We start from the raw sequence: 983246 nt of genomic DNA, 5'->3' as shown, positions 1-983246 counted from the left end.
GATACAAAATCCTATTCGGCTATGGGAAAGGGGTTTTAAATGAAAAGAAAAAGTTCATCCCTTTCATTTCGCAGCGAGCAGGGTTCGAACCTGCGCGGGGAGACCCCATTGGATTTCAAGTCCAACGCCTTAACCACTCGGCCATCGCTGCTGTTGAAAGCACAGTGCGCCGGTAGGATACTTTACCAATAAGAGCTTTGCCTGGGGCTTCCTCCTTCCGTATCTCGTGGGGCCACTGACCAATGAGAGACGCTCCGCACCGCCTTCCCACAGCCCAAGGGGAGCGGGCGGCCCCGGGGCCGCCTCCGCCGAGAGTTGGAGACACAGCAGCCGAGGACTGTTTCTTCTCGTGCTTCCCTGTCGGCCCCGCGCGGGGAGAGAGCTGGGTACAGTTGCTCCGCGGCAGGCTGCGGGAGCGGGGGCCATGGCCAGAGGAGGGGGGACGCTGCCGAGGAAGAGCCGGGCAAAGAGGAGTAGCAAAGGCGAAAGCCGCCCGCTAGCCGCCTGCTGCAGCAGAGGCAACGAGACAGGCGCGGATGGCCTCGGAGCTGTTACTAGAGAGTCTGACACAGACACAGCCGCCTGCCCGGCTCCCCCAACAGCCTCCCTACGCACCCCTGTCCCAGGAGCACTCCCCCAGCGTCAGCCCCCACACCAACTCCGCCCTCAGCCCCGAGCACGGCGACCATCGCTCACCGCCCTTCTCCCTCCACACAGCCACACACACCCCACAGCCCCTCGCCCTTAGCCCATCTACAGCCCCCAGCACTACACCTGTCACAGCCCCTTTGCCTCAGCACAGCCACACCCCACAGCCCCTCTCCCTTAACCCATCTACAGCCCCCAGCACTACACCTGTCACAGCCCCTTTGCCTCAGCACAGCCACACCCCACAGCCCCTCTCCCTTAACCCATCTACAGCCCCCAGCACTACACCTGTCACAGCCCCTTTGCCTCAGCGCAGCCACAGCCCACAGCCCCTCTCCCTTAACCCATCTACAGCCCCCAGCACTACACCTGTCACAGCCCCTTTGCCTCAGCGCAGCCACAGCCCACAGCCCCTCTCCCTTAACCCATCTACAGTCCCCAGCACTACACCTGTCACAGCCTCTTTGCCTCAGCGCAGACACACCCCACAGCCCCTCGCCCTTAGCCCATCTACAGCCCCCAGCACTACACCTGTCACAGCCCCTTTGCCTCAGCGCAGACACACCCCACAGCCCGTCGCCCTTAGCCCATCTACAGCCCCCAGCACTACACCTGTCACAGCCCCTTTGCCTCAGCGCAGCCACAGCCCACAGCCCCTCTCCCTTAGCCTATCTATAGCCCCCAGCACTACACCTGTCACAGCCCCTTTGCCTCAGCGCAGCCACAGCCCACAGCCCCTCGCCCTTAGCCCATCTACAGCCCCCAGCACTACACCTGTCACAGCCCCTTTGCCTCAGCGCAGACACACCCCACAGCCCCTCTCCCTTAACCCATCTACAGCCCCCAGCACTACACCTGTCACAGCCCCTTTGCCTCAGCGCAGCCACAGCCCACAGCCCCTCGCCCTTAGCCCATCTACAGCCCCCAGCACTACACCTGTCACAGCCCCTTTGCCTCAGCGCAGACACACCCCACAGCCCGTCGCCCTTAGCCCATCTACAGCCCCCAGCACTACACCTGTCACAGCCCCTTTGCCTCAGCGCAGCCACAGCCCACAGCCCCTCTCCCTTAGCCCATCTACAGCCCCCAGCACTACACCTGTCACAGCCCCTTTGCCTCAGCACAGCCACACCCCACAGCCCCTCTCCCTTAACTCATCTACAGCCCCCAGCACTACACCTGTCACAGCCCCTTTGCCTCAGCGCAGCCACACCCCACAGCCCCTCTCCCTTAACCCATCTACAGCCCCCAGCACTACACCTGTCACAGCCCCTTTGCCTCAGCACAGCCACACCCGACAGCCCCTCGCCCTTAGCCCATCTACAGCCCCCAGCACTACACCTGTCACAGCCTCTTTGCCTCAGCGCAGACACACCCCACAGCCCCTCGCCCTTAGCCCATCTACAGCCCCCAGCACTACACCTGTCACAGCCCCTTTGCCTCAGCGCAGACACACCCCACAGCCCCTCTCCCTTAACCCATCTACAGCCCCCAGCACTACACCTGTCACAGCCCCTTTGCCTCAGCACAGCCACACCCCACAGCCCCTCTCCCTTAGCCTATCTACAGCCCCCAGCACTACACCTGTCACAGCCCCTTTGCCTCAGCGCAGACACACCCCACAGCCCGTCGCCCTTAGCCCATCTACAGCCCCCAGCACTACACCTGTCACAGCCCCTTTGCCTCAGGGCAGCCACAGCCCCTCTCCCTTAGCCCATCTACAGCCCCCAGCACTACACCTGTCACAGCCCCTTTGCCTCAGCATAACCACACCCCACAGCCCCTCTCCCTTAGCCCATCTACAGCCCCCAGCACTACACCTGTCACAGCCCCTTTGCCTCAGCACAGCCACACCCCACAGCCCCTCTCCCTTAGCCCATCTACAGCCCCCAGAACTACACCTGTCACAGCCCCTTTGCCTCAGCACAGCCACACCCCACAGCCCCTCTCCCTTAGCCCATCTACAGCCCCCAGCACTACACCTGTCACAGCCCCTTTGCCTCAGCGCAGCCACAGCCCACAGCCCCTCTCCCTTAACCCATCTACAGCCCCCAGCACTACACCTGTCACAGCCCCTTTGCCTCAGCATAGCCACACCCCACAGCCCCTCGCCCTTAGCCCATCTACAGCCCCCAGCACTACACCTGTCACAGCCCCTTTGCCTCAGCACAGCCACACCCCACAGCCCCTCTCCCTTAGCCCATCTACAGCCCCCAGAACTACACCTGTCACAGCCCCTTTGCCTCAGCACAGCCACACCCCACAGCCCCTCTCCCTTAGCCCATCTACAGCCCCCAGCACTACACCTGTCACAGCCCCTTTGCCTCAGCGCAGCCACAGCCCACAGCCCCTCTCCCTTAACCCATCTACAGCCCCCAGCACTACACCTGTCACAGCCCCTTTGCCTCAGCACAGCCACACCCCACAGCCCCTCACCCTTAGCCCATCTACAGCCCCCAGCACTACACCTGGCACAGCCCCTTTGCCTCAGCGCAGCCACAGCCCCTCTCCCTTAGCCCATCTACAGCCCCCAGCACTACACCTGTCACAGCCCCTTTGCCTCAGCGCAGCCACACCCCACAGCCCCTCTCCCTTAACCCATCTACAGCCCCCAGCACTACACCTGTCACAGCCCCTTTGCCTCAGCACAGCCACACCCCACAGCCCCTTGCCCTTAGCCCATCTACAGCCCCCAGCACTACACCTGTCACAGCCCCTTTGCCTCAGCACAGCCACACCCCACAGCCCCTCTCCCTTAGCCCATCTACAGCCCCAAGCACTACACCTGTCACAGCCCCTTTGCCTCAGCACAGCCACACCCCACAGCCCCTCTCCCTTAGCCCATCTACAGCCCCAAGCACTACACCTGTCACAGCCCCTTTGCCTCAGCACAGCCAGACCCCACAGCCCGTCGCCCTTAGCCCATCTACAGCCCCCAGCACTACACCTGTCACAGCCCCTTTGCCTCAGGGCAGCCACACCCCACAGCCCCTCTTCCTTAACCCATCTACAGCCCCCAGCACTACACCTGTCACAGCCCCTTTGCCTCAGGGCAGCCACAGCCCCTCTCCCTTAGCCCATCTACAGCCCCCAGCACTACACCTGTCACAGCCCCTTTGCCTCAGCACAGCCACACCCCACAGCCCCTCTCCCTTAGCCCATCTACATCCCCCAGCACTACACCTGTCACAGCCCCTTTGCCTCAGCACAGCCACACCCCACAGCCCCTCGCCCTTAGCCCATCTACAGCCCCCAGCACTACACCTGTCACAGCCCCTTTGCCTCAGCACAGCCACACCCCACAGCCCCTCTCCCTTAGCCTATCTACAGCCCCCAGCACTACACCTGTCACAGCCCCTTTGCCTCAGCGCAGACACACCCCACAGCCCGTCGCCCTTAGCCCATCTACAGCCCCCAGCACTACACCTGTCACAGCCCCTTTGCCTCAGGGCAGCCACAGGCCCTCTCCCTTAGCCCATCTACAGCCCCCAGCACTACACCTGTCACAGCCCCTTTGCCTCAGCACAGCCACACCCCACAGCCCCTCGCCCTTAGCCCATCTACAGCCCCCAGCACTACACCTGTCACAGCCCCTTTGCCTCAGCACAGCCACACCCCACAGCCCCTCTCCCTTAGCCCATCTACAGCCCCCAGCACTACACCTGTCACAGCCCCTTTGCCTCAGCACAGCCACACCCCACAGCCCCTCTCCCTTAGCCCATCTACAGCCCCCAGCACTACACCTGTCACAGCCCCTTTGCCTCAGCGCAGCCACAGCCCACAGCCCCTCTCCCTTAACCCATCTACAGCCCCCAGCACTACACCTGTCACAGCCCCTTTGCCTCAGCACAGCCACACCCCACAGCCCCTCACCTTTAGCCCATCTACAGCCCCCAGCACTACACCTGGCACAGCCCCTTTGCCTCAGCGCAGCCACAGCCCCTCTCCCTTAGCCCATCTACAGCCCCCAGCACTACACCTGTCACAGCCCCTTTGCCTCAGCGCAGCCACACCCCACAGCCCCTCTCCCTTAACCCATCTACAGCCCCCAGCACTACACCTGTCACAGCCCCTTTGCCTCAGCACAGCCACACCCCACAGCCCCTTGCCCTTAGCCCATCTACAGCCCCCAGCACTACACCTGTCACAGCCCCTTTGCCTCAGCACAGCCACACCCCACAGCCCCTCTCCCTTAGCCCATCTACAGCCCCAAGCACTACACCTGTCACAGCCCCTTTGCCTCAGCACAGCCACACCCCACAGCCCCTCTCCCTTAGCCCATCTACAGCCCCAAGCACTACACCTGTCACAGCCCCTTTGCCTCAGCACAGCCAGACCCCACAGCCCGTCGCCCTTAGCCCATCTACAGCCCCCAGCACTACACCTGTCACAGCCCCTTTGCCTCAGGGCAGCCACACCCCACAGCCCCTCTTCCTTAACCCATCTACAGCCCCCAGCACTACACCTGTCACAGCCCCTTTGCCTCAGGGCAGCCACACCCCACAGCCCCTCTTCCTTAACCCATCTACAGCCCCCAGCACTACACCTGTCACAGCCCCTTTGCCTCAGGGCAGCCACAGCCCCTCGCCCTTAGCCCATCTACAGCCCCCAGCACTACACCTGTCACAGCCCCTTTGCCTCAGCACAGCCACATCCCACAGCCCCTCTCCCTTAGCCCATCTACATCCCCCAGCACTACACCTGTCACAGCCCCTTTGCCTCAGCACAGCCACACCCCACTGCCCCTCGCCCTTAGCCCATCTACAGCCCCCAGCACTACACCTGTCACAGCCCCTTTGCCTCAGCGCAGCCACACCCCACAGCCCCTCTCCCTTAACCCATCTACAGCCCCCAGCACTACACCTGTCACAGCCCCTTTGCCTCAGGGCAGCCACAGCCCCTCTCCCTTAGCCCATCTACAGCCCCCAGCACTACACCTGTCACAGCCCCTTTGCCTCAGCGCAGCCACACCCCACATCCCCTCTCCCTTAACCCATCTACAGCCCCCAGCACTACACCTGTCACAGCCCCTTTGCCTCAGGGCAGCCACACCCCACAGCCCGTCTCCCTTAGCCCATCTACAGCCCCCAGCACTACACCTGTCACAGCCCCTTTGCCTCAGGGCAGCCATACCCCACAGCCCCTCTCCCTTAGCCCATCTACAGCCCCCAGCACTACACCTGTCACAGCCCCTTTGCCTCAGGGCAGCCACACCCCACAGCCCCTCTCCCTTAGCCCATCTACAGCCCCCAGCACTACACCTGTCACAGCCCCTTTGCCTCAGGGCAGCCACACCCCACAGCCCCTCTCCCTTAGCCCATCTACAGCCCCCAGCACTACACCTGTCACAGCCCCTTTGCCTCAGCACAGCCACACCCCACAGCCCCTCTCCCTTAGCCCATCTACAGCCCCCAGCACTACACCTGTCACAGCTCCTCTCCCTCAACACTAACCCCACACACTGCTACACCCTTACAGTTCCTTTGCCTCAGCACAACTACACCCCACAACACTACATCTATCACAGACCATGTTCCCCAACATAACTACACCCCCATAGCCTCTCTCCCACAGCATAGGTCACCCCCACAGCTTCTAGCACTGCTACACCTATCACAGCTCCCTCTCCCACCAACACAACTACACCCATCATAGCCTCTTGTCCCCTAGGAACACTTAACAACCTTCATACAACTTCATCCCCCACACGGTCTTGACACCCCCCCATCAACTCCTTCACGCTACCCTTTCCAACTACAAAATTACTGCTCCCCAGAGCCACCATTCTCACAACTCCCAACCCCCATACAACCACAACTGCCTCCCACAACCTTAGGCCCACACACAGGACCAGGGCAGCACATCCTCCTCACATATACATTTGCTCCCTAATACAGAACCACAACAGTCCCTTACCCAGACCTTTCTCCTTCCCTGACACCTTTTTCACACCACAGCTATATACTGCTGCACTTCTCTACCGTACAGATCCCCATCTTTACTAGGTAAATCCCCTTACTACTACACCTTCTGCTGTCATGACAACTACAACACTCACAGCATCCCCTCTTACAACTATACTTTCCTCACCACAACCACCTGCAACCTAAATATACTGACCTTCGGAAATTGCTTTGAGTTGTACTGATGAAAGACCCTTTATAAGAGGTAGCTAGGTATTATGATTATTATTTATTATTATTTTATTTTATTTTATTATTGCAGCATTCCTAAGACTACATCACAGTTACTAAACTGCACTCCTTGCTACAACGAACATCGTGCGTCACAAAACCCCTGCCATAACTACAGTACACCATCACAGATAACAATTTGCGCCCACCCACCACAATTGTTGTTTAACTACCCACCCACAATCACACAACATCTTACATAGGTGACAGCCAAAATGAAGTTTATTTCTCATTTTCTTTTTGACCATGTAGTAATTGTAAATCAGGATGTGTCTAATGGGTTTTGTGAAAATATTTTTTTTGTTTTGTTTTTATTTTCATTAAAATGTTCAATTAGCACAAGAATCATTCCCAGTACTGTCTGTCAATAGACATCCAGGCAACAAAGTAAAGAATCTTGTGATTTAAATACTTATTCACTACATGTAAAACAGGATTTGTATTTTATGCTATGGTATTCTGTGTTTATAGGTCTACATGTTTTAACTATTGAAAATATAAATGGCACAGGTAACGCTGTTCCATTGCATAGTAACCCAAGTAAATTTTGTCTGAATATTAGAGTTTTAGCCAATTTAAGAATAATAAGCGCTTATTTCTAAGTGGATTTATCAAGGTTAAGACATGGCAAGTAATAGATCCAAATATATAAGCTACACGTCTGTTTGGAGATGTACTCATTTTTGCAATGGCTCTGCCTTAATTATTTTCTGATTCTTAATTTTTTTCTAGCAATAAAATCATCTCAGCTATTACATGACTACTAAATGTGAATTAACACACTCTTGACATTTTTAGATCCATGAATATTGATTTAATCCCTTTTATAATACAGTTGATATGATAAATTTACTTGGCCTTGTACATACCTTGCAGTGGGTAATAAATTTTTTTTTTGCTTTCACCTTGTCTGGCATGTTTATATTTACTATGAGATATATACTATGAGATGGTGGAATTTAATCTTATCTTCCTTCCCAGTTGTTCCTATACATTTTTCCTGCTTCTTCAACTGCCACTAAAGTAGTGCTGATAAGTTATCGTTTTTTCTCATTCCTAAGAACTATCTGTCAAGAGGTCTTTTGAATGATCTCACACTCTCCTCAGCAACAAAAATATTAGTGGATTAATAAAGCCATTAAAGTATCCTAATAAACATAGTCTTTAAGAAGGTTCTCTGGAACCTTGAATGGAGGGAAAAAATGAACTAAAAAGGAAGAGAGACATTAAAATGCACATATCCTTTTAATATAATTTAAACTATTACAATTAAAATTCATTTTAAGGTATTTCAGAAATGAAATATTTATTAAGCTTTTGTTTTTGACATTTTTTATTTTAAATTGTCAAATAACATGTTTAGAGTAATTATTCTGATGTCCCTCAATCATTAGTGTGAGTAAGGCAGTTGGAGTATGTTTTTGAATCTATGTTATGCCCTTAGAATCCAATCCTGCATTATTGAAGTAAATGTGAGTTTTGTCATTTATTTAAGTGGGAGCAGGATTGGGCCCTAAATGGGTTACTAAGGGCTTGTCTACACTTACTGCACGATTGAGACATGGCGATGGATGCATTGGCAGTCTATTTAGCAGGTCTAGTGAACACCTGCTAAATTGACCACAGATCTCTCTCCCGTTGACTCCTGTACTCCACCTGAACGAGAAGCACAAGGGGAGTCAATGCGAGAGCGCCTCCAGTCGACATAGCATAGTGTGGACCCTGTGGTAAGTAGATTTAAGTACATTGACTTCAGCTACGTTATTCACGTAGTTGAAGTTGTGTAACTTAGATTGCTCTCCCCCAATAGTGTAGACAAGGCCTAACTTTTTGAAAAATGGCTATGGACTCTTAATTGCATGGGACATCATGTGGCAGATGAAACTTCAGTTATCTCCTTAGAGCAGTGATATGAGGGATTGGGAATGATGTGGACATTTATTGTATGTGTCTGGTTATTTTTCCCCAGATGTATTAGCATTTTATGGGGTTGAATCTCATTTTTCCTTCTGCCCATGTTTCTTCTCTCTCTACAGTATGTCCTTTCGTCTTATTTTGTTGTCTTCATTGGTATTCACAATTTCTTCCAATTTAGTATTTTTTGAAGAATTCATTACTGTGCTGTTTACTCTCAGTTGTGGATAATTAATGAAGATATTTCATAAGAATGGAGTTAATAGAGGTCTTTGGCAGTACTCCACTAGGAATTTCATACAGCTTGATACTTTGCCATTTATCATAGTCTTTGTTTAGTTCTTCAGCCAGTTTTTCGTTCCACGTGCACATGCTCATATCCAAGGTGCTTTAGATTACCTTTACTAAAATCCATATTTATTACGGCTTCTGCTTTCTGGGTATCTTTGTAAGTCTGTCATAATAATGTGTCTGGCAGGATTCTTTATAAATCCACATTATTCATTGCTAATTGTTTTACATATATTAGAAAAAGGGAAAAATTATTATTATATCAAATTCTTATGTGAGAGTTTGTATCTACAACATGCTCAACCTGGCAAAGACGGAGCAGAAACCCTGCATGAGGAACAAGTTAGAGAACCAGCCCCATCCTGCAAAAAACTGCCTGGAGTTACCAAGGCCATCCAGATGGAGCTTGTTAAGGAAGAGGGATACACACAGTTAGACCACATCTGCTAATGAGGAAATAAATAACTTCTCAGCTATGAACAGGAAAAGGACTTGGTTTCTACAGCTAGGATCCAAGAAGAACTATTTACTCTCTGAAGTAAGGAACCAACTTTGTTTAATTTTTCTAAGAACATGGAGCTAAGCTGTTTGCTTCCTCATGTAAGGGATCTGCTTTTAAGTTTATTTTCTCTGAAGAGAAGAAACTTATTGTTTAAAACCTACAGGCATAAAAGACTTTCTATTAGATACCTTAAAACAAAGCGCTGATTTTATTATTCAAAGCAAGAAGAACCTGTGTTGTGTGGCTAGGAATTAAAGCTCTGGCCCATGTAATAACATCCTAAACCCAAAAGGCAATGGAGGGTCTGCTGATAAAGCAAACTCTCTTGACAATTGAGATTACTTAATGACTTGTAGGTTTGTGCAACACAGAGGTATCCAAATTATGTGGCCATCTGATGATTCTTGCATGTTATTTGTAAGAATTCATTTTAATTGAAAAATATAACTGATAAGATTAATAAAACTTCGTATTTTGCCAACTATAGAAGATTGTGTGTGAAGAAAAGTCCTTTTTCATCCACATGAAGTATATAAAGTTTGCTTTCCCTTTCATCAATATGGTCTACACTGTTCTCTTGATTCCATGCTCTTGTTCCCATTGAAAAAAAAAGGCAGAACTCCCATTTACTTCACTGGGATTCAGATTGTGTCTTCAGCGTAATTAAATGTTTCATGTATCCATACCTTTTAAAATCCTACTAAATTATTTCATTTAATAGTTTAAATCAAAAGGTCGTATTTTTTGGATGTGAAAACAAATATTTTTGTGCATTTTTACTATGATTAAAGAAGCACTCAAATACTACAAAGCTAGACATGGTGGAGAAATCTAGATAGAATTTTCTTACAATATTTTATGACAGGAAAGATCTTATTTTAATATAGGTTTGCCTTGGTGTACAAAGTGCTTTTTAGAATGCTTGTCTAAGGCATGGTCATTTCCCTAGTAATGAGATGTACAGTAGCTTAGCTCAAGTTTAATATCTAAGCTGTCTAAAGATATTAAAAGTGATTAACCATTCTGTAGATTGCTACATTTTATTCTTCTAATGCGAGAGCTTTTTTTAAAAAAGCTGTATAAGGAACAAATGCAAGAAATTATCAGAAACCACTACATTTTCTTACTATTTTTACTTGGCTTTCATTACAAATGAAAATTATTCTGATTATATAATTCTACAGTAGAACCTCAGAGTTATGAACACCAGCGTTATGAACTGACCAGTCAACCACACATCTCATTTGGAATCAGAAGTTCGCAATCGGGCAGCAGCAGAGACCAAATTAAAAAAAAAAAGGGGGGGGGCACTTAGAGTACGGTGTTAAACATAAACTACTAAAAAAATTAAGGGAAAGTTTAAAAAACAAGATTTGACAAGATAAGGAAACTGTTTCTGTGCTTGTTTCATTTAAATTAAGATGGTTAAAAGCAGCATTTTTCTTCTGTGTAGTAAAGTTTCAAAGCTATATTAAGTCAATGTTCAGTTGTCAACTTTTGAAAAAACAACCATAACATCTTGTTCAGAGTTATGAACATTTTAGAGTTATGAACAGCCTCCATTCCCGAGGTGTTCATAACTCTGAGCTTCTACTGTAGTTCCGAATAGACAAATACCCAGATCACCAAAGCACTGCATGCTATTTGGTCTCTGCTCTAGGGAGAGCCCACATTGGAATAGCAGGGTTCATGCAGTTCAAGAATGAAGTTAATTGCCATCATTACCACATTATAAAACCATGTTTTGGGTCTTATATTTTATATTTGATCTCTGTGCCAAGACACATGTTTCAAATCTTTTGAACATTTATATTACAAAAAAGTCACATTCAGGAACCATTGGAAGTGTAGACAACATCAAACAACATTCAGAACAAGATAGGTACAATATGGTCTCAATCAGAAATTATTTTCATTTATGTGGACGGAAGAGAGGGTTGAGAATGAGATGTCACAGACCTGGCTGAGACCCGTGGTGGATAGTCACCAGCTTGTGTTAATCAGACCCAACTTTTTGATCCCATGTGGTTCCAAGCCAGCTGGGTCTGGGCAGAGTTCAGACATTGTCTAGCTCTGGGCCCCTAAGGCATATTCCTGTGGTGCAGACTCTCAGTCTGAAACCAGTCCTTGGAACATGGGACCCTGCAGTCCAACTTTCCTAGACCCCAAGGAAAGTGCAGAGACTTCCCAAGACTCTCCAGTTGCTTTTCGCATTCCCTTGCAGTTTAACCCCTCAGGAACCATGTGAACATAGGCTTTTCGAACAAACTTCTTATGCACACACATGCTTTATTCTTAGACAATACAGAAGAGTTACAGACCTATGCAAAACAATAAATGCATGAATGATCCCCACCTCAGAATCCTCACCACTGCTGAGAGTCCCTGGGTTTTGGTCAGTATCACTGTGGGAAGACAAAGCCCCATTTGCCCTCACTCCTCCAGCAGTATCTTCTATTTATGGTGATGGCTGGCACACTTGTTTAGAGAGCATATCACTTTTAAAAGCAGGTTCTGACACCTTTTCCGTTCCTCTTCTTCTTGTAGGGATTTTTCATGCTCCAATCTCCCTGCTGGTTGCTGGGCAGAGAGTCATTATGAATCAATGGTTCTTGTAAGAGCAACTCCATTGTCTCACCAGTGTTGATGGCCTCTTGATGGCCATGTTTCAGCCACCCAGAGATAGGCTGTTTCTGCTACAAAAGGGAAGTTCTAATCCTCATTGAAGGTTACAATCATAAATGCTATTCATAAAACAAAAAGAAATTCATAAGTTGACACAGACGTTCCCCAAACTGTCACAAAAGTCAACTTGATTGAGGGGGAAAATAAAGTAAGTAGTGGGGGCTACCTGTTCCTTCTGGCATTCCCTGCCTGTAAAAACTCTGCCTGAAGTGGTTACTGTGGCCTACTACTTCTATTTGTATTCAACAAAACTGGTTTATTTTCAACCAGAGCAGGGCTGCACATACAGACTAATTACCATAAACCTTCGGAACAGGAAGACAAGTAACATGTGGTATTGAGTTGGATGTTTCCAGGTAGATCAATTGACTAAACTACAAAAATGAAGCAAATCCTGAGGTACAACATATATGCACTAACCATGATTGGTCATTCTTTCCTCTTTTGTGGCAGTACTAAAACCCAAGGAGTGCAAAAGTATTATATTTCATTCTGCATATCAGATAAAATTAATATCCAAGAACCTAAACTTGAGTCTAGAAGCGTGGATTTCAGTACACAGCAGACATGATAGTAGGGCAGCCCAGGAAGATCTAACTTATATGGTTGAAATATTAAATAAATAATTTTGAATATATTTTTTAATTAAATATTTAAGTTGGTGCTGGTCTTGCCCATGAGTAGCTGGAAACTAGAAGAGTCTCAATGTTACATAATTTTGACAATGTATAAAGATTCACCTTTAGATTTGAATTTAGGGAACTTTCATTCTTTAGCAGGATTCCTTACAAACTATAGCAGAGAAAAGTAACATCCAGATTAACATTTTATACTCTGGGAGGCTTTTAAATGTGCTGAAACAGATGTTTCAGAAGAGCAAACAAAATTTTATAAAAAAACCCCACCTATTTCAAGTCCAGTTAACAAATAAGCTGCTTTTATGTCAATAGCATTTTTATACCACATCATGTTCCAGTTGGATGACAATAACCCCAATGGATGACATCAGATTGTACATGTAATGAGAACATCCACCTGGCCTAAGATATGTGAGAAACTCAGTCAAATTACAAAGGATGAATATAAACAAATAACACAGTATGTAGGGACAAAATTAGAAAAGCCAAGGCCAAAACAAGATCAAACTAGCTAGGGACATAAAAGGAAACAAGAAAACATTCTACAAATACATTAGAAGCAAGAGGAAGAACAAGGACAGAGTAGGACTGTTAATGAGTGGGGAAAGACAATATCAGAAAATGTGGAAATGATAGAGGTGCTTAATGACTTCTTTGTTTCGGTTTTCACCAAGAAGGTTGGTGGCGATTGGATGTCTAACATAGTGAATGCCAATGAAAATGAGGTAGGATCAGAGTCTAAAATAGAGAAAGAACAAGTCAAAAATTACTTAGGGTACATGTTCACTACCCGCTGGATCGGCGGGCAGCGATCAATCCAGGGGGACAGTCGATGGGGGAGCTGCAGCAGTCAACTCACTGCAGTGAAGACACCACTGTAAGTCAATCTAAGTACGTCGACTTCAGCTACGTTATTCACGTAGCTGAAGTTGCGTAACTTAGATCGATCCCCTCCACAGTGTAGACCAGGCCTTAGACAAATTAGATGTCTTCAAATCACCAGGGCCGGATGAAATGCATCTTGGAATACTCAAGGAGCTGACTAAGGAGATATCTGAGCAATCAGCGATTATCTTTGAAAAGTCATGGAAGACAGGAGAGATTCCAGAAAACTGGAAAAGACCAAATATAGTGCCCATCTATAAAAAGGGAAATAAGGACAACCTGGGGAATTACAGACCAGTCAGCTTAACTGCTGTACCCGGAAAGATAATGAAGCAAATAATTAAGCAATCAATTTGCAAACACCTAGACGATAATAAGTAAGGCTTTTGATACTGTCTCGCATGAACTTCTCATAAACAAACTATGGAAATACAACCTAGATGGAGCTATTATAAGGTGGCTGCATAACTGGTTGGAAAAATCATTCCCAGAGAGTGGTTATCAGTGGTTCACAGTCATGCTAGAAGGACATAACATATGGGGTCCCGCAGAGATCGGTTCTGGGTCCAGTTCTGTTCAATATCTTCATCAATGATCTAGATAATGGCATAGAGAGTACAATTATAAAGTTTGCAGACAATACCAAGCTGGGAGGGGTTGCAAGTGCTTTGGAGGATAGGATTAAAATTCAAAAAGATTGTGGACAAACTGGAGAAATGGTCTGAAGTAAATAGGATGAAATTCAATAAGGACAAATGAAAAGTACTCCATTTAGGAAGGCACAATCAGTTGCACACACACAAAATGGGAAATGACTGCCTAGGAAGGTGTACTGTGGAAAGGGATCTGGGGGTCATAGTGGATCACATGCTAAATATGAGTTAACAGTGTAACGCTGTTGCAAAAAAAGCAAACATCATTCTGGGATGTATTAGCAGGAGTATTGTAAGCAAGATGTCAAGGTTCCTCCCCCACTCTGAACTCTAGGGTACAGATGTGGGGACCTGCATGAAAACCTCCTAAGCTTTCTTTTACCAGCTTAGGTTAAAACTTCCCCAAGGTACAAATTAATTTTATCCTTTGTCCTTGGAATGACCACTGCCACCACCAAACTCTAACTGGGTTTACTGGGAAATGTAGTTTGGACACGTCTTTCCCCCCAAAATCCTCCCAACCCTTGCACCCCACTTCCTGGGAAAGGTTTGGTAAAAATCCTCACCAATTTGCATAGGTGACCACAGACCCAAACCCTTGGATCTGAGAACAATGAAAAAGCATTCAGTTTTCTTACAAGAAGACTTTTAATAGAAATAGAAGTAAATAGGAGTAAAGGAATCACCCCTGTAAAATCAGGATGGTAGGTACCTTACAGGGTAATTAGATTCAAAACATAGAGAATCCCTCTAGGCAAAACCTTAAGTTACAAAAAAGACACACAGACAGAAATAGTCATTCTATTCAGCACAATTCTTTTCTCAGCCATTTAAAGAAATCATAATCTAACACATACCTAGCTAGATTACTGACTAAAAGTTCTAAGACTCCATTACTGTTCTATCCCTGACAAAGCAGCATACCAACAGACACACAGACTCCTTATTTCTCTCCCTCCTCCCAGTTTTTGAAAGTATCTTGTCTCCTCATTGGTCATTTTGGTCAGGTGCCAGCGAGGTTACCTTTAGCTTCTTAACCCTTTACAGGTGAGAGGATTTTTCCTCTGGCCAGGAGGGATTTTAAAGGGGTTTACCCTTTCCTTTATATTTATGACACAAGACATGAGAAGTAATTCTTCCGCTCTACTCCGCACTTATTAGGCCTCAACTGGAGTATTGAGTCTGTTTCTGGGTGCCACATTTTTCAAGAAAGATGTGGACAAATTGGAGAAAGTCCAGAGAAGAGCAACAAAAATGATTAAAGGTCTAGAAAACATGACCTATGGAGGAAGATCAAAAAATTGGGTTTGTTTAGTCTGGAGAAGAGAAGACTGAGAGGGGACATGATAACAGTTTTCAAGTACATAAAAGGTTATTTCAAGGAGGAGGGAGAAAAAGTGTTCTTCTGAACCTCTGAGGTTAGGACAAGAAGAAATGTGCTTAAATTGCAGCAAGGGTGGTTGTAGCGGGGCAGTTGCCTAGCTCCTGAAAAAGGTGGGCTGATTGGGTGTCGCTGCAGCTGTGGCCACGTTGCCAATTAGGCCACAGCGGGCCCTGATAAAAGGGCTGAGGGCGGAGCTGGGTCAGAGTCTCTCTCTCTCTCTCTCTCTCTCTCTCTCTCTCTCTCTCTCTCTCTCTCTCTCTCTCTCTCTCTCTCTCTCAACTCCCTAACTGCCTGAAGGAGCAAGGGTACCTAAGGCTGAGCAGTGCTCGGGAAGGGCAATGGAGCTGCAGCCTGGCAACTTCCCAGGCTGAGGCCGGGGTTAAGGCCTAAGAAGGTACTGGGGTTGCAGAGAGGCAGCTGGTCCAAAACTCTTGCCAACGATGAGTGGCTATTATGGACTGAAGTTTGCCCCTGTGAGAGGGGACTAGATGATGACTGGCAGCAGCCACTGAGGCATGGTGGGGATAGAGGATTGGGGGTTCCCCTGGAGGGGAGACCCAGCGTGTGGGAGTCCTGCAGGGGGCAGAACCCTAGGGTAAGGGGCACATGAGTGACACGAGGGCCCGGAGGGTACAGGAGGGACACGGGGACCCTAAGGCAGGTAAGACAGCGGCCAGCAGAGGGCGCTCTGGGCTGCACAGGAGCTAATTCCCAAAATGACCAGCAGGAGGTGCCATGCCATTGAGTCTTGACTCTGCTACAGTAGTTTAGGTTGGACATTAGGAAAAACTTCCTAACTGTCAGAGTGGTTAAGCACTGAAATAAATTGCCTAGGGAGGTTGTGGAATCTCCATCATTGGGGATTTTTAAGAGCAGGTAGGACAAACACCTGTCAGGGATAGTCTAGATAATACTTAGTCCGGCCTTGAGCGCAGGGGACTGGACTAGATGACCTCTCGAGGTCCCTTCCAGTTCTATGATTCTAAAACAGAATGATGATTCTGAGACAGAAACACCAACCAACCTTTTGAATCTTTTTTTGGAAATGAGACCCAGGGAGTTCATAACACAGATTCCAAAGAAGTACATTACTATTTTTTTGTAAAAATAAATGTTTACAAAATGTAAAACCAATACAATAGAAAGATTTCTATAATATTTTTAATTTCAATGGAACCCATGCCTTTAAAACAAAACTTTCCATCCAGTGTTTGCAACCCAAATATTGCTACCTAACTATTGTTCCACTGGAAACGTGAAAGTGAAATGGGCTATAAACAAAAGTGAAACTGATTTAACTGATTGTTCAAGCTGTGAGAAATGCAACAAATAAATACTACATAGTGAAGAGCATATTGGAGTTTTAAAACTGCTCAGATTAGCCAAACTAGTATTAGTAGCAAAAGTAATAAAACTTGTTTATAATATGCAGTTCTTATAGGTGACAGTGTCCCTCTGTATCTTACCCCCCGTCTACAAAAGTCATTGTTGGAATGAGTCTCCTGTAAAGAGCAGAGTAAGCAGTATTAACAACCCCAAGCATTCAAAAATCATGAGTCAGATGTCCACAAATTGTTTTAAAAATGAAATCAAAACCCCACCCCCAACATTTTGGGTTCTTTTTAATTATATTCTGGTTTTTGATCCTTTAGGGAGCACTTGATTTATGTTTTCAAGGTTATCTACACAACACAGAGAGCTAGAAATTTTCTTTTTTTTAAATGAAAGCTGAAATTATCATGAATTCACATGAATCCAGGAGCTGGGGCTTTAAGACACACACCAAATATTGTTAAATCTTGTGGCAAAAATCATGGGAATTGGCGACACTGTCACAAACTGTCTCATTTCACCAGTAATAAACAAGTTATGTGTAGTAGGATTGCCCGCATTGCCAGGGAGCAGAAAGCCCTGGCCTAAGGAGAGGTCCAGCAGGCACATGCTGGGAGTCAGCTGATCTAGCTAAGCAGCAGCTAATGACTGGCTCTGTTTCCCTGCTGGAAGATGTAAAGGAGCTCCTAGGCATATGGGCGGGGTGGAGGAGAGAGAAAGGAAGGAAGGATCTTTCACAGAGCAGGTAGGTCTTGTGATACTACCGAGGTAGTGGGAAGGCTGTGACCCTACTGGGGGATAGAGGACCCTATAGTATCAGTCCAATTTAGGACTATAACTTTTTTTTGTCACTTTTCTATTTGCCCATTTTTGTGGGAGAACAATATAAGAACCAGTGTAGAAGAGTAAATCAGAGTTGGGCATGGCTGGCTGTTTTTTCCCCAAGTTGGTAAACAGGGCTACCAGACCACATTATGTTTTTAAAATCAGCCTAGGATATGTAGCTCAAACAAATTCAATTATTTGTACAATGCTTGAGTGCCCTCTAGTGTGTCTTCATAAAATTGTAGATAAAACATGGCATGGGAGGAAGTATTACATTGCAAAAAGTACAGTACTAAGCCCTTATTTCACACAGTGATCTTTGTGGATATGGAGCCAGCATTCTGGGATAGTAAGAGGAGTAGGGAGGAGTAATATTATCTACAGAATACTATTGAAGTCTAGTATGTGGCTGTGCTGCTCCTACATTGCTAAGAAAAAAACCTGCTACCTAACTGCAGCATAACATTCAATTAAAACCTTCTAATAAAAGTCTCAGCTAAAAATGTGCAGTGATGTCACATTCTGCTGTTGAGTAGTTGCCTTGCTAGCAGCTAAGGAACTTTTCAATGACCTCTAAAAATCATTTAACGCCTCTAATACTTGCCTTAATTAAAACTCTGCTGGCGCATACACAGCTTAAAACCTATTAGTGTATTTCTGATGACTATCAGAGAGTGAGTTTTACAGGTGAGGGCCCTTGAATGAATATATCCTTCCATCTGCCCTAGAATTTACTTGTGCTGTAAAATCTTAAAGTTAATCTAGCTAATCTTTGGTGTTGAGATGATGCATGGGGGAGGGAGGTTGCAAAAAATCTGGTCCAAGGCAGTTTGGGATTTTTAGAGGCTAACTAGTAGTCTGAATTTCACTAGTGTTACATATTCACTTCAGTATGATGACAGTATTTGTTGGTCAGTTTATTAACAGCACTTAATGCACTTAACACAGCACAATGAAAATTGTCTGTAATTTTAATATACTTTATCTTGTTTTTGCCACTACAACATCTGGGTTTTGGTTGTCTTTTTAACTGGGAATAAAGATGACAGCTGGCAGCCTTTAGGTAGGATCATGAGACACTTAAAAAGTTTCAGATGCTGAAGTCAAGAGCTGCAAATGCTTTTTTAATATATTTGTTTTAGAAATGTAATAGTTTTTTCAGGGTAGCACAAATGAGGAAGAGAAGTTTGGAGTAGTTCAATGGATTATAACTAGAATCAACAGGATGAAAATGAGCAAAGGACAATTTAGGCTGAATATGGGGAATAATTTTCCAATGGGTAAGTCTACCTGAATTTCGAATAGTCTCCCAAGGAAAATGCTAATGTTCTATTCCTTGATTTATTTATAACCAAACAGAACTGGGCACTGGACTAATATTGGAGAGAGAAATCCTGTGTAAGCAGGAGAGTTGAATAAATAATGGCTAGCTAATAGATTTTTTTCCATTTCCATTTATTATTTCATAACTTATGCAAGTAAGGAGAAAATGTAATTTCAATGTCCTTGCTCGAATGCCTCTGTGAGATGATTAATTATAACCAACCATTATGAAAGATACATTTTCATTCTAATTATTATGTTTGTGTATGCTTTAGCACTAATGATACAATTCTCAGGGCCTAAGATTGTGCAGGCAAAATTTCCTTAGACTTCAGTAAGAATTTTGCCCGATTGAGAAACACAGAATTGGGCCCTATTGTGATAACACTTCCTATTGTCTTGTGTCTCATCTTTGGATTTGAAGCTAAAGATTAATTTGCTATGCCTATCCCACCCAACTCACAAGTATACACCATGCCCTTTATTGCAATTCAGACATCTCTGACCATTTTAATAATGAAATAGTTGCAGCCTTATTCCTCTCTGAATGTTTGGTTTTCATAAAGACACCATTATTAACAACAGTTATTAATACATCAAACCTTTATAATATTTGCAATAAACAATTTTGTCTGCTAAATTAACAAGTATTTACAGTGATGCTGGTGTAACAAATAATGCTGCACTGATATGGAACTTTGAGTATTCAGTACTAAATTCCACATCTCCCTTGAAGAGTGTAAGGGCTGAATGAGGAATTAATGAACCTCACACACATTGCAATGGACTATTGCTGTACCATGCTAGACCTTGATTTGCAGTTTATTGGTGGAAAGATAATGTATAAAATCATTGAATGCTTTAAATGTTTCTGTAAGAACATTCCACCTGCCATTTCTGTGGCTCATGTAGTGGTGTTTTTTGTTTTGCTTTGGCCAACACTTTCAAACGGGGGTGCTTAAAATAGGGCACCTAAATTCAGACTTTAGGGACTTTGAAATAAAAGTGGCTTGATTTCAGCAGTGTTGTATGATTACGGAGTAACCTGCCCATATGGGAAGCTTCTTCATAATCTCCATCTGTTAGTAGTTTGTACCTTGCTGAGCAAGCCTGAAAATTAGGCCATGTTTATTTAAGTGTGTAAATATGGAGTTAGTTGTCAGCAATATGCATCCATATTTGAAAATGTTGGCTTCAATGTATTCTAAATACAGTATAGGGAGTTACCACACAGAGATATCTGAGATACCACAAGTAACTATTGGCAAATGGAAAGGAGTACTTGTGGCACCTTAGAGACTAACCAATTTACCTAACAGACCATTTGTTGCTTTCATCAATCATGGCACTTGAGATTTGAGGAGGTGTAACTATTCAGTGACCCTTATAACCTTGATAGAATGGCAGGCAGATCTCTGCTGAAGGCCTGCAGTTTTTCCTCCTTCTCAAAAGAGAAGAGTTTTCATCTGTCACATCCTGAGGAAGACTAAAGATATATTCATTTCATTTTTATTTTGTCTAGGGGTGATGGGGATTATTTATGGCTAAGGGTGGTGGGTTAGAAGTGCGTTGCTTTGGGGTGCAATGTTTTTGTTTGCTACATTGTATACTTTTCTCTTTCAAGGGTTTATCTTTCAATAATCTTTATTTTTAGGGGTTTTTTATTAAGGCATTTAGGGGCCATGAGTTATGATTGCCTAATAAAATGAAAGGCTATTATTCTTCATTTATAATCTTCTTGGCATATGTGCAATGTGCCTCAGGTGGCAAATGACCAGGATTCATCACTGAACTTGGTCCGCTGTTTGGATCGTTAGCTTCCCTGGCTTGGGCCAGGTACTGAGGGGGAGTGCGATGTGAACGCTTGTTGACTGTGGAAGTTACTAATTTAGCATGAAAAACTCCATGAGAATGCTTCATGATTAAGTAGCCAACAGAGTGGTTAACACCCAAATGTTTTGTATTTCATCATACTGTACTTTGGAATGGTCCAAAATTTCTTTTTTTAAAAAACGTTCTATATATTCTTTAAAAAAAAAAAAAAATTTCTCCACTCCGCTGCAGTGTTTCCTTGCACTGTTCACCAGTAGGCATGCTCTGGCACTTCCCGTAATTTAACTTGTTGTGTTTTGTGGCTCCTATCTAGTCCTTTGCTAAACAGGATACCATGCTGCCCTAATTCCCTTTGCCCTTGCTAAAAAGCACTCATACTAAAATTCCAGATCAAGGGTTTCCAAAGGTGAGGAATGTTTTTATTTGTTCAGATTTATTTACTGGACTCTGCATTTAGAACATCAAGTCCTATTACTAAAAATGTGCCTGTAATGGTATTTGTAGTAGATAAAACCCCAGAGAATGTTTTTGGATCAATTTAATCAACCAAAGCACTTAAAACATGACATGAATTGATCTAATTGTGCAGTGATACTAGAAATGTTAAAGTGGAATCTCCATATATTTGACCAAAAAGCCATTTAATGAATTTTTATAGATGTTTTATAGGGGCAAAGGAAGAGAGTGATTTTTTGGGGGGGTTGGGGGAGAGGAGGGGATAACACTTCTAGATATTTTAATGTCTTTATTACTCAATCTCAGGTCTCTGCTCTGGCATCTTCCTCCCTCCCTCCCTCTGCCTCTCTCTCTCTTCCTCTCCCCACCCCCATTCAGAAATGAAGAGAGAATACCAATAGGTTCTCAAAGCTACATCTCTAATTAAACCTGTTCATCCTTGACATAATATCTCTTGGGATGTAAACTTTTTGTGATGTTCTTTCTCTAAGGTGGATAGCTGCAATTTTTGTGAATATTTTATGTTTATCCTGGGCATCAACCAAAACCATACGATGCCAAGAAGTGTAGGATAAGGTGGCTCAGGGATTTCAGTGACATATGGAGCCTTTCACAAGTTTAAATTATTGCATTTGGATGGTTGCTGGGCAGCTTCTGAGAAACGAGTTGGTGCCTCAGTTCAGTTTCTAGTAAACAGGGATTCACCATTTAAAAAGACCTCATCATCATGAATGCCAACTGAACTTTTGCAAGAAGTCTCGAGAAAAGCCAAAAACTGAGAGAGCGTGTAGACTAAATTACTCTTTACCTCGAGAGTTGGTCCCTGGTGTTCAAAGATTTGGTTTCTTGGTAGGCTAGTATGTATAAAGCTTCTGATGCTATGGACTGACTGTCGTATGTATTCTTCGACTGCACTGGAGGCTGAAGCCATCTGTATATGCAATCTGGCACTGTTAACAAACACTAAATTAACATAGTTAAGTCTTAGGGCAAAATTTTAAAACAAGGACGCCTGACTTTTGTGGACAAAAATGTACGAGTAGCTGGGTACCAGTTGATTTGTGCTGCTAAATGACTGTTTAGGTGCTGAAATATCCATTTGTGCATGCAGTCATGGGACCTGCATACACAAACAGAGGGATGCGTTGTATATTGTATTGTGATTTGCTATTTGAAAATATGGCCCATAAAGTGTTCCACCATATGTACTTAATAAAGGACCTTTCTTTAAAACATGTATGTATTTCTATTTGGAAAAGTTAATTTCAAAGCACACATTCTTTGAGGGGAAAAAACAGACTTTAGTTCTATTGTCAGTTTCTTGGAACCAGCATATTAAAGTGTATTCCTGAATTAATATAGGCATAATATAGGATAGTTTTATCCACTACAATCCATAAAAAAAACACTTAACACATGCTTAACTTTACGCAAGTGAATAGACCCACTAAATTTTAGTTATGTTTAAGTGCTTTGCTGGATTAAGGCCTTGCCTCCTAAATAATGGGTGTTTGTTCAATTTTACCAGTTTCTGCCAACTTCTCAAAAAGTGGCCTCTAAATTTACACTTGTAGCTGTTTATACACATACTTACTGAAATTTTTATGCCTTCATGGGAATTTAAAAGCACAAATGAGGTAACTGATTATGCAAATACCTATGTTGTATGCTAGTAGATGGGCATGCAAAATCTAAAACTTGAGTGTGTGAATTAGAGGCCAAATGGAAGTGCCAGAGAAATAGCTCATGCTAGGGACATCAGTTAGACCTAGGTTCCACTGTATATCTGCTGCACTGAAATATAGATTAAGGCATAATACTTACCATATAGAAGAAAATAAAATATATGCCCAAGAAACATATACATTGAATTTCTGATTTTGTTATTATCCCCATCCTGTAAAAGGATCTTTGTGGGCCAATACTTCCATGTATGCAGAGTCCCTTTGGTTTTTCTTTATTTGGGGTGGGGTGTCAGAGCCTTTTGTGTCCTTCAAATGCCAACCATAAAATTGCATTGATCCTGTTCTTTTTTTCTTAGGAAAAGACACAGAACCAGAATTTTCAGAAAATCTGGCAGCCACACATAATACAATACTGCAAACATTTGCATTTGAGATTTCTTCAGCATCACACTTCTCCATTCTGATAGAAATTTGCTAGAGTTTGTGGAATAATGCAGAACCTATTACCTACTTAACAGTTTAATAACTTGCATTTCACCAAATGGATGCTTTTGTTGGCTATTTTGACAACTACTATCAACACAGGAACATCGGAATTGTTACACTGGATCAGACGAGTGGTCCATCTAGTCCATGGAAGACGGGTCCAGCAAAGAAGCCTGGCCCATAGGAAGAATGGGGTCATGAGACACCCAAACTGTAATTTCTATGAGATACCACAGCATCATAGGCAAGTAAAGAAATAAATAATGCCACCTAGCTCCTACATTGAGATCTACGATAGGTCTCTCTGGGCCAAATTTCACTTAGTCTCGAACCCAGCTTTTGTACCCACAAAACTTGTCTACACACAAATTGTGCAAAGTTTGTGTGTGCGCAAATCAGGCGACTGGGCATTTACTGCTGCCAGTGTGCGGATTTTTATTTTGTGCTATTTTTTGTAGATTTTGTGTTTGCTAATTGATGCAGACAATTAGAGGCCATAGCTAATGAAACAAGGTGATCTACCCCTTTAAGGGCCAGACCCTGAGGCTAGCCAGCCTTGGTCAGTTATCAGACCCAGCTGGGAAGGGAGAAGTAATTGTAAAAGCCAGTAAGTGGCACAATTGAGGGGGCTGGGGAGAACTGCAGGGAGAAGCTTAGGAAGGGATAGTTTTCTGCAGTAGCCTCTAAGTAAGACATCCTCTATCCCTGCATGTAGGAAGACCTGAAAAATAGTGGCTGGAAGTTTTGGTTTGTTTTTGTGAATGTGTGGTCATTTGGACAGTAAATGGGGATCAGAACCAAGGGCTAATGACTAATTTGATGTGGTTGATAATTCCCTGGGCTGCTGAGGAACCCAGCATCCCATGTATGGGGAAGAGGAGGATGCAGGCTCCAGTACAACAGGAAAGATTGGTCAGTTGTTGTCTTAAAAGGGGAAACTGAGACATGATGCAGCACAACCTTCCTAGGCTATGAAAGGGCAAGGGACAACTATTCTTATGCTATGAGCTAGGGGTGTGATTCTTAGTTTGCGTATACATACTTGCACTAGCTTGATGAGTGCTAACAAGTACAAATAGTATAATTGTGATAGTAAGGGCAGCAGCAGCATAGCTTAGCCATTTGAGTACAAACATGCACGAACCCCATGGATATGCTGCCTGTGTTACGATGGCTACGCTATTATTTATACTTGTGCTAGCTTTCAAAAGCTGCCATGAGCATACGTACGTAAACTGGGAATCACACCCGTAGCTCATAATCTAGGCCTAGCCACAGTTATGCTAAATGTTTGTATTTACAAGGCTACATTGCTGATGTTTGACTTCTCACTTTGGATTAGATATATATAGCAGATTTGGAGGAATATGGTAGTGCAGGAATGGATCTTTCTTTGAATACTTTGTTCCTCTTGGAGGTAGGGAAATCTCCATGAATTTTTACACCTCTGCTCTGAGAGATCATGGGTCATGTCTAGCTATAAATTCCACTTTCTTTTAAAGAAAAATATTCTAGATGAAAATTCTAAAGAGTGCAATGTCTTGGACCTGAAGAATCCAGCCTGAGTTCTAGAGAGGGAAAGATGTCCACTCTTGAAGTTTGTGTCTTCTCTTTGCTTGGAGCCATGTGTAGTTGACTTTCTGTAAGACAAGCTCATTTTGGGGGGAAAAAAGCGGCTCAGAAATTGCAATTCTTGGCACTATGTTTATAAGATTAGACAATTCCTTTTAGATTTCAAAGCATCTGTGCTTCTGCTTTGTTATTAGTCTTGTTAGATGTTCGGCTGAGTGTATGTGTGCTCTCTGTGCTGTCCCAGCCCTGTGAAGACAGTTGGCACAGCAGACCTCAAGTAAACTGCCCAATGACCTCAAAATCTGTTAAGGTATGAAGGCACCCAGCCAGGTTTATTGTCAACAAAGCACGGTAATAGCACCTGGCTGACTCTATGAGGATACTAAGACATGTATGCCCCTGACAGTGGATGCAGCTCAGTCAGTGGCAACTGCCCGCTAAGCTGGCCAAAGACCCTCCCTCTGAGACTCCATTTTATACATCAAGTTACATATTATACAACAAGTTACATATTGCTTCTCTGACCTGGTTAGTTGACACCCTTTGACGTAGCTGGTTACCACCCATCACCTTCTACATTTCTATTCATCACACTGTCATCCTGACCTTAGCCTTAGGAGGGGTCAGTGTGTGTTCCTGTTATCTTTGGGGAATGTTTTTGTACCATCCTTGATATAAGGATGTTCTAGTACCACTCTTCTGGAATGTGTTTGTGTGAGTACTCTGTGCCTAGCACTTAGTAATGTGCGTTTTTTGCAATATCAGCTCTGTTCTTGCCAGATGCTGTGAATTTGCAAGCAGGCAGAGCCTGATGTTTGCTCACAGCCTGGCTCTTGCTAACTTTGCTTTATATCTGCAAAGCCTGCCCACTACTTTAGCTCAGGCTTCATATCAGGCCTCTGATACAAGGGCTTATATGTTAGAATCTCTTTCTACTACAATCCCCCACTTATTGTCTTTTTATGGCAAGGATGTTTACCATCGTCCCGGAAAAGCATAATGCATGGACTGGAGAGGACCCAGTGGGCTAAACGCTGTTATTTGGCCACCTCACTTTTCCATGCATACATTCACGCCCCATCTGTCCCTTAGTCTGCACATTCCCTCGTATGACTGATGGACAGACTTTATTTTCCAATTGTCGTTATTCCCTTATGGTGGGCTTGGGAATGTTAGGCCTGGGACTTTGAGGAATGTAGTTTTATGATTGAGCCTTGGGGGCATTCCCAGATAATCCATACATATGAATATGAGATATATATTCTACACTACACTATATATATTTGTAGTGTAAATGGTTATATCTGTATGTACATACGACACCACCTTATATTCAAGTGTAATAATCCTTTTCCAGTTTGGTGTTATAGTTTGGCCCTTTTACTTTAGTGTTGCAGATAGCAACACATTCCTATTAGGACAATTACAGTTGCCACCTGTATTATTATCGGTAGAAGGCTGAGAGTTTTGAAATACTGGGATAGGCATTATTATAAGTGCCTCCCACAGTGCTAGGTATACGAGAAGTAAAACAGAAATTTGGAATATTGACATTAGAAATGAGGCCTTTATATATAAATGTTTTGTAATTAGTTATTACCCAATATTATCCATCCATATGATAGGTTACCCTTAATGCCGGTTGTCACCCTCTGGTAAGCTTTGCTGGGTAGGAAAAAGGAATGGCTAGCTTCTCTCTTCCATTGGTTGCATTGCTCTGTGATACACCAGTAGTTGACATAGATTCATTGTTTCTGATGGATGAGGTCTTCCAGATAACTTACTGAATGGACAGTAACCAATTTATTAAATATTGTTGTGTTAGCATTTAGTGTTGGTACTTAGACACTGGACAAGATTGTTTTAAATAACATGTGCCTCACTTAGTATACAGTGTCACTGACTCAAAGTCTTTAAACCACGATTTGAGGACTTCAATAGCTCAGACATAGGTGAGAGGTTTTTCGCAGGAGTGGGTGGGTGAGATTCTGTGGCCTGCATTGTGCAGGAGGTCAGACTAGATGATCATAATGGTCCCTTCTGACCTTAATATCTATGAATCTATGAAATTATGACTGATGCTAACAGGGAATTTGTTTACCCAATCTGTAACTACTGTGTAACAATTTTTTTCCCTACTTTCCCTTGCCTTCATGTTGTTTGCTACCATTCATTTGTTGGTGTGGTTGTGGTGTTTTTTTTTTTTTTAACATCTGTTGGTTAAACCATTTAGCAATGTTATGCACATTGTAAATGAGGTACAGCAATCATACAACAGTACAGCAATGATACAGTTGCTTTTAAATAGTAGCTAAGTTTAAATTAACTGATTGCCAGGTTAATTGTCCGTATATAGTAGGTTTGAGATGTATTTGACCATTCCCTTATGAATAAAGGACTTCATTTTTGTCTGTTTCATTGATACATGTGGGTTCCTTCACTGTATACTGATGTTTTAGTGGTGTGATATTTTCTGGTGTATTTGGTCCGTAGGATGCAACCTTAAACAGCTAGTTAGTTAACATAATAAAGTTTTTTTACATTTCTTTTTGCTTTCAGTAACCCTGATTTAATACATAGATTAAATTAATGTGTTTACAATGTAATAGGGACTAAGTCTTTTATAACACAAGCTATACTTTTGCTATTGTTATATAGACATTTATTTTTATTGAGGTGCATTACTAATATTTTATATTAAATATAATGTTTACCTGCTAAAATAGATTATGATAATCTTCTATGAGAAGGTTTATTGCTTTCCCTTGCTGAACCCTGTTTTAGCAAAAAGAGTAACATCATCGTTACAAAGCTTTGTAGAGTTAATTTGCTTGTGATACCAATTCCACTTAACTGTTTAGAAGCCGAGATATTAACAACCACTGCTTCCCTTCAATATAACATAAATGTATAAAATTAAACCAAATAAATTTTAAATGCAAGTCCATGCAAACACTTTGAGTCTATTAAATTTTTATGACACTTTGTTGTGTTTAGGAGCCAATGGTGGAAATCTGCTGAAATTGTTTGGTTAGCTTTATGCACACATGGTTGGTTTTCAACATTGGACTTTAAAAGCCACCATAAATAAATAAATAAATTTTAACCTACTTCCGTACTAAATATGGGAGGTGGGTGGGGAAATAACCCAAAATGAATGGCTAGAGAACTGATAAGATAACTAAAAATATCCTGCAACTGTTACAGACAAGGAGCAGAGTATTCAAGAATCAGTTTTGGAACCAGTATGTGTTTCACTGCACATAAAGACTTTAAAAGAGAGTCTAAAGATAGTAGTACTTCTGCACGTAACTCTTTGGCAGGATAGTATCCAGGGTTTCTAAGGGTCCTATCCTGCCAGTAGCTTGTGTGCAGAAGTGTCTCTAAAGTCAATGAGAATTATCCCAAAGGCTGATGGAAGAAAATGCCAGTATGGCCAGCCCCAAATTTCAAAAAAATTTGAGTTAAGCCCCAACTCCCCATATCATGCTACTGGTTAAAACTCATGAGATTAAGTGTGTGTGTATGTATATGTGTGTATATATATATATATTCACTTCTTTCTACCTTCCCATTGGAGCTTTTTGGTCTTATATTTTCAAGCTTTTCTTCACAACTATGAGTGCTAGAAGAAACTTACAATTTTTAAAAAGAAAGTTGAAATTTTCACATAATTCCAGGAGCAGGAGCTGTCAGAAAAATACCAACTATTGTAAGTCAATACATTTGCAAGGATTGGCAATGCTGAAATTTGGATTTCTTTTGGATAGCACCAAATTGGATTGACCAGTAAATAATGTAGCGAAAACACTCAAATCCATCCAGAGAGATGTACAAGAGAGAGGTTTGGAACATGAGTCATGAGTTTAAATTTAGAGAAGTTTAAAGTCATGAAATAAGGGGTTAAAAATAGTGAATAGAGAATATACATTAAGTAGGATTGGCCAAGGTGACAGGAAGGCTGTCATGAAAATTTGGAAGGTTGTCACGGTGAAAAAGTACAATAGTTCACATTAGTCCATAGAGTTTTAAAAAGCTTTTAGGACATTAATTGTACAGCATGTTTTCATGATAACTGAGAGAACTGACAAATTTCTGAGTTTGTGTTGCTATCTTGTAATTACCTGTGAAACTTTGGATGTTCATATCATCTGTCAACCAGCCACTTTAGGGGAAGATCTTCTTATGAAATACTTCATGGTTTGAATTACTAAGATATTTTTTTTTCATTCCCCGGATTAGACTATTCAGACAACAGAAAAAAGCATACAAAAAGGAGTGCGTTCTCCCTCCTGTGTCGTCCCCCTCCCCCCTCAAATGCTGTGTGCACATTAAAGTCATGGGGTCATCTTGTAAGCTGTAGTAATTTTTTTCAAAAATAGCTATGAAACAACTTTAAAGATTTGTAGTTTTTATTTCTTTAGTTTTAAAGAAAGGAGTGCTTAGGCAGGGGCTGCGGAGCACCATTTCAAGTGTGTGGGAGCATATTTTTGCCATACATCCCTGCCTAACATGCCTCTTCTCCTCTCAGGCACTCTTCCCTTCCTCAGCAGCCTGACCACTCCCTCTCCCCTGCCTATAAATTCCTACACCAGCCCACCCCCCCCCCCCCAATTTTGAATGAGTAATCAGTTTGGTATGCAGGGTCATAGCGCCACTTAGGTTTGGCCCTGCCATAAAGAGATCAGGCCATGGCTCCCCGGCTCAGTGGCCTGTGGATTCGGGGACGTTGTGCGTGCCAGCCTTGAAGATTTAGTGTGCAGGAAAACAGACTGCATTTTCTTTGCTTCTTACTTAAAAACTGTCTTTGAAGTCATTAATAAAACTGCGCATCGAAAGTAAGACACTTAAACAATTAACAAATTAACAGAATTTAGTATGAAATCACACAGCAAGGAACTAATATAGTACTATGCTAACAAAACGTTTCAAGGCCCAGAAATTTTCTGCATGGAGAAGCATCATTTGTGCCATTTCCTCAAGAGCTAGACGAGAGTGAAAAACAAACATTATTTATCTCTCAGCCCTGAGCCTCACCAATTCTGAGAGGAATGAGTTATGAATAAAATCATAATCTAATGAATCATCAGCTTTGCTTTTTCTCAGTAAATTAGTTCATCCACAAAAATATGATAAGTTCCTATAAATACTACTTGAAGTTTTTCGGGAGAAATCACTGCAGATATTCTTTCAATATGCAAAGTCATTTTTTGGCTCTCAAATCTTTTCCTCATGTGGTGCATCAAACAAACTAAGGCCCTGATCTTGCAATGAACTCCAGGAAGATAGATCCCTGGTGGTCACATAGGTCCACCCTTGTTGAGTTCATTGAGTTCATTCACCAGTAAGTATGATTTCATATGTAAATAGTTCAATTTCTGATCACAAAAAACCCCCAACTCCTTCACTCTCCATCATGGAATAAAATTACAAGTGTTTTATCATGAAAACAAATTCCCATTGGTTGATTGTTTCCTGAGGGAATGACACTAAGGCTAGCTCTAGCCTTATATCACTAAGAGTTGATTTGTATATGTAAGACTCATTAAGGGATAAATGTTGAGCATATCAGCAAAATAAAAGGCCTGCTCCATTGAAATCAATGGGAACTTAACTAATTAGAATTCTGCTGAATTTCAGATTCTTTGCAATTAGGCTCAGTGTCCTACAATTACAACTATCATGCAATGCCATAAATGGGAAATGTTTCGAATTGCATTACAAAGATACCTCTCTCTTGCTGTGTGAGTGCTCATCTGTGACTGGATCAGAACTCAGTAAAAGGTTTTATCTATGTGCTTACACTGAACAAACCATTCCTCCATGGCCAGAGTATCTCCAAGACTGGTCTAGAATTAAACATTCTTCTTGAATGACAATAGTTCCTATCTAATTTGAAGATGGAGATTTCCGAAGTCCCAACTCTAATGTGCCAGTAACCCAGGGAGCTGCAGTATGGGCTTAACAAGGCAACTTCAGAATTGTCTTAATCAGAAGTGCATTTTAAGTGGATCAGACTGTGCCTTACCTATAATAGAATAGCTGTTAAATAATCACACTGCATCCAAATGTACTTACCATTAAAGCACATGAAGTGGGAAGGCTAATATTCAAAAAGTAGGATCTTTGACTCCTGGAGTGACTACGTGCTGCTGTTTCATATTCTCAAGGGGACAGATAGATAAATGGGGTGGAAAGAAAGAGGAAGGAATCCAGCAAGAAAGAGAATAGGACCAAGAAGGTGAAGGAGTTGCAGGAGGGAACAGAAAGGTGGATTACAAGAGGAAGGCACAGAATCAGAGGGGCAAAACAGGGAAAACAAAAAAAATTAATAAACTGAAATTTGGTTGTATAAACAAAATTTAATAAAGCAAATTAAACTTTTATAATTTAATTCCTAACAGCCCTTCTGTGTACATCTCCCACTTTGGAGTTTGTCATCGTATGTAGGTATTATTGGAGTTGTCTGGCATGTGGACGATATATATTACAGGACCTGATCTGGATGAAATTTTAGTCTGCACATTGCTGTAATATGTGACATGAGTTTCAATTACAATGTCTGTTATGGGTCTCCTACCTATCACTTTTGCTCTTTTTCTTTGATCTCTCATGCTATGTGGTTCCTGTGACTTTAATTTGTGTATTTATGTGCAGATCAGCTGTTTGAAAATAGAAGAGGGAAAACTGATTCTAAGGATCTTCCTTAAAGCCCCAATCCAAACCCCACTAACATCAATGGGAGTTTTTCCATTGACTTCAGTGGGCTTTGAATGAGACTGTAAAAGCACTGTATTTTCCACTGCATGCATCCGATGAAGTTAGCTGTAGCTCACAAAAGCTTATGCTCAAATAAATTTGTTAGTTTCTAAGGTGCCACAAGTACTCCTTTTCTTTTTGCGGATACAGACTAACACGGCCACTACTCTAAAAGCTTATCGACAGTGTTCGCAGGTTTTACAGGAACTAGCCTGGGCTTTTTCAAAGAGGTATTTTCAGTAACAAGTTGTCAGTGAAGTCAGTAACTCTCAGTACAGAAGGCGGTACCAGATGGATACCACCCTCCCCTTTCCTATATTTTTCCATTGTTCTCCCCTTCTATTTCCTTTCCTAATCTTTGTGATTGACAGGCAACCAAAGAAGCTAGTCCTTTTCAGTGGATCTGGAATCAGAACTCTGCAAGAAGACTTTGTCAGAGAGTAGTTTCCTGGAACTCTTAGTCGTCTTGTTAGAGTTGGCTTCTTGATTTGAAAGGTAAGACTGAAGTAGAATGAAGGGAATTTTGTTTATACTGAAAGTATATTGAGTTGTGAATTGAATTACAGGTGCTTAATTGAATAGTCTCCCCTCAAATGTCAGTGGAAAAATAAGATGAATTTTTTTCAAACTTCCTAAAAAGTATTAGAGCATAAGCTTTCGTGAGCTACAGCTCACTTCATCAGATGCATATCGTGGAAACTGCAGCAGACTTTATATATACACAGAGAATATGAACCAATACCTCCTCCCACCCCACTGTCCTGCTGGTAATAGCTTATCTAAAGTGATCATCAGGTGGGCCATTTGTGCTGGAAATGGCCCACCTGATGATCACTTTAGATAAGCTATTACCAGCAGGACAGTGGGGTGGGAGGAGGTATTGGTTCATATTCTCTGTGTATATATAAAGTCTGCTGCAGTTTCCACGATATGCATCTGATGAAGTGAGCTGTAGCTCACGAAAGCTTATACTCTAATAAATTGGTTAGTCTCTAAGGTGCCACAAGTACTCCTTTTCTTTTTGCGAATACAGACTAACACGGCTGTTACTCTGAAACCTAAAAAGTATGTTTCTTACTTGTAAACATGCATTTTCATGCTGGTTCCATAGATACAAGAAATCACCATAATCTTGTCACTTGAAGCCACTAGCCAGGGTTGTGCAATGCAGTCATATATTTTCCAGCTATAAAAAGCATATCACAATATTGTACAAGGGAAGATAAGATATTGTATGAATGCTGTTCTTTAGTAAGGCTGCCCTTATTGATACTTTGCTGGAAGTTGCTTCCAGCACAGGGGAGGCTTATGTAAATGTAAATTAGTGAGTTTAAAATAGGATTTAAAATATTGAATCATTGCACAAGGCAGTTTTTATAAGATAATTTATACTTTAGATATTTAAATATAGAAGGCCCTGTTTCCAAAATAGTAATAAGAGCAGACTATTAAAAGCCAATCTGCACACTTCAGAAAACACCTGCATTATTTGTACACATTAAGAAAGTTCTCTAGAATGGATTCTAGTTCAAGTGTTGTGTGCACTGGAATATTTTTCTTATTCTATTTTGGGTATTTTTTAAAAGATTGGAGTGCCAAATTCGCCCTTGGTGTAAGCCACAAACTCTTACAACAGTGAAGAATTGTGCCTGTAGATGCCCCTTTAGGGAAGGAAAAATCTCTGAAGGGATTGGGCACTTTGGATATTCTTAATTTATTTAGATTTTTAGAGGAAGAAGTGTGAAATGGCAGATCTGAATGCTCCTTTTGTCACCCAATTAATTAGTGAGGGCCCAATCCAACTCCTATGGAAAGCAACAATGATCAGCAATCATTTATTTAAATATATGTGGCAGGATTTGGAAGTGGTGATTTACGTTCACTGCATACAAACAGAAGCTAGATTAAAAACATAAAATACTCTTTCTGTAAGGTAATGCTCCTTTATTTCTTAGACTCCAGGACCAAAAAGATAGAGAGACAAAGCAGAGAGTTCCCTAAAGCAGTTAGGCAACTCAATCCACCCTTACTTCAGACTGGGTCTTTGCGGACTGACTGCTGAAGACCCAGATCACACACTCCCCGCAGAACCCACTAGCCTGCAAGCAGGACCAGAAAAACACTTGTAATGTAAAGTGATAGCTTGTTATTTTGATAACATTTTCAATATAGCACAGTGATCATGTTAATTCAACAAAGAGAAGAAACAAGAAGTGCTATTGTATCTAAAGAAAACACAACGTGGCTCAAAACAGGAAGGCTTTTTGAAGCCATTGCCTGGGTTGAAAGAGGAGCTGAAGGGCCATGCTGCACTAGGAGCCCTAGGGAGAATTCTGCCAGACCCAGCCAGAACTTGTTTTGGAGGATCCTGAAATCACAAGCGCACTGCCACCCTTTCCAGGGGTTCAGCATGCACCCTTCCCATTTCACCCAATTAGTTGTGCTGATTGGTTATTGTGGATTATGGCTCTGCTTTTACTCTGCCCCTCCCCTTCTCATTTAGGTAGCTATCACCCTGGGAGCACTTGCCAGGGGAAGTGCCCATGTCTTTTAAGAGAACCGTGCCCAATTTCTGTGAAGGGTGCAAATGGGTGAGGTGTATTGAAACCACTTCCTCCTCCTCCTCCTCCTCCTCCTCCTGTACAGCCCAGTCAAAAATTTAAAATTAACAAGTGCTCACCTAGAACTCCTTGGTTTTGGTTTAGTGTGTGTGCAGTGGGAATGTTTAATAGTTAAATTACTTGGAACTCTGGTAAATGCAGTGGTCAAAGTGTAAACCTTTAAAGACTAGATCAATCTGATGCTAGATCATGCAAAACTGGCACTTGACAAAGAAATAGCCTACTGTAGCCCATGAATGTGAAACACAAGGAAATCTATTGTGAAGAATAGCAGCTGTACAAGGAGAATGAAAAACGTGATTTTTTAATTCATTACAATGGATTACGATGAAGATATGTTTACTAAACTGGGAATAACATCACAGTGTAAAAGCTAGCAACCATAATAAAAAGATGTGTGGTGATAATTTCATAAAAAGAATGTTTAAAGACTCCTTCCTCCTCTGAGTTTCAAGTTAATGTTACATCGTATGTTACTGTAGCAAACACATGTCATGTGATTTTTGTTGAGGTGAAGAATAAGCTATGTTTAGTACAAGGTCAACTTGAACTTCCTTTAAGCATTCTCTCTAGTCCTTGTTAAAGATCAGAACACTTATCTTTAAAAAATAAAAATAAAAAGGGAGGCTTGGATGCAAACATCCTCTGCATACTGTCACCAGCACAGTACAACCAGCCATCCAAAAACCACCTAGCACCCAAGAAAGTGTGGAGCATTTGATCAGTACCCAAACCTAATACATGTAGTGAAAAATAACAGGCCGGTTCATTTCAATGAGAGTCTTTGAAAGTGAAAGACTTCATGAGTACAAAAGGAGCCAATGCATACCGCTTCTTGAATGCGTATTGTCCCCATGTCACTCCATACTTCTTTCTTCGAGGCAAAGGTTACTTAAACAGCTCAAATATTGCTATTGAAAAGTAGAGCTGGGTGAACTTATTTTAGACAAATATCTTATTTGCCAAACATTACAATTTTGGACTGACAATTTGAAAATAGCTTTGGCTTAAAAAAGAAAAAACAAAATTTTAAAATGGAACCATTTTGTTTTTATGTTTAATTTCAAAATGTTTCAGTTCAAAGTTTAGTTAGATTTAAAAAAAAAACAATCAAAGGATTTGAAAAAAAATCCAGGAATAAAACCATCAACTTTTTTTTTTCGATTAAGCAATGTTTTGTTTGACTCAAAATAATTTTGTTTTGTTTGAGGGGGAAAAACTGAAATTTTGGTTTTGGATTGACACAAAACACATTTTTTGGGGATTTTTTTTTTTTTTGGTTTGGCCACTGAATTGAAAAATCAGTTATTTGCTCAGTTCTGGTTTAAAAAGTTCCTAGACCATAATCTGTGTGTCTGGGGAAAACATTATGAATACAACTATTAAAGCATCTCTTAGATACATTGGTATATATCCAGCATAACTCTATTGACTTCAATGCAGTTATGCTTGTAATATCAGTGTAACTGTGGCAGAACCAAGATCACAGATTCTTATGGTTATACTTCAGGGGAAGGCTGGCCTGAGTAAGGATTTCCGCATCAGGATCACGATGTACTCTTTGGGCTCATTGGGAATGCTCTTGGTTGCTGCTCAGAAACTGATAGACAAGCTCAAAGCCAAAAACTCTGTAACTGGGTAGACTGTAGGATTATCATCGTGTAGTAATAAATACAACACAGACTGGATTTCACAACTCACTGTTAATTCCTGCATCTTGACATGCAATGTATTGACACAGTTTACCTAAGGGAAAAGGTGACATTAGCTTACTTTATTAGAAATGATGTAATAGAGAAGCTTTGAAATAGGTATAGGAGTATGTGAAAGTTAAACCCGAAGTTGAACATATTACTTGGATGCATGCAGAAGAATGTATATTGAAATGAAAGGTGGGGCTTCATTCTCCTTGAAATGCTTATTACCATCAGAAGTCAGCAATACTTGGCTAAAGGTCAGAAATGAGAATACATTCATGTCCACAACATGAAAACTCAAAAGTAGGTAATATATTTTTGTGGCTTGCAGACTCACCCTTCACCATAATTCCCAACTGAGGGAGCTGCTACTAGGCTACAAGACTGTAACTCAATGAAATTTGATAGCTCAATAAACCAAGGAATATGATGATTTCAAATTGAGTTCTTGTGAACATTTCTTTTTGATCAACTCAGTAAAATTTGGGACATTACAGGCTGAGTAAGAACTATATGACAAATAGAAGAAAGAGGAAGTTGATAGTAATTTAATATTAAACCATAAATTACAATTTATAGAAAATTGATAAAGGAAGCAAAGGGACACAAGGAGAAATCTATGGCCAACAGTGATAAGGACAATAAGGAGTTTTAAAATATATTAGGAACCAGAAGAATCCTGACAATGATATTGATCCACTACTAGATGGAAATGGTAGAATTATCAATAATGCAGAAAAGGCAGAAGTGTTCAATAAATATTTGTTTTTTTTGGAGGGGGGGAAATAATTATATAGTCTCATCTCATTATGACAGCAACACTCTTTCCATTCTGCTAGTGTCTCTGAAGGATGTTAAACAACAGCTACTAAAGTTAGACATTTTAAAATTAGCAGGTTGACAACTTGCATCCAAGAGTTCTAAAAGAGCTGGCTGAGGAACTTGCTGGACTATTAATGTTTGGTTTTTTTCCCGCTCCAGTAAGTTTTGCAGTAGTGGGGAAGTTCCAGAAGACTGGAAGAAAACTAATATGCCAATTTTTAGAAATGGTAAACAGTATGACCCAGGTAATTATAGGCTTGATATCTATCCTGGGCAAGATAATGGAGAGGCTGATATGGGACTCAATTAATGAAGAATTAGAAGATAATATAACTAATACAAATCAATATGGGCTTATGGAAAACTGATCCTGTCTAACTTATAATTTGCTGAGTTTATAAATTTGGTTGATGAATGTAATAGTACTGACATAATAAATTTAGACTTTTTTCTAGAATGATATAAAATTAACATGGCACACATTAAATGGATTAAAAACAGGCTCACTGATAGGTCTCAAATATAATTGTAAACAGGGAATTTTTACTGAGTAGATGTGTTTCCAGCGGAATCCTTCAGGGATCAGTTTTGTGCCCTAGATTATTTAACATTTTTATCAGTGATCCGAAAGAAAACATAACATCATCACGGATGACCCCAAAATTGGGGGAGTGGTGAATAATGAAGAGGACAGGTCCCTGATACAGAGTGAACTGATAAGCTTGGGAAATTGGGTGCAAGGAACGAATATGACTTTCAATATGGGTAAATGTCCACCTCTAGGAACAAAGAATGTAGCCCATATTTGCAGAGTGGGGGATCCTATCCTGGGAAGTGGGCACTTTGAAAAAGATTTGGGGATCATGGTGAATAATCAGATGAAAATAAGCTCCCAAATTTATGCTGTGGCCAATAGAGCTAATCTATTCCTGCATACATAAATAGGCAAATTTTGAGTAGGAATACAGAGGTTATTTTACTTCTGTATTTTGCACTGGTTCAACCACAGCTGGAATACTGTCTGCCAACAATTCAAGAAGGATGTTGATAAATTAGAGAGTTTTCAGAGAAGAGTCACAAGAACTATTAAAGGATTAGAAAACATACCTTATAGTGATAGTTTAAGCCGAATAGCCTCAAGGAGCTTAACAATGAGAAAGTTAAGGGATGACTTGATTAGTCTAAGTGCCTATGTGGGGAACAAATATTTAATAATGGGCTTTTCAATGTAGCAGAGAAAGGTCTAACACCATCCAATGGCTAGAAGTTGAAGATAGAGAAATGCAGACTGGATAAAAGGCATAATTTTTTGCCAGTGAGGGCAATTTACTAAGATGGATTCTTCATCGCTAACCATTTTAAAATCATGATTGCCTTTTTCTAAAAGATATATGGTTGAGGAATTATTTTGGGGGAGTTCTCTGGCATGTGTTATACAGGAGGACAACCTAGACTATCATAATTGTCTCTTCAGGCCTTGGAATCTATGAATAGTTAAGGCAGTTGAATTAAATTCTCCAGGGTAGCATTCTATTCCTGTCTCTGTCCCAGAGTTCCTGTATGATGCATCTAAACCCCATTTTTCATAGCTGACCACTAATTATGTGATTCTCATTTTCTGGGTAACCGTATAAGACATCTAGGACTACATTTGCAGGGGTGCTGAGTACTCACAACTGCAACTGAAGTCAGCTGGAGCTGTTCTTTGAACATGTAAAATGCTAGTAAGCAAAAATTTCACTGACTGACTTCAGTGGAGCCAGGATTTCACCCTTTGTGTAGATACCTTATTTCGCCCCGCCCCTTAGTTTTGTTAGGTTTTTTACTTTTTTTGGTATGCGATTTGTATCTTGTTATGATGCAATGTACAGTAACCGTGGGTGCATCACTGCAAGCTTGTTGGTAGGGTTGGTGGAACTTTTAAAATACTATCATTCCATTAACAGTGTGATTATACACTATTAGATTTTGACATAAGACAATATTTTTTTTATTAACGGGTATCTGCATTGAGACCTTCCTCAAGCCTCTGACACACATTTTGTTGTGCTCTCTTTGAGATAGCCCATCTGACTAGAAGGCAACTCTTGCTAATGACAAGGAGTAACCAAATGTAATGCTTTTTGGATGTAATACTTTTTATGTATGGCATTGATTAATTGGCTAGATGGAATATGGAGTTTTTCACCTTCCCCTGAAATATCTGATATTGGCCATTGGTATAGGCAAGATAGCAGATTGAACAAACAATGTTAAATGGACCAATCCTTGTGTGGTGTAAATAGGTATAGTTCCACTGAAGTTATTTTTTTGGCTTCTCTAAAATACGACTTGTTTGCTGTGCTGATTGTGTAGCAGAAGGACTAACAAATGTTGTTCCCAAAGCTGTGCTGACATCAGTGGATGATGCTATGTATAAAAATCTTAAAATTAAGAGCTAATTAGTAAAATAAAACATATCTTATTAAATATGCCCCTGCCAGGCTTCATCTTTTTGAGGGATCCGATGTTTCATGTGCTTTTCCCCAGTCTCTTGTTTTCCTTTCTTTAGAGGACTATAGCCCGTAGGAATCTCCTATATTTACAGGAATGACATTTAGCAAGTATAATGCTTTCAGCAAGCAACCTCTGGTGTCTGATGGATGGAACAGTGATGTCTGCTACTAAATCTCATTCATTTCTGAGCTGAGAATGGCTAGCCAGGTGTTAGAAGATGAACATCAGTTCAGGGTACAAATTCTAGGAAATAAAGATCCATTCAGGAGAACAATCTCAAGGTTTAAAAAGGAAAGCACATGATAGTCATTAAGAATGCATCCCAGCCAGATTACTTTGCTGTTGGTGAAACTGGTATAAGATTTAAGCTCAGTAGTGTTTCCTTGTAGAGTCTCTTTCTTTATAAAAGTAGGCATAAGGCAAGTATATTTTATGAACCAGATGCATCCCATGGGATGCCATATGACAGAGAAAGGGAAAAATAATTGAGCCTACAAATGTGTTAATATCTTTATGAATTCCTTTGCTGTCCAGTTTGAAAGTCTGAGTCATGGCATTGAGACAGAGGTGGTCATATAACCAGACTGTATGGAAAAAGAAAGAATAGTGATTCAGGATATACACCAGAAGTCATGGCAAAAATATATTCCATATCCTTTCGTTGTTCAAAATAAATTAGAAAGGCACTGTTCTGTTTTTAATTATATCTGACATATTTCTACTTTAGTATGTAGCTTTAAGGATGCCCTACCCCCACCAGCAGCCACTGTGCCCTGTCAGTCATCCTGAAATACACTAGAGCACTTGTCAGGCCATCAGCTTGCAGATGCACCATGAGCCATGATAGTTGTACTGAAGTTCTAAGCAATTTTTCTGGTGTTTAGACAGTTGCTTTAGTGCCTGAATGTGGACTGTTTGTTTTGGAATAGGTGAGTTATGTTATTATCTTGTAAGTACAATTAGTGATTTTAGCAGTAAACAAAATTCTAATGATTATATATTAGAAAGGTTAGCTGTATTTTTGGAGCCACTTTCTGTCATTATTTTATTTAATTTAGAGTACCCATTGTACTTAGAGTTTGTTTAACAATTATAATTTTTATAGTTGAATTTTACTTCAGGCTGCAGAAAACTTTCTTTCTTTTCTTTATTTACAACCCCCCGCCCATTCTTTTATTCACTGAAATGCTGAACATTGTCAGTTTAGACATAGTTCGTAATAAAAAGACACAACAAAAATTAGCACTTAGCTTAAAGTATACCGTTGTGTATGAGTGCAGGTTATTGTTCCATTGAGGCTGAAATACTCTATCTCCATGACACCTGAAAGTCCTGTCTAGTGTTCTAAGATATTGCAATACACTGGTGAAATTGACTTCTGTATAGATTAATATATCTAAGTTCCAAACTATAGCAGCCTTGCATCAAAGTATCTTATAACCTAGAGCCTTACTGTGTCCAAAGGGCATGCTATACTAGAGTAGATATTTTGTTTTTATTAAACAATGGGCTGTGATCCCAGTGGTTCTCAAGAAATTCACACCTGGGAAAGTTGTTTGATTAGCAAAGAGGCAATATAGCTCCAGCTACAAGCACAGACGGTTCTCCTGAAGTTACAAATATCAGAAATATCTTAAGTCTTTTCCCTGATTGCTTCTATACTTTCCTCTTTATTGCCTTGATATGTTTCTAATCCACAAGAATACTGATAATTAATAACATAAAAATGATAGCGAAAACATAGACTGTTATGAATGCTTCTGTGGGTCACTCCAGCTGAGGATTCAAAATAGCTTGTAAGTAATACTGTGAAAACTGTACTAACTAGGGTTGCCAAGCCTCCAGGATTGCCCTGGAGTCTCCAGGAATTAAAAATTATTTTTTTATTAAAGATTGTCATGTGATGAAACCTCCAGGAACATGTCCAACCTAAATTGGCAACCCTAGTTCTAGCTTGTTAAGATTTTGCAGTTATCGAAGCCACCTTTAGGGGAATTTCTTCTTGTAAGAAAGAGGCATGCTACAAAATACTACTTTCCAGAAACGTCAAAGTGTTCAGTTGTTTTATTGTAGTTTAGAATATATGATTGAGATTTTCAGAGCAGTGCTGGGAATTTTGCCACACATTTCCCACTAATTTTAACAATATAAAGTCCAGACCTAGAGCTTGCTGAAGGCAGTGGGAGGACGACCATTGCCTTAATACGGATTTGATCTGACTCTAAGCAGTCAATAAGTATGTCTGTTTATTAGACAAACTGGTAGTAGCAAGGGGTTGCAACAACAAATAGAGATGGTTCTCAGCTTCAAAACTTGAGTCTGGTTTGTAACATGCCATAAGAAGACTGTTCAGAACCAAGGTTTTGGATCAAACTGATCTTCAAGAAGATGAGAACAAGTGGTGGGATAATAAAATTAGGATGTTTACAACAGTCTCCAACCTGTCAAGGAATATGCAAAATATGACGAAGTCATCTTTCACTTTGGGTATTTGTTATAGGAGAGTAAGTGTGAAGGGGGCTGCAGCATGCTGTCAAACAGGCAAGGAGTGAGTGCTTTTTATTTTTGTATTTTTGGAGTTAAGGAGTGTTGTCACATTTTGACTGAGTTAAGGTGACTCCACTAGTAACAACTTAAATCATGAGTATGTCTAAAGAGAAAAGAAACCAAAAAATCTTCCAGTGATTTCTTCAAACTGACAATAGAAGCATGAGGTGCTTCCCCTTGCAACTGATATGCAGACTTGCAAATGGACAGTGTTAATTTTATTCTGAATTCTTTCTTGGCAACAGCTGTGGTGGTCTTCAAGTTGGACTTCCAATTTTGGGAAAGTAACCTTGGAACTAAATTCAAAGCTGCAAAGCAAAACCCAGGGGCATTGTGCATAATAAGTGGACTGGGTCATTTAATTTAAAATGAAAATGCAGTTGACATTTTGGCTAGATACTTCAGAAAGCCAGGTCAATGACGTACCCCCTGCCATCCCCCCTAAAAAAAAAAAAGGTGAATTTCAGTAGGTTGAAGAAAACAGGCCTTTTAAGGGTGTGAAATTGTTACTATTCTGTGATGCTAAAACAGCAGAAGAATCTGGTTTTCTCAGACAGTGGAAAGAACCCATTGACTTCAATGGTCAGGCTGGATCAAGGGCTCCACTTCTATACAAAGCCAATCTTGTTTGTTTATCATGGAGTGGCAGCTTAAGAAGCATTAAATAGGTATCAAATGTAGGTTCAGATGTGGAATCTAATTCAGAAGTGGACATGCATGGCTGGCTAGCTGATAATACGTTTCTGGAAACCATAAACTCATTGATATTAGAATTAGCTTTCATACCAATATGTCAAAAAGGACCTTGCATTAATATTTAGAGCTTGCATGAGATGTCCTAATGCAAAATGGATGTGTGACTGTCTGAATGGAAATTTATTTTTCCAGGTTACTGTTAAATTTCTTGCAAATGTTGACAGAAATAACCCTAATTTAGCAGCAGTGTGTAACTTACATGCATGCTAGGCAAGTTTTGAAGTTTTGTATTTCTTATTTATATTGTGATGGGGGAACCTTTTCTGAGCATTAGTGCCCCAAAATAAAGTGACAGGTTGACAGCCAGCACCTTTGTGGATGCCTGTTGTATCTGTACTTCCTTCCACCTTGGCTTGTGATAGCCCCATCTTTAACATTGGACATCCACTCTGGGGTCAGAGCATTATGCACTTGGGTTTTTTTTTTTTTCAATACATGAAGAGCAAACAGATTTTTGCAGTCAGTGGAATCTCTTATTATAGATTTAACAGCAGCAGAACAAGAAAGAACAAAAGTGAAGTCAGTGAGGGTGTACATAGTAGGTATCTCCTCTGGTAGTCTAAACTGAACTCTGAAAAGTCTCTCTGATGTCTGTACAGAGAGAGTGCTTAGAAATATAAAGGTTCACTACCAAATTGAAAGGCATCTTGATTTCATAGCTACATAACTGCAGGTATATCAGTCCCTCCCAGACTATGGAAGTCTATTTGGGGATGTGCCACCAGAACAGGAATCCTGCTATTTCAAGCATTCATGACTTAGGTTCAGCACCATTGTACTAAACCATCATGTTCCCTTGCTACCTCCATTGGACAGAAGATGCAGAGAGTCTACTTTGTCACAGTGAAGACTAGAAAATGCCTAGAATATGAGAATAGGTGAGAAGCTTATAGATAACTTCTTTCCTGCTGAATTGTTCTTGGTTTAGAAGAAAAAATAGTTTTTTCAATATTTTCTAAGTGTTAAGTTAACTGACAGTGAATAACTATGCAAAAAAATGAGGATCATCTAAATGACCTCGTTTTTCAGCATATACAGTATAGCCAATTTCAGGTTTATGGAGATGGAAAAAACTGAGATGAAAATGGGATAAGAAAACTTTACAAAAGCTGGGAGGATGGATGAAATAAATTGTTTGCTCTTTGTGCAGCTTTTGTAGTCTTTGAAAGTTGTCATTCATTCTCATAAATTTTCAAATAGCAGATATGAACCAAAAATTTAGGGGGCCAATGTAACTTTAATGGAACAACAAGAGTTGCACCAGAACAGAAGAATATCCTGATTCTACTACAAATTATTTTAACAAAGGGCCTCCAGCAATGGTTGTTGCCTATTGTTCTGTATTGAATTGATCCATCTTTTCAATGGCATAAATTTTGATAGTGATAAGGATGCAAATAAAGAAATAGATTTAATAGTTTTTTTTTAACACAGACATTGGGTAAAGTGGTGTCCTCGGGACAATGTTAATGTGAAATCCTGGCTTTTGCGATTCTTATGGCTGTCATGCCAAAGCCAGTTTTGTTTCTAATTTAAAGTCCAGGGCTGAAATCCTGGCCCCATTTGACTCTGTGGTAAAACTTTCATTTACATCCAGGCCCTATTAAAGTCAATCTAGATGTAGATTCACATGAGCTTTTGCTGAGTTAATAAAGATGAAAGATGAGTGTTTTATTCTGTCCTACTGGAGAGCAATACCTTTTAGATGTGGCTGGTTTTGATATTTGTTCCCTATAGGGTTGCCAGAAGATTTTAGGTAGCACAATCTTTCATGCTTCGATTGTATGCTGTATGGGATGGGGACAACTTTTTTTTGTTCCATGTTTGTACAGCACTTAGCACTCTAGGGTCATGGTCCAAGACTAGTGGTCCCAATTGCTATGTGAATATAAATAATAAAATAATATGGGAATGGGGAAGGGAGACAGCTGATGTTTTAGTGCTCATGATCATGTCAACAGATGTCTTGACAGGTATTAACTCCCACAAGAAGTAGCCTTCTCCATTTTATAGTGGGGACTAATGTCCTCCCCAGTTTCTCTTAGAGGCAACTTTAACCTATATAACATGGGCTTTGGCACAGTTATTACCTCCTGTTTTAGGATACTCAAGGAGGGCACTTAAAGATGTATTTGGTTTTAAGCATGTGCTTAAGTCACACTAAAATCAATGGGATTTAAACATATGCTTAAAGTTAAGCATGTGCTCAAATGGTTTCCTGAACTGGGGCCTGACAGCAGACCTTAAGTGTGGTGGTAATCCTATACGATGCATACTGTGTTGTATCTTTACATATAATGGAGTTGCAACATTCAAATCAAATAACCCAATTTTCTTGTTTTAAGGCTGCCTCAGGATTTTTTGGGCAATACCAAAATACTTAAATTTATTTCATAGTCTATAATTCTTGCTATAAGTGCTAGACAAAAAAGTAGGAAGTTTTCTTTAGTCAGGAATAGTATTGTAAAGACTTCTACTCCTATACAATTGAATCTACTAGAACCCACGACTAGCTGCAAATGTGATAGACTAGTAATTAAGCAGTAAACTTGCTACTTATGTAACCTTTACTGAGAATGGTGCAACCATAATGTGCCTCTAACCTTAACTCTTCAATCATCATTATCAACACAACTTAAGCTAATATTTTCTTCATTACACGGGGAGGGAAATATGAGCAACTAACATGTTGTTATAGGCAACTTAAACACATTTTTTCACTAGAAACCCTGAGTTTACTGTCTTACATTAAATCAGTGCTAGGTTCACCACAAGGAGATGCATTGTCACCCTAGACTGCATAACCACAGTATTTTACTATTGAAATATACAGCAGTTATAATAAGTCCTGTTTTATAAAAGACCATCATCGGTTATTTCTGTATTAGAAGCCTTTACTGGTTAAATATACTTTGCAAAGGTGTGTTTAATGTATCTTCTAGGTCAGTGGTTCCCAAACTTTAACAAACTGCGAACCCCTTTCACTAAATTGTGAAATCTCATGAACCCCCTTGTAAAAATGAGTATTTCCAGGGATTTAAGTTTAAATTTCCTCAGTGCGATGGATGTGCTTGCTTTGCTCTGCATAGCACTTAGAAGTCCAGAACCACTGGAGAAAGATAAAGTCTAAGGTTTGGTTCGGCATCAAGTCTGTTTCTGTATTTGGTTTTCACATATGCATACGAGGAAAATGCTTTCTCGCATAAGTATGTTGTTGAAAATAGAAACAAAGCTGTAGTAGCTTTTTCTGCCAGAAGGGGGTACTCGTTTCTTAAACTCAGCCAAAAGTTGATTAATGACAGATTTCTGAAACTCCTTTTCAGTTTGTAATCACAGGAGATCTCAATCAATTTCTCTTTTTCCTCAGTGTTCAATATCTGTGTTGAGAAAGTGGTATTATCAAAAGGGTTGCGAATCCAGTCATTATTGCCTGACATAGCTGGAAAGTATTCCCTGAAGTTGTGCAAAGTCCTTTTAGGTGTGCAATTATATTAGTTTTAGTGCACTGATCCAACTGAAGTTTGTGTTCTTCATGACTTTCTGGCAGATTACTGAAACACTCAGTTTGACTATTTTCCAAACAACTTTCCCAGAACTTCAACTTCTTTATCATGGATTCAGCTCGCTCTTGCACATTGAAAACTGTTATATTGAGACCTTGAAGAGCTAAATGTAGGTCATTAATTCTTGAGAAAATATCTGCTAAATAAGCTAGGCTCTGGAGCCAGATATTATTTTCTATACAGCTGGCAAGGTGGAAAGAGTGGCTGTTGGGGGAAAAAAACCCCTAGGATTTCCATTCTAAGCTCAAACAAGCGCACAGGGATTTTGCCCCATGAAAGCCATCTAACTTTGGTATGGGTCAACAGACAATTGTGTATACTACCCATTTCTTCACAAAGTACGTGAAATATTCTGGAATTTGTTTGCTGTGATTTTATGAAATTTACCATTTTCACTGCATTGTCCAGCACTTCCGTATGTCCCTCAGGTATGCGTTTTGTTGCGAGGGCTTGTCTATGGATACTGCAATGAGTCCAAGAGACTTTTGATGGAACCTTTTTTGTTTGCGCTACAAATCCAGTATGCTTCCCTGTCATTGATGTGGCCCCATCAGTGCAAATGCCTAGGCAACGAGACCAATCTATTTCCTTTACTTGAAAATATGCATTAGTCAGATTGAAGATATCTTTTCCAGTTGTACGTTCTTCCAGTGGTCGGCAAAACAAGTCGTCTTTGACCATACCTTCATTCACATAATGTACAAACAGTAGCAAAATAGTTAGATTAGCTACATCAGTTGATTCATCCAACTGTATAGTATAATATGGACTATTTTTCACTCTGTACAATTGTAGTCTCTACATTATTTGACATGTCATTAATTCTTCGTGACAAGGTATTATTGGACAAAGGTATCATGTCAATCCTTTTTGCAGCCTTTTCTCCAAGTATGCAATGAACTATGTCTTTTTTTTTTTTTTAATACATGGACCAATCAAGCTCTCTGCTATGGTACGGGCTTTTGATGCTTTCTCATGTGGTATGATGCTTCAAATGCATTTTCATTATCATTACTTGCTTTGGATATAAAACTGGTAATCTCACTTTTCCTCTCAGCTAATTTTCTCTTGAAAAAATCAACAGGCTAGTTGAGTTGTGCAGGATGCCTAATTTCTAAATGGCGCTGAAGTAGAGAAGGTTTGGGGATGCTGTTTGCTAGAACATCACCACAAATTATGCATGGTGGTTTTGGATGTTCTTGATCACCAATGCATGTAAAGCCATATTTTATATAATCATTGTCATATTTTCTTTTCTTTGTAAGTGATTTCACAGGACCATCATGATCATTAGACTAAGATTTTCCACAGTGTGGACTTGAGGAAACACTAGCTGATTCTTGCATCTTTACACCTTCCTTTTTCAGCCACTTATCCATTGAAGTTGTGTTCAAAAATTCTAATAAAAATAACCCAGAGAATGCTAACAACCAACAAATTAGAAAATGAGAAGATTCACTCACGTCTCACTGAAGCAAAACAGCACTCCAGAGAGAATGACTTAGTATCGAATTACTGAGGCACCTTAACGCTGCTACATTGGCTACAATGTCGTTCCAGCTGGTTTGGCATGCAAACGCCTTTTCTTCCGCCACCAGAGCCGTCGCAACGGGGGTGCCCCACGATTTTTAGCCTGGACCACCCCCCTATGTACAGCATGGCCCCTGCTCAATCTGCCCTTCATGCCGCCCAACTTTCCCTCTTTGCCAAGGACAGGGGTCCAAGCTGCCACCTGCGCGCCTGGGGTCCTAGCTGTAGCCTTGCCCACCACAGAGTTCAGGCTGCTGACCCGCACCGGGGTCTGGGCTTCCGGCTCTGCACTCTGCAGGGCTCGGGCTGCTGGACCCCGTTGACTGTGGCTCGGGCTGCCCGCTCAGCGCTCCACTGAGCTCGGGCTGCCGGTCCCCGCTGACCGCCAGGGCTTGGGCTGCCAGCCCCAACTGCCCAGCTCTGTGGGGCCTGGGCTGCCAACCTGATGCTGACCACTAGGGCTCAGGCTACCGGCCCCCTCACTGACAGGGGCAGGGCTCGGGCTGCCTGCCCCAACTGCTGCGGGTTCGGGCTGCCGGCCCGCTCACTGACTGGGGCTTGGCTGCCTGCTCAGTGCTCCTGGGTTTGGACTGTCTGCCCTGCAACTGGGTCCCACCTGCTGCCTCCCATGCCCAGGTTCCTCTGGCTGCCATTAGGGAAATTTTTCTGGCAACTCCCCTGTAACATTGTGCAAACCCCAGTTTGGGAACCACTTTTCTAGGTGCTAAACAGTTAACATTCTTTCTACAATTTGTTAGGAATATTATGTTGACACACGTGCCGTAGTAGCCTAGGCCCTGATCCTCATTCCACATATCCAAGTACCTCGGTCTATACCAGCATGAGTCTTGCTGTCCCAATTATTATTTACTGTTGTATCTTTGTTTTGTATACAGGTGACATGTCAGCAGCAGTGCCAAGTGTTACATTGAAAATTGATCCTCAGGATCTTCAGATCCAGACATTTACAGTGGAGAAGCTGTTGGAACCATTGATAATTCAGGTATTTTAGCACTGCAAAAATATCATGGACATTCATAAGAGGAGAGAAACAAGGGAAGGGTTCATTTTACTCCTACCTAATGATGGGAAAACTGTATTTCAGTCTTCTGTACCTGTGTATACGCAATACTGGCTCAGGAATAGTCCAATTCACTTAGCCTCCTCTATTCTCACAAATGCAGGACACTTTATTGTACCTAATATAATCTGTTCCACTGAAACCCTTATTCAGTGTTACCCAATGAATGTGTAAATATAGAAGGGAGAGAGCGGTCACAAGTAGAGCTCCAGTGTATAAAATGTCACATGGAAGGAAGAAATTGAGCCTGTTGCAGTTGATGGACAGAGGGGAAAGGAAGGATCTTGAGATCTGTAGATAAGTCTAGTTATCTGAACCTAGAAGACTTTACATTCTGTGCCATGTTCTGTTTGTTTGACCGTCCCTAATATCCCTGCCATTTCATTATTGTGTATTGTACAATCATTATTTTAAATTGATAGGGTTTTTTTTTTGACAACAGAAACATAGACCCAATGGTTAAACAAAACTCCAGCAAATCTATAAATTGAGCCTGTTAAGTATAAGCAGAGTCGCACTCTAAAATCTAGGGTTATTCCAAAAGTGTTCACCACTTAAAGAGAAAATCTTTATCACATACAGCTGAGTTTACACGTAAACAAGAAACTTCTTTTTCTATTTTACACCTATGCGATAGAAAACACCTTGTTGAAAAAAACCTAGACAGAATTCCAATAGATGATTTTGTATGTGGCTACTTTTTTTTTAAAGGCACTTGTACTATCTTTATAAGGCTAGGAATAGGAAATACATCCTCTTTCCTTTTTTCTTGATGCACAGCTGTAGCGGCACTTGCTTTTTGTAACAAGGTAGCTTGCCCCTTTGAGGGCTAAGGCCAGCCAACCCTAGTTACTAAGGGGACACACCTGAGCAGGGATCAGCTGATTCCCTTATGAAGAGCAGCAGTCAGGTACAGAGAGGGGGGGATTCCTAGTGAGACTACAATGGAGTACAGAGGTTGCTGGGAGTGAGTAGGCTCCAGAAGAGGAAACCTGGGACTTGAGGAGTGAGACTATAGGCAGGAAAGGCCTCAGAGTGACCTGATGATGAGGTAGATGGATGGATTTGACATCTTGAATGTTTGTTAATTTAATAAACCAGAACCTGAAAAGGGGTGTGAAAGGACAACAGGGTTGAGAGTTATCGAAGAAACGCCATGAAGGGGGAAACTGAGGCAGGGCTGCCCTGAGGGGGTGCGCAAGAGGCGGTTACCTGATGATACATCTAGTCAGTTATATGTAGCACAGCCATGTCAGCACATCACTTTCTTTCAAAATTTGTCACTACTGCAGAGCAAACTTCTTGTCACAGCGCTATACTGTTCACTTGTTGTTCTGCTCCTGCTGACTGTTAGAACATGATCCTTCCTTAGGGCCTGATCTATAGCCTGTTGAATTCAATAAAAGACCCTCCCCTCCTGCATTGACTTCAACAGGCAGAGATGACCTGTGCCTGTCGATAGTGAGGGCAGCAGCATCAGCAGATGTTACTGAGCATTCTCAGTAAAAGCCAAGCAGTGAATCTGAGGGGTGGGGACAGAACGGACACACGTGACCCGGTGTGCCCCTCCATGTGTGGCCTCTGTGAACAGGCTTTGGATCAGGCCCTCATACTCTTGTCAAATAGAATTATTTTCAGGGGTTGGCACCACCATGTTCTGTGACGGATACTTGACAAAGTTACCCTACTTAGTGATGGACATTGTGTGTGGGGGGGTTATGTCAATACATTCAATGTTTCTTGAAAAATTACAATACATTCAATGTTTCTTGAAAAATTACCACGGACCTCAACATTTTTACCATGGACACATTGCTGACCCCTGATTATTTTACACTGGTACTTAAAAATGTTTGTGTTACAGCCCTTTGAGGAGTCACTTGTCTTCAAAGGCAGTTGAGGTTGCTCAGTCTCTTGGAGGATCCAAACCTTTGTCCCTGGAAGTAAAAATGCTCTAATGTTGATTGAAATAGAAACAACCTGTTGAATTTCTTTGTGCAGATCTTATGTAGTGACTTCACTTGTGGTGGATGTGTATAAAGGTGTATTTACCTGAATAAAGGTAAAGGTTATGAGGGAGGTAGAAGGTGGGTCCTGAGCAGAACAGAAACATATTTTTTTTTCTAGATGACTCTACAATAGTTTCCTTTGGCAGTTCCCCTAAAAGTAGTTTCTGAGGGCAATGCAGAGTATGACCACAAGGCTAATTCAAAACAATGCTAATTTATTCTTGGTCACCAATAATGAATAAATAAAATAAACATTCTAAGGCTTTGATTCTGTCTGAAGTTAGTATCTTCCATTACAGATTACAGATCAACATTAATCTTAAAAGAAAGTTATGAAAAATCATCATTATTTCACTATAGCGAATATTTGTTAATCTCTCTGAATTTATTCCTTAGTATAGCTTCCATTGTGTTATATTCCTTCAAGTGTTGAGTGCAGAATGTTCCAGGTTACTTATTGCCTTTACATAATAGGTGCACTAACAGACAGCGACATAAGTCACTATCAGACTTCCAGATTCATTTGTTCATAAATCTTTAGCCTGTTCTTTTAATAGTTTTCTTATTCTTCACTTTAAGCCTTGATTTCTCTTTAATCTAAAACTTTTCCCCCAGCATGTAGGTAAATCAGGAGGTAATTGTGCATGGATGCCAAGTCTGATACATTTTAGTCTTCCAATTCCATTTACTGTGTGTGATAGATGCAACTGTGAAAGTTATCTGCAATAAATTCCTCCAAAGGATTAGACAATCTTTTCCCCAGCAATTACATTTGTATTATTGTAACTATATGCATATGCACTTAATCACTTTAAAAAGTCCGCACTGGGCACAAGAGGTGATACATGGGTGGTGGGGGGAAATGCAGGGTCATGCTCCTCCCAGATTTGCTGCTTGGATTGTACTGAGCATGTTCAGTAATATTGATGAAGCTGGCTGTCCTCACTTCCCCCGCCCCCATCTCTGCTTGGCAATGTTACTGGTGGGGGGGGGGGGAAGGGAATGACACTTAGTTTTATGCAGAGTTGCATTTTTTTTTTACTTCTCTTTATTGCATAATCTGTAAAAGATGGGCCACAATGCTAGATGCAGTCTGTGAAAGTGGTCCAATCTAGATCATATCTTCACCTTTGTGTCTTTTTATAGGTAAAAGCTCAGTTGATGAGTGTTGCATTTTTTGCCTAATTCACAAGCACTGTACTGTCAGATTGAATAGGCTGATGGCCTACAAGAAATATTTTTTGTAGGCTTTTTAGGTTATAAAGATTACTGAATCATAAAGCTGGGATGCACTTTGTGACATGCCATTTGTGAACTACCCAAGTAGGCTTCATAATAAACTTTGTTGAATAATATATGTAGCACCAAAGGCAACATTGATTTCAGGTAGTTGCTGATCTAAATGATCAGCAATCAGACTGAACCAGTATTGTACTCTTATTATTTTGCTTATAGGCATGTGAGGATTGAGAGTGTACAATCCACTTAAAATACTGGGCTCTGGGGGTTTGGAGGGGATGTTTGCCAAATTCGTCTATTTTTTTTCTTTTACTGTAGCCTTTCTTTAAAGAGATCCCATCAACATGTAAACTGTCTTCATCTGAAAGCGTTGTACCTATTATTGTTTCAAGATTTGTTGTATTTAAGATTACTGTGACTGCAGGAGTTTAATGGAAAAAATCTCTTCTTTCAGTTTGTTCTTTTGACAACATTAGGTGCATAGCCAGTTTCGTTGTTTTGTTGAAGCTCAGTTGAGTTTTCTCTCTTGTGCATTTATCTAAAGGCATCTCTCCAGCTGGGCCCAGGAAAGAGCTTGCCCATGGCACCCCCATAGGAGAGTGCTCAACAGACAGAGAACAGCAGTCTCACTACAACTAAAGAGGCAGCAGATTGGGGATGTGCATGGAGGGAAAAAGAATAGGTGGGTAGGGCACAGGGAAGGGTCAAGTATATTTGGTGTTGTGGTTCTCAGGCCTGCTTATTCTTTTCCTGAAAGACACTTGGACCGTTCTCCTCTGGTATGTCAACTCTGAAGGCATGAAACCAGCACCACCGTTATCAGCTCCCTTTGGCACACATGCTCTGCACTGTTTGCACACCAGACATCTGCTTGGGATAAAAATAAAGCGTACTTACCATTTCATCTTTGTTTTGTTTTTTTTTAATTAAGGGGAAGCACAAGTTACACAGAAAATAAATATAAAGATGCAACATCAGGCTTAAGTTTTCATATTTCTAATAAGTCACTTATTGTCTTTCCTAGCATACCCCCCAGCTATAGGAGGCATTCAGCATTCACAGACAGCCTGCCACTTTGAGACTGTCCCCCAGGTTCCGGCTAAACTTCAGTTCCAAGCCTGCTTTTAAAAGACTTATTTTTTTTTCTCTTTGTCCCTGGTGACTTGTGGTTAGTCAAAGTGGGAAATTCCCCCCAACTTGGAAGCTGGGATCTTCTTTTCAATGTCAAATTATCTCAGTGTCTTTCCATTAATGTCTCTTCCTGGGCTGGACAATGGGGATAGTTACCTGAAGCCAGTTGGATGTGAACAGCTGGCTTGGTAGGTGCCCCTTCCTGCTTGACTGCTCACCACCCTGCTGTGAGGTGTAGCTGAAATTGTAGCACAGATTGAGCAGTTTTCTAAATACACAAAATGTAAAATGACAATCTGTATACATATGTCATAATGGTCAAGTTCAGAGCATTACAAGCTTGCACAAAAGACCTCACTTGATATATTTGTTAGTACAATAACATTGTATGCAGTCAGTTGGTTTAACTGCTTTTTTTTTGGGGGGGGGTTAAACCTTCTGTTCTCCCCTTGGGGTGTCTGGCCTCTGATTGTCACAACACATTTGTAGCTTAGGGTCCCTCCTTTTGGATGGAAGGGCCAATGGAAGTCTATTAGTAATAGGGGAGTTGTCTTTAGTTCTGTGTAGAATAAGTGCACTCTAAGGGCAGGTCTACACTTAAAACACGGCATTGGCACAGTTCGCACTGATGCGGCTATAGTGCTTTAATGGAGATGCTCTATGTTGACAGGAGTGCTCTCCCGTTGGAGTTAATCCACCTCCACAAGAGGCAGTAGATATGTCGGTGAGAGTAACTCTCCTGCTGACATAATGCTGCTTAACCAGTGCTTACATCAGTATAACTACATTGCTCGGGGTATGGATTTTTCATATCCCTGAGCAACGTGGTTATACCGAAGTAATTCTGTAGTGCAGACCTGTCCTAAGAGAGGCACAACACTATTAACCACTACTTATACGGGCAATACTTCTTTGTTTTTTCCAGACATCTGAATTACAGAAAGGACCGTTAATGTTTGAAAGAATAGGCAAGCTGTATGACCCTTTCCGCTAGGCAGCTCAAAACAAATGCTTTATTCTTTCGAACACTAACAGGCTCCCCAGTTCCTACTGGCCCACTCTGCAGATGCAGTTTGATATGTTGATTTGGCTTCTGAGGTCCATATTAACTCATTCAGAGCCCATGCTGGGCACACACAGACCCTTAAATCAAGAAAGGCCAGCCTCTGGCCTAATCCAGAATCTTTTAGATTAAATCTGGAAATGAAAAGCAAAGACTACTTGCTTGACATTTGCAGCCTGGAGGTACATAGCATGAGAATCCCAGGAATGAAGTTTGAATCTGTAGTATAATTCTGGTTTCAGAGTAGCAGCCGTGTTAGTCTGTATTCGCAAAAAGGAGTACTTGTGGCACCTTAGAGACTAACCAATTTATTTGAGCATAAGCTTTCGTGAGCTACGGCTCACTTCATCGGATGCAAGTATAATTCTGTTTCTCTAGATATACTGAATGCCTTTTGAAAACCAGGGTTTTCACTAAGTGTTGGAAAACATGCTTGGTGTGCATTGCCACTGGGGTGCAGGAGGATGTGACTTTGTTTAATTAACTGGGAGTTTTGATTAAGCATGAACTGGGTAAATGGGATCATACTTTTATCTGATAGCAAGTGCTATTACGCTAGCATTTTGTCCGGGTACTGTACCTTTCCACTGACAGCTGTATTAATGTTGTAGCGAAAGGGGCAAACCTAGTATGATGTCACTTCACAGTTCAGTTATCCCTATGCAAGTTGCACCCTCATTCAGCATCTTCATTACACCTCTTTCAATATTATTTTTGTATTTCCTAACCTATGTGAGCCAAGAACTTTTTTTCAAATTGTGATGGGTATTTTAGGTCAGAGTCTGTCTCAATGAAATAATATTGAGCCCATTTCTATGGAAATGAATGCATTATGTTTTAGCTTCTGATGTTCCTAGCAGAGATCCTGAAGATGCAGGGTCCTGCAGGTATAAGCTTCCTTCTACTGGAATGACTATTGAATTTGTATTATTTCTGTTTGACTTTTTTTTAATTGTACAAAACACATTATAAACAACTATCACATGTGTGTAAAGGTTTATTACACACATCTGAATGCAGTGAAAATTAAAATAAACAATGTACTAGTAATAAATTTCTGAGAATGGCAAGTAACCATATTTCTTTAATTCCATCCTGCTTTTCATAACATTCAAGGATTTCTAAAGTAAGTTATTTATACTGTTACTTTCAATGCATATTCCACCAGCTGGCTGGTTTACGTGAAGTAAATTGGTTTTTTTCTATTGCAGTTTGAACTGAGGCTGTGCTCATAAGTCAAAAGAAAACTCTTTTTAATAATCTAGGCTTGAGGTATTTGCATGACATGTCTCCTGCATGACTCTCCAAAACAGCTGAGGACAGGTGGCGGCTTGTCTTTGTTCTCTGTCCCAAAATTCCATGTGAATGAGGCAGGGGCCAAGACTTCCTTGTTTCAAGGACTGACTATGGAAATGCTTTCCTGAGGATCTGTTAAAGTCCCTCTGTTAGGCACTTATCCAGCAGGGCACGAAACCATGTGAACTTCTGTATAAAAGCTTGTATACCACCAGATGAGGGTCTTCATCAGGATATGCAGTTGAAGGGAAACAAATTCATTCCTATGTCTATGTGGCAGGTTGGAATTTTGTTAGCTTAACTATGGGAAGGAGATACCTCTGCCGTGCCTCCCCCAACTGTCTCATACTAGGCATTTGACTGGATCAGTAAAGTGGGTTCACAGAATCATAGAACATCAGGGTTGGAAGGGACTTTAGGAGGTCATCTAGTCCAACCCCCTGCTCAAAGCAGGACCAATCCCCAACTAAATTATTCCAGCCAGGCAGGGCCGTCCCTAGCAATTCTGGGCCCCTATGCAGCCCCCCTCTGGGTGTGTGTGGGGCCCCAGGCCTCCGTGGGGCGGGGGGGGGGGCTGGGGCTGGCTTGGGGACAGGGGGAAACCACCCCCCAGCACTCACTGGCGGCATGGCTGAGGCCGGGTCCCTGCACTCCCACAACTGGTGAGTGCAGGCCCAGCCCAGCTGCAGGGCTCAGGGGAGTGGGGGCGGGGCTGGGCCTGCACTCATTGGCAGCGGGAGTGCAGCAACCTGGCTTCAGCCATGCCGCTGGTGAGTCCTGGGGGAGGCGGGTGGGCAGAGCAGGGGCAGGGCCATGGGGAAGAGCTGGAGCAGGGGCTGGAGCCACTAGTTCCTGGTGCCCTACGCAGCTGCATGCTTTGCGTATGGGTAAGGACGGCCCTGCAACCAGGGCTTTATATTGAAGACTCCTACCATATAACCCATAACTGTGAGTAGACCCTCCCTGGCCTACCTCTAGAATTCAGTTCATTCTTCTGAATAGTTTCATTCTCCTTCCTGCATGGGGAACAAAGGGAACCAGAGGTCTGTGAAGATGTCAGGATTCCCTTCCTCCCATAGGCATAAGGCCCACTAGTGAAATACCAGGTCTCTCTTTACCTCTGGGCATGACCTTTATCCACACTGAACACTGGCCTCAAGCTATGACAAGTTTCAGAGTAGCAGCCGTGTTAGTCTGTATTCGCAAAAAGAAAAGGAGAACTTGTGGCACCTTAGAGACTAACAAATAAATTGGTTAGTCTCTAAGCTATGACAAGCTAAACAATCCCACGAGTTACTAATGGTATTTTAAAGTCTTATTCCTCATCATGGAGCTATGCCTCATAGATGCTGCCAGGAAGGTGACAAAACACAGTAGGCCTCTGCAAGTTTGGCCCTAATGGGAAAAAGTCCTTCCTGACCCCAAATAAGCAATCAGTCAGACACACAGCATCCTGAAAACACAGCTCCTATACTGCAAAGGGAGGGGGGCCATCAGCAATGGAAGTTCCATGGGTGCTGGAACAATTTGTATTGTGGCGGTATGGAGAGCAACTGAACCAAACTGTAACCCCTGTATATAATGGAAACCACTTCAAGCCAGGGGGTGCAGCAGCACCTTCAGCACTCCTAGTTTCAGCACTTATGAATGGAACAAGAGGCTCCAAAGACCTGGGAAATTGTTTAAATTACTGAAGGGGGAGGCAGGGCTGGGTCTAGGATTTTTGCTGTCCCAAGCGAAAAACATTTTTTGGCTGCCCCTGCTTTTTTTCATGCCCCCTGCCCCTGGCTCCGCCCCAACTCCGCCTGTTCCCCAAATCCCTGGCCCTGCCTCCTCCCCCGGGCATGCCGCATTTCCCCCCATTGCTTCCTGTGGTTCCTCCCCCCTGCAACCTCCTGCCCTAGCTCACCTCTGCTCCCCTGAACATGCTGCCGCTCTGCTTCTCCCCCTCCCTCTCGGGGGGGGGGGAGGCAGCGCGTTTAGGGGAGCAGGCTGAGCGAGGGTGGGGGTGGAGCGTAGGAAGTAACGGGGGGGAGGGGTAGAGGAACCGCTCCCTGCCCCAGCTTCACCTCCGCTCCACCACCACTGCTCAGCTTCTCCCTCCCTCCCTCCCTCCCAGACTTGCCCTGCAAAACAGCTGTTTCATGCGTGGCAAACCTGGGAGGGAGCGGGGAGAAGCAGAGTGGCGGAGGCGGAGCGGAGGTGAGCTGGGGTGGCGGGGGCACATTTCTAGGGGCAGCATGGCCGGCACCATGGCTGGCGCCGGAATGCCGCCTCTAGAAATGTGCTGCCCCAAGCACCTGCTTGTTTTGCTGGTGCCTAGAGCCGGCCCTGGGGGGAGGAGCTAAGGGCCAATCAGCTTCCATCTCCCCTTGCCTGCCTAGTCGGAGGCACAGAACCTATGCAGAAGGAGGGGCCAGTACCTACTTCCTGGGGATGTACTCTCCCCACCCTGCATCCGCCTTCCATACAGCTGTCCAATCAAGTTTCCTGTCCAGTGAGGCGGCTGGGTGGTGTTATCTTTATTATGCACCCTTTGACATATTTCATCATATCAAACAACAAGCACTATAGCGGCCTGAATTCCATGGCAAATGAGGAGTACTTGTGGCACCTTAGAAACTAACGAATTTATTTGGGCATAAGCTTTTGTGGGCTAAAGCCCACTTCATCAGATGCATGCAGTGGAAAATACAGTAGGCAGATATATATCCACTGCATGCATCTGATGAAGTGGGCTTTAGCCCACGAAAGCTTATGCTCAAATAAATTTGTTAGTCTCTAAGGTGCCACAAGTACTCGTTCTTTTTGCTGATACAGACTAACACGGCTACCATTCTAAAACCTGAATTCCATGAGTTTGCCTGTTGGAATAGGATATGTGTATGCTCCTTTTGCTCTACTTGTGCAATCATGTTGCCAATTCCCCAATGCACAAAGAAACAAGGTGATTGCAGGTGACTGGAATGGCATTTATTAAACATGAAGTAATTCTATACATATAAAATGTACTCCTTTAACTCAGAGATTAGAGTTGAACTTGAATTTTAAACTATACTAAAGACCTGCTGGCACAGCATAACAAACTAGAAGAATAATAAAGAATTCAAAACATCATTAATGAAAATTTCTTTTGATAGTTGTTAAATCGACAATACTTCCCAGGGCCGGCTCCAGGCACCAGCGTTCCAAGCAGGCGTTTGGGGCGGCAATCTGCAAGGGGCGGAGTCCGTGCGCCGTTAGGGCGTTTCTGCAGCAGCGGCAATTCTGCGGCAGCCTCTCTCTTCAGCTGCCTTAGGCAGCAAATCGGCGACAGCTTCTATCTCTTCCGCCGCTCAGGCAGTGGCGGCAATTCGGCGTGCTGCTTGTGGGGGTAGAGCTGGCCCTGATACTTCCCCTTTAAAAAAAAAAACTCTTTAAAATGCACTATTAGTGTGACAGCCTTTGCAATGCATCAGGAAATACTTTGTTAGAAAAATGTATGATGGAGTGTGGAGGTTGTGTTCAATAGATGAGGAATTTAGAGTGGGAAGCTACATAAAAATAGCTTGCTTATGCTCGTTAAAATGCATGATTTAAAAACAGTTTGGATGATTATGCTTTAACCTAAATTCCAAACAAACATTCTGCACATCTTAAATGATTTGCAAAAACATTGAATTCTTCTGGGCTAAATTCTGTCCCCTGATTCTGCCCCACATTAGGGGAAGAATTTGGAGAGATGGGTCTGCACCCATTGCATACTGGGGACACTCCTTCTGTCCCTGCTTGTGCGATGGTAGGGGGAGTAGCCAAAAGGGATTGTGGGAGCAATGGAAGTGAAACTGAGAGTTATGCTGTTACTGAGGATTTTGTAAATACACTTTTTAAATGTTTGTCATTATGACATTTTATAGGAAACAGCGTAAGAATTTTAGAGCAATGGTAATATGATGGGTCAGAGTGGCAACAATGGGATTCTACCTGCTTTGTTTTCAACCCTATGAAATGAAGGTAATATATCTGGGAGAATTTCAAAAGTCAGACACGGAGATGATAAAAAATTGTCCAGTCTGACAATATCTTGTTGGATGTGGCTCTGTTTTTGAAGTACCTGCAATTTTATTGCTCACTCCTAGGGGTGTCCATTATTTTATTGTTAATTTTAAATAACTAAAAGCAATATTAGTCTATTGGCTGCAGAATTTAAGACACTCATTTATTTATTTTTAAATTTTAGGTTACCACATTAGTGAATTGTCCACAAACCCCTTCTAATAAGAAAAAAGGATGTTCCAAAAGATCCCGTGTCCTCCTAGCTTCGGTGGAAAAAGCCACTTGGAATCTACTGGAGAAAGGGGAGAAAATTGCTAAGGAAGCCATTGTATTTAAAAAGGAACTTAATGCAGCACTTAATGATGTTCGTAAAGAGAGTAAGTACAGTACCCACTGTGGATAAACCAGGTGCCTTAAGGAATTCATTTATACATATAATTTTTGTTAGTGTGTCTATCTCTAAAACGCATTCACTGAAGTTTATTTAAAATACAAAGTATATCATTGTGGTGAAATAATGTCCTTGCTTCTTTGGTTTTGTTGTTCTGAGATGAGTTTAGCACTCACCAGGTTGAAGATTATCCAGTAGATGCTGTTTGTAGATACTGCAGAATCGAAGATGTCAATTTTAAAAAAAATCTAATCTTATATAAAAGGGTGAACGATTTCTACAAATTCTGTACTCAAAAACATGTTATATAGTTTAATAGAGATTCTGTAGTCTTAATGTGATGTCATTAGTCTTTAATACACTTAAGGTGAGAAGGGACCGTTGTGATCCTCTAGTCTGACCTCCTGCAGGTTGCAGGCTACAGAATCTCACCCACTCCTGAAATAGATTCCTTACTTCTGGCTGAGTCACTGAAGACCTCAAATAATGATTTAAAGGTTTCAAGTTACAGAGAATTCACCATTCATACTAATTTAAACCTGCAAGTGACTTGTGCCCCATACTGCGAACCATGAGAAGCTTACCATGAGGCGAAATGAGGTGGCCACCTCAGGTGCCAGATTGTAGGGGGGGCGCCATTAGGACCCAAAGTGTAGAAAATTGTGTCTGCTACTGGTGCATATGTATTCTCTCTGCTCTAGATGCACAGAGATGGAGTGCTGTGCTGGAGGAAGGAGGGCACAAGAGACATAGCAGGTAGGCAGGAGAAAAGGTGAGAGAGAATAAGAGAAAGCAGCAGGAGCTGCAGGGAGAGAGAGAGGAGGAAGAGCCTCTTGTGTACCTCTCTAGCACCCTTAGGAGCCTGGACAGATTAATACCAGCTTCTCAGGGAGCTTCCTGTTTCTTGCTGCTTCCCGTAACCCACCTGAGGAGAACAGGCAGTCAACTGAAGTAGTAGTAGCCATTTAGGCAGTTAAGAGGCTGATATCTTCCCTCACTCAGGCCCTGCTACCAGCCTGCTTATTTGTCCCCTTCAATTGAGTGTTGAGAGCCCCTATAGCTGGCACAGAACAGCAGTCACGAGTGAAAGAAGAAAACGCCCCTGTGGGGCAGCATCCAGAAAACAAAAGAAAGTAAAGGAAGCTTTTCTATCTAAGCAGGATGGAGCTCTCCTGAGATACATAGACACAAATGTTCAGGGTGAGCTTTCCGGCCCCCGTGAGGATGTGAGTGGTGAGGAGATGGCTGATCTTCCAGTTCATCAGAGTGCAAGTGACCTTGCAGCTACTGCAGCATCCATATCTCCATCTCAAATGGATGTAACCATGCACATTCCTGAAGAAAAGTGTAGATCAGAGAAGAGTGTGGTGGAAGTGCAAGAAACAGCTGCTGCTGAATTTAGTTCTTTAAGCCTAGATGATCCAGGTCTGTAGACCCACCTGAGCAGTAGCCTGAGGGACTTCCTTGTATTGCATGGGCCACAGCAAGTGAAAAACTTCATGTTCCCCCAAGACAATGAAAATAGAAGTTTCCATCCAGCACATTACTGGCGTGAAATCCCCAGTGGTGACAAAGTGGAGAGGCCATGGCTTACGTACTAAAAAACCCCAGAATGCTGCACACTGTTTTTGTTGCAAACTTTTCCAGTGTAATGTTCCAGCTACATTGGGTTCTACAGGAACAAAGGACTGGAAAAATGTGGCTAGAAATCTGGCATGCCATGAGAAGGCAGCAAATCACCAGAGAGCATTCCATAGGTGGAAAGAACTTGAGATGACACTGAGGTTAAAGGCCACCATAGATGATCAACATCAAGAGAAGATTGCATTAGAGTCTCTTTACTGGTAAAACGTTCTGAAAAGGCTCATTGCCATTGTGAGAATGCTTGCTACTCAAAACCTAGCACTGTGTGGCACTTCAGATCAGCTGTATGTGCCAAACAATGGGAACTTCCTTAAAATTGTGGTGGTGATGGCTGAGTTTGATGCTGTACTCCAGGATCATCTAAGAAGAGTCACCACCCAAGAAATGTACACACACCACTACCTTGGAAAAACAATTCAAAATGAGATAATACAGTTACTGGCAACAAAATTCAAACAGAAGATTGTGGCAGATCTGAAGTCAGAAAGATATTACTCTATTATTCTGGACTGCACGCCTGACGACAGCTGTATGGAACAAAAGACTTTAAATGGTGCATTTTGTAACAACAACAGAGCTTAATGAAAATGTCCCTGCAATAGTGACTGTCAAAGCCTAGAAAATGCTCTATTGACATTGATGATACTACAGGAGCTGGCATGACAAATGTGCTTCTTAAAAAGCTGGAAGATACAGGAATTGCGATAGCTGACATGAGAGGTCAGGTCTACAATAATGGTGCCAACATGAGAAAGGAAAGAACATAGGAATGCAGACACTGATGCGAGAGTTAAACCCTCGAGCTTTTTTTTGTCCCATGCAGTTCTCATTCATTGAACTTGGTGGTCAGTGATGCAGCATCAGCTTCTAGTGAGGCTGCTGAATTTTTTAACGTAATTCAAAGCATCTATGTATTTTTCTCTGCATCAACTCATCGATGGCAAATTTTGAAGCAACATCTGGGAACATCCTCTCTGGCACTGAAACCACTCAGTGCCACATGGTGGGAAAGTCGAGTGGAGGCAATAAACCCTATCAAACACCAAATTGGGAAGATAGATGATGCCATAGTTGCCATTATGGAGGATAATGCTATGACAGGAACTGATCATGGGAGAACAGTGGAAAAGGAAAATGGAATCACCAGAAACATACATAACTTCAAATTTCTGTGTGGCTTATGTTGTGGCATGACATGCTGTTTGAAATAAATGTTGTAAGCAAGAGTCTCCAAGGTGTTGACCTTGATCTATCTGGAGCAATGGAACAACTAGACAAAGCTATTTTCCCACCCGTTCAAGAATACAAGAGTCACCGAAGAAGAAGACATTTTGATTACGAGGCACGGGATAATCCCATAAGAGACCCCAAACAACAATTCAAAGTTGAATTCTTTAACCCGGTGCTAGATTGTGCAATACAGTCATTTGAAGAATGTTTCATGCAGCTCAAGGAACACAGCAGTATTTTTGGGATGTTGTATGATGTTCCAAAACTCCTCACTATACCTGAAGAAGACCTACACCAGCAATGCAGGGCACTAGAGACAGTGTTGAGACATGATGACATGCGCAATATTGATGCGAGTGATTTAGGTGATGAACTGAAAGCCCTTTCAAGATACATTTCAGCAGGATCAACTCCAAAGGCTGTTCTGGAATATATGTGCACAAATAAGATGACCACCCTCTTTCCAAATGCTTTTGTTGCTTTGCGCATACTTCTAACACTTCCTGTAACAACTTCAGCTTGGAGAAGCTGCGTTCTCCACTGGCAACTAATAAAAACACATCTATGCTCCACAATGACACAGGAGAGGCTGGTTGGCCTTGCAACCATCTCACTAGAGCAGGAGCTGGCCCAGACTGTGGACCTTCAGGAAGCAGTTCAAACTTTTGCAACCAAGAAGGCATGGAAAACACCACTTTGATTATTCAAACAGATAAAAATGCCAGTGTGTACTGTGCAGACAAGAAAAGTTACATTTGCTGTTCAGGTGTTTGAAAGTTAAGTGTTACTTAAAATTTTTGAACAAGGCATTTTAAGTTATTAGTTCTCCTTTATTGGGGTAGGTAGCAGAGCAGTACCATGAGAGGAGTAGAACAGGAAGAAGGCAGAACTGAGACCTTTCAAAGTTTTGGCCCAAGCGATGGGGCATAGGGGCGTCATTTGAGCTCCCCGCCTCAGGTGCCAAAATGTTGTGGGCTGGTCCTGCTGCAGAGGAAGGCAAAACTCACCCATGGTCTCTGCCAATGTGACCCAGGGGAAAATTCCTTCCCAACCCCAAATATGGCAATCCGTTAGACCCTGACGTTAGACCCATGTGGGCAAGACCCACCAGGCAGATACTACAGAGAATTCTTTTCCAGGTAGCTTGGAGCCTTCTCCATCTAGTGTCCTGTCTCTGGCCATTGGTGATTTTTGCTACTGGCAGTCACCGATGGGCCACATGCCATTGTAGGCAATTTCATCCATAACTTATCAAGCTGAGTCTTTAAGCCAGGTTTTTTTTTTTGGCCCCCCACTGCTCCCCTTGGAAGGCTGTTCCAGAATTTCACTCCTCTGTTGGTTAGAAACCTTCACCTAGTTTCGAGCTTAAATTAAATTTTATTTGCTCAAAACCAGTAATGTTGCCCCTTTTATTGACCACAGTCAGTTTGGGGCCTTAGGTGTATTCCAGATGGGAGCAGAAATTGGTGATAGCCAGGTATTTCTTTGATGCAGTTTTGTTTATTTACAAAGAATGTATGAAGTTCTGTGTCTCTGAATTAAAAGGAATCAAATAGCAAGAAACAGATTCTTTTGCTTGCAGCACCAAGGGCATATTTTTCAGCCTACACCTCTGACTCTAAAACCTCTCCACAGGTTTCTTCCAGGGTGAACACCATGCATTCAGCTGCTTCTTCCAGCTGTCTAGGTGTAGACTAGGCCAGAAACACAGACAGACTATTCGGTCGGTATTCATGCCCATGAGCAATGCAGTTAAATCAACATAATCCCGGATGTAGACCGTGCTATGTCGACGGGAGAATTCTCCATTGGCGTAGGTAGTGTCTTCACTGAAGGGCTACAGAGGCACAGCTGCGCTGTTTTAGTGGTTTTATGTGTAGACGTACCCGCAGTTTCTTCCAGATTTTTGTCTGTTCTGTATTCCTAGGCACCTGTATCTACACCCACCCACAACAATACTCAGCAAAAGCTTCAGGGCAGATTCTCATACTCCTTTTTGTTTCAGATAGGGGCTTATCCTTATAGTTACATTAACTGAAGAGTGAGTTCGCACCTATATTAACTCAACCCATAACAAGGTTTTACCCAACTGACACCATTCATTCATTCATTTTGTTGGCTGGGATTTTCAAAGGCACAGAGGGAATTGTGTGCCTAACAGCCATTTGTGCCTTGGAAAATCTCCTCTGCTATTTTTGTCACTAAGTGTTATACAACAAAACAATACTTGTTTAACTTGTGTCGCCTCTGTGAAAGTCATGCATATTCCACCTGTGGAGAATCCATCTATATAAATCTCTCAGGAACCAGTTGCACCTTTTTGTTTTGAAGGATCTGTTTCCTGTATTTGCTGTGCTGTCAGTCGTCTCTCCTCTCATTACCTTTCTTGATTCTATAATTAATTGAAATGAACATGTGATCTTACAGCTTGCTTAAAATAATGTAAGAGATGGTCATGCTTTGATCAGACTGAATCTGGTTAAATTAACAGAGATGAATGTAAGGAACCAATTTCTCATTATCTTATTTGGAAGAAAATAATTATATGGCTCACTCTGATGTTTGTGTATTCTTTTCTCTTGCTGCTAAAGAATGAGGATGTTTGCTTGGTGGGTTTGGGGTGGAAGGACTTCCCAGTCCCTTTCATGAGCCAGTATAGAAAAGCCTGACCAGTCAAACATTCCCTGAAAAGTTCAGGACTGGAAAGGGAGCTCTCGCTGCAGTCTTCTTCCCATTGGCTCTTCTGAGGTTTAGGATTCTGGTTTTTTTCTCTCTCTACCTGCTGAGGCTAGGGGAAGAGGTGTTAAGGGAAAATTATAGATTTAAGTGGATCCCATACAAAAATTGTCGGGTTTGCATAGTTTCTGACATAAAACCAAGTAAATCTTGACTGTTTCAGCTGAGGTGTTTTTAGTTTTTGCATTCATGTGCACTGAACCTCATGTCAATGCACTGTTGAGTTTAGCACCTCTCTAGTCACATACATCTGATTTTGTGTAATATTTAGGGTTGCTCACATTTAATTGGAAAATGGGTTATTTTTATGGTAAATAGATGAACAGAGTTCACTGAGGTCTGCGTACTCAGATGTTAGTTTTAGGTTGCATTGTGGAGTGAGACCAAGAAGAGTGATACAGAGCAGTCAGGAGCTCAACCATAACACTGAACATGTACATAAGATCAGACTGATAGACTCTCAGTGCAGTAGAGTTTTAACTCCCTAAAGGGTCATGTAGGTCCCACTAATGTGAAAAAAGATGGGCCAAATTCTATTCACTTGCAGAGGGGCAACTTAGTGATGTTATGTGTAAATAAAAGTAGTATTTGGCACATTTTTAAAAAGTAATTTGGAAGTCAGACAGTAACTTAGCATTGACCTCTTTAGAGAGAAAAATAAAAAGTTGTCATACAAGCTAATATTCTGTCCTTTGCTACATACTGAATAAAATTCTTCTGTGGGTTATCTCTCAGATAACCCCCACTAAATTCTGTAAGGTTGCATAGAGTATAAGTCATGGCAGAATAAGGTCCATTATTGATTGCAGCAATTCTCTAGCTCTACAGCATGTTTGGTTTTTTTTTTGTTTTAGTGTGCATGAATTTCTTAAAAGCCACTTTGATACCAGTGTCTCTCCATTCCAGTTAGCTGTTCTGCTAATTTGCGTATTTAATTTTTAGAGAGAACATTTCACAAGCTATTCTATTCCACTTTACATATTTTTCAAATATATGTTAAAGGTAATTTATATAGCCATTGAACTTATGATCTAAACAGTCCTGTAGACAGACATAATTACCAAACGTATCAGTGGCACACCATGCTTATTGCAATAGCCATACAGCTGGCAATTTACAAACAAGCTATATAAAAGCAGAAAGAAATAGGTCTAGTTAAAACAGTCTTAACATACCCTAAGACATTCCCCTCCAGGATATGTCTACAGTGCAGTCCAACGTGTGACTGTAGCATCAGTAGATGTACCTATCTTAGCTTCACCCAATGCTATCATGGCTAAAAATAGCAGTGTAGAAGTGGTGGCATGAGCTTCAGAACAGGCTGTGCAGATATTCTGTGAACGCTAAGTACACATGCACCTTGGTAGCCCATGCCAAAACCTCGGCTGCTGCATCTACACTGCTAGTTTTAGTCATGCTAGCATGGGTGAAGCTAGCGTAGGCATGTCTACCTGTGCTGCAATCACTCCTCGGACTGCAGTGTGGACATACCCTGAATGTGCTAAGCTTCAAGCTTTGGGATACTTTACCTCTGGAATAACAATTTTTTATTCCCAAAAAGTCATCTTTGACCTTTTCTGAGGAGCCATGGGCTCCAATTCAGAAAAGCTCATAAACACCCTAGGTGAAATCCTGACTTGTTGAAATTAAGGGGAGTTTTGCCATTGATTTCAACAAAGCCCGGGTTTCACCCATTTTGTTCAGTGGGACTTAAGTGTATGTTGAACTATAAGCATGTGCTTAAGTGTTTGCCCTTGAATAGGGATGCTTTCCTGAATCAGGGCCTAAATCTTTTAGATGAAAATTTAAAAATCAGTCTTATCTGCTCTTTGTGGACATGAAAGACTAGGAATAGGGGATTTGCCTTGTTATGCTTGGCCAATACTTTCCAAGCCTCCACTATGCAGAGTAGCGGTCACTGGTTACTTGCCTCCTTCTACTCGAGGAATGGCTGCATTTCAGAACTTGTGAGGAATGTTTATGAACTTTTGGCTTGAAAGGATGAATGTCAGATATTATTAACTGTCACACATACTCAGCTGAGGCCCCCCCCCTTTTTTTTAAATCACTCATTATGGAGCACTCTTAAAATTTTAGTCCATCAAGTCCAGTCATGTGACACAAGATAAGAAAACATAGTTTTATTGACTTTTATACAAAGATAATATAGAAATATTTCAGACTTTGAATTTATTTATTGACTCTGAGCCAAGACCAGAGATGACTACAAAATAAATACATAAAGTAGATTACCTCATACATTTTAAAAGAAAGTTAATTCAATGTTATCGTCTATCATTATACAATGGCAAATTAAGTGCTCACAGGCAATTTTCCTCCAAGGATTTGTTGAACTGTTCAAGTTAATATTAAGGAGCCGAACTACAGTACAATATGTGCCAGTTTGTTAACATTGCAAACATTTTTAGTTCTTTGCAGCTGTATATTGGGTTTAACTTGTAGTATGCCACTTAAATCATAACTTCATTGCCTATTATTCATGTCACATTTTGCTGCTGTTAGATGTCTTATGTTATTTACTTTAGTGACTTTGGAAGATGTACATCATAAATCCTGATAAGCTATGTAGGTGGGGGCACATCATGTATGTCACAGCATACACTTTTTAATTTTCTCTGGGCATCATTTTTTATGGTAACAGCCAAGTAATTTATTTGTGTGCCTTTTCATAAATTATAAGGTGTCTGCAACTAGCTTCAGTTTCTATTTGGTGATCATACTGGAATTTTAAAATTATCTGGATAACTTGGATTTGGACTGAGCTAATTTATCTGTCCCTTGTTTGCAGACCAACAGCAAGAAGGTACAAATACAGTCTCTCATCTGCTTGCATTTCAGCTGATGTCACTCAATAAGGTTCTGTAAGTGCTGAGGAATTTGTGAATTGTGACACATGAGTCTGATCCTGGTTTCTTTTGACTGACGAAGACCAGCATAGAGGTGCTGGATTCACCTTTGGAGTTCATTAATGCTTCAAGGGTCATTCTTAGAGAAGTGATAGGCTTATTCTCAAGATGATGCTTGCTCCTGTTACTGCCCTGTCTCTAGTCTTCCTTTCTTGGGGAGTGAGAAGATTTGGAAGGTTGTATTTCCATTTTACCTGATTCATCTGGTGCTACTCAATGACTAACCTAGTATCTATAGAGGCTGAGGCGCGATGTGTTCTTGCTGATTGGTCCCATTGACATGATGATCAATTGCATTTTGCCATTTATTTCAAGGGAGCAAGGGTATTACTTTTTATTTTTGGAGTGGAAGAAACCATCAGAAGAAAGGCCACAGATTATAAAATCTCTTTATTGAGGGACTATCTGCAATTTGTTACTCACCTTCTTTGGCTACCTGGACAGTAGAAACAGATAATGGCTACTGCTTTTGGCCACAATGAAACTGCATGAATAGGTTTAAGATTAAGCTTGAGATTTATGGACCTGTAGTTGATCACTTCACCAAGACATTCTCCAACTTTCATGAGTAAACTGCTTTTTGAGAGAGTTGCTTCTAAAGAACAACATTTTCCCCAAAATACCCCACATTTCCTACTTTTGGATTTCAAATGTTTTGTTTTATGAATCACAAGAAATGGTTTAGTAGGCTAGTAGTGGTCTATGGACTGGTCTGAGTTCCCCTGGTTTAACAGCTGCCATAAAGAACTGCAGTGTTGTTGTTTTTTGGAGGAAGTCTGTTAAAAGACACTCCTGTAAAATACATTTTAAAATAATGTGTATCTCCTATAGCCAAATGCAAGCACTTTAAACATGAGCCTCATCACAAGATTTCAAATATTCCACATTACAAACAGCATCTTCTGACTCATACAGGATTTTGTGAGTCTATTATTGTTCAAGAAAAAAACTGACTTGCATACGTTGAACTACTCCTTTTTTTTTCTTTAACAATTTAGATTGTAAGTATCAAACTACAGTTTGAATTTAAACTCGGTTTGAGCTGATATTTAATTATTTTTAAAATAGAATTATCACTAGGATAATGACTCTTGTGGATGTGTGATAATTTTTTTCCGAACAGAGCTGTTCAGCCCTAGCTAAAATGTTTGGTATTTCTTGCTATTACTTACAGACTATATATGGTCTGAAAGACAACAGCTGTTGCCTACGTTATTTCCATCTATTGCCATGTTGATGACGAATGCGTTTAGCTGCTATCATGTCACAAGTGGGTTCTTAGATAAGCTTTGTCATAAATAACATAATCGCTTAGAAATAACTATAGCATACTTCTATCACTGTTTGAAAAGAAATGAGAAAATCTGGATCTGACATTTTGAATTTTCCTACACAATGTGTCTTATCAAAGAAAATACACAAGGAAACAATTTCACTGTACTTAAAAAGAAAAGGAGTACTTGTTGCACCTTAGAGACTAACAAATTTATTTGAGCATAAGCTTTCATGAGCTACAGCTCACTTCATCGATGAGGTGAGCTGTAGCTCAATAAAGCTTATGCACAAATAAATTTGTTAGTCTCTAAGGTGCCACAAGTACTCCTTTTCTTTTTTGCGAATACAGACTAACACGGCTGCTACTCTGAAAACCATACTTAAAGGCATTTCAAAGAAATTACTCATTGTTATAGGAAATACTGGAGATGATCTCATAAAGAAATTTGCTTAAAGGAATGGGACAGTGGCTTATGATTTATACTATACTCTTATTCCCCCCAAACCCTCCAAAATAAGACAGAGCTTAGGCCCCCTGCTCCTGCAATGAGATCTGCACTAGTGGACCCTGAACTCATATGAAGCCCGACTCAGGTCAGAATTCACAGGGCATAAATGTAGCTTAAAGCCACCTCTGTTCTTCCCTCCTTTCATACAGCCAAGGCCTGATCCAAAGTCCATAGGAGTCAATGGAAAAAAAGATGCCAGTGACTCTAGTGGACATTGGATCAGGTATGTAATGAAGAACTTGGCTCAGGAGGTGTCAGTAGGGTGTAAGTGACTGTTCTGATAACACATTAGGCAACCAGCAGTTTGCAGAGTGGAGGTGGAGATTTCTAGTGTGAAGGATTTAAATAATTGCCATGCAACAGAACAAGCAGGTGTCTGAACAGGGCTGGAAAGCATGAGTGGCAGCAGACATTTGGTGTATACATCCTTTTAACCTCTACATGTAGCTGCTGTGGGAAACTAAGACACCATGGTATCAAATGCCAGTAATATGCAGAGGAGCCCCATCCTTTTCCCTTTGCACCATTGTCTAACTGGCTGAACCTGAAATGTGGGCAAGTAGAACATGTTTGTGGGAAGAGAAAACACTTTGAAGATCTAGCAACTAGTATCTCACCCTCCATCAAAGGCCTCAGATTGTCACACTGGAGTGGAGCATAGGTGTATTGTTAGACACCTTGCTGCTGTTGGACACACAGAATGAGAGTAGCGAACATGCTTTCCTCCATCCAAAATTAGCCAGAAGACTATATTAGATATGGAACTGCCCACAGTGATGCCTTTGTAATCTCTAGGTTGGACTACCACACTTCACTATGCCTACAGATGTAAAAATATAAAATAAAATAGCTTCATTTAGTACAGATGGCAGCAATCCGCCTACCTGAAAGACCAGCTGTAAAAAGCCCATCAGCCAGATGCTTTGCTCATTACACTGTCTTCTCAGGGAATACCAGGACAAATTCAAGATCTTGGTGCTAATCTTCAAAGACTTCCATGTAACTGGCCCTGCTTACCTCAGCGGGCAACTCTCTCATTGAGACGATGAGGTCCTTTGACAACTATGTTCCCCAAGAACTATAAAGCTGTCCACATCAAGTATGAAATTCATGAGTGGGTGACAGTACTTCCTTGGCAACCGGACCAAAGGTTTGGAACTCCTTGTGGGTGGAGAGAAGAATAACTACAGATTCACTGCCTTCAACTTCGCTTCCCCACAGCTGCACTTAAAAATAGGATGTGACCCAAAGAAAAGAGAAAGCAAAAGGGGTGTGTTATGGGGTGACTGGCCCTTAAGTGAGAGCTGATGCCATTACACCTGACCTTAATTACCTGTTTGATTAAAAGGAGGGCACTGGAGCTTGATCAGGGGCTGAAGGCCTTCTAGAAAGCTGCGTAGCTCCTAAAAGAAGCAGTTTAGTAAACCTTCAAGGAGCCAGCCTGAAAGTTAGGGAGGAAAAGGGTTCTGAGTATCCTTATGGCTCTAAAGGGACGATGGATGAGGCTTATGTTTTGGTTCTGGACAATTTAAGATACCAGAGGGAAGAGGGACTGTTGCCTGGAGAGAGACTGTGTCTGTCCCACTGGGAAGATGGGAACAGACAGTTTTATAATTACTATGTGCTAATAAACTAGTCCTGAGAAGGGGTTTATTATGTGACTCTGTCCCTGGTTGTATGTTAAAATGCCTGGGGAGAAAGGAAACAGAGGACAGGTGCTGCTGAGCTAACAAGGACCAGTCAGGGGTGCTGCAGAGCAGACCTATACATCTACAGGAAGAGAGAGGAGAGAAATAGTAGGAACAGATGGAGGAGAAAGAGAAGGAAATAGGTTAAAACAACTAAGAAAACCCCCTCTAGTCTTGACTGACTTGCCTGAAGCAGGAAGGAGTATTAGATCACTACCCTAATGTGATCTCTTGGGAAGCAGTCAGACATTGTTGTGCACTGTTATAGGAAGACAGACAGACAGAGTGCTGCTTGCCATTGGCTAACAGCCAGCCCGTGGCAAGCGGATCTGTCAGTTATCTGTGAATTGCAAAATGTGGTAGACTCATGGTTGCTTTGTTTCCTGGGGCATTCCATGTTGCTCTTTTGATATCCTTACTCGAGGGTAGGGACTAGTAAGGGTGCTACTACTACTTGTGGCTGGACTGTGTTTTTACCACTAGTTGTTCTGTTACTGATCCATGTAATGTAAGTTCACACATACGAGTACACGCAGCTTGGTATTGTCATCCTTCTCTCTGTGCTGGCAACCATTCCACTGTTTCTCATTGTTGGTGACAATTGGAAGCAGTGAGAAATGACAGCTGCTCCATCTTTATGGCATATTATGGTGAAGCAGGAGGGAGGTGATATTGTGTGGTGCTGTTGGCTGCTTGTTGCATTTTAGGACAGTTTTTAACACTCTGTGTGTGTGTGTGGTGTTCTTCCTACCACTTGTATTACTTGCTCATATCTCCCTTCTTTGCCTCACATACCTTCTTTTTCTGGCTCCTCTTCCATTCTATACCCATTCCTCTTGGCCCTCCCAATCTAGGTCTAGTAACTCTCCCTTTGAACTATTCCTGGATGCCTCTAGGATGCTGGTTACACCACTTAAGCTATTGTAACATATTTTAGGTGCGTTTGAACTTGCCTGCACTCATACATTCACTGTCATGTCAGTGGTTTGATTCAATATGAATAAAAGTCCATGTGGCTTGTGATGCTGGCAGACCAGGTGCCAGTTCTTGCCCAGGCTGTAAGCATCAGCTGAGCACTGACAAATTCATAGCTGGAAACCAAACCAGTTCACCTGTGTTAGTATTGTTCAAGATAGGTGTTAGACTCGCATGGATGTGTTAAAGTGATTAGTCTCTATAAAATGCTTGTCAGTTGCTGCATGCATTAATCTTATTTGTAACGGCTGTATCCTTGCTATAAGGTAATATGTAAGGTTTACTTTATAACTGTAAAAATGCCTGTTCTGAAACTGTCAGCCCTGGCTGAAAGAATGCTTCCCCCATCCATCAAGAAAGATTATCAAAATTAAGTGGGCCATCATGAAACAATATGATACAAAGATAGGGTGACCAGATGAAACCAACAAAATATTGGGACACATGGGGGAAGCAAAAAAAAACAAAAAAAAGAAGTGGCCGGAGCCAAGTTGCTGAAGCAAAAACAAAACCAAACCTGCTGGAGTGGCCAAAGCCACAATATTGGGACAAATGGCGTCCCGACTGTGCATTGGTCGGGACGTGGGACAAAGAACTAAAAATCGGGACCTTCCCCATTTTATCGGGACGTCTGGTCACCCTATACAAAGATTGTGTTGATGGTCCTCTTACACCAGGGGCGGGCAAACTTTTTGGCCTGAGGGCCACATCAGGTTTTGTAAATTTGTATGGAGGGCCGGTTAGGGGAGGCTGTGTCTACCTAAACAGCCAGGCGTGGCCTGGTCCTCACCCCCCTATCCCCCGCTTCTCGCCCCCTGAGGCCCTCCCTGGGACTCCTGCCCCATCCAACCCTCCCACTCCCTGTCCCCTGACTGCCCCAGAACCCCTGCCCCTGACTTCCCCCTGCTGCCCCATCCAACCCTTCCTCTCATTCCTGACTCCCCCCCCCTCCTTCCCCCCCCCCACCGGGAGCCCTGCCACATCCAACCACCCCTTCTCCCTACGTCAGCTCATTCAGACACTGACAACTCCATAACTCATTCCCTGACCCACTCAATCACCACTTACCGCCACTCAGTCATTAATCCACTGACTCACCATTCCTCCTTGGCTAATCATACATCCGCTTCCACCAAACACAATTATTTCCCCCTTTCCAACCAATTATTTTCTCTCTCTCTCCCACTTTCTTCCCTACATCAATTTTTTTCTCTCCCCTTTATCTTTTCCCTAAATTCTGTTGTGCTCCACCAAACCTATTAGCTCTCAATAACAGCTTTTCAAAGAGGTGTGGGAGACGCATGTCACTGCCTGGTGTGGGAGGTGTAAGTCACTGCAAAACCAGACCCAATGTACTGACTTCCCTCTCCTTTATATCAGTGTAATATTTAACAGAGCATTTATACATTACTTAAATATAATGGGCCAGATTCACAGCTACTCTTCGGCTGCTTTGGTAACATAAAGCAGCTGTAAACCTAATTTAACCCACGAGTTAAGCTGAGTTTATGGCTGCTTTGTCTTGCTAGAGTGGCATATCGGTGAATCTGGTCCATTGCCATCCTCACAACTAAATGTATAACAAGTAATTATACAGCATACTATTTTTCCCCATGACATAAACACTTCAAACATTTTTTTTTAAAGTCCCTGAATGTATGTTCATTTCTGTTAGTTATTTGCACCCACACTTGGGGATGAATCCTTGGAGACCCAGGTGGGTAGCTGTTTAAAATTCAAACCTTATATTTTAATTGGACCATAAATCTGTATTGTTATACTTTACAATTGTATTAAAATGCTGCATGTACTAGTTTCCTGCATTTGTGCAAATGTGTTAAACTATGACTGTTGTAATGGCATGAATTAACATAGTGTACACATTATGAACACATAAAGATGTAATGTTAACTTGTATTTTACCTCCTGAAAGAGATAATGTCAAACTTAATATATTCAACATCAGTAATTGGCAAGGTGAATGGGCAGCAGTTAAATAGAATGAAAATAAAATGGAGACAGTATGACAGATTATTCATTTAAACTATTCATTCTCAGAATTTCAAAAGGTTTTTTCTATCTGAAATCATAAGAGAAATGAAATGAGAAGGGTTTAGTTTACAGTGCACTTGGATTTTAATGCATAGTATTTCCTTATGAATTCACCTTGAGTTTCTAGAGTTATTGTACTAAAACATCATAAAAAAACTATTAGGGTTTAACTATTATCATCCACATTTTGCAGCAATCAGTTCTAATGAATGTATCTATAAATGTGTATGTGAACAGGTTTTCTGCCTCTTCCTTTTTTCTGATCATTGGTCAAGATCTGATGCTTGGAAACAATTACCAGTCCAGAAAGCATTACTACTGGTCTGGAGAGGTGTTTCTATCCCTTACAGATTATGAGAAGCAGACATTTAAAAATCAGTCAGTCATTCTGACTTTTATTCCCACGTGATTTTCTGACTTGATTTGCACAGCTGTGATACAGTATTTCACCAACTGGTAGAAGTACAGATTTACAGTAGAACCTTAGTTGCGAACACCTTGGGAAAGGAGGTTGTTCATAACTCTGAACAAAACATTATGGTGGTTCTTTCAAAAGTTTACACTGAACATTGACTTGATACAGCTTTGAAGTATATGTATATTGTATCACATTTAAAATAGGCAGAGTTAACACAGAAACCACTGACATGTGATACACACATTCAGAGAAGAGAAAAACAGTGTTTGTGAATCAGGTTTTGGTATATTTACTGGTATTTTTACTAATGCAGAAGAAAAATGCTGCTTTCCCTTTATATATTTTTTTCATAGTTTAGGTTTAACACAGTACTGTACTGTATTTGCTCTTTTTTTGTTTGTTTCTGCTGCTGCCTGATTGCATACTTCCAGTTCCAAATGAGGTGTGTGGTTAACTGGTTAGTTCATAATTCTGGTGTTTGTAACTCTGAGGCTCTACTGTAATTCTTTATACCATCTGAAAATACGGTACCCCTGGATGTTTTGCTCTAGTAATTCTTGAGGTTGCAGATACCAAAACCACATCAGAAATTAGTGTGATTTTAAAAAAAATTTGAATAAGTATGTTAAATATGTAACTGGAGAACAGTGAGAACACATTTTTAAAATGAGACAAATTTCTATACAGATAGAAAGATTTTAGTTCAGTACATAGGGCTGAATTTCATGCTGAACTGAATTTCATGCTAGAATTAAAATTTCACTAAACTGAATTAACTGTAAATAGGGCCCTATCAAATTCACAACCATGAAAAATGCATCACAGACTGTGGAAATCGGGTCTTGTGTGCTTTTCATAGACTGTTAGGGTTGGAAGAGACCTCAGGAGGTCATCTTGTCCAATCCCCTTCTCAAAGCAGGACCAACACCCACTAAGCCATCCTACACTACACTGATTTCATGGGGGAGACCAGTGTTTCTCAAATTGGGGGTCCTGACCCAAAAGGGAATTACAGGGGGGTTGCAAGGTTATTTTAGGGGGCTCATGGTATTGCCACCCTTACTTCTGCTCTGCCTTCAGAGCTGGGTGGCTGGAGAGTGGTAGTGGTTGGCTGAGCGCCCAGCTCTGAAGGGAATACCCCACCAGCAGGCTGGCAATACCATCCTTTCTTCTGCACTGCTGCTGGTGGTGGCTCTACCTTTAGAGCTGGGCTCCCGGCCTGCAGCCACTGCTGACCAGCTACCCAGCTCTAAAGGCAGCCTCCTCCTGCAGCAGTGCCAGGGCCAGACATTGGGGGGGGGGGAAGCCCTAGGACCCAGAGTGTAGAAAATTGTGTCTGCTACTGGTGCATATGTATTCTCTCTGCTCTAGATGCACAGAGATGGTGGAGTGCTGTGCTGGAGGAAGGAGGGCACAAGAGACATAGCAGGCAGGCAGGAGAAAAGGTGAGAGAGAATAAGAGAAAGCAGCAGGAGCTGCAGGGAGAGAGAGGAGGAAGAGCCTCTTGTGTACCTCTCTAGCACCCTTAGGAGCCTGGACAGATTAATACCAGCTTCTCAGGGAGCTTCCTGTTTCCTGCTGCTTCCCTGAACCCACTTGAGGAGAACAGGCAGTCAACTGAAGTAGTAGTAGCCAGTTAGGCCCTTAAGAGGCTGATATCTTCCCTCACTCAGGCCCTGCTACCAGCCTGCTTATTTGTCCCCTTCAATTGAGTGTTGAGAGCCCCTATAGCTGGCACAGAACAGCAGTCACGAGTGAAAGAAGAAAACGCCCCTCTGGGGCAGCATTCAGAAAAAGAAAGAAAGTAAAGGAAGCTTTTCTATCTAAGCAGGATGGAGCTCTCCTGAGATACATAGACACAAATGTTCAGGGTGAGCTTTCCGGCCCCCGTGAGGATGTGAGTGGTGAGGAGATGGCTGATCTTCTAGTTCGTCAGAGTGCAGGTGACCTTGCAGCTACTGCAGCATCCATATCTCCATCTCAAATGGATGTAACCATGCACATTCCTGAAGAAAAGTGTAGATCAGAGAAGAGTGTGGTGGAAGTGCAAGAAACAGCTGCTGCTGAATTTAGTTCCTTAAGCCTAGATGATCCAGGTCTGTGGACCCACTTGAGTAGTAGCCTGAGGGACTTCCTTGTATTGCATGGGCCACAGCAAGTGAAAAACTTCATGTTCCCCCAAGACAATGAAAATAGAAGTTTCCATCCAGCACATTACTGGCGTGAAATCCCCAGTGGTGATAAAGTGAAGAGGCCATGGCTTACATACTAAAAAACCCCAGAATGCTGCACACTGTTTTTGTTGCAAACTTTTCCAGTGTAAAGTTCCAGCTACATTGGGTTCTTCAGGAACAAAGGACTGGAAAAATGTGGCTAGAAATCTGGCATGCCATGAGAAGGCAGCAAATCACCAGAGAGCATTCCATAGGTGGAAAGAACTTGAGATGACACTAAGGTTAAAGGCCACCATAGATTATCAGCATCAAGAGAAGATTGCATCAGAGTCTCTTTACTGGTAAAACGTTCTGAAAAGGCTCATTGCCATTGTGAGAATGCTTGCTACCCAAAACCTAGCACTGTGTGGCACTTAGATCAGCTGTATGTGCCAAACAATGGGAACTTCCTTAAAATTGTGGTGGTGATGGCTGAGTTTGATGCTGTACTCCAGGATCATCTAAGAAGAGTCACCACCCAAGAAATGTACATACACCACTACCTTGGAAAAACAATTCAAAATGAGATAATACAGTTACTGACATGAGCCATATGGAACAAATGACTTTAATGGTGCATTTTGTAACAACAACAGAACCTAGTGAAAATGTCTGTCAAGGTTCCTCCCCCACTCTGAACTCTAGGGTACAGATGTGGGGACCTGCATGAAAAACCTCCTAAGCTTATCTTTCCCAGCTTAGGTCAAAACTTCCCCAAGGTACCAAATATTCCACCCGTTGTCCTTGGATTGGCCGCTACCACCACCAAACTAATACTGGTTACTGGGGAAGAGCTGTTTGGACGCGTCTTTCCCCCCAAAATACTTCCCAAAACCTTGCACCCCACTTCCTGGACAAGATTTGGTAAAAAACCTCACCAATTTGCCTAGGTGACTACAGACCCAGACCCTTGGATCTTAAGAACAATGAACAATCCTCCCAACACTTGCACCCCCCCCTTTCCTGGGAAATGTTGGATAAAAAGCCTCACCAATTTGCATAGGTGACCACAGACCCAAACCCTTGGATCTGAGAACAATGAAAAAGCATTCAGTTTCTTACAAGAAGAATTTTAATAAAAATAGAAGTAAATAGAAATAAAGAAATCCCCCCTGTAAAATCAGGATGGTAGATATCTTACAGGGTAATTAGATTCAAAAACATAGAGAACCCCTCTAGGGAAAACCTGAAGGTACAAAAAAGATACACAGACAGAAATAGTTATTCTATTCAGCACAATTCTTTTCTCAGCCATTTAAAGAAATCATAATCTAACACATACCTAGCTAGATTACTTACTAAAAGTTCTAAGACTCCATTCCTGGTCTATCCCCGGCAGAAACCCAGCATACAGACAGACACACAGACCCTTTGTTTCCCTTCCTCCTCCCAGCTTTTGAAAGTATCTTGTCTCCTCATTGGTCATTTTGGTGAGGTGCCAGCGAGGTTACCTTTAGCTTCTTAACCCTTTACAGGTGAGAGGAGCTTTCCCCTGGCCAGGAGGGATTTCAAAGGGGTTTACCCTTCCCTTTATATTTATGACAATGTCCCTTCAGTGGTGACTGTCAGAAAGCATTCTCTAGAATTTATTGACATTGATGATACCTCAGGAGCTGGTATGACAAATGTGCTTTTTAAAAAGCTGGAAGATACGGGAATTGTGATAGCTGACATGAGAGGTCAGGGCTACAATAATGGTGCCAACATGAGAGGAAAGAACAGAGGAGTGCAAATACGGATCTGAGAGTTAAACCCTCAATATTTTTTGTCCCAGGTAGTTCTCATTCATTGAACTTGGTGGTTAGTGATGCAGCATCTGCTTTTAGTGAGGCTGCTGAACTTTTTAACGTAATTCAAAGCATCTATGTATTTTTTCTCTGCATCAACTCATCGATGGCAAATTTTGAAGCAACATCTGGGAACACCCTCTCTGACACTGAAACCACTGAGTGCCAGACTGTGGAAAAGTTGAGTGGAGGTGATAAAGCCTATCAAACACGAAATTGGGAAGATAGATGATGCCATAGTTGCCATTATGGAGGATAATGCTATGACAGGAACTGTTCGTCGGAGAACAGTGGCAGAGGGAAATGGAATCACCAGAAACATGCATAACTTCAAATTTCTGTGTGGCTAATGTTGTGGCATGACATGCTGTTTGAAATAAATGTTGTAATCAAGAGACTTCAAGGTGTTGACCTTGATATATCTGGAGGAATGGAACAACGGGAGAAAGCAAAGTCATACCTGCAGTCTTACGGGTCAGATGAGGGATTTCAAAATGTTCTGAAGAGTGCACAGAAATTGGCAGGGGAACTTCACACTGAAGCTATTTTCCCACCCATTCAAGAATACAAGAGTAACTGAAGAAGAAGACATTTTGATTATGAGGCATGGGATAATCCCATAAGAGACCCCAAACAACAATTCAAAGTTGAATTTTTTAACCCGGTGCTAGATTGTGCAATACAGTCAGTTGAAGAATGTTTCATGCAGCTCAAGGAACACAGCAGTATATTTGGGATGTTGTATGATATTCCAAAACTCCTCACTATACCTGAAGAAGACCTACACCAGCAATGCAGGGCACTAGAGACAGTGTTGAGACATGATGACATGCGCAATATTGATGCGAGTGATTTAGGTGATGAACTGAAAGCCCTTTCAAGATACATTTCAGCAGGATCAACTCCAAAGGCTGTTCTGGAATATATGTGCACAAATAAGATGACCACCCTCTTTCCAAATGCTTTTGTTGCTCTGCGCATACTTCTAACACTTCTTGTAACAACTTCAGCTTGTAGAAGCTGTGTTCTCCACTGGCAACTAATAAAAACACATCTATGCTCCACAATGACACAGGAGAGGCTGGTTGGCCTTGCAACCATCTCACTAGAGCAGGAGCTGGTCCAGACTGTGGACCTTCAGGAAGCAGTTCAAACTTTTGCAACCAAGAAGGCATGGAAAACACCACTTTGATTATTCAAACAGATAAAAATGCCAGTGTGTACTGTGCAGACAAGAAAAGTTACATTTGCTGTTCAGGTATTTGAAAGTTAAGTGTTACTTAAAATTTTTGAACAAGGCATTTTAAGTTATTAGTTCTCCTTTATTGGGGTAGGTAGCAGAGCAGTACCATGAGAGGAGTAGAACAGGAAGAAGGCAGAACTGAGACCTTTCAACGTTTTGGCCCAAGCAAAGGGGTATGGGGGTGTAATTTGAGCTCCCCACCTGAGGTGCCAAAATGTTGTGGGCTGGCCCTGAGCAGCACAAAAGTAAGAGTAGCAGTACTGCAACCCCTCCTACAATAACCTTTCAGAGTAACAGCCGTGTTAGTCTGTATTCGCAAAAAGAAAAGGAGTACTTGTGGCACCTTAGAGACTAACCAATTTATTATTTATTTATTTATTTATTTATTTAGAGCTTATGCTCTAATAAATTGGTTAGTCTCTAAGGTGCCACAAGTACTCCTTTTCTTTTTACAATAACCTTGTGACCCCCCCCCCCAACTCTAGGACCCCTACAATCAGAAGACTGTGAAATTTCAGATTTAAAAAGCTGAATTCATGAAATATATGATTTTTAAAATCCTGTGATTGTGAAATTGACCAAACTGGAGCCTGAATTTGGTAGGGCCCTTACTATAAGCAGGCTTCACTTTCTGTTTATAGTATACAACTTTAATGAACACTTGTTCTCTACAGAACTGGTGCGTAAGTGAAGAATTTTTTTGCCTATTTTTAAATGCTAAAGGGTTTCATTTTAATGATAGCAGTTAAAGAAGAGATGGCAAATTCTGTATAATGTCATATGTATTATCTTCAAGGTATTTCTAACTGGAAAAGATATTTTGAAGCTAAGATTATTATTGAATAATATATTGAAATATGAATTGTCTTAAAATATCAGCTTATAAAGTACAGAAATAAAGGGAGAGAAATGATTCCCAGTGACTTTTCTCTTTACATATACGCCAAGGAAATTCTGACCCTTTAATCCAAGAGCAAAATAGTATAATTCAAGAGCACAGTATAGTGTGTGATTTTCAAAGATGCTGAGTACCTACCTGTACCTCCTATTGGCTAGATGCTGAACACTTCTGAAAATCAGTCCAGTACCTTTTTAAGTGCTGGCATGGAGCATGTTAGCACATATTTGACTCATTTCTGTAGCTCTTTCTCAGGCCATACCCAGGTGAAACTTCTAGTGAAGTCAACAGTAGTTTTGTCCTCTTGTAGAATTGCATCCCATATGGACTTAGTCCTGCAAATCCTCACTCACATAAGTAGTGCTTACTCAAACCATTAATTCTGATGATAGGAGAAAGGACTATTCATTTATGTAAGAGATTGGAGGAACACAGCCTGTATTTCTATAAATATGCTGTAGTTCTTTATTATATGCACTCATGAGCCCCCATTGCATGTGTCATATTTTGGGGTGTGATCCAGACCAGTTGTTACTGGCTTCCCTGTAACTCTGAGTGCCTCAAAATACTCTGCTGCAGCTCTTGTGTCGGGATTATACAAGCATGTACTGCGTGCCTGTGTATTAAGCAACTCTGACTCGGCAATCCTGATTCCAACAGCCTGCTTGTTACACTATTGCCACACTCTGGCCCCTTAGTTACACCTGGCAAGATGACCCCAACATACCCCAGTCCTGAATTTTCCCAAAACCATGTGTTCTGCAATGTTCAGCCCTCTCCCGGACTTATCAGAGAGATATTAAGGTTCATTTGTTCTGTTAAAGGTACAATACCCAGCAGCTTGCCACATTGACTGAGTTAACATTTACTTTAAATCAAACACAGCACTGGATTGGTTTAGATCAAAAGTAAAACAAGTTTACTGACTAAAGGAGATAAGCTCTGAAATGAGTTTTAGTATAGGAGATAGAGTTAGAAATGGTTACAAGCACATAAAGTGAAAAACGCTTTCTAGAGACTAAGGCCTGGTCTACAGTACGTGGTTATTTTAGAATTAGCTGAGTTAATTCAAAATAAAACTGATTCTGTCCACACGACCAAACTGGTTTTTTCGATTTAAAGGGTTCTTTAATCCTATTTCTGTACTCCACCTCGGCAAGTGGAGTAGCACTAAAATCGAGATCGCAGTTCCAGGTTACAGATACTGTGGACGCAATTCAACGTTATTGGCCTCTGGGAGCTATCCCAGAATGCTCCCTTGTAACCGCTCTGAACAACACTCTCAACTCTGCTGCACTAGCCAGGTAGGCAGTAAAAGCCCCAAGAACTTTTGAATTTCATTTCCTGTTTGGTCACCATAAGCACAGGTGACCATCAGCACAGGCGACCATTCAGAGTCCACCATCACAAGAGACCACGCAGTCCCGGATTCATAGACGAGCTCCAGCATGGTCTGAACAGGAGGTACTGGATCTCATCGCATGTTGGGGAGATGAATCTGTTATGGCAGAACTATGTTCCAAAAAAAGAAACGCAAATACATATGCTAAAGTCTCCAGGGCCATGATGGAAAGAGGCTACTCCAGGGGCACAGAGCAGTGTTGTACAAAAATCAAGGAGCTCAGGCAAGCGTACCAAAAAGCCAGGGAGCCGAATGGGCACTCTGGGTCACAGCGCCATACATGCTGCTTCTACCGTGAGCTGCATGCAATTATGGGGGGTGACGCCACCACTACTCCACCACTGTCCGTAGACACCTGCAAGGGGGGAGTTGCACAGAGTGAGGAGGATGAGGAAGAGGAGGAGGAGGAGGACAGTGCACAGGTGGCAAGTGGGGAATCCATTTCCACCCCTAGCCAGGAACTAGTCTTAACGCTGGAGGCAACAGCCTCCCCCCACTCCCAAGATGGGCTCCCGGACCATGACACTGGAGAAGGCACTGCTGGTGAGTGAGAGCCTGATCGTAGCCATGTGGTGGGGTGTGGGAGGAAACCCAGCTGCGCTGGGCTGTTCGTGTTTAGTTTAAAGGGCTCATCCCTGCTCAGAGACTCATCGGACCCATGTGGTGGGTGTGGGGTGGGGTGGGGTGGGGGGGGCGGTGTTGTATGAAGCGATCATCCCAGAGAGCCTGCAGGCCCTCCTTTTATATGGCAAACCCCCAGGCATTGCTTGCTATGGGAAAGGGGGCCCTGCAGTTTGAAAGCATTGAAATGAATAGGGAAGAAGCAGAACCCCGCATGCCCCTAGGGTTTACCATGGCTGCCTGCAAGCTGAATTCTGTTGCCCGGCTGCATGTGATGGCTTACTCACACTAAAGTGGAAGGCACTTCAGTATAAGAGGCAAAATGCGACCTTGTACAGAAAGAACATGTGCGGTGTACTCTGAATTGCCTGTTTCACTGAGAAAGTGTGTCCCCTTTGTTCTCTAAAATGTATCTTTAAAAATACTACCCTCCATTTTTTCTCCTCCTGCAGGTGCAAATGTTTCAACGTGGCCCCTATCTACTCCGTCCCAGAGGCTGGTCCAGATTAGAAGGTGGAAAAAACGAACTCGCGACGACATGTTCGCCGAGCTAATGCAGTCCTTCCACACTGATAGGGCCAGCTGAATGCGTCGAGGCAAACGACTGCGGAGTCCCGTAAAGCATTAAATGAACACACAGAGAGGAGGGACACACGCAATGAGAGCATGCAGGATGCTATGGTCAAGCTCATGGGGAAGCAAACTGACATGCTCCGCTGTATGGTGGATCTATGCAGGAAAGGCAGCAAGACCACAGACTGCTTCTGCAGCCCCTATATAATCGCCCTCCCTCCTCCCCAAGTTCCATAGCCTCCTCACCCAGATGCCCAAGAACACGGGGGGGGGGAGGGTGGGTCGCTACGGGGACCCACACACTAAACCCCAGAGGACTGCACAAGCAGAAGAAAGCTGGCATATCTGAAATTTTGATTTGGTTTCTGGACTTCTTCTTCCCTCCTTCTCCAGCCCCCTAACCCAATTACCCCCCCGCCCCGGTCTACCTTCTGATTTCTCTCAATGTGTTGTGCAACAAATAATAAAGAACAGTTTTTAAACAATTGTGACTTTATTTCCTTTCATATACATAGGGGGCGGGTAACTTCAAGAGAAACAAACACAACTGTCACACCGTACCCTGGCCAGTCATGCAACTGGCTTTCAAGGCTTCTATGATGCGCAGCGCGCCCTCTTCTAATAGCACTCTTCTAATAGCCCTGTTGTCTGGCTGTGCGAAATTGGCTGCCAGGCGAGTTGCCTCAACCTCCCACCCCACCATAAATGTCTTCCCCTTACTCTCGCAGATATTGTGGAGCACACAACAAGCAGCAGTTACAATTGGAATATTGGTTGTGCTGAAATCTAACCGAGCCAGTAAACTGCACCAGCGCACTTTCAGACATCCAAAAGCACATTCTACCATTATTCTGCACTTGCTCAGCCTATAGTTGAACTGTTCCTTACTACTGTCCAGGGTGTCTGTGTACGGCTTCATGAGCTATGGTGTTAATGGGTAGGCTGGGTTCCTGAGGATAACTATAGTCATTTTAACATCCCCAACAGTAATTTTCTGGTCTTGAAAGTAAGTCCCTTCCTGCAGCTGTTCAAACAGACCAGAGTTCCTGAAGATGCGAGTGTCATGCACCTTTCCCGTCCATCCCACATTGATGTCGGTGAAACATCCCTTGTGATCCACCAGTGCTTGCAGCACCATGGAAGAGTACCCCTTGCAGTTTACGTACTGGCTGCCCTGATGTTCCGGGGCCAAGATAGGGATGTGTTCTGTCTATCGCCTCGCTGCAGTTAGGGAACCCCAGCACATTAAAGCCATCCACAATGGTCTGCATATTTCCCAAAGTCACTACCCTTGATAGCAGCTGGTCAATGATTGTGTTGGCTACTTGCAGCACAGCAGCCCCCACAGTAGATTTGCCCACTCCAAACTGATTCCCGACTGACTGGCAGCTCTTGGGCATTGCAAGCTTCCACAGGGTTATGGCCACTTGCTTCTCAACTGTGAGGGCTGCTCTCATTTTGGTGTCTTTGCGCTTCAGGGCAGGGGACAGCAAGTCACAAAGTTCCATGAAAGTGGCCCTACGCATACGAAAGTTTCGTAGCCACTGGGAATCATCCCATACCTGCAACACTATGCGGTCCCACCAGTCTGTGCTTGTTTCCCGGGCCCAGAATCGGCGTTCCACGGCATGAACCTGGCCCAACGCCATCATGATCTTCCAGTTGCCACATGCCGCGCTTCTAGGAACGTCTGTGTCCATGTCCTCTTCAGTATAGTAATCGCGCTATCGTCACTTCCTTGCCCAGTTTTGTAGGTCCTGCACATACCACTGGATAATGCGTGAGGTATTTACAATGGTCAAAACTGCAGCGGAGCTCTGAGCGGGCTCCATGCTTTCCGCGCTATGGCGCCTGCACGGGTAATCCTGGAAAAAGGGCACGAAACGTAGGAGAGCAGAGTGGCAGGGGAAGAGGTGCTGTTCAGTTCACGATAGCCAAAAAAAGGTGGGAAATGGTTGTCTTCTGTAGCTTTCAAGGTGGCAGGAGCCCAGGACAGACAACATGAAGAAGCTTGGTAGCATGGCAAGAGCGGGAGAGCAGAGTTGGTGGCGGAAGCTGTGCTGCTTGGTTCACAATGGCCGAGCAGAGTTGGCAGCAGAAGCAGTCGATGAGGAAAAGAAAGAGTAGATACGTATAGAGATTACATAGAAAGATGAGAGGAAATGCGAGGTGGATTCATAGTACCAGGAGAGAAGCGGTGCACCATACTGCACTGTCTGCTGAAAGCAGTATGGCGTCTGCACGCCAAAAAGACGGAAACGATTGTCTGCCGTAGTTTTAACAGAGGGAGGAGTGACTGATGACACACACCCAGAAATACCCGCTAGAATGTTTTTGCCCCATCATGCACTGGGAGCTTAACCCAGAATTCGAATGGGCGGCGGGGACAGCGGGAACTGTGGGATAGCTGCCCACAGTGCATCACTCCGACATTCGATGCTAGCCTTGGTACTGTGGACACACTCCGCTGAATTCACGTGCTTTAGTGGGGACACACAAGACCGAATGTATAAAATTGCTTCCAAAAATTCGAATAGAATAATTTTGAAATAATTTTGTACTGTAGATGTACCCTAAGACTTAACAAAACTACACTCTTGGTTCAAGGTAAGATTCTCATCATGCTACCTTCCGGCAAGAATGCTGACCAACCCCTCTGGTCAGGATCTCCATAAACTGTTTGGTTCCTTTGTCTTCTGAGGTGAAAGATAACTGGGAGTCTTCATCCTTTCTTTTATAGTCCACTGAATCTTTCAAATGGATTCTTTTGAAGATTACCACTTCCCCCGAGTAAATTTCATTCAAGTGTGGGGAAAGCGACATAGTCTACTGGTTTCTTTGCCTGCTGGTGTTTGCTAAAATGCATATTCATCTGTTTCCTGCGATTTCCTCCCTTTGCTGGGATGCTGAGTGGTTATTTCCTCCCCTTGTTGACTTGATGGTCTTGTTTACTTTCTCTGTAAATTGTATTCCTATTGTCTCAATGTATCTTGGAAATACCTTCCATGTGGCAGAACCAAATTCCTTGTCTAGGATGGGGTAACTTTAGCCCTGACTGGAATATGCACTTTGATCATTTCCAATAGGTTTATAATTTTGAATTTGTCCTCTGTATTTACACCACACAATAACAATGATCAGTCTGTTTATTGGTTTTCTGTTAATTTACATAACACCTTTTTAGATACAGGTAATGACATTAGTGAGTTGGGATACACTGAACTAGTAGACCAGCTGAATCTTCCTACCAGATATCAGTGAGCCTCTTGCATAAGGAAAGAAGGCAGTACATAACTCTAAACACTAGGAATCTCAAAAATTCTCCTCTACCTAGGATTCCAAATGGCAGTAGGGAACAGACACTGATTCTTGTATTCTCATTGTTAAACGAATATTATTAGCACTCTTGGCATATTATAGAACAAGATCATAGATATTTAAAGTTAATAGCTTGTTTACACTTAAGACTAGCCAGTATTTCTAAAGGCATCTTTAAAAAAAACAGTCATTTGACACGTCAAGAATTTCCTTCAAGTATTTGTAGTCTCTGAATAGGCTACACTTATCTTTAATGGTATCATTTGATTTTTAGCTAGCAAAACTATTAATTCTGGGTTTCAGATCTGGCTTTAGCATCTGCTGACGTAGAGCATTTTAGTGGGCAGAATGTTGTAACCCTTTGACCTTGCACAGCAAGGATTTTCCAGTTCAGCTACAGTGTGTGAGATTAGATGTTTCTATGTTGGTATTTTTCTTAAATTCTCCAAGAGCTGCACTACTACTAAAATAACTTGTGATAGCAAAGGTGGAAGCGCTAGTGTAAACTGATGGATGGAACTTTTGCCACTATGCTATCAAATCTGCTCAGAATGGGTATGGATGACAGTGATAAAGCTGTAACGGACTTATTTTTTAGTGCTTTTATTGTTGCTCCCACTGGTGGAGCTACATTAATGGCAGTGGAAATTGGGAGAAATTTAAGAAAAATGCCATTGTAGATGAGATCATAGTGTCTGAGTCTGAAAGGCTGGAGAGCATAAGCACTATGCTTTCCTATGTTCTTGCAATGCTAGCCTTCCTCAAGGGAACAGGGAGTGAGGGTAAGGCCATGAACCCATCCACTAGATATGATTAGGGATGGTGGGAGACATATGCTTTACCCTGCAAAGAGGTGGCAAACGCTCTCTGCAATATGCCAAGTTGCCTGAAATTCATGCTGGGACTGTCACAGCAACTTGGTCCCTGCCTCATCATCCTATCACAGGGTTGTGCATTAAATGCACAAGGTAGCTCCTACTGCCTTAATATTGAGCAGAGGAAGCATTAAACTTCCATTGTCTGATGTAATAACACACTCCAGTCCGATATTTTCCTGTATCCTGGGATTTTATTCCTTGAAGCTGCACTGTTCAGTTTGTATGCACAGTAGCTCATAAGTGTGTTGTTTTAGTAGTATAGTAAAACCCCAATTTCTTTTTTTTCTTGAAAGGTTTCATATATGTCCAAAAGCTTAAGCAAAACAAGGTTTTACATGAGCAGGATGTCCTAGCATTCTGCCCCAGAATAAGCCCCATGTGCACAGAAGCAATTCCCAGGACTGTGTTCCCTTGTGACTGGATGTGGACCTGCTGCATCTTTCCCTTGGTCACCTCCTTCTATTGGTCACCTCCATCTGCGTCTTCTGGAGGGCCAGGCCACATAAAAGTTCAGTCCCCTCCCAGGGTACACAACGTCCCAAAATAAACACCACCTTCAACAATAGTTCCAAGTTCATTCTTATAGAATCACCAGAAGGTCCCTGAGAGGTCATTTGGTCCAGCCCCCTTCAGTGTTGCAGGACTAAGTATATCTAGACCATCCCTAACAGGTGTCTGTCCAACCTATTCTTAAAAAACTCCAATGAGGGGGATTCCACAACTTTACTTGGAAGAGTATTCCAGAGCTTTATTATCTTTATAGGTAGATATTAGGAAAAACTCCCTTGCTGTATATTAAGCCCATTACTTCTCATCCTATCTTCAGTGGACATGGAGAACTATTGATCACATCCTCTTTATAACAGTCCTTAACGTTTCTGAAGACTGTTATTAGGTCCTCCCTCAGTTTTCTTTTCTCAATACTAAAACATGCCCAGGTTTTTAACCTTTTTTTTCATAGGTCGGGTTTTCTAAACCGTTTATCACTTTTGTTGCTCTTCTCTGGACTCTGTCTCCAATTTGTTCATGTCTTTCCTAAAGCATGGTGCCAAAAAACTGGACCAAAGACCCCAGGTGAGGACTCACCAGTGTTGAGTAGAGTGGAAAAATTACGTCTCATGTCTTACATACAACACTCCTGCTAATACATCCCATAATGATGTTTAGGGGTTTTTTTTTGCAACAATATTATATTGCTGACCCTCATTTAGTTTGGAGCAGTTTTGGGAGCAGGGATTGAGTGGTGTCTGCTACCGGAAGTAACCAGCAGCCAGCCTCCTCCCTGTGAAGGAGCAGTTTCCTCCTCCCCTGGTGAAACTACTGTAGTCCTTTCCAGATGGACTTCTTCCTCAACCTTGGAGATCTCCATATGCATATTTTCAGTTAATTCCTCATGTGCATGGATGCTCCTCACCCTAGCCACCTCTTCCTGTAGCTCTCTCACCTGCTTCCTGAGTGATTCTACCAGACGGAACCTTTCCCACTGGATGCAACAGGGAAATGAAGGCCACAGTCTCTGCAAATCCACAGCAGGGCCTGGGAAAAGGCATCCATGGTTGGGTTCCCTGTCTGGACATAGGCACAGGAAGTGGAGCAAGGAGCAGTGTTGTCACTGGCTATGTGGCCTTTTTGAACCATGCTGAGTTTTATACTTTCTCTCTCCTAAAGCCTCCCTCTCAAACTCTTGTTTGCTAGCTCCCCGTGGTTGCTTAGTGCCTGTGTATTAAGCCCTTCTTTCTTGGGTCAGCCCTGCCCCCTCGTTAACACACAGGGGAAGGGTGATCAAAGTGCAGGAGGCTAAAGCCTTGTTAGTGCCCATTCAGCTGCCAGCTAGGAGGCCTCTGGATCCCATTTCCACACAGTCGCCAAACACACACAACCATACTCTAAATTTTAAGTAAGCTAAAAGAAAAACCACACAGAAACAAGCTTGCCCGCTCACCCTAAGAATTAATGCTCGCTTCTTTCCTCTGACTTCCCTGTGTGCTATCCCCCTGTTCATCCTCCACCTCCTCCTGATTTGGTGGTCTATAGTAGACCCCTACTGTGATATCATCTTTGTCCCCTCCCTGTACCACACACCTCCTACTTTCACCCATAGACTGTCATCTGGTTTGCCTTTTTTTTCTGGACCTCAGAACAAGTGTATATATTCTTGATGTACAATGCAACATCAACTCCCTTTCCCCACTTCCTGTTCTTCCTGAACTAAACAAGCTATTCCTTCTATACCAATATTCCAACCAGGAGACTTATCTCACCAAATCTCAGTGATGCCATTTAAGTAATAATTTAGGTTGTATACTAATACTTCCAGTTCTTGCTTTTATACCTCATACTCCTTGGATATGTGTATAGACATCTAAAAGGTTGAACAGATTCTCCTCACTCTTAACATGTCACTGACTCCCCCGGTTTTCCCTCCTGGAAGTCCAGGTTCCACTAAAACATAATGGTCTTCCACCCCTCCTGGGCTTCTCTTCAGTTCCCTGTTCTCTTTGTGAAACACCAGCCCCAGGTCTGCCTCCCTTGACCTTGGCTCCTTGTTCCAGGGACCTGCCATGGGAACTAGCTTTGATTTCCAGCTTAACTGCTCTACTCCACCACCAGCCCCAAATTGCTGGGATGCCTCCCTTTTTAAGTCTTATAACCAGCAGAGGTATGGTAGGGCAGGGCTAATTAAACCAGGAGCAGGCTGACCTATTACATCCGGATTGGTACACAGTGGATGCTACTGTTATGGAGGGGGTTATGACTGGCATTAGGTTAGATGATAGTTTTGGTTATCTAGATGATATAGTTTGTAGTTTGCACACATTTGATTTGATTGATGCATGTGTCAATTTAAAATAACAGTTGTTTAAGAAGAAAACTAGAAAAACAAAAATTCCACCATTTGCAAACATAAAAGATGTGTTTGATAGTGGGATTTTAAGTCTGGATCTTCAAATTCTCTGCACAGATCTTTCCCACTTAAACTAAAGGTGTCTCATCCTCTGTGGACCAGCTCCTAGAGGAGAATGTGACCCACACTTTACCCATGGATTATACAATAACTTTCTATAGAGCAGAAAAATGTTGGCCTTCCAGATCCTGGGTTCTGTTCCTGCTATTTGGAGGGGAGTGTGGTCTAATGGCAAAAGCAGTGGTTACAATAAATAGATCTGGCACATTCTGTCTGAGAGGCAGTGTTACCTGAGTGTATGAAAATTCAGTCTGTCATAATTAAGACGTGGGTTCGATTTCTAGATCTGTTAGAATCTTTCCATTAATTTATGGGTGATATGATACTTTCTTCCCCCCGATGATCAGGGTATGAGCCATTGATCAGCAGTAAGGATTTCAAAGTACACAAATGTGAACAGCAGTGAGTAGAAGAGGTGAACATAGAACTCATGGCCTTCTGGTTTCCAGTGCTCTTTCCCTTAGATTACAATGGCGTTCTGTGAGGGATCCTCATTTCATACATATATAAAATATCTCCATGGAACATCTCTTCCACAGCACTGCAAAGTAAGTGTAAGTGTCACCCATCATACAGGTAAGTGTCACCCATCATACAGAACACCTGTGCATGATCTGGGTTAGCTGAGAGAATGGTCTATGGTCCTCTTTGTAAGGCATTAATAACATGCCAGTTCAACTGACAACATTTTCAATATGCCAAAGAATTGATGCAGTTAAATTATGTTGCTTAACATTTGTAGCTTTTGAATGTACCCTAAGAGAATTTGTGGATTTATTTTGCAGGTGAAGCTTTAAGAGTATCAGCAAGGGAATTTACCAGTGATCCCTGTTATCTGCCTAAAAGGAAATCTGTTGTTCAAGCAGCACGCTTCCTTCTGGCTGCTGTCACTAGACTTCTGATTCTGGCAGACATGATTGACGTGGCATACTTATTGCAACATTTAACAGTGGTAAGTAGAATCTGCACTAATTCAGTATGAGTGGTCAGAGAAGTGACTGCAAATCGCACCTTCTGATGCAACATACTTTTTCATGTGTGTATCAGGTCAATTATGTTTAATTTCTTCACAAAAAAGTTTGTAATCACTTTTTACTCCTCCTACCATTGAGAGCCAATACAATGACTGGTGTGGGAGAGTGATCTGGCTTCTCCTCTTAATCATACATCACCAACAGAATTTGCAACCCAATTACAATGGAAAAGTCTCTTATTGGTGAAAGTACATGAGACCAAACACAATGCAGATAGTAGGTGAAGTTGGCAGTTAGGAAAAAAAACATCCTGTAAACGGAACAAATCTGATATGGAGCCACTGAGAGGAAATAAATATAGACCCCCCTCTGGTGACATTTTAAATTGAATTATTTTATATTCCCTAGTTGATTATGTGAAACGTTATAAGTTACTATAAAACTGCCATTGCTTCCAGTATATTGATTACTGCTAAATAGGAAAAAATTCTTCTTCTAGAATATCTTGAGATTATTTCCCTGAATTTATTTGTTGAAATGTATTCAATTAATACATTACTGGTGTTCTTTTTGAACCATAGGTTGGTGGTATACATTTGAAATCAGAGCTGTTTTGATAATTATGATGGTCAGATAGGAACAAAAATATGTAACTTATCTGGATGACTCTAGGTGCAATTTAAACATGCATTTTTCAGGTAGCAAGGAATGAGGTTGGGCAAAGGTACCCACTTATACACACACATGCCCTATTATGGGGTTGTTTGGCTGTGTCACAAGTTAGAGATGCCTCAGGGCTGCTCTAATGATCACCCAGCTTAAACAGCTCCCAAGGGACCATTCCAGCAGCCAGATATTACCAGAGTGCACTTGTGCTCTGACCGTACCTCCTCTACTGTAGCCGTGCACTTTGCCAAGGCCAGAAGAGATTGGTAGTACAGAGCTGGCTTTATAGCATTCATGGCTTCCTCTACAGTGGGGAATCCCCAGCTGGCTGGATAAGCCACCTTTTCCCTTTTCTTTCACTGTTGGTACCAGGCCTTGCCTTCAGTTCTTGTGACTAGTCACACATGTGACTTTGAAATTCACTTTCCTTGATATTTGTGGCAGTAAAACTGAACACCTTGTTTGCTGAGTTAGCATGTGCCAATATGTTAGCTAACTCAAGCTGACTGGCAATCAAGTAACTCAAGATTTAAAAAAAAACCACCTCTACAATTTAGACCATCCTTCAAGGCTGAACAGTGGAAAAAGTGCTTAATAACTTTCCTTTTTAAACAAGTGAATAAGGTACTTCAGTAATACTCATCATCAGATGATGAGTTTTGGAGGGGGCCTCTTGTATCACCATTTTTTGCCCCCTGCATCAAGGTTAAAGAAACTTATTCTGTTTTCTTATGTTTAACATCTGCTTAAAGATGCTTAGTAATGTGCTGTTATTGCCTCATTAGGCAAATTGTTCCACACTTTTGTTGATCTTAATGTCAAGATGCTGTCCTATTAGATAAGCTAGATTCATTCTTTCAATTAATTCCATTACTACCTGTTTTAATACTAGTATCTTGTGTAAAGAGCTTTTCTCCCAGTTTTTGCATTGTGACTTCCAATACTTAAACAGTTACCAATATCATGTTGCTTAAATATATTTTGTAGGCTAATTACATATAGTTCTTTCAGATTCTTTTCCTGGAGCTTTTTTTTTTTTTTCTTCCCCCTGGCTCAGTGCGTGTCTTTTGGTAGCTCATGTTTAGGACTCCGTGTCTATCATGGAGGTCGCAGAAGTCATGGGTTCAATAACTTTCCACGACCTCAGTGACTTCTGCAGTGGTGGGTGTGACTGACCTCAAGGCCACCCATACAGTGTCACACCTTACTCCACAGGTAGACCCATTGACTTCAGTGGGACTACATGTGGAGTAAGGTACTACTCAGTGGGAGCAAGAGAATCAGAATCTGGCCTCAAATGAGACCAGGAAGGAATGTCTCTCCAGAGTATAGTATTTCACTGTGAAAGGCATCATGGAGATTTTAATGTTTCCTTTGAAGCATCCAGCATTGGCAGTTGTTGGAGACATTCTAGCTGGACCATTGGCTTGATCTGGTATAGAAAAGTCAATGATCCTACAGCATATAGTATATGTGTGTGAAGTTTGCCAGTTTAGAGTGTTGAAAGTGGTCTTAATAATACTATTTTTTAAAATTTTTCTTGTCTTGATACTTTTCATCAATAGTCTTTGTACCCAGGTGCCATCCCAGGTGCAGCCTTGTGGCCTAAGGTGGCACTGTTTCAGTTTCCCTTTGAGGTTCCAAAAATAACTTATACACACCTGAATCTTTTTTTGGGGTCTTATGTATTTAATACCACCTGGCTCTCCAAAGATCCTCTTTTGGCTTCCCCCCCTACTAATGTTAGGGTTTCTCAGCACTCCTTCCAGGACCTGTGCTTCAAATCCTGGTCTTCTTGGCCTGTAAAGTCTCCTGTCAGGTTTAGGGGTTTCAAAGCCCTCCTTGCTGAGTTCTTCCTCCTACACATCTCCTCCTTGACTGGGCTTGGAGTCTCCTTTTGAGTCCCCTACCTAGTTCCTAATAGTCTCTTGATCTTCTCCAGGTGGATCTAATAATCCCAAGCACTTGTCTGCACTATCTGGGAGAGAGGGGAGCCTTGCCCCACCCACTCAGCAAAGCTCCTGGGGCCTTTAAAGTATATGGTATGGTATGGCCATGTACATTCCCTCTCCCACACACTGATTGCTCCCCGGGACCATCTTCCTCTCATCCAATTATTGTCTTTGTTTGCCTCCCTGGACATGTGGAATGGGATAAATGGCCCCTCTGACGAACCCCTCTGGTCTTAGAGGGCCAGTATCCTGCTGCTCCCCTAAACTTTTATGTAAGAAAATGTTTTCATAATCTTAAAGGCACCCTTCCTAAACACTTTTAGTGCCCTTAAGACAAGTAATAACTAAAATCTGGTGGTATTCTTGGGTATAGATTTTTTTTTTAAACAACTCTGAGTCACGATATGATTTTCACTGGGGAGAAAAAACTAACAATGATTGAAAAATCATAAAATGACTCAAAGAATTTTTTGGAAAAACTGAATCTGTACAAAAAAGTAAATTGTCATCTTTTCCCCTTATTTAAATGTAGTTTTCATGAAAGCTGCCAAATTGATAGAGGAATTCAGTTTTCAGCATTATTAACTCACAGAACAAAGTAAATTGCAATCCAAATTCCCCACAATGCCTAATTAATATTCCTTGGCTTTGTCCTGGGAGATAGTATATTGTCTGTCTGCTGAGTCAGCCAACAAGGGTACCAGTTATAATGGTACCTTTTTGTATTGACACTTATTCATTAGGAAATGGGCTAAGACTACCAAGTAGTTTTAACACATGCCATTGATTAGCCATCAAGTGACAACAGCTTTTGGTTGTCACCAACCTGGAACAGGTTCATATACAATAATAATAATAAAAAAACTTTAATGAGTCCTGACTTTGGAAAAAAAAATTTAATTATTATATGTTAGAACTGCTTTAGAAAATTCAAATTTTATTCAGTGTGGACCTGGTCCAGCAAAACACATTTAGTTTCCACAAGGTTTCTGCAGCATGCAAAGCAAACTTTGTCTTTGCTGCATCATCTTAAATATTCCAAGTGCATATCTCTTAGAAATACAATAATTTTTAAATATGCCTTGAGAAGTTTTTCTTTGAACCTGTTCTAAAACAGATAGCTCTAACACACTGTCCTATTTCTTCATGAGGGTCGGAGCTGTATAACTGTCATTAATCATTTGAGAGGAGATGAAAAAGTTCTTTGCCTTTCATTTCCATGGCTCTGAGCTTTTTAATTTTACGTAGAATAAAATCAAGGAGTTTGATCACTGAACCAAAATTAATTTTAAAGGTTATATCATTCAGTACAGAATGAACGAAATGAAAATGCTGACCCAGGAAAAGATTTGTTGTATATATAAAAATGAAAGAAAATAGGCCAGCATCATCAAAGGGAGTTGGCATAGTATTTATCTGTTCCCAGTTACATATTTATTGTATTATATGAATTATGTTGCATGGAATCCATATATTCTTATGGATTATTTGTAAAATGCCTACATTGAAGAGATGTTGAAAGTTAATTGTATCGCTCACTCAGTAGAACTCCACACTATTTGATGGAACATTTCAATGCCAGTTTCTCTCTGCTAAAAGTGGGATGCTGCAAGCAGCGTGTTTCCACTCATTGTACGACAGAAAAGCAATCTAGATTGTTAAAATTCAATTTTATTAGAAAATTATGGTACACAAAAGAGAAAAACAATAGCAATATGATTCATTGCCAGAGAAATCCTCTCATAGTCTCACATGTCATTCAGAGCTTAGCTGGAATAAGCAATACATGTGTACTGCGCAGGCGACAAAAGAATAATAGATTTTAGTGAGATCAGCTTTATTGGAATTGCATATGTAAAATGCAAGGGAAGGAAATTTCATTTCTCTTCTCTGGTTGCATAGAAAACTCCATCCAAGAAAGCTCTCAACACTACAACATCAGCACAAACTCTGTGACTGATTGTATTCTGATGGCATGATACTACTTTCAGCTGATTGTGGAAGCGGCAGCCTTATGACATTCAGTGATGCCACATACGCTGTCTAGACCAAATTCATTACCCAAAACAAAGTGATAGGAGAAAGGAAAGTACATCACATTTATGTCTCCATAAACCGCACAGTCCAGACTTGATTCTCCCCCCTCCTTGAGGCAGGGGAGAGAGCAGGTTGAGAGATGCTGACATATTCTCTGCCTCTAAGACCCTCCACTGTATTGACCTGTCCCTTGTATCTGAGTGTTAGATATGGCTGTGTCAAGAGCCACAATCTGTTCTTTTAGGGACTGATCCAACTCAACTTGAAGTCAAAGGAACGATTCAGTGAGATTTGAATTGGAGCCCTTGGTTTTTAGGAGAGTCACTGAAAATGTTGCTTACTCTACTAGTCTACAGATACCATGCAATAATCTTTATGGAAGCAGCTGGTTTAAAAATCAGGTACTATTTTCATTGACCAAATGAGCAAATAAAGTAGATATCAAATCTATAAATACAAACAAAAAATCAGAGCAAAAATTTTGCAATTATCAAAATGCATGCTAGGTTTCATCACACTCTCTCTTTGTTTTTTGTAGTATCTCTGCATCCCTTCCCTTTCCCCTTGTCGTTGGTATCTGTTTATCTTGCAAGCTTTTGGAGGCTAGCACCATGGAGCAGTGTAAACAATAAGGATACACATGCAAAAGAAATGGAGCATTCTTGAAGCTGGAGGGATTGTTTATATTGGTTTCACAGAAACGCCATCCATTAAAGTTACTCAGTATGATAATGAATGACTACAAAATCAGATATTGAAACACAAGAAAGATTACTTCATTGGCTGAGCAGTGATGAGGGAAGGACTGTATTATTTACCAACTTTAGAGAACTGTTTCTCTAAAGTAAACCTTCTGTGGGTGTCTCACACAGAACAAATGAAACATGAATAAGCTTTACCAGTGAAGCAATTGGTGATATTTTTTCACTTTAGTTTCTTCATTTATTTAATTGATCAACAATAGTAAGGGAATCCATGTTTACCGAAATGTCTCTTTTCTGACCTACCACCCAAACATTATTTCCCTTATTTCAGCATTCAAAATCTCCTACCCTTCTATATAACTTCTTCATTATTGTGAACAATATGGTCAGACTAAAGTCAATCCCATGCATCTAGTCCTTTGATTCAACAGTCCATTTTCAGCCTCATTCACTTTAGAAGTGATGCTCAATATGTTTAATTAAGTGAATGAATAGACTGGTGGAATGACTTTGAACTTATTGATCAGAGGAGAAAAGCAAGAAGGTAAAAAAACTTTTATTCAAAGAGCCCACCAGCATATCTTTCCTCTAATATATTTCAGATCCTGCTGATCCAGCATATTTTCTTTCTTCTCCTTGACCTGTTTGTTTGTAGATTTACTATTTAAATTTACATATCTTTCACACATTCCTCAGTAGACTCAGTAATATATAAAGCACTGACTTAGAGTGATTTAAAACTATACGAGAAAAAGGAAGAAAAGTGGTAGGAAATGAGAAGCTACATGAGAAGCTAGGCTTCTTTGGGAAGATCATTATCTGCTGCTCCTCCTCCCTGCAAAGCCTCCTTAAAAGTGTTCTGAGCAGTGTAAAAATGATTTGGTTACCCAAGGGAGAATATTTGAGTAACCTCAGTTGACTTGTGCTTCATGCTTTTTGGTATTAATTTTTTTTTTATTTGCGCCAGTCCTGATCGGAGTAGAATGTGATGGTATGCTTCAACGGGCACTTAGTCATAGAATCATAGAATATCAGGGTTGGAAGGGACCCCAGAAGGTCATCTAGTCCAACCCCCTGCTCGAAGCAGGACCAGTTCCCAGTTAAATCATCCCAGCCAGGGCTTTGTCAAGCCTGACCTTAAAAACCTCTAAGGAAGGAGATTCTACCACCTCCCTAGGTAACGCATTCCAGTGTTTCACCACCCTCATAGTGAAAAAGTTTTTCCTAATATCCAATCTAAACCTCCCCCACTGCAACTTGAGACCATTACTCCTCGTTCTGTCATCTGCTACCATTGAGAACAGTCTAGAGCCATCCTCTTTGGAACCCCCTTTCAGGTAGTTGAAAGCAGCTATCAAATCCCCCCTCATTCTTCTCTTCTGCAGACTAAACAATCCCAGCTCCCTCAGCCTCTCCTCATAAGTCATGTGTTCTAGACCCCTAATAATTTTTGTTGCCCTTCGCTGGACTCTCTCCAATTTATCCACATCCTTCTTGTAGCGTGGGGCCCAAAACTGGACAAAGTACTCCAGATGAGGCCTTACCAATGTCGAATAGAGGGGAATGATCACGTCCCTCGATCTGCTCGCTATGCCCCTTCTTATACATCCCAAAATGCCATTGGCCTTCTTGGCAACAAGGGCACACTGCTGACTCATATCCAGCTTCTCATCCACTGTCACCCCTAGGTCCTTTTCCGCAGAACTGCTGCCTAGCCATTCGGTCCCTAGTCTGTAGCGGTGCATTGGGTTCTTCCGTCCTAAGTGCAGGACCCTGCACTTATCCTTATTGAACCTCATCAGATTTCTTTTGGCCCAATCCTCCAATTTGTCTAGGTTCCTCTGTATCCTATCCCTCCCCTCCAGCGTATCTACCACTCCTCCCAGTTTAGTATCATCCGCAAATTTGCTGAGAGTGCAATGTACACCATCCTCCAGATCATTTATGAAGATATTGAACAAAACCGGCTCCAGGACTGACCCCTGGGGCACTCCACTTGACACTGGCTGCCAACTAGACATGGAGCCATTGATCACCACCCGTTGAGCCCGACAGTCTAGCCAGCTTTCTACCCACCTTATAGTGCATTCATCCAGCCCATACTTCCTTAACTTGCTGACAAGAATACTGTGGGAGACCGTGTCAAAAGCTTTGCTAAAGTCAAGAAACAATACATCCACTGCTTTCCCTTCATCCACAGAACCAGTAATCTCATCATAAAAGGCGATTAGATTAGTCAGGCATGACCTTCCCTTGGTGAATCCATGCTGGCTGTTCCTGATCACTTTCCTCTCATGCAAGTGCTTCAGGATTGATTCTTTGAGGACCTGCTCCATGATTTTTCCAGGGACTGAGGTGAGGCTGACTGGCCTGTAGTTCCCAGGATCCTCCTTCTTCCCTTTTTTAAAGATTGGCACTACATTAGCCTTTTTCCAGTCATCCGGGACTTCCCCCGTTCGCCACGAGTTTTCAAAGATAATGGCCAATGGCTCTGCAATCACAGCCGCCAATTCCTTCAGCACTCTCGGATGCAACTCGTCCGGCCCCATGGACTTGTGCACGTCCAGCTTTTCTAAATAGTCCCTAACCACCTCTATCTCCACAGAGGGCTGGCCATCTCTTCCCCATTTTGTGATGCCCAGCACAGCAGTCTTCCCATTCTATTCTATTCCCATTCCCATTCAATAGTCATCCCATTCTATTCTGGTGTATTGTCCAATACAATTGTATTGTATTGTCCAAGTGATGTGTGCTTACAGTTTTGATGCCCTGATATGATGCAATGTAACATAAAAAATTCAATGTGAATGTAGGTAAGCATAGTCTTGATCCAAATCACATCAAACACTATTGTAGACTTTCTACTGAGTTCCACAAGTTTTGGGTCAAGCCCATAATGAGGGATGGCTCTTAAAAAATTGTGGGTCATTTTAGAGAGATGCACAGGAGTAGCTGAGAGAGGCTTTAGTTCCTTGGTTGCTTTACTGTAGTTGATCTGGACTTGCAGATCTTTATTTACAGATCAGCCAACAGAAAAAATTCTTGCTACTACTTCTGAAGTTTGTGCATGCCACAGAGGGGACAGATATGGGTTATTTGTATTTCTAGCATCAGTATTTATAGGTCTGTGTATTTTTCCACTCTACAATTTGTGGCAGAATTACTGCAACATAAATGACACACGTAATGCACATACTAAACAACTACTTAGGAATAGGGCTTTGTGAAACGGCCACCTTTTATTGCAGCAGAATAATGGATACACTACTACTCCTTCAGTGTCACCTACAGACAATGAGAGATGCCCCAACCCCCAGCAAGGTGACTTTACAAACCATGGGGATTCCCAAGGAAGTGTGAAATGATTTAATGATTCTTTTATTCTAATAAGCTATTGCTAGGGAACAAGTTTCCCTTAGTACCACAATAGGGATTATGAAGTATCTCTGTCCCAGCCCATAATATGAGAGTCACTAAAGAAGGAGCATCTTACTACTTCTGTTTCCCAGTGTTCCATTCCCAGCTCTGATGCTGCAGAGCCTTTACCGCATGTCCCCCTTCTGAGCTCTGACACTACAGAGCCTTTATCCCATGTCCCTGGTTCCCCATTCCCACCTCCCATTCCCCCTCCTTAGCAGGCCCAAATATACCTTCAGTACACTCCCCTAGTTGCACCCCTTACAACTTTGGTCGTGTTCTGTTTGGTAGGGTTGTGAGTTGCGTTCTTCATCCCACCTTTTTTGTATCCCATGGGAGGGGCAAGGAGTGACGTTGTACTCCAGTCAGGGGCAGGTATTTCTCTGGTCTTTTAGTGTTTTACATCCCCTCCCCCTCACAATCCTCTCTCGCCCCTCCCAACTGGTTGTTTGACCTTGCCTTGAGATAAGGAATTGAGGCAGTCTTCAAGTGTGTGCTTATACATTCCCACCATGCCCAGTTACACTGTAGCTGTATCCCTTATTTTTTCCCATTGTACTAAAAGCCCAGTCTGGTTGTGGGAAATGCAACACACAGTCTCTTTGTTCATTGTTTTTTACATATATTAGTATAAGATATAAGAGTATTAAAATGTCAAACCCAAAATTCTATCTCAGGCTGGCAAACAAGCCTATATACTAATAAAAACCTTTATGAGAAGTGGAGGAAGCAGCATAATAGGCTGCACTCAAGAAGACCCTGCTGGGAAGGTGCACCCCATTAACTCCTTATGGGGAAGGAGAAGGGGAGGCCTGGGCCAAGGAGCCCAGTGGAAGGGAGTGCACTGGTTTCGTTCATGTGTGTGTGTGTGTGTGTGTGTGTGTGTGAGTGTGTGTGAGAGAGAGAGAGAAAATGAACCACATCCATCTCAGATTCGTATGTGTGAAGTTCTATGCAAGCTGTTTACACAGCCCAGATATGAAAAAAGGGGTGAAGGAACTGGTCTTATTCTAAATAGGAAAGAAGAGATTTTGGAAGTGACTTAACAAAACTTTAAATTAAAGATTTATAAAACTGATGGAAGTATATTTGTCTTAACGGTAAAGGATTAAAAAATGAGCATTTCTGAACTAAAAAAAGATAATGAGGAGCTTAGAGAGAACTATTTGATGCAAAGGGTAATAGGTATATGGAATAAGTTGCTGTTTAATATATTAGAAGTGAAGAGTATAACTGAGTTGGAGAAACTAGTGTTATTTCTAAAGATGGAGGGGATAGAAAGGAACTTGAGAAACCTGAAGATGGGATTAAGGTAAATAAAAATGGGCAGGTATTTTCACCAAATTATTATTTATTTATTATTGTTGAAGTGCCTAGCAGCCCCAGTCAGGTATTGGGACTCCATTGTGTCAGACTGCACAAACACAGCACAAAACGTGTTCCTAAATGCCTTGTTGTTAAATGGTCATTACTGTGTTTCTACAACTTTTTAATTCACCGCTACAGCAACATTCAAACTGAAGTAAATCTAAAGCATCATATTCAGGGAGTAAATGACAATAACGTGAAAGTCATTCTCTGTGGAATATTTTCTGAATTCTAATCTTAGGTGGCAAATTTTAGTTTGGTAAAATGGCCTTGGAAATTCATTTTGTTCTAGTAGATTATTAGTTGCTAGTATAACAATGAAGTCAGTATTATTTCATCTGCTCAACAGTTATTTGTAACTCAGGCATGCACAGATCATTCTGATCCAGACAAATTTCATTTAATAACTCACCTTTGCTTTGGGAAGCAGAAATGAATAAATGCTCACAAAACATATTGCGTACTCTTTATAATCAAATGCATGTCTTCAATCCATTGAGCGCAAGATCATCTGATGTTTCCTGGATTGAGGGTACTATGTGACCTATTCTCCATAAAAATCTATAGAGGCAGGTCCAAGTCCATTCCATTACAGCAAAATATCATGAGAGCAATAGTTTTTTCATAAGTGTGTATTCAGTAATTGGAATTTGAGAGTGCTTTTTAATGGTTCTCCCAAACCTGTCCCATAGTGATTTAAAATAGTACATTTAGTATAATTTAGTCTTTTAAAGCAGCAGTGCATATTAAAACATTAAGGCACTTTTGAATGAATTGCCTTCTTTTTTCAAAATGGAGATTAAATTTGCTTCTTTTCCTTAATTCAACTCATATTCAGCCATATATTTTTAAAAGTATTTAACAAGGTAAAATAAAATAGATCAGTGCTGTATTTTCTGCCTTGCATAATGAAGGGTGATAATATTGATATTCAGAACAGCAACGGCTCTCAGGTTTTTTCCTTCCTTAGACAAACTGGAAAAGAACCATTACTCCATATTCTGCAGTGGCAGACTATTTGTTCTACTTCTGTTGTAGAGTTGGCCCTGAATCTGAATGAGGAATGTAAAATTACAACAGATTAAGGGCTTCTTATAGCCTAATTGAAAGTGTCACTGTTATGACTCAGCTTGATTTTCAGACATATGCCAGAAAAACTCTGACTAGTCAAATATCATTCACAAATTGAAATAGAAATGCTTGCTGTCATCTGGGGAAGTCTGCACTTGCATTTCTACCTGTATGGACATCAGCATACTGTTACCAATTATAAGACTTTGCAATACATGTTAAATGATGCTTTCTTCCATCTACCTAGTCCAGTTTTTGTTGAAGATGTTGAAACTATGAATTTGACACTGCATTGATATGTAGTCCTGGAAAACTTAATACTGCAGTTTACTTCTCAGACATCTTCCTTTTAATAGAGAGCAGGTTTAAAAAAACAAAAGGAAGTATTTCTTCACACAACACACAGTCAACCTGTGGAACTCTTTGCCAGAGGATGTTGTGAAGACCAAGACTATAACAGGGTTAAAAAAAGAACTAGATAAATTCATGGAGGATAGGTCCATCAATGACTATTAGCCAGGTTGGGGAGGGATGGTGTCCCTAGCCTCGGTTTGCCAGAAGCTGGAAATGGGCAACAGGGGATGGATCACTTGATTATCTATTCTGTTCATTCCCTCTGGAGCACCTGGCATAGGCCAGTGTCGGAAGACATGATACTGGGCTAGATGGACCTTTGGTCTGACCCAGTATGGCCGTTGTTACGTTCATACAGTCTGCATGTGCTACCTATACAACAACTGAAGGTGCTGAAGCAAATGTGCATTTCATTCTCTCTTGGGACATTGGGATTTATAAAGACAAATCAGCTACTTCAGTAAAAATTGTGATTCCCAGCCAAAGCTATCATAATAGTCTGGAATACTGCATCAAATCATGTCTGTTCTAGATGCAGCATTGGAAAACACTGTGCCCCCTTTGTTTAAACTGTCTGATCTATCTTTGTTAGAAGTCTTCTTGGATTTTGGTGACCTCCTGCTGCTGCTGATTCTGATTTCTCATACTGTGATTGCCATCTTTGCTAAGGGAGTCCTGCTAAATCTGGACAGAGAATTGTGTATGATATTCATAAAACTCCATTCTTCAGCAATATGGACTGTGCCAAGGTTTATGCCAGAATACCTCAGGTTCACATTAGAGATGGGCATTAACCAAAACAACCTGAGATTTGAACAACCTTGAACTTCACCAGAGGTAAAATAGACTGTTTTATGAGGATTCTGGAAAAGTTGCTATTGATGGTAGCTGGAACAAAACATTACATAAAAGAAGAATTAAACTGTTTCTCAAGAAACTACAGAGAAACTCCCCATTGTATGACTGATATTCTGCCAGTGCCAATATTATGAATTAATTTTCTTGCAACAGCCAAACCAAGCTCCCATGATAGTCAACGAAACAGAGACTTTAACAGAAAATGCGGAGGCAAGCTGAAATACATAGAGACTTTTGACCGTCATTATTAAAGGCTGGGGGTAAAGAACTTGAACCACAGAATAAATTCTCCATTCCCTAACTTTAAATCAAGTTTTCAGATAAATGGAACCATAATCACAGTCCAAGATCACTTAGAAATATCTTCCATTTTCAGATAATGCCCACACTATGCTAGATTTCCAACGTCCTGCATATGAAGAGACAGTATTGACAACACTGTCCTACTACTTAGCTTACCACCTAGACCATCATCTGTTCCAGAATCACATTTGATGTTCCAATTGCTTAATGTTATCCAAAATGGGATTCTGAAAATTGTCCCATTCATTCTAAGGCCCATGTTACAAGTTCATCCACCTTCTTTCCTACTTGGGAGACATTCAGTGTTCATTTGTTACTATCTTGACAATGGATGCTTGGTTCTTAGATGATGTGATACCCACTTTTTGTGTGTTATTACCAAAACAGCTGTTTCCTCTTACTCTGGATCAAGTTTTATGAACGTTGATTTTGGTTTTTATTACAAAAGGAGCGTAGTACTGTTCATGGACCCAATCAGAAGGGAAGCCTGTGTATTTTGAAAAGTGCTATACAGTTATTTATGGTAACCTGATAGACAGTAAAACCTGATAGGCAGTAAGACCCTATTGTCATGATACCCTCTCAATCCAGCTTGCTTCATAAGAAGTGTCATCAAACCAGACAATGGTTCAGGAGTGTTACAGGTGCCACATGGACCCAGGGGAGTTTCTTCCTCAGCACAGGGAAACAGAGAATGCTCAGCTGGATGCTATTGAACCTAACTCCTTTAAGACAGCTGCATCTTGTATGTAATCAAGAGGCTTAAAAAGAAATAGCAAGTTTCCTTTCAGAGAGAAAAGAGACAGGGAAGTCTTTAGGTAAAGGAAACTATGAAGGTACTTCTCCTGAACTTCTAGGGACTGGGATGTGTCTATCTTGGTGAAGTAATGAGGAAAGTGAGCATCTAAAAACTGTTTTATTTCTGCTTACCTCTGATGATTTAAATAGTTAACAGAAAGTGTGGGGAGTGGGGGCTGGACTCTTTTCCCCTCCCCCATCTCAGAACAATACATGTGAAAGTTTCTTGGAAGAAGAAAGACTGGGGCCAGACCATGATAGCTTGAGAAATGTAGGCAGATTGTATGTGCCTTGTAGATTTAAAAATGATTATGATAACCTTTGTCACAGCCAGTTCACTGCATCCTCCTGAGAACAGGACAAACTTATGTTAATTTGCTTATAGTTAGCTTATTTGTATATTTTTATTCTGAGGGAAAACACTGTTTTTTCTTCCACTCTCCTCTTGAGAAAGATGTCTCTTCCACTTTTGTGGAATATCGCTGCCAACTTTATAGCCTCTTGGGGCTATTTCTTGGATATTTAGCCTCCTGAGGAGAGCTATCAGTTATACATGTGGTTTTTCCTCCACTAGCAGTGATTCACTGATCCCTGCAGTCTCATTACCAGACACAGGAGGCTCCTAATATGATGATCTGGAGTGAGAGGTTTTTGGCTTTTAGCATTATTAATCTGTGAGGCCACTGCATGATGTAAGATATAGTGCACGGGCTTGCAGGGATAGTGGTATGACAGGAGACCTCCCCATTTAGGGTGACCAGATGTCCTGATTTTATAGGGACAGTTCAGATATTCAGGGTTTTTGTATTATATAGGCGCCTATTGTCCCACACTCTGTTGTTGCATGAAATGATTTGTTGCTTTGCTTGTATTTTTGTGGTCTAGTGCCTTGACACCATTTTAGATAACTGTTTCTTTGCTCCATACGAAGACTACACCTTATGATCATTTCATTAGTGTATTCCAGACTCTTGAAAGACCCCTCCCCATACTATTCAGCTTTGCTACTGTCAGTGGAAGCTTTTGGGAAACGTCCATATGTGGAGCACTATGTTGTGGTTTGGTGTTCAGGTACCTGTTGAACTGGTGCAGCTGCAATACTCATGGCTTCTTACCTGTACATAGGAAAAATCATTGTAGATAGTCTTGTTCAGCCTGACCTGAACTAAAGTTCTGCTCTAATGCTTATAGTGTGAATTAATGAATGCAAAGTGTTGCAAGTTCAAGGAATTCTAGGCCAGAGGTGAGGCACCCAATTGCAGTTTTTACAATGGATGTGAGATAGAAAAGTGTCAAGGGAACAGGGTACATCTCACTCCCTGTCTTCTCTCAATCATATACAGATACCCTGAGGTACCTGTTGTGAGTGTTGTTACAGAGATCAAGCCAGTAGAGGGAACTTCTTTCTAAACACTATTTAACACAACAATAAAAAACAAACTCCTCTCGCCCCCAAAAAACCAACCTGCAAGTGGCAATTTCTTACTTTGAGCTATTTAAATACAGTGCTTCATTCTCCAGTGCTGCAGATTGTGTAGATGTTACAAGCACTGTATTCACTTACATACAAGAAATGAAACAAATAAAACTTGTAGCATGCAATGAATCTTTAAGGCTGCTTGCTGCAGAATACAGAGCTGCTTTGGGTTTATTAAAGGGGTGTACATTTGATCACTGATACTGCTACTCCTTTGATACAAACTAGTAACTATTTATAGGCTCTCCTGTGGTGTTCATCACCATAATAACGGAATGTTTCAGTATATTTACAGATGGTGAACTGCCGAAGAAAGAGGTGAAGTGACTTGCGGAAAATTACAAGAAGGCTGTGGCAGAGCCAGGAATCTAACACACGTCTTGTAGTCTACAGTCCACTGCCTTAATGGCAAGACTGTCCATCCTCAAATCTTGTGTACATCCTAGAGCATATTTCAGCTCCAGGGTTGTGAGGGGAATATTTTCCCCTATGTACAACATTAAATAACTGGTGCAGTGGGCTATGAAAGGGTTTTTACTTTCCTCTGAGGTATCAGCCATTGTTGGGACTGGATATGGGTCTTGATAGGCCACTTATCTACAATGTATGATCTACAAGATGGACCAATGAGCTTCCCTGATCTTGTAGGCTATGTAACCATTTGCTCCTCAAAACCCACCCCTACTGTGACAGAAAAATCTAAATACTTCCTGTGTAGGCTTGGTCAAGTCACTTCACCTCTCTGTCCCTCAGTTCTCCCACCTGAAGCAAAGGGAATGACACTTTGTGCTTAGAAATCAAGAAATGAAAAATGCTGTGTGTAATTTCAGAATTTTAAATAATGAATTAAAAAAATGTATACTAGAATGTGTCCCCTCCATCTTCTACACCCTTAGCCAAAAAGTTTGTCTAAAACTGTAAGCTGTTCATAGACAGACCATGTCTTTCTTTGTTTGTACAGCGGCTAGCACACAGGGTTCTGCTCCCAATTAGGGTCTGTGGTTACTGCTTTACTATACACATTAATAAATTGTACAGGAAAACTTATTTTAAAGTTGGAAGTAATACAGTGTACACCAAATTGAGCAAGGAGACTTATTTTTTGTGTAAAGTCCCCACACCCCCATGTTCTCCTCTTAGTCATACCAGGTATGTCTCTCTAGTATTTTGTGAGCTCTGGAGTCAGAGTCTGTATCTTTAGTCTCTGTGACAGGTCATACATGTCTACTGTGATATACAATTGTTAATCATCTGCATAGGAAAGAAGTGGTCAGTATACTTACACAGTAAATCAAGAACTAGGTTCAATCCCGAACTCCTGTAGTTTTCCCATAGTATGTGACCTTATGCAAGTGGCTTAAACTTCAGTCCTGCAAACTGCGCCACGTGAGTGGATTCAATCAGCACCATCTTACAAGATAATAAGAGGTGTTTTTTCATCCTTACCACACTATTATGTGTTAGAGATGAGTATTCTCCAAGAGTCTTCTGGGAGAGTGCTGAGGAAGAAACTGCTTATATTTGGTGGGTTGGGGGAATTCATGATCTATGAGGAAACACGTATGTGCTCTTTTTATTTAAAAAGGAGAAAAAAATTCCAACCCTGGATCTGAACACCACCCAGTTTTTGGGGGTAGTTTAGATGAGGATCAGAACTTTAGGACTGGGGACAATGTCTAATTGTGTCTTAAGAAATTCCAAACTATAAACTTCAAATCCAGGACTCTACATATTTCCCTATATCCAAGTGCTCAAAGCATAGACTTTTTAAGAGTTGTGGCAATGTATTCTTACATATCTGAGAGTATAACAGAGCCCGTAAAGTTAGTATGTTTTTTAAAAAAACCTAACTAATGGAGCTATATAGACAATATTTATCTGAATGATGACATTGTTTCTTGTACCATCACAGTTTCAAAGAACATATGAGTCTCTACGAAACGTGTCTAGTAAATCTGAACTACAGAAAACCTACCAGAAGCTTGGGAAAGATCTGGAAAATCTAGATTATTTGGCCTACAGACGTCAACAGGTAAGAATATGGAAACTTAGTGGTAGGGCACAGAATCTCTGGGTAGAATGGGTAGCAGATCACGTGCGCCATCATTCAGGGAGACAAATTGATATGTTCTCTGTTTTATATTAAATATGAGTGACCTTGCATTAGGTGGCTTTGGATTTCGATTTAGCAGGGGCATCAAGCATCCAAAGGGTGCAAGGTGCCACTATAACACAGTAAGTATTGCATATAGATTAATGGGTCATAAGGGTAGTTTGGTAAAGTCACTGTGACTACTCATGAAAACAAGGTTCTGACAGGGAAGCTACGGAAAACTCCAGGGTTCCACGGAACACCTCAGAGCCTTCTGCAGTTATTCCATCACAAAGTCATCTTGTATACCACCTGCCATACAAAAGAAACAATTGTTTGCTAAGACAGAACAATAATTTGTTATCATATGGAAAACATGAATGCTGTATACTGGATAGTAAAGTTTGTGTTTGATAATAAAGTGATTTAAGTTCTGACCTGCACCCGTAGAAGTTAATGGTGTCAAATCTTTATGTACATGACTGCTCCACATAAACAGTTAATGTATTTTAAATTCAAAATACATTATTAATTTAATTTAATTTAAAAAATTTAATTTAAAAAAATAATTTTCAAGATTAGATCCCGTATGACGTAAATTGGACTACTCACATGCTTTATATCAATCATGTGCAAGTGATTGCAGGATCAAGGTCAAAGACAATTGTTAAAATGTTTATAGAGCTATTTTCACCCTTTGCATGACTGATTTAGAAACTTTAGTTTTCATATTAGCTTCTGTAGTTTTGTTCATATTTTTGCAGCCTTTTAAAATCTTTATTTTTCTGAGCTTTGTATATTTGGTAATATATTGAAGGAGCGGGCTCATGGTTTTATTTTAGTTCTGATCTTTTAATGTTACCATTAGGTGTCAGTGTTGTCAAATTTACTTCCTGACTTGTCTCAGGGAAAATCAGTTACAGCAGGCGTTTAAATAAGAAAATTGATTGATTAGATTGTTTGTTTAAATTTTAGGAAAAGGTTCAGAGGCTATTGTTTCTGAAAACATGAATAACTTGTTCTTGTGTTAGGCAAGGCAAGGAACAAGTTGCCTGGGTGTGTTTCACTATGATGATAGATGGTGTTTTCCTGATTTGACAAAACAGAAATTTTCACAAAATTGTATTGATTTTGATAATTTTCCATGAAAGAGACATTTCAAAACAAACTGTGTGTTGGGAAAAATTTGCCTTTGGAATTCTGAAATTTTGTTTCAAATTTAAGTTTTTTCATTTTTATATTTGACATTTTATGACATGGCAGTAGTAGTATTGTCGAACTGTTCCATTTCACAACAAACAGAACACACTTGATCTAGAAAAGATGTTCATTCAGTACCTGCCACCTTTAATGAATTTAAAAATAAAAATAAATAGAAATATTTCAACTACTACTGACATGTCATAATGACATAAAATAGTAGTAGTGCATAAAATGCACAACTGACAAGTCATGAAATAATGTAAAAATATAAAAAGTGAGAACACAATCCACAACACAATTTGTCCAAAATAAAATTTTGATTTTTTTTTCTAATTGAGAATGAAAACAAAACTTTAAAATGTCAGAATCTCACATGAGATGGAAACCCTGAGTTTTGACCAGCTCTAGTGAGATGGGACACAGATTTTGTGCCCTTTGATATAAAGCCACTCAATAGCTAGAAGGTGCTGTTTCTAGTAAGGAATAGTGTCTTTTTCTGCTTCTAATGGGTTTCTTATCTGATCTCATAATTTACGTTGAGCATAATAAATGTCATCTGTAAGGGCTCAGGGAGCATATCTGAGTGAGATGGTGCTAATTCTATAGTCACTCTTCAGAGTAGAACTGCACTTTAATCGCAATTATCTCTTTACTCTGAATTCTCACTCTTTACCTTGCAAAGTTCCATTTAATGTCACATAATAAATCCCTCATTCCCTAGCAGACTCTTTAGTTACACATTTCATTTCTTCTTGGGTTGGCATTTGGTTTCTCTGCTTCTCTCCTATTCACAGACCCTGGTTTACTCTTGCATTTCCGGGAACCTCCCCCGTCTCTGGTCTCACTAGTCTGTATTTCCAAAACATTTTGAGACTATCTTGTTACGCTTGCCTCCCTGTCTGGGTCACAAGCATCTCCTCAATATCCTTTCCTGCTATCTTTCATCTCTACATTAAATTGCCTTCTCCAAAACCACTTCTCTTATTAAAGATATTAGTCATAAAATGTGTTCCTCCTTTCAATCGAAGAAGACATTGCATAAAGGGTGAGGATGTACATTGCTTCCCTTTACCCAGCACATCAAAGATTTTGTCCATATTTGTACATTTGAGTTCTGTTTTTTGCTTATGCTACTGCTGAACCTGTTTCTATCAGCCAATATAACATAATTCTTGGTAGGATTTACAGGAGAACCTGCAGGGTGAGAGCTGTCTAATCTCCTACCCACAGGATACACTTTGATTGCTTTTTGCCTGGAGAATAGAATAGTGTATTTGGGAAGAGGCTGCCATTAGAAATCAGACCAAACCCCACAAGTTCAGACCTGATCAGAATCTGAACTTCTTCACATTTAAGTGATATTTGAATCTGGTTTTCCAGTTCAGGCCCACTTCTAATAGCTAACAGTTCAGACATTTTTCACTCTGCTTTTTCCAGATGCATTCAGGTGAGGGGCAGATATCAAAAGATTCTTCACCTAGAACTGGGACCAAATTTTCAAAAGAACTCAGCCCCCAACTGGTTTATATATGGCTTTGGTGATAGTATTATTGTGCATTTCTGGGGTCAACACTCTAAAGAGGATATTGAAAAATTGGAGATGATTCAAAGCAGAGATACAAAAATAATTTGTCACCAGGAAAACAGGCATTACAATAAGATTTAAGGGGATCAATCTCTTCAGCTTCCTGAAAGAAGGTTAAGACTTAAAAGTATCTATAAAGGGAAGTACATACCTGATATTAGGGGACTCTTTAATCTAGCAGACAAAGGCATAACAAGATCAAATGGTTAGGAGTTGGAAGTCCAAAAAGTTCAAACTGGAAATTGTAGTAAGTAGTACCTTAAATCAAGACTGGATGTCTTTCTAAAAGTTTTATGTACTAATACAAACACAAGTTAATTGGCTAGATGCTGGAATCACTGTATGAAATTCTGTGGCCAATGTATTCAAGAACCTGAAATGGAGTCCCGCCACTGCATAATTGTGGTGCCCTAAACACACTCTTGGGGAGCAGACCTTCTATCTGGCACCGCCTACTGTGGCCTGGAACCTGCTGACCAGCTGTCTAGTTCCTGGGGGTGCAATGTCAAGCCTTCAGACACCCCTGAACTTAAACATACCCTCTCCCCAATCTCTGACAGGTGTGAAGCTTCTGGTTTACAGTTCAGCTCTCTCCAGGGGCATGCAGTATTTGTGAAGTATATAACACACAGACACTATGCACAAATCTAACACACTGTTGCTCTTTTAATCATAGAAAATATAAAACAGCAAACCCTATATGTGTTCACCTTCCCTTGGGAGTCCTGGGGGGGTGGGGGTGGGACATCTGAGTCTAGGCAGACAGGCAGGGTGTCCTTTATCTCACACAGGCAGTTACATGCTGGATGCCTTCTGTCATTGAGTCTCCCAGTTTCTGTGACCTCTCTCTCTCTCTCTCTCTCTCTCTCTCTCTCTCGTCTGATTCCCCTGTTCCTGTGTGTTGCTTTATTAAAACACCTCCTGATCACCCGGCTGTATTTGTTCTGTCCCTGGGAAATTTACACTGCTCTTACCTTCTCCCCTCCTTCCAGAGGCTAAGATGAAACTGTGTTTCCAAAGATGCAGCTGCTTTTTAGCACACTATTGTGATCAAAGGACCATCGTTAATCTGAGGTACATTCACTTTGTCCTGTTCTAGGACATGACACCAGCCTGCTGACCCGTGATGGATACACAGACAAGCATTTCTGATACAGCAGTTTTTCATAGTAATATTTTACAGTAACTCCATTATATCAACCAATATTCATAAATTGTACAGACAGATTTCCAAATTGTCACACCTGGTACCTGACTCCCTTTTACTCCTTTGAAAATCCCAGTCTTTGTTTCTGTCTAATATTTCTGGCATATAGAACCTAGCTTATGTAAAGAAAACATAGCCTGAGTTATAAAAATTTTGTATTTCCATGGATCTAACTTCTCATGATCCCTTCTTGGTATAGTATTAGCTTTCCATAGTTCATATATAATGTTCCATCTGCAGTAAGTTTTTTAAAAAAGTCCAAGTTTGAAAGTCAATGGCAGTCAGGCACCTCACTGCCCTTTATGCCTTTGAAAATCTCCACTAAGCAAGTGATAATTTTGTATCTGAGAAATTGAGCAAAATTCTGCCCTCCCTTTGAGCCACCAGCATGACTAAAAAAGGAGGTTTTAAGAAATAAAGATAACATTTTTTCATATAGTTGTACCTAAGGAACATAAATGTTAGTACAAGCTTTCAAGAAAGGACAGAAATGAGTCATTGTTAGAAGAAATCATGGAAAAAATATTTTTTTCGCCTCAGATTTGCAAAAGAAATATGGAGAAGAAATGTGAAACGGGTTATTTGCTGGGTTGGAGTTTAATTCCCTGCTCTGATTTGAAGTAGACAGTTGATGCTGGTTCTCCCAGTTTCCAAGTGAGCTATTTTGGGGTGAGCATCTCACCCTCAAAATTCCATGATGAACCTGTGGCGAAACCCTCCTAGCTCGGAAGTTTGTCAAAACCTATATATTTCTGTGGAATGCTCCAGTTTTGACAAAACAGTATTTTTCAATGGGAAAAAAGCATAAAGTCAATTTTTTTCAACTAGTGCTACACACTATGCCTGGGACTGTACAAATGTGTAGTAAAACAGTCATCCTTGCACACAGAATTTACAACCTTGGTTAATGACAAAGCAGAGCAAATGGGTGAAACAAACAGGTGAGGAGAAGGGATGAGCATGTTTTTGCACAGACAAACTGTGTATACAGTATAGTTCATTTCCTGCCTAGCTGTCAACAAAAGGCAGTGTTTCTTAGGCAGAGGTAATTTTTTAAGGAAAGATTTGAAAGAGGATAAATAATATTGATTTATGGATTTTTTTTTGAGGGGGAAAGGGGGCAGTTTGTTCCACACACAAGTGGCAGAAAGCACACCAGTGTTTTAATGCCCAGTGAGAGCTGGCATCATTGGCAGAACTGAGGTTGATAACAGGCTAACATGAAATAGAGATTACTAGCTACACACTGGACTTTCCTTCCAATATCTAAAACACAATCAGCAATTACACTGAACTACTAAAATTCAATATGCCACCCACACCATCATAACTCATTCCCATCCCATAACTCCATTATATTGCAGTTAACAAATCCCCCTCATCCTGTCTCCTTCCCCTATGCTTGCAGATAAAGACTAGTGGGGATGTATGTGGCAGTGTTGAGGCCTCATAGAGAATGCTGTAATGAGGGAGCTCCGGTTCAGTTGCTTTCACTGATTGCAACTGTGGCAGCATGGAACAAGGAAAGAGGCAGTCTCTCGCTGCCCAAACCAGTCTAGGCTTTTAAGTTTATATGTAAAAACCTACATCTTGAATTCCAACGTGAATCCCAGAGGCCCCAGGGCATCCTGTGCCCAGTCAAAAAGGTGGAGCTTCACAGATGGGCTGCCACATTTTGGACATTCAGCTTTTTGAATAACACCCAAGATGTAACCCCTGGTAGAGAGCACCACCGTTTTCTAATTCTGTGCCTTTGTCTGCACAGAAAAGCATAGAAAGAACCCTATTTGAAACCAGATGTTGCAATTCCAGTACCAGTTGCAATTCCAGTACCAGTTGCAGATGGAAAATACCGTCTTCACCACATTTTGCTGTCCTTGCGTCCAACAGCAGCCCACGATATGGAAAATTGATGAAGTCAGTGAGTACCCTGTGGGGTTGAGTTGCACATGAGGTAAAGAGGTATCTTGGTAACTGAAATTAGAGAGCAGTTGCAGCAGTAAAAGATGGACAGATGTGACTAGTAGAGAGCCAGTTCCACAATGATCAGTATTAGAATTAATTTGTTTTCTTGACATGAAACAAAGGGAGACGTGGTGCAATTTTTTCAGATGATACGAACATTGAAAGAAGGAAATATTCAGTACAAAGGAGGGAGGCAATAGAATTTAGAATGCCTTTGGTAAAGCAGGACTCTCATGCCCATTCCTGCAGCTGTGCTAAGGGAAAATTGTTGTTGACTTCAAAAGGCTATTGAGTTTTCCAGAGTAGGGACAATGAGATCAGGCTCTCTGTCAGAGGGATTAGGGGACCTAAACAAAAGTATTGTGATTTGTGAGATTCTGGAGACGTTGTAATGAGGCCAGCTAGACTTAATCATAAGTAATGAGACCCCATGCTTAGATTGGTTTGGCAAAGTGACTACTTGATCTTCTTACTATTTTAATTTTCCAGCCATAACTGTCTGCAAAAGTATGGAACCAAGTGCATGGTAAATCTTAAGTGAACTTAGTATATAGGAATAATGGGGTGCTGGTGGTGGTGAGACATGTAAATGCTTGGAAGTGGATTATGTGATTTTAATTTACAGAAAGGTGAAATAATGAGTCTTGAATGGAAAAAAAATGCAGAATAAACTGGTACTGCCCTACAATGCGCAGCATGTCTAAAACAGTGGTTGTTAAAAGGTCTGCTTTTGGTACAGCTACAGAAAGGAAAAGTCAAGCTGAGATGCCAGACTAGTGGCATTATTGCATTATGACTAATCCCCAAATAGTGATTATTCTATTTCGTGAAAACTTTTATTTATCTGAAAAATAATTAAAAAGATGCACAGAGGCCACTCAATCTGCCACCCTAGGCAAAACTTCAGTGTACTTTCCCTGTCCTAGAACAGAGGTGCTTAACTGGGAGGGGAGGGGTGGGTGGGGCGGGGTATGGTGAGCCTTCATATATTTTGGTCATTATGGTAGAAGTTGGGGGGCCCAAATGTAAGGTGGCAGCATAGCTTGCTCAGGTTTGGCCCAGCTGCCCCTCCATCATTCCAGGATGAGCAGGGGATGGGTAGGAATAGGGTGGCTGGGCCAAATTTGCATCTGCCTAGTTTGCTTATAGTTGTAACCCTTCTGCCTGTCAGAGTTGGCAGTAACAAGGGCCGGGTTCAATATCTAGGGGATCCATTCCAATAACACAATGCAAACCGGCTCGAGCCCCCACCCAGTGACCTGGGACAAATATATACCACCCCCGCTGGGCGCCTCCAAGAGGCAATACTTCCCCTCTCGCAAGCACATAGTCTGAGTGTAGCAAAAGCCTTTTAATAACAGAGAGAAACAATGTGGCATTATGTTGGGGAAACACCACCAATAGGATTCATAACACAACCCATGATCAAAAAAACCCACCCCAAGCAAATTGGGGCATGCCCTTTTCCCTTTGGTTCTTAAGTCCAGCAACCCCAAATCACCCAAAGTCCCAAAAGTCCAATGCCCCAAAAGTCTCTGACCCTGGTCAGGGCAGCCCCAGATTTCGAAAGTTTATCTGCGGAGCTTTACCTCCCAACCTGGGTGGAAATGGGACAGGGGTAAGAGGCACCTTACATGATCTGAAGCTGACCGCCCCATAGCTCCATAGCAGCGCTCCGCTCCGCCAGCCGCCCCACGAACTCCTTCGCTCAGCTGTGCTCTGCTCTGCCAGCCGCCCCACGAACTCCTTCGCTCAGCTCCACGGCCCACAAGCAGCTCCTGCCATCCACAAACTTCTCCACGTTGAACTGCTTCACCAGCCGGTCCGCAAGGCACTCCAGCCGTCCCGCAAACTGCTCCACAATATATCTTCAGGCTCCCCCACTACTTAACACAACACTCAGTGATTTCAGCTCTTAGGTGAATTCAGCTTGTAGTAGGGGAGCCCCCGTGCTGGTGCACGGTCAGCCCAAAATGAGCTCAGCAGCCTATAACTAGACTTCTAATGAAATCAAAATTAGCTCTGATATTCCACAGTGGAGAGAGGAGGAAGTGCAATTAGCATATAAGGCCCTCATCAAGGGGCCCATGCCACCAAGTATTAATACTTGTCCCCAGCCTCTCTCCATTCATACAGTTTTGGAACCCATGACCCTTGCCTAGCGAGTGCTACTTAGTTGATGGTGAATCCCTCCATCATAACAAAAGGCCACGTACAGTTCCAAGCACAGTTCCCATAATCAGGGTAATAACAATTTATTCTTTCTGCCCCAATAACAGAGACACTGGGGATCCCACAGCAGCCAAAGTGACCATTTGGGCAGCTATGGTCTCATTCTAGGCGTGGTGGGTGTGCCTATTCAAATGAGATCAGCCCCTGAAGTTCTTTTCCACAACTTGCCACACCTCACCACCAGATGTCAGGGTGGAGCTCATCCTGACACTGCTTACATAGTTAAGCAGCCCCTGAAGAGTCTATCCAATGCCTTAGGCACTCTACACCATTAGGAGTAATGTAAAGTAAAAAACCATTTAATGAGCTTAACTTCTAAGCATATGAAGTATTCCACTGTTCATTAAGTGTTCATAGGAACAGGGTGCAGCAGAATTGACTCACCAGTCACTGCTCCCTTGTGGCCAGGCCTGGCATCACAGTTCTCTTGCTGGTTTAGTGGACCCTGCCAACAGTTGCTCTGGCACTGTGGCAGTTTCTCTGCCTGGTAATTCAGCCCCTCAGTTGGGTCACCATCTTTAGTTCACCCCAAACTAAAAGTCCAAAAATGTCTTTAACAGAAACAAAAATCTTTCCACCTTCTTGAGGGCTCTTCCTCAGCCAGTCTTTATCTCAGCCTGCTGCCCCCATTCTGGGCTTGACAACCTTTACCGTGGGCTTATATGCCCTCTTTCTTGGGGCTGGTATGGCAACCCACTCCTACCCTTGACTCTGAGTTCCAGACCAGAGACCTGTATTGAACAGCTAGGGTCTGCTCTTTTACCTTTGCTATGGTTTTCCCTGGGTCACTTCCTACTGTTTTTTTCAAGTTCCCCTCTGGGTCTCCCAGTCACTTCCTGGTTAGTCAGGGTCTCTCCTAGGCCACCCTGTCTGGAGCACTTTTTGCTCTTCCCCTGTTTAAGTCAGGGTCCCTATGGGTATGTATGGGACACTGGCTTGTGGACTCGGTCTCTCTAAGCCCCAGCTTGATCATTCACATTGAATTGTGAAGCTGGCTTACAGTTGCTGGACCCAGGTTTCACAGCCATGCTAACAGTCCATACTGCACTATGCAAACCTTCTGACTCTGGTCTGCAACTTGAGCTGCATCCATGCTGCAAAATGCCAGGGGTGAGATCAGAGTCTCTGATCCAGCTCCCTAGCAGGGTCCTCAAGCCAGGGTCATGAGTGCTTGCCGACCCAAATCAGACTGAATTGTGTGTGGACAGAAGTGGGGCTTGGGCTCAAATCTGAGTCAGAATCCAGGCTTAATGTGCAGTCCCAGACCTCCCTGCCTGGAGAGCTTTCTTTAGTCTCTCCTGCATGGCGCTCCCACTGCAACTTCTCTGAGCATCCTGCCTAACTCTCCCCTTTCCTGTAGCCACCTTCGGTTCTTTACTGTGAATTGCCTTATTCATCTCAGATGTGTAGCTCATAGGGCTAGCTTGCCTTTATTGTGTTCAGCTGTAACAAAAGGAATCTACAGGCCAGTATCCTGTAACACATTAGCTTACATAAATTAGCATAAGTGTAGTTAAGTATCGTAGGCCTGTGACCTTTGGCACAGATAGATGGCCTAACGGTTACCTTTAGATTTTTCAGAACGTGGACTAGCTTGCTGAATGGCAGGAGTTGGAACTTAATAGTAAGTGGCAAATGCAGGAATATGGAAGTGATAACCATAAACTGGCTTAAACAAGAAGTGATGAGTATGATAGTGAGTTAAAATGGCATTAATATGTTAACATATAGAATAAGTACACCTCAATATTATATGGGTGAGGAAGTTAGATTTGATCATGGAAGGCTGAGCATTAGCATGAATATTCATAATTGTGCTCAGGCCCTATAATAAGGCAAACCATTGTGAAGAGGGAGATTTTGGCTTTTCTGTTACTAGCTTTCCACCATTTTGACCCTTCAGCTCTATTGTTGGGCAGTGAGGAACCTGGACCATCAGACTCATTTGGCATGCCACCAAGGTCCTCAGGGAGGCATGTGAGTATGCAAATCTAAGAGCTTATGCAAAGAATACCACAGATATCGCCAATACTGTATTATTCCTAGCTCTTTGTGGCTTGGAGCATTTCTGGCTTTATTCCTTATTTTAATAAAGATCTCTAAGGCTTTACTTTGTTCTCAGTGTGAGTGTCCTTGCCATAGGTCCCGAGGGTCCCTGCAAGATATTGAACTTACTGGGTTTAGTTCTGTGCAGCTTGATTCTGGGACAAGAACCTTCTGATCAATTGGCAATTAATACAAATACTATTAACCTTTTAAAAGAGATCAGGCGACAGATGGGGCTTATTCTGAATCAGGTTGGCTTAGCCCCAGGCTCTCCAGCTCCTGGGGAAAACCACCCTGTTACGCCTGGCTTTAGACTGAAAGCTCACTTGAGTAGGAACTGCATCTTTCTAGGCCTTCTGTGAAATGCCTAGCCCACTTCCGGGTTCTATTAATTATATAAAAGTTTAACAAGACACTCTTGAGACAAAACAATGCGTTCAAAAACTTCATGTATGGCGTACTTCTAGTAATACCAAAATGTTATTAAAAATGAGAGTTTTAAATATATTACCCAAATTGAATGAAATTGAAAAGTAAACTAGATGGTTAGTTTCACTTTTATTAACAGCCACATTTGCTTTTTGTTGTTTGGGCTCACAGCATCGCATATGGCTGTTTAAACTCATCCTATTTCCATTGAATTTATTGTAAAAATTTCCATTTATATTGGCTTTTTAACCCATTGCCACTTTTGTTTTTAAACCTAAATTCTGGTCTTAAACTGAGTTGATAGTAGTTGTTTAAAGAAAGAAGATTTATAAAGAAAAGACATTTCATTCAAGCAGGCGAAATGTCGATTGGAATAGAAAAGATAGCCTTGCAGTTACTTGTTTTCTTCATGAGAAGAGGGAACATTCTGAGCTAAGAAAGAGCCAGGTGCTAAAGTCATTGTACTCAGAAAAAGAGTAGCTAATGCAGAGAATGTTACCAAAGAGAACAATGGGAGCAGCTGGTATAACTAGCTTAAAAAAAGAGTTGGATGTTGTACTCTGCATTATTTCCATCTATTGTGTAGATCTATACAGGAGTGGATTGAAATGCTCTTCTTGGCTTATTTTCCTAATAGGGTCTTGGTTTCCCATCTCTACCAAATGGGTACACAGGCACTGTTGCAAAATGATGGGTGCTCAGCTTTTTGTAGCCAGAGGTAGAAGATGCTCTTCTGACTTGAAACAACTCCTTTGGCTTCAGCTTCTTATCTCTCTCACTTTAATTGGAAACAGTTAAGTGAAGCTGAAAATGTCTGTTTCCAAGCAGAGATTAACACCTGCCCATGGTAGGGAACAAAGTTTAATAAAACAAATAAGAAACCAACTTCATAATAAAAGCTGACAGCAACCACTCCATTCATTTCTGCCCCTCACACTCACAAAAGTATATTTTTATAGGAAGAGTTCATAGGTCAGTGGCAATTTGCGTGCACTTACCCCACTACTCTTGAAGAAGCAGCTCCTCTATTCATTCGTCTATGGAAGAAGTGTAGTTCAAGGTGATATATAATCAGGCCTGCCATTGCCCTGCTTGATGGCAGTGGAAAGTGGCCACTTGTAGTAAAACAAAGATACAGAGAATGGAGGTTGTTCATAACTCTGAAATGTTAATCAATCTGAACCAAAAGTTATGATTGTTCTTTCAAAAAATTTACAACTGAACATTGACTTCATACAGTTTTGGAACTTAACTATGCAGAAGAAAAATGCTGCTTTTAACCATCTTAATTTAAATGAAACAAACATAGAAATGGTTTCCTTACCTTGTGAAATCTTTTTAAAACTTTCCCTTTATATTTTTAGTAGTTTGTTTAACACAGTACTATATTTGCACTTTTTTTTGTTTCTGCAGCTGTCTGATTGCATACTTGCGGTTCCAAATTAGATGTATGGTTAACCAGTCAGTTTGTAACTCTGGTGTTTATAACTCTGAGATTCTACTGTACATATTTTTGTTTGGCAGCCTTTCCACCAAAGAAACCCATGTTCCTGAAGGAAAAAATGTACTATAATAGCTACGTCTCCCAAGGCCACCTAGACCCTTAACTTTAAGTTCTTGGCCTTTTGCAGTTGAGAAACAAATTCTGTACTGAACTAAAATGGGAAAAATTGCTGTGCAAACAAATTAAAAGTGAACAAGAAATTAGTAACTGTGTAGCTCAGTTATGAATGTATTTCTAGTTACCTTCAGTGCCATCTTCTAGATCCTCTAGTATTTGCTGATATAGAAACTGGACTTTGGCCACCTCATTCTCAAATGGCCTATCAGCTCTTCACCTAGGATACCTTGCAGTGTTCCATAAAGTTTGGTGAGGGCTGTGTTGCACAGGACTTATTCCAGTATCGTGCACAGCTTTTTCTCCTGTTGATGGTGCTGCACCATGTGTGATGAGTCTTATGTCCCTCAGGTCTGATCAGTTTCCTGATCAAAGCTGAAGGATGCCTGGAACTATGCTATGGGTGCAGTTGTCCAAAGGCATTATCGCTACATTTTGATGCTTGACTGTTTTTTATAGTATTTAGCACTTAACGCTTATGGAAAAAAAGAGAAAATAGTCTTGGGTTTAAAACCCTTATCCTTCCCCCCAAACCCTCAACGATAAAAAAAAATGCAAATAGGCAAAGATTTTTAAGAAAACAAAATGCTTAGATGAGAATTTTCAAACTTGAGTATCTAAAAGCTCCTAAATCCCTATGATAACAGGGTACACTCACGTCTCATGAGTGTCCCCTAGGCACTCTCTCTCACTCACTCATTCTCATATTGTCCTTGCTCTGGGATAGAGCAGAGCCCCAGGGCTCCCTCCCTGGAGACAATGTCTTTGCCCTCTTGGGCTTCTCAGCGACAGCCCTACGGTTAAGTTGTCCCTCTGGGGTGCCTCAGTGCCCAGAGCACTTCCCCTATTGGCTTGGATGACCCTCTCCACTGCCTTTTTGGGGTGTGGGGTGTGGCAGGGCCATGAGGCCTCCAACAGGAGCCTCTCAGGGATTGGTATAATCCATCACAGATGGATTTAAACACAAAAAAGTCATGATTTTCAAGGTGCTGAGCATCTGTAGCTCCCAGCCTATAGGTAGAATTCTAAATAGAAATAACCTTGTAGAATAACAGGTGCTCCTGCTCCCACTTCTGCTGCTGGATTGCAGTGTGGTGAAGGAATTTCTGTGGCTGGGAGAAAGGACTATATTCAATGAGACTTCAAACTCCTACTGCTGTTGTATTTTTATGTAGGGACCTCCAGTCCTGTCCATTTCTCTTACTGACATGGCTCCATGCCTCTGTTCCCCAGCTGACCTCTGAGTGGAGCTGACAGGTAGAGAGAATGCAGTAAGACTGTGATGCAGCTTCGGGACTTTTATTCTGCTTATGAAATCACACAAATCCGATCTAGTGGGAATTAATAAACTTTTTTTAAAACCACCCTGTACAGAATCCAGATGATTGGTCAGACCTGTTTTTTTAATTGTTAAACTATGTATTTACGCTACGGATTAGAATTATTTTAAAGAGCCTGTAGTTATCTGAGTAAATACGTATTTATTAGAGAGGGGTCATTCTGATCTCCAAGGTATGTGATAAGTTCTTTAAGGGAGATATTTAAGTATGCTTCAGGAAAAGGTGAAGAACAAGAGGTTTGAAAACTTGGAAGGTAAACCTAAAAATGTAGGCCTGTTTGATCAGATGATCCTTTCAGATTTGAAAAATATCTTCTGTTCTTACAGCCTTCTGTAAATGATGTTTTTAATTTCGTATTTTTATTGATTTTGCAAAAGCAAAACATGTTCTACTAAAAGTAATGATACACAAGGGTACATAAAAATAAAATAAGAAACACAAAGGACTAAAATTAGGAATAAAACATAATTATAATGAACAGTCCTAGACAGTATGAAAATAAGTGTCCCATAAGTTGAGGATAATGAACCAGACCATGGGTCTAGTTCATGAACAATTAAAGTAGGAGTTACCATAGAATTTGGTGTGCTGAATATATTTGAGATTCCTGAGATCTAGGATTGGGTGCAAATCCCCTTTCTTCTTCAGTATGAGAAATTAAGGAGAATATAAACCTTTCCTGATAAACCTCTGAGGTAGTAACATAGGCACCAACTTCCTGAGTTCCTCTCTGAGTTGCTTTACCCCTGCTCCACCCCAAGGCCTGCCCCAACTCCACTTCTTTCTCCCACCCCATGCCGCCTCTTTCCACCCTTGCCCTGCCTCTTTCAGCTCCCACTCCGTCTGTACCCTGCCTCTTTCTGTCCTGTTCTGCCCCTCCCACACCTCTTCCTATCCCTGCTCCTCCCCCTCTTCTTCAGTGCCTCCTGCATGCCGCTGAACAGCTGATTGCATCAGCTGGGAGGTGCTGGGGAGGAGGGAGAGGAGCTGATCGGTGGGATTGCCAGTAGGAGGTGCTGATCTGCTGATCTGGTGGGTGCTGAGCAATCACTACTTTTTTTTTCTGTGCATGCTCCAACCCCGGAGCATCCATGGAGTCGGCGCCTATGGGTAGTAACTCTGTTGCTTCCAACTTGATTAAGTTATTTATCTGCTGAGAATGGTCCCTGAAGAAGAAGTCGGAAGATGGGATGGGTGGGAGTCAGGGATTGAAATCAAATGGCATAACTGTCCCTGGTGACCTGAGAGACCCATTGTTCTGTATAGACTGCCACCCAAACCTCCTGGAAATAAGGGAAGAATCATAGAATCATAGAATATCAGGGTTGGAAGGGACCTCAGGAGGTCATCTAGTCCAACCCCCTGCTCAAAGCAGGACCAATCTCCAACTAAATCATCCCAGCCAGGGCTTTGTCAAGCCTGACCTTGAAAATATCTAAGGAAGGAGATTCCACCACCTCCCTAGGTAACACATTCCAGTGTTTCACCACCCTCCTAGTGAAAAAGTTTTTCCTAATATCCAACCTAAACCTCCCCCACTGCAACTTGAGACCATTACTCCTTGTTCTGTCATCAGCTACCACTGAGAATGGTCTAGATCCATCCTCTTTGGAACCCCCTTTCAGGTAGTTGAAAGCAGCTATCACCCCCCCCCCCATTCTTCTCTTCTGCAAACTAAACAATCCCAGTTCCCTCAGCCTCTCCTCATAAGTCATGTGTTCCAGTCCCCTAATCATTTTGGTTGCCCTCCGCTGGACTCTTTCCAGTTTTTCCACATCCTTCTTGTAGTGTGGGGCCCAAAACTGGACACAGTACTCCAGATGAGGCCTCACCAATGTCGAATAGAGGGGAACGATCACGTCCTTCGATCTGCTGGCAATGTCCCTACTTATACATCCCAAAATGCCATTGGCCTTCTTGGCAACAAGGGCACACTGTTGACTCATATCCAGCTTCTCGTCCACTATAACCCCTAGGTCCTTTTCTGCACAACTGCTGCCGAGCCGTTCGGTCCCTAGTCTGTAGCGGTGCATTGGATTCTTCCGTCCTAAGTTCAGGACTCTGCACTTGTCCTTGTTGAACCTCATCAGATTTCTTTTGGCCCAGTCCTCTAATTTGTCTAGGTCTCTCTGTATCCTCTCCCTACCCTCCAGCGTATCTACCTCTCCTCCCAGTTTAGTGTCATCTGCAAACTTGCTGAGGGTGCAATCCACACCATCCTCCAGATCATTAATGAAGATATTGAACAAAACCGGCCCCAGGACCGACCCTTGGGGCACTCCACTTGATACTAGCTGCCAGCTAGACATGGAGCCATTGATCACTACCCGTTGAGCCCAACAATCTAGCCAACTATCTATCCACCTTATAGTCCATTCATCCATCCCATACTTCTTTAACTTGCTGGCAAGAATACTGTGGGAGACCGTGTCAAAAGCTTTACTAAAATAAAGGAACAACACGTCCACCGCTTTCCCCTCATCCACAGAGCCAGTTATCTCGTTGTAGAAGGCATTTAGATTAGTCAGGTATGACTTGCCCTTGGTGAATCCATGCTGACTTTTCCCGATCACTTTCCTCTCCTCTAAGTGCTTCAGAATTGATTCTTTGAGGACCTGTTCCATGATTTTTCCAGGGACTGAGGTGAGGCTGACTGGCCTGTAGTTCCCAGGATCCTCCTTCTTCCCTTTTTTAAAGATGGGCACTACATTAGCCTTTTTCCAGTCTTCCGGGACTTCCCCGGATTGCCATGAGTTTTCAAAGATAATGGCCAATGGCTCTGCAATCACATCCGCCAGTTCCTGTAGCACTCTCGGATGCAGCGGATGCAGCGCATGGACTTGTGCTCGTCCAGCTTTTCTAAATAGTCCCGAACCACTTCTTTCTCCACAGAGGGCTGGTCACCTCCTCCCCATGCTGTGCTGCCCACTGCAGTAGTCTGGGAGCTGACCTTGTTCATGAAGACAGAGGCAAAAAAAGCATTGAGTACATTAGCTTTTTCCACATCCTCTGTCACAAGGTTGCCTCCCTCCTTCAGTAAGGGGCCCATACTTTCCTTGACTTTCTTCTTGTTGCTAACATACCTGAAGAAACCCTTCTTGTTACTCTTAACATCTCTTGCTAACTGCAACTCCAGGTGTGATTTGGCCTTCCTGATTTCACTCCTGCATCCCCGAGCAATATTTTTATACTCTTCCCTGGTCATTTGTCCAATCTTCCACTTCTTGTAAGCTTCTTTTTTGTGTTCAAGATCAGGAAGGATTTCACTGTTAAGCCAAGCTGGTCGCCTGCCATATTTACTATTCTTTCTACACATCGGGATGGTTTGTCCCTGTAACCTCAATAAGGATTCTTTAAAATACAGCCAGCTCTCCTGGACTCCTTTCCCCCTCATGTTATTCTCCCAGGGGATCCTGCCCATCAGTTCCCTGAGGTTGTCAAAGTCTGCTTTTCTGAAGTCCAGGGTCCGTATTCTGCTGCTCTCCTTTCTTCCCTGTGTCAGAATCCTCGACCGTCTCATGTGTGAACTCGACCATCTCATGGTCACTGCCTCCCAGGTTCCCATCCACTTTAGCTACCCCTACTAATTCTTCCTGTGAGCAGCAGGTCAGGAAGAGCTCTGCCCCTAGTTGGTTCCTCCAGCACTTTCACCAGGAAATTGTCCCCTACCCTTTCCAAAAACTTCCTGGATTTTGCACCACTGTATTGCTCTCCCAGCAGATATCAGGGTGATTGAAGTCTCCCATGAGAACCAGGGCCTGCAATCTAGTAACTTCCGTGAGTTGCCGGAAGAAAGCCTCGTCCACCTTATCCCGCTGGTCCAGTGGTCTATAGCAGACTCCCACCACGACATCACCCTTGTTGCTCACACTTCTAAACTTAATCCAGAGACACTCAGGTTTTTCTGCAGTTTCATACTTGAGCTCTGACCAGTCATACTGCTCCCTTACATACAGTGCAACTCCCCCACCTTTTCTGCCCTGCCTATCCTTCCTGAACAGTTTATATCCATCCATGACAGTACTCCAGTCATGTGAGTTATCCCACCAAGTCTCTGTTATTCCAATCACATCATAATTCCTTGACTGTGCCAGAACTTCCAGTTCTCCCTGCTTGTTTCCAGGCTTCTTGCATTTGTGTATAGGCACTTGAGATAACTCGCTGATTGTCCCTCTTTCTCAGTATGAGGCAGGAGTTCTGCCCTCTCTCACGCTCCTGCTCGTGCTTCCTCCCGGTATCCTACTTCCGCACTTACCTCAGGGCTTTGGTCTCCTTCCCCCGGTGAACCTAGTTTAAATCCCTCCTCACTAGGTTAGCCAGCCTGCTTTCGAAGATGCTCTTCCCTCTCTTCGTTAGGTGGAGCCTGTCTCTGCCTAGCACTCCTCCTTCTTGGAACACCATCCCATGGTCAAAGAATCCAAAACCTTCTCTCCGACACCACCTGCATAGCCATTTGTTGATTTCCATGATTCAACGGTCTCTACCCAGGCCTTTTCCTTCTACGGGGAGGATGGACAAGAAGACCACTTCCGCCTCAAACTCCTTTATCCTTCTTCCCAGAGCCACATAGTCCTCAGTGATCCGCTCAAGGTCATTCTTGGCAGTATCATTGGTGCCCACGTGGAGAAGCAGGAAGGGGTAATGATCCGAGGGCTTGATGAGTCTCGGCAGTCTCTCCATCACTTCGTGAATCCTAGCTCCTGGCAAGCAGCAGACTTCTAGGTTTTCCCGGTCGGGGCGGCAGATAGATGACTCAGTCCCCCTGAGGAGGGAGTCCCCGACCACCACCACCCACCTCCTTCTCGTGGGAGCGGTGGTCATGGAACCCTCAACCCTAGGACAGTGCATATCATGCCTTCCAATCAGTGGAGTCTCCTTCTGTGCCCTTCCCTCAGATGTATCATCTAGTCCACTCTCCACATTAGTACTTGTGGAGAGAACATGAAAACGGTTGCTTACCTGTATCTGCGTTGCTGGTACATGGACGCTCCCCTTTCTTCTTCTGGAGGTCACGTGCTGCCAAATTTCTTCACCGTCCTCCTGTCCCCGCTGCGCAGCCTGCTCTGAATCTTCAGAACATTGTGCCTGTAGAAGCATATCCTGATGTCTGTCCAGGAAATCTTCAGTTTCTCTTATGCAACACAGGGTCGATACCTGTTGCTCCAGATCTTGAACCTTCTCTTCCAATATGGAGACCAGCTTGCACTTTGTACAAACAAAGTCGCTTCTATCCTGTGGAAGAAAGACAAACATGGCACATCCAGTGCAGGTCACAACAGCTGAACAGCCCCCATCCATATTACCTTCCTTCTACGAGTTCACTCAGGAGTTGTAGTAACTACTCAGAGAAGCCGGCAAGATGTAAGCCTCAGCAGGCTCTCCCCAGGTAAATCTATACCTATTTACTCTATCCTGTAGATTAATCCAAGATCCTCAACCATCCTGCCAAATTTGATGTCTCTGAGTCTGACCCGACTATGTAGTTACAGAAGAGGGCAGGGAACTGACTTATTTTTCTTATATCTAGATTTCTGAATTGCTCAGAAGGTCTCTGGTGATGAGAGGATGAAGAAGAGGAAGATTGATCTATATCTAGAGAATAAAGATTGCGGACAAAATTTGTGTCTTCCTGATTGTAGGAGTACATAAACCCAACGATCTGAGCACGGATCTCTAACCTTTCAGTGAATGTAGAGACTCATAAGTCTTAGTACTAAAATTTTGATTGTCAAATAAGCCTTCAGTGGTTGTCCATCTTTCTCTCTCTAAATCTGATGCTGATAACAATGATGAGTATCTCCTTAATACCTGTAGCCATTGAATGAAAATCTGAATCAGCAGCATCTGATGCAGTTTGAAGTGAGGTTTTAGCAGTTGGTTGTCCTTTCCGCCTTCTTCACAGATTTATTTAGACTTATCTCTGAACTCTGAGGGTAACTTGTTCTTAAAAATCTGACAGTCTAGCCCATTGCTGTAATTATATGTAGATAGCATGGCCTGATAATTCACTATCCTGACCTATAAAGGGACTGATGATTAGATGTGCTTCTCAAAAAGATAGTCATTTGGGTTCTTCCTCTTTGGGAGTTGATTTCCCTGAGTGTTTAGATTTTTTGCTATATTATATTATTAAAGTGCTGCAGCAGTGCAGCTACACCGATGCAGTGTTTTAAGTGTAGACCTGCCCTCTGAGTTAGTTTCCCAGATCTGAAGAAGAGCTCTGTGTGAGCTCTAAAGCTCGTCTCTCTCAACAACAGAAATTGGTCCAATAAAAGATATTACCTCACCCACCTTATCTCTCTAGATTTCTCACTGGCAGCAGTAAGAACCAACAAAGGTGGAGCTGGATAAATATAAAAATACTCAAAACCTTTGGAGGGTAGTTGGTATTTATGATCAGCGCATTTTGAAGTAAGTAAAATTGAGGGAAGGGTAGTCCCTTTTAGCTGGATACCATATCCCTTCATTAATAGGAAGTGCAACTCTGCTTTAGGATGTTGGCTGCAGAATATCAAACAGCTTATACACTTTTTTTCCTGGCCTGTCTCCCATTGATTTTTCCAGTGGTTTTTCTTTTTTTGCCATGTGCTTCAATAATTCTGAAAGGTTATTAAATCATCAGCTGATGTCACTGTAACATGTGAACTAATTTTGTCAGTCAAGGAAGAACAAAGTGGAGGATCAGAAGGATTCTCCTGATGAACAGGTATTTCTCCATCACTTGAGATTTATTTTTCCTCTCACTCTTGAACTTGATGAGGAGAATGATAAGATCAATGAGAATTTGTAACAGGTGATTTGCAAATAGATCCTCCATATTGTGGGAGAACTTGTCCTTGATTTCATGGGTATTGTGACCATGAGGAACAATGTGACCATGGTTGCAGACTATATGGAAAGGAGACATTTGAGGTACTTTCCCATATCCCTCCCTAGTCATGTTTTATTTCCAAGATACAATTTTCTTTCTGGTAAAGGACTTGTCAGATTCTGAAGAAGAATCTGAGTCTTTGGATGAGAAAACCTCCCATGAGGGAACCATAATAACAGATTGAAGGATTTGAGTGGGACTCACTGACTCAGAGAAATTTTCATCTCAGGAACCCTTCCTTCTTCCTGTGGAGGAGATCTAGATGGCACCAAAATTGGAGAAACTTGCCGAATTGGTAAGTTGGGTTCTGGAGTGACCCTGAGGACTGGTGAGGATGCAAAAAAACCTCTTGGTGCTGAAAAATTATTATGAAGAGAGATCTGTGCTGAGGATGCTGCAGGTGTCTCCCTGTGCATTTGAAGATTCCTCAGAGGCTGAAAATGCCAGGGCAGAGCACGGTTTTATTAATGTTGACTGTACCTACAAAGAGGTGCTGGAGTAGGCCATCCTGAGCACTCTGTTGCTGAGGTGGAATGAGAGAGATGCTCCTTTGAGCCTTAGGTCCTTGAGCTCTTCTTGGTGAAGAAAATGATCTCTATACCCTCTTCTTGCTATGGTGTTGCACTGAGAATTACAGTACCACTTTTTCCTCCATTGGCTCCTTTGATGGACTCCTCCTCATGCCCAGCACTGGAGACAGGGCTCAGTGCCATGGAACTGAATTAGAGTGAGGGTCTCTGTCCTCAGACAGCAGGGGTCCCTGACTGCTCTGATAGATATACATTTATTTTCGCATATCTCGGTTTAATTACATTTGATCTTGATGTCCTGTCTCTGGTGACAGGAGTGCTTGAAGGATGAATAAGGAATGAAGAAGTCTCTGTATCAGCTCTGTGGTTAAGAGGCCAACATGTCCCCCCTGGGTTTATTTTCCCCTGAGTAAAAGCTTCAGTCTGGTCTCTTGTCTTTTTGTATGCACTTCTTCAAAGACTTGCAAATAGGACTCAGATGATTATGCTCTTCAGCCCAACAGTAAAGACATCTGTTGTGGATGTCCGTGAGAGGAATACCTCCCACCCCCAAACAGGAGGGGCATGACTTGAAGCTAGGTAGGAGATCTAGGCTGGTCTACACTTAAAACGCTGCATTGGCATAGCTGCATCAGTTTGTAGCAAATGTGGAGGAGGGAGGAAGAGGGCATGGCTGGATTGTGCTGTGCTGAGTATTTATAGATGTCCATGACCTCTGGGGACCATAGGTAACCTAAGCATAAATCAGAACAGTGATGGGGCTTCTCAAATATACCAGGGACCAGATAGGCTCCCTAGTTACTGCAAGGATACAGGGAGAGTATAGGTTTCAGAGTGGTAGCCATGTTAGTCTGTATCAGGAAAAAAAATGAGGAGTACTTGTGGCACCTTAGAGACGAACAAATTTATTTGGGCATAAGCTTTCGTGGGCTAAAACCCACTTCATTGGAGGCATGCAGTGGAAAATACAGTAGGAAGATGTATATACACAGAGAACATGAAAAAATGGGTGTTGCCATACCAACTGTAACGAGACCAATTAATTAAGGTGGGCTATTATCAGCAGGAGAGAGAAAAAACAAAAACAAACCTTTTGTAGTGATAATCAGGAGGGCCCATTTCAAACAGTTGACAAGAAGGTGTGAGTAACAGTAGTGGGGAAAAAATTAGCATGGGGAAATAGTTTGTACTTTGTGTAATGACCCAGTCTGGGAGTTGACCTGATGTGTCCTTGTGTGTACAAAAGCAGCCTGAAACAATAGTTCTGAAAAAGGGAAAACAGCCATATTTGTCTCTATATAGCGCTTATTTTGAAGCTTAACAGCGATACTATAAATGACAACATTGTTATTTATTTCACTGCCCATCATTTTGATTGATTGATCTGGGATTGTGGGTGGAGTATGGGGTTGTGAATGGCGCCTGAGTACTGCTTATTCTATGCTCACTCCATTGCATAAGAGAAAAATGAACAGATAAAATTGCCTTTTGTTTCTTCAAGCTTTTAATCGAAATTATTAAAATAGATGCCTCTGTAGTTTCTGAACCATGGAAATGTCATGGATTCCTTAAAATAGGAGGCTGAGAAAGGAGACTCTTCTCTCTTTGTTGGCCTCAGAATGAATCCTCTGCTGTCCTCTACCCAAGGGTAAAATCTAACTTCAAATAGTCAGGCTCTTGAGAACTGCTTTGCAGAGCTGTACTCACCATCACCAGTACGGATAGAGGATCATGTTCTCACCAATGTAGAAATATTCACATACAGTACTTTGGCAGCATCATCAGCCAGGATGGTGGAACAAGCCAGGATACCTGGAACAGAATCAGTAAAGCCAAGAACACCTTCAGGAGCTTAAATACAGTCTGGAAATCATCAAAATACAGCACCAAAACCAAACTCAAGATTTATCAGAGCTGTGTACTTTCAACACTACTTATTAGTGCAAAATGCTGGGCAATAAGAAAGTATGACATGTCCAAACTGTCTTCATTCCGTACAACTTGCCTCAGAAAAATCTACCGTATCTTTTGGCCCAATCTCAAAGCAAGACCTATTCACACAGTGCAGCCAAAAAGATATGAGCACCATCATTACCAGGAGGCACTGGAGATGGATCGGTCATGTCCTTTGGATGGAAACTGATTCCATCACCAGAATAACATTGAGATGGACACTTGAAGGCAAGTGAAAATGAGGCGGCCCAAAAACAACATGGCAAAGAGCTGTGGAAGCCGAGCTGAAAAACCTGGGGAACAGATGGGAACCATTGAAAGACTTGCCAGAAACAGACAGGAGTGGAGGAGGCATAATGGGAAAATGATGATGGTGATGACTGATCAGAACAAGTCCCTTGAGATTGTAATGTTGATGAGGGCAGTTATTTCCTAGCTGCTAAATTTTTATTCAGGTAGGAGAGAAATAAAATAAAATGAAAAAAATGGCTGTAGCACAAATATAATATTTTTCCTAGCAGTGAGCTCCATTCTGGATGTTGGCCATGGAGAGCAGTGGAAGGAGGGATCCAATACAGTATAACCAATTTATCCTATTTCAATTGCTTTACCACTTGTCTATTGTACTGTTTGCCATTTTACAATGTCATCATTTGGCCAACAGTTACTTGAAGAAGATAACGTTTCTCCCCTGTGTTTAGAGTTAATGGCTGCAATTTAGCTTTGAATGTTGACTTCATAATGGTAAGTGATTTTTTAAAAAAATGTAATATACTTTTTTTAGTTTCTTTAAAACCATGGTTATATCTTTTTCTAACTTTAGTTGCCACAGAACATAGTTGCATCTATACTCAGGAGAAAAGCAAACAGTTTTTAAAAGGAAACTAGATACTACTTTCCCCTCTATGGTATAATTGGAGAAAAATGGCACCATGTACATGAGCAGAGTAAATGCATGTTGGCAAAAACAAATGACAGTGCATTTTTAGTATGTATTTAATTATGAAGATGAGTGTAATTAAGTCAATTCTCTTTTAAATGCAGTTTTAAAATACTTTATACAAGCCCACAGATTAGGAGGTACAAAGGAATATGATGAGTGGATAACTAGGCAATGAAATTCAAGACAGATCAAGAGTCCAGAAGTGCAAATAACAAATTGGACACAGTCTGTTTGGCGGTAGATGGAATGTTGTCTGACAGCTTTTTTTTTTATGTAACAGAAATAAAGTGTAGCTACACAGATGGTTATTTTAGTATTTGAGACAGATTTTTAAAGTAGCAAGAATATCTAGTAAAGTAAAGATGAATGCATGGGTTCAGAAGTCTGTGGTGGTAAATTTCAATGCAGGATTGTAGATGTAGTTTTATCTTTAAGCAGTAGCCCCCACTTTTGGATACCTACTTGTAAGATACTTCATATTGCAGTTAGGTACGTTATAATGTCATAAATTGTAGGCAACATCACATAATGGCTTCAAGACTAATTATTCCATGATCAGTTCATGCAATGAAAGTCATTTGCTCCAGAATATGCTGTTTTCCTTTGGTTTTAGCATTTTAACAATGTGCTGTTCAGATATCAGAAGTAGATGACCCCAAATCTAGCTTCCTTTCCTGTCTGCTTGCTTTCTGAGGAAAGGGCTCTGGAGCATTTGCTCCCATTTGTTTGGGAAGATTTTCTGGGCTGTGTTACTGCATGTTTAAGGCAGTCAGTGTTGCACTGACTCATTCATCATCTAGGCTAAGCAGCAGCAAGATTGTTAAGACCATTTTTTTTGTTAATATCACCCATGTAGAGGGGTTGTAAACAAAAGAAAACTTGGGCAGCTGTAGAGCAAAGGGCTGGCCTATTTCTGATGCCTCCATGGATGCCTGTCTTTCCTGACCCTGTGCTGAGTTGGATTTGAAGTTTGGGTTGGATTTGATGGACTCTAATGTGATTGGTACAGGTGGATTTGGATTTCTACTTGAACCATTTGTCCAGCCCTATTTAATAGCAATGAGTTAATGGGCTGTAATATTGGAAATGAAAAGTTTTAAAAATACAACCCACCCCCACTCTGCTGAATTTGTTGGACGCTCCATCATGCTCCTAATGTTTCTTAGAGGGCACTGACTAGTTTAAATTTAAAATGTAAATCTGTCCTCTGCTCTAAATACATAGGATAAGAAGGGTTTGTTTTTTAAAGTTGTTTTCTTTTTCTGCCACTGAGCCAGATCAATTTTAAAGATGTCTACGCTCAGATTGGTAGCAGCAGATTTACTTGGAGATTTAAATTCAGACAGCGGGATTTTAGGAAACACTGTTTCAAGGGGCTGCAGCAGCAAGAGAAAGCAGGATTGGGTGGGGATGGACAAACTCAGACACCATAGTGATGGGGATGGTCTAAGAACCTAGAAAGGACAGACAACAGAAATGGTCTGGACTCCTAGCTGAAAGCAGCATCTTAACTTTAGAAAAACCCAGAGAGCCAAATAGCTTTTTGTCATTTAGTAGTAGTCACAGAGTAAACAAATCTGCCATCTCAAATTGGTTTTTATATTCAAATACAAAAAATTAACCTGTTCAAAAAGGCTAATAAAATAGGGTAAGTTTCAGGGCTAATGTTTTTATATAATGGCTGAAGGGCCATGAAAAACCTTGCTTAGTTAAAGCTAAATACATCAATGAAACAATATTTTCTGTCATCAAAAGGTTAGTCTCCTCCCTTCCCGCCCAATCAATAGGGTTTACTGCATTTTTGTGGCTTCTGGCATACATATCTGTGAAGTGAAAAGTATAATGCACATTTGCTTTTCACTTGTGTCAGCCTACTCTAGGTTGAGCCTTGTTACCATGGTTGGTTTATAGTATGACATCGCCCAGGTGACATGTCAAACCTACAAAGTAAGTTTGATGTGCTCTTCACTTCACTGGCATGCAAGCCACAAAATGTTACAACCTTTTTTCACATTTTGGACAAGTCATTCAGATTCTGTTACGCATACTGTGATCAAATAGTTACAGGAAAACTGTACCCATTTTTTTCACCCCCAAAATACAAGATTTCAAAACATGACACCAAAGTGATATAAATATTATGTAGAAAAACCATGTTGAGAGCATTAAGACTGATGGTTAAGTACTCAGGCAAAGAAATGCCAGAATTGAGATTATCTGTATTGCAGGTATGTCTTCTAATCCATTTGGTTTATCAGAATTTTCCTGTTATGTTTTCTGTCTTAAATTGTAAGCTCCTTGGGGCACAAACTGTTTTGTACAGAATCTGACGCATGTACTTCAGTAATTTTTGTATGTAATTTACTACAGTAAAAAGAAAATTACTTAGGCTGCAAAGTCAAGCACTCAAATATTGAGGAATCTAGATCTATGGTTATCAGTGTTGCTTAATTCTGCTCTTTTGTGAATCTAGTGTATTCACTGAATGAGGTAGAGGTCCTGTGTTTTGTGTGTTGGTTTTTCTTCTTCTCTATCTTAGAGCCTGTTCCTACACCACTGAGATTAATGGGAGTTTGTCAATGACTTCAGTGGGGGGAAGGATCAGGTCCTTAGGTCATAAGCCCTTCAGCACAGGGAACAGGTCTTACCCTTTCTTGTAAAGTGCTGTGTGACTTTATTGCACTATATGTGGATAAAACCTCCATTACCTAAATGGCTTAGTGGAGAGTTATAACATTTTGAAAACTGGTATTTCAGAAGATTAGAATTGTGATTTTAGTGAGACACTTCTTAATTCAAGTAATCTGTATTCTGGATAAGCAAGGCTTGCCTGTATGTGACTCTTAGTAACAGAGTATTGCAGGTGGAGAACACAACGTTTTAAGAAAACAATCAAGGATAACAGATGCAACACTGATTCTCCAGCTGTTCACTTTTGGGCCACTTTGTAAGAGACTGTCATGTGTACCATTTTCTTTTTCATTGGATGTTCCTGTAAATCCACCTCAAGAGATCTGTAGACCGCTGGTGGTCCATGGGAGTATAGTTATGAGAATTGCTATGATAAGGAGAACTCATTTCACCTTCTTTTTGATTTTGCTGACTGAATAGCTGGATGCTCTGCACCAGATGCTGATCTCACTTATGCTGGTGTAAATCTGGAGTAGTTTCAGTGAAGTTAATGTTATGATTTTATACCAGTGTAACTAAAGGGATAAATTCTGACCATCTATTGAATCATAAATGAGCCATTTCAGTGAATGAAATGTTTAAAAACTAAATTGCTTACATCTTACTTTTAGTGCTGGTTTTGTTCACCACCAGCACACAGTTATATGAAGTGTCATTAAAATGACAGGATTATTACTTTTGAATAATTTACAATGGGGCTATAGGAAACTTTTGAATTGTCTTCCCTTGGTTGTATTAGTAGACTTCTAGCACAGTTATCTTCTGTTGTAAGAACAGTCAGGTTTCCTTTGGTTTGCTTTAATATCTTTAGCTGTAACTGCACTTTACCCCCTGAACAGTATTCTGCTCTGGTGAAATAGAAAACCGTCTATCTTTGAGGAAAGTCTAAAAGAATAACTCAGCCAAGAAGGTTCCAAAGCAATTCCTCCTCCCTCAGTGTCCCCAGTAACAATAAAAATTCTTTAAAACTCTCAACCACCCTGGAAAGAAAAACAATAAAAACGTAATATAAAGCCATCTTCTTTATTTATGCTGTTTTCCTATTGCAGAAATAATCTATATCTCTTGAAACCCTCTGTAGTAATTTTCATTAATTGCAGTTAGTCCTATTGCTGAGGAATAATTTATTAGCGACAGGCTTCTCTTGGTCTATATTTAACCAATAGACTGCCATGGGCACCTGGCATCTTCTCACTTTGCAGATCAATGGGAACTTATCAAATGTGCCCTTGTCTTTTGATGTAAATGACAACCTTTTTGAGTCCAGACTAAAATGATTATTCTGTGTTCAGGAGTGCTTGAGAATGATCTTAGTTCTCAGAAATAAATCAGCTGAAAGGAGATGAGTCTAAGCCATTGTATCTGTCCTGTTTGCCATTTTTTTTCCTTCTTGACAAACACTCAGAACAAAAGAATATATGGAACTACATATTTATAAATGCCTTTCCATTCTAAATTAGGTCAACAGAACAAATTCTTATAGTGTATGGGGATGGGGGAAGAAACAAAGAACACCTGTTGAACTGGCATGGACTGTTGGGGGAAAGCAGGGTATTGAAGAAGAGATTCAGTGAGTGAGGAGAGGGGTGAGAGTCATGAAGGAAATAGTAAACAGAGAGCAAGAAACAGCACAGAGGAGAAGACAGAAGCAGCAGGGTTGGATTATCTCCTACTGAACCTAGATGAGGCGTCTTATTCACACACGCTCCTTTCTCATAATACTGCTCCTTCTGCCCCTGCAAGAAAGGGATGGTTAGAATGTATCCCATGCCACATTATCGTACTTCAGTCTTATAGGAGTAGGTGGCCCTGATCATTAGACATTAGGGCTCAGGCTGGAGTCTGGGCTCTGGGACCTTGCAAGGGGAGACAGTCTCAGGATTTTTCAGTTCTCCGGCAATTCTAAAAAATTGAAAAAAAAACATTTTGGGTTGAACCTAAACAGAAGTTTTCTGATTAATTAAAAAAAAAAATTAGAGTTGGGTTGAAACAAAAAATGCTTTGTTTCAACCTGACCCCAGTTTTTCCATTTTGATTTTGGGCATTTTTGACAAAAGTGAAGGTGAAATAGATTCACAAAATGCTAGGGGTGGAAAGGAAGATAACAAGGATGTTGGCTTCCCTTATAATCTTTAGTCCAGTGGTTAAGGTCCTCTCCTGGGATGTGGAAGACCCAGATTAGACTTGAAGTTCCTGAAACCCCACAATCGGAGAGAGAGCCCACAAATGTGGGTGGCTGTGACTGAAGTTGGGAGGGTAGACAGTCTCGTTTTTCCTTCCCTTTCAGTTTGTTTTTATAATGATGTACACATTTTGCAAATGCCATTTCCCATTTTTATTAAAGCAACGAAAGCTTCACTAATGTTCACTGTATCTTTGAATATTTTCTCTTCCTTGCTAAACTGTAGCATTCCATGATAGCATAATATATTTTCTGAGTTTTCTTTTTAGGGAATATATAGCTTCTAGTTGTGAATTGAGTGCTGTCTGACTGTCTTCTGGAACTAGCGGAGCAAGGTCAAAACCCTCTGTGTTTAGTAGCCATCAATAGGGTTAATCATAAACAAGGGTTTTTGCAACTCCAACTAAATCTTGGGAACCAGTTGATGTCTCTTAAAATGAAAGGAGAGGTCATTGGGGAGCGTTTAAAAGAGTATAGCTTGGGGAAGCAGGTCATCTTTTATGACACTGATTCTACCTGATAAAGAAACAAAGTATTCCAGCAATGGAAATTTTATATGATATATGTAACAACCAAAGGGTATTCTGTTTTAAATAGTCAGCGTGTGTTGGAGAAAATGTTTATTGTCCGTGTCAAGATATCTCTAACCTATCCCAGGGCAATCTTAAATTTTAAATGAGATTGAAAATAATAGGGTGTTCATTCCAGTTCAGATAAGTATTATTTTTTTAAAGAAAGAAAGGTACAGAAATTAAAGCAACAAAGTATGTTGAAATACTGTGATTTAAATTAACAGAAACACTACACAACTCTGTATTACGAGTAAGATAAGATTGTTGTAAAAGGTATGGTGTGTTGATCACAATACTGTCTCAATATCTTTCAGATTATTTTTTCCTCTCTTCAGTTTGCTTCGTCTATCATATATGAGATTTCAGCTTTCAGAGACAAACCAGTTGCAATCATTAATGGGATTCTGCTGTAACTGACTTCTTCTCTGGGCTTTTATCCCCCTCCAAAATAGAAGTAGTTCAGGATTTGTCAAATTCTGAATGTTGGGAATAGATAAGAAATTACATAGGGGCTATTGCCAACAAATAATAGCGCAAAGCTCATCTCCATAGACTTAGGCCTTTTGTATTTGTGCCAGACATCTTTGGATATGTCTACACAGCATTTTGGAGTGACCTTTCCAGCGTGGGGTTGACAGACGTGGTCTAGCAGGACTCTCACTAGCACTCTCAAATAGCTGTGTAGACAGTGCTTTGAAGTTGACGCTCAGGCTGGACCCTGGGCTCTGAAGCCTGCCCTGATCCGTAAACTTCAGATCCCAAGCTCCAGCCCAAGCCACAAATTCAAAGTGCTGTCTATACAGCTATTTGAGAGTGCTAGTGTGAGCCCTGCTATCCTGAGCCTATTGACCCGGATGGGAGGTTTGCTTCACAGGCCTGTATAGACATACCATTTGAGGCTGGATTCCTGCCAGCAGACAGGCTCCCTGCAGTCAGTGGCTTTCTGTCTTCCTTTTAGATAAGATCCTCTGGGCAGGCACCAGGACTGATTTTGTGCTATACACAATGCCAAAAGCACCTAAAATAATCTAATTTTTCAACATCTGTAACACTTAGCACATTGGTTGGAGTCACCTTCTGCAGGGCCTCTGAGTTTGAGTGTCACCAGGCCTCACACCTGTCAGTTGTTTGGGCTGTCCCAAACCCACCCTGACTTCAGTTAGTTTTTTCACAGCACCTTTGAGGGATGGGACTTGCAGCTCCCTTGTCTTTGATTGTCCCAGCTGAAATATTCCCTCATACTTGTTTCTGCCTCCCTTAAAATCAGCAATCTGCATCCTTCAGGCACCCAGTAGTGATTGTGCCCTTACTGATAATCTATACCACCATCCCAGGTACCTTCAATGTAAGTTTGTTATAAGGTAGAAAATTAATATTCGTTTTGTTTGGGATGTAAATGTAGCTAGACTTGAAACTTAGTAGCAGATTTCACTGATTAAGCAAGAGGAAGAGCTGAAAAATGTGTTGTCTTGGTCAGCTGCTGCCAACTTGTCTTATGGTGTAACCTCTGGCCAAGCTGTGTCTCTTTGCTCTTATGTCCTTGAGGGTCAGAGTTACAAAAAGTGTCTGTTTTTTCTATGTTAGTTTGTGTGAGGGTTGGGTCATGCAGGAGTCCACTAGAATGATGGCATTCACTAACCCAGTCCAAACCATTGAATCCTAAACTCATTTGAATCCAGCTGGTGTGGTTTTCTCCCCAAGACATTCAGAGGAACAGTACAGTGTACTAAGTCAGTGGTTCTCAACCAGGGATATGTGTACTCCTTAGGGTACACAGAGTTCTTCCAGTGGGTACATCAGCTCATCTAGATATTTGCCTAGTTTTACAAAGGGCTATGTAAAAACCACTAGCGAAGTCAGTACGAACTAACATTTCATACAGACAATAATTTGTTTATACTGCTCTATATACTATACATTGAAATGTAAGTATAATATTTTTATTCCAATTGATTTATTTTATAACTATATGGTAAAATGAGAAAGTAAGCAATTTTTGAGTAATAACATGTTGAGACACTTCTGTATTTTTAGGTCTGATTGTGTAAGCAAGTAGTTTTTAAGTGAAGTGAAACTTGGGGTACACAAGACAAATCAGACTTCTGAAAGGGGTACAGTAGTATGGAAAGATTGAGAGCCACTGTACTAAGTGATATTCCCTTAAGTTTTCACTTGCAGTCCTGCGTATCTTATTATGATTCTCATTTGAGATGGGCCTTTATTTCCTGTATCTATTCCAAATTTCCACTGGTAGAGGTACATATTTAGGCATGTTCACTAGATCACTGTTAGGTACTGTTGGCCCAAGTACAGAAATACAGTTTACTCATAAAAATAACTGAAGCCTCAGGAGTTAATACACAACAATAAATCAGATATTTGGCAATAACTACCCATCACAATAAGAACAGCTGGAGTAGCTGTAGGTGTGTGTTTTTTAAGTATTTTTCCATTCTTCTCTGATAAATTCAGGTGGCAGTAGTGGAACTAAAATACAAAATACTCATGAGTTGTGATATCTTGCTTGAGAACAGTTAGTTAGGCAAAGGTACTGATAAACAGATGAGCAAAGTTAATTGAGAGCTGTAACGTTAAACAATGGGCTACATGGGAAGCTGAGAGGGAGCAGGGTATCAGTACTGAGGCAAATGACTCCATCACTTATAAAAGACAGTTTAAAAAAATCCTTTGTTGAGCTTGGCAGGGTTTGCAAAGATCAATTCTGGCAGGTCAATTCATAGGTTCAAAATGATTCACTGTTACTAGAGTACATGTACTTTCACCATCTGTGATGAAAATGGAAAACAAAAGGTGATGTTACACACAGAACACTGCCTGTTACTGCTGATTTTTTTATTTTATTTTATCTTATCATGACTTTTGCTCTGATCACTCTAACTAGTCTAAAAAATATTGCAGCAAAATCAGATCTATTCATGAGCACAGGTTCCCGGCTTTCAGAGACCAAACACAGAAAGACTGCTGCCTGTGGTAGAATTTCACTTGTCAGTCTGTGATTGCCAAAGCTTCAGGGCCACAACAGAGAAAATTGCAAAAACAAAAGAAGTCACTAAGCTGCAAGTCTTTCTACCCTTGTCCTGGTTCCCAGCTATTACATATTGCTTTTTCATGTCTCCTAACACATGTCCTCCTCAAAAAATGCTGTGGAATCTAAATTGCATAATTAATAGTTTCAAAGTGCTGTATTCAAATTCGGATTAGAATTTCTCCAAATCTGAGTATTCAGACATTCAAGATAGGAGGAAGCTGAATTATGATGTAACCCTTCTGCCCGTCAGAGTTGGCAGCAACAAGGGCCGGGTTCAATATCTAGGGGTTCCATTCCAATAACACAATGCAAACCGGCTCGAGCCCCCACCCAGTGACCTGGGACAAATATATACCACCCCCGCTGGGCGCCTCCAAGAGGCAATACTTCCCCTCTCGCAAGCACATAGTCTGAGTGTAGCAAAAGTCTTATAATAACAGAGAGAAACAATGTGGCATTATGTTGGGGAAACACCACCAACAGGATTCATAACACAACCCATGAGCAAAAACAACCCCACCCCAGGCAAATTGGGGCATGCCCTTTTCCCTTTGGTTCTTGAGTCCAGCAACCCCAAATCACCCAAAGTCCCAAAAGTCCAATGCCCCAAAAGTCTCTGTCCCTGGTCAGGGCAGCCCCAGAGTTCGAAAGTTTATCGGCGGAGCTTTACCTCCCCACCTGGGTGGAAATGGGACGGGGGTAAGAGGCACCTTACGTGATCTGAAGCTGACCGCCCCATAGCTCCATAGCAGCGCTCCGCTCCGCCAGCCGCCCCACAAAACTCCTTCGCTCAGCTGCACTCTGCTCCACCAGCCGCCCCACAAACTCCTTCGCTCAGCTATCCTCCGCTCCGCCAGCCGCCCCACGAACTCCTTCGCTCAGCTGCGCTCCGCTCCGCCAGCCGCCCCACGAACTCCTTCACTCAGCTGCGCTCCGCTCCGCCAGCCGCCCCACGAACTCCTTCACTCAGCTGCGCTCCGCTCCGCCAGCCGCCCCACGAACTCCTTCACTCAGCTCCACGGCCCACAAGCAGCTCCTGCCATCCACACACTGCTCCGCGTCGAACTGCTTCACCAGCCGTCCCGCAAACTGCTCCACAATATATCTTCAGGCTCCCCCACTACTTAACACAACACTCAGCGATTTCAGCTCTTAGGTGAATTCAGCTTATAGTAGGGGAGCCCCAGTGCTGGTGCACTGTCAGCCCAAAGTGAGCTCAGCAGCCTATAACCAGACTTCTAATGAAACCAAAATTAGCTCTGATATTCCACAGTGGAGAGAGGAGGAAGTGCAATCAGCATGTAAGGCCCTTACCAAGGGGCCCATGCCACCAAGTATTAATACTTGTCCCCAACCTCTCTCCATTCACACAGTTTTGGAACCCATGACCCTTGCCTAGTGAGTGCTACTTAGTTGATGGTGAATCCCTCCATCATAACAAAAGGCCACGTACAGTTCCAAGCACAGTTCCCATAATCAGGGTAATAACAATTTATTCTTCCTGCCCCAATAACAGAGACACTGGGGATCCCACAGCAGCCAAAGTGACCATTTGGGCAGCTATGGTCTCATTCTAGGCGTGGTGGGTGTGCCTATGCAAATGAGATCGGCCCCTGAAGTTCTTTTCCACAACTTGCCACACCTCACCACCAGATGTCAGGGTGGAGCTCATCCTGACACTGCTTACATCGACAATGCACTAATGGAGTACTGGGGGATGGGTGGAAGGGTCAGCAACTGTAGTACTCAACACATGGTAGAGGAAACCATAGGGCTAAATTCTGTCCCTGTCTTTGGTCTCTTCATTTACTGGTGGTGTAAATGAAATGGAAACAGCCACCAGAAGATATCCCCAGCACAAGAGGCTCAGTGATGCCCCCCTGCACAAAACCTGGTATAGGACTATAAGGGATATGGTGGGGATATAAAGGGAATGGCCAGAATGCTCTGTGCGCCTGCTGCGAGTTGTGGAGTAGACTATTAGAGGATATGGATGAGCTGCTGTAATTTTCATTGGAGGACTATGCTGGTAATCTGGGATGCATATGTGCTTTAAAACTACCTTTGCATCCTTCTCTTCTGCACTACTCCGTCCGTGCTGTGCTTCCTGTGCGCTCAGCAGTGACAATAGCTATCGTTGAAGAGAATGTTTCATGAATTTCCCCCAGTACCATGCTCCAGTACTAGCTGTTGGGCAACAGAGCATGGTAGGCCGCTGCACATGCCCTTTATTCAACCAGGTGTGCTCTTTTGGGGGTTTGCAGTGCTATTGGGAGCTCTAGCAGACCCTGCATGTTTGCCCCATGGCGTGAAAATTGGTGTATTAAGGCTGCCTGCTGCATGGATGTGCTTGTGGGGAAAAGGAACGCTCTGTGTGCTCACTTCCTCTTTCGCCTCATGCTCTCTCCTTTCAAACTAGAAAACGAATACAAATCTTCATGAACTTAAAACAAACAAACTATTCAAATAGACTGGAAATCAAGAGATTTAAGTTTTCCCAGCAGCAATGTTCTGAGCTGCCAGTCTTTCAATGGGAAAGCTCACCACATGGAGATTAAATTAAAAATATCAAGTCTTGGAGATTTCATATTTTAGTCTCTTGTTTTCAACTGAATTTAACAGAAATGCATGTTACTGGCAGGTGGTGGTAAGAGAGGGAGTGCACTGCAGGGTGTAGGAATGAGGTTGCAGGAATAGGTTAGTACAGAATGCAGGCAGGTTGTTTTTGATTTTTTTCCACAGTGGTTAGCCTAAGAGAGAGATACAGTAACAGGGAATAAAACAGTAATAGCACCTCCTGCAGGATGATTCATTTTGGGGAGGTATTGTGAGATAACACCTGGTGGAAAACAGCTGCTATGTTGGAAGCTTAGAGGACTGCAGACTAGCCAAAGGTAGAAATAATAAGAATTAATAAAAGAGCAGTGTTGCCAGGTTCTTGAAGAGAGTTACTGTACACAATTGTCCAGTGTATATTCTCTCTACTGGAGTGCTGAACCCTTACATCCTAAACCATTTATTTCATTTAGATTTATGACACATCTCATAGAATCATAGAATAACAGAGTTGGAAGGGACCTCTGGAGGCCATCTAGTCCAACCCCCTGCCCAGAGCAGGACCAATCCCAACTATATCATCCCAGCCAGGGCTTTGTCAAGCCTGACCTTAAAAACTTCTAAGGAAGGAGATTCCACCACCTCCCTAGGTAACGCATTCCAGTGTTTCACCACCCTCCTAGTGAAAAAAAGTTTTTCCTAATATCCAACCTAAACCTCCCCCACTGCAACTTGAGACCATTACTCCTTGTCCTGTCATCTCCTATCACTGAGAATAGTCTAGATCCATCCTCTTTGGATCCACCTTTCAGGTAGTTAAAAGCAGCTATCAAATCCCCCCTCATTCTTCTCTTGCGTAGACTAAACAATCCCAGTTCCCTCAGCCTCTCCTCATAACTCATGTGTTCCAGTCCCCTAATCATTTTCGTTGCCCTTCGCTGGACTCTTTCCAATTTCTCCACATCCTTCTTGTAGTGTGGGGCCCAAAACTGGACACAGCACTCTGTCCTAAATAGCTCAGTGGTTTGAGCATTGGCCTGCTAAACCGAGGGTTGTGAGTTCAATCCTTGAGGGGGCCGTTTAGGGATCTGGAGCAAAAATTGGGGATTGGTCCTGCTTCAAGCAGGGGGTTGGACTAGATGACCTCTTGAGGTCCCTTCCAACCCTAACCTTCTATGAATCTATGAGGCCTCACCAATGTTGAATAGAGGGGAATGATCACGTCCCTCGATCTGCTGGCAATGCCCCTACTTATACATCCCAAAATGCCATTGGCTTTCTTGGCAACAAGGGCAACACTGTTGACTCATATCCAGCTTCTCGTCCACTGTCACCCCTAGGTCCTTTTCCGCAGAACTGCTGCCTAGCCATTCGGTCCCTAGTCTGTAGCGGTGCATTGGATTCTTCTGTCCTAAGTGCAGGACTCTGCACTTGTCCTTGTTGAACCTCATCAGATTTCTTTTGGCCCAATCCTCCAATTTGTCTAGGTCCCTCTGTATCCTATCCCTACCCTCCAGCGTATCTACCACTTCTTCCAGTTTATGTCATCCACAAACTTGCTGAGGGTGCAATCCACACCATCCTCCAGATCATTAATGAAGATATTGAACAAAACCAGCCCCAGGACTGACCCTAGGGGCACTCCGCTAGATACCGGCTGCCAACTAGACATGGAGCCATTGATCACTACCCGTTGAGCCCGACAATCTAGCCAACTTTCTACCCACCTTGTGGTGCATCCATCCAGCCCATACTTCTTTAGCTTGCTGACAAGAATATTGTGGGAGACTGTGTCAAAAGCTTTGCTAAAGTCGAGGAATAACATGTCCACTGCTTTCCCTTCATCCACAGAACCAGTTATCTCATCATAGAAGGCAATTAGATTAGTCAGGCATGACTTTCCCTTGATGAATCCATGCTGACTGTTCCTGATCACTTTCCTCTCGTCTAAGTGCTTCAGAATTGATTCCTTGAGGACATGCTCCATGATTTTTCTGGGAACTGAGGTGAGGCTGACCGGCCTGTAGTTCCCAGGATCATCCTTCTTCCCTTTTTTAAAGATTGGCACTACATTAGCCTTTTTCCAATCTTCCGGGACTTCCCCCGATCACCATGAGTTTTCAAAGATAATGGCCAATGGCTCTGCAATAACATCCGCCAATTCCTTTAGCACTCTCGGATGCAAAGCATCCGGTCCCATGGACTTGTGCATGTCCAGTTTTTCTAAATAGTCCCAAACCACTTCTTCCTTCACAGAGGGCTGGTCACCTCTGCCCCATGCTGTGCTGCCCCGTGCAGTAATCTGGGAGCTGACCTTGTTCGTGAAGACAGAGGCAAAAAAAGCATTGAGTACATTAGCTTTTTCCACATCCTCTGTCACTAGGTTGCCTCCCTCATTTAGTAAGGGGCCCACACTTTCCTTGGCTTTCTTCTTATTGCCAACATACCTGAAGAAACCCTTCTTGTTACTCTTAACATCCCTCGCTAGCTGTAACTCCAGGTGTGATTTAGCCTTCCTGATTCCATTCCTACATGCCCGAGCAATATTTATATACTCATCCCTGGTCATTTGTCCAATCTTCCACTTCTTGTAAGCCTCTTTTTGTGTTTAACATCAGGAAGGATTTCACTGTTAAGCCAAGCTGGTCACCTGCCATATTTACTATTCTTTCTACACATCAGGATGGTTTGTCCCTGTAACCTCAATAAGGATTCTTTAAAATACAGCCAGCTCTCCTGGACTCCCTTCCCCCTCATGTTATTCTCCCAGGGGATCTTGCCCATCAGTTCCCTGAGGGAGTCAAAGTCTACTTTTCTGAAGTCCAGGGTCCGTATTCTGCTGCTTTCCTTTCTTCCTTGTGTCAGGATCCCAAACTCGACCATCTCATGGTCACTGCCTCCCAGGTTCCCATCCACTTTTGCTTCCCCAACTAATTCTTCCCGGTTTGTGAGCAGCAGATCAAGAAGAGCTCCGCCCCTAGTTGGTTCCTCCAGCACTTTCACCAGGAAATTGTCCCCTACAGTTTCCAAAAACTTCCTGGATTGTCTGTGCACCGCTGTGTTGCTCTCCCAGCAGATATCAGGGTGATTGAAGTCGCCCATGAGAACCAGGGCGTGCGATCTAGGAGCTCTTTATGAAGATCTCTGTATGTTCTCATCCGGTGCTCTAGGCTCCCTCCAATAATTACACAAAAGGAAAAGCGTGGCACGTGTATAAAAATATCCACCAAACCCCTTTAATCCTCATCCCATTCTCTCCCTGAAAGGCTGGAAAAGAGCATGCTCTTTGCAGTATGCTCTCATTGCTAGCAAATCTGAGCTCTGGCAGAACATCGGGGAGTGAGTCCCAATGTCAAGCATCGCTCATGGAAAAAGCTCTGCTTGCAGCACACTCTAATATAAATGAGGAGACTCCAGCTTGAACACCTCTGGTCTTGACTGTGTCAGAAGGATATAGGAAGAAGTGACCTGTCAGGTAGCCAGGTCCCAAACCATTTAGCACTCCTGAATTCACCCTGGAAGCGAAATCCTTATAATTTTACTGCGTGATAGCAGAGGAGCCCACTTGTATGTGGAGCTTCTCTCTCAACCTTATTCTCTGCTCTTCGTCAGTTGCTGTTGGCTTAGCTTCTCAGGTAGCTTTTCTTTCCCAACATCAGCTCTGCTAATCACAGCAACTGCTTCTCACTCTCCCCTTTGGCATCTCCCAAGCTAGCTACCTTGTCATGGCTGTCTTCTCATTTGGCTTCAGCCTTTCTCTGTTGGGCCAGCTCATGTCCACTCCCCTGAGCCCTACAGGGCTGCTCCTGATGATCCTAACTCTCCCAGACTCTTACAAACACACATCATGCCATTTTGCCCATCATGTCCTGCATATGGCTTCTATCTGATCACACATGGTCCTTGTTCTAACAAGCCTTGTGATTCCCAGTATTCTCTGGTTGTGTCACTTCCTTTCCATTATCAGTAGAGGTTATCACATTAAGTCCTTTACTGGCTAGGTGCTGCTCTTCATAAGAAGACCCATAGCCCAGCCCTTTCTCTTCAGGCCATGCTAGAGAGGGCAACCCAATAATGGGATAGCGAGTTCACAACAGCATCACTGACCTGCATATTTAGCATGCACCAGCAGATTCACTGAGTGGTCCAATGAGTGGCTTTGTGCTGACCATCTTTGAGGGTTTTGGCTCATGTGTACATGTGTGTAACCTTTCCCAAGAACTGCTGTTCAAGGTTTTGGTGTGTGGCATATGTAAGGAGAGCAATATCTATATATGGCCAAGGTAATTTGCCTTCTGTACCATTTGTGCTACCGATGAGAATTTTGGCTGAAGGCTTAAGCAATAAGCTTTATAATGGTACTGATACATGGAATCAAACTCATCCCTGATTTACACCATCATTCAATATGGCCCATGATCTACACCTCACCCATGTATGAATAACTGAAACAGCTCCTTGCGGTAAGAACTGTAATGGTATAGCAAAACCACATTGCTTTACAACACTTAACATGCTGCATTTGATATACTACAGTAACATGCCTGAGCATTTGTAAATGCTGGTATTTAACAACATTGAACTTGCTTTTCTCAGTTTCCTCTATGCTAAGATGTTGGTTTATAACCAAGTAATTATGTGGATAAAGCTACATCTCTGACAGCATAACAATTTCCTAAATTCAGTACTTGACAATCTTTTAAACATCTTTTCACTATCTGGGGCAATTTGTTTCAGCAACTTATAGTTTATTACATTAGCAAATGAATGGACGTTTTTCTTGGAGCTCTGACAACTCCTCCAACTCCTTTTGTCCAACAGAAGTGAATACAGAACCTGTAGGGTTTGCCTTCTTCAATGCTACCTCAACCAACATCATTTTAATCATAGTCCATCCTATTTCATGTGCACCATCCATTACTTTCTGTTTGTTCTTTGTTGGTGTTTGGATTCATTCAGCCACAATAGCAGTACCAGTGGCAGCATATTCCTTTCATAATGCCTCATTTTCAGGGTCATGGCGTTTTTTTCTGAACTGGGTGGCACAGGACTGTTACTTCTGCTCCAAGCAGAAGTACTATCTTTTCCAGAATATGAATGCTGCGCATCATGATGAAGACTGGAGTGTGATAAACTTAAAATTATCCTGGTCTTTTCTAAATGGCAGACATGGTGTAGAGAATGTGAGCTTTCCTCGCCAATATGTTCTGGCTGACTTCACATCTTATTTCATTCTATTTTTGTTCATGTGGAATGTGAATGTTTAGTAGCACACGTGTTTAAAAAAAACACAAATTGCCCTGTGTACTGGACCAGGGCATGCTGAGTTGGACCTGATATGCACGAAACCCTGAAATATAGACGCATTCTGTGTTGGAGAAAGGCAGACAACTGGAACATTACACCCTTCCCAAAAGTTCTGGAGGGGAAATTTGCCTCTGTTGTTGGCCAAAGTCAAACCTTGCTTTGAAAAATGGTGTGGGATCTCTATTGTCCATGTTGAACAAGATCAGTTTTTCAGGTCTTAGCAGAAAGATTCCCATGCAATAAAGTACATTGCATGATTTCAGATATGTTGAAAGGATTTTTCATGAAATCGCGAAAACCACTGGGGACCACATGAGATCACCTCATGTCTTTGGACTTGGCCAGGGGATGGCAAAATTTATGGACCTCCTGCACTGCTCCAAACAAGCACCTTATCACTGACCCAACAAGCTGCCCTCCTGGTTTTGACTTGCCATGCAGACTTTGGACCACGCTGAACCCCATTTGAAAAAAACATGGAAGATGTGGCTACTTGCTGCACAAGTGGAAAATCAAAGACTTCTCTTTGTGTGACTGCGGTGGGAACATCTGAACATTTATAATACAGTGCCCCACATATGAATTCAAAGGTGAAATGTACGATAGCTACAACATCACAGAGGAGGCCTTGAAATGGCTTATTGACCTACAGTTGCAGCTAAAGAATATTGCTCTGCAAGAGAGAGGGAGAGAGAGGATGGAAAGTTGTCAGCGTTGCAGGGATTTAAACTTGTGGTTCTAGAAAGGACAGGTATTTCAAAGTCACTGCTCTAATGCACTCTAAACCATTCTCTCCATTCAGATTTTATGTAAAACTGACTACTTATAATTATTGAAGAACCCATGGCCCTCTTTGCACAAAATGAGGTGTTAACTTTGGTATCCTTGCCAGAATCAAATTTGGGTTCTGCCTTAAACTGTCACATAGAACTGTATCCTACTGCCAAGTGCTACATTCCAATGAAAAGTTCTTGTGTGCATTGTTATTTATAAAGTACTTTTCAATTCTTCTGAACAAATGTTACTATTTAAATTTGAATCATTTCATGATGACTGAATGGGCACATGCCTTTTGACTTGTGTGGATGAATTAATTAGTGAGGAAGAAAGCTCGTGCTTGTGTGTTTTTAGACTATGCTAACTACCAAAGGAAGGTGGCAAAACAGGATTAATTTTTTTTCACAATACATAATAATGTAATGGAGAAAGAAATCCAGTTAAATATCAAAACATTAACATAAAACTTTTACTGCAGCCATCCACTTAAAGGATAAGTTCTGGAACAAATGCACGTTTTTTCAGTTTTACAAGAATTTGGAGAACTCCACTGATTTTTTTTTCTTGATGAAACTAACTTCAGTAGTTAGATGAACATCTGAAGATATGAAACTACTTGTAACAAATAGCGTCATCTTCATATTTACCTTACCAGCTGTTAAAATGGCAATATTCCTGGGCCCTGGGAATAGATGACTGAAAAGTTTCAGAAGTAGTCTGAATGTTCATAAATGGAATCCTGAAATCTATTCACTTGATGTTTTGCTTATGTGCATTTTCTGTATTTGTTAATGATGTCATTGTGACAGGCCTACTCAGTGAGGGGGGAAAAACAATAACAGGAAATATGGAAATGGCAGAGGTGCTTAATGACTTTGTTTTGATTTTCACCAAGAGATTGGTGATGATTGGATGTCTAACATAGTGAATGCCAGTGAAAATGAGGTAGGATCAGAGGCTAAAATAGGGAAACAAGTCAAAATTACTTAGACAAATTAGATGTCTTCAAGTCACCAGGGCCTGATGAAATTCATCCTAGACTACTCAAGGAACGAACTGAGGAGATATCTGAGCCATGAGCGATTATCTTTGAAAAGCCATGGAAAATGGGAGAGATTCCAGAAGACTGGACATAAGGACAACCTGGGGAATTACAGACCAGTCAGCTTAATTTCTGTACCCCGAAAGATAATGAAGCAAATAATTAAGCAGTCAATAATTGATAATAAGAAGATAATAAGGTGGTAATGTAACAGTCAGCATGGATTTGTCAAGAACAAATTGTATCAAACCAACCTGATAGATTTCTTTGACAGGGTAACAAGCCTTGTGGATAGGGAAGAAGTGGTAGACATGGCATATCTTGACTTTTCTAAAGCTTTTGATACTGTCTCTCATGACCTTCTCATAAACACACTAGGGAAATGCACCCTAGATGAAGTTACTATAAGGTGGGTGCAAAACTGGTTGGAAGTCCATTCCCAGAGAGTAGTCATCAGTGGGCCCCAGTCATGCTGGAAGGGCATAACGAGTGGGGTCCTGCAAGGATTAGGTTTGGTCTGGTTCTGTTCAATATCTTCATCAATGATTTAGTTTATGGCATAGAGAGTACACTGATAAAGTTTGCAGACGATATCAAGCTGGGAGAGTTGCAACTGCTGTGGAGGATAGGATTAAAATTCAAAATGATCTGGACAAACTGGAGAAATGGTCTGAAGAAAATAGGAGGAAATTCAATAAGGACAAATGCAAAGTGCTCCATTTAGGAAGGAACAATCACTTGCACACATACAAAATGGGAAATGACTGCTTAGGAAGGAGTACTGTGGAAAGAGATCTGGGGGTCATAGTGGACCACAAGCTAAATATGAATTAACAGTGTAACACTGTTGCAAAAAAAAGTGAACATCATTCTGGGAGGTATTAGCAGGAGTGTTGTAAGCAAGACATGAGAAGTAATTCATCCGCTCTACTCTGTGCTGATTAGGCCACAATTGAAGTATTGTGTCCAGTTCTGGTGCCACATTTCAGGAAAGATGTGGACAAATTGGAGAAAGTCCAGAGAAGAGCAACAAAAATGATTAAAGGTCTAGAAAACATGACCTATGAGGGAAGATTGAAAAAAAAATTGTGTTTGTTTAGTCTGGAAAAGAGAAGACTGAGAGGGGACATAAGTTTTCAAGTACATAAAAGGTTGATACAAGGAGGTGGGAGAAGAATTGTTCTTAACCTCTGAGGATAGGACAAGAAGCAATGGGCTTAAATTGCAGCAAGGGGGGTTTAGGTTGGACTTTAGGAAAAACTTCCTAACTGTCAGGGTGGTTAAACACTGGAATAAATTGCCTAGGGGGGTTGTGGAATTTCCATCATTGGAGATTTTTAAGAGGAGATTAGACAAACATCTGTCTGGAATGGTCTAGATAATCTTAGCCCTGCCATGAGTGCAGGGGACTGGACTAGATGACCTCTCGAGGTCCCTTTCAGTCCAGTGATTCTATGATTTATAGATTCTAAGGCCATAATGGACCATTGTGATAATCTACTCTGACCTCCTTTATAACACTGACTATAGGACTTATCTGAACTATTTCCTGTTAGAACTAGAGCATATCTCTAATAAAATATACCATCTTAGTTTAAAAATTGCCAGTGGTTGAGAGTTCTCCACAACCCTTTGTAAATTGTAGCAGAAATTAATTACCCTTATAGTTAAAATTTTGCACCTTGTTTCTAGTCTGAATTTGTCTAGCTTTCAGCTTCCAGCCAGTGGATCTTGTTATACCTTTGTTCACTAGACTGAAGAGCCCATTATCAAAGTTTTGTTCTTCATGTAGATTGTCTCTCTTTCAAGCTAAATAGATTGAGCTTCTGGCACCTTTCACTCATGTAGGCATGTTTTCCTATTCTGTATTCATTCTCATGGCTCTTCTCTGAACCCTCTTCAGTTTATCAACATCCTTTTTAATTGTGGATACATAATTACAAATTGCACATTATTAAAATATAACAAAGCTTTTAATTTTACCATTTCACAGTCCTTCATTTTATGTTTCAATGTTATAAGTCATTATATGTGTGTTATCCTGTGCTACCCTTTTAATCTATTAGAGATTATAGAAAACATGATGATTCTTTAATGTCAGTATTTCTTTAAACATGGGTTTTTCATTCACAATCTAGCTTTGTTTGTAAATAATTACAAAGAAATTTCATTAGAAGTTTTCCTGCAAATACATTTTGAGGAGGTGTCTCAATTTTAGGGCCTTCATATTCAGTTGCTTTTGCTGGTACTCCAACACATTAAAGTAGGCTTTGGTTTTATTTCGGCAGCAGGAATGTTTGTGTTTCTGAAACAAAATATTCTAAATTTCACTTCCACAATTTTTTTTGGAGATTCTGGCTTTTTGTCCTGATTTGGGATGATTTTTCCCCCCTAAACAGCAAAACTTTTGCAGAAATGAAATTAACTTTGCTGGCCAGCTCCAATCCCATGCTACTTTTTTGTGGGGTGGGGGAGAAAGGGATAATGCTGGTCTCCCTGGTAATATACAGTCTCTTATTGTGAGAGAATGAAACATCCAAGGCTATAAGACAGCTGTTGAAAATGTATGCTACTTAATTTCCTTTGCAAAGTGCTTTGCTGTTTGTGGATGAAAAACATTATATAAGAAGTAAGCATTATAGGAGTTGCATATGCCTGCAGATTCACTGCACTACTAGTAGACAGAAAAGTGCTGTGAGAGATACCTTAAGTATGAAAAATACTATATAAAACCAAAATGGATTGTCTTCTTAACAGGTTTAAATAATAAGATAGGTGAGCTAGAGTGCCTCATATTAAATGTGTTGAAATAACTTGGTGGAATGAGGATAATCAATGGGACACAGTAATATCAGGGTACAAAATATATCGGAAGGATAGAACAGGTTGTGCTGGTGGGGTTCAAAAAAGCAAACAATGTTGGGAATCATTAAGAAAGGGGTAGATAGTAAGACAGAAAATATCATATTGCCTCTATATAAATCCATGATACGCCCACATCTTCAATACTGCATGCAGATGTGGTCATCCCATCTCAAAAATATATATATTGGAATTGGAAAAGGATCAGTAAAGGGCAACAAAAATGATTAAGGGTATGGAACGGTGGCCATATGAGGAGAGATTAATAAGATTGGGACTTTTCAGCTTGGAAAAGAGATGACTAAGGGGAGATATGATAAAGGTCTATAAAATCATGACTGGTGTGGAGAAAGTAAATAAGGCAGTGTTACTTACTCCTTCTCATAACACAGGAAGTAGGGGGTCACCAAATAAAATTAATAGGCAGTAGGGTTAAAACAAACAAAAGGAAGTGTTTTTTACACATAAGGCACAGTCAACTTGTGGAACTCCTTGCTAGAGGATGTTGTGAAGGCCAAGGCTATAACAGTGTTCAAAAAAGAACTCGATAAATTCATGGAGGATAGGTCCATCAATGGCTATTAGCTAGGATGGGCAGCGATGGTGTCCCTAGCCTCTGTTTGCCAGAAGCTGGGAATGGGTGACAGTGGATGGATCACTTGCTGATTACCTCTTCTGTTCATTCCCTTTGGGGAACCTGGCATTGGCCACTGTCAGAAGACAGGATATGGGGCTAGATGGACCTTTGGTTTGACCCAGTATGGCTGTTCTTAGGTGTTCCCTAATGATAGTGCAGTTTGATATACTCACATGTCAGGATTCCAATAAATTTATGGAAAATATTACAAACTTCCCTAAAATTATATGTTCCTGATAATAGTTTTTGGCATAGTTTCTATTGTTGTCAGACTCCATTGGTGTGGTGCTCTGCTCTGTTCACTGTTGATAACAGTTGGCTGCATGCGCGTGTTCCCTCTGTATGCTGTCCCGGCTCTGCAGATTGCTGGCACAGCAGACCCCGAGAGAACCCCCAATGACCACAGGCTTTGATAAGGTACGAAGGCACCCAGACAGATATATTGTCAAATGAAACACAGTCTCTAGCTCCCCAGATCAGATGTCTGCAGTTTTGCTAGTACATATGTGCTCCCTCACAATGGACCGGCTCAGTCAGTGGTGGGATTTGCTACTGCCCCCTAGGCCAGACAAAGACGTCCACTCAGGGATGCATTCTTATACACAGGTACAAACAGGTTACGCATCACTCCTGATGCATTGAGATACAGCCCCTCTACGTATTAGGGTGCTGCCTCTCCCCTGGTACAGGTTGGTTCAAACAAACAAGTCTATCCATCGTATTTCCTTTTGACCCTGTCTTTAGAATGGGTCTGTTTGTTCCTTGTTATCTCTGTGGGATGTGTTTGTACCGGGATGTTCTGGTGCCATCCTGGAACACATTCATCTTATTAGTGCTTATATGTGTATACGTGCTTTTAGCAGCCTTCTTCTTGCCAACTTCTGTGAGCAGGGCCTGCCTCTGGCTCACAGCATAACTTTTGCTTTATGTTAGCAAGGTCTTGACCATTACTTTAGTTCAGGCCGCAGGCCTCATACTGGGCCTCTGATACAAGGGTTTATGTTTCAGGGACTCATCTTACTACATTCGCCCACTTTTTGTCTTTTTATGGGGAGGATGTTTACCCATCGTCCTGGAAAAGCATAATGCATGGACGGAAGATAACCCAGTGGGCTGGTCACCTCACTTTACCATCCACACACTCATGCCCCATCTGTCCTTAGTCTGCACATTCCCTCATACAACTGGTAGACAGATTTTATTATCCAATTCTTTTAAGTCCCTTATAGTGGGCTGGGAATGTTAGGCCCGGGAACGTAACTAGAGGTGCGGGGTCTGTGAGAGTATTCTGTTGACTTTACTGAATGATATGAGACGGCCTGTCTGATATTTTACACTGAGGGCTTTGTTAGGGTGAAACAGATGTCCAAAGTATATAGATATTTGAATATATCGATATAAGTAAATGAATATATGCATGTGTATATATGTATGTATATCTAGGTATGTTTGTTGATAAATGAAAATATATGATGGTTATTAAGGGATGAATATATGTTGTACATACTGACAAATACATGCCTCAACGCCTTACTCCTTAAAATGATTATTGGGTTGTACTACAGCAGTGTTGATTGCCATTTCCATCCCCTTCTTTACTTGATACTGTAGCTTAGCTTTCTTAGTTTGATGTACCAAGTAATAATAGCACATTCCCATGAGAACAACAACTGTTAGGGCCTGGATTCCCATTAGGATTACGCTCAGGGTTCGGACCACTGGATGTAAAGTCACATCCTCTAGAATTGCCCACCAGGGTGTTTCCACCTCTCTTTGTACATTGTCTATTTCATTCATTTGCTGCTGGATCAATTGAGTTATTGGTGTTAGGGATTCTTTAGTTCTTGCCACCAACTCATCTATATCCAACTGCAAGAGTTTCACTGGGGGGAACAAGTCAATTAGTAAATCTTGTAAGCGTTCATGTGGAATGATTGTTTCCATGACAGTATTACCTTTGCTTGTTGGCCAGAAGGCACGGGCTCCTATCTGAATGATGCTCGTAACAGGCACACAGAACCCAGCATCACTTGTGGGGCAAATATTGCCATTTATAGAAAAATTATGATAACCTATAGCATAGGCTGTGTCCTGAATTCGTACTACCTCATTAACCAATTCCTTTTGTACCAGTCGAGCCCAGCCTTTCCTTGTGGCATTAATGTCAATTGTGGCATAGCACTTAAACAGCCACCATCCATTAAGTATTGCACAACAGGCTTGATTAATTTCCGAGCCAGTTTCAGTTACTAGGCGCACAGTCGGGTAATGTTGTACATATGTCTTGTTTACAAGCGTCCCCACACTATTTGCGTAATATACCTTAACTGGCTCTTGCACCCATCTAGAGACCACCATCATGAGGTACATGCTTTTACCGTCCTCTTGGTCCAGTCTTGGAACCCTATCAAATTAGCAAATTGTAAAAAGATAGGCACCATATGGTTTATGCCCTGTTGTTGTATTTGGTTTAAGATGGCTGTGGAGTCTAATATCCGTGGCCAATTCTGAAGTTGCAACTGCAGCAAACTTTGCTGTACTATCTCAATTACTCTACTGCTATAGGCCGTCCCAATGAAACATCATTATTTTGTATGCTGTTGATGAGGGACAGAATGGTAGCATTCAGGTGACTAAACCCTTGAGCACTCAAATGCATATTATCAATAGTGATCGCATGCTGGTCCAGTAATAGACTGTTAATATCTCCTCCTGTTTTAACTGCTTTGCCTATTCCACTCACCCTGGTGTTTATTTTTAAGTTAAGATTTTCAATGTCTGCAGAGTTCCATATGGACATGCCAAGGCTGGAGCCTCCCAGTGCTGTTACCACTAAGTCCCCTGTCCTCTTATAGGCTTTTATTTTAACCATCCAAATCCCCTGATACCGCCCTGCCAATAGAAAAGGAGTACTTGTGGCACCTTAGAGACTAACCAATTTATTTGAGCATGAGCTTTCGTGAGCTACAGCTCACTTCATCGGATGCATACCATGGAAACTGCAGCAGACTTTATATACACACAGAGATCATGAAACAATACCTCCTCCCACCCCACTGTCCTGCTGGTAATAGCTTATCTAAAGTGATCATCAAGTTGGGCCATTTCTAGCACAAATCCAGGTTTTCTCACCCTCCACCCCCCCACACAAACTCACTCTCCTGCTGGTAATAGCCCATCCAAAGTGACAACTCTCTACACAATGTGCATGATAATCAAGGTGGGCCATTTCCTGCACAAATCCAGGTTCTCTCACCCCCTCACCCCCCTCCAAAAACCACACACACAAACTCACTATCCTGCTGGTAATAGCTCATCCAAAGTGACCACTCTCCCTACAATGTGCATGATAATCAAGGTGGGCCATTTCCAGCACAAATCCAGGTTTTCTCACCCCTCCACCCCCATACACACAATTGCTCTATTTGCTACCATAAGGTCTTGTGTTTAATTTCGGATCCGTCAGTTCCTGTAAAGCCTACACTATTCCACCATGGTAGGTAGATGGTGGTTCCTTTGTAAACATAAGCTGAATCTGTTCCTATTATTAGGTCAGTTTGCTTGTCCTTCATTCTAGCTAAAACTTCTAAGACCGCTGACACTTCTGCAGACTGCGTTCCTCCTTTGCTCAATTTGTACTGGAAGAAATTAACTCTTCGGAGGTTTTCAGTTAAACAGACTCCTGCGAAGCCGGTGACTCATTTTCCTTCAGTGTAATACCAACTACCGTCTACAAACCAAATGTTTTTTCCAATCATCTGTTCAATTGGGGTTGCTTTAAAAACAGGGTGTGCTCTAGATTCCTGTTGGGGTTCTCAGACATGTTCTCGACCATTTATAGTCAGTCTCTGTACGGATATTTCAGGTTCTTTTAGTGGGACTAATTGAACATTCTCAGACATGAGAGCAAAGACCCATTGAATGGTTTTATCTACTCTCACATGTGCTTTGGACAGATTTTCCTGACTTAGTAATTTTCCCAGTGCATGGTGACTCTTTACAATCACCTTGCTTGCTCTGATAATTGCCTGAGCTTTTTGGAGTGTCCAGTAGGCTGCAAGAGCAGTTTGCTCACAAATTCCCATTTTGCTTTCTGGACCTGTTAATGCTCTGCTATAATAAGCAACAAGTCTCTCCCCAGCACCAGTATCCTGTGTAAGCATGCTAACAATACAGAAATTCTTAACACTGGGGTACAATATGAAGGGGAATTCATTGTTAGGGGCGGCCAAGGTAGGTGCCTCCGTTAACCCTTTTTTCAGGCTTTCCCATGCACTAGTTGCCTCCTCTGTCCAGGTCCACTGTGGTCTTTTAAGTACCTCATACAGGGGACCTGCCTTCTCTGCATAGCCAACCATAAATTCTCTGCAGAAGTTTGTGAGCCCCAAAGAAGACTGCAAAGATTTACTATCTACTGACATAAGGAGGTTAAAGATACATTTCACCCTTTCCTTATCCACAGACCTTCCCCCTGTACTGAGCTGAATTCCAAGATATTGCACTTCTCTCTGTTTAATCTGGGATTTAGAGGGATTAAGTTTCAAGAGGTATGTTTAGCAGCTAATCAGAAACTGCCGCATTAACACTTTGTGTTCCTTCTCTGTCTCACTGACTATTAAAATGTCATCTACATATTGGACTATTCTTCCTGTTTGTAACAGCCCCTCCTTCTCTAACATATTTCTCACTACAGTATGAAATATTGTGGGTGCATCACAGTACCCCATAGGCAAAAAATTCCAGCAGTATTGCATACCTTGGAATACAAAGGATGTTCTGTATTGAGACTCTGCGTTCAACGGTAAACTCCAAAAGCCATTTGCCACATCGAGGACCGAGAACCACTTCATGTCAGGGGTTACTACCTCTAACAATTCTGGGTAAGTAGCCACTACTGGTGCTCCCCGTTTGGCAGTTCTGTTTAACCCCTGATAGTCTACAGTTAATCTCCATGTTCCATCAGATTTTTTGACTGGCCAGATGGATGCCGCGTTAGGTGCTGAACACCTCATTAATTTATTGGTTGAGGCCAACAGCTAGTTGAGTGGGGAATGACAGTTTATCACAGCAGAATGAAACACACAATTCCCTAAAATTTTTAGATTTATTTTAGGAAACGAACTTAAATAATAAAATGCATCTTACATAGTTTAGGAAATAAAACCTGATTTACATGGATGCATACAAAGCAGACTAAAGGGGGCAGAAAGCGAGGGATGAGGCCGGGGGGGGCGGGGGGAGGGTAGGAGGGAAATGGGGAGAGTAGAGAGTAAAGCATTGGGGCTGCCATGCGCTCAGGCTAGCACTGTCTAGCACAGGGTGTGATAGCGGGAGTTAAGGGCCAGGGCACAGGTGGATAACAAGCTCAGTCTGGTCCAGGCCACATCTGCTCACGGAGTTAACCCAGTGGGACCCGGAATCCCAGGGAAGTTTCTCTTGTTTGCTCCTGTTAGCAGACCTTCAATTTCAGCCCCTGCCCAGAGACACCCCTCCTCCCTTGAGGGCTGTAAATAGCAAATGCCTCCACCCGGTGTGTGCCCCAGCCACCTCTCTGTCCTGCATGATCATGTTTGTCTCTGCCCTCCTGCTCTTTTGCCCCTGCCCTGCCAGTTCTCTGCATCAGTTTGTCCCACTCTCTACCTGGTCTGTCCTTCGGTCTCAGCTGGTACTTGGATTGTCCCTTTCTCCATCCCTCTCCCCCTTACTTGTTCCTTAAGACAAAGGGAGCTAAGGGGGATGGGGACTCAATTGGGGAATGAGAGGGCTGGGGGCTCAGCATGGGGGCTAGGGAGATTCAAATGGCTTCAGATGGGGGCTCAGTCACCAACATAAACAGCTTGCACTGGAGCTGCCCTGTTGCCACTTGGACGCACACTGCAGCCATCACGTCCAGGGTCCCTGCCTAGGGGGACGTCTCTGGACTCCCTGCTGGCAGGGGGCTGCAGCTGGTGCTGGGGAGGATCCCCACATGTCAGCAATGGCTCTTGGGCCCAGAGCAGCCCAGCCAGAATGGCCGCTCCTTCATCCCTGTCTCCACAGCTGGAGCCAGGTCCACCACCAAGTTTTCCAGCCATAGACTTCAAGTACCAGCACCAAAGACTCTGTTGCCGCTTCTCCTCAGGGCTCCTGGATGCAGCAGCCTCTCCCCACTGGGAGTATGTGAACTGCCCCACAGGCGCTGCTGCTTTAACTAAAATAGGATGAAGCAGCCAGGAGACTGCAGGCAGCACAAACTCCAGGGCAGGCACTGAGCAACTGCAGTGTGCAGGCACATCCCATGTGCACCAGTTGCTGACAGGCGGCGGAAACAGCAAGAGGAGCAGTAGCGGAGGGCACAACCGGGAGGGAAGCAGCGGCCTGAGCATGGCTGCTGCAGTAGTATCCAAAAGGCATTCCAGCATATTCTGGCTCCCTTCAGGGGAGGGATAGCTCAGTGGTTTGAGCATTGGCCTGCTAAACCCAGGGTTGTGAGTTCAACCCTGGAGGGGGCCATTTGGGATCTGGGGCAAAAACTGGGGATTGGTCCTGCCTTGAGCAGGGGGTTGGACTAGATGACCTCCTGAGGTCCCTTCCAACCCTGATATTCTATGATTTCTATGACTCCACTACTGAGGTAGAGCCTTCCCAGTCTACCCCATGGACTCAGCTCAGATATAAAACCTCTGCCTCCTCACCTCAGGGCAGGAGGTGGAATGACAAGGCTGGGGAGGAACCTCAGTTCACTAAGACTTTAGCTCCTACCCCGATGAGTGCAAGGCCTACAGGCACAAGCCTGGGTTTAGTTTAAATAGGCAAGTGGGGGGGAAACCCGGCAGCCAGTCAAATGGCCCTTTGCCCAGCTGATAGCTAAGCACAGAACCAAAGCGTGGGCAGCCCCCCATCCCTGTCACACACACGTTTGGGCTTTTCTCATTCCCTGCATTCCCTCTAAAGGCGGTAAGACAGTATTGGGCCAAATCTTACAGTCCTTACTCAGCAGAAATCCCCTTTAAAGTCTGTGGGAGTTTAAACCCATCCCATCTGTCTGCCATTCACCTGCTTTCTCTGATCAATAGGATTTAATGACTGATCTAAATTGGCATTGTTATCAGAACAATAGGCCATTTCTTATTTGTAGTTCTTTTTCCAGTCAAAGGTTACATATACAACAATGGTGAAATTCATTTTACTTTTTACTCATGTTTAACTCTGTAGGGTGTGAGGGGGTGTTCACCTCATACTTGCTTGGAAAGAGTTAATGCAGAGTGAGGGGGGCTAATTAACCCAACAAGGCACAGCTGAAGGGAATCAGGTGGCCACCTAATCCCTGACTGAATGAGAGAGCCCACCTGAGGAGGAAGGGACTGGGAGTATAAAGACAGGAAATTGGAAGCAGAAGGGGGTAGCTGGGAAAGTCTGCAGCTGGTCCCTGGGATGAGTGCTTGGAGGTGACAGTTATTCTCTGGGAGGGGGGTAGCAAGGAGGGAAGCAAGCCCTAGAGAGGGAGGAGTGCTAGATGGTAGGAGAAGGCTCAGGGAAAGGCAGTAAGGTCTAAAAGGGGACAGACTTTGACTGCTGGCTAGAGGGTTCCTGAGCCAAAATCCAAAGTAGAAGGCGGGCCTGGGTTCTCCTGCTAGCCACTGAGGGAGAGTGGCACTAGGAGGCAGTGAATGGGAAGACTGCCAGGATTGTTGAAGGAGACTTTGGTATGCTGGAAAGTGAAAGTATGTACAGTGAAGTGGCTGGAGGGCTGGAAGGGGAGGAGGTAGCAGCTGCTTGTGAAGTGATAGAGGGGCTGCAGATGGAGAGTGGCAAAGGATAGCATGCAACTGTGGGAAGGGGGGATATTGACCTTGTGAGTTATTCCCCAGAATGACCAAGAGGAGGTGCTATTCTAGCAGTGAGTGGAACACCTTATTGCCTAGGGTTATAATCAGAGAATGCTGGGAATGACTTGGTGTTAGACAGGGACTACCTGTGAGTGATTTATCAGAGGGACTGAGCTGCTGTGTGCTGAATGAGTATTTTATGCAGTTGTGCTTGGTTTAGTTAAAAACCATGAAAGCTGAAAGAAAGAGAAATAAACATTTCAGTTGATAATTTTACAAGGTTAAAGCATCCACACACAAAAAATTCAGCAAGAGATGGACTTGAGTATAGAAAGTGTGGCTGCAGAACCACAAGATCACAATATAAAAGTGGGTAACCTTTAAGGAAAGGAAACCATTCCACTGAAGTATCAGAGGGGTAGCTGTGTTAGTCTGGATCCATAAAAGCAGCAAAGAGTCCTGTGGCACATTATAGACTAATAGACATATTGGAGCATAAACTTTTGTGGGTGAATACATGCATCTGACGAAGTGGGTATTCACCCACGAAAGCTTATGCTCCAATACGTCTGTTAGTCTATAAAGTGCCAGAGGACTCTTTGCCGCCGTTCCACTGAAAGCACTTTTAAGCATAGTCTCCTTGTCGTTTTGGAGGCTTGAGATGCACAGCTCCCAGTAATTCAGGCAGACAGAGCAGCCCAGAAGCAAAGGTTGGGGAACTGAACTGGTCTACCTAGCTTGCACATGAGACTCAGCCTAGCACTGACTAGTGGGAAAGAGAATTGTTGTGGGGCCAAAAGGCATGATTGATATGCCAGGTAACCAACTACAGGTAGGAGTGTTGGAACAATTTCTATAGGGGGGGTGCTGAGAGCCCCTGAACCAAACTATAAACCCTGTAGACGATGGAAACCACATCAAGTCAGGGGGTGCAGCAGCCCCTCCCCCCTATCCCACACTCCTAGCTCCAGCACCTATGACTGCAGGTCCTGATAGCATATGCCTTGAACACAGACAGACAGTATCCCATAGAAGAGTTGGCTGCCAGATGTAGGCTTCTAAAAGCAGAAGGAGATGCAGCTTCTACGTTGCTCCCTTCTGAGTAGAAAACTCTTGTTTTTCCTCTCTTAGTCCGAGGAGCCCAGCTGACCAGAAGCATTGAGCTCCACAGAGGGTGTTCCCCTTAGCCAGCTTTCCCTGAAACAGTTTGGCTAGTGAAAGCATCAGCCAAGAGAGGAGCCAGTCCCTCCCCTTAAGCAGTCACTTGCCACAACCTAGACCCAAAGGATGAGTTGGAGCTCCCGGTTTCCATATGCAGAGGGAGAGGGCCATCTGTTGCCATGGCTATTGTGTTCCTTGCTCTGGAAGCTAAGGGAAGTCAGGTGGGGTTAACCATGGAAGAGTGGAATCTCCAATTATAAACCCGCAATGAGTGTTCTGGAAGAAGTAAGCCACTTTCTTAGAAACCACTTTCTGAGGTTAGCAGCAAGGAGAATAGATATTCTGGACTTCTAGTAGTCACTGGCCCCTAGTAGTCATAGGAGTCCAGTTTGATGAAAGCAGGCAGTGAATAAACCCAGGATTTCAGAAGCCCAGGACTTTGCATTTAAAAAATAATCCTGAAGGGGATCATTTCAGAAGAATTAGGTTGCTTATTTGGCTGTGAATTACCATGATAGAAAATGGAGTCAGTTAAGTGACAGTAGGGATTACTGTATCTTTAAATATCTGTTTCCCCTTGTTTTAGGCACCTGTTTAATCCTGATGTGTATGTGTGCCATAAATAATGTCAAGTAGCAGCTCAAAGCCAGAGGCAGATCATTTTTCTTATGCTGCATGATCCAAATGTTATTGCTGTCTATCAGGGTCAGATACATTTTGAACACTGGTATGTTTCAGAGCCATCTACTCCGAGTGATGGTGATATGCAGGTTGTGTGGATTTTATGCTTTAGCTGTTTACCTTTCATTTGCTGCAATATTTATTTACACTGTGGTTAGAAATATCTATGCAGCTGGGGAGGGAGGGTATACTACTGGTTTGAAGGCAAAGGAAGAGAATGAAATAATTACTGTAGCCTCAGATTGTAACTATACAAATGGGTGCTGTATTTTACATATTAGTGTTGCCTGATGTAAAATATATGCTTTACTGGCTATCAGGAATTTAGAAACAGTACGAATGCTACAAAACATTATCGAACATTATACAATTCACCTTTTATCCCTTTACTGTCAATGTTCTGTGGGTCACATTTTTCTCGTTATTGATTGGTTTGTTTCCTCTACATAAAGAGATGAAGAGGGTGCACAGCTGATGTACAGTACTTATGGTTTCAGAGTAGCAGCCGTGTTAGTCTGTATCCGCAAAAAGAAAAGGAGGACTTGTGGCACCTTAGAGACTAACAAATTTATTTGAGCATAAGCTTTTGTGAGCTTTCGTGTTCTTGCTTGTTATTTCATGCCTGTCACATTACAGGTAAGCACTGTAGTTTGCTATATATTCCTGCTGCAGCTATACTAGCAAAATCTGAAAAATTCCTGTTTCAATATGTAAATAGAACAGTCTACATGTAACATCTCCTCTAGCTTCCTAAGTGATCATCTGTTTATAGACAGAAATAACATGTGCTAGCAGTGAACTACTTGCCATCTGTCTCTTGCCAAGGGAACTGGCAAAAAATGTATTTTCCCCAGTTTGATTGACCAGAACATTTTATAGCAGCATTTTTGCAAGACAAGGGCCTGAACCCAAAATTCTTAATTCAAAATCCCTGGAACTTCACAATTATATCTGACCCCAGATCGGAAGTTTGGGGCCGAGACCCATATCTCCATTTTAAATTATGTACGTGAAATATATTAGGTGACAGTATTTTCACTTTGCATTCCTCCATCACTTTTTCATTTCACTTTTTACAGTAATTAATATTTCATTTAACTATCACTTATGCTTACAAATTTATTCTGTATTCTCCACTACTTATATTAATAATAGAAAGCTAGGCACAGTCTGAGGGCCTGATGCAACTGCCACTGAAGTCAGTGGAAAGACTGTTTAGAACAGAAATGGACTACACTTCATCTTATGAGAGACTGAGAAATTGAACTACACTGTCATGGTATTTATCATGGATGTTGAGAGGAGAACGATTAGAACAAGTTAAAGAACAAGGCTAGGATTGGGACGCTGATAGCGTAAGAGTGAACACTACTAGCCTGAAGTGCGCTTGCTGAAAAGCTTAGAGTATGTGAAACTTACGTTAGCTATATTGACAGCAAGAACCAAATTTCCTTCAGAGCAAGTGCCTTGTTAGCAGTAGTTAGGCAGTATGAGATCCCAAGGATGTAATTGAAACCAAACGAAAGAAAATGTCTGATACAGATTCAAGACAGCAAACAAGAAATTCCAATCATGGAAGATAACAATTATGAACTTTAAAAACACATTAATGCAAAATCTAATATGAGAGAATAATCTCCGGAGTCTGTGAAATTTCATCTTCAGTCTGACACTGATTCTGTAGCCTTAGGACAAGTCAGTTAACCTATTTGAGCCAGACATGCAAGTGAATGAGGACAGACACAGGGTTGGACTTTTGCAACTTTTTATTAAAATTTGACATTGGAGAGGGGCACGCTTCTGGCTCACTCAGCTGTGGTCCCTGGCAGCCAAGCCTGGGCAGGGAGCGGAAGCCAGGTTCTCTTAGGCAGCTGCCGGTCTGCAGAGCAGCAAGTGGCAAGGGGCAGCATTAGAAGCAGCTCCCTCCCACCAGGGAGAGCAGCTGAACATGCCAACAGGGCCAGATGCAGTGGGAGGACAGAGTGCTCCCCTGCAGGTAATGTGCGGTGGGGAAAGTGCTGTGGCCTGGACTGGGCACGGAGGGTTGGCGGGGGAACAACACGTGACCAGTCATGTGATCTCCCCTTTAGATCGTGCCTCCCCCTTTATGGGGAGGCACCAGTGGTCTATGGTGGGGCACACTTGGGGAAGGGGGTAGAATGGGGGGAGAGGAAGAGGCGGGGCAGGGATGGGGCCTTGGGAAGGGGTGGGGACGGGACCTGGGACAGAGTGGGGGTGGAGCTCCCCCCAGGAAATCAGAAAGTCGGTGCCTATGGCATCAGTAGACAGGCATTCAGTTAGCCCGAGAAGACTTTTGTAGGGGATGGAATTAGAAAGCACATCTTTCTTTTGGACAACGCTTTACTGTGAGACAGGCAAAGAAGCATGAGGTCCTTTGGGATGAAACAACATTCCTACCTTGGTTCCTTCTTTCAGTGGTGCAAGTAGAAATAATTTCTTGCTGGTACTGCACTCATGGGATGGACACAAGGGGGGCACACAAGACTTCCCCACATGACCCTCCATGTGACTCCTCCCAGCCCAGGGTCCGCCACGCTCTCCCTGTCCCCTCCGACGCCCAGCTTAACTGTCTTAAAATTTTACAACTGCATCTGTTGAACAGATGCAGTTGTAAAATGATGCTTTGGGCCCCTGGTGCCACCTGTACTTCCAGGTGTCATTGAGGATCCAGCAGCACCCAAAATTGAAAACTTCTTAAATAAAAGGATAGGAAGCACAGTCACCCCACTTTCCCTTAACACACTATCAGTGCCTCCCTTATGTCCAAACTAAGCTTCTGCCAGCTTGCCTTTATCTAAGTATTGCTCTCCACCAGGCACTAGGAAAGCAAAGTTGCTGCGCCATCTGGGTTTGAAGGAAAAGAGGCATAGAACTGTGTGTGCCATGTACATCTTAACAGAACTACAGCCCAAACTGTTTTATTATTTTCCTCAACATGACATACAGGGGGCAATCAAAATCAACCTGGCAGAACATGCATGAGAACTGTCTCTGGACAGATAAGCAATTGATCAAAATCACAATCTCTGATCTCATGGGGCCAAATCCTGTTCCCATTGAAATCAAAAAGAGTTTTGCTATTGAGTTCAATGGCAACAGGCTTTGATATTTGCAGAGGAAAGAACAAAACCACTCAAGCAAGGGCTATGTTGCTTATACCACAGGTGTCAAAGGCTGCTGATTCATGTGAGAAAGTCAGCAGACATCTGATCTTTGTTCATTGCAAGGGAGAAATCAGCAATCAATGAGGCTAGAATAGTCTCTGTACCATATCCAACTCATAAGTCCATCTGCAAAGAATCAAGGAAATATGAAGGTTCCAGATTACCTTAAAGTCCTCAGTCCCTTGGTTAGAATGCTCCCATTTGTATATGTTCATAGTCCAGAGGCTGGAGCAGGAAAGAGGCAAAATGGAGATGTTTCCAGGCCAGGGCCTTTTAGCTTCTGCCAAGTAAAGGGAAATCTGTTCTCACTGTGAAAGATAGTGTTTGGAGTCCTATGAGCAAGTTACATGTCCATCACCCCCACCCATATTCTAGTTAGAACGTTCACAAAAAGTCCATTAAGCGTAGACAGGCATTTCCCAGGGTCCATTGTGAGCTAAATGTTCCTTAATGGGCCATTTATCTTGACTTGTCCCTTCCTGTGCTGGCTAAATACCTTGTGGGCATTACCACAGGAGTAAACATGTAGTAAACATAGCTAATATTCATAACTTCAGATACCAAGATGAATATACATGCATAGAAATAGCATAATTATAAGTACCAGCTATTTCATGTACATGCGTATTCCCAAAAGAGATTCTGAAAAATCACACCACATACCTGAGACCCTATCTGCCAGCACCATGCCCCACTGGAGTTTTGTTATCTGTTATGTACAACAGAGATGGAGCCAGTGACATGACTCCATTTAGCCTAAAAGGGCAAGGTTAATTTTTAGATATTCAGGTGTGACTGCACCTTGAGGACATACTGGCTGGGAAACATTCAGGTTAATGGGTTTCAGTGTTCCTTTGCAGTTAACTTTTTAATGTTCATAAACCTGGTATGGAGGTGGTTTAAAGCATAACACAGGTTTTTAGGCTTTCAAATCTGTGAACCTCTGCCTCTTTGAGATTTTATTATTATTATTTATTTTTTTTGCTGGTCATAATGTGGGAGGGTATCCTCTCCACCCCCTGCTAATGAGGTAATGTATGTGTCTTGTAACACTCTTTTGAACACCAGTTGGAAGGATTTTTTTTTTTCAGTAAGTGTGGACTGATTCTTTTCTCTTAGAAGGCATGTAATTTTTTCAGGTACACACTGATTAACACAGAAAATAATTGGGGCTGTTAAACTTTCTTCAAATTCCATAGAAAATTAAGTTCAGCCATATTTTCCAGTACAGTGATGAAATGGATGTTTGTATACATAAACATCAACATGCTTAACTACTCACTTTCCCCCCAAATATGTAGTATTTCAGTCTGTTTATATGGAATATGAGAGTTGGGTGAGGAGCCATTTCAGCATCTGTATGACTTATTGAAAGACAAATTTTAAGTAGAACTGTATCCCAAACTGCACTATGGTGTTGTGTCCAAACATTACATTTCATGGGAGATTCAGCTTCCTTTATAGGAACAGAACAGACTCCTGAAACTCTTACCACAAAAGTGGTCCATAGTCATGCAAATAGTCCCATTGTCTTCAATGGGATTGATCAAATGATTAAGGGATTACAGGATTAGGCTCCAAGTTTGTAAATTGTTCTGGATGAAACTGACAGTACCTGAGCCATCAGATCAGAAGGAGCTTCATTTGAATAAAGGTGGGCAGATGTGTGATAAGTCTTAGCTCTGTTGCTAAGGTGGGGAACATATTTTCAGCAAAGTTCTTGGCAGACTCCTGAGGCAGCTGGCTTAAGGCCGTCAGTGTCCAGCATTATAATCTTCATTTATAGTTCTCTCACCCACAAAGCTGGAAAATGAGGCATTTGTTTTCTTTGTTTTGCTGCTCCAGTTCCAGTTAACTAAATGTACGTTAGACTAGTTTGGCTGCAAAGAAGAAGTCTATGTTTAATTACAGTGGGGACAATGCCTGACTCCTGTCAGCCCAGTTCTGCAGCCTGACATCAGAATCCAAATATCCTCTGGTCAGTGCAAACAGAGGCATTCCCCTAATGATTTGGACTTGATGTGATGCAGTATGAATGCCATGGATAATTCAGACAATGAGGAGAAACAGAATCAAAAACACTGTTTAAACACCTTCCGTCCCTCCCACCTCTCTCCTCTTGAGGACTCCTGAACAAAGGCTCTGTTTAAGTTTGTTAGCATATGTATTGTGCTGTTAAAGCCATATAAAGAATGAATGCCCTCCCTAGCTGGGTTCTTCACCTTTAAAAATCTCTTGCTGGTACTGTGTATTACAGGGTACCGCCCTACTTGCACTCCTGCCTTCTTCCCCCAAATAGGAAACAGGAGTTGTGAGGAGGGATTTTATATGACCCTAGGTCCCTTCATTCCTAAGTTAAATTTGAGGGTTGTGGGGTGGTGTTTTTTTTTTAATTCAGGGAATTGGATTTGCCAAGCAGTCCCGATTTCTGGAAAATACAGCCACCCCTTACAGGCTGTACTGTTCATGCAGCCTGTAATGGGTGGCTATATTTTCGGGGTGGGGGAATAGCTCAGTGGTTTGAGCATTGGCCTGCTAAACCCAGGGTTGTGAGCTCAATCCTTGAGGGGGCCATTTAGGGTCTGGGGCAAAAATTGGGGATTGGTCCTGCTTTGAGCAGGGGGTTGGACTAGATGACCTCCTGAGGTCCCTTCCAACCCTGATATTCTGTGAAAAGTAAGCTTGTTTGAGCCCCAGAGACAAATAAAACAAAGGATACTCAAATAAATAAAAATGGCCTTGTCTTCACAAATAAAAATCATTTTGGTTAATAAAACACAAAGTCCACGTCCACAAAGCAACTTCTAATCATATTGAGACCCACTTTTTACTGCCCTGTTTGGCTCTAAACATACTTTGTGTCTATAAGGCACATGGCAGCTGGAAGTGTTTTGCCCCTGCCTGAGGGCCTAGGCTGTTACAGTTATCTTATAATCAGTGCTGTACGTCTTTTGCAGCGTAGAAAGGCTCCTCCAGTGAGGGTTGTGGAAATCGTCCTCCTTTCAAGGTCTCTGTGCAGTTCAGTGTCTCAGTTTGCATTGCCCCGTGTGCTGCTGCTGATATAGCTTTGTGTGCATGTCCTTTGGGCACTCTATCTTTTGCTGAAGTGCCATGGGAGAAAGGCCCAGATTTTTCCAAAGTGCACTAATACAAAGAGTGGATTATACTAGCAGAAAACCATGTTACTTGTAACCAGGTATGGTACCTTTAAGGCCCCTCTGGTACTAGGGAATTTTACAGACATTGTCTACTAGTGCTAACTGCTGATGATCACCCTAGGGTAGATGAAAGGCTCCAGAAGCTTACATTCCTTTTGCTGAAAGGTGCTTAAATGAAGTAGTGGGGAAAAATAGATCTGGCCACAGAAACCTTATATGTGCTAGATGTTGTGTCCTAACTGGTTAGGAGCTTCTGGAATGAATCACGTAGATGCTATATATAGCTTTAAAGTCAGATTCCACAGGCCACTTGTTCAACCTTGCAACTCACAGGACACAGCACCCTGCTTCTCCATAGCTAAACAGCACTCTCTCTAGTCAAAACCCAAACCTGGAATGGATTAATGTGACCTGGCTGCTGTACTTGTACTCTAAAAGACTAGCATGGATCATAGAATGGATTCTCCCCAAGCACTACACTAGGGCTTCCACTGTTGCTGCCGATATGGGTTCAGCTGAGCCAGTGGTAGCATTAATGGGAAGGATTTTTGTAAAGTTTCCTAGCATAGACAAGGTTTATGTGCTTTGAATTTCTAAGTTAAAAGCCCTGATGTCCACAGGGCCCATGGCAGGCTTACCCTTCAATGTGAGATGTGCTTAATTATGATCCCTAGTCCTACCTAAATTCTTTTTTTAAAAAGTAGCATATGCCATTAGCTAGTAATAAAATACAACCAGTTAAAGTTTAAAAAAAACAGATGCTCTAAATTATAAACTTTTTACCAAGTTTATAAACTTATAATTTGTATACATTCTAAAGATATAAAGTCTGAACAATAGTTTGGGGTGCAGAATTTCCAAACTTTAAAACACAGCGCAACCTTGCTTAAATACATGGCAACTATTTTCCTGGGAAATGCTTTTAAATATCATAACAAAAATAAAACTTTTTCAGCTTTCAAAATCTCCATTTTCTACAAGTGCTCTTAAACTTCTTTTTCAAAAATCACCTTGCCTCTGGTCCTACAAACACTAACTTCAATGTGATAACTCACAGGGGTGAAGTTAAGCATGTATGTTTTTGCAGATTTGGATCTTTTACTTTATTTTTTCACATACATTGTACAGAGACTATCATTTCCCCCTAAAAAGATAAAGACATTAAAGGAGAATATAAAACTATTGCATAATTACTTTACTGGTAAAGGGAGCCAAATACTTGGATAGAATATGTCTTGTTTATGATAGTTTCAAGTGATCTGGAGGAGGGAAATGAAAAATACAGTAAGAGCTTTCTTACGTATGAAAAAACTTTCCCTTGAGCCTTGTACATTTATTCCTTTTATATTGTGCAACACCAGCAGATCAAATGCTTTAAAATTCAATAGCTTGGTAGAATCAGTGATCAGTTAGACATATTGTTATCTTGTGTGGAAGCAGCTTTAATCTTATTTAACAGTTGTTTTGCAGTTGTCCAAGAAGATGAATACTTTTCCAATATGTCTAACACAGAGTTTTGCTGAGTATGGGAGAGTTGTTTCCGTACCAAACTCTGCAAAAGCTTGTTTGATTGGAAAGAAATATTTTCTCCTGGCCTGAGTTTTGGGCTTTCTGAAAGGAAGAAATAACTAGGAAGCTTACCCTTCATTGGGGAGTGCTTTGAGAGCCATGCATGAAAACTGTTATATAAGAGCATATTATATTATATAATAAACATTTGTTTTCTATTTATTTGTCATAGAAGGTATTCTGATACCATGGTGAATGGCATTCTTATGAAAAGTTAGAGTTTTGGCTACTACTAAAATTCCGTGTCTGCCCCTCAATCCAGAGGTGAAGAGTTACAGTTCTTGCATTTGCATCAGTAAAAGTCTTACTAAACTTTGTAGTAGGAATTCTGTAGTCTCTTTCAGTGTAAATCTGATCCTCCTAGTTGTTCAGCTGGAAGAACCTGAGAATCTACACCTGTGTGCTGAAATGGGCTTGGGGAGGACAGACTCTTGTTCCCTCCAGAAACCCAGTGAGCCATACATTAGCAACAAATTGCTAGTTTTCTACCATTGCCAAGCAGAATAGCATGTTGTGGCATTGTTTATTTTTACTACTGGCAGTTTTAAACTTAAAAATCTAGCTGAGACTCTGCATCTCTACGTTACTCTCTCTGATGCTCATCATTTTTCTCAATCTGACCTGAGCAGTTAGTATAACCTGGCATTCATTGTTGCCATTGAAGTATGGATGCTAGTTTTTTCAGAAATTGTTCTGAACGAGTAGGATGGTATCTGGACAGCAAGCCCAATGGCCTACGTTTGGAGACCTAGAAAATATGGTCCTACACTGAGTTTTTCCAGCTGGGATCTAACCATGAAAAGTCTAGCTGATTGCTTATTTGTTTGCTGTTAATGTGTCCATCTAAGGGACTAGATACCTACTTAATGTCAACTTTACTTTGAAAAGTCATAATTTTACATTGTCTAATTCAAGTCCTGCTCACTTCAGTCTGCAACTGATGGAAAACTGTGATCTGATTTATGCTTTCATGACCGTGATTATTGCAACTCATCATGGGAAAAAGTTCCTACTGGTACAATACAGATTATATCACCCCTGTGGCTGTCTAGTTGCACTGTTTCCTTTGTTCAGTTAGACATACTGTTATCTTGTGTGAAGCAGCTTTAATCTTATTTAACAGTTGTTTTGCTGTTGTCCAAGAAGATGAATACTTTTCCAAAATGTCTAACCTACAGTTTTGCTGAGTATGGGAGAGTTGTTTCCACACCAAAGTTGGCAGAAGCTTGTCATCTTTGTTGAATTTAGAGTATAATTCAAGATCCCTGTCCTGATAGTCAAAGCCCTACATGCGATTGGCCATAACTACCTGGGAGATCACTTTTCCATGTGACCATGAGCTCCAATGACAGCTGTTGATCAGTGCAGTAAAGCTTGTGAGGGCAAGAAACTCAACATTCAAAGGAGTTGGACCTAGACTATGTAACTTACTCCCACAATGGATAAGAATGACCAGAGAACTAGCAACTTTCAGACCTAAATGTAGAACTAATTTCTTTGACTGAACATTTGCCTAATAATTACTACACACGACAGGCTCACACAAGTCAATAAAAAACATACCAATCAAGGTATTTCTCCTATTGGCTAGAAAGGAAAAGAAATAGACTCTTGTATATTTACTTGAGAGCTATCTAGATAGTTATTAATATCTATTAAATGTACTATAATTTATCTTACAAAAGTAATGCAGTTTTCATGATTCATCAGAGAGACTTTATATTTAATAATATATCTTCTCTAAGAGGTGGGGAGAGACTTTGAAATGTTTGGTTTCAGAGGAGCAGCCGTGTTAGTCTGTATCCGCAAAAAGAAAAGGAGGACTTGTGGCACCTTAGAGACTAACAAATTTATTTGAGCATAAGCTTTCGTGAGCTACAGCTCACTTCATCGGATGCATTCAGTGGAAAATACAGTGGGGAGATTTATATACACAGAGAACATGAAACAATGGGTGTTACCATACACACTGTAATGAGAGTGATCAGGTAAAATGAGCTATTACCAGCAGGAGAGCGGGGCGGGGGGGAGGAGAAGGGGGGAACCTTTTGTGGTGATAATCAAGGTGAGCCATTTCTAGCAGTTAACAAGAACATCTGAGGAACAGTGTGTGTGTGTGTGTGTGGGGGGAATAAACATGGGGAAATAGTTTTATTTCATGTAATGACCCATCCTCTCCCAGTCTCTATTCAAGCCTCAGTTAATTGTATCCAGTTTGCAAATTAATTCCAATTCAGCAGTCTCTCGTTGCAGGCTGTTTTTGAAGTTTTTTTGTTGAAGAATTGCCACTTTTAGATCATTACACAAAGTAAAACTATTTCCCCATGTTTATTCCCCCCTCCCCCCTCCACTGTTCCTCAGAGGTTCTTGTCAACTGCTGGAAATGGCCCACCTTGATTATCACTACAAAAGGTTTCCCCCGCCCCCGCTCTCCTGCTGGTAATAGCTCATCTTACCAGATCACTCTCCTTACAGCGTGTATGGTAACACCCATCGTTTCATGTTCTCTGTGTATATAAATCTCCCCACTGTATTTTCCACTGAATGCAGCCGATTAAGTGAGCTGTAGCTCACGAAAGCTTATGCTCAAATAAATGTGTTAGTCTCTAAGGTGCCACAAGTCCTCCTTTTCTTTTTGAAATGTTTGTGAATGAACACAAACACAGGGTTCTATGCTACGGAGTAATTGATTATGACATAGCTGACAATTTTTCCATGCTGTGGAGAAAACCTTAATTTCCTAATTTAAAACATAAAAAATGGTTTCGTAGCATGCTCATTCTGCATAATCCTGTTATAAGGTGAGAAAATGAGTGCTGCTACCGCATTAGTAACAGAAAAATGAATCATGAAGGCATCCCATCATCTGCTTTGGGGAATCATTTACAGTAAGGGTTTTATATAGTTTCCACAAGCAAGGAGATGGAATAGGAATCTTGGGCTAAACAGGTTTTTCAGCAAAATTTTAAATCTAGCAAATTGTGGAAATGATGTTGCAGCTTATTTTAAGGCCTGGTCTAAGCTTACATTTTACTGGCATAGTTGTGTCAGTTATGTCACAATTACAGGGCGAGCTGCATTTTAGGCTCCTTTTAGTCTTCCTTGTGTGCACCCCTAAGATGACAGGCCTGGCTTCCTGCATCTCTCTGTGGGTGGAACCCTCCGGTCCAGCCACTCTAAAATGGGATCTCTAGGTTGCAGCCCTCCCCCTTCCCTACCTTTCCCAACTGTGTTACCCTGACAGGCCCAACTGAGGTTGGTATCTGTAAGCTTCTTCTTCCAGGAGCCTGTGACAGTAATGGATTAAAGCGACTCAAAAATAGCTTCTTGAAAACAAAGTGTCACAGTTCTGGGATTAACTGCACCTCTGACCTCTTCATGGCCCTTCTTAGGTCTGTACCCATTGTCTCTCCATGAGTGGGAATCTATAGTTCCTCCCTCTGGACTGAGGATTTAGGCTGCAATTCTTTTTTTAATTCACTGTGCCTATCCCAGCAGGGCTGACTTTAGTTCAGCACTTGCAGTCGTGCTATCTCCCAGGGGCTATGACCGCTTTTGCCAGTGAGCAGCCAGCTTTCACAAAGCACAGTACATTTATTTAGAATAAAACATTACAGAGAAAGCATATAATAAGCAGGCTATACATATGTTAAGCTTTTTAGATGTCTCCTGTCTTCCATGTGGCAACCGTGGTAAGTTACCAAGTTCTTCAAACTCTGCCAGCAGAGTTCTGCCCTCTTGATTAAAGTCTTATGCCAGTTCAAGGACTGAGTGAGTGTCCCTCTGAGTCAGTTAAGGCTGATTCTTTATACTATTCTTGCTAAATTGTTTGCTGGGCCTCTTGAACCCAGTCAGAACTAGTATATGTAACTTACCGGAGGGGGGGGGGGTATTATCCAGAGCTGTTTAGCTGCCCAGGGACTTGCAATAATTTCCTCCCCAAGGATTTTATTTCTGGCAGGAAGCTTTGTAACCCTCTCTCATGGAGCCAGAATACAATCCCTAGCTTGCAGATACATTTAAAATGTGTACAGTTGATACAATAATCACAAAGATATTGCATATGTCTGTAATGTGGCATAACTCGATATTGTAATTTTGTTTGAAGTGTTCATGCTTCAGAGGTTTCACATCTGTTGCACAAAGCATTAGTTATTCCTTCACATAAAGGTATATATAGTGTGCAGAGCAAACAATAAAAATAATAAAAGCTTAATACATATTTCCCCTTACATATACTTTAATCTTTCCTTGCCAGCTTTAGTATGTTCCATTCAGCCTAATTACCTCCATCTCTGGGTTGGAAGAAGCAGACTGCAGTACTACAGCATGCAGTGTGTGCATGTCTCTGTTAGAGACTCATTTCCAGCCACTTCTGACAGCTGGCCCAACCTCCACTCCCATTCCTGCAGAGGCTAGACTTTTTAAGGTTTTAACATACCTTTTGTTTCTAGGTTCAGCCTGGGAACAATAAACTCTGCCAGCCAATAAATATGAGATGTAACTCAGTTTACCTGTGTGACATTATCCTGCCTGATGTATAGAGTTAAATCAAAGGAGGCCGTAAAGGGGAATTGGACAGGAAATAAAACAGTGGCAGAGAAAGCCCAGGGTCCTTGGGGAGTCAAGTGGGGAGCTATTAAGTGGGAAATACCCATGGACCCTTGGCTTTCTCTGCCATTGTTTTATTTCCTGTCCAATTCCCCTTTACGGCCTCCTTTGATTTAACTCTATACGTCAGGCAGGATAATGTCACACAGGTAAACTGAGTTGCATCTCATATTTATTGAACTAATATCATTCTCCACAGGATAGGAGTGTGAAGAAAATCACAACCTTAACTGACATAGCTATGCCAGCAAAAGCCGTACTGTAGATGCAGTTGTCCTGGCAAAAAAGTCCTTTTGCCAGTATAGCTTATTTTGTTTGGGGAACTAATATAAATTATATTGGCAAAAGAACTCCTTTGCCAATATAAGGTCTGGTCTACAATTAAAAGTTTTACCAGCAATAGCTATGTAGCTTAGGCGTGTGAATTAAAAACAAAACAAAAAACTAATATAGCTAGGCCCTGTAAAAGCCCTAGTGTAGATATACTATTATAAGTGTGCTTATTCTGGTGTATCTTCTTCCAGTTGGAGGGAACCTGCATAAGCTGTACTGGTACAAGCATATTTATTCTTTAACAGGAGCTGAAAGTCCATGCTGTCACACAGGTGCAATTTGTAAACTCATGGAAAAGCCAAAAATGGCTGAAAACTTAAAAATGGGATGGTAACACACTGCGAATGCTAGTAGTGATTTAACATGGTGATATTCTAAAGAAAAAAAACCCATGCTTGTAGATATTTCTATTGCTTCACATGGACTGAAGAAGGCATTTTAGGCTTCGGAGTGATATTTGGGGATGTATTATGATCTTTCTGTGTAGGTGGTCATGTTGATTTGTAAATGGGTTGTGCTGTGCCGGGAGAGTTGTATGGATTTGTGTGGGTGGCAAATGAGAGGTGTGCAGTGAGGAGCTATGTGTATTTTGGCTTTATTGTGTATACTGACTGCATTGATTTGTGTCTGGGAGGGAATTGTACTGGGAGATTTGTGTTGATTTTTGCAGGTAGAAGTTTGAGTACGTGGTTATGGCAGTTTAGTCCAAGTAATCCATCATCTGAGCAGTCTTCCACATACAGCCAATGAAATTGCATGCAAACCAGCTGTAGGAAAAGGGCCTGATCCTTTTCTATCTTGAGCTTATGTTGTCAGTTATTCTAGTGTTGAATGAATATAAAACACTACCATGATTTAGTGGCATATTATACCCTGGCTCTGGGCGGGGCCAGGGATGAGGGGTTTGGGGAGCAGGAGGGGCCTTCAGGCTGGGAGGTGGGGGTGAGGGGTTCAGAGTGTGGGAAGGGGCTCTGGGCTGAGGCGGGGGTTGGGGTGTGGGAGGGGTATGGGCTTGGGGTGCGGGCTCTGGGGTGGGGCTGGGGATGAGGGGTTTAGGGTGCAGGAGGAGGCTTGTGGCTGGGGCCAAGGGGTTTGGTGTGTGGGAGGGGGCTCTGGACTGAGGCAGGGGGTTGGGGTGTGAGAGGGGGTACTGGCTCCCGGCTGTGGATACAGGCTCTGGGGTGGGGTCAGAAATGAGGGAGATCCATACTATGTAAGGTGAAAAGAAAAGGAGTACTTGTGGCACCTTAGAGACTAACCAATTTATTTGAGCATAAGCTTTCGTGAGCTACAGCTCACTTCATATCCGATGAAGTGAGCTGTAGCTCATGAAAGCTTATGCTCAAATAAATTGGTTAGTCTCTAAGGTGCCACAAGTACTGCTTTTCTTTTTGCGAATACAGACTAACACGGCTGTTACTCTGAAAACTATGTAAGGTGTAAACTATGTAAGATCAAAGTAGTGGAGAATCAAGCACTTTACTCAATGACTTGACTTTGAATGTCCAGTTAAGCTAATTTAAGGAATGACTTTTTAGGTGATAAGATCAGCATGAAGATGTAATTCCTTCTTTGCCATTCAGTGTACTGGCATCAAGAGTCATATTGGAACATCTTTGGATGCTACCATAATATAAACGTTTATTATTACTAAATTTAATATTCTCCATTATCTGTAGATTTACTTACTTAATTATGGATCAGTTTTACTCTCTGATATGAAAGTTATTAGTTGTGAATTAATCAGTTCATACTGAAATATTTACTAATGCAAGATTACTATAGCTTTTATTATTGCCTCTTCCCCTATGAAATGCTTTATATACATTTAAATCTGAGTCCTCAGATTTAAACCTTGGGGGAACAGGAATATGCCTATAAATATGTCATCCTTTGTTGCATGCCTGATGCTCACTACTTCATGCAATGCCTATTAAATTTGATTCTTGTACAATTCTTTGAGTTACTGCATCTAATCAAACTCTCTTGTTTCTTCCCTAATTCTTTTCTGTTTCTCCTTGGTGTAATCTTGAAAGACCTGCTATTTCAAATGATTTACTTTGGAAGACTTTAACTTCATCCTATGAATCATAGGCTGTGATTATAGGCTTAGATCTTTATATTCCCCTCCAAAGACCTATTTTCTTATAGTGGATAACCCCTTATCTAACTGAAACCTGTCTTCGAGGTTATCTGGCTTTTTCCAAGACTGTTTGTCTTCTCTTCCTGATTAGAGTCCACACCCTCTTGATTCACAAGAAAAAGCCACCAATTAAAACATAATTTCCCAAAACTTTAATGCCAATTCACTGCCGTGCCTAAAATCCAGTTTATATATTAAAAGGTTGTAGCCTCTCTTTTCAGAAACAGTGAATAAGGGAGGATGTACATTAAATCATGGAACTTGATGTGCTTGGGCATATAGATCAAAATATTACAGAATGATTTGATTTATATTATGATAGTTTTTCAGTTGATCGGCTCTTTTCTGCCTATTATATTCCTTTTAAAGAACGAAAGAGACTTCCAGATATGCAATAATAATAAAAGCCACTTACAACAAACTTTTGTCAGGTACACTTTCATTCTTTTTGTGGGAATAAGACTCTACTAGAAGTATAACAGTACAGCACACACACTTATTTTCTAGCATGAGCTTGTATATGTAGATTTAGTAGTACACTGTAGGATCTTTTAAGAAAAATAATGATCCTATAAAAATAACGAGATAGTAGAAACAAGTGTTTTCTTAGCACAAAAGTAATATCACTTTAAAATAAAATAAAAGTACTCTTTTATAAAAGGAAAATACCTTTCCGTTCTTCCTATGCCACTCCAACCTTAATTTCTAAATTAGGACTCAAGCAAGTATGGGTCAGAGTGGCAAAAAGTTCTAAGGGTCACAGGCTGACATAGGTTCATTTCTCCTGTGCAACAGGCAAATGCACAGGACACACAGATCAGACAACTGATAGGAGGCTGCCAACTGGCGCTATTTTGACACTCCCTGTTTTTAAACCACAATTATCATTCTCATATGTGCTTCTTGGGTGTTCAGCCCTGCTACAATTATTCATGTTAGTTAGTCCCATTGATTTAATTAGGGCTACTCATGTTAATAAGGATTTTTGGGATGGGGAATGTTATTTGCGCAATGTCAGCTGCTTCTAATTAAAACAGTAAAGTGTACCCAGATACCATGGTGACCAGCACTCAATAATAAACTATAATAATGAAAAGCTAGGTTTGCAAATACTTACAGGTAAGTAGTCTCACTGACTTTAATGGTACTACTTACCAGGGTTTGCAGATCAGGCCCGAAGACACTTTCTATCAATGGACTGTCTTTTCAGGGTAGCCTAATGTACTTTGCAAGTCTAAGCTAATGACACTATGTTGCTGTAGGGAACACCTCTTTTTCTTACTTTGCATTCAGCTAGGCCTACCACAGTATTCTTAATGTACTGAGCAAGAATTGGATGCAAGGTAGGAATGGTGAAAAGTTTTACATTTTCTGGAGAGCCTAGGCCACATTTGATTTTTCCAGACTTGCTTGGGGGTGTGTAGATATGCTTGCATTTGGCTAATATTTGTGTTAGGATCTAAAAATTAGTCGAAACATCTGACTACAGTATGTATTCTTAGGTACATAGTCCCTTTGTTATTTTGACCTTGCCTACTATAGCTGTGGGACACTTGTGGAAATTACAAGGTCTCTCCTGTTGGGGGAGAGAGAGTATCCATTGTGCTGCATGTTCTCTCTCTAAAGACATGTTAGCAATAATATTTGTATAAGTTTGGTATTTAGTTCACTTATTGCCACATTCTGTACATGTTGGCTATTGGATTTAATGTAACGTATATCACTATGCTGCTAAAATGTTTGAAATAAATACATTTGGTTCCTTGAGTTTCTATTACAAACCTTTGATTGTTAAATTAGATATTTTAGCTTTTTGGTTCTATTGCTTTTTCTTAAGATCATCTTCTCTTTTTTTCCATGATGAATTCTGGAAAATCGTTTTATCTTAATCAGGGCTTTGGAGCGGAGCCTGGAGCTGGAGCGCGGAGCAGCTCTGGAGCAGTGGAGCTGCAGGTTTTTGTGTGGAGCTGGAGCGGAGCCGGAGCACAGCTCCAAAGCCCTGATCTTAACAGCTATCCACTGAAAAATACTTCAGCTTTAACCTGTGTTTTAAGGCAGCTTTCAGTTATTGAAGCTTTTCCATATGGGACACTCACGGTTTTTGTCTGGAATGGCATGAACAAGGAAGTCTCTGGTCAAGTGACTTTGTGTCTAGGGTTTCCAACTTTCTAATTTCACAAAACCAAACATCCTTCCCCGCCCGCTTCCCTACCCCTTCTCTGAGGCTCCACCCTTGCTCACTCCACCCTCCTGTCACTTGCTTTCCCCCACACTCACTCACTTGCTCATTTGCAGGGGGTTGGGGTGTGGGTGTTTGAGGGTGTTGGCTGGGGGATGCGGGCTCTTGGGTGGGGCCAGGGATGAGGGGTTTGGGGAGCAAGAGGGGGCTTCGGGCTGGGAGGTGGGGGTGAGGGGTTCAGAGTGTGGGAAGGGACTTTGGGCTGAGGAGGGGGTTGGGTGTGGGGGGTATGGCTCTGGGCTTGGAGTGCAGGCTTTGGGGTGGGGCTGGGGATGAGGGGTTTAGGGTGCAGGAGGAAGCTCGTGGCTGGGGCTGAGGGGTTTGGTGTGTGGGAGGGGGCTCTGGACTGAGGCAAGGGGTTGGGGTGTGTCAGAGGTACTGGCTCTGGGCTGTGGATGCAGGCTCTGGGGTGGGGTCAGAAATGAGGGGTTCAGGGTGCAGGAGGGAGATCGGGGTTGGGGTGCGGGGGTGAGGGAACTGGCTGGGGGTGTGGGCTCTGGGTGGGGCTTGGAAGTTTGAGGTACAGGAGGGGCTCTGGGCTGTGGCTGAGGGGTTCAGAGTGCAGGAGGAGGTTTTCAGCTGGGGCAGGGGGTTGGCACGCAGGAGGGTGTTCAGGGTGCAGGCTACAGGAGGGAGTTTGGATGCAGGAGGGGGCTAAAGGGTGGGGGTTGGGGTGTGGGAGAGGGTTTGGGGTGTTGGCTCTGGGAGGGAGTTTGTGCGTGGGGGAGCTTGGGGTTGGGATGCGGGGGTGGGGGTCCAGGTACAGGAGGGAGTTTTGGTGTGGGAGAAGGCTCAGGACTGGGGTAGGGGGTTGGGGTGTGGGAAGGGTTTTGGGGTGCGGGCCCTGGGTGGCGCTTACCTTGGGCATCTCCCCACAAGTGGTGACATGTCCCTCGGCTCTTAGGCGGAGACATGGGCAGGTGGCTCTGCGCGCTGCCTCCACCTGCAGGTGTCTACCCAGCAGCTCCCATTGGCCGTGGTTCCTGGCCAATGGGAGCTGCAGAGCCGGCACTTGGGGTGGGGCCAGGGCAGTAGACAGAGCTCCCTGGGAGCTGAGGGACATGTTGCCACTTCTGTGGAGCTGTCTGGAGCCAGGTAGGGAGCCTGCCAGCCCCACGCCAACCAGACTTTTAACAGTCCAGTCAGCAGTGCTGACCGAAGCCGCTAGAGTTCCATTTTGACTAGGCATTCCAGTTGAAAAATGGACACCTGGTAACCCTATTTGTGTTCCATTTTATTTATTATAATTCTGGTAATGTCCAACAGAGTTTGGTTTGAATATTAAGCAGGTAATAAACATCCTGTAAGCAATTTTTAAAAAAACTTTTAGAGGATATTTTTCAAGTTTCAGTGGATATAATACGGTGAATTGGCATCACAATTGTTATTTCAGGAAACCTCCATGGAAAGGGACACAAAACTCCATAGCATTTATTCTTTTCATTTGTGCAGTAAGTTGTTTCAATGAAACCCTAATTCCCCAAAGTCCTGTGCTGATCACTGAGAAGAGCAGGCGGTCTTGGGGACAAACTGAGAACGCTTTTGAGTCACCATAAACCTTAAAATAAACATACAATCACTTTTCTATGCCCGCTACTTTTTCATTAGCTGGCATTGTAAATATTTTTAAAGGAATCATGGGGGAAATCAAAATGTGAAGGAATATTGCATTTTGAAGGCAAATTATAAGTAGGTGCTCTGGGCAGCAGGAGTTGAGCATAAGGCACTCAGCAGGTGTACAGAGCAGCAGGAAGGTTGTGCAAATCAATATTTGTCTTCATTCTGCAAAATTCATTAGTAAAACTGAAAGAAATGTATTATTCTTTTATAATAGGGATCTTGTTAATACTGAATTACAATGCATCGGGGAGATGTGTATAAGAGTAAATCAGATTTGTCAAGTTGAACAATTTACAGAAATTTAAATGATATACATTTATATATAATAGAAATCACAGAATAATTTAACAAAATAGGAAGGACTTTCTTTTCTCCTAAATTTGTGGAATGCTACAGGTTGTTACTGGTTTGTTCATGCAGCCATTGCTCACATAAGTAATCAACTGGGGCTCTGTTTTAGCCAGCTTAGTATTACAAAAAGACCCACTTCAACCTTGTTTTCCTTCAGTTGTAAAGTTACCTTAGCATTCTCTGAAATCCTTCCATGTGCAGGGCCAATTAGACAGGCAGGACTGCAGGGTCTCCATGTGTGGATGAGACAATGGTGCTTGGAGGAGGGATTTAGGTTTATTAGGATTTAGGTTTTATTAGGATTTAGGTTTATTAGGAACTGAGGAACCTTGAGAAAGGAGGTGCCTATACAGGAAAGATGGGCTCCACCTAAACCAAAATGGAACCAGATTGCTGGCATGTAAAATTGAAATGGTCATAGAGGAGTTTTTTAGATAAAGGGCTGGGGGAAAGCCGACAGGTATGGAGGAGCACAGGGTTCAGACAGAGATACCCTTTAAGGAGGGATTTATTAAAGGGATACTCCATATCCTAGTAAAGAGGAGAGGATAAGTTGATAAAGTACAGGTGGGAACTGAAGAGAAACAGCCAAACAAAAAAGAGTCCCATACAATTTACATCATTTTATAAGTGTTTGTGTACAAATACTAGATGTCTAAATATAAATACTAAGATGGGTGAACTTTAGTGACTGGTATTAAATGAGGAGATTGATATAACAGGAAGATCACAGGAACTTGGTGCAACAATGATAATCCAATGGACCATTGTCATTCCTATATATTTTGTACCCTGGTATCCATAAAGATTCTATGGTATAGTTTGATTCAAGATTTTTACTATATTTGACTCTGTGCTTTCACATATAGTGCCACTCCCCCATTTGGTTATGCTGGCTGGTGGGGGAGTGGCACTATATGTGAAAGCATAGAGTCAAATATAGTAAAAATCTTGAATCAAACTGTACCATAGAATCTTTATGGATAGAAATTCCATGCTTGAATAACAAAAGTATAGCAGTAGGAATATACTACTGACCAAGATGGTGATGGTGATTGTGAAATGCTCAAGGAGATAGGAGAGGCTACAAAAACAGAAAACCAAAAAATGGGGATTTCAGCTCTCCCCATATTGACTGGGTTTGTGTCACCTCAGGATGGAATGCAGAGAAAATATCTAGACACCATTAATGACTGTTTTGTTGAGTAGCTAGACCTGGAATCCACAAGGGGAGAGGCAATTCTTGGTTTAATCCTAAGTGGCGCACAGAATCTTGTCTAAGAGATAAATATAGCTGAACTGCTCAGTAATAGCAACCATAATGTAATTAAATATAACATCCTTGTAAGAGGCAAAATGCCAAAGAAACCCACCACAGTAGCTTTAAACTTCAGAAAAGGGAACTATATAAAAATGAGGAAGCTAGTTAAATGAAGATTAAAAAGAACAGTCTCAAGAATGAAATGCCTGCAAGCTGCATGGAAATTTCTTAAAAACACCACACTAGAGGCTCAAGCTAAATATATAGCCCAAATAAAAAAAATAAAAAAAACCAGCAAGAAAACCAAAAAATGACACCATGAATGAACAACAGAGTAAAAGAGCAAAAAACAACGAGGGGTCCTTGTGGCACCTTAGAGACTAACACATTTATTTGGTCATAAGCTTTTGTGGGCTAAAACCCACTTCATCAGATGCATGGAGTGCAAAATACAGTAAGCAGTATATATAATACAGCACATGAAAAGATCGGAGTTGCCTTACCAAGTGGGGGGTCAGTGCTAACGAGGCAAATTCAATCAAGGTGGACATCTCCCATTTCCAACAGTTGACAAGGTGCGAGTATCAGCAGAGGGAAAATTACTTTTTGTAGTGACCCATCCACTCCCAGTCTTTATTCAGGCTTAATTTGATGGTGTGCAGTTTGCAAATTAATTCCAGTTCTGCAGTTTCTCGTTGGAGTCTGTTTTTGAAGATTTTTTTGTTGAAGAATTGCCACTTTATTCTGTTATTGAGTGTCCAGGGAGATTGAAGTGCTCTCCTACTGGTTTCTGAATGTTACAATTCTTGATGTCTGATTTGTGTCCATTTATTCTTTTGCGTAGAGACTGTCTGGTTTAGCCCATGAACGTGGCAGAAGGACATTGCTGGCACATGATGGCATATATCACATTAGTAGATGTGCAGGTGAACGAGCCCCTGATGGTGTGGCTGGTGTGGTTAGGACAGAGTTGGCAACAGGGTTTGTTGCAGGGATTGGTTCCTTGGTTAGTGTTTTTGTTGTGTGGTTGCTGATGAGTATTTGCTTCAGGTTGGGGGGCTGTCTGTAAGCGAGGACTGGCTTGTCTCCCAAGGTCTGTGAGAGTGAGGGATCACCCTTCAGAGGTCATTAGGGACAAAAAGGCATCCTTCAAAAATAGAAAGAAGTATATCTCTGATAAGTCAAATGTAAAAGTTTAATTAGGCAGGCCAAAAAAGAATTTGAAGAGCAACTAGCAAAAGACATAGAAACTAACATCGGAACATGTTTTTAAGTACATCAGAAGCAGGAAGCCTGTCAAACAATCAGTGGGGCCACTGGATGATCCAAGTGCTAAAGGAGCATTCAAGGAAGAAAAGACCATTGTAAAGAAGCAAAAAATTCATTTAGCATCAGTTTTCAATGCAGAGGATGTGAGGGAGATTCCTACACCAGAGCCATTCTTTTTAGGTGTCAGATCTGAGGAACTGTCCCAGACTGAGGAGTCAGTAGGGGAGATTTTGGAACAAATTGATAAATTAAACAGTAATAAGTGACCAGAATCAAATTATATTCAGCCAAGAGTTCTGAAGGAACTCCAAAATGAAATTGGAGAACTGCTACCTGTGGAGTGTAACCTATTCCTTAAATCAGCTTCTGTACCATATGATTGGAGGATAGCTAATATTATGCTGATTTAAAAAAAAAAAAGCTCTAGCGGTTGGTAAGCCTGACTTCAGTACCAGGCAAATTTATAGAAACTATAGTAAAAAAACAGAATTATTGGACACACAGATGAGCACAATATGTTGAGGAAGAGTCAGACAGAGATAGACAGCAATCTGTGAGATTTCCTTGAGGGTGTCAACAAGGACAAGGGTGACAGTGGACATAGTCTCCTTGGACTTTCAGAAAGACTTTGACCAGGTCCCTTATCAAAAGCTCGTAAGCAATCACGGGATAAGAGAGAAGGTTCTCACCTGAATCAGTAACTGGTTAAAGCATAGGAAACGGTAGGAATAAATGGTCAGTTTTCACAGTGGAGAGTGGTAAATAGAAGGGTCCCCCAGTGCTTTGTACTGTTCAACATATTCATAAATGATCTGGAAAAAGGGTAAACAATGAGGTGGCAAAGTTAGCAGATGATACAAAATTATTCATGATAATTAAGTCAAAAGCTGACTGTGAAGGGATACAAAAGGATCTCCTAAAATTGGGTGACTGGGCAACAAAATCGTAGGACTGGAAGGGACCTCAAGAGATCATCTGATCCAATCCCCTGTGCTCATGGCAGGACTAAGTATTATCTAGACCATTCCTGACAGGTGTTTGTCTAACCTCCTCTTTAAAAATCTCCAATGATGGAGATTACACCACCTCCCGAAGCAATTTATTTCAGTGCTTAACCACCCTGAGAGTTAGGAAGTTTTTCCTAATGTCCAACCTAAACATCCCTTGCTGCAATTTAAGCCTATTGCTTCTTGTCCTATCTTCAGAGGTTAAGAAGAACAATTGTTCTCCCTCCTCCTTGTAACAACCTTTTGTGTACTTGAAAACTGTTATCATATCCCCTCTCAGTCTTTTCTTTTCCAGGCTAAACAAACCCAGTTCTTTCAATCTTCCCTCATAGGTGATGTTTTCTAGATCTTTAATCGTTTTGGTTGTTCTTCTCTGGACTTTCTCTAATTTGTCCACATTGTTCCTGAAATGTGGCACCCAGAACTGGACACAGTACTCCAGCTGAGGCCTAATCAGCATGGAGTAGAGTGGAAGAATTACTTCTTGTGTCTTGCTTACAACATTTGTGCTAATACATCCCAGAATGATGTTTGCTTTTTTTGCAAGAGTGTTACACTGTTGACTCATATTTTGCTTATGGTCCACTGACCCCCAGATCTCTTTCTGCACTACTCCTTCCTAGGCAGTCATTTCCCATGTTGTATGTGTGCAACTGATTGTTCCTTCCTAAATGGAATATTTTGTATTTGTTCTTATTGAATTTCATTCCATTTACTTCAGACCATTTCTCCAGTTTGTCCAGATCATTTTGAATTTTAATCCTATCCTACAAAGCACTTGCAAATGGCAGAGGAGTTGAGAAGTAGAGAAGTGCAAAGTAATGCACATTAGAAAACATAATCCCAACTATACATACAAAATGATGGAGTCTAAATTAGCTGTTACCTCTGAAGAAAGAGTCATTGTGGGTAATTTTCTGAAAATATCTGCTCAAAGTACAGCAGGAGTCAAAAGAGCTAACAATATTAGGAGCCATTAGGAAAGGGATAGGTAATAGGACAGAATTTCATAATGCCACTATATCAATCCATGGTATACCCACACCGTGCATAGTGTGTACAGCTTTGGTCATGCCATCTCAAAAAAGCTGTATTAGAGTGGCAAAAAATACAGAGAAGAGCAACCACAATGATGGGGTTATGGAACAGCTTCTGTGTGAGGAAAGATTAAAAAGACGGGGACTGCTGAGATTAGAAAAAAGATGACTGGATGGGGGTGGGGATATGATCGAGGTCTTTAAAATCATGAATGGTGGGGAGAAAGTGAACAAAGAAATGTTATTTACTCCTTCACATGACACAAGAACCAGGGGTCACTAAATAAATTAATGGGCAGCAGGTTTAAAACAAATATAAGGAATTACTGCTTCTACAATGTACAGTCAACCTGTGGAACTTATTGCCAGGAGATGTTGTGAAGGCCAAAAGTATAACTAGGTTCAAAAAAGAATTAGATAATATCATGGAGAATAGGTCCATCAGTGGCTATTAGCCAAGATGGTTAGAGAGACAACCCCATGCTCTGGGTGTCCCTAAGCCTCTGACTGCCAGAAGCTGTGACTGGATGACAGGGGGATGGATCACTCAATAATTCAACCGTTCTTTTCATTTCCTCTGAAGTATCTGGCACTGGCCACTGTTGGAAGACAGACTACTGCGCTAGAAGGACCATTTGTCTGAATCAGTATGTCCATTCTTATGTTCTTACTTTGGGGTTCTGCAGGTATGTTGTCTCAAAGGTTTATGTATCAGATGTTCTTTGAGTACAAGTAAAAAAGAGTTTTCCCCATCACCACCAACATGCCTCCAGACTCCTACTGATCTCAGTGAAACTTGGTTCTTTCCCCTTTTATGCATCACCAATAATGAAAAATGATCTGCCACACTGTGGCAGAACTTTTATCTGTGCATATTTGATACCAAGTAGAATTAACGTTAAGGAATGATAAAATCTATCTTTAAAAACAAACTTGTTTCAATTTGACACCTTCAATTAAGACCATTAACTTGCATAAAATGGTCGTATTTAGGATCGGACAAAGGGCAGAAAAACTTTGGAAGGGGTGCCTACATGTAAATAAAAATTGGAATTATTCAGGGAGTCAATATTTTGTGTATATGCCTCTCAAGTTGTATAGGGAAACCATTGTTTATGAAAAGCAGTGAGTACAACCCTGAAGGGATTTTGGGGACACATTTGGCATTTCACAAGAAACTGTCATCTCTTCCTCAGAGGATACATATAGGTCACAGGGGGTGGATCAAAGTAACTCTGGAAGGTATAAGTGAGGGACAATGACTCCAGACACTGGAACCTAAAGCCGATCACTGACAGGATGGCCTATTAGAAGGATAGAGGAGAGAACAAAGATGTCTTCTAGAAATGTAAATTTTTAAAAATTCATTGAGTGTCCCTTGACTGCTGACTTCCAAAGGAGATCAACAGTGAATAGGGTAGCTCGGTGCACGCCTTCTTTGTTGGTAATTTCAGGTTTGGGCGAGTGTGGAGGTTGTGGTGGAGAGACTGTCTGCATATGATGAATGCTCTGCAAACTATCTTAAGCTTTTCCCTTTCATCGCTTTACTCTTTGGAGCAGATATGAACCCAGAACACATTAGAGGTTCTGGGTGTACACATGCATTACTATTTGTATTGTTCATGTGCTGACAGTTAAAAGGCAAATAACTTTTTGTTGGCTGTCTTTGTTTTTGGTATCTTTGGGACTAAAGATCAGAAATTCTAGGCAGATTAGGGGAATGTGCCAGGAAAGAAACTGCATTTTTTGGTGCTCAGATGGTAATGAGAGTATTTGTTTTTATCTTAGTGAAAGTTCAGGAATCTTAAATTTACACCATTAATAGTGCGATTCTGCACAGTTCTGAAGAGAATATTGCTTTTAGTGTATTTGTACTGAACCACATTTTTAAAGCTCGACATTCTGCGAAGGTCCCTTATCTACCAGGGCAATAACATTATCAAAGAACTCTAGCAGATTAACCATGACCTCCTCTTCCTGAATCCATGCTAGCTGTACTTAATCAAACACTTTTCCAGGTGTGTCCTCTAGATATCCTAGAATGGATTCTTCCCCAAAACTGATGTTAAGTCAGTGAGTCTATAGTATCTATAGTATAGTAAGTCTTCTTTGTTTCTTGATAATTTCCTAAACATGGTTGTGTTTGCTGCTTTCCAATCTTCAGCGCAGTCTCCTTAATCTTACTGGTGACAAAAGGCTAGTAAGTGCATACAGGTAAATAGTGGGGTGGGTTAAGAAAAAAAACCCTATTCTAAACTTGTTGCATACAGAAGGGCATAATATTATGAGGTCTAGTAGCAGGAAGAGTTGCTTATCAAGTACAAGTAAGTGAAGCATTAGTGAAGGAACCTCTTTAACACAACAAAAACCACAAACTACAGTATATTTTGAGGGATAAATGTAATAGCTGTGCAAATCTATTTAAAATTCATCATTTTTATGAACATGTTCTTTTTGTTCCATAAGATGTATTTGACAAATACATTCTATCCTCACAATTATCTTTCTTTTTACACAACTTTATTGCAAAGCTGCTCTAGCAGTTGTATTTCAGATATACTGATTGCTATTATAAATCAAGACAAACTGATTTTTTTTGTCTGTGGTCCTATACTAGGTATCAATGGTAATACCTACCCTCCTGCCCCAAATCATTATTGCAGCTTTCTGCCCTCTCTTCCCCCATACCCTCAAATCCAGTCTCTTCCTGCTGTGGATTCCTAACAGAGCGCTTACTACATTGTCAGACAGTACAAAGGGCTTCTCATAGGCAGTCAATACTGCTACTCAGGAATATCTTAAAGAATAATACAATAGCACCTTTCAGCATATATAGTAAGCTAAATAACTGGGGTGAAATCTGAGCCCCAATGAAGTCAGTGGGAAAACTCCTGTTGACTCCAGTGGAGGCAGGATTTCACCCCTGGTCTCTGACAACTGACAGGATCCAGAATTGCTCCTAAAGATAGGTTATTCCCATATTTGGGTTTCTCCTCTCTTGGATGACACTCCTGTTGATTTCAGTGGGATTTGTGCCCAGTAAGGAGTGTTTGATAGTTCAGTACAATGCTCAACACTAAAGGCTCTACTCATCTGCTAGCAAGACATTTGTGTAATATTGAGAGTGTGGTTCTCAAAGTGGATGAGGTAACAGTGGAATCTGTCTTTTTTGGTTGGTCAGTTGACGTAACTATACAAACTTGGCCAAATACTTATAACAGAGGTCTTATTTGATGTCATTATCTTACATATGACTAACGCTTGGTCCAATTTTTTTGTGCTGTATTAGATGCCTTGACTGAAGGCAACAGACTTAAAGAAAAGTTTCCCATATCAGAACTTAATTTGCCTTTTTCATCAAAGAGGTAATTTCATCTAATTCTTGGTTATGTAACATTTTATAAACATCAGAGATTCTTCATAATAATTTGAAAGATTCCTTTTAACAAGATGGAACTCCATTAATCTGGTCTCTTTATAACTTTACAGTACCTCTTTGAAAGCTGGTATTGGAATGATGGAGAGCTTGTACTTATTTCTAATGTAATTTTGTATGAGTTTCTTCTGATTCCTGTTAATATGCATGCCACTGCTTGTATTCAGTTCCATCTTCCAGATCCAATGCTGTAATGCTTCATAAGCAGCACTTACTTGTTGAATTTTAATTAGATTGTAGAGTAAATCCATGAGATATTGCTATAGAGGGTTTTCTTCATTCCAAAGCCTGTATATCTGCAGCAAATAAAGAGTAATCTAGTGTCACTTCTACTTTGGCAAAAATAAATGTGTGCTATTTCTACTGGTGTTCCATTTTTTATTAGATTAGAAATAAGTTAATTCAGGTTGCAAAATACACAGCTCAAAAGTCAAGTTGGATATTTGCAAAGATGTTGGAGATACAATAATATATAAAAATACAAGGCAACTTTGGTTTTACAGTCATGTAGAGAAAATGTACTGTACTTCAGCCAAAAATATCAGCATCTCCCATTGACTTCCAGTGGAGCCGTGCTTACTAAGTAGCTCTGACGATCAGTCTACTTTTATTTAGATGTCTAAATAGGTACCTAGCATCAGTCACCTAAATACCTCTGTTTTGAAGCTTTGGGCCTTACTGTGTATGAATCTGGGAAAAGCATAAACCTCTATATAACTCAGAATCAATTCTGTTTATTTGAAAGTCACGATGAACAATTCTATATAGAGCCTGTGTCGAACATTTATAAATTTCTTTATACATTTTTTCTTTGCAAAATACTTCAAATGCCATGGTTAGAACTATTCAGAGGAGACAAGAAAAAAAATCCAGACTAGTTAGTTGTGCTTCTAATAACCATGTTTAAGGGTTACTACACAATCAGTTTAGAGGCTCTCTGTGTTTAATGCTGACTTCCGTGAGATTTATATCCTGGAGTTAAAACCAGTTATTAACCCTTGTATCCTATCTGGAGAGCTAGGCGGCAGCCTTCCAAAGCCTGGCAGTACAGCTGCTTCATCACAAACACACTGTATTTCAGAGACGTTAACATTCAGTAACTGGATTTCTTGTGTGTACTGCTGCTGTTAATTATAGCACTTACCGCACTTGAAGAGCATCTGTTATATAAATCTGTTAAAAACTAGACCTATTAAAGTCTTAGGGTATGTCATAAATATAAAGGGAAGTGTAAACCCCTTTAAAATCCCTCCTGGCCAGAGGAAAAATCCTCTCACCTGTAAAGGGTTAAGAAGCTAAAGGTAACCTCGCTGGCACCTGACCAAAATGACCAATGAGGAGACAAGATACTTTCAAAAGCTGGGAGGAGGGAGAAAAACAAAGGGTCTGTGTCTGTCTATATGCTGCTTTTGCCGGGGATAGACCAGGAATGGAGTCTTAGAACTTTAGTAAGTAATCGAGCTAGGTATGTGTTAGATTATGATTTCTTTAAATGGTTGAGAAAAGAATTGTGCTGAATAGAATGACTATTTCTGTCTGTGTGTCTTTTTTGTAACTTAAGGTTTTGCCTAGAGGGATTCTCTATGTTTTGAATCTAATTACCCTGTAAGGTATCTACCATCCTGATTTTACAGGGGTGATTCCTTTACCTCTATTTACTTCTATTTCTATTAAAAGTCTTCTTGTAAGAAAACTGAATGCTTTTTCATTGTTCTCAGATCCAAGGGTTTGGGTCTGTGGTCACCTATGCAAATTAGTGAGGATTTTTACCAAACCTTTCCCAGGAAGTGGGGTGCAAGGATTGGGAGGATTTTGGGGGGAAAGACGTGTCCAAACTACATTTCCCAGTAAACCCAGTTAGAGTTTGGTGGTGGCAGTGGATATTCCAAGGACAAAGGATAAAATTAATTTGTACCTTGGGGAAGTTTTAACCTAAGCTGGTAAAAGTAAGCTTAGGAGGTTTTCATGCAGGTCCCCACATCTGTACCTAGAGTTCAGAGTGGGGGAGGAACCTTGACAGGGTATGTCTACACTGCAGCCGGGAGTGAGCCTTCCAGCCCTTGTACACAGACTCAAGCTAGTGTGCTAAAAATAGCAGCGTGGACATTATGGCTCAAGCTCTTAAGCCCACCCAACCGTCTAGGCTTGAGAAAAGAAACTAAAAAGGAAAAGGAGCTGCTCTTTATTTCTATAAATTTTAGTTTCAGCTTCTCTGTCCTACCCAGATTTCCTAGCCATCTGTCCTATTACTCTGTGTTCACGGTCACCTAAGGTAGCTTGGCTCTCTGTCATGCTCCTCTCTGGGAGATGAGGAAGAGAGGTCTGTCCTCCTCTCCAGGCTGGGGCCTTCTGAACAGAGTCCCCTTTTATTTTATTTTTAGGGCTCCTCCAAGGCATGGCTTGCAGATGTGGTGGGGAAGGACTTCCTGAGCCCAAACCTGCCCTTTTTAACCCCTTTTTTGCTGCGGGGTTTGCAGAGTCTGCCATAGAGACCTTGCAGGAAAACTAGGGTGCTGCAAGAGGTGATGAGACAGTAGATAGTTTTCTTACCTTTATGTGCAGGGATTGTTCCAGGATGGTGCTGAGCAGCTTAGTGGTCAGAACTGTGCTCAACTTAATAATTCTGGGTGGTCCTGTTAAACATCATCTTTAGTTTTTCTGCTTTCACTCCCCCAGAAAGGTAACTGAATTCCGTCCTCCATGGCCACTATGTACACGACTGAGCTTAGGAGTTCTGGCAGGTTAGAGGGAATCTTAGCAGGACCCATATATTAAACTGACTACATTTATATAAAGAGATGACAATATCTATGGCAGGCACAATGCCTTCAAGAACACTGGGGACACTGGCCCTACACTACCTTATAATTGGATGCAGCATGCACTTCCCTTTCCCTCTGCAGCATGGGGCAACAGCTGGTTTGCTTCCATGCCCCTTCTTGCCAAGTTTGGGGAGTGTAGAGTTGCTGGTGGTACCAAGCTTATGCAGTCATTGTGTCCTATCTTTGCTGAGGAACACAAAGTTATAAAAATACACATTAGATTTAACTTTGACCTTTGATCTGTTGAAAACTATACCCTGTATTTGAGAGAGAGACACACTCAGACCAGAAAGCATATTTTTGTAAACTGATAACCTTCGGGGAGTAGGAACAAATGAAGTACTGAATTTGTTTGCTTAGCAGTATTTCCCCTAACTGCAGCACAGATGTCAGAATTTAGAGTACTCATACAATTATGATGGCTGCATTTGTGAAGTAACCTAAAGCAATCAATCAAGGTGAATTAATAAACACTTTATTCCTAATATTAAATATATATTTAAGAATAAAAATAAGATACTGAATTCAACAATGAATACACAAATATACTAAACTTCAGATATACGTTTCCCAAGGTGAACAAAGAAAACATGTTTTTTTTTCTCCATGTCCACACAGGCAGTTAAAGTCATATTCAGAATGAACTGTTGTTTATTAAAATTCTCCTAAGCAATACAGACTAAAAGCATGCCCAGCATGTTGTGACAGCATGAATCCTGCTCTAGTGAATGCTTGCAAATTGTCATATCTGATGTTCTGTAATGTTTCAGTGATAAATTGTTTTGATTGTTGTTTGAGCTCCTACAAACTGTAGTAACTTCCTCTTCTTAACTGGAATCTTTGATCAGTAACTTTAAATTATTGGTAGACAGACTGAGTCTGAGCACAGGGACTAGGAACTCCTGAATTTTAGTTCAGCTCTCATGGCCTTTGGTAAGTCACTTTACATCTCAGTGTCTATTTTTTCCTGTTTGTTAAATGGGAATAAAAATATTACTTGCCTACTTCATGTGGATATTGTGAAGATGCAGTGAGTTAATGTAAAGTGCTTTATTGTCAAAAGCAGGCCTGGATTAGGATATAGGTACTGTAGGCCTCTGCCTTGTTCCCCTGCTCTTGGAGTCATGTGATAGTCAGACTAGTGGTTATTTAAAAAAAAATCTCTAGCTCTCATGGATGCAATAGAAAAGCTTGAAAATGTAAATCAAGCATTACAGATGTAATGATGTCTTAAAGAATAGCTTTGGAGTGATCTGCCTCATTCGTCTCAGTGAGGTGTTGCTGACTCTAAGGGCATGTCTACACTGCAGAGTGCACATGCATGTGCACACATGCTTGCCAAATGCACCTTTGAGCATCCATGCTGCAGAGCTGCACACACTTCAGACCTGTATACCTATGGGTGCTGTAGTTACATGTGTTTGGCACTAAGATATCTGGGGACATATCCCAGAGTTCTTAGCATCTTGCTAACTTGAGCCACACTAGGAATTCGTTAATGATATATTGTGGGAGAAGATGTCTGTTGTTTCTGGGCCCTTGTGCAGAAATGTCTTAGCCAGACAATACATTTAGTTGAAGCACATCTCACTCTGCAAGCTGCACATTCCTGTCTGATCCAGCTGCTGCCAGTCAGTGGATCCAGTACAGCTGGATCAGCTGTTCTTGCTTGTGACTGAACTGTTTATTGCAGCAGGATACTGAGAGAAGGTTGTGGGTGGCATTTAAACAGTAGTTTCTGACCGGAAGGTGGCAATGGGGCCTTGGATGGGAATTAATCGATGGTAGCCTGGAGACAACTCTTGCATACTATGTTCCCTGTGGATTTGCCACATGTAGGCTGGTGCTTCTTATGCAAGACAACTTGGACAGATGGTGGAATCACATTGTCATGCAGACTTAGGGTGACCAGCAATGCCTACAGAACTTCCATGGAGCAAACCTTCATGGAACTATATCAAGAGCTTGCCCTAACCCTTCAGCTCCAGGACACTCAAATGAGGGAGGCCACGCCAGTTCAGAAACAGCGTCCTATTGCTATCTGGAAGTTTTCTACCCCAGGCTGCCGTAGGACTGTGGCTAAATGGTTTGTTGTTGGCAAGCCAACTGTCAATGCTGTGGAGGATGTGAGGCAAATAATACTGTGATTTACTCACAGGGGTGGACATAAGAGCTGACTTTGAGAGAATGGGATTCCCAGATTGTGCTGGGGCCATTGACAGTGCTCATGTGCATTCTTGTAGTTTTCTGGCTGAAGGAGCACATGAATATATCAACTGGAAAGGATACTTGATTGTCCTAAAGACTCTGGTTGACCACAAAGGCAGATTCATGAACACCAACATAGGCTGTATCAACAAGGTACATGATGACAGGGTGCTGAGGAGATCTGATCAGTTTGGATGAGCAGGGAACTTATTCCCTCCAAATTACATGGTTATCAATAGGGTATCCCTGCCCACTGCTACTTTAAGGGACCACGCTATTCTCTTCTGCAGTGGATCTTATTGTATTCTGACCAGAGAGCACCTAGGAGAAGGTTTAATTAAACATTTTAGCAGTTGCAGGATGCTGGTGGAGTATGAATTTGACAGGCTGAAGACCTGTAAGGATAAGGGTGAGCATTTTGCTTAGAGTGGGCTGAAGACAGGGCTGCCAAAAAAAACCCCAACAACGTAGAAAGTGCACCTGTCATCGCTGGGTCTGGGTCTGAATCCAGGAGAGCAAGGAAAATAAAGAATGCCTTGTGTGGTGACAAGGAAATGTAAAGCTATTATGGGGGATTGTACAGTTGGCTTTTTGTTGACATTTTGTTTATTTGCTGATGGTTTCATCTGAATGTAAAAGTTTGATTCTTTACTGAAAACTTTGGATATAACTTCCTGACTCTGTTTTCCCCAAGCATTCACATGCCAAAGTATTGTACAATCAAACCAATTTATTAACAAGTATTAAAATAACAAAATATTTTCCTAGGTGCCCGTCTACAAATAACTGTTTATAAAGGTGAACAGTGAAATATAGTGCAAACTGATAATCAGGTGCCAAGAGGGGTTTTCCAGTCACTAGGTGTTAGATCCATCAAAAAAATTTAGGCCATGGAGGTGTGCACCTACATTTTATGTATTTTAAATCTGAACTCACTGTTATACCTTTCACAACTTATTAATACATTCATAGATTTTATATTGTGACTGGACATCAGTCTATCTTGGTCTTTCAGGTTGAATGCCCTCTAAAATACTCACTACAGGTGACCGAATGATTCCAGGGCTAGATGCCTCATTAGGAAGGCAGTGTAATTCATAAGTGTCATCATCTATTAGACTTAAGGCCAGAAGGGACTATCATGATCATCCAGTCTGACCTCCTGCACATTGCAGGCCACAGAATCTCTCCCACCCAGTCCAGTAATAGACCCATAACTCTGGCTGAGCTACTGATGTCCTCAAATCATGATTTAAAGACTTCAAGTTACAGAGAATCCACTATTTACTCGAGTTTAAACCTGCAAGTGGCCTATGCCCTATGCTGCAAAGGAAGGTGAAAACCCCCTGGGGTTTCTGCCAGTCCTCTGCCAGCTGAAAATTCATTCCTGATCCCAAATATGCAGAACACACAATCATCACTCTCAGAGCTGGAACCATGCTGGAGAGGGCAGTGAAGGATGCCATCCGCTGCCAGTACATGGAAAATCTGAAACAGAAGCCGGACCAGGCCAAGACGTTTGAGGTGATGTGCAAATGGGATGGCAGAAATCACTTCCTCCCTGCGGGGGAAGCTTCACACGATTTGCCAGCTGGAGGTTCATCCACAGGGCCTGGCTCAACTGCAATCGGGACAAATGATGCAGGGAGTGCAGCTATGCCAATGAGACACTACCCCATGTCCTGTGTAGCTGCAAGCCCTATTCCAGAGCCTGGCACCTGCGACACAACGCAATCCAAAAGCATTAGCCAGGTCGAACCATGCTATGGCACATTGCTTCTATGCCCTGAGCATTTGGCAAGACTCAACAGCCAGACACTGGGAAAGAATTCTCTGTAGTAATTCAGAACCCTCCCCATCTAATATCCCATCACCAACTCCTGGGGATATTTGCTACTAAGAGTTGCAGATTGGTTACATGCTGTTGTAGCCAGTCTCACCATACCACCCCTCAATAAACTTATCAAGCTCAGTCTTAAAGCCAGTTAGGTTTTTGCCCCCGCTGTTCCCCTTGGAAGGCATTTCCAGAACTTCACTCCTCTGATGGTTAGAAACCTTTGTCTAATTTCAAGCCTAAACTTGTTGATGGCCAGTTTGTATCCATTTGTTCTTGTGTCCACGTTGATGCTTAACTTAAATAACTCCTCCCCCTCTCTGGTGTTTGTCCCTCTTATATATTTATAGAGATCAATCATATCTCCCCTTGGCCTTTGTTAGCTTAGGCTAAATAAGCCAAGCTCCTTGAGTCTCCACTTGTAAGGTAGATTTACCATTCCTCTCATCATCCTAATAGTCCTTCTCTGCATCTGTTCCAGTTTGAATTAATCTTTCTTTAAACATGAGAGACCAGAATTGTACACAGTATTCCTTCCAGTGCCTTGTATAATGGTACTACCTATCTCTGCTGGAAATACCTCGCCTGATGTATCCTAAGATTGCATTAGCCTTTTTCACAGTCACATCACATTGGTAGCTCATAGTAACCCAGTGACCAATATACCCAGGACTTTCTACTCCTCTGTCGCTTTCAACTGATAAGCCCCCAGTTTATAGCAAAAATTCTTGTTGTTAGTCTCTAAGTGCATGGTCTTGCAGTTTGCACTATTAAATTTCATTCCATTTTATTACTCTAGTTTTCAAGGTCATACAGATCTTCTTGTATGATATTCTGGTCTTCCTAGATATTGACAATACCTCCCAACTTCATGTCATACACAGATTTTATTAGCACACACTCTCTTTTTTGCCAAGGTCATTAATAATTTTAAATATGATTGCTCCCAAGACTGATCCCTGAAGAACTCCACTACTAATCTCCCTTCAGTGACTGTTCACCTTTCAGTATGACCCTTGTAGTATGACCCCTGTAACCAGTTCCTTTTCATTCTCATATTAATCCCCATCTTCTCCAACAAGACTAATAATTTCCCATGTGGGACTGTAGCAAATACCTTACTGGAATCCCAGATAGATCAGATCTACTGCATTTCCTATGTCTAACAAATCAGTTATCTTCTCAAAGAAAAGATCAGGTTGGTCTTCTTTTTGTAAAACCATGTTTTATTTTATCCCAGTTGCTGTTTGCCTCTATGTCCTTAACTACTTTCGCTTTCAAAATTTGTTCCAAGACTTTGCATACAATTCAGGACAAACAAACTGCAGGTTCCCAGATCACTTTTTCTCCTTTCTTAAAAATAGATACTATATGAGCAATTCTCCGGTTACAGGGTATGACCCCCTGAGTTTAGAGATTCATTTAAAATCCTTGTTTTGGGCTTGCAATTTCATGTGCCAGTTTCTTTAATATTCTTGGATGGAGATCATCTCAACACCCTGATTTGATTCCATTAATCTGTTTGAGTTTGACTTCCATATTGGATGTGGTAATTTCTGCTTCTGTATCCTCACTTCCACTAGCTACCCTGTCACTACCCCAAGCTCCTCGTTACGCTTATTTAAAAATGAACATGAAGTATTTGGTCTTGGGCCATGCCTAGATAATCTTTAATCTCCACCCCATCCTTAGTGCATAGTGATCCCACTTCTTCTTTCCTTGTTTTCTTTTTATTTATATGGCTATAGAACCTTTTTACTACTGATTTTAACTTCCTTTGCAAGGTCCAACTCTGCTTCGCTTTTGGCAGTTCTCACTTTTCCCATACACTGTCTGATCTCCAAGGTTAGCTTTCCTTGCGGATCAATCCCATCTTCCATTCCTTGTGGGCTTTCTGCTTTCTCTTAACCACCTGATTCAGATACTTACTCATCCAGCTTGGTCTGCAGTCCTTCCCTATGAATTTTCCCCCTTGCTTGCGATGCTTAGACTATTTTGACTTAAAGTAATTCCAAGCTTCCTCTGCATTCAGATCCCTGAGTTCTTTAGTTCAGTCCACTTCCCTAATTCCCTTAATTTTTTTAAGTTTTGCCCTTTTGAAATCAGTTTTTGTATTCTCTTCCATTTAGTTTAAACTGAATTAGCTCATGATGACTCGAATCAAGGTTGTCCCCTATAGCCAGTTTTTCTATAAGGTCCTCACTACTCACCAATACCAAATCTAAAATGGCATTTCACCTTGTTGGTTCAGTGACTATTGGTGAAGAAATCTATCAGCTATCACATCCAGGAAAATCTGGGCTCTACGTTATTAGTAACACTTGCACTCCAATCTATATCTGCAAAGTTAAAGTCTCCCATAATTACACAATTCCCAGTAATATTTATTTCATTAAGACATTAGAGGTCTCTATGCATATCCAAAGAGGATCATCGGGGTCTGTAGCATATCCCAAACACTGTCCTAGGGGAGCCTCTGGCAGCTTTCTTCCCCAAAGTGATTTAGATCCAGCCAGACTGTTTTATCCACTCCATCACTTCTAGTTTCTTTCCTCCTTATTAAAATACAATGTTACTTCATTACCTTTACCTTTATTTCTGTCTTTCCTGAACTGCACATACCCTTCAGTTCCTGTAAATCAGTCATGACTACTAGCCCTTTATAGTAAATCATAATATAAATTTTCAGCACTCCAATTTCTTAAAGTTCCTGAATATATATATTGAATATTTTTCCTTTCTTCAGTGGATTTTTTTATATTATTCTCTTAGTTTATAAAACTATCTGAATTGATACATACGTTTGCTGAATAATTTACTCCATGAACTTCATGATTTTTTCCAAATAAAATATTTGAATATTTTTTCCTATTTACTGACTTCTATTTAATATATATTGGGAAGATAACATTGTCAAAAAGGAGAAGATATTTTAAGTACACTCCAACAATTCTGACGTATAGTAAACTTTTTCAGCTTTCTTTAGTGAGTCTCTTGAGAGGCCAGACAGTATGACCAAAGTGAGTGTTTCTCTGAGGACTTCACATTCCCAGCACACGTTAGGTCAGATGCTTGACTATTTGTCACTCTTTGTATGTTTTAGTTAAGTTACTGACATGCTGGTCAATATATAGGAACAGTCCCCTATATATATTTCAGCGATTATGTTTTGACAAAAGCCATGCAGGTGATCATTGTTTCACTCTTCCTAAAAGCTGCAAGAATTACTACCTTCCTTCCTTGAATGTGGAGGGATAGCTCATACATGGTAAATTCTTTTCTACAACCTAAGAGGAATAAAAATAATCTTTGTCTTTCTTTCAAGTAAGAAATCCTGGATACCACAAGACATTTTGTCTTTATAATTCTCTTCTGTCAGCTAGAACAGAGAATGAAATCCTGGCTTCATTGAAGTCAATGACAAAACTCCAGTTGGCTTCAGTGGGGCCAGATTTTCACCCAGAGTCTCTTAATGTTGTTTCTACAACACTTTTTGGTCCAATATTTTGGAATTGCATTAATTATAACTGACCAATTCTGTTCAGCAGCAGCTAGTGTTTAGGGGACATATGGAGATGCAGTCAGGAGCTTTATTCTTTTTAACTGTGTAAATCATGAAAATAGTGTTTCTGGAGTAATACTCTTCACCCTTCAGTTTTGCTTGGCTGGTTTTTTGGTTTCAAGATTTTTCACTGGTTTTTGATTAGTAAGGATAGTGGATAGAGCAGAATGCAAGTAAGGTGAAAGTGTTAAAACACTACAACCAAAGCCCTTCTCTTCATTTAAAAATAGCAACTTTCAGCAACTGACAGGCTTTGACTTGAACAGACTACTCTGTGATGTTGATCACCTGGATCTGTCTGAGTCAACATAGCACAGAGTGATTTGCATCAACAATAAATATTGTATGAAAAGGAGGGCTGAAGTACAAAACGGTTGTTTTAATCAAGGCTAGATTTGTTGGTTTCGGTTGCCTCAGAATGTGCTTTCATATACACAAACTTCTTGTCATGTTTTTGCATGTCCTGAAAGTGGAGCAGATAGAGTTGAAAATTTATGATGAAACCTGAGCAGGGACTGTCCATGCCTATTCAAAAAAAATTATGTGTTGGCCCCGGTTTTGACAGACTATGAAGACAGCCTTCAGAGTAATGAATACTGGCCGTGATATGAGACCTTGAGGTTGGAAGATTCGTACAAAGTAACTGACATGTACCTGAGGGTGGGAGTTTGTTTTATCTGTATGTTTTTCTTTTGGACACAAGACAAGTTTGATATTTAGCACAGAATTCATAAATAGTTCTGATTCATAATACATACAAGAAAAGCATTTAATTCTTAGCTAGTTATTTGTGTAGAAGGCTTTACTTCTTCACTGAGCAGAATTCTGGATAAATCCTTAATCTAAAAATATATCCCCAGCTTCCAATAAACAGACATTGTGAAGGATAATACATTAGCTAATAAATATAAAGGTCTGCACACAAATAAACCAACACAAACACTGCATTACTCCTCTGTACATACCTCCTTTTGGAAAGTCAGTTACTTTTATATTGTCACTAGGACTTGTTGAAACTTTTAGAAGACAAATATATTGGTTAAATGTTTTCACTTCACTACCCTTATTTCCTTCCTCATATCACAGCAGTCATGTGAAGTTCTGAGATAGACAGAAGGCGTGTTAGGATATAGATATTCAGGCCTGTCTGTAAAGGCCTATTCTCTAAGAATTTAGGTATATTCTTATCACTTGGCTAGTTTTAGAGGTATAAAAGAAAGAATCAAAATCACTTTCTGCCGGTGTAAGTGCCTTCTCTTACTGTGACAGTCTGAGGCCCTGTTCTTAGGCTAAGGCCTTTGGCTAAGCAACAGAGGCAGCCATAAACTGGGAAGGGAACGGTCACATCCTCACATTCCAAACTAGTCACACTGAAATAAGGTGTTATTGGGCTGTTAGGAATACAATCCCGTCCTGATAATGCCTATTGCCTCCAGAGAAAGGGAAGTGCCTAGAAAATGTAAAAGGAAACTTAGTTTGATAGCATCCTGTCTGGCAAGAACTCACTTATCAATAGCTGGGATGTGAAATCCTCACTTCTGTATTGTTTTGTCATTATAGTTCCCACCTTGCTATTGTTTGTCTGTATAATCTCTGTCTGGTTCTGTGATTGTTCCTGTCTGCTGTATAATTAATTTTGCTGGGTGTAAACTAGTTAAGGTGGTGGGATATAATTGGTTACATAATCATGTTACTATATGTTAGGATAGGTTAGTTAAATTTCAGGGAGATGATTGGTTAAGGTATAGCTAAGCAGAACTCAAGTTTTACTATATAGTTTGCAGTCAATCAGGAAGTGGGTGGGTGGGGAAAATGGGAACAGGGAATGGGGGTGGGGAAATTGGAATCATGTTTGGCTAAGGGCAGGAATGGGAACAGGGACACAGGTGTAAGGCTCTGTGGTGTCAGAGCTGGGAAAGGGGACACTAAGGAAGGAAACTGGAATCATGCTTGCTGGAAGTTCATCCCAATAAACATCGAATTGTTTGCACCTTTGGACTTCGGGTATTGTTGCTCTCTGTTCATGCGAGAAGGACCAGGGAAATAAGTGGGTGAAGGAATAAGCCCTCTAACAAGGTGCAATACAACTTTGTGGTAGATATGAGACTCAGGAAGCATAACATTCTTTCAGGATAAATAGACAGAAATCAGACGTCAAGACTTGTAACATTCAAAAACCAGTCAGAGAACACTTCAGTCTCTCTGGTCCCTCGATTACAGACCTAAAAGTGGCAATATTATGACAAAAACACTTCAAAAACAGACTCCAACGAGAGTCTAAATTGGAATTAATTTGCAAACTGGACACCATTAAATCAGGCTTGAATAAAGACTGGGAGTGGATGTGTCATTACACAAAGTAAAACTATTTCCCAATGTTTATTCCCCCCCTCACCCCCACTGTTCCTCACACATTTTTGTCAACTGCTGGAAATGGCCCACCTTGATTATCACTACAAAAGGTTATTTTTTCTTTCTTTTTCTTTTTCTTTTTCTCCCTCTCCTGCTGGTAATAGCTCACCTTACCTGATCACTCTCATTACAGTGTGTATGGTAACACCCATTATTTCATGTTCTCTGTGTATAGAAAATCTCCCTACTCTATTTTCCACTGCATGCATCTGATGAAGTGAGCTGTAGCTCACGAAAGCTTATGCTCAAATACATTGTTAGTCTCTAAGGTGCCACAAGTCCTCCTGTTCTTTTTGCGGATATAGACTAACACGGCTGCTACTCTGAAACCTTGCAGCATGATGTACCCTTTAAAGTGTCACATGCTATGTCTGAAGAATACACACAACTTTCCTATTGGACCTAAGATAGACACAGTTAAATTACTTAAAGTAGAGAGCCTAGTGCTAGAGCATCCCCAAGCATTAGAACATGAGTGGGTGGAGCTGAACCAGTGGATTCCTCTTGCGGGAGGGGAGGGAAAACAAAAGAGAGAGTTGTAGTTCCATTTCGAAACTTCCATGCTGAAGTTCCATGGTAATCTTCCTTCCACATGGTCTGGGCACCACGAAAGGGAGGACCTTGAGACCAGTCTCTCTTCAAGATATTGCTCCTGGTGGACTCTGCTTATATGGTGTTTGAGGGGTCTGCAGTATCAGCATAGAATTTCCTAGTGCATCAACTCTTAGTCTATGGATATTTCTGCAGGAGGGGCAATCTAGATTTAGAGTACTTGTACTGACTGGCTAAATTTTAAGCCATTTAATGTGATTTAAATGTCCAGTGCAGAGAGAGATTTCCAAGCAATTACTGGCTTGGCCTATTTAAAAAGATAAAGACCTACGAAACCAATAACAGCTGTATGTAAATGGTAATTGTTACATGCTTGCAAGAAGAGAATAACAAGGCTTTGAAAACATGACATTTAGGAAAAATTGAAGTGTTCTTTTAATAATTGCCAGCTCCCTCACAAGGAGAATCAAGCAACCAGATAAAGAGCTCTTAAATGAGGAAATTAAAATGGAGGAAGACAAGATGGAGGGAAAGGCAAAATCTTATTTTAATCAGGGAAAACTACTGTTAGATGGGATTCCTGTTGAGTTCTATAAAACCTTTAAGATTTATTAATTAATGTTTATGTTGATGAATGAATTTAAATCCCTGCATATGGTTAGTCATTGCCAGGAAGTGGTTCTCTACCACTTTCACTCAGGGTAGCATTAATTACAGAGTTCTTGCAATTTATAAGGATCCTGTAGATAGTACAGACTCTGACAGAATATGGATATGAATTTTCTCTCTAAAACTCTAGTTGAAGATACATAACTATAAAACTAATACTCAATGACCTGTCAGGATTCATGAGTGGCTGTACACTAGTCTAATGGGCTAATGTGGAATATTATCAATTTAATTTTCTTATTTTATAGTGTATAATACAAACCCTCAACAACACTTTCATCTTATATTTAACCAGGCAAAAGGTGTAGCACCTTTTGATTACATCAGCTCTATGAGCTAAGTGAGATCAGGCTAGGTCTGTATGTAGATAGAACTGGAGACCACCGAGGAAGATCTAGTGTTTGACATGCTTCTTCCTGGATCTGTATTGAATTGATGTCCTAGCAACGTGTTAGGGGACACTATGTTGCTAAAAGGGCATCTTTTGGATAAGATGTAGGACTGAGGTCCCAGCTACTTGTGGTTATGAATGATCCTGTAGGACTTTTTCAGGGTGGGTAACTGTGGTGACCCCATACATTTTAAATTGTCATTATATTGTGACAAAATATCCCCTGTAGTTTTATTTGCATAAGTCAGTCATCACTTGCTGGCCTAAACTGCTCTATATTGTTACACTGTGTTAAACAGAAGCTGCATTGGATACATCTCTGTGATGGATGGATTGCTTCTTGTGTATAGTTGGTAAAATACTTGAGGTTCTGTCTGGCTGAAAGATGCTTTGCAAATGTAAGATTTTAATATTTTATTGTTTATTATAATTTATTTAGTTTAATACAATTATTAGTTGACTTGCTTTTAGTACATATCTGCCTTTGAGTCCTTTCTTGTGCATTAGCGTCACCATTCACTATGACAATGCTCAGTTCATTCAGTATATCATCATCATCATCATCATCACCCATAAGGAACTACATTCATATATAGACATGGTAGGGAACTATGTAATGATGCTTTGTGTTTGTCTAAGTGGTGTGATAAAACTTAAGACTCTGAGTTTTGTGAGTGCATTGAGCATCTCTCTGAAGTCAATTTAAAGATTAACAAGTGAGCTGCAGAGGCGAATACTGCTGAACTCTACTGGGTTACAGAGAAGAAATTCTAAGACCAAAAAGGAATTAAAACCCACGCTAGACTTTCATAGTACATTCGAAGCCTACTTACCCCTTGGCAATAAGAAGTTGAGAATCTGTGTTATGTTATATGACACTTTTTTCTTTTTAGAGTCCTACATTCAATAACAAAAACTAGACAAGCCATTTACAACACACACTTTGCTTCTCTACAAAAGAAAAAGGACACTAAACTATCTAAACTACTACATGCCACAAGGGGCCACAACAGTGGTTCCCTTAACCCACCCAGCAATATTGTTCATCTATCCAACTATACACTTAGCCCAGCAGAAGAATCTGTCCTATCTCGGGGCCTCTCCTTCTGCCCCTCCACCCACACGAATATGATACAGTACTGTGATGACCTAGAATCCTATTTTCGATGTCTCCGACTCAAGGAATATTTCCAACACACCTCTGAACAACTTACTAACCCACAGAGACCTTCCTACCAACACTACAAAAAGAAGGATTCTGGGTGGACTCCTCTTGAAGGTCGAAACAACAGACTGGACTTCTACAAAGAGTGCTTCCGCTGACATGCACGGGTTGAAATTGTGAAAAAGCAGCATCACTTGCCCCATAACCTCAGCCGTGCAGAACACAATGCCATCCACGTCTCAGAAACAACTCTGACATCATAATCGAAAAGGTTGACAAAGGAGGTGCTGTCGTCGTCATGAATAGGTCGGAATATGAACAAGAGGCTGTTAGGCAGCTCTCCAACACCACTTTCTACAAGCCATTACCTTCTGATCCCACTGAGGGTTACCAAAAGAAACTACACCATTTGCTCAAGAAACTCCCTGAAAAAGCACAATAACAAATCTGCACAGACACACCCCTGGAACCCCGACCAGGGGTATTCTATCTGCTACCCAAGATCCATAAACCTGGAAATCCTGGACACCCCATCATCTCAGGCATTGGCACCCTGACAGCAGGGTTGTCTGGCCATGTAGATTCCCTCCTCAGGCCCTACACTCCCAGCACTCCCAGCTATCTTCGAGACACCACTGACTTCCTGAGGAAACTACAATCCATCGGTGATCTTTCTGAAAACACCATCCTGGCCACTATGGATGTAGAAGCCCTCTACCCCAACATTCCACACAAAGATGGACTACAAGCCATCAGGAACAGTATCCCCGATGATGTCACGGCAAACCTGATGGCTGAACTTTGTGACTTTGTCCTCACCCATAACTATTTCACATTTAGGGATAACGTATACCTTCAAATCAGCGGCACTGCTATGGGTACCTGCATGGCCCCACAGTATACCAACATTTTTATGGCTGACTTAGAACAACACTTCCTCAGCTCTCGTTCCCTAATGCCCCTACTCTATTTGCGCTACATTGATGACATCTTCATCATCTGGATCCATGGAAAAGAAGCCCTTGAAGAATTCCACTATGATTTCAAACAATTTCCACCCCACCATCAACCTCAGCCTGGACCAGTCCACACAAGAGATCCACTTCCTGGACACTATGGTGCTAATAAGCGATGGTCGCATAAACACCAACCTATACCGGAAACCTACTGACTGCTATTGCTACCTACATGCCTCCAGCTTTCATCCAGACCACACCACACGATCCATTGTCTACAGCCAAGCTCTACAATACAACCGCATTTGCTCCAACCCCTCAGACAGAGACACACACCTACAAGATCTCTATCAAGCGTTCTTACAACTACATTACCCCCTGCTGAAGTGAAGAAACAAATTGAAAGAGCCAGAAGAGTACCCAGAAGTTACCTACTACAGGACAGGCCTAACAAAGAAAATAACAGAACGCCACTAGCCATCACCTTCAGCGCCCAATTAAAACCTCTCCAAAGCATCATCAGGGATCTACAACCTATCCTGAAGGACAACCCGTCGCCCTCACAGATCTTGGGAGACAGGCCAGTCCTTGCTTACAGATAGCCCCCCCCAACCTGAAGCAAATACTCACCAGCAACCACACAACAGAACCACTAACCCAGGAACCTGTCCTTGCAACAAAGCCCATTGCCAACTGTGTCCACATATCTATGCAGGGGACACCATCATAGGGCCTAATCACATCAGCCACACTATCAGAGGCTCGTTCACCTGCACATCTACCAATGTGATATATGCCATCATGTGCCAGCAGTGCCCCTCTGCCATGTACATTGGCCAAACTGGACAGTCTCTACGTAAAAGAATCAATGGACACAAATCAGACGCCAAGAATTATAACATTCAAAAACCAGCTGGAGAACACTTCAGTCTCTTTGGTCACTCGATTACAGACCTAAAAGTGGCAATTCTTCAACAAAAAAACTTCAAAAACAGACTCCAACGAGAGACTGCTGAATTGAAATTAATTTGCAAACTGGATACAATTAACTTAGACTTGAATAGAGATTGGGAGTGGATGGATCATTACACAAAGTAAAACTATTTCCCCATGTTTATTCCCCCCCTCCCCACTGTTCCTCAGATGTTCTTGTCAACTGCTGGAAATGGCCCACCTTGATTACCACCTCAAAAGGTTTCCCCCACCCCCACTCTCCTGCTGGTAATAGCTCACCTTACCTGATCACTCTCGTTACAGTGTGTATGGTAACACTCATTATTTCATGTTCTCTGTGTATATAAATTTCCCCACCGTATTTTCCAGTGAATGCATCTGATGAAGTAAGCTGTAGCTCACAAAAGCTTATGCTCAAATAAATTTGTTAGTCTCTAAGGTGCCACAAGTCCTCCTTTTCTTTTTGCGGATACAGTCTAACACGGCTGTTACTCTGAAACCTACATTCAATATGTAACCCACCATCTAGCTGTCAAACAAATTTTGCATTATTATTGAATTTATTTTCTTTCTAACATTTAATTAGTTACTTATGAAAGGTGCTGGCTGGAAATTCCTTGAACTTAAATCTGTTTAGTTACAGGGTAGGAGCAGCATAAAAATTGGCAGTGCCATTATGCCTGTACTTTTATGTCAATCACCATACTGCCCGGAGTCTATATTTGACATGAAATCTTTGTCCATTTAGGCTAGTGGAGCCATATTGTGGTCCATCTTGCAGGCTCATTCGGTGTAGTAAGGAATCTATGCTACCTCTCCTGTGCAGGTGGCTGAGGAGTTGGTCAGATGGAGTTAGAGGGTAAAATTTACAAATTATCTAACTGAGTTATGTTCAATGGGACTTTGGTACTTCTAAGAATTTTATTTGATGTATTCGCTATGCCTCTCCAAGAGCAGTGGGGAAACAAGGAGCCAGATTGTGACTGTGGGTCATAATTTGCTTCCCAGCTGCTCCTGGGCTAGCACAACAATGCACTGTCCCATACATAGGGCTTGTGGCAAAGCTATAATTTAGTCCTTTATTCGTATAACTAAAGTGTGGACGTATTCATTTTCAAAGATAACCTATTCTTTTAAAAAAATATGCCTCCTGATTCTACTTACGCCTTTGAGATGAGGTGATCCAGTGAGGGAAAATTTATCTCTAGCACCAAAAGTTCAAATTCCACTCCATCATATAAAGATTCTTTACATTTCAGTCACCAACAATTATTTTTCACGAAGCACCTCATTGCACAGACACGTTACGTAGAAGAGGCACTCCTCTCCTCAAATATGTCTACCCTGTCTCCGTTTCAGTCTGATAGTCTGATTAAAGCTCCAGAGCAATAATTTTTGTAGAAACAATTTGGCAAATTTTGATTATTCAATCTGAATATTGTGATCTGATCATGCAGTTCATGAATTAAAGAGGCAAAATTTGTTTGTATAAATTTTGTTCTGAGTTAGTTCTCCAGGTCTAGTTTTTAACATCACCTCTATAGAAGTACCTCTGGATGCTGGATTTCTTTGCTTGAAATTTAAAACTGCTCAGTAGGGCATTATGAATTGATGGTGCATAGAATTTCATAAAAATACACTGGAATGATGTGAGTAGCAATAGCATATTTATCTGATCTTTAAAATAATTAAAGAGCAAATGAATTACAGCAGCACTCTTTGAACCACAGCCACAGGATTTAGAGAATTGGAGATGTGTATACACAAACAAGTGCTCTCCATAGTAGTTTCACTAATCAGTACCCCCAAAACAAATTCTCAATTTCATCCACTAGTGGGTAAGGTGGGGGAAAGTTTTATGTAGTTTTATTAACTTGAAATATTAGAGAGTTAGTTGTAGTCACTAGACTGTGTGTATATAGAGCCATGGAAATGTGCAGATACCCACTTTATATCCACGGATCATTTTTGCGGATCAGATGCAGATACAAATTTTGTATCTGCGCAGGGCTCCAGCTATATATTGTGTTGTGAGTCTAAGGCTGTTTTTGACATTCTAGCAATTAGAGTCTGGATCCGGTAAGGTGCCGAGCATCTTCTCTAAGATATTGAATAGAGCTGTGTGAATAATGGGATTTTTGCTTTGCTGTCAATTCTGAAAAGTCCAAAAAACTTAGTTTTGGATAGAACAAAATGTGTTGGTTTGATTTTAAGCTTTTAAACTATTTTAAATCCTTTAAAAATAAGGGTAATTTTGAAACAAAAAGTTGTTTTGAACTGTAAAATTGGAATGTCTGATTTCCAAAACATTAAAATGAAACATTTTTAATTCTGGGGGGGATTTTTAAGTGTACCAAAACAATTTGGCAAAAATGACACAAATTCCCAACGCATTTTGATGTCACCCAATCTGCTTTTTTGCTGAAAAAGGTTTTCACTAAAAATTTTCACCCAGCTCTAGTGCTGAGTGTCCTCAGCTCCCATTGATTTCAGTGAGAATTTAGGATCCTGAGCACCTCGCTAGACTGAGCATTAGAAAGGCAAGGCATTTAAATTGTTACCTGTGCTCACAGGAGATATTCTGGCGAGTGGTGCTGTGCAGTTTTTGCATCTGAAAGCTCTAGTATCAGATTAAAAGCTAAATTTTAAATAGGTTCTAAAGTAAGTTTAATATTAACCTAGCAAATTTTGCTAACTGTACTCATTTTAAGTGGTGGAATTAATTCATTACTGAATAGGAAGACTTGCTAGGACCTAAGATTTTTAAGATATACTATTTGAGATACTATATGACTTGGGGAAGTTATAAGAGTGTATAGAGCCTTCATTTCAAGACTGCAGGCTAAAATCTGAAACACATTGTTAATGATCAGAGTTATTAACATCTGACAGCTCCTAACTGTCCAATGGGAAATAATATGTCTGTTTCTTAATGGACAAGAGTCCATACCACAATTTTTACTAATTGACATTATCAGCATTGAGGGTAAGTATTAAAATCTTGGGCTTGTGATTAGTCCCATTGAAGTCAATGGCATTACTCATGCGTAAAGTTAGATATATGCTTAAGTACTTTGTTGAATCAGGGCCTGGGTGCGATGCTGACTTCCATGGAGGTTGTATACGCAGCACCTCACCGGTTGGGTCCCTATATTGTCATGGAAACTTGGCTACCTTATCACTAGAGCAATTACATGTAGAAGGAGTCATATTAATGGCTCAGGGTAACAATAGCTTTTCCAATAGTTATGCCATTCGTGTGGATAGAGGACTTGTGTTTCTCAGGTTAGTTATCTAGTTCCATTCACAAAACAATCACATAAAAAGTTGTTATAAGAATTAACTAGTTTCCCAGTAAGTGAAAGATAAAGCTTACTAAAACTGGAAACAATATAAATTGTCTCTGCATGTCTAAAAAAAATACTTGGTGGGCATCATTAGAATTTTACAGTGGATTTTCAGTTTAACATGGAATGTGAATAAGCTTCTTTTATAAGTGGCTAATTCAGTACTGATACAAGGGACTTGGATTTTAAAATTTACTTTTCTCTAATATGTTCAATAATGCTGAACTGTCAGAGTAGAAGCTGATCAAACAATATCTTTTGGAGAGTGGCATTAGAATTGTCTTTAAAGTAATTTTCCTGCATCTCTTGGTTGATATGTAAGTTAGTGGTGCCATGGAATTTTCAAAAGAGAGAAATATGAAAAAAGGTGGGAAGGTGGTGGTGAGGGAAAACCCTACAGAATGCTATTGTTGGCATTTTCCTTATTCAGTTACTTTTAATGATAATTTAATTACCAATTGCTGTACTTCCTTGTAGGTGTTTTAAAATTGACTGTATCAGAGTTGTACATGAAGTTGTAACTAAATATTTTATGGCTGTATATAATGTAAATAAAGGTTGAACAACATTGTTATCTTTCAGGATATATGGATCTCAACTTTTTTTTTTTTTTTTTACTAATGCAAAAGATTCTGACTCTGTGGCATATGCACTAAAAATGTCAGGAGATACCTTAAATAAAAAAATTTACCATCCTATAATTTTGCTAGAGTGGTTTGCTTTTGCTGTGATTTGTGAGGCTTTAGTTCAATATTTTTGAATCATGTTATCAAGCAGCCATGTTTGCTTGGTTGTTTATAGAAGCTATGAAGTTAATAATGAGGAAAATGGATTGGATATCTTAGCGAGGCTTTCTGTACTGCAGGCAGGGGAAGGAGCAAACACTCAGGAAATATCTTTCATCCTAAGAATTCAATTTCTTTAATCCTTGTTAGCTAGATGTTATAATCCATGTATGAGAATTTCTACACATTCATACAGAAGAGTGGTCATTTTTAAGTTATACCAGTTGGAAAGATTCCATCAGTTCTTTCCTTCATTTAAAATGTGGAATTCGAAGACAGCTGGTTTTATAGAGGACCCTGTGTAAATGGTGGTTTACATCTATTTGCTCATGTAACCGGATTAACCTATAAATAGATTATTTTGACACACAGCTGTCTGGATACAGTCTGTCATTAGCAGTACTGATTTTTAGGAATTTTTAAGGCACACATCACCATAGTACTGGGTGTATACTGCATATGGCACATTAAATACTTGCTTAACAATGGAACAAATCCAAGTGGCGGTCATCCAGAATATTGAGATTCTCTTTGGAGAAGGGCTGAAAAAAAGAGGATTGTTCAACATATCCTATAAATGGTAACATTTGTGTTCAGTTTTTCAGAAGGAACATGTTTCTCACATAGGTTGCATCTTGCGGGCTAAAAGTGGAAGCATCTTCTCCAGTTTCCCCAGGATTGGTTGATAAAAGAATAAATGGACACAAATTAGACGTCAAGAATTATAACATTCAAAAACCAGTCAGAGAACACTTCAATCTCTTTGGTCAATCGATTACAGACCTAAAAGTGGCAATACTTCAACAAAAAAACTTCAGAAACAGACTCCAATGAGAGACTGCTGAATTGGAATTAAATTGCAAACTGGATACAATTAACTTAGGCTTGAATAAAGACTGGGAGTGGATGGGTCATTACACAAAGTAAAACTATTTCCCCATGTTTATTCCCCCCCACCCCACCCCACTGTTCTTCAGACGTGCTTGTCAACTGCTGGAAATGGTCCACCTTGATTATCACCTCAAAAGGTCCCCCCCTGCCCCCTCGGTTCTCCTGCTGGAAATAGCTCACCTTACCTGATCATCATCGTTACAGTGTGTATGGTAACACCCAATGTTTCATGTTCTCTGTGTATATAAATCTCCCCACTGTATTTTCCACTGAATGCATCTGATGAAGTGAGCTGTAGCTCATGAAAGCTTATGCTCAAATAAATTTGTTAGTCTCTAAGGTGCCACAAGTACTCCATCTCCTTGGTGTATACAAGCCTGAATGTAAGGAATCTTGTATACTGGAGAAAGTCAGGTTAGTCCATCATTGCTTTCTTGATTCATTCTCTCTCTCTCTCTTTCAGGAAGTAATAGTCTGTTTATCAAGATTGTTATTGAATAGCTTTCCTTCAGTAAGGGTTAGACCATTGTGTCTTTAGGATTTTTGGAAGCTTCTTTTTCTCACTTTTGGCATTAAAAATCTGCAGCAGCAGTGAACTCAGGCACTACTTAATGACTTTCACCACTCAGTCTGAATCTTTTGTGTGAGTTTAACAAAATTTCAAAACTTTTGAGTTTCAGACACTATTCTGTGCTCAGATAATTCATCAGTGACTCTGTTTTAAATCTAGAACTTGGCATCCCATTAATCCTTAGTGAGGACAAATTGCTTTGTCTACGTCAGACAGTTTATAAAGGATGAAAAAGCTGGTGATAGTGATCAACCAGAAGATGTCACATGTCTGTCAGGGGTTTGAATAATTGCACAGAATGAGGGATATCTGCATGATACTGAAAATCATTAAAATAAATCTTTTGATGTGCATACAGCTGCAAAATGAGGACAGACACATATGTGGAATTAAGTGGCAGGCCCCAACTTTCATTAAACTTTTAACCCAAGTAAGGAGCACTACCTGCCCATCACTCACTCTCCAATACTAGGCATTTAATTGATTCCAGTGTAGGGGTTACAGGCTCCTTACCATATAACCCATAACTTGGGGTAGGCTCTCCTCAGCCTGCACACCAGAACATAGCTATCTCTGAGTCCTACCACCCTTCTAACACAAGGGGGACAGAGGGTACAACAGGATGGGGACCTCAGCCTGCCAGGTCCAGAAGGTCTGACCTAGGCCCACAAAGGCCACAAGATCTCACCGTATCATATGAGCTCAAGGCCCATCACCAAAATCCCAGGTCTTTTACCTCTGGGAACAGTTCATTTTATTCTCTTAACCGCACTGGAAACCAGCTGCATGTTAAAACACATAAACACTATGCCACTATCTCAGTTAGGTACCATGTGCATTCCTACTTAACCCACTGTGGCTTTCAGGTGCTGTGAGGAAGGCAAAAAACTCCCTCCAGGGCCCATGGGAGAAAAAATTCCTTCCTGACCCCCTAAAAAGGAAGTTGCCTAGACCTACTGCATCTGTCAGGCCAGGTTCCCATTTCTAGTTCAGGTGGGTAGGGTGGGCTGTGGGAAAAGAGCTGAAAGAGGCTCCATGTGGCCCCCAGTGCTGGGCTAAATCCTGGAAGCTGGGGAATCCTGGCCAATTGGTACCAGAGACTCGGGGAGGAGCTACCTATTGTCCCAAGGTGAGTGTCTCCCCCCTTGCCACTGGGACTGTTCCCCTTTCACTGCCAGCCCATCAATTTCCCTCACCCACTGAGGGAATGGCTTCACTGACATTCCATGGCCACCAGTGCAGCAGGTGGGCTGAAAAATCCCATGTGACTTCTGTGCCTTCCCACTCTTTCTCCAAGGGTAATGATTGGTTAGTTGGATCCACTAATGCCCCTGCTGTTCTTCTGGCTTAACGCCCCAAAGATGTGTGCTGGGGTGTGCCCCTTTGAGCTGTTCTCCATAGCAAGTAAGTCCAGTGTTCCTCCTCCGTCCACTACCAGTGGTACCATTGCACTTTTTATGAAGACCCTCTTTTCCTAGGGAAGGAGGAAAAATGTAATGGGACAGGATTTGCTTTTTAGATTAGTTGATGCTGAATGTTTCCTTTAATTTACCAGTGGCAAGTATAATTTCCATGTGCTACTCTCCTCACTTACAAATAGCCTTTAAAATTGCTTTTTTTATTGTATAACACTAAATTAGTGTCATTAGGTTAATATCTTACACATCTCAAGATCTCACACAAAATATCAAAAGTATTTGCTATTTTATCTTGCAGAAATGAACACCTCCTGCTTCCTTCTTCCCTCTTCTTTTCCTTCTCTTTCTAGCTAGTTAATTCCCTTTAAGCGTGTCCATAGTGAAATGATTTTAAAGAACAAAACAAAAGCAAAAAAAGGTTGTGGAACTAACATGATATTTAGAGTCATTGCATTGTTCACGTTGCTGTTATATCACTTTCTCCTACCATTGCCTCCTTGTCTAGATTGTAAACTTTCTGGAGGGGGGATTCTCTCTCTGATGTTTGTACAGCACAATGCAGCTCTGTTCTTAGTTGGCCCTTAGGCATACCTGTAATAAAATAATAAGATTTCAACATCAGGAAAAGAATGAAGTACTGTTGTTGCTATTCTTAAGACAAAATTAATATTGCATCTGGATAGTTTGCACATGACAATTGAAAGAAAACCAAGTTTTGAACAATTTGAATACTGTCCCTTGCAAATTGCAAGCATATCCCATGTTTGTTTGACAAGAAATAGATGTTTATGTTAGAAACTGCAAGTGGTTTCTTTTTTCTGATCAGGAACACCTTTTTTCACACGGTTTAAAATTCTGCTGGTTCAACAAAACACAAAAGATTTGTTCCTCTTTCAAAAAACTGTTTATGCCTTTTAGCTTTGAAGATGAGGTCTCTGAAGGATTACAATTTTGAAAAATTTGGTTCATTTTGCAAAAGTGATATTCAAATCTTAAACTAAGAAGTAAATTGATTAGATAGTCATCCAGTGTGATTTATCATTTTAATAGTGAGGTATTATCCCATGACAAAAACTTTTGTGTTATATCAGATATATGACAGGAGCAATCCAGAAGACAAGAAAGATTATTTTCATGCCAGATAAACTTTTCCAATGCAAAAAATCTTCTCTTCTCCATCTTTTGGAAATGTTATTTAAAAGCCTGCAAATTATAAAGCATGCTGATGGCGGGGCAGCTTAGTCTGAACAAAGAATACAATTTACAGTATTTTTTTGACTTCTAGTCTCAGCAAGCAGGCAAACTACATTACTCACTCAGAAGTGTAAATAAAAAGCCCTCATACTTTGATATCATCGAGTTGGTGAATATGCTTCAAAAGGAAATTGAAGGACTTGCATAGGTGCTGGAAGTGGTGAAGCTTGGGGTGCTGCCGCAATCACTGGCTTGAAGTGGTTTCCATTATATACAGGGTTTACAGTTTGCTACATTTAAATGACTTAGACAATACATAACCCACCAATGAGAGAAATGCCAAAATAGATATTTGCTTAAAAATAAGGTTAAATACTGGAATGTAAAAGAAGGCTGTTTTTAATGTTAAGCTGATCACAATATTTGGCATATAGGGCCTGATCCAGAGACCTACCTCTATGGGAGGCTTTCCCTTAACTTCAGTGGCCTATGGATCAAACCCTTATTTAGTGTTCATGATTACTAACTGAAACTATGACCATGTGCTTTCATTGATGTGTTCAAGCCTGCAGGCTTGTGTGGAAAATGGAAGTGAAAAATACACAGAGAGGAAAGGGATAATGCTGTACTTTATTAAGCACCTGTAAAGAGAAGCTTCTGCATAATAAGAGTAATTGTGGATTTTTATATACACATGCCACATACATGGAGTTGACATTTATTTGATAAATTGCAGGGTCATGTGATAAACACATTTCATGCTCCTTTTGACCGATTCATATGTCCTCCTCCTACTAATCCCTCTGCCTGGGACTAAATCTAAAATACAGTTTGACTCATGGTTACTAATGCATATGGATTTACACATGGAAGAATATGAAAAATAGTCTGATGAACATTTTAAACACTCTAAAACTTTCCTAAAATACCTGTCTCAAAAACTGATGGACTTTAAGGTCAAAAGGGACCATTATGATTGTCTAGTCTGACCTCCTGCAGAATGCAGACCACAGAATCTCACCCACCCATTCTGTAATAAACCCCTAACCTATGCCTGAGCTATTCAAGTCCTCAAATCATGGTTAAAGACTTCAGGGTGCAGAGAATCCTCCAGCAAGTGACCCGTGCCCCACACTGCAGAGGAAGATGAAAAACCCCCAGTGCCTCTGCCAATCTGCCCTGGAGGAAAATTCCTTCCTGACCCCAAATATGGCAATGAGTTAAACCCTGAGCATGTGGGCAAGACTCACCAGCCAGACACCCAGGAAAGAATTCTCTGTAGTAACTCAGATCCCACCCCATCTAACATCCCATCATAGGGATGGGACATATTTACTGCTAATAGTCAAAGATCAATTAATTGCCAAAAGAAAAGGAGTACTTGTGGCACCTTAAAGACTAACCAATTTATTTGAGCATGAGCTTTCGTGAGCTACAGCTCACTTCATCGGATGCATACCGTGGAAACTGCAGTAGACATTATATACACACAGAGACCATAATTGGTTAGTCTCTAAGGTGCCACAAGTACTCCTTTTCTTTTTGCAAAGACAGACTAATTCAGCTGTTACTCTGAAACTTAATTGCCAAAATTAGGCTATCCCATCATACCATCCCCTCCATAAATTATCAAGCTTAGTCTTGAAGCCAGATATGTCTTTTGCCCCCACTGCTCCCCTTGGAAGGCTGTTGCAGAACTTCACTCCTTTGATGGTTAGAAACCTTCGTCTAATTTCAAGTCTAAACTTCCTGATGGCCAGTTTATATCCATGTGTTCTTGTGTCCACATTGGTACTGAGCTTAAATAATTCCTCTTCCTTCCTAGTATTTATCCCTCTGATATATGTATAGAGAGCAATCATATCTCCCCTCAGCCTTCTTTTGGTTAGCTACAACAAACCAAGCTCTTTGAGTCTCCTTTCACAAGACAGGTTTCAGAGTAACAGCCGTGTTAGTCTGTATTCGCAAAAAGAAAAGGAGTACTTGTGGCACCTTAGAGACTAACCAATTTATTTGAGCATGAGCTTTCGTGAGCTACAGCTCACTTCATCGGATGTCACAAGACAGGTTTTCCATTCCTCGGCTCATCCTAGTAGCCCTTCCCTGTACCTGTTCCAGTTTGAATTCATCCTTCTTAAACATGGGAAACCAGAACTGCAGACAGTATTCCCCATGAGGTCTCACCAGTGCCTTGTATAATGGGTCTAACACCTCCTTATCTCTACTGGAAATACCTTGCCTGATGCATCCCAAGACCGCATTAGCTTTTTTTCATGGGCATATCACATTGGCGTTTCATAGTCATCCTGTGATCAACCAATACTCTGAGGTCCTTCTCCTCCTGTGTTACTTCCAACTGATGAGTCACCATCTTATAACAAAAATTCTTGTCATTAATCCCTAAATGCATGACCTTGCAGTTTTCACTATTAAATGTCATCCTATTACTATTACTCCAGTTTACAAGGTTATCCAGATCTTCCTGTATGATATTCTGGTACTTCTCTGTATTGGCTATACCTTCTAGCTTCGTGTCATCCGCAAACCTTATTAACACACTCCCACTTTTTGTGCCAAGGTGAATAATAAAAAGATTAAATAAGACTGGTCCCAAACCCGATCCCTGAGGAACTCCACTAGTAACCTCTCTCCAGCCTGACAGTTCACCTTTAAGTATGACCCGTTGTAGTCTCCCCTTTAACTAGTTCCTTATCCACCTTTCAATTTTCATATTGATCTCCATCTTTTCCAATTTAACTAATAATTCCCCATGTGGAACTGTATCAAATGCCTTACTGAAATGGAGGTAAATTAGATCCACTGCGTTTCCTTTGTCTAAAAAATCCGTTACCTTCTGAAAGAAGGAGATCAGGTTGGTTTGGCATGATATACCTTTTGTAAAACCATATTGTATTTTGTCCCAATTACCACTGACCTCAACGTCCTTACTACTTTCTCCTTCAAAATTTTTTCCAAGACCTTGCACACTACAGATGTCAAACTAACAGGCCTGTAGTTACCTGGATCACTTTTTTCCCCTTTCTGAAAAATAGGAACTATGTTAGCAATTCTCCAGTCATACGGTATAATCCCTGAGTTTACAGATTCATTAAAAATTCTTGCTAATGGGCTTGCAATTTCATGTGCCAGTTCCTTTAATATTCTTGGATGAAGATTATCTGGGTCCCCCGATTTAGTCCCATATCTTGTAATGTGATACACAGGACTCAATCCCACAATGTATTGAGCCAAGGAGTTTTAAGTTTCAGAGTAGCAGCCGTGTTAGTTTGTATCCACAAAAAGAAAAGGAGTACTTGTGGCACCTTAGAGACTAACAAATTTATTTGAGCATCAGCTTTTGATGCTCAGATAAATTTGTTAGTCTCTAAGGTGCCACATATACTCCTTTTCTTTTTAAGGAGTTTTAAGTGACTTGTCCAGCATCTCTTATGATCTTTGTGTGAGATGCAGAAATAGAATCTAATTGTATGAGATTGCATTCAGCTGCCTTAACCACCAAACCTTCCTTTCTCTTCCTCTAATTGACTGCCTCATTCACTGTACACCTTCCAACTTCTGCAACAAAGTACAGACTCATTCATTACAGAACATTGATTCATTCCCTGAGTGCTGTCTATTCTGTGCAGTGAAAAAGGAAGGAGTCCTGTGGAAACAGTGGCCTGGTCATGGGATGGGGAGCTTGAAGAACACATGAGAGAGTTACCCTGCTCTCCATTCTGGTGCCTGATGTCATAGTTTTCCCTGGTACTGGAAACATTAGTTGCAGGAAAAGTCCTATTAAGTTCCTGCAGCCCTGGGGTGGGGCATGTTCCATCTGATCAACCTATAGGAGCTATGTGGGTGCAGTGCTGATGGAATTTTCAGAGAATACTACTACTAGCCTCTAACAGGTCTTTATGGGGCATATATAAATTGCAGTTTTCAGCAGCTTGATAACTTGGGTAAATTAGGGTGAATTTTCACGAGGATGGCAAAAGGCACATTTCCGACACTGCTAAATGTTACACCCCTGTCCAAAGTATGGAAGTGCTAGAACTTCACAATGAAATAGCTGTAAGAAATATTTAACATATTTCTCCCTTGTCTTGTTCTTGGAAATGGCTGAACTATTTTTGCTGAAATTTTAAAAATAAATTAGCCTGAAGCAGATACCTGGGAGGGAAAAATTTCAGCCTGAACAGTTAGGTTGTCAAAGTTTTATAAGCAACTGAAAACAACAATAACAGTGGAAAATGTTAGGCAACCTAACAACCTGTTAGTATACAATATTGTGGTCACACAGTGGCAAGGCCATAGTTAAGGTTGTGTCAGAATTTTCTGTTTTATAGAGGAGGCTTGAGCAAAAAAAAGCCACTAAAAGTGGCAAGCAACTAGAACTCAGATAGCATTCTGGATCTTTTCTGAGGCAGTGAGCAAATTGTAGGTAGCAAAAAGATAATCCAGAGGTGTTTGATTCTTGCTAAGACTGTGACTAGCCCAAAGCTAATAATATCTTAATGGACTGAGACTGGGAGGAGTAAAGGGTAAAACCTTCATGGATTCAGTTGTGTCCCGGTGGCTTTACAAACTGTTAGACTGGCTTCCATGACTGAGTTAATAAAGAATCACATTTGTGTAATGGATAGCATTTTTACTGAGCACAGCTATCCTTGAGGGGTTGCCTGCCGTATCCCCTGACGTAAGATTTAGGATTATATTAAATCCAGTGAATCATAGCAGCTACTGCAATATGAGGCAGTGATGGTGACAGTCTCACTTTTTGGTGTTACAGAATGATATGGACAACTCACATAAACGCTATTTGATAATGGAATAAAGCTAAATTCTAGAGGTTGTTGGGAATTTTCATTGGAATTATTTTCTGATGTAATGTGTGTAAAAAATTACATGTTCTGTGGGAAATCTCAATTTCCCCACAACATTTTTGATTTTCAGTCAGAAAAATTGAAATGAAATATTTTGTTTTAAGTTGGCTTGACCTGAAGTGAAATTTTTCATTTCATTGAAATAACCTGAAACATTGCATTTCTTATCCATTAAACCCCAAAACACTAAACCAGAGGTGGGCAAACTTCGGCCCGCTGGCCACATCCTGCCCATGGAACTGTCCTGTCCAGCCCCTGAGCTCCTGGCCAGGGAGGCTAGCCCCCAGCCCCTTCCCCACTATCTGCCTCCCCCACAGCCACGCCAGCAGCGCGGCTTGCGCCTGCCCACCTCCCAGGCTTTCCAACAGGCCTGTCCTGCCGCTCTGAGTGGCATGGTAAGGGGGTCAGGAGAGAGGGGGCAGGAAGTCCTGGGCGGCAGTCAGGGGACAGGGGGTGGTCGGATGGGTGGAGGTTTGGGAGGGGTGCGGTCAGGAGACAGGGAGCAGGGGGGGTTGGAGAGGGGGTGGGGTCCTGGAGGGGCAGTTAGGGACAGGGGTCCCAAGAGGGTACGGTCAGGGGACAAGAAGTGGGGGTGTGTGGATGGGTCAGGGGTCCCGGGGGGCCTGTCAGGGGGCAGGGGTGTGGATAGGGGTCGGGGTGGTCAGGGGACAAGGAGCAGGGGTGTTGGATGGGTGGGGAATTCTGAGGGGGGCAGTCAGGGGGTGGGAAGTGGGAGGGGGCGGATAGAGGGCAGGGGCCAGGCTGTTTGGGGAGGCACAGCATTCCCTACCCGGCCCTCCATACCGTTTCACAACCCCGGTGTGGCTCTCGGGCCAAAAAGTTTGCCCACCCCTGCACTAAACGGCATTCCCCTAGTGCATTGACCTGTGGGAGTAATAATTTGTGCCCCCATTGTCTCCTATGAGGACTACATCTCCCACAATGCAATGTGGACCCAGCTGCAAATGCAGTTTAATGTTTAACAAAACAAAATTAAACATTCTGGTATGTCAGAATGTTTCATTTTGATCAAAAATGTTGAAACTAGAGGTTTTGATTTTTCTGAATAGAAATGGGGTTTTAGAATTTCAGTTCTGCAATAAAATTGGAAAATTTCAACTTTTTGTCCAATTTCAGGCCAAAACCAAATATTGAAATATTAGCATTTCCTATGGGATGGAAATTCCAAATTTTGTTCACCTCTGCTAAGTTCCATTGACTGAGGTTTACACAAGGAAGTCATACTGAACGATTGAATGGACATCTAGCTTGAGAACCCTTACCTTCATTTATTAGAAGCTACCTCACTCATGTAAAACTAATGAAATTCCTTCACTTCTTTTGTGTATTGGTGCACAGATGTAGCCCATTCTTAATTATTGGCAACATTATAGATTTCTGCAGTCTATTGGCTCAAACTTTCATGCTGCTCGTATTATCTATGTATTCTTTAGAGCCAGAATCCTCTCAAACTTTAAGCAATGGGTAAAAATGTGTGCCTTGTGCCTGTCTCTTGTACTAATGGGTGGGGAAGAGTTTTGAGAGAAATCCAAAGTTCCAAACCTCTGCCTTCCTGTTACCTTAAATATCTCCTTTCTGTATGCATCTCTGTGTTATGCAAGTCATTTGATCAGAGTGCTTTGTTTTTCAGACATTATTAGAGCATATCCATGGTAATGCATAATAAATCAGAATTAATTAACTTTAAACATTTTTTCATTTGTTTATTAAAACAATCTTGCTATTTATGCTTTTTGGATTTCACTTGAAATGATAAAAATTAAAGAGGCTGATACATTTTAAGTGGCAATCTGCAAGATGAATAAATGTGCTTATCTAATAGGTTCTTTGCAAGGATAATATCTAATTTTTGCAGGAATGTGTAGTCTAAAAACCAAGAAATCAACTCCTTTATTTGCAGTTTTTCTTGAGAAATACTAATGCTGTAAATTATACAGCTGTTCTTCCCCTGTATGGATTTTGTAGTACTCAGAGCGATTTATAGGTCCAGAGTGCAGCTGCTCAAAGTCATTTATTCTCAGTTCTGTATTAAATCTATCATATACAAATCCATTAACATTCAGTACAGAGCTCAAGGGCTTAAGACCTTTTTTTCCCTCTGAGTTGCTATCCTGAAAATGTTCGCAAGGTTTTCAGAAAACATTTTTAAAAAGATTAAACTGATATATTAAAAAAGGGAGCCATTCTTAGTGTTTCTCTTTGGTGAATATTTGAAACCAGCTCATTTTGCAATATGGGCTGAACAGCCAAGACAAAAATCTTCTGTGAACATTAACAAATTGGGAATGCTAGTAAGTTTGTTTTGATGAATTACAATTTCAGTTTAGTTTGCTTGTGTGCCACCTTTAAGGTATGTCATCTGTGTACATATGTTCATGTTTCATAAATTTAATATCTCCTGCAACTTTTTTAGGATCATGTGTCTATCCTTGAAGGAGAGAGTGCAGCTTTGATTCAGTTTATTTAACCATACTGAAGTTTTTAATATAAAAATGGGACCTATGCTTATATGAAATATTTGGGAAGTATAAAAAATGTGTATGTCAAGTTACATACATTGTAGTTATAATAGTAATTATGATGTGACAAGAAAACCAGAGGCAAGGGGGCACAGCTATTTCTCAAATCAGGGGTGTCCCTCGGAGGGTGCGGGGCCTGGGACAAATCAGCCTCCCCGCTAGTGTCCTTGCCGTCCGCCCAGTACACCTGCCCACCTGGCCTCCGCTTGCTGCCTCCTCCCCTGCTCACTTCCCTCCCGCCTGCCTGCCCACCATTCTTCTCCTCACCGTCCGCCCGCCCACCTGCCTCCACCCACCTCTCGAATGCCTGCCTGCCGCTCACCTCCCCGTTCACCTCCTCATCCCGCTCGCCTACCCACCTTCTGCCTCACCTCCCTGCCCTCCTCCTCACCTGAATATCGGGACAAATGGCATCCCAATTGTACATCGGTTGGGATGTGGGACAAAGAGCTAAATATTGGGACAGACCCGATTTTATTGAAGCCCATGGGCCACACAAAGCATGGGGCCCATGGCAGTCACTCCAGTTTGCCCTACCCAAGGGATGGCTCTGTCTCAAATATGTATTATCTAACAGAATAGCTCTTGAAATGGCTGCCTGATAGCTATGTAGCTCTTTATCCTTGATGATTTCACATTGTTGAAGCCAAGCTATCTAAAAAACTTGAATGGATCTGTGTCCAGGACCATGAGAAACTGATAGCTGGGTGAGTCTGACCCGATTTATTATAGAAAGAAGATGCTGAGCTCTTTGTGTAGATCGGATATAACACAAAGTGTATGCAATGAAAAGAAGGATAAGATGCACCTGTGCTAAAACAAAAAGGCCGATCAGAGTGGCATCTGACAACTTGGAAATTAATGGAAACCATTGAGGATCTCTCATATCATCATGTATCGGTATTCATGACTATACATTTCAGGTGTTTCTAATGGCCTATCACCATGGGTATGAAATAGTTTTCCCATTCAGTGAGAATTTTTGAGATCTCTAAAATTTTCCTATCTTGAATTGGGACAAAAAGGTGAATCTTAAATTTTTGTGAACTGAAAATCTGGGGAAAGAAATATCAGATGAAGTGAGTTGAAATGTTTTTGTTTTGATGTTGACTTTTTTTTATTTTTTAGGCTTTTTAATTGTAAATTAATTAAAACTTCTAAATAAAGTCATTTTGACCTGAAAAACTGAATGTTTTTGTTTAGACAATGTGTAACCTGGACATTTTGACAATTTAAAAACTGTTTTCAATTTTTTCCCAACCACAAATGTGTCTAAACCAACGCTTTCTCATAAACTATTTTGGTTTTGATGAATCAGCATTTTCTGATAAGTTTTGTTGAAAAATTCCCAAACAGCTATAATCACTGATATCCAAGTGCCCACTTATATCATATTTACTGATGGTATTTTGTGCTTTTCATACCTATGACATACCTAAAAATGAAAGGCACTGTATAAAATCCAATTCTAAATATTATAGTTTTGTGTTTTTATAAGACTTTGACATACAGAATTTTCCCAATCCTACATTCCTTTCAGACCTCAAATTCCCATTTGAATCAACAGAAGTTGGTCCTACTTTATCATATCTTCCTCTCGCCTTTCTTGGCTCTGCCACAGAGTTGGAGTATAAACCTAGGTATGCTATTTAAACTGTCTGTGCCTCAGTTTCCCCATTTGTATAATCTCAGAAGTGCTATGAAGTTTTGAGATCTTTATCATAGAAATATAGGGCTGGAAGGGACCTCAAAGTCATCAAATCCAGCCCTCTGTGCTGTGGCAGGACCAGGTAAATCTACAGCAGCCCTGTCAGGTGTTTGTCCAACCTGAGTTTAAAAACTTCCAGTGATGGGGATTCCACAACCTCCCTTAGAACCTTATTCCAGATCTTAATTACCCTTATAGTTAGAAAGCTTTTTCTAATATCTGACTTTAAATCTCTCCTGCTGCAGATTAAGTCCATTACTACTTGTCTTACCTTCAGTGACCATGAAGAACAATTGATCACAGTCCTGTTTATAATAGCCCTTAATATATGTGAAAACTATTTTCTTTTCTCCAGACTAAACATGCCCAGTTTTTGTAACTTTCCTCTTTGGTTGGATTTTCTAAAGCTTGTATCATTTTTGTTGCTCTCCTCTGGACTCTCTCCAATTTGTCCACATCTTTCCTAAAGTGTGGTGCCCAGACCTGGACACACTACCCCAGTTGCGGCCTCACCAGTGCTGAATAGAGTGGGACAGTTACCTCCCATCTCTTACATACAACGCTCCTGTTAATACAGCCCATAATGATATTGGCCTTTTTCGCAGCTGCATCACTTTGTTGACTCATATTCAGTTTGTGATCCACTATAACCTCAGATCCTTTTCAGCAGTTCTACCATCAGTTATTCCCCATTTTGTAGTTTTGCATTTGATTTTTTTTCCTTCATAAGTGAAGTACTCTTCCCTGGACTTTATTGAATTTCATCTTATCTAATTCAGACCAATTCTCTAGTTTGTCAAGGTCATTTGGAATTCTAATGCTGTTATCCAAAGTGCTAGCAACCCCTCCCCTCTTGGTGTCATCTGAAAATTTTGTAAGCATACTCTCCACTCCATTATCCAAGTCATTAATGAAAATATGAATAGTATCGGACCCAGGACTGACCCCTGCAGGACCCCAATAAATATGTCCTACCAGTTTGACAGCAAACAATTGAGTACGGAGTTTCAATCAGTTGTGCACGCACCCACCTTATAGTAACTCCATCTGGACTACATTTCCCTAGTTTGCTTATGAGAATGTCATATGGGACAGCATGAAAAGCCTTACTAATCTCAATAGATTTCACATCTATTGCTCCCCTCACCCCCATCCACGAGGCCAGTAACCCTGTCAAAGAAGGAAATTAGATTGGTTTGCCATGACAAATCCATGCTGGCTATTCCTTATAACCCTGTTACCCTCCAGGTGCTTATAAATTGTTTAATAATTTGTTTCAGTATCTTTCCAGGTATTGAAGTTAGGCTGACTGGTCTATAATTCTCTGTCTCCTCTTTGTTCCCCTTTTTAAAGATAGGTACTATGTTTGCCCATCTGCAGTCATGTGGGACTTCACCCACCCTCCATGAGTTCTTGAAGATAATTGCTAATGGTTCCTAGATTTCCTCAGCTAGTTCCTTAAGTATCCACGGATGAATTTCATCTGGCCCTGACAACTTGAATACATCTAGTTTATCTAAATATTCCTTTGCCTGTTCTTTCCCTAATTTGGCTTTCATTCCTTCCCCTTTTTGTTAATATTAATTGAGTTGAGTATCTGTTCTTCATTAACCTTTTTAGTGAAGACTAAAGCAAAATAGCCTTTAAACGCGACAGCTTTCTATGATGCTAGCCAAGTATAGAGTGCCATTACTGTTGTTAAATTTGTTCTTAGAGATGCTTTGTTGTCCTGCGTGGCCCTTACCTTTCCCTTTGTCCATCCACTTTTTTCCCCTCTCCATTTGTTTGTTTTAATGTTTTGCTCGGTTGGCTTATTCTCTTGCATACCATACCATACCAGCTGTGCAAATAACTGATTTTTTTGATTCATTAGAAATTCATTAGAATTTCTTAATTTTTAATTTTCATTAGAAATTAAGTGTTTTGGGCTGATTCAAAGAGGAAATTTTTGAAGACTATTGGTGAATCAAAAAGTTAGAAAAATTAATTTGGGGATGAACAATATGAGTAAATATTAAATATTAAAAATAAAGTGGAAGGAAAAATTGAAACAAAGTTGTTTTGAATTAAGAAAAGTCAAAACAAAACATTTCATTTTTTGGGGGATTTTTTTAACCCCCCCTTTTTTTTAATGGAAAAAATTGGTGAAATTGACATGAATTTGCAAAATGTTTTGATCCAGCTGAATGTGCATTTCTTATCAAAATAGGGTTTTGGTTGAAAAATTTCACCAGCTCTAATGTACAGTTAATCTCCAGGTTGTCTTGATATGGAACAGAAAAATTATTCTTTACATGCCTGTATGTATGTGTTCTAAACAGTTCCTGTTCTAGCCAATTGTTCTTCTGTTTTATATTTATTTGGAAATAGCACCAGATTTCAAAAGCCTCAGACTTTGTCTTTGTATTTTTCAAGGTCCAGGGTGTTAGATCACTACTTTGTGAGGCTGCTAGTGGCAGCTATTATTTTACCCAATGTAGAAAACGCTCCTCACTCATAACTTTCAGCAGTTGAATTATGAATCATTCTAACTGACTACGAAAATGCTTTTTAATGGTTGTGGTAGTGACTCATTAAAATGTTAGAAAAAATAATACTGGTACAGCTATTTCTACAGGACGGATCTTGTTGGCTGATATGGGCTATTGCTGTGACATCAAGCACTGAAAATAAGGCCCTGTACAGGCAAAGACTTGTATACTAGGAGTAGGCCATTGACTCACAGGATGAAATTTTGGTCATATTACAGTCAATAGAAGTGTCACCATTGATTTCAATGGGACAAGATTGGATCCAGGCCCTTATTCGTGATAACACTGAATTTGGAAAATCATGATAATACTTGAGATATGCAGTTTATACATTTGTCTTCAAAATGTAACAAACTGACAACAGAAGGCTACCAGTAAATCTAATCTTTTTGAAATTGTGCATACACTTACATTTTTGTATAAGCTAGCAAACAGGCTGCTTGAATTTTAGAGTTCCAATCACTTTTTAATCATTATCATGTGTCTTAAGTTTATATGTTTCTATTATACCGCATTCCTGGAGCAGTATGGGAACTTTCCAGGAGCCAAAATAATTGAAATATTTTGATGATTAAGATAAGATAAGATAAGTCAGTTTTTGAAATGGACTCAGTGAGAAAAGATATGGTGTAAATTAGAGATGAAATCTTTTGACTCAGGATCCTGATTTAGAACACTTTAAACTTTGGGATTGTTTGGATCTGTGGTCTGGTTTTGGCTTCATATAATTATGGGGGTCACTTGCAATGTTTGGATCCAAATATAGGTACACACAAGCCCAAAGTTCAGAGGAGCTTGGATGTTATTTTTATTTTGGTCCATTTCAATCAAAAATACAATCACAACAGAAGGTTAATGCAATAATTTAGAAATAGAAAACAAATCTATCCACGAGATTAAAGTCCACAGGAAATTTATTGGTAGTGTTTGGCCACTGAAGAGACTGGGTTCTTGAAGTTGCTGTAGATGCACCAAAAATAGAGCTTTCCCCCACTCCTCTGCAAAGTCCACAAGCTCCTGTCCAGTGGAACAGTTGCATTAGTTGACAATTTGATAAATCCAGCTCAGAAACAATGGCAGGCATTTCTTGTTGTGGGTTTTTTTATTCATTTCATGGATGAAATGAACTGGATTTGAACCAGGTTTCCTGTGTCTGTGATGGTGGGTCTGTGCCTAGAGGGGACAAATGTAAAGACTACTGTCTCTGGATTTAGATCAATATAATTTACAGAAGTTCTAGAGGTGTCAGGGGAAGTTTGGCTTCTGATCTGTGGAAAAATTCTCTTGATCTCTTTGAGATCCTTCATATCCAACAGAGATCCATTCCTCACAATCTTTCTATATCTCATCCCTTGAGATTTTCCCGTTCCCCCACCTGTTCTTTCTATTCCCTATCTCCTCACAGAGATTATCCACTTTGTCATCTTTCTTCCCCTCCTTTAAAAATTAATTGTGTGATACAGTTCTTAAGTTTTTGTATCTTAAAATGTGCTGTTGAACATTCATTTAAGTGAATCCTTTCATTCTGGATTAACATATTAGCTGGTTGCTTCTGCTGAAGTGATACCAGTGAAACAGTTAAAGAAGTTAACATTTAAACTGCCATCATTGGAATTTCTTCCAGATTCTTCCCTCAGGAGGTGTCAGGGTGAAGTTTTCCCTCCTGCTATGGAGGTCAAACCTCCTACTTCCACCAAAGAGGCTACAAAGTGCCTTATTACAGGCCATCTTCATGGAGTCCTCAGGTCTGATCTGTACCGTCTTTGGTCCCCTGCTATTCTTCTGTGACTGACTCTGCTCTTTAAAGAGGGGCTCTCTTGGTGAAGTGGGGCTACAGGGAAGCCTCAAGCTATACACACTTTTGCAAGTATTCGCTGGGAGCTAAAGGAAGAAGGAGGGAACAGTGTGCACCGAGACCCTGTACCTGGTAAATCCCTTCTCAGCCAGCCCTGTTGTTGTTTGGTGTGCCTAGGAATACCTTCTACAAGATGCTATGAGGGGGACAGTGACATAGAGGCCTGTAAAGGACCCTCTGTATGGATCTCAGAAGGATGATTAGATCATAGAGAAATAATAAATTGTTGTAAAAGCATTAAAATAACAGTTGGTGTTAAAAACTTCCTCGTCTGGCACCTACACTGCTGGTGTTTCTGTATGAGTGTAGCCATTTGTCATTCATTTTTTCAAGGACCAATCGTATACTTCCACGTTCTGCTGTGACTGATGCAGCTTTGCTTTCCATCACTCTGTGAGGTGTACACACAAGTGTTCCCGTTTCTGTCAATCTGTTGCCATGATTGGTTGTTTTCATATTTAGTCTTACAATGGATTCTAAACAGTCTTGGTCACCACACGATTATGTCAAGTTCAGACCTCTTTACTTTCAATGGTGGACATTAACTTGACAGTTCTGACATATCAATGATTAATATATGAGTGATTTCTGACAATGAAGACTGGATTCTCTTTTTTACTGAAACAAATGCTATATTTGGCTTAAAAGATAACATGGTGTTTAAATTACACATGTCAACTTGTATACAGTGTTGTAGCTGTATTGGTCCCAGGATATTAGAGAGACAAGGTGGGTGAGGTAACATCTTTCATTGGCCCAACTTCTGTTGGAGAGAGACATGGACTGAATAGAGACACTGGATTTATTTATTACAACAATTTATAACCCACGAAACCCCACTATTCTAGCTTTTTCCCCCTTTACCCCCGATGAATGGAGAGGCATTCATGGGCCATTTTACCTTGAATGGTCCCTTGAAATATGTGTTAACTACTTGTGCTAAACAATCTGCTCCACCTTGTATTTAGCTGTGACACTCTGGGTACATTTGCCAGACCTGAAGAAGAGTTCTGTGTAAACTTGCCAGCTTCTCTCTCTTATCAACAGAAGTTGGTGCAATAAAATATATTACCTACGAGTCTCTCTAGTACAGTGGTTCTCAAACTATTGTACTGGTGACTCCTTTCACATAGCAAGCCTCTGAGTGTGACCCCCCTTATAAATGAAAAACACTTGTTTATATATTTTAACACCATTATAAATGCTGGAGGCAAAGCGGGGCTTGGGGTGGAGGTTGACAGCTCGCGACACCCCATGTAATAACCTCGCGACCCCCTGAGGGGTCCCAACCCCCAGTTTGAGAACCCCTGCTCGAGTATGTAAACTTAACACTGAAAAGTCCAAATGCAGAGCTGACTACAGATTCTGAGCAACTCGTTACTAATTCCAGCCCTTCAGTGTCCCAGAAATCCAAACCGAGTTAAGATTTAAACACTGAAATGTTGACAAAAGTAGATAGGGCTAACAATATAATGTCATAAAATGCCCGGCCTTTTATAAAACTTAGAAATGTCTTACTGCAACAATGTGGAAATTTGGGCAGTAGGTTCTGCATTGATTGTGCCAAGATGTTAAAAAGGAAGCCCTGGGCAGTGCATTAATTAGGGAAGGGTAGAAAAGGTTTGGAGGCTCTAGGACCCTGGATAAGGATGCAGATCATCCTGATATCAGGAGCTGCATGTGGGTGCACATTAGTAATGAATTATTGGTGAGTCTTAAAAGCAGATAGAGTCAGTTGCAGGCAGAATATAAAAGGAGTTGGCGCCTTGTTTAATATCTCTTTTTATTTCTAAGGCTCCTAACACTTGTATTTGAGTATCATTATTTTTATTATTCATTCCTCTTGTTCTTGCCATTTTTCTCTTGAAGTTTCACACCATCTTAAAAGAGAAAATTGTATTAATTTGAATACCTAGCCTTTATACAGCACGTTTTATCAGTAGATTTGAAAGCACTTTCATCCACATTTTTCAGATGGGAACATGAGTTACAGAGAGGTGAAGTGACTTACCCAAGATCACCTATCAAGCTGGTGAACTCTAGGGTACAGATGTGGGGACCTGCATGAAAACCGCCTAAGCTTATTTTTACCAGCTTAGGTTAAAACTTCCCCAAGGTACAAACTATTTTACCTTTTGCCCTTGGACTTTATTGCTGCCACCACCAAGCGTCTAACAGATATATAACTGGGAAACAGCCCGCTTGGAAAATATCTTGTCTCCTCATTGGTCATTTTGGTCAGGTGCCAGCGAGGTTATCCTAGCTTCTTAACCCTTTACAGGTGAAAGGGTTTTTCCTCTGGCCAGGAAGGATTTTAAAGGTGTTTACCCTTCCCTTTATATTTATGACATCACCAACAAGTAATAGCAGAACTGAGACTAAAGCCCATGTCTCTTTAGTCCAAGTCCAGTGCTCTGTCTACCAGATCTCACTGCCTCACCCTTTATTCTGCTTTTCTTCCTTTTGATGAATTCATCTAGTTTTTCTGTGTATCTCAGTCTACCCCCTTCCCTCCCTCCCACATTGCTTCAGAGCTCTTTCCTTTGCTCCTGATCTTCAACCAATGACAATTTCTTCTGCAGCTGCTCAAGGTCACAATGGGTTTTTGAGTTTAAGGACCTTTCTTCTGCTGGGTGAAGCAGGGGTTTTGTGATTCCTTGTGATAAACCTGCTCCCTCTGTAACTGTGTTGGTATATGACAGTATGTCTACAGTAGGAAAAAAGGTTGTGTTTTTAACATGTTAGGTAGCATGTTAACTAGTGTGTGTTCAAATTCTAGGGTACAAAATGCAAGTTGTAGTTTTAACACATATAAGCTGGTTAACATAAACCCTCATTTCACCCTGGCTAATGTGTGTTAAAACTACACTTGCCTTTTAATACATTTTAGTTAACATAAATTAGCTGACTAAACACATTTAAAATACTTTCCCCCCTTCTCCTAGTGAAGACAAGCCTTGAGAGGGTGGCTAAGGTGTGGAATTTTGCTGCAAGCTGGCTCAGTTTGAGCACCAGTGATGTTATGCTGCTTTGATGCGTTTGCTATGGATAAAAATCCAGATGTGGCATCTACTTTCCTTTTATATCCTAATCTGATAATTGACTGAATTAAACTTCCAGAATATTTAATATTCTGCATTTTTCTATTTTAGTGGGAGATAAATTAAATGAAAACACTTGGAGGTTTGCCAAAGTAATCTTTAAGATACCTGATTACTAACTTTCAACTATGTTTATAAACTGCTTTAAGATCTGAAAAGATACAGAGAGACTTCTGTGAGCTAACTATTTCATTCCCACTTAGTCAGATGTGGGGAAAGCAGGAGCGCCCCTCCTTGTTGCTTTAAATTTTAAAATTCTAGCTTCCTGCCATACGGCACTATCGGAGAAGACAGCTAGTCTCTATGATAAAAGTGTTGGCTTCACGTCACAGGAAATGCCCTTCTGCTGTCATTCAGTGACAATGAAGTCCAGAGGCTCTCTTCTCCTGTCAAAAAAGAGAGGAAAATAATTAAGTGAGAAAATCCTGTTTGATCTCCTAAATATTTTTGCTCTTCATTTTGTAAAGGCTTCAAACAGTATTTTTAACTGTTTTTAAACCAAGGGAATCTCTCTCACTTCCTTTACCCAACCCCATGTTGCCCTGTCCGCACTAGGAGCAGGAATGTTGTGTTGCCAAGCAGGGCTCACCCAAAAACTACGATGTAAAGTTTCCTAATGCAATTCTGCTTAGCATGAGTTTAACACTGTTTCACTGACCAGTGTGGACAGGAAGGCTTTTGAAAAAACAGCCACACAGAAACAGTATTGAGAAAGTAGGGATAGGGATGGATTTTTTAAAGATGATTTAGGTACCTAAAGAGGCATGTAAGTGCTTATTGAGATTATTAAAAGTGTATCAGCAGGGGAAAACAATGGGATTTAGATGTCTAACCTGTGTCTGAAAGTCTCACTTAAGTATTTGTTTGCCTCTTTAGGTGCCTAACTACCTTTGAAGATTTGGTCCTACCTCTAGTTTCTGAATATAGTTGGGTTATTGGTTCTGTTACTGCAAACAGATCTGCTAAAATTTTGTTTGACTTCATTGGGATTCCTCATAGTAGTAAAGATTTACTTAAGTGGGTTTGTTTTCAGTATCAGGGTTATAGTCCATTTGTAAAAGCAAACAATGTCATAGCCATATCTTTGTTTGAACATTGTTTCTCGCACTTTTACAACTGCTTGTGTGGATGTGGCCTCTCTATATTGGATGGGTTTAAATGTGTGGTTGGTACTTGGGTATAATATCTGCACCTTATTCTAGAAGTCAATGAAGAACTTGGGAGAGAGGAGAGATTCTTCATAGTAGGTAGGTTAAGTCTTAAGTATGCAAAATCATCAGGAAAAACATTGTGTTCCAAAAGTAGAGCAGCAAATGTCCCCTGAAACCTGAAAAAGTTTAGGGAGTGGGATGCTGACAAGGAACAGGTAGGTTTTGTAATGGTTTGTATTTTAATTGAAAGGCTCTATCTTCCAGACTCTAAAGGTCATGTTGTAATCTGGTCTTGCCTAGTTCAGAGAGATGTGAGTATTCTGTGATTCTTTAAAGATAGCTGCAGGTGACTTTGGAATAAGCTATTAAAAATGTTGACTTTTAAAACAGTATCCAAATTCATTTGCAAATATTACTACTTTATTTATATGATGATTTTACAAGTTACACATCTCTTTCCATGTCACTAAAATCCAACCCATCAGTTTGGCCCAGTTCCCTAACTCCTTGTTCTGTTCATACTAGCATTCCATGAAGGTACTTCCCTAGGTTGTACTAAGACACGGAATGAAAGTGTCTTGATTTTGACAAGTTTCCTGTCTGCTTGTGCCAAATGCTTACTTCCATAAATGTAAGGTGTCATGGGTTACTTAACATAAGTGAACAGGATTATAGTAATAGGCCAGTTTAGGCTATATCATTGTTACCATATTTGTGCTTAATGTTATTGATGCTTAATGAGTGTGTGTGTGTGTGTGTGTGTGTGTGTGTGCATGCGTGCACGCACGCACTTGCTAACCAGCATATATTAGTCAACAAAAGAAAACCAACTATGTGCCTATGTACCATTTTGGGGGCACCTAAGACCTGTGTTTAGGTATCACTGTGATCCATAAAACTCTCGCTCGTCTGCGTCCTAACCTGTAGGTGCCTAAACTCTGTCAGCTTCTGGCCATGTGGGTGCCCAGGGACATATCTCCTTCCTGAGCATGTGCACTATTGCTCATGATAGGTGTCTTGACACCTAAGCCTCAGAGCAATTCACGTTTGGCGGCCTAAGTCATGTGTGTATGGGGTTGATTCCAGTATGTGGCCCCTGAGCATGCCTACTGAATTGAACTGCTCAGGTAAGTTCACACAAAATCATCAGAGGGAGAAGGACCTCTCTTATAACCTTTATGCTCAGTCAGGATGTGGGAGACCCCTATTTCAAGTCCCCCTCTCATCCAGGGGAGAAGGGATTTGAATGGGGATCTGCAACCTCTCAGGTGAGTGCCATGGCTACTAGGCTATGGAATATTCTGACATGGGGCTCTCTCAATCTCCTCTATTGAAGTTTTTCCACTTTAATTAAACAATGAGATACTTACATATTAATTGGGCCAGAGAAAGAGAATGATTCAATAGTCTAATGTTTAGGGCACTCACCTGAGATGTAGCAGATCCCTCTTCAGATCTTTTGTGGGGACTTGAATTGGGGTCTTCCACATTCTGGGTGAGTACCTTATCTAATACGCTAAAGGTTTAAGGAAGGTCCCACAGTTGGTTTGTTTCAGATCTTGCATGCAACTTAGGCAGCTGAGCATTGATCTTCCCCCAGTTTGTGGATCACTAGCAGAGCAAAGTGCTTTCATGTAGCCCAGACTTAGGTATCTATATCTGAGAGAGGAATAGAGTTTACAATACACTCATTCTGGTCAGTGTCTCCTATTGGCTAGCTTAGGCTTCCACTCCTAGTCTGTGGCTTTGTGGACTGTATTCGTATGCATCTGTCTCTCCCCTCTCATTGCATCAGGAGACTACGAACCTAACTCAGGCTTTGTGGATCAGTGTTTTCCTGAGATTTTCTAGGTGCCACAAAACTGAGCATTGCAATGCCCAGGTCCCTGCATGCATCCCACCTATGGAGAGTGGATGTTGAGAAGAGATTTTTAGTTCAGAGAATAATTAGGATATGGAACAGGCTGATAGAGGCTATAACTGAAGATCAAATAATTTAATTGTGGAATGGATGAATATCTAGAAACTTGGAGCATTTCTGAATAAACCTGCATATAGGTTGCTGTGATAACACAGCTCATTAGAAACCCTAAAAATATCTGTACTATCCACAGAGCTTCATGTTCTTGGATGTTTAGTTTCAAAAGGTGGAGCTTCCTCAGAGAGCTGGTGTACTGCCCCTGAGTCAAATATAAGGTGCCTGCTTACTGAGTTTGACATGAAAAGTAGAGGGGCTATATGTATTTATATAACATGCCAAGTGTTGAGCTTATTGTTAAGCATGATTGCCTTTTTATGGTTTTTGATTTCACTTGTCATACCTACTTAAATCCTGGAGTCCTTACTGAGGCACAAATCTTGAATTTTGCCATGAGAAGGACTTAAGGATTTGGCTTGATACAAGGGCATGATTCAATTCACCCAAAGTGAGAAATACTTAGGAGTAGTAAAAATCCAGCTAACTGGAGTGTTGGATTGACTTAACATTGACTCCAGGCTCTCTGACCCTCTATAGCATAAATCAAGAGAATTCTGTAATGACATACAATTTTGGGCATGTGGTTATAGGGAAACATAAAATCATGAACTATTTGAACTTAGACCTTGTCTACACCACAGGGGAAATTTGATCTAAGCTATGCAATTTGAGTTATGTGAATAGCGTAACTCAAATTGACGTAGCTTAGACCTACTTACCACGGGGTCCACACTACACGATGTTGACAGGAGATGCTCTCCCGTCAACTCCCCCTACTCTTCTTGATCAGGTGGGAGAGCGATTCCACGGTTGATTTAGCAGGTCTTCGCTAGACCTGCTAAATTGAACGCCGATGCATCAATCACCTCTCATCGATCCCCCAGTAAGTGTAGACAAGCCATTAGTAACTTTATTGGATACCTACAGAGTCAGAGCCTTTGCTTTCCAATCCTTTTCATAATGATTGTTTTATTTATTTGTATATAAAAAAATTAAATAACATTCTTGGCTGCATAGTCACTAGACACCTTGCTAAGACCACAACAAGGTGCAGCGCAATGTGAGGGTGGGATTATGTTGTATGAAAGAACCCAGCTCTGTAATGTGGGATTTCATTTATACAACAGCTTATTGATGATTAAAAAGACATATTACGCAATAGTTCAATTTATCCTAAGCAAATGATCAATGAGGGAAGCAGTGATCTGCTTCTGTTTAAGGCTCCCTCTGTGTTGCTTTGCCCCTGAGTCTTCCAAATTATCCTGAGGAAGCAAGATCTGGTTTGGTGGTCCCCCAGTCCTCCACAAAAATATGGGCTGGAAGAAGGGCCCTGTTTATTCAGTATTGAAAGTGCCATTTTCCAGCCATCAGCTGATGGCGAAAGAAGTGCCTACTGCATTTTTTTTATAATGTGTTTAGATTCAATGCCAATGGAAGGGCTTCTCCTCAGCTTGCCAAGGACTCACTGCTGCCCCCACAGTCTTTTGTAGGCAGTTTTATTGTCCAAACTTAAACAGTTCCTCAGCTCTCATTTTACATCTCAGGCTTTTGCTGCCTCCCCTCCCAGAGGAGTCTGAGGGTCCTGCTTTTTTTGTGTTCTGTGGGTTTGTCTCTCACTTGGTCTCTCTTTGACCCTTTATAGCTCCAGGTGCAGCCCCGTCCCCTAAATTAGCCCAACTGGGAGCACTTGTTCTGGCACAGGGACACTGGACCTCCTTCAGTTATGGGGCCAGCCACCCTGTGACAGGTCCTTATTGACTTCAATTGACTTTCAGGCTGTCAGCAACTCCCTTCTCATTTTCACACTCATTCTTGTGCCTTTCACTTCACTCTTCTGCCCACAGTTTGAAGGAACCGAGGCTGGAAGCAGGGGCTTCAACTATTCTAAAAATCCCATTCTCCCCGCCCCCCGCCCTGTTCCTCTTCCTTTCCCTCAATTTAATTTCTGCTTTCATCTAAGTTATTTTAAAAATAAGTAATAAAGTACTGCAAAAGAAAGCTATAGTAAATCAATCTTTGTTGAAATTTAAGTCACTGTTTCCTTTAGCAAATATAGTGCAGAATGGAATACTTTGGTTCTACATTACTTGTCAATTTTAGTGTGCTTTAAAAACTGTTCTTTTGCTGGCAGGATTTGAAATCTAGCAATCAACGAGATGAAATTGCAGCAGCACGTGCTTCTCTGAAGGAAAATTCGTCTCTTCTACATTCAATTTGTTCAGCTTGTTTGGAACATTCAGATGTTGCATCCCTTATAGCCAGCAAGGACTCAATTTGCGATGAAATACAGAGCGCTCTCAATGTCATTTCTAATGCTTCTCAAGGAATTAGAAATCAAAAGGTTCATCCTACGACTCATTCAGCTATGCTAGGAAGTGCACTTGATGAGCTTGAGGTAGGTAAATATGTAAACATGTACCAATGCAATGTACACATTTATTTTAAATGAAGGTAGTGCTTGCTAAAGTGACACTGAAAGCTTTAGAAACTGAAGTTCAGTTTATTCAGTGTGGACAGTATTAATACAAGCTTTCTCATAAGGTGCATCAACCCTGACCTTGGTGGGACCTCTTCCTCCAGATGAGGTGGTGGTTAGGTCTACAAGCCTGTTCAGTTTTTGGATTCTCTGATATTGCCAAAAAGGGTGCTAATTAGTTCTTATTGAGTTGCTGATGGAAGGGGTGCACACATAGGACAGAAACTGGAATAAGCCTGTCAGGGTTCCCTCCCGACTCTGAACTCTGGGGTACAGATGTGAGGACCTGCATGAAAGACCTCCTAAGCTTATTTCTACCAGCTTAGGTTAAAAAATTCCCCAAGGCACAAATCCCTTCCCTTGTCCTTGGACGGTATTGGTGCCACCACCAGGTGAGTTAGACAAAGATTCAGGAAAAGGACCACTTGGAGTTCCTATTTCCCCAAAATATCTCCCCAAGTCCCTTCACCACCTTTCCTGGGGAGGCTTGAGAATAATATACCAACCAATAGGTTAACAAGGTGAGCGCAGACCAGACCCTTGGGTTTTGGACACTAAAAACCAATCAGGTTCGTAAAAGAAGAACTTTATTATAAAAAAAAAGTAAAAGAAGCACCTCTGTAAAATCAGGATGGAAGGTAATTTTACAGGGTAATAAAAAGATTTAAAACACAGAGGATCCACCTCTAGGCTCAACTTCAAAGTTACAAAAACATGAATAAACCTCCCTCTTGGCATAGGGAAAATTCACAAGCTAAAACAAAAGATAATCAAATGCATTTCCTTGCTATTACTTACAATTTCTGTAATTTTAGATGTATCATTTCAGTAGGAGCTGGATTACCTGCTTGGTCTCTCTCTTTGTCTCTTGGTCTCTCTCAAATCCCCCCAGATTTGAAAGTATCTCCTTTCCCCATTGGTCTTTCTGGTCAGGGGCCAACTAGGTTAATTGATCTGATTAACCCCTTACAGGTAAGTGATTCTGTACCTCTGGCCAAGAGGGATTTTATATTACTACATACTACATACATAAAGGTTGTTACCCTTCCCTTTATATTTATGACAAAGCCCATTTTATAAATGCCACTAACCATTTATCAGGTGAAAACAATTTTGGTGATCACTGGCCTGGGCTGGATTTCAGTTGGTGTGTTGGAATAAAAGATTCTGCCCTAATGCTGTCATATATGAGTCACATAATTGAAGTTTAGAATTTGAATTATGCTCTTTTTCTGTCATTTTCATTTAATGAACAAAGTGGTTAAATTAATATCTTTTAACTTCTGTTGGTGAAAGAGACATGCTTTTGAGCTACACAGAGCTCTTTTTCAGATCATCCTGGGACCAACACAGCTACAACGACACTGCAAACTGTTTAATGAACAGACATAATGTGACTCATACGATTAGACAAAAAATGTGTTTCTGTTTTTAGCAGTTAAGAATATGTTTGAGGAAAGTCACGTCTTTCTCTTCTCCCAAACAAGTCTTAATCATCTGAGTGAGGTTTTCCCTTTGCATGTCTGTCTCCGACCTGATCTATTTGACGCCTTAGGTGACCAGAGTTCTAGTTCCAGCTCGGCCACTGGTCTGCTGCTTGACACTGGACAAGTCACTTCTCTTTGTGCCTCAGTATACCCAAATTGGTCATGATGATACTGACCTCCTTTGTAAAGTGCTTTGAGATCTACGGATGAAAATGCTATATAAGAGCTAGTTATAATAGTAATAATGTTGTTAGTATTCCTTCTGGTGCTTGAATTTACTCTCTGCACACACTTTCCCTCTAGTAAAGAGTCACTAGTTCTGCATTATGGGCCTGATCCTGCAAGGTGCCCTCAATTCCCATAATGTTAGCAGGAGTGCTCCACCTTGCACAGTTTGGCTCTAACTCTGCTGCCAGAATGACAAGTTATTTTGTTATCAGGAGATAGGGATGACTGCTGAATGGGTGACAGACCCTTCCTGTCTAACACTGAAGTATCCCAGCACCACTGTACGTCTGAGTTCTGCTGGTCTGGTGAGCACACATTAGACAGATGCTGCATAATAAAAGAGAATGGCTTTAACAGTAGGGGCAATAGAATGATCTGGCTAATGATGTCACTGGGTGCCATTGAACTATGCAGTATGTCTTGGAACTAATTGCTCTCCCTTTAGCCTTTTCTATACTGGGGAAATTTAAAAAAATATTCCCACCAGTATTACTATTAAGCTACATCTATACTATGAGCTAGTGATGTGATTCCCCTGCTCGTATACACGTACTTGGGGGAGTTCTCATTGAGCTAACACGAGTATGCATATATGAGCAATGGAATCACACCCCTAGCTCATCATGTAGATGTAATCTTAGGTGAGCTGCTAATACTAGTGAAAGTCCTAATGTAGATGAGGTTTATTTGGCTGGACCATGCTAAATTAATCTGTTTTTCATTAGGTATAACTGATTTAGTGCTAAAAATACTCGAAATTACCAGTTGTTTGCCTACACTGGGCACCCATTGTTGCTAACACTGATTCAGGAAGACCAGTGTTATATCGTTGATGGTAATGTTTTTCCCCCCTAAAATTCTCTAGTGAAGACAGGCTATACATGCAAATATGAGAGAAATCTGTTGAAGTCCATGGATGCAACTACTAGTGTAGAAATTTACTAACCATTAACAGAAACATCAAATACACCTTCATTGAATTTTTAATTATGTTTTAGCACGTTAACTAATAGAAATTTGCAAGAGGGATGATTTTTTCTGACCTCACACAATCTATATTGACTATGTGAAATCTATATCATTTTTGTATTTTTCAGTTTTACTGTTACTACATTTGTTGCTTTTTAAAACATAGAGAACAATGGTAATTATTATAAGATCAGAAATCCTCCTTTTTATTGAATTTATTTTTAGTTAGAAATATAAGAACATAGAAGCTCAAACTACTGTTAAATATATTTTTTTCATTTATTTGTATATTTTTTTACTGATCACAAATGGGAGCTGAGGCTGTATGAGCTAGATAAAGCAAAATCTATTGAGAATTTACCATTTTTAAGGATTTTACAAATTTTAGGGTTGAGTATGGCAAGGACCCAAAGTAAACTTTGCTCTGTCTTGCTCTTGCAAATATAGTGCTGTGAAATAAATTGATGTAGTAAATAATCTGTTGAAAGCAAATCTCATTAAATCTTTATCATGTGGAAATGTATCAAGGAGTTTACTCAACAAGTACTATCCAGAAGTTTTGCAATATCTTTCACCATTACATGCAACTGGCAATCTGAAAGTAAACAGAGATTTAGTTGAGCAAAACACAGGTAGAATTAGAACATTTTACCTCCTAAATCCTTGTGCATCAAGAATTCCACAATAAACTCCATAGAACTCCTATGACATTCATAATTAAACATAGACTAGTAATGTTTGGTTCTTATAATTACTAGGGCTGTCAAGCAATTAAATTCATTGATCAAAAAATGAATCGTGATTAATCACGCGATTAATTATGCTGTTAAACAACAATAGAATACTATTTATTTTAAATATTTTTGGATGTTTACTACATTTTCAAATATATTTATTTCAATTACAACACAGAATACAAAATGTACAATGCTCACTTTATATTTATTTTGATTATAAATATTTGCACTGTAAAAAAACCAAAAAAAGTATTTTTCAGTTCAACTCATACAAGTACTGTAGTGCAATCTCTTTATCATGAAAATTGAACTTCCAAATGTAGAATTATGTACAAAAAGCCCTGTATTTAAAAATAAAACAATGTAAAATTTTAGAGCCTACAAGTCCACTCAGTCCTACATCTTGGTCAGCCAAAAACTCCGACAAACAAGGTTGGTTACAATTTGCAGGAGATAATGCTGCCTGTTTCTTGTTTATAATGTCACCTGAAAGTGAGAATAAGCGTTCGCATGGCACTGTTGTGGCTGGTGTTGCAAGATATTTGCATGCCAGATATGAATTTTTAGCGCATGTCCCTTCATGCTTCAACAACCATTCCAGAGGACATGCGTCCATGCTGATGACAGGTTCTACTTGATAACGATCCAAAGCAGTGCGGACCAACGCATGTTCATTTTCATTATCTGAGTCAGATGCTACCAGCAGATGGTTGATTTTCTTTTTTGGTGGTTCAGGTTCTGTAGTTTCTGCATCAGAGTGTTGCTCTTTTAAGACATCTAAAAGCATGCACCACACCTTGTCCCTCTCAGATTTTCGACCACACTTCAGATTCTTAAATCTTGGGTTAAGTGCTATAGCTATTTTTAGAAATCTCACTTTGGTACCTTCTTTGCGTTTTGTCAAATCTGCTGTGAAAGTGTTCTTAAAACGAACATGTGCTGGGTCATCATCTGAGACTGCTATAACATGAAATATATGCAGAATGTGGGTAAAACAGAGCAGGAGACATACACCCCCCCCCCACAAGGAGTTCAGTCACAAATTTAATTGACACATTCTTTTTTTAATGACCATCATCAGTATGGAAGCATGTCCTCTGGAATTGTGGCTGAAGCATGAAGGGGCATACAAATGTTTAGCATATCTGGCATGTAAATAGCTTGCAAAACCGGCTGCAAAAGTGCCATGCGAACATCTATTCTCACTTTCAGGTGACATTGTAAGTAAGAAGCAGTATCTCCCGTCAATGTAAACAATCTTGTTTGTCTTAGCGATTGGCAGAATAAGAAGTAGGACTGAGTGGACTTGTAGGCTCTAAAGTTCTACATTGTTTTGTTTTTGAGTGCAGTTATGTAACCAAAAAAAAATCTGCATTTGTAAGTTACACTTTCATGATGAAGAGATTGCACTTCAGTACTTGTATGAAGTGAACTGAAAAATACTATTACTTTTGTTTATCATTTTTACAGTGCATATATTTGTAATAAAAATAATATAAAGTGAGCACTGTACATTTTGTATTCTGTGCTGTAATTGATATCAATATTGAAAATGTAGAAGAACATCCAAAAATATTTAATAAATTTAAATTGGTATTCTATTGCTGTAAGTGCAATTAATCGCAATTAATTTTTCTGAGTTAATCGTGAGAGATAACTGTGATTAATTGACATTCCTAATAATTACATGTTGAAAACTGTATTAAAATAACATGCAGGGCCAGATTCTTCAATGCATTCTCAGGGCCTTTGCATCACCAGAGTGTAGGGGAGCTCACAGCTGTTGCAGAGCCACTATGTCTGTTTCCTGAGCCAGCCTTGTCAGCCCCCACTTGGCCTCAGCATGTAGGGTGTGGCCAGAGTGCAGTGCAACTGGCATGAGACCACACCCAGGTGGCAAAAATTAGAGAAGCCCAAAGGCAGCTTGAATGTACACCAGGGCTTAGGATGGCACAAATCTGCTCAGAACCTCAGGATGCTGTAGCCAGCTTTCACATTGTGCCAATCTTTCTTTTGCATGGAGCAGAAGCTCAATGAAGCAGGGAATTTGGGCCTAGCCATCCAATTTAAATACTCATTTTCTTTTGAAACTTGTTTTGCTTACTGCTCACTGCATTAATTCAGTAGCAGAAAAAGACATTCAGGCGAGACACATTAGCAAATCTGTACTGTAGCTGCTCAATCTGTCTACTTTTGTAGGTTCTGGTTCATTTATATTGACTCTTCTACCTGCCACTACCTCTGAATTGATCAAGGAAAAAACAGTCCATTATGTATCCTTTGTCTTACACCTGACTGGGAATATTTCCTGTTCTTTTGAGCCCCTCTACGCTGTTGAAGAGAGCATATATATCTGATTAAATTATTGGAAGAATTAAAACCACAACCAGAATCCCTTTGAGTGAGTCACTTCTTTTGTTTGTTATTGCCCAATGTATAAATTCTTGATTTATAAGTGAATGTTGTAGCCATTCATTCATGTATGATACGGATCATCAGGTCGTTTAGATACCGTTACATAACCGGAACTTAAGAGGTCTTCTATGAGAAGGAATCCCTTTTGTTTCCCACATACTTTCAAGTTGCTTCTCTATGAGCATTTGGCCCTATTGGTTTACGCTCTGAGCACGTTGCCAGGCCATTCTGCAGCTTAGCCTCTGTCAGTGCATTGGAGAAAGTAGCAATGGCAGCAGTAGCAATGTTTTCTCTGTGTCAAGCCGTCCCAGGTCTGAAGCCCATTTAGGTATCATGATGTTGTAGGAGTTGAGATATTGCAGTTGGCAGGCAAACACCTGGAACCAGTATCTGCACACCACTCCATGGGGTGGTACCTCTCTGGAGCTGTTTAGTTTCAGTGATTGACTTTAATCACCTCCCAGCATGTTTAAGTCCTGTGGAAGCTGTGGTAACCCCTCCTGCATGGAGTAGAACACAATCATACATAAATCATTCACAAGCGTAATACAATATGGTCCCTAAATACATTGTGTGCAATTGTATGATCTGTCACAGTGGGTACCCAACATTCCTTAAAGACAATAGGAGATGTGGGTGCTTATTACTCCTGAAAATCAGGTCACTTTTATTTAAGTGCTTTGTTTTAGGCACTGAAGTTTGAAAAATATTTACAACATTACTTATTATAATTAAGAAAATAATCAAATAGCATTGAGGCAGTATTGTCAGAAGTGCCATGTCATAAACTCTTTATGCAAAGAATTAACTAGACCTCCCTTGACTATATCACACTACCTTTTTTCATAAATACAAAAGTACTTCTCCAGTTTAAACACCTTTGCCTGCTTGAGGCCTATGTGGAATTGTACATTTACATGCACAAACAATATAAGGAAACTGCAGCACTCAGCGAGATTAGTTTCTATTTTTGACTTTTTGTCATCTTTTGGCTATTGTGGTGCTGACTGTTATCCATGCTTAGAAGAGCCATAGAAGATTTGCACTTAGCTGAATAAACGCTTTGAATACTTAGGATACTCTACAGCTTCTTTGTTTTGACCACATTTCTGGATTCTGTATTTAAAGGTTAATTTTATACAGTACTTCTTTACAGCTCTTTTGGTAAGCAGTAACTTTTATCAAAAGTTAGTTTAGACTTATTAACTTTCAGGGAAATATGTTTTTGTAAATGTAGAGATTGATATATTAAGTAGACCAATATGCTATAGTATCTCTGAACTGTTATTTCGGTGCTTACTGCACCCAGCTGTGCTACTTTAAAATTACTATATCAAGTTATAGTGATAATATAGTATTTACCTCTCAATAGAGCCAAAGAGCAAAAGGACAGAAACAAAGAAGAGAACATGAAAAAAGATTTTGGAGAAATTCCTCACCAGCAAGTACTTTCGCCTGCATCCTTCTCCAAATGTATCATAATCTAGTGAACTGGCATATGCTAGTTTTGCAGATAGATCATCATCAACAATTGATTGTGGCTGTATTTATGAGCCAGCACCTGTACATTGGTGGGGATCACAGCAGTTTCATTTCACAGAGAGAAAGTAACAGACTGAAAACTCAGACCAGAACTAGTAAATTATTACTGATTACTCTTATTGACAAGAATAACTCCATCTGACTGGCAAATTGTTAATAGGATTGTGAAGTTTTCTCATCAAAAATAGTACTAGCTAATGTGGGGCAGTCTCCTCTGGCTTCTGAAAAGTAATCATCCTCTGCCCCACATATCCACATATCATATACACTTTTTTAGCCATTTTGACAAAGTTCCTCGTCTGCCTTGGTGGGTCCTGTGCTTATTGGCGAATTTTCTTGCCTCAGAGGTTCACGGCAGCCCTCAGTTTGGCCACTTTCGTGGCTCAAATCTGCCGTTCACTCAGTTAGCCTCATCACTGGCCAGCATGGGGAAAGGAAGAAGAACAATCCCCGCAGTCTCTGCTGATCCACCTAGTGGATCGGGGAACAGGCCAGAGACCTTCCCCTCTGTGGAACCCACAGTCCAGGTCAACTCCTCCGGTATCAAGTAGGGAGGTGGGGGATGGAGGGATGGGGGAACCCAGGCCTGCCCTCTACTCCGGGTTCCAGCCCAGGGCCCTGTGGATTGCAGCTGTCTACAGTGGCTCCTGTAACAGCTGTGTGACAGCTACAACTCCTGGGCTACTTTCCCAGGGCCTCCTCCCAATACCTTCTTTATTCTCTCCACAGGACCTTCCTCCTGATGTCTGATAATGCTTGTACTTCTCAGTCTTCCACTAGTACGCCTTCTCACTCTCAGCTGCTTGCTCCCAGCTCCTTGCACGCACCACAAACTGAAGTGAGCTCCTTTTTAAAACCCAGGTGTCCTGATTAGCCTGCCTTAATTGATTCTAGCAGCTTCTTGATTGGCTGCAGGTGTTCTGATCAGGCTGTCTGCCTTAATTGTTTCCAGAAAGTTCTTGATTGTTCTGGAACCTTCCCTGTTACCTTACCCAGGGAAAAGGGACCTACTTAACCTGGGGCTAATATATCTGCCTTCTGTCACTCTCCTGTAGCCATCTGGCCTGATCCTGTCACACCATGTACATGAACATACAGCTTTTGCTAGTTGCAATATATACTATTTTCCATTTGACATGTGACATAATCAAACCCCCAGATTTGACCCAGTTCATGATGGTTGGCAAGAAGTAGAAAGGTTTATGAGTTTCCACTTGCTTAAAGTTCTTTAGTGTTTTCATGGCAAGTAAGGTAGCTATCTGTTGAGAGGACTTAATGATTTATTACAAAATTTGGAACAGTTCGACTGTTCAACATTTAGTTGGAGAGTTCTTGATTTAGTTCTGTTGCAAAATTTTCTAGACAATATCGGAGGCCGTGACTGAAGTCTCAGGGTGAAATTCTGGCTCAATGAAGTCAATGGGAGTTTTTCCATTGATTTTAGTCGAGTCACGATTTCAGCCCCATGTGCCCATTCCATTGTAAAGAGCAGATGCAGTATTGAGGAATCTGGGGCATCCACTGAGAATAGTCCAGGAGACTTGACACTATTGTGGAAAAGAAAAATAAAGTGCCAGTGCAATTATTCATATTAGAGAGAATCTAAAATAACAAAAAGGCAGATTAAGTTCACCCTCCAAAAAAGCAATACAGTACATAATACAAACAGAGCTTCACCCATCAAATAACTAGCTTAATAGTTTGCAGGCCAGAAGTCTTCCTATTTGCTTTCTGTATCTGTATGGGAAGAGGGGAAAGCTTTGTTATTTAAAGGCACCCCATTGTCCCAGCCATGCAGTAAGAAAGACAAGACACGAGGGATATGGTTTAATTAGGCTGCAGCTTTATTAACTCAGCTGGGTAATACTAGGTAACAAGTTGTACAGTGCAGGTCTAGGTGTTCCTCAGTTGTTTCCACCTATTTCGGAAGGCTGCCTTCAGCCCTCCCCTTCCAGTTCCAGCCAGTTGCTGGGGTCCCACTGCCCTCCCCTTGTTTGAGGGATAAGGGGAGCTGGGATGGGGGTACTTATCTCCCTGACATAGGGAGCCACAATCATGCTTCCTTAGGGGTTGCAATTCTGGTTTATCAGGGAACCAAATCTTCTGTGGAATGAGTACCTGCACTGGACATCTACCAAAAGAAGGTCCCAACAAGTAGTTTGGCTGTCTTGAAGGAGCCACTAAACCTTTTCTTCTCACTGTCCACACAAAGTCCCCTGCATTCAAGGTTGCTTACTCTCCCCCTTACTGTAGATCACTTCATCAATAGTTTGCAGGCCAGAGGTCTTCCTATTTGCTAGCTATACCACCATGGGAAGGGAGAATAGCTTTGTTATTTAAAGGCACCAGACCATTTTCTCACTTTCACTGTAGGTCACTGTGTTCCAGGGCTAGTCAGCTTCCTGACTTCTCTAATACTTAACTCACTTAGAAAATAAGAGAGGAGTGTTGGATTCCACAAATCTGCCAAACCCTTGTAGAGGGGAGGTGTAGGCTTCTCCTAGTCTCACTTCCTAAGAGGGGCAAAAGCAGTGTTTCCCAACCTGGAAGGAAGGTTCCCAGACTAATGAAGGTAGGGTTCTCTGAATTATTCAAATGGTAGTGCAAATGTTGCCCTAGCAAAATTGTATTTCACAATTGAATGTTTCAGTATATATTAGTTGGAAATCAACTATTTGTTATAAGTGAATTACCTCTATATGTTAATAAATCAGTAAATACTTAAACATTATTTACTAATTGTGTATGCAATTTGCAAAACCCTTATTAGTCTGCTAGTTATTAAAGTATATGTTTTTTCTTTTCTCTCTCATGCTGTGGTAGGCAATGTCTACATAAGCAATCAGAGTAAGATAAGGCAGTGATTAAACATCTGTGATGCAGAAAAACACAGATCTCACTTCCGCTTTTTAAATTTTTCATTCACACGGTCTGTAGTGTAACTGCTGAAAGGTTAGTTTCCTCTGCATTCTAGGGTCCCTCATGACACTTCTTACCATATAAATTCAATTAGTTATAGTACATTTCCTCGATTTTCTCAAAAGTAGAATGATACTTAACTGTTGTCACTGCATTAAATATAGCTGATTTTGGTGAATCATAGAATCATAAGACTGGAAGGGACCTTGAGAGGTCTTCTAGTCCAGTCCTCTGCCCTCAAGGCAGGACTAAGCATTATCTAGACCATCCCTGTCAGGTGTTTGTCTAACCTGCTCTTAAAAATCTCCAATAATGGAGATTCCACAACTTCTCTAGGCAATTTATGCCAGTGCTTAACCACCCTGACAGTACGTTTTTCCTGATGTCCAACCTTAACAGCCCTTGCTGCAATTTAAGCCCATTGCTTCTTGTCCTATCCCCAGAGATTAAGGATAACAATTGTTCTCCCTCTTCCTTGTAACAACCTTTTATGTACTTGAAAATTGTTATTATGTCCACCCTCAGTCTTCTCTTCTCCTGACTAAACAAACATATTCTTTTCGAACTTCCCTCACAGGTCATGTTTTCTAGACCTTGAATAATTTTTGTTGTTCTCCTCTGGACTTTCTCCAATTTGTCCACAACTTTCCTGAAATATGGTGCCCAGAACTGGACATGGTACTCCAGTTGAGGCCTAATCAGTGCGGAGTAGAGTGGAAGAATTCCTTCTCGTGTCTTGTGTATGCCACTCCTGCTAATACATCCAAGAATTATGTTTCCTTTTTTTTTTGCCACAGTGTTACATTGTTGAGTCATATTTTGCTTGTTTTCATCCACTGTGATCTCCAGATCCCTTTCTGCAGTACTCCTTCCTAAACAGTCATTTCCCATGTTGTATGTATGCTCTTGTTCATGGTATAATTTCTTTCTAAAGCTGAAGGAATTTCCCTTCATAGAATAATGCTGACAACATTAATATTTTATACATATTCCAAACTGTAAACCTCCACTACTACATTGGAGTTGGGAGAGCTTGGCACAAGAGCAAGCAGCAAATTGTTAAAAGCCGTGGGAGAAAATGCAGAGAGTAGATCAGAGGTACTGGGCATTCCCATGGATGTGTCAAGCCTCTGCATGTTCCCCAAGATGTATGTTCTTGTGAAATTTTTTTGCAGGGCTCTGTACTTTTCCATAGTTGAAATTTTTGTGACCAAAGCTGGGATTTAAAGAGGTTATTTTCAAGATCAGAATCCTCATGGGTTTTAGCATTCCACTTTGCTGTCTTGGTCTACTGCCAATGTGTTGTGCTGCATTCCCACTTTGGATTGCAGCAAAGATGCTGACTGGCAATTCAGACTGTGTGCTAGAGTGGTCTGGGGCTTTTGTGAAGTTAGGGGAGGTTTTTTGCTCTTGAAGAAGTTTCTGTAGGTTATAAAACTCTTGTGTTCATGCAGGTATGACTGAGTGAGTAAATGGATACAAATGTAGTACTTTGTTCTCTTCCCCCACCTTTGTCTGGTTATGTTGCAGCATTTTCCTGATCTAGTTCCTTTTCACTTTCTTTGGGAATTAAATGAGTTCCAGAGGTGTGGAGTACTGATACCTGGTCATTAGTTGAAATTGCCATAACAATTAGCCAGGATAAGTAGAAACTAATTGTCTTGATTTAACTCTGAAAAACCAGGTGAGGCTTGGTGAGGAAAGTAGAGTCTGGTCCAGTCAGGACAGTGGAAAGGCCATACAAAAACAAAAAGAAAAGGAGGACTTGTGGCACCTTAGAGACTAACCAATTTATTTGAGCATAAGCTTTCGTGAGCATAAGCTTTTCGAAAGCTCATGCTCAAATAAATTGGTTAGTCTCTAAGGTGCCACAAGTCCTCCTTTTCTTTTTGCGAATACAGACTAACACGGCTGTTACTCTGAAACATATAAAAACAGCTTTCCTGAGTTTGTTAAATCAGGTGGTTCTGAAAGAGTGGGAGCCTTATGTGCTAATAAGGCTGAAGTCTGTGAATTAGAACTGTTAATTTATCAGCTCAAACCAAGATGGTCAGACTGTGAAGTTGAGCACAGCGTACTAGAATTGTTATCCAGACCATTTAAATGCTGAAAGCTACAGGCACACTCGATGTGGACGCTAGATGAATTAAACCTCATGTGCTGAGACTGAACCAGGCCAGATTCTCGGTGTGAAACCTGATTTTTTTTAAGGCTTTGGGAATAGCCTTTCCTAGTTCAGGGAAGGATGAATACATTTTTTAAAAATTTAGCCCTCAAGAAAGAAAGCACCTTTAGTTCTGTTTTCTCTTTTAATTAGGAAATAATTAAGGGCTGCAGTGAGGATTAAAATATGAGAAGAAAATTAGCTCATTAGGAATATTTTTGGCCATTGGATACACAACATTGGTTTTCCCTCATCATAGAATAATGCGTCTTATTCCTTACCACATATGTGTACGCGCGTTTCTGACCATATTATGTATGTATGTTTAAACAGAAGGACACTGATTTTAAAAACCAACTAAAGTTACATAGTTGGCACTTTCCAAGTTAACTGAACAGCCTCTATTGGATGCATATAAAACCTACTGAAATCATACCATTCATCATTGTATCCTGTCTCCTACTGAAACAAATTGTTAAATCTAACTTCAGACGTTGTAACTTTCTAGGCTCTCTTCTCAGAAACTATACAATAGCAGTAACCACTTTTTTGACAGTTTTGAATATGTGGTCTTCACCTTGACTGTTGCAAATATTGATAGTCTAATATTGATAGTCTTTCCAAAAATTAAAATCAACATTCAGAATTTCGATCTCTGTGTGTGTATCTGTGTTTGGGGGATAATGGTTCTCTGAAATTTTTGAAGCTTCTGTGATGATATCATGGGAGGGAGAAGTGAGGAAAAGAGCTCCTCTGTTGCTCAAATATACAAGAGTGCCAGTTAGCTTTGATCTGCCTCTGTGTACACACCCTACTCTGGTCCTGATCTGTACTACCTAGCACCCTTGAAATGAACAGGACACCAATGAGGATTTGAGGACTTGGGGTGATGTGCTCTCATTTCCAGGTGGCGAGCAGAACATAAACTACATACCACGGCCCTGAAAAGTGCAGCCGGTAGGACTTGCAGAAAGCACTACCTGTTTTATACAAGTTGTTTTATGTATTGAGGTTATAGAGGGGTCATACTCGGTAAATTTCATATCTGCTAATGAATAGTAAGGATAAAGCTGAATTGGCACAAGTCCATGAGAGTTCTCGAGCAACTTGAGCGTACTAGAGCATGATATTTGAGCTTGAGCTTTAGTGCTTTAAGCATATTTGGAATATTACACTATTTCTGTGCTGTGGGAAATGTCAGGTCCATGGTCACTTTAGTGCAGTGAGAAGCGGAAGACCTAGACTGGTCAGAATTCCAGTTTAGATGAAAAATACATTTGTATTTAAAAATACATTTGTATTTAAGGAGATCTGCAAAACAGTTTTTAAAAATATTATACTGGTACTCTTTTAAAAGTTGCATAAAGAGGACCTAATGTTGTTTTCTTGCTCTCCTCCCCACTTATAAATATTTAGAAAATTAAATCTAGTTTTCCCTGGTTTTGCTAGAGGATCTCCTAGCTTTCTAAAAGTAACTCAGCATTCCTATGTTTTCAATGAATAAGAGAATCGGTATCAGACTTTCTTTCTCTAAATCATTCATTAGTTATTGAAGTTAGGTGTTAATGAGTTTTAAAATGACTGACTAAACACCTGTCTCGTCTCAGTAGTTCACACTTGTATCTTCTGATGCCACCGTGTCACTATTTCTCCACTCTTAGAATTCTCCAGTCAAGACAGGACATGAATTTCTAATGTAAAACATAAGCAGAAAAAATGACAATCTTCCATGACTTTGTTAAATACCAAAAGAAGCCCAATTATCTTTCCCTTTTTATAGGCCACCTTTAAAAGTCTGTAAAAAGTGGACTACTCATGTTGGATAAGTACAAGTAATGACTTCCCCTTTCAAACACCAAATTTGATTAAGGAGCTCAAGCTCTTAGTAGGGGTCTGGACTTAATTTCCTTGATTTGGGAGGGAGACCAATTTTACTTACTTTGGCTTCAGCTTCTACTGTACTCTTTTTAGTTTTTTTATAGCAGTTCTTTTGTTTTAAACATGGTACTCAGTTTAGCCTTAGATGGTAAGAGGCTACCAGCATCCCCAAAAGACTAATGTTGAACAAAAATAAGGAATAATAATACAGGCTAATATTTTGCAGCTTGCCCATTCAGCCTCTTGAAGTGGCAATGCTGCTTTTTTGGCCCCACAGAATCACAGAAATGTAGGGCTGGAATGGACCTTGAGAGGTCCTTTAGTTGACCCCTAGCACCGAGGCAGAACAAGTCTACTAGGCTATCCCTGATAGGTGTTTGTCTAACCTGTTCTTAAAAATATCAAATGAAGGGGATTCTGCGATCAATCTTTGAAGCCCGTTCCAGTGCTTAACTATCTTTATAGTTAGAAAACTTTTCATAATATCAAACCTAAATCTGCCTTGCCCGTTACTTCTTGTCTTACCTTCATTGGACATGGAGAACAATTGATCACAGTCCTCTTTATAACAGCCCTTAACATATTTGAAGACTTATCTTTTCTCCAGGCTAAACGTGCCAGGTTTTTTAACCTTTCCTCATAAATCAGGTTTTTCTAAATCTGTTATGTATTTCTGTTGCTCTCCTCTGGCCTCTCTCTCCAATTTCTCCACATCTTTCCTAAAGTGTGGTGTCCAGAACTGGACATAGTACTCCAGCCGATGCCTCACCAGGGCTGAGTGGAGCAGGACTACCTCCTGTGTCTTGCATTCAATGTTCCTATTAATATGCCTCAGAGTGATATTACCTTTTTTTGCAACTGCATCATATTTTTTGATTCTCATTCAATTTCTGATCCACTAAAACCCCAAGATCCTTTTAAGCAATACTACTGCCTAGCCGTTTATTCCACATTTTGTAGTTGTGCATTTGACTTTTTTTCCTTCCTAAAAATAGTAGTTTGCTCTTGTCTTTATTGGATTTCATCTTGGTGATTTCAGATCAAATATCCAGTTTGTCAAAGTCATTTTGAATTCTAATACTGTCTTCCAAAGTGCTAGCAAACCCTCCCTGCTTGGTATTATCTACATTTTATGATCATACTCTCTACTCAATTTTCCAAGTCATTAATGAAAATATTGAATAGTATTGAACCCAGACTAACCCCTCAGGACCCCCCAGGCACTCTTCTCCCCTCCCCCCCTTTGACAGCAAACCATTGGTAACTACTCTTTAAATATGGTCTTTCAACAAGTTGTGAATCCAGCTTATCTAGAACACATTTTCCACTTTGCTTATGTCAAAAGCATTACTAAAATCCAGATACATTACGTCAGTAGTTAGTATTGTGTTCTAATATCAGCAGAACCCATTCACATGATCCAAGATGGCATCTTTCAGCTGTGGGCAAGCTCTGCTGGCTTCTTTTTTATATTCAGAGGAGACCCAGATCTCTGAGAGCTCAGTCGTGGGAGGTTTTGAATATCCCCAGGCTTTGAAATGAAAAAAAAAATCCACTAATATAAAATCTTGTGCCCAGGCAAAACGTATTGTAGAAGGATACTAAGTATTAACTAATAGCATTGTTTTATAGTACTATAAATGTACACAGGCAATTTCTAGCTTTTGAGAGTTTACGATCTAAAGTAGACAAGACAAACACATCATGTGGAGGAACAGTTCAGGAAAGGGGAGGGGAAGGAAGTGGAAGACTTATGGCCCTACTGAAAGGTGTTTCAGGGAAGGAATTGAAGGGAGAGAGGAGTTAGGTAGACAAAGGGTGAAATCCTGCTCCATTTAAGTCAGTGGCAAAACTCCCAGAGGAAGGATGATCTAGTGATTAGGGCTTGACATGAGACTCAAGAGGCTGGATTCACTACCCTGCTCCACTACAGACTTCTGATGTGGCCTTGGGCAAGTCACTTAGTCTCTCTGTGCCTCAGCTTCCTGTTTGTAAAATGGGGATTTTAGCACTTCCTTACCTCACAGAGGTTTAGATAAAAACGTTAAGTATTGTGTGTGATGTGCTCAAACATCACAGGGATTGGGGTCATATAAGTACCTAGAATAGGGTGAAATGCTATTTGAGGGGAGGAAACAATAGCAGTAATGTAGGAGTGGGAGTGATTTTATGATCCAAAAGGTGAGGATGAAGATCTTGAATTTTGATGTCAATGAAAATATTGAGGGCAAGGTAGGTATAGTTAGAGTGGTGGAAAGGGAAGATGCCTTGAGCATCATTATTTTGGATATACTTGAATGGCAAAGAAGTGGTAAGAGGGAAGACTGGAAAATAGAATATTACACTTAGCCAGGCAAGAGAAGACCAAATCATGGACATTTTTTCTAATTTTTTTCTAGAGTTTAATCATATTGGATCCACTTACAATGAATGAAGAAAAAATAAGGCCATCACTAGAGAAACGTTTGGAAGGGATTATCAGTGGGGCAGCACTGTTAGCTGACTCTTCCTGCACGCGTGACTTTCATCGAGAACAAATAATCACAGAGTGCAACGCCATCCGCCAAGCTCTCCAAGATCTTCTGGCTGAATACATGAATAATGTAAGTGACCAGTTCTTTCCTTTTGTTTTTTGTGTGTGCTTCAAAGCACATTTTCTACATTGCCATGCATTATGTATAACTAATCTGGTAATCACCGGTGCCTTTTGACCTTTTACTGTAGTTTCAATAATTCAGGCTACTTATATATTTATTAAAGTGCCAAAAGTAGTAGTTCTCATACATGTATGTGGTACACAAAGCTGGATAAATTTTTTTGGATGAATAGTTTATTCACCAAAAAATGCAGTTTCAGGTAGACTGAAACTACTCGTGAAATAGGGTTAGTTCAGTGACTAGTTGGCCTGCACTTCCTCCCCCTTCCCAAATTGATGTTTTCTAAACACAATGTTTGACTTTCCATTTTGAAATGACATTTTGTATAGAAGTTTACCCCTATGCATTTAAAACAAAGGAGAGAGAGAGAGAGAGAGAGAGAGAGAGAGAGTAAAAAAACACTTGACAATGAAACAAAATGAATAAAATAAAACAAAAAAAATCCTGTTTCGGGTTGTCCTGAAACAATTTTTCCCCCCTGAGATTTTTTTGGTTTAGCCACTGAAATGAAAGATCAGTGTAGCTCAGCTCCATCGGTACGCTAAGGGAAAGCCAACTATTCATCTTCAAAATGAGCAAGATTTATCCTGTCCTAGGCAAACTGTGAAATATCCTATATCACAAACTGAGGGATATGTAAGTTACTTTATCTGTGCGGTAGGTGTCTCAGAGATACTAAGTTTCTTTGAATGCTGGGGACTTTCTTTATAATTTTACTTCCTGATTGTCTCTTAGAATTTGAGGACTGGGATTCTGGGATTTTATACTTATTTCTACAATAAGCAGCAAATTTTATGAAGTCTTGTTTTATATTGTGTTAAATTCTGAGTAATCCATTTCCATATATTCTTAACATAAACATTCAGGCAGTCATAACTGATCAGTATAAGAACAACAAGCTGTACAAGGTGAGATCCTCTAAATGCAAAATTGTAGGGCATGGAATTTTGAGTAAATCCAGAAATCTGATTGCCTGGCATGCTTTATAATGTGTCTGTGATAAATCTTTGAAAAAGTGATAGTTTTTATAACTTTTTTTTAAAAAATGATTTTTAGTTCTAAGTAACTAGTTTGACACATAGCTAAGTGCACTGCCAGACACAAAAAATAAAGTTGGTAGGACAGATATCATTAATATGGGGACAGTGTATTAACATCATGGGTTTCTTCTGGAAACATAATCATCATTTTCAGTAGACACACTGATCTTATCTAAGATGATAAGAGATGCATTTGAGATGATGCATCTGACACAGTCCATTGAGGGGATAATTGTGTAATATAGCTATTTGTTTCTCCTTATGGGAGCTGAAATTCTTTTCTTTTTTGTAGGTACTGCTAGTCGACATATTCAAGGCCATTCTGTAGTGTGTATGTGTGTGTGTTTAAGCTCAGGATAATAAAGTAGAGAACTTTAAGAAAATCTTTGTATTCCCAGGTGTGTATTAGTCTCACAGAGATTATACCTGCTGATCTCTTCCTCTAGTCATTTATTATAGTTAGAGAAAATCTACAGCAATCTTAAATTAATGTCTGTGAACTCAACTTGGTATTTCAGGCTTGAAATCTATAAAGATACTTTTAGTTCTGATTCTTTTCACCGTCAGCATTAATTTGTCTGAATCTACAATGAATTGAAAGCCTCTCTGGCAATACTTTCTGAACATGAGTAAGAAATACAATATTTCTTACTTAAGCTCAATTTGAACTGTAATCATTGTTACATGCACAAAAGATTTAAAGTAATCTTAAAACATTTGTGATCCCTCTTAAAACAGCTTAGAGTGCATTTGTGATTTATTGTAGATAATTCTTCAGTGAGTTGTTTAAATATAAAAATATAAGAAAAATTCTGTCAGTGTTTTATTATTCTTTTCAACATTATTGCAGAAATTATGTTGAGGCCTGTTGTTGTTACTGGATGTGATGATAGAAGAAGCCTCTTATTCAAATTATTATGGTCCCTTTTGTCTGTTCTCACACAGTAAAATGCAAGTGTGGCAAGGAGCTCTGGGTGAAGAGACTTGTGTGCCTGTGCAGAGCCCCACTGATTTCTGATACTTTGATTTCAGTAGGGCTTTATGGCAGAAGGATCTGCCATTGCAGATATCATTGCAGGATAGGGGCTTATTTCTGTAAAGTTTGCTGCAGAATTGTATTGTAAAAACGACATCTTGTTTAGCATTGTAATCCTACAGAAGTAATGCCTATATTTTTCCACAAGAAGGGAATAATTTTGTACAGTTTAATCACAACTTCAAAAAAAAAAAAAGGCAGAGGCAGTTCTGCTGCAGGTGGGGAAATTAATTAACTGATTAGAATGAAAGACACACATCTTTCAATCTATTGTACTTACCTTTATTTCCCAATATTCAAATTGAAATCCCTTTACTTTCTTGCAAGATGTTGTCTTTTTATTTTGATTGCAGAATTTGGAAAGCTGCCTTCATTTGTCTTGTTCTGATGCCATTATATTCCATTTCTTAGAACTAATCCATACTTTGCATCTATCATTGACGCTATTTCACCTTAATGGGTCTATTTCTATAAAAATGCCCAATTTTTATATATTCTGTTAAAACTTTCTATTCTCCTTTGAGTGATGTCCCTGTGGGTGCTCCACTTTAGGTATTGAGCGCCCCTGTGTTTTTCATTGGAAATTTGTGGTAGCAGTGCCTGGTTGGGTCTCACATGCACAGTCCCCGTCTCGCGCCGCCTCAGGCGGTTAACTGGTGCTGTGTCACCAACACCCCCTCAGTTCCTTCTCTGTCGCCCTTGGCTACGAGTAGGAGCATTCAGCAGCACCTCAGAGCTTAGTTAGCATAGTATACCCTTGTTAGTTCTAGTTTTGTTATACAGTTAACTCCTTTCATTTCCTTGTCCCCGTTTATTTTAAAAAAACAAAAATCCAAAAACCTTGTTTCCCGACTAGAAATAGGTTTTCGTTGAACTGTTACTCCTGGATTTCCCCTCAGGGGCATGCCTGGTTCTCTGGGCTTCAAACGTTGCCTCACATGTAGGCTATCAATCCCAGTGTTGGACGGGCACGCTCAGTGTGTTTGCTGCTTAGGCGAGCCACATGTGCCTCAAAAGTGCCTTCATTGTCACAAACTGACAGCCCACATCAGGAAAGCTAAACTGCTGCTCATTGAGAAGTCTCTCTGGCCGGCGTCTGAACCAGAAGCATGAACATCCCCGGGACACAGTTCACCGACTGCAGCCTCTGACAGGGGCTCTTCTTTGTCTGTGACTCATGTGACAGACCATGAGCTAAAAAGGTGGCTAAGAAGCGTACGCGGTCGGTGTTCCCCAAACTGAGAGACCTTGTTGGTACCAACAGGCTCCTGCCAAGATAGCGGGACCTTCTGGTATTGTGGGTAGCATGAGAGCTAAAGACTGCCCCAATGCAGGCACCAAGGGGAAATAGAAACCCCATGCCTTGGCACCAGCGGAGCCATCCTGACACTGCACTGGGCACATCAAAACAATTGCAGCCTATGCTGCCACCTCCTGTCAGCATAGTACAATTGACAGGTGCACCCATATAGACAACAGCTCCACAGCAGCTGGTACCCACCATTATCACATCAACGGCACCGAGGCTGTCGGCACCACAACAATTCTTCCTTCCCAGAAACCTCATGGTGTCCTCGACACCTGACTCTCCCATTCTCGGCACTGAGATCACCACACCACCATCGGTACCGAGCTGCCCCACCACTCCACCGCCATCTGCTCCCCCTTTTTTGAGCGATGACGAGGATGGGGACGAGGGAGAGACATACCCTTGCACCACTTTTCCCCCGCCCACAAAATGATCAAACCAGCCCTGCCACACAAAGGGTACTATACAGTGTCCAAAGAACAGCAGTGGTACAGGCACCAATGGATGGCACTTATGCCCTTCCCTCCACAGTGGCAGTATTGGGCCCATGGGTGGCATATCCCCCACACCATCTCAAACCTCCTAGCCCACTCAGGGAGTATACACAGCAGTCACCTGTGCCATTGGTACTGGGGCCATCTGAGCCCCCTGAAGAGATGATGGGAGACCAAATAAATCTCTGATCAGGATGTTGAACCAACAACTCATTTTTCTTCATCATCCCGAGACAACACCATCATGCCCCCTGCTCACAATGTGGGGGATGACTTTAGACATTTCCAATATTTCTATAGGAAAGTTGCAGATTCCCTTGACATCTCACTGGAGGAAGTGCAGGAGACACAACATAAGCTCGTTGACATCCTGCAAACATCAGCATAATCTAAAATCACTTTACCCATGAATGATGCAATCATGGAACCTGTCAAACACATCTGGCAGACCCCTGCAACAATTGCTCCAACCTGCAAGAGGTCTGACTGGAAATATTATGTCCTTGCAATGGAAATAGAGTTTCTTTTTTTACATCCCAGACCAAATTCCCTGGTAGCGGATGCTGTTAGTGGAAAAGGCAGACAATCATATCTCAGAAACACACCGTATGACGAAGACTGGAAGAGTCTCCACATCATATGCACACAGACACAGGCAATCTGAGCCACAAACCCGGAAACAACAGCCGCCAAGGAGACGACAACTGTCAAATCAGTCTACCACATCTCATCAACCATCCACCAGGCAGCAAGTTTGAGATGTTGGTTGAGGCCCTGAGACCCCCACATCTCCCAGCACCAAGAACTCCTACATCTCCCAGCCATTCGGAGACTGTTTAACCCCCTACTACTCAGTCTGGCAATCTATCACTACAGACAGATGGATGCTGGAGATAATCAAAGTTGGATACTCCATCCCATTTACTTCCAACCCCCCCTCCCCATCCTCCCTCTCCGTCCCTCTTCAGGGACCCCTCTCAGGAAGATCTACTGCATCAGGAGGTAACCCACCTCATCCATCTAGGAGCAGTAATAAAACTACAGAGGGACGGGTTTCTACTCAAACTAATTCCTCACAAAGAAAAAAACGGGAGGATGGAGGCACTTTCTCGAAGGGCACAAGTGCTTCACAAGATCAAAGAGGACAAGGCCACAGTAATACTGATAGCCCCCCACATGGCCTCGTCAAACATGGTTCCCCTACATTCCCAGAATGTCAGTGTGCAGACCTCTCCTACCTCATCTCCTGTCCCAGGACTCAGGACAAACCCTGCACCCAAACTTGGAGACATTCTGCCTCAAAGAATGGTTGCTTCATGGCTCTAGGGACCTGAAATGACATGCTCCAAAGAAGGACAGAGCATTTTATTAAATAGTAGCAGACCAACTACCTGCCACATTAGCCACTCGCTCACTGCTCCACCTGTCAATGAAGATGGCCTGTCTAGTCGCCATTACATCTGCAAGACAATCGGCTTGATCCAACCTACACAATATTTTCCAAAGATAAAATCATTCTGATTGCATTTCAAGTTTTTACCTAAGGTCGCCTCCTCATTCCACCTCAACCAAGCCATCTACTTACCAGCATTTTATCCTAAGCCACATAAGGATAGACGAGAATTATTCATTTCAATCACAGAACAATCAAAGGGAAATGCTATATCCAAACAGAGGTTCTCCAAATGGAATTCAGAATGCATCAAACTGTGTTACCAGCAACAGAATCTGCAACTCCTTATGGGGATTTGTACACATTTCAGCAGGGCAATGTCAACTTCGATAGCTTTCCTGAACAGTCTTCCCATTACGGACATATGTAGAACTGCGACCTGGGCCTCTGCCCATGCGTTTAAGTAGCACTACACATTAGAGCAGCATGAAACATCTGATGCATTATTCGGACTTACCATATTATCCTATGCCACGACTTCAACTCCGAAGCCCCTTCCTTCCATTGGAGGGCACGGCTCTGAAGTCACCTAGAGTGGAGCACCCACAGGGAGAAGAAGAAGAGAGCGTTACTCACCTTGTGCAGTAACTGAGGTTCTTCAAGATGTGTGTCCCTGTGGGTGCTCCACTACCCTCCCTCCTCGCCTCTACTTAGGAGTTTCTCACTTTGCTTTGCAGTAGAGAAGGAACGGGGGGGGGGGGGTGAGGGGGGTGGGGGAATTGATTGCAGAGGATCTTGGGACTACACATGTGTGACCCAACCAGGAACTGCTACCACAAATCTCTGATTACAAGCACAGGGGCGCTCAACACCTAAAGTGGAGCACCCACAGGGGGACACATCTCAAAGAACCTCAGTTACTGCTCAAGGTGAGTAGTAACCCTCTCTTCTTGGCTGTGCACATAATTTTTTTTTATTTTGATTTGAACATCAATTTCAGTTGATCTGTGTGTGATCTTAAAGTGTCACCAGTGTCAGAACTGCTAAAATGAAAGCACAATTTGGATCATGTTAACCCTATGTCATGTATCATAGTCATTACTATTTGAAAGTCAAAATATGCCAACAGGTACCAAAAGTTACCACAATGATTTCTTCTTGTTAAGTACATGGGAAAACTATACTAATCTAAATTGGTGCAATGGCTGGGATAGGCTGCATTTTTCATGGAGACTATGCTATATTAGTTCACTGCAATAACTGGGAGAGAGTGGGAGGTGCTGATTGGTGGGGCCACTGAGAGGCGCTGTGGGGGAGGGTGGGAGCTGGCTGCCGGTAGGTGCTCAGCACCCACCATATTTTCTCCAAGAGTGCTGCAGCTCTGCAGTACCCATGGAGTTGGTGCCTATGCCCCAGTGCAATTGTCAAACCAGGTGAAAATAGGTGTTGCCCTGCCTATCTGTCTAATCTGTGGGCCCCAATTGGGTAGGTGTGCTCTGCCTATGCTTAACCCCATACGAAACGGCCAGAGGGTTGGAGTTGGGGACAGAGGAAGACTCCTTTATAACCTATAGCCCAGTGATTAGGGTATTTATTAGGGCAATCCTAGGTCAATTTCCCCCTCTGCCTGATGAGAAGGGTTTGAATAGGAGTTTTCCACTTCTCAGGTGATGACTCTCTAGTCCAATGGTTAGGGCAATTTTCACTCTCTGGTCTAAATAAATATTAATTATTTATACAAATTGCAACAGCTTCAACATCAGAATGTACCATAGTCTGGTGGCTAGTTTACTCACCTGAGAGGTGGAAAACCCTGTTCAAATCCCTTCTCCTCATTAGGCAGATGGGGCAATTAAACTGATGTCTCCCATATACTGAGTGAGTTCCCTTACAGTGGACTACAAGGTATGAGGGGAAGTTTCCTCCTCCTCTTTCATTGCAACACCTAAGTCCCTTTCTGGATCCAGGTGTTTATGCCCTGATTTTCAGAAGTTCTGAGTGCTCAGCAACTTCCCTAGATATTATTAACAGCTACTTGGTGGTCAGTACTTCTGGAAATTATGCCATAAATCCATTTAAGAGACTAACTTCATGCTCCTATTTTTGCAAATTGTCACCTATAGTTTCTGTGCTTAATTACTACCAATTCCTAGTTAGGGAGTTCAGAAAAGACTAATTCTACTTTGATTGCTTATTTGTTTGTACTGAGAGTGTTTTCATTTTATCTAGTTTTGCTTTTGGAGGTTGTTTACTTGCCTTGAGGGAATGAAAGAGTTAAAACAGCGTAATTGACTCAGGAATAAAGATGATGCTGTTTAAATTTACAAATTGAGCCAGCAGCTATCATGGAAATATAGTAAAAAGAGATATTAATTTGTGCCTATATTCTGCTTGACTGGTGAAGTCCAGAGAGGAAATATTGGTTCCATTTTTGGAGGACTTTTGGGGTAAGGAAAGGGGCAGGTTTCTCTTAAGGAAATGTAAGTCGCTCATTGTGGCACTCTGTCTCCCTCTTGTCATGGCTTGGCCAGAGATAGAGGTTGATAAGTCTGCTGCAGTGGGGTCTGTCAGCCATAGCTATAGCAGGGCCACCACAAAATGGGGACTGAGGGTATGTCTACACAGCTGTTAAACACCCACCACTGCCCTGTGTCAGCTAACTTGGACTTTCGGGGCTTGGGCTGTGGGTCTGTAAAATTGTGGTGTAGATATTTTGGGTCGGGCTGCAGCCTGAACTTTGGGACCCTGGACTCTTGGATCCTCCCAGCCCTGCAACCTGAACTAGTTTCAGCTGACCCAGGTAAGCTCTGGGTGTTTAATTGCTGTGTAGACATATCCTGAGTGTCATATGACATCAGTGTGGTTACATAAGCAATTGTTATGCCTACTTTAAGACTCAATCACTTAATTTATGTTAATGTCAAACTATCAGCCTGTCTCTAATCTCTTTTTGCAATGGAAAGTTATTGACACAACTGTATCAAGAAGCCTAAGATTTCCTTGATCTGTCAGTCTTGTTTTAGCCCCAGTTATGGTACAGAGACAGCACTTGTGCTTTTGGTCAATAGTGATAATAGTGGTGAATGAAGATCAGGCATCCGTGTTGGTTTTAGTGGAGCATTGTGGGTTACACTGTCTTCATTATGAAGGTGACACCCAGGTTTGTGTGTCTCTTCATTAAACTGGGATGGTGCATTTGAGTAATTTTCCCTCAGCCTACCTGAGACAGGTGTTTTGGCTAATACTTTATCTAGGCATGAAGGAAATAATGTTGTGTACAGTAGATTGGAATAAACCACTCGAGGTATAATATCTGATGTCTTGATTAGGGGAGTACACCTAGTTTGCCAAGTTATGGGTCTTCTCAACTCCTTATGCCTGTTGGATCATTGGGCATCTGTTCTTGGTCAGAATATTGTGTGTCTGTCCCTTTGTAATTTTTATTGACTTTTGGAGCATCTTGAAAGGCCTCTCTTTCTTCACAGGTTTTTTCTTGATGTTGAATGCCTGGGTAATTGTGATGGGGAGGTATTGGGTTGCTAGGTAGAGTGATGGGAGCCACTGAGTTGATGGGAAATATCTATATATTTAAAATGATTTCTAAATTTGGAGAGGATTTTTTCCAAAAGCCTAAGTTAATCTGAGGTTTAAATTGCCAATACCAGGACAACCCTTAGGATCATGGGAACATGCAGAGGATCTGAAGCCACCCCAATGTTGCTAACACTTGAGGTGGTGGTGTATCGCAATTCTGGGGGATGCTGTGATCTCTCAAACTGTAGGCAACACAATAAGTTTTGAGTGAGTAGCCTACAGTTCCCCCTCAGCCATTAGAGGTTGGTGTACTGCTTGTGCCATAGGTCTCAGCAGTAGCCGAGTATTCCTGTGCACTCTGAGCAGGGCAGAGCCCTGGAGCAGGCAAGAATAGCAGGGCCAGCCCATCCTGAGCTTGGTGGTAGTAGCCTCATCCCTCCACCACCATCTAGCAAGGAGAGTGTGTTTAACAGCCCATACAAACAATCTTGCCTGCTCTTTGGAAGCTGGACTCAGTTTCAGGGTTTTAGAAGAGGAGAGTGTGGCTGTTGGATCCGGCTAGGGGTGGAATAGGGTGTGGGGAGTAGAGGAAGGGGAGTCAAGGAGCAGGCATGCAGTGGAGGGTCTGCAGTGATATGGAGGGCCAGGGTGTGAGAGAATTAGAGTGCGGGTGTGCAGGGGAGTTGGGGCCTGCGTATTTGTTGTGCTGATCTTGTATGTATGTAGGGTTCTGTTTTCAACGTGGGATTGTTGGATACAAACCAGGGCTGGGGAGGTGGAGTTCAAAAACGAAACAGACACAATTTATTTTAAAAGAAAAGTCATGATTTTTAGGCTGATCATGCTTTTGTTGTGTTCTGACTTGTGAATTGGAAGACTCTCCTGAGCTGTGTGGAGCACTCCTCAGCCTTAGCTCAGGAAGTGGCCCTCTATTTCTGCACAGAGGCTACTTTTTGTATTTATATCCATACTTCCAGTGATTGATAACATTTTGTGAGGTATTTTATTGCCACTCTTACCATTAGAGCTGAGGAATGTATAGACACTTCAGGTTTCATAATATCTGTGCTTTATGATTTCTTGCTGAAGGAAGTTTTACCACTTCCCTGGGTAGAGAGGAGAGACCATTTTGGATTGTAATCATAGTGGTGCAATGAATCTAATATTTGAGCTTATCTACTATATATACTTGCATCTTTTGGGGGTATTATCCTTTATTAATTCATATGTTATACTTGCTATAGAAATGGGCTGGCTTTACCTTTAAGATAGCTTGAATGTGAAAATGATTGGAACTCTATAAACTCAAAATAAGGAAAAAAAAATAATCTCTTATGACAGATGTAGTATTGCATGAATCAAATATTAAGCAAACTTAATAATTGTACTAGATATGGAAAAGATCTGTAGCTGTTTTATATCTAGTATAATTCTTCACAATAATGTTTACATCCTGCATCTCTCTAAAGACTCCTTTAATCTTCTTCTGTTTTATGGTTTTACAGCCATATTCTAGAGCACTTTTCCTGGGAGAGGCAGTAACATTAAAATGTGATCAGACAGACTGGTTGGATTCATTAGAATCAAGACTGGCAAGCTCTGGATATTATAGTTTCACTTCACAACTGTCCGTATTCTGATATCAGGACTTTTCCCCCCTGTTAATTAAAACAGGAAGTATCTGTTTGTGTTATCTTTCCTCCCCACCACACTGGGAGGATTTTAAGACTCAGATGTTATGGAGCAATGCAGTCCAGTATATATTGATTTGGACTGACACCTGCTAGAATATATGTTCAGCAATTTTCTGAATCGTTTTATTATTCCCCATGTGTACAGCACTAAAATCAGACAGGCTGCTTTTTCCTGCTGTACTGGCTTAAAAGCACACTGAGCAAACACATCAACCCATTCATAGGCTCACACAGAATTTGGGCTATTCAGGAGACGGAACGTTCACCATTCCTTATTCTGCATTGGTTTTGTGGGGGAGGGAGAGAGGGTGATTGGTGGTGGTAGGGGAAACAAATGTTCTTATGTATAAACACTGGTCTTTAATCTGCTCAAATATATTTGGGGTTTATTTTTCCTCAATGGACAAGTTTTCCTGGGTATTTAACAAACACCCTTTTTATTTCACTGCCTGTACGCAAGTAGTATGCGTTTGTTTTCTCCTCTATGCAAAGCTGCAATGGTGACGTGCATAAAATGTTACCCTTGCAGGAGCTCACTGTCACCACCAACTGGCGTCTGAGATATCACAGATGCTCCATAGTACAAATTTTACTATTGTCTCAGATACAAACGTGTCTTATTGCTGGCAGAGGTTAGTAAATACCACTCACCTGCCTCAACTGGTGGGGGGAACTTGATGGGGCCAGTGGTGAAAAGGGACAGTCCCAGCAGCAAGGGAGGGAGACACTCACTAAGGCAGTACACATACCCCTGGGGTATGCAGATGTCTTTCAGAAGGTACATCAACTCATCTAGATATTTGACTAGTTTTACAACAGGCTACATAAAAAGAACTAGCAAAGTCAGTACAAACTAAAATTTCATACAGGCAATGACTTGTTTATACTGCTCTATATGCTATACACTGAAATGTAAGTACAATATTTGTATTCCTGTTGATTTATTTTAAAATTATATGGTAAAAATGAGAAAGTAAGCAATTTTTCAGTAATAGTGTGCTGTGACACTTGTATTTTTATGTCAGATTTTGTGAGCAAGTAGTTTTTAAATAAAGTGAAACTTGGGGGTACACAAAACAAATCAGACTCCTGAAAGTGGTACAGTAGTTTGGAAGGGTTGAAAGTCATTGTGCTAAGGGACACTAGATAGCTTCTCCCCCCCCCCCCCCCCCGGGAGTCTCTGGCACCCATTGACCGGCTGGAGAAGAGGGGTACTGATTCCCCAACTCCCAGGATTTAACCCAGTGCAGGGGCCATGTGGAGCCTAGTTTGGTTCACTTCCAGCAGCCTATGCTACCCCTCCAAACTAGGAATAGGAATCTGGCCTGACAGATGCTGCGGGTCTAGCCAGTTGCCTATTTGGGGGATGGAAAGGAATCTTTTCTCCCATGGGCCAACTGGCAGATGGCCAGAGAGCTTTTCACCTTCCTTGCAGCACCTTCAAGCCACAATGGGTTAAGTAGGAATGTCTTTAGTACTTAACTGAGGTACCTGTTTGAAGAGTTTATTTGTCTCAACTTGCAGCCAGTTTCCAATGGGTTAAGAGAATAAAACTAACTGTTCCCAAAGGTAAGAGGCCTGGGATTTTTGTGATGGGCCTTGGGCTCGTGGGATAGGCTGAGACCTTGTGGCCTTCGTGGACTGAGGTCAGACCTTGTGGCATCCCCTATCCTTCTGCTCTCTCTGAGGAGAGCCTACCCTGAGTTACAGGTTATATGGTAAGGAGCCCTGCAACTTCCCCACTGGAACCAATTAAATGTCTGGAATAAGAGAATATGGGTGGTGGGCATGTAGCACACCTCCCCTGAGTTAAAGTTTAATAAAAGTTGTGGCCTGCCATTTAATTCCATACATATGTGTGTCCTCATTTCACTGCTGTCTACATTAATTGCTGTCTGTAATATGGAAGCCCGTGTATCCCTTGCCCATTTTTTTTCAATCCTGAAACTATTTGCTTAGGGAGCCCAGATCTATTGGTTTTTCTCCAAAATCATGTTTGATTATGACTGCTACTGAAATTATCTCTGTAATTGAATGACTCCCAGTCTCTGCATAACTAGTAATTCAGCTGATCAATTAGAGACTCTGAGTGTATTAACAGAGATCTGCACTTTTGTGAATGTCTTTGTGTTGCTGTGTTTAGCATGCTATCAGTGTGGCTTTATTCTAGGGTAAAAAGAAATCTGTATCAGTCACTTACGGTACAATCAAAGATCACTGCAACTGTATGAAGTTATATATTATGGTGTCCAACTATTTAACTGCTACATTGAGCTATTATATGATATGTATCTCATTGTCAAGTGCGTACACCAGTGATTACTCCAGTATGAAATAACTAAAAGGTCACAACCTTATTGAATTATAACCAAAGAAAACCAAGATCCAAAAGTCCTAATGACTGTGAAAAGAAGACTGTTTGATTTGTCCTTACTGGCTGCTCCCACTTTCTTTTAAAAATAAATTTGTTGAGGAGATCTGCCTAATTTCCCCAGAGTCAAAGACCATCTGGGCAACGAGCCTAAGCCAAGTCTTTCTGGACCGATTCTGGCTCCCAGCATCGCTAATGCAACTTACCCTCATTCGGTGGGACTGGACATCCTGTGGAATCTGATCCTAATTGAAAGTTTGGTTGATGCCTATTTCACATAAAGGAACATGTTGTCTTTCTCTCAAGTGCTGCATGTTTGAGAGAATACTCCCACACTCCACCTTTGAATTGTCCTATATGTTAGCTATTTGGAGCCCTACTTCCAGGAGCCACTTGTCTGCTGGTAAATGGCCTATGGTTAAAATCATGTGAGAAGAAATAAGTTAAGAAATCCACACTGCCATATCAGAAATGGAGAATGAAATATCAAAATCTCTGCCAAAAAGGAAAAGATGATTCCAATAATAAAGAGAAATCACATTGAACCAAATTCGCATTTGTTTTATAAATCAAAGCTTATTGTAGAACAAACCTTCCAGTCATTTTGTTCTAATAATATATGAAATCAACAACTTGCATTTCTGTTATATTTTACAGCCAGCAGTTGAGGATGGTGTCCAAAAAGGGAGCAATGCATTTGGCCAGTGCCATTTTTTGTGGGTGTTCGGAAGAGGGGAGAAACATTCTTCCATATTGTCCTAGCTACAGCTGTAGAGCTGTGAACCATTTGTTGATCTTGTAAAATAAGTAAAATGGATTTAAAAAAATTTCAGTTAGGTGATCCTTCAAGCACAATGGCATTATTATGAGATGGTTGACTCAGTAGTAGTGCTTGCACCTTTGACTCTCAGAATTTCTTTATAGTGAAGGATTTATGACTTATATAGTGCAATAGGTATGCATAGCATTTCATAATTTGAATGTAACTTTGTTCCAGCTTTGTCCTTCTCAAAGTTACCCATTTGACGTGAAACCTTTTGGAATATTAAACATTTCAAGCTACTGGTTACAACTCGGGACTTAAACTACTGAGCGACTTCTCTTACTGAATTTAATCCAAGATGATAAAGATTTCTATGTTAGTGTTGTGACAGTCTCATTAGAGGAGAGTCTGCAAACAAAGATTGCAATTGTGGTTTGTGTTCTCATGCTCTAGAAACAGACATGTTATAGTGTAGAAAAGTCAAATTATCTCTTTTGATTTGTGTTCCCTCAACACTGTCTCTCCTCCAAACAAAAGTGTTGTTCCTAGACTCATTCAAGGGTCAGATAAATGGAAGTGTAAGCTATACGACTGTAAGTGTGTGGTGGATGGTGAGAATTAGCTCATGTTTTTATTTATGTTTTTTTGCTTTGTTGCCATGGTATCATAGGTAACTGTGCCCAAAAAACTAGCATCGCTAGATAGCATTTTGTATTGGCATTTATACAGAAGTTGTGTGGTTTTACAGTGGTGTCAGATATTGGTGCAGCGTTATTTGGTTTGACTTTAAATAATCTTGCAGTGGATTGTCTTACATTTCATATACAAAATTAGTGGAACTGAGAATTATTATTGCATTGTCATTTTTATCAGAGATTTAGCTTTAATGTGTATTTTTGTTATGAAATGTTTAGGAAAATAATTTATTTAGTATGTTAAGACAGAAGTTGAACCCTGAAATTCATTAGTAGATTTAGAGTTGAAAAACAATCTGCAGCTAAATTTACTTGGTTTATTTAGCTTTATAGACTTGCAATAATCTGGGAGCTAAGCACATGAGCTGGAGAAAGATAATTAAAGATTTTCTCTTCTTAAGCCCTGTTCTTCATTTATTAGTTCTGAGCCAACTCACTTCAGCATTAATCGGATGCTTACTTAAGGATCACATTGAAATAATGTAGGGTGATGGGCAGCTCATGGATTTAGAGAAGCTGATTCAGTACAATTGTCAATAATTTGTATCTGGTATACCTAACAGTGCTTGAAATGTATTAGGCACCTAAACACTATTTTTTTCCAGTAACCCTTCTATGAAGTGGCGTTTTCTGTCTCTGCAAGGTAGAATAAATTCTATGACAACCAAATGTCACAAATAAATATTAGAAGTGTTCCTTGACTAAACATCTAGTTTGCTTTTTAATCCACAAGGATTTTTTCCACGGTTCATACAAAATTAATGTCAATAAATGACTTTAAAAAAAATCTAGAATGTAATGTCAATAGTGCATTCATTTTAATTGATTTTTTCCTATTTCTGTTTTTAAGGACTTCATAGATTGTAGCCAATTTTCTCATATTAATTTGCCATTTCTAATAACTGCTTGTAAGCTTAATACTGGAGCTTGTATCCTTTTGGGTTTTTTTTTCTTGTCTGCATACCATAGACATACCTTCTGTTTGTGGCTGTCCATCTGTCTGTCTGTCTGTCTCTTTCTCTAAATTTCCCTTTCTGTTTCAGGTTAGATAAGATATTTACTGTGTTTGATACTTTTTCACATTTATATATAAAAGTAGAAAGAACACTTATCCCAGGCTTTGGGGACTATTGACAGAAAATTACAACTAAAAGCAAACTAAGACCTAAACAACAGTAGAAAATCAACAACTTTTCCCCACACAAAAGAATGAAATGCACAAAACCAAAAACCTTAATCCCCAAATAAATATCCATAGCCGCTCTTCACCCTCCTCTCCCACTGCCACCACCTACTTTCCCAAATACATGCTCAAATAGGTGAGTATTGTAACATCCCTGAAGGTCAACAAAACTGGACGGTTTCAGATCAAGAGTGAGTATGAATTCCACAGCCTAGGGTACCTCATCAAGAATGCCCCACCAGCAGTAGCTCTCTCTTATGTGATGATAAACACATCACTTAGCACGCTACTAGAAACCACTACTGAAAGCCATTTAGGGCATTTTTCAATGTAGCAGGTCAGAAACAATATTTGAAACACCTGAAAACGAACAAGTAGCCAATGCAGATTCTGGAGCACTGATGTCAGACTTGTACAGAATCACCATTTTACAAATGGATGCTGCCTTCTATACCATGTTGAGTGTCTGGATTGTCCTTAAGGTAAAACTGTCAGTTTCAGGGGTAACTGCATCTGTGTTCTCCCTCCAGGGTCCTTGGACACTTAAGATTTCAGACTCCCAGCCAAGGTCTCTTGGACAGAGACCTGTGTCTCTCCCTCTCCTGACCAGGGTTTTTAAGGCTACAGAGTTCCCTGTCATTAGGGTTGCCAAATTTCTAATAGCACAAAACCGACCATCCTAGCCCCGCCCCTTCTGCGAGGCCCTGCCCCTGCTCACTACATCCCCCCTCCCTTGGTGGCTCGCTCTCCCCCGCCCTCACTCACTTTCACTGGACTGGGGCAGGAGGTTGGGGTGTGGGAGGGGGTGAGGGCTGCAACTAGGGGTGCGGGCTCTGGGGTGGGGCCAGAAATGAGGGGCTCAGGGTATAGGAAGGGGCTCCGGGCTCGGGCATGGAGTTGGGGTGTGGGAAGGTGTGAGGGCTCTGGGGTGGGGGCTGGAGATGAGGGGTTTGGGGTGCAGGAGGGGGCTCCAGCTGGGGTGTGTGGCCAAGGGATTTGGAGTGTGGGAGGGGGTTGTGTGTTGAAGCAGGGGTTGGGGTGAAGGAGGGGGTGCGGGGTCTGGGCTGGGGCAGGGGATTGAGGTGTGGGGGGCTGAGGGCTCCAGCTGGCGGTGCACTCTCTGGGGTGGGGCTAGGGATGAGGTTTTGAGGTGCAGGAGGGGGCACCTGAGGTGCAGGTTTGGGGGTGGGGCTCAAGGCTGGGGCAGGAGTTGGGGCATGGGCTTACCTTGGGTGGCTCCTGGTCAGCAGCTAGTCCCTACCTGTCCTGACTCCACACTGCATTCCGGAAGCGGCCAGCAGGTTTGGCTCCTAGGCGGGCTGTGGTTGCTGGCCAATGGGAGTGCGGAGCCGGTGCTTGGGACGTGGGCAACGCGCGGAGCCCCATGGCCTCCCCGCCTAGGAGCTGGACCTTCTGGCCGCTTCTGGGGCACAGCGTGGTGCCAGGACAGGTCGGGACTAGCTTGCCTTAGCCCTACAGCACTGCTGATCTGACTTTTAATGGCCAGGTTGGCAGTGCTGACCAGAACTGCCAGGGTCCCTTTTCAACGATACACCTGGCAACCCTACCTATCATACACTGATATCCCCAGCAAGCTAATCTGCCTAGAGGACAGCCTCTTCATTGTTTTTTCTCCTGGGACAATAACAGTGTTTTTTCAGTGACTACACAGCTCTTCCAAAGCAAAGTATATTATTCTTAGGAAAAAAACATTAAAGAGAAAAAATAAAAATGGGTTTAAATTCACACTATAAATAACAGGTTTAAATTCACATATACTTGAAATTGCCCATCAGTCTTTATGGAGCCCTAGTAGACCAAAGTCTTTCCAGTCTTCCCCCAAGGGTTGGGGTTCCCTTAGAGCCCAAGGTCCTGCTCATTTGTTGAATCAAAAGGAAGACCCTGAATCAGTTCATGCTCTTCTTCTTATACCAAAAGCTCCTTTTTTGTTTCCTGGGTACTTCACTGGAGCTGTTAGAATCTCAAGAACTAAATCACCACCCACTATGTTTAGTTTATGAATGAGCTGTGGTAACCTTCCCACTGGACTTGCATAAATCTTTGGCCTATAATGACACATACAGTATGGTCCCCAGAGATACCGAAGGCAGTTGCAGTAACTGTCATAATATTCTGATATCTGTCATATTGCAATAGTCTGATCTTGCAGTGATAAAGGTAAAGAAAACAGAAGAAAGGTATGCATCCAAGAAACATGCTTTTAGTCTCCTTACCACACTCAGGTAGAAGAAAACAGTGTCCTAGTCCCTGCTGTCTAATAGCAGTTGGGAATTTCTCATGACTGTAGGTGGGCAAATAACAGGGGTTTTTTTTGTTTTGCTGATTATTTTGAAAAATGCAAAAAAAAAAAAAAAGTTTTTTGGAACGAACCAAAACCAGACTTTTTCAAAATTCTGGTGAATTGTGAAGTGTCTTCTTCTTCTTTTTTTTTTTAGATCATTTTGGGTCAAATAAAATGTTTTGTTTTTATTTTGATAATTTTAAAATGTTTTGTTTTCAATACAATTAAAGACAATTTTGAAGGTAATTTTTGAACAAAAAATGAACTTTTTTCTTTTAAATATATTGAAACAAAACATTTCAATATATTGAAACAAAACAACACTTTTTTTTTAGGTTTTATTTTTCAACTAAATCAATTTTAAATTCAACACAGATCAATAAATGATTTGGTGTGCCAAATCTGCATTTTTCACTGAAAAAAGTTTTGAGCGAAATTTTTTTGCCCAGCTTGAATTATGACAGAAAAACACCTTTTGGGGGGTAGAAATAACCTGTAGCCTCTGACTATATGTCTCAATTTCCCAACTATTCAGTCTTCTCTGAATTGATCCTCAGGCAGCTCACTTATATCCATTTTCCAATCATTGCCATACACTTAAAAAATACTCAGCTGCATCCTCTGGAGATGAAGAAAACTGAATGTAGTCACGATATTGAAAACTCTTCAATGTAGATCTCATCAGGCTACCCCTACCCACATGACGCGGAAGGGGGTGATGGGGTCGAAATATTGAGGAACACTCATGAGTGAGCCGCTGGAGCAGAAAAGCTGTTGCCCAAAACTACCCTCCGGGATTTCTGTGAGAGAAGTTTGAAGCCACTTCAAGGCCACACTATTATGTTTGTATTGCAGGTGAGTGAACAGCCCTTTGTTGTAGATGGTATGGGAGGCAGCTAATAGGTCTAGTAACATTAGCATGGAAACTTGGAGGCAGATCCTCTGAGGTCAATGTACTATGCCAATTTACACCACCGGAGGATCTATCCCCTCATTTTTATCAATGGTCAAGAAGAGATCTACAACCATGCTGGTCTTTGCTATCCTGAAGCTTTTGCACTGCAAGATGCTTGCAAAGAGTGAGAATACTTAATCTGATAGACCAATGGTTAGAAGTGATGTGGTGGAACTCCTACATTTTTCGGTACCATCTTCAAGGAGAAGAACAGTTAGATTATTTAAAAAGAAAAGCAGATACATAAAAATTGATATTTGAGTACTAATTTGATCTCAACATCTTTACAGCAATACCTAACAGCAACAAAAACAGTTTCAGCAACCCATTCAAATACATTGAAGCTGTACTAACTTATATTATTAACTATTAATATTATATTAATAATACCTGTATTAATAGTTATTATAAATGGCCTCTCAAAATGTCATTTTCTGACTATACCAGTTAATGCTGTAAGACGATGGCTTACACTAACAATTATTTGTTCCATTTTACAAATGGTTGGTAAGGTGATCTCTGTGGAGTCGGTCAGTCTGTATGTATGTCTAGAGTTAACGTATGGGTGTCAGAGCTAATTCTTTATCTTGCAAGTACCCATGTTTGAAATAAAAAGGATTCCTGATGAGTAACCAGACAGATTTGCTGTCATAAGTTGAGAAGACTGAATATGATTATTCTTGACACATGCTGTCCAATAATTTTAGCTGATAAAGGCCAGTTGGAAACTCTGATACTATCTCCCACTTTCAGCAATAAACAAACATCAGAGTTCTATGTGAAATAGCTTTTGTGGTCATTTCTGATGGATTTTCCACTAGCAAATAGCTATAAGTCATTGTGTGTGTGTTTATACATACTATAGTTTCAGGCTGATTAGTTTTGATGCTTCAGGAATTTTTTTTTTAAATGATGAATTTGTTAGCTACTTGTCTGAGCTGTTTTTTAAGGCTGTGAGGTTGACTTTGAATGTGTTTTATTGGCATCTTCTCTTTTAAAATGTAACTTCATATGGCTCATTAAAATATTTCTATTAACTTACAGAGATAACTTACAAATGAATCACATGATTAAATTAGTTGTGTATTTGAAATATGTTCTGATTAGTGAAATGTGGATAGTAAATTTTCTATTAATTTAGCTAATGAATAATACATGTTCCCAAGAATATATCCTATACCAAATTATAATATTACAAACAAATAGGTAAAATCTTCTGTTTTTAGAAGCTTTTATGTTTGGTATTCATTTTGTGATTACTTGGGATTTTCTCTGGAAGCTTCCCCTCACTCAAACATATAACTGTATATTTTCTCCAGTCCACAAAATTCTAAAGCTGGGCCTGAACTAAAAACTTGGAGTTCCTATGCCCCAACTGCTGGAGAAACAGTTCCTGATGTGAATTCCAAAGCTCATGGACACTTCTAAGAGCCTTGAAGGACAGAGTGTCTGGATGCATTTCTGGATCATATGCATTTCTGTCATACGTCTCTTTAAAAGAAAACAAACAAACAACAAAGAATAGCTTAATGAACAAAAACACAGGAGCGTCTCTATCTGTAAACAACATTTGCTGGTTCTCTTTTCTTTCAGCCCTTGCTCCTGTGGTATAATTTCATGTAGTTGTTCCCTGCCTGAAGTGCCAGTCTACTTCCGTTTAACTGTTGTTGACCATTTGGTTCAATCATATAAAATATTATTTTAACCAATGTAGAATTACCAGAGGCAGAAAAACAGGTTTCAGAGCAGCAGCCGTGTCAGTCTGTATTCGCAAAAAGAAAAGGAGTACTTGTGGCACCTTAGAGACTAACCAATTTATTAGAGCATAAGCTTTCGTGAGCTATAGCTCACTTCATTTTGTAGCTGGTACTGATTTAACAAAACACATAGCAAAAAGATGAGGCTATTCATTCTCAACAATTACTTCCTGTGGTTGTTTCTAACCCTGTGGTGCCAACTGGCACATTTTCTTGCTATGTGTGTGTGAAACAGGGAGTGGGAGAAAACAATGTTTTAACTGACAGCTGGAGACCTTAATGGACTACATTAATTTAAGTAAATCTTTCTAACTATGGATTTACTGAAACAATTCTTGATATTGTAGATTATTCTAATCTTTTTAGCACTCTTGTTTCATTACCAGTAATAAAAAATTAATGCAAATTTATACAAAGATGGAATGAAAGGAGAACCCAGCTACCTAACTATAGGCTGTACCCCCTAATACATAATTATATTTTCTGTTATTTAGCAGCTATCTAATTTTTAAAACATGGCTGTTCTGTAAGAATAATTAGCAATTGCATAATGAAGGATATCTGGCAAAGGAACATTTTTTCCATTCTTAGTTCAAAGAAAAGATAAAATTGTGGATTTATAGTACTCAGAGACTTGCATTTTTAACAATGCTCAACAGGAAATCTTCAGGTTAACATCCTATTATAGTCAACAAGAGATATACCTGTCATAAATATGAAGGGAAGGGTAAACACCTTTAAAATCCCTCCTGGCCAGAGGAAAAACCCTTTCACCTGTAAGGGGTTAAGAAGCTAGGATAACCTCACTGGCACCTGACCAAAATGACCAATGATTAGACAAGATATTTTCAAAGCTGGAGGGGGGAGAAACAAAGGCTCTCTCTGTCTGTGTGATGCCTTTGCTGGGAACAGAACAGGAATGGAGTCTTAGAACTTAGTAAGTAATCTAGCTAGATATGCGTTAGATTCTGTTTTGTTTAAATGGCTGATAAAATAGCTGTGCGGAATGGAATGTATATTCCTGTTTTGGTGTCTTTTTACAACTTATGGTTTTGCCTAGAGGGATTCTCTATGTTTTGAATCTGATTACCCTGTAAGGTATTTACCATCCTGATTTTACAGAGGTGATTCTTTTAGTTTTTTTCTTCAATTAAAATTCTTCTTTTAAGAACCTGATTGCTTTTTCTTTGTTCTTAAGATCCAAGGGTTTGGGTCTGTGTTCACCTATGCAAATTGGTGAGGATTTTTATGAAGCTTTCCCCAGGAAAGAGAGTGTAGGGTTTGAGAGGATTTTGGGGGGAAAGACATTTCCAAGCAGGCTCTTTCCCTGTTATATATTTGTTAGACGTTTGGTAGTGGCAGCAATAAAGTCCAAGAGCAAAAGGTAAAATAGTTTGTACCTTGGTGAAGTTTTAACCTAAGCTGGTAAAAATAAGGTTTTTCATGCAGGTCCCCACATCTGTACCCTAGAGTTCAGAGTGGGGAAGGAACCTTGACAATACCTAACAGAACATAGTTAGTTTTCACTGATATACTTTATTTCTATAAATATAATTGTTAAGGTTAAGGCTTCCATGTTTTATGTATGATTAATATATTTAATCATAAGTGTAGTGTAGAGTTACCATAAAGTCAAGGTTGCCTCGCACTTTCCATTATAATTCTCTGTTTCCAGTTGCTTATAACTTTGTTAAACCTTAAACATTTGAGATGCAATTTCCCTGACTCAGTCTTTGCTTCAGAAAGAGGTGTGCATGTGTGTGCATGTACGCATGCATGTGTATACACCTGATTGCACCATTTTTGCCCTTTTAAAATATATATAAACAAACTTTTTAAAAAGAGCAAAAATGTTGCAGTCATTTCCAAGAATGGGGTTAATGAAAAAATAGATGTTTTTGCCAGCATTAAAATATTTTGATAACCTTTCATTTTAATAGCTTTATCATAGAATCATAGGAGTGGAAGGGACCTCGAGAGGTCATCTAGTCCAGTCCCCTGCACTCATGGCGGGACTAAGTATTAGCTAGACCATTCCTGCTCTTAAAAATGTCCAATGATGGAGATTCCACAACCTCCCTAGGCAATTTGTTCCAGTGCTTAACCAACCTGACAGGAAGTTTTTCCTTATGTCCGATCTAAACCTCCCTTGCTGCAATTTAAGCCCATTGTTTCTCATCCTATCCTCAGAGGTTAAGAAGAACAATTTTTCTCCCTCCTCCTTGTAACAACCTTTTATGTACTTGAAAACTGTTATCATGTCCCCTTTCAGTCTTCTCTTTTCCAGACTAAACAAACCCATTTTTTTCCATCTTCCTTCATAGGTCATGTTTTCTAGACCTTTTATCATTTTTGTTGCTCTTCTCTGGATTTTCTCCAATTTTTGTCCACATCTTCCCTGAAATGTGGCACCCAGAACTGGACACAATACTCCAGTTGAGGCCTAATCAGCGCAGAATAGAGCAGAATAATTATGTCTCGTGTCTTGCTTACAACACTTTAGAAAATTGTCACGTGCACATGCTTCTGTAGAACTTGCTGTGTGCTTGCTGCGTCTGGGCCTGACCCTGACCCAAAGCCCATTGATATTCTCATTGGCTTCAATGGACTTTGGATCAGGTTCAATTTTTTAAGGATTCCAGCTGCACTGCATGTGTTTCTAGGAGTTGCTGAGCCTCCTACATTGTATCATATGTCTATGATATGCGCAGAGTTACTGAATGGTTTCTTTGATCCTAACTATTGGGATAAACTTAAAGCTTCAAATGCCAGCCTTTTATATCACTTTATAATTATGAAGTTTTGTGATTTTCTCTTTTTTATTCTTGTGCTTTGTACCTGGTACACTTGTAGAGATTTGGGAGCATCATTGGTGTGTGTGTGAGTGTGTGTGTGTATTTTTTTTGAGGGGGGAGATTTGGGACCCTCTAATGGCAGGGATACTCTTAGTACTTGTACAGGTCATTGCAAATGTTTATAAACCAGCCTCACTACCCATTCACTGTACTGACATATCTCTCATTTCTAGATGTATTATTTTTTGCTAAATGACTTTCAGTTCTAGAAATGATATTTTGATGTGGTCTTTGTTACCTAGACAATACAAGAGGTACTCTTGAGTATTGCATCACCTGTACATCTCAGCATGAGAACATAAGAAAAAGAAAAGCAGAAGGCAGCGAAAAGAGTTCTTGTGTTTAACATAAGAAGTATACTTGACTGAAAGTCCTTATCAAAGAAATATTCTTGCAGGATAAGTCTCCGTATTTTTGGAAAACCATATTTCCTATCTTTTGGTTGCCCTTCCCTTACCCTTTAGTGTTAAAGTGTATGGTGCCTCATACATTAAATCTAGCTAGCACAAGTAGGTTTTTATCTTGAAGAATAAAATGTATTGTGTTGTGGTCAACTATTTATTTTCTGGTGGACATTCTGGAATAAACATTACATAGCTAATATTGATTTTCACCTGACTTAATACCACCACTTTGCCACAATCATAGCAAAGCAGAAATTGGAAAAGTAAACCTTTTATTATTTTTAAATGTTGTTATGGGACAAGGTTGGTGTGGAGAAAGGAAAGCATGAGTATTTGCCTGAATGCTTCAGTGAACTCTTGAAAAATGTTTGAATTCACGTAAGAACGGTCTGACCCAGTATGGCCAATGGTTCATCTAGCTTAGTATTCTGTCTTCCAACAGTGGCCTGCACCAGATGCTTCAGAGGGAATAAACAGAACAGAATTATCAAGTGATCCATCCCTTGTTGTCCAGTCCGAGCATCTGGCAGTCAGAGGTGTAGGGATACACAGGGCATGGCGTTGTATCCCTGACCAGCTTGGCTCATTGCCACTAATGGACCTATTATCCACGAACTTATCTAATTCTTTTTAAAATTTAGTTATACTTTTTTCACAAACAGACAAGGCGTGTTGCGTATGTTTGACTTTTTAAAATCCTGTGGGGAAATCAGAAACAGGATAAAAACTATGGCCACTTGACATAGGACACCGTCATTCTTTACTTGATGATGGTTTTATAAATGCTTGATTCTGAAAGGAGCGGAGCGCACCTGTGGTGTGCTGAATGCCCTCTGTTCCCTTTGAAGTCCGTGAGAATTGAGGGTGCTTAGCATCTCACAGAACTGGGTCCAAATTGTGCATGCTTGTTTTCTACAACAAATAATTTCCTGGCAGATAGTATCTAATAGAAATGTAACATCACTTCATCTTGAGTAAAATGTCACACCATAGGCTGTGTGTGCTTTGTCAGCCACTTGAATTTGTCTCAACATTTGCACACAAGGTCAGTTTTTAAAACTATCTTTAGTTGGCTCTTACCAAGCTATGGACTTGGAGATGCATTTTTAAAATTTTGGAACCATGGATCCCCTCCTATAGCAAAAATGCTGCCATCAGGTCAGGCTTTTTTATTGTGAGATATTTTTCACAAAAGATCATGGAGTGTCACTTTAACTTGGTTCATCAGGATGCAGAGTGATCATCCATAGACCTACAAAAGCACATCTTCATTAACTATAGTCTACATTGTGTGACACTCAAGCTGTGTCTCTCCAAATTATACATAGTCATCTGGATTGGGGGCTAGACTACACATGCTCAAGATACTTTGGCTGCCTTTTCTGTCTCTGAAAAAAAAATCTATTGATGTCAAAAGTGTACACTTATATGGCACTAATTTTAGATCTATACACTTTCAATGCATGAAGTTAGGATATTATACATACAACACATTGCAGATAACTTCATTAGGCCAGTGTTCCAATTATATTGTTCTTGTCCTTTCTTATCACCACAATTATTTTTTATAATAGTGCAGAATTAAAAGATTTAAGTTAAGGTTTCATTCATTCAGCAATCACAATGCCCATCACTTGAATTTTGGTGTTACATAACAGCGTAGGCCCATGCATTTTGTTGAAATAAGTTACATACAGATAACTTTTTCTGCACTTTATAAAATGTTGTATATCTCAAGGATTTTGTCAAATATCTGTGGAAGGCCCCATTCAGGAAAAAAGGCAGAGATTCACACAACCTGCTATTTGAATATAATGCTGCAATGTGAGCAAATATAAAAACATAATCCACCAGATTTGTAGCAATCCAGAAGTCTAAATTCCTTCTGTGCATACTGCCCACATGAAACAGCTATCCTTAACAATGATCCAACTATCATATCAGTAGAACATTTTTGGCCAATGGAATGTATAACTTGGTTAGAAAGGTTTATCTGAATGTGTCATTCTTTTAAAATCCAAGTAGGAATATTACATTTTATAATCTCAGGTTTTTAAATTTGGGAAACATGACAACTGAAATTTGCTTGTACAAGGCTATAACTATACTATAATGGCCAATAATTGAATTTGTACAGTACTATAAATATATCTGCTACTATTAGGAGATACATTTCCCAACCTGCTCTGAAACCAAGTTCACACAATGTGAAGAAATGAACAATATCATAAAGTTCAGTATGACTTAACTGCTACTAGGATTTCTTCACGAGGAATGCTCAGCCCCCGCCCTCCCCGTTCTTTTTTCTCTAGAGAGAACACAACTTCAAATGACTTTATATTTGATGGGAGCAACTAGGGACCTAACCCTTTTAAAGCAGGATGAAACATCTACTAAAAGAGTAGGGTGTTTGAGGCAAACTCTGCCAGCCTGTTCCGCCATGTCATTTTTTAAACGTGGTATACAAAATAAGCAGATATATAGGTATGAATGACCACTTAAGGCAGTTTGTGTAACTACTTAGAATTATGTACTCTCTGTGCACTAAATAAGTTTGTCATTCAACAATCTTGTAAGTAGTCGTGTATGAAAGCATACCAAAACAGCCCCAGATAGGCAGTGTATTTTGGTTGTTGGCTGGGATTGCTAGTGATTGGGGATAATACGTTATGGACTTGGGTGCTGACATTTTAGGAGTGTCACACCGGCAGTGTGGTGTGACTGAGATGCAACCCCTTCAGAAGCTACTCTGCCCTAGACCACATTTGTAATGCATTAGCACAATGAAACTTCCAGAAGGTCTTATACGATACTGCTCTTTAGATGTCAAAAGTGCAGAATATCAGGCAGATGACACATATTTCAAGCTTTTACAGCACAAGTATGGCCAAATTAGAGACATGTATAAAGCCAGAAGGTCAAAGTATGTTCCTGCACAGCATATATCAATAGAAGATGGTCATGGGTGAGATTTGACGACTTCCCATACCATTGATGAGATCATCCCACATTGTCCTGTTCTCTGGTTTATAAACCCTGTACATAATAGTTCAAGTAAGCAGAAAAATCTCTTTATATTGGTTGGTTGACCTTTGAGATAATGTATGTAACCCCCCCGATGTGTATAGTCATTATGGGACTGATTTCCAGCAAAAAGTAAACCATTACAACTCTGTGGCAGCCCCCTCAAAAATATTTTCTGCAGCCTTATTCAAGAATCAGATATTTTTCTCCTGAATCAGATTGCAGTTTGTTTTCCTTTATTCTGGTTAAATAAGTTTAGTAAAGTTATAATTTTTATATAATTAGTTATTGTTAAAGAGAAATTGCATTATACATCACAAATATTTTTTGATAAACTAGTGAAGCTAAAAAGCCATACTATTAATCAGAATTTTATTATTGAAGAATACAATCAAATATTCTATGGAATGAAGATGATGTATTTCACAGCTTTAAACATGATTTTTTCCAGAGATAAAATTAAAATTGCTTATGCTGCTAAGGAAATAAAAGCGATTGATGGACTGTTTACACTTGACCAGCTGGTAATGGATTCTCATTCAATACATGTTTGCTTTTGCTAAAATGACAGATAAGGCAAGCTAGAAAATAACCTGAAGCTGGTAAAAGTACTGGAAGGAAAAATTTAACTTACTGTGACATGTTTGATTATCAACTGTTCTGTGAACTGTGAATTTTATTTTTCTGGGAAAGATTCAAAAAAATCTTCTCAGAATGAATCATCAAAAAATGAGTTCTGAGGACACTATCAGAACATAAAACTGTACCAGAGCAGTATAATGGTACATCCAGTCTGTCTCTTGACATTGGTCAATTGGTTCCTTCTACATCAGAAGGAAACACTTTCCATCTTGCCAAACAGTATTTGTTATAGGGAATATCTCAGAATATTTCAAATGAATACTTCATTATTTAATTAGCTCAGGTATTTGGAAGTTAAGGTAGTGGCCATTGTGCTATCTCTTTCATATTACTGCATAACATACACTTTTTTTACAATGTTGCTGCCTGATCTTGCCATTTTTACTCGGGTCAAATTCCCATTGACTTGAACAATAAAGGTGAAATCATGGCTTCATTGAAGTCAGTGACAAAACTCCCATTGACTTCAGTGTGGTCAGGTTTTCACCTTAAGTTTATTTAAGAAAATGCAGGCTCTGATTCTTAGATACAGTACATGTATGTAGCATCTTGTAAACTTTTGTCAATCTCGTATTATTAATTTCATTGTCATAATGGACAAATATATACCTATTGATTTAAACATTTGTATCGTAAGATCTGTCCTAAGGTATTGTGTTGGGATTATTTTGTCAGCACCCTTGTAATTTACCTTGAACAGGATTTTGTTCCCCTCTTGGACACTGATGACACTCAAGAGTAATATATTATTGGAGGTTTCAGAGTAGCAGCCGTGTTAGTCTGTATTCGCAAAAAGAAAAGGAGTACTTGTGGCACCTTAGAGACTAACCAATTTATTTGAGCATAAGCTTTCGTGAGCTACAGCTCACTTCATATCTCACAAACTGTTTCTCTGAGAGATACACTTCAAGATTTGTATAAAGTGTAAAATATAATTTTGATTTCTTGTTTCACTGCTTCTTCTATGTAGAAAGTGTAGCAAAGTTGTATTCTTGATATTCCCCATCTTCAGACTGTCTTCATATAGCTCAGTTATTATTTTCTCCGTGTATTGGAACTCACCATGCAGGACAGAAAATTCTCACTCAAGACAAAAGAAACTTAAACCGATGTTCCAACACCATATAGAAGGAGAAACAGGAATTCTGGTCTGGCCTTCCCTGTTAAAGCCAGTTGGTCCACAAAATCTACTTCATCATTGTTAAATCAGGCATGTCATATACCAAAGCTATTGTTTTTATAAGAACTTCAGGAGGAAACTAGTGCATGTTTCCTTTTGGTGCTTTTAGGTGAAGGATGTATCTTTTGGCTTGTTTAGGTTTAAGAGTATTGCCATGAAGTAAAAGACTTTTTTGTCACATCAACAGTATTGTGCCAATTTTGAGATGACCAAAACTGAATGCAAGATGCGGAGGTACCATTAATTCAGATAGTGGTATAATATATTTTGTATTATTACACTACCAATCTGATGTAGTGGAACATCTTATTCACCTCTGCTCACCACTGCAGATGAGCCAGACAGCTCATTAAGCTGTTCACAATGACATCTAGAGCTTTTTCCTGAAGATTACAACTAATTTGGAACCCATCAGTGTGTACGAGTAGCTTAAGTTGTTCCTTCCAGTTTTCATTACTTTCCCCTTGTCTGTGTTCAGTTTAATCTGCCATCATAGTGACCAATTATCTAGTTGTGTTAGGTACTTTGGAGTTCTTCACAATCCTTCCTCTTCTTGGCAAATTTAAGTAATTTAATTTTGCTACCCTCTGTCCAGTTGTTTCATTGAACAACACAGGTAGTACTGATCCCTGGGGCATTCCACTATTAACCTGTTTCCACAGCTTCAGAATATTTCTGTTAACTTTTATTTTAGTGCCGTTCTTTGTTTCCTAGCTGTTAACAAGCTTTTAATCCATGATAAAATAGAAAATTCTGCTTCTTAGTTAACAAGTTTCCTTAATAGCCTCATGTGAGGATTTTTTTGAAAGGCTAAATTCACTGGTTTACCATTATACACTGTCTTGTCCATTAACTCTTTGAAATAACTGGTAGGAGAAATTAGCTAAATTGTATTGGGAGTGTACAGACATTCTCTGTTAACAAAAAGGAAATGTCCACAAGAATTCCTGCAACTTCAACTTCAATGATTGCAAAAGAGTTGAAAATAAAACTAGGATCAAGTTACGGATCAAGTGATTTTATATTAGAATGTTCCAGGACGTATGCAGACATCCTTTAGCTGTCACCCTTCGTTGCCAACACTCCTGTTAGCAGTCTCAGAAAAGGATCAACCTTTAATTCTCTCTAACCAAAGAAGGACTTAATTCAGCCTATGCTGGGCCAATACCTGTCATGTTCCTGTACCAGATATGGATTGGTTGCAGAGCTTGTTCATACACACCAGATTTGGTCATTTAAGATTCTTTAATGCTCTGCCAGGTGTGGCTGAGGTTTGTTTAAATAAGGTATTTTTACACACATCACCATCTACTGGCAAAATGGTATAATATAGTTTAGCATTCTATTACAATCCCTATCTTCTTAAGCATTTCCTCGGTTCCTTTTTACAGTCTTAGTCCATCTCTGGATGTAATTCCTACAGCCCCAGGCTCTGTAAGCATTATACTCTGTGTTTTGTATAGATGCCAAGTTCTGTGTGACTCCTCAAGTCTCACTCTGAGCGGAGGTGAGTCAGTGAAGTGCACAAGCTTTTTCTGGTTCTGCCTGACTCTCCATATTCATATCGATCTGTTTATTTCTCTCCTCATTTCTTTTCCCTCTGTCCTACTTGTCTCCTAACTCTTGTTCCCAACTATTATCTCTTGCTCCCTTTCTTCCTATTCTTTGCTGCTGTTCCTCTCTGTCCCAATCTTTGCTGTATCCTGGCCCTCTCTCCTCACAGACATGCTGTTACTTTCTGGTCTTGCCTCACCATCCTCATGTTTCTTTCTGTGTCTATCCTTTTTTGTTCCTCTGATTTCCCCCTCATGAGTACATGAGTACAAGATCTTGCTCCTCATGGTTGCTTTGAGAGCAGTGAGGCAGTCGGTTATATTGAGGCTGTGACTATTCAAAATGGAAGACAGGTGAGTAGGCATTCTGCACCTCCTTCCCACTTTCTCTGCGTCTCCTCCTGACTGCATTAGTTTTTGTCCTGGAAGGAGAATTGTAGCAGGAGTAAGGGGCTCAGAAAGAGGAGATAGATAATACTTAAAACAGAGAGTTCCAAGAACTTCCCTTAGCAAGCAGGATTATGATTGGAGGCTAATAACATCTGAAAACAATTAGGCAAAATTGACTCATAAAAGTATGGATACTTGTATTCTTAGTCAGAATATAGGACTGAGAAAAGGAGAATACTGTATCAGACACAAAAAAGCATAGGCAAAAGCCTATGCTGTGCTAACTTGAAGAACTACCGCTGGAATGAATGCTCTCTCCCTGAAGCCTTGCTGATTTTTTAGTATAGCTGAGTTGACTGCAAGGAAAAATGAATTTTATGCCAAAAGAGTGACACTTGGCAAGAGGTGTACACACACAAAATATAATCTGTTTTTTCTGACTGGCTGATGAATAGTCCTTTTACGAGTTCTCTTTCCTAGTTCCTCCAGTATTTGTCTCCTCCAGATGGCACAGAAATGCTGTCTTATTCAGTAATGTTTCAGTAATTTCAAGTCAACTTTTAGACAGAGGGAAAAAAAGCCAATTTAAGGTAACATAACTACATAAAGATGATATTGAAAATATAATCCGCAAACCTGAACCTAGTTAAGAACACTGAGTAACATAATATTTCTCAGATCTTCCACTCCCTCATGGGCTTCACTCTTTCAATCAACATCAGCTTTATAAAATACTTAATATTGATACTAGACCAGAGAAAGAGAAGCTACTGGCCAATGATTAGGGTGCTCATCTGGGAGATGGGGGGTCCTGGGTTGAAGTTCCTGCTCCACATCAGAGTGGGGATTTAAACCAGGGTCTCCCTAATCGTGGGTGAGTGCTCTACCTACCGGCTTATAGGACAGAAGAGACTATCACCACTACCTCTTCCTTGAATCCAGTGTGGATGTAGCCCAAAAAAATCAGTGTTTTTGATTTTGTTGAAATGGTTCACCTAAACATTTCCAAATCTTTTTTTGCTTCAGCTGAAATATTTCACTGAAGTCAACACAAATTAGCAAAATATTTTGATGGAGCTGAATCTGCATTTTTAGTGGAAAAAAGCATCTGAAAAATTTTACCAGCTCTAGTCCTGACCTAGTTGCCCTCTGGGTACTCCCACAATATGCATCTTAAAAACACTGCATTGGTTATGCTCATTTTCTGTTTTCAAGGTTACCTTCACAACCAGGAGAGAGAGAGAAACTTTATTTTTAATGCAAGCTTAGATTCTGTAAAATCTGAATGTGCCACGTGGGCCACAAAAATGCAGGAGAGCTGGGTATTTGACAGCTCATGGTTAGTGGCATTGTGTTCCCTCACTGCCTGCAGGGGTGCCGGAACAATTTCTATAGCGTGGTGCTGAGGGCCATTGAACCAAACTATAAACCCTGTATTAATGAAAACCACTTCAAGCCATGGGCTATATTCTTATTTATATTATAACAATCTAGATGCTTTATAGTTCTATAGTGAATGACTTTTCACTTGTGTTTGTCCTGGAGTCTTCGCTCATTCACCTAGAATTTCCAGAACCACTCTTAGCATCTTGAATAGGTATAATATCAGTCACCTTTCAGTCCTCAGTAATAACAGCTGTTTTTAATGGTAAGTTACATCATTTGGTTAGTAGCTCAGCTACTTTGGCCTCTCAGAAATCTCTGCAGTCAATTATTAGGACTGTTTAATTTCTACATGTGTCAAGGTTCCTCCCCCACTCTGAACTCTAGGGTACAGATGTGGGGACCTGCATGAAAAACCTCCTAAGCTTATCTTTACCAGCTTAGGTCAAAACTTCCCCAAGGTACAAAATATTACCCCCGTTATCCTTGGACTGGCCGCTACCACCACCAAACTAATACTGGTTACTGGGGAGGAGCTGTTTGGACGCGTCCTTCCCCCCAAAATACTTCCCAAAACCTTGCACCCCACTTCCTGGACAAGGTTTGGTAAAAAGCCTCACCAATTTGCCTAGGTGACTACAGACCCAGACCCTTGGATCTTAAGAACAATGAACAATCCTCCCAACACTTGCACCCCCCCTTTCCTGGGAAATGTTGGATAAAAAGCCTCACCAATTTGCATAGGTGACCACAGACCCAAACCCTTGGATCTGAGAACAATGAAAAAGCATTCAGTGTTTTACAAGAAGACTTTTAATAAAAAATAGAAGTAAATAGAAATAAAGAAATCCCCCCTGTAAAATCAGGATGGTAGATATCTTACAGGGTAATTAGATTCAAAAACATAGAGAACCCCTCTAGGCAAAACCTTAAGTTACAAAAAAGATACACAGACAGAAATAGTTATTCTATTCAGCACAATTCTTTTCTCAGCCATTTAAAGAAATCATAATCTAACACATACCTAGCTAGATTACTTACTAAAAGTTCTAAGACTCCATTCCTGTTCTGTCCCTGGCCAAGACGACTACAGACAGACCCAGACCCTTTGTTTCTCTCCCTCCTCCCAGCTTTTGAAAGTATCTTGTCTCCTCATTGGTCATTTTGGTCAGGTGCCAGCGAGGTTACCTTTAGCTTCTTAACCCTTTACAGGTGAGAGGAGCTTTCCCCTGGCCAGGAGGGATTTCAAAGGGGTTTACCCTTCCCTTTATATTTATGACAACATGTAATGTCAGTTGTTCTATCACTTTTTAAAAAACCTTTATCTCTGATAGTGTGTCATCTTCATTGCTAAATATACATAAGACCGTCTAGACTAGGCAGTACTAGAGACAATGGAATAAACAAGTTTTAAAATCTGAAATAAAATACAGTTATACTCAAAAGAAATGTATATTTAAATATAGAAATTTTATACCAGGAGAAGCCTTTTCTTATGCTTAGATGTTGTTTGCTGTTAAGTCTTTTCCCACCCTAGACTTAAAGATCTTTAATCCTTCTTGTGCCCTATTTCAGTTGGTCTTCTTTCCTTACAGGTCTTCCTGATATATAACCTTAAATGTCTTCTCTTTTAGCTTCAAACCATGGCTTAGAATATAACTTGTCCTTGCAGTTTCAACTGCTTCCATACTGGATGCTAATATGTCCCTCAGGTAGTTGTATAGTATGATTAAATTACTTCTGTCATCTTTTCTTATTCATCAGAGCATTTAAGCCCATGAAGCTTTTGCTTGGAAGATGAATCCTGTATTCACATAATTATGCTCGTTGCACTTCTCTGGATTCTTTCCAGTACTTGGATATTATTTAACAGCTAGCCTACCAGTACTAGTAGTATAGTATCAAAATATATTTATAAATTATATATAATTCTTGGGTTTTTTTATATTCAATTAATGCACATTGAAAGTCATTGCATATATTGCGCCCTGTAATATTGTGCACAGTTTTCAATAATCTTTTAGGCTTTAATGAGCACACATTAATGCAACAAGAGTTGGATATTAATTCAGGATGGGTTTACTATGAATTTGGTGTACATAGCTGGACAAACTGTTAACAGCATCCTTTCCGGTTCTCACTTGTAGTCAAGTCAGCAAGGAATTGAAAACTCATTTATTTAATTTCTTCAGATATGCTTTCCACATCCCATCCTGTCTCTCCAAGGGGCATTAGGATACTTTTACTAAAGTTTGAATTTGCATTCTAAGAGAGAATTCAGATTGTAAATCTGTCTGCACTGTAAGGCTCATAAATTTAACAATTGTTTATATTCTAACACAGAGAGAAACTGTGCATGAATATTGATTTTATAGTTTTATGAATAAAACAGATTTGTATTAACATGAGAACGGCCATACTGGGTCAGACCAAAGGTCCATCTAGCCCAGTATCCTGTCTTCTGCCAGTGGCCAGTGCCAGGTGCCCTAGAGAAAATGAACAGGATATCATCAAGTGATCCATCCCCTGTCATCCATTTCCAGCTTCTGGCAAACAGAGGCTAGGGATACCATCCCTATCCATCTTGGCTAATAGCCATTGATGGACCTATCCTCCAAGAACTTATCTAGTTCTTATTCTGTTTCAATACAGTTTTTTATGACCCATGGCTAATCTCTCTAAAAGTTACTTACACCTAAATTTGTAAAATTATCTTTGGAAAAATAATCCAAATACCAATGAATATGGAAATCATTTCAGAATTTTTCCATTAACCTTTTATTAAAATAAGTCTTCAATAAGTTTCAGAGTAGCAGCAGTGTTAGTCTGTATCCACAAAAAGAACAGGAGTACTTGTGGCACCTTAGAGACTAAGTAATTTATTTGGGCATAAACTGTAGCTCCCGAAAGCTTATGCTCAAATAAATTTGATAGTCTCTAAGGTGCCACAAGTACTCCTGTTCTTTCTTTAATAAGTGCAGAGGCAAATTATGAAGGAGACTGAGAAGAAAAGAGAGAACACTAATACAATTGGCCAACGTTTGAGGATATGTTTGAGGAATGGAAATCACACCTGACAATCTGTGGGATGTGAAATGTTTTATGTCTAGGTTGCCAGTTTGAATCTAATCCATGGCATGATCCTGGAGTGGGATGCACAGTTAGATCCTTATGCTTATATCGCAGTCCACTGACTTTAACTGGACTCCGCATGGATGTAAGCATTCAGACATAAATATCTCATTGCAGAGTGTCCAGCTTGAAGTCATGACCACCGGTTTGCGTTTTAATGACCCATGTATAATATGCCAATAGATTAAATTCAGCTTCTAAAAGGAGAACTGTCCACACCACCAAAACACCAGGATATTTGACATTAGTTCAGTTAGTATTTTTACTAGCAGTTCCAGCATGGTCTCCAAAGAAATAATGTGCTAAGTGTCAGAACTGCTTTCCCTCTTACACGTGACCCTACCAGGCCAAGGTTAAGGCACACCCTTAGACAAATACAGAGACGCTTGTATTGTCACTGCCCATGTTTTTTCCTACTCTTTGGGTAAACAGAGGAACTCACTCTCCAGGGCTGTCAATCTGGCACCTATCACAGATACTAATTCTGGTATTTGCCAAAGTTCAGGTGGGCACAGGGGTCCTGAGGCACACTCTCACTGGGCCTCAGCTCAGATTTACAGTTCAGCTTGTTAATCCTCTGAGTCACATTGAGGGCACAGCGAAAACAGCAGGTGAAGCCACTCAGGCACCATTCACTCATTGCTCTATCCACTACACACGCACATGCACGCACGTATGTACATGGCGGGAGAGAGCAAGTGAAAGCAGTCCTGAGATGCAAAGAGACCAAGCAGTTGTTTACAGCCAGAGGAGGGGCAGGTGACTTGCTGGAAGCATAATGGAAGGGAGTGAATCTTGAGTTTTGCGTTTCTAAATACGTGCACGTGGGGGAGGCTGCACCAGTTACTGCAGCCCACCATGAAATGTGTTAGGATAGTATGTCTCAACTTTGCAGAGTGCAGCAGTCTAGTAATAGAAGCCAACCCCATAAGCCATCATACTTTTCTCTGACGAGCAGAGGGTTGACAAGGAGAGAGTGACACACAGGCACTCTCCCAGTCTATGTCAGGGTCACTGCCTAGGCTTACTTCCCACAGGGCTCCTCTAGATCAGTGCTTCTCAAGCTATCTGATGCGGGGGACCGGCAATTTTTTTTCCCAACGTGCGCGCAGACCGGGAGCTGATGGCTTGCGGACCGACACCGGTCCGGCGACCACCACTTTGAGTAGCACTGCTCTAGAGGACTATAGAGACACTCCTGGCATAAGGCAGCTAGAAGACTTTCTAAATGCCATGGTGAAGAGGGCAACTGATTACATAACCTTCCTCATGGGCAGAAGTACAACTGTGGATAACTGGGAAATATTAGTATTTTTAGAAATACTCTATACCCTGAGTGCATCTGGTGATATTATCCTACCTGACTGCATTGTTCAAAACAAGTTGTTAAAGAAACTAGGCAGGACAGGTAAAACAATTGGGCTACATAAGGTATGTCCCCTCAAACGTAATAGCAAGGTTTATATCTGTGAAGAGGTACTTCTCAGCTGTCACCGTGGTGACAGGGCTGTTCTCCAAGGCAGAGAATCTGGAGGTCAAAGGGCCCTGATCTGTTAAAGGATCTGCTCGACAGAGAGGATGGGGGAAAGTGGTCAGTGTACTGGGAGGCTGACTGAGAATTGGGGGTCTGCAGCAAGCAAACGGTAACTTGGTACCAGGGAGAATGGTGAGGCACCAGGACTATGTCAGGTCTACCAGGAGGCTTGAGGTGAATGCTCTGTCTGTGTAAGACAATATGTGTGTAGGTTACTTTAAATGTACTTCTCTAAGTACTGTGTGTCTTCTGGCAAAATAAATCCAACTTTATTTTGGAGAAGCTACTTCTGTGTCACTGCTCATTATTACAGTTCACGAGCTCCCAGAGGAAAACTCTTGCAGGTGCCAAGCCTGTTGGGATCCCACCCCGAAGGAAAATGGAGGCACAGGCCTGCCACTTGAAAAAGGGTGCACTAAGGGGACTGGAAAAGGGTTTCAGGAGGGGCAGCCTACTCAGAGCTGTGACACACACAACTGGAGATAATGCAGGAATTCTGAAATTGCCACTTTCTCTCAGTGCTAGGCGTACTAGAAGGCGCTCACATACTCCTACAAACTTCCAGTGCTGCCTGCGGAAACGGGAAGTGCCCACACTCAGTGAGCATGGTGAATATGTGTGACCATCTATTGACATATTCCTGGATTTTTCTACAGCTGCAGTGTGTTGCGTCTTTGCTTGTGCTGTCTAAAAGGGGAGTCAAAGTCCAAAGCATTCATGGAGTAGGGAAATCTACTTAACTGAGTCAGCCAGGAGTATTCACATTCATTCCTTTCGCTACATCTACTCATATCCATCCAAGCAATACTGGCACGTCTTCTGTTTTGTGTGTTCCTTAGGTCTGAATGGATTATTTCTACTGTCCATTGGTAACCAGATCAGCGCTTGAGGCCCAGAGCAATTGAGGAACAGTTTGGCGCAAGTGTGCACAGGAGAAGCTGGATAAAATTTATGACTGTAATAGATGCATTTTTGAAACTCCCAGGGATTGAGCACTCAGCTAAAGTTAGAATCTGAAAGCTGGATGGAATTTTCAGAACTTCTGCAGAGCCCTCTTCACCTTTGAAAAAATTCTCTGATTTCCAAAGTCAGAACTGAGCAACTGGATTTTCTGCTGCATATCCTTATGCTATCCTCTCTTTGATATTTCCCCAGCACATTCATGAAAAGCAACACCACAAATAAAAACACCTTCCACAATTAGCTGTATACTAGGGCTGTCAATTAATTGCAGTTAACTCACACAATAAACTAAAAAAAAATTAATTGTGATTAAAAACATTAATAGCGATTAATCACAGTTTTAATTGCACTGTTAAACAATAGCATACCAATTGAAATTTACTAAATATTTTGGATGTTTTTCTACATTTTCATGTATATTGTATTCTGTGTTGTAACTGAAATCAAAAAGTGTACAAAAACAAAACAATGTAAAACTTCAGAGCCTACAAGTCCACTCAGTTGTCCTACTTGTTCAGCCAATCGCTAAGACAAACAAGTTTGTTTACATTTACAGGAGATAATGCTGCCCTCTTCTTAGAATCGTAGAAGATTAGGTTTGGAAGAGACCTCAGGCGGTCATCTAGTTCAATCCCCTGCTCAAAACAGGACCAACCCCAACTAAATCATCCCAGCCAGGGCTTTGTCAAGCTGGGCCTTAAAAACCTCTAAGGATGGAGATTCCACCACCTCCCTAAGTAACCCACTCCAGTGCTTCACCACCCTCCTAGTGAAATAGTTTTTCCTAATATCCAACCTAGACCTCCCCTACTGCAATTTGAGACCATTGCTCCTTGTTCTGTCATCTGCCACTACTGAGAACAGCCTAGCTCCATCCTCTTTGGAGCCCCCCTTCAGGTAGTTGAAGGCTGCTATCAAATCCCCCATCACTCTTCTCTTCTGCAGACTAAATAAGCCCAGTTCCCTCAGCCTCTCCACGTAAGTAAAGTGCCCCAAGCCCCCTAATAATTTTCATTGCCCTCTGCTGGACTCTGTCCAATTTGTCCATATCCTTTCTGTAGTGGGGGGCCCAAAACTGGACACAAGACTCCATATGTGGCCTCACCAGTGCCAAATAGAGGGGAATAACCACTTCTCTCGATCTGCTGGCAATGCTTCTAATTTTGTAGCCTGCGTTACAAGGTATTTACGTGCCAGATACGCTAAACATTTGTTTGCCCCTTTGTGCTTCGGCCACCATTCCAGAGGACATGCTTCCATGCTGATGACTCTCACTAAAAAAACGTGTTAATTAAATTTGTGACTGAACTCCTTGGGGGAGAATTGTGTGTCCCCTGCTCTGTTTTGCCCACATTCTGCCATATATTTCATGTTATAGCAGTCTCAGATGATGACCCAGCACATGTGGTTCATTTTAAGAACACTTTCACAGCAGATTTGACAAAACACAAAGAAGGGACCAATGTGAGATTTCTAAAGATAACTACAGCTTTCAACCCAAGATTTAAGAATCTGAAGTGCCTTCCAAAATCTGATCGGGACGGGGTGTAGAGCATGCTTTCAGAAGTCTTAAAAGAGCAACACTGCGATGCAGAGACTACAGAACCTGAACCACTAAAAAAGAAAATCAACCTTCTGCTGGTGGCATCTGTCTCGGATAGTGAAAATGAACATGCATCGGTCAACACTGCTTTGGATTGTTATTGAGTAGAACCCGTTATCAGCATGGGTGCATGTGCCCTGGAATGGTGGTTGAAGCATGAAGGGACATATGAATCTTTAGCACATCTGGCACGTAAATATCTTGCAATGCCGGCTCCGACCGTGCCATGAGAACACCTGTTCTCACTTTCAGGTGACATTGTAAACAAGAAGCAGGTAGCATTATCTCCTGCACAAGTAAACAGACTTGTTTGTCTGAGCGATTGGCTGAACACGAGTAGGACTGAGGGGACTTGCAGGCTCTAAAGCTTTACATTGTTTTACTTTTGAATGCAGTTTGTACATAATGCTACATATTTAAGATCAACTTTCATGATAAAGAGATTGCAGTACAGTACTTGTGTTAGGTGAATTGCAAAATACTATTTTTTTTACAGTGCAAGTATTAGTAATCAAAAATAAATATTAAGTGAGCACTGTACACTTTGTATTCTGTGTTGTAATTAAAATCAATATATTTGAAAATGTAGAAAACATCAAAAAATATTTAAATAAATGGTATTCTATTATTGTTTAACAGTGCAATTAATCTTTTGTAATTAAATTTTTTAATCGCACGATTAATCACAATTAATTTTTTTAAATTGCTTGACAGCCCTAAAATATACACATAGGGCAGTGTCAGAAAAACTGATGTGAAAGTTGCTCCCATTCCAGTCATTCTTAGCAGACAGAACTTTCAGAAGCTTCTTTTGAATAAAAGGTACCATTAAACACTGTTATATCAAAAATGTAAAGCCTCACTAGGTTTCACTCACTACATGCTACATTACTTTTTAAACATACAATTTTTCAAGGATTTAAAGGACTTGCAAAGTACTGAATTGGACATCTACGCCAACCTATGAAGAGACCTATCCCACACCTTGCAAAATATCAATCTTTCTTGCCTTCCACTCCAAACATCATAAAAGGTTTCCAGTCAATAATTATCTATAACACTTTTGTTAGGCTAGATGTCACATATTGATAAATGTATTGGGCCAGATCCTCAGCTGATGTAAATTCTCCTAGCACTATTTGCTGCAAAGGGGGCCAAGACAATTAGCACCAGCTGGGAATCACCCCGTAGTATTAAAGGCTTTGTGAATAGAAGCGAACAAGGTGTGCGTTACTGTTTGTAGTAGCAGAAAACCAGAAAACTTTGCTTTTTGGTGGTTTTAGAATCATTAAAATGTAAGGCTGGAAGGGACCTTGACTAGTCATCTAGTCCATTTCCTCACTCTGAGGCAGGATTTAAGTATATCTAGACAATCCCTGACAGGTGTTTGTCTCACCTGTTCTTAAAAACCTCAAGTGATAGGGATTCCACAACCTCCCTACGTAGCATCTTCTAGTGCTTAGCTATCCTTTATAGTTAGAAAGTTTATCCTTAATATCTAATCTAAATCTCCCTGGCTGCAAACCAACCCAATCACTTCTTGTCTTGTTCTCGGTGGACATGGAGAACAATCAATCAACAATCTCTTTATAACAGCCTTTTACAGATTTTCAGACTTCATCATGTTCCCCACTCAGCCTTCTCTTCCCTGGACTAAATAAGCACAGTTCTTTCAACCTTTTCTCATACATCATGTTTTCTACCATATCATTTTCTTTCTTATCATTTGTGGTGCTCTTCTCTGGACTTTCTCCAATTTGTTCACTTTCTTCCTGAAAGTGGGGTGCCCCAAAACTGGACCCCTATATATCAGCTGAGGACGCCGCAGTGCTAAGTAGAGCAGGGCAATTACCTCCTGTGTCTTACCTATTATATATTATATGCCTTTTAATACATTCCAGAATTACATTTGCCTTTTTTACAACAGCATCATCTTGTTGACTCACATTCAATTTGTGATCCACTATCACCCCACATTCTTTTCTGCAGTACTACCTGCAGCCTTGCTTGTTAAAAAAAAAGTACAAAAATTAATAATTTTACTGTTTGTTGTTGTCGGTTGTTTTTTTTTTTGTAGATCTCGCAAAGAAATTGTAATCTGGGTCAGATAAACTATAGTGTGCTCACTTGGGAACAAAACTTTTCTGCTTTGGAAATGGACAATTGAAAATCAATTGATATATTTTTCTGGCTGTGTTAACCCAGAGTGAATGTCTCCTCTCCAGCATTCTTAGTTGACAGAGAGATCTGGGAGAAAGAGCCAAGTTTTTTGAAAGTAAAATGAGGAGAAATATAAGCCATCTTGATAAAATTAAAGTGATAGACCAGAAAAAAAATCCCGGTATTTTATTTGCACATTTAAAAATGGTTTTTGTTGTGTCTGAAAATAACAGCTGTAGTTTTACTTTTCCTGGAAAGAGGAACTGTTTTTAGGGACGCTGCAAATAAGGTTTGTTCTAACTGTGGGAGTTTAAAGACAGGGAGCTTAAATATTTAAAGGAATCAATGTGTTGTTGCACTCACTGTTGCAATGCCTAACTCAGGAGCAGAAGTCTCATTTTCAAAAGGGATTTAGGCACTCAGGGATTTAGGGTCCTAAGTGACTAAATCCCTTTTGAAAATGAGACATCTGTTCCAAAAGGCAGGTATACACTTAAAACAGTGTATCGGTGCAGCTGCACTGCTGTACTGCTTTAATTAAGATGCTTTAAGATGACGGGAGAGAGCTTCTCCCAGGGGCTCAGTTAATCCTCCTCTACAAGACCGACATAGCACTGTCTACACTGGCGCATAGGACAGTATAACTGTGTTGCTCAGGGCTGTGGATTATGCACACCCCTGAGCGATGTTGTCATACTAAAGTAATTCTGTAGTGAAGATCGGGGTAAGTCAGTTAAACATTGCAACGGTGAGTGCAGCAATGCATAAATACCTTTAAAAATCTGAGCCTGGTTCTATAAAAATAAAACTATCAATAACAAAATGCAATAGGGCAAAAAGGGGGTTATATTATCATCATTACTAAGGAAATAACTCAGATCATTATCTCTATTGAAAGAACAAGATGGCAACAAAATCTATTCATTGTGAAAGATTCAGTTAAGAGCTTTTCATGCCTCATTTATGACATACTTTGGTATAAATCTACTGAAATGACTGAAGTATACAGTGCTGGAGTGACACTTAATTTGTTATTAATGAATATTCTTTCTAATTGAAGAGTTTTTCCTTCTCAAAGGAGCACAGCATCAGTATATCCAAAGTCTTAAACTATTTGACTTTGAAATATATTTCCTTGGTGCAATCATCTTGTGATTAGACTGTAGATTGAGTAGTTGTTGAATTCTATCAACCATAAAGAATTTATTTCTTTTGGAATAAAAAGTGTTTAACTGTTATTAGGTGGATACTGTATAGCTGAAGCTTGGAAAAATCACTTACATAGGATAACTCAACATCCTGAATTCCTTTGCTGTTTATTGCTGTAATGTAAGTCATACTGAGGTTATTTGACATTAGTAAGGATGTAATGTGTATCCACAGAAATTCCATGGTAATGTAATATTAATTAATTTTCACTTGTAAATTATTACCCTTACATATGTAATATCTAAATTGGTGACACTTGAAAGTGTCCATTATTATGAATGTATTAGGTCTTTAATGTAATAGGACTAGTTATAATTAATTCAATGTTGCAGGCTCATTTACTGGCACACAGCCTGTGCTCCATGGTAGCTAACATCTAAAGAGACAGGTTTTAGAAGTGATTTATTTATCTACAAAATTGATGTTGAGGAAGTAGACTATAAGCACCATTGCATATGGGATTTTGACAGTTGTACTCACTGCGCTTCAGCTTATGTAAAAATTCACAGCAACATTCGAGTAGCAAAACATTAAAGTACAGTAATTCCTTTGGCATTCATTAAAATAACATTAATCATGAACTCTGCTGGTGTTAATGTTGATTTATTCTGAAACTTTAAAATCAATAAGAGTCCATAATTAACCAGAGCAGGAAAAAAGACTTTGACCGAGTTACTTTATATTAACTCTGTCAGTTCAGTTTAGTGTTAGAAACTTTTTGAGGCATTTTAACAAGAATCTTCCTTAAATATGGATCAAACAGTCAAGCCTGTAGAGAGAGAGAGAGGAGGTTCTTGCACATTCTGGCATTGGCTAGTATTAAAAATTCCTTTAAAAATGTATGTTAAAAAATATATGGCGGCACTTGATGACAAATGGGATTATTTTCATGTTAATTGGTGCAGTGGGATTGACAAAACTGATAAGTAAATGCTTTGGTTTTGTGGAGCACTAAAATTTATAAACATCCCAGAAGGGAATTCTCATAGTGTAGTGGTTCAGAGTTTGGATTCAGTTTGGATGAAATCTAAAATTTTGGACTGTGATCCATACCTTATTCAAATTTTCTGAATTTATCAGTCTTCCATGCCCGCAAACGTGGTCGCTTGGTATCAAATATAACAATTAAAAGTAACTTAAATATTGTTCTGCTATAAAATCTGTTCATTTATTTTAAATAAAACACTTTTTCTGAACTAGAATTAGGGACGGAGCCAGCACCACTTAACAAACAAATTTATAGTAAGTGCACTTGCTGGAGATGTACTTTGTTCCTGAAAAATACACAGAGTTTATTGAAAATATATCAGAAATGTTCAGCTTGTGTTGGGAGAAGCATACGTGTGTTTTGAAAGAGAGAAGTCCTTGTAGAGGGGTTCAGGAGTATCCTAACTTAGGTACACTTAAAAAATACTTTGCACTTGGGCAATTTGGTGTATGCCAAAGAGAGAACATTTACAAGTCTTTTCAAGACTCATGAGGCCATTCATATCTGACAAAGATGATTTAGCAAATCTCAGGGAAGAAGTGAACTATATCAATGGCAGAAAGAAAAGGAGTACTTGTGGCACCTTAGAGACTAACCAATTTATTTGAGCATAAGCTTTCGTGAGAAGTGAGCTGTAGCTCACGAAAGCTTATGCTCAAATAAATTGGTTAGTCTCTAAGGTGCCACAACTACTCCTTTTCTTTTTGCGAATACAGACTAACACGGCTGTTACTCTGAAACCTATCAATGGCAGAGAAATCCTTCCTACCTTCACTTAGATTTTGTAACAAAATAATAACAAGGAGCTCTGGAGAACTCCTGAGAGCCACCTTTAGTACATCACTACCTCTAGATTCTTCTGCATATTTATTATCAGTGGCAGAGAAACCTAGAGTCTGGATAGTAGTGTTCTTAGCTGCTAACTCCTTTGGACTGTTTTACATTAATAAGATGTGTACAGTTAGTATGTTGGAATAAATAACACGTACATTGTTCTGTTTATTTAAATATGGTGCATTAAATTAATTTAAGTAACACAAATGAACAGCTAGTAGTTCTTTTGGGGTCAGCCACAGAAAGTCGTATGATGACTGCAATTGTAATGAACATTCAACTCAGTAAAGCTTCAGAAATCCAGGACCCCACTCCAGTATTTAAAGGAGCACTAAATTCTACAGTGCTATGGCTTGAGCTGAAGAACTGTTAATTTATAAAATCTATTTTCTCTCGGCAGTCATTATCAACACAGTCATGTGCCTGTGCAACATGTGCCAGTGCATGAGAGATGCCCCCCTCAAGTTTGTAATTCTTGAGATAACTACATTTTCTTAGGTTACTTTGCCAATGAACTGGCATGACCTGGGTATTTCTTATGTGCCTTGGAAAAGTAAAAATGGCTCTGATAATTGATGTTATTGTCCAAAGGCAGCATTTCCTCTCTCTGGTGAACAGAAGATCTAGTGAGAATTATTGGGATGGAATTATTGCAGTGAGACCTGGCACACAACAGCGAAACATGCCAAATAAGGGTTTCCTCCCTCCCAGCCTACTGTACCGGGAAGTATGGGAAGATTGTTGGTAAGTATGTAATAATATATTTAGCCATCTAGGGTGCTGTACAGTCAATTTTATATGAAGTGTTACATTTGTTGTACACTGCTGAAACGTGTGGTTAAATGTAGTGAAATACATATTGTACACATACATAAAGTACGAAGTTTTAAGAACTGGGAAAGCTGTCCAGTCTCACACTTGTGTCTTTAAAGTGTACCATAATGTGACCATCCTGGTTTTTCATTAGCCTTACCAGTCCCCTTTTCAAACAGCCTAGATATTTTTTCGACTCCTTTTCTCTGAGTCAGTCGCTTTCCTTGTTAATGTATTCAATATGTTTATCACCCTTTGAATGCAGTAGTAGTTCCTGAATTCCTTACTGATTCCTGGATTACTATATTGTGGCCCCTAGCTTTGAATGTCTTACTGGTTTTAAAAAATGTACATTGAGCTTTGTAACAGGGTAGCAGATTTTAGGAATACTGGGGCTGCTCTTCTGAGTTACATTAATACCAGATGCTAGAACCCTGCACAGAGATGCAAAATTCTTTTTGTTGATTTACTTTGTCAGATCAGCTGAGAGTCCAATTAGCTTTTACCCAGGAAGAATAAAGGGTTTCAGCCTCTCTCAGGCAGACAGGACCAGGGGTCAAGACAAGAGAGGTCCTGTAGGAAACAAATGTCAGAACAGTTAAGCTCAACAGAATTCTTAGGCTGAGGTTTGTTTTGTTGTTGGTATAGCTAACAATTAAAGTAAACACCAAGAACAGCGTAAGATTGTATGAGATTGCATGTGCTAGGATATAGATATTCAGGCCTGTCTGTAAAGGCCTATACTCTAAGAATTTAGGTGTATTCTTATCACTTGGCTAGTTATAGAGGTATAAAAGAAAGAATCAAAATAACTGTCTGCCGGTGTAAGAGCCTTCTCTTACTGTGAGAGTCTGAGGCCCTGTTCTTAGGCTAAGGCCTTTGGCTAAGCAACAGAGCTGGGAAACGAACGGTCACATCCTCACATTCCAAACTAGTCACATTGAAATAAGGTGTTATTGGGCTGTTAGGAATACAATCCTGTCCTGATAATGCCTATTGCCTCCAGAGAAAGGGAAGTGCCTAGAAAATGTAAAAGGAAACTTAGTTTGATAGCATCCTGTCTGGCAAGAACTCACTTATCAATAGCTGGGATGTGAAATCCTCACTTCTGTATTGTTTTGTCATTATAGTTCCCACTTTGCTATTGTTTGTCTGTATAATCTCTGTCTGGTTCTGTGATTGTTCCTGTCTGCTGTATAATTAATTTTGCTGGGTGTAAACTAATTAAGGTGGTGGGATATAATTGGTTACATAATCATGTTACAATATGTTGGGATTAGTTTGTTAAATTTCAGGGAAATGATTGGTTAAGGTATAGCTAAGCAGAACTCAAATTTTACTATATAGTCTGCAGTCAATCAGGAAGTGGGTGGGTGTGTGGGGTGAGTGGGGGAAATGGGAACAGGGAATGGGGGTGGGGAAATTGGAATCATGTTTGGCTAAGGGCAGGAATGGGAATAGGGACACAGGTGTAAGGCTCTGTGGTGTCAGAGCTGGGAAGGGGGACACTAAGGAAGGAAACTGGAATCATGCTTGCTGGAAGTTCACCCCAATAAATATTGAATTGTTTGCACCTTTGGACTTTCGGGTATTGTTGATCTCTGTTCATGCAAGAAGGACCAGGGAAGTAAGTGGGTGAAGGAATAAGCCCCCTAACAGCATGTGTATTAGGAAAAGGGTAGAAATGTCACCATTTACCAACTTCTAAATCCCTTTCAGTAGGGATTTTCAGGTTCCTTCAGTGTTTTTTTTTTCTTTAAGTTTAAATCTTTTATCAGGTTTTTGTGTCTTTTCCCCTCATAGTTGGGTTTACTTTAATAACTTTATCTTGTTACTTGCATTTTTAAGAACTGGCATAATCTGTTGAACTGCAGAAATAGTGGGTCATGATTCCATGCCTGAGGGCAGAAGATAAAAGGGCCCAAAATATTTTCTGATCTCAGCTTGTTCCATTCATATGATTTCCCCATTCTTGACATTTGTCCCATTCCTTATTGCTACGATACCATCTGGGCGTAAAAGCATATCAAAGTGCATTAACTAACTGTGAATGTGCATCAACAAGGTCCACATAGACAATTAGAGTTCAGTAGACTAGTTCTGGGTAGATTCACACCCCAATTTGCTATGAACTAAATTTTCACGTATACACACCCTAAATGTGTGATAGGCTCTTCCATGTTTTCTTTTCATATTGTCTCATACTTTGAGAGTCAGAAGCACATCACATCTCTGAACATACAGCAATTTCAAAATGGCATAAGCAAGTCTGAGCCCCACATTTGTTCCATAAAAGTTCAAGGGGAAATGGGCCAGAGGTGGTCACAATGCTCATGGAAGGTAGCAGTAAGGGTAAGAGGGGTTTAGTAACTGAACATCCATTCCCCTCAAAAGATCAGTTCTTATTTTACCCCAACCAGTTAAACCATCCATATTCATCAGAACAAAGCTGGATGTGAAACCTAAAACCACAATGCTGAAGTAATGGGAAGTAATTTGTTTCCACACAAATATAATTTTAATATTTCAGGCCTGCAGCTAAGTTTTTTGTTCCCTTTTATAATTAGCTGAATATATATTTTTCAAACTCTGCATAGTAAAATTCCAAAATAGAGAATGATGATCAGAAATCCAGGAACTCACTGGGTCAATGCAGTAAAGAAATTAGAAACTGAAAAAATATGAAGGTTAAGATGAGTCTTAAACATGACAAATAAAATGTTTTGAATACCAAATAATTTATGCAAAACGTTACAAAATCTGAAGTGCTAAATAAATTGTTGATACAATGTACTCTATTTTGACATTTTGTTTACACTTAAAAGATAGTGAATGTAGAGTCCGTTGTATACAATATTCTAAAGGTATTTTTCCTATAATAGTTGCTTTATTCTTTTGTACAAACAATTTGAAATGCAATTTTAAATTTAAATCTTATTTTGTGAAGGCACACTAAAATATGTTGGGCGAAACATCCAAAAATAGACTTGTGGTTATGTAATTTCTCTTTATTTTTTAAAAAGTTGCTACTACTGTACAAAACACTTTTTTGTTTTAACCCTTTGAAGGCTCTTGGGTTCCTTTTCTATTTTTCACTGTCAGCATGGCATATTATTTTTCTAAACTATGTAATCTTTCATGATTACCACATGAGTGTATTGTAAGAAATGTTGTCTCAGGATGGTGTTTATAGAAGCCTTGAAGCTTTAAAACAGAAGAATGAGACTGAAGAATTCTTCAATCCATAGATTAAATGGTAGACATATTATGGGCTCATAGAATTATTATAATTTGATTTATCTTTTTGTATTTCAAGGTTTTTTTTCATAACTTGATCTATCAGAACATTGAAGGACTATTTATCTTTACCTTTTGTTCTAAATTACTTTATCTTTTTAACAAAGTGGATGTTTTCTGCTTTTGAGTTTTTATAATTTTAACCATTAGAAAATGATAAGAGTAGTATAGCTCTGCACAGAAAGGAAAAATAATGGTGGGCCTGATCCCACTGAGGTCAATGGTAATTGACTTCAATGGCAGTAGGTTTTGGCCCTAATAAACTGGCTTGTCAACTTCTGACTGTGTTTTCAAAATACTATGTGGGAGGCAAGAGGAAAAGTTCTGATTTTTGTGTGTGCGCTCGTGTGCATGGCTCATCCTCAAGACAGTTTTGAAAATGAATCCTAATATGTGGAATGAAACCTTAAAATAAAAATCAGATGCATCTGAGGTGATGGATGATTTCATTCAGTGCAAATCTTGTAAAGAGACAGCTGACTGTTATGGCTACCCACCCATTTTATCCTGCAGTACAATAAAACTTAACAAAAGTGTATCCTTGTCAGTTAACCACGGCATCTTGTAAGTGTATGAAACCTTGTTGCTGTGGTTACTGCCTTTGTCTCCAGTGTTTTTTTTATCCATGGTTCATTTTTTCTTTAATACAGTACTATACAAAGGAATAAAATAATGAGTCATTCAGAAATGTGTTGTTAAAATATCCCTCTTTATCGTTACATTTCACTGCTTTAGAATTAACTTTCACAGGCTGTTAATTCAAGGCAACAGTTAAGTCTGAGAAGATCTGTTAAAAATTCTGTGATTTTTGTTTTTGTTTATAAGAAAAACTTGTCTATGTAATTGAAGAACTTCTTACAAGTTTGAACAATTAAACCCTTCTTTTAGTGAATGTATTATTTCTGGTACAAGTAGATAAAATTCTACACAGTAAGCATGGTAAAAATTGTGCATGTTCTGCACAGCACAGAATTTTAGAGTAAAGTTTTCTGGGCACAAAAGCAGTAACAAAACTGTCCCTACAAAACTGAGTAGCTGAATAACACAAGAAATAATTTTTGTTAATTTAAAACTTTAGAAACTGAAATTTGTAAAGTGAGATGTAATTCAGTTCTGGTACTGTACATACCAGCTGTTCTCAGTAATTGAAACTTTACAGTATGAAAAAATACATTAGATCTGTACAGTTTTTACAGGTAGGTAGGATGAGTTTTGAAAAAAGATTTGCTTTAAGGGTCATACTCTGCTTTATGTCAAAAATACTGCACAACTTAGCTAATTACAAATTGTAGACTTGAAACAATTCATGTCTTCATGTATAACTCTTGGTTCTCTTTTAATTAAACAGGGGTTTCAGAAACCATTTTAGAACATCTTCCTTGTTTTGTCCTTCAAGTTACATAGGTTGGTTGCAGCCCTCTGTTACAAATGAAGTCAGTTAAGCTAGCTGCTGACTGTGTTCACTGATTCTTGCGGCTGTTGTTATTGTGCTGAGATCCAGATCAGTCTCTAGGTGTGTTTCCATTGTTTCTTCCTGTGCATTACATTCATAGGGCTTATGAGCAAGGAGTTCATGATGCACACCACAGTAACTTATTGTGGGTTGGTCATAGGCGAGAAATGTTGACACATTCATAGATAAAGGTATCTGGGGAAAAACGGATATGAAAAATAGACAGTTAGCAAAAGACATAATTAACTTTTGTGATGTGAATTTGATGATGATGAAAGTGAATATCTAAAAACATTGGCTAGCGCCAAGAATAGTGCTTCCCATGAGAACTTCCCCTCACACCTTTGCCAATGCTCTTCAAACCTTACTGGTATCATCTTTGATGCCTGGTGCTGGGCCTAGGGATTTGTTTGTGAAATTTTGTGTATGGCAGAGGAGCCACAGAAGAGTCTTAAAGATGCAAATCAAGGCAAATAAACTTTCATAATATATTTAGCAAATGCAAAATGTAAACCACCAAAAATGTATAGGGGACGGGGAAGAGACGTTACCAAATTGGTAAGACATGGAATATTTTAAGTGGGATTTACTTGGCTGCCCAACTGCAAATAAGTGACTAGTGGACATTTCCAGACTGTATCAGATTTTGTAGCAACTTTATAAAGTGGATAAATATCTACTACAGGTTACCACTTTATTACTATTTATGACTTAAGGATAGATTTGAATATAGCAGGTTTCCATAGGTGAAAGGCCTGTTTGAAGAAATAGCTGCATTTCATTATTTTTACCCCTACAGTTGGAGCCTCCCCTCACTTTATTTCATATAAATTAGGATGACATTTAAATTTTTTTTGTGACTATTTTCATGAGGATTTCAAAGAATGTCATATATAGTTATCACAAATATATTTCAGAACCAGAGATGAAGAGAATATAGACCTTAATTATAAACATTTCTACTAGCAATTCTTTCTTGCTAATAATATAAATCTGAAGGATGAAAAATACAAAAAATGATTATAGTAAAACGGTTGATATGAGTAATGCATGTATAGTATTTTTTTTAAAAAGATTTAGTCAGCTATCAACTTGCATTTTATGTATGCCACAGAGAACAGCTTGTAGATTTGTCACTTTTATTGTTCTGTTTCTGCTCCAAAATAAACCTGTTTTGAAGCTTGACTGGAACTTTATAGAACTAAATATAAAGACAATTCCAACACAGAGACTTATATTTAATGATGACTGCTATTAACTGAGTGTGATATTTTTAATTTTTTTTAATTCTAAAAGCATTCCAAATATTAAATGGTTGAAATAATAAAAAGCATGAATGTTTCTCCCTTGCAGTAACAACTTGATGTACTGGGGATGCTGTATTTTAGAATAATTTCAACAAGAGGACAGGGTTCAGAACATGTTAATGTGTCAGAGCAGTAAAATTGACCACTTAAAAATGATTTTTTTTACCAAATTCAAAGAATCAAAATAAAAAATCTCTTTTTAAGCATAGTTTTAAATCTTATGCAACTCATCTATTATGGCCTGTGGTACATGATTTTTGTCTATTGCTCAAAAGTTTTGGTTGATCCCATACATATTTTTTTTAAGTAGGGCTAAAATAAAATCCTGCAGTCATTAGGCTTTTTGTAAGGAGGACCATGAGTCAAAACTTGGCGCTGACTGCAGAATGCAAGCCCCGATTCAGTAAAGTATTTTAAAATATACTTAAGTGCCACTGATTTAGGGTCTAATTCAGCTCCTAGTCTTTTTATTAACTTCCACTTTGGGAATAATGAATTGAGAATGGTCCTTAAATCATTCCTCAACATTTAGATGACATTAGGAAAACATGTAAAATTAGACTAATTTATCAATTTACAGTATTTATTCTCCAGTCAGATGTAATTCTTACTATTGAGGAGAGTGATTTTTCCCTTTTTTTTATACTCTGTCACTGTCCCGTGCTTGTACTCCTTATGTAGACAAAACTTAATTAATTCAAGCAATTCTGCATATGCTCTGTTCCCTAAAGGACAGGTAACTTAAAGTACAAAACATAAATATGGAATTGAATCCTAATAGAAATGTCTTCATGGTCTCTTGGATTTTAATGAAAAACATATCCTTCCTGTGTCACTCTTTTTGGTTTTCATTACTAGTGCAGTGCTGTGATACTAATTATCCTATATACCTGTGGATGCCTTCACTATCGTATATATGTCTAATCCTTTTTTGTGAACATTGTTAAACTCTTAGCTTAATTGATCCCCTTCCTGTTCTTTAAGGAATGATCAGACTTCTCTGGTTCAGTTAGGTGGAACCCAGCTAAGGGAATTACCTCTATTGCATCTTTGTTTCCTCCCATCACGAGACTACCTCCCTTAACTGGAGGTTCAGAATCACCAATTCTGAGGTGGGCCTTCTCTATAGTATCCCTATATCTGCCACACTAAATAATCTCATCTCTCTCTCTCTGCTGCACTATTTCAGCAACTCTGGTTTTAAGCATCTATGCTTGGGCCCTGGGAGCCACAAACTGCTTCTACCAAGTGTGTACATGTACCATTTGGCCATAAAGTAAATAGCAGTACTTTTTTGCATTGTGCACGGGCTAGTCCTCCCTACCTGATTAATTTGCTATTGGTGTTCTAGTCTAGGTCCATACATAATGTGGGCTTTGTACTCTGTGGTTATGTACTAAGTTTTAGCTTCTAGTTCTTTGAGTGATGGTCTCTATGTGTATACCACTTTGGGGGTGCACATGCACCTAAGACCAGAACATTTTTATTTGCAGTTTTGATGCTGCCTCATGCTCTGAACTAAGGGCATAAAGGAAGGCACAGACCACCTCTCTAAGTCCTTTCTACCACTCGTGGTCTGATACAGAGCCCCTCAGTGTTCACAGCTTCACTAGCATTCCTTAGTGGCCTTCCTGAGTGCTATCACCTCTTTCGGAAGAGTGGGTGAGCCCAAGGCCCGAATGATGGACCCTCCCTTCATGGCCTTTCATAAGGATAAGGTTTCTTTGAGGTTACACCCAAGTTTATTCAGAAGGTTCCCTCCCAATTCCACATAGTTCATGTCAAACACCTGCCTGTTTTCGAGCCTAACCTCACATTACCATTCTCTGTTGAATCTTAGCTTTCTACCTGCAAAGGACGTGACCCTTCAGTCTCCAAGACTTTGTTTCTATCACTGAATGGATGAGGGGGAAGCAATCTCCTCACAAAGACATTCTAAATGAATTTCAGATTGTGTCCTCCTTTTCTATAAACTCGTGCAGACTCCTTCACCTCAAAGTGTCAGGGTCCACTTGGCCAGACTTTTCTTCAGGGTTTTCCTCGCCTGGAGATCTGTGGAGCAGCACAGTGGGTTCTGTGCATACGTTTGCTAGACTTTACACCTTTGCTAGACTTTACATAGGGGCCTCTTCTGTGGATTTAGCCTTCTACAGCAGTCCTGCAGTCTGTGGGGTAGCATTGTTCCTCGCACACTCCACTTGGATGAATACTGTTTGGGTGCAGTGGACCATTGCTCAAAGAAAAATGAAAGGTTACTTCCCTTCAGTAAATGGAGTTCTTTGAGATGTGTGATTCCATAACCCACCCTCCTTTGCTTTGCTTCAGATCTTTTCCTAAGGTGATTTGTGCTAGAGAAGGAACTAGAGGTCTGTGCCTCTCCTTATGCTCTCAGTTTGGCATCAAGGAGGCTCAGGACACAAGCATGGGCCAACAGGTGCTGCTAGTAAAAAAAATATCCAGTCTTAGGTGTATGGAGTGCATGTACACTCCCGCAGTGGAATGCAGGGAGGGAATCACACGTCTTGAAGAACTCCAGTTACTGTAAGGTAAGTAACCTTTCTTTACTTGTTTATTACATTTAATCCAATGAACTTTCTCTACTCCACTAAGAATTTATTAAGCTGTCTACCTGAAGGGCTGAATTGCAACTCAGTCCTAACTCCCCTGTCTTTTCTCTGTGCCTTGCGGTATCAAGGGTGCCCCAGCTAAAGACTATATGCTCACTAATTAAATTTGTGTCTATATCTAACCATTTCAAAGCATGAGGACTTTACACCCACATGAAAAGAAATCTTTAAAAAAAATTATATGTGTGTAAGCTTTAACATGACATCATTCTTTTAAGGTTCATTTTATTTGTGAAGCTTGGGGCACCCAAGGGACAGCCAAGTGAAGTTACCATGTGAGGACTAGAATAAATCTGTAATGAATCCACAGTGTAAACTCCCACATATCGTAATCTTGAGAGTCAAGTAATCCTTGATGTGGAGAGATCACCCTTTTGGAAAAGTGAGATGTAATTCAATCAAACACTAATTGTGTCAGCAGAGGGTAAATATTTGTTGAATTATTTTGCACTGTAGAAAATTACATTGTCCTGGACCCATGGGCAGAAAGACAAGATGCAAGGCATGTGATTTAATTAGGCCACATCTTGAGTAACTTAATTCATCTGGGAATCATCCAGCAATAACTTGTATAGTGCAAGTCATGATTCCTTCCTTCATCATTTCCACCTGGTAGAGGATTGTTATCGCTCCACTTCCCCAACAGCTGGTCTCCAGCCCGTTGTTGAGATTCCACTGCCCTCACTCATATAAGGGCTAGAGAAAGGGAGTTGTATCTTTCTGACTCCTAATGACTGGAACAGCAATCCCATTCCCCAGCTTCTTTAGAGGATATGTTCCCTTAATCTAGAAGTGGAAATAAACTTATCAGGAAACCGAATGCTCTATGGAATGAATACCTGCATTGGACACCAGTCATAAGGAGGCATCACCAAATATCTTGGCTGCCTCCTCCCAGCTTAGTTCCCAGATAATTAACAATTCCCTCTTTAACATCAGCCAAAAATATATCTGCTTCCTGGTCAGAGAGGTGTACCCCAACATCCCTCAATAACTCAGATACTAAATATAGTTTTGGTAGGGTAATTACTGATCCTCCCCATTCCCAATGATTCACTCATCTGGCCTTGTCAACCTGTGGTGGCCTGGTGGCTCCCACCGTTCCCTTTAAAGCAGAATTTCAGATTAGTTTACAGCAATGTCTGGGAAAAGGTCCTGGATCTGCCCTAAATCTTTTGGTTCCCTGATGATTAAGTCATCCCCCTTACAAAATTCACCTTGTCATCAAGGCTCAGCTGTGAACATCCAGGGAAACTGACTGCCCACCTTTTGGCTCAATATTCACAAATCCAAACATCAGTTCTCATGACCTGTTACCCTGTAGTGTGCCCCTCCGTTCATGCCAGTGCAGAGCTATCTCATCAATGATGCCCAGCAGTGAGTTTCCAAGAGGAATTGGCCACTTCCTGTGGACCAAATGCACAATATTATGCTCGCCCATCCAGTCACCATATCTTTTTTACCTGTTCGCTTGATCCCGAAGAAAGGGATAAACAGGAAGAGTTTAACAGATAACCCACTGAATTATCCTCCCCAACAGTGGTCTCTATACCCTTCTATGCATTTGGATGCTATAACTGATAGACAAAATCTGTTGGGCTCCTATTTCAGACAAAGTTGTGGATGTAACCAATCCAGTTCTGAATAAATCCCATTTCACCAGAGGAACCTCAACAATACATGCTCTTTGACATTGCCATGAACTGACATGTCCTTTTCTGAGGTAACTCCCTTTCCCTATGAAGAAAGAGTGGCCTGGCACCAGTAGCCTTGACACTAGCCCATTCTGTACTGCTTTGACTGGGCATCTCAGACTTCCCACATTTTTGTAGTAGTATGAGTCACCTTGCCTCCCTTTTTGTTTTTTGACAGTCTGAGAGTCAGGAGGTCAAATCTCTGCCCCACAGGATCAGCCTGAATCCTTCCTTGCTTAAAAAGAACAGGAGTACTTGTGCACCTTAGAGACTAACAAATTTATTAGAGCATACGCTTTCGTCAGCTACAGCTCACTTCATCGGATGCACCTTCTTAAATTCCTTATTAGCCCCTTCAATAGCCATGACACCACAAATTATAGCATCAGATTCTGAAAGGGTTTATCCCCTGCCCTCAACTGGAGTTCAGTACATTCTTTCACACCCCAAATATATACCTGAACGATCAAGGTGCCTAGTTGCTTTGCACTAAGACAAAATTGGTCAAGAACCAAGATTCTATAGCTCTAGAGATATCTGAATGGGCTCCTCTCCGGAGAAGTGCATGTTTTATCCACTAGAAATGGAGAATATCACAGCAGATTTGTTTACTGCTACATAATTTAATGCATTTATTTTGCATATTTTAAACAATAGATTATTGATTTACCTCACAGTTCATGAAGGTTCATCTAGAATAATCTGCTACTGGTTCCATGTGGATGGAGCCCCTCAGTATGGCCAGAGATGCATCCCTCCACCCCACAGATCCAGTTGCAAGATTAAGATCTAGAATTTAGTATAAGGACTTTTTTGTTTTGTTTTATTATTCTACAGTTCTTTTTATAACTCTAAATGTGATTAATATAATCCCACTCTGAAGGAAGAAATTTACTGAAATTCAGATCTTTCCAATATCCATCATAATCTGGCAGAATATTTAATTACTGTGTTTGACCTTTTAAATGAATTGCATTTTATCTTTAAAAATCTTAATTTTTCTCTTGATGACACATTAAGATTAGAAAACATTTTCATTTTATAAATTCTCTAACACGTGTTTAAATTTAATCAATAATTTAATTATTTCCATGTGTTATATGACAGAAGTGAGTTATTCCTTCTGTCATGTAAAATATCAGATAGGCACTAAGTGAATGATTTTAGAAGTGGACCATAATTGTTCAACCATTCCTAATAATACTTTTCAGTATTAAGTGGCATAATGATTAGATTTAGAAAAAAAAGTTGTAACTACTTCATGGTTAAAAGGAAGCTGAACATCCCACATACAGATTTTTTTGGAACAAACATATTGGGATTAGGATTAGCAATCAACATTAACAGGAAAACAAGAATGTAAATCATATATGCCTTGTTTGTTCTGTATAGCATAAGCACACCCAAATATTTAGGATACCATTTCTTCTAGAAGATGGGTATATTCAGGAGAAAATGTGATCACACTCTACCAGCTTGAAGGCTAACAGTAAAGCCCGTTACAAAGTTGTATTTTTGTAGATGTATCTTTTTATTTTCTCACTGATTAATTTGAAATACATATTAAGGATGAAGACACCATAGTATATAGTATGTGGTTGGTTATTCAGATCTGTTTACTCGTAAAAATGCATGAATCACCTCTACTTTCAAACAGCCATCTCCACCTTTTTATTCTTGGTGGAACATTCTATAAAGCTTTTTGTGCTTTTCTTAAAATAATAGAACTGAATTTACCTTGAGAGGCACTGGGGAATTTTGAAGCAAATGCGATGAGCGAAGAAGAGACCCTTGAGTAGCATTTTATAGCCTCTCCATCAAAATTTAGTGTTTGTTCTCAAATTAAAATATTGAGCATTCTCTTTCAAAATTCAAAATCTATTTCCTATAATATTTTCATAGCATCTGGTTTGCAATGTCTAGCCTATCTAACTGAAATTTTCAAGTGTTCATTTCACTTGAACAGTAAACAACCTATTTCTTCTTTTAATCATAAATACTCTAAGGATGGATTATGCCCCATTTTATGTGCCGCTGCAGGGCGAAGGAGGGACAAATGACGCCCCAACACCTCCTTGTGTAGCTTGCTTAAGGACAGCTACAATCACATTCCTCAGAGCAATGGAATAGGGAGTAGGCAAAGTAATGGTTCTTGCCGTGGTCTGCTGACCAGCTGTGTGTTCATGGGAGAAGTATGTTATGCCTCTTTAATAAGTGTAATTTCTCTCCCATCTCAAACAGTGAGCCTGAGAGGTACTGTGCTTACTTTTAAAATACTGTGACCAAAATGTTAATATCCATCAACATTCATCGTCTTCCTCACCAAGTGATTCACTTGGCAAATTGCAGCACTTAGGTCGAGATAACTAGAGCTGTTAATGGGTCCTGGAAGTGGTGAAAATTAGCATGGAATTATCAGGCCATTTACAATCCTTAATGAAAGGACTAAACATCAAATCCTGACCACATTCTCCAGAGGTTGGGAACAGTTTCTCAGCACAGCAGAAGAGCTGTGGTTCTGCTGGAAACAGGTAAGGTGCTAGAGGCCGCTGCAGGTTGTGAGGAATATCCATGTGCCATGGATTATAGCTCTACAGGGGCTCCTGGTACAGCATTAAGTAGGGACAGGGCTGGAGGATCTGCCACTTTGTGAAGGGCAGCAGGGGCATAAGGGCTGAGGAAGCCAAATCTCTTTGATGCAGCTGTGGATTGGCTTACTGACAGTCCATGGTTTCAGGGAGAGGATCCCCCCTCACTGTCTGCCCCTGCAGGCTCTCTGATTGACTTACTCAGGGCTTGTCTACATAAAAAAATAGCCACCAAGAATAATTATTCCACACTAGCTCGTGATGTGGACACTCTTATTCTGCAGTCAGGGTATGTCTACGCAGTAAAAGCTGTACATGGGCTTGAGCTTGAATCCAGCTAGCATAGGTAACAATAGCAGTGAAGACAACACAGTACAGGCTTCAGAGCGGGCCAGCAAGCTGAGTAAGTACCCAGGGTCCATGCTGGGCTTGTACTATCTGCGCTCACTGTTGTTAGCTGGATTCAAGCTAGCATGGGTAGTCCAGCCCATGCACAGTGTTTGCTATGTAGACATACTTTGTGTGCCTTTGTGCTATTTAGCTTTAAGCCACTTTTGGAAATGGATTGTTAAATTACAAAAAAAAAACCAACCAAACCCCAATCCCAAAAACACAACCCTCAAAAAAACCACACAAGACAACCCACTCAGTGCAAAATAAATGTCCACAGGGGAGTGTGGAAGGTCTATTGTGCTTTAAATTCATGCACCCTAGCTTATTTTGCAGTAGTGGGGGAAAGTTTTGCCCCTAAATTGGCTTCATGTAAACAGAGGCCCAATGGAGTTAACCAATTTATACCATCTGACCCAGACTCTCCCACAGTTTCAGGTAAATGTCAGGGTGCTGAACGGAGAAGACAAGTTGAAAAATAAGTGCTCGGGGGACTACCTATCTTAACATTAACAGGGCCTGTAGGAATTTGTTGAAAATCCCTGTAAGGTTAAACAGGGATGATGCAGAAAAAAGCAGACATCTCAGCCCCACTGCCTCCAGCTGCAGCCTGCTCCCTCCTAACATGCACAGCCCACTCAACAAGGAACATTCATGGAAAGGCTTCTTTGGGGCCAGGAGGAGGGAGAACCATGTGGCTGTGCTGACGCTCCCTTGTTCTCTGCCCTTTGGGCCTATTTAGTCAGATTTCAGTTGCCTCTTTCTCACAGAAGCAGAAGGTAGCATATGGCCCTCAATTCCTTATGCCTAGCCACACTCCTACCTCCATTTGGAACCCAGACAAAATATTATACAATCTGGCTTCCAATGCAAGATGCACTATTACCCATATTTCAGTTGGAATTGTTAATTCAGAGAAATTTAACAACACATCTGTCAAGACAGATGAAAACTGTGCAGGATAATGCAGTTTATATAATTAAAATCTGTGTCTATATGTTGGAAATAATACTTGAGGCCCAGTGTACATTTTTGAACAGTTTTGTTGCAGTTGGCAAGTGGTACCCTTAACCTGAATAAAGCTGTCTATCTTACCCACAGCTGTGAATCTGAATATCTGGCCTGATGCATATTCTGTGCTGTTGTTTTATGAAATTTGTCTGATGTATTTAATCAGTTTTATTAAATTGTTTTATTCAATTTTATTTTATTGGTACTTGCAACGTTAGAATGGAAGTGAACACAAAAAGGGGAGAAGAAACATTTTAATTTTCTTTGCCCTGTAATCAGAGGGCATGCTGTTTACAATAATGGTCTCACCATCCTTTCCCCACTTATGTCTTCTGAGTGGGGCCCTGGTGGCTTTTATCCCCCTCTCGCAGGTCTTTGTGGGTGGATAGCTGGTCCGATAGCACTGCTCCCCCCTTCCCTGTCTAATGAAAATCTCAGGGTAAGGAGACTTCCAGATCTCTCCATCTCACCCCACAACTCATTTGTACCAGGTCAGGAGAGACCACCATTACTGCTGCTAACTCTGCTTTGTCTGGTAACCTTGGGCGTTTGCAATTTACAGTCCTGGTGCAAAGAGATGTCAGCTCACACTCCATGGTTATTAGACACAAGAAATATCTGTCATGATAGCTTTACATATTTTCTTTCCCGTGATTGTTACTTTTTCTGATTCTGTTATGTGTCTAAATATTCTGTTCTCTAAACAACCGGTTTCTTCTATGATATTAATTCAAATAAGAAATACTGCAGCCTTTGTGATGATATATTTCATCCCTTGACAGCAATTCTGGAGTAAAATCCAGTGGATTGTTTCATTACTAGTGAAGTGTGAACTTCAAACTCTTTGGAGTTTAGATTCAGATCAAGTAACCATCCAAATGGCAGAGGCTTATCTTAAATTTACAGGACATTTAATTTAAAGAAAAAAGAAAAAAAAAAGGGCCATCTTGATTATCACTTCAAAAGTTTTTTTCCCCCCTGCTGATAATAGCTCCTCTTAATTAATTATCCTCTTACAGTTGGTATGGGTACTTCCACCTTTTCATGTTCTCTGTATGTATAAATATCTTCTCACTATATGTTTCATTCTATGCATCCGATGAAGTGGGCTAAAGCCCACAAAAGCTTATCCTCAAATAAATTTGTTAGTCTCTAAGGTGCTACAAGTACTCCTGTTCTTTTTGCTTAAATTTACAGTTCTGAAGCCTTAACATTCCAATTACAATTTAGGGGAGCTCCTGTCCTGCAGGCTGCATTTCATTGAATAACACTGAGTTCCTGTAAAACAAAACAAAAATATTCTCTTTTCCTGTAAGGAATGTTAAGACCCAGCACTGATCTGAGCTAGAGAATCAGTACATTTTATATTTCCAAGACTAAGATGCAAAATAGACATTCTTTTGAAAATTCAAAACTACTTTGTTCAGTCTTGATCAGAAATATTGTCCAAAGAGCTGTCATTGCAATATTTCTGCACTCAGAGTTTGGATTTCAATGGAGCCTGAAAATACAAAGTTGCCTAAAAATTAAAAACAAAATTACACGTCTGGTCCCTTAATACACCTTAGACCATGCATGAGGAATTATGACCAGAAATCTTTTCTGCTGCTCCTGGCCTAATCCAGATTTTGGGAGTCCATATGCATCCGCAACATGACTAGCTTTCACGGCTATTCACACTGCTTCACAGCTGTTCACCTCACTATACATTTGCTTAGTTAGTACTACGACATAAATTACCCTGTTCTTTCAGCCTACCTATAGAGGAGAGGTAAAAGTAAGAGTGGCTTAAAGGAGGGCAGAAGAGAAACAGAGGTCTCTTCAAAGAGGAGAGGGAAAGAACATACAAGTAACACACACAGGCCCCATAAAGGCCTATGTTGGTGTCTCTCTCTCTTGTGAATGAATATAAATTGTGGTGAGGGCTGAATACAAAGTGTGTGAGAATAGACTAGGGTGAGTGAGTGTGTGTATGCGTACATATGTGTATATGTATTTGGGGAATGAGTATGTTGAAGAAATTATGAGGAGTGGAAAGTAAGAACAGGGGGTTTGGGAGAGAATGTAATATATGGAAACAAAGATGACAGGGAAAAAGGTAGAGAGAAGACTTTGAAGTCTTAGAGGAAAAGGTATGTCAAGATATACAATGAAAACAGAGAGGAAGTGGAGTGAAGGAAGGAAAAGGGAAAGAGAAGAGAGATCAAAAGCAACAGAACCACAACAGTAAAGTGATGAAAATGTAAAAATGCAGGATGAAGGTTTCTAACCATCAGAAGAGGGAAGTTCTGGAACTGCCTTCCAAGGGAGAAGTGGGGGCAAAAAACCCAAATGGCTTCAAGACTGAGCTTTATAAGTTTAAGGAGTTGATGGTATGATAAGATTGCCTACAATGGTATGTAACTGATCTGCGACTGCTAGTAGCAGCAGATATTGGCAGTAGCAAATATCTCCAATGGCCAGTGATGGGACACTAGATCGGGAGGGCTTTGGATTACTACAGAGAATTTTTTCCGTTGTCTGGCTGGTGGGTCTTGCCCACATGCTCAGGTTCTAACTAATTACCATATTTGTGGTCGGGAACAGAGGTGCTGACTCCGTGGGTGCTCTGGGGCTGGAGCACCCGTGGGGAAAAATTAGTGGGTGCTCTGCTCCCACCGACAGCCAAGCTCCCTTCCTCCCCCCCACCTCCTCCCTCCCTGAGTGTGGTACGTCCCTGCTCCTCCGCCTACCTCCCAGCACTTCCCGCTGCCAAACAGCTGTTTGGCGGCACTTAGGACTTTCCAGGAGGGAGGGGGGAAGAGTGTGGACGTGGCATGCTCAGGGGAGGAGATGGAGAAGAGGCTGGGCAGGGCGGGGACTTGGGGGAAGGGGGTGGAATGGGGGTGGGAAGGGGTCGGGGACTTTAGGGAAGGGGTGGAATGGGGGCAAGGTGAGGGTGGTATGGGGCGGGGGTGGGGTCAAGCACCCACTGGGAACAGTGGAAGTCGGCGCCTATGGTTGGGAAGGAATTTTCCCCTTTGTCAGGTTTGCAGCGCCCCTGGGTTTTTTTCACTTTCTTATGCAGCGTGGGGCACGGGTCACTTGCAGGTTTAAACTAATTTAAATAGTGGATTCTCTGTAACTTGAAGTCTTTAAAGCATGATTTGAGGACTTCAGTATCTCAGCCAGAGGTTATGGCTCTACTGCAAGGGTGGGTGGAAGAGGTTCTGTGGCCTGCAATATCCCAGAGGTCAGACTAGATGATAACGATGGTCTCTTCTGGCCTTAAAGACTGAGTCTATGTGACTATTATATAAACAAAATTATAGTGCTCAATCTTCCTTGCATTGAAATCAATAGGAGTTTTGCTATTGACTTCAGTGGGAGAAGGATCAATCCATGAATTGAAATTAAGTGCATTTTTCATGACACTTGTGAGGAATGTTTGTCCCAAATGAACACCATTAAAGTCTTTATGCTATGCCACCAGCTTTTTAGTTTATGCCATATATTTAACATATTTTAAAAAGGTGCTAGAGAGGTTTTTTTTAAAAAAATAAGTGTTTTTTTTTCATCTCCTGTCTGTAAAACCAGTCTGCTTTGGTTATCATGACTAAATTGGAACAGGCTTTGGAGAAATAAACACCTAGGTACCAAACTGATGGGTTTATTAAAAAGGTAAATTCTAGATTAGAAAAAGAAGTATAATGAATCCATTTTAGAAACCTCTACAAACCATCTACATTAATGTTTTTCCCATAACATCCTGACTTCAGTCTATGATCTACTATGTGAAAGACAAATTTTGACTTCCAATGGGAAACCTCTCAAATCCTATCTTTCACTGCTCATTTTTTATCTCCAAGAAACTTCACTCACCTTTCTCCCTTTCACCCTTCACCACCAAAAGCCCTGCCCCTCACAGCAAAGCAACAATCTCGCCAACCACAGTCACCCTCACGTGATTTCTGAATTCTTTGCTTCCTCCCCAATTCCCCTGCTCAACCACATCTTCTACCACCTCTCACATTCCCAGATCTTTAGAGCACTGCAAATCCACAAATATCCACTTTATTCCCACAGATATCCACATCTGCGGATCGTGGATGGCTGCAGATCCAAATTTTATATCTAAAGCCCTGCAAAACTCCACTAGATATTCGCATCGGTGGATGCAGATATCTGTGGACCATTTTTGCGGATCATGGGTGGATGCGAATCCAAATTTTATATCTAAAGCTCTGCATTATATCCACAGATATCAGCATCTGTGGATATAGATATTGGCGAATCATTTCTGCAGATCTTTCCTATTCTTACCACACACTGACCACTCCTACCTATTTCTGTCACTAGTTACCTGTTTTTTCAGCCCTCCCATTCCCCACTAACTTCCCTGTCTGACTCACTCATTCACTCAGCACCTCATATACCCATGTCTCCACCTACATGGACCTTCGTTTTACACCTCTCTCCACCCACTTCATGATCTGTGTCTCTCACTCTCACCTTCCCCCACACACTCTCTCCATCTGCCTCTCAGGGTCCTGCTGGAAACTGTCTGCCCATCTACATCTTGCCACACATTGCCCTCTCTCTCTACTCTTTTCCTCCCCACAACCCACCATCACTGGGTCATAAACTCCTGCCCTGTCCGCTATATACTGTAGTTACTTCTCACCCCTCATTGTGAACTGTCTTTCCCCAGTCCCCTCCCACTGCACTCTGCCCTTCTGGCCAGGCTTTCTTGCTTAGAATTGTCTCCCAGACCACCCTCTGCCCCCCTAAAGCCTCCTTGCTGTGAAGTACCTCCTCAGACTTCTCCAGTGCTCAGTCCCCCCACTTCACATCTGTAAACAATTGTCCCAACAGCGCCCCCCCATCTTACATCTATCACCCTTCATTGCCTCTTGCTGAGAACTAGCCTCTTCAGATGCCCCACGTGCTCTTTGCCCATCCCATTACTGGCATCTGTAACTCTCAGTTTCCACCTTTACTAACCTCTGTCAAGTTTAGACCCCACCCTACCCTCACTGGGATTTGTGCCACTCCGCTGTTCCCTCTTCACTGTCTTCCATAGGTCCATTCTGAGGGGGAATTAGTGTGTGTGTACACAATGCGGCAGCCAGTAGTTTCAGCAGGAAAGGAAGTAGATGATGTAGGTGAGGAGGTCAGTGTGAGAAGGCTTTGTGAACGATGGTTTTTAAGGAAGCATTTAGAGGAAGAGAATAGTTGGCACACAAGGAGGAGGAGGCTGTTCTAAGTGTCAGAGAAGAGGACACAAGCCAAGTGAGAAGGATATTAAGAGACAAGGTAGGAGTGGGATTAGGCTGGAGTGCAACAAGTATCAGAGCTCATGGTGTTTTGAGTGTATGTGATATATACCAGCTTCTTGACCTTCCTGCTATTGACTGCTGTTCAAGTATTCACACATACTATGTTAAATTATACACAAAAAAAGCCCTAAGAGTCAGCACCTTTCTCAAATACAACTACAGTAAAAAGGGCAGTTTTTTGAATGTCAGACTTTTGGAGCTGTCATAAGGCACAAAATATTGGGACTGATTTTCAGTTTTCTCAAGTACTTACCTAATGAATAAAACGTGTAATAAAACTTGACTCTAGTTCTGACATTCTACAATGAAATATTTTAAATTTAAATGGTATATTTCTATAATATGTTTATTAAAATTATCTTCAATGAACATTCTCTCTGCCTTCCACAATTTTCCTTGCCATACCTCAATGAGCTTGTTTCAAATTCAAACAGTAGAATTCTAATGAAAAGGAGAAACTAACTTGCTGATATTTTTTCACATTGCTATAAGATAAAAAGAAAACATGTAGTAAGAACCTAGTCCAGCAGAAAATGAGACTCCTGTGCTGCTGGGCTATAAATATTTAGTAAATTCCTGGATTCACTAGTTAGTGGCTACTTTTGTGTCCTGAGGGAGAGAGTTCCTTTTAACAAATACTCCAGTAAAAATCCAAAAGCATTACCTCTTATTGTTTTACTGTGGTTAATTTGGCCTGTAGTATGCTGTTCGGTATGAATGCAAAATAACCCTTCTTTTGCAGAACTTTGGATCCAGAATAGGTTAACCTATTGAGGGACTTGATCCTGCATCTGTGTGGGTGCCAGACTTTGCATATGTGGAACTCCTTATAGGGTTAAAGCCTTAATTACAGTTGTAAAGTTCTGCATACATGTAAAATATTAAGACCAGCCAGTGACAGAAGTGGAAATAAAACTCAGACCCTCCTAGCTCCTATGCCTGTGTTGAAACAAAGTTACTTTTGAGCATCTCAGTTTATGGCTATGCAGTATTATACACTGTAAAGGGGTCTGACTTTCAGAGGGTAGGTGGCTCAGCATAAAATCAGGCCCTTGTAATGTGTTAATAATTGAGGTACCCAGAAATCACTGGTCAACTTTGAAAATCTTGGCCTGTGGCTTTTGGAGAATGAACATTGTTTCATGTTACTTTTTAACTACATCTCTATATTTACAACTTTTTAAAGTCAAAATTCCAAAAGGTGGAATAAGTCAAATTACACTGAATCAATTGGAGAACAATTCTGCATCATTGTTAAAAAATGTTTTAATGAATTTCACCCAGCTTTAGTTGTACCTTCAAAAAGAAAAGAGAGGCTGTCATTTATTTTCAGTTTTACAGTGAATTATTTCCAACTGGTTCAAGCAGTTACTAATATCTTTTCAAGAACCGACAAGGTGGGTGAGGTAGTACCTTTAATTGGGCCAACTTCTGTTGGTGACAGAGACAACTTTCGAGCTGTACAGAGATCTTCCTTAGCTTGGTGTAGCTGGAAAGCTTGTCTCTCTTGCCAACAGAAGTTGGTCCAATAAAAGATTTTACTTTGCCCATCTTGTCTCTCTAATATCCTGCAGCTGACATGGCTACAACAACACTAAATTGTCAAGGATTGTAAGTAGCTTCCATCCAATAACAAGAATGATCCTTTAATACACTGTAATTATAGTGCTTGCTGTGAAGAAGAATTGGTATTGTTTTCCATGCAGAAGGCAAACTTTTCCAATTTGATCTATGGGATTTTGTGTGCACAAACTAGATTGTCACTCAGCTTGGCTTGAGTAAAGAGTTTTGAATAGTCTTTTGTGAATGTGTGCTTGTATGCTATTTGTTCCCATCATTTTTCTCTTTTATTGGATATATCTATTTATTGCATCCAATTCCAAAGTCTCTCTCTCCCACTGCTCCAAAGACTTTAACGTTGCTCTAATTTTTCTCCCATGCAGTTAACCAGGGCTTTAAAATAGTGTCACTGGGTTGCACATCCTCTGCTAGGGTTTAGTAATTTTTCAACTCCAGCTTATTAGTCTTTGGTTACTGTGCTCTTCCGTCTTAGAATAAGAACAGCATTTGCAGGTACAGTGGCAGATAAGGAAGTAGAAATCAAGCACTCATTTATACTGAGTATATATGGCCCAACTCTCTACAGTCATGTAAGGCCCATGGGCACTGTAACTGGGGTGGTCCCACTCCACAAGGGCAAGAGAGAGGGCAAATCTAGTAGAGGATAGGTCCTTGTGCCACCTGAGTGCTAAACTGTGTTCCAGGGGCCTCCATCTGTGTAAGTGCAAAATGAGATTTTGGGGATATGGCCAGTGACTTTGCAATCACAGTGCAAATCTTCAGGCTGTGGGAGAATTCTTGAACCCCCACAGAATTCCCCTATGCAGAGCTGGGAATATGTGTAGGGACAAGAATTTGTCTCTACGGCAACAGAAATGGCGATATGAGAAGCAGATGAATTTTAAGCTCATACTGAGGGAACTTAATTTCCAATGTCATGCTTTGCGTGCTCTTTCAGTGCCTACTTCTGTCTTCATGCTTATAGTGATACTGCATAAATTCAGCTTTAGATCTTGCTTGATTAGTTTATAAAGTAGTAACACACAGTATTTTCTCTGCCAGGTCACTGCTTAACATAAATGTTTTGTCTCTTTGTAATGCAGAGAATTTAGTTACCACTGTGTAAGCCTGAAATGTAGCTTTTGTATCAACACATGTGGCAGTGTACTCTGATTCTGAGCAATGTATGGTGGGAGATGTTTTCTTTAGAAAGAAGTGTATGCAATTACGTTCAAAATTAAAAGTCAACATTTTTGAAATTCAGTGTCTACATTAAGGCATCTAAATCCATATTCAGCCTCCTACATAAGTGCCCTGAATTTTCATAGGCGCTGGATACCTGCAACCACCTTTGACTTCAATGAGCATTGTGGGTGACTACCTAGTACTTCGGAAAATGAGGCCATTTTTCATTGAGGAACTTTTCCCTAATTTTAGGACAATAGGAATTTTCATACTGGTTGAGGCCAATGATCCATCTAATCTAGTGTACTCAGTCTTTGACAGTGGTCAGTACCAAATGCAAGAAACCCTGAAGTGGGCAATTATGAAATATAGAGCCCATAGGGGAAGCTTCTTCTGAACCCCCTCAGCTAGAGATTGGCTTGTGCTTTTCAAACTTTTAGGTTCATTTTTAGGCATCCAAGACTGAAAATATTGGTTAATGACTGTTTATCCCAGTATTCATTGGAGAGAATTTTTTAAAAAGACAGCCTATTTCCCATATTGTGAAAATGAAGTGTAAACATTTTAATTACATCATTTTTAGTATAATGGGGCTTTAATGTGATAGTCTGTCTATGGTGAATGTGACTTTCTGTTTTCTTTTTTAAAAAAAGGAAAATTCATTTTCTTTGTGATTCAGTTCAGTGAGAAGTTTATTTTCATAATCACTAAGAAATAATGTTAGCTCTACATTATAGTTCAGGAAATTAAGTATAGCTATCTGCACTAAAACACAACCCCCCAAATTTGAGTCCAGTTATGGTTTTTTTAGAGTCCCTATTCAGTCTTTTTATATCTGAAAAGGTAGCAAATCTGTATGCTGATGACCTTGAATTATGCTTTCAGCTATGTAAATTCTTTGCTATCTCAGTGACTCCATCACAGTGTACCTCAGAGAGTTCTACAAATGTAGCTGGATGTATTGTGCTAAAGTCTGAGAGGTGCTGAGCACCTGAAATTTGAATTTAGGAGAACAGGAGTTGCAGATTCTTGTTACCTCTCAGGATTTGGTGCATGGCTGCTAGACTTTCAATCTTGCATGTTTGCTCCCTTCTCAAAATGTGGAGAGAGGTGGGATTTCCCTAAGATCTTCTGTTTCTCCCATACAGAATTTGGCATTCTTGGGACAGGAACAACTGTTGTCTTTATTTGCCTTGATTGCATACTTGCCTTTAATTGCTGTCCAGTTTGAAAATGAGTTCATTTTTGTTTTATTTACTATTAATTTCTACCAATGTATAGAGTACTAATCAGTTCTAAAAATATGAGTCAGCCCTGGAGAACTGAGTATTGTCTATGCCTTTTTGAGAATTAGGAGAACCCAAGTTTAATCTCTTCTGTAGATTTTATAAAAGAATTGTTGTGACCTTCTTTCAAAATTGCAATATTTAGGAATAATGTGGAGGAACATATGCAAAATGTCTAAGATATTGTCATGTCAAACACAGTTATACACTAAATAAAGCAATAGTGCTTGTGGCATGCATGTCTAGACACTGAGCTTCTCTTTATTTTTCACTTTGTCAACCTTCAACCTTGAATTTTTAAGATGCCAGCAGCTTTGCTGCAATTTTAACATTAAAACTAGTCACATGAAGTACCAGAACCCCAAAAGAAGCAAGATCAGTTATATGTTTGCTGGTTTACTATATGTACCTAAAAGGAAAAAGCCAAGCATGAATAGAATAAAATAATTTAAAAAGAGTATTCATTAGCTGACAGCACTTTCTCAAACAGGTTATCAGCCATGGGGTGGCAATCCAAAGGCACATCACAGTTGTTTTTGGGACGTGTGAAACTTTTATTAAAAAAGACCCCAACCCTCTAAGCTCACACTAAAAAAATGTTCCTAACCCTTCTGGTTGTGAAGACAACCATCTGAATGCAAATAGCCCCAATCATGAGGTTTACTGAATATGTGCTATAGCACTAGGGAATTTATAAGTCATTAAGGGTGAAATTGACCCTAAATGTCAGAAGGCCTGTGCACCACATAAGCTCTATTTTGAGGGCTTAATAGGGACTTAAGTGGTGTATAGACCTTGGACTGTCTCTGCATAAGCAATCCAAATGTGTAAATTACACTTTAGTATATTCTTAAAATGTAAAATTGTCAAATTTATATGTATTGGGCCAAATTCTGATATCATTTACTTCTTCTGGGGGAATTCTGCATCACTGCGCAATGCAGAATTTTGCAGAAATTAATGTGCCTGCAGAATTTCCTCCCCCTGCTCCCCCGAAATGGGCTGCAATGCTTCTCACCGCCACTAGGGGCTGCTGGACCCAGCAGAGCCCAGCTCACATATAGAAGACACTGATGGGGAGGGGGAGGGAGCTAGAGGGTTCCTTACAGCAGTAGTTCCCAGCCCTGGGGGAAGGAGAGGGCAGTGTTCAGAAAACTCTGTACAAGCCTGAGACCAAGCATCAGGCTGTTTCTCTCTCTGGATCCCTGGGCTCGGGGGGGGGGGGGGAGAGGAGGGAGGGTGTCTGGGCTGAAGGGAGTCACGGCTGGGCTCTGGGGAGGATGGGGAATGGATATCTGGGCAATGGGGGGCCCACAGATGGGTTCTGGGGGGACAGGATGTGGGTATCTGGGCAAGCGGGGGCTGTGGCTGGGCTCTGGGGGGGTGCGGATGTATTGGCTGGAGGAGGGCCATGGCTGGGCCCTTGTGGGAGGGGCTGTGGGTGTCTGGCCCCTGGTTGGGCTCGGGCGGGCGGGGAGGCAGAGAAACAGGAACTGGTTTGTTATAGGAGTTTCTTTAAAACTCTACTCTTGGGGGAATTTTTTTGTCTGTATCGTTACAGACATACTTGTTGACAGGTACTTTGAAATAAATTACCACAGTAATTGAAACTGACATGATTATGTAGTTTTATTTTGACAAATAAAATTTGCAGAATTTTGCAGAATTGTAAAATATTTTGCGCAGAATTTTTTGGTGCAGAATTTTAAATTTTTTGGTGCAGAATGCCCACAGGAGTAATTTACATTGGAATAACTCAGCTGACTCAGTTGTGCTATTGTAACTGAGTGGAGGCCTTTGCCCTTTATTTTGGCAAAATAGACTTAGGCTCCACACTTGCACAACTTGCACACATGCAACTTTACTCATCTAAGACATTCCTTTGAAGCCAATGGGTTTAGTCATGTGAGTAAAGTTATGCACATGTATAAGTATTTGCAGCATTCGGATATTGAGCATTTTACAAATGATTGTTTTGCAGATGATAGAATTTTTGTTCTTTTTTAGCTGAAATGGCAGGATTCTTAGAAACAGGGTGATAAGAGGAAGTAGTGAAGGTTTGGAGGTCATGGCTGAAGAAAAAAGGTGTTTCAGGGCCAAGAGGTGAGAAAAAGTTAAAACCCCCTTGTGGCAGAATATTGATTTAAAATATTTCTGTACAAGGAACTATTCTGGTGAGGGGATGAACCTAGCAGATATTTTCTCTCCCGGTCAACTGTGTTTCTCTGAAAACATTAAATAGTGGATTCACATACACAGCTTATTGTATCTGTCCTCATCCTCTTTATAAGGACAGGTTGTGGCTGGACAGGCACAGATGTGCCAAGGAAAGGAGAATGCCTTTCTTCTTGGAGCATAAAGACTGGGAGAGTCCAGTGGTGATCTGATGTGGAGAATGAGTGTGGTGGTGGAGATCTGCATTATTTTTTATGCACTTCAATTTATATGCTTGATATTATCCTGCCTGAGTGCAAGGAATTAAAGGAGGCTATTAGTGGGAAACAAATAGGAAATGAAACAATGGCAGAGATAAGGTACCATCAGAGAAAGTATCAAGACTACTTGAGGAAACACTGGGGAAGCTATTAATTGGGGAATACTCACCTGCTTGATAACAAGACTAGCAAGGTTTATTTTTCCCAGGCCTGAATCTTGGATCAAAGGGCATACTAAACAATTGAAGTCTCTGGTCTTGGGGGAATGGGGTTGAGAGTCATCTCTAGCTGCTGCTCAGAGACAGAATGCTGCAGGGACTGTGTCACTCTCAGTGCAGGAATGGGGATGTCTGGGCTCAATGGAACTTACCCAACACTTCCAAGGAAAGAATAAAGTATACATAGGAACCAGACCAATAGGCCTTTATGCGTTTATCCCTTTTCCCTACTTGCGTATTTGGGTGAATAAATAATACGTTTGTTTTAATGGAACTGTTTTCAGTCTCTTCAGTGAGCTGCTAGTCACACACTCCCAAATAAAAGTTTTCTTGCAGGTGCCATGTACAATTGGGGTGTCATAGTAGGGGAACTGCAACACAGCGATCCAGGCCAAAAATTGGATCGTGGCATTCCATCGCTGAGAGAGGATAAGGAAGCTAAGTCTGTCACCTGAAAAGTGCACTCAAGAGAGAGAAAAAGGGATCTAAAGTGCAACTTGCTCTGTGACTGTGACACTGCCTTCTCAAAGAGAGGTGGGAAGGGGTGAAAGTGAAGCCATGGCCCAGGGGACTGGAGCTTTTGAGGAAGGAAATACAGTTTGAACCCCCTCAATGTATGCAATACCCATTGTCTCTAGAGGAATTGTGGCTGAATCTGCCAGAGTACCTGAAGACTCTTGCTGCTACGCAGACGCTCTGTCTGTTCTGGCCAATCTGATGTTAATAAATTTCAATCACCATGATGAAGGGCAGCGTGTTATCTCTGTAGCATGGAGGAAGTAGCAATCTAGATTAAATTTGGGAGTACTCTGATTAGTATAGGGTATGTATGGTTTTTGCTAACAAATTACTCTTAATTTTTTGAATATGTAGTTGAAAATGTAGTAACCAATTAAACAATTTTCCTAAATTATCAAAATTAGATCCATATCTCACACGAAATAACTTTTTTAGCCATTTCATTTTTTAGTCATTTGTATACCAGACTCTGACATCTGTTGAAAGCAAATTATGGAAATATGGTTTTAACAAGATAATCATGAACTTTATAGGATTAGAAAAGAATAATCAAACAGAACTAAAACTTTTATGTGATGAATAAATATTAGATTCAGATCAAAGTAACCCTATTCATGCCTGGGGCTCCTAAGTGCTGCTGCAATACAAATAATAACGGTGATAATAACAATATATTTACAGTAGTTTTTGTTTAGCCCAATGAGATCTTTTTTGGGCATAGTTCTTCCTCCACCACTGCAATTTTGGGACTCTTAAAACTAAGGCTCATTTTACATTTAAAATAAAAGGCCATCAGCCACCTCTAGCATCCTTTGTTCAGTTGTAGATTGTGCTGGGGTCTGAATATAATTGCTGTTACTTATCATTTTTGCAAGGGACAGTTCTTCAAATGAAAGTCCCTATCCACTGGGAGCTCTTGTGCATATTCTAAGAAATTTCAGGTTATTGTCTATCTTTTTCTCCAATTATTTTCATGTAAAAAACAAAATAGCCTGCAATGTTAATATCACAAGTGCTATAAAGAACCCTCTCATGGCTTTTTCTTGTACATAGATAGATATGAGATGTCATCCGAGAAATAAAATAGGAGCATAAAAATTCAATAACATTGACTAAACTAAAAGCTTCAGAACTGCCAACCCTAAGCACTCAGAAATCATGAGTCAGGCCCTTGAAAATCAGGAGACTGGCTTCAAAATAGGAGACTTTTAAAATATCACATTTGGGTTTTTTTTCCCCCTTCACTTTCTGGTTTCTGAGCTTTTAAGTTACACTCATCAGATTTTTCAAGCTTTTCTTTGCAACTTTGAGGGCTAGAAACTTACTCTTTTTAAAATGAAAGCTGAGTTTCTTAGGGTTCCAAGAGCTGGCGTTTTAAGGAAAAACACCAAATATCATGAGACTCATGATTAAAATCACAAGAGTTGGCAACACAATTATAAGTATCTTCTCTTACTTCCACCCCCTTTCAATTTATCCCTTTTTCTTTGTCTCCCAACTATTCTCTTTTTTATTTTGTTTTGTTGTCTTTCCTCTTCCTTTCTTTCAGAAGCCTCTATCATTCTTATTATTATTATTCTTATTCTCTTATTTTTCCCTGTTTTCTGGCCAGTCTGACTCTTTTCTCTCCCATAATTGTCTGTTCCTCTCCCATAATTGTCCCATAATTCTTGTCTCTCTGTCCCTTTAGCTCTCCCTTACATTCCATTATCTCTCTTCTGTCCGCTTCTCTGCAAGTGACCGCCTGAGGTGCCTCCATGGTCCTATCACTGAAGTTTAATTCGCCCCATCATCTTGGGATGCTTTTGTTGTTGAGCTGGTGCATAAGCTGTGTGTTCCCTTCTTTTATCCCCGATGTTCCCTCCTTTCACCTTTCCTCTGTGTAGTCAGTGTTCTATGGTTAGAGGCATCTGGATCCCCCCATTGGTTCATCCCCCTACCCACTTTGTGTCCCTGAACTATGTTGGTGTTTAGGGTAACTGAGGCGTGGGTCCCCTCTTCCTTTACCATCTTTGTGCTGGCTGCCTGTAGCTGACTCATCTCCTCCACTGTCTTTTCTCTTTGTGGCTACACTAAATGGTTTGCAAAGAAACCATATAAAAATCTATCTCCCCAGTCCTAAATTGGTCTGTATTCATCTCCCTGTAGATACCAAAACAAAAGGGATTGACCAAAGCTTGTTTTCTAGGTACCAAAGATTAGCTTCAGGCATCAGTGTCTGAGACCATGGGAAACCCCCCCGCCCCTTTTCTTTGGTGGTGGGAATTCCTGAGAAAATTTCAGCCATAGTAACCTGTTTTATATTTTGAGAATTAACTTTTAGCATTGATATTTAAAAATGCCAACGGTTGGGTAGATTGTAGATGTTGGCTTCATATCCCAAGGCTGGCTCTGTTAACTGTTTGACACAAACTTGATTATATTGATGGAATGAGGGTGGGAGCAGGGGAATATAACATTAATTTGGTTAATATAGAGTTTGTATAAATGGGAGTGTTTTGGGAGTCTGGGGGTCTTCAGATTTTTAGCTCTTGAGGAGAATAGCTGTGTATGTGTGAGAAAATGTATTACACAGTACTTTTCTTAACTCCTGAAAGTTTAAGGATTCCAGTATATAAAGTAAAGGAGTACTTGTGGCACCTTAGAGACTAACCAATTTATTTGAGCATCAGCTTTCGTGAGCTACAGCTGTAGCTCACGAAAGCTCATGCTCAAATAAATTGGTTAGTCTCTAAGGTGCCACAAGTACTCCTTTTCTTTTTGCGAATACAGACTAACATGGCTGTTACTCTGAAACCTGTCAGTATATAAAGTAGTCAGTATAGCAAACTATGAGATCAAGTCAAGCTTTAAAGGTGTCATAAATATAAAGGGAAGGGTAAGCCTCTTTAAAATCCCTCCTGGCGAGAGGAAAAATCCTCTTACCTGTAAAGGGTTAAGAAGCTAAAGGTAACCTCGCTGGCACCTGACCAAAATGACCAATGAGGAGACAAGATACTTTCAAAAGCTGGGAGGAGGGAGAAAAACAAAGGGTCTGTGTCTGTCTGTGTGATGCTTTTGCCAGGGACAGAACAGGAATGGAGTCTTAGAATTTAGTAAGTAATCTAGCTAGGTAGGTGTTAGATTATGATTTCTTTAAATGGTTGAGAAAATAGCTGTGCTGAATAGAATGAATATTCCTGTCCGTGTGTCTTTTTTGTAACTTAAGGTTTTGCCTAGAGGGGTTCTCTATGTTTTGAATCTAATTACCCTGTAAGGTATTTACCATCCTGATTTTACAGAGATGATTCTTTTTTACTTCTATTAAAAGTCTTCTTGTAAGGAAACTAAATGCTTTTTCATTGTTCTAAGATCCAAGGGTTTGGGTCTGTGGTCACCTGTGCAAATTGCTGAGGATTTTTACCAAACCTTCCCCAGGAAGTGGGGTGTAAGGATTGGGAGCATTTTGGGGGGAAAGACGTGTCCAAACTACGTTTTCTAAGGAACCCAGATAAAGTTTGGTGGTGGCAGTGGAAGTCCAGGGGCAAAGGGTAAAATAGTTTGTACCTTGGGGAAGTTTTAACTTAAGCTGGTAAAAGTAAGCTAAGGAGGTTTTCATGCAGGTCCCCACATCTGTACCCTAGAGTTCAGAGTGGGGAAGGAACCTTGACAAAAGGTCTTATTTGATCTTCATATAACTCAGCGTGTGAATTAAATGTGAGCTCAGAAAAATTGAGGCTACACTATAGTTGTCTCCCTTATTTTTTAACTATGTGCTGCTTCCTAGGTGTCCAATCAAGAACAGGCTTCTCAGCCATTTCTTAGCTGACATAACAGAACTGAGTGGTTAAGCCAGGTATGATTATAGATTATCAATTCATACCTCGAACCTATTTATCTGGAGCCTCAGATATGTAAGTAAAATTAGGGAATGTCTAAAAAGATGTGATTAAGGTTATTTCTTTTATTTCTTATTGGCTTGTGGATGCCTATATGCTAACACCAGATGCTTTTGTTTGCTTGTAACCTTAAAGCTGAACCCCCAAGAAAGCTATTTTGGGTGCTTGATTTTTGGAATTGCTCTTTTAAAATCTAGCAAAAACCTAAGTTCCAGATGTATTTATTTTCTTTTTGTTTTTAATAAAATTTACCTTTTTTAAGAACAGGGTTGGATTTTTGGTGTCCTAAGAGCTTTGTGAATATGCTGTTTGATTAGCTGGTGACAACAGCCAATTTCCTTTGTTTTTTTTCTCAGCACTTCCCCGGGCGGTGTGTGTGTGAAAGGGCTTAAGGGAGGAATTCCACAGGGAGGAATTCCAAAGTGCTCCTTCTTGGGTCCAAGGGGGTGGCAGTGGTTTTTTTGCATTTGGCTGATGGCAGCCTTTACCAAGCCAAGGTCAGAGAAAAGCTGTAACCTTGGGAGTTTAATACAAACCTGGAGTGGCAAGTATTCATTTTTAGAATCCTTGCAGGCCCCACTTTCTGCACTCAGAGTGACAGAGTAGGGATTCAGCCCTGACAATTACTAATTATAATTGGTTTTGTAAGGTGTGTAGTAAATACTTTAAAGAACAGAAATGTTAAAATGTGTATAATGAACCAGCCACTGGGGGAGTGGGCAGATAGTCAAACAAGGAATTCCCCTTTCACATTTTGTATAATCTATGTCCATTGAATGTATTCTCTGGTACACAGTGTACTGAAAAAACATGATACTTTTTTTAAGAGTTCCAAGTGACTTTCAAACTTGTATCAGTTTACGGTATCAGTAATATTATTTTAATAACTAATCCAGGTATATCTGTCAGATGAAAAACCTACACTGAGATCAGTGTAATCTATTTGCTGGTTTATGGTCCCAAAGTCCCTCAAAATGTACATCTCAAATCCAAATGATGTCCCCAAGTCCTAGGCTTTGCATCTGGATCTTTGAATTAGCTGGAAGATGTGTAAAGTCATATGTAGGCAGACAGTTCCTGGGGGTCTGAACATTTGACAAAGCTCAAGTGGATTGTTTATTCCAGCAAGCCCTGTACTTATACACACTGTATACTACATTGCACACATGCAATGTTCTCCTGGTATGCTAGTTTGAGATATTAGTATCTGTTGCATAGGATTTCACGCACTCCTCCTTGCTTTTAGTCACATTATCACCACTTTCCAGGCTCTTTGAACAAAATTAAAGATCTTAGCAGGAATTGCTGACAGTTTTATAAGGACTGGACAATTTAAACAAAATAAAATAGCTGGTAATGGCTGATTATTTAAATACTATGAAACTTAAACATTAAGGAGATTCACATAAAATACTTGATATGACAGACTTAGTTCTTGGAATTTACCACATAAGCAACATTTTTTATTCATACCTAATGGTATAATTTCATAAAATTCTCCAGAGTTAAGTAATTACAATTACATTAGCACTTGCAGTGAATAAGCTCTACATAATTATTTGTAGTCTTAAAAGGAAAAATCACTGCAGAAAAAAGGAATGGAACCTTAACAGAATACTAATATCCTATGCAGTTTTGAAAGCAAGACATGGGCATCAGAGTTGTGGTATGTAACAGCTTGTAATCATAATAAAATAGTGTTTACACATTTCAAAGCAGAAAGTGATATAGTAGTAAGAGGAGGCACTAATTAAATAGCTTGGTAAGCAGTGCTGTGCTAAGCATATCAGTTTTGACATGCAGGGGTTCAAGCAAATATTTTCCTCCCCTGGTTTATGCAGGTTTGCATCATTTTAGTTTTGCTTTGAATTTGTCGCGGATTAGCCAAAAACTTAAAACAAAATGCATAGCCAAATCCACCAAAACTTGCCGGCTTTGTCTTGCTTCCAAAATGAAAACTACAAATCAGACTACTCAGGTTCACTCAGAACTCAGACCACATTTGTCAAAACGCTTATGAAACTCAACCTAGTAGCATTGCTTCTAGGGTGGAAATTAATTAGGAGAATTTTTCTGGTTTGAGTTTAGAGTTCAGATGTCATGAGAAAGATAAGTGAATTTTGAATAGAGACTTAGAGGTTCTGACAAAAGTGTTTCTCACAAGAAGTGAATTCCTAGCATTTAGTGGCTCTATGTAGGATACATATAGCCTGTTTTTGAAAAAAGCAAATCTATCCCTCTTACATCTTTGGGTGCTGCTGGCTCCCAGCTAATGTAGTTAGAGCTCTGAGACTTTCCATCCCCATGCATAATTCACTGTATATTGTGAGAGTTCTGCAGAGCAAGCCTTGATCAAGCAGCATTGCACATGTTAATGTAAGCCACTTGTGGTAGGATGCCTTCCTATGTGTTAGAGCAAAATTATGTCCAGAAATTGTTTATGGGAGAAACTTGTACTCAACTGTGCGTGCATGGGAAAATTTCTTTCCTCTTTTTTAGTCATCAAAGCAGTTCTTTTGCATCCTTTTAAAAAAAATGTTGTCTTCCCTCCCCTCTTCCGACTCCTTTTCCTTTTAGCCTTGGTTTTTTTTTTTAAAGTAATAGGTCTGCAATACAGCAGCCTCAGTGAAAATGTTTTAGCTAGTTTGAGTGCATGTCTTCCAAAAAGGCAGTGGTTTTTATTAATACCCTTTTATCAAAAAATCAGTTGATGATTCAGTGAGTTTAGGACAATTTGGGAATTATTTATTATATAGTGATTCTAGCATCATAACTACTCAGTCTGTCCATCACATGCATATCTCCCACAATTCCTGTGCTTCTGATCAAATGGTGCCTGATAAATTCTGATGATCTATAAATTTCAGATTGTCTCTTTAATCAGCAGCACAGGAACCTGTGGAGTGTAACGGAACCAAAACAAAAAGGCACATTTAGAGATGATAAAAATCCTGAAATGCTCATCCGGTCTGATAAATCTGAACTGAGAAAAACAAATACCAGCTCAACCTTTATTCCTCAGAATATTACTACAGCACAGAGTTACCAAACAAACAAAATAAAGACCAGTTCAACCAATCAAGAACCACATATTGCTAAAAGATATCAAGCACCATGAGGTTGAGGCTATTATTAATGTTGCCCTACACTTCCATTTTAGGACCCTATATTCAGTTGCTCATAACTTTTTAAAGCTTTAACCATTTGAGCTGATATTTTCCATGCCAGGTGTTTACCTCAGTCTGATTATTTTGGGGGAAATTTCAGCCAAAATGGCTCAGCCATTTCCTAAAACAATACTAGGGAACAAATCTTTATATTTCAATGTTAAAAAAAATTCTGCTGACCTTTTCTTTGGAAAGTTCTAGAGTCGCTATACTTTGGAAGAGAGACTTGAAATTTAGCAGGGGGTAGAATTTGTGTCAGATATTTGCATTTCATCGTCTCTGTGAAAATATGCCCAAATTTGGCTACGTTACAACCCTTTGAAAAATCACAGTTGGCATGTGCTCACTCAGTGAGACTTCTTAGTGCTTAACAGCTAAAATCTCCAAAGATTTCATCCTCACTGAGCATGCTCGAGCCTCTCACAGCTCACAGTGCTGATTAGACTATCCAGGAACCATTCTAACAGAGCAAGTGAGCATACTCCTTCCAGCCCAGGGCTAAAGCTGGACTTTCCTGGTAATGGCTGTCTTGCTGGTAACCAGGCAGCCTGGAGGAGAAAGCTGTTTGATTCAAATGCAGGAGGGTGAAGAATCAAAGAAGGGGTGGGGGAATAGTTTGGGAGCTCAGAACAGGAGCTGGTGAAGGAGTTTGGCACTGGCTGGGCAAGGAGTCTGGGCCTTGAAACCACTGGGATGGGGGAAGGATGTGGAAGGGTGGGAGACATGTCTAACAAGGAGGTAGGGGACAGAGGAAGAACTGGGACTGACTGGGCAAAGAAAGTGGGACAAAGAGGCAGTGGAAGTGAGGCCACAAAGACTGCATAAGGAACCTGTGGTGGGGTAGAGACAGGATTGTGACAGGGACAGGTGGGAGGGGACGTGGAAGAAGGGATCAAGCTTGGAGGCAAAAGGCAAAACAGTACATGCTTACTACAAGCACGCTCCCTTCCAAAGCCTGTAATGGAACCCAAGATCCCTGAATCTCCCCATTTCTCTGCTTTCAGCAAATATCTGTGAAATCCCCTAGTAAAATGTACCATCACATTCTTGGTGCTAGTCCACATAGCAGAAGTAGGTTGTTATTCTTGATCAGTTATTCAATTAGCTCAAGTGGCAGAGGTCTTTGTGATAGATTGACAGGTTCCAACCTGATGAACCACGTGAGTGTCAATATAATTCTCCATGATGGAATTTGGTTTTCCAGTTTGCTTTTTTTTAAAATGTAGGAAATTACAAACAAAACTTTGTTAAAATAGCATTATCAAGGTCACAAAATTAAAGTATACAAAAGTTAGGAAATGCCAGAACGAAGGTTGGCTCTGCTAACTTAATTTACCACCCTTGTATCTATGCAATATGATGCAGTCTTGAATTACATGGTCACAGACTTGCATGCTATTTTTTTTCTACAGAACCCATGCCTTATTCAGTGCACAAGGTGAATGGTGCTCGCTTACTGAGCAGCTAGTCAGTATTTTTCCTTATTGTTTTATTTGTGGCCCATACCTTATTTACTCTATATTACATTACTCTGAAGACCGAACTATTAATTTCCTCATGGGCTTTTCTCTGGTGCTCTTCAGTACAGTTTGACCATGTGTCACTGTCATAAATATAAAGGGAAGGGTAAACCCCTTTGAAATCCCTCCTGGCCAGGGGAAAGCTCCTCTCACCTGTAAAGGGTTAAGAAGCTAAAGGTAACCTCGCTGGCACCTGACCAAAATGACCAATGAGGAGACAAGATACTTTCAAAAGCTGGGAGGAGGGAGAGAAACAAAGGGTCTGTGTGTCTGTCTGTGTGTCTGTCTATATGCTGGTTTCTGCCGGGGATAGACCAGGAATGGAGTCTTAGAACTTTTAGTAAGTAATCTAGCTAGGTATGTGTTAGATTATGATTTCTTTAAATGGCTGAGAAAAGAATTGTGCTGAATAGAATAACTATTTCTGTCTGTGTATCTTTTTTGTAACTTAAGGTTTTGCCTAGAGGGGTTCTCTATGTTTTTGAATCTAATTACCCTGTAAGATATCTACCATCCTGATTTTACAGGGGGGATTTCTTCATTTCTATTTACTTCTATTTTTATTAAAAGTCTTCTTGTAAGAAACTGAATGCTTTTTCACTGTTCTCAGATCCAAGGGTTTGGGTCTGTGGTCACCTATGCAAATTGGTGAGGCTTTTTATCCAACATTTCCCAGGAAAGGGGGAGTGCAAGTGTTGGGAGGATTGTTCATTGTTCTTAAGATCCAAGGGTCTGGGTCTGTAGTCACCTAGGCAAATTGGTGAGGCTTTTTACCAAACCTTGTCCAGGAAGTGGGGTGCAAGGTTTTGGGAAGTATTTTGGGGGGAAGGACGCATCCAAACAGCTCTTCCCCAGTAACCAGTATTAGTTTGGTGGTGGTAGCGGCCAGTCCAAGGACAACGGGTGGAATATTTTGTACCTTAGGGAAGTTTTGACCTAAGCTGGTAAAGATAAGCTTAGGAGGTTTTTCATGCAGGTCCCCACATCTGTACCCTAGAGTTCAGAGTGGGGGAGGAACCTTGACAGTCACAAACTTTAATTAATTTATTTTAACTCTGAGATGAATGGAGTTTTAATATCCCCATGTCACAGATGCCAAACTGAGGCTGCAAGAGATAATGTCAAAAGTATCCACTAATTTTGGGTGCCCAGTTTGGGACACCTAGGATTTTTCAGAGTATGTGATGTTACACTCCATATTCTTCATGGAAATATGGCTATGATATGGATATGACATAACTGAGATGTACTTTATGCAAGATGGCTCATGTAAGATATCATTGGAAAGGTTATGATTTACTGAATGTGATTATCCAATTTGAATGCATGTATTATTTCTGTATCTAAAGTTAGGAATATGGACTATGCAACAATTACAACTGGATGGGTGTTAGGAAGACAGCCACCAGACAATAGGTCATTTGATTTGATGGGCCATTAGGAAGGAACAAGAAGACTGGGAAGATATTAATCTCTCTTTCTCCTGGGATGTAACGGGGACACTACTAAGCCAGGTGGTCTTGTCACCAGATACTAAACATTATCTTGGGCTTCTTGTAACTTTCCATTAAAAGGGGAGGGGCATTCAAGTTTGGAAAACAAAGGATTCCCGCCTCATGTAAACCTTATTTAAGGAGGGGGAGGAAGGCAAATGGGACTGTACTCCATGGCCTGTCTGCCCAAGAAGAAAGACTGTAAAAGACACCTGAAGACAGGCAAGGGGAGAGTCCAGGATGAGATGGATCCAGACTGAGAAGAAATATAACTGGAACTCTAAGCTATAGAAACTTTGCAACCTGCCTAAAATAACATTTAGGTTAAGAAATTATATTTTGTAACCTGTTTCTTAAGTATATTGAGCTTAGCTTATGTATTTTGTTTTATTTGCTCAGTATCTGCTTTGTTCTATTTGTAATCTTTTACATTCACTTAACATTCAACTTTTGTAATTAATAAACTTATTTCTTGTTTATAACATAGCCAAGTTTGTGCAATTCATAACTGGGGGGGGGGGGGGATTAAGAGGCTGTGCATACCTTCCTCCACATTGAACGAGGAGGCAGATTTCATAATATACCTTTGGGTCTGCACTCCAAGGGAGGTGGACACCTGAGTGCTGGGGCAAGTCCCTTAAGCTGAGTCTTTCCAGAGCTGATCTCAGTATCTGTGTTGTTCTCCAGTTGGGTGTGGCCCTGCCGGTGTGTGTGCTGTAGGAGGCTTAATAGCCTGGCTCAGCAAGACAGGTAAAAAGGGTGCCCAGGCTGGCGGGACAGGCAGGCTCAGTGGTATCTCAGCACATCAGGGGGGGTAGCCTGTCACATATATGGCCTTATATTGCACATTAGATGTTCAAAGCACACCTTCTATTGTCTTCAGTTGCAGTTGTGAGTGCTCAGCACTTCTGAAAATCAGATCCTAGGGCCTCACATTGGGCATCCAGAACTAAGGAATGCACAATTAGTGACCACCTGTGAAATATTTGGTTTCAGTGACTTGCCTATCATCAGACAAATGCGTTTTCAATTATTTTAAATGAAATTTTGTCAAAATAGATTTCAATGGAAAGTTTTGATATGTATTAACTGGCATTTTCAGATGGAAGTGTTCTGTTGAAAAGTTGTTGACTAGCTCTGACTGAGTGCCATGAGAACAGTATTAAGGGGCAGTGTTCAGATTAGGGACAGAATCCTGTGATGTTGATGAGGGCTCTCAAAAAATACTGTCCCACTTTGTTTGAGGAATCCAAGTCAGAAGCAATCCAGCAACAGCAGACTGAGTTACTAGTAGCACTAATGCAGTGCTTAGTGACTGTGCCTAATTAAGGAGTTAAGTAAGTTGTCAGGGAAGAATAAAGATAATCACTTTGTCAGTTCTTCCTTTTTTGTATCCAGCCATATGAGCAAACCAGTACTCAATACACATTCCATTCAAGATCATCACACAGCACTACCTTTTCTACCTAAAAATTTTGTAGCCATGTCCGCTTCCCTTTCTTGGGCAATATAGACTGTAATAATAATGGATTTTGAAATGTGCCTCACACAAAGGGCTCAGGTGCCCCTGATTCTTGTGGGGGTGTTTTTTGGATACAGAGTAGGGGTTGACCAACACATTTTTAATTTATGTTGGTTCATATTATTCCAGAGTTATTTTTCATCTACTTTGAGTAGTTGTTAATAACAAATTTACATAATTCTGGTAAAGTTCCAGTTATAGTATATAGCTACGAATTACCCATAAACATAAAAAGTCAGTTAGTAAATAAATGACATTTATTTGAATTTTAGCTCTTTTTGCATGGAATAATTGAGAGAAGGGTGCTAATCCATTTCTACAAACACACATACTCATACACAAACACTTTATTTTGGGTTCACATTTTCTTACTTTGCTTCTTGCCACTGGAAGGATAGATTTTCCTCTACTTGATTAGTCACTGTGAATCACTCTTCTGTTTACTATAGTACCTACAGTATGATAGACATTGAATGCCCATATTGCTTCCCTTGATACCTTGGATCCCCTCGGAAAAGTTGCTTTTGGTTTAAAAAACTGTTTGTTCGAACTATTCCTTGTGGAGCTTCTAAATGCTCAAAGTAAGATTTATGATTGATTTATGATTTCAAAGCAGTCTAAAGGATTTAGAGACACTTTTAGTGTTCCTTTGAAAACATCAACCTATATTCCCAACAGGAACATTTTATCCTATATTGACAGAAATATCATTCACTTTTAATATTTGTTTTCACAAATAATGCTGCTAAATATTTTTTGAAAAATTTAACAAATGAGCTGAGAACTTGACAAACACTCACTGGAAATTGTAAGTGTCAGTTTTATAAAAGCAAAGTAAATATGTAGGGTGAACTTAAGAAAATGTTGCTAATTTTATTGAAAAATTGGGATCAAAATGAGATGTTTTATATTACTTTACTACATGGTAGACTTGTGTCCCCCCCCGCCCCGGTCTTCTTTGAGAACTGTTTATTTTTTATTCTTCTACTCAGTTCAATAGTGTGTTCCATACATTAAAGATAAATGAAAAGAGAACCACCCAGCTGAGCTAACCAGAAGCTCATCTGGCTAATATTGAAATCAGTCAGGCTCTCAAAGCCATATGATAGAGTTCCTTTTGAATGACTTTTTGCCATGAAGGTAGAGAAATTGATTGGATAATAGGTTTCTACTTGGGAACTAAACATTTGCTCAGATGTAATTCCTCTAACCTTGTGAATGGTAACGGGACATTTATAAGCTCAGTTTTTCCATGAAAAAGTTTCTAAATGTGGCATCCAACAAGCAGTCACTTGTAAAATTCCTCTGTGAATATGTGGCTCAAAATCCACCTGAGGGTGTCAGAGCACTCCCTTCACAAACACTCCTCCTTATGGGAGGCTTTTCCAATTGTGAAATAGCAAAGTCCATCACTAGTAGAGATGTTGAAGAAGCCCAAGACTTATACAGTACTCATGCTGTATGTGCCACTATGACTTTTGGGTCTCTTGGTTTCAAAGGAATCATAGTAATTAGGTTATCTGATACAGATGTTTTGGTCCTTGCTGTTAATTTCTTTCCCAAAACGGAACACAAAGATAACATGTGGATTGAAACTGCCATCATTACTAGCACAACTGACAAGTGTTGCTTCATACCTGGGCATGCAATCTGTGACACACTCCTGATTTCCGCACCATATTTCCTGCAGTACATTCATTAAGAGTATGTGAGTCTGTGTCAACCCTGTTGGTATTGGGGGAAAAAAATCTGTCAAAGCAAAGGGACCTTATGACTTCAGAGATCTTGCCAATTTGGGAGAGAGTGGTGGAAAAGCTGCAATTTCTGCAGCAAGGAAATTAGTGGCAGGGCTGTATGACCATAACAAAAAAAGAAAAGGATACCCACAGAAACCTGAATTATTTGTGTCTCAATCTAGCTATCAAAAGGACAAGTCACTGGCCTAACTCCCACCATGCAAAGACAATTGTTGAAGAGCATGTCAAAAGAGCATCTTACCAAACAAAAGATTTGGATGTCTTCACATATAGGCAAACTAGGTATGCACAATTTTATTCTTGGAACATTAGTAATTTTCATTTTCTTAAATGTTTTCCCTCAATCAGGGCCAATTAAACCTAATGGAACAGTTGGTTGCTTAAAAAGCAAATTGTCTGGTAACAAGACAGCGAGGATACAGCTCCTTATATTAAAAGGCTTTTTTACTGCTCCTGACAGTCCATCTTTTTCATTGCTCTTTGTCCTGCCATTTCAGACAGAATGTGTATTAACGGAAAACAACAACAACCACCTTCCAGCGTTAACCCTATTTCATCCAAATCACCGAAGGTTCTCTTTTTAAGTATGGTGCTAATGTTAGGACTACACTGAACTGAGTAATAATCAACTTCATGTGTTTCAGGGGAAAGCTGTTTTTGTGGCTACTTTTTACCCAAAGAGAACAGAGCATTTCTATTTGCATCTCAAGAGAGGTGTGAGGGTGGGGTAGAGAAAGACACTTAGCAGAACCTGTTCTCCCTTGCAGTGGTAATGCAATGTACTGCTGTAAAGGGAGCCACATTTAGACCCAGAGGTGAGCCCCAGAATAACCGGCTAAATGTGCCTCTAAAATGTAGCCCCTGAAGGCCCTGGGAGGGGAGGTAGTTCTGGAGGCAGGCAGGCGGGGCTGGCTGTGTGGTGTGTCTTGTTTTTGGCTGGAGGTGTGGGAATGGGGACATCAAAAATGTTTTGCACTTTGGTTGGCAAAATGGCAAAAGCCACTTCTGGTGCCATTGCCCTCTAGTCAATGTCCTGGCTGTCTCAAAGACTGATACTGTTGGCCTCTGGCCTCCTTTTTTCTTAGACCGGAGCCTGGGTTGAAGAGGAAGGAAAAATAGACTACCAATGGAGCTGAGAGAGAATAAAGCTAATGTTACACAATTTCTTTACGTTTTGCTAATATTACTTTGTCATCTGTTGTTTGAAGATATGTTCAACACAGCTAGGATACTTACCCTTGACAATCAACTGCCAAAGTGAAACAGTAGCTACTTTTTAGAAGACTTTTAATATAAACCACTATTAACTTTCTGAATGTAGGAGTCAGTGTTACAGAAACTTATGAGGCAAGCAAATGGGCTCCTCTCTCATACAAACAATAATAATACCATCATCATCATTTCATAGCATTTTGATTTCAACTCACATAAACAAGTAAATGTGGCTCACACAGGGTTTAACTCTGCTCCTTTGTGCTTAGACATTGCATAATCTATGCTTATAACTAGTAGTTTAGAAATAATGATTATAAATCTAATGTGCAGCCATACTAAGATACATCATGACCCAAATCAGACAATAGCCAACTGTGATGCCCGGTTTTCAGTATATCATTACCATGTAATGTAAGCCTGAGTTTTGATGGAGGTGTGTTCAAGTTAGAAAAGGAGCACTATCACCTTTGACAGAATATCTGTACAGTAATCCCAATATGATGGGGTGGGGGCAGAGGAGGGGAGTTTGATGCCTTATCATAAAACATTAGATCTCCATTTTCTGGGCTTGGGTGTTTTTGGATTCACCCAGTTATTAACACTATATATAGTCTTTTAGTAGATGCTTGAGAAGGATCCAGTGGTAAGTCTTTGGTAACAACTCTTGTCTTGGTCATCAGCAGGGTTTGAATCAGGCCCCTACACAGACCCACAGACACACACACACACGCACCTGTTTTAATTCACACCTTTTGTTTTGGTGCATGTGTGTGTACATTTTTAAATAAATATCCTATTTTGATTTTGTTTAAGTCAGTGAAAAATGAACAGGGGGTTGCAATTTCTTTCCAGGAAACAGGGAGTTAACACCCTTCTTAGACTTCACTTTGAAAACAAGGATTTAACTTTTTTTTTGTTAAGCAGCAAGACATAATATACATCCTTTAACCCTAATATTGAATTTTTATTAACAGTGATCTTGTTTGCATTGTGGAATGTAGTTTGTTTGAACTTGATAGTCTTTAGTTAATTTTTACATGTCCTTGTAACTGTCAATGTCTTGTAGTAATTGGAGAAAACTGAGAATACTCTAGCTGCTAAAGTAGTAGCTCTAAATTCACTTGAATGTTTAAGTAGAGACTGTAGCTTAGTGGTGGGCAACCTGCGGCCCATAAGGGTAATCCACTGGCGGGCTGCCAGACAATTTGTTTACATTTGCACGGCTGGCCGCAGCTCCCACTGGCTGCGGTTTGCTGTTCCTGGCCAATGGGAGCTGTGGGAAGAGGTGTGGGCCGCAGGGACGTGCTGGCCACCGCTGCTTCCTGCAGCTCCCATTGGCTGGGAATGGCAAACCATGGCCACTGGAAGCTGCAGGCAGCTGTGCAAATGTAAACAAACTGTTTGGTGGCCCGCCAGTGGATTACCCTTACAGGCTGCATGCGGCCCATGGGCCGCAGGTTGCCCACAACTGCTGTAGATTAATGCAGTGGCTCTGAAACTAGGCATCATATCTCATCCATGGCAGGACTGACCTTTTAAATACTTGGATTTCTATAGGTGTAGTGATTTGTGTCAGATAATCCTTTAAATGATGAGCATTATGCATCAATCTTGAGCACCAGTGTGTGATACTCTTATGCTGAGTAGTACCTTGCTCCTTGAATAATCCAGTGGATTTCAACTTGGTATCACAATCTGGCTCTATGTAAACACAGGCTAAGTCATTTCTTAGAAATCAAAACTTACTCAAGTGTCACAGCATACTGTACTATATCCAAACTGCATATCTGAAAATTGGAATGGCCTTGTTGAAATCTGCCACTTCTGTATTGCAGCAATGCTTAATATACGGAAAAGGGAAATACGTTATCATATTAAAACAGTGTATGCATAAGACTGAGCGTCTCTTTGCTATAAAGGAAAAAATTAGGTACATAATCAGAATTTACATGAACCTGATTTCTAATATGTGGTACTCTGCTATACAGCTTCTGTCTATGCTTGTAATTTTCAACTGGTTATATTTCACTTGGTTGCAGTGTAGGTATAATATTAAATCCACTAACCCTACAGTTTAGGGATTCATAACAATCTGACTATGAAGCATCTGTTAACTAGTTCCTATCATATGTTAGAATTGTAAACACCATTTAAAATGATAAAAAGAACATCTGATGTAATAAGATAATAAAAAGAACATCTGATGTTGCTACTTTCTCAGGAAGATCACTGAGTAAAGGAGAACAGGGCATTACCTCCCTAGCCAGCTGGTAATAGCAGTTCTTTATCATTTAGAAATGCTAGTCCTGGGCACTAGGAAAGTCTGGTAATAGGATGCTTTGAGTTGTCAACATTCAGGACTTAAGTATGCTGGAAAAGGTGAGAGGTGTCTTCAGAAAAAAGAAACTTTTATAAAGACTTATAGGGTTTTTGTAGTTTGTCAGATGTTCATATTTTTTCATAATTAACTGTGAATTAAGTGCAAGGAAGTACATTAGTGTAACATTATGGCTGATACATTGAATTGAAAGGTCAAATAATTCAAAATTGTGATTCTGTGACAGCAGCTTACCTGAGACACCATCAGGAGCAGCCTCAGACTCAATTTTCCCTCCTTCCTTGTATGTTAATTTGTTTTGGCACTTTGGTCAAATCAACAAAAGGTCATCTGCTGACTTATTCATTGTCCCAATGGAAGCCAAAGGCTTCAAACCACACCTTGTTTCTTATCTTGGGTTACAGAACTCTCTGGAAGGATCTCCAGTCTGCATCCTTCTCCAGCTTAAACGAGAATCCATCTGAACAAAAGTCCAAAAGCCACTGGGACAGGTCTAATCCCTCCTGGTCCAGGGTTTCCAAGAAATCTTACCAAGTAAAACTTGTCCCTCTCTAGGGACTTTCTGCTCTCTGCCTCCTGGTCTCCTCGATGGCTTTTCCCAGGCTTCTTTCCATGAAAACACCTCTGTCTCTTTGCCTGGCTAGTCCTAACAGACTTTGCTATTGCTCTCATGTCTCTCCCTGTTCTGGGACAAGACAGCTGCTTACACCATGGCAACTCGTCCACACACTCCTTGCTGTTCCAGCAGCCAATTCTCAGGGATCCCTCTTCGACTGCAAAGAGAAAAATCTAGCACTTGGAACAGGAATGTGCTGGACCAGGCCCTTAAAGAGCAGGTACACTCTGTTACAGTTTCCCACATAATTGTAATTCTGCCCCTTTGTACCTGTTCAGCATTTTGTGTTACTGTGTATGGTGTCATCTTTCAGACCATAATATAGATGTGCAATATGATAGTTAGTTGTTTTGGGAACCATAATTTCCACTTTTCTGATCTATGTATTTAAGAATCTCAACCAGAATGTTGTATTAACATATATAATTTTTTCATTTATTTTTGAAAAGGATGCATTTCAGGCTCTAGCCTACAGCTACAGCTGGATGAATGTTTCTCTCTGGCACTACAGATGTATACACTTTAAATAAATTTGCTTTGACCATACTCAGTACCCTTTTTGGTTTGCTTTCCACATACACTTGAATTCTCAAGCTTTACTGGCATGGAAGTTGGTGAAACGCAATTTCAAAGCTTCATGCACCAATATTCACAGAAACTGAACTTACTGTTTGTAGAGATGAGCATTCATGTTTGAAATTTGTTTTATATTCATCCTATCAGGGCTCAGAAGCAGCACCACCAATGAAACTAATCAATTTAGCTCAAGTAGAGTGCGATACACATCTCTGGAGGGGGCCTGCACAAGGCATAGGCACCACTTACGTGCCATTTAAGCACTACTTGGAGGGTTCTGTTTGCATGTCCCCTATGTTCCTCCCTCCCACTGGTCCTTCTCTCTTTCACACTGTGTGTGTGTGTGTGTGTGTGTGTGTGTGTCTCACACACATACACTGAGTCACACCACATACTTATGAACTGTTCTAAATTAATCTCCGTTTGGATAAAAGTAATGCTTAGAATCTTGGTGTCACCTTTGCTGTATTCAGTGGGATGGGTTTTAATTTATTATAAAGAACCATAATTTGGGATAATATTGCTCTCTGCTTTGGTTTGTTATATTTATAACACAGTCTCAGAACATAATTTTATTTTATCTTGTATCAGTAAATATTTAGGAATTAAGATTTAAAGTTTTGTTCACTAAAAACCACAAAACTCTGATCCTGAAATTCTTGTTCATTCTGAACTACTGTCAACGTGAAATATTTTGTCATGAATACTATACTTTAGTGTGTTTTCAAAGTAACATTCCATATAATTAGTTATGTTGCAAAGTGATTTATATGACATAAAATTACTGTAAAATAAGTGTGGAAAAAACTGATGAACAACAGAGGGCACTCTAAATAGGTTAAAGGAGCACAAGAAATCAACAGCAGTGGAAATAATTAAAATTCTACAATGTGTAAAAATAAAATAGCAATAGGAAATGTTGGAATCAGCACACAGTGTTTAGTCACTCTGCTAGAAGGTTAGAAATCTGAAATGGGTGGCTGAAGGACAATTTTGTCTGAGTATAGTCTATTAGTATATGCTAACAGCTAACTGGACAAGAAATGTGTAGGAAAAGATTGAATATGAAAAAGAACATGTTAGGAAATATAAAATCAAAGCATTTAACATCTGTACTGCAGATGATGGAATATGATGAAAGTTCAAACATTAGCTGTACATACCTGTTTTATATCTTTTTAGTTAGAATGGTTTAATATGGTGTGGTGTTTGGCTAGTTCTCACAGAACCTCTTCAAGAATAGCCTTTGCCTCTGAATCAAAAAAGATCCCGTTTCCACATTTTGAAAATCCTGCCAATGCCATGTGCTCGAGTGTGTGTATCTATGTATGGGAGGGGTGTGGGGGGGAGACCTGTTTCCCTTACAGAACAATCAGGCTGAAACACAGTGATTAGAAATGTGTACTGTGTTTCGTTTCTGGGAAACTTTCTTTACACCTGAAAAACTTAGATTTGGGTCGACTGAATTCATCAAATTCATTTCAATTTCAGTGAATTGTTTCAATTGAAATGAGATTTTTTTTCCAGAAATGTCAAAACAAAACTGCTTTGACATAATGAAATGTCTTGTTTCACATTTTTGGGTTAGATTCATACATCGAAACTGGAGGAATAGGTGGTAGTCCACCTCCAAATTTCTTTTAGTCCAGTAGTTAGGGCACTCACCTGAGATATAGGAGACCCATGTTTGAATCCCTGCTCTGGAACAGGGACTTGAATTCAGGTTTCCCCCATTCAAGGTCTTTGTCTCTCCTGTTGAACCTGTTCTACTTTGTTTACATACAGGAATAGTCATTTGGCCAGCAACAGAGTGTGAGAGAATGACTCTATAGCCCAGTGGTTAGGGCACTCCAGGGCGGGGTGGCCAACTGGGGTTCCAGTCCCTGTTAAATAGTTATACAAAGTAGAACTCCAAAAAGGAGAGAATCATAGAATATCAGGGTTGGAAGGGACCTCAGGAGGTCATCTAGTTCAAATCCCTGCTCAAAGCAGGACCAATCCCCAATTTTTGCCCCAGATCCCTAAATAGCCCCCTCAAGGATTGAACTCACAACCCTGGGTTTAGCAGGCCAATGCTCAAACCACTGAGCTATCGCTCCCCCCGAGAGACTGATACCCACCTCAGAATACCCAAACAGCCTGGTGGTAGAGCACTCACCTGAGAGAGAGAGAGAGAGAGAAGTGTTCAAGTCCCTACTCTGAAGCATGGATTTGATCTTGAGTCTACAATGATAATCACAAATGAGTGTCCTATCCATTAGGCTAAAGGTCATATGGGGGCTATTGCCACCTCAACCACCTCCTCTATGAATGTAACCCTTCATTTTCTTTGTTTTTATTAAAACCTGAAATAACAAAAAATGTTTCATTTTACCTATGGCAACTCTTTCTGATTATTTCAGTTCAAACATTCTGAAGAGTGTCGGTTTACTTCAGGTTGAATCGAATTAAGGCTTGGAACTGCCAATGAACTGAAAAATTAGTTATTGGCTCAGCTTTACCTAATCTTTTGTTCTCGTTGATCACAGGATGACTATGAGCCATCAATGTGATGTGGCTGTGAAAAAGGCTGATGCCGTCCTAGGATGCATCAGGCGAGGTATTTACTACAGAGACAGGGAAGTGTTAGCACGATTATACAAGGCACTGGTGAGACCTCATCTGGAATACTGTGTGCAATTCTGGTCTCCATGTTTAAGAGATGAATTCAAACTGGAACTGGTGTAGAGAAGGGTTACTTGGATGATCTGAGGAATGGAAAATCTACCTTATGAGAGGAGATTCAAAGAACTTGGCTTGTTTAGCCTAACCAAATGAAGGCTGAGTGGAGCTGTGATTGCTCTCTATAAATACATCAGAAGGATAAATATCATGGAGGGAGAGGAGTTATTTAAGTTAGTTAAGCTCCAATGTGTACACAAGAACAAATGGATATAAACTGACCATCAACAAGTTAAGGCTTGGAATTAGACAAAGGTTCATAACCATCAGGAGGTGCAAAGTTCTGGAATAGCCTTCCAAGGGAAAGGTGCGGGCAAAAAAACCTAACTGGCTTAAAGACTGAGCTTGATAAACTTATTTAGTTTATATGATGAGACTGCCTATAATGGCATGTAACCGCTCCGTGACTGCTAGCTGCAAATATCTCCAATGGCCAGTGATGGGACATTAGATGGGAAGGACTCTGTTTTATTGCAGAGAATTCTTTCCCAGCTATCTGACTGCTAGATCTTCACCACATGCTCAGGGTCTAACACCATATTTGGGTTTGGGAAGGAATTTTCCCCTGGGTCAAGTTGGCAGGGACCCTGGGGTTTTTTTTGCCTTCCTCTGCAGCATGGGGCCTGGGTCATTTTCAGATTTAGTGTAAATGGTGGATTCTCTGTAACTTGAAGTCTTTAAATCATGATTTGAGGACTTCAGTATCTCAGCCAGAGGTTAGGGCTCTCTTCCAGGAGTTGGTGGGTGAGGTTCTGTGGCCAGCAATGTGCAGGAGGTCGGATTAGATTATCATAATGGTCCCTTCTGACCTTAAAGTCTATGATATATCTCAGGGTGTTTCACAAATGCACCCTATCAGCCAGAATATTCATATAAGTTGTAGAAATATGCATGTACATACTGTAATACAGAGGGTATTTTCCAATACTTCCAGAGAATTAAGCAGCTATTTAGGTGGTGCTCCTCTATTGAGAAACATTTACTTTGGTTGTGTTCTGTGAGGATTGTGGTGTTGGTTGACCTATGGCAATGAGTTACATTTGCATCTTAATTCTAAGGAATGGTAAGAGGAAAAACAGCAGAATAAAGACAATGGACTTCAAGAAGGCAGGCTTCAGTGAATTCAGAATTTTTAGGTAAGATCCAGTGGAAAACAAGTATAAGGGGAAAAAGAGTTCTTGAGAGATGGCAGTTTTTTAAAGAGACATCATTAATGGCACAAGAGCGAACTATCCCGATACATGGGAAAGATAGAAAGTATGATAAAAAATTCACCCTGGATTAACAACAGGATCTTAAACAACCTGAAACTTAAAAAAAGGTAATATACAAATTGGAAACCAGGTCAAATAATGACAGATGAACATAAAAAACCCCAAAAGCATGTAGGGACAAAATTAGAAAGGCCAAGACACAAGATACAACTAGCTAGAAACATAAATGGTAACAAGAAATTTTTTTATAAACATGTTTACAAGTAAGATGACAACACAGGCCCATTACTCAATGAGGAGGGAAAGACAATAACTGAAAATGCAGCAATGGCTTTGATGTTAAATGCTTTTTTGTTTCAGTTTTCATCAAAAAGATTAGCAGTGATCAGATGACTAACAATAAACATTAATGTAAATGAGGGTAGGATCTGAGGTAATACAGAAAAAGAACAAGATAAGAATTATGGAGACAAGTTAGTTGTCTTTAAGTCTGCAGGGCCTGATGAAAAACATCCTGGAATACTTAAGGAACTGGATGAAGAGATCTGAGCCATTAGCAATTATCTCTGAGAACTGAGGAGGATGGGAGATATCCCAGAGGACTGGAATAGGGCAAATGTAGTACCTAGCTATAAAAAGGTAATAAAGACAACCCAGGGAATTATAGACCTGTCATCTTAACGTCAGTACCTGGAGAGATAACGGAGCAAATAATCAATCAAATTGTAAGCACTTAGAAACGAATAAGGTGATAAATAGCAATTAACATGTATTTGTGAAGAATCAAATCATGTCAAACGAACCTAATATCCTTTGTTGACAGGGTAACAAGCCTTGAAGATGTGTGTGTGTGTGGGGGCGAAAAATCAGTAGATGTGATATATCTTAACTTTAGTAAGGCTTTTGATACTGTCTCACATGACCTTCTTTAGTTAATTTATGAGAAATGTAGCCTAGATGAACCTGCAATAAGAGAGTTTGAAAACCACAGTCAGAGAGAAGTCCTCAATGGTGATGGTCCAGCTGGAAGGGCATATCGAGTGGATCCTGCAGAGATCTGTCCTGGGATCAGTTTTATTCTATATCTTCATAAATGATTTGGATAATGGCACAGAGTACACTTATGAAGTTTGTGGATGATAGCAAGCTGGGAGGGGTTGCAAACATTTTTTAGGACAGGAGTAGAATTTGAAATGGTCTGAAAAAAATAGGATGAAAATTGATAAGAACAAATGCAAAGTATTACGCTGAGGAAGGAATAATCAATGGCCCAAATACAAAAGGTGAAATGATTGCCTAGGAAGGAGTACTGCAGAAAAGGATCTGGGCGTTATAGTGGATTACAAACTAAATATGAGTCACCAATGTAAAAGTGTTGGGGGAAAAAAGGGAACATCATTCCAGGATATGTTAGCAGAAGTGTTGTAAGCAAGCCACAAAGTAATTCTTCCATTCTACTCAGCACTGATAAAGCCTCAACTTGCAGTATTGTGTTCAGTTCTGGGCACCACACTTCAGGAAAGATCTGGACAACTTGGAGAAAGTCCAGAGGAGAGCATGTAAAATGATTAAAAATCTAGATAATGTAACTTAAAGCAGGATTGAAAAAAAATTGAGCTTGTTTAGTCTTGAGAAGTGAACACTGAGGGGTGGATATAAGTATGTAAAAGATTGTTATAAAGAGGAGGGTGATAAATTGTTCTCCTTATCCACTGAGGACAGGACAACAAATAATTGTCTTAAATTGCAGCAAGGAAGATTAAACTAGACATTAAAAAAGAAAACTGTTCTAACTGTAAGGGAGTTAACCCCTGGAACAAATTACTTATGGAGGTTGTGGAATCGCAGTCATTGGCGGTTTTTAAGAACAAGTAGACAAACTCCTGTCTAGAATGGTCTAGATAATACTTAGTCCTGCCTCAGTGATGGGGACTGGACTAGATTTATTTACTGAGGTCTCTTCCAGCCCTACATTTCTGATTCTATGCTTAACGTTATAGAACAGATGAGGCAGCTCACATATAGCTCACAAGATCTGAATGGTTTGAAGTGATTTTACCCATGGATTTTAGATGTTAGAAGATTAGACCCTGGCTCAGACCAGTGAGTGGAAAATGCTTTGGCTGTTCTCAGGCCCCCACCCCCAAGCCACATATGCTGTATGTAAGTGCTTTCCTTCCATGTGGTTTTAGTCAAAAGGAAGAATTTCTTTGTAGCTGTTGGTCTGCAGATATGTTTTCATTTTTCCAAATCAGTTTGTCCTGTGTTTTTGAAAACACAGTTTGCTAAAATCATAAGTAAGAGGGAAGGCTTTTTTTTATCTTGGACAACTGGTAATTCAAAAACATTAAATAAGGTAGAATTACAATGTTAGCATCACCATTACGGCTACATAACACACTAGTGGAAAGCACAGATACATAATGGTTCTGAGTTGCCTGTGGGCACATGGATGTGTGCAATTTCCACCCATGTGTCTGCGGGACATCTGCACCTAAGTAGGAATTGCCCTCATGAGGACAGGTGATAGCACTACTCTCACCTTCTGCAGGGGAAAGCCAGCTTTAAACTGCTTCAGACGCTACCTAAGGGATTTGCTGAATCAGCAAATCCTGTGGTGCCTCACACACAACTCCTCCCCAGTAGGCTATGTCCAGTTTGTGGGCCTCACCAGTCAATACCTTTCCTACATCAGAGAGGGTAATTTTTATTTGGTTGGGCCACTGCTTCCACTCACTAGGCATCTCCATCCACTAACTTACTTTTGTTTTTGACAGTGGAGTTGGGAATGTGTCAAAAGACCATATACCAAAATGCATTTTTTTTGCATCATATCACATTACAGCAGCTATTTTCCTCCCTGCAGTAGTTCTGCATGTTATGTTATCTATGCTGCATCAGGATCAATGTAACCTGCTTTATGATTCTATCCAGAGTTTCTACTAGGATATTAAACACCAGTACTGAATCTTTTAGTTGAAACTGAACTGTTAAAGTCGTCTCTTGTTTCAGACAGTTTGCTCCAAGGATTGATTGGCTACCCACACATCTCTAGCACGTAACACATTCTAATAGGGCAATTTATAGATAAGTAGTGTGATTTTCTCTAAAATACCTCTATAGGGATTATGCTGACTATAATAGAAAACTTGTGATTCATTTCCAGTTTTTCATATAAAATTATCATTATAGTGATGAATTCTTTTTAACTTGGAAGCAATCTTCATTGGAGAGCAGGCTACAGAAAACTTTGTGATTCGTTACATTGTTAACTCCAAACTACTTTAACAGTCTCACAACTTCCCTAAAATAGTTGATCACATTTGACCAGGGGAATAGAAGTTCCACAGGAGGTTATTTGAAGTAATGAAAGGATATTAAATGATATTAAGGATATTAAGGATATTAAAAGGATTAAAAGGAAAGGATATTAAGTAATGAAAGGATACTAAACTGGGAGGAGTGGTAGATACGCTGGAGGGGAGGGATAGGATACAGAAGGACCTAGACAAATTGGAGGATTGGGCCAAAAGAAATCTGATGAGGTTCAATAAGGATAAGTGCAGGGTCCTGCACTTAGGACGGAAGAACCCAATGCACAGCTACAGACTAGGGACCGAATGGCTAGGCAGCAGTTCTGCGGAAAAGGACCTAGGGGTGACAGTGGACGAGAAGCTGGATATAAGTCAGCAGTGTGCCCTTGTTGCCAAGAAGGCCAATGGCATTTTGGGATGTATAAGTAGGGGCATAGCGAGCAGATCGAGGGACGTGATCGTTCCCCTCTATTCGACATTGGTGAGGCCTCATCTGGAGTACTGTGTCCAGTTTTGGGCCCCACACTTCAAGAAGGATGTGGATAAATTGGAGAGAGTCCAGCGAAGGGCAACAAAAATGATTAGGGGACTGGAACACATGAGTTATGAGGAGAGGCTGAGGGAGCTGGGATTGTTTAGCCTGCAGAAGAGAAGAATGAGGGGGGATTTGATAGCTGCTTTCAACTACCTGAAAGGGGGTTCCAAAGAGGATGGCTCTAGACTGTTCTCAATGGTAGCAGATGACAGAACGAGGAGTAATGGTCTCAAGTTGCAGTGGGGGAGGTTTAGATTGGATATTAGGAAAAACTTTTTCACTAAGAGGGTGGTGAAACACTGGAATGCGTTACCTAGGGAGGTGGTTGAATCTCCTTCCTTAGAGGTTTTTAAGGTCAGGCTTGACAAAGCCCTGGCTGGGATGATTTAACTGGGAATTGGTCCTGCTTCGAGCAAGGGGTTGGACTAGATGACCTTCTGGGGTCCCTTCCAACCCTGATATTCTATGATTCTATGATTCTATTCATATATTAATGGAAATGTATTTTTGGAGGGGTAGGGAGCAGAACTCCACTATTACTGAGTTATAGATAAAATTGAGTTTAAAGGGTCCAATAAGCTAGTTTGAAGTTCAAAGAAACTTGTGCTTCAATTTTGCCTGCCTGGAGTTATTGCATATTAACACCTATAACTGGATCAAAAGAAAAGTAGAAATAGAGTAGTTCCAGAACCCCAGACTAATTAAATCAATCTTTCTTGCTCCACGATGGAATTAAAAAAAAACCGTATGGTCTTCTTGAAAATATTATCCTTCTGAATCAAAGAATGTATCCTCTAGCCATTCCAAAGTAAGTTTTTTACACACACACACACACACACACACACACACACACACACACACACACGCGCGCCACCAATCCTGGAGTAAAAGAAAGATTGTCTTCCCTGTCACTTAGCTGTTCCAAGAGATGCTGTCTGGAGATGTGTTAGAAATGTTTCTGTTCCCCTTCTTCATCTATAATGTCAATTTCTTTATAAGAAAAAGCTTTGAAATATAAATAAGTATATGTACTGTTTTTTATATCTATTGTGTATTTCTCCAATTTGATTTAACATTGTAAAATACAAACTCTGATATATTGCTGAATAGGTTCTGTTACATGTTTTTAAAAGAAAGGTGGGCTAAGAGCAGAACGGAACAACTACAAGGTATGGCCATGAATACTTATAGCTGACTTATCTACATTTGAATTAATGCTTTTAATGCTTGTCAACTAACTTGATTGAAAATTTGGGGATAGAAAAGTGCAGGTCATGGTTACTTCTAAATGCCATTTTCAGAACTTCTAGCTTCTGAAGGTCTGAATTTGAGGAAACATTAAATTGTGGCAGATATTTAAAAGTATAAACCAGAGGTGAAGATGGATAATGGATATATGAAAAAGGAGAAAAGGAAGGTAATGAGAACTGATCTTTTACAATACAGAGATTATTCACTACAAAAAAAAATTCTCCAGCAATTTTTAACACTAACAAATACGGTATGAAGGAAATTATGCAGTTCAATGCATGGACGATGTACAAAAAAAACAAAACAAAAAATCACAGACAAACAGAACCCAGCCTACTGTATGTAGGTCCACATTAAGGGATTGATTATGAAATTAACTTGTGTAGGTAGAACCCTGAGCCTGCATGGAACTCCATTGACTAAAACAGGGTTCTGAACAAGTCCGGGAATCTGCTACTGTGGAGCTCATTGCACTCTTGTGGGCCTGAAACACTAAATATAGAAAAGGAGGACTTGTAGCACCTTAGAGACTAACAAATTTATCTGAGCATAAGCTTTTGTGAGCTACAGCTTACTTCATCAGATGCATCCGATGAAGTGAGCTGTAGCTCACAAAAGCTTATGCTCAGATAAATTTGTTAGTCTCTAAGGTGCCACAAGTACTCCTTTTCTTTTTGCGAATACAGACTAACACAGCTACCACTCTGAAACTAAATATAGAAATAATTGAAAAACCAATACCTTCTTCTGCAATGATATTCCTTTCAAAACCTCATAAATACTATTTAATAGTAATTAGCAAAATAATAATGATGATACCCCATTGAGTAAACCTATTCCAGGCGTGTAATAAGAATATCTCTTTCCCTCCCATCAAATGTTACTTCAATCCTAGCACTCAATAACAGTTACCAAGGAATTGACTTTTTTATGGATAGAGGGGAAAAAAGCATTGTAGCTTTTCTTAAGAATGCCTCTAATATTACTACATGTTCAGTAAGATACTAAACTTTCTTAAAAGTTTGCATCTATTTGAGGTGGTATAATTCTTTAATTCCATTAGACTATACAAAATAAGATAAATATGTTCTGTCCCCACTTTTGACAGCTTTTTTAAATTGTCTGGTGGTTTGGGTTTAAAAGATTTGTGGGGAAAAGTGACTTTGATGCAGTCTTAAATGCAGTACTTCTTGACACAGTGGAGTAGAGCAGCAGTATTAGTATTAACACAATTATGTTGTTAAATGCACCAGAGATGAATTACTTAACACAAATTAAACAAGTTACATTCTTATTTCATAAACTGCATTTATTCTCATGACTGACTGTCTCTATGATAGAGTTACAGCAATATAGGAAAATAAATATGAATGGAAGAGTACCCAAAACCTTCATAAACAAATGTTTTGTGTTCGAACTAAAATTGAGAAAGCTATATTTTAAAAGTCATTCAGGGCAAACCCCTTTGAAATCCCTCCTGGCCAGGGGAAAGCTCCTCTCACCTGTAAAGGGTTAAGAAGCTAAAGGTAACCTCGCTGGCACCTGACCAAAATGACCAATGAGGAGACAAGATACTTTCAAAAGCTGGGAGGAGGGAAAGAAACAAAGGGTCTGTGTCTGTCTGTAGTCGTCGGGGATAGACCAGGAATGGAGTCTTAGAACTTTTAGTAAGTAATCTAGCTAGGTATGTGTTAGATTATGATTTCTTTAAATGGCTGAGAAAAGAATTGTGCTGAATAGAATAACTATTTCTGTCTGTGTATCTTTTTTGTAACTTAAGGTTTTGCCTAGAGGGGTTCTCTATGTTTTTGAATCTAATTACCCTGTAAAATATCTACCATCCTGATTTTACAGGGGGGATTTCTTTATTTCTATTTACTTCTATTTTTTATTAAAAGTCTTCTTGTAAAAAACTGAATGCTTTTTCATTGTTCTCAGATCCAAGGGTTTGGGTCTGTGGTCACCTATGCAAATTGGTGAGGCTTTTTATCCAACATTTCCCAGGAAAGGGGGGGTGCAAGTGTTGGGAGGATTGTTCATTGTTCTTAAGATCCAAGGGTCTGGGTCTGTAGTCACCTAGGCAGATTGGTGAGGCTTTTTACCAAACCTTGTCCAGGAAGTGGGGTGCAGGGTTTTGGGAAGTATTTTGGGGGGAAAGACGCGTCCAAACAGCTCTTCCCCAGTAACCAGTATTAGTTTGGTGGTGGTAGCGGCCAGTCCAAGGACAACGGGGGGAATATTTTGTACCTTGGGGAAGTTTTGACCTAAGCTGGTAAAGATAAGCTTAGGAGGTTTTTTCATGCAGGTCCCCACATCTGTACCCTAGAGTTCAGAGTGGGGGAGGAACCTTGACACAAATGTTTTGTGTTCGAACTAAAATTGAGAAAGCTATATTTTAAAAGTCATTCAGGGCAAACAGGTGAGATCCCATATAATTGCTGAGTAAAGTAAATTTATATTTTAATGGTTATTTATTTTGTGGTAGTGCTTCAAAGCCCCAACTGAGATCTAGGCTTCACAGTGCAAGGCACTGTACAGACTCATAGTAAAAGGCAGTCCTTTTCAAAATGTTCATAGTTCAAGTAGGCAAGGTAGAAGAAGGATGAGAGAAACTAGTATTATTACTGTTTTACAGACAACCAATTGTGGCATAGAGAGATCAAGTGTCTTGTTCAAGGTCACACAGGAAGTCTGTGTACAGCTGGGAACTGAGCCCAGAACTCCTAAATCCCAGTCCAGTGCCTTAGATCATTGTTCTATTTTTATGTAAAAAATGGTGGCCAAATAATTTCCAAGTATGAAAACTTATGTAAAGTTTAATGTAAGCAGGTGTGGCCATCCCTCAGTGTCTGCCTCTGAAGGAGGCCACATCTCTTCTCAGTCTGGTCTGCTAGAGTACACTCAAAACAAAGAAAGGGGAATTAGCGGTACTCAGCGGGCCCCAGCCTTCAAGCAAGGAGGGACTGCAAACAGTCTGAGCTCTGGCCAGCGGTCAAGACAGAGCGGTACTAAGTTATAAGCTCAGCCCTCAATCAGGGCAGGGCAGTAAATGGTCAGGGCTTTGGCCTGCAGTCAGGCAGAGCTGTAGCTCCAAACACCATCTGTGGGGTTCTGGCACGGGTGACTGAGGAGCACAGACCTCCTGGCCTAAGGAGGGGGAGTTCTTCTACCCCATGGGTGGAGTGGCAGGGATAGAGGGTTGCAGGCCCAGCCAACTCCACCACATGCGAGCCCAGGACCCTAACAGTGGCAGAGTGGTGTGCCACGGGTCAGTAGGGAATTCACCCACAACATGCTGACCATGTTTCTGGTGGCACCACAGCCAGACAGTAGTTTGGGTCTCCTGGGCTGCTTCCTATTGTCCCCCTCAGGTGTACCCGCATCCAGGGGTCATCCTCTATCTCCCTGAGATATGCCACCAAGGGTAGTGGTAGCAGCTTCTCAGCATCAGGAGTGGCAGGGCACTCCGGAAGCTTGGGTTGGTCCTTGAGGCAGCAGCGGTTCTCCTTGGAATCCTGCTCCAGCAGTGGGGAAGAACAGTCTGTCTCCCTCAACAACTCCCTCCTAACTCGGGTGACCAGATTACAAGAACAAAATACCACAGACTCACCCCTCCACCAGGGCCGGCTCTAGGTTTTTTGCCACCCCAAGCAAAAAAACAAACAAACAAAAAAAGCTGGAGAGCCGCCGAAGAAAAATATCAGGACAAATGGTGTCCCGACTGTACATCGGTTGGGACGCGGGACAAACAACTAAATATTGGGACAGTTCCGATTTTATCAGGACGTCTGGTCACCCTACTCCTAATTGAGCTGCTGGGCTGGCCTTTTATACTTCCTTTTCCTGTCCGGGCCCTCTGCCTCCAGCATGTGATGCATGACCCTCCTGGTTCTGTCCACCAGGTGGCTTGCAGTGTTCTTTCCATGTCTGCCCCTGAGGGAGGCCATGCCTCCTCGCTACACAAATCACTGGTTGACTTCAGTGGGAAAAGTATATCATCCAAGTTTTCTACAGATCATCCTTTTCAGAGGAGGGGGTTGCCACCTTCCTGAGAGCAGGTTCCCTGGGATTTCTCTGAGAGAACAATCTATCCATAATTAGCTGATAAAACTAAATGAATTGCAGAGAGATGTACTGTGAAACTATTACTAAGAGGTCCATGAACATTCAGAAATATTATAAATATATTGATCCTATTTTAAAAATGCCCTTGCCCTTTTCCATATGTGCTGAAATATGAGGCAACCAGGAACATTCAAAGGAAGGGGTTACCAGTTGTCTGATTATTCCTTGTGAAGGAACTCAGCAGCAATACTGTAAATTGTCTAGAGCTGCTGGTAGATGCATCCGATGAAGTGAGCTGTAGCTCACAAAAGCTTATGCTTAAATAAATTGGTTAGTCTCTAAGGTGTCACAAGTACTCCTTTTCTTTTTGCAAATACAGACTAACACGGCTGCTACTCTGAAACCTGGTAGATAACTGTTACATGTGCCATGCAATGAGTAGACAAACATAATTAGCTGAAAATATATGCAGAAAGTGACAATCAATGCACATATCCTTCCAGGGCTTGCACACTTTATTTGAAAACCTACCAGAAAATTTTTTTAAAAATGAAAGCAGTAAGTATACACAGCATTGTAGTGTCTTTATAACATGCTACCTTTTATAAAACTGAACCAAAAAAGGAAATGACAGGCCCAATCCAGCTAAGAAAAGGTTTTTTTTTAGAAAATAAATTATTAAAAATAGATAAATTACTCTTTAATTGTTAAGACAGGACATGAGACCAGGTTAATTGTATAACTATTGATGTTAAAGGTGGAAAAAAGATCTATCATGTTACCCAGGCAATTGCCCTGCCGTTGTAGGAGTATTCCCTATACATACAGGATTATTTGCCAAAAATATTACAAGATGTTTTATTGTATGTGTGTAAATTGCGCTTTTATGTATTTGCCTCTGAATGTTAATATTTCTAGTGATAATTAATTAGCTATGGAAAGCAGGTGCTTACTGTAGATAGTAGCACAATATGTTATTTATGGAGCGCTGGCTTCTTATTCATATAAAAATTTGACAATTACCAGAGCTATCTACTAGGAGCCAAATATTAGTAAATTTCCCCCCAACTCCCACCCCTTGTGTGTATGCACACACGCCCTTATAGCTTGACTCGGAATGGCAAAAAAGGGGTTCTGCAGGCATGGAAGGAAAAGAAACTCTTCCCTTTTAATCTCAGGGCTGCAGAGCAGGAGCTTAGTTGCTCTGCAGCCAGTGCTATGACCCTGCTCATTGTGGGCAATGGTTAGTCTAGCCCAGCTTTACCGTACCTCAACTCCCTTGCACAATGGGGTAGAGGAGCATCTGGGGAATAGATGACTGTCGCTACACAATCCCCTACACAGGGTCTCCAAACTCTGCACAGCAAAACCATTGCTGGTTTCATAGCATTTGGTGCCCTCTGATGTCAGGCAGGATTTGGACCGAACATTCTTAAGTGAATTACATAGTAGAACAAATATTTGATTAAAAAATGAAAAAATAAAACAAATACACTGTCCCTTTTGCGTCTAGCCTAGGTCTCTAACTGTCTCCTAGTAAACTTGGCACAGGGCATCTTTTCAGATATAATAGGGAATGGGCCTGATCCCAAGAGGTGGTGCATGTGCAATTCTCATCTCAGTGGGAACTGGAGTACTTAGCATCTCCAAGGTTCTCTGTTTTAGGGCTGTTCTCTACTAGAAAAATTATAACTGTGTCTGTTAGGGGTGCAATTTTTTTCAGGTGTAGTTATATCAGCATAAGCCCTAGTATGGATGGACTTATTATTCAGTTTATTCTACTTCCTGAACTGTACAAACATTTTTATACTGGTATAACTGCATCAACATGTTGGGGGCAGGGGGAGGAGTTTGCCCTTTTAACTATTCTGGTATAGTTAAAGTGGCAAAGTTTTCTAGTGTAGACTAGCCTTCCCCCCTTCCATCCCCCCCTTCCAAAATTTTGTGGGAGATTACAATTAATTGTAACTGGGATTCCTGAACTTCACAAGAGTGCATGTTAAAGTTCAGTCCAGGGTTAGAAGTATCCCAAAAATTCCAAGGGATGAAATTTTGTTAAAGGAAATGACCACCAAAAAGGACAGATATGAGATGGACATGGCTCAGTAACTAATATGACCTTAATTTCACTCAAGTTCAGTTGTAGACAGTTCTGATATGTACAGCACTTAAAGCCATCTTGCTCAAAGAACATTTATATCCTCTGTGCAAGATGACAAAGGAGAAATTACTTTTTAGCCTTTTAGTTTTGAAAAAGGTAGAAGTGTTAATTTCTCTTGGCCCGGTCATCACTCCAACTGTACCAATGGAGCAGACCACAAGCAAGTGCACAGGCAACCTTAATTCTAGCATTTCCTAACTTTTGAAGTTGACTTTCCAACATTAATAATGTTCTTGTAATGTAGTTCTTTTTGTGGGTAATAATACATAGAAAATGCCCCATTTTTATCCATTAAGACAGATCTAAATCCAATACTAATTTTTTTTTTGGCAGCAGATGCAGGATGTAGGCATGGAGGCAAACAGATAGATGGTGTTTTATACATAATTAATTTTCGTCATCTGCTCTGATTCAGTGTTGCTTGAATTTATTTAATGTAATATGTAGATGTCATAAATATAAAGGGAAGGATAAACCCCTTTGAAATCCCTCCTGGCCAGGGGAAAGCTCCTCTCACCTGTAAAGGGTTAAGAAGCTAAAGGTAACCTCGCTGGCACCTGACCAAAATGACCAATGAGGAGACAAGATACTTTCAAAAGCTGGGAGGAGGGAGAGAAACAAAGGGTCTGTGTCTGTCTGTAGTCGTCTTGGCCAGGGACAGAACAGGAATGGAGTCTTAGAACTTTTAGTAAGTAATCTAGCTAGGTATGTGTTAGATTATGATTTCTTTAAATGGCTGAGAAAAGAATTGTGCTGAATAGAATAACTATTTCTGTCTGTGTATCTTTTTTGTAACTTAAGGTTTTGCCTAGGGGGTTTCTCTATGTTTTTGAATCTAATTACCCTGTAAGATATCTACCATCCTGATTTTACAGGGGGGATTTCTTTATTTCTATTTACTTCTATTTTTTATTAAAAGTCTTCTTGTAAAACACTGAATGCTTTTTCATTGTTCTCAGATCCAAGGGTTTGGGTCTGTGGTCACCTATGCAAATTGGTGAGGCTTTTTATCCAACATTTCCCAGGAAAGGGGGGTGCAAGTGTTGGGAGGATTGTTCATTGTTCTTAAGATCCAAGGGTCTGGATCTGTAGTCACCTAGGCAAATTGGTGAGGCTTTTTACCAAACCTTGTCCAGGAAGTGGGGTGCAAGGTTTTGGGAAGTATTTTGGGGGGAAGGACGCGTCCAAACAGCTCTTCCCCAGTAACCAGTATTAGTTTGGTGGTGGTAGCGGCCAGTCCAAGGTGTAATATTTTGTACCTTGGGGAAGTTTTGACCTAAGCTGGTAAAGATAAGCTTAGGAGGTTTTTCATGCAGGTCCCCACATCTGTACCCTAGAGTTCAGAGTGGGGGAGGAACCGTGACATGGTGGCACAGTGGTGGGATTAACCTGAAATCATGTTGAGATCCAGTTGAGATTTTTTGAACTAGAAATACAGATTTTAAAAAGGAATTTTTAGGAAGTCCAGGAAGCAGCTTTGAAACTGAAAGCAGCTTGGTTTCTCTCTGCTTTGTGGCCAAGCAGAGACAAAAGGGGATTATCTTGTGAATTGCAGGTTGTCTTTGCCTGGAGGCAGGGTACTTAACTCCTGCAGGGAAATTCACAGTCTTCCAACCCAGAGGTTTTTTTTTCTTTTCTTCCTAAAAGTAAAGAGGGGGTGTGTGCTCTACCCATTTGCCTGGAGACAAAAGTGGCAGGGTTTTTTTTAGGATTTTGATTTTTTTTTGTTTTACAAGGAGCACAGGTTTGAAAAGAAATTTTTTTTTTCCTTTGGGCTGGGTAAACAGGTTTCCAAGTAGTTGGAGGTTTTTTACTTTAATTTGGGCCCAGAGCAGAGACAAGGGAATTGTCTTTTTCTGTAGGCTGACAATCACTATCAGAGAATAGGTATTCTATTCCAGCACAGCAAAATTTTACAGCCAAGTTTTGTTTGTTTATTTCTAAACCTCGGGTGTAAAGTTAGTTAAAAACAGAGAGGTTAGAATGGCCAAATCCTCGGCTCGACTACAGCTGGAATTAGCCAAATTTCAGGCTGAGGAAAAACAAAGGGAACATGAAAGACAGATAGAACTCATGCGGCTGGAGAAGGAGGTACAGGAGGCTGCCCACAAGAGGGAAATGGAGGCAAGGAAGCATGTGGAGGAGATGGAGAGGATAAAGGCCCAGCAGAATATACCAACAAACCCTAGCAATCCTTCTCCAGGTACCACTTCCCATCCCAGAAAGTTCCCCACCTACAAGGCAGGTGATGATACTGAGGCCTTCTTAGAAAACTTCGAAAGGGCCTGCCTTGGGTACAACATCTCTACTGACCAATACATGGTAGAGCTGAGGCCGCAGCTCAGTGGACCCTTAGCTGAGGTGGCAGCTGAAATGCCTAAAGAACATATGAACAAGTATGAACTGTTTAAATCCAAGGCGAGAGTCAGAATGGGGATAACACCCGAGCAGTCTCATCGGAGGTTCCGAGCCCTAAGGTGGAAACCAGACATGTCATTTATCCGACATGCCTACCACATTGTGAAACATTGGGATGCCTGGGTATCAGGAGCAAGTGTTGAATCTCCAGTAAATTTGCCCTTCCTAATGCAAATGGAACAATTCTTAGAGGGTGTTCCTGAGGAAATAGAAAGATACATCCTAGATGGGAAACCCAAAACTGTAATCGAGGCAGGAGAGATTGGAGCCAGATGGGTGGAGGTGGCAGAGAAGAAGAAAACTGGTCGCAGTTGGAGCGGAGACCAGAAGGGACCACCCCAGACCACACCCTATTACCGGGGGCCGCCCAAAGCCCCACCTACCTCCCAAAGAACCCTCCAGACCCCTTATCGTCCCACCACCCCGTTCTCCAGCAACCCACCTCGCCCCGGTGACCCGTCAGCTGGACGATGTTTTAAATGTAACGAGCTGGGGCATGTAAAGGCCAACTGCCCCAAGAACCCCAACAGATTACAGTTCATTGCACCGGAATCACACCAGAGGTCCACAGGCCCAGATACCTCCCAGATACCCTTGGAGCGGAGGGAAACTGTGAGTGTGGGCGGGAAGAAGGTCACCGCGTGGAGGGACACCGGAGCACAAGTGTCAGCTATCCATGCTTCCTTAGTGGACCCCAATTTAATCAACCCAGAGATCCAAGTGACGATTCAACCCTTCAAGTCCAACTCTTTCAATTTGCCTACAGCCAAGTTGCCTGTCCAGTACAAGGGCTGGTCAGGAATGTGGACTTTTGCAGTCTATGATGATTATCCCATCCCCATGCTGTTGGGGGAAGACTTGGCCAATCACGTGAAGCAGGCCAAGAGGGTGGGAACGGTCACCCGCAGCCAGGCTAAACAAGCCGTGAGGCCTAGCTCTGTTCCGGAAACTTCTATCAGGGCCCGGTCAGAGGTGATGGACCCGGACCCCAGGCCAATGTCTGCAACAGCAGTAGTGGATCCAGTCCCAGAGACCCAGACGGAACCAGTCCCAGAACCGGAACCAGCCAAACAACCAACACCAGACCCCGTGTCAGCACTGAATCCAGTACTTGCAACCTCAACACCAGAGGGCCCCACCGAACCTGAACTGGCAGCAGCCGATAACCCTACACAAGAGGCTCAGCCGGAGCCTGAATCCCAACATAGTGCACCAGCGGAGAGCGGTTCACAGTCAACAGAAACAGCTCCATACCCTATCTCGCTTCCAGAGGGACCAAGCCTATGTCCCCAATCCAATGAGGAACTGATGTCTCCAGCATCAAGGGAACAGTTCCAGACCGAACAGGAAGCAGATGAAAGCCTCCAGAGAGCGTGGACGGCGGCACGGAGCAACCCACCGCCTCTCAGCTCTTCTAATCGATCCAGGTTTGTTGTAGAAAGAGGACTTTTATACAAGGAAACTCTTTCTGGGGGACACCAGGAAGACTGGCATCCTCAGAGACAGTTGGTAGTTCCAACTAAATACCGGGCCAAGCTCTTGAGCTTAGCCCATGATCACCCTAGTGGCCATGCTGGGGTGAACAGGACCAAAGACCGTTTGGGGGGATCATTCCACTGGGAGGGAATGGGCAAGGATGTTTCTACCTATGTCCAGTCTTGTGAGGTGTGCCAAAGAGTGGGAAAACCCCAAGACCAGGTCAAAGCTCCTCTCCAGCCACTCCCCATCATTGAAGTTCCATTTCAGCGAGTAGCTGTGGATATTCTGGGTCCTTTTCCGAAAAAGACACCCAGAGGAAAGCAGTACATACTGACTTTCATGGATTTTGCCACCCGATGGCCAGAAGCAGTAGCTCTAAGCAACACCAGGGCTAAAAGTGTGTGCCAGGCACTAGCAGACATTTTTGCCAGGGTAGGTTGGCCCTCCGACATCCTCACAGATGCAGGGACTAATTTCCTGGCAGGAACTATGAAAAACCTTTGGGAAGCTCATGGGGTAAATCACTTGGTTGCCACTCCTTACCATCATCAAACAAATGGCATGGTGGAGAAGTTTAATGGAACTTTGGGGGCCATGATACGTAAATTCGTAAATGAGCACTCCAATGATTGGGACCTAGTATTGCAGCAGTTGCTCTTTGCCTACAGAGCTGTACCACATCCCAGTTTAGGGTTTTCCCCATTTGAACTTGTATATGGCCGTGAGGTTAAGGGGCCATTGCAGTTGGTGAAGCAGCAATGGGAGGGATTTACACCTTCTCCAGGAACTAACATTCTGGACTTTGTAACCAACCTACAAAACACCCTCCGAACCTCTTTAGCCCTTGCTAGAGAAAACTTACAGGATGCTCAAAAAGAGCAAAAAGCCTGGTATGATAAACATGCCAGAGAGCGTTCCTTCAAAGTAGGAGACCAGGTCATGGTCTTAAAGGCGCTCCAGGCCCATAAAATGGAAGCATCGTGGGAAGGGCCATTCGTGGTCCAGGAGCGCCTGGGAGCTGTTAATTATCTCATAGCATTCCCCACCTCCAACCGAAAGCCTAAGGTGTATCATATTAATTCTCTAAAGCCCTTTTATTCCAGAGAATTAAAGGTTTGTCAGTTTACAGCCCAGGGAGGAGACAACGCTGAGTGGCCTGAAGGTGTTTACTATGAAGGGAAATGTGCTGGTGGTGTGGAAGAGGTGAACCTCTCCATGACCCTTGGGCGTATGCAGCGACAGCAGATCCAGGAGCTGTGCACTAGCTACGCGCCAACGTTCTCAGCCACCCCAGGACTGACTGAACGGGCATACCACTCCATTGACACAGGTGATGCTCACCCAATTAGGGTCCAACCTTACCGGGTGTCTCCTCAAGCTAAAACTGCTATAGAACGGGAGATCCAGGATATGTTACAGATGGGTGTAATCCGCCCCTCTGAAAGTGCATGGGCATCTCCAGTGGTTCTAGTTCCCAAACCAAATGGGGAAATACGTTTTTGCGTGGACTACCGTAAGCTAAATGCTGTAACTCGCCCAGACAACTATCCAATGCCACGCACTGATGAACTATTAGAGAAACTGGGACGGGCCCAGTTCATCTCTACCTTGGACTTAACCAAGGGGTACTGGCAGGTACCGCTAGATGAACCTGCCAAGGAAAGGTCAGCCTTCATCACACATCTCGGGCTGTATGAATTTAACGTACTCCCTTTCGGGCTGCGAAATGCACCCGCCACTTTCCAAAGACTTGTAGATGGTCTCCTAGCGGGATTAGGAGAATATGCAGTCGCCTACCTTGACGATGTGGCCATATTTTCGGATTCCTGGGCAGACCACCTGGAACATCTACAAAAAGTCCTTGAGCGCATAAGGGAGGCAGGACTAACTGTTAAGGCTAAGAAGTGTCAAATAGGCCTAAACAGAGTGACTTACCTTGGACACCAGGTGGGTCAAGGAACTATCAGCCCCCTACAGGCCAAAGTGGATGCTATCCAAAAGTGGCCTGTCCCAAAGTCAAAGAAACAGGTTCAATCCTTCTTAGGCTTGGCCGGTTATTACAGACGATTTGTACCGCACTACAGCCAAATCGCTGCCCCACTGACAGACCTAACCAAAAAGAAACAGCCAAATGCTGTTCAGTGGACCGGAAAGTGTCAGAAGGCCTTTAACAAGCTTAAAGCGACACTCATGTCTGACCCTGTACTAAGGGCCCCAGACTTTGACAAACCGTTCCTAGTAACCACAGATGCATCCGACCGTGGTGTGGGAGCAGTTTTAATGCAGAAAGGACCTGATCAAGAATTCCACCCTGTAGTGTTTCTCAGCAAAAAACTGTCTGAGAGGGAAAGCAACTGGTCAGTCACTGAAAAAGAATGTTATGCCATTGTCTACGCTCTGGAAAAGCTACGCCCATATGTTTGGGGACGGCGTTTCCACCTGCAAACCGACCATGCTGCACTAAAGTGGCTTCACACCGTCAAAGAAACTAACCAAAAACTTCTTCGGTGGAGTTTAGCTCTCCAAGATTTTGATTTCGACATCCAACACATCTCAGGAGCTTCTAACAAAGTGGCTGATGCACTCTCCCGTGAAAGTTTCCCAGAATCAACTGGTTAAAATCGTCCTTGAGATGTGGAAAATATTGTTTAGTCTTTATGTACTTGGTAGTATATTTAGAGATGCATGTGTCTTATTAACTCTGTTTTCCTAGAGCTCCAGGAAGAAATCCCAGCCAGTGTTTCACCCTAGCTGAGATTTGGGGGGCGTATCATAAATATAAAGGGAAGGGTAAACCCCTTTGAAATCCCTCCTGGCCAGGGGAAAGCTCCTCTCACCTGTAAAGGGTTAAGAAGCTAAAGGTAACCTCGCTGGCACCTGACCAAAATGACCAATGAGGAGACAAGATACTTTCAAAAGCTGGGAGGAGGGAGAGAAACAAAGGGTCTGTGTCTGTCTGTAGTCGTCTTGGCCAGGGACAGAACAGGAATGGAGTCTTAGAACTTTTAGTAAGTAATCTAGCTAGGTATGTGTTAGATTATGATTTCTTTAAATGGCTGAGAAAAGAATTGTGCTGAATAGAATAACTATTTCTGTCTGTGTATCTTTTTTGTAACTTAAGGTTTTGCCTAGGGGGTTTCTCTATGTTTTTGAATCTAATTACCCTGTAAGATATCTACCATCCTGATTTTACAGGGGGGATTTCTTTATTTCTATTTACTTCTATTTTTTATTAAAAGTCTTCTTGTAAAACACTGAATGCTTTTTCATTGTTCTCAGATCCAAGGGTTTGGGTCTGTGGTCACCTATGCAAATTGGTGAGGCTTTTTATCCAACATTTCCCAGGAAAGGGGGGGTGCAAGTGTTGGGAGGATTGTTCATTGTTCTTAAGATCCAAGGGTCTGGATCTGTAGTCACCTAGGCAAATTGGTGAGGCTTTTTACCAAACCTTGTCCAGGAAGTGGGGTGCAAGGTTTTGGGAAGTATTTTGGGGGGAAGGACGCGTCCAAACAGCTCTTCCCCAGTAACCAGTATTAGTTTGGTGGTGGTAGCGGCCAGTCCAAGGTGTAATATTTTGTACCTTGGGGAAGTTTTGACCTAAGCTGGTAAAGATAAGCTTAGGAGGTTTTTCATGCAGGTCCCCACATCTGTACCCTAGAGTTCAGAGTGGGGGAGGAACCGTGACAGTAGATATATTGAAAAGAAAAAGATGTGAAGTGAAAAACTGTTGGAGGCCATAATAATAAATTCTTAAAAGTTTAACTTTATTGCAAATAACTGAAAACAAAATTTTCTCCTCGTAGAAACTGGGGAGTTGGGGCTAGGTGTTAAACAAAAGACACAAGACAGTGCATGGGAGATTTTAGTGGCTGTGTGAATGTCTGGTTGTACATAGTGGGAAATACACGTTCAAAACAACATAGAATACGTCTTTTCAAAAAGACCAATTAATTCAAAATGATTTTTTTATAATGAAATTGAGGATTCAGATATAGCTACTGAATATAGAGATACTTTTTATTATAAACCAAAAAAGTCACATTGCGAAAAATTTAGACTCAATCACAAAAACAATTCCAGCTTTCAGAACTCCAGTTTCAGGTCTTCTTTTTGTCAGTAATCACCTTAGGCCAGATTGTGCTTGGAGGGCTCTTCCATGGACCCATTGCCATTTAGAAAGAGAATTCAGGAGCCTCCATGGGACTATCCTGTCCAACCTTCCTGACTGGGATGGTGTTTTGTGTGGAGATGGAGCAGGGCTAGGGTAAAACATCATTTGAAAAAGTTAACCCTGCCCTAGTAACTTTTCCACAGATCCCCTGTGTTCTAAAAGAACATGAGGACTGTCGTGGTCAGGGGGTAGAATGGTTCCAATGGCTCCATGTGGGATTAGGGCCCAATCAGTGCATTTTAGTTGATGGTTTAAATCCACCTAACGGCGGACATATTAGGCAGATTCCACAAATACAAGGAAGCCATGAATGCTGGCTCCTGATAGAATCATAGGACTAGAAGGAACCTGAAGAGGTCATCTAGTCCAGTCCCCTGCTCTCATGGCAGGACAAGTATTATCTAGACCATCCCTGACAGGTGTTTGTCTAACCTGCTCTTAAAAATCTCGAATGATGGAGATTCCACAACCTCCCTAGGCAATTTGTTCCAGTGCTTAGCTACCCTAGTAAGTAGGGTATGTTGGGGAGGTTCAGATATGCATTGCCAAATATAAATTTAAGGTTACTTACAAAGTAGCCTAAGGGAATTAGATTGCCAACTGCCAGTTAGGCACTCAACTTCCTTAGTCTCTCTTAAAAATTCCTGTCTACATTTTCAGTCTTTGCTTGTACACTTACAAATTGTGTTCTGTCTGTACAGCTTTGTGTGTAGAATGGGATGTATTATTTAAAAATCTTGAATAAAACTTAATTAAAAAGTAGCATAAGAACCTGATTTTATTTTTCAGGCTTCCGCTAGTCCACAGCTGCTAGAATGTGAATTCATTATGACATTAGTAATCCTGTAGCTGAACTGTGCTGGTTTAAATATTGTGAAACCACTGTATGCACATTCACATATGGTATAATTACTAATGCTACAGTACAGTGAATGATTGCATTTTCATCAGCAGTGACAGCTCTTGTTAAGGCATTTAAGGCAAAGAAAAGGTAACCTTTTAATATTTAGAAAAACAATAGCCTCAGGTTAGGGGATTTGCCTTTTTTCATTTTTTAAGCTTATTTTAAAAATGCTGTCATTAAGGAGCAAGGAAAACCTTTTTCAGTAAAAAGTCACGCACCATTGACACTGGGATTTTACATATTTTACCTAGAAATTATGTAGGCAATATGTTTGATTAATAAACCTTTTGGCTTTCAGCTGGTGAGTTAGGGCAGTGTAATGCAATTTGCTGAAACAGAATGAGGCAAAAAGTAGGCATGATAAGATAAATTGTCAAAACATTGAGCGAGGATATAGAATTTCACATTAGCTTCACTATTTAGCTTTATTTTTATGTAGCACATACTGTGACAAAGTCAGGGCGGGCGGCTGCAGGAGGGTCTGCGAAAATAGGTATGTTAGCCCTAGAATTCTAAAGGACAACAAGTGGGGAAGGGGTTACTTCAGGTCAATTAGGGACACCTGAGTCCAATTAAGGGCTGCCTGAAACCTGTTAAAATACCTCTCCTGGTGGGGAAGGGGAGACAAACTGCTGCAACGCTGGAGGCAACAGGGAGATCAGCTTCTCCGGTGTGAGAGACTGAGCTCCTCTCCATATGTAAGGGGACTGTTGCCCCCTTACTAACATTCAGTGGGGGTGTTTTCGTTGCTAGTTCCCAGTACTAAAAAGGGGGAAGGATCAATGGGGAATCAGGACCCTTAGACTGATAGTCCCCAGGAACAATGGGGAGAGACCAATGCTCCAGATCAGTCTGAATGACAGGGCGGGCAGGCTAATCAGGGAGTCAGGAGGCCAGGGAGGTCCCATCTCTGTGTGAGCTGGAATTACCTGGGTCAGACAGAGCGGGGCCGAGCTAAGGAGACAGCAAGGGCCCGAGCTGAGCTGGGGAGCAGAGTCGTGCTAGATTCAGAGAGAGCAGACCCTGTCCTGGGAGCAGCGCTGCACCCCAAAGCCAGAGGCACAGCCCAGAGAAAGGATGAGCAGCTGGGGAGACCGGTGAGCAGCTGGGGAGACCGAAGGGGACCCTGGGCAGCGGGCCCAGCACAGGGAGACGCCTCAGCCAAGAGACTCTGCAGGCCAGGTTTGGATCGTAACCCCGACAGGGTGGGGGCGACACTGGGAAGAAGGGTCCTACCACTTAGAGCCTGAGAGCGTCTGGTCACCACCAGAGCAAGTGTCCAACCCACAGCATCCCTGCATCACAGCCAGGGCCTGAGAAGAAGGCCTGGGACTTACAAGGAACAGACTGTGAACTGCCCTGACGTTCCAGAGATGCTGTTTGTGATGTTCCCTGCCACAGAGCGGGTTGATGTGTTTCCTTTAATCTTTCCCATTTTTCCTTATTCTTTTTAAAATTAATTGTTGATTAAATAACTTGCATTTGCTTTAACTTGTATGTAATGGTCAGTAGGTCAGAGAAGTGCCCAGTGCAGAGAGAGTACCCCAGAGCGGGGACACCCTAGCCCCAGTCCTAGGTGACCTCAGCAGGGCTGGGGGTCGAGCCCCCCAGAAATCCTGGGCCCAGCCTTGTTGGGGTTACGAGGACTCTGCCAGACAGGAGAGTGGAAGGGGAGTCCTCAAGGACAGGGAGGCCACTGGGTAAAGGAAGTGGGAGCGAGGACTCGGATCCTTTCACTAGCCCATTTCACTGGGGTAGTGCAGAAGCCAGGAAAGTTCCCCACAGCAGCGGGACTATTCCCCACTTACACATAGGGGAGACACCCAAAACCCAGTGCCTGTTTAGAGGAAGGACTGACATCCTGGGGCCAGCGATAGGACAACACCTGTCCCAGTGAGGGGGCCAGGGAAAGGTATTCCCCTTTTGTTTTGGTACAGTATAGACTTTTTTCCCTTTGTTTGGCAGAGGAGCACTCCTCAGGCCTGCCCCGAGGCCTACCGGGAAGGCTCTGAGAAACAAATCCCGAAGAGGGAAGACAGACATGCTCCAGAGTGGGGGGCTGATTTACCCTAGGCCTTGTCCCTGCCAGAGGAGGAAGCAGTGCTAAGTTCAGCGAGGCAGAAGGTATGCCTTGCCACAGTACATTTTCAGACTTCTCCCATCACCACATAAACACATACTCTTTATACCTATAAATTATGTAATAGACTTCAGTTGATTAGGAGAACTTCATGTAAATGAAAAGTGGATTATGATTGTTGCAATTAGATGAGAGAGATTGCATGAATAAAAATGGAGAGGTCCCAGCAAAGCTTAACTTGGCTTCCGCTGCAGCAAAATGGACATAATTAAACATTGTTTCATACTTAGGAGACAATTCTGTCTCTGCCTCTGGCTGTAAAAGCTTCTTAAGCAGCAGATCCTGAGTGGGTACACCCTCTGCACTGCATGAAACTGGGCTCTCCAGGGTACTGAAACACTGGAGATCACCCTATCTTCCCCTTGAGAGGGAGGGAGGTGTAGGGAATCCATATAAGGTCTCTACAGCCTGAGGATGGACTGGAGGGATTCCTTCTTCCATCTCCCCTGTGCAGCTGCCCAATGCCCAGATAGAAGTTTTGTTCCATAAGACATTATTTGCTGTATATTGATTTGTTCTTTTGTTCCATTTAAGATCATCAGACCCACTAAGGGGAATTTCTGTTTTCCCATTTTAGCTTATATTTTGAGTTAAAAATCAGGGAACTTAAACAAAACCCATAAATGTGAGCTATGGCAGATATTTGCACCTACAAAACCACTTCCCTCAACCCCCTATGATATAGAGCCATAGGTGTATTTTTGACTGTCTCAGATCTAGGTACAAATAGAACTACAGCTATGGTGTATTATGTATATTTAAATAATTGCTTTTGAAGCAAGAAAATTTTCATATTGCAGAAGACTTCCCCTTTCTAACTACAAACATCTGTCCCCTGCCATCTAATAAAGCCTTATTTTTTGTTATATATTCCACATGACAGCTATATAGTATTTGGTATTCATTTATATAATTTGCTGTACATACATACATCATCACATAGCATTACAGCAGTTACATTTCTCTGTTTCTGAATCACGCAAAATCAAGTGTCTAAAGTCTAATCCAAAATAAATAAATAACCAATGCTGAAGTCTTAAAAAAATCACTTAGAAAATAGGAATTGTCTACAAGTAACTATCAAAGGAGTTTGGGGTTTGTCTCTTGAGGGGGAAGTGAGTGCCAACAGTGTCATTTATCACATATTTCTGGGTAATGTGTCTCTCCAAATTCCCATTTATCCTGTCCATTGCTGTAGGCTATTAATCTGAAATGATACTGTCAAACATAATGAAAAAGGTGAAATGGCAAAATAGAAAGTTTGTCCATATCCATTACTATGGGATATACATCGCAGGCTTGACAGGCTCTGAAAGATCAGCGGAACCTAAGCGATTATCTATTGTTATGTTGAGTGTAACTGGGGTGCTGTTCAACAAAACACTTGTGAAAGATCAGTCTGATATCCTAGGTTTCAGAGTTGCAGCCGTGTTAGTCTGTATCCGCAAAAAGAAAAGGAGTACTTGTGGCACCTTAGAGACTAACAAATTTATTAGAGCATAAGCTTTCGTGAGCTACACCTCACTTCATTGGCTATCATAGTTTTCCAACCTGATTTTCTTATCCTGGCAATGAGCAGAGAGTTTACTTCATTTTTTTCATATACCACAAAACAGATTTGGCAAATAAGACTTATAACATAAATAAGAATTAAGTAAAACCTGGCTACTGATGTTTTGTACAAGGCAGTAAGCATTATGATGGATAACTATATCGATATCCTGCAAAAATAATCTTCCAGCTGGCTGGAAAAAGGCAGATTGTTAATAGTCCTGCAGAATCATAGCAGAATCAGGACATCTTGCTCATGTTCAAATTTTGTGAAGAATGATTAGAGAAACCTCTCTCCAAAAAATGCGGTTTTCGTGTACATGACTGTTGATTTATTTAAGATTAGAGATAGGCTTGAACTACAAAATTTAGATCCATATCAGATTTTTAGAGCCCTCAAAGTTGTGGATGAGGGGATGGATTTGTTTCAGAACATTTAAAGTCAGTCACTAAGCTCTGGATGAATTCAGATGAGTTCAGATTTTGAATACTCACAATATTGATTTGGTTTGGTCCAGGCGAATCTCTAATTTTGACTGGTGCAGAGCTAGGGAACTCTTCCATAGCAATAGCATATCAAATTAACTCATTTCTTCTTGCTGCTCTTCTTACCTAGTTAGTATTCTTTGAAAGTTATTTTTTAAATGTTAAGGTGGTAGTGAATGATCAATGCCTCTGAGTCTATGCTTGATCAGTTAGCAGCCAATCATGCATGAGTAATTGACTTAGGTGCCAAACAAATCCAATTAAATTTTCACAGTACTATAGCCTTAATAGAACAGCAATGAAATTCTGTTGCTGTTGTCTTGCTGCCATCCCCCAAAACTCAGATTCCCATTGACTGTTATAATGCCATGTACATAGATTAGCTCTGACATCATTCTACCATAGTAAAGTAGTCTCTGTTGTCTTTCATTGCCATTTGTATCACTTTTTCTTAATTTTGTAACAGCACAACCATTGACTTGCATTTATATCTGCATTAAACCTTTTTGATGGGAAAAATTGATTAAATAAAATTAGGTTTGTAAAAAAGCATTTTCTATCATGGATATATGGAAAAGTTTTCTGTTGCTGCAGTGGCAATGTGTTGAAAAGAAGATTATTGCAGAAAAGTAACTTCTCTTGTGGCAACATGAAAAATGACCTCCTGTATTTTCTATGTACCTATGTTATCTGGCAAGTATACGTTAATTTAATTACAAAAGGTCTAGAGTGATTTAATCTGTTAGAAAATAGAACAATGTCCCTTCATTCAAATACACCCCGTAAGTGAAGATTTGGAAACCCATGATTAGGTTAAGAATCTTTTATATGATGTAAAGCACAAATATTTTTAAATGTTACTGATGTGGTGTCAAATTTTACTGAAGATACTTACGAAGTGCTGTTTCACAATGTATCTTATTTTTTGCTCTTTATATTTAAAAGAAAATAAAAAATACTGAAATGTTTATACTGCTTAAATACAGTTCACCATAGATGAAATTAATGGCAGGTTAAAATATTTAGGTTCCTTACATTTTGAAGGGTGCTACCCATACAGGAGTATTTATATCTCTGGTAATGTGTCATATTACTAATCTAATATTGCCTATGTGCTATGTATATGAGATGGACCATTGTGCCAAGGTTCAAATTTCACTCCAGCATATAAAAGCTTTACCTTCCAATGCCAGATTATTTAGTTTCACTTGACACTCATCAGTGTGTGGCTGAATGGAAGGTGTGACCTCCTGACTGTTTTCCTAGTGGTTTTACCCAGTTTTCAGAGACTGTGGAAGAGATGGTAGAAATTTTGCCTTATGGGACTTATTTACATACAATCATGACTTGGTTGCAGAACACTGATATACCTATTTAGCTATGGAAGACTTTGGGGAGACTATTGAGGGTAGATTTGTGTTCAAATCTCCCCTGTCTAGTCAAATGTGGGTGTCCTATTGCTAAAATTATTTGATTCCAATCAGATGTCAGGAGTCCACATTTCACAATTAAATGTGGACAGCGATGTATCTTCCTCTTGGTAAGAGTTGACTATAGCTCCAGATCCATAAATATTAGAAGTGATACAAAATAGAAACATTCCAGGATAATGGATAACCTCCACATTCATAGTCCTCAAGTGTTACTATTCTATTCCAAATTGTAAGTATCCTGAACTGTTAAATGTAGTGCTCACCTTTCCCCATGGACTGTCTGAAAGACTTAAAAGGGATTAAAGAAAAACAATTGGCCTAAGCAAAGCCTGCCTGGCAGTCACATACTTTCAAGCTTCTAAAAATTTCTAAGATTCCCCTAGAATGTGTAGTACCACTGGAGAGTAATGGTATTTAGCATCTGCATTGCCTCAAGAGTATTTTTCATTATTAAGAACAGCCATTCTCTCTTAAGATCCCTGACAATAACAAAGATTTTCTACTTAGTTTCTGAAACAATGCAGTCAGAAGAACTCCTGGTGCTCCATATTTCACCTGCAGTACATTTGTTAAGGGCTTTGGGGGTTTGGTAAATGTTTACAATGGATTTTTCTACCCTCTGTCAGTTTAGATCGTCTGGAATTCTCTACAGAAACCAAAACTCTGACCTTAAGCATTCCTGCTCCAAGAGGGAATCCATAACAAATATGTATCAAGAGGTAATGTCTGTACAGCCTGTCATTAGATGAATATAGCGAGACTGCTGGGTTTTCTAGGAGCTCTGCTTGTTCTATAAGCAAGATACTTATTATCTATCACAGGGGCTTCTAGTAGATGCAAGAAAATGTGTAACTGATTAGAAAGCAGGTGTTTATTTAGCACTGGTTATATGACTAGACTTCATGGTGGTGAAGGAACACACTCTTAAATCCTGGGACAGATGCCTTAAAGACAGTATGGGGAGTCTCCTTTGTCCACAAAACTAAATGGGTTATAGCATGTGTCAGAAGCTGGAGGTTTCTGATAAACAAGATACATAGAGGTGCTGCCTCATAATGATATAGTGTATTACCCAACCATACTAGGTCAGTATGAATACCCAATTTGGCTAAGAAAATCTGGAAGCTATCCCAGAGCATGATATACTGTCAAACACATTCTGGGGAATTGAGATGCCTTGTCCAGGAGCAAAGGTCTGTGGAATGAGGCCTTGCTGGACCCAGACATTTTCTTCATATTGTGTCTCATAAACAGGGAACCTTGGATCAAGAACTGCTTGCAGCCACTCAGAATCCCCAAACTCTATTGTTCTTGATGGGAGATTCCCTGAAGGCTCCTAGCAGTGGTGTTGGGGAAGGCATGAGTCTCCATTCCATACAGCATGGTCTGTTGGGAATAGCGTGTTTAGGGACTGTGTGGCAGTTGGAGTCGGAGGCCTATTAACTGAGTGTGAATGAGCAAGGTTCTAGCCTCCTGTTCTATGATCCTTGATCATCCTTGTGATCACCCTGCCCCTGTGTGTTAACGAGGTGGCAGGGCTGAGCTAGGAGAGAAGGGCTTAATAGCCGGGCACTAAGCGACCAAGGGGAGCTTGAGAGGGAGGGTGTAGGATGGAGAGAGAACAAAATCAGCATGGTTCGAAAAGGCTGCATTCTGGTGACAACACTACTCCTGGCTCCTCCACCTGCACCTGTGTCCGGACAGAGAACCTGACCATGGATGCCTCTACGCATGGACTGTGGCCTTCATTTCCCCATTACAGAAAGCCAAGTTGGGGAGACCATCCAGTGCAAGAGGAGTCTATTGGTAGAATCTCACAGGAAGCAAGTGGGAGAACTACAGGAGGAGGTGGCTAGGGTGAGGAGCATACATGCACATGAGGAATTCATTGAAAATATGTATATGGAGATCTCCAAGTTTGAGGAAGCACTTCAGCTGGAGAGAATTGCAATAGCACCACCGGGGACGGAGGAAACAGCTCCTTTTCAGGGAGGAAGCTGTTGCTAGTTACTTACGGCAGCAGGCAGAGCTCAACCCCTACTCCCAACCCACTGTACATAAAGATGATAGAATCATAGAATATCAGGGTTGGAAGGGACCTCAGGAGGTCATCTAGTCCAACCCCCTGCTCAAAAGCAGGACCAATCCCCTATTAAATCATCCCAGCCAGGGCTTTGTCAAGCCTGACCTTAAAAACTTCTAAGGAAGGAGATTCCACCACCTCCCTAGGCAACGCATTCCAGTGTTTCACCACCCTCCTAGTGAAAAAGTTTTTCCTAAAATCCAACCTAAACCTCCCCCACTGCAACTTGAGACCATTACTCCTTGTCCGGTCCTCTTCTACCACTGAGAATAGTCTAGAACCATCCTCTCTGGAACCACCTCTCAGGTAGTTGAAAGCAGCTATCAAATCCCGCCTCATTCTTCTCTTCTGCAGACTAAACAATCCCAGTTCCCTCAGCCTCTCCTCATAAGTCATGTGTTCCAGACCCCTAATCATTTTTGTTGCCCTTCGCTGGACTCTTTCCAATTTATCCACATCCTTCTTGTAGTGTGGGGCCCAAAACTGGACACAGTACTCCAGATGAGGCCTCACCAATGTCGAATAGAGGGGGACGATCACGTCCCTCGATCTGCTCGCTATGCCCCTACTTATACATCCCAAAATGCCATTGGCCTTCTTGGCAACAAGGGCACACTGCTGACTCATATCCAGATTCTCGTCCACTGTCACCTCTAGGTCCTTTTCTGCAGAACTGCTGCCTAGCCATTCGGTCCCTAGTCTGTAGCTGTGCATTGGGTTCTTCCGTCCTAAGTGCAGGACCCTGCACTTATCCTTATTGAACCTCATCAGATTTCTTTTGGTCCAATCCTCCAATTTGTCTAGGTCCCTCTGTATCCTATCCCTGCCCTCCAGCGTATCTACCACTCCTCCCAGTTTAGTATCATCTGCAAATTTCCTGAGAGTGCAATCCACACCATCCTCCAGATCATTTATGAAGATATTGAACAAAACCGGCCCCAGGACGTCCCCTGGGGCACTCCACTTGACACCGGCTTCCAACTAGACTTGGAGCCATTGATCACTACCCGTTGAGCCCGACAATCTAGCCAACTTTCTACCCACCTTATAGTGCATTCATCCAGCCCGTACTTCTTTAACTTGCTGACAAGAATACTGTGGGAGTCCGTGTCAAAATCTTTGCTAAAGTCAAGAAACAATACATCCACTGCTTTCCCTTCATCCACAGAACCAGTAATCTCATCATAGAAGGTGATTAGATTAGTCAGACATGACCTTCCCTTGGTGAATCCATGCTGACTGTTCCTGATCACTTTCCTCTCATGTAAGTGCTTCAGGATTGATTCTTTGAGGACCTGCTCCATGATTTTTCCGGGGACTGAAGTGAGGCTGACTGGCCTGTAGTTCCCAGGATCCTCCTTCTTCCCTTTTTTAAAGATTGGCACTACATTAGCCTTTTTCCAGTCATCCGGGACTTCCCCCGTTCGCCACGAGTTTTCAAAGATAATGGCCAATGGCTCTGCAATCACAGCCGCCAGTTCCTTTAGCACTCCTGGATGCAACTCGTCCGGCCCCATGGACTTGTGCACGTCCAGCTTTTCTAAATAGTCCCTAACCACCTCTATCTCCACAGAGGGCTGGCCATCTATTCCCCATGTTGTGATGCCCAGCGCAGCAGTCTGGGAGCTGACCTTGTTAGTGAAGACAGAGGCAAAAAAAGCATTGAGTACATTAGCTTTTTCCACATCCTCTGTCACTAGGTTGCCTCCCTCATTCATTAAGGGGCCCACACTTTCCTTGGCTTTCTTCTTGTTGCCAACATACCTGAAGAAACCCTTCTTGTTACTCTTAACATCTCTTGCTAGCTGCAGCTCCAGGTGCGATTTGGCCCTCCTGATTTCATTCGTACATGCCCGAGCAATATTTTTATACTCTTCCCTGGTCATATGTCCAACCTTCCACTTCTTGTAAGCTTCTTTTTTATGTTTAAGATCCGCTAGGATTTCACCGTAAAGCCAAGCTGGTCGCCTGCCATATTTACTATTCTTTTGACACATCGGGATGGTTTGTCCCTGTAACCTCAACAGGGATTCCTTGAAATACAGCCAGCTCTCCTGGACTCCTTTCCCCTTCATGTTAGTCCCCCAGGGGATCCTACCCATCCGTTCCCTGAGGGAGTCGAAGTCTGCTTTCCTGAAGTCCAGGGTCCGTATCCTGCTGCTTACCTTTCTTCCCTGTGTCAGGATCCTGAACTCAACCAACTCATGGTCACTGCCTCCCAGATTCCCATCCACTTTTGCTTCCCCTACTAATTCTTCCCGGTTTGTGAGCAGCAGGTCAAGAAAAGCTTCCCCCCAGTTGGCTCCTCCAGCACTTGCACCAGGAAATTGTCCCCTACGCTTTCCAAAAACTTTCTGGATTGTCTATGCACCGCTGTATTGCTCTCCCAGCAGATATCGGGGTGATTGAAGTCTCCCATGAGAACCAGGGCGTGCGATCTAGTAGCTTCCGCGAGCTGCCGGAAGAAAGCCTCATCCACCTCATCCCCCTGGTCTGGTGGTCTATAGCAGACTCCCACCACTACATCACTCTTGTTGCTCACACTTTTAAACTTAATCCAGAGACATTCAGGTTTTTCTGCAGTTTCGTACCAGAGCTCTGAGCAGTCATACTGCTCCCTTACATACAGTGCTACTCCTCCACCTTTTCTGCCCTGCTTGTCCTTCCTGAACAGTTTATAACCATCCATGACAGTACTCCAGTCATGTGAGTTATCCCACCAAGTCTCTGTTATTCCAATCACGTCATAATTCCTTGACATCACCAGTATGCTAAAACCAGTATGTTACCCTGGCAATGAGAGATGAGGAATTTCCCCCTCAAAGGTAGTGGAGGAGAAGCCATATGTCCCCATGGCTGGGAGGATCATGGCCATCACTCCCAAGAGGAAATGAAGGGGGATGACAGATGGTTACTTCCTTCTAAGGGGGATGAAGGTAGCCATCTGTCATTCTGAGCTGGCATCCTGGGAGGTGCTGCCTGCCAGGGCTGTATCCGAGACATTATGGAAGGATTGCCGAGTATCCATCCCTCTACTACCCAGTGTTGCTCATCCATGTAGGCACTAATGATCCTGCAGGGTGTGCTCCTGAGCAGGTCAGAAGTGACTACAGGGCTCTGGGAATGAAGTAGTTGTGGGTTGAAGGTGATGCTCTCATCAGTCCTTCCAGTCAAAGGTAGGGGGCCTGGCAAAGAGAGGGAGACATCTCAGAGATGAATGCATAGTTGTGTGGATGGAATCGCCAGGAGGGCCTTGTCTTGCTTAGGATAGGATGCTGTTCCAAGAAGGACAGCTGAGCACAGATGAGGTTCACCTATGGATGAAGGGGAAGGAAGTATCTTTGGACACAGACTAGCTAACGTATTGAGGCGGGCTTTAAACTAGGTTTGATAGGGGGAGGAGACAAAAGCCCACAGATAAGTCCAAAACATGGAGAGCTGGGTGAAGTGTTGAGAGGAGCAGCAGTTCCCACCTTACAAAATCTTCTCACTCTAGCAGCACTCAAGCCCACCCCACCCAATAAGTGCACACATGCTCACCTTTTTTGATTAACAACCCACAAAATGGATTAAAATAACTCTGTGACTCTCACAGTCTTTTGCTGCTGCAATTTCTTTTGATATTTTATAGGTTGTGGACCATAAAAGATTGACACAATTTCTGGCCTTAATAGTATTCTGGGATGATCTGCTAGGACTACACCTCTTTCTGTCTGTTCATGGACTCAGCTGGACCCCTCCCTTCTTTACCTTTTTAAGGGAGAGGACAAAAAGCTCACTCCCGACCTTTACTAGCTGGGGGGGCACTTGTTGGGTTTCTTTGTCCTTGAATTTTATCTGAGGTTCATGGCAATATTGTAAGAAGTCATTCTCAGGGTAGTTTGTAACATCTGGTTCTGGCTTTGGTCCTGGATGGAAATTAGAAGTCAACAAAGAACCAGCTCTAAAAATGAATGAAGGTTTTCTTTATAGGAGCAGATTCTTATTTTATTCAAACTGATATTCTGTTTTGACTGAAAACTGCAAGACTGGATCCTTGCCTTCTCAGTCATCTATAGGGCAGTACTGTGGAATAATATGATATGAGGGTATTTTGTTAATTTAATCTTAGATGGCTGGGTGTGCCCATTTAGCATATTCTGAGTCCATTCCTACACGTGTGTAAATGCAGGAGGAGATCTGTTTCAAAGCATGTGGTCAGCTTGGTGACAAAATGAGCCCTATAATTAAAATCTAAAATATTTCTGCATATAGTGCCATAAACTTTATTGCTTTTACAGCAGAGAAATAATATACTTCAGTTGTGATTAGGATAACAGTATTTAAGAATCTGAAAGCAAATTAGAAAAATAACAGCTGCTTTTATTAAGAGCTAATTTAAAATGAGTTTAATGGGAGCTACATGATCAAACTGTAGGATCTTCTGGCTTATGTAAGAACTCCACATGCCCTGTACTCCTTTAGTAAATTAAAACATTCAACCAATTAAGCACAGGAGAAAAACATTACATTACAAGACCAAACTCTTACTAGCTGATCATGTCCTGAAAGTCTGCTTTCATTTAGGAGCTTTGGCGAGGTGATTAAACATTTCATGGTTATCTCAATATCCCACATCATAAGGGCAACAGAAAGCAAATGGTATATCCTGTGCTCTCTGCGGTTTCAGAAAGGAAATGGTGTGGAACAGTTGTTAAGAAAGAAAGCTGGTACTTATGCTGAGGAACTACAGTAAAGAAAATTAGATCTTAGCAGGAAGGACATGTTCATGGTGTAATCATCCCCAGGGTTCTAAACTGAGGAACTAGTGCTGCATAAATAGCTTTGGTCTCTCCTCCACCTTCTTCTGCTCCCTCTTCAAACAAGACATTTTGAACTTCCTACATCAAATCTGGTCAGCAGATGATTACTGGAAGATGAGCTTAATATTGTTCTTGCCTTAGTTACCTGTTCTGCTTAGTCCATACTCCCTGCTCAGAAACATTTCCTCCACCGGCATAATGCCATTGTCTCTCTATGTCTGAGCCCTACCGCTTTGTGTCTTGTATGAAAGGTGAAATGTGGAAGTAGAGGGAGCATGGAACATGTTGGGAGAGCAGGATGGGAATGAGGGTAGAGTTAGTTTGAAATCACTGTAGTCAAGTATCTTGCCACGAACCCCACAAGTTCCTATGATTATCCCAACAAAAACTCTCTGAAATGGGCCAATCTGCAAGGTATTAATCACCTAGGAGCAAGTTCCCTGCCAGTATGAATGGGGGGAAACTCCACTGACATGTGGGAAATGGCACTCCTTTAGAAAATCAGAGAATCTGCCCCCTAAGGATTCACTAGTTTCGTAAGGGTAAACAATTTATATCTGGATTAGGTTTATCCAAGAGACAGTGTTGCTTCCAAACTGCAGTGTTTTGATTATGATTTATGATACTCTTAAGAGAAAATTCTGTAAAACATTAATTTAAAAAATAATTTTAAAAAATTCTATTGTGAAAAACAGTAATTTAATCTGTTAGCATGAAAAATGACTCTATTGAATTAAAGTTGGCAGAACAGTGATCAGTACAATGCAGTCCTTGATCTAAAGTAGATACTGCTGATCAGGTGACCTTCAATGACTTTTGATTAACACTGCTATATAGTTTTTTATTATCAGGCAGGGAAAGGTATAGAATAAGCAAGATCAGTTGTAGCAAGCAAAGCTGAGGGACTGGTGCTCTAATTAAGGATGCTTATTAGAGATCCCAAAACAGAACACTGCTAAAAATTTAACATAGTAGATAAATTTGGTATCATTGAAGATGTTGCTAATTTTGCACAAAGGCCAGAAAAAGGATGTGCTTTACCCAGTATTTCCTCCAAGGAACCAAAGTTTGTCTTTTTGAATTTACCATCTCTCTGGGCCAGATTATGATCTCTGTTAAATGATGTAATTCTGGAGTATCTCCATGGACTTCAGTTACTCTGGGTTTATTCTAGAGTAAAAAAGACCAGAATATAGCAAATCTACAGTATCTTTTATGGGTTGGAAAGGCTTTTTAGGAGTTTTATTTAGCTTTTTAGGAGTTTTATTTAGCTTTTTAGGAGTTTTATTTTACTGGTATGATCATTAGCTGTAGAGTGTCATTCCTTGTTCAAAAATCAAGTCTGCAACTTGGAAGTAGAGTTATTGAATTATCTAGGGGATTTAAGAGACTAAGGAGGTCTTTCTGTCAGACTCATCTTTCGCTTAATTTAAATGTTTAAAAGATTTTAACATTGAAAACCAGCTTATAGGCCATGCTATGGCTGCATTGTGTTGCTCCCCAGTAGTGCAAATTAGCCGTAAAGCCGGAAGATCCTTCCCCCTTAGGACTCCTTCATAGGGGAATCCTCAGCTGATGTAGAGGCATCATGTGGAAACTATCCAGTTCAGGGGGTGTTTTCTGGAGAAAATGGGTACTACTGGGATGTCCCTACTCTTCATTGTGGTCATCCAGATGTAAATCAGAGTGGCATGCTTTAACTTGCACCAGGGACTGGATCATCATCCTGCTAGCCCTAATTGTGGGTGAGTATCATGATGATTTAAAATGCAGTCTGGCACGACTAGAGGATCTGTCCCAAAATTTCCTTTAATTTCTTTCTTCCTTAATATCTTATTACCCTGAAAAATAACCTGCAGTATACAGAAATCTCATCAGTTCTCATAGCCTTATTAAGGGGGGAGGGATAGCTCAGTGGTTTGAGCATTGGCCTGTTAAACCCAGGGTTGTGAGTTCAATCCTTAATGGGGCCATTTAGGGGTCATGGGCAAAAATTGGGGATTGGCCCTGCTTTGAGCAGGGGGTTGGACTAGATGACCTCCTGAGGTCCCTTCCAACCCTGATATTCTATGATTCTAAGTTTGAATTAGACAGTTGAGATTCACTAGTCTCAGGAAACCCACAACAGCAATATCAGAAGTCAGGAGTATTTGCAGAACTTTGTAGGAAGGTTTGTAAAGGACCTGCTTGGCATTACTCAGTAATGCCAATGTTTCAGTTTCATAAAGACTACATTTCACATTCACATTTCCTATGCACCAAATCTGTGCTTCCAATAGCAAACCATGGTGCTACCTGAAGCTTTCAAATCCACATTTTAAGGTACAATTACTTTAAATGAGTTTGGTACATTTTTTGTGTATTAAATGGTGGACTGTTTGCAATGATGTACTAAGCTAAGCCTATATTATTCTAAAACTTAGTCATACAATCTTGCTGCAGCTCTTAACAAAACAAAAAATACATTCAGATGGCCTTTTGCATTAATTTTCCTTAAGTAGGCAACAACCCATTTCTATTGAACACTGTATTACATTTTTTTTAACACTTAGGGCCAGATTCACAAAGGTATTTGGGTGTCTAAAGATGCAAACAGATGTCTAGTGTGAGTCACAGAAGCCCCTAAATGAGTTAGGTGAATGGGCAGTTCTGAAAATCCTATCTGCATCTTTAGGTGTCTAAATGCCTTTGTAAATCTGTCCCCTATCCCCATTGAAACTGAAAGTTTTAAGCTGATCTATATTCTTATCCATTGCAGGGGAAAAGAGCACAGTTAATGCAACCTCTCTATAGGTTGTCATGTGTGCTTTAGTGACAGTCAATTCCTGTAGGCCTCTGTCAGAAGAAAAGCTATACAAATCATGCACATGAATATCCAGACGAACATAGTATACATATGTCCAAATAGCACATGCTGTCAAACATCATGAAAAAGTTCAGATAGTTCACAAAAATCTACTCATGGTTGGAATCAGTGGATTTTAGAAGAGAAAAGTCTGTACTGAGAGGTTTATGAAAGCAAGGTGGAAATTCTTGTCAAAATACTACTACAAAAATATAGCACACACACAATGGCACTTTCCTGCTTCAGCAAAATACAGATGTAGCTGGAAACAAGACAGCTATAGGTTGTGAGAAAACAGAAGGGGCATAGGAGCAGAAATATGTGTAACAGGGTGGCTTGCCCTGTGGGCTGGAGAGCCTGGGCCTAGCCTACCCTGATTACAGGATGGGCTCCACCTGAAAGGAATCAGGTGATTTCTGTAGGAAGAGACTGCAGCCGTGCCTTCAGAGACAGCAGGGAGCAAGAAGGCTTCTCAGTTAGCAAGGGAAAAAATTCAAAGTGGGTAAGAAAGCTGCAGGCAGGAGAGTGAAGAAGATAAGCCATTCAGGGCGGGAGGCCTGAGAGAGATCCTGACTACCCAAGGAAATGACTGGGAGACTCAGTGGGGAACTTGAGAAGGTAGTAGGAAGTGGCCCAAGACAAACTGCAGCACAGGTAAAGGAACATATCTAGCTCTTCAAAACAGGGGGTGGGACTAGGTTCCTCTACTGGCCCCTAGGAAGGGGGAGTACAAGTCCCTTGTAAGGGTTGTTGAGCCTAGCAAGGGAGCAGCAGGCTGAGCTGAAGACTGGCTGAGGAAGTGGCACAGAGTGGGCAAAAGGTTTGGAAGACGGTGACCCAGTCAGAATAACCACCAAAAGACTAAGTGGAAGGTGTTAGCCCAGTAAGAGAGCTGTTGAGGGCAGCCATGCCTATCCACAAGGGGTTGCCTAGTGATGAGTGAATTTAGTTACGATCTAGGGGAGAGAGGCTATTTCTGACTGCCACAATCGGGGCTGAGGTACTGCAGTGGATTATTGAGTTCTGCTGCTGGATTTTGTAACACAGAGGAACATACTGGCACTGAAGTTACTCAGAGCCATAGTCATCACCACTACATTTGGACTGTCAGAAAGGAGAAACTGGCTCTGTTTGTATAGCAGAATAAGAATCAGCAGAGTTAGAGAAGGTATCAGACAGTAGTTTTAACACTCTTTTCAAAGTCATCTGAGACTATGCCTAGGACAAAAGAGCAGAGAGAAAAAGTGTGTCAAGGAATTTAAGAGAGTCTTGAGGAGCTCAGTAAGGAGTTGTGAAAAATACACTGGTTTCACTTCACAAAAGATTTCCACAAAAGTTTGTCGTTACAGGATGAAATGCCTGCATTTCTGTATGATGGTTTGAGAATTAAGTGAGCCTCCTCTGTTTGGAATTCTTGGTGGTGTGTGTGCATCCCAATGGTTAGCTCATAGACTTTTGCGCGTGTGCTCGTGCTCCCTCTCTCTCTCTCTCTCTCCCAATAAAAAAACTGGCACAGGTCAAAGAAAATGCTGATGATAATTTTAGGTTTGCTCATAATTTTAATGAAGAAGCAAGTAACATTAATAAAGTTTTCCTCAACCACAAGGCCTTTCAGTAGCATTCTCAGCCATCTACAGCCATTTGTTTGGTTTCATTTCTCTGATGTCCTCACTAAAAATACTAAGTTAAAATTAAGGTAAAATTGAAAAATTGTATCAAAGACAGAGCTTCCCACTTTAACTCCCACATCCATGTGCATAACAGAAATGCTTTCAGAAATCATTCTTCCTGATCTTGAGCCTACTGCCATTGTTAAAAATTGGCTTTAGAAGGCTGCTGAAAGAATGAAATCTAAATAAGCCTTTTATCTTTCTTCCGTTTTTATGGTGCATTGTCTCAAGTATATACCATACAATACAAGATTGAGGAAAATTTGAAGTCAAGAATAAAAGAGACTAAATGTAACAGGATGCTTTTCTCTATGAAAACATGGTTCAGTGGTGTCAAAGATCAAGCTGTTCGATTCCAACTGTATGATGAGTTACGCACCATCATTTCTATCACTCTAGAACTGGCAGAATACTCGTTTCAAAATCTGTTAATAGAGGCCAGTTGTAGGCTGGGAAAGCTTCCATTAGCAAGTTGGTTGGCTTGACACAGCCTTTATATCAGAATGTTTGTCACAAACAAACTGGCCAAATTCTGAAGTTCTTAATTGTTAAAAAATTATTTATTTCAATGAGAGTTTGCATAAGTAAGGACTGAGTAGGTACAGGGGAAAGATTTCAAGATTTTGCCCAGTGCCATATTGAATACTCAGAGTGATGGCAATTTGACTTGCTTAGCTTTTGTGCACATACTTGCATTGTACTTTTTTTTGAAGCAGCTTCTCAAGCTCTGATAAAACTATATGCAAAGTTAAACAGAGATCTTGTGGTATCTGCAACTCTCAAGTCATTCTGCTACTTAAAATACTGTAGTCAGAAATTGGTTTGCAATCAGTTTTGTGGTGTTGGGTAATATCCATATTTGGTGGCAATTTTTAATGACAATCCCAATCATTCAAAAATCATAAGTCAGGCCTCAAATCATAAAAATATTTTAAAAACATATTTTATTTTGGGGGCTTTATTTGCTTTTTGGTTTTTGAGCCATTAGTACGCAGCAAGGCCATGTTTTCAAGCTTTTCTCTGCAACCATGAGGAGTAGGACATTTTTTCTTTTTTAATTCAGAAAAAGCAAAGGGGGAAAAAAAGACTGCTGACTGGCCTATAACTGACATGACTCTAAACACATACTGTGAAACTCATGGTAAAATCATGAGAGCTGACAATAGTGAACTCCAGTTTTAATAAGGTTCCAAGGGACACCTGAAAGTTTCATGAAACGGATGTTTTGGATAACAGATATTTGGGTTCTATATTAATTTTGAAAATGAGAGACAGAAATGAATTCCAGATAACTAAGTTCTGGCTAATTAGACTTTGCAACACTAAAGGTTACCTGCTTCACTGAAATGAACTCTGGTCTTTCTAACCTGACACTTATTTTTCCCACTCTATTTTACTTGATTATATTGCAGATGTAAAAGTCAGTTAATACTTACTGAAATGAAATGTTGTTGTTGTCCTATATGCGGAAACAGTAACAATGAGTTCAGAGAGAGATGTATTCTAGTGGTGTAGATACGGGCCTAGGCACCAAGAGGTCCTATGTTCTAATCCAACATATGAGTCAATGTGCAATTTTTGGGTGCTTTAAACTGAGGGACTGATTTTTCAGAGGTTCTCAGCACCAGTATCTCCAATTCATGTCCCTGGGATCTAAGGGTGGACAAAATTTCTGATAATGAGGACCAACATCTCAAATTGGATTTCCAAAAATAGTGCATATTTTTGAAAATGTTGGCCTAACCTCTGCTTTAGTTTTCCTATGTTGTAATATGGAAAGTGCCATATACTGTCCTTGCTAAATACAGCAGAACCTCAGAGTTACGAACACCACAGGAATGGAGGTTGTCCGTAATTCTGAACAAAATGTTATGGTGGTCCGTTCAAAAGTTTACAACTGAGCATTAACTTAATGCAGCTTTGAAACTTTACTATGCAGAAGAAAAATGCTGCTTTCGCTTTCTTTTTTAGTAGTTTACATATAACACAGTACTGTACTGTAATTGTTTTCTTTTTTTGTCTTTGCTGCTGCCTGATTGTGTACTTCAGGTTCCAAATGAGGTGTGTGGTTGACTGTTAAATATGTAACTCTGGTGCTCATAACTCTGAGGTTCTACTGTAGTCCTTGCAAAACAAGACTAGAGAATGTTTCATTTTCACATGGTCAAAACCAAACAGCTGATGCCCTGATAGCATTGGTTGAAAATGCACATATACTCTTACTGGTCCAGAGTCTCAATTATATCATCAAGTAAGTTACAGATTAGCCATTGGAATGCTACATCCCCCAACTAAGGCTTCTGCCTAAAAAGTTATGGCAGGTTATACCACAGAGCTAAAGTTGATTTAAAGCAGACTGCTTTTTGACTAAGTAGACTTTCTAAACCAGCAGTTTGGCCACGCTGGCTGCTATTGCTTTATATTGCTTAGGATACCCTCCAAATTTAGCTCAAAGGGAATTTGGAGCAAGGAATTTGATAACATAGTCTCATGCCATTGGATAACAGCATACAACTGTTTCTTGCTGAGATCAAGATTTTAGATCTTTTGCAAGTCAGCCTACAATGAGTTAAATTTTAGTTTGGCTCCTCCTTAAAAAACATCCAGCAGTGCTTTAGAATTTGAACAACTCATCATCAACTATTGTGAAGCATCTAAACTCAACTGAAGTCCATGGAACTGTGTTGGTTTACACCAGCTAAGGATCTGGCCGGGAATCCTTTAAAAGCACTAGGGATAGTGCCACTCCTTTTGTACCTGCTTCTAGTTTGTGTATGTTTGTTGGTGAATTCCTCTGCCTGATGAGTTGGTGAGCCGCAAACACAGTTTTACCCAGTTAGACATATTGGCAATGGCAAAATGGGACAAAAAATAACAGATGGATGCATCCGGTTTAGTTGTGTCAAAGATATGGCTGCATCATGTGTCAGCTAGAGATAATCTAATGCTAATGTTCCCATCTCACAAATATTCCTGTAACTCATTTCTGCTAAATATATGCTAGTGTCAATACTAAGCCATTGTGCAAGAACTATATCTTTTAGAGTGGTAGTGACTCGTACAATATCTATCTGCAATTTCCAGTTACTATCAATCTCCTAACTAAGTTGTCTCTCTCTCTCTCAGATTCTATATCTATCTATCTATATAATATATATGGAGAAAAGAAATTACCCCAAATTTCTGATGATGATGATCCTTACCCTTTTATATAGTGCTTTCTGTCTCCAAGCCAGTCTAAAAATACAAATTAATGTTCATGTTACCCTTCAAAGTTAAGTTTTACCATCCCCATTTTACAAATGAAGTAAAGAGATTACGTAACTTGCCCAATGCTATAAAATGAATCAGCAAGAGCTCCCTGTACTGTATTCAGACTGCACCTCAATTACCCTTTTGGGTGCTTCTGTATTTATAACCATTGTCAATGTGATATTGGGTTCTGTGTTGTGTAACTAATGGTGATATTGGGGGGATTTATGCTCAGGATACAACTCCAACTAACTGTGTTTACCTACTGTCAGGTGCTACTTAGAACTTCACTAGCGAATTCATTTATTTGTGAAAAATGTGCCCAAATGATGGTCTCTCTAAATGTGCTTTATCCAAATCAAACTCTCAAATCAGTCACTTAGTTCTTTGGTAATTGCTTAAAAAAAAGTCACTCTGCATACACTTATGTTACTATGCCAAAACTGTGTAAGCAATAGTTTGCTTTGTAGGAACCTGGCCCAAGTCCCACTGATTGAAGTGGGGAGTCTCCACTAACGTTAATGGGCTTTGGATCAGGCCTTAAAAGTGCAACTTCTCTGGGTGCAACTTTATTCTTTGGAGTTTCTCTCTTCCTCTCCCCTTCCTTGCACTTTTTTTTTGGCATCTCGCGAATAAGAAACAAACAAAAAAAGCTTTTGCTATATTGATCTAAATCAAAGCCCAAATAATGCATTACTTCTACCCACAACTACAGAATGACTTTTATAAAAGATAAAAGGCAAAAATGTTGTTTGCTATACAAATTTTCCAGTGTTTGCAGCAAGTATGAGCTATCAGTATGATACACAAGTTACAACGGGCAACAAACAAGAGATCACTTTATTAACTCCTAACATTTCAACAGGGTTCTGGAATGCTTAAATTGAAGACCCAAATTGAAGTCAAAGGACATCATTCTAACTAATGCAAGGCACTACAGAGGCCACATTTGGATAAATATATGTAGTGTTCTTGTTACCATATAATATGATATAAAATGCAGAAAATATTGAAGAGCATATTCAGGATTATATAGGAATTCAAATATTTTATTCTAATATGATAGACAAATTACAGTAGTTAACCATTCTTTGGAAAAGTGAAGATTTAGAGCCTTATTTTGCCATTGCAGGTGAATCACACATGTAAGATTTTTGAAATTAGTCCGTATTCTGCACAAAATAAACGTGCATACACTTGAAGGATGTGACTTGCTATGCATCCCATCAAAGTACTTAGAGTGTGAGTAAAAGTGGTTAACTAGGGAAATGAGCAGGTTGAATTTATTGTAATTAGATGAATTTCATATTTGTGAAAGTGAGAAGCAGTGCATTATCAACAGGCAGGCATGGTACAGAAACACACAGTGTAAGCTTGCTGACAGAGTTCTTAGTACATCTCAATCCTGAGCTTGACAACTCTGCTATTCCAGATTTTGTTCTCTTCTAAGAGACTTCTGACCATATTGAATGAATTAAGTAGTAGTTTGTGATGTGAATAACATTTTAAAAAATCTAAATTCTGCAAACTAACACTTTGGTATCACGCCTTTGTCAGGGCATTAACTCTGTGGTTCCAAGTGTTCTGTAGGTGACTGGTGAGATGGAAGGGGAACTGAGAGATTAAAGTTATCTGGGACATATGAGAAAGGGGACCAAAAAAATCAAATATTTTAGCCAGTTATGAAAATGGAGAAAAAGGAAAGTGAGATACAATATTAAGGGGAGGGGAATGTCAAATAGAGTAGACTTTCTGATTTAGAAGAACTAAAAGAATAGCAAGTTTAAAATGTCCATACATTCTCTTCTTCTAGTGTAAACTTAGGGCATTGAAAGTGAAGTTAGATAATCTGGGTTTGAGTCTCGGCTTTGTTGCAATCTGTGCTCAAGTCATTGAACCTCTCTGTGCCTCAGTTTTCCCATTTGCAGACTGGATATGATACTTTTGTAACTCACGGGGATGCTGTGAGACTAATACTAATTCATCAATGTTCGTAAAGCACTTTATGGAAGACGTTATTGATGTGCAAGATATGATTATCTTGGTTCTCAGTTAATTGCACGTGAGGGCAAGTGTATTAAAATTCTGATTCCTGCGTCTCTACCCTAGAGTGCCAATCCTTCCCCTAACACCTAAAGCCTCCCTCTACCTTTCCACTATAGGAATGACCTGAAACCTGTCTCCTCTTCCCAATCCCCACTTGCCGTTTTCTTCTTCTCTCAGTTTTGGCACATTACTGATTCTTTCCCACTTTATGGACATGTACTCCCAGATGAGCCATCTTTCCTCTGCCAGTTCCCAGCCAAAACAAACATCAGTGTGAGTTAAACAAACAAGAAAAGCTGGAACAGTTGGTTTGATCCCTAAACTAAGAAAAGTAGCAAAGTACATTTACTTTTCATTTTACAACCACAAAGCTGAATGCATGGTTTTGCACTTAACTAGATATATTTGTTGATTAAAAACTGTGTTACTTCAGCTTCAAGAAAATGACTGCCATTTATCATCACAGTTAGCACAGTTAGTAGTCAATGATTTGCAATCCAAATGTACTCATTTTTAGAACCTGTGATTGATAGAGTGTATCAACTGGTTGCATAGTTTGCAAAGAGGGGAAACAAGTACTTATCAGACTTCAAGGGCTCCTTTTTCAGTGCCTGTAAACAACTTTTGTACATTTATTTGGAGCATTAGGCATATTTCCAAAAGTAAACTTTTTAATGACAATTAATGACTGTTGCTGTTGGAAGAGGTGGCCAGAAAGCTTTCAGTAAATCGCAGTAACATCCTTAAGAGCTCCCTAACTATTTGGGGGAATTTTTCGGAATTAATAGATGCTAAGCTATAACACGAGCACCAGAAATCCTTCTAAAAATGAAGCATCTGAAGTAAAGTAACATTCTTAACATGAACTTCATTTTGTTTCTTAAAGAATACACGCAGCACAAAACAAACCCCTACCCTTCAAATTTACAGCATCCCGAGAGTAGAGATTTCACTGTTAAGAGCATCCTGGGAGAAGCAATAAGTAAAGGCAACTTTCACACAGCTATTTACTGGAGCTCTTGGGAAAAGTTAAACAAAATATGCTTTAATAAATAAAACAGAGTTAATTAAAATCCACTTGAAAAGCTAGCATAGGGGAAAAGTCAAAGGAAAATTACCCATTACCATGTGGTTAGTGGAAACATAATTCTGTTTGGAATGAGACAGTATCTCATTGAGGGATTGAGTCTGCCATCCTTTCTCATGTCGGATAGTATCTTTTTTTAGCAAGTGATCCCATTGAAATTATTGGAACTATCTGACAGCATGAGTGAGGGGAGCAAAATAGTGCCTGCAGTATGCATCTTGAAGCATCAAGCTGGTAAATCCCTTAAAAATTATGGGGGGTGATATTGTATAATTATAGGTAGAGAACATTTTAATATTTTTATTCAAGTACTAAGTGTGGTACTATTGAAGAAACATTAATGAAGAGTTGTCTACTATAATTTAAAGTGAAAAATGTATTTTCTAAATCTAGTTTCAACCAGGACAGTCATGCAGAGAACCAAAATAAACCTAGTACTCTGGGGCTGGATGTCTCAGAGGATAAATAATAGGATATAGAAAAGACCACCTCTTCTTGCCGGTAGAAATCTAGCACTGGTCACTAGTGATCGAAAGAAATTACCATCTGGTTGCTGTATGGTGGCCTCTGACAAATAAGTTTGGTTTGAATCCATTTTGTAGTAGATACTTGACATCATCACAAAAATTACCATAGCAATTGACAGTAGTTGGTACTCATGGCCAGTCTGTGGCACATTGGCAAGATGATGTGGGAAAACCACCACCTACCTGATCTCTGGATATACAAAGATCTTCAGATTCCAAAGCTCTGAATCTGGCACCTTTCACCTGCACTAATATCACATCAGAGAAAAAAATCTGACCCAATATTTTGCATTGTAGACAAGATCTCTCCTATACTGCTTATTACTATAATGTATATTGCTCAATGGAGAGGAAGGGTTGTAGGTCATGTATCCTCCCCTGCCCTATTGACTTAATGGTTCTGGTTTCTGAACACTTTGCCCATGGATGACGTGAATAATATTGCCTGAATGCATTTTTTACCAGCACTGACATCTGCAATTTGACATGTAAAATTTGGACTCAACCACCATTTTGAGTTCAGATTTATTCATAACTTGGTTAATATATAATGCAATATCAAAGTTGTGAAACAGTGTGAAGACTTTTTAAAATCATGCTTGCTGAGCTTTGTAGAGCACTTTGAGACCTACTGACAGGGGTGAAAGAAACTCCGAAGACTTACTGGTATGGGGGCTGGCTCGGGCCCCTCGAAGGGGTGGGGCCTCGGACAGAAGAGGCGGGGCTGCGGGGGGGGTCAGCATCCCTCAGCCAGCCCTTCCACACGTGTTCCAAATGAAGTGTGAAGAGTCAAATTTCAAATACTTTATGCATCTTTTCCCTGCAGAAATAAGTAGGCTTCTTATAATTGGTAAAAAACTAATTTATAGGTATCATAGAATATCAGGGTTGGAAGGGACCTCAGGAGGTCATCTAGTCCAACCCCCTGCTCAAAGCAGGACCAATCCCCAAGTTTTGCCCCAGATCCCTAAATGGCCCTCTCAAAGATTGAACTCACAACCCTGGGTTTAGCAGGCCAATGCTCAAACCACTGAGCTGTCCCTTCCCCCCAAACAATTTGGAGATGCCAGGGATTGTACCCGGGACCTCATACATGTGAAGCATGCACTCTACCACTGAGCTACATCCCCTTCTCCACTGAGCTACATCCCTTTCTGGTACTGGGCTTCAATCTTCACCTTTGGTGCATGGGCATGTACTTGTGTTAGTAGGGTCAGCTGTGTTCAGGGATGGATGAACCCTCAAAAGAGGATGGGTTGTATTAGGTCAGCTGCCTTCCCCAGGGGTTTCTAAAAAGAAGGGCCAGCTTTAATTTGCAGATAGAGCTGGACAGAAGCCCTTCAGGTAGAGGCTGTTCAGTGTATGCACATTTTCAAAGTGCAGGGAGCTTGTCAGATCTAGGATTTTGGTTCAGGCCTCTGCTATTTAGTTAGAGTTTCTGCCATTTGTTTTATCTGAAGTGGTTTGCTCATCCCTAGTACCATAAACTACTACAGACAGCCCTAACTGGTTCTTAATCAACTTCTGTTCCCAGCGTAGGAGCCAACACAAACTTTGTACTGTTCTGTAGGAGGTATTCCTTTGATTGATGCTGTTTCCAGTAGCATTTGGCAGAGTGCCTGTAGCAGCTGAAGTGGTAGTAGCCTACGCCCTCTACTTCAGGTTTAGCTGATAACCCAGAAAAAAACTGTCATGCCTCTGGTGGCTGAGAAACATAGGAAAGGCCAAGGCCAGTTTTTCATTGTTACATTCTTTTCCTTATTGTACGACAGCTGAGTCTGGTTGCAGCACAGACTATGGCAGTTCAAGATCAGACTTGTAGATAGAGAAAAACAAAGAAGTGTGGAAGGAATTGAAAAGACAATATATTGCTGTAACAACTTTAGCTCTGATATAATGTCTAAGAAGGATACAACGTAGGAATTTCTTGTGATACAGAAAATTAAATTTTCTATTTAAATTTTGTTGTGATACAGCAAAGTATCGGAAAGAGAAAATTGAATTTTCTATCTCAGATACTTTGCTGTATCACAGCAAACTCCAGCCCTGTACCCTCCACAGACAGTATATCGGCACTAATGCTGTAACAGCAATCTTGTCTTTTCAATTCCTTGCACACTTCCTCTCTTTATTCTTTATTTTGAAATCTCATCTCACAGGCCAACTGCCATAGGCTGTGTTGTAACCAAACTCAGCTGTCATGAATGAAATAAATTGTACTTTGCTGTTTAATGGATGTGTGGTTCATCAAAATTCATATGAAGTAGGGGGTGATCTATAGTTATCTCTGTTATATTGCAAAACAATATAAATACAGTTTTTAAAATGAAACTATTTACAGAAAAATAGGTGTTGGTGTCTGGGCCTGGGGAAAGAGGCTTAGGAGGGGTGGGTAGCTCAGGAATTTTCTGTGGGAAACCTGTGTCCTAATCCTGACCAAACCACTGACTTGCTGTTTGGCCATGAGCCTGCCTGTGCTTTCATTTCCCTATCTCAAAATTATGCATAATACCCCCCTCCCTCACAGCGGGGTTATAAGGATGAATCAGTTAATGGGCCAGATGTGCCCCATGAGTTTGGCTGGTGGAAACTGGCAGAACCCAGTCTGTGGACCCCCAGTGACAGCGAGTCTGCCTGGAGGCTGAAAGGCTGCGACAGCATCAATCGTCCAAACTCTACCCAGTTTGGGAGCTTGGAGCTAGCCATGCAGTACCAACAGCAGGCAGGGCCAGGCATGTAAAATGCACTGATTCACTGGATCTCAGGGAGTCTCATTTGGTAAGGCTTCTATGGATGTCTAACTGGATTTCCCCTTCCCTTTATCTGGTCAGTGGAGTTCCTACATGAAAGGGTAGTGGTGTGCCGTCTGCCCCACACAGGAGTAAATATTTTCCTCCAATGCAATTGGCCCCCAAAGATTGAGGGAGCTGTTATTTTCACCCACACCTGTACACAGGAGAGTGAAAATGGTCCATCATTTGGAAAATGTTATAACATGTAAGCGCTAAACGTGATTGCTTTGACTTTTTTATTTATTCCTTCACTACTTTTCTTTGCAAACACCCAGTTTTTAGCTTTAGGAGATAAAACACTCTTCCCAAACAATCCGCACAGCTCCTGTTCAGTCCAATAAATCAATAAAAATCCCACATCAACACTTAGCCAGAATTTCTAAAGCAAAATCTGAGATTTTCAGAGCAGTCTATAGGATTTAGACACACATCCTCCATTGTCCTTAATTTTAATGTGTACAAATCCCCAAGATTGTTCTGAAATCTCAACCCTTGTTTTCTTTCCCATTTTTAGAACTATCATATTTTACATCTTATGTACTATTTCCCCCCACCCCTCCACAATCCAACACCATGGACTGGATGTCCCAGAGAGAGACTGAAGTGGTTGCATGCACAACTGGTATCCACAGGTGAGGAGAAGACTTTTGAGACAGATTTCACCATCTTTGTGTGAGCTGTTTGCAAGGGTATTTTAATTGATTTAAATCACTATTCAGGTTATACAACCAGCATCAATAAGTAGGCATAGAGTTATACAAAATGTTCATCTTGAGGTCATGTGAAACCTGGCTTCAGGTTTTGTCCCAAATGCAAAATTCAGTCCAGTTTCATAGAATGATTACAAATCTTTAAAGTAACCTGAGCCAATTTCTGTGTTTACATTTGAACCATGCAAAATTCAACAGGAAATCCAGTAACACTCAGCAGTTTTCATTGTTTTTCCTTGACTTGAGGTTCATTGAAACCCAAAACCTCACAGTGAAATGCAAAGGAGAGAATATACATGGAATATACATGAAGAAAACATATGCAGGACTCCCTGTCAGAGGAAACCAACAAGTTTCTAACCGCGCTAATAGGTTGGTCGCTGTTTTGCAAGTAGTAACATAAGGCTCATCCACCAGTACCTAAATATTTGGATTCACTCAGAGTTTTCCAAAAGTGGTAAAATACAACATAAAAGCTTTTCATAAACTGTTTCACAAAATGCTCTTCTGAGAATCAGTCCCAAGTTACAGAGAGAAGATTACATTGAAATCAAAGGAGCGACTCACTAGTTTGGGGTAAAATGAGGAGGCTCAATTTCCGGCAGATGACTATAAATGTAATATTTGGCTGTCTTAAGTGAACCTGTCTCCACTATGGAAAAGATAGCCATGGAAGACTATTTGGGAACATGTCCTCTAGCCTCATTAGCTTGTCTTGTGGCATGGTGAAAGACTTAAGAAATTATATTTCTGTTTTCTTCAGTGGCTGAGCTAGACCTTTGTGTCTCCTATCTGAAACTTTTATGAATTTGTAGAGTACCATTATGTGGAATACCAACTGTTAATCTTTTGTCATGTTGAAAATTAACCAATCCATGATCATACACTAACATCTCAACTCATAACTGTTTAGTTTCCATAATAGCCTATTGTTAGGGACTTTATCAAAGGCTGTTTGAAAGTTCAAATGAATTATATCTATTTGTTTTCTTTTCTATTCTGAAGGAGATATTTTGGCTTGGTTATGATCTCCCCTGACATCCAGGAACCATGCACAGTTCTGAATAGAAATTGTACTAAGCTACTTTAGCAGTAGGATTCTCCTTCACTGATGTGGTCCACAGAAGGCTTTACATCCATCCAAGGATGCATATTTTCATGTGTGTGTGTATTATGACTGGGACGTGGGCAGTCTGACTTAGTGGTCGGGAATCAGGAGGGAGGCTGGGTCTGATACCAGAAGATCAGAGTCTGAGACAGGCCAGAGGGCAAACTCAGGTCAGGAGGCAGGCATTGTCAGGTTATCAGATTGGCAGCAAGCACTAGGAGCAGGTATCTCAGGGGAAGCAGTCCAAAGTAGGGAGAACCCACTTGCATGAACAACTTCCTGTTCCTGTGCTGGTTTTATATAGAAGTTGTGAACCAATCAGGATGCCCAGTATTCTGCCAATCAGATTTCAGGACTGGGGTCCTCTGCTGGAGTTCAGCTCCTATTCTGATGATAGTTAGCAGTCACTGGGTGGCAGGTTGCAGCTTATTAGCTCTGAAGTGCCCTGTGGACCAGGTTTCAAGACCCACGGTCCCCTGACAGTAAGGGAGGAGCATTAGGTGACCCGTACCCCACATCAGAAAATAATATAGAGAAAACTGCAAATAGAACCTCAAGAGTTTCCTGCCCTGTACATGGATCTTATCACCTAGGGACACGAGCTGGTTTTGTTGCCTAACTAGCAAGCTGAGGTTCTAGCAGATAATAGCACGTACACAATCTGTTTGGATGCCCAATTCTTTTTGTAGGTAGCTGCAGAATTTTCAAATATGGTTTTTTGTTTACACCTACACATACAGTTTACTTGACCCCTTCATTCAAGATATCAAATTTGTGGCCCTTTTGGCCTCCAGTTTTCAAAGGTAGCCTTGTAATTTGCCACTCACAAATTTGTACAGACAAATGGATGGTCTCATTTTTGGTGGGGGCCAATAACAGTAGGTAAACAATATCCTTCCTTCCTTTCATGCAACTGCTGTAGTAACCCTTGCATTGACTTTAGGGGGAGTTGGTTCAGACACTTAGGGTATATGTCCACTGCAATAAAACACCCGCACCTGGCCCCTGTCAGCTGACTTGAGCTCATGGGCTGTGGGGCTGTAAAATTGCAATGTAGATATTTGGGCTTGGGCTGGAACCTGGATGCTGGGATCCTTCCCCCTTCATGGGGTCTGAGAGCCCAGGCTCCAGCCTGAGCCCAAATAGCTACACTGCAATTTTATAGCCATGCAGTCCAAGCCCTGCAAGCCTGAGTCAGCTGATATGGGCCAGTTGTGGGTGTTTTATTGCAGTGTAGACCTTAGAGACCATCCGTTACTTAGTCTGAAGTTTAACTGTCCTTTGGTAGGTCTTCACCTGTACTTAGGGCTATATTTCTTCTCCATCCAAGATTCCTACTGAAGTCAATTAAGTTTAGTGTTCACTTATTGTGCAGTTGTGGGATTTCTGTGTGTTACATCAATTACGTTTGTAATTAACTATGATAAGAAAGTAATGTCTTATTAGGATGGTATATTTGTACTATATAAAATTAATACTATTTTAAAATTACACGAGAACTATTTTTCTTTATACACAAAAGTCTCACTTGCATTAGAAATCCAAAACACATTTGAAGGTTGTTCCCGAGGTGCATTTTGCATGCATTTCTCTTCTGGAGATCAAAGAGAGCTGTGCATGTGGAAACCCTAAGACTCAGACATTTAATAACTAGTGTCCCTGTCCCTGGATTTAGACACAAATGTATATGACTTAGATTTTTCTCTTTTAAAATGAAAAAGTTACAGTTTGAACTCATTTACTTAATAATTGTCAAAATATAGTAACATTCAGTTTTACAGCATAACCAATGAAACCGTGACCATGTCTGCTCCTTTGTATATTCAGCCATTTGCAACAGTATAATCAACTATTGCCTTCCATGGGGTGTATTTAGTCAGCAAAGAGCTCAGATGCTAAACTGTGATATACATTGTACCACAAGCAGCATATTGTTTTCATTCAGTCTTTTTAATACCTGTAGTTTTCTCTGGATATGAAGACTCTTTGTCACAGAAGCTCCTTTTTGATGTGGTTCACCTTTGATTGTGCAGAATCAACTGCTTTGAATTATTTTTCTGAATTATGTCCTGTGCACCGTTTTTTTTTTTTTTTACAGTGTTTACTTGCAAAGTGATTTTCATGCAAAGGAATTTCATAGTGGAAGCAGTTGAATATTCACAGCAGGAAAATGTCTCTTTCCTTAAGTGGGAGGAAATGAACTTTTCACTGCACAACTCATTATTATTACCTCTGTTAACTCAATGATATTTAAAAAGTTATATTTTTCCATTACTGTGCCATTAAGATATTCTTAACTACTGTCTGTCACACTTGGGTGACGAAATGTTGTAGTAGATGTTTAACTATAGTTGCACTGTACGGTAGGTAAGGAAATGGTCTAGTTACCCAACTTAGAGTAAACTAGTGCACTTAGTAAACTTAAACTATAGCAAATTCAGGTGCATGTTTCAAAAATCCTTCATTTACAAGGTCATACACAATTAAGTAAAGTGAAGAGAATATAGTTATTTAGTAGCACCTTCGTTTCTTAAAACAATCTGAGGAACAGAACTTGTTCAGTAATTATAATTTATAGGGTACTGATAGCTTAAAAAGTTCCAAGCACTTGCAGATTTCAAGGAGAACCCATGCAGCTTCAGAAAATTCTGCAGTAGCTGAAAAAAAAAATCCCACTGGCTTCCACCATGGGAATTCAGAGGCATCATCCATCATTTTAGGCGTAGGGAGGTTAACATTTTATAGTACTAATCTTCTGAGGCTCTAATTTGTACTCTACTGTGAAACTAAAAAGAAAAAAGTGGTGGTGGTGGTTAGTAAACCTGCTCTGGGGGAGATTTTTGTAATTTTCCCTTTTTACTTCTTTAAACCCATTAATATATTTCTGTCAGCCAAGAAGGAAGAACTATAGCGAGAGCTATATTTTTGTCCATTCTCACATGCCATTTTATGGAACAAGCTTCTGCATGCAGCTGTTTTTTCCCTCAAGAAAACTGAGGAAGCATGTTTTGGCTGATTGTGAGAGGTGTGATGATTAATTACATTAATCTGTATGCTGCACTGAATTCCACTTGATTTTGCAGATTGGAAAATTATCTCATGTGAATGTTATGTTATTTAAAACATGAATTTTCATTTGTATTATGTAACATTAATACTGTTCTGTGTGTTCTGTTGTGCTATGTACTCTACAGACATATAGTAACTGAAAGTCATGAATAGTGTGAATTTTTCATGCAGCCTTAATCCAAGGTGTGCTGATATAATTTTAAGTGCAGTCAGTGTTCTTGAAAGGTCCTAGGTGGACGGTAATAGAGTCCATAGTCCTCCCTTGTACAATTATGGCTTAGGCAGCTAATGTGTAAGCTTTGTCAAATTGCCTGTCACCTATGAGGTCTTAGAATTCATCCTTGTGAGGAAAATTTTAAGCGGGAGAAGATGGCTCAGTCTGCATGTCCACTCCATTTTTGGACCTCTGCTTGGATTGATGATGATGGTGCTGGGTTTCATGATGAGGATCAATCACTGGTAGGTTGACTCGAGAGCTGTGAACAGAGATTGTCAAAAGAGAATAGTTGCAGACTCTCTGTTTGAAGGTAATGGGACTTGGCGAGCGTTTGGTCAGTCTGTCTGCATTGTTTGGTTGACTGTTCTGCAGCTGGAACATGGGACGCTGAGTAAGCAGCCGAGACAGGGCTGTGTGACTCAGCCGAGACAGGGCTGTGTGACTCTGACACTTTGATCAGCTCTGTTGTTTCAAGTGTCTGGTTAATTAGAGGGAATATGGAGAAGAAATGTGAGAGGCTTTCCTTCTAGGTTCAGCTCTACGTGCAATTCCATGATGGCCAGCAATCAAACAGTGGTGGTGACATGCAACTAATGTGCTGGGTTTTCTTTCCTACCTAAAGCTGGAAGGGGCTTCTTGTGCATGGATGCAAATTGGTGGCTGTGCTGGAGGAGCAGATTCTTGCATTGGAGGGGCAAGTAGAGGAACTACTGAGAGTCAGAGGATCTAATTCAGTCTGGCCTTGGAATCTATAAGGTTAAGACCCTTGTAGCAGGACAGCCTGCCACTTTAAGAGCCAGGAGGCCTAAGTTAGCCTCACCCTGCCCTGGGTATTGGACTGAAGAAGATAAAAGCCCAGCAGTTAAATCCTGACTGGGGAGGAGAGCAGACCGATGGCTCTTAACTGGGGGCGGGGGGGCAGGGGGCAAGAAGCCTGGTTAAGGGTCAGGAGTTGTCTGCAGACTATTGTTTGGTCAGATGCCTTGTTAGGAGGGTAGGTTTGGCTCAGATTGTAGGTTTGATCAAAGCCCAGGTACCTGTTGATGGGTATTGAGACACTGTTGCAGCTGAGGTCAGGCTGTAGGGAAGGGAGTTGGATGCTGAATCAGCCTGGGCTGAAAATTCCTTTGTTTTTTGCTTTTCTTGGACTTTGTCTAAAGGATTCTGTTACCCCCAGAATGGGTTGAACTCTCTAAAGCAGCTTGGCTGGAGGGCCAAGCCATATGTATGACTGGAGTAGGCCAAAGAGCATGGTGGGGAAGCTGAGGCAGAGATGCTGCAGTGCCACATTGCAGATTGGGGCATTCCAGGATGGTGAGTTGTGTACAATGCTATAAGTAGCTAATATGATAGAGGTATAAGGTGGGTGAGGTGGTAATTTTTTTATTGGACCAACTTCTGTAGGTGAGAGAGACAAGCTTTCAAGCTTACACAGAACTTGTTTCTCTTCTCTCTCTAATATCCTGGGACCGACATGGCTACTACAACAGTGTATACAGATATAAGGTGAAAGACAGAACAATTTTAAGGGAAATGTCTAGTCCAGATGCTTCCAGCTAGTTTCTGTGAGCACCTTGCTGTATTGTCTCTTCAAGTATATCTAACCCCTTCTGATGTCATTATTGTTGTCTAGGACATATACTGTGACACCCATGCACTAAGTAGTGCTTTCAAAAAGGAGCATTTTGCACTAGGTTACAATTTGTTTCCAGTGCTGTTCAAAATGGTGTGTTTGATTTATAAAGCCCTTGTGGTTTGAGTCCTGGTTATCTCTGAGACAGCATCTATTCTTTCATTCCATCCCAAGAGATGAGATTAACTGAGATACACTTGCTGATAGTCCCCAGATCTGAACCATGTAGGGCTGGAGCCAGGGCTTTCTCACTGGGGATCCTCGGTTCTAGAACTTCCTTCCCCATTGACCTTCAGGGCATTTGCAAGGTATCCAGTATATTTCTATGCAGGCCTTTGCCTGAGAGCATATTATGGACGACTGAATTTTTTGTTGCAGTTGGGGAGCTGTGTTTTCTTGAGGTTTTCTTTAGCTTGACCCTTTTTGAGTTAATATCTTGATTTTTTTCAGAAGTGCTGAGCATTAAAACAATGGAACCTGCAGGTGCTCAGAAAGTCTGGAAAATCAGATGTGTTTTAATTGGCATATTTTTTAAATGATGTACATGAAACTAGAGTTTGAAATAGGCACATCTTATAAATTAAAAGGTAAATGTTCAGAAAATTTTATAAAGCTGATGAGAGAAAATACACTGACTTGTTAATGCTATGCTCATGGGATAATCTTGAACAAATACTGGAGTCCCAGATGGTTAGAAAGTTGTGTGATATCTGCTCTGTACAGTGTCTCTCTGTCATTTGTATGGGCCATTCAGTATGTGGGCCATAATGATTTCTGATATCTACTACTCTGTGGTTTTTACTCAGATGAGTGAGTTTTATGCCCATAGAAGTAATCTTGGGAAACTGAAATAGTTCCTTGAAGTGTGTGTTGCAGGGGTGGGGATTCCCACTGAGTGATGCTTCATGGGAAAATAAAATGCTTAATAAATAATACTATCTGCTACTGTATAAAAAACAGATTCTACCCTCAATCTTTATACAAACCTTCCATTGACATAGATACTTCCATTGATTTTAATTAGCTTTGGATCACGTCCCAGACGAGTCTGAGATATACAGCCAGATTTTTCAAAGATCATTTTTAAATGCGTATGTTTGTTGCTGTGTCAAAGACTCTTGTTGTTTTATGAGTCATCCACAAATCCCACAAAACCTTGATCTTTTCAAAAAATTTTCACCAGTTTAAAAATAGAAAAAATATACCAAAAGTTAGATGTTGGCATTATTAAAAAAAACAAAACAAAAACTCAGGAATACAGCAGGAAAGAGTGACTCTCAAATGGCTAAATACATATTAGAGATTAGAGCATTTGTAAAATGCTGTTCCTTGATCTATTCACTCTATTCTGTAACCTTGATAAAAGTCAAAGGTGGTCTCAACACTGGCTTTCTGTGCAGGTTGTGAAATGAAGTACATCACTTATACAAAAGAATACCAGTGACAAATCTATTTGTAGGGAGAATTTTACTTTATTTTTCCATTATTACATCTCCATTTCAGAAACTGGGATTGTTGTCCTTTTGATCTCTTTTTAATTCCCCATACAGATTAACTGTCAAGCCTTCCTCATGGGAATTCCATCTATTTGCATCTGGGCAGGGATGTGGTCTTCCAGCCAGTAGTCATCAGACTTTAAGTTGGAGATATTGGTTTACTGGAACCTTGTGAGGATGCTCTGAGGATAAGTCCAGTAACAGAATAAATCATGTGTAAGGCTTTAGTGCCACAAGGAAACTTTGTAGGGAAACCCAGAGTAATGAATACTAATGGGAGCAGTGTTTACAAACTAAAGAGCCAATAAAACAGAAGTGGATATTAAAACGAGGTTGGTAGTCCACCCTGGATTACTTTATTTAAGCTAATGAAATAAGGAATGGAAAATAGAAACATTTTAAAAAATCAAAAACCTTAGTTAAACAACTCTTTTTTTGCAAATTGACTAATAAAACCCCATAATCAAATTTTCCTCCAGATACCCCACTGAGTGGTTCCCCCTTGCACCAAGTCTGACTCTTATCTCATACTATGCATTAGGTAGAACTACTGAGTGCTTGTTTGCAGCCTCTTAAGGGCACAAAGTTTGGCTGGCTTGTTTGGCTAGATGGTGGTAGGGCCTATTGCTGTGAATAAGCAACTTCAGTAGTAGGAGAAAGAATGTGCTTGCAAGGCAGAAATAAGTGGAGTTTTCTGAGTCTCCGTGTAAGGCTGAGGTTGTGGAGCCTAAATCACGGCAGGAGATGACCCAGATTTGCCTGCTTATGGCGCTACCTGGAATGTGAGAAAGTTCGGTTCAAATCTCTGCTCTGTCTGAGTGAGTGATTTGGGATAAAAATAAAACAAAGCCCCTCCCTCTGCTCCCAACCAGGCAGAGCAAGGACTTTAACCCTGGTCTCCCAACACTTCAGGCCACTGCACTAACAATCAGGCTATAGAGAGTGTCCATGGAAATTTTTTTTGAAAGGTCTCATTTTCATTCCAGTGTAGAACAAAAACAAATTTTGAAACATTTAAATGTTTTGCAAAACTGATTTTCTTCTCTGGCCAGCCTTAGTTGCAAGTGGGGATTCTGTTTACATGAACCCAACTAGCTCTGTAGAAAATGATTATCGATGCTCAGAAACAAATGATAACCCCATGAGGTTTACATAAAGGAATCTTTTTTTAAGGGTTTGGAATTTTGTTCTTTTACTCAGATATTGTATAGTCATGACCAGGACAGGCCAAAAAAAAAAAAAAAAGCACTGATAAGAGCTGGGTGAATATTTTTTGTTCAAAAATTATTTAAATGAAAATGGCCCTTTTTTCCTCTAAAACTACATGTTTGAAGAAAATTTTGGGGGCTTTTTTGGGGGGAAATCTTGATCAGCTTTTTCTCCCATCTCTGTCTGTTTGTTTTTTCTCTCCTCCCCACCATCACCTCTTTTTCAGTGACAAAATTAAAAAGGAAAAAGTTTGGGTGGGGAGAAGCAGAGAGAAAAGATAAAAGCAAGAGAAAGGCAAGAAAATGAGATTAAAAAACAAAATATTACCAGTTTCAAACCCCCAAACATTTCCAAAGTATGGGTTTGTTGGTGAAAGTTTCAAAATGTTTCTCAAAACATTGTTACCATCTTTTAACCAGTTCTAGTACTGGCTTCATTAAATCTCTTATATAACAAGTGAAGCTTGGTGATAACACTTAAATTATTTTCTTTTAACAAAAATGGTGCAATGTATAAGTTTATAGTTAATATATTAAAAAACAGGAAGCATTAAAATGTTAGAATAGTTTAACAAAAATGGAATTAACTTTACATCTTATTACTTAGCATATATCAATGTTTTTATGGTAGCTGACCTTATGGCCAATACCAGAAATCTCCAGATCTCAAAGCGAGTCTATCTTGAGCTAAAGAGCCAGGCCTCTTGACTTGAGTACTAACAAGTCAGAGAAAGGGCTGCATAACGTACGCTGACCAGTAGGTTATACTTTTATTTCTCAGAGATAATATACCACAGAATCAAACAAAGATACAGTTAGAGCTGGTCAAAAATGTTCCATCAAAACTTATTTATTAAACAGAATTTTTCACAGGAAGTGTCTGCTTTCATTGAAGAAAATTTTTTCAGTTGGAAAACCAAAAATTCAATTTTGTGGTTTTGATTTTTTTGATGAAAAGCCAATTTTTCTACTGAAAATCTTGAATAAATGAACATTATTTTGTTTGTTCCTCTTGGGGAGAGGGAGACAGATGTTTTGTGACTAGCTCTTGTTTCTATTACGGTAATAGTAATATTAATTCTCTAAGGAATCGTAAATATTAATACCAATAAACTGGATGAGTTCTATAACTCAGGCCCTCATTGTGCAGAGGAAATGCCCAGTGAGTTTAATGGGAGTTTGGCTTGCCTAAAAACTGCTGGATTATGCAATGTATTGGTTAAATGTACGAGCCCAGATTGTGGTGATATCCCTTACACACACTAGTGAGCAGTGACTCAGTGGAACCATTCATGTGATGAATGCTTACCAGTTCAAATAAGGAGGTCACAGTCTGACCCTTAAGCATTTTTGCTTTTTTATTTTTTTTTAGTAAACAGCTAAAACCTGTTTAAAGAAGAGCTACATCTGCCCTGGCTAATTGCATATCTGAGCAAATAGTTTTCAATACATCATTTATCCAGTTAATCTAGACTGTTTTTTCTTATCATAGAATATTTATAGGTAGAGCATGATTTCCTCATTTTATTGGAGAGGTTTTTGTGTGTTTTGTTTTAAACTTTGCTGATGGATTGTGAGTTGTTCACTCTGACAACTTGATGCTCGATATTCAAAATTGGAACAGTATTTTCATTTGGATTAGTCAGATAAGTCATGTGGAAAAACTTGTTTCCAAACTGGATGGGTGTGCATTATTGGTTATATGTATTCTATATACTAAAAATTATAAATGTGATTATGAAGTGTCAGTAAAACCTAATCACTCAAGTTTGTGGGAAATGAACAATAAAAGGGGAGTGAAAATGGCTGTAGTGAATTTATTTTAAAAAATTATTGTTTTCTGGAAAACTTTTTGCAGAATTTTTCCAACCCTAATTATTGCTTAAAAATGTGGATGTCATCTGGGTGCAAAGCTTGGTATTTGGCTAGTTTCTTGGAGCATTACTGTGAGTGGGTTGAGTACCCAGAGTGTCCAAACTCTGCATTTTCCTGGTGTTTGACATTACTGGTAATTCAAAAACAATACAACATACACCTCAGCCTAAACTTCTTCCCCGAGCTTGATTTTTCCCTAGGCTTTCTCTCTACAACCATAGTGGTCTAGTTTCCTTTCCCAAGTGAGCCACTCCCACCTCACTTATTGGTGGACTTAATAAGAGTCACAGAGTCGGTAGAATTTCAGCAACTTTAGGCAGGATACTTGCTAACATGATAGATCAAGAGAAGAATGCTACCACCCATGCAGAGAAAAAGAAAAAGGTAGTTTTACTTTAAAAAGAAAAAAAAACCTCCTGCAAATAATTTTTCAAAGCATGGAAGATGTACGCATTATCAGCATTCAATCCTGTATCTTCGCTGACTTTTTTTGTTTTGCAGTATTGAATACATAACCATCTTGCCTCTGAGTATTAATGATGTATCAACGAATATTGTATGTTAGCTGAAAGACCACAATACTGATTAACATTAACCAACGCCTACTAGGGCCTTCTTCAAGGTTGAACCTACTTCTATTTCATTTTAGGGTTCCGAATTAAACTGGTTGGAAAACTAGTCAAACTTAGCTTGTATTCTCCACACAGTAGCTGGTCTTATAGCTATCTCCATGGTAGAAAGCTTATGAAATGGGAGTAATGTTCGTCTTTGGGACGTGCATTACCGCAAAAATGTTCAATGTGTTTGGAAGTTATGCTGGCAGATTTTTTGTGTTAATATAGTGAAATAAAAAATAGGGTACAATTGCTAAACCCTAATATATTTTCCAGATTATGAAGCTTATTCTTTTGTCTCTTTACTGTAGGACAAGAAATATTAGCATGGCCTATTATATTAACTTTTTTTTTTTTGGCTAGATCACAGTGGCAAGGCTTAATTAGAACTTGTTATTTTCAAAGTTGGAATAGATAAAGTACTGAAAGGCTGTAAGATATCCAGCTAATATGTGAACTGCCTTACATGGCTGTGCAAGGGAGAAGAAGGGTAAAAGTGCCCCTCTACTTTCTTGCTTGGGGTACTCACATGAGTAGTAGCCCAAGAGGAGTTGGCAGAAGCAGCCTCAGCACTGCTGAGCATCTCTATGGGGAAAGGATGGGCATGGTTGAGGAGTGGGCAGAACACTAGCTCCATCCCCTCCACCAGTAATTCACGAGCAAATACTCACCAGCAACCACACATCACACAACAGAACCACTAACCCAGGAGCCTATCCTTGCAACAAAGCCCATTCCCAACTGTGTCCACTTATCTATTCAGGTGACACCATCATAGGGCCTAATTACATCAGACACAGTATCAGAGGCTCATTCACTTGCGCATCTACCAGTGTGATATATGCCATCATGTGCCAGCAATGCCCCTCTGCCACATACATTGGTCAAACTGGACAGTCTCTACGTAAAAGAATCAATGGACACAAATCAGACGTCAAGAATTATAACATTCAAAAACCAGTTGGAGAACACTTCAATCTCTTTGGTCACTCGATTACAGACCTAAAAGTGGCAATTCTCCAACAAAAAAAAACTTCAAAAACAGACTCCAAGGAGAGACTGCTGAATTGGAATTAATTTGCAAACTGGATACAATTAACTTAGGCTTGAATAGAGACTGGGAGTGGATGGGTCATTACACAAAGTAAAACTATTTCCCCATGTTTATTTCGCCCCCTCCACCTTCCACTGTTCCTCAGAGGTTCTTGTTAACTGCTGGAAATGGCCCACCTTGATTATCACCCCCCCCCACGTCTCCTGCTGGTAATAGCTCACCTTAAGTGATCACTCTCGTTACAGTGTGTATGGTAACACCCATTGTTTCATGTTCTCTGACTTTATAAATCTCCCCACTGTATTTTCCACTGAATGCATCCAATGAAGTGAGCTGTAGCTCATGAAAGCTTATGCTCAAATAAATTTGTTAGTCTCTAAGGTGCCACAAGTACTCCTTTTCTTTTTGCGAATACAGACTAACACGGCTGCTACTCTGAAACCTATATTTTTACAGGAGAGATTTTGGCCCTATATCCTTAATGCATATTAGTTTAACGTAATTTATGCCTTTTTATTGTAGGAGCCTGTTCATCTCATCAGCCTGTTCACTTGTGTGCCTGATTCGTAGGTTGGACAGGATTAGTCAGTCACAGGCACCACAGTTCAGTTTCAATACCCCATTGTTGGTGTAGTCATATACGTTGGGATCAAAATCGGCTGTTTTTTTTTTTAATTGCAAACCTAGGCTTTTGGGAACAATATCTCTGAAGTCTATAATATTGTATCAGATAGGACTAATGCTAGAAACCCAAAAGAGGTATTTTTAATGGAGACTGCAACTGTTTTTTAAGTCTAGCATCATAAACATAAAGCTGACACATTAACCCAGAGTCAACATTTCCTAAATCTAAACGTTGATGTAAAAGAAGAACTCTGGACTCAAAGTGGGTGAGGTAATATCTTTTATTGGACCAACTTCAGTAGTAAAAATAAAATATATTACCTCATCCTCTATGTCTCCCCAATATCCCAGGACTGACACAGCTACAACAATGCTGCATACAAATCTACACTCAGTCATTTTAGTAGGAAACTATTTTCGGAAATTTTTCTGAATAAGTCTCCAAAACAGAATTTGCAGTTGTAAAAACAATCATCCATGCATCCACTTCCGGTCTGCAGTCTGCTTTGATATAATAAGTCTTCAGATTAAAGGCTCATCAGTCACAAAGTTGTATAGGGCTTTTAATACTATAATTAGAAACATAGGTTAGTGACACATGCTGGTCATAATTGCTGTATTGGATATTGTGGGAATTTTATTCCATTACTCTAATGAAAAGAATACAGAAGAGTCCAAGTCAGTGATGTTCTGCTGACTTGCAGTCAGAACAATATGTTTACTCTGAAACTCTTCAAACCATCTTAATTTGCATCATATTTGACAAGCTATCAAAAAAGCTTTTAGACCTACAGGCTTTCTGTGGTGATTAGGAACATTGCTTAAAGAAAAGTATTTTATGTGCTGGTGGGCCCCAGATCTTGAAGCAACACTTTTAAAAATATAATTCCCATCACAACATAATCCTAATAACCACAAAATAAAAATAAAACACATGAAAGTATTTCATTATGAATTAAAGGTGGCCAGGCATCCTTATTTCTTCCCCTTCCCATGTCTCCTTGTCTCTACCTTCTTTTCTCAGGTAAAATCAGTTTTGCGTAGTGTGTGTGTGTGTGTGTATATATATTCCCCAGCATAGAAGCAAAAAAACACCCCCCTCCCCCCAAAAAAACTTTGATTAGTAAAATATTAAGGCTGAAAGTGTTTTTGTTTTTGTGGGGGAGGGGAGTGTCAGATAACACCCCAAAACAATGACAAAGTTCTACATCTTTTAAAAAACCCCAGATGCAAGATGTTTGCAAATGCATAGGAAAATGATCCATCCAGTTCTCTGCAGCTGTGTGATCGCTTTTGACTCACTAGCAACCAGTCTAACTCATGTCGCCCACCCAACTTCAACTTTGTATGCAAAAGACAAGTGGCATGATTTTTTTTGGTACTTTTCAGCAATGTTCTGAGTTAAGGGTGAGTTAGAGTTTTGGGATCTAGGTTTTAAAGGGGGAAATGTGTTTACTGCGTAAGTGGAGACAATAGCCATCTGATAAGATGGAGAAAAATGTGCTTAAGCAGATCTGGTGATGTGGAGAGCCTGAGGCTAAGGTGCTATCTTTAGTATAGTTGAAGGAGCAGGAATTAGTTACTGTCTGGGCCTCTTAAGCTTCACCAGAATGGAGCATCGGTTGGAAATTCAGGTGTGCACCTCCCTGGCCTCTTGCAAGTTTGAGCTGTCTCAGCACCTCACACAGCCCCTAACAGAGCAGCTACAGTGTCTTTGCTACTAGAAAATACTTGTACAGATGAGCAGATATTTCACAATCAATTAAAATAACCCAAAACATTCATACCCAGTTGGGAGAGCTCATCCTAAAGCTCACTGAAGAATGAAAGGAATAGCTGAAAGTTCCATGAAGCTGCTGTTGTAGTAATAACTTGTGTAGATCACCACTTAATGTGAAAACATTAACCAGGCACCAGTCATGTGCCCAGGGGAGGAATACTTTGAAATAAAATCATTCTATAACTTTTTTTGAATAAAGGAGGCAGCATGTTCCAGTGGGTCATGCTTGAGACTGGAAGTCAGGAGACTTGGTTTCTGGTCCAGCTCTGCCATTGACTCTCAATGAGCAAACCAGTTAACCACATGGTGCCTCTTTTTAGTCTTTTATAAATAATAATTAATTAATTACCCAGCCTGGTGAAGTGCTTTGAAATTCTGTAATGAAAGGTGATACAATGTTTTTGTTGTTAAAATTATTTAGAGGAGTGAAATTGATTTCTAATTACAACAACTTTATTTTATTATGTAGCAAGAGGCGGGGGAGGTTAAATTCTTAATTAAAAAAGTCTAAAAGAATTAATAAATAGCTGACTTCATGAGCTATTACTTTGAATTAGAATTTGCTGGAAAATCAAGTAGCTTTTTTCTTTGATACAGAAACTAATTGTATAAGAATAATAATTACTTGCTGGAGTGACATCTTTTATTTCTTACATCAAGCAAAGCAAAGGAATATGTAGTTGTTTTTTTCAGAGTACAATATAATGCAAAGCAAAGCTGTGTCTTTATGGCCTTATCTACTGCTAAACATTTTTCAAAAGAATATAAGGGAGAGCAGGAGAGAAACAAATCTGGTTTTGACTCAGGGCAGGAGTCACTCAATTTTATTTAAAAAAATAGCTTTCACTGGCTTTCTAGACCGTGCAGCAGGGGGTCCATGAAGAATCCAGTAGCCTAAATTCTCCTTATCTTAGCAGTGGCATGGTCAGGGCTGTTCCCTATGTCATAATGTTGCATGTGTCCTTTCCTGACACACATCTGGACTTGCTAGGGTGAGGACAACAATCCAGAGCCTTACAGAAATGAAATGTTCAAGGCTGTCAGCATGAAAACTTCTGAGAGAAGGTGTAAAAACAGTTACCCTCTCCCCTTATGCTGAACAGTGGTCACCAAACTTATACTTCTCTGGAGGCTTGGGATGCTATGAGGGCATTATCAGCATTTCTTGACCTATAGGTCAACATGGCCTGAGACCTTAAAGCTGCATCTTGTAAGAGGAAAAATAAAGACTCTATCTAGTCATCCTCTTTGCTAAATAGGTTGACCAGCCTTGCATGGTGCAGAAGGCAATCAGTGTATTCTGATCAATCAAGGCATTTTGAGAGGAGCGTATAAAAAGGGACTCCCACTGAGAAATCCTTTTTTCCCTGGAGTGTTATCTTCCTTTACACATTCTATTTACAATCATCATCCGTTTTCTACATGCTGGATCACAAGTGACCCAATGAAATTTAATAGAGACGGTATAGAAAGGTTGTCGGTTTAGTCAGTAGGTCTAGTGGTCAGGACGTGCTGCTCCAGTCTGTCTCTTTGCCCAATGTGTCCAGGACCCCTGGATGGAGTTTAGCTGGGTCAGCTTCCTTATCAGGAAGCCTCTAGTCCTGCCCATCCCAAGGCTCAGCATATGGGAATCTGGGGTGGGTAGAGAGACCCAGGCCCTCCCACTTCACCAGGTCCCAGTCCGGTGCCCTGAACATGTAACAGCACGGGCTGGCCTCTGCTTGGCCCACATCTTTTTCACTTTTCCCTGGGCCACTTCTTACCCCACATGATGTCTCAGTATTGGCTCTGGCTGCTGTTTGATTATAGTTCTTTGCTCCAGACCTTCAGAGTTTCAGGGCTGATGCAGGCAACCCTCTGATGCCCCCACCCATGGTTCTCCCTTCCTCTGGAATGAAGTCTCAAAGGTTAGGGGCCAGGGAGGAGAAGACTGGCAGCCATGACCTCCTCAGTAAGAGGTCCTTCTCTTGTCTCAGAATAGTGCTTCTCCCAGAAATGCCTCCTTTCCTTTTTCCCCACCTACTTGAGCTGCTGGAGCTTTTTTTTTTAATACCGCTCTTCTCTCCAGGAGCATGCTCAGCAGTGCCTAAGGGGTGGAACTTTCCTGGCCCAGTACCGCTCCAGCCTTTCCCCTGCCTTTGCCTTAGTGAGTGGTTTGTAAACCCCATCGCTGAGAGGAATTGCCTATGTTTTACCATATTATACTATATTAAGGACCTGGTGCCACTACTGACAGTTAACATCCTCTTTTGAAAATCGCTATGTCCTATGTTCCACTTTTGGCGTGAAACAAGAGCACAGATCACCACAGTTCTGTAAATTTGAGAGTCCTGAGTCCACTGTATTATCCTTGTGGGACTGAAGGAGAGTGTGTGGCCGCAGTTTGTCATGTCAGTTGGTGATCCGGTGAGGCTGCCCGTCAAGGCCTCCCTAAAACTTAAGCCATACACGGAGTCCTCCTCTGATGCTGTGTACTCCCTCACATATGCCTCTAGCATTGGCAGCATTGGCAAAGTTGCCATATTGTCATTTTCAGTCTTCTCCAGTCTCCCATTCACGTGTCCCATCTCCGAAGTGTGTGAAGATCATAGGGGGTGGGGGGCAGTTATTGCTGTTCAGAGCACTGTAACTTATTCTGCAGACTGTACTGAGAGGGGAACATGGTGTACTGAGCATCTGTAACATGAGCCTTACCACATCCCAGTAACCATGCCCCTCTTGCAGTACAGATAGGCTTGCTCATTGCGGCTGTGTCTGGAGGTGTTTCTTTTTTGAGGAAATGGTACTGCTTAGCTACTTTTCCCCACTGCTTGGCTTCTCTGCCCTGAATTTCTGGGAATTTTAACCTCTCAAACTGCATCATAAGACAGTTTTATGTAAAATTGATAAGATAGCACTAAGTTTCCTTTTCTGAGAGTATTAATTTATGAATATGATGTAGAAGGCTGAACTTTTAGAAACCTATCTTAGCCCTGGTCTACACTGGGGTGGAGGGGGGATCAATCTAAATTATGCAACTTCAGCTACGTGAATAACGTAGCTGAAGTCGACATACTTAGATTGACTTACCGTGGTGTCTTCACTGCGGTGAGTCGACCGCTGCTGCTCCCCCATCGACTCCGCCTGCGCCTCTCGTGGCGGTGGAGTACAGGAGTCGATGGGAGAGCACTCGGGGATTGATTTATTGCATCTAGACTAGACGCAATAAATCGACCCCTGCTGGATCGATCGCTGCCTGCTGCTCCGGAACGTAGTGTAGACATACCCTCAGACTTTGTGGTAAGCATATTTGCAAAAGCACCCATTGTGTGTACAGCACTGGTAAGCTCCAGGCATGTCCATTTTTGGCTTATATGGAACATTTATCCTCTGAAGAACTGTTGGTTAATATTTGCTATCTAATCAAATAACCAGAATGGAATGAATGGTGGAGAATTTCGATTAATGAGTGAGAGATTTTCTAACCTATAACAAGAGTCCCCAAAAATTTCCACAGCATTCATGTTATTGGCCTAAAGGTAAAGAGTTGAACATTGCATTCCAAATCCCCGCCTTAAGCCATCCAGAATGCTAACAAGGAGTTGAAAACCTGAGAGTTTATCAGATAATTGCCTCCGCATCACTGCTTCTCTGGGTCGTTTGGAGAATTACTCTAAACTGGGCCATGAGAAAAATGTACAATATTTTCATGATAGGAAGCATCTTGTGTAGACAGGTGGCAAGTAAAATGATAAACTGCTTCAAAGATATTAGAAAATATGTTGAATGCCTTAGCATATTTTTTGCCTTTGGCCTGGGGGAGAGAAGTACAGGCTGAGAAAGGGTGTGGTCTCTAGAGGTGTCAATTAGCTGCCTGGATTCAAGGATTTCCTTTCATTGCCTCACAAGTCAGAATCCACCACTACAATCCTGTCTTTGCAATTTGAAAACATCACATGTTTGTTTGCTCTAAACTGCATCTTATTGAAGTTCCAACTCCACAGGCTGTAGGCTACAATATTGGAATTAAACTCCCAAACGTTAAAAAGGAAGTAAATAAAGGGAAGATTAATGGTCACTGACATGGCTATTGGCTCCACTCCCTTTGGTTCTGAAAATCTTGATTTCTGGAAAGTTAATGGAATTAGGAAAGCATAAGGCTGTTGCTATTATCTTGTTGTTGCCATATTCGTTATTACTACTGTCAAGGAAAACAGCACTTCTTAAAGAACAGCCTGTGTCTGTGCTGGTGGTTAACCTGAGAAAGCTAATGATCCTACTGAAAAACTCAAAGGGCACAAGGTCTTCTCCATTAAAGAAAATCAAAGTCATGCTAGAGATAGGGAAAAATGATTCTTCACTGTCCGATTTTTTTCTTTGCTTTCATAAAGGGAACGTAAAGATAATGGATCTACCCCCCGCTCCCAGTAGAATACCCTTAGTGCATGGGTTTTGCTGAGTAGCACAAGCCACCATCTGACAATCCCCATCATAGGATATGAGCCGAGTGAATCCAGGAAGGAAAAGGAGGGTGTGGCTGGAGCATTGCTGCATTTTAGGTAATCTTAGCAGGTCTTATTGGGCAGCTGAATATAAATTAGGGCAGTTCTGAGGTTTGTCTAACCTACCTATGAGGCCAGCAGACTCCTTGACAGCCTAAGAATATAGGTAGGTCTGAAACCACAGAAAAGAAAATGTCTTCATAAAAGGAAAAATTTCAGCTTTATGGATCAGAAAAACTTCTGAATCCTCAGGAGACCTCAGTGCAAAAAATTAAATAAATGGCTTGATTCCAGGCTGAGATGTCCTTTCCAAAACTACACAGGGATCTAAATATCATATTTTACATACAAAGGACTGATCCAAGCCTATTGAAATCAAGATCAGGTCCATGTAGCATCTTTAATCCAAGATCACAAAATGCTTTACAAATATTGAATGAATAAGCTGTACAGATCTTATAAAGATTTTACAGATGGCTAAACTGAGAAACAGGAAAGGAAAAGGCTAGATTTTCAATTGTCCACCATTTTTGGATGCCAAATTTGAGACCATTTTATTCTAGACTGTTTCACATCCTATTTCATCCCCACAGACCTGCAAAGCAAATTCTCATTTAAAAATCTCCTCCATACTTCCTCCATCTGTATTGGTGCCATACATCACCATGATATATTTGCAAATGCTAAATTAAATGTGAATTTTCACTGCACTTTCAATTCTGCTGCATCTACTGCCTGGAATAGATTTTCTATCAGAATTGCAGCTGTCCCCCTTCTCATCTCTCCTCCCAGACTTGTCTGAATTCTTTCAGCAAGAGTATACTTAATGATTTATTCTAAAAACAATTTGTTAGTCCCCTAATATGCTGGTTTTCTTTTGTTTGGGAGGGAGGGTCTCAAGTCACCATTTCCAGTGCTGATACAAAATGGGGTTCACTCATTTCATTGTATTGAAAAGGGGGCACAGCTAAGAGCACAGGTTACAAATATTCAAGGGATTCTTTACCAAAATGACAGGTTTCAGAGTAGCAGCTGTGTTAGTCTGTATTTGCAAAAAGAAAAGGAGTACTTGTGGCACCTTAGAGAGGAACAAATTTATTTGAGCATAAGCTTTCGTGAGCTCAGCTGCACTGAATGCATCCGATGAAGTGAGCTGTAGCTCACGAAAGCTTATGCTCAAATAAATTTGTTAGTCTCTAAGGTGCCACAAGTACTCCTTTTCTTTTTACCAAAATGCTTGTTCTTATTTGGAAATCTTACAGGAAAGGAAGGAATCCCTGTCCCAGAATGTAGGTTATAAATCTTGGATTAAACTGTCTTAAAATAGTCCTATTAAATAGACCCAAAGTGCATTATGGCACTGAGGAAAAAGGAGTCACAGATTATTCAGCTGTAACTCTGAGAGAGCCTGTTATAACCATGCATTTTAATTAACCAGATCAGCTGAAGAAATGTTGTCTATACACTGCAGTATAGCTGTCTGCCTTGTAAAGTACCCTGTCGATAAATAGAGGACTTCTTTTTCCGAGGCTGCCATTCCCCCAAGCCTTTTCAAGTACATAGAAAAAATGGAAGATTTTTTTTAATAATTAAAGTACTATGAAATTAGCCTTAGGCAAATCTGCTGCCTTTTTCCAGTGTAAAGACGTCTTGGCTGTAATATACATGTGGTACCACAATAAATCATTGACATTAACATTACAAATCAATTTGGTTGAAATGTGAGACTGCTACAAAACCCTGACAGTGGCAGCACTATCAAAATACAGAGTGGCTTTAGGAAATCAAATTCTTTCTTCTAAATTAATCAGAATACTGTTAAACTAAGGCCAGTAACTCAGCAATAACCTAGATATTGATTTATAGTTCAGAACTCTTCTTTGAACATTATGATGATGTTTCATGTAAAACTTGTCTGGCTTGCTGGCACAGGTTTCATAACGAAGGTGTGGATTTTGGAAATATTGCTTGATTTTAGCTTTAAGGAAATCAGTTGTTTCACTATGGCTCACATGTCTCTTATTACAAAATCAGTGTAGTTCTACTTGAGAACCATAAACAAAGGTTTCAACCTTACAACATCAATTCTCCATTTAAAGAAATTACTAAAAAATAACATAGGACTAAATGGTTTTAACCAATATCAATAATATTGGCCTAGAAACAAAAGATATTGCCCAAGACAGAAACCAAAAGGTGCATAACATTGACCTTGTTACCAGTATGATAGTTAATATTAGGAAAGGGGTCATGGAGCAGGGCAGAAACCAGTAATGAAGGAAGTGTGTATATAAATTCTGCCATAATGAGACAACGTACTATATAAATCACTTGCACACAGAACTGGGAGCAGAACCCTGGATCTTTTACCTACTAAAGGACAGGCCTCTACCACTTAAGCTAAAGGACAACTCATTTATCTGGGGGAGGTGGCTGTAGGTCTCTTTTCTTCTCTGTGGACCAGATGGCCACATCACCCACGCAGGCACTCAAAGCCAGGGCTTGCCACTACTAACAGATACTATCTAGAGCCAGTTAGCATGGTGCTTGTGAGGGTACTTATATGTCCTTTTACAGGGAGGATGGATGTAATGATTAGTGATCAATAAATGAAATTAAACATTCTGACTATATTAACTATTCAAGCCATAGTTAACATGAAACAGTTATGCACTTGAGAGTTTGCTTGCTTCTGTGCTTGAATTTGGTTATAGCCAAAGGACCTTTTTTCCAACTTGCATTTCTCAATGAAACTTTTAGATACAGGCAAACTCCTGTGTCCCTTATGAATAAAAATATTCAACTGTGTCACCTTAACTACCATCTGTTAATGTCTGACAGTTAACACAGAAGTTGCTGTGGCCAAATTATAGCTGCCCTAGATGAAGAGAGTTCCCTCTCTTAGCACTCCTAAGACTGCACTCCATGAGCGTGTACTGCAGGGATGTGCATTTTTGCTGAAGCTGTTGTCAGCACTGCGTCCCTCGCAGAGGTTGTGGCTGGGTGAGGTGGTAATGAGGCAGTGGATCTGTGTCCCCAATACTTCATTCTCTCTTCCTTACAGTGCAGCTCCACCGGAAATACAGTCGGGTCCTTTGATTTAAGGAGTCTAAGTGGTAAATGGGAGTAAAGAAGTTGCATGCATGCAATGAGGAGCCAACATTTCTTTTTGCCCATCGAGTTTCTTATTTTCTTTCTACCTGGCCACCCTTACCCATTTCTTTTCTAGTATGGAGAGTCAGAGCAACCTCTATCCTGCCTTTCTGCTTTATCTTTTTCCCATCTCTTTTTCCCCCATGTTCCTTTCTTGTTACCTACTGAAAATTAAAATCTCTATTGCTGGAATACACTTTCCCGTGTAACTCTTGCTCTGGAGGTATAATCAGATGAGGAATTCTGTCCTTTGCTTCACAATTAACTAACGTTTATTTGTGTCTGGGAGCTCCTTTGCAATTGGAAGTGCATTTGTTTGGGAGTAAGGAACTTTGGAGACAGAAGAATCTTTGCTGGATTGGGGTCTAGGGCTTTCAGAGAAGCTGACATCTATCTGTAGCCTTTGGAGTCTCTCTCATTTCTGAGATATAAAACATTAAAACAGAAAAGAAGATTATGAAGAGGCAGAAAAGCCTGACAAAGTAACAAATGGTAACATTTTACCCTATTGTAAAAATATGCCTGACCTGAACAATCTTTGTAGATTCACCTAACCTGGGACTGTGGAATTCTTCCACTGTAACACAGCTCTCTCCACAGGCATGACCGCATTAAAAATCTGTTCGGGGTGGAGAACCGCGGTGAAAATTAATAAGAAGTCCTGTTGCTGACACATTGAAAGGAACTAGATAGTAAACTGTTGGTGGGAATATGACATGTTCCCCTCATGGTTGCACTTATTACTTTTTTCACATCCTTCCATGGATATTATTAATGAACTAACCCAGAGCAGCCTTTCAATATCATAGTGAAAATGCATGAGCTCAAGCGTGTTCCACCACTTATCTCTACCGTTACGATGACGAAGGAAGAATTCTTTTTTTGTCCAGATCTGGTGAGTAGAACTCTTCCCAGCTGCCTTTAAGTCAAATTTTGACAGCATCCTTTGTTCTACTTAAAGCCTCTTCTCCTGTACAAGTTCAAAGAACTAAATGTACATAAAGAACCTCATGTTCTTCTGTGGCAGAGTTTTGCTACCTGTGGGTATCTACTAGCATAGCTTCCCATTGGAGACCTTCTGTCTGCTGGCTGCCTGAGGAGTGAGTGTTTCACAAATTTAGCAGCTGTGACTGACTTCAGCTTCAAACAAATGTTTAAATAATGTTGCTTGATGGCAGGCTGCAGTAAGCTCCATGCAGTGGATGTCTGAGTTTTAATCAACGCCACCATACCAGACAGCTAGCAGTCAGACCGAATGCCACATTAGATATTTTGGGAGTCCTGGGGGATAGGGAAAGGCAGCCTCTCTTGGAAAGTGTTTTCTATACATTTAGGGAAGCTTGTATTTTTGTATCTTCTTCCTTTTTTTGATAAACAGGGTATTGCAATGAATATAGGCTAATTTCTTAAGCATATGGACTAAATGGAAATGATGAATACTTGTAATGATTTCTCAGTACAGAGTCTGTATCTGGGAGCATTTTCTTTTACCACCTCATTAATGACTTGGAGCCACTAAGGTTATAGTGCTCAATAAGGATTTAAATTTAATTGAAGTCCTCTGTTCTTTACTGACAAAATGTATTTTACACACTAGATGGATGTAATTAGTGTGATGAGGCTTTAAAAGAAATTGGCTTTGTTAAATTTAGTATTTGCCATGTCAGTTTATACATGAAACCAAACCATACAAATCACTAGTTCTATGGGATTGGGGAAAGAAACCAGTGATTTTTATGTAGTTTCTGATATGGAGTGGCTTTAATTCAAAATACTATTAAAATCCAAATAAAACATAGTCTCAAGTTTGATTATTCAACCTACTATTAAAATTGTTTTACACTGCCATAAAAAGATTATTCCTATTGTAAATGGACCATCTGATTTATATATTGTAGTAGGTGAAGAAAAGACAGCTTCCATTTTACAACAGAGAGATTTCTGTGATTGTGTTCTTATTAAAACATTCATAAACACATCCCCAACAGAATACTGCTGGTTTATGCTACAGATGATTTAAGGACATGCAGTTCACAGTTACCTTTCTCACTACAAAGTCACCACCTTCTGGTCAACTGGGCAATAGTTTATTATTTAAAAATAACTTCATGTTCACCAATGACATTAGTTATAGAAATTCAGAATGTTGAGAGACTGTATTTGTGTTTAGATTTCCTTAAGCTATAAAATGAATGTTTGGAAAAAGCTTTACTAGAAAATATCAAATGCATACTGCTTCACAGAGCTAACTGCTCCTCTATAGCAGCTCGATTTTTATTTTTGACATTCTGTTGTTGAGAACGTTAAACCAATAATGAAGATTTAGAATTTGTAAAGCCTTAATGTGGGACTCTATTTAAAGGAAACACATATGCTTTTATCATATGTTCTTATAGCTATTCATTACAAAACATATTTTTATGTGGTCATTTTGATTTAGGTAGATAGAAGCTTACTATCCAAAATCATAGATTTGTGAAGGGGAAGTGTTTTTTAAACAAGGGCAAATAAACTATGTGGCAATAGCAATGTACAGTATTATTAATACTACCAGGTAGATTTTGCTGCATGCCCAGTATAATGTTGACATTGTAGCTTAGAAATAACTGTCAAGTGTGATCTTGCACTTAATATTGAATCTGAATTCAAATAGAGAAATAACAAAAAATAAGAAACTAGTTAATCACAGCTGTAGAGGCAATTAAGGACTGGCTCCACAGTTCCTACTCAGTACTGTATATTATGAATCTCTCTGGTGTTATGAAATTGGAAGACAGTATATTGCAGTGTGAATCACAGCTGCAATATGTGACCCTAATCTGTGAATGGTGAATTGCTAATATATGGTATGTATTTGTATTCAGTATACTACAGTGTGAATGAGAAGAAGCTGGTTGGTATAAGGTAATGCAGAATAGAACCTAGTGACTCATATATTACTATATTTCTAGAACACTGTGATGTGGAAGGATATTATACTCTGAGTAACATTCTGTGATTTTCAGTAAAAATCTAATATGCTGGAATATTAAACTGAACTTGATACACCTTAGAGAGAGGAAAAAGCCTGTTCTCAAATAATCACTAAATGTTTTGGGTGAGTATGATACGATAGCAATTAATAGTGGACTAACTAGCTTGGTTAAAATAAGAACTTCTGAACCTTTGTCAAACACTCAAACCAAGCCCCAATAAAACTTTTTTCTAAGGCTCAAATAAGCTCAGTTACTTTAAATATATAGAGAGAATCATCAGTAGCCACTCTTTATACATCCTATTTTCAACCACTTTCCTCCTCCACCAAAAAGCAACCAATTTTCCTGAAATTTTGCTGCATCTCATCCCAAACTAGAAGACAAGAACCTGGGATAGATAGCCCATTGGTCCGACCCAGTTTGGCCATTCTTATGTTCTTAGAGTTTCTAGGAAGACTAGTAAAAATCAGAAATGCTGGTATAAATAGATTTCAATGGAACTATGATTGTACGGAGATGAGGACCTTGCCATGGTGTCCTGAACATTTACTTGAAATTCATAACTATTTCTGGCTCAGCCTAGAAATGGTTAGGGGAAGAATTGGATGCATGGGAAGAGAACACTGGCAGGGCATGGAGGGTGGGATGACGGAAGTACAGGAACCAGCAGGACATTAATGGAGTGCGAGGGATTGAGTGAAGTTTGGAGGAGTGGTACAAAGAAGTAGGTGAAGGGACAGGGAAAAAGCAGAGGCTCTTATCTACGTTAATTTTTTTTTTTTTGGAAATGTAATGTTAAGCACTTAATACAGCGAAGACTTCCACTCTGCCATCTATTCCACTGAGATATAACTGTTGTCCCTCACCTCTGATAGACTTGCCAAAGCCTTCAGCAAGGTAGCCTTGCTTAGATGGGCCTTATATAGACTGTCAGAGCAAAGAATCCCATCTTGTGGAGGAGTTTAAACACCAACCAAATTCAAACTTTTCTGGGAAGATTTTTAGACACAAAGGGCAGTTAGATGCTCAACTTCAACTGAAAGTCAGTGGGAGATTTACCCAGCATTAATTGTGGCATAGGTGGTTAAGGAAGAATCACAGAAATACTTCAAAAGCTCTTTTCATGGAGGATCCTTGTCATACCCATACACGGGAGCTGACAGCCTGCCACTTTGACATTAACAGCAGAATTAATACTTCTGAAACTCAGCACTGCTGGGTATATATAATATTATATCCTCACTGATTCATCATAACTAGCAGCATGACATCAATGCAAGAAGTACTAAAAACCATTATGCGGGAGGTAACAAAATAGTCAACGCAAAAAGTTTGAATTGTTCACAGATCAATTCATACCCAGATTTCCATGCAGATACCTGTAACATCTCCAGAAAATAACTCTTATCCACGCTGAAGGCAGATGTAAGGTAAAAATGGGTAAAAGATTGGTACCAAGGTTTATATATGCCCAGAGCACTAGATGGGAATATTAAAAAAATCTAAATATATAAATATTTTTGGAAATGCACAAATCTTTTTTCTCTGAGTAAGAACTTAAGCACTTTTTACTTAATCTTGCCCCCCTTTTAGCATATGTGTAACCACTGGGGAAATGGGACATGTACCCACAACCCTTTACTATAACTACAGGACTCACACATTCCCACTCTTGAGCACTCCCCTCTTCAACTAATATTACATGGTGGCACCTACACTAGCAGCCATTAAAAATTTACCAACAGTTGCCACACCATGGTATTGACTATACCACAGTTATAACCTATTACAAATATAGGAAATGCTGCCATATGCCAAGAGACATAACTGTTAGAAAATGCTGACTTAATAATGGTGACTGCTACATGCTCATTGCTTTAACAAGGTGTGCTAGTTTCTAAGATGTGAAATTTTCTAATTGCACTGTTAGTTAAAATATTGGTCCACAGCTGGTCATCTCTCTGTAGAGCTACTGCCAGAGTATCTTTAATTCATGTATTTCCTGTTTATAAGCCCTTCGGAATAGTCATGTGACGAAACTTTTCTGCACCCTATTGTCCTCATGTCATGCCATTATGCCACCAGTTAGATTGGCTACCGGTTAGCCTGAGGAGAAAATTTAAATCTTTACCCATATAATTTTTTTCTGTGATAACATCAAATCTTGCAAGGTGAGATGGGAGAAAAATCAAGGCATGAAATCACCAATGTAATGGGACACCTGAAGACAAACATCTGAGTACATACTTGTCATCACAGTTTTCTATGTTCCTCCTGAGTCATAGTTAAATGAATATTCAAGTAGATTAAGGGACACTGTACTCTAAAGTTGCCATCTTTCAGATGAGGTGGAAAGTCAAAGCCATTGACTCCATCTGGCAATTAAAGAGCTTGTAGTATTTTCCAGTATAGGTAGTGAGACTGGTGTCCTGGCAAAATTCAACCTCAGATAATTTGTTTCAGAATTCGGTTTACTTACATTCTTCCTGCAGTTTCAATTGGACACACTGGGTGAAAGATTGGGCCACATTGAAGTCAGTGTCAAACCCTTTCACTGACTTCAGTAGGCCACTTGTTTGATCCACTTGTTAAAAAACTACTTCTACTTTTTGGATAGAGTTGCTATGAGTTTTATTAAACAACTGCTGCTCTCCACTCCAGAGATTGCTGCAGTTCAGTGTTGGCTAGGGCTAGTAAGTGTTTGGTTAGGCTAAATAGTTAATGATTTCAAAGCTACTTGATATCCATTGACTGACAAGCAAAGCATTAGTCTAGTGAATAAGTCTTAAATCCCTTGGTTAATAGTGTTGTTGTAGACATGTTGGCCCCAGGATTTCAGAGAGACAAGGTGGGTGAGTTAATACTTTCTTTTATTAGACCAACTTCTCTTGATGGAAGAAACAAGCTTTCAAGCCTCACAGAGCTCTAACAAAAGAAAGTATTGCCTCACCCACCTTGTCACTCTCATACCTTTAAGTTAGTTTTTGTGAATTCAATTCAGGTTTATCTTACTGGATGGGTTTTACACTCCTGGTCAGATAATTGGTTTGTTGTGCTTTCTCTAGCATGTACATTTTCCAGGGACTGGGCTTTTTCTAATTTGGCCTCAAGGTGGTTGAATGTCCTCCCCTTTGATATCTGATCAAGTGTTTCAATATTTTAAAATTGCATTTAAAATATTTCTCTTCTTTCTTGATGTTGAATGTACTTCTATGTTTTGAGTTTATTTTATATCATATCTTGATGTTAGTTAATAGTGCTTTATAAATATATAATAATAATAATTTAATTCTTGCCTGCACCTTGTATTTCTTATATTATATGAACCTTTCATTAGCTGCTAGTGATGTAATAACAATTACAGCCCTGCACATTTCTTGCCAGCATTTTTATACTGCTGCCACTTTCTTCATTCACTCACTGAATTAATTTAGATTAAGACTCATGCAGAAATGTGAAATAAATGTGATTGCAGTGCAGTTGAATACTTAGCATAATACAGAGTTGGAAGGGAACTGTATTCTACTATTATGATGTATAGCACAAGACAAATTTAAAGCCAAAACATGAGTGTGAACTGAAATAGAGAGACATCTGTGATTAATCTAATCAGCCACTGGATGTCACTGTGGTTCCACACAAATTCAGCTGAAAGAATATTTATCTAGAGTTGGGTGGCTAACTTTTATGCAGACCATTAGAATGTAGTAAACTATGTCAAAATATCCAATTGCCTTTTCAGGAAAGTTATGCAGTACATTTTTTTAAATTACATTTTTATATTGGACTTCACCAGGTCACAGAGCCAGGAAACTGTGTCCGCCTCTCCCTTCCTTTATTACCTTTAGCCCAATGTTTAGAGTCCTTGCCTGGGTTGTGGGAGACCAAGGTTTGAATTCCTGCTCTGGATCAGGCACTTAAACTCATAGCTCCTCCCTCCTAGGTAGGTGACCTAACCACCAGGTGAAAAGCTGTGCTGGGATAAGTTGCTCTCAGTCTCTATTTTTGGAAACTGTTCCACTTCTGAGTATAAAAACTTAAATATTCAGTGGAGCTGGAACTTGAACTCAGATCTCCCTCCTGCCAGGTGAGCATCCTAACTACCAGGCTATAATATAGGCTATTCTGCTCAGTCTCTCCTGTTGAAACTGTTCCACATTGAAAAAAATACTTAAATGTTCAGTGTGCCAAAGAGAGAGAGAATGCCTCTTCAGCCTGATAATTCAGTAACTTATCTAGGAGGTAGGAGATGTGGATTCAAATCACTCCTCTGAATCAGGCAAAGAAAAGATTTGAATCTAAATTCAAGTCTTGCTCCGGACTGGAGATTGAAACCTGGGTGTTCTACATCCCTGGCAAGTGCCTAACCACTGGGCTAAAGGTTGTAAAGGGGGAAATGTGCTCCCACTTTCACTCTCTTACACTTTGCTGGCCTGAAATAGACTTTTCAAATTTGTGAGAAAATCTAAACATTTTTGGAACTAAACCAAATATTTTCTCCTGATTTTTTCAGTTTGCTGGCTGAACTGAAAAATCAGTTATTCACCAGCTCTGTTTAGGGTTTCTGGGGTGCTGATTTTGTGCTTGCTTCTGTTCATATAACTTTTTAAAAATATAAAATACAAATACAGATCAAAAGAGAATAAAAAACCAGTAGACAGGGGCCTGGCCTACACTAGGAGATTACTTCATATAGCTACGACTCACGGGTGTGTGAAAAATCCACCCCCCGGAAACATAGTTATACTGACCTAAATCCTCATGTAGACAGTGCTAGCTCAATGGAAGAATTGGGGAAGTGGGGGTACCTATGCTGATAGGAGAATCCCTCTTGTTGGCATAAGTAGTGTCTATATAGGTATATAGTGTCTATATACCTACATGCCTGCAGCTTCCATCCAGGACACACCACACGATCCATTGTCTACAGCCACGCTCTAAGATACAACCACATTTGCTCCAATCCCTCAGACAGAGAAAAACACCTACAAGATCTCTATCAAGCATTCTTAAAACTACAATACCCACCTGCTGAAGTGAAAAAACAGATTGAAGTTGAGAGAAGAGTACCCAGAAGTCACCAACTACAGGGCAGGCCCAACAAAGAAAATAACAGAACACCACTAGCTGTAACCTTCAGCCCCCAACTAAAACCTCTCCAGTGCATCATGAAAGATTTACAACCTATCCTGAAAAATGATTCCTCACTCTCACAGATCTTGGAAGACAGACCAGTCCTCGCTTACAGACAGCCCTCTAACCTGAAGCAAATACTCTCCAGCAACCACACACCACACAACAAAAACACTAACCCAGGAACCTATCCTTGCAACAAAGCTGATGCCAACTCTGTCCACATATTTATTCAAGTGACACCATCATAGGACCTAATAACATTAGCCACGCCATCAGGGGCTCGTTCACCTGCACATCTACCAATGTGATATATGCCATCATGTGCCAGCAATGCCCCTCTGCCATGTACATTGGCCAAACCGGACAGTCTCTACACAAAGGAATAAATAGACACAAATCTGACATCAGGAATCATAACATTCAAAAACCAGTAGAAGAACACTTCAACCTCTCTGGCCACTCAGTAAAAGATTTAAGGATGGCAATTTTGCAACAGAAAAGCTTCAAAAACAGATTCCAATGAGAAACTGCTGAGCTTGAATTAATATGCAAACTAGATACCATTAACTTGGGTTTGAACAGAGACTGGGAGTGGCTCGATCATTACACATTTTGAATCTATTTCCCTATGTTAAGTATCCTCACACCTTCTTGTCAACTGTCTAAATGGGCCATCTTGATTATCACTACAAAAGTTTTTTTTCTCCTGCTGCTAATAGCTCATCTTAACTAATTAGCCTCTAGCAGTTTGTATGGCAACTTCCATATGGCAACTTATCTGTATGTATATATATTTCTTCTTACTATATGTTCCATTCTATGCATCCGATGAAGTGGGCTGTAGCCCACGAAAGTTTATGCTCTAATAAATGTGTTAGTCTTTAAGGTGACACAAGTTCTCCTGTTCTTTTTATATTGAAGTGGTGCAGGTGCAGCTGTTCCCCCGTAGTGTTTTAAGTGTAGACATACCCAGGGATATAGCAGATTATATCTGGAATGAAGGGCCTCAGGTTCCGATCTGTGATCAAGGAGCAGTCTTTTGGAGGAGGAATAGGAGAAGGCATCACTGGCTTCAAGCCACCTTGGCGCTCCTCTATTTCTGGAGTGTCCTGACACTACTCAAGTCCAAGGTGTAAATAAGGGTACCTGGAGATCACTGGCACATAAGGGTATCCTGTCCACACCCACTTCCTCCAGTCATGCCTATACACTGGCAATCTGGTGGGGTGGCATAAAAGGGACTATGGCTGCTGTACAACACCTGTTGATTTCTCTGCATAACAGAAATTCTCCAGTTGCACGGTTTAAGGTAGCTTTATGACAGAGTGGCACAAAGTTGCCCTACGTAAAGCAAAATCTGGGCCAGGATCAGAGTTATTTGCTCATATTTGAGGAAGCATGAGAAGAACCGTATGATCCTGAAAACTTAAAAAACCTCCACCTGTTTTTCAGGAAAGGAGAGTCTTTTTAACCAAAACTTACTGTAGTTCAGTGGAATTTACCCTGTAGGACTGGAAATCAAAACGGTTAGGATTTGCGACACCAGGACTGTGCGGTATAGACAGCCAAAACGACTGGTTTTAACACAGTTGTTAAATTGTGTAGCTAAATGGTAACACGATTTGGTCAACCTAGGACTCTACCTAGATTCAAACATGGTATTTTTAATCTGTAGATAACATGGTTTGAGGCTAGAGTAAACCTTTTTATAACCCGTAGTCACCACAACTGGATTTAATAACCATTATTCAACTCAGCCCTCTTAAGCTGTTCAGTTGGGGATTGTTGGCACAGGCCTTTATGTTCTGCACAGTGAGCCAGCAGTTTCTTTATCAAATAACTGTAGTGATAATTACCCATCCATCTGTGTTTACCACTGAAAATATGTGAAAATGTAAATATAAACTATTAGGCATCTTTCATATAATAATTGACTAAATTGCCTTTCTAATCATGTCTATACTTTAATATAAACATGTTGAATTTTCATTATTATCTTAACCATCTACGCTGAAGAATTTAGTAATAATGGTTTCAGTGGCTGGTATTTGAAGAGACTCCATAGTTGGCCTCAGTTTTGTGCCTGTCTTTCTTTCACACCGACACACACCTGGATTTTAAAAAATGCAGTTTGTTTTTACATGTATTTTCCCCTGGAAGAGATTGTAGATTGTTTTCTATTTAGTATTTTCTTCATATATGGTCAGATTGAGGCATTAAAAAACTTGACACATTTTTAAAGTCAACCTTATAAAATATTTTAAACATATTTAACATCATATTTCACTGAGGACACAAAGTTACTTAGAACATGTACTGAATATTTTTATATAGAAATGATCCTGGATTAGTTTGTATAAAATAGATTTTTCTAAGTATATGAATCACCCCAAAATAGCGTTCTTTATCCTTTTGTTTTTTGGTAAATGTATTTTTTTCTGTTTGGCTGCATATAGTGTTAGTCACCATTTCAGGCACTGGTGAAGCCAAAAAGTGCATGCCTTTTAATCCTGTCTTTCTGGCAAACCCTAATCCTTCATTTCAGTCATAGGCAAGGTTTGCTTGTAGAAAATATAGTTCTTTAATGGATTTAGATGTGTTCATTTTACTGACATTTTATATATATTTCAAAACTACAAGTTGGAAAAATTACATTATGTTCAGCAGTACAGTTCAAAGTGCACCAAGCACCTGCATTATTAATCATGTTGGAATCGAAGACTCTTTGCACTCAGTAAACATATGGTACCAGAATTACATGGTACATGGTTCAGTTTTTTTATGAATAATCCACTCTCTATTATTTTCTGTTTATAGACCTTAAAAAGGAAAATAATTTTACTACACTAAAATGAGCTTAAGTGCATTAGTGCTGTTTAAATTATGCGTTCTGACCTTGTTTCATGATATCCAGTATAGTTCAAGGTGATTTGTTTGGATTATTTTTCCCCAGTAAGCAAAGAATCCACAAGAACACCCTGTTAAAAGATTTTGCTTTTTCTAATCTGCTGCAGTGAAACTGCGCTGTAGAAACATTCCCTCCCAAGTGGTCAAAGACGTGCAATTTACTAAGCCAAATCAAGTTACAAAATAGAGATAATGAAATTACTGATTAGCTTCTTTAATGATGCTGTTGTATTTGAAAAATGAGAAAGAAGAGAGTTTAAAAGATCCTTTGTCTAATATGTTAGGGTTATAACTTATTTTAATATATGGGTGATGGTATATTTTGCAATCAATACAGTTTTGTCAATGACTTTGAGGGAGAGGGACAGTGATCCAGATTACAAATAGCCATCTGGATTGGTCCAGAAACATACTGATGAATGACTTCACATTAAAAATTAATATCTATGAATTCTTGTAATGTCAGCAGGGTTATGATGATAAAAATCATTTGTCATTTTTTTTAAAGATCATTTACATGCATTTTTCCTCTGGTTAGAGAATAACCAGTTTTCATTATCAGCTCTTTCCAGTTGCTGTGGTGTTTCTAAAATGTACCCTGATTGGCTTTCTAAATACTTGAAGCTTCATTTAGCTATAACATGGGTGGTATGCAAAGCACATCCAGATACTCTAATGAGCACAGACCACAAATAAAAAAATGAAGAAAATGACAGATTTAATGGTTTGATTAACCACATTAATGTCTTTGACAGTCTTGAAAAGAGAATTTCTAATAAGCACCCAAACAAATGTGTGCAGGAAGTGGTCTTGCATTTGCTACTGCACATTTGAGTTCCTCTAATTACATCAATAAGGAATTTCTGCGCCTGGTTTAATGAATGCCTTTTGACTACTTTCTGAAAGGCAACTGGATGTAAGAAGGGATAAACACTGGCACCTTTTGTATGAAGCCACATGAACAGATTTCTATTAGTAGTTATCAGCCCTAGAAACTCTTTGTATTTTCATATAGTACAGTAAACTGCATTCTACATTCTTTTCTGTTTTCTTTATTAAGCCTGGATTTTTCTCTCCCCTTAGCTTTCTGTGACACACACTGGTCTCCTGAAACTTTTACTTAGCATTGGCTTTTTGATCATGCTTTACATGGCACAAAAATCAAGCATTCTTTCAGGGCTGTTCCTGCACCATCTCTAAGCTCAAGCAACTCCTAGAATTTATATGAAGCTATAGTACCTGGCTCATTCAATGTGTCTTTGATTCATAAAGTGAACTTCAAAACATTTTTCTTTGTATTGTTGTCATTTTTCTCCCCAAACAGAGGCACACTCACTGCAGATGTGGTGGATTAGTTATGAAAGAAGTTTTCTATTTGAAAACAAGTGAGATTTTAATGAAATCAGTAGGTGGTCTGTACAATAGAGCTGAAGGTTCATATTATTTGTGGTATTTAAATTTCAATGAGTTGATTATGTATGAGGGTAAAATGACCGGTGTTATGAATGTACCAAAAAAGTGACATGGAAGTGCTGTGCCAAAGGAGTGAAAACCCCCCCACGTTCCCTTTATAGTCACTAGAGTTCAATAAAGCACCACTATTTCCCAGCTTTTAAAAGCTTTTTTTATCTCAACGGTTCATACCTCACATTCCCTGGAGCCTGATTTGTTATACGTGCAGGGTCCCGTTCCATTCAGCAACATCTCACTGGTTTCAGTGTTGGTAGGTTTATAATCTACATAAAATTCCTGTGTGGTTGGAGTCATTTGCTTCAGTGACTGTCGTTTTTTTTTCCTGTGCCTTCGCATGAGAGAGTGTTGCTGCAGCTGCTTCATACTGGCTGGGTAACGCTTCCATGACACATAGATCACCAGCAGGATCACAAGCACAGACAAAAAAAGGGCCACACTCCCTGCTATTATTTTATGAAAGGAGATGTGTTCTGTGTCATGCTCGAGTTCTGAGCTGGATTCGGTGGTTCCGATAGTTGGGGGCAGAGGAGGCTTGCTGTCATGTTTAGGCCTGGTGAGTTTTGGTTTAAATGTTGGCTTTGGGGGAGCTCTTGCTAATTCAAACCTCTCTGTAGTACTTTTGCCACAGATGCTGTAGTTTTTCACTGCATCAATAACATTCACCCCTTGCAGCTCTTTGGGGCTGGCACAGATAATTGTATTTTCCCTCAGTCCTTTAAAACTTTTTAGCCAGTTTACCAGAGAGCAAATGTTTCTGCTGCATTCCCATATATTCCCAGCAAGGCTGATATCATTGAGGGATATCCAAGAATCCAAAATTTCTTGACCAATAAATGTGAGCTTGTTTGAATCCAGGTTGAGGCGCTGTAAATTGGGCACACACTGAAAAACACTAGGTCCACTGAAAGCTTCTATTTCATTACCAGATAAATCAAGCCTTTGTAATGAGCTCCAGGTCCAGGACATAGTTTGTCCTATCACACTGATTTTATTCCACTGTAAATAAAGGTTTTGAAGGCTGACTAGTCTTGGAAAAAGTGCCAGGTTGAGCTTAGAAAACTGATTGTGCTCCAGGTGAAGCTCCTTCAGCCTGATCATGCCTGCAAAGACATTCCTTGCTAAACTTCGGATGCGATTGTAACCCAGGTCCAGAAGTTCAAGATTCCTACAATCTTGGAATATTCGAACAGGGATGGTTCTTAGGGAATTGGATCGCAAATGTAAACTCAGCAGCTTCCTTAAGCCCCTGAACTGTTCAGATCCCAGAGACTGCAGCTGATTGTATGACAGATCCAAGTTACGGAGATTTGTCACAGGTCTGAAGGTATTATTAAGAAAAAAGGCGATTCTGTTGGAACTCAGGATCAACTCTTTTAGTCTGCGTATTCCATTGAAAGCATTTTCGTCAATATTGCTGATGTGGTTATGGTCTAGATACAGCCAGGTGAGCTGATTTAGACCTTTAAACTGATTATGTTTTAGTTTTTGGAGGCTGTTATAGCGAAGGGACAAACCTAAACAACCAGCAGATATAGTCAAGGGTATCTCCTGTAATTTCTGAGATTCACAATATACCATTTTTCCTTCACACCTACAGCTCTTAGGGCATCCTCGTTCAGCAGAAGAAAGCATTGTCAGTAATACAGTAGGGGCTAGTACCAGGGATACAGCTGATCCGCTCAGTAGCCTAATTACATTGAAACCTGGAAATAAAAACAACTTAGAAAAGTTATCCCCCCAAAAGATCAGTCATTTTAAAAATCATGCTAAGACTCTTTCTTTTAAAAATCATTTAAAAAATTTCTAGCTTGACAGCTACTTTGCACATTATTTTCTTTTACTCAGATTTAAAAAATGTCTTTATAAATATTGTAAAATAGTTAAAATGTCTATTGATTACATTTATTTAAACTGTGATCCTAAATCATATCAAGGTAGGTCTATAGAACAATTAAAACAGGGTCTATGCAGAAGCTATAAACTGTATATTTAAAAAAATGAAAAACATACCCATCCTTTGTGTTGTTCAAAGGTCGTCCTTAGGTCTTTTGTTTTTGGTTAGGGTGCCACAAGCATGACAGTCCCTGTCAGCTGCACTGTTGTGAGTCAGGGCTTGCTGACACCCAGGAAGAAAAATTGGACCCCTCGGGAGATGGACTGATTTTGGAACATTATTCTTTGCCAGCCATGTAGAACACTCCAAGAATAAATAAATCCCAACACACCATTCACAGCAAAATGTCAGATTCTTCCTAGGTAATAGGATCTTCATGGATATTACGGTTTTGCATCTTTACAGTTAGAAACCTGGCTTTTAAAATCTCTCTTTATGTGAAAGCATGATAGATTCCTCAAAGCAACAATTAGCTATCTGAATTCACACCTCCATATTCCATAGTACAGCAGTTATTGTAGTTAGCTCCCGATCCAGCTATGAAGCTGCTTTGGAGCACAGAATAACAGAATAACACTGTACAATGAACAAGCTCTGTTCACTTCTGCATACTGTCATTCTGAAAGCTCCTCCGACTGTTGCTTTGGTTTCAGTGAATGCAGTCTTATGTATAGCTGCCCCCAGTGGTGAAGAATATTATGGGCATGTGCAGAAATTTCTTTCTTTTATCTTGCAAATGAGTAAACTCTGCTGGGAAATGTGATTGTTCTGGGTAACTAAATGGGAGTGGAGTGGTCAGCTTCAGTGTGAACTAACAAAATATTCCGAAACTTACAAATCCTCTGTCTCTTTTGATTCTGTCAAAGAGTTTTTACACACACAAACACTCGGTTTTCACAATAACTCACTACTTTTTAACTACATCAACTACTTACTGTGCCTGTAATCCAGCATTTTAACAAGGATAGACTATTTATATCATGACAAATATTTTTAGGCTATCATTTTGCCTTTTGCCTTTTTTTAAAAAAAATCACAGTGGAAAGGAAGTTGGGGATAAAAATATCAGGTTCATTTTATTTCATAACTTGCTATCACAGTATTAACTGATTTTAACTAAATCTAGCTTGTGTTTAAAATATAGTCCTGTGAGCAAACGAGCCAAATAGATTTAACATGGAATCTGGTCCCACTGATTTTGTCGTATTAAGTAAAGACATGCTTAGGAAGGTTTTTAATGTGTATTTACTGTAATTAAAGAACTTTTAACATGTATAACTTAATTTAACAAACCCAGGAATAGATTTTTTTTATTTCTGTACAATCTAAAGAACATAAAAATTAAGATATAAGATATAAATACATTTATGTGTGAGACCAAGAATCCTCCATCCCTCCCCTTCCTCACTGCCTGGGATTAAGGAGCCTCTACTCCCTGTGTGACCTGTTGGAACAGAGCCTTCCTCTTTCCTGTTGCATGCTCAGTGCCAGGGTATGATGGAATTATAGCACTGGGGCTGCTACTGAGATTCTCCCCCTCAATGAAGAATGTGTCTGAAAGGTGATAGAGAGTAGGTGGAACAATGGCTCAGTCTTCTGCAAGAGGTAGCCAGAGCAAAAGAGTATACCATATCCTTTAATGGGGTGGTGCTGATTGCATTCCCCCAAATGTAGCTGGGGAACTCTGAGCTCCTTGAGGCAGAATACCTTCAGTGATCTACTGGGGTACTGTGGCTCTGCACTTTGTGTCTTACTGTGGGCTGTGGCTTGTGTCACAATGAGGCCTCTTGTGATTTACAATCAGATGAAAGCATACAGCTTCATGTAATACAATTCCTTCTGAAACACACCACATTTTGAAATGTGATCAGTGCACTGGGAATGTTCTAACATTTTACATTGTGGTTCTAAAAAGAGCATGAAAACCCTGAGGTAGTTTTCTAACATTCCCCCTTACTAGGCATGGCTTTATCAGTAACTAATAACAAAAATCACTCATACAGCATAAATCCCAACCAGAGCTTTATTCCTGAGCTTGCTGTCCCAAGGATTTTCCTCCAGGATCTGCTCTGTCCTCCTGCCTAGGGACCACTCCCATCTCTCTGGTTGAGCTAAGGAGTAGACTCAGCCACCAAAAGTAAGCAGAACTTCAGTAGCTTTTTTCATGATTCTAACGATTGCCAATAGGGTGAGCAAACAAAAGAGCCCTGCCATCCTGTTATTCTGTTATTTCTACTTTATAAAGTAGAAAATAGTGATGAGGCATTGCTGAACGGAGCAAGTGTGGAACATGATGTTAATTGCTTGTCAAGTTCAATTTTCTTAACTGAATCTTTTTTGAATTATACAAGCAGAAAAAGTGCCAGTATCGGATAACCACTTTTTCTTCACTTGCATTCGTGTCTTCAGACAGCTGAACAGATTTTGTTTAAATTGTGCAACCAAAATCACTTCCACCACAAGACCTTGTATACCAAGTTTCAGCATAACATTTTACAGCCAAATTGTAAACTTTTGAAAATCAGAGGCTTTAACTGAAGTCCTGACTATATCTTAGCTATGAAAGTACCTGAGAATTTGTACATGATTGGCCTGCTTCACATCTCATTGATACTGGTTGTACAACGGTATACGGTGCAACTGATGTCAATGGAGTTACCTCCCAATTTACAGAACCGTGAGAAAAAAATTGGACCCAAACTTTTTGGTTGACTCTTGTTCTACACCCTGGTTTTCTTCACTTTTTATGTATAAACTCCCTTTTGTAATTATGATGACATATATGTTAGAGGGATTATTGCAATTTTGGGGTAGCTGAAGTATAGTAGTGTCTTCATATAAGTACACTAACTCAAAATTTAATAAATTCATTGTGAATTTAATTTTATGTTATTTATACATTAGTATTCCACAACGTTGCTCCTGAATGTTGATATTGTTCATACTGGATTGTAAATTATTCACTGTATTTTGTCAATCAATCTTCCATTCTGGTCCACTGGGAACAACAGTTCCAAGCAAGAGGAGACTGCAAGTAGCAGAAGCAGGAGACTGCAAGTAGCAGAAATCTTGAGGGCCACACACCAACAGGGTATTGCTGCTCAGAGGGAATGTTTGTCACTTTTCTTTGTCTGATAGGAAGGTGTCTCCTGAGATGTCCCAAAGCCTCTGGAAGTTTCAGTCAGTTTGTTTCTGTGACTTTCTCAGGGATTTCAGGACTTCTGTTTTTGACATAGATTGTGATTCCACAGAAGCTGTGGAGGATGGTATATCTCACTAGTCATGAACTGTGCCTTAACAGCTATGCATCTACTCTTTGAGAGCTAACTTTTTCTTCTAGGCTTTGACTACATTGGGAAAATGAAGTGTGTGAGCAAATGTGCTAGCACCTTCTTAAACCTGACTTAGCACCTGTAATGGGTTGGGTCACAGAAACCTCTTTGGGACTGCCACCTGATGTGCTGGGACTACCTCTGAGCCTGTTTTCCCTGCTAGCTTGGGACTTCAGTACCTTGCCTTGTTTGAGTCAGACACACTTGCCTGTTACAAACACAGACCCAAGTCTGAACCACATCCCCGACAAGCTGCAGGCTTAACTGAAAACCACTTAAGAAGTGCCCCTATCTCCAGCACTCAGATACCCAGCTCTCAGTGGTGTCCAAACCCCAAATAAATCCATTCTACCCTGTATAAAGCTTACATTGAGAGAGAGAGAGAGATGCACAGCTGTTTGCCCCCAAGGTATTAATACGTACTTACTCTGGGTTAATTAATAAGTAAAAAGTGTTTTTATTAAATATAAAAAGTAGACTTTAAGTGGTTCCAAGTAATAACAGACAGAACAAAGTAAATTACCAAACAAAATAAAATAACACACAGAAGTCTAAGCCTAATACAGTAGGAAACTAAATGCAGGCAAATATCACCCTCAGAGATGTTCCAATAAGCTTCTTTGACAGACTAGCCTCCTTCTAGTCTGGGCCCAATCCTTTCCCCGGTACAGTCTTTGTTCCAGCTCAGAAAAGCTATATAAGGAGGTGGAACAGAACTAGCTAGGGGATTTCTGCAGCCCCCTTTGTTCTGTTCTACTCCCTTATATAGCTTTGGCACAAGGTAGGAATCTTTTGTCTCTTTGGGTCCGCACCCCTCCTTCTAAATGGAAAAGCCCCAGGTTAAGATGGATTCTAATACCGGGTGACATAGTCACATGTCCTGTGAGACCCCAAGCCTTCATTCTTCCCAGCCTGACTCACAGGAAGGCTTGCAAGTAAACAGATCCATTACGGTTAGTTGTCCCAGTTGATGGGAACCATAAAGATTCCAAACCACCATTAATGGCCCACACTTTGCAAAATTACAGTAGGACCTAAGAGTTATATTTCTAGTTTCAGATACAAGAATGATACATTAATACAGATAGGATGACCACACTCAATAGATTATAAGCTTTGTAATACTTTACAAGAGACCTGTTGCATGAAGCATAGTCCAATTACATTATATTCACACTTATTAGCATATTTTCATAAAATTGTATGGAGTGCAACATCACAGCACCTTGTTAAACCTGACTTAGCACCTAGCATAGACAAAGACGGACACATTTTAAAATGTGTTAGGAGTAGAGCTGGGTGAATAATTGATTTTTTTTAACTGAACTGCCTCTATTGTTTTGATTCTTTCTCTGAAACAAATCCATCACTTCTAACTTGAGAGCAAAGGTGGTCAAACTGCCATAGAATATGCTCTTTTGTGCTTTTTTTTTTTTTGCTGGATAATGTAAATGCTGTCATAAAAGATGATGGGGTCTAGATGTGACACAAGGAGATGCAAACTGTAGCCCCCAACATGTCTCTGAGCCAACAGGAATAGATACATTCAGCTCTGGAAATGGACAGATCGAGCATCTCTGCCCTCCCAGACACTTCAACCACTGGATTTTCACTTCCTGCCTGGGCCAGCCCAGGCCACTTTTGGGGCAGCGCTGGTTTGCTGCAGCTTCTAAGTGGAGCAAGGTAGGTGGTTACCTTGCATGGCTGCAACACCCCTCAGGGAGGATGTTCCATCACCAGGGGCCCAGCAACTTGGTTTACACTAGCGGAAGCTGGCATAGCCAAGGGGTGAATCAAGTACCTTATATTGTTTTGTGAAACTCAGTATGTGTACCCTCATAGAGCTGATTTGGAATTGGGGCAGTTTAGGAAGTACAATAAGAGAAGTCCTTGCAATTTTTCAGGCTCATTAAAAATAGCTGGGACATGCAGCAGCTGCCACCATTTTCTGTCAACATTTGGCAATAGAGGTAGGAAGGCAGCACATGGAGTAAATGATTTATGAGGCCCACAAACAAGGGGAAGAAGGATAAATGAAGATAGTTACAAATATTTCCAGGACTATATCAGCATAGGGAATCAAGTGTTATCGGATTTTGCTCACCGAAATAACAGTAAATATTTGCCTGTGCCATCACGGGCTTCCCATCTTCCACATTCAGTGTTCTCTGTGTAAGAGGTGATCTTTTTTTGTTGAAGCATTTGATCAGAATGAGTTTTTGGTAAAAAATGTTTTTACTTCTGTAAGGCTGCTAAGAAGTCTACAGGCTACAGGTTACTTCACCTTCTGAAAAGCCACAATGATCCTTTCCCACTGCACTACCCTCATTTCTTACTGCACAAATCCAATAATGTAGGATTCTGGATTTAGAAGTTTTGTATCCAGAGATACAGTTGCTGTATCTATCACCACTTGCTTGTTTTTTAAACACACATACCTGTTCAGAACTGTGGTTGACAAATATCCTCACATTACTCTCTTTGGATTCATGAAGTGGCTAAATACGTCGTTTATGAGGTGGTGTTTGGCAATAAGGAAGGCAGGAATCAAGAGGGTTAGAAATTGTAGTTTGTTCTAAATTGTATTGTAGTATGTGATCACTGTTCATTTAAAGGTAGATAAGTCTAATAAGATGTGTTCATCATTTTTGGCAGCACTGATTAAAGGAACCTGCTGTTCTTTGAGGATAAGATTAGAACTGGTTAAGTACACCAAACAGGCTATAAAATCCCAACATAAACATCTGATCATGGGAAAGTGAGAGATACAGACAGGATTTGGCAAGGGCTGAGAGGAAGAGGAAAAGGAATGTAGAGGAGGGTCAGTGGTTTAGGATAGAATATAGGTGAGGCAGAGGGAGGAGGTGAGAAGGTTCAGGGTTCACATGCAGGATGCAGGTGTATGGGGGATTCTACAGAGGATGGTAATGGATGGAGGCATCAAAGTGAGACTTCAGTGCAGTACCTGAACAGAACCTGGGTATTTACATAATGTGGAAACTTAGGTGTTAGGCAAGGGAGGCTCAGTCTCCAAAGAAGAGCTTCCTTTGTATGGCTAATATTCCTTGCCTTCACTGCAGGTTAAATCATCCAGAGGTACAGGCTCTGTGATGAGCTGAAGGGAGACCAGAAGCAGGAGGGGAGCCATGCTCTTTCTGTACCAATCACTCTCAGCATTTTGCCTCCTAGGCTTTGAGTGCTTTCAGAGGACACTGGGGACACTACCCACATCAGTCAGTCACGGCCTCTGTATACCCCCAGGATTTCCCCAATTCCACGCAGGGCTACACAAGGCATTGTGTTCTCCATGCACGGTTGCACACAACACCAACATGATGCAAGGATTTATGCAGTTGCAAACATTCCTTCATTGTGTGCACTATGGATGGAACACAGAGGGCTCTGTGGTGCCCTGCTGCATACAAGAATAGGAAGCATACCCGTTCAATGAACGTGATGCCAAGATTGTGCTCATGACATGCAATGACTAGATTTCCAGGATCATACCATGACTCCTACATGCTTCTAGGGGACTGTGATACTCCTCTTGGGTTTCTTATACTATGATACTGAAGTTGCCTTAAGGGTTGGCAGCTTCCCTCAGTTGTTACATCTGGTGGTATGTTCACTTGGAGATACAAAATTCCCAGTTGACTTACTCATAATGATGATGGGGAACCTTTTTTTTTTTTCAGTTGTTTAGTGACGGCACACTTTCTCACTGGTTATGCGGCATCTCACTTAAAAGAGGGATCTGAACAGCAGAAGTACAGGGCCTCAAAAATGAATGCTTGCGACTGTGTCTGCAGCCTCTCTCTTTGTGTGGGTCCACTGTAGTGTTTGCTGGAAAGAGTGCCTGCTGTCTGGTTGCTCATGTAGTGCACACTCTTTGCATTTGTTCTTCAGAACTTAGTGGTAGCCATCTATGAGATCAGTCTTCCCTCCAGTTAGTTCTCTTAGGGGCATACATCTCTAGGCTGCTGTGAGATTTCTGCGGATGAAGTATGTGTATCAGCAGCAGAGCATGGTGGGTGAGAGCTTGTCACACCAGTGCTCTGTAGTCAGTAGGGCACTGGTTTCTGTTTCGTATATGGGTGGGGTTTAAGGTGTTGGTTTTCACATATACAGCCATAAACAATGTGTATGGTATCTCTTGCCATGTGATCAGCACTTTCAGCAGCGGTGCTCTAGAAGTAAAAGGAAAGTGGCTATAGTGGAAGGATGTTTTTCATAAGCGGTTCCATGCTCTAGACTGCACACACCACTGCCTTACAAATTGTGTCCTTGATGCTCTTCAGGCCCTGGTGGTGAGCATGTTATAAATGCTTAGATGAAAATGCAAACTGCAAGTCTCCACTTTTGCCTGGGGCTTTTCCTGGTGGATGGTTTGATGGATTTGAAATAATTGATTTGGGAAGGCCAGTATTTTATGGTAGGTGGATTCCTGGGGTAGTCCACTCGGAGATGTTGAGGTGCTTTGGGGGGCATGCTATATGATACAATGATAATATTTTAGCCTTGTATGTTAGTGTCTTGTACCAGTACAGAATTTAAGATAGGTGATTTGAAATAAATGTTTATATCTATCTATCTCCTTCACATAAGGAAAGTGATATTTAATTGTTTGGGACAGAGTGAAAGGTTTCAGATAAACCAAGGGCTAAATTCTATGAGCTTTTCTCATTTCTTTACTTCTATAGGAGTTTTGCCTGAGTAAGAACTGATGGACTGGTCCCTAAGTCTATTCGTGAGAGGTGTTCTATATCTGAAACTCCCATTGATTTCAATGGGAGTTGTAGGTGCTCAGGACTAATTTGAATTAGCCTCTAAATTAGTAGGTAGAAACAATTATCTTTTCTAGTTTCGAACCACTTGTTTGATCTACAGGGTCTTTTAGTCATTTAATTGCTCTTCAGCATAAACAGATATACAGGTGCAAGCAATTAAAGAGCGCAGTACATCTTGATTTCATTTAGCCTATTAAATATTTTAAAATCAGTTTCAATTTCTCTTTGTATCCATTTATTCCTTAAAAACTACAAAGAGCAAAAACGCTCCAATCTGGCCATATTAAAACCCATACTCATCCTCGAGCTTTGGTACTTTCGAACTGTTAGGTTATGTCATTTACAAAGCCCACAGATGGGCAGAATACTCTGTTACCACAGAAAGAATTAATAGTATCTTGAACTACACATGACAGTTGTGTAGATTTGCAGTTGAAAGAGAAAAACATGAACACAGTAAAGAGACATATAATTATGTTCATTCACACTGTGTCTAACATTAAAATGATCTGTTCAGATGTTATATTTGCCTTGTTAGTCGCCTCCTTCCTTGGCTCCAAACTTATGCTATTTTTTGGCTTTTTCCCGCAGAAAATATTTGTTCTGTCTCATCAAAGTGAATTTTATTGAGTTTCTGTAGTCTTCAATAATTCAACCAAGCCTTTTCCAATTATAATAGTGGTTGCTAGATATTCTAGTTATAGTAGCTGGTGTTTTTTTAATAGGATCTGAGGATCTTAATTATACCAACAGCCATGGTTAGTTAATTAGCTCAACTGTTTTTAACATAGCCTTGTGTGTCACTGTTTTATTAGCCGCTTAGGATATAGAAGAGCATTTTGGTTAAAAAATAGAGACAATCTGGTGTAGAGCTTTCTTTAGTAGCTATCCAATACTGCCATCCCTTTCTTCCCTTTCACTGTTAACACACATGGTAAACAAGCTTTGAAGAAACTAAGTGTGATTTAAATGACTTATAGCTTGTCATCCTTTGAGGTCATGTCTATCCAAGAAAATTATCTAGATTGTTTTTCAACTGTTTAATTCCATGTGATTAAACTAAAGTACAATATAGCTAATTGGCTTATATGAAAACAGACTCCCAGTTTAATTCATTTAAAAATAAAAACTTTAGTCTTTGCAGATTTATTTTGGTCTGTTAAAACTGATGTCATCTTATTTATCCAGTATACAGGGAAACAAGTAAAATACGGAACCCAGTTAAAGGAAACAAGAAGTAACATATGACATTGTCTTGCCATGTTACAATCTAAAATAGTCAAATCTCTGACGTAGTAGTTTTTAATTGGCCGTTTCATTTGGGAGCTTTATAATTATCACTTCCAATTCTTCCTCTCACACTATTAAGAGGATGGACAGAAGAAATTTTTTGAAGTTTTTCATTTATTCTCACCTTGAATACTTCCATCTTAATGCCAAATTTGTCATATCAGTATAAAGTATTAAAATGTAAATTATAAGTTGCAAAAAAACAAACATAGGGAGGCACATTAAAATTTTCAGATAAATGGGCATAATTTAGTTGGCATAATTAGAAAGGATATCAGGGAAGAATGCTTTGTTCACATAAAGATCAATCACATGTTAATACTGGAATTTGTATAACTTTGTTGCTATAGTCTATTTCAGTAAATGGTGTCATGACCATTATCTGTGGCCTTAACTTTTGAAGCTCTGCCATCACATTTCCTAATCCTTTCTGTTCAGTAACTAAAACAATCTCTCCTTTTTTCCAGTGGCTCTCACACTCCTGTTAGTAGCTGTGGCATAAAGGTGTAGATTCCTTTAAATCCTATAAAAATTGAAGGCAGTTCACACACAAGTGTCACACACAAGTTCACACACAACATGTGGAACTCATTGCCACAAAATATCATTGACACCAAGAGCCAAGTTTACACAGGTATTTAGCAGCTTAAAGATGTAGATATGTGCCTACTGGGATTCACAATATCAACTTTGTGAGTTAGGTGTCTAACTCCCATCAACTTTCATATAACATAATGTAATCTCATGTCATAGTAATAAATACAGTAGCAATCTGTGTACTGTCAGGAGCACAAAAGCTGTTTATTCCTCTTCTCTCTGAGAAACAAGGTGCCAAAAAGGGGGTCAAGTTGAGTGGAGAATAAGGCAGGATGACTGTTTCTCCCCCTGCCACCTTTGCATTGGCCTGAAGATCAGGGCATATATGGGAGAACAATTTGCTCCATCCTAATTGATGTAACAGATTTCTCACTCCTCGTCACTGAGTCTGAGTGTTCCCCTTCTGAGATGATGTGATTAAAAGCCTCAATCTAGCCCTAGATGTATAAGGAGTTATTTAGATAGGGTAACAAAAGTTAAAGCATATGACTTGTGCTTCAGAGAATATCTGTTGGGCATTAGAAAAAAAAATCCTATGGGCATGTCAGTGTATTATTTTCCACTACCAGTTGTTTTTTGTTTTTGTTTTTGTGTTTGTTGTTTTGGGGTTTTTTTTGAAGGGGGTATTGTGGGGTTTTTGTTTGTTTGTTTTTGTTTTTTGAATTTCCCCCTGAAATATCTGGTACTGGCTGGTCTAATAGGCAAATGGAAGAGATGGACCAGTGATCTGATCTGATATGGCAATTTCAATGTACGTCTGTTCCTACATAATTTAAAGTCAAGTGAGCATATGTTAACTCAACAGATACATCCATGCATGAAGGAAGACTCTTGGAAGTTATTTTATAGATCATCCTTAAAGGGAAATTATATGGATGTTCTTGAACAAACTTGGATAGCATAAATATTGTGTTATTTGTCATTCCGCATTGGATGCTCAAAAGTGTTAGTTTCATTAAATTTATTGTAGAAGTGTTTATTCAAAGACCAGATACTTTATACTCCACCGCACTGTGCAGGCAGTAACATGAAAGAGATGTGGTAGAGACTGATTTAATCTACAACCATTCTTTATAGTAGAAGGCATTAATTTCAAAGAACACCATAACTTCTTTTGCATATTTGGGGGAAACAAAATGTATCCAGTTTTGGGAAAAGTCACCAGTAAGAGCTGTTGCTCAGGGTATTTACTTTTTGTCACAAAATTTGAATTTGGTTGTGGCCTCCTCAGTTGAGTGTCAATTCCAGAGCTCTGCAAATAACTGATTTTTTTCGGTTCACCGGCCATACCAAAAAATCGAGGGGGAACATTTTTTTCAAGTTAACCCCAAAAATTTTTTTTCTAAATTTTTGGGGAGTCAAAAAGTTGAATAAAATTTTTATCTGTTACAAAACTTTTTGCTTCTTTGTTGGGCTTCTAAAATTCAATTGAAGTAAGCTTCAAAATGAAAAGTTGTTTTGAATGAAGAATCAAAATGTTAAAAAAAAATTTTTTTTTGGCAAAATAATGTGGTGAACTTGATACAAATTTATAAAATGTTTTTGTTGGACCAAATTTGCATTCTTGGTGGGGGAAAAAAGTTTCAGCTAAAAATTTTTACCCCACTCTAGTCGATTCACATCTGTGATTTTATTTGTAGAAAGCATTTTACTGGCCTGCATGCCTGGTCATCAATCACTGACTCAACAGGAAGATCTTTAGTGCCTCAGGTGATGCAGTGGTTCCTTGGTGGTCCAGCTGGACTCTAAACATATGTAGCACCATGTGTTTGTGAAAATGAACTTATTGCTGGTAAACTTCAAACACTGATCTTGTAGCAAAAATGCTGCCCTGAGAGAGAGAGAGAGGGAAAAGACAGAAAGGGGAAAATTCATACCAAACTTTTTTTCATGTATATATTTAGTACAATTTTTTACAGCCAAGCACTATAATACAAATTATCGTGCAGTAAATCATTTTTTTTTTTTTTAGAATTTCATTTTGGAGGTGGACTCTTCATTGGCAAGTTTGTCTGTTTTCTTTTTTTCAAAAATCCCTTATTTTAGTCTCTGCCTAAATTAATAGCACAAATTGACTCAGTGACATAAAAAGGACTTCAATGATCCAACAGTGACAGCAGCACTAGCCTCTAAATCATTAATCCTAGTGGGTGTGCAAGGTGAAACCAACAGCATTTGCTTCTGTTTTTATTATTTTTCACAATGGTTGATGGGGGTGGAGGAGACGGAGGTACTTAATCTATTTTTTTTTAATCCTGTTTTTACTGGCCTTACTACCTCTTTGCTCTGAAAGTCAGGCTTGGATGTGGTGCATCCCATTGCCACCCAGGCAGTGTTTTTTTCTTTAGGCCAGTTTCCAGAAAAAACAACAACAAAAAATGTATCAGCAATAGAAAGGCCAGCACTTCCCCTTTCATGTAGATTATGGTTCAGGGAGGGAAATATCTTTAGTATTTACAGCCTCTGCCATCATTTGGGTTTGTCATCATCTGCTTGGTGCCACGGGCATTGCTTCTTGTCACTGACTGATAGGAACTATTGTATGTGACAGTCTCAGTGGCCTTTTCTACTCATCATAATCTGGTATGAAAGATGGACCCTAATCTTCAGCAGTAACGGTCCACTTGTCTGAACTAAACACGTTAAAAAGTAACTTGCTTTGCTGCAGTTCTTTTCCTTTTCCATTATTATTTTGTAGCAAAGGTGATAACTATTAATTAAACCAATATGAACTGAAGTTTCCCATGTTCCAGGGTCAGACTATCATGAATTAGAGCATGTTAGTTTGTGTGCAGAGATGTGTGGTAGCAATATGTCAAATAGACTACCTGGTGAGGAGAGTATCCTGGAGCATTTAAGAAAATGCCCCTGTAAATTCTATATACTCTGATTTTGCTTGGCACACTTTTTCCATTGATGCTGATTAACCTAGTGGGCTGGCACCAGGCAATTCTAATAGATTGTGAGAATTTAGACAGATGAGTGATCTTTTTTTAAGTATGACTTCTGATTATTGGTTTTTACTGCAAGGACCTTGAATAATAGTCTCCTTGCTTATAGTATAGAATACCTGCATTTAAAGCTAAAGAGTTACCCTGTATTACTCTAGCTTCAGCTCACATCTTAATTAACTTTGAAATAAAACACAGTTTGACAACATGAGGTGAGCTTTTGTGTCCAATTAATCATGATTAGTGTTCCACAGGGATGGAGAAAGAGATAATAAAATTTTCACCACTTACTGACTCTTCATGAAAGAATCCTCAGTGGTTAATATATATATATATTTTTAAAGGATGCATTTCTGCTAAAAGTACAAGCCCTCATGATTCACCATCCTCAACTTCTTTTTTAGGCCTACAATTTTGCCCTCTCATATATCCATGCAAATTGAAGTGAGCAGTGTGAGCAATCCTGTGTATATCAGAAGGCAAGAGCAGTCTATAAGTATAGAAGTAAAGTATCAACACCCTGATTCATCACAGCTTTGTAACAGTGGTGTCCGTCATTATTGGGGAAAGTTTTCTAGTGCAATGTCGTACTCTATCTAATCTATATATTAGAATCATAGGGTGAGAAGGCATTGCAAGGGTCATCTAGTCTACCCTCCTGCAAGATGTCCAATTTGTTGGGTCTAGAACATCCAAGACAGATGGCTATCCAGCCTCCTTTTGAAAACTTCCAGCGAAGGAGTTTCCACCACCTCCCTAGGCAGTCTGTTCCATTGGCCTACTCTTCTTACAGTTAGGAAAGTTTTCCTGAAACGTAGGGTACACTAGAGAGTTTACAGCATTGATGCAGCTGTGCCACTGTAAGCTCTCTAATATCCCCACTGTAAGCTAAGGGGAGAGAGCTCTCCCATTGGCCTAACTACTCCAGCCCCCACGAGCTGCAGTAGCTATGGTGGTGGGAGAAGCTCTCCTGCCGCTATAATGCTTTCCACACTGGCACTTATGTCTGTGTAACTTACGTTGCTCAGCGATGATTTATTTACACCCCTGAGCAACATAAATTATGCCGACAAAAGCTGTAGTGTAGATATAGCCTTAATCTAAATCTGCTATGCTATAGTTTGAACCCATTGCTTCTTGTCCTGCCCTCTCAGGCAAGAGAGCACAGCTTTTCTTCATCTTTTTTTATGGCAGCCTTTCAAGTATTTTGAAGATGGCTATCGTGTCTTCCCTCAATCTCCTCTTCGAAATTAAACATACCCAGTTCTTTTAGCCTTTGGTCATACAGCTTGCATTCCATCCCTTTGATCATCTTTGTCACTTGCCTTTGGATCCTCACCTGTTTCTCCATATCTTTTCTATACATTGGTGACCGAAATTGGACACACTGCTCCAACTGCGTACTCCAGCTAGTTAAATCATTTTAAGGGTTTTCTAATGTATCTATGGGTTTAGTATCTGTATCTAGGAGTCTTTGTTGTAGAAAGCAAGAGGTGTCTCTTGTGATTTCCTGACTATTATTGTACAAAAAAAAATATTGCACTAGAGGATATAGAGGCACTTACAGAAACCATGGGAAACTAGATAATATTGTAATCTTTTTTGCTGAATACTTGGTCCCACTTAAGCATAAGTGACACAATAATAAATGCTGCCAAAGAAATTTAATGTTCAGAGCCTTTCATCAGATAGTTCAAACACAATGTACACATCATCAGCTCTTTGTGACTTTTGTTTTGAATGGATTCAATTCCCATTTTAGGTTAAACACTCCTAAAAACTGCAAACCTCCTATTCACATAGCTGAAAAGGAATTCAGTGTGTTATGAAAACGTGCATTGTGTTTGGAAAACTAGCACTTACCATTTTTCAAGATGCTTTAAAATGTGTGAAAATTGGATGCACTGTTCAACATAATGTATTTTCTGTGACTCAGACCCTTGTTTCAATAGCCGGGAGTTAAGCATGATCCAGGCGAAGGAGTGAAGCTTCGTATTATGCCTACAAATTGAATGGCTTTCTCTCATTTTATTAAAAGAAATGAGCGCACGATATAAAATGTTGCCTGCAAGTTTAGTTAGATATGTAATCAGAAATATGCTATATGAAGTGAGGAGACTATTTAGGAAACTTCCTTTTTTAATATTTTGTTTTTAACTTGCTGAACTTCCCAAATCAGAAGCCAAAAAAATAAAATAAATGTGCCATCATGATTTCAGGAAGACCTAAAAATAAGCTCCTACCAATCTGTTCATAACTGTTTTTCAGTCCCAGAAAACACAAATGTAAGTAAGGAACGATGCAGCATCCTACTCCCACATGAGTAACTCTCTGGCAGGATGAATTTGATGAAAACCATTCTAATCAGTGAGGAGCAGCACCAGTCCTGAAGTCTCCCTGGAAAATATTACTTGAAAAATTCTGTGAATTTGTAGCTGGGCAACTTGCCACCTCTGTTCACTCTCTATGTGGGATCCTTAACAGAATAGTTAGATGAATTTTTAATTCTCCCACCAAGATGGCAATGTCCAGTTCCACTTCCAGAATATTCACTTATTGCAAGTTAGCTTATTCTACTGCTATCTCCTTTGAAATTTCCTTTTTATCTCAGCTTGTAACATGGCCGGACTCCTCATAATGAGGAGAGTGCTGTGGTTTTGTGTGTCGATGAAAAGGATGCTTTCCCTGAAAGGAGGGCAGGGTATCTTTTAAGGTCTTATAAAATAACAAGCTTTAAAACCCTTGCCATAAAGATGGGTATCATGTCCACCAGTTGGGAAAACTCTATGCTTCCAACTCCTTTTATCCTTAAAACTGGCCCAGTAAGTATTTTTAATTTTTCTCTTCCTACTACAAGCTTAGCAGGGAATTTTATTCCTTTGCCACCAGAGAGAGAAAAAGAGTCATCCAGTCTCATGCTTTCTGAAAGTGGTTCTCTCAGCTTCCTTTGGGAAGTTCAGGGGAAAGGATGAATCATTTTGCCTTTTGAGACTATGAGACACATTTCTTCTGTCTTGTGGGCCCCCCTCCCTTGTGTCACAGGATTCTTTCATAGAGTCTCTGGATCTCCCTCCTCTCTCCTGTCTTTGCTGATCTCTCTGGGAACGGCCAGGGCCTCACGCACCCTGGGGGACTCTAGCACTAGACTCAGAAAGTGCAAAGATAGCAGTTGTGTCCAGGTCCCTGGACACAAGTACAATGAGAGTGTGTATACAAAGGGTGTGTGTGTGAGGAGCAGGCTTCTTGCTCTCTTTCTCATTTATCTTGGGCACCTGTGTAGGTCTTGTCATAATTGAGCTCTAAATTAACAGTAATTATTTTGAAAAAATAAACCAACAAAAAACACATGAAAGTCATCAGCTAAGATGATCAACTGCCAGTGGGAAAATGTCCTTCCACAAGAGCAGCATTCCCCTCCTTGCATTTACATACCTCTCTCCCAACACCCTCTTACACCAACTCACCATGCCTTTTTTGAAAGTTCTTTATCCAAAAGAGTACCAGACTGTAAAACTCTTTTCATGAGTACTCCTTGACTGCTTGCATGAGTGTTGAATGCTCACACAAATAGAGATTAAAGAATTGCTCCCTGAGTTTATAAGCTTTTGGGGCAGGGACCTCATCTATTTAGCTGCTTGCTAAATCAGTATCACTCTCCATTGATTTCAATGGAGCAATGGATTTCTATTAGCTGAGAACATGATCCATTACTAATAATGTTGGCGAATCTCTTCTTCCTCCTAACAGAAATCAAGTGTTTTAATATCTAGGAGTTCCTATGTAACATCCTATTTTCTTAGAGCTAGGTGGGCAACCATTTTTGTGTCCTGTGAAAATTGTGGTGTATGTGTGTGTGTGTGTGTACACACATATATATATATATATAGTGTGTGTGTGTGTGTGTGTGTGTATATGTATATATATAAATTCCCATCACGTAGCAGGATAAAAAGTCGAAAATCTCAAACTTTCATGGACAATCAAAAAAATTTTTGGTTTGGGCTGGTAAAATGTTTTGATAATTCTGAAACATTTCATTTCAACTTTGACTATATATATATATATAAACAATAATTAGCTTAGTTTAAAATGAGAAGTTGTTTGTACTGGAAAATTGTAATTGTAATAGAAAATGTCAGTGTTCATGTTAAATTTTTTTCCAAAAAATTTTCAAGTAAAAAAATTGTTTCCCACAAAAGTTTTATTGTTGATTAAAAAAATGGGCAATTTCCAATGAAAAACCTTAAGCTGAGAAATTCCTAGCCAGCTCTAGTATGATTAAATATCTCACTGAAACTCAGCAAATATATGCCCAGATGGTAGCAATCTTCTAATGGTAACCTGTTGTGGTTTGTTGCAATTTTGTAGCGTTGGGCTACTCACCTCAGCGGTTTCAGGGGATTATTGCTCTTGGAGATTGGCTGAGGGAAAACTGCTTTGTGTATGTACTGTAATTCAATACTGTAATTTATTTTTGTTTATCTTGCACTTGTGGGAAGCTGAATTCTCTATTTTATTAGATATCTTGTTTCATATCAGTTACTGAATGTATGCGTAATACAAACTGACAAGATTTATTATCGAGAGAATAGAGACTCAGAAATAAAGTTAAGGTCTTTTTTCTTTCTAGTAAACTGATATCTCGTGGCTCATTTTTGGGCAAGATGGATTCTTATGTCTGTTGTTTACACTTCAGTTTGGGGTTGAGTGTGTGAGATGATTTACTGTGTCACATCCTGTCATAAATATAAAGGGAAGGGTAAACCCCTTTAAAATCCCTCCTGGCCAGAGGAAAACTCCTCTCACCTGTAAAGGGTTAAGAAGCTAAAGGTAACCTCGCTGGCACCTGACCAAAATGACCAATGAGGAGACAAGATACTTTCAAAAGCTGGGAGGAGGGAGAGAAATAAAGGGTCTCTGTCTGTCTATATGCTGCTTTTGTCGGGGACAGAACAGGAATGGAGTCTTAGAACTTTTAGTAAGTAATCTAGCTAGGTATGCGTTAGATTATGATTTCTTTAAATGGCTGAGAAAAGAATTGTGCTGAATAGAATAACTATTTCTGTCTGTGTATCTTTTTTGTAACTTAAGGTTTTGCCTAGAGGGATTCTCTATGTTTTGAATCTAATTACCCTGTAAGGTATCTACCATCCTGATTTTACAGAGGGGATTTCTTTACTTCTATTTACTTCTATTTCTATTAAAAGTCTTCTTATAAGAAAACTGAATGCTTTTTCATTGTTCTCAGATCCAAGGGTTTGGGTCTGTGGTCACCTATGCAAATTGGTGCAAATTGGTCACCTATGCAAACCTTGTCCAGGAAGTGGGGTGCAAGGTTTTGGGAAGTATTTGGGGGGAAAGACGTTTCCAAACAGCTCTTCCCCACTAACCAGTATTTGTTTGGTGGTGGTAGAGGCCAATCCAAGGACAAAGGGTGGAATATTTTGTACCTTGGGGAAGTTTTGACCTAAGCTGGTAAAGATAAGCTTAGGAGGTTTTCATGCGGGTCCCCACATCTGTACCCTAGCGTTCAGAGTGGGGGAGGAACCTTGACACATCCTATGGGCATTAACATGATTGCCTTAGCCAGGCCTAAATAAGGAAATAATGAGTGGAAAATTTGTGGTATTTAAGTATATACATGTACAAGTCATATTTGGGGTTATCAGAGTTTCATATATACACACAAAGGTATTTTTAAGGGAAGTTTGTGCTATGCTATGCTATGCTGAGCTACAAAGTGTCTGTTTATTTTTCTAGCTGGCTAATCCAATCCGTGAGCTGATCAACTTTTTATTTAGAGTTTTAAGAGAGATTATATTTTGCCTGATTTAGAAAGCATACATGCTGCAAAAGGCTAGCATTCTGGTTGCATGGCAGTTTGTGGCCAAATTAGATGCAACATGGGGCATAGGCATACAGTAAAGAAAAAGCCAAAATATATTTAGGTTCTTGAGGAGCTCAGCTATCATGAACTCAATGGTATCTGCTGCCAAACTCCACCTCTCTGTAAGTCTTCTTATAAAGCTTCTGCACAGCTTCACACCAGGATAAGATTTCACAAAACAGAATATAAAGAATATTACATTTGCTAATGGACACTGGTGAGTGTCATGGAAGGCTGAAGTCTAGTTACTTAGTCCAAGATGTTCATAAAGTAAGAAGAATTCTGGTGTGCTGTAGTGTGTGAGAGTATATGGGGATATTTGTTTATTTAGTCAATGGTAAAATTGATTTAAAAAAAGTTCTCCTTTTAAAAATTCATTATGTCTATAGATTTGCCAAAAAATGAATCTGATGAGTGACCTCATAAATTCGGAATTTTGGATTGAATTATGCCAACAGTTGCAGTACTACTCCAAAATGTATCTGAACATACCTGAGTCTTTTAATATTTCATGTTCCTTTCTCTTTCCCATTCTGTTTCCTTGTCAAAACCCTATTATTTTCTTTCCCTTGGTCACCTTTTCTCTTGTCCTGGCCCTTACAGGTTACATATTTCCCCTCAGCAGGGTTTCCTGGTTCCAACTTTCTTCTCAGCTAGAGGTTTTGACTGTCATTTCTCCCACACATTCTCAGGATCCGGACACTTTAATAAACACACTTTCCATTACCATTTTATAATATCTAATTCTCTTTTTGTCTTTATTTTGCATGATTCTTTCTCTCATCCTCCCTGAGCGTCTAGACAATTTAAAGGGCTAGTCCCCATGTTGCTGGCTATCAGATCCTCCTACTGTCACTTGCCCTCTCAAGTCCATGTCCTCCTACAACAGCGGCCTTCACAGTAATGTGAAGTGCATCTTGCTGATGACAAATAAGAGGGTAAAAGGAGAAGAAAAGAAATGCCCCCCCACCATAATTTACCCCCTCCAACACCATCCTTTCTCATTTGTGCCCATTTAAGGACCATCATGCAAATCTTCTGAACTCAGATGCCAAGCTCTGTGGATCTGGAGAACTCAGACACCAGCAACTTCCAAGTATCTGGAACCCAATTACTCCATACCTTCCAAAATCGCCACTATGACTGGGTTGAGAAGACATCTTCCAAGAACATCACTAGGATACTTCCTAAAGTTGGGGGTTGATTGGTAACCTCATGAAACAGAGGAGAATAAAACAGCCTGAAGCTCCTGTGCTGAATACAAGGTAAGTCATCAAAACAAAACAAAAAAACCCTGCACTATCCATGATCTCTCTTTTCATGAAGCATCTGGTTTTGCGTGCATGACTGAGGCATATTTTAATACCACTCCTACCCTATCCAAGCAAAGCCAGTCCCCACAGAATGGTAAAAGTCACAAGCCAAGATAGACTCCAGTTTGCACTTGGAAAAAGAAGGTAGGAGTTGAATAGCAGTCCCATTCTCCTCCATCTTTAAATGCAGAAGATGTTCCAGTATAGAAATAATAACATTAGAGCGCATCCATTTGACCCAGGAGGTGTGAAGGGCAAGAAGAACCCAGGTCTTGTGGTATACAGGTCTACAGATGAAAACCATAATTTCTGGGGAGGAACTTACAGAGCTGTTCCCTACCATGATATTGGAATCCAGATTTCTTGTCCTTGATGAATTCAGCTTGCACATAGACAGTCTCAGTGATACACTATCACTTGATCTTAAGATCTACATGGAAACCAGGATATTCTCACAGTCTCTGGACCTGTACATCCAGCTGGACACACATGACCCTATTTTCTGCCTAGGACTAGATAATAGAGATGTCACCAACATACCACTCTCCTGTCTGATCACCACTTCATCCATGGAGGCAGCAATCAAAGCTTTTCCTCCTTCCTACCAGCAAAGCTGGCTCATTTGTGAAGACTTCTGAACTCCCTAGGTTTTCAGCTAGCCTTAGAAGAACAAGCCATCCAGATACAACACCATGATGCCTTAGTCTCACACACTGACTAAGAAGATTGGCCTGGTTCATAGATGAACTATGACAGATAAAGCACACAGGCAGAAGGTTATAATGCCAGTGGTGCAAAAAACATTCTCAATCCCTTTGCCATCATCACTACACCACTGCAGCAAAGAAGGGAAAACAAGTCTTAAGCTTGAGGCAGCAGAGCTAGTTTGTGTATTGAATGAGCTAAATCTAGACTGCAAAACACAGACCCAAACATCAATCACTGTGAACAGCGGTCAACTTCACTGATAAAAATCAACAGAATATGTATGGAACTAACTCTAATACCCCGGCATGAGTTGGGACCAATCACACATCCCAAAGCTCAAGATGTCCTAAAAATATTAGTCACAACCTGAAACAGATCCAGCCCCCTCCTGGCTAATAAAAGCCAGTGAAGAACAACTATCCCCACCATTAATGTAAATCGTCGATCAGTCCTTCAGAGAAGCACATTTACCAAACTTCTTCAAAATGCAATAGTTGACCCAGTCCTCAAGAAGCGACCACTTGACCTTGAAGACCTCTCCAGCTACTCTCTGGTGTACTGAAATAGTAGTAACCACCAACCTTCAACAGCCTGTGACATCAGACAACATCCTGGATGCTTCACAATCAAAGTTCAGACCAGGGCACAGCACAGAGACTGCTCTAGTAGCACTAAAAGATCACCTCCCCAGGGCCATGGTGACAGATAAGATCTCCATGCTCACACTGCTAGGCCTCTCTTCAGCCTTTGACACAGTGGGTCACAAGTTACTGTTAACCCACCTTCATGACGTTGCAGGAGTAGATGGCCCAGCACTACAGTGGCAGTTGTCATTTCTCTACAACTGAACTCGGAGAGTGTAGGTGATAACTGTTCCTCCTCTCCAAAGACCTCATGCGTGGGGTTCTGTATGAATCCATGTTATCCTCTCTTCTCTTCAACATCTACATCAGACCCCTAGGAGAGATAGTGAGATGCCATGGCCTTAGATGATAAGTATGGTGATGCCACTCAGCTATGTCTCATTCTCAACTGATGCAACAATCACAGGTACTAAAATGTCAGAATGCCTACAGGAAATTAATTCTTTGATGAAGAGCAGATGGCTTATGCTGAACCCAGGCAAGACTGAAGCAATGCTGGTTGGAAAGGGGAAATGTTTTGAAGAACTGGCCAAGACCTGGTCTCCACTAAGTTATACAGTCCCCAAAGTGGGTTGGGAGCCTCGGGGTCCCGTTTGACTCCTCACTAAGCTTGATGACCAGATAGCCTTGGTTTCCAAAAATGACTTCTCTCACTCTAACTTGCTAGGAAACGTCATCTTTTCCTTCTAGACAAGGACCTGGCTACAGTAATTCATACATTTGTCACCTCAGTCTTGATTACTGTATCTCACTGTGTCTGACGCTGAATGTGAAGACAATGCACAGGCTCCAGCTGGCATAGAACACAGCTGCCCACTTTCTGCATGGCTCAGGCTGTCATGAGCACATCAGACCTATGCTCAAGTACCTCCATTGGCTTCCAGGCTGCTTCCAATGCCAGTTTAAATCCTTTGACCTAACTTTCAAATAAATTAATGGATAAAGCCATAGCTACCTCAAAGACTGAACTTCAACCTAAGAACCACTGCAACAGCTGTGCTCCTCTAGAACAATGAAGACCACTAAGCCCAGGAGAAAGAACTTGAGAACTAGGGACAGAACATTCACTGTTGAGGGATATGGCTATGGAATAATCTTTCAGAGGAGATCAGGTGAATCCAGAGAGTGATGAACTTCAGGAACTGTTACAAAACCTTCCTTTTTGAGAACACCTTTTCACCGTAAGTGACACTTGCTGTTCAAACTTCCCTTTTATTCTCTCTCCCCACCTCCCAAAAAAATTAAATTTAAAAAATCCTACCCCAAGGATTATTCTGACCCCCATAAATGGAGAAATTACAGACACTCCCTGAAGTGTACTGGAGACTTTTGCTGTTGCTACCAATTTTATGTGGAAGGTGCTCAGATGCTATGGTGATGAATAACGGTATAAAATCTAAAATAGATTAATTATGAAGGATTCTAGGGCATTTCCATATATTGTACTAGTGAGAGCTGCTGTTGTTTGAGTGCATTCCAAATCCTAACTGCTATGAACTCTGCTTTCAGTCTCAATAGGAGTCATTTAAACAAGTCAAAAATTGCTAAGAGATTATTTTATATTTTACATACTGGGAGCTCTAATAACCACCTCTAATCCGTATTACTAGTAGTTACTGAGATGGATGTTTGTTTGGTATTCTCAAATACTCACTGACTGCTGCTTGAGGCTTTTTGCATAACGTGAGGCTCTTCCTTCACAGTAAAATAGGGTTTGTTGGACTATTCCTGTTCTGACATAACTTATTCTCTCAGTTAAGTAGAACCCTTGTGGTATACTTTACAAAAGAAAAGTTTATTACTGAAGTTTGGATTGGAACAGCATCGAAACAGTCTGGTATCATGCTTTTTTTTTTTTTTTTTTTTGAAGTTGAAGTCTCTGGTTTAATCCTGCAACCAGATAGATGTCAAGTGTTAGACCAGTCATCATGATTTAGCATTGTGATGGAAAGTCAAGTGTTCTCATGTCAAATAGCAGCTTGCTCTCTGAGTTGAGGACCATTGATCAGGAAGCATTCAAAGAAGAAATGGTTCTGGACTGTCAGTCTGCAACGCTTGCTAAATCATTTTAAATTAAAATACATATTTTCTTTGACCCTTTATTTAATAAGCTATTGGTTAGATTGGCTGCAATATATGTTATATAATTACATAAGACGATACCATCCCTGCCCCCAAAGAGTTAATAATTTAGTTTGAGACAAGATGTGGCAAGTGAATATGGCAAACAAAAGGAATAATAGTGATACACATAGGCGCTGGCTCTGTGGGTGCTCCGGGGCTGGAGCACTCATGGGGAAAAATGTAGTGGGTGTCCAGCACCCACCGGCAGCCCCGTGGATCAGCTCCTCCCTCTCCCTCCCAATGCCTCCCATCCACAGCGATTAGCTGTTCAGCAGTATGCAGGAGGCACTGGGGAAAAGGGATAGAATGGGGCAGGAAGAAGTGGGGCAGTGATGAAGTGGGGACAGGAAGAAGCAGGGCAGGGTTGGGGTCTTGGGGAAGGGGTGGAGTGGGGGCAGGGTCTGAGGCATCAAGCACCCCCCAGAAAATCACAAAGTTGGTGCTTATAGTGATACATTCATACCTTACATAGAATATATGTACAACTTGATGGCTTAAAAGTACTGCGTCTGGGGTCTTTTTAGTTGTGGATGATTGTCATCCTTGGTTAGATGATGTCCTATCAGTATCACAACAGAAAGATACATCAAAGCACAGCAGTTTCACCAACACTAATAATAATAATAATAATAATAATGGCTTGCATTGATATTAGAACTTTTTGTTTTCAAAGTGATTAACACACTCAACTGGTGATCTGGTATCATTAACCAGCTTTTACAGTTGGGGAAACAAAGGCATGAAGAGGAGAAGTTATTTGCCAAATGTCAAAGAGGGAGATGCTAGTAAAGTTCAGAACAGAACACATGGTGTCCTGGATTTCAGTCATGTGTTCAGTATCGTAGACCAAGCTGCCTCCTTATGAAAATTAAATCTACAGTTGACATTCTTTGACTAGAAATTATCCAGGATTGTTCTTATGATCAGTCAAATATTTAGCAGAATGGCTATTGCTAAGGGTATGTCTACACTACGGAATAAGGTCGAATTTATAGAAGTCGGTTTTCTAGAAATCGGTTTTATATATTCGAGTGTGTGTGTCCCCACAGAAAATGCTCTAAGCGCATTAACTCGGCAGAGTGCTTCCACAGTACCGAGGCTAGAGTCGACTTCTGGAGCGTTGCACTGTGGGTAGCTATCCCACAGTTCCCGCAGTCTCCGCTGCCCATTGGAATTCTGGGTTGAGATCCCAATGCCTGATGGGGCTAAAACATTGTCACGGGTGGTTCTGTGTACATATCGTCAGGCCCCCGTTCCCTCCCTCCCTCCATGAAAGCAAGGGCAGACAATCGTTTCACGCCTTTTTTCCTGAGTTACCTGTGCAGACGCCATACCACGGCAAGCATAGAGCCTGCTCAGGTAACCGTCACTGTATGTCTCCTGGGTGCTGGCAGACGCGGTACGGCAATGCTACACAGTAGCAGCAACCCATTGCCTTCTGGCAGCAGACGGTGCAATACAACTGGTAGCTGTCATCATTGTGTCCGAGGTGCTCCTGGCCATGTCGGCTGGGAGCGCCTGGGCAGACATGGGCGCAGGGACTAAATTTGGAGTGACTTGACCAGCTCATTCTCTTTAGTCCTGCAGTCAGTCCTATTGGACCGTCTTATGGTGAGCAGGCAGGCGATACGGATTGCTAGCAGTCGTAGTGTACCATCTTCTGCCGGGCAGGCAAGAGATGAGGATGGCTAGCAGTTGTACTGTACCATCTTCTGCCGAGCAGCCCTGAGATGTGGATGGCATGCAGTCCTTCTGCACCGTCTGCTGCCAGCCGAAGATGTAAAAGATAGATGGAGTGGATCAAAACAAGAAATAGACCAGATTTGTTTTGTACTCATTTGCTTCCCCCCCTCCCCTGTCTAGGGGACTCATTCCTCTAGGTCACACTATAGTCACTCACAAAGAAGGTGCATCAAGGTAAATCTAGCCATGTATCAATCAGAGGCCAGACTAACTTCCTTGTTCCAATAAGAACAATAACTTAGGTGCACCATTTCTTATTGGAACCCTCCATGAAGTCCTGCCTGAAATACTCCTTGATGTAAAGCCACCCCCTTTGTTGATTTTAGCTCCCTGAAGCCAACCCTATAAGCCATGTCGTTAGTCGCCCCTCCCTCCATCAGAGCAACGGCAGACAATCATTCCGCGCCTTTTTTCTGTGCGGACGCCATACCAAGGCAAGCATGGAGGCCGCTCAGCTCACTTTGGCAATTAGGAGCACGTTCAACACCACATGCATTATCCAGCAGTATATGCAGCACCAGAACCTGGCAAAGCGATACCGGGCGAGGAGGCGACGTCAGCGCGGTCACGTGAGTGATCAGGACATGGACACAGATTTCTCTGGAAACATGGGCCCTGCCAATGCTTGCATCATGATGCTAATGGGGCAGGTTCATGCTGTTGAACGCCCATTCTGGGCTTGGGAAACAAGCACAGACTGGTGGGACCGCATAGTGTTGCAGGTCTGGGACGATTCCCAGTGGCTGCGAAACTTTCGCATGCGTAAGGGCACTTTCATGGAACTTTGTGACTTGCTTTCCCCTGCCCTGAAGCGCATGAATACCAAGATGAGAGCAGCCCTCACAGATGAGAAGCGAGTGGCGGTAGCCTTGTGGAAGCTTGCAATGCCAGACAGCTACTGGTCAGTTGGGAATCAATTTGGAGTGGGCAAATCTACTGTTGGGGCTGCTGTGATGCAAGTAGCCCACGCAATCAAAGATCTGCTGATATCAAGGGTAGTGACCCTGGGAAATGTGCAGGTCAGAGTGGATGGCTTTGCTGCAATGGGATTCCCTAACTGTGGTGGGGCCATAGATGGAACTCATATCCCTATCATGGCACCGGAGCACCAAGCCGCCGAGTACATAAACCGCAAGGGGTACTTTTCAATAGTGCTGCAAGCTCTGGTGGATCACAAGGGACGTTTCACCAACATCAACGTGGGATGGCCGGGAAAGGTACATGATGCTCGCATCTTCAGGAACTCTGGTCTGTTTCAAAAGCTGCAGGAAGGGACTTTATTCCCAGACCAGAAAATACCTGTTGGGGATGTTGAAATGCCTATATGTATCCTTGGGGACCCAGCCTACCCCTTAATGCCATGGTTCATGAAGCCGTACACAGGCAGCCTGGACAGTAGTCAGGAGCTGTTCAACTACAGGCTGAGCAAGTGCAGAATGGTGGTAGAATATGCATTTGGACGTTTAAAGGCGCGCTGGTGCAGTTTACTGACTCGCTTAGACCTCAGCGAAACCAATATTTCCACTGTTATTACTGCTTGCTGTGTGCTCCACAATATCTGTGAGAGTAAGGGGGAGACATTTATGGCAGGGTGGGAGGTTGAGGCAAATCGCCTGGCTGCTGGTTACGCGCAGCCAGACACCAGGGCGGTTAGAAGAGCACAGGAGGGCGCGGTACGCATCAGAGAAGCTTTGAAAACCAGTTTCATGACTGGCCAGGCTACGGTGTGAAAGTTCTGTTTGTTTCTCCTTGATGAAACCCCCCGCCCCATGGTTCACTCTACTTCCCTGTAAGCTAACCACCCTCCCCTCCTCCCTTCGATCACCGCTTGCAGAGGCAATAAAGTCATTGTTGCTTCATATTCATGTATTCTTTTTTCATTCATCACACAAATAGGGGGATGACTACCAAGGTAGCCCAGGAGGGATGGTGGAGGAGGGAAGGAAAATGCCACACAGCACTTTAAAAATTTACAACTTTAAAATTTATTGAATGACAGCCTTCTTTTTTTTGGGCAATCCTCTGTGGCGGAGTGGCTGGTTGGCCGGTGGCCCCCCCACCGCGTTCTTGGGCGTCTGGGTGTGGAGGCTATGGAACTTGGGGAGGAGGGTGGTTGGTTACACAGGGGCTGTAGTGGCAGTCTGTGCTCCAGCTGCCTTTGCTGCAGCTCAACCATACACTGGAGCATACTGGTTTGGTCCTCCAGCAGCCTCAGCATTGAATCCTGCCTCCTCTCATCACGCTGCCGCCACATTTGAGCTTCAGCCCTGTTTTCAGCCCACCACTTACTCTCTTCAGCCCGCCACCTCTCCTCCCAGTCATTTTGTGCTTTCCTGCACTCTGACATTATTTGCCTCCATGCATTTGTCTGTGCTCTGTCAGTGCGGGAGGACAGCATGAGCTCGGAGAACATTTCATCTCGAGTGCATTTTTTTTTCTTTCTAATCTTCACTAGCCTCTGGGAAGGAGAAGATCCTGTGATCATTGAAACACATGCAGCTGGTGGAGAAAAAAAAAGGGACAGCGGTATTTAAAAAGACACATTTTATAAAACAGTGGCTCCACTCTTTCAGGGTAAACCTTGCTGTTAACATTACATACATAGCACATGTGCTTTCGTTACAAGGTCGCATTTTGCCTCCCCCCACCGCATGGCTACCCGCTCAAGCCTCCCCCCTCCCCGTGGCTAACAGTGGGGAACATTTCTGTTTAGCCACAGGCAAACAGCCCAGCAGGAATGGGCTCCTCTGAGTGTCACCTGAAGAAAAGCACTCTATTTCAACCAGGTGACCATGAATTATATCTCACTCTCCTGAGGATAACACAGAGAGATAAAGAATGGATGTTGTTTGAATGCCAGCAAACATACACTGCAATGCTTTGTTGTACAATGATTCCTGAGTACGTGTTACTGGCCTGGAGTGGTAAAGTGTCCTACCATGAAGGACGCAATAAGGCTGCCCTCCCCAGAAACCTTTTGCAAAGGCTTTGGGAGTACATCCAGGAGAACCGCGAATGTCAGGGCAAAGTAATCCTTTCACATGCTTGCTTTTAAACCATGTATAGTATTTTAAAAGGTACACTCACTGGAGGTCCCTTCTCTGCCTGCCGGGTCCAGGAAGCAGCCTTGGGTGAGTTCAGGGGGTACTGGCTCCAGGTCCAAGGTGAGAAACAGTTCCTGGCTGTCGGGAAAACCGGTTTCTCCGCTTGCTTGCTGTGAGCTATCTACAACCTCCTCCTCATCATCATCTTCTTCGTCCCCAAAACCTGCTTCTGTATTGCCTCCATCTCCATTGAAGGAGTCAAACAACATGGCTGGGGTAGTGGTGGCTGAACCCCCTAAAATGGCATGCAGCTCATCATAGAAGTGGCATGTTTGGGGCTCTGACCCGGAGCGGCCGTTTGCCTCTCTGGTTTTCTGGTAGGCTTGCCTCAGCTCCTTAAGTTTCACGCGGCACTGCTTCGGGTCCCTGTTATGGCCTCTGTCCTTCATGCCCTGGGAGATTTTGACAAAGGTTTTGGCATTTCGAAAACTGGAACGGAGTTCTGATAGCACGGATTCCTCTCCCCAAACAGAGATCAGATCCCGTACCCCCCCGTTCGGTCCGTGCTGGAGCTCTTTTGTAATTCTGGGACTCCATCATGGGCACCTCTGCTGATGAGCTCTCCATGGTCACCTGCAGCTTGCCACGCTGGCCAAACAGGAAATGAGATTCAAAAGTTCGTGGTTCTTTTCCTGTCTACCTGGCCAGTGCATCTGAGTTGAGAGTGCTGTCCAGAGCGGTCACAATGGAGCACTCTGGGATAGCTCCCGGAGGCCAATACCATCAAATTGTGTCCACAGTACCCCAAATTCGAGCCGACAAGGCCGATTTAAGCGCTAATCCTCTTGTCAGGGTTGGAGTAAGGAAATCGATTTTAAGAGCCCTTTAAGTCGAAATAAAGGGCTTCATTGTGTGGACGGGTGCAGGCTTACATCGATTTAACTCTGCTAAATTCGACCTAAAGTCCTAGTGTAGACCAGGGCTAACTCTCTATTCACAGATCCAGCTATCCAGGGAGTATGGAGTTCCCAACCCCTATTATTTACTACTTCCTTATATATGGTTATTTGATGCTGTTGGATAGTTGCGTTAATCTGTTATTGGTACATGAGTATCTAATGCTGCTGGGTGCTCATGATTAAGCTGTATGTTTTTATGGTATCTAGAGCTTTTTGTATAGGTGGTTTTATTCTTTAAATGCAAGCAAATGGTAAAATATAATAAAATAAACATATTTAATCACCACATCCCTCTCCTCCTGCTCACTCTTTCCCGTGCCTCAGGTTCATCCTACCCCTTCTGTCTTAAACTCATATCCCATTCCATCCCCACCATCAGGCTGGTGGACCAGACTCAGCCCTCTTTCTGATTCATTAACTTGAGGATGAAATTGCAACATTATCTGTGTGCATGTCAGGACAGGCGGAGGAGAGAGAAAACATCGTCACACTGTAGGTTAGGGGATTTTATGTCTGTGTATGGCAGTGTCTAAATGTAAAACACACAGAAGAAAGAGAATAAACACTGAGTTGGGCAAGATATGTTGTAGAGATGAAATTTAACATAGTCAAGTAAGAAATAATGGACTTTATATGGAATAATTTAATAATATTAAACCAGAGTCTTGGAGCTTTAAAATTCTACCTGTTCTGCAGAAAGGAAAGGCCTCTCTCTCTTTAAAGGATTTCAAGATTATCTAATGAAATACATTCTGCAGGGTAAGGAATCCCCTGTAGGCTAGATAGAATTTTAAGGCTTCAGAGCTGTGCCCAAGAGGTAAGTCACAATGGACACAACACCTTGTAAAATAGCATTGTTTTGAAGAGTGTGTGACAATTATTTCTTTCAACACTTGTAGTGGTAAAAATCTCAGACCTTAAGCAAATTTTCTCTCACAGTAGAGGTTTCTTGAAGTGAAAATAATTAGAAATTTTTTTGGAGAAAGCTGCAACTCACAAACCTAGCAAAAAGATTATTCTTTGCTTGGAGCTACAAGAGGCTCTAATGTTAAAATCAACATGTGATGCTGGGTTTAACTAAAACTTAATTAAAATCATAAAATATGTTTGTCATATAGCATAGTTTATTTGTTATACTTATGGCATGAAAACTGAAATGACATTGAATTGTAAATCTCATAATGTATGAATAAATACATCCCCTGAGATTGCAAGAAACTCACTGTTACTACAAAGTATTGTTAACAACCCACAAAAGAAATCAGTCAATAGTTGTCTTGTTTGGATTCTGCAACTCAAAGAGGAGGAATGAGATAGAAATGTTCAGTATTACCATGTATTTTATAAGCAAGTATCCTCATTTTCCTTACATATAACCCAATTTGTGAGAGATTCAAATGTGTTGATTCTGAAGCAGGATAAATAAACAAACAAAACTAAACTAAACTAACTCTTGGCCTTCTAGTCAGCCTGTGGGTGCTATTGTGCTACTTTATTGTACCAGTTCTGATTAGGGCACACTATCAAAAGGTTTATTTCTTGTTTCAGTAAAAAAGAACAGAAAATGTCACCAGTGCCATGAAACCCAAATACCTACTGGTGGCTAAGGGACCTGAACTTAACTCACAGTCATCACCCCTGGCATGTTCATGGCTTGTATTTAAGTGACACGTTGCAATCAGTGGAGAAGTATAATTTGTACTCTACAATGTATCTGTGTGCACATGGAAATACTCTTTCCTGAAGGTATGCTGCATTTCCAGGGCATTTAAAAGGCTAATTAAGGAGGTTTAAGCCTTACATTTCCACCATGTATTTGGCACAACTTCATATTAATGTTTCAGGATTTCTATTCTGAACTGTATCTTTCTACAATATACAGAGGTCAGTTTGGAAGGAACAGTAGAGCTGATGTTGAGCTGCTTTTCCTATTAAGTTAATGTTTTGTTGTGATTATTGCTGTTAAATATAAATTCAAGTGAAAACTCAAATGTTTATAGCTTTTCTGCTCTTGGTAGAGATTCATATTGAGTTAATGCTTTGTTACCGTAGATCAAATAAGTAAATTTTTCAATTTGCATTAACTGTTGGAGATATGTAGGTTTGCATATTATTGACACTCCTTCACATAAAGTCAGGTTATCTGAACAGTCTGTGTGGTTTTGATGAGATGCTTTCCTTAAATCTTTGTGGACCACTGGATGTTAATTGTGGTTGTCTGCTTAGTCATCCCACTTTCAGCACTCCACTTTAGTCATTTTCAGGGGGCTGAATTTGAATCTCTTCCTTCATCTGTTTGTGGTATTTAATTGTATTCTTCTCTTCCTAGCCAAAGCACTGACTGGAAACTTCATTAGAAAAGAGTCTTAAATGTGCTATAGTGATGGTAGGAAATTCCATGGTTGCATGCTGTCTATAGAAAGGCAGTTATGTTTTACAAAAATGTAATTTATGAAAAAAATGGCCTCATTGTTTAGTATTATGTTTGAGGGCCAAATTGAGGTCTGTGCCTGCATAAGTGTATGCAAGATGGGAAAGTTAAAAAAAGAATAAAAATAAAAAACCAAACCATTTTTTCCCATTGTGCACAGGCATTAGCTACATCTGCAGTCCATGTTTTCTGAGTAGGACTACTTCCTGCTAGCATGCCTTACCGTGCTAGCCTCCCCAGAAATTGGGAGGTGGAGAGGAGGTGAAATCAGGGCTTGCCATGCAGGTGAGTGTCTGATGTCTTTTTCAAATGATTCCTACAGCTCTTCATCATCCATTTTAAAGTGTGAACACCAGAGCTGGACATAGAGATAATATCATTTGCTAAATCCTGATTGATACTCCCCTTTTTATAGAGCTAAGGGACCTAACGCTTTTCATATCACTGGGAATCTCATATTCAGCTGATCCTTTACTATGACTTGTACATTTTTTTCAGCTCCAGTAGGTTTCACCTCCAGTAAGTAGTCTCCATAGCAGCAGAGTATTTATCTGGGCCTAAGCTATGGTTGATTTTGTTAAATTGTGCACAGGTTTTGTGGTGGTAGTGTGATGAGGCTTTTGGTCCAATATGGAATTAGCTGAGTTTGCAAAACTTACTTGTGTCCTCTACTTGCCTTATACTTGTTGCCAGAGATGCATAGCAAGGGTGCAGGCACCACATCCTTAAATAAGAAATAAAATTTACAGGGATTTTACTAGCAGTTGATCTGAGATGCAGAAATTTAGAAAGTGTCTGCAGCAAATGTGCAATGTATTCTTGTTAAGAATGTTTACATCATTGCATTTCATAAAATAATTACACCTTGCAATTATTTGATTACATGTATTTACCCTAACTACATAATAAGGTATAATTATGAAAGTATTTGTGCATGTGATCACGAAAATTAGTTTTAAAGAAAATTCTCACACAAAAAAAATAATTAGTGGAGCATCACAGTTGTGTGGTAGAACAATTAAAGCTGTTAAATTCATACCTCTGGATGCCTAAAGTGGGCAGAAGACAATTCATCCTTAACTCTGAATTTCTAACCCATTGTCAATTTGTCTCAATATCCAAGTATTGTTTCATCCTAGTGTGTTTGGTGGGGCAAATAACATCTTTCTATAAGAACTGTATTAATACTCTGTGTTTGAAAGAGCTACATTCTTAATACACATTGGTAGCCACGAGGAGACAACTGTGGTAAATATAGCTACCACTGTGTGGTAACTGTTAGTGATAACCAGTAAAAGTCAGAAGTTACTGTGACATTATTTTAATGCATCTTTATCGTAATCTCTGGAAATGAAAGGCATATGAATATTCATGCATCTATGCAAAATTAAGGTCTATTTCTTTACTAGGCCTCCCAGTAGGTGGGCATGCCAAATTTACATACACATCCATTTACATGTGCAAAAACTATGTTTGCGTTTTCAAAATGCATATATGTATATGTAATTAGGCATTCAGTTAGCCAATTTGCACATGAAAAATATAGATTTTTGATGCACAAATGTTGCTCTCACATTTTTGCACTGAAACGAATTGGAAACCAAATGCAAATTTCAGCTACAGCATGTATGACATAATGTGATTATTCTGGTGACAAAATGGATCAGGGCTGTGGTGTTTTGAAGTCAGGACTTGCTTACAGCGTAAGGGACTGCAGAATTCAGATATTTTAAAGAGGATGTATGTCACTAGGGTTGCTAGGCATGAAGTTTTTGACAGGAACACCCAGTCGAAAAGGGACCCTGGCAGCTCCAGTCAGCACTGCTGACCAGGCCATTTAAAAGTCAGGTTGGTGGTGCAGTGGGGCTAAGGCAGGCTCCCTGCCTGCTCTGGCTCTGTGCGGCTCCTGGAAGTGGCCAGCATGTCCCTCCATCTCCTAGGTGCAGCGGTGGCCATGGGGGCTCTGCAGGCTGCCCCTGCCCTGAGCGCTGGCTCTGCAGCTCCTGTTGCCGGGAACCACGGCCAATGGGAGCTGCAGGAGCAGCACCGGCAGGCAGGGGCAGCATGCAAAGCCCCTATGGGCACCCCTGCACTTAGGAGCCAGAGGGTAATGCTGGCTGCTTCTGGGAGCCATCTGAGGTAAGCGCTGCCCCCAGCCCTGAGCATCCTCCCACACCCAAGTCCCGCCCGGAGCCAACACCCCTGCCCCAGCCCAGAGCCTCCCCCTGCACCCAAACTACGCTCCAGAGCCCACACCTCAACCCTCTGCCCTAGCCCTGAGCACCCTCCTTTACTCTGAACCCCTCTGCCCTAGCACGGAGTCCCCTCCCACAACCAAACTCCTTCCTGGAGCCTATACCCCAACATTCTGCTCCAGCTCTCAGCCCCCTCCTGCACCCAGAGCCCACACCCCCAACCAGAGCCCTCCCACATCCCAACCCCCTGTCCCAGCCTGGTGAAAATGAATGAGTGAGTGACGGTTGGGGAGAGCGAGCAATGGAGAAGGGAATGAACAGGGGTGGGGCCTCAGAAGAGGCAGGGCCATGGGGCAGGGGGGGTGGGGCAAGGGTGTTCGGTTTTCTGCAGATTCAAACTTGGGAACTAGGGCTGTCAAGCGATTAAAAAATTAATTGCATAATTAATTCTGCTGTTAAACAATAATTTTCAAACACATTGATTTCAATTACAACGCAGAATACAAAGTGTACAGTACTCACTTTATTATTTTTCATTCCAAATATTTGCACTGTAAAAGTGATAAAGAAAATAGTATATTTCAATTCACCTAATACAAGTCCTGTAGTGCAATTGGTTTATAATGAAAGTTCAACTTAAACGTAAAATTATAAAGTAAAATTATAGACAAAAATAACTGCATTCAAAAATAAAACAATGTAAAACTTAGTCTACAAGTCCACTCAGTCCTACTTCTTGTTCAGCTAATTGCTCAGACAAAACAAGTTTGGTTAAAGTTTGCAGGAGATAATGCTGCCCACTTGCTGTTTACAGTGTCATCTGAAAGTGAGAACAGGTGTTTGCATGGCACTGTTGTAGCCAACATCACAAATATTTGTGTGCCAAACGCGCTAAAGATTCATATGTCCCTTCATGCTTCAATCACCATTCCAGAGAACATGCGTCCATGCTTATGATGGGTTCTGCTCAATAATGATCCAAAGCAGAGCAGACTGATGCATGTTTTCTTTTCATATTTTTGTAAAACAGTAACATACAGCATCTTCTTTGAGTGCTTGCTCATGTCGATTCCATTTTAGGTGAGCTCCCATATCTGGCTGCTACAGCAGGAATGACAAGGCCAAAGGGCCTAACAAATGCTACTTGTCCACCTCTCACTCATCTGCGCAGCCTGACCCTCCCGAGAGTCAGGGGGCCAGAAACAATCAGCTTGAGGGTGCGCTCAAGGACGGCGCCACAGCCAATGCACTGGATCCACCCTTCCTTTTCCTTGATCGCCTCCACCCTTTGCAGTCAGCCTGATCCCGGGTTGGGTACTAGACACGGTCTCTTCAGGCTACACCCTATAGTTTGCAGTCGACCGTCCCTCTCACCCCTTCTTCTCCACCCCTCTTCAGGGACCCCTCTCATGAGTAGCTCCTCATTCAGGAAGTTGAAAACCACCTACACCTGCGGCAGTGGAAACAGTCCTGCGAAACATGGAAGGCAGAGGATTTTACTTCTGCTACACTAATTCTAAAGGCAAAAGGTCGCCTCAGATCTATTTTAAACCTACATCACTTCAACAAGTCTCTCAAGAAGTTGAAGTTCCGCATGGTCTCCCTAGCCTCCATCATTCCCTACCTGAATCTGGGAGACTGGTATGCTGCCCTTGATTTGAAGTACGCATACTTCCATGTCTCCCTCTTCCCGGGGCACCAGCGCTTCCTCCATTTTACGTTGGGCGGGTGCCGTTTCCAGTTATGCCCTTCGGTCTCTCATCAGCCCCAAAAGTATTCACAAAATGCATAGCACCAGTGGCTGCGTATCTGAGACATCAAGGGGTCCAGATATACCCATATCCGCAGGTGGGGAACTCCCCAGGTGGACCTGTTTGCATCCTGGCAGAACAGGAAATGCCATGTCTTCTGCTCAGTTGGGGGGTATGGACAGAGGATCCCTGTTGGATACCCATCTGCTCCCATGGTCAGGGGCCCTGATGGATGCCTTCCCTCCTCTACCGTTGTTACCCAGGGTCCTCGCAAAGATCAAACAGGATAGGGCAAGAATCATCCTCATAGCTCCAGGATGGTTGCGCCAGCAACGGTTGGCATTTTGCTGGACCTCTCGGTGGCGACACTGTTCTAGCTACCATTCAGATTGGACCTGTTGTCCCAAAACCACAGTAGTCTGCTGCACCCAAACCTAGTGATGCTACATCTGATGGCCTGGCTGCTGCATGGCTGAATGCACAGGAACAGCAGTGCTCAGCTGATGTCCAGTGTGTCCTGCTGGGAAGTAGGAAGCCCTCCACCAGAGCAACTTACTTGGCAAAGTGGAAGCAGTTCACCTGCTGGATCGCAGACAAGGATGTACGTCCTGAGTGGGCTTCTCTGCAGCTTATTCTCGACTACTTCCTGCATCTCAAGCTCCAGGGCTTGTTCCTTTCATCAGTCAGGTACATCTAGGGCCCATCTTTGCCTTCCACCCACCATTGGAGGGCAAGTTGGCTTTCGCTCAGGATACCATGGCCATATTCCTTAAGGGACTAGAGCATCTCTACCCACAGATAAGGGATCCAGTTCCGCTGTGGGAGTTGAATCTGGTACTGTTGCAGCTCACGGGTCCCCCCCTTCGAACCTATTGGCTTAATGCCCTCTCCTCCTCCTTTCTTGGAAGGTCATGTTCCTGGTTGCAGTGATGTCAGCCTGCCAAGTACCCGAGATTCGGGCATTCACCTCTGAACCGCTGTACACGGTCTTCTACAAGGACAAGGTCCAACTCAGACTGCACCCGGCATTTCTTGCCAAGGTCATCTCTCAGTTTCATTTGAGTCAGAACATTTACCTACCAGTCTTCTTCCCGAAGCCTCATAAATTAGAGGTGGAGCATAGGCTACATGCCTTGGATGTCCAGAAGGCTTTGGCTGCCTTCACTGACAAAACCAGGTCGTTCCATAAGTCAACTCAGTTATTCATTGCAGCGGCCGACAGGACGAAAGGTTGCCCCGTATCCACTCAAAGAATTTCTTCTTGGATCACGGCCTGCATTCACTTTTGCTATGACCAAGCGAAAGTGCCGCCTCCGGCGATCATCACCGCCCACTGTACCAGGGCATAGGCCTCCTCGGCAGCTTTTCTGGCCCATGTGCCTATTCAGGACATCTGCAGAGCAACCACCTGGTCGTCTGTCCATACCTTTACGTCCCACTATGCACTGACACAGCAGAACTGGGACGATGCTGGCTTTGGCAGGGCAGTACTGCAAGCTGCTAAGCTGTGAACTCCGAGCCCACCTCCGTGGATACTGCTTGTGAGTCACCTAAAATGGAATTGACACAAACAAGCACTCGAAGGGGAAAAACCGATTACCTGTGTGGCTCATGTCCATTCCATTTCCTGCTCTCCTACCCTGCTGTCAGAGTTGCTGGCAAGAAGAAACTGAGAGGGCGCAGAGCTGGCGGAATCTGATATGCTGCCACCTGGGAGCACCACTACAGAGGGTACCACAGCTGTCCCTATGGATACTACCAAGGCAGAAATCTCCGGCAACTGTGCACGTGGGCACGCACACACCTAAAATGGAATGGACAGGAGCAACACATCTCGACGAACAACAGATATGAAAGGCTGGTAACTGTTTTTTCTCATTAGAGACCTCCTTAGACATATCTACTCCTAGTACCCATTAAAAGTGCAATAAATGTACTTAACAGGAATGATAAACTTTTCTTGCAAAGCAGTAGAGACTTTGTTCTTTGGCATTAACATTAAAGAAGGAAAAAGGGAAAAAATCAGCAATAGTACAGTATAATTCTGATATTTTAAAACCATATACACATTTATCTGTATTTTATAATAATTTTTTATTGCTCATAGTAACTTAAAAAGTATTTCCCTGTACCATGTTTTAGATTTGTAGCCTATCCTTTTGCATTATATTGTTAACACAAAACATGATACAATTATTGAGCAACATAAAAACTCATTTTACTTTTCATACCATCAATAGCAAAACCCTTTAAAGAAGTCCCTCTTTACCAACATTAATGTTTTATTCCCTCTAGAAAATAAAAATGTATACATGTACTAGTTTAGATACCAAAACAAATACTGTATGTAGATGATTTTGATGAAAAAAAATTTCTATATGCAAAAGTGATAACCTCTTCAAAACAAGAATTTTGTAAGCATCAATAAAGGAAGTACAGGAACAGACATAGGCTCCAAACTAGCAAAATATTTGAATACCTGTTTAAATTTAAGTATATAAATTGTCTCATTGACTTCAGTGGAACCCATCCCATGCTTAAAGTTAAACATGTGCTCAAGTGTTTTTATGGATTGGGGCTTTTACTAACTTCCCTATTTCCTGGATAATTTTTGCTTTTTAATCAATATGGTTATCTACATTTTTGTTCCTTTATCCTATGCATTTTTAAGAGGGACAAATGATCCATCCTTCAAAACACTACATGCTTTCCCTTCCATCTGGAGTTATGAACTACCCACAATGGTTTATACAATTTCCCTGAAGCCCTTTCATATCAGACTTTGTGTAATGTATTAAATATGTGATACAATAAGTTAAATAAAACCAGAAAATAATTCAAGTGAGTTATGTAAGCATCACTGTTGTTACATTATTGTTCAATGTGAGACTGGGATTAGAATATAGCATTGATACCTTCCAAGGATATGTAAAAAAAAACAACCCACTGTTTGTTGTTCAAGGTCTTCATCATCCCTGTTGTTATGATGCATTGGGTTGTCTTTAATAAGTAATAAATCATTGTACGTTAATTTTAACAATGTCGTCATGTTCTTAGTATTATAGTCAACCTAATTATAATCAATGTACAAATTCAGATTTGAGAGCATACTTCAACTGGAAGAATGTGTTTTTTTTCTATTGCTAGGTACAAAAAGTATCTTGTAGTACTTTAAATAAAAGAGGCAATAGTGAGAGGCAATAGAAAAAGGAGAAATAAAGTAAAAAATAATTGTCAGACAAAGGAGTCTAAGATACACTAAGACATTTATCTCCAGGTAGTGCTGGAGTGATAAACACTTTGGGAAAGGGTCATCTTTTCTTGTGTCTGTATCTGTACAGTGCCTAGCACAATGGGGTCCCAAGCCCTCACTGGGGTTTCTAGGCAGTTACTGTAATACAAATAAATGATGGTAAGAGACAGAGGTCATTTTGGGATGCGTGCAGAGACCATGCTGCACTAGGTGTATTCAGTTATAAGTTCTGTGGTGGGGTCCCCGTAGAAGCACACAGTGGAGCAATAGCTCTGCCTGTTGGGATTTTAGCAGAGGACAAGGGCTTGCTCTTCACAGCACCTGTCGAAGGGTGAGAAGGGGTGCAGGGGAATCTACGTAGCCATGCAGGGGTCAACTGGAAGCAGCACGAGAGAGGTTGCGCTAGAGGCAATCAGGCACTGATTCCATTTAGAAAGTGCCACAATTGGCAATATTATTGGGATTGGGTACCTAGAACATTTGTATCCAAAGAAAGAATACAGCTGTTATGAGATTATTTTTCTGGGATGTGCCATTTTGTTTTTACACTGCGAGTAGTGAAATGATAGGTAGCGTCTTTGAAACCCATCAGTGTAAAATGTATTCAGACTTTCCCCATCTCTACAGCCCTTCTAGATAAATGTGTACCCCCTCCTCTAACATGTTCAAGTGAGGGGTTGTACATGAGTGACTTGTCATACTCAGCTTTTGCTCTGAATTATATTCAAAATTAGCTTAATAGTGCAGAGAAATGTGGTGTTTTACTAATTTGGAATGAATTGAGGCAGGTCTTTGTGGAAAATGTACTGAGAGTCTTATTGTTTGATACAAAGAGATTTGCATACCAAGCACCAGATCCTCTCCACTGTTAGGACAGTTTTGTGCCACTCCGCTGGCACAAAGCATCCTAAATCTGCATTATCCAGTTAGGATAGGCTATTCTCTGAGCAGAAGATTGTCATGTAACACAGAGCTTTCATAATGGTTCCCCATCCTCCATGCAGCTGATTCAGGGGACATAGTTGGTGGAAATGGAGTGTGGTGGGATCATCATTGAATGACTTGGGATCAGTTGGGAGGGTGCCATAAAGGTGGCTTAAAGTTACATTTGCAAAAACCCCTCCTGAACTGTATCACTCTTTGACTGGAACTGATGACTGAGCTCCAACAGCTGAATTTTCAGGGCAGGCAATGAAATATTCTACACAAAAGGTTTTGAAACTTAGAGCATGTTTATTGCAGTAGGTGAACTCAATTGGCGCAATTTTGAGCCCATTTGCAAAATATGGGCTGAAAGTGCAATCAAAGTATAAAAGTTTTAGGTTTTCCTGAGCAGAATACAAACTAACAAAGGAGCTGAGAGATGAAAAATAGAAGTGTGTGTACACCATATACAGTTTATTATATATATTTGTGCTAGTCTAGCCTATAAAGCCTAGTTTACACTAGAAAAGGTTTGCCAGTATGCTATACTGGCAAACCTTCCTAGTATAGACATAGCTTATACCTTCAAAAAAGTGCTTTTGTTGGTAAAGCTTATACCAGTTCTCCAAACTAAATAAGCTATAGCAGCAAAAGAATTTTTCCTGGTTTCACTGTGTCTACACTAAGGCTTCTGATGGGATAAAAATGTCATAAAATCACACCCCTAATCAACATTATTATACTGGCAAAAGTTTCTGGTATAGAGCTGGCCTATTACATTGAACAGGTTCTCTTTATCTAGAAATGCTGGCCCTTTTAAAACTAATCAAAGAATGTAGGAAGAGGGTTAATATCATGGTTTTATAGTGTTGACTAAAAGTCCACAAATTTGGAGCTAGTTTTATGAACCCAAAACACAGTTTTGAGAGGTATAAAAAGCATCAAACTGCATGCAGTTTGCCCATCCCTGCTCCTTATTGAAACCAAAAATTTTCCTGGGAAAACATCAATTCCAAAAAGTATGTTAATTTATCTGTTGAAAATGCTGAATTGAAAATTTTAGTTTGCAATTGACATTTCTATGTGAAATCTGGAATTTACAAGTGAGAGAAATTCTGGCATTTCAACTTTGTTTTTGTACTGAAATGGGATGAAAGGGTGACATTTCTTACCAGCTTGGGTTAAAACTTCGCCAAGGCACAGATTTCTTTCTTGCCTTCGGAACCAGCTTAGGTTAAAAACCTGATAGGTTGCCACCACCGAGCGATTTAAACAAAGAACAGGGAAAGAGACCACTTGGAGACGTCTTCCCTCAAAATATCCCCCCAAGCCCTACACCCCCTTTCCTGGGGAAGGCTTGATAATAATATCTTCACCAACTGGTACAGGTGAACACAGACCCAAACCCTTGGATCTTAAGAACAATGAAAAATCAATCCGGTTCTTAAAAGAAGAATTTTATTTAAAGAAAAGGTAAAACAAACCCTTCTGTAAAATCAGGATGGTAAATACCTTACAGGGTAATCAGATTCAAAACATAGAGAATCCCTCTAGGCAAAACTTTAAGTTACAAAAAGACACAAAAACAGGAATACACATTCCCTCCAGCACAGCGAATTTCACAAGCCAAAAAAAAAAACCAAAAGAAAATCTAATGCATTTTCTAGCTAGGTTACTTACTAACTTTACAGGAGTTGGGAGGCTTGCATCCTTGATCTGTTCCTGGCAAAGGTCCACATAGATAGACAGCCAAAAGATTCCCCCCCCTCCAGATTTGAAAGAATCTTGTCCCCTCATTGGCCATTTTGGGCACGTGCCAGTGAGGTTACCTTAGCTTCTTAACCCTTTACAGGTGAAAGGATTTTGCCTCTGGCCAGGAGGGATTTTATAGCACTGTATACAGAAAGGTGGTTACACTTCCCTTTATATTTATGACAATTCCTGAATTCAAGATGTTTTATTTTGTTGAATTGACCTGAAATGCAGTTCTGTTGGGGATACTGGCCCATGGGAGAGAATTGAGGTATCAGGCTCTCTGCTTGTCCTACATCTTTCTTGATGCACTGACTGTTGTTAGACTTCACTGATTCAGAATGTAGCTTGGTAAGCATTCTATTGTTGGATATATTGTTCTCCAGGGAACCCAGCCATAAAAGACAATGTGGGCCTGAACTATATTTCCAATAAGGTAACGTGCTCATAAAGGAAATGCAATTTAATATTTTTTTACCTGATTCGAAACAAAACTTTTCAGATTAGTTAAATAAAACAAAATGTTCCAGGTCTGAATGCTTGCATTGACCTAGAAAATTTTTTTTAAGTCTAAACAAAATGAAAATTGTTTTGTTTGGAAATACGAATTTGAAACAAATGTTTTCATTTTAAATTGGCTCAAGACTTTCTGTGGGAAAACGGAAAAATTTCACCTGAAAAATTTCTATCAAAGATATCTTAAGGTAAGGGTTTCTGATTATCTCTTTTAATCAGTTGGTTCCTATTTCTGCTACCATTTAAGTCAATGGTAATATTACCATTGACTTCAGTAAGTGCAGGATTGTGCTCTTACATTGTTTTCCACTCACTATTTGGACCCACTTTTAGTATATCTTACTCATTTCTACAGTCAAGACTTAACCTGGGTCTACTGATGTCCAAAAGTGAACAGCCCTACTAAGTTAGAGGCAAGGGACTCTCCCTCCCTAACTAAACTTGTAGGAGTTGTGCTAAGCTTATTTCATCTAGAAGACACATTTTCCATGATTTTACAAAGAGAGCGTAGGGAAACTATTCAAATTATTTTGTCTATAATTCTAACCAAATTTAAACAGCTAAAACAGTTCCATGTATACCCTAGCAGCATTGGAGGCTCTCTGTGGCCACCACTGCAGCACATGGCCAGTTGATCACAAACCTCTAAGTGTTCTCAGAAGGGAAGTGTTCTTAGAAGATAGAATATATGAAGTTGAAAAAAGATTCTTGATACTTAAAGACAAAATTCTGCTAAAAGGCTAAATTCTGCTGTCAACTATGCTGGCAAAATCTTGACTAACTCTAGTAGAGTGAATAGCAGAACATGGCTCATTAATTTGCAAATGAGACCAAACTGACTCGAGGGATTTCTTTCAGTGGTGTCAGGCTATATGTCTTTCTCCATCATTTGAGTTTACACACCTTCACAGATCCATAGATCAATCTGTTATTAAACAAGACTGTCTTTAAAAACAACAAGAAAAGGATACTTCACAGTTATTTAGATAATTTAACTTAATATTGCTAATTAATATTGTTGGAAAACAATACACTTAAGCAAAAGTATAAAAGAATAGATTGAGGTAGAATTTGGCAAGGATGTGTCTGTCCTGTAAATCAGTAACATTAGAAATAGCAAACCATGAATCCCTGCACAGATACTTCCTTTCTTCTATCAATTCTTCAATTACAAATAAAAACAAAAAATAAATCCTGAAATGTCACCAGCTGGCTGGAAACTAGATACAAGTTGTTTGAAAGTATCCAAAAACAAATCAGAAGTTCTGAATGTAATATTATACCTCCATCTAGAGTGCAATGGTTGGATGTAGAAAGTTTATTTAGTCTAGCTTTATTCTCCATTCTAACTATGGGAAATATCTCTCAAGCCAGTAGAATTTTTTAGAAGGGAATGAACTTTCTAAGTGCTACCACTGTACCCAATTAACTAAGCCTACAAGCATAAATCCCAGTGCTGTACAAATCATTTAACAAAGCAGAAGGAAAACAAATGGATCTGACCTTCTCAATGGTCAGATGCATAATTGGGGGGGAGGGGGCGGAAACTGCAAAGGCTCATCTCCTTCATCCAAATTGGCGTAATTATAAGCACAAGTCAAAATACACTGTGTATTAAAATTAATACCAGAGGCCGAATTGGAACAAATATAAGAAATAAATAAGCACAAATGGAACACTGTAAGATCTGTGGCCTAGAAGCTGAGAAAGTTGGCTGTAATAAAGACACTGTATCATAGTGAAGTGTAACACACTTGTTGTTATATCCCTTTTGCTGAAACAATTAAAAAATCTTTAAAAAGGGATTCAAAAAACCCTTCCAACTTTGCAAGCAGACCCCACAAATATTTCCCATTGCACGTAACACACATTAGGCCAAATTCACTGCTGACATACCACCCAGTGCAGTCTCATCAGTTGTATGTTACTGCTGAATTAGGCCCTGTGCTTTCCAGTAGACACTCTGAACAAGCTGAAGTGCCATATTTATATTTTATTTAGGTATTTCTGGGAATCCATCACCTTTCCCTGGAACCGTCTTCTCTTGCACACTCATGCAAGAGCCAGTCACAATCTGGCCCAAAGACTTCTTTGTAATCACCAGATATTTGTGTTAGTACTTTAAGCAAAATATGAATTGTGTCATGGGTATGCCTTTTGTATGATATGAAATGCTATATTATATAATTGTTCTATTTAGGTATTAACAAAGGCTGGGATAGCCATAAACATTTCAGAACTGCAAACATTTGCTGTACAAACTGGATATTAAATATTTTAGTACTTCATGTTTATCAAACATAAATGCTCAAGAGGATGATCTATTTATCTCCATTATTAGTGCACATAGGGGAAAATCTGTTCCTTAGGGCTCTGTGTGAGTAGCTAAACCAGGGACATTTGGAGGAGAAAATGAATAATTCCTGGTAGGCCACAGAGCAGCACTGGAGGCTCTCTGTGGCCACCACTGCAGCCCCGATGCAACAGTAGCCTATGTAGCATCAACATGCACCTCCTCAGGAAAGAAGGACAGGATGATTTTCTGGCCCCATCCCTAGCCTACACATGCCCTGCCCTCTTTTTCTGGTATGCAGGGAGCCACGATGGAGCTGAACTCCAGTCTACATAGGGTATGCATACTCCCTGCTCAGCTCCCAACTCCTGCCTTCCCCAAACAGTAAAACTGCACCAGCTTTCAAACAGACAACACAGGGCTAAAAGAAAGTTTTGTCTGCTGGGGTACTGGGTGTTAGTTAGTAATAGGACTGATAGGACTTTTCACCTCTGCGTCACTGGTTCAGATCTTGTTTGGGTCATCAAGTTGATAGTGATCAAAAGTTACTAGACTTTGACGACTTTATATCTGCCCATGTGAATTGTTGATCATAGTCAGGACTATGCAAAAAGGTTAGAAGAGAACCCTGAATATACCATATATCTTGGATAGGTTTGGAGTTTTAGAAGCTCAGTGAACATCAGCTTAGATCCACAAGAGTTCAGTGGACCATCTGTCTGCTCCCTGACTCCAGCTGAACTCTTTCTCCCAGGCCTTAGAGATCCCTTCCATTCTACCATTCTCTTTCAGTTTCCCTATAACCATGACCTTCACTATCTCTTGGGCCTGGAATCTCCTCTGTAAGTATTTGAGGTGCCTTTCCATCCCTTGATATTCTCCCCATCTTGTATGTTTGGTGGGGTGTATTTACTCCTGTATTGTCCAAGCAGCATGACCCTCAGATGTTGCTGCTGGTAGTGTATGGAGCAGCAACCCTGAAAAGCTACGAATAAAGACAGATACCTTCATAAAGACTGTAGGCCAAGCAGGCTCGAAATTAATTGTGCCAAAACAAGCACCCTTGAAACAGGGATGGATTAACCTTTTGTGGGCCCAGCACCAAACAGATTTGTGGGCCGCCATGGAGGCAATAGAGCATGGCGCAGGGAGGTCAGTCCCCGGAACAAGGGGCCAGCCAGAGGCAATGGGGCATGGCATGGCAGGGGCAGCCCTGCTCAGCCCAATGCGAGGGCACAATTTACATAACGGTAGTTGCCAGACGCACAGTGGCCTACCCACCCCTGGGCTGCCAGCATGTCCCTTCCTCTTGGGGGTGGGCCTATGCCACACCACACAGCCCCCACCCTCCCTGCCAACACTTTATGGCTAGAGCCCCCCCCAGACCCACCCACAAATGCACAGTGCCCTGCACAACGCCACCCCTGTCCACAGCCCCACCACAAGTGTCCAGCATGGCACACAGAATCCCCACTCCCTAGTGCCCCAAAGCACACAGATCCTCCCCGCCCCTTCACAGCCCAGTACCCCCCCCATACTCACCACAGACCCACTCCCCCAAGCCCTGCCTCCCGGTTGCACTCACTGGCCCTTCTGGGAAGCGACTGTGTCTGCCAGGCTGAGCTGTCAGTGCAGCCAGGGCTGGTCCCAGGGCCAGGAATCGCTCCGTCCCCTTGGGAGTGGCGTGATCAGCCAGGCCAGGACCTGCCCCGGCTGGGGTCCCTCAAGATGCACTTGCCTGGAAGGGCCCAGCCAAGCCCTCCACACTGTCTCTCTACCCCCACCCCCCGCAGCTGGATGAGATTGGCCAGGCTTCTGCACCTGTCCCAGGTGGCTCAGCTCCGGGGAGACAGGCGGTGCCCTACAGGTGGTAGGAAGCAGAGACTGCCCAGAGCCGGAGGTGCACTAGGGTCTGGCCAGGGGGCAGAGAGGAGCAGGAGGTGGGGCCAGGGGGCAGAGAGGAGCAGGGGGTGGGGCCATGGGGTAGAGAGGAGCCCTCGGCCAGCTGGCGGGCAGGCCGAGAGGAGCAAGTGGTGGGCGCGGGGATTCAGCAGGGTCTTGGGGCACACTGCAAGCAGAACAGGCTGGAGCCCCTTCTAAGCATGGGCCCAGCTCCCTGGAGCCACTGGAGCCATTGTAAACCCGATACTGCCTTAAAACCCAGATGCCAAGCAGTAACCTCATATTAGAAGGCAAAAACATCAAGAAAGTAGCACAGTTCATTTACCTGAACAGCACCATACTAGCCAAGAAGTGACATTAAGGATAGGAAAGGTATCCACAGCATTCACTAAACTCAGCAGCATATGGAAATCAAAGAACCAAAACAAAATGGAGAATTTTCCGCTAAAATGTGTAACATATGGCTGTGAAAACTGGAGATGAATTAAGATATGAGATTGAAAAGTAGACGCCTTTGAAAATAAGGGCCCATGAAAGATTCTGGGCATTGGCTGGTGAGACACTATTACCCATGAAGAGATCTGAAAAATTAACCAGTAGATCATCTCCATTAGAATTAGAAGAAAGTGGAGGATACATTTGGGGCATGTAAGCCAGATGCCAACACTCAGATTCCCAAATGAACTCTGTCACATGTCACAACCCCTCAAACCCAACGGGTGTGGGGAAACAAGGATGCCCAAGAGAAACCTTAAGAAGAACCCTTAGCAAGAGGGCAGAACAGTCGATCTCAACACCATGGGGCAAATGGAAGAGCAGTTAATGACAAAGGGGGATGGAAGAGACTAGTTTCTGTCCTGTGTGCCAGCACTGGTGCTTGAAGGGTATAATAATAATAATAATGAACCTCTGCAAGTTGTTTTGGTGAGCAAACCCCTTGGCCTCAAGCAATGAGCCTTTCTGTGCCACAGTTATACTGTCCTGACTTTTCAGTTTGATAATCACCATAAACTATGCAAAAAGCCAGTGGCTGTATCCTTGAAACCACATTAATGCACCCAGGGAGTATGAGAGGGTTGTTCTGATCCGTATCCTAGCTAGGTTTCATGACTCCCTGAGAGCAACACTGAAAATGTGTGGGTTGGGTTCCCTCCCTGTCATGCTTTTCAGGAGCTGGACAGAGGGTAGCTGAGGTTTACCCATGATTCAGCAAGTCAGACCCATTGAACTATAAAACAGATTCTTCACCCCTGAGAAACAGGGGGAAGGGAATGGTTTTGAGAATAAGAAGTGGCTGTGTGATCAGAAAGCCACTGAAGTTCAGAGATAGTAATTACTAACATATTCAATAAAATATGCTGTGTTGGTCCCAGGATATTAGAGAGACAAGGTGGGTAAGGTAACATCTTTTATTGGTCCAACTTCTGCTGGGGAGAGATACAAGCTTTTGAGCTTCCACACAACTCATCTGAGAGTTTCTAAGAGTTCCATGGAAGCTTGAAAGCTTGTTTCTCTCACCAACAGAAGTTGGACCAACAAAATATATTACTTCACCCACCTTGTCTCTTGGATATATCCAATATGACAGAATCATTCTCCTGTGTTTTGGGGGATTCAGGTTGTCTACCTGAGTCTCCATCCTAGATCTTTCAGTTTGTCTGTTTTATTACCTGTCTGTGTTTAATCTGTAATTTGGTATTTTTTGTTTGTTTGCGTTTTTAAAGCAGCATGAAACGTTGTGACTGATGTCATTGGATGTTGACTCATGATGTCTGATGAAGTATTATTGTTTTCAAATACTAACTAGAGGCAGAACACAGTAGCGCTATCTGCAGTAACTTCTCATGTTATCAGCAAAGGTTTACCTCGCTATATCTTGTTAGACAATCATGAGTATCTCTTCTTCCAGCATAGGCTGGATGGTTTTCTGTGTACGTGAGCTTATTTTCCTGTTTGTAATGTTCAGCTCACAGCTGAAATACTCTTTCTTATACTTAGAACCAGACCCCTCACATTTATTTCATTCTTGCCTGTGTAATGTGAAGTGGTCTGACAGTTATGTAGCAAGAGACTGCCATCCCTTTTGTGTCAGGTGGTTTCACATCTGAAAAGAGAGAGTTCCTACTTCAGAATTAGGCTCAAGAGAGTGGCCTTTAATTGCTTGTGTTCAGTTCCGTGTGAGTGGTGATCACCAGCTTCAAAATGAGGGTATTTCAGGTAACCTGGTTGATATCTGTTGAATATCAAAGTGCTCAGGGTTGTTGGTTTTTTTAGTCACTCTCACCAACAAAACTTGATCCAATAGAAGATATTACCTCACCCACCTTGTCTCTCTAGCGTCCTGGGACTAACACAGCTACGACACGTCATACAGTTTTTTTCTGTTTAATCTATTGCTCTTTCTTTTACAATAATGATTCAAAATTACAAAAAGTGCTCTTTTGAAAAGTAACACCATGTTCAACATAATGTGGAGGTTGTTTTAGCAATATATAAGAATCCATGAGAATGCTAGCTGAGTTTTTTTCTGAATGGGGGCTTTGGGGTTTTTTGTTTTTGCTTTGTTTGCACTTAAATTCTCAACTATAATATAACTTTGAATATTGACTCTGTGTGTGTGTGTGTGTGTGTGTGTGTATATATATAGAGAGAGAGAGAAGCGTTTTACAGTAGGACTATATATAGATATATCTATGAGAGAGAGATGTTTACCAAAAGTATTCTGGTGCTGTTTGTAAAATGGACTCAGATTCAGCAAAGCGCTTACACATGAGTTTAAATTTAATCCCATGAATAATCCCATCTCTATTCAATAAAGTGCCTATGTTTTGAAAGACCACGGAAAGGATCCCATGGACTTCAGTGGGGTTTGATCAGGACCTTAAGCACGTAGTTAGCAAATAGTTAATGATTAGCCAACACACTGGATATAGTTGCCTAGTAATTAATTTAACCATAATTTTCTTAAATTTTGCTGTTTATCTTCGAAGATATATAAGAAAGACGTATTTTAGGGAGTCACTCAAGTAACCACAACATACAGTCTATATATCTTATATAGTCTAAAGAGCATCAATGACAGCTGTTAGTCAGTAACCACAACATACAGTCTATATATCTTATATAGTCTAAAGAACATCAATGACAGCTGTTAGCTAGAGCATTTTTCTGACTAACAGCTGTCATTGATGTTCTTTAGACTATATAAGATATATAGACTGTATGTTGTGGTTACTTGAGTGACTCCCTAAAATACGTCTATCTATTGGATAAGGAGATAATTAAGGACTCAAAAGAATCTTCTGATTTCTAGTGGGGTAAAATGGTCTATATATAATTTACAAATTATTATTTTATCTATCCACTTCATGTGTTATGGTATTTCTAAGGAACCTCTCCCCGCTAGTCCTTTGGTATCTAGTATAGCTTATGTCCCAAGGGGTAACTCAAACCTCCTTGCCTGGTCCTTGCTACTTGTAGTACTTCTCCCTTCTCCTTGCATGGGTTGGAATCTAGGCTATTTTTTGTGAAGCTTGGTGCCCTCACTCCTGGTGACTTCTCACCAGGACACAGGGGTGCTGTTTTGGGAAAATAAATAATGCTACACCGCTGGAAAGGAGTATAAAACCTGGTATACAAGAAACTAAAAAAATATGTTAACACAAACCCCAACAAAGAAATGAGGAGTGGGAGTTAATCCCAGAGACTGTTCTATTTCTCTGTCAGCTCCCAAACTCAATGCTCAGAACTGCAACTAAAATTAGTCTTTGTCTCTGAGTCAGGCTGTCTCTTCCCACTTAGGGACTGAGCAGCCCTGCCTTATCATTGGTGCAACAAACTTCTTGTCCATATTAACCCATTCAGAAGCCTCCCCACTGGCCTCAACAGGAGTCTCTAGTCCATTCTGTCGCAGTCCCTGACTCTAAGAATGCTGGGGAATGGTCAGGTATCAGATGGTGCTGGTAACTGCTGTTGTTGTAGGCTAGATGGTAGGACCTCCCAAGTTGTGCCTACAGACAATGGAAGCAAGCCTCCCAGTCCCAGTCAACAGACTCAGGGGAGCAGGCCTTGTACTCTAAAATAGCTGTGTAGACAGTGCTTTTGTCTGGCAAGATAAAAGTAATACTGTAGATTAAAAACAAGAGAAACAGAAAAGGGGAATAAAAAATGAGAAAAAGAGGAACCATATTTCAAACAGCTGCAATGTTGTGAAAGCCACTGTGCTCTGGCTGACAGGCCACATTTAATTTGGCCAGTCCTGCCCTGGGCTTAAGGTCATAGGACAGGGATCTTCTGTACACCCCTCAGGGTCCCTGTTTGGGCACAAATTCTGTTTCCTGATCTATGATTCTGTATTAATTCACAGTTAGCATTCAGTGGTTTGGCAGGGTTCTGCCTCATGATCAGACCCAGAAATATTAGTTATTAGGAGGATCCTGGTGTGCATGAAAGAGACAATTACACTTAAGAACATAATTTGTCTTTGTAATATTTTTATTAGTATAGTTAACAAAATCACAAATGCTCCATCCCAACAAAGTAGATATATGAGACCATCAAAATGTCCTGAGTCTTTGATCTTCCTTTCAGAAAAAAAAACAGTGTTAGTCATCCTCCTTGTCCTCATCCCCACCACCACGATTGGTCATCATCTTGGCATCACCAAAGGCATGCAAGCCATGATACAGCTTTTATAATGTGTTACACTGATGCCCACTATGCCAAATGTACGTTCAGCAGGGGTTTCATTCCCCTTTCCTGATACGTAATTCCTCACCCTATTAATGTTGGAGTGCCCTTCTCCATAGGTTACTAGGCTTTTTACCTCACACCCATTAGCAAATATGTCAGTTAGTTACCATGACATTCTTGTAGTTGGACACCTGATGATGTTCCTAACTTAAAATATCTAAAGCTCATATCACAAAATGGAATGCTGTAATGAACAAGTATAACTAGACTTCTGACAGGTAACTACAAGATGCTGATTGATATCTTATGATCAAGGGTTACTCCTGGTTAGCTGCTTACATTAAGGCCCTATCTACACTAGTACTTTTATTGGGAAAACTTGTGTCAATCGGTGGTGTGACAGACATAAGTTTCACTGACAAAAGGGCCAGTGTGAACAGCTCCCCCACCGACATAGCTACCACTGCTCATTGTGGGTGGTTTAATTATGCCAATGGGAGAGCTCTCTTCCACCAGCATAGAACAGCTACATGGGAGACCTTAAAGCGGCACAGCTGCAGAGGTATGGCTGCATCGCTAAGGTCCATAGTGTAGACATTGCCTAAGGCCTTTTGGGCCATTATGCTTTGATTAATTTACTAAGTTCTTGTTTTACAGGCCTTGAAGCTTATAGGCTTGTTGTGTTACTGTCCTAATTTATACTTGTGCCTTACCTATCTATACCTATGTGCTACACTTTTAAGCTGTGGCTTGAGCTGGAGCTGGTGCTCTGAAGCCTACAGATTGGGGTGGACTTTAGCTCCTGCCTCAGTCACAACTTCAAAGTGCTATCTGCAAAGCTATTTTTAGAGCACTACTGTAAGCCCTGCTACTCCAAATCTGTTGACCGCTGCTGAGAGGCTTGATTTCGTGGTTTGTCTAGACATATCCCTGGAGACTCAGTCCATAATTCCAGTAGCTGGCAAACTCCAAAAGGCGGGGGTTACACTAGTGAGCACTATACATAAGAGAGTGCATAAAAAGCTATATACCTGGGATATGGAAGAAATGCATACACATGCCAAGTATGTGTGTCACAGGTCTATTTGCTCTTTTTTTCTGGGGAGTAGGAGAGGGCGGCTATTTCAAGTCATTTTTCATCAGAATTATTTCTATTATAAATTCCAGTCTAGAGGTAAGGGTGGGGTGTCAAAATTCTGAGATCAAAATCTGACTTTGTAAAGGAAATTTTTGGAGCATCACTTAACAGATGATAGAGATTAATCTTGCCTTTCTTGTGGTTGTACTATTTGCTATTTACATGAAATGTCTGTCCTGCAAAGAACTAGACGGCTATTGTTTAAATTAAACTCTTTTATATATCAGAAACTGGATATTCAGGAGAATTTATCTAATAATGAGCATAATATCAAAGTGGTTGCACATGAACTCATATGTATGAAGTTTGAGGTGATCAGAACATGAGACCATGCTTCCAGTGAGTGATTAAAAAAAAGACACAAAATGGGAAGCTGATGATTTTCTTGGATATTTTCACATTTCTAACTTGGTTCTTCAACTCTGGCTGAAATTGATAGTAATTATGTGATCTAAAGGGGTGAATGTTTGGTGACCCTTGTGACTGTGACATGAGTTTGTCACTGTCCAGCTTCTAGTAGACAAATACTTTGCATCACAAAAGCACTCCACCAGTTAAGACGGTTGGCAGTTTCAACAAACAAGCCAAGAGGTAAACAGGTATTGACAGAGATTGAATTACTCCTTCACCCCTAGACATGGTGGCTCTTCATACACAGACGCTGGCATGGCAATGTTAGAAAGATTGCATTTCCACTTGGCTATGTTTTCTGACTAAATAAAAGACTTCGTGTACAACACCATCAGTCTTGCACAAGCACTGGATTTATGTAACGTTTTCTAAAAAAAGCTAATAATCACCTACTTTGCCCTTTCCCTGTTCCTTTCTTACAAACCTGGACATTTAGAGGTCATTGACATTTTTATTTTGCAGAATTGCTAGCGATTCTGTGGAGACAGAGGTATAGGATCTATCTTTAACCCTGAGAGCCTTACAATTCTAGCTTCTTTGCTGTTTTGAATGATCATGGAAGAGTTAGCTATACATACTTTTTTATGGGACATTTGGACTCTAGTCTAGATGGACAGTATTGCTGAAAAATTTTATTCCTTTGAGGTTCGTTGGATAGTACATTTACTGCCTTTCATTTCACTTCTTTATATGGAGGGTGACTTTATATTGTTCAGTAGTTGTGTGCACTGAGAATTTCAAAGCATTTGTTTTCCATTCACTTCTGTTCACCTATTCAGCTCCCACCTGTAGGTTTCTTAACTTTTATACCCCTGTTTCTAATACTGTACTACTAATGTTGTAGCCTGACTGTCAAACATACTCTAACTGCCTTCCCACAATAATGTACAGAGGCCAACAGCCTCTCAATAGATACTAATAATTAAACAGAAAATATCAAATATGATGAAAATTGATTGGCGAAACTCATGTTCTGGAGATTCAGAAAGCATCTAAGAGTGATTAGTAATTTTGGTTGCTTCAGTTTTTGGGTGTGCAATTTGGGACTAAGAATGGCCATATTGGGTCAGGCTAATGGTCCATCTAGCCCAGTGCCCTGTCTTCTGACGGTGTTCAGTGCCGGGTGTTTCAGAGGGAATGAACAGAACAGGACAATTATTGAGTGATCCATCCCCTGTCAAGACCCTAAAGGGTTTTGATTTTTTAGAGGGGATGCTCAGCACTTTCTGAAAATCATAATGTTGGGCACTCAAAAATTGAGGCACCTAAAATCCCTAGTCACTTTTGAAAATGCTTATTCAACCCTTGATGGCTTGAAAGTGATGGTTTCATTGTGGAGAAATTGTACAGTTGAATATCATCCACATGCTGTATCTATGGCATGAGGCCCATGAGTTGTCATTATTTCTCCAAGTAGTCTCTTTTGAGGTTAAGGAGAGGAAGAGAGATTACATGAGCCTTGTTGAAGACCAGGAATTATGGGATGGGGTGATGAGGAACAATTGTCCACTAGAAGCCTCTGGGCTCTGTTTGATAGAAATTATTAGATCCAGTATAGCACTGCCCCATTGATTCCTGCAAGATCTATCCAGGTCACCGGTGCCATAAATTCAACAGCAACAAAAGTGACAGAGAGGTCTAGAAGAATTAGCAAAAATACTAGCAGGGCTGTTTCTGTGCTGTGTCCAAGTTGGAATCATCTTCTTATTAGGTGTTGATGTAAAGAGCTGTACAAAGGAAGTCATTAAACTCAGGAAGCTTTTTATAGAGCGTACAAGACTCAGCAACAGTTGTGCATGTTCTTGAGCACCACCCACTGCTACCTTACCTATTCCCTAATTATTTACATATATACGGACACCGGTATTTTATAGAGCACTCTTTTAACATCTCTCTTCCATCTAACGTCTATAAGGGAAACTGAATAGTTTCGATTAGCTGTATAGTCTTTGAAATGCCTAGGCAACTTTACTGCTCTTCCACTTTGTGTAATTTTATTTTAAGTCCTTTCCTTCTCTTGCTCTTTGCACTCAGGAGGTTTCTGTGCTGCTAGAGTGCTGAGTACAACTGGTGAGAAATTTCTCATCGGAATAATTTTCCAGTGAGAAATGCCCATATGCAAAATAAAAATTTTCCACAAGAAATTTTTTACAGTTTGCTGGACATTTTTGATTTTCCATTGGGAAAATCGCAATGACAGCTTCCTGACTGCCTACCTAGAAAGCAGAAAGTGAAACTGACAAACCTTTTTTCTAGGAGAGCCACCAAGGCTGATCACTCTGTCTCTCTGCTTTCGTGGCTCTCAGCCTTCCAGGGAGGTAAAGAATCCTGGCACTCAGTCTCCCCACCTTGTCCCCCACAGATATGGGCCTATCAAGCTTTCTAGCATGTAATACAAGTTAAATAACAAGTAAATGTTTTCTCTAAGCACTTGCATAAAGATAACCCAAACATTATCCTGTGATATACTTTTTACAATAGAATTATGTGGAAATATTATTACAATGATGTTGGTATAAAAACATCTCAAAGTAGGGTGACCAGACAGCAAGTTTGAAAAATTGGGGTGGGAGTGGTGAGTAATAGGCACCTATATAAATAAGACTAAGCCCCAAATACCAGGACTATCCCTATAAAATCGGGACATCTGGTCACCCTATCTCAAAGTAATCCTAGCATTTATAGTGTCTCTTTTGATAACTGAATTGTTAATGTATTTGATATTTTATGTAAGAAGTGCTTTTCAAAAGGTCTTAAAATAGTAAGCTTGTCTGCCAGGTCCCAAGTATCTAGCCTTCATCCTCTCCTGACCAGATAATTGCTGCTCCCATTTTACCCAGAACTGAAGGGGAACACTACGGGAAAACTAACAACATGGAACAGCTTAACTAAGGAGCAACAAAGGTGGGTGTGAACAGATTGCTCCACTGCTCCATGACCTCCACTCTTGTTGTTAAGTATTGTCCTTACTACTACTGTTTCCAGAAATGCCCACAAAGTGTTGGGTCCTGTTCAGACATATAAGAACCAGTCCTTGCCCTCAAAAGTTTACAATTTAAGATTAGCAAACAAAGCATATAGGAACAACATAGTAAAGTGCCAGGATGATGGATGGTCATATTTTGATAACAGTGCTGCTTTTAATTAGTTATATAAACTATCCTCATTTACCCTTCAACCTTGATAATATTCACTGGTAATTCATATAGGTGTCCTGATAGAATTGGATTTTCAGGAGAGATTGGAATACAGAGAGGATACTGGCCTTGCAGACCAGATCAATAAGATAGTTTAACCAGAAGTGGTGATTTTATTTACTCCCCAGTGCAAACTTCCTGCTGCATTCCCTACTTGCCTCAACTTCTATTCACTGACTTCTTGGTTCCTTCCCTTCACTCTAGTCTCGTGTTGCTGCAGTGGCTTGTGTACTTTACAAATCCTTGGTTAGAAGTGCTTTTATAATGTTCATTTGGGCTGCAATTTTATCATTTCTACTTATAAATTATTTAACAATCCCCTATCAGGTAGAAATAGAAAGAAGTATATTTGCATACACCTATAATGTACTGTTGTCAGTACAAACACAACACACTTCCACATAATGCATTTGTATAGCCCAGATAAACAACCTCTGAAGCACTCAAAAAGCTCCTAGCGCTGTCTCTCTTCTGTAAAGGATGAGAAAGAAGATAAAGTATTGTTTGTGCTGATGAATCCATGAGTATGGCTCTCCAAGTTGATGTGATACCTTGGTTCTAATTTCCAGTTGGGCCTTTACTTCATAAATCACTCTCACTCCATATATTAGTCAGGAAGAGCCTTCTCTGCAGCTTTACCCACCACAATCTCTTCCTGAAGAGATTGAATTTTAGCACTGTCAAGGTTCCTCCCCCACTCTGAACTCTAGGGTACAGATGTGGGGACCTGCATGAAAAACCTCCTAAGCTTATCTTTACCAGCTTAGGTCAAAACTTCCCCAAGGTAACAAATATTACCCCCGTTATCCTTGGAATGGCCGCTACCACCACCAAACTAATACTGGTTACTGGGGAAGAGCTGTTTGGACGCGTCCTTCCCCCCAAAATACTTCACAAAACCTTGCACCCCACTTCCTGGACAAGGTTTGGTAAAAAGCCTCACCAATTTGCATAGGTGACCACAGACCCAGACCCTTGGATCTTAAGAACAATGAACAATCCTCCCAACACTTGCACCCCCCCCTTTCCTGGGAAATGTTGGATAAAAAGCCTCACCAATTTACATAGGTGACCACAAACCCAAACCCTTGGATCTGAGAACAATGAAAAAGCATTCAGTGTTTTACAAGAAGACTTTTAATAAAAAAATAGAAGTAAATAGAAATAAAGAAATCCCCCCTGTAAAATCAGGATGGTAGATATCTTACAGGGTAATTAGATTCAAAAACATAGAGAACCCCTCTAGGCAAAACCTTAAGTTACAAAAAAGATACACAGACAGAAATAGTTATTCTATTCAGCACAATTCTTTTCTCAGCCATTTAAAGAAATCATAATCTAACACATACCTAGCTAGATTACTTACTAAAAGTTCTAAGACTCCATTCCTGTTCTGTCCCTGGCCAAGATGACTACAGACAGACACACAAACCCTTTGTTTCTCTCCCTCCTCCCAGCTTTTGAAAGTATCTTGTCTCCTCATTGGTCATTTTGGTCAGGTGCCAGCGAGGTTACCTTTAGCTTCTTAACCCTTTACAGGTGAGAGGAGCTTTCCCCTGGCCAGGAGGGATTTCAAAGGGGTTTACCCTTCCCTTTATATTTATGACAAGCACCAATCCAGCAAATGCGTGTGCAAGTGAGTTAAATGGGATTACTTAGGTAGGTGAAGTTACTTGTGATTCTGTGTGTTTGTAAAATTAAGGGCCCATTGGTATTTAATGCGGTTATAATCTGAAGTTATTCTTATTTATTGTGTATTGTGATTGCACCTAGGAGCCCCAGTCACGGGCCAAACACACAACCTAGCTCTCTTCTTATCCCAACAGTCCATGTGTGCATTTGCAGTAGCTTTCTGTCTCTCTGTCAGTGAGCTAGACACCTCTGGCTTTATGTCTCTGGGATAACTTCTCTTGTCCTTCCTTCTTTGTTTTGAAAACCGACATAAATATTTTACATTTCCACCTACTAATATGTGAACTGCCATATCTTTCCACAGTTTTAAAATGCTTCAATCTAACAATTACATTGCAAAATTTAGTAACATTAGCTGTTCTCCCAGTACATATAGCTGAACCATCTATCTTAAGAGGAGAAAGGTATAGTTTAAATGCAGTCAGTGTATAAAGCTAATGGAGTTTCTGGATTTCTCTCACCAATTCAAAACAGGCTACATGGGTTTTTGTAATTTTAGCTATAGCAAAATTCTGCTGTGTGTGTGTGTCAGGGCCAGCCCACAACATTTTGGCACCTGAGGCGGGGAGCTCAAATGATGCCCCATGCCTCCTGGCTTGGGCCAAAACATTGAAAGGTCTCAATTCTGCCTTCTTCCTATTCTACTCCTCTCATGGTACTGCTCTGCTGCCTACCCCAATAAAGGAGAACTAAGAACTTAAAATGCCTTGTTCAAAAATTTTAAGTAACACTTAACTTTCAAACACCTGAACAGCAAACGTAACTTTTCTTGTCTGCAATAGTAAACACTGGCATTTTTATCAGTTTGAATAATCAAAGTGGTGCTTTCCATGCCTTCTTGGTTGCAAAGATTTGAACTGCTTCCTGAAGATCCACAGTCTGGGCCAGCTCCTGCTCTAGTGAGATGGTTGCAAGGCCGACCCAACCTCTCCTGTGTCATTGTGGAGTGTAGATGTGTTTATTAACTTCAGCTTGGAGAAGCTGCGTTCTCCACTGGCAGCTGTTACAGGAAGTGTTAGAAGTATGCGCAGAGCAACAAAAGCATTTGGAAAGAGGGTGGTCATGTATTCCAGAACAGCCTTTGGTGTTGATCCTGCTGAAATGTATCTTGAAAGGGCTTTCAGTTCATCACCTAAATCACTCACATCAATATTGCGCATGTCATCATTTGTCAACACTGTCTCTAGTGCCCTGCATTGCTGGTGTAGGTCTTCTTCAGGTATAGTGAGGAGTTTTGGAATATCATACAACATCCCAAATATACTGTTGTGTTCCTTGAGCTGCATGAAACATTCTTCAACTGACTGTATTGCACAATCTAGCACCTGGTTAAAGAATTCAACTTTGAATTGTTTGCGGTCTCTTATGGGATTATCCCATGCCTCATAATCAAATTGTCGTCTTCTTCGGTGACTCTTGTATTCTTGAATGGGTGGGAAAATAGCTTCCATGTGAAGTTCCTCTGCCAATTTCTGTGCACTCTTCAGAACCTTTTTGAAATCCCTCATCTGACCAATAAGACTGTAGATATGACTTTGCTTTGTCCAGTTGTTCCATTGCTCCAGATATATATACCTTGGAGTCTCTTGCTTACAACATTTATTTCAAACAGCATGTCATGCCACAACACTAAGCCACACAGAAATTTGAAGTTATGTATGTTTCTGGTGGTTCCATTTCCCTCTGCCACTGTTCTCCCGCGAACAGTTCCTGTCCTAGCATTATCCTCCATAATGGCAACTATGGCATCATCTATCTTCCCAATTTGGTGTTTGATAGGCTTTATTGCCTCCACTCGACTTTCCCATCATGTGGCACTCAGTGGTTTCAGTGTCAGAGAAGATGTTCCCAGATGTTGCTTCAAAATTTGCCATTGATGAGTTGATGCAGAGAAAAATACATAGATGCTTTGAATTACATTAAAAAATTCAGCAGCCTCACTAGAAGCTGATGCTGCATCACTGACCACCAAGTTCAATGAATGAGAACTGCATGGGACAAAAAAAGCTCGAGGGTTTAATTCTCGGATCCGTGTCTGCACTCCTATGTTCTTTCCTCTCTCATGTTGGCATCATTATTGTAGCCCTGACCTCTCATGTCAGCTATTACAATACCCATCTCTTCCAGCTTTTTAAGAAGCACATTTGTCATACCAGCTCCTGTAGTATCATCTATGTCAATACATTCTAGAAAATGCTCTCTGACAGTCACCATTGCAGGGACATTTTCACTAGGTTCTGTTGTTGTTACAAAACACACAATTAAAGCAATTTGTTCCATACGGCTGATGTCAGGTGTGCAGTCTAGAATAATAGAGTAATATCTTGCTGACTTCAGATCTGCCGCAATCTTCTGTTGGACTTCTGTTGCCAGTGACTGTAGGATCTCATTTTGAATTGTTTTTCTAAGGTAGTGGTGGGTGTACATTTCTTGGGTGGTGACTCTTCTTAGATGATCCTGGAGTACAGCATCAAACTCAGCCATCAACTCCACAATTTTAAGGAAGTTTCCATTGTTTGGCACATACAGCTGATCTGAAGTGCCACGCACCATGCAGTGCTAGGTTTTGGGTAGCAAGCATTCTCACAATGGCAATGAGCCTTTTCCGAACGTTTTGCCAGTAAAGAGACTGATGCAATCTTTTCTTGATGCTGATCATCTATGGTGGCCTTTAACCTTAGTGTCATCTCAAGTTCTTTCCACCTGTGGAATGCTCTCTGGTGATTTGCTGCCTTCTCATGGCATGCCAGATTTCTATCCAGATTTTTCCAGTCCTTTGTTCCTGTAGAACCCAATGTGGCTGAAACATTACATTGGAAGAGTTTGCAACAAAAACAGTATGCAGCATTCTGGGTTTTTGAGTACATAAGCCATGGCCTCTCCACTTTATCACCACTGGAGATTTCATGCCAGTAATGTGTTGGATGGAAACTTCTATTTTCATTGTCTTGAGGGAACATGAAGTTTTTTACTTGCTGTGGCCCATGCAGTACAAGGAAGTCGCTCAGTCTACTGCTCAAGTGGGTCCACAGTCCTGGATCATCTAGACTTAAGGAACTAAACTCAGCAGCAGCTGTTTCTTGCACCTCCACCACACTCTTCTCTGATCTACATTTTTCTTCAGGAATGTGCATGGTTACATCCATTTGAGATGGAGATATGGATGCTGCAGTAACTGCCAAGTCACCTGCACTCCGACAAACTGGAAGATCAGGCATCTCCTCACCACTGACATCCTCACGGGGGCCGGAAGGCTCATCGTGAACATTTGTGTCTATGTATCTCAGGAGAGCTCCTTCCTGCTTAGATAGAAAAGCAAAGGAAGCTTTTCTTCTTTTTCTGAATGCTGCCCCAGAGGGGCATTTTGTTCTTTCACTCATGACTGCTGTTCTGTGCCAGCTATAGTGGCTCTCAATACTCAATTGAAGGGGACAAATAAGCAGGCTGGTAGCAGGGGCTGAGTGAGGGAAGATATCAGCCTCTTAAGGGCCTAACTGGCTCCTACTACTTCAGTTGACTGCCTGTTCTCCTCAAGTGGGTTCAGGGAAGCAGCAGGACACAGGAAGCTCCCTGAGAAGCTGGTGTTAATTAGTCCAGGCTCCTGAGGGTGCTAGAGAGGTATATAAGAGGCTTCTCATCTTCTCTCTCCCTGCAGCTCCTGCTGCTTTCTGTTATTCCCTCTCACCTTTTCTCCTGCTTGCCTGTTATGTCTCTTGTGCCCTCCTTCCTCTAGCTCAGCACTCCACCATCTCTGTGCATCTAGAGCAGAGAGAATACATATGCACCGGCAGCAGACACAATTTTCTACACTCTGGGTCCTAGCAGTGCCCCCCTGCCAAGTCTGGCACCTGAGGTGGCCACCTCAGTTCGCCTCATGGTAAGGCTAGCCCTGGTGTGTGTTAATGTAAAATCTTCCAGAAGCTCGTTGTTGAAGGAGTCTCCTCTCAGGAAGCTCCTCTTGAAGTGATAGTAATTTACAGGTAGATAATTTGTCAAAACAGGCAGCAGGTTATAATGTCACAGTCTAATTCCCTTCCCTGCTGTAGTAACAAACAGGGTTATTACATAAGTGAATCTAGCAACCCAGTGGGAGGGTCTACTAATTGCTAATCATGTTTATTACAGCAGTGCCTAAGGACCAACCAAGAATATGGCTCCAAGGTGCTAGGCACTGCACAAAAAGGAAGAGATTGTTGGCAAGAGAGCACATGTCAAGCCCCAAGCAGAGAGAGTTTGGAACATACCCCACACATACCCCAGAAAGATTCCTGTTGAAAACACTGGAGATTGAAACAGGCATTCTCTCTTTCCCTAAAGACATCTGCAGGAGATAGGAAGAACATACTGAGGGATGGGCATTGTTTGGGGCAGAGGAAAGCAGAGGCTCAAAACTATGGTATGTCTTGAGAATTCTTTATAGTAATCTATCTAGGAATTATAACTAGTATTATGAGAAGGCCAAAGAAACAGATGAGTGCCACAGTACTGAATAGACATGTTGTGAGATACATGATAGAGATTCTTGATAACTTTTTGAATGAAGTAGCTCAGCTTTCATAGGCTTTTAGATTTTTCATAAAGGCACAAAGGAATGAGAGGAATGGACTCTTATAACTTACCTTTTGATCCTGTAGCAGAGTTTAATAAAATTTACAGCATTTTTAATCTGCCCACTGGAAAGTGGCAGATTGGATTTTTGAAAGTTTCCAAGCAGGTCTAAATTCTCATGGCATAACATTTTTATAGTCATTAGGCAGAAAGGGAAGTTAACTGCAGGCTGCTGACAGGAAACATATTTTACAAAACTCCCTGATCTTGAATGGCAATTGAATCAACCCATAGTCATTGAGCTTTAGGTGAATGAGTTCTTCTAGTTCACAGAATTGAATAGGAAATGCTTTAATTTTGTTTTGGCATACATCCAAAAACTAAAGAGAATTTTGTAGGGTGGAATTAAAGCTATGCTGAATGACTCAAACTGACTGCTATGTAGGTTAAGGTCTTGACGAGGTCACTGATGATTGCTGGCATCCTTTATATGAATGCCTCTCAAGTTTTTAGAGTTTAAGCCTGAGCATTCTATGCTTACATGCAATACTTTGCAACACATGTCCTAACGAGAATTTATTTTAGAGGATAAATTGTTTTTGATACAATAATTTAATAGATTTCATTTTCTTTAAAAAGAACTTGGTATAGTTGGTTATGTGCTTCAGAATCAATGCTTACATAAGCAGAAATTGAATATTCTAAACAGATGGCATTTTCCATGCTAAGGTATGAATGTATCACATGCTGAAATCTGGCTTTCCTCCTCCTCCTAAGAAAGAATTGGCTCAGTAGTCTTTTCTAATTTACAATTTGACTCCCCAACTTTTTTTTTTAGTGCAGATCATTGCACATACAAGTGAACAATGACCAAAGGTCTGATTCAGCACCAGTGAAATCAATGGGAGCAGAGTTGGACCGACAGTCAGTAGAAGATTTGCCCTAGTCTCCCAAAGTCATAATAGGCTAAATTATCCCTTTATGTAACATCAGAGATAAATTTGGACCAATAGGCTTTGTGCCTGTGCCTCAATTCCTCTTCTGATAGTTTGGCAGTATCCGATCAATAAAGCTCTGCAACATCATCTCGTGAGCATGTCAACAGTAAACCTGCTTAAAACTGAAAATTCTCTTTGTTGTTCTTCTGGGCTTCCCAAAAAATGTTTCTGCCCTCTGTCTTGTTGATTCTCACCTCTCAGTCTTCCATTTCTACATTAATTCCTGAAGCGGAAAGGTGTTAATTTTCTGTCTGAGTCTCCAGAAAAGGCTGGTACCTTCACTTTTTGGCTATATCTGTTCTTGCCAAGTTTTATGTGGATGATGTTACTGGTTCCTAAGTAATGAAGTTCTTTAATTCAATATTTTATAATTTCTGGGACATTATTGGTATTAAGCCCGCCCATGGAAAAGTCTTGGATATATTTAAAATATTAGCAAGAACTGATAATTGCTGTAGTTTCTATACTCTGTGTTGAGCATTTTTTATTAAACCACAGACTCCAGTAGCCTAGTTTTTATTTCTTTCCTTGTTCTCATCATATATCGTTTATTGCCTCTGATTATTTTAGTTTTTGGTATTTCAATTACATATGAAAATGAAAGCAAAGTGCTTGCTTTGTGCTACTTAGAAACTTAGTCTCATTTACCATTTTAGCTTTATCGACAAAGAGTTTCCTACGATATATTTAACTTTCGTAGCCCGTTTTGAAGGTGCATTGTAATGGAGCTTTCAGTTTTGTCGTCTTGTTCTTATTTGAACTTGATTTCCAGGAGGAATATACATGTATTTATCTTCCAAAGGAGATATTTGAATACCATTATATAGGATGATTCTTCAGTAGGTAGATTTTGTTAAAAGCTTAATGCTCATATGTTGCCCATGCTTGAGAACATCTTGGTTTCTAACAAAATATAATGTAAAAACTATATTAAAAGAGCAGTGGTTCCCTATAAATACCGCAAGGGACATCAAGAGTGGTAAAATACTGTTGCGGCTCTGATCCATGAAGAAATGTTTTGGATTTCAAGAGTGCATACTTTCTGTACTGGTGGAGAAATGGTTCAATATATTCCTTTCTAGCCTGTTTTGATTTATACTTTGCACATAGTTCCCATTATTGCTTGAATAATTATGGTTATCAGCAGCAAAAAGCAACAAATTGAACACAGCTGTGGCATCACCTTTTGAATTTCAACAAAACAGGTTTGTGCTCATGTTCCCAGCCAAACTGCATTCTGTCTCTCTTAACTCTTCCACAAACAAAGCCTTTTTAAGAACACGAATCTGAGGTATTGATAAAACCCCTGGACAAGACACCTACCCTTTCCGGAAAGCTCAATGTAAAGATCCAGTTCTGTGCTGCCTACAATAAATCTAGTTGCTTTGTATTTAAAACAAACAAACAACCCCACTGTTTGTTTCCTTTTCTCTAATCTCTGTCTACCTGGGATTGATTTGACCAGACCTTGTCTAAGGCTGAATTTGACATCCCTGAACTCTGGACCTGTGATATTTAGTCCATGTGACCACTGGAGCAAAGGAGTCCACTAGTATCTCAAGCCATAAATGCAAGTTCATGTCCTTAACAGAAGTCTTAGCATATTATTCAGGAGGCAGCACGTGATCTAAATCAGATGTAGTTATATCCTTGGTCAAGTTGCTGGGAAGGTCTATAATGGTGAAAACATCACTTTCCTTGCACAACAGGTTCAGGACACTAATAGGGCATGGAAGGAGCAGATGCATTCCAGCAGGGATCAGTGTTTCCGATTGTAGCAGGATCAGTCAATATCTGTGGGAATAGATTGCCCTTCTGCTACAGTTTTAGCTGAGTAGCATGATATACCTTTTCAGTATTTCACTTGACCAGAACACAAATCTTATACACAGAGGAGCTAAGCTTTATTGATAGTACAATAGGATCATAGCCATCAGTGACACAGACTATGCTCTGGGGCTGCTCACAGTAGGAGCATAACCAGATCATCAACTTTCCAATTACTTTCCTCCTGTCTCTGATCAAAGTAGGTTTTAAACTTTCTTCTGGCCTTTCCCAGTTTAACCGCCACATACCAATGTAAATCTTGCAAGGGAGCATGCAGAGATTGCATATAGGTGTCCAGTTCGGTTCCTTCTAATTGAGAATCACTGGTTTGCCAGTTCACATGCTCAGGCAATCTCATTTCTCATCTTGCCTTCACTTCAAAGGGTGATTAATCAGTCAAGGATGCAGGAATAGCTCAGAGGGCCATTATCATTGTGGACATCAGGCCATCCTAGTTTTTACCTTTAGCATCTACCAGTTTCCTTAGCAATAATGTAATGGTTTGACTGGTTCTTTCCACTATCTCTGATGATTGTGGATGGTAAGGAATGTGCAATTTTTGTTGAATCCCTAACAATTTCAAACATTCTTGGAAAACCCAACCAGTAAAATGGGTGCCTCAATCAGATTCTATCTTTCCTGGGAGACCCATTAGCTGTGGCAGAATCAGTATTTACCTTAAAAGGAAACGCCTCCATCCACTTGGAAAAGCCACAACAACAGAAGTTTGTTCCCTTTCCTAGGGAAGTGGTCCAACAAAATCTCTTTGGAGAGCAGACAGTGATTCTGCATACCATTGTGGCCTGAGGCGTGCACTAAGTTTCCTGGAGGGTGGATTGTCATGGGCACAGAACAATCAATTTCCACAATGCCGTTGAACATCCTCCTTAGTAGTTGGCCAACCAACTGAAATTAGAAACACTATGGCAGATTTTCTCCATTCCCCGATGTCCCCCAGAAGGAACCTCATGATTTCCCTCTAAATTTGATGTGGTACTACCCATAGGGGTAAGTCCTGCCCGATATACATTAACATACCTTTCACCATCTTCATCTTAGATTCAAAAGCCTTAAACAATGAATCAATGGATAACCATTTATCTATGTTTTCTTTTGAGCCTTTTTCTGTTTCTCTGGGAATTTCTGATTGTCCAATTGCTCTTGTATAGGCTAATCTTCTCTTTGTAAAGCCTGAATATCAAGGGGTAAATTTTCCTGACTTCCTTTAACAGAGGACACTGTGGGTGGGTGATTGGCTGTGCCACAAACATGTGGTGTAGGTCCAGACCACGCCTCCGTGAGCACCTTTCTTGGCTAACAGGTTTGCTGTTTGATTTTCAGAATGAAAAGCATCTCATTTACAATGAGCTTTCACCTTGCAAATATAGGGAGGCTCAGCAAAGCAAGAAGCCAATTTATTAATGTATGACAACAAAGTGGCATGCTTGAGAGGCGACTGACCATCTCTAGAAGATGGTATGTGTTAGTGTGGCCTGCGGTAGCTAACACTGGGGCATTATCTGTCATTACAGATACAGTGGCATTACTTAAGGGTTGCCACTGCCTCAGTGTATTCTGCCCATTCCCATTGGACCCTGTCAGGGTTCCCTCCCCACTCTGAACTCTAGGGTACAGAGTTCGGACCCGCATGAAAGACCCCCTAAGCTTATTTCTACCAGCTTAGGGTAAAACTTCCCCAAGGCACAAACTCTTTGCCCTTGGAGGGTACGCTGCCACCACCAAGTGATTTAACAAAGAATTAGGGAAAGGACCACTTGGAGTTCATATTCCCCCAAAATATCACCCCAAACCCTTACACCCCCTTTCCTGGGGAGGCTTGAGAATAGTTTCTTAACCAATTGTGATCGCAGACACAAACCCCTGGGTCTTAGGACCATAGAGAAATCACTCAGGCTCTTAAAAGAAACAGAACTTTATTAGAAAGAAAAAAGGTAAAAGAAGCACTTCTGTGAAATTAGAAGTGAAGCTAATCTCACAGGGCAATCAGATTTAAAACACAGAGGATTTCCCTCTGGGCAAAAACTTTAAAGTTACAAAAAGAAAACCAGGAATACACCTTCCTCTCGGCACAGAGAAAATCACAAGCCAAAACAAAAGTAAACTAATGCATTTCCTTGCTAGTACTTACTAATTCTAATGGAGTTGGATTGCTTGCTTTCTTGATCTCTCTCCAGCAAGCACACACAACAGACAGACAAAAGCCTCCCCCCACCCAGATTTGAAAGTATCTTGTCCCCTTATTGGTCATTTTGGGTCAGGTGCCAGCGAGGTTACCTTAGCTTCTTAACCCTATACAGGAAGGTTGTTACCCTTCCCTTTATATTTATGACAGACCCCTTGCTTTAAAAGCTGGTACAGGGGGGCAGCTACTCAAGGCATGTTCAGGAATGCAATCTCTATGGTATCAATGAGCCCTAGAAAGATCTATGGGTGATAATTCTTGCTGGCAATAGCAATCTCTGTCAGCTCTATCTTTTGCTGTGCTGGTATCTGGCTTTCACTTGACAGAGTGATTCCAAGGAAGGAAACTTTCTACATTAATAGTTGTGCCTTGATTAGGTTGAACTTGAGTCTTGTCCTTGGAACAGCTGTAAGAAATCAGCCAGTTTCACAAAATGTTTCTCTTGAGTGGCAATAGCAAGACAAATGTCATCAACATACTGAAACAAAGCAGAAGGGTTAGAAAAGATAGACAACTTCTGTTTCATTTGCCTGTGGAATATGAGAGACTTTTGTGGAATCATGGTGGGAACCTGTTCCACATTAATTGTTGCCCTTTGAATGTAAATGCAAATTTATATTGGGGTTTCTCCCCTAAGGGCAGACTCCAAAATCCGTTTGAAATATCAAGGGTAGAGAACAATTTTCAATCTGGGCTAAATGATTTAAGGAAATCTGGCATTCTTGCAACTGCGGCTACACATGGTGGGGCACCTTGGTTAAGTTATTGATAATTAGTAGCTAGATGCCACAAACGACCTGGTTTCTTGACTGGCCAGCTTGGGGAATTGTTCACTGAACTGCATCCCTGAACTATTATTTGTTCTAAAAGGGAGATGGTTAGCTGCAAAATAGGGCTTTTCTTCACTGGGGAATGGGTACTGTTTTTGTGGGGGGAGGATCATTCCCTTCAGTCAAATTGCAGTATCCATTTACTGCAGTCACACTTTTATGTTTAGTAAATGCTGCTACGTTTGCTTACACTAGAGGCCTTAGGTCCTCTTTAGAAGGGTGGTTCCTGTATAAGACAGACATATCGTAAATAGCTGGTTTCTTCAGCACTGCAACACCATATGAGTCCAGGATAATCACGGGTCTGTCATCTTAAAATCTTTGTGGGAGTAACACACAAGTGGTTAGTTAAATCAAGTATACAGTCACTAGAACCAAGAAGTCTGAGCGCAGTAAATTTTGTTTTTAGGTAAGTTTACCAATGCAAAGCTATGAATTTTATGGACGTCCCCAATTTCTATTGGCACTAGTTAAGATACGGTAGATGTCACAGGGTTACTTGCCAATGTCTCTAGAGCAAGTGGTTTCCCTGATGACGAGAATTATGTCTTTGGGTCTGGATCATGAATGATACTGACAGCAGCTCCTATGTCAACTAAAAAACTTAAGGTGGTGGCCGCTTACCAATGCTGACACAGTGGAAAGACTGCTTTTTAGCTGAGTTCAGTGAACACAGTACATGGTATGGAGCGTTAACCGTCATTTCCTGATCTTCTCCTGAGTCTTCAGGGTATTCATCCTCCTCTTCAATATCAAAGGCTAAGGCCATGTCTTGGTAGTTTAATGTTGCAATATCTTCCTATGAGTAATCAGTAGGAGCTACGGCTGCTATGCTGGGACTGTCTAGAGTTCACTTCACTGCTTCTGCTTTACTCCTTTTTTAGTTGACTTCTTCCTGATGAAGGCGGTTGGAGGTCAAAGCATCTAGCTATTCTCCGATTTGGCACAAGTCTTGTTGTAGGGCCAGGAACGCATTGAAGGAATGACTTTGGCTGCTGAGTTGCTGCTGCTGCTGTTCACACACAAGTACGTATTCTCTCCTAGGAGCACCATAGTCTCTCTGAGGTGGTTGTTTGGGGTGATATACTACAACTTCTCCTCTGTAGGCCACGTCCAGGAAACCTTTCCTTAGTTTGGTTTGAATAGATCCTTTCTTGCTGCTGCTCCCTCTCTCCTTTTGGGCCTTCTACCAGAATAGTGGCTTATGCTGCAGCTGCAATAGGTCTTCACTTACCTCATTTCTCCTGGTTCAGCTCAGCCCTCCTGGCACTGAGCCTTTGCTAAAGCATTGGTCAAAGTCAATACTTTGGAGTCTGGTTTCACAAACATTTCTACGCTGTTCCGGATTGTCGGAACAGGAGAGTTGCTGACAAGCAAGCTAACAAACTGATGAGGCTGGTCAGATGGCATACCATTACTATCCCAAGCAAATCCTAGTTTTTCATTAAAGGTGTGGGGAGATTCCCCCTCCTACTGTTTTTGGTTTGCAAGCAGAGAAATGCAGCCTGTCCAGGGTGTATTATTTGTTACACTTGTTTCACTTTTCCCTTAAAATTGTGTGCCCCAACCTTATATTCAAGGAGTAGAGCACCTCACAGTCCTTCGTCCACAGTCATATACAGTGCTTACACCCAGTCTTGAGGGGGAAAACCCAGCATTTGGACCATTTGTGCTACCCAGAGAGTATGTAAAGATATCAGCTCTCTTTTCTGAACATTTTGATCTTGGTGGTGGTGATGACCCTTCTGCAAAGTCTGGGTGTAGTTATGGCATGCCACGACTACTCTGAATCTAGCCCATATTGTCTGTATTACCTGCTGGTGGAGCCCCATCCTGGCATCCCTCTGTGAAGGAAGTTCCTCCGGTGATTAACAGAGAAGTCCAGAGTGATTGAGTTAACCTTTTTCTCAGGGTCTAGATTTTGTCAGTGCCTGTAAGAGGGTTTGAGCTTATTGGACCTGTCTCATACCTATCCTATCCTGTAAAGGGACAGCACTCTCCACACGGTTGTCCAACCGTTCCCTATCCTGATGCCCAAAATCCTGGAGGGCATACTTTGATAAGAGCTTGTTCTTACAACACTTCTCTTAAAATTTTCCCAGCTTGTTTCTGTGCTTAACTATTTGGTCTTTACTGAGGTTTAGGGTCCTGAGCTCCACCAACTCTGTTTCCTTCAATCTCTTAGTCAATGCAGGATCTGAGTCTGGGCTGCAACTATTACTATCCGTATCCTCATTATCAGTATCTATGCTTCCAACTGCTCCCTGGGTCTGGTTGGCTCCTTGTGTTGTTTAACCACCTGCATCCCTGCATGGCGTCTGCTCACTCCTGATTACAGGACTCTCCTGAGGTGTGAGGTAATGTGTAGGGCCACATGATTTCTTCTGAACCTGAGGGTTTATCCTTATCTTGGCTTCTCACCTACACTATGGCTATTGGGATTTTTTCCCCTTCTGAGAGTACATTCACCTTTTCATCCCCCTTCCCCCACTGGGGAAGAAGTGACTAGCTTCTCCATGGGCTGATTGGTGCTAGGCTGAGACACCAGCTCAGTCAGTGCTCTAGAAGCCGGAGTGGGAACACTCTTGTCTCTGGTGTGAACATGCATTTCACTAAGAGAACGTGAATTGTGAACATGAACTGAAGCACTCAGCCAGTCTGGAGGTATGGAGGAAAAGCTGAAGCACTGTCAGAGTCCCACTTTGCTTTCCATTCCTCTCTCGTCATGCAATACATATCCTGCTCCCTTGAGGAATTCTGCCACACTGGAAGCAAGGATTATGTAAAATTAACAATGTTACATTTACAATGAAGATTTTTTTTGTCTATTTTGTTTCACTATTAAATGATTCAGTTTTAGTTTTTGAACGGAGTCCATTTTAGAGCTGAGCAAACAATGAATTTCTCCGAATGAAATTCTGGTTTTGAAACAATTTTTTTTTAAATTTGTTTTCAATGAATCAAAAAATGTTTGTTTTAATTGACCAAAACATTTTGACTTGACTTGAAACAAATGGTTTTTTTGTTTGTTTGTGTGTTTCAACTCAATTGAAACATTTATGGTTGAGTCTAAACTAATTTTGTTTTGAGTTTCATTTTGATTCAGCCTTTTGAGTGTTCCCCCCCACACTTTTTTTAAATTGGACAAATATGAAATAAAAATATGGGTTTGAATTGAAAAGTCAAAATGAAATGTTTCAAAATGAAAAAGTCTAAACAAAATGTTTTCACTTTTGGATATTTTTCACATTTCAAATTTGACAAATAATTTTCCAAAAGAGTATTTCTGGATGCAAAAACAATTTCAACCATCTCTATTCCATTTTTTTTTGTTTGGAATCAGCTAGTATGAAAATTTTGTCAATAAACTTTTTTGATGAAAAATGGGAAAAAGTTTTGAAAGAAAACTTACCTAAAATATTTTTGTTTTTTCAACCACCTGTACTTGTTATTCAATGTTGGGCATTTTCTTTTGTTTTATATGTATCTTTAAACTGCTGCAGAAGTAAGATGTGCTCATCTAGTAATCATCACCTTGTCCCATATTTCAAAATCTCATTCTCAGTTTTACACTGTGAATTGTACCAAGACAGGATGCTTAGATACACATCTGCTTTTAATTTGCAAAACTTGAACATATGGCTCTCAAATATGGTATTTTGTCAGAAGGTTAGTCCATCACTTTTATGCACTTCCTATTTTCAAATTTCCATCTGAGATAGCATTCAGCATTGTTGTTTTTTCAGTGTAAGGTATCCTATATAGACAGATAATTCAGTCTGTGTATTATATAATTTATCTGATGTGTGCTCTAATATATACAAATCCCTACAATAAATTAATATTAAGGTTGCAAAATCTAGCATTCAAAATTTAGGCAATGCTAGAATTAAGGTTGTTGCCTATGGAATATTAATCCAACTCCCTTGTGTGTATGCCTTATGAGACAGTCTTTAATTCTATGATTTCAGTTTACATTTTTCCCCCACCCTGTTTCAGTCAGTGAACTGAAGAAAGGGTGGCTGAAGAAGGGCAGTGAATTAAAGTTGCATGGGCAACTGTGTCATGTGGCATTTCCTAAATTTTGAGTGTTTTTCACTTTGTAACCTGAATAATATTCTTTTAATGTCATGTGTGGGGGGATAAGGTGGGGGGTAAAATATGTATGTATATGTATAACTTCTATCCACTTGACTTTTTATATTAATTTTCTGAAAACAATGTGTGTTTACATCTTTAACATCTTTTAAAAACTTAAAAAAACTATTCAACAATACACATATTTACAGAATGAATTGATTGGAAACAGTCTGTGCAAAAATCACTGAATATGAGCAAATGAGTGGAAAACTTCAAAGGGAAACCTTCACCTGCATTGATGTCAATGGCCTTACACCAGTGCTGCTTATGATGGCAAGACGTTTTCTTAGCCATCTGCATTCAGCTGTTTGTCCATCTCACCACTTGAAGCAGTGTACCAACATATATCTGAAAGCATCAAGTGGGCCAAGAATGCAAGAAAGGTTGTGGTGCCCTAACATGACACTGCCTGAGCTACAGTACGGTCCTCTCTTCAAGCCAGCATCTGTTGTTCACTGATTATTCTCACATTATTCTCAGTCTAATTTCTGGGATGTTACAAATTATATATTATCCCTCAATAAAACTTAGTCTGAAATTATCTATTTTTTTGTCAGGTTTCAGAGTAACAGCCGTGTTAGTCTGTATTCGCAAAAAGAAAAGGAGTACTTGTGGCATCTTAGAGACTAACCAATTTATTTGAGCATGAGCTTTCGTGAGCTATTGAAATAATCTAATGTCCATGAAGCTAACAGACACACCATTAAGTTTCCCTTTCTTTGTATACAGACCAAGTCAAGTGGGTATCACTACAAAGTCCTTTTAGAAAATTACCATTCAGTTTAACTTGTGTGTTAATGAGCATTTATGTTAGCTCTTCTTTTGCTGGTCATGTCTACCTGGAGATCTTGCCTCTGTGTTCCTTAAATTTGCTAGGCCCAGTACACTTTACAGGCCATCCCCCCCCCATTTGCTCTCTAAAGCCTTCCAGTCAAGCACCTACCACCTGGTGCAGATCAGGTCTGGACTATATGGCATTGCCTAAATCAACTCCACGCTGGAGTTGGCTGGTTTAGAGACATGATGATCAAGTAGGGCTACATTGTTGGTCCCAATGCCAGCTACTTGAATACAAATGCTCTTCGGTGACCTGGGAAAGTGCAATGATCATGCAGTCATGTGTACAGATGTGGCAGGAAGCAGTATGAGGACACAACATGAGGAAGACCTTCTTAAGTCCTCAGAAGTCTTACCAGGAGAGTAACCACAATCCTTCCAAGCATCTATAAGATAGTCTTTCCTGAGCTTTATACTAATACCAAGAACTCTTCCTCTATTTATTATCTTTTTATTTGATCCCTTCTGCTGCTTATCTGTTAAAGACTTACTTTTTGACTACTAATGATGCATTAACATGAGAATTGTACCATGCACATTTTCCTTTTAAGCCCTTTGCTGAATATTTCTTTTGTTCCTAGCTTTCTATAGTGCAACTCTTAACTTGTTTTGAATTGCTGACCCATCTTTTTAATTGAACTCTATTAGGCAATTCTCTTCTCCTGTTTTACGCCCTCCTCCTAATCAGTTGTTATATGCTGGCTTAGGTTAATTGCTAGCAGGTGAGTCTATTGATTAATTAGGAATGTAAACATCTCAGTAGAAATGAAACACAAAACTTTTAAATCTTACCTGATAAAAAAGTATTTTTAAAGCTATAATTTAAAATTCTACAGAAAGGGAACTTCCATTGAAAAATCTGGCCCTTCCACGCAAGTCCCCAAAGAATGCTGTCTACTGAGTTACTGATCAGTTTGAATTTTTGTCATAGATATTTTTTTCTCTTATGAAAACAAATAGATGAAAAGCGCAGAGAATTCCTGCAAGGTGCTGCAGAGGACAATGCTCTGAAAAGCAGACTTTTTTGATCCTTTGCAGAATTCTGCAAATCCCTATCCTGTAGGGGACATTGTAATTTTAGTTGTCTTCACTGCAGGCCATCACATACAACCTCCCTTGCTCTGTTGGTTAGGACAATTTGTTAAATGTAGCAGCTATCTTTTTCTTTTTTTTCTTTTTGCAGCAGAGACGCTCGGGTTCTTCAGACTCATACTGAGAATTTAAGCCAACATCCAGACTAATGCTAAGGTTTCACCCTGTCCAAATCAATCTGTACAGCCTGTTAAACAAATGGTTATGTGACAGCCTCTTCTCTGGCAATCACTGTGTAAGGATCATTCAAGTCTTCTTTTATCAATCTCCTTTTTTCCCACATAAATGCTACTAGCAGAAACTATCAGTAATGAAACAGATTCCTTCTAGTTAACAGTAGTTAATTTTTAATTACATGTGGGTATTGAAAGCAGTTAGCCACTGGTTTTATAAAATAACACCTTGGACTCCTTCAACAAACTACACTTGTGGTGTCTAAGAATATCAATATTTTCTTCAGGAATTTCTGGAAATGTTTCATTCACATGGCAAAGTGTTTTTATTTACTTTGAGAAATTCTGAAAAAAATAGATTACAGTCCCATGCCTTTTAGCCTCCATATGGACAGTGCATATAAAGAGAAAATAAACGAGAACCTGAATTTGGTATATATATGAGCCTCTGAGTGACCAGTTGGAAGAGCATGTGGCTTAGACACTGAGGTCTGAATATTTAAAAACCTGTATTTGGATGCCTGAGTGTATTTTAAGTGACTCATGGGAACTTAGATGCACAAATCGTATTCCAATATGGTGTTACTCTGTGTGAACAGCATTGTGTAACCTTTTCAATACTTTATGCAGATAAATATACAGAACTGTGCAAAGATCTTGGTTCACTTGAGTTTGTGGAAAACATTAGCTGGCCTCAACTGCATCCTGACTTTCCTGTCCATTCCTGAATGCTTTCCCCCTTCTTCTCCCCCGACCACGTTGCAAGGGAGCCCTTAATGGGGCAGTGTCCCTTTTCTTCCAGCTAGATGGACAAAGATCCATTTGCATAAAGGTTTTAATGGGTACATTGACTGGTTCTTTTTGCTCTGTTGTCTCTGCAGACCAAGAATTCACTGTAGATAAGACACAAACCAATTTTCTGATTCTTTTTACAGCCTTTGAAATCTGTGTTAACAAGACACATAGAGAAAGCAGAAAAGTTCCCTTTTACATTTTCTTATAACATATATCTGCTTCTCTAACATTATTTAATAATATTTATCTAACAAATTTTGTTATACTTTTCTTTACCCCAGCATGTGGGTCTTAGAGGAAAATGTTTCCTGGAATGAAGATTGAATTAGAAATGTTATATTTGCATATGTGAGCAATATTCCTTTAATCACACAATATAATTTTAAAAAGTTAACTGATTTTATATTATTTAGATGATAATATTGTATAGATACAGTTTATATTCATGGGGCTATAAATTACGTATAAGAATTCATTCACCTGGTGCATATATCCATTAAACTACCCATAACTCAGGCTACAATGGGAATTCTTCTGTTTTCTTGAAAAAATACACAAATACATGTTTGTGTTGCTGCAGAAAATACTTTTGGAAGTTATACCAGGCTATTGTGTCCTTAGCCAGTGGAAGAGTTATGGTAACTTAGCTCTGGACAATCTTGCCTGTTTACAATTCCATTTTGATTTAGCTTATTGATAAAACTCTCAATCAGTCTGTATGGGAAGCAGTTTCTTGCTAAATCATATTGCAAACTGTAGTATTTTAATGTTTTGTTTTAATTTTTCCTCACTCTGGTTTACCCTATAAACATATAGTCTTGAAGCCATTTATATGATAGTTCATCACAGGAAAATCTTATGCTGCTGTGTTTTTAGGATGAGCTTTCTTCCAACCAGCTGCCTATTTTATTGGTGTGAAAGCGCCAAAATTATTCTGGTGAATGTAGATATTCAATTCAAAACTTTTGTACTAGGAAGTTAGAAATTTGGCTCTAAGTAAGTAAAAATCAGGTACTATGCTTGCTTTTGACAATTTAATGTTATGGATATTTTTCTATAACATTTCTTGTTATGTTTTTTTCTTCATGTCATCAGTGGGTAGGACTTTCTGCTGGTCCCTCAGATAATTTTAAAGTTGAATTACAAAGCAAATTGAAAATGTTATTGCCCTTTATGGTTCCTCTGTGAGGCATAAAGGCTGTCTCAACTTTTTTCAAAGAAGTTATTATGGCTTCAGTTTTTACATTAGAAATATGAGGCAATCACTTTCCTCTCTTTGCTATAGAACACCACAACCTTCTTGGAGGACTTACTTTGTGTGACCTCACTATTTAAGTAACCTCGGCTGCATATTTCCCTCCCGCAAACTGAACATGGAAGAGGATGTTGATTTTTAGACTGCTTCAGAATCTGCCTGAAATATTCCACATAATATAAAAGTGGGGGGCAGAATGGGGGAGAGAGGAAAGCAGAAGGAAACATTTTAATGAAAAAAAACCTATAATTTGAAGGCATCTTTATATATCAAAAATAAGAAATAAAAATGGCACTCTCAAACTGAAGCAAACAGGGAAATATATAATGAAAAATGTTCTACATGGAAGTGTCCTTATTTACTCAATTGGGCATGAATTTCCTCTCCATGGGCTATGTGTGTGTGTGTGTGTGTGTGTGTGTGTGTGTGTGTGTGTGAATATACTCACCTGTTCTTCACAGAAATTGCCTTTCAAAGTCTTTCTTGCATCAGGTCTGTGTTTGTTAAGCTTTGCTAGAGTGAGGTCTGAGTCTGCATTATAATGGATAAAAATGAAGGAGTTTGATTTACTTATGATTTATTCCCCTTTTGCTGTAGCTATGTCAACCAAATTAAATAAGAAAATAATTAAAGGATACTTTTAGGTGAGTTTAGTTTTGCAGGCTTTTGATGTACAAAAAACTGACATTTTTGTGAAGGGATCCTAAAAAAAAAAAAAAAAAAAAAAAGGATGTACATTTGGAGCTTTCTCAGTCCTTTCTTAAAAGGGTTAGGTTGCCTAAAGACCCTAATTCTGGAAAAAAATTACATATGTGTGTAACTTTATGCATCTGAGTAGTCCCACTGAGTTCAATGGGATTACTCACTTGTGAAATTACTCATGTGCATACATGTTTCTAGGATGGGGGCCAGAGACAGTTTTTCTTTCACATGTTTTAGTTAAAAAGGTAAGAAGTAAACAAAAATTAAACAAGTTTAAAACAACCAGAGAATTGTAAATACTCTGAATTAAATTTCTCTTTCCATCTGGACCCGATCTGAATCCCATTTAAGTGGTTGGAACCATGTCCTTTTAGTTCAGTGGGCTTTGGATCAGGCCCTGCTTCTAATGCCTTATTTTTTTTCATGCCATAAACCTTCTAGTTCTGCAGTTGTCCATAGAGTCTTCCAGAGTAGGCATGACCTGAATTTCTAATTTAAAAAACCAAGATGCTAAGAATGACTTTAAAATAACAATGTTAGGCTTCACCAAGAATCAGAAAAGAGGTCAAGTTCAGGTTTACTTGTTGTTTAATTTTGCAGTTCACCTTTAACAAGAGACACCTGATTTACTTTCATGACTATAGAAGTTGTCTATAACATTGTGAGATGTAAAAGGGGCAGTCTGAAAAGGTAAAATGTGTTCCTTGTTTCTGCATTCACAGTGAAAAAAATCTCCATCACAGCAGGGAGGGTTTTGCAGCATTACATGGAAGGAAAATGCTTCCTACAAGGTTGTGAATAATGAATGAAAATCACTTCATATTCTTTTACTTTTGCTTGTGTGTCAAACGGTTTTGAAAAGCCTTGTTTCTTCCGTTGGGACACGGATGAAACTGAGGAATTACTCAGCTGAACGCAAGACAAAAAAGACAACAAGGAGAAACGGCTACTGAAGGAGACTCTTCCTCCTTTGACTAGAATCAGGTGAGGGAGCCAGCTGGATTGGGAGGTGAAGAGGTAGATGGTGGACTTTGTTAGCGAAGAGCTGGAGGAGACACGCTTGGGTCTAACAGTCTCATAAAAATTAAATAAAAACCCTGCAACAGAAATAGGGGTCTCAGAGGGGGAACAGCAAGGGATAATGTAGAAAGCATCTGTGTGCAGTACCAATACTGCCCCTGGTAGTGACACTGCAGAGAACAAGGAAGTGGGAGCATGCTCACGTGGAACATGGCAGGCAGTCTGAACAGGGAGCAAGTAACATTAGTTACAGGGATTTTCATTTCCTATATTGAAAGGATATTAACAATGGATTCAGCTGTTGGTCAAGAAAAGGTATCAGAGGTGAGGAAGGTATCCTCATGGAAACAGCTGCTCTGAGAACTCATTTGGACAATAACCAGGAAATGGCATGGGAGAAACATTTGCACAGTGGGCAGCAGAACACCATCATTACTAAAGCAGGGAGGAGGGCAGAGATGTTAGAAGTGAAAGCTGCAATATATCACAGATGGTGCACATCAGCAGACATACTGTTGAGTGACATAAACTCTATTATCCTTTGCCAGTTGCACTCGCCAGCCCCTGTTGTGTTGTAGAATTTGTTATAAATGAAGTTATTGTGGCTGATAATGCTATTGACATTATCATAGAACTTGGCTGTGACATTAGGCACAGCTCTGAGCAAGAGATGGGATGTGAACTGTACCATTCCAGGAGTAGCCATGAGAGGCAGCGTGACTCACTTCTGAGTCGCCATTTTCCCCCTGCTTCCCCCTTGCTGCTACGGGGTAGTAATTTGTTCCTGGCTTATTTCAGAAGCCAGCTCTGGGAGACGTGAGGCAGGCAAGATAGGAAGTGGTGGTTTAGAAAGGATATTTGATGGTTGGTTTCGTTGGGTGTGTTGGTGTGGAGGGAAGCAGTATCCTGTCCTTCTCATCCACCATTTAACTTTCCTGTTGCCCCAGTGTGCGTTTCCTCAGGAGCATCCCTATCCCTCCTGTGCTCTTTGTTCGACTTGACTGGCAATTCTCACAGGACACCTCCTAACCAGACATGCCAAACCTATGAAAAAAATGCAGAAATTGGGCTTGTTTTTGGCTTGTTGCTCCTTTTTTTTTTATCAGATCCTGGCAAGCGGGGAGAGAACCAGGGGTGCACAGCGGGCCCACCATCGTCCCAGATAGCACACCGGGGGGATCCAGTCACCTAGAGTGTTGGGGTTCTTAGGGATTGGCTTGTTTTGGCCTTGTTTTGAAATGGGATTAGCTTGATTTTTGACTTAATGTGAAATTTGGGGTGCTTATTTACTACATGAAAGTTGGCAACTGTGCTCCTAACCCTACTTGCTGCTTAATGTTGTTTCTCCCCTCCCAAATGCTGCTAACCTTTACTGGGGCTTCTTCTGGGCCCTGAACTGCTTCCCTCTAATCTCCCATCCTCCATTATACTCTTCCCATCTGAAGGCTTCCTCTAGGGCCCCCTTGCCCTTCTGGCTTCTGCTGCTGCCCCAAACTGGGGGATTCCTCCAGGTGATTTCCACCCAGCCACTTCATGCTGCCCTTTATGTGAGCTTTCTCTGGGGCTCTCCTTCTTGTCAGTTTATACTTTCTTGACTGTGGGCTTCTCAGGGCCTCATTGGCTGCCAGCAGTTCATGCTGCCTACTGCTTCCTTTCCTTGTTCCAGCATCCTCCTCCTCTGCAGGATTCAGACTGGCATGTATTCAGTGTTCCTAAACCCCAGTCAATCCTAATTCATAGAAGCTTTATGTTATACCTATAAAACCAAATAAATTATGAAGATGGGAGGTGTAAAAGTGATTAGACAGTGGTGCCCCAGTCAAGTAGGTCTGCAGGGAGCCCTGCCAATGAGCTATGGGCCCATGGGTGAGTTTGTCTTCAACAGAGAGATGGCTTGCACTATCTCTCTTGCCAGCCACATGGAACTAGGTACCTTCTAGCCAAAAATGTGCATCTGCTGTGCACATCTTTTTCTTTGTACAAGTATTCTGAAATTACATTTAGATTTTCAGACCATTGTGGAGCTGCTTATTATTGTTCTGAGATCAGAAAGATATCACTCTTATAAAACATGATATCATTGTCATAAAATGGCTGCCAACCCATAGTTGTATGCAGTGTTGTAGCCGTGTTGGTCCCAGGATATTAGAGAGACATGGTGGGTGAGGTAAAATGGCCCATTAACACCCCTCTAGTCATAGGACAAAAAAGGGAGATTAGTAGGTTACAGATTGGATGATGGCTTATTACAATAGTGTTTTTATTATGACCATGATTCTTTGTGTCTAGCAAAGTTATGAATTTAAGTCCCTAAGCTCATCTATTGAAAATGTTGTGCAAATTTTGTTTGAGGATGAGGACTGAGAGGTCAGAATATGGAGTGATAATTTTATGAAAAGTATTCACCTACAGGTGATACAGTTTCTTTGTCTTTTATCATTTTCATGTGTGAGTGTCTGGTTTCACCCACTTGGTGGTTGGTGGGGCATTTCGTGCACTGCATGAGGTATGCTCCATGTTGTGATTGGTATGTGTAGGACTCATGGATATTGAAAGGTGTGCTGTGGGGAGTGTTGATCTTTGTAGCAGTGGAGATAGGCCTGCAGGTTTTTCATCTGTTCTGAAAGAGTCTGGTGCTGCTTTGAGTTGGTGTCTCCTGGTCTGTGTGGAGCTTGCTTCTGATGATGAGGATGGGGGATTGTTGAAGGCCAGAAGAGGGGGTTCCTGAAAGATTTCTTTCAGGATGGGGTCCCAATGAGTATGAGTTGTAGTTGTTTGATGATACCCCATATGGGTTCCAGTGTGGGGTGGTAAGTGACAACTAGGGGTATGTGGTTAGAGGGGGTTTTATTTCTATATTGAAGCAGGTTCTCTTGGAGTATTTGGGTGGCCTGTTCTATGATGCAGTCTACTTCTCTGGAGTGTCCTCATTTGGTAAAGGCAGTTTTGAGTGTGTTAAGGTATATATCCTCGGAGGTACATTCTAAGCCCTGGTCTACACTAGGACTTTAGGTCGAATTTAGCAGCATTAAATGGATGTAAACCTGCACCCGTCCACACGATGAAGCCCTTTATTTTGACTTAAAGGGCTCTTAAAATCGATTTCTTTACTCCACCCCTGACAAGTGGATTAGCGCTTAAATCGGCCTTGCCGGGTCGAATTTGGGGTACTGTGGACACAATTCGATGGTATTGGCCTCCGGGAGCTATCCCAGAGTGCTCCATTCTGACCGCTCTGGACAGCACTCTCAACTCAGATGCACTGGCCAGGTAGACAGGAAAAGAACCGCGAACTTTTGAATCTCATTTCCTGTTTGGCCAGCGTGGCAAGCTGCAGGTGACCATGCAGAGCTCATCAGCAGAGGTGACCATAATGGAGTCCCAGAATCGTAAAAGAGCTCTAGCATGGACCGAACAGGAGGTACGGGATCTGATCGCTGTTTGGGGAGAGGAATCCGTGCTATCAGAACTCTGTTCCAGTTTTCGAAATGCCAAAACCTTTGTCAAAATCTCCCAGGGCATGAAGGACAGAGGCCATAACAGGGACCCGAAGCAGTGCCACGTGAAACTGAAGGAGCTGAGGCAAGCCTACCAGAAAACCAGAGAGGCAAACGGCCGCTCCGGGTCAGAGCCCCAAACATGCCGCTTCTATGATGAGCTGCATGCCATTTTTAGGGGGTTCAGCCACCACTACCCCAGCCGTGTTGTTTGACTCCTTCAATGGAGGTGGAGGCAATACAGAAGCAGGTTTTGGGGATGAAGAAGATGATGATGAGGAGGAGGTTGTAGATAGCTCACAGCAAGCAAGCGGAGAAACCGGTTTTCCCGACAGCCAGGAACTGTTTCTCATCCTGGACCTGGAGCCAGTACCCTCCGAACCCACCCAAGGCTGCCTCCTGGACCCAGCAGGCGGAGAAGGGACCTCCGGTGAGTGTACCTTTTAAAATACTATACATGGTTTAAAAGCAAGCATGTGAAAGGATTACTTTGCCCTGGCATTCGCGGTTCTCCTGGATGTACTCCCAAAGCCTTTGCAAAAGGTTTCTGGGGAGGGCAGCCTTATTGCGTCCTTCATGGTAGGACACTTTACCACTCCAGGCCAGTAACACGTACTCGGGAATCATTGTACAACAAAGCATTGCAGTGTATGTTTGCTGGCGTTCAAACAACATCCGTTCTTTATCTCTCTGTGTTATCCTCAGGAGAGTGAGATATAATTCATGCTCACCTGGTTGAAATAGAGTGCTTTTCTTCAGGGGACACTCAGAGGAGCCCATTCCTGCTGGCCTGTTTGCCTGTGGCTAAACAGAAATGTTCCCCGCTGTTAGCCACAGGGAGGGGGGAAGGTTGAGGGGGTAGCCACGCGGTTGGGGGAGGCAAAATGCGACCTTGTAACGAAAGCACATGTGCTATGTATGTAATGTTAACAGCAAGGTTTACCCTGAAAGAGTGTAGACACTGTTTTATAAAATGTGTCTTTTTAAATACCGCTGTCCCTTTTTTTTTTGTCCACCAGCTGCATGTGTTTCAGTGATCACAGGATCTTCTCCTTCCCAGAGGCTAGTGAAGATTAGAAAGAAAAAAAAACGCACTCGAGATGAAATGTTCTCCGAGTTCATGCTGTCCTCCCACACTGACAGAGCACAGACGAATGCGTGGAGGCAAATAATGTCAGAGTGCAGGAAAGCACAAAATGACCGGGAGGAGAGGTGGCGGGCTGAAGAGAGTAAGTGGCGGGCTGAAGACAGGGCTGAAGCTCAAATGTGGCGTCAGCATAATGAGAGGAGGCAGGATTCAATGCTGAGGCTGCTGGAGGACCAAACCAGTATGCTCCTGTGTATGGTTGAGCTGCAGCAAAGGCAGCTGGAGCACAGACTGCCACTGCAGCCCCTGTGTAACCAACCGCCCTCCTCCCCAAGTTCCATAGCCTCCACACCCAGACGCCCAAGAACGCGGTGGGGGGGCCTCCGGCCAACCAGCCACTCCACCACAGAGGATTGCCCCCCAAAAAAGAAGGCTGTCATTCAATAAATTTTAAAGTTGTAAACTTTTAAAGTGCTTTGTGGCATTTTCCTTCCCTCCTCCACCATCCCTCCTGGGCTACCTTGGTAGTCATCCCCCTATTTGTGTGATGAATGAATAAAGAATGCATGAAAGTGAAGCAACAATGACTTTATTGCCTCTGCAAGTGGTGATCGAAGGGAGGAGGGGAGGGTGGTTAGCTTACAGGGAAGTAGAGTGAACCAAGGGGCAGGGGTTTCATGAAGAAGAAACAAACAGAACTTTCACACCGTAGCCTGGCCAGTCATGAAACTGGTTTTCAAAGCTTCTCTGATGCGTACCGCGCCCTCCTGTGCTCTTCTAACCGCCCTGGTGTCTGGCTGCGCGTAACCAGCAGCCAGGTGATTTGCCTCAACCTCCCACCGGCCATAAACGTCTCCCCCTTACTCTCACAGATATTGTGGAGCACACAGCAAGCAGTAATAACAGTGGGAATATTGGTTTCGCTGAGGTCTAAGTGAGTCAGTAAACTGCGCCAGCGCACCTTTAAACGTCCAAATGCACATTCTACCACCATTCTGCACTTGCTCAGCCTGTAGTTGAACAGCTCCTGACTACTGTCCAGGCTGCCTGTGTACGGCTTCATGAGCCATGGCATTAAGGGGTAGGCTGGGTCCCCAAGGATACATATAGGCATTTCAACATCCCCAACAGGTATTTTCTGGTCTGGGAATAAAGTCCCTTCCTGCAGCTTTTGAAACAGACCAGAGTTCCTGAAGATGCGAGCATCATGTACCTTTCCCGGCCATCCCACGTTGATGTTGGTGAAACGTCCCTTGTGAACCACCAGAGCTTGCAGCACTATTTAAAAGTACCCCTTGTGGTTTATGTACTCAGCGGCTTGGTGCTCCAGTGCCAAGATAGGGATATGGGTTCCGTCTATGGCCCCACCACAGTTAGGGACTCCCATTGCAGCAAAGCCATCCACTCTGACCTGCACATTTCCCAGGGTCACTACCCTTGATATTAGCAGATCTTTGATTGCGTGGGCTACTTGCATCACAGCAGCCCCAACAGTAGATTTGCCCACTCCAAATTGATTCCCAACTGACCGGTAGCTGTCTGGCGCTGCAAGCTTCCACAGGGCTATCGCCACTCGCTTCTCAACTGTGGGGGCTGCTCTCATCTTGGTATTCGTGCGCTTCAGGGCAGGGGAAAGCAAATCACAAAGTTCCATGAAAGTGCCCTTACACATGCGAAACTTTCGCAGCCACTGGGAATCGTCCCAGACCTGCAACACTATGCGGTCCCACCAGTCTGTGCTTGTTTCCCGAGCCCAGAATCGGCGTTCCACAGCATGAACCTGCCCCATTAGCACCATGATGCATGCATTGGCAGGGCCCATGCTTTCAGAGAAATCTGTGTCCATGTCCTGATCACTCACGTGACCGCGGTGACGTCGCCTCCTCGCCTGGTATCGCTTTGCCAGGTTCTGGTGCTGCATATACTGCTGGATAATGCGTGTGGTGTTGAATGTGCTCCTAATTGCCAAAGTGAGCTGAGCGGCCTCCATGCTTGCCTTCGTATGGCGTCCACACAGAAAAAAGTCGCGGAACGATTGTCTGCCGTTGCTCTGACGGAGGGAGGGGCGACTGACAACATGGCTTACAGGGTTGGCTTCAGGGAGCTAAAATCAACAAAGGGGGTAGCTTTACATCAAGGAGTATTTCAGGCAGGACTTCACGGAGGGTTCCAATAAGAAATGGTGCACCTAAGTTATTGTTCTTATTGGAACAACGCTGCACCTTCTCTGTGAGTGACTGCAGTGTGACCTAGAGGAATGAGTCCCCTAGACGGGGGAGGAGAGGAAGCAAATGAATACAAAACAAATCTGGTCTATTTTTTGTTTTGATCCACTCCATCTATCTTTTACATCTTTGGCTGGCAGCAGACGGTGCAGAAGGCCTGCATGCCATCCACATCTCATGGCTGCTCGGCAGAAGATGGTACAGTACGACTGCTAGCCATCCTCATCTCTTGCCTGCCCGGCAGAAGATGGTACAGTACGACTGCTAGCAATCCGTATCGCCTGCCTGCTCACCATAAGACGATTCAATAGGACTGACTGCAGGACTAAAGAGAATGAGCTGGTCAAGTCACTCCAAATTTAGTCCCTGCGCCCATGTCTGCCCAGGCGCTCCCAGCCGACGTGGCCAGGAGCACCTCGGATACGACGAGGACGGCTACCAGTCGTACTGCACCATCTGCTGCCAGAAGGCAATGGTTTGCTGCTACTATGTAGCAATGCCGTACCGCGTCTGCCAGCACCCAGGAGACATAGGGTGACAGTTACCTGAGTGGGCTCCATGCTTGCCGTGGTATGGCGTCTGCACAGGTAACTCAGGAAAAAAGGAGCGAAACGATTGTCTGCCCTTGCTTTCACGGAGGGAGGGAGGGAACGGGGGCCTGACGATATGTACACAGAACCACCCGCGACAATGTTTTAGCCCCATCAGGCATTGGGATCTCAACCCAGAATTCCAATGGGCAGCGGAGACTGCGGGAACTGTGGGATAGCTATCCACAGTGCAATGCTCCGGAAGTCGACTCTAGCCTCGATGCTGTGGAAGCACTCCGCCGAGTTAATGCACTTAATGCACTTAGAGCATTTTCTGTGGGGACACACACACTTGAATATATAAAACCAATTTCTAAAAAACCGACTTCTATAAATTTGACCTTATTCCGTAGTGTAGACATACCCTAAGGTATCTGAGTGTCTGGCTGTAAATAGCAGATTTCTTGGTGTGTTTGATGTGGTTACTGGATCTCTGAAGATAGGTGTGATCCATGGGTTTCTTGTATATGGTTGTCTGTGGGGTTCCATTATTGAAGCTGATCATGGTGTCCAGGAAGTTAATGCTAATGTGGGAGTGTTCCAGACAGAGTTTAGTGGACAGATGCTGGTTATTGAAGTTGTGGTGGAAATCTGAGGGAGTTTAATTCATCTGTCCAGAGGATGAAGATATAATTGATGTATCTCAGGTATATCCTTAGTTTTGTGGTGCATATGTCCAGAAGTTCTTCTTTAAGGTGACCCATCAAGAGTTTAGCATATTGTAGAGCCATTGTAGTACCCATGGCTGTTCCTACGGTTTGAACAAAGTGTTTGTTGAATGTAAAATTGTTATGGTGTGGATGAAATGGATGTGTTTGCGGAGGATATCTGATGGCTGTCCATTATGTTGCAAATATTTGTGGCAACCCATAGGACTGCAGTATGGGTGTATATGGACTCTGACCCTGATCCAGCAAAGCATTTCAAGTCCTATCAGAACAGCAACTTTGATACGGGCAAACCATAGCACCTGAGTTGATGAATCTGTTGTCCATCCCTATTACACCAAATATTTCATTATATAGAAAGATTAAAAACAACAGTGTGTGATAGGTAAACTCCGCCCCCACGTCAAAGTAGGTGTTTCTTAGTCGAGGCACTGCAGTTTATCATCATCTTTGCTTTTGTGCATTACTTTCAACCAACAGTGCTCCCATAAACCAAATATGAAAGTAAATCCATCTTTTTCTTTTAGTCTTTGTACAATAAATTTATGTATGGAAGTTTCCCAATTATCTTCATAATTATCAGAACTTGGAAAATCTCTTTAAATTTAGTGACCTTGCATAAAATTTTAAACTAGTGGCAGTTGTTTTCACACACTTCTTTTATAATTCGGTATGAAAACTGTAACTTTTTACCAGTTCTGCCTTTGGATAAAGTTTTATCAAGGAATAAATGATAATAGATCTTTGTTTCAAGCTAAATTGTAAGAAAGGATAGGAAGTATTTTTTTAGCCATTTTTACAAGGACTGTGATGTCAGTTTTATTGTGTTTCTTGGTTCTTGCTCAGTCAATGATCTGTTATCTGTGGAGGTCCTATGGTTGGTGAAAATAATATTGCCAGTTTGATTACTTCCTTGAACTAATGTCAATTATTTAATTATAGTGTATATATCTATTAACATATCACAGTTAATATTTTGATTGGTGTTCATATTTTTACTTGAGATTTTTTAAGGTAGTTTTCTTTCCATAGAGAACTGATCTAATGAAATATAGCTTCTATTTACAGTGGGGTTTGTTTGCTTTAGTTTTGTCTTTTGAAACTATAAACAAAGCAAAAGACATTTATCATATAGTCATACTGTAGCTGGTAGGGAGGGAAAATTTTCACTCCAGTCATTTGCTCATAAAGTCTCTCACAAGCTCTGCAATTAATGTTCAGTATCAGTACAGTCCCCGAAAAATCAAATTTATGTGCTCAATATCTAGCCTCAGCTTTTAAAAAATTGGAATGTAGGTCTCCATGCCATGTTAAGAGAAAGCTTTGGGTACAACTTGACCTTGATTTAGCAAGGTGCTTAAGCACATCCCTAATCTTGTGAATAATCTCATTAAATTTAGGACTGTTTTTAAATATTTCACTGAATTAAGGTCTGTCTGCATTTTGCTTGGATGAATTGAAGTCAGGAAAAATAGGGTGGTCTTGCTTTCACGTGGAATGCCACCTCTTGCTCAGGCCATCGATGGAATCTATTCCCGGTTGCTTGTGCATCTGACATAGTACTGACAGAAAGCAGAAGCACAGGACTTGCCTACTCCCTTATGGAGGGAGTCAGAGGAAATGATCTGAGAAGTTCCTTTCAGTTTTCCTTTTTCTAACCCATTTCAGGAGTTTTCCGGGTGTGTGTGTGTGTGGGGGGGGGGGCAGTGGTGAAGAAAGAGTATTCTGGGCCTACATTAAGCTGAGAGATTTATGGGGGTTGAAACTATAGTGATCTGCCTCTCCCTTAGCCATGGGACATTGCAAGATCAATACACTAAAGCTTTGTCTACATTGGCAGTGATGCATAGGATATGCGTAGCTCCCTACCGTGTAGAAACGCTCCTCTGTGGTGGGGAAAATCTCCAGTAGCGGGGAGCTGCCAGAACCTGTCCCTGCTGCTGCCCTCCCTTCCCATCAGTGGGGAAAGTTTCCGGCAGCAGGGACATTGCACTGCTAAAAATAGCAGTGTAGATGTGGGAAGTACTGCTTGGGCATGTAGAGAGCCATGCAGGGTATATACCATAATGTTTGGCAATCTTTGCTCCGTTAAGAAGTGCTCACTATCTACATTGCTATTTACACCTGGGCTACAGGGGTGTGCAGTGTGCGTACCCTACATGGTGCCCTAAGTGTAGACGTAGCTTAGGTTAACAAATGTTAGGCTAACATAGAAACATTAGACTGGGCAAAGATGACCCTGAACCAAAACCCCATTTCTGAACATCCTCACACATCAGGATTTTCCTAAATACGAACCCAGATCTGAAGTTCATAAGTGACTGTTATTTTTACAGTGGGTTGAACTAAAACTAATTCTGACCACCTCTGGTATTTGAAACCTGGATCCTAATCCAAACGTTGTAGCTTGGGGCTATGTCAAATGGCGAGGGTGGAATTTCACAGACAGGTTATTGCTATACTAATGCATGGAATACATTTGTTGTAGGAGTCAGTTAGGCAAAACCCAAAATATTTTAGTCTTGTATTTAAAGTGAATAGCCTCCAGTTCTACCAGTCAGAACATTCTGTGTTTCAACTCCCATGTTCTGAAACAAATTGAGTTTGCTCCCTTGTCCTCTGCAGGCTACTAACCAAATCATTTCTGATCATGTCTTATCTAATTTGTTCTTGAATATGTGAGATTCATTGTGAAAAAGAATGGTTGTATATCTGTGAACATATATATTTCTCAGTGAAGATGAACCATTTTCAGTTGTATTTGAAATAGACAATGTATTCTGTATCCGTATGTTTGAAAATTGAACAACACTGCACATCTAAACCCTCTGGTTCCATGTGATTTGGCCAGTAGAGCTATTTCATTTATTATAGGTCCATTAGAGAGAGCACTTCTCAACTCTGTGGTGCAACTGAATTCCTGATCACAGCGTAAAGGGGTATTGTTTATTGATTAGCATGGTGAATATTAATTACAGCCATGTGCACTGTTATGATATTTGTGGATAATTGTATCCTTATTATAGAGTTATCAGATATCTATTAACCTCAACACTTGAAAAGGCTGTATCATTGCTTTTCTAGAACAACTCGAGCTAAATCTTCTTTTTACTCTCCTAAAGAGCAAAACACACCAGTGCTCAGAAGAAAGGCAGAAGGCAGATTAGTGTGACTGTTGTAATACTTCAGAAATATCAGCAAAACTAAATTAAAAGCCTCATCTCAAAAAATAGTTTGCTTTTGTCAAGGTTCCTCCCCCACTCTGAACTCTAGGGTACAGATGTGGGGACCTGCATGAAAAACCTCCTAAGCTTATCTTTACCAGCTTAGGTCAAAACTTCCCCAAGGTACAAAATATTCCACCCTTTGTCCTTGGCTTGGCCGCTACCACCACCAAACTAATACTGGTTACTGGGGAAGAGCTGTTTGGACGCGTCTTTCCCCCCAAAATACTTCCCAAAACCTTGCACCCCACTTCCTGGACAAGGTTTGGTAAAAAGCCTCACCAATTTGCCTAGGTGACTACAGACCCAGACCCTTGGATCTTAAGAACAATGAACAATCCTCCCAACACTTGCACCCCCCCACCCTTTCCTGGGAAATGTTGGATAAAAAGCCTCACCAATTTGCATAGGTGACCACAGACCCAAACCCTTGGATCTGAGAACAATGAAAAAGCATTCAATTTCTTACAAGAAGACTTTTAATAAAAATAGAAGTAAATAGAAATAAAGAAATCCCCCCTGTAAAATCAGGATGGTAGATATCTTACAGGGTAATTAGATTCAAAAACATAGAGAACCCCTCTAGGCAAAACCTTAAGTTACAAAAAAGATACACAGACAGAAATAGTTATTCTATTCAGCACAATTCTTTTCTCAGCCATTTAAAGAAATCATAATCTAACACATACCTAGCTAGATTACTTACTAAAAGTTCTAAGACTCCATTCCTGGGCTATCCCCGGCAGAAACCAGCATATAGGCAGACACACAGACCCTTTGTTTCTCTCCCTCCTCCCAGCTTTTGAAAGTATCTTGTCTCCTCATTGGTCATTTTGGTCAGGTGCCAGCGAGGTTACCTTTAGCTTCTTAACCCTTTACAGGTGAGAGGAGCTTTCTCCTGGCCAGGAGGGATTTCAAAGGGGTTTACCCTTCCCTTTATATTTATGACAGCTTTGTTTAAATTCTCTTTAACTTAATGCAGTATTAATCTTGTAGAATTGCTGCTATCACTAACACTGTTCATAATACAGTAATAATAATGTAGAAAAACAACATAGAAATACCTTAATAATCACCCTCCACTCATGGTATCTTCTTGGCATTTAGCCACTGAAGAATCCAGGGGAGTGCTGTGCTTGGGTCTTTCCAGATTTTATATCAAATATATATTTTACCACAATTGAGTACAGAAGGAGCATTTATGCTTATTCAAGGCTAAATCCTCAGCAGGTATAAACTGTCATAACTCCACTGAAATCATAGAGGTTATGCCAGTTTACATCAGCTGAGGAGCTGGCCTTTATTGTGAATTATAATATTATAGGTGGGGCTGGTAGCATCATCTATTATTAAGGTTGACCTACACTTCCCATTAGCAGCCCCATTTTCAGGTGCCACAAGTGTTGCCAAACTAACCATTTAGGCAGATTTTTTTAATGTTCGGTGTCTGCTTGTGAAAAATTTCAGGCAAAATGTTTCAGCCATTTCTGAGAATAAGGCTAGGGGAAAATATGTTGTTTTGCTCATGTTAAAAAAAAATTCTGGTGATCTTCTCTTTGATAAACTCAAATGCCCCATGTCTTTTGCCAACCTACTATTGCTATCAGTTGTTCCATTAGGAGAGAATATTAATTCTATGTAATCTTAATTCAGCCTCCTTGTTGTTATATATTATGACACACCCTTTAATTACACGCTTACATATTATGTTTTATACAGGAACCCTTTCTCATTCAGTACACAGGGATGAATCAGGACTGGGTAGTAAAAGAGTCTATTGTCTCTAGGACTGCTGCCTCATTTCTTGCAGAAGTTGGAAGGTGTTCAGGGAATGAGCCAGGGGATTGCAGGGAGAGAAAAGATGCTACTCTACCCCATCCCTGCTTCTGCCACATAGTTCTTATGTGATACTAAGTCAAAATGCTTAAATAAAACTTTTTATGGATGGGAAAACTGGGAAAACCTAAATTTTGCAGTGTAATGTCCATTTTCTGTCCCCTGCTTCTGCATGAGCAGTAACATTGTGATGACAGAGAGAACCACTCATCACTCCTTCCCCTCCAGTTCCTTTGCATACTTTAAAAGAAAAGGAGGACTTGTGGCACCTTAGAGACAAACAAATTTATTTGAGCATAAGCTTTTGTGAGCTACAGCTCACTTCATTGGATACATACAGTGGAAAATACAGTGAGGAGATTTTATATACACAGAGAACATGAAACAATGGGTGTTACCATACAGACTGTAACAAGAGTGATCAGGAAAGGTGAGCTATTACCAGCAGGAGAGCGGGGGATGGGGAGGGGAGACACCTTTTGTAGTGTTAATCAAGGTGGGCCATTTCCAGCAGTTGACAAGAACAGTAGGGGGGGAAATAAACAAGGGGAAATAGTTTTACTTTGTGTAATGACACATCCGCTCCCGGTCTTTATTCAAGCCTAAGTTAATTGTATCCAGTTAGCAAATTAATTCCAATCCAGCAGTCTCTCGTTGGAGTCTGTTTTTGAAGGTTTTTTTGTGGAAGAATTGCCACTTTTAGGTCTGTAATCGAGTGACCAAAGAGAATGAAGTGTTCTCCGACTGGTTTTTGAATGTTATAATTCTTGACATCTGATTTGTGTCCATTTATTCTTTTACGTAGAGACTGTCCAGTTTGGCCAATGTACATGGCAGAGGGGCATTGCTGGCACATGATGGCATATATCACATTGGTAGATGTGCAGGTGAACGAGCCTGATAGTGTGGCTGATGCGACTAGGCCCTATGATGGTGTCCCCTGAATAGATATGTGGACACAGTTGACAACAAGCTTTGTTGCAAGGATAGGTTCCTGGGTTAGTGGTTCTGTTGTGTGGTGTGTGGTTGCTGGTGAGTATTTGCTTCAGGTTGGGGGGCTGTCTATAAGCAAGGACTGGCCTGTCTCCCAAGATCTGTGAGAGTGATGGATCATCCTTCAGGATAGGTTGTAGATCCTTGATGATGCGTTGGTACTCCTTTTCTTTTTGTGGATACAGACTAACACGGCTGCTACTCTGAAACCTGTCATTATGCAAGGCACTGAATTTAGCCATATGAGTGGAAATCTATCAACTTCATGAAAAAATTCGTACAGATACAGGAATCATCATCTTCCTTTCCAAATGCAAGCAGATGGACACCATACCAAAAGGACTGAAGGTAAAAAATCCATTATAATCTACATACCACACAGACTATGCTGACAGCTTGTGCCACAAACTGTCAAAGAAACTGCAGAACTACCTGATCAACATCCTCTACAGCAAACAGGGAAAGATTAATAATGAGCTCTCAAAACTGGATACTCTCATAAAAAAACAAGTTTCCACACAAACTTCCTCATGGCTGGACTTTACAAAAACTAGACAAGCCATTTACAACACACGCTTTGCTTCTCTACAAAAGAAAAAAGGACATTAAACTATCTAAACTACTACATGCCACAAGGGGCCACAACAGTGGTTCCCTTAACCCACCCAGCAATATTGTTAATCTATCCAACTATACTCTTAGCCCAGCAGAAGAATCTTTCCGATCTCGGGGCCTCTCCTTCTTCCCCTCCACCCCCACAAACATGATACAGTTCTGTGGTGACATAGAATCCTATTTTCGATGTCTCCGACTTAAGGAATATTTCCAACACCCCTCTGAACAACATACTAACCCACAAGGACCTTCCTACCAACACTACAAAAAGAAGGATTCTGGGTGGACTCCTCCTGAAGGTCGAAACAACAGACTGGACTTCTACATAGAGTGCTTCCACCGAATTGCACGGGCTGAAATTGTGGAAAAGCAACATCACTTGCCCCATAACCTCAGCCATGCAGAACACAATGCCATCCACAGCCTCAGAAACAACTCTGACATCATAATCAAAAAGGCTGAGAAAGGAGGTGCTGTCGTCGTCATGAATAGGTCGGAATATGAACAAGAGGCTGCTAGGCAGCTCTCCAACACCACTTTCTACAAGCCATTATCCTCTGATCCCACTGAGGGTTACCAAAAGAAACTACACCATCTGCTCAAGAAACTCTCTGGAAAAGCACAAGAACAAATCTGCACAGACACACCCCTGGAACCCCGACCCAGGGTATTCTATCTGCTACCCAAGATCCATAAACCTGGAAATCCTGGACACCCCATCATCTCAGGCATTGGCACCCTGACAGCAGGATTGTCTGGCCATATAGACTCCCTCCTCAGGCCCTACGCTACCAGCACTCCCAGCTATCTTCGAGACACCACTGACTTCCTGAGGAAACTACAATCCATCAGTGATCTTCCTGAAAACACCATCCTGGCCACTATGGATGTAGAAGCTCTCTACACCAACATTCCACACAAAGATGGACTACAAGCCGTCAGGAACAGTATCCCCGATGATGTCACGGCAAACCTGGTGGCTGAACTTTGTGACTTTGTCCTCACCCATAACTATTTCACATTTGGGGACAATGTATACCTTCAAATCAGCGGCACTGCTATGGGTACCCGCATGGCCCCACAGTATGCCAACATTTTTATGGCTGACTTAGAACAACGCTTCCTCAGCTCTCATCCCCTAATGCCCCACTCTACTTGTGCTACATTGATGATATCTTTGTCATCTGGACCCATGGAAAAGAAGCCATTGAAGAATTCCACCATGATTTCAACAGTTTCCATCCCACCATCAACCTCAGCCTGGACCAGTCCACACAAGAGATCCACTTGCTGGACACTATGGTTCTAATAAGTGATGGTGACATAAACACCACCCTATACCGAAAACCTACTGACCGCTATACTTACCTACATGCCTCCAGCTTTCATCCAGACCACACCATATGATCCATTGTCTACAGCCAAGCTCTACAATACAACCGCATTTGCTCCAACCCCTCAGACAGAGACAAACACCTACAAGATCTCTATCAAGCGTACTTACAACTACAATACCCACCTGCTGAAGTGAAGAAACAGATTGACAGAGCCAGGAGAATACTACAGGACAGGCCCAACAAAGAAAATAACAGAACACCACTAGCCATCACCTTCAGCCCCCAACTAAAACCTCTCCAACGCATCATCAAGGATCTACAACCTATCCTGAAGGATGACCCATCACTCTCACAGATCTTGGGAGACAGGCCAGTCCTTCCTTACAGACAGCCCCCCAACCTGAAGTAAATACTCACCAGCAACCACACACCACACAACAGAACCACTAACCCAGGAACCTATCCTTGCAACAAAGCTTGTTGTCAACTGTGTCCACATATCTATTCAGGGGACACCATCATAGGGCCTAGTCACATCAGCCACACTATCAGAGGCTCGTTCACCTGCACATCTACCAATGTGATATATGCCATCATGTACCAGCATGGCTTCTGACTTTGTACTGTGGTAACTTACACCATTTCTTTGCTAAAGGTAATCGTTAGTTTTCTTTTTTTAAAAAGGGTTACATGAAAATTCCAGCTCATTTTCAATTATATTTGTTTGTTTGCTTCTTACAAAGTTGAGGCTATGGCTTTGTGAATATTTACCTTTTCAAAAAAGCAAGGAATTATAGCTGAATTATAGCTCAATTTTCTGTTACACAGTTTCAAAAAAGTCATTTCCAGTTTACAGTAAAACTGAAGTTTCATTAAACATGTTTTGTTTGACTACACTATAATTTAAATATTTTCAATACATTGGTCAACATGGCATTGAGTGGTAAAATACGGAGGTTCACAAAGATAACAATGGCAATAAAATGTACTTTGAAGACAACATTGATCTGTAAACAGCACTATGATGGTGTACCAGGCATTTGCTGCCCCATCAGAGACGACACTGCCTTGTTGCACCTCGCCCCGCCCCGCCCCCAGGAAGGTATCCTGCTAGAAGGAAAAAGCAGCAAGTTCAGACTTTAAGTATTGCCTCCTGAGGCCTCCCGTGATCAGCTGCAGGCAGAACCTGCAAGAACTGGTCCTCCAGCACCTAGAAAGGCCAGAAGCAGACAGGCCAGATAAAAATGGCTAGCTGCTTCTATCAGGGGCAAATTTTGAGTGAAGTTAGGATAGGGAATGAAGCCTTTATTGCACTAATCAAGTTATCTGGCCTGGTCAGGGGCCTAACCTTGAAAATATTTGCTTTCAATCTCTGTAAAGAACTATTGCTTATATTAAGAACTTTAATGCCCAGTAGCTACTTTGAGTTCAGTGTTAATTTGTTATTTTGTAAACCTCTGGTGAACCTGCTCCATGTTGCACCATGCTCAGGTGAACTCTTGCCAAGCACCTAAGGGAAAAAAATTCTGCCTATTAAAAAACAAAAAAACCCTAAGGAAATTCACCAGCAAAAACTTCATTTAATGTTAGTTAGGGCTGCTCTCATCAGTAAACTAAGACATACAAAATTAGGAAATACAAAGTTAACTATTAAAAAGGACTTCAGCAATTGAGTGGAGAGTATGCTTGTAAATTTTGTTGCTGACAGCAAGCTGGGAGGGATTGCAAGCACTTTAGAGGACAGGATTAGAATTCAAAAGGAAGAATTATTCAGAAATCAATAAGATGAAATCAAGAAAGACTTATACTTAGTAATGAAAAATCAGATGCACAAATGCATAATGGGGAATAACTGGCTAGGCAGCAGTACTTCAGAAAAGGAACTGGGAGATATAGTGGGTCACAGATTTAATATAAATCAATAACATGATTCAGTTGCAGAAAAGGCTAGTATTTTGGAGTTTATTAACAGGAGTGTCACAGATAAGACACAAGAGAGAATTGTTCCACTCTACTTGGCACTGGTGATATCTCAGCTAGAGTATTGTGTCCAGTTTTAGGTAAGAAATTTTAAGAAACGTTGTTAAATTGGGGGAAGCAAAAAAAAAAGTAGAAAACATGATTTCTGAAGAAAAGTTAAAAAATTTGGGTATGATTAGGTTTGAGAAAAGAAGAGTGAGGGGGTACCTGATAAGTGTTCACTGTCCTCTTTATAACAGCCCTTAATATATTTGATCAGTTGTTCTCCATGTCCACTGAATGTAGGGCAAGAAGCACTCAACTCAGTCTTTAGAAAGATTAGGTTAGATATTAGAAAGTTTTTCCTAACTATAGGGATAGTTATGTACTTGAACAAGTTACCAAGGGAGAGTGTGGAATTCCTGTCTTCAACAACGATTTAGACAAATATTTGTCAGGGATGGTCTAAGTATCCTTGGTCTTGCATAGGTGAGAGGCAATGGACTAGATGACCCCTCGAGGTCTCTTCCTGCCCTACATGTTTATGGTTCTGTGAAGTCAAGTACTTTCAACTAAGAATATGTCAGAATGAACATCGCCCATACAATGTTTGGTTAGCTTGGTGGTTTTGTACACATGCATTATGATACAGCCTTTAATTACCTGATCCTTTTTTTTTACATAGGACCTCTGGTTCATTTAGTGCCTAGGAAGTGCCTACTCTGGGGATGAATTGGGGTTGCTAAAGGGCAGTCGTCATTGTAGAAGGGCCCTTATGTTTAAGGCTTTTCCTACGCTCACCTTTGTGTCTCCCACATACTGTAATAGTATTAGCACCCAGTTTTGAAATACTGTGTAAGGTGAGAAGTCACACTTTTAAATAAAGGATTTATCCTAGCAGTAATAGAATTTTCTTCTACTGGAGAAAGATGATTTATTAGTTTGAACATATCCATGCATGTTACCTAAATAAAGTTAATCAGAAGCTGCATTTTATAATTTGTTTAGCCTTGCAGTAAGCAAGGTGAAGAGTAATTTATGTAGAGTTATCTTAGCTTAACAGACATTGCCCATGACAGTAAATTCACAAATAAAGGACTTTCTTTAGATGTACTATTTTTATGCCATCTCTTCGATGGAGGAGGATATTTAGCTGTAGCTGCATCAGAGAACTAGGTGATCGTAGGAGCCAGTTTACATCATTACTCACCACCTCTGACATTACATCCTACTGGAAAAGTTCAGAAATCCCAATACTTGACATTGATTCTGTCTCCTTAAAAAAAAATCACCTCTCTATATAACTCTTTAAAGGATGTGGTGATGTGCTATTGCACCCTTTAGTTGGCAAATGCATAGCTATGTGCTGAGTTAAATACCATTCAAAATGTTTTTATTGGTTCTTTTTAACTAGCAGTTAGGAAGGATTAATTTTGCTGCCAGGGCTGATTGTGGCATTGCTAAATGCAGTACAGGAATCATTATTTTCTTTGTACCTACACAGGTATTGATATGAGCATCTAGTTACATTACTTCTATGGCATTGTAGCTACCTTTGATCATTCACTCTTTATGAAGATTGTAGACTCTGATTGTGAGGCTGCTGCAATAGCTGGAAATAATGAAAAATGTCAAAGACAGCCCTAATATAGATTATTTATACTGGAAAGAGAAAAGAATTGTTCCTTTCAATCAGTGGAGAATATGACCGTTATTTCAAGGCATTTGTAACATCCAGTGACAACATTTAAAGTAGTAGGACTTCATCCTAATAGGCTTCCCTAAACTTTCTTCCTCTCATTTCCATTCTTCTGTACCAAACTGATTAAGCATTGTGCTTTTTTTCTATTGGCAGATCTTCTTTTGTAATAGAAAATGTATCTATTTGTATGTATATACACTGTTGGATTATCATATATATCGTATACAACGGTATATGTGTATTTATAATCAGGTTATATAAATATAGAGAAACAAACTTCTTTTTAAGAAAGTTTAATGAAAATGCTTCATACCATTTTTCAAAGTGAGATAGTTTCAACTAGGTCCACATAAAATGGAGTTGCTAATGTGCTAATACTATGGTTCAGAATCTCAGCTGGTATACATTGGTGTAGCTCCACTGACATCAATCAGAGTCTGTCCCTGTATCTTGAAATATTTCACATATGGTAGGAAACCTGTATTCATGATGTTTTAAGGTTTCAGAGTAGCAGCCGTGTCTGTATCCGCAAAAAGAAAAGGAGGACTTGGAGCACCTTAGAACCAATTTATTAGAGCATAAGCTTTCGTGAGCTACAGCTCACTTTAAGTAACTGAGTAGGGAAAATACATGTGTGTCTTTCTTTTGGACTAGAACAATACAACTTTGATTGGTAAACTATGTCAAATTCCTTTGGAGAAATAAATTTCATAAGACTACTTGCAACCTTACATACTGTATCTGTTGTCTTAAATATATAATATGACATAATTGTTAGACAAAATAAACTAGGAGTAAAATTATATAGAGTAACTGTTGGCTAAGACAGTAAAAATATCAACTACTAATTTCAGACGTTAATAATAACCCAACCATTTTGCATTAGCAGCAATAGTTTGAAGAACAAAAACGAGAATACCGCTATACTAAAAGTGTGAAGCTGACACACACAGTACCCTCTAAAGTATCGCAAGGCTTTTTCCATATCTTCTATGTTCCGATGATTTTTTCATTATGTGCTGTCAGATGAAAGGCGTTTCTAATTTGCACAGATTACATAAATGGAATTTACACTGCACATCTTTTACGTTTAACGACTCACCAGTGCAGTTCTATAGAATTATTAAAAATACTGTAGATTAAAACAACTTAAAAGCTATCAAACTGTATCATGTGTGTCTGGCCCTTTTAAACTGCTTGCTATGAGAGAACAAAATGTTTACATAGGTGTGGTGATAATGAAGTGGACATTCGGTGCTGTGCTTCTAATGTCATGTGGAATGTATCGCAACATTGAAAAAGCAATAGTACAACAGTTCAAAGTATAAAAAATATGATATCTATGTAATCTTTTTTCCACTTAATATAAGCAAAGTGTGTATTCATCATATTGAATGCTATATGACACTAGCCGTTGATGCTTGAAAATGTAAGCTGGTGGTTTGCACACATGCAAACCCATCTCTATTCAGCAAAACACTTAAGCACATGTTTAAGTCCCATTGACCTTAATCGCATTTAAGCACATAGTTAGTTATCCATGTGCTTAGGTGCATTTCTGGATTGGGGTCACAGAGAGAGAGAAATTGTTAAAAGATGTTAAATAGTCACTGTATACGTAACAGTTTTGTTTTCTATAATGTTTGTTTCAGGCTGACAAGAAAGAGAGGAGTAATGCCCTGAATATTGCAATAGATAATATGTGCAAGAAGACAAGAAACCTTCGCAGACAGGTAAAGAACTTGGGGACAAAATGATGGGAAAGCAGATTTATCTAAATACAATTTTTCCTGCTTTTGATATCCTGCTTTTGATATTATAATTTTAAAAAGAGAGAGGAATTCTCATCCAGAGCATTTATAATGTTGTTAGAAATATGTAACCCCCCAAAGGTCCAAGACTATGAATAAGGCCCCAGAAGTGGATACATATAAATGTATAATTTTTACAGAAATTTGCTTCTTATGGCATTTGGAAATTTGGAGTGATTTTATGAAATTTTGTACAGGATTGATGAAATTTCACATATCTTATTCTCGTCTGTCTGAATTTAGCCCTCAAAACAAGTCTTGAAAAGCCATTTTTGCTTGAATATTAATACTTATGAATTGCATAAGAACTGCTTGAGGAGGAGGTTAATGGTGCTGTCTACCTTGTGACCACACTGTGTGGAGGAATAAGGCTTGAGCTGGAAGGCATGAAATCTTGAGTTCTATTCCTACCTCTGCCAATGTGTGGCTTTAATAATTTTTTTCAATTATAGCACTTGACAAACATTAATTATGGCTCACAATGCTCCTATGAAGTGGATAAAAGTAATTACTTTCTGGTTTGTTTCTGCAGTTTTCATAAGATATTTCAGGGTCTACAAGGCCAAATGAAATATGGAATTAGGACTTCTCCAGTAGCTGGTTTTCGGTCCACATGACTCAACTGGCAAGATCAGGGCCATAGTGTACTCTGTCCCATGAGTAATGAAATATTCTAGTGTTCTACAGCTTCCATCATTTTGGTGCTTCAACTTCACACAAAATTTTATGAAGGCAACACAGTGAAGTTATGTTTGAAACTAGCTTTAATGAGGTGATGTAGAATACAGCACACATGTCCATCATAGACACATTGGTCCAGTCACCAGCTAGCTGGTAGGACATCATGAGCCATCCCACAAGCCCAACTTCAGTGAAAAAACAAAATAGGGAAGGACGGATTCAAAAGTGGGTATCTCTCATTTTGGAATTGTATATTCCAGGAATTTCTAAACATGTTAAAATATTTTAATATATTTCCTGTGGCTTTTATTTATTATTATTTGTAAATGTGTATGGTGCCATAGATGTTCATGGCACTTTCATAATTTAGTTATTTGTGTGCAGTGTACCCTAGATCAGTGCTTCCCTCACTAGCAGAGCTGTATACGTTTTAAAGGAAGGGATGATGGCATACTGATTCCTATGTATCTTGAAATATTGCCAGTGTTAATACTCCCATCCCAGCTCTTTCCCATTGTACTTGTGGATGATCTGTTATGCTTTGCCCAGATGTTTTGCCTACGGTTATTGTTTAGTTATTTTCTGGAAGGGATCTTAGGGCAGATGTTCCCATGTCTGTCCCCTTCTCTTATCTACTGATAGCTTTTCTGCACACAGTGCAGGTTTAATTGCCAATGTCCTTTTGAAACAGGGAAAAGAGATTTCCTCACTAATAATTACTCTGTTTATTTCAGGTCTTTTGCCAACATTGCATGTGAGAAAGCAGTTTTCCACACTCATCACAACATTGGTTCTAACAGCATCACACACACACATGCTGAGATTCCTTCTTTACCTTCTGAGGACAGTATACCCACAGATTTTATAAACTATACTTTTCTATATCTTCATTTTTGCCTCCTGTGACGCTTCGGTCACCAAATACTTCATAAGGGGGAAAACCTTACACCGTAAACAACAGCAATAAAAAAGTTTGCCAAAAGTCACCCCTCTGCCTCCTGCTTATAGCGTCTGCCACATCTTTCCTTTTCACTATATAATATGATACATTTACTGTCCCAGTAACAATCACCACCATGATTGTGCCTGTTCTTCTTTGTCTGTCTGCTTGCCTTTCTGCCAATATTATAATGTAGTTCATGGGATTCTGCCTCATAGGTGGTAGGAGTTAGAAACAGACCCCTTAAGGTATAGAAAAAATTGCTTGCTATGATCATGTTGAAGAGAAATTGATACTGCTTTAGACATCACAAAATAATTTTCTGGACTTTGCCTTTCGGTCTTTTCCCCTTCCCTTCTCTTCACCTTTTTATCCCTTTCCTTGTTTTTCCATTATTTTGTTTCCTTTCTTTCTGCGTTGCTATAAGAACTATGTTTCTAAAATCCAAGCACCATACATAACTCAGCAAAAGTAAAGCACAGCAACAATATTTCATAGTTTTATACACCACAACAAAAGGCATGGCAGTGGGTCTGTTCTCTTAAAAGTAACTGTTTCATTTTGCTGAATTTCAGGATAGAGAGTTCCTCAGAACCAAAATATAGCAAGAACTAAAATCTCCATATATGAAAGATTAATTAAGCCAATCAATCAATAAACAGCTAAAGAGAAGAATTATGCAACAGGAGATAAAATAAAGTGTTGATTAGAAAGCTGGTTTTAACTTTCTGGATGCTACAGATATGTTATGCATTGACGTGGTTATTAGAGTACCTGTTTCTAAAATGGAACTGTGGTGAAACTCTGTACAGATGCAGGTATCTGTGTTATGCAGGCCTTAGTATGCAATTTGGCATTTATGGTGTTCTTGTGCAGCATCACATGATAGAATGAACTGTGCATCTATTAAAATATTATCTGACAAGCTCCAAAGGGCCTGCTGTAAAGGGCCTGCTCCTGCTGAAATCAGTGGGAGATTTGTCTTTGACTTGAATAGGTGCAGAATCAGGTTGTCCTGTGAATACATTAGTTCAATGCAAGTGAAATGCAGTAAAATGAGTGGAAATTTAAGTAATACACACATTTTTAGATGGCATTTCCTGATTTGGCCCTTACCTGAGCCAAAACAAATCTGTCAGAGAAAATGAAACAGCATCCATGGGTACAGTGCTGCTGTGGCTTTTTTATGTTAGTATTGTAATGAAATTTGGCAAGTTCAAGATCTCTCCCTTCATAAAGAAAATAATGAAGTAGATTGGTGTGTATTTAATTGGAATAGCAATATCTTAGACCCTAATCCTACAAAGACATACAGACATGCTTAATTTTAAAGAGATGACTTCACTGACTTCAATGGCACTAGCCACATGACTAAAGTCAAGCATGTGTTTTTGCAGGATAGGGGTCTACATGTATTTTGCTCTTGTTGTTGAAACTCATACTCTCCCTTTCTGAGTTGTTAAACTGGAATATAAACCAATGTAGGTAGGTGCTGAATGTGCAAATGGAGACTCTAATACCGCATTGGGATCTGCTAAGCTGGACCCCTATGTGTATGTTGACACTGCACATCAAGGCTACCTCTACATGACACACTGATTGTGGTGGCATGTAGCGTGTGTCTGTGAAGCTACACATTGAAGTGAAAAGCAGGCTGCATCCACGCTGTGGTATGTGTCAGTGAAAGGCTCTGATGGGGGGAAGCAGTAGGGAAAGTTTTCAGAAGCTCCCTGCTACAAGATTCTTTCTGGGGAAAGCCATCAGAAACCTTTCCCGTTTCCGGACTCTTTTCAAATAGCAGAAGGCAGCTCTGGCAATGGGGAGACAGTGTAGGGTGACCAGATGTCTTGATTTTATAGGGACAGTCCTGACATTCGGGACTTTGTCTTATATAGGGGCTTATTACCTCCCATCCCCATCCTGATCCTTTGGACATGTTTTTACTCGCCTAAGCTGTGTCATGCCAGCTACACTGCTATTTGTACGCATGCTGGGGGGTAACCCGAGTATGTACATTACATGCCACCAAAAGAAGTACGCAGAGTAGATGTATCCTACATCAGGGGTCTGTGGAACTTGGGTTTGTGGACTCAGTGTTTCCAAGCACATGCTTGAGCAGCTCCACTGCATTTTAAACCTGTGTGTACAATTTCTACACCCAGGATTCACAGCCATGCTAACGTGCCCATGCTGCACTAGGCAGTCCTTTCATACTGGGGTCTGTTGCTTGATCTGAATTCAAGCTGAAGAATGACAGGGTGTCAAGGTTCCTTCCCCACTCTGAACTCTAGGGTACAGATGTGGGGACCTGCATGAAAGACCCCCTAAGCTTATTCTTACCAGCTTAGGTTAAAAACTTCCCCAAGGTCAAACTTTGCCTTGTCTTGAACAGTATGCTGCTACCACCAAGTGTTTTAAACAAAGAACAGGGAAAAAGACCACTTGGAGACATCTTCCCTCAAAATATCCCCACAAGCCCTACACCGCCTTTCCTGGGGAAGGCTTGATAATAATATCCTCACCAATTTGTACAGGTGAACACAGAGCCAAACCCTTGGATCTTAAGAACAATGAAAAGGCAATCAGGTTCTTAAAAGAAGAATTTTAATTAAAGAAAAGGTAAAAGAATCACCTCTGTAAAATCAGGATGGTAAATACCTCACAGGGTAATCAGATTCAAAACATAGAGAGTCCCTCTAGGCAAAACCTTAAGTTACAAAAAGACACAAAAACAGGAATATACATTCCCTCCAGCACAGCTTATTTTACAAGCCATTAAACAAAAGGAAATCTAATGCATTTTCTAGCTAGATTACTTACTAACTTAACAGGAGTTGTAAGGCTTACATTCCTGATCTGTTCCCGGAAAAAGCACACACAGACAGACTAAACCCTTTGTTGCCCCCCACCTCCAGATTTGAAAGAATTTTGTCACCTCATTGGCCATTTTGGGTCAGGTGCCAGCGGGGTTACCTTAGCTTTTTAACCCTTTACAGGTGAAAGGATTTTGCCTCTGGCCAGAAGGGATTTTATAGCGCTGTATACAGAAAGGTGGTTACCCTTCCCTTTATATTTATGACACAGGTCTTAGCCAAGTCACAGCAGGACTTGGGGTCTGATCCTCCCCCGTAGCTGGGTCCTAGGACCCGAGTCATGAGTGCTTCCTGACCTGGATCAGATTGATTTGTATGTGGAAGGAAGAGGGGCTTGGGCTAAAACCTAAATGAGAACCAGAGCTTAGTGTGCAGTGTAGACATTATGTCTGTGTAGCATCCCATTGATCTGGGATCTTATAATGTATATTATGTGATAAGCTAGTTTAAAATAGATTTGCAAAAAGTTCCAAAAATGGCTTGAACGTTTTTCAGGAATGTCAGAGTCTGACTCAATGCCTATTGAAGTCAATTGGATGCTTTTCTTTGACTTTAGGTATCTGATGAGGACTTTAGATTGGAAAATACTTGTCTAAGTAGTAGAATCTGTATCCAAAGCTTGCCTTGCAAGCACAGATTTCCCCATATAAAGGGAGAGTAACATCAGAAAGGCTTTGTTTTTTCATATCTGCCTAACCGTAGGAGTGCTTACCTGCACTGAGCTTTTTCACAGAGGGACATTGGAACTAAAATGATATATAAAAATATTTTCCTTTGGGAGCAAACCAATTAGTGCCTTTTCACTTCAATATTACTTTTAAGATGCTTTTATTTTCTGTTACAATCAGCGTCTTCTAGATTAGTATCAGCATTTTTATATGTACTGATAAATGGGCTAGAACAAATAAGTACATATTTTGCACTGGGGAACTTAATACAATTGATAATGTTAATTATATTCCGTGTAATGCTTTGATTTGTGTACTTCCTAGAGTGTATGATTACAATGAACTCATTTAGATTTAGAACCTAGAAAATATCCTCTGAGTAATTTCCCAAAGGTCAGTTATAAGATTATAGGAAATCTAATTTAAGAGAACTAATTTGTACTGGAATGCTACACTTGTTTAATAATTTAAGATGGAAGTTGAAGAACAATTCATGCAAATGGAGAAAATTGGACATCAGATTTGTTTATTATTCTCCTTGCTGTATTAATCTATTATCAGATGTTCTTATCAGTGATCTCATTGGTATAATTACCATGCCACATACAATTTAGCTAATCAAAATATATTTTTTGACCTGAAACAAGGTAGAAAACATCTGGGTAATTTTACGGTTATGAAAATATATGATGTAGAAGATATGGACATGTAGCTTCAATAATTTCCATTTGTATACTGCCCTTTTTATAGGATACAAAGAAATTCATAGAAGTACTGATAATTTATAGTTCAGATTGCAATTACTGTATATTGATCTTATTCAACTATGATCGTTTTTATAATTACTGTAGTGGTCTATAATACAGAGTATAATATAATCTGCTGAGGGGAAGATGATGCTTTATTTTTCAGCTTCGGAAAGCTATTATAGATCATGTCTCAGACTCCTTCTTGGATACCACTGTTCCACTTCTAGTTCTCATTGAGGCTGCTAAAAATGGAAGAGAAAAGGAAATAAAGGAATATGCTGCTATATTTCAAGAACACACCAGCAGGCTTGTGGAGGTAGGTTTCATGGATCTGCAGCTGGACTGAATATATGTGATAAGTGACTTCATACTGCACTACATTTTTTTACCTGATTTGATAACATAGTTACGCACAGTAACTCAGCAAAATGCATCAGTGACTAAATTCAGTAACAACATATGCTTTCTTTGTTCACTACCTGCATAGCTCTAAGATCTGGATTTATGTGATCTTGGCCTCATATAAGATTTCATGACAATGGAAACTAGTGGGTTATTTTCTTCCCTCTTTAAATCAACGGGAGGCTTCCCAAAGAGTAGTTCAGAAGGAGTAGGATCAGATGCTAATAGGATAAGAAACAATAACTTGAAATATTTTGGAACTCTACTACCTGGACTGTTGGAAGCCACAAGTCAGTGTTAGTTATTTGCGAACTGTTTCACCCTTAATGTGTCTAACATGCAGGATAATGTGAAATGTATAATCAAGCTTCCTGATCAAGGACTTGTTACTTGACCCACAGTTTAAAGCCATGTTCCTGGAAAACCGATCCATGGTGGGTAGATGGTTGTGTGGAGCCTGGGGCAGATATAAGAATCTGTCTGTGTGTACTAATTTACAGGATTTGGTCCTAAAAATATACTCAAATAGATGCAAAAATAATTTTAATTTTATTCAGAGTGGAATAATTTTATATATAAAAGGTAAGAACATTGTCTTCTATTACTTGATAAATGTGCTGAATAGAATTGTTTGGGACCTTGAGACCCAATCCTGTAAACACTATGCACATGAGTAACTATACTCAAAGGGACTATTCACATGGATAAAGTTACTTGTGGGTATGCAGCACTGGGGCTTTAAACACTAAAAACACTAGAAATGCCCAAATTGGGGTTCTCAAAGCAATATAATCTCAGATGCATGTTATAGGTAAGCTGCTGCTTTTTCCTTTTCTATCCAATGTCAATGATGTAAAACTTGGGGAAAAAAATCAATGATTTTTCTGTGTGGCTAAAAATTATTCAGTAAAACTGTTTGTCTCAGAACCAAATCATTAGTCGTGGCTGATCTGCAGATAATTAAAAAGAAGACATGGCTAAAGAGGAATTGGGATATTTTATTTGTCTCTCTTTTCATGTACTCCTGTAATTAGGAAGTAAAGCTAGATGTACCATTCTCTAATTCACTAGACTGTCTTCTTTACATCCGATGAAGTGAGTTGTAGCTCACGAAAGCTTATATTCAAATAAATTTGTTCATCTCTAAGGTGCCACAAGTACTCCTTTTCTTTTTGCGAATACAGACTAACACGGCTGCTACTCTGAAACCTTCTTTACATATGTTACAAAATAAAATTAAAAGCTAGAAATTGTAGCCTAGTGGGCTAGTTTGCCTTTGTTATATCCCCTGCTACTGTAGCTCAGTGGGCTAGTTTGCCTTTATTATATTTATTGCTTTGCATTATGTTCACCAGTAATGCAAGAAACCTACAGGCCTGTATCCAGTAAAACATTAGCTTCAGCAAGTTAGCATAAAGCTTGAGGGCAATGCACTTTGAACAGATAAACTTTGCACAGATAAATGGTCCAACGGAAAACCCCAAATATTTGGGGAGCTGAAAATAGAGTTTAAGGTGAAGTTCTGACCACAGGTACATGAGTCAACCACAGAAGTGTCCTGGCAATGAACTGATGTACATAACAGGTACATGAGATACATCTAAGGTTAACCTGTTTGTTTGCCTATATAGATCTTTTCTTATAAGTTTCTTATTTTCTTATGGGCTTGATTATTTGTTTTATTATAATAGGTTATATTAGAGTATATGTTGGCAGTAACACAAGAGACCTGCAGGCCACATCCTGTATGTTGAGCTAAGGCAAGGTTAGCATACATACGTTTGGGACCTTTCAGCTAGATAGATGGTGATAAGGTCCATATATGGTTGTGACCTTTAACATAGAGGATGCATTAAAGCAGGTTGGCATAGGGGATTTCATAAGTTCATACCCTTTTAAACTTAATAGGTACACCACAACTTGGAAAGAACTGAAATAACCAGTTAGGATAGAAATAACAAATATGATACCTAATCACAAAAGGACCATGGTAACGAATTGCTATATATGATAATAAGTTAAGATCATTGATATACTAACCTATAGGAAAAAGCCACTCCAACATTTAGTAAGGTGAGGAAATACAAATAAGGGAAAGGGGAAAAATCCCCTACTGAATATGCATCTAGCATAGCAGTATCAGCATAACATATTATAAAAGTGGCATCCCAGCCTAGGGGCAGGAGGAGAAAGAGATGTAGTCCTTAGGAAGTGCCAGAATGATGGCGACTGGTGATGATGGGGAAGGTGATGGTGATGAGAAAGACAATGGCTAACACTTCAGGTAGTTCTACAAGGGATGGTGTGAGTATATGGATGTGCAAATGTACATTCTGTAGTATCTCCGTCTACCTTACTGAGTTGGGGTGTTTGTGACTGTGCTAAATGTTTTAATAAACTATATTTGTAAATATAAAAGAGTTCCTATAGAGTGAGTGTTGCAACTGTGCACATCGGGGTTCCCAACTATATAATAATTTGAATAATACTGGGCCTGATCCTGGGGCAAGAACCTGTCAACCCTCAAAGTCATAAATAGGGATTCTTAAGTAATCAATATAATTAATACATAATCTAAAGATCAGACAACAAGATTAACCTAAATTTTCAAAAGTAACTAGTGACGTTAGGTTCTTTAATTTTTGGGTACTCAACTAGAGAACTTGGAGTGGCCTGGTTTTCAGAAAATGCAAAGCACTCAGCCTCTGAAAATCAGGCCCCCCTTTAAGGTGTCTGGAGCTGGGCACGCAAGGGTTGAGACAGCCAAAATCCCTAGTAAGTTTTGAAAATATAGGCCTACAAATCAAATAGTGCTTTCCTTTTGGCAGTTTTATATTTTCTTTCTCCAGGTAAGGAGGAGAGGGTCTCGCGGTCGGCAGGGGTGTGGCCGCTGGGTCCATGACTGTACAGATTAACTGACTACAAAAATCCCTTGGAAATGGAGTGCCAGTAGAGCCAATGGACTATAGTAGTGACCAGGAAGGAGCGGTTCTTGTGCTCTGCAGCTTGTGTAAAAAGCATTCTGGCTTTTGCAGGGATGGCTTCTGCACAAAGCCCATTTATGTGGTCCCTGAAGAGTTATTTTTGTTTGCATCAGTTTTCAAATTCTTGTTTAAAATCACGCATTCTCACCCATGTGAAGATGCACCTGCCTGCAAAATCCAGCAAGCACATAATTTATGAGAACACTGTCAAGGCTGGCAAAGCTAAAGCATAAATGGTGCTTTTTCTTATGGCTTTGAAAAGTAAATGAAATTCTCTTTTTTAATTGTCTTTTTCCCCCTTTCTTTCAAATGTAATTTTATTTAAAAATAATCAGTGCCAAAATCCTAACTCTCATGCTTGTTGCCAGGGAAAATTATTGGCAAAAATCACATCATCTATGATTCCAGCATGTCTGTAACGTTTTGACTGGTAAAAAAATCCAAGTCCCTTCTTCAAGTGCTTGCTCATGTCCATTCCATGCTAGGTGTGTGCTTGTGCCCCATGCACAGTTGCTGGAGATTTTTCCCTTAGTGGTGTCCATAGGACCGGTTCTAGGTCCCTCTGGAGCTGCATGTGCATGCGCTGGTCTGAGGAGTGCCTCTGGCTCTGCACCCTCTCAGTTCCTTCCTATTGCCTGTAACGGTTGCTTGGACCAATCCTGCTTGCTCTTTGAAGGCTTCTTTCCCCGTGGTTTGGACTCTGTAGTATGTTGTATAGTTACTGTAGTTAGTGTATGTAGTTCTTAGTTAGTGTATATAGTGTGAATAGTGGTCCCTGTCATTGAGGGACTTTCAGCCAGGGGTTGGGCATGCCTTGGTCCCTGGGCTTCAAGCAGTGTGCCTCCTGTGGCAAGCCCATGCCTGTGACTGACCTGCACTCTAGCTGTCTACAGTGTCTCCAGGAAACTCGCTTTAAAGAGAAGTGTCAAATCTGCAGGTGCTTCAGACCACACAATCAAAAAGATACAGACATGCGTCTGAAGGCCTTGCTCATGGAGGCAGCTCTCAGACCAGCCTCAGAGCTGAGCTGCTCTGAATTGGTGAAACAGTCCACCAACACCATGCTCCTCTCAGCACTGTTCTTCATCCCTAGTGCTGAGGAAGAAGCATAAGAAACAGCATACCAAGAGAGGGTGCTCTCCAGTGCAGAAGAGGGACAAGTGGGGAGTGGCTGGGCCACTTGTCCTCCCCAGAGCCACTGTTGGTCTGGCAACTCCACCTAGAGCACTGTGTGTGGTCCAGGACCCACCTCCGATTTCTGGGAGCAGGCTCCTTCAACTCCAGAGGTTTTCGAGGGCATGATGTTCAGGCAAAGGACATGATGTCCCTTCGGATCCCCCCACCCCCAAGACCCTCTGTTTGCCAAGGCTACCGGGTATAGAAGGGATCAAGGGGCGGTGAACTCCATCACAGCACCATCCAGAGGAAACTGCTCCATGGTCTCATTACAGCAGTCTCTGACCCGTCGTCAGTCACCGGTTCCCCAGAATTGCCTGGAGGTGGAAGCAGGTACTTCATCGCCATGGTCTGTGAGGGAAGCATCCTTCTTAGAGTCTGAGCCAGAATCCTTCGCCTTGCCGAAGAAGTACTGGTACCTGACCTAAGCATTGGACTTTCGGTACCAGCTCCCCAGCCGGTGCTTGGACACTGGGCTACAGGCCAATAGAATGGCAGTATTTGAACCCATGGGGATTTCCCCTGGTACCGACACCCCCTTTACATAGCTGAGACTTGGTGGTGTCTGAGAGGCAAGCCACTGCTTTGTCCCACCCGGCACCAGACCCTAACTCCAGTACTGACCTCGTTACTGAGGTCCCAGAAGTGGTCCAGGAAGAGGAGGCAGTCCCTCTTCCGGTACTGTCCTCTTCTTCATTATCCCTGGATGAGGTGGTCGCAGGCCTCAGTAACCCATTGGGTGATTTCAGGGCCCATCAAGAGCTCCTGAAACGCAAACTTGGGGCTGGAAGCTGGAGAGCTGAAGGAGTCTCCACACAGCCTAATTGACATCCTGGCTGCAGTGGCTCTCTCCAGATTGACTCTGCCAGTTAATGAGGCAGTATTGGGACCTATCAGGGCACTGGGCACACCCCTTTGTCTCTGCCCCCCACCTCAAAAAGGGTGGAGAAGTAGTACTGTGTACAGGCCAGTGGGTTTGAGTACCTGTACTCACATTCCCCCTTCCCCCCACCAGTCCCTGGTGGTGTCAGCTACAAATGAATGGGACAGATGGGGCAGTCAAATGCTACCCCCAAAAATAAAGAGGCTAAGAGATTGGACCTGTTTGGATGAAAAGTTTATTTGATGGGCAGCCTCCAGTTACGTATCTCTAACCAGCAGGCTCTGCTGAGGAGGTATGATTTCAATGGCCAAATTTAAGGACTCGCTGCCACAGGAGTCAAGGCAGGAGTTCATGACCATTCTGGAGGATGGTGGCCAGAATCTCCCTCCAGGCAACTCTGGATGTGGCCGGCTCAGCAGCCAGAATGATGGCATCAGGGGTGACCACGAGGCGCTGTTCATGGCTCCAGTCATTGAGCCTCTTTCACAAAGTGAAGCAGTCTGTCCAGGACCTCCCCTTCGAGGGTACCTCCCTGTTCTCCGAACAAACGGACTCCAAGCTGCACGGCCTCAAAGATTTGAGGGTCAGATGTCACACTCTGGGCGTTAACATAGCCCCAGCCTCCAGGAAGCATTTTAGGCCTCAGCAGTCTCCCAGATTCCCAGCACCTGCCAGGCAGGAGCCCTACAAAAGAAAGGGAAAGGGCTATAAACATTGTAAGCCTCGGCTTCCCAGTCAGGCTTATGAATAAACCCTGATGGGCCCAGGCAGGCCTTTTGAAGGTATGCCCGAAGACAGCATACCAGTCTGGACTCTGGATCCATCCCCCTTTTGATTTTGGACTACCTGTCACCCTTCCGCCCAGTGTGGTCTTACAAAACATTGGAATGTTGGATGCTCAGCACTGTAATAGTCGGCCCCACCCTCCAGTTTTTTCCACCCCTCCCTCCCAACCCCCTTTTCCATCCCTCTTCAGGGATCCTTCTCAAGAGCAGCTTCTCATCCAGGAAGTGCAAGCCCTCCTATGTGTGGGGGCCGTGGAGGAGGTTCCTCAAGGCTTGAGTGGGAAGAGGTTTTACTACCAATATTTCCTAATCCCGAAGGTCTAGGGCCCATCATGGATCTGCGTAGCCTCAAAAATATCTACAAAAACTGAGAATCTACGTGGTCTCCCTGGCCTCCATCAGGAGCCACACTTGATTTGAAGGATGCTTATTTCCACATCTCCATCTTCCATGGACACAGGAGATTCCTCAGTTTTGTGGTGGGTCAGTGCCACTACCATTTCACTGTGCTTCCCTTTGGCCTATCAGCAACCCCACGGGTTTTCATGAAGTGTATGGCAATGGTTGCACCCTTCCTCAGACGTCAAGGCATACAAGTCTTCCCGTACCTTGACAACTGTCTGATCAAAGACCACTCACAGCTTCAAGTCCAGCACAGCATTGGCATTGTACGGGCCACCTTTCAGGTGCTGGGCCTGTTAATAAACGAGAAAATGTCAACTTTTGTCCCAGTTCAGAGAATAGAGTTCATCGGGACAGTGCTCAACCCCACCCAGGCCAAGGCCTATTTACTGGAGGCCAGACTCCAAACTATGTTGGACCTGATCTCCCAGGTCACAACCCACCCTCTTACAACCGTCCGGGTTTGCTTCAAACCGTTGGTTCACATGGCAGCATGTACCTATGTGGTGCAGTATGCATGGCTACAACTCAGACACCTACAGATGTGACTGGTGTCAGTCTACTCCCTGGGTAGATGCCACTTGGACTCAAGATTCTGCCACCTGTCCTAGTTTTGATGATTTGGTGGAGAGATCTAGGCTCTGTAATGAAAGGGATACCCTTTGCCGCCCTATATCCATTGGTAATGTTGGTTTTGGATGCATCAGACCTGGGGTGGGGAGCCCATCTTTACAGTCTCAGCACTCAGGGCCACTGGTCCCAGGAAGAACTCTCCCTGCATATCAATGTCAGGGATCTCAGGGCAGTACACTTGGCTTGCCAGGTGTTCCTTCAACAAAGTGGTACCAGTGTCGGACAATACGTTCCTTCCCCAAAGTGGTACAAAGTGATGGACAATAAGCCTCAATGTTTCATATCAACAAACAGGGAGGAGCTCGATCTTCAGCCTTGTGCCAAGAGGCCTCAGCTGTGGGGCTCCTGCGTGAAACACGCCATTCAACTTGGGGCATCACATCTCCCGAGAGCCCAGACCATACTGTTGGGTCACCTCAGCAGGTCCTTATCCTCTCACCACATATGGTCTCTTCACCCAGAGGTCACAAATGTCATCTTCCAGGAGCGGGGGGGCCTCTGTTTGCCACCAGACAGAACAGGAAATGCCATCAATTCTGTTCACTGCACAGGCTCAGCAGGGACTACCTCGCTGATGCCTTCCTGCTCTCATGGGCAGACCACCTACTGTATGCCTGCCCATCACTCCCCTTGGTTCACAAGGTCCTCCTAAAGATCAAGCGGGACAAGGTGAGGGTTATCCTGATGGCTCTGGCTTGGCCACACCAGCATTTGTTCAACATACTTCTGGATCTCTCAGTGGCATCTCCACTCATGCTCCCACATCGTCTGAACTTGATTTCACAAGACCACTGCCAGTTGCTTCACCCAAACTTTACCTCCCTGCACTTGACAGCATAGTTTTTGTTTTGTAATTCAGCTCCTGAATAATAATATGAGATACTGTTGCTGTAGTTTGGCAGAAGATACAGATAATGTGGTAGATTCAGCCCTTGGTAACCCTATCTTCTACCAGCATACTTCCAGTTGGAGGGACCTCAGTGGTGAAAAGTCTGTCTGGGGAGGGGGTTGCAGAGGAACAAGGTACGCACAATCCCTGCTCAGGCATAGGGCCTGCACAAAACCAAGAAGAACCAAAACTGGGCAGCAAAGTCCAGCTAAGGGGACAGGACAGTCAGGAGATAGGATCTCAGCCAGTGGAGGTTGCTTCAGCAATGTACCCATGCAGCCTATGTCCCAACCACAGATTGATTGATTGTTTATTTACCTTGAAGCTTCACTTCCCTAATGAAACCCCAGAGGGAAGGTAGCTGTCCAGACATCACTTGCACACTCTTGGGGGTTGCATCTCCACTTGGACACAGACACCTATAATTTACACCTTGCTGTAGTAAAGGACTTTGTCAAAACTAGTACGTCTAAATCTCTGAAGCCTCTAGCTGAGCTGGTACAAGATATTGATGGCATGCAGTGTATCCAGAAGCCCTTTGAATGTAATAATCTGTTTCTAACTGGGTAACTAGCATCATTCTGTCACCAGCAGGAGAACCTTCATTTTCTTCTTTGTCTTTCTTTACTTTGTTCTTCTTATTTACAATTCATTGTTTACAAAAGCAAGCAAACAAATACCTCTTATGGATTAGAAGTCATGAAGGGTAGTTACTCATGTCTATCTTTGCAGGATCAGGCCCTTACAGTGGCCTCTCACTGGAGAAAATAGTATATCCTGGTTTGTTCCCTTGAATCTGCATACGAAGAAATACAAATAAAATTTGTGGTATTTTAGAACGTGATCATATGAAATACAGCAACAAAGGGGAACACTGACCAATTTATTTTATGACTGGTGCATGATTGGGCTATGAAATCGTAACTAAAGTAATAGTTCCATATAAATAATATATTGTTTGGAAGGTAAGCAGTTAAAAAGAACATTTTATGTTTAATATGTAATAAAACAGTAGCCATATTACAGAAAGATTGTATGATACTCTGGACAACATTCCAATAACTGAGTATAGGTTTATTGGTCATATTGCTATTACATAATTATCACGTAAATATGAACCGAACACTAAAAGAAGTATTTTAAGAGGTTCCTTAAATTGACCACTGATTTTTATGGAGAAAATTTTAAGTGATAAACTAAAAATTAGGTATGATGGTTACACTTCAAACATCAGATATATTCCACGTCTTTGGCCTATTTAGCATAAAAGTGTACCAATAAAGTGTCTAGTGCTTGAGATCTGACTGCATACACCCTATGAAGTGGTTAAATCTGGCAATTTTAAAGCATTCATGGAAGTGAAATTCATCTGTCAAAACTGCATTGAATCAACCCTGGGGATTTGGATATCTTTTTGGAGTAAAAAAAAAGATTTTTTTTGTTAAAATCGTGCTGAGTGAAATATTTTCATTTTAATATGGTTGCACCCTTGACTATCTCCACCACACCAAAACCTGTGTAGTGGCACTAGGCATGGTGCAACACAACAAAAAACCTATTCCACGCTGAAGAATAAACTCCACTTTCCGCTTTCTGTGAGATGTTGTTCCACCCTCATTGGTCCCAGCATAGTAGTCTCTGAATCACTGAGGGTAAGTCTATGCTGCAATAAAAACCCCACAGTACCGAATCTCAGAGCCCAAGTCAATTGACTCAGGCTCACAAGGCTTCGTCTGTGGGGCTAAAAATGTAATGTAGATGTTTGGGCTTGCGATAGAGCCCAGGCTCTGAGGCCCTCCCGCTTTGTAGGCGCTCAGAGCCCGGGCTCCAGTACAAGCCTGGTCATGTACACTGCAATTTTTAGCCCTGCAGACCAAGCCCTGCAAGCCAGAGTCAGCTGAACGGGGCCTGCCACACACCTTTTATTGCTGTGTAGATGTACCCTGAGGGACTATATGATTGCAGTTTGCCTAGGATAGGATTTGGTTATAGATTGTGTGGCGGGCAAATGAGGGAGTTATATGTATTGTTTGTTATAAATATCAGGTGCACCTCACTTTACCTGTGTGATCCTATCTTGCCTGACCGCAAGAAGTTAAATCCAGAGTCACAGTTAAGGTCTGTGAAGTAAACTGGAAGTGAAAGAATGGCAAAAATAAGACTCCTTAAAGGAGCCAGGGAGGGAGCATTAGTTGGGGAATACCCCTATGTGGCTTCCACCAGGCTAGCAAGGTTTACTCTTCCCAAGGCAGAAAGAGCAATGGGGATCTTCAACCTTAAAGATGTTGGCTCTGGGAAGAAGGGAGCTGAGCGAGATGTCATTAGCAGTTTGCTGAGATGAGACTCTGGCAGACTGACTGACACAGGAACTGCAGCAAGTGGGTTGGCTTTCCCAGCCCAGAAATGGGAATAAGTTGGACCTACCTGAGTTATGTATAGAGAGGTTCAGTTTAGGCAAGGGAATATGTGTTTTGGTTTCTTTGTGGCTTTAACCCATTTTCCTAGATGCTGTGTTCCTTTAGTCAATTCAATGCTATTTTGTTTTGAAATTGCTGTCATACATCCCTGGAGGTAAAGGGCTTACAGGTGTCAAATAGTGTCAGATTTACATGGTTGGTAATCAGGGGAGCTGTGGCCCAGAGATCCAATCTAGGAGTGATAGGCCTGGATGGCTCATTCAGAGGGGAGTGTGTCAGGGTCAGGGTCTGCAGCAGAGCCACTCTCTGGGCAACCTGAGGAGGATAGTCCATAGTAGTCTGTCTGTCTGGCTACACTGCCTGATTGGTGAGAAGAGTTAGCAGGCCAGCTTTTAAGTCCAACAGTTTGATGGCTACTCAAAGCATTTGTCTACATCTACAATAGCTCTGCGCCTGCCTTGTTCCTGCCCATTCCATGCTTCACTCCAGGTAACTCCTGGCTTTGACCCTTGGCTGCAGTTCCTGGCTTCTGACTTTGACTTAGATGCTTGGTTCTGTTATCAGGCGTCTGACTCTGCCTCGAATCCTGGGCTCCTATTTCTGGCTACCAATTCCTGCTCCAACCAATAGCATGACTCCTGACTCCAACCACTAGGTTTGACCACCCACATCCCAGTTTCTGACTGGGGGATGGTAGGGAAGCCTGTCTCCAAAGGAGTGCACTTGAGAGGGCCAAAAAGAGATGTAAGGGGTGGCTCACCCAGTAACTGTGAGAGATGGCTCTGAACCAAACTCATGTCTGTAATAATGGGCAAAAACAAAACTCCAGATCTGAACTGTTCCTAATGTGAGGGTTTGAAATCCAGATCCTAATTTAAACCTTTCCCAAACTTGGGGTGTTCAAATCAGCCCATTCTATAAGTAGCTTTTAGCTGCCAGCTTGAGTCTTGGGTTTGGTTTGTGACTAGAGCTGGGTGAGAAAGAGTTTCCTCATCCTGCAAAAATGCTCGCAATTTAAAAAGCTTTTCCCATTGTGCATAGTGATGAAACAGAGACCTTTCTGAAGTTTTTCATGAAAACCAGATGAGACCCCATGTACAGCCAATGGCATGGTGTATAGAGCAGTCACCTGAGGGAGGACCCAGATTCAAGTCTTTACTCTGAATCAGGCCAAAAACAGCTGGGTGGTTAGGGCACTCACCTAGGAGTGGGGAGACCAACATTCAAGTCTCTGCTCTGCCTAATTTAGGTCTCCCACATCTCAGGCAAATACCCTAACCACCAGGCTATTAACTATTCTGGGGTGGGGCACTCTCTCTTCCTCTGACTAGAAATTCTCTTATGGACCTGAGATCCCTTCCTGATGAAAGCTTTGTCAAAAATGAGAGTGTTTTTTGGAAGTCTGAGGCTATAGGAGGCACCAGCAGCATCTGGAAGATGTGGTAAATTGGAAAACATTAGGGAAACTAATGTTTTATTGATGTTTCAATCAGTGCAGAAAATGTTGAGAGAATGTTCAGCCCAGAGGAAGAACCACCCTATGTTACACTCCTTCCATCCCAGATTTGCTCCCTCCTAGTCTTCCCTTATGTCAGGGCTTGTGACAACGGGCAGAGCATGGCTGCTTAGGCATAGACATTATGCTGTTCCTGAACCAGGGAATTTCCTTTGGCTAGTTGTGTCACCTCTATGGCCCCTCTATGCAGTCACAGCAGTGTGCAGTGCCCAGAACCATGGGAGACTCTTTCCTGTAGTCTCTGAGGCTTAGACAGCTGAAAACTTCAGCAGTAGAAGCCATAATCTTACGTAGTTCTGGGTTAATAAAGGGAAAGAATGCTATTAAAAGTTGCAACACATATTCACTAAAGTTAAATGGGGAAAATGTTGAGTAAAAAAGGGTATTGAGATGAGCAGGAGGCATAGTCCAAGCTAAAGAAATGAAATGACAGAGGAATAAGATAAAAGGGAGAAAAGACCCACCGGATTGCATGAGTAAGAATATAATAAAATATATCATGGGGAAGAAAGTACATAGAGGAAAAGAGACTGATCTACTAAGGAACAGTGAGAGAAATGTAATAACACAAGAAGAGTTTTTAGCTGGAAAAAGTAAGTTCTTTCAGTGTTCAGAAAGAGCATGCAAAATGCCAGAAATGGAAATCCAGGGCATAATTTTAAAAACTTCAGTGGGATGTGCTGTGTGCTCAGCACTTTTGAAAATAGGCCACTTATTTAGATACATAAATATGGAGTTGGAAGCCTGGCATAAGGTGCTTGACTTTAAAGGTTTTGACTACAACTATTAGAATCAGGTAATTATTAATTACATCAGAACAAGTTTGATTTAAGTTGACATAACTGAAGCTGAGAAAACTCCAGGGCTATACTGGCCTTGGAATTCAGTGAAAAGTGGCAGAAAATTTCATTAGTTCAAAAAGGAGGGTTTTTTTCTTATGTCAATCCCCTCTACTTTAGCGCAAGCCTATTTGTGTATCTCCAACAAGGCGGTGACTGTGTAACCAAATCCTGAGAGCTATGCTCTTCTCAATCACTCCCACACTTCCTCGTGGATACATTATTCCTGCCTTTGCCGAATTTCAATAATTTTCTGCACAGAAAGAGTGAGCTAGAGCAATGACATCCACATTTGGGTGCTGATAAAAATTTACGCTTCAAATATGAGTGTGTTGCCAGTGTGTCAATTTGACCCCCCACCCACCGCCCATGTACAGTACTGAGTGCCCTCAATTGGCTGTCCACAGCTGAAACTGGGCTGAAATTCTGAGTAACTGTCAATATTGTAATGCTTATTTCTTCCTTCCTCCTTAAAAATACAAGACACAGGAGGCAAAAAGAATCTGTTTTGTTGCTTTTTAAAAATAATTTGTATGGTCTTTTCACTAACAAAATGGCAACCATCAAAATATGTTGCTATTTTAACTACACACATTTTGACTGCCAAAGTTTTGGGATAGATTCTGACTTGGGACACAGCCCTGGTCAATGGGTGGTATGTAAGTGGCACCTCTCCAGGAGTAACACCAGGAGACATTGTAATTCAGAGACACCCCACTGGGTCATAATTATTCTTGTGCTTCCTGCTTGCTTGGGTTGCGGTGGAATAGCAATTTGCTGCTCGCCTATACCAATAGCAGATTACGATCCTCACCCTATGTTGCTTCAGCTACTCTGAACATTGGCTACCTATTCCCCTCCCTACCTACCTGCTGTGAGGAGAGGGTAAGCAGGTGAGTAGCCCCACTTATACCTGCGTGACTGGACCCAAGATTTGGGTAGCCTGTAAAGAAAGGCTGTAAGGAGAAGAGCTCTTATTTGACCCTACTACTTTGCACATAGTCCAAATACAGTCTAGCCCTTGCTTTGCAATTGAAAAGTGTAGTATTCTCTACTAGAGCCTAACTAGAGCCAGTGAAACTTTTTGGATAAATAGCTTATCAATGAGCAATGCAGTTTCTGTACCTGAAATTATTTCTGAATTTGACATGAGTAGTTTTGTCTATTCTGAAAATGGCCAGAAGAAGAGGAGATGGTTGTGGTACTGCTGCTGCCCTCCCACCCCCAAGTTCAAATCTCCACTCTGGAATAGATCCAAATTGGACTTTTTCAATTCACTAAAAACCTTCAGATTTGATTCAGCTCAAACCATTTTTTTGTTTATGGTTTGGAATGGCCCTCTGTCAAGGTTCCTTCCCCACTCTGAACTCTAAGGTACAGATGTGGGGACCTGCATGAAAGACCGCCTAAGTTTATTCTTACCAGCTTAGGTTAAAAACTTCCCTAAGGTACAAACTTTGCCTTGTCCTTGAACCCTATGCTACCATCACCAAGCATATTAAACAAAGAACAGGGAAAGAGCCCACTTGGAGATGTCTTCCCCCACAAAATATCCACCCAAGCCCTACACTCCCTTTCCTGGGGAAGGCTTGATAAAAATCCTCACCAATTTGTACAGGTGAACACAGACCCAAACCCTTGGATCTTAAGAACATAAAAAGGAACCAGGTTCTTAAAAGAAGAATTTTAATTAAAGAAAAAGTAAAAGAATCACCTCTGTAAAATCAGGATGGTAAATACCTTACAGGGTAATCCGATTCAAAACATAGAGAATCCCTCTAGGCAAAACCTTAAGTTACAAAAAGACACAAAAACAGGAATATACATTCCATTCAGCACAACTCATTTTACCAGCCATTAAACAAAAGGAAATCTAACGCATTTCTAGCTAGATAATTTACTAACTTAACAGAAGTTTGAGGAGTTATGAAGAGCATTCCTGATCTGTTCCCAGCAAAAGCATCACACAGACAGACCCTTTGTTCCCCCCCTCCAGCTTTGAAAGTATCTTGTCTCCTCATTGGTCATTTTGGTCAGGTGCCATCTTAGCTTCTTAACCCTTTACAGGTGAAGGGGTTTTGCCTCTGGCCATGAGGCATTTTAAAGTGCTGTATACAGAAAAGTGGTTACCCTTCCCTTTATATTTATGACACCCCCGAACTGAAAAATCAGTTATTCGCCCTGTTCGAACAGCCCCAAGTGTGGGAAATGATGCATTGTGAGCATGCAGACTCTGTAAATCTCTTCTGCAAGCCAAGTGCTGAGGCTGACTGTGTGCCATTTCCCTGTCTCGCTTCAGAATGGTTCTGCTGAGCTGGTGTATAATGAGGACGGCACATCCCTTGATGAGATATAATAATGATATGTACATTATATGTCTATGACATGACTCCATTGTGAGTACGATAGACCACTTATATTTGCAGGGTCTCCAATTTAGAGCTTGGTGATACAGGTTAAATATATATATATATATATCCCCCAGCCTTGATCCATCTGTAAAGCTGCTTTTTTTTTTCCTGAGGAGAAGAAACTCAGTGGCCTGCTAGCCTCCCTCATGGGGATGTTCAGGCTGTGGCCTAACTAAGTATTTGATTCAGTAAGTAGACTTCCTACTACAGCTATTTGAGGCACTAGCAATTTGACTTGCTCCTTCACTCAGCTGAAATTTGGAGGATTGGGGCCTCTTTTCCCCCCTCCTATGAAACAACAAGACAGAAACACGATACTGGATTCCACTGCTGCTGGCGCTTTTACAATTATACCACTGTGAGGGACAAAGATATTAATGTATAGACAAGTGGTTCTCAGGTACCTTGGTTAAATACTTTTGCTCTTGGATTTATTGGTCCATGTGGCAATGTGAATGAATAAACCAGTTCTGTGGGGTGTATATTTTTTAATAAAAAGAATAAGCAAACAAATATAAAATTAAACAAATATGTCACTGAAGCTAACCTACCATAATTTTATTAAATTAATTAACAATGAACAATGCAATAATGAAATCAAGCTCACAAGTGTGATTGAATCAATAGAGCAATGGGTTAACAATGTTGTTTTTGATCATTAAATTAATACAGCGGGTAATCAAATCAAATCCATGAGGTTGAACTGGATTTCTTTTTGTTAATCCTGCTTTATGAGATTACAGGAGGAACTTTTTTCAAAACCCCAGATAATGTTCCAGCCACAACAATAGCTTCAACCTAGCTGATGAAAGACATGAATGTCCATTCAGGTTTTGGACCCTGGACTAAGGGAGACCACCCAGGACAGGTGGTGAAATCAGCTTGGTGAGTCTTAATGAAATACAGGGACTGGAGTGGTTTCTTTATAGATCCACTTTAACACTTCCTGATATCTCTCAGCTGTTGCCATAGCTATTGTTTGTTTTATTCTTCTTACTCTTCCCCTCCTTGCCCCCACAACACACAACAGCACAGAATTTACAAAGACTTAAAAACAGAAATGATTACTGGAGAATTCACAACAACAGTTTTTGATTAACACCATTTTAACCTCAATAGAATTTACTTAGATGACAGACTTGGGGATGGCGGATTTATTTTTAGGGAAGTATTAATGGTGCTGTTTCCCCACAAACATACATACACACACCCTCCATATATGCACACACTGCATAAAGCGGTGTCCCTCCCATGAGGCAAAACTAAAAGAAAGCATTTACACTTCTGCTTTGTTTCCTTGGGATCCATGGAGCAGCATGAGGTTTGCATTACTAAATAAAGGAAATATTGACTTTGCAATAGAAGTTTGTTTAACTCACTTTATTAAAAGAGGACAAATATAGTCCTGGTACAAAATTACTCATTAAAATGATATTCAGAAGCTATATTGTATTTTTTTTAAGTGTAGCCCCTCCAAAATTAAAAAAAATAAAAAAGTCTATGCCCCTAGCCTTTCAGCTCTTTTTTAACTCTAGATGGCCTGCCCAGGAAAGACAGGCCTTTGCTTTAGATCTTGATGAACTGAGCGAGCACACACATAGCCTTGGTCTTTAAAGGGGAGAATTCCCACTTTCTTTGCCTCAGGGACCATCTTTGTAGCTTCAGGACAAATTAGATGGTCCATAGCTCTGGATAAATTTAATGTGGTTCAAACCTTTTGTACTCGGCAGACTTTTAGGCCTTATGTCACTATGTAAAGTCACACTGTTGCCTTGCAAAATCTGCTGTTGTAAGTGAAAGCCATGTGTGTTAAATATAAAAATATATATAAAATGTAAAATGCATGGGATAAACAGGAGATGACTTTATGGAAGGTGTCTCAGGTGTCCCCTCATTTGGGGTAGTGGTTGAGTTTTCAGATGGCTCTAAGTTTGTTAGGCCTTGATATGTTCATGGATGTGTTAAATGGCCCAAAAAACTGTAATTGACCCTTGCTCACATATACTACTCCCACATTCTCTCAGCATTTCTTAAAATAAGTTTTTGGGCCTCTTTGCAACCATCATGTCTCATTGCCCCTTAACTGTTTAGTAATTTGGGGAACTAACTGTTATGGATTAACTGGGTGAAGGCTCACCTTGCTCTCAGCCACTTTAACCCAGAGATAGAGCTGCCTTAGCGCCTGTTAATATAAATCCCACTTAAGAAAAAAAGAAAATTAAAATGCATAAACACCAAACTGCACTCCTTATTTCCCTCACAACACCCATGAATACATGAGGTATTCAGAAAAGTCCTGATTTTCTGTGGGCTCAAGGTTTTCCTGATACAGTAGCCAGTTCCATTCTGAGATGAACTAGATGCTCTTCAAGGCTTTTTCCAACAAGGAAAGCAAAAATGAAGAGTCCCTCCTCCCCGATTCCCTTCTGACTGGGCTATAACACCACACTTTGGTCTCAAGGAGGAAAGAAAGTTAAGCACTCCTGTCAAGGTTCCTTCCCCACTCTGAACTCTAGGGTACAGATGTGGGGACCTGCATGAAAACCTCCTAAGCTTACTTTTACCAGCTTAGGTTAAAACTTCCCCAGGGTACAAACTATTTTACCCTTTGCCCTTGGACTTCCACTGCCACCACCAAACGTTTATCTGGGTTTATTTTTATTAGGAAAGCGTTGTTTGGAAACGTCTTTCCCCACAAAATCCTCCCAACCCTTGCACCCCACTTCCTGGGGAAGGTTTGGTAAAAATCCTCACCAATTTGCATAGGTGACCACAGACCCAAACCTTTGGATCTTAAGAACAGTGAAAAAGCATTCGGTTTCTGAAAAGAAGGATTTTAATAGAAGTAAAAAGTAAAAAAGAATCACCTCTGTAAAATCAGGATGGTAAATCCCTTTAGGCAAAACCTTAAATTACAAAAAGACACACAGACAGGAATATCCATTCTATTCAGCACAGCTTAATTTCTCAGCCATTTAAAGAAATCATAATCTAACGCATATCTAGCTAGATTATTTACTAAGTTGTAAGACTCCATTCCTGTTCTGTCCCCGGCAAAAGCATCACACAGACAGACACAGACCCTTTGTTTTTCTCCCTCCTCCCAGCTTTTGAAAGTATCTTGTCTCCTCATTGGTCATTTTGGTCAGGTGCCAGCGAGGTTATCCTAGCTTCTTAACCCTTCACAGGTGAAAGAATTTTTCCTCTGGCCAGGAGGGATTTTAAAGGTGTTTACCCTTCCCTTTATATTTATGACAACTCCATACTTTGGATATCCAGTTGTTGGGTAATCAGTCTAAGTATGTCACTTCAGGAATTCTCAGTTAATTCTTAAAATTCTTTATTATGATAGTTCAACACTCTTTTCCATTTCAGACAGGCATAGAATTTGTCGGGGTCCATCAAGTCTAATACCTTGTCTCTGAACAAATGAAGATACTTCACAGAAAGTGCAAAGATCTGCCCCTTCCCAAAAGGAAAGCTTCTTCCTGACTCCTATCAGATACTGATTGACTTAAACTGTGAAGAACAAGGGCTTAGATCCCTTCTAACAAGTCGTTTGAGTTGTTAAAATTATGTCCTGCCTAATGGCATATGCATCCAATGAAGTGGGCTGTGGGCCACGGAAGCTTATGCTCAAATAAATTTGTTCGTCTCTAAGGTGCCACAAGTACTCCTGTTCTTTTTGTGGATACAGACTAACATGGCTGCTACTCTGAAACTGGTCATTGTAAATAGAAGCTCCCACTTTACTTTCTCTGTTCCATTCATTATTTTGTATGCCTCTATCTTTTGTCTCTTATTCTCTAAACTAAACAGTCCCAGTTTTTTTCAATCTCATCTCAAATGGAAGTTTCTTCATTCCTGTAATTATTTTCATCCCTCATCTCTGAACCTCTTATTTGTTTGATATTTCTTTTTTTGGAGAGGCAGAACTGGAATATAGTATCTTTGGTGAGGGAGTACCTTCTGTTTATTTAGTAGAAATATAATATTTTCAGTAATATTTTCTGTCCCATCCTTTTATATAGCCTAGCATTTTGTTTCGTTATTTGACCACTGCTGCACACTGAGCAGATGTTTTCGTTGAGGTTTCCATAAAGATTTCCACCTTGCAAAGGGCACAAGAACATTTTTATGAGCCCTACGAGTTTTCAGTTACACAGAATGTAATCCATCCGAAGCACACAGTGTACAGATTCTCGTGTAAATGGACTGGAATGATCTGCATAAATTACTTCTCCTGGTGCAACAACAGTGGGACACAGCAGCAACTATTTTTATATCCCCTTTAGTTTCAATGAAACTATATTAGGAAAGGGGTCTTCTTTTATTATTACTATTAGCGCCAATACCTAAATTTCACAGAAAGCAATTTTCTGTTCTTTTCTCATTGTTCATTGAAAGAAAATGCACACTTTACCAATCACGTGCCCAGCCTTACAAACCTTTGCTCACACGAGTAGTCCTTACTTATGTGAGTACTTCTATTAAAGTCAAGTGAAAGGCTACTTATATAAACAATGGTATGCAAGACTGGTCTTATTTGTCAGAAGCTTTCCAAGATAAAGATTATGAAAAACATTTAGCTAGATTCTGCCCTATGCTATGGACCCCTATACCCTCCTCTGGTGGTGTGAAGGAGCCACATAGGTAATAGAACTGGCTCCTGCAGAACTTGAGGTGCCATTTGGGCTGTGGGTTCTTCACCTGGCTTAGATCAAATGTAACAGCCATACATTCACTCCAGTCACAATAAAGGAGAACAGAAAGATCTGGTCTCAATCTTTAATCATTTATTCAATCCCTGAGTGATGAGTGTTTTGGTTTTTTGAAGAACATCTGATATCTTATAATTTTTTCTCTTCCATATCTGTAGTTGTCATAAATATAAAGGGAAGGGTAAACCCCTTTGAAATCCCTCCTGGCCAGGGGAAAGCTCCTCTCACCTGTAAAGGGTTAAGAAGCTAAAGGTAACCTCGCTGGCACCTGACCAAAATGACCAATGAGGAGACAAGATACTTTCAAAAGCTGGGAGGAGGGAGAGAAACAAAGGGTTTGGGTGTCTGTCTGTAGTCGTCTTGGCCGGGGACAGAACAGGAATGGAGTCTTAGAATTTTTAGTAAGTAATCTAGCTAGGTATGTGTTAGATTATGATTTCTTTAAATGGCTGAGAAAAGAATTGTGCTGAATAGAATAACTATTTCTGTCTGTGTATCTTTTTTGTAACTTAAGGTTTTGCCTAGAGGGGTTCTCTATGTTTTTGAATCTAATTACCCTGTAAGATATATACCATCCTGATTTTACAGGGGGGATTTCTTTATTTCTATTTACTTCTATTTTTTATTAAAAGTCTTCTTGTAAAACACTGAATGCTTTTTCATTGTTCTCAGATCCAAGGGTTTGGGTTTGTGGTCACCTATGCAAATTGGTGAGGCTTTTTATCCAACATTTCCCAGGAAAGGGGGGGTGCAAGTGTTGGGAGGATTGTTCATTGTTCTTAAGATCCAAGGGTCTGGGTCTGTAGTCACCTAGACAAATTGGTGAGGCTTTTTACCAAACCTTGTCCAGGAAGTGGGGTGCAAGGTTTTGGGAAGTATTTTGGGGGGAAGGACGCGTCCAAACAGCTCTTCCCCAGTAACCAGTATTAGTTTGGTGGTGGTAGCGGCCTGTCCAAGGGGTAATATTTTGTACCTTGGGGAAGTTTTGACCTAAGCTGGTAAAGATAAGCTTAGGAGGTTTTCATGCAGGTCCCCACATCTGTACCCTAGAGTTCAGAGTGGGGGAGGAACCTTGACATGGTGGCACAGTGGTGGGATTAACCTGAAATCATTTTGAGATCCAGTTGAGATTTTTTGAACTAGAAATACAGATTTTAAAAAGGAATTTTTAGGAAGTCCAGAAGGCAGCTTTGAAACTGAAAGCAGCTTGGTTTCTCTCTGCTTTGTGGCCAAGCAGAGACAAAAGGGGATTATCTTGTGAATTGCAGGTTTTCTTTGCCTAGAGGCAGGGTACTTAACTCCTGCAGGGAAATTCACAGTCTTCCAACCCAGAGGTTTTTTTTTCTTTTCTTCCTAAAAGTAAATAGGGGGTGTGTGCTCTACCCATTTGCCTGGAGACAAAAGTGGCAGGGTTTTTTTAGGATTTTGATTTTTTTTTTGTTTTACAAGGAGCACAGGTTTGAAAAGAAATTTTTTTTTCTTTGGGCTGGGTAAGCAGTTTTCCAAGTAGTTGGAGGTTTTTTGCTTTAATTTGGGCCCAGAGCAGAGACAAGGGAATTGTCTTTTTCTGTAGGCTGACAATCACTATCAGAGAATAGGTATTCTATTCCAGCACAGCAAAATTTTACAGCCAAGTTTTGTTTGTTTATTTCTAAACCTCGGGTGTAAAGTTAGTTAAAAACAGAGAGGTTAGAATGGCCAAATCCTCAGCTCGACTACAGCTGGAATTAGCCAAATTTCAGGCTGAAGAAAAACAAAGGGAACATGAAAGACAGATAGAACTCATGCGGCTGAAGGAGGAGGAGAAGGAAAAAGAGAGGAAGCATGTGGAGGAGATGGAGAGGATAAAGGCCCAGCAGAATATACCAACAAACCCTAGCAATCCTTCTCCAGGTACCACTTCCCATCCCAGAAGGTTCCCCACCTACAAGGCAGGTGATGATACTGAGGCCTTCTTAGAAAACTTCGAAAGGGCCTGCCTTGGGTACAACATCTCTACTGACCAATACATGGTAGAGCTGAGGCCGCAGCTCAGTGGACCCTTAGCTGAGGTGGCAGCTGAAATGCCTAAAGAACACATGAACAAGTATGAACTGTTTAAATCCAAGGCGAGAGTCAGAATGGGGATAACACCCGAGCAGTCTCGTCGGAGGTTCAGAGCCCTAAGGTGGAAACCAGACATGTCATTTACCCGACATGCCTACCACATTGTAAAACATTGGGATGCCTGGATATCAGGAGCAAGTGTTGAATCTCCAGTAAATTTGCCCTTCCTAATGCAAATGGAACAATTCTTAGAGGGTGTTCCTGAGGAAATAGAAAGATACATCCTAGATGGGAAACCCAAAACTGTAATTGAGGCAGGAGAGATTGGAGCCAGACGGGTGGAGGTGGCAGAGAAGAAGAAAACTGGTCGCAGTTGGAGCGGAGACCAGAAGGGACCACCCCAGACCACACCCTATTACCGGGGGCCGCCCAAAGCCCCACCTACCTCCCAAAGAACCCTCCAGACCCCTTATCGTCCCACCACCCCGTTCTCCAGCAACCCTCCTCGCCCCAGTGACCCGTCAGCTGGACGATGTTTTAAGTGTAACGAGCTGGGGCATGTAAAGGCCAACTGCCCCAAGAACCCCAACAGATTACAGTTCATTGCACCGGAATCAAACCAGAGGTCCACAGGCCCAGATACCTCCCAGATACCCTTGGAGCGGAGGGAAACTGTGAGTGTGGGTGGGAAGAAGGTCACCGCGTGGAGGGACACCGGAGCTCAAGTGTCAGCTATCCATGCTTCCTTAGTGGACCCCAATTTAATCAACCCAGAGATCCAAGTGACGATTCAACCCTTCAAGTCCAACTCTTTCAATTTGCCTACAGCCAAGTTGCCTGTCCAGTACAAGGGCTGGTCAGGAATGTGGACTTTTGCAGTCTATGATGATTATCCCATCCCCATGCTGTTGGGGGAAGACTTGGCCAATCATGTGAAGCAGGCCAAGAGGGTGGGAATGGTCACCCGCAACCAGGCTAAACAAGCCGTGAGGCCTAGCTCTGTTCCGGAAACTTCTATCAGGACCCAGTCAGAGGTGATGGACCTGGACCCCAGGCCAATGTCTGCAACAGCAGTAGTAGATCCAGTCCCAGAGACCCAGACGGAACCAGTCCCAGAACCGGAACCAGCCAAACAACCAACACCAGACCCCGTGTCAGCACTGAATCCAGTACTTGCAACCTCAACACCAGAGGGCCCCACCGAACCTGAACTGGCAGCAGCCGATAACCCTACACAAGAGGCTCAGCCGGAGCCTGAATCCCAACATAGTGCACCAGCGGAGAGCGGTTCACAGTCAACAGAAACAGCTCCATCCCCTATATCGCTTCCAGAGGGACCAAGCCTAGGTCCACAATCCCATGAGGAACTGATGTCTCCAGCATCAAGGGAACAGTTCCAGACCGAACAGGAAGCAGATGAAAGCCTCCAGAGAGCTTGGACGGCGGCACGGAGCAACCCACCGCCTCTCAGCTCTTCTAATCGATCCAGGTTTGTTGTAGAAAGAGGACTTTTATACAAGGAAACTCTTTCTGGGGGACACCAGGAAGACTGGCATCCTCAGAGACAGTTGGTAGTTCCAACTAAATACCGGGCCAAGCTCTTGAGCTTAGCCCATGATCACCCTAGTGGCCATGCTGGGGTGAACAGGACCAAAGACCGTTTGGGGGGGTCATTCCACTGGGAGGAAATGGGCAAGGATGTTTCTACCTATGTCCAGTCTTGTGAGGTGTGCCAAAGAGTGGGAAAACCCCAAGACCAGGTCAAAGCTCCTCTCCAGCCACTCCCCATCATTGAAGTTCCATTTCAGCGAGTAGCTGTGGATATTCTGGGTCCTTTTCCGAAAAAGACACCCAGAGGAAAGCAGTACATACTGACTTTCATGGATTTTGCCACCCGATGGCCGGAAGCAGTAGCTCTGAGCAACACCAGGGCTAAAAGTGTGTGCCAGGCACTAGCAGACATTTTTGCCAGGGTAGGTTGGCCCTCCGACATCCTCACAGATGCAGGGACTAATTTCCTGGCAGGAACTATGAAAAACCTTTGGGAAGCTCATGGGGTAAATCACTTGGTTGCCACTCCTTACCATCATCAAACAAATGGCATGGTGGAGAAGTTTAATGGAACTTTGGGGGCCATGATACGTAAATTCGTAAATGAGCACTCCAATGATTGGGACCTAGTATTGCAGCAGTTGCTCTTTGCCTACAGAGCTGTACCACATCCCAGTTTAGGGTTTTCCCCATTTGAACTTGTATATGGCCGTGAGGTTAAGGGGCCATTGCAGTTGGTGAAGCAGCAATGGGAGGGATTTACACCTTCTCCAGGAACTAACATTCTGGACTTTATAACCAACCTACAAAACACCCTCCGAACCTCTTTAGCCCTTGCTAGAGAAAACTTACAGGATGCTCAAAAAGAGCAAAAAGCCTGGTATGATAAACATGCCAGAGAGCGTTCCTTCAAAGTAGGAGACCAGGTCATGGTCTTAAAGGCGCTCCAGGCCCATAAAATGGAAGCATCGTGGGAAGGGCCATTCGTGGTCCAGGAGCGCCTGGGAGCTGTTAATTATCTCATAGCATTCCCCACCTCCAACCGAAAGCCTAAGGTGTATCATATTAATTCTCTAAAGCCCTTTTATTCCAGAGAATTAAAGGTTTGTCAGTTTACAGCCCAGGGAGGAGACGACGCTGAGTGGCCTGAAGGTGTCTATTACGAAGGGAAATGTGCTGGTGGTGTGGAAGAGGTGAACCTCTCCATGACCCTTGGGCGTATGCAGCGACAGCAGATCCAGGAGCTGTGCACTAGCTACGCGCCAACGTTCTCAGCCACCCCAGGACTGACTGAACGGGCATACCACTCCATTGACACAGGTAATGCTCACCCAATTAGGGTCCAACCTTACCGGGTGTCTCCTCAAGCTAAAACTGCTATAGAACGGGAGATCCAGGATATGTTACAGATGGGTGTAATCCGCCCCTCTGAAAGTGCATGGGCATCTCCAGTGGTTCTAGTTCCCAAACCAGATGGGGAAATACGTTTTTGCGTGGACTACCGTAAGCTAAATGCTGTAACTCGCCCAGACAACTATCCCATGCCACGCACAGATGAACTATTAGAGAAACTGGGAAGGGCCCAGTTCATCTCTACCTTGGACTTAACCAAGGGGTACTGGCAGGTACCGCTAGATGAATCTGCCAAGGAAAGGTCAGCCTTCATCACACATCTCGGGCTGTATGAATTTAATGTACTCCCTTTCGGGCTGCGAAATGCACCCGCCACTTTCCAAAGACTTGTAGATGGTCTCCTAGCGGGATTAGGAGAATATGCAGTCGCCTACCTTGACGATGTGGCCATATTTTCGGATTCCTGGGCAGACCACCTGGAACATCTACAAAAAGTCCTTGAGCGCATAAGGGAGGCAGGACTAACTGTTAAGGCTAAGAAGTGTCAAATAGGCCTAAACAGAGTGACTTACCTTGGACACCAGGTGGGTCAAGGAACTATCAGCCCCCTACAGGCCAAAGTGGATGCTATCCAAAAGTGGCCTGTCCCAAAGTCAAAGAAACAGGTTCAATCCTTCTTAGGCTTGGCCGGTTATTACAGACGATTTGTACCGCACTACAGCCAAATCGCTGCCCCACTGACAGACCTAACCAAAAAGAAACAGCCAAATGCTGTTCAGTGGACCGGAAAGTGTCAGAAGGCCTTTAACAAGCTTAAAGCGACACTCATGTCTGACCCTGTACTAAGGGCCCCAGACTTTGACAAACCGTTCCTAGTAACCACAGATGCATCCGAGCGTGGTGTGGGAGCAGTTTTAATGCAGAAAGGACCTGATCAAGAATTCCACCCTGTAGTGTTTCTCAGCAAAAAACTGTCTGAGAGGGAAAGCAACTGGTCAGTCACTGAAAAAGAATGTTATGCCATTGTCTACGCTCTGGAAAAGCTACGCCCATATGTTTGGGGACGGCGTTTCCACCTGCAAACCGACCATGCTGCACTAAAGTGGCTTCACACCGTCAAAGAAACTAACAGAAAACTTCTTCGGTGGAGTTTAGCTCTCCAAGATTTTGATTTCGACATCCAACACATCTCAGGAGCTTCTAACAAAGTGGCTGATGCACTCTCCCGTGAAAGTTTCCCAGAATCAACTGGTTAAAATCGTCCTTGAGATGTGGAAAATATTGTTAGTCTTTATGTACTTGGTAGTATATTTAGAGATGCATGTGTCTTATTAACTCTGTTTTCCTAGAGCTCCAGGAAGAAATCCCAGCCAGTGTTTCACCCTAGCTGAGATTTGGGGGGCGTGTCATAAATATAAAGGGAAGGGTAAACCCCTTTGAAATCCCTCCTGGCCAGGGGAAAGCTCCTCTCACCTGTAAAGGGTTAAGAAGCTAAAGGTAACCTCGCTGGCACCTGACCAAAATGACCAATGAGGAGACAAGATACTTTCAAAAGCTGGGAGGAGGGAGAGAAACAAAGGGTTTGGGTGTCTGTCTGTAGTCGTCTTGGCCGGGGACAGAACAGGAATGGAGTCTTAGAATTTTTAGTAAGTAATCTAGCTAGGTATGTGTTAGATTATGATTTCTTTAAATGGCTGAGAAAAGAATTGTGCTGAATAGAATAACTATTTCTGTCTGTGTATCTTTTTTGTAACTTAAGGTTTTGCCTAGAGGGGTTCTCTATGTTTTTGAATCTAATTACCCTGTAAGATATATACCATCCTGATTTTACAGGGGGGATTTCTTTATTTCTATTTACTTCTATTTTTTATTAAAAGTCTTCTTGTAAAACACTGAATGCTTTTTCATTGTTCTCAGATCCAAGGGTTTGGGTTTGTGGTCACCTATGCAAATTGGTGAGGCTTTTTATCCAACATTTCCCAGGAAAGGGGGGGTGCAAGTGTTGGGAGGATTGTTCATTGTTCTTAAGATCCAAGGGTCTGGGTCTGTAGTCACCTAGACAAATTGGTGAGGCTTTTTACCAAACCTTGTCCAGGAAGTGGGGTGCAAGGTTTTGGGAAGTATTTTGGGGGGAAGGACGCGTCCAAACAGCTCTTCCCCAGTAACCAGTATTAGTTTGGTGGTGGTAGCGGCCTGTCCAAGGGGTAATATTTTGTACCTTGGGGAAGTTTTGACCTAAGCTGGTAAAGATAAGCTTAGGAGGTTTTCATGCAGGTCCCCACATCTGTACCCTAGAGTTCAGAGTGGGGGAGGAACCTTGACAGTAGTTTAATTAAAGCATCTCCTACTCTTCAGTGCATCTTAGTGCTTCTCTTGTCAAGAGACTGAAGAGTTCTGAATAGTAGATATAATTGCATGTATAAATACAATAGACAGAGATTTGGACTTGTGAAGGTGAAGGTTCCTGCTGTGTACACAGTTACCCAGCAGCAAATTTGAGATGGAAATTAGAAGAGATAATTAAAATATCAATGGATGTTTTCACATGGTTTCCATTTTAGTCTGAGCATGGACGTTCCTCTTAAATATGAACAATAGGATTTTAGAACGAGAGTGTTCAGTTGAGTTTGCTTTGAATATAGAATGTTAATTGAGCTAAGTCAAATTGTCTGCTATATTGACTCATTAGTGATATTGTAAATTAAGGAATGCATTAACTTCTTATAGGCCAATGACCTTTCTAATTCAACTTGGAGATTCAATCTCTGATGATCAGAGGCATACCTAGATTCAGCATTAAGAAGCTCTTTCTTTCCTTTAAAAATAGATATAAGAAATGTAAATTATAATTGAACAATTTCTGGAAACCTATAATATCAGTTTGTGATGTGATTTTCCTTTTGCAGGAAATGTCAAAAGTCTTTGTTCTGATTTGGAACAAATGAAAACAAATTTTGAAATGAGGACATATCTTCCTCCCCACCTACCCCCACCCCACCCTACCAATGGTAATGGATCCTGTACAGCTCCATGCTAAACACACTTGGGGATCAACCCTGCTTTCAGGGAAGTCAATGGCAGAACTTAAATTCACTTCAGTGGCAGCACTTATTCTTTTCCTCTCAGTAGACTAAAATATAGTGGGCCAGATCCTCAGCTGATATTGTAAAATGTCATCATTTCAGTGGCTTCAGCTGAGCAATCCAATTTACATAATTTGAGTATCTGGTCAAGTGTCTGCTTCTTGGATTCCTCCCCTTACTGTTCGAGTCCTGACTGTGTTTCAGTATTTTTATCCGATCAGTTTTTATGAAAAATAAGGCTCATATCTTGATTCAGTGTTGTCAAAGCCAAGACAGCTATCAATTCTTTTTTGTGAAGTAAATTTTCCTTCAACAATTTATCCTTTCTTAACCAATTTGGAAGACATAAAGAAAAATATTCTCTAAGTTATAAAAATGAACACAGAAATAGTTATATTTTGTCACTTCCTAGAACAACAAGAAACAGGATACATAAAAGAAACTCTGACAGAATCTGAAAGTAGTTTTATTTCATGAAAATGTATAAAGATCTTTCAGAGTAGAAGCTCTGTTAGTCTGTATCCGCAAAAAGAACAAGAGTACTTGTGGCACCTTAGAGACTAACAAATTTATTAGAGCATAAGTGGGCTGTAGTCTCTAAGGTGCCACGTGTACTCCTGTTCTTTTTATAAAGATCTTGTGACTGATCCTTAGTTGGTCCCTTATTTTTAAAGTTTGAGTGAATTTCTAGCTATTAACAAAATAATTCATGCAACAGAATTATGAACTAGAGGTGTTTGAACTTCATCCCACAACCTGTGCTTTGGATCCATGGCCAGTGGAGAAGTACTGGATCCCTTACTTGTGGAGCTTATCAATGGCTCTCTTAGAGAGGGCTGGCTATCTATTGCTTTGAAGGAAGCAATCATGTGGTCTTTTTACAAGAAGCCATCACTGGATGCTCACAGTTTTGCTAATTATCCACCAGTATCTCATCTTCCCTTTTTGGGTAAGATTGTGGAGGCAGTTGTGGTGAGACAATTCTCTCAGTATCTAGATACTTCTGTTTGTCTTGACAATTGTCAGTCTGAGTATAGACCTGGTTATATCACAGAGACTGCATTAGTCAATGATCTCTCCCTTGTAATGGATCAAGACCAGTTGTCCCTGCTGGTTGATTTATCAGCCACCTTTGAGAGATCTATCAGTTGCCTTTGAAACTGATGATCATGAGATGTTGCTGACTCACCTACAGACCCTGGCTGGAGTGCATGAGGCTGTTCTTCAGTGGCTTAATTCTTTCCTCTCAGAGATCTCAGTCGGCAATTGCTGTTTTCCCAAAACCCTCTCAAGTGCAGGGTGCTACAGGATACCATTCTGTCACTCTTCTGGTTCAATGTTTATATAGGGCCCTTAGGAGGCTTAGTAATGAGACCTAGGATTTAGTGTTGTCAATATGTTGATGAATGTCTGTGAGGGGAGGGCTCCTGCCTCTTACTGGGAATGAGGGGTGATCAACAGGTTATCTCAAGTGCTTTTTTACAAATGCACAAAGTCTTGGAAACAAGCAGGGAGAACTGGAGGTCCTGGTGATGTCAAGGAACTATGACGTGATCGGAATAACAGAGACTTGGTGGGATAACTCACATGACTGGAGTACTGTCATGGATGGTTATAAACTGTTCAGGAAGGACAGGCAGGGCAGAAAAGGTGGGGGAGTAGCACTGTATGTAAGGGAGCAGTATGACTGCTCAGAGCTCCGGTACGAAACTGTAGAAAAACCTGAGTGTCTCTGGATTAAGTTTAGAAGTGTGTGCAACAAGAGTGATGTAGTGGTGGGAGTCTGCTATAGACCACCAGACCAGGGGGATGAGGTAGATGAGGCTTTCTTCCGGCAGCTCACGGAAGCTACTGGATCGCATGCCCTGATTCTCATGGGTGACTTTAATTTTCCTGATATCTGCTGGGAGAGCAATACAGCGGTGCATAGACAATTCAGGAAGTTTTTGGAAAGCGTAGGGGACAATTTCCTGGTGCAAGTGCTAGAGGAGCCAACTAGGGGGGGCGCTTTTCTTGACCTGCTGCTCACAAACCGGGTAGAATTAGTGGGGGAAGCAAAAGTGGATGGGAATCTGGGAGGCAGTGACCATGAGTTGGTTGAGTTCAGGATCCTGACGCAGGGAAGAAAGGTAAGCAGCAGGATACAGACCCTGGACTTCAGGAAAGCAGACTTCGACTCCCTCAGGGAACGGATGGCCAGGATCCCCTGGGGGACTAACTTGAAGGGGAAAGGAGTCCAGGAGTGCTGGCTGTATTTCAAGGAATCCCTGTTGAGGTTACAGGGACAAACCATCCCGATGAGTCGAAAGAATAGTAAATATGGCAGGCGACCAGCTTGGCTTAATGGTGAAATCCTAGCGGATCTTAAACATATAAAAAGAAGCTTACAAGAAGTGGAAGGTTGGACATATGACCAGGGAAGAGTATAAAAATATTGCTCGGGCATGTAGGAATGATATCAGGAGGGCCAAATCGCACTTGGAGCTGCAGCTAGCCAGAGATGTCAAGAGTAACAAGAAGGGTTTCTTCAGGTATGTTGGCAACAAGAAGAAAGCCAAGGAAAGTGTGGGCCCCTTACTGAATGAGGGAGGCAACCTAGTGACAGAGGATGTGGAAAAAGCTAATGTACTCAATGCTTTTTTTGCCTCTGTTTTCACTAACAAGGTCAGCTCTCAGACTGCTGTGCTGGGCATCACAAAATGGGGAAGAGATGGCCAGCCCTCTGTGGAGATAGAGGTGGTTAGGGACTATTTAGAAAAGCTGGATGTGCACAAGTCCATGGGGCCGGACGAGTTGCATCCGAGAGTGCTGAAGGAATTGGCGGCTGTGATTGCAGAGCCATTGGCCATTATCTTTGAAAACTCGTGGCGAACCGGGGAAGTCCCGGATGACTGGAAAAAGGCTAATGTAGTGCCAATCTTTAAAAAAGGGAGGAAGGAGGATCCTGGGAACTACAGGCCAGTCAGCCTCACCTCAGTCCCTGGAAAAATCATGGAGCAGGTCCTCAAAGAATCAATCCTGAAGCACTTGCATGAGAGGAAAGTGATCAGGAACAGCCAGCATGGATTCACCAAGGGAAGGTCATGCCTGACTAATCTAATTGCCTTTTATGATGAGATTACTGGTTCTGTGGATGAAGGGAAAGCAGTGGATGTATTGTTTCTTGACTTTAGCAAAGCTTTTGACACGGTCTCCCACAGTATTCTTGTCAGCAAGTTAAGGAAGTATGGGCTGGATGAATGCACTATAAGGTGGGTAGAAAGCTGGCTAGATTGTCGGGCTCAACGGGTAGTGATCAATGGCTCCATGTCTAGTTGGCAGCTGGTATCAAGTGGAGTGCCCCAAGGGTCGGTCCTGGGGCCGGTTTTGTTCAATATCTTCATAAATGATCTGGAGGATGGTGTGGATTGCACTCTCAGCAAATTTGCGGATGATACTAAACTGGGAGGAGTGGTAGATACGCTGGAGGGGAGGGATAGGATACAGAAGGACCTAGACAAATTGGAGGATTGGGCCAAAAGAAATCTGATGAGGTTCAATAAGGATAAGTGCAGGGTCCTGCACTTAGGACGGAAGAACCCAATGCACAGCTACAAACTAGGGACCGAATGGCTAGGCAGCAGTTCTGCGGAAAAGGACCTAGGGGTGACAGTGGACGAGAAGCTGGATATGAGTCAGCAGTGTGCCCTTGTTGCCAAGAAGGCCAATGGCATTTTGGGATGTATAAGTAGGGGCATAGCGAGCACATCGAGGGACGTGATCGTTCCCCTCTATTCGACATTGGTGAGGCCTCATCTGGAGTACTGTGTCCAGTTTTGGGCCCCACACTACAAGAAGGATGTGGATAAATTGGAGAGAGTCCAGCGAAGGGCAACAAAAATGATTAGGGGTCTGGAACACATGACTTATAAGGAGAGGCTGAGGGAGCTGGGATTGTTTAGCCTGCAGAAGAGAAGAATGACGGGGGATTTGATAGCTGCTTTCAACTACCTGAAAGGGTGTTCCAAAGAGGATGGCTCTAGACTGTTCTCAATGGTAGCAGATGACAGAGTAATGGTCTCAAGTTGCAGTGGGGGAGGTTTAGATTGGATATTAGGAAAAACTTTTTCACTAAGAGGGTGGTGAAACACTGGAATGCGTTACCTAGGGAGGTGGTAGAATCTCCTTCCTTAGAGGTTTTTAAGGTCGGGCTTGACAAAGCCCTGGCTGGGATGATTTAACTGGGAATTGATCCTGCTTCGAGCAGGGGGTTGGACTAGATGACCTTCTGAGGTCCCTTCCAACCCTGATATTCTATGATTCTATGACACCCAACTGTGTATGTCTGTCATCTGATTCAGATGATACAGGTCAGCTGATGTCTGAGATTGGGGCCTGGAAGAAAGCAAGCTGACTAAGGCTCAACCCAGGTAAGCGTGAGGTGACAGAGGGATGGGGGAAACAGTTGGAGGACATAATTCCTTTAAGAGGGTTTGTCTCCATTAACCACCATTGGTTAATAGTGTTTGTAATTTATTAAGGGGCGCTTTTAGATCCCCAGATATTGTTGGATGATCATATTGCAGCAATGACCCAGTGAGCTTTTGATCCACTGTGTGGCTAGGACGTTGTGACTTTGTCTTTCAGGTCCTTTCAGGACCTTGCCACTGTTATCCATGTTTTCATCACATCAGGATTAGATTATTGCAATGCACTCTATGTGGGGCTACACATTAAACAATTCAGAGGTTGAATCTGGTGCATAATGCAACAGCTCACTTACCAAACAGGGTCTCCCTTGGGGCACACGTGACACTGATGCTCTGGAATCTACACTGGCTGCCCATTGGTCTCTGGGTGGAGTTTAAGCCTTAAGTTAAGCCCTAGATGAGTGGGACCAGGCAGCCTGAGGGATTGCCTCTCTCCCTGTGCCATACTGCCACAGCTGTTGTCAGCTGGGGTGCTCGAGCAGGCTCTCCCTCATTATAAAAGAGATGCGTGTTCTCTGTGAGGACTCTGAGACTCTGGAGCTTGCTCTTTCCCTTCATCTGAAACAGCCTGATTTTGGTGACTTTTCAGACATGGTGCAAAAGACATCTGTTAGGTGGGTTTCTGAAGAAGGCTGAGAGTATGCTTTCTAGATGATAAAGGAGGTAGGTGGCTGGTTGGCGAACCAGACAAGTTGAAGTTGAAGCTGCTGAAGTTTAATTTAATTGTATTTGTTGCATGATTAATTCTGTTAGGTGACCTAGAATCTTGCATAGGCATCTTTATTATTTTAAATCTAAAGAAATGAATATACACTATGAAAAACTGCTACCCTAGTACGTTCCTACACAGTACTAACAGCCACAGCCAGGGATTATGGATAACTAAAGTGGGCCAAATGCTAAAGAGTGCTGAGCATTCATGAATCACAATGAATTAAAGGAGAGTTGTTGTCTGTCTGTATTATGGTCAGGGCCGGCTCCAGGCACCAGCTTTCCAAGCAGGTGCTTGGGGTGGCACTGAGAATGGGGCGGCCGCCCGTGTCTCGCGGACGCAATTTGGTGGCAGCTCCGTCACTGTTGCGGCGGCGGCAATTCAGCGGCGACTGCTTGGGGCGGCAAACTTGGTACAGCCGCCCCTGATTATGGTAGCACTTATAGGGTCCAGCTGAGAGCAAGACCCTCTTGTGCTATCTAAAGAGGCAAGACAGATTAACGATGGGCGGTTAGAACAGAGGCACAGAGAGGTGAAGTGACTTTTCCAGGGTTACATAGTAGATCAAGGGCAGGATTAAAACAGAGGTAACTGAATTAAGCTAAATCAAAATTAGCTACTCTTAAACTGTTTTAAGAGTGTTCATATAAGGGGTTGCACTACACTGATTTAGAAACCAGTTTCATTAAATCACTGCAATTTCTGTAGACAGGCTGGTCCTTACTATAGTGTTGCTTTAAGAGGCATAGGAATATCTGTTATGCTTCAGTGAAGATTAATGCTAATGCAGCTAAAAACTCCATAATACAGTTTTGGCAAAGAATACAGAAACTACAAATGAAGTTTTTCTAGCTTAATGTATTTATCAAAATGTTTGCAAATCCCCAGGAAGGTGAAATAATAATACAGAGCAAAGCAATTGAATCTGTGTTCAGTACATTGTATTAAATAATATTGAAAAATGAACAAATACAACACACACACACACCCTCCCTGTGCAGCAAACAGTCGGATAGATTATTGCAATAACTTTATGGATCTCAGAAAAGGGTTTTAGTAAAATCTTTTACTGTCCTCCCCAAAGACATGATAAAAAGACAAAAGAACGCTAACCCTGTCAAGCACAAGTTCTTAGTTCCTAACTGCTCAGTGGTTGTGAGGAACTTCCTCCTTAGGCATGAGATGTGAGACTGGGGCTTTTTGAGTCGTTGTTGGGACTTTCATTGTTGCTAGTCTTCTGTTTTACATGTGATATATTTCGAGTCAGAGAGACAAGGTGGGTGAGGTAATATCTTTTACTGGACTAATTTCTGTTGGTGACAGAGACAAGCCTTTGAGCCACAAAAGAGTTCTTCAGTTGTCATTCTTGCATAATTACCTCCATAGGTATGCAGTAGATACTGTCAGTGGTTTCTTGGCTTAATATTACCTGGTTTGTCCTATTTTTTGAATCATAGTTTTGCTTTTATTATTTTACTTATTTATTTGTATTACCATAGCCCCTAGGACTTGGAGCCCTAGTCATGGACCAGGACATCATTGTGCTAGGCGCTGTACAAACACAGAACAACAAGATGGTCTCTTCTCCAGAAACCTTACAATCCTACATATAAAACAAGAAACAGGTGGATGCAGACTGATGGGGGGGTTACAAAAAAAAACAGTGAGACTATATCAGACAGCATGATAGGCAGCGGTCTCAGCCAGTGCTTAATTTGTGCCAGGGCTGAGCCATGGCACCTCTAGGATTGACAGTTCATAACCCCAGCACCTCTGGGCTTGCTGCATCAGTTATGCATGTAAAAAAAAATTGCCTGAGCCCTGCAACTTAATCGCTTGAGCCCAGCATCTCTTTCATTACAAATTAATCAGTGGTCTTGGCCCACCAGCAGCCTTCCCTTTGTCAAGATTTTGTAGGCATCACAAGAAAGGGGAGTTCTAAGGAATAGGAATTAAAGAGGATAATGAGGTAGCTTTGCAGATGTTTAAAAGCATGAGGGACAGCATGGGAGACAGCATGAAGGTGCTTGTTTGAAAATTTAATAACCTGGGTGATGGAGGCTGACATCATGGGCTGATCGGCTGTGGGAGTCAAAAACTTGATAGTGAATGAGAGATGATAGGTTTTGAAGTGCCTTGAAAATGAAAATCAGTATCTTATTTTTGATGTGATAGAGACGGGGGAGCCAGTACAAGGGTACAAAAAGAAGGGTCACATAATCAAAGCAACAGGCTAGGAAAATAAATCTTTGCAGCAGCATGCTGGATGGATACGAGAGGGCAAGACTGCATTTGTCTAAGAGAAAACGATGTTGCAGTAATCAAGAAATGATGGGTGAGACCACAATTTTCATGTGTTGCTTCCAGGAAGATTATGCACCTGCATCAGGATTTTTAGCAGGAAAGTGGTGCTAAAGATTAAAAGACAAAATAGTTCCTATGAGTTATAAATATATGTCCAGATTTATAGAATATTTATGGACATGAATGACTTTATGCATACTTTCATTGGAAAAATTGAGATTATTTTTGTAATTGCAGAGTATGAAGATGACAATGCTTTTCTGAAACAATGAGATATTAGTGAACAATAAAAACATTTCTGAGTTCTTCTCTCACACTGAATCTATTAGTATGTCCAAATAATTGTGATATACAACATATGACTGCTTATTTCTTATATGAGCATTATTTTAAGTATTCTACTTCAGAACTCATGAACAGCCTTGAAACTGTAAACAAGGTATTTGTCCATCCATATATGTAACTCTGGAAAGTGCCTGCATGTTTTATTTATATCCTGCCGACAGGCTACTTAGAAAAGGCTGAATCCTGCAAGGATGCTTATCAGCCTGGTCTCAGGCCAGCAAAACACTTAAGCATATGCATAATTTTGAGCACATGAGAAATCCCACTGAACTCAAAGGGACTACACAGGTGCTTAAAATTAAGTACAGGATTTGCTGCATTAGGACTCAAGTGCAGAGTATTTTGCAGGATTGAGCCCCAAATGCAAATTTTGTCCCCTTGATGTCATTCATCAAACAAAGCCTAATTCTTCTATTACTGAATTGAGCTTCAAGCTATAAATGGTGACATTTTCATTAATCTCCTTAATCACTGTCTTTATTGCATAAGTGCATTGCAAAGGAACAAAAGATAAACAACTAAAAGATTTGCCAGACTCAGTATGTCTGAGGGATATATTTCAACATCTAGAAATGTCAGTCACCAGATAGGACATGTTCTATGTTGTTCAATCTCAGAAAGGCAAACTGTCTTGGTTGAACATTGATTCTTCATCTTTGTACAATTTGTTAATATTGTCATATGATGATAATATAAGGGTGTTTGACATAGAAATTACTGCTATATGTTCACTTATATTTATACGTTTCCTGTGATACTGGAGAAATAAAGTATCAGGACAAGACCAATTGTCATGATGAACAGGCTTTAATGTATTTTAGAGGGTGAGTTTCTTCTTTCTCCTTTTCCCAATTTGCCATGCTTTATTATTAGAGAAGTGTGATGATAAGGATGACTCTAAAGATAATGGGCCAGATGGTTGGATCTATCCGTTTATGCACCTGGCATGGTTAAGAAGCGATTTGTGCTGGGACTGACCTTCGGACCAATATATGTCAGAGCAACCTTGAAGAAGCAAGAAAACCACAACTCATCAAAGCAAATGTATTAAGGCTTATGCCTCTCAAAATATCTATTTATAAAATATCGTATGTATCATATGTAGGTTTGTTTATAAAATAGCGTATTCATTTGCCTGATGTTTTTCCCCTAAAGGATATTTTTAAGAGACCATCTTTTTAAACTAACACAAAATATTGGGCTTTCACAGCTTCACTTAGGAGACTATTCCACAGTCTGACAGAATTTACAATTAGGATCTTTTTCTGATATTCAGCCAATGCTTTTGTTTGCATAATGAAATTCTATTATTACTAGTAATCCTCCTTTGAGGATGACCTCCTGAGGTCTCTTCCAACCCTAAACTTCTATGATTTTCTAATTGCTAAACAATTGTTGTTCTAATGTTTTTCCCATTAAGTGTGGTACTCTTTTAAAGGCATACATCTAATGGTATGAATTCTTTGAATACATTGAAATTGCTGAGACATATTCATGCTGCTGTTCATCTCTGCGCAGATATTCACAGAAGGATATCTCTTACTGTCTGTTTGTACAGAGCTAGCAAAATGGACCCTCAATAGTGATTTGGGATCTGTGGGTATTACTGTAATACAAAGCATAAATAAAATAATAATAAAGTAGCAGGTGAAGTGTCCTGAAAAACACATCATGGGGAAGAGTGTCCTAGAATTCCTCATTGTGAGGAAGTGCCAACTAATTACTGAATAATGAGAGATGTCTGAAGTTTTTCTCCCGGAGAACTGTTGGTGGCTGAGAGGGAAGGAATATACATTTAAGTGTTTCCTTTCTTTGAAAAAGTGATTCTCTCTTTCAAGAGGCTTTATTATAAAATATATATGACAAGAATTTAAACATGAAAACTGTTCTCTGGGAGATTAAATTTCAAACTTTGATTTTGAAGATCATCATGTTAGTGTAACAAATGTTATCCCCATATTCAAAATGCCGAACAAACAGTACAGTTTCTAAAATTTTGCACTAATGGAAGCTGTAGGCAGGAATTGCTAAACAATTAGGTGTGATTAATGTTTGCAATATAACTGCTCTGTTTAACAGAATTCAAAATGAGAAGATTGGGTTGAATTACATTTATATGGTTAGATATTGTATATGCAAAAAATTGTTGCTTTTTGTAAGCTAACCTCAGTTATGAAATAATCAACTCTCCTTTACTCACCCAGCTCTGACTGGTATATTCATTGCAAAGTCTCATTTCTAAAGCAATGGCTGAGGATAATACATCACCAAGCAAAAGTTTCAATTAATCATTTAGAGCTGAATCCACACACATACAAATCCTCTCATTTTGTTGTTCACAACCATTTATGAACTGTTGATCTACTACTATGAGGCCAGACTTAAATTCCATTTAAAATGAATTAACAATCCATACAGCTCATAGCCAGTTGTTAATGATTACATACATAGAATGGATTAAACTGCTGTACTTATAAGCTGAGAGCATCCCTTCTGCTATGTAAACTGTCCCAGTTTACAAGTAGACTCACATATAGTGGTACTTTCCATGCCACTTGATGAACCTACAACATTTCAGTATTTAATCTTGCAAGGTGGTGAGCGCTTGGGCCCCGATCCAGCATATCACTTAAACAAGTGCCTTAACTTTAAGGATATGAGTAGCCCTATTGATTCACATCCTTAAAGTTAAGCACTTGCTTAAGTGTTTTTCAAGGTTAGGGCCAGGAGCCAGTGGATGAAATTTGGGCTCCTCTGAAGTCAGTGGGGCTAGGATTTCACCCTTTGATGATTTACATGCTTAAATTAAGCACCTGCTTAATTGATTTGCTGAATTAGTGTCCGAGTGCTCAACATCTTGCATGTTGGAGCCCTGAATGAATTTTATATGTCAATTTTGTTTGCAGTGGTTATAAATGGTTTTAGTGTATTCCTTTATGGCCATTTTTACCCTTCCTAGTGCAGTGATTACATTATACATAATAAGTGAGTGGAAGAGCCCTTATCAAAATATTTTATGAACCTTTAAACTAAATTAAGATTAAATATTGACTTCCTGAGACACTTACATATTTTATATTTTATTTCATATAATTTATGCTCACTTTGAAAAAAAATTCTGCAACTGCTACTCACTCTCTCTCTGTCTCTTCCATGGTATCTGCAGGAAGTAGATAACCCTTATCTTCTATTTCTTCAACCAAAAAACAGCAGGAAGAATTAATAAAGTTCAAGGAGAAACTGCTAACGCTTTATCTTAAAGGCTGCAGTGCTACATTTTTAGGGGTAGCTTAGAAATAATAACCATAATAATACCTAGCTCTTATATAGAGCTTGTCATCAGCAGAGTTCAAGGTGCTTTACAAAGGAGAATCAGTATCATTATCCCCATTTTACAAATGGGGAAACTGAAGCACAGGGAGATGAAGTGATTAAGAGATTGAAGTGACTTGTCCAAGGTCACCCACCTGGTTAGTGGCAGAGCCGGGAATAGAACTCAGCTCTCCTGAATCCCAGTCCAAAGCTCTGTACACTGAGAGTATTAATTAGATATTTACAAAATATTCTACAGATAGGATACAGTAAATGGATGAATAAATACTGTAATTTGCAATGTATCAGCAGAACAGAACAATTAAACATTTTACCATTATGCATTATAAATAGTTTAAATAGTCTTACATCCATATCTGCATGTAATTCATTATCATGAATTATGGATCAGTTACAACGCTACAAATGCATTTATTTTAAGGGTTGAACATGTTGTTATAAATGGCTTACTGAACATGTCTACAGCTTTAAAAAAAGATACCAGTAAGAAACCACTTATTTAAAAAAAAACAGTAAATAAATAGACCTTTTGGATCTACTGATCTGTTAAGCCTTTTCAGCGCTAATGCTTTTCACCTTGTGTTTACATTGGTAGCACAGTTTGAAAACGATGCATAATGCAGAATAATGTTTCAAGTGGAGGAGGGGGAGCACATGTTCAACTAACATGGCTTAGCACATCTGACTAATTCATGGAGAAACAGTGTGGATGCTCTAAATCAATCTCAGACTTGGTTGATCATTTACAGTACTGCTGTAGTATTTTTCCCCTGGGTAACAAGGTATTGATTCCTCTTCTTACACTAGCTCAAAAGCACCCTCTTTCCAAGTTTCTGTTATAAGCTCTTCTCTCCTCTGACCAGCAAGTGCTTTTCTGGGGGTCTGATTGACTTAGAAAGACTATGCTGTACCTTGTGGCATGGAGGGCCAAATCCTAGACATAAAAAAAAAAAAATCACTGATTTTGGTTACTCTCTTTTGTAGTTTTCTTTGGTAAGAGATATTGTTTCCTTTTCCAGGCAGTAGGCTCTGTTTGGTGCTTCAAGACAGAATTTGTTCAGAGTACCAGCTAGAAAACCACTCTAATTGCAAAGAAACTGTGTGAGATAAGGCAATGTAATAAATATTCTTTTTGTTCCTTTTTTCAAAAACTTTTTTTCTACTCTTCTCCCTTGTAACCTTTTGTTCCCTTCATGTTAAAATGTTTCCAATTAATATTAAATTCTTAAAGATAAGGGTGCAATAAAACCCAACTTAGTTTCCAAGTTTGAGCCTCTAGGTTGATTACAAAAAAATTATTTAGTAGAGGACTGCTTGATTACACTTTGAATGATAAAACCAAACTTTATTTAAAAGGGAAATGATTAGTTAAGCAAAGAGGCATGCAATTACCGCTTGCACAATATTACAATTATACTTGCACTTAAAGATGAAATAGGGTATCAGTGGGTGACCAATCCACTGACAACTGAGTGAAGTACAGCCTTATAGTCCTGGAACCTAACAGTACCCCTTTGATGTTAATTGGAGCTCTCCTGCTATTTAGCAAGGCTACTTATTTTACAATCAGTTACAATACTAATTAACATTAAGCTGCGATTTGCCATAATTATATTTCTGCTACCTCCTCATTGGCTCTTTACATTATTTAAATTCATATCTGCACCAAAGCCCATACTATCCATATAGATATCTTTTAAACAAAATATTCACAATTCTTAAAAATGCTCATTACAAATCTTGTTCAAACCGGTTATAACCAAAACATAATGGTAACACAACCCTGGGTCATGTCCTTGCTAACTCTTACTTTCCCAAAACAGTCAGTCTCCAACTTATCTCTAACTTTCTAGTGAGCTGTAGCTCACGAAAGCTTATGCTCAGATAAATTGGTTGGTCTCTAAGGTGCCACAAGTTCTCCTTTTCTTTTTGCGAATACAGACTAACACGGCTGCTACTCTGAAATTTTTCACACTAGCAACTTAAATTTCCCTGTACATTTAGGCCCCAAATTCAATTTATTTCTTCACCTAAGCCATCCTATAGCTTATATTCTGCTCCAACTGTTACCATCTTAGATTTATTTTCCTAAAGATCAGATTGTGAATCACATTGGTGAATCCTTTAGGGATGCTCATGAGTAACTGCTTGACCACAATCTGGCCCCAAATAATTAATAGTTGATACCTTAAATTTGTATATTCATTGATAAAACAACTTTTTTCCTTTTGGATAATGTCATTTTCCTTGAGTGGACAGTAATCTGAAACACCATCAGTGTGAGGCACAGGTAAAACAGAACAGAGATTGAAGCCGAAGTTCTGATCACACTAGGCCCATGATTAATTGTTCTGTAAATTAATATTTCTGGATAGAACAACTCTATTAATTTAAATGGAATAAATGGGGCAAAGGTGTTAACATAACCCAGTCACTATCCAGTATTAAACAAGGGCTGGGGTTTTGTATACAGAGACCTCAGTCTGCTTAGTACCATGGTGCAAACTCAATTAAAAATCCTTTTAACTTTTCATTTGAGATAAAGAAAAGAAGGAAAATTAGGTAAAATATCTGAAATGTAAATTATTAAATAAGGCTTTCATTTTAACAACATCTCTTTTTCTCTTTCCCTTTCACTGCTAGAGAGTTTTTAGAAGGACCGTTCTTCCCCACGCCTGGCTTGACAGTCTCTTAGATGGTAATAAAGAGGGTAATGTGTGTCCTTTTTGGGAAAAGAAGTTAGTTGAGATGGAAGGAGCTGTTTTTGCTGCCACTGCTGTTAAAGTCCAATTCTGTTTTATCCTAGGTAGTACTTGGGATTCAACTGGACCCAATAGAGATGGGGATATCAACTGCATCCCTCTCTTTGGCTCTGTCTAGTCAGGTCATCTCTCAGGATCACAAAGGCCAAGCATCCCAGGAGATGGTGTGGGGGTAGCAACCATAATGGTGAAGGCTGCTCCAGTAGACAGTTCTGCTGCTACTTCTTTTTCAAGTGATTGCACATGTCCATTCCACAGTAGGTCTGCACGTACCTCATGTACAGTTGTTGGATAACTTTTTCCCTCAGTGGTACCCATCAGGGCAGCTTGAGTGTTCTCTACCACCATGTGTCACTGCATGCCAGTATAAAGAGGGTGGAGCAACCCCTATCTCCCTCAGTTTGTTCTTATTGCTAGTGACAAATGTTGGAGCACATCCAGTCTTGCTATCACAACTTTATTTCTCTCACTCCTTGTATATAGTCTGTTTCTTGTTTAGTACTTAGTAGTTAGTTAGATATTGTATATTGTTAATGTTCCTCACCTATCTGAGTTGACTTCCTCGAGGATACACCGAGATCATCGGCACCTCAGACCATGTTCTCAGACACCTGGTACCGGTACAGGTATCGAGCAACTGGAAGTTGCTGAGACAGCTCCTCCTTTGCAAGAGGCAGACCATCAATTGCCTCAGCATCCTGGTATATCGTCTTCCTCATCATCAGATGAGGCTGTAGAGTTGGTAAGTGGATTCTGAGGCTCACGAAGAAAGACTTAAAAGGGTTTGGTTTTAGACATTCAAGTTGAATAGGTCTATGAGAAATCCCACAAGCTAGTGGACATTTTAGCTTTTGTGGTGCTTCTGATTAATGAAGCAATCCTAGAACTGGTTACAACACTTTGGCAGACCCTGTCTTCCCTCCTGCCTATGGCAAAATGGGCAGACAGGAGATATTGTGTTCCTTCTGAAGGCTTCAAACACCTCTACTCTCACCTGCACCCAGGCTCTTTGGTGGTGGCAGCAGCTGATGAGCAGGAGATGCATCGAGAATTTGCCATTTGCAGGCTTGTCCGTCTTTTCAGAAAAGATGGACGAGAGGCTTCAAAGCATAAAATATTACAGGGCAACACTGAAGTCCCTTGGAATTTACATGCTGGCAGTGATGAGGAGCCAATTCCAGCCCAGAAGGCTCACAGATATCAGAGCTTTATACCTCAGTCCCTAGACCTGCCAAGAAATAGGGAGAGGATTTATAGGAGGCAACCACTACCCCCCAACCAGTGGCCCAGTCTAAACATGCATTTTGATGGGCTTGTCAAGGGCAGTGTACCAGCACTTTTGGACAAATCTGTTCCTACCCATACATTTGCCAATCATCTATCTCACATCAGATTGATGGGTCCTAAAGATGGTAGATCTGAGATATTCCTTTCAATTTATTTCTATCCTTCCTTCTTCATCCCTCTTCAGGGACCATTCGCATGAGACCATTCTTCAGTGGGGGTTCAATCTCTCCTTCTAGTGAGAGCAATAGAAGAAGTTCCCATATTCTTCAAGGGGAAAGGTTTTTATTCCAGTTATTTCCTTATTCCCAAAGCAAAAGGTGATCTCAGGCTATTTTTAGATCTAACAAAGTTAAACAAATACCTGAAGAAAATGAAATTCTGCATGGTTACCCTAACTTCCATCATTCCTTTCCTGGAACAGGGCAACTGGTGTGCTGCCCTTGGCTTAAAGGATCCATCCAGAGCAGTTGGGCACAAATTCCTCAGGTTAATAGCAAATGGAACACATTACCAATTCATAGTACTTCTATTTGCCTTATCAGCAGCCCCTCTCGTTTTCACAAAGTGCATGGCACTGGTAGCTGCACATCTGAGAAGACTGGCAATCCATGTGTTCCCCTACCTGGATGACTGGTTGGTGGCCGTGCTCTCAAGTGCTGTCCAGCATGGTTGGCTTTCAGTCTACTGGGTCTATCGCTCAGTCGAGGCAAATCAATTCTAAAACCTGTGCAAGGAATTGAGTTTGTCAGAGCACTTCTGGATGCGGTCAACCTTGCATCAACCTTGCATCAGTCAAGGTTCCAGATGCTCTGAGACTTGATACTGGATCTAAAAACACACCCCATTACTACAGTGCATGTTTGCCTAAGACTTCTGGGGCATATAGCAGCATGAACCTACATGGTGTAACATGACAGATGACACTTTAGGAGGCTTCAAGGATGGCTAGCATCAGTGTATGCCCCAAGTCATCTTTGTCTAGACAGAGTGATTCACATTCCAGAGGTAATGTTTTCCTCTTTGGGCTGGTGGACAGACCGTCAGAAGTTTGTGTGAGAATTCCCTTCATTTCTCTGCTATCAACACTCATGTTAGTCATAGATGTCTCATTCCTTGGTTGGGGAGGCACACATCAGAACCCTACAACTCAAAGGTTGTGGTCCTCACAGGATCTGAGGACTAATATAAACAGCAGGGAACTATGCTCTATCCATCTAGCTTACCCAGCCTTCACATATTCTGGGGAAAAGTCTGCTAGTGGGTATGGACAGTACGGCAACTATGGTTTATGTAAACAGACAGGGAATGACATGTTCATCCCAACTGTGGCAGGAGTTCTGTATATCCAACTGCCTTTACCTCAAAGCTGCCTACCTCCCAGGAGAGCCGAACACGTTGGCAGATCACCTAAACAGGTCTTTCTCCCCTCACTAAGAATGGTCATTATATCTGGATGTGGTAAGGCCCATCTTCCAGCTCTGGGGAACTCCCAAGTGGTCCTGTTTGCAACAAAGGCCAACAGAAAATACCATCAGTTCTGCTCACAACTGGGTTGCCGACCTGGGACTTTGATGGACACTTTCTGCTATCATGGACAAACTCCCTGCTGTATGCCTGTCCTCCAACCCCATTACTACCCAGAGTCCTATTCAAGGCCAAACTGGATCATGTTTGCATCATACTAATAGAACCAGCATTGCCTTGACAGCACTGGTTCACATCCCCGGTATCATTATTGAGGCCTCCTCTGCCTCTCCCGTTAGATTCAAGTGTGATTTCTTGGGACTGTGGCTGTCTGCTACGTTCCATCCTACACACCCTTCACTTGACATGCTTCATGGCTTCATGGATGCTTCATGGCTGCATCACTAGAAGTTGTTCAAAAAACCTTCAGGAGATGTTTCTGAATTGCAGAAAGCCTTCAGCTAGGCATGCTTACCCAGCCAAACAGAAATGTTTTTTATCTGGTCTCAGAAAAGTGTTTTTCCAGTGCAGGCTTCTATTAACCGTGTTTGGATTCTGTTGCACCTAAAAGAGTAAGGCCTGATTGTTACATTAAGTACATTTGGCAGTGATGTCAGCATATCACCCTCCAGTGGGTAGTAGATCACTACTTTCCACACTTAACTATTACATTTCTAAAAGAATTGGACAGATTATATCTTCCAGTACAAGAACCTGTTCCTCCAAGGGATCTCAGCTTTGTGATAACAAAGTTAATGGGGCCTCCCTTTGAACCTCTTGTGTCTTGCTCCCTATTCCACCTGTCTGTGAAAGTGGTATTTCTGGTTGTGATAACCTCAGCAAGGAGGGGGTCAATTGAGAGCTTTGGTTTCAGAACTCTCCTCATACAGTTTTCCATAAGGATAAATTTACCTACCCCACACCCAAAATTCTTGACAAAGGTGGTTTCCAGTTTCTACATAAATCAGGCAATTTCCCCCGAATCCTCACATGCATATGGATGAACAGACGCTTCATTTGTTGGATGTGAGGAGAGTACTAGTCTTATACTTGGACCACACCAGACCCTTTAGATCCTCAATGTACTTATTTGTCACTATTGTGGACAGGGAGAAAGATAAATCACATGAGCAGCATGTAGTGGAGGCTGGGGGAGGCTAACCCTCCCCAAACCTCGCACTCCTGGGGGATTTGGGGTGGAGTTGGGGCCCCTGAGAAAATCTCCCCCTACCATGGCCCCAGCACTGGGGAAGCTCTCGCTCCCACCATGGTCCCAGAGCAGTGGTGGGAGCACAGAGCTTTTCGGGTCTTGGGGCTGCAGTGGGGCGGGGGGAGAGGTGGAGTGGGGGCACAATGGGGTGGGACAAGGGTGGGGTTGTGAGAGCAGGGATGGATTGGGGTGACATCATGGGCAGGGCTGCGGGTGGAAGGGGTGGAATAGGGGAGTGGATCTGGTCTCAGAGCTCCAGCCAGGGCCAAGAGCTCCACTGTGGTCCTGGCCAGGGCTGAGAGCTCGAGCTCTCAGTCGCCGAACCGAGCTCTCAGCCCCCTCTGCCCCAGGCGGGCCATGGCGGGGAGTGGGGATTGAGAGCAGAGAGTGGGGGCATGGTCTTTGATGGAAGAGGCAGGGCAGGGGGCTAGCCTCCCAAGGGGAAGCTTCGCTCACCGCCTATGACAAACCAGTTACCAGTCAGAGGACTTCCTCCTGGATTTCCTCTTGCATCCGTTTATGCTAATAGTTAGCTAACGACACACTGCCCCCAAGACAATTGGCTCATTCGACTAGAGAACAAGCAGTTTCAGCAGATTTCCTAGCTCAAGTACCTATTTGAGACATTTGCAAAGCAGCAACATGATCATCAGTGCACTCTTTTGCTGCTAATTATGCCATTTCCCATTAGTCCAGGGATGATGCCAGTTTTGGAAGGGTTGTTCTACAGTCCCTGTTCAGGTAGGCTCCCTGTCTGCCTCCATGTTAATCTGCTTGTGAGTCACCTACAGCGGAATGGACATGCGCAATCACTCAAAGAAGAAAAAATGGCTACCTGCCTTTCTGTAACTGTTGTCTTACAAACTGTGTTGCATATGTCCATTTCACAGCTCACCTTCCTTCCCCTCTCTGTCAAAGTCTAGGAAGGAATTGGGGAGGATCAGAGAGCAGCTCTGCCCGTTTATCCTGGCATTCAGTAGCACATGGCAGTAGAGGGTGCTCAAGCTGCCCCAACAGGTACCACTGACAGAAGTAGTTCTCTGACAACTGTATGCAAGGCATTTACTCCCCCACAGTAGAATGGACATGTGCAAAACATCTTGAAGAACAATAGTTATAGAAAGGTAGATAACTCTTTTGTCTTGCAAAGCCTCTTTCTTTAAGGACCCACAAAAGGAATGGTGTTTCAAATAGCACACCCCCTCATTATTGTGGCCACCAATTAGACCTGGTTTCTGACACACCAATTTTGGTTCACTGATTTCTGGTTCCACACTTTCCTTGTTTACCAAACATGATCTTAAGACAGTCCTTGAATTATATCCGTAGGCCTTTTTGTTTGGACTAATTCAGTTTTTGTTTCCCTTTCATACATTTTCCCATCAGTCCTTTGTTGTTAATGGTTATGTGACATCTTATGACTCTTATGTACTTCTTACAGTGAAACTCACCATTAGGTAAATTTGGAGGCTCAATTATCACAACAGAATTCCTCAGAGCAATTGCTGAAAATAGGTCACCCTGTGAGAAGCAAGAAAGGTTCAGCAGCATTGGTGTTGTCTCTTGTCCTCAGAGACATCTCATTCTGTGTCCAATATCAATGTCCTATCATTTTTTTTTAAAATGCTCACTTTATTCAGTTAATTCTGATGAGCACAGTATAAAAACTTAGAGACACAAATTTCACCGTATAGACATAAAGGTAGAACATCTATATTCTCTGCAGGACTGGAGTTGCTGTTGTAAGTTTTGGTCCTTCCAGTTGCAAAAACCTTCAGATGTCCTGCAGTTAAAATTGCTGGATGTTTGAGTTGTCACAGAACAAAGCAAGAACAGATTAAAGGTCTTTACAATAGAACTGAAAACTCTGAGACATATTTCACCTGGTGTGAATCCATAATAATTAATGTATGTTCTATTGATTCTTTGCAAAAGATTTTTTTAGTGTAGTCTGAAAAGAGTATGCATATATGTTGTAATGATCATCTCTGTGTCTATAAAAAGGGCTTAATTTAGCTAAAGACAGCTGGCACTTCCAATAATTGTATATGAAAGGTAATATCACACCTCATAGTAATGATCAATGTTCTGTTCCCCAGGGAGTTGTTCTGAATAAGTTTCCTTTTTTTAATTTCCAGAATAGCACTCATAGATTTTGAGAACTGATGAAAAAGTGAAATAAAGAATTTGCTTGTGGCAAATAACCTTGATTGTTATGATTTGCAATTTATTTTAAAAAGAAAAAAATAAATTGCCATGTCTTGATCCTTGCACTGCTAGGAATCCATAAGGTTAGCACTTATGTTAGCACTACTGTGTGCAAAGAGATGGCTGAGAGTCAGGGTGAGGCCTGAGTATTGGTGCATACTGTGCCCTACTTAATGGTGCTGTGCAGTTACTCAGTGGCTGTGCTTTACAGGACCTCTCAGGAGAACAATGCCACCCAAAGCTGCTCCCTCCAGAATGGTAAAGCTCCTCACTATTGTTGGTGTAGGGCTGTGGCTAAGTGCAGTGATTTAACAGTCTGTACAATATGCTTCATATTAAAGGTGATCTGCTAAGAAGTGCCAAATTCCAGAAACTTGACTGAGATGGGCTGAATGCTCCCCTCCTTAAAAAAACCGATTGAAATGACATAAAATATTGATGACATTTTTAATACAAATGTTGGGGAAAAAATTCCAATGTTTAAAAAGGTGAGTTAATCCACAATAACTGATGTGCTGTATGCTCCCAGTCCTCGTTATTGAGGGCATTCAGTATACATTGTTAAAGCTTTGGGTACTTTGCCTTTGTATGTCACCTTTAATGGAAACACTAAACTCTTTTTTTTCCATCCTAAATTGCCTTTAATACATTTAAAATAATTTAAATTTACCTCTTGGAATTTTAACTTATTTTTAAATGTTTCTTCTTACCTCCTTCCCTCATGTAACTGTCATCTCCTTTTACTGCATTGTCCTGCTTCCTGTCTTTTACCCCCACTGTCTCTTACAGTTTTCCTCACTGTTTATAGATTTGTCGAGATTAGGGCAGAGGCTGCTAGATATCACCAGTCAGTTGTCATCTTTCTACTAGGCAGATATCAGAGCTGACTCATACAGTTTGTCTCACATATAGAATAATTTACACTCACAAAACAGCTACATCTTATATTGTAATATTTGAACAACACGCAGCAGGTTTTGATAAAACCCAAACCTCCAATTTTATTGGAAGCCGCAGCACTAATTAGTGAGTGCAGATGTCGATCGGGATTCCAGTTGCTGTAGCATCCATTTTGGAACACCTCCTGATGTTATGGATATTCAGTTTAATATGTAGACTCACATACCCCTTGCTCTCATTTCCTGATGATATGGGTGTATCTAAAGTCAAGATTGTATGTGAAGTTTTTTGAAAAAGGAATACAATTTCCTTCCTTCAAATGAAACTTAAATCCAGTTCTCTTTGAGCCTCAGTCTTACACCACCCTGTTTATTACTTGAACAGGATATGTGCTGAGTAAAGATATAACAATCTACAGGCTGATTTGGTAATTCAAATGTCTCTCTTAAAATCCAGTTTGGTATATATTTTCCTCCCAATTTCAACTACAATCTTGAAAACAGTTGAGAATATTAGAGCAGTTGCCTGTGCCCTGGACCTCTCCCAATTTGTCTTCATTGCTTTATTTGACTTCCATGACCTTTTATATGTGACATGATTAATTTACACTATCTGTGTGCCAGCTGCTCCCTTCTCCTGCATAGTGCTGAAGGCAGGAAATAAATGGGAGTTTGGGCACAAAAGGCAAACACGTGAAGGAGGGGAGCAGGAGTTATAGACAACATGCTCCTGAGAAGCATCTAGTAAGAATGAATAGTGTGAAAATGAAGCTCCATAGCTTTTAGATTGGAGGCATATTGGGGAGGAGAAGCACAACCACTCTCTAGGTTATGTTCCCCTGAAAATTCAGCAGACAGGCAGGAGAAATCAGTGTGGCAGGTTAAAGCTGCTTATTTAGTATTTACTCTCCCTCCAAGACTACTAATCCTAGTGCTCCATTCACTATTGTCTGGCAACTTGTCTGGTCATTTACACCAGTGCAAAGTGGGTGTAAAAAAACCTACCATTCTGATTTGGTGGCATTTAATGCCCACATTGCACTGATAGGCAGCAGTGAATCAGTCCATCATGTGTAGCTGCAGAAGAAGCAGCAAATTGCAACACAGCTCCTGAGTGAGTCATACGTACTTGTAGGAAGAGGTCAGATTTGGACAGCTGTCCTCTTCCTACCCATGGTAAAAGTCCCTCTCTCGAGGGGCAAAGTGAACCTTGCAAAGGTGGTGGTAGGAGGGTTGAGCACCTTTCTCCTTCCCTGGGTTTTTCTGAGTAAGGGCAACATTTAAGTGTGCTGCAGCTATCTCTCAGAGAAGTGCCTTCTACTTTCAAGTGTCTCTGTTCTATTTCTAGAGAACCTTTCTCAGGATTAGCAACATTACCAACTACAGCCATGTCTAATCCTTCCTATCTGTTAGAAAAACAAGCAGCAGTTCAACTGCTACACCCTCTCACATGTGCCCACACTTTTCTCCTGCCCATTTGTTTATTTTTTTACTTTGAATTTTCATAATAATACTGATTAGATTGAACCATTTTGAAATATCTGTTAGCAAATATTGCCTTTGTTAGCATTATATTGTCCTTGTATCATTAGACATTAGTTGGAGCCTAGATCCCTACGTACAATCTTGAATGCAATTTCAGTATCTGTTTTACAATATTGATTTGGTTCAATGTGATCTTAGTTGCATTATGATCCATGCACTGACAGTGGATCAGAATCTGACGTTAGTTACACCTGTAGGCATAAAGCCTAATTGAAATCAGTGACATTACTTTGGATTTACATTGATGCACTTGAAATGAGAATCTGATCCCATAACCGGACGCGACCAGCCTCTTCCTTATCTCTCAGTTGTCTGTTTTTAGATCTATTATCATTCAGTTTTTGTTAGACAGTACATGTCTCATATTTTCGTACATTTTGCAGTGAGTTACAGGGTTGCAGTAAGTACAGATGTAAGACAGTTTTCCAGCCTAAGCCTGATTTTAACAACACCAATAAAACAAATGATTTTGCATATTTTTTTTCCATTGAGTGTTTGTGTATAGATACACTTATCAATTTAGAGTCTATAAGAGGGGAGAGTTTCAAACAAGAATAAATAGGCATGAGGTGCCCAATTTCCATTAACTTTCAATAGGGTCTGAGTGCTTACCTGCTCTTTGTGCTTTTGTAAAATCTCCCCACAAATCTTTAGGGCCAAACTGTGCCCTTGTAGCACAGGCTTGTTTTGAAGCCAGAGCGGTGCTGCACCACTTCACCATGACAAGGAGGGATTGTTCCCTATTAAAGTTGTGACAAGAAGGGGCAGCGCAATTACCATCCCTTAGGAATGCACGGTGTGTGCTTCCCTCCCTTGGATGGGCTACAGATTGTGAATAGCTGCTGCATGAGGAAAGCAAGATTCCTGGTGTCCTCCCTCCATCTGACCCTTAATTATTAGGTTGTTGTGTTAGAAGAAATGTTAATAACTCTGCGTGGAGTCTGCAGACCTCAGTGAGCTCTGAGGGAGGCATTGTAATCCGTAGGAGCTCTGATGTGAGTGTTGGAGTTTCTCCTGGCACGACTTGCAGACAGTATAATCTGTAAGATCCTCTCATATAGGAACTAACCCATGGGAGAGGCTTCAATGCATTTACCACAGGGGGCCATGCTGCAGACTTTTAAAGTCCTGCATGAGTCAGAGGGCCAGATTAACCTTTCCCCTGCATTCGTGTACATCAGGTGCACCTCTTTACTCAGTGGAGCAGCACTGGTGTAAACCCCATAAAGCCAAATCCTGAGGAGGGTATAACCACTTTGTGCTGCACCAGAAGCAGATTCTAGTGTCGCTGTTCCGGGGAGGATGGCCTCAGTTCAAAGGTGGTAATCTGGTGGCACAGAGCCAACATATATGTTCCTACATATACTTGTGTGAGTGGAATTGGAGGAATAATTAGAGAAACGGGAGTATGTCTGTGCTGTTTCCTAGCTGTTGTTGTGACAAGAAAATCAGATATTTAAAGATTAAGATCTATCAGATTCTGTATAGTATGTTCTATGGCATCTTGTCCTGTTGTTTTTAGTGTCCCAAGCAATGTTACTTCCATCATTTTCCTGATACTGATTCCTATATGTCAAGGTTCCTTCCCCACTCTGAACTCTAGGGTACAGATGTGGGGATCTCCATGAAAGACCCTCTAAGCTTTTTCTTACCAGCTTAGATTAAAAATTTCCCCAAGGTACAAATTTTGCCTTGTCCTTGAACCCTATGCTGCCACCATCAAGCATGTTAAACAAAGAACAGGGAAAGAGCCCACTTGGAGACATCTTCCCCCAAATATCCCCCCAAGCCCTACACCCTCTTTCCTGGCTTGATAAAAATCCTCACCAATTTGTACAGGTGAACACAGACCCAAACCCTTGGATCTTAAGAACAATGAAAAATCAATCAAGTTCTTAAAAGAGGAATTTTAATTAAAGAAAAGGTAAAAGAATCACCTCCGTAAAATCAGGATGGTAAATACCTTACAGGGTAATCCGATTCAAAACATAGAAAATCCCTCTAGGCAAAACCTTAAGTTACAAAAAGACACAAAAACAGGAATATACATTCCATTCAGCACAATGTATTTTACCAGCCATTAAACAAAAGGAAATCTAACGCATTACTAGCTAGATTACTTACTAACTTTACAGAAATTCTGAGTCTGCATTCCTGATCTGTTCCCAGCAAAAGCATCCCACAGACAGACAGACAGACAGACAGACCCTTTGTTTCTCCCTCCACCCCCAACTTTGAAAGTATCTTGTCTCCTCATTGGTCATTTTGGTCAGGTGCCAGCGAGGTTATCTTAGCTTCTTAACCCTTTACAGGTGAAGGGGTTTTGCCTCTGGCCATGAGGGATTTTATAGCACTGTATACAGAAAGGTGGTTACCCTTCCCTTTATTTTTATGACACCATAGTACCTCAATCGACAACTATCCTTCAATATGGTACATTAGCTTTTATTATCCATCTTTCTGTCTCTTTACCTTATAGCTTCTCATTTTATACTGTCAGCCATCACTGCAGAATCAGAGCACCTTCTATGCAAAATAAGTCACAACTTGTACGTGATCCATCAGCCACTTTTCAATACAATGACACTGTCCCTATCAAAACCAAAAATGGGGTTAGGATTGGAATGCAACCTTAACTAAAGAAGGGAGTTATTGGGTGTAGTGCAGAAATTACTATTCAGATACCCAGGTGTTTGAAAAATGTTTAGAGCCAAACACTGCAAGAACACATACTAAAAAAAGTGGCATATATAAGACTGAGAAAAAATATATATGATTGAGAACAGTTTACTCATATTTTAAAGAGAAAACCAATCTTCATTTTCACTGGACTCCTTTATTAAGTGTTAAAAAGTTCAGTGCAGTAGAAAACATGGGCCAAATTCTGGTCTGTCTTTCAGAGATGGTTTTGGCTGAGTTGTGAGAGTGACATTGATTGAAGCAGTCGAATAACTGAGCAGAAATTAACTTCAGCCATTTATCGTCTCCTCTGCTCTTTTCTCCAGGGCAGGCCAGTTCCAGATAAAAAAAGTCACCTTTAAAACACTCTTTCACGTTCATTTTCAATAAATCTTTCCAGCAATCAAACATTTTAAGATTCTGTTTCCAATGTTCGTTAATTTCTAACTACTTTTATTGAGTAAGAATTAAATTCACCACTGTGTAGAGGGTCTGCACAAAGTGTATGCAGCAGTGAATTCTGTCAGGACTGAAGTGGGACATGAATGGTGCATAGTCCTTGTGCTGGCCTGTTGCGCAGGAGTGAATTTCACCCTATGTGAAATAATTTTCAACAACCTTACTTTGTACTGTATTTTTTAAAATTGCATTATAGTGATATCAGATAATTTGAACAATATCTCAAATTGTTATTGATTTTTTGTAAGGTGAAGTTTGCTAACAGGAAACATCTCTGGCAGGTATGAGCCATTGGCAAGCAGACAATGTTATCTTGAATTAATGGTGAATCTGTTTTTTTTTTAAACTTGGTTATGAAAGTTAACAAATCATTGGGTTCATTAAGTACACTAAGTACTAAGCACATTTAATAACTATTCAGGTGAATGACCTATGAGGATTTTATAAACCATAAGAGAGGATCTCAGTCAGTGGAAGGAAATAGGACACTGGAAGAATCTTTCTAGATTTTACATGGCCATTAGGTTGTGATGTAATGTTTGTAGTATGTTCAGTATAACTCAAAAGTTGCAAACTCTGAAGTTCTACTGGGATATTAAAGATTAAAATACTCTCTTTATTAACAGTAACTATGTATTTTGGGTTATTCATCTTCCCTACTTTGTTAAACTTTTCTAACAAGATTTTTCATCAAGGAAAGTACTTTCCCCAAAAGTCCATCTTAATCTTATGTGAGAACTTATAACATTAACAGAGCTGTGCATATACTTTAAAAGTTTTATGCATTTGTTTCACTGAATTTAACAATGAATTCACTTCAGCCGTGGTCTTGCCCCTTTTGTATTTACCTTCCACAATTATTTGAGCAATCAAGTTTCACTCTCATGAATGTTGTTGTTTATTATTTCTATTACGGTAGCGTCTAGAGGGGCTGATTGGGGATCAGGGCCCGTTGTGTTAAGCATTGTAAATGCATCAAAAGACCATCTCAGCCACAGAAAGCTGACACTCTATGCAGGTAACTAGACAGCAACAGGTGGAGAAAACAAACAAATTGGAGAAGGGGCAGGAGGGACAATGACAAAGGTAGGCAGTGGAATAATTCTGATTAGCTTAATACAGGGGTTCTCAACTTGGCGATCAGATGGGATGGAAGCCCTTTGTATGGGAAAGGATTCAACTATTGGTTCAATAAGTCAAAAGTTATTTTTCAGCCCTAACAGTCAAGTATTTGCATCAGAAGTGTTATATTTTATATCGGATGGACTGCTTGGCACAGCAGGATTCCCCAAACTCTTAAAAATAGCAGTGAGACACAGGCAACTAAATCATCCAGATGAGGATCAGAGTGTACCCTTTGCAATTGAGGACCAAATATCCATCCATAAATCTTAGTTGCTTGATTTTCTTTTAGGAATTACACCTCATACATGGCCTGTGTAGCCTAGAAAGGGAAAAGGTTTAAAATTTTCTACATCTGTTTATCAGCAGTCTAGCTCTAGTGTCAGGTTCTAGGACCCTGTGCAGATGTCCAGAGCTATTCTGCTTGCTGAACTTGTCAGCCCAAACCATAGAGGGTCTTATGAGAAACAAAAAAAGTATGTATGGCACCTTAGAGACTAACCAATTTATTAGAGCATAAGCTTTCGTGAGCTACAGCTCACTTCATCAGATGCATATCGTGGAAACTGCAGCAGACTTTATATATACACAGAGAATATGAACCAATACCTCCTCCCACCCCACTGTCCTGCTGGTAATAGCTTATAAGCAGGACAGTGGGGTGGGAGGAGGTATTGGTTTATATTCTCTGTGTATATATAAAGTCTGCTGCAGTTTCCACGATATGCATCTGATGAAGTGAGCTGTAGCTCACGAAAGCTTATGCTCTAATAAATTGGTTAGTCTCTAAGGTGCCACAAGTACTCCTTTTCTTTTTGTGAATACAGACTAACACGGCTGTTACTCTAAAAAAAGTATGATATACTTCTGGATTCATCACAATGCAGCAGTGATGAAAATTGCTTTCTTCCCTGTTTGTCTAGAAAGAAAAATAAAATCTTTCTCCTTGTGAGGGCCTAATCACCATGATTCACTCCCAACACATTTTTGCAGTGCTCTTTCCCTGAAGATGAAATTACAGGTCATAGAGGAGCTCCACCTGGTGCAGTATGCAGCAGCCAACTTCTTTATAGTGTGACGAAGTTCCTCCTCTGCCTTGGTGGGTCCTGCACTTTTTGGCAGATTTGCTCACCTCAGAGGTTCCCGGCAGCCCTCAGTTTGGCCACTTCTGCTACAGGCTCAAACCTGCTGTTCATTCAGCAAACCTCATCACTGGCCAGCATGGGGGAAACGGAGAACAATCCCTGCAGTCTCTGTGTCCCACCTAGTGGGTCAGGGACAGCCCAGATCCCTTTCCAAATTAGACTTTTCCTTCTGGTGTTGCTCACAGAGCAGGTCAACTCCGCCTGTATCCAATCAGGAGTTGGGGGATGGGGGGATGGCCCATCCTCTACACCAGGTTCCAGCCTAGGGCCCTGTGGTTAGCAGCTGTCTACAATGTCCCCTGTATCAGCTGCATGACAGCTACAACTCCCTGGGCTACTTCCCCATCGCCTTCCCCCAGCACCTTCTTTATCCTCACTGTAGGATCTTCCTCCTGAAGTCTGATCACACTTGTACTCTTCAGTCCTCCAGCAGCACACCTTCTCGTTCCTTGTGCACCCCACCACTAACTGATCTGAGGTCCTTTTTAAACCAGGTGTCCTGATTAGCCTGCCTGTCATAATTGATTCTAGTAAGTTCTTAATTGGTTCCAGGTATCTTAATCGACTTGCTTGTCTTAATTGGTTCTAACAGGTTCCTGATTGCTCTAGGGTAGCCACTGCTCTGGTCACTCAGGGAACAGAAAACTATCCATCCAGTGGCCAGTATATTTGCCTTCTACCAGATTCCTGTACCCCACTGATCTGGGTCTGTCTCTTCTGTCTGTACTGTAGTAAAGACAGAAGAGAGCATAAAAACTGAAGAAAGTGCTCCATTGGCTTCTCATTTAATTCCAGATGCAATACATAGACTCATAGAAGTGTAGGACTGGAGGGTCGTCAGTAGGTCATGTAGCTTAGTCTCCTGCACCCAAGACAGGGCTATGTAATAACTAGACCATCCCTGACAGGTGTAACCTGTTCTTCAAAACCTCCAGTGACGGAGATTCCACAACCTACCAAGGCAATTTGTTCCAGTACTTAACTACCCTGATGGGAAGTTTTCCCTAATTTCTAAACTAAACTTCCCTATCCTCAGAGGTTAAGAAGAACAATTTTTCACCCTCTTCTTTGTAACAACCTTTTATGCACTTGAAAAGTATTATCATGTCCTGCTACAGTCTTCCGTTCTCCAGACTAAACAAATCCAATTTTTTCAATCTTTCCTCATAGGTCATGTTTTCTAGACCTTTAATCATTTATGTTGTTCTTCTCTGGACTTTCTCCAATTTGTCCACATCTTTCCCAAAATGTGGTACCCAGAACTGGACACAGTACACCAGTTGAGGCCCAGTCAGCATGGTGAAGAAAGGAAGAATTACTTCTCATGTTTTGCTTACAACATTCCTGCTAATACATCCCAGATGTATTTGCTTTTTTTGCAACAGTGTTACACTATTGATTCATATTTAGCTTGTGATCCATTATGACCTGCCGATCTCTTTCTGCAGTACTCATTCCTAAGCAGTCATTTCCCTTTTTGTATGTGTACAACTGATTTGTTCTTTCCTAAGTGGAGTACTTTGCCTTTATTGAATTGCATCCTACTTACTTCAGACCATTTCTCCAATTTGTCGAGATCATTTTGAATTTTAATCCTATCCTCCAAAGCACTTGTAACCTCCTCCCAGCTTGGTATCATCCACAAACTTTATAAGTGTACTGTCTGTGGCATTATCTCAATCACTGATGAAAATATTGAACAGAACCAGAACTGATCCTGTGGGACCCCACTCGTTTTGCCCTTCCAGCTTGACTGTGAACCACTGAAAACTATTCTCTGGGAATGGTTTTCCAAGCAGTTATGCACCCACCTAACAGTAACACCATCTAGGCTGTATTTCCCTAGTTTGTTTATGAGAAGGTCATGTGAGACTGTATCAAAAGCCTAACTAAAGTCAAGATAAACCACATCCACTGCTTCCCCCCATCCACAAGGCTAGTTATCCTGTCAAGAAAGTTATCAGTTTGGTTTGACATGATTTGTTCTTGACAAATCCATTCTGACTGTTACTTATCTTATTATCTTCTAGGTGTTTGCAAATTGAGTGCTTGATTAATTGAAGCTCATTTTATTCATTTTAGAAATCCTTAGTAGACTGAGACCCGGATAGCGTAGGAAACACCTTTTCTTCCAAGGCTGTTCTTGTCAGCTGATCAGAAGGTCCGAGAAGATGAGGATAAGCCCAAACCTGACTGCCTTTTGGACATGAGGCAAGAGCTACCTTTGAGTGAAAACCTTCTTTTAGTGATGTAGCAGAGACAGTCCCAGAATATATCTCATGGACCCAATAATTTAAAAAATATTTGCAAAAATAAAAAATAATTACTGAACTGTGAAACATGGAGCTGTGTCTCCTTTATGGATAATTTTGCCTTTATTTAACTTTGCAACTTGGCTAGATTTGGTCAGAAAAATTCTGATGGAAACTTACTTGTTGTCTGAATTTGCTGATTTGTTAAAATGGAACTGTTTCACAGCAATATTCCAGTTTCTATGAACTTCTTGTGGAACTTGTCCAACAGGCTGTTAACTTGACAACAAGAGTCTGGTTAGTTTCATGGCGCTATTCAGTGGTGAGCAGCCATGAGAATAATAAGAGTCATATTATTTTCATTCAGCAGCTATATCAGGTTTTCCAGAGTCATGGGCTCTGCTGGGACATACCAGATGGGCAGCTGGGGACATGAAAGACCATATTTTATTTTGGAAAAAAACACCTATTGGTGTTTTCAAAATAAACTTGAGGGATTTAAGTGCTATGAAACTTTCAATGTTTTTGACTTTTCAACCTAATTTGGGACATTTTTTTTCCAAAAATGTCATAATTTTCACAAAATTGAAATCGTTTCCCAATGAGCTCTAAGTTGGAGTCTAGGCATGGACAAAATAAATTATTTGCTGAGTAAGTGGGCGAGTAGAACTTTCCAGGGCTGGTGTAGGTAGGTAGATGAAAAGATACTGTAAAGGCTGTTCGATCCCAATTTTGCCTTTCTCATTTCCAGAGCCATAGGTTGTTGTTCAAAGCTTGTTTGTATATTTAAAGAATCAGTGCCAACAATCTAAACTCTTGAGCAATTCTACAAATGAATATATTTGGATGGGTGATGGAGAGAAAAACTGTCTGTATGGAAACAGATACAGTTTCAGTTTTAAGCTTCCAGGAAGTTCATATACATAGCCAAAAGAAGAGGGACAGAGAGTATGCATCCGATGAAGTGAGCTGTAGCTCACGAAAGCTTATGCTCAAATAAATTGGTTAGTCTCTAAGGTGCCACAAGTACTCCTTTTCTTTTTGCGAATACAGACTAACACGGCTGTTACTCTGAAACCAGAGAGAACATGGCATTTATACTCTGAAGGAGATGGCACACAGTGTCCAGTAGGGGGCCTGGCTTACATTTTACCTTGTTTCTGCTGCCCTCAAAGGTAAAAATAAACTTAAGTGCTAAGGGAGTTCCACCAGTCTCATCTAAGGAAACCAATTCTATAAGATGAAAATTATAGTATGTTCAAAGAAGCAGAATCCCAAGGTAAGTAATTGTTCCTTTTTTGTTGCTCGTACTATAAATACATTCCTTTAGGCAGAGTCATACACATATAGTCAATTTTCATCAAAACCTGGCTCAGCATATTTTAAAGAAAAGCGAAAATGCTGCTTAGCTACCCTAGAGAACAAAAAGCATCTTACAATAAAAGTTTTTTTCCCTTCTCTCTTTCCAACTCCCCCCTTCTCTCTCCCCCCCCCCCCCCCAAAAAACCCCAACAAACAAACAAAAAAGCCAAAACCAGGACTCAAGTTTTAGTAAGTCCTTCAGCCTTTCTGGTCTTACTGGAAAACATTGGATCATATTTAGGATACTTAGTTAACACACTTAATTAAATGTACTATACATTTCCCCTGTACTGAATCTTTTAGAAGCTAAAGTCTGGTGCTAGTGTAAAAGTAATGATGATATAAAAACTCTAAGTAACTGATGTGGATCAAAATAATCAGTTGTTTTATTTGTGTCGGAACTTTAATGATGAATTTAAAGTGCATCTCTGAATACCTTTATGCTTCTATCACCCTTTTTTGTTTGTTTTCACCTGTAGAAAACAAAACAAGATTTTTCAAATGAATTTTACTTTGTTTGATAAATAAGAATTGATTTAGATGTGTGCACTAACATTCCACATGGCCACATAATTATATTGTACTCACTCTCATCTAACCCTTCCCTGTGTTGTCTCCGCCCATTGTTCTCATCTTAACTTAGACTGTAAACTCTTCTAAAGTGCCATGTACATCTGTGGTTCTGTATGAGTGATACATAGTAATGATGATTTGTGATAGACCAGAATTTAAATATCTGGTCCCCATCAGACAGCCATGAATTTGAGTCAGCCAAGCTGTGACATATTTTCTAAAAATCCAACCAACTTTAATGCAGGCAGGACACAGCACCACTGGAGCTGGAGACAGACAGCACCACCCACCACAAGAACACTTGAGTTCAATTCCCATTCCCCAGCCTTTCTCTCTCAAATGTCACCAACCTGCAAACCCAGCCAGTGTGTGTGGGAAGAGCCATTACAATATGTTTGGGCAGTACCTAGGACATAGTAAGGATTAGTGCAATATCAATAATTATTATAGTAAGGAATAGGGTCTTACTGTATATGATTTTGGGCCTAATCCAACAAACATTGCTGTGAGTAGTGTTTACCACCTTGAGCAGCATGTAATCAATGAGTCTGCTCACAGCAGTAAGCAGTACAGTCAGTAGCCAGTATTTGCGGGATCAGTTCCTTGGAATGGTGAATGGAGAGTACTTTTCATATATTTAAATGGCCTCCATATAATCATTTATAACTTGTTGGTTGGAAATGTTCTGACAAAAAAACAAGTTTCATTGGAAAATACTGCATTGTTGAACCCCAAATGTTTTTCAAAAACACTTCAGGTTTGATGAAATTTTCACCAAATCACAGGCAGGTTCTGACTGAACCTCGTCTGCCATGCAGGCTTCCATTTGAAACCAGGAGCTTGCCTGGTTCTCTGTCAGATTGTCTAACAGGTTGTTGGAGAGCCAGGACTTCCAGAGATCCAACTGCAGAGCCAACTGCTCGACCATGCAGTCTGTCCCAGGGCTCCCAAGTCTTCCAGGCCTCCTGCTGCTGGAACCGGAAGCATGGCAGCCCAGGAAGCCTTGGCCTCAACCCATGGCTCTCAGGTTTCTAGGCTTCTGGCACTGCAGCAGGAAGCCTAGAATCCCTGAGAGCCCCAACGTGAGCTAAAGCTCTCAGGGCTTTCAGACTCCTTGCCACTGAGCCGGACATCCTGGCCATCTGGCTACCTGGGCTGCCCAGTTCCTGGGGTAGTTGGTTTCCCAGGCCACAGGAGTGATGCTGATATGAATTATGTCAATCTCACTGAGCAGCTGCCAAGGATATTGGGATATTTGTTCCGGAAATCCTGTGAATTTTTTCAGAATCCCCAGTTTGTGGGAAATTTCAAAATGCTGATATTTCACATGAACCAGAAATTCCAAATTTCAGCCAGCTCTAGTTTCTAGTACTGCTCAGAATGTGCAATATTCTGTACATACATACAGGAAGGCACAGTCCCTCCCTCAGAGAACTTATTGTTTAAGGACTTGTCTACATGGCAAGTTAGTATGCAGCAAGCCCTGGTGAGAATGTACAGCTCACTAGCCTGAGAGGCACTAGCTGACTGTGTGAATGCTGCTACCACACACTAAATATTCCATAGCGTACTCCCTAGTGCTGTAGCAGGGACCGTGTAGCAAGTTAGTGCACGGCAGGTGAGCGCACTGTGCGTTCACATTCCAGCCTGCCACACGCTAATTAGCATGTCCAAAATAGTAAGAATACTATTAATAATAGTTAATTGTGTTCTTCTTGTTTCAAATAATTTAAAATCTGCTATTCTTACCAGTAGGCACAACTTAAACTCAAATAACACTTTTAGAATGAGAAATTTGGATAAAATTTGACATAACTTCAAAAATGCAGTTAGGAAAAAAACATCTTACTTTATATATCACAACTGTTCTTTGGTTTCAGTAAGCAGAATTCTTCTGAGATAAGTAAACTTATGTATCTAGTGGTTGTGAATGTTAATATTTATAGCTGATGCGCTTTGCAAAAGACTGACAAACCAAATGGGATTTTTGTTTGTTTTAACCATAGTGTATTTATCTGATGCTGTTAAGACCTCATTATAGTTCCTTTTCTTGAACAATTCTCATGGGTCAGTTGAAATGAAAAGGTGGTGTCAAGCACCTTATATAGCCATTTAAACTGAAAGGTCTTACACTTCGCAGCATTATAAATGTCAGTCTTTGCTTTTTTTAGCACTGCCTATATTAATTACCAGTTTGCCCAATGTCAAAATGATAAAACTATACTTTTTTCCAATTATATTAAAGTTACCAGAAGATTATTGAGAGGGTATTATTTTAGCATAGATACAAACATTTATTTTAAAGTCTCTTACTTTTAAAATGCAAAAACACATTGAAGCAAACTAACACTATTATTCTTTTTTCCAAATGGTAGGTTTAGTATTGTGATGTTGTTCATGATAAATGTAAACTTACTAAAATGTTTTGTATATTATTATTTATTTGTATGATGATAGCACTTAGAAGAGAGATGAGGGCCCTGCTGTACTTAAGCACTGTAGTAAGAGACATTCCTTGCCCTGACCAGATTTCAATATAAATAGACAAGACAGATAAAAAATGAGAGGAGAGAGGAAAAGGCATAGAGATGTGACGTGACTTGCCCAAGGTGTCACAGCCATTCAGGGGCAGCGCTGAGGATTAAACCTAGGTCTCCTGAATCTTGATGTAATACCCTTATCTATTAGATCATGCATCCTCTCTAATGGTTGTAGAAAGCAAATGCCTCATTAACTTTGACTTACATTAGTGATTTGATCCTACCTTCCCATAAGGGCATGCATTGGTAAGAATATGGATGTGTTCTGTGTAACAGAGAGGGGATTAAGGTCTAAGTACTGTATAAACAGAATTGACCTCATCTGATAATCTGGCCCCATATGATTAAAATGATCTCTTTCAAAATATCCATACTCCTGTCATACTCATTTACATTAAAATTAGTATAATCTAAGAATAAATATTCTGTAGTACCCTAATATTTATTTTGGAAAAATATCAGCCATTATCCTGCCAAGAGTAACAATAAACTATTTGCCTCCACTTTTATGTGAAAAATCAGAGAGCTGCTCTAAAGGAAGCTGCTATTGTGTAGTGGTGATTATGATGTTTGCTGACTGAAAACTTTCTGGCAGAAGTTTCCTATTGGAAAATGTTCATTTGATGAATTTTGCAGGAATGTATTGGTGTTGTCAAAATTTCTACTGGAATGAGTCATTTCAACTTGATAATTTTGACTTTGTTATATATGTTAAGATATAAACGTTGAAATGCTAAAGTGAAAATGAAAATTTTCAACCTCCTCAATATGAAGTGTTTCAAAATAGTCATTTAAATGTTTCTGAAATAAAATATTCCCAAAATTTCATTTTCTGGTAAATTTTGAAATTTCAGCTCTTTGTTCTGATTTGAGTTGAAAGGAAATTTTGACATGTTGGCATGTCCCACACAATGGAAATTCCATTTCCCAACCAGCTGTACTCCTATCTGATAATTACTAACTACAGACCTTGTGCCTTCCACTTTACATCTTAGAGGAAATGTTCAGCACCTTGCAATATTATGCTCTGAATCAAGAAAGCTGGGCTACAGACAAGAGAAATGAGGAGGACTGTCCATGATTCTTAGAACAACTGGTATCCAGTACTTTATGGTTTGGCAAAAAAGCCCACTCCTAATACATATAGTAAATTGTGTATTGCAGTCATGCTGTGTTTGGTTTAATAGAAATGCAGAAAATCTGTAAAACAGAGATCTAGGGTGTGTCATAATGTACAGCAAAATATACAAATAATAAAAGTAGATATAAATGAAGATTTATTGATACATGTGTAGTGTTTCCTGCCTTTGCTGTTAGAAGTTAGGCAGTTAAAAAAAGAAGATTATTTTTGACAATCAAACTATTGTTAGATTTTTAAAAAGGACTTGAATGCTTGATTATTTTAATAGTTATTAGTTATGTGTGTAGGATTTGTTTCTTTATTGTTAGATGCAAGATGATAAATTAGCAATTAAATAACAGTGAGAAAAGGAATTTGCCAACAAGACAAGATAAATATTTACAGAGATGGATATTTGGAGGATTTCTATTGCAACATCTAAGGAGATATTTGAAATGCTGTAGAGTGAAAAATTTCAAACATATTGATTAATATGAGATGACAATACCTTTTAATTATATCTGGAAGATGCTTGGTGACAAATTTGGTCCTGGAATAAATTAGCATAGTTTTCACTGAAGTTAATAAGAGTTCTGCCAGTTTAAACCAGGGCTCAATTTTACCGATTTGCTCCATTTTGAGCACACAGTAATCTAATCTATTTATTTCCCAAAAATTTCATGTGACAAATGTTTATTAAATTATACTAAGGATAGATATATAAAGTGTTTCCTCTGCCCACTGATTCAGTTGAAACAATGAACTACATTTCTAATGCATGGCTTCTTTATTCTGTTGTCGATCCTGGCTATGAGTTTTCACTTTTCTTTCTCTTGCAAGTATTTTAATTAATGATCTTATTCTAAACATAAAATAAAGTTTCTGTTGTGGTCATAGATTATTGCTATCCTATTTATTGTGTTAAAAGTTAAACTCTGAGATAAAGAATCAAACAATCAGTTCATTTTATATTGATGGAATGGGATGTTCCCTCATTCATTTTGAAAGCCATGTTTCTTCTTTGAGTGCTTGCAAATGTCCATTCCACTGTAGGTGTCTGCCTGCCAGTGCACCAGAGCTGGAGAACTTTTTCCATAGCAGTACCTGTCAGGGCATCAGATGCGCCCTCACACACTCATGCTGCTCGCTGAGAGTATAAAGGGGTGGAGCCACCTGCCCCTCCTCAGTTCCATCTCCCCACCAATGGTCTGTAGTGTGAGCACATGTGAGATTATCACTGTCATAAATATAAAGGGAAGGGTAAATCCCTTTAAAATCCCTCCTGGCCAGAGAAAAAAATCCTCTCACCTGTAAAGGGTTAAGAAGCTAAAGGTAACCTCACTGGCACCTGACCAAAATGACCAATGAGGAGACAAGATACTTTCAAAAGCTGGGAGGAGGGAGAGAAACAAAGGGTCTGTGTGTCTGCCTATATGCTGGTTTCTGCCGGGGATAACCCAGGAATGGAGTCTTAGAACTTTTAGTAAGTAATCTAGCTAGGTATGTGTTAGATTATGATTTCTTTAAATAGCTGAGAAAAGAATTGTGCTGAATAGAATAACTATTTCTGTCTGTGTATCTTTTCTGTAACTTAAGGTTTTGCCTAGAGGGGTTCTCTTTGTTTAGAATCTAATTACCCTGTAAGGTATCTACCATCCTGATTTTACAGGGGGGATTTCTTTATTTCTATTTACTTCCATTTCTATTAAAAGTCTTCTTGTAAGAAAACTGAATGCTTTTTCATTGTTCTCAGATCCAAGGGTTTGGGTCTGTGGTCACCTATGCAAATTGGTGAGGCTTTTTATCCAACATTTCCCTGGAAAGGGGAGGTGCAAGTGTTGGGAGGATTGTTCATTGTTCTTAAGATCCAAGGGTCTGGGTCTGTAGTCACCTAGGCAAATTGGTGAGGCTTTTTACCAAACCTTGTCCAGAAAGTGGGGTGCAAGGTTTTGGGAAGTATTTTGGGGGGAAAGACATGTCCAAACAGCTCTTCCCCAGTAACCAGTATTTGTTTGGTGGTGGTAGCGGCCAGTCCAAGGACAACGGGTGGAATATTTTGTACCTTGGGGAAGTTTTGACCTAAGCTGGTAAAGATAAGCTTAGGAGGTTTTTCATGCAGGTCCCCACATCTGTACCCTAGAGTTCAGAGTGGGGAAGGAACCTTGACAATCACTGTTGCATATTTCTCTTTATAAATCTTCTCTAGAGATCTTTATTGTAAGTAGCTAGTTTTGAATACTTATAGATGTGGCATTGATAGTGGTATTTGTTTTTGGAGCAGTGGTTCCCAAACTTGTTCTGCCACTTCGGCCGGTCCGCCAGGGGTTTTCCCTGCACATTTGTTTGCCTGCCGCGTCTGCAGGTTCAGCCGATTGCAGCTCCCAGTGGCCGTGGTTCGCTGCTCCAGGCTAATGGGAACTGCTGGAAGTGGTGGCCAGTATGTCCCTCGGTCCGCGCCACTTCCAGCAGCTCCCATTGGCCTGGAACAGTGAAGCGTGGCCAGTGGGAGCCGCGATCGGCCAAACCTGCGGTGCGGCAGGTTAACAAACCGGCCGGCCCACCAGGGGCTTTCCTTGCACAAGCAGTGGAGCAAGTTTGGGAACCACTGTTTTAGAGACTTTATTTTCTTTTTGCTTTGCTTTTTTTCAAGCTGTTGGCTCAGTAGCGGGGCATACCTAAATCCCCAGGATTCAAGCATTGTTCTGGGTGTAACAAATCTGACAGTCAGTGATCCTCACTGTTTATAGGGTTTGGGAGAACAACATGTCAGGCATAAGTTCCCCATTTGTAGGGAGGAGGGTTAAAACCAGAAGTAAGAAGTTGAGGGAAGTTCAACTTAGAGACATACAGGTGGAAGCAGCTTTGTGCCCCTAGTTGGTACCCAGCCACCCAAGGAGATTCAGACTCAACTCCTTCCCTGAGTGCACTGCTGTACTTAGCAGATTCCATTTCCTTAATGGAGCTCTAGAGACGACACCATTCTCCTTCAAGTGTCTTTTGCATATTCCTCCTCATGGGACACTCCAACTGGTGCAGGCTGAATAGTAGAATTCTAGCTAGTAGTAGCTGCTGGAGCACCCATACACCTTCCCCACTCCTCTCTTGAATAAATGTCAGGCATTGCAGGAATAATCGAAGGGATATGACACTTCAGCTGCAACCAGCTGAATCGTTTAGAAGGTTGCTACAGGTTTCTTCCAGATCCGTGTTAAGAAGTTAGTTACTAGCATTTGTTAGCAGTGTGTATTACTGTTTTCTAAGTTAGTTACAGTAGTTACTTAAGATGTTAGAACGAAAAGCTAAAAAGCCTGGATTTAAGTTGCATCTCATGTCATGTGTCAGAGGCATGTGTCAGGTGCTTGACATGTTTCGAAGGGGGACGGTCTTCCTCAAAATGCTCTGGTTGCTCAACTTTTACAATATGAGCAAAGAAGAAAAGATAGAACAGACTTCAGGCAATTGTACTGCAGAACGTGCTGACAATGAAACTACCTGGGAAGGAAAGCTCATCTGGATCTCAAAGTTCTGCTTTGGTGCCAAACAATTCAGCCAAGATGAAGGATAGATCCTCCTTAGTGCCCAGTACTACAGGATTTGAGAAAAGTTCGGGTTCAACGAAGAAGATCACACCGGTGGAGGTCTGTTTCCAGAGCCAGCTTGATTCAAAAGGATTCAGCTATGGTGCCAAGCAGCTCTGGTCTGTGTCAGCCTCTTTGAAAAGAGCCAATCTGTGAGATGAATCTGTCTCATCTAGACACACACTCTTTAAGGAAGTTGGTTTGGATACAGGTCCTCGAGATAGGATCATGAGACATTCCTCTTTGGATCCTGTTGTGCTGGATCCAGATGAATCAATTTCAACCAATGAATCAAGAGCTAAGGAACTGACAATGAAGGAAATTGATTAAGATTTGGTAACTGACACCAGCACAGTAGTATAACATATAAGGGAATTTAAGGGAATGGTCCACTGATTGTGTTCATCTCTGTTTCCATCAGTAGCTGAGACAGGTTTTTCTTTTGAGTAGATATAAGATGTTTTGGTACAGCTAATTCAGCTAACTGCTTCCCCAAGAGTCAGCAGATGGCAGGAAGAAGTCTGGATTTCTGCTCCATTTCTACCCCCCAAGACCCCTTCTGGATCAAAAAAGTGGAAAAATTATACAATTGCCTCAGGAAGAGCTTGCTATGTTTCATACCTGTCCATCTTCTAATTGGCTGGTTGCTGAGGCATCACTTCAAAGACTGAAAAATGCCAAAATCCATTCTATTGCATCTGATAAAGAGAGGAAGAGACTGGATGTATTTGGAAGAAAAATATTTTCTTCAGCTATATTAGTTATGCACATATCTAATTATAAAGTTGTCGTGGTTAGATGCCAGTGTCATCTATGGGGAAAAAATGTCTTTGTTTCTTAATGACCTACCAGAGGAACATAAAAGACTAGTGAATGCTACTTTGACAGAATGTTGCTTAGCAGCAGTTGAGAGCAGCATTTGACTCTTCAGATGTTTCATTTAGGGCACTAGTTTCAGTTCTCACACTAAAAATATGTGTGGTTCAATTCAGTAGGACTTCCTCACGAGACAAAGGTGAGGACTGAATATCTTCCTTTTAAAGGAGAGGGTCTGTTTAGTGTACAGACTAATGAGGTGTAGATAAAATGAAAAAATGTAAGTTCTACAGCTAGATCTTTAGGTTTCTTTAATATAGCAAAGAGGTCATATTCAGCTCCTCTGTTTAGACACCAAAGGCAATACCCACCTTCTTAATTGATTCTTTATAATTATCAAAGAAGCACTATTATTACTATCCTCAACACCTCACCCCCCAACTTCAACAACAACAAAAGAGGTCATTTAAATCTCATAATAATAAAGGGAAAGCTTCCACTTCTTTGTCTTCTGTGATTCCTGCAAGATTTGACCTGAGGACATGGAGCTACAAACCAGTCCAGTTGGACATTGTTTAGCCACACATGGGGACCATTTGTCCTGTTTTTATCAGCAATGGGAGCTAATAACATCAAACAGGTGGATCCTGGAAGTTATGGCATGCATTCAACAATTCAGTTCAGGACCCTTCCTCACTATCAATCTACCTCTTTCAACCCTGGTCACAGGTTGTCAGGGATCCAGTTGAACTTGAATTGTTAAGGAAAGGGGTTTGCTTTCTGGTGCAGTCAGACAATAGAAATAGTACTGCGAAATCAGAGAGGGAGGGTTTTTACTCATGTTATTTTCTAATTTCAAAAAACCATGATAACCTTTGCCATGTTTTGGATTTAAGGAAATTAAATAAGTATATAAAGTGTGATACATCAGGGCTAGGGAGCAGTGGGAGAGTGGTAGAGGGGAGATATATAAGCCCTAGGCTAATTAAGGTGTGGTTCCCTGTAGACTAGGGAGGGTTGCTACAGGTTAATTGGAGCACCTGTAGTCAATGAAGACCCTCTCAGGAACCTAATAAAACCTCCTGCTTCAGGCAGACAGTGTATGTGAGGAAGGAGAGAGGACTGGAATTTGGAGGTGTGTTGCTGAGACTTGAAAAACCAGAGAACCGAAAGAAGGAAGACCCTGCCCCAGCGTCAAGGACTGAGGGTAACCCTACCCAAGGGGGAAGAAGGTAGGAAACCTGCAGGGGTTGAGAGGCGCTAGTGGCTCACTAGCGGGGCCCTTGGCTGAGGCGGGGGCAAGGGATGGCATCTTAATCCCCCACCAAGGAAAACGCAGGACCCACCATACCAATGTCGGCCATTTTGCCACAAAAGGAATTGGATTTCTGCATGTTATTTCTAACTTCTATAATCCCTTCTGTTTCCCTTCAGAATTGGTTTGCAGCTCTTGATTTAAAAGACACATATTTCAATAAGACCGTGTCATTGGAAATATCTACATTTCATGGTAGGAGAGGACCATTTTTAGTAGCAGGTTCTCCCTTTTGGATTGTCCACAGCACACAGCCTGTGTACAAAATGCCTGCCTGAGTGGCAGAATACCTAACAAGGCAAGGGATGTATGTGTACCCATACCTAGATGACTGGTTAATAAAAGCACTGTCCAGGGAAGGCATTATATTACATGTAAAACAAATATATTCTTTATTTGCCATTCTGGGATTACAAATAAATTTGAAAAAGTCATTCCTAAACTCAACTCACAGGATCCTTTCTATAGGGGCTGAATTCAAATCAAGAGTGGCAAGAGCTTTTCTCCCAGAGGAGAGGTTTAGAAAAATAAAAACAGCTATATATCTCCTTCTCCAGTCCCCACTACACCAATTCTCTTTTTTTTTCCTCCACCTGCTGACCTTCTGGCATCAAGTAAGTCCATAACACCACATGCTCAGCTTCAGACAAGAGATGTTTAACATTGGTTAAAGATAAATTACAAACCAGGTTTGGTCAGGATGTATTGCAAAACAGTAATCCCACAGCAGGTATTAACATCACTACGGTGATGAACAAATGCTCAAAATGTAATGAGGGGTACACTTTTCAATTTCCATCTGCTATCAGTAATACTTATTTCTGATACATCTACCCTGGGATGGGGAGCCCATCTGAACAACAATTTGTTACTCAGAGCTCATTGTTCACCAAAAGAAAAGAACCTAAATAACAATATAGTAGAGCTGAGAGCAATCAGACTGGGTCTAAAGTAGCTTCTGCCTTGAGCAAACAGGGTAGTTCCGGTGGTAACAGACAATATGATAGTGCTAAATTATCTGAATAAGCAAGGGTGACTTATTTCTTTCAATTACGTGTGGAGGCAAAGATCCTTTGGAGTGGTGCATGGCTCATGATGCTCACCCAATAGCAATCCAGGTAAACGAGGAACAAAGCACTTGCAGATCATCTAGGCAGGTCGAAATGTCAGGAGTGGTCTCTGAAGGACAAGTAGTAACATACCTCTTCAGTTTATGGAGGAATCCAGTAATACATCTTTTTGCATCTAGCAGCAACAAGAAGTGTCAGAAATTTTACTTGAGACCAGGCACAGATGGGCAGTCAGTATAGGATGCCTTTCTAATACAGTGCGGTCAGAGCTTAACGAATGAATCTCCCTTATTCAGAGAGTGGTAAACAAAGTAAGACCGGACAAGGCTAGGGTAGTTTTAATAGTGGCAGCATTGGTATCTGGACTTAATTCACCTGTCAAGGACTAATGGAGCCTTTGCCACTGGGACCAGACTGTTACCAAATGTAACAGCAGGGGAATAGGAAGGTTAGGTTAGGAAGGTTAGAAAAAAAGTTGTTAGAGGTGCAGAGAGTACTGTTACATTTGAGGAAAGAATCCACATGGAAGTGTTATAGTCATAAATGGAAAATATTTTCATTATGGATTTCTATGTATGATATAGATCCATATACAGCACCAAACTAACTATATATTAGAATATTTGTTGTATCTTAAGAAAGCAGCTCATTTACTACTTTTTTCACTATATTCAGTGAAGATTAATCTCCCAACCATATCAGCATACCGTGAACATGTGAAGGGCAAACCTAGTTTTTGCTAATGATATAGTTAAGAGGTTCTTAAAGGCCTTAATAACGTATACCCTCCAGTGAGATGCCCTATACTGTCTTGGGATCTGAATTTAGTGCTATCATAATTGGTGAAACTTCCTTTTGAACCTTTGGGGAGTTGTTCTCTATTTCATCTGTCTATATAGACAGCATGTTTGATAGCACTCACTTCTGCAAGGCATATAAGTGATGCATGCATTAATGGCCTGCTCACCATTCACTGTTTTTCATAAAGGCAAAGTAGTTCTTCGTATATGTTGTGTATTTGATTGTCGTGGTAATGGAATCTTGTGTTGCTATGGTAACTGAGTTAGATTATTAGGGGATAGCCCAGCGAGTTTTGGCTGGTTTTTGGTTAGTTCAGTGTGTGGCAATAAATGGCTACTTTCAGGGTTTAGAGCTCTCTGTGTCTCCGGTGATTTCTTCCTAAAACCGTTGCCCCCAAGGATATAACAACGTGGTGACGAGGATGGGATGTCTGTGCTGACCCAGCAACAGAAGAAAGTAGAAGTTAAGGTACAACCCCCCCACACACACACACCTTTTTGCTGCTGGAAGGGGGTGAGAACTGGCTTGTTTGCACTGACTGTGAAAACTGAAACTAAAATCATGGCTACACTTACAAGGCCACTGGAACCTTTTGAGGAGACTGTAGTGCAATGGCATGTATATACTGAGCGTTTTGAAATTTTTGTTATTGTAAATGTCATTACAGAAGAGAAGAAAGTGCCAGTATTCTTAAGTGTCTCCATGGAACTGGCTACAAAGGAGGTGCAATACATTGGTGCATCCCCTAAGGTGCATAAAGTGTCACAAGAACCTACCCACAAAACTGCAGAGTCAGGAATCTTATCGCTGTAGTAAGCCGAGTCACCATGCATCAGAATGCTGGTGTAAGGACCTGGTGTGTTAACACTGTGCCAAAAAGGGACATGTTGAGTGTGCCTGTAAACAAAAGAAAAAGAGGCTTGTGGTCTGGCCGACCAAAAAGGGAAATCTGCATACCCAGGGTATATCCAGGATGACAAAGGAGACACCTCATCACAAGAAGAAGTGCCACTCCACATTTTGTCTTTTGCAGTGAGCTCACATGAATGCTGGCTAACTCTGTTATTGGAGGGCAAACCTATACGCATGGAACTGGACACCAGTGCAGCCGTCTCACTGGTCTCTGAGACTGTGTATAAAGAAAAGCGACAGCATCTTCCACTTAAAACAACAAAAACAGTTCTGAAGACATATACGGGAGAAGCTGTGCCCATGTTGGGCACTACTGTTGTGAAGGTGGAGCTCAATGGACAGGCTGCTAAATTGCCACTGTTTGTGGTGAGAGGTAATTACCCAGCCTTAATGGGTAGGTCTTGGCTTAGGAAGATCCAGCTGGACTGGGCAGAAGTGCACCGAATGTCTAAAGAAGAAACCAGTCTGCCCGCTATACTAAGGAAACATGCTGCTGTTTTTGGAGAGGATCTGGGAGGTATGAAGGGAATCACTGTGACATTGAACATTAAACCTGACAGTCAACCAAAATATCTGAAAGCCAGAACTGTGCCATATGCCATCTGGCTGAAGGTTGAAGTGGACCTGGAGCGCCGGGTCACAAATGGAGTCCTAATACCAGTTACCCATAGCCCATGAACAACTCCTATTGTTCGAATAATGAAGAAAGATGGCTCCCTCTGGATTTGTGGTGATTTTAAAGTCACTGTCAACCCAGTGTTGTGTGCAGAGCAATACCCGCTTCCCCACCTTGATGACCTCTTCACGGGCCTGGCTGGGGGACAAAAATTCAGTAAGATTGATCTGAGTCAAGCGTATTGACAGATGCATGTCGATGAAAAGTTCCAAGAGCTGTTGACTATTGTGATGCATAAGGGGCTTTATCGATACAATCGCCTACCCTTGGGAATAACGTCTGCTCCCGCCCTGTTCCAGAGGGCTATGGACCAGATCTTGTGTGGCTTGCCAGGAGTCCAGTGCTATCTGGATGACATCCTGGTCACTGGAAGGAATGAGGAGGATCACCTAAAGGATTTAGAGGCTACCCTACAAAGACTGGAAGAGTATGGCCTACAAGTCTGCAAAGGGTATGGCCTAGAGTCTGGATGAATTCTTCCAGCCCTCTGTTGAATATTTGGGACACATCATTGATGCTACCGGCCCCTGCAAAAGTTAAGGCTATTGTGGAGGCTCCCCCTCCTCAAAATGTTAGCCAGGTTCTCTCATTTCTAGGACAATTGAACTATTATGGAAAGTTCATCTCACAGTTAGCCACACTACTAAAACCACTTCACAAACTCCTTGGAAAGAACAAGGCCTGGAAATGGACTGAGACCTGTGATGTTGCATTTAACAAAGCTAAGGATGCATTGCTAAATTCTAAAGTTCTGACGCACTTTGATCCCTCCTTACCCCTACAGTTGGCCTGCAATGCATCTCCTTATGGAGTGGGAGCAGTCGTGTCCCACATTATGCCTTCAGGAGAAGAAAGACCTATTGCTTTTGCTTCACGCACTCTAAGAAAAGCAGAAACTAACTATGCCCAAATGAAACGCGAGGCATTGGGAATCGTTTTTGGAATTTGGAAGTTTCATCAGTACCTGTTTGGATGGAAGTTTATTCTTCTCACAGACCATCAACCCCTGACTTCAATTTTTGGACCCCACACAGGCATTCCCCCATTAGCTGCTAGTCTGGCATTGTTGCTTTCCGCGCACACACATGAAATCAAATATCAGAAATCCACTCTGCATGGCAATGCAGATGGTCTCTCAAGGCTGCCTTTGCCAGTCAAATGTCAAGATATTGCCCAGAAGGAAATCTTTTACTTTGAACAGGTAGAGAATACACCCATTACTGCTACTCAGGTAAAGAAGGCAACTCGAGTTGACCCAGTATTGTCCCAAGTTATGGACCTGGTGATGCTTGACAAACCTCTCCAGTCTCACCCGACCTTGTTACCTACGTGTCCAGGAGGACGGAGTTATTGATCCAGTGTGGTTGTTTGTTGTGGGGGAGATGTGTCGTTATCCCACCACCACTGAAATCACAGATGTTAGAACAGCTACATTCCGGTCACTGTGGAATAGTGTGCATGCAGGAAATTGCATGAAGCTATTTTTGGTGGCCTGGATTGGACAGTGCTATTGAAGAGAAGGTAAGAGCTTGTATGTCATGTGAGGGTGTGAGGAATGCACCCCAGTGGGCACCCATGGGACTGGCCTGAAAACCCATGGCAACGTATTCATGTTGACTTCACTGGCCCCCTTGATGGAAGCTTGTTCTTGATGGTGATAGATGCCCATTCTAAATGGCCAGAAGTCTCTGTAATGCAGTCCACTACTGCAGTGAGTACTATCCAAAACCTACGAGGACTCTTTAGTCATTTCGGTCTGCCAGAACAACTTGTGAGCAACAATGGACCGCAGTTAGTCTCTCAGGAGTTTCAAAATTTTATGAAGGCAAATGGGATACACCACATCACTTCAGCACCATTTCATCCATCCACCAATGGACTGGCTGAAAGATTTGTGCAGACAATGAAACAAGCTTTGAAATCGGCAAGGGGACAATTATCCATTCAAAAGCGTCTGGACACCTTCTTACTGTCCTCTAGAAACACACCTCATGCTATGACCAAGGCATCCCCGGCCTTTCTAATAATGGGCCGACAACTGCGCACTTGCTTCGATCTGCTGAAACCTTCTGAACCCTGACAAATTGTGCAATGTCAGCACCAAGATCAAGTCATCAGGCGTGCACCCAGAGCAAAAGACTGAGGCTTTAGCCTGGGACAGCCGGTTTGGGCTCAAAATTCTACTTCTGGAGCTAAATGGGTCCCTGCCACTGTCGTCACTGTGTAGAAACAGGCCTACACAGTCTGGACTGCAGAGGATCTCACCTGGCGGTGACATGTAGATCAGCTGCTGCCAGGTCATACCAGTCCTCAGGACACATCTTCAGTTGAGTTGCCTGACTTCACTACTTCCAGCGAGACACCGAATCAAGAGTCACCTGTTCCTGACTTTTCCCCTCCATTACTGCCGGTGGCAGAGATACCCCTCTGCCCTGCACGAGCTGATACCACATCCTCACCAATTCACCCTATGAACCTTGAGCCCATTGTCAGGCCCACGCCCAAGAAACTTTAGGGTGCAACAACACCAGAAGTCCGCTGTAATCCACCTAGAGACAGGAGGCCGCCTCAATGGCTGGATCTTTAGCTAGGGCGAACCCACTGTTACGGAGCAAAATAATCCCCAGGGTTTAGCTGGGAATAGAGGCAGTCTACCCTCCTTCTCTAGTTTAGTGTTTGTTTTATTTAGGGGATGTTCTTATTAATGGGGGAGGAATACGTAGTGTATTTGGTTGTCGTGGTGATAGAATCTTGTGTTGCTATGGTAACTGTGTTAGATTATTAGGGGATAGCCCAGCCAGATTTGGCTGGTTTTTGGTTAGTTCAGTGTGTGGCAATAAATGGCTGCTTTCAAGGTTTACAGCTCCAGAGATTTCTTCCTAAAACTGTTGCCCCCAAGGATATAACAGTACACACCTTAGGTTTTTTCCAAAAAATGGTCTCTGATTTTTATATAAACCAGTCTATAATGTTACTGGCATTCTTTCCCAAATATCGTACTCAGGATGGAGAAGCTAAATTACATATGTTGGATGTTAGAAGAAGGTTAGCCCATTATTTAGACAGGACTAAACAATGTAGACAGTCCCCAAAATTGTTTGGTGCTTATGAAAGGAAGAACAAGGGAAAAGCTGTTTCTGTGCAAATGCTTTCAAGATGCAGTCTATCATGTATTAATGAAGCTTAATAATTGAAAGGGTTGTTCCTTCCTCAAGGAATTATAACACATTCTACTAGATTGAAGGCAGACTCTATGGCTTTTTCTAGACACATTCCTCAAACACAGATATGTAGAGCAGCAACATGAAGGTCTGTTCATACCTTTACTAAACACTGTTCCTTAGATTTAGAATTTAAATCTCTTTTAAGATTTGGAAAAGCAGTCCTTATTTAATTAAGACTCCATGGTTCCATCATCCTGGGTCAGAGTACAGTTTATTAATCTATATCAAGCATGGGAATATGCAGAGGACACTCAGGAAAAATGAAGGTTACTTACCTGTAACAGAGGTTTTTTCAGGATGGACTGTGTATATTCATATTCCCGGCCTGCCTTTTCCTCACTACCCTTGGAGTCTTACTTACCAATGGGCTCGCAGGAGGAGGAACTGATGTGGCTGGAATGCCATATCCCTTGTATAGCCTCTCCCTGGAATGCTCAACGTTCACTGAGGGGAGTTGTGGCAGAGCTGTGCAAGCACTCCAAAGGCTACTACTAGCTAGAGTTCTACAATTCAAGCTGCACCAGTCAGAGCATCCCATGAGTGGGAATATGGAGAGTCCACCTTGAAGAAGTTCAGTTAAAGGTAAATAACCTTCATTTCTCTGGTACTGTGCAAGCACCAGAATTCCAGCACCTCAACTTTTTCTGGCCAGAAGAAGTCCTCTTCTTCAAGGTCTAGTCCTCTTCTTCTAGGTGTCCATTAGCTTCTCACCAGATGAAGACAGTACTGAGATTAGAGCAACGCCTGTGAGGCGCTTTCTGGTACTGCATTCTAGCAATGTAGAGTGGTCAAATCTGGTGCACATATGGTACTGTCAAGACCGAGCTCCATTGCCTGGACCTTTAATGACATTAACTTTCTCTGCATCGCATGCTACGTTATCAGCATCAAGGATGCCTGAGGTGTATGAAGCCACCAGAGATCTTTTGTGCCTGTTGGTATTGGACTCATCACTGATGCAAGATAAGGCCCTATTCAGTCTTTGCCTTGGTACCTGTTCATGTGATGACATTGGGGACTGACTATTTGTACCATCCGAGTCTGGTGCTACTTCCATACAAGCTTATCATCCCTTTAGCAGGAAAGCCTTGGATGATTCCTCCTGTACCATCTCCCTCTTGCCAGTCCAGGTTCTGGTGTGTGGCTTCTCCACCTGGTACTAGACCACCTTGGCATTCAAATGCTGAGTCATCTTCTAAATCAGGAGTGGGGTCCTACTGGTAGGAATCCTATTATAGGCAGTCCTGTGCATCTCCTTAATACTTGTCATGCAAATTGAGAAACTGCTTCCACTACTTCTTTAGGAGCAGATCTAGAGAGAGATTGCTGTGGGGCTTGGTTCTGGTACTGCACTAAGTTCAGCAATGGCCTTTTTGGAACTCATGGCCGGTTCCTCTATATCCAGGGCTTCTGTCCCTGGGCACTGCACTATTATATCTCTGTCAATGTGCTATTTTCTGTCCATTACTGTTCTCAGTAGTGACACCAGGACCCAGCAACCAATACAGTTGGTCCCACCTGATTCTGGTTCTCCTGCTTTGGAGGTTCAACAGGCACCAAAGCAGATAGCACTCTACTACCTCTACTCTACTCAACACTTCCTCATCTTTGCCAAATGAAGCTACTGTGTTGGAATTGTCCTCCCCTCTTTTGGGTGACTACAAAAAGTACCAGGATCCAATGAAAAGGGTTGCAACCTCCCTGAGTCCCCAGATTGAATTGGTCCAGGATAATCCACACATACTGGTGAATATTGTTCATTCTACTGGACCTGCTAGGTTGACTCTGCTAATTAATGAGGCTAAGAGCCCACTATAATTCTTTGGCAGACTCCTTCTCATATCTATTGCATAAAGAACAGAGAAGAGGTACTAGGTTCCTTCTCAGGGACACGAATATTTTTATTCACCTCCAGCCTTAGATTCTTTGGTGGCAACAGCTGTGAATGAGAAGGTGAGGCAAGGGTGCTTTAAATCTACTCTCAAAGAAAAAGTCACAGCAATCTGGATTTATTTAGGAGAGAGGTTTATTCATCAGGTTTACGGTTTAGGATTGCAAACCATCAGGCTCCGTTAGCTCACTATGATTATTCTAACAGGGACACAAATGTCTAAATTTGCAGTCGAGAAGAATTCAGGGCCCTTATAAATGAAGGCTATCTAGTTGCATGTTCATCTTTACAGGCAACACTGGATGAGGCAGATTCAACTGCTCGAATGATGATAGCAGTGACTCTTAGTTGTGCTTCTTGGCTTGCGTTATTAGGCATGCCTTCCGAAAACCAACAGACAATTGAGGACTTGGTGTTTGGGGGCCCTAATTTATTTTCAGGCAAGATAAGCAAAGCTCTGCATTCTTTTAAAAATTCTAGAGAAACCCTGAAATCATTGGACATTTATACCCCAGGTCCTAAGAGAGCAGTTTTACCCTCAGGTTCAGCTGAGGTATCCTTTTATCTAATAACAGCAGGACCAGTCCAGGAGACACCATTGGTCTCAGAAGAAGAGATCTCCTCCTCCTCCTCCACCTTCTGCCACCTCCAAGCATTCTTCAACATCAAAACAGTCTATTTGACTCCTTAGCTGAGGCCAGTAAACCACTCTCTTCAATTTGCCCTCTTTTTGACATCTGGTTGTCCGACTTCTGAAGGGTATGGACCCACAATACAACAGTCTGGTATGTTCTAATAATGGTGGAACTGGGATATACACTGCATTTCAATTCGATCCTCCTTTTCCACTCCTCCTCTTCCCTATCCCTTTTCTGAGACCACTCACCCGAGACTGTACTGATTCAAGAAGTTCAGTCTTTGTTACAGTTCAGGGTTCTGAAGGAGCTACCTACTTAACATTAGGGAAAGGAATTCTATTCCTGCTCTTTTCTCATTACAAAGTCCAAGGGAGGCCTTGTACCAATTGAGAAACATCAATACAGGCATAAAAAAGATAGATGTGAGAGTAACCATACACAACTATTATTCCTTCCCTACATTCCAATGGTTGGTTGGCTGCCCTCATCTGAAAGGGTGCAGATTTGTCACAGCAGATGTCCATTCTCAGTTTATGGTCCTCCCTTTTGGCCTGTCATTAGCTACCTGAGTTTTCATGAAGTGGATGGTAGCGGTGCTGGCACATATCAGGAAGGCAGGGATCCAAGTGTATCCAAATCTGAGTGATTGATTGGTTCGATATCAGTCCAGAGAGCAAGCAGAGGAATCCACTGAGAAGATGCAGTCCCTTTATTCATTCAATGGGCCTCTTGATCAACAAGGACAAGTCAGTTCTTCTCCATGTACAGAAGATCGAATTTATAGGAGCAGTTCTTGACTCAACTTTGGTGAGGGCATATTTATCTCAGGTCAGCTTTAAAGTGGTATTTGACCTGTGCAAAGATTTCAAGACTTATCCTCTTACAACAGTGAGGAATTGACTGAAACTTCTAGGTCACATGACAGTTTGTACGTATGTGACTCAGTATGCCAGACTTCATCTCAGAGTCATGCAGAGGTGGATGAACTCTGTCCATCAACCCTGTTGTCATGTGATGGATATGATGACTCATGTACTTGCAAGTGTTTTGTTTTCCCTGGACTGGTGGAGGGATCCTGCCAATATATGCAATTCAGTTCCATTTCCTCCTACTCTTCCCTCTGTGACCCTAGTCATAGATGCTTCTTGTCTTGTGTGGAGAGCTCATTTAGGGGACTTTCAAACTCAGAGTCTCTGGTCAGATTAGGAGCCCTCCCGCCTCTCAATGTCAGAGAGCTCCAAACTAGCCACATGTGCTGTCATGTGTTTCTTCCCCAGACTCAAGGTTGTTCTGTGCAAGTGATGAGAATAGTGCTGCAATGTTCTGTCTAAACAAACAGGGAAATGCCTGGTTGACCCTTTTTTCCAAGAAGAAACAAATATCTGGTCTGTTTGCATGAGGAATGAGATTATGTTTAAAGGATCTCACATTCCTGGTTCTCAGAAAGGTGTAGCAGGTCATCTCAGCAGATCATTCAGCACAGATTGTGATGCTCCCTCAGAAACATAGAAACTTCTATTTTTCAGATCTGGGGAATGCCAGAAGTGAAGCTGTTCATCACCCGACAGAACAGAAAGTGTCGTCATTTCTGTTCAAGGGGTCCAGGGTCTGTGTCAGACACCTTTCTATGAACCTATAACGAGAAACTTCTTTATGCTCTTCCCCTCCCTCCACCACCCTGCAATTGCTTTGGTGCCAGCAGTGTTGAGCAAACTTAAACAAGATCAAGCTCTTCTAATTGTGATAGCACCATACTGGTCTCATCAGAATTGGTTCTCAGACCTGTTGAATCTTTTCATTCAAGATCCTATAACTCTTCCTCAGATCCTGGACATAATTTCACAGGACCATGGTCGGACTCTGCATCCCAATACTTTCAGCCCGCCCCAACAGCTTGGATTCTCTGTTGTTAACACCTCAGTAGTCTATCTGTTCTAGTGGAGTGCAAACCATTCTTTTGAAATAGCAACAAGCCCTCCACCAGGCATACTTGCCCCATGAAATAGAAGAAGTTCTCTAGGTGGTCACACCAGACAAATACCTCCCCTTCAGTCTCCCATTCAGTGTATTCTGGATTACCTGCTTCACCTAAAGAAGAGAGCTCATTCTGGCTTTTCCCTGAGGACTTACCTGGCCATTATCTCTGCATTCCACTGTCTTATAGATGGAAGGTCTGTTTTCTCCAACCCTATAACTATTAGGTTTTTGAGGGTTTCAACATTCTTATGGTGTATTTTGCATTCCGACTTCATTTTTATTGTAGATTCATGCCCAAGTTTTCAACAGTTTCCACCAGGTTTGATTGTCCAATTTGAGGAGACAACTTTGGTCTCATTTTCACAGCACCCACAGCTCAAAATAAAGTCAAAAGAAGCTGCGGAAGCTGACATAAGTGGAGTCAGTCTAGATTTATACTGATGTAGCAAAGATCAGAATCTGACCCCTGGTATTCAAGTAATCTTTATTAATTAAGTGCCTGATTCAACTCTTCAGCATCCTTGACAAATAAAATTACAGTTAACATTTCAAGGTTACATAACACCCTCAGGAGTTTAACCATGTTAACAAGATGGATACAGCTGAACAGGGACAAAAGTAAACCTCCACAAGGTAAGGCAGCATTAATCATATTAATAATGAACATGATGTTAATAACATACTGAATAACTAATATCATCCTGCAAAAAGAGAGAGAACTTGATCTTCTCCATCAGGAAAATATAAAGGGGAAGCAAAGGGACAGGGTGAGGATCTTGCAAGGGTGGGGAGATATCCAATACTTCTCAAGAGTTAAAATAATTTTTCAGGCTTAAAAACACCCTGGAAGTGTCAATTGCAGAAATGATGGTGTTGGCTTATTCTGAGCAAGGACGTGAAACAAAGAATGAATTTACAGTAGTCTTGTCACCTTGTAAATATGTAAAAAATGTAATTAGCAGAAAAGAGCTGGTTGGTTAGCAAGCAATGTGTGATAGCTTGCAGCTTTGACCTAGCATGTAGTGCAGTGCTTGAACAGCTCATGATCTAGATGGGGATTGGTTACAAAAATCAGTTGACAATCATCAAGTGTGTGATACGATGTATTAACCAATAATATAAAGTGTAAAATTTGTGTAAGCTGATTAATGATTATGTAGGTTGGTGATATGCCCTATGTCCACCTATGCTTGAGCCTGATCAGCTCAAGTGTAGTTTGACTGCATGCCAATAAAGAAACCTCAGAGTCCAGAGTTGAATTGATTTCTTGGATTCCAGAGACCTGGATAAAGTGTTCCCCCAGAACTGGATGAGGTGCATTTGATAAGCCAACTGGAAAAGGTCTCGGAGGGAATCCCAACAGATGGCAGAAACCAAAGTTTTAGAGAGAGAGGGTAAATATCTGTGTTCAATATCTTTTGAATATTTTTTTTCTAACCTCAGGCTTATGAAAATAACAAATTATAATACAAATTGCAATGATATTATAACTTTCAGGCTTACAGATCCTAAAGTATTTTACCAGCTATATACAGAAATAACTGTGTGAGCTTTGGCAATGGCTTAAAAATGGCTCAGTACTTTATATATATATAAAATCTTGGATGAAGTTGAGTTTTACTGTGAAAATGAGTTGAAAAACAAGCAACATTGTAATATTATTTCATTGCCCACTGGAGGTCAGTTTTTTCAATCCAAGGGAATATAGTTTTCCACTATAAACCAAATATTCCTGTCTACATAAATTTTATTAAGCCCTGTAAAAATGCACATAGTATTCATAAATACACATAACGCATTGATGAATAGCAGTTTTGTATACATCAATGCAGCCTTTTCCTTTAAAAAAAAAAAAGAGAGAGAGAAAAAGAAAAAGGAAAAAAAAATGGAGAATTATTATTTATTAGTAACTTTCCTGGTTCCCTTGACCTTTTAATATATGAATAAAATGTATCATCACATATTGTCTTTACAAAAATCCTTATGTATATAAAAGTTGTTTAAAAATAGAAGCAAAAAGAACATGATGAACATATTATAGAAGACACATGCATCATCGATAAGCTGTAACAAAAAAACAGAATCAAAGACTGTGCAGAGACTAACTTTATTGTTTTTCAAATTACTGCATGTAGTGTACCAGTTTGGAGCCCTGGGAATGAAAACCCGCATTTACAGTAGATAAAACCGTACACTCTACACAGCATGTTTTGTGTATATGATTTATAGCCAGAGCTGTGATGATCACTGTAGTTAAGATTGAAAAGCAAATTATAAGCCCCTTTTGTCCCTTTTTCAGCTGTTCGTAACTCTTCTGGACAAAATTCCTTTTGGATTACAGTTTCTCATGATTAATCTCTTCCTTCATGAATTGTTTTGGCTTGTTTGTGTAGAATATAGTCAGGCTGTTTTGAGTTCTGTATTTGTTTTTGGGTGCAGAGTATTGCTAAAAATCAGGTCACATATGTTGGTGCCTAACTTTAGACAACCAAATCTGAAAATCTTGGCCCAAGTTATCTAATAGGCCAATGCCTAATTCACAGTACCCTTCAGTCAACTTGCTTTACCTCTCTCTGTTTGCCCATCAATAACACAAGGATAATATTGACTAACCTCACAGGGATACCCAGCACGTGGCCCACTGCCTTCATTTATGCAGATTTGAAAAATGTGCCTATCTTCTAGGTGTATGAAAAATACAGTAATTACAAATATTAAAAAAAATAAATTAGTTTCTTAATTCTTCCATCAAAACTGTCCAGGCCAGTCATGAGAATCTTTCAGTTTACTGTCACTTTAATTTGTTGACTTGGGAAGATGTGTAAGAAATATAGTTCAATTCATAACCAACAAATATACAAATCAGTTATCAGAGCATTAATTCTACATCAGTGTGAGCATCAGCTGTATCAGTTTTCTGCAAATAAATTTTGACAGGCAGCGGGAAGAATAGTAAGGCAGATGCATCCATCTGGATGTCACACTGTGCAGGCTTCACAGATTCCATATAGCATGTAATCTGTTGCACAAGCTTTGGGAGATGATAGATAAGTGGTAACAAGCTTATCACTCACTATTGGGTTTGTACTGATTGTAGTCTAGAGTTGTCATTAGAGAACTAAATGCAGAAATCCAGTTACTAGGTTTGGGAGCATAGTCGTCTTTATCAGGTGTAGACACAGGAGAACTAGATTCGAATCCTGGGTCTAGCACAGATGTGATGTGTGGCCTGTAAATCTACAGTGAATGCAATGGGAGTTCCTCAACCAACAGTCAGAGGGAATGGCTGAACTAGCCGTGAAACTGCAGCAGCAAAGGTTGGCAGCATGAGTTAGGTGCTTTGTACATACTGAAAGTCCCAGCTGTGCTTATACTTGAGCAGCTAGACCAAGCTGCCACTTGTGCTGCCATAGCTTCACTGCTATTTTTATCTAGTTAGCACGATCAAAGCTACGTAGTGTAGGGTTACATGTGCTGAAACCTCACTCCCCAGTTGCGGTGTACTCTTACAGTACTCTTAAAGGCTTTTGTATTACAGAAGCACATGGAGGTCCCAACTGAAATCAGAGCCCTATTATATCAGGTACTGTACATACATGTAATAAGAGAGAGTCTCTGCTACAAATAATTTATGATCAAAATCAAAAAAGAAGATGAACGATGGGAGAAAGGGTATTAATATCTCCATTTTACAGATAGGGAACAGATCCACTAGAGCTAATAAATGATTTGTCTAAGGTTACACAAAGTCCATGTCAGCACCAGCAATCCAGATCTCCTGAGTCCGAGTCTTGTGCATTAATCACAAACCATCCCTCATACCTGTGGCATTGCAAGAAACAAAGTAATACTTTGCTGCTGTATTTACCCTCCCCTATTTGAGCAGCCCAAGCTGTCCTCATGCACAGTTGATGCAGGAAACTCACCAGAAAGTCTGCCACTTACTGGCTCTCCTGCAGCCATCGGACCCCTGTGAGCCAGAGCCCACAGTTTGAGACTGTGTGGCCAAGATAATTGACTACAGTTCCCTTTCAACCCAAATGCTTTGGTGCTGCAATGCCAGCCATATTAAACAATGGTATTTCACTGTACAGATGTATTTGGGCTTTGAAGTCAGTCTCTGCTGGCCATCACAGAAAACAGAGCCTGGGGAATTGTAAGCTCTTCAAGTCATGGGCCATCTTTTACTCTTTGTACAGCACATAGAACAGTAGTGCCCTGACCCTGAGAGGAGCTGTCTTGGTCCCTCCCAAGCCACAGTCATCGAGTTAGTGGTTTGTTAAATTAACAAAATATGATGTTAGTGACAGTATATCCAGCATATTGTGTTTTCAGGATGTATATACAGGACAAACTTCATGATATTAGGTTTTAAAAATTCAGGTAGGTTTGTTTATCATATACATTTTAAGAAATGACTGACCAGAAGTCAAATTCATAGAATTTGAAAATATTTCTTTTAAAGACCATGCTTGAATGTCTGTGGTACACAATAGTAAGTAGCTTATACTGTAGTTATAGTACACTGAGCAACAGTGATAGGTTAAGTGCATTGTAACAAATTGAAAAGAGGGAGGTGTGCCAAATACCAAACTTTTTGGCAGGGTTTCAAATACAGCTGCATTTGATGACACAACCGGCTTCTGTCAATCGATGTGCAGTGTAATTTTCTGATTGATTTTCTTGTGAAAAAAACACAGTGAAGTTTCCGAAAGGTGGGAGCCTAATATTTATGTGCAGGAAAATGCTACTTTCCTATAGCAATCATACTGGGCTATATTAGGAGTTTGTGCCAACAATATCTAACAAATAGAATGTGAGTGTTGGTCTCAAAGTAAAATTTAAAATACATGTTTTTTTTTAACTTTTATTAGATATGTTTATCTACTTATTACCAAAATGTACATACTTTGTAAATTCACTTTATAGCCTCAAATGGCTCCTGCCTCTGAATAGGGAAACATAATCTTACTAATATTAAACTTATTCTCTGAGACCAGCATTGTTGATTTTTGTGGCTCTAGTCAAAATTGATATATCATCTGGTCTGCTGTAGGTTTTCTCTGTTTATTGAATAACTACAAGGAGTGAAAAACCTGCTCCTTAGAAGTAATAATATCCCTAGCTTATATCTTAAAACATTTTCATCTCTGGAGCAACAATGCAGAATATTGCTGTTTTGCCAGACACCTTTACATCTGCTAGAGCACATCACATTTTCTTACCTCCTTTCTCCCACCTAGAAATACAGTGTATTGTTTTTGTTTTCATTATAAGGGTAAAAATAACAGTTTATTGAATCTACATCAGGCAAATTTTAATACAATTGATAACAAGTTGTCTAGAGTTTTTATTTAAAAAAGAGTCATAATGATCTTTGTTCGAGTTAGTCAGCAGAGTTATTCTGTGTGGCTTTGGCACAGAATAAATAGTTCACCTTAATAGTCTATCTTGGAAATGATGTTATGGCAGCTCGATCTTAAATCATTCTGTTTCTGAAGAAAACACAGTAAATAAGTTTGCTGCTGACTGATGTGATCTTTTATTTGAGAGCATATTTAAATTTCAAACTTGACATTCTCTGCAAGCCAGACACTCCTCTTTGCTGCATAGTTCAGTGATGGACAAAAAGAAGTAAAAATGGTATAGAGGGCTCAACATTAGCAGAAAGGGGGAAATGACACCTTTCCATCTCGTTGAAGACACACAAGCCCTTCTAGATGATTGCTATGCTTAGAGGTCTCCAAGGGTTTAGTGCAGGTGTTTGGTGAAGTGGGGACAAAAATGGCAGACACATACCAGATGTTGGCATGGTTCCCAGCAGTTTTAGGCACATGGTAAACAGGCACACCATAAGCAGATGAATCAAATAGAATATTGTCTCTCTCTATTAATATTATTCCCTGCCCTGTGGAGAGAGGTCTTGTATTTCCACAATACAGAGAAAATGGCAGCATGAATTTTAAGCATTTATGTGTTCTCAGAGGAAAGGTAGAGGCTGGAGCATGTTAACAATATGAGAGCTCACTGCAACTTTCTGAAATTAAGGGCCAGATTCCCATCTCGTGTATACTCCATTGACACCGTGGTACACACTAGTAGCACAGCTCCATTGATGTCAATGGAGCTATGCTGATTTACATCAGCTCAAGATCTAGCCCTTGATCTTTGCTGAGAGATGACCTTCTTTTATGTATGAAGTATGGGTATGAGGAGTAGTGAAGAATTGTTCTACTGCAAAATGGCACAGACCAGAAGCACATTTATTTCAAAATATAATAAATTTCAAAGATTTCTGTGTGGTTTCAACTTCTCTTTGATGATAGTGGGCATGTGGAATATTTGGAACATTTGACCATATTCAGATCTGCCTATTTGGATGACATGCAGCATAGGACATGAAAGCATGAAAGGAATTAGTTAGTTATCTGATTTGCAGTACCACTGATGATTGGTGGTGAAAAATCATGGAGAATTGGGAAGTATAGGAATGATAAAAAAAAGCAAGCAGTAGTGCTTGAGGTGGGGGGAGGAGGGAAATAAAAGTGACGGTGACAGTCAGCATCCTGTAAGTCTAATTTGTTTCTCTAAACAAATGGAAGAAATATTTACAGAAAAAATAACTAAATATCTAGAGGATAATGGAACCATGAGATATAAGCAGAATGGATTTATTAACAATAAATCTTTCCAGACAAACCTGATTGCTTTTTTGATAGAATTACAAAATTAATGGATGAAGGGAGTACGGTAGATGCAGTATATATGGATTTTACTAAAACACTTGATGCTATCTCATCAAATCATACTTGGAAACTTAATTAAAATCTCCTTGGATAGGAATAATGAAATGTGGACTGAAAATTGGCCAAAGGACCATAAACAAAGGGTTATGATAAGCAACAATGATATCAAGTTGGAAGGTAAATGTCTTTGGGGCTACAGCTGGTTGAAAATGTTTTAACAGTTTTCTGCTGGAAAATACCATTCTGTCAAAATTAAAATGCTTAATGGGAACTTGTCAGTTTCAATAAGTCAAAGTCAAAATGACTTCTTGTTTCATTTCAATTGTTTGAACAACACTTGATCCCTTGAATGTTCGTGGAAAGCAAACACAAAAGTATCAAAGCAAATTAATTAAACATTGAGTTAATTTTTATGGACAATACTTTGCTTCTTTTGCCTTGTCCTTGGTTTCAAATAAACAAAAAATTATCAGAATTATCAGATTCTCTTACTGTATGTGGAAAGTTTAAAAGTGGCAAGTGTAGTTTGTCTGAGAGACAACTGAGGACTTGATAACCTCCTTCAATTATCTGCAGAATCTTAACTGTAAGGAGGGAAAGGAATTATGTGGGGCTAAATCCTGGTGTTATTGAAGTAATTTGCAAAACTCTCTTTTAATATAATAATAGCTCAGATGAGAGCTAGTATGAGAATGTCTACTTGAGCTAGGAATCACATCCCTAGCTCATAGTGTAGACATACACAAAGAGTTACTGCATCATTAGGATTGTCATAATTCATGCTCCCAGCACAGGTTTAGTGGCAGAGAGCCAAAAAAACCCCACCTTACAATGGGGGCTCCTTAAGGGACTTGGAGCATATTTACATAAGCTGCCCATTGTTTCAAGCAGTACTGCTTCTGCCTGCTGTGCAATGACTAAGTTTGATTTTTCCCTGCCCTTGAGCATGAGGTGGACTTTCTTATGATATGCTAGTCCAGTGTGAAGTCAATATAAGCAGCCTTCTGGAGCTTCTGTACCTGACAAGGTAAAAGCCTGACTTTCCATTGAATTCAATGGCAAAACTCTCAGTGACTTCACTGGAGCCAGAATTTTATCCAGAGTCTTATATGGGCTGGATAGGGGCAATGTGTGATTACATACCATTCCCGCTCTGTATGGCGAGTCTGAATTACTTTGGGGTGAATAAGTATAAAGCGTTAAATCAGAAGACAAGGGGAAACACTGTTTCCCCCTTTTTTCATGATATAGTTAATGAATCTGTAGTCACAGATATTAGGATTACGATATATTTATGATTTTGATTGTGTGATTTTTTTCCATCTTTCAGTCAGTCATAGTATAATATGTAGTGATTTTTGTTCTTAAGAGCAAACCACTTTGTACAAAACAATACAAAAATTTTATTATTGTTTACTATTGTTTATTCAGGTTTCAGAGTAGCAGCCGTGTTAGTCTGTATCCGCAAAAAGAAAAGGAGTACTTGTGGCACTTTAGAGACTAACGAATTTATTTGAGCATAAGCTTTCGTGAGCTACAGCTCACTTCATCGAATGCATCCGACGAAGTGAGCTGTAGCTCACGAAAGCTAATGCTCAAATAAATTGGTTAGTCTTTAAGGTGCCACAAGTCCTCCTTTTCTTTTTATTGTTTATTCAGTACATGTTTCATTGTTCTGCTTAAACTATTGATTTCTTTATTACATTTTATATAGTTGATAGCACATAAAACAGCAAGAACGGCATTATTCTAATTAAAATCATACCCACCATGTCCACTCTGTTTTTGTTTTATTTTGTTTTTTATAGATTAGCTATTGCAAAGAGAACAACTTGAAAATATGTGTTTTACACTTGTAGTTTAATTACGTATTAGTTAGAGGGTGAGTCAAGGGTGGGGGGTGATGGGATTGCAGTCTCAGAGCTTGGTGTTTAAAAAAGCTGAACTGGGAACAGTTCAAGAGCTCTCAAATCAGCAATTTAAGTGAACGTAAAACTTGAAAACTGCCAGCTACCCACCAAGCCTTGCTGAGCTTGGTGACCACACTGGTGAAGGAAGTAGCATTGACTTTAAAGTTTAGTCATCCGCAAACTAATGTGGCAGATGAACATCACAGAACAGTGTCATGTTTCTTTTCCTGCTCATCCATTGTAGACATGCATGCACAGTCACAGGCTCATTTTGTTGTTTGTGTGTGTGTGTGTGTGTGTGTGTGTGACTTTTGCACACTCTCACACTGTAAGATTGCTTCACATTGACTGGCATATATTTTAAACAGATAGCTCTTTCTGCTCCTTTTTGAACCATTTCTAGCATGGAGAAATTGGTGGCTCATTGAATTATAAAGTGACAAAAAAGCAGGAAATATAGAAGTTTGGTTTTAAATCAGTGGTGCGTATGAAACAGCAGATTCAAGTGCACATAAGGAGCTTCATTTCAGGTAGCAAATATAAAACAAATATGTATTAATGCATCATTTTGTTCACAGAGACTGAACATTGAAGAATATTGTTTTTTAGTTCCTTTGTTTTCTAAAAATCAATCAGATTTAAGGAGCGGGTTATACCTATGGGTAATACTGCACTATTCTATTCTGTTTGTGTGTTTATACTACCCACATCACCTTAGTATCTGAATGCCTCCAGCAGAGCATGAAGTGATATGACTAATATCTGTCATGTATGATTAATTCTCTCTCTCCTTCTCCTGAAGAAGTTACCGAACTCAGGGAAAGCAGGCATTTATTGGCGGGTATATTAGGAGCGGATCCATGCTGTTTGAGAAACCTTCATGCTTGTGTGTGGAAAGGAAGATGATAGTTCTTCACAATGCTTGGTGCATAGTTCTTCTGTGAGCTATAGGCATTCAGGATGGATGAAATAGTTCACCCCCTGCTTAGCTTCTTGGAGCAAAATTTAACAGCATCAACAGAGGCTGATTGGAAGGTTTTCCTGACCTGTATTACAGCCTCACCATAGGCTTGGATAAATTCTTGGTACTTCCATCTGCCTGTTTTCTACCAGCCTTTGTTTTCTACCATTGGCTTAGGAGTCTGTCTCTTCATGTGGCATGGGGTGTCACAAAAGAACAAGGAGATCTCTGTGGACAAAGGGGAGGGAGGGATGGACTCTCTGGGGGCCAGTGTGTCAATGTTTAAGGCTAGTATACAATGATGAAGATTCACCAGATCCTTGACTCCTTGTCTCGTAGGGTGGAGTGCTGCTGTTAATCTAGTCACATTCAATAGAAACTGGCAAGCTGTAGTGTAAAAGTGTAGTTTTACTTGTTTGTACAGACTGAAGTTGTGCTATCCTAGCATGAGTCATAGACATGTCTACCCATTTTGCTAAAAAGAAATGTAATAGATTTCTTAGTGTTAGTCAAAATGAATGATGAAGTGCAAAATTCACCTTTGGTATAGCTCCATTGACAGGAATCACAATTACCCAGCAGAAAAGTTGTAAAGCAATAAAATAGTTGATCTCTGAAGGAACACAACTATTTTCTCTAGTACTTGATTGTTTTTAAATACCTTTGGCTGTGAAACCCCCTTAAACTCTTACAAAATATGTTCTTGTCCTGTGATTTTTATCCTTTTCCACATGCGAAACAGTCATATTTTTCTGTTCCTAGTGGAACACAAGCCTATATAGTTCCTTGTGGTTTATTTCCTTATTCCTTATTTATGCTTTATCATCATTATGGAAGATGTCATGAATTTGCCCAATTCAAGGGAAATGTTTGTTGTGACTGAAGAGCCAACAGAGGAAGCACATGACCATAAAATATTCTGTGTCAAATATGATGTTAAAATGTGTTGGTACCTGAATTCCAGATAAATGAGAATCTTTCTGGCTCTCGAGGTCATTCTCAAACCAAATTATAAGAATGTTTATCAGCATCCTTGGGCCCAGAGGAAGCACAGAGACATCTACAGGAAAGCCAGACATTCCTTTCTGGCCTTTTGCATAGTGAGATGAGTATGGCCATGGTAACATGTGCTTGAATGATTCTTAGCTGCTGTTATGGTCCATAGTAACTGCTGCCCACTGGCACAGATTGAGTCAGCTTTCAGGCTGATCAAATTTATGCCTGGACATCAGTGACCCCCCACAAATTGGGGAAGGGGGCAAAAACTTACTTGAAGATACTTTTGCACCTCCCATCTCCCATCCAGACTCACATTGTGCAGTCCTTGGCTGTATCAGGGAATTGAGGCTTGCAGCTTTAAAAGCTGTGAAGATTTCCCCACCAGACATGTGATCATGATGGATCCTATATTGAACATAGTTTTCTTAACTTTCCTGTAGACTATGAAATGAAACTGGAAACACGTAGGACCATGTAGCAGAGTGGAAATGATGCTAAGATGATTTATTTTAATTTGAAGGAAAATCTCATTGGTTTTTTATTGTATTTTTTTTATTGCTTTACGAAAAGATCTATAATTTTTGCACTTAACCTTTTTGAATGTTTCTTTACATGTGATGGTATATTAATGCAGAGCAAGTGAATGTAATATACTTGAAAAGTGGTTACATTACCCACATAGGCAGTTCAATGTGCGTGGCAAACAAAAAGTCAATTATTTTTAAAAACAGTATATAATTACACTTATTAGTTGTCAAACACGACTGCAAAGGAATCCTGACTTCAAACCAACAAGGGAAAACAACTTTTTAAAGTGAGCCCTTTTTTAGAATTAATGAAGTATCTACTAATTTTTATGATGCTACCTATACCTAAGAACATAAGAATGGTGATAGTGAGTCAGACCAATGGTTCATCAGGCCCAGTACCCTGTTTTCTGGCAGTGGCTTGGGCCAAATGCTTCAGATGGAATGAACAAAACAGGGCAATCCATCCCCCATTGTCCAGTCCCAGTTTCTGGCAGTCAGAGGTTTACGGACACTCAGTGTATAATGTTGCTTCCCTGACCATCTTGGCTAATAGCCATGGATGGACCTATCCTCCATGAACTTATATAATTCTTTTTTTAGCCCAAAAAGAAAAGAGTACTTGTGGCACCTTAGAGACTAACAAATTTATTTGAGCATAAGCTTTCGTGAGCTACAGCTCACTTCATTGGATGCATTCAGTGGAAAAACCCAGTTATACTATTGGCCTTTACAATTTCCACTGACAACAAGTTCCGCAGGTTATGCAACATGTGAAGAAGTACTTCCTGTTGTTTGTTTTAAATCTGCTGCCTATTAATTTAATTGGGTGACCCCTGGCTTTTTTGTTATGTCAAGGGGTAAATAACACTTCCTTATGCACTGTCTTCTCATGATTCATTATTTTGTAGACTGCTATCATATCCCCCATTAGTCATCTCTTTTTCTGAGATGAACAGTTCCAGTTTTTTTAATCTCTCCTCATATGGAAGCTGTTTCATATGTTAAACATTTCTGTTGCCCGGCTCTGTACTTTTTCCAGTTGAAATATATCTTTTTTGAGATTGGGCAACCATAACTGCTTGCAGTATTCAAGGTATGGGCATACTGTGGATTTATATAGTGGCATTATGATATTTTCTGTTTTATTATCTATCTCTTTCCTAATGGTTCCTAACATTCTGTTAGCTTTTTTGACTCTAGCTGCACATTGAGCAGATGTGTTTAAAGAACTATCCATGATGTTTTCATAGAACCTTTTTTAGCAATTGTGTATTATGTACACAATATTTTAGCTAAATGGAAGCCCTGTATAGTACACTGAGGATGAGACTGGAATGCAGGAATTGCAACTCCAGTTATGACATTAACTCTTAGCATTGTCGCCAACTCCTGTGATTTGCAGGTCTTGTGATTTTGAGTGTTTTTCTTAATGTCTCAGCTTTCATTTTGTAAAATATTAAGTTTCTAGATCTCATTGTGGAAGGAAGCTTGAAAACATGATCCTTAAAAACTCAGAAACCCAAAGGCAAATGAAAAGAACCCAACAATTATTATGTTTAAAAAATCATGATTTTTAAACCAATCTCATTATTCTGGAAGCCTTACTGATGATTTTTGAATGCTTAGACTGACAAGGCTGTTTATGTGACCTTGGACAAATTAATTAACTTTTGTTTGTTTTTTTCTAATTGTAAAATTAGGATAATAATAGCCGGTGGCAATAGAACATGATTAATTTACTCATCTTCTATAGAAATAATATCCCAGGAAGTTGGTAAATGAAGATGAAATTAATATTTTTACATCATTTGCAATATGTAAAGCACTGTGTAAATGTTAAACATTACTATATATCGGGGTGGCCAACCTGAGCCTGAGAAGGAGCCAGAATTTACCAATGTACATTGCCAAAGAGCCACAGTAATACGTCAGCAGCCCCCATCCACTCCCCCCTGCTCCCAGCGCCCCCCACCCACTGGCAGCCCCACTGATCAGCACCTCCTGCTCCCTCCCTGCACCTTGCACTCAGCTATTTCATGGCAAGCAGGAGGCTCGGGGGAGGGGGCGGGAAGGGGTGGAGTGGGGGCAGAGCCAGGGGTTGAGCCGTGAGCACCCCTCCGGCACGTTGGAAAGTTGGTGCCTGTAGCTCCAGCCCCAGAGTCGGTGCCTGTACAAGGAGCCGCATATTAACGTCTGAATAGCCACATGTGGCTCCGGAGCCACAGGTTGGCCACCCCTGCTATATACTAAAGGGTCATATTTATTACGGGTATTTAAAGCATTGCATAGGCCACATTTCATAGCCCAGGCCCTGGCCCCAGTAGCCAGGGTGGACGTTGGACAGATGCATATGAAACAAAGCCATTTTGTGGAGATAACTGCAGCCTAATGGGTGAAATAGCTGATGTGGGGAGCTTTTGTGACGTCTAAAGGCTGGGGATGGGAGGATCCATGCTGTTGCAGATCCCGCAGCTCCATCTGTCCCCATGCCTAGCCTCCACTTACCACTTTTGTGTGCTGCCATGCACAGCAGGAGCGGGTGTGCCCCTTCTTCTCTCACATCCAACCACACCTCTTGGGCAGTCAAACCTCTGGAGAACCACCCATGGAAGAGGAGGCTGCATTTGCCCTATGCCAAATAGTAAAATAAACAAACTATACTGGTATAAGGCACCTTTATACTGATATAACCATGTCTGCACTAGGAATTACTGGTGTAACTATTCTGGTAAAAATTAGTGCTTCCCCACACTGAAGTAGTTATATTAATACAAAAACTGTGTGTAGACAGAACTTAGTCCACTGTGTCTGTCAAACAGACTACTCCACCTATTCACACCATGCCAGATCAAGAGTAATGTTGTTTAATGTTTAGGAATCTGCAAGCAGAAAAAAATGGGATGGCAACATAAACAGAAGCCTCTAAGAAATAATAAAACTAAAACCTCATGCAATTTCAAGCTTCCCAATGGCACTGGGGACAAATGTTCTCCCCGGCACTCATTCTAGAGAAAAATCCAGTACTCCGTTGCCAGTGTGCATCGGACCCTAATCAGGAAAGGTTCATAAGATTTCTTCTTGTTTCTACTTACTTTTTCCCCCCCACCCCTTTTCTCCCATAGTCACAGTGTCATTGTTCCAGAATGTTCTTTGCCAAATTAACTTATCAAAGTAAGGCTTCTTGCATGGATTTCTTTCAGTTTAGCAACACAATATTTATTTCTGTGCAATTTATTTTTATGAAAATGAATGCATACTTAAAATACTTTTTTCTTTAAGGTGGCTAATCTTGCTTGTTCACTATCAACTAATGAAGATGGAATTAAAATTGTCCAAATGGCAGCTAATCACATAGAGACTTTGTGCCCACAGGTATGATTTTTTCAATTAATTCCCATCACAAGGCATTGTGTGTAACCCATATCTAGCATAAACTCAATATATAGGCTCATTCACTCCTAAAAATTCAGGCTAAAACAGTAATTCAAAGGGAAACTATTCCATTATTCTCTTTTTACTGTTTGTAAGAGATTGAAACTAAAGAGTAACTAATAAACTGTATAGACTGACAGCATTAAATAATTTGGAAAAGCATACTTTGCTAGAGATATTGCTAGAAATTAACCGGGTTGGATAAACTATGCCAATCCCAAAGCCTAATTGTGGATTCTCTTTGCCCACTATAACAAATACATATTTTTATTTTTATTTGTAACTTTTATATAATTTGATATTTTTTTATTCTTAATGCACATGGGTTTGGGATCTGCTGATTGTCTCCACCCAAGAATTATTGGGCTTTTCTTTTGGGAGGATAAATGACAAGCAGCAAAATAGCAAGTACATTTTCACCAAGAATATTCATGTAAAGGACCAAACATGCGTTTAGTATATTTGAAGGATTCAGTTTGAGTATATTATCCTGTTGAAGTAAACTGAAAGTAAAATTGAGAAATTATATTTCCTCTATTAAAAGAACTATACAGGTTTCTATGTATAGGATAGAAGTGCATCAGCCTTGAGTCTGTTAATTCAAGAAGGTTAGATCTTTAAAGAATAGTACAGCTGATGCAACACCTTTAAGGTTCTTCTCTTTTAACATGTTTGAAAGATTACTGTAGTTGAAATGGGCCACTAAAGACCAAAGATTAACAGTATTTCCTGTTACAAGATCAAGGGATCTGTTCTTCTCTCAGGTTTCAGAGTAGCAGCTGTGTTAGTCTGTATCCGCAAAAAGAAAAGGAGTACTTGTGGCACCTTAGACTAACAAATTTATTTGAGCATGAGCTTTCGTGAGCTACAGCTCACTTCATCGGATGCATGTAGTGGAAAATACGGTGGGGAGATTTTATATGCACAGAGGACATGAACAATGGGTGTTACCATACACACTGTAACAAGAGGGATCAGGTAAGGTGAGCTATTACCAGCAGGAGAGCTGGGGGTGGGGGGGGGGCTTAGTAGTGATAATCAAGATGGGCCATTTCCAGCAGTTGACAAGAAGGTGTGAGGAACAGAAGCAGGCGGGGAATAAACATGGGGAAATAGTTTTACTTTGTGTAATGGCACATCCACTCCCAGTCTTTATTCAAGCCTAAATTAATTGTATCCAGTTTGCAAATTAATTCCAATTCAGCAGTCTCTCATTGGAGTCTGTTTCTGAAGTCTTTTTGTTGAAGAATTGCCACTTTTAGGTCTGTTATTGAGTGACAAAAGAGATCTATCCTTGCAACAAAGCCTGTTGCCAACTGTGTCCACATATCCATTCAGGGGACACCATCATAGGGCCTAATCACATCAGCCACGCTATCAGAGGCTCGTTCACCTGTACATCTACCAATGTGATATATGCCATCATGTGCCAGCAATGCCCCTCTGCCATGTACATTGGCCAAACTGGACAGTCTCTACGTAAAAGAATAAATGGACACAAATCAGAGATCAAGAATTATAACATTCAAAAACCAGTTGGAGAACACTTCAATCTCTTTGGTCACTTGATGTTTTGAGTATGAATTATTAATGATTGTGGAGCACTTCCAATTAAAACAACAACATAAAATAAAATAAAATAAAACAGATGTACATATGCCAAATACTAATTATTAATAATTTATTAATACTGCAGAATTTATTCTTCTCTTACTAAAGCAACATTCCTAGTGAAAGCAATGAATATTTTACCTGAGTAAGGACTAAGAGCAGCACAATTAGGTCCATGGGCTTTAATAATGGCCCAGATCATTTGTTATCAGAAAAAACCCTCCGAAGGGGGAAAGAATGCTCTGAGAATCCCTGCAGCCTCCATGGAACCTGGAGGGAGGAGATCTGCATGCAGCATGTCCCCTATACGCTCGAATCCCTGTGGGGGACAAAATTAGCTGTGGATTGTTTTTACCATTATGCCATGTAGGCATTTCTTTGTGTAAACTAAATTGTTTGATGGGAACCATGGTAGTTTAATTGAAATCTGAAAAGGTTGAATTAAAAAAATCCTTGGGGCCCCAGAATGCTGCAGGTTTGAACAGGAACATTATACTGTGGAAAAATAGATATAGAATTTTCCACCCTCAGAGGAAAAATATTCATATCATTAGAATTCATAGATATAGACTCATATTACATAGCTGTCCTGCACTGCAGCTACAATGAGTAGGAGTGATTCTGAACTGTGGTAGCAATGCGGTTACTCAAATGGAGACTATAAGCATATGTCTTGATATTGCTCACATATAAAAAATACATTGTGGATCTACACCAGAACAGATAGATAGCATTGCTGTTTACATAATTACAGTAGTTCCTGAATTATGTGCCTTCCATACACTTAATGTGGGGGATCTCTTTGAAGAACGTTTAATGTAGATAAATGTCATCACTAAGATAGCAAATAATTAAATAGTAGCTGCAAATAAAAAAGAGATACTTTTCTTGTTACTAGTTGTTTTGTTTTGTACTAAATAATTCTTTTACAGACGCTTTGCAGGCTCAGTAAAAATCCAATATTGATGAAGCTTCTACATAGCAATCACATGTAACTTTTCTTGTATATAGTGAAAAACATGACATTGGCACACGTGGGAAATATTCCCCTTTTATGTTGCAGAGATAGAAATTTGGCAGAAAATTTCCTAATCCATTTCCTAATCCATCTATTTTACACTGTGTGTACAGTGATTCTCACTACAAAGGTTCTTGGGTTTCTCTACAGGTGTTGCTCTAGGACAGACTGGGACCCTCTTACAGATGGCAACTAAACTATTCAGAAATGGGGGAAATGTAGAAGTTAAAAGATTGGGATTTCCCAGAGAAAACAGTACTATATGCAGTACTAAGCTGTTGGAGTGGGTGGGGTTGAAAAGGTTGGGTTCCTTTGCTTCTAGGTTCTTGAGGTTTCTTATTGCTCTCCCCTTCCCTGCCCCTGCCCCTGCCCCGCGGGTAGATGAAACAAGGGATCTGGTCTGCATAATTGTCCATTAAGAGGAGTTGGACAGGAAAAATCACGAGAATTTAGGAGAACGAAGAACCAGCCTGTCTTCTATGGGAGAGTCAAATCCTCTTCTCTAAGGCCTTTGTGATTCTTCCGCCTTTTCTTCTTGTTGCTCTCAGGGTTTGTCTACACTGCAATTAAAAACCCACAGCTGGCCCATGCCAGCTGACTCAGGCTAAAGGGCTGTTCACCTGTGGTGTAGATGTTCAGGCTTGGACTCTAGGATCCAACTTGGGCTGCAGCTGGAGCCAGAATGTCTACACCACAATTAAACAGCCCCTTAGCCCAAGCTCTGTGATCCCAAGTCAGCAGGCATGGGTTAGCTATGGGTGTCTAACTGTAGTGTAGACATACCCTCAGCGGTCTGATCTACTGATAGAGCCCAACAGCAGGGCTGCTGGCTCCAATTAAATCCCCATTCTTTCCCTTCTGACTCCTGCTTCCTCATCCATATTCTCAGTCTCTGCCCATGTGCAAAAAGTGAAAAACTGGAAGAAAGTTTGAATTCATATTTTTTCCTAACATTTTGTTTTTCATGGCAATATGGTTAATATAGTTATGACTTTTACCATGGTTGATGCTCTGTTAAACATCCCCATCAGAGCACAGCTTCTTAATTCCAATGCCCCAATCTGGAGTAGAGAGAGACTTGACATTTTGTTCACATGCGTGTAAATATAGCTTCTGTAAATTTATTCTTTTAGTCAGTTTATCCTTTCTCTGGATATGTGGTGATAAATTGAGAAAAGCTGTATTAGGAGGATATATAAGGAGTTCACCTCTTTTGAGTGTGAAGTTATCTTTAACAGTTTAAATACTAATAATTAAATAATAATCATGGAACACCTTCCTGGTAAAACAAAAACAAGTTTATATCCCTTGACTTGCCAGAAATGTATATAAGCTATTACTACCAGTCCATTCTTTCTTTGACTTGAACCCAATGACAGGATATTTCTAGAACAGGTTTATGAACTAATGCAGAAAGTTTGCAGAAAACACATTTACAGCAAAACAAAATTTCCTTTTCCAGAGATTGGTCTTATCTGTGTAATATAGATAACATGGAAAGAAAAATGATTATCTTAGAAAAAGTGAAAAACAATATTAAATGGGGCAGGACACAAAAACTGCTATTTGTATTCATGCCTGATTTTGGGTCAGAGCCAGTGTTCACGTTCAAATATGAATATTGGCTCTAAAGGCTGAGCATATTGAGAACAGTTTATCATTCCAAGAGAAATATTGTTTGTTTGTATTGGGCTGCACTGGGCAATTCTGTGCATGCAAAAATTAGAGCCAGGGACAATTATGTAAGAGATGAATGGTGAAATCCTAGTTTTCTATGAAGGACCTATGCAAGGGTGAACGTGTGGAGCAGGATTATACATATTTGTTACAAGAGCCCCCTTGCCCAAAGAGGCCTGAATGGATTGAGGGAAGAGAGACTTATGGGGCAGGATATGCTGCAGGGGTTACCTTACTGCTCACTTTTGAAAAAGAACTACACACCCGACTAAGCACATGCACACACACAACCAGCAAACATGCTGCAGATTTCAGTGTACGGGGTAGCTGGCTGAGAACCAAGATATGTGCCCTAGCTGCCACTGATGCTATGTTACCTGATATGGAAGCTGGCTTCCTCTTAGTCTCCTGACACTCTCCTGAGTCCTAGCTAGGGATTCTACTGCTTGTGAGAAGCATTCAGACCTCCATTCTCCTTTCTAACATCACAGCCACATATTACAGGCTGGGCTTTGCCTCTAGGTATTTATAAAGCAAAGGATAAATGGGGATTTTCAAAGGCACAAATTATGGTTAGGCACTTAGCTCCCATTGACTTTCAATTATTCCTATTACTGTCAATGGTAGTTACACAAGTAACTGATATTTGTGAAATCACCCCTGAGGTCTATGGATTTATTAATTTGTTTGGTTGGGTGTAGTTGGAGTGGTCAGCAGGCTTAGGATGAGCTAAGGAAAGAGAATGATTTATTCCCTTTGCCTTAGAAGCTGTTGTGGTCAAATGTGATACTTTTCTTGAAAATACAGAAGGCATAGAGCACTTGATACAGACACAGCGGCGAAATGAGGACAGACACATGGATGTATTTAAGCGGCAGGCCACAATTTTATTAAACTTTAACACAGGGAGAGGCCTGCTCCCCACCCATTGTCCATACTTTGCTATACCAGGCATTTAATAATAGGTTCCAATGTGAGTGTAAGAGGGCTCCTCCCCTGTAACCTGTAATTCTGAGTAGACTCTGCTCAGCCTACCCCCCAGAACTCACCTAACTCTAAGTCCTGGCACCCTCCTCCCCAAAAGAGGGACAAAGGGTACAGAAGGGTAGAAACCTTGGCCTGCGAGGGCCACAAAGTCTGATCTCAGGGTATGTCTACACTGCAATGTAAACCTGAGCTCTGATTCAGGCTCAAGCCTAACCCCACTTCTGTCCACATACAAATCACGCTAACCCAAGGCACGCTAACACAGGGTCCCAGGACCATGTGTGGCTGCAGGGTCTGAGCCCAGGTCAGGCATTCTCCCAAGGTTCAAGCCTCATTGCTTTGCAATATAGGTGCAACCCACTTGATTCAGGTCCTGGAAGTCCTCCAAAAAGTATCCCACAATCCCATCTGTCAACTTCCTTTGTCCTCTTTATCCTAAGAATCTTGAACCTACTGTATTGAAAATGAAAGCAACCACCCTTGGTATACTGCAGCAGCTTAGTAAGTCAATATTAACTCATCTGTTGTCTTCTGACCACTGAGCTGCAAACACACCATCAGAGAACCTTCTGTGTTTGCAATGGAAACCGAAGACGATTAATGGGAGTACAGCCTGATTTTGGAAAAGCTCTGGTGCAAGGCCAGCAAAAGTGTGGACTTTAGTAAGAGTATCAGGAATGACCACGCATGCTAGCAAATAGTGAACAAGCTGTCAGCTTTGCAAATTTATTGTGCTCATGACCAGTGCAGGCAGCAGATTAAGCCACTCAAGAGTGAGTACTGGAGAACCAGGAACCAGAACTGCACCACTGGCAACTTGCAAAAAATCATGCCTGTTTTATGAGGAGTTTGACCAGTGCTGGGCACTGCACCCAGCACGGAGCCAAGGATGACCTGGTCAGTTGGGATGGTGCCCTGCTGGCCCAAGAATCTAGCATGGGGGCTTATGACAGCCAGCAGCAGGCACCGAGTGGGGACAGTGAAGTTACTCTGTTGCTGAAACTGGTTCCAGAGCAGTTTTTGTGGCAGGAGCAGCACATTCTGGGTCCATACTCAGAGGAGCTGATGCACCCTCCAAGGAAGAGCCCACTGTGGAGCCTTCAGCAAACAAATACCAGACTGAAGCTGCCCCTAAGCCTGGTAAGTTTCTGGATCCGTATTAATGTTCATTAATACTGTAATGGGAGGGATTTCAGCTCTATGAACCAATGCAAAAGTTATGAGAAGCTCCAGCTAGCAGTGTGTATCTGCTAATGGCAAATTGTATGCCAGTGGCGTGGCTCCCTTCCAACTCTCCTCTCCCTTCCCCCTCCCGTGTCCCCGATGTGGAGTTCAAAATGGGGACTGGGACATGCAAACAGTAAAGAACACCTTTAATGTATTTTTTTACTGGAAAGGCAAATATTTTTGCTAGGGCCATTCCTGTTTCTTAAAAATAATAACCTTACATGGGCATGCCTCAGATAGATACTAAGCACATTCCTTCTTAAAACACTGTGGCTTGAAGGCAAAAAACTCCCTGGGCCTATGGGAGGAAAAAGTTTCTTCCTGCCCCCCCCCACCCGCCCTCATCCCCACCCCAATGAGCGATTGGTTAGACCTGCAGCATCTGTCAGGCCAGATTTCCATTCCTAGTTCCAAATCAGTAGGGCGGTGCTGCCAGAACAGAGCTGAGAGGCTCCACATGGTCCCCATTCCAGATTATATCCCTAGATCTGGGGAATAAAACCTAGCACTCCTCTTGGGGAGCCAGTTTTGAATACAGCTGCGGAAATCTGACCAATGAGCACCCTTCCCTCTGAAACTGGCCAAGAATCTATCCGGTATCCCTCTCAGAAAATGTCTCCTAATTAGTTCCTCACTGTCTGCTGGGACTATCCCCTTTCACAACCAGTCCTATCGAGTTTCCCTACCTATTGAGGCAGGTGGGTGGCATTTCTATGACTATAAACTTAATGGCTTATTTCAGATGGAACCAACAAAGTGAAGGTTTGGGGTGTGTAGAACAGGTTTAATAGAAATCATAATGACTCCCAGCTGAAGTAAAATGCTACATGAAGCACTGAGATCACATTTTGGCTTCACGTTTATGGGGGAAAAGTGTGTTGGGGTTGATTGTCTAATGTGCTGTCAGTGTCTGTAATGTCTTTTTTTGTCTAGTCTCGCAAATACTCCATAGTAGAATGTCCATTGAGTTCAGTGGGAATTTTGTACCTGGACTACTTACAGTGTCAGACCTTTTGATTGCATGTTAGGAGGAATTAAATACTGGCAGTATATTTCTATTTGCACTAAGCTTTAAACTATTTTTATTGATACAGTAAAATTGAACAATGTCCGTAAGTGCACCCTTTTTCTCCAGTCTTCACACTAACCTGCCCCATCTATTGATTTTATTAATATTCAATATATGGATAACTCAGTATATTGAATATAATTTCTGTCTTACTTCTCCATAGCAGCTCTCTCTACTAGATAGACTTTTACAATACATTTCAAGTATGTCCAAGCAGAATTAGATGTGGGCAAAGAGAATCTTATTTAATAAGAGCCACTATGAGTCTTCAGTAAGCCCTTTGACCTAAACACATTTTCAGGTTCAGAACAACTGGGTTAACTATTTTTCCCCTTTTTTTGTAGGCCTCTGCATTTCTTGATTCCAATTCTAGTCATGGCCAGAAGCCTTGAAATCCTGTGAGATAAACTATTCTGGCTTAATTGGAAATGGGAGATACATGAAATCTCTTTGTTAATCCTCTTCCTGTGACATTTCCAACCAAGGCTCAGAAAAAGGTTTGGATAAGCATCCAAAGTTTTCAAAGATTATCTGAATCGACTCAGAAACCTGTACATCCATCAGAAGGAGAAGTAAGAAAGGCAGATGGGAGGTGTTTGGATCATGGCAGCTTGATCAATAGAGGGGAAAGATGGGTCCTGGCTAGAGCTGGGCAATTTTTTTTTTGACAGATTTTTTGTGTGTGAAAAAAATTTGACAACACTGAAATATTTCAGAAAGTGTGCGAACAAGTGCAAACAGTGAAACCATGTACACGAGAGAAACCCCCTATTGTGGCACGTCACCTTTCCATCCTTCTCCTTTCTCTTCTCTCCCCAATTACCAGGTTCTTGGCACTTTAGAAGGAGGGTGGAGGCATCCACAGAGGAGAGGGGTCAATATGTAGGGTTGCAGGGGGTGAGGTTGTCTCCCCACTCCTGGGGCACAATTATATTTGCTACCCAGCCATGGAGTCTTCCAAGCTGCTTCTGGACTGCAGCACAGGGTAGCATACAGAGGAGTCAGGCCGTGTGAGTGATGCAGCAGGAGCTGCTATCTTGTGGTCATTCGTGATATGAGCTGCTCAAACAGCTGTTTCTGCTGAGCTCAGTCCTCCTCCCTTAGCTCCCATTCATGTTTCAGAAACTGCAAAGCAAGTGCCTACTCCTGTGCTGAAACCCTGTTGTCAAGCTGTGCAGCCAGTTTGAGCCTTTCCTCCTACTTCGGGATACCTTTCCTCTAGCCACAAGTCCTTCTGTCTTTGTTACTCGAATCTGCTTGTTGGCGCTCTCCAGAAACTGAGCTATAAGTTAATCAGGGAAATGCTTCCTCTTTGAACAGTCCATGGAGGTATTTTGGCCTAAGCTCCTGCTGCAGTGTGAGCAAGCTGAGGAGGTACTGCAGCTGGTAGAGGTTGAGGGGCCTGGAACAGGACAAGACACAGAGGGTTATTGTTTCAAATAGTTCAGTGCAGGAACACAGAAAAAATCCGTGTGGAATTCAGAGGACATAAAATGACAGTTTTACAAACTGAACTGAAATGAATGGTAGAGGGTTGCTTCGGACCACAGAAGATTCTTGGACAGAGCCTCGTTAATCACAGCAAAAGAAGCGCAGGCACAAGAGTAAGTTAAAACCACAAAGCTGCTTTTTGATTTTAGAAAATTGCAAAACTACTTGGGTTTGGCAGTGGAGTGGGGCCAGGGTGTTAATGTCGTCAGCGGCTGTGCTACAAAAGCTCTTTCTATGATTTCAAGCCATTTTTTGGATGACATAATTCTTGTGGTACCTGACTGGGAAAGGAAGATGCTATTGAATACTGTCTCTGAATTTAAGGCCATAACTCTTCTAAAACAAGTTTAATTCTATAATAGTCAATATTAAAATGCAGTCAGTAGTGAGACCCTTAGTATTTGGTTCCAGGTTGTGTAAACAATGTTGTTGATAAGCACATTGACAGTTACGTCTGTTCCTATTTTTATATACGCCATTCCTTTTTTCACCTTTTGATATTAATGAAAATAGCAGAATAAGTGGCATGTTCCTGGACAATATAATTATCATTCCTTAATGTCATTCTCTTTTTGTGTTTGTGAACCTTGTATGCTTTAACTATCGTTGACATTAGTCCCTCACTTTAGTTGACTATTAAAACACCAAAGAGCATGCTTTGTATAAGCTGAATCTTCTGACTCTGTAAATTTGTTAATCCTTTTAGTTGCCAGAGTGGCATAAAGGAGCCTTAGTGTAACCAAGAATCAGAACCATAGTAGCTAAGGCTTTACAAGCAGTGAGGGTATATATATGTCACATAACCTTTCTAAAAAATCTCATTAAACTATTTGAAAAACTGTTTTTCTCTAATGTATGTGTCATATGGGACTGTATCATGGTGTTGTATGATATAAACATTTTATGGTGATACATCTTGATTTTAATAAGGTTTTGGATGCAATCCCATGTGACATTCTCTCATAAGAAAACTAAGGAAATATGGCCTAGATTAAATTAATATAAAATGGATGCACAACTGGTTGAAAGATGGTATGCAGTATAGTTATCAATGGTTCACTGTCAAACTGGTGGGACATATATACTGGAGTCCTGCAGGGATCTGTTCTGTATCCAGTGCTAGACAAATATTTTCATTAATGACTTGGATAATGGTGAAGAGATTATGCTCATAAAATTTGCAGATGACACCAAGCTGGGGTAGGAGGGAGGGCTGCAAGCACTTTGAAGGGCAGCATTAGAATTCAAAATGATCTTGAGAAATTGGAGACTTGGTCTGAAATCAGTAAGATGAAATTCAGTAAAGACAAGTGCAAAGTACTGATGTTGAAAGGAAAAATTAAATGCACAAATACAAAATTGGGAATAACTGGCTAGGCAGTATTACTGCTGAAAAGGAACTGAGAGTTATAATGGATCACAAATTGAAATGAACCAACAACATGATACAGTTGTGAAAAAGACAATTATCACTCTAGGATCTAGTAACCAGAGTGTAGTATGTAAGACAGGAGGTAATTGTCCTGCTCTACTCAGCACTGGCAAAGCATCAGCTGGAGTACTGTATTCAGTTTTGGGTCCCTCACTTTAGGAAAGAGAGAGATGAATTGTAGAGAGTCCAAAGGAGAACTAAAATTATCAAAGGTTTAGAAAAACTAACATATGAGGAAAGGTTTAAAAAACTGTGTATTTAGTCTTGAGAAAATAAGACTGGGGGGGGATCTGATAAGTCTTCAAATACATTAAGGGCTATTATAAAGTGGACACTAATGAGTTGTTCTGTCCACTGAAGATAGGACAAGAAGTGATCAGCTTAAGCTTCAGCAAGGGAGATTTAGGTTAGGTATTATTTCTAACTTTAAAAATAGTTAAGCTTTGGAATAGTCTTCCAAGGAAGGTTGTGGAATCCCCACCATTGGAGGTATTTAAGAACAGGGATGGTCTAGGTATTCTTTGTCCTGCTTCAGTGGAGAATGCTGGACTAGATGACCTTTTGAGGGCCCTTCCAGCCCTATATTTCTAAGACTCTGTGATTCTATTGCACTCATTTGGGATGACCAGCATAATTCAGTTGTGGCTTTGTCACTAAAATGATCATCCAAAATGCATGCTGATAATATCTTTATGCCACAGCACGCCCTCTCTATATAACATGTAGAGGTGTCCACAGTGAGGGAGAATGGCAGGAACTGCCAGTGATTTTGGGGCAGGTTTTATATCATGAGGATTCTGCCCTCCTGCAGCCCTCCCTTCCCCTGAACACTAAGACCTTGTCTACGCTAGCAGTGGTATGTAGGGTACGTGTAGCTACAAATGGTAGTAAAAGGCTCTTGTGCAGGGAGGCAGCAGGAAAAGGGTCTGGCAGTTCTGATTTGCCTGAGCCTTTCACAGCAGCAAAGAAAGATTTTAGCAGGAGAGTGCCGCTAGAGTCTTTCCCCACTGCCTCACCTCCTTCCAGAGCCTTTCCCCATTGCTGGAGCCTTTCGCTGCAGTGGGAAAGGCTCTGGCAGCAGGACAGTGCAATGCTGCAAATAGCAATATAGACATGGGAGGTACTGCTTGGGTATGTAGAGAGCCATGTAGAGTATATAGCCTTGGCTCACCATTTACACTGCTATTTATACATGTGCTAGTTGGGTGTACAGGTGTAGCTCTATCCTAGTAACACGGGCTTCATTGCATTTGCCTTTTTTGTTATTATCTTTCTCACATTCATCCCTAAATCTGTGATGTGAGTTTGGCAGGTACAGGTGGAAGGACACAATAGGTAGCAATGGAGTGAGCTAGGAGCCTGTGGCAACAAGACAGATGAGATGTGGTTGGGAAAGGGGGTATTAAAAAAGAATCCAAAACAAAAATTCTGAACCTAGTAAGACGGCTGCCAAACTCCATCCAGGCATTTATTGATGTATTTTATTCCATCCCACATCCTTTGTCTGTTTGGATTGTAAACTCTGAAGGCAGGGATCATCTATTCTCTATAGCAGTGATGGGCAACCTGCGGCCTGTGGGCTGCACGCGGCCCGTCAGGGTAATGTGGTGGCAGGCCATGAGACAGTTTGTTTGCATTGACCGTCCAGAGGCACGGCTGCCCGCAGCTCCCAGTGGCCGCAGTTCCCCATTCCTGGCCAATGGGAGCTGCAGGAAATGGCAGCCAATACGTCCCTGCAGCCCACACCTCTTCTCGCAGCTCCCATTGGCCAGGAACGGTGAACCGTGGCCACAGGGAGCTGCAGGCAGTTGTGCCTGCAGACGGTCAATGTAAACAAACTTTCTTGTGGCCCACTAGCGGATTATCAGGTTGCCCACCACTGCTCTATAGCCTTATAAATAGTATGGCCATCCCAAATGAAAATCATTATACTATTGCAGTCTAGTAGATGTTCTCTATATACATCACTCAGGCTTTACAAGTAAATACTGTATAAATATTCCTTTTCAAAGATTGTTGATTAAAAAGGTTCTTTTTTTCCTATTAACTTCCTGTTCTTGATTTTTATCTTTTCTTTATTCCTTGCCCTGACTTTACTTTGAATTGTTTTTCCTTCTTTGGTTTTACATATATTAATTTCATGTGTATTTTGTTTATAAAAGCATGCTGTATATTTAAAGAAATTGCATAATACTCCTTTACAAAAAAAAAGAATACTCGAGTCAGCTAATAAATTTACAAAATCGTTCCCTTAATATATTGCATTTTTCAGATAACAGAGAGTTTAAAAATCTTTTATGCTGCTATGGATTTTTGCAGCTAACAAAATCTCAATTTCCTATGTATTATATTTACTTTCATATCACAGAAAGTCACCCGTTTTGTTCTCTTCCCTCATACATAAAATGGGTGGGGGATGGAGGGAGTATTTTATTAGATAATCATAAAAACTGTTCACCAATGTCATCTTAATAATCACAATTGTTTCATCCTCTTGGCTGAAGTGTCTGGTATCACACCTTTTTTTTGTGTGTGCCTAATACAATTTTCTCCACATAGCACAGTCTTTTACAAGGGCAGAAGTAATAGAGGGGAAAATGGGGAATAAGTGATTTCCCAACCATCTGCTTTAAAAGAGATAAAACAGATGTTAGTATCTCTGACAATATCAACATTCTTCTTCAGTATTGTCTCCAGACTTTCAACAGACAAATTAATTAAAAGTACATACCATGACCTTAATGATAATAATAATAATACTTCTAAAATGGAAAGGATGACATTTTGGTATAAGAAAACCAAATATGTTTGTGTACAGCTTTTTAGCATGTTATCAAGACACGCTCATGCTACTGATGAAGTCAATGAGAATTTTGCCATTAACTTCACGAGGTGCAGTAGCCTGAAGGAATTTTACAACTCCTGGATACTTCTGTTAGCCTTATTTTTACAAATGTTAAAATAAATATAGTTGACAGTGCAATGATGGCTGTGCCAAAGAGTTGTGTTTTGGGAGGTTACCATCAGAGTCATTAATGAGATGATTTCCTTTGCTAGTACTGCAGCAATCTGCAGACTGCTAGTTCCCCTATTACATTTCCAGAAACACCACTATGTAAAAACAACATGCAACTCCAGAGTGATGGCTGTTGTCTGCTTTCCATTTCCTGCCTTTGGGCTCCCAGACTGTCTTTTGTGACTGCTCTCTCCAGGCCTGCTGGGCTATTCAGTCACTGAGCCAATATAAAGCCAAAAGGGGGTATTTCCCCCAGGAGGCAACTCTTTAATACCAATTTTGACATTGTACATCTGCCTAAACCTACCTCACTACCTCAGACCTAACCACAACATATAACTATTGAGCTCATGAGAATAACTATCAAGGGATGCTCCACATCCATGACTTTGCTTATAAATTATGGCAAATAACTTAGGTCTAAATTATGGTTGGTTCCTGTGATGGTGGTCATGGGAATCTTCCTCATCTCTTGCAGCCCATCCTTTATGTGGGAGACAGTCACAAATACAGTCTGTGATCTTGTGAGCTGAGCAGGGGGGATCTGGAGAGAAGCACTGCTGCCTCTGTGCACCAACCAGCAGAACTGGCCAGTTGTGTCAGAGAAATGTATCCTGCACACCCGCTCAGAGACTCCTGATAGACATTCTCTCTGCTCCCTGAGGCACAACGATGCCTGCTGTTCCCACTGGGATGGCGTGACTCTGAACTGTAGCAAAAAGTTACAACAGAGCTTAAAGCTGTTATTGTCGTTGTTAGTTCTTCTGTCCTCCTCCCTCTGCCCAGAGCAGAACTTGGGTTTTTTTTAGCTACCCATTACATCTTGTCTTTTAGATATTAAGCTCTTTGGAGCAGTTCTTTATTATATGTTTGTACATTGCCTAGCACAATAGTGGCTTGACTTATCTGAGGCCTCTAGGCACTATGCAATAAAGATAATTACAAGACTAATTTAATATAATTTTGTGTGATAACTGAAATATAATTTATAATTAATATAATGAATGTCATATAATTTATCATTTAATATAAGTACATAGTGCTGCAAGGAACAGATCCTACACAAAAGGAGAGAACATTAGCAGTAGATGCAACATCCAAATCCCATGCTCTTGAGAGAATGATCAGTAGTGCCAGACAGGGAGATTAATGTTGGGATAACTCATCCTTTGAATTTGGCACACAACATGACTAAGTATAAAATGGAAACAGGTCTATGTACTTTTGTTTGTTTTATTAGTTTTTGTTGTGTTCATTATCATAGCATTTACCTGGCTTAAATTAAAAAAGAAGATTTAAAACCCACAACTAGTCCCATTGTGATAGCACTGAACAGAGAAGTAGGACAAAAGACAGTCCCTGCCCCAGAGAGTTTACAGTCTAGGTGTCTGACAGGACATGAAAATAAGTTGAAGTAGACAAATGGTGTTGGTGTGGGATGGGAGGATGAGGAAACAATCAAATGAAAGTTTATCAGAAAAACAGAAGACTCAGCTCGGAGCTTTATTCTAAAATCTGATAGCAAAAATATGCCAGTTAATCCCACCTGTCAGGAGAGTTTTACAGGGTGAAAAGTGGTCTCTCGGGTAATTGGGTCCTATATTATTCAGTGTTTGAACTGCACGTGTAAGTAAAAAGGAATCAAATGTTGAGATTGAAGCACTCATGTTACAGGCTCATTGTAGGCTACTTTATCCAGGAGGCATGTAGCTTCCTTTTTTTGCCAGCTATAATTTCTGAGTGCTCTTCAGGTGTATTCTTAATAAGACATATTATAGTACTCTAACCTGGTGATGACAAAAGCATGGATAGCATTGCAAGGTCTATATAAGAGAGGAGTGGTTGAACCCTTGTGATCAGTTACAGATAAGAAACTAAGTATCCATCACTGCTTCCACATCTAGTGTTCCAAGAGCAGTAATAAATCCAATGTAATCATCTAATGGGGACCCTCTGAGACCGTATATAGGATTGCAAGATTCTCCTATTGAATCGTCCTTGGCTCTGGTACTAAAACTAAGAATGATGGGAAATTATTATGGCCTTACCAAATTCACGGCCCATTTTGGTCAAATTCACAGCCACAGGATTTTTTAAAATAGTCAGTTTCACGCTTTCACATGTTTACATCTGAAATTTCACTGTGTTTTAACCATGGGCATCCCAACCCAAAAGGGAGTCTTGGCAGGATCACAGAGCTGTTGTAGCAGGGTTGCGAGATTGGCACACTCACTTCTGCACTGCCTTAAGGGCTGGGCTGTTTCTGTGGGCTAGAGAGAGCAATGTCAGAGGAGATATAGGAGGTAAACCCAAGAAACAGCCAAGCTTAGAGGAGAAGCTTGGGTTGAGGTTTATGTTGTATTACTCTTTCTGAATTACCAATAAAGCCACACTCAAGAAAGGGAATGATATTGAACACTCCAAGGATGTGGTGGGGGGCTCAGCTCATTCACAGACCCTGAGAGAAGCATTTTGGCACAAGGCAGCACATGTCTCCTAATTGGTGCAGAAATTGCTCTCCTTCTCTAGAATCATTCACTATATCAAAAAGCATCCCACTCCCATCTTGTCAGGGTTGAGGTGTCAGCTAGCTCACCTTGATCCCTAGCACATCAGTCATTGCTAAAGCAAAGAAATTCATGAATCTGGGTTCAGGAAAAAGGCAAGAGAGCTGAGCATTTTGTCTGTCTTATCTGCCCTGCACACACATCCGTAGTATCCGAGTCTCACATCTTCAAAGGCATTTAGGTGCCCAACTTCCTTGGAAATCATTTGGAGTTAGGCACCTAAATACCTTTGAGGATACAGGCTGCAGGGCCTTATGTAAGTCGCATAAATTCAGCAAAATGCATATAAAAATGTTGATTTTGTTCTCTCCTTCCCATCCATGAACATGCACGGAAACAATCTTCTTTATCATCCTTTTCATCTAGCATAATCTGTTGACTTAGTATAGTAGGCTTTTGTCTGGCCCCCTGGAAAAAGAGATGAATTTTACATTTTGTTCTAAAGGTGGTAAGATTGCAACAATTATGATCTGTTGTGGCAGGGTGTTCTATCGCCCTGGGACATTGAAACATATCCAGAGGCCTTTGAACTTATGAATTTATGACTCTGATAGACTTGATAACTCAAAAGTCTTTTCTTATTTATTTGACTGCTTACGTTTGCCTTAGATTTTCAGTAAAGTATAAAAGTATGAAGTAGAATTCTTACCTAAAACTGCTTAACCTTGGAATCCCCAAAAAACTTCTTGAGAACTGTTTATCTGTTTCATGACAGTTGTAGAAGACAGAGAATAATTAACAATAAAAATGTCTTGAGGTTTTCTTTCTTAACTTTCATCTTTCAGGGTCTGTCATGTTAGAAAAGAATCCTCAATAAATTTCAAATTTAGAATATTAAATTAAAAAAAACCCTGAATAATATATATGTTGGTGCATTTATTTTCTGCAGCACGGCTATGGCTGCTCCACTTTAGCTTCTCTTTTGCTTACCCCACCTGCAACTAGTGCAGGTGTTGACAAAATATACTGCAAGAAATGACTGACCACCTTAAAAAGATAATAGCCACTTAAGTTTTGAGTTCATACACTACAGTTGTATATTGCATAGAGCTATTACTGTTACATGCCCAGACCAGGGACAGTTTAAAACTTAAATTTTATTAAACTTGATATTAAAAAAACCCCACTGCTTGAACAATCCCCATTGCTGCTCAGTACTTTCTAAGCGCATACCCCTCTGTTGCTGCAACCAAAATTATCCCTTTTGCCTCCCTCAGCAAACCTTCAATCCTTAAAGGGAGAGGGCACAGGTAAATCTAACCCTGACATTCTCTGTCAGTGCTACACTTCCAGCTCATAAAAGTAATGTCATCTCAGCATTTCTATTAACAATATGCAGCATACAGTCCATTCACTTTATTTATTAACAGTAGTCTACAAATTCTGTAAACTTATAACTGTCCTTCTCAATTGAATCTTTAGGTATCTCCACTTTCACAAGTCCTGGTACTGTTGGTGAAAACTGCATCTCTCCAGTTTATTTCACATTAAGCAGAATGTTTCTGCGGCAACAGAATAGCCATCTTAAATTCCCAAAGATATTCCTACATTATTAAATTAGTTACCGTATAATAAAGGGTTGTGACAAAGTTCCTCCTCTGCCTTGGTGGGTCCTGCACTTTTTGGCGGATTTGCTCACCTCAGAGGTTCACGGCAGCCCTCAGTTTGGCCGCTTGTGCTAGAGGCTCAAACCCGCCATTCACTCAGCTAACCTCATCACTGGCCAGCATGGGGGGAAACGGAGAACAATCTCCACAGTCTCTGTTGTCCCACCTAGTGGGTTGGGGACAGGTCAGATCCCTTTCCAAAATTAGACCTTCCCTTCTGGTGTTGCTCACAGACCAGGTCAACACCTCCCGTGTCCAATCAGGAGGTGGGGGGATGGGGAGAACCTGGGCCCGCCCTCTACACTGGGTTCCAGCCCAGGGCCCTGTGGGTAGCAACTGTCTACGTCTCCTGTATCAGCTGCATGACAGCTATAACTCCCTGGGCTACTTACCCATGGCATCCCCCCAGCACCTTCTTTATCTTCACTGCAGGATCTTCCTCCTGAAGCCTGATTATGCTTGTACTCCTCAGTACTCCAGCAGCACGTCTTCTCACTCCCTGTTCCTTGCACACACACCACTAACTGATGGGAGGTCCTTTTTAAACCAGCAATTCTGTAGGTAGCTGCCTGGGAAGAATCTGTGACTGTGACAAGAATAATTTTTTTTTTGCAGTGTTGTAACTGTGTTGGTCCCAGGATATGAGAGAGAGACAAGGAAGGTGAAGTAATATCTTTTATTGAACCAACTTCTGTTGGTGGAAGACACACATTTTAGAACTACACAGAGCTCTTCTTCAGGTCTGAGAGAGAAAGGAGAGTGTTTTTGCTAAAATCAAGTTGGGGCAGATTGTTAAGCAGAAGAGGTAACATGTTGGAGGCAGTTGTGGGTTAGATGGTTATTCATAAAGGGTTTGAAGTGGGCAATTAAGGATAGCAGGCAGTGTGATGTGTTACAAATTGTTGTAATGAGCCATGGTTTTTGAAGTCAAGCAGAGTTATGAATTTAAATTCCCAGCTTCACCTTTTGAAGGTGTTGTGCAGGTTTCCTTTGAGGACAAGTATTGAAAGATCAGATATGGAGTGATTACTTTGTGAAAAGTGTTTGGTCATGGGTGATATGGTGTTCTTATCATTTTTCTGTATGAGTTCATTTGAGAGTAATAGTGATTATCTGTTTTCACCCACATAGCTGTTATTGGGACATTTGATAAACTGGATGAAGTATGCCACATGTGATAAGCATGTATAGGACCCATGCATTTTCAGAAGTGTATTGTGGGGGGGTGTTGATCATCATAGGAGTGAAGATATGTCTGCAGATTTTGCAATTCTCATAATTAATTAGGCTACAATCATTCTCTTCCATATAATAAATAGAAATGTGAGACCCCTGTAACCTCATTTTGTGTACAGTATAGACATAATTATTTTACTAAGAAACTCTTTCCAGTTGTGTTGGGGTTTTTTTTGGGGGGGGGGCGCGGAGGAGGGGTTGTTATTTTGGCAAGGTTCGCAGCATAGCCAGCAGAGTTTGGTTCAGCCTTTCTACTTTCCCACTGTCCTGTGGGTGGTATGGGATTGTGCATGATGTTTCAATTTTACAGTAGTGCTGTAACCTTCTGAATAAATTATTTTCAAACTCTGCCCCTTAGTCATGATGAACACTTCTTATCTTAGCAGATTTCTCATCTGTATTCCGTTGCAGAGACTTCAATCCCCCAGTGGTTGAAGGATCTGTCTTTCTCAGATTTCAAGAGCTCTGGCCTCTTATGTCTATCTAGTGATGGATACCAAAGGTGGCTTCTCTCCTTGCTTATATCTTCTAGAGTTCAATTAATTTGTTCAAGAGGCAGGATAACCTCATGCTCTTCTTCCCTTCCTGTGGGCATCCTATCTTTCTACATAATTTCTATGTCAACAGGATTTCCATTGTTTCTGATTCCACTATGCTTAATTTACATAGAATCATAGAATATCAGGGTTGGAAGGGACCTCAGGAGGTCATCAAGTTCAACCCCCTGCTCAAAGCAGGACCAATCCCCAAATAAATCATCCCAGCCAGGGCTTTGTCAAGCCTGACCTTAAAAACCTCAAAGGGAGGAGATTCCACCACCTCCCTAGGTAACGCATTCCAGTGCTTCACCACCCTCCTAGTGAAAAAGTTTTTCCTAATATCCAACCTAAACCTCCCCCACTGCAGCTTGAGACCATTACTCCTTGTTCTGTCATCTACTACCACTGAGAACAATCTAGATCCATCCTCTTTGGAACCCCCTTTCAGGTAGTTGAAAGCAGCTATCATATCCCCCCTCATTCTTCTCTTCTTTCAGATTAAACAATCCCAATTCCCTCAGCCTCTCCTCATAAGTCATGTGTTCCAGTCCCCTAATAATTTTTGTTGCCCTCCGCTGGATGCTTTCCAGTTTTTCCACATCGTTCTTGTAGTGTGGGGCCCAAAACTGGACACAGTACTCCAGATGAGGCCTCACCAATGTCGAATAGAGGGGAAAGATCACATCCCGAGATCTGCTGGAAGATAGTTGATAGATAGCTGTGACATTCCCTCCTGTCTGGGCAAACTGTACAGCCTAAAATCAATGAGTATCCATAATTCCTCATTTAATGTTCAATATCATTGTGAAATGTATATATTATCACCAGTGTGTCATTAGCTTTCATAAAGGACCTCACTCAGTACACTTTCATAATACAGTAATACTGTATACAATCAGTTGATTCAGTTGCTTGTCACTTGAGGTTCAAACCCACCCCAACCCCAGTGTTTATAGACCAGTAAATCTATTAAATAGATTCTTCTTAGAAGTAAAACCTAGACCAAGCTTCTCTTTCCTATTTGATTTAGATGTATGCTGTCTTCTCCCACACTTGTTAGTATGAGGTTTGCCTCCATCCCATGTTAATTGGTGGGTCTGTTTAATGCTTATATGTAAAGTGAGTTAAACACACATTTGTTTAGGATAAACCTGTTTAACAAACACCCTCTCCTCCTCCCCCAATATGCCTGGCTTGAACACATTTTCATTATAATTGCGGCATATATTCATAACTCTCAAGAACCACTGCATAGGTACACATGCAAGAATATTAATAATCAATGAGTTATTAGTTTTCAGATGATACCTCACAAAGCATATTTTGTACAAAGGTTATTAGTGTGTAGAAAGTGAATACAGGTGTGCTTAGGGTCACACATGTAAGGACTCTAATGACAAAATATTTGATGTTCCACTTCATCTGTGGCCAGTAAAATCAATGTCTTGCAAGACTGATTAGTCACTCTGCTCCTGAATGTCCCAGCTCTTCATAGAGTTCTTGATATACCTGCCTTCAGTGGTTTTTTAAAGGTTTTCTGATAACGTATTCCACCTGTATCGAAATGCAACGGATGCTGCTAACCAAGGTTCCTTGCCCTTTCTTTGTACATCCAAGGACTATAAGCCCTGGTCTACACTAGGAGTTGAGGTCGAATTTAGCAGCATTAAATCGATTTAACCCTGCACCCGTCCACACAACGAAGCCCTTTTTTCGACTTAAAGGGCTCTTAAAATCGATTTCCTTACTCCACCTCCAACAAGGGGATTAGTGCTGAAATTGGCCTTGCTGGGTCAAATTTGGGGTATTGTGGATGCAATTAGACGGTATTGGCCTCCAGGAGCTATCCCAGAGTGCTCCATTGTGACCGCTCTGGACAGCACTCTCAACTCAGATGCACTGGCCAGGTAGACAGGAAAAGGCCTGCAAACTTTTGAATTTCAATTTCCTGTTCGGCCAGCATGGCAAGCTGCAGGTGAGTGCAGAGCTCATCAGCAGATGTGACCATGCAGAGCTCATCAGCAGAGGTGACCATGATGGAGTCCCAGAATCACAAAAGAGCTCCAGCATGGACCGAAAGGGAGGTATGGGATCTGATCGCTGTATGGGGAGAGGAATCCGTGCTATCAGAACTCCGTTCCAGTTTTCGAAATACCAAAACATTTGTCAAAATCTCCCAGGGCATGAAGGACAGAGGCCATAACAGGGACCCGAAGCAGTGCCGCGTGAAACTTAAGGAGCTGAGGCAAGCCTACCAGAAAACCAGAGAGGCAAACGGCCGCTCCGGGTCAGAGCCCCAAACATGCCGCTTCTATGATGAGCTGCATGCCATTTTAGGGGGGTCAGCCACCACTACCCCAGCCATGTTGTTTGACTCCTTCAATGGAGATGGAGGCAACACGGAATCAGGTTTTGGGGACGAGGAAGATGATGATGATGAAATTGTAGATAGCTCACAGCAAGCAAGCAGAGAAACCAGTTTTCCTGACAGCCAGGAACTGTTTCTCACCCTGGGCCTGGAGCCAGTACCCCCTGAACCCACCCAAGGCTGCCTCACGGACCCGCCAGATGGAGAAGGGGCCTCTGGTGAGTGTACCTTTTAAAATACTATACATGGTTTAAAAGCAAGCATGTTTAATGATTAATTTGCCCTGGAATTTGCGGCTCTCCTGGATGTACTCCCAAAGCCCTTGCAAAAGGTTTCTGGGGAGGGCAGCCTTATTCCATCCACCATGGTAGGACACTTTACCACACCAGGCCAGTAGCACGTACTCGGAAATCATTGTAGAACAAAGCATTGCAGTGTATGTTTGCTGGCATTCAAACCACGTCTGCCAGCACCCAGGAGACGTACGGTGACAGTGAGCTGAGCGGGCTCTATGCTTGCCGTGGTATGACGTCTGCACAGGTAACTTAGGAAAAAGGGTGCAAAACGATTGTCTGCCCTTGCTTTCACGGAGGGAGGGAGGGAACTGGGGCCAGACGATACGTACCCAGAACCACCCGCAACAATGTTTTAGCCCCATCAGGCACTGGGATTTCTACCCAGAATTCTAATGGGAAGTGGAGACTGTGAGAACTGTGGGATAGCCACCCACAGTGCAACGCTCCAGAAGTGGACGGTTGCCTCGATACTGTGGACACACTCCGTCGACTACATGCACTTAGAGCATTTGTGTGGGGACACACACAATCAACTGTATAAAAACGTTTTCTACAAAACCGACTTCTATAAATTCGACCTAATTTCATAGTGTAGACATACCCTAAGACAGCATTAGTAACATCTTTGCTTATTTCTTCTGTGCATCCTGTGCTATATTTTTCCATGTCAAGGATCATTCCGTATAAACATCTGCCTCCATTTTAGATTTCCCTGGATGATATCTAACTTGAAGTTAAAGTCAGCTAATTCTGCAACTCACCTATGTGCTGTGGCATTCAGCCTGGCAGAGGTAAATACATAGGTTAGAGGGTTGTTATCACTGTAAACTGTAAAGAGATGTGCATAGTCAAGATAGTCACAAAAACCATCAGTTATTTCCCATTTCAAAACTAGAGACTGCAGCTTTCCTGAGTGAAGGTACAACCAATTCTGCTGCAACTGAATTGTCCCCTTTGACCCCCTCAGCAGACCTTCAATCCATAAAGTGGGAGTACACAGGTATACCTAACCATGACATTCCCTTATGAGTGATATATTATTAGTGCCATTTAAGCTTCTTCCTTCTTTTCTTTTGTGACAGAAACTTTGAAAGCTTTTCTGCTGGAAGCGTAAATCTTTATCTTTTCTTCTCCCTTTTCAAGCAATTAATTATCATCCCATTTCTAAATTTACCACTTTCACGGAAAATTTTATTTTTTTATTTGTGGACAGTTCTGGAGCAGAGTGCTAGAAAGGGAAAATAACACAGCATAACATAATTATTAAGAGACTTGTAGTACAAAAACTGCTCAGTTGACAGTGGAAGATGGCCATACAATAGGAAAGTTTGGAACAGGGCATGACAACAAAATGATAGAAAGACTCCTGTGAGATTTATTTTTGTATGGCTTTCAAAAGAGGAAAGATGGGCAGGAGTAAAAAGCCGAGAATGGGTGTAGCAATTACACTGAAAGGAATTTAAATAGCGTATATTGACAGGAAGCGTGTTCTATTAGATAAAGCAAGAGACGGACCCCTGCACTACTAAAATATGAGCCCATCTTTGCTGCCTGGTCTTGGGCAGGTCACTCATGCTAACATTTTCAAAAGTGGTCTCTTAATTTGAGAGCCTCAATTTTGGAGTCCCCATTGACTTCAGCTGGAGTTGTAGGTGCTCATCACTTCTGAAAATTAGGCATAGTGGGTAAAATTCTGACCCCACTGAAGCTGATGGCAAAACTCCCATTAACTTCAGTGGGGTCAGGATATCACTCTGTATGTCTTAACCTTGGGCACCCAAACATGGAGGCATCCAAAATCAGAGGCTGCTTTTGACAATGTTTACCTTAACTTTTATGTTTTAGTTTCCTTATCTGTAACACTAACAATTTACCTACCTCATGTGGGTTTGTGAGATTAGTTAGTTAGGGGCAAAATGTAGCTGGCTCTTGTGCGGATATGCAGAGCAGGAAAGGTGCAAGAAGCCTTTCTCTCCTCCCGCACTCCTCTGGCACAGGGACCAACCACAGTGTCTGGAAATGAGCCTCCCAGCACGGTTAGGCATATTTATGTTACTGGGGCTTTTAGCATGCTAAAAGTAACTGTGTAAATGTTTCTTTGATGCTGAGGGTCTCAAGCTCCACTCTGTCCCAAGGCCTGAGAGCCCGAGTTCCAGCCTGAGCCACAGCATCTACATAGCTACTTTTAGAGCACTAGTATGAGCTCTGGTTACACGAGTTTGACTGCCCAGGCTGAGAGGCTCACTCCCAGATGCAGTGTAGACCTACTGAGTGAGTATGGGGGCATAGAATGTACTGCTTCAAGGTGTGTGGGTGAGCTAGCTGATCTGGCCAGGTGCAGAGGCCCTTAAAGGAATAGTGTAGTGGCTATGTCAGTGTGCGCTACCCAGGCACCTCTAAGATGGAATTAATCTGATTTACACAGAATTGTTACTGCTCTGGTTGCAGTGCAGCCCTTCCCACACTATCTAGAAAAGTAGAAGGCACCTTGGGCACTGTCTAAATTTAATGCATTGTTTTTAAAATGTACAGGATAGCTGTAAACTAAGTGTATAACTGTAAACTATATAGCAATACGTGTTATATTACTTAAAGCTGGAACTGAACCAAAATCCTGGATCTAGGTTGAGACAAGTTTTCTACTTCTATCTGCCTCTGTATTAGGCTTATTACAAACACTGGATCCATTAAAAACAGTCCTTTAAAATTAAATTGTCCATTTACTGTGGTTGACTGGGCATGTGTATCCTCACCCTACATGTGCAGTTTATATGCTCAGTAGCATGTCTGGAAGTGAAAGAGGTGTGAAATGAGAGAGAATAATGCCAGAGTTTTCTGCAGCAGATGTGAAATAAAATTTGAAAGTATGTAGGAAATCATCCCTAGTTAAAGCTCATAATTAGAATATTTCAGAGTTTCTGTTGGACTGACTTAATCATTTAGTGCCAGATTTGAAAAAAGCGTCTGACCTGTGCCCACAAAAAATGAACATACCCGGATGAACACACATTTATGTGCACAATACCCACATTTACACACATACAATTCAGGTGATTAGGCATACAAGTGCATATGATATTTATATATGCATATGTGCATACAAAAATATGTGTATATGTTTTGTTTTGCAGGCATATCCACCTCCAGTTTTCAAAACTGGGCCTTAAGATGATTGCCGTAAAAGTGCATCATATTCATGGCTGCAGATGATTACCCTTGCTGTGTTTTCATGCTTTCTTATTGGAAAGGTTACTCTAAAACTTCATAAGAGACATATGAGGAATAATGACATCTGAAAGCAGCTTCTATAACATTACATTATAGTATTTGTACAGTGATTAAACATATTACATGGCTCACAGAGTATAGTGGGCAATCTTCCTGTCTTGTCCATTCTGCCATACTAAGTTCCAAACCAAATGTCAGGAACAATGTAGCATTGTGTACAAAAGATCTCAAAATAACAATGTTGCTATCAAACAGAAGGTGCAATTGCAACACCAGTTTGGAGTGTGCCCTATCCCTGTATCTATTAGACAATTGGGCATTAACATTGATCAGTAGGATCTTGGAATACTATACTTATTCTGTACAAACTAAAAAAGCTTGATCCAACTCCTAAACATTATTTAAGCAAAGCATTATTTCAAGCAGATTTTCATTTCCTTGGAATTTGATGTGCAATGCTATATTCTTGAGAGATGTTCTGAATCTGATGAAAATGCATATTTATATTGATGCTCAAAAATAGTATGGCAAAATGAGTTATCACTTCCAGCCATTACCTTATTGGCAATTTAGCTAGCTAATCTTTTTATTTGCCATGCTCCAGCCATTTATAATTTGAACGTCACTGCTAATAATTCAGGTATATTTCTTACGATGCCACTTATCTTAGTCCTCTCCCACTTTGGCTAGGAAAATGCAAAGTGAATTTTAAACTAAAGTGTGAGATTACTGTAGTCACGCTAAATTGGCATTAGCCTCTGTAACCAGTCAGATGTTTAAAAAGGGAAGAATATATGTGCTGCCAGCAAGGCTTGATCCATGTCTCAAGGGCAGAATTATCACCCAGGCAGACTCAGATTGCTGGGAGGGATGTTCTCATAACGAATTAGGTTCTGGATAGTGTTATGCATACATCTGACATTCAGATTCATGTTCAGGGGTCTGATATTCAGATTTATTCCATATAAATCATAAGGTATATATATAATTGTCACCATTTCAAAAATCATTCTCTCTTTTGTATTCATCATTTTTATGACATTGTTCTGAATATTCCGCTAGAGGTACACAACCTTGTACTGGAGTCCATGTCATCTTTGTCTCTATATCCTATATGTAATTCTATATTTATAAATATATGAAACATGGTGCAGAATGCTCTGCTGGGATATCAGTGAGTCCAAAAAATACTAATGAAGTTGAAATAAAAACAATTTTACCAGCAATAACATACCATGCTAATGTGCCTATATCAGTTTGACTGCAGATAAATATACAGTATGGATTGAATTGGCCTTTTTTCTTTAATTCAGAATGTGAATTATGTGTGTACGTGATCTATATGTGCATCAGTGGACAAGTCTGTACAGTGGGTTTCAGGGAAGATCCTTCAATATATGAGTAACAGATTTTTTTTACTAGTTCTGCCAGACAATGTATTTCCCCTTACTTTAACACTATCCAAGTGGACTCAATTCATGTTTTTAGTGCTATTTACAGAAGGAAGTGCAAGTGTTGAAAGTGTTTGACTTTGTAAAAAATACTTGAATAGTCATTGGAACTAGAGGACTAGAACTCAGGCTTATTTTGTTCCCTTGTTCTTATACAGAATGAGAGAGTAAATAGGAGCACCCACCTGCACTTCTCTATATCACTCATTATTGTATATGTCACATATCTTTTCTCCTGCTTTCTAAACTATACAGTCCTACTTTTTATTAATCTCTCTTCAATGGCATTCTTTCCAGGCCTCTGACCATTTTCACTGCTCATCATCTGACCTTTTAAAATTTCGCTATATCCTGTTATGAGATGTGCTGACCAGAATTAGAACATAGTATTCCAGTTGACGGAATACCAGTGGTTTATATAATGGCATTATAATACTTTCAGTGTTATTCTTAATCTCTTTCTTACTGCAACCTAACATCTGTTTTTAAACCACCTATGTGCATTCAGAGGATGTTTCCACCGAGCTTGTCCAATCTGATTCCTAAATCTTTTTCCAGAGAGAGAACAATTGATATTGAAAGCATGAGTAATTCTCCAACCTCTGTCTCACATATTTGTATATATTTTCCCCACCCCTTCATTCTGTGACATTAAAACTGAATCTGATGCATAGCACATTACTTAGTCCAAACCTCAGCTGCTGCTGCTAAGTTATTTCCTCATATTTTAAACATTCAATCCAGCCTCTTTCTGATGTCAAGTAATTGGCATTGCCCCTGGGTAATGTGTTGGTATAGTTACCAAATATCTGTGCTAATCAGGTATTTTAGCCCCGATTCCCGTGTCTGACCCTCAAAGGATGTGCTATAGAGTATATTATGCTTGTTCAAGTAAATTGTGCATCAATGTTTTATGAAGCCATGTTATCCCATGTATTTATGAAACCAAATATAATTGTAGCATTAGTGATAAAACTAATTTGTATCAATTATTTAACTGTTAGATCTTATAGTTTGCCCATAAGTGTTGTTAGTTACAAGCAGAACCCTCTCCATCTCCTTTCCTGTTAATAGTTGGAGGCAGATGCTTTACCTAAAGCTATATTCTGTAGTCAGCCCTGGTAGTCAATCATCATTTATATTATGGCCAAATTATGCCCTTGACATTTGCTTTATTCAGGACTAATGCATATAATTAGGGAATTTTACTGTGATTGCATTTTTATTTTATGTGCTTCTATTTGCCTGAAATGAAAACAAACATAACAGTTGTTTCCCAGAGATGTGAAAATATTCTAAACAAATGGGAAGAATTAAGCAATTTATGCCATTTAGAGGAAGAGCCTTTGCATATACAGTTAAGACAGGCACTAGTTCACCTGAGGACATAATTTACATGTTGTTTTTGAATGGGGTGTGTGTCAAGCAGGCTTTTCGTATACAAGAAGCAATGATCCACTCATTCATTTAATGTCCTCGTACAGAAGTTATATGTTTCTGAGTAGTGGACTTGTGATTATGGTGTATGTACCCTGACACCAGCCAGGAGAGGAAAGAGTTAATAAGCTTCCTTGGAAAGGAGGGAAAGTACCTGCCAAACCCAAGTTGTTAATCCCATGGAAGGGGCTGACATATGGCCTTTGTTAAGGAGATAGTCCCTTAAAAGGAAGGGTTAGGGCAACGGGAGAAGCCTTTGCTCCCAGGGAGGAAAGTACTCTGGTTGATCTTAGACAATTCTACTTACAGGGCTCAGGAATTTACTTGCATTTTATCATTTGTTAGTGAGCCCAACTCATCCCCTGCAGAGCCAAAGGGGCATATAAAATGCAATACCTCTTGTAATAGTGAATCCAAGATCAAAAATGTCCCTCAAAATGGCAGCACTGTGTTTGACTCTAAACTGCTATAACAATGAGAACTCACCTCTTTAGAATATAACTAGGTCTCACCAAGAGACCTTTTTCAACCAGGCCAAAGCCAATGACTTTTGCCAAAGGGAAGGAGGAGAAAAGGGATGTTGAGAGGCAGCATTGAAGTTTGGGAAAGAGACAGGGAGGAGAACAAAGGGCACAAACAGAGCTCTTGGCTCATCTTGCAAGACCCATTTCCTGCTGCTGACCCAAAGTACTAAGGGCCCTGAGCACTGCCTTTTAGGACTTCAGGGAAAATGACAGACCAAGAAAAGAGAGACTCATCTCAGGACAAGAGAACTGCTGGTTTCTGCCCACCGCCAAGTCCCAGCCCAGCCAGAAGGACAGAAACTGTGTGTGTTTGGGTACCCACTACACACTCTTTAGTATCAAATTGACAGCTTCCTTCTTCTACAGAGTCAAAAGTACCTTCGAGACCTCTGCTCCATTGTTGCTTTTTGCACCCTCATTTTTGGAGCCCCCCTTCTGAGGTAATGAGACCCACTGTCTATAAGCCAGCATGTATTTGTGCCCATTAGACTCAGGGTCTTGTTAAATGAGCACTAAATGACACTAATGTCTGACGGAAGTTAGTTCTTGAGTAAGGGAAATTAATTCATTCTGATATTGGGCAAGGCAGGATGGTAAGGTGCTACATCAGTGCAGCTGCACCGATGCACTTGTACCACAGTAGCACATCCAGTGAAGATGTGCTAAGCTGATGGGAGAGTGCTCTTTCCTCCGCATAATTACTCCACCTCTGCGAGAGGCAGAAGCTGTGTCAGTGGGACATCATCTCCTGCCAGCCTAGCACCGGTGTGGACAGTGCTTAGGTCGCTATAACTTACATCACTCAGGGGTATGTCTTTTTCACACTCTTGAGTGATGTAAGTTACATCGACTTAAGCAGTAGTGTAGACCAGCCCTAAGAAACACTGCACATTTTTTAATCTACTAAAACATTCTGGCCAGCCTGAAGACTGCTGCCTAGAAACTGATACCTTTGTCTACAGGCAAATGGGTAGCGTCTCTCTGAGAAAGATGTTGCACTGAATTTGGCCCATAATTTCCAGATTCCTATGAATTCCTAGATTCCATCATAATCCTTTATACTTAGAATCACGGTGGTCTGGGCCCTTTACTCCTCAACCACCCTAGACTGACTTCTGATACGGAAAATGAAGTGATTCTGGTGTTGACCATCTTCCCAACTGACAGTGTCACCTTCAGGTCAAAGGTTTAGACTGGGCATTGAAATTCTTCATAACTGCCTCAGGACTTATTAATTTGAAACAAATTTGAGAGTGCCCATCAATCCCATGTGCTCACCATACTGTTCAGTGAAGTGCAGGCTTTTGTCCTGTAGCCCTTCTTATGCCACTTTCGAATCCATAGAAGTCAGAAGGCAGGCAGACAGAGGGAAGAAGTAGTGGGAATAAAGCTCCACCCACAATACCATAATATTTGGATGTTTCTGATAAACAGCATCAACTATTCCACTGCTGTTCAATTTAATAATGTATCTGTTATCATTAGGGTTCAGAATCACATTGATAAAAAAAAAATCACACTTAGTACCTCTTAATACCAAATTTATGCCTCTTTGTACCAAATTCTGAACTCGCTATGCAAATCTTGGGTAAATAGGACTTTGAATGGAATATCTAAGAAGAATGGTGAGAGAAGGGATGCAGACAATTTTCCTCTCCCCACTGTCAGCCCAGTATCTGGGCATGGAACAGATATGTAGCCACTCCTCCTAACGCCACCAAATTGTTACATGTGGAAAGCCTGGCTGATTTGTCTGCTTTGAAGAGTGGGAAATATTGGGAGTACTAGCACTTACCTTTAGTGCTTTTGTTTCATCCTCCCTATCTGAGGACTCAGCACTGCATCAGTTCTCATTTGTAACAGTATGTTTGTCGTGTTCTGTGGTGATCCAGACCAGAGTAACCCTGGGTGCCTTAAATGCTGTGCTGCTGAGGCTCACAGCCTGGACACCAACAACTAGCAGACAAACATACAGTCCTTTGAGTGTCTGAGTGCTCTGGTTCAGCATTCAGACAACAGCAGCCTGCCTACAACAGGTCGTCATCCCTATTTTAGTCTCTATTACCTAGTTACCTACCTTATGCAGGAGTGATTCCAAGCCTACTCCTAGTCCTGAATTTCCCTAAACCCATCTGCCCTGACATGTCCAGCCCTATACTGGTACACTTGGAAAAGATATTACGTTCACTAGTCCCTTTAAAGTAATAATACATCAATAGCTTATCACCTTTCTGGAGTTAACAAACACTATTTTAATCAAAGGACTGGATTATAGTAAAAAGTAAAAGAAGTTTATTAAACAAAAGTAATAGGTTAACTGATACCAAGCAGAAGGAATAAAGGATAGAAACGGTTATGGTTTCTGACCTATAATCAATTTCCAGAGACTTCAGTCCCCTTGGTGGAAGGGCCCATCTTTCTGCAATCTCAAGAGCTCTGGCCTCTTTAGTCCTTCAAGTGATGCATGCCAAAAAAAAGCTTTTGATCTCTCCTTATATATTCCCAAAAGTACTGTTTTTGTTCTCAGGCTGACCTCCTGTTCTTCTCTCCCTGTGGACTTCCCATCCCTTTGCTGATTCATATGTAAATAGGACTTCCATTGGTTTTGGTCACAGCTTGCTTAATTTAATTGGAGACATCTTGATAGATGCCTTCCCAAAAAAAACCCCAAACCTTAAATTCTGCTGAAACCAATGGGGGTATCCAGAGAAGTACTAATATGACTATGATCCAAGGCAAACTCTGTATGCACATGTTACGCACTGCTTCAATATTTATACAAAAATGCCTTGTGAGGTATCACATGAAAGCTAATGACTCACTGGTTATTAATATAGTTGTAAAATGCATATGTTAATTTTATAGGTGAAGTTATTAATTCCCTCTGTATGTTGTTGCTAGAATATGTTTAAGACCAGAAAGCCTAGGCTAGGCAACGGTGATAAACAGGTGTGTCCTAGAAAAAGGAATGTGGATTTACCTCAATGTACATATTAACAGTAAACAAAGCTATCAAGCTAAATGAGTGGAAGTTATTTTGTTCCTGAACTTGAGAGAGAGAGGTTCTCATGCACCCCAGAGAAACACTAGCAGCTGAATCCCCAGGAGACCTTCTTGACTTGTAAGACAAAGCAATCTCTTTGGTGACATAAGGAACAGAGAGAGAGAGAAATTTGATTTTATCCTTCACCTTAGGAGACAAAGGCACCAAGTGATTTGATCTCTGTGATGGGTCCTGGCCAGGTTGACTAGTAAAAAGCTGGAAAAGGAGATTGTGGTAAAAGAAATAATCTTGAACAAAGACTGTATCTTGCTAGATTTAAGTTTTATAAAAAGAACAGGAGTACTTGTGGCACCTTAGAGACTAACAAATTTATTAGAGCATAAGCTTTCGTGTGCTACAGCTCACTTCATTGGATGCACAGAATGGAACATATAGTAAGAAGATAGATATAGATATATATATAGAGAGAGAGAGATACTGTGACAAAGTTCCTCCTCTGCCTTGGTGGGTCCTGTGCTTATTCGTGGATTTGCTCGCCTCAGAGGTTCACGGTAGCCCTCAGTTCGGCCACTTTCGTGGCTCAAATCTGCAGTTCACTCAGTTAGCCTTATCACTGGCCAGCATGGGGAAAAGGAAGAAGAACAATCCCCGCAGTCTCTGCTGATCCACCTAGTGGATTGGGGAACAGGCCAGACACCTTCCCCTCTGGTGGAAGCCACAGTCCAGGTCAACTCCTCCGGTATCAAGTAGGGAGTTGGCGGGATGGGGGGAACCTGGGCCCGCCCTCTACTCCAGGTTCCAGCCCAGGGCCCTGTGGATTTCAGCTGTCTACAGTGACTCCTGTAACAGCTGCATGACAGCTACAACTCCCTGGACTACTTCCCCATGGCCTCCTCCCAACACCTTCTTTATTCTCACCACAGGACCTCCTGATGTCTGATAATGCTTGTACTTCTCAGTCTTCTAGTTGTACGCCTTCTCACTCTCAGCTTCTTGGTCCCAGCTCCTCGCACGCACATCACAAACTGAAGTGAGCTCCTTTTTAAACCCAGGTGCCCTGATTAGCCTGCCTGTCTTAATTGATTCTGGCATCTTCTTGATTGGCTGCAGGTGTTCTAATCAGCCTGTCTGCCTTAATTGTTTCCAGAAAGTTCCTGATTGTTCTGGAGCCTTCCCTGTTACCTTACCCAGGGGAAAGGGACCTACTTAAACTGGGGCTAATATATCTGCCTTCTATCACGCTCCTGTAGCCATCTGGCCTGACCCTGTCACAATACATACAGAGAAGGTGGAAGTTGCCATACAAACTGTAAGAGGCTAATTAATTAAGTTGAGCTATTATCAGCAGGAGGAAAAAAAACTTTTGTAGTGATAATCAAGATGGCCCATTTAGACAGTTGACAAGAAGATGTGAGGATACTTAACATAGGGAAATAGATTCAATATGTGTAATGACCCAGCCACTCCCAGTCCCTATTCAAACCCAAGATAATGGTATCTAGTTTGCATATTAATTCAAGCTCAGCAGTCTCTCGTTGGAGTCTGTTTTTGAAGCTTTTCTGTTGCAAAATTGCCACCCTTAAATCTTTTACTGAGTGGCCAGAGAGGTTGAAGTGTTCTCCTACCAGTTTTTGAATATGATTCCTGATGTCAGAATTGGGTCCATTTATTCTTTTGCGCAGAGACTGTCCGGTTTAGCCAATGTACATGGCACAGGGGCATTGCTGGCACATGTTGGTATGTATCTCATTGGTAAATGTGCAGGTGAACAAGCCCCTGATGGAGTGGCTAATGTGATTAGGTCCTATGATGGTGTCACTTGAATAAATATGTGGACAGAGTTGGCATTGAGCTTCGTTGCAAGGACAGGTTCCTGGGTTAGTGGTTTTGTTGTGTGGTTGCTGGTGAGTATTTGCTTCAGGTTGGGGGGCTGTCTGTAAGTGAGGACTGGTCTGTCTCCCAAGATCTGTGAGAGTGATGGATCATTTTTCAGGATAGCTTGTAAATCTTTCATGATGTGCTGGAGAGGTTTTAGTTGGGGGCTGAAGGTGACAGCTAGTGGCTTTCTGTTATTTTCTTTGTTGGGCCTGTCCTGTAGTAAGTGACTTCTGGGTACTCTTCTGGCTCTGTCAATCTGTTTCTTCACTTCAGCAGGTGGGTATTGTAGTTTTAAGAATGCTTGAGAGAGATCTTGTAGGTGTTTGTCTCTGTCTGAGGGATTGGAGCAAATGTGGTTGTATCTTAGAGCTTGGCTGTAGACATGGATCGTGTGGTGTGTCCTGGATGGAAGCTGGAGACATGTAGGTAAGTATAGTGGTCCATAGGTTTCCGGCATAGGGTGGTGGTTATGACCATCACTTATTAGCACAGTAATGTCCAGGAAATGGACTGCTTGTGTGGATTGGTCTAGGCTGAGGTTGATGGTGGGATGGAAATTGTTGAAATCACGGTGGAATTCCTCAAGGGCTTCTTTTCCATGGGTCCAGATGATGAAGATGTCATCAATGTAGCGCAAGTAGAGTAAGGGCGTTAGGGGACGAGAGCTGAGGAAGCGTTGTTCTAAGTCAGCCATAAAAATGTTGGCATACTGTGGGGCCATGCAGGTACCCATAGCAGTGCCGCTGACTTGAAGGTATATATTGTTCCCAAATGTGAAATAGTTGTGGGTGAAGACAAAGTCACAAAGGTCAGCCACCAGGTTTGCCATGACATTATTATTTATAGTTTTAGATGTGTGTTTTCACTTTTATTTGCTTGTAACGCTCTCAACCTTTATCTCTCTTTCTTATCACTTAATCTGTGGTCTTTTGTTAGTAAACTTGTTTTATTTTTACTATAATCAACTCAATGCTATATTTGAAGTGAAGTGTGTATTTAACTCTGTTAAATTAATAAACTCTGAGGTCCTGATTCTATAAAAGAGTAACAAAGTTAATATCTTCTGTGAATGCACAGTGGTAGAGGCTGCGCATTGTAGAGGAACATTTCTGGGGAGCCCAGGGACTGGAGTTCACTGACTGTTACATGCTAGGTGAGGTCTGGGCCAGGAGAGCCTTGAGAAGTTTGCTGGTGAAAAAAAATTACTGATCTGGCAGTAAGCTGACACACCATCTAATCACCAGCAACTTTCACTTTTACTGAGGCAGAGAGGTAACATGGTGGTTCACAGCTCTAGGTATCCCCAACAGCATGTTACAATGACAATCTTGACAAACTGGCTTGGTTGGAACTCTGGGCACTGTTGTATTAATTTAGATGGACTATAGGGGCCCAAAGATATCAGCGTAACCCATTTACTGTTCAACAAGGTTCCTGCACACAGAGATCTCAGATTGCTTAGTATTATCGCAAGCATACCATTACAATCTTTTACATCTTTTTATTAAAGGTACAGAAAAACAGTAAAGCATTTTTAAATGTAAAGTATTAAATAAGGTTTACATTTTAACAACATCCTTTGTTCCCCTTCTCTTTAGCTGGAGAAAGTTTTGAGAAGGAATACCCCCTTGTCTGATAGTCTTGTAGATGTTATAAAAGATGGTAATACAGTCTTTTGCCGGGGGGGTGGGGTGGTAAAAGAAGTTAGTTGAAATGGGCTGGAACTATTATTGCTGCTGTTAATGCTAAAGTGCAATCCCATTGCCTACAAAGACTCAACAAGACAGACACACACAAGGGGAGAGAAAAGAACAGCAAAGATAGAAAATGCAACTTTTGTCTCTGGCATTGACTCTCACTTCAACCTCACTGCTGGAAAAACACAGCACATTGTCATATCAGCCACTCCAAGTCCTGGCAAACTTGTACCAGCACCAGGCTGTTCAGAACATTGCTTTTAGCTACCTCTTATATTTGGACCCAGCAGAGAACGAGATGGACACAGAGGGAACTGATTTAAGCACAGCTCTCTGCCATGGAGACTTTATTGTTCTGGCAGCAAAACTGAAACAAAACCAAAGTGAGGCTTTTCACTGGGAGGGGGCAGTACAGAGCAACCAAACATTTAAAGTGACAAGACATCACATTCCTCCATCCTCCTTTAAAATACTTTCCAAACATATATACATTATCATTAAATGGCTAACATAAAACAGTATATAATCCAACTAAATGTTGTAGGTTGACTACAGCAGACTCATAAATTGCAAGACTCATAAATGTTGCCCTGGAATAGCAACTCACTAAACAATTTACCAGTTCAGGCCAACCACTGGCTTTTGCCTCTATTGGAATAATGTGGTGATGATGGTGAGGCAGTGTCCTCCACAACAGGAAAAAACACTGATAAGGAATCAACTGGATCTGATACCCACATTTCTACCACCAAGTAATCAAAATTAGGAGTTGTAACAGAATGAGGTTCGATTAGAGGAACAGAAAATCCTACTGGAACATCCCTGGACTGCAGTACTTGTCAAGGCTGCAACCGATACATATGCCATTTCCATAAAGTACCGTTGGATAGTTTCACCATGAATAAAACCGCCGCCATGTATTTTACAAGTTCTCCAGGTACCCGTTTTACTCTACAACTGTAGTTACAAGTCCACACAAAGTCTTCTACTTGAAAAGAATAATGACAGGTTCCATGTCAATCAAATTACATAGCTTGGAATTTGGCTACCTGTGAGGCAACATCAGAATGTAGCAGACCCAGCAGGTATGCAAAGATTGCTTCAAGAAAAGAGTTGCAGGTGAAAGTAGCATGTGGTTTATTCCTGTAGACCAAAAAGAAACTTTCCAAATTCTACTGATGACTCAAAATAGATTGGTTAGCTCTTAAGACCTGTTTAAGTGTCTGTACAAAGTCTGTTTGTAGCAGGATGGTATGGAGCAGAGAATATGATATGAATTCCATTGAAGCTAGAAACATCTGAAATCCTACTGAATAGAACTGAGATCCATTGACACTCACCAACTATAATGGAAAACCAAATTGGCTAAACAAGGTACAAAGATGTCCAGTAGTCTTGGTAGCTGTAGTAGAAGTCATTCTAAAAACTTCTGGCCATTTGAATGGGCATTGACTATGACCAAAATATACACCTTCTAATGGTATGGCAAATATACAACTTGGATATATGTCCAAGGAGTTAGAGGCCATAACCAAACATGTAGATGAGCCGGGCCGGGATCATGCTGAATTTGCTGACACATAGTACAGCACTTTGCCGTCCTCTCAATGTCTTTGTTCAACCCCAGCTACCAGACATGACTTGAGGTGGCCTTCATCTGTATAGTGCCAAAAATACCTTCATGAAGAGCATCCAAAACCAGAGGTTGAAGTGATTTGGAATGATGACTTGCATTCCCCATAAGCTGCAACCTTGAGCCACAGATAATTCACATTAATGTGACATGAACTATATGAACTGGGGATTCTTATGATCCAACATTATACAACATAGTACCTGTCCCAACACAAGAGAGAGACATCATCCTTAGAAGTTCCTTCATTGATATATGTGCTGGTGATGGGTATCCATCAAATTGAGATAACACTTTGGGTTAATGGGAGCTTGGGCATGGCAGGAGTGACAGTCCATCAGCATTGCAGTGTTGAGTCCCTTTATGGAATTGAGTAGTACAGGAATGCCCATTATCGCATCCAAGCAGCAGCTAATGTTGAAACTCCATGTTTCAGTCCAAAACCTAAAATTAATGGGTGATGATCCATCAACAAGGTAAGATGTCTACCATACAGATAGGTTTGGAACTTCCGAATTCTGAATATAATGCTGAGAGCTTCTTGCTCTATTTATATATAGTTCAACTCAGTGGTGATGAGTGTTTTTAAAATGAAGGTAATTGGTTTCTCTCTGCCATCAGGAAAAATGTCAGAAAGAACTGCATCCACTTCCTATAGTGAAACATCACAAGTCAAAAAAGTTGCGATCATAGTGAGGTATCAAATTGTTGACTGAGGTCAGTAGGTTTTTTTTGCTTCCCCAAATGCACATTCACACTGTTTAGTCCATTTCCATTTTTACTTTGCTTATCACAGTTAATGTAAATGTGCCAATACTGTTGCCATATTGGTTTGAAATTTACCATAGTGGTAAAGTAGCGCTAAGAATGAATGTAGCTATGAAATGTTCTTTGATGAAGATGCTTGACAAACTGCCTTCTCTTTCCCTTGCAATTTCTGTAAGCCTGTGGCATCAATTACTTGTCCAAGGCATTCAACTGAAGGCATGAAAAACCCATATTTGTCTCAAAGTACTCTGTCCAAGGGCTTCCAAACATTGCAAGACAGCGTCCAAATTTCAAAAATGATTCTCTTGATCCTTTCCTGTAAAAAGAATGTTGTCGAAATAGTTCTGAACTCCCTTCAGTCCCTTCAGAATTTCATCCATGGATTTCTGGAACACAGCAGGGTGCCAATGTGATACTGAAAGGCAACCTGTTGTAGCAAAATAAGTCTTTTTGCATACTGATTGTGAGATCAGCTCAATCTCCATTTGTAGGTATAAACTGAGCAAATTCAATTTACTGAAACACTGTCCTCCACTAAGAGTTGCAAACAAATTTTCAGTACTAGGTAGTGAATCTGCACATATAACTGGATTCAGTGTCACTTTGAAATTTCCACAAATTTGGATGGAGCCATCCTTCTTGATCACTGGTATGATGGGTATAGCCCATGATCTGTTCAAAACCTGTGACAAGATTCAAATGTTTACTAAATGGTCTAAATAAGCTTCCACCAGAGGCTTCTGAGCATAAAGCACAACTCTGTGCTTGCAATATTTCAGCTGGCTGTCAGACTTAACAGAGAGTTTCACTGACATGTTGCTCATCTGTCCAAGTTATTTTTCAAAATCTTTGGAGTGTCTGTCCAGTGTTTCTTGAAGGTTTTGAGGTGCTGTCTTGATTCACTTGCTCTTGGTCCAATTCACCTTGAGCTTCTCAAGCCAAGTTCTGCCAAATAATGGTGCATACATTTTAACTTTGTATATGATTGAAAGAACATATGTCCATCCAGTTGAACTTTCATCTGGAGTGTCCCTTTTGGGACTAACTTTTCTCCAGTACAAGTCTTCAAACCCTTGGAGGTTTCTTCCAGATGAACTTGTGATAAATTGTGGTGGTAGGTAGATGCAGAAATCAGTGAATGGCAGCTTCAGTATAAAGTTTCATTCTTCTATGAACTACCTCAATCAAGGGTGTGACCTAGATGCCATCTCTGGCTTCAGCTTCTGATAACACATGCAGTACTAGGTCATGATCAGTCTCACTAGAGCTGTTGTCTTTTTTGACATTATGAATTCCCCGTGTCTGTCATTTCTTAGCATCTGTCTTTACAGGTGTCTTCTTGGATGGATGGTTATTGCGTGGTGGGTTGTTGAACTGTGTGACAAGTCACAGCAATGTGTCCTTTCTCCCGGCACTTCCTCCGAATAACCTAGTATGCCCAGCAATCCTTCCCAGCATGTCTGGTCTGTGCACAATGGCTGCACAGAAGTTCCTTATGTTCCCGTGATCCTCTGTGTCACTGATTCAAGAGGTGAACTTCTTGGTCCACTCTACATTGCAGAGAATTCTTCAATAGCTATTTCAGTAGCCTTACTGAATGTAAGCACTGATACAGTCCATAAATTCTTTCCTATCTGGTCATTGAATAGTCCAGAGACAAACCGGTCATGCAAGGTATCACTTAATATTTGTCCCAACTGACAATGCTCTGACAACTTCCTTACAGGAGCAATGAACTGTATTACCAACTCTCCACTTCCATGTGTCACTGATGGAGCTGATATCGTTCTGATATCCTCAATGGGGTAGGAGAAAATACCTCTTATCCTGAAGTTGCTCCAGTAACTGCAGGATACGAGGTATTCCAGGCACAGTTAGAGATAATAGGTCATGAAATAGTCCATATGGCTTTGGACCTAACATGGTCAGCAAGGTTTGTCCCTCTGGAATGGAATTGCAAGCTACAAATTGCTCAAAATGTTTCAGGAAAACCACCAAGATTTGTTGTTTCCATCAAATTCACCAATATTGCCCACAAAAGTTGCCATTTAACTTCTCTCCTGTTAACTTTGTCCCCTCCTGAATATTTTCTCTTCCACAAAGAAGCTTTATTTTTTAACTGTGCAATATTTGTGCTTGATCTCCTTCTGCTAGCTCTGTGTTTACATTGCAGACTGCAGAATCTTCCCTCTCCTTGGGCTTCCTCTGCTGTTGGTAGACCCTGAGTACAGGTTATAGACCGTCTGCCTATCTTGCTTGAGAAAAATAGCTGTTCTCCCCTCACTGCTCTGTTTGCAGTACAGCAGCCTCTTTCTTCATTACATTTTTAGTTAACTCCCTCCCCTCTTTTGCTGGCTGGCTCTTACTATCCTTTACAGCAAAAACAGCAGTCTGCCATCTTGTGCCACTAGGTGAACTTTTTTCCTTTTTATAAAAAAAAAGTAAGCAAATAATATTTCTTCTTTGTTCAAGCAGCGGAAGCACAGGATACATGTGGAGTATAAATTCCTCATCACCAATATGTTATGTTTGGACACAACAGAGAATGATATACTCACAGCGGGAAGTGATTTAAGCACAGCATCTCTGCTATGGAGATTTTATTGTTCTGGTAGTAAAACTAAAACCAAAACTAAACTGAGTCTTTTCACTGGCAAAGGGGTAGCACAGAGTGACCAAACATTTGAAGGAACAGGACACCATAATGCCTCTTCCTAATCACAGGCTCACAGCAATGTTGCAAAATATGCTATCTTGGTCAGACAGCATTAAACAGAAGAAAAAAATCGGGGAGAGGGAGGATAGAGGAGAAATAAGTTAGGAAAGAAAAAAGGTACATTAGGGTGGGGGGAAGAGACAAAGTCTCACATCCTTGGTAGTATGCAGGATTTAGCTGGAGCTGGGTGAGGTGGCAGTGTCATCGGGTCAGAACGTCTCTCAGGATTCAGACAAAGATAGTCTGGGGTCAAAGGAAATGGTGGGAGTGGCAGCCATGATGGTGAGGCTCATTCCAGTCAATATTTTTTCTCCCCAAAATCTCTTTTTGAGGAGGACTGATGGATGAAATAGACCTTCCCCTCAATATTTTGTTCAACAATTAGGCCTAATTTCCAACACACCAGTTTTGGTTAATTAATTTCCAGTTCCACACTCATCTTGTTTACCAGGCATGATCTCAACATAGTCCTGGAATTATATCAGTAGGCCATTTTGTTTGTATTAATGCAGTTTTTCTGTCTCACTTTTGCACCATTTCCCATCAACATTTGTTGCTATAGGTAATTGTGACATCTCATGAATTTATATTCACTTTTTACAGTTGAACTCACAATTAGAGTAAATTTGTAGGCCCAATTATCACAACCGCGCCTCTACTGGAAAGCACACTGCACAGTCTAGTGCACTGGAATAATTGACTGCTCAGGCACATTTATTTTGGAAGATCAAAATGCAACGTTGTAATCTCGTCCAAGTGCTGCACAGAATTGGAATAAAGATGAATGTATTTCAGTTGGATTTTATATACTAATTTTTCTGACAAGTGACCTAAATGGTAGATTTACCACTGGCAGCTGGCTCTTTCCTACCCTATGGGATTGTATTCCATAAAATGAGTGCTCCTGATGAAGTGGGTTCTAGCCCATGAAAGCTTATGCCCAGATAAATTTGTTAGCCTCTAAGGTGCCACAAGGAATCCTCGTTGTTTTTGCTGGTACAGACTAACATAGCTACCACTCTGAAACCTGGCCCCATTCTGTTTTCCAGATGCTTTTACTAATGATGATCTTGCAGCTCCACTCTCCCACCCCTCCTAAATCTCCTTAATCTTCCTGGATGTCCATTTAGTGACTAGTCCTTTTCTCAGCAGTCTGACAGCTCGTTGTTATCTTCACTTCTTGATATTTTTCCTCATAGAATACTCCATAAGTGTGCGCATAAAGCACTTAGAAAAGTATAATGATGATATTCAAATCAGCAATGAGCACAATCTTAAGGGATATCACTGGGGAATTATCAAAAGGTGAAGACAGTCTGCCAGTTTTATAGCTGTAAACCCCGTTGACAAACATGTGAGGAAACGGCTAGATTTAGATATCTTTACTGGAAAAACTAATCTTGCATAACAGTACTACATTACACTTACAGTATTCAAGCCCCCCAATGTATACTGTATTTGTTTCTAGCACATTTGCCTGAATTTTGTTTGAGCATTTTATTGCTGGTCTAGTTTAAGATCTAAATTAAACTAGATCTCTCTTTGCTTTTAGATTATACCTTATTCAGGGATTGTAACTGCACTATAGTTACAATGCAATTAAAACATAGCTATACTGTGGTGAGTTTTTAGTACCTGTAATTGTCACTACTCAGGATGGATTGATTTAAATCAAGGTGATTGAAATAACCAATTTTAATCATGATTTAATCCAGGAAGCAGGAAACCTGGATTTAAATAATAAATTTGAATCTTATTTTGCACTTGTAATTTTTAGTTATTTTCTTAAAGAAAAGTTGATTCTCATAGATAAGTAACCATTAAAACATGTTGATTTGCAGCTATATATAGCTTTTATACTGAATTTGGTACTTATTTTTGCTAACCAGGATGGTACACTATGTACAAATATATTTAACCAATTATGTAGCTAAATATACATTTATTCATATTTCAATAGAAAGTGGTGAATGATGTATTATTAACTAAGTGATTAATTTTTTATTTGTGATTTAGCTAGCTCCATTGGGATAGAAATTGAATTCAATTAAAATATGCAAAAACATCTTTATTAGTTAAGTTTCAGAGTAACAGCCGTGTTAGTCTGTATTTGCAAAAAGAAAAGGAGTACTTGTGGCACCTTAGAGACTAACCAATTTATTTGAGCATGAGCTTTCATGAGCTACAGCTCACTTCATTGGATGTATACTGTGGAAAGCTGTAGCTCACGAAAGCTCATGCTCAAATAAATTGGTTAGTCTCTAAGGTGCCACAAGTACTCCTTTTCTTTTTATTAGTTAAATAAAACTATCTTAAATGTGAAGGATATATAAGGGGGAAAGTATCAAAACATGTTTTGCATTTAAAGTAACTTATTAAACAAAGGAAGTATTATCAGTAGATAGTAAATTGAACTGATTGTTTTTGGTAACCTTGTTCTTCAAGTTTTTAGAACTAGTAGATCTCATTCTTTCACACTTAGTTTCTATTTATAAATTGGAAGAGGAAAACAAGCAGCTTAGTGGTTTGACACTTTTTAAAACTTCAGCAATAAACATGTGCTGCTTAATATTAATATTTGTATTTAATGTGAATGATTGTAATAAATTACATTAAGTTTAGGTCTCATCATATATTGCCATAGTTTCAAATTTAATTTTAAATAGATTTATTTAAAAAACAAAGTATTTAATTTAGATTTTAAAAAATTGAAGAAAACCTGATTTTTTTTTAAAAAAATCCATCCTCTTACTATTCATATGACTGGATGGTTAACTGCATGAATGAATGGTTTTAGCATTAGTATCATTAGTAAAAAGAAAAGGAGTACTTGTGGCACCTTAGAGACTAACCAATTTATTTGAGCATGAGCTTTCGTGAGCTACAGCTCACTTCATCGGATGCATACCGTGGAAACTGCAGAAGACATTATATACACACAGAGATCATGAAACAATACCTCCTCCCACCGCGCTGTCCTGCTGGTAATAGCTTATCTAAAGTGATCATCAAGTTGGGCCATTTCCAGCACAAATCCAGGTTTTCTCACCCTCCAGCCCCCCCCCAACTCACTCTCCTGCTGGTAATAGCCCATCCAAAGTGACCACTCTCTTCACAATGTGTATGATAATCAAGGTGGGCCATTTCCTGCACAAATCCAGGTTCTCTCACTCCCTCACCCCCCTCCAAAAACCACACACACAAACTCACTCTCCTGCTGGTAATAGCTTATCCAAAGTGACCACTCTCCCTACAATGTGCATGATAATCAAGGTGGGCCATTTCCAGCACAAATCCAGGTTTTCTCACCCCCCCATCCCCATACACACACAAACTCACTCTCCTGCTGGTAATAGCTTATCTAAAGTGATCATCAAGTTGGGCCATTTCCAGCACAAATCCAGGTTTTCTCACCCTCCGCCCCCCCCCCCCAACTCACTCTCCTGCTGGTAATAGCCCATCCAAAGTGACCACTCTCTTCACAATGTGTATGATAATCAAGGTGGGCCATTTCCTGCACAAATCCAGGTTCTCTCACCCCCCTCCAAAAACCACACACACAAACTCACTCTCCTGCTGGTAATAGTTTATCCAAAGTGACCACTCTCCTACAGTGCGAATACAGACTAACATGGCTGTTACTCTGAAAAGTATCATTAGTATTAGTACCTCTCAGTTTTATACATGATATACATAATACACTGTAATTAGACTGAGGTTATACTTGGATACAAGTAACTAGAAAAAAATCCTGTCGACAGAAGGTTAAGTTACATGCATCTGTTACACACTGTAATTTCAGTATACTAATACTTTAACTGACATAAAGGGGGCTCCATGCAGGCAATGGGGAATGCCTATACTGAACTTTCAAGATCAGGACCTGAGATTGTAAATTCCTTCAGACAGGAATTGTCTTTTAGGCTTACTCTAAACCTAGAAGTTTGCAAGTATAACAATACTGGCAAAACACACCTAATAATTTTATTAAGATAATGTTGAAATAAAAAGAAAACGGTACAGAGTTTAGGCATAGAAGTTTCTGGTTATCAGGGAATAAGGTACAGATTATCAAGGGGTGTGAAATTCGGTTTAGGAGCTGTGGAGTAAGGATTACATAATCTGCAGTCTCCCCGATTGGGGGTAAAAGTTTAACGGGTCAAAGTACAGACATTGAGTTATGGGGGTAAGTTATGCATATAATGGCTATGTTCAGGTGTGGAGTATAATGAGTGGATATGATGATGGGGATGGATCTACCCTCATTTGGTGGGATTTAATTTTCAGTGAGTTTATGGTTCCAGTTCCTACGGTCCAATGGGAAAAGTCTCTCAGTCCCTTTCCCATAGTTGATGCACGATGTCGTACCGGCTCACACTTCCTGGTACTGTCGGTGGCCGGTGATGTGTTCGATGTAGATGTCCCTGGACCATTGGATGGTGTCCGAGAGCAGGAGGTGCCGCATGAGCCGTGCGTAGCTAATGGTTCAGAGATAAGTATATAGGAATTGCTTCACGCACTTTTGAAATGCAGTGGAATTTCACTGCTGTTTAGCTGTACATAAGAGTTCAGGGCAAAAAATGAAGACTATTGCATGCAAATAAAAACGTTAATAAAATTAAAAAGGAAACGGTCAATGTGATATTTTAAAAAATAGGGACTGGGAGTGGCTGGCTCATTACAGAAGCAGCTTTGCCTCTCCTGGAATTGACACCTCCTCATCTGTTACTGGGAGTGGACTGCATCCACCCTGATCGAATTGGCCCTGTCAACACTGGTTCTGCACTTGTGAGGTAACTCCCTCCTCTTCATGTGTCAGTAAATTTATGACTGCATCTGTAATTTTCACTCCATGCATCTGAAGAAGAGGGTATTTTACCCACGAAAGCTTATGCTCAAATAAATCTGTTAGTCTTTAAGGTGCCACCGGACTCCTTGTTGTTTCAATAAAAGCAGCAACTGCTCCTCAAAATGGCCCCTGTCTTTCCCCTCTTGCATGGAGGTGCTGAAGCTTCCTTTATACTAGTCTTTTCCCCAGGACCCTGCTCAGTGGTGCCTGAGTGGCAGGGCTTTCCAGACTCAATACTGCTCAAGCCCTTCTCCTCAGCCTTAGTGTGGCCAAGTGTGTTAGACCCAATTAAACATAAATTAATTTTCTCACCCTTGCTCTGACCTCCTATTACACTGGATTTGTGGTATTTTGTGTTGTAGCTGCAAAAAAGATTGACTAGAATAAACAATGGTGAAAGGGGAAAACCTTGCCTTGTGTCTCCCATGAATTTAAACTGATTTGCAATATTAGAATATGGGAATATGGATGCTAGTGTGTTAAGGTAGAGTATGGATCATTTTAATAAAATACACACAAACTTTTTCCCACTCATAAATAAAAATGTATTTCCACTCATCACCATCAATACTTTCTAGGCATTAAGAGATAAAGCCAAGCATGGCTTCAGTTCATTTCTAGGCGGAAGGATCAGATCAATAAAATTTCTAATATCGTTGGCTTTTAAAAAAAACCTCATTTGTTTTTGAGTGATTATTATGCCTATATATTTGTCATTTGTTTGCAAGCCTCTTGCACAATATCTTGCAATCACATTAAGAAGTGAAAATCTGCCTATAACTGGGTGTATTAAGAGGGTCTTTGTTGGATTTTGCAATAGGTTTATATATATCACGTTCATGTACTCTGGTAATTGACCTTTCATCAAAACGTAATTAAAGGTGACTAGTAAGAGCAAAGCCAGCAAATCTATATTTAATTTTTTTTAAACCTCACATAGCAGCTTCTGAAGTTCTTATTTGAGGGAAATTCTTCAATCACTTTGTTTATTTAATCTATATTTACTGGAGTCTCTAACTCAATTTTACTTTTTTTCTTTTAAAAGATATTTTCACAGAAGTGTCATGAAATTGATCTCAAACAGCACCTTCAGATCTGGATATTGTTCCATAATATCTTTTAACTGTTTTATTTACTATTTTAGGATCACTGTATCATCATTTCTGTTTTATTGCTGGAATTTCTGATTGGGCTTACATTTTATTCAATGAATGTGTCAAGAATTTTTACATTTTTTTAATGGAAAACTTTAATTATGACCGCATAACACCTTTCATCCTTATCCTGTGCATGTAGTTAGGCATGAATATTTTCTAATGTTGCTGAGATTAAAGTTTTTCATTTATAATATGAGGGAGATTACTATGTTGTGTGTAGTGTGTCCCTCCATCAAAGGTGTTGGAGGCATTAGTGTATTGGTTAAAAGGTGTCCCAAAACTTGTCATTTCCTTGCAGCTAAAGATTTGCATTGGGGTAGATTTCACTGTTAAACAGCCTTGATACTTTTAAAATTAAGTTTTGTTAAGCATAGAATCATAGAAAAATAAGGATAGAAGGGACCTTGAGACCGTTCCAGCCCCCATGCACTAAAGTAGGACCAACTAAACCTTCACCGTCCCTGACAGACGTTTTTCTAACCTGATCTTTAAAACTTCCGAAGACAGGGATTCCACTGCTTTCCTTGGTAAACTATTCCAGTGCTTAACTATCCTTAGAGTTACACATTTTTTTCTAATATCAGATCTAGTTCTTCCTTACTGCTTTTCTGCCTTCAGTGGACATGGAGAACAATTGATCACCATCGTCTTTATAACAGCTATTAACTTATTTAAAGACTGTTATCAGATTCCGCCCTCAGTCGTCTTTTCTCAAGACTAAAACATGCCCAGTTTTTTTTTAAAGCTTTTCTCATAGGTCATGTTTTCTAAATCTTTTATAATTTTTGTGGCTCTCCTCTGGATGCTGTCCAATTTGTCCACATATTTTGTAAAGTGTGTGGTACCCTGAACTGGATACACAACTCCAGCTGAGGCCTCAACAGTGCTGAGTAGAGCAGGACAATTACTTCCCATGAGTGGGTATATTCAACAGTCCTGTTAATACACCCCAGAATGATATTAGGTTTTTTTGGCAACTCCATCACTTGTTGGCTCATATGCAATTTGTCATCCACTTAAACCCTCAGATCCTTTTCTCAGTACTACTGCATAGACAGTTAATTCCCTATTTTGTATTTGCACATTTAATTTTTCTTTCTTAAATGTAATACTTTGCAATTGTCTTTATTGAATTGCATCTTGTTGATTTCAGACCAATTCTCCAAATTATCAAGGTACTTTTGAATTCTAATCCTGTTCTTCAAAGTGTTTGCAAACCCTTTCCGCTTGGTGTCATCTGCAGATTTTTTTACTCTCCACTCCATTATCCAAGACATTTGATGAAAATATCGAATAGCACCAGACCCAGGACAGACCCCTGCAAATCCCCACTATATATGTCACCCCAGTTGTACTGTGAACTATTAATAACTAATCTTTGAGTATGGTTTTTCAACTAGTTGAGCTCCCACTTTATAGTAATTTCATGTAGGTTACATTTCCCCAGTTTACTTTTGAGAATGTCATGTGGGACTGTGTCAAAATCCTTACTAAAATCAAGATTATCATGTCTACTGCTTCCACACTAGGCCAGTCACCCTGTCAAAGAAGAAAATTAGGTTGGTCTGGCATGATTTGTTCTTGAGAAATCTATGTTGGCTCTTGCTTTTCACCCTGTTAGCCTCTAGGTGCTTCCATTTGATTTCTTTAGTATTTTTTTCCAATATCTTTCCAGGTATCGAACTTAGGCTGACCAGTCTATAATTCCCCAGGTCTATTTTGTTTCCCATTTTAAAGTCGGTACTACATTTGCCCTTCTGTTGTCCTCACCCATTCTCCATGAGTTGTCAAAGACAGTTGGCAATGTTGCCAAGATTGCTAATGGTTCAGAGATAAGTATATAGGAATTGCTTCATGCACTTTTGAAATGCAGTGGAATTTCACTGCTGTTTAGCTGTACATAAGAGTTCAGGGCAAAAAATGAAGACTATTGCATGCAAATAAAAACATTAATAAAATTAAAAAGGAAACGGTCATAGTGATATTTTAAAAAATTGATTAATTACAAAAATAGATTTTTGCTTAACGCCCCCTTTAAATAGAATGTCCTGATTTTTTTTTAAAGTTTCTTTAAAAATCATAAGGATTTTTCTGCACTTCTGCTGTTGTTTAGAAGGTTTGCTAGGGTCAGAGGGCAGAGCAACAGCACCAAATATTCCCACTTATCCTCCTATTTACCATCTGTTACCTTTCCCATTTCAGATTCAGCTTTGTTGCTGCTTTTACTGGTAAATATTTTCTTGCAGAGCCTAGGGAAGAACATACATGTGAGCTTCCCAGTGCAGCGTGTAGGTTATGTCATCGTCCTAATAAATAAGATGGAAAGTTCAAGTGAGCATAAACAAAATTTTGCAGAAAGTGCTGGCAAAGTGAACACTGAAAAAATGCTTACTCTTTCAGTGGTATTCTTCAATAGTTATTTGTAACACCAGTAGGTACCCAATCTTCAGATAAAAATATGATTTCAAGTTGATGGTGTCCCTTTATCAAGACTTAGTATTTATATAATAACTTTTCTTTTTCAAAGCACTTTACAAACATTATCTAGTTAATCTTCACAACAGTACTGGGGAGTAGATAAGTGAGAGGATCAGATAAGATTTTACAAATGCGGAAAGTGAGGTAGAGAAAGGAAGTGACTTGTCCAAGGTCACAGAAGGGGTCTGTGTTGGAGTTAATATTTAAGTAGATGGAACGTAATTAGTTATGGTGAGATGTGGCCAGAAGAGTTTGGTTAATGCCTCTACTATTCAGAAATAGACCACAAGTGGTTTGGACTTTGATTTTATATCTCGTTGAGAAAGTATTGTCCCAAGCAGTACAGTTCCTTTCCTTACTGGTTTATTAGTTTAATACTGATTTTGTCTACACATGAAAATTAATCTAGATTAAAATAGGGTGTGACTTGAAAGCAGAATAAGAGTATCCACACATGGATAGTTAATCCCACACACATGGGAGTTAATCAGGAATAGCTACTCCAGAATAATTCTCCATGTTCACAATGTGAAGAAAGCCATCTTCTGAATGGTCAGCATCACTTTGTGTAGGATTTAGGTCTCCCCTCTAAGGACTGACCTCGACAAACCCTGTTTGTAGTGAGATCCAAGAAAAAACAAAACCCAGAATGGGCTTTAGTCACATTATGTGAATAAACTGGGGCTAATATAAAATCAACACATTTATTTCGACTTTAAGAAAATATTTGCACCATGGACTCCAGAGGTAAAAAGATCACACACTAAACCTCCTGCATCATGCATGTTAATTATTAAGGAATGACAGGTATGACTTTCTAATAAAATCTCTTATCTATATATACAAGTTAAGTATACAACGCTAATCATAATTTAATAAGGGGAAAATGGTTGGTAGAATTGTTGGGGTCCGTATTTTCCTATTATGTATTAAAGATTTTAGATGTGCTAGCTCAGCACATAAATTAGACTGCCAGATTTGCTGGCATTTACACACTTTAAGAACTGAAGCAGTCTTTTTAAATTGCTACATCTCCGGCTATTATGTCTGCCAACTGCTGATGTGCAGAGTCCCCATTTGGTAACTGAACTTGCTGTGCGTGCATCCCGCACATTGCTGCAACATAAACTTGAACTGGGATCATTGTGTCTGTAGAAAGCAGCAGGAGCAGCTCTGCCAGGTGAGCCAAAAGGAGTGTCCCTTGGCTGAGCTGCTGCTAAGCTTGGTTCAAATATAAGTTACTGTTTGCTATCTATTTATCTATCTATCTTAGTATTAGATAGGTAGGTCTTTTTGTATGATTATTTAAGCTTCCTTCAAAAGACACCCCAGCTCTGCACACATGATGGCAGTAACTGAATTGCATATCTTTTTCTGCGGACTGGTCTACATAGTGTCAAGTATCAGAGGGGTAGCCATGTTAGTCTGTATCCACAAAAACAATGAGGAGTTTGGTGGCATCATAAAGACTAACAGATTGATTTGGGCATAAGCTTTTGTGGGTAAAAACCCACTTCTTCAGATGCATGGAGTGAAAATTACAGATACAGGCATAAATATACTGTCACATGAAGAGGAGGGAGTTACCTTACAAGTGGAGAACCAGTGATCACAAGGCCAATTCAGTCAGGGTGGATGTGGTCCACTCCCAATAATTGATGAGGAGGTGTCAATACCAAGAAAGGGGAAATTGCTTTTGTAGTGAGCCAGCCACTCCCAGTTCCTGTTCAATCCCAAATTAATGGTGTTAAATTTGCAAATGAACTGTAGCTCTGAAGTTTCTCTTTGAAGTCTGTTTATGAAGTTTTTTTTTTGAAGGATGGCTACTTTTAAATCTGTGATTAAATATCCAGGGAGACTGAAGTGTTCTCCTATTGGCTTTTGTGTTTTACCATTCCTGATGTCTAAATTTGTGTCGATTTATTCTTTTACATAGAGACTGTCCAGTTTGGCCAATGTACATGGCAGAGGGGTATTGCTAGCACATGATGGCATATATCACATTAGTAGATGTGCAGGTGACTGAGCTCCTGATGTTGTGGCTGATGTGGTTGGGCCCTCTGATGGTGTCACTAGAGTAGATATGGGGACAGAGTAGGCAACGGGGTTTGTTACAGGGATTGGTTCCTGGGTTAGTGTTTCTGTGGTGTGGTGTGTAGTTGCTGGTGAGTATTTGCTTCAGGTTGCGGGGGCTGTCTGTAAGTGAGGACTGGCTTGCCTTCCAAGGTCTGTGAGAGTGAGGGATCGTTTTCCAGGATAGGTTGAAGATCATTGATGATATGCCAGAGAGTTTTTATCTGGGGGCTGTACATGATGGCCAGTGGTGGTGTGTTGTTTTCCTTGTCGGGCCTGTCCTGTAGTAGGTGACTTGTGGGTACCCATCTCGCTCTGTCAGTCTGTTTCCTCACTTCCCCAGGTGGGTATTGTAGTTTTAAGAATGCTTGATAAAGATCTTGTAAGTGTTTGTCTCTGTCTGAGGGAATGGAGCAAATGAGGTTGTATCGTAGAGGTTGGCTGTAGACAATGGATCGTGTGATGTGTCCTGGATGGAATCTGGAGGCATGTAGGTAAGAATAGCGGTCAGCAGATTTCCTGTGTAGGGTGGTGTTTATGTGACCGCCACTTATTTGCACTGTAGTGTCCAGGAAGTGGATCTCTTGTGTGGACTGGTCCAGGCTGAGGTTGATGGTGAGATGGAAATTGTTGAAATCCAGGTGGAATTCTTCAAGGGCCTCCTTCCCATGGGTCCACATAATGAAGATGTCATCAATGTAGCACAAGTAGAGGAGAGGTTCTAGGGGCTGAGGAAGCATTGTTCTAAGTTTGAACAAGAGCTGAGGAAGCATTGTTCTAAGTTTGCCATAAAAATGTGGGCATACTGTGGGGCCATGCAAGTACCCATAGCTGTGCTGCTGACTTGTGGGTGAGGACAAAATTACCAAGTTCAGCCACCAGGTGTGCTGTGGCCTCATCAGGGATACTGTTCCTGAATGCTTGAAGTCCATCCTCATGTGGAATATTGGTGTAAAGAGCTTCTACATCCATTGTGGCCAGGATGGTGTTTTCAGGAAGATCACCAATGCATTGTAGTTTCCTCAGGAAGTCGGTGGTGTCCCGAACACAGGTAGGAGTGCTGATAGCATAGGGTCTGAGGAGAGAGTCCAAATAGCCAGATAATCTTGCTGTAAGAGTGCCAATGCCTGAGATGATGGGGCGTCCAGGTTTATGGATGTTGGGTAGCAGATAGAATACCCCTTGTCAAGGCTCTAGGGGTGTGTCTGTGTAGATTTGTTCCCGTGTAGTAGCAGGGAGTTTGTTGAGTAGATAGTGTAGTTTCTTTTTGTACTCCTCAGTGGCATCGGAGGATAGTGGAATGTAGAATGTGGCGTTGGAGAGTTAACTGGCAGCCTCCTGTTCATAATATGACCTGTTCATGATGACTACAACACCTTCTTTGTCAGCCCCTTTGATTATAATGTCAGAGTTGTTTCTGAGGCTGTGAATGGCGTTGTGTTCTGTACAGCTGAGGTTATGGGGCAAGTGATGCTGTTTGTTCACAATTTCAGCCTGTGCACGTCTACATAAGCACTCTGTATAGAAGTCCAGTCTGTCATTTTGACCATCGGGAGGAGTCCATGCAGAATTCTTCTTCTTGTAGTGTTAGTAGGAGGGTTCCTGTGGGTCAGTGTGCTGTTAAGTGGTGTGTTGAAAATATTCCTTGAGTTGGACATGGTGAAAGTAGGCTTCCAGATCACCACAGAACTGTATCATGTGCATGGGGGTGGGGGAGCAGAAAGAGAGTCCCCAAGATAGGACAGACTCCTCTGCCTAGCTAAGTGTGTGGTTGGATAGATTAACAATATTGTTGGGTGAGTTAAGGCAACTTTTGTAGCCTCCTGTGGCATATAGGAGTTTAGATAGTTTACTGTGCTTTTTCCTCTGTACCATCCTTTTCCCACTTGTAAGGTAACTCCCTCCTCTTCATGTGACAGTATATCTATGCCTGTATCTGTAATTTTCACTCAATGCAACTGAAGAAGTGGGGTTTTTACCCATGAAAGCTTATGCCCAAATAAATCTGTTACTCTTCAAGGTGCCACCGGACTACTCATTGTTTTGTCTACATAGTTACTTCAGGAGGAATTCTATGCCAAAAAATTAAAAAATTTGCATATTTTATTTGTCAAAATAACACAATATAATCACACTAGTTTCAATTATTTTTTGACATTTATGTCAAAATACCTCTTAGCAAGTATGTCTGTAACAATACAGATAACAAAAAAGATTCAGGAAATGTTTTTTGACAAATAGATTCCTTACTAGTCATATTAATACAGAATTCTGAGTAATAATTCATTCAAACTACAATACAAAACTGTATTTCCCGTGCCCCTCTGAATCAGTGTAAAGTTTTGGGGGAGTCAGAGATAACAGAGGAGCTAAGGGGGAGAGATTTTATTTGCTGGGAAGGTGCCTGGGTGTGAACTTAGAGGGTTGTTAGGTATGGGTAAGAAAAGTATGGAACAGGTCTTTTGGGGGGAGCAGGAAGGGATTGTTAGGGAGCTTTCCCCATGCAGACCCTGGCTGACCCCTAGCCTCTCTGTTCAGTCAGGCACATCTGTCTCTGTCCCCATGTGTTTCTGCACCCCCATGTGTCCTTGCACCCCCTGTCCATGTGTCCCTCCACCCCCCTCAGACACCCACTCCCCTCATCCCCATATGGCTGTGCACCCCTCCTGCTGTCCCCATGTGACTCTGTATCTCCTCCCAGACACTCCCCTTTTTTCCATGTGTCTCTGTGCCCCCACCAGCCTCTCCCCTGTGCCTATGTGTCCCTGTACTCCCTTCCTGTGCCCCCACCCAGCCACTCCCCTGTCCCTATGTAACTCTGCACCTCCTCCCCCATCACCATGTGGCCCTGCAACTCCCTCCCCCCTGTGGCCCTGTATCTCCACTACCATTCAGCTCCTCTGGGGCTACTCCTACGAAAGTTCAATTTATGCCATATATGGCAGTTGGAGTGAGATGGAGAGGACAAAGGCTGGTAGTCTCAGCCCAGCCAGGCCTGTGGCTCTAAGAGTCTGATATCTAGCCATGTAGTTTTCAGTTTAATGCAAATATACAAAGTCACTAAGTAATAATTTTTGCACCAATTTTTTTTAGGGGATTTTTTTTTAAAAAGTTACCTCCATTTATTTGCATGATCATATATCTATTTACTTTTCTGATTGCACATTTAAATATGCCAGTGTCCCATGATGATCAGAATTTTTTAAAAATACATGCAGGTGTATCTAATTAAATATGTGATTTTTACATTCTTCAGTATATGTGCTGTGACAAAGTTCCTCCTCTGCCTCGGTGGATCCTGCAGTTATTCGCGGATTTGCTCACCTCAGAGATTCACGGCAGCCCTCAGTTTGGCCACTTTTGCAAGTGGCTCAAACCTGCCATTCACTCAGCTAACCTCATCACTGGCCAGCATGGGAAAAGGGAGGAGAACAATCCACACACTCTCTGCTGACCCACCTAGTGGGTTGGGGGATAGGTCAGGGACCTTCCCCTCTGGTGGGACCCACAGTCCAAGTCACCTCCTCTTGTCTCAAATGCGGAGTTGAGGGGGATGGGGGGAACCCGGGCCCACCCTCTACTCCAGGTTCCAGCCCAGGGCCCCGTGGATTGCAACTGTCTACAGTGTCTCTTGTAACAGCTGCATGACAGCTACAACTCTGTGGGCTACTTCCCCATGGCCTTCTTGCAACACCTTCTTTATCCTCACCACAGGACCTTCCCCTGATTCTGGTAATGCTTGTACTTTGCAGTCCTCCAGCAGTACGCCTACTCACTCTCAGCTTCTTGCACCTCTTGCTCCCAGCTCCTCACTAACTGAAGTGAGGTCCTTTTTAAAACCAGATGCCCTGATTAGCCTGCCTGTCCTAATTGATTGTGGTAGCTTCTTAATTGGCTCCAGGTGTCCTAATTAGCCTGCCTTAATTGGTTCCAGAAACTTCCTGATTGTTCTCGAACAGCCCATTATCTTACTCAGGGAAAACGGACCTGCTTAATCTGCAGCTAATATATCTACCTTCTATCACTCTCCTGAAGCCATCTGGCATGACCCTGTCATAGTGCTTACTTGTGTATATGTGGATATCCTACCCATTTATGAATTGTGTTAAACTTCAGAATATTAATGTACCATACATGTGTCTCATCGTATTTTCAAAATCCTTTAACTGTATTCGCAAAAAGAAAAGGAGTACTTGTGGCACCTTAGAGACTAACCAATTTATTTGAGCATGAGCTTTCGTGAGCTACAGCTCACTTCATCGGATGCATTCAGTGGAAAATACAGTGAGGAGGTTTATATACACAGAGAACATGAAACAATGGGTGTTACCATACACACTGTAATGAGGGGGATCACTTACGGTGAGCTATTACCAGTAGGAGAGTGGGGGAAAAGACCTTTTGTAGTCACTACAAAAGGCCCCCCCCCCCGGCTCTGCTGCTGGTAATAGCTCACCTTACCTGATCCCTCTCCTTACAGTGTGTATGGTAACACCCATTGTTTCATGTTCTCTATGTATATAAATCTCCCCACTGTATTTTCCACTGAATGTGCACAACACAGCAACTGTCACTGTGAATGACACTAAATAGTTCCTTTTGTTGACAATCTTAGTGGAGAGGCCAAGACTTGAATGACCATGGAATTAAAACTACTAACACATCCATGCAAAGGACCTTGCTGGATCTCTGCTGCTAATTTATCTTGGATAGTGAGACAGTTTGAGGGCTAATGTCTAGTCAACATTTTAAAAGTGTAAACAGGATGATCTGTGTAATTTATGGGCCTGTTAGCTTGACATAGTTCCCAGGGAAAATAATGTAATGGCTGATATTAGACTCAACCAATCAACAGCTCAACGGTGGCAATTTCATTAATGGCAATCAACATTATTATATGGAAAATAGATCTTGTCAAATAAACTTGTTGAAACTAGACAAATTCAAACTGGAAGTAAGGCTCATATTTTTAATGGCAAGTGTAACTAACCATTTGAATAATTTTCCCTGGGGGATGTAGTGAATTCTCCATCACCTGAAAACTTTAAATCAAGATTGTATGTCTCTTTGAAAGATGTGACCTAGTGCAATGTCAAGTAATTACGCTTCATAAAAGAATTACTGGGTGAAATTCTATGGCTTGTGTTATTCAGAAGCTCAGACTATGTGATCATAGTGGTCCCATTTGGCCTAAAAATCTGTGCCTTTGCATCTATCATAGCGATCCCTGGAGAGAGTTGAGACAAAAATGTGGGGCAGCGATGGGAAAGCCAGCCCTCCTGCTGCCTGGGCTGTACCTTTTCTTTAGTGAAGATCTGAGGACTTCATCCTTCAGGGATGTGAACCTGGTGTCTGTCTTGAGTCCTAAATTCACTTGTTAAATAAAATTATAACAACATAGCTTAACAAATTTTGATCAAACTTTCCAAACCAATTCACATTTTTATTATATTTGATTTGCTAGAAATTTCACTTTATCACTATATATTGAGACATGTTGTGGTAAGTCCAGTCATTATTTCTGACAGAGCCTGTCAGACTCTGGTGAAGAAATCTACCAAACAAGGAAGGCACAAAGGGGAAAAAAGGACAGCAAGAAGAAAAAGCCCTCCTGGACACAAATGGAAATAGAATTTGACTCTCAGAATAATAATTTATTGGAGGCTTGGACAGAAGTGTTTGCACTGAAGTGACATTTACAGTGTTTCCCTCTTGACAGACACATTTTATAACTTAAGTGGTTGGTCAGCATAGTGAATGAAAACTGTATCAATGTAACCTAAGAATTATTGAGATGGAGCACTGAGTCCCTGGCTTGGAAAATTGATCACATGATACTGACTTAAGCATGACAAATGATGAGTGCTGCTAAATCTTAACTTATGGAGGCTCAATGGAAAAGGGAGTTGGGGGAGAGAAAAAACTACTGTATAATTAGTATATGAAAGGAAATGGAGCAATAATATTTCCATTCTCCTGAAGATGTTGATATCTTGTGTCCTTGGTATTTATTAACACATCAGGGAGTAACTGGAAACTAGTGAGCACCTCTGTATATGCAGTGCAGAATGCCAGTCTGTGATCTGACCACTGTAGACATTATTTGGTCCTATGGAAATTACAACATGCACTGTAAGTAAGAAATTCTAAAATTGCTTAGTAAACAGACTTGTTTCTGCTCCCCTCCCTCTTCTGCTTCTTCAAAATGAACAACCTATCCGATGCTAAAAGATCAAATGCTGAACAGGAATATGGAGTTTATCATGTAATGTCCATATCTATGTTACTTTCCTAAGCATTCTCTGCTCTTAGGAATACATCGTGCCCCTCCTGGTCTAAGGTTCACCCATTGTAGAATGAATGCATTACTGCCCTGATGGTGGGGAGCAGGATTTGCAGACCTTGCAAATCCACAGAGCTCAGCTGCATGGGGACTTTCTGTGCACCCTTGCACCGTAGGAATTTATAGTCAGAGCCCAACGTCAGGATTTTTGGATATGTTACTATACAGACTAAACACGCTTATACAGAACAAACACACTTATCCCCCTTCAATGCCAGAGAAGCTATTCTAGCCCTGAAGCTAGAGTAGCAACAGCAGAATAGATTTGCTGCATCTGTGTTGCCTAAAGAGGATTATTCCTTCATCTTAACCGCCAAAGGTCTCCTGATCACACATTCTGGCAGCAAGATTTAGACTTAATTTCAACAGTGGCAGGAAGTACAAATCTCTTATGGGATGTGGGGGGGAAGAGGGGTGGGGGAAGGGAGATCTTCCAGCATGTACAGAGATTGCCTGGGAATTTTCTTCAGTTTCTTGGTTAAGTTTTTAGGACTCATAGTGTAACTTTATATCCATTCATGCTAATTTCTGGGCTCCATCTTCCTAAAAAAAACCCTAGTTTTTGAGACTTATATGCTAGAATCACTAATTATTTTTCTTTCAAAACAATTTGACTGATGTGATTTTTGATACTCATGGGTGCCATTGCCAATGGTAATTTTGAAATTCAGTTAGAATATAACTGTCATAAATATAAAGGGAAGGGTAAACCCCTTTGAAATCCCTCCTGGCCAGGGGAAAGCTCCTCTCACCTGTAAAGGGTTAAGAAGCTAAAGGTAACCTCGCTGGCAGCTGACCAAAATGACCAATGAGGAGACAAGATACTTTCAAAAGCTGGGAGGAGGGAGAGAAACAAAGGGTCTGTGTGTCTGTCTATAGTCTGTCTTTGTCGGGGATAGACCAGGAATGGAGTCTTAGAACTTTTAGTAAGTAATCTAGCTAGGTATGTGTTAGATTATGATTTCTTTAAATGGCTGAGAAAAGAATTGTGCTGAATAGAATAACTATTTCTGTCTGTGTATCTTTTTTGTAACTTAAGGTTTTGCCTAGAGGGGTTCTCTATGTTTTTGAATCTAATTACCCTGTAAGATATCTACCATCCTGATTTTATAGGGGGAATTTCTTTATTTCTATTTACTTCTATTTTTATTAAAAGTCTTCTTGTAAGAAATTGAATGCTTTTTCATTGTTCTCAGATCCAAGGGTTTGGGTTTGTGGTCACCTATGCAAATTGGTGAGGCTTTTTATCCAACATTTCCCAGGAAAGGGGGGGTGCAAGTGTTGGGAGGATTATTCATTTTTCTTAAGATCCAAGGGTCTGGGTCTGTAGTCACCTAGGCAAATTGGTGAGGCTTTTTACCAAACCTTGTCCAGGAAGTGGGGTGCAAGGTTTTGGGAAGTATTTTGGGGGGAAAGACGCGTCCAAACAGCTCTTCCCCAGTAACCAGTATTAGTTTGGTGGTGGTAGCGGCCAATCCAAGGACGACGGGTGGAATATTTTGTACCTTGGGGAAGTTTTGACCTAAGCTGGTAAAGATAAGCTTAGGAGGTTTTTCATGCAGGTCCCCACATCTGTACCCTAGAGTTCAGAGTGGGGGAGGAACCTTGACACAATTTTGAAATTCAGTTAGAATATAACCATAAGAGGAAATTCACATGTGATCAACGTGTAGTATGCTTAAGATTTTTAGAACATAACTCTTCCAAATGCACTAAATCAGCACTTAAAAAGAAGAAACTATTGCCCAGCATTTAGTAATTAAATGGAGAAGACACAATAGAATGTTTTTCATACTTGGCACCATAGATTGGCAAATTCTTTTTGCTTAATGACAAGCTCACTTGAACATTGTGCATTGATTTAAATATTTTAAATATTATTAGGAGAGACTGTGGGCTAGGGGAATGAAGGATAGAGAGAAAAAACAAGGGAAAGTAAATAGAAAAATGGGTTGGAGACTGGGCAGTGTTGGGAAAAGATATAGAGAACCAGTACAAAGAAAACAGAAAGAGGAGAGAGAGAGAACTCAAATGAAAAAATAAATGCAATGGGCAAAATTATATGGTGGAGATATGGAAAAGTAAGAATTGAGCTCAGGCAGATTTTCCTCTGGTGCTTCCCCAGGTGTGGAGCATTTTAGCCCTGCACTCAGTTGAAGGACTTCCATTAAAAGAAATGCTGAGCCCTTTATGTTTATCAATTTACACTCACTTTGCACCTCACACCTTGCCTTTATTGGCACAAATTAGATAACTTTCATGACTTACAGTTCTTTTCTTGTCATGTTGTACTTGACAAGTGACTTTTACAACCCATGTAAGTCATTGCAGAATTTTGCCAAGTGTGTATAGGGAAGCCATTTGTATCAGTCTTGTTTTATGGGGTGTTTCTTTTCTCCTTAACACATAGCAGGGGCTTCCCTCTACTTAGAAATTGCTTGCTTGGTTAGTTTTTGAATGGAATCATCCTTTGTGGGGAAAAATTTACTTAAACTGAAAAGGAAAAAATAGTTTGAAAACTCCAGCTAGTTTGTGAACCTCTCTAAAAATTGTTTGAAAGGTTTGCACAAGGATCGCCCATCTCTAGTGGCCTCTAAACTTAGTTTAAGAGCTGTACATCTCTAGGCTGTGCAAGGAGTTCTGCTGTGACTGAGTCCCTGGTGATCCATAGCTGGTCCTTCCGGAGAACAAAAGCAGGGAACCACTGCTTTTCCCTCTTTTAACCTTATTTTAACTGCAAATCTCAACATGGCTTTAACTATTGTATAGAATTTAGCAATGCCTCCATAATTATTCCAGGAATTCTTTCCAAGTTTCTGAAAGTGGAAGTGGGCAAAAATACAAACTAAAGCACTCTAAAATGGTCTCTCTCTTGCTAGTTGTTGCAATATTTAAAACCAATGGAGCAAAAAATTAGCAACTCTTCCTCATTAACTTACACATTTTCCATTTTTTTTGGACTGATCATCCTTCTGATCTGCATCCCTCTGCACATAGCTTTGACATGGTGCTGCTTCGTCTGTCTGAGAGAACCCTATAGCTGCAGGATTCAAATGTAAGGAAAAAGCAGGCCTAGGGCAAGATGGGAATGACTGGGCAGACACGTATCATTCCCTTCCAAGCCCAGTGTGGACCTGTGCATATAAGGTAATACAGCCCAGTGCTCCCTACATGCTTGCAAATTACAATTTGCTGGAGGTTCTGGTAAATGACACTGGATCATGAGACCCTGGCAGTTGCCTACAAGCAAGGATGTGCTAGAGCAGCTGCCAAGACACAAGGGGTCCTGTTGATCTCTAGTATCCAGAGGAATTGAAGGTAGAACCCCTATACGTTCTGCAGGAGCCAAACCACATAGAATGATTTTATGGAAATGCTATCGGGGGATCCTGGAGAAATTTCCTTTCCATGCTGATTTCTGTGGGAGGCAGAAATCCAGGCCATTGTTTTGGTGAGGTGGAAAAGGGCAAAGTTTGTTGTAACAACTCTATGTCAAGCCCAGAGTGGCAATGGTAATGTGTATTGTATTCATATACCTCCCCCCAACTGATGGCTATCTCTTATGTGGTTGCATTTCATGTGTCCCATATTCTATAACTTGATCATTGTACAAGTCTGTGGATATCCTGGGTAGCAGTACGTTTGGATATGCTAAAGTTGTTGTATGTGTACACAATATTAAAGCTATATAAGATGGGCTGTACATCCTGTGTAGACTTGTTTCCGTTATTGCATCACTTTAGGTGTGTCATTTAGAAAAACATTCCCTTTTGTTTGTCAAAAGGAAAAACAAAGAATCCACAACTGTAGAATTGAAAGAGACAACATGAAAGAATGCATTAAAAGTTAGGTATTATATTTAAAATATTTGTGTCATAAAAGTAAGAAGCAGAACTAACTCAATTTGTAGATTAGATTTGAGGTTCAACTGCTGCCAAAAACAAAGGAAAGACAGCTACAAATTGGAAGAGTGAAGACAGTATTATTATTATTATTATTTATTACTTATTATAAAAGCTGAAGATGCATTGTTTTGGTCATAGACAAAAATAAAATATACTGACAATGTCAGCAGAGGTTGGTCCAGATGCCAAAATGACAGCAGCCATGTCCTCTCCTCACTGTGCATCCAAGGCCAAAATACCCATTTAGGTACTGGACATGCCTCCAGGGATGCAGCTGTGGAATTCCTTTTCCAAGAACATAATCAGACAACCTTAGAGTCAACTCCTAGGCTAAGCAGTTGTGCCACTGTCCAAATTGCACATGTAGTTTCTGAACAGGATTTTCAGAGGAATGAAGCAGGATTGCTTAAGGCAGATTGTATGACAGATATTAGGTGAATAATATAGCCTGTTCTTTCACTTTGTTTTCTTATGGGTCACTGAATTGTGTGCTACAGGAAAATCAAATGTTAAAGTCTTATTGTATGAGCTGCTTCTAGTCCTTGGCAGTCTGGCACTTCAAAAGCTGTTTCATGGATCAAGAGTGGAAATAGTTTAGAAAGAAACTAAATCTGTTAAGGGAAGAGTCCAGTATTTTTGCTTCAGATATTTTGTATACTTTTAGTTCTGTGACAAATTCTCTGGGTCAATGTGCAGTATGATTTATTTGTAGGCACTGCACAACTAGAGACTTAAACATAAGTTTCCCTCATCCAGTGTACTATACAGGGATTGTGCTTTCCAATACAGCACCTGTCACAATAGAACTCTCATCCTGATGGGGGGTCTTTGAATGCTGCCATTTTTAATATAAATGTTAAATATATGCAAAATCAAAACAAACATGACCTATGTTAAAATAACATTATTAACGTTACAAAGTCAAGCACTCAAAAGTTACGAAATGCCAGAATTAAGGTGGCCCATATCATCTTTATTGTCAGCCTTGTGTGTTTGCAGTATGATACAATCTTTATTACATGACCACATACTGGTTTTCCCACAGGATCATTCAGTGCCTAGGATGATGGATGGTTCCTACTTAATGAGAAGCTATTCAATATTTTGTTTTTTCCTCATTGTTCAATGTGTGGCCCTAAGCCATGCAGACTACTCAATCCCTTCTCTGAGGGCAGGCGTATTAATTTCCTCATGGGCTTTTGAATGGTGCTCATCACTGTAGTATATGAGAGTTCACAAACATTAATGAATTAATCTTCACAACACCCCAGTAAGATGTGGGGTGGTATTATCCTCAACAAGCACCCAGAAAATGAGGAACACACCATTGGTGAACCCTATGAAAAGTTTGATTTAAGTGACTTGCTCAGTATCACGTAGGAACTCTCTGGCACCAACAGGGAAAGAATTCAGTTGTCCAGGGCAGCATTCAACTGCTTTAACCAAAAGACCATCCTTTATTTTTCTGTAATCCCCTGCCCCATTCAATACACAGCTTCCAACTTCTGTAACAAATGAGGTAGGGATCCTACATACAACAGCCTTTTGAACTCCACCACCCTGATTCATCCCCAGAGCAGGTCCATCCTGTGCTCTGAATGAAAACATAATGTCTTACCTGTGTTTAAAGGGGAAAATAGTGATCTGGGCAATTACAGACCTGTTAGTCTGACCTAAGTAGTAGGCGAGGCTTTTGAAAAAATTGTAAATAAATAAATAAATAAAAGTATTAAATTCACAGAGGTAAATGCTAAAGAGGATGTAATACATCATGGGTTTACCAAAGTTAAAATCAACCTGATTTCCATCTCTGAGAAAATAACTCATTTTTTAGATAAGGGCAATGCATGAGATCTTATAAATTTGGACTTCAGTAAAGTATTTAATACACTACCACACTGAAAATTAATAGTTAAATTAGGGAAGATGGGATCAGTACAAGAATTGCAAGGTGGATAAGGAACTGGCTAAGGGGGGAAGGCAAAGGGTTGTGCTGAAAGGTGAATTAATAGAATGGATGGAGGTTACCAGTGGAGTTACTCAAAGATTGGTCTTTGGACTAATCTTATTCAATATTTTTATTAATGACCTTGGCGCAAAAAGTAGGAGTATGCTGATGAAATTTGGCGATGATACAAAGTCGGGAAGTGTTATCAATACAGAAGAGAGTTGGAATATTATAAAGAAAGATCTGGATGACCTTCAAGACTGGAGTGACAAAATGGGATGAAATTCAATTGTACATAGTGCAATGTCTAATAAGAATTTCTGCTGCAACCTGGGTGCTCATCAGCTGGAAGCAGCAGAGGAGAAGAGACTAGGGTGTATGGATTGACTCCAGGATGACTATGAGCCATAATGTGGTGAAAAAGACAAATGTCCTAGGATGTGTCAAGAGAGGCATTTCCATTAGAGAGAGAGAAATATTAATACCTCAGTATGAGGCACTGGTACGGCATCATTTGGAATACTGTGTATAATTCTGGTCATACATGTTCAAGAAAGATTAATTCAAACTGGAACAGATGCAGAGAAGACATCTAGGGTGATCAGGGGAATGGAGGGCATATGAGAGGAGACTGGAAGAGTTTGGCTTGTTTAGTTTAGCAAAAAGAAGGCTAAGGCTGGGGGGGAGAGAGGGGTAAACACCAGGAAAGATGACAAGCTATTTAAGATAGAAGACAATGTTAGTACAAGAACAAATGGATATAAACTGGCCATGAACAAATTCATGCTGGAAATAAGGTGATTTCTAAGCATTAGAAGAGTGAGGTTCTGGAACAACCTCTGAGTAGAAGTTGTGGGGGCAAACAATTTAATTAATTTTAAGAAAGAGCTGCACAAATTTATGAGTGCAATTGTATGACAAGTTGCTTATGACTGGGTGGATCTCAGGAGCTCTAGAGCTCACTGCTGGTTTATGTCTTATGTTCTTGAAAGCTCATGCTTCAGGATTTCAGGTGGTCACCACCAGGAATCAGGAAAGGATCTTCCTCCTCCTTCCAATGAATTCTGGGTTGTTGTTGTTTTTTTTTTTTTTTGGTCTCCTTCCTCTGAAGCATCAGAGAAGGCCACATCTGGAGATGGGACTTTAGGTGGGGTTGGGCCAGGGCTCTGAGGTGGCACTAAGCATTGTCTCTCAGGTGCCAGGCTGGCTGGTTCTTGTTCACATGCTCAGGGTCTAATTGATCACCATTGTGTGGTCGGGAGGACAGTGACCTTGCAGATTATCTGGATATATTTTATTTAATTATTTCCCTATCATTGTGTGGGGCCTTCGGCATTGGTGTGTGTCAGTCCCTCCTATTCTCTCTCTGTGGCACACGATAGTCCAGTCTCCTGTGCGGTGTAATACTTTAGTCTAATTTCAGTTGTTGGGTTAGTGTGGAGGTGCTGGGGGCATGTGATGTGCAGGGGTCAGATTAGATTATCTGGTAGTCCCTTGCAGCCTTAAACTCTATGACTCTATAGTATGTGATTATGTAATTAAACAACTGTATCATAATGCAAAGACACAAGGGGGCTGAATTAATTTACACAGGCAACCTTAATTTCAGCACTGCCTGACTTTTGAGCACTTGGCTATGCAACCTTAATAATAGGTTTTATGTAGTTTTGTACATGTAATTTAATAGATTATTAAAAGAATAATCTGAAAAAAAAACCCAGAAATTCCATCTTGTGGCATCATAACACCCACATTGGTCAGCAGCAAGATTGGTGCCTTTGATGCCACTACACTGACCTCTGCCACTTGAGCTAATGGAATAATTGATAGCAATAGCAGTGGTCATCATCTGTATGGTCCAGCACAAGAGGACACTTTGCCAGTGGATTTCACAAATATTTGGTAATAGCAGAGGGATGGAGACACTCAGAAATCTTGGGTCCCATCGGAGAGGAGTGCACACTAGCATAAACAGACTCTATTGCTCATTCCCCACAAGCATAGCCCCTTCTGCCCTGTCTGCTCCACCCTGTGCCTGTCCCAGTCCCAGACCTGTCTGTTCCCCACTCCTGGCTCTTTGTCCCAGTCCCATTCTCTTCACGTATCCAGTGCCAATCTCCACTCATCAGGCAATTCATCCCAGCCCCAGTCTCCTATCTCCTCATCCGAGTCTATCACTCACTAGTGCCACTTTGTCACCTTCCCCAGCCATTTTCAGTTCCCTCCCACTGCCCAGCTCCTTGGCCAGTTGTTCCCAGTTCCCTCCCAGCTTCTCATACAACTATCCATCCCCCACCCTGGCCACCTGTCACCTCCTTGTTCACATTCCCCATCCCCACTGGCTCCAGGTCTCCTTTCTTTGGCTCATCGTTTAATTTCAGTATGTCCTCCACAGCTCCTTCTCCCAGTCTATTTTCCCAGCCAGTCCCAGTTCTCCTACACCACAGCTACTCATCAGTTCTGCCTCCCCTTCTCTCCATCCTACTCATTCTTCTTCTCACTCCTCTTCCAGTCTCAGGCTTCCCCAACCTACTAGCCCCTTCCTTCCATTTCCCTCACCGGCTCCCTGTCTGAGTCTCCTAGCTTAATCTCCCCCACCACCCACAACTATGAGTCTGTTCCCTGTCCCCCAGACTCCTTGTCCTAATTGTCCCCCAGGCTCATCCTAATTGAATTCCCTTGCTTCCCTTAGCTCTGACTCTTATCCCCTGTGCATTTGAATCATGCAGCTTTCTGCACCACATTCCCTGAGGCCAGGTCACTGAGAGTGCTGGAGAGAAAATTTCCCTGCTCTCAGTTCAGGTACTCAGACCTAGACCAGCCCACAGCAGCACAGAAATCCAGTTGCAGGGGAAATCCTGCATAACCCCAAGCTGGAGCATGCCCAATAAGGTGCAGTCTTTGGGGTAATTTAGCTCCTAAAACCTAAAGTCTCCATTGAGCAAGTAGAAACTGACTTGTCAGAGGCTTAGAACTTGGCCACGTTTGGGTAGATTTCCACAGGGTCGCAAAAAGGCATATCTCTGACAGAAGGCCCATCCGACTACCAAATTTCAAGTCCCTGCTCAAAAGCATGGAGTACTAAATAAACTTTTTTAATGTGGCCAACATGTATTTTCCCTAGCCTTGCTCTCAAAAACAACTGAATTGTTTTGATTGAAATTTCCACCCCAGAGATCAACCCGAGGCAGACCTCTGGCATGGAAAATTGCAGCACAAAAAATGAAAGTTTGTCAACATTAATAGCAACTGAAAACAGGGTCTTCTTATGGGAAGTGTTGGGCAACATTAAAAATAGCTAAGGCTATGTTTTAGTCACGAGTATTTTTAGTAAAAGTCATGGACAGGTCACAGGCCGTAAACAAAAATTCATGGGCCCGTGACCTGTCCATGACTTTTACTAAAAATACCACCCTGACTAAAACTTGGGCAGGGGCCATGGGTGCTCGGGGTGGCGGGGAGCGGTCCAGGGGTGCCGTGGGTGCTGGGGGAGGTGACCTGGGACCCCAGCTGGTACTGGGGGCTAGGGGGTTGGCAGGGCTGGCAGGAGCTTCCTACCCAGCTCTGTGTCCCTACAGCTCCTAGGCAGTGGAGGCAGAGGCCAGGGCAGGGACTCCAATGCTCCCACCACAAGTGCCGGCTGCCTCAGCCAATGGGAGCTGCGGGGGCAGGGCCTGCGGGCCCAGGAAGTGCGCGGCACGGAGACTCTCTTCCCCTTTGTTGCCTAAGAGCTGCAGGGGGCCATGCCAGTGGGATCTGGGTATCCTCCAACAGCATGCTAAGCGCCCCTCCCCTGCACTCCCCAACCTCCTGCCCCTAACCCTGAGCCCCCTCCCACACACCCAAACTGCTGCTGCTGCTGACCCAGGGGCTGCCCGGCTCAGGTAGCTCCTGAGCCAGCACCAGATGCTGCAGAAGTCACGGAGGTCATGGAAAGTCGTGGAATCCGTGACCTCCGTGACAGACTCGCAGCCTTAATAATAGCATGTGCTACTATAGCCCTGCCTATAATAAGTGTGACATACACAAGTGCTAGTAAGGGGCTGGTATTTATTTGGAAATGCCAAAGGTAACATTCCCACTGTACACAGGAACATTTATTGGTGTATTATATTACTTTATTCTCTTGTGGTTTTCTTTAGTACCCAGTATTCTAGTATCACCATGCTTCCCAAATAAATCTGGTCTGTATGGTGAGCTCCCTCACAGACTTTGTCAGTCTTTTGCTCTTCTCCCTTCTCAGGTGGAAGAGGCTCTGCTTGTGATATATATGTCTCTGGGGTTGATTGGGCACTTTTCTTCATTTGCCACTCCCCTCCACACTTTTCAATTCTCTTCCAGTCCCCCATTGTTTTGGCTATACTGATATTATCCTTTCGTTGTCCAAATTGTACAGTTTCTTCATATAATCTTGGCAATCTTATAGGGATTCAATATAAAATGGCTCATAATATGTACTATTCCTCGTTTTTATTTTCTTGCTTGAGATTTTTACTGAATGTCTTTGATCCTTATCATAATGCATTATGTACTAATGAAAAGTTTGCCTAGGGTTCAGTAGGATGAATCATATAAGCAATGATACCCATCATTATGGACTGCACAAATGAAATAATAGACTGTGACATTAATCTTGTTCCAACCCCATAATGAGGGTACATAACAGAAAACAATGTTCAGTTTTTTATAAGATTTAAAAATACATTTTAATATATCAGGTTTTCCCTTGGTAAATTCTCGGTTCTATGGAGACAGAGATGGGCAAGATCATATGTACAGCCTCTGCAGCCAGATGGGTTAAGTCAGAGGCTGAATAACCTTAGATATACAAGTTTAGTGTGTGGAAATCCTTCCCAATTCCATTGCAGGGGAAGAGGGGGACGGGGGGCAAATGTTGGCATTTTCCTGTCCCTGTTAAGAAGTAACCTGTGTAAAAGAACTGTCTGCCTCTAAGTCACATGCTATAGTCATAGGCTATGGGTTGTGATCTATAACTTTAAAGTAAGGTGTTCTTTTTCAAATAACTGTGCTTTATTCTGACTGCTGAAGTAACTCCAAACAAGCATATATACTTAGTAAACAAGTCTTTTGACACAGATGCTGAGAGATGTTCTAATAAAATAATTGAAAATGTCATATGGGCCAGAGTACCCATGCTACATCTAAGAGACTTTATTCTCTGAGAGCACTTTTAGTAGATCTTAAGCCTTAAAAAATACATAACATTAGGTATCAAGAGGAATCAGTCTGCTTCTCCTAAGGAAGAGTAATCTTTTAATCATAATAAAGATACAGGCAAGGGAACATATTTAATTTCCTGCGGAAATAGAAGATGGTTAAGGCTGGTGTTAGGATAATGTGCTATTCTGTGTCTGTCATGTCTACCATGAAGTATTTACTTAAAGTGCATGTTTAGTGCCAAAGGTAATACAATAACTGATGGAAATGCTGAGCACTTATCTTTATAAAAATGAATCCTAATAACCATAAATGTTCCACCTTAACTGTGGGGGGGGGGGAATGGCTGTGGTGCAGTGCCTTCACTAGAGCCTGTGCATCATAATGGAGATTTAAATGTTTTGCGACCTGAATACCCATGAACTCATTTAAGAAGACTTAGTAGCAATGGAATATCAAAATACTAATAAAGGATGAGACCCTACATTAACTAAAATCTGATGTTGCAAATTAAAACTGTATGCAGGGTTGACAGTATATACTTGAGTGTTGTGATGGTCGTGGGCTTATAGAATCATAGAAATGTTGGGTTGGAAGGGATCATGAGAAGTGTTATAGTCCATCGTCCCCAAGCTGACACAGGGCCAAGTACAAGACCATCCCTGACAAGTGTTTGTTCCTAAAAACCTTCAATGATGGGGATTTCATAACCTCCCTTGGAAGCCTATTCGAGTACTTCATTTTCCTTAAAGTTAAAAAAAATCCTAATATTTAACCTAAATCTCCTTTGCTGCTGATTAAGCTGATTACTTCTTGTCCTGCCTTTAGTGGATATGGAGAACAATTGATCAGAGTCCTCTTTATAACAGCCCTTAACATATTTAAAGATGTTATCACATCCCCTCTCAGGATTCTTTTCTCAAGACTAACCATGCCCAATTTTTTAACCTTTCATTATAGGTCAGGTTTTCTAAACCTTCTATCATTTCTTTGCTCTCTTCCAGGCTCTCTCCAGTTTGTCCATATCTTTCTTAAAGTGTGGTGCCCAAAACTGGACAAGTTACTTCAGCTGAGACCTTCTCAGTGCCGAGTAGAACAGGACAAGTCCCTCCCGGGTCTGACATACAATACACCTGTTAATACGCTCCAGAATTATGTTAGCCTCTTTTTTTTTTTTTTGGCAACTGCATCACTTTGTTGACACACATTCAGTCTGTGATCCACTATAACCCCCACATCCTTTTCAGCAATACTACTAATTCCCCATTTTTATTTGTGCATTTGATTTTTTGTTCCTAAATATATTTTACATTTCTCTTTATTGAATTTCTTCTTGTTGATTTCATTCAGTTTCTCCAATTTGTCAAGATTGTTTTGAATTGTAATCTTGTTCTTCAAAGCGCTAGCAAGCTCATCTTGGTATCATCTGCAGTTTGGTGTAATCTGCAGATTTTATAAGCATGCTCTCTACTCCATAATGCAGGATATTAAACAAAATATTTTGAATAGTTCTAGACTCAGGACAGACCCCTATGGGACCTTTCTAAACGTGTCCTGGTTTGACAGCGAACCATTGGTTACTACTCCTTAAGTATGGTCTTTCAACCAGTTTTGTATCCATGTTATAGTAATTTAATTTAGACTGCGTTTCCCTAGTTTGCTTATGAGAATGTCATGGAGGACTGTATCAAAAGACTTATTAAAAGCAGGATATATAATCTCTACTGCTTTCCCCCATTCAGTTCAGTAACCCTGTATGACAGGGTCAGGCCAGACGGCTACAGGAGAGTAATAGAAGGCAGATATATTAGCCCCAGGCTAAGTAGGTCCCTTTTTCCTGGGTAAGGTAACAGGGAAGGTTCCAGAACAATCAGGAACCTTCTGGAGACAATTAAGACAGGCTGATTAGAACACCTGCAGCCAATCAATAAGCTGTTAGAATCAATTAAGGCAGGCTGATCAGGGCACCTGGGTTTTAAAAAGGAGCTCGCTTCAGTTTGTGGTGTGCGTGTGAGGAGCTGGGAGCAAGAGGCACTAGGAGCTGAGAGTGAGAACGTAGACTCTTGGAGGACTGAGGTGTACAAACGTTATGAGACACCAGGAGGAAGGTCCTATGGTGAGGATAAAGAAGGTGTTGGGAGGAGGCCATGGGGAAGTAGCCCAGGGAGTTGTAGCTGTCGCACAGCTGTTCCAGGAGGCACTCTAGGCAGCTGCATTCCACAGGGCCCTGGGCTGGAACCCGGAGTAGAGGGCGGGCCCGGGTTCCCCCCATATCCTCACAACTTCTGGTCAGACACAGGAGGAGTCGACCTGGACTGTGAATTCAGAAAAAACGGCCAAGCTGAGGGCTGCCATGACGCTCCAAGGAGAGCAAATCCGCCAATAAGCGCGAGACCCACCAAGGTAGAGCAGGAACTTTGTCACACCTGTCAAAGAAGGAAATTAGGTTGGTTTGGCATGATTTTTCTTGAAAAATCTATGGTGGCTATCGTTTATCACCATGTTATGCTTTAGGTGCTTACAAATTGGTTAATACTTTGTTCCAGTATTTTTCCAGGTATCAAAGTGAGGCTGACTGATCTATAATTCCCCAGGTCCTCTTTGTTCCTCTTTTTAAAGGCAGGTACTATGTTTATCTTTCTTCAGCCTTCTGGGACCTTCCCTGTCACCATGATTTTTTGAAGATAATCACTAATGGTTCTGAGATATCTTCAGCTAATTCTTTTAAGTACCATAGGTTGAATTTCATCAGGCTCTTGCTCCTTGAATACATGTAAATTATCTAAATATTCTTTAACCTGTTCTTTCCCTATTCTGTCTTATATTCCTTCCACTTTGTTGTTAATATAAATTGTGTAAGCATCTAGTCACAACTGACTTTTTAAATGAAGACTGAGGCAAAGTAAGCATTAAACACTTTAGCCTTGGTGTTGGGGTCCATAATTAGCTCTCCTTCCCCACTAAATAGTGAACCTTTCTCTTGTTCTTAATGTATTTAAAGAACCTCTTCTTTATTGCCTTTTATATCTCTAATTAGATGTAACTCATTTATGTGCCTTAGCCCTTCTGATTTTGTCCCTAACTGCTTGTGCTATTATTTTGTACTTATCCTTAGCAATTTGTCTGTTTCCACTTTTTGTAGGATTCCTTTTTTATTTTTGTCATTATGCGTGGAGATTGGCATTATGTTGGCTGTGAATGTGACTGATGATTTACTTCTTTTTTTAGTGTTTGCAATTATGTGAAAAGATGCATTAGAGCAACCTTTAATCTAAATTACCAATGTTATTTCTGTGACATTATTATATTCTAAATATTAAATGTGTATAATTTTATAGCTAGCTTACTCACTTTCCCCTCTAGCACTGTTCTAGGAGTTAGCGAGTGCTAAAAAAATGGTACTTCACCTTTTCAATACTGAGAAGCCCTCCCTCCTAAATGTGATGAGATCTTGCAACGTGTCCCCCTTCCCATTTGGGCATATGAGAAGGGCAAGGTGGTCATGAACCCAGATTTTGAGAATGTCTGCTCTAATATATATAATATATAACAACACCACAAAAAGACTTAATTAACTTAGAATTAAATGAAATGCATTTCCTCACAATAATACAGATAGTAAAATGAGGGTTGGGAGCTGGGTTTGGGGTTCTCACAATTCAAATGTGAATGACATGTAAAAAATCTGCCCTGTTTTATGGATAGGATCATGTTAGTAGAAATAGTAGCCATTGTCAGTCCCTTAAACACATAATCTCTTTACCTCTAGATTCTGGGGACCAGCAGTGTGGATCAAATGAGCATATAACTCACTGTGAAGAGTATTTTTTGTAATGATATGTTAAATATGGAAAGAGATTAGATGTGTCTTTAGTGCAAAATTAATTAATAGTCAAAAAGGGAAAAGCTTAAGTCAACTGAGGACCCAGCTGGACCTGGCTTGGGCAGTCCTTGTTTGGCATCAGAGAAGGTTGTGACAACAACCTATCATTTCTAAAGTCAATGTTTTTGTTTAAAGAAAGTTGCATGAAATCAAGAGTTTTCTTTACATGCTGAATGACTAATCTGTACAGCACTACATGCAAGGAAACTACATTTTTTGTAATTATTTCAAGGGCTGCTTTAATAATAAAATCACCAGGTTTAGCTTCAGTAAAGTTTTTTTTTTCTGTGAAGAGTCCATGTCATCTTAACTGGAAATCAAGCAATTAATTATTGGCAGATATTTTTTGTTGAAAACATAGGGCATGATGCTTTTAAACAAAAACATTCAGATCTGAAGACTTTTGTACTGTAACTGCTCAGGTTTTTGGCATTCTTTCCCTTAGTACATTGTTCTTACATTTCATCAGAGTTAAATCAGTTGCCCTTTTAAAAATTGTATAACTATGTTTCTCTAAATTTGAAAAGTTTAATAAACACATATTGTTTGTTAGCTGTTGATGGTGCAACACTGATATATAGAAAGGCAAATGTCCCTGTGTCAATGAGCTTAAAATATAATGTAAACAGGTAATATAATTGTGGAATTAGTAAGCCAAAAACCAAGGGGAGAGGGTGAACTCACATCAATAAGAGTCCCTTTTTTATATTCAGCAATTTTTGGTAGAATTTAACTTACACTAGTGAAAAGTCAAGGTAGGGAGATTTTTATTGGAAATCTACAGAATGGTTCAGTAGTAATTTGAATAGCATGGAGACCTCTTGATTGCTTTTCCTTCATGTACAATGAAACAGGTCTTTTAACATATTTATTCATTTATTGGGTATTATTTAAGATTGCCTCCCTAATGTACAATGTAGCACTGCTATACTGTAGGTTAGTACAGTAGGTCATATATATTAGTAATAAAGTTGTTCATAGTTCATCTATTATAGCATAGTTTTCTATTTTATTCCTTAACCAATGTATTCCTTGTCACATGCTGGCTGGTCCATCAAGGGAAGTCAGGCTCAGCTTTGCCTGTGATGAAGCAGCTATCCTCCAGCTGGTCCTGATTCAGTAACTTAATTGAAGTTATTGGATACGATGTGAAATGAGAAACTTTTTGTTTGCCAGGAACTAAGTTCAGGATTCTGTGTGTTTTTTCCCTCCTCCTGCAAAAGTTGATGATGATATACATTTACTATGTATTTTTAATTTAAGTTTTATATGCTTTTTGTGTCTAGGGAAGAAATATTTTAAAACACTTAAAACAGGGAAAGAGTCTATCAGCTTTAGTGCAATTTTTCTTTATTACTCCCCTGGGTACACTCCAGCATAAGGTCAAGAGGCTTCCTTAAGATCATATAATGAGAAGGCATTTCAGCTGAATTTAGAACCAGGAACTGCTCGGCTATAACCACTCGATCACAGTGGAGCAGAGTTGTGAATTCTTTCTAATTTGTATGTTTTTCTCCTAATCTACCTTGCCAGACTAGATATTACACTGAGATGTAGGATATGATTAATTATTTTGTTGTTTAATTCTTCAAGTGTCTTTTGTTTGGTGTTCTGTTTTTTTTTTCTTCATTTGATGAATACATAGCAGGGATAATATGATATCTTGTACTGGTATACACCTCCCTATACCATGTCTATGCTTGAAAGCTTTAGGGTGTTAAAGTATCCCTTCAGTGAAAGTAATTTACAGTATGATAGGTGCTACTCTTAAGGGTTTATAAACCCCAAACTGCAGTGACCTTATACATCTTTCTAATTATGTATTACGTAGTAAAAGCGTATTCGTACCTAATAAAGTGGGATTGTACGTAAAAATATTTTGAAACTATTTTATACTGACAAAAATAGATTTCATGTTACTAAACAGAATTGTTTATGTCATGAATTCTCCAATTAAAGAATATTTTGTAGTCCTATTCAATTAAAATTACAACTGAACTCTAATTCAGTTAACAGGAAGGTTAATATGTACAATATTTTACAAGTATTCCTCCTTTGAATATAATGAAAGGATGAATATCTTCAATGCTCAGAAAACAGAAATACTGCCTTAGAATCTGTTATGCATTTTAGTTATTTCAGATGAAGTCAAGAATATAATTTTATTTTCTGCAGGTTATTAACGCAGCTTTAGCTCTTGCTGCCAGACCAAAAAGCCAGGTGGTAAAAAACAGCATGGAAATATATAAGAGCACATGGGAGAATCGCATACATGTTCTTACTGAAGCTGTGGATGACATTACAAGCATTGATGATTTTCTTGCTGTATCAGGTATATTATTTTTCAGAATCTGATTTTTTTATTTTAACTTCCCTGTTCTTCATTTTAAAAAAATGGAATTAAGTATATTCTCACTTCCCTAGAATCCAACAGGAAACCAGTGGGAGATTAGTCTGAGTAAGGATTATAATTAATATTCTTAATAGCTAATGTAGTGCCCATCTTCAAAAAAGGGAAGAAGGAGGATCCTGGGAACTACAGGCCAGTCAGCCTCACCTCAGTCCCTGGAAAAATCATGGAGCAGGTCCTCAAGGAATCAATTCTGAAGCACTTAGAGGAGAGGAAAGTGATCAGGAAGAGTCAGCATGGATTCACCAAGGGCAAGTCATGCCCGACTAATCTAATTGCCTTCTATGACTAGATAACTGGCTCTGTGGATGAGGGGAAAGCAGTGGATGTGTTGTTCCTTGACTTTAGCAAAGCTTTTGACACGGTCTCCCACAGTATTCTTGTCAGCAAGTTATAGAAGTATGGGCTGGATGAATGGACTATAAGGTGGATAGAAAGTTGGCTAGATTGTCGGGCTCAACAGGTAGTGATCAATGGCTCCATGGCTAGTTGGCAGCCGGTATCAAGTGGAGTGCCCCAAGGGTCAGTCCTGGGGCCGGTTTTGTTCAATATCTTCATAAATGATGTGGAGGATGGTGTGGATTGCACCCTCAGCAAGTTTGCAGACGACACTAAACTGGGAGGAGAGGTAGATATGCTGGAGGGTAGGGATAGGATACAGAGGGCCCTAGACAAATTGGAGGATTGGGCCAAAAGAAATCTGATGATGTTCAACAAGGACAAGTGCAGAGTCCTGCACTTAGGACGGAAGAATCCAATGCACCTCTACAGACTAGGGGCCGAATGGCTAGGCAGCAGTTCTGCAGAAAAGGACCTAGGGGTTACAGTGGACGAGAAGCTGGATATGAGTCAGCAGTGTGCCCTTGTTGCCAAGAAGGCCAATGGCATTTTGGGATGTATAAGTAGAGGCATTGCCAGCAGATCGAGGGACATGATCGTTCCCCTCTATTCGACATTGGTGAGGCCTCATCTGGAGTACTGTGTCCAGTTTTGGGCCCCACACTACAAGAAGGATGTGGAAAAATTGGAAAGAGTCCAGCGGAGGGCAACCAAAATGATTAGGGGACTGGAACACATGACTTGTGAGGAGAGGCTGAGGGAACTGGGATTGTTTAGTCTGTGGAAGAGAAGAATGAGGGGGGATATGATAGCTGCTTTCAACTACCTGAAAGGGGGTTCCAAAGAGGATGGATCTAGACTGTTCTCAGTGGTAGCAGATGACAGAACGAGGAGTAATGGTCTCAAGTTGCAGTGGGGGAGGTTTAGGTTGGATATTAGGAAAACTTTTTTCACTAGGAGGGTGGTGAAACACTGGAATGCGTTACCTAGGGAGGTGGTGGAATCTCCTTCCTTAGAAGTTTTTAAGGTCAGGGTTGAGAAAGCCCTGGCTGGGATGATTTAGTTGGGGATTGGTCCTGCTTTGAACAGGGGGTTTGTCAAGGTTCCTCCCCCACTCTGAACTCTAAGGTACAGATGTGGGGACCTGCATGAAAACCTCCTAAGCGTACTTTTTCCAGCTTAGGTTAAAACTTCCCCAAGGTACAAATTAATTTTATCCTTTGTCCTTGGAATATCCACTGCCACCATCAAACTCTAACTGGGTTTACTGGGAAACATAGTTTGGACACGTCTTTCCCCCCAAAATCCTCCCAACCCTTGCACCCCACTTACTGGGAAAGGTTTGGTAAAAATCCTCACCAATTTGCACAGGTGACCACAGACCCAAACCTTTGGATCTGAGAACAATGAAAAAGCATTCAGTTTTCTTACAAGAAGACTTTTAATAGAAATAGAAGTAAATTGAAGTAAAGAAATCACCTCTGTAAAATCAGGATGGTAGATACCTTACAGGGTAATTAGATTCAAAACATAGAGAATCCTTCTAGGCAAAACCTTAAGTTACAAAAAAGACACACAGACAGAAATAGTCATTCTATTCAGCACAATTCTTTTCTCAGCCATTTAAAGAAATCATAATCTAACACATACCTAGCTAGATTACTTACTAAAAAGTTCTAAGACTCCATTCCTGGTCTATCCCTGGCAAAAGCAGCATACCGACAGACAAAGACCCTTTGTTTCTCTCCCTCCTCCCAGCTTTTGAAAGTGTCTTGTCTCCTCATTGGTCATTTTGGTCAGGTGCCAGCGAGGTTACCTTTAGCTTCTTAACCCTTTACAGGTGAGAGGATTTTTCCTCTGGCCATGAGGGATTTTAAAGGGGTTTACCCTTCCCTTTATATTTATGACGGGGTTGGACTAGATGACCTCCTGAGGTCCCTTCCAACCCTGATATTCTATGATTCTATAATTCTATAGCCTTCATGTATTATGTCTCAACACAGCACCCTTCTTCTCATTCCATGCTTGGGCAAGATGCAATATGGCATTTGAAGTGTAATCTTCTAGGTTTTGTGACTATAAAGACATTTTCTTATTGGAATTCAGAAACATTTTCAGATAGGCTCAGGATGTCTTACGCGTTTTTAAAAACAAATTGCTGATTAGTGCACAGTCTGTTCTTAAATACAATTATTTTTGTGGGTGTTTAAAAAGCCAACGGAAAATGGATGTCCAAATACTTTACTCAGCTAACAAGCCCTTTCCTTGCCCTCACTAAAATAAATAAATAAATAAATAAATAAAAATGTCATGTACCTCAGAAGGGTCTAAATGTGGTACTTACACAAAACCAAAGCCACAGCAAGGTATAAAGAATGTATATCGAAATGCCAGTGTACTCATGACTGTTACTAGAGCCAAATCCTTGTTTTGGCAACCAGTTTCTCAGTGAGGTGTGTTTAAGGAATTTGCCAGTCTTTTCGGGCATGCGCTTAGTCACTTGTTGGATTTTTGTATAAAACAAGTAGCCACAAGTTTCCAGTTGGTGATAAATTCTTTTAATTACAGCTGGGTAAATTTGAGCCTACCATCCTGATGTCAGATTTACAAAATACTATTAGGAAGATTTGATATACTGTGTTCATGAAAGTTAACTGGTTGTTCTCATTACTTATATAAAAATTACCAGGCCTAAGCGTTTCCTTTATAGAGAACTGTATTGGTTCATGTTATCAATTTGTCCAATAATTTCAATATAGAGCAATGTTTGAGTTACTTTATCTTACATGGGATGCCAAAAGCCCAGCTAAGTTGTTCTAGCAGCCAGGCACAGGGATTCTAGCACCCAGACAGTGTAGCCACAACCCCTATGCTAGGGGAGAAGGAAGTGGAATAGCTATTCCTACATCTCTGTGTCACCGGAAAATTCCCTTTTGGAAAGAATTTTCCCATGGGTGTTTAGCCAGATTTGATTTTTGCTTTGTGATGCCTGAGCACTGCTGGGTCTGATTTACCATTGCCATGTACCTTGTGTAATCATGCACACCAGAACAAGGTCAGTGCAAAGCTACCTGATGGGAGTGGAATTGTTTTGACCTCATTTGCACTGATGTAAATGACTACACAAGGTGTAAAGTAACAATGAATTGGGCCCCCAAATTTGAGTTCCCTTATCAAAATGTGTAAATTAGGCTGCAGACCTGTTTGGTCAAAGAAACAAATACAAAGAAAACAGCTACTAAAATAATATGCTTCCCCAGACTGTTTGTATAGCTTTTTCACTCTTTTTCACTCTTCACATTCATGCTAAGATATATTTCAAATGCTTCCTAAATGACTAGAGGTACTGTACTAGTTCCACATTTCCATTTTGTATCTCCAGGATAGAAATATCTGGTCATGAAAAATGTACTTTTAAAATAGTATTCACTAAAGACATATTCAATATTAATAAACTGTATTTATTGCATTAATAAGAGTATTCAGCATCTAAACAGAGGATACAAACTAGTTATCTCATTTCTGACATATTATGGGCCATATTCTTCCACCTCTGACACCTCTGCAGCTCCATTTAAGTCAACGGAGTTGCTAGAGCATAAAGGCATAATTTGACCCAGTATGTCTGAGCAAAATGTAACTATTTTCTTACTGGTTTCAGAGTAGCAGCCGTGTTAGTCTGTATTCGCAAAAAGAAAAGGAGGACTTGTGGCACCTTAGAGACTAACCAATTTATTAGAGCATAAGCTTTCGTGAGCTACAGCTCACTTCCTCAGATGCATATCGTGGAAACTGCAGCAGGCTTTATATATACACAGAGAATATGAAACAATACCTATTCCCACCCCACTGTCCTGCTGGTAATAGCTTATCTAAAGTGATTTCCAGCACAAATCCAGGTTTTCTCACCCTCCACCCCCCCACACAAATTCACTCTCCTGCTGGTGATAGCCCATCCAAAGTGACAACTCTTTACACAATGTGCATGACAATCAAGCTGGGCTATTTCCTGCATAAATCCAGGTTCTCACATCCCCCCACCCCCATACACACACAAACTCACTCTCCTGCTGGTAATAGCTCATCCAAACTGACCACTCTTCAAGTTAAAATCCAAGTTAAACCAGAACATCTGGGGGGAGGGGGGGTAGGAAAAAACAAGAGGAAACAGGCTACCTTGCATAATGACTTAGCCACTCCAAGTCTCTATTTAAGCCTAAATTAATAGTATCCAATTTGCAAATGAATTCCAATTCAGCAGTTTCTCGCTGGAGTCTGGATTTGAAGTTTTTTTGTTTTAAGATAGCGACCTTCATGTCTGTGATCGCGTGACCAGAGAGATTGAAGTGTTCTCCGACTGGTTTATGAATGTTACAATTCTTGACATCTGATTTGTGTCCATTTATTCTTTTACGTAGAGACTGTCCAGTTTGACCAATGTACATGGCAGAGGGGCATTGCTGGCACATGATGGCATATATCACATTGGTGGATGTGCAGGTGAACGAGCCTCTGATAGTGTGGCTGATGTTATTAGGCCCTGTGATGGTGTCCCCTGAATAGATATGTGGGCACAGTTGGCAACGGGCTTTGTTGCAAGGATAAGTTCCTGGGTTAGTGGTTCTGTTGTGTGGTATGTGGTTGTTGGTGAGTATTTGCTTCAGGTTGCGGGGCTGTCTGTAGGCAAGGACTGGCCTGTCTCCCAAGATTTGTGAGAGTGTTGGGTCATCCTTTAGGATAGGTTGTAGATCCTTAATAATGCGTTGGAGGGGTTTTATTGTGCCAAGCCTAAAACTATCTTGGTGAGTGCAGCCACAGTTCCCCATGCCAGTCATTGGGACCAATTTGGATCATGCAGCAGTGTAAAGCAGGAGGAGTTTCACTGTTGTCAATGGAATTACAGTAGTTTGAAATCATTGTAAGTGGTTATTTATTGAATGGGTAGATCCACTCTGTTATAAAGAGAGTTAGCTTGGATAACCACTGCCTTAAAAAGGTTCCTAATCCCTTTGGGAACAACACATTCACTATAGAAATTGTAACCTGCTGGAAGTAGAATTCTCATGAGTAAACCACACTCTTCTTGGCACTAGGACATTGATGGAGCCGACCTAATTTTGTGCTTGGAGACAGAAAGTTCCCCACTCTCCTGGCAAAATAATTTTATTGAGAGAATTTTTACTTGTGTTGCTTCTCTTTGGGGATAGGGTATTTTTTAAGGATGTCACCAGGGGCATTTCCCCACCAAGCAATAGTAAATTTGTAGGACAGTTCAGGAATGGTGCTCTATCTCCAGCTTTTGTAATCTTCACCTTGAAATCACCAGCAGCAGCAGTATCTGTTCACATTGTATTTCTATTGTGCCATGGAAGAGAATCATGGAGATGGCCCTATTTCAGAAATTCTATGACACTTCTACTTTACAAATACATTATTTTAAGTATTAGCTAATTTTTTAATCAACATAGCACTCTATTGGCACATAGTGGCTCATCAAGTGGCATTACGGAGTTTAATTTAGAAAAGGGATAAAATATGAATTGTCTTAAAGTTCTTGGGTCTGTAACATGAAGTTCCACGTGCCTTGACAGTATCCTGTTTGAATAATTTTTTTTATTAAAAATTATGTTGTATCGATCCTGACAGAAAAGATATTGCACTAGAGTTCAGAGGGTTTTTTTTTAAATTTGGGATGCATTAGTTGATCTTGCACAGTATATTTCATGCAGTAAAAATAACATTATCTAACATTTCAACTTTTTAAAACTATATTTGTGTGTATTATTCTATATGAAACAAAAGTTATGGACTGGCCCCAAGGTAAGAAAAATGATATACTGGTAAATCCACAGCAGCTAGGGAAACATTGATATATTGGGTTCCTACAACAGCTATACTTGAGACTATCTAGAAGATTAACTCTCGCATATGCCTAGAATCAACAACCCATCATCATTCATGATAATATTTAATCACATCCCTAATTTGAAGAAGATGTTTAAGTTCCATTTCAGCACAGGCTTAACTTTAAGCATGTGTCCTGGAATAGGGATGGATTTAAGCATATGCTTAAATGCCCAGCTGAATTAGGGCTGTTGAGCTAAATTCCTTCCCTGAGCTCTGATTCTTTCTGCTGTTGTTTTTTCACCATTTCCTTAAATGGGATATTTAATCCCAGCCTTGCTTTTCCTGGGTGATGTAATCACTTTCTGCACATATAATGTGTGTACAGTTCCTGTATTTCACATAGAATAAAGTCCATTCTGCAGCTGATTATTCCAAGTTGGTTGTTCCACAAAGAAGTGGCTAGATAGTTAATCCTTATCTGTTCATGAAACCATTTTACTGAGTGTGTGTGTGTGTGTATTTATAAATTATATAATCCCTCATCATATAGCACATATTACATATCTAGCTGATAATGAAATCTTTCAGATCCATAGATATAAAGGAAACCCAAGCACAGCACAGCCCAGCCAGGTGTGACTGTACTGTACAGCATTTCACTTTCAGGCTCCATACATAGCAAATGCATTTACTTCACTGAAAAGGTTGGTCGTTCTGTAATAGTAATGCCTGTGATCCTACGTCCTATCTCTATGCAATGAGAAATACGAATTCCCCAGGATACAGTATATCAGCATTTATGCGATCTAAGAAAAGAACACTTTAGTGAAACTGTATTTTCAGAGTTCCCACAAGTTCTTGGAAAATAACTGTGAGAAATGAAACCCCCTGACACTTTAAATATTTCTAAATAATTGAATATGTTCAGCAAAAAATGAAATACATTCCAGACTTTGATATCTGCAAGCAAATCTTCATGCTGATATGTGCATTTTATGTTTCTATAATAAAGTGCATATAAATTCTGCTCACTGACTTAAATGGAAAATTTAATGGAAGCGAAGCACCTAACCTGCTAAATCTTTTTTTGTGAACTGGGGCCTAAAAATACAGTATCCTAAATTGTGCAAGATGCTTAATGACCATTGCAATTTACTGTGATAATATATTAGGAATTGAAAAAGATGCTGAGGAATAGCTACAGTTTCCAGCTTTTAGGATCAAATCATTAGTCCAACACAGAGTCCAAATAGCTGGGAAGATGCAAAGACAAGCTCTTCCTCCCCAAACCCTCAACCCTGAGGTGCAGGTGCCAAGGTTCTTCATAGAGGTTATTGTAGCCCAAAGGCTGAATACCCTGTAACGTGTCCCTGATAAAGGGTAGAGTTGGAGAGACCAGTTGGATCCATTTAGCAGTGATTAATCTTGCTCTGTTCTCACGTTTCCTTGCCCACCTGTATCCTGCCTTCACCCACCACTTGTGCGCTCCTACACAGGCTCCTGGAGAGCTGAGCTCCATGTCCATGTTCCTGAACAGCTCACACACACTTATGCAAGAGAACTATAACAGCCCCAGTACTAGTAGTTGTGCAGGCTCGATTTGTCCCTTACAGAAGAATATTATTTATAGTTAGTTCATTTAAAACCACTTCAGAACACAAACCTCTTCATTCCTGGGGCTACTTGTCCTCGAGTAGAAATGAACAGAGACCACAGGAAAAAGAAAATGGAATCTGCTAGAATTTCCACTGGTGCTAGATCTAAGTAAGTGTGGTTCCTGAGTTAAGGAAGGGTCATTTAAATGGCTCATGAACTCCTGCAGTTGCTAGACTTAGCCAATGGTAAGCAGTCTCAAGTTTGTGCAGGAGCATGGAGCCAGATCCCTGGCCACATTCTTACTCCACTGGGCCCCTTCATCAACACAAAGGGGTTGGAAAACTAGCATACTTGGTCAGCTGGTGATTCTCCCTGTAGAAAAATCCTTGCATTGTGTAGAAAAAGCTACATGGGGGTCCAAAACTAACCTCTTGTTGCCATGGGGATCAGGGAAGCCAGACCTGAGGATGAAGGCCATGGATTCCAGTGCATGTGTTCTTTCTGTCTTTTTCTTTTTTCTTTCTTTCTTTCAAAATTATGTATAATCCTGCCCAAGAAATCCAGCCAGGCTGAGTTAGCCCTCCAGCTCTCTAGGTAAGACCAGTCACCACATGGTCAGCTCTGCTCTGGCTGCTAGTCCAGGGCTACTGCCTGCTGTGTGTGTGTGTGGATACTGGGGTAGGAGAATACAGTTTGGATTTTAGTACTGTATAGTTGTGTAATCTGCACCTTGAACCCTGCACCCGTTTGTGGTGAGGGGAAATCCTGGGACCAGAAGCAGCCTGACTCCTGCCTGAAGAGGATCCCTGCCAGCAGAGATCAGCCCCTCTGCAGTGACCGAGGAGTCCAGAGTTATCTCTGAACCTAAGGAGCATTCATAGAGTTTATCTTTTAGTTTTTAGTTAGTTAACATCTTTTAGTTAGTTAATCAGGGAAATTATTTTGGGGACCCCCTACTCCCTGAACTGTGTCCTCAAGCCAGGGAGTAAGGGTTTGGGGATTTTATAACCTGCTGCATATTAAACCTGTGGAGGGACTTACCACCTCCTCCTCCCACTTGTGAGTCTTTTGGGTTGTACTGAACCGAGTCAGCCATACTGCTAAAGCACTGCAGAGAAGATATCATGGTCATAGGTCATCAAGGGCCCCAACAAAGTACGTGTACCAACGGGACACTGATCTTACATTTGCCACATCAGTCATGTGACTGGAGGAAGTCATGGGTATTATCAGCGTGGGCCTAAGAATAGTGTTTTACCCTGTTATGTTACATTTGTCTCCTGTTCCATATAATTACTGTGTTGAATATATTGTATGTGTTTTTGTTATTTCTTGGGAGCCTCCAACTATCTGGCAAGTAAGTGGACATTACCCTGTGGTTAGAATTTTCCTCTCATGCTGCCCTGGTGACCCTGCCAGGAAGGAGCAAGTGTGGGACGGGAGGCACCGCCAAATAAATTCATAGGGAAAAATAAAGAAGCTACACCCTGCTGAGTGGGTGGCAGGATTCAGAAGAACCCAGACCTGCCCATCAAAACCTGTAAGCAGATTGGCATTAAAGAAGGTAACCGGGTGGAGAGGGAGCACTACATTTATAAATACCTGCAATAGTGTTCCTCAATCTATAGGTATATAAACTCCTATGTGGTTTCATTAAAGGTGGAAGGATAGCAGAAATTACTGAGCTGGTGGTTTGTTTCTTTTAAAAAACAGCAACTTTGTGTTGGGTGAAAGGATCTCTCCCACTGATCATTATAGCTGTAGGATGACTGTGAGAGGTGTGTGACCTCTCCTGTATAAAACTACTGAGACTTTCGTGCCTCCACCTCCCTCCTGTTGTTTTGCAGTAGGAGGGGAAATACTTAACCCAATGTTCCTCCCTTCTTCTCCTTGGCTTAAATTCACTCCAAATTTAACTAGAGAGATGATGTTTAACTAGGGCATATGATCTTTTAAAATTTATTGCCATTTCTATCTGACGGGAAGATTTTGTTCAAGAGGTCATAGCATGTGCTAGCATGCTGTGACTTTGCTGCAAGGAAGGAGGACTTTCCTTGTGGAACAGCCTGTATGTCTTTGCATTGCAGCAGACTTCCTAGGCTAACCGGTGCAGAGGGGATTTAGAGCTGGATAGAGCTTATGAAACAATAATATTGGTTTATTAATGCAAGAAAGCTTATTTACCAAAACCCACAATAAATTGACTTAGAAAAATATGAGAGGACATTGCAGTTTTAAGCTGTTAGAGTCACATACTCTTCTGTGCTCTTGCTGTAGTGTTTTTACTCCTTTACAGACATGGAGCAAAACATTTGCAATCTGCATTTGACCACTGAATTATTAATAACTCATTAGCCTATTATCAAATCAAAACTGGGTAAAATTTGTGGGATTTGTTGATGATTGAATTAATGAAATATTACTCATTTTGCAAAATTGTAGTGTGACATTTTGTTTGACTTTACAAAATCACCATAATTTGCAAAAGTTTCATTAAATTACATTTTCTTCTGACTTCTGTAAAATCTTCTCAAAGGTGTTTCTTATTTTTGTAATTTAATAAATCTGGTGAAAAACCAAAAATTACCAGTTTCACTGTATGTGAAAAATGATTTGTATAGTTCTTCTGGGAGGGGAGGGCTTTTCAATGGGAGTCAGGAACCTAACTTAGACACTTTTTAAAACCCCACTAAGCACCTGTCTGTGATCGTTAGGCACCTAAATACCTTTGTAAGTCTGGCTCTGAGGCTTTTGGAACATGGGGAAATGTGCTTCAATGTAAATACCTAGTTATGCTTGGTCAAAGTAGGGTACTGAACAAAGAAGGGTAGCCCTGCTTAGCAGCATGCCAGCACTACTTATCTTGCTCACACAGGTGGCACAATCTCAGCAATTGTTTTAGGACTGGGTCTAGCATAAATAATTGCAGAATAGAGCGTGTAGCTTATTTGATGAACGATTCTCCTCCAAGTAACTTCTCATCTCCCTGGCATATACATGTACAGCCTGGTATTATTTTGCCCTCTGTAGAAGGTCAGCAATGTTACCTGGATTGATCAGCCTGTTCTGGAACCAGCATCAGAGCCTTTCCATGGCTTACAGAGCTCAGGAATACATAGGGATTTTCTGCTGAAGTGGTCCCAAAAACTTTATGTCTAGCACTATCCATGTCAATGTGAGGAAAAACGGAGTCCATTTTCTAATGTGTTAAAGTGTTCAACTCTGTATCTCCTGGTGTGAAATCTGCTTTTTAAATTTAAAATTTGCCTTTTGAATTTATTGAACATTTTTTGGCCTAATTAGATACTTATATCTAATTTAAATGGCACGCTTCAAATAGCTTTCAAAAATTTTTGACAAGTAGAACATAAGTTAAAGATTGCTATATTAATAGGAAAAAACTTTCATAAATCTTTGGGAAACTAGCTTTGAAAGAATAGAAGCTCTATTCTTTTAGTGTGTATTATGCCATGTGGCTGAGCACAGGTGCATTATTCATAATTCTTCACACTAAGTAAAAGCAGATACTGTAGCTTAACTACTAATGATATGTAAGCATAGGCTCGTAAGTAAATAAACATTTCTCCAGTGACTTTGCAAAAATTCTTATAGTTATGGTAAACAATGTTTAGAGCAGCTTCTTTAGGTACCACTTTCATCAAGGCACTTAGACCCAGATTTGTAAAGGTATTTAGATACCTAACTCCCAGAGGAGTTTATAATCAGGCCCATAAGCACATGTTTATAATCAGGCCCACAAGCACATGCACTTACGTCCCATTGAAGTCAAAGTTAAGCCTGTGCTTCAGTGCTTTGCTGAATAGAGTTCTCTGTCTGACCATATCAGCTGTTTATTTGGGAAGATTCCTATTGTCTTATATATTATTATTAAACTCCATCTTAAATACATAGGGCAAAATATTATGTCATGTGTTTTGTTTTGTTTTTTCTGTGCAAACCAGTTCAAGTGTATCCCTTAAGTACATAAGAGCTGACACCATATTGTTTTCAACAAGGGTGAAAAATTGTAGTTCAAATCTGTTTGTAAGAAAACTTTAGAACATAGAGCATGGGTGTAATCTTGAATTCTAATGCTCAAATATCATTAGCTCATGCAGAGGGAATTGGGTGGAGTTGCTGTGGTGGGTTGAGGGGACCAGGAAAGCTTGGAACAAAAGTGGCATAGGTGAGCTAAAATAAGGATCATCATTGTCACATTTTAATCTGTATTCCTCCGTATCGTCATTAAAATTAGATAACTTACTTTGTGTCTTGTCCTTCCATAAGAATCTCAATAATCCAGGTTTCAGAGTAACAGCCGTGTTAGTCTGTCTTTGCAAAAAGAAAAGGAGTGCTTGTGGCACCTTAGAGACTAACCAATTTATTTGAGCATGAGCTTTCGTGAGCTACAGCTCACTTCATCGGATGATTTCCTTAGTAAGTATGACTGGAATCCAGCACCTGTGGTTAACCTCTCTCCAGGGGCTATAACCATACACAGCAGTTACCAGCCAGCCTTTACAAAGGAAATTGCATTTATTGTTAAGGTAAAAGCATTACAGGGAAAGCCATATAAAAACAATGAATGAACCTACATACATACTAAAAGCTTACCAGAGGTCACCCCATGTCCAACCTAGGGCTCTGGGGGGTATCAGTCTTTCCTACCCCACAACTGGGGTAGTTGAAATGAAACATGACACTTAGAACAAAATTAACGACTTGCTCTCATTCTGAATGTAATCCTTTATTTTAAAAAAAATATGTTGATGTCCACAGAATAAAGAAGGTATCTTGACCTTGTGACAGAGTGAATCAATGTTAGGAAAAGTGAATCAATGTTTTGTACCCACAGGAAATAAAAAAAGAAACTAATTTGGTACTGATTTATTAAAAAAAACAATTATAAATATTAGTAAAGCACTAAAGAAGAATGGGATTACTGAATGAGCCATATTTTTCTAAACCCACTAAATATTGGCATTTTTTTCTATGACTTTTTTGGACTTTCTTCTTCCGTTTCCTTATGTTCATAAACTTGGAGAATTTTTCTATTTGTCTTGTTTTATTTTTATTACTAAAGTGAATTTACTACGTCAGTGTTAATTCATCTCTAACCCCATTCCCCCCTTAAAAAACAGAAGCTCTTAAAAAATTTAGGAGTTTAATGAACAAGCCAAAAGGACATCCAAATCCAAGTAAATTCAAATAGATACAAGCTATTTGCAAAGTAAAGAATGCAATTAATGAATTATATTTTTAAAAAGTCACTGTGATTATCATATATTATAAATAATTATAACATTGTTCATAGCCCTGGTATAGCTGTAGTTCTCAAATAACAGAGAATCCATTGCAAGCTATTGGTTTCGGTTAGCTAATTTACACAAGGAAAATGTGGGTATTAATCTTTATAACTCAATGACATTAATGTAAAAGAGAGATGCATCTACTTATCATGGTAATGTGAGATTTTTTTTTAGAATGAAATCAGTAAATTGAATATACTAAGGCAACTGATGCATATATTCCCAGGAGAGACTAGTTTTAATTGTAGGTTGTAATTTTGTTTTTGTTGGTAGGTTGTAATTTTGGTGGGTTTCTTTTTTTGGTAAAGTATTCTGTCTTTTTCCTTCTTATTTTACCATTGCTTTCTCTTTTTATGAGCTATATATATTCAAAACTGGGGAGGGTATGGCAGAAACACATCTGGGGGTATTCATTTTCTATTGTTGATTTTTTTTTTAGTTATTTTACATCCTTTAATCAAAGTAGTTGTTGTTAACATTTGAATGTGTGTGAGGGAAAAAAAAATTGTCAAAACTTTCTTACATTAATAGTTATATATTCACCTCTCCTGACTCTAAACTGTTATACATATTGAAAATTCAAATTAGAATTCCAGTCATGTAGAAAATAGTCTACCCCGGCTGCTATCTTTTAACAAAAGACAGACAAAAAACATATTTTTAAATGATCTAGTCTATAGCTTAACATAACTTATACCAGTATTTTTAGTAAAACAAGCATTAGCAATGCTGAATGTGTCTAGGATTGGCAGGACCTGTGATTGTTTTTTTGTTGTCTCATTCAGATTTAGACGTGTAGAATGCACACTTCTTGCTCGATATATCTAAACTTGCAGAGGAGATAAGCTGCTTTAAACATTTCTCAAAACCTGTTATTGTCTTTTGGCTTCTGTTGCAGGAACAGAAACTTTTGTTTTGTTTTCTGAGAGTACTGTTTTCACTTCTGAGCAGAAGCCTGTCTCTTAACATCTGTCTCCTTGAAAATGAAGTTTCTTTAATAGGTTGTTCTGTGATATGCCATTTGTGTTAAGGGATGCCTCTCCAAAATCCATCCATTATCCATTCCACTGTAAATATCCTTGCCTAGATCTTCATTAATTTAACTGTTGCAGCCTTCTCCTCTCTGGCCTCCCACATCACATCCCTGGGTTTCAGTCTGTCAAAAATCTACCTTACCCTCCACTGTAGCCGCATCCAGACCCTTTCTAATCCTTTTACTGGCTTCCCCGTGCCATCAGCATCAAATTCAATTTCTTTATTCTCCACTTCAGGGTCATACACACCATGGCTCCTCTTTATATTTTGGTCCTTGTCGTAGATTGCTACAGGTGGGGATGGAAGGCTAACATCCCTAAAGGGGCAGAGTTAACATTGCAGTGAGTGGTATGTAGTGCAGTGGTTATCAAACAGATTTGATCATGCCCCCCTTCTTTGTGTGTGTGTAGCAGTTTATGCCCCCGCCACATACATACAAATATTGATTAAAAAAATCAACATGCAACTCTAACTAAATGTTAAAAACAGTAATTCAAACATTCAAATGGAGCCATTTTTTCTGTTGCATGAATGAGCCAACAATCCATTGTTAGAAGAGCAAAACTGCAATTGCGGTCAATGCTTACAATCAAATGTGCACACTGCGTCGTAGCAAATGCAAATGGATTAACGTACATACGGCAATGACTTTGTTTAATTCTATGCAAGCTTAACAGAAATCTGGCAAAATGCACAGTGTCCTCTAGAGTCAATGCAGATCACCATCTGAAGACCTGATGGGTCTGGAGGAATCAGCTTTGCTAGTTATTCATTTCTGGGGGTAAAATGTGCTCAGTATGTTTCCCTCCACCAACGCTTCTCACGCTCCCCACCCCCAGAATACATTCTGTGCCCCCAGTCAGGTTTAGAACCTCTGCTGTAGAGTATGGTAGGTTTGGTGAGAGTCAAGTGTGGGCTTTTGGCTGTAGAAGTGAAGGGTGTGTATTGTAAATGGCTTAAATTTTCATTTCTGTGTTTTGGGGCATTTGTCAGAAATGTTATGCATAACTCTACTCCTTTAGGGATGTTAGCTTTCCATCATCACCTGCAGCAAACTACCACCTTGCAAAGAACACACTGCTTTAGCTACCGTCCACAACTATTATTATTATTAGTTTGGTAGAGAGGTTTGTGGACAAGGCTAGATTGAGGGGGCAGAATTAAGGGTGCAGTCTGTGATGGATGATAAATGTATGTGTAACATGAATGTCTAACTCTAAAAATTTTAATTTGTTAAAAAGCAATACCTGTTAAATCTAACACAAAGTGTGTATGTATCGTTATTTTATAGGTAGTCTTTCAATATATGCAGAAGTTGTCTAAGATCCATCGTTCTGATTATCCTGTTAGCACATGGCTCAGTAATATGTTCCCTGCCACCCTCGCTAGTGGGTGAAATTGTAGATAGTTATATTTGCATACATCCGCTAAGGTGTGAATTTATATAAAAGAAGAAAAGAAAAAAAAATCCCATGTGAGTTTCGCTCAGCAATATACATTTGCTTTTCTCCTGAGAACTTATTATTTATGCTTTATTCCCTTTCTTTTAATTTTTCTTTTGTTTGTTAATTAAAACTCCTGCAGCCCAAACCATCTCCACTGCTAAATATAGAGTAACAAGCCTGGAGATGTGGAAGCTTGTAGACTGATGGACAATATGCTGCTTTCAATATAGTGCAAAAAATAAAGTTTATGTCAACACAACATTTTTTATAGGTGACACTGCAAAGTCTACACTTAATAGAAATTAGACTGGGAGAGGGTTGAGACTGTTCAGAATGAATAAATGTATTCAGCCTGGACTGTTGAGGAAATTCTGTGGTAGGGCTAACGGACATGCAGACTGTCTCAGGTGTAGGTGGACGGGAATAAACTTTTAACTGAAGAGTTGCCATGAATCAGATAGCACTGCTAAGGGGAGAATGGATGACTCAGCATTGACCTTGCTATAACTGCTGAGTGCTGTATGACTGACTAACAACTGACAAATGAGAATTAGGAAAATGTCAGGTTCCTTTCCCCTTGAATGGAGTTGAGAAGATGCTGAAATGGAAGCAAAGTAAAAGGCTGAACTGCCGACAAAGTGCTAATAGTTTTCTAAAATTCTCCTTTGGAACAGGCTTGAAATTTGTCTCTAGAGCCTACTAATCCTCCATGTAGGCACCTAGCAATATATCCCTTATAATAAAGGTAGATGGTTAGAGGGTTTTTTCCAATCATAATGGAAGTCAGTAGACACAGCAATCTTAGATCAGAAATAGTCTGATATTAGAAACTCATATACCATAAAAACTAGTTTTTAATACATGGAAAGTATTAAGAAAATGGAGAGCAGTAGAAAACAGGATAGCATGAGAGAGCAGCTGGAGGTAACTCAGAAGGCATTTGCTATATTTGCAAAGGGATACAGTGCCCCCCTGGAAAGTAGGAGCGAATGGACCAAATTCTCTGCTGGTGTAAATTTGCAGCTCTCCAGTGACCTCAGTGGGGTTGTCCCAGTTAACACCAGCAAAGAGTTTGGCTCTGTACCTTTTAAAAAACAGTGCTACAGATATAATCCTTGATTATTATTAAGAGCCCACAATCAGAGCAAAGAGGCGTTCTTTAATAGTCCACTGTGGTGTAGGAAGTCAGATAAATATGATTAACATACAAAATACTACATTTAAAACTGCAAAATACTTAGAGGATACACCTGATGATCCTAAAGAAGCAAGGTGTGTTACAGTAATGTGATTGTGTGGCACATAAGTGCCTCTCTTTAGAACTTGCTTCTGTTCTGCCTTTCAGTGATATTTGTCCCCTTCCTAGCACCCATCAAAATTGCATCTGCTTCCTCTCCCACCTTCCAGCAATTGTAGAGCTCACTTGTATCTGTTAGGCACAGCCCTTCTTTGCAAGCAGCCCCATTCTGCCTGAGCTTCCAGGCATGGGGCAGGATGGGGATGGAACATGCTTACTGCGCCAACCCTTAGGATGGGTAGTGTGGTCTCCCTTGCATATCCAGACAGATCTGCTTTGTACCTCCAAAGGGGGTGTTGGGAGGGAGCTATAATTATGGCTGACCTTTGCATGGAGGGTGGGTAAGTGGGGGTAGGATCCGTTTTCTCTTCATTCCCAGTCAGATTCTGGCCTTTAATGGGAAGGAAGGAAGAGAGCAACTGATGAATTCTGCAGTCTATTCATTAGTTAAATGGGGGACAGATTTTCACAGAATCATAGAAATCAGAGATTAAAACACCTATTAATACATATATCCCAACTCCTTACCAATGTGGGATTTGTCCTTCCTAATGTATCAATATTAGGGCTATTGATTAATCCCAGTTAATTCACATGATTAACTCAAAAAATAATCATGATTAATCACAGCTTTAATCGCACTGATGAACAATAGAATACCAATTGAAATGTATTAAATATTTGTGGATATTTTTCCACATTTTCAAATATATTGATTTAAATTACAACACAGAATATGAAGTGCACAGTGCTTACTTTATATTATTTTTATTACAAATATTTGCACTGTGAAAATGATAAAAGAAATAGTATTTTTCAGTTCACCTCATACAAATATTGTAGTGCAATCTCTTTATCGTGAAAGTGCAACTTACAAATGTAGGTACTATTTTTGTTTCATAACTACACTCAAAACCAAAACAATGTAAAACTTTAGAGCCTACAAGTCCATTCAGTCCTACTTCTTGTTCAGCTAATTGCTAAGACAAACAAGTTTGTTTACATTTATGGGAGATAATGCTGCCCGCTTCTTATTTACAATGTCACCAGAAAGTGAGAACAGGAGTTTGCATCGCACTTTTGTAGATGGTGTTGCAAGGTATATACGTGCCAGATATCTAAATATTCGTATGCCATTTCATGCTTTGGCCACCATGCCAGAGGACATGCTTCCATGATAATGATGCTCATTAAAAATAATGCATTAATTAACATTTGTGACTGAACTTCTGGGAAGAAAATTGTATGTCTCCTGCTCTATCAATCTTTAGTGCAAACTTGTTTGTCTTAGCGATTGGCTGAACAAGAAGTAGGACTGAGTGGACTTGTAGGCTCTAAAGTTTTACATTGTTTTGGATTTGAGTGCAGTTATGTAACAAAAATAGTATCTACATTTGTAAGTTGCACTTTTACGATAAAGAGATTGCACTACAATACTTGTATGAGGTGAACTGAAAAATACTATTTCTTTTGTTTATCATTTTTACAGTGCAAATATTTGTAATAAAAAATAAATATAAAGTAAGCACTGTACACTTTGTATTCTGTGTTGTAATTGAAATCAATATATTTGAAAATGTAGAAAACATACAAAAATATTTAAATAAATTGTATTCTGTTATGGTTAACAGCATGATTAATTGTGATTAAATATGGCAGGCGACCAGCTTGGCTTAACAGTGAAATCCTTGCTGATCTTAAACACAAAAAAGAGGCTTACAAGAAGTGGAAGATTGGACAAATGACCAGGGATGAGTATAAAAATATTGCTCGGGCATGTAGGAGTGAAATCAGGAAGTCTAAATCACACCTGGTGTTGCAGCTAGCGAGAGATGTTAAGAGTAACAAGAAGGGTTTCTTCAGGTATGTTGGCAACAAGAAGAAAGCCAAGGAAAGTGTGGGCCCCTTACTGAATGAGGGAGGCAACCTAGTGACAGAGGATGTGGAAAAAGCTACTGTTCTCAATGCTTTTTTTGCCTCTGTCTTCACGAACAAGGTGAGCTCCCAAACTACTGCACTGGGCAGCACAGCATGGGGAGGAGATGGCCAGCCCTCTGTGAAGAAAGAAGTGGTTCGGGACTATTTAGAAAAGCTGGACGTGCAGAAGTCCATGGGGCCAGATGCATTGCATTCTGAGAGTGCTAAAGGAATTGGCGGATGTGATTGCAGAGCCATTGGTCATTACCTTTCAAAACTCATGGCGATCCAGGGAAGTCCCGGAAGACTGGAAAAAGGCTAATGTAGTGCCAATCTTTAAAAAAGGGAAGAAGGAGGATCCTGGAAACTATAGGCCAGTCAGCCTCACCTCAGTCCCCGGAAAAATCATGGAGCAGGTCCCCAAGGAATCAATTCTGAAGCACTTAGGCGAGAGGAAAGTGATCAGGAAGAGTCAGCATGGATTCACCAAGGGCAAGTCATGCCTGACTAATCTAATTGCCTTCTCTGATGAGATAACTGGTTCTGTGGATGAAGGGAAAGCAGTGGACGTGTTATTCCTTGACTTTAGCAAAGCTTTTGACACGGTCTCCCAAAGTATTCTTGTCAGCAAGTTAAAGACGTATGGGCTGGATGGATACGCTACAAGGTGGGTAGAAAGTTGGCTAGATTGTCGGGCTCAATGGGTAGTGATCAATGGTTCCATGTCTAGTTGGCAGCCGGTATCTAGCGGAGTGCCCCAAGGGTCAGTCCTGGGGCCGGTTTTGTTCAACATCTTCATTAATGATCTGGAGGATGGTGTGGATTGCACTCTCAGCAAATTTGCGGATGATACTAAACTGGGAGGAGTGGTAGATACGCTGGAGGGGAGGGATAGGATACAGAAGGACCTAGACAAATTGGAGGATTGGGCCAAAAGAAATCTGATGAGGTTCAATAAGGATAAGTGCAAGGTCCTGCACTTAGGACGGAAGAACCCAATGCACAGCTACAGACTAGGGACCGAATGGCTAGGCAGCAGTTCTGCGGAAAAGGACCTAGGGGTGACAGTGGACGAGAAGCTGGATATGAGTCAGCAGTGTGCCCTTGTTGCCAAGAAGGCCAATGGCATTTTGGGATGTATAAGTAGGGGCATAGCGAGCACATCGAGGGACGTGATCATTCCCCTCTATTCGACATTGGTGAGGCCTCATCTGGAGTACTGTGTCCAGTTTTGGGCCCCACACTACAAGAAGGATGTGGATAAATTGGAGAGAGTCCAGCGAAGGGCAACAAAAATGATTAGGGATCTGTAACACATGACTTATGAGGAGAGGCTGGGGGAACTGGGATTGTTTAGTCTACGGAAGAGAAGAATGGGGGGGATTTGATAGTTGCTTTTAACTACCTGAAAGGTGGATCCAAAGAGGATGGATCTAGACTATTCTCAGTGATAGCAGATGACAGGACAAGGAGTAATGGTCTCAAGTTGCAGTGGGGGAGATTTAGGTTGGATATTAGGAAAAACTTTTTCACTAGGAGGGTGGTGAAACACTGGAATGCGTTACCTAGGGAGGTGGTGGAATCCCCTTCCTTAGAAGTTTTTAAGGTCAGGCTTGACAAAGTCCTGGCTAGGATTATTTAGTTGGGGATTGGTCCTGCTCTGGGCAGGGGGTTGAACTAGATGACCTCCAGAGTTCCCTTCCAACTCTGATGTTCTATGATTCTATGAATTTGTTTAATCGCTTGACAGCCCTAATCAATATATATTTTTCTTTGACTAGGCTAGGTCCAAATGTCCCATGTGACAGGGCCTCCACAACTGCTCCTAGGAGACTATTCCACAGTCTAATAGATCTAATGTTTGGAAGGTTTGGAGATATTATTGATTGAGCAAAATCAGGCTTCATGCTCAACTGAATGGCATTTCTCTGTCTGTAACGCAGAAATTTTTGAAGACTATGTACAATCAATTCCAAAGGTTTACGGAGTAATTTGGACATGAGTGGGAAGTATCCCATTGATTTTTGGTGATGATCAGAAAACCAGAACACTGGACAAGTCAGATTTCCACACGGGGCCCATTTGGTGCTGCAGGGAGGGGAGTATTGTGGCATCAGAGATAATTCTGCCAGTCATCACTCACTCTCTCCAGTTAATTTGCATACTTCCGCAAATGAAACTGCAGACCAGGACTGCAGTGATTTGACAGAGTTGGAGGGTTCAGGGGTGCAAGAATGAAATATCAGGGGTTCCTTCAGATCAGGTGCAATATTGACAGTGTAGGATTTAGGATATTTAAGGTTCTCTGCTATCAGAAGTAAAAAGTCTCAATGTTTCTGTCACTAACATAAGTGGCTTTGACTCAGTACACACAGGAATCCAGTCTCTTAAGTGAGAAACTGTCATTTCTTTTCAGACCCTTGTTTCTCCATCACCCTGTTCTTATTTTCAAAAAGGTCCTTTGAAACATTTAGTTCTAGGTTACTCCCTGTAGCTGAGCTTCTTAAAAACAATAGCAGTATATAGTGTGTCATCCTCAGACATGGACAGAGTCCCTAATCCTCCTTCATACATCTCCCTCTATTACTTTACTCTCCTTTATCATAAGTGCATCCATTCCCTTCCTACAGATACTTGCTAGTGCCTTACCCTTTCTGATCCTTGGTTCATCCAGCTCTTTTTTTATAATGCTGTTTCTGTTTTCTCTAGCTCCCTGGTACACACATTGCCTGCAGCATATCTGATTTCTCCTTGTATAGCTCTGATCCATACAAACTAGAGGAAAATGGGAGGTATGGCAGTAACAGTGGTTGAACCAGTTAACTGATCCCCTATTGTTCAATGTATCAATATGCTGACCAAGAGAGGTTGTCAGCTACACACACACACACACACACACACACAATGAATACTTCGTTTCTTGAAACAGTCAATCTGTATCTATGCACTGTCCATCAGACATTTTCTACCCTATCACATACTTTAAAATGAGCTTCTTATAATGTATCATCTAAGACAGTGGTTCCCAAATTTGTTCCGACGCTTGTGCAGGAAAAGCCCCTGGTGGGCCAGGCTGGTTTGTTTACCTTCCGCGTCCACAGCTTCAGCTGATCAAGGCTCCCAGTGGCCATGGTTCACTGCTCTAGGCCAATGGGAGTTGCTGGAAGCGGTGGCCAGTACGTCCCTCGGCCCGCGCCTCTTCCAGCAGCTCCCATTGGCTTGGAGCAGCGAACTGCGGCCACTGGTAGCCGCAATCGGCCAAACCTGCGGTCGCGGCACATAAACAAACCAGCCCGGCCCGCCGGGGGCTTTCCCTGCACAAGCGGCGGAATAAGTTTGGGAACCACTGATCTAGGATATTCACTGTGACATTTAATTTTTCACGTAGCTATGGTATATTGTCCAACTCCAATACACTTAAAGTAATTTCTAAATTTAGCTGAGTTTTTTTAGGACACACACTTCAAATGCTGTCCCATCTCTCTTTATATCCCAGATCCTGGAACTCCATCCTTACAGAATCACAATAACCTTTCTACTGTGCTGACCCTTCGTATAACAGTCACAGGTAGAAAACCATAAATATCCATACCAGATGTGCTTTAAATTGCTGCCAACATATGGAATGCCAAATATAGGGAGATTTGGATATGCTCTGGATTTGAGACCTATCCCATACTCTAGTGTGGAATAATTTAGGCCTGGTCATGATTCTCCTTGATACTGTTGAATATTACCTTACTCAGCAAAGAGTCCCACTGGTAATGTAAATAAAGGTATCAAAAGCTGGCCTTTAATTTTTTGCTTTGGAAAATAATAACATTGTTTTATTTTTATATTTTTTATATTTCTAAAATAAACTTAAGTTGACAAAGTATAATCAATTGTATAAGTATTTTTGTGTGCGTGCACACACTTTAAATGATTATTCCCTAAGTGAGGAGGTTTTAGACAGTATTTTCTTCATACAACATGAGGGTAGATGTGGCAATCAGATAAAGTACATTTTTCATACACATTTTGTTTTGCATTAAAGTATTTTTAGAATTTCTACCTGCTCGTGATCCTGCTAGAACTAGATAGTGACCCAAAAATGAATCATGACCCACTGGTTGGGAGCCACTGACTAAAAGAATAAAAGTGATCCAGAGCATCATTCACAATTAGACAGCACTCTCAGGGCATAGATCAGTTTGTTAGATTAGATTGGCTATAAGCCACAAATTTGTCATTTCTGCTCAACACAGATCACAAATATGTTTAAAAGCAACAAAAAACATCAGAAAAGTAAGTACAGAGCAAGAGAGACTTTCCTGAAGAGATTTTGTTTTAAATTATTTGGTTTATGCTTGATACACAGCCACATACAGTTTTTCTAAATATTTTTCTTCATGTCCTTATTTCTTTAATATAAAATTAGACTTAAATGTTGTTTTGAATTATATCATGAATATTTTTTCTGCTACAATAATTATTTTAAAAATATTGGGCCAAATCCTGTTTAATTACAACAGTGCAATTAACTCCATGGATTTCAACTGAGTTACTTGGGAATGACACTGGAGCAATTCAGAGCCAACTTCCTTTTGTGTGTTCATTACCATGAATCAAAAGCTGTATAGAAAATGATTGAGTTCAAGATTAGACTAATATGTAGTTTACATCATTTGGAAACAAGTAATTTTGATTAGTTCCCTCTAAGCAGTCTGTTGGTATAAATCAATATTTTTGCTCATATGAAATAAGACCAATTATTAAATTATATGTTTAGGTTTGGAATTTTTCATTGTTCACTTCAGCTGTGTCCTGTTTCTTATATACAAACTACAAAGGGGATTTTATGTAACTACTCCCAGATCTAAAACAGCAAATTAATATTATTAAAGTAGCATATTAAAAAAAGAGAGAGAGAGAGAGAGGTTGCCGGGCTCTGAGCCACTGAATGATTTTGCTAAGATGATGGTGTTAGCTGGAATCGGGATTTGCTGGATGGATGCCCTTTGGTAATGTAGTAGTTGCTGCATTATACTGAAGGTTATAATTTATATGAGCCAAAATGCATAGCCTTTCCTGTAATTGAAAAGGTTTTCCAAAGGCATTGCATTTGTAATATTTTACTTAACATTATTTATTAAACTAAAGCAACAAGTGAAAAAAATCATTTTCAATTTTTGTTTCCTTTGTTAGGCTCTGGTAGCACATAGTGACATGGTACAAAATGACAATACAATTAATATTCTTTCATATCCTTTTAAACATTCAAGATTTCAGTTCACCTCAAGAGCCATGAGTGTGGAAGGCTGAAGATTTCTTGGTTACAAGTTGGTATTATGTATATGCAACCACAGGCAGGTTTGCAGGGCTGCAGCCAGGGCAGGCATGTTCCAGTGCTTTCTTTCCTAGTTGCTGCCTTGCAAATCTGCCTTCCGTTTATCAGTAACTGCTGGATAACAGCAACTTTTTTCTGGCAGCTGAGGGTTGCTAATACGCGTCATCTACTGTACTACTTTGAAATACATTATGTGATGGGGCAAGGCCAGATGGCTATAAGAAAAGTAGTGGGAGATAGATATATTAGCTCCAGGCTAAACAAATCCCTGGTACCAGGATAAATTAAATGGCAGCTGCTCAAGGTCAATTAAGACAGCTGGGGCCATTTAAGAACTTCCCAGAAGGCAGGGAGGACACTAGGTTGATTGGGACACCTGAAGCCAATCAGGGGCTGGCTGAAGCTAGTTGAAAGCCTCCCAGTTAATCAGGTGGGTGTGCATGTCAGGATCTGTGGGAGGAAGTTGTGCTGTTGGAGAGACTGAGCAGCACACACCATATCAGGCACAAGGAAGGAGGCCCTGAGCTAAGGGTGAAGTGGAGCTTGAGGAAGTAGCGGGCTGCTGTGGGTAAGTAGCCCAGGGAATTGTACATGTCATGTTTCTAAAAGGTCAGCTACCATAGCTGATACTATTAGGGTCCCTGGGCTAGAGCCTGGAGTAGAGGGTGGACCCAGGCTCCCCCCTTTGCAAACCCCCTCCCCCCGATTAATCACTGAGACTGGGAGACAACAGAGACTGTGCAAGGGAGGATAGCTTCTCCTCACTTTCCCTGCTGGCTTATGATGAAAATGGCTCAGTAGACTGTGACCCTTGTCTCTAGAGAGAGAAGGGTTACGTGGAGGGTCACAGTGAGCCTCTGAGGGTAGCGAAATCCACCAGGAAACGCGGGACCCACGGAGACAAGGACAGAGCTTTGTCACAATTGATATATCGTAGTTTTGTACTAGAGCTTGGCAAACTGGTTCGGGGGGAAAGGTCCCCTCCCTCCCCGGAAACCACCTTTCATTTTTAGACCAAACTCAAATCAAATGTTTTCTAAGGTTCTGAAAAGTTCATAGAATTGTTTCTCTTCCCCCTCCCACCCCTGACCATCTTTCCAGAAGGGTCTGGAACTGGAAATACTAAAGTACAAGAAGAAAATCAGTTCCTTGTTGTTCCTTGTTAGTTCCAAAAGCAGAAATTCTAGAAACCTTTTAAGAAGTTCCAAACTAAGCAGTTTTGTGAACTTACATAAGCTTTGGATAAGCATGAATTAGATGAACAAGAATTGCAAACTCTGTGTAAAAAAAATAAATTGTAAGGTTTGCAAAAAATTGGGAACATTGAAATTTGGATGAATATGGATTGCAAACCTTTGAGGTTCACCCTAAATCATGCTAACCTACCATTCCCACCAAAGTCAGATGGACATTACTCACTCTGGGACCCATCAGGGCCATTCTGTTGGTTAAAATGGGGTTATGTTTGAGGAAATTGAGGTGAACTTTTCTCTCAGGGTCTGTGTGCTGACTCACTTGCATGCCGAAATCTTAGCTCAGGATTGAATTAAGGATCCAAACTGAGCTCCCAATCATAAATGTATTGTTACTAGATCTTCAGGCAGGTCTTGTGGATAGATTTTAATAGAAAACATCCAGCCCACAGAATTACCTCTGTGTCAGAGCCACTTTGTGTCATGCTGATGCTGATTCATTCATTTTCAGTTGTATGGTAAGAGTTTAAAGATTCCATGATATCAAAATGACAGGATTTCAAGAATAAGTTAGTCGTGCACCAAGAACACAATACATGGTAAAAACAAGTTGATTAACCAAAGTTAAAGCTAATATGACAATTTACAATATTTTTCTGGCACTTAATAATGAATAAGTTACTAAATAACCAACTGCCTATTTTTACCTGGTGTGGCTTATATGTTTTGATTACTTCTGAGTAATTGTTGCACCACTAATTAGTTGCCAGAAGATGTAGGCAGCAGGAAGAATTGTTTGTTACCCTGTTCACTTGAACTTCTGACAGATTCTGGATAGCAGTCAAATGGGATATGAATAGGGAGTAGGTAACATGGCTTATGCAGCTCTTTCCATGCCACTTGTTCCTGCCAAAAGAAGGATTCTAATTCTCTAGGTATCATCTGTCCCTCACCACACTAAATCAGTATCTGGAAACAGACTGTACTGCTTAACTGTGTACCATTAATACTAAATGCATCGCTCATATTAGACCTAAGTTTACCTTTATCCCACACAAACCCTCTGTTTATTGCTGTGAAGTATTGACATCCGAAATGTTGAATTGTCACACTGAGGTTATTGAAAACTTTGTACATTTTGAGTAAATGGATCCTCCATCATTTCCAGTTACATTCTCTGTTGTTTGATGATGTGATCTTTGTTCTAGGTTTTTGATCATCGCATGTTCTAAAGACTGATTATCACATATTTTGTCCAAGGCATAGTAAGAACTATATCTGGAAGGTGCCATTTTTGGGGTGAGCTAAAGTTAAGATCACTGGAATTCTGTTGGGGTGGAGGCAAACAGTAAATTTTTCAAAAGTGCTTAAGTTCTACTGAATGTCAATGAGACTTAGTTCCCCAAGTCATTTAGGTGCTTTTGAAAGTTTTACCCCAATTCTATAGAACCGGTTTAATCCTCCTTTTCCATGGATTCTACAGAATTTTAGGGCTTGTCTACATGGTACAGCAACACACATTAGAGGGGTATGATTTCTAAAGCACAGGGACATAATTGCTCATTCAGTGCCCCAGGCAGACCCTGCTGGTGCAAGCTGAAAGTTTCCTACTGTATGTGTGTTAATGTAATGCAATTTCAAAACAGCAGTTTGAAACAGCACTATGTTAATGTGCACTAGGGAACTTCTAGTGCATGCAGGCAGGGTCTACATGGACAAGTTAGTACACAGCATGCTGGTGCACTTTAGAAATCACATCCCTTTAGCGTACATTGCTGTGCCAGGTAGACAAGCCCTTAGATACTCTGGGAAATGTCTTTAAGACAAATTAAGTGAACACACAAATGGAATCACTACTCGGTTCTATAATAAATTGTTTCTATCTCTTGTGTAGTTTTAAAATAAAAGTTATATTTGTCCTTAGAAAAAAATCTTTCCCCAATTCTCTGAGAACTTGCATTTCCCAATCAAGATTTTTCACTCTCACCTAGATTTTCCCATATCTCTCCTTCAAAAATTTCTTTTCTAAAGCCACTAGATCTCCCCTTCCCTTCCATCACTGCTCTCCTGTATGTAATGGTATGTAATATGGCTTTCAAAGTTTTATAGCCTTGTCTGATTTCTAGGCACAAGCATATTAATGAGTGAAACTCGCAATCAAAAACAATAGAGATTGTTTTTTTTTTCAGTAAGCACTTAATAGTTCTTATTTTATTAATTACTGTTGCTGTTATTAACATAGCACCTAGGAGCTCTGGTTGTAGACCCAGGACCCCAGTATGGTAGGCACTATACAAACAGAACAAAAAAATGGTCTCTACCCCAACAGGCCTTACAAGTCAATTATATGACAAGACACACCTGATGGTTACAGATAGATGAGAAATTACAAGTAAACAATGAGAAAATATTGGTCAGCATGATAGGCATCAGTCTCTGCATACTAGCAGCCTAACCATTGTCAAGTTTTATGTAGTCATCAAGGCAAAGGTGAGTTTAGCAGAGGGATTTGAAGGTGGATAACAAGGTAACTTTGTGGATATTTACGGGAGGAACACCCTGAGCACGTGGGACAGCATAGGAAGAAGCACAAAGGTGTTTAAAAAAAAATTACAAGTGGGGAGTAGAAGCTAGCACCATGGGCTTGTCTTAGATGAACATCGATAGCGAATGAGATCTGAATAGCCTGGGTATTGACTGTGAAAGGCAATCTGACAGCGTGTGTGGGTGGGAGGACTTATAGCCGATTTTGAAGAGCACATGTGATGATCAGAGAGGGGGAACTCAGCAACAGAGATCAGAGAGCGAGAACAATGCTTAGTTCACTGGTGATTTAGTGAGTGATCATCCTGCTAAACACCAACCCATGTGAGGTTGCCTTTACCATGGTCTTAGGTTCAAAATATTTCAGAACAGGTATTTCTGTGACAGCTTTTTTAATGCTCAGAAACACTTCTCTTGCCATTCATCCCAAGTTCATTCTGTACCATGATTAAGCAGCATTAACTGTGACAAATTGGAGATGGCTTTGTGCAGATGTCAACATGCCCATGATTCTCTCTAAGGCATTGTTACTTGGGGGTCTTTCCATCTGTATAATGTGTCTAGTGGTAACAGCTGTCTAAGGTTTTATGATAGGAATAAGGTTGTTTGATGAATGTGGTCCTTCAGATGTATCTGATCAATTTGCATGAAAGCCCATCCCCTCCTCCTCCAGCTGACTGAATGAATAGTTACTATATCAACTACCTTAATCTGCTGTCATATAACTAGTACATACTGTAGGTATAATGAGCACTATTAAAATAACAGCTCAATACTCAACACCCTAACGTTTCGTGCAGTAACTCGAGTTACTTTTCTTTCTAGTTTCTTGCTCTTTGAAAGAGGAGATAGCAGGGTACTGCATTCCCTGAAGAGCAGCAAATATTACATTTTAATGGTATCAATTTAAAACATCTGTCATAACAATATGAACAATCTCATGTTTGTGCTAAACTGGGTCATTGTGGGTAAACCTGTACCATCTTTAATTTCAGTTAGTAACCACTTACAAGAGACTGTGATGGTGTCTATTGAATGAAAGCATAAGAGTATTTAGGGACCTGATGCAAGGCTCACTGAAGTCAGAGAGCGTCTTTCCATTGACTTTAGTGGGCTTTGTATCAGCCCATATAGGAGGATAAAAGTGGACTTGTTACACTGATCCAGTAATAAAGAATGAGGCTTTAAAAGTATAAAATAAGCTTGTGATATGAATGTCAAAATTCTGGTATATTAAATGCAATTTAATTCAATCTTAGTTCAATGTACTATTTTAAATTACTTGATGTGGTCAGATCAGTGTGTGGACGGGACCCTCTGTCCACAGATCTCACTAGCCTGTGCAGAACAGTGTAGGAGTGGAAATAATGGCCTTTACGGCACCGTTCTTTCCTCCCCAGGATACTGCAGAGGTGGAGGACCTGGAAGAATGTGTGCATATTCCACCTGACTCCCTTCGATCCAACACATAATTTGTGTAAAAACATCATGCAGCCCCAGGTTTTATTAGTTTCTGCACAGAACCCAACCATGCAGGGGAATCTCTCTTTGAAGGTGTTTTCCAGAGGAAACTGCTTGTGTAGGAGTCCCAGGCAGTGTGGCACTCTTTAGATATGTTTCCATGAAAAGAGAATCACTCAGGTGATCCCATGTGGTCTGAGAACCAAAGGATGCAGGAGGCTCTGGAGCCTGTGTAGAGTCATGTGAGCTGGGTGCATCAGCGCCTTCACTGATTGGGGGAATTGAACCCCCTGGTTCTTGGATGAGCAGCAAATCTTATCAGCATATTCTATTTCTCCAGTGGAAGAAACTCATGGATTTTTCCCTCTCTTTAGAGAGCCTTCTTTTTTCTGCAGAAGTGAATTATCTCCTCTAAATCCCATAGTTAAGGGTGTGTTGTTGTCACTGAAGTATTGCACAAACTTCAATCAGGATGTCATATTTTTTTCTGAAATCAAAGGCTCATCTGCTGGGTTTTTTTGGTGCATGATCTTTGAGTTCAAGACTCTGGGTGGGAAGGTGTCCCCTATTAATATTTACAAAAATATGTATTTTAAATAAAATTCATGTATTAATATAATCTATTTACTTTCAGATATAGAAAAATTCACATTTAGTCAGGGGTTTAAAGGATCTGAGCTGGCTTGTTTGGAAAGCTCAGATCACCCACCCTTCTTTCTTTAACCTTGTTAAGTAATTGTAGCTTACATTGTATTAAATAACACTTGATTAATAATGTCCATATGCAATAAAACTTAAGGTCAAGTATCAGTCTGTAAGTATCTGTGGCATTAAGTTCTAGTGGATGGTTGGGCTCATGTTTCAAATTAGTTCGGACCGTCGCAAGCATTAAGATAGCAATCAGAACATTTCAAGTAACTTAAAACAAATTGCACAACATATTGTAAGTACTCAGATGATGCCTAACAAGATGAATCAGATTTCTGGCTTGCTTATCTATAAATATCTATATAATTAGTTTTCCCTCCGTGTTCAAAGGTCTGGTTGACATTATTACATTTTCCCCTCAGTCCATATGACAAGTTTTCAAATGATTATGCCACACACAGTGCTGATCATTGGCTCACTTGTAGCATAGCTATAGATGGGGGTGAGGGGGAAATCATGTCACCACTCAAAACATATTTTTTTGGCTTGATGATAACTACATTAGAAATATACCATGGCATACTTTCTGACAATACGTATATCTAAATTAATCTAATAAATCTAAATAGAAGCATATAAAATAATTGTTTAACTATTTCTGAAGGAACAGTGTTAGAGTGGGAAGGTAAAAAAAACCAAACCATTCAGCTTTACTCTCTTTTACTCTGAGGCCATGTTAGACCGCTGTGACATTTTAAAGGTGCCTTACCGGAAGTGAGAATCAACCCCACTAGGTTACATTTACACAGGGTTTAAATTGTGTGATGCCATTTTGAACTGTAACAGAGTTGCCCCAAAGTGAAAAGTCTGCTGAGGAGATGGAGGAGTTTTCAGTGGCAACTTTCCTTGTGCTGGTGTGCGGTGGAAGGCAAGACAAATAAAAAAGTAGGGACAGTGCTAACCGGGAAAGGGGTGTACCTAAAGACAGGCTGAGTCCGCCCATCCCCTCAGAACCTATCTGTTGGACTCTCAAGGAGCCCTGCCCATAAACTAGGTCTACATCTGTACTTGGAGCTAGCAAAGTTATTCCCAATTCACATAGCCATACTCGCGCTTGCTCTCCTCTGCACAGCTCTCTTATTTGAGGACCACAGCATTTGGAATTCAGTTCCTCATCAGTCTGATAGAGCCCAGTTCTGGCAGCCTTTAGAGTATGAGGCAAGAGACATTTATTTGATTTAGCTTTGCGTTGTTTTTTTTAATCTCCTAAAAGCTTGGTTGCTGATGTATTTCTAGATGCAGCCATAGCAGTAGTTTTTAATGTTACTGTGGAGCATCTTATAACTTGTTTGATTAGCTTTTGTAATAAGGCCTGCTTACATATATAGGTGCTTTAAAAATTGCTATTTGAATAAATACAGTTAATAGTAACAGAAACCTCTTTTGGTTATTGGTACAAATAATTTCAAAAAAAGTTGGTCCTTTGGTACAGAGTGCAGATTTTCAGGCTCCTATATGCTTTGCTATGGAGCTTGAAGTCTAAGTGGCAGCTGCTTTTGGTGTATTTGCTGTAGTTATCCATTTTCTAGCATACATTTATATAAATGAAACCTAGCCAGCAAGGTGCCAATATTCACATATGGTTAACTCTTCTTCCTTCCCAACTTGAGCAGACAGCAGATATACAGTATGTGCTAAAGCACATCACTGAATGTAATACTCTGTATTAAGCTCCCTGCTGGTGAACTTAATAACAAGCCACGGGACATTAATGAGATTTTTGTAATTATTATTAAACAGTATACTCTTCAGAATCTTCAGCAGCTGAATAGGACATACAATTATTCTTGACCAAGTTGAGGATCCTTAGTATATTGGAAGAAAACATCCAGGGCAAAATTCATGAACTCAGTGTCCAACCTGAGTTGCAGGCTGTGTGCTGGATAGCTGTATGGGAGGTACTTCAGTCCAACAGCTGCAATATACCTTTGTGATCCCAGTGTGCCCCTACTGCAAGAGGAAGTAGGAATTGGAGGAATGAGTCAACAGTGTGCCATCGTTGCCAAGAAGGCCAAAGGCATTTTGGGATGTATAAGTAGGGGCATTGCCAGCAGATCGAGGGACGTGATCGTTCCCCTCTATTCGACATTGGTGAGGCCTCATCTGGAGTACTGTGTCCAGTTTTGGGCCCCACACTACAAGAAGGATGTGGAAAAATTGGAAAGCGTCCAGCGGAGGGCAACAAAAATTATTTGGGGACTGGAACAAATGAGTTATGAGGAGAGGCTGAGGGAACTGGGATTGTTTAGTCTGCGGAAGAGAAGAACGAGGGGGGATTTGATAGCTGCTTTCAGCTACCTGAAAGGGGGTTCCAAAGTGGATGGCTCTAGACTGTTCTCAGTGGTAGCAGATGACAGAACAAGGTGTAATGGTCTCAAGTTGCAGTGGGGGAGGTTTAGGTTGGATATTAGGAAAACCTTTTTCACTAGGAGGGTGGTGAAACACTGGAATGCATTACCTCGGGAGGTGGTGGAATCTCCTTCCTTAGAAGTTTTTAAGGTCAGGCTTGACAAAGCCCTGGCTGGGATGATTTAGTTGGGGATTGGTCCTGCTTTGAGCAGGGGGTTGAACTAGATGACCTCCAGAGGTCCCTTCCAACCCTGATATTCTATGATTCTATGAATATCTTGCATAGGTAATCTGTACATAAATTATAATGGGCCAGATCTTCAACTACTGTCAATCTGAGGATCTCAATTTATTTCATTGGAGCTATACCAATTTACATCAGCTGAGGATCAGGCTCCTTGTCTTGATCTGTTTCAGAAGGCATACAACATGTTCATACATGATAACTTTAAATATCTCAAAGTCTGCCATCTCAGGTGACAAATACCACCTCTTTTACAATATATTCATACAAGTCATAGGGCTTATTTACATATGGAAATTGCACCAGTGGAAAGTGCTCCCAGGGTACCACTCTGTTTGCCTGCAACACCATTCTGAGCAGGATCCTCCATCATGGGAATTCCTGTGCGCTATTTTGTAGTTCCCATGATACAGGCTGATGTGTGAACTACAAGCCTACCAAACATCTAAGTAGTAGTGTGTCATTATTGGAACCATTTATCTGAACTGCCAGCCTACTCTCTGTGAACTGTTGGTGGAGGGAAGAGGGCAGTTCTGATAAATGGGAACGAGATTTGCATCACCCTTGTTCATTTTGCCATATCATCTTTTTTCATGGTTTTCATAAAAGAAACCAAATAAAGAAGACTGGCTAAGGCTGGCAAACCAAAATCACCGTCTGTTTTGCCATCTGCATAAAAATATGCCAGGATGGTTTGTGAATGTCCCTATTTTATCAATCATATTTTAATAGCAGCTGGAGTTTGAAATACTTTGTAAGTGTTTGCAGATTCCCTCAAAATAATGGAAAGCGAATGAACAGCCCCCATGAAAATTAACATTTACACAGTTGTGAGAATAGCAGCCTACTTTTGTTTGCCTACCAGCACTTTTGCAGTCAGGCTTGTTTGTAGAAAACATCATTATGATCAGCCAGTGTGACTTTGATATACCATATGAAGCTCAGATAATGCTTTATTAGAATCTTAATAGTCAATAATGGCATGAGAAAGAGAGCTCTGTTTGCCTGCAAGCACTTTTTCAGTCTGACTTGTCTGCCCAAATGTTTATTACCAATAAGCTTGGCAAATCTTCTGAATTTAGCTTCATAAAAGTGGTGTTTTGAAAAATCAAAAAAATGAATTTTGTCCCTCTATGGTACTCTACCGGCTAAAATAGTGATTGGGTCTGTGGGTCATTTGGAAATTAAAATGCAGCAGAGGAGAAACAAGCACAGAGGTGCCCCTAGCATTGTTTCAGAGAAGTTCTAATAGAATCCAAGTGCATGTAGGGACAGACCCATTGAATTTACCATATTCTTGATTAGAATATAAAAGTGGGATGGAAGATGCAGTCTTAATGAAAATCTTAATTCCAGGTTAACTACTTTTTTGCCCAACAGTAAGTTTACTTTTTTTATATATAGAAATATATATACTGAAGTAATTGCATGTAAGTGAGCCCTAATTTTCAATTTCCTTACTTTTATGCTTGTAAAATCACAACAATAACTCTTTGATGTTTTCCACATACAGGTCCTTACCAGTTATGGTAAGTGTACTTCACAATCTGTCATCTATATAAATATGTAATATGTGATTGCACAGGGGAGAATCAGGGTCCCAAAGAAATATATACAAAGCAACTAAGAAAGGGGATGACAAAGTCAGGACTAATAGCATGGGCACCTTTAAAAAAAGTAAACCTTCACTCACTGTCAGACAGTATAAATACTTTGCTGGAGTATGCATTCCTAATATAGGAAGTAATACATTAAAGTCAATTGTGCAGTTCAGGATTTGCTTTCTCCTTTTGTAAATGGAGGCCTAGCACAGCAGATACATCAATCAAAGAGGACCAAGGAGGAAACAAAATGAAAGGGAAAAGAAAGGAAGACAGAATCTTTTCATTATAGATTGAAACTTATGTATGTGATTGGTATAATTTTACACAGGTACCAATTTGTGAATGTATACTTTATGCATTTTTGTTGAATGATAAGCAGCCTGTCCACTCATTCAATCTCTAGGATATGTTGTTAAAATTAAATAAAAGGGAAATATTGATGATGAGATAGATAAAAATGTTGATTTTTAAGTGATTGCCATTCACACCACTGATTCATGTGAAGTATCGTGGAACACATCCATAATTTATTTTATTGACTCTTAAGATTAATCAACTAATAGATGCTCTCCATCTACAGTCTGCCTGGTTCTTGTGCTATATTGACTTCTGATCTAAAAAAAATAGACAGTGAAATAAGGATCAGTGAAATTACTATGTTCAGGCTAATAAAGATGATTGGAAAAAGCAACAAAACAAAAATTAAAGTAAGACAATATCAGAACAGATGTTGTGAATCTTTTTTTCATGCAGAGATGCTTAAATGCGAAGAATGGCCTTCCAGGCAAGATTGCTGAGATGATAACACTGAATTTGTTCAAGATAGTTTGTGTAGATGGCATGACAGGGGATGTTTAGTACTAAAAGGAGAATAACTTGATGAGCCAGCTGGTCTTTTCTCATTGCTTCAAGATTTCTCTTGCCTTTCTTTAGGAGCTCAAACCAAGTATTAAACAGCCTCTGCTGTGTATGAACATCTGAACTGTTTCTCTGTCTTAGAGACTGCCAACTCTTTGCACACACTTAAAGCCTTTTCGGCTTCATTGTCCTAATTTCAAATATTGTTCTCTTTTAGCTCATTATCTCTTTTTTCCCATATCAGGTGTTTGTTTTTGCTTTGTTTTGTTTCTGAATTTCCTGCTATCTTTGGCATTATGGTAACATCTTACTCATTTATGTATTCATTGCTTTCTGTACAGCATAGCCTTATACTCAGTGAATTTCATATCTGTACTATACAGAGATATTAAGTCCTTGCCACCCTATTGTATTTAACCTTCATATCTTTTATTATCAACCAACCAGTCAGATCACTGGACAGCTGATCCAGAGAATGAGTAATGTACAGATTTTCACTTGGAGTGAAAATATTCATATGTGAAACTTTGAATACATATGTAAATGTTATGCAAGGTGCATGTGTATCAATTCTACCACCAAGAAAAATCATGAGTTAATCACAGGTAAGAGTTTATCGTATTTGTGTGGAGTTTCTGTGAGGTTTCTATCCCAAACCCGCTTTTGCTGACCAAATGACAGTTTTTACCTGCTGTTCAACAAAGGCATAGAGGACAAATTTTACTGCATCAGACAGACTTATCACATTTACGTCTGTTGTTTGGTATAGAAGACATAAAGCTGTTCTAATAGAATGTTACCATGGGATGAGCATCTTCACCTGAGCAATTATCTAAGAGCGGCAGATGGCCATTATCCTCTGACAATATTTTATTGACATCTCTAAAATAGCTGGCATTTAACATAATAGGGTATGCACCGTTATTAACATTGTAAAAGAGATTTAAAAAATTATATAAAGAAATCTGCAGTCACAAACTGCTAATGTAGCAGAGGGAAATAGACTTTCCATTTACAAAGTGAATTTGGTATCCCTGGAAGTGCTGAACAGACTGAAGCCCTCTCTTTACCCACAGAAAAAGTATTGCACAAGCAGAAGTGATGCAAGCTTCCTAAATACTCTTCAGCCCTGACCTGAAGGACCGAGCAAGTCTTCATTCCCTGGTCTTGCCCCTGAGATTATCAACAAGGGTGTCTGCTGTGTATTGTTTTTAAAATATTAATTAGGAACTGGAGTGAGTCCACTGTTTCCCATAGACAACTGGAAAGCTTGTCAGATTATAACAGCTTTTTCCTCGCCACAGACTTGGACCAGATTTCAACTGATTATGAAACTAAAAGTTCTATACCTCATTATATATCCCTGGCTCCATATCTCATTAATGTCCATTGTCCCACCCATAACTCAGATAAACTATTTTGTAAGAAAACTGATTTTTTTGCATTTTAGACTAAAGAATTAATAAATCCTAAAACTCTCCTAGATTTTTATAAATATTTTTGTGAACCCAGACAATTTCTTAGCTAGATCTTGTTTTTAGAATACAAAATTAAGTACGTCAACTATAAGCTTTCCATTTCCTATCTATGGGGAGGGGAGCGGGCAGAAAACAGATTTATTTTGCCTGATCAAGACTAAGTCATTTCTCACCAAAAGCAATAAAATTGCAATCTTCAGACCTTTCTTTATGAAGATCAAGTAGAAAGGAAAATTGAATCCTTACTTTTCTGTCAGTGGGAATGTAACTTGTTAGTTTGTAGACCCTACCTACCTAACTTATTTACCAGCTCTCTAAGCAACTCTGCTCCTCAAAACGCCAAACATGCTGAAAAAGGCCAAGCAATCAACTTGGCTGTTTGATGTATTTAACGTGTGGCACAAGCCTCTCTCCATGCTCTGAAGGACAGCTATTTCTTTTGCACTGTAGAATCCCCGTCCAAACAGCTTTCCAAATAGATTCCTTGTCACAATGCTGGTAAAGCTCACCCGCAGGACATTCACCTGGCTGCTGGGTTTGGATCCTACCATGCTGCACCCATTTGCACTTAATCTTCCCTTGGTCTGGGTTGGCTCCAGGACTGTCTCTTTCTTTGGCCTCTCTGGCACGCTTCCTAGGCACACACTTTATCTGTTACCCTTTCATGGAAATGGGACAGTCAGGGCCCAGCTGCCCCATATTGTCACATTGTTCAAAATCTAACGAGCAAATCAAAGCAACAGAAAAGGCAGAATTCTCCTTCTCCAGTTCTGTATGAGCTAAGGAAGGAAAATTCCCTATATCTTAGCCAGGGGATTGGGGAGAGAAGAATCAAGAAAGGAGTTTTCCTCCCAAATTCTGTGAGACCATGATGGATATTCTTCCTCAGAAAAAATGAAGAAAAAGACAAGGTCAAAGCATATAAAGGAGCATTTTTTCCAGCTAGCTCCCCTATATTTTTCCAGTTATATGCCAGATGAGATGTCAAACCTATATGAATACACCATGGGTTTCAGAAGATCAATAATTCTGCATGATCCGGTAGTCAAAGGAAAGTGTCAAAAACTCATATTACCAGATGACTTATAACATGTATATCAGAACCAAAGGTTTATGACCTCCAGAGGAAATCGAAGCACAATTTACTAAGCTAAGTTTGACATCTTGTGCCAAACAACCCTATTCATTTTATGAGGAAATCTGCAAAGCAACTCCCTGTCCAAGGTACACAGACTTCAGTAGGCACTGGAGATTAGATATATCGACCTCAGCAGATATCTCTTGTCGCGAGGGGGTAAAATGCAGTTTATTCCCCATCCTTTGCCCTTATATTAATATCCTTACCTCTGTTGTATATAGTGCCAGGAGAGTATCTTTTTTTCCTTTTTTCTCGCTCCCTTCTCAAGATACTTCTTAAGTGCTGGTACGGTCCTATGTGTGAGGATTAGTGGACATTGACTGTGTTTGAGAATAGGAATCTGGCAATTTCCTTTGTCTGAATGGCCACCTGGCTTTTGTACTAGTCAGTCACTGCCCCCAAAGAAAGCAACATTCCTTTCTCTCATGGTGTTCTTTTGTTCCTTCTGGGGAGGAATTCTTTAGGGTAGAACCCTCATAGGATTATGTTTTAAGTAGCCTGTTAAAGGATAGTGAGTTTGCTATTCAGTGCAGTTCAGTGTTACTTTATGCTCAATATGTTTTTACAGCTTTGGAAGGGATCTGGTGGCAAGCCTTTTCCAAGTTTAGTTCCGAGCAGGGGATAAAATTTGGTTTCTACATTCAGTTGGCTAGGAGATGGAACATCTCTTCCAGGGAACGCACTGCATACAGCCACGAAGAGAGGGGATTATCGTGTGGACACCAATTTCCCATTATGGATTAGTGGTGTCTTACTAAACCAAACAGGGATAATGATGTGGTTAGATTTGGTCTATGTATGAATGCTTTTTCTTTAGCAGCATTTAAAATTGTGGGTCACCTGTTGAAATTGAAGTAATATAGGAAAATTTACTTAAAAAAGACACAGATAAATATGTCCATTTAAAAAAAAAATAAAATAAGGAGCAAAGCAGATCAAATAATGTCATATTAAGGGTGAGAGTAAGCTACAGGGCCGTGCTATAGAGCTTTGTTAATTGAGTATTAATGGGAAGAAAAGATAACATGTTGGTGCAATGCAGGCTGCTGAGAGTTTTATATAACTCATGAATGGACATGTGAGTGTTGTGAGGTACTGTCTGCCTAAGTTGGGTAGATGATAAACTATGAAGCTGAGATCTGAAGCACTAATCTCCCCTTCTTCCACAATTGTGACTGTACGGGCCTGATCCAAAGCCCATTGAAATAATTGGGAATCTTCCCAATGACTTCAATAGACTTTGGCTCAGGTTCTGACATGAAGGACCAGATCTTCAGCAGGTATACACTGGCATAGCTTCAATGGAGCTAAACCGGTTTATACCTGCTGAAGTTCTGGGTCTGAATATCTTAGACTGAAGTTGATTATTTTAACCAGGACAGACAGGATCAAATATTGCTCTCAGTTACATCCATGCAATTCCTTTAACTTCATTGGGAATCCACAGGCGTAAATGAGGGCAAAAAGTTGATGATCAAACTGCTAACCTCCCAGATCCTCCAACATTTATTATAAGTGGTTTAAAATAGGGCCGTCAAGCGATTAAAAAAACTAATCGTGATGATTAATCACTCTATTAAACATAATAGAATACCATTTATTTAAATATTTTTGATGTTTTCTAAATTTTCAAATATATTGATTTCAATACAACACAGACTACAAAGTGTACAGTGCTCACTTTATATTTTTATTACAAATATTTGCACTGTAAAAAGCAAAAGAAATCGTATTTTTCAGGTCACCTAATACAAGTACTGTAGTGCAATCTCTTTATCATGAAAGTTGAACTTACAAGTGTAGAATTATATACAAAAAACTGCATTCAAAAATAAAACAATGTAAAACTTTAGAGCTTGCAAGTCCACTCGGTCCTACTTCTTTTTCAGCCAATTGCTCAGACAAACAAGTTTGTTTACATTTGCAGAGGATAATGCTGCCCTCTTCTTGTTTACAATGTCACCTGAAAGTGAGAACAGGTGTTCTCATGGCACTGTTGTAGCCAGCATCACAAGATATTTACGTGCCAGATGCACCAAAGATTCATATGCCCCTTATGCTTCAACCACCATTCCAGAGGACATGTGTCCATGCTGATGACGGGTTCTGCTCGATAACGATCCAAAGCAGTGCGTACTGATGCATGTTCATTTTCATCAACTGAGTCAGATGCCACCAGCAGAAGATTGATTTTCTTTTTTGGTGGCTTGGGTTCTGTAATTTCTGCATCAGAGTGTTGCTCTTGTAAGGCTTCTGAAAGCATACAGCACACCTCATCCCTCTCAGATTTTGGAAGGCACTTCAGATTCTTAAACCTTGGATTGAGTTCTGTAGCTATCTTTAGAAATCTCACATTGGTATCTTCATTGCATTTTGTCAAATTTGCAGTGAAAGTGTTCTTAAAACTAACAACATGTGCTAGGTCATCATCCAAGACAGCTAAAACATGAAATATATGGCAGAATGTGGGTAAAAGAGAGCAGGAGACATACAATTCTCCCCACAAGGAGTTCAGTCACAAATTTAATTAATGCATTATTTTTTTAACAAGCATCATCAGCATGGAAGCATGTCCTCTGGAACTATGGCCAAAGCATGAAGAGACGTATGAATCTTTAGCGCATCTGGAACATAAATATCTTGCAATGCCAGCTACAACAGTGCCATACGAATGCCTGTTCTCACTTTCAGGTGACATTATAATTAAGAAGTGGGCAGCATTATCTCCCATAAATGTAAACAAACTTGTTTCTCTTAAGTGATGGCTGAACAAGAAGTTGGACTGAATGGACTTGTAGGCTCTAAAGTTTTACATTGTTTTATTTTTGAGTGCAGTTATGTAACAAAAAAAATGAATTTGTAAGTTGCACTTTCATGATAAAGAAATTGCACTACAGTACTTGAATGTGGTGAATTGAAAACTACTATTTTTTTTGTTTATCATTTTACAGTGCAAATATTTGTAATAAAAATAATATAAAGTGAGCACTGTACACGTCATTCTGTGTTGTAACCAAAATAGATATATTTGAAAATGTAGAAAAACCTCAAAAATATTTAATAAATTTCTATTTGTATTCTATTGTTTAACAGTGCGATTAATCAAGATTAATTTTTTTGAGTTAATTGCGTGAGTTAACTGTGATTAATTGACAATCCTAGTTTAAAATGAATGGGAGCAAATTCCTTCAGTTTTCCCCCAGGGGTTATAAATATCCTTGGAGGCTTAATATTGCTATAAAGCTCTTACCCAGACAGTTGATGATCCATTCTAGTGTAAGCTAAAAAACCTTCAACCGTCAATTAAACTGATCCCTCCCATCTGCCAAATGTTTAATTAATAGACATTCACTTTCAGAAACATTTTTTGTTCATTTTTTAGCTTTTGTGTGTGTGTTTTTTAAATGCTGACACCTTGAAACCATTTGCTTGAGAGAGAGAAAATTAATGTCAAGTAGAAGCTGCCAGTCCAATCAATTATTTGTGCATCCTAAGGTAAAACCAAAAGAAATATAAACTTAAATTATTGTTTTCTATGTGCAATGTTGAAATTAATGTCTCAGGCAACAGAATGAACCTTCTGAAAATGCATATCTAAGAAAATATTTGTCCTGTTTAAATTGTTAATGCTTTTTTCTTCAGAAATTATTGTGTTGTAAAATGTAATTGACATTAGTGATTAGTAATCTAATGATCCTGAAGGACAGTTTTTCTAATTGTATTTTTTGTCCTCTATATTTAAGTTTGCTTTCTTTTTCGAATTGACATCCTTTCACATTCCCTGGTCCTCTTTGTGTTTCTGTTCTATTCTATATAAGTACTTATACCTCAGTTATCAACATACTGCATTAAGTGACATGACTGACATCTGTCACGTGTGTGTTCTGTCATCCTTTCCCCGGAGAAGTGTGTGAAGTGGAGTGTCTTCTTTTGGTAGGATGTTTATTATATCGATTTGCTTTTTGTTTATATTAGAGGAGAAGGCAAGGTCAAAGAAATGTGGCTTGCACTTGGAGTGGATTGTGGTGAGGTTTGTGATGGTCCTTAATGTTTGAGGAGTTTCTGCATTGTATTCAGTTAAACGCTTTGTGATTATACACTGGTGGGTTTTGTCTGGTATGTTCTTTTGGGTTTCTAAATGACTATAGACATAATTCCCTTTTTATAATCATGTAATAATACAAGGTTTAAATGAATACTGACATATTCTTTATGTAGTGTTCAACAACATACATCCAGTATTAGCATGTGGGGTGTAGGAACTGGATGGTTTTATTGTGTAGTGTAGGAGACTATCTGTTCTTGATGGCACTCTTAATGGTGTTACCAAAATCTGTTTTCTTCACATCCTCTCTTACTGATGTTATTTTACAATACATCTGAGCGGAGAAACAAGGCTCATTTTAGGTCTGTGTATGAAATGAGGTAATTCAATAACAAGATGTATATGAAAGAAACTTCTAGGGTAAAAGGTCAATAAACATGTTACCTGTGACTTTTAAGAACCGTTTATTTCTAGTAGACATTTTTCCCATCATGAGTAATCATCTATTTCTTCAATGCCCCAATTAAGTACATTAGTTAAGCACATACTTACCATTATGCACATGAGTATTTCCACTGGAGTCAGTGAGACTACTATCATGCTTAAAGTTAGCCATATGCTTAAGCACCTTGCTGAATCAGTGTCTTAATTGGCAGGTGCGAGCTTTGAGGCCCTTGAATTAAAAAAGAAAAAATCTTACTTTTCTGTATGAAGAGCTTTGCAAGTCACCCCCTTCTCTAATTGTATCATTATTTTTAGATTAGAATCAAAAGTTGTCTATAAAACATAAATATACCTTGGTACAATAAACATAATTAATGATATAAATTGAAACTGTCAAGGAGGGTAGCTGTTTCCCATACTGTAATCAGGTATTAGATTACACATCTGTATAGATAATAATATATCCCTCTATATAATATATACATTTCCAAGAAGCTTGGAATCCATGGCACAAAGAATTAAATACTTAGGGACGGGTTTCTAAAGATAGAGGATACAGTGCAGAAATATACACAGCCCCTTTGAAAGTCAAAAAATTCCTTTGGCATTAAGGTTTGAACCAAATAATGGCTTGGGGGTGAAGACGACCATCCCAGTAAAAGGCTCAAACAAAATAAAAACATACAAAATCAGCATATAACAAAAAGGGTAAGTAGACACAATAAAATAGGATAATCACTCCATAACACTACAAAAATAAGTATACAGCACGGTAATTGCTACCTTTCACATATAGTTGATATTTAACATTCATGAGGACCCATCAACATTTTGTGAAGTGAGTTAAGGAAACATCTGGTAGTTAAAGAAGCATCTGCTAAGTGTCTAACCAAATAAGCATTTCACAGTCTCATCACAGAAGACATGATTATAACCAAGGTGACTCATTATCTTGTTTGAAGACCGAACATATTTAACCTAGCAGGAAATGGAGATGATCAATTGAGATGAGATCTCAGGGACAAACTCATGGAAGTGCAAAAATGGTTTTGTGGTTTTTTTCTTGATAGATTGGATATTTTATGGAGAATGAAATAGCAAGCTTTGGTACTAGCATGCATGTGGAAGGAGAAGCAGAGGAAGGAATCAAAAATGGACACCTAGGCTATTAGTGGAAGTAGGAAGGGGAAAAAGTTTGGAAGGCAAAATAGGGAGTTCAGTTTTATTATTGTTATAAAGCAATATAGGAAAATATGGAGAAATAGCCAGATATGCTTAGCCTGCAGAGAATTTTGTAAGTCATCAGCATAGATATTGTTTAAAGCTGATGGTCCTATTTCCATGAACATGGAAAAGATTAATTCAGTTATGGCAATTCTTATAGATACACAATTTATCTCTTTATAAAGCACTTTGCCATAGACGTTTACACAGGACACCTTCATGATTTTAGACATTTAGGTCCAGACCCTCAATGGTATTTAGATGCTTAACGTCCATTTATTTCGATGGGAGTTAGGCTCCTAAATGCCTTTGAAGATTTGGGCCTTTGTAACTATTCCTGACTCCTTACTGCATTGCTATCTCAGCAAATGGAACCGTATTGCACATACAGCTGAAAGGGGGAATACTACTGGAATGTCAATGAACAGTTTTAACCATATCAAATGAAAAGTATCAGGTGTCACAAGAGAAGGAAAAGCTGGAGTCTTATGCCTAAGTAAGTGTTGTGCACTATCTCCGAATTGGCAAGAAAGTATGAACTCATTGTTGGACTTTGTCTGAGAGGAATCACAGCTAAAGGAATCAAATCTAAAAAGTAGCTATTATTTTGTTCACAGAAGGCCACATTCTGGAGGATGTAAACAAGTGCATCCTTGCACTGAGAGAACAGGCTGCTGATGATTTAGACCGTGCAGCCGGTGCCATCCGAGGGCGTGCTGCAAGGGTGGCTCATGTTGTCTCTGGTGAAATGGATAGTTATGAGTCTGGGGTTTACACTGGAGGAGTGATGAAAAATGTTCAATATCTGACAAATACTGGTAAGTCTGGATTTAAAACCAATTTAATTACTTTTCTGTTATACGCTGTTTGTGCTACTGATTTAAAATAGAATAACTCCATGATCTAATGAGTTAACACCAACTTTGTCTTGGGTTCTGTTATCTCCTCTCAACAAACACAGTATCTTTTTGTGATTACAGCATACAACTTTAAAAATTGAATCTTTATAAAAATATTGTTAGCCTACCAGAAATCCTTTTCACCATTTTTTATATAAATCCAAGTGACACCATCTAGCCAGCTTGTGACGAGTGAAGCAACAATTTTTAGCCGTGTTCTGCCAGCTGCCTCGTATTTCTTAAACATATTCGTGACAAAGTCATTGATATCCCCCGTTTGCTTTTATAATCTGTGTGCAGTATAAATGAAGCCCTTAGTGTTAGCAACAAGTATATTTTTAGTTCTTAGCAATATGAGCTCCAAGTGTAGCAGGAGCACCTTTTAGTTACAGGAAAGTTGAAAGTTTTTCAAAAAGAGAAGAACAATCCCTTTTGTGATCACACGTTGTATCTATGGTTATATGAAATGAAAAGAGAATATTAACTATGGTTAAATATCCACCTCTCCTTTGCTATGCAAAGTCTGATCCCTGTGCATCCAGTGGAGAGAATATATTATTAATTCCTTTATATATGGTCCTCAGCTGGGCCTGTCAAAGAATAGAAGATGAAGCCACCGTATTGATAAAAGGATTTAAATTGCTTTGTTGCACAACACTTTCTACAGTATCTACTTTAAAGGCTGATTTAAGATTGATGAAAAACAAATGTACAAAGTATTTTACCCTACATGGTGCCTTTGAGGCTTACAAAATTCCATAATTTGTCCGGCCATGCTGGAAGAAAAGCAGGAGGCAATGGATGTGGTTTAATTAGGCTGCAGCTTTATTCACCCAAAATATCTGGGTGTACCTGGCAATATAGTGTACAGTGCAGGTCATCATTATTTCCTTAACCATTCCCACCTGTTTGGGGAGCTGCTGCCAGCCCTCTCACTTTCCAACCTGGGCCTATTGCTGGGACTCTGCCGCCCAACACCTCATATAAGGGTTAAGGGGACTGAAATGGAAGTGGGTGGGGGTTGGCTCCACGCTGTCGCAGATACTAGGAGCCCTGAACTCCCTTCCCCATCTTCCTTAATAGATGCTTTCCTCGAAATCCTCTTCTAATCCATTTTATCTGATCACCATATCCCTTCTGTAATGAGTACCTGCACTGGATGTCTGCTACATGTTTTACATTACTGAGTCATTACATTTTAACTTAACCTCTCTGCCCACCCCACCAGGTCCCTGACCCACTGTGGAGAAGGTGAAAGAACCTACACTGCCTCAGCCAATCTGGCAGCAAGGGAAAAAAAATCCTTACCAGCCTCCAGGGAAAGAGGGCAATTAGCTTAACATGCACAGCAGATCATAAAGAAGCCCAGTTCTACTCTGATTCCATGGATGTGATGAGGAGTATTGGCAGCCTGATCCCAGTGAGATAGGGCTTCTCTGGAACTGCCTGGGTTATAAATACCCTACCAAAGTCATTGGGAAGGGCAGTGTACCTTCCTACCCCAACCTGGTCCAGCAACTTCCTGTTCCTCCTTGCCCTGCCCAGGTAAATCTTGCCCCTCTGCAATCAATTGCAGAGAGAGCCCTTACAGGGTAACAGCATTTTTTGTCCCAATCAGCCAGACAAAGGGGCCATCACATGCTGTTGTGGTGAGCAAAGTTTCATAAGGGGAAAGTAAATTGAATGTTCAGCCTTTCCTCCTTCCCCCTATTTCTATCATCACTTCATTGGGACACTGTAAGTCTGTTGGATGTAAACTGGATCCTTAATATCTACCTTTTAAACGGAAAAGCCTTTGTCTTCTATAAAAGACACCAAATCAAAAAGGAACTCCCAGGACTTGTGCGTTCTTTGACTAGATTTGATTTCAAGAGCCAACCTCTTCCCAAATTGCCCTTATCCAGTTTTCTGGTGAGTGCAGACTGCTTTAGAATATAACCTTTAATTATATAAATGTTGATGTCTAAAGCCTACATCCATCAGCAGAGTTTCCTAAACAAGTCTTCAATGTGTTAAGCTTGACTGACATTCACTTAGTGTACATTCAAGAAATGAGGGGCATTTTTTATGAGCTCATTCTTAGAGTCAGTCAGCTCAAATAGGTCCAAGTTGGAGCTGCATACATTGGGAACAGGAGTAGACTGAGGTCCCAAGAAGTTGCAAAAAGTGGGTATGATGATGTATAGAGCTTGAAATAAACATAGCCTTTGTTTTCCCTCTGACATTTTGATGAGGAGAAAGCCTAAGAAATTGTAGAACAACACACCTTTCTCATTACCTCTTAAATGAAACAACAAAGACAAATAACCGAATAAATGAGCTATAGAGAAGCACAGCCATCTGTTTTCTGGTGCAATCTCAGCCCTTCCTCCTTGCGGATGGGTAGTGTTTAAACACTGTGGGAACTGACACTGATTTCTGTTCTGTTGCACTGCAGTGACGGAATATATCCCTAAATTGGTGTATCTAAGACAGACAGGAAGAAAAACAGCCTTTTTTGTTGGAAAATGTGGTTTGTGTCAAGGCACGTTGGGCACAGTGTCATGAGTCTGAATTTCTTTGTAATATATTGAACATCAGAATCCAATATCCCTAAATTATTCAGTAAGAGTGAAAAGAAGGAACATACATTTTTCATTGTTATCATTATTTGTACATTCTTCAGTGAACAAATATGAAATCCTGAGAGGTTGTTTTCCCACTTTGACTTCAGTGGAAATGGCAGGTGCTCAAAATCACTCAGAATTTGCCCCAATAAGCATTGTCATTGTGGGGTCCTTCAAGCAAAAACCAGCCAATAACCAGGTGGGCTTTTACTTAGAGTTATTTGTATTTATGCTGCCATTGGCTGCTAATTTAGTTTGCATAAATTACCCAGGGCAATGTAGTGATCTCTCTGCTTCCTCTATATCTAGTGCAAATGAAGCATGTTTCCGATGGCAGATCACTGTTAGGCCCATCTTTTCCCTGTTATTAATACTGTCTGAATAACTATGAATAATCGGACACAAGGGTAAGGTGAATAGAAATATTTATTACTTTATGCTAACATACTAGGTGTACAAAAAAAAGCAGGAACACTATTTACAGTGTTAGCCAAGGAAACACATTTGTATGTAGGACAATATACAAATTATTGTTATGAGAGTAGATATTCTATTTCACAGTAAAATCAATGGGCTCATTTCACTCCACAGAGGGGGAGGGATAGCTCAGTGGTTTGAGTGTTGGCCTGCTAAACCCAGGGTTTTGAGTTCAATCCCTGAGGGGGCCATTTAGGGATCTGGGACAAAAATTGGGGATTGATCCTGGTTTGAGCAGGGGGTTGGACTAGATGACCTCCTGAGGTCTCTTCCAACCCTGATATTCTATGGTTCTATGAACTCATTTAAAACCTCTTTGAGTAGATCTACAGAAAGCCTTATAAAATACTAGCAATCCTCTCTCTCTTTTAATTTTGTTCTACTGGATGGAAATCTGGGAGAACATTCCCTCTCTGTAGTCCTTGGAAGGGTTTAGCAACCAGGGAGTCCAATATCCTTCTGTTAGAGGCTGTCAGGAATCTTTACATTCAGTCCTATCACTACCCTTTCTGAGTTGGTGGCAGCACATCCTATCAGAGCAATGTCCAAAACTCAGCCAATGTCCACTGTAAGTTGCAAAGAACTCAAAAGATGATTTGGAATCTACAGTTGACTGTTCATTCCCTTTGGGGCACCTGGCACTGGCCACTGTTGGAAGACAGGATACTGGGCTAGATGGACCTTTGGTCTGACCCAGTAGGGCCATTCTTATGTTCTTAAGACACGTTTTTATTAGAGGCTTCATATTTTCATTGGATAATTAAAAACTTTTAAAATTTAGATTCACACTCCATTTCGTGACTGTATACAGTTTTACAAACATAAAAACACCTAGTTTTGTACAATTCTTAAAACAATTCAAAATCCACAGAGCTTCTTGTACCATCTTTAGTGTGTGTGTTTACTTTTTAAACAATATTTAGTGCTAACAGTTTTAGTATTTTTATAAAGAAGTGCAAATACCTCTCTGGGGCTGTGCAAGTGTCCAAAGTGCTGGTGGAGAGAACTTATCTGAAATACAAAAGTACAAAAACATAGCACGAAGGAGCTGAAGCACTCCAATACACCCTGTACAATCAATCTGTTTGATTTAATGAGATACATTAAGGTAGATGCAGGGATAAATGTTTTAGGCCTTTGGTACTGTATCCATTTTTCCGCAGAATTGTTTGTTATAAAGTTTGCTCTTAAGGCTATGTTTATTTTTCCAAGAGCCCATTCACAGGATTCACAGCAGTAGTCCAAATGACTTCTAAACAGCAACATACCCGTTCTTGTGTTTACTTGTATTTTGCTTTTGTTGTCCTCTCATATTAATCTTTGCTGGCAGTTATTTCCATGGAAGCATTTGTGCCTAGGAAAGCCTACAGAGATTCTGCTCTTGATAGTTTGTGGAGAGAGGCCATTTTTATTTGATATTACAAATCTTCATCCATTGTACGTGAGTTGTTTTCTTTCTTAGGCCTGGTACATCAAAACCTTTGAGAAACACAGCATTCTTTCTGTACCAGGGGTTAGACACAGCTACTACTGTGGCCAGGTTTTGTAAATTCTGACCCACATTAAAAAGACTATCCTGGAACTTTTTTCAGCCTTCCGTTCTGGCTGCAGAAAAGTGAAAGTAACTAAATCTAACTGACAATCACTTTTATGTCTATTGGCAGTTAGTCACCATTTGAAGTGTGTTGTGCACAGTGTGTACAGCACAATCAGCATCCCTTACATTTAATCACCCCCTCTGTTTCTCCTCCTCTTGTAGAGAAGTTTCCTTCGCTGAAGGAGTTCCTTCCTAGCAACAAAGCTGGGCTTAGCATGCCACTAATGTAATCACTTCATAGGAGGTTGAAGATTTTTTGGGCAGGATTTGAAGAGTATTCTTTGGATTGTTATTTACTGGTGGGTGGATGTTTGAGGCAGACAAGGATTTTATTATACGGTATTTTGACTGTAAAAGTATACTTACTGTAAATGTACTAGGGCCAATTGGCCAAGTATTTACTGCGAATTAGAATTTAAAAAAATATTCACTACTTTTTACTTCAAAATCTATGGAAAGAGCGGATTGAACAGCATGATTACAGGTCTTGGACTATTCACCTACCATTTTGTGGTCCTTCCTGAGAGATGGGGCCAATAACTGTGTATATGCAAATTATATGTAGACTAAGGGTCCATAGGATTAGATTAGCGGGGGAAACCCCTGTAGCTCTCAACCCATCATGCTAAAGGATCCAGATCTGGTTTTTTACTGGCAACTCTTTCAGGGGATGGTGCCAATAGTTTCTTTCCTCTCCAGACACACCTGTCAGAATCATATGTGCATTAGTCCGGTTCTAATTTTCAGTCAGTTTTGTAAAGAAGCTCTGTTAGGATGTTAGCATTCCTAGAGACAGTTATAGATGGACTGATTTAGATAAAATAAAAACAACTTTAGTCTTCAGCTGTCGTCTGGACCAAGTTTGTTTGAAGGTTTCAGAAAATTGGAGAAACCCCCATCTCTGCCAAGAGATGCTTTCCCCACTACCCTTTATTTTAACCCTGACTGTACCCTGCGTAGATCTGGGAAGTTTTGCACAGCACTTGGAAGCAGAAACAATGATTTCCCACCACCACCACCACCTTTTTCACAAACCTGGTGGAAAAAAATCAATATTCACTTTATGTGCATCAATGTTCACTGTGCCGAAGATGACAACTGCATGTCTGTACATAGCAGCACCCCCTTTGTGGTAACAGTGTTAGTACTGATTTTGTTCACTTTACACCTGACTCTCCTGAAAGAAGGAATATTTTGAGTGATGACAAAATGTTTTGGTTTTGCAAAACTGGGATGGAGAAGCACTGTAAATAGAAAGTGTGATACAGTTAAGAATAACTTGTATAAAGTAGAAATAAGAGAAAATAAATGCCCTACAGTGTGTAACAGAATATAGACAAATATACAGACACTAGAATAAAAAGTAAATAAAAGTGAGAGGAAGAGCTGTGGTTCACAGTACTAGCAAGAAAGGTATCTGGACAGAGTAAAACTCTCAAATCTTTGGCACAGAGCTAAATAGCGGTAATAAAATAAAAGAAAACACTGATATATAACCTGAGGTATAAAATAGAAGACAGAGGAAATTATTTTTGTTCTGTATACAGGATGAGTGAAAGCACATTTGGAAATCTGTACACTTTCCTGCTCATTTTGGAAAGGATATTATGGAAATATTATGTATCAAAAGGCAGCTGACATCACACATCCACTAGAGGATCTTTAAGCATTCAAAAAGCTTAGAGACACTACTCTTTGGAAGATAGTAGCTTAGAAAAAAACTCACCAGTGAATATAAAATTCTGAAGGGAGTTAAAAAGATGCAGATGATGGCAAACCTTCTGCAAAAAGGCTATTTAAATTAGTGCCAAACACAAGAACACAGGAGCCCAAGTATGAGGGTAAGAGCTTATTCACTCAAAATTTTAACAGTTTTCAACACAATAGATTAGAAAGTGTTAATGACCTAACCCCTTATATGGCAGAGCTGGAGAAAATGAAGAACAATTTTTTGTTTCATTCCTCTCAAAAAGGACCTAGAGAATGATGAGGGGAAACTAACCCTCACTCACACAGTCTCTCTATCCTGTTCTCCCTTCTCTTCTGTCATCTATGAGAGCACTTAGTGTGGTTGAGATGCCACAATACATTGATGACATCCAGCTTTATATCTACTTTCGAAGTGATGCAACAAGCACCCTCACAAAGATTTCACAAAAGACAGACCAGAGAGATGCTGGTGGGGAGTGGGAAATGTTTCAAGGTGGTCTGCCCCTCATTTGTCACAGTGGTTTGAAGTTCTAAGGTTCTGCTTCTGTCATAAGTAAGCTTGGATGACCATATAGTGACAGTGGCAAGAAATGCCTTCCATCTTCAGCTTGCTAGGAGTTGTCTCCCCTCTCAGTTGAAGATAATCTCAGTGATTCATAGTTCTTTCCTGTCCCTACAGCATTTTTGCAGCAACAACACAGAGACTCCCGATTGCGCAGGACAAGTCTGGCTCTTTAGCAAGATGAGCCACTCTGAGCACATCATTCCAATGCTCTCTGCCTTCCATTAGCTCCAAGTAACGTCCAGTGCCAATTCAAGGCTTTTGTCTCAGTCTTAGGAATATCTAAGAGTTTGTTTCCCCATCTATGACCTACCAAGACATTTGTGCTTCCTTGGGGCAATGCAGTTAACAGGATGAGGCCTTTAAGAATTGGCAATAAGGTTGCTGAGGGAGTTTGACAGTGAAAAACGCTAACAGGTGATTAGAATTAGACAAAGTCTGACCTTCATTAGAATGTGCTTTAAGACCCACCTATCTGCTAAAACTTGCCCACAATAACTTTAGGCAAGATGACCAATAAACTAACCAAATAAAACTGAAGCAGGGCTTCCAAGAATCTTGGAAGAGCACAATCCACTATACAGTCTTCTTTAGATTATCAATTTGCAGATATAATGTTCTTTTTTCCATGCGTGGATACTCCAGCAATGGATGTTACAGAAATTCTGAAGATATGTTGATTATGGCTGGACTGAAAGAGAATAAAAATGTAACTAAAAGTCCTACTGAAATTATAACTCAACAATGGGGTACTGTAGATTTTCTGGGTCTCCTCTAGTGTAAAATGTCTGATTTACAGAAAGTCCTTGTATTATTGTGATTCTACTTTGTAATATTAATTAACCAAGAGGACAATGCTCTATGAAATCAGCAGGGAGCCACTTCCATCCCTGCCCTACTTTTAAGCAGGGCAAATCAGAGTCAACCCCAAAGGGAAGGGACAGTTCTCCAGAAACGTTCACAACTCCTTGATTACTGACCTCACTCTACCCTTTTCTTTCTGAACTTCATCTGGTATCTTTTCAAAAGGGTCTTTCTCTGCTACTTATGCTTGCTTAGCATTACTTAACTGATCTATTGGCAGACCTCTCATTGTAACCATTTAGTACTTGTCACTGACCTTGGTCTCTAAAAATGGAAAGTATTTGTTTTATCTTGTGAGCTAATCATTTCTAACAACTACACAGAAATAAAATTAAAAAAACCACAACAACCCATCAACAAATATTGTAAAGCCCATACTCAGTGGTAAACTTGACCTACCCTCTACAGAAGCATGGAATCATAGACATATAGGACTGAAAGGGACCTTGAGAGTCCATCCTTCTGCACCAAGGCAGGACCAAATAAACCTAGACCATCCCTTCTTAGAAACCTTTAAGGATGGGGATTTTACAACGTCCCTTGGAAGCCTATTCCAGAACTAAATTACCTTTATAGTTAGTATGTTTTCCCTAATATCTCACCTAAATCTCCCCTGCTGCAGAGTAAGCCCATTAGTTCCTGTCCTACCTTCAGCAGACATGGAGAACAATTGATCACCATCTTCTTTATAACAGGAAGGTCCCCATGTTTCTATAGCACTCTGCCCCCAGCCCAGCAAAGCAACCAAGCACATGCTTAATTCTGAGCAAATTAATAGCTCTCCACTGACTTCAGATGTTCACTTCCTTGCTTTGTAAACACCATTATTATATAGAGCTGCTCATCCACCTCTTCCTTCTGTTCTCCCTCTTTCCTTTGTAGTTTGTCCATCTATATTGACATTTCAGTTACGAGAAGTTTCTGTTATGCACATTAGTTCTCAATCTTCGTAATGTAGCACTTGATTCAAAGCCTGTGGAAGTCAATGGAATGACTTCACTGTGCTGTGCATCAGATCCTTAAGGAGACTTCTCGTTCCCTTTGCTTAATAAATATTACAAGATACAGCAATGAACTTTGGGAGATGATATACAGCAACACAGATGGTGTAGAAAATGTACAGAATTGACAAGTAGATCTTATATTTAGTGTTACTTGAATCATCTTAAGTTTATACTCAATATTTGGCTGGCGCCATTTGGAAGAGATCTGTTTTGCAGCTGACAGTGATGCGTTTTCACTGGTATTTAAGTATAATTAAGAATTTCAGTGTTTTATTTTGTGTATCACACCGTATTTTTTCTCCTGCTTACCTTTAAATGTCTACAGTCTACCATGAAACATACCTTTCCTTGATGAAATTGTTATTTCAGTTATTGCAAGTTATTTACTGTAATGGACATGGCACTAAAAAACTAGAATGACCTTTTTTCCTAATTTAGGTTTTACCAGAGACCATTCAGTCTCTTTATGTTTTTGCCATTTGTAACATGTATCTCATGAAAACAAAGCATCTAATTTTTTCAAAATTAAAGTTGTTTCCGAAGTTTTCCCAGCTTGGGTGGGATCTGTCTTCTGTGGGCTAAATGCATGCTGGGAACATTGGGCAAGAGTATCCCTTCCACTATTTCACTTAGTTTCAGATTTTAAAAGAATCTAGCACCTATAATCAAAACCAGATTTTCAGAATGGCTCAATTTCCATGTAGCAACCAAAATAAGTGGACAGATTTTCCAAAGAGCTCAACATATTGGGTGAAAATCTGTCTGTTACCATCACAATGGGAGCTGTTGGGTACTGAGCACTTTTGAAAATCTGGCCCAATTGTAGGTGCCGAGCATTTGGAACTGTGGCCCTGAGTTCTTTTGAAAATCTGGCCCTGTGATGCTAAGATAGACAGATGCTATGTAGGCACAACTCACCCTCCCCATCTATAACAGAGGAATGCCACATCTATGGCACCATCTCTGTCCCCATTGCTACCTAATAAATGACTTCCTCTGAGGCTTGACATGGAAGTAGCTTTGCTGGGTTTTGGGGGTGAAGATGAAAGAGTATAGTAGTTGCTAGACAACATTACCATTCCTTGTTCATCCAGTGGATATTCTAGCTGGCATAAATGCTGCTTTTGGTACTTACTCCTGTTAAGTCCTCACCAGATCTGTTACTCAGGCTCAGGGGGAACTGGTCACTGGCATTACAACTCCTGCAGATTCTAAGGGGGTCCCTCATAGTTAGATTTCCAGGCTCCATAAGAGATGTGAGACCTCACCTTAGCCAGCTCCAAGTGAGCAAAAACCTTTCAGGGAACTCTTTTTAGAAGACTGCAAGATTAACTGTATGTTCTGCTCTCTCTGCCCATGTGAACATTTCTGTGCAAGCGGGTGATGTGGCCCTTTATGAAAAGAGGCATATTTATGGGACTGAAAGGGTCATTTAATCTTTGTGCTCACTTATAGCCATCTCCTGTGAGTTTTTCCTATTCCCAACATTTCCTCCAAAGTTTCACTCAGCCTAAACTGTGTTTTGGAACTGAAGGTATATGAAACTGCTGAATCTACTATGGTCTCTACTTGAAACAATAAATCCCTTCCTGGCCCTGTGAAGATGAAGAGGGAGAGAATTAGTCTGAAATTCAGCCTACTTTTACCTAAAAGGATCACAAACATCTTCACAAACTTGGGCATATCCAAGTTTCAGAAGTATGCCTGAGAACAGGTAAATTTCACCTGGGTTCATTACAAAAATGTTCATAGCTGTTGCACCAACATATTTGTAACAGCACATGTACAACAAGTGTGCATCCTGGAACATCACTGTTTACACAAAACCATGAATATTTCTAATGACAGCTTCTAACTATAATAGAAATGAAACCAAAGAGTATTTTTGGAAAGGATTTGATTAATTATGAATGCAAATTATAGCTGTCAATTTACCATTAAATCTCCCAACCTAATTACCCGAGCATTTATTTGCAAGGTGTTGCCTTCCAATGTTCACTGATTATATGCATTATTCCAAATTTTTTCTTCCCTATGCCTATTGGACCTTAAAACCTATGCTTATAAATCAAAAATCTAGCGTATCCACGGATTCCACTCATGATACACTAAAAGTATCCTCTGGCGGTGTCTTTAAACGGAATTAGTTTGACGGTGTCAGATACTTGTCTTAATTTGTTTGCAGGGTCTATTTTTTAGTCTATTTTTGCCCTCAATAGCACAAACTCTACAAATGTCCACTGAGTTGTCTTAGGTAACATTCATTTGTAAGTGGTTGAGTTTTAGTACTCCTGTCAGAACTCTAGTAATGATTTTGCTTCTAATGATAATTCTTTTTAATTAAAGGAGTACTATATATATATATATATATATATTACACACTAAAGACTAACTAACCCAGATTGAGGTGCCTGTAGCGATGATTTGAAACATCTTGATACATTAAACAGTAATAAGTCACCAAGACCAGATGGTATTCACTCCTCCCCAGCATCCGGACCCAGCCTCCCTCCTAACCCGGCCCCTTGTCCCAGTCTCTGCACAGCCAATCCCAATTCTCTCCACAACCCAGCTCCTGGTCAAATCTGTTTACCTTCTCACTGCTTCCTGTAACGTTGGGTTCCTTGTCCCAGTCTCCTTGTCTGGCCAGTCCGGGTATCCTCAGTCCTGTAATGCCTCAGAAGATTTCACTGTTTCCCTGCCAGCCTCCTGTTTCTCAGCCCCCACTGACTCCCAGCCTCCATTCCCTCGCAGGTCCCAGTTTCCTTGCCCAACCACTCCCGGGCTGGCCCTCGGCGCACCCCCCCCATCAGCACACTCCCTCCAGAAGCCCCCCACAGTGGCCCCAGTGCACCCCTCCAAGAATTAATCGTGGGTGTTTTTAATATAAGTCATATACAGGTCACGGGCTGTGACTAAATCATCACCTTACCTAAAATCAGGGAAGTAGCTTTCAGTCTTATGCCACTAATTCAAAATTCTTACTTGGCTGAATGATGTTCATTTGGCTAGGGAAATCCCACCTGCATGTTAAAATTACTGGAAATGACCAGCTCAGGGAATTCGTCAGTGTCATTTTCAAGATTCCACTTGCCATTCAGGGCTATCAAACAGGACAATAATATGTAATGACTTTCAGCTCGAAAATCAAAGGTTTATGTCAAATGAGCTAAAGGTGCATCCTCTGTAGCTCAGCACCTTGAGGGAATAAATACGTGGCAGACACAAATATACTTTACATATTTCAGAGTAGCAGCCGTGTTAGTCTGTATTCGCAAAAAGAAAAGGAGGACTTGTGGCACCTTAGAGACTAACCAATTTATTAGAGCATAAGCTTTCGTGAGCTACAGCTCACTTCCTCAGATGCATATCGTGGAAACTGCAGCAGGCTTTATATATACACAGAGAATATGAAACAATACCTATTCCCACCCCACTGTACTGCTGGTAATAGCTTATCTAAAGTGATTTCCAGCACAAATCCAGGTTTTCTCACCCTCCACCCCCCCACACAAATTCACTCTCCTGCTGGTGATAGCCCATCCAAAGTGACAACTCTTTACACAATGTGCATGACAATCAAGCTGGGCTATTTCCTGCATAAATCCAGGTTCTCACATCCCCCCACCCCCATACACACACAAACTCACTCTCCTGCTGGTAATAGCTCATCCAAACTGACCACTCTTCAAGTTAAAATCCAAGTTAAACCAGAACATCTGGGGGGGGGGGGGTAGGAAAAAACAAGAGGAAACAGGCTACCTTGCATAATGACTTAGCCACTCCAAGTCTCTATTTAAGCCTAAATTAATAGTATCCAATTTGCAAATGAATTCCAATTCAGCAGTTTCTCGCTGGAGTCTGGATTTGAAGTTTTTTTGTTTTAAGATAGCGACCTTCATGTCTGTGATCGCGTGACCAGAGAGATTGAAGTGTTCTCCGACTGGTTTATGAATGTTACAATTCTTGACATCTGATTTGTGTCCATTTATTCTTTTACGTAGAGACTGTCCAGTTTGACCAATGTACATGGCAGAGGGGCATTGCTGGCACATGATGGCATATATCACATTGGTGGGTGTGCAGGTGAACGAGCCTCTGATAGTGTGGCTGATGTTATTAGGCCCTGTGATGGTGTCCCCTGAATAGATATGTGGGCACAGTTGGCAACGGGCTTTGTTGCAAGGATAAGTTCCTGGGTTAGTGGTTCTGTTGTGTGGTATGTGGTTGTTGGTGAGTATTTGCTTCAGGTTGCGGGGCTGTCTGTAGGCAAGGACTGGCCTGTCTCCCAAGATTTGTGAGAGTGTTGGGTCATCCTTTAGGATAGGTTGTAGATCCTTAATAATGCGTTGGAGGGGTTTTAGTTCCAGGAATGTACATATGACAACTGATCATACAACACTGAAGTTTAGCAAAAGGAAGAGTTTTGTTGGTTTGTCTCTGTCATAAATATAAAGGGAAGGGTAAACCCCTTTGAAATCCCTCCTGGCCAGGGGAAAGCTCCTCTCACCTGTAAAGGGTTAAGAAGCTAAAGGTAACCTTGCTGGCACCTGACCAAAATGACCAATGAGGAGACAAGATACTTTCAAAAGCTGGGAGGAGGGAGAGAAACAAAGGGTCTGTGTCTGTCTGTATGCTGGTTTCTGCCAGGGATAGACCAGGAATGGAGCCTTAGAACTTTTAGTAAGTAATCTAGCTAGGTATGTGTTAGATTATGATTTCTTTAAATGGCTGAGAAAAGAACTGTGCTGAATAGAATAACTATTTCTGTCTGTGTATCTTTTTTGTAACTTAAAGTTTTGCCTAGAGGGGTTCTCTATGTTTTTGAATCTAATTACCCTGTAAGATATCTACCATCCTGATTTTACAGGGGGGATTTCTTTATTTCTATTTACTTCTATTTTTTATTAAAAGTCTTCTTGTAAAACACTGAATGCTTTTTCATTGTTCTCAGATCCAAGGGTTTGGGTCTGTGGTCACCTATGCAAATTGGTGAGGCTTTTTATCCAACATTTCCCAGGAAAGGGGGGGGTGCAAGTGTTGGGAGGATTGTTCATTGTTCTTAAGATCCAAGGGTCTGGGTCTGTAGTCACCTAGGCAAATTGGTGAGGCTTTTTACCAAACCTTGTCCAGGAAGTGGGGTGCAAGGGTTTGGAGAAGTATTTTGGGGGGAAGGACGCGTCCAAACAGCTCTTCCCCAGTAACCAGTATTAGTTTGGTGGTGGTAGCGGCCAGTCCAAGGATAACGGGTGTAATATTTTGTACCTTGGGGAAGTTTTGACCTAAGCTGGTAAAGATAAGCTTAGGAGGTTTTTCATGCAGGTCCCCACATCTGTACCCTAGAGTTCAGAGTGGGGGAGGAACCTTGACAGTCTCAAAAAAGTTCAAGAAGCTATGGTTTGAAAAGTGTTTCACTAATTCGAGATGATTTTAGTGCATAGTGAGTACAGTGCCAAGAACTTATGCTTAGCTCATATAATGTTGTAAACTTAATATATGGCTTAAATATTGTACAGAGACTATGGGCATATTGCAAATATTACATCTCTTGTTGCCGCAAAGAATGCTGCCTGTTTGAATGGGTGATAAAATACAGTGTGTGTAATTAACCTAAATAGAGATAAACCCATGGTGTTTTGCTGGCCTGTGTAGTAACAATAGTATTTTACTATTTAAGGTATTGTATAAAATGCTCAGGGGAAACACGTCTTTTACTATGCGAGATGCAAAGTTTATATTGCATTAGGTGAACAAAATTCACGTTTAGTAAGATACAAAATATTTTAAAATCCATTAAAATAGATCATTAGCGCTGCAAAGTTGATATTTTGTAGTTCTCCATAGGCAGACATGAGTAATAAATACCTTATTGTTGGCAGATCTACAGGGTGTGCACAAATCCCTTGAGAGATTTGAATAGAACCTTTTCTTAAGTTTAATTGAGAATATGTACCAAATCTGGAAGCTCTAAAGAGACAGCAAAAGGATATTATATTTTTTCCATATTGTGCTTCATTGTAATTTGATATTTTTAATGCGGCTGAAGCTTCCTGGATGTACAAACACACACTTATATTGATAAGAGTATTGCCATTTATGGGTTGCTACCTTTAGCAACCTTTAACCTTATACTTGTAGCAGAAGAAAAAAAATGCAACAAGGATATCTTTATCTGGTATCCTAGCTTGGGTGGTTCTTTCACGGTCTTCAAACAGCTGTAGAAAGTAAACAAACAAACAAACAAACCCTCTAAAACAGATTTATATGTTATTTGTATATTTTTAAAGTTACAGTGGATATCAGCCAGAGTTGGGTTATACCATATGTATGTTTTTATCCATTGAATAGCATCACCAGCAAGGGAATCAGTGTTCACCAAAACCTGTATATGAAGCAGTTTAAGTAATTTTTAATTCTCATTTTTCATACATCAAAGCAACCACCAATCCAGAAAAAACTAATAGCTCTTGAGAATCAATGTAGCAGATGGAGGGAGAAGTCTGAAGAAATTTGGAGTTGAGACTCCCCGTGTATGCAGGAAGTGGTTCAGTCTGAATCCCTTTTTGTTGCCTTTGTTACAGAGACAGTTATAGGCTTTCCTGGCTCTCCCCTGTTGGGAGCCTTTCAGGTATTCCCCTCTCAGCACTAAGTGGTTGATTCTTTCTGTGCTGGGTCTCCTATGCCATAGTTGATTGGGTTAATGTTAGTTCAGAAAGCTATGCCTTGAGGCACACTAACAGTGATGCTATTTGGACTCATTTTGATTTCCTGTGGGAGTTTGTTCCATGGTTGTGGGGCTATTTTACCTGAAGAATCATTTGAAAAACATTCATTCATATATCAAAGATGTAGTTCCCTTCACAAGATAATCTTGTTGCTGCTCGGGGCAACAACTAAATTCAACAGCCTTGCTCCAGTCACTGGAAGAGTCAACCCTGGAGAACTGTAGTTTTCTCTTATCTTTGGTCAAACACATGTCCACACACCTTTCCAAACTTCCCCATTCTAGCAAGGGAAGGCTTGAAGAACATAGCCATCCTTTACAAACTATGGCATCCTGGGTTCTTTCAGTTGTTGAGAGCATCAGTCTTTAGTCCATGGTGAATCTTTATTTACGAGGATCTCTTGAAGAAAGGACCTGTCCTTTTGGATATTCAACTTAATGGTCTGGAGCTTAAAAGGCTGAGGATAACCTTGAAAGCTAGCTGACCTACTTCTACAATTGAGGAAATATTTTACTTCGAGGGCTCCGTCCTCTGGTTTTCCAGAACTGTAGTCAGGGTCCTAAAGGTTGGGGTGAAAAAGTAGCTTTATGTCACCTTCCTTTTCCACATCTTCCCTATTTTGGGGACAGCGAGGAGCCAGTTCAGCTCTGAGGCTGATTTAGAGCAATCTCAGGTCTGCTGTAAATTGCACCAACCTGTAACAGTCACCTAAGCCAAGAGGGGTTTTGTAGAGTCAATATCTGGCTCTATACTAGGCAAGGATTTCCCACTGCCATTAGGTTGGTGCAGATAACTATCCAGAATAAGATGGCTGTGCTCCATAGGGCCTCCATCTTTTTCCTGAGCCTTTTGGCACCTTGCTCTGCAAAAGGGAGCAGGATCAAGCATAATCAATATTATGCCACCTATAGCTTCTACAAAGGAATGAATCTGGATATATTTTAACAACAACAACAACAATCAGTTCAGTTATGAATTAGTCCCGGAAAAGATGAAGCCACCTGAAAAGAATCGAGACTCCATTTAAAGTATAGTATTGGCTCCTGTGCCCAGTATGTTTGATGTTTAGGAGAGCAGAGACTCACTGCTTAATAGTGCTGAACAGCGGGCCTCATTTCTTGCCATGCTTTGCAAAGAAGTTCAGCCTCCAGTAGGAAACCTTATTTAGGAGAACTTAATGTTTTCCATTTTTGTATTTGCAAAAGATATGCTTCAGGCAGATGTGTCAAAATGAATTCTCTGGGATCCAAATAAAAATGAAAGTCAGGGTTTTTTGCTCTTAAATTCTGTTGCCTTTGTCTTTTATGAACTTCATAAAGAATGTCCTGGTATGCAAATGGTAATCAAGAACATGCCATGTTTCCCCTTTGGAAATAAACAATAGTATTAGAAACTGCAAGTACAAATGGATGAATAATGAAAAATGTAAAGCAGGGCCATTTATGGGGGTCTGATGTGTTATGGTAAAGTAAGGCTCTGCATGTTTAAGACCCATTCATGTGCCTTTTGAAAGGAATAGGAGTTTTGCCACTGACTTCACTGGGATTGAGGACTGAAGCCTTACTGTAAAGTAAACTACCTAATTAACATTGTATTGTGGGATTTTCAAAAGCATTTAGCCTTGGCCTAACTCTGCTCCATGACTTCACTGCCTTTGAAAATGCCACTGTAATAGTCTGGACTAAGCTGTTTAACTTTCACTTACCTTCATATTGGAACATTATTGTTCTCGTGAAATTTGAGGCTATTGAAAGTGGAAAATAAAACTAAAAGCACAAACTCCCCCAACATCTGATCTGTTATCTTATAACTTCACTACTGTGATTACACAGAAGAGTTATAGTTAATTTTGAGAGAATTAACATGTTTTGTGGGTGGTTTGATAGGTTTCATATAGTGGAATATGTGGACTACTTGTATGAGTGTTTATGTGTTTGGGGATAGATGAAGGCTGAGGTCCAGCTTGAAGAAAACATTTAAGCACATGCCTAAGTCCATCCCTATTCAGGAAAACAGTTCAAAGCATGTTCTCAACAGTTTAGCAACGTTTTCCTGAATCGGGGCCAATGGGCAGAAAGGTGCAAAGAGTCTTTTCTAACTTTGTAACTCTACTCAGGGTAGCAGCTGCAATTATAGTACTTGTACTCCCTGGATGCAACACTCCTTGTCTGTGAGTGTTGGGGTATATAGGCTTCACACTTTGACAGGCATGAAAGAGTTAATAGACCGACCAATGACTCCTGCTGCTGCCACAAAGGGTATGTCTACACTGCAACTAGACAACCTGCTCTAGTCTGTGCCAGCTGACTTGGGATCCTGGGGATCATGCTAAGGGGCTGTTTAGTTGCCGTGTAGACATTTGGACTCAAGCTGCAGCCCGAGCTCTGGGACCCTCCCACCTCGCAGGGTCCTAGAACTTGAGCTCCAGCCCAAGCCCAAATGTGTACAGTGCAGTTAAACTGCCCCTTAGCCCGAGCCCCACAAGGCTGAGTTAGCTGATGCGGGCCAACTGCAGTTTCTAATTACAGGGAAGACCTACCCTAAGGGTCCAGTTAGCAACAGCTGGCGTAAAAGGCTGAAGCTCAGGCAGAGAAGGGCTGCAGGCATGGAGGAGTGGCCCTGAGGAAGGTCCTCAATTATGGGCTAAGAAAAAGCCTCACAAGGAGACGGATCTCCAGCTCTGTGGTAGATGCTGACAAACTGGGAAATGGTCAGAGCAGCTCAGGGAACCAGTATGGGAGTATGGGATTGTAAACAATCTCCTTTAGCTGCCAAACATATGGTCCCTGGGCTGAAAGCCAGATGAAAGAGTGGGCCTGTGTCCTTTCCCCTTCCCTAGCAAGAGGGGACAGGACAAGCCTCGGGACCAAAAGAAGGAAAGCCTGAATAGCCCCCGGGGGGCGGAGGCAAAGGCCTGGCATAAAGGCCATTAGGGTTTTCTTTCTTAGACTTTTCTGATATCGCGGGAAGGAGACTGAACTTGAAAACTGACCTGGCTGGAGGGCGAAGCCATGGAAGCTGCAGGCAAGAGGTCTGCTCAGGCCTATTTTTAAAGCCTGACCCCGACCTGAACGAGGCACAGCCAACCCAAACCCGACCTGAGACTGTTGAGTCCTTTTCAGACCCGCTACTTCCCCCACACTGGTGCTGCCACTGTGGCTTCACTGCTTGGGGTCTCTTCAAATTTAGGGACAGACCCTTTGAACTTCATGGTGCCACTGCAACCTTTTAGTGCCTAATGGACAATGTCTTGTGACCCCATGCAGAATACATGGCTCCTTAGCTTGACAGCTTTGTAATATTCAGGACTCAATGGGGGAGGTGTGTGATGGACCCCACAGTGTGAGAGCCAGGAAAGAGTTAAAAGATGGAGCAATTACTTTTCCAGCTGTGACTAAGCAGCCAATTAGCAACAGCTAGCATAAAAGGCAGCAGCTCAGGCAGAGAAGGTCTGCTGCTAGAGGCTGCGTGGGGCCTGGAGGAAGCGCCTCAGTAGCTGGCTAGAAAGAAGCTGTACAAAGAAACAGAACCCCAGAGTGGGTATAGTGGAGTCCACAGCCCTGTGAGAGATGCTGATGAACAAGGATAAGGTAGGAGCAACTCAGGGAAGTGGCATGGGATTGTAAGGAGCTGCCCTTAGCTGGCTATCCCAGGTCCCTGGGCTGGAAGCCGGAGGAGAGGGTGGGCCCGGGTTCCTTCCCCAGCAAGAGTGGACAGTAGAAGCCTCAGGACTGAAAGAGGGAAAGACTGAATAGTCCCAGAGGGGGGCCAGAGGCCTGGCATAAAGGCCATTAGATTTTATTTCTATTTGGCCTTTTCTGTACCTAGAAGGGGAATGAACTTGAAAGGTGATCTGGCAGAAGAACTGGGCCATGGAAGGTGCAGACTGCTAGAGAACCAGAACATGCAGTAGGGGTGCTAGAGTAAAAGAACCCATGCAATATGGTGTCCTGGCATGAGGGGTACTCTGGTGGTGAGTGCCACTTGTTAAACAGTGCCAACCCAAGTACTAGCCATCCTGGGTGGAATGGGGTGAGTACAGATCAGACCACAATGCCGAGTTCATCAGGAATAGCTATATAAATAAATTGGTCTATGTAGGTCTGTAAACACAGGGTCGGGTGAGTGAAGAGTGCAGCCTTTAAAGGATGTAAGAACTACTTGCTCATATTGTGTAAATATCCCAAGAGTCCCAGAAGGAATATCTGGCTGAGTGAGTTTCCACAAGGTGGGCTGTGCATAAAAACCAGAGGTCTTCACACATGTCTTGTGTCTTCACACATACATAAACATAACATAAACCTACATTTTGTTATACATAAAACATAACAGGGACTTTAACTATGCAGAATGAAGATTTACTTGTCAACTAACTATTTTCTTTTAATTTACTTATAGAAATGTAAAACTGCTATGGGTTGGTTTGGACAACTTCAGTTGAATCTTATTTGATGACTGAGTGAGGAAAGAGAGATTACAAATACCTTCAGAGTGCTGCAATTTAGCTTATGTTCAAATTTGTGTTCGGAATGAACAACAGAGCAAAATGTATGAGAGACAGAGTTCTAGCATAACATAGATAATGAGACGGGATTTTTTTCCTGCTAACAAAAGGTGCCCTCTTTTCAAGCTAAATACTACTGTTTTTCAAGCTGCCATCCTGCTCAAGTACTACCATACCTTTAACCTTCATATCCTTTCTCTGGGCCATTTTTAATCTGCCCTACTACATATTTCTTTACATGGCATGACTAAAACTAAATATGAAAGTAGAAAGTACCACTGATCATTATATCTATGTAACACACTCCAGGGCCAGTTCTGGTATCTGCTCTGTCATGTATATGCAGCTTTGGCAACACATAGTGATATTGCTGGAGCCATCATGGGTCAGGGGAGAGTTCCCCAGTGCAGGAAGAGCATAGGGCCAGCATAATCAACCCTACACTACCCTCCTTGCTGGCCACAGTGTAAGAGATCTGTGAGGAAGGCAGGTCGGAGGAGGCAGTGTCCATGGTGCTCAGAGCTCTGTGGAGCTTCTGGTCTATTACACAGCCATTTTTAGTTTGTTGTAAGTAGCGGCTCTGATTTGTGCCAGAGACTCTCTCATGCAGCAGTCCAAAAGTGAGAGGACACAAAGGTGACTTAAAGTCACCTTGGGGCCTCTGCTCCCCCACCCCCATCTCCTTTCCACCTGGCATGTTGCTTCTGTGTTACGTCTCAGGAGACACAGTGTCACAGAATCTGCCCATATATATTTTGTTTTTATGATGTTTTCAGATGCGCCCCATCATTCTGTTTATTTGCTTTTCATATTGCTGCTGTATGCTGCCTTCACATCATATTTGAACTATCCATGAAAACTCCTGCATCTTTTTCCTCTACATATCTGAGATGTTTTGACTATATTTGTCAGTACACATGACCTTAAACACAGACAAGTTAAATCTTATTTACCTTTGTGCTGCCCAGTTCCCCAAAGTGTCTAACTCGATCTGATGTTTATTACAATCTCACATTTATTACAATGCTGCCACCACCTCTGTATCTTATTTACCTTTTCTAAAAGGTTCCCATGTTAAGCACAATATTAATTTAAATATCCAGGCATCTTGCTGCTTCTGTGAACAGAAGCATATTTGCACTCATGGATGTAAGCTGAGACGAACAGCTGGGAAGTGGGCATACCACCTCCTTTCAATGCTGAGGTGATTCTTAAATATAAAAGTATTTTTTTAAATAACAGGTTTCACCCTTGCTGATCTCTGGAACACTGCACTCCTTTCTGCTCAGTGGAAATGCTTTTATCTACAAATCTCTTTCCTATCACAATTTTTTAATCCATGACAAACCTTGGCCCCTAACCCTGTGGCAACTTATTTTTCTTAATAATCTGTTTTGTTTCCATTCATCTTTTATTAATAGTTTCAGAGACCTGTAGCAGGTTAGAGAGGCACACTTTTCCTTCCATAAACTTAGATCGTTTGACCCTGGAAGGGTGCATTTATCCAAACATCGCAGTTTTGTCTGTTTAATTAGATACTCTCATTTTCAGCTGAACCACAGTGAGTCATGCTGGGTGTAATTCCCTAGATGGCCCATGGCTCGGCTTTTAAAGAAAGGCAACATGTTAGCAATGTTAACGGTAGCTGTTTTTTGAGATCTGTTGCATTGAGTTGCCTGAAAAAGGCATAGACTTATTACAGTGTGACAAATATTATTATAACATGATCCTCTGCAAACATTAAAAATAAAAGGAAAAGAACATATCCATATCTAAACCAACCATTTACTATAAAATTCAGCATGGAAGAGTATGATCCTTGGCCCCAAATAACTGCCATTTACTACACTGGCAAAAACTAATTTCCCCCCAAACAAACATAATGCAAAATGTTTTCCAGTTACCCCCATTGTTGACAGTGTATTTTGTCAAGGCAATTTAATTTAAATCCAGGGAACTAAATCCCCAGCTAGCATAAACTGGGATAGATCTATTGACTTCAGTAAAGTGAGGCTGATGTACACCATCTGAGGATCTAGCCCCAAAATTTTTTCTTAAGTTCTTTGTCTTTTTAAAACAAACATTATGATTTAGTATAAATCTGATTAAATGTATCAACACTCTTCGAATCATGAGTCCACTCACAGTGTAAATTGCCACTCATTCTGAATAAGAGTATGAGAATCTGGCCTTAAAATTAAAAAAAAAATGTGGAGTGACTTTTCATGAAACAAAATCCAGAGAGTTTTTGTGTTTGTCCACTGATGGTTTTGTTCCTTTTAGGTGTAAATTTTGCTATTAGTTTCACATTTACATTTGTAACTAACCAGCTCCGTCATCCTCTTGTTTTAAAAATAAGCAGAAGCTTGCCATATGTCGCCTACTACAAAATTTCTAAAAATCCAAAGAAATTGAAATATTGGGCTTTTATGAAGGGCCAGATGCTGCTTTCACCTACACTGACAGAAAGCTGGAAAAAGTCAATAGAGCTCCTCTGGAGTGCAACTGATGTAGTCTGAGAGCAGAGTCAGGCCCTAAATAGGAGTTTGTTAGATAGGATAATCTGCAAAGATTTTAGGAAGATCCTTTCTCGGATTATTGCAACCCAATAATCCTCTTTCCTGTTACTCAGAAGAGTTTTTATCATTTGAATCCTTGTAAATGCAAATAAAGATCTTGCAATTTTCCAGAACCATCATATATTATGTGCTTCTTTAAAGGTTAAAAATGATAGGGAAAGGCTTTGAATCAAGCCCATCTAAGACTCTAAAAATGTAATCTTTCAAACATAAACTAAAGGAGATAATTGTGCAGGATTTTTTTGCTTTTGTTTACAAATGTTATTACTTTCTCACAACCTCTACATTTTATATCACTGATTCAGAGAATCCCCCAAAATATGTTAATAATAGTGTCTGAGTGTTGGTTCAATCATGGGATGATCTGGCATAACTAAACTAACACCATTTATTATAAAGAAAAGGAGTACTTGTGGCACCTTAGAGACTAACCAATTTATTTGAGCATAAGCTTTCGTGAGCTATAGCTCACTTCATCGGATGCATACTGTGGAAAGTGTAGAAGATCTTTTTATACACACAAAGCATGAAAAAATACCTCCCCCCACCCCACTCTCCTGCTGGTAATACCTTATCTAAAGTGATCACTCTCCTTACAATGTGTATGATAACCAAGGTGGGCCATTTCCAGCACAAATCCAGGGTTTAACAAGAATGTCTGAGGAAGGGGGTGGGGTTGGAAAACAAGGGGAAATAGGTTACCTTGCATAATGACTTAGCCACTCCCAGTCTCTATTCAAACCTAAGTTACTTGTATCCAATTTGCAAATGAATTCCAATTCAGCAGTCTCTCGCTGGAGTCTGGATTTGAAGATTTTCTGTTGTAATATCGCTACTTTCATGTCTGTAATCGTGTGACCAGAGAGATTGAAGTGTTCTCTGACTGGTTTATGAATGTTATAATTCTTGACATCTGATTTGTGTCCATTTATTCTTTTGCGTAGAGACTGTCCAGTTTGACCAATGTACAAAGCAGAGGGGCATTGCTGGCACATGATCGCATATGGTGTAGAAGCCCTCTACACCAACATTCCACACAAAGATGGACTACAAGTCGTCAGGAACACTATCCCCGATGATGTCACGGCAAACCGGCGGCTGAACTTTGTCCTCACCCATAACTATTTCACATTTGGGGACAATGTATACCTTCAAATCAGCGGCACTGCTATCGATACCCGCATGGCCCCACAGTATGACAACATTTTTATGGCTGACTTAGAACAACGCTTCCTCAGCTCTTGTCCCCTAACGCCCCTACTATACTTGCGCTATATTGATGACATCTTCATCATCTGGACCCATTGAAAAGAAGCCCTTGAGGAATTCCACCATGATTTCAACAATTTCCATCCCACCATCAACCTCAGCCTGGACCAGTCCACACAAGAGATCCACTTCCTGGACACTACAGTGCTAATAAACGATGGTCACATAAACACCACCCTATACCAGAAACCTACTGACCGCTATTCCTACCTACATGCCTCCACACCACACGATCCATTGTCTACAGCCATGCTCTGCAATACAACCACATTTGCTCCAACCCCTCAGACAGAGACAAACACCTACAAGATCTCTATCAAGCATTCTTACAACTACAATACCCACCTGCGGAAGTGAAGAAACAGATTGATAGAGCCAGAAGAGTTCCCAGAAGTCACCTACTACAGGACAGGCCTAACAAAGAAAATAACAGAACGCCACTAGCCGTCACCTTCAGCCCCCAACTAAAACCCCTCCAACGCATTATTGAGGATCTACAACCTATCCTGAAGGATGACCCATCACTCTCACAAATCTTGGGAGACAGGCCAGTCCTTGCCTACAGACAGCCCCCCAACCTGCAGCAAATACTCACCAGCAACCACATACCACACAACAGAACTAGTAACCCAGGAACCTATCCTTGCAACAAAGCCCGTTGCCAACTGTGTCCACATATCTATTCAGGAGACACCATCATAGGGCCTAATCACATCAGCCACACTATCAGAGGCTCGTTCACCTGCACATCCACCAGTGTGATATATGCCATCATGTGCCAGCAATGCCCCTCTGCCATGTACATTGGTCAAACTGGACAGTCTCTACGCAAAAGAATAAATGGACACAAATCAGATGTCAAGAATTATAACATTCATAAACCAGTCGGAGAACACTTGAATCTCTCTGGTCACACGATTACAGACATGAAAGTAGCGATATTACAACAGAAAAACTTCAAATCCAGACTCCAGCGAGAGACTGCTGAATTGGAATTCATTTGCAAATTGGATACAATTAACTTAGGCTTGAATAGAGACTGGGAGTGGCTAAGTCATTATGCAAGGTAACCTATTTCCCCTTGTTTTCCAAACCACCACTCCTTCCTCAGACGTTCTTGTTAAACCCTGGATTTGTGCTGGAAATGGCCCAACTTGATTATCATACACATTGTAAGGAGAGTGATCACTTTAGATAAGGTATTACCAGCAGGAGAGTGGGGTGGGAGGAGGTATTTTTTCATGCTTTGTGTGTATATAAAAAGATCTTCTACACTTTCCACAGTATGCATCCGATGAAGTGAGCTGTAGCTCACGAAAGCTTATGCTCAAATAAATTGGTTAGTCTCTAAGGTGCCACAAGTACTCCTTTTCTTTTTGCGAATACAGACTAACACGGCTGTTACTCTGAAACCATTTATTATGTTACACTATTCATAATTTTTAAAAAATCATTTTTCCCCGTAATTTCCCAGCCTTTATTTGCTATGGGATAAACTATTTATGTGTTTGGAATAGTCTAGGGTTGTATGGGTTGGATTGATCCAGTTTTGAATCCTATATTTTTAGCTTTTGACATTTTCTACTTTGATTAAGTTGGAAATAGGTGAGACTGGAACTTCCTGCCGCTATTTTCCTGTTACAGGTTGGAAGGGGAAATACACAGTTATGTTAAATGGCACTATGACTGCACAGATGCTCTTAATGAAATATATTAGAATTTCAGCATCCAGTGATATACGGATTTTATTCAAAGCATTTTCCATTCACATAAGAACCTCATCCAAACTTCTAGTACTCAGACTATAAGGTCATACTTAATTTGTACACTCCTTAGGACAAGGACTGTATTTTTGTTTTATTTTCCTATAGTGCCTAGCACAAAGAGAGCCTCATCCCTGACTGCATGTTAAAGCCATTGAACCCATTACATAGAATCATAGAACTGGAAGGGACCTTGAGAAGTCATCTAGTCCAGTCCCCTGCTGGACTACATACGATTATATGTATAATCATATAAATGTGTGTAATGGGTTCAAACTATTTGGAGCAAAAAGATCAAGTCTCTGTGCCCCCAAAGTCCTATCTCAAAAGGTCAGGGTTGGGGCAGTTTAATATCTGACAAATGTCTCTGTGGTAGATCAGCCAATCTTCCTGGAGTAACACATGGGCATAAGTGATACGAGATCCATTCTTTGGTGATGGCAGTGTTCTCTTTTTCCTGTCCTGGTACAAAACCCCTAAACACCAAACAAACCCAGTCTGTACAGTGCAGTGCAGGGTGGCAGTAAGTATTCAGGATTCCAGTAAATCTACAACAATCTTGTATTTATAGCATTATTATATTTGACCTCCAAATCAACTTTCACAGCTAGAATAATGCGTGGCACATAAGTCCTTAACATATTTTTTCAGCTTCATTTCTCTGAATATGATTTCAATTTTTTTTTGTTGAAAATGGTCAATTACCATTATATCTGTTTTTAAATAACAAAATGATTCAACTCTCATCAAATCATCTTTATATACTGGCCCTTAAGTGTTCATAGGAATTACCACATTAAACATACAATTAACAATAAACAACATGTGATAATGCGTATAGGAGTTTGGCTGCTTTAGGGATTTTTTTCCACTAGTTAATTCTTAGCTCCCTAGCTTAAGCAAGACATAACACAATATTCATTAGAAACAATCCAGTTTCACAGAGTTTCTTTGGGTTCCAAGCTTGTGCCTTTCCTTTTCTTTTCTCTCTCTTCCCCTCTCCCCCAACATAATGAGAAGCTGTTTTCTTTTCTGTTCACAGATCCTCTCCGTGAATCAGGTGAATCAAATAAAATGGCTGCTCCATAGAAAGACTATTCTTGCAGCTACACAATTTTAAAGTTTAGGGACTGTCCATAAAGTTCAAAGATCCCACTAACAATCATCAGAAGAGTGAAGCCCTTTCCTGGGTTACATAACAATGCATAATCAGTTTAAAGTTACAAAAAGAAGGGTAATTGATTTTAGTTATAATGATTCATGGTACTTACCTGAACTACATATCGCCCATGACAGAATTCTAGGTATGAATGTGTACTAGAGATCTGATTCAGCTTCCATTGATGTCAATGGAAAGTCTTCTATTCACTACAGTGGAGATTGGATCAGTCTTTTGGTGATATAGGTCTGTGCAAATGGCTGCATAATTCTTTCTTTTGTTATCTTCCTGCATAAATCTCTTTTGCTCCTTATAAGTGGCTAGTTATTTGGCTTGGTTCATAGGAGGCTAGAGTAGTCTAAAGAAAATGCTGGCAGCTTGAAGAATAGAATGAAACATAGAACTCAGGTTTAACATTAAGAGTTCCCAGTTGCAGCCCCCTTTCTGGGGACCCTAGAGACTCAACTCTCAGGAAAGAGATGTTATCATTTCCCCCACCTGGAAAAGTTTTCTTTATTTCTTGGGGGTCTGGGAGGACATTAAAAAGGGAAAAATAAAAAGAAATATCAAGAGGGTTTTATGAACTGAAATGAAAGTGCATACTCTGTGATTCACTTCTCAGCATGTGTATGTCTCAACCATAATAAGGCAGTCATTGTTTAAAATGAAATGCATACAAATCTGTAAGTAAAAACACAAGAATAGAATAATCAAATCTTCAGTGTGCTAACTACTGAGGCTTACCACTGTTTTGCATCAGTCCTTGTGTATCAAAACGCTATCACCAACTTACATGCTTTTATGGAATGTTGCCAATTACAACATTTTGACCAAACTGATTTGAAAGATGCTGAAGTCGTTGGGCTGAAGTGTAAATCTTACAACATTTTACATTTTGAATTTAATGTCCTGTCTTCTGTGAATTTACTTTCAAAACTATGCATGATTTTGATGTAACAAATTTGAAAATACAGATTTGGGATAAAAAGAACAAGGAGTACTTGTGGCATCTTAGAGACTAACAAATTTATTTGAGCATAAGCTTCCGTGGGCTAAAACCCACTTCATTGGATGCATGCAGTGGAAAATACAGTAGGAAGATATATTTTTCCACTGCATGCATCCAATAAAGTGGGTTTTATATATATACACAGAGAACATGAAAAAATGGGTGTTGCCATACACACTATAACGAGAGTGATCAATTAAGGTGAGCTATTATCAGCAGAAGAAAAAAAGCTTTTGTAGTGATGATCAGGAGGGCCAGCTATGTCTCTCACCAATCATCATTTCTTCTCATCCCCATCTTCTCTAGGCTTCCTCGTAGTTCTGTAGTTTTCTAATTACTTCCTAATAGGCATAGTAAGAACCTTGGTATTCTCATCACATCTCGACTTTTTAGAATAAATTGTAATTTAAAGTGAAACTAGAGCATAATGGTTTTAGTATGAAGAAAACCTCTCTCAGAGAGAGGTTATGTTAAGAGTGGAAAAAGTTAAAAATAGGGAAGGGAGGGAAGATAAACATTAATAAAACCTGGTGGGAGGAACACTGAGTTGTTTTCCCCTAGGGGGCGGGGGCGAACCAGCCCTTTCACAGCCCTGCTGTCAAGAGAACTACCACCATCCACCCCCACAAGCAATTTCTGCTGCCACACATATACTAGGGAATTATGGAATCTTACATCTCCTGCAAGTTACAACAGTCTGGGGAGCAGAGGGTTTATAATCTGTGTTGGGCTAGTGTATGTCTGAAAAGGAGAGAAGACGTTTTTGGCAGCAAACAATAGGAAGAGGTGGTACAAAGTGATCTTTCTCTCTGCTGGGTCTTACTGCATAACTATGGGGAACTTGCTGCATAATTTGTCTGCCATGCGAAAGAGTACAAGTGACCTTGATTGTTTGTACACAGTTTCATTGTTTCTGTTAGGTTAAGCTTTCCATACACAGAAACTTTAGCATGAGATGCTAAATTAATACAACAAAAATCATTTATAGTTCTTTTTCTTCTACATAATCAAGAATGGGGGAAAAACCCCAACAGGATGTTTTGTGATCTTTTATGTCACACTCTGCTCCATGTTTAAGAATGCAGATGAAGATGAAGCAAAGTATTTTATGCCTTCACAGCTTCAATTAAAAAAACAAAAAAAAGTATTAATCAGCCTTCCTGATGGTAACCGTTACACTTGTTATTACAGAATCTGTGATTAAATATGAACAATAATATTTTAAGATGTAAAAGAGATATCAAAGGCACAAAATGAGAAAACTTCTAGTCCTTACTTATGTAAGTCCTCACAAGCTGTTTGATATCATAGTGTGATAAAATGTTAAGTGACATTTAATTACATAAATATTAGCAAGCTTGAAATTAAGTGTCTGTAAGAAAATTTAGGAACTATTTAATCCTTTTTTATTTATTGTATTGTGTGTCCTAGTTACAAAAAAACCATAGATTAGGGTTTGAAAGTACTGCTTGCACAGGGTTGAACTGAATGGCATAAGATACCATGGTTGTCTTCCTCTGCACTAATTCTATAATTATTTTGGTCTATTTTTAAATGCATCTAATGAAGGTGTATGAACTATTTGGGTTTCCAAAACTGTATGGAGGGCCGGTTAGGGGCGGCTGTGTCTTCCCAAACAGCCAGGTGTGGCCCTGCCCCCCGCCTCCTACCCAACCTCACTACTTCTTGCCCCCTGATGGCTCCCCCGGGACTCCTGCCCCATTATAAATAGCCCGCTGCTCAAGTCTGTGCCAGAATACCCCCATTGTATTTCAAATCCAATGAGCTGGCCAATGCCGATTTCTTAGTTTCGGAGGCTATTCTTTTAACATACCATGAGATGATACACAGAATGCATTCATAAAATTCATTTCCCAAAGGATACTAGTAGTGCACAATTACCAGACTCATTTTCTGCCCTGACAAAAGGGAAAACTGTAGCATCTCAGTTATCATTCTATATGTAAAGACTAACAAATGCTGACCTTTTATTTTTTAAATCACAGCTAGTGTAATTCTCCAAGGAAAACTAAAATCAAGATTATAAACCAAGAGTAACTAATATTTTTGAAATAAAAATGAACATTTTAATATTTTGGTGGAACTGGAAAGCTGCAACAGTTCAGCTAACTTGAAAGGGGGTAATGTAATGGAAAGTGTTATCCAGAATGGAAGTACCACAGTAATGTAGTGCTAGTCAATCTTACTGATGTGCAGAGTGGAGGCAGATATTAAAAATACTAATTAAAATTCTATCTTAATATATACCAAACAAACCCCAAATGCTGATATCAACAGAGAAAAGTGAAAGCACAAAGACAAGAATAATAAAAGTTGAGATTCAATTAATAGTAGAGCCCATGGCCAGAAGAAACCATTGTGATTGTCTAGTCCACAGGTGGGCAAACTATGGCCTGTGGGCCACATCCGGCCCGCAGGACCCTCCTGCCTGGCCCCTGAGCTCCTGCCCCAAGAGGCTAGTTCCCAGCCTCTTCCCTGCTGTTCGCCCTCCCCCTCAGCACACCGTGCCACACTCTGGGCAGCCAGGCAGCACAGTTGCAGAGCTGCAACCTGACCCTCTGCTCTGGGTGGCACAGGTGCAGCGCCGCCAGCCACTGGTGCTCCAGACACTGCAGTAAGGGGGCAGAGAGCGGGGGGGTTGTATAGAGGGCAGGGAAGTTTGGGGGTGTGGTCAGGGATTGGGGGGTCAGAGGGTGGGGAACAGGGGAGTTGGATGGGGCAGGGTCCCAGGGGGGTCATCAGGGGACAGGGAACAGGGGTGGTGGTTGGGGCAGGAGTCCCGGGGGAGCCATCAGGGGGCAAGAAGTAGTGAGGTTGGGTAGGAGGCGGGGGGCAGGGCCACACCTGGCTGTTTGGGAAGACACAGCCACCCCTAACCAGCCCTCCATACAGTTTTGGAAACCCAATGTGGCCCTCAAGTCAAAAGGTTTGCCCACCTCTGGTCTAATCAGACCTCTTGTATAACACAGGCTGTAGAACTGCCCCAAAATAATTCCTAGAGCTTCCTTTTTGAAAAGCATCCATTTAAAAAAATGTCAGTGATGGAGAATCCACCAGGACCATTGGTAAAATTTGGTAAAATGTTCCAGTGGTTAATTACTTGCCGTTAAACATTTACACCTTATTTCCAGTCTGAGTTTGTCTAGCTTCAACTTACTTTCAGCCATTGGATCATATTATACCTTTCTCTGCTACATTGAAGAGTCTATTATTAAATATTTATTCCTCATGTAGATACTTATTACTTAGGCTGTAATCAGGTCACGCCTTAACCTTTGCTAAGTTAAATAGATTGAACTATTTGAAGATTGAGCTCTTTGAGATACCATAAATGATAACAATTAGTCTGGGAGCACAATGTAGTAAAACCTCATTCTGCGGGCAAGTGAGTGATATAAAGATAAGGGTCATGTCATTTGATTTCTAAAATCTCCAGAATCCTAATTTCAGTGGTGTCCCCCTCTGCAGTGTGGTGGGCGGACTTGATGCCCTCCCCAGCTCCAGGTCCACCAGTTGGCGGAAAGTTTGATAATACAATGTCATCACAAATTAACCAAGTTGGGTAGCATTCAAAAGCCCTTTCTCCCCAAGCACAATAGTATCAAACCCAACAAACCTGGAATGATTATGTAGAAATATTCAAGAAAATGTTTAAAAATAAAACAAAATTAATTATACTTAACATAGAAATGCCTTACTTATATTTAAAAAAAAATTACCTTGTTTAATCCCAGAGAAGTTAGCCTTGACGTGTAAGACTGAAAACATTTATTCATCAAAGCCATCCGCAGTGCCATCTCTGTATAGGACTCCATCACTTTGTCATGCTGATCCTGTGTACGCCACGGTCGTATCTCCATACAAGGTAGGTATTTCAGACATAACTGGTGTGAACAGTCCATCCTCCAAGACCCACCTTGAAGGTGCTCAGAATGGCTGAGACAGGCAGTTATGAGGTCAAAGATGCACTGGAGTCATATGCTGAGTTTACCATTTGAAGGCCAACATTAACACTTGCAAAGCTAGGCTGGTTGATGTTTTCCAAAAAGCAAACACAGGAAAAATTGCCACTGACCTGGGGTGCGTTTATACCTGCTATCAAGATCGCAAATTATCACGCAACGGACTGGCTCTGGGATGATCAAGTATATCCAAAACTACCATCCGCTATCTAGCATGTGTGGATCCTAGAGGATGGACTGATCCTGCCAGCTATTTGTGAAATACCATGCACATCCAAATCAGTCCTTCAAGTAAGCAAATGCATGTATGCAAAGAGTTGATTTTTAAACATTTTGTTGGCTTTACCTACATAATTGTTCTAGGTTTGTCTTGTTTAATATCATTGTGTAAATGGGAGAAAGCGCTTTTGCATGATACCCAACTTGACCCATTTTTGACAGCATTGGTGAAAATTTTGATAATACTATCAGAGGACCTGAAGATAGGAGAAGGGGCAGGCAGTGAATTCCCTTTCCCGCCATGCTGCAGAGCGTGATGCCACTGAAGTTATGATTCCGTAGTCTTTTACCAATGATATCTCCCTTACCTTTCTAGCCTTAACTTACACATGCTCTCAGAATAAATAGTGCTGCTGCATTTCTGCCTGTCTGGAGCATTTACCTCAGGAGGCGAAGCAGAAGCCTCAGTACCCATGAGACCTGTCTTTCCCCATTACATTGGATTAAATTGAACCCACCCATTACAGTTAGATAAGAACATCTGGAGTGTCTCCTGAAACGCATATCTGGATAGCCAAAAGGCAGAGTCTGAGGGCACTGGTCATCTCTTGGTTGGAACTGAGTGGTTCCTTAGTCTAATACAGATGACAAGGTGGAAAAATAGACTTGTTAATTCCTTCCCTTGCCCCCCTCACACCGCACCATCCTCATCAAATTCTTGAGTTGAGTGAACAATTTGAAAATACTTTATTATCTTCATTTATTATGGGGATAAAGAGTTTTAAAGGGATACGTTTTTATTTAAAAACACAGAGCAATGAGCAGAGACCTCTCTTAAAAATGTAATCTAAGAAATAGTAGCAACAAAGATAGAACCTTGGTATTTGAAGATACAGATTATGGAGTTATAAATAACATGGCATTTAATAAAGCTAATGTTAAAATTATATAATACATAGGTTAAGAAAAGAGTGTCTGTACAGGTGACTATACAACCTCAATCGGAGCCTGATTCAAAGCCCATTGAAATCAGTGTAAGACTTCCAGTGACTTGAGTGGATTTTTGGATCATGTCCTCAAAGGTCAATAAAGGTTTGGAAGGGATAGTGAACAGAGAGTGAGAAATTAGAATCTCATTTTTCAAAATATTTTAAAAAGCAAAAGAATATGGAAAAATTTGAGATTTAAAATCTATTGCTTGGCTCAAAATACCTTGAGTTTTCATCGTAAGGAGAAAGATTCCTGTTATGTAAAATGACTTAATGATCAAGGATCATAATTAAATGTTACAACTGGGTTTAGAAAATTGAACCTTAGATCCCTGATTTTATATAAAACTCAATATTTTGAAACTCATGGCAAATTAGTAACAGAACCTTTAGTACAGTAGATACTGCTGTTAAAAATTACACTAGATTAAAATATACTGACAATGCGAAGGTGCTCTCAGCTTGGAAAAGAGAAGAAAAACGGAGGGGGGGTGTCTATAAAATCATGACTGGTGTGGAGAAAGTAAATTAGGAAGTGTTTACTCCTCATAACACAAGAACTAGGGGTCACCAAATGAAGTTAATAGGCAGCAGATTTAAAACAAACGAAATGAGGTATTTCTTCACAGAACACACAGTCAACCTGTGGAACTCTTTACCAGAGGATGTTGTGAAGGACAAGACTATAACAGGGTTCAAAAAAGAACTATATAAATTCATGGAGGATAGGTCCATCAATGGCTATTAGCCAGGAGGGGCAGAGATGGTGTCCCTAGCCTCTGTTTGCCAGAAGCTGGGAATGAGCGACAAGGAATGAATCACTTTATGATTACCTGTTCTGTTCATTTCCTCTGGGGCAGCTGACATTGCCCATTGTCAGAACACAGGCTACTGGGCTAGATGGACCTTTGGTCTGACCCAGTATGGCTGTTCTTATATTCTCTCATAGCCACAGCAATTGGATCAATCTCAGTTTTCCATTAGGAAACATGTAGTTAGAATAGGGTATGCATTGATTTCTCTTGGGCTTCATTCATGTTATGGAAACATTATAGATAGAAAGAATAGTCATACTGAAGTGGTTTTTTTTCCATTGAAAGTAAAACTGATATTCAGAAGATTTAAATATCAGATAAGGAACTCAGCATACCTACATTAATTAGAAATCTGGGACTACAGTTTTTAGAGCCCTTAAAAGAGGAGCTGCCAAAGCTCCCTAAAAGTGGGGAGCCATGGGCTTCCAAACCATGGCCCTACCCCTTCTCCCTGAGCCCCCGGTACCAACTTGCTCCTCTCTGCCTCCCACCCCCTGTCACTTGCCCTTACAGCCAGTAAAAAGTGATGGAGCCATGGCCCCCTGATCCCTCCCATGTTTCAGTGCCCCTGCATTAAAGAATATTGTTTGATGTATATTCTGTTTATATTCTGTCCTCTTCAAAATGTATGTGGTGCTTTCAGTGTTTTCATTTGAAATTGTATATTCTAAGAACCTTTTCCAATTAGCTTCAACAGCATTTGACTATGGTACCCTCAAATGACTGGCTCTTTAACAGAGAATGAAAGCCATAATTATTTATTAAAGCACAAAAGAGTTCTTTTTAAATTCTCTTTAACTGAAGGTTGCATTTGCACAAGAAATAGATTTTAAATTATCTTGAACATTCTAAATTAAAGAGAGTGCATGAGCCAGGTGGCTGCTTCATCAGTCAGCCTTGAATGGCCAATATAGTACGGCCATTTTATTTTGTATCTCATTTCCATTCCTTTTAACATTATGTGATATCAGAACTTAAAAGGCACCTACAGTTTTGTCTGAATCTTTGGGCTCTGATTCTTTTCCTTTCAATATTTATGCCTCTAATAGTCATTTTGTTTGGTAGTTGTGGTGCAGCCCTGTTGGTCCCAGGATATGAGGTAGACAAGGTGGGTGGACTTTTACTGGACCAACTTCTCTTGATCCATAACTTTGCAAGACTCTAAAAATTGTGTTCTTAACAGAAACGCAGGTTTTATGGTTCATTACAACAATTTGTTACCTGTTAATTGGCCACGTCATTTTAAGTTGTTTCTTGCAATATGTTAACCCCTCATGCTTAACAATCTGTCCCAACTTGTATTTAACTGTGACACTCTGGTTACTTTTTTGAGGTCCGAAGAAGAGCTCTGTGTGGCTTTAAAGCTTCTCTCTTCAACCAACAGAAGTTGGCCTTGCCCAATAATTAACTTTTTTTCAGTTTATATTTGTGCAGGTCATGTACTTTATCACATGCCTATGTTATACTCAAAGTTGAATTTAATATTTTTAATCAGAGGCATTAGATGGTAGCCTGAGGGCCTGTAGATGTAATAACACAGTTACTAGTGATAGTAAAGAAATTATTTCCTTTCTCACCATCACACCCCCCTCCCAAAAAAATCAGTGATTTTTTTTAGAAATTTTTCAGCATTTTGTCAAGTAGAAGGAATTTTTTTTCACTTTGCTGATAAAAATCTGAGCATTTTAAATGAAAATTGATTTTTTTTAAACTAAAGTTTCCTTTTAATGGAAAAGCCATTTTGTATTTGTGGGGGACGACAAACTTTTGGACAGCCACTAATAGAGAAACCTGTTCTGGGACTGTCTTTTAACTCATACAGTACTTTTGTGGCATCCTTTTTATTATAATTTATTTTGATATCTATGCTTGTAATTCTCTCCCTAGCATAGATTAATTTTGTCAACCCACCCTCTAAATGAGTTTACTTCAAGTGCAGTGATTTTACTTATTTCAATATCAGATCATTCTTTAACTGAAACTAGTAGTTCACAATACGCACAATAATGGATGCTTAACCAAAATTTATTTTAAGACATCAGCTATCTTTATTTACACCAAATAAGGGATCATATCCTCTTAAAGATTTGAAACCCCTGGTCCAGTTGATTTTGGGTGACTATTATAAAGTTCCAGGATTTGTTGTTTGGACTTTGGTTTAAGATGTTTTCTGTATCTCTAGAAGAGAGGGTATTCTTGAGTTCCTGTAATATTGCTTCCATCTCTTAACATCTTAATGTTAAAAGGGTAAAGACCCTGAGGAATATGCTTGGTATGGTAGTTTCGTAAATTAGTTTGCATGTCATTAGTGATGCAGAAACCTGATGCTCCAGATACCATTTATCATGTTAATATTTTTTTCCACTTATGGCTCCAAAATTCAATATATGGGACATTCTATTGCATTTAACTTACTACGAAATTATTCTCTAGATATTTAGCTTGTTGATGATAAATTACAAAGACCTAAGAACCTGGCTTTGTCATTTTCACTCTCTCTTTGGTCATTAAGGGCTTAAACTGTTGAGGTTGTGCTGGGCATACTCACCTTGCACTGAAGTAAGTCCATATATCTGACCAAAATGGTGCTGTTTCCTCAACTGTTATATAATTTGTGAATGCTCCCATCACATTATTAGTTAAAGATCTCACAAGGCTCAAATTTATCGGTTATGCTCTAGTGCATAAAGAAATTATTTTGGGGAAGTTCTGTGGCTTGTGTTTATAGACAGAAGGTCAGACTAAATGGTTACAGTCTCCCCTTCTAGCCTTGAAAGCTATAAAGCATATGCTTATAAGATTTATTTTGACAGAAAGGGGGTTATAACACTGCATTAGTTGCTGCTGGGTGTTCAATATTTTTGTAAATCAGCCTGCTTGGGGGTGGGTCTAGCTTTTCCCTCTTATTTTTTTAAAACTTTGGCTCAACTTTAGCTCAGTTCCATCAGTTTTCATCCTAGCTGACTTCAGAGGAACCAATATAATTTTTTGTCTAGAGGTTTCACTTCTCTGGCCCTGTGCTTTAAATTGGGAATTTTGCAACTGGCAATTTTTCAGCCTGAAACCTGTTTAAAATGTAGTTTAACTAACTGTGCATTTTGGTACTATTTCTGGGACATCAGTTGTGTCTGATTGGGTTTCAGGTGCACTATGTCTAAGGAAGTCAAGTGTGAAATACTCATTCACCTCTTTTTGTTTACTACTGTATTGGCTAAATGGATAAATGAACTTGGCAATTTTTGTCATACACTTCATTCATATCTTATAGTATATTTATAAACTGAAATAGGAAAATCTGTCCCAACATTGGATTTTTAGATTTTAACATTATTGCATGATATAACTTAACACTTGTTGTTCTTTGTTAGTTCCATTCTTACTGAAAATACAGAATATTTGGGATTCCATTTTTTAACTGTCACTGGGAACCTCAGCAATTTGGTTTGTTTAGACAGGGAAATCTTTTGCATATTCAGTGAATAGCAGCTAAATGACTGAGTAATTGATGTATGAATTGACATGTTTTTAGACTGCTAAATAAAAAAGGAATGGAGCAGACATTATTACATGGTCCTTGCTCAAATGTATCTGAGATATAGAAAAACAATGAGGAGTCCAGTGGCACGTTAAAGACTAACGGATTTATTTGGGCATAAGGTTTCGTGGGTAAAAACCCCACTTCTTCAGATGCATGGAGCGAAAATTACAGATACAGGCATAAATATACTGGCACATGAAGAGATGGGAGTTACCTTACAAGTAGAGAACTAGTGTTGACAAGGCCAATTCAGTCAGGGTGGATGTGGTCCACTCCCAATAATTGATGAGGAGGTGTCAATACCAAGAGAGGGAAAATTGCTTTTGTAGTGAGTCAGCCACTCCCAGTCCCTATTCAAGCCCAAATTAGTCGTATTAAATTTGCAAATGAATTGTAGATCTGCAGTTTCTCTTTTAAGTCTGTTTTTGAAGTATTTTTATTGAAGGATGGCTACTTTTAAATCTGTTATTGAATGTCCAGGGAGAAAGAAGTGTTCTCCTATTGGCTTTTGTATGTTACCATTCCTGACGTCTGATTTGTGTCAATTTATTCTTTTACATAGAGACTCCCGGTTTGGCCAAGGTACATGGCAGAGGGGCATTGCTGGCACATGATGGCATATATATATTTTGATTTAGTTGGGGATTGGTCCTGCTTTGAGCAGGGGGTTGGATTAGATGACCTCCTGCGGTCCCTTCAAACCCTAATCTTCTATGATTCTATGATTACATTAGTAGATGTGCAGGTGAATGAGCTCCTGATGGAGTGGCTGATGATGTTGGGTCCTCTGATGGTGTCACTAGAGTAGATATGGGGCCAGAGTAGGCAACGGGGTTTGTTACTGAGATTGGTTTCTGTGGTGTGGTGTGTAGTTGCTGGTGAGTACTTGCTTCAGGTTGAGGGGGGTTGCCTGTAAGCGAGGACTGGCCTGCCCCCGAAGGTCTGTGAGCACGGGGGATCATTTTCCAGGATAGGTTGTAGATCATTGATGATGTGCTTGAGCGGTTTTAGCTGGGGGCTGTACGTGATGGCCAGTGGTGTTGTGTTGTTTTTCGTTTTTGGGCCTGTCCTGTAGTAGGTGACTTCTGGGTACCCATCTCGCTCTGTCAAACTGTTTCTTCACTTTCCCAGGTGGGTACTGTAGTTTTAAAAATGCTTGATAAAGATCTTGTAGGTGTTTGTCTCTGTCTGAGGGATTGGAACAAATACAGTTGTATCTTAGGGCTTGGCTTTAGACAATGGATTGTGTGATGTGTCCTGGATGGAAGCTGGAGGAATGTAGGTAAGTTCTTTCTGAAACTGAGCTATGGGTAGTAGGCAGTTATCAGTCATTGAGAATGCACCAGACAGAGGTAAGGGGAGTTAAATGATTCCATGGTGCTGCAGTCAAGGAGATACAGATATAGTAACTAAGGGGAATGCTGCCACAGGCAGGCCCCTGAAAACATTGTAGAAATTCCTGGAGCTCTCTGAAACCTTTTACATTACCTTTAGATTACTCTGTTCTGAGTGACTGAGCTGAGTATTGAACTTCACATAATCAATGTATCTGGTGACTAGTTCAAAACGACCCTACTTCCCATTATTTTATTTACCAACTCATAAGCAGCTTTGTATAACTTTGGCTAACTGAAACTATCAATTTCTGTTCTTAAATTATGACAAGCCATTTAGATTCCTTTTTTAAAAATACAAGTTTGAGGTTGTGTTAAATTAAAGCTTAGCACCCTGTTAACTATTAAATCTGATCACTGGTGAAAACCACCTTCATATCTTGCTGTCAGTTTCAGAGAAAGGTGAGGAGTGGGAAAGGAAAGTTTTTATTTATTTGGAGTGGCATTCCTCTGTATAGAAAGTTTGGTGAAAAGTCAGTTTGACAGGGTTTTTTCATGTATTTGATTAATATTAAGACTGCCTTTTCTATGAATGGCTGAGTTACCACTGTTATCAAGTGGGTCAAACATAATCTTTTCTTACTATCCTTGACTCTATAGTTAAGTACAGCATGAAATAACAATGTTTTAAAAGCACTCACACAGACTATTATGTGAACCTTGAAAAACTGCATACAATGCTACACTGATTGAGTCACCATTACTATAGCTTGTATAGATTAGGGTTTCTTAAAAAGTTGTATGAGTAATTAATCTGTCTGATCTTTTACTTAAAATTCATTTGAAGAAATTTATGCTTTACACAAAGTCTTCCAGTAGGTTAAAAATAATTCAGGAATAAAAGGTTCTGAACATCCTTGTTTTTAGAAGTCATTGGTATTCCCTTATAAAATGTAGACAAAGGACCTGATTTTAAGGTATGGCTAAGCCTTGCAACTCCCACTGACTATATGTGGAGCTACAGGTGTTCACTACTTCTGAAAATCAGGCCATAAGGAAACAGTTATCATCTTCACTGGGAACATGATTGATCTCTGAAGCAGCAAGGCTGCTTTAATTAAAGTGCAGATTTGAAGATCTGTTTTATAGCTATTAACATATTTTGAAAGCCCCATGAAAAATGAGGGGTTGGGGGTTAGATCATGAAGTCATTACTGAGGCAGAGTAATATACACTACCAATCAACACGGTATGTCATGACTGATCATATACTTCAGGACTTATATACCTCAAATTATTTAGCAGTTAAAACACAGGCAATGTTGCTCTCAAGTGGTTGCTTTTCACACACTGGGGGCTTGTCTATGTTACCTGCAGGATCGACAGGTATTCTACTCTAGACGCGATAAATTGACCACCAAGCGCTCTCCCGTCAACTCCAGTACTCCCCCGGAGCGAGATGCACAGGCGGAGTTGATGGGGGAGCGTCAGCTGTCGACTGCCGCAGTGAAGACACCGCGGTGAGTGGAGCTAAGTACATTGATTTCAGCTACGTTATTCACGTAGCTGAAGTTGCGTAACTTAGATCGATCCCTGCTCCTAGTGTAGACCAGACCTCAGTAACCCGGGTGGACTCTGGCTTTCCATTGATACATATTTTCAGAAAAAGAAATAAGCAAAAAACCAGCCAACCAAATGAGTGTTTTGCTCAGATGCCAGAATGAAGAAGGATCAGAAAGTTGGAATGTCTCCCATTCCTTAGGTTATGTCTAGAGTTGCTCAGGAATTGTCCATCAAAAATGTGTTTTTGATGGAAAATTGCAGTTTTTGCAAAATTTAAATTTTCTGTGGAGAAAATTCAGTTTTGCCAAAATGTGTTGAGTTTTTCACTGGAAAAATTAAAATGAAATATTATGAAATGAATAGAAATACTTTCAGTTTGTCCAAGCTAATTAAAATGTTTTTCACTTCAAGTCAGTTTGATATTAATTTGTGTTTGCCTGTACTGTGTGCTTTGTGCAAAAATGAATATTGGGGTATGGTGTTCTGTCTTCTCCTTTCCTATATTTCTGTAGTACCTCCTTCCACCTCCCCTCTCTATCTCCTTTCTCTTCTCTGTCGTCACCCAAACACCAAAGTCACAAATGACAAAAATTGTTTCCATTGATGGTCATTTTATTGTTTTCACGTATTAACTTTATTTTTAAAAGTTTTCATTCCACAAATTGATTCCCTCTTTATTTTTTCATTTATTATAACTTTTTAAATTTTACAGTGATTCCAGAGTTTGATACTCAAGTCAATATTGCACTGGAGGGTTTAAGCAGGAACACAATGCATAAGTTTGATGACAGTCAATTTGTGGACATCTCAAAGAAGGTCTATGATACAATTCATGACATCAGATGTTCAGTCATGATGATTCGGGTAAGTCTCTTCATTCATACCTTGACTGTTCATTAATAACATTATTGAGGAATTGGGACACCAAGGAACATTCACAAGACTTTAGAGCTAAATAAGGTACTATTGCCACAAAGTTCAGATCCAGATTTGCATAGTTCCAGACTATGCTGGTGCTTTGATTCTGGGTTACTTGAATAGACACGAGTATAATTCTAAAAGGTCAGAACCAGAACCGTGGAAGTGAAGAGATGGTTGTATTAACTCCACTTGTGGTGATGGGGCCAAAGTGAACATTTTTAGGTGAGGTCTGTTGGAAGGTAGCTGTTGCATTAACTTGGATGGAATATATGGGCCAAAAGAGCCAAAGATGTTACCATTACTCTGAAATTGTCCATCATGAAAGCATTTTAAACGAGGTTTAGAGTCCTCAGCCTGCTTAGTATGATATCAAACACCATTAAAAATCCTTTTCAACCTTTTATTAGAGATACAAAAAACCCAAGGAAAAACAGTTAAGACATTTGAAATGTCAAGTACTAAGTAAAGCTTTCATTTTAACAACCTTGTTCCCTTTCGTTGGAGAGAGTTTTTAGAAGGAAAAAGGCCCTTATGTAATGTCTCTTAAATGATAATAGCTGTCCGTTTTTTGGAGGTGGGGAGAAGATACAATTGAGATGTGCTGGAGTGGCTGTAGTTGCTGTTAAGTCTGATCTTGTTTCCTAAAAGACAAAACAAGACAAAGACACAAAAAAGAGGGCGAGAAAAGAACAATGATAGATAAAGCAGTTTTTGTCTCTGATGTTCACTTAATTGCAACCTCACATGCTGGGCCTGTGTTTTTCCAGCAGTGGTCTTATCAGCCGCTCCAAAACCTGGCAAACTTGAACTGGCATTGGGCTATTTAGGGCATTGCTTGTAGTTGCCTCTCCAGTCAGGGGTGCTGGAACAGTTTTTATGGTGAAGGTGCTAAGAGCCATTGAACCGAACTGTAAAACCTGTTACGATGGGAACCGCTTCAAGCCAGGGGCTACAGCAGCACCCCTAGTTCCAGCACCTAAGTCTCCAGTCAGAGGCTCACAGCAGTGTGGCAAAATATCCAGTCTGGGCTGACTAACCTGACTCTTATGAAACAGAAGGCAAAAGGAGAGAGCTAGGAAAGAAAATACATGAGGTGAGGGACGGAAGAAGAGACACTGGGGGTAGGAGGGAGATGAAATCTCACATCTCCGGTAATATTTGGGATTTAGCTGGAGTTGCGGGGGATGACAGTGTCATTTGTGTCCAGGCCCAGACTGGGCAGGACTACTCTCAAGAGTAGGATGAAGAAGAGAAGAGTAGTCGCAAGAGACCAGGGTGGTAGCAGCCCGGATGGTAAAGCTCACTGCAGGCATTGTTGGCGGACAGCTGCTAATTCGTCACCAACATCTTTTCTTTTTAAGAACACCCGAAGTGTTGGGTAGAATAGTCCATCCTCTCATTATTTTTGTCTCCTAATCAGTCTAATTTCCAGCACATGAATTCTGATTTCTGGTTCCACACTTTTGTTGTTTACCAAGCATTATCTTAAAACAGTCCCTGAAGTTATATCAGTAGTCCTTTTTGTTTGGAATAATTCGGCCTGTCTCTCTCTCTCACTAGCATCTTTTCCTATTGATATTTTTTGTTATTCTGACATCTTATGAATTTACTCCCTTTTTAGAGTTGAGCACACAATTAGGGTAAACTTGTAGTCCTTTTATTACAACCTCTGTCATTTATAATGAAATTCCTTTTATAACAAAGTGTGTCTGTGCGTGCACATGAAAAAGAGACATCACTACCAGTGGACTCAACTGCATTTGAATGGTCACCAGTAAGCAAGCAATAACAAAGTCCTAACAAAAGCTCAGGAGATCAAGAAAAGATTGTCATGAAATAGGACATCTGGACTTTTCGACTTCATGAGCTCCACCATGCAAAGAGTGATGTGAGAAGCTTTTTAAAGGTTCACTGGAATGACAGCCGACACTTCCCCCTCCCCAAGGAACATTTAGTGGTGTATGCTGCCAAATCAAGAGTAAAGCATGGCATTTATTTTGAGTAAGGATGCGTTTGTATTCCTAATGAGAGACAGTCCATTCAATGCCAGGCTTATTTCAGTCTACCTATAAGGAGCTTTAGTAAATCTGACTTATTCAAGCATCTGCAGTAACCATAGCAGCCAACATGAGGAAATTTAGAGTGTTCTGTAGCAAACTGTAGGAGCTCATTGATATTGTGCCAAAGAACAACGTGCTTCTGATTACATGGGATTTCAGTACTAAAATGAGGGAAGGAATTGTTGATCAAAATATAATTGGAAGATGTAAATGAACAAGGACACCAATTCAGAGTTCTTTTCAACATCAAAGCAGAAGCTCTGCAGATCAGCTCCACAGGAACCATTTCAAGCATGTAGTTAGAGAGAGAATATTTTAAAAAGTAGTTCTTATCTGCAAAACCCTGCCAGATCCCATTATTAACTCAGTGTTTCAAAGTTAAAGCTTCACTTCAGATGTGTAAAAACACTCACTCCAGCCGTGCAGGTATAGCCTCAAAAACACTGGAAAGAAGCTTATTGTCAAATAGTAGTTCAGCAATGCACTATACTATGGGGGGACAGGGTTTGAATCTGGGTCTCCTGTATCTCAGCTGAGTGCTCTAATCACTGGGCTGTTAAGTATTGGGGGATAGAGTATGTGCCAGTAGCACCTCCTCCTCCTCATTTTTATCAATGGGAGCTAAGTCCCCCATACATCTAGCCCAAAAATTTGAAATGTTTTATTTGGAAAATATCAAAATGAACTATTTTAACACTTTTTTCCAAGTGTTTTTTCTGACCAAAACAATTAACCAGAAGTGACACCGATTAATGAAATGTTTCAGCCAACCTGAATCTGTTTTTTCAGTCAAAAAAAGTTCACCTGACACTCGTGCTATACTTGATCACTCTAGAAAGGGATCCAGTCTAACAGTCAAAACAGATATTAGTTTGGTGGAGTATGGAAACAGACTTCTAATCATTTCAGTGCTTTCAGGATACAGAACAAAGCCAGAAAAGTGGCCCCTTTATGGCACTATACAGACACGCTGAAAGTTCTGGCATTTGATAATAGGTGGCTAGCTATGATTTATATCTGAAATGTCTGTAAACTATAATAACTAATAATGAATATTAGTAGTTCCAAGACACACAATTATGTTAAAATGGAGTTAAGGTTGAGGGCATCAGTAATGTAAGGATAAAAACCATTACAAAGAAGTAAGTTGTAATTACTTCAAAACCCAGGAAATCCAGAGATGAGGTTACGGTTAAAAGAAATCCAAACATGTTATGGTAAAAAAATGCAATTAAGGCACCTATGATTGACGTATTTTTGTGTGTGTGTGTGTGGTTTCAGATTAAATTGATGTTTAAAGGTGTAGGGGTTGACATTAAGATTTAGGGCTGGGTGTTTTTTTTGTTTTGTTTTCCTTTCATGGTGTAACAAGAGGGCAGAGTGAAGTTTGGCTGAGTTGGTAGGCTGCTGGAATGTAACCCTACTCTGTATTTCCTGCTGGCCAACAGAGGCAACTGTAGGCAATTAGGAGAGCATATTGCACCAGTTTTAGGAGTGGGTCACTGGGTAGTCTCCTGTTTCATGCTTGGGAACTCCAGGAACTCCTTTGGGACACTGCAGCTCCACAACATGTCTAATATGGGCTGGTGCCTAGAGGCTAAACTCAGAGGAGGAGATGATAATATCTGGAGATAATTGGTCCAAAGGTGCTCAGATGACCCACAAATGGTGGTTGGTGTCTATAAATGAGGCATAGGTGAGAAATGGGTGTCCATACTAGTCTAGAATGAGCCCTCAAGTGTTATGGTGTCAGGACAAGGTGGCTCATTGTTACATAGTCCATTCATGTGTCATGTGGTCTTTACCACGATTTTTTTTACCTCTTAGACCTTTCAGTGCCACATGGAATGAAACTAAAATAATACAATCAGTCAACTGTAAATGTATTTTACTTGTATTTGCTACTCACCAGCGTTGGCTCTGTTATGTAGATCTGACCATTTAGCTAGTGCATTTGATCAACACTCTCTTAAATCTAAGTATTGTCAAGAAAGGAATTCTGAGTAACAAAATATATCTTAGACTGATCTGGCATCATTAAAGGAGTTTGGTAGGGTTACACAGTTGCTCTGCATCTGTTCAGTTGCTGGAAATAAATACTTGTCCACATTGTTCTTTTTGGGTATAACAGCATTGGTTTTGCTGATGCAAATGCTGAAATACATTATTCTAAGGCTATTTTTAGTGTGCCTAAAGCTATTGATTAGACATAATATGGAATTAAGATTTTACTTGAATATGAAGTGGGACATTGGCTCTTCAAAAACAGCATATGGGTTCAAAGTGAAAACAGAGTTGAGTTTTGGATCATGGAACTGTTTGTGAATAAGGTGAGCAGATTCTGGCCTGTTATCTGTGCTCCATTTTGTTTGATGTGAAACTCAAAAGATGTAATATTTTGAACATCTACAAAAGTGACATAGATACCATCTGGATGAGAGAATGCTGCCAGGGACTGTACTCGAGAATGGAGAGAGGTGATATGAAATACAAAGTCAAAAGTGTGTGGAAAGCACAGAGGAGTAGGACAGACACTGCTGCATGAACAACATAAATAGGAGGTATTCACCAGTACTTTTAAACCAGGGTGCACATGGCTCACTAGCCTTAAGTTACTCTTGTCATTAGTTTATAAGACGTGGTCTACACTGGCGGGGGGGGGGGAATCAATCTAAATTACGCAACTTCAGCTACGTGAATAACGTAGCTGAAGTCGACATACTTAGATCTACTTATCGCAGTGTCTTCACTACGGTAGGCCGACTGCTGCCGCTCCCCCGTCGACTTCGCCTATGCTTCTCGCTCCGGTGGAGTACCGGAGTCGATGGGAGAGCACTCGGCAGTCGATTTATTGCGTCTTCACTAGACGCGATAAATCGACCCCCGCTGGATCGATTGCTTTGGAGGTAAGTGTAGACATGCCCTAATTCAGTTGACTTAGTGGAGTGACAGCAAGGATGTCACCTGAAAGTGAGAACAGCATTCGCATGGCACTTTTGTAGCTGGCGTTGCAAGATATTTACGTGCCAGATATGCTAAACATTTGTATGCCTCTTCATGCTTCGACCACCATTCCAGAGGACATGCTTCCATGCTGATGATGCTTTTTAAAAAAAAATGCTTTAATTACATTTATGGCTGTACTCCTTGGAATATTGTATTGTCTCCTGATCCATGGTTTCTCCTACATTCTGCCACATATTTTTTGTTATTGTAGCTCTGATGATGACCCAGCATATGTTGTTTGATTTAAGAACACTTTCACTGCAGATTTGACAAGACAAAAAAAAAGGTTCCAATATCAGATATCCAAAAATAGCCACAGCACTGAAGACAAGCAGTGCAAATTTAGTAATTGATTCACCACTTTGTCAATGGAAAGTGGATATACACCAGTCTTTGCAAACCTGAGCAACACCCTTACCAAACACTTCAGGCCAACTCACTGATAATGATAAACAGTTAAACAAATTTATTGACTACAAAAGATATAATCACTTAAAATCTAAGTGATAGGCAAAAAATCAGAGTTAGTTACCAAAATAAAATGAAATATAAGCATGCACTCTAAACTCTCACCCAGTCTAATAGGGTTAACATCTAGATTAAGCAGTTTTTCTGGATATTGTAGTTTGTAGTTGTAGTTTATAATATATGGGTTTGTCCCTTAAACCTGGGCCAGTCTCCTCTGTTGGAGTCTTCAGTCTTCTGAGTGTCTTTACTGCTTGCAAGATAGGCGGGGGCAGGAGAAAGGCCCAGCATGTGGCTACTGTGTTCTGTTTTATAACCTTAGTCCATGTGCTTGCAGAACACAAGTCCGGGCATGTCTGGTGGACATTGCTGAGTCCCTAGGCAAGGTTGAGCAATTCCCCTCGTGTGGCCTTCTGCAGGTGAGTCATTGAATTGTAACTCCCTTGCTGGACAGTGGCTGGTTATGTCTGTTGAGCACCCACCTGTGTGTTGGTTACCTCCCTTGTCATTGTCTCTGGAGAGCTAGTATCTGGGCACCTCCCAAACCCACAGCATATTTTAGTGACAACCATGCAACACAATTCTCATAATTTCATATGCATTAATGACATACATATTTTGATAGAACAGTGACTTTCAGCAGATCACATGGCCTGCTTCCTATGCAATATCACAATTATATATAAATGAGGAATATGGGGGTTACAGGACACTCCCCCAAGGTATAGAATGTCACAAATATATTTTATTTGATTTCATTTGGATATTATGGTTCTTCAAGTAATGCTCCTATGGGCGCTCCACTTCAGGTGTGCATGTGCCCCACGTGCCTTTGATCCAAGATTTTCATTAGCAGTGTCTGTCCATTCAGTCTGTGCATGCACTGCTGATATTCTCATGCCCCTCACCAAGGCTATATATCAGGCTGTGGGGCAATGTGCCCTCACAACCATCTTGGCTTTGACGGGGAGCTTAGCTTGTCCGCATTGAACTCAGCCAGCAGTTGAGATGCACACATTCTACTTAGGTTAGTTAGCAGTAATAGTTAATTACTGATGATTGAAAGATTGTGTTATTTCCTTGGTGGAAATCCCCCCTGTGATTTCCAGCCTATCCCAGTCAGTGACACACTGTAAGTATGTTTGCTGCCTGGGAGAGTGGCACGTCCCACAGAAGTGCAACTTCTGTTTAGTCCTCAACTCCAGGTCATGGAAGAACTAGGAAATCAAGCTGTGACTTTTAATGATAGAGCTCTCTCTTTGCCCTGCTTTGGAGCCAGGTTAGGAGAACACCTACTGCCCCCCACTCCCACTGTATCTGTCCCTGGGGGGGGGGGGGGCTAGTGCCTTTTTGACTTTAGCGCAACCATCTCCTAGAAAGGGAGACGTCTTAAACACCGCCTCTAAAGATCATAAGAAGAGGACCCCCAATTTGCCTCTTAAGGTACTCACCTCAAAAAGAGCTCACTCCTGCAACCAGGTCAACAGCCTCAAACTTCATCACTGAGGCTCAGTACCATAGAGGCAAAAGGCTCCTTCAGTACCAGATAGACAGGAAAATCTAACAGTACATGTGGCTCTGTTGCTGGAAGGTACCAAGCATCTCTCATTACCAAGAACTACTTGACTCTTTTATACAACTCCAGGACCATCCCCTTCCTTTTTGTTTATAGCTTCCCCCATTAGAGGAAGAAAAGGACAATGGAGGCCTCCTTTCATTATCATCAGTCTCTGTTCAGGGTTCTCCTGTGTATCCATATGTGAATCCCCCTTTCTCGAAGAGACAGGGAGATGTCCAGGGACCTCATCACTTCTGGTGGGAGCAACCCCGAATGCCACCGCCCCCCCATGGTCCTCAATGGTCATATTTAGAGCCCTACCAAATTAATGGTCTATTTTGGTCAATTTCACAGTCCTAGAATTTTAAAAATGGTCAATTTCATGGTTTCAGATATTTACATCTGAAAACCCAGTGTTATAACCATGGGCGTCCTGACCCAAAAGAGGGTTGTGGGGGAGTCACAAGGCTATTGTAGGGGGGTCATGGTATTGTCTTTCTTACTTCTGTGCTACTGCTAATGGAGGTGCTGCCTGCAGAGCTGGACAGCGCAGAAATGAGGGTTTCATGGTATGGGGGATCATCACTTTATTGGGGTTGCAGGGATGGCCTTGTGCATGGTGACTGCTCAGCATCCCATGGTCTCCCCCACCACCTGCAGCCAGCTCAAGGCCCCTTTAGTCCCCGAGCGCTGGGCCTGGAGCCAGAGAGGGGCAGCGCTCGGGGCAAGGTCACCAAAACCTTTGTAGAAGGGGGGGCCATTAGTGCCATAACTGGGTTGGATGGGGGCATGCCCCTCCTTTTTAACATGGGTGTAGTTTGGGTGTTGCTGCCTCCAACTGCAAGCCTCAAGCAGGCATGGAGGGGCGCCGACAAGGGCTGCAATCTGTAGCAGCGTTGCCCCCTCACACCAGCATTGTCAGGTGATCGTAGTATTCTTGTACCGCAACATTGTTTGTTCAAAGGTCAGTCATACCTCTAAATGTTGTCTACCACACAGAAAGCATTTTCTCTGTTCTTGGACTCTTCAGTCTTCAGTTGAACGTGGGAAAATCCACACAGATTCCCATGTAGAACATATAATTTATAGGGGCATCCCTGGATTCCTTGGCATGCAGGCCCTTCCTTCCCATGGGCAGATTCCTCATGCTATTGGACCTTGTCAGAACTAGTCAAGGGATGCCCCAGACTTCAGTCAAAACTGGATTCAGCTTCTAGGTCACCTGGTGGCTCGCCCTTTTGTGAGAGAACATGCAAGATTATACCTTTGCTGTTTCCTTGGCTAGCTCAGATCAGTTCACTCACCAAACACACAGCCTAGACAAACAGGTGTCAGTTCTTCAACCAGTCAGACAATCAGTAGGCCAATGGAAGGTTCATCACAATGTAGGGGTGGATGTCAACTTCCTCCAACCAATGCCAGTGGTAACCATAACCACAGTCACATCTGTTAGGATGGGGTAGGGGTGCTATGCTCAAATCTCTAGCAGGACAGGGTAGATGGTCATCCCAAGAATCCACCCTCCATGTCATCCTGTTGGAGCTCAGAGCAGTCAGAAATGTCTGCCCTTCATTTTCTGCCTCTCATCAAATGCAGGTCTATTAAAGTCATGACAGACAATGTGGCCTGCATGTTCTATATCAGTTGGCAGAGAGGCACGAGATCCCCTTCCCTCAGCACCAAAGCAATAAAATTATGGAACTGATGTATAAAAGAATTTCAGCAATGTATCCCCTCATGCAGGCAAAATGTCACAGCCAATGCTCTCAGCAGGTGTCTTTCCCCCAAGACTATGAATGGGAGTTAGAGTCCCAGGTTCTCGTCAGCCTATTTCAGATGTGGGGATTTTTAGAAGTGGACCTCTTTGCCACAGCTATGAATAGAAAATGCCATCTATTCTGTTCAAAGGGAAATTTGGTATCTCAAGGAATTATGACCTTTCTTCCTCACCTGGCCAAAGAAGCTATTTTATTAATTTCCCTTGATGCCTCTGATTCTCAAAGTCATAAACAAAATCAGACAGGATAAGACCAGAGTTATCCTAATAGCCCTGGTGTGATCAAGGCAGGTATAGCTTCCTTACCTGTTTTGCCTGTCTCTTTGTCCAATGATAAATCTTTCAGTAACTCCTCAGCTCCCCTACCAAAGGGCCAGTCAACTGCTGCATTCCAATCTCCAGGCATGGCTTCTCAATTGTTCACAGGGTTAGAGTAGGTCTATTCTGCAGAGGTACAACAGGTCACTTGCTGGAGGATTCTCTGCTCCTTGAGGTCTTCAAACTACAATTTGAGGACTTCAATAGCACAGATATAGGTGTGAGGTCTTTTTTAGGTGTGGTGGGTGAAATTCTGTGGCCTGCATTGTGCAGGAGGTCAGACTAGATGATCATAATGGTCCCTTCTGACCTAAATATCTATGAATCTAAACAGATACTATTAAATGGTAAAAAGATTCTACCAGAAATACTTACCTTCAAAGGTGGAGATGAGTTAGTCAGTGGTGTGAATTCCAGAATGCTGTCCCCTGCCTTGGTTCCTCTTGTTCTGGAATACCTGCTGCAACTAAAGAAAATGGGACTATCACTTAGTTCTCTCAAGGTTCATTTGGCTGCCTTAACAGCTTTTCTTACCACTGTTACGGGGTTTTTGCTGTTTGCTAATCATACAACTGTAAGGTTCATGAAATGTCTGGGTAATCTCTTACCAGTGGTAAAAGTCCCCATCCCAGTTTGGGACCTTAATTTGGTTATTAAAAGTCTCATTAAATTTCCTTTTGCACTGATGGCTATCTGCTCCTTACTGAAAACTGCCTTCTTAATGGCTATTAAATCAGCCCACAGAGTTGGAGAGATTCGGATCTTAATGGCAGACCCTCCTTTCTCAGTATTTTACAAGGACAATGTTTCCTTATGACCACACCCCAGGTTTCTTCCTTAAGTGTCTTCTGAATCAGATAACTTACCTACTAGTTTTCTTTCCAAAAACCACATAATTCCAACCTGGAGACCACCGTCCATATTGTAGATGTCAGGAGGGCATTATCAAGATGGAAGGCAAGGACTAAATTATTTTGTAATGCTCCTAGCCTGTTTTGTTTGCAGACAGAACTAAAGGCTCTGCTACTTCTACTCAAAGACTTTCAAAATGGATATTGGGGTATACTAAAGCTCATTATAGTGTTGCCAGCATTCCAGCCCCTGCAGGCATGTCAGCTCACTTGAGAAGGTCAAAATACATTTATGGCTCTACTTAAAAATATACCAGTATCTGAGATCTGCAGAGCTGCTGCATGGTCTTTCATATATACCTTCTCCAGGCACTATTCCTTAGCTGATGCCTCTAGAGTTGATTAGGCTGTTGACAATGCAGTTCTTTCCTCTGTGCTGGACTCAATTCCAAAACTCCCTTCTCCTTACGGGGATACTGCTCGGGGGGAGACGGAGGAGGGGGAAATCACCTGAAGTGGAGCACCCATAGGGACACTACTTGAAGAAGAGAGAGGTTACTCACCCTCTGCAGTAAATGTAGTTCTTTGAGTTGTGTTCCCCTATTGGTGCTCCACTACCTTTCTGAAACGCAGTGGAGAAGGAACTGAGGGCATTTGCCTATGCAGCCTGCTATAGCCTTGGTGTAGGGCATGAGGATATCAGCAATGCATGCATAAGCCTAACAGAAGCTGCTTGTTACAGGGCTTTCCCTTAACCTTCCCCCTTGGTTCTTGTCACACAGAAAGAAAGCAGAAGACCAGAAGTCTGAGGTGTGGACAATGCAATGTTTATTGGCGTTAGTTTCCAGCAACCGTGTTCCATAACTGTGACACCGCAGAGCCTTGTTTTCCAGTGTTCCCACTCCCTCATCCTCAGCAGGAATAATTATACCTGAAATGCACACCCATAGTCCCACCCCTTACAACTTATGGTCATATTCCGTTTTGGGGGACCTTAGGGCTGGGATCTTCATTCCCACCCCTTTTGTACCCCATGGGAGGGGTAAGGAGTGCGGTTTTGCTCCAGTCAGGGGCAGGCATTTCTTTGGTCTTTTAGAGTTTACCTTCCCCCGCCCCCCAATTCCCTCTTGCCCCTCCCAACTGGTTGCTTGACCTTGCCTTAAAATATGGAGTTGAGGCAGTCTTCAAGTGTGCACTCATATATTACACTCCCACCCTGCCCAGTAACACTTTAACACTGATCTATTCTCATTATACTAACAAACCCATCTGGCTTAGGCAAAAGCAACATTTACAGTGTCTGTTTCTGTCCTTAGTAATAATCCCTTTGTTCATACATATTAGTAAAAATGTACATATATCAAAAACCAAACAGGCAAGCAGAACTTGAAGTGCTATCTCAGGTGAAACTACAGGCCTGGATCCTACATTGACACTAATACTCTTAACAACTCCTAATGTAAATATCCAGTCACAGTCGCATAGGGCACATGTGCACCAGAAACGGAGCAGCCATAGGGGGACACATCTCTAAGAACTACAGTTACTGCACAGATTGAGTAACCTCTCTTTGTAGTAGCTTTCTCTCTCTCTCTCTCACCAGTATTATCACTCTCTACATTGCTTGCTCGGTGAGTGACATTTATAAATCAAATCCCTGCCATTGGTATTCTCTATTCTAAGCACATTCTTTAATGCTTTCCACTTCTTTAATAACATCAAGTTGTTATGACACATTATTGGACTGGATGATGCCCTGATATGTCGAGATTGAGCCCAGATGGCCAATCCTTAGCTGGTGTAAATTGGTGATGTAAATCCATTGACTTCAATGAAATGCCACCTGAGGATCTGCTGAGATTCTATAATTAATTTCAGTACAGTGGAATACTGGCCAGCCTTTACATTATGTAAGCATATAGTCCAGTAATTGGGTAAGAAGTAGGGCTGTTAACTGACTTCAAAAAATTAATTGCGTTGTTAAACAATAATGGAATACCATTTATTTAAATATTTTGGATGTTTTCTATGTTTTCAAATATATTAGTTTCAATTACAATACAGAATACAAAGTGTATAGTGCTCCCTTTATATTTATTTTTATTACAAATATTTGCACTGTAAAAACAAAAGAAATAGTATTTTTCAATTCACCTCATACAAGTACTGTAGTGCAATCTCTTTATCATGAAAGTTGAATTTACAAATGTAGAATTATGTACAAAAATAACTGCATTGAAAAATAAAACAATGTAAAACTTTAGAGTTTACAAGTACACTCAGTCCTACTTCAGCCAATCACTCAGACAACCAAATTTGGTTACAATTTACAGGAGATAATGCTGCCTGCTTCTTGTTTACAATGTCACCTGAAAGTGAGAACATGAGTTTGCATGGCACGGTTGTAGCCAGCATCACAAATTTATGTGCCAGATGCGCTAAAGATTCATATGTCCCCTCATCTTCAACCACCATTCCATAGGAAATGCATCCATGCTGATAATGGGTTCTGCTCGATAATGATCCAAAGCAGTGCAGACCGCTGTATGTTTATTTTCATCATCTGAGTCAGATGCCACCAGCAGAAGGTTGATTTGCTTTTTCGGTGGTTCGGATTCTATAGTTTCTGCATCTGAGTGTTGCTCTTTTAAGACTTGTGAAAGTATGCTCCGCACATGGTCCCTCTCAGATTTTGGAAGGCACTTCTGATTCTTAAACCTTGGGTTGAGTCCTGTAGCTACTTTTAGAAATCTCATATTGGTATCTTCTTTGCATTTTGTCAGATCTGATGTAAAAGTGTTCTTAAAACGAACATGTGCTGGGTCATCACCTGAGACTGCTATAACATGAAATATATGGCAGAATGCATGTGTAACAGAGCTGAAGACATACAGTTCTCCCGCAAGGAGTTCAGTCACAAATTTAATTAAGGCATTATTTTTTAACGAGCATCATCAGCATAGAAGCATGTGCTCTGGAATGGTGGCTGACGCATGAAGGGGCATATGAATATTTAGCATATCTGGCACATAAATATCTTGCAACGCCAGCTACAAAAGTGCCATGCAAATGCTGTTCTCACTTTCAGGTGACATTGTAAATAAGAAGCAGGCAGCAGCATCTCCTTTAAATGTAAGCAAACTTGTTTGTCTTAGAGATTGGCTGAACAAGAAATAGGACTGAGTGGACTTGTAGGCTCTAAAGTTTTACATTGTTTTGTTTTTGAGAGCAGTTATGTAACAAAAAATATGCATTTGTAAGTTACATTATCAGGATAAAAAGCTTGCACTACAGTGCTTGTATGAGGTTAATTGAAAAATACTATTTCTTTTGTTTATCATTTTTACAGTACGAATATTTGTAATAAAATAATATAAAGTGAGCACTGTACACTTTGTATTCTGTGTTGTAATAGAAATCAATATATTTGAAAACATAGAAAAACATCCCAAAATATTTAATAAATGTCAAATGGTATTTTATTTTTTAACAGTGCGATTAATCGCGATTAATTTTTTCAAGTTAATCACGTGAGTTAACTGCGGGTAATTGACAACTCTAGTAAGAACATTTAAGATGTTTACTTCCCTTGTAAAGCTAAGGATTGTCTGTCAGTTTTTCTACCTGTTATTTACTTCACTTTGGTCTGATCTAGTATATTGCTGTGTTGTGTATTGCTCACTTAAAACTGTCCCTTTGATGCTTTTGTATGATGGATTGTTCCCAACAAAAAAACACAATGGTTTCATCTCTAGCTGCCACATTTATTCTAGAAACTTCTTCCTGCTACTGAGCTGGTCTGTCCCTTTACACTTTTCCATTATTTTGAGTCCTTTAAATTTACAGCCAAAGCCTAGAAATAACCTCTGTTTACTTGGTAAAAAGAAAAGGAGTACTTGTGGCACCTTAGAGACTAACAAATGTATTTGAGCATAAGCTTTCGTGAGCTACAGCTCACTTCATCAGATGCATTCAGTGGAAAATACAGTGGGGAAATTTATATACACAGAAAACATGAAACAATGGGTGTTATCATACACACTGTAAGGAGAGTGATCACTTAAGATGAGCTAATACCAGCAGGAGAGCAGGCGGGGGGCGGTGGGGAAGAAAAGCTTTTGTAGTGATAATCAATGTGGGCCATTTCCAGCAGTTGACAAGAACGTCTGAGGAACAGTGGGGGTGAGGGGGGCAGAATAAACATGGGGAAATAGTTTTACTTTGTGTAATGACCCATCCACTCCCAGTCTCTATTCAAGCCTAAGTTAATTGTATCCAGTTTGCAAATTAATTCCAATTCAGCAGTCTCCGACTCAAGGAATATTTCCAACACACCTCTGAACAACATACTAATCCACAGAGACATTCCTACCAACACTACAAAAAGAAGGATTCTGGGTGGACTCCTCCTGAAGGTTGAAACAACAGACTGGACTTCTACATAGAATGCTTCCGCCGACGTGCACAGGCTGAAATTGTGGAAAAGCAGCATCACTTGCCCCCTTACCTCAGCCGTGCAGAACACAATGCCATCCACAGCCTCAGAAAAAACTCTGACATCATAATCAAAAAGGCTGACAAAGGAGGTGCTGTCGTCATCATGAATAGGTTGGAATATGAACAAGAGGCTGCTAGGCAGCTCTCCAACACCACTTTCTACAAGCCATCTGATCCCAAAGAGGGTTACCAAAAGAAACTACACCATTTGCTCAAGAAACTCCCTGAAAAAGCACAAGAACAAATCCGCACAGATACACCCCTGGAACCCCGACCAGGGGTATTCTATCTGCTACACAAGATCCATAAACCTGGAAATCCTGGACGCCCCATCATCTCAGGCATTGGCACCCTGACAGCAGGATTGTCTGGCCATGTAGACTCCCTCCTCAGGCCCTACGCTACCAGCACTCCCAGCTATCTTCGAGACACCACTGACTTCCTGAGGAAACTACAGTCCATCGGTGATCTTCCTGAAAACACCATCCTGGCCACTATGGATGTAGAAGCCCTCTACACCAGCATTCCACACAAAGATGGACTACAAGCCGTCAGGAACAGTATCCCCGATAATGTCACGGCAAACCTGGTGGCTGAACTTTGTGACTTTGTCCTCACCCATAACTATTTCACATATGGGGACAATGTATACCTTCAAACCAGCGGCACTACTATGGGTACCCGCATGGCCCCACAGTATGCCAACATTTTTATGGCTGACTTAGAACAACGCTTCCTCAAGCTCTCGTCCCCTAATGCCCCACTCTACTTGCGCTACATTGATGATATCTTTGTCATCTGGACCCATGGAAAAGAAGCCCTTGAAGAATTCCACCAGGATTTCAACAATTTCCATCCCACCATCAACCTCAGCCTGGACCAGTCCACACAAGAGATCCACTTCCTGGACACTACGGTGCTAATAAGCGATGGTGACATAAACACCACCTTATACCGGAAACCTACTGACCGCTATTCCTACCTACATGCCTCCAGCTTTCACCCAGATCACACCACACGATCCATTGTCTACAGCCAACCTCTACGATACAACCGCATTTGCTCCAACCCCTCAGACAGAGACAAACACCTACAAGATCTCTATCAAGCATTCTTACAACTACAGTACCCACCTGCTGAAGTGATGAAACAGATTGACAGAGCCAGAAGAGTACCCAGAAGTCACCTACTACAGGACAGGCCCAACAAAGAAAATAACAGAACGCCACTAGCCATCACCTTCAGCCCCCAACTAAAACTTCTCCAATGCATCATCAAGGATCTACAACCTATCCTGAAGGACGACCCATCACTCTCACAGATCTTGGGAGACAGGCCAGTCCTTGCTTACAGACAGCCCCCCAACCTGAAGCAAATACTCACCAGCAACCTCATACCACACAACAGAACCACTAACCCAGAAACCTATCTTTGCAACAAAGCCCGTTGCCAATTGTGCCCACATATCTATTCAGGAGACACCATCATAGGGCCTAATCACATCAGCCACACTATCAGAGGCTCGTTCACCTGCACATCTACCAATGTGCTATATGCCATCATGTGCCAGCAATACCCCTCTGCCATGTACATTGGTCAAACTGGACAGTCTCTACGCAAAAGAATAAATGGACACAAATCAGATGTCAAGAATTATAACATTCATAAACCAGTCGGAGAACACTTCAATCTCTCTGGTCACTCAATTACAGACCTAAAAGTCACAATATTACAACAAAAAGACTTCAAAAACAGACTCCAACGAGAGACTGCTGAATTGGAATTAATTTGCAAACTGGATACAATTAACTTAGGCTTGAATAGAGACTGGGAGTGGATGGGTCATTACACAAAGTAAAACTATTTCCCCATGTATATTCCTCCCCCCTCCCCCGCCGCCACCACCACTGTTCCTCAGACGTTCTTGTCAACTGCTGGAAATGGCCCACATTGATTATCACTACAAAAGGTTCCCACCCCGGTCCCCCGCTCTCCTGCTGGTATTAGCTCATCTTAAGTGATCACTCTCCTTACAGTGTATATGGTAACACCCATTGTTTCATGTTCTCTGTGTATATAAATCTCCCCACTGTATTTTCCACTGAATGCATCTGATGAAGTGAGCTGTAGCTCACAAAAGCTTATGCTCAAATAAATTTGTTAGTCTCTAAGGTGCCACAAGTCCTCCTTTTCTTTTTTGTGGATACAGCCTAACACGGCTGCTACTCTGAAATCTGTTTACTTGGAAACTTTTATACTCTGAAAGCTATTAAAGAGAGCTTCCATTCTGTAATTATTATTATAGTACTGGGTTAGCAAGGCATAGAGCTTAAGGTCATTTTTCTGAGCCCCATGTAATACTTCCATTTGGTTTTTTTTTCCAGTTAGTGATTAGTGTAAGCTTTTGCATTGCTGGTCTCTCTTTTTTTCTGTTTCCTTGGCTGCTGTGTTGCTTGGCTTTCTCTCAAAGCCTGAATTCTATCCTCTATGAAAAAAAAACCTCCTATAGAATATATTTGAAACTAACCTTTGCATAGATTTATTTTTGAATAAGCTTACAGAATGCTACATCAGAAATATAATTATTACATTTTATCGGATGTGTAATGTTCTATTTTTCAGTTTTCGGTGTTCTATATTAAATTATATGGTGTAGTTCCTCAGCTGGTATAAATTGTCATATCGCTATTGACTTCAATGGAGCTATGACAATTTATGCCAGCTGACAATCTATCCCATATGCGTTTGGATTATTTGTTTCATCACTGTGTAAATTCTTAGAATGTTCTAAATTGTAGTAGTATTAAGACACAGTGCCTAGCAGGAGAGGTGCAGAGTTTTCTTGCCCGAGCATGAGCTTCTGAAGGTATTGTGCCTTCAGTATGCACAACAGTCTAGATTTTGTGTTGCTGTCTTCTCATTTGGTGATGGAATGAAGTAGTCAGAACACTTTCACCCCATCATGACAGAGGTATTCTGTCAGGGCCATTTAAGCCCTCTTTGTTGTGCTGGAGAAGTGTTAAGGGACCTCATTGTGAGGGGGAATTTAGGTAACTGCCTCCAGGAGTTCTGGTGAAGTCCCACCCTTTTGGGAGAGTAACATCAGTACTAGCAATGCCTCACATATGCTCCTTGTGCACTCGTCTCTTGTGAACCTATGCAGGGACCAGACACAGCCCGAGTGACTTTGTTTACTTCTGTCTTCAATACCTTCTCCCCTACACATCACAATGAATTCATTTATAGGTTAATGGCTTCTCCTCTGACTGGTCTTCCTTTATGTCTCATGGCTAGTTGTCTCTGTATGTTCTATTATGATGGTGAGGGTGAAGAGAGATTTCATATTATACTACCTCTTATATACTGGACTAAGGCAGTGAGTACCACTTTTACAACAAATGATAGGTGTGATGGATTGGTATGTGTCTATACAAACCTTTATTAAATTGTGTCCTCCAGGACACAATTTAATGACACTAACTGCCATAGAATCATAAAAATGTGGGGTTGGAATAGATCTCAAGAAGTAATCCAGTTTATTCCTCTGTGTCAAGGTAGGATTGATTATGCATAGACCAACCCTGACAGGTGTTTGTCTAACCTGTTCTTAAAACTTCTAACGATGAGAATCCAAAAACCTCCCTTGGAAGTCTATTCCAGTGCTTAAAAAAAAACTTTTTAAGTACAGTATAAGGATAGTTGTGGTTAGTTTTTTTTTAGTTTAACCCGAATCTCCACTGCTTCAGATTAAGTTGATTGTCTTGTCTTTATAACAGCCTTTTACATATTTGAAGACTAATGTCCCCACCCCCCACATCCTTCTCTTCTCTAGAATAAACATGCCCGATTCATTCAACCTTTCTTTGTAAGTCATGTTTCTGAACATCTTATTTTTGTTGTGCTTCTCTAGACTCTTTCCAGTTTGTCCACAGCTTTCCTAAAGCTTGGTGCCCAAAACTGGACACAGTCTCCAGCTTAAGGCCTGACCAATGTCATCTAGAGTGGAGCAGTTACCTCCCTTGTCTTACATACGATACTTCTGCTAATACATCCCAGAATTATGTTTGCCTTTTCTCATGGCAGCATCACTCTGATCACTCATATTTAATTTATAATCCATTATAATCTCCAAATTATTTTCTGCAGTACTGCTGCCTAGTATTTGTACATTTGCCTTTTCCTTCCTACATGTAGTTCTTTGCACTTGTCTTTACTGAATGTCATATTTCAATTCCTGACCAATTCTCTAGTTTATCAAGATAATTCTTAATTCTAATCCTTTCCTCCAAAATGCTTGCAACCCTTCCAAGCTTGGTATCATCCTCAAATTTTATAAGCATACTCTCCACTCCACCATCCAAGTCATTTAATGAAAATCTTGACTAGTATTGGACCGAAGCCAGACCTCTGTCTCATCCTCCAAGTATGACAGTGAACCATTGACAATTACTTTTTGAATGAGTATCGTTTTTTAACCAGCTGTGCACCCACCCTCTTATAATAGTTTCGTCTAGACCGTATTTCCCTAGTTTGCTTATGAGAATGTCATGTAGTAGAAACCTTACTAAAGACCAGATACATCACATCTACTTTTTCCCCATCGACTAGGCCAGTAACCCTCAACGAAAAAAGTTAGATTGGTTTTCCATGATTTGCTCTTGACAAATCCATGTTGTCTATTACTTATCACCTTATCCTCCAGGTTTGAAATTCTTGTTTAATATTTTTTCGACCATCTATTGGGATATCAGACTTAAATTTACTTCCCTGTAATTCCCTAGGTCCTCCTTTCCCCTTTTTTAAAGATAGGTACTATGTTTGCCCTTCTCTAATCCTCTGGGAGCTCACCCATCCTCCATACTGTCTTCTTCATCCTCTTGTGAATTAGCTCTTTTTGTTGGTTTGATTATCTTGTTTGTCTCTGGTTTACAAAGCTTGACCCTGGCAGACTGGTGAATCTACATTCCTTTGTCTAGGACAAACCTGTTTATCTGCTCTACTCAGATTGCTTGGTCTGACCATATTTTAGGAACATATTTCCAGCACACACATGTAACTCTTTACTACCTACTTTAATGAAATGAAACACAACCAAAACAAAATCCCACAGTTTATGATATTTGCAAAATACTAACATTGAAAAAATATTTTCTAGAGAGGCATTTTCTCCAATTTTATATCCAATATTGTATTTATTTTTAAAACACACAATAAAATGTCCCTAAAACCTCTATAAGGAGAATTTCAGATGGGGTGGGGGGATGGGAGGGGAACCCCTTTTAAGATGAATGAGAACTGTGTAGGTTGCAGAACAGTGATATACATTTTCATCATGGCCTAGCTGGGGTATTTGGCATTTTAAATCCCAGTTGAAACAGGAACAGAGCAAATATTATACAATTGAGAAGAAGAAAAAATCTAATCCTTTCCCATGAAACAGCAGTGGGGAGATATACTGCTTTTAAAGAACAGTTTCTAGCCTGCTTGTTAAAAACCAGTAGCACAATTACAGAAAGCCAGAAATATAAATTATTGTTGCTATATCTCCTTACCAGCAAGAGCAGATGTAGGGACCCTTTACTAGAGGGTCCTCTGAACATTATTGGGAGTGTTCTAGGGGAAAAGCCTTGTGTGCAGCAATCTAGCCTCAGAGACTACAACTCCCATGATGCCTTGGGGAAAGAGGGAGAGACTTCCTCATGCAGGGAGAGCAGGTGATGGACTGCACTGGGAAAAGGAGTGTGATTGCTGCTGTGGAGCTCTGCCCATGCCAGGAGCTGCTGCTAGGAAGCCAGAAGCTGCTGCTGAGAGCCTGCGGGGCTTTGATCGAGGAAGGAGCCTCAGAGGCTGTTGATGGCTTCATTGAAGTCAGAGCATAGACTATTGCTGTGCCTAGAACTGACTGAGGTGGGCCTGCAGTGAGGGAACTGTGAGTAACCCCCACCATTGTTTGGAAAAGTACTTGCAAGGGAAGGGGCACAGCAGAGAGACTGAGTCTGAGGAGAGTTAGTGATCTTCCCATCAAAGCAGACCTCAGAGCTGCTGGCATTTGGTGGAGCCAACTCCAATTTCAGACGGGTTGTATGGCTTGTTGCCTTGGCTGGACTGGTGCACGCAGCCAACGGAGAGCTGTCTCCAGCTTCAGATCATCAAGCGCACCCATGCAAGCAAATGTCTAGGCCTCTGAAATCCAGAGGAGTGTACACTGCGGGGTATGGTGAATGGTGGCAGTGTAAATGCCAGTTGCATAAGTTTAATTTATTACTATATTAGTATATTATGTTTGTTAATTGATTTTATTTAACTGCCCCTGTGGATTTAAATTAGTAGTGACATTTAATCTTAGTCTGTTATACCCGGTTTCTTAAATTGTTAAATAAATGAGTGTTAGCTCTAATTTAAGTATATTGGATGTATATTATTTATAATTGGTATTTGAGTTAGACCCATACCACAGGTTATTATTACTATCTGAATGGCCTTGTTTCTGGAGGTTCCCAAGGCATGCCACTGAGTGTGTACAAGGGCCAGCCAGGTAAAGGCACCACCAATTTTAACTTCATTTAGGAGTAAAGGGACTGCAGCAGAGGTGTGGATAGAGGATTCCCACCTATCCAACATCACCACTAGGATACTCAGGATCTCCTTTAATGTCAACATCAGGCACACAGGTGAGTGTTGCCTGTTCCTGAGTAACCCAGAGAAGAAAGGGGGGTTACACAGATATATCACAAACATCGACTGAGTCAGATACTGTATGCCTCAAAAGAGAACTCGATCATGAAAAAAGATTTGGGGTAGAAGTTTGAACAAATTGTGAAGTAGCACCCAAAGCTGATTTCCAGAAGACAATACAATTCTGTTTTAGTAGTTCACATGTGGTATGAACAGCAGATGAGAATTAAGGAGTGCTATAGGAAATTTCCCTGAGAGCAGCCAATGTTGTTAAGCCTCCTGAAGCATAAAGCATATCCTGATCACTGAGCTGTTTTAGCCATACATCTCCTATTAAAGTCAATGAGAGATGTACAGCTAACATCCCTTGTGCTGCTGCACTCTGCCCTACCTAAGAGGCAGTGTGTAACAGTGCCAACAGAGAAGCAGGAAAGGAATCATGCTTTAGCAAGACACCTTTCCCTGCTCCCCCAGTTGCTTTAGGAGGTAGTAATCTATAGATTATCATCACTTATATCTTGCAATGTGTCAGTAAACTCCCAGGCCTCAACCTCCTCAGTGGAAGCTTAACAATGTGCACCTGGACCTAGTCCTACTCCCCTCTAAGTCTCTGCATGGGTGTGTGTATCTTAAACCATGATACGTCCCATAATTAATGTCAATGTGTTCTCCTCTCTGCCATGCTGTAAAAGAGCTGCCAGAATTTATTTATTTTTAATGAGTACAATAATTTTTCCATGTGAATGTAAACCATTTTTACTTTTAATCTTGGGTATTTTGAAGTATTATCAGTTGTAGGTAACAGCTGATGTGAAACTAACCTTTGAAATTGAAAGCTGGGGAAAAATAAAACAAAATGTGAGGAAAAAGTTTGGATAAAGAAAACTTAGAAAAATATTTTAGTATGCCATTGTAGTTTCAGTGATCTGAGGTCTGGTATCAAGGAGAAAAGATCAAGAATACAATTACAGATGTGGAGGGACACATTTTCAAAAGCAGCCTTTCTGTTTGCCTGGTTAAAATGTAATAAGGGTGCTAGCTCACCACAAAGAGATCTCATTTATTTTGTTTAACTTCTATTTTAATTTAAAAATCAATATATTTTTAAAGTCAAAATAATTCAGCAGTTTTCTGTTTTTGATTCGCAGCAAAGTACTAGTCATCCATCATAGGAATATAATGTGAGAAGTTGGTTGTTAAAAGGACAAAAAAATGAATTAAATACAAAAGGTCTTTGTCCTATAGTATTTTGTTGGGAATAGTTGCAATTAGTTCATTAATGTTATTACTATCAGAATGTATTTTTAGTATCCTAGAAATTATGAATAGAAAAGATTTAAGTAATCTAGTGTGTCACATCTGAAGTGCGGAATTGTTCCCTACAGTACTTTTTCTAATGTTCTGCTTAGTCTGGCCTTAAAGGTGACCTGTAAAGGGGGAATAAAAAATTGCTTGACATTTTTGCTTTTTTTTATGATCTTTGAAAAGTTTTTTCCTTCTGCTTCTCTTGTGCATTTAGAATTCCACATTCCTTTCAGACACTACAGATAGATAACTAGTGGATTAGGACATCACATGTACCAAGCTAATGAAATTTGATTGAGAAGGGAAGTGATTTTTATTCAGACTGTTTAAAATGATTTTGGTGGGGGATTTTTGTTTGATTTTTGATAATGCATAACAGAAAATCTCTTTTTATTAAAGCTTCAACAACTCTGATCCTTTCAGGGTTAAGAGATCCCATTTCACATTTCTGAGACTCCTAGCTGGTTCTCCAGCAAAAGCAGGTGAGACCAGACTTTGCATTTCTGGTATTTTTAAAGCAAAAAAAAAAAGTTGCCTTTTTAAAATCTGAATCCTCCAGACCTTTATACATAAGGAAGCGAAAAAGGCACTAATCTGTCTTTCCCCTTTTCCGAGTAACTTTTACATTAACTAAATTATGGAATTTTCATCAGTCAATAGTTTTCTCCTGCTTTAATACTGTCCATTTATCTCACCATAGTGTAGTGATTAAATACCTCATCCATTGATTCTATCTCCACAGAATTTCACAAAAATTTAGAACTTATTTTCACATTTTCCTTGTATTGTAGGAAAGGGCCTAACAAGCTAAATATACATTTGGGTCAATAAGTAGTGTTATCCCTATTTTTATTGCTGCATGAAAACAGCAGAAAGCTATTCAAATATTTCTGTAAATAAACCTTGCTCTTGCTGATATTCACAACCTGTCTTCCAGAACTTTTGGATGAGTTATTGTTAATCTCAAGAAAGCACATGTGTTGCAAATACCATGATGAATAAATATTATTACAGTAGCACATAGGAGCCCCAATCATGGATCAGGACTGTATTGTGCTAAGTGCTATACAAAGACAGAACAAAAAGACAGTCCTGGACCCAAAGAGCTTACAATGTAAGTAGAAGACACGAGGAAACAGATGGATACAGACAGATGGGAAGTACAAGGAAATAATGCAACAGTATTTGTCAGTATGACAGCCAGTGATCTCAGCACATCAGCAGCCTGACCATTGTCATGTTATTTTGTAGACTTCAAAGGAAATAAGAGTTTCAGGTCCTGGAAGATCAGTCCTTTCCCCCTCTATATTACCTGACGGTTGGCTTGGGGAAAAGTTGTTGACCTGGTCTTTCACAAAGATTTTTAAGAACTCTTTCAGACTATTTCTTTGGGCTTGTGTTGCTGAGCTTAGAACTCAGTGGCATGTTGTCATTTTTTTCCTATAAAAAATGAGTAACCTTCAACATGTAGTCTAAGCAGGTCAGGGAGCACCAGGAGCTGACAGGCCTTTGGAGTTGGAATCCATGGGACTTTTATTGCTTGGGGCACATCTGGTATCTCTCCTTCTCTCAAGAATGGTATCGATCTTTTTCTTAAAGAATGCTTTAGTATATGAGAATGTGCTTCATACTCACATTGGGCCAGATTGCAAACCCTTTACTCCCAGTGAAGAGTAACTACTTATATGTCCAGTCCCATTGACTTAATTGGGCCTACTCACATAAATAACTGCTCACCAGTGGGAATAAGTAGTTCACAGTTTGATTCAGAGGTATTTCCAGAATCAGACCCATAGTTTTTGTATGCAGTCACTATTTGTTGTGCTTTCTGTTTATCTCCATTGAATTATTTCCATATTGTTTGGTCTTTCCAACTTTGACTGTGTCAATTTTTGTCCTGGAAATATTACAGCTAACTGAATTTGCTCCATCATTTCCTCAGTCAGTGCTTGCTTTCCATCCTGTGACATGTTCCATTCAGCACAGGGCATTATTTCTATGGAGGCTACATTTTGAGAAACATTTTCCCTTTGCTTCTTTTGTTCTGTTTTTTTGAATAATTTCAGGTTGAATTGGTTGAAATAATTTCAGTCTCCATTAAGAGTTCACCAGAGAAGATCCTTTTATGAAATCCTAGTTTTGTAGGTTTTTCTGCCTGAAGTTTGAGCCCTGATCCTGGAAAAACACATATGCTGAATTTATACACTTTGAGTAGTCTTACTGAAGAGGACTATGTACAGAGCATAACATTGAGCACATGGGTAAATCTTTGCAGAATCAATACATAACTGAATTAAAATATATGCAAATGTCAAATAAAATCTTTACACATGCGTTTGCAAGCACTAAATTTTACTGCATTATTCACGGTGGGCACAGTCCTACAACGTGCTGAGTATCCAGCCCCCACTGAACTCAGTGGGAATATTCTTGTGCTTAAGTGCTTTGTTGGATTGGGGCCAGACTACTCAGCACCTTGCAGGATCAATTCCAGGCATTTCTTATGTCATCTAGTCTGACCTCCTGTGAACTCCACTAAAATAGTTCCAGAACATATCTTTTAGAAGAACATCCAGTCATCATTTAAAAGTGGCCAGTGATGAAGAATCCACCATGGTCCCTTGGTAAATTGGTCTAATGGTTAATTACCCTCATTGTTAAAAATTTATACCTTTTTTTTCCCATCTGAATTTGTCTAGCTCCAATTTCTAGCCATTGGATTGTTATGCTTTTTTTCTGCTGGATTTGAAGAGCCCACTTCCAAATATTTGTTTCCCATATAGATATTTACAAATTGTGATCGTAACCCCGTAACCTTCTCTTTGATAGATTGAGTTCCTTGAGTCTGTCACTATAAAGCATGTTTTCTAATAATTTAATCATGGTTCTTTAAACCCTGTGCAATTTATCAACATCCTTCTTAAACTGTGAACACTAGAACTGGACACAATATTCCAGCAGTGGATCCAAGGACTGCATTAGGCCCTTGGACCATATCATCGCACTGGGAGCTCATGCTCAGCAGATTATCCACCACAGCACCCAAATCACTGTTTCGCAGAATAGAGTGCCCCATGCTGTAAGTATGCCTTTAGTGACTGAGTCACGCTCTGGTTCTTGCCCTTTTTCTGGGCAGTGCAGCTACATGCTACTTTTATTCGGACTGGATTGTAATCATACACTTCTATTCATCAATTCTGTATTCAGTTTACCAAAAAAGAAGACTAAAAACACTCCCCTCCCCCACTTCCAGCCACACTGTCAGACAGCTCACCTGCTGCTTTTACCAGCCTTTAGAGGAGGTTCTCAACTCCATGGCCCTGCCTTGGTTTCCTCATGGTCTACCATGATTTAGTAATGTCCATTGGTTGAAATAGCTGTGCAAGAGCATGGAAGGAAGAGGGCTATGGAGCCACCTGGATTGCAGACTTTTTTTCTCACATGATTTTATATGGATGTACAGATAAGTTATATTCACTGCATTTCACTTTTCCCCTTCTCCACCTACATGATGTTATCTACTGTCCTTTAACTCCTCTCCATTAAGCTTCCTTTCTGATTTTGATTCCTGGCTCTGTCATCCTCTCCTTTATAATGTCACTCACCCCTTAGCTTCACATTTTCTTGCATTGATGTCTTCATTTGACATGCAACCCTGGTTCAACTCTCACACTTACCAAAAGGGCTGTTCACATGACTTGGTCTTTGATCATTGCTTTCTGCTGAGTTCTCTCTCTCCAACCATCAACTGGTCTCTTTCACAATCTCTCATCCATCCCCTCCCTCATGCCCTGTCTCTCAACCTTTTTCACTCTAGTCCATCAGCACTGAAGATTTCTCATCTGCTCTCAACTCTCTCCTCCCTGCCTTTCTTCCATTGATATTTTTGTTGAATCTCTCCTCCAGCCTCTACTGTTTCCCCCCTGTCCCCCATCACAAGGACAGACTGCAAGCTCCCAGCCATGGCTCTTCATCATCCTTTTTCTCCACTCTGATCACATGCTGCATAGCAATAATACTGTGATCAAGCTGACTTCATCTGCTACACATTCATTCTCTTCTCCTTCACTTCTGCAGTCTTCCTAGATAAAACAATTCTTATTCTCCAACTTAACTGAATCCCATGTCCTCAGTCCAGGCCACCTTTTCACACCTTTGACTCATTCTTCAAACCTTCCTCTCTACCAGCCTCCACTTCTCTTTCTTCATAATAACTCATCTTTTTCGTCAAAGGGAAAATTGGACAAAATACAACATGACCTTCCTCCTCCCCTAGGCTCGTGTTCTCTTTCCCTTCTACAATTCTAAACTTTTTCCTAGTGATAGAAGCAGAAGATTATCTTCTCTCTTCCTCTACCCCTTCCACTTGCTTCAGTGACCCTATCCCATCTCCAGATCTCTTTCCTTCCTTCTCTCATTGCCTATCTATCTCTTCTCCTTAATCTCACTCTCCTGTATGTCCTTCTCACAATACAAGCATGCTTTAGTGTCTCCAATACTAAAATAAACTAAACCCGCTTGCTTCTCCAACCACTGCCCCATCTTCCATCTCACTTTCATCTTTAAACTAATTAACATGCTGTCAACACTCACTATCTGGAGTTCCTCTCCTACAATTCCATCCTAGACCATCTCCAATCCAGCTTCGGCTCCTAACACTCCACTGAAATGGCTGTCACCAAAGTCTCTAATGATTTCTTCCTAGCCAAAGCTCAAAACCAGTACTATGTTCTAATCCTCCTTGGCTTGTCAGATTCCTTTCTTACCGTCAGTCATGCTCTTCTGGAAATCTTGTCCTCCCTTGGCTTCCACAACTGTCCTCTTCTGGTTCTCTTCTAATTGCTCCTTCAGCATATCCTTATAAAGATCCTCCTCATCTTCACTCCAACTTTCAAGGATTGGGGAGGGAGGTTTGGGTCTGCAGGCTGCTGTCTTTCATCCCCTTCTCTTCTCCCTGTACATCTTATCTCTGGATAGTCTCATCCACAGACACAAATTTAACTACCATCTCTATCCTGATAATTCATAGATCTGCATCTCTGCTCCAGACCAGTCTCCTTCCATCCAAACTAAAAGCTCAGCTTGTGTTTCTCAGTCACCTCATGGATGTCTAGCCATCAGATTTAAGAGCTCTGTTTCAGCAATGTTGAGCTTGATTCTCCTCTCTCCTGCCTCCAAACACTGCCCTGCCTCCTCTTTTTTCAATCACTGTGGACAATACCACCATCCTGCCTGTCACTTGAGCCTGTAACCTGGGCATCAGCTTAAACTCAGATCTCTCTCTTGAGTCTCACATCCAGGCTGTATCTCAATCTTGCTGATCCTTTTTACATAACTCTCTAAAGATCTGATTTTTCCTATCCATCTATGCAGTTAAAACTCTTGTGCAGTCATCATCTCACGCCTGAATTTCTGCAACATCCTTGACATATCTTGACAAATGCAAGCTTGCCCTGCTCATATCCATGCTGAATAGTGCTGCAACAGTCATTCTCCTAGCCTATCACTTTGATCATATCATCCCTCTCTTTGCATCCCTCTACTGACTCCCCATTGTTCATTGCATCAAACAATCTATGTGTCTTCACTTTCAAGGCCCTTCACAACCTATCCACACCCTACATATCATGATTCATTATTGAGATTTCATCTCCCACCTCCAATCAGCCCATGATGCCAGCCTCTAATACCCAATTTTTACATTTTCACACAAGCACCTTCATGATTTCTTCCCTGATGCCCTTCATGCTTGAGTGGAACTCCTTCTATACATATACAGAGTTACCTCATTATCCTCCTTCAGATCCCTTCATAAAATTCTCCTTTTCCATGAGGCCTACAAAAACCTTCATCACAATTAGACAGCTGATGCACTGACATTGCTGTCTATATCATGGTGACCAATATTGTCTCATTGTTTCCTAATACTCCCCCCATCTGTATATATCTATCCATTGTCTCTGGTTTTATACTTGGAATGTAAGCTCTTTGGAGCAGGGACTATCTGTATGTTCTTTGTCTGTACAGTGCCTAGCACAATGGGGTTCTGGTCCATGACTAAAGTTCCTACATACTAATGCAATGCCATGTAATGCAAGTAATATGTGCTCTAAACTGGTCTCTCCATCCCATATGACTATGGCAGCTGCTTGCTCCCACACACTCTTGTCTCTGTGTTGGTTTGTGATGGGATCATTTTACTCTTTATTGGACTCATAAGGGAGACTGTATTTATACTGTGCAATGAACAATAATTTAATGTGACAAGCTGCTTACCAAAAATAATCCCAAAGAATAACACAATCAGATTTAGTTAAAAAAAATCAGTGTGCAGATGGTTTTTTATTCAGATTAATAAATATTTATGATTTACATTTGCTTCTTCTGTGTGGTAGGATTGACTACTGCTGAAACCTTCAGAAAAGGTGTCCTCTCATATGGGAAAATTAAACATGGGTTAACTAGTTGTCACTACATACACTAGATTTCATGAATGCTAAAAGAAAAGGAAAAATATTCTAAGTGTTTGTATTATTAACACAGTGAAAATAGAATTGTAAGAAGCAATTTGGGAGAATGTCAAGGATAAACTATAAAATCTGCTGATTTCTTTATCACATTTATGTAAGAAGACTATTTCACACAGTGCATACAAATAAAAGACACTATAAATAATACACCCACCTTTGTTTGCTGTTTACACACAGCTGGTTACAACCAGCACAAACTCTGAAATCCATTTTCATTTTTTTCCTCTGTTCAAAAATGTTATCTTAACTCAGCCTTCTTAGGTTACTAGTTTGGAGAGTCTGTTAATGGGAAACTATTTCTAAAAAGAGCTATATGGATTTGTATAGACAAAAACAGGGAATGACCTCAAATGCTGATACATTGACCAATGCTGAAGTAGTCAACTATGTACTGTATCCGTTACAGTATAAAAGGGCAGTTATCCATTCTGGCAACTCTGCATTGTCCCCTGCCCAAGCTATACAGCCTTAGGCATCAGGCAAGGCTGTGAATTAAAGGCTTTGCAACAGCAAATTACTATATGGCTTACCACTAAGTCTCTTAGCTCTGGGGTTACTAGATCAGACAGTTGAACCAACATAATGTATACAGAAAAAGCTGCTCATACACTTTACCATTGTGTACTACTTAAACTTGTACAACTTACTTGGAAATTGGATAATACTGCAGAGTGGGTGAGGGCTCTGGGCTGGGGCTGCGGATGAGGGGTTCAGGGTTTGGGAGCGGGCTCTGGGCTGGGACAGGGGGTTGGGATGCAGGGTGGCTGAAGGCTCTGGACTGGAGGTGCAAGCTCTGGGGTGGGGCCGGGTATGAGGGGTTGTGGTGCAGTGGGCTGCTCTGGGTTTGGAGGGGCTCAGGGCTGGGGTTGGGGCGTGGGCTTACCTCGTGCGGCTCCCGGTCAGCGGCGCAGTGGAGAGGCTAAGGCAGACTGCCAGCCTGTCCTGGAATGACGTTGAGTTCGCCCTGGAAGCGGTCAGCAGGTCCGGGTCCTAGGCGGGGAGGCAAGGAGGCTCCAAGCGCCGCTCTCGCCCACAGGCACCAGTTCCTGGCCAATGGAAGTGCGGAGCTGGCACTTGGGGCGGGGGCAGCACGTGGCGCCCCGTGCCCCGCCCCCCGCCTAGGAGCCGGACCTGCTGGCTGCTTCCAGGGCACAGAGCAGTGCCAGCCAGGACAGGTAGGGACTAGCCTGCCTTAGACCTGCAGCACTGCCGACCAGACTTTCAACGTCCCGGTCGGCGATGCTAGCCAGAGCCGCCAGGGTCCCTTTTCGACCGGGTGTTCTCGTCGAAAACCAGACACCTGGTCACCCTAGTTATCACCCCAACACAAAAGTTCATCCTTCTCAAATACAGGATCATCTTCCCTATTGCCCGTGACAAATTAGCTACCAATTCAGTGATCCTTGACATCTGTCCAAAAGGACCGAGTGAGGATTTTCACCGAAGTGCCATCTGAGCTCCACACTGACTATAATGTGGAAGGCATGTTCTCTGATGCAGACACCATCTGTTTCTTTTCGAAATGTGACTTTTGACAACAGTCATTTAGCTGTATATACTATGGGGCTCTCAGAGCTAACACAGTGGTATGGATAAAGGTCAGTTGTTACTCTTTCTTTAAAAAGGTCCAAACTTTTCAAGAAGAGATCCTAACAAATTTAGGATCCCATGTCTCCATCTCCCCCCATTCCCTAGACATCTGCATCCAAGTTAGTTTATTTATCTTTTATTATTTTAAAATACATCTGTAGGTGCCCATCCAGAGCTCTGGGCACCTATCCCATAAATTAAAAAATACAATCTAAACATAGACTGCCTCACTGTATATTTGTTGGGGGATAATTACGTGGGTTAGAGGCCTCTTTATATTGCTTTTAGCACAACTACATTGTAAGATCACATAACAGATTAATGACGCCACGCTTACACAATATACTTCGAAGCTATAATGATATTAGAAAAAGAAATTAACTATGTGATATGATTCTGTGTAGACCTGGAACAACAACATGGTAGTGAGGGGCATTATTTTGATTACACACTGAGAGCAGAATCTGATCCCGATAGCTTAAGGGTCTTCTCTGATCCACCAGCAAAACAAGGAGAAAACAAGAAGGTTTAAATAATTTTTCTAAGTGATAGTAGTAGTTTGGATTTCTTTTTATAGAGAGAGACCTTTTAAAAAGCTTTAATGCACTGTGTAAGGGTATTTAACTGTTATTTAACAGTTATGGCCACCTATGTACTTTTTTCATGCTATTTACTGATTTGGAAGCTGAATATTTCTTTTGTAAAGGGATCAGCATGGCTCCATCCCTTACTACCTGGGTAACCCTGTTAACCCCATGATGACCACTTTTTACTGCAGTTTCCTTTGAATCATACTTTTAAGTCACAGAGCAAGTGGGAATATAGAGCTAACAAAGTCAGATCTGAGCATCAAGAAGGATAGGTAATAGCAAGGAAAATGGTTCAAAAGAAAAAGAAACCATGGAAACAAGCCCTTTGGACAATAAAAATATAATCCACAGGATATGATAAAAGGAAGACTGTAATTTTAAGTGCTGGCTACTTGAAATGATTTCTTCAGTGGTTGACAAACCAGTTGCTATCCTTCTAATTAGTTGAATGCCCCTGGAACCGAGAACGGTGTTCTTTAAAAGAGATGCGTCATTATTCTGTATTAATGAAGGCACCATATATCAGCAGTAAAATAAGGTGTGTGTATAGCAAGGGAGTATTATACAACATCTAATGGATTGATTACATTGAAAGTATATCTTTAGAGCACCATTGCTTTGATGTAACTAAGCTATTAGTTTTTTTGAGGCCCTCTTGTTGCTCAGCATAGCAAATACAGTAGTTATTAGGAAATTACAGTAGTCATATTAACATGATATTCTAAATCAGATTCATCAAGTCCACCTAGTCTGTTATCCTGTCTCCAGAAACTAGCCTGTACTTTGACATTATAATGTATCTAACCAATTGCACAATACTCTGAATAAAGGGGGAAAGAATGCTTCCTTATGCCTGGTGGTGATCATTAAAGCCTTGTAATACTGTGTATTAGATACATAGTATTATAGGACAAGGTTTACCCACATAGAGAAAAATATGAAGTCTACTTTCATGTTACCACCCAAAAAACCATATCTCTGTGGCACACTGTAGTTGACAAACAGCCAGCCTTTGTGCTCTAGAATGGGGCTGCAAACATTTAGGATCTTCTGTTATACCACCTCCACAGGCTTAGCCAGTTGTTGTCCACTGTGATCACGTCACTATGCACATAACCAGCAGTAATGTTCTCTGAGGGGCCCCCAATTTTTACTGACTGATTTTAGACAAAAGTCTGAGGATAGGAACCTTTGGCTGCCAGCCTTCTCTGCTGCAGAAGAAGTGGAGCCTGGTTGCTTCTCCTGGTGAACGCATAGTGTTTTCAACACTTCAAAATGTTTCAAAAGATAATCTCTGTCCCTAAGGATAACATTAATACATCTATAGCACATTACAAAGATCAACTCATTAGTTACTTCCACAACATGTTTATGAGGTAGATGAGTAACTGTCAACCCACTGACAAAGACAAGGAAACTAAAGCAGAAAGTGTACTGAACAGGGTCACAGTAATCAATGTCAGATACAGAGCTTGAGTTCTTTGCTCTCACACTCATGTTTATTCCACTAAGCATATTGCCTCTCTCGCTACTGAGCTGTGCTTATGCTCTTTGGGGCAGGGACAGTCTTTCTGTTTGTGTTGGGGTGGGAAGACCCCGTCCAGTGCAGGGTGAGTTCACCCCATCCTTCGAGCTGCCCTCTGTCTGTAGACAGTGAGACCTAGGGGCTAAAGTCAATAGAGTTGCCCTGATCCGCAGGGCGGTAGAGTCTCATGACCCATGTCAGTGGGGTAACCCTTCTTTGCAGGACGGTGAGGTCTAGCAGCCAGAGCCCATAGAGATATCCGAGGTTCATAGGGCAGTGGGGCCTAGCAGCCAGTGTCCATAGAGTTACCCTGTTTTGTAAGGCAGTGTGGCCTATCAGTCAGATTCAATAGAAATACCCCGTGTCTGTAGGGTAGGGGGGTCTAACAGCCCAAGTCAATAGAGTTGTCCTCCAGGGTGGGGCTGTATGGCCTAGCAGCCAGTTGGGGTGTGTAGGCTGCCACAGGGGGAGGGAGAGCAGCCAGGGTAGGGGGACCTGGACCCTCCATGCTCCACTGGCTCCCAGCCCAGGGTCCTGTCAGTAGCAAGGGGCCTGCCACTGAGTCAGCAGGGATCCATCCACAACACACTGAGTATCATGAGGTCAGTGGCTAATCCCGCCTCCCAGTCTACTCCCTACCATGATACTCATAGGGGTGGTCTGTGCATCTTTGGGATCTCTGGGTTCCTCAGCTGGTGCAACTCCCTGTAGCTCAGATCTCACTGGGGCATCCACAGGTGCTTGGACATCCGCTTGGGTCTCAGCGCCTCTGGCTTCTGTGGTCTGGGGTTCCAAGTGCTCCTGGGTCAGAGCCGGCAAGGAGTGTCTTTCCTCTCCAGCAGTCAGCCCAGATTGAGCTGGACTGCTCCCTCTCATATTGGTGCTACGCCTGGAACATGCCTGGTAGGGACGTGGTGGCTTCTACATCCTGTGCGGGGTGAGTTCACCCCATCACACTGTTCTTTTTGTACAGTACCCAGCAGTGGTCCATGAAGAGAGCTCCTAAGCATTAAGGTAATATAAATAATAATAATAATAATAATATAGTCAGGGTGTAAGTTGTTTAATAAGGGACAGATGAACTAAAGACAGATAACCGTGTCCTGGTTGCACATATGGCAGCCTTATCACCATGTGTGGGTCTATCCCCTCTGGCATAGCCTCAAAACAGTCTGGGGATACCACCATAAATCTACAACCCTGTGGCCATAGGCTTCACTGGTGCCAAAGACTTGCTTTGCCAGGTATGAATTAATATCTCTTTACACTAGATTTATGAAAGGATAGCTGTCAGGTTTAATTAACATTTAGTAAACAAAGAGCAGCAATGAAGTCCTGTATGTAATTTCAATCCAGAACAAAACAATAGGAGTCTTTTTTCTAGGACTACAGTAGTTTGTTGTTTAAAATGGGGTCAACTTGTCCCTAAAGCCTTGTCTAGCCTGGGAATAGGCCCCTATCTCCTCAGTCACAGGCCATCAGGTGCTATAGCTGTGCCAGTGCAAACATCTCTTGTAAACAAGAGAAGCCATCGTTTCCATGGGTGGAGCAACACTTTTTCCTTTGCCCACTCCACTGCTTTAATAAGGCCATGCCACACATCTTGCGTCCTCTCCATCCACAGGGTTGCCTTGTTGTGTTCTTGTTATTCATAGGAAGCCCCACTGAGCGGAATCAAGGTGACTCACCCTTTGGCCTTCCAACTGCCAACAGAAAACAGCCGAATGAAAGAATTGGTTTTCCCTAATAAAAGTATCCTCCTATCAGATGTTGCATTTCTTCATTATGTGTGGAGTTGTTCTGGTGCCTCTATAAAACAGAAAATACTTCCAATCTGTTATGCTGTTGTGTAAGTAGAAAAACTCACACATGGCTCTGCACTGATGTAATTAAAGCTATGTTACATTTTATGCTGTGGTTTGTCAACAACAACAAAAAAACTTCTGATATTTTACATTCTAGAAAACGAACAATGAACTGGAAAAATGGGGGAATAGAATGGTTTACTCAGACCGAGCTGTAGGCTTGCCAGTTAGTTCAGTATTTCTGGCAAGTAGTTATTACCTTATTTAATTGGATTTTAGTCTGTGATATTCCTCGTGCTCCTTTTCTATTTATTCTGGGATATGATGAGAACTAAGGGATTTATCTACTGTCCAGAAAAAAAGAATCTTCAGAGCATTAATTGTCAAAAATATCATCCTGCCGAAATGGAAAGGAAAGAGCAAATTCAAGTTGCTATCTAGGGCTGTGCAACCTGTGTAAATCAGAGTTTAGCTTTCAGTGAATAAATATGGTTAGTGTCCTCAGAAGAATAATTAAAATGTTGCATAGGAGCTATAACTGTGTTGTACATGTTGTACAGGTAAATGAAATAAAGAGGGGAGAAGAAAAGGGGGAAAAAGGAAAGAGGGAAATGTAAAGAGGGTACAAATGTACACGAGGACTGTACATTTGTACCCTCTGTACCTTTCCCTCTCTCCTTTTTCCCCCTTTTCTTCTCACCTCTTTATTTCATTTACCTTCTCTTTTTAGAGTCACTTTCATATATCTGATTCTTATGTAGCATGAGAATTATTTTCTGTAAAACATAAGGGCTGGGGTTTTCCAAGGAGTTTAAGGTAATGCTTCTTTGAAGATCCTAGCTGATTTTTGTAATACATATGTCTGATTATTATATCAGTTAAAATGGATATTTTTTTTAAAAAAGTATATTAAACTATGTAGTTAAAGGGAAGAAGGGGAAGTTTGTTTATATAAGGTAGTAACCCTAGCCTAAATTAGTCTTATTACCAGCAGGAGAGTGAGTTTGTGTGTGTATGGGGGTGGGGGGGGTGAGAAAACCTGGATTTGTGTTGGAAATGGCCCACCTTGATTATCATGCACATTGTAGGGAGAGTGGTCACTTTGGATGAGCTATTACCAGGAGGAGAGTGAGTTTGTGTGTGTGTTTTTTGGAGGGGGGTGAGGGGGTGAGAGAACCTGGATTTGTGCAGGAAATGGCGCACCTTGATTATCATGCACATTGTGTAGAGAGTTGTCACTTTGGATGGGCTATTACCAGCAGGAGAGTGAGTTTGTGTGTGTGTGTGTGGGGGGGGTGGAGGGTGAGAAAACCTGGATTTGTGCTGGAAATGGCCCAACTTGATGATCACTTTAGATAAGCTATTACCAGCAGGAGAGTGGGGTGGGAGGAGGTATTGTTTTATGATCTCTGTGTGTATATAAAGTCTGCTGCAGTTTCCACGGTATGCATCCGATGAAGTGAGCTGTAGCTCACGAAAGCTCATGCTCAAATAAATTGGTTAGTCTCTAAGGTGCCACAAGTACTCCTTTTCTTTTTACTCCTAATCAAGACTCCTTTGGGGAACTATTGATGTAATCTGTAATTATTGTTACACTTATTGCCACCTGGTGGCCAATATGAGAATAGCTATTTCATTTTAGAAGCTCAAAGGCTATACTGAGCATGCTTCAGCGGGTTGTAAGGTTAGAGTGAGGAATTTTTTCAAGATGGAGGCTGAATAGCTGTCTAGGTGAACCCGTACCAGAATAAAAGATCTTCCTTTTCAGTTCAGATGCATTTTGGATTTAAATATATGTCATTAGTGATTAGAATAAACTGAAAACAACAACCAACAAGTTGCATACACTGTGAGTAAGTTAAAGCCTTTTTTTAATTGTAAAGAAAAATGGCTACATATGGGAAAATAAGAGCATGATGCAGAAGAGGAGGACTGGATTCAGTACTCAGGGAGACTGAGTATTTCATTGCAAATGATGTAGAGAATGATAACAAGAAATGTGTCATTTTATTGATTGTTTGTGCAGCAAAAACATATCCTTTATTAGTCGTTTGGTGGCACCTGAAAAACCCAGTGCCAAATCCTGGTTAAAGTTGTCACGCACCCTCATAACGTCATGCCATCAGAGATTGCGCTACCTTTTACATTTAAATTTTTTTCCCACCAATATGGAATGTCCATGACGGTTTTGTACCAGAAATATTTTGTTTTGGAGTTAAATTAAATGCCATGCAATGGGTTAGACTTGTCTGTGGTATCAGTGATGAAAGAATTTAGATACAACTGTTGGTGAGTCCACTTTAGTTTTTTAAAAACCCTCTGGAAATAGCACAAGACATTGAAATAGCTGCACATGATGCTTTGTATTTACAGGGTAGCACAAAGCAACATGTAGACAGCCAAAGAATACGAGGCACCATACACAAACTGTCCAGCATTCCACACCAAGCAAATAAGGAAGTAAACAGAGGTACCTCCTTAAGAACACAACAGATGCTTTAAATGGGGGGAGAAGCATGTCCGTATCTCCTGCCCATACAAGGATATGGAGTGCTGAGTTTGCTGGAAGTGAGATCATCTTTCAAATGCATGCTGTAAAGAAACAGACACATGGAAGGGAAAGTGTGAGTCACAAGAAAGAGGCTCACCAGACTTCAGAGGAAGAAAAGCAGCCAAAAGCTGAGGACTCATATACTACATTTAATATTACTAGCAGAAGCCAAAAGGAGAACTGACTGCGAGGGAATGTGGCAATGGACAAAGAATAATAATGGAGACTCATTCAAGAGCTTCTCTGTCTATAATCAGTGAGGCTACTTATCACCAGTTGTAGCCACAGTTGGCAGTGGCAAAGGTGGTGTTACACAGAGATGCAGGAGAATAAGTTCCAGTGAAAGAGACAGTCAACATGGAGGTGGGATACCAGTACCAGAAGCTATGCTTTATCTTTAGTAGTAGTGAAGGGGAATGGCCCCAGTCTCATGGGGTGAAACTGGTCAAAGCTATTAAAACTTGAGTGGGAAGATATGAACCATGTCTATACACTAAGCATAGAAGCAATTCTTGAAAAACGGAACTGTTCAGGGAAGGTCTTGGTACTCTTAATGGTAAGGAAACTAAGAACTCATGTGGACTCTTTACACCCTGATGAAGCTGATAAAGAGAGGGAAAATCAGGCAGCACAAAAGTTAAATTATGATGTACAGGCATCACCACAAACTTTAGATGTAGGTAATGCAGTATATGATCTTAATTTCCTCACTGGCCCTCACTGGTGATCACATTGCAATGTAACACTCATATGACCACTTTCTCGGGTTATTGAGTTACCAGATGAGAGGCACATTCATAGACATCGCAATCAGGTTAATCTATAGTACCATGAGGAGTTATCCGTAGAGAACTCTCAATTGGCTGTTGATGTAGCAGGTGTTGTGGAGTAATTAGTCCACCCAGTTGCTATATCCAGAAATAGCGGACTTGCTTAGGACCCTGTACCAACTCTGTAGCAGACTTGGAAGTTTAGCTTACAGAGACATTTATCAGAAAAGCTCTTCTGCATCTGCTGCTGATCAAGGGACACAGGTGTTTTCACTGAGCTGTTCCAGAAGATTTCCCAAACTCGAGAGGGCAGAATAATTTTCTGTGACAGCCTGAGGATTAGGGTAGTCTACCCCAACCTCTTAGTTAGGATGTTTTGTTTTGTTGCTATAATCATATTTTTAAGTTAATTATTACCAATAATTTAAAGGGGGAGGAGTGGAATGTTGTAAGTATTTTTGTTATACTTATTACTTCTTGGTGGCCAATGTGAAGATAGACGTTTACTGTTAGAAACCCTAAGACTGTCCTGAGCATGCTTCAGTGGGGTGTGGGGTGGGGGAAGAGTGAGGAAGTTCATAGATTCATAGATTTTAAGGGCAGAAGAGGCCACCATGATCATCTAGTCTGACCTCCTGCACATTGCAGGCCACAGAACTTCACTCACCCACTCCTGTAATAGACCCCTAACCTCTGGCTGTGTTACTGAAGTCCTGAAATCATGGTTTAAAGACTTCAAGTTACAGAGAATCAACAATTTACACTAGTTTAAACCTGCAAGTGACCCGTGCCTCATGCTGCAGACGAAGGCGAAAATCCCCAGGCTCTCTGCCAATCTGACCTGGGGGAAAATTCCTTCCCGACCCCAAATATGGTGATCAGTTAGACCGTTAGCATGCAGGCAATATACCTGGGAAAGAATTCTCTGTAGTAACTCAGTTTTTACAGATGGAGGCAGATTATTTGTGCAGGTGAACAGGTACCAGAATAAAAGATATCCTCTTTTAGTTCAAATCTGTTTTGGGTCTTGATATACTACTTATCCTCACACTGATACACTAATGAACTCTATCACCTGGGACTTGATAAGTAGATAGGGTGAGGGCTAGGGAAGATACAGCAGGGAAAGGCTGTCAGGTTTGATTAGAAAACAATCAGATAATAGAGATGATTTTTAGAGGAGTATAGATTTTCTTTTCTTCTTGGTACCTGATGGGTACCTATCCTACTGGGCTTTGCAGAGCATTCAGATGAAATATCTTATATAAACCATTTCTTTTGTTTAACTGTCATTTTCTTGTTTTTGTTTTTAAGAACAACGGTGAGTTGTTTTGAGTCAACAGTGTGCCCTTGTTGCCAAGAAGGCCAATGGCATTTTGGGATGTATATGTAGGGGCATTGCCAGCAGATTGAGGGACGTGATCTTTCCCCTTTATTTGACATTGGTGAGGCCTCATCTGGAGTACTGTGTCCAGTTTTGGGTCCCACATTACAGGAAGATGTGGAAAAATTGGAAAGAGTCCAGCGGAGGGCAACAAAAATGATTAGGAGGCTGGAACACATGAGTTATGAGGAGAGGCTGAGGGAACTGGGATTGTTTAGTCTGCAGAGGAGAAGAATGAGGGGGGATTTGATAGCTGCTTTCAGCTACCTGAAAGGGGGTTCCAAAGAGGATGGATCTAGACTGTTCTCAGTGGTAGCTGATGACAGAACAAGGAGTAATGGTCTCAAGTTGCAGTTGGGGAGGTTTAGGTTTGATATTAGGAAAAACTTTTTCCTAGGGGGGTGGTGAAACACTGGAATGCGTTACCTCGGGAGGTGGTGGAATCTCCTTCCTTAGAAGTTTTTAAGGTCAGGCTTGACAAAGCCCTGGCTGGGATGATTTAGTTGGGGATTGGTCCTGCTTTGAGCAGGGGGTTGGACTAGATGACCTCCTGAGGTCCCTTCCAACCCTGATATTCTGATTCTGTTCTAAGAAGATTACTGTTGTATTGAGTTATTTCACACACATTGCCTCAGAAGAGGGAGAGAATCCTTCAGCCTCTAGAGAGGTGCTAAAAGGGTAAGGATTTTGAGGGCCTAACTTCTATGCATGATCTGTCCAATGGACAGAACTGTCCTCTCCCATTAAGGTGTCTTGCAAGTGGCTACAGGACAGGGGAGAAGCCCAAATACCAGGGAGGAGACATGAGTTGGTGCGAGTGCAGGTGACGCTTCATGTAGTCAGAAAACATCTTAGTAATCAAAATACATTATAAATTCTTGGGAAGAAACTCACTTTCTTAATGAAATGGAGTCTGATGGGTAGAATCTCAACACTTGCTCCTTCCGTGCTCTTCTGCTCAGATTCACATCTTTTCTTCCCTTTAATGTTTGCTCATGGAAGTCTCACTGCTTCCTTAAATTATGGCTAACCTAAAAATGGTTAAACTAAACGCAGCTTTCCTCCTAACTCCCCTTAACTCTCTCCTTTCTCCGTCATCGTTGAGAACTCATTATATAAGCTTCCACCTGAGGCTGTCTTTGACTCTCCCTTTCCTTCAGTCCTTACATCCAGACACTAAGTAGACCTTGTTACTTCTTACTCTGTAATATTTCTAAACTAGTCTCCATCCTCAATGCCAAAATTCTGGTTCATGCCGTACCTATCTCTCCCTTGAAATACTGTTAATTCCTCCTGCCTCCTCTTCATTGATTTTCCCTTTCTTCTGTCTATTCGTGTTTGGCCATTAAGATAATCTTCCTCCCCTTCCACTCTGGTTATGTTCCTTGCCCCTCCATGCACTCTACCCCTTTCACTGGCTCCCTGGAGACTTCTAAATAAAGTTCAAATTTCTCATTATTGTAAAGTTCAGCACACCTCCCATCCTCACCATCTCCATTTGTTCCTCATATTGCCCCATTGTGCTTTGCCCACTCTTCACACACTATTTCTTTTTTCTTCTCCAACCATTTTGACTTTCATGCATTTTTTCATGCTTTTCCCTGCATTTGGAACCAGATCCCTTTTCTAATGCAGCATGCATCCTCACTCTTCTCCCTTAAATCCCTCCCCAGAACCACTTTGCTTTTCACTCTAAGTTGACTTCACTTCTGTCCAAGCTGCTCCTCCATGTTCATCTTGTCTCGGTCTATAGTTAAATTACATTTAGAAAATCCTATATGAAAAGAACATTAAGGTTGCAAAAGTCAAACACTAAAAAGTTAGGAAATGCCAAAATTGAGGTTCCTGTGCAATCTTTATTTAGCCCCATTGTGCATATGCATTATTAGAAAGTCTTTAATTAAATGGACATATACTGTTTTTTCCACAGTACCCCTGCTTCATTCAGTGCAGCTTGACCAAGATACTTAAGTTATCCAGGTATCTGTTGTATGTAATTTGCTATAATATATGATTATGTATGACATTAAATAAATACAGAATAAGCTTTTAATAACAATGCTGAATGAATTTGTGTTTTGCATACAGGTAATTCTGTAAAAGTAAGAAAAGATGATTTTCAATCAAATCTATGATTACACCTATGTTTTACTTAAGGTGCTGCGTGACTGAATTATTTCATACTTTACTGGGTTTCTGATCTGCATTCAAATCTGACAAAAACTCTTTTGCATGAATGCAAATGCTGTTTGCAACTCTTCAACTTGTCAACAGTGAGGTTACTATATGGATCAGTAATTTATTACCAGTTATTTTTCTATTCTGTTCCCAGCTATAAGAAAGTATGTATTTTTATTTTACCTAAAGCACTGTAAATCCCATTCTGTAATTTCAAGCAATAATATTTCGGAGAGGAAATTAACAATATGCTACAATAATGAAAAACAAGCATAATGATTATTGCCTGGTTTTGCATCTATTTGACAGGACTTTCATTATCTAATTAGAATTAAATGTAACTCCTATATAGCTCTAATTTGTATTTAAATTTATGGTCCTAGTAGAAAAAGAACACTTGCATACCTCAAAAGGAAAATGTCATTGAAGTAGTACTCTCAGGCTGATGGCATGTGTTCTCTAGCAATGTGCTACTTGATTTTGTGTAACAATTTATTTTTGCTTTTACAAAGTAATGATAGAGAACAATGCTTACAAAGTCACATAATGTATAATTGCTTCTATTCGATTTATGTTTAATTGTATTTAAACAACTCAAACAAAATGGTCCATGTCAAGTTTTCAGATGTTTCATGTTATATTCTTCCTTCAACTTGCTATTTCATTGGCTTGAATTATCTCGTTCTTTCTGGTAAGTGCCATTGCATTGACCTATGTCATGTATTAAGCTACACAAATACAGGAGATACAATTTTCTATGGAATCAGTACCAGCACTGACCGTTTGATTGACTGAATTACAGATGAGGCTCTCCAGTGTGTCCTTCACAATTCCACATAACTAAAAGTACTGTAAGATGTCTCTCAGACTGTACATAGTTTGATTTAAAATGCAGGTTCACCCAGTTCGTAGCACAAATCCCTGTTGCTGTCCCGCAGAGTGATATTTTCTTAGTTTCAAATTTTAAAAAAAATCAGTGTTCGTGACAGAATTAAAGACCGTGAAGTTCTCTGTTTACACACAGAATAACAATGGCAGTAGGCACAAGCTTCACCCACATTGCCCGATCAGTGTGACTTATGGGAGTCAGAAGGTAGATCAGGTTTCATGCCTGTTTTACCAGAGGAGCATAAGTTATTCTGCTCTCCCACAGGCCGTATTCTAAAGCTGCCTTTGGCGAAAGACTACTGAGATTGTGAGGTCTCAGGGAAGCCCGTGGGACTATTCACCTGCTTAAAATTAGATGCATCCTTAAGTACCTTGCTGAATGAGGACTTCAGTTGGCTTCAGTGGTATGCTACTGACTTTCATGATCTCCTCTATTGAGATATCTTGCCATCATGCTAGAAATTGCATTAGTCAGTCTATGAAGCTTGTGTCCAACTTCTGGTCTTATACTCAGTTGGAAAATTTCCAACCAGCTCTAATCTTGTGGGCACTCTGGTTTACCATTTCAGGGACACATGATAGTGGAGTCAAATAGATATAGATTTTGCAGAAAGATTTCTAAAATAATCACTGTTTACTTTAGATAGTTCAAGAGTTCTTATACAGATCCAGGAAAAACAATAAACACCTGTATACCATTCCCTGCCTCAGTTTCCTCAGCACTCTTGAGCATTCTTTGGGATTTAGATCAGTGTCCTTTCAGGATTTCAATCCAGCTCCCAACTCCATTTCTCCAGCACAGGGACCTTCTCTGACCCTTGCAGTCAGTGTTTGTCAGCTCCAATTGGCCCAGCAGTCAAAAATGTTCTATCTTGCTCAAAAAACCTCCGCCCTTTTTGTCCCTCTCTGAGTCCCTCCTCAGCTTCTCAGTGTGTGTTTTTATGAAACACATACTCTTGTATCTTTGTCCCCTTCTGGGAATTTTCTACTCCTTAAAACCCTACCTCTCTGCAGACTAGCTGAAGAAAACTGGTTTATCTTAGGATGCATCCATCCCATTATTCTCTTCAGGCAAGATCTGTTTAGTTGTTGATAGACTTTAATGACTGTCCTACTCAGAGACAGACTCAGACACCTCTCTTTATCTCCCTACCACAAGGAGTATGAGGGAAGAATACAGTTAAGATAATCATAAGGACTTAAACATACAGACAATTCATACTTTCCAACAGGATTCATTAATTATACATAGATAGATAGATAGATAGATTCCCCAAATTGTCACAATATCCTAGGGATCATGCTTGTCTGCTTACCACACTGCTATTCATTCTTCTATCTTTTTGTCTATTTTTGTCTGCGTGTGCTCTCTCTCTCTCTCTCTCCCTCTCCATATAACACTTTTGTGTTTGGTCTCTCTACTCCTCCTCTCACTCACCATCTCAGACTTCCAAAGATGTCTGGCATGGCACTTAGTGAACAATTTTGCAAAGGAGAAAGTGCACCCCAGAAGTGAATTACCCAAACTGATATGTCAGGGCGATGGGAGGGGAAGGGAAGAAACTTTGACATTTCATGTTTCCTGAAATTTCAGGATTTGAAACCATCCAAAATGAGCTTGTGAAAAATTTTACAAATAAAATTGAATCAATTTTCTGAAGTACAGTAATTATAAAAGCAGCAAAGAGTCCTGGGGCACCTTATAGACTAACAGGCGTATTGGAGCATAAGCTTTCGTGGGTGAATACCCACTTCGTCGGATGCTGCGCAGTAATTATAGTAACTTTTGTACATTCTTTTAAGTATAACTAAATTAATATAATTGTAGTACATTATTCTTTCATTATGAAAAAAATGGGAGCTTTATGTGTGCTGGTAAGGCTGAAATTTATGAACTAGAATTGCTACCTTATGAACTAAAATCAGAATAGTCTGACCAGGAAGTTGAGAACAGTATACAGTACTGGAACTGTAAGCAGTTAAACCTCGTGTGCTGTGACTAAACCAGGGAAAAGACTGCATATGGAAACCCCGCCTGTGAAACCTGTTGTGTTTTTTTAAAGACTTTGGTTATATGCTTTCCAGTTTGGGGATGGATGAATAACACTTTTAATTAACAATCAAGCTTTTCTTTGGTTGACTTTGTTTTATTAAAGCTAGATTCACCACTCGAGGTCCCTCTGACATACAGAAATAGCAAAGACTGTAATGGGAAAATTTAAGATTTCATCTGTTTGAAATATTATTTTATGTGGAAAATCTACTCTGATAATAAAAGCTTATCAGTGTCTTGTTTCAGAGCCAAGTTACGGATTTGTGACATGAATGTTGGTTTCCCCAGTAATGGGCTTAATGGTGTGTTTAGTTCCACCTGAACTGGCAGCTGACATGGAGTACTCAGTTAAATAATTATTGGTTACAGAATGACAAAGTGGGGGTGGATTCATGTTGAATGACTTGGACCCTCCTGATCATTAAAAATTAGGAGTGAAATATTCCTGTCTATAATTATAAAGTTATAATAAAAGGCTAAGTAATACAGGATTAGCAAATGTTAGTTTGTGTGAAGAACATGTGCTAAAACTGAGAGGTCTGTACCTCAGCAATAATTAGAAAAAGTTGAGGATAGGATTATGAGGGAAGGATAGCAGTGGGTGTTACCCATGCATGGAAACCTCGTCTTGTTGATAATTTAACTAGATTGTACATAGATGGAACAAAATGTTATAGTTGTGGGGGAGTTTGTGACTGCCTGGCTAATTTTGTCTGCTCTATGTTAAAAAGGATTTATTTAAGAGGCTTGTGGTAAAGAGCCGGTTTGAAGCCCGGAGGCTTGAAACACTGTGCGTTTGTGTGCTGAAATAAGCTCTTCCTTCATGGTGTTGGGACACTTATGTAAAAGTTACAAAATTAGGGTATCAGACTGGTAAATAGCAATCCAGCTGGGAAAATACAATTGAGTTGTCAGACTGTCACAATCGGCGCCCAAAGTACTTTTGGACAGCTGAATGTTCTGCAGGAACTCCTTGAAAGACATGACAGAATCATATGCAAGTTGGTGAGGGAGGCATGAGTCCACAAGCTTTACAAACAAAGTAAGTAACGGAGTAGCCAGCCATTCCCAAGGTGGTAGCAGATTCCATGAGTCTTTGTATCTTGTTCCTGTTTAAGATATCATTGCTTCTAGTGTGAGGCCCACAAACTCACACCTATTTTAAGAATGGTTATTTATTGATGATGTATGCAGGATACACTGGGAATGCAGGAGTAGGCTTATTTTTACAACTTAATTTTTATGTCCGTTTTTTTCTGATTCCTGATGCCTAATGTTGTTTCTGGACCAAATGTTCAGAGATGTTCTGTACAATCATGCTTAAACTTATATGGTTTTAATTTTAATTCAGTTTTAGTGCAGGGTATAATATGATTTGTGTTTTATCTTGCAAACATCAAAATATGCTTAAAATTTGATTAATTAAATGATGAATGTTCCAGAGGTCAAAACTGACTGACTGGCATTTAAATAACATTATATGGGCACTAGTGAAAGACATGTAGGAATCAGTGTGGGGCTAAATTAACCCATGGTGGCAGAAAGAAAGGCACAATATCCACCTCCCTGTGCCAGCTAATCGCCCTGCCTTGGTGGTTTTCTACCTTGAGAGGGCAGCTTATATTGTGATTGGGGCTACATAGGAGTCAAGGCAACAGAAGTTGCCCTGATCGTTGCCTTGTGTTCTTGGCCATGCCCCCTGCTGGCCAAAACAATCCACTTTTTTGACAGCACTGCATCCCAGCAGACAAGAGAAGCTACTGCTGCTGCTGCATCCTAGTAACAGAAATTCTATTCTTAGATTCCTCTGCTGGTTTAAGCTGAATGCAGCCCATGGTCTGCTACAGTAGTCCAGTAAAAATATATGCTGTATAAAATTCTACTTGTTTTTAAGCATTGCTGCTGCTGCTGATTATCTCCCCCATGATTTTCAAAATAATTCAGGAATATCCACCAGAAATATGATAGTAGTCTCTTTATAGACCCAGACAACATTCAGAGAGCCTAAAACCCTGATTCAGCAAAGCACTTAAGCATGTGTTTAAGGAATTTAAGAATGTGCTTTCCTGAACTGGGCCCTAAAATACTGGTTGTGCAAGGGAGTAAATAGTCCCTGAACCTGTTTATGTGTAGCTCACAAAGTATAAATTACTGGAACAATCTCAGCCAGAGCATTTAGTACAGTGTTCTACAGCAGTGGTTCTCAAAGCCGGTCCGCCACTTGTTCAGGGAAAGCCCCTGGCGCTCCGGACTGGTTTGTTTACCTGCCGCACCCGCAGGTTTGGCTGATTGCGGCTCCCACTGGCCGCGGTTTGCCGCTCCAAGCCAATGGGGGCTGTGGGAAGGGCAGGTAAACAAACCGGTCCAGCACGCCAGGGGCTTTTCCTGAACAAGTGGCGGACCGGCTTTGAGAACCACTGTTCTACAGGCCATTATACCTATAAAGGAACACACCTGTTCTCACAGTTATGGCACTGCGGGTATTAAAGCTAAAATTAAAGGAAATTGCACTCACTAGAAGAAAAGTACGTTGTAACAGTTTGTGGGGCACCCAGGACTGTGCCCGGGTTACCCCTGTCTCCACCACAAGGGAGTCTTTCTTGTGGTATCTGGGGTCAGCTCCCTGACACCACCAGCCTTTCAGCCACTCAAGCACTCTCCTCTGGGCTATGCCAACCCTAACTTTGATTTGCAAGTGAACGATAGGTGCACCCCAATCCCTGAGTCCCTTTGAATCGTTCCTCTGTGATATCCATCAACTCATACTGGCTAGTCACAGAAATTCCAGATCATCTGAACCCAAATGTGTAGTGTACCCCAATTTATCAGTTTTACCTTAAACCACCACGCCTGTAAACCACACAGCACTTGTGAGCACTTTTAATAAAACAAAAGTAGGTTTATTTAAGAAAGAATAAAGACTTAACTAGAATTGAGAGAAAGTGATGGAAACAACTGGTTACAACACACAACAAAATCATGAAAGGTGAACCTGGGTCTACACTTATCAGTAGTTACCTTTCCTATCTAATAAAATAGGCTTTCACCCCAAAGCCTCAATCTGTTGCAGAACTAGCTGGTTTCACAACGATCAGGATCCAAACGTTCATGAAAGCACCCTAATCCTTAAGGAGTTTACTCAGTGAATGGATATGGAGTGCCTTTCCCTACACTGTTATACTAAAACAGCCTTTTGTCTTTATTCATAGCCAGGGAAATCTCCTTCCTGCTATAACATTCCTTTTCACCTCCAATGGTTTTGATTGTTGACAGTTGTCTTTGATGGTTTTTCATTAACTGCTCTGGGATGTGGCAAGGGTAGACAAAAGAACCTTGAAGAACCTTGCCAACTACTAGGGAGGGGTGACAACTCCATCTTGCTTGAATGGGTCATCACCCAGACGCATTACCTCCTAGTGACTAATTTCTACTCCAACTCCATAAATCACACTTTCATTACAAATACATTATTCCATATATATTAAGCGTACATCCATCTCACAATGATTATGAATCGTGACAAGTTATGAGCTTTCTCTAGACACCTTACATGTTACTCTTTATAGATAAATATCCTGTAAGATGTGTTTTTGGTGTAGAGAGTTTATCAGGCCTTCAGACTGTGGTTTGCTCTTTTTTGATAGGTAGGGGTGAGGGTGAGCACTAAACTTACCTAGAAATTGTGAGTTTGCTGACATATTCCTTCTTGGTAAGAAAGTAAAGTAATATGTTTAAAGAGAAACGGACCTGTGCAAAAAGAGATTTCAAATCATGCTCTGGGCTTTGGAAATATCTGGATGGAATCTTGCTTCCTTCGCCACCCATGAAGCATCTGTTTTGTACAGAGAAGGAAGGTATGTCTCAGAGTCCTGATTTACTAGATGAAAAATTTGATTCAGTGCGGATCGTCTTTTTAAATACAGATAACAGAATTGAAGCTGTTTTGGGAAAATGTCAACATACTGAATTTTGAGTAAGATGTAGAGAATACTTTGTCAGAGTTGGAGGAGATTATCATTGTATTAATGAAGGACAATGAATCTATACCAGCTAAAATGGACAACCCAGAATTAAAGCCTAGCAAGGAATTTGAGACTGGTGAGGAAAAATAAAGTCTTTTTGTCAGTGACTGGCCATGCTTCAAAAGACATTTCACTGATGAACCAAACTCATTTATTTTTGCTAAATAAGCACATTTTAAGAAGGATATTCAGATAAATTTCCCTAATGTGGTCCAAATTACCCTTTCATAAAACATATCACATGAGGAATCAAGATTTTCAACCTGCGTTAGATCATTTGATCACACATAACCCAAAGATATAATTCTTTTGATGCGAGCTTGTAAAAGCATATGGGGGGGAAAGGATTTCTAGAGACCAAACAATGTTTGCAAAAATTGATGGTTTTTTTTAATTCTCTGTTTTGCATCTAGCCAAAACGTTCCAAATGAATCGCTCTCTATTAATGATTTAAAGGATGCTGAATTGATTGACGTGTGAGAGGAAATAGAAGATGTGGACTGAAAAATCAGGCTGATTTCTTCATTGGGGTGTAGTTATAGGCCTCACCAGTGGTGGAATTTAAAACCTGATCTGATCTCAGGGAAATCATTATGCTAGGAGTGTGCAAGCACATAGTAAGAGATAACAATGCTCTGAAGAACTTACAATTTAAGGGCTTGATTTTCAGTATGATGGGCAACTGCGGCTCCCATTCATTTCCATTGGAATTATGGGTGTTCAGCAATTCTGCCAATCAGGCTTTAAATAAACAAGACAGACAAAGGTAGGGAGGGGAAAACAGAGGCACAGAGAGGCAGAGTGACTTGTCCAGAGTCACACAGCAGATCAGTGACAAGAGCTGGGAACAGATTCCAGGTCTATTGAGGTCCAGAACAGTGCCTTATTCAATGGACCATTGCCTCTAAGCAATGCAGGATCAGGTACTTAAATATTTTATAAACCAAGAATTCAGTCACAGTTATGATCAAAGCATCAATGCTGCAAGCACACAGGTGCTTAACTGTTACTCATATGAGTAGTTCAATTGAAGTCAATAGTATTACTCATGTGAATAAAATTAAGCACATGCATACACGTTTTGTAGTTTGTATATTTCTCAAGGAGATTTTTTTTTCATGAGTTCACATTGTTAATCCACAACTGGGGACCTAATTGGTTGGTACTTGCCTGGTTTCATTTTTTTCAGCAATGATTTGGGAGGAGCAAGTATAAAAAAGAAAATACACTGTAATTTCTGTAGTATTCTCCATTCATGTAATTGCTGGTAAAAATTTAAAAGTCAACTGATTTGGTTTGTCACTATGAGTGTTAAACTTCTAAACAGCATTTTCATTCTGAATCATATTTCTAAATTAGCTTCCCACTTGATGGAGCAAGTGTATGTCAGCCCAGCAAAGAAGACATGCAGTATAGTGTAGATGATGGAGGTGAAACGCTGCAAAGCTGTTCTTTTACAAAATGACACACTGCCTATTTTTTTTCCATTTAATATAAAAAGTGCAGATTAATGCTGTAAAGTTTTTAAACTAATCTGCACCAGATTAGGATAGATTTTCTACCTGTAGCAGAATTAGATCCAGGAGAGGGTTCAAGACTTGAACATAAGGCCATTCTGTGCTCCAACCTGGCTGTTACCCTCCCTCTTGACCCGTTAACTTTTTCCAGGGAAAAGTGGTGAGCGAAGGCGAATTATTTTGAAAAATGAAAGAGAAAACCACTTAATTATTGAATAATGCAAAGTAAATTGAGATGGGGGAAAATACACTTTTCCTGGTTTTTTTATATTCATATACATATATAGTATAGTTGGCCTGTTCAAATGAAGGCCATTGATGAAGAACTGGGGCTTAAAGGTCAAACTTGGGATGGAAATAGTTGTGAATCAGGAGAAGTGCTATGGCTTGCCCTTAAGGAAACTGCTTGTGAAGTGACAGTTCTAAAACTCATGTGCTGATCATGTATAGTAGATTTTTTTCCTCATGGTAAATTGCGTGTCTAAATTATACACAGTGAAAAATGTGGTCAGTGGTATTGCTGAAAATGAGTAAAAATAGCTGGTGTAAGAAAAGGGACTCCTAGGTCCTTTGTAGCATAGAAGGAGGTTCTGAAAGAGTTGCTGGGCACTTTGAATGATGTGTAGGAGAGAGCCACTTCTGATCCAGTTTAGTAGTTCCATAGGAGAGTTCTAAGGCTTAGAGATGTGGATAGCAAAGCTGTAGGCAGCTAGATGCAGTCCCATATTCGCCAGGTGTGTCACTGATACTGACTGACATTCATATATTTGTCCTAATGTCGCTGTTATTTGGGTCAGGAAAGAGGCAGAATTTCCTCCTCAATTCCTTCTCTGAAGGATAGCTCCAACTATCTGCTCAGAGCTCCATCTCTTCTTCTTTCCCTCACACTTTCTTTTAATAAATTCCCTGGGCCCTGCTGTACCCCTCAGTGCAATACAGCTGGAGAAGAAACAGAGACAGCAGGGAGGAAAAGGAGACTTGCACTGAGGGCCAGATCTTTAAAGGTATTCAGGAACTCTAATTTCTATTGGAATCAATCGGAGTCAGGTTCCTTTGAGGAGCTGGGCATGTTTGTCTCTCAGCTGTCATGGTGTGTTGCTGGTAGAAGCAAAGAGGGGCACAGTGGAGGTACATTATTGATAAGGAATAACTAGGGGTACTTAAAAATGTTCTGTCAACATTTGTTTCAGTGAAAAATCGGGTTTCAATTTAAATAAAAGTTTTCAGAACATCTGTTTCCTTGAACATTTTTCATTTTTTTCATCAGAAAACGAGTAACTTGAAATTTGTTTGTTTTTTAGCAATTTTTGGACAAAAAAGATTGGGTTGCATACTTTTGGTTTTCAGCAAAAGTTAAAATTTTCAGCAGAAAAAAAAAATTCTACGCGACTCTTGCAATAACCGGAAAGTGACATGTAGAGTTAGTACTACCTCTATGCAGTGGAGGCCCCAACAAGCCCCATGGACAGGAGAAAAATGGAGCAAGGAGGAGGCCTCCAACAAAATCCACGTAGCTTAGAAGAGAGTGGGTGATGGATTGCCTCCAGGCCTTTCTCTCCAGCTGTCACCTCTTGCTTCATTTTGTCAGCCTTGGGGATGTCACTGCTTGGAGGTGTCGTGAAAGGGATTTGATCATCCTCCCTTCTTTATGGCTAAGAAAATTAACTTTTCCTGTTTATAACTGACTTTAACTGTTAATATTTTGCCACTGTGTATCTATCATGACTTTTATCACAGCCACTTTTAATAAATTAGAAGTAGTTCACCAACATTTTATCACTATGTTTTAAAGCAGTTTTAGACAAATATGGTCTATGTGTTTCCTCCTTCTCCCACACCTATGTATAAACACAGTGCTTGGCAGTAAGTATTAATATAATTCAGGTTTAAAAAGTGGTGCTGCAAGTCAAGAATGGCTGGTAAGTAATATGTCAAATATGTGTTCCCTACATGATTGTCTAGGGCCAGATTCTGACACCATTAACTCACACTGAACAGTAACTTACTCCAAGAGTAGTTCCGCTGTGGTTAATGGGATCTCTTGTGGAGTGAGATGCTTCATAACATGACTAAATGTGTTAAACTCTGTCCCTTAACCAAATATCCAGAATAGAACAAATAAATTAAAGTAGTCTCTTTGCATTGGTGTTTTCAAAGTAGAATGTAGTGGACCAGATTCGAATGACATCAGAGTAACTGTGGAGTAAGCCTATTCATTGCAGTGCAGTTACTCCACATTTGCACTGGTTCAATTGGGATCAGAATCTTGCTCAATGATGCCTAATGAGCTGTTACTCTACCATATTTTAACATTTATTTTGAAAAACAATTACTTGTAAAGGAGTGTTTGATTAGCAAAGAGAGCCTGAGCACAGGTTAAGTTGAACAAGTGAAGAAACAGATTGACAGAGCATTTTTTTTAATACAGCATACCAAGTTTGTAATTTTTTTTGCTGTGCTAAGCTTTAAGTTTATTCACAAGTAATAGTCCATGTGACTGTGTTGGTTCCAGCCTAACTCCCTGCATTCCCTGTTTTCCTAGTATCCCCTCAATAATAGTCCTTCTGGGAAACACGAGTCCTCTGACTCCAGTTGCAGAAACCAAGAAACCAGAAAAAATTAAACCACACATACAAATTTTAAAAAAGGCTTAGAATTGAGGGTCATAGCTAAATTCAAAGCTACATATTAGGCTGATATATCTTCCTTCAGTTACACCATTGTGTCTGTCATAAATATAAAGAGAAGGGTAAACCCCTTTGAAATCCCTCCTGGCCGGGGAAAGCTCCTCTCACCTGTAAAGGGTTAAGAAGCTAAAGGTAACCTCGCTGGCACCTGACCAAAATGACCAATGAGGAGACAAGATACTTTCAAAAGCTGGGAGGAGGGAGAGAAACAAAGGGTCTGTGTGTCTGTCTATATGCTGGTTTCTGCCGGGGATAGACCAGGAATGGAGTCTTAGAACTTTTAGTAAGTAATCTAGCTAGGTATGTGTTAGATTATGATTTCTTTAAATGGCTGAGAAAAGAATTGTGCTGAATAGAATAACTATTTCTGTCTGTGTATCTTTTTTGTAACTTAAGGTTTTGCCTAGAGGGGTTCTCTATGTTTTTGAATCTAATTACCCTGTAAGATATCTACCATCCTGATTTTACAGGGGGGATTTCTTTATTTCTATTTACTTCTATTTTTTATTAAAAGTCTTCTTGTAAGAAAACTGAATGCTTGTTCATTGGTCTCAGATCCAAGGGTTTGGGTCTGTGGTCACCTATGCAAATTGGTGAGGCTTTTTATCCAACATTTCCCAGGAAAGGGGGGGTGCAAGTGTTGGGAGGATTGTTCATTGTTCTTAAGATCCAAGGGTCTGGGTCTGTAGTCACCTAGGCAAATTGGTGAGGCTTTTTACCAAACCTTGTCCAGGAAGCGGGGTGCAAGGTTTTGGGAAGTATTTTGGGGGGAAAGACGCATCCAAACAGCTCTTCCCCAGTAACCAGTATTAGTTTGGTGGTGGTAGCGGCCAATCCAAGGACAATGGGTGGAATATTTCGTACCTTGGGGAAGTTTTGACCTAAGCTGGTAAAGATAAGCTTAGGAGGTTTTTCATGCAGGTCCCCACATGTGTACCCTAGAGTTCAGAGTGGGGGAGGAACCTTGACAGTGTCTATTTGTTTATACATTATGGCAAATTTAAGACAATGCCTACCTTGAAATTTAACCTTCACTCTAAATTTCCTTGGGGTTTTTTGGTCTTTTATTTTTGGTGGGTTTTTTTTAGTTGTGGCCCCTTATTACAGTTCTGATGGCTTAATAGATGCTTTTGGAAAAAGCTGAATGGACAATTGTTTGGATTTTTTGTGTGTATTAAAATGAATTCCTGAATAACACTGCTAAAAAGCAGCCAAACTCTTCATTCTGTATTCTTGGATTAAAAACCAAATAAACAAAGTTGCAGATTTATCAGTTTTTTTAGAAAGATAACCTGGAAATACTAAAGGTATGCAAATATCTGAATTCTAAAGTCAAACATATTTGTATTCATTATTTTACCTAAGATGCTACTAGTAAATCAAATATAGGGGATATGTCATCAGAAGGGGCCTTTCATTTCATAGAATCGAATCCAAAGCTTAGCTCAGGGTCGCAATTCATCTGGGTGAGGTATGACTGACTTACTGTTGCACCTTAGAGCGAGCATAATGTCAGCAAGTTGTAAAATGCATCAGTACTGGACTTGGCTATGAATATAATAATAATTTATAGCCTTCAGCCTGGGTGAAATGTCTCATGAGGAAAAACAGTGAGAATGCAATGGTAATCTCATTCTACTCAAGTCTGGAAGGGAAAATGCATTCTTATTACTTGTACAGCACTTCAGCAGTAATACTGTCATAATACTCCTAAATAGACAGGGACATATTTTGGATGCATCTTTGATGGAATAGATGGAAAATTTTAACAGATAAACTGTCAAAATTCAGCAGTTTCTCAATCTGATTGCTGAGGGTAAAATATTATAGGAGAGCTGTACAACTGTAAATGTTTTTTTTTTATAGTTTACCTAAACCTTCAATTTCTAAACTCCAAAAAGTTAAAGATGGTTGTCAGTGTTCTCTCCCAACTCTGAACTCTAGGGTACAGATGTGGGGACCCGCATGAAAGACTCCCTAAACTTATTTCTACCAGCTTAGGCTAAAAACTTCCCCAAGGCACAAATCTCTATTTGTCCTTGGACTGAGGTATGCTGCCACCAACAAGTGATTTAGACAAAGAATCAGGGAAAGGACCACTTGGAGTTCCTGTTCCAACAAAATATCCCCCAAAGCCTACACCCCCTTTCCTGGGGAGGCTTGAAAAATAAACAAGGTGGGCACAAACCAGACCCTTGGGTTTGTAGGACACTAAAAACCCAATCAGATTCTTAAAAAACAGAACTTTATTATAAAGGCAAAAAGTAAAAGAAGCACCTCTGTAAAATCAGGATGGAAGGTAATTTTACAGGACAATCAGATTCAAAACACAGAGGATTTCCCTCTAGGCAAAACTTAAAAGTTACAAAAACCAGGGATAAACCTCCCTCTAGCACAGGAAAAATTCACAAGCTAAAACAAAAGATAAACTAACACATTTCCTTGCTTTACTTACAATTTTTGTAATCTAGATGCTAAGTTCAAGTAGGGCTCTGGGAGATGTATTTTCCCTGTCCTGATTCCTCGCTGACCCGGAGAGAACCAACAAAGAGAACAAAGCAAAAACCTTCCCCCACAGATTTGAAAGTATCTTCTTCCCTTATTGGTCCTTTTGGTCAGGTGCCAACCAAGTTACCTGAGCTTCTTAACCCTTTACAGGTAAGGAGGGATTTTATGATACCCTTAGCTGTATGTTTATGACAATGGTATTACAATTGGTTGAAAAATTTATTATTTTCTGAAACACTGTTTGACTAGCTCAATGTAATAGCAACTTATTCTTTCTATATTGAAAAATATTGGTGTAAACTCAGAAAATACATTTCCTATAAACTGTTCCAAACATTTTGTTCACAGAAAAAAGTAGGAATTCTTAAATTGGAAATAGTGATGCTTATGAATTTCCTTACTCAAGAATATCTCATGTGGCACAGGTGACTCGGAGTGCATGATTAAAGCTGCTCTTAAAACCTATTACTAAAATACTAAAAAATAAACTACTAAAAATACTTGGGCAGAATACTTGCATATGTTCATTGTCATACAACTGCTTGTAATAAAGGCAGTAGTTCTTTTGACACGTGGTACGTGGCTGTGAGCACTGTCTTTTATCCGGACATAAACCCAAGACAGGGAAACTCCAGTTGGAAATCTAGACACCTGGCTGGGGATGGACTTTGTGTCTTGACATAACAAGAGTTTGTGACATAAATCAGAACTGAATACCGAAGGGCAATTTTTCTGCTGTTAACTACATTGTTTGACCCCTTATGGGCTTGGGGAAAAAAGAGAAGTTGCTGCTGACTAATGGTGTTGAGTAGAGCTGATGGGAGAACGACAATTCCATTTCGTGGCAACTTTCAAGATTTTGAACATTTGTTTCTGCACTGGAACAAAACTAAAACCTTTTAAACTTTTTGCAAAAATGGAACAGTGTCAAAATGTCCATTTTTGGATTGAAACTTGAGGTTTTTTCAAATTTGGAAAGGCATGTGGGTGTGGCTTGATGGTTAGGGAATTGGTCTGGGAGGTGAACAAACACATAGGTTCAAGTCCCTGCCCATCTGCCTGATAAACAGTTCATTCCAGATCACTCTGACTCAGCGGAGAAGGGACTTGTACCCAAGTCTCCCCCAGACTAGTGCCCTAACCACAAGCTATTGTGTGTAAAAGAGTCTTTCTCTCTCTCTCTTCCCCAGCCCGCACAAAAACTTTGGCAAAACTGATATATCTCCTTGACATTTTTTGGCTTAGGAAAGAATGCTGTGAAGACATCTCCCATTTCCCTCCCTATGAGAAATTAACACCATCTAAATGGCCTAAACATAACTTCAACTGTTGGAAATTAGGACGTTAATATTGTGTGTTGTTTATTAAACACCATCCCTGTTTTTTGATGTGCCCAAAACATAGAGGAAGACCCGGTCCCTCCTCTGTGTTCCTTTCAGTCTAACAAAATAGACAGACAATGTAGTCTGGACACTGGAGGAACTGGCTTGTGCAGAGGAATAATCTTTGAGTGGCACAGAGCTGTTACAGAGTGTCCTTTGGCTATGAAAAAGGGAGCTCGGACCAGTGAATCTTTATGCCCAGCTGATCCCAGCTGTTGGAAGGGCTGCTGGGGTCTGTTGACAGAATAAATTAGATCAGCCTGAAGGCTGATATTTATGCCAGGACAAATATGGTTCCTGGACAAAATCCAGTGCTAGTGGGGTCATCCAGTGTTCCTCAGACACACAAGAGAACCTGAGGCTGGATCCAGTTACAAAGCTTCTATCATTCTATCAGTGACCAAACTGAATGGAAGGATTAACAAAAATAAATCTGCAACTAGGGTTTTTGATTTCAAAAGGACTGACTTTCAAAAATTAAGGAAATTAGTTAGGGAAGTGGATTGGACTGAAGAATTTATGGATCTAAAGGCAGAGGAGGCCTGGGATTACTTTAAATCAAAGCTGCAGAAGCTATCAGAAGCCTGCATCCCAAGAAAGGGGAAAAAAATCATAGGCAGGAGTTGTAGACCAAGCTGGATGAGCAAGCATCTCAGAGAGATGATTAAGAAAAAGCAGAAAGCATGGAAGATGGGAGGGATCAGCAAGGAAAGCTACCTTGTTGAGGTCAGAACATGTAGGGATAAAGTGAGACAGGCTAAAAGTCAAGTAGAGTTGGACCTTGCAAAGGGAATTAAAACCAATTGTAAAGGTTCTACAGCCAAACAAAGAAAGAAGTGGGACTGCTAAACACTGAGGATGGAGTGGAGGTCAAGGGTAATCTAGGCATGGCCCAATATCTAAACAAATACTTTGCCTCAGTCTTAATAAGGCTAAAGAGGATCTTAGGGATAATGGTAGCATGACAAATGGGAATGAGGATATGGAGGTAGATATTACCATATCTGAGGTAGAAGCAAAACTCAAACAGCTTAGTGGGACTAAATCGGGGGGCCCAGATAATCTTCATCCAAGAATATTAAAGGAATTGGCACATGAAATTGCAAGCCCATTAGCAAGAATTTTTAATGAATCTGTAAACTCAGCGGTTGTACCGTATGGTTGGAGAATTGCTAACATAATTCCTATTTTTAAGAAAGGAAAAAAAAGTGATCCTGATAACTATCGGTCTTGGAAAAATTTTTGTAGGAGAAAGTAGTTAAGGACATTGAGGTCAATGGTAATTGGGACAAAATACAACATGGTTTTACAAAAGATAGATCTTGCCAAACCAACCTGATCTCCTTCTTTGAGAAAGTAACAGATCTTTTAGACAGAGGAAATGCAGTGGATCTAATTTACCGAGATTTCAGTAAGGCATTTGATACCGTGGCACATGGGGAATTATTAGTTAAATTGGAGAAGATGGGGATCAATATGAAAATTGAAAGGTGGATAAGGAATTGGTTAACAGGGAGACTACAGCGGGTCCTACTGAAAGGTGAACTGTCAGGCTGGAGGGAGGTTACCAGTGGAGTTCCTCAGGGATCAGTTCTGGGACCAATCTTATTTAATCTTTTTATTACTGACCTCGGCACAAAAAGTGGGAGTGTGCTAATAAAGTTTGCGGATGATACAAAGCTGGGAGGTATTGCCAATTTAGAGAAGGACCAGGAAATCATACAGGAAGATTTGGATGACCTTGTAAACTGGAGTAATAGTAATAGGATGAAATTTAATAGTGAGAAGTGTAAGGTTATGCATTTAGGGATTAATAACAAGAATTTTAGTTATAAGCTGGGGACGCATCAATTAGAAGTAACGGAGGAGGAGAAGGACCTTGGAGTATTGGTTGATCATAGGATGACTATGAGCTGCCAATGTGATATGGCTGTGAAAAAAGCTAATGCAGTCTTGGAAAGTATCAGGCAAGGTATTTCCAGTAGAGATAAGGAAGTTTTAGTACCGTTATACAAGGCACTGGTGAGACCTCACCTGGAATACTGTGTGCAGTCCTGGTCTCCCATGTTTCAGAAGGATGAATTCAAACTGGAACAGGTACAGAGAAGGGCTACTAGGATGATCCGAGGAATGGAAAACCTGTCTTATGAAAGGAGACTCAAGGAGCTTGGCTTGTTTAGCCGAACTAAAAGAAGGTTGAGGGGAGATGTGATTGCTCTCTATAAATATATCCGAGGGATAAATACCGGAGAGGGAGAGGAATTATTTAAGCTCAATACCAATGTGGACACAAGAACAAATGGATATAAACTGGTCATTGGGACGTTTAGACTTGAAATTAGATGAAGGTTTCTAACCATCAGAGGAGTGAAGTTTTGGAAAGCCTTCCAAGGGAAGAAGTGGGAGCAAAATACCTATCTGGCTTTAAGATTAAACTCAATAAGTTTATGGAGGAGATGGTATGATGGGATAACGTGATTTTGGTAATTAATTGATCTTTAACTATTCATGGTAAATAGGCCCAATGGCCTGTGATGGGATGTTAGATGGGGTGGGATCTGAGTTACTACAGAAAATTCTTTTCCTGGGTATCTGGCTGGTGAATCTTGCCCATATGCTCAGGATTTAGCTGATTGCCATATTTGGTGTTGGGAAGGAATTTTCCTCCAGGGCAGATTGGAAGAGGCCCTGGAGGTTTTTTCCTTCCTCTGTAGCATGGGGCATGGGTCACTTGCTGGAGGATTCTCTGCTCCTTGAAGTCTTTAAACCACAATTTGAAGACTTCAATAGCTCAGACATAGATGAGAGGTTTTTCACAGGAGTGGGTGGGTGAGATTCTGTGGACTGCGTTGTGCAGGAAGTCGGACTAGATGATCATAATGGTCCCTTCTGACCTTAGTATCTATAAATCTGTGAAAGCTAGGAATCTTCCCTTCTCCTTTCAGTGATTACAGTCTTTTGTTTCTACGTCCTCATGTGTCCCAAGGTGCTGAATGGATCTGAAGTGTGATATTATAATATATAGAAAACCTTTTTCAGGGTATATTTTATTTAGAGATTTCTTAAATAAATGTCATTTCCTCTACCCTTCACCCTCCAAGGCCTCTACACTTAGGCTTATGATACTAAGTAAGTTTGGCTATAGAGAAAAATGAAAAATAGCACCCATAAAATTTTGAAAAACTCTCTCAAATATTTCTGAAATAGTCTTTCTGTAAAATGTGTGGCATGTAGAGAATACATGATGGCTTGGTGTGTTTTAAAGGCTTTACTAAAAGTCATTTGGGATGATCTAAATAGCTCGCTTGTGAGTAATGAGACCATTTCAAGTTCATGCCAGTAAAACCGTTATACCACACAACCAAGTATTCTGCTATTTCCATATATTTTACAGAAAAACTATTTGGGAAATGTTTGACTTTCAAACATTTTTATAGGTACATTTTTATTTCTTTCACTTATAAAGCCATGCTGCCTTTCTACCATGAGTCCAATTGTACAGTCGTCAGAGGTGGAGAAAAAAAATTAACTAATGTTTAGAAAAATCTCAAAATTATTTACAATAGCTTTCTATACTTAATGTAGTAAATGTAAGGTCCAATATCTTGTGTTTTACTAGAAGAAACACAAGTCTCATAATTTTGGAATGGGAGAATTATTTCTAGCCCTGTTTGGTTGTTATGAACCTTAAAACTAGATGAGGACTGACTTGATCTAGATAAAAATTTTTGGCCAAATGTTTTTTTTTGGCAGAAAATGCAGATTTGGATCCACCATAACATTTTCTGAATTCATGTCCACTTTTTGTCATTGTTACGGTTGGAAAAAAAACCATTAAAAATAAAAAAGCCATTGTTTGTACATTTTTGAAATGGAAACATTTTAATTTTTCCATTTGAAACTTGTCATTTTGAAATTTCCTTCAGTTTTATTTAAAAAGTTTGTAAAAGCTTGAAATGAAAACGAAACATTTCATTCAATGAAAAACGTTATTTTTTTACATTTTGACTCACCAAAGACAAATTAAAAATATAGTTTCAAATCAACTGAAAATGAACTATTTTCAATTTTTCAGAACTTCCAGCAAACCAAAAAATCAGTTATTCGTACAGCTCTAGGATTGACTTCTGCCTGTCTTTATGCCAGCCAATGTAATTTTGGGGAGCTAAATGGTAGTTTGTTTTTTATGCTCTTCAATTCTTGGCCTCTTTACCTAGACTGCCTACTAGGGTCTCAATTAGTTCTAATTCTAGTGCTGGCGGTTTTTCTTGAACGGAGATATGTCCACTAAGAATCTGACTTAGTTCACACTGTGGGCTGTCAAACAGCTTTTAGATGGTAACAACTTTTAGTTATTATTAACTTATACAGAAGTCTAACCTGTGGCCTAAAGCTAAAAGACTTCACAACATATTACCAATCCTCCGAGCGTTCTGGCTCACTGTAACCATTCATATTTTATTTATTTATTTTACAAATGAAGAGTCTTAAATGTTGTAGGCTTTACAATCATATTTGCCTGAACAGTTGATCATACATAGTAGAGGCTGTAAATATTGTTTAATTATTATATCTGGACACGTTTTCCAAAGCTTGCAATTTACTGGTATCAAACTCTATACTAGATCCAGGTAACTTATCTCCTAGAAACATTGTTTTGTATATTGGATGAAATTCATTCCTTTGTGTAGTTCATTTTGGGCATCTGACAAAGATTAAATTTTAGGGTAGTGCTTGATCTATACATACAAAAAATACCAATATTTCTTTCTGACTGAAACTATAGAGTTAGTTCAGGCAAGTACTCTTACAGTTGTATTAATCTCTTCATAATGGATATATCGTCCATAGATGTGGATGTCCCAGATATATGCACATAATGTGCATTGTCCCAGAGTCTCTGTTTTTATTAATGTAAATTGGAGTGCACCAACAGAAATCTCTTTTCTATAATTACAGTGCTCTCCAGCTCATTTTCACAGCCAATGTCTAATCCTGTACACTTCACAATCACATGAATTTCATGTTTTTATTTGCTTACACGGTTTCTTTGGACTGGTACCATAAAACAGCAAAACTTATCATTTGTTTTTTTGTTTTTTAGAGTTTTTCTGCAGCCACATCCATATTGTTTTATTTGCTGGATTATTTGGGGTATAATTCAGGATTTATGCACATGGCCTGAGTTACCTGGGTAGTAAACAAAGGATTGAGTAAAAGGACAAAGGGAGAAAAGTAGGGGTCTTCAGAGCAGGAGACTGAGTGGAGGGAGAGAGAGAGAGCCACAGTGGGAGTTTAAGGGATCTGGGACATATATAAAATGGCTACTACCATGTGGAGGTGAGCATTGTAATTACTGTTGCTCAGAAACTGATGTGTCCAAATCAGTTCCAAATTTGGGATTTTTACATCACTCTACAAAATGACAGCTCTGAGCAGGAGCAATCTGTTTTTGCACTAAAGATGGGCCGAAATCAGAACTCTAGTTCTGAGCATCCCCTGTATTTTCAGGGGTGAGGATATTGAGAACACAGGGAGAGAATTTGGGGGGCATTTTGAGAAAGGAGAGAGGGAAGGGAAATCACATTCTTTCCCAGCACATACAACAGCTGTAAACTGCCAGTGGTGCTGGAACAATTTGTATAATGGGGGTGCTGAGAGCCATTGAACCAAACTGTAAACCCTGTAAAAGATGGAAACCACTTCAAGCCTGGGGTGCAGCAGCAGCATTCCCAGCACCCCTACTTCCAACACTAGCACAGAAGCAGAGTCACACGGAACAAGAGGAGGATTTCTAGTTCCCTGCTTTGTACAAAAGAGCTTGATGTTTTACAGACAATTTGGGAAGTCTTTGAGGTGACATTTTAAGGAGCCAGGGCAGGGGAGAGTGTGCTTGCATAGTGTACGACTGAGGGGGCAGGGAAGAAGCAATTGTGCAGCCACATAATTCTGCAAGCAAATGCTTTGTTACCCAATAGCCCAGTCTAAACTTACTCTTCACTGCACGTAACTCCTGTGGAACCTGTTTCTTGGCATTACAGAGGGGCTGTGCGTTACTGTCCCATTGAGTGGTTGCTGGCTGAGGGATGAATCTGAATTACCTATATACATTGGTGGGCTCTACAATGAGAGGAAGATTGGTCCAGTGGTTGAGGTGCTAGCCTGCCACTCAGGAGACTTGAGTTCAGTTTCCAGATCTGTTACAGACTTCCTCTGTGACACTTAGCCTGTCTGTGCCCCCAGTTCCCCATCTGTAAAATAGGAATAATCATACTTCCCTACCTCACAGGTGTGTTAAGAGGATAAATAAATTAAAGCTTGCGAGGTACTCAGATATTAGTGCAAGCGTGACCATTAAGAGTGTAACATAGCTAGAATGAACTCTTTTTCACTCAGGAAAAAGACTTGGGTGTGCATTGTGGATATCTCTGCTATAAAAACTGCTTCTCAGGGTCCACCAATAGTTTAAAAAATTATTAAAAGGTAATGTTATTTTTATATATATATATACACATATACGCACTCAAAGCTACACTCTTACATGCAATATTCTGTTCAGTTCTGGCCACTCCATCTACAAAAGGATATGGTAGAAATACAGGAGTTCAAATATAGGCAACAAAAATTTTTAGATACATGAAAAGGCTTCCCAGTGAAAAGAAATTTAAAATATTGGGCCTATTTAGACTACAGGTGAGAAGAGTAAGAGGGAATCTGTAGCGATATACAAAATGAATCCTCTAGAAATGGCAAATTGAGGTCTCCTATTTGCCCTTTCTCATAATGCAGTAACTAGGAGACATTCAATAAAACCAAAAGACAACAAATTCAAAACTGATAAAAAGAAATGCTCTTTGTCACAGTGCATAATTAACCCATGGCACTTGGTATCTCTGAGGCCAAAAGTTCAATAGGATTCAAAAAGGGGTTGGACATTTAGTTAGATAATGAGAACATTCAGAGTTACATTAGATAGGATAATAATTTTTTTAAAAGAAAAATAAATTATACAAACCCTGATGTTTCTGGGCATAAGCCAAGCACTAATTGATGGGGGGGTTAGGAAGAAACTTCCTCTTTGGGCAAGTTATTTCACAATAGTCTACCTTCCTCTTAAGTACCTCATGTGGACACTGTTACTGACAGGTTACTGGGCTAGATGGGCCACTGGTCTGATCCAGTATGGCAATTCCTCTCCTCCTTGTGTAGCAATGGGTGGATGGCATAGATATTTCTTTGAAGTGAAGAGAAATTAAAATTTTTACTTTTTATTAATGAAAATGCTGGCTAAATCTCATCCATCTCTGATCATATAGGGGTTCCCTGTAATATATTCTTTCTAGTAGCAATAATGCCAGACTAGAATACATGTAAACACAGACAGTTTACTAAATGTCTTCTCCAAAATAGAACCCACGACCATAAAATGGCTATTATGATATAATCCAATTTTTTTCAGGCTATTTTTTTTTAACATTTACTAATAGCACAGCTCTGTTGGTCTTTTAAGTGGACACTTAGGACAGGTTTAATATATTTTTGATAGGTTTCAGAGTAACAGCCGTGTTAGTCTGTATTCGCAAAAAGAAAAGGAGTACTTGTGGCACCTTAGAGACTAACCAATTTATTTGAGCATGAGCTGTAGCTCACGAAAGCTCATGCTCAAATAAATTGGTTAGTCTCTAAGGTACCACAAGTACTCCTTTTCTTATATTTTTGATGTTTTCTAATATTACAGTTGCTAACTATAAAATGGAAAAACATCATTTTTGTCATACTTTTCTCTTAGACGCCAGAGGAATTGGAAGATATATCGGACCTTGAAGAAGACTACGATGCACACAGTCTTACCAGTGTTCAAACTGAAGGGAAAACTGACAGGGTATGTATCAGACTAGTTTAATAAAAAGCAGTTTGGAGAAGGTAACAAAAAAACCCTAACCTATTGTATTGCTGTTCCTGCGAAGCAATTTTATGTCAGGAAGTGAATCATCAGAATGTTGTTGCCCTCTTAATACATTTTTGAAAATATGCACGGGACTTAGAACTGAAATATATATGTATTTAAGTGACAAAGACAGACCTGATTAAGTTGTAAATATCCTTTGAAGATTTAAACCAGCCAGGCAACTTCTTACACATAAACACATACCTATGTAGAATTCAACTTGCTAAAGTTTAATAATCTTTGAGTTTGCCTAACCAAGGTTCGGTTAACCATGTATTTTGGCATTCCGGTTTTATTTGTGCTTTAAGTTTGTGATGCACTGTATCCAAAATATGACTTCTATATAGAACAAAAACAGCCCTGCAGCACAAAAAGGACTTGGTTAGAGGCTTAGCTGCACCAATGTGTGCATAATGGGATTACTTCCTGAGGAAGGAGAAAGTTCTTCGACAACTAATATAATACTATTATAACAGAAATAATAAATAGATCTAGTAAAAATAGTTATGAAACCTTTCCGTAATTTAAAAATGGATTTCACAAGAAAATTTACATTTTCCAGCAGTGTTTTTATTTTTTTGTTTTTGATAATCAAAAATATTTAGCCTTTTTATAAACATAAAAAATCAGTGAAAATTTTGAATGAAACAAGAAACAAAAAACAAAACAAAAAATACTGCATTTTCCACACAATTTTTAATACATTGTTTTTGACCAGCTTTAATTATAAATGAATATTTTTTAAAATAAATTTAAAAAATAAACTTTTGGGGCAGCATGCGGTCAAGTCAAGCTCTTAAACGTGATAATTAAGGATTAGATTACTCTCATTCACAAGTAGTCCAACTGTAAGTGTTTCACAATATAGTCATAAAGAGTTAATAATCATAGTTGTCATACAAATTTACTAGGAATTGTTTGAATTAATTCAGGTATAGTGGATAACTGGCTGCAAATCTACCTTTAAAAATTAGAAAACTATTGTTAATCTAGGAAAGTATTTACTAGGCCTGTGGTGAAAAAAGTTAAACTGACACTTTTTAAAAAAGAATTGCAGTGTTATTGGATGTATTTTTTCTTTCTAAGTAGAATACCAGTGCCTAATAAATGGTACCATTTTGCCTAGGTCTCATTGAGAGAACTGGATAAAGTTGGAGAAAAAGCTTTTCAGGAAAATACACATGAAAATTTTGGCCAGTTTGTTCAATGTGATTTTACTCCCCTTGAAATATTGATTTTCATTTTAGTAAAATTTTAAGATCTTGAACCTTTCTTTTTTTTTCTTTTTTTCTTTATTTTGGGGGGTGGGGGGTGAAGCAAGAGAAAACTCATCCCCTTAACACAAATTTTCATAACACTTGAGTAGGCGTTCCATCCGGGCACACCCCCGAGCCATACTTTCTGTCTGGATCTAAAAATCTCTTCAGTTTCTGTTTGGTGCGAAGGCGCTAGGGAGTGACTTCAGCTCCCATCACCAGGGTCTTCAGCCTCAACAATCTCTGCTTTTTAACTGACCAAGGCTAATTTCAGTTTGACCAAATCCTTTATCAGGGCAGCAGCATGCAATATTATGTAGCCCTTGGCAAATCACTACAAGGTGCCCTTCATCTAAATAGTATGGTTTTGCTTGTTTTTTGGAAAGCAACATTGCGGGACCAAAATGGCTTAATTCCCCAGGTTCAGTTACACGATAATTAATTATCAATTGATTCTTAAACCATAGTGTGAGAAATGTAACTACTGTGTGAAAGATTATCTCCTACAAAGTTATTACTCAATAAATACAGTTGGCAAGTAAGATATAACAGCTGCCCTTTTCAATCTAAATTATGCCTAGAAATTTTTACCATACTTCCTCCCTATTACAAGCTAAAAAATTCTATTGTAGCTAAGGAAAGCAAGGTCATTCTCTAAAATACTATCCACATGTTTTGTCTGTTAACAAAACAAACAAACAAAATACCTCAGACCAGTCCTTGAAGGTCTCAGGCTAACATAAATCTTGACATAAGCATTTTTAAATAAATGTTTAAAAACGTCCAGTTGTCAATAAGTCACAAATATGAGAAATAGTTGAGGTTTATTGGTTTGGGATGCGTTACTGCACTCAGACCCGACAGAGTCTAGGTGTGAAGTAGGTCTCTTTATAGGGTTAGTCATTAATTTCTGAAAAATTGCCACACTCCTTCCAGCATATCTTTCATTTTTTAAAAACAAATGCCCCAAATAATGCAAAAGCCATCTCCCATGGAGTGGTATTAAATCAAACTTTATACTATAGTGTGGAACAACAAAGACTGTCACAAAAATTGTGTAGCAAGCTTCAGTTATTCTAAATTAAGGGTGTGGAGAAAAAAATGTGAACTGAGAGGGGAGAAGACCAGTACACAAAATCTTTTTTTTATTGACCCTCCTTACACTTGATGTTTACCTGTATAAGAAAGAAGCAACCAAATATCTAAGCCTAGCTACAAATCAGAAGGTATGTCTATTGCAGGCTGTGATTGCCACTTGAGTAGACATAGATTAAAGCTAGCTCGGGTCCCAGAGCAGTGAAGCTGCAGCAGCTCATGCTCCAGCCCAGGCTAGGCACATGAGTAAATTGCCCAGGCGAGCTTTTACAGCTCATGCTAATGCACAGGCTCCTGTGGTTTCACTGCTCTGGGGCCCACCCAAGCAACCTAGCTCAGGTATGTCTACTGGAGCTGCAATCACATCCCATAACTGCAATATAGACCTACCCAGAGACTATTGGCAAACACTGTATCTCTAACCTGTATCTTTAAAAGACAGTTTACAGTGCAGTGATTGCGTTATAAGGACTCCATTACATGAGTTCAGAGTAGCTTTTGCTTACTCTTTGATCTCTTTCTGACTGATATTTCCACATTGAGAATTTGTTTTATATGTACATATTAGTCTCAAAATCAGTTGTCCTTGAGCATAACAGCAGTCCTGACTTGACTTGTGCATTCAAGAGAGCAATGATTTATTTTATGTAAATTCCTCCATGCCAGTCTGTGTGTTTCCACCAGCAAGCAGGCCCCTTTGAAATTACCTGTCTTATTTCACTTCTCTATTAATCATGTTGTATTTAATCAATAGGGTAGGAAAAAATCTGCTATACATCAGCCACTGTGACTGAAGCTGCATATTCACTAGCAAACAGTGCACGATGCAGAGTATTCAGAGTAGGGATAGACATCACTACAGCGAAAAGCTCTAATAAGGTCAAAATTGTGTCTTTCATTTCTCATCCTTGATAGATATGGAGACCTTATAAATGGTATTAGTTATTATTTGTAACTCTTTCAGAAACCAGGAGGAGAGAGTGGAGTTTAGTGTTGAGAGCAGGGGACTGGGTATTGACTTCTGGATTATATTCCTGACTCTGTCACAGACTCGTTATGTGGCCTTTGGAAAGTTATTGCACTCCTCTTTCCCTTCGCTCACCTATCTGTGAAATGAGTGGAGCAATACTCACAAGTACCTCAACAGGTTTTTCTGAGGTTTAATTTAACTTGGTAAAATGTTTTAAGATCTTTGAGAAATTACAGAAAATAATAACCATTAAATGTTTGTAAAAACAATTTTACACCCTTGAATGAAAGACATGGGGCCAGATCCTGAGCTGGTGTAGATTGGTACAGCTTCACTGAAGTCAATGGAACTATGCCAGTCCATTTCACATGAGCATCTGGTCCACCAGGCACAAAGTTGTCTTCTTATAGATCTATGGTTATCTGAATGAAAATTCTCAGTGCCTTGCAGTCATTTTTTTGGAAGAAATGCATGCCATCATGATCAGATACTGAGACTAATTATGTCATATATATAATGACAAAGAGAACACTCATATTTAAACATCTGTTATGAAGAGGCTAGGGAAGATAAAAGTACCTAATTTAATTTAAAAATTGTGATTTTATTCACATCAAAAATGCAGTGTTTCAGTGCACACAGAAATCATTTTACAAAAGACTGAAGCAAAAGTTATGCTTTCTCTCAGGTAACTCCATGCCCACTCTTAGTCTCAGAGTTTCTTTTACACTGCTTTCTTCTTGAATGCATTCAGATAGGGTGCTCCAGAGTCCACCTGTCTCTCTATATGAATTTGTCCTTTGTTTTGTTTGCACAGCCATTGGGAGCCAATGAAAAGTTAACGCATTGTGTGCAATATTGTGAATGAGAAAATCCATAAACTTTTTATTTGTTAGCTTGTTTCACATGTGAGATCTACATTCAATGTAAAGAATTGTGCCTATTTAAGGTTTACACATTCTTTTTAAATTAAAGTTTGTATTCATCTTTTAAATTACTATTATGTAACTGTAATAAAGGAAAAATAGACAAGCATTTATAAGATTTTTATTCATACAAAAAGCTTAAAAAAATCCAACCTGGACCAGAATTCCATTAAACATTTACCAAATGCAACAGAGATGATGGTGACGACAACAACAGAAAACATTGTGTAATTCAATGACAAAATCTAAAGGTACTTGCATCACGTTTTGACACACAAAGCAATAGCAACAATAGAAATCAATTTATCATTAAATATGTCAACTATTCATATTCAGGTAACAAAGAATTATCTAAAACATTCTTTATATAAAACATACATTGTTATTTTCATTTAGATGAGCTTTTTTTTTTTTGGCCCAACTGTGTTAATGGGAAGATTTTGGTATCTTCATAAGTAAAAAAAGTCATTAAAAAAACCCAAAAACCTGTCATAAGTTTAATTTTGCCAGAAGCAACACAGAATCTTGAAAGCGTAATGACAAGAATTCAGGGCATAGTGCCAATAACTTTCTTCTGTAATTTTAAGTACTTCTGCTAATAGTGGCTTTAATGTTTAATACAGAGCACAATAATCCCTATCAAGAACAATGATTCATCAGCAGTATCACATTTCCCTGCATAATTCATATGTTCTCATAATTTCAGTAAAGGAAGGGACTGGAGTTATTGGATGGCTCAGGGCATTAGCAATGTGATATGTAGCCTTTCATCTTCGGGTTTAAAATCTCGCCCAGGCTTGGCATTTTTAAAGGGTGCTATTATGTGGTAGCTGTTCAGTTTCCTGTGCAAAATGAGTTTGGTGACCTCAATCTGATTCTTTGTGGCTGGATACCTGCCTACATCATAAATAGTACAAAAGTTGTCACTTACTGGAATCCATCTTGGTGAGCTCAGCAGTTGAAAGAATGGGCAATGGTGGCATGGAAGCTAAACTAACTTCTCACTCCTGAAGTAAGTCTCCTCCAGGATAGGGCTGAATCACATTAGCAGGGCAGTATAAGGGAGATGGCTAAAATTAGATAAACAGAGTGTGCTAAGTTAAAAAGTAATGTGTAAAGTGGTGCAAGAATGGAATCCGTAATCGATGTCATGAACACACAGGGACATGAAGGAGGTTCAGGTTAAAATACTGTGATGGTTACTTATTTTAAACTTTCTTTTATTCTCACATTGGTTGTTTTTCTTTCCCCTCCCCTCATCATTTAAACCAAATTTCAGTGGAATATACTCATTAGGGCTGGTCAAAAAAATTCAATTTTAAGTTATTTTATTGAGAAACAGTATTTTGTCAATGATGACATTTTTGGCTTTTTCATTTTCTATGAAATTTCAAAATGAAAAATTTTGATTTTTTTTAAAAAGTGGGAAAACTGCTACTTTCTCTCCATTTATATTCCGTCTACCTCTGCAATGGAAAAAGTGGGGAAAGCTAAAAAGAGATGGGAAAAATACTTCCCCCACCAATTTTTTTAATACTCTAATATTCAGATACTTTTTTACACTCCAGTAATTACCAGCAAAATGAATTCAGAATGTACCAATCTTCATACCCATCTTCTGGGACTGTCAAAATATTCAGTTTTGTTCCAACACACAAAACACTTTTGACACAGAGTTTTAAAGGAAATTAATTATTACATGTTGAGAGAGATTCTGTCACTGTAAAAAGACCCCCAAAATAGATATTTAAGATGATATTGCAAGAAGCAGAAAACTCAACATGCTTACAAAGGGGAAATGGTTCAACTTGCCACATTCCTTGTAAAGCTGTCCAAGTGTGCGGCACTTCTTCTTTTCCTGCTCTTGCTGGCTCCCACATTAAATGCATCTTACTATGGATATGGAAGCCTGACCACCTGTCTCCTTTGCTGTAGTCTCACTGGATATAATTCTGGGGGAGTTGTGCCTCTTGTGACTTTCATCCTTTCTCTTGAGGCTTCTGCTGCATGCCACATGTCTAAGCATCTGTCTAATTCAAGATCACCTTCCTGGAACAGCTGCTCCTGTAGGTGGTGATCCTAACTGCTGCAGAGTATCCTCGTCCCAAATTAAGGAGTCTGTCAAGTCCCCAGAATTACAGGTAGCAGTCAGTATGTCTCAGGGGTCTGTCCCCTCCCCTTTGGAGTGGTCTGTAATGAAAACTATGTTTCATTCCATAGTTTTATTCCACTTTGGGAGGCAATAGGTCTCCTATGACTGCTGTGAGGATTGAGGCAGTGGTGAGGTGGTGCCTTGTTTCCAGTAAAGTAAAAAATACTGTTTTACTTTCCAGCTGTTGTTGTTCTCCTGTATGGCCAAGTCTGTGTATAGCTCGAACTCCTCCTTCTACCAGGTCCATTGCTGGGCTAAGACTGTGCCTGCAAAGTCCACTGGGGAGGCTACAGAACAAGTTGCATTGCTCATGCTGTCAGCTCCTGCACTTAAAAGAACTCAAAACTCAGATTCTGCCACCATGTTTCATTAGCAAAGAGTGAAGCTAACTGCACATTATGTTAAACAAGGGGAACTTTATTAAAAGCTGTGTGCTGCTCTGTCCATTTTGCTTCCAGCATAACTACCCATGTTCTGTGTTCCCCTAGTGCCCAGTCAATAACCATCCCTCCCCTCTAACTCTAGTTACAACCGATGAAAATACACTCTGTACTCTTTCTTCTATGAATTCTTGAATCTTCAGATTTCTATGTAGTATTTCTTTGTCAAAAAACCTTATGGCTGTACACATACTAGAAAAAATAAGACTTTTAATTAAGAGATAGCGGACAGGACTTTTGTTATCTGTTATAAGAGCAATCCCTTGCCACACTGTGTACTATGCTCAGAAAAATATTCACTAGAGTCTTGCATACAAAACACATATCTGTGTTAGTAACCTTTACCAAATACATACCTGTGTACTTGGTAAGCTGTGCATATCTGAAAAACCTACTTTTGAATGCAGCCAAATTTATGGTCATACATCTAGGAAGAAAGAATGTAACTTACAATTAGAGCTGGTTAGAACTTTTTTGCCTAAATATTTGGTTTTACTGAAGTGTTTTGCACAGATGAACCACTTTCCACAGAATTTTCATCAGAGAGAGAGAGAGAGACTGACTCTATTGATGAGAGGCTAGGGTACTGGGCTGGGATATGGGAGATCCTGCTATGCATGATATAGAATGACCTGGGATAAAAAACTCTGCTCTGAGTCAGGGAGACCAGGGACTTGAATCTCCCATATCCCAGGGCAACACCCTAACCACTAAGCTATGGACACACATGTTTTTGAGAAAACATTTGAAAGGTTTGGTTTTTTTTCCACAGAGGAGTGAAAACAAATTGTGAAACTTCAAAAGTTGCCACAAAATGGAATTGCTGTCCTCTGATCTGCATGAATTAAAGTACAGATTACACGCTGTGTCCTGAAAAGCAATGGCTTTGGAAAGTAGTCATACACTGTGTGAATCTATGACACCAAACTGATCTGAAACTTAAAGATGGTCAGATTCAATGAAAGCCTAGTTTTATTTGTCATATGCCAGTTTGCCCATCCCTAGTATTATGACTAATGAGGTGGATAACAATAAGGCTAAACCTCTCAGAAGTCAGCAGATAATACCCTCTTTGAAGTTACCCAAATATCACAGAAAAACAGGCTAACCAATATATTTAACTGAGTTTTATTTTAAAAAAATATTTTCTTTTGTAAAAGAACCAAAATGTGAGCAAGATGGTTCCCCATCACCACTCTCAACTTCCTAACACCATTATCTTTTTACTGTAGTGAAGAAGTTTGCAACTATTTGTGCTTGTTATGGAAGTAATAAAAACTTGCTTTCATTTGTTGGGCAAAATAAATCTGCACTTTCATCACAGCAGATTTTAAATTTAAATCGTTATTTCACATTTACCTTTACATTGTATCTCGATGCAAAATCACACCTGTCATAAATATAAAGGAAGGGTAAACCCCTTTAAAATCCCTCCTGGCCAGAGGAAAAATCTCTCACCTGTAAAGGGTTAAGAAGCTTAAGGTAACCTCGCTGGCACCTGACCAAAATGACCAATGAGGAGACAAGATACTTTCAAAAGCTGGGAGGAGGGAGAGAAACAAAGGGTCTGTGTGTCTGTCTATATGCTGCTTTTGCTGGGGATTGACCAGGAATAGAGTCTTAGAACTTTAGTAAGTAATCTAGCTAGGTATGTGTTAGATTATGATTTCTTTAAATGGCTGAGAAAAGAATTGTGCTGAATAGAATGACTATTTCTGTCTGTGTGTCTTTTTTGTAACATAAGGTTTTGCCTAGAGGGATTCTCTATGTTTTGAATCTAATTACCCTGTAAGGTTTCTACCATCCTGATTTTACAGGGGTGATTCCTTTACTTCTGTCTACTTCTGTTTCTATTAAAAGTCTTCTTGTAAGAAAACTGAATGCTTTTTCATTGTTCTCAGATCCAAGGTTTGGGTCTGTGGTCACCTATGCAAATTGGTGAGGATTTTTACCAAACCTTTCCCAGGAAGTGGGGTGCAAGGGTTGGGAGGATTTTGGGGGGTAAGACGTGTCCAAACTACGTTTCCCAGTAAACCCAGTTAGAGTTTGGTGGTGGCAGTGGATATTCCAAAGACAAAGGGTAAAATTAATTTCTACCTTGGGGAAGTTTTAACCTAAGCTGGTAAAGGTAAGCTTAGGAGGTTTTCATGCCGGTCCCCACATCTGTACCCTAGAGTTCAGAGTAGGGGAGGAACCTTGACAACACCACACTTAAAAAGCTGTGGATGTAATTTTGGGTTTGTTGCTACATATGTTTTCAGTGCAGTATCAGAGAGCTTAAAGAAAAATCAAGGTCAGCGGGATAGCATTTTATGATTTTCCTTGGTCACTTCGTTCCAGTGAATAAATTGTCATATTCCACTTGGAAAACGTTACTCTGAATGCACAAGCAAAACATCATACCTCATGGTTCTCCTATTAAAATCTCCTCTTTTTTATGGTTGCTAAACATGGCTCTCCATTCCTAGACTCAAACATTATTAAAACTGTGGGCTGGGAGTGTTAGACCTCTCCATCAGCTGATAGAAGATAAGAAATATGATAGTTACATATTTGCTATGTCAAATGGACAGTACTCTCCTGCTTTTGATCCCTTTTCCCTCTTTACCCCTTGCTCTCCTTTCTTTCCATTTAATTTCTTGCATTATTTTCAGTTAGTAGAGCTCCCCAGTCACAAACAAACACCAAGTTCCTCAGTTACAAAGATCTTATCATGATTTTGATCTGCCCGTATATTTGGTCAGTTTCATGCTTTTTTACATTTTAAAACAAACATTGAAAATACTACATAAAATTGTCAGTTACACTTTCTAATTTGGTGCCTGTAATTACACCATGGATATGCTTTATGAAACCTATAATTGCTAGTAATTCATATAACTAGGAAAATTAACTGTGTGACAGAGTAATCACAGTGTAAATAAAATCTACGTCATGTATGTGGATTCCAAAAGTACATGAATTACTTATAAAACCAAAAGGATAATATAAGTAATTCAGCCACCTTCTTAACCTTCCAGTTATATGAATTAGTGGTAATTTGTTATAAACAAGAATAACCACAGTGTAATTATATTGTAATTGCAGTGTAACCACAGTTTTGTAATAACTGTCACCATATTAGAAGATAGATCCATTACTTAAATGTGAGTGACTATGCAATAGCTACACCACATCATTCACTTTGAGAGAAGGGAAGGTTAGTAGTGGGATGAAAGGGATCTATGAGCTCAGAACCATGGAGGCCAAAGTTCTGCAAGGATTCTTGGACCTCAGGGTATCTGTGTAGAGTGCCTGTCCTGCTGCTTGCTTTCCAGTAACACCTCCAGGACAATATTCTTTTCTTTTAATTATTTTTATAATAGTCTAAGAACCACTTGTTTTTTCAACCTATGATGATATTGACTTAGATCCTCGGCTGCAGCTGAAGGAGTGCTCGGTACAGTTTAGGAAAGTGATGCAAAATTGGCTTTAAGCCTGCCTTTTGTATCCACAAGCTTTGGGTCATCCTGGCATTAGTCCAGTCACCTAAAGGCTGCTCCAGTTACGCTGACTTCCAATGGTTCTGAGAAACCTTTATGGCAGCCAGGGATCATAACAGGACTAGGCTGGATATGCCCCTCTGTACTGGTCACAGGCACGGGAGGGAGCACGGGAGTATCTATGGTGCGTCTCATCTACCCTTTTAATAGCTGAATTCATGCTTAAAAGTGCTTTGTGCCAGTGGAGCAATGCAAAATGGCTTGCATACGCCAGAGTGTCCAGCTCATTGATTTGAGTTTTTGACTGGCTGTAATAATTTCACAGAGAATTTCAGGGTAATTTTTTGCAAGAATCTGATTCCTATGCAAAAACCTTACCCAGAAATAATGTAAAAGAAATTATTTTGTAATGGGTTTGGCATGCAGGCATCCAACACATCATTTTGGTAATGATGTTCTCAGTATGCATGGGACTATTTGGTCCTTCACTGTTTTCAGCTGATTCAGTTCAAAAATTATTCACATCAAGGCCAGCCAGCCTGCAGAAGTCATATTGTTCTCTTTAAAATCAGTGTTTGAGTTACTTTAATTCTGAAGGGAAGGGTAACTCATACAACTGTCTTTCCTTATCTTGGAATGGTTTTTATACCTGATAAACATGCATACTGTATCCAATGGCTGGAGTATTTTCCCATTTTGGCTGTGATAATGTAGACCTGGCGTGTTGGGCTGAGTCCATAAACTTATAAAACAATTAAGAAACCAAAGTGTTATAAGTGAGAGCATGGTGAGAGTACCACTTCCCCATCTTTTGGAGATAATCTAATTTCTGGTCTGAATATGGTATATTTTAAAAATGATTTCCAATTGACACTTTGATAATCAATTTATCATTTAAAATACTGGCTCAATTGACAGTACAGAAATTTTTGTTTTGACTTGTAGTTAAGAGTTTCCAATTCTATAGAATAGACATCAGGGAGACTCCCTGAGAGGTCAAGAACTCCAATGCCTGGCTACATTATATGATTTAAATCTTTAAAAAAAGGGAAGAAGGAGGATCCTGGGAACTACAGGCCAGTCAGCCTCACCTCAGTCCCCGGAAAAATCATGGAGCAGGTCCTCAAAGAATCAATGCTGAAGCACTTACATGAGAGGAAAGTGATCAGGAACAGTCAGCATGGATTCACTAAGGGAAGGTCATGCCTGACTAATCTAATTGCCTTCTATGATGAGATTACTGGTTCTGTGGATGAAGGGAAAGCAGTGGATGTATTGTTTCTTGACTTTAGCAAAGCTTTTGACACGGTCTCCCACAGTATTCTTGTCAGCAAGTTAAAGAAGTATGGGCTGGATGAATGCACTATAAGGTGGGTAGAAAGTTTGGCTAGATTGTCGGGCTCAACGGGTAGTGATCAATTGCTCCATGTCTAGTTGGCAGCTGGTGTCAAGTGGAGTGCCCCAGGGGTCAGTCCTGGGGCCGGTTTTGTTCAATATCTTCATAAATGATCTGGAGGATGGTGTGGATTGCACCCTCAGCAAATTTGCGGATGATACTAAACTGGGAGGAGTGGTAGATACGCTGGAGGGGAGGGATAGGATACAGAGGAACCTAGACAAATTGGAGGATTGGGCCAAAATAAATCTGATGAGATTCAATAAGGATAAGTGCAAGGTTCTGCACTTAGGACGGAAGAACCCAATGCACAGCTACAGACTAGGGACCGAATGGCTAGGCAGCAGTTCTGCGGAAAAGGACCTAGGGGTGACAGTGGACGAGAAGCTGGATATGAGTCAGCAGTGTGCCCTTGTTGCCAAGAAGGCCAATGGCATTTTGGGATGTATAAGTAGGGGCATAGCGAGCAGATCGAGGGACGTGATCATCCCCCTCTATTTGACATTGGTGAGGTCTCATCTGGAGTACTGTGTCCAGTTTTGGGCCCCACACTACAAGAAGGATGTGGAAAAATTGGAAAGCGTCCAGCGGAGGGCAACAAAAATTATTTGGGGACTGGAACAAATGAGTTATGAGGAGAGGCTGAGGGAACTGGGATTGTTTAGTCTGCAGAAGAGAAGAATGAGGGGGGATTTGATAGCTGCTTTCAACTACCTGAGAGGTGGTTCCAGAGAGGATGGTTCTAGACTATTCTCAGTGGTAGAAGAGGACAGGACAAGGAGTAATGGTCTCAAGTTGCAGTGGGGGAGGTTTAGGTTGGATATTAGGAAAAACTTTTTCACTAGGAGGGTGGTGAAACACTGGAATGCGTTACCTAGGGAGGTGGTAGAATCTCCTTCCTTAGAAGTTTTTAAGGTCAGGCTTGACAAAGCCCTGGCTGGGATGATTTAATTGGGGATTGGTCCTGCTTTGAGCAGGGGGTTGGACTAGATGACCTCCTGAGGTCCCTTCCAACCCTGATATTCTATGATTCTATGATTTATGAACAGCAAGGATCTATGCTAGTGAGAAAGACCGATAGTAGCTGCCTTCCATATCTATTGCCAGTTTGGGATGTAAGCATCTGAGTCATTGGCTTTAAAACTGAGGAACTCTCTAAATGTCTGCATCTGTGGTATCTATTTTGTACTGAATTCAATTTTTTACTGAAGTTGGATAAAACTCACTGAAGTTGGATAGAATAACCAGAATTCAAGATTGGAGGAAGCCTGCTTTCTGTTCCAGCTAAACTAATCTGCACAATTTTAAATAACTTACTCAACATAGCTGTAGATTTCTTTTCATCAGACTGGTAACTGAACCATGTCTGCATTTGTGTTTCCTTCATTCTGACAGCAGTCGTTAAAATTATTCCTATTTAGTTGATGTAAGTTGTCCTGCATTTTCTGGTGGAAATGAAATGCAGTATTTTCTGATAAGGAAAAAAAAAAATCACTTCGTGACGCAATCCATAGCAGTTTATGGGGTTTTCTGGTACTACAAACTTCAGATCTTGCAGCCAATATTCATCATTTATCAGATTAATGACTTTTTATTTAAAATGTATTTTAGAATAATATGTGTGGGGAGCACATTTTCAATATTTTTGTGAGTCCCACATAAGTAAGGTAACTTTTCACCTTACATATTTTTTAACAAATTCCATAGATGTTAATTTTCAGGTGACACTGGACACATTTGGAATGTTTGCACTGGCTTGAAACCCAGGGGAAGAGTGGGGGGAATAGCACAGTGCCACTACTTCCCCCTCCTTCTGGAGCTGGGAAGTGGATGGGTCCTTGGCTTTACCTCTTCCTAATGCTCCAGCAAGTATTGCTGAGTCAGCAGGGCAGGGGAGGTAATCTACTTCTGATACTGACTCATGGTAGGTTATTTTCCCTGTGAAGCAAGGTGGAACCTGGGGTCACATTGTGACTCTGAGTTACAGTCAGTTCCCTGCTGTGCTCCTGGGCCAGTTCAATTACATGCTGAATGTTACTTGGGGCAGATTGCTAACTGACAATCTTGCTCATAAAGGGGGGGGGGTAGCCCTTAAAAGCTTCTAACTGCCAGCACTCTGCGTTACCAGGAGATGTTAAAAATGAAATCAACCAAATGCAATCAAATCAAGATTTATTTTAATGAAACAACTATAGGAGTGGCAGTCTTTCTCTCACAGGATATTGGGCAGTTCAAGCAATCTAAGAATCCCTTTTCCAGAGAATTCTTTAAAAGGAGTTTACGCTATATTTCTGGGTGTGGTGATGGCTGTAGGACATACATTAATATCCCTTCAGGAAGAAAAGAAACCTTTAAAGATTTAAGTCACCATTTAAATATATAAAATGCTCAGAATTTTCCATACTGTAAAAGTTAAATACAGGAACATGGGGAATCAACATAGATCCCTTGTGTTCAGACTCAATGGCCCAGATATAAAAACATACCCCGACACCTTCCCCATCCTACAAGATAAACCCTACTGGACTAAAACTGCCAGCTGGGTTCCCTCACAACATTTAGCCCCCTTTTCTGTTTTCAAATTGTCAGCACACAGTCATTTGTACATATTTATTCTCAATTTGTATCTGATTAAATGCTTTGTCTGGAACACTTCTAGCCAATGGATTTAGGGTTGCCAACACTCCAGATTTGTCCAGGAGTCTCCAGGAATTAAAGATTAATCTTTAATTAAAGATGATGTCATGTGATGAAACCTCCAGGAAAACATCCAACAAAAATTGGCAACCCTAAATGGATTGTTTGTGAACTACTCACTCTGGCCCCATCCTGCAATCAAGTATATGATGGTTATTCCTCTGCCCAGCCAGAGCCCCAAGACTGTTTATTTGAGTATGCAATATTTATGATTTGCTGCTCAAGGCATTAATCTGGTTACCTAAGTCACATGCTAGTGTCTGTTTTTTTTTTTTAAATCCTGATCGGATTAATTAATTTTTTCTAAATAGGATAAGGGCCTAAATGAATTATTGGATCTCAGTTCTTAAGATGAAGGTTGGGGAGCATTTTAGGGAGAGAGAGAGAGAGAGAGAAATGGCAGGTGGCAAGCCAGTGTGGAGAATTCTAGGACATTTAAACCTTTTCTTTTACTCTTTTCAACAAGAAAGAGGATTACATTTTGCTGTGTATATGTATCCCTTATTTTAAAAGACTGGACTCCTTCATGATTTCGGAAGAAAGACACATAAGTCATATTCACTAGCGGCTTTTTATCCATTTTTTCTCCTGTCACATTCACACTCAGTAATTTGTATGTAGTTGCACAATCCTAATTGCACGTAGGCGCAGTCAGCTCTCTGTGTGTATTTTTTTATTTGATTGTCTCAATGCCTAAGCTCTCTAGCTACAGAGGTAACATGGGCAACTGCATCCGATGAAGTGAGCTGTAGCTCACGAAAGCTTATGCTCAGATAAATGTGTTGGTCTCTAAGGTGCCACAAGTACTCCTTTTCTTTTTGCGAATACAGACTAACACGGCTGCTACTCTGAAAAATGGGCAACTGTGGTATATTTTCCATCTCTCATACAACATTATTTCATATAAGAATATTGTGACATTCTGAGGGCCTTTGACAGTTGCCCTGAGGTTCATCAGCAGCTATGACTCTAATATTAGCCAGTGCATTCCACTGATCTTTCTATTGGAGAAAAATGTGAACTCTCTGCATGGTATGATCAGGCAAACGACAACAAAGGTCTAGAACTGCCCTCAAAAGTGCTGTGTGTTGCCTCAGATGAATACATACTCAAGGACATTATACTTTTGGCTTTTTTTTGTTCATGGACCCAGGATTTAAAGAGGCCATTGGCGCTTACCTCCTCAGGCAGATAGAGACATTAACAAATGGGAGCATAAGTTTATTGGCTTGATGGCTGTGTGCATTTGCAGGGGCCTGATCCAAACCTGCTACTGTACTTCTCTCGGAGGAGGATGTGGCAGATCAGATTGTGGAGAGTGTTCCTTTTGGAACAGTCTGGAGGACTTTTGGCTTGTCCTCATTGTCTCTAAGCTCCAAGTGGATTCATCCAGTGTTAGGACCACAAAGATAATGGATGAGATAGAGTATGAGTATTGGTCTCAATAGTAGGCAAGTGGTACTAGGGCCAGGCAGCATGTCATAATTATTTCTCTTTACCCACTGTTTTATTGTTATTGAGCTTAATTATGTTACAATTCTTTTCATCTGCATCTCTGTATGAATGTATAATCGACAAAAGGGGTGGGTGGGAGAATCTCCATTTTCCGATGCATTTCTTCATCCTTCATTTCTTTTGCTGCATGTGGAAAAATTGCTTTGTATTCCCTTGAGCCTCTGTACTTTGCTGTTGAAAAGACCAACATACTTGCCTAAGTTACTAGACCACACTGGGACTGAAGCTAAGCAGAAAAGAGCTCCTGGAGCAACTGGCAGCTATGACTTCCGCTCTCTGTGATGATGATACTTTTCTGCCGCTGGTCTAAGTTTATGAGAGAATCCTGTAATATGGTTTGTGGCTTCTGATTAGTTTGTGTAGCAATGTATGACGAGGATAACAATGCTGTGGTTTCTGCTTTTCTTGCTACTTGCAGGGCTCTAGATTTGAGTTGCTGGGCCTTGCTTTGTATAAAAGGATGTCCCCACATCTTTCAAAAACTAAGGATGGAAACGAAGCCTACAAGAGCAAAAATAGTTAATTTGGTCAGATGAGTATCACATTATGAGTGTGACACAGATGAGTATCACAGTACATCCATACGGTAGCATGTGCACACGTTCTCTCTCAGTGAGAAGAAATTCTGGTGGCAGAACCAGTTAAATGGGGGGGGAAGGAAGAATTGAATAGTAGAGCTTCCTCCAACTCAGTTTTACAGGGCCCTGTCCAGCTTTGAACCACAAATAGCTTTCAAAATAGCTGCAAGTGCATTTCTGGTGTGAATACAATCATAGATATATATTAGTAGCGCCCTACCAAATTCACGGTCCATTTTGGTTAATGTCATGGTCATAGGATTTAAAAAATCATAAATTTCATGATTTCAGCTATTTAAATCTTAAATTTCACAGTGTTGTAGTTGTAGGGATCCTGACCCGAAAAGGAAATGGGGCGGGGAGTCACAAGGTTATGGGGGGGGGGAGGCTTGCGGTACTGCTACCCTTACTTCTGCGCTGTTGCTGGCGGCGGTGCTGCCTTCAGAGCTGGGCAGGGGAGAGCGGTGGCTGCTGGCTGGAAGCCCAGTTCCGAAGGCAGAGCCACCGCCAGCAATAGTGCAGAAATAAGGATGGCACGGTATGGTGGTTGCCACCTTTACGTCTGCGCTGCTGCCTGCAGAGCTGGGCCCTCAGTCAGAAGTCGCCACTCTCTGGCTGTCTAGCTCTGAAGGCAGCAGCAAGGGTGGCATGGCATGGTATTGCCACAGTTACTTCTGTGCTGCTGCTGGCAGGGCGCTGCCTTCCAATCTGGGTGCCTGGCCAATAGCCGACGCTCTCTGGTCATCCATCTCTCAAGGCACCACAGAAATAAGGGTGGCAATACCGTGACCCCCCTAAAATAACTTTGCGACCCCCCTGCAACTCCCTTTTGGGTCAGGAACCCCAATTTGAGAAACGCTGGTCTCTTTGCCCCCCCCCCCCCCCCGTGAAATCTGTATAGTATAAGGTAAAAGCACAGAAAAGACCAGATTTTATGGGTGGAGACCAGATTTCACAATCTGTGACATGTTTTTCATGGCTGTGAATTTGGCAGGGCGCTATATGTTGGTATTCAGGATGCTTTTGTGTTTGAATATTCTGGTGAAGAAAAAATCATTTGCGTAAAAGTTTGCAGAAAAAATGAGTAAAAAGGGCCACAAACTAGGGCAAAGCAGAATAGTGGGCTTTATTTACAAGAATGATTAGCAATTTGTTTCTGCATTCACCCAGATCACCTTCATATTCAAGAAGACATCAGCATCTTCAGAGTTCTGCATATGTGGGTTTGATGGGTTTTTTTTACTATTATTCTCATAGGTACAATAATTAATATTTTAGTCCTTTTAGATGTAGCTTGCGCTCAGAGTTTTGTTATTTGAGCTGACTGGCGATTCTGATATGCTTCTCATCATGAATTTCTTAATGGAGATGAGAACTGACCATAGAATGGAAGTTGACTTTTCCCATTGTTAGAATCCCTGCAGAAAAGTTCCAAAGACAATTGATGATTACCGTTAAAAAATAAGAGGCGTCATCTTTGGTTAGAAGGTGAGTATTGGAGATGGACTTGAACTTCAAAGCATGAATTTGATTTGGATCTACTCAAAATTCAGGAGTATTACATTTCAGAATTTCACTTCATATTGTTCTAGAGATAAGGCCCAGTTATGAAATTGAAAGGTGTTCAGATTGGAGGTGTTGGTTCGGGCCCATGTATATTTAAAACATATATTTAGTAATGTCCAGTGATTTTGACAAAAAGAAATTACTCTTAGAAACAGACGTGCATTTTGCAAATCAAATTATCTTATGTTTCAGGCTAAGATGACTCAGCTGCCAGAGGCTGAAAAAGAAAAGATAGCTGAGCAAGTGGCTGACTTCAAGAAAGTCAAAAGGAAGCTTGATGCAGAGATTGAAATATGGGATGACACCAGCAATGACATCATAGTTTTGGCTAAGAGGATGTGTGTGATTATGATGGAGATGACAGACTTCACAAGGTAATTATGCGGAAAATGATCTTCAATATTTATAAGTGTTAGGGGCCATTGTCACGTTGGTAAAATGAGAAATCCTAGGAGTTTACAATGGCAGGTGACAAAATCTTTATAAAACTAATTGGCAAAGCTGATATAATGGAGGTTTAAAGAATTAGATGTGAAAAGCTGAAACACCAGAAGGGATGTTCAAAGTTTTGCACTCTGTTTATCCTTGAAAGAAAAAACATGATGCCTATCTCTGTCCTCATTTTGATTTATTTTTTCCCACATTTCACTCAGGGATGTTGATCCAGTTGATCCTCTTAGCATTTTAACTTCTTTTCTTTCTTGCTTGCTTTCAGTGAAAGGAATAAACTGATGTAAAGTAATTTAAGTTCTCTAGTCTTTTGCAACGTGTACCATAGCATGCTGTCAAACATACAGTACACAGCAGACATGCATACAACATGTACTGTACATTGCAAATGACAAGGAAGTAGACACTTGGACTGATACATATCTAACTTCACATTTCTTTTGATTACTTACATTGAGTTACCTTAGCTCTTTGCAGTATATGTTATGCTGTATTATATAGTATAAAAACATTCTGCCGTACTGCAGACAGTTTTAAAGGTAGGCATTTCTCTCTGGTGTTGTTAGTAACTGATCACACTACTACATGAAACAGTCTCTGTTTTAGAATTCTATTCTGTCTTGCATTGACTATATGTATATTAACGCTCATTAGGCACAATGATATCAAGGGGAGGTTCATTGTTTGTTATGTGTGTTTATTAATAAAATACTTGTGGATATGTCAAATGTTCCACCATTTCTCCTGGGAACTTCATGCCCTATATGGGGTGAATACCATCAGATACCACTGGGTTCCTTTAAAAAAAGACAATCCTTTCCTGTAAGGCAAGGGGAAAATTTAAGGCACCAGGGGCTAGATCCTTACCTGATGTAACTTGATTTAGTTTCATTGGGGTCAACAAAGCTGAACCAATTTACACCAGCTGAGGATCTGGCCCCAAGCTTGTTCCTGTGGAAAGACAGTTTCTATATTTCCTCATGCCAGCAGTTCTCAAATTCTTCATAATTTGGAATTCCTGAAACTCAATGCTTTTTAACTTTATTTTATGAGCATATCTTGCATAATGATATATTACACTTCTATAAAATAAAAAGATGTACTGTAAAGATGGAGATATGTCATACACTTTCACAATTAAAAACTCTCATGCTGCATCTCTCTCACCAAAATACATGAATTAACGGATTTAGAAATAGGCTCCATTAATCTTGATTTATCTTTTCCCAGTTTCTCTGTATGGCTCTCATTGATTTCAGTGTGAGCCACATTTGGTGTCCAACATCATCAGATGTTGCTCTTTTGGTGCTTATTCCCATAAAAACCATTACCACTGAAAATGGGTTGGAGCATAAAACTCAGAAAGATAACATTAAAATCTGAAAGGATGGCAGTTCAGTAACTGGAAACAAAATTTTTAGTGGAAAAAATAGTATTTCTTTACTCTCAGGCCCTACAACTACAGCACCAGATCAGAAATCACTTGTATTCCAGAGACTCTCAGAAATACTAAGAAACATGCTACACCCCACCTCTTATATCCAAAAAGGTCTGAGCACAAGCAAACAAATTAACAGCAATTTAGTTATTTGCAGTTATTGAGCCAGATCCACTACCATCTGGCTCATATGCCCCGCTCTGCCAGTGCAAAGCAACTGGAAATCAAGCTTATACAGCAACTTATACTCAAGTTGCAGTGGGGGAGGTTTAGATTGGATATTAGGAAAAACTTTTTCACTAAGAGGGTGGTGAAACACTGGAATGCGTTACCTAGGGAGGTGGTAGAATCTCCTTCCTTAGAGGTTTTTAAGGTCAGGCTTGACAAAGCCCTGGCTGGGATGATTTAACTGGGAATTGGTCCTGCTTTGAGCAGGGGGTTGGACTAGATGACCTTCTGGGGTCCCTTCCAACCCTGATATTCTATGATTCTATGATACTTGGGGATTCCCTTTGCATAAGAGGTGCGTCAGTGGGTTTGTGTGTGTGTGTTCTTTCAGTGTTCTGTTCAGCTCTGCACAGATAGCTGGCTTAGCAGACCTTGATAGTACCACCCAGTGTGGTTAAGTGCTGGAAGCTGGAAGGCTGTTGCCTCGGTAATGCTGTAATGCAGTAATGCTCAGTGCTTCTGCTCTTGGAGCACCAATGTAGATAGTGCAGCATGTTAATTCAGCAGGCCTGGATGCTACTCATAAAGAAAGACCACTGGCACGGTTTGGTGACAAAGCACTTTCCTAGGTTTATTGCCCTCGAGGCACAGTCCTAGCACCCTAGCTCCATGGTTACAGGTACGCTAACATGAGTGCCCCCTGGCAAGGAGTGGTAGTTTCTGGCCACACAAAGGGCTAAGGCAGGGTACCCTGACCTCTATAGACTGACTCAAACAACTGGAATACACAACTGATACACTACCTTATGTATTTCATGACATCTTTGTTACCTCCCTTTGGGCTGATATCTTGGGCAAAACATTCCTATTAATTATTTTGTCAAATCATCTTATCTTGTACTAGATTGGGATGTATATTCTACTTGCTGGAATATATTTATGTAAATATTTAGTGCCTAGTGCATTAGCAACAACTTTGCCATGTTCATATACTGGTCAGTGAACTTGTAAGCATTTGCTTTAATACATGGTCTGACTTTGTTTTATAGCCTTTGGTTCAGGCCTCAAATTTTGCACGAGGCCCAATGCTCTTGGCGTTCTCTCTCCCTTTCTCTGTCCCTCTCACGGTCTCTCTCCACAATAGGCATCTTGGATAACTAAGAGCTGACATACACCTGGCACCGAATGTGGGACTTTGCCAGAGGGAAGGAGGTGTGGCCTTAACACTGCTACACTGAACCTGTCCTTTGCTCTCAGAACAATGCCTTGATTCTGATTCACAGATGTGCTCTGCTTTTTCAAGTAATATTTTTTCTCAAAGCCATATTCTGAGGGAACTGAATAAGTTGCAAATAAATAGGCTTGGATACGTTACTGATTCTATGTCCTATGTCAACTCATTTCTCTTCCAATAAGGAAATAACTCACTTCTTGAGTCCAGACAATTCTGACCATTCCAAAGTTATGACAATTGGTAAGGGACTTTTCAATGCCTTTTTATAATTGTTTTCTTTCACTCTCTTGTCCCCAGACGTAGGGTTGAATTGTACTTTTAAAGCACATACCTGCATTAGGAGAAGTGTGGAGATGTACTCCAGAAGAAACATTTTGTCTACTGGCAGATCCTGACAGTCAGGGGCGGTAAGCCTGTTGCTATGCCCCTTTACAAAATGCAGCATATTACTCACTGGATGGCAGTCCCATGTGTGTGATTGATACACACACACACACACACATATCTGGGGAGGACTGGTATAAATGTGAGGAATGAAAAAGTGTAGCAGTGTGTACATGTGATGGCCAGGCTCCACAGAACAGGGATTGAATTAGGGTCCTCTTTAACAACTTGCATCCTCTGTGGATCGGCATAGAGGGAGACCTCTAACACATTCTCGCCAGTGGGTTATACATGCTTCTCCTACGGCAGGCAGAATGTTCCCCCTGGGGAGAGAGTGAGTGTACACAAGGGTGTGGTGTGTGGGTGTACACACACACACACAGCTCCAGAAGTTCTTTTGTTTGTTTCTTTTTCGTACCCTATCATTTTACATGTGTATTAGAACCACTGTAGAGAACCTAGGAATAATATAGCTTTCATTTTTGAGGGGAACATTATTTCATAATTTAGGTCAGTCATTATTGTGCTTTCTTCCTTCTATTGGTTGTCTTTCCGTACATAGTAAGAAATTGGCCTATCTACTGCAATAGTTTTAATAACATTCTGGAAAAAAATATTCAAATTTCACTTCTGGTTGGCTAAAAAGGCCCCATGAAAAATTACTCTTTTTTTTATTGATCTTTTCAAAGCTTTAGAGTAAATGAGATCCGTTTTTCCCCCCAGCAGACTTTCAGTCAGGAAGATATTTATCAATGTGTGAAGAGAAGTTTCTTTTTGCTGAAATAAAAGGATATATGTTTGACTGAGGAATTGCTAGTAGGGAACACTACACTCTGATTTTTAATGAATTCAGATTGGGATAATAGTAAAACAGGGCTCACTTTTTAGGTGGGGAGGGAAGCCCTGCAGGATCAAGGTTAAGATTACTATGGCTAGGGGGACCCCAACCCTTAATGTTTAAATCCAGTTTGCCATGTGGAAAGTTCACCCATGAATGAAAGCAACACAGGGGGTCTACATGCAAGAGTTCCACTGCATTAAGGGAGGCCAGCATCTGATTGTGTGCTCAGAGGAATGCTATAAATTATGCATCAAACATAGCCAAAACTCTTTCATAGTCATCTTTGTGACTGTCTTCAATAAAGGTAAAAGGTTTGCTCTGCCTGCTTCCCCATAGCATAAATTAAAGAGGATACCAGTATATCTTCAGTTTCCTTATAAAGTTTTGCAGCAATTCGAAATCTTGCAAAATACTGCTTCTGGTCTGTCCGTTCTGTAGGTCTATCAAAACATTAGTTCTCTGGGGGCATTGAAGAGTGGCATGTTGATGAGATCGATCCTGCAACCTTTGTTGCTTTGTTCCGTCTGTTTGCAACCTTTGCTACTTCTTTCCTTCTGTTTCTGCAACCTGTCATCTCCAAAGGGACTTACAATCACCTTCTACCCCCCTGCCCCCACAGCTGAAATAATTTGACACAGCCTGGAGAGATTGTGGAATCTCCATCATTGGACATTTTTAAGAGCAGGTTAGACAAACACCTGTCAGGGATGGGCTAGAAAATACTCAGTCCTGTCATGAGTGCAGGGGACCAGACTAGATGGCCTCTTGAGGTCCCTTCTCATCCTATGATTCTATGATTATCCCTAGAGATATTCTGAACTGCATGAGCCAGTTTAACATAGACACGATTATGAAGACAAAAGCTATGTATACAAAGCGTATGTGATCAAAGACCAACACTCTTCTCAGCCTCAGTGTTGCAGTCATGATGAACCTACTGAAAAAAGTGGAAGAACACAATGGAATATTTGGTGATATTCAACTTTTGAAAGTAGAGCCAGTATAAATAATCTTCAGAGAGACCACGTTGAACCATATGGTATACATACACTTTGCAGGATTCCTATCCCGTTACTTCATGAAGAGGTACAGGATTAAAGAGAATAGAGAGGATTGGCATAATTGAGAAAATATCTGATCTAATAGCATGGTATGCCCCAGTGAGACCAATTACTAAGAAATATAGAAAAAATACTTATCTGTATGGATCTAAAAGACTTAATGAAGCAGTTGTGAGAGAAAAATGTATCCTCCCAACATTGGATGACTTCCTCCCCAAAGTGAAAGGAGTTACAGTATTCTCCAAGCTGGATACCTTGAGTGCATTTGGAAAATTCCTTTAAAGTGCTAAACTGACTATATTTATCACTATTTGGGAAATTTTGCTTTTGAAGATTACCTTTTGGGATTACCAGTGTACTTGAAATTTTTCAAAGAAAGATGGCAGAGTTGTTAAGAAATACAAATGGAGTTGTAGTTTTCATGGACAATATTTTAACATATGGGTCTTCAATGGAAGAACACAACATCTCCCAGATATGTTAGGGTCAGCTGGGCTATGTGTATAAAGAACATTGAGGTAGTGACAAGAGACTACTGTCTGGTAGATGGACAACTAAGAGGATCATGATTAAAGGTGACTGCATCATAATTCTGAAGAAAATGAGAGGAGAAATCCTAAATCTTATCCATGAAGGTCATCAAGGATTAACAGAATGCCCTGAAGAGACCAACCAGCTGTTATCGTGGCCAGGATGAGCAAATACATAAACAATAAAGTATCTGCATGTGAGTACTGCAGAGCTAACAGACCAACACAAAGAACCTTTAATAACAACACCTCTATCAGACAGACCTTGGAGAAGACCAACTGCAGATGTATGCCAATTCAGAAGACTTCATTACCTGGTCGTAGTGAACTATTTTTTTGAAGGTATTTAGAAACAATGTACTGGAAAGACATAACATGTCGCAATTTTAACAAGAAACTGAAGTGCACTTTTGCCTATTTTGGTATTCCAGAACAACTGGCGGTAGAAAATTGACCACAAATCACTGCAGCCGAATTTGAGTCATTCTGAATGAAATATGATTTTTGATCATATTACTAGCAGAATCACATTACTTGCAAGCCAATGGAAGGGCTGAGAGAGCTGTACAGACAGCCAAGAAAACCCTACCAGAGGAAGATCCATTCCTTGCTCTTCTGAGCTACAGATCAACACCGATAGCAGCTATTGGATATAATCCAGTACAACTCCTGGTGGGAAGACTACTCAGAGCAGCTATTCCAACTTTGGAAAGGAACCTATCTCCAAAGTAGCCACATATGAAGAAAGTAGCCACATCGGATAAAAAAATCAAAAAAAGCTTATGAACACTGTACAACAGACATCACTCCGTTGGAGAACTGCCAGGTCTAGAAACTGGTGACTGTATTTGTGCCAAAGAGGATGGAAAAAAAGGATTGACAGCTTCAGCTGTTGTACATAACAAGAATTTAGTGCCCTGATCATACATGATCAAGACCAACAGTGGAGAGTTCAGCAGAAACCATAGACATCTACAGTTTGTTCCTCAGAAACAACAATCAACAGAGCAAACTCTACAGGTTGCAGATGCAGAAGAAGGAGAAAATTCAAAGATTCCAAACTGATCACAATGAGTCATTGCAACGAATGGTCAGCCAGATGACCAAGTTATGATGCATTCAGATCATGTAATTAGGAAACCGGTATGATTCAGAGACCCTTAACAGGCTGATCTGTTCTGAAATTCAAAGACTGTGTGATAGTGTATGTTTTGTAAATGGTAGGAATGTAGAGTGTAAAGGGGGAGATGCAATGGAATGCTAAACTGTATTATGAAAAGGAGTACTTGTGGCACCTTAGAGACTAACAAATTTATTTAAGCATAAGCTTTCGTGAGCTACAGCTCACTTCATCGGATGCATGCTTTAGCTCACGAAAGCGTATCCTCAAATAAATGTGTTAGTCTCTAAGGTGCCAGAAGTACTCCTTTTCTTTTTGCGGATACAGCCTAACACGGCTGCTACTCTGAAACTGTATTATAGTATTCAACCACTAGGTGGCGATGTGTAACATACCTTATTTAAACTAATTTCAGCCTTACCTGGCAATACATTAAAGGATCTTATAGAAGACATCTCTGGAGTATCTCTCTGAGAAAGAAGCTCTGTACTCAGTCCATCTCTGATACAGAAGCCTGACCTGATAGTAGCAGACCTGCAGCCTGCCATGTACAAGGTGTATGTGACACTCTCTATGCAGAGCATGTACCCCTAAGAAAGAGGGGTTTGTGGATGGGCCCTAGAGAACCCAATCCAGTAACTGTGAACCTCTGTATGTGGCCTGCATAGGTGCCATGGCAGTTATTCCATGCCAGAGTCTGCAATAGTGTCTGTAGATGGGCTGCAGAGCTGCCCACTTCCCTGCCCTGCCTGAGGGTCAGGAGTGGATTCCATCTTCCACATTGTTCACTGTATGAATCCCATTGATTTAGTTTGGTGAGTATGGTGGGTGAATTTTACCGCATCACAATTTGAATGGATAAAAACTGCGTGTATAGGTTTGCTTAAGATATATGTAGGGATTCCTAGTTGAAATAATGTAACACACAATTTAAAAGGATATATAAATATCTGCAACCTGTCCATATGACCCATCTCACATTTACTCTTGACAATTGAAATTTGTTAATAAAATGCTGTTAATACTGAGGTTGACCCAGTATAAAAGACTGGAAAAAAAGGCAATGCCTGTTGTTTGTTCAAAAGTAAACCTAGGGAGATTGTCTCTTGAAGAATCCTAGTCTTAGACATTACTGCAACTATAGTCCTTAGGGTAACCCTAAATCTAATTCTTACCATGACCACAAACTCTGCACAAACTCTAACTCTAGCCCAAACATTGGCCCAGATGTAAACCTTAATTTTATTCCTAGTCTAATCCTGTCAAGGTTCCTCCCCCACTCTGAACTCTAGGGTACAGATGTGGGGACCTGCATGAAAAACCTCCTAAGCTTATCTTTACCAGCTTAGGTCAAAACTTCCCCAAGGTACAAAATATTACCCCCGTTATCCTTAGACTGGCCGCTACCACCACCAAACTAATTCTGGTTACTGGGGAAGAGCTGTTTGGACGCGTCCTTCCCCCCAAAATACTTCCCAAAACCTTGCACCCCACTTCCTGGACAAGGTTTGGTAAAAAGCCTCACCAATTTGCATAGGTGACCACAAACCCAAACCCTTGGATCTGAGAACAATGAAAAAGCATTCAGTGTTTTACAAGAAGACTTTTAATAAAAAATAGAAGTAAATAGAAATAAAGAAATTCCCCCTGTAAAATCAGGATGGTATATATCTTACAGGGTAATTAGATTCAAAAACATAGAGAACCCCTCTAGGCAAAACCTTAAGTTACAAAAAAGATACACAGACAGAAATAGTTATTCTATTCAGCACAATTCTTTTCTCAGCCATTTAAAGAAATCATAATCTAACACATACCTAGCTAGATTACTTACTAAAAGTTCTAAGACTCCATTCCTGTTCTGTCCCCGGCCAAGACGACTACAGACAGACACAGACCCTTTGTTTCTCTCCCTCCTCCCAGCTTTTGAAAGTATCTTGTCTCCTCATTGGTCATTTTGGTCAGGTGCCAGCGAGGTTACCTTTAGCTTCTTAACCCTTTACAGGTGAGAGGAGCTTTCCCCTGGCCAGGAGGGATTTCAAAGGGGTTTACCCTTCCCTTTATATTTATGACACGCCCCCCAAATCTCAGCTAGGGTGAAACACTGGCTGGGATTTCTTCCTGGAGCTCTAGGAAAACAGAGTTAATAAGACACATGCATCTCTAAATATACTACCAAGTACATAAAGACTAACAATATTTTCCACATCTCAAGGACGATTTTAACCAGTTGATTCTGGGAAACTTTCACGGGAGAGTGCATCAGCCACTTTGTTAGAAGCTCCTGAGATGTGTTGGATGTCGAAATCAAAATCTTGGAGAGCTAAACTCCACCGAAGAAGTTTTTTGTTAGTTTCTTTGACGGTGTGAAGCCACTTTAGTGCAGCATGGTCGGTTTGCAGGTGGAAATGCCGTCCCCAAACATATGGGCGTAGCTTTTCCAGAGCGTAGACAATGGCATAACATTCTTTTTCAGTGACTGACCAGTTGCTTTCCCTCTCAGACAGTTTTTTGCTGAGAAACACTACAGGGTGGAATTCTTGATCAGGTCCTTTCTGCATTAAAACTGCTCCCACACCACGCTCGGATGCATCTGTGGTTCCTAGGAACGGTTTGTCAAAGTCTGGGGCCCTTAGTACAGGGTCAGACATGAGTGTCGCTTTAAGCTTGTTAAAGGCCTTCTGACACTTTCCGGTCCACTGAACAGCATTTGGCTGTTTCTTTTTGGTTAGGTCTGTCAGTGGGGCAGCGATTTGGCTGTAGTGCGGTACAAATCGTCTGTAATAACCGGCCAAGCCTAAGAAGGATTGAACCTGTTTCTTTGACTTTGGGACAGGCCACTTTTGGATAGCATCCACTTTGGCCTGTAGGGGGCTGATAGTTCCTTGACCCACCTGGTGTCCAAGGTAAGTCACTCTGTTTAGGCCTATTTGACACTTCTTAGCCTTAACAGTTAGTCCTGCCTCCCTTATGCGCTCAAGGACTTTTTGTAGATGTTCCAGGTGGTCTGCCCAGGAATCCGAAAATATGGCCACATCGTCAAGGTAGGCGACTGCATATTCTCCTAATCCCGCTAGGAGACCATCTACAAGTCTTTGGAAAGTGGCGGGTGCATTTCGCAGCCCGAAAGGGAGTACATTAAATTCATACAGCCCGAGATGTGTGATGAAGGCTGACCTTTCCTTGGCAGATTCATCTAGCGGTACCTGCCAGTACCCCTTGGTTAAGTCCAAGGTAGAGATGAACTGGGCCCTTCCCAGTTTCTCTAATAGTTCATCTGTGCGTGGCATGGGATAGTTGTCTGGGCGAGTTACAGCATTTAGCTTACGGTAGTCCACGCAAAAACGTATTTCCCCATCTGGTTTGGGAACTAGAACCACTGGAGATGCCCATGCACTTTCAGAGGGGCGGATTACACCCATCTGTAACATATCCTGGATCTCCCGTTCTATAGCAGTTTTAGCTTGAGGAGACACCCGGTAAGGTTGGACCCTAATTGGGTGAGCATTACCTGTGTCAATGGAGTGGTATGCCCGTTCAGTCAGTCCTGGGGTGGCTGAGAACGTTGGCGCGTAGCTAGTGCACAGCTCCTGGATCTGCTGTCGCTGCATACGCCCAAGGGTCATGGAGAGGTTCACCTCTTCCACACCACCAGCACATTTCCCTTCGTAGTAGACACCTTCAGGCCACTCAGCGTCGTCTCCTCCCTGGGCTGTAAACTGACAAACCTTTAATTCTCTGGAATAAAAGGGCTTTAGAGAATTAATATGATACACCTTAGGCTTTCGGTTGGAGGTGGGGAATGCTATGAGATAATTAACAGCTCCCAGGCGCTCCTGGACCACGAATGGCCCTTCCCACGATGCTTCCATTTTATGGGCCTGGAGCGCCTTTAAGACCATGACCTGGTCTCCTACTTTGAAGGAACGCTCTCTGGCATGTTTATCATACCAGGCTTTTTGCTCTTTTTGAGCATCCTGTAAGTTTTCTCTAGCAAGGGCTAAAGAGGTTCGGAGGGTGTTTTGTAGGTTGGTTACAAAGTCCAGAATGTTAGTTCCTGGAGAAGGTGTAAATCCCTCCCATTGCTGCTTCACCAACTGCAATGGCCCCTTAACCTCACGGCCATATACAAGTTCAAATGGGGAAAACCCTAAACTGGGATGTGGTACAGCTCTGTAGGCAAAGAGCAACTGCTGCAATACTAGGTCCCAATCATTGGAGTGCTCATTTACGAATTTACGTATCATGGCCCCCAAAGTTCCATTAAACTTCTCCACCATGCCATTTGTTTGATGATGGTAAGGAGTGGCAACCAAGTGATTTACCCCATGAGCTTCCCAAAGGTTTTTCATAGTTCCTGCCAGGAAATTAGTCCCTGCATCTGTGAGGATGTCGGAGGGCCAACCTACCCTGGCAAAAATGTCTGCTAGTGCCTGGCACACACTTTTAGCCCTGGTGTTGCTTAGAGCTACTGCTTCCGGCCATCGGGTGGCAAAATCCATGAAAGTCAGTATGTACTGCTTTCCTCTGGGTGTCTTTTTCGGAAAAGGACCAAGAATATCCACAGCTACTCGCTGAAATGGAACTTCAATGATGGGGAGTGGCTGGAGAGGAGCTTTGACCTGGTCTTGGGGTTTTCCCACTCTTTGGCACACCTCACAAGACTGGACATAGGTAGAAACATCCTTGCCCATTCCCTCCCAGTGGAATGACCCCCCCAAACGGTCTTTGGTCCTGTTCACCCCAGCATGGCCACTAGGGTGATCATGGGCTAAGCTCAAGAGCTTGGCCCGGTATTTAGTTGGAACTACCAACTGTCTCTGAGGATGCCAGTCTTCCTGGTGTCCCCCAGAAAGAGTTTCCTTGTATAAAAGTCCTCTTTCTACAACAAACCTGGATCGATTAGAAGAGCTGAGAGGTGGTGGGTTGCTCCGTGCCGCCGTCCACGCTCTCTGGAGGCTTTCATCTGCTTCCTGTTCGGTCTGGAACTGTTCCCTTGATGCTGGAGACATCAGTTCCTCATGGGATTGTGGACCTAGGCTTGGTCCCTCTGGAAGCGATATAGGGGATGGAGCTGTTTCTGTTGACTGTGAACCGCTCTCCGCTGGTGCACTATGTTGGGATTCAGGCTCCGGCTGAGCCTCTTGTGTAGGGTTATCGGCTGCTGCCAGTTCAGGTTCGGTGGGGCCCTCTGGTGTTGAGGTTGCAAGTACTGGATTCAGTGCTGACACGGGGTCTGGTGTTGGTTGTTCGGCTGGTTCCGGTTCTGGGACTGGTTCCGTCTGGGTCTCTGGGACTGGATCCACTACTGCTGTTGCAGACATTGGCCTGGGGTCCAGGTCCATCACCTCTGACTGGGTCCTGATAGAAGTTTCCGGAACAGAGCTACAGAGCCTCACGGCTTGTTTAGCCTGGCTGCGGGTGACCATTCCCACCCTCTTGGCCTGCTTCACATGATTGGCCAAGTCTTCCCCCAACAGCATGGGGATGGGATAATCATCATAGACTGCAAAAGTCCACATTCCTGACCAGCCCTTGTACTGGACAGGCAACTTGGCTGTAGGCAAATTGAAAGAGTTGGACTTGAAGGGTTGAATCGTCACTTGGATCTCTGGGTTGATTAAATTGGGGTCCACTAAGAAAGCATGGATAGCTGACACTTGTGCTCCGGTGTCCCTCCACGCGGTGACCTTCTTCCCACCCACACTCACAGTTTCCCTCCGCTCCAAGGGTATCTGGGAGGTATCTGGGCCTGTGGACCTCTGGTGTGATTCCGGTGCAATGAACTGTAATCTGTTGGGGTTCTTGGGGCAGTTGGCCTGTACATGCCCCAGCTCGTTACATTTAAAACATCGTCCAGCTGACGGGTCACTGGGGCGAGGAGGGTTGCTGGAGAACGGGGTGGTGGGACGATAAGGGGTCTGGAGGGTTCTTTGGGAGGTAGGTGGGGCTTTGGGCGGCCCCCGGTAATAGGGTGTGGTCTGGGGTGGTCCCTTCTGGTCTCCGCTCCAACTGCGACCAGTTTTCTTCTTCTCTGCCACCTCCACCCATCTGGCTCCAATCTCTCCTGCCTCAATTACAGTTTTGGGTTTCCCATCTAGGATGTATCTTTCTATTTCCTCAGGAACACCCTCTAAGAATTGTTCCATTTGCATTAGGAAGGGCAAATTTACTGGAGATTCAACACTTGCTCCTGATATCCAGGCATCCCAATGTTTTACAATGTGGTAGGCATGTCGGGTAAATGACATGTCTGGTTTCCACCTTAGGGCTCTGAACCTCCGACGAGACTGCTCGGGTGTTATCCCCATTCTGACTCTCGCCTTGGATTTAAACAGTTCATACTTGTTCATGTGTTCTTTAGGCATTTCAGCTGCCACCTCAGCTAAGGGTCCACTGAGCTGCGGCCTCAGCTCTACCATGTATTGGTCAGTAGAGATGTTGTACCCAAGGCAGGCCCTTTCGAAGTTTTCTAAGAAGGCCTCAGTATCATCACCTGCCTTGTAGGTGGGGAACTTTCTGGGATGGGAAGTGGTACCTGGAGAAGGATTGCTAGGGTTTGTTGGTATATTCTGCTGGGCCTTTATCCTCTCCATCTCCTCCACATGCTTCCTCTCTTTTTCCTTCTCCTCCTCCACATGCTTCCTCTCTTCTTCCTTCTCCTCCTTCTTCAGCCGCATGAGTTCTATCTGTCTTTCATGTTCCCTTTGTTTTTCCTCAGCCTGAAATTTGGCTAATTCCAGCTGTAGTCGAGCTGAGGATTTGGCCATTCTAACCTCTCTGTTTTTAACTAACTTTACACCCGAGGTTTAGAAATAAACAAACAAAACTTGGCTGTAAAATTTTGCTGTGCTGGAATAGAATACCTATTCTCTGATAGTGATTGTCAGCCTACAGAAAAAGACAATTCCCTTGTCTCTGCTCTGGGCCCAAATTAAAGCAAAAAACCTCCAACTACTTGGAAACCTGCTTACCCAGCCCAAAGAAGAAAAAAAAAATTTCTTTTCAAACCTGTGCTCCTTGTAAAACAAAAAAAAAATCAAAATCCTAAAAAAAACCCTGCCACTTTTGTCTCCAGGCAAATGGGTAGAGCACACACCCCCTATTTACTTTTAGGAAGAAAAGAAAAAAAAAAAAACCTCTGGGTTGGAAGACTGTGAATTTCCCTGCAGGAGTTAAGTACCCTGCCTCCAGGCAAAGAAAACCTGCAATTCACAAGATAATCCCCTTTTGTCTCTGCTTGGCCACAAAGCAGAGAGAAACCAAGCTGCTTTCAGTTTCAAAGCTGCCTTCTGGACTTCCTAAAAATTCCTTTTTAAAATCTGTATTTCTAGTTCAAAAAATCTCAACTGGATCTCAAAATGATTTCAGGTTAATCCCACCACTGTGCCACCATGTCAAGGTTCCTCCCCCACTCTGAACTCTAGGGTACAGATGTGGGGACCTGCATGAAAAACCTCCTAAGCTTATCTTTACCAGCTTAGGTCAAAACTTCCCCAAGGTACAAAATATTACCCCCGTTATCCTTAGACTGGCCGCTACCACCACCAAACTAATACTGGTTACTGGGGAAGAGCTGTTTGGACGCGTCCTTCCCCCCAAAATACTTCCCAAAACCTTGCACCCCACTTCCTGGACAAGGTTTGGTAAAAAGCCTCACCAATTTGCATAGGTGACCACAAACCCAAACCCTTGGATCTGAGAACAATGAAAAAGCATTCAGTGTTTTACAAGAAGACTTTTAATAAAAAATAGAAGTAAATAGAAATAAAGAAATCCCCCCTGTAAAATCAGGATGGTATATATCTTACAGGGTAATTAGATTCAAAAACATAGAGAACCCCTCTAGGCAAAACCTTAAGTTACAAAAAAGATACACAGACAGAAATAGTTATTCTATTCAGCACAATTCTTTTCTCAGCCATTTAAAGAAATCATAATCTAACACATACCTAGCTAGATTACTTACTAAAAGTTCTAAGACTCCATTCCTGTTCTGTCCCCGGCCAAGACGACTACAGACAGACACAGACCCTTTGTTTCTCTCCCTCCTCCCAGCTTTTGAAAGTATCTTGTCTCCTCATTGGTCATTTTGGTCAGGTGCCAGCGAGGTTACCTTTAGCTTCTTAACCCTTTACAGGTGAGAGGAGCTTTCCCCTGGCCAGGAGGGATTTCAAAGGGGTTTACCCTTCCCTTTATATTTATGACAAATCCGAACCCAAATTCCTAATCCTAGCTCATCTTTATGCCCAATCTTAACTGCAGCCCTAACCTTAATCCAGATGTAGCCGCTTACCTCTAGTCTCATTTCTGTTAAAATCACTTCTGTAAAACCCATCTTACTTGGCAAAAATCTGTAAACATCTAACGCATAAAAGGACTACTTAATGAAATTAATGGATAAAGGAAAGTGTGTGTGTGAGAGTGAGAGAGAGAGAGTGTGTGTAATATGCTCTAGAAGAGCATTCGATCCACAATAACAAATTCAAAATATCATACTTGAAAAATAAACTATAATTTGCTTGGGATGAGAGCTGTGCAGACAATACTAAATTGGAAAGGATTGTTAACACTAATGAGAGCAGATAAATAATAGAAAATGATTTAACATAATTATAAATATTTGAATAAAATATCAAAATGTGTTACAGCCTGGAAAATGCAAGGTAATACAGGGGAAAATAATTTAAAACACAGACAGTTGGGGTGCTGAGATATTCAGAAATCTTTAAGGCTGTATAGTTATAGCAATGTAGGTGAGTTTGACATGCACAGTGAAGCCAGAATGGTAGGTTTTATGATAGATCTCCATAGACACCATATTATGGAGCACAAGTTGTGTTCTCTCTCTGTAAAGCACTGGCCAGTACCTACCATGAATGCTCTATTATGTTCTGAATGCTTCAGTAATGAAACCCTCATGAGCCAGCACACAGTAATAACCAAAGTGACTGTGTGCTCTTATTCTGGTAACCCGAGTTCTGTCTTTTTTCCTACTTTCCCAGTTTTTGTAACCATTGCTTATTATGATCTGTCTCTCTCAGTCTTGTATACAGTATTGTTGTAACCATGTTGGTGCCAGGATATTGGGGAGACAGAGGGGATGAGGTAATATCTTTTATTAGGCCAACTTCTGTTAGTGAGAGAGACAAGTTTTTGAGCTACACAGAGCTCCTCTACTGCACCTGAAGAGCTCAGTCTAGCCTGAAATTTTGTCTCTCTCGTCAACAGAAGGCGGTCTAATGAAAGATATTGCTGCACCTCCCTTGTCTCTCTCAATAAGGAATTGTAAATCAAAATTTCCTCTCGAAATGTGTGAATAGGTAGGTTTGGTCTCAACAGCTAAGCGACACGCCGTAATGCGGAGGTTAGGTGAGAAGGATGATGAATATGATCTCATAAAATGTTTGCCTTTTTGCAGATAAACAAGGCCTGTTAAATGGCCATGCACCAGTAGAGTGAACGGCTGTAGAAAAAGTAATGCAGTCAACCCTATTTTGTTTCCTTAGCAACACTACTATGGATGAATATGACTAATCTATGTATAACTACCATGAGCACATGGATTTAACTCATAAGAGGACTAGTTTACTATTCAAGGATATAATCTCAGTGGTTATATTAGGTTGCATAGGTTATCTGTTGGGGCTTATTATCAGTAAGTTCATTTCTAAAGTTGGCTTTGTTTTGTTTTGAATCTGCATTTTACGTTCCTCAATCTTTCAATCCCTCATGCTCTTTTGTGTACCTTTCTTATCATCAGTACTGTTTGCTTTAACCAAATTCCATTATTAAACCTTTTTTCCGAAATCCAATTAGTAACCTCTATATTCTGCACTTTTTCTCCATTTTTCCCAGCTACCCAGCCCCTTGTGCTTCCTTGTAAAAATTTTTTGGGAAAAAAAAGACTGCATCATATGAAACAAAACTCTTTTATGGCTGTGGCAATCTCCTCAGTTTCACCAATGGATATCAATTAACTTTTTCATAATTCAGAATACAACAAGAACTCACTGATGTTGGACAAATTCCTCTTCTCTCCCTTCCCTCACTCCTGATCCTTTCTTTGGACTGTTGTGTTCACATCTTTTAGGAAGGAAGATCAAAAATGGATATCTGTGGGCTATGTTATGGTTTATTAGCCACATCCCACAGAGGATGCAGCACTGGGAATCCTCATATGTATTCTGGCTAACTTAGTGTGAGGAGCTCTGGAGGCCCTGCGAAGCTCATGCTAGAGCAGAGCTATACCACCACAGGATTACACCCTCTCTGCCATTTTCTCTAGTGTAGAACGAGGGGGCAGCCATGAGCCAGACCTTTTGGAGAGTCTAATGCTTCTGTTCTGACAGGTTCCACCACTCCTTGCATTAAGGGAGAACAAGCGTTGGGATTGTGTCTGGCCCCTTTGCAAGGAATCACGTTGGAGAAAGTTAAATTTCCCTCCTTGAACTTTCCCACTTGGCCCAGCCACAATTTGGATATATGTGTGTGTGTGTGTATTTATATAAATAATATGTATTTGTCTGTACATTTTATATACATGTAATATGCATTTAACCTCTCTCCTATTCTTTCTTCTTCCTCTTTGCTCTTGGAAGTGTGGAGAATTCACAGCTATGTTTTTACAATTTTGAAATAAAGAACCTTTCTGTGTATTTGTGCACCTTCCATTTCTTTCCAAGTACATAACTGCAAATAAAAATACTACATTTTTAGTTTAGTTTAATGGGTCAAATTTAGTCCCTTGATAAAATAAAACATAATAATCTATGCTTCTGCCAGGTCTTGTCATCCTTCCCATTTAATATTTCTACTCCAGCCTTTATTTTAAAAATTCTTGTTGAAACTCTAGTAAACTATTATACAATATTATTTTGTCAAAAATCCTTAATATTATTCAGTGTTTTCTTTACTATACTAATAATGATGTTTTTGGGTACTTAGCTCTCCTTTTTACATCCAGCCTGCTTCTTCCCCCTACATGCTGCTCATTTTGCAATGACAAAATATATAAAAGTGATATAAAAGGTCACTACACTGGGAAACACTGTGATGTCTCTAAATACTGTAATGTGACTAAAGCTAGGTGAAATTTTTCAGATGAATAGTTTATTTACCAAAATATGCAGTTTTGGTCAACCTGAAGCTATTCATGAATTTGACTCCCCTGTATATTTTAGGTCAGGGTCAGAAAACCACATGTGCCTCTTTCCCCCTGTATCTCAGTGGTTCAGGAACTTGCCTGGGGTGCTGGAGACCCAGGTTTGAATCTCCATTCTGGATAGGGTGACCAGACAGCAAGTGTGAGAAATCAGGATGGGATAGGATTGGGGTGGTGGTGGTGGGGGGGTGTTATAGGCGCCTATATAAGAAAAATCCTCAAATATTGGGACTGTTCCCATAAAATAGGGACATCTGGTCATACTAATTCTGGAGCAGAGGCTTAAACTCAGATCTCCTTTAGCCAGGTGAGCACCATAGTCACCAGGCTATAGGTTAATTTGGGGTGGGTTGCTCTCAATCTCTCCTTTTGAAGCTGTTTCATGTGGTATAAATATTCATTAGGCAAAAGAGAGAGAAAACAAGAATGACTCTATAGCCTGGTGATTAAGCCGTTCACCTGGGAGGTAGAGGAGATATGGATTCAAATCCCTCTGCTGAATCAGACAGAGAGAAAATATAAATCCACATCTTCTACCACCCAGATGAGTGCCTTAATCACCAGGCTATAAAGTATTTTTCTCTACCTCTCAGAAAGAGTAACCTGTAATAAAGAAGCATATGCAAGCTTCACAGAGGGTGCATTCTTGCAGAGATGTTAGCAAACAATGTCTTAAAAGGAGAGGATTTCAGGTAGGTCTGTTCAAGAGGAGTCATTGGGAGATGGAGTGACAAAGAAAAGGGGGCAAAAAAATCAAATCTTAAATTTTAGATATAAGACTAGAATTTCAGCCTGCCGTCCTTTAGTAGTTATATTTGCACTGATTTCACTGCCAGGGCAAAAATATGGATGTTCTATTGCTCCTGTGAAAATAAGGCCATTGCTAAAAAATTGGTCCAGAATGTTTTTTTTTCACTTTTAAAATTGTGATGCTTAATTATTCTTTGCACAATGTTGTTGTTGTTGTTGCTAATTTACTGCTGTACTGTGCAAAGCCGCTCATCAATCCTATTTCTTTTATGAAACAAAATGCCTCTTAGTTGTATAACTTGCGAAACAAAATGTCTCTCATTATTAGTACAGCTGCATATTCCATTTCTGAAAATGTGTTTATACATTTAAGGCCAGGAAAATGTATTCCATTTTATGTAATTACCCCCTTGGAGTTTGCTATTTCCAGATATTGTAAGTACACTGCTTATAATGACATGTGTGAGTAATAGTTCGTATACAGGTGAACAAATAGCATACATAAAAAAAAGAGCAATATATTATGCATGGAAGCACTTTAAAAAGATTTTTTTTAAAAGACTTCCATCTCAGTAAAAGAGCAACCAGTACTTCCTTCAGAATATTTCCTATAGCAAATAACAAACATTTCCTATTTCCACCTCTTTCCTTTTCCTACTCGCTTATTTGTTGAATGTCTGTGACTAAGGGCTTGTTTCTGGGGCAGCAAAGTGCACCAGAGACTGTAATTTGTAAGACTCTGAATCATAGGATATCAGGGTTGAAGGGACCTCAGGAGGTCATCTAGTCCAGCCCCCTTGCTCAAAGCAGGACCAATCCCCAATTTTTCCCCCAGATCCCTAAATGGTCCCCTCAAGGATTGAACTCACAACCCTGGGTTTATCAAAGACTCTCTGATGTGGGGTGCTTTACTTGCCCCATACAGCCCTGTTGGCATGCTCTATAAACGGTGTGTACACTACATACCACTGGAGTCTTGCACTGTGGTGGTGGAAGGGCTCCTGCCATGGGGATGCTAAAAATAGCAGTGTGTAGACAGAGAGGCATGGCCTGGGCAAGAAGAGAAGAGAGCACCCTTTAGGTGGGTCTTTACTTGCCTAAGCCACGCCTCACCGGCTACAGTGCTATTTCTATCCATGCCAGGGGAGCTATACTCAACACACTGCTGAAAGAAGCATGCAGTGTAGCAGGATCCTATGAAGTATCTAGTTTGCAAGGCAGGACTAAGGTTACACAAACTAGGTATCTTTTAGAGCGTGCCAGCAGATTGTATATGGGGAAGGTAGAGCACAGCATGTTAGTGCACTTTAGAAATCACACTAGAGTTGCCAGGCGTCTGGTTTTCTTTAAATATGAATCTAACTTTAATATTAAAGTAGGCCTGCTCTGTAAATCAGATTGCATTATTTCCATTCCTGATATTGATGATTTGTTATTAACCAACAATAGAGCAAATAGCATATTCATATGTAAAATTCACAGTTTACCATGTGAAATTCACTCGTCTCTTATGGAGCTAAACAATTTAGAATATAAATGCTCATATGAGCATTTATATGAGCATTTGATTACTGGCATTAAAACTTACCTTTTTAAAGAATTCATGCTAGTAAAACTTGAATATTTATGATAAACACAAAAAAGTTTGCAAATATGGTCAACTGGAAATTGTATTTCCAATGTAATGGCTTTACAATAATTTTTGCATAGATTGCTCAGCTTTGTGTAGGCAGATCAGATTAAAAACAGTAGTTTCTTGTGAGAATAACGGCAAAAATATCAAAATGTTTGTCTCTAGTAACATCCCATAGTTGTACTAAATGACCTAATCATATACTCTACAGATTTAAACTTAGTTTCAATTTTCCTGTCTTCTTGAATTTCAGGAATCATGTAAGACTCTGTGATGCATGTTCTAAAAAAAATTGCCATTTTGATCTGAAAACACTGAGAAAGAAACAATCATTCTGAGTTAGCAGAAAAGAACAGTCTTATGATCTTTATAACTTACACATTTCAAAGAACAAATATACAGCTGCAATACTAGAAAATTTAATTATTGTACATTTGTAACTTGTACATTGATAGCTAGGCATGTGTAACTTGTGATATCCTCTTTTATGAACTATACTAGAAGATTTTTCAGACACAGAGAGGACGATGCCATGTTCTAACAAAATTAATTTTATGGTTTAGCTTTTTATCTGACAGTTTCCTAAGTTTTAGTACTACTATGAGAGACTATTAATTGTAATAAAATGCATAATTGGATTATAAATTGCCCCAAAACACCAAGAAGTTCACTGGTGGAGTTATCATTTTTTGCTTGCAAGGCCTATTTGCCACTTGAGTTATAAAAGTCTTACTCTTTATTGTTAAATACACACCGACACACACACACACAAGTGTTTATTAATACCTACATTGTTATTGGTCTTTGCATCTGTCTGGTTTGTGGATATAATCCCTTGCTTTTTCTAACTACCGTAGATTCTTTCACCAATGAAAAATGGAATCTACAGTTTGACAACTTTATTTTTAATTCATTATACAGTGTTCTGAGTAATTTACATTTGTAACTGGTCAAAGTGTTTAAAACAAAGAACAAAAAAAACAAACCCCTTGTGTCATAACTGATTCTCATTTGTCTTACCCACAATCTAAAATTCTCTGTTGCCACATTCACCTGAGCAGTCCCTTGTATCTTCTTAAGTAGGGTGGTTTATCAAATTTAAGTATATTTCTGCATCATTTAAAACATTAACAAATATGGCAGAAGATATCAGGTTGTAGTAGTCTGCATAGAGAAGCAGTGTTGTTTTGCTGACACATCTTAGTGAGTCAGGTGCAGCAATCTATTACTTATCAGCCTGCCTATTATGTAAGATAGAATGTGAAGAATATTTTACACCAGTGCTGGACCCTGGCTCCATTTCAAGGTCTTGAACCTAATCTTCAAAGGCCTTAATAAGTCATGACCTAACTGTATTAGAGACTACCTCTCTTTGACAGCTCTGATCAGAGAGGCATCATCGTTAATGGGTCCAAGGGTAAAATAGTTAGGGACAGGGCATTCTTTGTGGAATGTCCTTAGCTCTGGAATTCCATGTCTGAGGAAATCAGAATTGGCCTGAACATTGCCACTTTTAGGACACAGTGCCAGACCTATTTTTCATTTTGCTCAAGCCATGATTCATAAGAATGGCCAATCCATACCTCCCACAGAAACAAACTAAAGAAGAGGGAAAATGCTTCCTCTTGTAACTCTTCCCTCCAAAGTAAGTTAGCAAAATCCTTGGCCATAAGTTTAAGACCATACCTATTCAGCAAAGCACTTAAGCATATGCTTAGATTACATTGTCCAGGACATGTCAGGAAGAAAAACAAGACACCAGGAATGTGACTTAGCTGACTTTACTAAGTAACACATCTGGGTACTATCCAGCAATAACGCTTGCAATGCAGTCATCTTTCCTTTGTAGTCTGTACCACCTGGTTGAAGGCTGCCATCCGCCTCTGTCCCCTTCCCCTCTTAACCTGGTCCTAGCACTGTTGCTGGGATCCCTTCACCCTTCCCTCACAAGAGGGTTAAAAGGGTGGGTCAGAGAGGTTATTTCCCCACTGTTCCCAACTTTAGGAGCCCCAACCCCATTCCCCAGGAGATCCTCTCTCCTCATCTGCTTCCAGTTATCAGGAAAGCAGACTCCCCACCTCGCCCCCCACCGGGCACCTGAAAGTAGCAACAAAATGAATTGTACAGCCTCACTTACCCATTGGGTCCCCTGCGCTGCTGAGAGGGAGGCAAAAAAAACTGCAGTGCCTGGGCCCAGCTGGCAGCTATGGAAAAAACTCTACCCAGCACCAAAAATCCCGTCCTCGCACCCGACTAGCATGGTGCCCACAGCCAGGCCACAATATCCAATCCAACTCTAATCTCAAGGGGAAGGGGGACTTTTCTTCCCAACACAGAGTGGCACCCAATTATAAGACCCTTTTAAGGTATCACTGGTTGGGCACCCAAAACTGGGGGAACCAAAATTCCCAGTTGCTTTTGAAAATCCCCCTGTGGACAGAGAAGGCCCCGAATCCAGCAACATAGTACAGTTCCACTCTATGGTTGGGAGAGAGGGGATGTGGGGAGCCTGTGTGCAGACAGCTTCAGGGAGGTTCCATGTGCCCCAATGCACCTGAATGGGAAGGGTCCAGGCAAAGGAAGAGAATGTAGTTAGTGGGGTTGAGGTTGTGTAGATTCAATGTCAGAAAGAGAGTGCAGTATCTTCAGACGTGATCAGATCCTTCAGTTTGACTAGAGTAGTCCCACACTGTTTCCCCTTCCTAATGTAACCAGCATTCTCTCTGTTTTAGTGCCGGCCCAAGTTCATGGGGAAATAAATTTAAAACCTTTCCCCTCGTATGCTTTGTCCAAAAACTTGGACAACCCAGAGAGATCACCTCAAACCAAACTAATTTGCTCTATTGTTTATGAGACCACTTAAGTCATGCAAAATATAACTTTTGAATAAATATTTTCTAGCCTCTCCCTTATATCTCTAATATAAATGCTTTTTCCCAGCAACTCCCTGTGATTTTCTGGTGACTCTCACACCCTTTCCAGTTTCTGTCCATTCCCCTGAAACTTCTTGAGCAGTCCTGTGGATCTTCCCACTCCTACTGCAGCTTCCATCTTTTTTCCAGTGACTCCCAATGTTCTTTCTCTTCATTCCTTGAGTGACTCTTTTCACTATATCCTGAGGTCTAAACTAAGAAAACTATTGTCCACTCATTCTGAATTACGTTTCATCTTCCAAACAGTTTTCCTAACTGAAGTCTCAATCTGGACTTTTCCTAAGTGAATTGTTATTCTGCATATTGGATGAGTTATTTCTCTGATGCAGCATGTGGTTCACCGTGAAAGAAGCCTTCTTAATTCAGTGGTTGAGAAGTCTTCTGTATTTGGTGTGTTGTGTAATGGATGGTCCTGTGATATCTGTTAAGTACAACATTGCTGCTGTAAAATCAAATCTCTTGGCTAACCAGAAAATAGATGACATTTTCATGAGTAGTTTGCTTTTTACTCAAACATAAACTGTTTGTTTTCTTGTTTATGCATTTATTAATGCCATATGGACCGTCATCAGTATTACTGCTTCGTTAAGCTGGTCATAGATAACTGATGATAAAAACATGTGTTTTAATACTAATACAGTAAACATTTTCCACATGTACCTACAAATAGGAGTGAATAGGAGTCAGTCATTTTTTTCTTCAGTTTTTCCCTAATGCCAAAGATTCATAGTCTCTCACATTCCCGGGAGGTTTGCAAATGCTTAGTGTACATCAGAGCAAATGATTGCAGTTCTTGGCTTTCAGTTCACTCTGTTTACAGGAGATCCTCTTTAAAGTTTTTGTTTTAAAGGTTAGTGAAATTCTAAAGGCCGCATTAGTCTTCTTGTCAGTCTGCCTGGAGTGGCTCACGGCTGTGAGTGCCTACCTCAGGACAGACTGTCAGAAACAGGGCAGACACCCTAAACTGGTGGTATGTTCTATAATTAGATTTCACCAAGCCAGAAACAAATGTGAATTCCTGGATCATATTCATGGTTGCTTCCAGTCCCAAGAGACAAGTCACTTCCCCCAGATCAGTTGGCACCCTAGGTCTTACACCAAAGACAATGCCTGTTGCCAATCCTGTAATAAACTATCTAAAGTTTTATTAACTAGGAAAAAGGAATGGGAGCTATCTACAGGTTAAAGCAAGCAAACATATACACACAAATGATTTACCATCTATGGTTCCTAAAGATGATAGAGATGTGGTAATCTGTCAGTTCAAAATGTCTTTCAGGCAGATTCTGGGGTAACACCTAGGGATCTCTGCCTTAGTTTAATTTCTCTAGCCCTGTGAGAGATGAACATTTTTTTCAAATTTTTTTTTGTCCTTTTCCCATCATTCAGCCAGATTGGAGGAGGCCTTTTGCAAGGTGAATGGAGCAACTCACAAAGCTTTTGTCTTATGATGGTCCACTTAATTTTTGAGAGTCCTCCTGGATGGGCTGTGGTGGGGGACAATTCCCGGTGCCTGGGTTCACAAGTTCAGAACAACCATTTTCAAAGTTATAAAGCAATAACATGGAAAGTTATAACATGGAAAACAAACATGACAGGTGAGATTAATTCATGCAGCAATTTACAAGCATTTCATAGAGTCTAGATACTAAATATATTCTTGTAAGACCAATACCTATATTGTACAAAATTAACATACAGGTGAGCTGGTTGGGTTTCTAGCCATGAATTTGTCAGTTCTTAGCTAAAACCTACAGTCTTGGCCAGAGCTGGCACTTGGTTTATAAACCTGGGTGAATAATAGAGAATAAATAATTTTTTGATGAATTTCACTACTTCTGTTCTCATGTGGTCTTCAAATACATTGTAATTTTTTTTCCAAAACAATTGTTCAGAACAATTTATCAAATTATTTCTGAGAGTAATTCTTGGCTGGAAACTGGCTGCTCTGTTGCCCACAGCTCTGAAGAGCCAGTGTAGGCCTCTAGGAGGATTGATGAACAAAAGTGGCACCCTTGCCCTACCACACCCTCAGATGAGATCCATCCAAATAAGATCTCCCCAGTATTTATGGTAGGTGGAGGGTCTCATTAGGTCCATAGACATATATTATCCTAGAAATCTTTAACCACTAATATTCTGTTAGTCAGCACTATTTGAACTAGAGGTCATCAACTTTGTTACACTTGACATTTGAGATCACACCTATCATTTATAGGAATAATCATTGGTCAATGTTTTTTTTCCCTCTGAAACTGGTGAGATAGGCAACATAGAATTAAAGTGTCCTGTGGAAAAAAAAGAAATCCTGTCATTAAAAACCTACCTCACAGATATAAGGTAGTATCTCTTATTGATTAGAAGCCTCAACCAAGACTGGGCCCCCTTATTCTAGGCACTGTACAAACACATAGTAAGAGGCAGCCCTTGCCCAGAAGAGTTTACAATTAAATTAGATAAGACAGACAAAGTGTGGGAGAAAGGAAGTACTATTATGCAAATATTACATCTGGGAAGTGGCCAAATCATTTAGTCTTTTTTTGTGCCTCCAAGGTCACGTAGGAAATTTGTAGCAGAGACAGGAATTGAACCAGATGACTTGAGTCCCACAGCGGTGCTTTTACCATAAGGCCATCCTTCCCGCTTATACATTTGTTCTTACAGAGTCCACCTCCACAGTTTCCATTTCAGAGTCAGCTTGCGCAGTGTTCAGTTGACTAAATCCTTCTGTTGCATTGACAGTCCCAGATGCGGAAGAGTTGCCTTTCAAACCAAGCCTAAACCAAAGCACAGCCCCTACAAATGCTCAGGCAGTGAAGACTTCATTATAAAAATATATGTATCCTTCAGGTATTGCTTAACTGGCATAAAAGCTGTTTTTTTCCTCCTCAATAAAGTGGGGTTATAAATTTGGAAAGAGGGAAATTCTCAAGACCTGGAATAGAACATTGACCTTAGATCTAGCAGCCGTAAGGATTTATACAACTTAAATGAACAGCAAGTTATCAGTACTGTATGTCCTGACAAAGCAGTAACTTATTTCTGAAAGTTCCCTTCAATTGTAAGTCCAGCCTGCAGCCAAAGAAACAGACTGCAGCTGTAATTCTAGTGCTGAGAATAAAGTGTAGTTTAGTACTGGTGAAAAATATGTAGAAAAATAGCATATTGCAAGCCCAGCAACTTGCATTTTTTTGCATCTTGTATTTAACAGGAATATTCCCCAAGGATAGCTCTCTAATTCTCAACTCCTAAAGGATAATTTCAAAGTATCTTCTACACCAGAGAGTCAGTGTCAAGCTTCTTTTCTTATTCTCTCATCTCAATATAGCGAAGAGAAACAAATCCAGGTGCTAATGGCAAGTAAGTAACTTTCCCTGTGAAGGGGGCCTTACATACCAGTTTCTGTGGAACCAGCAATTATGGTTGTGAAGAAAACCTTTCAAACATGAAATGAATGTAACTGATTCAGTATTGTCATCCTGAGGCAGCAGTCAGAGAGCCTAAAACAATAGATTGTCCTATAAAAGGCCCACATCCTGTACACAATCTCTGCAGCTAAGCAGTGACTGGGTGAGCTCCTGCAGAAATGTATGGGAAGAAATCTTCCACCTGCTGGGCATTCTGCAGCAGAAGAGCCTCTCTCTGGATCCAATTCCTGTTTCAAGATTGGAGAAATCTGTTTCTTGACAGTAGTGAATTCAACAGTGTGAAGACTATAAAATGAGCTAACCAGCTTCATATAAAACAGAAGTCTGTAGATTCTACAAACAACCCCCTAAGCCTTATAAAGTTCCACCCAATACCCTCTTTTCAGCATCCAAAGACAGCTGATTTCTAATCAGTAGCCATACTCCGCTTAACAAATAACTAATGATGCCACTCAATTCACCTTTTCCAATAGGTTTCAAGATAATTCTATTATTGTTGCCTAATAAGCACAATAAGAACCTTGATATTTTCATTACTTCTCTTTTAGCTTTTTAGAATATTTAAAGCTTTCACTGCTGCCAGCTCTTGAAGTTCTACTGTGAGTCTTAAAATGTTTCATGTTCTACTTAAAGCCTTAGTTACTGTGAGAGAATCTTACCTTTGGTTTTAAAAAAATAAATAAGTTGTTAGTTTTCATGGCTGTGGATAAAAGCTTGAAAATGTGAATCCTACAGGCTCAAAAACTAGAAGATGAACCCATTTTTTAAAAAAAATCTAATGAAGTTAAGGAAATTTCATGATATTTGAATGCTTGCAGTCAGCAATACTGAGTTTTCATTCACAGACTGAAATTGGAGCCTAATGTTTTTAGTGTTTTAAATTCCCTTCTCAAATATGTGTTATGTTCATATAAATATTTTATAGTTCAGAGTGACATTGAAGTTCACAAAATAAAAACTGGAGGGGGGATGGGGAATGTGGGTGGAGGGATGTCTGCTTTCCTGTGCGACTTAGACATTGTAAATGACAATATATTTGACTAGATTATTTTTCAAAGCACTGAAAAGTCAAATACATGTATACAAAATGAGGCAGAAACATTGAGGTAGATACAATTCAGACCTTGTCTAAAACAGTTTTTTTACATGCTGGTATTATGTATTCTTTTTCCAGTGATCTGAAGTTAGTTTTCTTCTGTTTGTCTAGCATTTTAAAATATTAAACTGTGTAATTTTAAAAGACAGCCATTTAAGTAATGCTACCACTGAGACTTCCTATGGTTAAAATTACTTCTCCTTGACGTATTCATAAGTACATTTCAGCATATATATATATATATATATATATATATATATATATATATATATATACACACACACACAACTTCTCACTGATATTACTCAAAAGATTTGCTGAAGGTCACTGAATATGGCAACACCAGTCTCTCGGCTCTGCAATGGTCTTACTTCAAACTAAAGCAGCTGGATGATTTAGATTGAATTTGGTTTTCAAGACAACACTTTCAGAGAGCCTCAGGTACCTTTAAACTGAGACTGGTGATGCCATATGAGATACTGCAGTTTCCATGCTGTCAGTGAACTAGTTCATGTCCCTCAGGCCTAGCCACAGAGTTCAAAAATGGCATAGAGCAGGGGTTCTCAAACTTCATTGCACTGTGACCCCCTTCTGACAATATAAATTACTACACAACCACAGCAGGGAGGACCAAATCCTAAACTCACCCAAGCCCTTCTGCCCCAGGTGGGGGGACCAAAGCCAAAGCCCAAGCCCCACTGCCTCAGGCCAGGGGACCAAAGCTGAAGCCCAACCTGAGCCTTGCTGCCCAGGACTGAAGTCCTTGGCTTTGGTTTCAGTCCCAGGCCCCAGCAAGTCTAAGCCACATTAAAACAGGGTCCAGACCCACTTTGGGGGCCTGAGCCACAGTTTGAGAACTGCTGGTATAAAGCATCACTATCCAGTGGGCAATGCCAGGAAGTTTTCTGGTTCCCTGAACTCCCAGGTGAGCTGAGGGAGCATACCTACTATTATGTCTCTTTATGGGATACGGCAAAATCTCCCTGCTCACCACTCCCACTATGTGGAACAGTGCAGGAGCATGGTTCTGCTTCCTCCTTGCCTCTTTAAAGGACCAGGGAATAGGAATGAGCAGTCTCTGCACGCAAAATCTGTCTGATTCTTATGTGAGCCAGGCAGGACAGATGAATTCAGAATTCTATTTTAGGTGTATTTTCAAAATTAGTCAGCTCAGCATCTCAGGAGCATGCTTTTAGTAAATTCAGTTTGGGCAATACTTCTTAATAGATGTATTAATAGCTTAGATGCTGAATACACAAATGAGTTGGTAAAAATGTATCAGTATCTAAGGCCAACAGAAGAGTGGTCTACACCACTAGGGATAGCTCAGTGGTTTGAGCATTGGCCTGCTAAACCCAGGGTTGTGAGTTCAATCCTTGAGGGGGCCATTTAGGGATCTGGGGCAAAAATTGGGGATTGGCCCTGCTTTGAGCAGGGGGTTGGACTAGATGACCTCCTGAGGTCCCTTCCAATCCTGATATTCTATGATCACTACTTATTACACTGGAGATTTGATTGTTGTGTTCTTGTGGTTACTGAGAGAACTGCATGATTTTCATTCTGGACAATGAGTGTCTTTGTGTTTTTGAATAATAAATGTGCTTATAACATGAATCACGTAGGCATTGGCCCTGCAATTGACTCCATGCAGGCACAGAGGTCCACCCGCTAAGAATCAATTGCAAGAGCCGAGTGATGCTGTGCATATTTTATATTTCACTTCATAAAATATTCATGAGTTTGGGGGAGTTATTTACTGGATTTTTTTCCAGTGGTATTTTCAGAAAAATGATTCCCTCCTCCATTGCCCACCTGGTATGGGAAAATTGTAACATTGATGTCCATCTGCTAACAAATCTGCCAATAATTATATTTATCCTACTGGCTGTACATTAGCAAAAGGAGTGGATGAGTTGGCTTACCCAGGACAAGGATGGTGGGAGTGTACTAGAATTTCTGGATGCAATGGGCTTGATTCACAAAAGGATATAAGTGCCTAACTGCCACTTTAGGTGCCTAAATCCCAGAATCAGGCCTGACTGAATTAACAAAACCCAAGTTCAGCTGCCCCAGTACTCCGTAGGACAGATACCTAAACTCGCTCTGTGCCTAAATTTTTGCAATAAATATTCCCTAGCTCTCTGTGTTTCTGCCTGTGCACACGTGCACTGCAGCCCCACGCCAGGCATCTGGATACCTAAGCCCCAGACCAATGCATAAACTGGGAGAATTAGGTGTTCCTTCACCTAACTCACCTGTGGGCCCATTTGGTAAGCATGCTCAGATCTTGCCTATAAGATTGGGCCCCATAGACAAGTTTACACAGGGAGAGGGGGAGCACAAGGAGAAGACCTCCTTCATAATTTTTAGTCCATTGGTTAGAATATTCGTTTGGGGTGAGGTAGATCCCTGGTTCTTCTTCAAGTGTTGGTCCCTCTGTATATTCCACTGTGTGTACACATGTGCCTGTGATGGAGGATTCTTGCAAGTAGTGTCCATGGGTCGGGCCTGCATCTGCACCCCTGCCCTCCTTGTTCTCCATACTGAGTGAATAAGGAGTGGGGCAGACCAACCACCTCTCCAGTTCCTCCTTACTGTGGATGGCCTGAGTCAGAACCTCCAGTGGCTGGATTGTCTCCATTCTTTTCAGCCTTGTCTTCAACCTGTGAATCTTTCGAAGTTTTATCTATATAGTATACATAGTATGAATCGTTTGAAGAGTGTAGTTAGTGTTCTCCACCCCAGGGGACCCTCCCCTGTATACCGATATGGGAATCAGACTACGGCCAGAACACTGAGCTTTAAAAATGGTGGTTCCTCTCCCTGCTCCTTCTCCATCAGTAACAACCACCTGCCTTTACTACCTCAGGGAAGTGTATATCTCCACCAGGTGTAGTATTTCTTGCTCCTTCCATAGCTGGATGTGACAGGTGTGGGAGTTGCAACTTAAAAAGCCCCTCATGGAAAAGGCTATGATGAACCAGGCTGGGGGACACCCTGTGGACACCAGCCAGAAACAGCGAGGAGTTCACTTTTTGCTGCAAGGTCTGACTCAAGAAGGAGAGAATTCAGACCCATGGACCTTCTGTCAGGGTCTCACCAGGACAGCAGGGAATGCTCTCATAAATAGTCCCTGGAGATGTGTGTGTGTGTGTGTGTGTGTAGAATATCTCCTTATGAGACTAATCCATGAAGAAGGATGGGGAATAGGGTTTTGGGAGTGGGGTAGGAAGAGAAATTCAGTAGTACAGCCAGAAGGGAGGGTGGAGACCCATTCTTCACCTGTGTTACTGTTTTTATTCACAAACTAACATTTTGGGTGTTTACACTGACATCAATAATACAATTCCTAGAAAAGAACACATAGTTCACAGCTCTTGATATGAAAGATATAAGTTTACATCAATATTCATCTAAGGTTTATGGTGAATTCTGACTAGTATTCATACAGAGTGCTTCCATTTGGCCACATTTAGGATCTACATCAAAGGAGTAGCAGCACAGTTCAGACAAAGCAGTTTCACCATTTTTTAGACAATTGACTTCTTCTTGGCAGAACATGTCAAGAACAATTTGCATCAACCTTGTTGCTGCTTCATATTCTATTAACCTTAAGAGTCTCTGAATTTGGAAAGTGTATTCTGACACCAATGCAGACTATAAAATTTATAGATGCAACCTTAGACTCCATCAAGGCAAGAGCTTATCTCACAATGGAAAGATTTCACACCATGAGCAACCTGATAGACTTCATCTCTGCTTCCTGCATGCTTGGCAAAGAAGCCGAGCATGAATACTATAGTGACAATTCCCACCAGGCTGAGGGCCTCACTAACTTTTTGGAAATATTCTGGACAAATCTGTATGTGGGTTCCTTTCCTATCCTCCATATCTGAGAAGAGGATCATTACGAATGCCTCCCCAATAGGCTGGGGAGTCCCCATGGACAGTTACACAGCACAGGGCACTTGGATGCCCTGAGAGACCAGAAAACACATCAATCTTCTAGAATTCTGGGCAGTCTGAGAGACTTGCAAAGCCTCTCTACAACTCATCCTATGCCAGACAATAAAACAACTTTATTCTATGTAAACAAGCAGGGAGGAGCAGGATCCATGCCCCTGTGCATAGAAGTGGTCACCTTGTGAAACTGGTGTATCAAGAACCACATCGGCAGTGTACTTTCCAGGAACCCAGAATTCATAGGCATATAGCCTCAGTAGACATTTCACCATCAATCACAAGTGGGAGTTACACGATTCAGTAGTGAACAGAAGTTTCAGTGGGGAACCCCTGCTTGGGACCTGTTTGCCTCCCAGACAAAGAAAAAATGCAACATTTACTGCTCCCATGGAGCTCAAGGAAAGCACTCCAGAGGTGATGGTTTTCTACTTCTTTGGTCATATCCCTTGAGCTATGCCTTCTCTACTATTCTGCTACTATCTCATGTTTTTTAGAAGATTTGACAGAAGAGGGTACAAGTCATCCCCATGGCCCACAAATGGCCCACACACTTCTGGTTCCTAAGCTACCTACAAATGTCATTCAGTCCACCAATCACCATGCAGTCCTTTCTGAATCTCTTTACCAAAGAGAATGGCAGAGTCAAGCATCCCAACCTGAGGTGCTTAATCTGACAGTTTAGTATTTGGATGGACATCAAGTCTAGAACCTTCCTGCTCTCAAGCCATGCAAACCATTCTGAATAGCAGAAAGGACCAGAAAATGTTACCTCGCCAAGTGGAAACATCTCTGTGTCTGGGCCAAGCAAAATCATATATCTCCTGAGACAGTGGATATTCCCACTATTTTAGACTATTGTATCTTCTTACTCTCAAGATGACAGGTCTATCTCTCAGTTCACTGGGGGTTCACCTGGATGCAGTCAGCACGTGTCACCCACCATTGGATGGTTACTCGTGGAGGATAGGTCCATCAATGGCTATTAGCTAAAACAGCCCATGATGCCACCCCATGGTCTGGGTGTCAATAACCTTTGACTGTCAGAAGTTGGGAATGGACTATAGGGGAATGATAACTTGATGATTGCCTCTTCTGTTCATTCTCTCTGAAGCAGCTGATATTGGCCCCTGTTGGAAGACAGGATACAGTATTAGATGGCCCATTGGTCTGGCCCAGAATGGCCGTTCTTACAGTCTTTTGTACTCCATCTTTACTTACTCATTAACAGCCAGGTTTTTAAAAGGTTGGATCCGAAACTTTCCAACAGTAAAGAATCCAACACTTCCTGGGACCTTAATTCAATGCTTTCAGCACTCACTAAGTCACCCCTTGAACTGTTAGCCACCTGTTCCATGTCTAACCTTTTGATTATTTGCCTTCTTCATTGCCATCACCTTGGCCAGAAAGATAGGTGAACTTGGGGCCCTGACAACTGATCCACCATACATAATATTCCATAAGGACAAAGTCTCGCAACAACTACATCTGAAATTCACTCCTAAAATAGTTTCAGAATTCCACATAATACAGTCAATGAATTCATTTGCCTGTGTTTTTTGCCTCACACCTCTGGTGCGGAGAGGAGACTCCATTCCCTCAAAGTGCGATGAGTACTGGAATTTTACCTGCAGAGAATGAAACTGATCAGAAAATTACCAAGACTGTTTGTTGCCATAGCAGAACAAGTCTGAGGTCAAGCTATATCCTCTCAGAGAATCTCTAGGTGGATCTCTGGCAGTACCCTTTTCTGTTATCAGTTGGCACATCTTCCTCCCCTACTTGGGCTAAGGCTCACTCTACAACTACAGAAGGGATCTAAGTGGCATCACTTCAATAAGTACCCCGCTTGACATTTGCAGGTCAGCTACGTGTAGTTCTTTCCACACATTCACAAGACATTATGCGTTGGTCCAAGACTCTTCTTCTGACACATCCGTTGAGGCTGCAATTCTACAAGCAGCTATGCCATCTGCATCCTTGTACCCACCTCCTCTCTGAATACTGCTCACCAGTCACCTACAGTGGAATACACATAGGGACTAGCACTCTAAGAATACAGGAAACTTACTTACCTTTTTGTAACTGGAGTTTTTTGACTGTATGTGTGTTCCATGACCCATCCGCCTTCCCATCTGCTTTGAATCATGGCTGGATTCATGGTAGAGAAGGAACTGGAGAGGCAGTCAGTCTACCCCTCCCATTATAATCTTAGTACAGAGCACAGGGAGGGAAGGGGCGCAGACATGAACCAACGGGCACTGCTTAAAAGAATCCTCCAGTCTCAAGTGCCTGGAGTACATGCATACCCCTAGTGGAATACAGATATAGACTGCACATCTCAAAGAACCCCTGTTACAAATCAGTCTTCCCTGATGAAGTTGTTCCGCTGTGGACACAGAGTTTTTAAAAAGCCACTGGTATAGCGGGGACTGGATCCTGGGTTTCCCACCTCATAGATGTGTGTTCTAATAACCACACTAGAGAATGCTTGCATTCTCTCTGTGGCCAAATAATGCTACGATACAGGTTATCTATTAAACCAAGCTTGCTTCATTGCAAACATTGAAATGATACATTTCTATATTGGTCTTTGAAACATAAAATAGTGCAGAGCCAGGGCATTTTCCCATGGGCAATACATCCGCAAATGAATAATGCTTTTGAAATATTTTGATAATTGTTTTAATCAGACTCATACAGTATTTGGAAGATAAATTACTGAGCCATTAGCAACTTAGCAATATGACTAGATACCCATATTAATAAACACCTGTCACAATGAGATAACAGATGTTCTAGGTACATATCTGACACAAAATGTAAATTTTTGTAAGTTCTTGTTCTTCTGCTACAAAATGTGTTAATTACATTACATATCCTGCAATTTGTTTGTTTGATTTTGCTACATTACAATTGCTAAATTCATTTTTATCTAGGAGGAAAGTACACTGATAAATTCCCGTAGTGACTCCACTGACTGAAATTTAAACTCTTTCCGAAAAGTTAATTTTGTTTACTTCCATTTTCCATCTACAGCCGATCACTTGTTTTTCTGTACAGCAGTGGTTTTCAACATTTTCAAACTGTGGGCTGTGTGACAGACCCAGACTAGTGGGGTACAGGAGTCTGGTCGAAGGCAAATATACTGGCCACTGGATGAATAGTTTTCTGTTCCCTAAGTAACCAGAGCAGGGGCTGCCCTAGAGCAATCAGGAAACTGCTAGAACCAACTAAGACAGGCAAGCTAAATAAGACACCTGGAGCCAATTAAGAACTTACTAGAATCAATTATGGCAGGCAGGCTAATCAGGACACCTGGTTTAAAAAGGACCTACCATCAGTTAGTGGGGTGTGCAGGGTGCGAGAAGGCGTGCTGCTGGATGACTGAAGAGTACAAGTGTGATCAGGCTTCAGGAGGAAGATCCTGCAGTGAGGATAAAGAAGGTGCTGGGGGAAGGCCATGGGGAAGTAGCCCAGGGAGTTGTAGCTGTCACACATCTGATACAGGGAACATTATAGACAGCTGCTATCCACAGGGACCTGGGCTGGAACCCAGTGTAGAGGGTGGGCCTGGGTTCCCCTCCATCCCTTCCAACTCCTGGTCAGGCACAGGAGGAGTTGATCTGGTCTGTGAGAAACACCAGAAGGGAAGGTCTAATCTGGAAAGGGATCTGGCCTGTCACTGACCCACTAGGTGGGACACAGAAACTGCAGGGATTGTTCTGTTTCCCCTATGCTGGCCAGTGATGAGGTTAGCTGAGTGAATAGCAGGTTTGAGCCTCTAGCAGAAGGGGCCAAACTGAGGGCTGCCGTGAACCTCTGAGGTGAACAAATCTGCCAAAAAAGTGCAGGACTCACCAAGGCAGAGGAGGAACTTTGTCACAGCTGCCTCTTAAGGTGGCAGCCCCTTATGGACCCCCTTACTTTGCCAACCTCCCAATCCTGCTATTGCATGCCCTCCCTGAGGCAAACAGAGCGCTTCATTACATGGAAAAGTTCTATTAGAAGAATAGAGAATTCACAGTGAAAATATAGTAACTTTAATGTAATAGTTGTAGCTGTTAGGTTACAACTGCCTCCATTTTGTAACTCTGTTTTTTATTTCTTCTTCCTGGATGTTGGGTTTTACATTTATTAATATATTTTCTTTCCTTGTCTCTTTGCATTTTGATGCTGTCTCTGTGGTGCTTTTCTTAACCAGTTTTGGTGTCTCTGATCACAGTTGAATTGATGGCAAAGAAACATCCAAGAAATGCACATTTTTCTTTATTTCGTGTGTGTGTGTTCTGTTGTTTTGCTATCAATTGAACTGGTCAGGAAAATAAAACATTGGAAAGTGGTTTTGGAATAATCTACAAGTAGCACCAGTGAATCCTACAGTGATGAGGCAGAGTCAAATTTAATGTCACAATGCTCTGAGAACTACTGGTTCTTGTTGCTGAATTATTTGCAGAGCACTATAAGGAGGCTCTGAGCTGTCATATTTTTGTATTTCTATATCCCATCAGCCTACATACAGCCTTCCCAGTGCCTAGTTACATAACTATTTTTCAGTAAAATCATTTTTATTTCATAGCGTTTTTATTTACAAACATGTATACATGAATTACTAGAACTGAGCGGGATGATTTTGAGAGAGTGCAATTACCTTCAAACAAAGAGGGATTTCATGTATTTATTTACAGTTAAAAGTACCTATCAAGGGTTCCCAGAATTTGTATAAATGATTTTCAGTATAAAATTCTATTATAAAAAGGCTGATGTCCATAGTTGAGGTTCCTTCACAAAAGATGCTCTGTGATTGATTTCTTCTTTTGAATCAAAGGGCTTTTAGTTCTAGGACACTTCCTCTTTGCCCCTCCCCCCACTGGTCACAACTACATCAATAACATATGAGATGAAAGGCCATTCCTCACGTGCCCAAGTACTAAACTACTTTTGACTTCATGAGTTAGCTCCTTAGCCTATGATGAGTAAAAACTTGCATGCTATGACTCATTCTGGAGTGTATGCTTTGGCTGAGGTAAACACACGTAAATAAGGAGTATTATAATGGAGGTGGGTGAAATATTTATATTATGACTGTAGTTACACTATTTGAAAAAAGAGGAGAGAGAGAGAAGCAAGAAATTCATAGGCCCATAAGATCCCCTGTGGTGTAAAAACAAAATAGGAACAAAATAACAAGAAAGCTCCAAGCTCTGTTTCTGGCACAGTCGTAACCCTAGCCCATGAGATCAATACATAGTTTTCCCAATTCTCATTATTTTATCATGTGTCTCACAATATCTGTTTTTTTTCTTCAAGTCCCAGCTTGCGAAGGTATGTGATTAGGTAAGTATCTCAGATTTCATTAAAATAAATAAAGATGTAACCCTTATGGTTGTAGAGAAAAACAAAAAAAAATGACCCTTAGCTACTCTGAGTCTATTCCCAGGGGAATCACAGTTTATGCCTCTTACATCTGCACTGACAGCATTAACTAAATTTCTTATTCTGTGTGGTTTTCTACTTATGGTGCATACAGAACATTCTACATAGTGCAGCTCCACCCCTTATGAATTAGCCTCGCCACTTTTTCTATATCAGATTTTGAATCCAGAAGTGATCATTATGATCTTAGAAATGTGGGGCTGGAAGTGACCTCAAGATGTCATGTAGTTCATCCCCATGTGCTGAAGCAGGACCAAATTTGCATGTACTCTCCCTGACAGGTTTTTGTCTAATTTGGTCTTAAAACTTCCAATAACTGGGATTTCACAACAAACCTTGAAAGTCTCTTTCAGAGTTTAACAATCCTTATAGTTAGAAAGTTTTTTTCCTAATATCTAACCTTAAATCTCTCTGGCTGCAGATTAAGCCAATTACTTCTTGTCCAACCTTCTGTGCAAATGAAGAGCAATTGATCACCATCCTCTGTGCAACAGCCTTTAGCATATTTGAAGACTATTATCATGTCCCGTCCCCTCCTCAGTTGTTTCCTACATTTTCCTCATAGGTCATATTTTCTAAACTTTTTTTTGCTCTCCTCTGGATTCACTCCAGTTTGTCCATATCTTTCTTAAAGTGTGGCTCCCAAAACTGGACACAATACTCTAGCTCAGGTATCACCGGTGCAGAGTAAAGTGGGACAGTTACCTCCCATGTCTTTCATATGACACTTCTGTTGATACACTCCAGAATAATGTTAGACTTTTTCACAACTGCATTTCATTGTTGGCTCATATTCAATTTTTGATCCACTATAACCCCAGATCCTTTTCAGCAGTACTAATACCTAGCCAGATATCCTCCATTTTAAATTTGTGCATTTGATTTTTTTTCCTTCCTAAGTGCAGTTCTTTTCACTTGTCTGTACTGAATAACATCTTGTTTATTTCAGACAAGTTCTCCAATTTGTCAAGGTCCTTTTGAAATCTAATCTTGCCCTCCAAAGTGCTTGAAATCCCTCACGGCTCAGTGTCATACACAAATTTTATAAGCATTCTCTCCACCCCATTATCCAAGTCATTAATGTAAATATTAAATAGTACCAGACCCAAGTCAGACCCCTATGGGACACCACTACATCCTCCCAGTTTGATGGCAAACCTTTGATAACAGTCTTAGTTGTGAACCTACCTATAGTAACTTAATTTAGAACACATTTTCCCCAGTCTTCTTATGAGACTGTGTCAGAAGCGTTACTAAAATCAAGATCTACCATATCTACAGTTTTGCCCCCGTCCAATAGCCAGTAACCCTGCCAAAGGATAGGTTTGGATGAGCTATTACCAGCAGAAGTGAGTTTGTGTGTGTATGGGGGTGGGGGGGGGTGAGAAAACCTGGTTTTGTGCTGGAAATGACCCACCTTGATTATCATACACATTGTGAAAAGAGTGGTCACTTTGGATGGGCTATTACCAGCAGGAGAGTGAGTTTGTGTGTGGGGGGCGGAGGGTGAGAAAACCTGGATTTGTGCTGGAAATGGCCCAACTTGATGATCACTTTGAAAGATAAGCTATTACCAGCAGGACAGTGGGGTGGGAGGAGGTATTGTTTCATGGTCTCTGTGTGTATATAATGTCTTCTGCAGTTTCCACGGTATGCATCCGATGAAGTGAGCTGTAGCTCACGAAAGCTCATGCTCAAACAAATTGGTTAGTCTCTAAGGTGCCACAAGTACTCCTTTTCTTCCTGCCAAAGGAGTAAGTCATGTGGTTTGGCATGATTTGTTCTTGATGAATCCATATTGACAGTTTCTTATTGGCTTATTATCCTCTAGGCCAGGGGTAGGCAACCTATGGCATGCGTGCCAAGGCGGCACACGAGCAGATTTTCAGTGGCACTCACACTGCCCAGGTCCCGGCCACCGGTCTCGGGGGCTCCGCTGCTGGCCTGGGGTCCTGGCCATCGGCCCAGGGCTCTGCAGCCACTCCCAGCTGTGGCCCACTGGCCCCAGCCTGGGGCAGTGAGGGGTGCAGACAGGGACAAGAGGGGGCACAGCTCAGCACCCCCACCTTAAAAATTTTTCCAGCACCACTGTACTGGGATTTTTTTTTAAGTCCTGATTTGCTGCTTACATCACTATCCCGCCACATAGAACAGCACACTGAGTTTGACATTGAGATTAGAATGTACATGCAAGAACTGGAATCAGAATTTTCTGACAGATTTCAAGCGATTTGGCCCAATGCTTTCTTTTCTAATTAAACCTGAAAAGTTCAATGGAAGCGACTTGGATTTGTCTGTATATCAGTGGATGGGTGTTGAAGATTTCAAAATGCAGCTCATTCAGTTAAAAAGCTCAGAATTGTGGGCATCAAAGTTTGGAGATCTGCGGAGTGCACTTGAAGCTACCGAGAGAGATCCTGGGGCCTCTGTTCTGACCAGCTGGATGTCCCTGCCAGTGAAATTTAACTGAAGAAAATTGCATTGGAATACTTTCAGCATTTGGATCCACATACCTGTGTGAACAAGTATTTTCACACATGAAATGTGTCTCTGTCCCTCCTGGAGCCGGTTAACAACTGATCACTCAGAAGCCTGTGTGCAGCTTAAAGTATCCAAATATGTGCCAGACACTGGAAAACTCAGCAAGGAAAAGCAAGGGCAAGGATCACACTAAACTGATAAGATCTGCATTTTAATTTAATTTTAAATGAATCTTCTTAAACATTTGAAAAACCTTATTTACTTTACCTACAATAATAGTTTAGTTATATATTAGACTTCTAGAAAGATACATTTTGACATTTTTAGAAGGTATTACTGGCACGTGAAACCTTAAATTAGAGTGAATAAATGAAGACTCAGCACACCATTTCTGAAAGGTTGCCAGCCTCTGGTCTAAGTGCTTACAAATTGATTGTTTAATAATTTGTTCCAGTGTCTTTCCAGGTACTGAAGTTAGACTGTCTGGTCTATAACTCCCTGGGTCCTTTTCATTTTCCCTTTTAAAGTGGCATAGTGTGATGATGATCTAGTCTGATTTCCCTAATAATAAAGACCATGGAATATGACCCATTGGCCTATGGATATTTGCAAAGGTGACAGTGGAGTGGGAAAACTCCACATTGTCACATTTCATATCCATATGGTTTCCCACCCATCACAGTTTTTCATCAGATTTCACTTCCCTACACACTGCACGGTCCGAGTTCCCTCTAAGCTGTGCAGCTGCGCAGCAGGCTATCAAGGGCTGTGCAGGCAGGGAGAGGTGCCTTTCCCCCAGCCCCAGAGCTGCTGTGGCGAGAGAGGACTGGGGGGAATCCTCTCTCCCTGGCACAGACCAGGGGCAGCCTGAACTGCCAGAGCCCTCACCCCCCTGCACCCCACCCTCTGCCCTAACCATGAGCCCTGTCCTGCACCCTAAACCCCTCATCCCTGGCCCCACCCCAGAGCCCTCACCCCCCCAACACACATTCCAACCCTCTGCCCCAGCCCATCCCACATTCGGACCCCCTCGGCTCCACCCCCGCCACACATCATCTCCATATTGATGCACTTAACAAAATTCATTCCGCACATGGATGTAAATATTAGAGGGAACATTGTGCACAGTGGTAAGGGAAGCATAAAAGTCAAGACTGATTGACCACCTAATTAACAGATCAGATATATAATGAGATCAGTTATGTTGTTTTAATTTAGGAGTTGACTATTTTTCCAATGAAAAGTAGTTACTTGTTGAAGTACAAAATCAAAGTCTTCATCTATGCCCAGGTCAATTTTAGCAGGGATGATCCAGTCGTTCCCCCTTTTTTTGGCTAATGAATTTTAACCCTGATCTAGTTAGACAACCATTTCTTTCATGACAGTTTTTAAGTACAATCAATCACTGGCAAAGGGATCTAATTGTCTGTCTGAAAGGTACCTCTGATTTTATTATATGAACTACGCCACATTCAAAAGCAAACTGAAATCATTAGTCTGACTTTTTTTGCAATTGTTATAATCATCTGATTAGCAAGATTGTGGTTAGTCTCATACAAAATAAATCAAAGTTATGATTTCAGAAATGCTAGATTAGCTGTCTGGCCCATAAATGTAGAATTACAGTTATTTGGGCATATAACTTTATCTGTACTATTTTCATCCACTTAGTGAATCAAGTGGTTAGCCTCATATCACATCTTCTAGTTCACGATTGCCAGTTTCCTCTCTAAGAAGAATTAATCCGTAGAGACCTCTGATCTCAGACTCAGGTTTGTGCGTGTTTCCTTTTGGATTATGAAATTGCCACCTCTTTGGTTTCCCTTATGCCCAAGAATTAGAGGATATGAAATCCATTAGAAGCTATTTCTTTGTCTGATATCTTCTTTATCATTTACATCTTTTTCTTGTTCCCATCACTTTCTGAAGTAGATTTGTCACATTAGTAAATCTAGTTAATATAACTTGATTTCTTGTTTGGCTGTGGTTCTTTTGGGTTGAAATATAATTAAATTGTTTCTAGTACCTTGTCTTCAAAATGTCTTAATCAAGGCTGAATACTACTTTCTCCAAGTACAGCACATCTGTTGTTTAAAATATTGTTACAGAGTTTAAGGCTGGAAGGGACCACCAGATAATCTGTTCTGACTTCCTGTATATCAAAGGCTGCCACCTCCTCCCAGCACCTGTATACAAAGCCCAACAATTGAAATTAGACCAAAGTATTACAGCCCACAGGAGATTAGAATCTGCACTGGCAGAGAATAGGCGGTACCAAGGTGCACCAGTGCCTAAGGCTCCCACAGTGACAGGGAAATGATTAAGTGAGAAATACCCAGATAATCCTGTCAAGTGACTCATACCCACACTCTGAGCAGGAAGGTGAAAACCCCCCAAGGTCACTGCCAACCTGACCTGGGGGTGGGAGGGAGGATACTTTCCCAGCCCCACATGTGGCAATCAGCATGTGAGCAAGAACCAGCCATCCAAACATCAGAGAGAATGCTCGGTGCCACCTCAGAATATTTTTAAAAAATCAGAAATAGAGAGGAACAAAAACAGAAAGGAGGAGCTCCAGCCTTCAGAGCTTCAGTTCTGTGGACTGGTTGTAAATACAAGTTCTATTTACCTGTTCTAGAACTATTTAGGAAGATACCACTGAAACATAAACATCCCTGACTGATACCACAGGTCTAGGTATCTAAAGTTTGTTGTTCGCTTTACTTAATCTTGTAACATTTGGAGCCAGGTCACACCCAATGCTAAATTATCTTTGTGGCACAAAAGGAGCACCAATCTGTTTTAAAATGTATTTCCTTGTGTAAGGGAATACCACCTGGCTCTTGCCCTTCCTGGCAGAAGGGGAAGTCTAGAGGTGAGAATGATCATGGCCAGTGCACACTGGTTATCCTCACCAGTGTAATAGCTCCTAGGAGGCTCCTATGGTACAGGGCTGGGCCTTACCATGAGGCGAACTAAGGCAGCTGCCTCAGGTGCCAGACTGTGGGGGTGGACGCCACTAGGACCCAAATTGTATCTGCTGCTGGTGCATATGTATTCTCTCTGCTCTAGATGCGCAGAGATGGTGGAGTACTGGGCTGGAGGAAGGAGGGCACAAGAGACATGGCAGGCAGGAGAAAAGGTGAGAAGAAATAACAGAAAGCAGCAGGAGCTGCAGGGAGAGAGAGGAGGAAGAGCCTCTTATGTACCTCTCTAACAGCCCCCAGGAGCCTGGACTGATTAACAATAGCTTCTCAGGGAGCTTCCTGTGTCCTGCTGCTTCCCTGAACCCACTGGAGAAGAACAGGCAGTCAACTGAAGAATTGGAGCCAGTTAGGCCCTTAAGACGCTGATATCTTCCCTCACTCAGGCCCTGCTACCAGTCTGCTTGTTTGTCCCCTTCAACTGAGTATTGAGAGCCACTTTAGCTGGCACAGAACAGCAGTCATGAGTGAAAGAAGAAAACGCCCCTCTGGGGCAGCATTCAGAAAAAGAAAGCAAGCAAAGGAAGCTTTCCTATCTAAGCAGGAAGGAGCTCTCCTGAGATGCATAGACACGAATGTTCACGGTGAGCCTTCTGGCCCCAAAGAACATGTGAGTAGTGAGGAGATGGCTGATCTTCCAGTTAGTCAGAGTGCAGGTGACCTGGCAGCTACTGCAGCATCCATATCTCCATCTCAAATGCATGTAACCGTGCACATTCCTGAAGAAAAGTGTAGATCAGAGAAGAGTGTGGTGGAGGTGCAAGAAACAGCTGCTGCTGAGTTTAGTTCCTTAAGTCTAGATGATCCAGGACTGTGGACTCTCCACAAAGTGGAGAGGCCATGGCTTATGTACTCAAAAACCCAGAATGCTTTTTGCATGCTGTTTTCATTGCAAAGTCTTCCAGTCTAATGTTCCAACCACATTGGGTTCCACAGGAACAAAGGACTGGAAAAATCTGGCTAGAAATCTGGCATGAGAAGGCAACAGATCACCAGAGAGCATTCCATAGGTGGAAAGAGCTTGAGATGAGACTAAGGTTAAAGGCCACCACAGATGATCAGCATCAAGAAGATTGTATCAGTCTCTTTACTGGCAAAATGTTCTGAAAAGGCTCATTGCCATTGTGAGAATACTTGCTACCCAAAACCTAGCACTGTATGGCGCTTCAGATCAGCTGTATGTGCCAAACAATGGGAACTTCCTTAAAATTGTGGAGCTGATGGCTGAGTTTGATGCTGTACTCTAGGAGCATCTAAGAAGAGTCACCACCCAAGAAATGTACACACACCACTACCTTGGAAAAACAATTCAAAATGAGATCATACAGTCATGGGCAACAAAAGTCAAACAGAAGATTCTGGCAGATCTGAAGTCAGCAAGATATTACTCTGTTCTTCTGGACTGCACACCTGACATCAGCCATATGGAACAAATGACTTTAACTGTGCATTTTGTAACAACAACAGAACCTAGTGAAAATGTCCCTACAACGGTGAGTGTCAGAGCATTTTCTAGAATTTATTGACATTGATGATACTACAGGAGCTGGTATGACAAATGTGCTTCTTAAAAAGCTGGAAGATATGGGAATTGCCATAGCTGACATGAGAGGTCAGGGTTACGATAATGGTGCCAACGTGAGAGGAAAGAACAGAGGAGTGCAGACACTGATGCGAGAGTTAAACCCTCGAGGTTTTTTTTTGTCCCATGCAGTTCTCATTCATTGAACTTGGTGGTCAGTGATGCAGCATCAGCTTCTAGTGAGGCTGCTGAATTTTTTAATATAATTCAAAGCATCTATGTATTTTTCTCAGCATCAACTCATCGATGGCAAATTTTGAAGCAACATCTGGGAACATCCTCTCTGACACTGAAACCACTGAGTGCCACAAAATGGGAAAGTCGAGTGGAGGCGATAAACCCTATCAAACACCAAAGGGGGAAGATAGATGATGCCACAGTTGCCATTATGGAGGATAGTGCTAGGACAGGAACTGTTCATGGGAGAACAGTGGCAGAGGGAAATGGAATCTCCAGAAACATACATAACTTCAAATTTCTGTGTGGCTTAGTGTTGTGGCATGACATCCTGTTTGAAATAAATGTTGTAAGCAAGAGACTCCAAGGTGTTGACCTTGATATATCTGGAGCAATGGAACAACTGGACAAGGCTATTTTCCCACCCATTCAAGAATACAAGAGTCACCGAAGAAGAAGACATTTTGATTACGAGGCACGGGATAATCCCATAAGAGACCCCAAACAATAATTCAAAGTTGAATTCTTTAACTAGGTGCTAGATTGTGCAATACAGTCAGTTGAACGTTTCATGCAGCTCAAGGAACACAGCAGTATATTTGGGATGTTGTATGATATTCCAAAACTCTCACTATACCTGAAGAAGACCTACACCAGCAATGCAGAGCACTAGAGACAGCGTTGACTTATGATGGCATGCGCGATATTGCTGTCAGTGATTTAGGTGAGAACTGAAAGCGCTTTCAAGATATATTTCAGCAGGATCAACTCCAAAGGCTGTTCTGGAATATATGTGCACAAATAAGATGACCACCCTCTTTCTAAATGCTTTTGTTGCTTTGTGCATACTTCTAACACTTCCTGTAACAGTTGCCAGTGGAGAATGCAGCTTCTCCAAGCTGAAGTTAATAAAAACACACCTACGCTCCACAATGACACAGGAGTGGCTGGTCGGCGTTGCAACCATCTCAATAGAGTATGAGCTGGCCCAGACTGTGGACCTTCAGGAAGCCGTTCAAATCTTTGCAACCAAGAAGGCACGGAAAGCACCACTTTGATTATTCAAACAGATTAAAATGCTAGTGTTTACTATGCAAACAAGAAAAGTGACATTTGTGATATGAATTTATACTGATTGATAGAGAATAGCACTGATAGGAAAATTGCTTTAACTAAGAGTACTTGGCAATACGCAATCAACTAAACAGTGTTGTATTAAAGGATTTAATTATTGTTATGGATTTTTGTTAAATTGTATTTTATTTTAATATTGTTTTGCCCACAGTCACATTACAGCTGTGTGAAGAATTCTCCATACACAGATAAATAGGTCAATTCGGCTTTTTTTGCCTATTTAGTGTAAAGGGAAAAATCTAAACTCTTACTTGGCTGTTTTTATATGCTGTGTCGGTCCCAGGATATTAAAGAGACTACGTGGGTGCAGTAATATCTTTTTTTGGACCACCTTCTGTTGGTGGGAGAGATGAGTTTTCAAGCCACACAGAGCTCTTCTTCAGGTCTGGGAAAGGTATTCCCAGCCTCACAGCTAATGCAAGATGGAAAAGATTGTTTAGCATAAAAGTAGATAGCATGTATTGTAAGGGACCATCCAAGGAAGAGTGGTCCATGAATAGGACAAAAAAGAGGGGATTAGTGGGTTACAGATTGTTGTAATAAGCCATAAATCCGGTATCTTTGTTCAGTCCATGATTTTTAGTGTCTACCGGAGTAATGTATATAAGCCCCAGGCTTGTCTTTTGAGGCAGTCTTCCTTTGAGGATGAGGACTGAAAGGTCAGATACAGAGTGATCACTTCATGAAAAGCGTTCACCCACTGGTGACAGAATGTTTTTGTCTTTTAGTATTTTCTTGCCTTAAGCTAAACATACTTCTTGGGGGTTTTGGTTGTATTTTTCCCCAAAAAAAATCTCTTACCTGTACAAATCCCACAAATCTTATAGGATAGATTTGATGAGGTCTCCTAAATGCCTTTTGGAGACTCAGCCTGATTAAAAACACCCTCTGCCCCCAATGGTGTTACTATGATAACAAAATGTAATTTGTTTTGCCTTTTTCAAAAAAGCTTCAAGAAGCCAAAGTGTGTTAGTTAAGGGAAAGGCTCTCTTTGCGTATAAGAGCTGCTATATTAAATGGTATAGATAAAATACCTGGACAATAAATTGCTAACTACAGCTGGTTGAAATATTAGCATGCTGGTCTGCAATGTAAGTGAGCCAGATTCAGGTCTCCTCTCTGTCTGAATTTGAACCAATTTTTTTTCATCCCAGATGACTCTGAATCAAGCAGACAGACTTAAAACTGGATCTCCTACATCCCAGGCCAGTGCCCTCACCACCGGGGTATGGTGTATCAGGTTCACTCTGCCACCTCCTCCAGGTGATGGAAAGCAAATTCTGTAACCTCAAAAGAAGCTGCAAAATGGAAGTGTCATCTTCTGGTCAGCTCTATTGCTAACATAGCCTTGAATAATTGTCATGAAAATGTACCAGCCCAGGCATTAAAATCTATTCACCCACTCTTATCCTAAGGATGATGGTAATGAAGACACTAATGATATTTCATTTGTCTGTCAACAAAACTTCTTATATTCCTCAGGAAAGTGGACAAGAAAATTTTTGGAAAGTAGTGTTAAGTCATTGGATGCCTTCTGCTCAGAACTGCCTAAAATACATTTTCATGGCTCCTCTCTGAGTACATTTTATAGGGTTAACATTATCTATTTTCTCATATGTTTTAGGTCAATATCTTTTACATCAGTGATAGCCATAAAAAAGAAATTCAATTTATTTTTAAGAAGCAAAAGTTTCAGCAGAGATCTTCTATATGCCACTTTGTATGGCTCCTTTTCATGCATAATACTGAGTTTGGGATTTGCAGATACAAATATGTAAACTTTTAGATGACATTCCAAAAACTGGAAGAAATAACAAAGGAAACCCAAATCCATATATATTCTATACCCAGAAAGATGTTCAGAGTGAATTATGCTACTTAAGAGAAAACTTCATATTAGTTTTGAAACTTGTATTTGTGTTAACAGTGACTCACCAAATCTACAGCTCCCATGGAAATGTTGTTGGGGACCCAGGTCTATTCTTGTCTACACCACATTTTCTCATATATACTAGACATACTTTGAGCAGTCCCACTGAAATCAATATGTAAATCTCTGCAGGATTAAGGCCTATGAGGGTAATTTCTTCTTTCAACAAACAGTGAACAAGTATTATACATATTTTTAAAATGAAAAGGAAATGTTAGCCTTTCCATGCCAGGAGTCAGCATAAGACATTCACTGTGTATTGTTGGCTGTGAAGTTGTGGTGTAGTCCTAAACTGCAGCATCTCCCCACCATCTTGGCCCTCTAACCCTGCCCCGACACTGTGAGGCAGGGTGGCCCAGTGGTGTAATGGAACTGGAAGGCTGTGAACAATGAAATCACTAGGAGGAGCAAATTGCAGTAAATGCCATAATAAAGTTGGTAAGGGGAACATTTTGACCTTCTTTTGAAGATAATTGAGGATAGAGAAATATGCAAAGGGACCTAGAGAGATTGAAAATAGAAAAATGAGATTGCACGTGGAAAACACCTTGGGGGGGGGGAAAGCCTAATCCAAATGCCAGGGAGAAACCTGGAAAACACTAATGTGAGAAGAGACTTAGAGGTGATAGTAGCCAGCAAATTGGACAGGTGACTGTGACATTTTTGGGTTCACCCAGGCCACTGAGGGGTTTGGTCACCATCTGCCTTGTAACCCTGGATGTCTTGTGGCTGTGTAGCTGTGGTCCAGAGCTTTGACCTGAATAGCTTTCCAGCAGCCCACAAGCAGGGCTTTGCCCAACCTGGTTACCTCTTCCAGGCTGACTTTAGGACCTTTCCAGTCCCGAATTCACTGCAAAAATCATCCTACTGCAGGGACTGGTGCCTCCCAGAGAAAGTGTTAGGTTCTCTGCCTTTACAGAGACAGTGAAACACTCCAACCCGTTAGCTTTCTAGAAGCACACACTTTACTGAATTTGCACAGTGCTAGTGATTTATAATCAAAAGGAAACAAATTTATTAACAAAACAGCATGGGTTACGTAATAACAAGTGAAAACAAATAACAATAGAGATTATTACAAGCTTAGTCTAAAACTTAATATAGCAAGATACAGCTTTTATTTGAGATGGTTTCTCTCACCCACAGTCTCCTGGCCAGCTTGGCCAGGACCTATTACAGAGCTTAAATTGCATGGGGTTTTTTTTTTTCCGTCTCCCAAGGTGAAAGATAAAGATGTTCTCTCTCTCTCTCTCTGTTCCCCTCTTACAAATCAGGAAGGCCTGCTGAGGACTCAGTGTTCTGTGTGGTGCAGGAGCCACGTTAATTCTCTGTCTCTGGAGGTCAGGTGCAGGATAACCTCTGCTGGCTCAGCTCCATAGCTCTGTTTACTGCTAATGTGTATATTGAGGTAAACTCACATTCTTTTCTGTAGGACAGACCTGTTTATCACCTTTACCTAGGCCAGGGATAGGCAAACTTTTTGGCCTGAGGGCCACAGCGGGGTTCCAAAACTATATGGAGAGCCGGGTAGCAAAGGCTGTGACTCCCCAAACAGCCTGGCTCTCACCCCCTATCCACCCCCTCCCACTTCCCGCCCCTGACTGTCCCCCTCAGAGCCCCCCACCCATCCAACCCCCCCTGCTCCTTGTTCCCTGACCGCCCCCTCCCAGGACCCCCTGCCCCAACCGCCCCTCCCAGGACCCCACCCCCTATCCAACCCCCCCTGCTCCCTGACTGCCCCGACCCCTATCCACACTCCCAACCCCTGCCAGGCCCCCTGGGACTTCCATGCCTATCCAACCCGCCCCTTCTTCCCCCCCCGTTCCCCGCTCTCTGTTCCCTGACTTCCCCCCGGAACCTCCTGCCCTTTATCCAACCCCCCTGCTCTCTTACCATGCCCGGCTGGAGCCAGCCATGCCACCATGCTGCCCGGCAGGAGCTCGCAGCCCCGTCGCCCAGAGCACTGGTGGCACGGCTAGCTGAGGCTGTGAGGAAGGGAGGACAGCAGGGAGGGGCCGGGGGCTAGTCTCCCAAGCCGAGAACTCAAGGGCCATCCTGCGGGGCCATAGTGTGCCCACCTCTGACCTAGGCTGTCTTGTCTTAAACATATTCCAGTAATGTCATACAGAGGGAATTCATAACCTCATATATAACATTAACTCATTGATTCTACAATATTAATAACTAGCATGGTATTAGCATTCAAATGGTACCTCACAAGGCATATTTTATACAAATATTGCAATAATATGAAAGGTGTGAATACAGAGGTCATATATGTCTATATGATATAGTAACAAAAAAGGAAGTGGAATTTGGATCTGTTTGCACTGTGCAGTGGCCTCATATTGTTACACCACAGGAAGATTACAGTCCCATTATGCACAGATTATGTGTGGGTTTACATTTCCACAAACAAGTAGTCCCATTGGCTTTAAAGGGATGTCTCATTTGTGTAAAGTTATGCAAATGCATTAGTGTTTTTGGGAACAGGTCCTGAGAGTTAAATATGTATAGTTGAGCTAAGAGATAAGTAAGAGAAAATATGAGAACAGATTTTTATACTTGAAGTGTGTAAATGCTAAGGATCAGATTCTGCCATCCTTATCACCTTGGATAGTACCTCTCTCCACAAGTAGTCCCACTGAATTCACTAGGTCAACATAAAGTGCATAAGGGTTCCAGAATTTGGCCATAGAAAGGACAAACCTTATTTAAGTTTGTACAAGGGATAAGAAAAGAACTTGGTCTAATGAAATGAAGTTGAGAGAGAAAATGTAGGCTAAATATCAGGTAAAACTTCCTGACAGTGAGATTTATTACTCCATGGCACAATCTTCTAAGGGAAATGGTTTGTCACCCTTTAAAACTAGACAGACAAAACCCTAGTAAATTCAAAACTTGTTAGAGACCTGCACTTACTGGGGAATGGATTAGATGATTTAAAAGGTCTTTTCCTTCCTAGGTACTGTGATTCACTGGTGTCAAGTAGTTAATTGGTGAGGGTGGCACTGTGAGTCAGTTATTCTGGCATTAGATCATCTTGAGCCCAGTCAAATCAGCACCTGCACAGGTGCATTTATTAAAATGCAATGTACTGTGCACTGGAGTACATAAAAGGTGGGTGTTTCACCAATCACTATAACACTAAAAAGTTCACCTTAAACCATGATGACCTCATGGATTAGGGGTAACACCTCAAATATTTTTTAAGAGTTTAATGGATGAGATAACAAAAGGGCAGAAACTGAGCCCACTATATGTAGTTTTCCCAGTGGAATGAAACCTGATTTTATGTTTTAAAAAGTTTGATTTACCCAAAGATAGAAGATGTAGAATAAACTATTTTTCCCTATGTAGAAAAGTATTTTAGAAGTATTTTATTTTCCCTATTTAGAAAAGTATACTTCTGCCTGAAGTATTTTGTGCCCTCCCATTACAATTTGCACTGGTTTCTTCTGGCATTGTCACTATTTATTCATGGATTCCATTCCTAAGCATTTGGTTCGCAATCCAGTTGTGGGTCATGGACTATGTCTAACATCCTCCACAATACACAGAAGTGTGACATGTCAGTTCTTAGAGAATGTTGGTACAGAGGAATATCAACACTTGCCACTAGCTACTCAGTGGGACAGTCATCTGCTTCCTTTCCCCTGCTGACTTGTACAGTCAAGGTAAATATCTCTACCACATTTGTAGTAAGAGGATACAGAGAAGTGAGTGAAGGCCTTATTGGGGTGGAACTGCTTTATTCCCAACAGCAAGATGCTAGGAGAGAACAGATGAGAGAGAGAAGGTAATTTCTAATTCATACATCTATGGCTGCCCCTCTCCACACAATCTCCCTTAGGATCAGAGAGGCAGTGGATTTACATTCTGAGCAGTTACCAAAGAAAACTGAGGCTACGTCTACACTATAGAGCTTACAGGGGCACAGCTCTACCGATGCAGCTGCGCCACTGTAAGATCTCTCGTGTAGCTGCTCTATGCTGACGGGAGAGAGCTCTCCCATTGACAAAATTAAACCACCTCCAACAAACAGCAGTAGCTATGTCAGCAGGAGAGGCAGAAGAAGCTCTCCCAGTGACATAGCGCTGAGCACACTACCGCTTGAGTGACATAAATTTTGCCGACATAAAGTGGTAACATAGACATGGCCGAAGAAACAGTCATTGACTACTGTTATCCTCGCTCTCCCTCCTCGCCCACTGTTAGTTACATTCAGTTTTTATCTTTCAGCTTATATTGGCTTGTAAGCTCTTCAGGAGAGACACCATGATTTCCTGTGTTTGTACAGACCCCAGTAACTGGCCCTGATTGTGGCCCCTGCATGTTTCCCTACGATAACTAAAATAATGACGAGCAAACTAAACTTGGGGCGGGGGGGAGAAATAGCCTTTAATGGCCACTTGTGCAAACATGAAACAAAGGGAAAATTCAGGAAAGGCAAATAAAGGTTAAAAGATGAAGGTAAAGTTTAAATTATTGGGACTTTTACATAAGGGATCATATTTGCTTGTTTTCTGTTTTTTCTTTGAATTACAGCATTTTTTCATTTATAACTTAAATCAAATCACTAAATAGTTTTTCCATAATAAAATTGCTTTCTGTACAGCAGTACAATGGAAATAATTCAAAAATCTATGTTATTGTAGCTTTCTTCAGATATTGTCTTGATAGTTTGGAATAATAAGGAATTGTAGTTTGTAAAATACGATTTCTGTTCAAGGATCAATAAGTAGTTCTTTGCCAAACAATGCATTTAATTAACAACACAAGTAAAAGATTAATCATTATATGTCACAGTGTATTATCATCACTATTTAGGTATTTTTACTGCATATGATTTTTGCATGAGTATGTTGGAGGCTAAATGAAAAAAATTACTGCAATGGTTTGGCTCATTTGGCTCATTACACTAAAAACTGTGCCTCTAAGCAAAATGGCATATTATTCCCATTATCTGTACTCTGAAGTACAATTATTAAGGTAACTTTTGTCCAGTGTTGCAGACTTTAAAATTTAATGCATTGCCTTTAAGAAGCCTAGCTAGCATTGTACATGTTTAAGTTCTCTATAGATGCTTGATAACAATGAAATTAAATGTCTTTCTATGAAACTGGTAGAAAAGCAAAGTCTGTTTTGATAAGGTGCATTTCACTTAGGTACTCTGTATGGTGTATTTTGATATTTGCGTGAAGAATAATGAAATAGTACATAAGGTTTATTTTAAATTGAAGAAACATCCATATTTCAATATTAAATATGCTGAGATATAACATAAAGATCAGATATCCTGGTAATGGGTGTCAAATAACTGCTTTAAGTACTACTGCTATTACTAATTTGTCTTTTTTGGACAATTTGCACTTAGGTCACACAGTTTAAAAACGCAACTCACACAACCTTTATAATTACACTTCTCTTCACAGAAAAGTAACCCTCAAAATGTCTGACCAAATAATGTGTAAGAACTAATTTTGGGGCAGGGATTATCTTTTTTCTTCTGTGTTTGTTTAGTACATCATAGAACGAGGTCCTGGTGCTCATAGGCACTATAATAAAATAATAATAATAATAACAAAATGCAGTCTCCTTGCAAATTCCTGTCATGCATCTTAGGGGTCTCAAATTTGAAATCGTTCTTCAAATCATCTGTGAGTTTAATTGTCAGTCTGTAGATTATTTTTGAAGTACCAAAAGTATTTGATGTCTGAAACTTGATCTGTATTGGTGAGTTTTTACTGGAGCATATTTCATATTATATTGTTTCTGTTTCCTTATTGGATAAGTATAAGTCTTAGAATTAAGTTTCCAGAGCAAATACCCACATTTACTGTTTCAAAATTTACCTAAAATTCAGTGCTTTTGCAACCATTCCACTGAACTCAGTCACTTGAATACTCATGGAAAGTGAATGCAAAAGTGATTTGAACACAGGGAAAGCAAATTCAATTTTTTTATTTGAGAAAATGATCACATTTTTTCACGTACTTGCTCATTTCTAATTCTGAGGTTTGGCTAAATGTCCACACCTTTTGTATGTTTATCTGAAAGTAGTCCAACCTCTTTGGGTTGGAAATGTCATATACTCAAGGTTTTAGTTTGAGTGATTTTGTTGGTGAAATTTTCTAATACATTGTGTTTTGACCAGGCCAAAAGTAGTAATATTGTGTGACACTATTCTAATGCTTCCTCTTCCAGCTGAAGCGATGAAGTACAGGATTGTGGGGCATAAATTAAATCATGTTGATTGAACCTCTAATAAGGTTTGGTTTTAATTCTGAATGAGTTGTTTTATTTAAAGTTTTTTCCTTCCCTATTTTTCATGGGTACTATATTCCTATATGCTATATGATGAAATAAACTTTGTTTCATTTTAAGGGGCAGAGGCCCACTGAAGAATACATCTGATGTGATCAACGCAGCAAAGATGATTTCAGAGTCTGGATCCAGGATGGATGTGCTGGCGCGACAGATTGCTAACCAGGTATTTCATTTAAGGTTTGGTGCAGAGGTGTATTAAGATTACATCAGCCCCAGATTCAATCCAGCCAACTAAAAGGTCACTTTGCAAAAGTATGCCTAGCATGTCTAGATCTGCCTTTCCTATTCTTTCTCCCTCACTCTCTGGCACTGACCACATCTCCCATGGATCTTTGGGTCTCAGATTTTCTAGATCCTTCCTTAATCCCCCCCAAATGTGTGTATTGGTTCTCTAAACCTAAGTGCGACTCCTGTTGCTAAACTAAACAGAATGCAAAGTTTTAGCTGCATGGTAAAACATATTTATGAAGACCCCCCCATTGTCTTCAACAACAATTGAAGTCATATGGGCTTTTATACAAATATTCTACAGTATAGTCAAAGCTTTGCCCTCCGCTAGTCTAAAGAATAGTGCTTAGGGGTTTGAGTACTCGCAGGGAATATATATCATTCTAATTCTAACGAGACAGGGTTCACATCACACTAGGTGAATGTAACATGAATGTTCAGACCAGTGGTTTCTAAGAAATAGAATGTGACTGATGCTCCTCTGTGCTGTCTTCAAGCCTTGCTTCCCTTTCTTTTAGCAATCACCACTGTGTGCTGTGGGCTGCCCAGGACAGGTGTCCGTTATGACACCTCTGCAGGGCATAGTGCTGAAAAAGGGGAATTCATGCAGTTTGGACTGGAGTCAATCTATGTGGCAGTCCGGTGGAAAGTTTTAGGGCCAGATCCTAAAATTCAATTACACAGAGCAAATATGTGTAAAAGTGACGGAGAGCTTGCCATTACATTCCCCTGATCCTGGTACTGCTCTGTGCAAGACTGTCCCAAAGTGATGTGTTAGAACAACATGAGGGTTGCTCTAATTTATGATGGATTACAACAGACCCAGATAGTTTAAAAAAGCATCCCAGCATCCGCATAGCTCACAGGTGTCCAGGCCATGTGCCCTTTTCCTTGTTGAGCTGGCAGCACGGAAGGTGAGTAAGCAGAGACCCTACATTAGCTGTGTGCCACCTCTTCACTGAGGTGATCTTCCCCAGTGAAACAGGCTTTAGGACTAGATTGTGCCAGTAAGCAATGCAGTGTAATGCAACCATACCACACAGGAGGAGCCAGTCCTTAGTCCTTATCTAGCTGGGGCATTCGATTCCCAGTACCGCCCCATCCTGGCCATCAAGCAGCAACTTTGTGGCTGTCTTACATGTCCAAGCAAACATGGCCCAGAGTCTCTGCTCTTCTACTTTCTAACACACTACCCATCTTTCCCTCAGTTTTGAGTATCTTCATGGTGTAGCATGTGGCTCTTATTTATTTATATGCAGCGGCGAAAGTAACTTAAAGGACTTACCGGTATGCAGGACCAGGGTCTTGAGCTGGGGGGGTGGGATTTAGAGGGCTTAACCAGAAGGGGCAGGGCTTCAGGCCGAAGGGGCGGAGCCTTTAAATCCCCAGGCCTTTAAATCGCCACCACTACCCCGGGGTCCCGGCAGTGATTTAAAGGGCCTGGGGCTCTGGCTGTGATAGTGGCGGCCAGGAGCCCCAGGCTCTTTAAATCACCACCGGAACCTCATGGTAGCAGTAGCTATAGTGGCAGACGGGAGCCCTGAGGCTCTGACGGAGATTTAAAGGGCCATGGGCTCCGGCTGGGGGCTCAGGGCCCTTTTAAATTGCTGGCCTGGGGAAGCTGCCCTCTGCCAGTACCGTACCAGCTTACTTTCACCTCTGATTATACAACATATGTAACAGCAGCAGATTGTTCATCTTTCTTGTCCTATGCCACATTATTCTCAAGACTCCAGTTAAGTAAACACTTCAAAAGGTATACATTATTAGTTTGTGCACTTGTGTTCAGAGAAACAATTAAGTAGGAAGGTAGAGGAGTCATCCCTCTTTCGGGTCTTGACAGAAGTTCTTTCAGCATATACATCCTTTCACCATCAGCACTACGCTAGAGCATGGTTCCTTTTTTCTCTCAAGATTCTCTTTAGCAATTGTATATTGGGGTTTAAGAATGACTGTCACAGATATGTTGCAGAGTAAAATGTGACATCAAATCTAAAGACAAGACTTGTAAACTATTTTTCAGTCAAGATGTTTAATAACAGAAAACTAAGCTTCAGTGAAATAACTTTCTTTTCCACCATTTTACTACTTGTCTTATAATTTCACCTACAATGTTATCATTTTATATGTAGCTTAAAACTGGATCTTAAATTAGGATTAAATTATGTACTGCAAAACAAAAGGTGTGTACGGAAGGGATTTTTCCTCTGTTGAACCAAAAATAAGCTCTAAATAACATTAAATTGTTTTCCCTATTTTCTTTTCAACAAAGCTCTAAATGCTGTCTACTCCTTTGGCACACTAAATAATTGTTGAAAATATTGTTATCAGCATGAATTTATGAGCACATATTTCTCTCAACTATGTTTCTATTCACCACATCCTATGCAGTTCAGAAAGCTGCAGCCTGAACTGAGAATAACTAAATCACTTTTATTTGTTATCACATCTATTGTCATTTAATTAGACCACATCACTTTGCTATTCACAATCCTCCTGTAGCCCAAATATATTAGTCTGACTGCCTTTGCAGTTAAGAGAACAACAGTAATGTAGGATAGTGTTTTCCGTATCCAAACCCCCTAGTTTATTTCCTTTGTCTAGCTTCAAAAGTGAGAGAAAAGCTGAAATAAGCAATTGCTGTGTAATGAAGAATCAGTGCTGTAGCTCTTTGACCTTTTGCAGTTAATAAAGAACAGTAGTTTCAAATGAATGATTTTGGTTCAGGCTGCATGCAGTTTCAGAGAATCAAAATTGAGAATTGTGAAACTCTTTTAGTTCATGTAGTTTTTCAGCTGGAAAAATTTCCCATGAATTACATTAAGTGAATCTTACAGGTTCTCCATCTGAACAATACCTTTGGTAGTACTGTTCCTCACTTAATACTACACTTTTTCTCTTATTCTTTTTAAATAAATGTGACGGTGCTGTACAATTGGCATAATTGAGTCACATTGCAACCCATTTTTATTATTAAGATGATTCAGGGTTAACAACTCTGAACATACTCAGTAGAGTAACAATGTAAAAACACATTAGTCACAAAGAAATAATTAGCAAACTTAGTTAACATAAGATTGTTCTAAATCAGTTGTCTAAAATCACTTGTCTAATTTGTGACCTGAAAGTCATATGGCAACATAAAGTAGCCTGTACATCTCTTTTTTATTGAATGTGCTAGAGGTTAAAGTCGTCGTTGAAGATGCCCACAATACTATATAAAATTCAAATTTAAATAATTGTTGTGCTCTAAAAATTAAAGAATTAAGGCCAAACATTATATTAATAGTTAGGAAATCTCCTCATCAAGATACAAATGCCACGCAGTGACAAAATTCCTCCTCTGCCTTAGTGGGTCCTGCACTTTTTGGCGGATTTGCTCACCTCAGAGGTTCATGGCAGCCCTCAGTTTGGCTGCTTCTGCTAGAGGCTCAAACCTGCCATTCACTCAGCAAACCTCATCACTGACCAGCATGGGGGAAACGGAGAACAATCCCCGCAGTCTCTGTGTCCCACCTAGTGGGTCGGGGACAGGCCAGATCCCTTTTCCAAATCAGACCTTCCCTTCTGGTGTTTGTCACAGACCAGGTCAACTCCTCCTGTGTCCAATCAGGAATTGGGGGGATGAGGGGAACTCAAGCCCACCCTCTACACTGGGTTTCAGCCCAAGGCCCTGTGGATAGCAGCTGTCTACAATGTCCCATGTGTCAGCTGTGTGACAGCTATAACTCACTGGGCTACTTCCCCATCGCCTTCCCCCAGCACCTTCTTTATCCTCACTGCAGGATCTTCCTCCTGAAGCCTGATCACACTTGTACTCTTCAGTCCTCCAGCAGCATTCCCTCCCCCACTAACTGATGGGAGGTCCTTTTTAAACCAGGTGTCCTGATTAGCCTGCCTGCCATAATTGAATCTAGTAAGTTCTTAATTGGCTTCAGGAGTCTTAATTGACGTGCCTGTCTTAATTGGTTCTAGCAGGTTCCTGATTGCTCTAGGGCAGGCCCTGCTCTGGTCACTCAGGGAACAGAAAACTATTCATCCAGTGGCCAGTATATTTGCCTTCGACCAGACTCCTGTACCCCACTAGTCTGGGTCTGTCACACATGCATATAAACAAACTGTCCTAAAAATGAGATTAACAACAAATTCTTTAAAATGATTATCTGATAAATAAGAGACAATCAGCAATGTTAAATGTTACATTAAACAAATATTTTGAATGTATGTACATCTACTGAGAACATACTGCAAACTACTACTGTGATACATCGCATTAATCATCACTAAACTCAGTTCAAGTGCAAAGGAAGTCACATTTATTTCTTTGGTAAAGTAGTAAAATCAAAACCCAATAAACTTATGGTCAAAGTTTCCTGCAGAATAACTTTTATTGATCTTTTGTGTTACCGTTCTGCCAGCAGCTAATGGAACTACTTTTTCACCTTGATTTTCAATATAGGTTTCACTGTATTCACAACTAACGCATCCTCAAACCATGTGGAGGATCTTACACAGATATTATTTCTGTAAACCTCCTCCACTCCTTGCCAATCTTCTGGTTGAATTTAGGATTCCATTGACTTGAATAGGTACAGAATCAAACCCTTTTGTTTGCAGTGTTGTTGTAGCCGTGTTGTTCTCAAGATATTAGAGAGACAAGGGGGGTGAAGTAATATATTTTACTCGACCAACTTCTGCTGGTGAAAGAGACAAGCTTTCAAGCTACACAGAGCTGTTATTCTTGTCTCTCTAATCAACCCATTTGTAATTTGCCACTATATCTAACTGAAACTTATTTCTCAGTGTGAGAAATTAAACTGGTAACTAGCAGTTGTTCTCTGGGATGATAAATGCTAGGAACATAGTAATTACCATACTAGAACAGACCATTGGTCCATCTAGTCTGGTATGTAATAGTGGCCAGTACTAGATACTTCAGAAGGATGTGTAGGAAACCCCTAATGGAATAACCTGCCCAGAAAGGAATTTGCTTTCTAACATGTGTTAATAATAATTGGCTACTTAATCCCTGAGCATGAGGGTTTATGTCCCTTGTATCATTTTATCGTGTTTAATGTAACTCGGATTATCTACATAAATGTCTCATCATTTTTTGAATGCCATTGAGCTCTTGGTTCAATCATATCATTTAGTAATGAGTTCCACAGGTTTGAGTTGTGGAAAATATTTGTCACGTTTGGATGTGGTGCCTTTGTTTCACTGGCTACTCCATTTTTAATTCTATTATGAGAAAAGGTTAATGGCCTTCTCCATGAAATTCATTATTGTATAGATCTCTACCATACCCATAACTTTTCATCTTCTCACTGAACAGACCTAATGTTTCCAATCTTTCCTTATATGGAAGTTTTCCATGCTTCTCATCATATATGTTGCCTATCTCTGGAACCTTTCTATTTGATATATTGTTTTCAGATGGGGTGAGCAAAGCAGAACACTCAAGGTGAAGTCTTAACAAATAATATAATGGTATTATAATATTCTCAGTGGTATTTTCTAACCTGTTATATGTTATAACCTTTTTTTATTTTACCTCCATGGCACACTTAGCAGAGCTTTCCGCTAAGTTATCCACAGTGATCCAGGCCTTTTTTCAGAGTGGTTACAGTTACTTTAGAACTCAGTAATGTGTATCAGTAATTAAAATTATTCCTTCAAATGTGTATTGGTCAACACTGATATCATGCTATCCATTTTTCTAGCTTCGTTATGTCTCTGGACTTTACAATATACTTGTCTAATTTTACCTATCCTAATAATATGGTGCCATCTGCAAATTTTGCCACTCACTGTTCATCCTATTTAAACATACATTGGATTTTAAATACCATTGCCTCTGCACTGGAGACTTATATGATCAATTTTACTGCTCTTTGAAGTCAATGAGAGATTACACTGAAGTCCTATCTGCCCATCTCTGGGATCTGCCCAAGTGGAAATAAATATCACAGGTCATTTTACAAAAAACTGTAGAGGACTGAATAGATGGTTCCAGTCAAAATATTTCATATCCATACAGTTAGTCCTGATGCTTACAGCTGTTTATGACTGGAAGGACAGATTTTATGGAACTGCAATTAAAGAAATAAACAATGTTTACACAAGCTGGCTACATTGTACTGTGATAGCAGTGTTAAACTCATTAATTACAATGTGCATTGAGGCCAAAAAGCAGTACCAAATTTGCTTTTTCTTTTTTTTCCCCCAGATCTAGGAGGAAGTGCTGAATCTCTCAGGTTTACAAGCCAGTGATTCACTTTTTTAACTTGTGATTGTTCCTGGCTTTCTTTTTCTAAATCTCAAGCATACAGTTTTTTAATTCATAAATAGAATTTTAAATTCTGCTCTGTAATCCTGTGGAGTGAATCCTGGCCTCACTGGGAAAAGTACCAGTGATTTTAGAAGGACCAGGGTTTTCCCCGAGGTATCTCATGAATTAAGCAGTCTGATGCTCCTTCATAGTGTTACCTATTGTGGATTTTATATCAAAGGATCTTTGTGTATAACATGCATCATTGTGGAAGACACACTGGAGTCATTTCTCTTCAACAGCAGAAACTTGGATGGGCCTTTATGTTCTACTGATACTGACATCACCAGTATTTTCTAACAGTAAGAATACCATGAACAGCAAAAGGTCAGGCCTACCACAATTGGTTGAAGTGTATCTTTTTTTAAAAAAATACTAGTATTGACACACTGTTCCATCAAAGGAAACTGACTATATTTTCATGGTATCTACAGTAAAAAAAAAAAAACTACAAATAAATCTCTCAAAGACTGTATTGGCCTTTACAGTAAGGCTACTTCATACTGCTCCGGCAGTGTATCGGGATTCAATAACCCCTTCACACTGCCATAGCAGTGAATAGTAGCCTTAGTGTAAATGAGAATCCGATACTATGTTGTCATAAATATAAAGGGAAGGGTAAATACCTTTAAATCCCTCCTGGCCAGAGGAAAAACCCTTTCACCTGTAAAGGGTTAAGAAGCTAGGATAACCTCGCTGGCACCTGACCAAAATGACCAATGAGGAGACAAGATACTTTCAAAGCTGGAGGGGGGAGAAACAAAGGCTCTCTCTGTCTGTGTGATGCTTTTGCCGGGAACAGAAAAGGAATGGAGTCTTAGAACTTAGTAAGTAATCTAGCTAGATATGCGTTAGATTCTGTTTTGTTTAAATGGCTGATAAAATAAGCTGTGCTGAATAGAATGTATACTTCTGTTTTTGTGTCTTTTTGTAACTTAAGGTTTTGTCTAGAGGGATTCTCTATGTTTTGAATCTGATTACCCTGTAAGGTATTTACCATCCTGATTTTACAGAGGTGATTCTTTTACTTTTTTTCTTCTATTAAAATTCTTCTTTTAAGAACCTGATTGCTTTTTCATTGTTCTTGAGATCCAAGGGTTTGGGTCTGTGTTCACCTATGCAAATTGGTGAGGATTTTTATCAAGCCTTCCCCAGGAAAGGGGGTGTAGGGTTTGGGAGGATTTAGGGGGGGAAGACGTTTCCAAGCGGGCTCTTTCCCTGTTATATATATTTGTTAGACGCTTGGTGGTGGCAGCAATAAAGTCCAAGGGCAAAAGGTAAAATGGTTTGTCCCTTGGGGAAGTTTTAACCTAAGCTGGTAAAAATAAGCTTAGGGGGTTTTCCTGCAGGTCCCCACATCTGTACCCTAGAGTTCAGAGTGGGGAAGGAACCTTGACATATGTGAATAGTCTGTTTCATCAGAGAGAGATTTCCCACAAAGTATACTCCATCACTCCTCTGAAGTCATGAGTAAAGAGAAGATTTCATAGAAAGTATGAGCATCACCATAAAAACCCGAGAATTTGCCATGAGATATTGTTCACAACTATGACCTACTCCTTCTCCCAGCAATGTCAATGGGAATTTTGTCATTGCCTTGAGTGGCATCAGGATAAAGCCCATAACCTAGAGTCACTTATAGTATAACCGTCTATTAATGTGGGTTTCCATTGTTATTAGTCCATGTAACTTGCACAATAAATGGTAAGTAATACTGCAAAAATGAATGCAGAGCTTCTTAGGTGCTGAAGGAATAAATAATTTCATGCACTAGTGAAAGCTACTCAGCTAGAACTATGGCTAAGGCGATCCCAGTAGTCTTGAATTAAGGATGGGTGAATGCAATGAAGTTTGGGATTACTGTGCACCTCTTTGTTTGCAGAGTTTAAAAAGGTTCACAACATTAGCAAATAACCAAACTTTAGAGCAGTGAGAGCAAGACTACATTAGAGAGCAATTACAATGAACATTCCTAAAGGGAACATGAATGTGATAAAAGTCTGGGTCTAAATTTTGAATGCACGTTTGAAATACATTCACTAGTTTGGACATTAACATGGTCTGCTGGAGAGCTGAGAGTTTAGAAAAGATTAAATCTTAAGCTTTAATAATTGAAAATTGAAGTGATTAAGAATTTGTAGAAAGTGTTTTATTCATTATTCTTTTTCATGTGTAGTGTCCAGACCAATCATGTAAACAAGATGTATTGGCTTACCTGGAACAGATCAAGCTCTATTGTCACCAGCTCAAAATCTGCAGTCAAGTTAAAGCAGAAATTCAGAATCTCGGTGGAGAGTTCATCATGTCTGCTGTAAGTAAAAAGAGTCCAGAAGATACTTTCTGTGCTAGATACAACTATAGATTTTAAATTTTGGAGTGAATTTGTAGCATTTGTGAAATGTAGTCTCATAGTCCTGAGGTCCTTATTTTATTTCCCACTGGTTTATATCTTGTGTTGTCATTTATACCCAAGCAAAGTGAGTAAAAGATACTATCAAATCAGAAAGAAAACATTTTACACCCACGTTGTACAACTGTGTAATATCACAGATGATACAAGGCAGTGGAGAATCAGGCCTGGTGTCTTTAAAGATATCAATTGGCCTGATTCTTCATTCTGTTACACTGAAGTAACTAAGTTAACTTAAATAGAGAGACCCTGATCTAAAATTGGTTTAGAAAATCAGACCCATTTTGAGGTAATGTGTGTTCACTCAGTGCTGCATCTTTCTCATCCCATGGATATCTCTCTATATATTTTCACTTTTTGATTTGGGAGCTGTTGTTCCCAGCTCATAAGGAATTGGCTGGGGAGGTTCTAGTCAGGCTGTTGCAATGTGAGAGTAAGAGAGCAAAAAAACAAAACAAAACCCTGAGAACAAGGGAAGTTGGTGCTTAATTAGATTTCTGGATCTGCATTAGCCTGGGGACATCAGGTTAGGGTAGATAACTACAAATTAGCCATTGCTATGATTTTGAGCACCAATTAGTAGAATTTTCTGTCCTCTTGCAAGAGAGTAACTCACCTAGCAGAATAGTCTGACCCTGAGTATTCAAATTATTCCATCAGTGAAGAAACAACCTTTTTCATTGTGCTATTATTATTTGTGCTGAGGTAGTGCCTAAGAGCAGGAGGGATCTGTCATGGACCTGTGCGCAGTGCTGTACAAACACATAACAAAAGTGGTCCCTGCCCCAAAGAAATGATTAATCTGAGTAATACTTATTCCTTTCTGATATCTCCATGCTCACATATGCTTGAAGGTATATAAACAAATACATATTAGAACGTAACTACAAAGGTATACAACCAATAATTACTAGAATGCAACAATGATTTTCTCTGTGGTCTTCATGAAAGCACTGGTTAAATTTTCAGGGACTGAAGTATTTTGTTTTTTAAACCTGGACCTCTGAGCTGTTTTTATTTGTTTTATAATTTAACTAGAGGTTACATGAATTCTTGTCTGCTTAGACAAGCCTTAAATTGGATCAGTTTTTGTAGTTTATGTTGAGGGTCATATTGGATGAGAATTTGATGACCATATTTCAATCTTTGGAGACTGCAGAAATGTAATCCTGCATGTCGTGGTAGTTTTTTATTTGAAAGCAATGTTGGATTTTAATTAGGTTGTAAATTAATGAAACTGTGTTTTATTTTTCATTCTTTCTTTCTTTTTTAAAAAATGTTGCTTTAAGCCACATCACAATTAATACATAATTTGCAGTTCTGAATACTGCGGTCAGTGATGGATTTGTGACAATTTGCAAAGCAATACTGTCTTTGAAAGATAGAACTCTGCATTTTTGTTTAATTTTTCTGGTCTTGTCTCCTCTACCCATCATTTCACTGGGTGCTCTCATCGGGAAAGTTCCCCCACCCCCCACAGTTGTAATATAAATATCAAGTGATATTAAGTAATACTATATTTATTGGGTATCCTTCTATTGCCACTTGCTTTTCTTCCTCAACATTCTAAAATGCAAAATAAACAACAAAAATTATATTAAAAACAAACCCAACGTAACTCATGAATCCAAGAGAAAAAAACAGGTTCAATTCTGTTCCTGTTCATTTGAATGCAGCTGTATTACATCCCAGAAGCCCTGGTTCAGCAAAGCACTTAATTACATGCATAAATCTATCCCTAGCCAGTAAGGGCATGTGCCTACCTGCTTTGCTGCATCAGGGCGAGGGGCAGTGAAATCCTAGCTGCTATTCTACTAAAGGATTAAATCCCTGCAAATACTCATGAAGTATTTTGTTAAACGCAGATGTGTTTGGCTCTGTACAAAAAACAAAGAAAAGCAGCCCTGGCCCTGAGAAATTGACAATATAAAGTCCTGATCCAAAACTCACTGAAGTCAATGGAAAGACTTCCAGTCTCTTCAAGGGGCTTATGATCTGGTCCTAAGGGACTATATACTTATCAGTACTTAATGGTTATCGCTAGTCCTTACTGTTGTGAGAGTATAAAAGTACAAAATGCCCTGGCACAGCACAGGTGGTGTGTCAGCTTAAAACTTAATAATTTTTCCCATTGTCATTTCCTCCCCAATTATTATTGTTGGGGTAGAGAGAGCATTTGAAACAGGCTGTGCTCAACTATCATTTTCAAGTAAAAACGGAGCACCAAATCCACTTTGCTGTCTTATTTGAGTAGTTCCAATGTATGTGTAACTGGAGACTCTTTGGATCCAGTGTTTAAAAGTGACTGCAGGGACTCATTTCATCTTGAGGGGAATATGAGAACTTGAAATGCATCAGATGGGGAAGGCTCTAAAGCAAGCAGGGCTGTTAATAAATTGAGAGGGAGACAAAATCAATGACTGTTCAAAAATAACTGAGCTACTGCACTGGGGGGTTTTTTTAATAGTGGTTAAAAAAAATGTAAGCAAATCCTGCCTCTGCAAGTGGGCCTCCTGGTATTAGAATTGCTAGGGTTTTACTGTACAAGGTGAAGGCCAAAGATCTGGGTGGAGAAACATGCAAGGTGGAGCAGCCCCTCAGCAAAGTCCTTCTTCCTTCCAGTAATGGGAATGCCCAAGTTGCATTTGGGAGTATCATAGAGACAAACTGTGGGAGTGGGGACAGTAGTTCCACTACTATATGAATCCTCTGCCTCTATGCCCTGCAGTGAAAGCTATGAAGGGTGTGAAGGGCTACCTCAGCCTGTTGGTTGATGTACTCTCTGCAGCCATCTTCCCATTTCCAGCCCAACCACTTAGGCTAGTGGATTTGGCCCTTTTATCTAAAGGTCACTATAGTATCTGTGCACCTTCCACATAAAATCATCATCAGTGTCCAAATTCCTAGCAGACTTGATAGAAAGTCTGTCTGTTCTCCATTTTTGGGGTCAGACCTCTATTTGGAGTGGGGTTATTTATTTTGATTTTTTTTCCATCTGAGAACTAGCTAATCTAAGAATGAGAAGTGGAAAATGAGAAGTTTAAGAATGAGAAGTTTATGAAATGAGAAGTTTAAGAATGAGAAGTGGAAAAGAAGACATGGTCAGCAACACTCCATAATTTATCTAAGGACACCTCAGTTTACCTACCAGACTAACAGTTGGATTATATTAGTTTCTGGCAATACTATGTCTGAGGAGGTGCTGGTGAGCGTGGTGGAGTTCTGGCATCATTCCTTTCATATGTTAGAGTATCATCAATACTTGATTACTTACTTACTCAGGCATCTGAGAACACGGACAGATGTACATTACTCTCACTAGCACATCTTACAGCAGAACAAAAAAGAGCAAGTAAGTATTTTGAGGTGGTCTCTCCTATGCCGCGGGCTTCCCCTCCATATCCAACATTCCTGTGGCCATGTCTACACTACAAACTTTGGTTGATGCACATTACATCAGCATAAAGCCACTACCAAATAGTATATCATTTGTGCATGTGTATACTTGGCTCCTTGCACTGGAGCTGTATATGCTCACCAGGAGTGCTTGTGTCGATGCACAGTGTTGTCCACCATGAGTAGGTATCTGAGTGTGCAACCCACCACCATCCAGTGTGCTGATTTTTGGGAAGTTTTTGGCAATGAATGGTGGGGCAGAAATGAGTGACTCGTGGGTGACTGGGAGCACGGGCTCAACTTTCCAGCATGCAACTGTCTCCATCCCATAATGTCTTCTATATCCCATCATGTTTGTGCCTTTTTTAGAAATCCCATGAACCCATATGGCACTCCTCACTGTTCACCCAGAAGCATGGAGCCTGCACTGCTCTACACTGTTGTCATACGCATTGCAATCAGAGGACGCGCAATCCTCTGGTATTTGGACAGCTGTAAGCAGAACCAAATCCATGTCAACCATGCTGATTTTTTGCACGACAGATTGCTGTGGGACACAGTGAGAACCAATTTAAAGTTGGTGGTGGCATTCACTGAGCAGCTTCAGATGGTGGAGCACCATTTCTGGGCCTGAGACATGAGCACTGACTTGTGGGATTGCATCATAATGCAGGTTTGGGATGATGAGCACTGTCTGTAGAATTTTTGGATGTGCAAGGCCACATTACCAGATCTGTGTGCAAACCTCATCCCAGCCCTCCAGTGCAAGCATAATGCCAACAGATCCCAGTTGTCGGTGGGCGGGATCGAACCTGGGACCTCTGGAGCTTAGTGTATGAGCCTCTACCACAGGAGCTAAAAGCCAGCAGGCTGTTAACTGTAGCGCAGACTGTAGAGCAGACTCATTTTAGCTCTCTTTTTAAGTGGTCTTGGTGCCACTAGATGGGACAGAACACCACACCCAGAAGGTGTGTGGGTTACACAAGGACATTAAAAAGAGAGCTGCACTTGCGACACCAGGTAGCTATTAGTCAGTGGGAAATCATTCTGGCATTGGAAAATCTGTTCTGGGGGTGTTATCATGCAAGTGTGCAGCGCCATTAATGGTCTCATGCTGTGCAGGGCTATGACTCTGTGGAGGAGAGAGTGGATTGATTTGCAGCAGCGAGGTTCCTGAACTGCAGTGGAGTGATAGATGGCACCAGATCACCTTTCCACAGAGTACAGCAACAGAAAGGGCTATTTTCTATGGTTATGCAAGCATTAGGGGATCACTGGGGATGCCTCACCAACATAATTGTTGGCTGTTAGGGAAGGTGCACGATGCTTGCATCTCTAAGAACACAGGACTGTCCAGAAAGCTACAAGCAGGAACTTTCTTTCCTGACCTGTAGTTTGTCATTGGGGATGTTGAAATGCCAATAGTGACCTCTGGAGGACCCAGCCTGCCTCTGGCTCATGAAGTCACACACTGGCCACCTCAACAGCACCAAGGAAAGATTAGCTACCAGGTGCAGAATGACAGTTGGATATGTGTTTGGCAGATTGAAGGAATGCTGGCATTGTTTACTCACAGGATAGGATCTCTGTGAAAAAATATCCCAATGGTTATGGCTGTCTGCTGTGTCCAGCATAATATCTGAAAAGCAAAAGGGGAAAAGTTGCTGCTGGGGTGAGCAGCTGTCTGCTGCGTTTGAACAGCCAAACACAAAGGCTATTAGAAAAGCTCCCCTAAAGTTTTAAACAATACATGCTCATTGGCATTTCTGCTTGGGATTGCTCATGCATGGTGCCACTCTCAGCACCAGTCATGGTAAATATGGCCCACCAGGGTGAGAGAAATTGTTTGGTACTGAATACTGGCACCATTTTCCACAGGCGATGGTGATCTCTCACTCCTGAGGGTAACAATCGCAGAGAGAGCACAGCTGCTTCCCGAAGGCCTATATGCTTCTAGTCTGCCATGGTGCCTGCTGAAGTTATCATTGACTGGCACTGGAAAGTGTCCTATGGAAGGCTGCCATCCACAGAAACCCTTGGGAGTGGGTCGCAGAGCACCTCCTTGCAAGTTTCATTGAGATCTCTCAGAAGTCTTCAAGGGACAGCCCTGGGTACATAAACAAACTGGTCTGCATGCCCCCACTGCACCTAGTCTAACTCTACAGGGAATGAAAAGCAAATAAAAATGCTAGCTCTTTTAGTTGTATCGCTACTTCTTCTTGCACTGTAATGGGAAATAAATTTACACGCTTACCTGAAGATCTGTCTCCTGCATTGGGTTCACTCATGCTCGACTGCTGGGACTGACTGGATAGCAATGAAGTCTCAAACAGGTTCTGGCATAGCTTATCCCTGGTTTAATGTCCCCCACGTCACCCTGGTCCTCACTGTTCAGGCCGGGGCCTGTGGCTTGTGCTTCACTGAAGTATCTGTGGTGGTGTGTGGGGTGCTGGTGGGGTCTCTTAGTAAAAGCAGCAGGTCTGTGGCTCAACACCAGGTTAACTGTAGGCCTCCCTGGCCGTCTGAGATGTCTGACACAGTTCCTTCGCTTTCACATGGCCCTGATGCTGGTCCCTGTTATGCTCCTGCATCTCCCCTGCAATCTGTTCATATCTGCTTCTCCTCACAGCCCAGGAGATCCAATATTTCCTGTCTACTCCAGGCTGGTGTGCATCTGGCATGTGTAGCCTGACTGGTCATCTGGGCAATTGTGCACAACAATGGGGAACTGCTAAATGCACTCACCAAGCTGGACAATCAGGAAAAGGTATTTCAAAAATTTGCTGGGCTTGAAGAGGTAGGAACTTCCAGGTTCTATGACAAGTCCAATCAGAGCAATCAGTGTTGGGCTGGAGGACAGTTAGGGTTGATATAAGTAACATAGTGTCTACCTGCATGCATGTTGTGTTGACCTCAGTACATCAACTGTGGCTCAATATCGCTTTGGGGTGGTGGTGTTATTGTGCCTCTATAACAGGGCACTTACATTGGCAGGAGAAAAATTTGAGTGTAGACAGATGCACAACTAGATCAATTCCAGGTGGCTTATGTTGACCTAATTTTGCATCAGCCTACTTTTAGAGAGACACAGTGGGACCAACTTCTGTTGTCTCTCTAATATCCTGGGACCAGCACAGCTACAATACTGTGTTCAGCATATCTTGCAAGGTTCATATGTAAAATATGAATATATTTATATTAAATATTTTAATATTTAATATTTTAATATTTATATTAAATATCCTTTATATTAAAATATAAAACCATGCCATAGTGCCAGTGTAGGTTTAATTGATAGGCTTGGCTGAGGGCACTTCTGGAGACTCCAGGTGTCATTCCGTTTTACTGCTGTTCTTGATTTACAGAGTCTTGACTTTAGGCCAATTTTAAACATGTGCAGCTTCTCAACAGTCTCACTTATGTGGACAGCTTCTGCTTATTCCTCACTTCCTTTCTCTGCTCTGCAGCACTTTTCATTCTACTGTGCAGCCTGCCATAGATGCTTCAGATACCACAGTAATGGCTTTGATAGAAAAACAGATTATAATGTTCTCTTGTACACTTCGATTCTGATTTCATTTATTTAAAGAAACACACTGTCTCAAATGAAAAGTTGCTTCAGAGCATAATCCTACAGGGATGTAAATGAAGGACTAAATATTGACTCAATCAAAGTGGTAATTAAGCATGTAAAATGGGTATTGAAAAATATTAAAGTGGGTGAGCTAATAGCTTTGGTCCAATAGAAGATATCACCTCACCCACCCTGTCTCTCATCCTGTTAGAAATTTGTGCTCAGCCATCACTTGCAGTTTAGGAAAATCTCTTAAATTAAATCTACGAGTGCTCAGACCTCTTTCTGGGGTGGAACCTAGGGTGTGGATCTTGCTCTTCCCTTGACTCTAGTCTCAGTCCATCTTTCCCCCACTGGCCAAAAAAAAAAAGTTTGTTTACCAAGGTGTTGAGTAATATACTGATTGTTGGCTCCATATTTATTGCCTTTCCCTTCAACATATTCCCCGGTCATTGGAGCCCCTCAGCTGAGTTTCTTTGAATAAGTAGCAGATGTCTTTTTTGTCATGCTTTTAAAATGGCTTTATCATGTTTCACACAACCCTGGATACCATTAATAATAATTATGAAAAATTGAGCTTGTCTATTGCTATATATAGGTATTTATACCACAAGTCATCACCATAGTATCTGAGTGCCTTCTAGTAGTGCAATATGGGACATGACCACACATCTGTCACATGGTGTTTCCACCCCCCAAGAGGGAAGTTTGTGATGGTCTTTAGTTCTTGTGGGTATTCATTTCACAGTTTCAGAATGCCCCAGAGAAAGTTCTATGTCTCACACAGATCAGATTTACTCTTATTACTGAGAGTTCTTTTGTGCCAGAGGAGCATATTTGTTGACCACAGTCTGCATTCTGGAGCTTTAAAAAGCCTGGGCCTGGCCCATGCAGCACTTTGACCGTGAACTCAATTCAAAATTCTATGGGAAGCCAACATACAGAGTGGTGGATGGGTTTTATGTGTAAGCCTGTGAGATGTGCTCCAGCATTCTGTACTAGCTGGAGTTTCCTAAGTGCTGAAGGTTGCATGGCCAAGTGTACAGCCAAGAGGCAATGCATGACAGAGGCCTGAGTCTTAATGAGGTGGAGTCTCCTAATCAGCTAGGTATGGTAGAAAGTATTATCATGAATCTTGCTATGTAAGACCCCCACCCCAACTTCAGCGAGGAATCCAAGAGTACTCCTAAACTATGGACTGAATTGACCATTTGTGGATGTTCACCTTCAATCAAAGGAGACTGCACTGTGGTTGCAAATTCTTCCAAATGCTTGCCTCTGCCTACCGGCATCTCTTCTGTCCTGATCTCTTCCAAGCGCTGGGCTCTTGTGGTTGTATGTGGGGAAGAACAGATAGAGCTGTGTATCGTTTTCATACTGCAGGCATTTGAGTCCATGTCAGCTGACCGGTTCACCTAATGGTTGCATATAAACGTTGAACAGGACCAGATATTATTTCTGTAAACATCCTCCACTCCCTGCCAATCTTCTCAATTTAGGATCCCATTGACTTGAACAGATACAGAATCAAACCCTTTTGTTTGCAGTGTTGTTGTAGCCGTGTTGGTCTCGGGATATTAGAGACAAGGTGGGTGAGGTAATATCTTTTATTGGACCAACTTCTGTTGGTGAGAGAAGGACGAGCTTTTAAGCTACACAGAGCTCTTCTTCAGGTCTTGGAAACATATTGAGAATGTCACAGCTAAATATATGATTGAACCGATAGTTTAGCGTAAGTAGTACTCTAAGGGACAACTCCAGGTGAAGTGGCCCGTAAACATCCTGTAGTTGTAGGACAAAAAAGGGTGGTTAGTGGGTTACAGATTGTGGTAAATATTACCTCACCCACCTTATCTCTTTAAACATAATCAATCAATGACTTCCTTTGCAACAGTACCCCCAAAGGACAATTGACAACAGCAAACATACATGGACAATTTTTTTTGAAAAGCAAAGCTTAAAGTGAAAGCACAACTTAAATACTTCTTTAGCTTAAGTTTAAAAATAGCCTGGTGCTCGGTGCTGTATATAACAACATAGAATTCCTATTACTTCCAAAGTTAGTTATCAAAAAATAATCTCATTAGGATAGTGTGTCACAGCAAAATAGCCTCTGTCAATGTATTCACTGTAACTGAACCAGTGGTTGTATTTTTGTACAATATTAATAGCAATTGACCTTTATTCTGAAAGGTTTTAAATAGTAAGTAAAGAGTAGATTTTTTGATTCACTATTCTTAGTTTCTACCTCTATGAACAAATAGGGTTCCAGTCAATCCACAACAGGAATTCAGAAATCTTATACACTTAAGCTTTGCAGCAAAAATGAGATTTTAGCTGTCTGCAAAATTAGAAGCATATTCCCATTCACAAGGCAAACGAAACCCCAAAATGTATTTTATTAAAGATTAAACAAAATAAAGGTTTCCAATTTGAAGAAGAGGAACATAATCTAGTAATACGTGCACATAATATTTTCAGTGTTCTCTACAGCAAACTATATACAGTTGCCATAAATATAAAGGGAAGGGTGACCACCTTTCTGTATACAGTGGTATAAAATCCCTCCTGGCCAGAGGTAAAGTCCTTTTACCTGTAAAGGGTTAAGAAGCTCAAGTAACCTGGCTGGCACCTGGCCCAAAATGACCAATGAGGAGACAAGATACTTTCAAATCTGGGGGGGGGCGGGTGTCTGTCTGTGTGATCCCTTTGCTGGTATCACAAGCTTGATCACAACAGATCAAGAATGCAAGCTCTCCAACTCCTGTAAAGTTAGTAAAAGTCATCTAGCTAGTTAGGTTTTCTTTGTTTTTACTGTGCTGGAGGAAATGTGTAGTCCTGGTTTTGTGTCTTTTTGTAACTTAAGGTTTTGCCTAAAGGGATTCTCTATGTTTTGAATCTGACTGCCTGTAAGATTATCTTCCATTCTGATCTTACAGAGTTCTCTTATCTTTTTTTGTTCTTCTAATAAAGTTCTGGTTTTTTTAAGAATCTGATTGGGTCTTAAAAATCCCAGGCTCGTTTGTGCTCATCTTGTTTATTCTCAAGCCTCGCCCGGGAAAAGGTATGTAAGGGCTTGGGGGGATATTTTGGGGAAATAGGAACTCCAAGTGGTCCTTTCCCTGTTCTTTGTCTAAATCACTTGGTGGTGGCAGCATACTGTTCAAGGACAAGGCGAAATTTGTGCCTTGGGAAAGTTAACCTAAGCCGGTAAAAATAAGATTAGGGCGTCTTTCATGCGGGTCCCCATATCTGTACCCTAAAGTTCAAAGTGGGGAGGGAACCCTAACAGTATTTCTTAGGCCATGGCTAAAGAGGAAGTTACTACATAGCAAGCCAGAGCGTGAATCTACAGCATAGTCCGAATCCTCATGAGGAACTTGGGTGTGTCTGTGTTTGGAGAATGAAATTATAACATGGTGGATAGTTATCAGAACTCCTCAAAATCTTTCCTTACCAAATAAAAATAAATCCCACATGTGTACAAAATAGCACAAACTTGCAAAGGTTTTTGACGTTTACAGCAGATGTCATGTGCTTTTTAGACAAAAGTTCCTGAATTCTTTCCTTGTTGTTAACATAATGTACATATGATCATAGATTTAATACGGATTGATACCTGATTGTTGGACTTCAAGTCTGTGCATGAGGGGGGAGTAGTTTCACTTCAGTGAGCTTGAAGTATACTGGTCAGTGGGTGAATGTTGAACAAATTCAGGGGGTATATATGTGTGTCTGCATGTGTTACTTTCTACTGGCATCTCTACAAGGAAATATTTCATTTTGTTTGAGCTTTTAAAACCTTTTACAAAAATAAAATATAATCAAACTAAATTTCAAAACAAAGTAATTTCAAACTGAAAAATAAAACATTTAATTTCAAAATTGTTGACATGAAACACTGATGGTTTTTTGTGGGGTGGTGGAGGGCTTTGACTGAAAGAATTTGGTGAAATTGACACAAATATACGTAATAGTTTGGTCAATCTGAATCTGCATTTTTGGGAGCAAACAAAGGTTTCAGCCAAAAATATTTTCCTAGCTCTAATCCTCAGACCTGGCCCTACTTCACCTAAGTGTGAAGTCCATGCAATCAAATAATCATTTTCCTATCTCTAGTCCCAATGTAACCAAAACAAACTACTGATAATTGCTTACCAGCAAAGTAAAGGTTTACACTGTTGACTTCAATATAAACAATGCTCTTCCTAAATCCTTCCATGATTTTTTGTGTATTCTGATTTATACTTTGAGACTGGAATATAAAAATGATACGTGGTGTGTGTTAAATACAGGAATAACAAAACCAGTATTCAGGTGAAGACTAATTTCAACCTTTGCATATACACACACAAATATATATGTAATTTTTAGAATCCACTTGCAAAAGACTGAAGAGGGTGCAGCTACGTCTCTAAATAAAATGAACTTGAATGCATGATGAATAAATATTTTATCAATTTTCCGTTTATGCCAAGTCTCATTTCATCAGTTTTCCCTGATATGTAATGAGACCTTGAAGACTCTATTTGGGAGAGATAAAAGCATCCAAGTGAAAATGGGTCTTGAGTACATTATAGTACATTCATAGTAGAACAATACATTTACACCAAATTGTATCATGTTCTGGGCACTAAACAATATTTTTTTTAAAAAAAGCTACTGTGTCTATAGACAAACTGCATGAAGTAAAATTTGTGGCCTGACTTTTATTAGATAAAGCCTCCCCTAAAAAAAATCTCTCCATGACATTGAAGTTCAATTGATAAAAATGATTAATTTTGTTTTCAGACTCCATATTTTCCAGATTGGTGTGAGGTGCCTCAGGGAAACTGAGCCAAACTATTGACACTAGGATGCTGCAAATAACACTGATATCCTAAAGGGACATATTAGTAAACCTGCTAAAATTAAGTTGCCTGTGCTGAGGTGCCAATGGCAGAGTAAATGCAATGGAGATTTCCGTCTCCCTAAACTGTGACAAATGCACCAAAGCAACTAATTTAAACAGGCTTAATAGTAGTTTAAATATTTAGCTTCTTCACCAGGGAGGTGCACAGGTTCTGGTATTTGTATTTGTGTACAACATTCTTGAAGCCAATGATGCTGTGCCAATGTACCAGCTGAGGAGTTGACCCTTAACCTGTAATCTTTGGATCCTAGAGTTTACAGTGCAGTGGGATGCATGTCTCTGAGCTGCTGATACAAGCTGTCTGCAGACTCAGAAAGTCACTACTGTATTTTATACTCAGTTTACATTTAAAAGTTTAGCAGGGCTAGAAATCTCAGTTTTGTTTTATTTTAAATATGAAAGTTTAGTTTCTTGAACACAATTCTCTACGTGCCTTCCACTCAGCGGAGACACTTCTGGCCGCAGCCCACCCAGTCAGCAGAACCGCCAAGATGGCTACAGAAGGCAGAACAGAAACGGCAGAAGAAGGTCACATCAACCTTCTGGCCAGAGCTTGGGACAATCGAAACCATCTTCAGGACCTTGAATGGTATCGGTCAGGGCCTGAAACCTCTTTTGCGGGGGGTATATCCTGGCCTGGGTCAAGTCCAATACTGCCCCTATAAACACTATCCTCTGGATGGGGGACAGAGGGGACTTTGCTTCATTTAAAAGGAGACTCAGGTTGATGAAGGTGGCTCTGATAAACTTGACCTGAGCCTCCACTTGATCAGCCAGTCATCGAGGTAAGGAAACGCCTGAACCTGGTGCCTGTGCAGAAACGCAGCGACGACTGCCATGCACTTGGTGAAAACCCGAGGTGCTGCTGACAGGCCGAATGGGAGAACTGTGAATTGGTAGTGGGTGTTGTTCACCATGAACCTGAGGTACTTCCTGTGGGGCTGAATGATCTGAAAGTATGCATCCTTCAAGTCGAGGGCAGCATACCGGTCTGCTGGATCCAATGGGGGAGGCCAGAGAGACCATGTGGAACTTGAGTTACTTTATAAGAGTGTTGATTTCCCGCAGGTCCAGGGTGGGCCTGAGGCTGCCTTTGACTTTTGGTATTAGGAAATACCAGGAATAAAAGCCCTCACCCCTGGGCTCCTGAGGAACCTCCTACGCTGCCCTTAAAGATAGGGGTGATTGCGCCTCCTGGATAAGGAGTTGCTCGTGAGAAGGGTCCCTGAAGAGGAATGGGCAAGGGGAGTAGAAGGGCGGGAGGGCACAGAATTGGATGGGGTATCCCCTCTCTACCGAGCGGAGCACCCATCAGTCTGAGGTAATAAGGGACCATGCATGGTAGAAAGGAGAGAGTCAGGATAAGAAGGTAAGGTGGGGTGAATCCATTTCCAGGTGTGGTACACCGTCCTTGACCAGGCCTTGAAAAGGCAGGCTTCGATTGTGCCAAGCTCTGGCCAGAAGGTTGACGTGACCTTCTTCTGCCGTTTCTGTTCTGCCTTCTGTAGCCATCTTGGCGGTTCTGCTGACTGAACCTCTGAGTGGGCTGCGGCCAGAAGTGTTTCCGCTGAGTGGAAGGTGTGTAGAGGCCCAAGGACCTGAAGGGGCTCTGGAGTTCTTCAGGTTGTTTAGCCTTTTGTCTGTCTTTTCTGAAAACAGAGTTTCACCCTTGAAAGGCAGGTCCTGTATGGTCTGTTGGACCTCAAAGGGAAGACCTGGAGCCACAAGCCCCTTCTCATGGCTACACCCATGGCCATGACTCTAGTGGCAGTGTCTGCCCCATCAAGTGCTGCTTGCAGAGATGCCCTGGAGATCACTCTCCCCTCCTTGACCAAAGCCGAGAATTCAGCCCGGAAGTCCGAGGGAAGTAACTCCGTAAACTTAGCCACCACTGAACAGGTATTGTAGGCTTTCCTGCTGATGACGGCCTGGTGGTTGGAAATTTGGAGTTGCAGTCCTCCTGTGGTGTATAGCTTCTGACCGAATAGGTCCAGTTTTTTTGCATCCCTATTCTTGGGGGAAGGGCCCTGGAAACCTTGTCTCTCTGACTGGTTAGCAGCGTCCAACACCGGAGAGTCAGATTGTGGGTGAGTGTATAGATCAGGGGTGGGCCACACTGGGGTTGCAAAACTGCATGGAGGGCTGGAGAGGGAAGGCTGTGCCTCTCCAAACAGCCTGGCCCCCGCCCCATCCATCCCTCCCACTTCCCGCCCCCTGACTGTTCCCCTCAGAAACCTTAAACCATCCAACCCCCCTTGGCCACTGAGCTGGGTTCTGCCATTGAGGGGCCCACTGCATCAGCCGGGACCTCCTATGCTGCCTTGAGTTTGATCTTCTGCTCCTGCTATAGTCAAAGCGGTATGAGTTCGACTTGGAATATGAGGACCAGGGCAGCGCTGCATCTCTCAACGTGGAGCATCGGGAGCCCAGGGACTGACTGTGCTCCCTGGATGGAGGCCCTGGCATCTGTGGTTGCCGAGGCGATGAGCGGCGTGACATCATAGCTGGCTTTGCCTTTAACAGCACAGTGTGGGATGGAGCCTGCAGTGCTGATGCCTTCTCCTGTCTCGGGGCGAGAATGGCACTGTGAGTCTGAGCAGGTCCTGTGCTGCCTCAAACGCTTCAGGAGTGGAAGGAAGCAGCAGGCTCTCCGAAGGGTTTGGCGCTCCAAGTCTCGGAGCCGTGGCCCGACTGTGATGCCACTGATGGCTGGTGTCTGGATCTAGACAAAGGGGATCAGCCCCTTTCGATCCTCTTCTTCTTCTGCACTGGCAATTGGGACCGGTGCCAAAGGATGGAGTGTCCCCGAGATGCTCCATGATGGTGCCTGGAGTCCTTGGGCTGTGTCTTTCTTTGGCACCTGGTCTCTTGAAGAGGGCGCTGGCGTGTTCCGCGCTGAAGAAGACATGCTGATGGTGGGATCCCCGGCACCAGTGTCTGACTGCAGTCACCAGTGTCTGACTGCAGCTACCTCCATGAAGAGAATTTTAAGCCACAGCTCTGTCTCTTTCAGGGTTCTTGTTGGGAGTTCCCAACAGATTTTACAGCGGTCTTTTTGGTGACCCTCACCCAGATACTGTAAACAAGAGCTATGGGAGGGTCACTTTTTGGCATGCGCTTCGCGCAGTCCTTGCAAGTCTTGAAGCCTGGGAATCGCGGCATACCCCAGAGGCAACAAATAAGGGAGAGAAATGGGGGAAAACCCCTTTAAATGAAACTTACAACTGACTAACTAACTATACTAAACTACACAATCTGAATAAACACGGTGCGGACAACAGAAATCGAACTGCTAAATCACTTGCCGGAGCAAGAGCAAGGGAAGTTCCAGCTACTGTCACTGGAGATAAGAAGGAACTGAGGGGTGGCGGGTCAGCAGGGCTATATATGGGCGCCATGAAGGCACGACTCCAGGGGCACCCAGGCTGATCCTATGGTTGCTGCTCGGGAAAAATCTTCCGGCTAGTGTGCATGTGCACATACCTGATTGGAACTGACATGAACAAGCATGCGAAGAAAAACTTTTTTTTAAACAGAGAAATCATGAATTAGTGATTATAGGGCTTGCTCAGCTGATTCAGGTGTTCATTCATTTCCCAAATGAACCCAGCCATTATTCAGGTTTGGTTACGAAGCCCTATACACACACACACACTCTCCTCTATAAACGTGGGAGAGAGGGATTGGAGGCTCCTACGTTTGCTAAAATCCATGTTGGCAAATCTTCAAATTTCAAAAGGACCAAGGAAAGCCTTGCTGCTGAAGGAATTTTAATAGAGCAGCCAGACAGAACTTCAGACCAGAGACCACACTAAAGGTGAATGTCCCCATGGGTGAGATTTTATTTGGAGTTTGAGAAGGGAGAAAAATGTGTCTGATCAGGAAGAAAGGATGTGCATTCAAGTGTGTCTTCCAAAATGGTATTTTTTTAAATTCTTATATAGACCTTATTAGGTTTTCTCATCACTAACATACGCACAAGAAAAATCTGAAACAAACTCCATCCTATCAACCTCTATCACAATATGTCATGAAGAAAAATATAAAATATTTCCCTTTGCAGCTTGTTATGCATTACTTTCAAACTCAAGCTATTCCCATTTTGGCAATCTGACTAGGACATTGTTAAATGTTCTATTCCTTAAATGTTTCTGCAATAAAGAGTCTGTCACAATATGCCATGCTGTCTCACTAGCAACCAAACTTCAAAAATAATAAGTACGCAGGTAAATTGGAGGGTAAAAAATGAAAGCAAGTTTTACTTTAGGTTATTCAAAATGGAGATGCCGTTCCAAATTGAAATTGTCAGCCTTACAATTAAATATGAACATGGTGGCTCCTTCCTTGAAGATAAAAGCTACTCATTCAAGTCACTGATCTGATTTATACAGTATATGTATCCCCTACCAAGGCGCTGTTTCAATATGACAACAGCAAAGACAGCTTAAGTTGAAGGCAGAAAGAATCTTTCTGTAATAAAATACTAAAGGGAAATAAATACTAAAGAATTTTAACACCAGCAAGGGGACCACACTCAAAATGAAATATGGTATTGTCCAGCTGTTAGCTGGCTCTGTTATAAACTATTTCCCATATAAAAAGAAATGAAATTGTAAACATATCACCTAACCAGGTGACACGTCTCCTGGTCCAGTATTTTATAAATGTTGGGACAACTCCTCAAGTGCCCTGATCTGCTATGGAAGGCCCAACCATGGTCACTAGGGAATTCTGCACACCCTGTTTTTCACAGACCTTGGGTCTGTGTTGGCTCTGCAGGGGAAAAGGTAGAGAGCAAGAAACATGTGTCGTCGTCCCCAGTTTGGCCTGTAACAACTTTCCTGACTTGCAACTGCAATGCAACACAACACAGCCTAGGACTTCTCAGCCACGTACATGTGCTAGTTAGCGCTGACATGATTGTCCTAATTAGCAAATTTTTAATTATTATATTATCGTGCCCACAAGTATTCATCAAAGATTCCTTTACTTTAAAATTTGCATGAGGATGGCAGAAGTTCTTTAAATACAGGGAGTTAACAACATATGCCAACAAGATAAGGGTTATACTGTACATTCTACCTGTTTTCGCTGGGATTTTCAGAAAGTAATATCAGAATGAAGGGACGAGTCTGCTCATCTAGTCTGACCGCCCGCAGAACAAGGCCATAGAACTTCCCCCAAATAATTCATGTTTGAACTAGAGCATATTTTTTAGAAAAACATCCAATCTGGCGCCGAGTTAGAAGAGTGAAATGACTTCCCCAAGGACACACTTCATAGCTGGAAATAGAACTTAGGTCTCCTTAGTCCTTTTCTATTTCCTATACAGCCCATGATGCCTTTCTCTCTTAAATAAACCTCATGGAATTAGGCATGCATTTCCCTTTGAATTTCAACGGGAGTTGTGCACCTAACTCCTAGTCTCCTTTGAAAATCCTAAAAAAAAATAAAAAAAAGATACCATACTCCTGTGGAATACATTTACTTGTCACAATATTCCTACATTTCTCTGGAGCATGCAAGGGAGACATTGAAATACCGTGGGAACAACTGGAGAATTTTGTCTAGTGCTGGTTTGTAAGGAACCAACATGTAGCACTTTCATTGGTCTTCTGTATGGTAGTCTCCTTACCATCAATATTAAATGCAATGATACATTGCAGAAAGCCATCATGAATTCATGTTAAAAAAGAAACATTTTTACACAGACATTTATATTCCAGCATCCCAAATTACTTTATAGCTGTAAAATCTGAGTAGTGGAACAACATGAATACAATGATCAAACATTCCTGGCAGAAACAAAGAAATCAGGTTATACTATGTTAGTCTTATTTTTAAAATGTTGTTTATTTCTGTGTAAATTGTTATTAAAGCCAGACTGATTTTCTAGGCTAACAGCAATGTTTCTCATTACAGTTGGATAGTGTCACTTCACTAATTCAGGCTGCCAAAAACTTAATGAATGCTGTGGTGCAGACAGTGAAGATGTCCTATATTGCCTCCACTAAGATCATCAGAATTCAAAGTCCTACTGGCCCACGACATGCTGTTGTGATGTGGAGGATGAAGGCTCCAGAAAAGAAGCCCCTGATTAAAAGAGAGAAGCCAGAGGAAATCTATGCAGCTGTCAGAAAAGGTTCTGCTAAGAAAAGAATCCATCCTGTTCAAGCTATGAGTGAATTTAGAGGAAGAGCAATAATCTAAAATTACTATTCTGCCACTGTGCACATTTCATACCTTGCAACTGCTCATATGGCATCTTTATTTTTCCACTTGTTTAATTCTAGAAGTATGCTAATGTTTGGAAATGCTCTTCTTTTTGTATGTTTAACATTAGCGGTAGCGTATTTCATCTTTAAAAACAGATATTTAAAATGCAGATTTGATTAGTTAATAGTATACCATTTAAAATAACCTTTTAAAAATCATCTTATGTTATTGCTCACTCTTTACAATGCCTTTTTTTTTGCAGCTGAGCATTTTGAATGATAGGTTAGGATGCTGTGTTATAACAAGAGTTAGCCTTCATGTAATTGAAAGGCAAGGCACAAGTAGTCAACTTCATCACTGGTGTAACTCTCTTGACTACAGTGGGGGTTACACCAAAGATGAATGTGGCCTGACAGTTTTATATTCAGAGCGCTTTATGACATACAGGCTTCTATGGGTAGGATATATTGGGCCATCTCCTTAGCTGGCCTAAATCAAAGGAAATGTACTGAGTCACACCACATAGGGATCTAGCCCATTCACTTATCTAAATTGAAAGACATTTTAAAAGATTTTTCTTCATAAACATTAGGTATAAACAAAAATGGAATAAAAGTTTTAAAATATTTGACAGAACAAAAGGTGGATTGTAACAATGGGGGTTGTAATAATATAATATAAAATAGAGCTGATTGTAATGAAACTATAGCAATAGTAATAACTCTAAAATTTAAAGAGCTCTTTGAAACTTTTATATTAATCCACATTCTGCTTCCTGGCCTGCTCTATGATTGTCACTCATCTTCGTAAGTCCTAATAAATCAGGTAATAACAAAATTATTTTAGATTATTTTGTTAAAAGAAAGAAAAGAAATAATGGTAAAAATGATACAAAGAAACATATGACTGGTCCTGACATCAAGGAGAGGTGTAAATGTTCAGGAAGTACCCTATAAATATCAGTCTTTGCAAGATAACTGCAGTGGATTAAACTACGTGTCCATGGCACCAAACAGCACAACTAAATTAGTTGTAGCCAGCTTGCTAAATTACTTTATTTCAAAGTATGCCATGAAGCTAAAAATGGTGTTAATTGTTAAAATTATCACCTTATTCCTATAAAACATTCAGTGAAATAAACTATTTTCAAGCAAATGCAAATCTTAGCCTATGTTCACAATGAATTTGTGACCATGAGCTGAAGTGAGTCATACAGCTACATAGCCAGGAGCTTCCCTTCCTGCCCAGTCATCCACATGCCTCACCCTATGTCCTAGGCATCAGTACTTAGCTAAAACACCTTTGGCCAGAAGGATTGGTGGTCCACCTCCTCCCGTCGCTGTGTGTTAGTGTCTGCCTAGGAATCCCCTCTCATTCCACACATTCATGATGAATAAGATCGCTGCTTCTTCCTCAAGCAGATTTTTCCGGAAGCCAAACACTATGTCTGCTGCCTATCCACACTTTATTAAAATGTTACAGAGAACAGGATGAGCCAATTCCTTTCCCCCATAGGGGAGGATGGTCAGGGAAAATATTCCCCCCACCTTCTGAAGCCATCTTGTAACTAAGCTCAGGGTCATGACACATCATAACCCCAAGGGTGTTTGCTAAGCACCCCCATTAGTACTCTAGCAAACAGTTACTAGGGATAATGAGGTTTGTTGTCTCTCAGATTAGTTACTTAGGCCCAGATTCTCAAAGGTATTTAGGTGCCTAACTCACATGAGGGAGGTGGCTAAATATCTTTGAGAATCTGGGCCCAGGTGGCTACAGAGATGAAAGAGGTATGGGGAGGCTGGCACAAGCTTGCCTCTTCACCCCCTCAAAGCATTTAATGGTGTGGAGAGCAGCCCATAGCGCTTAGCAAGGTGAATGGGCACCTGCCATTCCTTGTAGTTCTAGCGAGAAGGGGGTCAGCTGTTTTGGACATTCTTTGTGGAGTTTTGCATTTTGGAACTCAAACCTCCATCTGCTATTTCAGGTTCTCTTCCAGCCCCTGAGAGCAGAACTGTACAAGGTTAAGTTTGTGCATCTACCACCGGGGGGCGGGGGGTGTCACACAGTCATCCGCATTGTCCTTTCAATAAAGCCTTTAGGCTCTTGGAGGCATGCATTTGTTATGGGTCACTTTGGTATCAGATGTTTGTAATTAATCATGACTTCAGGAATCACATTAATAATAAAAAGCATGTGGCACACCCCAAAGAAGATTTCTCAGATTTTGTGTGTCCTGATTAGTCTCCAGTACTAGTCACATGTAGAACAGATGTTGAGTCACTTTATACATATCGCTCTCACAACTACATACCACACTGAAATTAAAAGCATGGCCTGAGATGGTAGCATGAAAGTGAGTTTACAAAAAAAAAAGTTCTAATGGGAAACCTGGCAACTTAGCTTCAGATTAAAAACACTCTTATTGTTAGCGAAAACAGATGTTGAAACCTTAGGGCCAGATTGTACCTACAACCCCAGCTCATGTTGGAGGCTCTAGCAGAAGCTCTGCAAGGCATTGTGCCTCAAAATCCAAAAGGACTGCCACACCACCACCCGGTAGGAAAGTGCACTGTTGCTTCTCCTCCCTCCACCCATTTGCGGTAACGAGCCTGCAGAAACACTACCAGGGATCAGTCCTTGTACTTGAAATGCTGGATGATACCTCTGGGGTGTGGGAAGGGAGACCAAAAAAAACCCCTCATGTCCTCCCAATTTGCATACCTGCATTGTAGCCATTCACCATCTGGCCCTTTCTATGCTCTTGCAACCCTACCAATCCAAGAATATTTGAAGAAAAGGAGTTTTAAGAAAAGAGTATGTTTTCACTGCTTATTTTCGTCCAACATAGTGTCTAAGTCCATGTTTGCTGGTATGCTTTACTTTTAAAATACACAGGCAGTGTGCCCACACATGCTTAATACGAAGAGCATCATGGAGAAAAGATTGGCAGGTATATTTATAGACTGCAAGTACCAAAAAGAGATGAGTTTTTAATCTATGTGCTTTATTTGATGTAAGTTACAGTTCCACAGAGTGACTATTATTAAACCACCATCTCATTGCTTAACAACTCTGCCTGCATTTGTATTCTCCATTCTTTTATAACATCAGTTATCTATATCTGACACCGCTATTATAAAATAACACTGATGGCCTCTGAAAGAAGACATACGATGATAAAAGGGACATTGGCTGAATATTTCTGTAAATCATTTGATACAAGTTGAAATCTGTGGGAAAATATAGCAAATTACAATATATCTGGAACCAAACCGCAGCGCAGGATATTTTGATTCAGATCTTCTGAATCCAAATGTCAAAGCTTACTTTTGGGGCACCCCTGCAGAAATTCAGAATGCAAGCTCTGACCCATTTAGCTTGCCGTAAATATATTATATGTATCTTACAGGAGGTACCTAGAAGGCCCAAACAAGACTTGGGGCCCATTGTGCTAAGCACTGTACACAAACATCTAGCAAGAGTGACACAGCAAGGAACTGAAACCCGGCCTCTCAAATCTCAGGCTACTACTGCATCTTCTTTTCTGTCTCACCAGTGTCAGCAAGGTGCAGTGGAAATCCTTCAGCGAAATAACATATAATACTGACAAGAAGCAACATTAACATATCCCAGCTGTAGTTTACATATTTAAAGATGTACAAATCATCAAAAATTAAATGTATGCTCAGTGCATCCACCAAGATCAGGGGCATGTCCTTCCTCTGCTTACAGAATATTAACCAGCCAAAGAAAAGTTTTATATAAGACCTAGCCCAATAGACATCACTTTCTTCCTGGCTGGAAAATGAGAAGTCAGTCTCAAAGTTTAAAAAAGATGTGTGGGATTGGGGGGGAATATGGGCAAAGGTTTATCACCTCCAGTCACTCTGAAGGACCGGTACAGTAAGATTCAATTTTTTTTTTTTAATGTGACGGAAGGCCTCACTCTTAACCAACCAGCAATCAGAAGAGGTGGTGTTTCTCCCACACCCCCCACATACATTTGTGACTATTATTTGTTAGCTCAGTGCATCAGTTTTGTCATCACTCAGAACACCCAGCCATTGTGTTTGGATGGCTTTGGTTTTTGTTTGGTGCCACTAAATAGCAGTCATCATTTCCTTTGAAAGCTGAACTGTCATAGAGCCAACATCTGCAGCTTTCCAGGGCTTGCACAGCTCAGGGTCTCTGATGCTTTCCATCTGACCTGTGCCTATTGTTGAATAAGTGAAGCAGTTAACAACAAGCTCTGTCATTACTCAAACAGCTTTCTTTTAAAATTCAATGAAATAATACAGACTATACGACGTAGATGGAATTTTTCATTTTTTAAGCACATGGTACAAAAGGAAGCGTGCATAATCCAGTTCTGTGAATCCAGTGATATTTTTCTTTAACAAATAATTTGCCTGTTTCAGTTTTCACAGGTGTTGTCATGGTTTCCTTCAGTGTTTAATATTTTTAATTAGAAAAAAGCCACAGTCTGCCTGCTTAGGCCGCGTAATACTTTACTCTGTAAATTTTCCCAATGATTTCATTCCTCCCTAAACACAGTGAGCCATTGCTAATAAACACAATTCCTCTGCGTTCTTTGTCTCGAAATCAGTTTTACCTCTACCTCTTTTACTCGTCTTAGGGCCTGATCTACCCTACAAACTTATGTTGGTGTCACTACATTGCTCACGGATGTGGAAAAGTCAACCCCTGAGCAATGTAGTTATACCGATCTAACCACCAGTGTAGGCAGGAGGGCTTCTCCTATCAACATAGCTACTGCCTTTCAGGGAGGTGGAGTACCTACATTGCTGGGAGACGCTCTCCCAACCTAGTGCTGTCTACACCAGGGATTAGTTTGGTATAACTACGTCGCTCAGGGATGTGTAAAATCCACAGTTACACTGCCAAAAGTTTGTGGTATAGATCAGGGCATAGGAAGAGCAAAAGAGGTAGAAGTGAAACAGTGATTTCAGAGACAAAAAAAATGTAGTTATACCAACATAAGTTTGTAGTATAGGGCTCAAGGTATAACTCGGGTGTGCCACTAATCTGACTCCTGTCCACAAACAAAAAATTCAAGCTGGAAGAAAGTGGTACTTTAAACCTGAGCTAGGTGGGTGGGTGCGGGAGCTGGAATGTTTCTGAACCACCAGCTATTAAGGCAAAGGAGATGTGCAGGCGAGTTTCACTATGTATCACTCAAGTGCTGTTTCACAGTGGTGGTCACTTTCATGCAAGCCAGGCTAGCTTGTGTGCAGTAACTTACACTAACTCTTGCAGTGAAGACAAGCCTGAGTTGGGAAAGGTGCCAATTATTTGTCCCTGTGCTGATATCCTATGTCAGTTTAAAATTTCTGTAGCTCTTTTAAATGTCTTCTTGTTCTAGCTACTTTGTCTGGGTCCACTATTGTAGAATTTAAGAAAGGTGTGTTTATCCAACAATGTTTTATGAGGTTTAAATAAGCTTTAGAAATTATTTGAAGTCTTTATCAGCTGTGAACAGTAAAATTCCATGCTGTCACACCTCCTTTCATTGCTGGAGGCTTGTACTTAACCTTGGTGCACAACCTTACAGTTTAAAATATCATCTTGGCTGTACATATGGTTGTGGGGGCCAGTAGCTAGATAAATTAAAGTCTAACACTTAGGTTTGTTATCATTTGTTTTGTTTTCTTCATATACAAAAAAACTCACTGGTGCAAAAGGTGAACATTAGTATGACATTAAGACACTGTCTATTGATCAACCCCTCTCCACCCCATGAGAATGTATTCTGGTAGCATAGACTTTATATTTGTCTGCAATACCTCATCAAAACTAGTTTCCTTAAAGAAAGAGCAACACAAGTACATAATGTTTCATATAACAAAATCCTAATGTCTAATTTTAAAAAATCTCCTCAGTTCAGGACCCTAACAGTACTCAGTGGAGACCCTGGAAGAAGAGCTCTGTGTGAGCGGGACACTTGTCTCTCGCCCCAACAGAAACTGATCCACTAAACGATATTTCCTCTCCCACCTTGTCTCTAATATCCTAGAACCCAACATGGCTACAACAACACTGCACACCACACTGTGGTGTCAGGAGTCTCTTTACATCCAGTTTACAGAAAAGCAAGAAAGAATACATGGTTCACCAGAGAATCACGGAAGGATACTGTATCAATCATATTCCCTGTCATTTGAGGTAAATGGTTTGGCACTCCTATTAACTATGCAAAGTTACAGACAGCAAACAAACTACCCTGAGACTAGTATGATCCTTCCTGTCCCCTTTGCAACAGTGACTCCCAGGTTACAGCGTGAAGGAGAAGCGGGATCTCCTCTATATCCTGATCCGACAGTTCTAGTAGTTTTGAAAACCAAATAAACATTATGCCTGCCATAGCTGTACCTGTATTTTAATAAGTTAATCCCTAACTGTATCTGTGAGCTACATGTTCCCTTGGTCCTCTACCAGACTGGAAATAAGGCATACATTTTTGACAGTGAGGGTAATTAACCATTGCAACAATTTACTAAGGCTTGTGGTAGAATCTCCATCACGGACAATTTTTTAATCAAGATGAGATGTTTTTCTAAAAGATCTGCTCTAGGAATTGTTTTGGGGAAGTTCTATGGCCTAGGTTACACAGGAGGTCAGACTAGATGTCTTAATGGTCCATGCTGGCCTTGGAATCTATGTATAATTTTGCTAAGTATAATCTTCCTAGGTAATAGACACTGCTTAATAGCACCAAGTCCAGACACAGGGGCTGCCAATAAAAAGTTTGCACTTGCTAATAGTGTCCTCAAAGTGATATCTGAGATATGGCAATTTAACCTTATAGTAAGAAAAGCATATAACTCCAATTTTTAGCAAATGTTGATTTTATTTAATGGTTTTTTGGTCAGGTATGAGTAAAACAAGTAAGAGAAAGGGATGGCTGTGAGGAAGCCATAGGGTTAAAATGACTTTTTTTTCCTCCCAAGCCCTCATTGAATAACATCCTATTACAATTACATGGGAAAAAGCCCTTGGGCCCAGATTTTAAAGGTGCTTAGGCGGTGCTGCGTTCGCTGTTGCAACTCCCGATTTAAAAGCCTAAATCCCATGCCTCTTAGCATTCTTCACCCATTAACATGGGAAAGTCACTGTGAATAGATCCAAGTATATATTACGCCCCAATTATGACGACAACAATAGTTTTATTTATATGCCACCCTTTAGCTCTATAATAGCTGTTACCCATTAAAGCCGTCATGGTGCTGCTGTACAATAGAATAAAACTACTATAATAAAAATGTAATCTTCTTCGGAAATTGTCCAATAAAGTGTGATTTAAGAGAACACTGGTAAAGTGATTACATATTAATTAAAAAAATCAAATAGAAAATGTCCAGATGACCTACGTCTTTGTTGCTCCCTTACAGGATATAAAATGGTTCATACTTTGTTTTCATGTCTTATTTTTTAAAGCAACATTTTATTTGTGAAAGTAACAAAATTTGACTGACTGATGAAGAGTGTGTGGATCTTGGTAGGGGGCTAGAAGAACTGAAGTGAACAGATTTTTGAATACATAAACTTTTGTGATGGGTACAATGCTAATCTTAGCCCCAAGAAGTGTTCTCGTCTAAGTGTACCAAAACATAAACTGACCAAAAATGTATGTATACTTTTGCTATTTAAAAAAGTCTCTGAATTTCTACAGCAGAGAAATTAACAGAGGAAAGATGGCCTTGTGGACTGGGCCTCCAAAGATCTGAGTTCTATTCCAGACTCCAGCTTGCTAGAAAATGTTCTTGTAAAGGGCCCTCCCACATTTGCAGGAGACAAATTGCATGACTTGTGCATTTTTTAATAATCTCTAATTTATAGGCTTCAAAATGTCTATTTTTTTCTCCATTGGCAAAAATGATTGACTTTAAATAGGTAGGAGATTTCAGAGGTGCCCTGTCATACATGGACCACACCTCTTCTGGAGTCTCATGTACCTCTGTCAATCTGGCCTACACTGTGAGAGGGCATTTGCCTTTTTGGTATCAGTTATGTAACAGAAGGTGAGACATGATTTTACACAGCTGAAAATATCCCTGTGGCTCAGAGTCTGTGGGTAGACTGTGCCTCTCCAGCACAGCCCCGCACTGAGGTAGGGTGGGAAGTGGGTGTGGCACTGCACCACTCAAGTGGCCACACTGAAGGCAGCTTGTCTCAGAGAGGCAAACTGTTACCTGGAAATCCCTGCTGGGGGGAAGTAAACTGCCTCCCCTCTTTCAGAGGTGCAGCATACTCCCCTTTACATAGCTGGCCTGCTCTGCTTGCTGGTGCACAGATGAGGGGACAAAGAAATAGCCATGACTCGGCCTATTCTCTACCCCTCCTCAGCCAATTTGTGGGACCACATGTCTTTGAGGAAGATTTTCAGTATCAGGTTGACACTCCTTTGACGGCTCTGGAGGGAGTTCTGGGTAGACCTCACACAACTCAGGGAAGCAATGGAAAGAGGAGTTCTTTACTCCCTTTCTTCCCTCACCTGGGAGCCCACATAAGGATTAGCCGTAGTGTAACCCTATATTGTCTCTGTCATGAAGCAGTTCCTGATTCCAGACCATTCCTCCTAGAGTATAAATTGTCCCTGGAATTTTTACAGCAATGGTTGAGCTGCACATGCTGGAGACTTCCATAGCACCTTGTAGCCATCTCAAATCAATTAATATACAGTGTTTTCCATTACCTCTATTAATTTCTATTAGAAGCCCTAAAGGCCTGATCCTGCATTCTTTGCAGAACTCTCGTGGCCATTATTCAGAATTGCCCAAGCAATGCAGGATCAGGCCCCACCTCTGCTGCTGCTAACCTAATTTTTTGTGCTTTTTATACCATGCTTTCATATTCAGTAACAAACTTCACACCATACAATTACATATTTAAAAGCACTTTAAACTAAAGGCATGCCTCCGGGGGTGGGAGGAAGAGAATGAGCGGGAGTGCAGTAGGGCTTGAATATATGATCCAGGCAGTAAATATTCAAATGTTAAGATTCTAGCTGCCACAGCAGGCTGCCTATTTACACAACAGCCGCTGAAGTCCCATACATTTGGAACGTATTCGCTTTCACAACCTCCTACATTTTTAAACACAACTGAATCCCATCAGTCAGTTTGTCCTTTACTGTCAAGAGAGAGACTGGGATTCTAGCTCCAACACTGCAGGCAAAAATTATTACAACGTGTGCTAGTCTGTAAACTCCTTTCAGGATTGCCACGAGGCAAAGTGAGGATAATACTTAGTCCTGCCTCAGGGCAGGAGACTGGACTAGGTGACCTATCAAGGTCCCTTCCAGGCCTACATTTCTATGAGTATATGAAGTGATTCGAGGACTGAAATTTTGGTTTGACAAGCAATACTAGGCTATTCCTATAGGGCTAGTTTAGCCCATTCTTCTAACATAATTGAAACACAGCAACAACATTTGATTTGGACCCCAGTAAGACTTCCTCTGCTCAGCTGGGCTCTCCCCTACTGGGCCCTGAACACTTCCAGGGTGGCCCCCTATGAGCCTGTGATCCCCTCCCCACACTACTTTCAGCCTCATTTGCATGTATTGATCATGAACCTCATCTTGTCCAACTCCTTTCCTCCCACCCAAATAGCTTCACTGCATCTCTGCCTCCCTGTCCCTCTCCATTTCTCTTCACTCCATATTTTTTAACCTCTCGTAATCACCCATTTCACTACAGCATGCTCCTCACAAAAAACTCTGGGGCCAGATCATTGGCTGCTGTAAAGCATATACCCCTCTTTGACTTCAGTGGAGTACATATTTAAACCAGCTGATGGTCTGGCCCTATAATTCTAGCCATTAACATATGGAACAATGTCTTTGATAGAAAATTTTATGTACTGTGTATAGCCAAAGCGAATTGCCACCTATTGTAATTGTAACTCTTCCCCCTCAACGTGTTACTCCCTTAATGTGCTTTGTCTAATTTCAGCTTGTAAGCTGCTCAGGAAAGGGTGTCTTGCTATTTGGTTGGTATAGTACCTCCAAGCCTGCTTTGGACACTGCATTGTAAAATAATCAATATTGCTGTTACGTAAAACCCGGCTCCGGTTTGTGGTGGGAAGGGGCCCAAATCCAAATTCTGATTTGCAAATGCTCCATGGACTTTGAGGAAATTTAAATGTGAAGCAAATTCTTCCTCTCTTCAATTAGATCCCCTAACAAAGCCTCTGCTGCACAAGGTCTCATTTCAAGTCTTTGTATATCTGTCCCTTCTATCTTGGTGTTATGGCTCTGGTTTTGAGAGGGTGCTGGAGGACCACATTCCTCCTGGACATAATATGGTAGCTACTGTAGTTCTTCACCAGTGGTAGACCAAATATAGGTAGGAATTTGTGGTTTAAGGTCCCACACTCTAGCTGGCTAATACTGATTTGACTCCTTCCTTCCTGTTTGCTAGAGGGTACAAAGAATGCCACTGTAATAGGGATTGCTCCCACCAAAGAAAGTTTTCCCTCCTTTCCCTTTCTTCCGGCTATATTTCAAACAGATTGCCATGAAAGTCAGCTGTATCCCCCTATGCCTTGCCCATCGCAAGGCCAATGCTAAAATATCAAAACACGAAATATGAAGGCCAATGATGTGGCTATTCAAAGGAGAAAGTACCAATTGATTGTATGGTCTACTGAGCCAGGCGGATGGTGATGGCACATCCCCAAATCTGTTATTATCATAATGCCTGGGCTGAAAATACTGTTAATTAATTTTCTACATCACCAACAGCTGAGCACCAAAGCTGAGAGCCAACAACAAATGACACAAAGTACACACACAAATAATTCCTCTCAATGTCTCCTGAAATATCACAGAAATGTGCAGCAAAGTAACGCAGATGATGAAATGTGTTCCCAAGTAAAATAACCCCTCCAACATTCTATCTGGACTATTGAAGAGCCCTGAATTTATCTTTACACAAAGAAATGAATTAAAACTGCACCAGCTTCATGCAGAAATGGCAGCCTGGCAATTTGGGTGAGGGAGCAGCTCACAACTGTCACTTTTCCCTCTTTGGCCCATCCTGCACTTGTCTCTCTTCCATCTCCTCCGCACAGAGCACCTTATTATCTCTGTCCTCTCCTTTCCAACATCTCCACTCAGCCTGTTACACATCATGGGTAGGGCTGGATTAACCCATCACTGGGCCATTGGCCAACATACACTTCTGGTCCCCTCTTGTGTCCAGCTAAACTAGATGCTCACACATAGAATGCATGCATTCACAGTAACCCTGTTATGGCCTGCACAGCTGCACTAATGATCTATTAATCCAAGCACATCCAGCTCCTGCTACACCAATATTCTTTAGCTAACCCTCTCCTATCCATACCAATGACTGGCTCCCGCTGCACAGACTCTGCCCTATTAACCCCTTTGTGTCTAACTGCCCTCCCAGGGCTCCAAAGAGTGAGCATTTTCCTACAAAAACTAAGATAAATTGAAAGCGAGCTAACCAAGTTTTGCTACAAAGTTCCTATCCATGAGCTTAAAGCTCAAAGGTTATTTTGTCCTGTGTTTGAAGAAAGGAAGCATTTACATTGATAACGTAGAGGTGGGCCTGAACCACCAAGATTGGACCCAGTACAATATGGTTTAATTACAATTTCTCTCTTATGGGCAAAAATCATAGTATGTTTTTATATTACTTACTTTTAAAAATATCATCCAAAAAACGTCATTAACAGCGTTAGTAGATATTAGATTATTATATAAACTGACTGAAATCAGATAACTGTTAGGCAATGTGCAAAACACCAGTACAGTTTTCATGTAATCCAGTCACTGTGCCTGGTTATTAGATTTTCCACTTGGTTTTGCTTCCTATATTTTTAGACAGTTGACTATAGTTTGTCTCTGTAAATATTACAAATCACCCTCATACCAGATGTGTGACACACTATACCATTCAAATGTTGGTTTATGCTTTGAGGGGAAAATATATTTCTAAATCTTGGCTGAAATAACGAGGATGAGTAAATTTGGGTTTTTTTCATACAATAAAAAAATGGGTTGGTGTCTGAGCCAACAATGATGACCACTTGGTCGGACGCGTGATAACATCCATTACCTTCCTGAAAAGAATGACATGATGTCTCATGCTGCATTGTCTGATGACGAGCTGAAACCATGATTTTCATAGACAAGAACTTTCATGGGTCTGCCTGTGCTGTAATCATTATAGTTAATTAAGCACATACCTAAGCGCCTTGCTGAATAGGGATGGATTTAAGGATGCACTTAAAGCAGAGCAAGTGCTTACACACTTTGCTGAATCAGGGCCAGGGTGCTGGAATATTTATATAACAGCCTGTCTCAAGTAACCACTCCCGAGCCTGGCAAAACATGGTTGCCTAGTAGAGATGACGTTCAACTAAAAGTCAATCCAAGCAGAAAACTGCTGGAAGCCTGGAGGCTAAATTAAGTGGTAGTTGCTAAGGTTTCACGATTGGGGATGGTCCTTAGGGCAAGTTTTACAGCATGTAGGAACTCATTTCTTTTACATACTGATTGTGCACATGCTGCACACCTCATATTGAAACATGTCAGAAAACCTTGATCCACATTTGAACCTCCTTGGATTAGCTGTCATATGTCTTAGGTAAATGTGATATTAATAGAAAAAATGATGTATTAGTTTGATTTCTGTAGGAAAAACGTAGGGAAAAGCCACTTTAGTATATTTCTAGTACTACTGAAATCACAGAATATAAAGAATTAAAATATAGGCCAATCTTAGCCCGTGATCGAGGTGTAATAACTTTGATTTCCACCTTAGTTTTCTGCTTTTGACATAACCTATCAACTTGGCAAAATAAAGTCTCATTTGCAACCCCTTGCAAAAATGAAAAAAACCCAACACATTACTTATCAACCTCATTAGAGACAAACTCTAATCTAAAAAGCCTGTAATTAAAAAAAAATGTGTACACTACAAGATAAATAAATATTCATATAAAAAGCTTTAAAACCTGGGAAGAGTTTGATTAGGGTATTCATACTTGAAAAGGCCAATGTAAAGTAGTGCACCTTTGTGACTGTCAAGCAGCAGTGTTTCCTAAAAACCTGAGTCAGAAGAAAGCAAAAATTCAACACAGCTTTTCACTGAACAAGCCAAACAAAGCACTTGAAAAAAATCCTCTCATTCAGTCTTGACTATTATGGAGGCCAAACTGATTTCTGGCTGGTCTCATCTCACATAATAAAAATGATTACATCCCTTTGATTATTCCAATCCCCAGGTTTGGAGCATTTGTTTAAAAACTTGGGTGGAAACTTTGAAGACAACCTTTTTTCCTAGAAGTTTCTGTTTGAACAACTACCTCTATTTTCCTCCTGTTAATCTGTTAATCAATGTTTCATCACCTTTTTAAAGGCTTTTATATTTATACCCATCCAAAATGCCTATTGTTTATGTAAAACACAAATTAAGTGGAGATATTCTAAAGACTCATGGAAACATTCATAGAATATCAGGGTTGGAAGGGACCTCAGAAGCTCATCTAGTCCAACCCCCTGCTCAAAGCAGGACCAATCCCCAACTAAATCATCCCAGCCAGGGCTTTGTCAAGCCTGACCTTAAAATTATCTAAGTAACTACTGCATTAACTACTCCTGTCTATCAAGTGGTGTTAATTGTGACCAATTTGAAATGGTCCAACTTTAGGGTCTAGTCTTGCAAAGGTTTAACACTGTGACAAGTCTCATGAAAAGTCAATGGGGTTATTCACTTCAGTAAGCAGAGCACGTGGTAGTAAGTAAACGACTGCAGGATTGAGACGTCCCTGCTGTGGATGAGTTTTTAATATTGATGTTCTGAATTTAAACTGTAATCCAAATTGCATTCCCTCAGCACACCAAAACCTTGAGTTAATGCATACTTAATATACTAAAAACAGATGTGCTAAATAATGGGTGGCCTAGGCCTTATTCACCCAAGAGATTTGTATCAGTTTAACCAAATCAGTTTAGAAACTGATTTAGTTAAATCAGAACAACCCCTTTGTCTGGAGCCCCTTATTATGGACTAAGAGTGCCTTATATCAATGTATCTTAAATCGCTAACAGCTGAGGATCTGGTTTCCCCTGTTGTATTATAATGAAAATTACCACCCATATAAATAAAATACTCTGAATGAACAGGCAGTGCTACAGCAGTACCATGCAATTGATTCAGCCGTTCAAACTTAAAGCATTACCAAGTCCACTGCATACTTTTAAACACACCAATCCCACAAAAGTTATGGAATAAACTGTAGTGGAGATAACTAGCTACTGCATCAAAAGACCATCTGCCTGCTTTTAGCATGATTATGCAATACTATATGTAAAATAGCCATTAATGTAACCCTAAAAAAATCTTGTAAATCCATAAAAGCAGACAGGCACATCTTTAATTCACCTCCATAAAGTCTGACTCTCAGAGGAACAGGTGATTGCATACAGTATGACAGTGGACTGGATTGTGCCATTTAGGTACAGCCCTCAGTAGGGTACAGTGTGCAGCTGCACGGGCCCTAGGGAAGCTCAGGAAAGGACTGGGACTGTGTGTGTGTGTGTCTGTCTGTCTCTCTCTCTTTCTCTCCCTTCTGTTGCCTTCTCATACCTCTTCAAGTGCCAGGGGCAATCTCAATCAGTCTGAAGGCCCCAGTTTCCAATTAATCTATAACCACTGAGATGTAATTTTTGTTTTCTTTTTGTCTTATCTTCAGAGATCTTAAGGACAGAACATAGCATTATGATCATTTAGTGTGACCTGCTGCATAACACAAGACATAGAATTTCACCCAGTAATGCTTACATCAAGCCCATAACTTTGGGCTGAGCTAAAGTGTTTATTTAGGATTTGTTAGAAAGACATCATATCTTGAGTCAAAGACTCCACAGGATGGAGAATTTATCACATCCCTAGGTAAGTTATTCCAGTGGTTGAGAACCCTCACCATTAAAAATTTGCACCTTATTTTCAGTCTGTTTTTGTCTATCTTCATCTTCCAGCTATTGAATATTGTAGATCTTGGTCTGCTAGATTAAAGAGACCTCTAGGTCAGAAATCTTCTCCCTTGTAAGTACTTATAGACTGTGATCATCCCCTCAACCTTTTCTTGGATAAACTAACTAGATTGAGCTTCTTTTCTCTCTCACCAGAAGGCAGGTTTTCTAGACTTCAAATGTTTCTTAGCGTTCAAAATTACAACCTTTTGTTCTACTTTCATACGGACCACTGTTTTAAGCAATATTTCCATCTCTTATGATATAAGAAACCTTGCATTAACAATGTGGTTCATCTGCATAAGTGTTTGCAAGATGGAGGGCTAAGTGTATCCACTCTATCTAAATATATTGTTGCCCCTCTGCCGAGTGGTAGCACATCTCTGGGGCATTACGGAGCAGCTTCCCAGTGGAAGAGAACACAGTGATACAGAGTGAGTATAATTCTAAATGTAACTTGTTTTATTTACACATACATACCAGTCCTGGAATAGAGATAGCCACAAACAGCATGCAGACAATCTTCTTTCAGGAATCTTAGCCCAACACCAATGATCCCTTCCCATGCAATTCTGTCTCAATTAGAGACCAAAGTAGAGAGCAAATTCTCCTGCTGCTCACACAGCTCCCTTTTCCCAGAAGTTTGCATAACCAAAACTGGCAATACCACAGCATATCGCTCCACAACTAAACATTTGCTCATTATGGATAAGACTCTGAAGACTGGGAGGAGTGGTAGATACGCTGGAGGGCAGGGATAGGATACAGAAGGACCTAGACAAATTGGAGGATTGGGCCAAAAGAAATCTGATGAGGTTCAATAAGGATAAGTGCAGGGTCCTGCACTTAGGACGGAAGAACCCAATGCACAGCTACAGACTAGGGACCGAATGGCTAGGCAGCAGTTCTGCGGAAAAGGACCTAGGGGTGACAGTGGACGAGAAGCTGGATATGAGTCAGCAGTGTGCCCTTGTTGCCAAGAAGGCCAATGGCATTTTGGGATGTATAAGTAGGGGCATAGCGAGCAGATCGAGGGACGTGATCGTTCCCCTCTATTCGACATTGGTGAGGCCTCATCTGGAGTACTGTGTCCAGTTTTGGGCCCCACACTTCAAGAAGGATGTGGATAAATTGGAGAGAGTCCAGCGAAGGGCAACAAAAATGATTAGGGGACTGGAACACATGACTTATGAGGAGAGGCTGAGGGAGCTGGGATTGTTTAGCCTGCAGAAGAGAAGAATGAGGGGGGATTTGATAGCTGCTTTCAACTACCTGAAAGGGGGTTCCAAAGAGGATGGCTCTAGACTGTTCTCAATGGTAGCAGATGACAGAACGAGGAGTAATGGTCTCAAGTTGCAGTGGGGGAGGTTTAGATTGGATATTAGGAAAAACTTTTTCACTAAGAGGGTGGTGAAACACTGGAATGAGTTACCTAGGGAGGTGGTAGAATCTCCTTCCTTAGAGGTTTTTAAGGTCAGGCTTGACAAAGCCCTGGCTGGGATGATTTAACTGGGAATTGGTCCTGCTTTGAGCAGGGGGTTGGACTAGATGACCTTCTGGGGTCCCTTCCAACCCTGATATTCTATGATTCTATTCTATGATTCTATGACTATGTGTAATGGTGACACCTGGTGACACCTGCCATAACAATAAGATTTATTTTGACAGGATGTTACTGATACTCCTCTCTCCCTCCCGCCTTCCCACATCACAGCCTGTTAATTAATATGATGTCTGATAAACTCACATTTTCTGATTTGGTAAAAGGGATTTACCTTTTATAGTACATATAATGCAGTTTTGGAGAAGCTGAAACTCGGATAGAGATGAAGAAGCCCAAAGAAGATGCAGATTTAAAAAATATTTTCGTTTGACCCATGATGGGCTGTTTGTTAAATTTAAAATAGTCTTTCATTCCATAGGATCCCAAGAAAACTGACACCCAGTATATCTTAATAAGAATCAAGGTAACTAGATAAATACACTAATTACAATATCTATATTATTAAAATAGATATATTTTTAAGGATGCATAATCTGAGTATATGTCTGAGATCAGAGCTCTGAGTTCCATTGTCCACGCTCTGATATTAGATTACCGAGTTTCTTTAGATAAGTCTCTGAATATTTGTACCGTAGTTTCCCCATCTATAAAAAGGGGATAACAATATTTACCTTTCAGATGTGGTAAGGATAAATTGATTAACATTTGAAAACCACTTTGATATCCTAGGAGTAATAATGATACAAGTAGTTAAAAATTCTGGTGGGCGAGCTAGCACTGAGGTAAGAATATTTTAAAATGTTGAAATACGACTTTAATGTGTGCCTCTTGCACAATGGAACTCTCTACAATAAAGATAAATCTAATCTGTGCAGGTGACAGAACTTTTTCAAGGGCTGCTCCAAGATTGTGGAATTAACTTTTCCAGAACAAAGGACCATGACAAACCTTGCCATCTTCTATTACAAGTGCAAGGCACATTTCTTTGACCTTACTCCTCTAATATAAATACACAGTTACATGCATATTTAAAAACAAACAAAACCCTACCAAACAAGACACTCCACTGCACATGCTTCTCCCAGGAAAGAGGATGAAACAACAAAACACAAATGATGGATGTGCTCAACGGAAGGTACTCATACACTATGGTGATGAGCACTGTATGATAACCTATATGGAATGGAATAGAATAGAACCACACTATGAAAAGATTTTTGTGACAATGCAGTTCTGGTAAGGTGAAGCACTTTGCATTTCTAAAATAAGCCTAACTTCATAAACAATATCTGTCCTGGGTGATGAAATGTACAAAGGGCCAGACTTTTAGGGGGGTTGATTTAGAGAAGTGCTGAGCACCCACAATGCTAATGAATTCAGCATGAAATGAAGGTGCTCAGGGTCCCTAAAAACGCTGGTTTCCATTTCTGCACCATATTTACTTGAAATTGCAATTGGTGGTGTTTCGATGTCTAAGTGCTGCTCTCTGACATCAGTTGCACCCCCAGAGAATTGTAATTTGGAGCAAAATGCTTCCCACCATTATTCGCATTCACAAAATTTCAGTCACTAAAAAAGTGAGGTAAGATTAAGGGTTTGTCATTTCATGTGGCTCTTCACTAATCTGAGGCGCAAGCATGACCCCATGGCCTAAGGCAGTATTCAGCCAGGGAAGTCTCCGGAGTTTCCTGGAAACTATGTTAGGAAGGGAATCCTCACAATTCTCACTATGTCGGGGGTGGCCAAACTTACTGACCTGCCGAGCTGAATACAACAAGCTTCAAAAATTCGAGAGCCAAGGCGCACCTGCAGGGGCTTGTGTTTCAGCCCTGCTCCTGCTGAAGCCCCAAGCCTGGCAAGCATGCCTCACAGGGCTGAAGTCCCGAGACTCCCTTCCCACGGGGCAGAAGCCCCTACCCCAGCACCCCACTGCAAGGCAGAAGCTCTGAGCTTCCCCCCTACCCAAGTATGGTAGGTGGAGAATGGGAGGGGGGCTCCGTGAGCTGCACTTTAACTGTAAATTAAAGTTATTCCAACATGTTATCTTTTTAATATCTTTGAATATGGGAGTAACATAAGAATTCTGGTAATGAGGATGACATTCCATAAAAACCAAAGTGGTGTGAGAGAGTTTAAAAAAAAAAAGATGTAGTTTTCTGGTAAAAATAAAAATTACAAGAGGTAATATGGCTATTAATAACGATATGGAGGGTTCTGATTTGATGAAGATAGGAGAGTAAATGAAATGTATAGCAAAATAAGGCTGTTGAGGAAACAAAATCAAAATAGAGTTGTTCTAATGTATTGGTGAATTTCAATTCAGAGCTTTTATGCAGTTAGTGTAAAACACATTTCCAACAGAGATATGAAAGCAATAAAAGAGAGCGCACACACATGAAAAGATGGAAGAGTAAACTCCATGGTGCTTACTTCTTGAGCACTATCAAAATCTGAGAGGAATTACCTTCAAGTAGAAATAGAATGGGGGTATTTACATTTCATATGTACTGGTTTGTGAACAATATTCACCATGATCAGCAATCACAACCCCCCCCCCCACACCCTCCCTTTTAAATATACTGGACCAGAATCATCTTTGCCTTGCAGTCCTTTATACCTGTGTAAAGTAGGTGTAAATCTGCTACCAAATCAGAATCCTCCATTCTCTCATGCTGGTGGTAGCACATGTAAATGACTACACAAAGTATAAAGCAGTAAAGAATCAGTCCCCCCTACACCACCATTTCAAAGTTACATACACCACAGCAACAAATACAGACCTGAAGACAGATTCCTAACCTCAGTTATATGGATGGAAATCTGGAGTAATTCCATTGTCACCACTGGAGTCATTCCAGATTTACCCCAAGCAAAATGAAATAATAATCTGGCCTCTCGAGCCCAGAATCAGTTCAAACACTACCAAAGCACCTACAACCGATGAGCATCCTTCTAGAAGTAGGTGGATTAGATTTGTTTCAAAATGTAACAAATCACTGACATTTCTATGCATTACAATTTGGAATGGATCAACAACATATAGATCCTGTGACCAACATCTATATTTGGGGGAAAACGGCCTTTCATAATATATAATGAATAATAAATAATAGTAATAATAAATAATGCTTATCACTTACATAGTTAGAATGTCTTCCAACATGAATTAATTCCTAAAAATTGATATATCTCCAAAATCCCTTCGGAGAGTCAAACTAGTGATCTGCTTTAACCAATATCAGTTCAAGATCAGTTCAGATCAGTTCAATATTAGTCAGAACAGGTATAGTAAGCAGTTTTTCAGATGCATTATATGAAAGTCAAGGAGGATATGAACAATTCATCTGTGATATTTTTAGGCTATCATCCTCAGAATAATTCAACTGGCCATTGGATTTTTTCATAGAGTGTTTGAACTTTTATATGACAAAGATTCCCAACTATTAAAGGAAACTGTTTAGATGTAATATTTAGTAGCAAATTGGCACATTCCTAAATGAAATAATACAGGAATAAGCTAAACTATTTCTTGTAGACAGTACTGAAAGTCATCTCTAATAATACTAAACTAGACTAAATAAAACCAGGAAATTGGCCCAAAAAGAAGGCGTGTGCGAAAACTCAAAGGGTTAGTCTGGACGTCCTTCAGAAAGAGCAATGGAGTGGTTCTCAAACGATTAGACTGTGGAACACTTGCTGGTGGTGTGGCAGTGTGTCTCCACTGCATCATTCTGTGCAAAGACTTTCAGATCATTCCTTGTATTTGAGTCAGTTGAATAAGTATGTTGGGAAAATGTGCTTTTAGGATTCTTGTCCACAAGCATGTCTACTATGCTATACTCTTAATATTTAATTATTTTTTCTTGTATTAATGTTGAAATCCTGGAACCAGCCTTGCCAAATTGCTATGAAAGTTTACCAACGCAGACAGAAAGCTATTTATCTGTCCTTTGCCTTCTTAATTGAAGATAATGAAAATGCAAATTATATTTTACTCACCCTAGCCAAGAGGAATTTTAGAACACTGCTAATCACCTAAAACCTGCCATACAGAGAGCTCCCACTAAAACAACGGGCAGTCTCCTATGTCCCACATTTCTTTGTGATATACTGGCTTTATTCTGAAGCTTCCTGATCTAAGATGACAGGTTTCTGTCAAACAGCTGTTTTCTTCCTGCATCACTTGTAACACACATTTTCCAGGCTTCATAATATAGGAAGTGACACCAGACTTCTACCAACATCCTTAAGTAATGGTCAAACCTTAAACGATTTGGAAGCGCTTTTTAGAAATTCAATATTTACCTGACCCCTACCTAGAACTCTTTAGTCAGAATTCTCTCTCCCTCCAATCAAGCCAGATGAGCCTTCATCCCCCCAACCACATCAGTTTGGTACAAGTCCCTCCTCCCAACAGAACCTCCACCTGTCCCAGTAAATAAATTCCAAATCCACTATCCACTTATGCTTCCACCAGACCTAATTCTCAACATTTTCCTCATTGTCACTGGAATGCAATTTTACCTTCTTTTTACAAATGTGGCCAAGCAGGTCTGTTGACCTCTTTTCTAGGTTCCTGCATGTTGTACATTATTCCTACCCCAAAGAGCTCTCAATCCAAAGATGGAATAACAAAAAAGATGGAATAACAAAAAAATAATCACTAGAGAACAAATACAGAGCATGCGCAATGTTTGCAAGATCAGGATGTTTGATTTTACACAGAGCAAGTTATGATTGCCTAGGTAGCAGATGAATTGCAGTGGCTCATAATAGGATGATTTTTCTCATCTTGATTTTATTAAACATCATATGATTTATCATCAAAAACAATATTTTCCTGATTATACTTTTTTAAAAATTTTTCATCTTTACACTTCTTTGCTGTGGGAGCAGATGGCAAATCACATGTAAAATAAAATAAATTCAGAAAATGAATAGGAAAAATGTGTCATCTCCTTTAGAAATGGAAAATCATAATTAGCCTCCCCAATCGTGAATTATAATACCTCTTAATATGTAAGACAGTCAGCCAAATCTCAGAATAAATTTGGCATCTACTCAGAACTACAGAAAAAAAGAGGGAAATAACAAGCATCTAAAGCATAATTCACCTCTCATTTCTTTTGGACTATACAGCTGCAGACAAGTACCCCTGAAGAACAGCTACATAATATTGGTTCAGATACGCTGTGACAATGAAAGTCTGTCCCATGGTTGGTGGGGAAAGCTGTATATTCTGCCCATTCTGTTGGTAATTGAGATCATGAAAATAGGGGGAGGAGACATATGGAGTTGTTGAGGGAACAGTTCCATTTCCTCCTTTTCAGTCATCCAGGGAAGTCATTCAAAAGGGGCTATATGACTAAAGGAGTGACTCTAACAGCCATCAGAAAAGGATATGAAGAGGGCCTACCTATCTTACCCCACTAAAATAGTGATGGAAGAAGATAATGTCTCCACAGATCTCCAGAGGCAAACTCCCTACCAGGATTCTGTGTACTTGATTGGATACAAGGAAGTCTTTCCCCTTGTAGACTCAGAATTAGAATTTTACCATGTTTCCCCTGACACAAACAGAACAGGAAGTATTCAGTCCCTTCACAATCAGGCTGCTATGTGGAAAGGTTATTTCAGACAGTAGGGCTTTAAGAAATACCAGAGATTGCCTGAGTTCTTGCAGAGGGAAGGGTATAATGTAAAAGAGTGCCAGATCGGCACGTGTATTTTTAGCATGCAGGAGGCAGGGAATTTACATAGATGAGGCTCCTCTCCCCCTTATTAAAAACCCAATCTATCCCTGAGAAGTTCTGCAGCCTTCTGCTGCACAGCTGCATTTTAAAACCTGTCTTTGTGCAGTGGGCCACCAACAATTCCTCTGGATAGACCACCCCACTGGGCAACCAGCATTTGCAGCAATCTTGAGTTTGTGTGTTCCAAAAGAACACCCTGAACAGATCCCACTACAAATGTGAAAGGCATGAAAATTCATTACTAGGAGGATAAAGTATAGTTAATGTCAAGAATTAATGTCATGTTAAACCTACTGCAAAAAAGCCAATGCTCCAATATATTCAATTGTAAAAATCAAGACAATTAGTGATGTCCAAGCTGTGGTGCATGTCTGATGTCTGAAATCAGTAGCATTTTCCCTGTACTAAGTTGAGCTGTGATGTATGTTATTCCGACAGAGGAGTTGATCATCATCAGCACCTGGACTAAAAGTATCTATTGCAC

The 983246-nt window shown here is 40.7% G+C and overlaps 2 protein-coding genes across 4 annotated transcripts; one reads left to right on the top strand and one right to left on the bottom strand.

Annotated features, from left to right (window-relative positions):
• Positions 1–32505: 32505 nt before the first annotated feature.
• On the top strand, positions 32506–960555 carry CTNNA3 (catenin alpha 3). Its single transcript, XM_084634510.1, has 18 exons — positions 32506–32560; positions 48994–49100; positions 60136–60328; positions 92480–92646; positions 109586–109705; positions 239844–240107; positions 256927–257130; positions 535033–535113; positions 541266–541418; positions 636307–636399; positions 710926–711082; positions 755182–755382; positions 796445–796596; positions 860935–861027; positions 879359–879540; positions 933468–933573; positions 942146–942280; positions 960184–960555. The coding sequence occupies exons 2-18, from the start codon at positions 48999–49001 to the stop codon at positions 960469–960471; spliced, it is 2691 nt and encodes an 896-aa protein (XP_084490636.1). The 5' UTR covers positions 32506–32560; positions 48994–48998; the 3' UTR covers positions 960472–960555.
• Positions 245336–436325, bottom strand: LRRTM3 (leucine rich repeat transmembrane neuronal 3). Of its 3 annotated transcripts, none has more exons than XM_084634512.1 (3): positions 435818–436325; positions 433979–435510; positions 245336–246524 (listed from the first exon to the last, which is right to left on the bottom strand). In XM_084634512.1, exons 1-3 carry the CDS (start codon positions 435819–435821, stop codon positions 246474–246476), a joined length of 1587 nt encoding a protein of 528 aa, XP_084490638.1. In that variant the 5' UTR covers positions 435822–436325; the 3' UTR covers positions 245336–246473. The 3 variants fall into 3 exon arrangements, with proteins under 3 accessions (XP_084490638.1, XP_084490637.1, XP_084490639.1); XM_084634511.1 differs by lacking the exon at positions 245336–246524 and adding an exon at positions 306810–307322; XM_084634513.1 differs by lacking the exon at positions 245336–246524 and adding an exon at positions 406547–406709.
• Positions 960556–983246: the final 22691 nt, after the last annotated feature.

The sequence above is a fragment of the Lepidochelys olivacea genome, assembly GCF_965140295.1.
Source record: "Lepidochelys olivacea isolate rLepOli2 genome assembly, chromosome: 7".
Lineage (NCBI taxonomy): Eukaryota > Metazoa > Chordata > Testudines > Cheloniidae > Lepidochelys > Lepidochelys olivacea.
Note: the sequence above shows the minus strand (reverse complement) of the source record. Positions and strands in the feature narration are given on the sequence as shown.

What these genes read in the sequence shown, in the direction of transcription:
- CTNNA3 (XM_084634510.1), top strand. Translation starts at nt 48,999, where the DNA reads ATGTCAGCAGCAGTGCCAAGTGTTACATTGAAAATTGATCCTCAGGAT. An exon ending in GTGCACTTGATGAGCTTGAG is followed by an intron (nt 240,108 to 256,926) that starts GTAGGTAAATAT and finishes ATTTTTTTCTAG; the next exon opens with AGTTTAATCATATTGGATCC. An exon ending in TAGAGACTTTGTGCCCACAG is followed by an intron (nt 636,400 to 710,925) that starts GTATGATTTTTT and finishes TATTTTCTGCAG; the next exon opens with GTTATTAACGCAGCTTTAGC.
- LRRTM3 (XM_084634511.1), bottom strand. An exon ending in CAGGCTCCAGGGAATGTGAG is followed by an intron (nt 307,323 to 433,978) that starts GTATGAACCGTT and finishes GTTTTTCCCCAG; the next exon opens with ATACCTTTATCTATGAATGT.